The sequence below is a fragment of the Manis pentadactyla genome, chromosome 10 (assembly GCF_030020395.1).
Source record: "Manis pentadactyla isolate mManPen7 chromosome 10, mManPen7.hap1, whole genome shotgun sequence".
Lineage (NCBI taxonomy): Eukaryota > Metazoa > Chordata > Mammalia > Pholidota > Manidae > Manis > Manis pentadactyla.
In genome coordinates, this window is record NC_080028.1 from 58441166 (window position 1) to 59594598 (window position 1153433).

The 1153433-nt window shown below is 39.3% G+C and overlaps 4 protein-coding genes and 1 pseudogene across 10 annotated transcripts; 2 read left to right on the forward strand and 3 right to left on the reverse strand.

The window, feature by feature from the left end:
* Positions 1-26335: 26335 nt before the first annotated feature.
* Positions 26336-68546, forward strand: HELB (DNA helicase B). The gene is made up of 13 exons (XM_036894906.2): positions 26336-26579; positions 27899-28309; positions 29188-29357; positions 31444-32322; positions 33165-33342; positions 34512-34653; positions 44729-44883; positions 50360-50441; positions 51163-51222; positions 52385-52613; positions 53433-53576; positions 57852-58346; positions 64589-68546. The coding sequence occupies exons 1-13, from the start codon at positions 26393-26395 to the stop codon at positions 64691-64693; spliced, it is 3237 nt and encodes a 1078-aa protein (XP_036750801.2). The 5' UTR covers positions 26336-26392; the 3' UTR covers positions 64694-68546.
* Positions 68347-744955, reverse strand: GRIP1 (glutamate receptor interacting protein 1). 7 transcript variants are annotated; one of them, XM_036894901.2, is made up of 25 exons: positions 744343-744955; positions 253942-254022; positions 208910-209045; positions 206610-206755; positions 200414-200497; positions 196099-196174; positions 193828-193973; positions 159508-159655; positions 157481-157650; positions 151455-151610; positions 150696-150851; positions 141581-141767; positions 140872-141017; positions 133802-133882; positions 123773-123842; positions 121952-122097; positions 111240-111384; positions 108949-109088; positions 108606-108800; positions 97581-97737; positions 96698-96809; positions 96530-96574; positions 91793-92026; positions 71969-72115; positions 68347-70120 (listed from the first exon to the last, which is right to left on the reverse strand). In XM_036894901.2, exons 1-25 carry the CDS (start codon positions 744398-744400, stop codon positions 69893-69895), a joined length of 3390 nt encoding a protein of 1129 aa, XP_036750796.1. In that variant the 5' UTR covers positions 744401-744955; the 3' UTR covers positions 68347-69892. The 7 variants fall into 7 exon arrangements, with proteins under 7 accessions (XP_036750796.1, XP_036750793.2, XP_036750797.1 ...); XM_036894898.2 differs by lacking the exon at positions 744343-744955 and adding an exon at positions 495534-504385; XM_036894902.2 differs by lacking the exon at positions 744343-744955 and adding an exon at positions 362777-365534.
* A 198153-nt stretch (positions 744956-943108) lies between these two features.
* On the forward strand, positions 943109-1000330 carry CAND1 (cullin associated and neddylation dissociated 1). Its single transcript, XM_036894889.2, has 15 exons — positions 943109-943573; positions 958537-958680; positions 973566-973720; positions 975431-975554; positions 977473-977729; positions 977816-977921; positions 979060-979205; positions 988016-988308; positions 990160-990301; positions 990591-992084; positions 992740-992835; positions 995239-995408; positions 995491-995655; positions 996371-996478; positions 997197-1000330. Exons 1-15 carry the CDS (start codon positions 943506-943508, stop codon positions 997419-997421), a joined length of 3693 nt encoding a protein of 1230 aa, XP_036750784.1. The 5' UTR covers positions 943109-943505; the 3' UTR covers positions 997422-1000330.
* A 79108-nt stretch (positions 1000331-1079438) lies between these two features.
* On the reverse strand, positions 1079439-1127573 carry LOC118917293 (ribitol-5-phosphate xylosyltransferase 1-like; annotated as a pseudogene).
* An 8543-nt stretch (positions 1127574-1136116) lies between these two features.
* LOC118933466 (putative nuclear envelope pore membrane protein POM 121B) lies at positions 1136117-1146306 on the reverse strand. Its single transcript, XM_057487949.1, has 4 exons — positions 1146196-1146306; positions 1145944-1146046; positions 1137811-1138080; positions 1136117-1136478 (listed from the first exon to the last, which is right to left on the reverse strand). The coding sequence occupies exons 1-4, from the start codon at positions 1146226-1146228 to the stop codon at positions 1136117-1136119; spliced, it is 768 nt and encodes a 255-aa protein (XP_057343932.1). The 5' UTR covers positions 1146229-1146306.
* Between the last annotated feature and the right edge of the window lie 7127 nt (positions 1146307-1153433).

The following is a 1153433-nucleotide window of genomic DNA, read 5'->3' on the forward strand; positions in this document are numbered from 1 at the left end:
CACCACTGGATCCCCAGCACTTAGAAAATTTCCAGAAACACACAGATGTTCAATAAACATTGTTTTTTGAATGCATGAATTAGCTAGTATTTAAATTTTTTAATTCAGTCATCCAACTTTTAGCTCTTCTTTTCAGAGCTGTATCATTTGCCAGTTTAATGAGGTTGTGTTCCCTAGCCACAAAATTGTTTATAACAAGTGCTCTATAAGTAAGGCCAATTTCAGAACTATGTGGTACCTCACTGAGTATGCTTTTTCAGGTTCATGTCTTTCCAATAATTAAATAATCTCTAGGAATACGTTCACCCAGTCTGATTTCATCTTATTTTCCAACATCTATTTCTCTATCTTGAATACAAGGTATGATCCAAACACCTATGAATTGCATAAAAGGACCTTCATTAACTGGTCCCAAACTCTCTTTTCATCATTTATGTTCCATCATTACCTCCTTCCTGCCTTCTTTCCATAGACTGTGTATCTTTTGTTCTAGTCCCACTAAATCTGTTATGATTCCTGAAGCATACCGTATCCCTTCTCATCTTCATACCTTGGCACATGCTGTTCCAGCTATCTGGCATGCCCTCTTCTCCCCACCCCTACCTTCAGAAAGGTGCATCCTTGAATATCATTCATGATCTAGCATAAATACTACTTCCTCCACAAATCCTTCCCAAACCTCCCTGACTGATTAATTACTCCCTCTTCTGTTCTCCCTCAGCAATTTAGATGTTTATCCAGTTTTGCATTTTTTTGTTTGTGATCATTACCATATTATTCATCTCTTTTAGTGTTGAGGCTGACCTTCTCCAAGGTAAAAAGTCAAATACTCATTGATATCTATTGAATAAGTGAAAAACATAATGCAATATTTTATTCATTGCTTGTGGAAGTTTAAAGAAAGCAGGGCACGTCCAATAGGACCTAATGGCACATATTGTTTTCCGCGAACTGGCTTCCAACAAGGTGGCCTTGACCTTGGAGACTTTTCTGGGATCCATCTTAGCCTTGCCATCTCAGAGATCAGGATTCCTCAGTCACTGGAATGGACTTATCTCTCAAGGACAGACCTGCATTGACCAAGTTCATGGAGGCTGATCAAAATCAGCATACTAATTTTCTACTTTATAATGAAAAATACAACTGTCCAGAGAACTGAAATTTTCAAGTCAACCTATTAGTGCATTGTGCCCCTTTAGACTAGTTATATATGAAGCAATGTGATATGGCAAAGGGGAGTTAGTTGCTCTTAAATATTTTTCAATAAAGGAGGCTGGAGACCATCTCATGCACTAGAGAAATATTCTTTTCAAGGAATCTATGATGTTTGAGGTTGCTTAGCCAAGACTGCCACTCCATTGGCAGGGCCTGGGGGAGCACCTTCAACTTGGCCACTAACACTCCATTTCCTGTGCAGCTGTGTCAGCCAACATCTCTCTGACCAAACCGACGTAACAAGATTTCACTAAGTGTCTAGTGACTAAGTTATATTCATATTCTAGTTCCCACTCTTCCCTTTTACATAATCATGGATGCTCTCCTGGTGTTCCTGTTCATATTTGTTGCCTGTGGATTTAATTTAACTCAGAGGACAAATATATTTCCACCTCATTGTCAGTTCTGTTTAATGCAACAAAGACCAAAAAGGGTCAAGGGACTAACCAAGGTCTTACGACTTGTCAGTAGACAAGGCAGAAATCCAAGCTATTTTGCTTTTCTATGTGGAAATACCTAATAATTACTCAAGGACACTAGTTCTTAGCCTTTTCCTCCTGAATAAAAATAGTTTTACAAAAGGTCTGAACCTATCCTATGGAAACAATCACAAAGACGTAAAAAAGTTATAGCTAGAAGGATACACATTGCTACATTGTTTACAGTAGTAAGTAGCTGGGAAGAACCTAAATGTCCAGCAATGGAAATTGGTTAAGTGAGTTATAACTAAGTGTTGTCATGAACACAATGTCATACAAGAATGTTCATCTACAGTGTTAGTAATAAAAGACAGATTATTAAACACTATGTAAAATAGGATCCTGCTTTTTGTGAAAAGAAAGTGTATGGGTACATAATTGTAGAAAAAAGACTAGAAAAAAATAAACAAAAATATCTAAAAGAAAGTGGATGTTAGAACTATAATGATGTCCACCTTTTTTTTTTTGCTAATCTATGTTTTCCAAATTTTCTACATGTATTACTTTATTTTTAAAATATTTGCCATCATTAGAACAGTTAAAAATTTTTACTTCGGGATTTGCCTAGAAAATGAAAAACATGTAACAATGTGTCACTATTTTCATTATGTAGTTTTCATTAAGCTGCTTTTATCTTTCTATTTCACATGCTATTAATTTCCTGTAATGATGCTCCACTACAGATGCTCTTTAAACTTATTAATCACTTGTATTTCTATCGATACAAATGCAGGCAAGTCTTTTTTCTTGTTCTCTGGGAGAGACTATTAGAATATGGAGAGGATAATGACCCCCAAGCAAATATTCAACGGACTAAGTTTAATTTGTTAGAGTACTACAGTGATGTGATAATAATTACGATTTTGTTTCCAGTGTGGGAAAGTAAGCTGTATACTAAAGCTGCAGAATGTACCTCTTCAGAGCCATTGTCTGCAGACACTGTTGATTGGAACAGAGACCTCCAGAGAACAAGAACAGCATGCAATATCCTCTCTCTGGTCAACCAATAATACTATGTTTGTATGTGAAGTACAGCAATTGGATCAAGGAATGTTAATATCTAATTATAATGCAATTGCATTTTAATTTAATTTCCAAATTCAAGGAATATAAAACCAGCATAATTAAAAGTAATGAAATGTAAAGTCCCTCTAGTATGTATTTTTCCTCATAGGCTCATCTTCCTGCCCTCCTGTTCCCTCCAAGGGTTGTTTGCTCACTGCTGACCTCCCGCCAAGACATTTCTGCTCAGTCCAGTGGAAGGTTCATTTGCTTGCAAATAAACTGCTCTTCATTCTCAACCTGCTCAAAGACATTTTCACTCTTCCCTTTATCTTAACAGACACTGGCTCTCATCAAAGGCACTGCTTTTCTTCTCTTACTGTTCATCCAGGGAAGGATGCCCATTCTCCCATGAACCTGTACCCCTATGTCCCATCCTGCCAGCTCCACACTGCTGCTTCTACACAGTTAATCTCCCAGCCAAGGGCTGTCTTTGTGCGCATGTGTACAGTCACTCTGTGCACTGCGCTGTGCACAGGGGTACCCCATGCTTGGGGCTTCCATGCTCTGCAGCTGCCATCTTGAAACTCTCAGCAGTTGTTATGGGCTGAATTGTGTCCCCTCAAAATTTTCTATAAATATTTGCTCCTCAGCTACACTGGACTTCACTTTCCAATCACGTCTTTGTTGCCAGAGCCTAGCATTATTCCTGGCACACGGCAGACCTTTAGCACTGAGCGTCTCTACAGGGACTGAAGAGATAAATGAAAAATGCTGGAGAATTCTCCACCAGAATTCCACTAGGGGTCACTTTCTCTACATTTTAGAAAGAAACAGTGCAAGCATTTAGTAAATCAATTCTTTATGAAAAATTCAGCTTTGTGTTTAATTTTTAAAGTCATTTGTTGTTTATTTAATGGAAATGGAAATTCTGCCATGTTGTATAAGCCTTGAAGCACTGTGTGACTGCCAGCTCTTTTTGGTTTTATGGATAATGTCAAAATTCATGTTTGTGTAAAAAACAAAACTGAACATGGCATTTAATTTTGCATATTAAGAATTCAGACCACTGAATTTCTATGGAAGTTTCTTCCATATTTTTAGGTTAATATTCTTAGATAAGGTTAATATTTAATTAATTTATTTCAAACACATCTATAGATTATCCTGAAGACCTTTTCCTCTAAACCTTCATTTCTTTACTACAATTATTCTCATTTAACCTCAGTTGCAGAAATAATGGTATATTCCTACTTATTATCTTGATTCGCCTCATACTACCAAGGTTTTAATAAGGAGGAGAAGATGATTTCGCTAGCAATTAATAGCCACATAAAAACAGTACAAATACACTTTATATATCTAATGCTTTAGTACTTTGGTTACTTCTTCCAATTCAATATTCTTGACTAGCCTCCAAAGCAGCCACGGTATCAATATTCTGTTTTTAAAGGAAAATATTATTCTTAGCAACACTGAAAATGTAATAGCACAGCTAATGGTCACTGAGATTATACTCACTGTTAACCTTCTAGAAAATCTGGAGGTATCAACAATCGATTAAATACCATGAGATAAATGCATCGACAGAACTGCAACAAGTACCATGGTTGCACAGGAAAGGGATTAGGGGACGATTACGTGTTAGAATGGGTGGCAAGGACTATTTACAGTCTATTTAGGGAACGTTCGTGCAATGTCTCCATCCCGTAACAGAACTCGCCTTCTCATGAGCACATACGGATGCGAGTCATTTCTCCAAGGTACGTCAGGGGAACTGTTATCTGTGCTAAGTAAACTTAATGTGAGTATGAGCATATTGCATAGGAGTTTTGGGATTAGGGGTAGTCACACCACTCAGGAAACCTTCAGCATTCCTTGAGCTGGAGGAAGTCCTCGCCTCTGCAGTTTGGCTGTTTGCCTGTCCCTGAGTGGATTCTGGAGAGAACTCTTGGTGTAATCTGGCCTGCATCAGCGCCTCCCACCGGCCCCGCTCTGAATCCCGAAGGCATGTATTTTTGCACGTTAAAAGGAAGCAGTTTCTATGTGCTCTGCCTGTAATGCTCTGCCTGCCCACAATGGAAAGAACTCTTCTTCCTCTGCACCTTATCGGAAGAGTGACTCCAGGTTTTGGCTGAATGCTTTCCCCAGAGAAAACCTTCCCTGACTTCTCAGATTAGGTCAAATGGTTATTTTAAATTCTCTTGTAGCTCTGAATACGTCTCTTTTGCAGAATTTACCGCTATGGCAATTTTGCGTTGCCTTTCTGGCGTGAAATGATCATCTGCGGTATATTAAAATTTTAAGAGTTTATTTGAGCAAACATCAATTCAAACTGGGCAGCACCAAACCAAAAATGGTACAGAGCAGTGTCACCCTCAGGAGCTTGGCAGAGACTTTTACAGAAAAAAAGGCGGAAGCAACGTCAGGAAATTATTGATTGGCTATAGTGGAAAGCCTTGTTGGCTCTTTGTGACTGGCTGTTCTTAGGTTTCAGTTTCATAACCTTGAGGCATTAACAGCTTAGATTTGGGTTTGCTTATGTAGGCCGCCACACATTAGAGCCACCTCAGTCTACTGGCCTCCTTGGTTAATTAATTTAGCAATGGTAATTATTTGATTAACTACTGACTCGCAGACTCAGCCAAAAGTCTCAGGAAAGCTCCAGGTGCCTTCTCCCCAAAATCTAGCAAGAGTCTGATGCAAAATAAGCAGCCAATAATATTTGTTGCATTGATAAATGAGTGTATGAATGTCCCAAAGGACAAATGAATGATTTTTAAAAATTGCAACACTGATGGGCGGTTCTGGGAAAGGGGAGAGTACGTGTCCACTCTCCTTTTCCTCAGAGACTTGCAGGGGAACTAAGCAGAAGTCCTTTGCCTTTGAGTCTTGCTTAACAGGAAAACTTTATGCTCAAAGTTTCTGCCAACTTTAAAGACAAGAGTTTCTGAATCTAGAGTTGAGGGCTCTTTGTTTAGGAAACTTTGGGAAATGAAAGAGAAGGTCCTGGGTTATATTCTTCTAAGTGTTTTATTTTTTTCAGCTCTTACGTTTAGATCTATCATCCATTTTGAGTTCATTTTTGTATATGTTTTGAGATAAAGGTCCAACTTAACTGTTTTGCATGTGTGGTTTTATGTGTTAAAAATATCTTCCTGCCTCTGTGGCTTGTCTTTCAGTCTTGTGGTGGGTGCCTCTTGGTCAGCATAGATTGATAAAATTGAGTGCATTAAAATTAAGCATTCTGTTGATCAAAACCCTGTAGGAGTGGTCCTCCATGATCTGCCTCCCATGGAAATTTCCAACCTTGTCTCCTATGTATCTTCTGTTTCAGGCACAGCAAATTATTCTCCTCTCTCTAAATACTTCCTGCCCATTTCCAACTCTGACTCTATCTAGAAAGTACTTTCCCATTTATATATCAAAATCTCGTCCATTTTTAAGGCTCAGCTTAAATTATGTTCATTGTACTATGTGTGGGGGCTATGAGGGTGAAGACAAGAAGAGTCTTTGCTTCTTAAAACCCACATTATAATGAGGGCTTTAGATAACCAAGAAAGCAATTTAAATGAAATGTGAGTACCTTGATAGGGAAACTATGGTATAGGGGCATGTGTATGCTACTACACTTGAAGAGCTCAGACTGGTGTCTGGCTTGCAGTTGGCAAAATAATTTTTATCATTATCATTATTATCACTAGGAGAAATGTCTTTCTCTTTCTGTCAGAATAGCCATAGGGACCTCACATATTTACATATTTGGCTTGTACAGGAGGACCACAGAAGGCTGAAGAATCTTGGAACTCTCGTGGCTCACACAAAATGAAGTTGCTGGTAATCTGTGAGATCTCACGCAGCTCCAGCACTCTGTGGGTTCTCCTGTCCATCACCTCCTTGCCTCCCCTTGAGGCTCCAGCTCTCTCTGAACTGCTTCACTCAAATTTGACTACACAGTCCCAGGTTTTTATTTCTAAGCCCCTATAAGCCTGGCACTGTTGTCTGTAACTTGGTTTATGAAAGGCTAGAAGGAATAGAGTAGAATTAGTCAGCAAAATGAGAAGTTTTAGACTTGGTTATCAGACTTCCTCTACTCCCCCTGGTCCTCTGGACCAGCCTTCTTCTCTAAGTGCTCTTATTTCTTCAGTTAGGCTCCTGTCCTCCGCATTCTTTAAGACCCAAACCCCGTCCCCAACCCCTCCCCCGAATCAGTTATCATCCAAAAAAGTTTTACATGAACAATGCCCTTTTCCATTTTATCTACAGCAGTTTTATTTGCTTATGTTTAATTTTTTCTCATCCCTGCTAGGCTCTGGGTCTTGGCTTTGCATAGCCAAAAGTTTCCCAAAGCCATTATCTTACCAAGATGAACTCTGTGGCACTTTTAAAATAGTAATTTCTTCCTTCCTGCTGTCTCTATTCTATTTTTATGAGAAAACAGCAGCCCTCAAAACCTACATGACTTCAAAGTGGCATACATAGCTTGTCAGTGCTAGATTTTAGACCAGAACATTCTTTTCTGAGCCTCCTGACTTTGAATCCAGTGTACTCTCTGTACAAATCTTTCCCCTCTGCTAGCCTTGAGGGTGAGGAATTGCAAGCAAGCTCAGCACAGGAACTGGAATATATAGTAAGATTATGCTCCATAGCAGAAGGATCGTGCTTCATCCACATTCCCTCAATATTCTTCCAGGCCCAAGCTATCAGGCCTTTCCTTCCAGCGCCAGTGACCAGCTGTGACCATTAGAGGGCAGCAGAGGAGCAACAGCACCCTGGAGGGATTGCCGTTGTTGCAGCCCAAAGTCTAAACATCAAAAACAGGATGTCGTGGAATACAAAGTGCAGGGTTGTCAGAGCTGCAATTAAACCTACCGGACACTGGGAATACTGACCTAAAAAATATTCATTGTTTATAGGGACAAATTATCTGGTTGTCTTCTGTTTCACCAGGCAACTCTAACAATGGCCATTGCATGTGAACCTGATGCTCAGAAAGTGGCCTGGTCCTTAACAGGAACCTGTTGGGAGGTATTTGATGGGGAATTGTGTGTGACGAGCTTACAAAAATGTCCCCACACAGGAGATTGACTAATTCAAGGTCAGCCGGTAGCAAAGTCTGCCCTAGAGAAGAAGACTCTGTAATGGAACCTGAAGCCATCAGGGTGACAGATTCTTCCTCTCTCCCTTCCTGCACCAGGTGTGAATGCTGCACAAGCAACCCAGCAGATGGTAGCCGTTGAAAGAGGATGTGCAGAATGTCAGTATGTGGGCATAGACCGAGTATGTGTATAACTGCGCACACTGTGACGGGTTTGACTTCTGTCCACCTTCCCTCCTTTATCTTGCAGTCTTTTGACTTGCATAACAATCCAATTCTCTTATTCCAAAATCTGCCACTTTCCACGTATTTTTCCTATAATCATTTCTCTTCCCAAAGGTTCATTTTCTTTTTAGAGACCTACTAATTTTCCCTTAAGTGCAGCTTTCTGTAATTAAGTAGAGACATCCATTCATTTTTTTTTTTTTTTAGTTTTAATAGTATATTTATAGATTTTTAAAATTTGGCATCCCAAATGCCTTTCTTAAGTAATTTACAATGCAATTACAGAATGCAGAGAGCCAGAGAACAGGAAAGGGTTTTGAGCATAACGGTCAGAAAGGCCTGAAATTCCAGCTAGTTCTGCTTCTGATTAGCCTTGTATCTTTGACTGTATTGTTAAACTTCTCTGAGCCTCAGTTTTCTTACATGTAAAAAGGGGTTAATTACATCTATCTTACAGGATTTCTTTTTTTTTTTTTGAGAGGACATCTCTCATATTTATTGATCAAATGGTTGTTAACAACAATAAAATTCTGTATAGGGGACTCAATGCACAATCATTAATCAACCCCAAGCCTAATTCTCAACAGTCTCCAATCTTCTGAAGCATAACGAACAAGTTCTTACATGGTGAACAAATTCTTACATAGTGAATAAGTTCTTACATGGTGAACAGTGCAAGGGCAGTCATCACAGAAACTTTTGGTTTTGATCACGCATTATGAACTATAAACAATCAGGTCAAATATGAATATTCGTTTGATTTTTATGCTTGATTTATATGTGAATCCCACATTTCTCCCTTATTATTATTATTATGTTTAATAAAATGCTGAAGTGGTAAGTAGATGCAAGATAAAGGTAGAAAACATAGTTTAGTGTTGTAAGAGAGCAAATGTAGATGATCAGGTGTGTGCCTATAGACTAAGTATTAATCCAAGCTAGACAAGGGCAACAAAACATTCACGGATGCAGAAGATTTCTCTCAAAACAGGAGGGGTGAGGTTCTAAGCCTCACCTCTGTTGATCCCCAATTTCTCACCTGATGGCCCCCCTGCGACTGTGCCTGTCTTAGGTTGTTCCTCCCTTGAGGAACCTTACCCGTCTCTGGCTAACCAGTCATCTTCCGGGGCCATACAGGGAAATGTAAGGTTGGTAAGTGAGAGAGAAGCAATATTGTTTGAAAAGGTTAGCTTTTTACTTCTTTGCAGATTTATGCCCTGTGGCTTTTATGCCAAGCATTTGTCTTGAGGTATCTTTACCACTTGGAAGAATTATGATACTCGGTAATTTCGATATGAGGCACGAATTCTATTTAAGGGTTGTAATTAGGAAGGAAGAAGAAAAGCTATAGAGGTAGCAGATGGAAGAAAACATGGGAAGATTGATTATTTCTTTGATATATCTTCTTGTAGAGTAATTTAAGCATGTATAGGTTTTAAAGTACTAATTAAATTGCACACACACATTAACATAATAGGAATACAGTTACATAACCAAAGCAGATCAATGATTACCAGCCATCTCCAGTGAGGCCAAGAAAGCCAGTTAGGCACCCTAGGCATTTGTGAAAATTTGTCTATGATATGATGGATATTGTCCAACTGTACTTGAACAATCTGAGAGAAATCAGACAAATTAAAACAGCCCATTCCTGGGAACTGTTCACATCCCATATGTTCTTTTAACAGTAGATAGTCTGTAGTTGTAAGATTTTGGAGTGCTAGAACTTGCACTTCTCCTAATTCTTGGTTGAGTTCTGACAGTATAGATCCAGTCAAATTTGTTGTTTTACTGTATGCACAGGCCAGCTTAGATATCTCCTTCTTCATTCTAATGGCAAGTCCAGGAACCGGTGGGATGAATGCAGCTACAACTGCAACAGCGCCAGGATCTTTGTTGAAGTTTTTTGATGATCATCTTCTAGAATGACTCTTCCAGAGAATGTTGATGTTGGAAGTTCTTCTTCATATTGTATCTTAATTCATTTTCTGGGTAGCCAAATTAGGCTTTGATCCTCTGTATAAACACAAACAAACCCTTTGCCCACCCTTTGATATGCCCTTTATATCATCGTGAAGAACTTATTGGAGATCACCACACAGGAACTGCTTTTTTTTTTTTTAAGAGAAAGGAATATTATCGAGACATCCATTCTTAATCCAAGTAATAAACATAAACCTTGAATAACCTGAGACACACATTCATTTCAACAAACATTTATTGAGGGCTACTCTGTAGCAGAAAGCCCTCACCATTAAGAAACTTGTCATCTAGTTAAAAAAATGAAACATTAGGAATCAGAGGGGAGAGCCTCCCTCTAAGAAGCGACTGATCCTGGTTGCCTTCATAAATCATTGTTCTCATATTCCTATGAATTACTTTTAGAAAAAACCTCAGAGTAAGAAAATTCATGAGTGTTATTATTGATCTACAAAATTGGGGAAATTATCAGTCAGGCCTTCTTTCAGCTCCCTTCTTTCTCAGGGGCAGCTACTTGCCTCCTCTTTCAATGTAGACAGAACTGACAAAATTCCTCCGCAATTATTCTGTATATAGAAGCACTTGTAATATACTCACACATTTACAGCTGCATGGCTTCAGGAAGAACATGTAGTAAGTGGTAACTGGCTGGCTGAAGAGGCTTCTAAGAATCTAGAATGGCAGTAAGACCTTAGGGATCAATCACCTGGTCCACTTCTTACTTAAGATGTGGTACCTGAAATCCAGAATTCCAAGTCTTGTATGAGGTCTGACACTACATTTGTAGTGGAGCTGGGATGTGAACAGGGACTCCTCTATGTGTCTATGATTAGAGTCTGAAGGACCAGATATAATACTCTGTGATGTTTGCCTGGTAACCATTCTCTCCTGGGAAACTTATTTAGGCTCTTGGCTTCTCCGACCACTTTCACTCTGGGCTGTCTCCTCCCTCTCTGGGATGTCTCTCTCTGCCTCCTCTGCTGGTTCCTTCTATTCTGTTCTGAAAAGGAATGTTCCTTTGAGTTTTCTCTCTCTCTCACCCTCCCTGCACAGTATCATCCACTCTCACGGTTTTAGTTACCATGAAAACTACCTCGTTGACTCCCCAGATCTTTACCTTTTGTTCTGACCATTTCCCTGGGGTCCATATATTCAACTGTTATCTACAAAACTTCTTGGTTTTCCACAAACACCTTAAACTGTCCCAAATAGAACCCTTTTCTTTTCCCCCACAAACCAAGCTCTTTTTCTGTTTTCTGTATCTTAGACAGTGACATACTATCCATCCAAATCCCCTGTCCCTACCCTTCTCATTAGTTGGTCACCAAGCCCTCTCAAGTCTGTCCCCTTGACATCTCTTTATTCATCACTGCCTCTCCATGCACACATCCCCTGCCTTAGTGTGGGCCAGGAGTCACAGATTCAAATGCCCACAGGAGATGGGATACAGGCCATCCATCATAAGGGGCAGTGAAGATTGTGACCAACCAGAGACTGCAAGCCTCAATTAAAGGGGGTCAAAGTACTTAGTTGAAGCAGATTCTTGCCATGAGGAAATGTGGGCCAAGTATTGCCAGCTATTCTAAATTTAAGAGAAACCTAAATTTTTAGTGTGGAATATTCTGATTTTTAAATGGGGCAAAAAAAGTTTCAGTTTTTTAAAAGCCCAAATATTGGATGGCAAACAAGCACACCTTGTCTCCTCACTACCACCACCACCACCAGGCTGTACCCATCCTATGGCTCTATAACTATATAGCACAGTGCCTGAAACCCACAGGTGATCAGTAAGTACTTACATGAATGAAAATGGAACTGTGAGGTTGTAAGAAGCAAGCTATTGTTGAATTGTTTGGAGTTTAATTAAAACAACAATTGTACTTATTGAATTGTTTTGTGCCCATTTTAGTGAATGAAACAATACAAAAGTATTTCAAGATAAAATAAATTATTTTCCTGCTCTATTCCTGTGCCCTTTAGGCTAATGAATGTTAAAGGCTTAGTGTGTATCCAGCTACACTTTTCCCATGGTCTTTAAACAGTTATGCGGATTTTTATTTTTGTTTTTGTTTTTCAAACATGTAGTAATACTTTACACATTACCCTGCAATGTACCACTTTTGCTTAATTATGCAGTACTGCCACACTTCGGCTTGGTAACTATATATTTAACTTCTTTTTTTTAAATAGCTACATAATGTTGTTTAATATGATTTCCCATAATTAATTCAACCATTTTTCTATTGATGAATAATCAGATTGTTTCCAGCTGATTTTTGGCCAATGAAACATGTGCAATAAATGCTTCAATGTAAACTTACACAGTGGTGCTTCTGGACTTTCTTTCTGTAGGAGAGATTTGCCCAAATGGAGCCACTGTATTTTAATAGACATTATGCAGTTATTTTCAAGAGGTTCTAGCAATTTTCATTCCCACCCAGGGCCTCTGGCAGGGAAAGCCCCATTGAGAAGATGACATATGAGAAAGACTCAATGGTGGTGAGGGAGTTGGTCACACAGATCCCTGGGCAAGACAGTTCCAGACAGAGGGAACAGGCAGTACTCGGTCCTTAAAGCAGAAGCATGTCTGATGTGTGCAAGGAATAAGAAAAAGGCCAGAGTGGCTGAAGCAGACAAGCAAAGGGAAGAATAGAGAGAGGATGTCAGTGAGATTGATGTGAGGACAGAGCATGCAGGAATTACGGATGCCTGCTTTCACCATGAGTTGTGATGTGGAGCCATCACAGGGTTTTGTGCAGAGGAGTAACATACAAAGAGCTGTTTTAAAAAGATCACTGTGGCTGCTATGTTGGGAAAAGTCTATAGAGAGCAAAACTGGAAGCAGGAGGCTATTGCAATAAGCTAGCACAGAAAGGAAGGCAGAGATGAGACAAGGGCTTAAGGAATGGAGATGGTCAGGTGCTGTATTCTGGGTGTATTTGGGAGGTGGAATCAGTGGGACTGCTGACAGGTTGGATATGGGCTAGAGCAGATGAAGAGGGGTCAGGGATGAATTCAAACAGTTTGGCTAGAGCAGCCAAAAGTATGAAGTTGCCATCAGCAGAGATGGCGAACACTGTAGGTGAAACAGATCTGAAGAGGGAGAAGGTCAGAAATTTGGCCATGTTAAGTTTTTTTTTTACAGGAGTAAACATTTATTTAGGAAAATAAATCACAATAAATTGGAAAATTTTTAAAAATCTGGCATATACTATTCATAACACCCAGAACATAGGATTTGTATGAACTCACTGCCTGCAAAAACACACAGTGGTTTTTATTTACCCTTATCTTTTTTGGCCACCTATTGTCTTTCAAATGACAATGACTTTTTATTACTTTATAGAGAAAGAATAGAACCATAATTCAGTCTTCCCTCTGGCATGGATTGAGTGATACTTCCATTATTATTGATAGATTAGAATGTTTCTTTCATTCACAGTTTGCTGTTGGTAGAACTGTGTCAATTTTTATAAACTTATCAAATATGGGAAAATATGTGCTAAATGTCTTTCTTATATGAATTGTAGAATTTCAGGATGTTGTTCAGTAACTAATCTTAAAAGATTTTTGAATTAATGCACTCGTTCACCAGGCTCTTATAGGTCCACCTTTTAGTGCACTAATAGGAGTTCTATGTAGTGTCTATCAATGTCAATGTTTTAGGTCAAATCAACAAGAAATTTAATATGCTCCCAGTGTGTTCCTCTGGTTTTTTTCTTGTTCATTAGATTATTAAACAATTCAACTGCCTGATTATTATTTTACTTTTTAAATTTTTTCTTAAGGTATTATTGATATACACTCTTAAGAAGGTTTCACATGAAAAAACAATGTGGTTACTACATTCACCCATATTATTGATGCCGGGGTTCTTGTTTGTGGAGTTGAAGAATGAACTTAGCAAACAGTCAGGGTAGGAGAGCCAGGGAGACTTTTATTGAGAGATACAGTGAGAGGACAGACGGAGGAGCTCCTGGCTCACACCAGGAGGGGACAAGAGAGCCCGGACTGGTGCATTGTCTAGGGGATTTATAGGCAACGTGGGTGTGGACTTGTACCACTTGTGTTACCCTCAAGGTGGGCTGGGTTGTTGTGTGTTTGCTAGGGCTGTTTACAGTGAAGTCACAGGTTATGCTGAGATACTCTTCTTTATTTGCAGAACACTCAAACATTCTAGGCTAAGTTGCTCCTGGCCTTTTGACCTTTAACTGATCTCACTGAAGATGTATATATTCCTAGTCTGGTATCTTTACCCTAGAGAATTAGTGTGACCTTGACTTTGCATAATGCTGAACACAGAGTTTCAATAAGGACTTTACATTGTTACATTGCTTTGACTATAAATATCCTGCTTTGCTTTTTCCAGAGGCCCTCACCCTACTCTGACTACACCCAAGGGCCCCATCTCATTATTAAGTCCCCACCCATACCCCAATGCAGGCACTGTCCATCAGTGTAGTAAGATGTCACAGATTCACTATTTGCCTTCTCTGTGCTACCCTGTTCTCCCCGTGAACCGCCACACCATATGTACTAAACATAATGCTCCTCAATCCCCTTCTCCCTCCCTCCCCACCCGCCCTCCCCTTTGGTAACCGCTAGTTCCTTCTTGGAGTCTCTGAGTCTGCTGCTATTTTGTTCCTTCAGTTTTGCTTTGTTGTTATACTCCACTAATGAGGGAAATCATTTGGCGCTTGACTTTCTCCGCCTGGCTTATTTCACTGAGCATAATGTCCTCCAGCTCCATTCATGTTGTTGCAAATGGTAGGATTTGTTTCTTTCTTATTGGCCATGTTAAGTTTTAAATGTCTATTAGAGATCTAAATGGAGGTGTTGAGCAGACAGTTGGAAGTACAAGTGTGCCGTTCAAAAGAGAGGTACAGTCGGTAATACCAATTTAAGACTCACAGTATATAGATGATATTTAAAGACACAAGACTGAATGAAGGGAGTCTAGAGGGAGAAAACCAAAGATGAAGTCGTCTGGGAGAATAGGGGAGACCAGCAAGTGGGACTACTCAGAAGCAGGAGCCACAGAGAGGGAGACAAACAAGGGATTGTGGTGTCCCACAAACCAAGGAATGAACTATCAAGGCAGAAGGAGAGCTCAAGTGCTGCTTGAAAGGGTATCTCGCCACGACCCTCCTTACCCCAGAATGACTCAGGGGACACAGGTCCATGCAAGAAATTTTATTATCTGAAAGAGAAAATGGCTGCCCCTAGAGAGAGGGAGCAGCAGCTCGTGGGTGAGGAAGGGCATTTTTAAGTAGTAGGGGTAGGGTGTGTTCTGCGTTGGTGATTGGATCTTAAGGGGTGGGCGACCATCTGGTCAGTGGTGATTGGATCTTAAGGGGTGGGGGTCTTAGCACGCCAGAATTTGCCTTCACTGCTTAGTGTAAGACCCAACGGCCTTATTTTGGTCTGCGCTTCCCCCCAGTGAGGAGACGAAGGCCACGGAAGATCGATGCAACAAGCAAGAGGTTTATTGTTATTCTAGCTAGCTGGGGTCCAAGTGTCTGCCTGACACAGCGGGTTTCAACAGGGACCCCGAGCACTCAGAGCCAAGGGTTTATATAGCATTTTCAAAGCACTTAACTCATAGTAATTTCCCACAGCTATACATTATTCTTGCAAGACATACATCATACATCCTGGGGTTAAGCAAGAGGTTCAGGGTGGACATACATCCTGGGGTTAGGCAAGAGCAGGATAAGACCACCCCTCAATTGTCAGGGCGGTTCTGCACGATAAGCTTGGTATGTAGGATTTACTGACCAAGGTTAGTTGACCAAGGGTCACCGCTGCCTTATTCCGGTGTTCATGATTGATTATCTTGTTTTTCTCAGCCTTAGCCAGTTCCAGTTCACACACACTCAGGAAATGACTTTTAGGCCCTTAAGATGGCTACTCTTATGCTAACCTATTTCTATTCTTACATTTAACCTATTTCTATTCTTACACTTAGCATCATACCCTGCTGACAAGCTAACAAGGTAAGACGACAACCGAGAATGACCTGTGGTTAGCTGAGTAATGCTCCCTCTCCACCCAAAGACGTTCACCTTCTAATCCCCAGACCCTGTCAGTGTGTTACCTTACATGGCAAGGGGACTTTGTAGATGCGATTATTTAAGAATCTGAAGATAGGAAGATTGTTCTGGATTATCCAGGTGGGCCCAGTAAGAGTCAGGCAAGAGGTTCAGAGGCAGAAGCAGAGGATATGTGGCAATAGAAGCAGAGGTTGGAGTGATGTGACAAGGAACAAACTGTCCCCTTAACGGAGAAGGAATCAGTCCTGCTGACCTACTTTGCCCTCGTGACCTCTGGAACTGTGTAAGAAGAAATATGTGTTGTTAGAAGCCATTGAATTTGCGGTGCTCTGTTACACAGCAATGGGAAATGAATACATTATCCATTGGATTTAGCCACACACATGTCATTGGTGATCTTGGACCAGAGAAATTTCAGGGGAATGGTAAGGGTAGAAGTCCAACTGAAGAGGTTTAATGAAGGCCAGGAGAACAGGGCTACCACTAGCATACACAGGACTTTTGTGCTAATTAGAAGCCAGCTTCAGGCTGACAATTAGAGACAGTGGTACTATAGGTGGATCAGTTTCAAAACTTTGTTCTTCAGGGATGACAAGCATTTTGCTTAACAAGCAAAGAATGGACTGGGTTTCAGCCTCTAACCATGCCCCCTCTGCCAAATGCCTTTGTACAGAACACAACTTGAACTAAAGCCCAAGTCAGCACCGGAGGAGAAGAGGGGATAAATAAATACAGACAATCTTTCAAGTGGTGTTGCTGCAGAACAGCAAAGTGAGATTGTGGCTGGTGGGGGAAGTGGGGACAAAGAAAAGACTTTTAAATTGATATATTTGTGTGCTGATGGAAATAACCTAGTAAAGAGGAACAATGAATAATATAGGAGAGAGGGGAGAATTGCGGGAGTGACGTTCCTGAGAGATGAGAGGGGATTGGATCTGGACTCTAATTGAGGACTGCCACTGAGAAACATGGTGTGAAGTGAGACAGTAAAATATTAATAATATGTTTACACTATGAGGACAATGGGCACAAAAGGAAAGAAGCTGAGGTTTTGAGGTGAGCCAGGAGGAAGTTGTAGTAAGTTAGGTGAGAGGGGCACAGAATAAGGGGTTGTGGTAACTTTTAGACTTATAACTCAGGACTCTCCACGAGGGCACCAGGCATCAGGGGCTCACTCTTTGAAGTTACTTCACCCAATCTTCTTAGACCCTCTCTGGTACCTGAGGCCAGCTGAGATTGGATCGGGAACCATCCAGGTGGGGCACTCCAAGCTAGAACTGGCTCAAATTGTTTATATGGCTAGAGGCCATGTAAAAAATATTTGCACATGACCCCATTCACCCCAGGGGTGGCCTGTGAGTGTGACATAATAATGAAGGGGCAATTGAAGGGGTATTTTAGAGGAAGAGGAAATATAAACACAGTTGAGGGATTAATTAGATGTACTGATATGTGAGCATCATCTTGTCAGGAGAATTCCCCACTCCAGAAAAGCCTCAAGCTGGAGGCTTACCCTCATCCTTTGGCCTTGACACGGTTTAGCAAAGAGATAACAGGTGGAGTTCTTTGAAGAGCAGTGTGGGAGCTGTGCAAAAATAATTTTTCTCAAAATATGAAGTCATGGTCAAATAGTATGGGGAAGGTGTCAGCCAACTATGGTCTCTCCAAAACTGAGTCAGCCAGGAAAGGGGTAAGGAGCATTCATTTCTCCCACATGTACTATTGATTTTAGACTACTGGGTATAGAGTTCTTACAGACCGATCCAGCAGCTACGTGGAACAGAAACAACCTCCAGGCAATTTGAGTTATTTGTCACTGTAGCTCCAGGGGGAAGGGTGTTCCCCAGCGAGCACAAATCCCCCGTCAAACCAGTGAAACCAAAATAAATCAAGGGAAAGAGCAAGTTGAGAGAAGGGCTTTTTATTTCTCAGAGTTTGCTTGAATTGCTAGCTAGGCCCGGCCCTGTCCAGGTTCCCCGGCTGCTGCTCTTGCCCTGCCCCCAAGGTGCGCTCTCTACTTCCCGCCCATCCCTTCCAGGAGCAACTCCATTGGCGGGTCCTTGGGGACTGGCCAACTCAAGATCACTTATGTACCAGGAATAGAGGGGAGGAGAGCATGGCCGTTATCTCTCCACCTCCAGCCCCTGAGGCTGCAGTGGTAAACACCCATTGATATGTAAATAACTAAGGCCAGGCAGGAGATTCTGGAAATTCTGCTATTTACCTCACAATCACTTAATGATGACATCAGGTTGTTAGCTATCTTTATAATTGTTTTAACTTTAAGGTCTAAAAGAAGTGTGTGATATTTTGCAAATTTCAAACAAACAAGAAAGAGGTAACAAATCAAGGAGGCTTTTTATTCTTTTGCAATACGAGTCTCTGTACTACCCCAGTGTGCCCTGGGTATGTGCACAGATACTGAGAGCGCACAGCTGTGCCTGAATGTTTAGCAGCAGAGTATGGGCCCTGGAGCCAGACTCCCAGACTTCAGATCCAGTCTCAGCCACTTCCAACCGTAAGCAAGTTATTTAACCTCTCAGTAGCAGTTTTCCCATAAATAGAATGGGCATTTTAATGGTACCAATTTCATAGGGCTGTTAGGGAGAGTACAAGAGTTAATTCACGAAAAGCACTTCATGGCTGGCACATCACACTTAAAATTAGCCATTTTTATGGTTTATGAATGAAGGGAGAAGATAAAAATACACAAATGTTCCATTTTCTGATTATGAAAGCATTTTCTCTGAATTCTCCAAATTCTGTTCTTCCAACAAAAATAGAATTTCAGATGGTTTTATGTTCCTTCATTAAATCTGTCATTGGATAAAATGAGTTGTTATTACAGTGTTACAGCTTTTTTTTAATGGAGAATTTTCAAATTCTTTCCTCTGCTGCCCTGCACCTGCTTCCTTTACCCTTCTCTGTCTTCATCTTACTCCCTGTCTCTCAGTCATTCCTTCCCTTTTGGCCCCTTACCATTCTAACATACTTTTTATATCTTATTTTTCTCCAGTGCTTTATAAGCTGGGTTCCAGAAGTGTGTGTGGAACCTTGTCAAAATGGAGGGAATTTTCCAGCCTTTTAAAATAAACCCAGGAAAAAAACTGTTTTTTTTTTTAAACCTGCTAACCTGAAGGACAGTTTGACGTCTGTAACAAGTCTGACCTTGTGGGATGCTTAAATATGTTTCTACTCCATGAAGTCAGTCTTCCTCATTACGGATTGCAGAACACTTCACTTGTTCCCTGATTCACATTTTTTTCTTTTCAATAATTCATCCCATAGCCAATATAATGCACTGTTTTATCAATGTCAGTTTGATAATATCTCTGCCTCTGTTCCCACTGATCACTCTATCTGAAATAACAAACCTCCCCTCCAGTTCTCCATCCCCTTAATCTCTCTTATTTTGCTCTTATACTCAACATGGCTAGACATTTCTATTTACTTGTTCTCTATCTCCACCCATGAGAATTTGCAGGGAACTTGGTCTATTTTGTTCTCTGTGCTTCTACAGTACCCAGAACAGTAGCTATCCTAAAATATATACTGTCTAAATAAATTGTGACTATTTGCTTCTTCTAATATTTTCCAAACTTTTGCTTTTCTTTTTTCACTTATTGCACAAAATGAGATCAATAATTTTCATAAGATGCCTAAAAAAGAAAAAAGGCAATATGGCTGACAAGGGATTGCCCTCAAGCACTGTCTCTCTGTGGCAGGATTGATGGCCTTTTGCCTTGATGCTTACCCCCAATCATGGCATGTTTGCTAGGAAAGGAGTTTCTAGCAAATACATTTAAGAAGGCAACAATTTTTATCAACATACTCTCTTACAACTTAAAAACTCATATATCAGAACAGAAATGTAAGGGCATGGATTTAGCCCTACATATATTTCAGCTTGAGTAAAAACTTACCATAATAGTGCAGACTACATTGAATTGATTGGGGCCATTACTTTGATAACATTTAGAGACAAGGGCTTACCAGCAATGTCAATTACTCAATCAACATTTCCACTGAAGCACCCACCTGTTAAAAAAGAAGGCATAAATGTTTGTTTCATGGGCTTTTGAGGTATTGCTCAACCTGTTCCCTAAAAGGTGGGATTATTTTAATTTTTTTACCTTAATAGGTCATGCCCATTTTCATCCTACATGTTTTTGAAAATATAAAAACAATGTATTAAATAACATGAGTCAACTAAAACCTCCCAAAAGGCTTTTATCTTGAGTCTTTTTGTCTTTCTGGTATATCATCATTTACCTACTAACAGTCTGGATTCCTGGTTAGACAATTATGGAGCTAGTTGTCAACTCTTGGTGGATAGAGCTGTGTGTGTCCTTAAATCCATTTTGGCACTGCACAGTGCTGTTCCCATGTTGTAGCATTCAAAACTCCTCTGAATCAGACCCCAGTGCAGTTTCCCACCCCTTTCTCCCATTAACTCTCAATCCACGTACCTTAATTGAATTCTAGAAACTTTTTGGCAAGGGCCTTATGTCTCTCGCTGTACCCACCAAACACAACTAAATAGTATCCTGATCAGTCTTATGTCGGAAAGGATAGGCTAGGTTCTGCTGACATGAGAAACAACACAGTCTTAGTGGGTTAACACAAAAAAGATTTATTCTCATTTAGTCAAAGTTTACTGCAGGTCTACAAAACTCTCCAGGGCAGTTGTCCATTATATGATGGTTCATTGTTGCCCCTGATACTTCTACAATCACCAAGGCAAGGGATAATCAGGAATGGAGTGTTGAGCACCCACAATTAAATACTTCCACCCTGAACTGACACGTTGTTCTCATTACATTGGCCAGAGCAAGTCAGACTAACTTCAAATAGGTGGGGAAGTGTTGCCAGGCAGTCCAATCCAGGGAGATCTCCCTGCGCTCCTGGTGAGAGCTCAGCCTGAAGGGGGCTCTTGATGCTGATCAAGAAAGAATTCACGAACAGGTCTGATGAGTATTGTTAGGCTGGAGGAAGGAAAAACAAGGACATGCAAACAGAACAGAGAGATACCATAAAATGAGAACAGACCAGACCCCAAGGTCCGTGCCTTATATGGAAAGGGGACAGCTCTTCCTGAATTCCATCCTTCTGATGTGCCAACTAAGACCCAGATGTCAGCCTCCTCCCTCTTGGAATGAAAAAAAAAGTTTCTAGTTGTCTATTATGTCACTTTTTAGCCAATCATACCTCTCCACATCCCCTAGGATAGCTTGCCCACTCCTCCCCCCCCTAACCCCTTATAAGCCCCCACCTCCCTGACCGGGTGTGACTTCCCGGGCCTGTGTTTCAGACCGCGGAACATCACCTGGGAGTTTGTGTTCAAATAAACTACCTGGCCCTTTGTTGCCTCTCTTCGCCTGCTTATTTCAGCTAGAATTTATCTTACAAGTATAGGTAAGGAAGGAATTCATTAGAGTGAGAGTAGTAACATATGGCAGCTGCCCTGTAGGCAGCTGAGAGCTGGGAAGTGCAGAGGGAAGGAGGGAATGTTTGCTGAACTCCTGCTCAGCCTAGGACAGATTCTCTTGCCAACTCCTGAAGCCAGGGAGTGAAGCCCAGTTAATGATAACTTCACAGCATGTTACCTGCCTTGACACCATCCAGGCACTCTAAAACAAATGTATTTCCAATATAACCAGAAAATGCATTATATATAATATAGGGATAAAAAAAACTTCTACATGAGAAGCAATATGAATGAGATAGGGAAATTCCTCACATCATGATTGAGATTAATTGCTTTATTTAAGAAGACTTTCAAGGGGATAATGAAATGAGAGGTTTGTTTATGTGAAATGAATAGCCATGTTTTGGGAAGAAAATGGCTAAGTTTCTGTTTAAAAGCTTTGTGGCTTCCAAAGCATTTCAAGTTCTTGCTCCAGCCCCTGTCCCCCAACCCAGTCTCATCTTGTATCAGATCCCCACACTCTTAACTTCAGCTACTGGCCTCTGTCAATCCTGGGGCCCCTCTTGTCCTCTCTTGTCTTTTCCCCATGACATTGACATTTTGGAAAATCCAGGTCAGTTGCTTTGTAGAATGTCACATATGCTAGATCAAGTGTGCACATAATATGGCTTGTTTATGTACAGCGCTAGAGCTAAAAATAGTTTTTACATTTTTAAAGGGTTGTAAATAGAAGAGAAAAAAGAAGGAAAAGGAGGAGAATGAGAAGGAGGGTTGGGGGTAGTTATGTGATGGAGACCATTATGGCCTGCAAAGCCTATAACATTTACTATCTGGGCCTTTATAAAAAATGTTCTCAACTCTGTTCTAGATCTTTCTGTTTCCTCATATTACTTAGTTTGTATGTCAGTTTTTGGAAATTGGAAATTAGATCTAGGACTCTGCTATCCAACATGGTAGTTACCAGCCACATGTGGCTGTTGGGTACTTGACATGTGGCTAGTTGAAATTAAGGTGTGCCATCAGCATAAAATACACACCAGGTTTCAAAGTTTTAGGATGAAAATACCACGGTAAAATACTTTCCTTAATGATTTTTATATTGACTACTACATTGGAATAATAATATTCTGGATATATTGGTTAAATAAGGTGCATCCTTAAAAGTAATGTCACCTGTTCCTTTTCTCAATGTGACTACTGGAAACCTTTAAATTACTTACACATGTGGTTCACATTATATTTCCACTGGACAATGCTGGTCTAGAGCCTTGATTAAAATCAGGTTAAATATTTTTGACTGGAACACTTCATAGCTGATCTTTTATACATCATATTGCATTCTAGCATGAGACACATCAATTTGTCCCATTATTTATGCACTTGGTTAACTTGATTAAGGGGTAACTGAGATGTATGTATCTTCACTGAAGAGCTGCATTCTCCCCTTCTCAATTTGTACTTTGTTTTAGCTATGACACTTAACTGGTTTCTCTGACTTTTCACTGAATGGTTTTAGTATCTTTGGTGGTCCTTGGTTGAATCAATTCTTATACTAGGGATTGGAAACTAGGGTTTTACACTTTTAGAATTTTGTTTTACATTTCTTAGCTGGCATTCTTTTCTTCCTTTCCTTTTTTTTCTTTCTTCCTTCAAAAATTTTTTTAGAGAGTATCACAGTGGACACATTGATTTTGATTTGCTCCATGTGTTACAATCAAGTACAGTCATTATTCTTTTTGACACTCAAATTTCTCTCAATTTGGCTGGTGGGAGGCCCTTCAGGCTGACTCCTAAAACCTTCAATCATAACCCTATTGGTTTTTGAGTGCTTCTTTGCCTCTAGTACAAGAAGTCTCAGGCCTACTTTGTACTTAGCCTGTTTGGAAGTAGAATCAGCTATTTCTTAAGAAATGAGACTCCATTTCTTTTAATAAGAAATGGTATTCCAAAACCAAGATTAGAGTAGTAGTAGATATGATCAGAATTACTGGGGTGACACTGCTTTCAGACTTTCAGTAGACAGAGCTACAAAATATATTTTAAGAAATCAAAAACTCATATTGATGTTTCCAATTCAAGTTTAATATTGTAGGCACTTAAAAATGTTTTATGCTTACATTTCTTTTCATGTACATTAAATATCTTCATTTGATAAAATGTGAAGACATTTACTTACTTGCTTTATCCGACAACACATTTCAAAATTAAACAACTGCATTACAACTAAACTAACCATAGTGTGTGGCAAAGTTTAAAATTACTTTGTAGATCTTTTGTCCTCAGAATATAACCTACTAAGGATATATAGTCAGAGTGACTTAAAATTTTTATTCAAAGTATTCAAAAGTAACTTGAAGTAATTATTTTCCCTGAGAGGTTATTTTATATATTTGATAGACAGTTTCATTCCATTCTGTTAGTGTTCAGGTTTAGATTTAGATTTTTGTTTATTTTTGAATATGTGAAATTGAATGTCTCAGACATCAAAGCCATTGTAAAAAATTTAACTCAGCAATCTTGTTCCCATATGTGTCTCCTCTGACCTGTCTCTACCTATCTGTTGGTAGTTACTTTAATTGATTTCTGGTTTATCTTTCCTCTTTTCCTTTTTTGTTTGCAAAAACAAGCACACACACATACACATACCTAAAACTATATGTGTTGTTTTATGTCTTGCTCTTTCTTAATCAACACAGTATCTTGGAAATCCCTCCCTGAGTTTATAGAGATCTTCCCCATTCTTTTTTTTTTAATTGCTGAAAAATTCTACTATGTGAGTGTACCATAGTTTATGAAATAAATCGCTCACTGATGCACACTGCTGCTCTTTACAAATATTTGCTACTATAAACATTACCCAGTGAATAACATACATCTTATGTGTATGTTTTGTGTTTGTGGAGATGTAGCTTCAGGGTAGATCCAGGAATCTTATTTCCAGAAACATTCCAAGTGATTTTGATGCTCAGCCAGGCTTGAGGGCTCTTGCTTACTGTATATGGTACAAACGGTATCCAGAACCCTAGAATTGCTAACATTTGTTTTTTTTAAAACAGGCAACAACAGATAAAGGAGCAAAGTTCTCACCATCCCAAGTCCTCACCTCCACTACCTAGCAGAATGCCATTGAATTAAATGAACAGGAACTTAATACCTGGAGACGTGTGCCCAAAGCACTGTGTTGTAACAAGAATATCCTATGTATACACACATAAGTGGCCCAGATTTGGGTAGCATGTAACTTCCAGTTTGGTTATGGTGAGTCTGAAGTAGCCAAGGGGTGTCCAGTATGGTATCTATTAGGCATTTGTTGGTACAGGTTTGTTGATTAGATTAGGAGTCATTAGCAGAACAGGTGAAGTGACAGAATAGGTGAAGTGAGGGAAAGATTAGAGTGAGAAGGTGCTTAGGATGGAACCCTGGAGAATACCAGTACTTAAGTGGGCAGCAGAGGAGACCAAAAAAATTACAAGTGGTCAGGAAGGTAGGAGGAAAACCTGAGAAGACAGGTCATAAAAGCCCAGGGAGCAGAGTGTTACAAGGAGAAAATAGTTTCATTTGTAAATACTGTTGAGACGTGAGGTAAGACAAAAACAAAAAGGTATCCATTGGATTTAGCAATAATGGGCAAAGCAGATTCAAAGTTGGGGTGGAAACAGGAGCTATTGTGAGTGATAAGGAAGGATTCAGTCTCATAGAGATGATCCTTGACAACACTGGAGTTTGGTTAGTTGCAACCAAGAATTTTTGCAACAAAAGTGGATATTTATACCCAAATGAAAAAGTCAATTTTAGTATTTTCTCCCATAAATATTTCTTAAATCTTTGGTGCTGCCTATTGTCTATCCATATTAGAATTTAGCATAAGATGCTTTGGGATTTAGCAAACATTGCTTAGTTATTTTAAGTTTATTATTAGTAGAGTATTTTCATAATAATTACTATCAAAAATAGTAATGTAGTGATATATTTTACGGTGTTCCTCAAAGACTACTGTGAGTTCCAAATATTACCCCCATCAAGTATGGGAACCGTGGCTACAGAACCACTCATCTTTCTCTTTCACTTCCCTTTTCCCATCCCTGTCTACTCTGGCTGTAAGTAAATGCTTTTTTTTGCCCCTCTGTGAGCAGGCTGCAGCCCAGCTTAGAAGTTGGGGAGACCGGGGTGTACTCACAGAGGAAAAGCTGAAAAGGACTCTGAATGTCATCCAAACCAGTGGTTTCTAAACCTGGCTGAGCATCAAAATGGACAACCAGGACGTGTATTAAAAAGACGGAATCCTGGGTCCATGCCCTAGATTTTGATACAGTGGCTATAGAATGGGGCCTGAATAGCTGTACCTTGAAGAAGTGCTTTTGGAAATAAACTCCTTAAGGAAGTGCCGACTCAAAGGAGTCACGACTAGACGCGTGTGCGGATTGGAGATTTGCAGTTCTGTGCTTTGGACGGCGCGGCCCGTCCTGGAGAGCCTCTGGGCTTTCGTCTTGGGGGAGCTGGGAGGGCCCGCTTTTCTGGTTTCTCTAGGCTCAGCAGACGTGGCTTTCCCCGCGTTGCTCTCTCCGAGGGGGTTGCGGTGGGCTAGCAGTTCTGCAGGTGTCACACCTACCCCTGACCGACCCGCTGGTTTCCTGCAAGCACCTCGCAGACGCTCAAATGTGGTTGCGGAAGCCGCAGAGCGGGCACCACTCTCCGCTCGCCCCCTTCCGCCCGCTCCGTCCCATTCCCGGCCGCACTGGAGACCTGGGCGGAGCCTCGCCGCCGCCCCGCCCCGCCCCGCCCCTCACACGCCGGCGGCTCGGGGGCGTTCCCGGAATCTGTCGGTCTTACAGTTGCCGAGCTGATTGGCTGATCATGGCTGTGCTCTGGATCCACGTTGTACCGGGTTGGGGGTACGCTCGGGAGAGTGGATATGGCCTGGCGGAATCATTGCTTGCGTGAACTGCAGGGACCTCTGCTCCCTCCCAAGGACCTGGAGGAGGAAGACGATGACTCTCTGCAGGAGGATGTGGAGGAGGGTGAAGACCCGTTGTTTGTGGACGCCGAGGAGCTCTGCAGTGGGGGCGTCAAGGCTGGCAGCCTCCCCGGGCGCCTTCGCGGTGAGGAAGCACCTGCCCCTGAGGACTGGGATTGGGGGGGGTGCAGGAAGTGTTTCCCATTCTGGCTTTGTCCTAAGTTGGCGCCCAGTCGTTGCTTACAGACTTCCTTTGGGATGGCCTACCTGTTTCGCCTTACTTAGGTTAAAATAATAATAGTAATAGCTGTGACTTTAGAAATATTGCGTGTTAAGTTTGTGCTCTGCATATATTATCTCGTTTAACGTTCACAACTCTGGGATAGTTTTATAAAAGTGGATGTTGAGCCTGTATTCACACCCAGAATCAGGGCTTTAACCTATGTCCCTATTCTGGAGGCAAATATGTGGCTGTTTTTCAACGGCTAAGAAAACACACTCACAAGAAACACCTTACGGTATGCTGATTCATTAACTTTGTGTTAATAACCTTCTGATCCGTTGTTTACCTTGTGTAGTTTCCCCTGCTGTATTACATCTATTATGTGAACGTTGTGTTTTACGTGGTTGTTTTAACGTGCAGACCAGTGCTGTCCAATAGTATCCTGTGTTGATGGCTTTGTTCTATATTTGTACTGTCCAGTACAAGAAGCCACTAACCACGTGTGGCTATTGAGAGCTTGCAATACAGCTAGTGCAACTGAGGGGCTAAAATTTAAATTTATATTTAATTGCAACAGGATAATTATATTTAAATGTGAGTGGACAGCACAGGTTAGAAAATTTCAGGTTTTTATGGAGGGTTTAGTCATTTATTCTGAAAGTGTTAGTGACTGGTGATTATGTTCCAAGTAAGGTGCTTGTTGCTGGAATACCCTGAAGAAGTAAGATAATGAGGTTGCTGTCCTAATTAATGGAGCCTACCCTGTAGTGAATTAAACTGACATTCTTTAGATAATCACACAAGTAACTATAATATTACTTAGTACTTAAAAGGAATAGTAAGTAGTGATATGAGAGGTTATATTCATGAGATTGAAGGTGGGCTTTTCTGAGGAAATGGCAGTTGAGCTGAGGTCTGTAGGAAATGGGGTAAATAGTAAGGAAAAGAACATTTAAGGCAGATGGAACAGCTCATGCAAAGACCATGCGGTGGGAAGGACCGCGGCATTTTTTAGAAATTGCATGGAGGTCAGTAATGGCTGAGTTCAGATTGGCAGAGAGAGGACTGATTTTAGAAGAGAAATAGCAGACATGGTACATGCCGCATACCGTGTTTAACTCTTGGAATACAAAGACAAATGAAACATTTGTCCTCTTCTAGAGAGCTTACAGGGAGTGGTAGATTTGATAAGACATTGGGAAAGAGGTTTTAAAATATCCTAAATTAACTTTTTTTTTAAGTTCTAATTTTTGATGAAAACACTCAAGAGAATTGTGACGTGTTTGGACGTTTTCCAATGAACAGTCCTTGGTGGCGTGTGAAGGTCCAAGTGAAGCCCATGGGATTGAAGAGATACCAAGTTCAAGGATTTCCATCTTACTTTTTACAGTCTGATATGTCACCACCAAATCAAAAACATATCTGTTCCCTCTTTCTTAAAGACTGTGAAGTCTCCAGTGATAATATAAATAAGTTTTTAGCATGGGTAAGTGATGTATCAAGCTATAAAGACCTCAACTTTGAAAATATTAGGGAAACATTAAGAACTTTCCAGCAGGAAATTGGAAGGAATGGTCAAAAACAGTCTACACAGAATAAACAGGAACAGTCATCCCCAGATTGTGAGACGTACTGTCCTCTGGAAAGCACAAGTAAGTGTGATCTTTATCAAGTTTTGCTGTAATTAAGATACTTAATGATGAGTGTGTTTGAAGTACTACCAGTAGAGTATCTTGTAACAGTATTCTTTTTTTAAATTGGTGGGATTAAAATGTGTATTGTTTTTGGAGTATGTCATTGACATTCCAGGTCTCTCATTTTTAACATAAAGAGATTGGGTGAGACGATCTTTAAGCTCCTTTGGTTCCTTTTCAGCTCTAGAACTCTGATTCTCTCTCTCTCTAACTTTTGTATCCATAGGATTACCTTTGAGTCATTAAGAAAAAGTTAGCTGTCTATGATTCCATTTAAGAAGGCAGAAGAGAAAGGCGAGAATACGAGTAATCCATTTTGGAAAGATTTCAGTCTAAAATGGTTTAAAAAATGTTTAAACATGCTTTGTTGTCTGGACATTCATATATATGGAATATTTTATTTCTTAGTTACATCAAAATATTTGTCAGTACATCATTGAGTGACTTAATTGACAAAAGAATCATGGGTACAGTTAAAAAATGATTATAAAAGTTGATGTGTAAATGTTTTTTTTTTTTATGCTTAGCCTTAAATTTATCTTTATATGTAGTCAAAATTTTTATTCTGATTATATTGCCAGCAAAAGGAAGCAAAAGGCTAAGAAGCAGTTAATGTGAGCATTTAAAGATGTGAATTTTGGTGTTAAGCACAATGAAAACCATCTCAGTAAAAAGCAATTGTCATAATAAGATCAATGTTCTTCCTGATTAAAGTAAATTTCTTTCTGGGATTTCTTGAACTGCTTGTGCTACATAAGAAAGTCTATCAAATCAGTTCTTCTATGAGCTCATTTGTATATTTTGATCTTGATTTGTTCTTTTCTGATATCCTGTAGTTCCATTTATAACTGTAATGAGAGCTTTGAAGTTTCCCAAAATCATGGAATTCCTTCCGGTTCTTCTGCCTCGACACTTCAAATGTCTTATAAGTTCAGGTTCTAACGAGGTCTTGGAAGAGATAGAAGAGATTTTAGGTACACATCCATGGAAACTTGGATTTAGCAAAGTAAGTAAGATATTTGCTTGGCACTTAGTAATTTTGTATAAGGCAGGATTTCTTACACTTGACAATTTTTACACCTCTTTCAAAGGAAAAGAAAAAGTGTGGGCCTCAGTTTTCCTTTGAGTGTTACAACTAAATATAAACTTTTATGCCTATAGTTATACAATAAATTTATAAAGGAAAACAAAATAACAAAATTGATGACATTCAAATGAGTTATATAAAATAGCTGAACTAGACTTTTTTTGTAACTGACTTGTCATTTGCAACTTGAGTCTAGATCTCATTGAAGACACAAAGTTCTTAAGAATTTGGCAAGTACATGCTGCTGTGCAACTCTTCCTTATTTCCTGTTTGAACTTCTGAAAACTTTCGTTATTTGGTACATCATGATATCATTTGATTTTTTTTTTATTTGGCAGAATAATATTGTTTTCAAATGAATCCACTTCTACTTATTATTAGAGGTCAAGAGTAGTGAAGTGGCATTTTGAAGCTCCAGTAACATTAGAAACCAATTGTGGCACTTAAATGCTTGGTTATAAGTGGTTTCCCAAATGAAAATACAATTTAACAATTCTGGATCCCCCAAAATGCTTACAGTGCCTCTGCCCCAACCTCCAATTGGAGAAATACTGGAATAATGAATTTGTTCCCTACATAAAATTACTATGATTTCAGTATGCTTTGAAAAATAACCTGGAATATTAGATTATTATATATATTTATCCAGTAGAGAAGGGAGCGGGTAAAACAAAGAGCTTTTGGGCCTCAAGTGGGAAAAGGGAGCTTAAAGTCCTATTGTTGAGCATGTAAACCACCACCAGAATAAAGGCTTTTTACTCAGGTATTGTACTATTTTTGTAGTTTGTGTTGTATATGGTATGTCGTTTGCTAGGTCGGCTAACCCCTAAGTCTAAACACCATTTTCTGGGGGTCTTAAGCAACAGAAATTTATTTTCTAGCAGTTCAGGGGGCTACAAGTGCAAAATCACGGTGTTGGCAGGGCTGGTTTCCTCCGAAGCCTCTGTCCATGGCTTGTAGATGGTTCTTCTCCCTGTGTCTTCAACATGGGCTTCCTTCTGTGCCTGTGTCCTACTCTTCTCTTCTTTGAAGGATACCAGTCACACTGAATTAGGGTACAACCAGTGACCTCATTTTAACTTAATTACCTCCTTAAGACCAATCTCCAAATACGCTCACATTCTAGGGTTAGAGGGGAGGGTCAGGATTTCAACATGAATTTGGGGGAGGACACATTTCAGCCCAAAAGATATAAAAAAAAAAAAAATATATATATATATATATATATATATATATAAGTAAAATGGAACCAGTGGATGACCTACTGTGTGGATCATGGTGAAGAAAGTTCTGGACCTCTGCAGTGGAGTTTGAGCAGAATTGGTAATAGGTACATTGGAAACTAGGTAAGCCAAGAAACTAAGACAGCTATTAACTTCACTATAACACACCAGTAGTCAATGTAAAAGTTAATATAATCCTAGTACAGCTTGTCCCTCAGCTGTGAATCCTATTTACACTGATTGAACCAAAATTGATTAACAAAATGTATACTGCAACTTTTTTCAAAGGTGGGAGGAGGAGAAACATGTGGACATGATGGTTTATATAAAAGAGAGCTTCCATAGAGAAAGACTTTCCATAGAGGTAGTCCTATTAAATATCTAACATTAAAAAAAATCAAGGAATAGTATAAAAAGCTCTTAGAAATGTAGAGACAAATTCTGGAAGAAATAAAGTATTGAAATGCTATCTTCAGAGGCATGGAAGGGTAAGATGGGGGCTCTGTTTTGCAATAAACTTTAGAGTGTTATTTGACTTTTAGTACTGAATGTGTATTGCTTTGAGACAATGTAATTTTAATTAAAAAATTATATAGATCTCATCACAGTATAGTAAAACAAATTAGTTATGTATTAGGTACATAGTTTTTTTCTCCAAATTTAGTTGAAAATACATGTCTTCTTGGACTTAAATAAAAATAACATAGATTTTACTTTAATTCTAATAATATTCATCAACACTTATAATTTTTATAAACAACTTGAACTGTATTTCCTTAAAGATAACCTACAGAGAATTGAAGCTTTTGCAGTGTGAAGCGAGCTGGCCAGCATTTTGTCAGTGCAAGTCTCTTCTCAAATTGATAACTGATCTGGAGAAGAATGCGTTAATAATATATGCTACGCTGAAGCAGATCTGTCGAGAACACGGGCACACATTTGTTGAAGAAGCTGACTTAACTTCTCAACTGTTAGGCCATATGTCTTTCCATGATGCTTGGCAGTCTCTGAAGTTTTTGAAGGATATTGGTGTGGTGACATATGAGAAGTCCTGTATCTTTCCTTACAGCCTTTACCAGGCTGAAAGACGCATTGCCTCTTCAGTATGTGAGCTGATGATGAGGCCTCCATGGCATTTGCATGTCGATGTCAGAAAGGTGCTTCAATCTATTCGCACCGCAAAACCTGAGAATTCAAGAAGTGATGATACATTGAAGGAAGGTACACCCGATGAAACAAGATTAGAAAATTCTGTGGACATTCTGGACACACAGGACAGTAGGGACCATATTTGGAATAATGGCGAGAGTGCAGTGAATGCAGAAATAAGTGAAGTTCAGTTGGATCAGGATCAGATGGCAGCTTTGGAAATGATTTGCTCCAATGCTGTGACAGTTATAAGTGGGAAAGGTGGTTGTGGGAAGACCACAATTGTTAGCCACCTTTTTAAGCATATTGAGCAGTTGGAAGAAAGAGAAGTAAAAAAAGCTTGTGAAGATTTTGAACAAGACCAGGATGTACCAGAAGAATGGATTACCTTTACTGAGCAAAGTCTACTGAAGGCAGACAAAGCTATAGAAGTTTTACTTACAGCACCTACAGGGAAAGCAGCTTGCTTACTGAGACAGAAAACTGGTTTTAACGCTTATACACTATGTCAGGTAAAACCTTGTATATTTTTTCTGTAGATAAAACACTTACTTTAAAGATAAACTTTATTTAATGTGTTGATTAATTTTTATTTCTTCCTGATGACAATCTGTAGATATTTATTGAATGTCTTCTGGATCCCTGCCTTGTAGCTAATCATTTAGATCCATGCCACTCAAAATAGCCAGTTTGTAAATTGTTCCTGATTTGCAGTGACATTGGAGCTAGTGCCAGGAAGTGAATCAGTGTACTGCTTCCTTCCTTGAGAAAGTCTTATTTTGGGGGAAAAAAAAAAATCAATTAAAGTATATGCTTAATGATGTTAATTTAGATTCTAGCATAAGCTCTGTTCTTATTGGGACTGGTTGTAAGCATGTCATAGTCTGCAGACTGTGTTGTGAGAAGCACTGGAGTTGGTCAGGAGTGCTAAGAGAAGGGCTGAGATGTTTGCAGTGGAATACTGCTGTGTGCAAAGCCTGTCAAACACACCAAATATTCATTAGGAAGTAATTTTTTTTAGCTATTTGATTCTTGTTTTGTTAGATTAATCTATCTTTTCTGAGTATTCATCCCTGTAACTTTTGTGTTCTCTATTTCTTTAGTCATTTTCCCTAAGTTCTCTACCTATATCTCTCCCCTTTTAAGAGTTTTGTTTTATTTATTTGGTATTATTGATATACACTCTTACGAAGGTTTCACATGAAAAAACAATGTGGTTACTACATTTACCCATATTATCAAGTCCCCACCCATACCCCAATAAGAGTTTTGTTTTACAATAAAATGATTTAAGTGTTTAAAAAATGTTTTTGTAAAATTTGTAATCTAAATTCAGTCAATACTTTGCTTGTAGGTCAATTATAGCTTCTATTTATGGGAGAAAAAAAACACCACCAAGAACAGGCCATGGAAGTTTTCTTCTGTTAGAGTTCTGGTTGTGGATGAAGGGAGCTTGGTATCTGTAGGAATCTTCAAATCGGTTTTAAATTTATTGTGTGAGCACTCCAAACTTTCTAAGCTTATTATCCTTGGTGAGTTAAAATATTGTTGGAATTCTGTTTGTTTACTTCAATGCATTGCAGCTAGTAGTTTACTTATAACATTTCACTGTTTTAATATCCAGATCCTACATTTGGGAAGCCATTTCTCAGAGCCCATACTAAAGCTACCCTGAGTTCAGTTTGACCACTGTCTTTATCAGTTTGGGTGTTTTTTTTGTTTGGCCAGGATATCAGCAGCCTAGGATGTGCATGAAGTAGAGTTGTGAGGGGTTATTGCTAATTACCTAAATGATGGTTATTAAAATAGTAAAGATGTCACAGATTCAGAGTAAATAAGGATGTAGATAATTTGGAAATAATAAAGTATCTGAATTATAAGTAACTTAAAAATAATTTATGATTTTATAGTAACCCAAATTAGACCTCACCAGCCTCTTAAGTCCTTTGCGGTTCTGGTGAGATTCAGTTAGATTCTGTTGGGTGGTACTGATCTATCTACTCTATGATTTAATGGAGAAAAGAGAATTGCAGTGTGAGAACCCAATTGCATACACATAATTTTTTTTTAGAAATTCGATGGTATTTTATAAACAGTTGATTCTGTTAATGGCTTAACCATCTCCCACTTAACACCAGACAATAGTTTTTCTTATCGCTAGGGTTTGTTTGTTTACATAAAGCAAAAAGATTTTTAATAGAGCCAAACATTATCATTACATTACTAGAATTTATCTATTATCAAATGCATTGAGTGTATTTTGTTTTATATGTTTATTTTATTCATTTGAGGCCCTAGATTCTACCATGTTTTTAGTAAGTCACTGAGCAAGATTGAGTAAATGACTAAATCCTTGGAATCTAAAGCCTGTTTTCTCTTTACATGTTGGCTAAAATATATGCTCCTACATTGTTTGCCCTTGGTTATAGGTATAAAGTTCAATTCAGATTTTACCTTATTGTCTTATCAGTACTTTTTTTTATCTTACATTGTTTAAATTGAATGTTTTTTCTTTGTCAAATATTCTTAAAGACAGTATTCTTAAATCATTTAAAATAGATTTTTTGGGACTTCTTTTCTCAGAGTAAGTCTTTATAATGTTAGCATATATCAGTAGGGAGAAAGAAAAATAATTTTGAAATTTTAGGATCCTGGTTACCTAAGACCTACTGTCTCCCTTTATTTTCCCTTTTACTTTTAGGTGATATCAGACAGTTACCCAGCATTGAACCTGGAAACTTGCTGAAAGATCTTTTTGAGACTCTTAAGTCAAGAAATTGTGCTATTGAACTAAAGACAAACCATAGAGCAGAATCTGAGCTAATTGTGGACAATGCTACAAGGTATAATTTAACTAAAAATTTATGTTTTTTCTCTGCTGTATTAGAAATAAAAGGTAAAGAAACAACATAGTAGCTTTTGAATTAGGGTGATTCAGATTAGTACATTTACTATAACCTTTTAGCAAACCTAGTGTATCTTTCAGGTATTATATATATACATTTTGGCTCACAGTTAGAAAAACAAAGTTAATATTTTTCATTACTGGTCAGCATAAATTATTACTGAAATTTAAAAGTGAATGTGTTTTTCTGATTTAAGGAAAGTGCATATGTGAATTACAGTTGCACTAAGCTTAAAGACTAGAATAAGCCCAAGGGGAACAGAGACTTGGAAATGATTCATTAGAGCTCAAGGGAGAATTGGGAAAGAAATTTCCCTTAATTTTTTTTTTTTTTTTGTAGATAATTATTTTTTATTGAAGGGTAGTTGACACATAGTATTACATTACATTAGATTCAGGTGTACAACACAGTGATTCAACATTTATATACATGATAATTCTAGGTACCAGCTATCACCATACCAAGTTGTTACAATATTTTGACTATATTCCTTATGGTATACATTACATCCCGGTTACTTTTTTTTTTTTTTTTTTTGGGAGGGCATCTCTCCTATTTATTGATCAAATGGTTGTTAACAACAATAAAATTCTGTATAGGGGAGTCAATGCTCAATGCGCAATCATTAATCCACCCCAAGCCTAATTTTCATCAGTCTCCAATCTTCTGAAGCATAACAAACAAGTTCTTACATGGAGAACAAATTCTTACATAGTGAATAAGTTACATGGTGAACAGTACAAGGGCAGTCATCACAGAAACTTTCGGTTTTGCTCATGCATTATGAACTATAAACAGTTCAAATATGAATACTCATTTGATTTTTATACTTGATTTATATGTGGTTACCACATTTCTCTCTTTATTATTATTATTTTTAATGCTGAAGTGGTAGGTAGATACAAGATAAAGGTAGAAAACATAGTTTAGTGTTGTAAGAGAGCAAATGTAGATGATCAGGTGTGTGCCTATAGACTATGTGTTAATCCAAGCTAGACAAGGGCAATAAAACATCCACGTATGCAGAAGATTTCTCTCAGAACAGGGGGGCTGAGGTTCTAAGCCTCACCTCTGTTGATCCCCAATATCTCACCTGATGGCCCCCCTGCGACTGTGCCTGTCTTAGGTTGTTCCTCCCTTGAGGAATCTTACCTGTCTCTGGCTAACCAGTCATCTTCCGGGGCCATACAGGGAAATGGTAAAGTTGGTAAGTGAGAGAGAAGCCTTATTGTTTGAAAAGGTTAGCTTTTTACTTCTTTGCATATTTATGCCCTGTGGCTTCTATGCCCAGCATTTGTCTTGAGGTATCTTTACCACTTGGAAGAATTATGATACTCGGTAAATTTGATATGAGGCACGAATTCTATTTAAGGGTTGTAATTAGGAGGGAAGAAGAAAAGCTATAGAAGTAGCAGGCAGAAGAAAACATGGGAAGATTGATTATTTCTTTGACATATCTTCTTGTAGAGTAACTTCAGCATGTATAGGTTTTAAACTACTAATAAAATTGTGCACACACATTAACATAATAGGAGTATAGTTACATAACCTAACTATACCTGTAATTACCAGCCATCTCCAGAGAAACCAAGAAAACCAGTTAGGCACCTTAGGCATTTGTGAAAACTTATCTATGATATGGTGGATATTGTCCAACTGAGCTTGAACAGTCTGAGAGAATTCAGACAAATTAAAACAACCCATTCCTGGGGACTGTTCACATCCCATATGTTCTTTTAACAGTAAATAGTCTGTAGTTGTAAGATTTTGGAGCACTACAATTTTACACTTCTCCTAATTCTTGTTTGAGTTCCAACAATATAGATCCAGTCAAATTTGTTGTTTTACTGTATGCACAGGCCAGCTTAGATATCTCCTTCCTCATTCCCATGGCAAGTCCAGGAACTGGTGGGATGAGTGCATCTACAGCTGTAGCAGTGCGTGGATCTTTGTTGGGGTTTTTTGATGATCATCTTCTGGCATGAGTCTTCCAGAGAGTGCTGATGTTGGAAGTTCTTTTTCATATCATATCTTAGTTCATTTTCGGGGTAGCCCAATTAGGCTTTGATCCTCTGTATAAACACAAACAGACCCTTTGCCTACACTTTTATATGCCCTTTATACCCTTGTGTAGGACTCATTGGAGGTCTCCATACAGGAACTGCCTTTTTTTTTTTTTTTGTATCATTAATCTACACTTACATGACGAATATTATGTTTACTAGGCTCTCCCCTATACCAGGTCCCCCCTATAAACCCCTTTACAGTCACTGTCCATCAGCATAGCAAATGTTGTAGAATCACTACTTGCCTTCTCTGTGTTGTACAGCCCTCCCCTTTCTCCCACCCCCCTATGGATGCTAATCTTAATACCCCCCTTATTCCCCCTCCCCTTATCCCTCCCTACCCACCCATCCTCCCCAGTCCCTTTCCCTTTGGTACCTGTTAGTTCATTCTTGAGTTCTGTGATTCTGCTGCTGTTTTGTTCCTTCAGTTTTTCCTTTGTTCTTATATTCCACAGATGAGTGAAATAATTTGGTATTTCTCTTTCTCCACTTGGCTTGTTTCACTGAGCATAATACCCTCCAGCTCCATCCATGTTGCTGCAAATGGTATGATTTGCCCTTTTCTTATGGCTGAGTAGTATTCCATTGTGTATATGTACCACAGCTTCTTTATCCATTCATCTATCGATGGACATTTAGGTTGCTTCCAATTCTTGGCTATTGTAAATAGTGCTGTGATAAACATAGGGGTGCATTGGTGTTTCTCATACTTGATTGCTGCATTCTTAGGGTAAATTCCTAGGAGTGCAATTCCTGGGTCAAATGGTAAGTCTGTTTTGAGCATTTTGATGTACCTCCATACTGCTTTCCACAATGGTTGAACTGATTTACATTCCCACCAGAAGTGTAGGAGGGTTCCCCTTTCTCCACAGCCTCGCCAACATTTGTTGTTGTTTGTCTTTTGGATGGCAGCCATCCTTACTGGTGTGAGGTGATACCTCATTGTAGTTTTAATTTGCATTTCTCTGATAATTAGCGATGTGGAGCATCTTTTCATGTGTCTATTGGCCATCCGTATTTCTTTTTTGGAGAACTGTCTGTTCAGTTCCTCTGGCCATTTTTTAATTGGGTTATTTGTTTTTTGTTTGTTGGGGCGTGTGAGCTCTTTATATAGTCTGGACATCAAGCCTTTATCGGATGTGTCATTTTCAAATATATTCTCCCATACTGTACGGTTCCTTTTTGTTTTATTGATGGTGTCTTTTGCTGTACAGAAGCTTTTCAGCTTGATATAGTCCCACTTATTCAATATTGCTTTTGTTTTCCTTGCCCGGGGAGATATGTTCATGAAGAAGTCGCTCATGTTTATGTCCAAGAGATTTTTGCCTATGTTTTTTTCTAAGAGTTTTATGGTTTCATGACTTACATTCAGGTCTTTGATCCACTTGGAGTTTACTTTTGTGTATGGGGTTAGACAGTGATCCAGTTTCATTCTCTTACATGTAGCTGTCCAGTTTTGCCAGCACCATCTGTTGAAGAGACTGTCATTTCCCCATTGTATGTCCATGGCTCCTTTATCGTATATTAACTGACCATATATGTTTTGGTTAATGTCTGGAGTCTCTATTCTGTTCCACTGGTCTGTGGCTCTGTTCTTGTGCCAGTACCAAATTGTCTTGATTACTGTGGCTTTGTAGTAGAACTTGAAGTTGGGGAGTGAGATCCCGCCCACTTTATTCTTCCTTCTCAGGATTGCTTTGGCTATTCGGGGTCTTTGGTGCTTCCATATGAATTTTTGAATTATTTGTTCCAGTTCATTGAAGAATGTTGCTGGTGGTTTCATAGGGATTGCATCAAATCTGTATATTGCTTTGGGCAGGATGGCCATTTTGACTATATTAATTCTTCCTAGCCACGAGCATGGGATGAGTTTCCATCTGTTAGTGTCCCCTTTAATTTCTCTTAAGAGTGACTTGTAGTTTTCAGAGTATAGGTCTTTCACTTCTTTGGTTAGGTTTATTCCGAGATATTTTATTTTTTTTGATGCAATTGTGAATGGAGTTGTTTTCCTGATTTCTCTTTCTGTTGGTTTATTGTTAGTGTATAGGAAAGCCACAGATTTCTGTGTGTTGACTTTGTATCCTGCAACTTTGCTGTATTCCGATATCAGTTCTAGTAGTTTTGGGGTGGAGTCTTTAGGGTTTTTTATGTACAGTATCATGTCATCTGCAAATAGTGACAGTTTAACTTCTTCTTTACCAATCTGGATTCCTTGTATTTTTTTGTTTTGTCTCATTGCCCTGGCTAGGACCTCCACTACTATGTTAAATAACAGTGGGGAGAGTGGGCATCCCTGTCTAGTTCCCGATCTCAGAGGAAATGCTTTCAGCTTCTCGCTGTTCAATATAATGTTGGCTGTGGGTTTATCGTAGATGGCCTTTATTATGTTGAGGTACTTGCCCTCTATTCCCATTTTGCTGAGAGTTTTTATCATGAATGTATGTTGAACTTTGTCAAATGCTTTTTAAGCATCTATGGAGATGATCATGTGGTTTTTGTCTTTCTTTTTGTTGATGTGGTGGATGATGTTGATGGACTTTCGAATGTTGTACCATCCTTGCATCCCTGGGATGAATCCCACTTGGTCATGGTGTACGATCCTTTTGATGTATTTTTGAATTCGGTTTGCTAATATTTTGTTGAGTATTTTTGCATCTACGTTCATCAGGGATATTGGTCTGTAGTTTTCTTTTTTGGTGGGGTCTTTGCCTGGTTTTGGTATTAGGGTGATGTTAGCTTCATAGAATGAGTTTGGGAGTATCCCCTCCTCCTCTATTTTTTGGAAAACTTTAAGGAGAATGGGTATTATGTCTTCCCTGTATGTCTGATAAAATTCCGAGGTAAATCCATCTGGCCCGGGAGTTTTGTTCTTTGGTAGTTTTTTGATTACCGCTTCAATTTCGTTGCTGGTAATTGGTTTGTTTAGATTTTCTGTTTCTTCCTGGGTCAATCTTGGAAGGTTATATTTTTCTAGGAAGTTGTCCATTTCTCCTAGGTTTCCCAGCTTGTTAGCATATAGGTTTTCATAGTATTCTCCAATAATTCTTTGCATTTCTGTGGGGTCCGTCGTGATTTTTCCTTTCTCGTTTCTGATACTGTTGATTTGTGTTGACATTCTTTTCTTCTTAATAAGTCTGGCTAGAGGCTTATCTATTTTGTTTATTTTCTCGAAGAACCAGCTCTTGGTTTCATTGATTTTTGCTATTGTTTTATTCTTCTCAATTTTATTTATTTCTTCTCTGATCTTTATTATGTCCCTCCTTCTGCTGACCTTAGGCCTCATTTGTTCTTCTTTTTCCAATTTCGATAATTGTGGCATTTGACAATTCATTTGGGATTGTTCTTCCTTTTTTAAATATGCTTGGATTGCTATATACTTTCCTCTTAAGACTGCTTTTGCTGTGTCCCAGAGAAGTTGGGGCTTAGCGTTGTTGTCATTTGTTTCCATATATTGCTGGATCTCCATTTTGATTTGGTCATTGATCCATTGATTATTTAGGAGCGTGTTGTTAAGCCTCCATGTGTTTGTGAGCCTTTTTGCTTTCTTTGTACAGTTTATTTCTAGTTTTATCCCTTTGTGGTCTGAAAAGTTGGTTGGTAGGATTTCAGTCTTTTGTAATTTACTGAGGCTCTTTTTGTGGCCTAGTATGTGGTCTATTCTGGAGAATGTTCCATGTGCACTTGAGAAGAATGTGTATCCTGTTGCTTTTGGATGTAGAGTTCTATAGATGTCTATTAGGTCCATCTGCTCAACTGTGTTGTTCAGTGCTTCCTTGTCCTTACGTGTTTTCTGCCCGGTGGATCTATCCTTTGGGGTGAGTGGTGTGTTGAAGTCTCCTAGAATGAATGCATTGCAGTCTATTTCCCCCTTTAGTTCTGTTAGTATTTGTTTCATATACGCTGGGGCTCCTGTGTTGGGTGCATATATATTTAGAATGGTTATATCCTCTTGTTGGACTGAGCCCTTTATCATTATGTAGTGTCCTTCTTTATCTCTTGTTACTTTCTTTGTTTTGAAGTCTATTTTGTCTGATATTAGTACTGCAACCCCTGCTTTCTTCTCGCTGTTGTTTGCCTGAAATATGTTTTTCCATCCCTTGACTTTTAGTCTGTACATGTCTTTGGGTTTGAGGTGAGTTTCTTGTAAGCAGCATATAGATGGGTCTTGCTTTTTTATCCATTCTATTACTCTGTGTCTTTTGATTGGTGCATTCAGTCCATTAACATTTAGGGTGACTTGAAAGATATGTACTTATTGCCATTGCAGGCTTTAAATTCGTGGTTACCAAAGGTTCAAGGTTAGCCTCTTTAGTATCTTATTGCCTAACTTAGCTCGCTTATTGAGCTGTTATATACACTGTCTGGAGATTCTTTTCTTCTCTCCCTTCTTATTCCTCCTCCTCCATTCTTCATATGTTGGGTGTTTTGTTCTGTGCTCTTGCTAGGAGTGCTCCCATCTAGAGCAGTCCCTGTAAGATGTCCTGTAGAGGTGGTTTGTGGGAAGCAAATTCCCTCAGCTTTTGTTTGTCTGGGAATTGTTTAATCCCACCGTCATATTTGAATGATAGTCGTGCTGGATACAGTATCCTTGGTTCAAGGGCCTTCTGTTTCATTGTATTAAATATATCATGCCATTCTCTTCTGGCCTGTAGGGTTTCTGTCGAGAAGTCTGACATTAGCCTGATGGGTTTTCCTTTATAGGTGACTTTTTTCTCTCTAGCTGCCTTTAACACTCTTTCCTTGTCCTTGATCTTTGCCATTTAATTATTATGTGTCTTGGTGTTGTCCTTCTTGGATCCTTTCTGTTGGGGGCTCTGTGTATTTCCGTGGTCTGTTCGATTATTTCCTCCCCCAGTTTGGGGAAGTTTTCAGCAATTATTTCTTCCAAGATACTTTCCATCCCTTTTCCTCTCTCTTCTTCTTCTGTTACCCCTATGATATGGATATTGTTCCTTTTGGATTGGTCACACAGTTCTCTTAACATTGTTTCATTCCTGTAGATCCTTTTATCTCTCTCTATGTGTCAGCTTCTATGCGTTCCTGTTCTCTGGTTTCCATTCCGTCAATGGCCTCTTGCATCCTATCCATTCTGCTTATAAACCCTTCCAGAGTTTGTTTCATTTCTGTGATCTCCTTTCTGGCATCTGTGATCTCCCTCCGGACTTCATCCCATATCTCTTGCGTATTTCTCTGCATCTCTATCAGCATGTTTATGATTTTCATTTTGAATTCTTTGTCAGCAAGACTGGTTAGGTCTGTCTCCTTCTCTGGTGTTGTCTCTGTGATCTTTGTCCTCCTGTAGTTTTGCCTTTTCATGATGGTAGGAATAGTTTGCAGAGCTGGGACGAGTGACGGCTGGAAGAACTTCCCTTCTTGTTGGTTTGTGGCCCTCCTCTCCTGGGAGAACAGCGACCTCTAGTGGCTTGTGCTGGGCAGCTGCGCACAGACAGGGCTTCTGCCTCCTGCCCGGCTTCTATGGAGTTTATCTCCGCTGTTGCTGTGGGCGTGGCCTGGCTCGGGCAGCTACTCCAAGATGGTGGAGTCGCGTTGGAGGGGGAGCGGCCTGGAGGCTATTTATCTCCGTAAGGGGCCTCCCTGCTCCCTGCAGCCCAGGGGTTAGGGTGCCCAGAGATCCCAGATTCCCTACCTCTGGATTAAGTGTCCCGCCCTGCCCCTTCAAGACTTCCAAAAAGCACCCGCCAAAACAAAACGACTGCCAAAAAAAAAAAAAAAATTTTTTTAAATAAAAAATAAAAAACGGCCACTCGTTTTTCTTTATTCTCCGGTGCCAGCCTCAGGCCTCTGCTCACTGGTCTTGCTGCCCTGTTTCCCTAGTATTGGGGTCCTTATCCCTTTAAGACTTCCAAAAAGTGCTCGCCAAAACAAAACAGCAAAAAAAAAGAAAAGAAAAGTGTCCGCTTGCTTTTCTTACGTCCTCCGGCGCCCGGCCTCCGGTGCCCGCTCACTGTTCTTGCTGCCCTGTTTCCCTAGTATCCAGGGCCGCCTGCGCACGCACTGTGTCTGCGCTCTGGCCCGGATGGCTGGGGCTGGGTGTTCGGCAGCCCTGGGCTCCGTCTCCCTCCCGCTCTGCCTGCTCTTCTCCCGCCGGGAGCTGGGGGGAGGGGCGCTTGGGTCCCACGGGGCCGGGGCTTGTATCTTACCCCCTTTACAAGGCACTGGGTTCTCGCAGGTGTGGATGTGTTCTGGATGTTGTCCTGTGTCCTCTGGTCTTTATTCTAGGAAGAGTTGTCTTTGTTATATTTTCATAGGTATATGTGGTTTTGGGAGGAGATTTCCACTGTTCTACTCACGCCGCCATCTTGGCTCCCTCCTCTTCCCTTAATTTTTGTAAGGGAAACTCATAGCAAAAAAAATGAGTATGGTATTTCACCCCTTGATGAATCCTGGTGGTATATTACTCCCTTTAAAGTAGAAAAGAACCTTGTCTTCCCTTAGTCTTTGGGTAAGCCTGGAGAGTGATCTTCTGTAATAGAGTATTGAATGGGGCATCAGCATGCTAAAAGACTTGCTTTATTCATTGAGCCAAAATTTATCTTTGTGTTTGACTCTTTTACAAGATGTTTTTGTTGCTGAACATTTTCTTGGTTGGATGTCAGCAGAAAGTAGATCATTTTTCTATGCCCTTGTCTACCCCAAGTAAGATAGTGGGAGTAGAGGGAGAGTTGAAAGGAACAGGGTCAATGACGAAGGTTCACATGAAGATATTAAGACACATAATGCAGGTGGATGTGTGATAGTCTTTTCCTACAGCTCTTCTGCTCCTTTCTAAATGCCAGCTCATTTTTGGGATATTGGTAGCTGATTGGTTATTTTAAAGTCTGAAAAATCTTTAAAGACTCTAAAACACATTAGGTTTCTTGACAGCCAGTGTTATTTGAACCTGAGGAATTCCTTTTAGTAACCCTTTTGGGCTCAGCTCTGCTCCTTTTACCATTTCTTCTTAATCATCATCACCAAATATTTGAATGACAGAAGGATCCCAGTGACCCCAGGGAAATGTTCCTAGAGATACAAATGTATTATGTATCCTGGGTCAGAAACAGAGCAGGAGATCCATGATGATTCTCAGTATCCCAAAAATTAGATTTGGGATATTTCTGGTAAGGACAGCCCCTTCCCTCTCCCTTCCTCTCTTTCATCCTCATTGGGACAGCTGAGGATGACCCTGTAGGGGACCACTGCCTTTGACAGCTAGGCTGCTTTGAGGTGTTTTCAGGGAGTCAGTTGTCTTCCAAATAATATGAGACTATTATGACTAGGCACCTGCCCCTTACTCTGCTTTTGGGTATGTTTGTTAGTCTTGGGACATACAAGAACAAAAGATTCGGGAGGGAATAGAAGCACAGAGATGTGGATACTTGATTCAGCTGGGAAAATGAGGCCATATATACCATATATGTAAAAGAAAGGAGAAAAGAAAGAGGATGATGCAAATAAGAAAAAGGTCCCAAGGAGTCCAACTTAATTTAAAGAGAAAGGGCTATGGAACCAGATGGGTCCACCTTTGCCTCCTAGCTCCCGTTTCTACCTCTGTGGACTTGGACAACTCACCCCTGCTGACTGAGCCTCATGTTGCTCACCTGTGAAATGAGGCTAATACCTACCTTATAGTTCTCCTGTGGTCTGGAGAAAAGTAGGTCAAGTTCTCAGAGTGGTGCTTCGTAAATTCCCTGGAAATTTTTTGTAATGGCTTTAATTTGCTAGGGGTAGGGGACTGATTGATAAATGTAACATTATGGCCTGGCTAATTCTATTTTAAAACTCATTAACTGTTTATAATGTGTCTATGGGTAGCCTTTTCACTCTATATATTATCTATTAACAGATATTAATTACTGTAATGACATTACCTCTGATCTGATCATACATGAAGACATATTTTTGGGTACTAATCTTCTTGGTGTTTTATTTTATCTTTAATTAAGAATCTCAAGACGTCAGTTTCCGAAATTTGATGCACAGCTGAATATCTCTGATAATCCAACATTCCCTGTCTTGATACAACAGAAAACATTTATTTTTGTCAGACTTCCAGAAGAGGATGCTGGTTCTCAATCATCAAAAAGTAATCATCATCCCTGTAAGTATAAACTTCTGTGTCACATAGGGCTAAGTATTTCAGTTTTGCAGCAGTTATAATTTTATTTGATGGTAAAGGTAAATGTTGCTAGTAAAAAATTAGGTACTGAAAATAAAACTGATTTATTAATCATGAAAAGCAGATTATCCTAGAATTTTGTAAAGAAATAAGCTCTTGACACATACGTACTAAGGGCTCAGAAATATTTGTTGAGTGAAAAAAGGGATGTAGATGATTAGCTTAAAATAAAGTGAAGCCCCAGTAATCCAATTTCTTTCAGGAGGAAGCCTGTCTTAGCTAGTGCAGGTTTTCTTTTACAGCCATTGGAAAAGTAAATACATTCATTATTTCAGCCACATTTGTGAAACAAAAGTAATGGCTGTCAAAGTGTTGCCAAATTGATTTCCTAATAGTTCTGTTTCGATGAAATGGACAAGCATCACTGCTAGTTATGGGTACTAGGCTGACAACATGACGGGGCTGGGAAGGAGCATGGGATAGGAGATCATCCCTTGTGCATATGACCTGTGTCACGTCACTTAACCATTTCTAAATGTGGTGATGCCCATGGAGCTGTTGTGAGGGTTAAGGGCATTCATTAGTTTTGATGTACTGTATACATGTTAATTTTTTGTGAATAATAGATATTAAATTATTGCAAATTAATTTAAATAGATTAAACCTTTTGATCTTATTTGTATTATAAACTTAGCAAACTATTTTTAACAGTATAGTGATTTACTCAAAACTTAGATTTAAATTATTATTGAGGATTTATTGTAGTAGCCTCAGTTCTTAAAGGTATATCCTTCCTACTTAACTGCTTCCACTCTGTATGTGAAAGTCGGTGACATATGACTTTATCTGTAAGCCTTTCCCCCTTCATGTGTATCACCAATCTCAGTTCCTTTGAGATAGTGTCCATTCACATGTTAAAATATTCTTTTTATATAGCATCGTATGTACATAGTATTCTATAAATGCCTTTTTGGTTTTCTTGATTAGAGAAATAATTTATATTCCTTAAAAAAGCATCAAATGATACAAAAGAGAATTAAAAATTAACATTTCCCTGTAATCTTCCTTGCTCCTTTCCCACAAGAAAACCCTACAAAGGTCAAATATATAGTAAGAGCTTGATGTTTATTCTTTTTAACCTTTTATCCATACATAAACATACGTTGTTTATTTTGGTTTTATGTAAATTGGATTATAAGGTGCATTTCTAAATTAGTATACTATGAATAATTAATAGATAATATTTATTTGTACTACAACCTAGTTAATAGTAGGTACTAGTACAGAAGAAGGGAATGAGACTTAGATGGTTAAGTAACTTGCTCTCTCTGCCACTCCATTTAGATGTCCCTAAAATGTGGTTAGTCTTGAGTCTGGCACCCATTCTTTACATTAATGAGAATGCACTTTAAAAAAAGTTGTCTGTTTCAGAACGGTAGCAGAGCTTAGCTGGTGCTGGTTTTCTATCTTAATTATAAACTTCAGTTGGAAAATCAGTCTCTTCTTTAAAATAAATGAATAAATATTCCTTAGAGAGGCATATAGTACTTTTTCATTAATAATTAAGTGAATTATTGAGTAAGTTGGTCCATGATTGCAAAGTACAAAGACTTCAGACAGGCATCATAGCCGGGCTAGAATTTCAGAGATACTGAAATGTGGAAAAATGTGTATCTTAGAATCAATGAAATACAGTGTGTTTACTAATCTGTGAGATGTAGAGAGGGTGAAAAAAGCCAAGAGCAGAGCAGCTCAATCCCATGCTAGTAAGGAGAGCAGTGTTCTGTGAGACCTTTGGGGATTCCTGCTGTGGCAGGTGGGGGAGTGGCAGGTGGGGGAGTGGGGAGTGGGGTGGGAGCTGGGGCTGAGCTGGGTATTGGCCATTTTTAAAAAATTAATTAATTTATTAATTTTGTTATCATTAATCTACAATTACATGAAGAATATTATGTTTACTAGGGTCCCCCCTTCACCAAGTCCCCCCCACAAACACCATTACAGTCACTGTCCATCAGCATAGTAAGATGCTGTAGAATCACTACTTGTCTTCTCTGTGTTGCACAGCCCTCCCCGTGCCCCCCCCATTATACATGCTAATCCTAATGCTCCCTTTCTTTTTCCCCACCCTTATCCCTCCCTTCCCACCAATCCTCCCCAGTCCCTTTCCCTTTGGTAACTGTTAGTCCATTCTTAGGTTCTATGATTCTGCTGCTGTTTTGTTCCTTCAGTCTTTCTTTGTTCCTATAGTCTTTGGGTTTGAGGTGAGTCTCTTGTAAGCAGCATAGAGATGGGTCTTGCTTTTTTATCCATTCTATTACTCTGTGTCTTTTGATTGGTGCATTCAGTCCATTTACATTTAGGGTGATTATTGAAATATATGTACTTATTGCCACTGCAGGCTTTAGATTCGTGGTTGCCAAAGGTTCAAGGTTAGCTGCTTTAGTATCTTACTATCTAACTTAACTCGCTTATTGAGCTATTTTAAACACTGTCTGGTCACTCTTTATTTTTCTCCCTTCTTATTCCTCCTCCTCCTCTGTTCTTTATATGTTGGTTATTTAATTCTGTGCTCTTTTGTGCTTCCTTTAACTGCTTTTGTGGGTAGTTGATTTTATTTTTTATTTTTTGCCTTTAGTTAGTATTTGGTTGGTCTGCTTTCTTTGCTGTGATTTTATTTTCTCTGGTGACATCTATTTAGTCTTAGGAGTGCTCCCATCTAGAGCAGTCCCTCTAAAATACCCTGTAGAGGTGGTTTGTGGGAGGCAAATTCCCTTAACTTTTGCTTGTCTGGGAATTGTTTAATCCCTCCTTCATATTTAAATGATAATCGTGCTGGATACAGTATTCTTGGTTCAAGGCCCTTCTGTTTCATTGCATTAAATATATCATGCCATTCTCTTCTGGCCTGTAAGGTTTCTCTTGAGAAGTCTGACGATAGCCTGATGGGTTTTCCTTTGTAGGTGACCTTTTTCCTGTCTCTAGCTGCCTTTAAAACTCTGTCCTTGTCCTTGATTTTTGCCATTTTAATTATTATGTGTCTTGGTGTTGTCCTCCTTGGGTCCTTTCTGTTGGGAGTTCTGGACACTTCCATGGTCTGATCAATTATTTCCTTCCCCCGTTTGGGGAAGTTTTCAGCAATTATTTCTTCAAAGACACTTTCTATCCCTTTTTCTCTCTCTTCTTCTTCTGGTACCCCTATAATGCGGATATTGTTCCTTTTGGATTGGTCACACAGTTCTCTTAATATTGTTTCATTCCTGGAGATCCTTTTATCTCTCTCTGTGTCAGCTTCTATGCGTTCCTGTTCTCTGGTTTCTATTCCATCAATGGCCTCTTGCATCTTATCCATTCTGTTTATAAATCCTTCCAGAGATTGTTTCATTTCTGTAATGTCCTTCCAGACATCATCCCTTAGCTCTTGCATATTTCTCTGCAGCTCCATCAGCATGGTTATGACCTTTATTTTTAATTCTTTTTCAAGAAGACTGGTTTGGTCTATCTCCTCAGGGTTTGCATCTGTGATCTTGGTCTGTATCAGTTTCTTCTGCCTTTTCATGGCAATAGATATATTTGTGGGGAGCTGGCACGTGTGTTGGGTAAGAGAAAGTCCCTTCTTACCAGTTTGTGGCCTTCCTCTCCTGGGAGAACAGCGAGCGACCTCTAGTGGCTTGTGCTGGGCAGCTGCCTGCAGATGGGGCTTCTGATGTTGCCTCACTGCTATGGAGTTTATTTAGCTCTGCAGTTGCTGTGGGCATGGCCTGCCTCAGGCCGCTTCTCCAATATGGCGGAGCCCCGTTGGAGGGGGAACAGGCTGGCAGCTGTTTATCACCATGAGGGGCCTCCGAGCTGCGCTGCGGGGGTTTGGGTGCCCAGAGTTCCCCAGGATTCACAGCTGCTGGGCTAAGTGTCCCGGGGCGCTTCCGTCCAGCTGTGGGTCCCTGTCCCTTTAAGACTTTCAAAAAGCACTCGCTTTTCTTTGTCCTGGGTGTGCCGGCTGCGGGGACCCGCTCACAGGTCTTACTGTCCTGTTTCCCTAGTATCCAGCACCCCACGCATGCACTGTGTCTGCGCTCTTGTGCAGATGGTTGGGGCTGGGTGTTTAGCAGTCCTGGGCTCCCTCTCCCTCCCTGCTCTGACTCCTCTCCTCCTGCCGGGAGCTGGGGTGAGAGGCCTTGGGTCCCGCTGGGCTGTGGCTTGTATCTTACCCTTTTCACCAGGCGCTGGGTTCTTGTGGGTGTGGATGTAGTCTGGCTGTTGTCCTGTGTCTTCTGGTCTCTCTTTTAGGATTAGTTGTATTTGTTGTATTTTCAAAAATATATATGGTTTTGGGAGGAGATTTCTACTGCTCTACTCACGCCACCATCTTGGTTCTCTCTGGTATTGGCCATTTTTTAGTGATAATCCTCTCTTCATCTGAAAAATGAAAGGCTCAGAGAGAAACTATTTAGCCTTCCTAGAGCAGGGCATCACAAGATGTGATTCATCTGCTGTGAGGGGCAGGCTCAAAAGCCTGCAATGCTCCTATCCCAATTTTTATATCTTCTCTCTCTCATGCAGTTTCTTACTATTGCTAAGAGAGATTAGAGGAAGACTGCCCTGAGGAAGGGCAGGTTATAAGTGAGCGTCACTGTCAGTGAGCTGAGCACTTGAAGAGGAAGGCCAGCCACCCTCCTCATTTGGAAATTACTTTTACTTCCAGGAGCCTCAGCTTCATACTCATAACAAGGATGTAATCTGTGGTGATAGACAGACTATTTAATAGCTGTTAGGAAGTGCTCACTCCTGAAATGGATGCCTTGCTGTGCCAGGCTTAACCTTTTAGATGCTGGATCCTGGGGAGGTCTGGAGGTTCAGGGAATGAGAGACATGGTTTGGGGTGGGGAGTGGAGCATTGTGGTATTTGCAGTGTAGCTGTTTTCTATGGAAGTAGCTCAGTGTTTTATACTTGTATGTATATCAGTTAAATTATCAGCCTGGATATAATAATATCTGCCTCATCTGAATGTTGTGAAGATTAAAAAATTAAGTGAAATAACATACGCAAAGCATATAGATTCTCAAATTATAGGTCATTACCACCAGTACCATCAGACCTCAAATCAGAAAGAGGTCTTACTTGAGTAATTCTGTTGCATATTCTGTCCTCTTGCTCATATTTTAAATTTAGCATTCACAAACCATCAGTGAATATGAGTGGTTACATTACAAATTAGGATGACAATTTGTCCTGGCTAGTGGTTGACCTCTCTGTTGGGGATAGGGTATCTGGAACCCTGGAATTCTTTTCTGTTGTCTGGCCAATGTAACAAATGCAGTTGATGTTCCCACAGTGAATTAAATATTCCCTTTGGTAAGATGTTTTCCTGGACCCCTTAGCAGAAATTCTGAATTAGTTTCTCCATAGAAACATTGTTGTAATTTGGTGCTTTTCCTTAACCTTTTTCTTTCAAATTATCAGATTTATATTCTGCAGTTAAAACTTTACTCAATGAAAAGGACCTGCAACATGCAGAAACATCACAATTTATTGCATTTAGGAGGTAAAGCATTTACAATATTTTAATGTTTTTAGTCTTGTTTTTAAGTCTCATAAGTTATTAATGTAGATACTGTTTGAATGGGAGGCTTTTATAGTTCATCACTGTTAATTCTCTCTTACTTTGAGGTATTCCTTTGTTAGACATGGTGGAGGGCAGTTTTTAAACAAGGCTCTTTTTACCACATAATATAAAATCAGAGGAAATCTGAATGAAATAAAAGTTTATGTTAAGATAAAAATTACAAACTATTTTGTCCTAGAGAAAGTCCTGGAAACTTTTTATAGAATCCTGTACAATTGACCCTTGAACAAGGCAGGGGTTTGGAGCACTGTCCTCCCATGCAGTCAAAAATCTGCATGTAACTTTTGACTCCCCAAAACCTTTACTCATAGCCAACTGTCGACCGGAAGCTTTACTGATAACATAGTCGATTGGTTAAATTATGTTATTACTGATAACATAGCATATTTTGTATATGTATTATACATTATAGTCTTACAATCAGGTAAGCTAAAGAAAAGAAAATGATAAGGAATAGAAAATACATTTCAGTACTCTACTGTCTTTATTGGGAAAAATCCATATACAAGTGGACTTGTGCAGTCCAAACCCATGTTTGTCCAAGGGTCAACTGGGTGTCACAGGTGCTGGTAATGGAGGCAATTCCAAGATAGGCGCCAGGAAGCTCACCCTCACCCTCTTGTGTTTTCATTTGTTTCAGGCAAGACTGTGATGTTATCAATGCCTGCTGTTGCCAGCACTACACAGGCCGCCTCATCAAGTGAGTCCAGGGCTGAAACAGAGGGCGGGTCCCCCTAAACTCTCTGCTCTTTTATTTGTTTTGACATTTATCACTGTAGCCACAAATTTTAAAAACTTTTTTTTTTTTTGGTAAAGTCAAATGATCTCTTCAATTAAATATAAAATATACCCTTAGGCACTGACTTTCTGGTAATCAGCATAATAGGAAAAATAAGGAATTAAAATGTTGTTGGGGTCTTCAGGCCTGGCAGCTTCTCCAGGATAAGTGTGGGGGAATTCAGGAGAATTTTTCAAATTATCTCTGTGTAGTGCACCCAAGAACCTTTGCAAAACAGGATGCCTGCAGAAAGCCCTATGGTGAGCATCTGTTGGAGAAACAGCTATTATGGAAAAGCCTCTCTGTTTACCTGTAGAAACAATTAACTCACTGCTTTTGCCTTTATCAACAGCTGCTGTTTATTAAGCGCAGAGGACTTAATCCAAAGAAGGGTCAGTTACAGGAGGGGTTCCCTGTCTGTTGAGGAAAGAGACACAACAAATCATGTTAGGTAGCCTAACAAAGGGGTAAAAAGCATGAGATTGAGGCCTTCCAGTCTGGGTGGGGCCCAGCAGGTGTGATGTTGGGCAGGTAATCTCACCTCTCCATGTATGTAAAAAACGATACACAGGATTTCCCCATGGAGCTGTAGGAAGGATAAAATGAAATAATGTGCCTAAAGCACGTATCACAGCAACTGGTATATTGTTAGCACATGTTCAGTTTGCTGCCATAATTCTGATAAAATGTCATAATTATTATTCTAGGAATATGGATAAGTGCTGTTATGACCTGAAAGAGGGTAGTGATAGGAGAAATGGGAGAGGAGAAGATGAATTTGAAAGATAGAATCAATAAGATTTTTGGTAACTTTTAGAATATAGAGGAAAGAGACACATCAGCATTTATGCCAAGATTTCTAACTTGAAACAGTTAGGCTGGAAAAGGTCACCGAGTTTGAGGTGTGCAGAGAGACCTCAACTCTGGGCGCCTGATGTCGTGTTGATGTTTGGAGAACAAAAGTGAAGAAAAGAGGGTACAGAAGTTATTTTGAGAATTGGGTCATGTCTGAGTGGGAATTAACACCTAAATGAAATGAAGCTAGGTTTTCCAAATTTTAACAATGTATTATTTTCTAAACTAGAGACCATCAGAACAGACTTCAGTTTGGAGTTGGTGATAAAATTTGTTCTACCAGGAATGTTTATCTCTCAGAGTTACTCCATAAAACTAACTCTAACAGTCAGCAGACTGAAGAACTAGAGGCCAGTGGTGAACTTTTTAATGGTAGTCCTCATAGTTTTGCTAGAAATAAGCATGACTTTGAAAGTGGTATTCGGCTGTGCAATGGAGAGGTGTTTTTCATAAGAAAGGTAAGTGAAAACAGAAAAATGGTACCTTTTCACCTATTGGAAACTGATTTGGGTTTTTTGGTGTTTTATTTTTAATTGCCCTAGGATTTATTCAGAACCTAATCCTATCAGAGTTGACATTCTTCTTCCATAATTTTTGTTAAGGAATTTTTACATCTGGGTTTATGAGGGATATTGGTTTGTAGTTTTCTAGTAATGTCTGGTTTTGAAGTCAGAGCAGTGCTGGCTTTATGAGTTGGGAAGTGTCCCTTTCTCCTGTATTTCCTGGAGGACTTTGTGAAGAAACATATTTTTAGTAAGTTTCAAGTGCTTGAGTAATAAAAAGCAAGGGACAGTGATACATATATTTTACAAAGCATTGTTTCCTTGGTTGCTGCTTATATTTAGAGACTAGAAGTGTTCCCTTTGAATTTGTCCTCATTTTACAAATAATCTGTTACACTTAAAAGCTTATTCTTTAAAAGCTGTCAGGAAAAATAAATTTTTTGCATAGAGTATATGGAGGCTAGCATAGACAGTGCAAGAAATGCTATAGACTTCAACCTAAGGAAGACAACACAGACTATTCTCCAGAGAGTCAAATTCAGGTTAAGTTTCAAGGACCTAAGCCTTCCACTTGTGTTTAAAATATTTGGGTATGTATGTATGCAGTGTGGGCTCAAGCATAGAGTTTAAGCCTTCTGAAATTCTTAACAGCTATAATGAATGTACATGCTATTTTACTTATATGGTGCTTGCATTTTATGTTTACAAAAACAGAGTATCTCGACTGTGTGCATATTTGAAAATGTACAAAATAGTTTTTTGTTTTTGTGACAGGATATAACTGATGTAACTTTTGGAAAGAGAAGGTCTTTGACCATTGATAATATGGCTGGCTTGAAAGTAACTGTGGATTTTAGGAAACTAATGCAATACTGTCACATCAAACACGCGTGGGCAAGAACTATTCACACTTTTCAGGTAAGAATGCACCTTTACAAAGCTATTTGAATCATGGCCACATCATAGAGTGCCTTGCGTATTTTCTTTCTACTTCTGGTGGCTCATCACTTTTGGTAATTAGGAGTTTTTTAAGTTAGGAAGCAAAGTACACAAAAGTTCAGAAATACTGGACATTAACCTTCTGCTCTTTCAGCTTCGGGGCCCTCTTTATTCAGGCCCTAGGACACTAGAGGTAAGGCCTCATCCCGCAGGCCTCCCTTGCACCGGGGGTAGAAGCGTCAGGGCCAGGAGGAACTTCCCTCTTGCTTTAGTCTCCAGTGTCTCTTGGCATGGCACTGTTACTGATCTTTTTTACTTAAAATTTTGGTATTTTGTTCATTGTAGATCTTTGTCTAAATTTTTATTTCTAAAAATATTACATTGAAATGTCCCGTATCTTCATTGCTGAGTTTCTTGACCTCCTCTTTTTGTGCCCAAAGCAAGCGCCTCCCTTGTCCTGCCCTGGTCCCAGGCCTTCCCTCCCTCCCTCAGAAGTGAATTTGTTTCTGCTGAATTGGTCCATTGATTTAGCAACAACTGATGCCAAGGCTTATGTAAATGGTGATTGTAATGTTTATATATCTTTGCAACTTGCTTTTTGTGTTGTTTGGTCAACCTTATTAGGGAACAATTTGCTTACACATTTTAATTATAAAGTTGGATGAGTTTTGACAACTGAATGCCCTCCTTCTGCCCTTGTGAGGCACCTGCTTTTTGTTTGGGAATAACTTTACATTTACAGAAGAATTACAGAGAATTTACACATGCCCCACACCTAGCTTTCCCTATTGTTAATCTCTTACATAACTGGTATATTTGTCAAAACTAAGGAATAACTACTGGTACAAAATGACTGACTAAACTTTCTGCTTTATTTGGACTTCACCAGGTTCCCACTAATACCGTTTCTCTGTTCCAAGATCTAATCCTAAACCTCACATTGCATTTATTGCAATTTGCTTTTAAGCTCTGTTTTAGTCATCTTGAATTCTCCTAGGTTTTTGTGGCTCTGTTATTCCTGTCGTTGTCTTGAGCTCCTCTCTTTGGTGTTGGTATGGTGCTTCAGTGACGAAGCTGTATCAACCTACATTTGTAATAGAGAAAAATTTAAGTTAGCCTATAATCCTCTACTAGTAGGCAAACATTAACTAGCATAAAAGTTTTTTTTTTTTTAAGTGAATGGTGATTTATTTATTAATTTAGCCTATCTCAGTTCCAAAAAGAATATGAAATGGCTTACAGAAGCTGCCTGCAATGCAACATGATTTTTTACAAAGATTAAGGAAGAGTGTCAAGTAGAAAATAAAGCTAAGGTTGGTAAAAGGATTCCTGCCTGGAGGGGTTGGAATACTGAGATGCACAGCGACTTTTTGGCTTGCTTATGTACACTGCAGATTTGGCTCTAAGTTCCCTTAAGGCCACAGATCCCAAAATAAGACAGAACAGGTAAGTTGACTCTGTCTATTGGATTAAAAAAAACCCAAGAAACAGGAAACCCAATTGTTAAGAAGTGGAGATATTCCTGGTGTGAGATCCTGTAGAAATTTCTCCCATGGATCTTTATGATGGGGGTCTCTGTAATTCTGTAAACTCATTCAATTTTGGTAAATTTTCTTGAATAATTTCATTAAGATTTCTTGTCCTTCATTGTCTTTGTTTTGTCTTTCTAGATCTGTTTATGTTGGACCTCCCAAACTGATTAGCTAAAATTCTTATCCATCCTACTATCTAACTCATTATCATTTTGTTATATTTTTTGAGAGATTTTTCTCAAATTTATAAAATAGGCTTTCTGTTGCATTTCTGGACAAATGAAGATGATGGGGCCATTATTATTACTGGTTGAGTTTGGAGTAAATATCTCTAAATGTTCTTCTTAACTGGATCTGGCTCTTACCTCATGGCTGAAATATCATCTCTTACCTCTGAGAACATTATGACTTGTATCAGCATAGTTTGTTTCTTCCAAGTTCAGTTCAATTCAGCAAGTGTTTACTGAGTCAGACTTTGTTCTGGTGCTTGGTACATAGGTCAGTCCATGAGACATACAAAGATTCCTGCCATTGTGAAGGTTATGTATGGTGGGGAAGAGGATAGGTATAAACATAATTGTAAAGAAATAAGTAAACTACGTTTAATATCAGAAGGTGGTAAATGCTATGGGAAAAGGGTGGGGGTGGGATGCAGTTGTAATTTTAAGTAGTGGTTAGTGTAGGCCTCACTGAGATGGTGGCATTTGATCAAAGCCTTGAAGGAGGTAAAGAAGTTAACCTTGTGGATATCTGGGAGAAAAGCATTCTAGGTAGAGGGAACAGCCAGCGCTAGGGTTCTAAGGTGGGGGCCCGCCTGGCCTATTTGAAGGAGAGAAGCAGCAGGGAGGCCAGTGTGGGAGAGTGACAGGAGGTAATGAGATCGGAGAAGAGATGTCTGTAATTAAAACTTGCCTCCATATGAAGTTTGCTAATTCTAATGATTGAAGGAAGATTTTTAAAAAGGGACAAATGGTTTCTAGCAGGTTATTGAGGTGAAGTTAGATGTCATGACCCATTTCTGAGCACACCTTCGGCATGACATTTTAACTTTTATCATCATTCATCAAAAATAGTGAGCAACATAGACGTTGTCCCACCTTCACAGAGGATATGGTCCAGTGAGGAATACAGCTAAGAAGGCAGACAATTTCATTCCAGTCCAGCAAAAATTTTGTGATAGAGGAAGTACAGGGTGCTAGGAAGTACATGGATGGGGCAGAAGTGGGCCAGATGGAGGCCCCAGGGTGGGGACCGTGGCAGGAGCCCAAGGAGGTTCCTCGTGCTGGGTGGGACATGGCTCGTGGGGAAGGGGAAGGAGGGAGGAGAGCGGACAGGAGCCACATTAAGGGGTTAGGAGTGATTAGTGATTTTAAGCAGAGTCTGATGTGGCTGGACTTGCGGTTTACAAATCTGTCTGGTGGTGCCCTGAGGACTGTGATTACAGCAGGTGAGTACATGAGGCTGTGAAGCTTTTCTCAGTGTTACCTACTGACTAAACTTGATGAGCTAAGTTTAGGCTACATTTAGCTGTTTCAGAGTACATGGTATAAAGTCAAAGGCAGAAATGGTGCTTTGTATCTGTACAATATGTTCATCAGTCATATAACCAAGAACCATTTCAGTCAATTTCTGAGACTCAGCAGCATTAGAAGGAAGTATTTGTCAAACTTACAATCTGAGGAGTTAGTTGGGTCAAACTGTGTCCAGGGAGGTAGAAGTGCTTGCTGTGTACGAGATTTTTTACTGTGGATTTCTATTTTCTACATGCTTCATCTGGTCATTTGTTTCCCCACAATTCTTTTGGCAGTGGGAATGAGGGAATATTAGGGGAGGTAATGGTTCAAACCACTTCTTAGTTTACGGTGGCACTGAAATTATTGGGGCTAAAAATAGCACAAAAATTGAAGTTGTTTTTCTCAGGCTACATGGTGACTCTGGGCATTTTTCTCACCTATGCAATTCTTGGCTTGCCAAACCTAAAGAGCAAAGGTTCATTGTTCTCTTTTGTGTATCTTGATAAAAGTAGTAAATGGCTCAACAATGGGAAAGTACAGAAAAGTAGAAAAAAATCACCCACAGACCCCCCCACCCCCATTTTGGAGACTGACCATTTAAAATTTGGGTAAAATTTTCTTCCCTTTTTTGTGATTTATTTTGTTACATATCCATGCTCATTTTCTTTTTTTTTTATCAGAGTGATTTTACTGTGTGTTATAGCTGTGATTATTTTATATATAAATGTATCCGTTTAAAAAATTTTGCTGTATTTTAAAGCATTTTTGATGTTTGCAAAATAATATATCCAATATCTATAGACACTATATAATAAATATATTTATATTATATAACTTGGTATTTAAAGTGTCTATTTTTTTGTTATATAAGTAACAGTGGGAAAACATATTTACCCGTAAAGCCCAAATGATCATTTCCAGTTTTCACAGGGAAGATTTGGCGCTGCATATGGTCTTTAAATTTATTGTTGGGTTTCTACAAGCTAGTTGTGCATCTGTGAGACCGGAACTTGGCAGCATAATTAGAAAACATGAGTTCTTGGATAATGAATCAAATGGAACCCGTAAGATGGATTCATGTGAATACTCTAGCCAGGTAGGAGGCGCTCGAGAGCGCCTAGAGCCCTTGTGCCTGTCTGTCTTGTAGACTGCTGAAGACACGGCCCGTCGTGCCCTATTAAGTCCGCTAATGCATTCCTCCGCCGCAGGGGTCTGAGGAGCGCACGGTCGTCTACGTGGTTGGGAAGGCCGGCCGCCAGCACTGGCAGCACGTTTACACTGCAGTGACCCGGGGCCGCTGCAGAGTGTATGTGATTGCAGAAGAGTCCCAGCTCCGGACCGCAATTATGAGAAACAATGTTCCCAGGAAAACTCGTTTAAAACATTTTTTGCAAAACAAGCTTTTGGAGAGCTGTGCATCTGCCGCAGGTTTTGAATCCCCGTTAAGGAGCTCTGGAGCCAGCGGAGGCGCCAGCACGCAGCCATCAGCCTCGCCGCGCCCCACAGGCACGGCTGACCCTGGGACCCACAACGTCCGCAGAAGCGAGGCCTCCACCGCCGACGACAGTGTGTTTGCCTTTGCCGGGAGGTGGCCGTTGTCTTCATCTGCGGCCGTGGATGCAGATGAAGATCCGTCAAAGTCGCGAGGCTCCAAAAGAAGCTGTGGCGTGAATGTGGAGGAAAGCCCCAGCAAAGTGCTCATGGTAGGAGTGGTGTTGCCACGCGCTCCAGGGGTATTTGAATGTTGCTCCCCTCAGTGTGCTCATAAGCGACTGTGTGTTACCCTGGGCCGTGGGGCGTGAAGACACGTGTCCCCTGGCCTCCGAGAACCTCCTCTCCCCTGTGCCCGCCCCTCCCAGCACTTCCTCAGTTTGCCTGAGGCTGGTCCTCTGGCAACCTCAGTCTGGTGATGGGCGGGAGGTGTGGGGTGCAGGAGAAGCGTCTGGGTCTCCCTACGTCTCTTCCCGCCTTCCCTCCTTACCAGCCACCCTTCCCTTCTCTGGGCCCTACACTCGCTCTAGTCCCCACAGATCCACCGAGCGGCTGCATCCCGTCATCTTGCAGCTCGAGAGGCTTTCTCTTCCACTTGTCTTGACTTTCCCGTGACATTCAGCATTTAGCTGCTGCTACCATTTATTTGAATGTTTCCATCCCTTGGGTTCAGTGTGGCCTTATCTAACACTTGCCCTACTGTCTGTGTCATCTGGCCTTTGTTTCTTCACTCTTTTTCTTCCCATTCTCTGACTGGAGACATCTCCCCAAGACTCAGTGCCTTTTTCCTTGGAGCGCTGATCGCGTTCTCAGGTTCAGCCATCACCTTTGCATCGTCGATTTGTTCCCAGCTACTTGCTACATCCCAGGCCCTGGCAGTTCAGAGATGAGTGACAGGTCCCACTCTTGCCCTGATGGCCCGTGGTGGAGACAGACAGGCTGTGTAAGTAACTTGGTATTTCACAGATTGCGCTTGACACCAAAGAGGAGGTCATGAACCAGCTCCCAGATCCGTCTTTGTTCCTAGAGATGGGCTTTTTGGAGCCACAGCTCAACATCTCACTAGTCTCTGAGGATTTCACCATTTCAAACACCATTTTCCACTGATAAAAGCTTACAATCTTGGAGTCCCTTAGACTCACTTTGCTTTCGCCCTCTACTTCTTGTTAGTTACTAGGTTTACTGCAAAATGTCTCTCAGGATTTCTTCATTCCGTTTAGTCCACACTATTTTAGTTCCTTTTCTCGTAGACGACTGCTGACCTGGCTGCCTTCCCCTCTCTTGTTCCTAGACCCCCAGTACACCTTACACACTGTCACCAAATTTTAGCCGCTTCTAAGTGCTCAGCTCATCCCTTTGTTCACCAGCCTTTAGTGGCTTCCTAGTGCCAACAACATAAGTTCTAGACCAGACCATCTAGCCTGGCATTTGAGACCCTTACCGGTTTGATTCCAGCTTCCCCAGTGTCATTTCATTTCCCAGTATTCTTCTCTGCTCTCATCAAGCTTGTCTCTCCCTTCACCACAGTGAGCCGAACTGGTTCTCATGCCTTCCCTTTGGTTTTGTTGTGCAGCTCGGCTCACATGCTGCCTCCTCTCCTTCAGCATTTGAAAAACTGTTTAGCTCATCTGCTAGGCACTGATCCAAATGCTGGAGTGAGGAAAATAGACAAGTCCCCGGTTTCCAGTCGTTACATTACCAATATGCCGTGGGCAATAAATACAAGAGAAAATAAAAATTTCAGATCAAGAGAGAGTCTATGAAGAAAATTAAGGTAGTAGAGGCAGGGAATGGTGCAGGGGGGCGTGCTGTTTGCTATGGTGTTCAGTGAGGTCACGTGGAGGAGGTGACAAGTGGGCTCAGCACGGAATAATGCCCAGGAGCCGCCGTGTGAGGCCCTGAGGAAGAGCATCCCGAAATGCAGAGAGTGTAGAAGGTGAGAGCCTGAAGAGTGAATAGCTCACTGGAAGAGGGGAAGGCCCATGTGCCCAGTGAGTGAGGCAGAGCGCGCAGGAGATGAGGCTGAGCGAGGCAGGGCCGTGGGAGGGGGCTGGGGTCCTGACCTCCTGGCGGCGGAATGTGGAGGTGTCATGTCATGTCATGTAGGCTTAAAAAACATCCCTTTGGCTGCTGTGGAGAGTGACCTGTAGAAAGTAAGGTGGAAGCAAGACCAGTCGGGAGGTTGCCCCAGAGAATGAAAGAGCAAGGATGGTGGTGAGAAGAGGCCGGGAGTCCTGCTGCACTTTGGAGAAGTAGTCCATACAACTTGCTGGTTAGATGTGAATGGGTAAAACAAATCCACAATGATTCCTGGAATTCTGGCTGAAGCACCTTGGTGAATTTAGGACCATTTCCTGAGATGGGAAAGCCATGAGGAGAAGTTGGTTTGGGGAAATGAAGACTTCACTTTGGGCATGTTATGTTTCAGGCTCAGTTAGACACATAAGCAGGCTTATTGAGAGAGCCACTGGTTAGGAGAGACTTTAGAGCCTCAGGATAGATTGGGGTGGGAAATGTCCACGTGGGAGTCTTTAGTGTGTAGTGGTAATTAGAGGACCAGGTGAGTTAATTTCAGGACAGACACCTGAAGGCAGAGTTCTGGCCTCCCAACTTTCAGAGGTCTGGCAGGGGAGGAAGAACCAGCAAAAGAGATGGACAAGGAGTTTGGGAGGGAAGAAAAACCAGGATAGGAAGGTGGGAACAAAACCTGACTGGAGTGGGCTGATGAGAGAATACAAAGTGAGAGAGGGGAGGAAGCGCTAGGAGGAGAGTGTTTGAAGGTTGCTGTGGAAGGAAGCAGAGAGAGAGGGTTGAATCTGGATGGAGAGCTGGTGGTCAGGGAAGGATTTCTTTATTTTGGATGGGTGTATTAAAGCATCCTAGGGTCTTGCTGGAGTGGTCCAACAGGGAACGAGAAATTCATGGTTCAGAGAGAGGGAATAATTGCAGGAATGGAGTCCAGAAGTGGGTGAGGTGGGATAATCAAGAACCTGAGTACAGGGGTTGCCCTTTGGATGGGACTGGGGACAGGGGGCCCTTTTGCACTGTAACTGGTGGGGAATGGGTACAATCGTCGGGTTTAACAGGGAGATGAGGTAGCTCTCAGCTCCCACCTCCTCCCACCCTCTGTCTTCCTAGTAGACTCCAGCTCAGTTGCCATCAGGTTCTCCCTTACTCTAACCGGCACACGTCCCCTCTGCCCTGCACTTGTTGTAACCATCATTTGAGTCTGTAAATCAAGCCTCTGGAGAACAGCATTCATATCCTACAGTTGCTGATGACACAGTAATATTTCAAAAATACTTGGTGATTAAAAGTGAGCTATGACTATGTGGCAGTGAAACCTTTTTTTGAAAAAATAGGGTATTGTTTTTTCATGTTGAGCTCAAAGTCACACCTATTCTGGGAGTGCCCCCTTTGCTTTGAGTATTCCTTTGAGAATCATTTTTAGAGGTGGTAGAAGATCCTTTTGAATATCAAACTTCTGAGGGAAGGGAAGCAAACTTCTGAGACCTATTTTGGTTTTTTAGAAATGATCCAAATCCATTTCTTTCCTAGTTTTATGAGTTGGCATGATCCAAGTTGGGTAATACTTATGTAAACATTTTTTTAAAAGTGGGATCATAAATTATCTCCAAATGTAGTACCAACAGAAGCTTAAGAATTGCCTGATAACGCTGGCAGCAGACTTGTTAGGGTGAGTCTTTTGACATCCGAGGCTGTAATGAAGGTAAGAAGGGGCCACCATAATAAAGATAAGGGGTGCAGAGGTGGGACTGCTGTGTAATCTGCCTCTACCAGGCTGAAGTCTGAAGGGAAAGTGCTTCTGTCCTCTGACCCCACGTGGATATTGAAACAGTTAAAGGTTCTCTAAGAGTGTGCCCATCATAGGGTGCAGTGTGTGAAGTATTGGCATATCAGGTAACACAAGTATATAGGATAGTGTGCTGGAGCGTGGTGTGCAAATGGCAGGTTGAGCTAAGGACACTGGAAGAGGTAGGAGATAAACCAAGGCTCTTCTAAAGGGATTGTATGTTCTTCTGATCACAGTACTTTAAGAGCTGAAATTTATGAAGGTCCCTTTGACTGGAGTTCATGGATTATGGTTAGGGAGAGACTAGGGTATGAGTTCCCAGCAAAAACAAAATGGTCATGCTCTAAGTCAGGTAGTAGCAGTGTGGATGGAAGAGACATGTTAGGGGGTAGAGTTGGTAGGACTTGATGGTCAGTGATACAGAGTGGGTGTTGGGCCTAAGGATGATTCCTAGGCTTCCAGTGTGGGCATCCAGGGACATCCAGGTACCCTTAGAACTGGGACAGGTTTTGCAGGGAAGGGAATAAAAGTGGGCACTGTAAAAGAAAAAGTTTTCTCTTTTGTTCTTCTTGGAAGTAATAAGATTGCTGCTGGTCCTAAGCTTCATTCTGTATTCCAGATCAACTCTTTGAGGTGGCATTTCCATTTCAGCAAAACATCTTTTTCTGAAATTAAATGTGTTAACCTCTTGCAAAGACCCTGGGATAAATAAGGCCTTTGAACTGGAACAGGAACGAGAGGCAATTCTAAAAAAAGAGTCCTTTTCTAAAAGTTTTTTGCTTTGGATTTCTTAGCACCAGAAGGGGATGGGGGAGTTACGGCTTATGTGACGGTTCTACAGGAGGACAGCAACATTATCCATCTTCAGTTCTGAGCTTGCCAAGGCTTTTATCAGAGAGGGTCTGTGAACACACAGCAGGATGGAGGGGGGCTGCCCAGTGCTGGCTGACGGCATTCACAGTAGCACAGTTGAAGTTCTCTAACTGAAGAGGGCAAGTTTTCTCACAAGGTCTTCCAGAAGTATCTGACATCTGCAGGAGTCCCTAGAAGTGAGGAATCTAGGGATTCGAAGGCTGAGGATGGATGAACTGGTGACTTGTTTCTGTAACTCCAGATTTTCAGGGACACTGAGGTGCCTCATTTCTAAAAGATCAAACTCAGTGAGAAGGGCTGCCACCCTCCCTCCCTTCCTTCACATGCACATGCTCCAGTAAAACCAAACCAGCATTTAAATTCAACAAATACTAGTGACTGAGCCCCTCCTAGATGAAAGCTTTTGCTTTTCTGTGGATTAAAAACTTCGCGTTTTGAAGAAAACCTTAAAGGGAATATACCCTGATTTTTTTTTTTCTTTTGCCTAAGCTCTTTCCACCAAAAAGGAGGATGAACAGATGTGTCCCTTTACATAAAAACATATGTGCAAACATTCTAAAATTTATCATATGAAGGCAGCTATTCCCAGAAATTTTTTGGAAAAAATGACATTTTAACAACAACAAAAAAACCCAACCTAGGAAGGGCATAATCACAATATTCCCAAGTAAAGATAGTCCTTGTATTAGGGTTCTTCAGAGAAACAGAACCAATATGTTGTGCCAGTCTGTCCATCTGTCTGTCTACCAGTCGTCTATCATCCGTGTATCTAGGTTTACTTTAAGGAACTGGCTCATGAGATCGTGGAGGCTGGCAAGTCCAAATTCCACAGGGCAGGCTGGCAGCCTGGACCCAGAGAAGAGTCGATATTGAGGCCTGGACCCAAAGGCTGTCGGCTCGCGGAATTCCTTCCTCTTGGGGGAGGTTGGTCTTTTTCCTGTGAGGGCCTTCAGCTGACAGGATGAGGCCCACCTACATTACGGAGGGTAATCTGCTTTACTCATAGTCTACTGATTTAAGTGTTAATCTCACCTAAAAAATACCTCCACAGAAACATCTTGAATAATATTTGGTCAAATATCTGAAATGCAGAGTCCCCTGACTTAGCCAAATTGATCCATAAATATAACCACCACAGTCCTCTCAACTGAACAGATGGAGCGTTGTGAAAGATTAATTGATTTGTGCTTATTGTTCTTACTGTTCAGAACTTTCTTTGTGACTACGGTGGTCCCTTGGCTTGTGCTTGGGAAATAGTAATAGTACCAGGAGTGTGCTGTGGCATTGCAGTGTTTCGTCTTCCTGCCCCTTGGGCTGGCATCGTGGATATGCAGCCAGGGCAGACAGAGAGGGCTTTGTGCTTACATGGACCCCACACTTGTTTTACTGTTGTGCACTTGCCATCTTGAAATTCTTACTTTTTGAACAAAGGGCCCATATTTTAATTTTGAACTGGGTCCCAAATTATGTAGTGGGCCCTTTTGTATACCTTTAGTGATTAGATAGATATATTGTACTCATTCAGCAAGTAGTCACTTCTACACGTCCGTCCCAGAGCTGGGTTCTAGAGAATGCCATGGTGAGAAAAGGAGGCTGGATCCTGCAGGGAGCTGACAGCTGATTGCTCTGATCTGCTCAGGTCTTCCAAGCGGCGGGGGAAAGTGCATTATGTCTTCTGCAGAAGGAGTCAGGGCATAGAGCTTCATATTCATATTCACTGATTACCTCTTTACCAAGTCAACTTTATTTTTATTGTTGTTCTAACAGGTGGAAGAATCATCTCCACAAGTGTCTTCCAAACTTCAGAATCTGAGACTAAACAGTTTAACCCCCAGGCAACTTTTCAGACCTACAAATGATCAAGAAACTTAATTTTATTTCTGGTTGCTCAAAATAATTGTCTATTTTTCCCCACTCAACACAAAACAGTGTCATAACTTCAAATATGAAGATAAAAGTGGATGTCTGTAACTGGAGTTTTATTTTTAAGGTGTTGGTGTTTGCAGATGTTTTCGATTGTTTTGATCAAAGAAAATCAAGGCAATTTCAACATCTGTCATCATGAGAACTAGTAGCACTGGGCATAAATGAGGGAAAAATGTTGTATGTTAAAAAAAACAACTCTGTACTTTTAAAGTGTTTTACTTTTAGTATCATGCCTTATTAACTTCTATGATCACTGTGGGTGATCTTTGCCAATGGGTTGAAAGGATGGTAAAGATAAACTGTAATTGCATCTTTTATATTATTGACACACATTTCAGAATGTCGTGTCTTCTGCTAAGTGGTCATCTCATAAGGCTGCCATTTATTCCATCCCTGTTGCCTGGACCTACCTCATCTGGGATTTTTTTCCTAGAAATTCCTTCTGAGTTGGGAGCACATTGTGTTTTTTTGTTTTTGTTTTTCTTAACTGGAGATGTAATTGACATATAACATTATATGAGTTTAAGGTGTCCAACCACGTTGACCCGATGCATGTCTGTACCACAGCGTGTTGACCACTGTAGCATTAGCTAGCACCTCTATCATGTCACATGACTACCACTTTTTTGGGAGCACGTTGTTTTGAGATACTCGGGAAATTTTTTTTCTCTCAGAATAAGAGAATTTTATTTGATTTTTTTAAATAAGAGTTTTTATTTACTGTTAAGTGGAAAAGGAAAAAGTCAAAAGATTTACTGTTATCCCGGTGTTTTTAAAAACAGCTTTATGGAGATCTAATTTATGTACAGTTCACGCATTTAAAATGTACATATGAGTGGCCATTAGTATATTCACACATATATTTGTGCAGCCAACACCACAGTCAATTTCAGGACGTTTTTATCACTTCCAAAATCAACCCTGTACGTCTTAGGTCTTGTCCCCTTTTCCACTCCAGCCCAAGGCAAGTACCAATTGACCTTGTCTCCACTGATTTGTCTATTCTGGATATATCATACAGTGTGCGGTCCTTTGCTGCTGACTTCTTTGACTTAGCATGGTGTCTCCAAACTTCATGTTGTAGCATGTATCAGTGCTTCATTTCTTTTTTTTAAGGTTAAAAAAATTATGTACAAACAGCTAACATTGTTTCTTTCATTGGGTAGAAGTCTTGGCGAATTCACTCAAGGAATATCGCTCAGTCAAACTTGATGAAGACTATATCTTTTGCATACTAATGGAAAAACTGGCAGCATATGTGGAGGCTTTATTTCTGGATCAGACTGTGTTGGTTGGGCTGACTTGGCGAGATCAGGAGCCCTGGCTGAGTTTTTGCAAGTGGCTCCAGTGAGCTGCAAGTGACCCATCGCTTTCCATGGTGCAGTGAGGCAAAATGTCTTCATCTCTTTTATTATACCAAAGAATATTCCATTGTATGGATATTGTGCATTGAGTTTATCCATTCATGAGATGATGAACATTTGGGTTGTTTCCACTTTTTGGCTATTATAATTAATGCTGCTATGCACATCTGTGTACAGGTTTTTGTGAGGATGTGTGTTTTCATTTCTCAGTTATACACTAGGAGTGGTATTGCTGGGTCATATGTAAATCTATGTTTAATTTTTTGAGGAACTGCCAGACTGTTTTCCAAAGCAACTGGGCCATTTTATATTTACACTAGCAGTATGTGAGGGTGCCAGTTTCTCCACATTCTCCCCAACACTTCTTATTATCTGACTTTTTGATTATAGGCATCCCAGTGGGTGCAAAGTATATTTCATTATAGTTTTGATATAAGTTTTCTTCATGGCTAATAATGGGAATCATCTTTACATGTGCTCTTGGCCATTGGTTTGACCTCTTCTGAGAAATATCTTTAGATCTTTTTCCCATTTTTAAATTGGGTTATTTTTCTTATTATTGAAATGTAGGGTTTTATATATTCTACATTCAAGTCCCTTATGAGAAACATTTGCAGAAAATTTTTTTCCCTTTCTGTAGGTTTTATTTTCACTTCCTTGATGGTGTCCTTTGAAGCACAAGTTTTCAATTCTGAAGATGTCCGTTGTATCTGTTGTTGTTACTTGTGCATTTGGTGTCATAGCTAAGAGACCATTGCCTATCCATAGTCATGAAGATTTACTCCTGTTTTCCTTCTAAGGGTTAGTAATAGTTTTAAGTCTTACATTTAGCTCTGATTCATTTTGAGTTAATTTTTGTGTATGGTGAGGTAGGGTTCCAATTTCAGTCTTTGGCATGTGGATGTTCAGTTGTTACAGATCCATTTTTTGAAGAGACTGTTCTTTCCCCATTGAATTGTCTTGGCACCCTTGTCAAAAATCAATTAATTGTAAATATGAGGGTTTATTTCTGAATTCTGGATTCTTGCTAGTCAGTACCACACTGTCTTCATTAGCTTTGTGTAGTAACTTTTGAAGTCAAGAAATGTGAGTCCTCCAATTTTTCTTCTTATTCCAGCTTTTTGGCTGTTCTGGGTCCCTTGCAATTCCACATGAATTTTAGGATCAGCTCATCAGTCTCTGTAAAGCAGCCAGCTAGGATTTTGAGAGGATTATGTTGAATCCATAGATCTGGGGAATATTGGTCTCTTAATAATATTAAGTCATCTGTTCCATGAACATGGAATGTCTTTCTATTTATGGCTTCTATCATTTCTTTCAACAATGTTTTGTAGCTCCAGAGTATAACTTTTATACATCTTTTATCAAATTTATTCCTAAGTATTTTATTTTTGATGCTACTGACAATGATGTTTTCTTATTTTTTGCCTGTTCATTTCAACTGTATAAAAGTACAATTGATTTTTGTATATTCATCTTGTATCATGCAACCTTGCTAAACTCATTTATAGTTTTAATAGGTTTTCAGTGGATTCCTCAGGCTTTTTCATGTGTGAGAGTATATTATCTGCAAATAGAGATAGTTTTACTTCTTCTTCTCTAATCTGGATGCCTTTTATTTCATACCACCATAGCTAGAACCTCTATTAACTAGAAGTGGTGAGAATGGACATCTTTGCCTTTTTCCTGTGAATTTACAAGGCCTGCAAGGCAATCTGCAAAAATGAAAATGTTGGGACTATGGGTATATATTTTTTTAAGGTAGTGTAATTAAAATTTGTACTTTTTATAGCTATTGTAGATGTATTTCATAGAATATATGTAATATTCTCTGAAGGCAGATGTTGTGATCCTTGAGTTAAGATCTGTCTTTGTCACTGAAAATAAATGTGCCATTGGTGGGGGGTGTTTTGTTTGAGGCTGTTTAGCCCGTTCACAGATCTTGTACATCTTGTCCTTATAACAGTCCTGTAGTGCAGATACGCACTCCGTTTCACAGGTGGTGCAACTAAATCATGGTAAGTAAATTTCATACCACCAATGAGTGCCAGAGCTGCCTCAAATCTAGATCCAGTTTTAGAACCTATGCTCATCCCACTCTGCCATGTAGCTTTTCAAGTTTATGGCAAAACCTTCCTCCTTTAGAAAATTGTGTAACAATAAGCATGTGTAGGGCTCAGTCTAGAACATGAAAATATACTCAAAGGAACAAAAAAAAAACACATACCATGTTGGTTTTTTTGCTTTTTAAAATCACTGTTTATTCCATTTGATAGAGGGTTTTTCTTTTTCCATACAAATATTTGCAACAATTTTGAATTCCCCAAAACCATACATTGACGATAAATACCATGCTAATAAAGTATTAAATTTGTACAAAAATACTTTACAGCTTAATACTTGTTTGTTACAAATAAAAATACATATTTAAGTGACTCATGATCTTTTTTTTTTTTCCTTAACATGATTCTGCTTTATACTTTCTTGCCCTGGCGGTTCTGAAATATGGTTAAAATATTATATTTCTTTGCACAAAAAGAAAGGTGAGCTTTTTCCTTAAACAAAGGACACAGTGTTTAAATGCTTTACCTAAGCAGCTGTTTGAATTATTGACCAAAATGAAAATGTTTGGAAAGTAATTGTTTCAATATGGAGATTCTACAATCAATATACAGATCTATTTTTTTTTAAATATTCACCAAATAACAGTTATTAGTGTAACTATTCAAAATATCTGAACAAATGGAAACAGTTGCTGACAAACATTCAAAGCAACTGTCACAATTTATTGCTTTGAGGGATGGCAATAATTGGCAATGCATTTTGTGAAAAATGTATTTACAATTTCAGTAACTAGCATGGCTCAGAACAAAAGATAGTCCAGTGTCATTTTTAGGTACATGTGCTGTACACCCCTCAATATCACCAGTTTTCAAAACATGTCAAGCAATATGAGTTTGATTTGCCTATTATTAAGATAAACCTCATTTTAATAGACTCTTTATTCACTCTTAAATTCTCAATCTTGAATTTTAAAAATAAGGTAACTAATTCTCAGTGTTACTAAACACTAATTCATTATCAGAGATTTTTCAGCTATTAAAAATATGTGTCCTTAAAAAAAAAAACAGGTCACAAGACATATCCTGTTTGATAATTTGTTGCATAGGGAATAGCATACATCTTAGTTAAAATCATTCCTATACTTGGGCAAAACATTTACCACCACCTATTAAGGTCTCCTACGTGCATCATTGCTGAAACTTTTTAAGACAGCTCTATACCTGTACCCCTCCCACAGTAGCAGTCCCAGCAGTTTACCAAACTCTAGCCCCTCTAGTAGAGCCAGCTTTATGAAAAGCCTTGTTGGTCAAGTTCTCATGTTAACGACTTCATAGTAAGAAACTGATCTCAAAGTGAATTAAGGAAATTATCAGAGAATTTTTTCAGACAGACATTTCTCTTTTTAAAAAGTGATAAGATGAACTTGTAAAAAATTTCCTCTGATGTTGATTGTGGGGAGAGGTGGCCTACCTAGTTTTGTTATTCTCTACCATTGGGCTTGGCAAGGAACTGCCTGCCGTATACCATAGTGGTCACCAAAAAAGAAGGCTCTTCAACTTGGAAAGGGAAGTGAACATGAGCCATGAGATTTAAAAGACCCCTGTGCTTACAGTTAATGCCACATGATTATCTGTGCTTTAAATGTCACAGAAATCTTAAAGGGAATTTTTAGCACCATGTAGATATTGTCTTTTGTCCTGCATCATAAGAAGCGTTGCTATAATGTATTAGTGGGTTCTCGTATCTCCAAATTACCACCGTGACTAGGCTGTTGGAAAAAAGCACTGTTCTGTTCACTCCATTCTCCTCCGGGTAGACTCTGTTCTATAGACTTCTGTGAAGCCAGTGGGTTTCTACTAATAACCAGGTCCAGCTTATTGCCAGATTCTGCTATGAGGGGCACAACAAGACAACAGTCAAAGTCTCTTGTTCGGACGTGATTCACCTGAAAGGTTAAGAAGAGCCATTTTGAATATTGTAGTCATCAGACAGTTCTGCAAGCTTCTGAGTAACGCTTTGGGTGCACCAGGTTGTCTTGAAGGTGCTTGAGGGGCACCCAGGGCAGAGGGTCTCTCCCTGCTGACTGCCCCATAACGTGGTTGCTGACTTACTTCTTTACTATGCGGTAAGGCCCTTGAGAGCACGGAACCAGGATGCGCCCACTAGCCCCATGCTGAGCAGACGGCTTACTTGCGGCAGGTGTTTCAAGTGCTGGGTATTATCCCCAATTTACAGGTGAGGACAGTGAGGCACAGTGGTTAAGATGTTGCCTCAGCTCAGCAGTTGGTGAGTGGCCGGCTAGGATGTGACCCCAGACGTTCTAGCTGATGCCAAAGCCTGTGCTCCTGCCCATGGTGAGAAGTGAGCCTGTTCCCCACCCCCCAGCTTACACACAGGCCCGTCTCATTTCTCCCCAGTTGTTGCAGGTCTGAGACCTGACACGCATGATATGTATAACCCCGATTGTCCAACACAGGCATCGTGTCTCAGCTTCCCATCCCCTTTGGCCTTTGGTATTGGCTGCTTCTGACACCTACTCATCCTTAATATCTCCTTCCTTGGCTCTTAGGCCATCACCTTGTTTTGATCTTCTTACCATTTTACTGCTCACTTTCAGTCCTTTCCTCCCTTTAAATTTTGTTTTTCTTTGCATTCTCTTCCTTGGCTCTCTTCTCTTACTGTAAGTCCACCATAGGTAACTTTATTCATACCCATGCCTTCAGTATCCTAAACCTTTAGCTCTGGCTCTAACATCTGTCCTGAGCAGCAGATCCAGACTGCCAATGGCCTTCCAGACTGTTCTACCAGGATGTGTGGAAGGCATGAAAGATTCAGGTCTGACCCAGGCGTCTTACCCACACCTACCTGGTCTCCTTTGCTGGGATCCTCCCCTTCCCAACCCTACTCCACTCTACCAATGATATTATTGTATTGTCTTTCTAAATTACAAATTATGTCATTATTCTGCTTAAGAAATTAATATGCCTCCAGAATAAAGTCAAGAGCTTTTTCATGGCATCCAAGGCCCTTCAGAGTCTGACTCTAGTCTCCTTTTATAGCTGCCACTTCCATGATGTAGGTATAGCTCCAATTTATAGATTAGGAAGATATTCACAGAGGTTAACTAAGTTGTCCACATTTACTCATTCAGCAACTATGAGAGTATCTGGAAAATAAAGGTTCCTAGGAGAACTTGAGAAGACTACTTGTTGTATTGCTATGGTAAAAATGATTGCCAGCATTGGCTTTAAAATTATATAACTGATCAATGGCAACTTGCTCCAGTGAACTCGTGTCTAAAGTCAACCGATCAGTGCAATCTCATGCTTTGAAAGTCAGCTGTTTGTTAACAGACTTATTCCAGTTGAACATGCTTTCAAGACTGATGTCAACCCTCCTTTTCCTGTGACATGCTCTTCCTAGAAACTGTATGTAAAATCAGGAATTTGTTATGCTCAGTGGAACTACATCTGACCACAATAGTATTGCATTATGTAAAGAATGTTCAACTTTCTGAGTGCAGATACTGTGTGAATATTGAGATACAAGCCGTGTATAGTGGGAAATGGGAGAACAGGGTACTAACACTGTTCTCAAGAAGTTTATCATCTGTTGGGGAATAGATAACAGGAGAACAGGCAGTTTCAAAGACTGGCAAGTTCTACCAAAGGAAAAAGTTTCTGTCCTATATAGGAGGGGCCCCTAGTCTAGTCTGGAGTCAAAGGATGGGTGGTCATTGGTCAAGTAAGGCTTTGAAGAGTCAAATTTTTTAAAATTCTACCTGGGGTTTTACCTGTAAAAGTCTGTCATAGGGCTTTAAGCCACCAAGATCTCCTGGCCCAGCTGGGCGAATATTTTTGACATACACTCCTTTCTCCAGCAAGCCATCCGCTACACTGAACCCGAAGTCCTCCATGTCAGAGCCCTTGTACAAGGTCACCTGGAAAGAAAAAATGTGGAGACTTACTGTGAAACTTCTGGAGACTTATTTATGAAACTACTTGATGAACGACCTTTTCAAACTAATTTCAGTAACTGATTTGTTATATACTAGGCAGCCTCCCACAACCCTGTAGCTTCTTCCCTTCTCCAGGAACATTCTTGGAAGTCCCACCCAGAACTGAAAAAGGACAAGGAGACTGCTGAGAGGTTTCTTTTTTTTCTGCAAATCGCAGTCCTCAGGTGTAAATAGCTGAGCATTTTCCCAGGCCCAGGTTGACTTCCCTATTTTCCTGGAGCAACTCCCTGCTGTTGGGAGAGCCCCGGGCAGCCCTTTGCTGCTGCTGTTGGATATCAGCACTAAGCAAAAGGCCTTTCTTTCCTGCCCACCCTCCCTGATGCTGTGCTGGGAACAGTCCTCCGCATAGCCTGTCCCTTTGAGCAAGTGCCAGGGAGTCCATCATTTTAGTTGTTTTGGTACCCCAATCAGTCCTTCAGTACCACTGGCAATAAATGACTTTAAAGACCTAAAAGCGTTCTTGTAACAAACACCTTGCCTGGCTTGAAAAGCAACCTCTGTACTTGTCCAGGGTTTGGTTTAGCAACTCAAGGCATTCACCCTTCTCAGCTGCAGGCCTCACTGGTCTCTGCACCTAAGGCCAGGTACTTCCAGCCAAAGCTTCCCCCAAGCCCCATTCCTCCACCTGACCACCTGCAAGAGTTAGTTGGAGGTTCATACAGTCATCAAATGTATACTGAGTCCGTTCCATGTTCTAAGCATGGTTCTGAGTGCTGGGAAACAGCAGTGAAGGAGAGAGAAAAGCCTGCCTTCCAGAGGCAAACACTTGTTAATAGGTAATATATACTGAACACCCACTATGATGGACGCTTCCAGGCAGTGCACTCAGCACTTTGCATGGTGACTTTAACGCTTTGAGGTGGTGACTGCTTTACTAAGCCTCACAGGATGCTCTCTGCACACTTCCATCAATGATTTGGGCTTCCATTTTAAAACTACACTAGTTAAAAAAATATTTTTATTTTTACACAAGTAATACATGAAAACTCTCAGAAAAATAGTAAAAAAGTTCAGAGCTGTACAGGGAAAAAAGTGAGGATTAAAATTTGCATAGCATGTTTATTTCTGTATACCCAGTTATTTTACTTCAGACAAACTGTATTGAAGCAAATACAGAAGTTATCAGCTAATGGTTTTTTATTTCACTAGACAGCTGAAATACCAAGATGGCTGGGCCACTACTATTCACCAGGCACCCCTTGTGGTTATTGGGGTGAAGACATTCAGTTTTATAGAGATTAAGGAATGTACCCAAGGTCAGAAAGGTAATGAATATCTATGATTCCAGACACCAAGCACTTAACTATTACCCTCTACTGCTGCTCAAAATGCCTTATTTCATATGTTCTAAGATGCACTCTTTTTTTTGTATTAAGTCTCTGAAATCAGGCTGTTTTATAGCCGATGGCATCCTGGATCTTGTGAAATCAGTCCTGTCACCATTCTGCCCTCACATGCCTTCTTCCCACAAGAGCACAAGAAGGAAAGAGGCCAGCTTACTGCTGCAGCTTTGCATTAAGAGAAAAAAGGGTGTCTTGCAATTGCAAATGAGGTCCAGCCCAGAAGCACTGACATCTCTCAAAAGTGTTAAAATGCAGAATCTTAGACCCTGCCCCAGGCTATCTGAACTGGTATCTTCAGATCCCCAGTGACATGCGTACACATTTAAGTTTGCGTCATATGATATTCCCCACACCAGAGGGGATAGTACATGTTCTGGAAAAGAAGCAAGGTGACTAATGTTTAATGAGATGACACTCTTTGCAGGCTCATTCCATCATTGTGGGTATGTGAATGCATAAGTGTGTGTGTGTGTGTGTGTGTGTATGAGCATGTATGTGCATGTATGCACATAGCGGACCAGGCACTATTGTAAGGGCTGAGGATATAGCAGTGACAAAAAAGACATAGCAGGGAACAAAACATGGCCTTCAGGAGTTTATAGTCCAGTGAAGATATGTGATTTAATCCTAAGAATCCTGCAAGATGAGCAGAGTCTGTTTTACATCCAGCAGTGTCTATTACATTTTGCAGTCTGAAATGATGTGATTGCCTTGGGAGGAGCACCTTCATGGCTCTCAGTTATCCAAGTGCAGAGTAGTAAGCCCTACCTTACTGTAAAAGGGGCTTGTCTGTGTGCCTGCATGCGAGTGTGTAGTTTAGTAAAATCCAGCCCGCATCTGCAATGCAGCCTGATGTTGTATGGGGAGTTCAAATTATGTGATTGAAAGAGTACTCCCCCTAACTCAACACTCATCCGGAGGGGAGGGGGAATCTTTGTTGGTGACCTGGGCTCAGGTAAAGGCTTTGGGGGTGGGAGGGGCTGGTATATAGAGACGCCACCCCCTCCCTCAAGCTCCTTGAGGAGGGCAAGAATCATCGTTTTGTCCACTGATACACTCCAAACCTCTGAAACAGTGCCTGCCACATAGTAGGGTCAATATTTCATGGAATAAATGAAATAACGGGTTCCGCCATACCCTGTGTTGAGTTTTGAAGGCATTCAGAACTGACCAGGATGTCCTGTGAGTGTGAACTAAGGGATTTAATTCAAACCATTTCCCCTTCCCCATCCCAGGGCTGTGCAGGAAATTAGCAAGACTGCAGCTGCAGGGTGGAGGGTAGACAGGACTGGGCAGGACGAAGCTCCACGGCGACACCCTGCGGCCACGAGAGGTGCAGCTGCGAGGTCGGGGGTGGACAGGGCTGGGCAGGACGAAGCTCCACGGCGACACCCTGCGGCCATAAGAAGTAAGAGCACCTCTGACACAAGCCAGACCTGCCCACCTAGGAGCTGAGCCAGCCCCACTCTCGAACTGGGAGGGAGGTGGGACGAAGGGTCCTCCACCAGGAGATGCTGGACTTCTTGCTAATAAAGCCTGTGGGACCTGAGTGAGCAGATTAAAAAGCAAACAGGATGTTAGTGTCTTTAAGTTTGTGGAGACAATGTGGACAGTCTGCTTCCTATGACATCACGTCTTTCAGCGTTGAGTTGTACCAGTTTGGGTGGGTTCGGGTTGATGACAGCTTAATTTCTCCATCATAAAGTTCCCTGTCAACCTTTAATCTAAACGGTTTCATCCACTGATGACCACTGTCCGAATCAATAATTTCATTAGGGGTTGGAGAGTGATAATCTTTTTTCTAATCCTGTCATTTCTTCTACACTTAGGAGCTAGATTTCTGGAAAGAAGAATTCTCCTTTCTTCAGTTAATGCTGTTTGTTTACTCAGAAGTGCAGTTTGTACAAGGAAGGCAGAATGAATGCCGACGATTCTCTCCCTTTCATTTTTAGTATAGGGAATGAGTTCACTAAATACTTCCTATGGTGTTCTAAAGAGGTTTTTTTGTTAAGGAGGGATGACTTTTGTTAAGTAAACTATCAATAAGAAATTACGGATTTACATATGTATTTCAATCAATTGCATCATTATTCTTATGGGTGCTCAAATTTTCTCATCCATGGCCAAGGGGAGTCCTTCACGGAGACTCCCACCTCCTTTCGCTATGATGCATTCGTTCTGATAACGCCTTTGCTTTCTGCTGCAAAAAGCTATCATAGACTCACCATGAATGTTTCCTGCTCCCAATCTGGAATCACCCATTCCAAGGAGCCTTGACTGGAGGAAACATTTCTGGTTTATATTCTAGTTCCTTTCCTCCCATCCTCTCGCTCCTCTCTCAAAGGGCAGAAGAGGAGGAACAGGGGGAGAAGGGCAAAAAGGAGAAGGAGAAGCAGGAGATGGCTGTAGCCTACCATCTTTTGCCTGTTTACTAGAGGGTGCAGTCTTTTTGCTCAAGGTCCCTACTTATGTGTCCCTCTTTGGCTTTGTTTGCTCTGTCTGCTGTCCTTCTGTTTGTTCCGTCTCTGTTCCCAGTCATGTGACAAGCAGCACAGCTGTGGGACGGACCCTTGCCCCATGCCTAGAGGGTGGCACATCCTAGTTATCTCTGTTCTACTTACAACCTGGCATGGGGGAGGGGCAATTTTATGGACCCCGGGTGTAAGGCTGGTTGGGGAAGTGGATCAGAGTCTGCTCTGCAGGCCCAGGCACCCCCAAAAGTGAGAGTCACTAAGCCGATGCTTGCAATGGACTTAGGGAAGCCCTCTTTTGTCTTAGATCTGAGGCATGTTTCCAACACTGTGAACCAGAGTCCTCACATCAGGGGGAAACATTTGGTGTGGGCCTGGAATAATAGTGAAGTTCCTCATTGTTCAATTGGCCTGCGATTCGTGGATGTCTCCTCCACATCAAAACCCAGGAATGGCAGGATGCATGGCACCAGATAACACCAACAGCAGTCTGTGGTAATGCATTAACCAAAACATTAGAGCGAGGTGTTAACCAGAATAGGTTAGCAGATTAGCTCTTTAACATTAAGGTCACAGTTTTTGGCCAAAAGGCTTGCTTCTCTTGAACCTTCGACTTGGTGTACCTCCATGTCAGACTCTTCAGGATGAGATGCCGACAAATGGTTTACATTGGAAACTATTTTTCTAGAAAGATTTTCTATGGTCAGTGGAGACTGAATTTGAATAGCCAGCTCTATAGTTCTCTTGGAAACGGCAAATGACAAAAATAAAATTATTTTAAAATGACACGAAAGATAAGATTCTGGGAATCAATAATTCACAAAAATGGTGACTACAGCTGGCTGCTCTCAAAACAGCAACAATAAATGGTGCCATGCAGCTGCTGCCTCCTGTTTGCCTGGAGATTGGTAGTAGTTACTTCTAATTTATTTCCTGTCCAAAAATAATTTTGTGGATTCCAGGATTTAAGTCACATTTTTTTCTTTTCACAGATGAATCCCTTATCCAGCCACTTTCCTATATACGATGGCTTTTGATCTCGCAATAACTCTGTGTAACAGAATCACTCCCTTCCTACTCCTGGGGACACTGACTCCCGCAGAAGTTGACTAATGACTCGCCCAGTTAGAATATATAAGGGTAGGCTTCAGTACTCAAATATCTTACCTCATCTGCTGTGTTCCTGACACCAAATCATGATTATTTCCTGGACATATAATCTCCTAGCTGGTCAAACAAGCCTTTATCCATTTCCAACTGTATGAAAAACTAAAGATGCATATTTACCATGTCTGCTGCATTTTCTCATCGGAGCCCTTGTGTGGCTTCCACAGACACCCACAGAGCTTGTGCTCACCCTTCCTAGAGCTTCTATGTCCCACTCTAGTTTAAGTGAATCAAGATCTTTCTTGCAGGGTCTCTATTCTGTGCTGACCGAAAGGTACTCCTGGGGAATCTGGACTATGAACACAATGCTAGATTTTTTCTGTTCTAAAAGGGCCAGTGATCCTCTTGGAACATAACTCTCTGGGCAAGGATACAGTTCTATGAAGCTCAGCTCAGTGTTAGCTATCCATCAGCACAGGCTGCAGTTGCTGCTAACCCTACCGAGAACAGAAGCTTTAACAGGAGGCAGAGGGGTTCACCATGATTCAAGCTGAGCCTTGTTTATGTTCCTAAGCAAGTCTGTCCACATGTCTGAACAATGTCCTGGAGGCACAGCTCAGAAACCTAATGCCTGTGCTTTCAGTTTTGACATGTGAAAAGCTTTAGCAGCAGGGCCAACTCTCCCCACTAGATTTGGAGGCAGTTGTATCTACACTCTCGAGCAAGTCACGGCGGGTGGCAGATATCCCCAGAAGCAGTTCCCAAGCCGGGCAGCCTCCCTGTGACTCAGCCCATAGCCCAACTTACTTAAGGACCACTGACACCTACTTCTCAGAGATGGTACAAGTGTACAAGTATACTTGGGTGTATTCTCGCCGGCACCACTGGGGTAAGCCCTGTTCCTTAATGCTGTAATGTTGGTTTTGAGGGCAATCCTACACTACCTGTGGGGGGCTGGAAGCAAAAAAATGTATGGCCTTCCCTGTGCACTCTTCCAGCCCAAGAGGAAGCGATCTCAGTTTATGCCACCCAAACTCGTGCATTTCCAGACAAACTGGGTCAGGAAAGGCAGCTGCTGCCCTCCTGTCTGGAACAGCTGCTTCACACACTCCTCCTCCTGCTCCTTGGCAAGTGTGTGGCACCATGGGCTTGAAAAACAAGAGTCAACAATGGGAGCCTCAGGAGCTTGGAATTTGGGACTAAGTATGAGCAAGTCAGGGGCTGACGTGACCCTTGGAGAATGGAGTTCCAACCAAGGGAGCGCCATGGTGTTTAAGATCTACAGCGGATTTATGCACGGCTTTCCTGATTCAGCTAAGGGCACATTCCCATCTGTCATTTCACATCCTATCCAAGAGGAAAGAGCGGGTCAGTCTCCAAATTGTCCAGGAGCTCACACCGAGCCACAGGCAGCTTGGTCACTCAGTTGCCGCCAGCTCTGTCACTGGCCCTTTGCATGTGCCCCGGCCACCACCAAGTTAGTCAGCTACGGAAGTCTCTGTTCAGACTTTGCTCAAGACTGCCTGTGGCTCCTCTAAGCACCTGCTCCCTCTGATCCTGCCTCTGCTCTCAGCTCCCAGGGCTGCCCTGGCCTGGCTCTTCTCCAGGTGCTGACACTCCCCACTCCCTCTGCAACTTACCAACCTCCATTCCCCTCAGGGCTACGGGGCCCTCGTGGCTCCAGGGGCCACTGGCATTCCGGGTGGAAGGCATGCCCTCCACTCACCCTCTGGGCCTGTGGGAATTTGGGACCAGGTTCACTGTCTTTCAGGAAAGATGACAAGTTACAGCTGTCCAAACTCCCACTGCACTGAGTGCTCACAGTGTCGGTTTCATTTCCTCATTCAGGTGTTGTTATGGTCTGATGCTACAAAGATGCTTCAACAAGGAAATAGCTCTGTACCCATCTAGGAAAAAGAAAGAGAAACCCTGGGCAAGATGACCATCAGTGTGATCCTCCGCAGTGCCCTGCAAGGCAAGTAGCAGGATGGCGGAGGAAGAGGTCCGGCAGGCTGCTTTCCAAGGACCTGGGCATCAGGGGAGCTCAGTGACCTTCAGAGAGGTACACCACTTGCACATGAACATCTTATAGATAATATAATATCTTACAACTTATAAATAAAAGTATTTGATCACAACACAGACACACATAGACACCAGGAAGAGATGAATCATCCCCGGGCCAAAGCTAGACTAGAGAGAAGCCGTTAATATTTCTGAAGAGAAGTGACAGTGGATTGTGGCACAGTGAGAAGGTGAAAGATCAAACACTGAGAAACAAGGCCCACTAGAGCGCTGTCTAACAAGGCTGCCCAAGGGCCACCTGAGTGTAGGGGATTCAACTCTGACTGACTTACCATTTCTATTGCTCAGAGCTCAGACTCTGCAAAGGCGATGGCACCGTGAAGAAAAGTGATGAGATGCAAACTAAATGCTGTGAGATACAGCTGCACATGATTTTTCCATGTTAGAAAAGATAACCTCAATGGCTTTATTTCTGTGTAAGTTCATCGAGCAGCTTTCATTCTAACTTGGAAATCATATTCCACCATTCATCTTTTTTTCCCCCTCTCTGACTGAGATGATTGAGAAAGTTTCTTCATCCACCTTTGAATAAGCTTTGCCTTCCTGCTGTCCTTTCTCACTAATGAGTCACACAAACAGTTTGTTGAACCAATCATTTGTAGAAGAATCATATTTTTCACATTTTGAAAAGCATATTTTAACAGAGTCATAGACAAGGGAAGCTGAGGAAGTGACATGCTTTGTGGATTGTCAGGGCTGTGTGCCTTCATTCCCTGGAAACACAACCCCCACTCCAGCCTTGCTCTACAGTTCCAGGTTGTGCAGCGACATTCTGATCGTTAGCTGTCCTGGTTTTACAGGGAGAGAATATGCTTATCAGACTAGCAACCAGACGCTTGTTCATTTCTCTTTATAAAAAGATTCTTGGAGACAGGAGGAGCCAAGATAGCAGCATGAGTAGGGCAGTGGAAATCTCCTCCCGAAACCATACATATTTTTGAAAATACAACAAATACAGCTATTCCTAAAAGAGAGACCAGAGGATACAGTACAACAGCCGGGCTACATCTACATCTGCGAGAACTCGGCATCTCATGAAGGGGTAAGATACAAGTCGCGACCTGGTGGAACCCGAGCACCCCCCGCACCCCAGCTCCCCGGCGGGATGAAAGGAGTCGGAGCACGGAGGGAGTGGAAGCCCAGGACTGCTGAATACCCAGCCCTAGTAATCTGCACTGGGAGCGCAGACACACATTGCATGGTGTGCTGGACATTAGGGAAACGGAAAAGTAAAATCTGTGAGCGGGTCCCCACAGCTGGCACCACTGGGACAAAAGAAAAGTGAGTGCTTTTTGAAAGTTCTAAAGGGACAGGGGCCTCACAGCTGGATGGAATTGTCTTGGCACACTCAGCCCAGCATCTGGGAATCCTGGGGAACTTCACACGCTCAAGCCCCCTGGGAGGCAATGCAGCTCTGAAGCCCCTCACAGTGATCAGCAGCTTGCCATTTGTTCCCCCACCGGCAGGTGCAGTCCCGCCACAATGGCAGAGCAGCTGGAGAGTGGCCGCACCCACAGCGGCGGAGCAGCTGGAGAGTAGCCGCATCCACAGTGGTATGGAGCAGCCGGAGAGCAGCTGTGCCCACAGCGGCTGAGCAGCCAGAGAGCAGCCCTGCCCACAGCAGCTACCCAGAGTCTTCTCCCAGTGTGCAGTCGCCAGGGCCAGACTCAGAGGCCACCGCCGGTGTGCAGCTGCCCAGTGCAGGCAGAGGAACCTGGGGCAAGGCATGAAGGGGCGCTGTTCTCACAGGAGACCACACCTGGTGCATCTGCCACTCCCCGCAGGGCTCTGGGCTACCCTGACGGTGACCCCACCCAGGGCAGCTCAGGGGACTAAACCAGAGGCTGCTCCCAGTGTGCGGGTAATTGGCACAGTCAGTGGGGAAGGGCAAGGCGACCAGCAAGCAGGAAGGGACTTTGTTCTCCCAGCTGACACATGTGCCACCTGCCTATGACTACCTCTATCACCATGAAAAGGCAGAAAAATTTGGTCCATTCCAGAATTACCCAGACAAACACTGGAGAGGGCCTGGGGAGATAGCTATAACCAATCTTCCTGAAAAAGAATTGAAAACAAAGGTCATAACCATGCTGATGGACCTGCAGAGAAGTATGCAAGAGCTAAGGGAGGAAGTCAGGAGGGAGAATACAGAAATAAAACAATCTCTGGAAGGACTTAAGAGCAGACTGGATGAGGTGCAAGCGACCATTAATGGAATAGAAATGAGAGAACAGGAATACAGAGAAGCTGAGTCAGAGAGAGATAAAAGGATCTCCAGGAATGAAAGAATATTAAGAGAACTGTGTGACCAATCCAAACAGAACAATACTCGCATTATAGAAGTACCAGAAGAAGAAGAGAGAGAAAAAGAGATAGAAAGTGTCTTTGAAGAAATAATTGCTGAAAACTTCCCCAAACTGGGGGAGGAAATAGTCTCTCAGACCATGGAAGCACACAGAACTCCCAACACAAGGGACCCAAGGAGGACAACACCAAGACACATAATAATTAAAATGGCAAAGATCAAAGACAAGGACAGAGTATTAAAGGCAACCAGAGAGAGAAAAAAGGTCATCTACAAAGGAAAACCCATCAGGCTATCATGAGACTTCTCAACAGAAACCTTACAGGCCAGAAGAGAATGGCATGATATATTTAATGCAATGAAACAGAAGGGACTTGAACCAAGAATACTGTATCCAGCACAATTATCATTTAAATATGAAGGAGGGATTAAACAATTCCCAGACAAGCAAAAGTTGAGGGAATTTGCTTCCCACAAACCACCTCTACAGGATATTTTAAAGGGACTGCTCTAGATGGAAGCACTCCTAAGTCATCAGAGAAAATAAAATCACAGCAAAGAAAGCAGACCAACCAAATACTAACTAAAGGCAAGAAATAAAACTGACTATTCACAGAAGCAGTCAAAGAAAACATAAAAAAGTACAGAATAAAACACCTAACATATAACGAATGGAGGAGGAAGAATAAGAAGGGAGAGAAATAAATAATCATCACACTGTGTTTATAATAGCTTAACAATAGAGTTAAGTTAGATGGTTAGATAGTAAAGAAGCTACCCATGAGCCTTTGGTAACCAGGAATCTAAAGCCTGCAATGGCAATAAGTACATATCTTTCAATAATCACCCTAAATGTAAATGGACTGAATGCACCAATCAAAAGACACAGAGTAATAGAATGTATAAAAAAGCAAGATTCATCTATATGCTGCTTACAAAAGACTCACCTCAAACCCAAAGACATACACAGACTAAAAGTCAAGGGATAGAAAAAGATATTTCATGCAAACAATAGGGAGAAAAAAGCAGGTGTTGCACTACTTGTATCAGACAAAATAGACTTCAATACAAAGAAAGTAACAAGAGATAAAGAAGGACATTACATAATGATAAAGGGTCAGTCCAACAAGAGGATATAACCATTATAAATATATATGTACGCAACACAGGAGCACCAACATATGTGAAACAGGTACGAACAGAATTAAAGGAGGAAATAGAATGCAATGCATTCATTCTAGGAGACTTCAACACACCACTCACGCCAAAGGACAGATTCACCAGACAGAAAATAAGTAAGGACACAGAGGCACTGAACAACACATTAGAACAGATGGACCTAATAGACATCTACAGAACTCTACACCCAAAAGCAGCAGGATACACATTCTTCTCAAGTGCACATGGAACATTTTCCAGAATAGGCCACATACTAGGCCACAAAAAGAGCCTCAGTAAATTCAAAAAGATTGAAATTCTACCAACAAACTTCTCAGACCACAAAGGTATAAAACTAGAAATAAATTGTACAAAGAAAAAAAAAAGGCTCACAAACACATGGAGGCTTAACAACATGCTCCTAAATAATAAATGGATCAATGACCAAATTAAAATAGAGATAAAGCAATATATGGAGACAAATGACAACAACAGCACAAAGCCCCAAATTCTGTGGGACACGGTGAAGGCAGTTCTAAGAGGAAAGTATATTGCAATCCAGGCCTATTTAAAGAAGGAAGAACAATCCCAAATGAATACTTTAAAGTCACAATTATTGAAACTGGAAAAAGAAGAACAAATGAGGCCCAAAGGCAGCAGAAGAAGGGACATAATAAAGATCAGAGAATAAATAAATAAAATTGAGAAGAATGAAACAATAGAAAAAAATAAAGGAAACCAAGAGTTGGTTCTTTGAGAAAATAAACAAAATGGGTAAGCCCCTAGCCAGACTTATTAAGAGAAAAAGAGAATCTACACACATCAACAGAACCAGAAATGGGAAAGGAAAAATCATGACAGACCCCACAAAAATACAAAGAATTATTAGAGAATACTATAAGAATCTATATGCTAACAAGCTGGAAAATCTAGAAGAAATGGACACCTTCCTAGAAAAATAAAACCTTCCAAGACTGACCAAGGAAGAAACATAAAATCTAACCAGACCAATTTCAAGCAACAAAATTGAATCGGTAATCATAAAACGACCCAAGAACAAAATCCCCAGGCCAGATGGATTCATGGCTGAATTTTATCAGACATATAGAGAAGACATAATACCCATTCTCCTTAAAGTTTTCCAAAAAATAGAAGAGGAGGGAATACTTCCAAACTCATTTTATGAAGCCAGCATCATACTAATACCAAAACCAGGCAAAGAACCCCCCAAAAAAGAAAATTATAGACGAATATCCCAGATGAACATAGATGCAAAAATACTCAAAATATAAGCAAACCGAATTCAAAAATACATCAAGAGGTTTATACACCATGATCAAGTGGGATTTATCTCAGGGATACAAGGATAGTACAACATTTGAAAACCATCAACATCATCCATGTCAATAAAAAGAAGGACAAAAACCACATGATCATCTCCATAGACGCTGAAAAAGCATTTGACAAAATTCAACATCCATTCATCATAAAAACTCTCAACAAAATAGGTATAGAGGGCAAGTATCTCAACAAAATAAAGGTCATATATGACAAACCCACAGCCAATATTATACTTAACAGCAAGAAGCTGAAAGCCTTTCCTCTAAGATCAGGAACAAGACAGGGATGCCCACTGTCCCCACTGTTATTCAACATAGTACTGGAGGTCCCAGCCACGGCAATCAGACAAAACGAAGAAATAAAAGTCATCCAGATTGGCAAGGAAGTCACTATTTGCAGATGACATGATATTGTACAAAAAAACCCTAAAGAATTCACTCCATAACTACTAAAACTAATATATGAATTCGGCAAAATTGCAGGATACAAAATTAATACACAGAAATCTGTTGCTTTCCTATACACTAATGATGAACTAGCAGAAAGAGCAGTCAGGAAAACAATTCCATTCACAATTGCATCAAAAAATTAAATACCTAGGAATAAACCTAACCAAGGAAGTGAAAGACTTATACCCTGAAAACTATAAGACACCCTTAAGAGAAATTAAAGAGGACACTAACAAATGGAAAGTCACCCCATGCTCTTGGCTAGGAAGAATTAATATTGTCAAAATGGCCATCCTGCCTAAAGCAATCTACAGATTCAATGCAATCCCTATCAAAATACCAACAGCATTCTTCAATGAACTGGAAGAAATAGTGTTAAAATTCATATGGAAGCACAAAAGACCCCAAATAGCCAAAGCAATCCTGAGAAGGAGGAATAAAGCAGGGGGGATCTCGCTTCACAACTTCAAGCTCTACTACAAAGCCACAGTAATTAAGACAATTTGGTACTGGCACAAGACAGACCCACAGACCAGTGGAACAGAATAGAGAGTCCAGATATTAATCCAAACATATATGGTCAACTAATATACGATAAAGGAGCCATGGACATGCAATATGGAAATGACAGCCCCTTCAACAGCTGGTGCTGGGAAAACTGGACAGCTACATGCAAGAGAATGAAACTGGATCATTGTCTAACCCCATGCATAAAAGTAAATTCAAAATGGATCAAAGACCTAAAGGTAAGTCATGAAACCATAAACTCTTAGAAAAAAACATAGGCAAAAATCTCTTGGACATAAACGTGAGTGTCTTCTTCATGAACATACCTCCCCAGGCAAGGGAAACAAAAGCAAAAATGAACAAGTGGGACTACATCAAACTGAAAAGCTTCTGTACAGCAAAGGATACCACCAATAGAACAAAAAGGCATCCTACAGTATGTGAGAATATATTCATAAATGACAGATCCGATAAAGGGTTGACATCCAAAATATATAAAGAGCTCATGCACCTCAACAACAAAAAAGCAAATATTCCAATTAAAACATGGGCAGAGGAGCTGAACAGACAGTTCTCCAAAGAAGGAATTCAGATGGCCAACAGGCACATGAAAAGATGCTCCACATCGCTAGTCATCAGAGAAATGCAAATTAAAACCACAATGAGATATCACCTCACACCAGTAAGGATTGCCACCATCCAAAAGACAAACAACAACAAATGTTGGTGAGGTTGTGGAGAAAGGGGAACCCTCCTACACTGCTGGTGGGAATGTAAATCAGTTCAACCATTGTGGAAAGCAGTATGGAGGTTCCTCAAAAAACTCAAAATAGAAATACCATTTGACCCAGGAATTCCAGTCCTAGGAATTTACCCTAAGAATGCAGGAGCCCAGTTTGAAAAAGACATATGCATTCCTATGTTTATCACAGCAGTGTTTACAATAGCCAAGAAATGGAAGCAACCTAAGTGTCCATCAGTAGATGAATGGATAAAGAAGAGATGGCACATATACAAAATGTTACACTATTCAGCCATAAGAAGAAAACATATCCTACTATTTGCAACAACATGGATGGAGCTAGAGGGTATTATGCTCAGTGAAATAAGCCAGGGGGAGAAAGACAAGTATCAAATAATTTCACTCATCTGTGGAGTATAAGAACAAAGAAAAAAACTGAAGGGGCAAAATAGCAGCAGACTCACAGAACCCAAGAAGGGACTCACAGTTGCCAAAGGGAAAGGGACTGGGGAGAATGGGAGGGAAGGGAGGGATAAGGTGGGGGAAAAAAGAAAGGGGGCATTATGATTAGCAGACATAATGTTGGGGGAGCATGGGGAGGGCTGTACAACACAGAGAGGACAAATAGTCATTCTACAGCATCTTACTATGCTGATGGACAGTGACTGCAATGGGGTATGTGGGGGAACTTGGTGATGGGGGGAGTCTAGTAAACATAATGTTCCTCATGTAATTGCAGATTAATGATACCAAAAACAAAACAAAACAAAGCAAAACAAAAAAAACAGATTCTCCTTCTGGCTTACATCCCTGTTGCTGGAGGCTCTAAGGCAGCTGGCTGAATCTTCTTTTCAGTCTGAGATGCTGAAGAGATCTCATGTTCTGGGTTTCTGACACTGTACAGCTCATATAAGACTCTGAATGATGGTGAGTTCACCAGGAAAAATGTTATTTGTGAAGTTTCCTCTTCTTAGGATATGAGGTGATCCTGCCCGCTTCTTTGCTAAGTGAGCAAACAGGTTCAGAGAAGGGATATGGCTAATCACTGTCCATCTATGACCACACCTCATTCTGCCTGAAAACGAAATCTTTGTTCTGATTTACCACTCCTTGCCTGAAGGAAGAGGCGTTGAATCTAGCAGAGAGCAGTAGGCAAAAGGAAAAAGTTCATATATTCAGCTTCTCGTTTTCAGCTTCTAGTGACTTGCAAGGTTCAGACAATTCTATACAAGCTATTTGGAGAAGATCTAGGCCTGGCTCATTTGATCTTGAGTTCCAACTCCAAATATCTGGTGATGAAAGTGGCAAGTGTCTGAATAAGATAGATTCTTCCATTTCTTATTTCCTCCTAGGGCTGAACCTGCTCCTGACTCGAGGAGAATATTGCAAAAACTGGCATTAGACACTGAAAATGACACCTCTTCCAAGAAGAAAGCAATCTTATCATATCAAGAAAAAGATCCCCTCTTAAAATACTCAACTATATCAAAAATGCAAAGTGAACTTGGCTGGGGGAAGAAAATACAGCTACAAGAAATAAAGGTGTTTCTTGCGAGTGACTCAGTTTTTTTGTTCAAGGGTCATGCCACCAACAGCCATAAATAAAAGCAGATTCTAGGAAAGTACTTTAAAAACCATTCTGTAAGATGACAAAAATATAGCTGTAAGCAATTACGGAATATAATTTTACTTAAAAACACAAATGACATGGCAAAGTGAAATGTTGATATGATTTTTTTTAAGTCCAAATGCTCTGAATATGGAAAAAATTCCCACTCTGCTGGAAAAATTGTTTTGCCTTAAAGTATGCAAAGAAGTGAGGTTAAAATTCATCTTAGATTAAGTGGGCACCAAAGGATATTTAAGCTTCAGAAGGGAAAGAAAGATTATTAATGAACTGTAGCTATAAGATCACAGGCTCCTTATTGCAAAGAGAAAGAATCTGTGATAAGCTATAGTACAAAGCAAAATTCATTTAAAAGATAAATCTTAGAAACTCCAGGGCCAAAGATGCAACCTTACTTCCTTTGCAACCTGTCACCTAGCTGTTGCAATGATTTTACCGAAATAGAATCATCAGCTCCATTAACAAAACCTAAAGGGAACTGCAATCTTTAGGGTGCAAAATAATCCACTAAAGAGGTTGATAAAATGTAGATTCTTGGCCCACATTCCTGGAAAACGCTGAGCAGGTAAGTCTGGGTGGGATTTAAGAACCCGCATTTTCACAAGCACCCCCTGTAATCATGGTGATGGTTGTAGAGGTTGTGCCAAATTATTGTCTAAGACAGTAGTCAGCAAACTCCTGGTTGTGATCCACTAAGAAGTCTTGAAATGAGCTTAATGTGATGGCATTTGAAAACAAAAAAAATAGAGAATTTTAGTGTATATTGTATAATTTTAGATCCATTCATATATGAGTGTGGGTGTACATGTGTACTGAATTGTGAGGTAAAATGTATTTTGGACCATGTGTCTCAGGCAAGAAAGTTTGAGAGGCAGTGGCCTAAGGGGATGTGGGTATCACTTCCCTCTGACCCCCTCACCAACATCCCGCCCCCTACGAAGTACTGAATCATCACTCCAGCTCCAACTTCCTCCCCCATCCACGTGGATAAAAAAGGAACTGAGGCTGTTTCTATGTTCATTCCAAGACTCAGGAAGGACAAGTAGCATTTTGGGTTATGAATGTGGATAAGTGGAAGGAAGGCCTGTCCAGACCTCGGAGAGCCTCAGACACAGCAGATGTGAAATGAATGAAAAACAATTTAGACTCTGACCCATGCTTGGGCTTTTCTGAAGGTCTGAAGGAAGAGAAGGAGCAGCTAAGAAGGCTGGATAGAAAATCAGGGGCAAACAATGGGCAGTAGGTTGAAACCCAAGAAACTGGAAGAGAAGCCCTCAGCCTGCTCCTTCAGCATGAGGTGGTGTTTACACCCACCTTCAGGAGACAGGATCATTCTCGCATTTTGTTTCGTTCACCAGGGATGGGGATGGATACCTGCCCAGTCATTCAGATCCTCTTGATTCAGCTCCTAGTGCAAATAGGAAGTGTCTGTCGGGCCTGCCTGGACGTGAACAGGTCCACAACTTGTGCTCGTGGAGACAGCGTTCACCAAGTGGCTGACAGCCTCAAGCAAGATGGCAACCGGAAAATAACACCAAATGTGTTCAGAATGCTGTGCTGTTTACCTCTCCCCGTCTCTCCACTCTGGCCTTCACAGCCCCCTGGGAATTTCTCCACTAGGTCCATTTAGAAAAGTCCTGCCCAGGGGATGGACAACCAGCCTTTATTTCGCTTGCCAAGCTGGGCACTCCAGCTTGGGGTTATCCTCAATGTGAAGAAGACATGCTTTTCTAATTCCCTGGCCCCTTCTTCATGCCACCACCCCAAAGAGTCCTTTTCCGAATATCTACAAAGGTTGAGTACAGGCTAGTAGGCCCCCAGTGGGAGGGTAACTCAATTCCATCAGTAAGCCACTGTGCTTTCTCGTGGTGTCAGGTAATTTTCCAGTGTTCAAAAGACCCTCACTTGTAAGACACAGGCATACACCCAGTCTGAGCACAGCCATGTTTCTCTGCTCTAGCCCTTCAACACTGGAGCGTGCGTTTAACAACATGTGGGTGATCTGTCAGAGTAACTGAATTCACTTAAAAAAAAGACAAGATACTGGAGATGTGAGCATAAGCCACTCCAAGAATTCCATATTGTCAGGCTGCAGGCTCCTTTGCTACGTTTTCACTTAACTAGATCATTTTAGGTATCTTACAATGTCCAGGACACAATCTACTTTTGAGAGTCTTATTTGGTTTGGGAATTCAGACGAAAAGTGAAGCTGTGTGGGAAGTGCTCTTACTGCTGCCATTGAGGGGAAGTGACAGAAGGGAAAAAGAAGCACCCTATTTATTAGGTCAAGCTGGCCTCCCAGTTCACGCACTGACACACAAGTGTTCCAGAGAGTCCACTTACCGCCATTCATTGTGCTGGGAAGTGGACAATGTCTTTCTAAATTCTTTGTAACAAGATCTTTTTTCAGCACACTTTTCTTAAACCTTACCAATAACAAGTTGCACATCCAATTCACCGTTATTATCTTTGCTAAGTGCTTTTGAAGGGATGGGGAGACAGGCCTGTGTATTGGCGGGCTATCAATAATCTTTCTTTGAGTAGAGCGCTTCGTTCTAGCAGGAAATATGACTCTATTCTATACTTGCTATTTCCCTCTGCTGGAGATGGGGATAATAAATATCTGCTAAGAAGGGCTACTGTAAGGACTAAAAATGAAAAGAACATAGCCCATAATAGGGACTCGATGCGTGTTAGTGTCCTTTCCCTTGGGGGCTGAAGGAGGGGGGTTACCAAACATGCTTTCCTCTGCCTGGGCAGGAGCATTTTAGAGAGGATGGGAAGGCAGTGTTCCTTGACCCCTGGGGGAATCACGAGGGGCCAGCCCTCCTCTTGGTATAGCAGGATTAACACTGACTATACAGCTTTGGCAATGTAATCACCATGGAAGACCTTAGAGCCTCCTACTGGTGTTTGTCAATTAGCATATTAGGATATTTTCACAGGCAGTAAAGGATGGTGTTTACCGAACATACCTGTCAGTTTTGGGTAACTGAATAAACAAGCTGACTCTGCCATGTGGCTAAACTTGGGTCCCCAGTCAAAAATGCCAGAAACATCATTACTTTTCTGTAATTCCTCTTGATGCACAAAGGCTCTAATTCCAGGCTTTGGTCATGTTGGAATATTTCCATTTCCTCAATATCCCACAGTCTTTGACATTCCTTTGCACGTGCTTATTTCTGTGCATGGCATGTCCTCCCATCCTCCCCTTCCTGCAGTCAGGGCATATATCTAGGAATGTATCTTTCCTGTCTCCCCATCATAGGTTCGGGTCACCCTCTGTTCCCCAAGGCAGCCTAGTCTTGCCCCTATCATTGCACTTATCCCACTGTCTTTCCAGTGTTTCAAAGACTTCCCCCCATTAGGTTATGTGCTCCCCGGGGCTCCGCAATGCATTAGTTAAGCGAATGAATGCACAGTGTAAGTATGAAATGAATGAATGAGTGGTGAGAAAATGAACCCAGGATTGGAATACAAGGGTTGGAACTCAAATTCCCATACTGTTCTTTCTTTCACCACATCTTTTGTCAGCTGTGTGATAAATAGCTAGTTTTTATAGGGTGGTTAGGGAAATCAGAGCCTTTAGAGGGTAAAGGAAGCAGCTAGCCTATTACCTCCTCTCAATCAGACATTCACTTCCATTTCTGGGGAGGACAAATAATTTCTAGTTACTAGATTATTAAGCACAGAGAGCGTCTAAGCACAGAGAGCGTCTTGGGTCTCAAGAAAAGTGGGGTGAGATTATAATTATCTATAGATCTTTACGTATTAACTAAAACTTAAGCATTAGTTCTACAAAAGACAACCAGAGACACCTCCCTACCACTGTTTGCCTTGGTCCAGGGGCCTGCGCACACTGTCACTTACATATGCATTGTTTAAACTCTGCCAGCAATTAAAATTCAGATCGGTGTGCAACAGTGAATTTTCCTCCATGAGTTAACTATGATAGACAGAGATGCGACATAACTAGGGCTTCCCCATCCTGGCCCAAGACATCTAAATTATATCTCGAAGAAAGCTTCAGGTCCCCTGAATATTATAACCATCTTCTGCTAAGCCTGTAATTAAGGACTAAGCCTTCCCACATCAAACTGGAACCCCCTTTGCAGTGAAGCTCTGAGTGTATGACCTTTAGAAAATCCTTCCCCATTGTCCAGTGAACTTGGAATAACAGACCAATTCATCAAAGCTCCGTGTGACACTGGAACCTCCAACTTCTATGGGAATATTTTGGTCAGAAATACATTCATTTCTTGACAGCTAATTTTCTCTGTTTTATAGGATAACTTCCCCAAAGTCATGCTTTGAGGACAAAGTCTCTGATGAGCCTAGAAGCTTAGGCTTCTGTCCCTTGCTGGGCTCACAGTAGAAAGTGATTATCATGCCTGCCTCAGAGCACTCACACTGTGCAGAACTGCTCCAGTGTGCCCCTAAAGAAAGAACAGAAAGCTTCCTGACCTTGTGCAGCTCCACAGGGGTTGGGGACATGATCTCCTTTATTTCTTGTTTCATTTTTCTCAGGGTGACAGACTTCCTGCCCACATCAGAGGGCAGGGTGTTGCTCCGGGTTGTTTGGCTGTAATGTGGCCGCGAGCTGCTCCGTTCCTGGAAGCTGGCCTGTCGCCCCAGCTGACTGCGAGGTGTTGGTGCCTCATGATTCAAACTCATCGTGCTCCCCGACATGATTGTTGCCTGTGGCATTGACAATTTGCAGAAACAATTAAGCCATGGACCAAGAAAAGGGTTTGGTTGATCAACACTAAGCACATTTCTCCTTCTGCCCAGTCAAAATACAGTCTCTTCAGGGCATAACCAAAGGCTGGAGAAAGGATGTACTAATTGAACTGTGAAAGACTGGGAAAACACTTTGCAAGTGACATTTATAATGCACATCTCAAATCCGATTTAAGTACTTAGGCCATTGAGTTTATTTAATCAAATACCACCCCTGGCAGTTTTGAGGCAAATTGAAAACTAGAACATTTGCTTACTGCAAACTACATTTTAAACGTTAACTTTCCACTGAGTGGGCTCTAAAGTTGGGATCCAAGAAGCAACCTTCAATACATCTTATAGAAATGAACTAAGAACTCAATGGGGATCAGCTGCCTCTATTTGCAATGCCCCCCCTGCACCACCTCCACCCCTGGAGGAAATAATGGACCTAAATGGGGGTTTTGGTGAAAGACAAGGGCTTCTTACCAATGATGCCTGCCTAGCACTGGTATACTACCTATTCTTTGGCTGGGTGGCCTGCCCTAGAAGCATGTAGGCCAGAGAGAGGCCTCCAGATCATTTGGCATTAAGTCAATGTTTCTTAGAAGTGGCCTTTGTGTAAGATCCTCAGAGGTTAAAGAATAACATTTATTATGCTACTGGATTGAGCCCTTTGCTCAAAAGCTGTGAGATTGGGTTTTACCAGTGAACTGGCAAGTTTGTTCAGTTCCAAATATGTTCCCTGAAGAATACACAAGGAATGGCGACGTTAGATCCTGAATATGACTTAGTCTCAGAAGTGGGAGAAAAAAAAAAACATTTGAAACCGCTGTCATGTTGGGGATTTTTCTTTCTCATGGTAAGAGCATGCTAAAATTCTAAAAATATGCCAGCTTGGTACTCTTTGACATGATGGTTGGATAAATGTAAAGTAGCATTGGTGAATCTGTCTGAAACTGCAGCAAGAGAAAACAAGTTCTATGTGCTGTGTTACTGGCTATAACATGATCTTGCGGTTTATTTTAATACCAATGCTAAAACAGAAGAGCCATTTGTTGAGTCTTTTGAATGTCTTTAAGCCTCACAACAACGTTATGAAAAAGGCACCCCCTTTCCCGGTGAGGCGCCAAGAGGCTGTCGTACCAAGGTTGCACTGAAGTATGTACAGTTTTAAAGAAAGAGAAAACTTTTTGTTTGAGCCAAGGGCATCATCTAAAATTACTGATCAGGAGGGAACACTGCAAAGTGAAGGAGTTTTCATTTGTTATCTGAGATTTTATGATTCTAAAACTCACCTGGGGTTCATCTATACACATATCACTAACAAGATCTTTGAATGATAGCCAAGTATTGGCACACAGGTACATTTCCTTATGACTCTGTTGAGAGAGAAATAAGAACAAGTAAACTTACCCGTATCTTGGTTAGATCAGTTATCTTAACTGATAATTTTGAAAAAGAAAATTATAATTGTAGGAGAAACCTTACTGGTCATGGAGCATTAACATGGGCCAAGTACCATATGTTTGCGTGTTTCTGTAGACTATCACTAAATACTTGTGATAACTATGTGGTAGTACTGTGATTGCTCTACCTTCCCATTTCAGTGAAGGAGAGGGATGCCTGAGTAAGTTACGGACTTTGCCCAGGAGTTTGGGATTGCAAACCTAGCAATCCTGGCTATCAGGCTGTATTGCTTCTACACCAAATATTATGTTGAAACATAAAACTGACTTTTTAGCCAATTATAAAAAACCCTAGTGTTTAAGCCAGTGTATGTTATCCAGATTACAGTTTTATTTCAGATAATCCATTTTTAAAATGGAACCTTTTGATTACAAGCTTTTTTGGTGTTATCGAACATCCTTTTATTTTACTGCACTTAGCTCACATGTTTCACTTCTTTGTTTGACTCAAAGTGACAGTACCGAGTGATTGTTTTCCTGCTATGCTGACTATCCACTTATAGTTTTTACCTACTTTGACTCATTATTTGCTTTGTTAACATCTCTTTGTTTAATATTAATTTTTCATGGGATCAGCAGGAAACACATTGAAAGTAAAATTCTTAATCACGATCACTGGGAGACAAGAGTTTAGCCACTACAGAAGTTACAAACTGATCTAGAAAGGGCTCTGATGGAAGTAGTGACATAGTGTACAGGCCATTAGTTCAAGGTTTCAAAGCACAGCTTTCTTTGTTCAAAGGGAACTTCAGCGGAATTAGAGCAACATCTATGAAGGACTATAAAAATGAAAACAGATATAAAAACCAAAGTAAAAAGGTAAAAATAAATATTTTACTACATTATTTAGTATGTGTGTTTGCTTCAAGCGTATCTGTTGTCTGGTCCCATTTTGCACAATTCATAATTTACAGTTACAGTTTTCTTTTTCAAAATTATCACTGAGGTAACTGACATACATACAATTTAAAAGGGGTATGTACAAGAAGTGTTCTGTATCTGACATTTGGTTAAACTTCTTCCTATATTGTATTAAACAAAAAGTAGTTAAAGCAGTGTTCATTAATAAAAAAATGGCAAAAATAATTTCTCTTGAACATTTATTAAGTGCCAGGCTCTCTGTTAAGTGTCACATTAGCATTAGTCATTATAATCCCCATACTTTACAGAGGAAGAAATTACCGATAAGGGAGATTAAGTAACTTGACTAAAGTCTTAGCTCAAATTTTTCTCATTTGTTAAAACTATACATTTTTCAGTGCTAAAGTTGAGTCTAAATTATTTCAGGCAATGGGGAAAATGACTAGCATAATTTTCATTTTCAGCTGTAATCATTTTTCATTTTAGCTAATCTACATTACAGTTACAGTATGCTTCAATTTTAAGTATTGGATGTAAATTTCATACATAGGAACCTAGTAGCTCCAGTAATATTTTTTGCACAGTAGCATGTGCCATCAAGGGATCAGAGTTCATTTAAACCAATAAGTGAATATTCTTTGTGATAAAAGTGTAAATAAAATTATAATTTACGAATTTGCCAATCATTCTTCCTCAGTGAGAATTTATCGTCTCTTTGGCTTATAAATTCAACCCATTTCCTTTTCGTATTTATAATTTCAAGGACTGCATCTGCCTGAAGCTATGTTAGAGAAAATTTATAGGCTGTTGCAACATAACTTCTATGCTCATGGATGTGGTTTTCATTAGACGACTCAATTTCTGGGAGAAAACACAACCTCCTCATATTTTTACATCGTCTGCCACTTTACCTACTGTAAAAGAGGAACACTGGAAGCTATGAGAAGAATAGTTGCTTCTGTAAAAGAGAAGTACCAAAATGCAGAATGAAAAAGGCACATGAGCCAAAATATGCTTTCAAAAGCAGGAGTATGTTTGAGAACTAGGAACCGAATGCATTATTCTGTCTGGGCCCCTTTTGCTGATCATTCTATATCAGGAAGTGGTAAAAGCTTAAATAAGCCATTGACCCTTAAGCATTCAACCATTTTTGAAAATTGCATAAAAAAGGAATCAATTGCTAAGTCTTAATTTATTTAGGTTTTATAGGATTCTCCATCTCCAGGCCCTTTAACTGTGCTCTGAAGCTGTAGATTTCATGCCAGGTAATACTATGATGTTTACAAATTCAAATAATATTTTTCCTTATAATTCTCTTTGCAGACTCACAAACACTAAAATCACATATGTCCACACATGCAATTGAGAAGCAAAATAATACAAAGATGAGTATTCATTTTAGAACTGCAAGAGTTTCACCCAGTTAGGCCATTCACATTCCTTATGGTGACTTGGGGACCTCAAATGACATCAACAGAAAAATGAGACTTTTGCCACTTTATTTTTTTACAGCTCAGAAAATTTAAAAGAACATAAAAGGAACCAGCCCAGGACTTCCCAGACTAAAGTGTGAACACCATCATCAAATTCATGGCTTTGATTAAAGAACTCACCAGGAGTTCAGCTATTATACTCCACCTTGCTGCAACTCCTCAAATTCACACTAGGTTTAATATAAAATCAGGATTTGCAATGAACAGCAAAGTACTGTGTAATATTTTGGCTGCGGATGACACAGACTGGACTTTTTTTTTACCAGCTGCATTGTTGTCTACTTTAATTCAGGGCAAAACAAAATAAAATAAAATAAAATAAAATAAAATTTCCTCTTATGTTCCTCTTCACGATCAAATTAATTTCTTTACCAGGTCCAAATGAAAACATGCCAAAGAAACCTTTCTAAAGCAAATAAGGGAATGGGATGCGCCACTGCTGGGAGACTCAGCTCGCTCCTTGGCCATTTGGTGGCAAACAGGTACAGTCAGGGTTAGCAGGGAGCAATGGCAGAAGCCACACGTCAGTAAGCTCAGGGTGCGGGCAGAAAAGGGGACATACTTTCAACTGCATTGTATAAAATCAAATTGCTGTCCAGAAGGCAGGGGGCAGGGAAGGCAGCTTCACAAGCAAAAATATAAACATAAAGGGTAGCTACCAAGAGAGTCATGTTTCTCACAGACACACGCCTGTCAGCTTTCTCCTGTGGAAAGGGGTTAAAGCTTTTAAATGAACCAGTATGATAAATGCGAACTCAAAAGGACTAGGAAAAAAAAAAACAAATGAATGTAGAAACAATAAAAATAAATAGCAGGACCACGGCTACCTCGAGTTCTCTCAGAATTCCTGACTGGCCACAGGTTTCTAAATCCTCCAGTGCTTGGGACCAGAAGTTCTCCTCTTGCTCGGCCTCTGCATTGTCGGGAGTCCCTGTAAAACTGGCATCAGAAAGCACAGTCTGGGTTAAGAACTGCCGGACATAATGTCTTCTGTATCCAGAATCTCTCTCTTTCATTTCACACACACAGAATGAGACTGTTTTTGGATTCGGCTTCCTTCCAGCAGTGGCCTCCAAGTACGGATGCATTAAGAAACTAAACGTGCGCCGCAGAATGGAAAGAAGGACCACGGTCTCATGAACTGAATTTCAGGAGAATTCATGGCTGCTGCTGAATGGGCTGCCTCAACATAGCACATTGTGGGAACATCTGCCAGGGGTCTATCTACAGGAAAAGAGTGACCACACTTTTCTCTAAGAGACAAAAATGTGTTTTTCCCACTTCCTAGAAACATCAGTATAGCTCAATTAAGTGCTATCGCTTTTTATGAGTTTCCTTAAAATATTTTGTTAAAAAACAAAATGCTATAATGTACCTCAGTTAAAAATATGGGACGCTCGAGGTCTTTTTTTTTTTTAATGTAAGCTAACACAGAGTCACCTTTTAAATGAAAGGTGAAGGAAGTAAGAGAGCAAGGAGAGTTTACAGAAGTGGTTTTTGCCCGCACGCTACTATTTCCATCAGGGGACACGCAGCTCCCGCCCTGCTGCGCGATGGGCCCGGGCTACCCCCAGGCAGCCGCAGGTCTCGGAATCCTGCCCAGGGCCGGCGGCTCCGTGCGGTGCTGCCGGTGCTGGCGGGGGTGCCACTGGAAGTGGGGAAGGTCCGATCTGGCCCAGGGGCCTTGAGGCAGCCAGGAGGGGGCCTTACCCACTGACCGTGGACCGGTCCCAGTCTTCGTTACTCAGCCCCACATCGGGGCAAGTCTGGCTTCGTGGCTTCGTGACTGGGGACAAGCTGCCTCTCTGTTTCGGGTTCCTCCAGTCGTAGGTGCTGAAGTTGTACCCCGAGGCCTGAAAGCCAGCGCCTAGAACGAAAACGAAGCATGATCTTCTGTCTCTGAGAACACGTCAAGAGCGGTCAGCTTGGTAACTTACCGTTTTCCGTTAGTTTGATCATGGGGCCTGACATGAACTGAATTTGGGATCATGAACACCATCAAGACAATACTTCAGTCTTACATTCAAAACACATTCACTCCCATTACCCCATTCAATCCTAACAACAACCCTGAGACACCCAAGCAGGAGGCGATGCGTGCTGGGCCTGTGCTTTGTAAGGCTCCTGCCCTGTTCTGTCTAGCCAAGAAGTCCGCTGGGTCAGGGGAATGAGCCCACTAGGCCTGTGTCCAACCCTCAGAAGAGTAGGTTCTGTAAGGTCAGAACCCTGAATTTCTGCCCAGATACCTCTGTCTGTCCTTCTGAGAGTGGGATGTGCCACCAGATGTGGGTTCAGGCCTGAGGGTGGCTAAAGGGCTCCTGTTTGCAGGGGTGTGGATGGAGCTTGAAGATTCACTCTGGGGCCCACAAGTGTTAGGGATGGGCCTGAGGATTACTTAATTCAGCAAGAAATGACATTGTTAGCAAATAGAAGGGTCAGATAGTAACAGCAACAGTGAAAACAACAGGGAATATGTAGTAGGTTCTTTTTATGCATCCAGAACTCCATGGATTGCCTTATTTATTCATCATGACTGTTTGAAGGTAGGTACTATTATTATTTGCATTTTACGAATGCGCATACTAAAGGCTTAGAACAGTAGATCAAGTACCTAGGGATACTTGCAAACTTTCCTGGGGTGCCAGTCATAATGTTCAGTTTTCAGATCCTTAAATTTCATATGCATGGCTTCCCGACACCAACCTCTCTGAGCAAGTACCAGGGTCTGAGACCCACCAGTTCTCCCTTCTGACTTCCTCTTTCACAATTGTTTTTCTGCTACTTTGTGAAGGGAAGACACATTTCTCATGCATCTCAAACCTTTGAAGGAGCTGGGCCCTGGTTATAAGAACTCCTAGCACCAAAACTAGGGATAATTTGGGAAAGCCTCGTTCATGAGGCAGGGGTCTCAGGTGCAAAGCCTTATCTCAACCAGGCACAGACTTTCAACCCTCTCTGTCCAGTATCTCTGCATCTCAGAATTATAGCTGGGACGGTCATTAGGGCTAGGAGGTAGGCTGTGCTCATTTGAATTGCAGAATGAAGACCAACTTCCTCTCTGACAGGCAGTTAAGTCTGATAGGTTTGACGGTGAGACAGTGAGGAAAGGCTTTGGCAATTAGGTTTTATCATGGCTCCATATTTTGACAAAAATATATTTGAAGCATATTTGCAACAAACTAGAAATTACAGTCTTGGCAAATACATTTTGGGAGAAAAAATTTAGATGACAACTTTCAGTGTGTGATGTGGCATTCAGTTTAAAAAAAATTACTTTGGGGGATTCAAATGGGAGATCGGCAGCTTGTTGGCAGGTCTGACTCTATAGCTTGTGCTGTATAGAACCACCCTATGCCGCCTCATCCACCACTTCAGGCTGAAACCTACTGTGTGTGTGTGTGTGTGTGTGTGTGTGTTTACACATGTGTACTGGGTTGCAGTATAATGTGTATTTCTCACTATGTTTAAAAACATTTACCATAGCAAACAGGCCTAGGTCCCCATTTTCACAAATTAAATGACCAGATCACTTAACACAAAATTTCACAATGACCAGATCACATGGGGTGACTCGCTCTGCGGCAGCATTCATGCTTCATCTTCCTCATTCACTTTCCCTCCACTTGTTAGATCCTCTAATGCCATCCTTACTATTAGGGCCCAGAGAAAGCAGGATGTGCAAAGGCTAATGCTCTGATCAAAGAACCTGATCAAGAACGCAGGGGAATGCCCACAGCTGCAAGATGGAGATACTCTATGAACCTTCTATTTAGGATACCCAAGGATTTAGAAGTCCTTGGTGCAGAGAAAATAGTCACAGTTTAGTATCTCATTTTCTTTCTTGGATAACTGCAGAAGTGTGGCTAGTCATTTGGGAAGAAATTTTAGGTGATGAATGTGCAGTTTTCTGTCAAAGTATTGAATTAAGGGAACCCAGATGAATCTCTTTGGGAAGGGGAGTGACTGGCCATCACTGCATTTCTCCTGACTCCCTCTGATGGACTATCCATAGTCTCTTTCTGAACCAAATAAACTAACCCCCAAATACGTGGAGTCTTACTTATTGTGATACAGGAAGAGTTAGGGGAAGCCTGCCCCTCACTTCCCTTGACAGGCTTTAAACCTGTAAGGGCCAAATGGTCCTCTGGGGTATCCTTTTCTGATAAGAATTAACCCATGGGACCATTCATTTCCCTTGGAAGCTCCAGTATGTTTTAAACTGGGCAGATGAACATTCTGATTTTCCTTTCAGCTGTTGTTAAGAAATTCTTGGTGACTTGGGCAAAAGTGTAATCATGGGCTCGAGCAAGTGTGTAACACTGTTACTAGGAAATGCTGCCCTTGAAAGGCATGTATACATATATACCAAGGATGCCTTGTTTTAACAAGCACTGTTAAATGACTATTACATGATAACAGGGCATGAAAAGGGGATACAATTAAAGTGCCTTCAGGTGAGGCATAGATTCAGAAGCCCTGGGTCTGGATCATGCTCTGCTGGCACAGGGATTGAAATGAGGAAAGACCGGGGCTCACATCCCAGCTTTGACCCTTCCTTACTCGGTAGCCTTGGCCGATTCACCTCAGCGTGAAGTAGGGATAGTGATACGTGCCTCACCAGGCTGGTATGAGATTGAGAACGATAGACACAAACGCAAAAGAGCACATTGAGGTTTTAATGAGCTAGATGTCCATGACAAAGTTGATATTTTAACCCAGAGCTGACTCCAATTCCTATTTCTCAACTGATTTAGAATTGATAAGGGAAAGGAGTGATTCATGTATCAAAACTCCTACTGCTAGCAAGGAACCAAAGACCAAGCTTGCTTAAAGACTAGTGAGAACTTCAAGATGTGTGGAGTAAAAGGCACTGCAGGGAAGCGTCAGGAGATGAGATTGATAAAGTAGTCGGGGACTAGATTACAAAGAACCCTGTGTTTTACACTAAGGACCATTGCCTTTATCCTATAACAGAGAACCATCAATTGAGGTTTTTTTTCCCTAAAGATCATTGAATGTGGAATGGTTAGATACTCAAAGTAAGGAGATGAGTAAGTAAATATTTCAGGCCTGATGAAGATTTTATAACAAGGCAGTGGCAATGAATAGAGAGATGCGAGAAATATTAAGCTAGTAGAAAATAGGAAGATGCCTGGGGCCTGGTGACAGTTGGGGGCTACCTGCCTCTTCCAGGCAGGCTCTTGACTGCAGTGGGAGGAAAAGAACCCTCTACCTTGTTTAAACGCCATCATTTGTATTTTCTTTTATGTGGATGTGAACTCAACCCCTAAGTGATGCAGGTGGTTGATAACAGCATAATCAAAAATAGGGAATATCTGAGGGAAATTAGGTTTGGGTAAAGGCAAGCTGGTTGTCACAATTGAGAAGAAGTTAACAGGCCCTGAGGAATATCCCTTTACCCCAAGAGTCAAACTTAAATGCCATAGAAGGAATGGAATAAATGAGGTAGCCCAGGTGTACAAAGAATCAACTGCCAGAAATATAATTAGATGTTGTTTTTACTGAATGATGGTGTAAAGCACCTAAAATTATACAGGTATTACATTGGAGACTAGATTTTAAATTCAAAATTGATAAGAGAAACAACCTGAAAGAGAAGTAAATTTTAAACATGTATTTCCTAAGTAATTAGTCTTTTAATTTAGAGCTGAAATCTTTCTCTTGCCTGCTCTTTCCTCCTTTCTTTCTTTAATTTTAAAGTTTCACTATCTGGTCAGATACTTTGTATCATAGTGTGAAATATGTTATGGACTGAACCTGTGTCCCCACCTCCCAAGTTCGTATGTTGATGCCTGAATCCTGAATATTTTCTGTATTCAGAGGCAGGGCTTTTAAAGATGTAGTTAAGGTTAAATGAGGTCATAAATGTGGGACCACAGTCTAATCACAGTCCAAGGCCAGATATATCCTTGCAAAATTTAAAAATTACACACTGAAGCCATCATCTCTATAAAGTCAAGAGATCAAAGCAGGGATACAAGAGCTCAAGGAAAATTGCAAGGGAAGATGATAGAAAGAGATGAAACATGAGCTAGTAAAGATCAGCAAAGAAATGGAAGAGAAAAATAAAAGCCCCCCCCCCAATGGGGAGAATACTGTTGAGCTTCTTGCTCTGTACTAGTCTCTGTATGTACTATGTTGGTGGTGTCCTTCTAAGAAGAGGAAATTTGCACAAACATGAGAGACACCAGGGATGTGCACACACAGGAGAAAGGCCATATGGGAGGGCCACCACCTGCCAACCGAGGAGAGGTCTCAGGACAAACCAAACCTGCCAATACCTTGATCTTAGACTTCTAGTTTCAATGGTGAGAAGATTAATTTCTGTTGTTTAAACCACTCAGACTGTGTTTTTTTGTTATCACAGCCCAAGCAAACTAATACAAGGTATAAGTCTAGAATTTTCACTGAAAGTCATGTTTAGTTTTATTCATTTGCGTCATGGAAAACAGGGCTTCACAAATGTAGGTACTTCTGAAAGTGGATTGAATTTTGGTATAACGATTTTTAGTTTTAGGGTAACTATGCCTCAGATAGTTGTAAGATTCTGATGCACTAGTATTGTACTGTTTAGTGTTCAGTACCACAATATTGTGCAGATTAATATCTTCCACTTACTTCATACTCAGCATTAACTTAGAAAAGTGAACTAAACATTGTTGGGCCATATTCATAAAGTTTGAAATCAGAGAATGGTTTTGCAATTCAATCTTCAACTCTACAATTTTGAGACTATAGCTCCTGCCATTACTTTCATTTTTGGAAGCTGATTTTAGAAGAGGAAAGCAAGCCAGATAACACCCTGCCAAATTTGTTTCCTAAAGACCCAATTTTGTTAAGAATGAGAACATCAAATCATACATTTGTGTAGCTATTTGTAATTGTTCTTGCCAAGAAACATTCAAAGTGTTTAGATGAAACCGTGGTTTTAAAACAGCACAGAAAAGATAGTTCTATCTTCTCTAGGAATCACCTCAAAACAAAAAGGGATGACAACAGAATGTAAACTCCATGTTTGGCAACACTAGAATCTCAAACTATTGGTAATCTCAAAAATTGGCAATGCATAAAGTTACTAAATTCTGTGAAAGTCAAACAACGGTGGGTGGAGGTGATAAGAAGCCACAAAGAGACATCTATGGTCAGAGATTTCAGAAAGGGCCCAGTCCTCCAAAGCAGGGCCTATGACAGGAGGCAAAACAACAATGCTGTGTTTGGAACACTAGAATGGATGGTGTAGCTGGTGGCGGGAAGTGCCCTGGACTCAGTTGGCACCAGGATAAAGCCAGGGAGGTGGGCTGAAAGCCAGCACAGATGTGCTGTGGACTGGGAGAAGCAGTCTGCCAGGGAGGGAGGCTAGCAGAGAGGAATTCTGCATGGCTGGCCGCCTGCACTTGCTCATCTCTGCTGGTAGAGGAAGGACACTCATCGCAGCTACTACAGACTGGGGATAAGTTTTGCTAGCCAGGGACACAACAACTTGGGCTCTTCTGCCTCAGAACCTCTTGAAAACTTCTGATTCAGGAAGAATTCACCTTACTCAAAAATGAGCAATAATTTAAAAGGAACCAGCATAAAATAAATACCAAGTAAATATCCAAAAAAAAAAGAGAGAAGGAACAGCAAAATAAAGCAATAGCAAATGAAAGATGCTCATGAGTAAAAGGCTGCTCTGGAGCAAATGGTAAATATGAGCAGACTTGCAAAATTTAAGAAATACACACTGAAGCCATCATCTCTAAAAAGCTAGAGATCAAAGCAGGGATATAAGAGCTCAAGGAAAATTGCAAGGCAAGATGATAGAAAGAGATGAAACATGAACTAGTAGAGATCAGCAAAGAAATGGAAGAGAAAAATAAAAGCCCCTCCCAATGGAGAGAATGCTACTGAGCTTCTTGCTCTGTACTAGTCTCTGTATGTACTATGTTCTCAAACTACATTAAAGGAAAGTTGGACTCTGACTGTACTTGTTGGTCTTCTCATCCCAATCATCATCTTTATGAAAACTACAAGGAGGTATGGAAATAAATGAATTATATATCTAATTCAAGTGATAAGGGGAACAAAATCTAAGAAGAATGAAATAAAGTTAACCAAATTAAAAGCAAAAATTTATTTTAAAAAAACTAAGTGGAACTAATAAATAAATGCAAGAGTCAGTTCTTTGGGGAAAATGCTAAATAAAAATGATCCATTACCAATACAATCATGGGAAAGAAGAATAAAAATACAAATATATCATATGTGGAACAATATGGAGATGTAATTGTAGAAACCAAGAAATAAAAAGAAACTAAAAAGACATTATTTAATTGTATGCAATAATTTGAAAACCTGGATGAAATCGTTCTTGTTTTTTTTTTTCTCTGAGAGAATACAAATGATCAACATGACCTCAAAAAGGACCTCACTTCTGAGAATTTATCCAAAGGAAATAAAACTGGTATCTTGAAGAAGTTTCTTCACTACATGTAATTATAGCATTTTTCACAATATTCAAGATATGGATACAACCTAAGTGTCCACAGACAGATGTATTCAGCCATAAAAAAAGGAAATCCTGCCATTTGCAACAACATGGACGAATGAGGAGGACATTAAGCTAAGTGAAATAAGCCAGAGGGAGAAGGCAAATACTATAAGAACTCACTTATATGTGGAACCTAAAAAAAAAAGTCAAATTCATAGAAACAGAGTATAGAATGTGGTTGCCAGAGGCTGGGGAGTGGGAGAGAAATAGAGAGATTTTGGTCTACAGGTATAAACTTTCATTTATGAGGTGAATAAATTCTGGGGATCTAATGTATAGCATAGTGACTATAGTTAATAATTCTGTATTGTATATTTGAAGTTCCTGAGAAAGTAGATCTTAAGCATTCTCACCACGCACACAAATAGTAACTATGAGGTGACAGATGTGTTAATCAACTTGGTGTGCTAACCAGCATTTCACAATATGTACGTATATCCAATCATTCATTTGTACACTTTAAATATATACAATTTTATTTGTCAATTATACCTCAATAAAGCTGAAAAGAAAACTAAAACAAAATATCGAAAGATTATGGTGGAATAAGACAGAAACATAGCCACCTAAGTTGACAGTCAAGAATTATAGACATCCAAAGTGTTACACTGTCCATGAGGGTGACAGAGTTCAGGTACACCACCAACTTGCCTTGACTGACCTTTGCTAAATCCAAAGAAAGCAATCATAGGGTTTCTCAGAGTTAAAAGGAGGAATAAATAAGACAAAGGGGGCCAAAGCTTAAGATTTTGATAAGGCAAAGGGAATGAATATGAGGGTCAAGAGAATGGGGAGTGGTAGAAGCCGACCTAGATGTAGATGGGAAAAAGTTTGCATCCTAGAGCTGCACAATAGGATTGAGAGGCATCTGATTTTGAGACTTCTTTAAACACATTCCTTCTTTCCCCACCAGCTTTGATCACTCCACCCTATTTCTCTTTTCACTAACTCACTCATACTTTGCACTGTTGGTACTTATTGTCTGGCCCTTTAGCTGGGTGACCTCCTCCATGAGAACAGGGGCCATACTTTGTCCATCATTGTATATCCATTGTGTACTGGGCTTATATTGTACCAGCCTTTACATATTTGTTGAATCAATGAAGGGCGCAAGCTTGACAGTCTGGAGAAGCAGCAGCAAAAATAAGGAATGTTGCTGCAAGGACATTGATTTTTGGCCCAAGGAGGAAGATGTGTGTCTTGGAAGTACAACATCCTATTGGACATAGGACTGTTATTGTAGATTAAAAGGTACACTGAGGGCATGCAAGGTCTCCCTGGGATACGGTAGAGAATCTGCTGAGAGGCTGGGGGGACCAGTTGGAGAGACCATCTATATCTCACAACATGGTTTTCAATAGGGAAAAAAGGTATGGTTCTATGCCTTACTTTTAAAAAGTCAAATGCACAAGCACAATCTGGAGAGATCTGGTTTAACCTATTATCACAAGTAAAGGCAAAGAAACCAGACTTTGAGATCTTGGTAAACAATAAGCTGAAAATGAGTAACAGACAGGATGCAACTACCAAAATCCTTATGTGGATGTAGGATGCATCGATGGGTTCTGCGGTCTCCGGCGATCAACGTGGTGGGCTTGTCGGACTGTTGTTAGGACTTTCCTTTCTGAGTGCTACACTTCAATAACTATAGAGTCAAGCTTGAATATATTCAGAAGTGAGGTCCCCAGGATGGTAAAGATACTCAAAAGTAAGTTATGTGAAGAAAAGTTAGAGGAACTGGAGCAATTTTGCTTGGAGAAGGAAAGACCAAAAATGAGTTTTGACTGTCTTTGAGTATCTGAAGGGCTGTCCAGTGGAAAGGGCTTTAGTTGAGTTCTGAATGGCCTTGAGGGTAGAACTAAAATTAATAGGCAGAAGCTACAGGCAGACAGACTTCAGCTCAATACAAGTGAGAACTTGTCCCAGGGGGCACTCCAGCGCACACCATGTGACAACAGGCAGTGTGCTGGCCAGGCAATACAGGCTGAATGGGACATCATCCTCGCTGACCTCTAAATTCTCTCCTAACACCAAAATCATGTGATTAACTGGCCTTTTGACTTCCGTGTTCATTGTGAGAATCAGTTGAGATTAGTTACCAGCTTTACAAACTCAAACCATTTTACAAATATAAGGTATTGTTATTTTTTTTCATCACCTTGATGGATTTCAATTCTGTCCTGCTTGTCGTTTTCTCCACATATCTCTTATCTCTCTTCAATTTCATAAAGATTTCTAATTTATACATGTCAAATTTAATGATTGCAATTCCCTGTCTAGGAATTCACATCTTCAAAATACTTCCTAAGTAAATGGTTCTCCACTTTTTACTATTGAGGGAAAGCCCGTATATGCCATATGCAAACCATGGTCTTGATCCTATGTTGCAAATGGACAGCGTGGCTAAGTTCTTACACATTACCTCACAGGGCAGAATTCCTTAACATCAGTAATATCCTCACAAAAATCTGTGTAACAAGGAAGTTTCCACATCACTTATTATTATTGTTATTAAATATTATTGTTAATAAACAAGCACATCAATAAATAAATTTCAGAGTCTGTTCTGATAGAATTTGACTTAGGTCCCTTAGGCAGAGTCCTCTGGTGTGTCAGCTCTCAGGCAACAAGGTCTGTTATTTGGGGACACAGCTAACTTGTCACTAGGTGTTATGCCATGGAAAAATTAACTGCCAGATAGATAAAAGCTCTAATTCCACAATGCTCCAACATCATCTCTAACAAGTATCCATTTGACAAGTTTGAAATACCATTTCTTTTCATTTTTCTCCAGTCTTCATGGGATATAAACAGAGTAACACAGACAAAGGTAAGCTGAAAGAAGAAATCTAGAACCACAAACACAGCAAACTGGATCCAGACTCTCCAAAAAAGTAGGTCACTAAATCACAAAGCAACCCTCACAGCCAAACATGCGTTCTCTACACTGTTGGTTTATGTACTTTAGTCTCTGACTGACTTAATTCCAGAGCAGAAAAAGGATTTGGGGGCTGGATGTTATATAACACGTTCAAGAGAAAAAAGCTTTATGTTTTTTTACATACACCAAAATTTAATTCCCCATCCCCATCACTGGATATTTTTGTTTCACTAATGTTTCAACATTGTAAACAATGCTTAAAACAACATCTTTGTACCTCTGTCTCTGGTGTAATTGTTTCCTTAGGATGAAGTGCTAGAAATGGACTTGCACGGTATAAGAGATTATGAGCATTTACATTGTCTGTAAATTGTATCTTGATCTTGCTGCCAGATTCCACTGCGCAGCCAGTGCCCAGCCTATGGCTTTCAGTCCAGGTAAAGGTGCCTAGGATGCCCCAATCAGTACTTCTGCCCAGTCTATTGGCCTTTAAGCAGTTGAGCAGCTGAGGCATGACCTGGAACTCAAATATTCTCTTGGTACCACAGGATCTACCTGAAATATGCTTTTTTGAGGGATTTTTTTCAGCAAAGATCCAGATGCAGGCAATCCCATTTATAATCTCAGGCAACAGAAACACACACTTCTCTTCTGATGCTATGTAACACTGGAAGGAAGCTGACTTTTAAAAGAAGCTTTTAGTTTATGTTCTGTGTTAGTCTAATACTTTTTCTGTGTGTTCATATTCTGCTGGTGAGGTTTAGCTTTTAATATAGGCTATACTTCTTCATGTGAAGAAAAATCTACTATATACTTTTATATTTGTAATTACAGCTTTAATAATGAGTATTTGTGGAAACCTGTACAAGTTTCTATTAAAAGCCAGGAGGGGGCAGGAATAAATGGGGTCACAAATCATCAGCTAATCTCTTAAGCACTTCAGCACTCTCCAGTCCATCTCTGTAGAAAGCTTACTAAAAAAGTAAGACAATGGGGCCTTTTTTCAGTGGACCACCTTATTGTGTGGTTTGCTCCATATTGATCTGAGCTCTAAGGACAAGCTCTGAATTGAACACTTGGACATCAGTAGATCTAATGGGGGCCTGCCAGTGTTGGATAAGTGTTTGCGACTATCAGCATTAAGAAGGAAGAAATGTAAGGCTAACACACACAGTGTGTTCAGTGTGGTTGCTCTGACACAGACACAAGTGAAAAAAATAGTATACTTTCCATGGAGCAGAGAGTAGATCTTAGACAGGCTTCAACACCGATGAGTCCTCTGTTCCAGAAGGCTAGGACATACCTTGATTCCCATAGCTGGCGTCTGTCCCAGAGCCATCCCACGAGTCCACAGCGCTGTCCACACTGGGCACGGTGGAGGGGTACACGTCCGCAAGCTTGCCTGGCTTCTGTGCTGCACAGGGGTCCTCCTCCACATCTCCCAAGTCACTCAAGTGGCTGGGAATAGGGAATTTCTTGGGACTTGATGCTGATGGGGCTATAAAGACAGGAAAGGAATTTAAGTCTGAGGGTATACTTAAATAAAAAGATATTCAAAGACTCCCTGGCAGGCATTTCCCTGGAAATGTACATATGGGGAGAGAAATGCACTGGAAATCTTTAATTGGGGTGTTCGACTCACTCACCATCTGTCTGCTTCTTAATTTTCAAGGTGACAGTCTCTCCTGCCATCTGTAACAAATGGATGGCTTCGCTCAGAGGCTTCCCTTTCAAGCTGCTACTGTTGATGGCTAGGATTCGGTCCCCTATGTGGATCGCGCCAGTTCTGAAACACCAAATAATACTAGGAGAGGTAGAAATAATCCCAGCATGCTACTAAATATAAATTCTCTGACATCCTTTATATATTCATAACAATGGAGATATGGCGAGGGTTTCTGGAAAACACTTCTAGCTTTCTCCTGGGCAATGTTACAACTGCATCTGTTGTGAATTACTTTTCGTTTCAAATAAAATTAGAAAAATTGTTTTAATTAGTATTTAAAATAGACTTGTGTGCTTTAAAATTCTAAGAAAGCTGAGTCATTTGGTAACCCTCTTAAAAAATCCCAGGGAAATGGACAATGTTGGAATAATGGAATAAATGGAATGATGTTTAGCCTGGAGCATTCCTTCTTTCTAAAGATCTAAAATGTGGAACATAATCATTACCCCAGATCACCAGAAATGAGACTCAGAGAAATGGGAACATACACCGGACCCTGGGGTAGCCTCCTGTTGGTAATTCCAAGGACTGGAAGAGACTGAATTCAGGAACCAATTTGTGGTACGTCTGAATCCAATTCTGTCACCTTCCAGCTGTGTGACCTGTTTATTTTAACCCCTCTGGGTGGCAGTTTCCTAATCACTACAACAGGGATAAATCATCTCATGGGGGAGCCAAGACAGTTAAATAGAAAAACATACTTTAAAGGCTTAGCATGCTGCTTGAAATGTGGAAAAAGACAGTTAATTTATTGATCAATAAACTAATAAACCTTTTGCTTTTTCCCATCTCTTCCCATTCTTACCCAATTTTGGACTAGCAGATTGGAATGTATGATTCTGATGTTCACTATATCTGCCTTTGTTTGGAAGAACTGGGTGGGGAAGTAGACCCATAGAAGTTAAATTCAGAGATGGTATTCTAACTCAGATCTCTCCGCTTGGGTTGAAGGCTGTAGAGAGGGACTCCCCCATGCTAACCTCCTATTGTACTGAATCACTTTAAATACAGGGAGTGAAGAATTAGCCCAACTCATAGGGCTGCTTGTGAATGAGTGCTCTGGCCACAGCTTGCTTTGGGGGCAGTAGGCAATAGTCACTGGGTACCCCAGGAGACACTGTGGCATTGAGGAGCTAGCTCCTTATCAACTCCACCAACTCATCTACTCACAAGGAATTCTTTTCCCCTGGAAAAGAAAATTCACTTAATTCTTTCATAAAGAACAACCATTAACCATATATGTTGTAAGCCACAGAACACTTGACCAGCAGGTTGCTGAATCAGATCAATATTTATCTTTTCTTGTTGTCTCCCTAACAGAGATATCTAGGGCCATCTTTCTAACAGAGAAACCTCACAATGGAGGATGCCCAAAGAATACTCTATCATAAGTGTCTCAGTTGATATCAGAATATGAAATTCCAACAGAGAAACCCTTTTTGAGCTGCCTCAGTGCCGCCATTGGACAGATGAAGATGTTGGATGAGCTGCTTTCCAAGGTACCTTGCAGCTCCAAAATTCTGCAATGCTGTGTCTCTATTTTGCAAACCATTGTCTTCAAGTGGCAGCATGAACGATGTGTGTGCACTCCTGAGCTAGGTTACTGAAGGAAAGATCTGGTTATGAGGTTTGGAATATGCCCCACAGCATGTCTCAGAAAGAAACACAGTTCAGTGAGGGGCTGGGGTGGGGGTACATCATTGCCACAAGAACAAATGGGCGTTATATATCACAAGATAACCAGGGGGGTCTCTACATTTTGTTTCCCAGACTCTGAAGACAAAGCCTGGGTCATCCCCTGCAGGAAACCCAGCCACGGAGCCCAGTACCTGTCAGGTATTAAGAGGCTCAGTAAATGTTTGCTAAATTGAATTGGACAAGCCTTTTCACCTCCCTGAACTCTAGTCTCCTCCTCTCAAAATAGACACAGTATAAATCTACCCCCAGTTGACTGTGGTCAGTTCATACATTTCTGGAGAGTAACATCAATGCCAAACCTATGACATCTTTTACTGCCTGTAAAATGCTCCTCAAAGTCAAGTTGGAGTTCTGCCTGGGAGTTCCCAAGCTCTAAAATCAATCCTTTGTGCAGATTTGAAAAAGCTGACAGATAACCAAGCAGAAGAGGAGAGCATGGTTTTATGTGTTTTTATGTGAGGATGGAAACCTATCTCAGACACAGGTAACTGTGGCAGTTCCTTCAAATTTTACCTTTCTGCTAATCCTCCTTTTGTGAGGCTTGAAATGATTATAGGATCAAATGGCTCTTCAGTTCCTGAAATTGTGATGCCAAGGGGCCCCCCATAGCGCTTTAGCTCCACAGTGTAAATGATTGCTCCGGAACTTTCCTGCTCATCTGCAATAAATGCCAAGGGGACATATTTGGTTTCTTGGGAAAAAGCAAAGTTATAAGACACATATATTCACACATAAAATAAGAAAGCCAAAACATCATCATCAAAGCATTATGTCTCAGAAAATAATCACATAGGGAAGTAGCATTTCCTTGGTAGGATATTACATCCTAATACAGGACTGTAGTGGTCACCAGTGCCTGGTGACTGGTGTTTTAAACCTGTGAGTGATCCACCCAGCTGGTGCTGCACGCCCTTTACACTGCATCCACGCCCAGCACAGTGCTTGCCCAGCGTTTTGTAAGTGGGCCACAAATACCTGTGGAATGAGCACATGGCTGAGGAGGCAATACGGGGGGAGAGACAGTCATGCAGTGACAAAGACACTGGGCTACCCAATCCCTATTTTCAGGCTTTACAAGCAAGCGAACTTTCAATATAGAAAAATTCATTTTACTGAGGGCTGGAGCAAACTTTAACATATGCATGGGCAAGTGGAGCTTAAAGAGGCTGGCTTAGAAATCTAGAATCCCGTAAATATCATTCCACTGATTGTGTCTTAAAACGTGAATCCTATGGAATAGCTCACAGATATTAAAGCAGAGGTTTGAATTGATTCTCTCTCTTCTATTCTTGAGATTAAGAATGATGTAATGAGGCTGCCACACTGTCATGCACTAATTGTCACTATTTAACATGAATATGAAGGAGTATGGGACACCTTCAAATTTGTTGAGTGTTTTGACTGTGTCCAGAATGGCAAAAATCAAGTCTCAGAATTCAAAAGGTTTTATTTGCTTATGACATGCTTAAAATGCTTGAGCATTTCTTGTTTTTTTCTTTGGGCCTGGGAACAATGAATGAGAGCTGATTCATTTCTGTACCTAAGGATACAATGAAATGGTCCAGTAGCTACTTTAAGAAAACAGCCAGCTTTTACATAGTGAAGCATTAACACATTCACATCTGTGCAATGAACAGCTGTTCATTTATGACATGAAACCCAAAATAAGGAGGAAAAGAAAAGCTTGAATTAACAACTCAATTATGTGTGTGTGCAGTGAAGAATTACGAAGAATACAAAATGAAAGGTCTACAGAGTAATGTAGGAAGCGATGCATCCTCTCCCACCGGCTTCACTCTGGCCATAGACTGGGAGTTCTGGAACGTAGCCTCACCTTCACTTTCTCAATCTCTACTCCTGCTAAGCTCCACACAGAGAGAATTAAAGCCCAACTGCCATGCACTACAATACTTAAAGTAACATCATAGGGTATAAAAATCTTCGATGTTGATTCAAATTTATATTGGCAGCTGAGAAGCCTCCACATCAAGCATTCAATAGCTCTTTTGATGGTTCACAAACTTCTTCCAGGTTTCTACTTAAGTTGTAGCCAACAGGCTGATGATGGTCTGCTAAGGAGCTGCTGAGAGAAGCACCATGATACAGGGCAACCAAAGAAGGGAGGCAGAGGGCACATGTCTACATTTTTCTACACTAAGAGAGATTGTCACCCTTCAGAGCTGGTTTTGACATAAATGAATAGGATATTATTAGATAGAGTACATGGACTTTGTAGACTGTGCCACCACCTATATTCTGGATAAAATTACAGGTGAGTCATTTGATTAGTAAACCTTGGTATAATTAAATATTTGCTACTGCTGGGCACTAGCACGTAATTACCATTGGCCATTCAGCATGGTACATATGCCAGGGGAAAGACCCTCACCCTGTATTGTTCTCCCTTAACAGGAGAAGCATGAGCTCTACCTTGTCCATGGACACCGATCATTCGGGATTTGCCATCAGCTCTCTATGGGAGTTGGGAGATGGGATAGCTAGCTGCCCAGTACCTGAAACCCAGCTGCCCAGAACCAGGGAATCTGTGGCAAGTTTCAGTTGAAACTTCAGTCCAAATTAAATCAACCACTGGTCCATAGGAGCTGAGCTTGGGTACAGTCCCACTCACTGGGAGAAGGGAGAGAAACTGGTTCTGGTTAGCTCATCCTTTAGGTAACCCAGAGTGAGTGCCCTGTGTTATTTTTGGACAATTCTGCAAATTGTACCACAAAGATGCCAACACCAGAAATGGAGTAAAAGGGTTTGGGACAGTTTCAGGCCACCTTATGCAGGGACACTTTTAATGAGGCATCTTAGAACTCATAGTAACTAGAAGACAACTATTAAGGCACTCAGAGTTTATATAATGATGGAGATGCAAATATGAAAAATGGCACTATCTATTGTTTTCCTTCATAATCAAGTAAAATGATTTATTTTCAAAAGATGGAGACTACAGATACATTCCGCTGAAGACCCTCTTTTCAATACATGACCCCTCTGCAAAAATCTCTAGTTAATGAAGTTAATCAATTATGACTATTATCGTAGTTGATTTTATATCATTAGTCAGACAGATTTAAAATTTTTCCTAAATACTATTACATAATCATTGCATGAGCTTAAAAAAAAACTGTTAGGCTAATGAAAGTGTGGTTAGCCTGGTGCAATGCAAACAGGTTACTCTATAAAATGGGAATAATGATGCCTGAAAAATGGCAGGATCTTAAGAAGGACATTTTCCTGTGACTCTGTTGAGGTAGAAACCAAAAGAAATGCTGTTCCATTTAAGTTATGACAGAAATGGAAGCTTATTTATGATTTCTTCAACAAATTGTCAAAAATGCAAAAAAAATTCGGAGATGTAAGAGACATTACAAGCAAAAGCAATGAATAGACATGTGTGCATCCTAGTTAAAACCAAACTCTTTTAAAAATGTGTCCATCCATGGTGTGGGGGATCATGGGGAGAACAGTGTAGCACAGAGAAGGCACATAGTGGATCTGTGGCATCTTGCTGCACTGATGGACAGTGACTGCATTGGGGTACGGGTGGGGACTTGATAATATGGGTAAATGTAGTAACCACATTGTTTTTTCATGTGGAACCTTCATAACAGTGTATATCAATCATACCTTAATAAAAAACTAAAAAAAAAATGTGTCCATCATCTACTTACCTATCTAGCTATCAATCAATCACCTCTCTATACATGCATATGAAAATCAGGGAAATCAGAATATTGAGTGAATATATGATGATATTAAGAATTATTGTTAATATTTCCAACTGGTGATATTTACTTGTAAATTTTAAGGAAGTACAGTCTAGGGATACATTAACAGTTTTTCTAATAAGTAATGATATATTTGGAATTTCTCCAAAATAATTTAGTATGTGGGTGTTGTGGGGAAATTAGGGTGTGAGTATAGCTGAAGCAAGATTGATCCCAAGTTAATAATTGTTGATGCTATGTGACCTAAGATGGCTCATCACATCATCTTTCTCTAGTTTTTAAAATATATTTGAAGTTGTCAGAAAAAATTTTTTAAAAGAAAATATATTAATTCTTTAATTAAAATAATTAATTCCCTGAAGCCCTATGTGGATGCCTTTGAGTACACAGATATTAAATTAGTTTGGCTTCCTTTCATAGATGATAGTGGTGACGGCTGCCTGTACACTGTCTCATCCAGACCCTGTGGCCCATCTGCTAGCAAGGCAAGGTTCCCAGACCCTCCCACTGCCACTTGCTCTAGCGGCTGCCCCACCTGGGCTCTGCTGCTTTTCACAGCAACGGTTTCTTCCTAAATTGCTTTTCTGCTTGGGAGTCAGCCTTTGCCTCTCCCCCACATCTATTTTCACCAGAGCTGCCAACATATAATTCCTTCCCTTTTCTTCCTATAATATTTTTAAAGCATACATCGGAATATGCTACTCCCTTACTTAAAGCTTTTCATTAGTTCCCCAATTCCTTAAGAATAAAATACAACCCCTCTTCAGGAGCTGAGCTGGAGCATGTGTCCAGTGGGTCACACCATCCTCCCCGATCCCAATCCAATCGCCCAGCTTCTCTCCTCATTGAACCACCTGCAGTTCCTTAAAAAACACACTTCCAATGGCTTTTAACCTTGCGTATGTTACTCCCTGTGCACAAACATCTTTGGTCCCCTGGAGAATTCTCACTCTAACTCTAAAACTTGGCTCAGGTATCTTCTCTTTCAGGAAGGTTCCTGGCTCCTCGGCTGAGGCAGAGCTTTCCTATGAAATCCCACAGCTTCTGTGTATTTTCTCAGTGTTCTCAACTTCTTATTCTAATTCTTACTGCCTTCATCAAGGACAAAAATTAAATTAAATTTAAACTCTCCCTAAAAAGAAAAATTAAGTCTTAAGGAATAAGAAGATTCAGTCAGGTAGGGTTGAGCTTTGCAGGGCTACAAACCATTGTAATGTAACAGCTAAGATTCTTTGCTTCCCAGGAACCAATTTTTGCCCCCATCAAGAATGCATATTCTAGTACATACTTTTCACCCTGTTTTAATTATCTCTTTACTTGCCTCCTCCATTAGAATAGGATCACCTTGACAACAGATTTTTACCTTTGTAGCCCCAGAGCCTAGAACTATGTCCAGCACCAAGGAGACTTTAGCAAATGCCTAAGCAAACAAGCAAAAAGGTAAATGAAAGTTAGCATGCAGTCACTGGCTTCGAAGGAAGAGGTCTCTAAGAAGCTTTGTGAGCCGTCCTCTCTGCTACTCTAAGGCCTAGTTTCCTTCTTCAAGGTGATACAAACCCATCTGGCTCATTCAAAGAGCAAGAATAAGACCTGGGCTGCTACCATGGGAATCATGAAACCTAGAACATCCTCCCTCCACAGTTCCAAGAGCGCCTGAGTCAGCTTCAGGCTACACTTCCATTCCATCCGCTCTTCCTGGGCGTTAGCCCAACTGGCAGCTTTAAGGCCTTGCAGCTTAGGAGGAGGGTGATAATTGCCATTTATGCTCAGACCACTTTGAAGGTGGAAGCCATCCAAGATACCCTCTCCGTGAAGCTGCTCCAGCTTAGAAAGGAGCAGCTGGAGTGTTTAACCAGAGCAGAAACTTTCTGAGAAGGAAAAATGCAGGATCACCAGTAAGTTTCAAAGTAAGCTTGAGCAGATGTTAATGATATTATAAGCAGCTTTTATATCACAACAGAAGGTTTACAACTTTTAGTGAAAAACATGAAAGAGGGCCAGCCTACTTGTTTGTTCTGCTTAGCTCTAGTTAAGAAAATTAATGGGACCACGGAGCAGATGCAAAATTGCAGCATTACTTATCTGCTATGTTATTTTCAGGCTTCTTGAGTGCCGCCTATTTAACAAAATGAACACTATCTGGCTTGAATCCATAATGGCAGCTGCTTCTGTGGCCAAATAGGAGGCTTGGATTTGGGAGACAGCCTTTGGAATGCATAAGTGTACAGGTCAATCAAAGTTCACTTCAACTAAAAGTGATGGAATTCATTTCACAGAGTATAGCTACATTTCTTGGAGGTGGACAGGTCTGGGAAAAGAAACATTTATAACAATACCACCTACAGCTCCCTCATGCTTGTGTGGTCCTTTTACTTGACCACATCAAAATAATGTACTAACAGAGTTTCAAGGAGTTGTTGACTGCTTACGAGTAGAATTTGGATTTATTTATGGAAGTGATCATTTGTAAGTCTGCAAGATAGGTTGCTTGCGACAGTGCTTCTCAAAGTGAGGTCTTGGCACTAGTGACTTCACATTATCTGAGAACATGTTAGAAATACAAATTCTCAGCTCCACCCCAGGCCTGTAGGAGTCTGAAATTCTGGCAGAGAGGGGCCCACTACAAGCCCTCTGGGTGACTTTGATGCTGACTCCCAGCGTGAAAGCCATTACTTTGAGATTGAGGATGAAAAAAGAGTACTTAAAAAAAAAAATTTAAGTCCATCATAGGCTCTTCTTGCAGCGAGCCTCTTGCCAAAACAACTCCTACCACTGATCCTGGCAGAAGCAGGATCATTTTGGTTGCTTGTTGTGGGTAAAATTGCAGTGTTTCCAGAATCTCTGGCCTGGCCTTGGTGCATCTCTGTATCAATAGGTATTCCCAGGGGGTGGAGAGCAGTAGTCCATCTCCGTATCAATAGGTAATTATGAGGGCTGAGGGCTAGTGAGGGCATATCTGGACTGGTGAGATTGGGTGCGGTCCCTTCTTCTGCAGCTGGGTCACAAGAGACATGGGAGAGCAGAAGTGGACGACTGCTTGTAAGAGATAAATGGGTTTCTGTCACTTATTTCTCCCTTCTACTGACTTCGGTTTCAAAGATATTTTGCCCCAGTAATTTTCCCCCTGGAGTCACAGTTGTGATGGGGCATCTCTGCTTCTTCAAACTAGATTTGAGGGGTGCAAATAACTCACCTTGGTTAACACTGATGAAGTAAAAAACATATGAAAGCCCAAATCATTAAAGGGCAGATTTAACTGGTACTAAGGCTGCATTTCTATAAACCCTGTTTAATGTGTAAGGGTAATTTGCTTTGGATGGGACAAGTTGCAAATTAGAGAAACCTAATTCTCTATACAGATTAGAGCCTGTGAAGGTAAAATACTAAATTTATGGTCTGTACAAAAGTACTGTATATTAGAAGTAAGGTGCTCTAAATCAAGAGAAATCATTAGCAGCTGTATATTTGATTGGGCCAAAGGCAGAAATACAATGCAGACCCTTAGACATTGTTTAGGACAGATTTGGAAGCTTCTATCTGTTTCTTCCAACAACTCCCCCAAATTCTCTACTCTCTGTTTCAGGGCTCCTCTTCAGATCTCCAGGTTCTCCTCTTCATTTACATGGATGTAGAAGCAACACAAAACATTTTATTTCAAGACACTTCTTTATCTCTTTGGGGATCTGGGGTTGAGTGACAGACATCATTCTGGAGCCTTGGACCCAGGCAAGCACCATTTGGCTCTAGCTGATTTATGTGCCTGTAGTAATGAAAGATGACAAATACAAAAGCTCCTGAAGGCAGAATGGTCGCTGAATATGGGGGTGGGTACCCTATAATCCCCAATGTTCTGAAAGATTTGGCCATCATAAAATAAAGCTAAAATTAATTTAAAACATCTAGTAATAGGCTGTTGGTAGTCAGCATTAACTGGGCCTCAGTAAGTGCCAAACATTGCTGAAGTTTTAATTATATTAGCTCTTTTGATCCTTAAAACAGCCATGTAAAGTAGGCATGAAGTGGACATTTATCGATGAGTAAACTGATGCTCAGAGAAGTTAACGTTCTCACGGTTCCCAGCTCATCAGCTGTAGAGCCGGTCTAGTGTTCTCATCATGTCATTCTTGTTTTCCCTGGCCTGGGCTAGAAACAGAGTCAATTCAGACTTTCTTGAATGCCTCATTCAATACTTCGGGAAACAGTGCAGATGGAAGATGTGCTTACATTCTGAAGCAATGTCTGTTAAGCCCCTTGCCATATTGCTATCTTAGGAAATGAAGTTTTATCAAGTATGATTATAAATTTCTGTAACTGATGAGGAAACAAGGGTGGAGAGGAACAGACAATTAAAGAAAGAAATGGAGGACTCCTGGAGTACAAAACGTCTGGTGTTAGTATGAGCAATATTTCAGGAAGTGCACAATATATGCTGAATACTATTATTCTAAAATATAGAGACAAAAAATGGCAACAATTCAAACCACCAGTTTAATTTCAGATTAAATACAGTACCAAACTTCCCAAATCAGTGACTGCTGTAATGATGAACATTTATTTCCCACTCATTTATGTCTTGATGAGAGATCAGAACAAATGTGGGGAAAGGCATTTCAGGATGTAATAACAGTAAAAATAGACCCCACTTATTGAATACTGCTTGTGCCAGTAAATATCACTCTCAACAAGGTACAACAGCTTCCTGAAATGGGTATTATGTGCACATTACTGAAAATGGAACTCAAGCTCAGACAGTCTGAGTAACTTGCCCAAGTTTGCACAGCTCAGATGTGGTAGAGCTGGATGTTAAACTCAGGTCTGATTTTAAAGTATGTGCTCTTTATGACTACAAATTTTGCCTATAGAACTAATCTATAACCAGGTTTTTCATTTTGAATATATTCACCGCCCACCCCACCCCACTGACCTGATCTGAACTTAAAAAAATCAGTTACTCAAGTTATATTCTCATGGGAAAAGGGTATATAGAAATGCTCACATCCTTCCAAATTGATAATCAGGTGATAACTTTCAAAGAGTGGTCTGTTATAAAAACATGTCTGAAGGAGTATTATATTTTCCTATGCCAATTTGAGAAAATCTGATTTGGGTAAATACTTCTCTCACACCTATGTTTATAGAATTAGTTTGGTTAGGTGCATAGTTTTCAAAGGAAGGATTTAGGATTTTAAAAACAGGACCTTTTAAAAATTTAAAATAAAATTAATAAAATAAACTTTAATAAGCATATTAAATTTAATAAGCATATTAGGCAAAAGGATTGTAGGGGGAAAGGCCTGCAGGGCAACAAAGGAGCCAAAAGAAAGCAACCCAGAGTAAGATCTGGCCTTCCTAGAGCTCAGCTGTTTCTACAACTCCTCCCAGTATCTGCACTGCTGGGCTTTGGAACTGGGAACATCCCCAGCTGTGAGCACCATACATATTCATCTCTGGCTTGGTGTTTTCATTCTGCAAGGAAGGTGGCTGAGATCTGTTTAGCTTGGCAAATCATGCAAAATGGGTTTCTCCACAGAGGTCTGCCTCTTCACTAGGGCAGAGCCCAGACTGATGCTGGAAGCTTTATCCCTCTTTTGATATAAATCCCCAAAAGTGCAATGGAAGAATGCTTCTAGAGAGGAATGCAAATGTTGGTACAGAAAATCAGCTGCTTGGGAAGTCACGAGTAGAAACCTATGTATATTTCTAAATGTTGGTTATAAAATATATTTGGATATAATCATCCCAACCAACTGTACTGATGGATGTAACTACCACCTTGCTTTGATTTTGAATAGGAATCATAAACATATGGCCTGACATGACCACAAACACTAGATCTAAATGGTTTGACTACAGGACAATCCAGAACCTTGACAATAACTCATTATTGGCTGGGATGAAACTATATGCAATCGAATGTCAACCAATCTCCGTTTAACCAATTTACTGGATAATTGTGGCAGTCCACCCTCTTTGTAAAATATGCTGACTAATGCCATAGAATGTTCCAGAGTAATAGGTTTCTCTCTAGAACACCTGTGAACCTCTGTTTCTGCCACCAACTGAGTTGTAAGCTTAAAAATTTACAGTTAATTATGTTTACTTCCAAGACTGTTTATGCCAGTTTTACTTGTAATTGTGTAATTGAATGAATCTCACACAATCTGTGAAATGTGAATATAATGGTTCTATGAGAACAAAATCAAATGTTTTGGAAAGATTCGTTAAGAGGGAGTCTCATTAGGCAAAAAGCAGCTATTAACTACCTAGAGGAAAATCTTGAAAACATTAGGGAAATAAAAATCTACATGGAGTAAACATTCAAATTGCTTTAAATTCTTTAAGTTCTTCCTGTATTAAAATAAAAATGAAACCAAAACTGGAAATCATAAACTGTATATTCTGGGTATGGTTTAGGCAAATAAATAAAGGAACTCATAAGTATAATCAACAGAATGATATGCATAAGAAAGATTGACTTCATTCATAAGATTGGCAAAATCTTATATTAAATGTTTTGTGTTACGGATATATATCGCTTTCTATAATTCCCCATATTAGCTGGCTCTTTCTATTAATTGACTTTTTTCAGTTAGCTCTGGGTTCTTATCCTAATCAGAGAAAAGGGCTTCTACTGCAGGGCTACTAAGATTGTGTTCCTTGGCCATATCAGCATGACTAGGGAGTTGGTTAGAAATGCAGAACCGCAGGCCCCATGTGGGGTTAGTGCCCAGGAAGTGTGTTTTAACAAGCTCTGCAGGTGATTTTTGAGGCCTATTGAAGTTTGAGAAGCACTGTGCCACTGTATGACTATTACTGGCAGCACTAAAAATGGATATAGCCCTTTTAGAAGGCAGCTTGGAACAAGACTCATCAGTAATCATGGCAATTTCCCTTTTATTCTGACTCAGCGGAATATTTCCTAAGTCAGTAATTCAAAATAAGAAGAAAAGCTGAACTAAGATATCCAGGCATAAAGATATCCATGATTGTACTATATAGATAGTACAATAATGAAACAATTAGAAGCAGTCTAAGGAAGAAGAGAAGAATAGTATAAATAAATTACAGGCTATAAATAAAAATGATAGATAGTAAGGGTTTGTAAAAGGCAATATATTTATAAGTTAAGTAAAAAACATAATATACATGATGGTTATAATTATGTACAGAAATATCAACTAGAAAATGACTAGTTCCATTGTGTTAGGGTGATATTGGTGATAATTTAGTTTTCATACTTAAAAATTATTTTAATACAGTTGTAATAATGATTACATAATGAAAATATCTTATTACATCATTTAAAAACACCACTACTTAAAATTCATACTACACTCTCAATGCACAATTTGAAGACCCTTTTGACTATGTAGAACACTGCTACAATGCCACTAGCCAGCTGTTGTATGTCAAACATCAAGATCGAATAATTTCTGTAACAGATGGGCAGTTAGAAAAATCAGTCTTAACTAAGGAGGCTGTCAATACCTGAATTATCTTCATCTTTGCGGATTTTGAGCTTCACCAGATCTTCACACTGCTGGAGGATCTGAACAGCATCTTCCATGGCACAATTGTCCAGCCGGATGTTATCTATTGCAAGTAACTTATCCCCAAGTTCCAGGGTTCCAGTTCTGTTAGTAAATGTATAGCAACACATGATTCATGATGAGCACTTAACCAGGTTATTTAAGAGGCACTAAGCATAATGTGGCATTATGGTAGTCTTTAGAGAAAAAGAGGTCCTTCAGTTGTTTTTAAATTGCATTTTATTGACAAATTCCTTTTGTCTGGTCTAATTTTGGATGGTGCCATGACATTAAATTTTACAGAGTATTAAAACATATTTTCTTACGCTTTCTTCAGTTAGACCAGGACAACTGTATCAGCTTCACTCAGGAATTCTAAGGTTGCTTGCTAGGGAGGGAGGTAATGGGCTGGGGTTTATAGTGAGCAAGTGTGTTTCTACACATTGTTGCACCACTGTTGATCATCAACAGTCCAAGGATAGGAAAGGGTTGAGGAAGTGAGGGCAGTCAAGGTGGGATAGACTCAGTGGAAGTCTGAGTCTTGGTGTCTCTGCCAGTCCCAGCTGCACCAGGAAACTCATTGTGGCCTCAGGAGGGACGAAGGTGAATCTGAAGCTACCTATCTGGAAAGTGGCCATTGAGAGTCTAATACTGTGGACCGCTGCAGTTCTGCTGAAAGTTTTTAAGGTCCATCATGAAATGAGAAAAATAATGAGAATGTACATGCATTTGTGTGTGTGTAGATGCACACACACACACATATTTTTAAGAAAGGTTACAATTTGGTAAGAGCTATCCTCTGTGCATTATGTCTCTGTCACATTGCTCATTGCTTCCCAGTGTCCATTCTCTCCTTCTTTCTTCTGGGTCACCCCCTAAAGATGCATGCCCCAGACTCTCTCAGCAGAGAGCCACCTCCCCTCTATGGCTATTACAATGACTGAGCAAGCTGGGGGATGGCACAGCTCCTTCCCTGGCTCGGCACTGCCCACCTATCTCCCAAGTGTTGTATGAGAGACACACTTCTGTCTTGTTTGAGCCACTTTGTTTACAAGTATTTTTGTTACAGCATCTGAGCCTATACCTATATACCTAAACTCATACAATATCCTTCCTACTTTTTGAGTGTTAGAATATTTTCTTAACAAAATGACTGTGATATGGAGAAGACAAATAATAGCTCTATAATATCTTGAAATGACTGTGATAATAGATGGGATCTTTTTTTATAAAAAGTCCTTAATTGGAAAATAAAAAGGTTAATAGTCTTATAGTAGTATTCTTATTAGTATTAGAAATAGTAATCAGAAATATTTTTGATCTGTGTGATCAAAAATTTGATATTCCCTGATTCTGATGGTATGAGGACCTAAACATTGGGAGACATGAACATTGTTTGTTTAAAATTCAGAACATTTAGGCATCTAGGAAAGCTTTCCCATAAGCTGACATCTTTATGTGTGGTGTTGTTATTGGGGCCACTTTTTTAGCTGGAAACTAAAGGACAGAAGACAATCAGTGAAGGGGAGCTTATGTTGGATTCATGAAAGACCCTGTCACACTTTCAGGTGACTTTTTTCTGTACAAATAAACTGACATGAGGGGAGAGATTTACACAGCAATGATAGGGATGTCAAAAATGATTGATTAGAGGTGGCTGTCTGGAAAATACTGAGAATACCATAATCCATTAACAAGGTCTACCTTGGGTGTGGAAGGGGTCATTTCTGTCTTAATTAAGAAATGCCTTGGAATGAACCAGAAAATCCATTTTCCTTACCTGTGTGCCACACTGCCTTTCTTGATATCTGATATAACAAGGGGGTCTCCTGGTTTTCTACTGGATGGTGCTGTAGTAATAAAGATACAATAGGCACATCTTTATACCCATGATTCATCCTGTACATTTCTTTACATTATTGTACATTTTCCATTTTATAACAACTGTTAATGCAAGTTTGTATGCAAAGCCAAGGTGATCAGCAGATGAATCAGAAAATGTGCACATGACATCTTGATATAAAATGTTTGCATGTAAGTATTTACAAACTTACAGAACTAAGGCAGTCATTTTAAGTTTGTAATTAGAGAAAACAATTGGAGGGCTGTTCATCAGGTTTCAGTCTGTTTCTATCTGTGATTCTCAAGAAAGAGGTGAAGAATGGATCCCCCAAGAGGAGAGAATTTAAAGTAAGTAGGGGCTCCCCTATGTGGGATTCATATGTGATCCCTTCTCCCACCCCTTCCTTCACTTCCCATGAGGAGACATCCCTCTTTGTGGGACTGTCCCATATTACATACACTAGTGTGCTGGGTGGGAAAGTGGATGAGAATCACTGATTTAAAGGTTTTTTTTTTCCCAGAAGGAAATCTTTTGATCGACTGTAAACCTTAAAATTTTGCTCACAAATTCATCCTTAGAATGCTCTGTAATGTTCTGGAATGTAACTATTAATTTTCTTGACAAAGGTAAATATTGGTGCTACTTAATTATATTTTTATATAAATTTATGTTTTAACTGTGTACACATAACTTTTGATTCAGTTTACAGATAAACTATTATCCTGAACAGTGGTCAGTTTGGGGATTTTAAATTCTTTCTTTTTAGAAATATTTCCATTTGATGAGGATAAAAAGGAATTAGTAGTGAATCTACTTAGATTTAATCCTGAAAATGAACCTGAAAAAGTCCATGTAAGTACAAAAATATCATCTTGACCTAGAAAGTCTAAATTTAATTTAGGAGCTCAATAATTAAAATGAATTGTGCCAACATTTGTTAAAAAAACAATTTGCCTCTGAGAGGAGATGCTTTGCCAACATGAAGCCTGGAGTGATTTTCTCTTAAGGATCATTAAAAGGCCCCTAAAGTAAAGTTTTATTATATAAACAGTCTGATCAACCCATAATAATCATAGAAGAATATCATATCCCATAATCCCATGTGAATCCCAGGAAAATGTTTATGCACAAGAACAGATGGTTTAATATCTCAACACAACACTGAAAGAAAAAGCAAACACATATACCCACACCTTACCCACTGCCTAAATTAGTCCATAGTAAATGGTAATGGGACTTCATTGAATCATTATTCTTAGCCTCTAGCAAATAATGCAAAACAGTCTAATTCACTACAACTCATTCATATTTGAAACCTCCAGTCAATGATTTGATATATTTCCTCTAGGGAAATAGACAAATCTAGCATTTTTACTCATGTCACATTTCTGCACTGCAATTGTTCTGGGCATAGGGCGCAGAAATAAAAATTTTGTTATTACCAGCAAACAAAACTTTTCTAGTATCTGTCAATGAATTTACACAATATTTTGCTACGTTGTAGTAACCATCACAGAGCACTCAGTGTTTCCCTTGGTGTTTAAAAAAATCTATTTCCACTTAAATTGCCAGAAACAAAGCAACAGTTAGAGGCAACAAAATACATCAAACCCATCTCTGTCAGCTTTGCAACACACACAGCTGTGCAGAGAGGTCTGCAACTCCTTAGGGTCTACAGACATGGAGGGGGGCCATTTTCATGTTCATTAGATTCTTCTCTTTCCCCTTTAACCAAGTCCATACTTGAGGCTGAAAGGTTCATCAGGGTGGATGCCCACTGGAGTGATGATGTTGAACCCAGAAGTGGGTGCAAATCAGTCTGAGCTCCTGACACTGTCACTACCATTCCCGCCAGGCATGTTAAATGGGGTGTGAATGCCCCGGAGGCTCAGTCATGGCTTGCACACCTTAGCACCATATTTTAATTATATCAACCAGCTGAGAACTCACAAACTAAGCATGTTTTGCTTGACTTGTAGTCCTTTAAAAAAAACATTAAATTAGTTGCCAACCTTTAAAAATCAGTAAATTTCATATAGATGCGTAGTTTCTTTTAAAAAATTAGGGAGACAATATGGTACAATGATTAAGAGCTGGAACTTGGCCAAAATGCTTGTGTCCTAAATCCTGGCTCTACCACTTCTTAGCCATGTGCGCTTGAGACCATCTTTAGGCCCCTTAGCTTCCTGGTTGGCAAGATGATGATGAAGAAGAGTAGTAGTGCTTATCACATGGAGGTTTCCTTGTTAAGGACTGAGTCTTGGCATGTAAAGTGATTGGACCAGTGCACATCGAATGCAGCACACGAGTGTTTATTGCTATTACGATTATCCAGCGACACTGGACACACTTGCCCACTCTCTGCTTAGATGGCATCTTCAGACTTCTGTGGGTCACTGTCCTCCCTGGATGGGTCTCACTCACTGACTTACCTCACTCCTGAGGGTTTCCAAGTTTGTGACCCTTTGAAGGAGAATACACTTGTGCCCAGTGCTTTGAGTGTGAATGTAGTTCTGCAAAGAAGCATTCATTTAACGTCTGTTTATTAAACACCAACAGTGAGCAAGGCACCTTGGCTACATGTCATAGAGGGGGAGGCTATGCTAAATGTATCAAGAGCGTAGTTTAGAAAAGAAACAAATGGTTATTAGGTTCTGAAAAAGTAAAAAAGCAGATACAAGGGCTTGACATCTCAATATAAACTGGTCAAATGTACAAAACTGAAAGTCTGGCAAGAGAAACAACAATGATGCAACATCCCATGTTACAGGATATGTATGAGACTTAAAATACTGCCTCTGGCCTACTTATGTGACATACTTTTAATTCAAACTCCTCACTTGTGTCTCCAGTGTTAATTACTTTTGTTGTTACCAGAGTTGCATCCTGAGTCATCTACAAGCTTTTTCAAAACTCATCATCATCATGCCTTTCACAGATGTCACTGGAAACTCTATCCCGAATCACAAGTACTCATTTACACAACGTTATGATGATTGGTATTTCAATGCTGCCCACAGCTATACATTCTTGATCCTCACAAGGACACCTCTTTCTATATTGCTTTCAAACATCTCCTTTTTATTTAAATCAAAATTATGCATGCACATAATTGAGGAGTCTTAAGTTCTACAAGAGCAGACCTTCTTTTCCTGCTTCCCCAGATGCATTTTTTGGCTGTTTTTATGTTGCTAAATAACACCCAACTGTTACTACTTATTTTTCAGTGTTAAGTTATTAGCTTTCTAGTATGAACGATGAGGAGTTTATTCTCTTCCACCCTGTGTATATTCATGTATATTTCTAGTTCCCTCCACCCTTCTCCCAATACAGTTTTGTCTCACATTTTCAATATTTGGTATTTACTTTACTGTGACTATGAAAACAGCTTTTGCAGACAAGTCATGTAGCATACCACGATTACCTGCCTTTCCTGAAGGGTATATTTTCCCTGTAGTTATCTGTTGTCTTGATGTGTTTGCTTGGTTTTCTCGTGTTTATCATAAATTTATCTCCTCAAATTCCTAGGTTATGAAAAATCTCTCAGTATGTTAGGTCATAGTAGGAATCCGATCAGAGGTTTACAATCTGTCTGGACTATGTGTTTTCTAGGGTTGCTACACAGACAGCTCTGGGAAATTCCTTCCCACAAACCCTGGGAACCCAGCAGTTCTCAGGAATTAAATGAATTAAACAGGGAAGCCATGAGGCTAAGGTGGCTATGGAAACAAACAAAAATCTAAGTGTGTAAATGCCTCAAGTTTACAAAATCAGAAGTTAGCTGAGGACAGCCAGTCACAAACAGTCAACTGGGCTTTAAGCTATAGCCAATCAATAATTTCCTTTCTTTGCTTCTGCTCTTTGCCCTGGCTTCTGTAGGTGGAGTGCTTCTAATCACTTCCAGTTTGGCACTCATTTGAATCTGTTTTTGCACAAACAAACTCTTAAAAATTTGAAGATGCTTCAGTTTATCTTTAAACACTGCTCTCTTGCAGCCTTGGAGCCCTTGGTTTTGGAACCCAACTGTCCCTCTTTCAGACTTTCTTTTGGTGGCACCCATTCTCCAGTAGCTTCCTGGGGAAGAGTATATGGGAGGAGAGTTTTTTGAGGTCTTGCATCTCAAAAGAAAAAAACATCTTTTTCTATCTTCACATCTGATGGACAGCGTGGCTGCGGAGAATTTGCTAGGCTGGAAATCCTTCAGAATTTTGAAAGCACTCTTCCATTTCTTTGTAGCTTCCAGAGTTGCTGTTGAGCAGCCTGATGATGCCATTCTGATTATTTGGTTATTGTTTGCATTCTGATAGATTGTATGAAAACTCACTCTACCCCCAGCCACTGGAAGCCTGTAGGAACGCCTTTTTTGTCCCAGTGTTTTCAGATCTTATGATGACACGTCTTGGGGTGGGTTTATTTTCATCCCATGGCTCACGGATCCATCAGTTTGGAAACTTATATCCATCAATTCTAGGAAATTTTATGAAATTATGTCTTTGGTGCTTTTTTCTCTCTTTCTGTAATGGTTGTTATCTGGATGTTGTACCATTTGGACTCATCCTTATAAATTCTTTTTTATTCTAGATGCATCATTTATTTGTTGTTTTGTTGTAGTTTCTGGAATTGTTACTCAGCTTTATTTTCTGATATGTTAATTGGATTTTTTTGTTAATGCCATGTTTTTGAGTTTCAAGAGCTCTTTGCTCCCTGTGTTATTTTGTAAAAATACAGTACTCACTTCCTCCGATGGATACAATATCTTATGTTGCTTTTGATGTTGATTAGTTTTTCCATCTTAAGGTTATCTTTTTCTTTCATGGACTGTTTCTCTGCTTTTTTCCCCTTTGTTTCCAGTGACAGTCTTGCACATTAGATTCTTTCCTCATGTGTGCTGCTTTTGATTTTCTTAGCTGTCTGTTTACATTAAAGAGCATGGCCCCAAAAAGCTTATTTGAAAGCTTGGTGCACTTGAGTGGGGCTAGTGGACTATGTTCTTCACTGTATAGTTCAAGTCAGGCTGTTTCTTTGTGTCAAATGGCTCTGATTCTGTCTCTTGCTTGGAGGGTATTAAGCCTGAATATTTGGCTTCTTTGAGCTTACTTTGGGAAGAAGAGAAATGGTCTCAAATTTAGTGTGTATACTTTCACCTCATCTGTTCTTAGGGCTGTACTGTTAGCCTCAGCTGTGCTCTCCTAAGCCAGAGACCCTCCACATCACACTTTCCAGAGAATAAGCGAGCTTCTGTCAGGGATGGGAGGGGTGCCTGGTTGTGCTGAGGACGGGAAGGTATCTAAGGGACTGACTAATTCATTCTTAACAGACTTTTAACCAATGCTCTTGTTTTAGCGCTACGATTGCTCTCACTTCCCAAAGTTTCTGATTCCACCAATTCCTGGACCTGCAGGAGGTTCAGGAAGCAAAACAGGCTCATTGTCAGCTTCCCTTATGCTTCTTTAAATTCATCTCTCTCCATCTTTTTTGCCATTTCCAAATTTGGCTGCTGTTGTCTATTTTCCTCTTCCTCGTCTCCTTAGGGGTTCTTGTCTTTTGAAAAACCTCATACTGCCACTTTAAGATGGGGCACGGGGTGGTAGCAGAGCTTGAGACATATGTTTAAGCTATCATCTTTGGACCCCTTATGTTTTAAAATCACTAGTTAGTCCTCACTGTCAGACACTGGTTCTTAAAATGAACATGGATTCTTTTCCTCTCAAACATTTGTTGTAAGTGAAAGAAAATGACAGTCTCTGTCCTTTGTTTAAAAAACTTTGTTATTAGAAGACACGTGAAATAGTTTGAATTTTAAAGCTAATTAAATGTGAATTAACAAAACATTCCAAGAATATTCTAATCATATCTATCATATCATGGAATTTACTCTGCTAATCAAAGTACGTTTTGCTCCAAGGGCCTGACAGAGTGTGCAAAGTACATTGAACACACACACACACACACACACACACACACACACACACAATCATTCAGTTTTACTTTAACTGTAGCCATATCCATAATACCTGGCAAATAGAACAAGTTATCTGATTTGAAATGCAGCAGTGAGTAGTTTTTATTGCAAACTTGGCAAAAAACTTGAATCATTCTCTTCTAAATACATTTAAGGCTTAAGGGGAAAATGACAGATTTATTGTACTTGTCATAAAGGCTGCTTTATGATTTTATATACATAAAAAAAAGCAAGCCTTTGTTCCTGCAAACAATTCAGTCACAGCTAAAAAGGAAGGCCAACAAATTAACTACACTCATAAAATGCTGTCTTTTGCTTTTCTGGTACAGGATCTGGGAAGTTTCATCAATCAGATGGAGATAGAGGTGAGTGGTGGTGTGACAGCAGAGCCAGTGTTAAGTCAGACAGAATGGGTTTGAGTCCCTGTTTAGCCTTTATTAGCTCTGGGTCTCTGGGCAGGTTATCCAGCAAAGCCTTACTTTCCCTTCTGTGAAATGGGCATAGCTGTACAGGGCTGCTTTGAGGATTAAATGAGAAACCACATATAAATGGCTTAGTGCCATGCCGGGTGCAAAGTGTATATACGTGCCAGTAAAAAAAAGAAAACCACCAAAGGAAAGGTCAGTATCAAAACATCTTTACTGACAAACCGCACACAACAGAGACAAGCTGGGTTCTCGGATGTGGAAGGCAGCTGGGCTGTGCTGGAGGGTCTCTGCTGTGGTTTCTGACTGGTTGAGCTGTCAAAGCTTCCGGAGGCTGCTTCCAGTCCCAACCCACCTCCTTCTGCTAGGTTGTTCCACTTTATTTGCTATAATAAATTACTCCATACGATAGCAATAACATCAATAAAAGTAATGCCTGATGCTAATGTGCTATGAATGCCTCATCAGGAACTTAAGAAAATTAGTCTAAAACTGCTCACCACGTCCCAAATCAGAGGGACTCATTTCTCAGTCAATTAGGTAAGAAGAGAGAGCCGTAAGCCAAGTGTGAAAGGCTCCGGTGATACACTTCCCAGGATGGAGGCTTGTTTCTCACTCCTCAGAGTTTTCACCAGACAAAGAAGACAGTAAGAGGGCTTTGTGTAGAGATTGCGAAAGGTCAGCAGCCCCTTGCCGTGCCTCGGTTTCACTAACAGCATCTACGTGTGTATGAGAAAAGGGTCCTTTGATTTCCTACCTTAGTACAGCCTTAGTTGGCACTAAATTCAGGGGGATAGAGCTTTGATTAAATATTTCACAAAGCTCCAGGTGTAAAATAAATAACTACCATCATAACAACTAACCTTCATTAGGGTTCATAACGTGTTTGAGGTGCTTTACATATACTAATTAATTTAATCCTTTCAACAATGCCACAAAGACGGTAACGAGTACACCATTTTACAGACAAGGACGCCAGGAACAGAGGGGTCAGAGAGTGAGGGGCTGGGGCATCTGGGCTCTGAGTCCTTGCTCTTACTCATTTCCCAAGTCCGTGCTTCTGCAGTTAACACCATAGCCTGTGTGCACACACCTACATTCATCGTCTCCTTCAAAGGCTCCTTTTCTGGAGTTCACAATGGTGTGCAAAAGATAGCTAACAGAAAACTGTCGCTGACAGGCTTCTTATTTAGCCACTTAACAAACACAGGGATTAAACAAGCACCACGTATGTGCCAGGAACTGTGCTGGGTCTTAGGAGTTTTCTATTTCACAACAATGAAAATAGATTTTGGCCTTCCTTTTTTTTTTTAGATCAAATTCTGCTCTCTCGACTGGCAAAACATGAGTATTTTCCACGAAGAGATACCAACTCAGTATGGTGATGATAAGTTGTGTAAATGTAGCTGTAGCTCCTGAAGGGCTGACAAACATGTTTGACAAGTTTATGTACAACATCTCCATCCAGGAATAGCCCAGCACTCCTGGCTTCCATGAATAGTGTTAGCTTACAGCTGGCTAAAAGCCAGGCCATTCTTGCGGCATTTTTTGAGTAGTTTTCATTACTGGTATTAAAATCAGTGTGAGATGTAGTACTTAGTTCATTGAAACACCATCACAAAGCATAATTTTAAATGATTCTTCCTGTGAATAAAATATTTTATAGTCATGCATACATGACTACCCCTCAAGCAAACTGACCAAATAAATACTGACTTTAAAAAAGGAATATAATCACAGGGTTAGTTTTTAAATGGGTACTCTCCTTATGGCTGAATTATACTTTTATGTATATCAGTTTTTAAGAATAAACTTATTGTGTTAACATAGGACCATTTTCCTAGTTAAAATCTGAGAGGAAAATAACTGGAAAAATGGGTTGCATTAGAAGCTTCCATTGAGTAGGTGTCTGCAGTATATGCACCAATAGAGCAAGCATCTCTAAAGACAGGGAGTGCATTCTCAAAACTTAGCATAGGGCATAGGCATGGGAGTGCTCAGAATATATTTAATGAAGACAAAAGGAAAAAGAATAGAGTGGAAGGTAGGGCCTCCGGGTGCAGCCAGCAGGTTATGCACTGCAGGACTCCAAAAGGCACCACTTTCACAGCCAGTTCTGATGGAATAAGTGAATGGATGGAAAAAAGAGAATACATGAGAGCAGTGTTAAAGTTACACGGGGGTTGCAGAATCCACCTTGAGCCCCAAATAGCCTTAGAATACTAAGTTCTGATGAGCTCTCCCTTAATTTCAGTACCCACCGCTGTTGACAGAATAATGCCACACCATCTTTGCTGCATAATGAGGAACTGGACAGGCCATGTGACCCGGTTAAAGGCACAAATGTCTTTAGTAGCACCTAGGCTAGGTCTGGAGTCTCCACAATCCTGTTTCATCTTTCTACTTACTAAACAGAAGCATACCAGACCTATCAGTCCTAGCTTTCCCCCTGCGGGCCACACTGGGGCTTTGCGGGTGGGCTACGGGTTTGTGCTCATACATACGACTTCTTCTTCTTTACATTTATTCTGTATTGTAGTGCCACTGTTTTTAGTGTTGCACTAGATATATATGACTTATTGGTCATAAATAAAACTTCATTCTCAGTGTTAAATTTACATCATTAAAGTTGAAAGGGACAACTCCCATTTCATACTGCCTAATTGAGAACTCTTTATTTGTGCCTTAACACTGACATATATGCTGTCCGAAAGGGTGTCATGCGGCACTTTTAAATAGCCTCCTCTCTCCTGGAAGGGCCCACCCCTTGGTCACAGGCATCGCCTCTATGTCTCCTTTGGTTTCTGTGCATTAATCATTTGCTTCATAGTCCTGGGCACTTATGGATGAACTTAGTTTATGGCTATTAAAAGCACAAAAACCTCAATTTCCATTCTATAAAATTCCACAGAGGCTGAAGTTTTCAAAGTTGTTTTACCAAAGCCATTATAAATCTAGAGCCTGAGGAAAGGAGGGCATTAGACACATTTGTATGTCCTGCTTTTCTTCTTGGTTTGGTTACTCCTTGGATCGTGAAGGAATCTAGGAAGTTACTAAAGTAAGAGCCTTTATCTTAGTCTTGCAAAATGGCTGGTAGATGCATAGTGGACAGATGGGTGAATAGTCTCAAAAGTAAATAAATGTGATTTTTGTTAGTTAAGTTACTGTGAAAACTTAACCCACAATATACTATAATGTAGAGAATCTAGATGCATTTATATGCTCATCTGATTATTCATAGCAGGGATGTGAGACACATTTATTGAATACTTATTACTTACCAGGGACTACAGTAGTCATATAAATACATTAGTTTATTTAATACTTCAAATAACCCTGTATTTTATAGATACCCTTATTTGCGTTTTACAGATGAAGAAACATAAGATAGAAGCGAGTTTAAGTGACTTGCCCATTCACACAGCACATGAGGGCTAGAGATGTGGCCGGCTCCACATTTTTGTATCATTACACAGAAGCTTGGCCATGACACTTAAAATAATTGCCAAACTGGGCAATGAAAATTTCTAACATCTTTAAAAAATTTTTTTCATTTTAAGAGAAATCACTTGTACTTACAACTTATGGTTATTCCAAGTTCCACATTGTGCTTCTTAGGGAGCTTTACATGAAAAGTTCCACTACTTGGGATGACAGACTCTGTAATGTTAACACAGAAAACAGTATGTTTACAGGAGACCTGGAAAAAGGGAGCACCAATCAATGAAAATGCATCTGGAATAGTTGCAGCATAATCATTTGTACTGAAAGCTGTAAGAATTGAAGAAAGGCGAACAGCTGTAAAATCCTGGTAAACTAAGTTCCCGGAGAAGAATAGACGCCCTGCTCATTCGCAACTGTATGTAATCCACAGCAACAGTTGAGTTTGTGTCCTTCAGGCAACATCTGCATAGAATTTACCTGGGATGCAAGTCAGAAGTACAGATTCCTGAATCATCCCAGATCTACTGAATCAGAATCTCTGAAGATGAAGCCTAGAAATCTGCATTTTAAACATCCTCCAGGTGATTCTCAGACATACTCAAGTTTAGAATCATAGATGGCGTTACGTCCATTTTTCCTCCCAATCATATTTTCCCAAGGGTTACCATACAGCGGTTCTTTTTTTTCAACCATTGTGTGAAAGTAGTTGGGGGGAATAGATTTTGAGAGTGAGGCTTGCTTGGTGTGATGTTTGGAGATTCTGGGGGAGGTGCCTTAATTTGCAATGAAAACAGGGCAAAGTACACTTAAAAGAGGTAGAAGGGAGAGTGAGACTCAAAATATTTTACAACCAGAATGGTACTGGCCACCATCAATTAGAATGGATGCTGTCTGCAGAGTTGGACTGCTGGACACCCCAAATCCACCAAAGGTGGCCCACTAGTTTCTGATCACAGGAAGCAACAGGAGGTCCCAGGGGCGGGCAGTGGGGCAGGGCACTGGAACAGGGTGAAAGTGGCCTCAGATATCAGCTACCCACTATGAAGTATGCTGATATTGCAGCAACAGAAAGGGCCAGTGTGCACTGGTTGAATCTCATCTGAATAGAATTAAGTTGATTTTACCAGGGCCTGACTAGTATTTGAAAGAGGAAGGAACTGCTACATATTCTTAAATACACTCTTCTTAAAATTTGCTTTAATAGTCTGGGAGACCTTCAATTAGAGATGAGGTTAAAATGGAAATATCCTCTGAAGGGGTAACATCTATTGACACTGAGCTGCTAATGACTATAATCCTTTCTTGAAGGTTTTGGAAAGGGGTGGAGGGGCAGCAAGAAGCAAAGGAAACATTAGCTAAGGGGAGGATTGTGGGGTGGCCAGATAAACCACCCTTACTGCTGGATTTTGCTCAGGGCTATAGCTCTTTGACCAGCACATGAAGAATTAACTATAGTGGCTGTGATGTAGAACTGTGAGGTTCTCAGGCCCCTAGCCCCATTTACAAATCACATATCAAACACGTTTTGAGTCTCTGTGAAGCAGAGGTGAGAGTTGGGATGGCCTCATGGAAACAGAGTATTCCCCCCATCAACCTTAACTTGCTCTTCCCACTTTTGTGCTTTCCCATGAGGAATGTGGTCAGTAAACCCTTTAAAAGACCAGAAGCTGATCTTCCAATTTAGGATATTTGCCATAGACTGTTAAACTGGAAAACACAATAAAATTTGATTTCCCTGGATCCTCCAGGCTTCTAGAACACCACCTGTAAAAAAAGATACCCAAACTGTCCCTCTCTGTGTCAGCTGGTAAGCTGGGGAAGGCAAGTTTTCCCTCTCCTCCTCCTCCTTCCTCTCAGGTCTTTACTCATTTCCCAGGGGAGTGAGGGAATCCATTGCCTTCTCCCACTTCCCCCCACTCTTCTTCTCTCTCCTGTCCTGGCAGATGGGGCCAGGTGAGCATCACAGACTCTGGGTTGATGCCTTTGGCTGCACTGTTGTCCTCAACTAATACTCTGATAGTCCAGGAAGGACCCCCACATATTTATTTATCTATTCATTAATTACTTGTACCCTTCCCATTTCCTAGTAGGACTTGAGATAGATGATTTATTAGGTAGGTAGATTTACTGCCCTCCAAAGATTTCCAAAAGACTGGCTAATTTTGATATATTGGGGCAGAGAAAGAGAAATAAGGAGCAAAAACTGAGGAGGTGTGCTTTACTTCCTCACTTTGGGTGCTGCCAGTGTCGTATTTATTTATAAAATATTTCTCACATCTGTGCTTGCCTTCCATCTCTCTCCTGAGTCCTCTCCATTCCCTGTTCCAATAACAGAAGATTAATTGTCACATTCTTCCTACCCCTAAAGTGACAGTTTAAGATTTTGGAATTAACATGGGGGCAGAGAGGGGATTTAGAAGTGCCCACATTTTCCTCATTTGTACCAAGAGCAAGTCTGCCAGGAGAAGGGAGAAAGAAACAAGTGTACATGAGGAGGAGCACGTGGGCCCGGAGAGAGCCTGTCATCGGCCTGGACAGCCCCAGACCTCTGGGTTTAGTCCGTCCTGGGCTGCCTACGTTCCCTGTCCTCGTGGGCTGAGGCACCTGTGTGCTCCCAGTGAACGCCTCTTCTCTGTCTAAATTAGCTCGGATGCTTTCAGTTGCCTGCAACGGAAAGGTCTCTGATGAGCACATGGATCCAGTAGAGGGAAAGAGATGGGAACTAAGCAGGAAACCTCCACACAAGTTTTCACGGGTGTAGCGGGAATTTGATTACTCAGGTAAAGCACAGAAGTGATCCATTAGTAACCCCCTAAGAAGCTTCAGAGGAAGAAGTGGCTTCACTATTTTTGGAACTCATTTCATGCATGCTTGTTTTAGTGTTATCTAAGGCAAGGTTCTCTGTAAAGGGCAGGGGAGCATATTATGTGCTTGCATGAGTGTATGTATATATAACTTTGTATATATATATAACATCTTGTCCATGATGCTACGTGAGGTCTTTCAATCAAGAGTCAGGGATCACTGATCAAGAATAGTGGCTATTTTTGCTTTTATAAATTTTTAATGCAGGGAAACTTAATCAAGATTAACATTGTTAATGACCCTGGAGGAGACATCGTCCCGTCCTGGAAAGCAGTAATGGGTTACGTTTGACTATATAAGATTTGAAATATTTATAAAGTTGAATAAATATCAACAAATGAATCTCTTTGATCAGCTGTGGCTTCATTTTAATCTTTAAATACCAACATGGTCTATTTTTATTTTATATTTGGTAATTTTTTTCCTCACACAATTATTTGATTGGTAAAGCAAGGGTACATTCATTTGGGGTTTCTTAAATAAATACCCAATTTATAAAAGTAAAGAGGAAAAAGACCCAATATCCAAAGAGAAACAATAGGTTTAGGGTAAGTAAATAGAATGTTTATTTTGTTAGACTCCCATGTGATTATTTTGTGCTTCCCTGGTTTTGTTTTATCATTGTTAATATTAAAATTAAAAACACATTTAGGTAAACAAAGGCTTTCTTCTTTCTAATTTGGCCTGCTTTTCCTGCCTGAAGCAGTCATTGTTGGTACAGTAAGATCACCACCACATCATAGCTCCTCAACTGGGACGTACTTGAGAGATTTGAAAAAAAATTAAGGGATCCTAAGGGGGATGAATGTAAATGTTCAACTCCCACCTACTCAGAGAAAAGCACGGGGTGGAGGGGTGTCTAGTAATGCTGGCAAACATCATTTGATAGGATTTTCACTGGGACATTTTTCTAGAACAAAGCTGTGTTTTTCCCCAACAAAGTACCTCAGTGTTAAAGTAGAAACTTCAAGTAGTCACCATCTGGCAGAATGGTATGTAGAAGACAGTACTGAAAAAGGGGAAATGCCAGTTGTGCATATGCTATGATTACAGCTTTATAAAATTATATGTATGGTAAAGGACGTTGGTAATGAAGCACACACAGAAAATTAAACTTCTGTTTATTAGAGTGATGGGGCTGTGAGTAATTTTGCTTAAAAAAATTCATTAATATTACCACAATCTTATGGGTACCCATTTAAAGAGCTAGGTTTCAGCAAGTGTACTTACAGTCAAGCTTTTAAAGCATTCTTTATGTCACTTAAAATCCTTATAAAGGCAAATAGCTTACCTCTGAGACACAATTGTTTGGGAATTAGTATTAAGGTATATTTCTGAGGAAGAATTTTGGAAACAGATGCTCATGTCCAGACAACTAGGAGTAGACCCAGAAGGACTGGGAAGTCTTGACAGAGCTCATGTCCAGAGATTTCCTACCAATGTTCCAAGTTCTTGATTGGTTAAATAAGAGTTTTTTAGCTTTTTTAAGCCAAAGTTCTAGCAGTTTCCAGTAGGTTGGTAATGACTAGGGTGTTTTATCAAGGATTCTGATGCTGTGTCTGGGCTCAGTGGGAGGATACTGAAATCAATCAGTGATTGTTGGTCATGAGCGAGAGAGGAGGGAATGATAGCACGGGAGCACATATTTTTCTGGCTCTATTCTACACCCTTTTTATCCATTTGAAATGGGTTGATTTCTGGAACAACTGAGGGCAGGAGAGATGACCTTAGGCCCCTTTTTCCTATCCCTTATTTAAGCAGGCTTGGTACTGAACAAAGTGGCTTTCATAGATACAGTTTGCTATTTTTTAGAAATTTTAACTTATTGAAGTATTTAATCAACAGATATTAAAATATACATACACATTAAGTATGGATTAAACAATGAACAAACACTGAGGATACACATAAAATAAAAATCGTTTATAGCACAAAAAATACTTAGATGCTACTTTCAGAGAAGGTCAAATTGTGCTGGCGATTCCATTACTGGAAGGTAGCCAGTAAATGGGCTCCACCATGCTTGAAATTCTTGCTTTAGCTACCAAAATGCCCTCTTTTTTGGATCTGTTTTCACTTCTCACACTGCGTCTTTGTCACCTGCTCTGCTAGCGCTCTGTCTCTTCAAATCTTAGTATTTCTCAGGCAGAGTCCCCTCCTTGGTCCCCTTCCTGCCACCACTCTTTCCCTCGTGTCTGTCCCCTTTATCCCAGTGGTTCTCACCATCACCGGCATGGCAGTCCCTCTTCCTCCCTGCCCTCCACCCAGGCCCCCAGGTCCAGGCCCCAGGAAGGACTGCCTACGTCTCCTGGGCACTTGCTTTTTCATTCCAGGTGCAACAAAAATTTCCTTTTTCTTTTCATTTTCAATGACTTGAACATCACATGCCTGGCACATAGTAACTGGTGCCCGATAATGATCTTTTGAAGCAAGGAATGGATGAGTATGTCTTTTTTCCCTGGTATTGGCAGTGGATTTGCCTATTGATGTCTAACATAGAAGTCTTATTGTTATCCCCAAATTTCCACTCTTCAAGTCTTCCTCTCAAATAAATCACTATTCACTCAGTTGGTGACCCTCCTGCCCCAGGAGTTATCCATGATTTGTCCTTTCTCTCATCTTCTATATCCAATCCCTAAGCAGGTTCTGTTAGCCCTGCTCAAAGCATGTCCTAAATTTCACTACTTGTGAAACCTTGCCTAAGCCACCATGATTCATTCCCTGTCCCACTACTGCAGCCCCCTAACTGGTTTTTCTGCTTCTGCTATTGTCCCTTCTCATTCCAAAAGCCTCTTTCTATAGTATTCATTGGGTTATCTCATTCCGCTCCATAAAGTGCTCCATGACCTCATCACACTTAGAATATAACTTAAATTCTTTACCAGGTTATTGCATTACTTGGCACTTTCCAGCCTCTCCCACCCCATCTCCAAATCCAAATCTGATTGCCACCTGCCCCACCCCGCTCCCTTCTATGATGCAGCAGGAGCACTTCCTGTGGTTCCTCAGATCCAAGGAGCTCATGATTCCTGCTCCCATCTTTCACGGGGCTGCTCCTTCTGCCTATGACACTCTCCTCCCAGATTCTCACATGGCTGGTTCTTCTCCACTTTCAAATCGCTGCTCAAACATCACTTCCTTAGAGAGTCATCCTATGATTGTGAGGACAGCTCCCCCACAGTCATCCCCTAGTCCCTCTGCTGCTTTATTTTACTCAGAGTACTGGTTACTACCTACATTTATACCTGTTAATTTAAAAATGGACTTTCTTTACTGCTATAATACAAGCCTCATGAAGACAGGGATTTTTTTTTCTTTCCTGTCTACTATTGCACCTCCATTGCACAGAAGGGTAACTGGCCCATAGTAAACACTCAGCAAATATTTGTTGGAATAATGCAAACTCTGTGTCCATACCTTTACTGATTGGCAAAGGTTACTGGCTCTGTAAGGTAGTGTTTCACTGTGTAAAGACAATTTTCTTAAATGGGAACTAGTGCCAAACTCTAAAACCTGCACAACCTGTTAGTTACTGACTGGGGACCCCTTCATGATCAAACCTAAAGGCTCCTCTGGGCCCTCTTCTTCACCAGCCTTGTCCATGGCCTAGTTCTCAGCCTGCTCAGTCAGTTTATCAGATTCCCTCCACCTTTGACTGCATCACCAAGTACTCATTGCCTCAACCCTTGCTACCTAATCAAGTACCTCTAAGTAACTTTCCATCCAACGTCTCCCTCACCCTCACCTTGCCCGTTGGCTATAAATTCCTGGCTGCCCTTGCTGTTTTTGGTGCTGAGTTCAATCTCTTTTCCCTTTTGCAAATCTTGGTGTTTCTTGCAATGGTCTTGACTAAAGTCTTTCTTGTCATTTTAACAAGTGCCTGCTCCAATTTCTGTTTAAAATTGGAGAAACAAATATTTACCTGCTGGGCTTGTATAAATCCACCTATCAATTTTCATTGTTTCCACCAAATTTTCATATGTTCTTTGCAGGGGAAAATGTCAAAGACAGGCTTTTCTTTTCATATGACTGAATAATGTGGTTTCTTTAGCATATAGGGGAAAGTCAGGAAGAATAAAGGCTATATGGTTTTTGGTTTTTTTTAATCTCCTTTATAGCAGCTATTACTTATTCATTTTGTCATGTTACATACTTTCAACTGTTCTTGTGGTGATCTTTTAATGAAAAATGCCCAAACAGTGCTTAATTCAAAAGGACACCCCAAATCTCCTAAACAAAAACCTGTTAAGCATATTAAAAAGTAGCTCCTATTCTGCTGTAGAACCCACATAACTGACAGGCAGTCCACTCCTGATTCTGCGGCTGACTTGCGATCATACCTGCAACATCAAACTCTATTTCCAGTGTCACCTTGCTCGTGATTGAAGAGTCTCGGAGGAGCTGATTGGCTTCCTCAAAGGTGCTCTCTTCAGTTGGAATTCCATTAATGGCCATCACTCTGTCTCCAATCTGTAGAACCCCACATCTAAATTGAGAAATGCATGTTAGACATTATAGACGGAGTAAATAATTATCAAGTTGACTTTGCCAAGTCTACTTTCTGTGATCCTTGCAAAATAGCATAACCATTTGGTCTTAGGTCAAGGGCAATGTCTTTCTTGCACTCTTGAATTTGAGGGCTACAAATGTGAGTTGGGAAGGATCCCAGAGAAATAATTAATGATTCAGCACCACGGTATTGTTATAATCTGATTTGAACCAATATATAGTAATGATGAATGTACATTCCCCCATGGCAGAAAAATTATTAAAGTTTGAACTTCAGAGATGTTTTTTATGGATTTTTTTCTTTTTTAATTAACAGAGCCTCTAATCCCTGATGGACAAAATCTGCTAGATAAAGGCATCCATGCTCATTACTCTTCTTAAACCTGATCAAGAACATAAAATTTTATTGTCAGAACAGAGAGTTCATTACATCCTGCATTTCCTGCATTGAGCATGGTTCCATAATTTATTAGCTATGCAAAGATAGCCAGCACAAGAGATCCAGAGCAGAAAAAGATGCTGTGAAAGAAAGCGTCCCACCTCTCTGCTGGGCTGTCAGCTTCAATATAGGAAATCAGAGGCGGAGAAGAGAGAGTCTCCGTGGCAAACACACTGCCCTGCAGTTGGATCCCAAATCCAGTGACAGGATCTGCTGTCAGCACGACCTCTGTGGTCTCTGTGTGAACGACCTGCCCAGCCAAGCCCACTGTGCTGGAGGCTAAAGACACTAATGGAACAAACATGAAAAAGAATGACGATAGGTTGGAGCGAGTAAGCACCAGGAATACCAGCATTTCTGAAAACAGATCATGTCTCTGAAAAATAAAAAAAAAGCTCATTGGTAATGTTGGGAGGTTATACTTTAATATTTAAGCAAAAAGTGTAGCTAGCGCTTAATCTCCAAATATTTGCCACATTTCAGTTGCACCACCAGTGTAGCCCTTTCCCTGTATTTACACCCTCCCACCCTCACCCACGCCAGGGATAGTTGTGGGAGCTGTAGGAAGAGAGCCTTACAGTCAGGGTCCCTGGGTTCTGGTCCTGGCTCCACCTCTCAGCACCCAGCTGGGGTACCTCAGGGTAAGTCATTGATCTCTTTCCCAACTAGAAAAATGAGGGTTGGGCTAACGGTCTGATGTTTTTTCCACCTTAGCCATCTGTGCCTAAGCTCTAAGGTTTTCACAAACCGAGCTTTGGAGAAACCATGTAAGTCTGGCTCCCAGAGAGGAGAGAATGTGCTGGATGTCAACCTTCCTCTAGCCCTGGGTTGGCATGATGGAGTCATTTAAACTCTCCATTCCTCCTACCCACAAATTTGGCCTCTTCAAACTTGTTCTTTCCCACTGGATCTCCAGCTACTTTGTCATCTTTTATTTCATTCATTCCCGATATTCATCTAAGCCTCCAGGCACACATCTCTGTCTCATTCTCATGCCCAACGCAGGTCATGCAAGGTCCACTCCACTCCTGGACACCTTTTTCTCAGAGCTGCCCACAGAGACCCACGCCCCCTTGCCTCTGGGAGCTGGCGCTCCGCCTTCAGGCTCTGACGCTGGACTCTCACTTCTCCAGACAGGTCCTCTGGCTTCTTTAATTGAAACCTGGTAACACCACACACCTCAAAATCCTCTCCTATCAGCAGTCATTTTCTTTCACTCTCCCTGCACGGGGCAAGGAGAGAGAAGGGTTTGTAATACTCCTTGCTCCCCATATGCAGTGCTTTTTAACCTTAAACCATGTCTATTTAAAGTCTATATAATATACTTATTTCTGCTTTGTTTCATCTTCAAACACATAGATTTCTACTATTACAAAATTCTGCCCATTTCCTCACTGACTTCATGACTTGACTTTTAATTTACCTCCACTAGCCTGTAGTTTTTTCTTGTTCTCAGCATCTTTGATACCATGGTCATAACCTAACGGGCCAGCTTTATGGGTCTTCAGCTCTCTCAATGCCATTGCTAGTGATCCCACCCTGCTTCAGCTCTCTGCCAGCATAACTCTATGCTGGACCCCATCTTCCTTCAAAATGGAAAGAGCTCCAAATTCTCGGTATCTGGATCCTCCTTGTTGGTCACATGTCCTTCCTAGCCATCTTTCCCAGTCCCTACTACCCATCTTTGCCTATGACCTCTAGCCCCACTCCATTTCCCTTGTCTTCTAGTCCAGTGGTTCACAATTTTGTTTGCAACAGACTTTCCCCCTTCAACAGAAAGCATGTAAAGGATGCCTTTGTATTCCAGATAAAGAGGTACTGCAGATTCTAGGGCAGGAATTGGAGACCTCAGAGGCTTCCCCTCCCTCACACGGGAATCTGGGGAGCCCAGTTTGAAAGCCATCACCTTTACCCATTCCCTTCTACTAGCATCATTTTCCTCTACACTCCCCCTGGACTCCTGGTGACCACTTTAATGATGCATCTGCTAGTGTCAGAGATTCTTAACCCCATGAGGTTTTCAGTAGTCTTTGGTAATGCCCAGTCCACTCCATTGCTGGTACTAAGTTGGGGAAGGGTGCTACAGTCAGTCACTACAAATTCATGTTATTCTCTCTGGGGGCCTGGAATCTTTTGTTGTATATTCTTTTGGCACCTTATTTGACTTACCCAGGATCTGTCTCAAGCGTTTCTGCCATTACAAAGATCAAGCCTCACTCCATGCTTCATTCTGCTCAAACTTGATTTTTCTTATCATCATATATGTTCTTGCTTCTTTCTTTCCTGCTTTGGAAGGATGTATTCTTCCTTTCATTTCAAGGCTAACTGCTCCTCTCAGTATTTTTGATGCTGTTTCCACTTCCTCTGTGATTTTGTGCCATAAAAACCTCTTTTGCTGGCTTTTTCCAACTTTCCTACCCACTCCCTCAGCTTTCGACCTCTTTCCATAGATCTGTCTTGAGTCCAAGACTGTTTAAAATTTGGCTCTTCCCTACACCCTTGACTGAAACTACTCTCACTGATGACTCCCAGATTGCTAAAGTCAGTGGCCTCATCTGGGCTAAGCACGTCGCAGCAACTGGCTTTGGGAGCCATCCCTTTCTTTCTGAAATTGCTCTCTTGGCTTTAATGAAACTTTCTTCTTAAGTTTACTTTTTAAGTCCTAATCAGTTCCTTTGCCTTCTCTGCAGTCTAAACATGGAGTCACCCATGGTTCTGTCCTAAGTCTTTCCAACTTTCCTTCTTTCTTGCATTCACTTCCCATGCCTCTGTAATAGGACTTCTGCAGATATCTTCTCGATCTCACCTCTCTAGTTTCTCTCAGGCCCCAGTGATGAATTTCCTGACTTGATGGCTGTCCCTTCCACAAGATGTCTCACTGACTCTGCAACTTAGCATTTTCAAAACTAGTCAATCATCTTCTCTTGCTCATTGCTACTATGAATGGGACCATCACACATATAGTCCTCCAGGCTTGAAATCTCAAAGGAGACTTTGATTTATAACTCCCCATGGCCTCAAATTCAATCAGTTGTTAAGTCCCTTCAGGATGACTCTTGACTGATTTGTATCTTGTGTATATACTCCTTTTCCTTCTTACTGTCAACACTTCAGGCTTTCATTACTTTTTACTTCAATTATTCTAATATACATATTTCTGGGTGCTCTCATGCCCAGTGCTTTGTACATGTTATTGCTGGATTAATTTTCTCTTCATGATGAGGCCCCAACTTATCTGCTTCCTGGAGTAGGGCCTCATCATTGCTAATATATATCACCTTAGAAAACTTACAACCAGTGTCACTGCCTCTTGTCTTATGCTAACAGCTTCCAAATTGTTGCCAGAGTGGTTTTTCTAATATGCAAAGTTCATCCCTCAGTTTATAATCTTTCAGTGGCTCCCTATTTTCTATAGAACAACATCTCCAGTTCCAGCAGAGCACACAGACCCTCCTTAAATTCATTTTCTCCTGCCCAGCCAGTCTCATGTCCTTCTCTGCTCTCTCCATGGGCCATGTGCTCCAGCCCTACTTTCATACCTCTGTTTCTTCATATACACTGTGCCCTCTCCCCCATTAGCCCTTCCCCTAGGTTTTCAATGTCCCTTTCTCTGCCTTATCCAGTCAACGTTAGGTACTTACTTTTCTACATTTTCCACATTTCTAATACATGGTCTTATTTCAGTATTTATCAGACTTTTATTTACCTGCCTGTCTCTTCATTTTCCCCTGAGTTCTTTAAAGATCGGGACTAGATCTGCTCTCTGAAATTCCAGTGCCTGGGGCATTCAGTGAATAAATGAAGAATGAAATCAAGTTTTGTGATATCACCTACATTTTCCTTTCTGCAACCAACACTTCATGGAGATTCTGCTGAATGAAAGAACTAGAAGTTGTCCTTCAGGATCCCTGATTTTCTATGATGTAGTTCAATCCAGCATTGTAGCTGGCATGGTTGAGGATGGTGAGGTGGATCATTTGTCTGGGAGGAGTAAGGGAAATCTACCAGTCCTTAAGAAGCACCATCATCATTCTGTCTCAATAGGATTAAAGTCACTGAGATTAAAATAGCTTGAAGTAGCAGGTAAAGGTGACCTCCAGCCCCCAGCTTTTTATAGGTGGTAGCCTACAGTTCCAAGATCTGGCACACGGCCTATTTCATATTAATTCAGACCACATTTTTCTAGTGTGCCTCTGTTGATGTCACCTATATTTTGATTACTCTCCAGATCACACATTTTGTTATTTCTGGTACAGAACCACTAGGAGATACCATTTCCTGTTGGGAAGAATCTGGAGGTATGTTTCTTTCCAGTTAGTATTCAGAGTAGGAAGAAATATATCAGAACCCATTTGGCACAATACTTTCTATCTTTTAGATAAAGCTTTTCGGACTTCAATAGGAATACTTTATTTTCTGTGAATCTTTCTATAGGTTCACATTGATATTTTTTTCCATTTTAGATCTCAGTTTTGGACTACTTAATTGGAGCTAAAAACCATTTTGAACCCTTAAGTCAGCTGACTGCCATTTCTACTAAGAAAGAATCAAAAGAAATGGGTCAATTTAATAGTAATAGGAGGGATTAAGTTAGATATAGTGAAGATTTTCTCAAAGGAGAGACTTGGTGAACATTTAGAGAAGATAGTTGTGGAATTTCATTCTCTAAAAGGTTTTGAAAATAGAAATAATTCACTGTGGGGGCATTAAATTTATAAGCTTTACCTGGAAGCAAGTTGGGGTGATAGAAATTATTAGTACATTTATTTTAAGATTAAGAATATATTAAACATTGGTTTTATATAAAGTTATAATTTATCTAATAAATACAGGGTTATATTAAATAATGTAATACTTCACAATGAACTTTGAAAGTCCTCTGACATATTGGAATCTAGCCTTTGAAACAATAAAATTTCATTTGAAATTGTATGTACTGATTATTCACATACATTTAGGGCTTGGAAATTATTACCAGATATGGAAAAGATAAATTGTAGGTTTAAAGGTGAAGACAGAAGAAAAACTACCAATATCACTTGGAGGAGCAAAAGATAAGCTTGATGATCCTGCTTCATTAAAGTGGTTAGCAGCAAAAGAAAATACAGGTTATTTATAAATTACACCCTAAGTTTAGAAATTTGTATGATGAATTCTCTCTCCAGGAGCAGATACCCCTGCAAGGTACTGGCTCTGACCTGAGACGTGAAGATGGAAATGACTAAATTGCTGACATGCTGTGTTGGAGCCCTGCTAACTGGTGTGTGCCTGGGGGGTGGTCAGGACTCGCATCTGCTCTGTCCTATTCCCGTTCCCATTCCCAGCCGGAGGGTTCTGTTTATAGCCCTTCAAGTTTGCAGGACATGACCCTGTGTTTTTGTTCATTCTTATCTTTCCTAGTGTAAGTAAGAGAAGGGAACCAAAGACAACTTATTAGATCCTAAAGTTTAATAATCTGCTAAATGTTTCCCTAATTCTGAAGGCTATGAGGTTTACTGTTGGATAGGAAAACATTTAAAGAGTATGGAGAGCAAAGGACCTCAAAGATTCATTACTATGCCATGTTTATCATTATCTGAGCCTGTAATTCAAGACATCTATCTCACTGAAGTGTTCCGTGTTAGAGTTAACCTGCTGTGTGGACCCAGCACATTGCGTATCCTGTGATCCAGTTCAGGCGCACCAGGGACGGCCAAGAGCCGCCTTCTCCAAATGGGCACGAGGTGTGTGCAGTTCTTCAGCTGTCCCCTGGGGGGCTCCCCGTACAGTCACTGTTAGAGCCTAGCATTAGTTTGCCTTTGTGTTCTGCTCTTTTCTCAGAGGTTGATGGAAGGGACACAAGTTGTTAGGTTTTCTCACTCTCTATCTCAGCTCTTTTCACTGTTGCCCTCCCTAGGAATAAGTGGTGGTTACAAGAGAAGCAAAGACCATTCTAGAAATGTGTGCTAACTTCCACCCTGTGCTGCAATTCAGGCAGACTGGGAACAGGCAGAGCTGCACTGGCTCTGTGTACAGAAACAGAGAGCAGGTTTAACTAGCCAGATACACAGCTCAGCCGTGCTACCACCACAGCGGGCTGATGGCTTTGGCCAGTCTGGAAGGAGCTTTGGCCTCCCAGGCAGAAAAGAGGGCAGTCTGCAGGCTGTGGGTCAATGGTCAGCAGGATTCTGGAAGAGGTGACTAGAGGGTTCCCTTTGGGACATGGCCTTGCATTCTTCCCAGGGCTTTGTGGCACGCCTCCAAGCCTCGTGCTGGAGACGGTCATGGCTGTCCCTGAGAGACAAGCAAGGCACTTTCTGTTTAAATCCTTGTAACATGTTGTTACAGACTTGCTGTATTTCCCCCGTAGATCATTGATACAGAATGTTTTAATATTTATGTGAGAAGATTTCATTCTTTTCTGCCATGTCCTTCCTTTGTTCTAGAAACATATGTTTCTAAAAGAATTTTTTCTGTTTTGCAGGCTCTGGCCTCAACTCATCACCAATACAGCAAAGAGACTTTTTATTATATTTGCTGGGACTTGGCCATGATTCACCATCCATACAAATGGCCTGGTTGCTATAGAAACATAAGTATTAGGGAGCAGCAAAGAGTGGCACAGAATAAAGACATCAATAAAGTGGTGGAGATAAACCATGGTATAGTGAGAGTGGCAATAAAAATTTTATTATCCATTATTTGGGTAAACTTTTGCATCTAATATGACCATAACAAGCTTAAGCAAAGAAAATACAGACTAACTCCTCAATTTTTCCTCCCTGATGTTGGAATACTATCACTATTTCTTTTTTGGTCTTTTTGAAGTTGGAATAAAAGCTCATAGCTTTTGGGATCTTATTTTTGATTATAATATAAAATTATGATCTCCTGAGATACGTTTATAAACATTCTGGTAGGCATCTGGTCAGTGGTGCTCTAGCGCTCATGTCTACAGCAAACACAAATAGCTAGAAATAATTTGAACCAGGTTTCTGTTTAGATATTTCTACTATGGTGGAAAATAATGTGCTGATTCAAGAGAGAATTTATGAGTTGGTTACGGGTATCTGTGACAGCGTGGCCTCAGCTTTGTTTCCTGTTACAAAATTCAAGATGTGTAAATATCAACCTGAGATAGCTAAACATTTTATCAGTCATCTGTAGTCACCAATGTCTTTAATCAACACAGCAAGTCTTACTGAACACAAACATGTTTATCCACAGGAGCAGAAGCACAAACATAAATGAATTCGTTTTAATTGCTTTTTCCTGCTGAGGGCTTTGCCTGTTTCTGTAAGTGAGGAATGGTGCACATGGAGGCAGTATATGCAAAACACTTCATAAACAAATATCTACCACAAACCCTGAAAGAATTTTATGGAAGACTCAGGCCTTACGTATTATGCCCAAGTGGGTAATTATGATGAAAAATGCCTAAATTTGAGAGCAGTGTCAACAGATTTTCACACATGACAATTCAGATTCAGGCATAATAATAGCTAGCTCTGAAACTATTCAAAATAGCAAACAATTAAACATTGTTTACCAGGTTTTGTTTGGGCATATATATATATGAATACATTTAGAATCATAGTATTTACTTCCTTGGGTAATTGTGAAGACTGTATGAGAATACATGCACATTCTCAGCACAGTCTCAGCTGTGAGTATCTCTTGCCCTCTATGTCCCTTTTGGTGGTGAGAATATATATATTCTCTCATATAACCTCTGCCATTGCCCAGTGATGTTAAGGACTGTAATTGCCCCCATTTTGTAGCTAACAAGGCCAAGGTGCAAAGGCCACAGGGACTTGTCCCGGGTCTCACAGCCGGAGAGCAGTGATGCTGGGTTGGGAGCGCAGGCAGCCTGGCTCCCAAGTCTGTGGTTGTCATCAGTCCACTAAACTGCAAGTTGAAATCAGGAATATATTACAGTGGCAGCCATGGTTTTTTTTGGTAAGGAAACCTTTGGTTCCTGTAACATGGAGAGACCATTTCCCAGTGTGAGTGGAGGCCGGTCTCCTACACTGATGGTGGCACTGGTGGGACTGGTGACAGATCCACTTGCGAGATGAACCTCTGGCAAGCAAGCTGAAGAGGCAATAGGTCCAAGCACCTCTTCTCACAAGCACATTCTCTCTTCACTCCCAGCCTTGGAGTAGGTGGGTTTGATTGTATTGAGGTAACTTAAGTGTGTCCCTTATTTTATTCTCAAGGTAAACACAGGAACAAACCCTATCTTCTTTGAGTTTTGATATAGAAAAAATCACAATTATGGCCACTAAAAGGGACATACAGGACAAAAATTACACCTTTCTAGATTACGTTAGATCTAGTTGGAGACATAGGAGTTCTTTCCTCCAAACCTTACCTGATTATGATGAGAGATTATGATCTGCCCTACTAGAAAATTACAATTGAGGAGTGGTTTGTGTTTCTTCCCTGGTAAGGCATTCAAGCACCCTGGGTTTCTCTGTATGCAAAATCAACTACCCAAAGCAAGCAGCCAACCACATTTTCCTAGTCTTGCCTAGTCTATATTGAGCTTGGTTGTCACAGAAAATCATATTCTGAAGAATCCAAGTTGAAATTCCTAGATTTTAGGATGCTTATTGTAAAGATGAGTATCCTGCTAATCTGCCCAAGGCTGGAGTGGGCAACAGAAGTATGCATTAGAGCAGTAATTCTTAATGTGTAGGTTACTGGGAAAGTATTAGAATCTTGTAGAATGAGATATAATTTGAAAAGGCACATTCAAACTTACCATTGCTTATTTTTTTAGGGGATGAAGGTCATGAAATATAATCTAATATGAAATTTATAATAATATCAAACAAATGCATGGGATTCTTATATTTATCAGAAGTTAGGTTCCAAACAACTGCTTTTGAGTGAGTAAGAGACTTAAGAACAAATATAAGAATATAAGAAAGGAGTCTTAAAGGAAAAAGAAAATCACATCTTTGGTTATTTTACCAGATCCAGGGAGCAAGAAAGAAATTTCCAATAAAAAGTTGTAGGCAAAGGTCATGTGAACTAACAACTTCAGTCTGCAACTGTGCTCAGTGCGATCGTCGTCATATGGATAATGGTATCAGTTCTGTGATCTCTGGCACAGAGCTCTGAGCTACTCAGCATCTCCCTGTTCACGTAGGCACTGCAAAACACCCTTCCCAGAGGTTCCCGTGTAGCACAGACTCCAGGCCAGATGTCGGGGGCGAGCAGTGCACTTACGCGAGCTTTTGAAGTCCTTCTTCTTCAGCCTCCTCCTCATCATGGTTCCCCGCGGGCTGGTGGAGTAGAGGCTGCGCGGGAGGGTGCCCATGTTCAGGGAGCTCAGGCTGTATGCGCTCATGGAGGTAGGGGAGAAGGATGAGGACACCAAGGCCGCTGTAAGAGAGTCAAGACTTGGCATAGAGCATTCTCGGGGAGACACACAGGACGCACAGCAATGGCTGGGAAGTACCCAGCCAGACTGAGGCCAGGGCTCAAAAGCCATGGAGTCAGCGCTTTGGAATCCCAGAGTTACAAGAGCCTATAAATGCCCAAGGAGCAGCACAGTCCTCGTAAGCATGATGGAACACAGAGAGGCTCTAGGAATTTTGTTTTAGACAAAAAAATAAACATTCAAATTTCTCCACCAGCCAGAGCTGAATGCATCAGGTAGACCTCATTTTCATACACATTTTCTGACATGAATTTCACTAATGGTTCTACATCCACAAAGATGTGACAACACTGTACTCTCTCTAGCATTCTTGATTGTTATTTCTGGACCACATATAAGGCATTCTGGACATTGACATTCTTTCCTAACGATAAATGCTTTCTGATGGACGAGAAAAGACTTGGGAAATGTCAGAAAGGGTAAGGTGCTACTACAGAAAGAGCCTATAGCATCCACGACACCAAATATGGTATGAAGTCAATGAGGAAGGAGTAGAAGAAGGCAATTTAAATAAAAGACCAGGAAGAGAAAGCCTGGAGCATTACGAGGGCTGTTTGGAGGAGGTGCTTTGGGGAATGGTGGGGCTGGCACTCCGCAGTGGTCGGGGTGGCCCGTGTTACAGTGATGGCAGGTGCGAAGGCTGCTGTGGTCGCCGGCCCAGGAATCCCAGGTAAGTTGCCTGTTGCTCCTCTGAACTTTCACTGCCCATATGAAGTGATGATGAGAAATAAGAAAAACAAACAAACAAACAAAGAACCGAAAAAGAGGAAAAAGTAACTGAATTGTGCAAATAAAAAGTGAAACACAAGCTATAAAACTGCTTGCAAAATAAAAAGAAAAGAAATCTACTGGCTCTGCCCTCTCCTCAGCGGTCAGCAAAACAGGTGATGAACATCAGGGATGGAAACTTTTCAACTTCCCAAGAATAATGCATGTCTTTCCCCAGCCTATTTTTTTCCCTCCTTTTAAAATGACTATTGAATCAATTTCTAATCTCTCCCTGTGCTTCACAGCAGAGATTAAAACATTTTTTTTTACCTTGAAAGTCAACCCCACTAGAGATCTATGGCCCATGATTAGTAATTAAAGATTTGCATATCTTGCCAGTTGGTGGCACTTGTTTTGAGAAAATAAAAAAGAAGGAACAATAAATCACACTGGTTCCTGATTCAAGTGGTTTACTGGTCACACATCACAACTTACTGCTCTGACATTTTAATTGCACTATGATCCATCACCTGGAGTTGATTTTTCTCAAAAATAAACCACTCTAGTCATCTATCAATATTAGGAGCTTATCTGTCTCCCCCATAAGAAGATGAAAGTTCTTAATATATTTTATAATTTTTGTATTTTTGAAAAAATGTTTACAGCCGAAAGACAGTTAATTCTTAAGCTATTTCACATGTTATTACATTTTCTTAAGATGCACACTATTTTAAAGATTATTTCACAGTTCTGCTGTCCTTTTTTTAAAAAAAAAAGTATATTGTGTTTCCATTTTGTCATCAATATTGTTTAGATTTTATTTTTTACCCATGTGAGCGATATGAGCAAAATAGGAGCGATATTATGTTTGTTACTGTATCTGATACTAAATTTTTCATTTAGCAATCACAAAGGTAAAAATAACAGATAAACTCATATACCCTACTGTCTTGATTCTATCGTTAGGTTACCTTACATGTGAACTATATAACAACATTAGTCATGTTAGGAGGCCAAATACTGTGTACTTAAAGCAGGGTGATTTAGATAAGAAGTTACACCATCTGTGCTATCAGCCACTTCACAGCCTGTGTGGCATGAGACAGTACGTGAACAAAAGCACTGGAGACATCCCTGCGGGCTGAGGCTGGCCAAGGTTTCAGTTCTGGCTCTGGCCCTTCCTCTCTGTGGGACTTGCCAGTTACTCAGCCTGTCTAAGCCTCTGTTTCCTCACAGGTCAGATGAAGATCATGGAAGCATCTAGCCCACAGGACAACTGTGAGAATTATGCACATAAGGGCATAAAGTGCTTTAGCATGGTGCTGGCCCACAGAATAAAAACCAATTGAGCTCTCAATCATATTCATTCTGTCTGCTTTCTATCTACTTGCCAGCAAATGAAGTTATCTTTTAAAGGAAACAGATGTATCTCTCACTTAACAAATTTCACTCGCTGGACACTTACATTTAGAGAATATCTCAGAAAACTACAGAACACATCCATAGTGGCCATAATTTGGTATTACTAAACCATCTGGCCCTTTCTTTCTATTCCACTACTGCTTCTATTTTGGGTTCCACCTCCCTCTCCACGTTTCTCGTTTCAAGCCACCATTCCTTTACCTAGACCACTACAGCAACTTCAGACATGGTTCCCTGATTCATCCACTACATACCTACCTTCCAGTTTCCACAAGACAGTTAGTATAGTCTTTTAAATACATAAGTTAGATCATGTCACTCTCCTTTAAGCTACTTCAGTTACAAAAAGAACCAAATATGACCCCTGCCTATCCAGCTTCATCTCCTATCACTCTCACCCTTTTTGACTGTCTCAGCCATAGTGGACTTTTTATCTGTTCTTAGCATGACCCAGGCAGCTTCCTGCCTCAGGGCATTTGCACTTGCTCTTCTTTTCTGCCTCTATAATTCTTCTCCCAGCTGCTACATGGCTGGCTCCTGCTTATCATTCAGGTCTCGGCTCAGGTGCCACCTCCTCAGAGAAGTTGTTCTTATTTCCCTGGCTGAAATAGCTGCCCTCTTCCATGCTATCTCGTTAGTGTTTTACATTCTTCACAGCACTCATTACTGAATGAAATGGCTTTTTTATTTAACATATTTTTAATAATTGTCTCTCTATACTGGAATTCCATGAAAATAGCAAACTACTTAGCTTGTCTTGCTTGTAGCTATATCAGAGCAATGAGCACAGTGCCTAGTACATAATGACCCATGGACAGATGAATGAATAAATGAATGCACAGAAGAACTGGAATACCAGCCATTTGTCCATGTCCGCACTGCAGCTACACAGCAGCATTTCCCTTGTGATAGAGCATTGCAGGGGAAGTCCAGAATGGATTCTCTTTTGCCATCCTCCTTGCATTTTGGGGTATACAAGGAGACTTTAGCAAGATGCAGTCATTGCTGGGTCTGACTAATCAACATCCACAGCCACACTACTGTGCTTTTTACAGAGTACTGTCTGTATTTCAAATGAAGGCAGAGTTGATGGGTGGACTTCAGAATGCTACACTTTTTCGCCCAGGTCTTTAGGAGTGCTTTGAAGATTACTGGGCATTTTTGTTTTTAGGACTGTAGAGTCCAATTAAGAAATCAATAAGAAAGGTATTATTGACCACCCACTTGTGCCCAGCATCGCGCCAATGGTTGCAGGCAGGTTAAATGTAGGTTATAACTTTTACCTGGACTTTGAACTATTATTGGGAACTAAATCTTCACTTAGGTAATTAAGAGACAAAAATGATATAAGATAATGCACGACATTTCATGCCATGGATAACGAATACAAAAGATGCTCAATAAATAATGCAGGCCAGACGAGATAGCTCCTGCCGATTCTGAATGTATACTCCCAATCTGTTTTACTGTATGATGGTGTGCTTAACACTCACGTATCAGGCAAGTATCTCAGGATTTTAAAAATAATATGTTACACTTTGGGCATGCTCTTTCATTTTTCAAAAAACCATTTATATGCACTCTCTCTAATGGTCCTAATAATACAGTCACCTTTCACTGAGTATTGCTACATGTAAGCACTGTGTTAAGTACCTTTTCAAGGATTATCTCAGATAGGGCTCACAATATACTTATGAGGCAGGTATTAGTATAAAGCCCATTTTACAGATAAAGAAACTGATGTACAGAAAGTTGGGTAACTTGCTAAGGTCCCAAGTGGTAGAACCAGAATTAAAGCTTTGTAAAAGTCTGATCGTAGAGTCCCTGTCCTCAGCCACCAAAACACACTGCCTCTTCTGTGGGAGTTCCTCTTTGTTACAGGTAAACAGCAAGTACATACACAATGCTTTTCACATGACTCCATGGTGTCACCAACGTGAAGTCCTAAGAGGTATCTGACCTGGAGAGTACTTTTTTTTCCTCTCCAACTGTACCCTCTTGCCTGGTCCAGGATGTCAGAGGGTGCAGGCATCAGCTGCTTTCGTGGTTCCTCCATGTATGGAGCGCACAAATGGAAGGTCTTCCAGATCCTGAAGCATTGAGTCTTGTGCCTCTGCTCACATTTTCTTTTCCTAATTCTCTGTTTCCGTCATCATGATTGTGTCTCCCAAAAGCTCTCAGGGGCAATACTTTCTAACCTTACTGAAAACTCATTCTGGTTGGCTTTTTTAATGCTGCTATTTATCAGCAAAAGGAACAGTTAACCTCTTATTCCTAGTTGATGTGCCCATTTCTGTATTTCTCTGAAAACAGCAGTGAATACTTTATTGCAGGGCAAAATTTGGGAATTATATCTGCATCTACCCATGAGATGAGAGACACACTCTTCAGGCATCAGAATTCTTGAAAAAATTACCGGAGTTTTCTTGTGGAAAAAGGGTAAAACTATGTAAAACAATTGCAGTACATACAAAACACTGAAGTTTGAGAAATATAAACATCATAAAATGTTTTAGTATTTTTTTCCCTTCTTATCCATGATTTAGTTATAGTTAGGAGCCAATATTTACTTCTTCTTGGAAATGCAAGTCTGATTTTAATATAAAATGTAGGGAGATGCCTATATGCTAGAAAGGAAAATGGCAAACAGCTTTTGTCCAAAGTAGATGGTAAGGTCAGAGGTGAAGGCTGGAAGCCCTTACATTATGGAGCTTCTCCTCCCCACCCTACTCTGAAAAAACACAAATGATATCAGGTTTTCCACAGTGAAGGGAAAACATATTTGTTCTCAGTCTCCAGGCATTTTGGTATATAAGTTCATCTCAAGTCTTGACAGGTAAAAATATTTAATATTTCATGAGTTGGAAACTATTTGTGGTTTGTGAACAGGGCAAATAAAAGGGGAAAAACGAGGTTGCTAAGGATAATAACATTTTTAAAAGGCCTGTCACACATTTCTGATTCACTGATACTGGAATTTACCAAGCAAACTCTCATGCTGGAGAAGTGTGCTTTCTTAACCCTACTGTGCTCCAGATCCACTGACGACTTTGGATCAATTCAGAAGACACTTGGTTTTAGAAACCTGTCCTTTTGGCCGGTGTGAGGACAAGCGCCCTCACACCTGGGGCCTCCTGTGGGAATGGCATGCGTTCTCACGCACTGCACCCTTGCCAAACTCCTTATCATTTCGATTCAACTGAGGCAGGATTTCTTTTCATATCCTGCCTATGCTGCACCACTTCTCTACACCAGTGTTTACGATTAAAATCTGAGAAGGCAATGCAGCATGAGAGGTCTGCGTTAGCTCCAGGGCTAAGCTCCACTTAATTAAAAAGGTTGCATCCAGCTGACTCATTCAGTAAGAAAATTATCTATCTGGTGCCTCTTTTCTCTTAAACTGTGGGAAGTGTAGTGTTTTAGAAGGTGGGAGACACACGGTACCAAAGATCTCCTGATAAGCAAAATTTTGATTCCAGAGAAAATTGTTTTCTTTCTTTAAACATACAGAATGTGTTCTCATCAGGGCCCCCTGACAGCACTAGGGAGCCTTCAAGGAATTGATTTCAAGGAATACAAAGGAGGGCACTTGGCTTAAGGAAAAGGATGGAGAAGGAGTCAGAACAAAGGCCTCACTGGAGAGGCTTCATTTGAGTTCGGGCTCAAAGCCCTTTTTTGTAATAATACCCGGTGTATTAAATAATACAAATACCACCAGGTATTATTTAAAGATAGCTAGGTGGAGGGTACATGAATACTCAGCAAACATATCTGTGAGCTTCAAAGCAGTGAAAATGTTGATTTCCTCAGCAGACACTTGTTTGGGAATAAATGTATCAAATATTCTGATGTTCCCTGGAAAGGTATTTGGCCAAAAAGGTTGTCTCTCAGCCAAAGAGCAAAACTACTCTGGCAAACAGACCTAATACAGAGAAAGTCAGCCCTTCATACAACTGGTTTTATTTCCTCCCAAATATTTGAAGCACCTGCCTATTAAAAACTATTTTTAAAAAGTTGATTTTAATTTAACTTTTAACTTTCAATTAACTAGTAAATGACTATGACAAAAGTGGGAATCTTACTCTTTCCCTTCATTGCCCTTCAAAGAGTGGAAATTCAATATGAACAATTGGAAGTCAAATTATTTCCCTCTCCTCCACACTCAACTTGCACCAAAGGCCTTTTCAAAAGAAATTTCAACTAGTACAAACTTAAAAATTCTGTTTCAAATAATGTTTCTTCAATTTGGGGATTTCAAATAAATTACTTGGGAAAAGAGCTTTGCAAGACGAAGATGAGCAAACAAAGATAACCTGTTATTCTGAAAAGAAATAATAAAGGTAGAATTATAAACTCAGTGTGTGTCTGCTTTCCAGCTTTGCTGGAGGAGCAATAACTGTAGGCAGCAGATAAAGAGATTTATCCAGATGGGCCTTCTCACCATGGTCGGGTCCCTTCAGGGCCAGGCGGGTCTGGTGATGGGGAAGAATCTCAAGCTTGACCTGGTCGGTGGTGTTTGCCAGGAACTGGGTCGCTTCCGCTAGTGTGCAGTACTCCATGCTGGTTCCGTCAATGGACAGGATGTGGTCCCCCACGTGTAGTGCGCCACATCTGCAGAAGTACAAATACTCAGCCTGACAAAGCGCCTCCCTGTTTGCAACATGCCTTTCATGCCCTTCATAGCTAAAACTTCACCCAGTTCTCATTCACTTCAAGAAGGAAGCTTGAGTGTTATGGGAAACACCATCTGTCCAATGCTAAGTACCTTGGGTATGACTAGGAGTGAAAACCTTGTAGAGTAGACAAGAAAATTCAATGAAGTGTTTTTCTCTTATCCTTCTTAAAAAAGATATCTTTTTGGAGTGGTGGCACCCAAAGTTCAAGGTATGTGAGCAGGAAGGGCAGGAAGAACAGGAAAATTTTTCCCCTTGACCTTTTTCTGTGATTTTTCCTCCTGGGTGTTGATATCTATTCATAGGAGTTGGTAAGGATTCAGCTTGTCAAGGCGTGACTCACAGAATTGGAACAGGATCATTTACAACTAGTTCATGTGTGAATGCGAATAACTTGGGGGAGATTCAGCTGATGCTTTCTCAGAATCCTCTCCCACAAGCTGCTAAGCATTATTGTGTTTTGTTTTGTGATTCTGGAGTTAATTTATTAGTGCAAAAGCTCTCGATGATGATGGAGATTCTGCAGGAGAAAAAGAGTAATAAAAGGAAGCCTGGTGGTGAGTGAAGGGCAAGAGGGGATGGGGCAGGGGCTGGAGGCCACACCTGGCTGCACTCAGGAGCCGGGCTCCTGGGAGAGCTGAGAACAGCCACGGCAAACACAGCAGCCTGCCGGCCCAGTCAAGGGGGCGGCTCCTTAGTTGGGTGGTCCCGGCGGAGTGGGACTAAACAGGGAGAAAATTCAAGCACCCTGTGCTGATGAACTGGAGAACACACCCGGGTCAACGGCTGTCACTGTTAAAGGCCTGAACATAGGGCGAGACCCCCGTGGAGCTGCACACCTGCCATTGCAGGGATCCTGCCGGCTCCTGCGTCAGAGCCAGATGGTCTACCAGGCCGGGTGAGGGCACCTGGGGAAGACGGCGGCCACAGGCAGGGGAGACTGGGCCTTTGAGGGTATCTAAATTTTCCCACAGTGAAAACAGTAGAATAGTCTACTTCTTAAGACAAAAGCATTTCAAGTCATCCCTTCCATCTAAAAATACAATTCTGCGTGGATGCACTTGGAGTGGTTCAACTATGGGAGGTGGGGGTTTTTCTTACCAGGAGCTGTTATTTATTAGGAGGTAAGATAGTCTTCCTGCCACCCTGCCTTTTTTTTCTTATAAGTCTCAAATACTAATTAGGAAAAAGAATGCAAGAAAAGAACTTTTATTTTTACTGTGTCAAGGAGTGAATGATGTCTTCAGGATCCCTTGAAGATTATGAAACCCTAAGAGTAACATACTATGACAGTATAGGACCTTCCTTTAAAGACTGCATAATTAATAATAATATATTTTTTTTAAGAGAAAAGGAGTAAGATTTCATGGTGGTAGGATTTAATTGTTAGTAATTCAGGAAAACCCATGGTGTCTCCACATGGCACGTAATTAAGATCTGCTTAGCGCCTCTGCACCAAACCAGGCTTTACACTCTAGCACACAGTAGGAATGCTGCTCAGTTGCTTGACTTTTTGTTCCGTTTCTGAAAGCCACATCAAGCATCTGGGTGAGGTGACATTATGTCAGGTGGTGGCTGATAAGGTAAGTGAAATTTTAGGCCCTAGAATAGTGACTTGTTTTCAAGGTGAAACTTGTATAAACTGGAAGGAGGGTTGTTTCTATACAGTGTGTATTTGTGTGAATGCACGGAGGTATGTGTATGTGCTACACATGTGTGTAAATACACATATAAATATATATATATTTTAACACAAATGCAGTTTTGAAAGGTAGGCACTTTTTACAACACTCACCTGTCTGCAATACTTGCCGATTTGATTTTGTCTATGACAATGACCTGTTTGTTACAGCACATCGAGGTAGTTAGGGCAACCCCAAGGCTGGCACCAGGAGTTTTGGCAACTTCAACGAGTAGTGGGCCGGATGCTGTTGCCACAGAATCTATGGAAGGACAAATTTCAGAAAACAAAGCAAAATAAAACAGATAAGCACAAAGACACACAAAAATGTAAAGAATATTCAGTCTGAGCTTGGCCTGTTAGTGTTACCACCACAACTTAGATTCCCCTCCATACACATGCCCTCAACTGGCAGTTGCTCTTAGGACACCTGCTCTATCCAGGTTGTATTATAGTGATATACACACAGGTTTACCTCTTCAAGCAAAATTTCAGTGTGCTTTTATGGCCTCTACACCACATACTAGATCTCTCAATAAAACTATAAACAATTAATTTTTTCAATAAACATCTTAGCACCTACCATGGATAGATGGATGGAAGGGAGGGAAAGAAGGATGACTAAATGAAGTCTCTAAGCAGCCAGATAGTAGGAAAGCATACACTAAGTTGAATTTGTAAATAAATCCTTCTGGGCTTTCCCTATTCTGCACCTGATCCAGGGTCACCTCAGGGTCACTTCAGACCATACGTGATCTGTGTGGCTTGGAATACTTATAATTCTTTCAAGTCCTACTCACTGTTGGGGACTCACTATAGACATTGATTCCTCTGGGAAGCCTCTCCTGATTCATGATTTGGTAAGAGCCCTTTCTCATGTGCTTTCACAGCCTGCTATATTCCTGCTGTTGTAGCCCCCACCTCACTATTTCATAATGGCCAGTGTGGATCATATGCCTTGTCCTTGGCCAAACTGCAAGCTTGCTGTGAAGATGCTATGTCCTGTCGATCACAGCCTCCTCACTGTCTGGCATAGTGATTGGCACAGAGGAGAGGGGCAATAAATAGTTGTTGAATGAATGCATGAAAAGTTAGAAAACTCATGATGTCATCTGAAGCTCAAAAGAAGCAGGGATCATACAGGAAGGAGCCCTGGACACAGATTAAAACACTTTCATTTAATTCTTCTATTCACAATATTTTGGTCACGGTAACTTAGACAAGTTACTGAAACTTTCTAAGGTGGCATGCTTATCTATGGTACCTTTCTCTCAGTGTTTATTACAATGAAATCAACATATAGTTTAAGTACTTTGTAATTTATAAAGTGCTATACATATACAATATTATTATTATTGTTGTTGATATGATCTCAAGACTGTGTCATCTCACTTTTCAAGACTGCAAGATTGCTTTGTAATATTTTTCTGATTTTCTGCTGCTCTGGTATTTGAGACTTTATGAATACAATGTCTTTCTGCAAATAAGTCTTTATCACCAAGGCATCATTCAGATGCAGTGAACCAGGAAATCTGTATTCCTACTGCTGAAGCTCAGGCAGTAAGAACTGATCACAAAGCTCCATGGGAGACATCCATTGTCAGTTTGAGATGAAACAAGATTTCTTAAATAAGGTAAAGATGAGAACATTCATTCTGACAACATTCATATTCCAGTGCTAAGGATTCTTGTATGTACTATTTCTTAACTGATGGGTAATATCAGAATAATTTAGTTCTAAAAAAGGCTAAGAGACCATCAGGGCTTTATGGGGCAGAGTCTCAATAGAAGTTGTCAGGAGCCAATGATCTCAGTCTGCTGAGTGGACTTTGTGACCCTGGGGAGTTATAGTTATAATTTTCCCATGAACCTACTGGATGGTGGCTACCACTTTGGTCTTCCTCTCCTTGCCACGTTAAGCCTCTGATCTAGGGCCACCGACATCAGGCTTCTCTTCCTTCTCCTCACTTCCTGCTGATAGTCTCAAGTGCCTCACGTGGTCACGGCGCTGATCAGGGTCCTGCCTTACTCTCACCTTGCAGTTTATAGGAAGTAGTCCCTGGGGCTACATGCAACAGTGGTTTGCACCACATCTGCCTCCCTTGGGAAACCCTCGTGAAGAACGCCACTTAGCTATCACTAAGGTAGTCGACTCTGCCCATCTCTCAACTCTGATAGTCAAAGTTCTGCTGCTATGCCGAGAGCATATAATCTGACGCCTCTACCTCCAGCCCTGGGATCTGCGGTCCTCTTCCTTGCGGATGCTCCCTAGCAACACCTTCTCCTGCTCGGGCCAAGTCATACGTGAGCTCTGGCCCAGCGGGGGCATTTCTCACATTACAGAACTTTACAAGGACTTTTATGGAGTTGTCATTAACATGATATTCCCATAGGCTTGCTGGATTTTAGTAGGTTTGTCAGGTGATGATCCCATACATTCTTTCACATGTCTTTCTCATGTCAAAGATACATTTATTTGGCTGAACAGATGAAAGTAGTAAAGTTTCTCTGTTACTTATAACAATCTTTTACAAATGACAGAAGCTGATACTTATTCACTGGTTTCCCCTCTTCCTTCCTTTCTTCTGCAATAAGCTTCCTAAGTGTTAGCTGAGCAAATGGCTGTCCAGCTAAGGATTCCTTCCGGCCTCCAGCGCAGTGAGGTGCAGCCATGTGACTAAGTTCCAGCCAACGGGGAGTGAGTGGAAGTGAGACTGGCACCTTCTGGACGTGCTCTTAAAAAATATAGCTGTCCCACCCTCCTACCCTGTTGGCAGGAATCTAATTGGTGCAGCCACTATGGAAATCAGTATGGAGGTTCCTCAAAAAACTAAAAATAGAAATACCATACAACCCAGTAACTCTGCTCCTAGAAATTTACCTGAAGAAAACAAAATCCCTGATTCAAAAAGATATATGCATCCCTATGTTTATCACTGTATTATTTACAATTGCCAAGATATGGAAGCAGCCAAAGAGTCCATCAATAGATGAATGGATAAAGAAGAGGTGGTACATATACACAATGGAATATTATTAAGCCATAAAAAAGAAAAAAATCTAGCCATATGTGACAATATGGATGGACCTAGAGGTTATGCTAAGTGAAGTAAGCCAGGTGGAGAAAGATAAATACCATATGATTTCACTTATTTGTGAAATCTAAAAACAAAACAAAACAAAATGAATAAAGCAGCAGTAGACTCATAGACACTGAGAAGTGACTGGTGGTCAACATAGGGGAGGGGTTGGGGTGCCTGGGTGGGGTAGGTGAGGGGACTAAAGAGGCACAAAAATCTCAATCATGATATAAATTGATCAGGGGGATGAAAATGCAGCAAGGAGATTATAGTCAATTTTTCTGTAACATCTTCTATGTTGACAGATAGTAACCATACTAGAGAGGGTGAGGATTTAATAATGTGCGTAACTGTTGAACCACTGTATCATATACTTGAAATCAATATAATATTGTATATCAACTATACTTCAATTAAAGAAGAGAAAGAATAGCTGTGTCCTCCTCTACCTCATTTCCCTCTTCCTGCCATTGTGTTGTGGCCCCAGAACTGGTGAGCCATCTTCAGCCATGCAGTCAAGGGCATCAAGACACAGAGACAGGAAGCTTAGCTAGGTTCCTGAAACCTAAGAGCTTTTCTGTTTCAGGAGAAATCTCTTAGGGATTGCTTAATCTCCCAAGAAATAAACTTCTATCATATTTAAGCTCACATTATAACTTTGGGTCTTTGTTACCAGCTGCATCTATGTTCTGAGAAGCCTTTTCACTTGAGTCTATTCCTCCAATGTATCGTTCTTGAATTGTTATTCTTAGAAGCAGCTATTTCTAACCAGGTGTTTGCAGATGTGAAGTTTATAAAATGACAATCAATCATTAACCAGTACACACACTAGTTAGTCATTTTCAGTAAAAGCATTACATTGTGATTAAAGATCAGAGTTTTTAAAGAGGTTATCAGCATATGTAGAAGTTGTTAAATATAAACTCTTAACATTATTACTTTTTTCTGGACTATATATTTGTCAAGGTATTAAAAATTAAATTCTTGAATGGTTCTAATGTTCCTGCTATAGTGAAGAATGAATATTAGATTTTTTCCTGTAGAAAGAAATGATAGGAACAGGGATGTCAAGAAGCGAGAAAGGGTACAGATCTTCTGCCACCATTACTTTGGTGGGGAGAGGGCCCACTCACAGCTACCCTGGGGCACCTCTGAATGGAAACTAGAATAACAGCCTTGCTTTAATAGTATTTTCCCCAGTAAGTCTTCAAAGGAACAAGGGCAATATTTCCATTGGGTGAGCGTAATGTGCAATTAATAAGTTTCTTTTAAAAATTTAAAGTAGAAAGCCTCAGAATTCTGAGTAGAGAAATTTAAAGACATGGCTAAGGGAAAAAGCACTGTGATTCTGAGCTGGGCTCAGGGCTGGAGGTCTGGAGGGTAATCTGAGCTCTGCCACCAATGTACTTTGTGGCCCAAGCCAGCATCAACCTTAGACCTCATTTTCTTCAATTGCAAAAATAGGGCACTTAAATAAAAGCTCACTAGCCTTGATGATTTCTGCCTCTAAGAGAAATAGCAGTGTCAGGTAAGTAAAAGTAGTGGAAATCAGAAAATCAGAGGTATCAATTTTATAAAAATACACAATAGCTGAATTAAAATTCCAATACCCTGCTAATGAGTAGAAGAGGTGAACTGCTAGGTATAAAAGTGATTCTAGATAACTGATGTTTATCAGGACAGAATGCAAAACCTCAGACTTCTAAATATTTTGATGACAACAATAACATCCTTCAAAGGCTGAATTTGAGGGCTGGTCCCCCACCTCCCTTCAATCATCACCTAATATGAAGCATTCACACTGAGGATTTCCCAGAGCTGAACTTCAACTTTCTAGCAAGGCTATGTCATAATGAGGTCCTAACTTACGCAGAAAAAAAACTGTCGAGGAAAGGAAGGTGCTTGTCCCATGTAAAGATTATCAGGGATTGTTGACAACAGTTTACTGAATATGAGCTCCTCTATTCTCTCTCAACAGCAGCTGACAGCTTCACTTAACCGTGACCACTGTTCAATTTATGTGTCCAGAGCACATCCTTCCCCTGAGTTCCTGCCAGCTCCTTGAACAATTCTTGGATGTCGTGTAAGCACACCAAACACAATGTGTCCAAAACTGCACTGCCCACTGGTTTTTCTTTCTCCCAGTGAGGACCTCATTCTATGCTCCATCTTGCAAACCAGAAACCCAGTAGTCATTCCCAGCTCCAATTTCTCCCTCACTCTCACAAATTCCTCATGACTCTAATTTTTAAATAGCTCTCAGTTTCATCCTTTTTATCCACAATCACCATTTCAGTCCAAGTTACCAGCATCTGATATTCCCTCATCCTCTCATGGCCTCCACCTTCTCTAATCCAGGGAGATATTGTAAGGGTATGTATCTCATCTCATTAACCTCACGCTTAAAACTTTCTAATAGCTATTTCTGTAATGGATAAAATTACTTAAGAGAGTCTATAAGGAGCTTCTTCACCAGTTTCTTTTCCACCATTCAGCTCCTGACACCCCTTTCAATTATTAAAAAATGCGGTGTGCTGGTCCCTCACTTATACTGTTATGTGTACCTGGGATGCTCCAACTCTCCCCGGGGGCCTCCTTCACCTGCCTCTTCCCACTGTTCAAACATCACTTCCTCATGGATTCCTGCCCTGACCTGCAAATCGTGTCAACAACATGCCTGCTACTCTTTACTAGAACCCTATGCTTTTCCTCCACAGCAACTCTAATAAGTTTAATTCAATAATTAGTTGCTTAATTGTCCTTTGATTAAAAACATAGACTCCATGCATCAGGGACTGCATATGTCAGGCTCATGACTGTCACTCTCCACAGTGTCTGCATGCCATCTATGCACATAGTAGGTGCTCAATGGAATGAGTGAAAGAATGGATACTTCTCATTTTACTTGAGGCCTATGCTAATGATATTAATGATACAGAAATTTAGGTTCTATTCATTTGCTTGAAATAGTTCCTAGTGTCATTGGGATCCTGTTAACCTTGTACTTATATCTTTTCAATGGCCATTCCTTTAAGGGTGCAAACGCATACATTGATGAGGTTGATGAGGGATATTATTATTCTAAATTTTAAGCTTGCATAATGAACTCCATCCAAGGCCTCATAATATCAGACTGAGAAGTTTTTTAGTTTTTCTGATCATGGATTAGGAAACAATCCATTGGGGGGAAAGTAACCTACTTTCTTCCAGACTGAATTTGAATTCATTGATCATTCCCCCTCTATAAGTGGGTACAATAGCAGCAGGAAATGGTCAAATAAATAAGTCACCTTCAGGATTATGAGCTCTTAAAAGAGTCTGGACTCACTCAGGGACTGACTCAAAGGTCTTGTGCCTTAAAACCATGAGGAGATGTGAAGGCTCTGGATGCCTGGGAGAGGACATTGCGCTCTAGAGAGTCTGCCAGACTGGCTTATCTGCAGAGGACTCTGAGCAAATCATGTTGACTACAGCTGAAGAGAACTATGAGGTAGAATATGTTTATTTATGTCAGCGTCCTTCTGACAAGAAAGAGATGATCCACTCGAATTAGGATAATTTGATTAAAGTTTAATAAAGGAGCTGTTCAGAAAGGTGTAGGCAGGTTGTGGGGAAAACTACAAGGGGTAATGCAATACCCTTGGGTCAGAAGCAACAGGGCAAAATACTCAACTAGACTTGGGGAAGCAAATACAGCTGTTAGTGAAGCTGGGATTCAGAAAGGACTATGTGGAGAGGGCTATTTGGGAGGAACTGGGACCTTTTCAAAGGATGCAGCCAGCCTGGTGAATCCTCAGGGAGGAAGCCAGGGAGTACACCCTCCATCACCATCCTTCCTCCCTCTGATGTCCTGCCATGATTCTTTATTAGACAAACCCAACTGGAGCCAGAGGGCATGAGAATCCATAACTCAGGCCATATGGGTCACAGCACAGAGTAGCAGGGAGAAGGGCAGCGAGTGGTTCTGGGGGCAGCAAGGAGGACATCCTTATTTGTATGTATCTCCACTCAACTTCTTTCCACAAAAGTCTGGAGGCTGCTTACTTTAAACAAAATATGCAATGTAAAGGAGCAATCAGCAAGGAAAAAAAGAGCCTACAAATGCCTTGCCCACAAGGGTTTAACAGGGATGCTTTGACTGAATTGCATAAATGACTCTGAACTAGACGTAGCACCGTAGAGACAGAAAGTATAGTGGTCGCTGTTGGGGTTGGGGGCAGAGGGGAAGAGTGTACATTTTGGAAGTAGATGGAACTGATGGCTGCACAACATTGTGAATATACTAAATGCTACTGAATTGTTCATTTTAAAGTGGTGAATTAAATGTTATGTATATTTTGATTCAATTAAAAAATATGATTGAACTTCCTGTAAACCAGGACTATAAAAGAAACATGCTCAATCATACAGGCCTCACCTTTGGGAAAAAGGAAGTTTTCAAGTCCCTACAATGGAAATAAAGACTCATCCAGCAGGGAGCTCTGCAAGGTAACTCTCCTATGAAGTTTTATATATAGATGGCACTAACTGCTATAATGGGGGCTCAACACATTTTTATAATAGGATGCAGAGATCATTTCCAATGGCGGTTCTTCAATCAAAATTGAGGAATAAGATTAAAAAGCCGATCAATGATAGTGTCTCTATAATGCAATAAGCTAATATAGTAGTCAATTTGACTTAAGACAGATCCTAGGGTAGACAGACTAGATGTCTCTCTGGGGATTTTTTCCTAAATATCAATCTTTTCCCTCACAGGTTTTCAATAGGAGCTGGATATTAGACAATTCAAGAAGGACAGTGAGGAGACCCTATTATGCTGGCATTTTATACATACATGACTAAGACCAGATCCATATGCTTTGGACATCAGATGAATCAGTGGCAGGATTAATGTACTACTAGGAGACTGGAAAAATCTAACTAGATTCTTACCAGGACAAAAGATCACCCACCTCAAAATTCCCACATAACGGGCTTTCTAAGTCTGTAGGCTAAGCCATCACTCCTGCAACAAGAATTTTAAAAATACATTTATTGAGTGCTAACTATATGCGAGGAGTATCAGAAGGTACTGGGGACTCCAAGATGAAAATGTATTATCCGTTCCTTTGAGTAACCTTTTGGGATGCCTTGCTATAAGTTGGGGGAGTGGGCCAGAATTTCTGGTTTCCACTATGGAAACTGATTCTGTAGAGCCTCAGGAAGTTTCTAGTTACTTTTTATTTTAACTGTAGGACACACAATGTTTGCAATTCCCCCAGCCCCTAATTAATATGGTAGGGTCAAACTGCTTATAAAACATTCTGGGTATATGTACCACATCTTCTTTATCCATTAATCTACTGATGGACACTTAGGTTTTTTCCATTTCTTGGATATTGTAAATAGTGCTGCGATAAACAAAGGAGTACATATGTCTTTTTCAAACTGGGCTGCTGCATTCTTAGGGTAAATTCCTAAGAGTGGAATTCCTGGGTCAAATGGTATTTCTATTTTGAGTTTTTTGAGGAACCTCCATACTGCTTTCCACAATGGTTGAACTAGTTTACATTCCCACTAGCAGTGTAGGAGGGTTCCCCTTTCTTCACATCCTCGCCAACATTTGTTGTTGTTTGTCTTTTGGATGTTGGCAATCCTAACTGGTGTGACATATGTACAATGGAATATTATTCAGCCATAAGAAGAAAACAAATCCTACCATTTGCAACAACATGGATGGAGCTAGAGGGTATTATGCTCAGTGATATAAGCCAGGCAGAGAAAGACAAGTATCAAATGATTTCACTCATCTGTGGAAATATAACAACAAAGAAAAACTGAAGGAACAAAACAGTAGCAGACTCACAGAACCCAAGGATGGACTAACAGGAAGGGAGGGATAAGGGGGAAAACTGGGCATTACGATTAGCACACATAATGTAGGGGGGTGGGGACATGGGCAAGGCAGTATATACAGAGAAGACAAGTAATGATTCTATAGCATCTCACTACGCTGATGGACAGTGACTGTAATGGGGAATGTGGGGGGGACTTGATAATAGGGGGAGTCTAGTAACCATAATGTTGTTCAAGTAATGGTACATTAACGATATAAAAAAAACAAAACAAAAAAGCATTCTGGGTTATCTGATAGGCTATCTAATAGATTATCTGATAAGTTATATTGGTTATCTAATAGGATGTAACTTACAGGTTTCTAGGAAAATTACTCAAGCATGTCCAAAGGGCCACAGAAGGTGGCCGAAGCTTCCTGTCCATAAGGACTGTCTATAGAAAGTTATTTTACCAAATTATTATTACCAAATATCTATGGTACATGTATGTCAAAGGAATGGCAATGACAGTGAGACCTACGGGGATCTGAGGGGACTGAGCCTGGTGAGCTGGGCTGAGCTTATTAGATGAGAGAGAATTTGATCTGAGTGTTTCTCAGCTGCCTTTTCTTGTAATTCAGCAAGTTCTGCTTTCCAGCATTACCCACATGGCAGTTACTTTCTGCATCACAGAAGGGGATCTACAAATGCTGACATTAATTGATCAGTAGCTTTTTCTGGCAATGGCTTCCCATAATAAATGTTGCCCCACAACAACATCAAGCTCTTCTGGTATTAAGCCTATTTCCAAAGCTGCCACCCCATTCCATTCACAGAGGGCCTTATGAAAAGAAGTCCCAAGGCCCTGGCTTTATTCCAAGATGTCTAATAAGATGCATAGGAAAAGTAAAAGCAAGTAGACAGGGTAGATGAATGAGGCACCTTTATTTAAGAAAGTGCAAGAGAAAAAAATGGAGTGTGCCAAAATGAGAAAAACCAACAGAAGAAAAATCAGAAAGAAATAATCAAGAACCCATCCCCTGACAGAAGATTCGTTTATCTGGCTAAAGTGATGCATGGTTGAGAAAAACGGATCATGCAGATATAAATTATTCATGGTTCAAGTTGGCTCAGTCATTAAGATATTTACACCATGACTGAAGTCCTAGCACGCTGTGTTGATTTATGAGCTGCATAATTATATAAGGTACGCTGATGACTGTTTGCATAGGAAACGCTCTGGACTTTTTATTTGGTTAATCAGTTTTCCCACTCTGAGCCTTGCATTTCAGTCAGAGCACAAGGCTTGATTAGAATCTCCCCAGGGGCGCCAGAAAGACTGTGTGCGGTGATATTAGCTTTGCCTGCCTTACATTCCTTCAGACAAAAAGTACCTCTGGGGTGCTCATCAACTTACCCATTAATTAAAAGTATTTTTATTAGTGATATCCTACTTGAATAATGCTAACTAATACTTTCCCGATGAGTTAAACTCTAATACATTTTTTTAAAACTTAAAAAAATGCAGATTTATTTTTGCCTATTGAAATGTACTCCTTGGGAAATATTCCCATATAATGAAAAATGTGCCTACCATGTCCAAATGAGCTCTATCTTAAATCCTGTTTTTCCTGGTGGGGCTAAAGGGTTCAATTTGAACAGTTACTGTATTTTCAGACTACAAAACAAGTGAAACTCAGTAATACACCTCATGTTGACTTAAGTTTGGCTAACTGACTTTTATTCTTGGCAGCAGCTCACTTTTATTAACAGGGGGATGTCTTGACACCCTCACTCCCAGTAACTTCACATGACTGATTTTTTTGTACCCTTTTTATTGGGTTATAGTATTTTTTAAACATTTTCTGTGAAGTGTAAAAAACATACAGAGAAATGCATAGATCATAAGTTTGCAGCTTGATAAATTTTCATAAACTGAACACAACCGTGTAACCATACCCCGACCTAGACATAGAACAATACCAGCATCAAAGAATCCCCTCCTGCCATATGCTTCCTTAGGTCCCCCTTGTCTCTCAAATATCCACTGTCTTGACTTCTAACAGCATTTAGGTCACTATTGCTCATTTTGTCCTTCTTAAACATAGAGTCAGTTTGTGGTCTTCTGATTCTGGCTTCATTTGCTTAATACTGTTTGTGAGAGTCATGCATATTGTTATGGGTAGTTCTTGATCATTCATTCACATTGCTACATAACATTCCACTGGGTGAATATGCCATCATTTATCCATTCTACTATTTAGTTATTTTCTGGTTTTTGGCTAATACAAATATTGCTGCTGTGAACATTCTAGTGGTTTCCGTGGGAGTCATTACTAGGAATGGAATCGTTGGGCTCTAGGGTGTTCAGCTTAAGCAGGGACTGCCAAAGGGTTTTCCAAAAGAGTTGTGTGCATCTGCCTTCTCACCAGCAGGGAGTGAGGGCTCCAGTTGCTCCCCATGTTTGTCCCTTCTTGCTGTGGTCAGTGTTCCACTGCAGTCATGCTGGTGGGTGTGTAGTGGTACCACACTGTGGTGTCAGTTTGTATTTCTCTGATGACTAATGTGGTGAGCAATTGTTCGTGGCTTATTGGACATTCGGAAAATTTTTAATAAAGTGTCTGATCAAATCTCCCCCCAACCCTCTCCCCACTTTCTATTAAGTTGTCTCGTTTATTGATAAGTGGGAATTTAAGAAACATTCTGCTATGAGTCCTTTTTGGATTTATGGTTTGCAAAAATCATTTTCCTCTCTGCAGCTCCCTATTTCAGACTATTAAGGGTGTCTTTTGACCATTAAGATAAATTCTTAATTATTGTTTTTTTCTTTTATGGTTAGTACTTTGTGTTCTCTTTAAGAAATCTTAGCTTACTATAAAGTCATTATGATATTCTGCCTTTTCAACAGGCTTTATTATTTAATTTTCACATTTAGATCAGCAATCCAGCAGCACTGCTTTCTATGTACAGTGTGGGGTAGCGTCACAATATGTTTTTTACTCCATGGATATAATTGACACAGCATCATTTTTTGAGAAGACCATTCTTTCCTCACTGCATTGCAATGTCACCTGTGTAATAAATTAGGCTGACAGTTTCTGGAAACTCTGTTTTGCTCCATTGGTCAATCTGTCTGACCTTCTCATGCCAGTACCACACTGTCCTAGTTATGTTAGCTTTTTAATAGGTCTTGTCACCTGGTACAAACCAAACGAATCTGGGATTTAAGTGACCAATGCCAATGAGAAAGTATTAATATTGCCACAGAGTGGAAAGTACTTTGCCTCGACTATAAAAAGATGTGGCATATACACATGGCTACTGCACAATCAACATATTCCATATTATCGTTCTCTAGTTAAGTCTGTTCCTCCTCAGTCTTAAAATAATCACTGTCAGATTTTTCTGAGCTGGATAAGTGATCCACACAGAAAATGGAATGAATCTCCACCAGGTTCTGCTGAGGCAGAGAAACTTCTTAAGTAGGAGTAAATGTCTGCCAGCCTGAAAAAGAATTCTTACTACTCAGGGTTCTTAACCTCCCAAAATGAGACAGAACAGTCAGTCAGGAAGAGTTAATGGCTCAATAGCAAGATGCAGATTCTCTCTGGCATCCTGTGGTTGATTTGACTTTGTGTTTACAGTTTTAAAAAAAGTATTCTGGTTCCTTAGGAACCAGATCTGATATAAGATGACTATAAACCACACAGATATCCTGTAAGCCAATTTAATTGTAAGTTGCCAAAAATACACTTAGAAGTATTTAAAGCATATATATTTCTGGCTGACTGTGGGTTTTTACAGGGCATATACACAATATTAAAAACAACAACAACAACACTGAACAAATGTACAGGTCTAAAGACATGGCTACATAAACAAAGGGAAAACAATTTGAGCACTATGTAGTAAACCCACCAATGCCTTGCCAATGCAGAAGCAAAGGACACGTGACTAGGTCATAAATGGAACAAAGGCACCAAGAGCCCCCCCCACCAAATTGGGCCAAAATGACCACTGGATAGGAATAATAGCACACAGTCCAGTGTTTTGAATCTTATGGGTCCTCAACAAATACTCAGTTAGTAATCATAATCTAAGTGAAATTTCTAATTAGGCAAGTTTGACATATAAGCTGGAAGGGATAGAAAATAAACCAAATGTCAGAATCAGGATATAGAAAAGTTTAGACAGTCTGGATGATGGGAAATAATAGGGTAAATGATGATGTGCCTTACATTTTTACTGTGAGTTATAGTTGCCTAAGTGCTTTCACATGTATGGTCTTAACTCCTTCAGTTACAACAACCCTCTGGGACAGGCAGGGACATCTTAATGCTTTCCATTGTGCGCTGAGGGCAGAAGACTCCTGCCTCAGGTTGAGGGCCTGGTCGGCAGCAAATTGTCTGTTATCAGAGATGCTCAAATAGAGCTTGGTAAGGAAGGTCCTGAAGGAGTTCTGGCATTGGAGCAGGCCAAGCAAAGGATGCTGAGATTCAATTGGGGACTTGTAGTAGCAACTTTAGACAACACCATCTCCAGAGAGCTTACATGCCTTCAGAAGCATGTTTTGAACATCCTCTTTCGCCTGTTTGGTTACATAGATCTCCTATAGCCACCTATTTTTTGACCAGGGAGGGCACTGAAAGTGATAAATAGCCCTTTATGCCAGTATAAGATATACTACTAGCAGGCCTGAAAACAACTCCTGAAATCCTTCAAAAGACGGAAGTAGAAAACATCCCTAAACCAGTATACGCAGCAGAAAGAAATGCCAACTAGTTCTGTGGGGGAGCTAGAGGATCTATGCAGTTCAAGTACACTTCGCACATGTCTGCAGAATTAAGGAAGGCTAGAGCTTTTGCCAAGGGGCAAGAGCTATTAGACCATTCCATTTTAAACTCTTCATTTTGGAACCCTGACTTAAGATGATGGTGCTGCTCCTGTCCTCTCCCTGGAGACAAGCTAGATCCTAACACTTCTGGTACATCATTGAAATCTGGGCTGTAGATCCAGTGCCTGGGAATCTGTGAGAGGTCTCTGGGCACACTTGAGATATCAAGAGACTAATGAAGAAAGAGGTAAGAGGATTCCTGGAAAATTATGTCTCACTCCCTTAGTCTGAGTAGTTTTACCATAATCTGTATTAATAAAAATGCCTGAATGATTAATACCCATAGATAATTAATTCACTCTCTCACTTTCTTCCCTCTTTTCAGAACTCTTCTGGGTGCTTAATGATAAATACTTGATGTTGTAGATTTTTTTTTTGGTTCAATAGTGTACTTAGGCCTAAAACAATATTTTAAATGATAAGATTTCACTATTCTTTTTAAATATTCCCTGTAAGAATTCTTCTAGAAAGAGTATGCACTATCTAAGTCTTACAGTCCAATTTCAGAATTTTAAATTTAGAACACACAAATACATATTCCATTACTTTTTGTGCTGTTTTCAAAGCTTTCATTCACACTTAAAACAATTCCTGTCTGATCCATCTGTTCTGATGACTGTCAGTCCTCTGTGGGTATGTTGTCAGATTTGTGATCTGGGTTTAATCCTAGGTTTACCACAATGCTATCTGTGTGATCTTGGACAAGTAACCTCGTCAAGACAGTTACTTCATTTATGAAAAATAAGGATCATGATTTATATGTCACAGGGATGTGATGACGATTAGAATTAATAAAATGTGTAAAGTATCTTGCACAATGATTGGCAGAAATTAGGCACACAAATTGTTAGCTCTCCCTTTCTCTACTACTTTTTGACTTAAACCTGGGACATGCTGATGTTAATTAATTTCCTATGATGCTTAATTCATTTCCTAGTTGCAGTGAAAAATTACTTTCTTTACTTGGCCAGAGAAAGCTAGAGAAAAGACTCTCAAGTCAAAAACTTAAAAATATTCTGTATATGCCCCCAGAACTTTTGAGTCAGTGTTTGCCTCCATGTATGATGCAGCGACTTTGTGTTCAAGAAGAAATTGTAACAGAAAGAGAAAGGAGGTGGGATGAGGCAGAAGGCAGCGTTCATTAGTTAGGTTTGCATGTGTCATTCCACTTATTTAGCTTTAAGTGTTTTAAATGATTTCAGTTTTACTCTCTCTTCAATTTCGGATTATCTACCTTACTATGGATTGAGTTTTATAATCTGTAACTAATGAATCCATGTTTTAGATGAGGTACTTAGAAAACGTCTGTATGTAGAACCTCAGAGCTACACAAATTATGAAAATTAAATTAATTTTTTTCATAGGGGAGATATTTAATATTCTTGCCAGGTGCTGTCTGCCTTTTGACTGACCACAGTCAAATCTTAGCCCCCGCATATGCCTTCCCAAGTGTGAGAATTCGGCTGGAAAGGCTGCCAAGCTTTTACTACGATTCTGTTTGGGTAGTAAGGCTGAAGTGAAGCAGATTCTGCAGGTTGAATGTACCTTCAGTACAAAACTGTCTTTTGAGGGACTCAACAGATGCATTCAAGTTAAGGAAATCACCTTTGAGAAGTAAAGGATCCCAGAATCACACAAAGCATGTCTCCACAGTGTCAGACATCTCGGGTACAGTTGGTAGCACAGTATCAGAGAGGTCTGAACAAGCAGGCAGCCGACAGCAGTGAACCAAAGTGCATAAAGCCAAAAGTCCTTGGGAATTGGCATGAGTGCCGCTGAAACATTACTTGAGTACTTGACCTAATTTTTGTGAATTAATGATAAACCCTCCTCCCTACCCTCTGAGTGTATGTAGCTTAGTTTTCTGTTCATGTGTTTTTTTACTCTTGAGTGATACAAACTTAAACATGCCAGAATGAAAGTCTTCGATGCGCCAAAAATGTCAGGTCTCAATACTCTGCTCAAATACATGATGCTTATCTGAAATCACACCTAGGAGTGTCTAAGAGAATCTTCCTTTTTACCAGTGCCTATGAGGCTCAGGCCTCTGTGGAAGGTATGGAGTATGACAGGACAATGAGTATGGATAATACAATAGATTTACATTCCCTATTGATAGCAACAGCTGTAATTAAAGAGAAGTTGGGTATCCTTGAAGGACCTACAGAACCTCAAGCTTTCCACCAGCCTAGATACCACAGCAGGTCATTTTTTAAAAACCACATAATTGGGGACTTCTATCATGAATACTCACATTTATGACTTTGCTAAAACCAGAGTCTTCTGAAACAGGAGGGCTGCACACAGCATGGCCACTCTGTACTCTCATCCCAGTACTTCCCAATTTAAAAAAACTGGAAAGAAATAATCTGCTGCTTCAGTGCACCTTTCTCAGGGAGTCTGGTATATTTCCTAAAAGTCTGGGTCCCCTGACTAATGTTTTTTTTTAATGTTACACTCTGGAATGCTGGCATTCCTGAATCAATGAAAATAGTTAAGGAAAATTTGGGGAAAAAAATCAACTGTGGGTATGGGCAATGAATCACCCCAAAAAGTACCTCTGTTGCTCTCTGAGTTTCAGGCACCTGACGCTGGAGCAAAGGCTTCTTTAAGGGAAGGGAAAGAGGGAGTTAGGGAAAAAGAAGAAGAGTGAGGGAATGGGGGTTAGGGGGAAGAGAGGAGATAAAAGAGAAGGGGAGGGGAGGGAAGAAGGAATGAATGAGAGCAGGAATACAAATTGGTTACTGAAGCCTTTATTGCATCTTTTACTATGGAGTTCTTCAAAAAAAGGTAAATATTTATCCTCAATTTAGTGAGATAGACTATATACACTGTTTTTAATCTATTTCATTCATCCAACACTTATTTAATGTGCACCTTTTGGGTGTTTCAGACATATACTGGACAGAGAATGGTGAAAAAATATGTGTCTCTGTCCCTGCCCTTATGGTGTGTGCAGTTTCATGGAGACAGTTGATTAGCTCACCAAGAAATTTGTATTATAATGGTGATGATTACACGACTGAAAAGTAAGGGTTCCTTGGGTACGTAAAACAGGGAGACCTAATTTAGAGAGGGTATCAGGAAGTTTTCTCTGTATAAGGGTATATATAAGGATGTGACATTTCGTCTGAGATGTTATCACAAAATAGCTGTTCATTCATGGGCAAGGGTGGGAGAATCACTTCTGAGGCAGAAGGAAGAGAACTTGAAAAGTCCCTGAGGATAGGAGCCCGGTAAGGAGAGGATCTTTAAAAAAAAGAAAGAGGCTCAGGAATCAAGAGGACAGAGCTGAGAAACTGGAAAATTGAGACGGGAGGCAGCTCTGCGGACAGTGCATGCATGGATTCACAGGCACAGCACAGAGTTAAATTTCACCTGAAATTTAGTGGGATGACACTGAATGTGAGTGACGTGACTCAGTGCATGCTCTATAAAAGTCTCTTAGCCTTTGGTGTGAGCATGGACTTAAGTGGAAGTAGGAGTGAAGAGTGGGGACAGATGGAGATGGGAGGGGACTGGGAGAGAGGCAAGGATGACTGCATGGGAAACGGAAATGGAGACGAAGCAGGGTGACTGGAGAGAGGAGCTGGGACCCAGGGGTAAACGGAGGGAGGGAAATAAAGGATGACCCAGCCCTCTGATCTGACAGCTGCTCAAGCAGAGACACTAATGCCTGAGATGGGGAGATGGTAGAGAACAGAAGGAGGGGAGATGGTAGAGAACAGGCGGAGGGGAGAGTTCAAGCTCAGTTCTAATCACTTAGCTTTAGGAATTATCATATAAATGTTGTATTAAGACTGTTCTGATGGTTAAGTTGCCTTAAGCAGAGGCTCTGGAAGCAGACATAACAGTTTAAATTCTGGCTCTGTAGTTTTCTACCCAGTCAAGTTGTTTTATTTTCTATGACTCCTGAAATGAGGATACCTATGCCTACCTCTTAAGGTAAAACTATAATGAGATAATGTTTATAAAATGCCTTGAACATAATAGGAACTTAGTAAATGGCAGATACTATTACTATAATTTGCTAACAGTAGCATACTGTGTTAGAGAAAAGATGGAATTTTGTCTTTGACAATTATAAACTCTATAATCCAGGCAAACAACTTACCTTAGATTTCTAATTTTTTAAACAATGTAATACCCTCCTATCCTACATCAAAAGGCACACAAAAGTAGTAATTACAACTCCAATATCTTTGATTTAGTCTTGAAGTTATAGGTCCCACTGATAGGTGACAAGACTTAGAATGAGATTCTCTTTTTGAATCTCAAAGATGAGCAGATTAGGAGTATTTAGCATCTGTGATCACAGGAGCTCTGTAACAAACAGCACTGTGAGGAGAACAGTGAGTTGGGAGAAAGGTCTTATGTACGGTCATTATCATGTAGGTTCACAGAGAAGGAACAAAAGTTCCCTAAGAAATTCATATGTTAACCACAAAGTTCTTATCTAATATCCTAGAAATGTAACCTTCAACATTAGACACAGAATGTGTGATGACCATCAAGCCTATAAAACCTTGCATGTTTTCTAAGAAAGTGTTTTGATTTGTTTCCTTAAATTGCAAATGCATTAATTAGCCTTGTGCGAACTGACCTGTCTTTGCAGGAGTCACGTGGATTTCCTGTGTTAATCAGAAGTGCCAGACTCCCACGGTCAAGGTAATTGTATCCGGCTTTCTCAAAAAACAACAGGAAGCTTGGTTTCCTCCTTAACAGGTAATAGAAGGATAAAATAGGATAGGAGTATTGAAGTGTAAATGAAGTGCTCAGAATACATAAATGGTAGAGAATCTTTTCAGAGACAGGAAAAGTGAAGAGGTTGTGGGCAGAATTTTGGAATGGTTCTCTGTATTTTGGTTGTTTTAAAATAAAATAATTCTGTATGAGGTGTGGTCTGTGTAATAGCCAATTATTCAATTTTTCTTGTAAATTACTCCACCGGATGCTACCGTGATTAATTCAAGTGGGATTAATGCCATGTCATGGTGCCCCCATGGAAGCCAGGTGAAACCCTGCTGGCTTTTCCATTTCCTATTTTACTGCTGTCAACACAGGATCTTTAGGTGAGGGGACATAGATGCTATGGAAAGAGGATGTAGGGTATTGGTGTGTTCTTAAGGAAATTTGGATTAAAAGTTTGATCTCAATCTGCTTCTGCAAATTCACAGTAGAGAAAGATTTCATTCATTTTAATGTAAACCAGAGGGTCCTTACCAAAATCCTCTTATCTCCTGGCTTCGTGAAGATAGATTCAGGAGAGTTTCTATCATTATAACTGTGGGTATGAAACCTGTATCATATATAAGATCCAGGAGCAGGGGGGCTACAGTGTATGTTGTCATACTGAGCATCCGCACCCTGCTGAGTGATCTGACAGGCGCATCTGGTAGCAATTCTCAGTGTCAAAGCCACAGAGACAAGTAATAATGTTAGGCAGAAAAACAGACAGAGGCAGGGTGGAGAGAGAATAAGGCCAGTAAAGCCCACTAAAAGGGACTCAAAGAGTTAGCCAGATTAAACTAGAGAGCCAAAAAGACTCACAGAGTTAATAAATTGGTCAGATGAAGCTCCAAAGACCAGGAGTAACTTGGAATGTCCAGATATTCCCCAGATAAAGAAAAGTATCCAAGCACAGCCCATGTCTTCATTGTGTCAGTTAGACCATGCCATTGTAAGATTTACTTTAGTATGTTAAAAGCCCAGCTTATTCTTTAACTTAACCTATGAGACAGGGACTGTGGTGTAGTCAGAGTAGGGTGAGGGCCTCTGAAAAAAAAAGCAAAGCAAGATAATTACAGACAGAACAATGTAACAATGTGCAAAGAAGCCCCTATCGAAACTCTGTGTTAAACATTATACAAAGTCAGAGTCATACTAATTCTTTAGGGTAAAGATACCAGACTAGGAATATAGATGTTCTTCAGTGAGATCAGTTAAAGCTCAAAAGGCCAGGAGCAACTTGGCCTGGAATGTTTGAGTGTTTCACAAATAAAGAAGAGTATCTCAGCATCCCCTGTGACTTCACTGTATCCATCAGATTATGACACTGTAAAATTTGCCTTAGCCTGCTAAAAGGCCCAGCTTATTTTTAACTGTACCTATATGTTATGCTTCATTCTCTAATCCTAATCAAGTAATATGCATGCAACCTAGGCAAAAGACTAACTTGAAAAGCAATCCCAACTATAAGCAGCCCAAGCAAACAGACAACAACCCAGCCCACCTTGGGGGCAGGGCCGGCAGTCTTACAACAAGTATGCACCCCTAGCCCTTTACCTCCATTCCTGAAAATCCTCAACCGCTTATAAAACCCCTAGACAACCACACAACCACAGGCTCTCTTGTTCCCTCCTGGTGTGAGCTGGGACTCTGTCCTCTCACTTTATCTCTAAACAAAAGCCTCTACCTTGTTCTCCTACCATGAGTGTTTGCAAAGTTCATTCTTTGGCTCCATGAACAAGAACTCTGGCATCACCTATATGCTATTTTTTTTCCCTCCTCTAGCCCCTAATCAAGTAATTTTAACCTGGGCAGGAGACAAGCATCATGGTTAACTTTTCCTGCCTAGGAGGAAAAAAGCCCAGAGATAACCAGCATAGTAAGAACAGGAAAGATTCCATCTTAGAGCTAAGATTCCATTTTAAAAGCCAGGAAATGAGGAAATAAGATTTCTAACTTAATTCTTTAGCAAACAGACAATAACTTGGCCCACCTTCGGGGCAACGCAGGTGGTCTTGATTGATATGTTCCCAGAGGGAATCTGCTATCCTTGGGAGGAACCGGATCAGTAAATTTCTCGTGTTAAGTTTGCAGAATTACCTAGATGACTAATAATAGAAGAAAGGCGACTTAATGTTTTTCACCAAAGATAAACATCTTGAGAACACTTAACAAGTCTACACCCCAGAGCCCTTTGTCACATTCCTGAAAAATCCTTAAAAGAGGGAACCCCCAACCTTTTGGGGTGCCTCCTCTTTGAGGACACGTGCACTTTCTCTCTCTTTAAATGCTTAACTTCAAATAAAACTTTTCAACCTTTCAGGGTACTTCCTCTCTGAGGAAGCCTGCATTTTCTCTATGAGTGTGTAACTTCAAATAAAACTTGTACTCTGCTTCACTACTGTGTCTCTGCCCTTCAATTCTTTGTTGCAGCGGGGACAAGAACTGAGAAAAATACACCACTGCCCCCTAACAGTAATACATTCCCTTGATATTATGACTGATGGAGACAACCTGATACTTTAACACCTACACATACTTTAACATGTGTGTACTAGGATACCACAAATAATCCTGAAAAATAGTTTTACTACACCCCAGGCAGTGAAGATGCTACTGAATAAAGGTAACTAGAATATGGAGAAAGAGTTTCATGCCTAACAGGGAATCCTGTGGTCTTCGGCTCTTTGGAAGTTATTTCCTACAATTGTATACCACAGTGGTTAATGGGAGATATGAAGAAGAGTAATATTCCTCACTAACCAATTTTGTTTGGAGCTCCGTTCCTTATAATGAAGAATATAAAATAAGTATCCAAACACAAAGAAAAGTAATCCTGACTTGTCCTGTCGTGGTACTCTAAAAAAGATGGCCAAGAACAGATCTTAGGATCAATGGAAGTGCCTATCTTCTACTACTCTCAAAGAGAGAAGAAATTCTTATCTACCTAACAGATGTATAGGAACTTAAAGAAACTTTTCATGCAAAAAGAGATTTCCCTTGACATGGTTCAGTCATTTTTTTCATTTTTCTAAAACACACTAAAATTAAAAAGGCTAATTATCCCCTTAAGGGACATGCTTAATTTTGGAAGCAATATTCAAATTGAAAATGAGGGAATTTTAACCAAGTTTCCATTAATTTATTAAATGTCTAAGGATGCCAAGATCCTTGCAGATAATGGCTTATGCCTACTGTAAGAATGCTGGGAAGTAATTTCTGGGAAAATTGTAAATGTCAGTGTGACTGCTGGGTTTGATGTGATTAACAAGGGAAAAGAACAACTTTCTCTTTTAGATTGTGGTTTGAGCTGTACCCATTTTAATTCAGTTTGAACTATAGTTAAATATTGTTTTAAACTTTTTATTTATAGTATTTTTGCTGTGGAGCTATATCAATGAAAATAGAAGTGGTGATAACCTCTAAAGTCTTTTGTGAGAAGTTACTAAATTCAGGGTCACAGAATACTAGGACTGGAAAGTCCTTTGGGATGATGTGGTCTAGTCCCCTCATGTAACAAGTGATGAATAGTGGTCTAAAAGATTTAAAGGACCCTTTCGATTTTGTTACAATGGATATCACTCAAAATATGGTCAAATGAGTCCTTAGGGAAAAGTAGATAATAAAATACTAATCCATATTACTTCTATTCTGATACCATTACTCATCCCCTTAACATTTAATATAATACTAAACTTTTAGGAGGAGTGAGCTCCTGAATGACATTGTATAGTGTTTTATATTCTTACATTAGTGTTCCTCAGGTATTTGAAAATATTAATGAGTAGTTTTACATTAAAGTCAGACTATCCAAATTACTTCAGAGACCCAGAAACTATAAACTAACTCATTAGGGATGAGCTTTCAAGGTACATATCTGCCCCAAGCCCAAGGAAACAATCAAGGTGTAACAAGCATGAAGGAAGAGGCCCAGCAGGGTACAGAATGGGGGAGAAAACAGTGGCAAGGAGGGGAGACTGAGAAAGTGGGCCCTGCTAATAAGTTTAGGGTGAGTGGGTGTGGGATGGTAATAAGAATCTATTTGTAGTAAGATGTACCTGTAGCACTCAGGTAGATGGTTTAAGTCCCACAGTGCTCTTTCCCACCAAGCTTGGTTGAAAACTTCCAGATCCTTCTTACTATAAATGGTTCAGATTTGAGGATGACATAAAAAATGGAAAATTAGGAGAGGCTCAAGATGGTGGTGTGAGTAGGGTGGCAGAAATATCCTCCCAAAACCATATATATTTTTGAAAATTCAACAAATACAACTACTCCTTAAAGAGAGACCAGAAGATACAGTACAACAGCCAGGCTACATCTACATCTGTAAGAACTCAGCATTCCATGAAAAGGGTAAGATACAAAGCTGTGACCCAGCAGGACGCAAGCACTCCCCCCACCCCAGCTCACCGGTGGGAGGAAAAGAGTCAGAGTGGGGAGGGAGTGGAAGCACAGGACTACTAAATAACCAGCCCTAGTAATTTGCACTGGGAGCACAGACACACATTGCATGGTGCAGTGGATATTAGAGAAATGGAAAAGTAAAATCCAAGACAGAGGCTGCGAGCAGGTCCCCACAGCTGGTTCCCCTGGGACAAAAGAAAAGCGGATGCTTTTTGAAAGTCTTAAAGGAACAAGGGCTTAACAGCTGGATGGAATCATCCCAGCACACTCAGCCCGGCAGCCTGGGAATCCTAAGGAACTTCAGGTGCCCCAATCCCCTGGTGGCTAACCCAGCCCTGAAGCTCCTCATGGTGATAAGCAGCCTGCCATTCATTCACCCTGGCTGGTGCTGCAAGCAAACCAGCTAAACTGCCACAGCGGCAGTGGAGCAGCCGGAGAGCGGCCCCCCCCCACAGCAACCACCCACAGTCTCTTCGTAGCAAGCAGCTAACCGTGACAGTCCCAGAGGCTGCTGCCGGTATGTAGCTGCCCAGCACAACAGAGGAAGCTGAAGCAAGATCCAGAAGGTACAAAGGGGTGCTGTTCTCGCAGGAGAACACACCCTATGTGTCTGCCACTCCCTGCAGGGCCCTAGGCTATCCTGAGGGCTGCCCTGCCCATGGCAGCTCAGGAGATTATCCAAGAGACTGCTCCCTGTGTGCGGGTAACCAACACAGGCAGTGGAGAAGGGCAAGGTGACCAGCAAGCAGGAAGGGACTTTGTTCTCCCAGTTGACACATGCACCACCTACCTACAACCACCTGTATCACCATGAAAAGGCAGAAGAATCTGGTCCAGTCAAGAATCACTCAGACAACCCCAGAGAGAAGGCCTGGGGAGATAGATATAAACAATCTTCCTGAAAAATAATTCAAAATAAAGGTCATAACCATGCTGATGGACCCGCAGAGAAATATGCAAGAGCTAAGGGATGAAGTCTGGAGGGAGATTACAGAAATGAAACAATCTTTAGAAGAAGTTAAGAGCAGACTGGATGAGGTGCAAGAGACTGCTACCGTAATAGAAACAGAGAGCAGGAATATGAGAAGCTGAGGCAGGGAGAGATAAAAGGATCTCCAGGAATGAAAGAATATTAAGAGAACTGTGTGACCAATCTAAATGGAACAATATTTGCATTATAGGAGTACCAGAAAAAGAAGAGAGAGATAAAGGGACAGAACGTGTCTTTGAAGAAATAATTGCTGAAAACTTCCTCAAACTAGGGGAGGAAATAGTCTCTCAGACCATGGAAGCCAACATATCTCCCAACAAAAGGGACACAGGGAGGACAACAGCAAGACATATAATAATTAAAATGGCAAAGATCAAAGACAAGGACAGAGTATTAAAGGCAACCAGAGAGAGAAAAAGGTCACCTACAAAGGAAAACCCACCAGGCTATCATCAGACTTCTCAACACAAACCCTACAGGCCAGAAGAGAATGGCATGATGTATTTAATGCAATGAAACAGAAGGGCCTTGAACCAAGAATACTGTATCCAGCACGATTATCATTTCAATATGAAGGAGGGATTAAACAATTCCCAGACAAGCAAAAGTAGAGGGAATTTGCCTCCCACAAACCACCTCTACAGGATATTTTAAAGGGACTGCTCTAGATGGAAGCAATCCTAAGGCTAAATAGATGCCACCAGAGAAAATAAAATCACAACAAAGAAAGCAGACCAACCAAATACTAACTAAAGGCAAAAAATAAAATCAACTATTCACAAAAGCAGTCAAAGGAAACACAAAAGAGTACAGAATAAAACACCCAACATATAAAGAATGGAGGAGGAGGAATAAGAAGGGAGAGAAATAAAGAATCATCATACTGTGTTTATAACAGCTTAATAAGAGAGTTAAGTTAGATGGTTAGATAGTAAAGAAGCTACTCTTGAACCTTTGGTAACGACTAATCTAAAGCCTGCAATTGGCAATAAGTACATTTCTTTCAATAATCACCCTAAATGTAAATGGACTGAATGCACTAATCAAAAGACACAGAGTAATAGAATGGATAAAAAAGCAAGACCCATCTACATGCTGCTTACAAGAGACTCACCTCAAACCCAAAGACATACACAGACTAAAAGTTAAGGGATGGAAAAAGATGTTTCCTGTAAACAATAGAGAGAAAAAAGCAGGTGTTGCAGTACTTGTATCAGACAAAATAGACTTAAAACAAAGAGAGTAACAAGAAATAAAGAAGGACATTACATAATGATAAAGAGAGCAGTCCAACAAGAGGATATAACCATTATAAATATATATGCACCCAATACAGGAGCACCAACACATGTGAAACAAATACTAATAGAATTAAAGGAGGAAATAGAATGCAATGCATTCATTCTAGGAGACTTCAGCACACCACTCACTCCAAAGGACAGATCCACCAGACAGAAAGAAAATAAGGACGCAGAGGCACTGAACAACACACTAGAACAGATGGACTTAACAGACATCTACAGAATTCTACACCCAAAAGTAGCAGGATATATTCTATGGAACATTTTCCAGAATAGACCACATACTAGGCCACAAAAAGAAGAGCCTCAGTAAATTCAAAAACATTGAAATTCTACCAACCAACTTCTCAGATAACAAAGGCATAAAACCAGAAATACATTGTAAAAAGAAAATTAAAAGGCTCACAAACACATGGAGGCTTAACAACATGATCCTAAATAATCAATGGATCAATGACCAAATTAAAATAGAGATCAAACAATATATGGAGACAAATGACAACAACAACACAAAGCCCCAACTTCTGTGGGACGCACTGAAGGCAGTTCTAAGAGGAAAGTATATAGCAATCCAGGCCTATTTAAAGAAGGAAGAACAATCACAAATGAATAGTCTAAAGTCACAATTATTGAAACTGGAAAAAAAAGAAGAACAAATGAAGCCCAAAGTCAGCAGAAGGAGGCACATAATAAAGATCAGAGAAGAAATAAATAAAATTGAGAATAATAAAACAATAGAAAAAACCAATGAAACCAAGAGCTGGTCCTTTGAGAAAATAAAAGAAAATAGATAAGCCCCTAGCCAGACTTATTAAGAGAAAAAGAGAATCTACACACATTAACAGAATCAGAAATGAGAAAGGAAAAATCGTGAGGGACCCCACAGAAATACAAAGAATTATTAGAAAATACTAGGAATATCTATATGCTAACAAGCTGGAAAACCTAGAAAAAATGGACAACTTCCTTGAAAAATACAACCTTCCAAGACAGACCAAGGAAGAAACAGAAATTTTAACAGACCAATTACCAGCAATGAAAATAAATTGGTAATCAAAAAACTACCCAAGAACAAAACTCCTGGACCAGATGGTTTCACTGCTGAATTTTATCAGACATATAGAAAAGAAGACATAATACCCATTCTCTTTAAAGTATTCCAAAAAATAGAAGAGTTGGCAATACTTCCAAACTCATTGTATGAAGCCAGCATCACTCTAATACCAAAACCAGGCAAAGACACCACAAAAAAAGAAAATTACAGACCAATATCCCTGATGAATACAGATGCAAAAAATACTCAACAAAATATTAGCAAACCGAATTCAAAAATACATCAAGAGGATCATACACCATGACCAAGTGGGATTCATCTCAGGGATGCAAGGATGGTACAACATTTGAAAATCCATCAATATCATCCACCACATCAATAAAAAAGAAGGACAAAAACCACATGATCATCTCCATAGGCACTGAAAGAGCATTCGACAAAATTCAACATCCATTCATGATAAAAACCCTCAACAAAATAGGTATAGAGGGCAAGTACCTCAACATAATAAAGGCCATATATGACAAACTCACAGCCAACATCATACTTAACAGTGAGAAGCTGAAAGCTTTTCCTCTAAGATTGGGAATAAGACAGGGATGCCCACTCTCCCCACTGTTATTCAACATAGTACTGGAGGTCCTTGCCACAGCAATCAGACAAAACAAAGAAATAGAAGAAATCCAGCTTGGTAAAGAAGAAGTTAAACTGTCACTATTTATAGATGAAATGATATTGTACATAAAAAACCCTAAAGACTCCACCCCAAAACTACTAGATCTAATATGTGAATTCAGCAAAGTTGTGGGATACAAAATTAACACACAGAAATCTGTTGCTTTCCTATACAGTAATGATGAACTAGCAGAAAGAGAAATCAGGAAAACAATTCCATTCACAATTGCATCAACAAGAATAAAATACCTAGGATTAAACCTAATCAAGGAAGTGAAGACGTATACCCTGAAAACTATAAGACACTCTTAAGAGAAATTAAAGAGGACACTAACAAATGGAAACTCATCCCATGCTCTTGGCTAGGAAGAATTAATATTGTCAAAATGGTCATCCTGCCTAAAGCAATCTATAGATTCAATGCAATGCCTATCAAAATACCAACAGCATTCTTCAATGAACTGGAATAAATCATTCTAAAACTCATATGGAACCACAAAAGACCCCGAATAGCCAAAGCATTCCTGAGAAGGAAGAATAACACTGGGGGGATCTCGCTTCACAACTTCAAGCTCTACTACAAAGCCATAGTAATCAAGACAATTTGGTACTGGCACAAGAACAGAGCCACAGACCAATGGAACAGAATAGAGAGTCCAGATATTAACCCAAACATATACAGTCAATTAATATATGATATAGGAGCCATGGACATACAGTGGGGAAATGACAGTCTCTTCAACAGATGGTGCTGGCAAAACTGGACAGCTACATGTAAGAGAATGAAACTGGATCATTGTCTAACCCCATACACAAAAGTAAATTCGAATGGATCAAAGACCTGAATGTAAGTCATGAAACCATAAAACTCTTAGAAAAAATCATAGGCAAAAATCTCTTGGACATAACATGAGTGACTACTTCATGAACATATCTCCCTGGGCAAGGGAAACAAAAGCAAAAATGAACAAGTGGGACTATATTAAGCTGAAAAGCTTCTGTACAGCAAAGGACACCATCAATAGAACAAAAAGGCATCCTACAGTATGGGAGAATATATTCATAAATGACAGATCCGATAAAGGGCTGACATCCAAAATATATAAAGAGCTCATGCACCTCAACAAACAAAAAGCAAATAATCCAATTAAAAAATGGTCAGAGGAGCTGAACAGACACTTCTCCAAAGAAGAAATTCAGATGGCCAAAAGACACATGAAAAGATGCTCCACATTGCTAATCATCAGAGAAATGCAAATTAAAACCACAATGAGATATCACCTCACACCAGTATGGGTGGCCACCATCCAAAAGACAAATGACAACAAATGTTGGCAAGGTTGTGGAGAAAGGGGAACCCTCCTACACTGCTGGTGGGAATGTAAATTAGTTCAACCATTGTAGAAAACAGTATGGAGGTTCCTCAAAAAACTCAAAATAGAAATACCATTTGACCCAGGAATTCCACTTCTAGGAATTTACCCTAAGAATGCAGGAGCCTGGTTTGAAAAAGACAGATGCGCCCCTGTGTTTATCACAGCACTATTTACAATATACAAGAAATGGAAGCAACCCAAGTGTTCATTAGTAGATGAATGGATAAAGAAGATGTGGTACATATACACAATGGAATATTATTCAGCCATAAGAAGAAAACAAATCCTACCATTTGCAACAACATGGATGGTGCTAGAGGGTATTATGCTCAGTGAAATAAGCCAGGTGGAGAGAGACAAGTACCAAATGATTTCACTCATATGTGGAGTATAAGAACAAAGAAAAACTGAAGGAACAAAACATCAGCACAATCACAGAACCCAAGAACGGACTAACAGTTACCAAAGGGAAAGGGACTGAGGAGGATGGGTGGGAAGGGAGGGATAAGGGTGGGGAAAAAGAAAGGGGGCATTACAATTAACATGTGTAATGTGGGGGGAGGCACGGGGAGGGCTGTGCAACACAGAGAAGATGAGTAGGGATTCTGCAGCATCTTACTACACTGATGGACAGTGACTGTAATGGGGTTTGTGGGAGGGACTTGGTGAAGGGGGGAGCCTAGTAAACATAATGTTCTCATATAATTGCAGATTAATGATACCAAAAAATAATAATAATAGCTAAAAAAATAATAGTAATACCTACCCTTAAAAAAAAGAAATTGAGTTAAAAAAAATCTACTCTAATCTGGTACCATACAATAAAAAACACACCTCTTCTAATTCAGGGTAACTCTCTCCTCACCTACTCCTTTAATCTCTGTAAGCATATGGCAAGTGGCTCTGAATTTGAATATGTAACAGGGAATGAGCTTAATGGGAACAAGAGCATTCTGCAAAAATTCATTTTTTAAATCAAAAAAGAGAATGTATAAGAAAATCTACCTTTTATCTTGGAGAAATAATATTCAAATAAAGCAGCTGTTGCCATTTAAAAATTAGACCTTTTTTAATTACTGGAAACACTCTGAGCTTCCATTTATGAAGGAGAACGTTATGTTGGTAAGCCACAAGGAAGCATGTGCATCATAAATACTTGTTAAAAGCCTTTGAACAATCCAGTTTCCAGTAAATTGAGATCAACTGGAAGAAATTGATTAGAAGATACAAATAGTGGCCAATTTACTCCTGTATTTGTAAATGAGAAGTCACTGGTGGAAGTTTTATATCTTGATCTTGCTGTTCTGAAAAAATGAAATACAAAGCATAGCCAAGATCCAGTTGTGATAACCTGATAAACCTATACTTTTTGACTGCAAAGAGCTTGTCATTTCTTCTGAAGACTCATAACATCCAATCCATTCCTGATAAAACAATTCCTTGAAAAATACTATTTTGTGTTTGTTTAGAATTAAATATATGTAAGAACTAGCCATACAGCTGGGCAAAGATGTAATACACTTGGGCATTCCTAAAGAAATAGTAATAATTTTTCTCAATATCCTTGGATTTGCATGCTGGCTTAGTCCATGTAAATAAAAGGAAAGGTTTGAAGCTGAGCAGAGAAATAGTTAAGAGGAGAGTCAAAGACTTACAGGAATTCAGAAAAACACCATAGGTAGATTAAAAGATTGTTTAACGATTTTAAGATTTATGTCATTCTGCAATGTAAGATGAAACCATGAAGTAACTTCAGTTTAAACCTACAACATAAACATGGATGTTTTGCTATATTCTATATATACCCAGGTATTGATGATTAGTCATAAGAAGAGCTAGTCTATTCGTGAATACATTGTTCAATCCACAGTTATCACTGACAGACTCCTATGTATGTCTGATGACTTTGTGTGAGGTGCAACAGAAATAAGCAAAAAGATGACTCAATTAATATTCCCAAGTAGTCTATGGAAACTAGCGGCACAACAGATAACCTCATAGATAACCAAGGCACAGCAAAACGTAAATATTCTCAAAGTTGCTCATTTGCTATATAAAGTTAACAAAGCTCAGAGTAATACTGCAATGTAGTTGAGGTAAATAATTTTTCCCAAAATAGATGTATGTCCCTTTATAGTAATGTTAGGCAGGATGCCAGAGGTAAGCAGGAGGAGAGGTGGGCTTGACCACAGAGAGGTCGGGACTGCACATAGCTTCCACCAATGAGAAAATGCTTAGCAGGAGAACTAAAACCACAAGCTATAAGGAAGAGAAATTCCACAAGCTAGAGTCCAGTTGGGCATGCTCCTAGAATGTCCTAAAGTAACCTTTCCTCATTATAAAGTCATTAAAATAAATCTGCATTGCAGGTTAGCCGCCACTGGTGGGCAGAGAGAATTCTGGGAAAGAGCATGCACAGTAAAAATGAGCTTACATCACTGCCAGCCCATCAATCAACACTTGTTTGCATAACACTACCCCTCCTAGAAACCCCTTGTAAATCCCTGAAATGGATTTGCAAAAAAGGAACTCTTCCCCAAATATTAAGGGCCTGTCTGATACTAGGTCAGGGCCCATTCTACTACAGAGTGTAATAAACATAAAGGTGCTTGCTTTCTTAACTTCCTTGGCTTTCATTTCACTTTGTTCAGCTTCTCTGTGACACCGAACCAAACCCTTTCCTAACAGTAACAAGGGCTCTTAGGCTAAGACTTCAATTCAAAAGTTCTCTCCTGAATTCTAGATACTAGATAAAGAGTTCAGAACTAACCCAGCTGTAGAGTCCAGTATATTTAATGATTTAAAAAACCCACACAAATCAGTGTGTATTTGATGGATTCTTTATTAAATGATCCATGTTAGGTAAGTGTTTACAAAAATTAATATTTAAATCCTAAGAAAAATAAGATTAAAAAAAAAAGAGAAACCTTTAACTTGCTAACATATGTCAAAAAAGTGAAATAAACTACTGAGGAAAATTTTTTCAAAAAACTGATAAGGGGCAAGTGTCCTCAATATCTAAATAGTTTATACAAGCCAAAGAAAACCCCTCAAAAACCAGACACCAAAACACAAAAAATTAACAGCACCTCCAATAGAAAAATAAAGGATAGAAACAGACAATAACAAAAGAAAATGGCTAGTGTTCATATGGAAAAATACTCACTTGCACTAGAAATTTTTAAAAAACTAAATTAAAATAAAAATGCAATTTTCACTTAACAAATCAGAAAGATTAAAAATGATAACATTCAATATTGACAAGCTCCAGTGAAACAGGTACACTTAAAATATTGCTGGTGGTTATATAGTAGTACAACTTTTCTGGAGGGCAATTTGGAATGATGTATTCCAAAAGTATAAATGTATAAAAAAGAATGATGTATAAAAAAAATATTTAAAAAGAAATAGACCCTTTGACTTAATGAAGTCAGAAATAAGGACAAAGATTTGGGTTAAAGGGTATTCATGCCAGTTATTTCTAATAGCAATCTATTGGGACATATTTATGCAAATAGAGAACTTATTTTTGGGTGGGATACAAAGTGGGAATTTAATTAACTATTCTCATGTGGCTAATTGACCCAGCAGCATAATTTACTGACTAGTTCAACCTTTCTCCAGTAGGAGGACTTAACATTGATTATACTATACCTCTATTTCTATATTTGCAGTGGTCTGTTTCTACGCATTCTATTCTTTGCCACTGGTCCCTTCCATATCTCTTGTTAATATTAAACAGATTCAATGGCACCATTTTAGAATGAGTCTTGATATAGGATAGAATAAGTTTCTCTCATATTGCTTCAAAAAATTTTGGCTGTTTTTCCCCTCCGACCTTTCTTACTCCATAAACATTTAGACACAGCTATTAAGCTTTCCTCAAATACTCTTTTGAGATTTTGAATAGAATTGGATTTATCGATGCATTTGAGATAAACACCATTTTTTTTTAGCTATTAAGACATCCTATCCAAGAACATGACATTTCTTGATTTATTTGAAGTACTCTTTTACGTATATGCATTTATCTATATTTACCTCCATGTAATGCACTTATACAACTTTTGTTACATTTATTCCTTATAGGAATCACATTTTATTGCTATTATTATAAATGGTACCTTAGAAATTTACCTTTCTGTTTTTGGCTGTTATAAAGAATGTAAACTGATTTTTGTGTATTGATCTTACATTTAGCAACTCAGAGGAAATTTTAATGTGTTTCCTTCCCGATGGCCCACTGTCCCCTATATTAGGGGGATATCTAACAACTCTGAAGTGTGAAAACTGTCAGGCATTATTCAGAATGTGAGTGTGAGTTGGCGAGAAGGCAGCCAGGTGGGTCATCCCATCCCCTCCTGACTCTGGCAATGATGAGACCTGGAGGACTCTCCTTCGCAGTGGTGCCCATCCATGGTAGAGACCTTGTCTCCCTGAAGTAGACTGCTGAGGCCTTATTTTCCATTTGGAAGGTTTCTTCTAAGCCTCCAGGTTTAGTCTCCCTGTCACGTCTTTACTGAACACCTTATTGGCATCTGCCAACCCTCCTCTATGTCTGCCCTTATGCCCTGTTACAGAACTGAGTTCATGCCTTTCATAGGTAATGATCACACTTTATGAGTGTCTGTTTTATCATGTTCCTGTTTACTGTCTGTCCCCCCCAACTACTGAGAGCTTCGTAAGAGAGGGGACCAGGTCTGGTTTGTTTGCACTACTTCTGTATTTCTGGTACTTGCCACTTAGCGCAATAAATATTAGAATGACTGACTGACTGCATACGTCAAACATTTGTTTTAGTATACTGCACCATCATTTAAAATACATTTCACTTCTATTTATTTTACCTTTATAACTATCTTTTAATATAGGCATTGCTAGTCCTCATTTGACAAAAGAGGTAACTAAGGCAGAGGAAGTAACATGGTCCAAATTACTAGCTAGGAATCAGCAGAGTTGAAAGCAGAACCCAAATCATCAAACTTAAAGTCTAATTCACAAACCACATAACAAAAGACAAATAGAAGACAGGTAGGGAGAAAAAAAAAGAGAAAGGAGGAATGGAGAGAGAAAAGTTCATTCATTGCTGAACTTTCCATGTCAAGGGTCTATCATACCTAATTCATTCTCCACAGAACCCATTCAATCTCACACTTTGAACATTTTAGGAGACCTCCTACCTCTTTAAGATACTTTAGCCCAGTAGACTTAACCAAGAATACCTTGAAGCAATACTGTTCTACATGAATCATATAGAGTGATAAATAAGGAGTTCACAGTTACAAAATATGTCTCTTTTTTATTATGCTATATTTCATCAGCATAAAACCTGCTGGTAAAGTCAGGTCACAGAGTCAAGTCTGGTAATTTTAAGAAGTACTTACAAAATGACTTAGTTGTAATCTCAGGTTCCAAGTCATTCTCTCATAATTTTTCTGCCTTAGTCAACATTACACAGAACTTTGGCTCTCTCATAGTATTTAAAAGCCAGCTGAGAATATCTTCCCAGTTTAACCAAAGTTGTGAAGGTAGAAATAGAGTTATTTTCTACTGGAGTCATTATTGAAAGAAAGAATATTGCACCCCACTTCTCATTTTAATCTTCCATACATGTCCCCTTTTTTTGTTCCTAAGTCTGAAGATGAAATGATTGGTCATTTCCATTAATTCTGAGTAGATGGCTTCATACTATGAAGTTACAAGAAGGAAAGGAATCCCCTACTGTTCCCAACCTCCATGTTGTAAAACAAAAAGTACCAGCCGGGAAGCTAATAATATTATTTTTGTGATTTGGAGGGGAAAAGTACTTTCTTGCCCATGGGCAATCCTCATAGATAAATCCTTATGTATGAAATGACATAGAAAATCTTTTAGGTGAAACACTCAGAGAGAGTAAGACCTTATTATGGAACCTGTTGATACAAGAACTCTAAGGCTCTGAAATGTACTCTTCACCTCTTTCTGAACCCATACAGAGTAATGATATAGTATTAATGAAACTGTCTGCTGTAGGAGGACTTAACAGTTCATGGTTAACCCAAAGAGGTTGACCCGGGATGGACAGTGACACGACCTAGAGCTGAGTGAGTGCAGCCTCAGGACTTCAACATACCCATTACTGAGACATCATATTCTATCAGCAGCGTTGCCTCTTGTCCACACTGTTTAAGAATACTCATGGCTTCAGCGTGCGTGGTTCCAAGAAGCCGAATTCCATCCACACTGAGCAACCGATCGCCAGGCTTGATTGTGCCCTCTCTGAACAGAGAATAAAGGAATAGTCCTCATTAATTGAACTTAATGGGGTTTGGCATCAATTGTGACTAATTAAAAGTGACTTAGCCAAAATAGTTCTTTCACACGTTCTGCCATCCTTCTTATTTGCATTTCTTTTTAAGCATGAAGTGTGACAGTATGAGAGCAAACCAGGAATCCTGAACAGAAAATTGATGCAATATGAAAATCAGTAATAAGATAGTAGCCACCCATTGGCAAATACCCAAGTTACCCACAGTTAACTCTTGGGGTACAAGAGTACTAAAAGCACATTCCCCTTTTTTCAGGGTTTTTTTCCTCAATGTCTAAAATTGATTTATTAGCACCCAGGAAATAGCATTTACCTATTCTCTCAAAGCCAGGTGAGCAGAAAAGCCTGCTGATTCCATTCAATTTATTACCAGTGAACCCACACAGGATAGGGAGCACCGATGAAAAATATCCCTTGTCTGATAGTGTTCCTACTGATGTATAAGGCCGTTCTGGCAACCATTAAACTGATGCAGCCTCATAGTCCCTGAAAGAGGCAGGCATATACTATTCTCTGTGCTGTGACCACGGACGCTCAGGCACTGGGAGATGATGCCTCAGGACACTGGTGACACTGCTCAAGTATAGCCAGGGAGGCTTCCAGATTACAAGCCTCCTATCTTAGGGAGGGTCACTGAGATGACAATTCAGATGGGGGGATTATAAATTTAGGATCTGGAAAGAATAAAAATAATTTTTGAAATATATTTCAACTAGATAACTAAGTATTTTGACTCTAAATTTTTATCTTGAATCTTAGACTTCCTTTAGTCCTCAATTAATTTGGCCAGATGTAGCTCATAAACTAGTAGCCTGCTTCCAGCATTTCTGTCAACTCCAACTCTAAATGTTAAAAAGAAATGTAAATATTCTCATTTGCTTCAGGAAGAATAATTCACAAGAGATGCACAAGCACAGAATTTCCATGGAAATTTTGACTTTGTATTATTCTCTGCAAAGGCAAATATACTTTAGCACAGGTGTGACACCAGTGTATTCATATTCCTCTAATTTGTATTAAATGTCAACTTTTTAAAAAAATGAGCTGACTGCATGAGAATTGAAACAGAGTAAGCCTGGATTCCTATCCTAGTTCTTCCACATACTAGATGGCAAGTCATTTGCCCATATGGGTCTCAGTTTTGTCACCTGTAAATATGGATAAAATACCTCATTTAGTAGGCAGTTGTGAGGATAAAAAAAGATAGTGTCTGTCAAACACTTAGCAAATTTCCTGGCACATGGTAAGTACTCAATGAATAATATTTATTATTACTATTTCTATTGCTTAAGAAAAAGATTTAAAAAATTTATCCTGGTCTGAAACCTAATGCAGAGTCAGGGGTAATCAACTGTGTTACCCTACCATTATGGAGTGAACTTTTGCTGTGGGAAATTAATACAAAGATAAGTATCTCCTGAGACATCTAAGTGGTGAGTTTACTTGGGACCCTCCAATGATTATGATATGAAAGCTGAAGGAGCTGCCCTTCAGATACTCAAATTAGCAAGGTAGAGGAAGCTCGAAACACTGACATTTCCTAAAGGTCACTTCCATTCTGGCATACATAAGCATTGTCAAAAGGTCATAATAATAATAATGATAAGAAAAAGGATGTTGATAACAGTAAGAATCAGAATACCACCCCCTATCTTTCCAGGTTAGAAGATTAGCAATTGAAGATGATACATTTCAAGTGCCTGCCTTCAAAGAGCCAGCAGCCTTTTATTAAATACCTATGGTATGATAGGTCACCTGCAAGGTACCATGTATCTCCAATCTTTGATAAAAGTGAAAACCTTGGAAGTTAAGTAATATTGTCTACATTTTACAGTGAGGGAAACTTAGCTCAGAACTGTTAAGTCATTTGCCAAAGACACAAGGAAATAAGTGCTGGATCTGGCGTCAAGTCTTCTCTCTTCTGATTCCATAGTCTAAACTACTTCAGTTTTCACATTCTGAAAGTTATTTGATATCTGTCCTTTACTCTGAAATTTCTAATTCATCAGCTTCTATGCCAGAGTCCCCAGCTTTATTTCATCTAACTGGATAGTGAAACAGGAAGAAGAACGTCACCTGTCAGCTGGCCCTCCAGGACGAACACACGTTATGACAACGGGACGAGATTTATTTCGATCATCATGTGCTCCTCCTGGCCAAGAAAAGAAATACAGCTTTAAAAAAAATGTTTTCATTAAAAATATTAACTTACAAAATGCCAGTTGAGAAACTAAAGTCCATTTTGTTGACATGTGGAAGAAGCCATGTAAAATTTTCCTGAAAATCTTAATCATTTTATATGGAATATGTCTTTGAAGTCACAATTTCTCTACGTCTCTCTCTCTCTCTCTCTCTCTCTATATATATATATATATATGGCTGTAATCAAGGGTTATATATAAAATATTTAACAACTAGTGTGACAGGAGTATAAACTAATTACAAAGTGCAGGTGGGTACCTAGTACCAATTAACCTGGGCTATAATGCAGGTGAGTAGGTCTATGACCTGACATAAAGGAAGCAAAAACTAAAGTAAAATTAAAAAAAAAAAAAAAAGTCAAGTGGCTGAAATGACCTCCATTAAAATTGGGGTGTTTGATAATTTAGGGCAAATTTGGCAGACTGTGTCATGCCAATTGTAATGTTTAAGTGGTAATTTTATGATAAAGGAAAATTCTTCTAAAAAATTCTTATAAAATAAAAGCTTCAAGATGGAAAGTAATTTATTAAAAATTCTCTTTTAAATCCGGACCTGTTCGTACAACTTCCTTAATACATGCTCACCCAACCTCTACACTTGAGACCCACCAGTTGCCTTATTTAGTAGACCTGAGGCATCTCATTCCACATCTGTACACTGAAAAGTGTTAGAAGGTTCTTCCTAACATTCAGCGAATGGCTATCTCCTTCAACTTTCATCCACTAGTCCTTGGTCTATTATCTAGAGCAGTGAAATGGAACTGTATAATGCCTTCTACAAAAAAAGTCTCATCTTAAGGCTGGACATTTCCACTTTCTTACCTATTTTTCATGTGAGTTGATTTCCTTGTACCTCACCATTCCTGGATGCCTGGCTGGGTGCTAATGTGCCAGTGTCTGGTACATATGAATGTTACTGTCAAGTATCCCTTCCCTACATTTGGTAGAACAGACTGACATCTCCCAAACTTGGAGCAGGTGGAGCAGTCACTTTAAGAACCCAGCCTAAGAGAACAATTAAAAGGCATTCACTGTTCTGATGAAGGCAAATGCTACCTTTCTGCTCACTTCCATTACAAGTGATTCATTCAGTCTGGCTGATGGGTAAAAGCTCCCTTTTCATATTTTATTCTTTCATTCAGTTCAAAAACATTTCTTAAAATTCCTCCTTACTTAAAATAGGAAATGCACAACATTCTCAGAAAAAAAAACAACTTTAAAATGAATATCATGACAGTAAAGTATAGTACATACTTACTCATATTTATATAATTACTATTCTGTAATTACGCTTTTGCAAGGTGATCATAAAAGAGGTATGCATTTCCCTGAAACGGTATTGATTTAGAAAAGTATGGGGGCTGAAGACAGCACAAAATTTCCCATAATTTTGATTTGGAGGCTTACATTTAAGCACGTAACAATGAGTGCATTTCAAAGTGTGAGATAGCTCTACATTTCTTGATATGTGACATTTTATCAGAATTTGAATTAATAATAAGCCAAGTTTAGTTTGTGATTCACTCAGGCTCTAAAAGTTTGGAGCTACAAAGTAAAACAGAGACCATGCAGAGACCAGTGGTTGTCTCAATACTGGCTGCACGCTGGCATCACACACCCAGGATGTTTTGAAAGGAGTATCAATGTCAGATCACATGCAGACCAAATCTGAATACTGGGCTCCATATGTTAGGTGAGTAGACTACCTACATTTTATAACTGAGGATGACTGGGTGAAGAAAATGTCCTTGTCTGAAGTGAAAAGGAAATTAGTGGCAGACTGCTTGTCCTATTAGCCCAAACCATCTTCCTCAGCCTGGTGGCAAGGGAATTTAGCTGAAATTTAACTCTTCAAGTGTAGCCAAAATGTCGCTTTTCATTCTGAGTGGTAGGCTGTTTTTTCGTGTGAACTGATTTCCTTGTACCTCACCATTCCTGGCTGCCTGTCTGGGTCTCTAATGTGCCAGTATTTCGATCTGTCAAGGTTTTACGCCCTGTGACAGAGAACATTAGAAATGTAATTCCATTCATCAGCTAAAAGCCTATATTATTGTTCTATGACCCAGTCTAACTGGTTAAGGAAAAATTCTCCAGTCCTGAGTGTATATGCTCCATCTGCAATACCTTTCCTTCCTTCCTGAATGTCGCAGGATTTTACACTGAACTAAGCTCAGCTCAAACACTATCTATGCTATAATGTTTTATCTTCCATAAAAATATTTACCTACAGGACTTCCTCATTCTGCAACTCTTTCTGTGATTAACCAATGATTCTTAAGGGATGGGTAGTGGCCACCTTTTGAACAAGGAAGATCTTCCAGAGGGGCCTCAAACTGACCTAAAAATATAAGCTGTTTATCTGATTCTCATTGAAAAATTATGCCAAATACCACAACCAATGTTCTAAGGGAGTTATCAAAGCCTACAAAAATGCCTTACTCATAAACTAAAGTTGGCTCATTTAATTGGTTTTTAAATCAGTATAATACTAAGAAGTCAGATGTCCACACAAATCTAGGCAACATTCAAGTATTTATTCATCATTGATTAAGTACCTGTGAGGTACTAGGTAGTATTCTAGGCTCATATGAAAAAACTCTTACTATGCATGCTTAGTAACTTAACACACATAAAGATAGTTGAAATTCCTGCAATTTGTGGGAAGGACATTTTGTTAGCATTATATTATCAGTTTTCTTGAGATGGTTATGGATTGCATTTGCTTCTGTTCTTTTAGTTCTTAATGATAAATTACTGTTGGCTTAGCTCTTTCATTAGCGATTTGATTTGTTCAATTGATTAACCATACAGCAACCAGTGTTGACTATTTGCACCAGCAGTGTTTTTTACTGCAGCTTTTCAATAACGAGGGTTGTAGGCATGCAACTCATGTGCACCTTTCTTTTGCACTTATATTGCAAAAACAGATACTGCCCTCTGGGCTAAAATTACTTGTGTGCTGACTTTTCATTATATTTACATTTACTTTGTTATTTTACACAGAAATTTGGGAATGGTTAAGGTAAATTATCAAGGTAAATTAATCTTGTTGCCCCACCTAAAAATAGGACTTGGTCAGCACAGTGTAATAAACCACACAGTGATTTCCTAGTTGCCCATTTTCTCTGCTACTCACTTGGGTACTTAATCAATTTATATCTTAAATTCACTGGGCTGTAACTCCCTGTAGATGGGGGTCCTGTCTCAAGACTCCATAGTACTGGTCCTATGCTGTACATGTCCTTAATAAATATTTGATTGATTGACTTGTTAAATGATTGACACCAAATGGAACAAATGCTTAAAACTCTGTCATTAAGGCAAGTCTATATAAGTGAACACATCACTTTTATTTCTTGATGCATGTATACTTATGAAGATGCTTTATTAATTTTAATTAATATCTTAATTTTGATAGAATTTTGACTCTGGTGAAGTACAAAACATAATAGATAAAAACAAACAAACAAACAAAACCCTTAAGAAATATGAGATGTTAAAAAAAATCCTGATGCATAATAGTCCCCTATTGAACCTCACTGTCACACTAGGAATTACAAGTTGTTAATGTATGTATAGTCTCTTAGGGATAAACTGCTAATAAGAAAAATAAAATATTAAAAACCAGAATTACAACTCAGAATTAATGGACTTATAGACAAGTTGAACCATCTGAAATCTTTATTAATGCCATCCCATAATGAGATAAGTCAACTTGATGTACACAGGTACCCAAGGGATTAGATTATCTTCAATTCATTCTTAGAAAGCTACAATAACAAGATGTCTTTCAGGAGAAAATAATTTAAACAAAGTTGCTTACTTCTAGTGCATTAAATTAAATCAAACTAGACTCATCAACATTTTTGACTCAGTGACACAGAAAAATGTAAAGGGAAGACTAAAGACACAGCAAAAAGCAGCCAATCACTAGGATGACTGTGAATTAACAAGGTGCACAAACAACGAAATTTGCTCTGTATTCATGGTCTAAAAACAAAGCCAGGTCATTTGGATTCCCCACTCATTGCTTTCTTTCTCTGAAGAAGAGCGGGTGTAAATATTATAAGGTGACTTAATGCACTGGAAATATCAATTTTTTGAGGATGACTTTCCAGTTCACTCCCAATATTTCATTGGCAAATTCTCCAAGAATATCTGATAGCTCATATTTTCTAACTACGACCTACCTCGTATTACAAAACCAAAGGTATTGCCTTCTTTATGTAAGGTGACTTCCACTGTTCGGAAAATAACACTTGATCCTTGAACAGCTGAATTCAGAAAAAAGAGAGGAAATAGTAAGTCATAAGTCATAATAACATTTCTAAATTCTTGATGTGGCATAAAATACTATAGATCCTTGTTGCAAATAATTATTGTTTTGAATGATAAAACAGCAACAATTTCTTTTCAAAGAAACTGTTAGAAAAAAATAACTGGAATGACACACAAATACTATAAAATAGTCATTTGTATAAGTGGCTTATACAGGTTCAAGTGGAAGCAAAATCATAGGTACTTCCTTTCCTCCTGTGTAGCCAGTTTCAAGATAGAGGGTAATATTCACATTATAAGAGAGGCAAAACAATTGTTTTCCCTTTGTAAAATGTAAAAACAAAATGACTTTTGTAAAACTTATTAAGTAAGTAATGTATTTACATCTTTTTTTGCAGCCAGGACAGGAAGAAAAAGTATTACTCTCAGATTGCCATTAATAGGTGAGGCTGAAGCAAAAAGACCTTCTTAACGTGATAAAGAGCAATCACACAAAGATACCAGTGAGCCAAATGAAATCTGGAGGGCACAAGGGATTCTAAGCATATTCAAAATATTACTACTGACTAATAAGGTGAAGATCTACTTAATTTTACTTGATACCATCATGCTTATGTGGTGTTTGCCTGCTTATTACTCTCATTTCACAAAATGAAATTGCATGGCCAGGTTGGAATCTTCCATTACATCACACACATTATGAGGGTATAAGTTGTATGAAGGTAATGTACAGTCACTAAACTATTCTGGAAGACTTTATTTCAAGAAACCGGTAATTCTGGTTATATGGTACACTATTACTGAATTAAAAAAAAAACAAAATCTTCACAAGTGAATATTTTATCATGGATATAAGGACGATTTCACTCATGGAGATGGAAGAGTTTGCAAACTGTAGAATTTGATGGTTTTGGATCCTTGTCTTGAATTTGCACAGTGATATCGAATCACCTGATGCTGGGTTCATTATCAGTGACACAGTTTTTTACATTGTTACTAGATCTCGAGGGGTTTATTACATAAAACTATCAACAAGACATATACAGACAAAAATTTAAAGGCACCTTTGAGAAGAACATTTCTTGCCATTTACAAAATTGGAAGTAATTTTAATTAAGCATTAATTACAATTATTTGTAATTATTGGAAGTTCTGGATCCTCAAAGGAATGGACATGATTATGAAAAGTACACAGTTAAATTCACAAAACTGCACACATCTGGCCAGGACATAAAGTACAATAAGAACTTGGATCTGCTGAAAAAGAACATAAACCTTCAGCTGGACAAATGTTTTGGTATACTGCTGATTTAATTAAATGTCACAGTCTTGCTCTCATGGGACTTTCAGTTTATTCTAATCAGCTAGGAACAGTACATACAAATAGCTAAAAGTGTTGATCTATAGTTTTAATTAAATTTAAAAAACTGAGTTCAAATGAAGTGTTTTCTAATCTTTGTGACCCAAAAGCCATTGGAAGAAATTGGCAAAGAACATGATCTTTTTGTTTTCTGGGTAAGAGAGGGAAAGATATAGGGAGAAATAATTAATGAGCATCTATGGTGTGCCAGGAATTCTGCAAAGTGGTTTACAAATATTATTTCATTTAATCATTAAATCAACTTTCAATTATATACAACCAAATTCTAATTTTGGGCCACCTGTCCTTGTTGGCTCGGTGTCCATTCTGGGAATGCAAAGCACTGTCATTTTAATTTTGCTTGAGTTAAATCTTGCTGACCATAAACTCTAACAATCAAATCTAAAGTCGATAGAAAGACTTTTAAGATTATTTATAGTTTTAGATTATCCACACTATTGCTGTCCACCGTTTACAAAGACAAATGTGGATCTAGACTAGACTGCATTTTACTCTATTTAATGAAATAGATTTAGTCTTTATAATTTTTACTTGCAAGACTGTCTCTTGGTGACTGGGTTTTCATATTCAGTACTGGGACATCCTATATTGCCATGTGACTTTTACTCATTACTGCACTTGTGGACATAAAGATACAATTAAGGGCTGTCCCCAAAGATTCAAGTCCAGTACACTGAAGGGCTAAGTAGAAATCAACTTTGCAATGCAAAAATTCTCTTTCTCAGTGTTTGAGTTGTACTCTTGTCCCTTGCTTCTATATGTAGGTCAATACTCTTGTACATGCATATTCATATTATTTTATTATGGTAGGTTATGTTTTTCTAAATGATATATTACTTTCTTGCCTCCCCAACTCCTACTCAGTGGGAGAAGAGGAGCTGTATACTTTTTCACCTCATTATGTTGGGCATGCCCATATGACTTGCTTTGGCCAATAGCATGTTATCAGATGCAAGCAGAGGCTGGAAATCGACTCCTGTGATTGGGGTTGTCCTGTTTTCCCTCTGTGGTTGCCACAGGAAGAAGAGCTTTCCCTCCCTGGGTGGCTGCTACCCTTTTAGACTGAATACCAGAATGAGTCACATGGAGGAGATCTGAGATTGCGTCCCTCTCTCCTCTTCCACCACCATCACCACCACCACCATCTACCATCTGTTCATATCTCTCTTAGAGTTAGAACTGAGGAGTAAGCAGGCTGCCACAGGATATGCTTTAACTGATTTGTCTGAGTTAAAGAAGGACTTCTGACAGAAAGCTGGTCTGATTTAGCTGATAGTTTAACAGTGAGGACTGCCTTTGCCAATCAGTCCCTGTAGCAGACATTTTCCATAAAGTAAATGAGGTAATAAGCAGCAACAAGGTTTGAATGGAAATGGTTATTTGAAGATGTATAAAATAAGTGGCATGGCAGAAATTATACCCTTTCCAACTTTATAAGCTCATGATAAAGAATTTTAGGTGTTAACTAAAATGCAGATGGGGATTATGTAATATTTCAAAATTCTCTAGGGGTTATGTGCCCCCAAATACGAAGGCACTGCCTAAATCAACTTTTAATACATAAATACTAGAGATACAGTTTCGTACTATTCTAATTACAGTCTCAATACCTAATTTTAAAACCAATAAGAACTTTAGAGCTCATGTAGATTGACCTTTTCATTTTCAGAAAGAAACTGAATTTTAGGAAGGGTAAGAGGTTTGCCCAAGGTCAAAGTTCCTTTTTTCCTTTATCACATCGCGCGCGCACACACACACACACACACACTCACACACACACACCCTGCCACATACCCTTCCTCCCTCCACTTCTTTCTAGACTCTTGGATTGGCTGAGCCTCAAATTACTGTGATTCTTGGGAGAGTTCCCAGTTGCCTGGCAGCTTACCTTACAGCAGGCAGCTCTCGTCCCAGGGCCTCGCAGCTGGTGGCTAGCTCCTGCTCTAGCCGTCTGAGCTCAGTGAAGGGAGACTTACTAATCCTTCAACTTCCCTGAACTCAAAGATCTTATTAATTTTTTATCCAAACATACTAGAGACAGAGATAATCCTTGGAGAATAGAACTCTTCTGTCTGATTTCTACCATAACATTCATACTTTTGTGTTTGCAAATATTTTTTTCCCCTTTTTTTCAACAGTTTTACTGCACAAGGAAGGAAAAGTTGGTATTATCACCAAGTCGCCACAGGTTTTAACCCCTGAGTATTTCTGATATCCACAACTCTCCTTTTTAACCTCACTAATGTTATATTTATTTAGGATATCACCTCTCTTGGAAAACTGTAACAGCCTTTGGGCTTATAGCCTTTGGTCTAGTCTCCATTTGGCTTCCTAAAATTACAACTCTACAAACTTAAATCTGATGATACTGTCCCTTGACATTAAAAACCTTTAAAGGCTCCTTATTGCCCACCTGATGCCATCTATGCTCCACCAGTATGGCTTACAAGGCCCTCCATGGTTCATTCCTGTTTACGTCGCTGGCCTCATCCATCTCCAGGCCCTCTATTTCCCTTTGTGCTCTAGCAACTCCAATCCCTTTATAGTTCATCCTGAGCTCTGGGCTATGTTTTAACCTTCTTGCTGTACCCTCTGCCTGAAACATTCCTCTTCTTACTAGATCTGCATAACCTCCTTCAAATCCCCCTAGGAACTCTTAGCGCTGGATCAGCCATAACTTGGCAAATCTCCACTATTGGCCTTGCCCCTGGAAAGTGATACTACGAGTTCCTTTTAGGAAGAAGTTGTGTTTTACTGATATTTATATCCCCAGTGGAAGAAAAACACTTAATCGAAGGCCATTAGTTCTAGATATCTGGCTTCTCTTGACTCCCAGACAATGATTTGAATTAGTGATTTCAAAGCAAATGGACTCCTTTAAAGTTCAGGAAAACACAGTAATTTCAGTGTAAGAACAATAATGATGGTAATAATGGCTAACACACACTATGGCTTATTATACCCTTTCCAACTATATAAGCTCATGATAAGGAATTTTAGGTGTTAACTAAAATGCAGATGGGGATTATGTAATATTTCAAATATTTGATCACTGCAAGGGCCCCCAAACTGGTCTTTCAGAAGTATGTGATGATGATCTAAACATTTTATGTGGATTACAGCACTGAATTCTTATACAAATTCTACTTCCATTACAGCCATTTTCTGGATGAGAAACCTAAGGCTCAAGAGAACTTAACTACATGCCCAAGGTCACAAAGCTAGGTAGGGGCAAAACTGGCTTTTAACTAATGATCAGTCCAAGCTCTCAACACTCAATTTTACTGTCTACTCTTGGTGAAAATGGAAAAACACTGTGTAGCAAGCTTTCTGAACACAGACTTCAATTGATTTTGTTGTAAAGTCACCATTAGATTTTTCAGTGTTAGACTTTATGTTTAACATTTTAACATAAAGACCTTGTGATTGGCTACATGCACTTAATCCTTAAGTGCTCTCAGCTGGTCCCAAAGCTTCAAATGCCATCTATGTTCCCATTACTTTAAATTTAAATTTCCAGTCCAGATCTTTCTTCCAAACTCCTAACTGTACCTCTAGCTCTGTTCTTGACATTTCCTTTTTGCATGTCAAATAGGCACCTCAATAGTAGCATTTCAATGAACTTTGGATCTTCCCCTCATGTATCAGCTCTGCACACATTCTTGCTCACCCCCATTAACAGCAACTCAGTCCTTCCAGTTACTCCGGATCAAAACCAAGGGTGGTCCTTGGCCTACGAGTGCTGCACAACCCACATGAAATTCATCAGGAAATCCTGTTGGCTCTACCTTCAAAACAGATCAAGAATGTGATTGCTTTTCACTGTCTCCATCACTGTCTTTCACTTTGATCACTGCAAGGGCCCCCAAACTGGTCTTCCAGAATCCACCCTTGCCACTGCAGCCTATTCTCAACACAGCAGCCAGAAGGAGGATTTGAAAACATAAATTGTATCATGTCAGTCCTCTGCTCCAAACTACAGAATACTTTCCTATATCACTCACAGTAAAACTTCAGGTCCTTTCAATGGCCTACAAAGATACCACATCCTTTGTGTTTCTGACCTCCTGTCCTACTTCTCACTCTACTTCGTGCTCACTCTGCTCCAGCTATACTGCCCTTCTAAGTATTTCTAGAACAACCTCAGATATATTCTGGCCTTTTGATCTTAGCAATGGCTGTTCCTTCCTTCTGCAATTCTTTTCCCCCAGAAATCCATACAGCCAACTTTCTCACCTCCTTCAAGTCACTGACCAATGCCACTTTCTCAATGATGCTGTTCCTAACCACCCTATTTAAAATCACAATCCTACCCCAACCCCAGCATTCCAATCTCTCTCCTTGCTCTTTCTTTTTCCTCACAGCACTCATAAGTAATTTACTTTTTTATTGTGGTTTTGCTTTGTTATCTGTCTTCCCTTGTTGGAATGCAAACTCCACTGATGTCCATCCACAGTGGTGGCTGGAGCATAGCATATGTTCAATAACTCGTTGCTGAACAAATGAATCATTATTGACTGTAAAAGTCAATCCCAGCTCTTACCAGTCCAGAAATGCAAACAGCTTTCTCAGGGTAGCATCCACATTAATAGTTTAATAACAGGAGGGGGTGTGCTATGCTTTGCCATTCTTGTAATGATACAACAATGGCAAAAGGGGCAAAATGAGAACCAACTATCTTAGGCAAGACTGTGGTGCAGCTCTTCTGCCGGGTTATGATGACTTACAGACTGGTGGCAGCTCATACTCCACTTCAAGGACCACTCTTTCCCCAACATTCTTCAGTAAGCTGATGATCTCATCATGGCGGAATTTGGCCAGGTTGATCCCATTCACTGCTTTGATGTAGTCACCCACATCCAGCTGATCACTTCTGCAAAACAGGGAATGTCGCTTCAGTGGCTCCATCCTCTCCACTGGCCCCAGCGACTATGTTTTGCACTTTCTCTTCATGAATATGCATGCAGGCCCAGAAGGCCAGCAGAGCAGAAGCCCCCACCTCCTAGGACAGGGCTTGCCCCTGAGAGGGGGAGCGCAGCTGACGGTGGACAAGAGATGGCACAGCTCCCATCACTCATGTGACTGGTACACCTCAGAAGGCCAATACCAGGCCTGCTGCTGCCTCTGAATTTTTCTTAACCCTTTGACTCTTTTATTTTTAAAGAGCACCATAAAACAAAGTAAAAAGAAATGTTTTTAGCTGCCCTGCCCATAAAGGGTTGATCCTCTGGGAACGGGTTACTCAGATTCTGGATACACCAGGGCTTTTTCTTTCTTCTCTAGTCTCTCTCATTTTTGCTGCTTGCCTTTTGGACATTTCCTAGCTTTCAGTATCCTCACTGGGAGTTTGTTGAGGGCTAAGGAAGAGTCAGCTTATTTTGCTATTTATTGCCTACAGCAGGACTGCTGTAAGGAGTATTGGTATTTAACTGTTGTTAAAAGCAGTATCGGTGAAGGAGAAATCACAGTGAAAGTCCTGGCTTTCAGTAATATTCTCATGTCTCTTTGCCACCAGAATAGAACCTGGGCTGCTTTTGGGGATCCAGCCTGCCTCTACTCTAAGCGAAGAGCAGGTGGCGAGACCAATGATAGGACTTAAAGTTCGTGCCACTGATGAGGACCTTCAATAATATTTCCTCCCCAAATAGAAATACCTAGTTCACTTGTTTTATTTAAGGCCAGCCCCATCATGCCTCTTTTGGCGAGCCTTCTTTATCCGCTCCAGCGGCGGGATACCTGTCACTCAGCGCAGGCTTACTGACCCTACCTGGGAAACTTAACCGCCTAATGCTCTGTGACAGCTTTTATGTAGCTGCTTTTTTACTAGTATGCGGTGCTATTTTGTTCCCAAACTGTTCATGTTTTTTATACCTTATCTCCTAGAGTAGATGATAAGCCCCTTAGGGCAGGGCCCTTTAATTCCTTTGGTTTACTGTCTGTAAAATGGTAGTGCCTTCAACAGTGAATATGGGGTAATTATAACAATGAGTGTACCTGGCACAGAACTACTTTGAATCTCAGCATCCATACACCTGGGAATGGTGTTGCCTCCCTGTGCATCCCTACACCTGGGAAGAGTGTCACCTCCCTACTTTTACCTGCTTTGGCGGCTACCTATGAAGATGCTCTGGAAATGAAGAGCATAGCATCACAGCCTGACTATGCCTGTTATAAATAAAGGAGGCTGTGGGTGTGGAAAGAAGTCTTCTAAAAGGCTGAAGGAAGGAGATTAAGGCGCTTGTGTTGAAGTCAGCCTTACGAACAATACCTGGACCCCTGGAGCAATCAATTAAAGCAAACTGATAAATGGAACAAACAGGTTGATCATTGAATGTGATCATTATTTCAGATGACACTTTCTAAGGCAAGAGCTCTAAAACTTAATTGGTGATTATGTGGACAAGAGGGTGGGGGTCCAGGATTTAAGGCACACCTGCTTCACTTTTAATGAGACCTGCCTGTCCCACCCCCACTGCCTGAGGCCTTTCTGCCTTTGGCAATGCAGTCTGCAGTTCTTCAGAACAAGGGAAAAATGAGACTTCCTTATCAAAGCCTTCTGTCGTTTTGGAAACCGCATTTTGCCTTTGAAAAGGGATGTATCCCAGGTAAAAAAGTGGAGATTCGGGACAAGCAACATTGTTACACAGACCCTTGGGGTTGGGCGTCTCTCTCTTCCTAGACTAGCCTGCTCCTCTGTGAGAGACCCCCCATCGCATTATAGGGGTCGTCTGCATTTGGATGATCGAAGTGTCTCGTTACCCCTGAAACCCGTCTGTTGTTCAGTGCCACATTTGGGGACTAGAGCCATACAGACGTTTGAAACTTAAAATCTCATGAGGGCCTGGCTGCTTCTGAGATGTCAGAAGGTTTCCCTGGTGACTCTGGCGCAGGTCCGAACGCTAGGCTTCTGAAACCTGCCCCTGTGTGCTTCTGCCCAGCAGATGGCAGCTGTCATGTTCTCAGAGACCTTCTCTGATGGCACTTTAATTTTGAATTAATTTTTCCCCATGCTCCGTGAGGCAGTTACCGAGCAGCGATCCCTCCTTGCCGCAGGTTGGATACCCTCGGCCTGCCGTCCTTATCGATCCCGCCAGATACTGTCAGGCCCAGGGTCGTGCCTTCCTTCTTCATCAACTCAACCACGGTGCAGCCCTTGAATTCTTCTGTGAAAAGAAGAGCATTTGCCTTATTAAATGAGAGAAGTGCAAAGCAGTGTTCTTGTGGGTGGTGACAGGACTCTTCCCCATAAACTCTTTCCATTTTATCTTTTTTTATGAGAATAGATCTGTGGCCTCTTTTCCATTGCAATTTGCAAAGTGTCTCATAAAGATATGCATGCAGATATTCTATTATAGGTTATTAAAATGGGTGCCAGTGAGGTAGTTCACACTGGGTTCAAAATAAACTGTCTGCCATGGCTTATGTACCAATGACAACATTCACCCTTTGTTTCCTGCCACTCTCGAGTGACTTTCTCTGGTTTCTTTCCTTGTAACTCCAAGGGAACATTTGACAGTTTTAAGATAAGGGGCTAGGACAGAATTTTAAATAATGATACAAATGCGCATAGGTCAGCGCAGAGTCCCAGGTTCCAGGTACATGTCAGCTGAGGAAGCCAGCGGACAAAGAGAAGACAGCTTTCTACAGGTTCAAGAAAAATATTAGTGACATTCTCTCTCTCCGTCTTTTTGTCTTTGAGAAAACAAAGTACAATAGGTTCATGTAACAAGTCACATTTCTTCCAGAATGTGTTACATTATAGTAAGGCAGGGTTAGTCCTCAGGATCCCCAGGTAGCTGCCATAAATCTCTCATTCTCTATTTTCAAAATTTTAAAAGCTCACAGAGCTTGTGGAAACAATGCCTGTTACAACAAGAGGGAACCCAAGTGTTTTGATGTTAGGCACAACAGAAGGTAAAAAAGTGAATATCTTTCCTTTCAGAAATAAAAGTGAACAGAGTCAACATTTAACTACCTGGAGGCCAATTATGGCAAACACTGCTGTATAATTCTTTTGGTAATGATATTCCCTCCTCTGCATACATGCTTTCTGGGTAGGGGTGGGGAAACTGGACGTTTTTCAGTTCCTTCTGAATCAGAAGAGTTATGAATTAAGGGGTTATGACTTTCTAGGACATCAAAGACACTCATATTAAAATGCGATAGCAGACTTTCTTTTTCAAATTCAGTCAAAAAACTTAAAAAGGATTATTTGCACATCTCTGTCCTTTCCTTAATTACACATAATAGGGTTAATTATCACTTCAAAAATATCTATGAATGCTTACCATAAAAGTTTTTAAACTGTGGCTGCTGGGTACACTATTCCACCAGCCAATGAAAAAAATCAAATCGTATCAGAGAAAGAAATAATCTCTCATCTGATCTTCTAAGGCAAATAAAGTAGTCAGGGAAAAAGGCAAGGGGGCAGGCCATTGATTTCCTCAGCGACATACTGGCTGTTATTCCAGGCAGGGCTTTCAAGATTGCCAGGGCCTGTGACCTTGTGGCCCAGGAACTTTCTTTTGTATGGTACTTTCAATACACTGCACACGTGAGTTGTTATTGTCCTTTAGAAGTGAAACCAAGGAAGTGCCTATGAGTGTGAATCATGTCAGCTTTATTTACTACATTTTGTGTGAGAGACCATATAATGGTTGAAATCCAAGAATCAAAATTCTTGTCAACTGCTTAAAAGCACAGGGCCTTTTACATCATTTACCAGAAGCATCTGTAACACATGTCCATTACTGTGCGCATTTCACTTGTGCCCTCTTAAAACAGAGCAATAGAACACCCAATACATCTCATAAAAACATATAGGCTCAGTGATCTCGAATAGTTTCATCCTAACAAGCAATCTCATAAATTCTTCTTGGCAGAAAGCTAGGTATAAATTATTACAAAATGAGGTTAAGAATTAAAGTAATGAAAAATCACAAAATAGATAATGACTATTCACATTACAGGAATGTTAATGTGCCTGACAATTTTGCCCAATGAAATAATTCTTTGCATTTTTAAAAAATATGTAGATTGATCCTATGTATTTCAGCATTTGATTATAGATCTTTACCTGAAGAGTTGGAAGCACAGGTTTTTAAGGGCCCGTCTTAAAGGTCAAGAAATGCACAAAGAAGCAATTATGAATTAGGCATATCATGCCAGTGAGAAATAAGTTTCATTTAATAAGAATGTCATTCCTATTCAGGTCTTCAAGAACATGCTTCCCACATAAAATGGGGTGCCACTTACACAGGTGTAGCCTTATCAGATGTGGACAATGCAGTTTTCTCTGGAGGGAACTTAGATCCTTCTCAGGCTTATGGCCAAATCCTGAAAATCTAGAAAAGCTCAATTCCTTTAGTTTAATTTGATCTCTGTTAAGATATAAATCTATCTGGGCTGCTTTTAAAATTGGTAATTGTGAACTAAGCCTCTTGTTTAAAAATATTTCAAATCTTTCCCCAAGAGTTAGTTTAACACAAAAGGAAGAAAATATTCACATGCCAATTAGCTAATTTGCACATTCATTAATTCAAGCATTTATTGCGTTCCTACTAAGAGCCAGACAATGAAACCTAAAGATGGACGAAGTCAGAGGCGCTCACAACCTAGTCAGAAAGGTGGATGAGTCACAGACTATTATGCCAGAGTGTGGGTTTTGGAGAAGGTGGCCACAGGGGAGAGGGTCCTGGCAATGATATAAACTGAAGGTTTGCTTGCTTATCCAAATACAACATCTATTTCACAATTTTGTCTTCTGTCTCATCTGTTTGTATTTATCAATCAGTACTAGCTGAGCAGAACAGACCAAAGTAGGAATCTAAATTAGGACAAACTCAGGAGTAAAGATAGAATATTGTTGCAAGAAATGTGCTGAATCACAAGAATGTTAACTGCCAATACATATTTCTAGTCCCTGAAGGACTGACTAAATTTTTCATGGGTATTTCCAAAGAGAGTGGAAGAAAAGAAGCAGTCTGGAGAGGGATAAACATGCTTCTGGAGTTTGCTTTCTGCTAACTCGCACTCTTGACTAGACTAATCAATCATTTTATGTCTTTTTTGGTGTTTAATCTTTGCATAATGATCTAATGACAAAGAGAAATGAAGACAGATGCACTCATTTGCAAGAATTCACTTACATATCAAGGCTTACTGAGCAAAGCTCTGCAATGAAACAGTGGAACTCGGGCAAGTCAATACGTACTGACAGTTTCTTTCCTTGGGATTTAAATTGCAAATATCCCTCCCCAAATTAAGAGGGCCATGGAGTGAAGACTGTAATCTCTCCAAATTAGCAAATACCACAGGGAACAGGTGATGCCCAACTGGCTAGGAATGAGATGGTTCTGGCTTTGACATTTTCTTTAATCGCCATATTTAATTATCTTAGAAAAGAAACTGCAAGTTTACATCTGTACCAGCCAGTAGTCACTCAACATAACCAACAAGAATCTCACTGATAGAATAGGATTTAGCTGTTTGCTGTTTTTCTTTGTGTTTGTAATTTAACCCTCTTAATTACTGAACTCCAGAAAGTTTTAAGAAAAGTAACAATGATGCCTGATGAAAGCAAGAGAATTATGAAAAATTCCTGCATATAGGAAAATCCAATTCATAGATAGTCAACTAACATGCAGAAAATCACAGCCATTATATAAACAAAGAACAGCCAGTTAGAAGTTATCATAGAAGAAAAAAACAACCCATTTACAATAGCCAAAAAGCAAAATTCCTAAGAAAAACATTTAAGGAAAGATGTATAAGATCTATGTGAAGAAAACATTAAAAAGCTTCCGATGGACATAAGATCAGAACAAATGGAAAGGCATACCATTCATTCATTCAAGAAAAACTGAACACTTACAATGTGCCAGGCACTGTTCTAAGCTTTGGAGATAGAACAAAACAAAGGAAAATCTCTGTCATCTAGGCATCTAATATTCCAGCAGATAGCATAACCCCACATTAAAAATATATCAGTTCTCCCTAAATCAATCTATGAAGTTCACAATATCAATAAAAACGCCAATAGGATTTTTTCAGCACAAGATACATTTTATATTATATCCTTGCAAAGATTCTGTGAAAAATGGTTCCTAAAGTATACCAACTGCTATTTAATGTTGCTATGAATGAATAGAGTCTACCCACGAAGCCTACCTGAATGAAACCATGATGACTATATATGACCCATACCAACCATATTTCCACCAAGAAAGATGATGAACAAGCAGGGCCCTAGAGTTGGGAGGCTGGCAAACCCCTGTACTGTCCCCCAAATACTGGCCAGATTCTGGATCTACTTGGATGTAACAAAGAAAAAAAAAAAAAGGAAAATTAGTATCACAGACATAAGGAATCAGAACCCATTATTAGACCATCTTAGTGTTTTGTAATACTGCTTTGCACAGAATACAGGTATGGCTTAAATTTTTACTTTGTTCTGTGAAACTCTGGGTGTCTGGAGGTTCTTGCCTGATTGCTTATTTAAAAAGTGTAATTAGGAAGGTTCCCTCTGTGTCACCCTAGTGGAAGGATCCTGCAGGCCTGGCCTTGGGCGATTCCTTTCTTCCTTCCTTGGAGGAATGCCTGGAGCACCTGAATATGATAGGGAGCTGAGCTTAGACCACCAGCAGAAGAGTCACCAGCTGACCACAAGCACTGGGTGGAGCCAGAAGACTGATGACCAAGATTCCTGAGATAATCACAGGTCATCTCAGTACTGACTAACCGGAAGAATGGGCAAAGCTGATCATGCACCCTGCAAACCCTTTCTCATATAAACACTTGCTAGTGAAAGAAAGATAGCAGCTTGAGAAGTGAGGCAGAAACCTCATCCCCAAATCACATAAAACACGAAAATACAGCAAAACAACTAAATCTGAAAAAGTGACCTAAAGACAGCAGAACAGACTGCCTATATCTAGGGAAAAAGAGAAATCACAGAAAAGGATAAAGTAGCAAAGCTGTGACCTGGTGGGACCCAAGCCGTACCCCCACACCAGTCCACAGGCAGGAGGAAGAGAAACTCAGGGGAGGGAGTATAAGCCAAGGACTGCTAAACCCCTAGCCCTGGAGATCTGCTCTGGGAGTACGAACCTACATTACATGGTGCCATGGATATTAGTGGGGTTAGAAAGCAAAGATGGGCAGAATACTTAGAGACACTGAGGTTCCAGCTGCTTGTGGAGAAGAGGTATGCACAACCAGCCCTGCTGGGACAAACTAAAGGCAGGCAGTTTGAACGACACAGCCTGCCACTCTTTCCTCTCAGCAGGCACCAATCCTGCTTAACTGCTGCCCCAGACCTGGCAATGGAGGCAGGCCATTACAGCCAAAAGCAGGAAACTCTCCCAACTGAGCTCTTTTCTCCCAGCAGGTGCCGGCTCCACTCTCCTGCAACTCTGCCATTGATGCAGGCATAAAGCAGCTCCAGAGAGTAGACCTTCTGGGCACTAGCAGGCACCACCTATACAAAGTTATTATTCCATAGGAAACACTAAAATAAATGAAGAGGCAAAGGAATTTGGTCCAGACAAAATCACAAGAAAAAAATGCCAGAAAGAGGGCTTAGTTAAACTGAATCACCAATCTTCTTGGTAAAGTTTTCAAAATAAAAGACATAAACATGTTCATGGAGCTACAGAAAAATATTCAAGATCGCAGGAACAACTTTACAAAGAGATAGAAAATTTGAAAACTACAGTATTTTTAATGAAACATACAATGGAGAGATCTAAAAGAGATTAGATGAGGTAAGAGGAGATGGTAAATGAAATATAAATTAGAGAAAAGGAATACAAAGAAACTGAGGCACAGAGAGATAAAAGGATTTCTAGGAATGAAAGACTAATAAGAGAGCTGAGTGACTGACCAATCCAAAGGAACAATATTCATATTATAGGGGTTCCAGAAGAAGGAGAGGGAGAAAGGAGTAGAAAGTCTCTTTGAGGAAATAACTGTGGAAAACTTCCTCAATTTGGGGAAGGACAGTCACTCAGGTCATGCAAGTGCAGAGATCTCCCAACACAAGGAACTCTAGGAAGACAACACCAAGACATAATAATTAAAATAGCAAATATTAAGGACAAGGAGAGACTATTGGAATCAGTCAGAGTGAGAAAAAGGATCACGTATAAAGGAAACCCCATCAGGTTATCAGCAGACTTCTCAGCAGAAAAGAACGGGCTCAAACCAAGAATACTCTACTCGGAAAGATTACCAATTAAATTTGAAGCAGGGATTAAACAATTTCCAGATAAGCAAAAGTTAAGGGAATTCATCACCAACAAAGCATCTCTATAGTACATCTTAAAGGGAATGCTCTAGATGGAAGTGCTCCTAAGGCTAGTGCTCTGTTACCAGAGACAATAAAACCACAGTGAAGGAAGTAGACTAATTAATTACTAAGCAAATGCAAAATTAAATCAACTACCCACAAAGTCAGTCAAGGGATACACAAAGAGTATAGAATATGACATATAATTTATAAAGAGTGGAAGAGGAAGAAAAAGAAGGGAGAAAAAAAAAAGAACCGTTAGATTGTGTTTGAAATAGCATAATAATAATCAAATTAAGTTAGACTGTTAGATAGAGAAGAAGCTTTCCTTGAACCTTTGGTAATCACAAATCTAAAGCCTGCACTGGCAATAAATACATATCTATCAACAATCACCCTAAATGTAAATGGATGGAATGCACCAAAGAAATTCACAAACCCAAAGAAATACACAAACTAAAAATGAAGGGATGGAAAAAGCAATTTCATGCAAATAATAGGGAGAAAAATGCAGGAGTTGCAGTACTTGTATCAGACAAAATAGACTTCAAAACAAAGAAAGTAACAAGAGACAAAGAAGAATATTATTTAATGATAAAGCGGTCAGTCCAACAAGAGGGTATAAGCATTATAAACATCTATGAACCCAATATGGGAGCACCTACATATGTGAAAAAAATACTAACAGAATTAAAGGCAGAAATAGAATGCAATGCATTCATTTTAGGAGACTTCAACATACCACTCATATCAAAAGACATATCAGGGGTGGAGCCAACACGGCGGCGTGAATAGGACAGTGGGAATCTCCTCCCAAAAACATTTATATTTTTGAAAATACAACAAATACAACTAATCCTAAAAGAGAGACCAGAAGACACAGGACAACAGACAGAATACAACTACACCAGCGAGAACCCAGCGCCTGGTGAAAGGGGTAAGATACAAGCCCCGGCCCGGCGGGACCCGAGCACACCTCCCCCCAGCTCCCGGCGGGAGAAGAGTAGGCAGAGCGGGAGGGAGACGGAGCCCAGGACTGCCGAACACCCAGCCCCAGCCACCCGCACCAGAGCACAGACACAGTGCATGCATGGAGGGCTGGTAACTAATGAAATACGGCAGCAAGACCTCTGAGCGGGTGCCGAAGCTTATGCCCCTGTGACAAAGAAAAGCGGAGGCTTTTTGAAAGTCTTAAAGGGACAGGGATCTAACAGCTGGATGGAAACAGCATAGGTCACAGCCCAATGGCAGGAAATCACAGGGAAAACCGGGCGCACTAAACCCCTGGGCAACAGCTCTGAGACACCTCACGGAGGTAAACAGCCAAAAAGCCCCCCGGATCCATTACCTCTCTGGGCGCTGCGAAAGCAGAGAAATAGCCTAAGGTAAAACACGCCCACAGAAAGGGAGATCCATCCATATCGGCCGGGCAAGACACAAAGACCCAGCCTACTCGCAATTACCCAACACAAGCCACTAGAGGTCGCAGTTGTCCCAGTAAAGAAAGGCCAGTAGCAAGTGAAAAGTTTGGCTCTCCCAGCCGACAGTCAATTGCATCTGTCAATATGAAAAGGCAAAAAAATATGATCCAGACAAGACTAACCCAGACAGCTTCGGCATCTGCTACATCTTCCCCTGAGAAGGAACCTGGGGAGACAGATTTAACCAGTCTTCCTGAAAAAGAATTGAAAACAAAAGTCATAACCATGCTGATGGACTTGTAGAGAAATATGCAAGAACTAAGGAAGGAGAATACAGAAATAAAACAAGCTCTGGAAGGACTTCAAAACAGAATGGACGAGATGCAAGAGACCATTAATGGACTAGAAACCAGAGAACAGGAACGCAGAGAAGCTGATGCAGAGAGAGATAAAAGGATCTCCAGGAATGAAAGAATTTTAAGAGAGCTGAGTGACCAATCAAAAAGGAATAATATACGCATCATTGGAATACCAGAAGGAGAAGAGACAGAAAAAGGGATAGAAAGTGTCTTTGAAGAAATAATTGCTGAAAACCTCCCCAAACTAGGGGAAGAAATGGCCTCACAGACCACAGAGGTACACAGAATTCCCATGACAAGGGATCCAAGGAGGGCAACACCAAGACACATAATAATTAAAATGGCAAAGAACAAAGACAAGGAAAAAAATATTAAAGGCAGCCAGAGAGAAAAAAAGGTCACCTACAAAGGAAAACCCATCAGGCTATCATCAGACTTCCCAACAGAAACCCTACAGACCAGTAGAGAATGGCATGATATATTTAATGCAATGAAACAGAAGGGCCTCGAACCAAGACTACTGTATCCAGCACGAATATCATTTAAATATGAAGGAGGGATTAAACAATTCCCAAACAAAAATTGAGGGAATTCACCTCCCACAAACCACCTCCTAAGGGCATCCTACAGGGACTGCTCTAGATGGGAGCACTCCTAAAAAGAGCACAGAAAAAAACACCCAACATATGAAGAAGGGAGGAGGAGGAATAAGAAGGGAGAGAAATAAAGAATCATCAGACCACGTTTATAATAGCTCAACAAGAGAGTTAAGTTAGACAGTAAGATAGTAAAGAAGCTAACCCTAAACCTTTGGTAACCACAAACTTAAAGCCAGCAATGGCAATAAATTCATACCTTTCAATAATCACCCTAAATGTAAATGGACTGAATGCACCAATCAAAAGACACAGAGTAATAGAATGGATAAAAAAGCAAGATTCATCCATATGCTGCTTACAAGAGACTCACCTCAAACCCAAAGACGCGCACAGACTTAAAGTCAAGGGATGGAAAAAGATATTTCAAGCAAACAACAGAGAGAAGAAAGCAGGTGTTGCAATTCTGGTATCAGACAAAACAGACTTCAAAATAAAGAAAGTAACAAAAGACAAAGAAGGACATTACATAATGATAAAGGGCTCAGTCCATCAAGAGGGTATAACTATTATAAATATATATGCACCCAATACAGGAGCACCAATATATGTGAAACAAATACTAACAGAACAAAAGGAGGAAATAGAATGCAATGCATTCATTCTAGGAGACTTCAACACAACACTCACTCCAAAGGACAGATCCACCAGACAGAAAATAAGTAAGGACACAGAGGCACTGAACAACACATTAGAACAGATGGACCTAATAGACATCTACAGAACTCTACATCCAAAAGCAACAGGATACATATTCTTCTCAAGTGCACATGGAACATTCTCCAGAATAGACCACATACTAGGCCACAAAAAGAGCCGCAGTAAATTCCAAAAGATTGAAATCTTACCAACCAACTTTTCAGACCACAAAGGCATACAATTAGAAATAAACTGTACAAAGAAAGCAAAAAGGCTCACAAACACATGGAGGCTACACAACACGCTCCTAAATAATCAATGGATCAATGACCAAATCAAAATGGAGATCCAGCAATATATGGAAACAAATGACAACAACAACACTAAGCCCCAACTTCTGTGGGACACAGCAAAAGCAGTCTTAAGAGGAAAGTATATAGTAATCCAAGCATATTTAAAAAAGGAAGACAAGCCCAAATGAATGGTCTCATGTCACAATTATTGAAATTGGAAAAAGAAGAACAAATGAGACCTAAGGTCAGCAGAAGGAGGGACATAATAAAGATCAGAGAAGAAATAAATAAAATTGAGAAGAATAAAACAATAGCAAAAATCAATGAAACCAAGAGCTGGTTCTTCGAGAAAATAAACAAAATAGATAAGCCTCTAGCCAGACTTATTAAGAGGAAAAGAGAGTCAACACAAATCAATAGTATCAGAAACGAGAAAGGAAAAATCACGACGGACCCCAGAGAAATACAAAGAATTATTAGAGAGTACTATGAAAACCTATATGCTAACAAGCTGGGAAACCTAGGAGAAATGGACAACTTCCTAGAAAAATACAACCTTCCAAGACTGACCCAGAAAGAAACAGAAAATCTAAACAGACCAATTACCAGCAACGAAATTGAAGCAGTAATCAAAAAACTACCAAAGAACAAAACCCCCGGGCCAGATGGATTGACCTCAGAATTTTATCAGACATACAGAGAAGACATGATACCCATTCTCCTTAAAGTTTTCCAAAAAATAGAAGAGGAGGGGATACTCCCAAACTCATTCTATGAAGCTAACATCACCCTAATACCAAAACCAGGCAAAGACCCCACCAAAAAAGAAAACTACAGACCAATATCCCTGATGAACGTAGATGCAAAAATACTCAACAAAATTTTAGCAAACCGAATTCAAAAATACATCAAAAAGATTGTACACCATGACCAAGTGGGATTCATCCCAGGGATGCAAGGATGGCACAACATTTGAAAGTCCATCAACGTCATCCACCACATCAACAAAAAGAAAGACAAAAACCACATGATCATCTCCATAGACGCTGAAAAAGCATTCGACAAAGTTCAACATCCATTCATGATAAAAACTCTCAGCAAAATGGGAATAGAGGGCAAGTACCTCAACAAAATAAAGGCCATGAATGAAAAATCCACAGCCAACATTATATTGAACAGCGAGAAGCTGAAAGCTTTTCCTCTGAGATCGGGAACTAGACAGGGATGCCCACTCTCCCCACTGTTATTTAACATAGTACTGGAGGTCCTAGCCACGGCAATGAGACAAAACAAAAAAATACAAGGAATCCAGATTGGTAAAGAAGAAGTTAAACTGTCACTATTTGCAGATGACATGATACTGTACATAAAAAACCCTAAAGACTCCACTCCAAAACTACTAGAACTGATATCGGAATACAGCAAAGTTGCAGGATACAAAATCAACACACAGAAATCTGTGGCTTTCCTATACACTAACAATGAACCAACAGAAAGAGAAATCAGGAAAACAACTCCATTCACAATTGCATCAAAAAAAATAAAATACCTAGGAATAAACCTAACCAAAGAAGTGAAAGACTTATACTCTGAAAACTACAAGTCACTCTTAAGAGAAATTAAAGGGGACACTAACACATGGAAACGCATCCCATGCTCGTGGCTAGGAAGAATTAATATCGTCAAAATGGCCATCCTGCCCAAAGCAATATACAGATGCGATGTGATCCCTATGAAACTACCAGCAACATTCTTCAATGAACTGGAACAAATAATTCAAAAATTCATATGGAAACACCAAAGACCCCAAATAGCCAAAGCAATCCTGAGAAAGAAGAATAAAGTAGGGGGGATCTCACTCCCCAACTTCAAGCTCTATTATAAAGCCATAGTAATCAAGACAATTTGGTACTGGCACAAGAACAGAGCCACAGACCAGTGGAACCGACTAGAGACTCCAGACATTAACCCAGACATATATGGTCAATTAATATTTGACAAAGGAGCCATGGACATACAATGGCAAAATGACAGTCTCTTCAACAGATGGTGCTGGCAAAACTGGACAGCTACATGTAGGAGAATGAAACTGGACAATTGTCTAACCCCATATACAAAAGTAAACTCAAAATGGATCAAAGACCTGAATGTAAGTCACGAAACCATTAAACTCTTGGAAGAAAACATAGGCAAAAACCTCTTAGACATAAACATGAGTGACCTCTTCTTGAACATATCTCCCCGGGCAAGGAAAACAACAGCAAAAATGAACAAGTGGGACTATATTAAGCTGAAAAGCTTCTGTACAGCAAAAGACACCATCAATAGAACAAAAAGGAACCCTACAGTATGGGAGAATATATTTGAAAATGACACATCTGATAAAGGCTTGACGTCCAGAATATATAAAGAGCTCACACGCCTCAACAAACAAAAATCAAATAACCCAATTAAAAAATGGGCAGAGGAACTGAACAGATGGTTCTCCAAAAAAGAAATACAGATGGCCAACAGACACATGAAAAGATGCTCCACATCGCTAATTATCAGAGAAATGCAAATTAAAACTACAATGAGGTATCACCTCACACCAGTAAGGATGGCTGCCATCCAAAAGACAAACAACAACAAATGTTGGCGAGGCTGTGGAGAAAGGGGAACCCTCCTACACTGCTGGTGGGAATGTAAATTAGTTCAACCATTGTGGAAAGCAGTATGGAGGTACATCAAAATGCTCAAAACAAACATATCATTTGACCCAGGAATTGCGCTCGTAGGAATTTACCCTAAGAATGCAGCAATCAAGTATGAGAAAGACCAATGGACCCCTATGTTTATCGCAGCACTATTTACAATAGCCAAGAATTGGAAGCAACCTAAATGTCCATCGATAGATGAATGGATAAGGAAGATGTGGTACATATACACAATGGAATACTATTCAGCCATAAGAAAAGGGAAAATCCTACCATTTGCAGCAACATGGATGGAGCTGGAGGGTATTATGCTCAGTGAAACAAGCCAAGTGGAGAAAGAGAAATACCAAATGATCTCACTCATCTGTGGAGTATAAGAACAAAGGAAAAACTGAAGGAACAAAACAGCAGCAGAATCACAGAACTCAATAATGGACTAACAGGTACCAAAGGGAAAGGGACTGGGGATGATGGGTGGGTAGGGAGGGATAAGGGGGGGACGGAGAAAAAGGGGGGTATTAAGATTAGCATCCATAGGGGGGTGGGAGAAAGGGGAGGGCTGTACAACACAGAGAAGACAAGTAGTGATTCTACAACATTTTGCTACGCTGATGGACAGTGAGTGTAAAGGGGTATATAGGGGGGACCTGGTATAGGGGTGAGCCTAGTAAACAAAGTATTCATCATGTAAGTGTAGATCAAAGTTATAAAAAAAAAAAGCAGTTCCTGTGTGGTGACCTCCAATGAGCTCTACACAATGATATAAAGGGCATATAAAAGTGTAGGCAAAGGGTCTGTTTGTGTTTATACAGAGGATCAAAGCCTAATTTGGCTACCCCAAATATGAACTAAGATACGATATGAAAAAGAACTTCCAATATCAGCACTCTCGGGAGGACTCATGCCAGAAGATGATCATCCAAAAAACCCCAACAAAGATCCACGCACTGCTACAGCTGTAGATGCACTCATCCCACCAATTCCTGGACTTGACATGGGAATGAAGAAGGAGATATCTAAGCTGGCCTGTGCATACAGTAAAACAACAAATTTGACTGGATCTGTACGGTTGGAACTCAACCAAGAATTAGGAGAAGTGCAAATTGTAGCACTCCAAAATCTTACAACTACAGACTATTTACTGTTAAAAGAACATAGGGGGTGTGAACAGTCCCCAGGAATGGGTTGTTTTAATTTATCTGAATTCTCTCAGACTGTTCAAGTTCAGTTGGACATTATCCACCATATCATAGATAAGTTTTCACAAATGCCTAAGGTGCCTGACTGGTTTTCTTGGTTTCACTGGAGATGGCTGGTAATTACAGGTATGCTTTGGTTACGTAACTGTACTCCTATTATGTTAATGTGTGTGCACAATTTAATTAGTAGTTTAAAAACTATACATGCTGAAGTTACTCTACAAGAAGATATGTCAAAGAAATAATCAATCTCCCCAGGTTTTCTTCCGCCTGCTACTTCTATAGCTTTTCTTCTTCCTTCCTAATTACAACCCTTAAATAGAATTCGTGCCATATATTGAATTTACCGAGTATCATAATTCTTCCAAGTGGTAAAGACACCTGAAGACAAATACTGGGCATAGAAGCCACAGGGCATAAATATGCAAAGAAGTAAAAAGCTAACCTTTTCAAACAATAAGGCTGCTCTCTCACTTACCAACTTTACATTTCCCTGTATGGCCCCGAAAGATGACTGGTTAGCCAGAGACGGGTAAGATTCCTCAAGGGAGGAACAACCTAAGACAGGCACAGTCGCAGGGGGGCCATCAGGTGAGAAATTGGGGATCAACAGAGGTGAGGCTTAGAACCTCACCCCCCCTGTTCTGAGAAAAATCTTCCGCATACGTGGATGTTTTATTGCCCGTGTCTAGCGTGGATTAACACATAGGCTACAGGCACACACCTGATCATCTACATTTGCTCTCTTATAACACTAAACTATGTTTTCTACCTTTACCTTGTATCTACCTACCACTTCAGCATTTTATTAAAAATAATAATAATAGAGAAATGTGGTATCCACATATAAATCAAGTATAAAAATCAAATGAATATTCATATTTGAACTGAGTGTTTGTAGTTCATAATGCATGAGCAAAACCGAAAGTTTCTGTGATGACTGGCCTTGTACTGTTCACCATGGAACTTATTCACTATGTAAGAATTTGTACTACATGTAAGAACTTGTTCGTTAAGCTTCAAAAGATTGGAGACTGATGAAAATTAGGCTTGGGGTGGATTAATGATTGTGCATTGAGCATTGACCCCCCTATACAGAATTTTATTGTTGTCAACAACCATTTGATCAATAAATATGAGAGATGCCCTGACAAAAAATATATATATATATATATATATATATATATACATGCACTTCCAATTGTAAAATAAATAAGTAACTGGGATGTAATGTATAGCATAAGGAATATAGTCAAAATATTGTAACAACTTGGTATGGTGATAGCTGGTACCTAGAATTATCATGTATATAAATGTTGAATCACTGTGTTGTACACCTGAAACTAATGTAATACTGTGTGTCAGCTACCCTTTAATAAAAAAAAAAAGAAGAAAAAAAGAAGGATAGATCAACCAGACAGGAAATAAGTAAGGAGAAAGAGGCACTGAACAACAGAATAGAAAAGATGGACCTAACAGACATCTACAGAACTCTCCACTGAAAGCAGCAGGATACACATTCTTCTAAAGTATACACGGAACGTTTTCCAGAATAGATCACATACTAGGCCACAAAAAGATCCTCAGTAAATTCAGAAGGATTGAAATTGTGCCAACCAGCTTCACAGACCACAAAGGTATGAAACTAGAAATAAATTACAGAAAGAAAACAAAAAATCTCACAAGCACATGGCCATCCAACATGCTCCTAAATAATCAATGTGTCAATGACCAAATTAATACAGAGATCAAGTAATATATTGAGACAAATGAAAACAACAACTCCACAGCCCAAAACATGTGGGATGCAGCAAAGGTAGTTCTAAGAGGAAAGTATACAGCAATACATGCCTATCTCAAGAAATAAGAAAAATCCCAAATGAACAGTCTAAACTTGCAGTTGATGAAACTAGAAAAAGATGAACAAATGAGGCCCAAAGTCAGTAGAAGGAGGGACATAATAAAGATCAGAGCAGAAATAAATAAATTTGAGAGGAATAAAACAATAGAAAGAATCAATGAAACCAGGAGCTAGTTCTTTGAGAAAATAAACAAAGTAGATAAAACCCAAGCCAGCCTTATCGAGAAAAAAAGTGTCTATACACATAAACAGAATCAGAAATGAGAAAGGAAAAATCACTACAGACAGCACAGAAATACAAAGACTTATTAGAGAATACTATGAAAAATTATATGCTAACAATCTGGATAACCTAGAAGAAATGGACAAATTTCTAGAAAAATACAACCTTCCAAGACTGACCAAGGAAGAAACAGAAAATCTGAACAGACCAGTTACAAGCAATGAAACTGAACTGGTAATCAAAAAACTACCTAAGAACAAATGCCTGGACCAGATGGCTTCACTGCTGAATTTTATCAAACATTTAGAGAAGCCCTAACAGCCACCCTCCTTAAAGTTTTCCAAAAAGTAGAAGAGAAGGGAATACTTCCAAATTCATTCTATGAGGCCAGCTTCACTCTGATACCAAAACCAGGCAAAGACACCACAATAAAAGAAAATTACAGACCAATATGCCTGATGACACAGATGCAAAAATACTCAACAAAATATTAGCAAACTGAATTAAAAAATATATCAAAAAGATCATCTATCATGATCAAGTGGCATTTATTCCAGGGGTGCAAGGATGGTACAATATTCAAAAATCAATCAACATCATATATTACATCAACAAATAAAGGACAGATATCACATGATCATTTCAATCAGTACCGAAAAAGCATTAAACAAAACTCAACATCCATTCATGGTAAAAACTCTCAAGAACATGGGTATAGAGGGTAACTGCCTCAACATAATAAAGGCCATATACGACAAGCCCACATCCAATATCATACTTAACAGTGATAGGCTTAAAACTTTTCTTCTAAGATTGGGAACAAGACAAGGATGCTCACTCTCTCCACTCTTATTCAACATAGTACTGGAGGTCCTAGCCATGGCAATCAGACAACGCAATGAAATAAAAGTCATCCAGATTAGTAAGGAAGAAGCTAACCTGTCACTGTTTGCAGATGACATGGTAGTGTACATAGAAAACCCTAAAGACTCAACCGAAAAACTACTAGAACTAATATCTGAAGTCAGCAAAGTTGCAGGATACGATATTAATACACAGAAATCTCTTGCATTCCAATATGCTACTGATGAACTATCAGAAACAGAAATCAGGAAAAGAACTCTATTTACAACTGCATCAAAAAGAATAAAGCTAACCAAGAAGGTGTACGACCTATATCCCGAAAACTATAAGACACTCATGAGAGAATTAAAGAAGACACCAATAAATGGAAACACCTCCCATGCTCATGGATAGGAAGAATTAATATTGTCAAAATGGTCATCCTGCCTAAAGCAATATACAGATTCTATGCAATCCCTATCAAAATACCAACAGCACTTTTCAACAAACTAGAATAGTTCTAAAATTCATATGGAACCACAAAAGACACTGAATAGCCAAAGCAATCCTGAGAAGGAAGAACAAAGTGGGGGCATTATACTCCCTAATGTCAAGCTCTAATACAAAGACACAATAATTAAAAGAATTTGGTACTGGCACAAGAAGAGACCCATAGATCAATGGAAAAGAATAGAGAGCCCAGATATAAACCAACACATGTATGGCTAATTAATATACAATAAGGGAGTCATGAATATACAATGGAGAAATGACAGCCTCTTCAACAACTGTTATTGGCAAAACTGGACAGATACATGCAAGAGAATGAAACTGGATCATTGTCTAACTCCATACACATAAGTAAACTTGAAATGGATCAAAGACGTGAATGTAAGTCATGAAACCATGAAGAAAACATAGGCAAAACTCTCTTGAATGTAAACATGAGCAAATTTTCCTGGACACATATCTTTGGGTAAGGGAAACAATAAAAAATGAACAAATGGGACTACATCAAACTAAAAAGCTTCTGTACAGCAAAGGACAACATCAGCAGAACAAAAAGGCATCCTACATTATGGGAGAATATATTCATAATGACTTTTTCGATAAGGGGTTAACATCCAAAACATATAAAGAATTCACACACTTCAACAACGAAAAAACAAATAACCCGATAAAAAAATGGGCAGAGGATCTGAATAGACACTTCTCCAAAGAAGAAATTCAGCTGGCCAACAGATACATGAAAAAATGTTTCACACTGCTAATCATCATAGAAATACAAATTAAAACCACAATGAGATATCACTTCACACTAGTTAGGATGGCCACCATCCAATAGATAAGAAACAACAAATGCTGGTGAGGATGCAGAGAAAGGGGAACCCTCCTACACTGCTGGTGGGAATGTAAATTAGTTCAACCATTGTGGAAAGCAGTATGGAGGTATCTCAAAAAACTCAAAATAGAAATACCATTTGACCCAGGAATTCCACTCCTAGGAACTTACCCCCAAAAAACAAGATCCCTGATTCGAAAAGACACATGCATCCCTCTGTTTATGTCAGCACTATTTACAATAGCCAAGATATGGAAGCAACCTAATGTCCATCAATAGATGAACGGATAAAGAAGAGGTGGTACATATACACAATGTAATAGTATTCAGCCATAAAAAACCTGAATCCTCCCATTTGCAATAACATGGATGGAGCTAGAGGGTATTATGCTCAGTGAAATAAACCAGGTCAAGAAAGTCAACTACCAAATGAGTTCCCTCATTTGTGGAGTATAACAACAAAGCAAAAGTGAAGGAACAAAACAGCAGCAGTCACAGACTCCAAGCAGGGACTAGCAGTTACCAAAGAGAGGGGTTGGGGAAGATGGTTGGGGAGGCAGGGAGAACAGGATTAAGTGGCATTATGATTAGCACACATAATGTAGGGGTCATGGGGAAAGGATGTATAGCAGGGAGAAGACAAGTGACTCTATAGCATCTTAATATGCTGACAGACAGTGACTGCAATGGGGAGGGGGGCAGTGAGGACTTGATAATATGGGTGAATGTTGAAACCACAATGTTGTTCATGTGAAACCTTCATAAGATTGTATATCAATGATACCCTAATTTTTAAAAAAAGTGTAATTAGGCCTAAATAAAGAGGGAATTCCAAAATGGACAATTTTAACAACAGTGTCTGAAAGTAGGGAGACATACAAAATGTGCTTATAGCAAAGAGAGATAAGGACTATGACAAGGGTAACTAAAGGGTTATCATAGGACCCCTAATCAAACTGGGCAAAGAATACTCAGGAGAGCTCCTTGAAGGAGTTATCCCAAAACTGAGTCTTGAAGACAGCCTTAGCTCAGCAACTGAAAGGAGAAGAGATGCAAAGGCAGGGGAACAATGAATGGTAGGTGATTTGTGGGCTCTGGGGAGTGCAAGTCCATCAGTTCAATTTGCACTTTCTTAATTCTGGCTGCATGTTAGAAATACCTAAGGAGCTGTTAAAATACTAATGCCTGGCCCCCTCAGACCAAATGAGAATACCTGCTGATGAGAATTTTTTAAATTAATTTTTATATTGTGAGATAACTGTAGATTCCCATGCAGTTACCCTTTACCTTGCTTTCCCCTATGGTAACATCTTGCAAAACTATAATACCATATCACAAGCAGGATATTGACATTGTTGCAGTCAAGACACAGGACACTCTCATCCCCACAAGGATTCCTTATATTATCCTTTGTAGCCACACACACTTCTCCCCTAACCTATTCTTCTTTAACCCTTGTCAACCCCTAACCTATTCTCTATGTGCATAACTTCATTGCTTTGTCATGCAATTATACAGTATGAACGCTTTCTGGTTGACTTTCTACACTCAGTATAATTTTCTGGTGATTGATTCAAGTTGTGGGTAGCTATAGTTTGTTACTTTTTATTGTTGAGTAGTATTCCTTACTGTAGACATACCATCGTTTGTTAAACCATTTAAATGTTGAAGGATGTGTGTGTTTCCCATTTTGAGCAATAATGAATAAGGCTGTTATAAGTATTCATTTACAGGTTTTTTTGTGAACATGAGTATTCATTTCCCTGGGATAAATACCCAAAAGTACATCTGCTGGTTCATAAGGTAGTTGAGTATTTAGCTTTCTAATAAACTGCCAAATTATTTTCAAGGTAGCTGTAACATTTCACATTCCCACCAGCAATGTACAAATGATCCATTTCTCTGTATCCTTGTCAGCACTTGATGTCACTATTTTTTATTTTAGCCATAATGATAAGTGTGTCAGTGATATCTAACTGTGGCTTTAATTTTGGGGTAATTTGAGTCAATTCCTTAATGAAAAATGTTGAACAATTTTCTGTGTGTTTACTGATTTGCCATCCACATATTCTCTTTAATGAAATGTCTCTTTATGTCTTTTGCCCATTTTCTAATCATACTGCCTTTTCACTGTTGAATTTTAAGAGTCGCTTATATATTCTAGATATAGTTCCTATTGAATATGCAGCTTTCAAGTATTTCCTCCCAGTCTGTAGACTTTCTTTTTATCCCCTTGACAAGGTCTTTCGTAGAGCAAACGTTTTTAATTTTGATGAAGTCTAATTGATCAATTCATTTTGTGGTTCATGTTGTTGTCGAGTTCAACTCTGTTGAACTTTAGATCATGAAAATTTTCTTCTGTTTCTTACACACTTTCTAAAAGTTCTATAATATTATAGTTTACATTTAAGTCTGTTCCATTGTGCATTAATTTTTATATAAGGTGTGAGACTTAGTCAAGGTTCATATATTGTTTTGGGGATTGGGGCTATGGCTGCCCAATTGCTCCAGCACCATTTGTTGAATAGGCTATCTTTCCTTCTTTGAATTGCTTTTGCATCTTGTCAAAAGTCAGTCAATAATACTGGGTTCTCTATTTTGCTCCACTGATGTATCTGTTTCTCTGCAGTAGTACCCAGTCTATTTCTATCATTACATAGTAAGTCTTGAAATTGGGCAGGCTGACTTTAATTTTTTTTCTTTTTAAAAACTGTTTCAGCTATTCTAATTCCTTTGCCTTCCCACATAAATGTTAGAATAATCTTGTCTGTAGCTACAAAATCTTTGCTGGGATATTCATAGGATTTGCATTAAACCTGTACATCAATTTGTAAAGAACAGACATCTTTACTATACTACGTTGAGTCTTCCAATCCATGAATGTGATATGTCTCTCCAGTTACATAGACCTTCTTTGATTTCTTTCATTAGCATTTTGTACTTTTCAGCAGACAAGTCCTGTACCTGTTTTGCTACTTTTACACCTAATGATTTCATTTTGGGGGAACAATTCCAAATAGTATTGTATTATTACCTTTGATGTACATGTGTTCATTGCTAGTATATAGATATACAACTGATTTTTGTGTATTTATTTTGTATCTTGTGACATTGCTAAACTCACTTAATAGTTCTAGGAGGTTTTTCTTGTAGATTCCTTAGGGTTTTCTATGTACAGACAATCACGTCATTTGCAAAAAAGGACAGTTTTACTGCTTTGTTTCCAATTTATATGCCACTTATTTCCTTTTCTTGCCTAAAGCCTTGGCTAAAGCATCTAGCACTATGTTGAATTAACTTATGAGAGTGGACATACTTAACTTTGTTTCCTATCTTAGGAGAAACACATTCAGTGTTTCATTGTTAAGTTTCATTGTTAAGTATTATGTTAGCTGTAACTTTTTTGTAGATATCTTTTATCAAGTTGAGGAAATTTTCCTCTATGCCTGTTTTTCTGAGAGTTTTTATCATGAATGAGTTTGAATTTTCTCAAGATTTTTTTGCATCAAATCAATCGTTGTGATTATGTGATTTTTCTTCTTTAGTCTAACAAAGTAGTGGATTACACTGATTGATTTTCTAATGTTGAATCAATGTTGCATCCCTGAAATAAATTCCATTTGCTCATGGTATATAATTAAAAAAATATATTGCTGAATTCTATTTGCTAATATTTTAAGGATTTTTTGCATTTACATTCATGAAGGATATATTCTGTAATCTTCTTTCTGTACTGTTTTTTATGTCAGGGTCATAATATTAGCTTCATAAAATGAATTTGAACCTCTTCTACTTTCTGTGTAGAATTGTTTATTTTTAAACATTTGGTGTAATTTTTCAAGAAGCTATCTGGATCTGAACATTTCCTTTTTTGGAGTTTTAAGATTACAAATTCAATTTCCATGATAGCTACAAGATTTTTCAAATTATCTGTTTCATACTGGATGAGTTGTGGTAGCTTGTGCTCTTCCAGAAATTGGTCCATTTCAATTAGCTGAAAATCCCTGGAGGTGGGAACAGGGCATTGGTTGTTTTTTAAAGCTCCCCAGTTGATCTAACATGTTTAGATTGAGAGACAGTGATTTAGGGTTTGGTGCCTGAAGATGTATTGGTGAAAAACAGACTAGGAGGCAAACACAGGAAGTGTTCAGATTTGGATTTTAGAAAATTATGGCCTGTTATTGGTGTAAAGCAGTGGATTTGGTAATGATGATATGAAGTGTTGGACAGAAAGGCATTAGATTTGGGTCAAAGAGAACCATTAGGAGGTTACTGCAGTAATAGAATGTATGAAGTAAGTTAGGCTAGGTTATGTCAACAAATACAAAAATGAATAATGACTCAAACACAATAGAAGTTTATTTTGCTCATGAGTCTAAGGTACGTGTTTCTAATCAGCAGTCAGCTCTCCTCCACACAGAGATTCAGGGATTTATGCTTTTTTCCATTTTGTGACTCTGTCATCCTCTAGGGCTCTGGTTTCCAAACTGTGCACTAAGGGGCCTTGAGGTTCCCTCAGTGAACTCAGAGGACCATCATGGACTACTTAAAAATTTTAAAGGAAATACAGCTCTACATATTTGCTGGACACAACACCAACCACTAGCAGGAGACAGTTTTGTCCAACATTAGATGACACTACATTAATTTTGTTGATGTCTTATTTTTCCAAAGCTGGGCTTTTGGTGTCTGCTGTTACAAAAAGGAGGGTCCATGTGAAAAATCAATGTGGAACAGGAAATAATGCTGTCAGTGTTACCAGAAGGTTTAAGAAGTTGTGTAGTGCCTAGTAAGCCAATCACATACTAAGTACTTGCAGTTTTTACAATTTAGGTTTTTTTTTTTTTGGTTACTAAGTGGTTAGGGTACAATATATACTACATTGTTTGGACCTGACTATTTAATAAAAGGAAATACATTTATTAAAATAAATTTAATAGATGGACTAATAAATAAATGATAATGCATTTGACAGAGGTGCTGTTAAAAATTTACAGAGACACTAAGGGCTCTGTAAACTGAGAAAGTTTGGAAAGTTCTGCCCTAGGACTTTATCCTGCCTACATGTACCTGGTGGAAGGGCAAAAAGAGCTTTCTTAAAAGCCACCGCTGGTCTGCTTCTGCTAACATACCAAGAGTCAGAACTTGTTCCTTGTCCACACCTAACTGCAAAGGAGGCTAAGAACTGCAGGGTAGACAGATACCAAGGCAATCAGGGTAGGGTGAATTTTGGGGGACAGGTAGGCAACACATAAAACACTGAAATCCATTGATAGCTATATGGATGGTGTGGACTCTAGGAATATTCAGGAAGTGCCCTGAGTTAGGGACAATTAAATATGTGGGGATTGAGGAACTGTAAGGGACAAGAGGACTTCACGGTTTCTGACTTGCTTGATTGGAACCTTTTGTTTTCTGTCACTAAAAAGTGAATTGGGAAAATGACAGGAAGTTTGTGTTGTTGGAATGGGATGGGGGTGGCAACCCAATAATATAATGTAATATACAGAGAAACTAAATGAGATTTAAATACCAGGGAAAAACCTAGTCTTAGGATAGTTTTTGTCACCCCCCAAATGAAGTAAATGTTTTGCTAAGACCCTCACCCTATAGCTGTAACATTAATAGAGAAAATGAATTTTTTTAAAAGCAATACCATAGGCACATTTACTGAAATAGACAATGGTGGAGCTCTTTCATTCTTGAAATTCCATTAACTCTATAGCTTTAAAAAGTCATAAACAGTAAAATAGAAATATTTTTGATGAAAAGTCTATAGATTAAGTTACCCTATTTCAAATGCTAGTGATGAAGATAGTGTTTTGTTCCCTCTGTATCTTCAATGCCTAGGATGGTGCCTGGCACAATAGCTTTGTCCAACAGTAGATCACACTACATTAATTTTGTGAATGTCTTATTTTTCCAAAGCTGGGCTTTTGGTGTCTTCTGTTACAAAAAGGAAGGTCCATGTGAAAAATCAATGTGGAATAAATGAACACATAAGTTCAAATTCAGGGAATTAAGGCTGGACAATGAGCATTGGCAAATTCACACATAAGTTCAAATTCAGGGAATTAAGGCTGGACAGAACTATCACTGGTTGGTGCAGAATGATAAAGGAATTTGAACAGAAGCAGACAGGGTTATTTTTCCCTCAGCTTACTTGGTTGATTATATTTTTCCACTGTCTTCATAAGGGGGATGGAGGCTCACACCAGAATATGATAGCTTTATCTGCATATTTCTTTTGGAAAGAACATTATTGCTCATGCTACAGTTTTATCTGTATTTTACTTTTAGTGATGCTTCTAGGAAGTTATTCCCCTCAGGAAATAACAGATGCTTTTTCCAATACTCATTTCAAGTTCCTCCTAATATTTGCTGGTTCAGCAAAGCTGCTGGGATCAAAGCTGGGTTTCGGTGATGAACGGCTGCATTTTTAGTCTCACTCAGTTCTTGCCACCCAGACTAGCAAAGAAAGGTCTTCTGGCACTTTCCACTCTGGGCAGTGACATGAGGAATGTACCAGAATTTCTCTCATCCCCTTAGAATCTGAGTATAAGTTAGATTAGTGGCAGGGACTTAAAGCACATAAATATTACCTACCACAAATATTCACGTGAAACAAAATTATGATCGGTATTTATCTCATTCAGTCATGAAAGAGCAAATAATGTCCAAATCTACCAGTCATATGTTCCTACAAATCATCTAATAATTGAAGTGATACCACCTTCAAGATACCAGAAACAGGCAGTGACTCACCTCAGTGAAACTTGCTCTCTTCCTGAACAGGATGGCCTGAGTGGTGCACATTTATATCTGAGAATTCTTAAGGACCAGCAAAAGGCACTATGCAGAAATCACACTTGCCTCAAGAGCCCAGGAAATTTTCCTTTGGGAAAACGCTCCATCTGTGACTTTTTACCTGTAGACTACTTGGTTGTATTCATATCTTCAAAGTTATGACATGATTGAAAACTGAATTCTGCAAGTTAAACTTAAGCAATTGGCCTGGCTAACTTTGAAATTACTCTGCTCTTCAATGGTCTCCTAGAGAAGGTGATTGCATTCTTACAGATACTTGTGGACTGTTTTGGTCCAAAAATGTTTTTTGAGCATCTACTATTGCCAGAATCTGGGCTAGCATTTCAAAGACCAAGAATCAGACTCTCTACCTTTCTGCAGCTCTAAATGTCTGAGAGACAAGTATCTCTGTTAACAATTTCAATTAAGCGTGGTTGTTCCATAGTGTTGACGGGCAGCCTAAGGAATAAGAGTTCCACCTGTGGTTCTGGGACAGCCCCCTGTAGCCAATGGATGTGGATTCAAAGGTTTAAGCTCTTCTGTTGGGTCAAAGTAGGATATTTACTTGTAGTATTACTATCCTTTCCATTTAATAGTTGGAGAAAGAGAGGTACCAAACATTGCTTAGCAAATTAATGAGATATTGGCCGGGGGGGGGGGGTCATTTATTTTTGTGTGTCTTTTGGATATCCTTTTGGCCAGTCTTCTATGTTGAGTAACTATTTAGATATAAAAAACCAGAGCTGTTATGCTTGGATCAGAATGAACCAAGGGCCTGGAAGTCCAGCTAAGCAAGAAGTGCCGAGCATTATATCTTGTCCAGCTGTGGGGTGAGAAGAGAGAAACACTCTGGAGGTAAAGGAAGACCCCAAGATGGACAGACATCAGGGGAAGCTTCACTGGTAGCTAGTGAATGCTAGTCGTCAGTGAGTTAGGGAGCTTAGCTAGTGCCCAACACTGCTAAACACTGCTTAGGGGCTGTTGCTTCTTCAAAGATAATTAGTAGGACAATGCTGAGGGTTCCATTCTGCTTGAAAGGAAATGGAGGGAGGATAAACTTCAATGAAAGATCAGACTTCTTAAACCATCAGACAAACAGCCCTCAGAGCTACACTTGCTTGGCCTCCTTCTATGTGTATTGAAGGATCCATGAGTCTGGCATGAGTTAAACAAGATGCCTGAACAGAGAAATTAAAATTAGGAAATCCCTGATGCCTTTTACAATTCTTCATCCTTTTAAAGCAGTTAATACTTTACAAACTGTTCTTACATCTCTTATTTAATTTAACCTTCAAAGTAACCCTGTGAGAGGATAATACTCCCATTTTCCAAGACTTGAAAATTAGTTTGTTAAGCAGAGCTTTGTATCTATTTCAGGTACATGGAATTCCCTCCTCATGTAACTCAGTGCTGTAAATGTTCGGACTCATCATTGATTATTTGCTAAACAATGGACCCAAGAAGGTGTACATGACTACTGCTGAGAAAAGGGCTGAAAAATAAGGTCAAGGTCAGCCTCAGGTGGACTCCAACTTACCAGGGTGACAGTAAATCAGTCCCTTTCATTTTGTCACAGATGTCAGGGGCATTCACTTGACTTCCTTTTGTTTTATGAGACTTGAACCCTTTCAGATAAAGGAACAGATGGGAAACTAATAGTGCAGTCACTGCAGATAACAAACCGGCAAGGCATCAAGGGAGCCTGTGGATTCTCCATGGAGAGGCCAGGCAGCCTGCTGCAGTGAGCGTGAGTTTTATTAGAGCCCTACTGAGACCCCATGGGGATCCGGAACTGAGGGAGGCAGAGCTGCCCACATCAAGGACAGTGACCACATCCTCCTTTGGCCTCCTCTGCCTTGACAAGGAGGGTAGCCTTTCCTCCTGGCCCCTCTCCTGATCCAGTTCTTTTCTTCTACCCCATGTGAGAAACAACTATACTCTAGTCCCAAGGGAAAGGCTCCCCATTAGGGTGAGCGGCAAGGGAACAAGCAGACGAACTAGAGTCCTTACTGTTTCCACTCTGCTCAGTCCTTTATATTAGTACATCAATCACCATACACAGCAACACTTTACCCAACTATCTTATAGCTTCTCTCTTGAGTATGAAAGGTTTTAGTCCTTTTCATCCATCCATCCATCCACCCGACCATTCATCCAACTAACCATCCATCCATCCAACCAACCATCTATCATATCCACACATCCACACATCCATCCATCTTTCCAGTGAATATCTATTGATCATTTGTTAAATGCTAGCTGCCTTGCTATCTAGCAAATAAACAAGACAGACTTAGTCCCTGCCCTCAAGGAATTTATATTCTAGTAAGAAATACAGACCCTAAGCAACTAAAAATCTTAACATATGATTAGTGATGATGAGTGAAACACAGGGTGAGGGTTCTAGCCGAAGTTAACTAGGAAAGAACTGCTTGACAAATATCTGCAACTGGTTCATTAGGTCCTGGAAAACCCATATTGCCATGGGTACGTCACTAAATGCTCTCCGGTCATTTATCTTTGAACCGCAAAATTAGAACTAAATGGTTTTAAAAGAACCATATTTTGTTGACTTTGAGATGTCATCACTTTTAAGGCACATTTATTTTATTTACTACTAGGAAATGTTGCCAATTAAATTATAATATGCTTTCTTATCACTAAGTTTTAAGAAATATTTTACGTACTGAAGAACTCAAAGTACACACATGAAAGGGAAATGTGAGATGGCTAAGGTACTCCTCCATTTCCTTCACATTCAATGTCTGTATTTTCCATATAATATTGTCCTCTGGACATCAAGAACAATGTTCATGCAGATTTCTTAGAGGGTGCTCTGTTACTATCTCTTGGAATCTCTTCCAAACTGCTGAGACTCATTCGGCAAATTTTGCTGTCTGTGCTTCCTTGATCTTATCAGAAGGTGTCAACAGAATGTTTTAAGTAACAATGCATATGGTCCTTCCTCAAATGGTCTTTAAATGGTTTACTGCCTGAAACTTCAAGGGACTGCATTTATCCTGTCTTATCACCCAGAATCACAACCGCATAAAGGCGAGCCCAGGCAGTGATGGTGATGTCACAATGACCACAGGTTGAAGACCAACTGTAAGATGCATATGGTCTCATGGTTGTTTAAATGTGCGTGGGGTGTGGGGTGGGGAATGGGTCTTCAAATACATGAAACACAGTATGATTCCTCCAAACTCCACTTACACCTGCAGTTCTTAAGGACCCAAGGCAGGAGAAGGCCAAGCAGGCACAGTTCTGGTCCCTTGTCCTAACATCAGCTACTCTTACCTGTTTTCTTCTTTGTTCCTCCACCTATCAGGTTTCCAAACAGGTTTCTACTGTGAACAAAGGTGTGAGCCCCGACAGAAGGCAGGTATGGCCACGCCCAGCTCTGGCATTCAGTAAGTCTGTAATAATAATGCCCAGGTGAGGCTACTGATTCTTAACTTTCTAGGACCTTCAGGACCACAGGCTTCATTCAAAGCCAGGTAGGGGTCGTGCTCACATGGTCACATGGCTTTGTAAAATTTGAAGAAGATAGCATTGTGCTCTTTTTAGAAAGAACTGCCTCCCCTCAAATTGCACAAGCTTTAGGTGTCACAAAACCTAGCTCTTCCTTCGGTGATACCATGATACATCTGTATAGCTCTTTAGGCATTCCCTAGCGGAGTCATGTACGTTTTCTCATTTGATTCTCACAGAAACCCAGGATTTAAAGATGAAAACACTGAAGCCCTGCAAGGTTCCATGGCTTGCCTAAGGACACCATAGGAGGCAAATCATTTTGCTAGAACTTAAAACCAGGTGCTGTAACTCTAAATTCAATCTTCTTTCTGGTACATCATTTTGGTTAACATGGGTTACCTTGGCTAGACAAGTTGCCAAAGTGACTCATCCAAAAAAAGTTCCAAATTCTAATAAAAAATTCTAAGACCATTTTTCTTTTTCTTCTGGAATGCAGGTATGAAATACTAAAACAAAACTGTGGTTCAAGTGGATTGAGAAAGTCACTTTCACACACTGGGTAAAAGAATATTTACTGATTTGAATTGAGTTAGCCATCTGCCAAAGCCACACCAGTTCCAGAAAATAACAACTTTCTGTTGAAATTCATGAGAAATATGCCCTGTTGAATATCTAAAGAAAAGGCTTACTCTTTTTTTAATTTTGTTTAATCTTTGTTCAACTCAGTGATATACACACATATGGGAATATTTTTTCTCACATCTGAAATCTGGATACATATTTCCTGAAAAAAATACAGTCTTTTTTTCCCCATCGCACATTTTCCTCTAACAGATTCATCATGTTCTCTGGTACAATACCCACCCATGTTACCAAGTGAACAGAGCAGTGAACAGTTTCTTTTTAAAAGCACTATGCCCTCTCAATGCCTTTAAAATCCATTACAGCCTATTTCACCAAGCCCAGGAGAGAACTACAATAATTGCTTCTCTTAGCCAGGTGAGACAGGACATATCAGTCAACTAAAGAAGTGCAGAAGCGATTAACACTTCAACACTCTACTGGGAAATTGCTTAAATTAAAGAAATAATAGGGATGCTTCATGGTTATTGTATTTCTAATATTTAGTGACTAGCATGGCTGAACTGTGCCTTAGTCATTCCCATCAACCCTCCCCAGCAGGGCAGGGCTGAGAGCATGACTCAGGGTACCTTGGGTGTTTGGATGTGTGTGGCCCAGATGGTTCTCTGGTCACATTTTTCAAAGGCTGAGTGCAGAAATAGGGCTGGTATATACACTGAAATTCACATGCAAGGCCATGGCCATGTATGTCTTAAATCAACAACTTCTCCAGCATCAAAAGCACATTTCTGGATTCTATGCTACCATAATGGAATTGCCTTATCCACCCTTTTCCAAGATTGAGCTACTACACAGAACATATATATTTACCAAACCTTCTATACAAACAGTGGAGGCCTGTGACTTAGCTGGGGAGTGACTCATACAGGTAAAAACCCTGGTGTTTTGGCAGCTTTCTAAGGAAAGCCTAGAAGTCCTATTCATCATCTCCCCCCTTCCAGGAAACATCCAGCAATGTTATACAGCCTTTATCAAATGCAGTCTAGGTACCCAAACCATGTTAGAGTTTTGAGAGACACAAGCTGACAATAGGGCCTTGGTGTCTGCAAATCTTAGAGGTGAAATATATCTCTTTCCTCCCTCCTCAGCCCCACCCTCAAAGCTGGGCTGTTTTAAGAGGGACCAAATTCACTCCTAGAATTCTCAGAAAATCATCTGGGATGCTCCAGTTCCCTCCTTTACACAGGTGAAGCAAGGTAAAAATGAAAAAGATAGCCTGCATGGAGAAGAGCAGTGATGAGCCCAGCACGAGCGTGGGCAGCGACTCTGAAAGGAGGGTCGCTCATCGCCTTGCCTGAGGACTGCAGCAAGTCACAGGTAATCCGAAAGGCCGTCTGGTCCAGGACCCACCTTCATTTGGTTTTCTTTGCTATGTGTCAATGGTCACCATCCAGCACCAGTCTGAATAGCCCTGGTGTGAGAAACTAATCTTTTCAGAAAGCTACCTATGTTTTCTTCAGACGGTTTCAATGAATAACTTCATGTATTAAGCACCTTCCACAGATAAGGCCTGACTTAGCATGCCATGGTGGGCAGACTCTAGGGTGGCTCTCCATGACCCTTAACTCCTGAAGCCCCTTTGCATTGTCCCCTCTATTTTATTTTGACTTTTTGGGGGTACTTTTTTCTTGAAGTATAGTTGATATACAATATTATAATGGTTTCAAGAATACAACATAGTGATTCAACAGTTACCTACATTAATAAATCCTCACCCCAACTAGTGTAGTTACTATCTGTCAAATCATTGTTCCCTTTTCTCAAGTGTGGTGTGACCCATGACTTGTATGTAACCAGTAGAATATGGCAAAGGTGCAGGGCTGTATGTGATCGCATGTATGTGATTCTACACGTAAGACTGGAATTCAGCCAACCCTTGTGAGTGCGCTTGGAAGCAGATAGTTCCCCAGTCAAATCTCAGATGAGACTGCAGCCTGGCTAACACCTTGATTATAGCTTTGCGAGACCCTAAAAAGAGGGCCAGATAAGCCATGCTGAGAAAACTGACCCATGGAAGCCATGAGATAATAAATATGTCTTATACTCTAAGTGTGTGAATACTGCTACACAGCAATAGATAACCAAGAGAGATGCTTTCCAGGCACTGACTTACTTGGTCCTCATCACTCTCTCATTTCGCACAACAGGACAGCTGATACAGGAAGCATGAAACTTATACAACCAGCCCAAATCCATGTAGCAGCAGGTGGAGGGGCTGCGATTCAAACAAGACAGGCTAACTACAGAGCCTGTGTCTCTTTCTGTACTTCTCAGAAGGTTCCACCTTGAGTTGCTCCAAATCTGATTTCCTGTCACTTAACACTTAGAGTTCAGGTCAAAAGTCCGAACGCAAGCACTAATCAGACACACCAAGTGAATGAAGCAGCCTGTGTGTAAGCCGATCAGTTGGGATGTGGGTATGAAACAGAGTGAAGAACAACAGGTGCTGCCTCAGGTCATTTGCTGGCCCCATAAACACATCAGTAGGCTTCCCTCGGCTGGTGGAGTGATGCTGGTTGGTGACCTCTGACATGTAAGTTCTACTTACACCTCTAAGATCGTGAACACATTGATCCCTTTTCCATGTGACTTAAAATATTTGAAACTAGTGATCATTTTTGTTTCAAATGTTCTGCTTTCTCCTACTCCTATGAATGGTGAGAACTTCACATTTCCTTTTTAAATTAAGGTATCATTGATATACAGTCTTATGAAGGTTTCACATGAGCAACATTGTAGTTTCAACATTCACCCATATTACAAGTCCCCCACCCCCACTGTAGTCACTGTCCATCAGCGTAGTGAGATGCTATAGAGACACTCACACTTTCGTTGTTTCTTCTTGCACGTGGCCTTCTTGACACATGTGCAAATATTTATAAGGTTGTTGGCTCTATGCAGTGTCAGCTGGCAGAGATGCCACCTTCTCTTCTTCTCCACCTGCAGGGTTGGGTCTGATATGCCCACCGAGATTGGGTTCTTTCAGGCAGCCCCAGTTCACTAATATTCCTTCTTGTCATTATAGTATTTTAAAGAATTACCCAGGTATCACACAACCACTTTTAGTGTAAGATTCAAATGACACAGAAGGATTAGGAGGAAAGCCTGAGGGCGCCCTTTCACATGCTCCATCTACCCCTCTTTAGCTCAGAGGAAACCACTGTCAAAGTGCACCCAAACTTCCATTCCCTTTCCAGGCACTGCATTTAACCTACATTGAGTTAAACAACACAATGATAACTTGCTGTTTTCAACATAACAGTATGTCCTGGGGATGTTTTCATGGCATGGCCTAGAGGTCTAGCTCATACTTTTTAATAGTTTTGTAATCTTAGGTTGGCTGCACCCTAGTTTGTTTCACCATTCCTCCATTAACAGATTCTTTAGGTTGTTGACAATATTTTACTAATAAGCAAGGCTTCAATGAACATCTCGGTACGCCTCAGAGATGGTGTGCATTCGGTTCCAGACCACTGCAATAAAGCAAGTGTTGCAATAAGGCAAGCCAAATCGTTTTGGTTTCCCAGGGTTATGTTTACAGTGTACTATAGCCTATTAAGTGTGCAACACCATTATGCCTAAAAGAAATGTACACATCTTACTTAAAATATACTTTATTGCTAAAACGTGCTAACCATCTATCTGAGTTTTCAGAGAGTCATAATCACTGATTACAGATCACTATAACATATAATAATAATAAAAAAGTTTGAAATATTGTGAGAATTACCAAAATGTGACAGAGACACGAAGTGAGCAAATGCCATTGGAAAAAATGGTGCCAAAAGACTTCCTAACAAGGTTTGCCTGTCTGCTGATTTACTGGCACAAGTTATTCTCAGTCCTGCCCATTTTCATGGTCAGCCACACCCCATCTGTCCACTCACAGCTGACTGAGGGGACTCTCGCTTCCCACTTTTCAACAGGAGGCTCCAGAGCTGGGAGACGTCCCGTCGTATCGGCAGAGCCAGCCTCCCCCACAGCCAACAGTGCTGTCCCTCAGAGGCACAGGTGAAGTGACAGTGGTTGCTGGGGGGCTACTTACATTTTTTTCAAAGTATTTCTTTACTGGGTTGGGAAGAGTTTCCAAAACGACCACATCTTATAAGTAGGCGAGTATGTTTACATCTTTGTGCACACGTGTGGAGATTGCTGAAGGATATATTTCCAGAAATGTTTTTCAACATTTTGGCTGATGCTGCTAATGTGCCTTCCAAAAAATTTATATTCCTATCAGTATGTTTCTATTTTCTGTATCCTTGATAGCACTTGACATAATCGGCAGTGTAAATATTTGCTATTTCCTTTTTTGCAAACTCTGAGCACTTTCTTCCCTTTCTTCTCTTTAATCCTTGTGCCTGGAGAGCAGAAGAGGAGGTCCTGCCACTGTAATTACTACCATCTTCATCTGCCTCCTAGAAAGAATAGTTCTTGATTGTGCTTTATTAGAATATGGACAACTTATCATGCAAGAACTATAGCTAACAGGAGGTTAAGGACAGCTAGAAGAATTTTTCCAAGTTCCCTAGGCCAGAACAAGAAGAAAATGGGGAAGAAGCCTACTGCAGGTAGGAGCAGGCATAAAGGTGCTTTTAGTATGGTGAAATGCTGTGCTACTCGATTCCAGTGATGCATCTCCAGCGGCTTCTAAGCACACTAATCTTAAACTAGAAAGGATAGAATTTAAGATTAAAAAGGAAAGTTATGCCAAAGCTAGGTAAAATGATATCAAAAGAATATTCCTTGGCTGTTTAAGTTACATTTGAGTTTCTAGAATCGGAAAAATTACTTCCCAGAGAATTAAAAGAATGTGCAGATGTGATCATGAAATAAAGATAAAAATGAATGATATGCCACAATGCCAAGAATGAGTATACATCTCAATTGCTATAGTAAGGAGCTCTGGAAATCCTGGGTCTCTGGAATTGATGGCACATCCTGGCAAAATTTTAGAAAGGATCATTATACCACTGAAGAATAAGGCACATATTTGAATATTTCAGTGGGCTTTGAGAAAGATCTCTCATAATAGCCCGTGGACAGATGAGAGTACTGTCCACTCAAAGTCTGGGGCTCTCAAGCTCACTGAGGATGCCCAAAGCTTGCCAATCAGCGTTAATGGGTCAAGTTACTGGTGGTGTGGATGCTGCTGAGCTCTGTCCTTGGTACTGCTATGCTCAAAATTCTTAGCATGGTTAAATGCTTATCAAAAATTATGGCTAATTCACTGCTAAGAAGAGCAGTAAATATATGTGATGAACAGGAATAGAGACTATATCTACCATGTTGGAAAGATGAGCTGAATCATTCGAGAGCACACACATAGCTGAAAGGTGAGGGGCTTTGAATTAAGGTAATTCTAAACTCAAATACCAGCTTTGTTGGGTAAACTTGGGCAAGTTACTTCAGCCTTTGTGGGCCTTAATTCTTCTTCTGTAAAATTGGGATAATTAACTATCTCTTCTAAATAAATAAGACTGGTACATGATAGACATCCAGCAATTGTTAGTATGCTTCCTCCCCTCCTCTTAAACCTTACCAGCTGAATGTAACAGCAATAAACGTGCAGACAACTGAAGGAAGGGTGCAGTGCTGCCCAGACTTGAAAGGAGAGCTACAGCTCAAGAGAGGAAGCCTAGATCTTGAGAGCAGTTCACAAGAATGAGAACAAGACCTACCAACTGCATTCAATAGAAACAAACATCCCTATGTCTTTTAAAGCTACCCTCTTAATCTGCATTCATCGAATGGAACATGCAGATCAGGGTAGGTAATGGTTTTCTTGTATTTTTTTCTCTTTAGCTGGGTGAGGGGTTCTGTTTTAGCTGCCACATGCTAAAGGGCACTGATGAACAGGGGAGAGACCACCAGGGTGTGGAAAAAATGTCCCAGAAGGCAAGGCTGAAAGAAGGAACATGCTTTACCTGGTTAAACAACAATTCAGAGAAGAGACAACAGGTCATTAAAGTACTAGAGACTTACTGACCTGCCTCAACTTACTAAACTTACTGAGACTTACTAAAGTACCTGAAAGACTTGCTTTGGGGATTAGAAGAGCCAATGGGTAGAGGTACAAGGGGAGAAACTTCAGCTAATCAGCGTAAGGGCTACTTCCTAACATGCAGAGATTTAAAAAAATGGGGGCTATCTCTAAAAACATTAAAGCAGAAGAAGTTAGACATGGAGCTCCCTATACAGAAAGAGGACAATGGAAAGTGTGTGTGTGTATGTGCATGCATGTTAGCAAGTGAGGTAGGCTTAGGTGTATATGAAAGAAAGAGCAGTAAGGGTACCATGAGTTGTACTTTGTCATTCCATCTCATTATTTAATAAGGGTTGATGCATAATAGTGATCAGATGCTAAGGTAGGTGATGAAAGGAGAGTCTTTCGTATAACATACATGGACTGCACACAGCTATGAACCTTGCTGGATAAAACTTTGTGGGTGAATTTTTAATTAAGAAATATTTTCTTGAACTTAAAGGACTGTAAACTTAGAGATAAGTCTCGAACCCAGGAAAATCATTGCAGAGCCAATTGAAACAGGAGAAGCTGAACTGCCAAAAAGCTGTATAAAGACACATAATATTCTCAATTCTCGTAACAAGAAATGACTGTGGAAAGGAGGCATCACAGGCGGGCTCCCAGGGGAAATGGAATCTGATAGATGGAGATGACATGAGGCCTCAGCATTAGATGGGTAAGTTCATTTGATCCCTTTTTGATTTGAAGATGCAGGGTTTGTAAGAGAGAAGAAGGTTCTATTTAGTTAGGGGTCTACTGGGCTGCATGGTAATGCTGGGACATTGCCCTAGGCAATCTCATCTACCAGGCTTTGAAATGCTACTTCCTCTTCCTACAAACCCATAACACACCATTTCCCTCCTTACTCTGTGATGACCTCATCAGTTACTTCACTAAGAAAATACAGTCATCAGAAGAGGACTCACAGATGTTCTCAGCAGGAAATCTACCACCCTCCTGCCTTTGTGTCCTTGGACTCTGCCTGCCTTCCCCCTGCTGACAACTCCATTCCTGCCCTACCCTCTTCAAACACTTTGCTTTCACTTTTATCCCCTCTTCCTCTGCACCAATTTCTCCCACTCCAGTAGGTCAGCCACAGCAGTACACAAATGCACTGTATCCTCTGTCACATGTAAAAGAAAAATCCCTCTTGGCCACAAGTCCCCTCTGGCTATTGTTCCATTTTCTGCTCCTCTTGATAGTTTTTTTTTTTTTTTGAAACTTGAAAAGAATTGTTCTATTTTTCTGCCTCTGTTTACATAAGTCCTATTCTTACCTCAACCTACTTCAATCAGAGTTTTGCTCCTACCATGTCATTGAAATGTTGCTGGTCAGGGTTACCTAAAAACCTCTTCTTACAGAAGAACCTTATGGCCAGTCCGCAGTCTCCACCTTATTCATCTTATCATCAATATTTGGACTCATCCTAGACTCCTCGTTTCTTCTCACTTTCCACATCTAATCTGTCAGCAGGCTCTTTGGCTTCTTTCTTCGATGTTTGGCCATTTTTTACTACCTCCACCTCCATCATCCAAGTCATCGTCATTTCTTGTCTGAAATGCAGCCATGACACTGATCTTCTTATTTCCACTCTCATCTCCTGAAAGTCTGTTTTCACATAGAAGGTAGAAATTTAAAAAATTGCATCAGTACCTCAATGGCTTCAGCCCTGCAGTGGCTTCCTGTCACACTTAGAATAAAATCCAAAGTCTTACCTTGGCTGTCGGCTCTACAGAACCTACCTTTCTCTCTCTTTCCAACCTCATCTCTTGCCACTCTCAAACTTGCCTCTCCCTTTCTGGCCACACTAGCCTTCTCTCTGTTTCTTTAACAAGCCAAGCTCATTCTGACCTCAGGTCCTGTGCACTTGCTGGCCCAGACTCCTCCTCCTCCAGACCTCCTCATTTAGGCTCGTTCGGATGTTACTCATGGAGGCCATCCTTCCTTGACTCTCTTTTTAAACACAGAGCCCATGTCTTTCTGGCCCTCCTTATACTAGTTTATTTCACTTTAATGTATTTAGCAAAGCCTGCCCTAATGTTAGGCTGCCCATGTTTGTTGAATGTCTACCTTGCCTACTAGCATGGTGACTCTGGGAGGACAGAGGCGACTTGTAGAATATTCCTAGCATCTGGAACAGTACTAGGCACATAGTAGGTGCCTAAGAAGTTGTTCAGTAATTAAATGTTGGATGACTCTAAAGGGGTGAGTTGAGATAAAAACTCAGAGTCTAAAAATGAGAGATCATTATTGTTATAATGGACTTAGGGAGCAAATAAAAGACTGGCTGGAGAAAAATAGCAATGCAGTGAAGTGCGCAAGGGTGAGAGGTGTGGGATCAATGTGTAAGCAGTCTGCAAGCTATGCAGAAGGCAGGAAAGCACCACGGGTGCAATCAAACTCCTAAAGAGAAAAAGAGATTTGCCAGGTGCTATAAAGTATTTCTCCCAAAATTTTGAAGGAGAAATCTTTATAACAGTATTTTAACATTTAGTTCAGTAATAGGCTTTACAAATGTGTAAGAATGTTAATTTTAGAAAAATCTGAAATAAAAACATATGTATTGAGCACTTACCTGGGAGTTGGTCTTGCCTCACTGAATCTGATAATGTGGGATATATATATGAACTAATATTAGAAACTCTTTGCAAGGTTAAATGCTCTGCCACAGAACAAAGTGATTAATTTCATTTATTCAGTATTATCTTAAAGCTTTGTATTATTCCAAGGTATGGGACACATAAGTATAGAATTGTGGTGTTGCCAATTTAAGAACATTTATTCAGAAGCCTGGTTGGCCAATTTTAATTTTTTCCTTGAGTTGGAAGCCCTGAAAATCACAAATGTACAGAAAAAATGAGAGCACAGCCTGAAGCGGTGGCTGCTTTCCTCCTTCATTACCTCGAGCCCTCAGTTCCTTAGGGAAATAATTGTACGGCATCGTGACCACCCAGCCTTCATTCGCTGACCCATCTCTAATCAAGGGCACCAGTCAGTGATGACAGACATGGACTCTGTGACATGGACAGGCAGAGGCCATCCACACCAGAGGCTCCTGCTTACCTTATATTTTCTGGATACTTCTGAGCAAAGGCTCAATTGGCCTCTAGAAGTCAAAGTCTTTATACCCCATTCTTATAAAGGATTCTCTCCACCATCTTCTCCTTTTACTTCCTGCTGAGGACTCTGGTCAAAATTCATGTTTATCTAGGGTTTATCTGGTTTATCCAATCTCCACTACTTTCTAGCCCTGTGACCTTGGGAGAAGTTCCTTTAGCTCTCCAAAACTGGTTGCTCATCTCTTACAAGGGAATGAACAAACTTCCTGCAGGTTTTGTGAGGAAGACACGAAACAGTATTTACCAAAACGGTTAATCCGATACTGGAATGTAGCATGAAATGAATGGAAAAGTTGTGTTTATAATTATCTACAGTTTCCCTGAAGCTCTTTCTAGATTAGACCACTGTTGTGATGACTGAATTCTTGTTATTCCTTAGGCTTTGGGTTAATATTGCCCAATTAATTAATATTCAGAAGTTCAGTAAATTCTTTCTCTTCTAGTATTTCTTTCATTTTTATAGCAAAAGCCCCAAATGCTTCCCACTCACATTCAAATGACCAGTTTCTATACTATAAATCAATAACTACTGCTCACATCCCCGCACAGGTAGGCATTGGGGTTCGCAAAGTCATTTACTTCTGAGAAGAACCTCTTTTCAAGCCAGTGTTTCTCAAAGTATGCTGTCCATAAACACTGATGGATATATATGAGGGGACACATAAACCTTTTTTAAAAACTTCAGTTAGAAGTTAAAAAATTTAGGTAAGAAAAGTATAATTAGCATATCAAATCACAGCTAATAAAAGGATAAAGCTAAGTAAAAAAGTGAATCAATTTCAGTTTACTTCAAATCATATTAGTTATTATATGGGGTGGGGGAGCACAGATATATAACAAACATGAGGATGACATGTGAGTGACTGAAATTTGGAAGGCTGTTCAAGGTCACGTAAACCCAATGCATAAGATAGTGTTCGTGGACCCGCTCTATTCTACAGTAAACCATGTGAGATGGTTCTTCTTCACATTCTCTGCTGCCAGTCAAGCAATACAAATCTCAACCAGCCTAATTCTCTAGGGTCACTTAATTAAAAGACCCTAGATGGAAGGTCTCCTAACCTGGAGAGTAGGAGAATTAATTTTTCTTTGGTGCAAAAGCAGGAGAGGGGAAAAACTTTCTCCTTGTTCTTGTGCTTGTATTCTTGAACCTCCTTGTAAAATGCTGTTCAGACACTGGGAGGCTGTGCTGGCTGCCATCAGAGTCACTACGTCTGATTACTGTGTGTACCTGAAGCATGGCATTGACCAAATGCCACCACTCTGGAAACACAGTGGGGCTTGGGAAATTCCGAGGCATGGTACCAAATCACTATAAATAATTTCCCTTTAAATTGCATGCTGGAAGAATTACTGTTTAAAAATCATTTGCTGCATATGAACCACTTTATTATATTTCCCCCGTGTTTACTAAGGCGTGAGAGCAGTTCAAACATAATAGATCGTCATTTCTCTGAATCGCTAATGAAAGCTGCAGCCCTGAACACACAAATCAAGCTGCTCGCTTTGCCCAGTGTTATGTGAGGCAAACTCAGTATGTACAACCAGCCACACCGTGAAGCAGATCAGTTCTCTGGGGGAAATCCTTAATGTGCACCTGCCATGGTAAGTAATACGTTCTGCTTTGCATCACTCTATTTATAGACTCCAGCTATTTTCACTTATTTCTTAGCCTTTTTCTATAGCAGAATGCTGGAATGAATCTTCTCATCTTGTCAATTTAAATGTTAAATTTTGCTCAGACTTTCAGTTTTTTTGCAGTGTTATAGTACCGCACAGACATTTCTGCTCAAACAGAAACAAATGAGGCTGGGGAAACCTCTGGCCTTTAAAGTTCTCTGGTTCCTGGCTGACCTAGGTGTCATTCATTAGTCTTGGACAGCAGGTAATTTTCTTAGAAATGTCATATTTGGTGCAGCCTCAAGGCCCATGTGAATAGCTGCTGTACAGCACTTAATGAGTCAAAAATACATGGTAAGCAGAGATAGAAATGTCACACTTTCTTATAGGGAAGTAGGGAAGTATACTGGTCCTAAGGTAACAGACTGCAGAGAGAACCGTTGTCTGCTGAACTTTGCCTGCTCATCTGTTCCACACATACTGAATACTTGCTGTTTGCTAAGCCCTGTTTAAACGCACTTGGGGACAGAGTGAATAAGGGATATAAAAGACCTGCCCTTGGGAATCTTTCATTTTAGTGAGGGACTGGGAAAGAAAAAAATAATAACTGAGCAGTTACTTTCAGATAGGGATGAGTACTAGGGGAAAAACCAAACAAACGGGAGTGTGGGCAGAATCTCAGACATACTGGCAATGCTGCCAGGAGTCTTGACTTTGTGATCTCAGCAACTTTTCTCCAAAGAAGTGATACAGTGTTGCTAGTTTCTTAAATATTCAATAATAGTGACACTTGCAGAAATCATTGTTTGGAGTTCTTGATGCTGACTGTGAGGGGCTCTGCCAGGGCACTCCCTGGCCTTGCCCTGCTGTCCTCACCTTGGCCCACTGGGATGCTTGGATGCTTTTAGGGATGTAGGGACAGCCTCACTGAGTAGCAAAGGCGCTGGTCCCTTGCTATTTTCCCATGCGGGTCATCCCTCCGCTAATAGCAGAGTTGGACTCAGCATCTTTAGGCAGCATCTGCAGCACCATTTTTCTAAACTTTTCAGTTTTGAAATAATTTGAAAATGATGTGAGTTGCAGGAACATTTGTATAAGCACTCCATCACATCCTCTGTCCACACACACATGCAGAGACATCCATTTTTTCTTCTAAATGATTTGAGAGTACATTGCAAATCTAATGGCCCTCTACTTCTTTCATCCTCAGCTTTATTGAGGTGCAACTGACAAAACCGTATTTTGCGTACAAGGTGATAATTCAACAAACTGTGGTTTCCCATCCCTGAGACTCGCCTGTTTTTTGGAGGGTCTCAAAGGTGGAACTAAGCAGAGGAAGAACGAGGCCTGAAAGTCAGAGTAGATGCCTGTCATACACCTGAACAGTGTGATAGCCATAAAACCCTAGTGTAAATCTCACACCATATATCTGCCATAATAATGAAAATTTAGACCACTGAAGCATCAAATTGTGTGCTACCAAAGACAGGAAAATGCTGAGCACAGGGGATGGAACCTTCAAAATGCCTGCCATGTTCCCCTTATTTCAAGGTTGCCAGCTTCTCCGCGGTACCTCAGGTGCTGCATTATTTTCCAGACTTGGCTTTTTCAATAGGTGTTGACCCTTCCTAGATGTATTCTGAATGGCTTGAATGTACACATCTTGGACTAATGGACATTTCAGATTCTCAGCTCCATAGTTTTACCTGCCCTGCAAATATTCAAATTGAGGAGCAACAAAGACTGATATCAATTTCATTCCATTATGACCAAATTAGTAAGTATATTTTCTTATATTCTATGAGAGAAAAAAATCCCAGACAAAATTTTGGGGTCTCATTCTGGCTACAGAGTTAAATTTTCCTGGGGCACCAAATTTTGAAAATGCAATAGATGTGAGTGCTTGACATCTTTCTGCATTTGTGAATTGCCCAGAATTCACATTCATATGCAGAGAGTAGCAAAAGTGAAGAAAGCTATCCTACCCGGAAAGGGGAGGCAAGCCAAATAAAAGATACACTAATTCCAGGCCTGAGGTCTAGTGTAGTATCCTGTCTTTTCCCTTTACTAACCTTAGACAAGCACGATCAATACCTCATCTCTAAGTGGGGAAAGCCACAATTACTGCAAAGTCTGTCAAACCAAAAGTCAATAATTTGGACAAACCCTTCAAGCGGTCAAACTTCAATTTACCAGTAATCTTCAAATAAAGAAGAATGAGATCAACAAACATAGATGTGTGGTAGAATGTTATTTCAAAATACCTTTGTACTTGAAGTTCCTCTTCTCTTTGAAAAAAAATGGGCAGAAGTGAGATTGAAAATATTCCTCTGTAATATTTCTCAACAGAATGTTAAGTCTCTAACCTAAAGTTAAGCTTCAATGTCAGAGGGACTTGTTTTTACTATCATCACTATTAAAATTTTTATAAAACCTTATGAAAGCCTAAAAAGTCTTTTTTCTAACACATTTAATGCCAAAAGAGACATGATTAAAATGACAAGTTTCCAAACAACATGAATAATGCATTTCCCCTTTATCCAAAGCAAATGTATTTTGTTCCTAAGAGATGTTTAATCTCTCTCTTTTTTTGAGAAGAGAAAAGGAGGGGGATGAATTGATTTAGTTAGAATTGTCTTTAATGAAAGACATATATCTGACTTGGGAGTACAAAATAAATGCTGAAATAACTTTGAGTTTACACAGGGAGAGTAGATTTTGATATGAATGGAAAGCAAATTTTATTTCTGTTTGCATTCAAGGTTACCTCTTTGGGACTAACAAGTAATTAAAAGTTACTCTTTTACTATGCCATGGAAATAGTGGAGCCCATGTTAAGAAATCTTATCTCTCTATCTATGTGTATCATTATTTACTCAGGGAAGCTCCAGGTCTACATTTGTAGAGTAAGTTTCAAAGAATAGCTAAGGCTCTCATAAAACTTGGATAGAGAAGTCTCAAATGCCTGCCACTACCCTACACTCTTCCCCACTACACCCTCAGCCCTTGCATCAGAGAAAGTGTTGACAGGAATGGTCAGCTTCAGTCACCCTCACAGGACCACTGGGAGGGCAGTCTCGGGGCAGCGGGAGGAAAAGGCATGGCTCCTTTAAGGCTTCAGCAACCTTGGGTTTGCTTCCTTCCCACAACTGGGGCAGCAAAATGGCCCTGGGAGGTGCCTCTTCCCTGAGAAGATCCAGGGACTGTAGATGGGCCAGGCGCTCCTTTAGGCCCTCATTCAGTCCTTGGGGCACTTATCTCTAGACACATCTTTCCTTGTTCCCAGGATGGTAAAGTACATTTGAGGGACGGAAGACTGAGAGGTGAGCACAAGAGAAAGGAATAAAAGTGTGCATTAGGCCCTCACAGCTCCATGTGGTCTAACTTCCTTCATGAGGCGAACACCTTAGGATTTCTCAGCAGAAGCTCCAGCAAATAATACATAGTGTGCATTTCCTGGGCCGTGTCCTATGTGCATTTCTGTCTCGAGGTCTCAGGAGGGGTAAAGGTAGACACAACGTGACTGGTTAAAAGCCTTCTGGATGCTGGGTTAGATCTCTTCAGTGATCTGGCCAAAAATCAGGGAAGACAACCTTCTTTTTGCCAGAATGATAGGTATAAGTAAGACAGTCCAAGGTTCAGAACTCCAAGTGTCAGAAGTCAATTACAAAGCAGTTTCTAAGAAGTCTCTTTATTTTTTTCTTAAGATAACAGTAAGCAATAATCAGCCATTAACCACTTTGCTTTTCTAGGCCTCTAGCTGGTTAAGGCTTTTTTCTTGGACTGTTCTAAAGCACTAAGATTTTGAAGACCCCTGGCCCTTCTGGCTGCTACCTTATGAGAGATGAACAAAAAGGTGTTTGCTTATATTCACACTTCAGGAAAAGGACCCATGAGGCCTCAAAAAAGTCTCATGATGCCAATAACTTTTCAACTGACAAAAGGAGGAACAAAGGAAAAATTCTATAAAGAAGAGTCACCTGTGTGTTGTGTGAGGATTATGATCAACATGTTCTATGTACCTAACACATAACTTAAAAAACTCCTTAATGGCATTAAGGAAAAGTCTGGCCCTCAAACATTCTATAATTTAATACAATATGACATTAGACAGCCTGGAAAGGCAAACAATGATTAAAGTCGGTGCTTTTGTTTAATATCACATGGCATGGTAAAGACATAGAGAAGTCCCTTCAGTCTTCCCAGTAGAGAAACACTAAGTACCAGCCAATGTGGAAAAGCCACGAGGCATTGATGGATACCTGGCATTCTTAAACTTCCTTACTGCTGGGTACTTCCTTACTGCTGAAAAGGATAAAGCAGAGATCACAGCCCATAGCTGACTGAAGAGTCTTTTTAAATGGTATCAGCACTAAAAATGCTGTTTTATAGGATGGGATAGAAGAAATCTCAGCACTGAGGGATGTCACCTAATTATGGAATTGAAATTACTCTAGAATCTTCAATGCGCATAAAAAAGGATGTGTAACACATTTACGGGATGCCTTCTTATAAGCCGTGTGCTTTCATAATGAATCTAAGACTTCAGAATAAGAATAAAAGTAACAAGCAGTTTTTACATAATACACTTGAAGATGGTTGCTCAGAAAGTGGACTCATCTTGCTCTTTATTCAAATGGAAAAATCCCCTTTTCACTGACAGGTTGGCCAAATCATTCCACTTAATGTGGGAATACTCTTTCTTTCTCCTAAATTCTTTAACTACAGTACTCTAAAATCCTGTAGCTAAGGGTTAGCTGTACTCAACTTACTCACATAAAATATATAAAGTATATAAACACACAAAATATATAAAATGAATATCTAAAGTATTAATGGTTTTAATGGTTCTCTTAAATATAGGGGCTTTCATAAGACATTTTCCAGGAATTACCTGGTTCAGATAAAGTATGAACAATAGTTTGAATTTTTTTTCTCCTTTAATTTTAGAACTTCTGTGTTATTCTCAAATTCAGAGCTTCAAAACATCAAAGTTTGGGGATAAAAGACATTTTAAGATTTATTCCAAAACGTTTTGTTGAAAAGCAAGTATCACTACATTACAAGAATACTAATCACAGCTTCCATAGGAAACAGAGTCCCAGAATTTTACAAGAGTTGTCCGATGGAAGTAAATCTAAGTTCAAAGAGATAAGAAGAAAGGAGTAATTTGTTATTCAGCACATAAGTGATCGGCTACAGCAATTTTAAACCACTCGTTCTGCCAGGTATGTCCCAGTAAAGAAACAGATGCTGCTGCAAATGTCATCCCTTGAAAACAGAGGTGAGAGCGAGTACATGAGTGAGAGCTGATAAAAATTTAAGTCCTTTTACAAAGAATCTGCACCCAGGATGAATCCCCACAAGTTGGCAAGCTTTTCCAAAGTCTGGCTTTCATCAATATTGTTTGAACAAGTTGTATAGAATGCAGCCTACACCCTGTGAAACAGCATTCTTTTTTTTTTTTCTATTACCAAGAACTAGTTAGGATCATCAAATAACAGGGTTCAAAAGTAAAACAGCTGAAAAATCCAACAGTCTGGTCTAACCTGGGATGCTCTGTCTCCTCACAGCCAATGCTCCATCAGGTGGCTTTGTCTGGCTGGCGGATTTACTGTAGGGGCTCTCATCTGCAAAGGTACAATGAAGGCTTTGGTTAATTTCCATCCAGTTTCTAATGCAATGAAGATTTTTTAATGGATTGCGAATCCTTCTGCCAGAGAGGGGTGATATGGTATGGTAGAGTAGGAAGAGTCAGTTGACCTGGGTCCTAATCTTGGTTCAGCTGTCGGACAAGGCATTTAAAAGGCTCTGAGCATCAGTTTCGTCTCTTATAAAAGAGGGATATATCCTTTCTCATCCACCTCGTAGGATTGTCAGGATGAAGCTATACTGCACATGAAGGCATATATGGTAAGAAGTATGCAAATATATACAAACGATTGCCTGTTACCTACATTCATTGATAAATAAGTATCAGTGAATAGAAGAAACAGCAGGACAAAGAAGGAATAAAATGGCTCAATGGGCACCAAGAATGAGGGAAATGTAAGTGTTATATTTCAGATAAGCAGATGGCAGAGCATTAGTATTGCAGGGGAATTAAGACACACAGAATTAGTGGGTTCCTCTTGGAAGTGTGAACTGGCATTTACAGCAAAATGGAGAGACAGGGACTTTCAGGGTAAGACCAGAGAAGCTAGGTTGAAAACAGGGAAGGAATGATGGTTTGACAAAAGAAGACATATATTGCAGTGAGCTGAAATGTCTTCTTTTAGAAAGATGAAAATAACCTGTAGAACCATAGAGAAAACAACTAAAAAGACAGAAGGACTGAAGCTCAGTATGTCTGTGAGAATTAGGCAAGAAGCTGGATGAGCAGAACACCAGGTAACTAGATCATTGAGGGATGGATCCATCAAATTCTAAGTGTTTTCTTTTTAAAACAAATCTAGAAAAGGATTTCCTCTTGGAGTACAGGAATAATGACCTAGGATGGCAAATATTAGTGTTAAAAAATAGAAAGGAAGAATTCTTACTAGTTTGCATGAGGCATCATTATAAAGTAAAAGAGATGCATGAGTGACAACCTCAAACATTTTCAAGAATAGGACGTATATGGTCTGAGTAGACATCATATAAAATAATTATCTAGTCAAGCTAGAGGACCCAAATGTTACTTCTGGCCACACTATTAGGTTCGTTTATTGTAGCTATAATAGGAAATCATTAAAAGATTAAAAATAACCATAATGTGCATGGCAAACTATTAACTCTAACAAGGATTTAATTCAGCAATGAGGCTTTATCATCTGAAAACTTAATTCTCCCAACTAAGTGGTTTGTGTTTCAAGACTGAGCAACTCAATTCCTCTCTAGGATGTACTTCTGGTTGAAATGATTCACGATTTCTTCATAAAGCTAACAAGGTCTTTAAAAGCAGTGACAAAAAGGAAAGATTAACACTGTTGTAAGGCTGCAATTGACAAAAATTGGAAGTCATGCTGTTTTATGTTTATATTCCAATTGTCACACAATTCTTTATATTCTTCCAGCCATAAATATAAACTACCAACTTTCAGATGCCAATACAATGAACAGGGTCATTTTTGCTTATGAAGCAGTATCCTAGGTATTATTAGACTCTTCTCTTTGCAACGCAGTTCGGAGTTTAATCACCAACCACAAAACAAAATGTATTATACTACCAAAGTCTTCATTTGTCCCAACAGTCCCACCTGAGTATTTGAGTACTTTTTTCACAGTGATGAGTTAATAACCAGGCAATATGCTCTGTGCAACATAGTAAAGGAAACTTACTTTATGTCAAAATCTGAATTCTGTTAAAACCAATGAAAAATATATTTCCTTTTATCCAAAACTTTGGAACTGTATTTATGAATACAGAGCACTGAGCCAGGGACAGCATCTTGGAAGCCTAAAGGCTTTCCTTAGTTTTCAATTTGTCAAGAATCCAGCCAATTCAAGTGTTGGGTTGAATCCAGTGTTGGATTTTCTTAAAAGGCCACAAGCGATTTGCCCAGGGGACTCTGCTATTTTTTGCACTTAAAGCTCTATTTAAGGAGCACTTCTTTAGAAATATACCCGGTTTGCATTACAAAAGTAGCCAACCCTGATAAAACTGTTCTCATTTATATTTGAAAACAATTTCCTTGATTTAGAGCTGAGATAGTCTAGCTATGCACGTCCTTACAAGGTAGAAACTGAATTACAGATGGCCACCTGGTCAGCCTCTACATATCCATTCCCCAGCCCCAGAGCTCCCTCCCAGGGTGAAGAATGTTCTTGCTGTGCAGAGGCTAAGTAAATAATTGTCTAGAAGCCAAAAGTTGTATTGGTCAAAGGGCCAAACTGAAATAAATTCGTTATTATCTAAGAATAGCTTAAAGTCAGTCAGATGAACGCAAAGCTTCCTAATGGAAGTGAGGCAGAATCTTGGCACCATGTATCCTGAGAGTCAGGAGAGCATAGCAACAAAGCAACAAGGTACCACTGAAATGCTTTTAAACAAACTTTTCCTAAGAATATTTCTATTTCAAACCTCCAAGAGGTATCATGGGCCTTTTATGAAAAGCTACCCATCACAGAACGGACGTAACTGTTGATGTGATTTACTTAAAAGTCAATTCTTGATTCAAACTCTGAAATAATGGAGGGAAGATACTGAATGAATCAGTGGCCGATGGCTCCATATTAGGATACTGAAGGACAAAAATGTCTGGGGCACATTTTTAAGCCTTGAACATAATAAAGTCATGCAGAGCTATAAAGTCTTTCATTACAGTTTTCTCATGTGTCTCTTAATGGAGATTTGAAGATATATCACTCGAATTTCACAATTACAAGAGATGATCCAGACCAGCCTTTCATTTTATAATCAGGACTTGAGGCCCAGAGAGGTAAATTTATAAAAGGACGCACATCTAGAATAAATCTAGACTGAATTTCTTCTACTCTTATTCCCAAGCTCTTTCCAGCTTATGATATTTTTCTCTTAGATGGATAATGAGATTTAACAGGCTGTCATATTTCTGTGCCTCACAGGTCAGAGACCAGACACGCCACTCCAGCAGAGACTCTGCACGACGTTAACTCCTGGAGAAGCCCATGGAGATGAGCAACCATAGCCAATACTTTTTGTGTGTATATAAATATCATTGCTCCCTCCTCCTCATATTTGTCTGCCTAAAATGAAGTACACTTAAAAATCAACCTTTAGGTTTTCACTTTTTTTGAAGACAAAAGCTTAAATAAATGCCAATACAATTCAGTTGCTCAGAAGGGGCTTCGATAACTTCATTGAATTATTAGATCTCTGTTAATACTTCTTTGTTTCACCAGGGAGACATTAAATAGACTTTCAAGTTCCACACAATTACATAAATAAAAAAATAGGTCAAAAAACAAGGAAAGGAATCATTCAGAAGCTAACTCCAGAGCAGTGCCTGACACATAGTGTTCATTCATTAAATGTTTACTGACAGAAGATTGAATTATATTCAGCTTTTCAAACTAGAGCATTTATTGTAAAGAAGCATCTGGGGAAAGTCAAACATTTGTAATGAGCTGCCTTCCTTCCTTCCTCTGATTTTCTTTTTCTAGGTTAATTGCTTATTCCTTCTGAAGTCACGTCATTACCCAACAACTATTAATTATTGATTTATTGTATGTTGAAAATCTGTGACTCTTTATAAGACTAATATTAAAATATATTTCCTTTCATTTTCATTCAGACTACAACTTTAAAATAATGCCTTTAAACAAAGGAATTCTCATTTTCACTAGACACCCAGCCTTGGCTGTTGATAGATCACATCAACAAGGGATCCTACTGAAAGTCGTGAAGGGGCACAGCAGACATTCAGCCAGTGAGCTACTGCTCACCGAAGTGAATGCTGCCCTAATCATTAAGGACATCTCAGGGTATCGAACTGTCAGCCTTTTTTAAATGACATCTTAGCAGCTAGATAATCACTGACAACATGATGGCTGCCCACTGTTATGGGGCGCATGTTGGTTGTATGAAGGAAGAGCAGGGGTCTCCTTTACAGCGACATCCCATGAGGCTAGGGAAAATCCCCTCCCCTAAATGGACAATTGACACTGTGACAGAGACACAGAAAGGGCTTAGTGAAGCATACACTTAAAACAGAAGTGGAACAATAGGGGAGACCATCTGTCCCTCTCATTTCCCCCCGTTTGGCCAGTCTCTTCATGTGTCAAACACAGGAGGGGCAAACACAGATCATTTGCTTTGATTACATATTCCAAGTGAAGCTGGTGTTTATAAACTTGGAAAGTAAACAGCAGGCATTAAGGAGCAATGCATTCTGATCACCACCAAATCCCATGTCAGAGCTGGGAGAATCACATCTTGAGGAATGGACTCAGGTCCCCTCATATTCCCACAACTTCAAATGGTTGCCTGGTATCAAACAGCATCCATGTGTAATCAGCGTGGTCTTGTCTCTCCATTTCTTGACTCTTCCATTTGGGTTCTGGGCTTCCCAGAGGACCCAGATATAACTATGGTTTCGAGACTCTCTAGGATTCAAGCACGTGTTGAAGAAAAAAGAAGCTCGATTTCCTTTGGCTGAGACTAATCAGCCTATGCTAAACAATTCCTAGCAACTAATTATGTACAACTGAAGCACCTAAGCCAGCAGATCCCTTAACTTCTTAATTAGGAAAAAGAAAGGCATTTTGGGCAATTAAACATGATGATCACTTCCTAGCAGTGGGGAGACAGACAGCTCATGCCACAGTGTTCATTACAAACTCAGAGGAAAACTCTGTTTCATGAATGAACAAAATAAATCCATTGTGCAGGAAATAATCTGTTCCTTGAATTCAATTACATTCTAAAAAGCTTAGTGCCTACTGTGTGCAAACTAAGCATCAATGTGGATAAAAAATAATAAAACTTTAAGTGAAATCCTTAGAACTTGATGGGTTTGAGACTGGAATATGTGCTTCATTAGCTGGGGGGGAAAATGAACATGGGCTGAGGGTGCTGGTGGAGGTGGGATGCAGGAAGAGAAAGGGAGCTTCACTGCAGTGGATTTTAGCCAGAATTTTGCAATCGGAAAAACAAAGAAACAGGCCATTTTAATTTTCAGCTAACATAGAAGTCTTGTGTGGTGTGGGAGCATCATCTTTTCAATACTTGGGTCCTTTGTGCCAGCCAATCATGAACATATTGTAGGTCAGCTGTTTCTCTCTTGAGACACTAGACCTTCAGTTCAGTTTGCTGTATAGATGGTTTGATGGCACACCCTAAAATTCAAGCAAGATTTCCTGAAGGGTAGTTGTTAAAGAGTTTTGACAATAGAACCTAATTATGTCCCTCTAATTTTAAAAATAATATATAACTATAAGCATAGTGTCCTGCGGAGTTTAAAGAAATGCAGACTGAAAGATATGGCAAAATACTCCTCTTCAATCCTAAATAGTTCTTAATCTCTGATGAAAATAACCCTGTTTTTCTTGGGCCCAACAAAAAGTGCATCCTCAATCTTTCCTAGAGTCAGAAGATTTTGGGTCTTACATGGGCTTCCAGCTACTTCTACTGCTTTGACATGGTGAGGCTATGACATGGAGAGCTGCTTACATGTGATCCTGGGAATGAATTAATTTTATCCCCTTCCTAATGGGGTAAAGAGGTCCACACAACTAGGTTTAAACCGGAACGGCGTGTGAATGATTTAAGCTTAGTGACAGGTGGCAGAGGTGATGTGCTGCTCCATTATAGTCTCTGTCCTCTTAAGAGATGATTTCCCTCCCTTCAACCACCTACTATCCCTCTTCTCTTTTGTTATTTGTGTTGCATGTGCATGACATTACATATCCTTGACTCTGCAGATTCCTCATAGTTTTATAACGCAGACAGAGGTGTGCTTCCTGTTCTCAAAGGGGGCCAGGTCTTTTGCTTTTTATTGAAAATATCATTTCAACAGAACTTAACTTCATTTTAACAATGATAGAATGTCCTCTACAATTATGTTAATCACAATTACATCACAGCGATTAAATAGTACAGCTAAAAAGAATGCCAACTATACAGCTCATGTTCCTGTAGGCCTGTCCTATAAGGCCATTTTTCTCCCTCTCTGCTCCACTATCTAACTGCTCACTACTGAAAATGTGGTCCATAGACAAGTACAGTGGACATTGCCTAGGAGCTTGTCAAAAATACAGACCTCCAGGCCCCACCCCTAGGGACCTCTGGAATCAGAGCCTACATTTAACAAAATCTTCAGGTGATCTGTGTGAACATTAAAGTTTGGAACACCCTACTCCAACTAACTTGAACAACAATATTGGCACAGGTAGTGAGGATACACCTTTCCTGATTGTCACTTGACTGGGTCCATGGCAGTCCACAAAAGGAGCTGGCAAAATGGCTTCAGCAATATCTCCATGCCTCACGTACTATAATTATCAAATTGTTTATAGAATGACTTCCTCAAACAAAAATGAAAGTGTTGCAAGATTATGGTTTTGAGTGAATTTCATCTTCTCTCGATCCACTTTGAAGCCTTGAACAGTCCTAAAATGGCTGATTTATGGGGGTAACTGGATACATTTAAGGCCAGGTTACCTGAAGCAGTTATTGATTGTGACAATCGTATATTAGTCAATTTACACTTTAAGGTGGAGAAAGGAAATAGTTTTGAGCTACGAACCCATAGCTAGCAAAGGACAATTGAAAATGAAAAGTTTTGTCCTACCTCACAGCAGGGACATGGCAGGGGCCTGGGGGGAGTGGGGGTGAGGGTGGGCCGAGGTTGGAGAATATTCCATGGTACTATCTCCTTAAACTCTTTTTCTCCAGGCACAGAGTCACTTCCTTGCCTCTGCACAGTTCTCTTGGAACCAGGAAGGTCTCCAGCACAGAAAATAACCTACGATTTTCATGCAGGGATAAACAGGAGTGCTGTGGCCGCTGAGCATCTGGTTAACCTTGTAGAAGTGGTCTGTGGTAACTGGGCTGCTTGGGGATGTCTGTAGGCCAGTTGGAAGAGGAGTATCTCAAGCCAGGTTAATTTGTAAATCCTCTCTGAAATCAATGGGCATGAAATTGCACATTTTCTGCCTTTGGCATTCCTATTGCTCATAGTTCTGAATCACAAATGATAACTCCTATGTTTCTCCAAGTACTGTTTCCACCAAGGACAGATGAGTAAGTGTCACCGCAGTCATAGACTGGCCTCATCACCAAAGAATCTAAATTTTTAGAGGGATGGACTCTGTGCTATACAGCTCATTTTCATGATCATATCTACTCCCAATTAAAAACTTCAAAATCTTAAATTTAATACAGCTTCTACATCTTCTCTAAGTAGGGAGGGCTAAAAGCTTTCAGTCTTTGGCTTAACCATCAGATTTTGCCAGCTGATGATCTTGGTATCACAACACTAAGAAATACATATAGGTTCAACAAATTCTTAATATTTGAATGATAATCTGGTTAAAAATATGAATTACTTCAGAGTAGTGAGTATTGGCTGTTTAAAGTCACATCTGTTAATTCTTATTTAAAAAGTGCACCATTCTTCAGGAAAAAGTATGCTTACATTGGTATAAACAGCTATACCTAATCTAAGGCTAGACTATATCTAAGTATTCTTGGAGGGTCATAAAAATCAATTATTTTATGTAAAGCAACTAGAGCTGGATGGTAGGATTGAAAAAATATATAAGACATTTAGAGAAATGAAGTTTCCCCCAATTTTTTTGAATAATACGAAATTAAGAAATTACTTTGACACATATTGATCACAATTTAGACTACATTTGGGGGAAAAATTTAAAACAGCACATAAACTTTCTTGAGATAACTCATGAAACAAATGTTAAAAATGTCTTCATTGAAAAGACAGTATTTTTTTTAACATTCCAGTAACTGGCTACAACTTTGAAACTGGATCATTTGAATGACTGTATCTCTTGATTACTTAAACCACTTCTTTTTTTGCCCCTTGTCTGGGACCATTTTTGCATTTCTAATGTAAGCTGTAGAGAAAAAGATAGAGCTTTTTGCAAAATCAGGGTTCCCCAAGAACTCTTCTTTTCCAGGATATTACTGCAAAGGTTTCTGTATTTAGAAAATTTCAGTATGATAGTTGGTAGAATGAGGTCAAGATTAATGAAAAAAATGAGAAACAAAATGCAATCAGAATGACAATTTTAAGAGGTCTAAATCTTGTGTTAGTGAGTCAATGAACAGTGGATGTCATTAGAAAAGAGAATGATGTGCATATGTCTGTGGGAGCATTCCTGTCTAGGTTTGATCTCCAAGAAAATAGCTTTTAAAACCCTCACCTGTTGTTCTGACAATCAGTGACAAGGTGAAAATTTAAAACTAAGGCAACTTTCAACTTGGTTCTGTGGCTCAGTATTTTTACTTCTTTTTTTTTCCTGTTAACCAGGCATACTGTAAACTGAAACAAATGTCAACTGCTGACAAATTGCACAAATAAATGATTTAGATAGTCCCTGCTGCTGACAAATTCCTAAATGGAACTGAAAAATAATGTATTCCCATTACTGTTCAGACTCAGTGTCCATATCTAGCATCCTGGAATAATAGAAAGGGAACAATAAATAGTGTGCATCTATAACCTCGAGTACTATTTCGGAGCTAGGAGCATAGGTCTGTATGTGCAGAACACACGGTGTGACTCCCAACTCTCTCTTTCGTGGTTGAAGTGTTTAGTGGCCTTAGAAACAATACTCCACAAGATGTTTTCCAATATGCTGTGGGAAACCGAAGCTTTTTCTGGGAGTCTATTTTCTATTAAGAATCAAAACAGTGAAACAAGAGATGAGACTTTGTAGGAATGGAGAAAATGGATGAAGTCAGAAATGATCAGAGCACAAAGTAGATGGAAGGAAAAGTAAGCCTCAGGTTGAAGCCTCCAGTTGCTGTAAGGATATAAGTTAGGTTTGACTGGCATCATACATGATTTTTAGATGCTTCTTTCGTTATACATCAATACTATTGGTTTCCTCTATGAGTATTCTAAATAATTTGTTAATAGACTTTTTCTTTACTTCTGAGTTTGTGCTCTATTTAATAAATAGTTTGAGATACTTGAGTCAACTAGAAGACTTTCTTATGTAAATAATACTAACACCATAAACAATTATAGCTAATCCTTATTGAGCACTCACTGTATGCCAGCACAAGCCTAAATCCTTTATATGGACAATCCTATTTCTTCTCACAGCAACTAAAAAATATTTAAAATTGCAAAAGGAAATAAAAAACATGATACATTCATTGTACAATGGGAGTCCTAGTTTTGAGAAGAATTTGCCCATTGCTCATCCTAAATAGTAGATTTCATGGAGATCAGTGGAACTGCTAACATAACTCAAGCCGAAATCAGTCTGGGTATACTACATGCCTAGCCCTGTTCTTAGTACCTCATATGCATTATCAATACTCACAACAATGTAATTGTGCAAGTACAATTTTACTGCTTGAAATATGAGGATAGAGGTTTATACAGTGAAATCACGTACCTAAATGTTCCCAGGAAGCAGAGCACAGAAAGAAGCTTTGACTTACATGTTTTCACTGAGCCTGTCCTTGAAACAACATCATGATATACTATTTGCTAAAACTTGATTCTCATCCTTTTGTATAATTATTTTTTCTTTTTTTGTGTGTGTGTTTGTGTGTATAGAGGTACATCTTCATATAGTAGTAACTGCTGGGTGCCTTCTGGGTGACTATATATCACTGATAGAGGTTAGAGACTTGGGGCTGCATTTGAAGATTTCCTGGAATTTCAGTTTAGAAAAGAAAATACCAACTCTCCAAATTTTCAGATTTCACTTTTTGTCATGAATTCTTGGTTTAATTTATGATGCAATAGTCAAGTTTTAATTTTTCTGGCAAATAAACAAATCACTTGAAAGAGTGCCTTTTAGACAAGAAGCTCCAAGCATTTTGGAGATGAAATCTGGCTAAATTTATCTCTGTAACACCTACTCTATGCCAACCATTCTCTACTGATAAAGCATTTATGAACTGGTTCCTACAAGTGGTTTATCATCTTAAAAAGAATAAATAGCGGAACACTGTCTTTTCTTCCTTAGTATTCCAGACAACATGTTCATAGCCTACTTTTTACAATATTTCAAACCTTTCATTAGTGTTCATGCAGCTAGAGGGGGGAAATAAATCTTGGGCCAGGCGACAACTTACAATGCAATAAGAAAATGGAGGTATGACTTGTGTGGGTGGCAAAGGAAATCACTGAGCCTTTCCTCTCCTTCTAGCTCTCCCAGTCCTTCTCTACTGATGGCCTGGCTCCAGAGTAGGGGGGCTACAATCTCAATTCTCCGTGAGTCACAGGGTGGCTCTGTGTAGCACAGTTACTGGGCAGACAGGTGCAGACACTTTGCTAGACTTTAGATTTCACAGGGAGCTTTTGAAACCCAGGTGATTAACACCTATTAGTCATTCATTCCAAGACTGTCATCACTTCTGGCTTCAGCTCATTTAAGGAGTTATCTCTGAACTCACCTTTTTTATAGCTTTTAGTTTTGAAAATTTCCAGATTTAAGACTGAATTTCTAAGTGAAAGCCAGCATAGTTATATACCAGTTTAGAACCAACACCTTTTTCCCCTTGGGCGAGGGGTGAGAATCACATTTAGGTGCTGTGGGAATAATATATTTCATAAATATGCCTTGAGTTATCACACATTTTGCTTTATTAATTCATTGCTAGGTCAAGCAATAGCAGATGACTGCTTATGAAACAGATGACATATGTTTGTTTTTTAAATTTTGGTATCATTAATCTACAGTTACATGAGGAACATTATGTTTACTAGACTCCTCCCTTCACCAAGTCCCCCCCACATACCCCATTAGTCACTGTCCATCAGCGTAGTGAGATGCGGTAAAATCACTACTTGTCTTCTCTGTGTTGTACAGCCCTCCCTGTGCCCCTCCACATTATACATGCTAATTGTAAGGCCCCCTTTCTTCTCCCCACCCTTCTCCCACCCTTCTCACCCATCCTCCACAGTCCCTTTCACTTTGGTAACTGTTAGTCCATTCTTGGGTTCTGTGATTCTGCTGCTATTTTGTTCCTTCAGTTTTTCCTTTGTTCTTATACTCCAGAGATGAGTGAAATCACTTGGTACTTGTCTTTCTCCACCTGGCTTATTTCACTGCACATAATACCCTCTAGCTCCATCCATGTTGCTGCAAATGGTAGGATTTGTTTTCTTCTTATGGCTGAATAATATTCCATTGTGTATATGTACCACATCTTCTTTATCAATTCATCTACTGATGGACACTTGGGTTGCTTCCATTTCTTGGCTACTGTAAATAGTACTGCGATAAACATAGGGGTGCATCTGTCTTTTTCAAACTGGGCTGCTGTATTCTTAGGGTAAATTCCTAGAAGTGGGACTCCTGGGTCAAATGGTATTTCTATTTTGAGCTTTTTGAGGAACCTTCATACTGCTTTCCACAATGGTTGAACTAATTTACTTTCCCACCAGCAGTGTAGGAGGGTTCCCCTTTCTCCACAACCTCGTCAACATTTGTTGTTGTTTGTCTTTTGGATGGTGGCGAACCTTAGTGTTGTGAGGTGATATCTCATTGTGGTTTTAATTTACATTTCTCTGATGACTAGCGATGTGGAGCATCTTTTCATGTGTCTGTTGGCCATCTGAATTTCTTCTTTGGAGAAGTGTCTGTTCAGCTTCTCTGCCCATTTTTTAATTGGATTTTTCGCTTTTTGTTTGTTGAGGTGCGTGAGCCCTTTATATACTTTGGATGTCAACCCTTTATTGGATCTGTCATTTATGAATATATTCTCCCATACTATAGGATGCCTTTTTGTTCTATTGATGGTGTCCTTTGCTGTACAGAAGCTTTTCAGCTTGATATAGTCCCACTTGTTCATTTTTGCTTTTGTTTCCCTTGCCCGGGGAGATAGTTCATGAAGAAGTCACTCATGTTTATGTCCAAGGGATTTTTGCCTGTGTTTTTTTCTAAGAGTTTTATGGTTTCATGGCTTACATTCAGGTTTTTGATCCATTTCAAATTTACTTTTGTGTACGGGGTTAGACAATGATCCAGTTTCATTCTCTTACATGTAGCTATCCAGTTTTGCCAACACCAGCTATTGAAGAGGCTGTCATTTCCCCATTGTATGTCCATGGCTCCTTTATTGTATATTAATTGACCATATATGTTTGGGTTAATGTTTAGAGACTCTATTCTGTTTCACTGGTCTGTGGCTCTGTTCTTGTGCCAGGACCAAATTGTCTTGGTTTCTGTGGCTTTGCAGTAGAGCTTGAAGTTGGGGAGTGAGATCCCCCCTACTTTATTCTTCCTTCTCAGGACTGCTTTGGCTATTCGGAGTCTTTGGTGGTTCCATATGAATTTTTGAACTATTCGTTCCAGTTCGTTGAAGAATGCTGTTGGTAATTTGATAGGGATTGCATTAAATCTGTATATTGCTTTGGGCAGGATGGCCATTTTGACAATATTAATTCTTCCTAGCCAGGAGCATGGGATGAGTTTCCATTTGTTAGTGTCCTCTTTAATTTCTCTTAAGAATGTCTTGTAGTTTTTGGGGTATAGGTCTTTCATTTCCTTGGTTAGGTTTATTCCTAGGTATTTTATTCTTTTTGATGCAGTTGTGAATGGAATTGTTTTCCTGGTTTCTCTTTCTATTAGTTCATTGTTAGTGTATAGGAAAGCCTCAGATTTCTGTGTATTAATTTTGTATCCTGCAACTTTGCTGTATTCTGATATCAGTTCTAGTAGTTTTGGAGTGGAGTCTTTAGGGTTTTTTATGTACAATATCACATCATCTGCAAATAGTGACAGTTTGACTTCTTTGCCAATCTGGATTCCTTATATTTCTTTGTTTTGTCTAATTGCCATGGCTAGGACCTCTAGTTCTATGTTGAATAACAGTGGGGAGAGTTGGCATCCCTGTCTTGTTCCCCATCTTAGAGGAAATGCTTAGCTTCTCGCTGTTTAGTATGATGTTAGCTATGGGTTTTTCATATATGGCCTTGATTATGTTGAGGTACTTGCCCTCTATAACCATTTTGATGAGAGTTTTTATCATGAATGGATGTTGAATTTTATTGAATGCTTTTTCAGCATCTATGGAGATGATTATGCAGTTTTTATCTTTCTTTTTGTTGATGTGGTGGATGATGTTGATGGATTTTCAAATGTTGTACCAGCCTTGCTTCCCTGAGATGAATCCCACTTGATCATGATGTATGATCCTTTTGATGTATTTTTGAATTCGGTTTGCTAATATTTTGTTGAGTATTTTTGCATCTATGTTCATCAGGGATATTGGTCTTTAATTTTCTATTTTTGGTGGGGTTTTTGCCTGGTTTTGGTATTAGGGTGATGCTGGCTTAATACAATGAGTCTGGATGTATTCCCCCTTCTTCTATTTTTTGGAAAACTTTAAGGAGAATGGGTATTATGTCTTCTCTGTATGTCTGATAAAACTCCACAGTAAATCCATCTGGCTTTGGAGTTTTGCTCTTGGGTAGTTTTTTGATTACCGATTCAATTTCTTTGCTGGTAATCGGTCTGTTTAGATTTTCTGTTTCTTCCTTGGTCAGTCTTGGAAGGTTGTATTTTTCTAGGAAGTTGTCCATTTCTTCTACGTTTTCCAGCTTGTTAGCATATAGATTCTCATAGTAATCTCTCATAATTCTTTGTATTTCTGTGGGGTCTGTCATGATTTTTCCTTCCTCATATCTAATTCTGTTGATGTGTGTAGATTCTCTTTTTCTTTTTATAAGTCTGGCTAGGGGCTTATCTATTTTGTTTATTTTCTCGAAGAACCAGCTCTTGCTTTCATTGATTTTTTTCTATTGTTTTATTCTTCTCAATTTTATTTATTTTTTGTCTGATCTTTATTATGTCCCTCCTTCTGCTGATTTTAGGCCTCATTTGTTCTTCTTTTTCCAATTTCGATAATTGTGACATTTGACTATTCATTTGGGATTGTTCTTCCTTCTTTAAATATGCCTGGATTGCTACATACTTTACTCTTAAAACTGCTTTCACTGCATCACACAGAGGTTGGGGCTTTGTGTTGTTGTCATTTGTTTCCATATATTGCTTGATCTCTATTTTAATTTGGTCATTGATCCATTGATTATTTAGGAGCATGTTGTTAAGCCTCCATGTATTTGTTAGCCTTTTTGCTTTCTTTGTACAATTTATTTCTAGTTTTATGCCTTTGTGGTCTGAGAAGTTGGTTGGTAGAATTTCAATCTTTTTGAATTTAGTAAGACTCTTTTTGTGGCCTAGTATGTGGTCTATTTTGGAGAATGTTCCATGTGCACTTGAGAAGAATGTGTATTCTGTTGCTTTTGGGTGTACAGTTCTATAGATGTCTATTAGGTCCATCTGTTCTAGTGTGTTGTTCAGTGCCTCTGTGTCCTTACTCATTTTCTGTCTGGTGGATCTGTCCTTTGGAGTGAGTGGTGTGTTGAAGTTTTCTAAAATAAATGCATTGCATTCTATTTACTCCTTTAATTCTGTTAGGATTTGTTTCACATATGTTGGTGCTCCTGTATTGGGTGCATATATATTTATAATGGTTATATCCTCTTGTTGGATTGACTCCTTTATCATTATATAATGTCCTTCTTTATCTCTTGTGACTTTCTTTGTTTTGATGTCTATTTTGTCTGATACTAGTACTGCAACACCTGCTTTTTTCTCATTGTTATTTGCATGAAATGTCTTTTTCTATCCCTTGACTTTAAGTCTGTGCATGTCTTTGGGTTTGAGGTGAGTCTCTTGTAAGCAGCATATGGATGGGTCTTGCTTTTTTATCCATTCTATTACTCTGTGTCTTTTGATTGGTGCATTTAGTCCATTTACATTTAGGGTGATTATTGAAAGATATGTACTTATTGCCATTGCAGGCTTTAGGTTTGTGATTACCAAAGGTTCAAGGTTATCTTCTTTAGTATCTTACTGTCTAACTTAACTCACTTATTTATTATAAACATGGTCTGATGATTCTTTATTTCTCCCCCTTCTTATTCCTCCTCCTCCATTCTTTGTATGTTAGGTGTTTTTTTTGTGTGTGTGTATGCTGTTTTGTATTCCTTTGACTGCTTTTGTGGGTAGTTGGTTTTATTTTTTGCCTTTAGTTAGTATTTGATTGTTCCGCTTTCTTTGCTGTGATTTTATTTTCTCTGGTGACATCTGTTTAGCCTTAGGAGTGCTTCCATCTAGAGCAGTCCCTCTAAAATACCCTGTAGAGGTGGTTTGTGGGAGGCAAATTCCATCAACTTTTGCTTGTCTGGGAATTGTTTAATCCCTCCTTTGTATTTAAATGATAATTGTGCTGGATACAGTATCCTTGGTTCAAGGCCCTTCTGTTTTATTGCATTAAGTATATCATGCCATTCTCTTCTGGGCTGTAAGGTTTCTGTTGAGAAGTCTGATGATAGCCTGATGGGTTTCCCTTTGTAGGTGACCTTTTTTCTCTCTCTGGCTGCCTTTGATACTCTGTTCTTGTCTTTAATCTTTGCCATTTTAATTATTACGTGTCTTGGTGTTGTCTTCCTTGGGTCCCTTGTGTTGGGAGTTCTGTGTGCTTCATGGTCTGAGGTTATTTCCTCCCCCAGTTTGGGGAAGTTTTCAAGAATTATTTCTTCAAAAACACTTTCTATCCATTTTTTTCTCTCTTCTTCTTCTGATACCCCTATAATGCGGATATTGTTCCGTTTCAATTGGTTGCACAGTTCTCTTAATATTCTTTCATTCCTGGAGATCCTTTTATCTCTCTCTGCATCAGCTTCTCTGTATTCCTGTTCTCTGATTTCTATTCCATCAATGGCCTCTTGCATCTCATCCATTCTGCTTTTAAGTCCTTTCAGATATTGTTTTATTTCTGTATTCTCCCTTCTTAGCACTTGCATATTTCTCTGCAAGTCCATCAGTATATTAGGACCTTTATTTTGAATTATTTTTCAGGAAGATTGGTTAGGTCTATCTCCCTATGTTCCCTCTCAGGGGAGGATGTCTGTGTGATTCTGGTCTGAATCAAATTCTTCTGCCTTTTCATGGTGATGGGCAAATGGCACATGTGTCAGCTGGGAGAATAAAATCCCTTCCTGCTTGCTCCTTGCGTTCCTCTCCTGGGAGATCAGCGACTTCTAGCAGCTTGTGCTGGACAGCAGTGCCCAGACGGTGCCCCTAGGTCTGTCCCGGTTGGGTGCTGTGGGTGTGGCTGGCCTCAGGCTGCTGCTCTGCTATGGCGGGCCACGCCACTATGGCAGGGCTGTGCCAGAGGGGGAATGGGTGGGAGGCTGTTTATCACTGTGAGGGGCCTCAGAGCTGCCTTGCCACCCAAGGGGTTAGTGTGCCTGGAGTTCCCTGGGGCTCCCAGCTGCTGGGCTGAGTGTGCCGGGACACTTCTGCCCAGCTGTGAGGCCCCTGTCCCTTTAAGACTTCCAAAAAGCACTCGCTTTTCTCTTGTCCCAGGGACACATGCTGTGAGGACCTGCTCACAGGTTTTACTGTTCCATTTCCCTAGTATCCAGCACAGCACGCACTGTGTGTCTGCGCTCTGGTGCAGATGGCTAGGGCTGGCTATTTAGCAGTCCTGGCTCCCTCTCCCTCCTTGCTCCGATTCCTCTCCTCCTGCTGGGGAGCTGGGGTGAGGGGTCCTCGGGTCCCGCCGGGCCGCGGCTTGTATCTTACCCCCTTCGCGAGGTGCTGGGTTCTCACAGATGTAGATATAGCCTGGCTGTTGTCCTGTGTCTTCTGGTCTCTCTTTTAGGAATAGTTGTATTTGTTGTATGTTCAAAAATATATATGTTTTTGGGAGGAGATTTCCACTGCCCTACTCACGCCGCCATCTTGCCTCCTGGCATATGTTTTTAATGCATGATTAGAGCAGGATTTATCATAGCTGTCAGAATCCAGGGAGTCTGTGATTATTGTTATTTAAAGCTTTCTGGTTTTACAGTGAGAGGCAGTGATTATATAGACAAAACCTTACCAGGGTGTTATGCCAGAAATAATTTTTATATTGAAAATGTTAAACTCATTTTTAATATACTAGAATTTTACTGCAATGCAATTTCTGTTATTCATACTGCTCTACCACTTGCTAGCTCTGTGACCTTGGCCAAGTTACTCATTTTCTCTGAGCTTCAGTTTCCTCACCTATAAAATGGGTAGTACCTACCTCATAGGATTATTATGAGGATTGAATACAATAGTGCAAATAAAACACCAGGACCGGTCTGAGTTCAAGAGGTGTTGGTTGCATCCCTTTATCCCCTTTATCTGGTGGGTGAGGAAGCTGAATGATAGACAAGAGCCAGCATTAATGCACAGCAACAAATATGTTTCCATGATGGAGCTTTCACCATTGTACCTTGATCGTGACCATCTACTGGCTTATCTCTACAGAATGAACTCCTTTGAGCAGGGATTTTTTTTATAGTCAGAGGTATTATTATCCCTATTTTTAATGAGAAAACTGAATCTCAGAGAAGTTAAAAATCTGCCTAAGGCTGAACAGCTGATAAGTGGCAGACATGATTCTATCCCAGGGCTGCCTGACACCAGAGACCATTCTTTTTGCAATACTGTCACACTACCTCAATAAAGACAATTAACTGACCATTGTAAACCAGCATGAGTGTTGCCCAAACCCTCCGTTTCACTTTCTATCATAATAAAAAAGCAGATACTTGACCCATCTTTTTTTCAAAGCTATTGGCTACCATTTAGTGAGATTTTAGTTGGAAAAACTCACTGACATTAAGCAGTCTATTATGACTCAATTTGTCAGTGGCAAAACGAAAATTGAAACCCAGGTACCTAGATTTAATAGTCCAAAGATTATCAAATTATCTTCCTTGGCTTCTGAGACAAATTATTCAGACATACAATTTCCTCCCAAATTACTTGCTTGTCTAACTCTCCTTGGGTTATGTCTACTTCATCAGTTTCACTGCTTTTCCCCATAATTCTTGTCTGAACAAAGATTCAGCTTTTATACTTAATTAGGACAAACAAGGAAAGTGCAATTCAACTTCACAAAATGTGAATGTTTAATTTTGAGCTGGTTTTGTAGCATTATGCTCAGTAGGGCTCTCCCAATTTTCCAATTAACAAGTTACTGACATTTACAATCATGTAGAACAAAAAAAAACCTTTCCTTCTATCACTGTCAGTTTCATTACTGAATTTTGGATCTGCTATGGGACACTTCAATCATGAAAGTAATCATGTAAACCTATATTGGATTCTAGTAGCCATAATATCTGAGAGGAAGTTCATTTGTGTAACTGAAACTTTCTCTGACTCAGTTTCATCTGTCACACAATTTGCCTTAAGGTATTTTAAAATCACATTGTCAGAACTTCAGAAAGGTACTCCTGAGCATTCAACTATGTGCCACAGTATATTTTGAAACAGAGATTTTTAGGAAATCCAATATTGATAAGGAAAGCACTCAGTATTTTTCAACTTACATATTACTTAAATTTTCTCAATTACTACATTTTCAATGTAAATGTTTAAATTTTCTAGATGTCATATGAAATGATCAGGAAAGCATACAACTACATCTACATCTGTTATCTGTATCTATGTCAACTTCTCTACACACACATACACACACACACACACCCCTATGTCCACATACAAATACATGTACACATACATGCATATATACATACATATATATTTCACAGATACAGTCATCCATACATATATTTCTGTTTATGAGCACTACTAGAAAAAAGGACACATATGAACAGCAGATCTAAATGACCCTCTCAACCCCAAGACATCCCTTCTCTCCTATCCTGTAGGGCAAAATCTAATGGGCAGAAGTTGGAGACCACCATCTTCAGCCCAGTGACTTCTCACTGAGCCTAGACTCAGAGGTAATGGCAAGAACCAAGATGGTACCCAGCTTCTCCAATATTCAAGAAACTTCAACTTTTAGAAAACATATGCCTATTTGTGTTTAATTTAGATAATTCATAGGCTTTGGAATTCTACGTTCAGGATTGCTACATCAAGAGATGCTCTCAGGGAATTGTGATTTAGCTTGGAGACAGCCTACAGATGAGTCATGCATGTGCACAGCTTGTAGAAGAACAGAACAGCTATGTGAGAAATTAGTTTATCTCAGGTGTCTGAAGTGAAAAATTCAAGCACAGCATAGCAGACATTATAGAGGAGAGCATGATAACTACTTGATATGTACTGTCTACAAATCAACTACATAAAGAAGTAGTTTAGAAAGGTTATGCAGTAGTTTAGTAAGGGTACTGATTTTAAGCATAGCCTGTCTTCCCATTTCTCTACTGTGTTACTGCAGCCTTTACTGGCTCCAATTTTGCTCAAGACAAGCTTAACAAAACATTTGCTATTTATTGTGATAGAAAGAGTAAACAACACATAATGGTTATGCTGGGTACAATAAAGCTCAGCTATTTACTTCTTTGACAATTAGGGATGTATTGCTTGAAATAAGTAGAAGCATTTCTGCATTATCTGAAAGACATCACATTTACGTCAACAGATCATAAAACTGAAATATGTAAGCATTGCCGGTGCCACTCCCAACAACATCTTCCCCTTAGGGAACCATTTCAAGGGATACCTTTTTTATTCCAATTATAAGAGATTTTAGCTAAAAACTTCCTAGGTCAAAAAATTCTTTGTCAAACCAAGTAGAAAGCTTTGCTGCCTTTCCTAAATATTGACAAAACTAATTGAAAAAAAGATGTTAAACTGGGTGGAGAAATGCTAGAAAGCCTCAAGCAACTCATAGAGTTAAACTATCTTTTTTCATTTCCTTTACCTTTTCTTTTTCTTTTGACCCCAGACTTCCTTCCTGCATCACATGTTTGCGTGCAATGAAGTTGAAGTATGATGCAAAGCCTGAACTCCATTCTATGAACCCTCAGAATCATCCAAGGGTGAGCTATACTGCTAGTAGTGTCTGTCACTTGAGGATCAGATGTCCATCTATTAAATGATCTATTCTCATCTAGATGGGGAATCATGTAGGCCTATTAAAAATTTTATAAATGTAATGGAGGCACACATTCGGCACATTTGTTTTATCTGCTATCAGCAAAGATAAATGCGAAATAGGTGAGAGAAGGCAATTCTTTATTTTCCTTTTAGAACTTTTCTTCTTCAGGTTTATAGTGACTTTATATTATCTACTTATAGCAAGACTTATAAGCAAGACTACTTATATCATATTCACACAATGCCTACTGCTTCTCAGCTAACATGACCGTGAACAATTCAAATGTAGGAATGGAGGTTCTTTTTTGTATAGAAGTTAACATGGTAAGGTGGAAAGCATACAGGCTTTATACTCATAAAATGTTTGAAATTTGATTTCTCCATTGTCTTTGGTCAAGTTACATATATCCTCTAAGCCTCAATTTCCTCATCTCTCAGAAAGGGATAACAATATTTTTCAAACTTGTGAGAATTAACTGGGAGAATTCATGTAAAGATGTTTATATATATATATATATATATATATATATATCCCAGGCTTCATAATACTAGCTAATATATGCCCTTTGAGCTGATAGGATTTTACGGATACTCTTCGGCATTTGATAAATGTCAACTGATTAAGTTTCATAGAAATAAAAATCAGGCAAATGGGAATTTAAGTTTAAGCTATGTCCACATACAAATACATGTACACATACATGCATATATACATTTAAAAGCTTAAATGTATATATTAAAGCTTAAACTTTTTCTTTTTCATTGTTTTGTTTTATTATCGGGGTAAGAAAAAAACCCAAACAACAGAGAACAAAAACACTGCTGCTCACACATAATTGAATTAATTAGAAATGAGTTCCTGGGGGCTAAAAAGGGTTCCTTAAAAGTGGAGTTAAATAATACCAAAAATACACATGAAACCTATTAAGTATAAAATGTACTTTTAAAATATAATATGGTAAACCTTCCCAGAGGCATAGCTAAGCCAGACACATCAGGTGGGCAAATGCCAAATCTTTTATGGCACTAGGATGTCATTTATTAAATTGCCGCTTTTATAGTGCCCTGGTGGCCCTCGAACTAATGCTCCTTGTAAAGGTTTAAGTTTGAATGAGGGAGACGATTTGCTCATCTGATCCTTTATGTATAATTATCACTAATTGCACAGATCTGGTTTGTATTTGTTCTGTTAAGTATATCCAGTGACATCATTTTGTACACAGCCCACCTCTGAGATGCACACACTGTCTACACACAGGAACTTTCCTATATGTTACAATTCAGTTCAGAATTTTAATTAAATATAATGAGAAACAATTGAAAAGAATGCAGCCACAGCTTATAATGAGTATGTACGAGTCTCTTTGCTTTATGTGATAAATGATGACAAAAGGCAGAGCAGTAACACTATCCATTTGGCAACAACTATGAAAAACAAAGAACTTTTAAATTTCTTCCTATAAAATTTTATTTTAAAAAGTGAAATACGGCAAAAGGCAAGTACACTTGGGTATTATAAATCATCTCCAAGCTAGGAAGAGAGATCTGCTGGATGGCTGCCCAGTGCACACCGATTTGTTCTCTTTTCCTGAATCCCTATTATGGGACAATTACTTTTCATTGGATTTACGTTTATTCTGTGCAAGTATAAAAAAAAATCCTTCTGCATCCTGGAGTTTAAAACTATAACAGTAACGCTCACTTGATGTGCAATAATGCATCATCATTAATGTCATTTAAAAAATACTCCCTGATCTCTTCATTTGCAATATTTTGGCAGTATTTCAGGAATCAATCTCTGTCTGCTTGGCTTTGGATATACTAGATCCCCACTTCCCACCTAACCTCACCAACTGCACCTCCTCAGCCTCCATTGGTGCCCTCCAACTCCTTACCCTTCTCCTTCTGCACCTGTAAATATGGATATGCCTTTCGTTATCCACACCCTCTTGCCCTTATCTCATATATTTCCATGCCTTTAAATGCTAATGACTCCCATATTTATATCTACAGCCATGACCTCCCCCTGAGCTACCAACTCAGAAATACAACTGTCCATCTGGAACCTCTGCTTGAATATCAAAAAATGCATTTCAATCTTAACATATCCAAAACAGAATGATTCCCCCATCCCTACCCCCAGTACCCCAAGGCATCTCCATTCAACCAGTCACTCTGGCCAAAAATTTGCAGATTCCCTCCCACTCTTACCTTCTACCTTCAATCCATAAGCATGGTCTGTGGGCTCTTCCTTAGAATATGCCCCCAGCCCATTCACTTAGCATCTACTACACTGCCACCACCCTGATCTAAGCCACCATCACCTTTCTGCACTACTGAAACAGACCCCAAAACTTGCCCCACCTGCTGCTCATGTGAATTCCAGAGTTATCTTTTAATCCCCCAACCCTCAAACAAATTACATTACTCTTCGGCTGAAAGTTCCTTGGAGTCTTTGTGTTATACTTAGAGTGATATGCAGACACTTGACTATGGTGTCAGGTAAAATCTGGCCCCTACTTTGAAAAAGACATATGCACCTCTATGTTTATCACAGCACTATTTACAATAGCCAAGAAATGGAAGCAACCTAAGTGTCCATCAGTAGATGAATGGATAAAGAAGATGTGGTACATATACACAATGGAATATTATTCAGCCATAAGAAGAAAACAAATCCTACCATTTGCAACAACATGGATGGAGCTAGAGGGTATTATGCTCAGTGAAATAAGCCAGGTAGAGAAAGACAAGAACCAAATAATTTCACTCTTCTGTGGAGTATAAGAACAAAGACAAAACTGAAGGAACAAAACAGTAGCAGACTCACAGAAACCAAGAATGGACTAACAGTTACCAAAGGGAAAGGGACTGGGGAGGATGGGTGGGAAGGACGGGATAAGGGGGAAAACGGGGCATTATGATTAGCACACATAATGTAGCAGGGGGTGGACATGGGAAAGGCAGTATATACAGAGAAGACAAGTAATGACTCTATAGCATCTTACTATACTGATGGACAGTGACTGTAATGGGGTATGTTCGGGGTACTTGATAATAGGGGGAGTCTAGAAACCATAATGTTGTTCAAGTAATTGTACATTAATGATATCAAAAGAAAAAAAGAAAAAAAATTTGGCCCCTGCCATCTTTCTCACTTCCTCTCAGACCTTTCTCCAAACTACAGTCTGGCCACACTGGCCTTCCTCCTGCTCCTCGACCAGCCTAAGGTCATTCTCACCTCAGAGCTTTTACTCTTACTGTTCTTATACCTGGAACATTACTCCCCCAGGTTTTGCAACCAGCCTCTTATTCTGATCTTGCTGAAATGCCATCTTTTGACCTTGAGTAACCTTTTCCAATTTGGCCTTCTCTCCCCAAGTCTCTATTCATTAACTTATTTTTATTTTCTTTCCCATACCTCAGACTATCAGAAGTATCTATTTAGTCACTTTTCTGGTGTCTGTCTCCTCTACAAGAATGTGAATTCCATGAAAGAAGGACCCTTGCATATATTGTCTATATGTCTTAGCACATAGTAGATATTCAATAAATATTTGTTGAATGAATTATTTTGAATGCATTCCTGATCAACATATATGTGTAATGATGTATACAAATACCAAGTGATAAAAATCACACATAAAAACTAAAACCCTTTATAATAATTTAAAGTAATGAAATCATGTTCCTGGCTATGAGAGTTCAAGGACTGGGAAGAGCTTAAGAAATTTTTAGTGCAACTTCCTAATTGTATAATTTCCTGAGGCTTAGAGAGTGACAGAGAACCATTAACAGCTCACAGAGAAAGAGAGAGACAAAGGCAGGTCTGGCCAGATCCCACTGCAGAATCAAATACACCTGGCTGCTTTTTATTATATATTACACATGGGCAATTGTATAAAACTCACTGAATACACAACAAAACTCAGATTTGGCTCCAAAGTGTACACTCACCATGTATAGCAAGTAAGAATCATAAATTAGATTTATCTGCAATGAATACATTAGTGTTGAAAACAATTGGCAACCTTTCAATGAACAGTATGTTTGCATTAGAATTTAGAACATCTTTTCAGGGACCACTGAATGACACAGGTCTCTTCAAAATGTGATCAAGTAAGTTTTAACAGTTTCTCTCCATAAATGTCCATAAAAATCACTTCCAAAAAATCTGCATAGCTGCATTTATTATCTGGGTGGCTTTAGTTAAGAGACCTAATGATGTATATGGTGCAGCCCTCTTGAGTATGCAGGGATTTCCTGGAGGTTGTGAGAGGCCTAGGCTACTAAACTTCTGAGATAATGGGTATTTTTTTTAAATAAAGAAATGTTGAAATAGGATTACCAAAATTATAGAATATTTCAATATTTTCATTGAACAAATTAACATACTGACCAATAAAAGAGTGACTTATAGTTATAGGATTTATTAAAAATGTTTATCCCTTGTGCACTAGAGGTTCTGTGACCCACTGTAGGGACACATCATAGAATTTTAAAAGAACACCTATCTAGGGTGGAGCCAAGATGGCGGCATGAGTAGGACAGTGGGAATCTCCTCCCAAAAACATATATATTTTTGAAAATACAACAAATACAACTATCCCTAAAAGACAGACCAGAAGACACAGGACAACAGCCGGAATACATCCACACTTGCGAGAACCCAGTGCCTGGTGAAAGGGGTAAGATACAAGCTGCAGCCCGGCGGGACCCGAGGCCCCTCACCCCAGCTCCCGGTGGGAAGAGAGGAGTTGGAGCGGGGAGGGAGAGGGAGCCCAGGACTGCTAAACACCCAGCCCTAGCCTTCTGCACCAGAGCGAAGAAACAGTGCGTTGTGTGATGGATACTAGGGAAACAGGACAGTAAGACCTGTGAGCGGGTCCCCGCAGCTGGCGCAGCAGGGACAAAGAAAAGTGAATGCTTTCTGAAAGTCTTAAAGGGACAGGGACCCCACAACTGGACAGAAGCAACCCGGGTCACAGTCCAGCAGCTGGAAATTCCAGGGAGCTCCGGGCACACTGACCCCCTGGGAAACAGCTCTGAGACCCCTCACGGAGGTAAAAAGCCAAACAGCCCCCAGTCCATTACCCCTCGGAGGCCCAACCATAGAAGAGCAGTAGCCTGAGGCTGGCCACGCCCACAGCAGGGAGCTTTCTCCATACCGGCAGGGCAAGATACAGAGACCCAGTCTACATGCAATTGCCCAACACAAGCCACTAGGGTCGCAGTTGTCCCAGTAAAGAAAGGCCAGGAGCAACTGGAAAAAGTCTAGGCTCTCCCAGCTGACAGACACGTCAATAGCACACCACTGCACCTATTAACATGAAAAGGCAAAAAAATTTGATCCAGACAAGACTAACCCAGACATCTTTGACATCTTCGAAATCTTTCCCTAAGAAGGAACCTGGGGAGATAGATTTAACCAGTCTTCCTGAAAAAGAATTGAAAACAAAAGTCATAACCATGCTGATGGACTTGCAGAGAAATATGCAAGAACTAAGGAGGGAGAATAAAGAAATAAAACAAGCTCTGGAAGGACTTCAAAACAGAATGGACAAGATGCAAGAGACCATTAATGGACTAGAAAACAGAGAACAGGAATGCAGAGAAGCTGATGCAGAGAGAGATAAAAGGATCTCCAGGAATGAAAGAATTTTAAGAGAACTGAGTGACCAATCGAAACGGAACAACATCCGCATTATAGGGGTACCAGAAGAAGAAGAAGAGAGAAAAAGGGAAAGAAAGTGTCTTTGAAGAAATAATTGCTGAAAACTTCCCCAAACTAGGGGAGGAAATGACCTCTCAGACCACAGAGGTACACAGACCTCCCATGACAAGGGATCCAAGGACAGTAACACCAAGACCCATAATAATTAAAATGGCAAAGATCAAAGACAAGGACAAAGTATTAAAGGCAGCCAGAGAGAAAAAAAAGGTTACCTACAAAGGAAAACCCATCAGGCTATCATCAGACTTCTCAACGGAAACCTTACAGGCCAGAAGAGAATGGCATGATATACTTAATGCAATGAAACAGAAGGGCCTTGAACCAAGAATACTGTATCCAGCATGATTATCATTTAAATATGAAGGAGGGATTAAATAATTGCCAGATGAGCAAAAATTGAGGGAATTTGCCTCCCACAAACCGCCTCTACAGGGCATCTTACAGGGACTGCTCTAGATGGGAGCACTCCTAAAAAGAGCACAGAACAAAACACCCAACATATGAAGAATGGAGGAGGAGGAATAAGAAGGGAGAGAAATAAAGAATCATCAGACCATGTTTATAATAGCTCAATAAGTGAGTTAAGTTAGAGAGTAAGATAGTAAAGAAGCTAACCTTGAACCTTTGGTAACAACAAACTTAAAGCCTGCAATGACAATAAGTATACCTTTCAATAATCACCCTAAATGTAAATGGACTGAATGCACCAATCAAAAGACACAGAGTAATAGAATGGATAAAAAAGCAAGACCCATCCATATGCTGCTTACAACAGACTCACCTCAAACCCAAAGACATGCACAGACTTAAAGTCAAGGGATGGAAAAAGATATTTCATGCAAACAACAGAGAGAAAAAAGCAGGTGTTGCAATACTAGTATAAGACAAAATAGACTTCAAAATAAAGAAAGTAACAAAAGATAAAGAAGGACATTACATAATGATAAAGGGCTCAGTCCAACAAGAGGATATAACCATTATAAATATATATGCACCCAATACAGGAGCACTAACATATGTGAAACAAATTCTAACAGAATTAAAGGAGTAAATAGAATGCAATGCATTTATTTTAGAAAACTTCAACACACCACTCACTCCAAAGGACAGATCCACCAGACAGAAAATAAGTAAGGACACAGAGGCACTGAACAACACACTAGAACAGATGGATCTAACTTCTATAGAATTCTACATCCAAAAGCAACAGGATACACATTCTTCTCAAGTGTACATGGAACATTCTCCAGAATAGACGACATACTCGGCCACAAAAAGAGCCTCAGTAAATTCAAAAAGATTGAAATCCTACCAACCAACTTTTCAGATCACAAAGGCATAAAACTAGAAATAAATTGTACAAAAAAAGTAAAAAGGCTCACAAACACATGGAGGCTTAACAACATGCTCCTAAATAATCAATGGATCAATGATCAAATTAAAATGGAGATCCAGCAATATATGGAAACAAATGACAACAACAACACAAAGCCCCAACTACTGTGGGATTCAGCAAAAGCAGTCTTAAGAGGAAAGTACATAGCAATCCAGGCATATTTAAAGAAGGAAAAATAATCCAAAATGAATGGTTTAATGTCACAATTATCGAAATTGGAAAAAGAAGAACAAATGAGGCCTAAGGTCAGCAGAAGGAGGGACATAATAAAGATCAGAGAAGAAATAAACAAAATTGAGAAGAATAAAACAATAGAAAAAATCAATGAAACCAAGAGCTGGTTCTTTGAGAAAATAAACAAAATAGTTAAGCCTCTAGCCAGACTTATTAAGAAGAAAAGAGAGTCAACACACATCAACAGAATCAAAAATGAGAAAGGAAAAATCACGACGGACACCGCAGAAATACAACGAATTATTAGACAGTACTATGAAAACCTATATGCAACAAGTTGGGAAACCTAGGAGAAATGGACAACTTCCTAGAAAAATACAACCTTCCAAGACTGACCCAGAAAGAAACAGAAAATCTAAACAGACCAATTACCAGCAACGAAATTGAAGCGGTAATCAAAAAACTACCAAAGAACAAAACACCCGGGCCAGATGGATTTACCTCAGAATTTTATCAGACATACAGAGAAGACATAATACCCAATCTCCTTAAAGTTTTCCAAAAAATAGAAGAGGAGGGAATACTCCCAAACTCATTCTATGAAGCCAACATCACCCTAATACCAAAACCAGGCAAAGACCCCACCAAAAAAGAAAACTACAGACCAATATCCCTGATGAACGTAGATGCAAAAATACTCAACAAAATATTAGCAAACCGAATTCAAAAATACATCAAAAGGATCGTACACCATGACCAAGTGGGATTCATCCTAGGGATGCAAGGATGGTACAACATTAGAAAATCCATCAACATCATCCACCGCATCAACAAAAAGAAAGACAAAAACCACATGATCATCTCCATAGGTGCTGAAAAAGCATTCGACAAAATTCAACATCCATTCATGATAAAAACTCTCATCAAAATGGTTATAGAGAGCAAGTACCTCAACATAATTAAGGTCATATATGATAAACCCAGAACCAACATCATACTGAACAGCAAAAAGCTGAAAGCTTTTAATCTGTGACTGGGAACAAGACAGGGATGCCCACTCTCCCCACTGTTATTCAACATAGTACTGGAGGCCCTAGCCACAGCAATTAGACAAAAGAAAGAAATACAAGGAATCCAGATTGGTAAAGAAGAAGTTAAAGTGTCACTATTTGCAGATGACATGATACTGTACATAAAAAACCCTAAAGACTCCACTCTGAAACTACTAGGGCTAATATCAGAATTCAGCAAAGTTGCAGGATACAAAATTAACACACAGAAATCTGTGGCTTTCCTATACACTAACAATAAACTAATAGAAAGAGAAATCAGGAAGACAATTCCATTCACAATAGCATCAAAAAGAATAAAATACCTAGGAATAAACCTAACCAAGGAAGTGAAAGACCTATACTCTGAAAACTATAAGACATTCTTAAGAGAAATTAAAGAGGTCACTAACAAATGGAAACTCATCCCATGCTCCTGGCTAGGAAGAATATCATCAAAATGGCCATCCTGCCCAAAGCAATATACAGATTCGATGCAATCCCTATCAAATTACCAACAGCATTCTTCAATGAACTGGAACAAATAGTTCAAAAATTCATATGGAAACACCAAAGACCCTGAATAGCCAAAGCAATCCTGAGAAGGAAGAATAAAGTGGGGGGGATCTCACTCCCCAACTTCAAGCTCTACTGCAAAGCCACAGTAATCAAGACAATTTGGTACTGGCACAAGAACAGAGCCACAGACGAATGGAACAGAATAGAGACTCCAAACATTAACCCAAACATATATGGTCAACTAATATTCGATAAAGGGGCCATGGACATACAATGGGGAAATGACAGTCTCTTCAACAGATGGTGCTGGCAAAACTGGACAGCTACATGTAAGAGAATGAAACTGGATCACTATCTAACCCCATACAGAAAAGTATATTTGAAATGGATCAAAGACTTGAATGTAAGTCATGAAACCATAAAACTCTTAGAAAAAAACATAGGCAAAAATCTCTTAGACATAAACATGAGTGACCTCTTCTTGAACATATCTCCCCAGGCAAGGGAAACAAAAGCAAAAATGAACAAATGGGACTATATCAAGCTGAAAAGCTTGTGTACAGCAAAGGACACCATCAATGGAACAAAAAGGTATCCTACAGTATGGGAGAATATATTCATAAATGACAGATCTGACAAAGGGTTGACATCCAAAATATATAAAGAGCTTACACACCTCAACAAACAAAAATAAAATAATCCAATTAAAAAATGGGCAGAGGAGCTGAATAGACAGTTCTCTAAAGAAGAAATTCAGATGGCCAACAGACACATGAAAAGATGCTCCACATCGCTTGTCATCAGAGAAATGCAAATTAAAACCACAATGAGATATCATCTCACACCAGTAAGGGTGGCTACCATCGAAAAGACAAACAACAACAAATGTTGGTGAGGTTGTGGAGAAAGGGGAACCCTCCTACACTGCTGGTGGGAATGTAAATTAGTTCAACCATTGTGGAAAGCAGTATGGAGGTTCCTCAAAATGCTCAAAATAGAAATACCATTTGACCCAGGAATTCCACTTTATTGGAATTTACCCTAAGAATGCAGCAATCCAGTTTGAAAAAGACAGATGCACCCCTATGTTTATCGCTGCACTATTTACAATAGCCAAGATATGGAAGCAACCTAAATATCCATCAGCCTAGATGAATGGATAAAGAAGATGTGGTACATATACACAATGGAATATTACTCAGCTATAAGAAAAAAACAGATCCTACCATTTGCAACAACATGGATGGAGCTAGAGGGTATTATGCTCAGTGAAATAAGCCAGGCGGGGAATGACAAGTACCAAATGATTTCACTCATATGTGGAGTATAAGAACAAAAGAAAACTGAAGGAACAAAACAGCAGCAGAAGCACAGAACCCAAGAATGGACTAACAGTTACCAAAGGGAAAGGGACTGAGGAGGACGGGTGGGAAGGGAGGGATAAGGGTGGGAAAAAGAAAGGGGGCATTACAATTAACATGTATAGTGTGTGGGGGTGGCATGGGGAGGGCTGTGCAACACAGAGAAGACAAGTAGTGATTTTACAGCATCTTACTATGTTGATGGACACTGATTGTGAACAGGTATGTGGGGGGGACTTGGTGAGGGGGGGAGCCTAGTGAACATAATGTCCTTAATGTAATTGTAGATTAATGATACCAAAATAAAATTTAAAAAAAAAGAGAAAGGAAAAAAAAAGAACACCTACCTACTCCTTGCAGTGCTGTCGGTTTATCTCAGGGAGATCTCTATGTAAATAATGGTAAAAGTCTAAGTTTGAGGTTCTTTATGAAGGTGCGGCCTGGGCCACAGGGCCCTTCTAGCACCCATGACCAGCCTTGTGGGTATGATTTTCTTTTCTTTCTACTTTCATTCCAGCTGCAGGTAAGTAGCATGAGGAGAGGATGGCGGGGGCTGGGAGAGACATTAGCTTCAAAGGGCAGCTGAATCAAGTATACACAAGATGAGGGAGGGACAGAACCTTTGTGGTCTCAGAACATGAGAACCAACCAAACAAAGAAGTAAAAACAACTGATGTGACTGTATGTTCACCTCGCTCAGCCCACTGACACCAATTTTCAAGGGACAAATGAGTCTCTGGGATTTACACTTACTGTGGCCTAATCCCAAATGAGGACAGTCTGCTCTGAATCCTGACTTAGACATTCCAGGCATGAATTGAAATTAAAAGGAAATACCCATTTTCTAGAATAAATCCCAAAAGGCCTTACTGGAGTTGCAGATGTGTGCTCTGAAATGTCTACTGGGATCTGAAAGGTAAGTCATAGGAGAAAGGAAACCCAACTTGTTTCCTCAAGAGTTAGGGACAAACAAAGGTGGGGGGTGTTGGTGAGAGACAGATACATAGATAGATAGATCGAGAGAGAGAGACAGAGAGAGAGAGAGAGAGAGAAAGAGAGAGAGAGAGAGAATGAAAGCAAGAGAGTGTGTGTGTGTAATATAAAATAATATATGTAAAAGGATATTAATTGTAGCAATTTCAGAATAGCAAAATATTGGAGGCAATACAAATATTCACAGATAAAGACTGAAACAATTCACATTTGCAAGTGAGCTATTGCTTAAATAAATTAGAATGGTACCCATACAAAAATAAATTATGTCACTATAAATAAAAAATGATGAACCACTCTTGATTGGCACTTTTTGTGCCACTATGGAAAGAACTCCAAGACATATTTTTCAGTGAAAAAAGCAACATACAGAATAGCATGCAGAGAATGCTACATTTTGTTTATAAAAGTTGTGAATATGAATTTATATTTGCTTATATTTGCATAAAACACATCTGGAGGAATTTTAAGGGACTAACTAATACGATTTCCATTTTGTGTATGTAGTGGTGGGAACTGGCTGGCTGGTTGGGGGATATGAAGAGAGTGAATCATTCATTGTGTAACTTTTATATGTTTTTTTGTTTTGAACCATCTGGTTATACCACAATCTACCTGTTTAGAATCTACCTATTCAAAAAAAAAAAGTAAAAATAAAGCTTGATTCATTAGGGCATTAAAATTTCTGTTTTCCAAAAACATACTGCATAGTTTTTCTCTGAGTTTTTTCTCTGGCAGCTTTCTTTGCCAAGGAAGTCTAATAAATACCAAAAGACAATAATTGAAAAACATTTCATGAATACATATGCATAACGAAACATTTATAAAGACCCACTAATGCATGTGGTGAATTTACTTGAGAATTAGCATTGATCAAATGTCATATTGTAAAACAACTAGGAACTAAGCTCATTAGATGGAGACTGCTGAAAAAGATAAGTACCACCACCACCATCTATAGTAAGAGACAAAATATGAGAAGATTGGTAGAGATCACATTGTCATTTTGGTAAGATAAATAAATGATCTAATTTTTTTGTTCTTTTTTGCAGGTTCTTAATATTGGAAAGTTAAAACTCCTATTCTGGAACACAAGGCTTAAAGATGCTGGCATGAGAGGTGAGACAGAAACCTCCTCCCAAAACCACATGTAATATGAAAATATATAATATACAACAAATCCTGAAAGAGTGACAGGAAAGAAGAAAGAAGACTGTGACACACAGCCTATATCTGGGGAAAAGAGCAGACGTCATAGAAAAGGGTGAAGTACCAAAGCAGCCATCTGGCAGGACACAAGCACTTCCTACACCCCAGCTCACTGGTGGGAGGAAAAGAAATGGAGCAGGGAAGGGAGCCTAGGACTGCTGAACACCCAGCCCTGAAGATCTGCTTTGGGAGCATGACCTACATTACACGGTGCTGTGGAGATTAGTGGGGTTGGACAGCTAAGATAGGTGGAATAATCAGAGAGACTGAGATTCCATTCACTTGTGGAGAACAGAAACCCACAACCAGCTGCTCTGAGACAAAAGAAAGGTGGGCACTCTGAGAGACTCCCCAAAAGCAAAAGGGCTGCTAAAGGGGAAGGCAGTGCACAGAGCTTGCTGCTCAGGAGAAAGGACAGGTGGATAAAATCGTCCTGGTGCACTCAGCCCAGCATGTTGGGAACTTTCAGGAGCTTCAGATGCTCCATCCCCCTGGCTGGAAATGCAGCTCTGAGGTCCTCCAGCATGATATACAGCCTGTCACCCCTTCTCCTAGCCAGCACCAGCTCACAAACCTGCTGCCTCTGCGACTGCACCAGGCCAGCCAGAGGGTGGCCCCACCTACGGCACCTACAAGAGCATAGCATAAAGGCTTCTCCCTGCATGCTTAGCCCACTGATCCTGGCAGTGGAGGCAGGCACTAGAGCTGGGAAGTGGGAAAGAGCTCTTTCTTCCTGGCAGGCACCAGCGCCTCTTGCCTGTGACCCCTGCACCACATCGCTCCAGGGGCTGAGCAGCTCCAGAGAGTAGAGCTTCTGGGCACTAGAGGGCATCACCTATACCAAGTTATAATTACAAACATGAAACAATAAAAGAACCTGGTACAAACCAAAATACCACAAACACCAGACAGAGGGTCAAGTGAAATTGAACTCATCAATTTTTCTGAAAAAGATTTCAAAATAAAAATCATGAACAGGCTGATGGAGAAAAACAATCAAGACTTCAGGGAGGAATTGAAGAATGAGGCAGAAACTTTGAAAAATACAGTATCCAAAGTGAAACATACAATGGAGGGATATTAAAGCAGATTAGATGAGGTAGAGGAGATGGTAAATGAAATAGAAATTAGAGAACAGGAATACAAAGAAGCTGAAGCACAGAGAGAAAAAAGGATCTCTAGGACTGAAACAATAATAAGAGAACTATACAACCAATCCAAATGGAGCAATATTCACATTACAAGAGTACCAGAGGTAGACGAGAGAGAAAAAGGGATGAAAAGTCTCTTTGAGGAAATAATTGCTGAAAACTTCCCCAAGCTGGGGAAGGAAATAGTCTCTCAGGCCATGGAAGTACACATATCTCCCAACACAAGGGATCCAAGGAAGACAACACCAAAGCATACAATAAATGAAATGGCAATGATCAAGGACAAGGACACAGCATTAAAAGCAGCCAGAGAGAGAAAAAAGATCACCTACAAAGGAAAATCCATCAGACTATCATCAGACTTCTCAGCAGAAACCTTAGAGGCCAGAAGGGAGTGGCATGATGTATTTAATGCAATGAGACAGGAGAGCTTTAAACCAAGAATATTATACCCAGCAAGATTATTATTTAAATTTGAAGGAGGGATTAAATAATTCCCAGATAAGCAAAAGTTGAGGGACTTTACCTCCCACAAACTGTATCTACAGTGTATTTTTGAGGGACAGCTATAGATGGAGGTGCTCCTAAGGCTAAATAGCTGTCACCAGAGAAAATAAAACCACGTAAAGGAAGCAGACCAATTAATTACTAAGCAAATGCAAAATTATATCAACTACCCCAAAAGTCAGTCAAGGGATAAACAAAGAGTACAGAACATGACACCTAATATATAAAGAGTGAAGAAGAAATAAAAAGAAGGGAGAGAAAAAAATGAACCTTTAGATTGTGTTTGAAATAGTGTATTAAGTAAGCGAGTTAGTTAGATTATTAAATAGTAAAGAAGCTACCCTTGAACCATTGGTAAACAAGAATCTAAACCCTGCAATGGCAATAAGTACATACCTATCAATAATCACCTTAAATGTAAATGAACTGAATGCACCAATCAAAGACATAGAGTTACAGAATGGATTAAAAAAAACAGGACCCATCTAAATGCTTCCTACAAGAGACTCACTTCAAACCCAAGACATACACAGACTACAAGAGAAGGGATGGAAAAAGATAGTTCATGCAAATAATAGGGAGAAAAAAGCAGGAGTTGCAGTACTTCTATCAGACAAAATAGACTTAAAAACAAAGAAAGTAACAAGGGACAAAGAATGATAATACATAACTATAAAGGGGTCAGTCCAACAAGAGGATATAACCATTATAAATATTTATGCACCCAACACAGAAGCAACTACATATGTGAAAAAAATACAAACAGAATTCAAGGGGGAAATAGAATGCAATGCATTCATTTTAGGAGACTTCAACACACCACTCACTCCAAGGGACAGATCAACCACACAGAAAATAAGTAAGGAGACAGAGGCACCGAAGAACACATTAGAACAGATGGCCCTAACAGACATCTACTAAACACTCCATCCAAAAGCAACAGGATACACATTTTTCTCAAGTGCACATGGAACATTTTCCAGAGTAGATCACATACTAAGCCACAAAAAGAGCCTCAGTAAATTCAGAAGGATGGAAATTGTACCAACCAGCTTCTCAGACCACAAAGGTACCAAACAAGAAGTAAATTGTGCAAAGAAAATAAAAAGGCTCACAAACACATGGAGGCTTAACAACATGTCTCTAAATAATCAATGGATCAATGATCAAATTAAAACAGAGATCAAACAATATATAGAGACAAATGAAAGCAATAAATCCACACCGCAAAAATCTGTGGGATGCAGCAAAGACCATGCTAAGAAGGAAGTATAATGCAGTACATGCTTAACTCAGGAAAGATGAACAATCCCAATGAATAGTCTAAACTCACAATTAATGATACTAGAAAAAGAGGAACAAATGAGGACCAAAGTCAGTAGAAGGAGGAACATAATAAAGATCAGAGTATAAATAAATAAAATTGAGAGGAATAAAGCAATAGAAAGAATCAATGAAACCAGGAGCTGATTCTTCAAGAAAATAAACAAAATAGATAAAACTCTCGACAGACTTACCAAGAAAAAAAGAGTCTACACACATAAACAGAATCAGAAACGAGAAAGGAAAAATCACTATGGACACCACAGAAATACAAAGAATTGTTAGAGAATACCATGAAAAATTATATGTTAGCAAATTGGATAACCTATAAGAAATGGGCAACTTTCTAGAAAAATGCAACCTTCCATGACTGACCCAGGAAGAAACAGAAAATCTGAACAGACCAATTACCAGTGAGAAAATTGAATCAGTAATCAAAAAATGACCCAGGAACAAAACTCCCATACCAGATGGCTTCACTGCTGAATTTTATCAGACATTTAGGGAAGACCTAATACCCATCCTCCTTAAAGTTTTCCAAAAATTAGAAGAGGAGGGAATACTTCCAAACTCATTCTATGAGGCCAGCATCACTCTAATACCAAAACCAGGCAAAGACACCACAATAAAATAAAATTACAGACCATATGCCTGATGGACACAGATGCAAAAATACTCAACAAAATATTAGCAAACCAAATTCAAAAATACATCAAAAATATCATCCATTATGATCAAGTAGGATTTATTCCTGGGATGCAAGGATATTCCAAAATCCATCAACATTAATAAAAAGGACAAAAACCACATGATCATCTTCATAGATGCTGAAAAAGCATTTGACAAAATTCAACATCCATTCATGATAAAAACTCTCAACAAAATGGGTATAGAGGGCAAACATCTCAACATAATAAAGGCCATATATGACAAATCCACAGCCAACATCATACTTAATAGTGAAAAGCTAAAAGCTTTTCCTTTAAGATCGGGAACAAGACAAGGATGCCCACTCTCCCCACTTTTATTCAACATAGTACTGGAGGTCCTAGCCATGGTAATCAGAAGACACAAATAAATAAAAAGCATCCAGATTGGTAAGGAAGAAGTTAAACTGTCACTGTTTGCATATGACATGATATTGTACATAAAAAAACCTAAAGAACCCACCCCAAAACTACTAGAATTAATAACAGAATTCAGCATGGTTGCAGGATACAAATCAGTACACAGAAATCTGTTGCATTTCTATATACTAATGATGAACTAGCAGAAAGAGAAATCAGGAAAACAATTCCATTCACAACTGCATCAAAAAAGAATAAAATACCTAGGAATAAAATTAACCAAGGAGTTGAAAAATCTATACTCTGGAAACTCCAAGACACTCTGAACAGAAATAAAAGAACACACCAATAAATGGGAATATGTCCCATGCTTATGGATAGGAAGAATTAATATTGTCCAAATGGCCATCCTGCCAAAAGCAATCTACAGATTCAATGCAAACCCTATCAAAACATCAATGGCATTCATTCTTCAATGAACTAGAACAAACTATTCTAAAATTCCTATGGAACCACAAAAGACTCCAAATAGCCAAAGCAATCCGGAGAAGGAAGCATAAAGCTAGGGGGATTACGCTTCCCAACTTCAAGCTCTACTACAAAGCCACAGTAATCAAGACAATTTGGTACTGGTACAAGAACAGACCCAGTAGATCAATGGAACAGACGAGAGAGCCCTGATATAAACCGCAGCATATATGGTCAATTAATATATGATAAAGGAGCCATGGACATACAATGGGGAAATGACAGCCTCTTCAACAACTGGTGGCAAAACTGGACAGCTACATGCAAGAGAAGGAAACTGGATTATTGTCTAACCCCATACACAAAAGTAAACTTGAACTGGATCAAAGACCTGAATGCAAGTCATGAAACCATAAAACTCTTAGAAGAAAACATAGGGAAAAATCTCCTGAAAATATACATGAGCAACTTTTTCCTGAACACATCTCCTTGGGAAAGGGAAACAAAAGCAAAAATGAACAAATGGGATTACATCAAATGAAAAAGCTTCTGTATAGCAAAGGACAACATCAGCAGAACAAAAAGGCATTCTACAATATTGGAGAATATGTTCGTAAATGACATATCTGACAAGGGGATAACATCCAAAATATAAAGAACTCACATGCCTCAAAACCCAAAATACAAATGACCCAGTTAAAAAGTAGGCTGAGGATATGAGCAGACACTTCTCCGAAGAAGAAATTTAGATGGCCAACACGCGCATGAAAAGATGCTCCACATCACATTGCTAATTATCAGGGAAATGCAAATTAAAACCATAATGAGATACTACCTCACAGCAGTTAGGATGGCCAACATTGACAAGGCAAGGAACAACAAATGCTGGTGAGGATGCGGAGAAGGGGAACCCTCCTACACTGCTGGTGGGAATGTAAATTAGTTCAACCATTGTGGAAAGCAATATGGAGGTTCCTCAAAAAACTAAAAATAGAAATACCATTTGAGCCAGGAATTCCACTCCTAGGAATTTACCCTAAGAAAACAGGATCACAGATTCAAAAAGACATATGCACCCCTTTGTTTATTGCAGCACTATTTACAACAGCCAAGAAATAGAAGCAACATAAGTGTCCATCAGTAGATGAATGGATAAAGAAGATGTTGTACACATACACAATGAAATATAATTCAACCATAAGAAGAAAACAAATCCTACCATTTGCAAAACAACATGGATAGAGCTAGAGGGTATTATGTTCAGTGAAATAAGCCAGGCAGAGAAAGACAAGTACCAAATGATTTGCCTCATTTGTAGAGTATAACAATGAACAAAACTGAAAGAACAAAACAGCAGCAGACTCATGGACTCCAAGAAGAGACTAGTGGTTAACAATGTGGAGGCATGGGGGAGAGGGGGAGAAGGGGATTGAGGGGCATTATGATTGGCATATACAGTGTGGGGGGGTTCATACGGAAGACACTATAGCACAGAGAAGACAAGTAGTGACTCCCTGGCATCTTACTATGCTGATGGACAGGGATGACAATGGGATGACGGGGGAGACTTGATAATATGGGTGAATGTAGTAACCACAATGTTTTTCATGTGAAACCTTCATAAGAATGTATAATATTGGTACCTTAAAAAAAAAACTCCTATTTCTCCAAAGTACTCTTACAAATGATGTTCAGACAGATATGAAACAAGGGTATTTAAAATATTCAGATAAAAACATAAAGGGCATTTCCTCCAAGTTTGTTATAATACTGCAGTTATTTGAGGTCCTGCCTGGATAATTAAAAATGGAAAAATGTATCAATATCAAATATATAAGACAAAATAAGATACAGTAACATGTATACATTAAAGTAAAAGGAGACACTATGAATAGAGAAATAGTTCACGAGCCACAGGGCAAGTAGTGCTACAATATGAGTTAAATTTCTCTTTTAAAAAGCAACCAAAAATTCACATAAGGTATTTTTAGATGAACATATAATATTCACAATTCACAACTTTAAAATGACACATTGAGAAGTAGGTACAAAATCTTAGGGTCTAATGGGCCAGTGTAGAGTGGGAGAAAGTGAACATAAGCAAAGAAAGGCATTATGGGTGGTTCTCCTTGGAGTCCCTGAATCAACAGTACAGATCAGGGACTTTTTTGCTTTCTTCCAGTGACATCTCTGAGGAATGTAACACTTCAGTGTTTGTAGTCAAGGCCTACTTCAAAAAGAGCAGAGCAGTCAGCTTCTGGCATTTGCCACATATTGGGTAACAGAAAGGACAGCAATAAATGAACACTGAAGGTGAAATCAATGAAGACTATAAAATGGCCAAAGCATTAAACTTTTTCATTTTTATTAGCTTGTCCAAGAAAACCAACAGGAGAAAGAAAAAAGATTTGAGGGTAATTACGAAGCAACAACCTCAAAATGGTTACCAAAATAGGTGGCCAGATGCAATCTGCCTAATTCTATTTTCCAGGGGAAAAGCAAACATCCGAAGAGAATCTATATGTACAGAGGATAAAAAAGAACGAGATTTAAAAAACATCAGTTTACTTTTATATGGTTTTGAGTGTTGCAGGAGGAGTAAAAGTAATTCATGGTTTGGGGTTGAATTTACTGCCCTTTATAAACCTCTAATAGAAACAACTCTCTTTTAGAAAGCACTTTACAATTTCAGTGCAACTTTACATCTATTACTTCATTTGATGAGCTGATATTATCATTCCTGTAGTAGAGATAATATATAGAGCCTAAAGCTCAGAGGCTTTAAGCTACCTGCTCAAGGTTGCACAGGTAGAAGGTAGAGCAGAGATTCAAAGCCAGTTCTTAACTCCATGAATTCTATGTGCTATGTCCCACAGTTCCTCAAGAATATGCATAAGTAATGGTATGCTGTCAGTCTTAAAAAATGAGGCATTCAGTTCCCCTTTACACTAACCAGCCAGGGACCAAAAGTCTTTTGACTGTCTGAGCCAATAGTGTGCTAAGGAAGTTCTCAAAAATAGGCTCAATGTTGGTTATGATGATACAATGATGCATTGTCACTACCCAGGATGCCTGATTCCCTCCACCCAAAAGGCCAATATAATTTTGAGTTATCAGTTGAGCAAGGGATTCATTTCCCTTGGATTCAAATTCCTGAGTAGGCTGCTCTGGAAACCTGGGAAAGCTTTGCTCTCACTGACCATCCCACTTCAGTACCAGACCCATGTTAACAATCAGAGATGTTAAAAGAGGCATAAACAATTAAGGAGCCAGCAGGATTGATCTTATACTCCAGGTAATAGCTCTCTGAAGATATTGTACCTTTCTGGAGAACAAGAACAAAGAGAAGACCTTCATGAAGTTGTAGACCAGTGCTCTTAAAAAAAATGTTGGTCTTCCCTGACCTGTCTGCACAATCACCCACGAAAAGCTTCTCTGACTCTTAAGGTGGGAAAGGAGTGGTAGGGGTTTCTTCCCCATCACAAATTAAGAGTTGCGTGTTGAAGTCCTGGTGAAGTTTGGAAGCTGGAGCATAAGATTATTCACTCAGAACAACTCATCCTACCAAAATTTCTCTAATGGGTTAAAGTTTTCACACTCCCAAAGTCCCAAGGGCAGTAAGTAGATAATGAGTGAATTAAAATTTCAAAGACATTATTGTGTTTAGAATAGTTTTAGCTTATCTTTGGGAAAATATTTTACAAAATGCAGGGCATAGCGATTCTATTAAAAACTTTTGGGTATTTTGGTAAAATATACATAACAAAATTTACCATCTGTGGATGGTTCCTATGGCCAGGATCTTCACCTGAACCTGAACTACTTGATGATGTAACTGGCCTGCTGCTAGGCTACTGCTTCCACACCCATAGGCAATAAGCTATTATTGACTGAGTCACTATATAAAGAGCTCTGCCCAGTGCTCTTAGATGAAGGTGGATTATAGACCTGCAGACTGTTGGATGCAGATGTAATTCTGGTGCTAGATCTATTGCCAGGGAGAACAAGCCAGATAATAAACCCTTTTACCCCAAGAACATTCTATTGTCATTCCTTGGTCTCACTGAATCCATAGTGAACTTGCCCAGGGCTAAAACCCATTGGCAAGACACCATCTTAACCATTTTAAGTAAATTTAATCATCAGGTACCTTCATAATGGTGTACAACTAACACCGCTACCCATCTCCAGAACTCTTTTCATCTTGTAAAATTGAGACTGTGCACATTAAATAGTTCTTCCCAATTCCAACCTCCCCTCAGTCCCTGGTAACCTCTATTCTACTTTCTATTTCTGTGAATTTACCTATTCTTGATACCTCAGATAAGTGGAATCATACAATATTTGTCCCTTTGTGTCTGGCTTATTTTCACTTAACATAGTGTCTGCAAAGTTCATCTGTAGTGAAGCATATTATCCTAATTTCATTCCTTCTTAGAGCTGAATAATATTTCATGGTGTGCATATACTGCATTTTGTTTATCCATTCATGTGTTGTCAGACATTTGGGATATGTCTACCTTTTGGATATTGTGAATAATGTTGCTATGAACAATGGTGTACAAGTGTATGTTTCACTTACTGCTTTCAATTCCTTTGGGTATATGACTAGGAGTGGAATTTCTGTATCATATGGTAATTCTAAGCTTAGTTTTTTGAGGAATCCTCAAACTATTTTCCACAGTGGCTGTACCATTTTATATTCCCACTAGTGATGCACAAGGGCCCCATTTCTCCACATCTTTGCCAATATTTGATACTTATTATTTTCCATTGATTTTTGCTTGTTTTTCTTTTTGAATAATAGCCATCTGTCTTGCCAATGAGTTTCAGCCCCGGGCAAGTTTGCTATGGATTCAATGTGACCAAAGAAATTGACAGCAAAACATTCTTTGGGGTGAAAGGGTTTATTATTTGGCTTGTTCTCCCCATGGTAGGTCAAGCACTAGCGTCTCTGCCTCCACAGAGCTGAGCTCTCTATATAGTGCAATAATAGCTTATTGCCTAAAGGTGTGGAAGTGGTAGCCTAGCAACAGGTCAGTTACATCATCAGGTGGTTTAAATTCAGTGAGGATCTTGGCCACAGGAACCCCAACTTCCCCATACGTCCTAAGGGGTATGAAGTGGTATCTTATTGTAGTTTTAATTTCACTCCCTAATGATGTTGAGTATCTTTTCTTGTGCTTATAGGCAATTTGTATATCTTCTTTGGAGAAATGTTGTTTTAAGTCTTTTGCCCATTTTTGAATTTTTGTTGTTGTTGTTGAATTGTAGGAGCTCTTTATATATTTTAGAATGTATGAATCCATGAATCCCTTATCATAGATACAATTTTAAAATATTTCCCCTATTCCAGGGGTTGCCTTGTCACTCTGTTGACACTGTTCTTTGATAAATTCCAATTAAATTTTTTCTTTTGATGTTTGTGTTTTTGATACCATATCCAAGAAATCCTTATAGTGATTCCATCTAACTTGTGATACCGTCTTTAAACAACATTCTTGGGTTACTCTAAAAATCATTTATAATAAATGTATTTATTCCCAAATATATTCTAAACAAATGCAATGTGATAGGCTAAAGAGCAAAAGATGCATGGATGACTTCATATTGGCTCCCAATTGCCCTTAAGGTTCAAACTCTGTGGCAGGGTTTCCTTCATGACCTGATCCTTGCCTACTTCTTTAGTCTCATTTTGCTCTTCCCATCTAACTTCAGTAATCTTGAATTTCCTGCACTCTGGAATATTCTGATATGCCCTTTCACCTGCCTTACTTATACTCATCCTTCAAGTCTTAGCCCACTCTTAACCCAGATAGAAATTCTTCCAGGAGGTTTCCCGTCATCTGCCCCACTTCCACCCAGCATCCATCTGGCCAGGGGGCTGATGGCCTATGGCACCCCATATGGTGTCTGTCAGAGGATTTACTATCAGAAGTATTATTTATTTAGCTGTCTCCTTCTCTAGATTATAAATTCCATGAGGACAGTGACCATATCTATAATTGATTTTTATCATTATATCCTCAGTATTTGGAATGATTCCTGGCAAACAGTAGATGCTCAGTAAATATCTAATGGATTAATTAATTAAACAGACTAATAGCTTTTTGAGACCAGTGATCTGTTCCTAACTGAAGAAATGTTTTCATGGGGAGACATAAAATTTAGAGATGTACCCTAAATTTCCCTGCTTTTCTCAATAATTTCTCTTTTGTGAAGTTTATCAAGAGATAATCAAGGTACTGTTCTAAGAAATTTATAAATAATAATTCATCTAATCTTCACAACAACCTGATAAGTTAGGTACCACCATTATCTACAGTTTTGGGGGATGGAACAAGAACACAGAGATGTTAAGAAACTTGCCCATAGTCACATACCTGCAAACTGGGCTTACGCCCATTTAGAATTGGTCAGGCTGTACTGTCTCTTGGTTGTGAAGAGTTCCAACTAAATGTGAAACAACACATACTTGAACATTTCAGACTTACAAGGATGATCAGGTTTATGGTACTTATGGTCTTCTAAACTTGGCTCACATCCCCCTCAGATTTATGGTCTGATTTACCTCCTGGGAGTTCCAAATAACTGGTGCTCACACACCCTTCAATCCTTCGCTCTTTAACTTCCTCCCTCAGAATCTGAGACTTCCTCATTCCTTCTGGAGGCTCGGCAGCCAGAAGCACTGAACATTTCAAGTACAGACGATCTGTATTCACTTTCGGGATTAAAAATAAAATGTCTTCCTTGGTTTCTGATACCCCTTCACTTTCCATTTTATCAGTGTATTCAAATAACTACCTACAGCGCCCCCGATACTCTTCTCTCAATCTTAGCTGGTACTATTTTGGACTATCACTTTAATGGATAGTTGAACTATTTTCTTGGAAATGTATTGTCTTTGCTTACCTTCAGTTAAACAAATCTTCAGCATTATTAGTAGTACACAGCAAGGTATCTCTTTAAACATGTTCCTTCTTCCTTCCCTCTCTCCCTTCCTTCCTTCCTCATTCATTAATTCATTTGTTGAAATATTTATTCAGCACTCTCAAGGTACCAGGTGCTGTGCTAGATGATGGAAATACAGATTTACCCTCAAGGAGCCTGTATCTTTCCCACTTAAAAATATTTGCTTAATACTGTGGAAATTAAACAATTCTAATTTTGGATACTGAAACAAACATTTTATAAAAAAATAAATGATCACAATTGGTTCCTCACTTTCTATATCCATATTTGCCCCCTCAAACGGCTAGAATACAGTTGCACAGAGGTTGGTATGAGTACTTAGGAAGTTGGAATAATGGAACAAAACGTCTCATTTCAAAAAGTACAAAAATATGTAACAAGATGATTTACAACATTAAGTCAAAGAATATAAATCGGTAGCATAGTTACAAGTTAATCCTCCTAAAGAGAGGAAAAAAATAGAGGTAAAGTAACATTTTAAGGCAAGACAGATACATTAAATTTACCACTGGATAGATTGCAAAATCTCTTGCATCTGAATAATAACTATAATTTATTGATTCTCTGAATGTATTAGAGAAATAAAACATGTAAAATAACCATGTATGCTAAGGACATAGAGTAGAGAATCAAAATTATTCTTTGCAGCAACCACTGGGCTGATGGTTAATAGCACACACATTCGTTTTTGTACCTGTTGCGCTTTTTAATACATTTCTGAGGAAAGACTGTGGTTATTATTCAGTTTTCCCCAAGTGCAATTTCTTGTATGATGCAATAAATCTTTAAAAGTTGTGTGAAAAGTATGTTTTTCTTTCAGGATTCTCATTCATAGTTAAGAATACTTGTGAGTATATTTCATTCAGCCTGGACATTTCCAATTTAACTTGTTCTGGAGAACAACATCATTAGCTAATTTCCAACATAACATTTAGAAATAGCTCAAAGTGAAAACGCATTATTGGTTTTTGCCATAATGTTTAAAAGCCAAATGCAAATGAAAACCAAAGCAAGACTCTATTTTTCTTTTAGATCATGGATTTCAGTTTCTTTTTCAGAAAAACAAGTTTGGTGCCGGTGGTAAGCTTGTAATGTCATTCTGTGTTTAAAACACAAGGCAAAAAGGTCTCAGAGAGGAGAGGACACATGCTAACATCTGTCATGACCCTATACTTATAAATCCGCCATTTGAAGACAGGCCTTCAAATGACTAGGTGGGCAGCCTTGTTCTCTAAGTCACATATACAGATCTTCCTCAACATGCAGTGGAGTACATCCCAGTCAATGCATCATTAGTTAAAAATACACTTAGTATACTTAACCTACCTAACACCAAAGCTTAGCTTAGCTCACCTTAAATGTGCTCAGAACACTTACATTGGCCTACAGTTGGGCAAAATCACCTAACACAAAGCCTATTTGGTAATCAAGGGTCGGATATCTCTTGTGATTTCCTGAGTACTGTACTGAAAGTGAAAACCAGGATGGTTGTATAGGTACAGAACTGTTGTAAGTGTGTCGTTGTTTACCCTCGTGATGGCGTGGCTGACCAGGAGCTGCAGCTCACTGCCCGGCTCAGGATCACGAGGGGATTGTGCTGCACATCACTAGCCTAGAAGATCCAAAGAAAAAATTCAAAGCATGGTTTCTCCTGAATGCTATCACATCCCCACCATCATGAAGCTGAAAAATTGTAAGTCGAACTACTGTAAGTTAGGGACCATCTGTATTATATTAGCTTCATTTTTTGTTAACCAATGTAGCTCAAGTCTTGTCTTTCACATTGCTACCAGCTTCTCATTATGGATAGCTTATGCTGAGGTTTGCCCAAACTGAACTGACTCCCTGACCTTATTTGCAAATGGACAGATTTTCATATAGGTACTTCCTCACATGAACTGAGGACAAGCAGGTCTTAAATCATTTTTTTCTGAGTATTTATAATATTACAATTACTATACTAATTTTCAGAGAGACTCAATAAAGTGATATAGTATTTACAGATTTATATTGAAATATAATTATCTGTGCTATTATAGGAGGAAAACCACAGTTGTTATTAGTGATTTTTTTATATAATTACCCTCTGACAATATACATAAAAGGAAGAAATCCAAAATGATTAACCTTGAGGTTTGAGCCAATATAAGTAATTTTCTAAATGTTAGAGTTTAATGGAAAATATCACTGAGGTGGAAAAATTTTACAAACGTAAATTTTAAATGGAATTAAAATTAAAATTAAAGGGAATGATTTTAAGATAAACCCATCAAATTTGAGGAGTCCAGGGATTATTTAGGTAAGAAGTGTACCAAAAATATAAATAGCATAAAGGGTATACAGAGACATTTGCAGTAGGATTCAACAAGTATTTATTTTACGCCTACTAAGAATTTCAAATACGGAGAGCTCCTGGGTAGGAGGGAGAAGGAACGCCCCTCTGAGGAGGTGATGCGGGCTGAGGCCCAAAAGAGGACAAGAAGCCAGCACCGCCTCTGAGGAGGGGGATTCTATGCAGAGGCAAGAGCAAGCACATGTCTCAAATGCACATTAAAGTACACTTATTTTTAAAACCCAATGCTAAAGAGTCAAATGAAAGTTCAATTGCAAATTAATGCATCTATAAGTAAGGTGCATATATATTGTATTGTATATATATAGATATAGATATAGATATAGATATATAGCAAATATATGCACATAAATAAACAGTATTTCTATTTCAAAAACCTGATGATAAATTCCTTAAATGTTTTGAACATAAACCAGCAGAGGCCAGGAGTAGCTGGGTAACCCATATTCTGAAACATCTGCTTACACTTTGTACTAATCTGCCTTGTCCTTATTTCTTTGGGTCTTTCTTACATCCAGTGTCTCATATTCTGTCCCCATCTCCTGAGAGCTGGGGAAGGTGAGAAGGCCTTACTTTCTCAATTAAAAAGAGGTGTAGTCAGTGTCACAGTGCCATGTTTCACAGTTCTGTAAATGAACATAGAATCCTGATGAGAGAGAGGCCTGCTTCTCTCTATGGAGGTGGCCAAAGGGGTGAGCCCTGAGCTGGGACACCCAGGGGCTTGGCACAGATGTTATTTTGCCAGGACTCATGTTCTTCTCCTCTCTGCTTGGTCCAAGGAGTTCACCTGCATGGACATTAAGCTCCAAACGTCATTGTATATGGTGCCTTCCCATTTTCTAACCACAGGGGCTTGCAGATCAAGCTCTTGCTCAACCTGCCACTGGCTGCTGAGCCAATACCTGTCCTACAGAGCGTCAGGACAGCTGTGCCCTATCCTTCGATGAAGAGTATTAGGTGTTCTTCCTCACCACTCAAGGCCAGCTTGACACTTGCTTTAGGGAGACTGTATTACTATTGGCTCTTCATCAGATGGTTTCTTTAAGGCAGAGATCAGTGTCTAACCTTAGGATGTTATGTTTTGGGACTAGGAAGGAATCTGCAGTCCTGAAATTCAACACTGACCAAGTGGACCAAAACTTTGTCTCGGACTACCAGACTTCTGACTGTTTTCCCTGACTTTTCAGTCATCAGAGCTCTGCACGTGAAATGAAACTAAAACATTAGTTCACTTGTTTATTCATTCATTAATCCAAATATCCACAATATTTATTGAATATCTTTCATGTATTAGGTACATATTTTACAAATGTCAGAGTGACTGTAGGGAGACTCAGGCACAGTCAGGGAGGGATGAATGAGGTAGGTTATTACAGTGAAAAAGTGATGTTTTTGTCTAATTAGCAGCCATTATTAGCACCTCTAGATAGATAGGTAGAGATATACGGAGATAGATATACATCTAGATATGGACATTATCTGTCTACCAACTGTCTGTGTGTCTGTCTATCCATTACCTATCGGTATCTATCTATGGAGGCCTAATTCCAACACGAGCATCTAGATGTAGCTGTGCCCCAAACTCGAATGCCAGTGACAGAAGCGACGACAAACCATACTCCATCTGCAGCAGCTGGGGAAACGCATGTCCACCTGGCACCTGGCTTTCCTCACTGTTCTTCAGCTGTCACCTCTTTAGGCAAGACCTTCTCTCCTTCCCTTCAGAAGCATTATTCTCTTCTTTTACTCTGTTCTTAACAGGTTGTGAGCTCCCAGGTACCAGAGAGCGTGGCTTGGCCATATTTTTATCTCTTAGAGTTTAGCACTTGGCCTGTCAAGTTGGATATAGTCTGCCTTCAAAGAAAATTCCCTGAGTGCCTCTGTGGACCCACCCCTACCGTGAATGCTGGCCCTGACCTTGAGGAATTTGCCAGCACAACTAATATGTACAGAAAAGGAACCTAAAATAACTTGTTCTTTTTCTCATTTTCCCTCCTCTCTCGGTCTTTTTCTGCCTCTCAGTTCAAGGTCAAGTTACCCCACCACTGGAGCTGAACACAAATGTTACCATGCCACTTATCAGAAAGCGTTGCCAGTTTAGATCCAGTGTTCCCTGTTGCATGTTCTCAAAACGCCTTGTATTTCTCCTTTATATAGACCAGTGCTCTTCAATCAGGGGTGATTTTGCTCCTTCTCCGAGGTCATTTCTGACTGTTACTACTGGTGGGGGAGGGGTTGCATTGGTATACAGTGGGTACAGGATAGGGACGCTGCCAAAAATCCTACAAGAAGCAGGGCAGCTCCCCACAACAAAGAAAGGGGGTCCAAAATGTCAGCAGTGCTGAAGTGCAGAAATTCTTAGATTAGTCATCCCAGTTTAGAGCCACGGATCTACTTTTGTCATTACTTGATTAATGTATTTCCCCCCCACTAAACCCTAAGTTGAAAAGGGCAGGGACTAAGTCTGTTTTTTGCACCATGATATTCCCGAAGACACAGCAGCAGGGGCTCCACAATCACTTGTTAAAAATCATATTTAAAGAAATCCTAAATTTATTCTTTGAAACAGAATTTAGTATTCAAGTGATTTCTCCTTTATTGCAAGTATGTATATTAGCATGCAACATTTAATTCTTTACTCACTTTTCATTTTCTAGAAACAGAAGCTGTTGGCTGCATGGTTGTATTTTGGTTTAATTGCAGAGGCTCCATTCCAAAATGAAAATATTCCATATAAAATACTTGTTTCCACATACTGGGAAATTCTTGGGAAGTTGCCAAGACCCATAAAATGTATGGCTGTGGCTGCAGTAATCCTTTACGCTTTGCAGCACATAAAACGGATGAGCTTCAGTGACAGAAATCAGGAAGCATACGTGCATGGTGACCAGCATGTCATAGAGTTATCAGAGTGGTATAATCAAAACAATATCCCAGGAGTGGATGGTAATTCTTTATGTCCTAACTGCTACCTGATAAAATAAGCTAAGATTTCTACTGAGTTGTGTCTTCAATGACTGCTAATTCTAAAGCCTCTAATTAAAATCTTGAGTCATAATTATATATGCTTTAAAGCTTCAACCCAAGTGAACATTCAAATGTGATTTTTATATAGAATTCAATTTCTGGAATAACTACAATGTAAAAACATTAGGAAAAGAACTGGGTTAATAAACAGAATTACAACAATGTACTAAAATACAGTACTTTACAAAAATAGAAAGTAAATAGTTCAGAAGGGAAGCCATCCTTTAAAAGCATGTTACAAATGCCACTAGACCTATTTTCATCCAGAGGTGTTTACCCACTTCTGGGAGCAGTGAATTATTTAAATATACACAGAGCTTTCATTTGAAAGCATGCTAAACTATTCATCTTTTACATCTCCCTGGTGAAATTTTGTATGAGAAAATGCCTCAAGATTCTAGTTTCAAATGATACAAGCTTAATTTTTACTTTAAAAAGTTTTTTCCCCCCCTGAAAATCATTGAGTCTCTGGCTGTCACTATCAGATACAGATTATGGCTTGGGGGCCATTAGGCACCTTTTGTCTTTGTTTCTGTATTTCACAACTACAATATACCAGGCCCTTTTTGCTAGCTACTGGAGACAAGGTAGAAAATTTGAAATCCTTGTTCTCAAATCCCAATTTGGAGCCTCCCTGGATTTTTTCTCTCTGCTCTCTGCCTGCAGGAGCTTAAACTCTCGTGGGACAGAAAAACATGGACTTTTGAGCTCAATTTGTGCAAAAAATTTTTTTTGAATTAAAGAATGGATCTCACTTAGCAGGTGAGAAAAGTAGGACTTAGAGAAGTTCATTGAAAGCATTTAAAATAGTGGATTTTTTAAGGCCATAGTCAGGACTTAATTGTTGTATTACATAATGGAGCTGCAGACATTGAGAATGACATGGTTACACTCTCATGAATCACAGAGCCATATCTGTTTTTGCATCTCATGGCAATTCTAGTGCAGTAAAAGATATTCCCCAGTACACAAAAGTCACTATTGAAGGAGAAATGTGTATTCTTAGGACTTTATTGGGATTGCCCTATGGAGAAAAAAAGGCTGAAAACATTCCAGCCAAACCAAATTTCCATACGTGTTGGCTGCATTTATGGGGATAACTTTGGGAATAGATGAGGAAAGTAAAAGTTCCTATTACAGTAGTGAAAGTTAAGATAATGGGGAAAGCTGAGACCTTCTTAGGCATGGACTTGATTGGAAAAATCACAGGAGCTGGGGCTATTTTTTATTCATTTTTGTTTTCCACACAACACATTGTGCATTGTACGTGGTTAATAAGTGCTTGTTCATTGACTTTGTTTACTGCTCAGATTAAAGGGATATTAAAGGTGACATTCAAATAGAACATGGAAACATGTTATTGAGAAAAGGAAATGCTACCCATACACAACCTTTTTTTAAAATCACTATTATAGCAATGCTAATATAATGTATCACTGTTTTTGTTGTTTTCCTCTACTTAGTAAGCATTAAGAAGAGGCAAGATGTTTCTCTTTCCCTTAATACAATGCCATACACTGTGGCCATCTAATTTCCCATGTAACAAAGGGAAAAGGTTAAATGATACTATTCTTTTCAGTATTATGGGACACTGCTGACAAATTGTAGCATGATATTCCCACCCTGTGAACTGGTTGAAACAGGCATTTCTGTCTAAGCAGAAGACGGTTACAAGGTGTTGTAAAGTGACAGAATTAAGGCAGAAAGGGAAAGAATGAGTATTAACATTGAATAGAGGGGCCGGCTAAGCATTTTACGTGTATTATGTATTTAATTCTTGTATGACTTTATGAGGTCAATATTTTCTCCTTCAGAGGTTCAACATAGAATATGACATAGGAAGTGCTAAAAGGGGAGGAGTAACCTGAGGGCATCTCAATCTCCTGTGTCCTATGAGGGCTGCCTGGGGAACCTTTAACTCCTTGGTGATTTTACCAGGGTTCTCCTTTGGGCCCTTAGCCTTGCAGCTCTCAAAACCTGCTTTGTTAGCACACCCAGAGCAGCCCCATTTCTCAGAAATGTGACATGTGCTTCCAAACTGAGGAGACTGATATGCACTGAGACTGAGATCACAAGAGATTTGTTGTCCCAGGTATGAGAATATTTGTGGTAAGTACAATACACAGGAGGCAAAATATATTCAGAAGGTTGCTGGACAAGTAGATGAACAGAAAAGGAGCTTTATCTAAAGGGAGGGCAATGCTGTTGTAACTGGTAGCTTTTATGACAAGAACAACTCGACAGTAACTCCTTTCTGTCTTTCTGTCAGGGGTGTTCTAGGCATTGAACTTGGAACAACCGAAGACCTTTCACTAGGATTTCCATCTCCTCAAGTGGATGGTGACGACAGCCACTTCTGTGACCTTTTTACTAAGCGTCCCGTGAGGACAAAATCCTATCCTGATGAACACTTCCCTTATGGATTTATATGAATATATTTGGTCAGATTATAGTCAAGCCTTGCTTTTTAAGAAGTTATTTGGCCGCGTGTTGAGGAAGTGCTTCTTAGCCTGTTCTGGGGTCACACACTCCTTTAAGAATGTTTTGAAAGATATGGATTTCTTGCCAGAAAAAGGCACGTACACAAACACAAATATATATTATTTCCAGAATCCTGGGAACCCATACTTGAATCCAAGATATAAAACCATTGCTGAGAGAGGGGCGGAAGATGGCGGCGTGAGTAGAGCAGCGGAAATCTCCTCCCAAAACCACATATATCTATGAAAATATAACAAAGACAACCCTTCCTAGAATAAAGACCAGAGGACACAGGACAATATCCAGACCACATCCGCACCTGAGAGAACCCAGCGCCTCGCGAAGGGGGTAAGATACAAGCCCCGGCCCCGCGGGAGCCGAGCGCCCTTCCCCCAGCTCCCGGCGGGAGAAAAATAGGCAGAGCGGGAGGGAGACGGAGCCCAGGACTGCCGAACACCCAGCCCCAGCCATCCGGGCCCAGACACAGTACGTGCCCAGGGGGCCCTGGATACTAGGAAAACAGGGCAGCAAGAACAGTGAGCGGGCACCGGAGGCTGGGCGCCGGAGGACATACGAAAAGCGCGCGACCAATTTTTTTTTTTCTTTTTTTTTTTTGCTGCTATGTTTTGGCAAGCGCTTTTTGGAAGTCTTAAAGGGATAGGGACCCCAATACTAGGGAAACAGGGCAGCAAGACCGGTGAGCAGAGGCCTGAGGCTGCCACCAGAGAATAAAGAAAAACGAGCGGCCAGTTTTTTTTTAATTAAAAAAATTATTTTTTATTTTTTTATTTTTTATTTAATTAATTTATTTTTTTTCTTTGGTGGTCGTTGTTTTGTTTTGGCAGGTGCTTTTTGGAAGTCTTAAAGGGGCAGGGCGGGACACTTAATCCAGAGGTAGGGAATCCGGGGATCTCTGGGCACCCTAACCCCTGGTCTGCAGGGAGCAGGGAGGCCCCTTACGGAGATAAATAGCCTCCCAGCCGCTCCTGCTCCAACGCGACTCCACCACTTTGCAGTAGCTGCCCGAGCCAGGCCACGCCCACAGCAACAGCGGAGATTAACTCCATAGCAGCCGGGCAGGAAGCAGAAACCCGGTCTGCGCGCAGCTGCGCAGCACAAGCCACTAGAGGTCGCTGTTCTCCCAGGAGAGGAGCGCCACAAACCAACAAGAAAGGAAGTCCTTCCAGCCATCACTTGTCCCAGCTCTGCAAACTATTCCTACCACCATGAAAAGGCAAAGCTACAGGCAGACAAAGATCACAGAGACAACACCAGAGAAGGAGACAGACCTAACCAGTCTTCCTGAAAAAGAATTCAAAATAAGAATCATAAACATGCTGACAGAGATGCAGAGAAATACGCAACAGAAATGGGATGAAGTCCGGAGGGAGATCACAGATGCCAGAAAGGAGATCACAGAAATGAAACAAACTCTGGAAGGGTTTATAAGCAGAATGGATAGGATGCAAGAGGCCATTGATGGAATTGAAATCAGAGAACAGGAACGCATAGAAGCTGATATAGAGAGAGACAAAAGGATCTCCAGGAATGAAACAATACTAAGAGAACTGTGTGACCAATCCAAAAGGAAAAATATCCGTATTATAGGGGTCCCAGAAGAAGAAGAGAGAGGAAAAGAGATGGAAAGTATCTTAGAAGAAATAATTGCTGAAAACTTCCCCAAACTGGGGGAGGAAATAATCGAACAGACCACGGAAATACACAGAACCCCCAACAGAAAGGATCCAAGGAGGACAACACCAAGACACATAATAATTAAAATGGCAAAGATCAAGGACAAGGAAAGAGTTTTAGAGGCAGCTAGAGAGAAAAAGCTCACCTATAAAGGAAAACCCATCAGGCTAACATCAGACTTCTCGACAGAAACCCTACAGGCCAGAAGAGAATGGCATGATATATTTAATACAATGAAACAGAAGGGCCTTGAACCAAGGATACTGTATCCAGCACGACTATCATTCAAATATGACGGTGGGATCAAACAATTCCCAGACAAACAAAAGCTGAGGGAATTTGCTTTCCACAAACCACCTCTACAGAACATCTTACAGGGACTGCTCTAGATGGGAGCACTCTTAGAAAGAGCACAGCACAAAACACCCAACATATGAAGAAGCGAGGAGGAGGAACAAGAAGGGAGAGAAGAAAAGAATCTCCAGACAGTGTATATAACAGCTCAATAAGCGAGCTAAGTTAGGCAGTAAGATACTAAAGAGGCTAACCTTGAACCTTTGGTAACCACGAATTTAAAGCCTGCAAAGGCAATAAGTACATATCTTTCAATAGTCACCCTAAATGTTAATGGGCTGAATGCACCAATCAAAAGACACAGAGTAACAGAATGGATAAAAAAGCAAGACCCATCTATATGCTGCTTACAAAAAACTCACCTCAAAACCAAAGACATGTACAGACTAAAAGTCAAGGGATGGAAAAACATACTTCAAGCAAACAACAGCGAGAAGAAAGCAGGGGTTGCAGTACTAATATCACACAAAATAGACTTCAAAACAAAGAAAGTAACAAGAGATAAAGAAGGACACTACATAATGATAAAGGGCTCAGTCCAACAAGAGGATATAACCATTATAAATACATATGCATCCAACACAGGAGCATCAGCATATGAGAAACAAATACTAACAGAACTAAAAGGGGATATAGACTGCAATGCATTCATTCTAGGAGACTTCAACACACCACTCACCCCAAAGGATAGATCCACCGGGCAGAAAATAAGAAAGGACACGGAAGCACTGAACAACACAGTAGAGCAGATGGACCTAATAGACATCTATAGAACTCTACATCCAAAAGCAACAGGATATACATTCTTCTCAAGTGCACACAGAACATTGTCCAGAATAGACCACATACTAGGCAACAAAAAGAGCCTCAGAAAATTCCAAAAGATTGAAATCCTACCAACCAACTTTTCAGACCACAAAGGTATAAAACTAGAAATAAACTGTACAAAGAAAGCAAAGAGGCTCACAAACACATGGAGGCTTAACAACACGCTCCTAAATAATCAATGGATCAATGACCAAATCAAAATGGACATCCAGCAATATATGGAAAAAAATGACAACAACAACACTAGGCCCCAACTTCTGTGGGACACAGCAAAAGCAGTCTTAAGAGGAAAGTATATAGCAATCCAAGCATATTTAAAAAAGGAAGAGCAATCCCAAATGAATGGTCTAATGTCACAATTATCGAAATTGGAAAAAGAAGAACAGATGAGGCCTAAGGTCAGCAGAAGGAGGGACATAATAAAGATCATAGAAGAAATAAATAAAATTGAGAAGAACAAAACAATAGCAAAAATCAATGAAACCAAGAGCTGGTTCTTCGAGAAAATAAAATAGATAAGCCTCTAGCCAGACTTATGAAGAGGAAAAGAGAGTAAACACAAATCAACAGTATCAGAAACGAGAAAGGAAAAATCACGACGGACCCCACAGAAATACAAAGAATTATTACAGAATACTATGAAAACCTATATGCTAACAAGCTGGGAAACCTAGGAGAAATGGACAACTTCCTAGAAAAATACAACCTTCCAAGACTGATCCAGAAAGAAACAGAAAATCTAAACAGACCAATTACCAGCAACGAAATTGAATCGGTAATCAAAAAAGTACCAAAGAACAAAACCTCCGGGGCAGATGGATTTACCTCGGAATTTTATCAGACATACAGGGAAGACATAATACCCATTCTCCTTAAAGTTTTCCAAAAAATAGAGGAGGAGGGGATACTCCCAAACTTATTCTACGAAGCTAACATCACCCTAATACCAAAACCAGGCAAAGACCCCACCAAAAAAGAAAACTACAGACCAATATCCCGATGAACGTAGATGCAAAAATACTCCACAGAATATTAGCAAACCGAATTCAAAAATACATCAAAAGGATCATACACCATGACCAAGTGGGATTCATCCTAGGGATGCAAGGATGGTACAACATTCGAAAGTCCATCAACATCATCCACCACATCAACAAAAAGAAAGACAAAAACCACATGATCATCTAAATAGATGCTGAAAAAGCATTTGACAAAGTTCAACATCCATTCATGATAAAAACTCTCAGCAAAATGGGAATAGAGGGCAAGTACCTCAACATAATAAAGGCCATCTATGATAAACCCACAGCCAACATTATATTGAACAGCGAGAAGCTGAAAGCATTTCCTCTGAGATTGGGAACTAGACAGGGATGCCCACTCTCTCCACTGTTATTTAACATAGTACTGGAGGTCCTAGCCATGGCAATCAGACAAAACAAAAAAATACAAGGAATCCAGATTGGTAAAGAAGAAGTTAAACTGTCACTATTTGCAGATGACATGATACTGTACATAAAAAACCCTAAAGACTCCACCCCAAAACTACTAGAACTGATATCGGAATACAGCAAAGTTGCAGGATACAAAATCAACACACAGAAATCTGTGGCTTTCCTATATACTAACAATGAACCAACAGAAAGAGAAATCAGGAAAACAACTCCATTCACAATTGCATCAAAAAAAATAAAATACCTCGGAATAAACCTAACCAAAGAAGTGAAAGACTTATACTCCGAAAACTACAAGTCACTCTTAAGAGAAATTAAAGGGGACACTAACAGATGGAAATGCATCCCATGCTCGTGGCTAGGAAGAATTAATATCGTCAAAATGGCCATCCTGCCCAAAGCAATATACAGATTTCATGCAATCCCTATCAAATTACCAACAGCATTCTTCAATGAACTGGAACAAATAATTCAAAAATTCATATGGAAACACCAAAGACCCCGAATAGCCAAAGCAATCCTGAGAAAGAAGAATAAAGTAGGGGGGATCTCACTCCCCAACTTCAAGCTCTACTATAAAGCCATAGTAATCAAGACAATTTGGTACTGGCACAAGAGCAGAGCCACAGACCAATGGAACAGACTAGAGAATCCAGACATTAATCCAGACATATATGGTCAATTAATATTTGATAAAGGAGCCATGGACATACAATGGCGAAATGACAGTCTCTTCAACAGATGGTGCTGGCAAAATTGGACAGCTACATGTAGGAGAATGAAACTGGACCATTGTCTAACCCCATATACAAAAGTAAACTCAAAATGGATCAAAGACCTGAATGTAAGTCATGAAACCATTAAACTCTTGGAAGAAAACATAGGCACAAACCTCTTAGACATAAACATGAGTGACCTCTTCTTGAACATATCTCCCGGGCAAGGAAAACAACAGCAAAAATGAGTAAGTGGGACTATATTAAGCTGAAAAGCTTCTGTACAGCAAAAGACACCATCAATAGAACAAAAAGGAACCCTACAGTGTGGGAGAATATATTTGAAAATGACACATCCAAATAAAGGCTTGACGTCCAGAATATATACAGAGCTCACACACCTCCACAAACAAAAAACAAATAACCCAATTAAAAAATGGGCAGAGGAACTGAACAGACAGTTCTCCAAAAAAGAAATACAGATGGCCAACAGACACATGAAAAGATGCTCCACATCACTAATTATCAGAGAAATGCAGATTAAAACTACAATGAGGTATCACCTCACACCAGTAAGGATGGCTGCCATCCAAAAGACAAACAACAACAAATGCTGGCGAGGCTGTGGAGAAAGGGGAACCCTCCTACACTGCTGGTGGGAATGTAAGTTAGTTCAACCATTGTGGAAAGCAGTATGGAGGTACATCAAAATGCTCAAAACAGACTTACCATTTGACCCAGGAATTGCACTCCTAGGAATTTACCCTAAGAATGCAGCAATCAAGTATGAGAAAGATCAGCGCACCCCTATGTTTATCGCAGCACTATTTACAATAGCCAAGAATTGGAAGCAACCTAAATGTCCATCGATAGATGAATGGATAAAGAAGATGTGGTACATATACACAATGGAATACTACTCAGCCATAAGAAAAGGGCAAATCCAACCATTTGCAGCAACATGGATGGAGCTGGAGGGTATTATGCTCAGTGAAACAAGCCAAGCGGAGAAAGAGAAATACCAAATGATTTCACTTATCTGTGGAATATAAGAACAAAGGAAAAACTGAAGGAACAAAACAGCAGCAGAATCGCAGAACTCAAGAATGGACTAACAGGTACCAAAGGGAAAGGGACTGGGGAGGATGGGTGGGTAGGGAGGGATAAAGGGGGGGAGAAGTAGGGGGGTATTAAGATTAGCATGCATGGTGGGGTAGGAGAAAAGGGAGGGCTGTACAACATAGAGAAGGCAAGTAGTGATTCTACAACATTTTGCTATGCTGATGGACAGTGACTGTAAAGGGGTTTATAGGGGAGACTTGGTATAGGGGAGAGCCTAGTAAACATAATATTCGTCATGTAAGTGTAGATTAGTGATACCAAAAACAAAACAAAACAAAACAAAACAAAACAAGGCCGTTCCTGTGTGGTAACCTCCAATGAGTTCTACACAAGGGTATAAAGGGCATATAAAAGTGTAGGCAAAGGGTCTGTTTGTGTTTATACAGAAGATCAAAGCCTAATTGGGCTACCCCGAAAATGAACTAAGATACGATATGAAAAAGAACTTCCAACATCAGCACTCTCTGGAAGACTCATGCCAGAAGATGATCATCAAAAAACCCCAACAAAGATCCACGCACTGCTACAGCTGTAGATGCACTCATCCCACCAGCTCCTGGACTTGCCATGGGAATGAAGGAGATATCTAAGCTGGCCTGTGCATACAGTAAAACAACAAATTTGACTGGATCTATACTGTTGGAACTCAACCAAGAATTAGGAGAAGTGCAAATTGTAGTGCTCCAAAATCTTACAACTACAGACTATTTACTGTTAAAAGAACATAAGGGATGTGAACATTCCCCAGGAATGGGTTGTTTTAATTTGTCTCATTTCTCTCAGACTGTTCAAGTTCAGTTGGACAATATCCACCATATCATAGATAAGTTTTCACAAATGCCTAAGGTGCCTAACTGGTTTTCTTGGTTTCACTGGAGATGGCTGGTAATTACAGATATGCTTTGGTTATGTAACTATACTCCTATTATGTTAATGTGTGTGCGCAATTTAAGTAGTAGCTTAAAACCTATCCATGCTGAAGTTACTCTACAAGAAGATATGTCAAAGAAATAATCAATCTTCCCATGTTTTCTTCCGCCTGCTACTTCTATAGCTTTTCTTCTTCCTTCCTAATTACAACCCTTAAGTAGAATTCGTGCCTCATATCAAATTTACCGAGTATCATAATTCTTCCAAGTGGTAAAGATACCTCAAGACAAATGCTGGGCATAGAAGCTACAGGGCATAAATAAATATGCAAAGAAATAAAAAGCTAACCATTTCAAACAATAAGACTTCTCTCTCACTTACCAACTTTACATTTCCCTGTATGGCCCCAGAAGATGACTGGTTAGCCAGAGACGGGTAAGATTCCTCAAGGGAGGAACAACCTAAGACAGGCACAGTCACAGGGGGGTCATCAGTTGAGAAATTGGGGATCAACAGAGGTGAGGCTTAGAACCTCACCCCCCCTGTTCTGAGAGAAATCTTCTGCATACGTGGATGTTTTATTGCCCTTGTCTAGCTTGGATTAACACATCGTCTACATGCACACACCTGATCATCTACATTTGCTCCCTTACAACACTAAACTATGTTTTCTACCTTTATCTTGTATCTATCTACCACTTCAGCATTTTATTAAAAATAATAATAATAAAGAGAGAAATGTGGTATCCACATATAAATCAAGTATAAAAACCAAATGAGTATTCATATTTGAACTGACTGTTTATAGTTCATAATGCATGAGCAAAACCGAAAGTTTCTGTGATGACTGCCCTTGTACTGTTCACTATGTAACTTATTCACTATGTAAGAATTTGTTCTCCATGTAAGAACTTGTTTGTTATGCCTCAGAAGATTGGAGACTGACGAAAATTAGGCTTGGGGTGGATTAATGATTGTGCATTGAGCATTGACTCCCCTATACAGAATTTTATTGTTGTTAACAACCATTTGATCAATAAATATGAGAGATGCCCTCAGAAAAAAAAAAAAAAAAAAGTACAGACTTCCAATTGTAAAATAAATAAGTAACCGGGATGTAATGTATAGCATAAGGAATATAGTCAAGATATTGTAACAGCTTGGTAGGGTGATAGCTGGTACCTAGAATTGTCATGTATATAAATGTTTTATCACTGTGTTGTACACCTGAAACTAATGTAATGTAATACTGTGCGTCAACTACCCTTCAATAAAAAATAATTATCTACAAGAAAAAAAAAAGCCAAAAAAACCACAAAAAACAAAAAAAACACCATTGCTTAAGATAAATGCATATTCTTGCTGTGAACCCCTATGTATTGATAAACTATGACACTCAGAGTCCATGGGAAACCTAATCCTTATGCACTGGTATCAATTCCATTAATTAAATAAGAAAAGTGAAGCTCAGGGAAGGTAAAGGACTTGCTCAAGCGCCAGTAAGGGCAGAATAAGGAATCTACCAGTCTCTGTCATCGATAGAAGAATGCCTATAATTTTTGAGATGGCTCTTTACAAAGGAAAACTTTATTACCAATTCAAAAAATCAAAAAGAAGGGATGCAGAATTATGGAGGTAGGTGTTTGATAGCTTTTGATTACCTAAAGATGACCATGGCTTTTTTCTTTTAATCAGTAAAGACACAGAATATATTACCACTATCTCCGTTTTACCAAAGAACAAAAATTACCTGATGTTAAATAACTTGCACGGTTTTCTCTGCTGTAAGTGACAGACTTAGAATTTAAACAAGGAAGTATTGTGCTTCAGAGGCTGTTCTGACACCTGTCCTGCTGTGGGATGTCCAAACCCAGCTTAAGCAATTGCTGTGTCCATCTCTGCTAGCAGTCTTAAATCAAAGGTGCCAGGGGCCGTCAAAGAACACTCCTTAAGCACACTTGAGAGCACTATCTTGAAGGAACTCTGAATCTTCAAGTTCAAGAAATCAGAGTCCAGGGTAACCCTCAAATGGATGGGAAGCATGAGATTCATATGCTTTCATTCACCTTTTCAAAGAGATGTGAAATGGTTCATGTTTAACTTAAAAAATGGCCTGTCTGCATTTTCCCTTTGCGTGGTGTTGTATTTCATTAGGCAACAAAGGCGTCTTTTCCTTCTCTCCTGGCAATAAGCAGTGATTAATCACAATCACCTGTCACACTTAATTTAGCATTCATTCTGAGAAAAGATTTTCCACATGCTCTAAGGTGAAATTTACATTTTAATGCCCACAGATAAAGAAGTATAGTCAAAGTATGTGCTACATTTTTTTTCCACTATGAAAACCATTTTTAGGAATTTAGACTGTTAAATAATCATTCCTTTTATGAGACTAGCTCCAAAGGTACATATAAATTTTGAAATCGAGAATATTACTTAGCAATTTTAGTGCTTTACTTTTTGCAGCCAATCATGGAAGACGTGCTTTTATAGCTTTCTCTGCAGAGTCATCTTAATTATAGGGAAATCCCGTTACAAATGGTTTTCCATTTACAGTGCTTCAGCTGAAATCTAACACTGGTTTTATTGGAAGTGATGAAAAATTACTCTTCCTGGAACACAGAGTTAAGAATCAGGATTGGAAATGAACTACATTCTTTTAGCTTTAGGAAAATTTAAACTTTATCATATTATTTCCTTCTAAACAGCTTATCCCAAGGAAGATCAATAAAGCAAAAGCCTTTTAGCTTCTCAGAAGCCTAGAAAATTTTTCAAGATGAAAGGATTTGTACAGGTTATCTGATTTCATCTACACAGTTAGCTGACAAATAAGTTGAGCTTCACCTAGTTTACAGAAACAGAGATAGAGTGGGGACCAGAAGCCCTGTCTATGGGTTGACACTCTATCCTTGAGCTTTTCACACAGTTCACATAGCTGGGTGGATTCTCTACACATAACAGAGGAATTTGTTTCAGTCTTCCTTCACTGCACTTTCAACAACCTGACATCATGTTATATACGCACTTGTCTATTGCCTTTCTCCTCTGTAAGAATCTGTGACCTCTAAAAGTGTCCAGCACATAGTAGGACTCAATAAGTATTAAATAAATGAAGCTTCAAATATATCTTAAACATTCCCCTATACATTACATTTTATCCCCTAAAATGTCCTTGTTTGCTTTAGCAAGAATTTGTAAAAACTACATATCTTAATGTTCTCTTAGACTGGAAGTCATGAGAGAAAACAGAATAAATTCTGCTACAGAATTAAAATTAAAGGCTTCACCAGAGACAGGTAAGATTCCTCAAGGGAGGAACAACCTAAGACAGGCACAGTCGCAGGGGGGCCATCAGGTGAGAATTGGGGATCAACAGAGGTGAGGCTTAGAACCTCACCCCCCCTGTTTTGAGAGAAATCTTCTGCATCCATGGATGTTTTGTTGCCCTTGTCTAGCTCAGATTAATACTTAGTCTATAGGCACAGACCTGATCATCTACATTTTCCCTCTTACAGCACTAAACTATGTTTTCTACCTTTATCTTGCATCTACCTACCACTTCAGCATTTTATTAAAAAAAAATAATAAGGGAGAAATGTGGGATTCACATATAAATCAAGTATAAAAATCAAATGAATAATCATATCTGACCTGATTGTTTATAGTTCATGACGCGTGATCAGAACTGAAAGTTTCTGTGATATGACTGCCCTTGCACTGTTCACCATGTAAGAACTTATTCACTATGGAAGAACTTGTTCACCATGTAAGAACTTGTTCGTTATGCTTCAGAAGATTGGAGACTGTTGAGAATTAGGTTCAGGGTTGATTAATGATTGTGCATTGAGTCTCCTATACAGAATTTTTTGTTGTTAACAACCATTTGATCAATAAATATGAGAGATGCCCTCTCAAAAAAAAAAAATTAAAGGCTTCAATTCAACAAGAAACCACCATAAAGAGATGGTAAACACAAGTCACAAATCGAGAAGGAAACTGCCACACATACAAGAAAAAAGATCAGGACCCAGAATATACAAATAACTCCTCAAAATCAATAAGGAAAATAAATACAAGTTATCTGTTAGATTAAAATGGTAAGAGATATGAATGTGTATTTTAAAAAAAAGGAAATTTTAAAGAAGGCAATAATGACCAACAAAAATAAGGTCAAGATTCAACCTCTTTAGTAACCAGGGAAGTGAGAATTAAAAACCACAGTGACATATGCATGCAAAAGAATTGAAAGCAGTTCCTCAGCTGTATACTGGTTTTCTCTGCTTTTAAATCCACATTCATAGCAGCATTACTCACAATAGCCAAAAGGTGGCAGCAACCCCAGAATCCATAGAAATGAGGAGATAAAAAATGTGTTTTGTTTACAAATGGAATACTTAAAATGGAATACTATTTAGCCTTTAAAAAGAAGGAAATTTTTACATGTTATAATATGAATGAACCGTGAAGCTATTATGCTACGTGGATAAGTCAGGCACTAAAGACAAATACTGACTTTTATGAGGTATACAGAGGAGCTGATTCATGGAGAGAAAGCAGAATGGTGTGTGCCAGAGGGGGTAAGGATGGGAATTACTGGTTGGTAGGCAGGGAGTTTCAGTTTGAGAAGATGAAAAAGGTTTTGGAAATTGATTGTGGTGATGGTTTCACAATAATACAAATGTACTTAGTGCCACCAAACTATACACTTAAAATGGTTAAAATGGTAACTTTTATGTTATACATGTTTTACCAGATTAGCATGAAAGAAACTGCAATGAGATATCAATTTGTATCCACTGATCAACAAAAACAAAAAAAACACCCCAAACTTCTGACAGTATCGAGTATTTAAAATGGCTACGGACTGAACTGTGTTCCCACTAAATTTGTATATTGAAGCCCTGACCCTCACCATGTGGCTGTTGTGGAGACAAGGACTTCAAGCAGTTGATTAAAGTTGAATGAGGACATAAGGGTGGATCCCTGATCTCAGACAACTGTTGTTCTTATAAAAGAGACATAGAGTTAGATTTCTCTCACTAGCATCGAGGATCCAGTGAGAAGCTGTCTACAAGCTAAGAAGAGAGCTCTCACCAGAAACCAACCCACCCCCCAGTCTTGGACTTCACAATCTCCAGAACAGTGAGAAAATTAATTTCTGTTGTTTAAGCCAGCCAGTCCATTGTATATTGCCATGGCAGCCTGAGCCAACTAAGGCAGTAATAGTGGGGCAATGGGAGGTCACATGCTGCTGCTGGAGTGTGCCCGGGACGCTCAGGCCTGATTTAGCAAACCAAAGGGATGCCTGCTCATAAGCCGGCAACCCCACTGCATGGCGTGCACGCAAGAGAAAGTCTACCATGCATGTAACGTAAGACAAGTACATGGGACTTAACTGGGACAGCTTTTGTGTTAGCAAAACCTGGAAACAACCAAAATGTACATTGAGAAAAGAACTGACGTTATACAAAAAAATTGGTGAATAATAAAATGAAACACAGAGGACGGCATTACATCTGACGGATTACAAGATACCCTTGAAGAAATGATAGGGGCTTCACATGGCCTTCAATGTTCTATATTTTAAGGTGAGTGGTCAGCATGTGGATGCCTTACAATTCTTCTTTAAAACATTTATATCCACTGTGCATATTCTTAGTTTACAAAGATAGAATACTTATTAAAAATTAAATAAATGAAAGTAATGGCAAGCAATTCCCATAGCATGTAGCTTAACTACATTTATTCATCTTGGCCCCAAATTTTTGATGATAATTTTATTTCCCATTTAATTTACCAAATATGATAAAGAGTTAAATAAAGTAATTGTGCTCAATTTACGGATCTTAACTTTTTATTTTATCCATTAAAAAACTGAGACCTCTGGGAGCCAATTTTCCATTAAGACTGTTTCCATTAGATTCCTCTACTGATCTCATAGTCTTCCTAGCCTTGCTCAGGCCCATTATACAATTTCCCAGCATAAGTGTCTAGCATATGAGAATCCAGGAGAGAGGGAAATGGAAAGTCATAAATAAGTAGAGTATAAAACTTTAAGTTTCAGGGCATAACTGGGATAGATAACGAAGCAAGCAAAAATCTGATATAATAAATTACTTGAAGCCTAGAGGGTTGGCTACATAAATCACAATTTTACCTGAAGGGCTGCAAAATCCATGCCAACTACTAAATGCACTGTGAACAGCAAAAAAAAAAAACACTTTTGTATGTTGTGAACCAAGACTCATATCATATGTGTAGAGGGCCATTTAGATATATGCACAGGCTTATATATACACAGTCAACAAGAGCAGCGTTTTGCCCTTGAAGTGAGAATGTAGTTGTCTGTACGAAAGCACACAGTTAATTTTTGTTATGGCTGAAAGTAGGAGTGAGATATTAGAAAGGGTGAGAGCAAAGAGTTAAAAGAAGAATACTGAAACCAATAAGAAATGCCACATTTTACGTTTGATTCCACCAGCGTAAACAAGTTATTCTGGGGATGCTAATGATATGATGCAGAACTGCTTTGGGTGCATTCACATTTATCATTTTATTTAATCCTCAAAAAATCATCCTTGATAGGTAGGACTTTTCCCATTATATATATATAAAAATAAAGAGAGAAATTAACCTCCAGGGTTACAGTGCAGGTAAGTAAGGGTGTTGGAGTTCAAACCTAGTTCTAAAAACCCAATACCCTGGCCACTATACTGTTTAATGACTGCTTTAAAAACAGCTTTTTCAAAAGAGAACAAAAATAATTAACAAGTCAAGAGCTAATACTCTAGGCTCTTTGCTTCTCCCCCAAATTTAAGGGCTTTTCCTATCCTTTTGGCTATATTCTGCTCATTAATTAGTTCTTACTAAGATAAGAAACCAAGTCTGTCAATGTAGGTCCTTGTTGAAAACACAGATCATCATGTCAAAGTGGAGTCTCAGGATTTCTTTTTTCTGTTCTTTTTCTTTTTGGTCTCAGTCTTATATCCCACAGCTTTATTTATAACACATGTAAAGTACATGTGGTAGAGTGCTGGCCCAGAGTGGGAGTTGGTGTGAGAAGGCCTGGGTACAAATCCAGTGGCAATATGTGAAGCTCTGTGCCCTTGGGCATTTTACATAACCTCTCAATGTCTTAGTTTTCTCATAAAATGGCGATCATATTTCACATGGTGGTTGTAAGAATTAAATGATTTAATGGGTATGAAGCATTTAATAATTTGACACATAATAGGAGCTAAATAACTTGAGGTGTTACTATTAGTAGCAAATATACACTCACACACATGGGTGTATCTTCTATACCAATAGATGTTACTAATCACTTTTAGTATTATAGTACCCTGCTATTCATATCCTCAGGTGCCTGAGGATGGGGGCAGGCTGGAGCACAGGGGCATGGCATCCGGGCAGGCAAGGATTAGGAAGCCCTGCTGGCAGAATCTGAGCCTGAGTTGGGTTTGGAAGGGTGAGCAGGAGTTAGGTATAGAAAAAAAGTGTGTGTGTTGGGGAGTGTGGGTGTTTCAGGCAAGAGGGAATGGCAGAGTATAATCACACAGCATGAAAAGCATGATATACAGGGTGGATTGGTGGGGCAGAACCTCAGCATCCAGGGACCAATTATAGTGCAGTAGTATGAGTAGAGATCAAACTGAGCTGAGCCCATAGGGACTAGGTGGCAAGTGGAAAATGACTCTTTCAGATAAGCAGGCTGTGAACAGAATAAGTAGTTGTTCTAGGAGTTAGAAAGAACCAGAGAAAATATTGATAAAGAGTCCAGCATAAAATGTTCACTTGAACTGTGGTCAAATTCTTATTTAATTTAAAAATTTTTGAATTTTCTAGTATAAAAGTTTAAAATTTCTGAGATAGAAGTTGTAGAAAACATTTGCATCAACTATCCTTATTGCCATTTTTTCTATTAAAAATTGCTACACATGAGTGTGAGCAAAATCTGTTTTCTCATGACACATACAAGGAACTGGATGAATATAGTACAAGCACAATTATGCTGATAGGATTAAAAACTGAAGTTGAGACAAAATCTAAGGAAATAGAATTAAACAGTATCACTCTTCTTTGTGTCCATCCTGAACTACCAGTAACCGCTTGAATGCATGATGTGCCTTTCCACATACCCACACCTTTCTCCTTTTTGGCCTGACACCTTCAACTTGAACTTCAGAATCTAGCTGGAGGGCCATTTTCTCTGGGAGCCTTCTCCAACCAACTTCTGGTGCAGGGGCTTCTGCTCTCAGACTTCATGCATACCTCTGTCTTTGTACTTACCAGATTGGAGTGTAATTGTGGGTGTTATACATACTGGAATTTCCAATCAACTATGAGGTTCTTGAAGGCAGGGATTATGATTGTTCAGACCAGAGAGTGCACTTGACTCTGTACTCCTCATTCTAAACACATTACTTAGCACATACTAGGCACTAAGTAAATGCATATTGCCTGTCAGTTCCACATCAGACACGTGTAGGTTGAAAAATAAATTTATCATCCTTAGAATAGAAAGATGACTTTAAAACACATTCCTTATTTCTCCACCTCAAAACTACAAAAAGACTGCATGGCAAAATGCCCCAGAGATACCCAGGGTAGGACAGAAGTCTCAGACAACATCTTTCAAAGTTGCTTTAGGTAGTTGTATAAATATGAATTTTTTTCTTTCTCAGGTCCATTGAAACTCTACTTTGGTTTCCAGTTCAGTTCACTTTCAAATCAATAGTTATGATTTTTCATTATTGTGAAAGAAGAACAACTCTCTCATCCACAAAATAGGCTGTTACAGCATTGCTGGATCATTTTCTCCACACGTGAGCATAAAAACTAAAAGAGGGCTATTCAAGGGATGGATGTTTCAAGTAAAAGCCACACAGGGTTTTGCTGTAATTTTTCAAGAGAATCCTCTCTCTGCCTCCCCCAAAGCACATTTTCCACACCAAGGAAAATTGCTTGACTTTTAAGGCAAAAACAGACAAAATACTGCCTGGAGGTAGGTGCAAATCCTACTGGGGAAAGAAAGTTCTTTACACAACAAGAACAGAAGAACATTACAGCAAATTAGACAATGAAAAAAATCAAATGCAAAGAGTGTCAATAAGCTTTTTTTTAGGGGAGTCCCCCAGATTTCTGTGCCATACCCAAGATAGGCTAGAGATAGCTCGATGTAAGTATACATCAGAGATACAGTTGCATTTCTTCCCTCACTTTGGATAAACACAGCCTTATTTGACACATCAAGCCAGTGATCCTTTAGTGTAATTTGTCAGTTTAGTTCACTTCATTTAACTCTGCCAGGGTCTGTGGAAATAATAACAGTTGGGACAGTGCTAGTGCCTCACAGAACTTCCAGGAACAGACATGCAGTCAAGTGTGGCGAGCACAAAATTCTGCACGGGTGTTACCACCACCTCTCAGGTGCAACGACTGCCATGGGCTCTGAGGAAACTGCCCAGTGTTGGAGGTGAGTCTGAGCAGGTGAGGCTAAATGAGGCTGACTGAGTGAAGAAGCAGTGGGCATAGGTCTCTGGGTCTCTATCCTATTGATAAGAATGCATAAAATTGCTCAAAAAAATGATCAGCTGGGAATTTTGTGGAGAACTGAAAGGATTCTCGATGGTATTAATATTACGGGCCCTCTCTCAGCCTCACTTGGGACCTACCTTATAAGGCTCTCAGTGTTACTAACCCCCGCTGGCACTGTGCTGATCATGCTCACACTGATCTGATGAGAAGGGGAAATAAATATTACCACTCTTTTTCTGAGTGAGTAATCATAAATTAGATTAACAATAGGAAAAGATGCAGATCTTACTACGCAGATGGACAGTGATTGTAATGGGGTATGTGGTGGGGACTTGATAATGGGAGGAATCTAGTAACCACAATGTTGCTCATGTAATTGTATATTAACGATACCAAAATAAAAACAAAAATTAAATAAATAAATAAAAATGGGCAAAAAAAGAAAAAATGTAGAGCAGGTTCTCTCTAACAGCCAACAGAATGAGTAGCCCAGAATGACAAAAGAGATGATGGAGTTATAGCCGTACACAGCATGAGCACAGCAGCGGCGCTCCATCCTTTGCCAGGCACTGCCCGCAGGCCCTCAGCGCCCAGGCACAGGGGACGCCCTGGGAAACTGGGCGCAGAGCTCTGCCGGCCTGTCAGCCTTGTAGGCAACAAGCACACATGCAGGTTCTTGCAGCCTCAGTGTTAAATGCCGTCCTGAGGAAAGACCGATAGGCGCAATTAAACTGGCCTTTGTGGGGACAGGGAGGAAGGTGACATCTAAACTGAGGCCAGAAAGAAGAGTTTACCAGAACAAAGGGAGGATGCAGACCAGAGAACTAACATGTACACTCCATGGGCTACAGGCAGCTCTGGAGGACTGGACAGCCAGCCCCGTGCGAGCGCAAGGTGTGTGTGTGTGTGTGTGTGTGTGTGTGTGTGTGTGTATGGGCGTGGGCAGCAATGATGAAAAACTGAAGCTAGATTGTTAAGTATAAGCCACATCACCAATGGCCTCGAGACCCTTAGGGAGTGTGAGCCTTATTCCACGGAAGTGGGGATCCATTATAGTGCCTACAGCACACAAATGCCAGAAGCTGATCTGTGCTTTAGGAAGATTTCTCTGGCTACAGGGTGGAGAACAGGTTGAGGGAACCAGGCAGGGTCCAGGAGAGCAGTTAGGAATCTAAGTAATTTAAAGACCAGCATTTGGAACTTGTGAGGAATATTTTAAAAGTCCATTTGGAAGAATGAATGAATGAGAATAGATGTGGCTCCTTCTAAGTTCTCTGCCCTCTGTCCCTGTCAAGACTAGATTCATTTTAAAACTGTGGTAATGAAAATTGAGTGGTAATAGTGCAGAAATGGCACAGACAGATGAGTGAAACAAAGGGTTAAGAAATAAGCAGTAATATGTAGGGGAATTTAGGTCATGATGAAAGTGGCAAGTGGAATTGTTTTAAAAAATAATTAGGCTTTCACCATACCTAACAGCAAAATAAATTCTAGATGAAGCAAACATTTAAATGTACAAAATAAAAGCAAGTAAAAGCCATTACTAGGCAATTCACAAAAGAAGAAAGTAAACGCTCAATAAACACAGATACCAATTTTTGCCTAGCAAACTGGTCAGGATTGAAAAGTTCACAGTATCCAGGGCAGTGAGATTACATGGGCATAAGGACCTTTCTACTCTATTGGTGAGAATGTGTAAAATTGCTGTGTCCTTTCTGAAAAACAGTTTAACCATATAAAACAAACTCTTGAATATGTGTGTGTTGCTTGACCCAGAAACTCCATTCTTAGGAATTTATCCTAAGGAAATAACCAGAAACTACCCAAATATATATGTACAATAGTGGCAACTGCAACATTTTGAATAGTAAAGATATTTGTGAAACTAACATGTCCTAATAAGGAAAATGAGCACTGTAGAGCCATTTAATGTAAAGTTACAGAAGTATTTTGATGACAGAGAAGAGCTGCACAATATACTGGCAAGTGAATAAACAAGTTAGGGAACATTGTAGATAGTATAATTCTATTATGTATGTTCGCATTGAAAAAAAGGGACATTTACATAGAACTATTATTCTGTTGGAGCTACTGTTGGTTTCTGTTTTCTTTTTCCACATTTTTCCAAAATTTTATATAATTGGGAAAAAAAGTAAAAACTGGATTTCCCTTTGCCATGAAGTGTCAGGACTAGTACTGATGGTGGAGCTGATAACTCAGCAGGGCACAGGGGAGAGCAAGTGCCTGCACCAGACCCAAGTCATTCCCATGTGCCAGCTACACCGTTCCTTCTCTGGATTCAAGGAGAAAAACTGACACAGAAAAGCATTCTACCACTGAACGTCTGAAGAATGAAAATCTTTGTCAGGAAAACCAGCAGTATTAGTGAATAAATTACAATATATTCTGCACTCCAACTGCATACGTAATACAGACACTTAAACTACACTTCCACACACAAGCCCCATATCCTGCCTGCCCATTCAGTAAATAAACCATGTCAAATATAACCAGCACAAGTTTGGTTAAACAAATATGGTTTTCTCTTCTGTAGGACTATGTCACATACGCACGAATCCTCATGTCGCTCTGTTTTTTTATTCACCAAACAATAAGAAGCTGTCTGATGTACTCCAGCTATCAAGTACAGTGTGCAATAACATGGTAAAATATTGTTTTCATAATAATCTAACATCAATAACAATAAACATCATCTTACTTTTGTAATGCACAATTTTCCAATCTTTTTGTGTGTACAAAAGACCATGTGTAGTGGAGGAGAAGATATTTTTACTAGTATTATTATTCCTACTTATATAGATGAGAAGAGTAGCTATCAGAGGATTATTTCCCCAAAGGTTTCCCAATCAATCAGCCACAAATTCAGATTCACACCCAGTATTGCTTTTATGATGGTAGTTTTTTCCTACAAATGACACTTTTTTAATGAGAAACACTGGAGTCAAACAATTTTGTTTTTCTGCTATCTACATAATTCAGAATTTAAAAATTATGGAGCTCATAATATTCAGTGTCCTCATCTTATTGACAAAGAAGCTGAAGCCCAGGGAGAGTAAATGGCTCTTCTCCCATCTCTCGCCTAGCTGTCATTAGGCGAGTGGGAGCCAGACCAAAGTCGCCTACCTCTACTGTAGGATTCACTGTGATGCGGGGAGAAGCAGAAGACATGCAGCCATAACAATTTACAGAGCTTTTTCACAGACATTTAGTTTCCACAATAACCCTTTGAGGTATTATTATGATGATTATTATTCTCATTTTACAAAGGAGTAATGGTTGCTTGGAGAATTTAAGTGACCTCTTAACACTTCAAGTCAGAAAGCCCACAGCTTTATACCCAAGGCCTGAGCTTTTCCACTTCGAAATCAGGCTGGGATGTGTTTCCAGAATTAACCCCCTATTCAAAGGAATCCATTGCTGAAAAAGTTTGGGAAACTTTAATATTATATAACAATCTTATAAAAAGATCATGAATTATAAGACAATGATATTCCAGGAAAAAAACTTTTAGATCATATATCTTCTCAAAGCATCAGCTTTCTACAGAGAATCAAAAATTGAACTCAGGGAATAATGAAAGCTTACCACTGTGCACCTAATCAAGAAATTCAAGAGGGCTCTGATGCAGGTTAAACTTTGTATCATTAATGTCAAGAAGCTTGCAGCTGAAATGAAAATCGTCAATGTAAGCATCGAGGGCTTCAGAGGCAGAGGCATATGGGTTTTCTTTGTATTGGATGGAACCATCAGTATTAAAGGCAATATGGTTGAGGATTAAAGTTACTGGAAGAGAAGGATCAGAGGTGCTAAACTGTTGTTTCTTAACTGACTTTGCCATGGCTTTCTCAAAGATGAGTGGCAATGTCCCTTCATCTTTCAAAAAACTCTAAACACAAAAAAAGGTACACAAGATTGCAGTTAAATAAGAATGAATGATAATACAGAATCCTCACTAAGCTTTGCATTATGTATATTTATTTTTTACAAATGAAATTGCTTTATAACCCTCTTTATACTTCATGTATATCGAGCTCTCAAGCACTGTCTGCAGACTGACATGCCCATAAGTATAAACTGCACTTTAGAAACATATTAGGGAACTAAGACTACAAAGCTTGTGAGGCAAAGCATACAACAGAGGGGTTGCTTTCCTTGGTTTTTGGTTTTGCTCAATTGAATTAGCTCTGGAATCTTGAGATATTACATTTGCTATATTAAAACAGAAGGCAGCATATATTCATATCATAGTTTTAACTCCCCTACATCTGTTCTCATGCCACTGACAGGACAGGGAAAGTCATGTAGGAAGATAAGTAGGCAAAGACAGGGGACACTGGCACAAAAGTGATGGCAAATAGAGACCAGGGAGCTAGAGGAGGTGAGTGCTGCAAAGAGAACTTTGTGGGTAGCATGGTATCCTCTGCTTTGCTGCCCCTCTGGCCTTGACACAAGAGTTTCAGCCACTGTGGACACCTTTAGTCCCACCCTGTAACAACCACTTACTCTCTACACTCACTATAAAAATTAGGTACAATTAGTACCCTCATTTTCAAGATGAGACTGTGGTGGCACAGGGCGTTAAGTAATTTGTCTGCAGCTGCAGAGCAGGGGAAGAGCGGCCAAAGTTGAACCCCAGCCGTCAGATCCCTAGCTTGAACTTCACCACTCCACCAGACCACCAGACCACCACCTCATGTATTCCGGAACTGTCCTCATGACGTGTGATCTCGGCACGTCGGCCACAGCTAGTGGGTAGCAGTGTCTGCCAAGGTTGGGTGCCTGAGTTCTGTGCTCTCCCATTTCTCTAAAACGCATATACCCATTGGTAAGTGCCAGGAGAAATACCATTTATTTAATAATATTTAAGTGCCGAAGAGAGATGACTCACTTTTTTCAGTCCTTTGAAACTCAAGTGGGTTTGTTATTTTCAGAATGTTACATCAGATGACATCATACCCAAAATTTCCATCTGTGGAGTACTTTTAGTTTCCTCTAATGTAATAGAGTTATCCAGAGGTCTTTGAGAACCAGAAGAAAACTACTGATCATCTTCCCACAAGAATGCACATTGGCAGACTCAACTGAAGTGGGTGCTAGGGCACCGGAAGCTTGTTTGTGGCCCCCGCGTCTGAACCCGAGGTAAGAACTGTTGTCTACAGGCAGTGGTGGACGCGGGAAGAAAGGAATGGAGAGAAGACTAACCAGGAAAAGAACAACAAGAAGACCCTCCTTGGGGATGGAACAAAAAAACCCAACATTGCATATTCTTGGAGATGTGATGATAAGGTATCTTTTGACTCGGAAGCCCCAGCTCAAAAGTACTTTCTTTGTAGATCATGACTATGATCATCTTCCCCTCCTCCTCCTTCCTGGATTTGTCAGTTTGGACTAATTACTATTAAAAACAATAGGCTTTAGAACTAGAGAAATGTTGGTTAAACTCAGTTCTTTTACTAGCTGGGTGCCTCAATCGCCTCCCTAATAATGTGACTTCTTCATTTTAAATTCTGCTAACAATATTTAGATCACGGAGCAGCAGTGTTTGGTCTTTCGCTACTTTGTACCAAGATGGTCATATCAGAGGTAAAATATTGAAACACTTTCAAAATGGCTGGTAAGAGCTGTTGTTCTTCATGTGAATCCCCCCAACCACCCACACCAGTGCCTTCCTGCTACTCTGGCCCTGACCCACTTCACCCAGAAGCCCTCAGATCCTCCCATGACCTGGCAACTGCAGGGGTACTGTCTGGCTCTGTAGGACTCTGCTCCAGGCTGCGGCTGCTGTCCATTCTGACCGGCCACACCAATTGTTCAATATTTTGAGTGTCCTCCCTTAGAGGGCGTGGCATCCAGTATGTGTCCATGTTTTCCCCTCCCCATCCTTAGGTGTTTGCCTCTCCCTACTCATGTTTATCGTGGCTTGACTTCTACGATAGCTGGGTCTTCTTCCCCTCTAAGCTCAAACCAAATAAGGAATGGATTGGTATCCCCAGTTTTCCATCCATGGCAGTTGCTCAATAAATGTGTGTTGAATTGAATTTCAGCCAAAATGTTCCTTTCACTATAAAACATCCCAGTGTGATTAGCACAGTCATGAAAATGTTCCAAAAGATTGAGTCCTTTGGGTTTATTAGTATCTGCTCAGAATCAACAAAATGGGTGAACTGAATAATATATTTAAGTCAGGATTCAATGGGAGAAGGGCAGAATGCACAGAGAGCAAGAAGTGGATGAGAGAATCGGTGAGAGTATCACCCTTGTTGGTAATATATTTGGGGTTCATTTATGGCAAATCTTTAGCACCAGACTGTCCAATGAACACACACATCTAGAAGTCCAATTTTAACTGCAGATTTAAAAGCATTTCCTGTATCACCTAGCTGCATGAATAACACTCATATAAGGAAACTTGATAATTAAACATTTCTAAAACAACATAAATGGAAAAAAAACATGTAAAACATGTCGATCCTTATAAGTGAACACTATTATAAACTTAAGTTGACTTTGCAAATTGCATTTTATCATTTACATGGCAATGTGCAAATTCACTCTGTTGGCTTTTCACCATATAGGCTCACTGGGCCTAAGCCAAGAAATGAACAAACATTTTTGTAGTTTAAAAAGCAAGAAGACATATGCAGTAAATAAGAGAAGAAAAAAGAATCAATACATTTCCTAACTGTAAATCAAATAAAGTGCAGATTATTTGGATATTTCCCCTGGCAACTGCATGTCTGAAGTTGATCTGGCTCAATTCTCTCTGACAGTATTTTTAAAAATGTATTACATCTGTAAAATCCTCAGAGTGCCTCCACCTACCAGGAGGTAACTGATTCCTGAAGAATATAATTACAAGTAGGGGGACTAGAGAAAGTCATCAGCTCTGTCTACCTCATCACGTTATTACACCAGACTCACTCACAGAAGCTAAGTCCCTTAAGCCCGGGCAGAAAGGTTCAGAGATTTGCAGAGTTCAGCTTCCCTCTCTCATTCAATTCAATTAAGCATGCAATTATTGACTGCCAATGTGCAAGGAAGCAGGCTAAGCACTATATGGGGATACAGTGATGGACCAGACATTATTTCCCTCACAAGGAGCTTATAGTCCAGAAGGAAAGATAAAAGCAGCATATAAATGAGTGTAATCCAAGGCAACGCATGCTAATGTCACTGAGCACCCCCAAGGGTGGCTAGAACACACAGAAGAAAGAAATTATTCTGTTTGGTGAAATTGGGTAAAGTTTCATTTTAGACAGAGTATTTAAACTATGACTTGCAAAAGAGGTAGGTTTCAGGCACATGGGAATGAAGTAAGTGGATATGCCAGAACCAAAGACACAGATGTAGAAAAACCACATGCATACATCAATGGAGGAATGCATGTTATTTTCTTGGGTTATTAGGTGGTGAGAGAAGAGGCTAGAAATACTGTATTCCATACTGTGTAGACCAAAGTGGTGAGTTTTAGGTCTATTATATCTGTTTTACAGAAAAGGAAAACTGAGCCTAAGAAAGCTTTTAGAGTGCTCTAAGGGAATGTACCTAGTGAGTGACAGATCTAGGACTTAAAGCTTCAAAACTCCTAGTCTTTCTACCACATCCCAGCATCCACTCTCTGCTTGTTTTCCCCCAACAACAGCTGAGTGAAACCAGCACAAATTCTCTTGGCCACTTCTTCCCTGTACACCATGGTGGTTAGCCCCGAATCCAAGTGAGGATAGCCCACCCCACCTGTGTAGGAACCAGAAATCTGTACCCCAGTTTAATTCATTGACAGATTACTATTTTTAAAAGTCTATTGGGTCATCCGGCCAATGGAACACCTCACTTACCAAAGTCCTTCTATACCAGCTATATCTCAAGATGCTTGAGGGAGACAGACAAGAAGTATCAGGACAGAAATATTCCTTCATCTTACAGGCTTTGTCTAAGAAATTTAGTAGGCAAATAAAGCATATTTTACTAGAGAGATATTATTTTATCTGTTGTCATTCTGACTCAGAAAATTTTGAGCTCTTAAAGGTCAAGCTATGAAAATGTTGTGTTCTGGAATATGAATTTTAGTAGAATACAGTCAGTTAGACACAACTTAAGTTTTCTTCGAAGAAAGGGCCTAATGGAAACAGTTCACACATTATCTCAATCATCAGACACCGTGATAAATAATATCTGCTTTGAAGATAGTTTACATATACTAGTCACTATTATTAACCTTTCAGAGTTTAGGCCACAGGCTAATCTTAATTATGGAGGAAGAATTAGAGAAGAAACTACTGTTTGAAATACATGGGACATTACGCATCAAAGATACTCTCTTTGAGATTTGTCTGCTAGTAATATGGTACATGGTATGCAATGAACACAGACAGAAGCTAGTGCTTCCCTTGTGTTGGGTATGTGATATTCTAGATTAACAGATTATGGTAGTGTAGTGTAACATTCTTTTACAAAACCAACCAGCAATACCTATATACTTAAGCATCAAATGCTTCCCTCAAACTCCTCCTCATTTATTCAACAAATATTTATTGTAAATGTAGAAAGAAAATACAGAGCAGAGGTCAGGAATCTGGCTGTGGTACCACACTGACCAGTTCCGAATCAACCAGCATGACTTTGGACCAGCTACTTAACTTCTCCTTCCCTAAACCTCCTCACCTCTAAACTGGGCATGGTAACAAGACCCAGCTCACAGCACTGTGGTAAGGATTGAAGGAGAAAATATGGGTAACACTTGCCCAATATACATGGGAAGTCAATGTGGTTAGTAGTTATTATTATTGCCTAGTAGCTGCTTGTATGTATTACCTACATGTGTTCGGCCTTTATGCTGGAACATCCATTTCCCAGTGTGATGCATATACTTTGTAGTTTTAGGAGATTCAATCTTGCCCAGCCACCCAGTGGCATAGCAACTTTGGAATATTAAGCGTCAGAATAAGAAACCTAGAATTTCATTCACTGCATCCATTAATCTCCTTAAATTCACATTCCATAGATGAAAGGATTATCCTAAAGCAGGATCGATACTTGATTCATTTCACATCCTAGAATCATCTGCAGAGCCCAGGAAAGCCTTGTGGCTGGAGGAGAAGCATCAGCAAAATTTAAATTATTTCCTAAATCTTAAGCTTTGAGAGCTATTGTGTTCTGCTCTAAGGACTGCTTTTCTCCCTAGCAACATTTTGAATTTCTCTTTATTTGCAAGTCAGAATACACACAATTATTTTTCTTTTAACGTGGATATGAGCGCTTTAGCAAAAATAGGTGCCGAAAGACTCTGGAGGACACAGCAAACAAGCACGTTAGGATTATACCTGTAGGCCTGTAACCATTCACCGGCATGCTGACAACATGCTAAGTAGAATTTTACAATATTGGGTAATGAGGAAAAAATTCCTTTACTTGATGGAACTCTCTCTGGGTATAATTTTAAGAAGGGTGGGGAGCTTTTATTCATTCTTTCTAAACTAAACAGTATTATCCATCACTGCTACATTGTTTTTATTAAGGAAAAAATATTAGAATCAGGAAGTGAGCACATGGGGCTTACCCAGATCCACTTCCTATTATAATACACATTGTACTTCAAGAGCTTTTCCAGCAGGGGTTGTGGCATCTGGAAAGTATTGTAAGAAAAATGAAAATCCTAGGAATCGAAGGGGGCTCTGGAGAGTATGTTTAAATTTAATGGAAGAGAAGTATTCTACTTTTTGGGAAAGGTGAAAAGTTTTCCTAATAAAAAAATCAGATGAGGTGAAACAAATTCTTGGCTGACTCCTATACTCAAATCCTACAGGGACAACTATGGAGGAAGACAAGGAAATGTAGGAGATTCTAATATAGTGGGAGAGAGAAAACATGAGGTTGGAAGTTAGCAGCTGGCACTGGGCAGGCAGTGTTAGGGTGTCAATGAGTAAAGTCCCCGAGTGGAGCCTTTGCAGAGCGGAAGCTGAGGAAATTATCTCATTGGGAAAACGAGATCCACACTAGACCTAAAGGATGCGCCATGCCCTTATCTAAGCTCCACGTGCTTTCTCCTCTGTGACCAAAGCTGATTTGACTAGCAAGAAGTCTAATCTTTCCTTTCAGAATACAGTGAAAGATTTTGACTCTAGAGAATCTCACTTGGGACTTCCTTTAGGGTCTAGAAATGTCTCACAGGTGGCGGAAAGGAATAGATAAAGATTACAAAACAGGCTACTGCTTTCCAACTTCTGTCAGTTTGGTCTGTAAAGTAGGACTGTGAGTTGCTTTACCTGAGGGATTCCAGAGGCAAAGAGGACTATCTAAGAAGAGTCCAACATGACGGTGTTTTAGTTTGGTTATTGTGGGATAAATTCTCTCGTGCTCACATATATATATGGTGCCGGAACACCTGTGACTGGTGTACATGTGATGTCTTTGTCAATCTTGGTAAGAGTAACTCTGCATTCCTTGACACTGATTATAATACATTATTAATGACACAGAAATAAATACATAAATACAGAGAACACACTGGTGGTTGGGAAAACACACAAGGGGATGGGAAAAATGGGTGAATGGGAACAAGAGGGATAAACTTTCATTTATAAATGGATGGTGGTTACACATTGTGGTGAGTATTTCTTAATGTATATAATTGTCAAATCTCTATGATGTATACCTGAAACTAATATGATATTGTATGTTAACTATTCTTCAATAAATAAATTTCTAAAAAGAATGTGAAGTAAACCAATGCTTTGAGATACATGTAATTCCTCTGAAGAATCACCACTCATTTGTCATCAGTTTGTAAATTAACACCATGGTGATCCCTCCATGCTTAGCATTTATCAATGGGAATTAACCCGTGAAATTGTATCTGAGCCTCAGTATTTTTCCTTTCTATAAGAGGAAAACATTAATTGTACCTGCCTCATTTATTTGTTGTGAGGATTAAATAATCCATATAAAACACTTAACACTGTGCTCAATTATTGAGCTCAGTTAGGTATTATGGTGTAAGATATTTTTACTCCTGTTTGGGAGAAAAATTGGAGAAAATTTAAAAAAATCAGTTTCTGACTACCATGAACCCTATTTAAAACAGGGAGGGGGTTAAAAAAACCCTACAGACCTTTTCCCCGTAAGTATTTATATGTAATCAATCTAATTACTACCCTGTAATTATTTCCAAGCATCTGTTTTGCCAAACACCAAGTACCCCAAACCAGGCACTTCATAAGCTTTAGGTGCCCCTGAAGGCTGAACAGCTCACATTTTCACAGAATATTTAGAAATGTGTTTTCATCCCTTATCTCCTAAAGTAGCACCTACAGTCAGTAAACATCAAACATCTGTGGATTAGCAATTCCCCCATTTATTAATTTGATGTAGTGGAATAGAAACTTCATTCTAGTATTACCTTTTCTTCAATTTCTTCCATGCCTCAATTTGGCATGTCAGCATGTATGTCTCTGAGAGGCTTTAAAATCCAAGAAATTGTTGATGCACATTAGACCTAAAGGACAAAACTATTTGCTGTAAGAAGCGGCAGACCTACTGTAATCCCCATCCAAGAGAATCATTTCTACTGCTCCTGCCAGGAAAATAGTAATGAAAATTAAAAACAAAATTAAGGGGGCACAGCCACACTTAAAAACAAGGTAAGTATCTCTGTGTACCAAACTTTGAACTGAAACATACACGATTGGGTGGAGATTGGAGTGGCCTACTGGGTTCAGGGCTGGACGGACTAGTGACTGAATGTACAAAGAGCCCGAGAGAACAGGGGTGTCGGATCACCACATGACAGAGTGAGCGAGGGAGCAAAGGTCAAAAAAGCTGTGATCACTGTGCTAGACTTGGGTAGAGAAGAGGAGCAGAGCCGCCAGGCTCCACCCAAAGTTCCACACCTGAGACACAGGAAGAAAATCCCTCACCAGTCATATACTTTATGACTTCATATGTATTATATGAAGAACTTGTCTTAGTGGCTGACCCCAAGGGGGACAGAAAGAGATGACTATGAAAGTATTGGACAAGGAGAGGTCATCTTAAGAAAGGGTGAAAAAGTCAAAATCAAAATAACAACCACAAAAATAAAACCACAAAGAAACAACCAAACCAAAACTTCTACTTCAGACCAACTTGTAAACAAACAAAAAGCGTAATAGGGTAGCCAAGTAGATACCATCCCTGCCACAAACAGAATAATGAAAACAGATAAAGGTTAAGTCCTACAGAAGAGGTGGAAGTTGAATCAGGCTTGTTGGAAGAAGTTGGGAGATAAAAATGGGAAGAGATGTTTTAGAGGTAGATTTCAATAAGTTACAGGCTGCGTTGGCTACTAGGGATAAACAAGAGGGAAAATTTAAATACTATAAGCCTGGGAGGCTAGTGCCGCTGAAGTAAGAGTGAAAATTAGAAAAGGCATCCCCCTTAGGAATAAAGAAAAAAATCTAATTTAGTCATACTGTTGTTTACAGTCTTATTTTATTTTTATTCTCTACTTAACATATTGTAAGCACGAAGACGGAGAAAACACTGGATACCTAAGTACTCATTATCAAGATTTAACAAATGTTTACATTTTGGTAAAACCGCATCAGATATTTTTAAAGAAATAAAGTGTTGCAGATACAACTATAGACCAGTATCTTCATTTCCCTCTTTCTTTCCCCAGAGACAACCAATGTCCTCAAGTGAGGGTTGTTACCCTTTGGCTGTGGAGGCTTTTATACTTTTCATATAGTTAGGTGTTCCTATAATACATGGTATTGTTTTGTGTGTCTTATATATTCACATAAAGTAATTCTACATATTTTTTGCAGGTTATTTATTCCTTTTTTCCTCAGTATTATGCTTTAATATGTATTCATGTTGATACATGTAGACTTAAGTTTATTGATATATCACATTTGAAGGAAATTAGAACTTAGATGCAATGAAGGTCCAGCGAGAGACTGGAGCTGTACAGGGAATCATTGAATTATGAGTACAGCTTTGTTTTCCAGGCTAGGGTGAGGCATCCTCTTGATTCTGACTTCTTTGAGCAGGATGACTCTGAATCATTTATCTTGCAAAGTCCCATAGCACCAATCATGATGTGATACTCAAAAAATGTTTGCTGAATGAATGAATGGATTCATTCATTTTCAAAAAAGAAAAACAATTTTTTTTCTTTTTTGCTGTAGATACACAATGCACAGCTTGGAAACTGGCAACCCCAGGCAAAATATGAACTACAAGTGAATTTTGTCAACCAACACAATTTTTTTTTGATAGAATCAACATTTTAAAATTGGGAGAGTGCCCATTTAAAAACCAGGTTCCTGACATATGGCAAAATCTAACTATCTGACTCTATTTTAGGTGCTTTTAAGGTTTACTCTTAAAAGTTTGAAAAGGTCATTTATTTGGGGAATTGAACTTAAATTTTGGTTTTTAAAGAAACAAAAGATATTTTAAAAACTGTAAGTGAATAGTTTAGTCTTCTTCTCATCCTAAGAAGGTAATTCCTTCCTGATAAACTCCTGGGAGGGAAAATTCTTAAGTTTAAAATGTACTTATTAGTGAAATTAATTGTACACAATTATTTTAATAGTTAATATACAAAAAATATGATGAAAAATGTTTATTCAACTGACATGCTAATGCATAAAGCAAACAAACAAACAAAAACCCAGAGAGGTAGAGCCAAAAAAAATTCAATAGAATTATGGAAACAATGAACTATTATTAATTAGCAAATTACTTTGAGAACTTAATGTAGCCTATGCTGACTGTGGATATGGATAGGGGCTCTCTTTACAGCTAGAAATGGTCCTTATAAATGTGAAGAATGTCTACTAAGTGAAGTTTGATACTAAATAAACTTGTTTTGTATTCTGTAATCTATACCTTTATAGAGCAACTCAGGGGTGTGACTGCATATGGATATGATAAGCAATCAACTTAAAATCTTCCATGTAAAAAGCAATTTCTGAACTCCTTGCTTTGCTTACTCTGCTCTAACAATATTGTCCCATTGAGAAGCCATAGAAGCTTATTCTTACCTCAGGGCATTTTGCACTTGCTGTTCCTTCGGTGTCAAACACTCATCCCCAGATATTCACATGGCTTGCAGGTCTTCGCTCAAATGTTATCTCATCAGAAAGGCTATCCCCGACTACCCCATTTAAAATAGTGCCTTCTGAAGGGCCCCCACCCATAAGATGGCGAACTTCCTGCTTCTCTTCCAGGTCCTCGGTTCCCGCCGGTGCCAACTGAAGCCCAATCACCTCTCTCCCCCATCCCAATCCCAGCACCTAGCCAATAGCCACCAGCCCCGTAGAAGTAACACCACAATCACCCCATGCCCCTTCCTATATAACCCAGCACCTTTCCCTAATAAAGCGGAATTCTCTGGTGAATTGCTGCTGTGTGTCACTCCTTCCTTTCATTGGTGCTGAAACCCAGGAAACGGGACACCCCAACCGGGCCCCGTCTTCCCCCGACACCAGCAGCAGCTTGCCCTCGTCCTCTTTTTCCGGCGCTGGCTCCTCACACTCACCACTCCTCTCTGGCCTTTGGGTAAGTTTTCCCCGGGGTGGGCCGCTCTTCCCCGAGCTATCGCAGCGCCATTGACCGTGATCGTCCGGCAAGGCCCTGATGCTCGGGGACGAGGAGGGAACTCTCCCCGCCTTAGGCCTTCACGGCTGCGGTGGGCCCTCAGGCCCCTCCTCCAACAGCCATACACGAGGTGACTCCTTTGCGGATGAGAACGCTCCCTTTCTCCCCCCTCCTCCTTCCGTTCCTTCCGCCGAAAATTCCCAGTACTAGGTACCTCGGACTCCGGCCCTCTGCCTTCTTAGAGAAGTCTGGGTGACGACCCACACTTCCTAAGAAACCGACTCGTATACGCGTTTCCGCAGACCACCAGGGATCATCGGGGACGCCCTTTGTCTCCTTGCCGTCTGCTCCCAGTCCGAGGATCTCCGTTCGTCTTCCCCTGTTTGTCTCCTTCTCTGTCCTTTAGCCATGGGAGCCTCCTCATCCCTCCCTGAAAGTTCACCTCTTGAATGCCTGCTCAAGCATCTAACTACCCTCTCCCTGACGCCTGATATAAAACCAAAACTTTGTAAATACTGCTCCCAAGATTGGCCAACATAACCCCTAGACAATAACAACCAATGGCCCACAGGGGGAACTCTTGATCCTAGCATCACTCGCGACCTTTTTAACTACTGCCAGCGCCTGAAAAACTGGAAGGAGATTCCCTACATCGAGGCTTTTCGCCTCCTAGCTCAAAATCCCAGCCTCTGCACCACCTGTTCCCTGCCCCAAGTTCTCCAAGCCTGCAAGCCGTCTCCCTCCCCTCCACACACTCCCAGTCCCTCCTCGATTACCTTTGACCCAGCCGACGAACCTCTGCCATACAGGCTTCCCCCTTCAGCCCCTCCCCCTCCTACAACCCCTCCGCCCTCTTCCGCCATGCCGCCTCCACCTCCTTCCCCTGCAGAAGCCTCCCGTCCACTCCCTTCCCCCTCCTCTCCTACAACAGCCCATCCCCCTTCCTCCACCACCATCTCCTCCCCCACCTCACCCCCTCCGCCTTCATCCCCCTTACCTCCCCCCTCCTGCAGATCGAGCCTGAGCCTTTCAGACCCCCTCTAACTAAGTCCCAGGAGCCTCCTCCATCTTTGCCTCCACCTGTTTCTCCCCCACAGACTGAGCCAGAACCCTTCAGTCCCCCTCAGACTCGGTCCCGAGGGCCTCCCAAAATTATCGCCCCCCTCCGGGAGGTAGCAAGATCCAAAGGCATCATGCACGTTCACGTCCCTTTCTCCTTAGGAGATTTAGCCCAACTTGAGAAATGCCTAGGTTCCTTTTCCACTGATCCCACGACATATATCAGGGAGTTTCAATGGACCCTCCAGTCATACAGCCTCACACATCATGACATTTTCATGCTCCTGGCCAATACCCTCCTTCCTGAAGAGCATAGACGAGTTTGGGACTTTGCCCAAACGCATGCCACCAAAACCCACAGGACTGACCCCACCTATCCCCCTGGCCCCACCGCTGTCCCCGAACAAGACCCACACTGGGATTATAACACCGCCGTGGGTCTCCGCTCTCAAGATATCTTCGCCTGCTGCTTAATAGCAGGTCTGAAAAAGGCAGCTCGTAAAGTAGTCAATTTTCAAAAGTTCCAAGACATAATTCAAAGGAGGGAGGAGACTCCCTCCGAGTTCTTAGACAGACTCACCCAAGCCCTATTACAGTATATCAGCCTGGACCCAGAAACGCCTGACGGGAGACATGTCCTTATGACATACTTCCTAGCTCAAAGCTACCCCGACATTAAAGCTAAACTTAAAAAGTTAGAACAGGGCCCCGCTACCCCACGGACTGAGATCCTAACAGTGGCCTTTAAAGTCTTCCATAACCGGGAGGAGGAGAAAGAACACCGTAAACAAAAGGCTGATCAGGCCAATTTCCAAATGTTGGCCCAGCTGATAAAACCACAACCTGGGCGCCCCTCTACAAACAAGCCCCCCACAGGAGCTTGTTTCAAGTGCGGAAAAGAAGGACATTGGTCAAGGGCGTGCCCCTCCCCCAGATCTCATACCACCCCATGCCCCAGATGCCACAAAAAGGGCCATTGGGGGTCTGATTGCCCAACCACCCGAAGGGGAGGCTGGACGAACAACCCCCATCCTAAGCCCGCCGTAGTGGGGCTGGCAGAAGAAGATTGATGGGGCCTGGGGGCTTCTCGCCCGACCATTTCCATCACCAAACAGGAGCCCAGGGTTACTCTAATAGTAGACGGTCGCCCCATCTCCTTCCTCCTAGATACAGGAGCCACCTTCTCAGTCTTGCGAGAATATCGGGGCCCTACCACGCCTGCCATTACTCCTATAGTCGGGGTAGGAGGTAAACAGATTTTCCCATTAAAACCCCCCCACTTTTATGCACAATCCAAGACAATCCCATACCTTTCTCCCACTCCTTCCTGGTTATGCCCCAGTGTCCCATCCCTTTACTAGGACGGGACATCCTTTCTCTCCTCCATGTTTCCATAACTATATCCACTCCCACAGCCCCCAGTACCCCCTTTCTGATGGCCCTCATAGCCGACGACCCCCCTCTACCCAATGAAAGCTCCAGTTCCGCCCTCATACACCCTGTAAATCCCAAAGTTTGGGACATTACAAGCCCCTCCATGGCTCTATGTCCTCCTGCCTCTATCAAATTACGTGACCCCTCTCAGTATATCTGTCAGGCCCAATTCCCCCTAACCACTTCAGCCCTCATAGGCCTCCAACCCATCATTCAAGATCTTTTAAACAAAAATTACCTCAGACCCACTCACTCTCTGTTTAATACCCCCATATTAGCTGTTAAAAAAACCAATGGATCTTTCCGCCTAGTCCAAGATTTCCGCCTCATTAACATGGCCATCGTCCCTATCCATCCCTTGGTTCCAAGTCCATACACCCTTTTATCACGGATCCCTGCCTCGGCCTCCCACTTCTTAGTCCTAGATCTCAAGGACGCATTTTTTTTCTATCCCTCTGGAACCCTCCTCCCAAGATTTTTTCGCCTTCACCTGGATGGACCCATACACAAGACATTCTGAACAACTCACTTGGACAGTTTTGCCACAAGGCTTCCGAGATAGTCCCCATATTTTTGGACAGGTCCTAGCTCAGGACCTCAAACAGTTTCATCATGATCACTCCGAGTCCACCTTATTACAATACGTGGACGATCTTCTACTCTGCAGTCCCTCGTGGGAACAGTCTCAACTTGACACTGCCTCCCTACTTAACCTTCTAACTTCCAGAGGTTACCGGGTATCCCCCGTCAAAGCTCAAATCTCTTCCCCTTCTGTCACTTACCTCAGATTTCTTCTATCTCAACAAAGAAAGTCCATTACCTTAGACAGAAAACAGCTCCTCTCTGACCTGCCCGTTTCCAAAACCAAGACAGAAATCCTTTCCTTTCTAGGCCTGGTGGGGTATTTTAGAGTGTGGATCCCTAACTTCTCCCTGTTGGCAAGACTCCTATACGACCTCAGCAAGGGCCCCCCTGAAGAACCATTATCCTCATCACCCCGACACTCCTTCATTAAGCTCCGTCAAGCCCTTGTGGAAGCCCCAGCTCTCCATTTTCCTGATTTGTTGAAGCCCTTCTCATTATACATTCATGAGAGGTCCAGTCAAGCTCTAGGAGTCCTAGGCCAATATTATGGCCCATCCTTTGCCCCAGTAGCTTATCTTTCCAAGCAATTAGACCCCACAGTTTGGGGATGGGCCCCCTGCCTACGGGCATTAGCCGCTGGACAGCTCTTGCAGAAGGAAGCTCATAAACTGACATTCGGGGTGCTCCTTACCATTCTGTCCCCACATCACCTAAAGGATCTCTTAACCTACAAAAGTTTACAGACTCTCCTTCCCTCCAGACTCCTGACCTTACTGTCCTCTTTCCTCCAAAATCCAGACATTTCTTTCCTCCCCTGCCTGCCCCTGAATCCGGACACTCTTCTTCCTCTACCCTACTCTCCTCATACTCCTTCGCATGATTGCCTGGAAGCCCTTCACAACTTCTTTCCGTGCCACTCCACGATCTCCGAAGGAGCCCTCTCACACTCCAACCTCATCTGGTTTACTGATGGGTCCTCCTTTAAACATGAGGGCACCCATTACGCAGGATACACAGTAGTCTCCCTCGAAGACGTCATCGAGCCACGAGCCCTACCCCCCGGTACAACCAATCAACAGGCCGACTCATTGCAGCCACCAGAGCTTGCACTCTGGCCCGGGACACGTCTCTCACACTGTACACTGACTCCAAATCGTATTCCACATTCTCTTGTCTCACGCGGCAGTATGGAAAGAACGAGGCCTCCTCACCAGAAAAGGAAATTCCATCACTAATTCAGCCTTGATTATTAAACTTCTAGAGGCTTCACAGCTCCCACACAGACTGGGCATAGTCCACTGCAAATCACATCAAAAGGACGACTCCCCCATTACAAGAGGTAACAATAAAGCTGACAGAGTAGCCTGGTCGATTGCCCTATCAGAAGAAGCACCAGACAGTGATCCGTCTGTCCCTGCGGTTTTAGCCTTATCACAAGACATCCTCTGTTCCCAGGACAAAGAGTCCCTCTTCCGCTTCTTACACGAACTGTTCCATCCTAGCCACCAATCCTTGATCCATTTTTTTACAATCCTTTTTTTCTCTCTCTCCTGAAGACAAAACCCTACTCAACCAAATCACCCGCAGGTGCACCATCTGCCACCGCACTAACCCTAATACCCGCCTCAAGGCCCGACCCTTCCTGGCTCATCAAGCAAGGGGTAATGTCTCCACCGCAGATTGGCAAATAGACTTCATTAACATGCCCCCTGTATGGCGTACCAGATACCTACTCGTTTTAGTAGATACATTTTCAGGATGGGTCGAGGCTTTCCCCACCACTAACAAACGAGCGTCCGCGGTTGCCTCTATCCTCCTCACCCAGATCTTTCCTAGGTTCGGGATGCCCACTTCCCTCCAATCAGATAACGGCCCTGAGTTCACTGCCCAAATCATTCAGAACCTCTCCAAGTCGCTCTCACTCCCCTGGCATCTACACTGTCCTTATCGACCACAGGCTTCGGGAAAAGTAGAAAGAGCCAATAGGACTCTAAAAGACATCCTGACCAAACTATCTCTAGAACTACACCTTGACTGGATTCGCCTACTTCCCTTAGCTCTACTCCGCATTCGGGCCCTCCCAAAGAAACCTTCCTTCTTGTCACCCTTTGAGATCATGTACGGCCGCCCAATTCTACCCCCAGGGCTCCCTTCCCACAAAGGACCAATTCCTCCCAATATGGCCCTTCCGCTACTCTCTCTCCTCTGCACCGAATTGTGGAAATATCAGGATTGGCTCCTTCCTGATCCATCCGCCTCCCAAAACCCTCCTGTCTTACAGCCCGGTCAACTAGTGTTTTATAAGCTGCCAGAGGATTGGCCCTCTCTCACCCCAAAATGGGAAGGTCCACACCCAGTTATTCTCTGCACCCCCTCAGCCACCAAGCTCTCACTGCCTGATAACTCTGTTTCCCCTTGGATTCATATCTCCAGGTTGAAACCAAACACCCAGGACCCACCTTCTCTGGACACCCAAGACCCATCAGTCACAAACCAGAGTCCTTCGGATACAGCCCAAGACGCTGTCTACTCTACCATGCCTCATCCCTCTGATCCCTTGAAACTCCGCATCTCCCGTTCACCCCCTTTGCCATCCATACCCGAATCATGACTTTTTCCTCCTTTACTGCTCTCTCGCTCTTTTTCCTCATTCCTATTGTCTTCCCCACCACCCCAGCCTCCTTTGTATGGCGATTCAAAGTCAGACAGACTTACTTACAGCATCAAACAAAAATTACTGCCCTCATTGCCACATCAGACTGCCCTCTGAAAGGCTGCTCCGAGCCTTTATACCTCCACTTTCCTCCCTCCACCGAAGTGTTCACTAGCAGCCACCTTTATTCTCCCTACCTCTGCTTCCTCTATGACCAAAAACAAGCCTGTTGCAGGTGATGGCCAGACACCTATGGGGGATGTCCCTACTGGTCTTGTGCCATTCACTACATGGGTAACTCCCAGTACCCACAGTATTACTCCTCCAATCGTTTCATAAAATATCCCAACAGCTCATTCTTCTTATCAATCCCAGATCCCTGGGACTCTCGATGGGCCGCCGGAGTCACAGCCTCAGTTTACTACGGGGGGTCCTCGACCCCCCACGGTACCCTTCATATCTCTCGAGAGTATGTTCCTTCTCGTTCCCAGATCTCTCAAGTTGCATCAGGTATCGGACATTCCAAAAAAGTCATTATCCAAACTCTTGACGGCGCATCTTCATCTTCCTATCCCCGCCCCTCTTCTAATTTCTCCTACTCTTGGTTACAGCTCATTCAAGACACCACCATCTTTCTCAACCACACCCTCAACACTGCACAAGTTTCTTGTGCGCATCACTACAGTGCCCACTGCTGGCCACCGTGCCCCTTAATATTTCCAAGTACTCCTTCCATGCAGAAGGACAAACCCTCCACCCCCTGGCAGACATACCCCTATGGGAACCAGAATACGCAGATAATCTCACCATCCACCACTGTGTAGGCCCAACTCCACCCCCCTCCAGCGCACTTCACTGCCTCTCTATCTACACCCCCGCCTCCGACTCTAAAACTTACACAACCAGGACATTTCTTTTGGGGTAATGGCAGTCTTTTCAACTCACTGCCTCCCAACTCCAATACACCCTGCATTCTCATCACCCTAATCCCACAGCTTACACTTTACAGCATGGCAGAATTTCTTGAGCTCCAACCTCCCTTGCCCTTGTGCACAAAAAGGGCTGCTTTCCTTCCCGTCATGGTCGGTATCTCTTTGACCACCTCAGCCACTGGGGCACGGTTTTTGGGAGGGGCCTTGGGTCACTCTCTGTGGGCAATTAAAGATCTCAACGCCAAACTTGAGGGAGCCCTGACATCCACTGCCGATTCCCTGGCCTCTCTCCAAAGACAGGTCACTTCGCTAGCTAAGGTCACCCTTCAAAACCGGCGGGCCTTAGATCTGCTTACAGCCGAGAAGGGCGGCACATGCGTCTTCCATCGGGAAGAGTGCTGCTATTACATCAACGAATCTGGCATTGTAGAAACTGACATTACCAAACTCACCGACCTTGCCTCCAGCCTCCACTCTGCTTCCAATTCCAACCCATTCTCTTCAATACTAACAAACCCCTTCCTCACCTGGCTGTGGCCCATTGCAGGCCCTATAATAATCATTCTTCTCGCCTGTCTCTTCTTACCCTGTATAATAAAGTTCATTAAATCCCAAGTCAGAAAAATCTCTAATCAAACTTTCAACCAGCTTTTACTTAGGAACTATCAGCTTTTAGCCACAGAAGATCCCTCACCCTCACGTAACCTCCTCACCACACGCTGAGATGGACCCCTCTCTCCGCTGGAAACTGTTCCTGGAAACAATGGCCACAGACGCCTGCCTTCTGGCACCCGTATCCTCTTGGCACCATTAGAATCAACAAGTCCTCGACCTATGGTTACAGGGAACCTTCATTGATTTCCAACCTGAAGAAGTCCACATCTACTCGTCCTTACTGTGGGGAGTCCTATCAACCCTTTCTTCCCGGTCCTCAAGCCCTCACTCCCTTCTCCGCCCCCGTTCAGCAGGAAGCAGTCAGAGAGAAAGCAACGTCCACAACCCCATAGAGGAGAAAGGGGGGAATGAAGGGCCCCCACCCATAAGATGGCGAACTTCCTGCTTCTCTTCTGGGTCCTCACTTCCCGCTGGCACCACCTGAAGCCCAATCACCTCTCTCCCCCCTAATCCCAGCACCTAGCCAATAGCCACCAGCCCTGTAGAAGTAACACCACAATCACCTCATGCCCCTTCCTATATAACCCAGCACCTTTCCCTAATAAAGCGGAATTCTCCGGTGAATTGCTGCTGTGTGTCGCTCCTTCCTTTCACCTTCCCCTCACTGTAACCCTACATCCTCCTTTAACTTGCCACTAAACACTGAAATATGCATTGTTTGGGGAATTTGTTTGGGGAGTGCATATATTTGTTTGTTGACTAACTCTATCATTAGGAATTAAGCTCCACAGATGCAGCCAACACTTGTTTTTCTGACTACTGTGTAAAGCCCCACCACCCAGAGCTTTATCTCACATTTTGTAGGTGCTCAATAAATATTTGCCAGTGAATGAATGAAGCTATCATTGTACATTCCTTCTTGAAAACCACTTTGCTTTATTTCCTTCAAGAAAATATTTAAAAGCTACATTTCCACATGACTGTAATACAATATCACACAATCTTTGAGGATGTGAATACTAATGTCCTATTTCCATTTCATAGGCTACTAAAAAAGAACTTATGGACCAGTCTCTGTATAGTTTCTAATTTAATGTAAACTTTATATTCATATATAGTGTGTGTGTGTATATATATATATATATACACACACACACATATATACTGAGTCAGTCTAAGAAGAACAGTTCTTTTTCTTTTCAAATAGTTGTTCATTCTGATGGTGTATTTAGTATGTTCTGTAAACATGAGTATTTAAAATACACATTCCTTGAAGGATCCAGTTTTGTATCATATACCCACTAGAGGCTCAATAGCTGTTAACTCTTGGTGAATTGTTGCTATGCAATTCTCCTATAAGCTCTCTGTAGTGGAAAAGAAAAAGAAGTTCTATCTTGCTTTTATGCCAGAAAAATGGTCCCATATAGAACAAACTCTGCAAATATATCTAAAGTTAACACACAGGTTCTACACACAAAGTACACAAAGGATTGGTTTCCTATAAAAATGATTCTGTTTGCTGTACAAAGATAGCCATCAAAATAAATGAATGTTCATGTTTCTCTAGAGAAAAACTAAACCATCTATTGTTTTCTACGATTCTCACATTGATGCCTGTATTGCATATAATTCAGCAGCCTCAGCCAACTCTTCTCTGTTGAAATGTTGTACATCTTTGAGGCAAAAGAATCGATATTGTATCCCCATTAGAATTTTCTCCATATAGCTTCAAAACTTAATTCTGCTATTAAAATGATCTCTTCACACCCTAAAACAGTAGCTAAATAGTAAATATTGAAATCAATATCATAACTTAACATACCACCTATTATAGTTACGTTCCCACACATTTAAATGAGTGGCAATATCCTAGTATTAGACTTCACTTGAGAATCAGTACATAAAATTTTACACTAACTAGTGCCTAAAATTTCAATGAAGTGATGGAAAAGATGAGATAATTTATACATTTTCTTTTTCCCAAACTAGTATTTTTCTGAGTCTACATTTAGTTTTACAAGCATTACAAAAGTAAGCCATCTTAAGCCTTTATAATGGCCAGTGTCCTATTTATATAATTACCAATGTATTTTTCTTTCTATCTTTACCCTTAAGATATTTTAAATAAAATTATTAACTCATCCTAAAATTAATCTTTAGCATTTATATAACTATTCTAAGATTTCACCATATGTATCAGTTGGGCAGTGAAATTTTGGCCTGGTAAAATTGAGATAAAGCAAGGATTTTTTCCTTCCCATAAGTAACACTACACCTTTCTCATTTTGAGTTCAATGGGAGAACTAAGCCTTCATCTTCCAAGATAGCCATACTCCTGTGCATGGAGAATGACATCAATTGTATAGTGTTCTTGGGGGAATGAAGAAAATAGTCACTCAAAACATTTTTAGTGTTCTGTGTTTCAAATGAAGAACCAGACTGAGAAAGATCCAGATCAATCCCATTCACAAATGTCCTTCAGGAGACCTGCCTCCTCACCACGGCTGACTAACACCTACTAATCTTGAAGGTCCCCCTGGCATTTTTTCACTGCCTGCGAAGCCGGGAATTCTGCTTCCTCCTCATTCTTGTCCTCTCCAGGCTCCCTTCCCATGTCCCCACTCTTCCCTCCCACCAAAAGTCTGTGCAATTAAACATGGAATGGGGGAAATGGTTCAGGAACTGTTTTCTAACTTCAAATCTCTTCAGAGGAACACATCTTCCGGGTTGGGGAAGGGTTCTAATAAATGTCGAAGGACAACTTTTGGCGGCCAAGAGTGGAGATTGTTGTATGGCGCCATCTGAGTTTAACGTCTCGAGGTGGAAAAGTAGAATCACACATTCCTTTAAATGACTGCGTGAAGTATTTCATGATGCTTTCCCTGCATTTTATAGTTTACAGGCCTGCCTCTTCCTAGGATTTGGTTAAAACAAAAAAACCAAAAAATTCTCTTAAAAATTTCCATCACTTACCCAAATGTTGAAAAAGATCTCAGGAAAATAGTTCCTCTAAGAATTATTAAGATCCTGTCCCATGCGGCTGCTGCACCTTTTCTGTGAGGCTCCCTAGCATAGTGACTTTTTTCAGCATAATTCCTTCGCGGTGGGCTTTCCTTTTGAAGTGGGAAACCACCTTCCATTTCATTCAAAGTGCAAAACTATGATTAATTTTCTTCATGAAAACAAACAAAACGGGCAAGCCAGGGTTGCTCAATCTACTCGCTTGCATTAAGAAGCCAGTGTTCCATGCTGATTACTGCTTGACCCTTGCTTTATCACACTGAGGTGGGGTAAGACTTTTCGTTATGTTCATTGATCTTTTTGCCTTTGATTCCGTAATGAACTATCTCTGAGTCAAGCTGTACATTCTTGGATTAGAGCCCAAGCTATTAATGCTTTTTCAAAGGGTTTGCCATAACACTATGTCAGAATCAGTGTGGATAAGAATGCTTGTTTGACAGATCAAATTCTAATTCTAAATGATGCACCATCCCCTTTTTTAACCTTTATCAACATAACTTGGTAACATTTTGAGGGCAATTGGAATCATGCCCACAGGTTCTACCAAAGTCAAAGATGACTGCATGCCATTGTTTTATTTTTAGGATGTATCGCTTAATTATTGCCCTAAAGAATTTAGCATAAAATATACTTATTGTACAATGTCTATCTGGCAGACATCCTCTAATATATAAATGAAAAACTGAACCTCCCTCCAAAAGTTTACTCATTCAGCTATCTGGGGGACAACATATTTTGTAGAGAACTTAATTTGCCATACTCCAAAGGCAGTAGTTGTATTCAAGACTAGATAGTGTATGAGGGTCATACATTTTCACTGTCTCTTTCCTTGCCTGGGTGGCTAGTTGGTAATAGCTGCCTTTTAACTTTTACAAATCACCTCTTCCCTGTTTTGTGGCACAGAAGTTAGTTGGTTTCATAGGACTGATGTGACCTGATTTAACAGATTCAAAATGCAAACAGTTCTGCACTTTGGAGGGGTGGAGGATGGAGGAGGGAGTCTAATCTAGCTAAAGATGATCTCTGTGTGAAAATGGGAGGGGTATGTGTAGGAAAGAATTTACCAGACCCCTAAACTTTTTGCAACAGGATGCAAACTATGCTTTTTGCACCTCTAAACGATCAATCCTATGGGTCTGATTTTATAAACGATTCCAGAGAATACTGGCACTTGAGGCAATTCTCAGAAAATTCACCTTCAGTATGTGCAAAGAGTACCTTTGAAACAACTAGTTTTGAAATGCAAAGATTTATGAAATGACTTGTGCTTCTGTGCTTGCAATGCTCCAGTTTCAACTTGCATTGAAGTAAACTAATGCCTCCCCAAATCTGCTTTCTGCAGTGTTAGTGCTACTTGAAAAAAAGGTCCCATTATCAAATAAATTGGGAAAATACTGGGTTAAACAAAATTAATTAGTTTTATTTCCTATTGGACTTCAAAGGGTCTTTACTATGCTAATAGAGTTTTGAATCTGCAAAAGGGAGACTCCACTTCGTTGCATTTTCCAAGATAATTTAACTTGAACCCATTTTTAATGGAGTAACTATTAACATCTACTATAATTAGTTTTCTGAAGTACAGAAGTTGGGAAATGCTCCAGAAACCAGTATGTCCAGACTCTACTACCTGCATCTGCTGAAGAAATTACTTCTGTGCATTAGGATACATTAGCATGCCCTTGGCTTTTATAGTGAGTCAGTAAGAGAGTTTTAAAATAACTTGTCTAATTTTTGCCATAACAATTACAGCATATAACATACATTAGGCAGCCATTTATAGTGCACATTCTTTCTAGGATTTGTTTCCAGGTATTGATTGTCTCTCCAAGTTTTTTATTGGACAACGAGACTTATAGCCAATAAGAACTGATATTTTGTCCCTTGACAGCTAGGGAGCTCAAACTCAAATGTGCCTTAATGTAATAACAAACATATTTTGGGTTGCAGAGAATTTTTCTTCCTATGTATGTTTTCTGTCTTTTGTATTATAATCGAGTATCTTGATATTTAGTTTATGTCATTATAACTGGGTTAACAAATTCCATCCAAATAAATGAGGTGAAGAATATCAAGTGTGAAGATTTAGCTGAGAGAAGTGTAATAAAATATCTAGTTGAGTATCTCAATAATGGTAAACAAGAAATAAATGGTACCTGTTACTGTTAACAATGTTAATATTAGTCTTTTTTCTTTTTAATGTACATAAGAGTAAAAGATCAAAAGTAAAAGTTTTTTCCTCCATTACTTCTTGTGCTGCTCATTCCCATTTCTCAAGAGGAAATTTTTTTTTTTTTTACTGTTTGTCTACATACTGCTGAAAATACTGAAATAAATGATACCATTTCTTCATTTATCAATTTTAAACAGTACTGTCTATGTCTGTGAGAGAAGTTTGTTTCCCTTGCACAGTCCTCTTCCCTTTCTCCTTTCTATTATAGTGTTGTCATTATCTCCTCGATTACTTATGTTTATGAAGTATAAATAACTTTTAACACTGTGGATTTTTAAAAATAAACCTTTCATTGAACTAGTCATATACACAGCAAGTATACACATGAAAAGGAACAAGATGAATTTTCACAAAAGAAACACAGCCATGCAGTCACAGCTCAGAGAAACAGACCAGTGTCCTGAAAGTCCCTCCTGTCGCCACTGTTACCTTGATTTTTACCTTCATTGAGTACTTATGAATGTTTATGAACTTTTTAATAAATGAATCATTTGTTTAGCCTCTTTCACGCAACCTTATGCTCGTAAGGTTCATCCACTTTATTGCTGTGGCAGTGATGCTGGCCCTTTAATTCCACACAGTGTGTCATTAAACACCATAATATACTAATCCATTCCACTCTAGCGATATTTGGGTTGTTTCCCATCTGTGCTAATATGAATAGTGCTGTGAGGACCATTCTTGTACAAGGCTTTTGAGTCATACATCATGCATTTTGTTGGGTATAACTAGGCGTGGAATCGCTGAATCTTGGATATATGTATGTTACGCTTTGGGAGGTAATATCCAACAGCTTTCTAAAAGTGCAGTACCAAATAACACTTCCATGAGAAGTGTGTGCAAGTTTCAATTGCCTCATACATTGATATTATCAGTTTTTTAAATTGTAGTGTTTTTTTCATATGTCAACTTCATACAGTACCTTAATATATATCCTACAAAAGTTGAGGAAATTAGCAGCCCCATACTTCCCTTCATAAACTTCCAAGCTTTTTAGGTATATAATTACCCTTATATTTTAAAAGTTTATAACATTTACATTCTCTTCTCTAATGATAAGTTTTGGGCTTTCTCTGTATGAACTATACAAATACAAAATCCAGTGAATGACAATTATGAAATTATGATTATATAAATACTACCCAGTGTAAAATAAAATCATGCGATGGAACCCTTCCTAAAGCAGGAGATGCTGTACTGTGTTACTAAATCCATGCTACTCAATGGAGCATTTTCCAAATACAAAGGTCAAGTTCATTCCCTGACAATTGTTCATAAACATAACACATTTTACATTGCTTCATGTTTAGATTTTTACTTTGTGGTCCAGGTTTTGTGCTCCTTAGGGTTTCTAACTGCCTTTCTTTTTCTTGTTGAAAAAAGAATGCCTATATCTCTACCTCATTATTAATTTTATTTTATTTACTTATTAATTATAAGAAATTCACATTCTTTGGAAGACGTTATTCTTCAGGCCCTCTGACTCTGGTGATGAGTTCTAATTTGGATTGACTGGCCTCCAGTACATAACCACCATTCTGGGATATCTTTATATTGCACTCAAATGACATCTGCTGTTCCTTGACTTTTACACTTTCCTCTTTCCTGGATTCCATGTATCTCCCTATATGTATATATATATATATATATATATATATATGTATTTTTTTTTTCTTAAGTTTATCTTCAGGTAGTTTTTTCTAAAAGTACATGTTGGATACAAATTGTCTGAATCATTGCATGCCTAAAGCTGTCTCCATTTTATGTTCACCCTTGATTGATAGTTCAGTTCTAGGTTTAAAAAAGCATCCCTTCTCAGAACCTTGAAAGCATCAAAAATTTTTTTTCTAGGATCTAGTGTTGATTAAAAGTCTGAGATCAAGTTGATTCTCATTCCTTTATAGGAAATCTACTTTTATTTCTCTTGGAAATTTATTAGAATCTTCTCTTTTTCATCATGCCCTAGAATTTCAAGAGAATTTGTCTAGGTCTTTCCTCAGTCACCTTGCTGAGAGCTCAATGTGTCCTTTCAATATGAAAACATTCTTTAGTTTCAGGAATTTACATCAATCATTTCCATTATAACAGCTTCTCTTTTTCCCTCTGCTCTTTTCAATGCCTTTTTAGGTTGCCATTGTGTCTTTCCAATTGATCTTCTATGTACCTATATTTTTCAAATATCCGCTTTATTTGGTCAACTTATTATTTTGGTGAGTATTTATTTTAGTAATCATATTTTTATATTATAAGAATTTTGTATATTTCTCTTTTGCCCCCTTATCATCATAGCTGGTCTTGTTTTATACATGTAATACCTTCTAGAATATTTCTGAGACTACTAATTAGAATTTTTAGAAATGAATCTTTTGTTCCTGAATCACCTCCTCTTTCTTCAGGTCAGTTGTCAGCCCCCACATGTCAGTGGTTATCAGTTTACATTTACTAATAAAAAGTTAAGTTGCTTTAATACAAGTAGATAGTGTGAGTTATATACGTTTCAACCAACCTTCCATCAAAATGACAGGGCATGATAACTGGCAGGCTTTATGGGAAGGCCTCAGGCTGGAAAAGTACAGCAAGGCAAGCAGGCACATTACGTTTGCCCATCCCTCCCTAACTCGGTGTCAAAATGGGGAAGGCTTTACTCTGAGGTCATTGGAAGTCCCAGAGTGGCATGCATTTAAGATCCTGTCTGCATATCAATAAGATATTTAACATAGCAAACCCTCCAGTGGATCTGGGGTAAGGGGTGGAGAGTAATGGCTATTCTCTCCTCTCCTCCATTCCTGGTATATATTGGTCAGGCCACCACCAGTCATCAGGGACCCACTCACAGAGTTCCCGCCAGAGGAAGGGGTGGGGTGAAGTGGAGCACACCCTGTGGCCACAGCAACAGACAAAACTGGCTTGCCTACAGGGTAGAGAGGGAGGGCTTGGGAGCGTGCCAGGACAGAGATGGAGGTGTGAGAAATTAAAAACCCTTTTCCCAACCGGCCCTTTCTCTTGTTTTCCTTTGGTCTCAATGGATTCATAGAGAACTTGCCCAGCGCAGGGAACCACCTTCCTCCCGGGGCCACAGTCATCATCACTGCAGATCCATGAATTTCTTAGAAAAATTGGTTTTCTAGTTTTAGATTAAGGAACAATATCTATAATGGAGGGTAAGTAAAGAAGAGAGGAGTAGAGTTTCCCCACTATTCTATCCTTTGAAAAGATCCCTAAATGTCCTATCTCTTTCTTCTTTCTGATCTTCCAAACTAAGTTCAGACTCTGTCCATGGCTCTACTGCCAGGAAGTATGGCTTCCCCCTCCACACTTTTTATATTTTCTCTCGGCTGTGATATCTGCTTTGATTTATCCACTTTCCACCTTTGAGAAATTTCTAAAGATCCCTGGTCTTTTGATGTCACTGTCCTTTTTTATTTTCATGCTGATGTCTGGGATGTAACTGAGGGAAAAGTGTGTGGTCATTGCACCTTGAGCCCCTAATCCCTACATAGACTTTAACATTTGGGAGGTATACATTTAAAACAAATAAGTATCATCTACATAAAAATATCACTAGGAATGAATACTCTTAGAAACTCTCTTGATTCTGAGACTTTGTAACTGAATCTTTACGGTTTATGAGCCAAATTTACCAACAAACCATTTAGAAAACAAAGGCAATAAATGAAATTCATTTTTGATCTGTGTGAAGTCACCTTGCCTTATGGAATGGGAAAGACTCAATTCAATCAGAAACTCTGTGGGGTCCTTGATATTCCCCAGATTGAATTCAACTGGGAATTTGTCATGCAGAATTTAACAACAGTTTGTCCTTCAGCCTCCAGCTCCTGGGTGCTATTCCTGGCCTCCTGCCAGTATCTTCCTGCACACTGCCAGGAGCAAGCTTCAGGAGGAGGAGGAGGAGGAGGGCGTGGAACACCCCTCTTGTTAAGAGGGAAATTGGGAAATTAGCAGATGTGAGAAGATACAGTCCTGGGGCTTACTTCCTCATGCAATATGGAAACCTAAAATAATATTTAAAAAAATAAAGAGCTCTGGTGAAAGGGAGAAAATTAGCTGAAACATTCCATGTTCAACAAGAACACGTGAGATTGTTCTGTGAGAAAATCCAGGAGATATTCAGTAATTCACACTATCCATTCAACATGCCATTTTCTTTGCACCAAACACTGTGTATTTGCAAGTGATACAATAATAAGTAAAGCATGTACACTAATTCCAAAGAATTCATAGTCTGATGCTTGTACACAGATAAACAGATAATATCATCCCATTTAGAAAGCACAATGTAAGACCTCTACAGGTTTTATGAATACATAAGCAGAGGTACCTATTCAGTGATACATTGGTAAATGTTTAACAACTGGTTTCTGGGGCTTAGGGGGAAGTCCTGATTTATAGCATTTACCAATTTCCTTGGTGTAAATACACCATAGCCAATTTCAAGTACTAACATGATGTGACTGAATGTGGAATTGGTAAGAGATGTGAAGTGGTACACCATTATATATTTCCACCATTCTACTATAGCAGACTTCAAGAGTATAGATAATAAAATACAGTGAAATAAAAATTAGGAAGTGATGAACTTTGAGTATTTATTACCTTTATACATGCAACTTATTTAATTGTAAGTTTATATAAAATAATGTTCAATAATAAATGTGTCTAACAATGGGCTTAAAAAACTCTTGAAAAATTAACTCTGGGCTCTTGTAAACCAGTATAAGCTGGCTCCAGCATGCAACTACCCCTAACCAGAGGCTGGAGAGACAGACTTCCTATGGGACACAAATGAGGATGCAGTCCTTTACTTAAGCAGGTCTATGTCAGTTACAGTTGGAAGAAGAAATTAGCAGAAGGGAAGGGAAGGTAACTAATGAGAAGAGCCGATGATGCCCAGGGAAACAGTGCACCCCATACAGCCAAAGGAGCACCAATTCATAACTCTGCTTTTCCGCTACTCTCCCTTTAACCAGCCTCCTTCTGCTTAACAGGGAGGCGAGGTGGGTTGGGAGGTGTCGGTTGGCCCTTAGCTCCTAGAATAGTAAGGACATGAAATGCACATGAAAATGAAACGTTCCTTCTAGTTTATGCTAATGTGGGCCACCAAGGGGTGGAGGTACGGTCACTTAATCACTGCTCCACTAAACAAAATGATCCAATGGAAATCCTAAATTAGCTGTGGTGCTCATAACAACACAGAGCTGGGGGGCCAAGGTATGTCGAGGATGTACTGGTGTTCGTGAAATGTGAGTGATTCCGGAGTCCACAGTGTTTGAGTCAATTGTCATTTTCAAACTCTATCTCATCAAAATGTGTACACTCAAATGTGTTATATCTGGCTTGTTTTGACTGCAACTGACAGAAAAATCTGACTTTAATTAGCCTAGATGTTGGGCAAAATTATTGGCTAGTGTAAGTGAGGAAGGCTGGTGTTAGAGCTCAGAGCTCACAAGTAGTTCTTGACCAGAGAAGCTCAAGTCGTAACACTGGGGCTGATGTCTCTTTTTTTGGCTTCATTTCCATTTTCTGATAGGCTATGTTTTCTAGGTCATAGGAAGGCTAATTTGCTCAATTTCTCCCACCCAGTTGTTGAATAAAATTCCTGTTCTTTTCTTTGGCTGAAATATGTCTTATTCCAAAGGAACAATGTGTTGTCTCTATGAAACTGCCTAAATGGTTAGGTCAGTAGCTCCCAAAATGATCTGTAGAATCACCTGGAAAATTTTTTATAATTCCAACACACAGACCACACCCTCAGTCAATTAAATCATAATCTTTGGAGTTAACACAAGTGTCATTATTTTTTTTTAAGGTCCCCCAGGTGATTCCGATGTGAGATAAATTTAGAAAGCCTTGGATTAAAGTTCCTAAGAACATGCATCTTTTAGAGTCTCTAATTTACTAAGAAAGTGAAGTTAGGTTAATTTCCTTAATATCTACTTCAAAATCCTTCTTCCTGTGCTTTCCCAACTTTATGACAAAGTGTTCCTCTTGCTTGCCCAGGCTGGTGTCCATCTGCACTCTCCATCTGCACCCTATTCTCCACCCCCCCCAACCCTGCCCTCAAACTCCCTGCTTGCCTTACTCTAGGAATTATTTGCATCCTCTAGGAATCTGATTTGCATCTTCACGTTTTACCTCTCCGCTGGCTCTTTCCTCTAGATCTAAAAAAAAACCGCACAGATTTCTCCTAGCCTATCATATCCTTCCCTGTTCTCTGTGGCTCCACCCTCCACGCCTAGCGGCTGCTGCCTGGCTGTAGCCTCACCTTCAATGTCCTTTAGGTATTCCTAAAACCCTTGTAATTGCGCTACTCTGGTGAAACTGTTCTAAGGTCAGCAATGACCCACTTATAAAACCAATGGCTATTTCATTCTCTCTTTCTTGCTGAAGGCTGCTCTCTCTCTCCCCTGTCTGAAATTTCACTCTTGCTTTGTTTTTGGATATTAGGCCATCCAAATGCCGCTCCCCTCACTGTTTCTCTTTTTGCCACCTTTGCTACCTGAAATAAGTCTTTGAGAAAATGTGTGGGATATGCATTCTAAGTACATTTCTCAGGAAATATCTATTGGAAATTTTGAAGTGAAAATACACTAAGGCAACAATTTAGAACACAAAAGAAATCCATTAAAGATACTCAACAGTATCATTTAGTAGAGTGAAAATTTGGAAGCAAACTAGGGGGATATGTTAATTATGATAATCTGCATAATGAAATACTATAGAGGCAGTAATGTTTCCCTTTGACAACTAATATGCTAAGGTGCCCAAATTGGTAGAATTTTAAGAAGAAAATGAAGGGCAAAAATACGTATTGCACATATATAATAACTTCAACTCCTATTAAAAAGCTCATAGAATGAGTTATAAATAAACTTGTTCCCAACACCCTCGACAGGTGTCCATTATAACATGGCAACATACCTTTAGCAACATTAGATTTTACCTTTTCTCCTAATTCATCTTTGTTTTGAAAATCACGCAGAAAATTTCCTTAGTACAGATTTTAATTATTTTGCTTTTCTTTATATGCTCAGCTAGTTGATAATCTCATTTGAATTATTAATGGAGCTTTTCCCCACTTTCTAGTTGCCCAGGAAGCTTGGCCTGAATTTAAGTGGTCACCATTGACTGCAAAATATGAAACCATTTTGTTTTTATTGTTTTTGTAATGGCAAGGTCAAAGTTTCTCTTTGCATTTGAAAGGTGAAGTAATATCCTTTAAGAAGCTAAAGATAATAAACATCTGGTACATAACTTTCCTTTTGGATTTGTGATACTGAAGCTTTAGTAAGGTAATTACACAAGAAAATTTGCAAAAAAATTTCTTCTGTAGATTTAATAATGCATAAATTATTAATTTTTAGTTCAACATATAATACTTCCATAAACTGGCAACATAATTTGATGAGAGTAAACAAAAGAGAGAAAAAGTAAAAGAAGGATCTGAACATTGATTGCTTCTTATTATTCCTAAAGATTTTCAGAGTAACAAATTTAATCTTCTCTCAAACAGTTGGAAATTACCAAAAATATGTTTTCTGACAGAACAAAATGAATTTACTAAGATAAAAATTCAACAAAATCACAGCAGAAAATTAAAATTAAACAATTTCTTAACAGCTAGCATAGCATAAAATCATACAAAGTTTTTCTCATGTGATTTTTAATTTATAGATGAGGCAACAGATTCAATGGGAAGGGTCAGGGCCTTTTTCTCCTACCACACAGGTAAAAGCAAAAGAGCGGAGACTGGATCGCACATCTTCTCATGTCCAAAGTCAGTTCAACCCCCTCTCTATGTGGAATGCTGAGGCATTAGTGATGCATTGCCTTTTGGCAGTTATACCTTTCTCTTTAATAACCTGGGTGGGCCCGTACATTCCCATCACCTTCTCCTGCTCTAGAAAAAGTGGTGGGAAATGAAACATTGGGTCTCCTTTTCCCATAATATGCAAGTTAATATATTAAAATGTACACCCAAAGTGGCCTGCCTTTTCCCAGTAATGAACCTGCTTTTCCTTCCTGATCAGCCACAGTCCTATTAGGAGGGTATGGACTCCTTGTTCATAGGAGGTTAGATGGGGAATAGCCAAATATTACATCAGAAGGATGGGTGTCTCCTGGAAGGAGGTAAAGCATTTCCAGCATGCAGCTCCAATCCAGAGGATGGGGAGAAATAAGTCTACCATTATGGTAAGCCTGCCCACTTTTACAAAAGAAAAGGCTCAGGCCACTAGCAGCAATGTGGTGCAAGCCACTGTTCAGCTTAAATCCCCTCACAACACCAGACTTGGGAGCACAGCATGAAATCCATTATGGTCACCACCAGCAGCAGCACTGTGGGTCCATAGCCAGACCTGCCTGAGACCCAGGTGCAGAATTCTCCTATTCAAGTGGAGTCTCTACTTGTGAGAGGCACATACTTCGTGTCCGAGCAAGAGATCAAACTCTCACAAAATAAGACAATCTGATTTTGTGAAACAATTTGTAAGTGCACAGTATTTTTAAATGTTGATGGGCTGGAATGAGAAATAAATAAACCAGCCTCAATAGGATGAAATTAAGAGGTAGAGGTAAAGGAAAAAGAATGTTTTCAGGTGAGGTTTGAAAAGGGATAGAAGGTGTAATGAGCTAGAGAGCTGTGGGCAAGCTGTTCCAGATGGTAGGACCTGACAAAGGATGCCAGCATGGGTTAGCAGAAGGAAGGAGGATGGAAGATGGGAGAGATGAGGTCCAGCAGACACAGAACATTCTCCACCCAGGTGATAATCCACTCTGAACCACACATCACGAAGTGGATGAGATGCTATTAGAGGAGAATCCTAGGGGAGCCTAGACACAGACAGATGGGAAAGTGCAGAGGGACATAAACAGAAAATCTGAGGCTATCAGAAGAGGAGCAATTGTGTTCAGAGCAATGGCACCAAACTCAATGACTGACCCAGAATTCCTTGGGTTGAAAGAATGCTGCAGAAGGAAGAAATAGGAAATACTTTTCTTCCCCCACTAAGACAAAAAGTTAACTGTATTGTTGCAGTTGATTAAGACACAGGAAATGAATTTCTGAATATAAATATTTTTAAACATTGGGTGTCAAAGAATCTCTGAGTTCAGAGGGACTCCGAGGTCACTTGAATAATCCTTTGGAAGATTATTGGACACATTGTGAGACAGCTCTTGTCGGAGAGAGTTCAGAATAAGATCACTGGCTGTCTAAGATAGCTACTGAGTTTCAGTTCTCTCAGGAGGTAAGTCCTAGATTAATGGCTGACCTTCCCTTTCAAGCATGATGATGCCATGGTTGGGGGAAGTGTGAGGAGCAAAGACTGAAAGGAAGGGAATGTGGGTGTGATCAGAACAAAGCCTTTTAATCCTGCTCGGTGCCAGTGGATACGTGATGCAGTTGGGTCCTTGCACAAACATCTCATTCAGTCCACGGGATGCAGGTCAGCAGGGCTGCCGCTGTAAACTGACGGGAAAGGGATAGGGATTGCTGATTCTGTGCTAGGCCATACGTCTGCTGGAGAAGACAGAGGAAGGGAGGGCAGATAGGAGATAGAATGACACGCCAGCTACAATTTTGAAACCTATACTAACATAAAAGCAGAGATCTTTGGATGTGAATTTTGAGCCAGAAGAGAAGGCAGGAAGACAAAGCCAGTGGTGACCAAAAAAAAACAAAACCAAAAGGTGAGCAGAGCCAGGCTCACTCCCTGTGAAATGTCAGTAAATATTTATTGGCTGATGTTGACTTTGGTAGATCGAGTAAAGCTCCTGAAAGGACAATGCCACTGCCAGTGGAGCATGGATGTACCCATCTCTGAACTAGACACACTGGCACCTGGGAAAAAAATAGAGTCACACCAGTTATCATTACAGAAAAAGATTCTTTGCACATAAGGCCAACCAGTCTCAAGGAAAAAGAGAGAATACAATCATGACAGAATTAAAATAAACAGCAACAAAACCTGGAGAAGCCGTGAAAACATACGCCCTTTTTCAGAGAACACATTCACTTCTCTTGGGCATGGGAGCCCCTGGCAGGGAAGCTGGACTCTCAGAGGCTAGCAGCTCTGTAGGCAGGTGCCAAGAAGCAGAGCTTTACTTGCTCAAGAAAATTCCTTTGTCAGATGTGGCTAGAAAGTGAGAAAATGTTATTTTTGAATTTGGCTCCAAGGCTAGGTAATCAGTAGACAGCCTCATTCTGGACAAAGGGAAGAAGAATAGTTGCTGAAGACAGCCTCTCTTCTCTAGATTTCAGTATTAGATTAAAAGAAAACTTCTGGCAGTGCTGGGTGGATGAGTGCCCCAAAGTTCCTGTCTTAATGGCAGGGACAGCCCTTTTGAGTAAAGGTTATTTTCTTGCTCTTGTTCTATGTTGGTAGAGGGCCAACAGGGCAAACAAATTGGAAACAGTTGCTAGAAGGCTTACGAAGAAAAAAGACTCAATTTCCAAATCTGAGAAGTGCTACATTCACCTAACATATATTTGGCCCCATAATACTATAAGTCATGCTTCTCTGTGGGGTGATCTTTCAAAGAAAGAATAATTTTATTAAAAAAAAATATATTGATTACAAAATGTTTGGTACACCTATAAAAATCTCAGCCCAGGTTTCTACTGCAAAAAAGGCAGTGCCTGGCACACATAGTAGGTACTCAAGAGATATTTGTTAAGTGGACAACAGAGGAATGAAGAACCCAAAAAACAAGGGAAATACTAAGAATATGGATGTGTGTGGAAAATAGCTTCCCCTTAATCGCATCCTTTTGTCCTAAAGAGAATTCAAAAGACATTGCAATTGCCATACTACTCTTTCTGGTGGGTGACATCAACCACAAAGAGCAAGATAGTTTTGGAAACATGAAGCAAAGCTTTCTCTCCTACTTAAGATCTGGGTAAGGCTTTAGTTTACAAGGAGTCTAATAAAGAACATAAGTAAATTGAAGAATTTGCAAAGAATGCACAGATAATCTAAAAGTCCTACCCCTCTCAACTAGCCAAATCCAATTCATCCTAACAGACAGTTACTGAACATCTACTATATGCAGGGCACTGTGTCACATATCTGGAGGAGGTGTGTTAGGTGCAGCCCTCATCAGGTATAAATAAATATGTGTGTGTGGGGCTTGAGGGTGAGGGTGAGGGAACTGTATGGCAGGGAGGATGGGACAGGAAAGAAGCTTCATCCAGGTGCAAATCTACATACTACTACTCCCAACCCTCTAACCCCAAAAAACAAAGAAGGGGTATTTAAGATAGCAATTACATATAACTCTTGGTATTATCATTACAGTCTAAGAAAAACAGCACTACAGGTAGAGGGGAGGTTCTGGAACGCAGTGAGTCCACTTGGGAACAACAGGTGGTATTGGTGGAATATATACGGACTGTAGCTGGATGGCGAGCAAGCACATTTCTGACAACGTTCCAACACCCAGTCAGGCACACAACAGCAGCCAAATTACGGCAAATTGTTTCCCCATGGAAATTTTATTTTAGTCATCAACTGGCAGTCTTAAGCTAAGTACCAAATAAAAAGGAGCAGATACATAGATTTTGAAGAAAAAAGCGTAACAGCAACTGTAAAGAAGGTATCAATACTTCCATTTATCTAGATTTTTTGTAACAATCTTAGTAAACATATAAATCTACCTTCACTGCAGGAGATGGATGCTTTCAAAAGACTCAGAAAACTGGAAAAAGTTAGAAGTTATTTGTAACTAAAAATTGGTTAAGTTCATTCTCATCCCAGTACGTAGTATTTATAAAAGAATTTCTGATACCCATACATAGAAAATATGGTTTCATGATTATAATGTAAAAAGAGCATTAACTTCTCAACATCAAGATAAATGCCAAAGTGACTAAGAAAAGAACTTTTTAGAATAAGAGACCTGTCTTTAAAAATTTTAGCCAAAACCATACATAAAGGATAGTCTTTTCATAGTGATTCATAAACAGAAATTGTACATTTGTGCCAGGTGCAGAGGATAAAGTCAAAACAGAATTTACTACCAGATGCTAACAGCCTAATTTAAAATGGATAGTCTTTCCTATATTTCCCCCAAAGTACCTTTTAAAGCACTAGCTTTGCTATCCAAACAACTGGCAAATGCATTCAGTAAGTTGGGCTATAGTATTTATTCTCTTTCCTGTTATTGACTCAAGATCTATTTCTCACTATTTGCTTTGTGCTCATTCTTCTGCCAAATAAAATATTAATTGCATTTTTAGCTGCACTGCTGGTGATCAAAGTACTCTGATATGTCAAGCTAAACTGATAGAAAGAGCATCCATTAACATATTTATAGGTTCAGAGCTTCTAGGGCATAATTACAGCCATTAATTACTTGACAGTCCTCTATATTACAGGCTAAAAGAGAAAGGCATTTGCAGCTACACACTTTTACTTAGAGTGAAGGTTTTTTAAAAAAAATAAATTCTCCCTAAACTAGATTCCATCCAACAGAAATAAGGCAAGAGTTCTCACATATCTATACGTACCTAAGACAGGATTTTTAAAGTAACTATCCACTAACTTTGTAAGAGAATGCATGCAAAGTAATTGAAATGGCATAGACAGAGGAATTTTGAAGAAAAGCATATTTTAAATATTACAGGGACATTTAATTAATATTGTAGAGCTCTAAGAGAGACAATCTCAAGCCAGGGTGATTCCTGATGATAAGATAGAGAGGAATGATTTTTACTTTCCAATAAACTTCTTCAACTATCACATAGGACCGCAGCACTTCAAATTACCTGCTTTTCTAAACACGCGCTCTAACACATAAAAAAATTAAAGCTGTCCTGGGAAAAAGCTCATGAGACGTTGGGAATTAAGAGAATAAACAATGATTCCGTAGATTCACCAGCTGTGCAAGTCCTGAAGCTGCCAGCTGCATTTCGTGCATGCATCACAGAAAGGACAGCGACACAACACTTGACCCCTCTTGACCAGTCAATCAGAATGCAAAATGACGGTTTCCATAAGAACTTCAGCACCGGACCCAAACACGTTTTCTTTTCAGCAATGAATGAAGTCGTTAAGAAAAAAAAAAAAAAATCACACAGGCTGGGTTTGCTCTTGATTTCAGCACGAACATAACCAGGATGTAAGGACAGAAAGCAAAACTGAGTCTACCTGTACATGTATATCTATACCTATTTCACCGAGTTCTTTGTTGCCTGACAATAAATGGCAAAGGCAGTCATATTTGAAAGTACAAACCATTAAACTGTGTATACAGGCTACTGCAACGGACTCGCTGAGTGAATAACAAGGAAATCACAGTACCTTTAGTAAGTCGCCTCAGAATTTGACAACGGCATTTAAAAGAGACGGCTATCATTCTTGCTCACTGCTTTCTGTGGCAAAGTGTACTCGGGGCTCTGCTCTGGTGCCTGCAGCAGCATATGCGTTCCTTGCGCACATACCAGGAGAAAGGTAGTCCCAGTGGGGAGTGACAAAGCTTAATTCCTCTTGGCTGATGCAGAGGTCCGCTACATGGCATCTGGCAAAGCTGTGTCATTCACTACTACCACCGCCCCTGCCCGCCACGGCCCCCTCCCCCTGCACAATCACAGTGGGCTGTTTCGATAGCAACGAAGCACCAAATTGCAGAAAGCAGGGACAACGCTGGGAGAGGAGCCATTCCATAAATCTCATACAAAGCACTGGGCGATGCTTTCGGTTTTAGGCAAAGGGCTGTGTATTCCAGCCAGTTCAGCTGCCCCCACCCCTTCCGTCTCAGCATCAAGTCAGTGTGCTTCGTGTGTCTCACTTAACTGGGAATGCAAGTGAAATGCTTGCACTCTTACTTTACGGAGAAACACATGTATCATATACTACGTTCTTTTCACAACAAGAAGAAAAGAAAGCAGAGGGGGGAGGCAGCTCATCTCTGGGATTCAGTAGAGAATAGAAGAAAAGCAGTTCTAAATAGAGTCAGGAAGGTTCTCTGGTATTCCGCACACCTCTGCGAGCCCAGGCAGTCTAGGTGTAGTGATGAAAGGCAAGAAGGGCTGAGGGGAAGGGCCGAGACAAGGCAGATCATCAGACAGCTGGGGGCCCGGCCCCTTTAATCATGCTTTCTGAAATAGGACTTGGCTGGAAAGCCACACAGGCAGGACTAGCTAAAGATACCAGGAATAAAAGCAGCTAAGGCCAAGTACTTCTATTTTTAATGTATTTGTTTTCCCATTTCCCAAACAACCTTCCTCAAACCATTCTTCTCATCATGCAAATAAAAACGGTCTTGTGACACAGCAGATATTTGTGAGTATCTGCTCCAGTGGAGTGAAGAGCAAATTAACAAACCCTTCACAATCCATTCACAAAATGACAAGAAGGCGGGGCACATTTCTTCATCTGCGAGCACTCGCTTATTCACTATGGAGTCAATACAAACTCACATTTGGTATGGAACTTCATCAAATCCAAGAATCTTCCACAGGAGTTAACACAAACATTCAGAAAACTGAAACAAACAAACAAAAACCTACATTTGGCCAGAAACTTAAAAAAAAAAATCAATTAGTCATAATGAAAAGATACGTCACTATTCAAACTATTTGATTATTATTTCCAGGACTATACAAATTATTCATGTAATCTCTACTGTAAGGTTGTAAAAAAACAAAAAAACAAAAACCTTTCACGCTGGTTCTAAAACACCTGCCAATATTTGAAATTAAATGATAGAGCTTTCTCTTTATTCATAAATTCCATTTTAAGTCAAACAACCTCAATCCACTGGCACTGAAATGCATATGCTTTCTATTTTGGGTCCAATAGAAAAATAATTTCTGTGTGAAAAACAGGTGAATATTGTAAGCAGCTACTTTAAAGGTTTTTGAAAAGAACAGGATTGCCTTACCTAGGATAGGCTAGTTAAAGCAGTTGGCTACCACTAATCAATAGGAAAGTATATTAAATGGATTGTATTGCAGAATCACATTTTTATAACTGTTCCAATGAGCATAAATCTGTCTTTGAATGTCAGCCCATCTACTTTTCATCTCTGTTAGGTCATCCCTAGTAATATTTATTTAGTCTCCTTGATATTTTCTGTTTTAAATAGAAATGTACCTTAGTGCTAGAGATTGGGTTATTAGCTAAAGTGAGATAAATATTGATAGTTAGGGCTTTAAAAGATCCTTCTCCAAATTTAAAATCTTTCTTAAAATCCAAGTAGTCAGAATATGCAGCTGTCAAATAGCATCAGTAAAACCTTGCTGGTGGAATATCACCACTCTAGCCCATTTTATTAATGTCTATTCAAATAAAACTCAAAATCACACAGGAATTTCTTGCCCCCCTGCTATTATGCCTACTCAGATCTAATTTGCTTCTTCCTTAAGGCTAAAATGATCATACATTTCCTCTTTTACTGTAACTTTTTTTTTTTTTTTTTGTAAGCTCTGTCCTCTAGTCCTAAGGAAGACCTTCAGAACTACTAAAATGTCCTATTTTCTTGTAGGAGAAATAACTGATCCCGGAGTCCTTTGGAAGGTTCCTGAGGGCTCCAATTAGGGGAATTTTTTCCCTTTAGATAGTGTGGCTGCCAATCCACATACATCCTATTAACCCGCTTAGGCTCAACTCCAGGAATCTTACAGAAATAGAGCCATCCTGGAGTAAGCCTTTTCCAGGAAATGAAGGAATCTGCCATGTGTTCCCACCTTCTTCCATTTTTGGCCTCTCTAGTTCTCAGAGATTTCCCTGGGAGCCATGCTCAGTTCAGCCTTCTTGCCCTAAGCCCTTCCCCCTCTTTGCCTAATGAGCCTAGCCTCAGATCTTGAACTCAAAGTGCCTTCAGCAATGCAAGCTTTCTACCTCAAAATTTACTGACTTGTAAAGGCCCCAAATGGCCAAGGCAACTGGTGGAAATGGACCACAGTCTCCTAACAGAAGCCACCCCCAGGCAGAGTAACCTAGATTAATATAAGCATGTGTTTTTGGAACCCTCTAATCAACCATGTTAATTACGGTGGCTTAGCTGTCTAGACAACTCCTTAAACTTAGCGAATTTTTGAGAGTCACTAAGTGGGGACTATGGAGATATAAAGCAGGCAAAAGGTACTCTCTCTCTCTCTCTCTCTCTCTCTCTATATATATATATATATATATATATATATATATATACATATATATACATACTATGTATATATATACGATTAAGCACCAAAGTGATCTGGAGAAGAGTTAGTTTGTGAAATTTACTTCTTTAAAAAAAAAATCTCAATATATAAAAACATGGGCTTTCTGAATTCAGGGCTATTCTCTTAAAATGATAATTCTTATTACAGGGTTTCTTAAAATATTAGGTTTCCTACGGTATAATACAGGTATACTGTGTGTGTATATACATATACATATATATATATATGCATACCTTATGTCTATGTATATATGTATATGTATATATCATATTTAACTTTTTAACAGACTACAGAGCTTTTTTACAAGCAATGTGTCATTGCAACACCTCTTTTACAGGTTTTTGTTCCAGGTAAGGAAACTGGTTCTTGGGGGAACATTTTTCATCAAAATCTCAGCTAGTAAGTGGCAAGAAATAGGAAAGAATCCAAGGAGTGTTACCCTGGCTGAATATTCTTCCTACTCTTTGCTTTTTTACTGTGTTCCTTTTCCACTGACAGAAAAAGAGATTCCAATTACGGGAAGGCAGGGGGATATCTTATTAACAAAGACCCTTTAAATGTCATTATATTTTATGAGAGGAGGCAAACCTAGAGTTGATCACTTCAGCCTGCCCTTAGTCCCTGCCAGTGCCCTGGTCCCTCTGAAGCCTAGCTAATGGGTCCAGAACCACGTGAGCCAGAGGCAACCAGCAACGGGAGGCAGTCAAAACAGGTTCCTCCAGGGACTAGACCCTTACCTACCAAGTGTTTACCACAGGAGTCCATTCTGACTGGTCTTTGCCAGGCTTATTTAAAGTATTTTAAATATCACTGCCAATGAGAGTATGATACAAATTTCATCAGAGGCTGAGAGCTGGGAATGTGGTTAAAAATACCTTCTGACTGGCTCAAGGATTCCAGTACACTTTTAAAACTATGCCACAGCACCAGCAGGTGGGACCAGTGCTGTCTGGCACACACAAGTTAGCTTATTCTGCTGTTTTTTCACCTCTTTGGTTTTCCTCCATTGTATTCATCCTTCTGTATATAATCTCCACCCCCAAAAGAAACACTACTATTTACAGATGCTTCTGATTCTTAACAAGGAATCATCATGAACCACAAGTCTTCTGCCATATGCCTACACCTGGGAAATTCATCTAAAAAATAAAAAAGCCACAGAGTTAACTACACAAATAAATAACTTACTGTTTTGTAGCCTTAGAAGCAATTTGATTAAAGTTCTAACATAATTTGTACCTTTGTTCTGATTTTCACTGATTTTGTAAATTTGTCTGTTACAAAATACAGTTGAGAGATCCCATCTGTTTGATTATTTATTTGACCATTACTTTGCCTTTTCTTTGAATGCAGTTGATTCAAAATACTTGGAGTGTTTAGATCATTCTTCAAGCAGCACAGACATCCTGAGTTGGCTAGTACTGAACACTGTATACTGACTTGTCCCCCACAGGTAATAACTCTAAGGCATTTACATCTTCAAGGTGTTTTAGAACATGATATTCATGGAGGTCTTAAAGCATGGCCACTATTTCCTTTGCAGCAACTTATGGACAATCTCACTGACTCATCCTCAGCTTATTTTCCTCACTCATTTTTAGTTTCCTTCCTGAAAATGTTGAAAGCAGCTATGCCCCTCAAACATGTTATAATTCTTCTGACCACTGTCTGCCACTTAATTCAAGGAGCACATCAATGTGAGACTAAATATTTGGAGTGGGCACCAAACAAAATTTGCCACTGCTGAGATGCAGCTGAGGATTATTCCAAGAAGGAGGAAAAGCAAGACCTAATTTTCTGACAGAGGTTCAAGGTTGTGGAGATTTGGTGTAATTGGCCAAGATAGGATTTATTAGGCATTTTAATAAATATTTTATGAGGAAACATTTTTGTGGAACTAATGATGCCTTTTAGGAAGTGTCATTAGGACATACTCTTGCAAATCTGAGGTGATTAAAAAGCACTTAGTGGTGCTGGTGTGCTCTGCTATAAAAGGGAGGATATAATGCACACTCCATGTGTTATTTGCTTATCTAGTGGGACTCTAATGCCCTTCACAGTGCCAAGGGGAGAAGGTTGCCTCCACTTAACATGAGAAGACCAGGAAAACTCCCATGAAGGTAAGGCCTTTATGGAAGTGTGCCAGCTAAAAGCACCTGGTGGGAAATGTTAAACAATGGAATGTGTAGAAAATGAGAAATGCAGTTCAGTTATAAGAAGAAACCTGCTAGAATTTGCCCTAAGAATGCAGGAGCCCAGTTTGAAAAAACATTTGCACTCCTATGTTTATCGCAGCACTATTTACAATAGCTAAGAAATGGAAGCAACCTAAGTGTCCATCAGTAGATGAATGGATAAAGAAGAGGTGGTACATATACACAATGGAATATTACTCAGCTATAAGAAAAAACAGATCCTACCATTTGCAACAACATGGATGGAGCTAGAGGGTATTATGCTCAGTGAAATAAGCCAGGAGGAGAAAGACAAGTACCAAATGATTTCACTCATCTGTGGAGTATAAGAACTAAGAAAAACCTGAAGGAACAAAACAGCAGCAGACTCACAGAACCCAAGAATGGACTAACAGTCACCAAAGGGAAAGGGCCTGGAGTGGATGGGTAGGAAGGGAGGAACGAGGGGGAAAAGGGGCATTACGATTAGCACACATAATGTAGGGGGGGCACGGGAAGGCAGTATAGCACAGAGAAGACAAGTAGTGATTCTATAGCATCTTACTACGTGATGGACAGTGACTGTAATGGGGTATGTGGTGGGGACTTGATAATGGGGGGAATCTAGTAACCACAATGTTGCTCATGTAATTGTATATTACTAGTACCAAAAAAAAAAAAAGCAACCAAAAAAAAAAAAAAAGAAGAAACCTGCTAGAAAGCATGCCCTTAAAAGCTCAGGTTAAATCCAATTATTCACTGAAGCTTTAAAAATGGTGTAGTGGCCAAAATCCTAGCCTTTAGAATCAAATTAGTTGGCTTTAAATCCTGCTTTTACCACTAAATGGCTGTGTGGCCTTGAGTAAATTTGTTAACCTCTCTGTTCTTTATTTGTGAAATGGTGAGAATCATTTCTAGGCTTGTTTTAATGATTAACTGAGTTGTTTGTTTTAAGCACCTAGAACAGAGAATAGTAAAAGTCACTATGTATTTGGTAGGGTATACAACCATATAATCTGGCATTTGGTGAGAGTCCAGGAATCTCGGAGTGGGGGGTGGGTGGGACTAACAATTAAAATGATTCCTTTTCCATGAAGTTTTCCATGACCCAATGGCACAAAATAATCTCTTTCCTCAACTCATAAAACTTTTCCTGTTCTCATGTCTTTTCTTTCTCTTGCTCCTAGGCAATGGAATCCCCCGAGTTTTATCATAGCTTTTTGCCTTCCTTCTGCAGCATTGCATCTACTTCTGGGCAGTAACAATCATCTCTCTGCTTAGACTGCCAAATCTTGATCTTCAACCCAAGTTTGTTCTCATTCCAAACTACCTTCCCTGATCCTTGATTCCTAGACCCATGGGCATCCTTCATGACCACTCAAACCAGCCTTGAACAAATCTAGGTCCTCATTTTATCCCAAGAGGATGCCTGCTCCTTTTCCATGAATTCACTGATATCATTATCCTCTTCCTCAGTGGTCCTTTCCTTTCAAGTTCACAACTGAAACCCCTCTCAGCAACTCCCGTTCTGACTGCCAGCATCGCACACAGGCGTTCCCCCTTACAAATGTTTACTGATTGTTTTTTGGGGGACACTGGGGCACTGGGCCCCCCACTCACTAAACCAGCTAACTCAGCCCAGAATCAGTGTTTAATACTTCTTTTATTTTTATTAATATCAAGGAGTTCTTTGGAGGCAGCATTGCTCTTCAAATTTTGTAGTGCTAGTCAAATTTTGTCCTTTTTAGGGCTAAATTAAAAGGTATTTTCATATAAATCATCTCATGCATTTGGACAACAGACAGCACAAATAACTGTGACCAGAAATCTGCAGATCACCTCAAGTTAAGTACATTATATGAAGAATAAAGAAAATGGACTGCTTCAAACTAAGGAGCATCTGCATGGCAAAGGAAACCATCAACAAAATGAAAAGGCAACCGACTGAAATGGAGAAAATATTGGCAAATCATATACCTGATAAGGGCTTAACATCCAAAATATATAAAGAACTCACACAACCCAATAGCAAAACAAAACAAAACAAAACACAAACCACCACCACAACAAAAAAACTGATTAAAAAATAGACATTTCTCTGAAGAAGGCATAGAGAAGACCAACAGGTACATGAGAAGATGCTCAGCAACACCAATCACCAGGGAAATGAAAATCGAAACCACAGTGAGGTATCACTTCACACCTGTCAGAATGGCTACTATGCAAAAGACAAGAAATAACAAGTGTTGGTGAGGAATGGAGAAAAGAAAACACTCGTGCGCTGCTGGTGGGAATGTAAATTGGTGCAGTCACTATGGAAAGCAGTATAGAAGTTCCTCAAAAAAAATTTAGAAGATTGCCGTATGGCCCAGCAATTCTGCCTCTGGGTATTTTTCCAAAGAAAATAAAGTCATTATTCAAAATGATATATGCACCCCCATGTTCATTATAGCATTATTTACAATGGCCAATATATGGAAATAATCTTAAGTGTCTATCAATGGATGAATGGATAAAGAAAATGTGGTGTGTGTGTGTGTATATATATATACACACATACATATACACAGTGGAATTTTACTATGCTACAAAAAAAAGAATAAAATCTTTCCATTTGTGCCATTGTGGATGGACCTTGAGGGCATTATGCTAAGTGAAGTAAGTCAGAGAATGACATATACTGCATGATCTCACTTATATGTGGATCTAAAAAACTACAACAAAAAAACAAAAAACAAGCTCATAGATACAGAGAACAGATTTGTGGTTGCCAGATGTGAGGGGTGCAAAGGTAGGTGAAATGGGTGAAGGAAATCTAAAAGAACAAACTTCCAGCTATAAAATAAATAAATTATAGGATGTAATGTACAGAGTGGCAACTACAGTTAATAATACTCACATCCTCGCATGTTGGCAAGGATGCAGAGAAAGGGGAACCCTCCTACAATGCTGTTGGGAATGTAAATTAGTTCAACCATTGTGGAAAACAATATGGAGGTTCCTCAAAAAACTAAAAATAGAAATACCATTTGACCCAGGAATTCCACTCCTACAAATTAACCCAAAGAAAACAAATTCTCAGATTCAAAAAGGCATATTCACCCCTATGTTTATTGCAGCACTATTTACAATATGTCAAGCCAAGATATGGAAGCAACCTAAGTGTCCATCAGTAGATGAATGCATAAAGAAGATGTGGTTCATATACACAATGGAATACTATTCAGCCATAAGAAGAAAACAAATCCTACCATTTGCAGCAATGTGGATAGAGCTTGAGGGTATTATGCTCAGTGAAATAAAGTCAGGCAGAGAAAGACAAATACCAAATGATTTCCCTCATTTGTGGAGTATAACAACGAAGCAAAAATGAAGGAACAAATAGCAGCCGACTCACAGATTCCAAGAAGGGACTAGTGGTTACAAAGGGGAGGGGTAGGGGAGGGCGGGTGGGAAGGGAGGGAGAAGGGGATTGAGGGGTATTATGATTAGCACACATAGTGTAGGGGAGGTCACGGGGAAGACAGTGTAGCACAGAGAAGACAGGTAGGGACGCTGTGGCATCTTGCTACACTGATGGACAGTGACTGCAATGGGGTATGGGGGAGACTTGATAATATGGGTGAATATAATAACCACACTGTTTTTCTTGTGAAACCTTCATAAGAGTGTATATCAATGATACCTTAATAAAAAAAATAATACTGTATTGCATATTTGGAAGTTACTGAGAGAAATCTTAGTTCTCATCACAAGAAAAAACAAATTCTATATGTGTAGTGATGGATGTTAAGTAGACTCACTATGATCATTTCGCAATATATACAAATATTTAATCACTATGTTGTATGCCTGAACGAATACAATGTTATGTGTCAATTATACCTCAATAAAAAAGTCAGGAATCCAATGGGAGAGGTTATATAGTTATTAAAATAAAAGACTAACTTATATAGTTACTAAAATAAAAGACTAACTGTAGGAGCATAGACTAAAGCTTACTTCCAGGACTGTTCATTATCCACAGTCCCAGGATGTGTCCATGGGTGTATGTGCTACTGAGAAGGCAAGAAACACAACTAATTCAAAAGCCCACCCTTAAGAGTGGTGGTGTGTGCAGCGAAACCAGGCTGGATGCAGGGAGAAAGGAGAGTTCTAAAAGAGGGTTGGCTGAGGGGTTTTCCCCAGTACCTCCTCCTCACCCAACCCATTATAACCTATTGATCTACTTTCTCCTGGATCACTAAACACCATGTAACACACTATTTAATTATTTGTTTATTGCCTGCCTTCCCCAACCTGAGGTTTTGTTTTTTTTAAATGAGGGCAAGTTTTTGTTTTTTTATGGTTTTGTTTATTTTCTTCACTGCCTGAAACTGCACCCAGCACCCAGCACATGGGCAACATTCAGCAAATTTTTTGTTGCACAAAAAAATTCAGGGGAGGATCCCTTCCAGTGGACTTCTCTTATAAGCAATATTTTCTCTGCAACTCCTCTACAAATGATGAAGTTAACAATTTACTACAGGAAAAGAAAACAGTTCTGCCTCTTTAAGAGCAAATTCTTCCAAATAACATGTTCCTTGAAGACTACCTGTTTGTGGAGGGGGGAAAGAAAAGAGATATGTACCCTCCTTTCCAGGATACACCTCAGATTTATTCCTGGCGCTTCTGACAAGATGATTCATAAGGACCCTGTTGTTCTCCAGAAATGAGGAAACACACGACCCAGATGGTTTTTCACTGAAGTCAGAGGCAGCAAGAACAAGAAAGAAAAAGGGCAAAGAGACTAAAATGAAAAGAGAATCTCTCTGGCTTGGCTCTGTGAATGCGGAAAGCGGCATATACAACTCCCCAGGATAGGAGATGCTGGTCTCATGCACAATTATAGGCTGTCAAGGACAGAACGTTATCTCCAAAGTAACAGATGTATGTTTTTTGAAATTTCTCTATCTGGTAGCACACAGCTATAAACTTTGTCATTCCACCTTCAACAGGGCTTTGTAGTGAAACAATGAACCTCCAAACTAACCTCGCTGCTGTTTTAGCTGCTATTTCAACAGTTTTCATTTTGTGGCTACAGAAGTCAAGCTTTCCACAGTGAGAACACATGCATTAAAAACACACACGGCAACGACACCAAACCTCCTCAATTCTAAGACACTTTGCTCATTCAAATAAAACCGAACAGATACTATTTTCAGGTATCCTATATGTACATAAAAATCTAAAGAACTTAAATAGGATGAGGGAAAAATAAGTCCTGCCATAAAGATCACGTCTGATACATGACGTGGACAAACTCCTTCACTCCACACTGTGTGTACAACACATGCCACGGGACGTCAAATGCCACCACCCACCAGACTCATCAGAAAATACTGAAATGACGGCAGAAAGGACGAAGAAGGAAATTGCGCACAGGAAATAGGATGGCAGAATTGAAAGACATCCTCGGAAAACAGAAGTTCTCAGGTGAAAGGTCAATTGCAGTTAGATTGACCGCTGGATTGGGGTAAAAGTCCCTGAGCACCTCCTTCTTTCTGGCCACCATGATGGGCACCTTGAGTATAAAAGTGGAAAATATACTATCTCTTTGCCAAAAAAGTACATCAGTGGGAGGAATTCCAACTCAGAACACTATACATACAGTCCAGAATTCCAACCAACCAACTAGAGAACCACTTTACATAAAATGCCACAGAGCTTATACATTGCTTGTGCTCAGGCAGCAGCAGGCTCCCCTCCCTTTTAGAGAATGATAATCACACCTTGATTTTCTTTCGAAGACAGACCCTCAGTCCTTGTGGTGTAAGTGGGTGGGCCCTTCCCTGCATCCCCCCACGTTTCCCTCTAAGGTGAGGCATTAAGCCTGACCAAGGGGAGCACACCATCCCCCTCTGCCACACAGATTGGTCCAGAAACAGGGAGTCATACAAGTTGGCCTGATGAGATGCGATCCCAGGAATTCTGTCGGAACTCTCACAAAGAGAGAGCATTCTTCCACTAAGAATGGTAGGTTGGAAGCCTGAAGCTGCCATCTTATCACCACTTTGGGAGAAGCTGCCTTTGAACTATGCCACAACAGAAGAAACACACATCATAAGGGCCTTCTCTCTCAGTTAAAAAAAAAAAGTGCTCATTATTTTTCATATTTTCCCCCCATAAAAATAACATGAAGGCCTCCTTAGTGATACTTTGCAAACACATTCAATCACTGATCATTGGCTCTAAGAAAAAAGTCAAGAAAAGAGGAAACAACCTTCTAATGATACCTAAGGGAGGAAAAGGGCTCTATAAAGATGGGAGGAGTGGGAAAGCAAGGAAAAAGAGAATGAGTCAGTGTAGTGGGACATTCTGAATTGGGTCTCTCTTTCTCTCACCAGGCATTGTCTTAAGATCCAGTTGCCTGAGGCCCTGTAATCCAGCTGGAACAGAGTCTGTTTGATCTTCTGGCTGCACAAGGGGGCGAGTAGCTCCTGGAGGGCAGCAAAGGACCAAAAATGGGAGTGCAGGGCTCAGGCATCCAGCTGGAGCTGAGCAGGTGACCCAACAAGGGCCCAAGGACTGGAGAGGACCTTGGTTCCGTTTCCCCTCACAAGGTGGGAAAGATTAACTCGCAGAAGGCCCCTCAAGGTTCTTATATGGCTTATGACAAAGCCTGTGCTGGCAGCAATGCAAGGACTTACCTGAGCACCCAGTGACAGGAGCACAGGTAGCGAGTCTCCGAGAAACCAGGGGCACCGGGGAAAGCCAAGGAGAGGCCGAGTCCAGGAAAGGTGGGGAGGAGGCTCGAGGGACCCAGGTTCTGGCTAGAACTCAGGCAGTCCACCAGGTCATGGTAACTACTATCATCCTTTCCATTGTCACTCTAACTACCATCAGCAGCTCTGGCAGCATTGCTAACACTTGTGTGTGTGGGGTTCCCTGAGCGCTAGGCACGGTCTCAGCCTGGAACTACATTCCTCATCGCCTTCACAAAGAGTCTATGCATGAACAACTGTTATTGCACCCTTTGGCAGTTAAGGGAGTTCCTTCTATTTGCTGCACTTTTGGAGCAAAGACTGTCAATCTGCATGGTCAACTCTCCAGACGACTGAACACTTCTGGAGAACACAGGCAGTCTTTTTATTCTCAGGGTCTCTGGGCCCACAACTTTGAAAACAGTAGGTTCTTAATAAATCTTTTTCTTGAACAAAAGAAAGAATGAATGACGGGTCATAAGAGAAAAGTCCTGGGCGAACAAGAACATGATCTATCAAAGTGTATGGTCAATAAACAGTGGGATGTAAAAGGCTGATGACTAATCACAAAAGAGGGGCAAGCTCTCTGACTTGTGAGCCTTGGGAGCAGCCCTAATGGAAGCACCTCAACTCTAGGCAGCGGGATCCTGCCAACAGCTTTCACTTGCAAGAGGTCCTTACTACCTATGGAACTTTTCTTTCTTAGGCCCTTTTCTATAGAAGAGATGGAATCAACAGTCACCTTAGGAGCATTCCATCAACCAAGAGCTGGGAGTAGGCACTCTCTGCCTGGCATAGAGCGCCCTGGCGTAGACTGGGGCTCTCAGGTGTGCAGTCACATGAAGGGGCAGGATGCCTCAGCACCAGATGTGGACCTTGGCTAAGAGGGCACTAGTCAGCCGTGTCAAGCTAGGGCCTTTCTACCCATTCTGAGTCCTCCCTGTCCTCCCAGAGGCTTCCCTAGGTATTCTGCCTCTACCCAAGCATACACCTTGGATGTATAACTCCAGTCTCTTGGGAGTTTTCTGGATGCAGAATATGCAGCAGCATGCTTCAAAGGCCAGCAGATTCCAAATAAACCCAGACCACTCTGGTCACAGAGGGTCCTTAAAAATATGCTGAGGGACAATGGGAAATCAGCTGCACATATGAGGAACACGGGTGATTTCCACGGCGCAGCTCCAAATCCTTGCTGCCTTAAGCCTTTTAAATTTCTATTATCTACTGATTTTTAAGGCAGTGCTGTTCAATATAATATAAGACAAACTACAAATGCAAGACCATATATAACTTTCAAGTACCCACTTTCAAAAAGTAAAAGGAAACAGATGAAATAAATGAGATATTCATTAATAACATTTTACTTAACCTAATATATCCGAGGTATTATCATTTATCATGTGATCAATATAGAAAATAATCGATGAAATTTTAACATCTTTTCCTTTTATTTAACCCCTGAAAGCTGGTGTGTATTTTATACTTACAACACATCTCAATTTGGAAAAGCTATATTTCAAGCACTCACTGGCCCTGTGTAGCTACAATATTGATCAGCACAGGCCTACCTCACTCTATGTTATAACAATTGGGAAAAAAACTTTCAACATGATGCAATATTTTGTTGTGGGACAAATTCTGCTTCTTGTCCTCCACTTTATTTCCTATCCTACTAAATGACACATCATCCATCTAGTTTCCCCCAGTCCAGACACCTCCAGTCACCCTGTACTCCTTCCATTCCCTGTATCAACTGTCCAGCAAATCCTCCACATCTCATGGCTACTGCCTTGTTTGAAACCACATCATGCCTTGTTCTAACTTTTGCGTTAGTTTTAGCATTAACTTTGCATAATCTTATCCATGCTCACCTCATCCTCCTTTGATCCATCTTTTTGACTTCTTGGAAAAAAAAAAAGTTGGTTATCTCTGTTTCAAACCCTTTCAATCTCTGTAGTATTGCCTTCAAGGATCCCTATGAAGTGGCCCCAGCCTGTTTCTCCAGGCCTGTCCCACCATGCCTGTGTGTAAAGCTCCAGCCATAAAGAATGACCGGGAACACCCAAAACATGCCAGTCCACTCTGAAGTCCATGCTTCTGCAACCTCTACCTCCTTTACCTGGGAGGCTATGGATTGTTCTTAGCAGTTTACCCATTTATGCCTTCTGCTGGCTGTGAGCTCCCTAAGGAAGAGGGGTCTTGTTTGTCTTTAGAGTTTGTAACACTACACATGTAGCTGGAGCACTGAAGACAATGAATGAATAAATGGATGGATAGAATTCAAAAGACCTTAGTTTGAGGTGTGACTTCATCAATTTCTAGTTATAGAGCCTTAGAGAAGTCACTTAACCTCTCTAAATCTCAGATTTCTTGACTACAAAATTTGAATTGCAATACTTGCCCTGTCAACTTCACAGGTTTGTAATATAAATACATGTAAAATTTATAAAAATATTTATAAATTTATATATACTCAATGTGTAAAACAAAATTATGTATACCTCTATATATTACCTGTATCTAGTTATCTGCAAGTGAATCTCTCAAGCTATTCTCTTCCTCCCCACTGCCCGCTAAAAGGGCTGAGAATTTGTCAAAGAAGTTAATCAACACCAGTTACAAGGTGCATTAGCAATCTGGAAAGTTTATCTATTATAGACCATTTTATTCAGGTCAAAAGATTTCCCAAAATAATTCTCAGCTATAAACTGTGAATTACACAATCCAGTCTACATGAAAAATACTAATTAAAGCAGGAAATGGGGGTAGCTTTAAATACATGCCCCAAACCAAAGAAATTTAGTATAGAGCCTTGGAAAACAATTTGCACAATGACTCATATAGTCTTGTGATAAGCATGTTCTGGATACTGGCAGAGATATAAATTGGAAGGAAGACCTGCCTTGAGGACCTTAAACTCTAGTTGAGAAAGGGCCCAATTAATGAATCATAGAGTAGGTCTCAGCAGTATATGTGCTATAGTTACTCAGAGTGGAAAAAATAATGATTAGGGTTTTAGGTCTTTTAGGTGAGCTTCATGGACGAAGCAAGCTTTGAAACAAAGTACAAAATGTGGATTTGTGGTAAGAAGGAGACACATCACTACACTCTGTGAAAAGTGCAATAGAGTGGAGTCAAATTACACACACTGAACTTCTGTGATTTCAGCTACTTGGGGTCTCTGCTCTCTGACTCTCACAATACGATATGTATACACTATGGATATATTCATATCCCAGAGGAGTTCTCAGTGCTTAGCTGATTCTCATCAGATGAGTGTCTTACCACATTGCATATGAGGCTGTATTTGGATATGACCCAGCTCTTGTGTGCTGGCCAGCTATATTATCTGCTCAACCCAAGAAATACAAGGATTGGTTCAGGGGTAATTTTGACTTTATGAGATTTTTGCCTCACTTTGTAACTTTAGAACTACCCTCTACATGCTCAGTTCCAGTGCAACTGCTGCTAAATTTACAGACTTCCTAAACCAATTCTGATGATCATTTCTCAGAGTAAGGGTTTTCTTTAAGCAACATGCCTTTAGCTGTTTATGTCTGTTTATGGTCCTAGCTGAAGACAAGGGTACACACTATTAGGAACATTAGATGTGTGCAAATCACATGATTTATGTTTAGTTCCAATGAGGAAAAACATTAAATGGACACACCAGACTTTTCTTTCATAAAGCAAGAAAAAAGTCCAAACAATTAAAATTAGAACAGAAAAAAAGCTTAATTTTGAGTTTTTAAAGGATGTTAAAAAGTGCATACACTCTTTACAAGGTAGTTAGATCCATCAACTTCTACCTTTTCCATTGTACAGATCTCTGAACGGATTTTAATGGTTGGCTATATTATCAAGTGCGGAATTCTACAATGCACCCAGAATGTTCTTGCTCACCCATTCTTCCATAATTTTGGTTATGAGTCCCAGTGATCAATACAAGAGTTCTTTTTACAGGCATTTTTCTCTTTTTAACTCCAAAGCTACCTTTTCTTTTGACTTCATGTTTTGTTTTTAGGACTGACATTAATATTAGTCCCTAGAAGAGAGGTCTTCCACAGATCTTCTCTCTGAACTTGTTTGGGGAGGGAGATAAAGGAGCATAATTGGTCAAAAGGGAGTCACAGGAGGATGAAATATTTTGCAGAGGCACACGCTAATGAAGTACATGAAGAACTCAGACCCACTGCTTACAGGAAGCACCATAAACTGAAGGAAATACACAGCTGTAAAGTAACAGCCAAACTGACTTCTCTTTCTTTCAATAAGGGACATCTTCTAAGTAGGAAATCAGAGAGCCATTTGATAATAATTCCTGGCATATGACAGCTTTGGAGTAAATTCACACCTGTCCTTTCCTCCCACCCTCAGTTCTCCAGTATCAATCTCACAGCAGGGTTTGGATTTCAGCACTGGCACCAATAGACAGAACTGGAAACAAGTCTTTCCCCAAATCGCTGCATGCTTCCATGTCGTAATCCCATCCTTATTCATCAGACACAGATTCCACATTGCTGCTGCACTTACAGTCAATTCTCTGTCACTACAACTGTAATCTCACACTTATTTCAGGTGTTTATTTTGTGCAAACCTTTAGGAAGTCCCCCTTGTTTGTGGCCGTTTGGATGAAAGATGAATTTGCGTGGAGGACTAAGCGATCACCTTCTTTTTTTGGTACTGCGGTCTTATTCTAATACAACCCTACTGACTGCTGTGATGACAGTCAGGTCCAACTTGTTGAGACAGAAGACAAGGCCATCTATCACTATTATTTGAAAATCTCATCTAGCAAAGGATTTATGATCTGCTCATTTTAGAGGAGATTAAAAAAACACCCAAGATTGAATAAAGAATGTCTGGTGATACATGAAAATGAGATGGCTTTCACAGAAGACCTGAGGCTGAAGATACTGGGGCAGAAATGCCACATTGCCATGCCAATGTGGAAAGGGTTAGTCAGGGACCGGTAGGCAGCAAGGAGGAGCAGTATTTCAAGAGTGGCCCCATCCCCAGAGCACTACAAAGGCAGTCAGACAGCACAGCTGTTCAGAGTTCAGGCTCTGTCTGGGACCAGACTGCCTGGGTCTGAATCTAGTAGGATATGGGCTTGGGCAAGTTACTAAATAGTTCTGTGCCTCAGTTTCCCTAGCTACTCATAGGATTGTTATAAGGGTTAAATGAATTGCCTTGTGCCTAATGCCCCTAGAACAGCACCTGATACATAGTAAAAACTACCCAGTGTCTGCAGAACCTGTAGCAATCTACCTCACAGGGCTGGTGAGATGATTAAAGGGGTTGCTGCAAAGCAAGTCTTTAGAATAGTGCTTGGTACACGGTAGGTGCTGAAGTGTTAGCCATCATTGTTATGAATATTGTTATAATGATTAGTTGTAGTAGTAATGCTAGCGTTCCCTCACAGGGTATGTCTCCCCATCCCAAGACAGCCCAGTCTTGAGCTTGTCAATCACAGACTGAGGTCTTAACTCAGGTGTCAAACTGGCAGCTCAAGGTCACACATGGATGGCAAATACCTTCATTTTGCCTGAGCTGTTTAGAAGTGTTAATTAGTTGTATACTTCAGAAATGTCTGCAGTTTATTTAAGATTATGGACCCGTGGCTTCGGCCTGCACTCCTGTGTGGCAGCTCGCAGATGGGACTGAATGGCCGCTTCTCCAGGCATTTAGGGTGTACACTGTACAGCTCACCCCAGTCCCTCCCAGGTTTACTGCATTCGCAGTGTGACCTTCCTGGCCCTTGCTGTACCCCTGCCCCCATTTCTCGAATCTGTTCTAGGCCCTGGTTAGGTGATCTGCCATCAGACAGAATGTTTTCTATGGCCCTGACTCCACCTGACAGCCTGATGATGTTAGGAAAACTCTTCCTTGTAAAATGCACACAAATTCATATACTTATAACACATGATCCTTCTGTGAAGATTATGGACCCCCTAAAGCCCACTCACAGAAAAATTCTCAGCTTTAAGCATTTATGCATGGACAAGAAAATTCACCTGTATTCTTCCTTAGATTATTACCTCATCTCACATTGTTGCAAGAGGGAGAACATTATTAAAGCAAGGTAAGTTATTTTGTAATGCAGACACTGAGGGATGATGCAAAGATTAATGCTTTGAACCGATGATACATTTGGAGGTAAGTTTTGTCACAGTAAAATGTGACATCTTTAAAATAAAAATATCATAGGGGTTTGCTCTTTCATTTCACCTAAACAATTCTCAGCTCCTTCGCATTTTCTCCCTTTCTATTCCGTGCCAGGGTCACTGCCAGCCCAAATGGCAGGCACCACTGTGAGTGTTAAAATCAGCCATCCCTTTCTCAAGACACTTTACTGCCATCTGCTGGGGGAAACGTGCCATACTAAGTATATATATTTGCCATGTGTATGATGAGAATGGCAGCCCCTAGAAATGGGGTCCTGAGTGGCACACAGCTGCACAGGTCTCCAGCATGACTTGAGTGGTAGGTGCCCTGCCCTGGTCTGACCATCACTGCAGAGGGCTGTTACACAGACCAGGTGCAGACAGCAGTGCTTATGGGCTTGACGCTTTGCGTTTTTAAAAAACTTTCTCTTTTGAACTAATTTTAGAATTCATGAAAAGGTGCAGCAATAGAACTGAGGGCTCCCACATGTCCCTTACCCAGACTCCTCTAAGCAGTTTTGGTTTTATAGCCATAAAAACCAGGGTTTCACTCATGATTCTGATAAGATCTTGGCAGATGGGCCCCGTGTCATCAATAGTAAATGCTCGGTGTGTGTTATATGTTATCACCCGCTGGCTTTGTTTCCCTTAACTGTAAATGAAGATAACAGAGATATACATAGGGTAAGGGTTATATTAAATTCTATGTAAAGTATTTAGCAGAGTGCTGGGCATACAGGAATATTAACTGTTGTTGCTATTGGTGGAGATATTAACTGCTGTTATTTCTGTGGTCTCATGTTCTCCCCAACCACCATTATACAGCATAATGTTATCTCAGCTTTCTAGGTATAAAATCATAAGTAACCACTAACCAGTGAGATGTTTCCATATCCCAGGAGGCACATGATGGCAGCTAATTCCTGGATGACCACACTAGGCACCCAAAGACCAGGAAAAACCCAGAAGCCAAGGGCAGAACCAGCTCTAGGCAGAGAGTATGGCTAATAGGGACTTTCTACTTTTGCCCCTTAACTGAGCACAGACACCTCTCTGGAGCACTCGCATCTTCCTGGTCACTGCTGCTGTTTTAATTTCATAAAAGAAAGGCAACTGTTTTTAAAATAGGGGAGAAAGGCTTTTTATTCTCCCTTCCCAACTATCTATCCCTACCCACATCATACAGACCACTGGGCTTCCAGTGCATCAGCTGTGTTAGATTTTCAGCAGGAGGAATGAGGAGTATAAAAGACCCGGGTTCCTAGGAGAGATCTGACTCCTAGGTGTGGAGAAGAGGGCAGGGCAGGTGTGAAGAGGAGTCTTGCTCTTAGAAGGGAAGACACTTTGCTAAACTGCCGACACCACATGTAATCTAAGCTTCTGCTTTCAGCATCTGTTTATACAAATTCTGACCAGGTGGCAAACTCTTCCCCTCTGCTCTGAGCGACAGGAAGCAGGACAGAGAACACCTGTTTTAAAAATGGATTGATTAGCCCGAGGCTGGTGTACCCAGCAAGGGCGTGGGGCCACACATGAGGAGGTTGGCTCTACTTCTCTTGGCTCTAGTCCATGGTCAGTGCTAATGGGATTGATCCACAGGCATAAATCTGGAAGACCTTGTTAGGCATGTGAGAGGTTATTCTATCCAAAACGGTTACTATGTGTTGTCACTTGTCTAAAAGCAAATGTTTCAAGCACTGGGTTGGGTAACAGAGGTACAAAATGAACATGACAACCCTTGCCTTTAAGGAGCTTCTTCGGGATTCCTGAAGATGACAGCATGGAATGGAAATACCATTTAATGAGTGCCTTTTCTGCAATGTAATTGACATTTGCAGGATCACTTTAAGCAAGTAACAATAATTCAGTGAGATATATGTTACATTGGTACTATCAGTACAATGTTGCAGAAGCAAAAAGGAGGGAACAAATGAGCTAGGGGAATGGATAAGTTACCCAGAGAAAACTGGGTAAGTTCCCCAGAAGAGATGGCTCTGGAGCTGGATCTTGAAGGATAAGTAGGAGTTTGTCCATGCAGGGGGAGGCAAATACTCCAGGCAGTAGAGACTGCGTGCAGCATGGGGCAGATGGGAATGAAGTCTGAAAGAAACTGAAAGAACCATGTGAAGGGGTGAAGAGAAAACAAAATTACAATTTAACTAATGAGTTTTGGGGAAGCTAAAGATAAGCAAAGTCACTATTACCTCAAAACACCATTTTCTTATGAGGACCACACATCATAACACTTCCCATTAGAGGGGTTCTTCACAAATTTCCGGTACTTCCATGTCTCAGGAATGGCCCCTCAATCCAGTAGGTGTCCAGAAATACAAATCCATCCATTCAGCTCTCTAAGTCTACAGAAAATTCTAAAATTCCATGCTCTTTGTCATTTTTAACATCTGTTTTCTAAAGAGTAAGACAGCTTAAAGTAGAATACCAATCTAAACATTATTATGGATGGAGTAATATACAAGTTCTTTATTCCCAACAGTCATAAAGATCAGAGGCCAAAAAGAACTTAAGTTAGAAAAAGGTAGAATATACTCAACATGAGAAATAAATTTTTAAAAATCATAGAAAGTTAGGTCTAGGAGGGCTGTTAGGCAGTCAGCCCTAATAGAACATGGCAGATGCTCTAACAATACTTGTTGAATGTATGACTGAATGGCTATTCTACTTCACTGGTTAAGAAACTGGGCCTCCTGGAGGCAGTTCTGGGTTCTGGAAACCCCAAAGTGATCACTGGGCAACAATGAAGATTTGAACAGCTATGCAGACACATTTGACCTAGTACCTGACATACAACAGGTGCTTTACAAATATTTGATAGTGAATGAAGGAAGGAATGAGCAAATACATTGATGAATAGAAGGATGGAATTGTTCAAATGTTACAGTCATGAAATAAGAGAGTAAAATCTAAAAGGAAGAATATAAAGACTGAATTTCATTCTCTACTAAACTACCTCAAACTTCACCTTTGCCATGTCTCACTCTCCTTGGATCAAGAGAAGTGTAACAATGGCCTTCTTCTCACTTCAGAGGGATGTGGGAAGGATAAATATGTTAGTATGTGCAGAGCTTCTGGACTTTGTTGGAAAGGGTCATTACTGGCATTAATTTCATTATTATCAGCTATTGCGCCAATACAGTGGTCACACCTTTAGACAAACTATTTCTGACAGTATCTCAAATATCTTCCACTAGAACCAGGAATGGGCTATATGGCAATAGGGGAAACTGCCAACAGAGTGAACCTACCTGGTCCTCAGCCTTGGACTTACCGGACTCACTGTTGGGGGATTCATAAATTAAAGCCTTTCTGTTAGGTTGTGTGGCAAGGCCTGGGAAGCGTGCTGTCTACGTGCACTGAACTGAGTGGGGGGTCAATGATGAAATGATGTATTTTTCTCTGGCCATGGGAAGCCCTGGTTTTGAACTAAATCCCAGGAGGGGAGGTGTAAGGAATATGAAAAACAATGGATTTGAATGTATTTTAAGAGTTTTTTTTTAATAGGAAGTCTTGACCCTATTCAGTCTACATTTCTCACATCAACATTGCAGACAAATTGGTCTAATCATCAAATGCAAGCCCAGATCCATTCAGTAAAGGGAAGCAGAATAGGAATAAAAGTATATTGATCTTATTATTGATTGGGACCACACATCTAAATTCATTTGAGTCCTAGAACTGGAAAAAATCTTCAATGCATAGAATTAAATAGAGAAAAGAACATTAAAAGGAATGGTTTTTACAATATTTAAAATAACCAGAGATTAAAAGCTTGAAAAAGAATGAAACATATCCCTAAATGGGGCTTGTGCTATCAGATATGCAGGCTCATGATATCTGCCACTGGAAAGAATCAACACATCAAAAATACTACCAGAAGTGAGCAAAGGTGATTAGAATCACAATTAATTGCAAGGAATTCACAAAGAAAACTACTTGTCTACAACACCATATTCTTTATGAGAATGTCTGATGTTTTTAAAACATAAATGATGATTGAATAGTAAAGGTACTGGCATCTGTGCCATATTTTCAATTATACACAGGACATTAGTACTTGAAAGTTCCATGATCATCTCAGATTCCACATATGCAAAGCAGGCCTAACCAAATACCCGCCAAGATAGTTCCATTTCAACTATCTCCTTTCTGTCAGTTTGACCACCAACCTTCTAGTCTTCTAGGCTAGAAATCTAAGCACAATCATTTTCTCTTCTCTTGTCTCCATCCTCTAGAACTTTGTCATCACTAGAATCATAGGAAGAAATACTCAGATTTGTATTTGGAGGGATTCACTTAACTTCTGGGTCTTTGTTTCCTCCTGTGTTCAATGAAGATGCTGCTGATCGTCTTCCTCTCACTCTGCAGCCCCCATAGTGGCTCCACCCCCTCCCCTGCAGAGTTTAGCAGGAGTCTATTCAACTTAACCTGGTTGCTCAGGAGGTCCAACACAGGCTCAGTAAGGGCCAATTGCTGTTATTATCACCACCCACTGTCTGCTCTCTGTTTTCACCACAGTCCTAGTCCAGGCCCACTTCCCACTGGATTACCACAGGTCTTCAACAAGCGGGCCCTCAGGGGCTGAGCCCTGTCGTGCACCAGGGGTACTGGGAGCTGGGCACACCAAGGTAAGGCAGACAGTTCATCTGGGTCAGACTGACTTCCCTGTCTTTATGGCAAATGGTGCTGAGGAGCCACAGCCCCTGCCTCCCAGTCAGAAGGGGGAGGGAGGAGATTCAGAGAACAGCCTCAGTTTCCTTCCTAGACTAACCAGATCCACCAGCCCCCTCCTGTCAGGGAGCAAGTGGGTGGGGAGTCACCCAAAAGGGGGCAGCAGCTTCCCGCCTCCCGCCCCAGACCTGTGGGTGCCATGAGGACAGAGCCCAGGCCCTAGCGGGGGATTAGAGGAAAGAGGAGAAGAACCCTCAGGGAATTTCCAAGCCGTTAGGAAAAGGAAGCAGGAGAAAAGGGGGAAAGACGTTCTAGGCAGATGGAAGAGCATCAGTGAAGGCGTGGGGCTGGGGACTGGCCGTGGGCTGCTGCTGAAGCCGAGTTCAGTCTGGGAGCAGCAAGGATGGGGCGGCGCAGGAGGCAGGAAGGGGCTGGGCTGCGGAGGGCCTCGGGTAGCATGCTAAGAGGAACGGGCTTCACCACAGGGGACAGGAGCTGGTACAGGCTGTTCATCAAGGTGTGGCAGAGTCAGATGTGTGCTTCAGACAAACTGCTCTGGTGGCTGTTGAGGATGGAGTGGAGGGAGAAATGTCAGGTCAGTTCTGAGGGTATGCAAGCTCTTGCAGGGGCCTGAACTAAGTGGCATCAGAGCCTAAGAGGAGAGGATGGTTTGGAGATGTATTTTGGGGAAGGAGGAAGGAGCGGGATGAGTCAGGGGACTACTCTGGTACCTGGACTGAGGTGGGGCAGGGACATGGGACAAGCAGCATGATTAACTTTTCCTGCCTATGATGAAAAATGCTGAGATATAAACAGTGTAGTAAGAACAGGAGGAACCCCCATCTTAAGGCTAAGATTCCATTTTAAAAAGCAGAGAGTTGAGAAGTAAGATTCCTAATATATTCTCTGGTAATCAGACAATAACCCAACACCCTATCTTAAGGCAGGGCAGGCAGTCTTCACTGATATGTCCCCACTGCTTGAGGGTGACCACTATCTTGGAGAAGAACAAGATAAATAAATCCCTTGTGTTGGGTTTATTTAGCAGAATTAGCTCGAGGACTGATAACAGAGGAGAGGAGACATGGTGTCTCTCAGCAGAGATAAGCACCTTGAGACTGCAAGTCAAGCCTATGCTCAACAACTACAGCCCCTATGCCCTTTGCCCATTCTTGAAAGCCTTAAAAGACAGAATTCCCAAACTTTAGTGTGCCTCCTCTCTGAGGACACCCACACTTTCCTTTCTTTTAAGTGCATACTTTCAAATAAAGCTTTCTCACTGATCAGATTATTGCCATTTGTCTCTTTGCTATTTCATTTTATTTCCAAGTCTTCACTCTATCTCTACTTTACTCCTATTAAGTAGGAAGGGGCTGCTCAGAGTTCAGATTTGGGCCTGCATGTTTCTGTCACTTGGGTGACCCGGACAGAACTGCTGCTGTGCAACCTGCTCTTAGTAGACTGCCTGAAAAATCTCCTTTCTTTGGGAAGTTCTCAGAACATAATCGCACTCCATCCTGTGCTCCGTGGCTCCCCAAGTCCTGGAGGGGTAGGGGCTAGTCCCCATGCTGTGCAGATCCAATCGGACACAGGACGCCAGGTGACCCTGGCTTCAGGAGTTGGCAAGGCAATCTGCCCTAGGCCAAGAACTTTCTCTCTTTCCCTCTACTCTTCCCTGTTCTCTACTGCCTGCAAGGCAGCTGCCAATCCTTGCTGTTCTTGCTTTAATAAATTCATTTCTTACCTACACTTGTCTGACCAGTTCAAGAATTCTTTCTCACCCAGAGGCAAGTACCCTCCCCCCTCCAGGTTGAGGTTTTGCCTAGTGCTTCACCTAGTGAGCAGGGAGAGACCTCCCCAGATGCAGCTGCCTGGCAACAGGATGACACTGGGGACTAATTATAAAGTGTAGGACCATAATAATGTGTGGAGAAAGGCAGAGTGTCCATTTTGGTTGATTACACAGGTTTTGGAGTCTGACTGCCTATGTATGAATTCTGTCATTTACTCACTGAGTCCTGTTAGACTTAACTTCTCTGAGCCTCAGTTTCCTCTTCTGCCAAACAGGAGTTATTAATATCCACCTCCTGGAGTTAATCTGAGGATGAACATGAAGGTCAGGCATGTAGCATGGTGCCTGGCATATGGCAGGACTTTCCACAGCCTATGACTGATTCAAAATGGGATGGAAAAAGGACTGTTTGGAGATGATAAGACACAGACAGCAATAAAGTATTTCTTAAATTCTGCCTGTCATGGCTGCTTCCTGGCCATTGCTTACTCTGTTGATTTACCATTGAGTCACTACACTCCTTGAGCTATTGACTTTAATTGTACAACACACATTTTATTCTGTGACTAATAAACAGATGCGCAAGGTAAGAAATTCCAACAATCTAATTGGAAATACAGTGAAAGGTAAGCTCTCTCCCAGAAATTTTCTCCAAAAGCAACTACTATTATCAGTTTATGGGTTACTTCTGGAAAGACATACAAGACATATACCCATAAACAGATACATATCTTGAGCTGCCAATAGGCAGATTGCTCCAACTCCTGCCTTCTGCTCTCTGTTCTCTGGAATCCACCTATTACCACCCAGAGAGCAGTGTTGCCAGACAATTAACCTCAAGTTGTTTCAGACATATTAGCCTTGTCTCCTTGAGGGCAATGGCTGTTACACACACATCAGAGTGTTAGACACACAGTAGGTGTTCAATAAATACCTGCTGATTAATTAAACCTCCTTGAATTAAGTCCATGCTAGCTTAAATGTTGTATTTATGCAAACCTTTAGTGGAACCCATTCACAAGCTTTTACATGGTTACTTTTGCAATAGCTATCTACTTAATTGGTCATCGATCTCTTTTTAAAATTCTAACTCTAAAAGTAGCTGAATCGATTACTATTATGGATGCTGACATTACAGTGAAGGCAGTCATTCAAAAATCGGAACCTCAAAACATTCAAGTTTTACAGAGCTGGCCATGCAACACAAATTCCAACTTCACGTTGAGAATTTGGGGTCATCAATGATGGGAAAAAGAAGTGGAGATTGCTCCTGCGGCAGCCCGACAAGGGTGTGACTTCTGCCTTATGTATTTACACTGGCTAGCTACCTAGGCTGAATTTTAAATGCTGGCTCTATTATATTCATGATTTGCCATTAAAAGGAGACCACTAGGCTTATTTAATTTACTCTTTCAAGGCAATGAATCTCAGAAAACCTGTCAGGGAAAGACCAAATGCTTCTTTACACTGTGATTCAATGATGTTTTCATTTAATCATGCTCGAGAATCACGCTTTTCTCCCCTAATTTGGGATCTCTTAGGCTAAATTCACTTCTTTTGTTCTTTTGACAGTTTTCAGCCATGGTTTAGATTCCGCTTTCAGGGTAGCAATTTTTGATCCTTATTTTTAATGACAGCAAAAGTTCTATGGAAGGGTTTATATGTATGGCTTGCCTGTGCGTTTTACAAGCCCAAAGAAAATTACATTTCAGGGAAGGTACATATCCAATTACTAGGAAATGAATTACAACAAAGTGGCAGTGTAATAAAGGCAGTGTAATAAAGACAACCTCAATTAAACAGTCACCATAACAAAGCAAAAATGAGACACAATGCAATGCACATTGATAGCTTATTCAGAAGCTAAGTACTGAGTGGGTGGTAGAAGGAGGTGGTTTCTTTCACGTTCAAGTGAATGAATCACTCTATTTAACAAGAGGTGAAATAGGAAAGGGTCAGGGTCTCTTTTGTGATAGGTAGGAAGTGGCAGTTAGAATTCGAGGAAGCCAACAACCACGGGAAGCTTGTAAGACATTATTTCAGGCAATTCTTGTTAACGTCAATCAGTTTTAAATGAACAGATGAGTTGAATGGAGAGCAAATGAGCACATGAGACACACTTATGCCCTCACTCTGGTTCTGGAAATATTTATTGTGCCATAAACTGTGCTGGTGAAAGACGTTGGTCCGACCTACGCGGAACCTCTGGGGAGAAGACGCGTGATTACAGCAGGGCTGTGACTTCAGGTCAGCGCTGGAGACAGCGCCCAAAGCGCAGTGGGGGAGACCGGACAGCCTACTGCAGCGGTGGGAACGGAGAGTGGGAAGAAGGGATTAAGAGGAGCAGGAGACGTTTGGGGGCCTGAGAGAAGACACGGAAGCCGGGCAGAGACAGGCCTTCCTGGAGCGTGAATGCGACCCAGTGCCTTAGACTTCTGGCTGTGTGCGCGTGTGTGCGCGCGCCTGCGTTGTGGTGGATTTCTAAGGCCTTGTCAAAGAATCTGAACTTTGCTGAAAATCATGAACTGCAGAAAGATTTTAAGCCAGGACAGTGGCATGATCACATTTCTATTAACAAGAATCGGCCGCGCCAGTGTGGAAGATGGATGGGAGAAGGCAAAAGAAGAGGGAACAAGATCTGTAAAGGGGTCAAGACAGAAACACGCCTGCGGCGGGTGGTGAGGTCCTGGTCAGGGCAGGGTCGGCGCAGGGCCGAGAGAAAGTATCAAATCAAGGAAGAATGGGCTGGGTGATTTTACGCCTATCAGACACTGAAGTATATATTACAAATCTATAATAATTAAAACCATGTGGGGAGCGAGGAGACCGAGGAGTTGCTAATAGAGGTTCTGTTTATGGTGATGAAAAAGTTCTGGAAATGGACAGTGGTGAGAGTCCCACGATATTGGGAATGTACTTCATGAATGAACTGTACACTTAAAAATGGCTAAGATGATATTTTTTTAAAACCCCAAACCATGTGACAAAGATATGAGAAACACACATGTGTCGATGGAAGGGAACTGATAGATGGATCCTCAGTATATAGAAGAATGTAGATGATCACAAAGGAAGGATACATCCCTGCTGAAGACACAGAGGGTGAAATCAGCCAGCTCCTTCATAAAGGTCAGTCTGATGGCACAAACATCAAAATGAATTACATTCATAACGTGCACATGACATGTAAATAAAGAACATAAAATATTTAGAAAAACATTTGGGTGAACATTTGATCTGTGGATAGGGCAGAACTTTCAAAACATAAAAGCAATGGAAGAAATAGATTTTTATTATAAAAAGTTTTAAAGGAAAATAACACATTTTTGTATTTAAAATATGTTAATGTTAAAACAATTAAAAGGTAAATCAGAATTGTAAAGAATTTGACACAAATACGAAAAAAGTTAATATTCTAGGAAGATCATAAAAGGTCATTAAGATGCAAATGAAAAAGTGGATAAAAGATGTGAAGAAACAGTGCAGTAAAGGACAAACAGAATTGCCCAGTAAGTGTATGAAAAACTTTTTAGCATCATGAACAATCACAGAACTGCACAATCAGAACAATGAGATGTGATTTTCACTTATTAAGTTAAGGGCTCCCCAAGGCTCTCAAGCACTCTGCAGAGTATGTGGGTGCCCATGTGACACAGGAAGGAGGCCCACTGAGGACCACTTTTCCAGATGGCTTCCTGATGACTTGTATCAAGAGCCTTAAAAATGATCCCGTCCCTGATCCTGTAACTGCACTGTTGAGATCTACCCTGAAGAAATATTTGGAAACACAGCCAAGATTTTTGCTTATAATCACAGTCTTTTCTCTTACTTAAAGGACTTGGTGATCCCTTTGCCTCACACTTTCCACCCTATTTCTCTCTAGGTGAGTTCTCTTCTCCTGGAACCCCGACCACATTATCATGCCTGCTATGCACACGGCAGCAACCTACAGTCTGCGTTATGTGGCTCACTGTGCCAATTTTAACTGCTGTCTTCCTCTGCCTAGATATCTCCTCCAGATGGTAAGCTCCCTGAAGGTGCTCTTCCCTGTTATATATCCATCACCTAATAGCGTCCTTAATACAAAACACGTGTTGAATAAATGCACGAATGAATGAATGATTGCTGGTAAATAGGATTGAGATCACTGTTACTTTTCTGTTTTTTTTCCCTAAGATTCCACAATGAACTTGTGACTTTTCTATTCAGATAACTACAATTAAAGCTATTAAAACAGCACACTTTCATAGAGTTTACCTACAACACTAAAATCAGTAATCTATAAATAAACTGTGAAATACTACATAGGATTTAAAACTAATAAAGACATCCATTTCAGATTTAATTTTTCAGTAGGAGAAAAATGAAAACAAACTAAACTACCTTGCAACTTGCAAGCTGACTCCTGTGAATTAAGCTATTCAAGGTATGTCCACCCTGGAACCTTCACTCTGTCCCCAAGTCCACATGTTCTTGGAGATGTCCAACATTATAGTCTTCATGCCATGGTTTCTAAACTGTAGCTGTGGCTCTAAGAACCTCCCAGATGTGACCCTTAGATTGTTAGATCTAAGGAATTATTTATTACCACTGCAGATTTACACACTTATTTTGACAGGTTATAGTATACCACAAAATAAACAATGTGGACTAAAAACTTGCTTATACTCTGTCTCTAAAGTCTGATTAAAAATAGTAAACACAATATTTCTTCTCTGAGTAGCTGTAACAGGCTTTGTAACTTTACTGCCTGTGCCAATTACTGATTAAAAAAAAAAAGTGTGGAAAACATGTTGGTCTATTTAGAGGCACTGATAATGTCTTTAATGACCCTCTCTGAGCACTTTCAGTTGATTCATCCTTTACAAAGCTGGACCTGGTGAATGTCCCCATAATTCAACCACTCCTAAAATTCCTGCAGTACCCCATAATGCTAAGTGTTGAAAACCTATCCATTTTTGCCAAAACAGTCCTCCACCAGTTGTAACACATGACTGTTTTGCATACTAGCTCGCTTTAAAGAAAAAGAGACAGTACTGTTTTAATTATGTGTAATACTGAATGTTAACTCAGGGCCCAGATTGCCTGAGAGGTTATTAATAATTTTTTAAAAAGAAACAGAGAGAAGCAGTATTTGCCTAACAGTCCCTATTCTAAGAATGTTGTTAATAGTTTAAAAAAGGGCATGTTTTCAGGGTCCTCAGTTACCACCTTTCAAATATTTAAAATGAACTGGTCCACGAAGTCTCTAAAGTCCCCAGTGGCCCTGGGATGTGTCTTGGGACACACAGCACACACAGCGGGAAGAATGTAATGATGATGTTCATGATGCTATTCTACATCAATACTTGATAAACAGAATTAAACATAGCTCTCCACAGAATCAAATCAGGCAAATTAATGGTAATTAAAAAAAACAAAACAAGAATAAAGGAAAAATATAACCCCTGGCTAAAATTGTATTTGTTTAAATTTTAGGTAATGAAAGCAGGACCTTTTAAGATCCTAATTCAAGGCAATGCTAAAGGTTTATAACACCAGAGTTAACATTTTGTTCAGTCACCTTTAAATTCTATTAGGAAGTTTTAATTTGCAATGCTTATTTTCTTAGTTCAGGCTCAGGTAGATCAATGTTAATCCAATGTTTCCAAGTGATGAGCAAATAATTTATTTAAAAAACAATAAAAAAATCAAACCAAATGTCTCAATCTTCTTTTTCTAAAAAATCCCAGACAATAGCAATCACAGTGATAAGAGTCTGTCGGGTAGAAAGCAGCCTCTGGTTGGTTGGGCCCAACCACACTGAAGGACTAAGAGATGGAGACCGTGGGCCCTGGGCCACACATTTGAAGGTGGCTCCTCTGTACAACCCTCTGATGGATTTCTGTCCCTCAGTTGGGGATGTGTGCCTACGTACTCCCGACCACCAGATCTGCTGACGAAACTGCTGCATCTTCGTCCCCATCAGTGCAGCCACGTAAAATAAACCAGCCATGAGGAGGGTTCTGATGTCATACAGACAGGAAGGAAGGACAGTATCGGACGGGCCGTGAGGAAACGCTGCCCAACAGGCGGCTTTTCTCACTGAGGAGGCAAGTAGGGAGGAGCTTCCTGGATGGGCCTGTGGCTACCACACCTGCTCTATGGAGGACAGTGACCGGTTTCTAAGAAAAGCTGATGATATATTTCCATCTTACAATTTTATAACGGTCCTCAAAGTTCCTTTGATAATGATAACCCATAAGTTCAAAGATACAATTTCACACACTTACACTTTTGGGCTTACAGCATTTTTGCTCCTTTAGAATATTAATTTTTATACAGCTCTCAAATATAAACATATGTCTTATGTGTTCATGTAATATTCATATCTTTTTTATATTTTGTATTAAAAGAAAATTAGAACAGTATGTCAGGTAGAATAGAAAAATACAGATGATATGTTTATCGAAATGAAAAAGAAATTTTGGGTCTGTCCACAATGAACATACATGAAGTTAAATTATGTTTAGATTACATGTATACACCTGAAAACTGTATGATCATACATGTTTAAATCCACAAATGGAAGTCTACTTTTTCTTTGATGTCATAAACTATATTTATTTGTAGCTATCGCCCTCTACTGGCCAAAAAGGATACTTTTTTGTGAAAACATTTTTGTCACAATAAAAACACAATTTGCAAAATCTAACAAATTAATAACATTACCATGCAACATAAATTTTATAACCAGAGGGAAATTAATAGAAAAGAGAAGATAATATACCATCATGAATTAGAACAGAATGGAAAATGACAAAAAAGCTCCCAGGGCATTTACTATAAAGAAAAGGAAATACCCAACACAAACCATATTGAAACAAATTTAAGAGTTTATACAAGTATTTGGTAATCATATTCAAGGACAAATAACTTTTTTTTTAATGAATGAGAAACAAACCATCTCAGGATCTCATCAGATCTATAAGAAGAAAAAAATGCTCACTGTTTTCTATCAGTGAAAAATTTTGAAATATTTTTAAAGTATATTTACAAAATTGCTGATGGCTCGGAAGGAGGGAACACTCAGATACTGTTGGTGAACAGACTCAGGACTCAGAATGATCTCCCAAGGGTGGCAATGTGGATTGACTAACGTTAATCTCTTACCTACAGTCCCCAAACCAAAAGCACCCACAACTGAAAGTAGTTTTTAACCCTTTTGGTGGCAAAATCTGACTTGTGGGTAACAAGAGGTTACATAAGTGTTTATTAGTCCCATTTACTGCAAATATCCATTTTCTTCACTGAAGAAGTATTAATATGCTTGATTACAGGGAGCTGTCCCAGGATAATCCTGGGCAGGGGTCATATTTTGTGACATACAGGTACTATAGGGGCCACTGCATTACCTTATAGAGGCCGATAGTTTGAAACACATCTGTCTTGTGGACTTCTGATAAGGGCTTATGAATACATAACAAAACTAAACAAAAAGGGGTAAATGTCTGACACACATAGGACCAAAGAGTCAACAGCTCAAGTGCAGGAGAGTGACTTAATTTAATGACAGTACATTTAATAAAAGGAGATTGGCTAGTTTATATTGAGTTGTTATTTTTGAACACCTACCATTTGTCCCGCCCTTTGCTAGTCACTTTATATAAATTATCTCTAATTTTATAGTAACTGTGTAAAGTAAAAACATTACTCTTATTTTATAGATGAAGAAACTGAGGCTCAGTGTGGTCAGATGATGCCTGTGAAGATCACAGCTATTACATGGCAGAACCTGGCCTGGGCCTCAAGCTCTTCCTGACTTGAAAGGTGGTGCCTTTATGACACACTGCCATCCAAAACACGACAGGAAGGAGACCTGAATCTAAGTCATGCAAAGGATATTGGAAGGAATGGGGAAAGTGTTGCCAGGAAACAGTATTGGCTGGGATTGGAATAGGGGCAGGATTTAGAGGCACAAGAGCTAACCTCAAATATGACACTTTTATGTGGAAAAAAACTTTTTTTTAAAAATGGGAACTATAAGGATTCAGATTTCAACTTAAGGTAAAGGCATTTTGTAATTTTCAGGTACTGTAATCTTTACAGGGGAGGGTTTTGGTCTGTGTTGTTCACTGATATACTTAAGTGACTGGAACACAGCCCAATACGTAGTAGCTATTTAATAAATATTTGTGGAGTGAATGAATGAGCAAAGTAAGTGAGAAGCAGTGAGTCTACTGAGGGGCAGCCTTGCCTGTCTTCCAGACAGTGATGTATGGCAGGAGACTCTGTCCTCCACCATGAGGGTGAGCACTTCCAGCTAGGGATCCTTCTGTCCTTCAGCCTCAGCATCTAGGCCAGTGTTGGCAAAGAACAGATGTTCAATGAATGCCAGCTAAGTTAATGACTATGTAAATGAAGGGTAGATAACAGTTACCCAGACTTGCTGTATTATACACTGCATTTGAGTAAAAAGTCTTGCCTTAAAAGATGCACACAACCCCATTCCTTTATGCACCACAGAAGGGCTAATAACTGAGAACACACTTTAAGTAGAGTTACGCCCTTAGATTCTACCTCTTGGCCTAGAAATATACATTTGGATAATCCAGGGCTTAGAAATGACATCATGATCAAAAGATGATGCTGGCCATGTTATACGGAGTGTTAATTCTGAACAGCTAGAACTAAACATGGCTTTCTAAAAATGAGACAAAAATAAAAAAAACCCTACATAAATAGGATTCCTCTGGGTATAGAATGGTTATAATACAGATAATTCACATGCACAACTTTTGAGGGTTTTTTGTATAAAATTTTAATTTTAGAATAGTTTTAGATTTGTCAAAAAATAATGGAGATAGTACAGAGAATTCTAATATACCCCACAGCCAGATTCCCCTTTTAACAACATCCTACATGAGTGTGGTACATTTGTCACGATTAATAAATGAATACTGATACAGTACTATTAACTCAAGTCTGCATTTTATTCAGATTTCCTTAGTTTTAACCTGGCATCCTATTTCTGTTCCAGGACCTCATGCAGAATAACACACTGCATTGAGTGATCCCATCTCCTTAGGTTTCCTTAGGCTGTGACAGGTTTTCAGACTCTTCTTGTTTTGGATGACCTTGACAGTTTCGAAGAGCACTGGTCAGGTATTCTGTAGTTATGTCCTTTAACTGGGATTTGTCTGATGTTTCTCTCATGGCTAGACTGGGGTTACATACTATTGTGAGGAAGGAGCAGAGAAGTAAGGTGCCTTTCTCAGCTACGTGAAGGAGGCATTCTAGCAACATGGCCCATCACTGCTGACTATCACCTGGCTCAGGGTGTGTTCGTGTGGTTTCCCCATTGAAAGTTGCTCTTTCTCCCCCTTCCCACACTTTGGAAGAAAGTCACTATGTGCAGACCACACTGAAGGAGTGGGGGGTTATGTCCAATTTCTCTAGTGTGCTTTTAAAGGTAGGAGAGGGTAAAATTATGTCTTAAGAGAGAAGAGTAAATAGTTCAATAAATAAACAAAATACGCTCTGCTCTTTGGGAGATTATAAGATAGCTGCGGGAACACTTAGAATAATAAATAGTCTGTTAAAGAAGTGAGTGGAGCTTCACTAAGACATTTCCCTCTGAGAAGTACTCTATATGATTTTCCTTTTCATCAGAAACAAGCAGGTCAACGGTTATGTTTTCTTCCATCTTTTGCAAATCTGTCTTATTCTTGAGGGAAGTTAATATTTATTTGTTAAAACATATGAATGTGGTGCATGGTTGTAATATTTGCAAACCTGAGCAATTTGTTTCCAAACCTCTCTATGAACTTCCTCACATCTGTAAGCAAAATGCAGAGAAACCAATGCACTTACCTTCAGAATTTATTGCTGCTATAACCCTTGAGTTAATGACCCCAAGCACAAAGAAGAAATTCAACCCACTCCCCTTGTCGTACACTTTGCAAGGCCTTATGATTAAAGAGAATCTTAACATAAATAATGCATGATCAATAACATAGTACACCAAATTGCATTTAAAATATTCATGCAATTCTATTAAAAAATAAAACCACAAATTGCAATTCAGACTAAGGCTTCTGGAGGGGAAGGGATACAATATAGAGTGAATCTGAATCCCTCTGAAATGAATTTATAGGACAATCTCCCATAGGTTTCTGCCTTTCTGCATCACTTCAGCATAGTTTATGATACTAGTACAAAGCATAAGAGTTTCTGAAAATACTAGGTAATATGGTGCATTTGGCTCAGATATGGTAGATTAGTCTTCAAGCAATCTGGCGGGACTTTACAGAAGATACATTTTCCTTCATTCTTCAAACACAGAAATGTAATTTACTGGACCAGTATAGAATTGGGTATTGATTTAGAGCTCAGAGGGATAACGTGCTTTGGAGTTTTGTTTGTTCTGACTCCTGCTTTAAGGAAAAGGATTTTCAAAATGTTTGGTTAAGAAATGTATGTAGTAGGAAAATAATGAGAATACAGGATTTTAATAAAGGGTATTCCTAAAAGCTTCCATTTAAGCATTAAAAGCAAGCTCTCTGAAAATGGATTCACAATGGGTGCATCTCAGTTGTTAGTAAATACATGTGCCTGAGAAATAGAATTTGTAAATATTTATTCAAAAACATCTAGAGATTTCTAAGAATTTATGAGCATAATTAAATCATTAAGAAAGTTTTCTGAGCATGCTAAATTTTATCACCATAGATCAACAAAGAGGTTTTGACATAAAGATAATTAAATTTTCTTAAGCCTTGAAATATACCAATAAAATAAAATTCACTGTGCTCTTTAGATATTAAAAAGCCTAAAATATGATAGTTATAACACATATTTATATTCAACATTGAGATTTTTCTTAATAGAATAAATGAGTTCACACTGATCCAAATCCTGGGAAATTTATATATCTTAAAAACTAAGTAACTGTAAATCCAAGGGCATGAATGTACAAGCAATGGATAAACTACAAGTTCACCTACCAAAAACATCCTTTTGGAACTCAGAACTGGCCTGTTTGGGTCTGCCTCAATGAGATATACATGAGAGGGCATGACTGATAACACTGCTGGTTTACAGACTGAGTTTGAGGACATAGATCCTAAATGGATAAATCAAAGCTGGCCTATTGGTTGGTACAAACAGAAAGAATCCCAAGTGGCTTAGGCTTAGTATCAATTTTTAGAAATAAATATACATGTGAAACTACCATATCAGTGAAAAATCAACTGAATTCAGTTATGGAAGAACTGCAGTTTGCTTTTACTGTGAGGTGACAAGTTCTTAACGGGTAACAAGCTTTTTGAAAAAAATGTGGGTGCTTTAAACATTGAAATTGAATACATTTAAATTTAATAAATTCCTCTGGAATATCTTTCAAATTTGAACTTGAGCTTTGAGGGGATATAAGATATCAGTGCATCTTACATGTACAGCTCAGTTATAGTTCATTATCATTTGAGCATGAATGAATAAAGCCAAACATAAGTAAGGTTTGTAAGTAAGTAAAGTAAAGCCAAATGTAAGCAGGCAATGGTCTCAAATATCCTCCACTCACCATCATCCTCCCCACTCACCCTCCACAGTTCGACTCCAAAGCTCCCTGCCTCTCACAGAGTTAATCTTTCTTTCTCTCATTTGTACCCATTTCCATCAGTGACAAACTTACCATGGTGTTGTGTAATTTATTGGTTTACATCTGTTCCCTTACTGGTCTAGGAGCTCTGACAACAGAAAGTGGGCCCTGTTCACCTCTGCATCCTTGTGCCCAGCACACAGCCTGTATGTGGTAGATGGTCAAGAAATACTTACTAAATTATACATGCAAAGATTTAAAAAGCTCCCTGATAAAGTTGAGAATGTCCTTAGTCATAGGCGAGGTAAAAAAATGCATTTAGATTCATCCTTTTCCCAGATCAGTGACCCAATGCAATCAAACGCCCAAACTGCAGGGTTGTTTTGACAAGACAGAATTTTACTATTTTAGAATTTCCTACATGATGTCTTCTGTTGTAATTTCTAAGCTTAGGACTTAGCATTCTTAACCAGGATGGAAAAAAAACTGTGTTTGACTCTCTAAATCTGCCCACCAGAGCAGTTTGGTCTGATTTAAATATAATGAAGATCTTTTAAGAAAATAAAACTAGAACGCAATTCAGAATGTAAGGATTTGGTGTATTCAGGTTGTGAAATGTTTCAAGTAAACATTTTCTAGTCACACTGTATTTCATGGCAAATGATAATTAAATTGTTTGAAATACTATTAGCGCAAGAGGCTATAAGAATTAATGGAAAAACACAAGTCCAGAAGATCAGTAAAGAATACGAATGGGCTTAATTATCAATTTGACTGCCAAATGTATCCTCTAAATCTTTCATTTATAAAAGTTTGTGTAAGAATTCCAAATAAATATATATCACAAAATCTTAAAGGAGATTAGCACAAAATGCTTATTTCTTTTATAGTGTGAATCTATCAAAAGATAATTATTAAATAATCACTGTTTTTTATGCACAGTTTACAATGAGCATTACCGTAAGTATACTATAGGAAAATTGCAGGTCATTAAGTCTTATTTGAAGAGCATTGGTTAACATAACTTTTTTCTTTATCTAAGTATCATTGATAGACACTCTTGTGTTGGTTTCAAATGTACAACACAGGGGCTCAACAGTTACCCATGTTATTAAATCCTCACCCCCCACTAGTGCAGTTACTATCTATCAACATAGGAAGATATTGAAGAATCACTGACTATATTGTCCATGCTGTACTACCACCCCTGGGACCAACTTATATTGTGATTGTGAATTATTGTGCCCCTTTATCCCTTTCCCCCTTTATCCCTAACCCCTCCCTCACGGTAACCACTAGTCACTTCTCAGGGTCTATGAGTCTACTGCTGTTTTGTTCATCTGGTTTTGCTTTAATACGACTTCTTCAAAAGTGTTACCCTTTCTATATACTTGGCAGGTGGGGTTCCCAATCTTCCACCTGGTCAAGCCAGAAAACAGGAGTTTGCCTTCACCATCCACCCAATTCATCCATTCACACAACCATCCATCCTTCTGTCCATCCATCCATTAGTCAAATCATCAAGTCAGATTTGTAGATTGTACTCGGTACATATTTCTTACAACTCCCTCCTTTTTCCTATGCCCACAGCTGCTCTCTAGTGTGGGTCTTCAATCCTCTTTGTCTGCCTTTCTCAGGTGTAGCCAGTGATCCTTTTAACTTCCCAGCTGAAAAGCCTTCAATTATTTTCTATTGCCAAGGGCATAAAAATATGAACTCTTCAGCAAGGGCCCCAGGCTCTTTGATGATCTGCTTCCTGAGCCAAATTAACCCCTCAGACAGTACTTGCTGCTCCTTGTACTTTCTGGAACCTGTCATGTACTCCTCCTCTGACAGTGTTCATGCTATCCTTGACCCTAGAACCTTCTCTTCACTTATTGGACTGACAAACTGCTATTTTATCTGTTCGATCTGAGCTTAAGCATACTTCCACCACAGAAGACTTCCAATCGTAGTTTGGTGAGATTAGTTGGCTGTGTTTGTGTCTGTCTCACCTCTGGACCCAACACCTTGTAAGCAAGAGCACCTTCCGTGATCTTTGCTGCCCTTGGGCCAGGAGGAGCTCCTGGCATAAGATGACAGCCAGCAATTGTGGGTTGAATGAATGAATAGTTGTCTCCTTTGCCTGTGCCTATGACTGGTCCTGCTCAGAGCTGTGCCAGGAACAGGAAAACATTAAAACATGTAACACGGGAGCATACGGGCCGAGTTATAAACAGCCTCATTAAGACACACGAACAGCTGCTGCCTCCTCATCCCACCTCTAGGCATCTTTCTTCTTCCTTGTTTTCACTGATTCTAATGTGGGAACTTTAATGAAGACACTTTAGATATAGAAGTTTAAGAAGGGAAGAAACTGACTCTTTGGAATCATTTAAGAGGGTTTTTCCACAGCAGAACATTCAATCAGGCCCAGCTCGTCTCCGGGTACCCCTCTGACCAAAGGAAGCGTCATTCCCTTGCCATGAAGACTTCACTCACCCTCTATAATTCTTCTCATGGATGATGCACTTGAGATTTATTGATACCCATTTTGTGCTAAATGGGATTTGTTCTAGCTTATATATAAGGTCAGTTTCCTTATGCAAAAAATCATAACCTCCCCTTTCCTGTTATAAAGTTTAAATGTGATGAAGTGAAACTTCTTTGAGAAGCATAAAAAATCAAATAAATTTAACATGCCATTTTTGTTCCCAGGGCATGTGAATTTGCTTAATTTGCACTTTTTCCTTAGTCAAGTTTAACTGATTTGAGGAAATGGGATTTTTGATTAGGAGGGAAGGGATTCAGATGTTTTGAACTCTTCACTAGAAGCTCGTGGGGACATAAGACATCTAAGCCCACTTCTTGATCTGTGAAGTCAGGGGCTCTGGGTGAGAAGTTGGGAATCTATCTGCATGTTAATAAAAGCTCCCTGGGGAAGTCCAGTAATCAGCTAGGTTGTAAAAGCTGTTTCAGGTTTACATCCTTTAAGATGTTTCTCCAAGTGGAAGCATGTATTAAGAACACAGACGTCTGGGCCCCAGACAGACTGAATTAAAATCTAGATGCTACACATGCTTGCTGACTCTTCTTGATTCTGGAATAATGGGAGCTTGACTGGGAGATGCCACAGGTGAGGGGCATCTAGGAGCGGAAGAAAAGGGACAGCTTCCTAAACTCCACAGTCCCTGGTCTCAGGAGAGAACTCAGACTTGCCCTGAATATCCCAGTTTGACTATTTTAATACTCTCCTCTCCTGCCCCTTCTCACACCGAACAGCGCAGGTGAGAAATTGATAAAATTACTGAGAACCTGATGACTATTCGTACAGCTCTGTTTTAATGACAGACTATGTTTCCAGTTCCAGAAATCTTGGTTACAAATCATCTTTAGAAATACAACTTATTTTTAGATAGGAAACTGTCTGTTACCCTAGAAAGAAAAGCCCAGTAAGTTACAGAACACATATTTTTAACAGCCTATGTTTCATTACTACACATCTTATGACAGAATTAATTTTTCTTGAATTTTGTAGACAGAGGGCAGCATGCACAAGCCAACTGTACAAGCAAAAGCCTATGTGCCGATTTTACAGCAAAGGATCTCGTTAAGACATGTGGGTGTAATGGTCCTTTTCAACTTCAAAATACTGTTTAGCTGTTTGTAGTGGGCTGACATTTTTGCTAACTGTAAAAAAAAAAATCACATATAACTCAGGAGGTGTTTATTTATTTGGTTCAGAAGACATATGCATGTGATGTCACTACAACTTTGGAAAGGGTGCACACATAGATGTGATGACAAGCATCATGCTAGAAGACTCAGCAGTTAAAAATGGTAACTGATCTTGTCATACTATCATTATGCAAATCCACAATATGCATTGCCCAGTTGATTTATGTCAGTGCAGTTGAAAGACAATTAAAGATGTAATCTTCCACACAGCATTTTGAAATTGACTCTCTGTGGCTGCCTATGCTTAATAATGGTGATGCATATGGAACAGTAATTGCATTGGTCTTTTCTTTAATTATAAATGATACTGCACTTAAATCCAATGTACCCAATTAAAAAACAAAATTAAGTTAGTGGACTTTAAAAGATATTGATTTAAAATCTTATTTAGTGTTCTTGAGGAAATCTCTTTCCAATGGTTGTGTTTTGGTTAACACAGCTATTTGGATGGGATGGTAACATATCTGTAGTCCTCTCATAGAGGAGACAACTGGCAGAGGACATCCAGTGTCTGGGGAAGATGTGCTCCTAGAGATCGCAGCAATGACAGAATCAGGGCTAGTGGGATCACTGCCACACAGTTTCCATGGAGATCTCTCTGATGTCATACTTTAGTGTTTGCTCTTCAATGTTGTTCAAATGCCCTAACTAGTTTCCAGATGTAGATTCTTCCAGCTACCATTTACACAAAGGCCCGTCAGTCCTCCCTGGCTGCAGTGATGTCCTTCATCAGTGCCAAGGGACTCTCACCATCCATGACATCCTGCTGACTCTGAGCTGCCATGAGGTGCCCACGCTGGAGAAATAAGGTGACGGAGGTTCTTTTAACATGGGTGCCAAGGTTTTTTCCAACTTGTTGAGCCTCAGAGTCCACTCTAATTCCCTCATTTTACAAACAGAAAACAAAAGGCCAGTGTGGTTAATATCCAGGGTGTAATCTTTCTAACAATTTTGGAGGAAAAAAATCTTAATATAACTGGAATTAAAATTAAATCACCTACGCTAGTTTTCTAAAAGAGAGAATTCCAAGCTGTATTTCTTGGGACAATAGGTGTTTTCGTGATTGAGTATGTTTGGGAAACAGTAGGACAAATAAAATAAAGCAGATTTCCTTCCTGCAGAAATTTTCACTAAGGTTCTTTGTGAATTCATAGGAAGTGTGATGGTACCTACATTTTTTTCTCTTATTGAGCACTCTTGAGATCTAGACATCTGCAGGATAAATTTGGTTAATGCTATTACAGAGACATAGAGCAAGTAGATAATTTATTGACCAGTTAGGAAAATTTTGAGCATGAAAGGAGATGCCATCATTATTTATGCGGGGAAAACAGGCATAAACTGGGACTGTCCTAGATGGAATGTCTGGTCACCAATAAAAGCATAAAGCAAAACAAAACATTTTGAGGGCTAAAGAGGATAGCGATGCAGTCATAACACTGAACCCCAACTGGAAAGCTGCAGCATGTAAGGATGAGTATCATTCTTCGTTGCTCTAGATGACGATAATCGTAACAGCAGCAACAATGATAAGAGGGGGAAATCACATGGAGTGAGATTTTTACACAATGCAAAAAGGAACTTTCTAGCAATCAGATCCATACAAAAAGGGAATGGATTCTATTTGGGGCACGTAGCTCCTTCTTCCCTCCCAAGAAATATCCCAAGGAAGCTACATGTTAGCCAGCAGGAATGCCACAGGACTTCTAAGAACCAAATAATATTTTTATGATTCTGTGATGTCTCACTAATGGAATAGACCTTATTACAAAGCCCTGAGATATCACCACAGTTCAATCAAAGTAAACATGAGTGTTTCAAGAGGGAACTCAAAATGTCTTAGAATCCACCTTTTCCAGTTAACCATTGGCCCAAAGGCCAATGAAGAATACACCACTGAACAGATACGATGTCGTCAGGCTTGAGTAACTGAGTATCACAGAACTGAAATTACACTGAACACTTTGCCATGAGGCCTTGGTCTCAAGAGCCCTTTGCATTTATGTAAAATTAATGCTCTGAAAATTCCCAGGGGCAGTGATGTTAAAATTAAGGAACTGGGAATTTCAGACTCAGGTACAACTTGTAGATGAACAACACATAGAGTGGAAGGAACCTTGCAGGCCATTCTAATTCAGTTTGTTCATGTCCTTGTGAGGATACAGGCCTAGGAATATAAGGTATTTTGCCCAATATCACACAGTAAGTTAGGAGCAGAGTTGGAATCCCAATGTAGGTATGCACCCAGGAAGGACGGGTAACATTTTTTTCCTATTTTCACATAAGAAAATAGCGTATATTAACAAATAAAGATGGACTTTCAGGTGTTGTAAGGCACTGAGTTCTCTAATTTTATCAAAATAGGTATCTCTATATATGGTTTCTGGAATAAATCTCTAACCCTTCTGGATCTTAAGAAAGGAAAATCAAAATAAAGAGATTACAGAAGTTAATCTTTTTAGCTTTTATGTTCTTTACTAACATTAGACAGTAATATGGGATCAAAATTTCCCATTTTGCAGGTGAAAAAGTAAATGATATGATCAAGTTCAAAGAGCTAAAATTGAAAGAACTAGAATTCCAACCCCAGTCATGTTTCTGGAAGACAAGTACAGCAGTATTTCTATCGTGTTTGACTGTCCCCTATAATAATTTTTGTTTTGCCAAAGTAATTTGATATTTCATTGTATTGCAGCATTTAAATTAAATCACTAAAGAAAAACAATACACAAAACCCTACATTTGTAGGATCCATTTGTCCTCAGGCCTTCACTTACTCTAAATCAAGCCACTGGAGCCACGGGTCCATGAGCAGCAGTCAATAAATATCTTTTAGAAAATAAATGAAAACACATAATCAGTTGAATTTTTACATGTGGAATTCTTCATCAAAGAGAGTTTCGCATTCTCCTTTTGGTTTGAGAATGCAAACTCAGACCTGGCCTCACCATGACTTTTCTGAGGCACAATAAAGCCACAATAAAGCCAAACAATAGCAAAATGTCTATGTGCAAAACAATCTGAGATGCCAAACACCAAGAAAAGGTAGGAGAAAGATAGAATTGGGAATGATCTGAGATGGCGTCAGCAAAAAATTCAAGCATAGTTACCAATTCTGGGCAACCTGTTGCAAACACATCTGATGAAGGAAACACAGTGGTTCAATGAAATGAGCATTTCTTTCATTAGGTCAGTGGGGTAGAGATGAAGCAGTGAAGCGGTACATGGTTAGAACAAAAACCCCAAATCAAACACAGAAATGGTGGTTGTAGAAATGAGAGTGGGGAAGGCATCAACTATAAAAGCTTCACTTGCCTCCAGTCCAAAGGCAGAGGTTGGGAGTTGAATTAGTGCACAGTCACATGTAGGAGACGCTGGGAAGTCACACTTGAGCAGTGAGAAAAGATGGTTGCATGTAGCTGCGCTCAGGTGGCAAGCTTTTGGCAGACCTTGTTCTGGTTCTCCCACAGAAGTTTGCCGTATCTGCACAGGGTGCTGGCAGTCATTTCTTTGCTCAATCAGCACTTTTTAGCAAACTGCCTTTCTGACGCTTTCATGCAAGAGGAGCAGGTGGGGTGCCACTGACACCCACAGGAACAACCCACAAGCACGCCCTGCACTCAGTCAGCCCAGCAGACAGCTCTGGGGGTGCAGCACACTGATCTGGTGACTGAGGCACAGGGGAAACACAGCTCCTAAGTTCTTAATCATCCAACATCACACTTGTCATTTAAGCATAGAACTACTCAGCAAAAAGTTAGCCAGCCTTCAGCTCTATTTACCTTGAAAATGGTTCCCTTGATTCGCTCAGGCAGCTTTGGTCATCTGAAGACCAATATGGACTCCAGAGATGATGCCAACAGCAGAGACTCACTGTCTTAGACTGGTGGCCAAGTGGAGTTCTGTATCCTAGAGTCTCGCCTTTAGAAGTTAATTTTTGTAGCAGACAGATAAAGTTACCAGTGTTTCCAACATCACCATTCACTGCTCCAAGAAAAAATCTGGGGAGTTCAGAGAACCTTGGCCAGCAGAGGTGGAAGGGACACTGCCAGAGCAGAGTCGGCCAAGGGCTGAACCTGAGTCAGATGTGCTGGCGTGACAGCAGGCGCGTTTAGCCCTCGGCTGTAAGAGCCTCTACTCCATACTGCCACCTTATTTCTCTCTCCACTCTGTCACCCAAATGGAAAGTTCACCAATCAGGGATTCATTTTAAAACAATAGATTCTTCCTAAAGTACATTAAAAGGAAAGAAGTTCTACATGAACATTACACAGGCTAAAGGAGACTAATGAAAAGTTTTTAAAACCTCAGCTAGAGCTCATCTTGGTATTAAAAGTTTACAGTTTCTTCTATTATATATATAAATATATATACACACATAAAATGTGTATGAACTGCTTTCATGAGATGAGGTATTTTTCACTTAGTATATTAGGCAGATCTTTTAAAATCACTAAATTGTGTGTGTGTGTAGTGCATAAAAATTCACAGACTCACAGACTATTTATCAGAGATGGAAGAGATATGAGCTTACTACTTAAACTTTCACCTCAATCTCTGCAACAATACATTTGACACTGCAACTCAATATACACATTCACGGTTGTTATATACACACATATATACACACAACAGAATCAAAAGTTTCATGTAACAACCCCTACCCTTACTATATGAGGAACACTAATAATTTCTAGCTTATTTTTAGTACATTTAAAAGTGCCACTGACAACACCAAATGCTGGCGAGGATGTGGAGCAACAGGAACCTTCACTGTTGGTGGGAATGCAAAAAGGTGCAGCCACTTTGGAAGACAGGTTGTCAGTTTCTTATAAAATTAAACATACTCTCACCATATGACCTCGCAATCTCACTGGATCCTGCACTCCTTGGTATTTAACCAAAGGAACTGAAAACATACGTCCACACAGAAATCTGCACTAAGATGTTTATAGCAGCTTTAGTCATAGGTGCCAAAATTGGAAGCAATTAAGATGCTCTTTAGTAGGTAAGTGGATAAGTAAACTGTGGTACATCCAGACAGTGAAATATTAATCAGAACTAAAAGGAAATGAGCTATCAAGCCTTGAAGAGACATGGAGGAACATTAAATGGATATTACTAAGTGAATATTAGTAACAGAAGCCAACTGGAAAGGCTACAGACAGTATGAGTCCAACTATACCATTCTGGAAAAAAAAGGTAAGTGGATGCTAGGGGCTGGCAGGGGACGGAAGAGTAGGGGGAGCAGAGAGGGCAGTGGAGGTACTCTGTATGATACTATCCTGATAGCTATTTGTCACTAAACATTCGTTCAAACCCACAGAATGTGTGACAGCAGGAGTGAACTCTCGTGTGAACTATGGGCTTTGGATGATTCTGCTGTGTCAATGCAAGTTCGTCAGTTTTAACAGATGTATCTCTCTGGTGTGGGCTGCTGAGAATGGGGGAGGCTGTGCATGTGTTGGGGAAAGGAGTATAAGAGAAATCTCTGTACCTTCCTCTTAAATTCTGCTATGAATTTACCACCACTCTAAAAAATAGAGTCCTAAAAAATGCTGGTGGAGACCTTCTGTAGATTTATAATTCACTGCTGGGTTCTGACAGTTTGGAAAAAAAAAGTTCATCTAATTAAACCCCCTCTGTTAAGAAAAAGAGAACTGAGACTCAGAGAAATCAAGTGATTTCCTAAGATCACACAGTGAATAAATGGCATCGTTAAAACCAGGATCAGATCTCCTAGTTCCCACCCCACAGCATCTCCACATCCTCTAGACACTCTAACCCTCAGTAGATAGAGGAGCATGTGTGTGGCGGAAGTGATGATGGGGCAGCACACAGCACCCCAAAATATGTAACAAAAGGCTCAAAATTTTCCATGAGGAAAATAAAATTAATATAATAGGTAACATATAATTTTATAAGTTAATTTTCTCACACGGCTTTATAATTTTCTAAGGCAGCAGGCCCAGTGAATTTCTATAACTGAATGAATATCAAGCTGTTACAGATGCAAGTCAGTGGGTGACTAACTTTAAGCAACAGCACTGTAGAGTATGTGAGATTCTCACTCTGTGAGGAAACAAACTATCTTGACTTTATGAACTTCCATTATTTTTTTATCTGGAAAATGGAAAGGACTGCCCCACATGCCTGAAAGAATGTAGGTTAACTCCAAAACTTTTCTATCTTGCTTTATTAATCCCAGCGCAGCCTGAGTATGAATCCAGGGTGGCTGTACTCCATGTAGGAACTCCAAGACCCTGGGCCGCTTCAATCTCGTGGTGCCACAACCTACCTCCACCTCTGGCTTCCAGGTCAACACAGTAGGGGAAAAGGAGCTACAGGACCTACAGGATGCCAGTGCTGGCTCATAAATGCATTGGCTCAGTAGCATGACAATGTTATCTACCACAGCTCGTTGACTAGATCCAGTAGCAGGTCCCACCCAACTACAAGGAAGCCAGAAAATAAGGACCATAAGGATAAGTCTTTCCTCCCTCAGGTAATGATGCCAAAATTGTTAGACACTGACGACAATGAACTGTATTAGTGCATAGTCCTCAGCTTCACTAGTATAAAACTGTAGTGTCCAACGTATCATCACGATTAGTGTTTCTGTTTTTCAAACTGTGATCTGGGGGCATGAACAATAAATTTTCAGAAGCTTAAGCACCTATTATAATTGGCCTGACCTCTAACAAGCCAATGAAGCAGTCTGCCATGGAGCTATAATATTTTATGATCACGGAGGCCCCAAAGTATATTGCAATCATATATAGAAACTACACTCTGTTGAGCAGGGTATTTTTAGCACAGTTCTCAGAGCGTCACTGAGCTGGAAGAATTTGAGGCAGTAAAGTTAGCCACTATCTTCCTTTTGTCCATTAAGTAAAATCAGCTGGGTCCTAAAATGAAGGGACACCAGTCATCAGAAGCAAAAGCAAATTTCCTCAAGGGGCCCAATGTGCCTGTCAGGATACTGGCTGACCATGTTGGCATTTAGAATGAGTTAAACACATGTAGTATGTAATTTGGTTAACTGACCAACCCAATTTATATTGTAGTAACATAAAAGGTAAAAATCTCCCTTTCTAAAGGCTATAAAAATAAAGAATTCTCTAATATACAGCTCAAGCCTCCTAAAATACATCAGCTTTTTCCTTTTTGAACTTTACTTCATCTAGACTTTAAAGTCAGAATTAGATGATTCTGTGTGTGTGTGTGTGCGCGCGTGTGTGCACGCAGTGGGGCATGTGTGCACATGCACGTGCATATGTGTACAGGGTGACTATCAGAGAAAGTATACATTCACTAGCAATGGTATGGCAGAATGAAGTATTGCTTCACATTTTTCAGTGTCCTGTAACAGGACTATAGATTTGTACTCTTCACCATGTAAGTTTACAATGCGTCTCAGAGGAACAGGCGGAGTTAGACAGCCCAGCCTCACTGGCTTTGGCCAATGGAGTCTGGCAGAAGTGACAGAATGACAGTTCTGAGGCAAGGCCTTAAGGGACTCTTGGTCTTCTGCCATCTGCCAGTAGGAGAATATGAACTGGGTAGCTGCCAATTACAGAGTGAGAGACTCACAGAGCAGATCTGAACTCAGTCCACATTAGAAGCAAAGTCACGCCAGCCATCCCACAGACCCCAGAGGGAGAAAAATAAATGCAGGCTGTTGCAAGCACTGAAATTTGGGGGTTGTCTGTTATGCTGTGTTAACAGAGAAGACATAAATGAGACCGAGGAAAACACAGGAACAGAATCTTTTATTTCCCAAACTACTTCTACAAACTCTCCATTCTTTAAACACAAAGTCTCTTGAAAGAATGTAGAAAAAGGATAGAAATGCCATGGAAATTAAGGATGGCTGTCTTATAAGAACCTGTGCGACAAAAGGTAGGAGCTCAAATCGACTAAATGGGTACAGATATATGCATATAAATTCTGAGGAGCTGCTGATATACCCAGAGAAAACCAGAAAAATTCTATAGAAAGAGAACGGTTTTAGCTTGCATAACATCACAGGCAAGAAAAATCTCATTTTTTTTTAAGTGTTGTCCTTACAACAATAAACCTTGACCTGAGTTAAGTCCTCAAATTCAGAAAGGTTAATTAATACATAGAGATGTTATGATTTTACAGAAGAGACAAAGCCTTGAAAGAGGAAAACAGCACAACAGACACTGATTTTTTCCACCAAGAAGTAAGATCCACCTTGAGGACTGGTGTGTTAGGAAAATGAAATGGCAGAAGATAGTTCAGATTTTAATGTAGTTCAAATTCTACAGTCTATAAAAATTTCCTTAGGTCACTTATAATTTTTAGGATTAAGTTTGGCTAGGAGTGACAGGATAACCTAAATGACTAGTGGCTTAAACATAGTAGGATTTCTTCTGTCTTGCAGAAAGAAGTTCAGAGGCAATGAACACAGGGTCGGCCTGGCTCCTCACAGTGTCCCAGGCCTAGGACCTTCCCATCTTGTCGCTCCATGATTCTCAGCACGCTGCTCCCCCTTTAAGCTCTACGACGGCTTTCTGATCTCCAGCCCCCCACATCCACATTCAGGAAGCATGAAAGGGAGAGATAAAGAGGATGAAGACTTTTCCTTGCGGGCACTTCCCGGATGTCCCATGTGACATTTTAGCTTTTATCATATTAACCAGAACTTAGATTCACAGGTAGCTTTAAAGGAATTCATGAGGAAAAAAAAACAAGGGGTGGGGGAGGGTTTTATAATTAAGTAAGTGAAGAATGGATATAGATGGGGAGCCTCTACTACAATTTTATTGTATCCAGAGTGTAACACAACGGCAAGAAACAAACAGTCCTTCAACAGCCTACCCAAAATCGTATGGCAAGCAAGATGGCACATTAACAGAAATAAAACTGGCATTTCATTTTAGGATCTAAACAAAATGCTAACAGCATTAACTCACAGAATCGCAGCATACATAAAACCAAAGAGGCATCTATAAAGTTTCTCTCCTCCCTCCCTTTCTTCCTTCCTTCCTTCCTTTCCTCCCCTCTTTCCTCTTCTGGTGCAGATTAAAATCCAAAATCCGGTAATCTTTAACATTAGCCAAAACATCTTACAAGTCAGATCATAAAGGGTTTGTGGATTAAGAAAGCTTTCTTTAGACAAAACATGCTAATCTTGATAGAAAGCATTCAAGGCCCACATCTGATGAAAAGAGGTACATGTTATCTTTGCCTTCTGATACTTGACTTCATCTAGAAGGTTTGGTTAATATTAAGATAAACATGCTGACATTCATCTTTTCTTGCATGTACAATATTTATTTTGGAATGTGTGTAATTATTTATGTGTATTATATGCATAGTTTTCCAATTAAAAGTATATAGCGTATCTGTAATGACAATTACAGATTGTCATTACAGATCAATAGCGTATAATGAATACTTACCATGTGCCAGGCACCAAGCTATGCACCTGACATTATTTAATTCATTTAATTCCTTCTTCAAAAATAAACCTAGAAGGAGACTATTATAATTTCCAAATTACAAATGAAAAACTTGAAATGGGTACATATTCATTACTTAATGATGGAAGAGGAAACCAGGACCAAATTTAAGTCTCTCTGATTATAAGACTCAGGTTTAACCACAGCTTTATTACAGCATATATCTTAAGAGAATAGTATGCATCTTGGAGATAACTAGATATTCACATATTTGTCTTTATTTTAATACTTCTTCCTCTTACCATCATCTTCTAGGCAAATGAATAGTCAGAAAATTCTGTCTCTAATTCATCAGAAAACCAGTGCCCAGCAAAGTGACTGTTATACAATCAGCCACTTGATAGTTGTGGAAAGACTGAATGAAATGTGAAATTACTACACTTAGTAGTAGTTCTGTATTTAATCCACTTTCTAATACATATATAGCATGCTAATGGTTTTTGTTTTACCATAACATGTAAAATTACAAACATTTCCCAACATCACATGCAATTTCACCACTCTGAATTTCCATTATAAAATATCTATCACTAACGGCTAGTAGTGGTTTCAGAATACAACAAATAATTTTATAAGTAGTCATAAATGCAAGATGTCTTAACATTCAAACTCTGTGTATATAGTTACTGAAACATTCTAGGAGCAGGAACAATGATCAGAAAATGCATTACTTAATTGCTTAGGAGTATATTTACAATTTCTTTTTTAACTTAAAGATTACAGCAATCTCCTCATTTTACAACAATTCTAATTATCTGTCCAATCAAAAGCTCAAATTTCAGAAATGTATGTGAATCACACATTCGTTTCCCAAAAGTAGGTTACCCAAAGAAGACACAAGTTGTTAACCTAAAATAGCTTGTTCTTAACAACAAGGCCCAAACCCTAACTGGATGCTAGCCCAAGAATCAGATGCTCGGGAAGACAACAAAGAACAGACTTATCTCATATGTGGTGTTTCCTACGCCTGCTGTGCAGTGGAGAAAGGTATCACAGCACAGCTCTGAGCTCTTACGCAGAGAAGGAGGCTTACTTCAAATTTGCAAAAAATTTATATATAATTTGTATTTCTCTATGTGTGTTGGGTTGTCCTGTCATTGAAAATTTATGTCAAAACACAATATTCTATACTCATGGGAAGAAAAAGCAGTAAGTAAGCATCGAAAGCATGATTATTATGTTAAAATTGAAATCATCTTTATCCTTGTTGGTTAACTAACACTGGGAGACTGTAAGCCCATGCTTTTAGCTCTCGGTAATAAAGAGCCTATGAAGTCTTCTAACACACACACACACACACACACTTAAAGGAGATTCATTAGATATTTTCTCTGCTACTGGATTTCATTATTTAAAGGAGAACCAGTGATTGCCAAAGGAAGAAAAGAATAAATTCTATAGACTAAAGCAAAATGGAATGAAATAAATTATAAAATGAAAAGAGGCCTTTGTTATAATTGTGATTACAAAAAATAAAAATTGAGAAACATTAAGAGAAGGGGTTGGAGATGGTGGGGAGGGCCGGAGAGAGAAGGGGCTTAAGGGGCACTATAGTTTGCAATCACTATATAGGTAGGTCACAGGAAAGGCAGTACAGCCCACAGAAGACAACTAATGACTCTTTAACATCTTATTATGTTGATAGACAGTGACTGCGATGGGGGTGGGGGAGAGGACTTGATAACATGGGTGAATGTTGAACCCACAATGTTGTTCACGTGAAACCTCCATAAGATTGTATATCAATGATATTTTAATTTTAAAAAATGAGAAACAGTTTTGGACTACCATCAAACTAATATAGTAACATATTGGACCCAGAGACTTTAAATTATTCATGTCATAAAAATGACCGTAGCCATTTGGAGTTTTATGAGTTTTAAATTTAGTTTTAGGGACTGTGGTGTGAAGGTGCTGTAATTACATGAAATCACTTGGTGCTGTTTTGGATAAAAAGTTCACTGTCCAATTAAGAAACTTGCTTTAAATCATTTGACTGAGAAATGCAATGTGGATGAGAATTACACATCTTTTTTAGTTGGTACGCAAAGTGTCATATCCAATTGGCCCACTATCAAACACTTTATTTAATACACTAAAGCAACATGAAAATGATTCTTAAAAAAAATAGAATATTTGATGATTCAAAAAGTCAAAGGATTGTGCTGAGGTTAAATTTTATCTTCATGAAGAGTAATTTTTCTATCATTAGAAAAGAATTGTAGCTTTCTGATAATTCATATGCTAAATTAATATATATTTTCTGTAGAAAAATGACACAAAAAGGAGAGGGAGTAATCTGCTGGTTATATTTGTTTTTATATGTTACCCGTTCTGGAAAAGACCGCTAATTGCCAAACCAATACCCCTTTTCTCCATCTTCCTTAATATAGAATACTGATTTTTTGGAGAGGAGGCAATGTATTCAAGCCTATAAACTGTATGTTTTCCATGTGACCAAGTGCTGGCTAATAAGATGTGAGTAGAAGTCTTTGGTTGGGACTTCTAGGGAAAACTCCTTAAAAAAGGGGTTGCCTTAGCTGGGATGTGACCCTTTCCTTTACCCTTTTCCCTCCCTGGGACTTGGATGAGATGGATGAAGCCTGCCAGCTATTTTGGGGCTTCTAGGCAACAACCACATGATAAGCATATCCAAACAGGAAAAATGGAAGGTGCCAGATCCTATGGAAGGCTGGGCACTCTGACACATGCACCACCAACCTCTAAAATGCTCATCATGAGAGAAAAAGAATCAACTTATTTTTTAAGGCACTGTCTTCAGGTCTTTAGAACTAGCCACTGTCTGCAATTTCTAACTAATCTGTCAGGTAAAATAGGAATAAAATAGATAGGATATCCTGATGAAAGAAGCAAGCTGTCTTCAAATTTTAACCAAATGTCCCGTAGGACTTTAACCTCACTGCACAGTATGCAAACATTTTACTCTAAGGGAAATCAAAGGGGAGAGACTAGGTCCTTTTATGACATTCAGAGTTGAGGGTGTTGAAAGCCAGGGCACCGTAACCACAGGGCGCTATTGTAAACACAGGTGCTTACTGATGTTTGCCTGGAGAGGTGGTTTTTGACATAAGCGCCAACTAGAAGAGGCATAAAGGAGATGGGCAGCTCACATAGCAAAACCGCAGGAAGCAAAGTTGCTTGCTTTGTAAATCCTGAGGTCTGAATGGTATATAGCTGGACTCTCAGAGGTCTAGTATCATAAAATTCCTGTTTTAATTACAGCAGCATACTTAAAGTGCTATCATTAAGGCTGTGTCAGCAATTACTTTTTACCATCTTATTTTCCAGAGAATAATAAACATGTGTTTGGGACTGATACCTTGGCCTGAAAGGTGGCATTCAGTTCTCCAACCACATGCCTTTTCCTGCTTCTGACAAACTGGAAGACAGCCTGAGCTGTGCGTTCTTGAAGTTGTGAAAGAGAAAATTCTCAACGAACAGACCTCCAAATTATTTTGCCTTTGCTTGTCTAGAATTCGGGTCTGTGAACTGTCAGGAGTGATCGCAGCTGTCATGTGTCAGGATGAGCACTGTGGTTTCTAAGGTGACAAAGGCTCAAAATGATTAGTGCTTAAGAATTAAAATCACCTCTCTGAACTGTACTTTTGAGAGCAAAGCCGGAGTCATGGTATAGGAGTGTTAATTTTCTTGGTACACAGATCTAGGACAGAATGATTTGTGAGGAACAAAATAAGAGATTTAAGGAAGGGATTGACTCAGATCAATGTGGAAAGAAAATTACCTTGGAAATGGAACTCGCCCTTGATGAATGGGAATAAACATCTAAGTTTTGTGAAGAGTAGAGAGAGAGTTACAAAAGCACAGCAAGAAGGCAATATTACGAAATTCATTATTAGACAGATGTATCACTAGAATTGAGTCTTCAAGAAGAGCACAATATCTTTGTAAGATTGATAATATATTAAAAGCCACATATTATGTCAACTTCAATTATAATAATAAGTATAATTAATGTAATAACTACAATTGATTGAGCATTCACTCTGGACCAGGCCTTTTGATTACATTTTAACATGTATGAACTCATCTGACACTAAGAATGACCATGTGAAAGAAGTATTATTATTACTCCCATTTCACAGATATGGAAACTGCAGCAAAGAAGTGTTCAAACACTTGTCCTTGGAGCAAAAACAAGCAGCAAGAGGTGAAGCCTCCTGTGTTCTTCTTGATACTATTTAAAGGAGCATGACTGCCCTGGATGAGGTGCAAATCCACTGAACAGGCAGCTTTACTGTAACAGATTTCCACAGCTTTATGAAGAAGCATAAGCAGGTTTTAAGGTACTCATACAGAAATTATAAGCCATATGTTTGTAAGGTTGAAATGATAAGAATTTTCCAAGGCACAGAGAAAAGATCAGGAAGGAGACAGAATGCTGGAGTAAAGAAAAGTTACAGGAATAAAGACACTAAAAGAGACTGTGGAGTCAATAATAAAAACTCCCACTAGCCCAGTGGCAGTGGTGACAGGGGAAACTGGCAGGATAACAAGCCCAGAGCCCAGACATAAATTTATGACTTGCTCTATATTGCCTGGAGACATTCTAAGACTCCTTTGTAACAAAAGGGAAAATCTGATCAAACTTGGTAGGAAAATAAAAAGTTTAAGTGGCATCAGGAGAAAAGATAAAAGGAATAGAGGAACAAGAGAGGAGAAAACCTAAGAACAAAGGTGGCAGGCAGTGGAAAGTAAGGTGTCGGGGGAAAGAAACCATCAAACAGGTGTCTGAGGAAATAGGACAAATAAGGAGGCTGGAAGTAGAGAGCCCATCTACCCTAAGTGCGACTTCAGATACAAAAGCTGCCATTACTAGGACAAATCTTTTCATAATCCCATTCCTTATCAATTTCAGCATGAATCTGTCCCCCGGGGAAAATGCTGCAGCATTAAAGAGTAAGTACAGACTCTCCCCTCCACACCGCGTTTACCAGGAAGCAAAGATGGCCCCTAGGATATGACACAGTTAAATAAGAAGAATCTTGAAACAGACATGCAATGCGGCACCCAGGAAAAGGACAGAGAAGGTGAGCATATATTTTAAGTATCTGAATTGATACTTATCTGCTGCTAAAAATCTCTGGGGCAAAAAAAAAAGCTGTATGAAAAATTTAAAGAGACACGGGGAAAGAGGTTTGCTAGATAGATGAATTGGTGTCATAAAGATGCATCGAAATTAGATGAGATCCATTACAACATTTTCTGGGAAAAAGTCTTCAAATTGAATATACATCAGTGCTTGCTGTGGCGCTCGGTGGCTTTCAAGTCTTTTTGTTGTTAAAACACTAACATCCTAACCTTTATGGAGCTTTGCAGACTGACAACTATTCACCAGGAATTTTCAGATACAGCTGCCAGGTGTCAAAGAAGACTAATGTTTGAAAAGCTGACCCTGATCATGGGTACATCTCAGGCAGTTAAATAAGCACAGAGTTAAACAGTGGTCAGTTCCCTCCCCTTTGGTATGGAAGATTACTAAATCAATTACCCTAAGCTACTCAAGGGGCCTGTCTGCTCAGGTTGTAGTTTTTTTTGTGCCTGCCTGCCTTTTTTTTTTCTTTCTTAGGTTCTGCATGTCGTCCTCTATTTCACCTCTAGTGATTCCCTGGATACTCTGTCTGCCTGTTTTACACACTCTAATCTCATGAAATCACCTCATTACTCCTTATCTTTCTTGTCTTTCCAGAATAACTTCTATCTCCCTCTTCCTCTTCCTTTAACCCAGTATCCCTTTGAGATTATTAAAAAAAAAATCTAACATTATTGCCACATCTCTTTTCTTTGTCTTGGACCTATTTCTTTACTCTTTTGTACATCTTTTAATGAATATTTAATCCTCACACACCATGTGCCAGGTGCCACAAGAATCAAAGCAGACCAATTATATCCTCATGATGTCTAAATGCTAGCTGAGAAGGCAGACACTAAACAGGTGATTGTTTAATAATGTTGTGATGATGTACTACAAAGAGGAAGGGTGGAGCACAAAGGGATCATTTAACACCAGGAGCTCCCCAAGTCAAAGAAATCAAGGTAAGTTTCACTTGGGAAAAAGGGCGGGAGAACAGAAGGGGTTGGAGGAAATCCACTATAGGTTCCCAGGACCCCTTGGCTGGAAGGTCTCAAGGCAGAGAAAAGCACAGTGTTTGAGGACTGGAAAGGAGTACAGAGATAGACGGAGAGGGAGCAGAGCAGGAGGAGAAGGGGCGAGGGAGGTGGGGTGACAGCCTTGCAAGTTAGGATTTGATTTTTTTTGGTTTTAATTTCAAAAGCAATGTGAAGCGATTGGAGAATCCTAAGCAGGAAGGAGAGGAAAGGTCCACTGCATGGTTGAGAAAGATCATTCTTGAGATGTGGAAAGATGGAGAAGAAGCAAGAGAGGACAGGTGGACAGCTGTAAGGACATGGTGATAGTCCAGGGGGGGGATGGTGTGTGTGGGCAGTGAGAATGCAGGGAAGTGGGAGTAAGAGGTACTAACCATGGAGAATAAAGACAACTAATAAATGTCCTTGAAGCTTTTCCTGTTGCAGGTACATGAAGGTGTTAAACTCTTATTTGGATAGAAGCTTACTTTGCCTAATTGCCTCTCCACTACTGCTAGTAACCCATTCTGCCCAATTTCTCCCTTGTGTTTAGGGTTCTTTTGTCCTTTATTTTCTTTGGAAGTTCCTCAGGAACTTTGGTCCTTGACCAAGGTAGCCTTAGATATTTGTTCATAGATTGATGTGATTAGTTAACTACAAACACTGGGTCTACAATTTGCTGGGGTCGAGATTAATTTCTGTGCTAAAAGGAACCTGATACTGAAGTTATCAAAGAACTGCTTTATATACTGGAACACCTGCCAACAGAAGAACTAAGATTAGGAAGTAGATAATAATTATTATTAACATCTAATGAGTACTTCGAAATATGCCAGGTATTCTAGGTTGATTACCTTAATTCCAGCCTCCTGTAATTCCTTATGAGGGAAGTACTGTGATTTACCTCCATTTTGCAGATGAATAGACTGAGGCTTAGAAAAGCAAAGTCATTTACCCAAAGGCACAGAGAGTGAATGCGGAGCCAGCAGTCTGATTCTGGAACTAAGTCACCTATATGCTAATGTACTACACAACTCACAAGAAGAGGCTTTATCTTCTAAAGGAATCTTTGGCTCCAAGTTTTATATACCAGTTCAGTGTATCACTGAGATTTGCCACAGTCTCAGTGATTCTCTCTGTGTCTTGGGACTCTCATAATTTGACTTCTTCTTGGTATTAGTTCTCTTCCTGGGTAGGGGGTCATTTAATAATCCAGTCTGTAAATCCAGCCTCACAACAGGAACTCAAGCAAGAGAGATCTGAAGAACAATATTGAATCAATTTTGTTCTTTAAGGAAAACTCAACATCAAGCTCGTCTTGCTACAAGTCTGTTGAGGCTCAGTCTTTAGAAGTAGCTTCTACCTGCTATTGGGACCCCATCTTCTTCACACATGAATTTCAGTAAACTGATTCTGATAAGGAAAATATTCAACACAGCCATTGAAGTCAGTAAACTGCTTTTTCCTCTGGTTGGCAACATCAGCAGAGCACCCCCAGCTCTCTCCTCCCCTCCTTCTCTGGGCTCCTCTTTTGCCCTGTGCATGCCAAACTGCCACATACCAAAATAATATAAATTGCTCCTCTTGCTTGTGCTCAGTGCTCAGACCTTGGGAGATTACTCCCCTCTGAGCCCGCCGGTGTGAAATAAAACCTCAACACTCCGAGACCGCCGAGTGCTCCTTGGTTCTTCCATCAGTGATCCAGTCCAGGTTTTCCAGGATTTTCTGTAACATTTGGTTCCCTGACCAGGAAACCCCACCATGCTGACCCACTGTTGCCTCTGGTTTGGGGCAACAGCAGGGCGGTGATGGACCAGGAGATCGCAACGGAGAAGGCAGGCCCTGCCTGACCTTTCGGCAGTCTCCTGCTTGGTCGCCCTGGGCCAGCCCTGCTCCACTGTTCCCATCAGGCTCAGGGAGTCTTAGCAGGTAAGGACCTGGTTCTGATGTTGGATTACGGGAAGGCCCCGGGGCCCCTGACCCAGCCAGTTCCCACCCATTGGGGTGGAAGGGGAGCCTGATCACCTCCTGGAGACTTCTTAGAAGTCTCACAGGTAGACATTCCCAGGGAGGGAATGTTTAAACTTTGGTCTGAGTGTATGAGTGAGTGTGCAGGGCAGCTGAAGCCATTCAGTCTGCCCTGAATCTGTGATTCCCCAGCCTGCGCTATGGAATCCGAGTGGGCCCTTTGCTGTATTTGCGGTCAGCTGCCACGACATAATGGTAACTCAGCTTCGGCTGACTTGGCCCGGGACTTATACGGGTGCACCTTAGTCGAGGCTGATCAAAGTCTCCGAGAGGAGAGTGAACGGACGGGCATCTGACTGGTCTCCTCTCTAGAGGAGGCACCCCTTGTCTGTTGTCGTGGCACTGTCCATGTCATGGGGTCAGGGCACAGTAAATCCACAGTTCTTGACACTATGATCAAAAAATTTCAGGAAGGAATTTTTAGGAGACTATGGAGTAAAATTAACTCCTGGCAGGTTGAAAACCCTGTGCGAATCTGTATAGCCCACCTTTAGTGCAGGGTGGCCTCCAGAAGGAACCCTAGATGTCCCAACAATCTGCTGAGTCTGGTGGGTCATCACTGGAGATCCAGGTCATCCTAATCAGTTCCCATATATTAACTCCCACTTAGGAGTTGCCCAGACCCTTCCCCCTTGGGTGTGATTCGCTTGCAACAGGCAGGGACAAGGTAGGGTCTTAGTCGCCTCAACAAAGCAGCCTACAAAGAATCAACAGAAGCTTGAACCTCCGCAAATTCTTGCTGGTGATCCAGAGGAAGAGGCAATATCACCCCCACCTTATGGCCCTCAAGGCCACCATCACACCCTACCGGCGTAAGCCTCCCTGTCAACTCCAGAACCAGTGGACCCGCTCTCCCCTGGACTAGCAGCCAGACTGTGCCCTTGGCTGGGAGCAGGTGCCTTCAGATGCTGGTGCAAAAGACGCAGGAGCCTGAAAGGTGTAATAAAGACGGGACCATCCAGCCCGGCCAGTCCATACTTTACTATCAACCCTTCTCCACTACTAACCTCCTCAATTAAAAACACAACACCCCGTTGGAAAAGCCACAAGCCCTGGTTGATCTCATGAAATCCCTCTTCCAAACCCATCGGCCTACCTGGAAAAACTGCTAACAGCTTTTCCACACCCTATTCACAATGGAAGAGAGGAGGCAGCCAGCGTTCTTGATCGGGGTGCATGGGCTGAAATCGCTGTCCCCGAGGAGTGCCCTGAGTGGGACTTCATGACCCCTGAGGGTCAGCACCAGATCCACCATATCAGGACGCCCTCATCCAGGGGATCAAAGCTGGGTTCAAAAAGCCTATGAACATGAGCAAAGTTTCTTCAGTCACTCAACAACCAGGAGAGTCTCTTGGAAACTATTATGAAAGACTGTGTGAAGCTCATCTCATCTACACCCCCTTCAATCCTGAGTCACCAGGGAGCCCACAAATGGTCAACACCTCATTCATAGCTCAAGCCACCCGAGAAATCATTTGGAGGAAAGCTCCAAAAATTCGAAGGCTTTGCTGGGATAAATATCACTCAACTGGTTAAAACTGCCAACAAAGCATATCTAAACAGAGAAGTTCAGGCCCACAGAGAGGCTGAAAGAAAAATGAAGAAAAAGGCCAGCTTCCCGGCAGTTGCCCTAAAAGAAAGAGATGACCAAAAGGTAGAGAAAAGCCAGCCTCCAGGAGGGGGGATGCCTAGGACCCCCTCAGCCAGGGTCCGGTATGCTTATGGTAAAGAGAAGGGGCATTGGAAGAACGAATGCCCCAACCAAGGCAAAGCCCCGAAGCCCAGTCGCTGCCAGGAGGAGCCTCACGGGGGAAGGCTCATTGGCCTGGCAGGAGCAGACTCAGACTGACAAGGACCGGGCTCTCTCACGCTTTGGCCCCAGGAGCCCATGGTCAAAATGAAAGTGGGGGGACAACACATGATGTTTACAGATGACACAGGGGCAGAACACTCTGTGGTCACCCGCCCTGTAGCCCCCTTCAGTAACAAGACTGCAACTATTCTCAGAGCCACTGGGAAAAAGGCAGTCCAGCAACACTTTTGCCAAGCCTGCCAGTGTGAACTTGGAGGCCACAAGGTGCGAGTGCCTATTCCCCTCCCCGGCCGAGATACACTCTCAAAGCTCAGAGCCCAAATAACTTTTGAACCAACTGGACGCACCACCCTCAAAAGAGAAGTGGAGGCTATTCTGTGCTCAGATCCTCTCCAGTAGCCCACCAGAATTCAAAGCTGCTTTCCCCTCGGTACAGGCTAAAGACAACCCGCCTGGACTTGCTCATAACCGAGCTCGTCATTGTAAAATTAACTCTGGGGGCCCAGCCACAGAGACAGAAGCAGTAGCAGTACCCCCTCTCACAAGAGGTGAGAGCAGGCATCCAGGAACACCTGATCAGACTCAGAGAGGCAGGCATTCTAATCAAGGGCCAGTCACCCTGGAACACCCTGCTTCTACCAGTCAAAAGGCCAAGAGGAGGGCACCGGCCTGTTCAAGAGCTGTGAGCCATTAACAAAGCGACTGTTTCTTTACACCAGGTGGTCCCAAATCCATACACCCTCCTCAGCCAGATCCCGGGGTCTTACAAATGGTTCACTTGCCTAGACTTGAACGAAGCCTTTTTCTGCCTCTGGCTGGCCCCCTAAAGCCAGCCCTTGTTTGCCTTTGAATGGATTGAACCAGATAAGGTGCAGCAGATGCAGTTAACATGGTCAGGGCTTCCGTAAGGGTTCAAGTACTCACCCACTCTCTTTGGTGAGGCATTGGCCTCAGACCTCGCCAGCTTTCCGAGGAAAGCCACGTGCTGTGCCCTCCTCCAGTATGTAGATGACCTCCTCCTTGCCAGTGACACCCAGGAGAATTGTGCAAAAGGCACAAAGGCCCTCCTGAAACTCCTGTCAGACTCAGGATACTGAGCCTCATAAAAAAACAAAGCGGCTCAAATCTGCCAGCAGCAAGTCTGGTACTTGGGCTTCCTCCTGACTCAGGAAGAAAGGGCACTAGGGTCAGAGAAAAAGGTCATTATCTCCTTACCTCAGCCCCAAATAAGAAAAGGCATACGAAAGTTCCTGGGGGCTGCTGGGTTCTGCAGGATCTGGATGCCTGATTCTCGGCAATGGCAAGACCCCTCTACAGTCGCCTGGGAAGGCCAGACTGAGAACCCCCTGTCTGGACAGAAGAAGCAAGAGCCACCTTCCTGGATATAAAGGCTGCTTCACAAGAGGCACCAGCCCTAGGCCTGCCAGATATAAAAAAAAAAAGTAGCCTTCAATCTCTTTGTACATGGAAAAAAAAAGTAGCCCTTGGAGTTCTCACATAGACTGTTGGGCCCTGGCAGCGGCTGGTCGCATACCTGTCAAAAACACTGAACCCAATTGCGGCAGGATGGCCACTCTGCCTCAGGACACAGGCAGCCACAGTTCTATTCATTAAAAAAGCAGATAAACTTACCCTGGAACAAAAAATAAATGTCAAGGTCCCCCATACTGTTGTGTCCCTCTGAAACACACAGGGTCACCGATTCCTCTCCAACTATCAGCTGGCACAATACTAAAACTCCTCAAGGCTGGCTGGCTCCCAAAAAGGTAGCAATTCTGCATTGCAAAGAACACCAAAAGGAAAACAACCCTATAACACAGGGGAACCAGCTAGCAGATAAAGCAGCTAAAACAGTGGCCAATATAGAAACAGATAAAGCTCCTCCTCTCACTATGGCCCTAACACCTCCAAGTGGATGCCCTTCCACCCAAGTACACTGAAAAAAAGAAGGCCTGGGCCATGGCTGAAGGAGCCACCCTAATTAAAAAAAAAAGGATGGTGGTGGATGCTGCTTGACAGACACATCTTTGTCCCAACTGCAACCAGAAGGCATCTAGTCAGCAAATACCATCAGCTCACCCACCTATGGAAAACTGCAATAGAAGCCCTCCTCAAAAAGTAATATTACATCAGCCAGTGGCCAGCATTCTTAAGCCGAGCAGTAAGTAAGCAGTGCATGACTTGCACCAGAAATAATGCTCAGTGTGCACCATGACCCCTGCCAGGTGTCCAAAGAGCAGGAGATGCCCCCTTGGAAAACCTTGAGATAGACTTCAGAGACATCCAGCCAAGGAAAGGTCTCAAATACCTTCTAGTAATAGTGTGTACATACTCTAGGTGGGTCAAAGCCTTCCCAACCAGGGCAAAATGAAGCCAGGAGATAGCCAAAGTCCTTCTGAGAAAAACTGTGCCCCGGTTTGGCCTACTGTCTACAATTCACAGTGACAATGGACTTGCCTTTGTAGCAGATGCAGTATGGATTTTAACTAAATTTCTCAACATTACCTGAAAACTCCACACTGCATACAGGCCACAAAGTTCAGGGAAAGTGGAGCGAATGAATGGCACCCTCAAAGGAACCCTAGCTAAGTTTTGCCAAAAAACTGGCCTCCCATGGCCGGACCTACTGCCCCTGGCTCTCCTGCATGCTCGCTGCACACCTGGGACTTAGGGCTTTTCCCCTTTTGAATTAGTGTATGAACACCCTCCCCCGTGTCTAGGAAGCCTCCCAGGGAACCTACACCAGATAGGAAATAAGGGAGTAAGAAAACAGCTCCAAGCCTTAAGAGCCACCCTAAATAAGCTGCAGCAATAGGGACCCCAGTATATTCCTTCCAGATGGGGGACTCAATCTGAGTCAAAGATTTAAAAAGGGACCTCCTCAAACCTCAGTGGACTGGCCTCCACATTGTTGTTCTAACCACTCCTACTGTCCTCAAAGTTGCAGGCATCAATCTGTGGATATATCACTCCAGACTGAGGAGGGCCCATAATCCAGATGAAAAAATACAACAGCGGAAGGCCCAGCCAGACCTCCAGAATCCTCTCCACCTCCGCATCTGACGATTACCCTCTGGCTCATGAACACCTGCGAGTCGTGGATCCTGGCCCTCGCGGGAATGGCATCTCCCATCCTGGGCATTAAACTCTCTGCTGCTCCCCGCTCTGATTAAACTGTTCCTCAAAGAGTTGCCCTTTCTATTGTCTATTGGGTAATCATAAGTTGTTTTGCTGTGCTTACCTGCCTCTCCTAGCTGAACTCAAGTCTCAGCCTGCATTTCCAAAGTACCTCTATATGTTACATCTATCAAATTAACTGTACAAAGTTATAAAGTTCATGGTCATCACCCAAGGGAGCTGCCCTCAGTGGCCCTCCACCCTTAGCATCTGTCATCTCACACTCAAATAAGCCAGCCTGAGTGTAATGCTCAGCTGCATAAAAATTAGGACTGAGGAAAACTGGGTATTTTTTGTTAAGCGCAAGCTTATCAAGAGTCTGAAGGACTCATTTCAACTTGTACACACAAGGCCCATATAGACAAATGCATAAAAACATAATCATCTGTGTTCTTCACAAAGTACTCAGGATTTTAACAAAAAAGGTCACAAGGAAAAAATTCTAGCTCAAAGCAATTAAAAGTATAAATACAAGCCATTATAACCCTATCATAAACCAAAAAGATGATGCCCCTAAAATGAAGTGTTTAAAGGGGCATCAGAGGGGGGAGTGATAAGGAAAATATTCAACACAGCCGCCACAGTCAGTACACTGCTTTTTTTCCTCCGGTTGGCAAAGTCAGCAGAGCACCCCCAGCTCTCTCCTCCCCTCCTTCTCTGGGCTCCTCTTTTGCCCTGTGCATGCCAAACTGCCACATATGAAAATAATACAAATTGTTCCCCTTGCTCGTGCTCAGGGCTTAGACTTTGGGAGACTACTCCTCTCTGAGCCTGCCTGTGTAAAATAAAGTCTCAACACTCCAAGACCTCTGAGTGCCACTTGGTTCTTCCATCAGTGATTCAGTCCAGGTTTTCCAGTATTTTCCGTAACAATTCCACCTTGAGCCTCTACCCTAGTAGCAAGCTCAGTATTACTGAAACTGTGGTCCTATCTTTTCTAGTTCTCCTCTGCAGTCCTAAATCCTGGCATTTTATCCTGGCTTTTCTTACAGATGCACCAGATGTGAATTGAGTAGCTTCTCAAATATTGCCAGTATTAAGAAACTTGGTGGGTGGGGTGGGGTCTGGTGGTCAGATGTCCTTGTTATGATGTCACATACCCTGGAGCTCTGATGATAAGTATTCTATTGGTTGCCATAATCTCTGATTTGTGCTCTGCCTGCCATTCCTGTCCTCACCTCTGCCCTTTAATGGGAAGATCTAATCCCAGGTCATGTTTTTCTCAGCTTGCTCTAGCCATCTGAGTTTAACTGGGTCATCCCCAGCATCATCAGTGCCTGTGATGCATAAGTGATACAAACGAAATGTCAGGAATAATGTAAGATCTTGACTTCAACAAAGGGATGTTCAGACCCCCTAATGTCTCCCAGTTTCTCTCCCAGAATCTGAGCTGTGACCATCAATAATTTATGGCTCCTGGCCCAGGACACAGAATGATTGAAACTTGAGTTCTAATGCCAAGAGTGCTTTTAACTCATTTAAGATGTTGGAAAAATCACTCATCCTTCTGTTGATTCATCCCATTAGAAGAATTACAGAGCCAAAATAGAGGGAGGCAAATGAAGACTGTGTTTTCACAATCAAAGTTAGAGCTGTAAGATCAGTTAATATTTATTGAGCATTAATGTGCCAGACACTATGCTAAATGCTTTGATAATTATCTCATTTAATTCTCGCAACAATCCAATGCGTAGCTATGATAATCATCTTGATGTTACATTTGAGAAAAATGAGGCTTGCAGTGAGGATCTAACTTGCCCGAGATCAGGAGTTAGGACATGATGGAGATGGAAGCCAGCCAAAGCCATCATTTTCAACCTTGGATGGAAGGGTTTGTATTTTCTCTCAGCACACCTAGATGCACTGAAGACATGGATATGGACACATACGTGTGAAATGTATGCAAACTCAAATTCAAAGTTAGAAATGTAATTAAAGAAAAAAATGTCCAATTTGACCAAGCCTTCCTGAATCAATGAGAAAGGGGCTTGTTGGTGAAGAATGATGCTCAGAAAAAAAACTTTCCTCTCTTTAACAACTATTCACCATTCTTTTCAAAGAAGATGCAACATCAACAATTCTAAAAGAACAAAAGAGAATTATTCTGAATCAGTTTGTTCGCCTAGGTTCTTTTTGTGTAGTATGTCTATCATTAATGAAAATTTGATGGGACTTTATACTTAAAAAGTACTTAAAAATCCTTTATTTCAGAGGGTTGTCTCCAGAGCCTGTCCATAAAAACAATTCTCCTGTTATGTTCATTCTCTTTATTCATATCTACCTCCCATTTTAAAAATAAAATTTCTCAAACAGAAAAAAAATACCTAAAATGTTAACAAATTCACAGGGCAATTGTAAGGAGAACGTAGAATCAGTCACACATTTTAACTACAGTTAAAATGCCAAAGATACAAGATACTCATACTAACACGACGTAGGGCTAGACCAGCAATGTCCAGCTGAAATATGAGTTGAGCTACATATATAATTGTAGATTTTCTATAGACATATTTAAAAATTTTTTTATAAATCAATGAAATTAGTTTTAATATCATTTTCTTTCAACCAATATATCAAAAAGTTATCACTGCAACATGCAATCAATTTAAAAGTTAATAAGATAATTCACATCTTATTAAAGATTACTAAAATGATAACTATAGTACTTATTTATATACTAAGAATCTGGTATGGATTTTTCACCTGCAGTAGATCTCAATTTGGGCTAGCCACATTTCAAATACTCCATAGCCACATATATCTGTCTAGCCATGGTACTAGACAGCACATAACTACACTGTCACAAATCTGAATATTCTTCAAGTTTCTAAACTATCACGGCTTCCCAAATTCATAGGATAGCTAGCTCTCTCCTCATACTTTTCTTTTCTTGGTACTTTTTCCTTTTGTTGCTTCCCATCCTCTGTACTCTTTACTCAACTCCTTTTACAGCAAACAGTTTTCTGCCAACAGATCACAACACAGAAGAAATATCATTGCACCTTTTTCTTCTGCTCTATACAATGCCCAGATTATTTCCCTGCTCTTGTATTATTTTATTTTCATATATCTTGCCTTTGATTTATAAGGGCTGCCAGTTTCTCACAGGTTTACTACTGAAAACTCCATTAAGGGTTTCCTCTCTGAGAGCTCTGATCTTTCTTTCTGACATTAACTGTCCTGTTCCATTTGCATTTTTACTGGAAGCCTCCTCAATTCATCTTTTCTTTCAAAAAAGTTGGAATATTTGTTACAAAGGAATTCCTAATAAAATAGTTTCCTTAGGAAAAAATGAAGTGGGGTTGGAGGGAGCAGAGACAGAGACAGAGAGAAAACAGATTCTAAGGAAAAAAGCTGACACCAGACAGAAATGGCTGCTTGTAATCATCAAGGAACTGGGATGACATTTCCTAAAGAAGTTAATGCTACCCCAAAGGGTGTCCCAAACATCCCACCAACCCCTCTGGAAGTAGAATATTTTATTATTGGAAGATAATTAGAAAGTAAAGAAAAAGCAACTGTAGCACCTCCAAGATCATCTTGGACAACGGTGAGCTGGAAATGAGGTGACAAACAGATAGATTTACTCTATTTGGACAAGATGGATCTGTGCTCAAGTCTGGTGTAGCACTCCATACACATTCTACCCTGAAAAATACCAAAACCATTACATTGTATGGTGGCTTCAGGTAAGAGATGGAATGGGAAACAGAAAACAACAATACTTGAGGAGACCGCTGCTTTTTCCCCAGATGATAATATGAGCCTGCAGGCTAAGAGAAGAAAAGGGCAAATGAAATATAATCAGGCAATAAAAATTGGAGAGAGAATGTCAGTCCAATTTATTATCTATATTTTGATAGTTAAAAATAATAGTTGATTCAAGGCAGCTTATGACACCAAAAGCAGGAGGTAAAACAGCCAACTTAAGGATTAAATTCCTATTGAAGAAAGAACAGTGGACACTTTTCTGTGAACAGAACGGTTCAGTTTAGGCGATGAAGAGCCTTTTCAAACTAATTCAGTGCCAGCAGCCTTTTCCAATCAGAGTTTGCAAATAAACCAGTCAATAAGAGATGTCTGCTTCTCAAGGCAAACAAGCAGCCCTTGAAAATCCACTGTAAGAATGACAGTAAACATGAAAGAGAAATGAAAATGAGAAAGGGTCTGAAGCCAGAATGCAGGGTCTGCATTTTATTCACTTTATATTCACCCTAGGGCTTACTGTATGCCTGGCACATAGCAGGTACTCATTAAATATTTGTTGAAATAATTTTGGACAATGGCTATTGCTGTGGGTTACTAGTAGGTATATTTCTATCCCCAAACATGTTGGGGTAGAAAAAACATTGAGAATCCCTAGTTTCGTGTCAATCTCCCCAAAAGTGGAAGGATCCAGACTGAGGGGTAACAGGCGTCCTGCTATTATCTGAGCTGGGGGAGTGACCAAAAGGGGAACTTCATTATGAATCCCAATCAGAGTAGGGGTCATGGGGAAGCACCCTATCAGAACCCAAGGTACGACTGGTCCCACTAGGTCCATGATCAGGAGCCAGGGACCTGGGAGAAGTCAGTACATGAGTTGGTACGGAACAGTGGCCATACTCTCCATGGGGGCAAACCGAGGAAATGATTTCCATAATATATGTAGACTATTTTGGTAATAACCAGGCACTTGACCTTTACCAGGACTTAGAAGGAGCCTGTTTTCGAGTATCTGGGATGTTGTACAATCCCCAAAAGTATGCAATAACAAGGAGGGGAAAGAAAGTTAACATTCTATGAGAAAACCAGACAGAGTTAATGGTGGTAAGATAGGTGTGCCAATAAGTTAATCTGTCTTCTATTTAAGATAATCAGTTTCCTAAAGGATTACCATGAGGGCCATGGGTATAGAAAGACTGACATTTTTGTGGAGGGCCTTTTCCCCATGACATGTTTAAGTAGAGAGGCAAATTCTCATTGCCAGTGGCCTCTTTACCTTGCGGTGAAAAATAAAGACACTAGAGCTGCATGGCCCTCCCTGCCCTGCCCATGGGGATGGTTGCTCCTTCTCAGGTGCCTGCAGTGCTATCCCACTGCTTCCCAGGCCATAATGCCGAAAGCATCTTCCTTCCACGTCATGCGCCCTGGAGATCCACCCACGTATTCCAGGCAGTGGCAGTGGGAAGCCACTGAAGTAAGCAGCATGATAAATTAATACACAAATAAATACATAAACACATTTGAAGGGAAGGAAATTAAACACTGTTTAACTCTACTCTTACTTCTTGCCCTCTTTCCCCTTCATTTGTCATCAGTGCATTTGTCAAGGTGATCCTCTGTTCCTGAAAAAAGGGGTCCATTCCTGTAAGCACAGCCTTCCCCTTCGTCTTCACTTCTCCAAGTGCTTGATTCTTTCTGCAGTTCATGGCCTACTGCTTTTTGGGGACTGGTGCCTGAGAGAGAGCGGAAACCATGGAACACTGCCCCTCCTTTATTTTGCTGAGCTTCTGGCTCCTCTTGCTCCTAGACTGCTCCTGGGGGTTCTTGCCATCCTGTATGTCTTTCTGGGTTTGGGTCCTACTGTGCATTCTGACTTCCAAGATTTGTCCAAAAGACACTCCCTGATTGTGAGGCAGTCTGTTCTGGACTGTTACACTCACTATAGACCTTGATGCTGAACATTCATTCATTCCCAGGCCCCTCTGGAGGCACCCCCGCACCCCAGCACCTCCCCCCATGTATGTCCTGTCTTTGCATGTTAGCCGAGCCACTGGTGGTTCAGCCTAAGCACCTCATTCATCACTAGATGACCTGGTATCACCCATACACTGAAACAATGTAAAAGATTATTTTCCTTCATCTTTGGAGTACCTCATCTATCATAATTTAGTTTCATATGCAGAAATCCTACCCAATTATATTATAAACAGTTCTATTAGTACTGCTGGCAATTACTAAATTCATAGTATCTGTCTGGCCATATATCACTAGCGGAGATTAATGAATGGGCTTCCGGTTCTAACAAAGTCATTTTTGGTTCTATTTAAGGGAAAATAGGAAGTGTTGCATTTCAGAGGCTACTAGGGTGCCAAGGACAAAAGTTCTCCATGTACCAGCTGACAGCTGGAGGGATTGCTCTATCACCTGAGGTCCTTAGATAGTAACATCAAAAGCTCCTATTGCTCCCAGGTGGCAAAGCTACCAAATTACCTCTCCAGGAACTTGTACTACATATATATAACTAGCTAGTAAAAAGCACTGCAGTTCACAGTATCAGCATTCAGGAATAGTCAGTAAAACCCAGCAGAAAATGCACAAATGACTTGCAGATAATTTATATAGAGAACAGAAAGACCACATTGGTTTCACCAAGACTGTAGATAAATCAAAGCTGAGGAAGGCAAGTTATGTGGGAAAAACACTAAATCAGGAATCATACAGAGTAAATGATAAGCAAAAAAACACTGATCAATAAATATGCTCATTCATCCAATACTTTTTCTGTGTCCCATAGGTTCCAGATATTGCACTGGGAGTCACAGAAATAAAGAAGAGTGAGACAATGTCATTCTTGAGAAGCTCACATTCCAGTGCTAAGGCAAACACACAAACACTGGAAGAGATGGTAAGTGCTATTGTAGAATTATGCCAAACCTTTAAGAGAGCAGAGAGAAGTGCTTAGTTGCATGGAGCACGTGAAAGTAACCTTAGAATCTTAAAAGGGGGTCAGACTTGACATGTAGAGAGAAGTACAGAGAGATTCAAAGTGTAAAAAAAGGTTGGAAACTTTTTTTTTGTTTTCAAAAGTAGCCCCTGAAATGCAACACTTCCTATTTTGCCAGAACTCCCTTTTGGTGAGGAGGGAAAGATAATAAGGTGCAGTGAAAAGGACCAGCTAGGAGCAAGACACAGAGGCATCCCAGAAGCCACAAGAGGAGACGTGTTCACGATCCCAGTGCAGGTGGCAGGGTCACAAATGCAAAACTGGGCCAGTGTCAGGATGCTGGGCTCCACCACCCACTGCAGCCAGTCAGAAACTGGATACTCTGGCTGCTATATGGAGTATATGAAAGCTTAAACTTTGAGAAGGGTAAATTTATTCACTGCAAGTTAGTTCTCAAATGCATAACTTTAGAATATTTCACAAAATAACATCATATGAGGGACCAGTCCAGCCAAAAGAAAAGACAGATTCTGCACTAGCAGGATTTGCTGGCTGTCACATCTGCCAAATTTAAAGAAGAGAACAGGGAAGGAAACATCAGAAATCTTGTTTCTTGAAAAACAAAATGCTGCTGCTAAGAGGAGAATTTAGAAAAGATCTGAATCTCTGTAAGAGAAGCTAAAAGAAAATTTAGAAATGGAAGAACATCCAGAAAGTCATGACATGGTTGTCAGATCAGCATCATCACAGCCTGGAAGCACGTTATAAATGCAACATCCTGGCACACCCCAGACCTGTTGAAGCAGAATCTTCAGTTTATTGAGACCCCTATAGGAAGTCCACACATGTGGATATTTGAGAAGCATTGTTTCATAGACCTGGGGAAATCGTTCACATTACAAAGAGGGCATGCGAGCAATTGCTAAGGCACTAAGTAGAAACATGCCCCTTCACCTTTAGTCCTCAGTGCCCTCTGCGACTCCCTCCATTTGAAATCCTGTAGGTCTATCAGATGTTTTCCTGCAATGCCCTGGAATACCTACGTTACCTAATATGCCTACATCACTGTGATTAAGCTTAATCAGGTACTGAGAGAAAAAGAATATGATTATATCATTAAAGTAGTAGCTCACATACTAAGGTGTGGAATGCTGATTGGATTAACATTCTTAGCAAGTAATGGCATTTTAAGGGTATTTGTTAATCCAAATGGATTTCTAATTGGTAGTCTAATTTTGAGCTGGGAAGGCTTCCCCGTATGTATGGTCCCTGCCTATTGCAGGCTGCTGGCAAGAGAACAATAAATTATTAGGAGCCACTTAGGGGCCAAACAGTGTTATGATAGATTAAACCATATTCAAACTGAGTTATGGAAATAATGGTGGCAAACAGGCTAAGCAGACTAGCTAGGATTATGTATTAGGATAAATGAAAGAGAGGATGGATAGATTGAACAGTAAATTGGATTCAGGATTAGAAAAACTGAAAGAATATATTTAGTTAGATGTTGAAAAGAACTAAATTGAGAAGGGAAATTACCAAATCATATGCTCTATACTAAAAAATAAACTTTAAGATGATCTCTAGAAAAAATATGTAAGGGATAAAAGAGCTGAGTAAATAAAAGTTACATGCACATTGTTTGGCCATATAAACTACTTAAAATTTGAAAGCTAGGGAAGAAAAGGGAGAGATATCAAATGAAGACATTTCTGTCTTGCCTAATAGCCGCAGAGCCACCACCTACACAATCCAAGAGGCAATTGTGTACATGAAAAGAATGCATTTTAGTAGAAGCTCCTAAAACTGAATGAGCTCTAGGTCTTCACAGAGGTCCAAAATTTACATAATCTATGATAAATGTGGAACAAAAGAAGCACTTCTCTCTATGCTCTCTCATTGAGTGAACAAACAGGTAAAGTTGAAGAGAAAATTAAAATAGTTTTCAACAGGAATTTTATTTTTGGACTGTGGAGAATGGAAAATTGTGTGGGATAGCAAACACAGTAAGGAAAGCTATCCAGGTATACATCTGTCCAGATTTGAGCAAAAGCTTACACACAGCAAGAGTCAAATTACTATTTAACCTTTCTGATGCTTGATCTCTTAATCTGAAAAATGGGTCTAACTATACCTACCTTTGCTTTTTTAGGGTTGTCTTGAGAGCTTGGTGAAAAGTATACAGTCTCACTGACATTCAATAAGTGATTTTTTGTGTTATCCCAGGGAGAATGAAATGGATTACAATGATATTTTCAATATGCTGTAATTTACATTCAGTAAATGTTCAAGAATTAGAGAAAAGAGACAGAGGGATATAATTTTTTTATGTCTAAATATGTATGTATATGTCCATTTCTTGTCTATATATTTTTTCTTTTGATCCTGCATCCTTACTTTACAACTTCACAGTTCTAAGCCATCAGTGTCAATCACTCAGGGAAGGACTCTAGAGCCAGCCTGGTTGGGTGTAAATCCTGGCATCACCATTTATAATTATATGATCGTGGGGGGCATACTTAACTCTCTGAGGCTCAGTTTCCTCTTCTGGAAAATAAGGGTTATAGTAATGCCTGTATCTCAGGGGTTTCCCATGGCTCTTGCTTGTTTGCCTTTTAACTTTCCCTACTTCACTGGTGGAAGCACATTCCTTCACCTCCCAGTTGCTGGTGGCGTATTTCCCAAAGTTCCATCAGTAACCAACCAAAAATTATGCTGAGAACATTGTACGTGCCTACCAGCAGCCTTAGGATCCAGAGACTAGAGGTCCAGTTCTACCTTTGTTGTACATAAAATTCAAATTTCTTTGCATCACAATATCCAGTAACCAGCCCTGGGCCCATAAATGGTCTGCTGGGTTTTGGCTGTGTGGATTTCCCACATGGTTTTTCCTATCCTGATGCTCCTGGATCTTTTGATATTCTCTGTTCCAGTGTTTGCTATTGCCACTTTTAAAGTAATTTTTTAAAAGTACTTGGATAAGATCTGCTTCCTGTAAAATATTTATACTGTTCAGAAGTGTATCCTGCCCCAGAGGTGACCACTCTTGTAGATTTTATATGCATACTTTTCACTATGCATACATGATAGAGATGATAGACAGACAGACAGATAGACAGACACATGGAAAGGTCACTACTGCAAACCTAACACCTGGAGCAGGGCTAACACCTAGCAGACACTTAAAACATTCACTGAGTAAATTACTTGTTACACCAACTGCATCAGAGACTGCTGGTTGATCGCCCGTATTCGTTCTTCCTCCTTTTACAGATGCCTGATTTTATCTGGGCATATCCATTACACTATTTTAATTACATGTTTGTCTCCTTCATTAGAATATGAGCTCCACAAAACAACACTAACATCTCCTTCAATTTCATTTTCATAATTCCTACCACAATATTTGGCACCTACTAGGCAGAGAGTAGGTGTTGAATGAATGACACCATTTTGGGCACCACTTGTTTTTCTGTATTGTTTAGACAACAGACCTTATGACAGAAACAAACTTTAATTTTCAATGGTCCTTATCTTGTCATTCAGCCAGATTATTTGCCATTTCTCAGCCATGTATTAGGCAGTAGCTCATCTATGGGAAAACTGATGAGGCTGTTTCTGTTCTCTGAGTTTTCTATAAGCCATTTGTATATTTTCTGTGTGTCTTACTGACTCTTCTAGATGCTTATTTGGTAAAACTTAATCCTTTATTCTTCTAGTACATAGTAGTCAGACTTCCTGTGGAGGTCATTGGACAGTTCTGCCACCTGAGGTAAGGGAGGGATGACTCCATTTCCCAGTGGCCCCTGCAGAGCAGCCAGATATGCACAGAATACACGTGTGCATCTTCTGGATGCCCGTCCCAGCCTCTTTTGCCCTGCCTGCTGGCTGAAATGCAGATGCGGTGGTGGTGAGACACCGCTAAAGGCAATGCCCTGGAGATGAAAGAGCAGCAGAGGAGGAGGATTCAGGTCCCTGTCGTCACAGACTCTTTATGCCCAGATGGGACATGAGAGAGAAATAAATTACTGCCTTGTGTCTTAATAACATAAAAGCAGATGCTGTCACTTCTCTCATTTCTCAGGCAAACAACCAAGCAGAGTTAGAGGTGCCCGTTATGAATCCACCACCTCCACAAAGTCCACCCCAACAAATCAGCTAGCGCTTCACTGTTCATGCCCGCATCTGCACCCCAGAGTACGGCCACGCCTCTTTGTTCTCTCCTCTCAGTCGGAGGTTTTAGCAGCTCACTCTCCTTTGCCCAGGGCTGTAATACCAGGTGAATTACGCCTGTTAAGCAACAGGATTTGGGGAGAATTCTACAACAGTATATGGCATGAGTTAAAGTTCCGGCTTTATCAGGAAAATGTGTACAAGCCAAGGGTACTCTTGATGCTTTCATCATCCCACACAAAAGCACGCTGCTGGGACCACGGCTGGAGCCTGAGCTCCAGAGGAGAGTCCCGCTCCTCTGTGTGTCTCCATTGGACAGGACGAGCATGGGAAGCAGCCTCACCAGTGCTTAGGGCAAGGTGGCCACAAAGCAGTATGCCAGCTGTTTAGACGAACAGTCAGAGAAGCCAAGCATCTGGATGCTACAGCCCAGCCATCAAGGGGAGGAAGCCAAAGGTCCTGCAGGAAGCTGAGCTTAAGTATCACCTCACCCCCTGGGAGAAGGAAGGCAGCCCTCCTCCACCTTGTCCTAACTGGCTTACCCGCCAATCAATCCAGAGTCAACAGGTCAACCCAGGGCTGACACTCCCTGCACAGTTCTAAGGATATATAGCTGCTTTTAAATCACAACTTTAAATAGGTCAGTTAAATCAGAACAGAGTGCCAAAATACCCATAGATAGTAGAGAATACAGTGTTAAAATTAGTCACAAATGATACATACTAACAGCAACAGAGTTTCAAAGAATAAAGCAAAAGACTTGTGAAATAAGAATTAAATCACCAAACCACAGATATCAAAGAAAATTTAAAATAAATTCTTTACATGTGATCATTAAAAGAGCATAGGCAACGAGATGCAGTTCCTCTGCTAAAGTAATAGGAAGACTGATTTAAACCAATAAAGACTAAAAATATGCTAAGGTTGCTATAACTTTATTCTCTTTCATCTTCAGATTTTTATTGCAATAGTCCTCTTTTGGGTGGATAGCACTGATTTTAAAAAGGTTTTAAATTAAAATAAAAATACTATCTAAGTGAAAAGCTGAGAAAGAAGTATAGGTGCAGCTTGCAGAACCCTCCAGAATTCTCATTAGACTTTCAGGTAGGGACAGTGGAATGGCTGCCCCCAACAGCACTATGCATTCCATCATGGAACAGTTTGACTTTCTCACCTCTAGCTGCAATGCAGAAGAAAAGAGAGCTGAAAAAGACAGAGAAAATCAAAGCACATAGAAGGGCAAGTAAGCAGGGAGACTGGGAGAGAGGTGACCATTTTGGATGCACAAAAGCATGGATAGAAGAGGAATCAGCACAGCTGTGAAATTATTCTTTCTTCCAGTGTTCTGCATTCTGTGCCCACCCAAACCCCCAATAGTCCATACACTTTGGAAATTAAAGGTAAAGGAATATTTGGGATTATTCTTCACAGGGTGAGTCCATGGAGCAACCACCAAGTGCTTGCTGTAGTAGAATTCAGTTCTAACCTGGCTCCAAAGTCACCTCCTCCATGTGGTCTTCCCTCTCCCCTCCCGCTGCAGGATGGGAGCCTCAGGGGCAGGAGTTTGGACTTCTTGGAATTCATGACTGGCTCTGAGGCAGATGCTCTGCAAAGGGAGTATTGTGTTACAGAAGAGTATGGATTCAGAGTGGTGCTTTCATTAGCCTCAGTGAGAAACAATTCACAGTTTGTTTACTTAAAATGAATATATTTAGATTTCATACCAAATTTACCTCACTTATAAACTTGGTAAATTTGCTTTTACATTTCACATATAACCTGAAAGTGCTGACATGTGTCACCAGATGAAAGTCTACATTATGATCCAATGGTGGGAAATTAAATCCAAAGGGACTTAAATGACCCTGCTGCAATTTCAAATGAAAGCAGTGCACGCAGAGCCACAATGGGTAACCATCAGGAAGGTAAGCATGTCACAAATCCAAGTCCCCAATGCAGGGGGCTCAGCGAGAGGACCCACATTATCAGGCTCACTGGCAGGCCCTCAGTTCTTCAACATGTCACTAATGAAAATGCTTCCTGTACAGGGGAAATATTTATCCATATTATAAACCATAACAAAGTCTGACATAACAATTTATTATGGTTAGAAGCTTCCATTTAAGAGACAACGGAGACTATGATTATAAGGATCATGGCATGGAATGAACAAAGTGAACTGGTTGGAGCCTTGAATATTTTTATCAAACTCTTGCACAGTTCCTCAACTGAGAATTTCATTTCTCCACCATTTTCAGGGAGACTAAATACATATATCTTTCTAAAAATGTTTTCTCTTTTGAAACAAAATGACATTTCATAGTAAATGAAAACAAGCCACATCCTTATATAGAACTAAACAGAGTACTCATGAAATGTAAAGATTTTTCCAAGGATAATAATACTTTTTTTAAAATTTGAAATGTTAAATACCTAGAGAACAAGGACTTGCTCTCACTATTATGTCCAAAGCCCTATTATACGTATTTGATTTAATGATACAACACAGATGCTCCTTAGTTGCTACTCAGTTTGAACCCCTGAATTACTTAGATACGGTACTGTGGGCTAGTGACACTGCTTTCTTATACCTCTTTAAATGAAAGCCATTTCTGTGAGGCTAGTATTAAACTATCAGCTAATTTATTAAACACTGAATGAGCACTGTTGTACCTCAATGGTCTAGGGAAACTGTAGAGAAATATATGAGTTATAAACTTGGCCCTTACACCTCCAAGATGATTATAATCTTATTAAAAAAACAAACCTAACTTTTTTTAAACCTGTATTTTAAAAATAAAATGCCTCAGATCTGATATCACAAATAGAACATGTATTTCAAAAATAAATTTCAGTAGATCAGTCAATTAATATTTGCTTTTGTTAAAACAACAGTGGAGAACTCTAACTCTAAGACTAGTGGCAACGTCTCAGTAAGGTATTTATGACCTTTTATAACCTGACCCTGAACTACCTTTCTAGTATTGTTTCTCACTGGCTCTGCCTACCCGCCCTGCTGTGCACTCCAGCTGAATACATTTTCCATCTCTCTTGCAGTTAGAAGTGGTCATACATCTTGAGTCCCAGAAAATTTCATGTGAACGGAAGGGATGGGGGCTACTTCTTGGTCTGGCCCATAAAAACTTCCATCTTCAGACCTTTTATCCCAAGGATCTGGAAGAACAAACAGCAAGTGGGAAGGATCCAGGGTCTCCCAATCACTCGGTGGAGCACAGCCACCTTCAGCCATTGCTAGCCCACTTTACATTGTTGGCCTCTGACATGAGTAAGAAATAAACTTCCTAATGTGTTAACCCACTGAGATTTGGGAGTTGATTTGTTACAGCAGTTAGCATTTAGTTACCCAAACAAATACACCTACTTATCTTTTACTCACAGATCAAAGCTTTTTCTCCTGCAAAGTCTTTCTACCCACTCGGGCAGAATTAATCACCCTCTTCACTGTGTTCCCAAAGCATTAATTATGTATATTTATTATTTATTGCTGTCTAATTTATCAACTGAGCTCCCTGAGGGTAGATACTATTTTATTCATCTGAGGGTCCTTAACCTCATCCATAGTAGGTACTCAGTGAATGTATAGTGAAAGTTCCTGACCGATTTATGGTATCTGAGAATTACATTATTACTAGAACGCTTAAACATGCATTTGATTTAGAACACAAAGGAAAGACTTAAAAAAAATTTTTTTTGGTTGTTGAGAAAATACTAATGTTGGATCTTGTGATGCACTCAACTTACACTTAAATGCCATGGTTACACAGTAACATTTTTTTAAACAAACATGGTCCATTTATTCTTCCCCTTTATGATGTTTGGCAACATAAATGAATCCTCAAATTCAACGACCATAAATGCATTCCGTCTTATTCTGACTCTTCACAGCCTCTTAGGGTTTAAGTGACAACCTGCTGGTAAACAATTACGATCTGTTGTGATTTGGGGGAATAGTTTTATTTTTCTTTTTGACAAAGGAAAACAGACTGTTGGAAGACTACGTCTGGCATTCATTCAAGAATAACCTAACCAGAAATAATTTTAAAGGGTCTGCACAACAATGTTAATGTAAAACAGAAAGTATGCAAAGGTTCAATTTATAGTTTATAATATCAAAAATTGAAACAAAGCCCATACATTTCTAAGTTTAAGTGTTTTATGCCTGCTTTTCTGTCCCCCAAGCTGTATTACCACATTGCAGGATTTCTCAGATTATAGGCAGGACGGAGCAACCACACATACATATTCTCACACACATGTGCAAACACAAAATATGGCTGGATTAAATCTCTGTTTCAATTAATGAAAGAGACAAAACATTACATCTCTATGCAGCTACTACTGGGCCTCAGGACTCTTAGCAAAGGCAGATAGCTGTCACTACACTGCCCACTCACAAGAGGGTCTCCCAGGATCTAAGAGCACAATTCTGCTCTTTAAGACCCAGTGCTTAAGACTAACATGGAGTTTTCTTGATGCTCAAATCAGTATCAGCCTAAAGGGCAGCCTCATCTTCACAAAGGGAAACAGAAAATGGAGGACAGAAAGTAGTGGAGGGTGAAATGCCCAGAGGTCACTAAAAATAACTCTGTATTCCAGCATTTTGGGAAACTCGTCTCCTGGAGTCTGCCTGCCTCCCTCATTCTAATAGCCTGTTATCTAGTCAGCTGTCGAAGAAGAAGAAAGTTGAGCAAAAGAAAACAGAGGAGCTTGTGATCTTTATTAGGGAATTTTCTTATGAAAAAGAAGCCCAGAGTATGAATTGAAAACACAGCTTCTCCTGTGCCAGTAACTTTGCTATTATTTCAAACATTATGAAGGCTGGGAAAAGTCATGACTTTAATATTTTTTAGAAATATGAAATATCTTGATACTGCTATCTCTCATTGCATTAGGTGATAAATAACTGGGATAAATAACTAGGATGCACTTTATTTCCAAAGGCAGGCAGAATGTGGGGAATAATCCCAAAATCTTGCTCTGCATTTAGTCAAGTCATAACAATATATTGGCTTATATATATTTAGTCAAAGCATATTGACTAAAGGCAATGCTCGTATGTTATTAAAAAAGAAAAAAGAAAAAGAAAGGTAGAGTGCAGCAGCATTTCATTACCACAAAAAGGGGTACCACCGCCCACCTTTGGATTCCCTTGGCCATGCTTCCTCCTCCCTGTGCAGCTCAACTTTACCATCAGCATCACCTATTATGAGCTTGTTAAATGTTCCCTTGTGGCTGCCACTGGGCAGCTGGGCCCATCAGTCACCCACCTGCAGCTTCTGGTTTCTCCTGCTAGATGGGGAAGCTGGCATCTCACACAACAGCTGGAAAGGCCCCAGGGAGCCTGGAGATGTGGAGGAGGTAACTTCCCAAGAGGCAAACTCTGACCTATGGAGATGACGGGGAGCTGGGTGGCTAATTGCCTATGCACTCCTAAGCACTGTTGTGAGGCATGATTCTTTCTTCTGGCATGTCTAGAAAAGTTCCACATGCCAAGTGTATGTAGCTGCCAAGCTACTGGTTATCCCCTGCCTCCCTCCCTTTCCCCCTTTTAAAAATTGTGGTAAAAACTACAAGACACAAAATTTACCACCTTACCCATATTTACACATGTAGTCCAGCAGTGTTAAGTATATTCACACTGTCACACAACAGATCTCTAGAACTTTTTCATGCTACGAAACTAAAACTCTGACATGCTCAACAACTCCCCATTTCTCCCTCCCTGGGTCCCTGAAAACCACCATTCTACTTTCTGTTTCTAAGCTTGGTTTCTTTAGATGCCTCATTTGCATTTGTGACTCCCTTCCCTTTCTCTTCATCCCAAATAAAGTATTAGTACTTCAATCTCTGCATCAGATGAGTCTCTAGAAAATTCTGGCTAGCGCACAGTGTTCTGTACAACTGAGAGTTAACTCATTGGAGCAATAAACCCCTCTCTCAAAAATAGATCCTGGACTTGGGTATCAGAACTAGTCTAGAAATTTGTATCGTATAATAACATTATATTTTTTAAGTACCCTTTATTGGTAAGCACCTGGTTTTTATCATTATTTTTTATTGTGGATTTTAAACTAGCCACAGGAGCCCAAATAACAGTGGTGGTAGGGTATTAATAGTGTTAAGTATCTCTGCTACCACCTCTGACATCATCAGGCACCTGAGGCCAGGCACTATACAACATCTCATTTAATCCTATCTGCAATGAAGTAAGTCTCATCGGCACCATATGGCAGATGGAGAACTGAGGCTATCAGCATGAACTGAGAACTTGTTTGGGGTCACAGAGCCAAGGAGTGGCAGAACTGGGGCTTGAACTGAAGCCTTTCTGCCCTTGAGCATGTATGCTATAGATACTGGCTCTCTTTCAAACAGTCAAATCAATCTGAGTCCTGTGCCAGGAACTTTGCTAAGGCTTTACATACATCTTTCCATTGTTAAATCCCCCAAATGATTCTGTGAAATGAAAAGGCCTCATTGATGTATAAAATCTCCTCTGTTACTTTTCCCTAAACATATCTAGGAAGAAAATAAAACTTTCCCATATATTTATTAAAGGAATAAAACAGGAAATTTATGAAATCTGTAAAAAAAGAAATACATACTTACAAAAGGAAGTTAGTTTAGAAAGATAAAAAATAAGAATTATTTCTGAGAACAATAGTCCTGTGACATTAATTGGGATAAAAATGCATACCCAAAAGATGGCGGCATGAGAGGCGAGGCAGAGGCTTCCTCCTAAAACTGGATACAATTAGAAAATTTAGAAAATTTAATTGGCGCAACTAATACTGAGAGAGCAACAGGAAAGAGGATGCGTCAGACTGCACACACCTGGAGAAAAGAGCAGACCTCAGCAAACGGGGTAACATACCAGGGCTGTGGCTCTGCGAGACCCAAGCCCCTCCCCCACCCCAGCTCACCAGTGGGAGGAAAACAAACGGAGCAGGGAGGGAGTGGAAGGCTTGGGACTGCTGAATACCTAGCTCCGGAGATCTGCTCTGGGAGCACAAACCTACATTTCATGGTGCTTTCATGAGACTCGCATGACTACCGGGTTGGAAAATTAATACAGGCAGAGTTCCTGGGGAGACTGGGATTCCAGCCACTTGTGGAAAGCAGGGATCCATATCTGGCTGCTCTGGGACAAAAACTTATACCTGTGTGACCCGCCCACTGGTTCAGGCAGTGGAGACAGGCACAGCAGCCAGGAGGCGGGGAACAGCTCTTTCCTCCCCCCAGACACCAGTACCGCTTCCCTGCCACCCCCGACATTGCTTCAGGGGCTCAGCAGCTCCAGAGTAGAGCTTCTGAACACTAGAGGGCGCCATATACAAACATGAAACGCCAAAGGAACCTTGTCCAGAGTAACATTGTTAATACAACTCCCGAGAAAGATTTAAATGATATGGACCTCGTGACTCTTCCTGAAAGGGAGTTCAAAATAAAAATAATCAACATCCTAATGGAGGTATGGAAAGACATCCAAGAACTCAGGAATGAATTCAGGTCAGAGATCCAATCATTAAAGAACACGATGGAGGGTATTAAAAGCAGGTTGGATACGGTGGAGGAGACAGTAAATGAAATAGAAACTAGAGAAGAGGAATACAAAGAAGCTGAGGCACAGAGAGAAAAAAGGATCTCTAAAAATGAAAGAATATTGAGAGAACTGTGTGACCAATCCAAGCGGAACAATATTCGCATTATAGGGATACCAGAAGAAGAAGAAGAGAGAAAAAGGGATAGAAAGTGTCTTTGAGGAGGTAGTTCCTGAAAACTTCCCCAATCTGGGGACCCAAGGAAGACAACACCAAGACACAGTAATTAAAATGGGAAAGATCAAGGATAAGGACAGACTGTTAAAAGCAGCCAGAGGCAGAAATAAGATCACATACAAAGGAAAGCCCATCAGGCTAACATCAGACTTCTCAGCAGAAACCTTACAGGCCAGAAGGGAGTGGCATGATGTATTTAATGCCATGAAGCAGAAGGGCCTGGAACCAAGATTACTTTATCCAGTGAGATTATCATTTAAATTCGAAGGAGGGATTAAACAATTTCCAGATAAGCAAAAGCTAAGAGAGCTTACCTCCCACAAACCATCTCTGCAGTCTATTTTGGAGGGACTGTTATAGATGGAAGTGTTCCTACGGTTGGATAGCTGTCACCAGAGGTAGTAAAATTATGGTAGGGAGGGTGGAGCAGCTGATTGCAAGGCCAATGCAAAATTAAATTGACTATCCCCAAAGCCAATCAAGGGATAGAGAAAAAGTATAGAATCTGATACCTAATATATAAAGAATGAAGGAGGAAGAAAAAGGAGGAGAAATAGAAAAGAACCTTTAGATTGTGTTTGTAACAGCATACTAAGTGAGTTAAGTTAGACTCTTAGATAGTAAGGAAAGTAACCTGGAACTTTTGCCAACCACGAATCTAAAGCCTGAAATGGCAATAAGTACATACCTATCGATAATCACCCTGAATGTAAATGGACTGAATGCATCAATCAAAAGACATAAAGTCACTGAATGGATAAAAAAACAAGACCCATCTATATGCTGCTTACAAGAGACTCACCTCAAACCCAAAGACATGCACAGACTAAAAGTCAAAGGATGGAAAAAGATATTTCATGCAAACAATAGGGAGAAAAAAGCAGGAGTTTCAGTACTAGTATCAGACAAAATAGACTTCAAAACAAAGAAAGTAACAAGAGATAAAGAAGGACATTACATAATGATAAAGGGCTTAGTCCAACAAGAGGATATAACCATTATAAATATATTTGCAACCAACACAGGAGCACCAGCATATGTGAAACAAATACTAACAGAATTAAAGGAGGAAATAGAATGCAATGCATTCATATTAGGAGACTTCAACACACCATTCACTCCAAAGGACAGATCCACCAGACAGAAAATAAGTAAGGACACAGAGGCACTGAACAACACACTAGAACAGATGGACCTAATAGACATCTATAGAACTCTACACCCAAAAGCAACAGGATACACATTCTTCTCAAGTGCACATGGAACATTCTCCAGAATAGACTACATACTAGGCCACAAAAACAGCCTCAGTAAATTCAAAAAGATTGAAATCATACCAACCAACTTTTCAGACCACAAAGGTATAAAACTAGAAATAAATTGTAGCAAGAAAGCAAAAAGGCTCACAAACAGAGGGATGCTTAACAACATGCTTCTAAATAGTCAATGGATCAATGACCAAATTAAAATGGAGATCCAGCAATATATGGAAACAAACGACAACAACAACACAAAGCCCCAACTTCTGTGGGATACAGCAAAACCAGTCTTAAGAGGAAAGTATATAGCAATCCAGGCATATTTAAAGAAGGAAGAACAATCCCAAATGAATGGTCTAACGTCACAATTATCAAAATTGGAAAAAAAAGAACAAATGAGGCCTAAGGTCAGCAGAAGGAGGGACATAATAAAGATCAGAGAAGAAATAAATAAAATTGAGAAGAATAAAAAATTGGAAAAAAAAGAACAAATGAGGCCTAAGGTCAGCAGAAGGAGGGACATAATAAAGATCAGAGAAGAAATAAATAAAATTGAGAAGAATAAAACAATAGCAAAAATCAATGAAACCAAGAGCTGGTTCTTTGAGAAAATAAACAAAATAGATAAGCCTCTAGCCAGACTTATTAGGAGAAAAAGAGAATCAACACACATCAACAGAATCAGAAATGAGAAAGGAAACATCACAAAGGACCCAACAGAAATACAAAGAATTATTAGAGACTACTATGAAAACCTATATGCTAAGAAGCTGGAAACCTAGAAGAAATGGACAACTTCCTAGAAAAATACAACCTTCCAAGACTGACCAAGGAAGAAACACAAAACCTAAACAAACCAATTACCAGCAAAGAAATTGAAGCGGTAATCAAAAAACTACCAAAGAACAAAACCCCTAGGCCAGATGGATTTACCTCGGCATTTTATCAGACATACAGAGAATATATAATACCCATTCTCCTTAAAGTTTTCCAAAAAATAGAAGAGGAGGGAATACTCCCAAACTCATTCTATGAGGCCAACATCACCCTAATACCAAAACCAGGCAAAGACCCCACCAAAAAAGAAAACTACAGACCAATATCCCTGATGAACGTAGATGCAAAAATACTCAATAAAATATTAGCAAACCAAATTCAAAAATATATCAAAAGGATCATACACCACGACCAAGTGGGATTCATCTCAGGGATGCAAGGATGGTAAAACATTCGAAAATCCATCAACATCATCCACCACATCAACAAAAAGAAAGACAAAAACCACATGATCATCTCCATAGATGCTGAAAAAGCATTCAACAAAATTCAACATCGATTCTTGATGAAACTCTCAGCAAAATGGGTATAGAGGGCAAGTACCTCAACATAATAAAGGCCATCTATGATAAACCCACAGCCAACATCATACTTAACAGCGAGAAGCTGAAAGCTTTTCCTCTGAGATCAGGAACAAGACAGGGATGCCCACTCGCCCCACTGTTATTTAACATAGTACTGGAGGTCCTAGCCACAGCAATTAGACAAAACAAAGAAATACAAGGAATCCAGATTGGTAAAGAAGAAGTTAAACTGTCACTTTTCGCAGATGACATGATATTGTACATAAAAAACCCTAAAGACTCCCCTCCAAAACTACTAGAACTAATATCGGAATACAGCAAAGTTGCAGGATACAAAATTAACACACAGAAATCTGTGGCTTTCCTATACACTAACAATGAACCAATAGAAAGAGAAATCAGGAAAATCATTCCATTCACAATTGCATCAAAAAGAATAAAATACCTAGGAATAAACCTGACCAAAGAAGTGAAAGACCTATACCCTGAAAACTATAAGACACTCTTAAGAGAAATTAAAGAGGTCACTAACAAATGGAAACTCATCCCATGCTCTTGGCTAGGAAGAATTAATATCATCAAAATGGCCATCCTGCCCAAAGCAATATACAGATTTGATCCCTATCAAATTACCAACAGCATTCTTCAATGAACCGGAACAAATAGTTCAAAAATTCATATGGAAACACCAAAGACCCCAAATAGCCAAAGCAATCCTGAGAAAGAAGAATAAAGTGGGGGGATCTCACTCCCCAACTTCAAGCTCTACTACAAAGCCATAATAATCAAGACAATTTGGTACTGGCACAAGAACAGAGCCACAGACCAGTGGAACAGATTAGAGACTCCAGACATTAACCCAAACATATATGGTCAATTAATATTTGATATAGGAGCCATGGACATACAATGGGGAAATGACAGTCTCTTCAACAGAAGGTGCTGGCAGAACTGGACAGTTACATGTAAGAGAAAGAAACTGGATCACTGTCTAACCCCACACACAAAAGTAAATTCAAAATGGATCAAAGACCTGAATGTAAGTCATGAAACCATAAAACTCTTAGAAAAAAAATAGGCAAAAATCTCTTGCATGTGAACATTAGTGACTTCTTCATGAATATATCTCCCCGGGCAAGGAAAACAAAAGCAAAAATGAATAAGTGGGACTATATCAAGCTGAAAAGCTTCTGTACAGCAAAGGACACCATCAATAGAACAAAAAGGTACCCCACAGTATGGGGGAATATTTTCATAAATGACAGATCCTATAAAGGCTCGACATCCAAAATATATAAAGAGCTCATGCTCCTCAACAAACAAAAAGCAAATAATCCAATTAAAAAATGGGCAGAGGAGCTGAACAGACAGTTCTCCAAAGAAGAAATTCAGATGGCAAACAGACACATGAAAAGATGCTCCACATCGCTAGTTATCAGGGAAATGCAAATGAAAACCACAATGAGATATCACCTCACACCAGTAAGGATGGCCACCATCCAAAAGACAAACAACAAGAAATGTTGGCGAGGTTGTGGAGAAAGGGGAACCCTCCTACACTGCTGGTGGGAATGTAAATTAGTTCAACCATTGGGGAAAGCAATATGGAGGTTCCTCAAAATGCTCAAAATAGACTTACCATTTGACCCAGGAATTCCACTTCTAGGAATTTACCCTAAGGATGCAACACTCCAGTTTGAAAAAGACAGGTGCACCCCTATGTTTATCGCAGCACTATTTACAATAGCCAAGATATGGTAGCAACCTAAATGTCCATCAGCAGATGAATGGATAAAGAAGATGTGGTACATATACACAATGGAATATTATTCAGCCATAAGAAGAAAACAAATCCTATCATTTGCAACAACATGGATGGAGCTAGAGGGTATTATGCTCAGTGAAATAAGCCAAGCAGAGAAAAACAAATACCAAATGATTTCACTCATCTGTGGAGTATAAGAACAAAAGAAAAACTGAAGGAACAAAACAGCAGCAGAATCACAGAACCCAAGAATGGACTAACAGTTACCAAAGGGAAAGAGACTGGGGAGAATGGGAGGGTAGGGAGGGATAAGGGCGGGCAAGAAGAAAGGGGGTAGTATGATTAGCGTGTATAATGTGGGGGTTGGGGGAAAGGGGAGAGCTTTGCAACACAGAGAAGACAAGTAGTGATTCTACAACATCTTACTATGCTGATGGACAGTGACTGTAATGGGGTTTGTGCGGGGAACTTGGGGTAGGGGAGAGCCTAGTAAACATAATGCTCTTCAAAAATAATAATAATAATAAAATAAAATTAAAAATTAAAAAAAATATGTGAGCACACCATGTCATAAGCTGGTAGCTGCTGATGTTAGAGCAAGTCATTAATTATATATACTGTATTCTCTCTTTATAGCCACTTAACCCTATTAGTAAAAATGTCTTATACTTAAAAGAAAAAATGCATACCCAATGAAGATTATGCTCTCTCAATATTTTATGCATTCTTAATTTGATCTGGAACTTGTTTCAATGTTAGTGCCTCATTCCGTTAGCAAGTATCCTTTTTATGCTCCCCAAAAGTGGCCTGGGGCATCTTTTTGGTTACCATGATTCCAGCCAGGATGGCAGATAGGTAGCATAATTCAATGAAAGCTTTGCACTCTAGAGAACCACCACCCAGTGTGAGATGGCATGGTATGCTTCAGTCGAGTCCAGACCCTTCACGTGACTTAGAAAAATGGCCCATTCCTTCTTTCCTCTGTTCTTAATGAGTGCAATCAGTCACCAGCTTTCCTCCCATTCTTTCCTGTCTGGTTGGTCTCATCTTATGCCATCCTGCCTGTCACCCCTGGGACAGACCCTTACTTACTTCCTGCCTCTCCTTTATCCTAAGCGTCATGACAGATACATTTTTCTGAAGCACAGGTTACTTTCCTACTTAAAAATTTCCACGGGCTCTCCCTTTTGTCTTCCAAATTAAGGACGTGCAGTTTCATCTGGCGTCCAAAGCCACCCACACCTGCCATGTTCTCCAGCCACAGCCAGGTGCATGTGCTTCCTCTATGCTTTCTGCTCTGCCTATTTCTACTTCTCTGTTTACCTTTCCTTTATACCTAAAATGAAGCCCCCTCAGCATCCCCCCAAACCTTTAGAGATCCTTCAGAGTCCTTTTCCAAAGGTTCAGCCCACCCAGCCTTATCTCCTCTCCCCAGCTACCTGCGATCTCTTCCTATCTTGGATCCCTACCACCCAGGGACTGGGCCTTTCCTATGGCACCCAATTAACTCTGCTGTGTGCTACCTCCCTACTCAGTGGAAAGCTTTCTAAGGACAGGTATGTCATATTTATCTTGGCTGCTCCTTTGGAGCCTAGCATGCAGCAAACTTCATTAAATAAGTTTTTAATGGGAACAGCAGTGTTAAGACATCAGTCTCAAGGGCTTTGGTGTTTATAAGCTGAGTTCTGAAGGAATCCTAGAGCTAGAAGTTTCAAACCTCAGCTTCCTCACATCTTGTGTTTCAAACAACTGCACAAGAAGAGCGGGGCAACAGAGCGCAGCAGGGAAAAGCTCTGATCATACGGCTGGACTACCACATACTGGCTCTGATGTGACCTTGAGCAGGCTGCTTTAATTCCTTTCTGCCTCAGTTTCTCCACCTGTAAAATAAGGATAATTACACTGCTTACTCTAGCGGGTGATTAAAAATAAATGAGTTAATATTTATATAGCACTTAGCTTGGTGCATGACACATAATACATTTAAATAATATTAAAACTGGTCTCCATACCTTTGCTCATTCCATGAGAATCACTCTCTCTTTTGAGATACTGGTTTTTCAGACTTGGAAAAACATTCTGGAGATTTATATTGATTTAGTATGAGCTTTATTTAAACATCGAATGTCAAGGCATGATTGTCAACAAGGAGATTCTCGTCTGCAGGCAATCTACCTGGCCTGGAGGAAGCTTCCTGCTACACAGCTGTGTTGACAGTTTCACTTCCCTCTGGTCAGGGGAGGTGGTGAGGGCAAACCCCAACCTTGTGGTCAGCACGGCTGCCCGTGAAGGAAAAGGGGCGGGGGCTTGAAGCAGACTTGCAGTCTGTCTTTCCCAGATTCACTACTATTACCTGTTGTGAACACCCTTCCTATTTCCCCCTTATTTTTATTTCACACTCTGTGCTGTACAACTTAAAACTTGCAGCTAAATATTTGCTTTAATCTTTCGGCAAGCAGATGCAATATCTGGTTCAACATTTGGTTCAATTCAGCTCCCCAAGTACCATTCTGGGTTCGGCCCTGTGCTTACTCTGGGGAATGAAAGAGAAATGAGGCAAGGTCCCCACCCTCTGGGAACTCACATTTATTTGAGGGAGATAGACATGAAAATAGACAACCCTAAGGTACTGAGTTAAATGCCTTAATAGGCACATAGATAATGGGCAGTGGTTACACAGATTGATTCTGCCCTGGGGACTGGCTTTATTAAAACATCTAACAAATTAATAAACAATACTGGTTGATTTCATTTCATTATTCCCTGTATTTTAATGTGTTTTGTATATGAGGCTGTTACCAGGGCCTATTGAGCTGAAGCGCAGAGAGTAGTCACTATCATCATATTCTTGAATATTCTGTTTATAGAAGCCAGGGCCACGTAGTTTATTCTGTTACAGCAAAATGCAAATAAAGGTGATACGAGATAACTTTAGGAGATATTTTTAAAATAGAACTGTAGCTTTAAAATTGGACTCTATCTCTACGGCTAAACCTACCCTTGCTGTCCTCAAAACAGACCCTGGTACAGTTGTTCCCCTTTCTGCTTCCACCACCGGATTTAGAAGCTAAGCTCTGAACCACAAAGGCCACTGACTGCATCTGCAACTATTGGTGGTCTCTCTGAATCAGCCACCCTGGTGGCCCACTCTTTTTTTTTCAAGCTTCCCTCAAATCAGTCATTTGCAGCCTTGAATTGATGTCCCCTCTAGTCTACCCCCGTGCAAGACATCTAGTCTTTTAGAAAGAAACTCCACCTCAGAAATGTGCTCTGACATAAAATTACAAATAACTATCAGTCTGACCATAGTCAATGATAATTTCCCAGGACTCAGTTTGACAAGGAAAATGAATAAAATGGAAGAAAACTAGATGCTTGCCAGCATGACTGTTAAATGTCAGCTATTTTGGACCTTACCCCCACATGAGATATTTCTTTTGTACTATGAGGATGATCACTGAAAAAACATGACAACATAATAAAGCCACAGAAGACAACCCCATCATTATTGCTGCAGGAAATAAAACACAGATTAATGTCACCAAAGCACATGTCAGGAGGGATAATGATGATGTATACAAATGAATCTTCTCCTCCCAGGACAAAGGGCTTAAGTACCACCTAAAACTGAGTAATAATTATACACATATCACCAATGACAATGCTGTCTGCTAAGCATGTATTACGTTCTCACATTCTCAAAGAGTTTATTTTATATTTTTCTCTGAAAATTCTCTAAAAGGCTTCCCACTTGTATTCAAGTGACACAAATTACCAAGTCATGCAGCAAGTGCTTAGCCTGCCTAACAAGGCAAATGCGGCCTGCCCTGCACAGCAATGGGACATGATGTTCTCCCACTGCACTCAGTGTGCCAAGAGGCCTGTGCAGCTGCAAACAAGGCAGGCAAGAAGGACATGGACCCTGCAGAGAGACCATTTGGCTGTCCAAGTCAAAATTGGAGATAAATAGTCATTTGGAAAATAGGTTCCACTTGTGTTTCTGGCCTCAGAAAAACAGGGCAGAGAATGAAAAATAAACGGGAAAGAATCAGAGCCCAAAAGCTGACTGCTCTACAGAATGCAAGATCTAGTCTGAGTATGAAAGATAAAGGTGCTAGAATTCCTTAATCTTAGCTCTTGGCTACAGTCATTGCACTATTAATTAGTACACTTCGTGTGGTTGGCTAGAGCATCACAGTGCTCACATCAGCCTACTGCAACCCCAAGGTATGCCTTAGGAAAACATAATAAATGACAAAACAGTTTTACTGATAGTTAGTACTTTATTTATACTGACACCGTTGACCAAAATTTAATTTAAGCTCAACTTTTCAGGGATGTGTTTTGTTTCACAATAAGAAGTCCACCTACACTTGAGAGCAAATGAATGGGTTACAATTTCTGAAGCCCCACCTAGTCATCGATAATTTCTTACAGGTTTATATATTAAACCTGTAAGATTCAGTTATTTAAAAGGATGAGGATGTTAAAAGAGACTGTGTTTCTTTATATTCTTCCCTGTTGGGATAGAGTGTAACTAGGCACAAAGAATGTCATTTGAACTTGAGCAAACCCTCCATCTCTTGCCTTGCCTATAAAGCTGCTACTGTGTATACTATAATGACAGCTAATATTTATTTTGTACTTCCTATGTCTAGACACTCTTCTAAATGATTACATGAAGCTACTCATCTAAGTCTTATAAAACCTTATGAAGGCGGTAGTAAAATAATGAGTTGATAGATAAGGAAACTGAAGTATATGTATTTATATTTTTGTCTCATAAAGGTTACCCACTTGCAACTTCAATAGAGTACATGACTAGGAGGGAGATGGTGTTCCTCATCTTCACTAAATATACAGTGTGCTTCACCAGAAGCATATTTGGTCATCCTTGCTGTAGGGCAGGTCCTGGGTCACAGCCTGTTCATCTGCTCTGGTAATGATATTTCATAAACTCAGACACTCTTAATGTTGAAAAAGACCTTGGATTCATTTAGGGCAATGTTCAGCCCACTGCAGGAACCATCCTTTTTGGGATGAATTTCCAGCCATTACCTGAACCCCTCCAGCCAGTCTTACAGACGGAGTGCTCTGGATGCCAAAGCTCTCATGCTAATTCACAGTCATGACAGCCTTTGAAATGCGTCTTCTGTAGCCAGCCAAGAAATGCGTCCTGTTCAGCATTATTCCATGCAAGGGAAATAACCAGAAGCAACGTCATTGTTTGCTTTTTAAAAATAGATCTTAGCTAACAACCAGAGTATGATGTGACGGAGTTCTGTGCAGGGGAATGAAGGAGGCCAGGCCCCATCTGTAGAGCGTCCTGGTGGTCACACTCCTCCTTGCTTCAAACTGCCCCACAGCTTCATCGGCCTTCTCCCCTGGGAATGTGCCCAGGCTCCTTCACGTCACCGTGGGGAAGGCGCACTAGAGACCAGTTATATATCAAACACATATTGAGTGTGAAGTGCTTGATAAGTAAAGCTGAAGCAGGTTTTTCCTTTCCTAAGTGGTGTGAAAACTCACTTCAGTGAAAGACTTATACATTGGACTTGAAGGAAGAGCCAAGAGGAGAAAAGTGGGGAGGAAGGAGGAAGTGACTGCAGAGACGGGCCATCCTCAGGACGTGAGTGTGTAGGCACAGTTATCTTCAGAACTTTCAGACCACCCAAGACTGTTCCTCCGCGGCTGCCACCCATCTTTTGGAACCCTCTTCTCCATCCTCGTCCAGGACTTACGACACCACTATAACTGTACTTTCCCCCCTTAAACTATGAAAACATGCTCAGAAAAAAAACCCTGAAGCTCATCCACACTGAATGCAACTTACGACAACCTGAAATATTAGCACCATCAAAAGTATATTTTTAACAGGAATTAAAACCTTCTTAGAAGGATGAAGCTCCAGCCTTGAATTTAGTCTATCAGCCAGCAAGTTGCAGAGATATTTTGGGGGTGTGCAGTTCTTTCCAGGACCAGCCTCCAATTCTGAGGCCCCCCATAGCCTTTGTATAAGAGCTCATTCAGGTTTTTCAGATCTCTGCACATGGTGTCTCTTTTGAGAAGGTGGCTGATTTTCCAGGCAGAGTTATCGCTCCCTTCTTTCCGCTTTTCTAGCACACAGCACACACACCTACTTTAAAGCATTTGTGCGACTGTACTTTAACTCTGAGTTCACATCTGCCTCCCCTACCAGACCATGAGTTCCCTGAGGGCACATATTTTAATTTAATCATTTTTATATTCTCAGCACTTTGTATCAGCACTTTCTTATTCTCTGCATGGTCACCTACTCCTCCCACATGGCTGCCCCATGAGGAATCAAACACACAAAGAACAATTCTGCATGGGACACTTCTACATTTGGGGAGATGCAAAAACTGTATGAGATGATCTCCAGGTATTGCCAAGACTTTGACCTAAAGACCAATAATCAAGGCCAAGATGGTTCATCTTTTCACTGAATTATAAACTCGCAATGGCAGACTTGTGATTTTTTTATTTAATGGAGTTCTAACTTGCTTTCTAATTCAGTGTTCATCAAGCATATTCTCAGCAACTGAAGTTTTAAGTAATACCTACTGAAGACTGTTTTAAGTTTTAAGTAATACCACTGTTCAGCAAGTATTGACTGTGACTAAATAAGAATGAATAAGTGGGTAAGGGAATCACTCTGATTTCCCTTTTTGCACTGGAATTTGCTACCTATTAAATATTAGGTTGGATTTCATCACCTTTATGTTACTGGAGACTCAAAACTCTAATACAGTTCAATGGCTTGGTTTTAAGGCATTAAAACAAAAGGTGAAATGACTTCAAGATGAACCAGATACCATCAACCGAATGAAGATAAGCATTCAGTGTAGATCAGGTGACCTACCTGCTTTGGAATTACTGAAAACAAAAAACCCAGTAACTCAAATACTAAAGACTGAGTCCATTTCACATACCTGCTTAGGCAACAGACAATGGAGAAATGGAATATGAGCTTTTTAATGCTGGCTGGCCCCCAATTTGACAAAAACAAAATCATTCTTAAATGCAAATAATGTTTGAACTCCATATGCTTATCTAATAAGAACCCCCCAAAAGACCTTTACAATTACTTAGAGGCACAATACACTAATCACAGCAAGCACACTTTCCATATTAAAAGGAATGTTGGTTTTTAATCAAGTGACTTTATAAGAAATGTATGTATAAAAACAAAGCTTATAAGAGAGTCTTAAAACTCATATTCTTCAAGAGTAAAGAAACCCCAAACACAATCATAACTTAGAAATCACTGGCTCAAAGGCAGGTCACAACACATCTTTGCCTCAGTTTCTTCATATGTGAAATAGGGACTATTTTGACAAAATAGGTCATTAAAGGTCACATAATTCAGCAAGCAGCTGTCTGAGGGGGGCTTGCATTCACATCCTTCAGTAAAACTTTTTTGTTTCCAGGTGGTCTTAATTAAACAAAGCAGGGGTTTAAAGAATGGCTCATTATTTTCTGAATTAATTTCTTCAATCCTACTACCAATCTAATCATCTTAAAATCTCAGAAATCTATTGTATAGCTATTGAATATGAATGCTTTAATGTAACTTACTTTAAATATTCACTTTATAGTTTTTGTTACAAAGAGACACCTTTAAATTCAAGATTACTTTTACACTAAAAGTACTTCACATTAACAAGACATCTCCAGAAACGCTCCAAATCGAAAGAAGCCAGTCACATCTGGGGGATGAGTAGTGAGGGAAGGAAGGGGGAAGGAGGGTGGAAGGAATTCTCAGAGGCAGAGTCTAAGGGTAAGGGACTTAGGAAAAAGCAAACAAATAAATAAAACAACATTCATTATTCATAGCCTGTATGCTTAGATGTTTTAGTGTTTATTATTAGATGTTTGTTTATGTTAGATACTTAGGTATAGATGTTGTCTTCAACAGAAAGGTCCAGGACAGGATTAAAGGTCCTAGCATTTTCTGATACATCTAATTCAACAGAAGAACTGAAGAATGCTATGCATCATCATTTTTGCCTTCCCAGCAAGGGGCTGTCTCTGTGCTAAAAAAAAAAAAAAAAAAGCTTTAATCAGTGTAACTGACCTTTGACAGGATTAATAGGCTACCAGGCATGATTTCTCACAGTAGGCTGAAAAATTGCAACTAACATGAGAGAAAATTACATAATCACTGAAGCAGAAGACAAGTCAATAATTTATACAGGAGTCGATTGAGATGGAGCAGTCCTGCCAGGATGTCCTACTGCCCCCTCGGCTTTCTCCACCAGAGATGTAGCATTCATGTTCTGGGGCCACATTGAGGTAATGTCTTATGACAAGATAATAGCCTTGAGTGTTTCCCTTTGGAACAATGTTGAGGTCCAACGACTCATCTGTGATGTGCCTTGTTAAAACAACCACAGAGCTTGTCACAGGAAGAGGAGAGGGTTAAGAATCAACACAATTCTTGTCAAGCGTTTGTATCCTGCAGGCTTGTAAAAGGTAGAATCAATTCGCTTCAGCAATGAGCAAGACTTCTATGTCCTTGAGGAAGCACGTTGAGAAATGCTAGAGTCACAGAACTATACATCCAGTGACACTGATTAAATGGTCTATTGGCCATATATTTTATTGAAGGGGGAGCCGGGTGGTGCATTAGTATTGCTTGCTGGAGCCTTGAGGAGCAACAGTGAGGAGGCTGGGTAAGGATGAGGGAATACTTGTGAACTGCTGGCACTTTCACAGGAACTTCCCTGAAATTAATATGTTACATAAGCTGCAGGTAAGCAGGCACCCACTTCCCCAAATTACATGTTTTATAATCACCAATCACTTAAGTATTTGTCTATAAATGCACGCTCTCATACAGTCACGTGCAGCAGGGGATGCTAAGGATCTTGCTGGCTATGACTTGCAACCTTGCCAGTTGCTTCCACAGTAATAAAGATGAGAATGTGCCAGCACAGGGAGGACGCCCCAGAGGGAATTGAGGAAGCAAGTGATGTGAGTCGGTGTGGCTTGGTGGACTGGCCAGCAGGCCAAAGGGGAAAAGGGGCAAAATGCGCTGTCATTTCAACCTCGCCTCTATTTTTCCAGTGGCCTAGAGGAGGTTACTTCCCTTCTCCACCCCTGGGTTATAGTGTAAAGGTCTATTGTGGAAAATAAACATGTCAGCCTGTTTATAAATAATAGCATTTATCCTTTTTTGATACAGAGGCATTTCATTACTGGTGACTGAGGACAAAGGTGACCCTTGCATTAAAGTTGTTGTATCACATAGTGAGGAAGAAACTCAGGCTGCCAGAGCCACTGGGAAGAGGTTCTCAAACTCTGGTGCCATTAGAGCAGCCTGGGATCTTTGAAAACAATCCCAATACCCAGCCCACATCCCAGACCTAGTCAATCAGAATCTCTGGGCTCGTGAACCAGTTTCTAAACCTCCCTAGGTGACTGCAGTGTGCGGCCACATCTGAGAACCAGTGGCTCAGGGCTCTGCAGCAGTGCTTTGCTCGCCTTGATCCAGCTGGCCTGGCTCTTGAGCATGCCTCAGAATCCCCTGGAGCTTTGCTAAAACACAGATCACTGGGCCCCTGAGTTCTGGCTCAGGAGGTCTGAACTGGCATTTCTAACAAGTTCCCAGGTAATGCTGAGGCTGTCTGGGGACCACACTTTCAGGATCACTGCCTCAGGGTAATGTAGTCAGCAGCATGAATGATTTTCTGACTGCAAGTGTCCTTCTACATCAGCCCTTCTGAGGACATGGACCTCAGACCCCTGCCATTGCCATCCCCTGGGACGCCTACTGAAAATACGGAATCTTAGGCCCCACTTCAGCCTAGGCCCGGCTAGATCAGAATCACTATGGATGAGGCCCCCTAAACTGAATTTTACTTCCCACCCTTGTGATTATGCTCAATAAAGTTTAAGAACCACTTCTTTACTTCCTCTTCCTGTGTGCATCTCAAAGAGGTCTTTCCTAATAACCAAAATGACTCCGGCCTGAGAAGGCCACCAGGCCCCAACCTGAAAGGCGGGAGAGTAGCTTTCCCGCGGTGCGGCTTCCTCACTACATATTCTGTGGGGCAGGGGCCATGGACACCAATGCCATTTTCAGAACACGGTGTCTGAGAAATTGACTCCATCATAGTGAGAAGTCTCCCAAGTCCTGAGCACACACTTTTCATTACCCTTATTATTGCTGCAAACCCTTCAAATGCAGGAGGAAAAACATCTTTTCCAGCACATCCTCTGGAACATCCAATGTTTTTTTATTTTTGCAATATCTTTTTACATCTTCCTGGCTGCATCCATCCCTATGTCTGTGTCCACTCCTGAGCTCACAGAAAGTAAGAGGATTGGGAAAGGAGGATGTTTCCTTCCCCCTCCCACCTTGCTGACACTCTCAGTGTAATTAATGAGGAATAAAGGAACTGGATAATAGAATAGTTTAACAGTTTAGAATTTAATACTACTCTGGTAATTTGGTGGAAGGTGGACTTTGGAGCCAGGCAGATATGGGATTGTATCTCAGATCTGTCACTCACTAGCTGGAAGCCTGGGGGACGGGGGGGTGGGGCGGATATGATTTAACCGCCTATGCCTCCATTTGCTCACCTGTACAGTATTGTAATAATAATGCCTAATTCACGGGATTACTGAAACAAACCAAAGCACATAAAGCCCTGAGCACAGTGCCTAGCACATAGTAAGTGTTCAATAAATGGGGAATTTTGTTTTTATTATGACATAATGAGCACTCAGCAAAGGTGCTGAGAAAAGGGTGGAATAAATGAACAAACAAATCACTAGCTAAATAAGTAATAGTGAAGGTTGACCTTTAGGTCTGCGAAATTTCAAATTCAGACTAAGTTATTGCTCAGGGTGTCTAAAATTTAAGAGTGTGCAGAGGGAGTACGATTCAGTATGAAGTTCATTAACAGAAGTGCTATGAAATTTATTTTTTTATAGCTGGGTCAGGCCCAAGTTTATTCTGTGAAACTTACTTCAGCCAATAAAAAGAAAAGAAGAGGGACTCAGGCCTTGTATACGATTGGGCAGACAGTTAACCAAAATAGAATGGCAAATAGCAGGGCTGGAGGCGAGGTCCGGAGGCTGACCCACTGGTTCAGCCCTAAAGAAGCTGAGGCAGGACAATGGAAGATGGCCATCAGATGGCCAGAGGGAAGCAGAGGACTGAGAAATATAGGAGCAGTGAAGCTCGAGAGGGTGACCCAGATGGATCAGGGATCTGCGTTGGCTCCGTGTTAGGATGTTCTCCTCCTTACATTGGCGACTACAAGCCATACTTCATACCCCATGGTACCAGCAGCCCAATTCACTTTTTTATTCAAACTCACAATAAAAACTCAGCAGTTGGCCTATGTGCTGCAGTTTATTATTCAGAGACATGCCAAAGACTCAACATCACAGACAGTTTCATCTTTTGAAGTTCTAGTCTCCCACTTAAATTCAGGAAAATGCTTATTTAAAGGAAATTCATTTTTAATGATGATATTGTCATTTTCATTATTACATTTTTCCAAATGTAATACAGTAACACAACGCACCATTAAGTTTCAGCTATACTTCTGAGTATATACTTATATTTAAATACTTACACTGGGCCCTAAAGATAAAAGATCTTGCACACACACATATAATACTCCTGGATATGGCTACTCTAGTCCAAATATCAAACCACAGAGTACATCCTAAAATAAGGTGTCCATTCACTACAGATCTGTGGAATATTATGTTAAGGCTGAATTAAATTTGGGTTGTTTTGGTCTAAAGAGTTTTAGATACAATCTGTTCTCAGCTGATCACAGGAAGGGGGGTCCCCCCAAAGAACAGGCCAATTCTAAGCCCCACTCGGAGTTTCTTGGACGGTTACACACCTAACCTTGCTTTTGAAGGGGCTGCTCTGAACAAAGGCCACCTCAAGGCCAGAGAGTTTCCTTCTGTTCAGTTTGAAAAACAAGTAATTCCCATAAGCCTGAAGTAAACAAGAAACATTACTTCACTGGCTCAGGAAAGAGCCTGTATCTTCAGGATGTGGGTCACATACAGCCAACTCTAGGGTCTCCTGTAGAGCATAAATCCACGGAGGTGCATTGCAAGTACCATAATCGATAGAAGTATCTCCAACTTATTAAAACAGTACTAAACATATAAGTGACACATAAAAATGACTGAATGGCAAGAGGAAAATTATAATAACAATGACATTGATAACGGTGATAACCAAACAACCAAGGCTTATTGACAGCTTAAATATTCTAGATGGTATGCACATGTTTTACACGGTTCTCTCACCTCATGCTCCAACAGCCGCATGAGAGGGTCCATATCATCCCCATGTTTATAGTTTAAGGGAACTGTGGCTTAGTAACAGGAAGTGAACTAACTGCCCAAAGTCATGTGTAGAGCCAGCATGTCGATCTGGGCCTGTGAGCTCCAGAGCCGGAGCCCTCAACGTGACCCTGGTCAGTCTCTCAAGAGCAACTGAGCGGGGAACTTATCGGTGGTTTTAGAACCTAAATGGAAAATTGTGCAATATGGGAGAATTGGCACATAATCAAGGAAGAATACTAAAGGATGATCCCAAAGGGCGGTGTGGGGAGCTAAAACCCTGAATAATCAGATCCTTCAGAATATTACTGAAGGTATAAAGGACAGTTTATTGATGAGGTTCAAGATGGAGAGCATAAATCTTGTTAGTGCTAAGCTTCAGCCACAGCTGGGCAATCTGGGGGACTAATGGGGTATGTCTTTAACGGAGTGAGAAACCCCCACGGGAACAATACATCCTGAGAGAGAGGCCTGCTGCCACATGAAGGCTCTGTCTGGAAGGCTAATGGTGTCAGGTTAGAGGGGCCCCTGATTCTGAGTCATTAGTGTGTGCGACCCCACCCCCTAGGCTTGTGCCAGACCTCTGGGGACTGGAGATAGAAAAACTTTGTTTCTTTAAAGTACCTTAGGCTTCGGAGAGTGCACAGCAGCTGGCTCTAAGGTCCATGTGACAAAGTACAGCAAAGTAAGAGGGAAAGGGCTTTTCCCATCTGGGTTGCCTCTTGAAACCCACTAGAGACTCGAGTGGGGCCTGAGCACTGGTCTGGCTGGTCGCCATGCCTCAGAGCATTGGGAACAGGAGGGGTCCCTCCCCAACACAGGGCAGCTGGGAAAACAGGACTTTCAGACAAAGGGAACATAAGACTTTCAGAACAAAGTTGTACAGTCGTCGTGTTGCGGGGATTTAAGAGAAGGCATTCCTGCAATTTGGTTGGTGGTGGGGGACGCACAGTGGAATCAGTGCCAAGAGGCGGAGCCAACAAGTGACATTTTAATACTTACCCAGGCCCTCATTTACCCACAGGTGGGCAGGATCTTTGGAAGCTGAGGTTGGTAATATTAGGTCTTGAAAAGAACAAAGAATGGGACTGACTCATTGTTCATAACTGCTTCTGTTTTGTTGGGGTGTTTCTGTTGCTATAATACTAGGAAAACATCAAAAGCAAACAGAAGTACTGGGCTCCTTTTCTGCATCCCTATTACATTCAGGTTTACCATGACTATGCAGAGATTGACCACAGGAATTCTTTTTTTTTTTTTCCAGGACATATAAACCACCACAGCTGGGGTTGATTTATAGTATCTTACAGTATACATGTGATTAATTCTCATTAATATGAAATTCTTCTTTTTTTGGGGGTGCTATGTAAAATTTTTTCCCCACAGTAATTCTTGATCCAAGAACTACTGTAATCTCTGCACAGTCATGGTCTACTTGGATAGCCCTAGAGGATGGGAGTAGAAAATATACATATATCGAAGTTTAAAACACAGAGGACAGTAAAGAATAAATTCGGTAGCAGAAAAAGGACAAAACTAAATGCTCAGAGTATGGTTCAAATCACCATTTACCAGTAACCTGCTGCATCCACTTTACTATCCATAGAAATGGAGATCATTAAGATCCTTAGTCTGGTCCCCACAGTTTAAAGGATGCTCTCACAAGATATTTTCTTGTGAAAATACTCAAAACACTGAAGCTCTTGAAGCTGCCATAGCCCACATTTCTATCCAAAACCTTGTATAAAGGCACAGAAATAAAACTAGCCCAATATGAAGGAACACAACTGAGTTAACGCCTACATGTAGACTGAAAGAAAATTAACAAAGCACTCCACTTACATGAACACTGAGACAAAACCCAGTGAGATGGAATGCAACAGGGATGTACTTCCACTAATAGGAACATTATAACTGTGCAGGTATAAAAAAAGTGGGGAGGTGCAACCCTAACCTTGGAGCATTTGACGTAGAAAAAACCTTGGAAGTTTCATTTTATCACAAGTTGAATGAGTCACCACTAAGATCTGGACATGAAAAGGGAATGGAGCCATAAACTGCATTAATAGAAATATCACTCCAGTAGAACCGAGTGGGACTGTTACCTCTCTTCAATTGCAAAGACACTGTCCCACTGCAGCCTCCGTGAATTAACTGTCCGCAGCATGATTCAGATACACTAGGGATTAATGGGATTTTAAGGGCTGGTCTTGAATCCTAATAACCAGGAACAACATTTTTCAGCAGGAGGAAAACACGAATTCAAAGTTCCAAATGATGCATGTACAAATATACTTTGGAATACAACTCATTCATAAAGCGGGGTGGGGCGTGAGAGTACAAGTACTTGGGGCAGCATGTGATACCAGAGATTCCCCCCGTGAGCCTCTCATGGCAGGAGGTGCTTGCTCTCTCTCAGAGATGATTTGAGAAGATGGAGGGAAATTAACATATTGATTTCCCAGCACTCTGAAGGCCACAGCAGCACATGCTTGACATGTTTCAAATGATGGAATGTGAAATTAAATTAAAGGATGCATCTGGTTCAGCCTCTAATTGCCAGCCTAGTGAATGTTTTAAAGGAGCACAGAAAGAGACGAGAGAAATAAGAGGAAGGAGCAAGGTGAATGCATTAGAGAGCCTGAAAAATCATGAGCTGTAACAAAAGGAGGGGAGGGGGCGTTTGAGACTTTCTAAGCAGGCATTTTTCTCAGTGCCTGTTAAATACATCTTCATAGTTTCTAATCCAAGAGAGCAGTCATCAGTTGGCATCTTTGACAACCCAGACAGAAGTTTTATAAACATTCCTCTGACCACATTTCAGGTACCTGAAGATGTTATACAGTTAGGGGAAATTGATATCTAGATTTAGGTTTAAAAATCATCATTTTCTTCATGTATCAATTTTCAGGCTTAAACTTGTCCCTAAACTCTTAAATGTTTAGCTTTAATGTTTCTAGTTAGTCTTAGAATGTTTTCTACTAAAAAAATAGATCACTAAACTAAAAGGTTCATTTGTGGCCTATTCCTAAGGTCAAACAGCTACAAGCCAGCCCATACTGTGTAGCAACTCTTCATTTAATGACTGTATGCTAGCAACTTAAAAAATATATTTAATGATAATTATTTATAAATTTATATAATTACCTCTTTGGTACAAAATGAAAAACAGAAAAACAATGGCTCTTGCTTTTCTCCAACTCTATTCTGTGGAAAACTGGTATCCTGTGTTATATTGAGAGGCATTACTAGGAAAAATAGTTTTCTGTGATCAAATCAATTTGAGAAACACTGACATAGACTCTTCTTTGCCTCAGGGCTTCTCAGAACCCTTAATATGCTTATGTACAGGGTGGAGGGAGAGTCAGGATAACATTTCCAAAATGGGACATTTGTTAATCTCTGCAGGGACCCAGGAAGACAGGAAACCCAGTCCAGGAAGTGCTGCTTCTCTTCCTAACCCAGCACACACTCCCCAGTCCAAATCTATTTTCAGATCACATTTTCCAGATTCTCAGAATGAAGTGCCGCTATAACCATTGGCCTAATGACCTCAGCAGTCAGATGCCCGAGGCTACACACCAGAAATTGCTGCTCAGATTCAAGATGACAAACCAGAGAGAGGCAGGCAAAGCTACCGGGATCTGGCTGAACTGACTTCCTGTCACCCACGTAGGAATCCCACTCAGCTCTTCTCAGGCTCTGTCTATTTAAAGAAACGCTTACTGTTGAGATTAGAAATAAGATAACAAATTGACTATTTCCATCATGAACACTACAGATAGAATGCACACTTGTTCTCAGCAGTCAAAAACACGTAATTCAATAAACCAAGGAGCTTTAGTGACATTATTGCCGCCATTTTAATTATTATTTTAAAACAAGTACAAGAGCATACAGCATAATTCAAATAGAATTAAGCCACTCATTCATTCATTAACCAGCAAAGATACATTAACTGCTTACTATGTGTTAAGCAAAATTTTAGACACTGGGGTAGGGTATAAAAAAATGAGAGCTTAGCCTTGCTCTTGAGAAGCGTATAAAGAAAAGTGGGACTCAAGGACACAAACAACTAAAACACAAAGCAATATATGCTGTAAAAGACATAAAGTGCAAAGCAGTTAGGGAGCACTGAGAAAAGGAAGAGCAAGGGAATGGATCACATAATTATATAATTTAGGGTAGCAAAGGGACCTCCCCAAAATTATGCCAGTAAGAAAACTTCTTGAGAGGCAGAGCCAAGATGGCGGCATGAGTAGTACAGTGGGAATCTCCTCCCAAAAACATATATATTTTTGAAAATACAACAAATACAACTAATTCTAAAAGAGAGACCAGAAGACACAGGACAACAGCCAGACTACATCCACACATATGAGAGCCCAGCGTCTGGTGAAAGGGGTAAGATACAAGCCCCAGACCGGCGGGACCTGAGCGCCCCTCACCCCAGCTCCCAGTGGGAGGAGAGGAGTCGGAGCAGGAGGGAGAGGGAGCCCAGGACTGCTAAACACCCATCCCCAGCCAACCGCACCAGAGCACAGACACAGTGCATGCGTGGGGTGCTGGAAACTAGGGAAACAGGACAGTAAGGCCTGTGAGTGGGTCCCAAAGCTGGCGCCCCTGTGACAAAGAAAAGCGAGTGCTTTTTGAAAGTCTTCAAGGGACAGGGACCTCAGAGCTGGATGGAAGCATCCCAGGTCACAGTACAGCAGCTGGAAATTCCAGGGAACTCTGGGCGCACTAACCCCCTGGGCAACAGCTCTGAGACCCCTCACGGAGGTAAACAGCCAAAGAGCCCCCCGTCCATTACTCCTCTGGGGCCCCGCCATAGCAGAGCAGCAGCCTGAGGCTGGCCATGCCCTCAGCAAGGGAGCTTCCTCCATACCGGCCGGGCAAGACACAAAGACCCAGTCTACATGCAATTGCCCAACACAAGCCACTAGGGGCCGCAGTTGTCCCAGTAAAGAAAGGCCAGGAGCCAAGTGGAAAGAGGCTTGACTCTCCCAGCTGATAGACACGTCAATAGCACTCCACTGCACCTATCAACATGAAAAGGCAAAAAAGTTTGATCCAGACAAGACTAACCCAGACAGCTTCGGCATCTGCTACATCTTCCCCTGAGAAGGAACCTGGGGAGATAGATTTAACCAGTCTTCCTGAAAAAGAATTGAAAACAAAAGTCATAACCATGCTGATGGACTTGCAGAGAAATATGCAAGAACTAAGGAGGGAGAATACAGAAATAAAACAAGCTCTGAAAGGACTTCAAAACAGAATGGACGAGATGCAAGAGACCATTAATTGACTAGAAAACAGAGAACAAGAATGCAGAGAAGCTGATGCAGAGAGAGATAAAAGAATCTCCAGGAATGAAAGAATTTTAAGAGAACTGTGTGACCAATCGAAATGGAACAATATCCGCATTATAGAGGTACCAGAAGAAAAGAGAGAAAAAAGGATAGAAAGTGTCTTTGAAGAAATAATTGCTGAAAACTTCCCCAAACTAGGGGAGAAAATGGCCTCTCAGACCACAGAGGTACACAGAACTCCCATGACAAGGGATCCAAGGAGGGCAACACCAAGACACATAATAATTAAAATGGTAAAGATCAAAGACAAGGACAAAGTATTAAAGACAGCCAGAGAGAAAAAAAAGGTCACCTACAAAGAAAACCCATCAGGCTATCATCAGACTTCTCAACAGAAACCCTACAGGTCAGAAGAGAATGGCATGATATACTTAATGCAATGAAACAGAAGGGCCTCGAACCAAGAATACTGTATCCAGCACGATTATCATTTAAATATGAAGGGGGGAATAAACAATTTCCAGACAAGCAAAAATTGAGGGAATTTGCCTCCCACAAACCACCTCTACAGGGCATCTTACAGGGACTGCTCTAGATGGGAGCACTTCTAAAAAGAACACAGGACAAAACACCCAACATATGAAGAAAGGAGGAGAAAGAATAAGAAGGGAGAGAAATTAAGAATCATCAGACCGTATTTATAATAGCTTAATAAGTGAGTTAAGTTAGACAGTAAGACAGTAAAGAAGCTAACCTTGAACCTTTGGAACCACAAACTTAAAGCCTGCAATGGCAATAAGTACATACCTTTCAATAATCACCTTAAATGTTAATGGACTGAATGCACCGATCAAAAGACACAGAGTAATAGAATGGATAAAAAAGCAAGATCCATCCATATGCTGCTTACAAGAAACTCACCTCAAACCCAAAGACATGCACAGACTTAAAGTCAAGGGATGGAAAAAGATATTTCATGCAAACAACAGAGAGAAAAAAGCAGGTGTTGCAATACTAGTATCAGACAAAATAGACTTCAAAATAAAGAAAGTAACAAAAGATAAAAAAGGACATTACATAATGATAAAGGGCTCAGTCCAACAAGAGGATATAACCATTATAAATATATGTGCACCCAATACAGGAGCACCAACATATATGAAACAAATACTAACAGAATTAAAGGAGGAAATAGAATGCAATGCATTCATTCTGGGAGACTTCAACACACCACTCACTACAAAGGACAGATCCACCAGACAGAAAATAAGTAAGGACACAGAGGCACTGAACAACACACTAGAACAGATGGACCTAATAGACATCTACAGAACTCTACATCCAAAAGCAACAGGATACACATTCTTCTCAAGTGCACATGGAACATTCTCCAGAAGAGACCACATACTAGGCCACAAAAAGAGCCTCAGTAAATTCCAAAAGATTGAAATCCTACCAACCAACTTCTCAGACCACAAAGGCATAAAACTAGAAATAAATTGTACAAAGAAAGCAAAAAGGCTCACAAACACATGGAGGCTTAACAACACCATTTGACCAAATCAAAATGGAGATCCAGCAATATATGGTAACAAATGACAACAACAACACAAAGCCCCAACTTCTGTGGGATACAGCAAAAGCAGTCTTAAGAGGAAAGTATATAGCAATCCAGGCATATTTAAAGAAGGAAGAACAATCCCAAATGAATGGTCTAATGTCACAATTATCGAAATTAGAAAAAGAAGAACAAATGAGGCCTAAGGTCAGCAGAAGGAAGGACATAATAAAGATCAGAGAAGAAATGAATAAAATTGAGAAGAATAAAACAATAGCAAAGTCAATGAAACCAAGAGCTGGTTCTTCGAGAAAATAAACAAAATGGATAAGCCTCTAGCCAGACTTATTAAGAGGAAAAGAGAGTCAACACAAATCAACAGAATCAGAAACGAGAAAGGAAAAATCATGACGGACCACACAGAAATACAAAGAATTGTTAGAGAGTACTATGAAAACCTATATGCTAACAAGCTGGGAAATCTAGGAGAAATGGACAACTTCCTAGAAAAATACAACCTTCCAAGGCTGACCCAGAAAGAAACAGAAAATCTAAACAGACCAATTACCAGCAATGAAATTGAAGTGGTAATCAAAAAAGTACCAAAGAACAAAACCCCCGGGCAAGATGGATTTACCTCAGAATTTTATCAGACATACAGAGAATATATAATACCTATTCTCCTTAAAGTTTTCCAAAAAATAGAAGAGGAGGGAATACTCCCAACTCATTCTATGAAGCCAACATCACCCTAATACCAAAAACCAGGCAAAGACCCCACCAAAAAAGAAAACTACAGACCAATATCCCTGATGAACATAGTTGCAAAAATATTCAACAAAATATTAGCAAACCAAATTCAAATCATCAAAAGGATCACACACCATGACCAAGTGGGATTCATCCCAGGGATGCAAAGATGGTACAACATTCGAAAATCCATCAACATCATCCACCACATCAACAAAAAGAAAGACAAAAACCACATGATCATCTCTATAGATGCTGAAAAAAGCATTCGATAAAATTCAACATCCATTCATGACAAAAACTCTCAACAAAATGGGTATAGAGGGCAAGTACCTCAACATAATCAAGGCCTTATACGATAAACCCAAAGCCAACATCATACTGAACAGCAAGAAGCTGAAAGCTTTTCCTCTGAAATCGGGAACAAGACAGGGATGCCCACTCGCCCCACTGTTATTTAACATAGTACTGGAGGTCCTAGCCACAGCAATTAGACAAAACAAAGAAATACAAGGAATCCAGATTGGTAATGAAGAAGTTAAACTGTCACTATTTGCAGATGACATGATATTGTACATAAAAAACCCTAAAGACTCCACTCCAAAACTACTAGAGCTAATATTAGAATTCAGCAAAGTTGCAGGATACAAAATTAACACACAGAAATCTGTGGCTTTCCTATACACTAACAATAAACTAATAGAAAGAGAAATCAGGAAGACAATTCCATTCACAATAGCATCAAAAAGAATAAAATACCTAGGAATAAACCTAACCAAGGAAGTGAAAGACCTATACCCTGAAAACTATAAGACACTCTTAAGAGAAATTAAAGAGGTCACTAACAAATGGAAACTCATCCCATGCTCCTGGCTAGGAAGAATTAATATCGTCAAAATGGCCATCCTGCCCAAAGCAATATACAGATTTGATGCAATCCCTATCAAACTACCAACAGCATTCTTTAATGAACTGGAACAAATAGTTCAAAAATTCATATGGAAACACCAAAGACCCCGAATAGTTAAAGCAATCCTGAGAAAGAAGAATAAAGTGGGGGGGATCTCACTCCCCAACTTCAAGCTCTCCTACAAAGCCACAGTAATCAAGACAATTTGGTACTGGCACAAGAACAGAGCCACAGACCAATGGAACAGAATAGAGACTCCAAACATTAACCCAAACATATATGGTCAAGTAATATTCGATAAAGGGGCCATGGACATACAATGGGGAAATGACAGTCTCTTCAACAGATGGTGCTGGCAAAACTGGACAGCTACATGTAAGAGAATGAAACTGGATCATTTTCTAACACCATACACAAAAGTAAATTGAAAATGGATCAAAGACTTGAATGTAAGTCATGAAAGCATAAAACTCTCAGAAAAAAACATACACAAAAATCTCTTAGACATTAACATGAGTGACCTCTTCTTGAACATATCTCCCGGGGCAAGGGAAACAAACACAAAAATGAACAAATGGGACTATATCAAGCTGAAAAGCTTCTGTACAGCAAAGGACACCATCAATGGAACAAAAAGGTATCCTACAGTATGGGAGAATATATTCGAAAATGACAGATCCGATAAAGACTTGACATCCAAAATATATAAAGAGCTCACACACCTCAACAAACAAAAAGCAAATAACCCAATTAAAAAATGGGCAGAGGAGCTGAATAGACAGTTCTCTAAAGAAGAAATTCATATGGCCAACAGACACATGAAAAGATGCTCCACATCGCTTGTCATCAGAGAAATGCAAATTAAAACCACAAATGAGATATCATCTCACACCAGTAAGGATCGCTAACATCCAAAAGACAAACAACAACTAATGTTGGCGATGCTGTGGAGAAAGGGGAACTCTCCTACACTGCTGGTGGGAATGTAAATTAGTTCAACGATTGTGGAAAGCAGTATGGAGGTTCCTCAAAATGCTCAAAATAGAAATACCATTTGACCCAGGAATTCCACTTCTAGGAATTTACCCCAAGAATGCAGCACTCCGTTTGAAAAAGACAGACGCACCCCTATGTTTATCGCAGCACTATTTACAATAGCCAAGATATGGAAGCAACCTAATGTCCATCAGTAGATGAATGGATAAAGAAGATGTGGTACATATACACAATGGAATATTACTCAGCCATAAGAAAAAAACAAATCCTACCATTTGCAGCAACATGGATGGAGCTAGAGCGTATTATACTCAGTGAAATAAGCCAAGCGGAGAAAGAGAAGTACCAAATGATTTCACTCATATGTGGAGTATAAGAACAAAAGAAAACTGAAGGAACAAAACAGCAGCAGAAGCACAGAACGCCAAGAATGGACTAATAGTTACCAAAGGGAAAGGGACTGGGGAGGACGGGTGGGAAGGGAGGGATAAGGGTGGGAAAAAAAGAAAGGGGGCATTACGATTAGCATGTATAGTGGGGGGGGCACGGGGAGGGCTGTGCAACACAGAGAAGACAAGTAGTGATTTTACAGCATTTTACTATGTTGATGGACAGTGACTGTGAAGGGGGATGTGGGGGGGACTTGGTGAAGGGGGGAGCCTAGTAATCATAATGTCCTTCATGTAATTGTAGATTAATGATACCAAAATAAAATTAAAAAAAAAAGAAAAGAAAACTTCTTTATTTACAGAATTGGCAAGAATAAAGCTGTCGATTAACTGCTTTGTGATAACAGGGAAACAAGCACTTGCACACCTTGTGACAGGGGGTAGGAATTTGTACAACTTCTTTAGAGGGCAATTTGGCAATATTTAGGGAAATTAAAAATAAGTACCCCTTTGTCTAGCTATTCCATCACTAGGAATGTATTTTACAGGTGAGTTTCACACATGAGCAAACACATTTAGATTCAAGGATATGAAGTATGTCATTGTTTAGAATAATAAAACAGGTCAGAAACAACTTAAGTGTCCTTCTCAGTAGGATACTGGGAAGAAAATGATGGTGCACCCACACATGGGAATGTCTGTGGCTGTTAAGGAGAGCATAGTAGACCTCCGGAGATGCAAAGCAAGAGTCCCAGAGGTCACAAAGCAGAGAAGACCGCTGCCCTCTCCAATCCGCCCTCACTCACACCTGTCTCCTCTCTTTCTTCACCCGTCCACACTGGCCTCCTCACAGCTCCTCAGACACACCAGGCCCCCTTCCTTGGTGCTGCCCTCCCCCTGCTTGGAACACCCTCCCCTCCTTCAAGGCATTGAGCAAATCTCTCTTAACGGGGTCTGCTTTGAGCACTCTGTTTGAAATGGAAACTCCTACCCTGCACAATATTTCCTTTGCTTTTTTTTCATAGTACTAATTACTTGTAACACACTGTCTAGTTTATTTACATAGGTGTTTATTGCTTATCTCTCACTGCTAAAATGTAAAATCCAAAGGCAGGGGCATTTATCAATTTTGTTCACTGATGTTACTACCCAAATGCCTAGCAAAGTGTGTGGCACACAGAAAGTTGTCAATAAACATATGAATTTAATTGAACACATACATACATATACAAACATCCATGCATACCTACACACATTTATAAACATACACACACACATGTATGCTACTAAGGAATAACCTCCAAGATATCGGGTTAAGTAAAAAAAAAGAAAAAAGGCACTACAGTATGAAAGTTTGTATAGTGTGCCTCCATTTGTATTTGAAAAATGAGGAAAAATACACCTGATATATAGAATAACTCTGAAAAGTATTTGCCTTTGAGGACTGAATTGAGGAACTGGGGATTAGAATACAGGGAGTCTTACTTCACAGTGTTTATTTACCCTTTTACATATTATTGCTTTCTCCCTTCCTCTCTCGCACAACATGATACAGGAGTCACTAGCCACTCGTAGGTAATGACACACTGGCTAGTTTGTGGCAAAACAGTCAGTGAAAAGTGTAAGTGAGCTGAATTTTCAGTGCAGTGCTGGGGTCATATTTCTATATGTGAACAGTTCATAGGGTTCAGTAGGGGCCCAACTGCTCAGCAGGGGGGATGTCATAGAGACAGGAAAGGGGAATGATGGGAAAGAGAGACAGGAATAGCAAGCTGCGGAGCCCGTACCGACATGTGAAGTTAGGGGCTGAACTGACCTCACCTTCAGCAAGAGTCCCTGTGGGAACGTGAGAGATAGCTCTATGCAATGTGGGGCTCAGGGGGGTGCACCAGCTGACCGACCCCTTTGGAAGCCCCAAAACATGGGAGAAAAGGGGCACCTGTTCAATAACGATGAAGTGCTATACTTGCAGGAAATGCCTTGGTTAACATATAATTTCAAGGGGAAAATGTGATATCGGATTAAGGTGCCCAAGGAGAGTTTGTCTTTCCCGTCTCAGGTCAGTACGGCAGGTTTTCAAATTAAGCTGGATTCACGATCTGCCAAAACGTGGGGCATCAAGGGCAATAATAAGAACCTCTTGAAAATAAAAGGCTTGTGTAATGTAGTGTAGCCTTTATTTTAGTGGCTGAATTTATTTTAAAGGCTTTAGAAATGATTTGAGTTCTGTAGCCAGAGAAACATTAAGAGGTCACTTAAATTTTTCAGTTATACTTTACTGCATTTTATGGAGGAAATCTTGTGTTATAATATTTGTGTATGTGGGGAAACAAGAGGGCTCCCAGGGCATATTCCACATGAATGTCACAGGTCTACCATATCAGACTATTGGAGATGGGAAGGCCTTTCAGTAAGCTGAGGTCTGCAAGACAAAGTAGTGTAGAGACCTAATGATAGACCTCATATAATCAGGGAACCTGGGTTAGCTTTTCATTAGCAATGGAGGGTGCACAGGCAGTGCAGGAGGGCCAGCTGAGGCTTTGAGGGGGCAGTGAAATCCTGATGTGCTAAAGGCACCAAGTAAGATGTTTGCGTTTTGTTCTGGGTGCAATGGGCTGTCCATTAAAGGGTTTTAAGCTGCAGTGGCATGACCTGGTTCACATTTTTAAAAGATGCTCTGGGTGAATTCTGGTGAAATGGTGATAGTAGAGGCAGCACAATTTTGGATCTTCCCAAATCTTCACATAAAGAATCTGAGTAACTGGATCACCAAGGCCAAGGCCTGGGGGCAGCATTCACACAAGGCTGGGAGACAGTGTAGCTCACAAACTCCAAATTTCTAGCTGGTGAGGACAGGTCACCAGGGGGCCCATACCACCTGTGCAGGAGGAAACATAGAGAAGGCGAGAGGTCTCCAATGGCCCTGAGAACAGGAGAGGCCCCACGCAGCCCAGGGGACCCGCTGGAGAGCACTGCAGGCTGACACGGTAACAGGGGCGGAAGCTGCCCAGTCCAGAGGCCGTGAGGACCAGAGCCCACGGCAAGGCCTGGAAGGAACAGGGCAGTCCGGCCCCTGTGAACTGCTGAGTCTGGCTGTGCCGGGCTCCCTCCTGACAGGAGCCCACGTCGAGGAAAGCTAGCGGGAGTAGAGTCAAAACTGAGCAGAATGGGAACAACTGCAGGGAGGGAAAGAGAAGGTCCAAAGGAAAGGGGAGGCACAGTTTCCAGACCTGCGTCCAGTGAAACTCCACTCTGCATGTTATTACATTATGACCTTGACACCCCTCCCTGATATCAAGTGATTTAGGTTTATGTCCCTTCCCTTTGAATCTGGGCAGAATTTGGTGACAACAATCAACAGAGTAAGGCATGAGTGACTAAAGGTGGCTTTCGAGACTAGATCCTAACAATGCCAGGCTCCTGTCCCTTGCCCTCTGGGGATGCTCCCTCTTGAGACCTGCTGCCATATTATGAGAAAGTCCAAAGTAGCCCACAGAGAGAGGCCATGTGTTGGTCTTCCAGTGGACAGTTGAGCTGAGGTCCCAGCTAACAGCAAGCAGAGGCCCCAGGAAGTGTGGAACAGATAAGCCATCTTTCCTGTGCTCTGTCTGAATCCAACATTCACAGAATCCAAAAGCATGGTGAAATGTTATCTTCACTACTGAATTCTGGGGTGATTTGCTACCTAGCAATAATAACAGACATACCTTAGTTTTCATTAAAATTTTTTATCTCATGGCATGTTTACTTGAAAAATCATCTTTATTTTTGGCAAATTGTAAAACAAACTCTATGCCAGTGGAAGGGTTCCTTTTCCAAAAGAGTGACTTAATGTCTTGGTGTAGCAGAATCAAATTTCCTTTGCTTTGGATGGCATCTCTTGCTAACAAATACTTCAAAAACCATGCCAGGAGGTTTGTTTTTTTCCAAAAGCAGCAGCCAGATTGATTCAGTTTCATTTCTTTTTTTCTTTCTCTTTCTTTTTAAAATGTATTTGCAAGTGGCAGAAATGGGATCAAGCAGAAAGACTACATAATTTCTTATCCAAACTAGGACAATAATTCAAAACAATTATAGATATAATTTACATACTATAAAATTTGCCCATATAAAGTATACAAGTCAATGCTTTTTAAAAAATGATAATCGCAGGGTCTGCAACCATCACTACAATCTAATTTTAGGACATTTTCATCCCTCCCAACCTAGGACAATTTGAAAGTGGAAGGAGCACTAGCAAAAATTATGCAAGGACAGTAGAGGTAAACTTGGTGCATCCAGGGTCTGTCCAGGGCAAGCCAGAGTGTATCTTTCCTGAAGCAGAGTGTAAATTAGGTCTATAGATTTGCTAGAAGAATATTAAGAATCTGGAGTGAGACAGGATTTCCAAGCCCATTAAAGTGAGTAATTAAGAGCAGTTAGTGTTCACACAGTTAAGAACAAGGTGTTAATTTTCTTCTTAACACCTTTCCCTTGGACTAGACGCTATGAAATTCCTAGTGAAATAGAGGTGGGGAAAAACAAGGCTTTCCCTCACATAAAAAAAAATGTTTAAGTAAAGACTGAAATAATTAATTACCACTTAGGAGTGGTGGAGGTTTTTTGTTTTAGTTTGAATTTCTAAATGCTTCTGTTAACCAGGACAGTATTTTAGAATTGGAAGGAAGTAATATTTAAAAATCATTCTATCAATTTGCTTCACTTTACAGTTAAGAAGCTAAGGTCCAGAGAACTGAGAGGATTTGCCCCAAATGACACAGCTGGTTAGTGTTAAAGTAGAGCTATTGGCTCATCAACCATTTCTCCTGTTAATAATGGTAGCTACTCTTATGGCGTCCCATGCAGCAAACTCTGTGATAACAGCATGCCTATAGATCTAATTTACAACTCCACATGAGACAGCAGTTAAGAACCATCATGCTCACTTTGCAGAGGGGGAAACTGGAGATGCTTAGAAAAGTTCACGTACTATGATAAGGGTAAAAATCAATTAAGCAGAAGAGCCAGTTCTCACTCTAGAATCTGAAATTTAACCAAGGGGCTACCCTGCATCTTTGAATTAATAATACATCACCATGTTTCTAAACTGAAGGGTAAATAAGTGAGTATTATATTGTTTCTTGATTCATAGCTGAGGAAAATACACCCCCGGACCAAGGCCGTCTTCAGAGGACACTACATCAGCCATCTCTAAGTGAGGTGGTGGTGGTCACTGTCCTAGGAGTCATTCAACACCCAGAGAGATGGCCTTGCAGCATTACCTCTTTCAATGACGCATCTTTATTTCCCTGGCAATGTTCTTGATAACACAATAGGCAGTGTTGAATACTCACGGCCAACTATCAATTTTACAGTTTTCTTCTTAAGAATCCATGGATAGTTAAGTCCTCCAAGTAGAATCTAAGTAACTATTCATACTCTAAAGTGCTAAAAAAAATCCCCACTATTTTGACTTCAAAATAAATATATGAAAAGTATATTCAGATAAGACATATTTGATTTCACAAAAGATAGCTTGCTTTAGGATTTAATTTTCCTCATGTACTTTGTAAATATCTCCTCTGTAGTAGAACTAAGACACTTAAGAGGCACAGGCTCACTTATTATGCACTGTAAAGTGTATTTCCTTCCAATTCATTCATGTTGCAAGGCTAGCAAGGTTAACAGAAGAGTAGGAGGAAAATCGTATTTTCCTGCCATACAATTGACATGATTTTAAATATAAATGACAAATAACAAATAGAGATAGAAAGAAAGGAAATATGCATGAAAGATCCCTAATTTAAGCCAATGCCTCCTCTAATTTATTTTTTAAGTTGTAAGTAGGCAACTACGTAACATAAAAAATGAAATCAGACCGAGTCTAAATGATCATTTCATTCAACTGTACCCCAAAGATGATAAATACAGGGCCCACTTTCTTTCACTCTCCTGGCAGACATCACTAATTGCTCAGGGCTTGCTTTCCCACCCAGCATGATCTCATAATCTTTCTTTCTCTGACCTCAGTCTTTCTCAATACTAACATTTTTCCCTCCTGCATACTGCACGAATGGCTTTATGTGCATTGCCCTCCTTGACAGCCCTCCGACATCCCTAATGTGATAGGTGCCACTATTATTCCCTTTTGAGAGATGTGGAAGCTCAGAATCAGTTGTTAAGTCACGCAGCTGGAAGGGGCTTGAGCTGCCATTCAAAGCCAGGTTCCTTTTACTCCTGCATCCCTGGTAAAAATGACTGCACCATCACATATCTTTTAGATACCATCACGGCCAGCTTCCCCCAGCTGACTGGCATTAGCACATAACATGTAAGCTCTTCCCTATCCTGCTTCTCTGCGTATACAATTATTCTAGCGTTTTGCTAATAGTGGTCACAGAAAAGAAATGTCATTGCTTTCAGAAAAAACAAAGATCTTTCCCCAAAGCTACTCATTGGTTTTAGCCTTGGTTTTAAAGTCCACATGAAGCAAATTCTTGTTTTGCACATGGTAACACTATTCTATCTCCGATCTCCTCTCTGCTATTTTTCTGCTAAATCTCCTCCTGACTAAGGTAAACAACTTCTGTTCTTTCAGCCAGCCCACACGCGCATTTCGGGTGTCTCGTCATTCTCCTAAGGCAGTGCTTCCGTTTGCTCACGTCTCCTGAAGCAAACAGACCGTTTCTAGTGGGGCCTGACCAGCCCCGGGCACAGAGGCGCGCTCCCTACTTTTCACGGTCTGGCTTTTTATTATCACTTCTGAAGGCTTATTTTTAAACCAATTTCATAGCTCCACTGACTTAATATTCTACTAAGTCAGCATGGGCTTCAAACTCCAATGAAGAAGCAGTTGGATATAAGAAAAGGAGAACCGAAGAGAGATAAGCGGTGGTGAAAGGGCGAAGGTTGAGGAGAAGGAACTATAAGTGACAGGAACGGCTGCCAACTCCCCACATCAAGGTGTCCTGCTACCTAAAATGGAATATGCTAAGAGGCAGAATTAGTAAATGTGATCCAGTCCAAAATGCTCTTTTCTACTTTGTCTGACATCCCATCATTTAAAGATTTATTGGCGTTAATAAACAAAACAAACCAAACTCATCTGTAATGACGTGGGTCACCAATCACACACTTTCTGAGTTTTCAAAAGAAAGTAATTTGGTTTAGTGAATGACACCAAGTTTTTTTTTTTTTGAGAGGGCATCTCTCATATTTATTGATCAAATGGTTGTTAACAACAATAAAATTCTGTATAGGGGACTCAATGCACAATCATTAATCAACCCCAAGCCTAATTCTCAACAGTCTCCAATCTTCTGAAGCATAACAAACAAGTTCTTACATGGTGAACAAGTTCTTACATAGTGAATAAGTTCTTACATGGTGAACAGTGCAAGGGCAGTCATATCACAGAAACTTTCAATTTTGATCATGCATCATGAACTATAAACAATCAAGTGAATGACACTAAGTTTTGATACTGAGATGATATTTTGACTGAGATGAGTTGAGGAGAAGGTGAAGAAATGAGGTTTGGGGATGGGTGGTAGTTGAGAGGTGGGAAACTAAAATGCTTTGCAAAACAAAAATCAGGACTCACGGATGAAGAAATGACAGAGGATTCTGAACTGACACAGTGGTCAAATGGCTGAGACACATGCAGGCCACAGTAGTTGCTGGTGGGCAGGCCTGGAAAGAATATCACCATCTGAGCCACGCAGGCAACCAGCGGGCAAGCAGGAGGACATGCACGGTCTCCAGAGGCAAGTTCACCTTCACGGCCACCCAACCCAGGACCAGTTAGGCTGCTGTGTTCCTCTCCCCTGAACCCAAGTGTGGCTGTCATTTACCTCTTATCACACATGGACATGGATCAAGTCCTGCTTTCTCAGAATTCCCAGTGCCTCACACCGTGTCTAGTATTGAGCAATCAATGTTGCTAGAACAGTCTCCCCACCAAATGACCAGCCTGCCATGTGTTGTGGCCAGAGGAAACTCATAAGAGCTTCAGGTGGCTGGCTCTAGGGGATATGCCAGCTCCCAGGAGTTCTCATGGGACTAGAAAGGAGGAGCCCACAGCCATGCATATGCCAAGCAGAGTCCCATTTACATGGAAATACAGGGTGAAAACTGCTCCATGGTCTCATAAATGAGATTTGATTTGCTATTGACCCCATATGATTTCATTTAATCACAATGGCAGTCTAAGAAGTCTACGTTCTCTCTGAGAAAGAGTTACTGCTCTTAGATTAGACCCCCTTTAGATATCTTTTATATACCTGAAAGTAGGGGGAAAATCCCAAAACAAAGCAACAGACTGCTATAAAACCTGGGACTGCAGCTTATTAGCTTTAATTTTATACACTGGCAACCTTGGATATTAGTATTTGACCCCTAAATGGCCCCAGCAGAGCCCAGTGCATATCTGGGCACACACACCTGTGATTTCTGTAAATTAGCACATTAATAAGACTTTGTGTTCACACTGAAACTCCAGAAGAACTGGATTCCAGCCTAAGGATGTGCTCTATTGACAATTCAAGGTTACCCAAAGGTTCAGGAAACCTTTTGCTTCCATAGGACATACACTAGAAAACTATGGACTAGCTTTTGTTGTTGGTTTGGAACAATTATTTAGCACGAACTCTTTTGTTCAGGAGGGTAGTTGTCATTCCTGCCATCAAAACAAGATATATCATCCTGTACATCTTTAGGTCCACCACAAACATTGTAAACTGTATGAAATAGAACAGGTAGGGGCATAAGGGGGACCTATGGGCACTGTGGGTAACAGTGTTTGCCTGCTCATTAGCCAACACCCCTCACTGCAGTGACAACACCTCGATTTTCCTCCCAACTCTCAGTTCATATGATTTAGATTTCTGTACCTGTCCCTTTCCCCCAGGTCCCAGAGGTGGGTGGGTGAATCAGGGATGGTCAGTTGGCTGGGAGGGATGGGCAAGAAGCACAAGACGGATCAACAGAATCCATCAGAACTAAGAAAGCAGAGTTGAGTGGTGGGGGAGAACAGAACAGAATCCGGCTGGATCTAAATTCAGGACAACCCCAAGACATTTTTGTTAAATAAACATTATTTTTTCTTTCTTTCTTACTTATTTATTTATGGCTAAAGCCAGTTTGAGCTGGGTTTCTATAACTGTTTCCTTCAAGTCTGGACAATGTAGAGGTCAGTCTGTTGGAACTGTATTTCTTCTGATTTACTCTATCGAGACAACAGCACTTAATATGAATGTGGCATACAGCCTTAAGATGGCCCCAGTGATTCTGGCCTCTCAGTAGTCACAATCTGGGGTAATGCCATCCTCCTGGGTGTGGCCTGACCACGTGACTCTCTTCTAACAAACAGAAGGCAAGAGTGATGGCTCGTCACATCTAAGATGAAGTCACGACTGGACTGTGGCTTTCGTTTTTCATGCCCTTTCTCATGCTTTCTTGGCTCACTCACTTGAGGGAAACCAGCTGCCATATTTGTATGAGCAGAGAGACGACGTGGGAAAAACGGATGCCTCCAACTGACAGCCAGCAAGGGCCGGAGCCCACAGCCACAGGAGTGGGCTTGAAAGGCCTCTGCCTGCCCCTCCAGCTTGAGATGACTGCAGCCCAGCTTGTACCTTGATCACAGCCTCATGAGGCAGTGAGCCTGAACACCAAGCTAAGCTGCACAGGATTTCCAACCCACAGGAACCACAATATCATAAACATTTGCTGTGTTAAGCTGCTATATGTTGAGGTAATTTGTCATATAGCAATGGATAACTAATAGAATGGAATTAACCCCAAATACATTAACAATAAAATACTCAACCTTTGCCTCTTTGGGATGTTTCCCATGACAACTCTCCATTTATAAAAAGTACTTTATTTAAAAGACTTTAAAAATACAGTTTCAATATTTTCAAGTGCATGGCATAATTCTATTAGGTTGATAAAATATCATGTTTGAGAAGTACTATTTTTTTAAGAGATTGACAGTTGAAATTCCATTCTAGTGCAGACAAATATATTCAAGAAAAAAAGAAACACCTGCAATGTTCCAGGCACAGGTGGATAAATAGGACAGGGCAGCTTCTTTCAAAGAGCTCAAAGCCCACTCAGGAAGGGAGAAAAGCCCATACGATGTGGAAACAGAAGAATCAAGAGAAGAAGCACTATTCATTCCTCGTGCAACACTGGACAAGCCATTTAATTTTCCAGTGTTTTTGTGCCCTCACCTATAAAATGGGGAATAACAATAATAACAGCTGAGTTATCAACTTATAAGATTGCTATATAGATGACAAAGTAAAATGTACAAAAAAGCACTATAAAATTCTCAAATAAAATAAAACTATAATTATTGCAATACTAATGATCAAAACCATAACACACAGGCTTTCAATAGAAATAGGTAAGAATAATTCATAATTAATTTGCTGTTTACCAGCATGTGAAATTTTTGTTAGCTATTTACACATGCTCTTAAATTGAAAATTTTCACTCCAAAGGTTGGTTGGTCGATCATTTTTTCAAGATGATGTAATCTGAATTACTTCTTCCCTGAATTTAAACCTCTTATATTTTCATTTTAATTTATTCTCTTTGAGATAATAGTTACTGGAACAGTTTGAAGAAAAACTTGGTGAAAATGACAAAGAACATGAAAATTCTAAAAATTTTGGTCAATTAATACGTTTTTTAAGCAAAAATGAGAAAAATTCCTTTGATGTTAAATGTTTAAATCTACCATTTAAAGTCAATTAAATGTTCTCACTACTTTTATCGCCTTTCTTCACTAAACTTCTTCTGATACACTTTGTGATTTACTACATCACATTTTAAGGTCACTGAAAAACCATTTATTTTCATATTTTCAAAGTGCCACCATACTTCAAGTCATTATTCTAGTCCAAATAGCCAGCCCATCAATAAAAATGCATAGGCAAGAATAATTCCATTTTAGGGAAAAGATATCAACAATAAACTGCTTTGGACTGAGTAATCAATGGTTATTGAATTCTAGACTCCCAGCTAGTATTTCCAGCTACACAGGTCCTTGAGACTCCAGTTGCCCACTTTGCTTTTAATGAACAAAGTCAAAATCATGAATTGAAGTACTAGGACACTAATAGAATACTTTACCTCAGAAAAATTTTAGTCTCAAGGCATCATAAACTGCCAAGTATCTTTTCAGTAGGTCTTAATATTAATATATACATCAAAGTTGAAGATAGATATGTCCCTTGGAATCCACTACTCTAGTTGTCTACACTTTGGTGTGAAATAAAGTTAAACATTTATTAAGCTCCGCTCTAACTATGGGCTAGCCCAAGGGCAGAGGGAATACAAAGATGAAATATAAAGGAGAGGAAGTAGATAAAATGTAATTGAAAAACTTTTAGACGCTAAGGTGAGGAATGTTTGAGCTTCGTATTTTGGATAAATTTTTAGAGGACAGTAGTGCCTTTAGAAGAGAAAAGGAAGGTGAAGCAAGCATGTTCGGGGTGGGAGAAAAGGCACCACACTCAGCCTGGGAAATATCGGCTCTGAGGCTGGTAAAGCATCCAGATGATACTGGGGATTTGAACCTCGGGCTCCTTTGCAACATGTAAACTTCCAAGAAGAGGGAGACAGGTTACCCGGGCAGAGTTTAGAGACAGAGAAGGCAAAAGACTCAGGACTGAACTCTGGGGCATTTAAGAGTTAAAGGGGAAGGGAGGAAAAGAGAAGGGAAGAGAACCGGAAAGAAGATGGGCCTGGGAAGCCAAGAGAGGAAAGACTCAGACCCAAAATGACGGCCAATTGTCAAACGCTATAGAAAGAACAACGACATGAAGGATGGTCTAAAAGCCCCTAATTTCACTTTCAGGAGATCATGGCTGAGCTTTGCCGCATCACGCTGGTGGTGAGGCAGGCGAGGAACCCAGAGGACCTGGGGCATGTTCCACTCATCTAGTGCAAACTGGGCACCTTCTTTGTGCTTTAGGGATGGGAAAGCATAAGCTGTATATATGGATTTATTTTGTAATTTTGGAAGGGAGGGAAGCAAAGTCAGAGAACTTTGAAGTAAGTAGTCCATGTCTTCAGTTGAGAGGATGTTTAGGGAGGAAATGAGCAGGTTGGGGCTTCGGAAGAGAGGTGCAATTCGGGGATAATTGCTCACGGAAAGAGAAAGAGAGTGGCTAGAGATAAAGATGAAGACTGATGACTGGTGTTGAAAGCCCAGCTGGGGCTGGGACTCATAGATTTGCAGTGCCGCCAATCTCTACAGTTGTACAGTCCTTCTTTTCCAATGCAGTCCGTAGCCTGAGCACAGGAGTAGACTACAGATGGTTTGGTGACATGAAGGCCAGGCACTGGCAGGCCCAGGAGGCCACAGTCCAGGGGGAACAAACACTTGTGTGGCCTAGTGACTAAGCAGGGAAGTGGATGCCTAACCAAAGGATGAGAAGTCAGCGACATTGTGACAGGTGGAGAGGAATGTGCAAAAGACAGCAGGGACTGGAGGGCTTGGCGAGTAACAGAGGCTTGATGGTAAGGGAGAGGTTGAAAAAGTGGGGTATTGAGACACTTCTGAGGAGAAAAGGATATAAAAATAGAGAGAGAAGACCTGATACAATTAAAAGTTACCAAAGGTCTTGACAAAGCAAAAGAACTGATTCTATGTTTTAAAAATGATAGACTTCCCTATAACTTTTCTTTATATAATTTGAAATTTATACTCTGGTCTTAACACTACATAATTGCAAGTAATAGTTCAGTTCATTTCTGAAGCTTGCTATCAGATTTCAAACTAAGAGACCCTCTCAAGTTAATGAAGTATTGCAATTTCTGATTATTTGTAAAACTTACAACTTTAAGAAGGAAAAATTTTTTAAAATAAAAAACAGAAACCCTCCAAATGAAAACAATAAATAGCTAATTGAGACACTTACAAAATCTCAAGTAAGATGCATTGACAAAGTCAGGTTCAGACTGGATAACATAAACGACACAACCTTGACACTGAGACTTTGATCACTGGTGTTAAGACTCTGAATAATATTCACTCTTAAAATTTACACGCTATAATAAGTAATTTCACTACACCTGAGAAGTACTTCCTATCAGCAAATTTCCTATGTGAAAATTTATTTTATTTCGGGTTGGGGGGTGGTGGGTATGATTCATAAGTGATTTGGTAATAGAGAATACAAATAAAACTAATTTCAATAAATTTTCCAATTCCCATGAATTCAGGATTTATTTTGGGCTCCTAAGAGAACTTGTACTTTTTATGACAGATTTATACCGAAATTCACATTTTTGCTCATACAGATGCATTTGTTTTGTAAAGCTTAACTTTGAATAATTAGAGTTTTAGGTGCCGCAGATACAACATGCACTCATACTCAGATACTCAGAAGGCCAAATGTGTCCCAGCCCTCCTGTTCTCAGTTGTATGTTGTTGAGGGATTACAAACAAGGCTTAGTCAAGGTCTCCCCACTAGACTGGATTTGTATTCTAGTGATAGTGAAGTTTTCTTCCAATCCAAATACGCTGTGAATTACATACATCAGTTCCTAGTTTCAGATTCAGAAGGGACAGACACACACCACACACAGATATGCCAGAACGTAAGGCAAACTGTCCTGCTCAAAGCATGACTGAGTTCAACACAACTGAATGAAAAGGACTGAGAAGAAAATTTATCTTGTTATAAAAATGGTTAGTCACAACAGCAGTTGCTTTTGCGGCTTCTTCTACCTTTGGAGACATGGAATTTCATCTGAGATGACTCAGGAGTTTATCAAGTCAAGAGGGCTAAGGTTCCCGTCCTGACAGCATCCCTGAACAGTAATGGTGGGGAGAAAGACTTAGAGCATCAGAGGTGGGAGGTGAGGCCAGCCGGCACAGCTCTCAGCACACAGTAAGTACTCAATGAATATTTGCTGATAAGCTCTAACAGCTCAGATAAGCATATGACATGGAAAGTTAATGAAGCTTGATTGGCCCCATTCTTATGGAAAATAAGGATGATGATAATGGTTTTTTTACACAGTTGTGAGAATTAAATGAGATACTGCATGTAAAGTGTTAAGCGCAAGGCCCAGCAGGCACAAGACTTGGAAGACCAAGTGTTAAGAAGTGTGTAACAATTGTGTGTTGAAAAATAGAAGGTAAGTTATAAAATATTACAAAACAGACACATTTCCCTTCCTCTTCTATTTTCTTTGCATTTAAATTCTCTAAATCTGTTGTTAGAGCTGAGGCCTTTTATGCTGCTGGAATAGTTAGAGAGGGGACAGTATCAAAATTATGGGTATGGCAAACTCAAATTCTTACAACCAAAGAGTATTGCTTTCTAAAATGCCTAATCATTTCAGATACATGAATAGTGACTATAAAGTAATGCGATAGGGTTTCTGAGGGTGACGCTTGAGAATCAGTCTCCTTCATAGATTTTCAAACAAGAAACATCTATTGATGGCCTCGTGTGTACCAGGCAGCCAGGCACTGTCCAAGGTGCTGGGATAAAAATGACGAACTGGCACTAACAGAAGAGACATATAACACGTAATCGTGAAACAGTGGACTAAGCAAGGCATCATTCATATGCATAGACACCCCAGATCTAACCTTTGGGACTGGGCTGGGGTGGGGAACTTCACATGGAGGCAGTCTTTGAAGCAATGGGAAGGGTTTGGGTGAAGATAAGATTAAAAACACGCCAAGTTGAGAGAGTTACATACTTAGGTCAGTTCTCTTCGGGCTATGTCATCCGGAGTTAGGTATTTTCTCTCCTTAAGCCTTAATAAACAATTACTGAGCAAATTACTACATTGTTAAGGATAATAAACATACGTAAAAATCAGAGGACTGGAAGATCCTAATAGGTTTTCTTAGCTTTAAGATTCCTTTTTTGTCTTACCATCTTTCAAATGGTCCTAAAAACATCATTACACAAAAGCTTTGGGATTTTTAAGAAAGAAAGAGGCACTTATCCCTACAAATCATGGAAACTTGGGATTGGTAGATAAAACCAGGTATAAACAACAGTTCTCAGGTTGGGATTTTTAAGAAAGAAAGAGGCACTTATCCCTACAAATCATGGAAACTTGGGATTGGTAGATAAAACCAGGTATAAACAACAGTTCTCAGGTGTCGGGAATTCCCCAAGTCTACTTCAATAATGAAAGGCCAATGTAAATCCATAAAATGGAAATTTATAACCAACTGCTGAATACCTGTAATTCTCATTCTAAAATTTGGCAGCTGCTACCTTAAAACTAATGATTCTAGGCAAGGTGAAATGTACTGAGCAAACTATTTTCAAAGTGTAAATTCATATTTCTATCTAAAAAACACTTGCAGAAATTAATTTTTCCACATGCCAACCACAGCATACAAAAACAAGTGTTAACCACAACTGTAATTATTTGTAAAACTTCCCACTGCAGCTATCTGTTAACATACATCCAATTTTTAGAATTAGCAAGATGCCACTGTTGGCCTCACACTCTATACTGGTTACATTTAACATGTGTCTAGTTTTAGCTCAAAAATGGGGCTTTGCAAATCAAGTGTCATTTTCCACATGTGCAAATTCACGAATCACATACCACCAACAGAATAGGAGCAACATGAAAACATATGACCAGCTCAGCAGTAATCAATAGCACCTGCTTTCACAAAATGCAAACCACTGTTCCAAAATTTGGCAGTTTTTCATAGTTTTTTGGTTAGATGTATTTCCTGAAAAGCAATTCGGATGTTCATCAGAAAACAAAGATTTTTAATCTTATACTGGATATATTTCTAAATATAAAAGTTTAATCCTCTGAATTATATTTAACAAACAGTAAGTGATCTAGAAAACAACTTAATATTCAACTCTCTGGGTATCGCAAGTAAAATATTAAACCACATAAACAGAGTCCCAGTCCCCATAAAGTACAGAGAACAGCAATGCCCTGGGCTGTAACCCAAAGACCCTAAACAATTTGCTTCACTGTATGGAAAAAATTTTCTTTGACATATATAATCTTTCCTAAATAATGCATAAGACATGAACAGTCTCTAAAATATAGTGAGTTTCAAAGACTAGGGAGAAGCATAATATATTTTTGTCCTACAGAAAACAAACTAACTACAAAACAGGCATATGTTTTAGGATCCTCTGGTCACACAGCAAGTGGATTTATAGCTTAAAAACTGTTCTCAATGGATGTTTAGAATCCAAGTGTAAAGAAGATCATGACACACACTAATCTAATCATTTTCTCATTCCCCTAAAACAACACTGCCACTTTGGGAAGCCCCTAAATTGGTAGTATTAGACTAAGCGAAGCAACCAAGCCCTATCTTATTCAACAAAATGAAGGTTTTCTCCAATACCTATGCCTCCTTTGGCCAGAGTCACATTTTACCTGCTATTGAAATACCGCAAAAGCTTTTATGGTCAGGACTAGCTTGAAATCTACATTTTCCCAGGAGGAAATGCATTTGGCATTCCAAACAAATGTTTTTTCAAATGAACTTCAAGTAAACACCCCATTCAGAAGATGTTTATGCTTGCAAGTACTATATTAAATTGAAGAAATACATTTTTAACTCCAGAGGGTTTTATGCCCTAACCTTCTATCCAGATCTTCAAACAGTGGCTCTGTTTAATCAGGGGTGACTCAAACATTAGCTCTTGAAGAAGGATCACCTTGGCTAAACCACACCCCTCTTACCACCTGTAACACTGTCTCCTGTAACTTTGACCTGATTTTCTCCATTGCACTTACTGTAATTTAAAATCTGTTTCCCTGTTAGAATGCTGGTTTCAGTAAGGCAAAGATCTCTGTAACACTCTACCTCCAGCACCTAGAATAATGCCCGATATGTGGGAGTATCATCAGGAATTTGCTGAATGAATAAAAATGGTGAGATGCTTACCATAAATTGAATCTTCCTACCTTGATAGGGTAGGGAAGTAAAGAGAATTTCAGCATTATACTATACCTTATATTTTAAAGATCGCTAATTTCAAATAATTTATTTAAGCCATAATCTCATCATAACTGAATGGATCCAGTTCAGTTTCTTAACAGAGGTCTTTAAGGGTTTAGAGGATTAACTGAAATTTAACTCAACTTCTATACCTCTATAGACCTGGTTGCTAATATTTAATTTAAACCCACAGATGCAAAGAACTCAGCTGCACGGTTCAATGTTTCAGAACAGATCTTTGGTTCCAAGCTTAATGAGCTTTGGGGCAGAATTCTAACACTTCAAATAAAAATGGTCTATAATCAATTGTATTATATATTCTAAAATACCACTGGGAGTACTTCCTCTGGCATAGGGCGAATCATTCTGTACTCTTTTTATTTGACATTTTTTTTCCTTAGTTGATACTTAATAAACATTGCTTCACTGAGTGAATGCACCGACATTCTACAGTGGAGAAACAAAAAACTGTCCATTTGGGAGCTGTTAAAAACAAAACTAAACAAGAAATCTCACACTTATTCATTTGAGTGCCTATCCCTCTAGTTTACAAAAAAACAAAACAATTTAATGATTTTTAAGTAAGCTTACAGAGCTGTGTAACCATCACCACAGCCCAATTTTTAGAGCATTTCCATTATGCTATGAAGAAACCTTGTGCCCATTTCCATGAACACATGGCCTTTTAAATCTGGCTTTTTTCATTTTGCATATTTTTGAGGTTCTTCTATATCGTAGAATGTACTAGGCTCCCTGGCTTTCTAAACTCACTTAGAAGTAGTTTTATCTCTGGGACACCAAAACTGAATGTGCAACACAAGTAAAATCCAACTTTTTGAAGCCTAATACTTATTTCGAGTTGCATTCCCCTTTACAAAGTCAACTTGGATTTAATCTTGTATATCATAATTATAAGAAATTAATCAAATGGGCAAGTCATTCTGTACTCATTACAAATTCCCTTATTAAGGATTGATTTCTCTATCTGTTGAAACTCTCCCTTACATCATGAGAATTGCATGCTTCATCAGTTTTCCTGGTTTGGCCCCAAGAATAGTCAGCCTAAATCTGAGTCAAAAGACCCCTCTCCCTTACCAAGTTCATCTGGCCTCAAGATCCATCCATCAAATCTATACATGTCTTCCAAATCTCTTAAGCCCTAGCACCTCTCCATAACTCCAGCTTCCACATTTCAAGCTGTTTCCAAACAATCTTCCTTGGATAACTTCTTGGCAAGTCAAACTCAGCATGTTGGATATATTCCTTTTGTTCATACTGATGTTTTCCCACAACTGCTTTATCTGCCTTTTTATTTATGTCTCTCCCTCTAATCTCTTTTATACAGTAATACCACACTCGTCTTCCTAAAGTATAGCTCTTTTCTGCTTAACATTCTATGAAAAAACCTACAACTGTGTATCCCAGTGCCTACACAACGAATCTAGGCAGCTTGGCCAGCCATTTATAACTGTCCAACATAATTTACTTAATACCTTCATGAATAAGGCTTTCTTCTATTAACAACTACTAAGTGCTCACTATGTATCAAGCACTAAGAGCTTGTTATGTCACTCAATTCACAATAACCCTAAGAGGTGGTTAGTTACTTGACCCAATTTCATAGATGAGGAAACTGAGGCACAGACAGATTTACTTCTCAAGGTCACATGTCTATTAGAACCAGGAATCCAAGTTAGGTAGTCTTATCTAGAATCCACATCCTCAGCCAGCAGGTAGACAGATGCCTATGTAGAAATAGATATCATCTTAGAGGAAAGAAAGGGTATTATTTCTGAGCTCACAAATATCTGTGTGTGTGTGCGGGGAGTGTATGCATTATGCACATACATGCACCCTTTTGGGGGTTTCAGTGTCCTGTACATGGTATTCTAAAGCATCTCGTTTCAGGGCACACACTGATAAGAAAGACTGGTATGTATACAAACCTCTTCTATGCAGCTGTAAATACTGGTGGCAAAATTCTGGTAAGATGTAGATAGGGAAGTTATGTGGTCCATTCCAAAACAAGATTTTAGAATGGAAAGTGAGGGCAGAGAATGTTAAATACACAACAGTTACATTGCTAGGAGAAGTCTGCTCAAATCTGCCTACTGCCTAGCTCCTTCCTCCACCTGCTTTGGCTGTGTGCTGCCCTGACAGATCCAGCTCTACTGACTAGACCTATTGGTGATTATTCTCTCAGGGTCCCTGGCACTCTGCACTGCGATGTAGTGCACTCATTTCACAAATAAACTGAAGCAGTAGAGAGAGCCAAGTAATTCATTTAAAGTTGCATAGCTCCTTAGCCCCATGAATAAAATTACATTTTTGGAGGGTAGGAACTTTAATTGAAAAAATCTAGGTTCCATCTCTGGCACTTACTGTTATCAAATGAAAATAACCAAATAACCATATTTCCAAATTTAAAAAAATACCCATGCAATTGAATTCGAAACTAGCTGATCTGAGTTTCAGTCCTGGTTTGGGTCTTTTCCAGCTACGTGAACTTCAATTTGGGCAGTCCTGGAGACCGCAAGGACTGGAATTGGTGACTATAAAACTGTTAGGGTTCTCTTGCCCTTTCATCTCCTTCTCTTTTGCAGGTCCACTGGATTCTCTCCCATTCCAGACTGGTTTTTTCCATGTGGTAGAGGGCACTGAGCTGAACTGGCAAACTCCTGGAGGAGCACTCTGGGTGACCCAGCTTGGTTTATGCATCCTTTGCCAAATCAGTCACCATAGTCAAGTAAATGGTATATAATGGAATTAGGTCAGTTTTGATCAATCAGTAATAACCAAATTGGATTGCAAACAGGGATATTTTAAATATGAGATTGTTTTTCCCAGGAAAAAAGAAGTGTTTCAGGGCATGCAAATACATGTCTGCTATATCATGCAAACAGAAAGCACTAGAATGTGTTTTGCATTCAATGGCAAGTTTGGTGATCTTTTAGAGATTTAAAAAAAAGGAAAAAAGAAAAATGGATGGGGGCCCAATACAGAGCTTTTCTGGATCTGTAGAGTTGAAGCAAAAATAGCATTGAAGGAATTACTCACCTCCACATGCCATATGTTACACCAGTGAAAGAATAATGTGAATACAGGAGGCACGAAATCTTAATGCATGTTAATCTAATAGGGTCTATGTTTATTTGGGTCATGATAAAATTTTGAGCATATATTGTACTTGTTGGAATATGCAAACACTTAATATATAACTTAGACTTGTTTAAAAGAGACAGGTTCATTCAATGACTTGCCTTGCCTGGAAGAGAATGTGTTCATAATGAAAGGATTTAAGCAAAACTGGATGTGCATAACAGAGGGGCTGAGAAAGGCCTTCTAATATTGAATAGCAGGCCTCCCTAACTGAACTCCAAGTTTCCCCCTAATTCTAATATTCACTGAGAGAACTTTCAGTCCCCTGAAGGGATACTCATTAATAAAAGTGGCTGGACTTGCAAACCATAGAGCAAATGGGAGGTGATATAGAAAATGTGGTTAGCTGGTAGTCACCGACAATCACTGCCATTACCATCACCTATAAATAAGACACTATGTTAATTTGACTTGCAATATTGTATTAGGGGTTAGTTTTTGTTAAAGAGTTTGATTTAAGATAAGGTGACCCATTGCTCAAAAGAAGACAGCCACCTACAAGGGAAATTAACAGTTTGAATTCATATGTAGATGAATCCCTGCCCTTAAATTTCAGGAGAAGAGCCATGGAAGAACTAAAAGATGAGTGTGGAATGATGGATGGAGGACCAGACCCTATCAGAAGGTCTGCCTTTGAGTCCCAGTTCCGGAAGGATCAATAGGGCTTTCACAAATCAGGTAACATGTTTGTATTCTAGTGTTTTCATCTGAAAAAATACTCGGGTTGGACAAAGTAGATTCTAGGGTCCCTTTCAACTTTCATATTCCTTTAAATTATTCCATGTGGAAAAAATACAGCTTGAGATAATAAAATTGATGACACAAAATACTCCAGAGAAATGGAACATGGTAGCCAATCAATTTTCAACAAAACAACTATACTAGAGATGGAAAGCAATTCTTAGGAAAGAAAAATAAGCAGTATAGTCATAAAACAAGCAAGTTTGCCTGGTTGCTTTATAATGAATGCTTCTTCTGATTCATCTGGGATTTCCTGAGTCAAACTAAGTACACTAATGTTTGAATCATCTGGTATCTCACATCCAAGACCTGTCAGTTCAATGATCACTGTTTTTAACAAAGAAATATGTGGCTGTTCTGCTTATAAATCTTGGAGAGGTTAAGGATTACCTATGAAATGTACTGCCCTCTCTTTCCCTTTCGCCCTTCCCCTCTCCCACTCTCCCCTCCCCATTTCTCTTTATGCCCTCATAGCCCACGAAGGCAATAGCCCCTCTGATTACCCGTTCAGCTTTTACACCATTACACTGAAGATTAATCATCTTTCCAAAGTACATGTAAAAGTTATCACTCTATCTTTTTGACACACTTATCCTAAGAGAATCCTAATTAGACGTCAATTCCAGGAAGCAGAGAGGAGGTGATTACATAATTTATCCACAACAAAAAACCTAGTTAAAGGAACTAGCGAAAAGAAATTACCTGTACTAATTACTCACATAAATTCCTAAAACCTCTCACACTACAAACACTCACCACCAAAATTTTTTTTTTCTAGGAAGAACAATGCAGGAAATTTTTCAATGAAATAAAAGAATGTGAGCCCCCCTCTTAAAATGCAATTTGAACACCTAAGGCACTTTAAAGCCAGAACTGCCTAACTAGGGATTTTTAGATGCATACATCATTGAATAAAGTAACGTTGCTTGTAATGTTTTTATATACACACAACACAATTTTGTTCAGTGTCTATTAGAATTGGCAAAACAACAACCAAACAATAATAAAATGATTTGTAAATACAGACTTTTTTTTTTAAAGACCTAAACCATATTCATGTTCCCCCTTTCTCTGGTTTCCCTGACCAGCCTCAGTAGGAAGGTGAGTGGGACACTACTGCCTGTCCAGAGCAGCTTCCCCAACCAGCTTTTTTTCTGCCTGGGGAGTCAGGATGAAAATCAAGAAGAGCAGTTACCATGGAGGAACTCCATGCCTAATTAAATGTCATTACATATGTGCAGAAGGTGCCAGGGCCACAAGGGAAAGTGGCTCACATACCTTTCATATTCGTAAGAGATAAACAAATTCCTCCTTTGCAAGTTACTCAACAACCCTCCCCTGCAAGGACAGATCAGGATATCTCTTATGGATATGAAAAGGGCTAAGACAATGCTTATAAAGTGTACATTATTTGTTTCACAACATGAGTATTATCCAGTATGGTTGAATAAAATTACACATAAAAACAGGATTCAAGGGTTTATTTTTTTGTATGACAGATTAATCAAAATTTAATCTGTCAGAGCCTTTAAAAAAATCATATTTTAAAAATCAAATATAGTCATCCCAAGAAGAATCAAGTTAATATAAAATCAGGGAAGATTTAAAATCAGTCTAGCATCATCCATGCTAAAACTAAGCTTTGATGTTACAGAAAACCCATCCATTTTTAGAACTTCTCTTTCATAGCATCAGACCCTACTGACATTTTAATTCAGGCTTTGGCATTTCATGAGATGATAAACTATGCTGTATTTAAGATGAAAGAAGAGATGGTGAAAATCTAAATCAGATTCCACAGTATAAGAGACATTATTTAGGATAAAGTTAAATACCAGTAAGCACTTGAAAATGTACTAGAGGAAGGGCAGACTTACTGGAGATTTTTCTTGGAAGGTCTTTCTAGCTCAATCTTTCATTATTGTATGTATAAAGTCCTTGTGGTAATTTGAACCACTAGATAAATTGACAAGACAGAGAGTTAAGTTTCTTTCAAGAAAAAATAAAACACTGTAGGAAGAAAAATAAGAATGACATTTCTGGTATATCAATGGCACCATTCATTTGGATGTGAATGTCATCAGTAAATTCCACCAAGTCTTGAGCCTTAATGTAAACAGTTTCTCTAAGCCATCCAGGAAAACACAGGGCATAAACTTTCAAATTATGCCCAAGACTAATTAAAATAGATACTCTAGATGTAATTGAATTCAAGCATATTAACTATTTGAGAGGATTGCTTTTAAAGATCAGTCTCACCCTTTAGTACTTTTCCTACAGCTATAAAATATAAGTGGATGTCTCCCCCAGGTAATTTGCAAAGGCCCTGAAACTGAAGTCAAAAGATGCACTAAGAGGTCATTATATTATATGGCATGCCTTCTTCAAAAGCCCTGGCTATTTGACATTTGGCAAAATGTCAAGTCCCAAGTGCCTGAGTCCATTGAGACACATTCTGGTTATTATGTGGCAGTTTGATGTTGGAGATTCAACATGCATCTAACTCCATAAAGTGATATTACATAATAGGTGCTTTCTGATAAATCACAGGGGAAAACATGTTAAGTTTTATATCTACAGCAAATGAGTTTTGATGTTTAGCATCCTATCGTTAGCATGGTTTTGACAAATCCAATAAGACATGATTCTCTGTAAGTTACTGCACTTGATGTATAAAGTCTACTGTTTCAGCTGTGTCTTTCTCCTAACTCTAGTCTGGGGATAGTTTTAAATACCTCTATAAATATTTCTCCTTGTAGGTACATTTTGTAAAGTTACCATTTTTTCTGTTTTTAAATTTTTACCAAACCTAGTAAGATAACAGGCATTTGAGAGAGATTGTTTGATTCTATTTGTACAAACGCATCACAATGCAAACATGAGGTGTGAATTTGACTAATACATATCAGTTGTAGGAAACTTGTACAATGAATACCAATGTAATTGAAAGTTCCTAAGCTTTTTTTCCCCCAGTTTCTAAGTTTTCAGAATTATACATGAAAACTGACAGTATTTTTTGATGTGACATAAATCTTAGTTAACTTCTTAAATGTATATGATGGAAACTAAGTTTACAAAACAGATTGTCACTACATTAGAACAGATTGTTCATGTAAAAGCATTATAAAAGAGAAACTTCCCTAAAACTCAGATTACTCTGTAAAATTAGCAACATAGCCATACTATTAAAGCAAATGTCAAAGAATTATGATGCTACATGCTTGTGTTATTGCTACCACATGAACTTTCAACCCTCAACTTTTATCACTTATAACATTATTTCTAGCCTTTAGAACTAATTCTCATGGATTTTAATACCACAGAAATGGAATCTAAATTATTTACTGGTTAACACTTAGAAGTTGTAAATGGGATATATATTCATGGTTAGATATAAAAAGGCCAGGAAGAATTAGAACTGAATGTTTATAAAGATCCTTATTCAAGAAGACAAAAAATAATTTCTAACTTTGTAAATGCAGAGCATATGTAATGGTCAGTTTTCTCCATTTAGGGCACCTCATAAACCCAGTGATCTCTGCATGTAGGTGCTTTCTCTCTGTGCCCTAGGCATTTCTGGGCATTTAAAATCCATTGGGACAAGTCTAAACCTCACCAAGAACTTAAAGCACTGATTAGTACAATTAAATTCTAGTTCTCTGCTCTTTATTAGCTAATTTGTGAATGCCTTAACATGGTATATGTTTTTATTCTATAGGTATCAGCACTTCTACCTGGCAGCAAATAAGAGTTCCCTTAATTTAATAACAAAACTATGAACATGCATCAGGGGAAGTCATTTGAATTTCCTCTCTAAACAATATCTCAGATTAATCATAGATAACTGTCTAGAAATCTGTATCCGGAACATGAATCATCAGCATCAACTTGAACATTAACAATTACTTCTTCCAAATAAGCTATCCTACCGTTTTGAGGAAGAAAAAAAAACCTGTTATTTAAAAGCAGCTACAACAGGACATATTCTAAGATCTTTCTTGAGTGGCTAATAACAATGATAACAATCAATTATAATCAATTACCTGCACCTAAAATATTAACCATGCGTATAGTACTGGACTGGCTATATTGTTTAGATACCATCCGATGGCTCTTCTTGCAACAAATCAAACAAAATGTAACACTTTGGTACTTACAGACTGCTCACAGAGAACACAATTTGGGGAACCTTCTGCATTTAAGATTAAAGCCCCACACAAGGGTTACTGTTAGACCCAGCATGCGAGACGGATCAGGAGAGTGGAGGGAAGCGCTTACTTCGAAAATGCTCTGAAGCGTAATAATAGACATCCTCATAGCCCTCGTGGTAATCTTCTTCGGGTCGGTACTTTTTCCCCTTTCTTCTCCTAGATCTCCTTATCTGCTTGACAAAACCCAGGAAGCGGTCCATGTCTCTCGCACGGCGCAGCCTGGCTCGGCACCAGAGGGGAGCAACGGCCCGGCCGCTCCGGGGGCCGGCGGAGCATCAGCGCCCCTCCAGAACCTGGGGCTGGGCGCGCGCTACCCTGCCATCCGCCTCTGGGCTCCCATCAGCGTTGAGCTTTTGGCCACGGAAGGGAGGGAAAATAACAGGCATATGGATTTTCCTTGACAGGATTCCTTACTCTGCTCATAAACTGTCAAATGTGCGGTTTCAAAAGATTTTTAAATAAAGGAAAAGAGAGAGAAAGTGAAATGATAATGAAAGACTAAGAAAAATAAACAAACAGCAAAGCTTTATACTCCAGCAGCTTCAAAATAAGACAGAACAAAGTTCGACAAGAGACTGGGCTGGGGCGAGGGAGTCTCAGCACTAGAATTTCTCTCCAGCGTCTCCATCACCACGGCGGGGGTGTGAGAGAAGAGAGGGCGGGGAAAACCTGGTAGTCAATGGACTGAACCAAAACTAGAGGCTGACTGATTTTCTCCTCCCTGCTAATCCCGCCTCGGAATCCTAGCACCCTTTATCACAAAGCACGTGCTTGGGAAACTTCTTGGAAAGCTATTGTTCCACAATGGGCAGATCAATTAACCCTCTGTGCTCTCTGGCGTATCATATTAATGAGCAGCAAAGTGGTTTCATCCATATGCACTGCCTCTTGCTGACAAAAGTGTGCTGTATGTGTTAATTGGAGCAGCAGCCAGAAGGCTCAGCAGCTGCTTTCAAATGACACACTTACCCACTGGGCATTAATGTATCCCAAGAGCTGTTTGATCTAAATATTAAAATGCACTTCACAGAGAGGCTTCTCATAGGCTTAGCAACGCATACCGTATTCAGCAAATAAATGAAACTGCATGGCATTTGGGAAAAGAAATACAAATATTCCGACTCTGCTCACACCAAACTCAAATATAAATCTGAGTTGTTACACTTTTTCAAAAATATGAAAACAAATGGGCTAAGGAACAAATAAAACTTAATTCTTGGGGAAGACGGAGGGAGGGAGGGAAATTTCGAAAAAAGCTCACACTGTACTCATCCTTTGTCTCTTGAAACCACAACCATTTTTTTTTTAGCACAACAATCAGAAACACTTCAGACTAGACCCAAGAGGTGCTCTAAGGTCTAGACAGGTCAGCATTAATCATGGATAATCTTTTTCTCTCTAGCTTCTTTCTTTAAGTCTTTAAGTGAAGGCAAATTTTTAACATCGGGAAAAATTCATTTTGTTTACTCAATAGAGTTAATAAACATGTCAGCATATTACCTGTTAAACGAATAATATTCTGCAGCTCCATTTTCCCAGAAATGTAATTTTTTAAAAAGCTTCTTACTGTATAAAGGTCGTTCAAGTTTGCAGGTACATCCCAGAGGAAAGTGATGGTGCTGTGCACTGTTGTTAGATTCACAGACAATCTGTCTCTCCTAGATTTAGACACTTCTCTATTTTCAAATATTAATTGCTGATGATGGAACAGGGACACATTTACTCAGAGAGGTAAATATTCATCAACCAAAACCTTTCAGCTCTGAAGTGTGTCAAGTTAGATTCAGTGGTTACATAAATTTTCTCTACTCCTAGGAATTTTGCATTTTTTTTTGTCTTAAGAGTGAGTTTGTGAAGAGATACACAAACTTAATGATGCTGAAAAAAAAATACTACAAAATATTTTACGAACATCTTTAAGCAAAAAAAAATCACTTGTCCTTAGGTTCCAAATCCTTTCTTTATTATTCTGACTCCCTCAACCAAAATAAACTAGAATAGTTACAAAACAGTGAACTAGAAGTTAGAAGATCTGGAGTCTACACCTTGACATGGTCACTAAATAAATGAAAATGATAATACATAATCTTTTCATTTAATCCTAACAGCCTTCATAATGAGGTGCTACCTCCATAGAAGAGAGAAAAGAAGGTTCAAAGGTGTTTTAGTGGTTTCTCCAAAATCATGAAGGTAACACTGCCAAGCACTACCTTGTACCAGGTATTTTTTCATACAAATTCAGAGATTATCTTGTCTAAGAATTATCCGCATTCAGTGATTCATGCAAGTTTGCTATTGAGAGTTAAAAAATACTTGACTTTCATTTTTAATGAAGCTAAACATATATCCTGATTTATGTGATTAATTTGTCAACTATCCTTGTCCTCCAGAGATTATGTAGGCAACAAATTTTACCCAACTACCCCTGAATTATTATAACTCCTAAACTGGTAGAGTCCACATTATTTAAATTTTGAAATTATAAACTCCCAGCTCAGTCTGAAAGGACTGACATTATAGAACAGATGATGCTTTAATAGAGATAGGATCCTTTTTACACAGAACAATTTAAAACATTCTACTACAGTTTACTGATTTTTAATTGTAGTACTTAGTGAAACAGATTTTCTCAAGCAGTGGTAAGCAAACATTTTTGAACAGGAACCAATGTAAACTAAAGTCATCTACATATCAAACTGTTTTCAGAAATAAACAGAAGTCATGCTTAAGCACCTTCCTATTATTTTCCTAGTTTTGAAGGGCTTTATTTGTGAAGTTACCATTTCAGTAACTGATTATAATAAATTTTTTATACAAGATGAAGTTTGGGGGTACTAGGGAAGAGTTTAGTGTTCAGTCACATACATATTTGGAGAGGTACAGTGCAGGAGCTAATGGCCCTACTAAGACAATCATAGATGCTTGCAAAGCAGGAATAGGGAATCTACCATTTAGAGGAGGTCTACTTGGGTCACAAGGAACAAAAGAAGGTGGCAGTGTACTACATGACTGGGGGACATGTGTAGATGAGTCACAATCCAAAGACAAAAGGCAAGACACTACTCTGCCTGAGCAGCGGTGCAGCTGGGCAGGATCCCTTAATCAATCCTTCTGGGTCCATAATACCTCTGAATTTTTCCCATCCTCTATCCTAAATCCTCCACATTTAGCAATGGAGGACCAACCCAAATCTATAAAGACTTGCTGATATGCAACAGTTAATTGGCAAATTAGTGGAATGAAGGTCAAGTCCATTTAGTTGGGTGTAGTACTGTTTCTGCAGAGAATCGCCCTTTCACCTTATAGCACAAACACTAGTAAGTGGTGCTCTTTCACCAGTTATTGCACCCTACACTCTAAGCAGATGGGATAGTTTAGAGATTGCAAATGGCAGTTCACAGAACAAGTATCTCCCACAAATATGTTTTGTTTGGCTCACAAAAATGATTTTTTTTTAAACTGAGCCAACTTCTGAAAGTCAGGAATTTCAGAAATAAATCAAACATTTGATTTTTTTTTCTTGGAAAGTCAAAAGATCTGGCAACTTGGAGCTTACCACCAACATGGCAACTATTGATTAGAACTGAGTAGTGGCTCTCACCCATAAATAAACATGGACTTTCCACTTAGTCATTGTCCTCTCCCCTGGGCCCAATTCTCTCATTCAGTTACCACCTGGTCCCTGTAGGCATTTACACTTGTGAATCCTGTTTGAGGTATTATCCTGACTAGCCAAGTCCAAAACATTAATTTCTTTAAGAGAAATTTCATTTCCTCTGTATTTTCATGTGAAGAAGCATGTTATTATGACAAATTGGTTTTAATTGAGCTAAATGTTCACTAAACTACAAAATTAAACTTCTTAGAAGAAAAATGTGTTCACATGAGAAAATAAAGCATTTTGAATCAATCAACAAAATGTGCTTCAACCAAGAAGAGCAAAAATATGTTAGCAAATGTTAAAAAAAATCTTAATTCTCTTTTCCTTGGGAAGTAGGCAGAATAGCATTTACATGGCTTCCATACTCTTCTGAATTAGATTCTCCATCCCCTTTTAGGAAAAGAGGAACAGAGCAACTACTGAGATTAACAACCACTCCCAATTTACAACCTTCCCTAGATCACTGAGTAAGTAGTACCCTCCTGTGTTTATTTAGATTGAGTAACAGTTACAGTATTTTCCGAGTAGCAGTTGGAAACATTGGTCTATCAGAGAAATCTTTGAGACATTAAATCAATCTGGCCCTTTAAGATGCCACGGCATGTGCATGTGATGCAGAGGACTGCAGCGGACTCCCTGAGACCTTCGGGGAGACATTCTGACATACTGAGGACGGCAGATCAGGAAGGGAAAACACTGGTCCCTGGAAATGACAGTATTCTTAATCCTGTTAAGTTCCAACACAACTTTATCATCCCAAATGATTTACAATATTCCCCTTTACAGATCTAAGTGAAATTCACAGATCATGTGAGTCATGCATACATAATCTAAACATAAAATGTCTTTATAATAATATTTAAATACATGTTTAATTGTAAGTGTTTAAATTAATAAATCTGAGGACATTACAACACCAGAAGATGTAGTTACATCCTTGCATCTACTTCTAATGAACAATTTCAAATTTAGGAGATGGTTAGAAGCCATTTCACACAATGTATAGAAAAAATAAAAGGGCAGAGTCACAAGTGGACAGAACAGTAAAAATCAGTGTGTTCCCTGTATGTTAAAACTGAGAAAAATACCTCATGTCAAGAAAATGAAAAGACAACTCAAAGACTGGGAGGAAGTATTTGGGGAAAAAAAACACATCTGATAAATGTTATCCAAAATATACAAAGAACTCTTAAAACTCAACAATAAATAAGTAAACTAACTGATTAAATAATGGACCAAAGGCTTTAACAGATACCTCACTGGAGAACATGTACAGATGACAAAACAAGCTCATGAAAAAAGTCCCACATCATATGTCATCTGGAAATGCAAATTAAGGTGACAATGAGATACCCATGACACACCTATTACAACGGACCAAACTTGGAACACTGATGTCTTGCCAATGGGTTTCAGCCCCAGGCAAGTTCACTATGGATTCAATGTGATCAAAGAAATTGACAGCAAAATGTTCTTGGGGTGCAAGGGTTATACCCATCTTTATTTCCAGATGTCAGGTCAGTCACTAAAATCCCGTTCATTCAGAGTGAGTCTGCATGCAGCAAGCCGGTCTCTGCCTCTGGGCCCCTCTGCCCACACAGCCATCCTCTGGGCCTCTCTGCCTGCAGAGCCATCCCACACAGCCATCCTCTGGGCCTCTCTGCCTGCACAGCCATCCCACACAGCCGTCCTCTAGGCCTCTCTACACAGTTGTCCTGCACAGCCGTCCTCTGGGCCTCTGTCCTCAGCGCTGCCACCACTCCAGCCGCTGCTCTGCTCTCCTGCGGCCTTGCAGCCCTGCCACCGTGTCACGCCCAGAGCACTGGGCGGAGCTCTTTATATAGAGTCAACAGCCATGTATTGCCCACAGGTGTGCAGTGAGTTAGTCAACCAGGGCCAGGTGAGAATCCTGGCCACAGGAACTCTCATTTTATCCACAACTGACAATACCAAATGTTGGTGAGGAATGTGGAGCAGCAGGAACTTCAGTGTTGGTGGGAATGCAAAATGGAGCAGCCACTTGGGATGACAGTTTGGCAGTTTCTTACAAAACTAAACATACTCTTACTATGAAATTCATCAGTCACACTTCCTGGTATTTACCCAAAGGAGTTGAAAACATGTCCACACAAAAGTCTGCAATCAGTTGTTTACTGCAGCTTTATTCCCAATTGCCAAAACTTGGAAGCAACCAAGATGTTCTTCTGTAGGTGAGTGGATAAATAAACAAGTTAATCAGACAGTGGAGTAGTATTCAGCACTAAAGAGAAATGAGCTGCCAAGCTCTGAAAAGACATACACTTAAATGTGTATGACTGAGCAGAAGAAGCCAATACAAAAAGGCTACAGACCACCTCACTCCAACTACATGACTTTCTGAAAAAGGCAAACTATGGAGTCAATAAAAAGATCAGTGACTGCCAAGAATGAGGAGGGTGGGAGGGAATGAAGAGATGAAGCATATCGAGTTTTTAGGGAAGTGAAACTACTCTGTAAGATACTATGATAGATACATGTCATCATTATGCATCTGTCCAGACTCACAGAATATATACCAAGAATGAACCCAAATGTTATGGACTCTGGGTGATAATGGTATGTTAATGTAGGTTCATGTATTGTAACCAAGGTACCACTCCAGTAGGGGATGTTGGTAATGGGGGAGGCTATGCATGTGTAGGGGAAGGCGGTATATGGGAAATCTCTGTACCATCCACTCAAATTTGGTGTGAACCTAAAACTACTCTAAAGCATAAAGCCTATTTAAAAAAACAAAAACTTTATGCCTCTGTAAATAACAGTATTGACTTCCAGGCTCAAATAAATATAAAGAGGTTTTCACTTATAGGAATATTTGTTCATATAGATATTAGAAAGTTACATAGATGCAGGGCAAATTTTCAGTTTGTAAGAGTTTCTCCCTGATTTCAGTACTTCTAGCCCCCTAGGCCCCCATCCACAAAATGCTGGTAGCCCCCCTTTCCTTTCCACCTTGCCCAGTGTTGTGACAATCCAAAATGCTCCTCTCAATTTCCAATAGGAGCATTTTGGATTGATACAGCTGATAGCCACAGTTAAAGTAACCAAGCAAATGCAGCCCTACCCCTGGAAGTCTTCCTATATACCTCCCCAACCATCTGTATGTTAAACATACTTTAAAGTGTGAAGACTAATGTTATCACTCAGCTATTTCAGCAGTTGATAGTCAAAAACAGGCAGTGTCCTAAGAAATTTGAATGGTGTAATACTAATATTTCCTGTCTTCTTGCTCTGCATGAGATTTTACAAAGTTTAAAAGAAACTAAGTTCAAAAGTGAATGCTTCAAATTAAAAACAAGTGTTTCACACCAAGCCCAAAGCATTTAAATTATTATTCTGCCAGTAACTGTACTTAGATGTACTAGAAAAAAACATTCTCTTGTTGGTATACAAGAATTAAGTCATTCTAGATAATGTCACCCAAGCCCTGCAATCAACAAATGCTCCAATTCTTACATTTAAGTAATGAAACACTTATTTTCATTCTTTAAAAAAAAAAGGAAAACAATAGCTCATGGCCCAAACAGGGCTCATTAGAGGCTGAAGTGAAATGTTTCAGTGTAAAAGTAAATCTTTTCTAAACTCTCCTCAGGCACACATACCAGAGGGTAAATTAACACAACCACACAAGCTAGGCATTAATTGTTCCTGGCAGATAGCAGGTGCTCATAATTTTTTTTGGTTTTTTTGCATCCCTATGATAACAAGGACAAGATACCATAGGTAAGGAAAGAGATGAAATCTGATGACATGTATTTTTTAAGAATTTAGATTCACAAAATATCGATGCTAGAGAAGGTTTCAGGGATCATTCCTGGCCCCTTTATTCCCTTCTCTCCACCAACATTCAATCCCTAGGTTCCCACCAGATCCACAGCCGACAGCTCTCTCCTCTGGGGCGCAGTGGGCTTTGTGCACACTAGTGGTGCTGTGCTTCTGCATCTGTTAATATAATTCTCCCCCCTCCCAGTGTCCCTTGATGCAAACGTCTAGTTAGTTCATGCAGAGTAGCAATTGTTCCTAATTTGACATATATAAAATGGTATGCATAACTTTATTCAATCGGCTATTTTCATAATAGAATTATTTTATTTCATTAATAAAATTATAAATATATGTTTCATGTATTTATGGCTTTTAACTCACTTTGCTCTTTTTTCCTATAAGGCTCTTTTCAGTACATTAATAATAACAAAAACAAACTTAAACATTTCCTGTTATGTGTCAGTCTTTAAGAGTTTTATACTCATTTAATCTTCATTACGATTCTATGAAGTGGGTATCAGCAATTTATGTTCATCTGGAGATGAGGAAAAGAGATATAGAAAAGTTAAGTAATTTGCTCTCAGCCACACAGCTGATGGTGACACATTTGCTTCTCTGAAATGAAATTCATAGATTATATAACCTGCACATATATGATTTAAAATACATGTAAGCCCCTAATACTAAACCAAGCAGTTTCGAGTTTATGCTCTTAACTACCACTCTACGGTGCCTCGCAAGAGTTATTCTACAGCTGTTAGTGGTATTTTTAAGTGATGATTATAATGAATTGCCATAGCACTTAGGTGCACTGTATACATTTAAGTGAATGATCTAATGGATTTATTTAAAATCTGTAATATGTTAGAAATGATATATTTTGCAAATACATAAACAATGAAAAGTATAATGAAAAACTCTCCTTGTGAAGTTCAAATTCTGTGAGGGGAATGCATTTGTTTTCCAATTCCCTTAGTGCGAAAGTTTTGAGCCCACTGCCTAAATGCAGCGGTCATTCTTTTTACCCTTTGTATCCTTGGCTGGGAGCACATGCTATAACTCAGTGTCTGATGAGCAGAAAGATGGAATGAAGAGTGAATAAATGGAAGAATGAATAATTGATTGAATGATGGCTGAAGAGACAAGATTTGCCCAAGATTGTTCCCTGTGAGTAGGAAGCCGTTATACAGTGTAAATATAGCTGCACCTGTCCCACTGGGTTCACAGGCCATGAAGAAGACATGTGTGAGGAGCTGCAGAAGACACAAGCTTGGGCTGGCTGTCCTGCACTCCTGTGATGCTCCAAGAACACACCCAAGAAACCACTGCCTCTTTAAGTGGAGACAGACATAAAGGAGATACATGGAACAGACCTAAACCCATAGCCTGCAGCCAAGCACCTGTCTTGCACCCTGAATGCTGCCCCAGCCTTGATTAGCCTAATCGTAAGCTCCCTGCAGACCGGAGCCACATTAGTATATGCTGATGAAGGTTCCATCGCATGTGTGTCTAGTAAAGGTCATGCTGTATTACAAATATTCACTTTTTAAATCTGTCTTTCTGACTAGACTTGGAGGTACATAAAACAAGAGCCATATCTCACCGATTTTTCAATCTTTGGTCTCTGCACAGATCTGAGTAGATATCACATGCATAAAGATGGAATGAATGGATGAGGAATAAAGTGTTATGTAATTTCTGAGGTTCCTTTCAGTTCTAATTGCAACCACTTGAGCACCCACCCCCAGGCATGGAGTCAGCCTGATTTACAGCAGGAGAGCCTCAGAAATGGGCCAGTGACCACCTAGGAAATGTCTAGAACATGACTAGCTCTGACCATTGTTCCTATTGTGCAAAGAATGTGTCTCTTGACACAGAATGCAGTGGAGAGGAAAATCCTATCTGGATCTTCCAGAAATTAAGATTAGGATGTGAAAGATTCTCTTCAGTTTAAGGATCAGCAGTTGCTACTTGTTAGAAAATCAAAATAAGCTTTGGCCTTAACTCAAGAAAACGCTACCACTGCCACCTTCTTTGAACATTGGAAAACCCATCTGTGACTTTCTCTGTGTTAAATTATTTTTAACCTATGGTAGATGTTTTCAGAATTGGGTGTTTCCAGAGTTCTGGATCGTGGGAGAATGATCCCATAATCTACATAGTTCAAAGGCCAATCCGAGGAAAGAAATTCTGGCCTACCTAATTTAAGTTACATTGATTCCAAGTAATTGTTTCATGTTAGGAAATTTGGCCTCCTTTAGAACAAAATGTAAAATGTTATCAGGAAAGGCTGAAATTTGAAGAGTTATCCTCATCTGGTCAATTTCTTAACCTCTATTATTCTGTTTTTGTTCAAAGATCAAATATACCTGAAAATAAGAATATAAACTACTGGATTATTTTTTCAAGAAGAATGACACAAAGTTTTGAGTTTGTTGCTAAGTATTGCAAAATATCCAAATTGGTTTTGCAAATTATATCCAATATTTACCCTAATTTAATTTTTTCCTGCACTTATTTTAAAGTGGGTATACTGTTTGCTAAACAGGTATGTAGCACATTATGCCTTTAAAGTACCTCATTGTGGGAAGATGATGCAAGGCTAAATAAACCTAGAGAGATATCTCTGTCCAATTTATAACTGGTACTATATACTGAAATGAAAGAAAATGCTATTCTGTTTATATTTTCACCCACACACTCCACCCCCACTGAGCTCCAGATTCATATAACCCCATATAAGTACTATTAAATTCATAATAGGCATCTCCCAAACTGTCAGAAACTCTAGGCACGGACCTCAAACCTGTGCCTCTCATCACAGTAAACAGTATCATCCTTGAAGCTGTCCAAACAGAAAACCAGAGTCATTCTTGATAGACTACGCAAATCCAATTTATCAGCTACCTTCAGAATCAACACTAAATCTACTCACTTTTCTATGCTTCACTGCTACCTCCAAAGCCAGGCAGCTTTCTTAACTTAGGCACCTTATTTCTATTCTTGCTCTCTTTTCCATACAACAATCAGAATGATCTTACTAAACATACATCAGATTATGCTGTTTTCCTGCTTTGAACTCTGCAATGAGTTCTATATTCTCCTAATGCACATAAAATAAACCATCACAATCTTTATCAGGGCCTTTAGAGCCCAAGTGGAGCTGGTCTCTGCCTGCCTCTTTAGCTTCTTCTCATATTACTTTCCACAAAGACCTGCTTCTCTGTCCCTGGCAAAACACCAAGCTTAGGGTCTGCCCTCCCTGTTCATTCAGTACTGATTATACTTCCCCAAATTTTTACATAATAGGACTTTCGTATTTAGGTCTCAGGTCAAATTTTGTCTCCATCTAGGGAAGCCATTCAAATTCCCCACCGTAATATAGCCCCCAGTCACTCTATTTTATATCACCCTGCCACTTCTCACTGTCTACTTGTATGTCACCTATTTCTTTTCTTCTAGAATATGACCTCCACGAGAGTAGGAACCGTTGCCCTCACGTACACTGCTCTATCTCCAGATTGTGAACAGGGCCTGGCAAAATAGACACACAATAAGCATTTGTTGAACAAATGGATCCGATTTACTGTGAGATAAGCACATACTGTTCATGGTTCATGGAAACATGCTGTTTAAATTATACAAGGGCCTTTAAAGTTTTCTTCCTAAAACATATATTAAACATCAAAATCTGCTGGCAAGGATATGAAATAAGTTCTGTTCTAAAGGTTGGAAAAGCTGGCATGGATTAAGTAGATAGCATGTCACAAGGTGCAAGATACATTTCATAGAATGAACATATAAATCTTTAAAGCTATAAGCATTCCAAAAGCCCTTTTAAGCTAATGGTTTTAAAATCTTCACTAAACATGTAACTAAGCTAATATCAAATAGAAAGATGGCTTCGAATTCTCCCCTATCTCCTGTTACACACCCACTGCTGCATAAATACTGAGTGCAACACGTGTAAGGGGAACAACTGAGTGAATAGCTGCACAAACAAATGGATGATTCAGCCAAAGTTTCAATAATAAAAGTAAAGAAGAGAGGCAAGAACATGGGTTCAGCCCAATTGGATAAACAGCAACAAAATCAACAACCTGCAAGTACTTTTTAGCAAACCACACAAGTGTGCCTGTGCATGACAGCTAGAATTAGGGTCTAAGAAATGGCTTTAAGAAAAAATAGGTCAGTAAGGTAAGATCAATCGTATGGCAGTGCACTTAGATGAAGGAAAAGAAGGGACATTTAAATTAGATTAGTCATCACAACTCAGAAAAGAGGTCAGACTACAGGAAACTATTTTAAATACCAAGAAAATGTTCCTGTAGTCAGATGAACTGATAAAAAAAAAAAGAACATTAAAAATAAAAAATAAACTAAGATTAATGATTCTTTAACATCTTCCTATATTGACAGATAGTAACCGCACTAGTGGGGGTGAGGATTTAATAATATGGGTAACTCTCAAACCACTGTGTTGTGTACTTGAAACCAATATAAGATTGTATATCAATGACACTGTAATAAATAAATAAATAAACTAAGCTTTTTGAAGTGCCATGCTTTAGTAAAGTGAACCAACCAACCAAGAAACATAAATGAACAAATACATGTGAGCCGTCTAAAAATAGACTTTTCTTGCTGTCTAGTAGCCTGAAGGACAAGTGGGAAAGAAAGAAAGAGAGAGAGAGATGGAGGGAGGGAGGTGGGAAGGAAGGGAGAGAGGGGAGAATCGAGAGAGAAGGGGAAAGAGGGAGGGAAGAAGGCAGCACAAATGAATTCCCAGGCAACAGGAGCTGTTCGGCAATATACTGTTTGGAACCACCAACATGGATTCTGTGAAGGTCACAATTACTTAAAAGGACTTCATAATCAGCACTATTTTCCCCCACCACTTGAAAGCACCTAGCTGCATAAAAATAATAATATCTTCCAGCTAGAAGAGACTTTCTAGTCTAAATCTTTCTATCTACAGTATATTACATCTTCAGGAAAAATGTGAATTCTGATACTCTGCACATTTTTCAAACCCCTGCAATGCCCAGGTGCTACATTTAGCATTTCAAATTTGGAAAATTACTTTTAAGTTTTTATTTTTAATTCTCCTATGCTCATTCCACACTGTGATTGATTAAATATATTAATTCCATGGTGGAAAAAAATAGGAAAAAAGCCTTTAAAAACTGTAAGAATCGTCTCAGCTACCCAAGCCCTGCGAAGCCTAATATATTTGGAATCTCAGAATGTCTGCCTGACACTTCATTTTGCAAGAAGTCTAAACAACTACAATAAATTTACAAATGCAGACATGCCACAGTTAAATTTCATTTCACGCTCAGTAAGCAAACATTATCAAACTAGAAGCACTGGCCGCCACTGTCTTTTTAACTCAAAATCTTGTAGCCAATGGATGGTTGACCTTGGAATATTTCACAGATGGATGAACTGGCTTACTTTATTCATCAGTTTGCAGACTAGAAAACTTGGGCTATATGTAACTAGTTAGGCAGGTGGCTCTATGTTTTATTTAATAAACAACACAAATAATTAGTGATTAGATGGAAGCAAATTAGAGACCCAAATAGGAATTACTCAGGGAAAAAAATTTCTAAAAATAATGACTTTTTCTGTATTCAAATTTCTTTAGAAACTTAGTTCCACTTTCATTTCTTAATAGCAAATTTCCTTAAATGGTTTGCTTCTATTTCAGTGAAAGCAGGGAAATTCCCTTATTGAAGAAATCATTTGCTTCCATTTCAATGAAAGCAGGGAAATTCCTTTATTGAAGAAATCATACAGCGGTTTTAGAAACTAAATAAGGATTGAGTGCTATTAGGTGACCTCTGTATTTATCAGCACTTACCATCATTTTTAGATTATATATGAAGAGGAAGCTTTCTTTAAGAATGTTTGGTTTTGTAATACTGCTGATTCATTTGTCATTCTCCATTTATCAGTTATTTAGTATATATAATAAAGATACATAAAAACATGCAGAAAGAAAAAATTCCCATGTACTTCAAATTTTGATGCCAAAATGCCACTTAGTATGTGAGAACCTTCTGTTTCAGTTTGTATGTATTCAGTTTAAAAATTGTTACACAGTTATCAACTTTCAGTTACAAGTTATTGAAAAGGCAAATTATCAGTGCAGATATTACATCAGGGAAAACTGATTTGATTAATCAAACATTAAAACAGACAGATGTAAACTAAACAAATGTACTTTTTTAAAGTGATACATGCTATTCACCAGCAAGGAAGTTTAATTCCATGGAGCCCAGGATTTTAGGGGTCATCATTATCTGCATCTAATCCTAGTGGGCAATGCAAGTCAGTTATCCACATGCACACTGACTTTCTTCTTTATCATTGTGCATCCCTGAGCAAATTCCTCTCCATAAGCAGTGAGCTGTGACTTCAAACTCTCAAGAAGAGATGTAGTTATTTTAGTGATGTAACTAAAATTGAACTCCTGTTCAAAGCCCACCTATGGACAAGGACACTTAAGCACTCTTTCTGTAATGCATTATTAAAGAAATAAAATTCATGTATTTTTGCATGGTAATGGCTGTACAGTTCAATTTACAGAATATATTCATTAACCCTATCATAGCCATTCTTTGCACATCTCTGCAATCATCTACTTTCTCAACTGTGAGTTTAAAGGCAAAACTGCCCTTTTCATTGTTGTAGGCTGAAAGTCTGAGTCTATATTTTTCCCTTTATTTGGTTTTCTCAACAAAGAATTTACTGAATGTTACTATGTGACCAGCTGCACTGAGTACCTGTGACACCATAAAAACAAACAAACAAAAAACGTGATGACCGTATCTTCAGGAAGCTTATATTCTGGGTAGAGAGCAATAAGTTTATAGAAAAAGTAACTGAACAAATTAAATGAGGAAGAAAGACCTACACTGGATATTTATGATCTTTACTTATATGTGTATAGTATAAATACTCCATAGTACAAAGCTCCATACATATTTGTTTAAAGAATGAAGCAATTACCATTTAATCCAATCTTCCACTGGAATGTCACTAACAAAGGAAAAATTAAATCTCATTGTAAGGCATCCTATCAGTGATTCTCATGGGGAAGGACATCATCAGAGGGGAATATCAGGATGACCTAGGGAGGAGTGTTTGCCACTCACAATGACCCTTCAACACCCAGGTCAGGGATAAGCCTTACATGACGCTCACCTCCCTCATCCCTTCGAAGGGGTGGGTCTAGGCTTGAGAGTTACAACATCCTGAACTTATTGCTCTACTAGGTAGGATTTTGGTGCAGGCACTTGAACAACTCCGTAAGTGTGTTTAAACAAGATGAGAGGTTTCTTTCTTGTGTTAAGGTCTGAGCTGGTAGGTGGTCGCTGGAGACTGAAAGAGAATAGGTGGTGCTCAACACCACCAGGGCCAAGTCCCAGCCAAAGGAAGGGGACAATAGCACATTTTCCTGTTGAGAACAGAGGCAGTAAGCCGCACATACTCCTTTCGCTTGATGCCATTCATTGTTATCTGGTATCGAGGAAGGGACATATGGTTTCTCTTGTTGCGTGGCTATGTGACGAGTTAGGATGTGGAATTTTCTATTACTAAAGAATGAGGAAATAAGCATTGGGTAACCATTTGGCTCCCCCCACTTACTCAATTGTAGCTTTATTATTCTCTGCTATAACTGAGACCTTATTTGGTCTTCTTTGTTCAGCAAAGAGCCAGTATTCACCTTTGTTTCCCTGGTACGTAGCATAGAGCTTGATCTCTCATGGGCACTCAATTCCTGTGTATCGACTGTACTATGGACTCTATCGAAATTTCATTTCCTTTGTACAACAACCTAGGGAGGGAGGTGTAATCATTTAATTTTATAGGTGTTGGTATTTATAAACTTACTGATTAAAGACTCAATAAATTATGGATTCAGTATTTAAAACCAAACTTGTATGACTCCTTAAATCCCTTGCTCTTAACAACAAACCATGCTGGTATATATTAAGTGCACAGCAAAACATGACGCTATTATTTTACAGTGTAGCCTCAAAACCTTATGTGATAGTGTGTTAGAATTTCCAGATGATTATTCTAACATTAACAGCCTTGTTTTTATCCTACACCAATGCAAATTTCCTGAATGACAAGAAACAAGAATTCTGATGGTAAAAATTTTGAGCCTCTCACAGAATCTTGAAAACATCTGAAATAATACAAAAAACTAGATCCTCAGACACTTGAGCTCATAAGATACATTATAATAGCATTTGCCTCATGATTAAGGTTATCACCTATTATATTCTATACTAGAGAATGGTGGTGTTTATAACAATGTTTTTAAATTTCAATTTTTAATTTTACCACGGTAAAAACACTTAAAGTGATCTATCTTCTTAACAGATTTTTTTTTTTGAGAGGGCATCTCTCATATTTATTGATCAAATGGTTGTTAACAACAATAAAATTCTGTATAGGGGACTCAATGCACAATCATTAATCAACCCCAAGCCTAATTCTCAACAGTCTCCAATCTTCTGAAGCATAACAAACAAATTCTTACATGGTGAACAAGTTCTTACATAGTGAATAAGTTCTTACATGGTGAACAGTGCAAGGGCAGTCATATCACAGAAACTTTTGGTTTTGATCACGCATCATGAACTGTAAACAATCAGGTCAAATATGATTATTTGTTTGATTTTTATACTTGATTTAAATGCGAATCCCACATTTCTCCCTTATTATTATTATTATTATTAATAATAAAATGCTGAAGTGGTAGGTAGATGCAAGATAAAGGTAGAAAACATAATTTAGTGCTGTAAGAGGGCAAATGTAGATGATCAGGTGTGTGCCTATAGACTAAGTATTAATCCAAGCCAAAAAGGGCAACAAAACATCCACAGATGCAGAAGATTTCTCTCAAAACAGGGGGGGTGAGGTTCGAAGCCTCACCTCTGTTGATCCCCAATTTCTTCTTAACAGATTTTTAATGGACAATCCAATATTGTTAACTATAAGCACAGTGTTGTACAGCAAATCTCTACAACTTCCTGATTTTGCATAGCTGAAGCTTGTTGGATGGGAATGCAAAGTAGTGCTGCTATGGAAAAAAGATGAGGTTGCTCAAAAAAAATTAAAAGTAGGGCTACCATATGATCCAGAAATCCAACTTCTGGGTCTTTATCCAGAAAGACTGAAATCAGGGTCTCAAAGAGATATCTGCAAACCTATGCTCACTGCAGCATTATTCACAATGACCAAGTTGTAGGAACAACCAAAGTGTCCATTGATGGGTGAATGGAAAAAAATAATAAAGTACACACTTACAGTGGAACAGCATCCACCCATAAAATGGAATGAAATCCTGCAATGTAACATATTAATCTAGGCAAGGTACTAGATCTTTGAAGCAAGAGGTAATTGCAGCAATGATTGCAAAATATTGTATCTCATAAAGGCTGCTTCCTCAAAAAACAAATAGGATTTTATCTGAGAGTTTGAGAAACATCAAGTTAAACAACGTTAAACATACTTCTCAACTGTAGCACTTCTTAGAGCTTTGTGCATTATGACTCTCTGACAAACAGCAAACTTATTTTGGTTTCTAAACCACAGTGTATATTTTTTTCCATGGACCATTTAACTCTGCAACAGTGGTTCTTAAATTATTTGGTCTCAAGAAGAATTTTTTACCCTCTCAAAAATTCTTTAGGACATCAAAGGACTTTTCTTTTTATGAGTTATATCTATTCATATTTGCCATTTTAAAAATAAAAGTGAGAATTTGAAAACATTTATTGTAGTTTGTTTGAAAATAACATGTTAGTAAATAGCATTACACATTAATAGAAAAACCATTACATGTTAATATAAATAATATGTTTTATGAAAAATTACTACATTTCTCAAAACAAAACAACTAGTGAGAAAATTGACACTGCTTTGTATTTTTACAAGTCTAATGTATAATTTAATAACAAAATCTGTATTTTCATCTCAGATTCTGCACTCAATGTGTTGTGATATGTTGTCTGATCAAAGCAAATGAAGAAAATCCAGCCTCACGAAGATATGTAGTTGGAAAAGGAGAGAGTATTTCAATAGCCTTTTCAGGCAATTGTGAATATTCTTCCTTACTACTATGCCAGAATTCAACAAGAGGTAGTTTCTTAAAGATCAGTTGCAATGTGGAATCTGAAACTTTGTCAATGACCTTCTTGTGCTCTGTTACATTAAAATCCATGTCTAGCTTACATTTTCAATGGATTTTTACATATGATTTTGTAGCAACATGTATGGTCACTTGGAAAATGTTGGTTCAGTGAGTTATGCAGGTCTTCCAAAAGTCGACACATTTTATTATACCATATCAAAATCACATTCATTATCACCACTGGTCTTATCAGAAAAGCCACTAAGTATTGGGAAGCTGTCAAGCCTATGATGGTGGATACAAGTGTCTCAAACTTCCAATTTTCACTCAAAACCTAGAATTTTATCATTGGCAATAAATATTATCTGTTGTTAGCCTTGTACTGATAGGTTCATTTTTGTTCATTTCCAAGAAAATGTCTGCCAAATGCCCAGGTCTGAGTAACTATAGTTGGTCAGTTCTTTCAATAAAATCTTATTCTACAGCTAAAGTGGCTAGTCCAGATCATAACTCAATCTGGTAAATGCTTTTCCAAAAGAATGACAAGGTACTTGATATGACCCAGAAGTACTTTAAGAATACGTCCCATTTCATGACATAGAATATTTTTTAAATGTTTATTATCTCATCAAAGACATCCTTAAGTGAAAGCTGCCTTTTGCTTTTAATTATAAATGTGTGGTGGTGAAAAATACAGTGACCACTAGTATACTTTGGTGCCACTATCTTGGTGCTAAATCTCCAAAGGTGTTATCCACCACTGGGTAATAGCAACTAATATGGGCCCCTAGGGGTCCATGGACTGACTATACTTTGAGAACGCTTTTATACAGAATTACTGCTGAGTAAAGCAGATGGGGGTTTTGCTATTTGCTTGGTTTTCTGTTATTTGCTCCAAGTTCTAACAAAAGGTTTTCCAAAAATATTTGTACAATTTAAAGCTTTAATAAATTCAGAAGTAGAGATTCTAATAACTTAGGTAAATGTCTTTTATACATATTTAGTGTAGTGCATTAGAAAGTATAAATTTTTAATTTAATAATTTTTTGCCTGCAACTATTTCCAGATAGATTAGTAAGGAAGGCCCTTCACTTGGCCATCTTGGTTACCAGATCTGACTCCTTTAGATTTTTTTCTTTTTTGCCAAGTAATATCCAAACTGTTGTGCATGTATGAAACCATATTTATTTAATGATTTTAAAGCTTGAGTTACAAATGCAATCTTTCAGTAAGTGAGCTCAGTTGGTGAAAGTTTTTACAAAGTTTAAAAATCAACCAGAGCAATGTATAGCATAAGGTGGTAGTTATGTTGAATTATAATAAAAAATACTAATATATTAAAATGTTGTTTTCAATGTTTTAAACATCATTTTCTTTTTTTTCCCCCTTCTAAGTGGTGTGTGTTTATTATTTTTTTTATTAAGGTATTATTGATATACAATCCCATGAAGGTTTCACATGAAAAATCAATGTGGTTACTCCATTAACCCATGTTATCGTGTCCCCCGCATACCCATTGCAGTCACTGCCCAACAGTATAGTAAGATGCCACAGATTCACTATTTGCCTTCTCTGTGCTACACTGTCTTCCCCATGATCCCCCACACACCATATGTGCCAATCATAATACCCCACAATTGCCTTCTCCCTCCCTCTCCACCCACCCTCTCCCACCCCTCCCCTCTGGTAACTGCTAGTCCCTTCTTGGAGTCTGTGAGTCTGTTGCTGTCAAACATCATTTTCTATAAGTAATTATACTATTATTCTTACATTACTTGTTTCACAAAACAATTATGGTGAAAAAGACATGAAATAAACCATTTGCTTGACAGTTAATAAAAATATGTTAAATATCCATTACATACCAGAAATTGGGCTGGGTGCTGCAAAACATTTAGTAAAAGAAGCTTTCATACATTCCTATATTGGAACTATAATACCAGTGCAAGGTAGTGTCTGAGACTTAAATGCAAAAATTGTCAAACTAAACTGATAGTCTAATATTTACTGTCAAAATTCAACCTGACCCTATTCTAGTACTTAGAGTTAAAATTATGAACTTGGTAGAGACAAGTAAAATTTAGTAAGAACTTTTACTTGACACTGCTTTTAAAATTTATCATAAAATTTAGCACTATGAAAATAGTGCTAAAGATTTTGTATCTCAGCCAAAGTATAGAAAGTTATAGATGAATAAAGGTCAATAATAACTTTTTTCTTTATGGATGCCATGAGTACTCAATTCAGAAGCACCATGATAAGAATAGGGGTGGTTCTCCCCAGACTTCTTGCTTTCTGACATAAGAAATAAGAATATTTTATAGCAGCAGACTCATAGGCACCATGAAGTAACTGGTGGTTACCATGGGGGAGGGGATATATGAGTAGGTGAGGAGTGTGAGGGGGATAAAGGGGCACAAAAATTCTCATTTATAATATAATGTGTCCATGCAGATAGTAGAACAGCATGGCAAATATAGTCAATGATTCTGTAACATCTTCCTATGTTAGCAGATAATAACCACAATAGTAGAGTTGAATTTTTAATAATATGGGTAAAACTGTCGAACCACTGTGTTGTATACTCAAAACCAATGTAAGATTGCATACCAACAATTACATCAGTAAAAAAACACTCTCTTTCACAGAAAAGCAGCAGGATGCACATTCTTCTCAAGTGCAGATGGAACATTTCCCAAAATAGATCACATACTAGGCCACAAAAAGACCCTCAATGAATTCAAAAATATTGAAATTGTGCCAACCAGCTTCTCAGACAACAAAGGTATGAAACTAGAAATAAATTATGCAAAGACAATAAAAAGGCCCACAGAAAACATGCTCCTAAATAATCAATGGATCAATAACCAAATTAAAACAGAGATGAAGCAATATATGGAGACAAATGATAATAACAGCTCAACAGCCCAAAATCTGTGGGAGGCAGTGAAGATAGTCCTAAGAGGACATTATATAGCAATACAGGCTTACCTCAAGAAAGAAGAACAATCCCAAATGAACAGTCTAAACTCACAATTAATGAAACTAGAAAAAGAACAAATGAGACCCAAAGTCAGTAGAAGGAGGAACATAATAAAGATCAGAGCAGAAATATATAAAATTGAGAAGAATAAAACAATAGAAAGAATCAATGAAAGCAGGAGATGGTTCTTGGAGAAAATAAACAAATAGATAAATCCCTAGCCAAACTTATCAAGAGAAAAAGAGAATCTACACACATAAACAGAATCAGAAATGAGAAAGGAAAAATCACCACGGACACCACAGAAATACAAAGAATTATGAGAGAATCTATGAAAAATTATATGCTAACAAACTGGATAACCTAAAACAGACAACTTTCTAGAAAAATACAACCTTCCAAGGCTGACCCAGGAAGAAACAGAAATCTGAACAGACAAATTTCTAGCAACAAAATTGAATTAGTAATCAAAAAACTACCTAAGAACAAAACCTCTGGTCCAGATGGCTTCACCACTGAATTTTATCAAACATTTAGTGAAGACCTAATACCCATCCTCCTTAAGTTTTCCAGAAAGTAGAAGAGGACGGAATACTTCAAAACTCATTCTATGAGGCCAGCCAAAACCAGGCAAAGACACCACAAAAAAAGAAAATTACAGACCAATATACCTGATGAACATAGATGCAAAAATACTCAACAAAATATTAGAAAACTGAATTAAAAAATACACCAAAAATATCATCCATCGTGATCAGTAGGATTTATTCCAGGGATGCGAGGATGGTACAATATTAGAAAATCCATCAACATCATCCACCACATCAACAAAAAGAAGGACAAAAACCACATGATCATCTCCATAGATGCCAAAAAGCACTTGACAAAATTCCATATCTGTCCACGATAATATGGGTATAAAGGGCAAGTACCTCAACATAATAAAGGCCATATATGACAAACCCACAGCCAATATCATACTTAACAGTGAAAAACTGAAAGCTTTTCCTCTAATATCAGGAACAAGACAAGGATGTCCACTCTCCTCACTTTAATTCAACGTAGTACTGGAGGTCTTAGCCACAGCAATCAGACAACACAAAGAAATAAAAGGCATCCAGACTGGTAAGGAAGAAGTTAAACTGTCACTGTTGGCAGATGACATGATTTTGTACATAGAAAACCCAAAAGAATCCACTCCTAAACTACTAGAACTAATAACTGAATTCAGCAAAGTTGCAGGATACAAAATTATTACACAGAAATCTGTTGCATTCCTATATACTAATGATGAATAAGCAGAAAGAGAACTCAGGAAAACAACTGCATTTACAATATGTCAAAAAGAATAAAAAACCCAGGAATAAACCTAACCAAGGAGGTGAAAGAAGAAGAATCCATTCACATATACACAATGGAATACTACTCAGCCATAAGAAAAGGGCAAATCCAACCATTTGCAGCAACATGGATGGAGCTGGAGGGTATTTTGCTCAGTGAAACAAGCCAAGCAGAGAAAGAGAAATACCAAATGATTTCACTCATCTGTGGAATATAAGAACAAAGGAAAAACTGAAGGAACAAAACAGCAGCAGAATCACAGAACTCAAGAATGGACTAACAGGTACCAAAGGGAAAGGGACTGGGGAGGATGGGTGGGTAGGGAGGGATAAGGGGGGGAGAAGTAGGGGGGTATTAAGATTAGCATCCATAGCGGGGTGGGAGAAAGGGGAGGGCTGTACAACACAGAGAAGACAAGTAGTGATTCTACAACAGGTTGCTACGCTGATGGACAGTGACTGTAAAGGAGTATATAGGGGGGACCTGGTATAGGGGAGAGCCTAGTAAACAAAGTATTCGTCATGTAAGTGTAGATTAATGATTAAAAAAAAAAAATGCAGTTCCTATGTGGTGACCTCTAATGAGTTCTACACAATGATATAAAGGACATATAAAAGTGTAGGCAAAGGGTCTGTTTGTGTTTATACAGAGGATCAAAGCCTAATTTGGCTACCCCGAAAATGAACTAAGAAACGATATGAAAGAGAACTTCCAACATCTGCACTCTCGGGAAGACTCATGCCAGAAGATGATCATCAAAAAACCCCTACAAAGATCCACGCACTGCTACAGCTGTAGATGCACCCATCCCACCAGCTCCTGGACTTGCCATGGGAATGAAGGAGATATCTAAGCTGGCCTGTGCATACAGTAAAACAACAAATTTGACTGGATCTATACTGTTGGAACTCAACCAAGAATTAGGAGAAGTGCAAATTGTAGCGCTCCAAAATCTTACAACTACAGACTATTTACTGTTAAAAGAACATATGGGATGTGAACAGCGCCCAGGAATGGGTTGTTTTAATTTGTCTGATTTTTCTCAAACTATTCAAATTCAGTTAGATAATAACCATCATATCATTGATAAGTTTTCACAAATGCCTAGGGTGCCTAACTGGTTTTCTTGGTTTCACTGGAGATGGCTGGTAATTACAGATATGCTTTGGTTATGTAACTATACTCCTATTATGTTAATGTGTGTGCGCAATTTAAGTAGTAGCTTAAAATCTATACATGCTGAAGTTACTCTACAAGAAGATATGTCAAAGAAATAATCAATCTTCCCATGTTTTCTCCCGCCTGCTACTTCTATAGCTTTTCTTCTTCCTTCCTAATTACAACGAATTCTTAAATAGAATTCGTGCCTCATATCAAATTTACCGAGTATCGTAACTCCTCCAAGTGGTAAAGATACCTCAAGACAAATGCTGGGCATAGAAGCCACAGGGCATAAATATGCAAAGAAATAAAAAGCTAACCATTTCAAACAATAAGGCTTCTCTCTCACTTACCAACTTAACATTTCCCTGTATGGCCCCGGAAGATGACTGGTTAGCCAGAGACGGGTAAGATTCCTCAAGGGAGGAACAACCTAAGACAGGCACAGTCGCAGGGGGGTCATCAGGTGAGAAATTGGGGATCAACGGAGGTGAGGCTTAGAACCTCACCCTCCCTGTTCTGAGAGAAATCTTCTGCATATGTGGATGTTTTATTGCCCTTGTCTAGCTTGGATTAACACATAGTCTACAGGCACACACCTGATCATCTACATTTGCTCTCTTACAACACTAAACTATGTTTTCTACCTTTATGTTGTATGTACCTACCACTTCAGCATCTTATTAAAAATAATAAAGAGAGAAATGTGGTATCCACATATAAATCAAGTATAAAAATCAAATGTGTATTCATATTTGAACTGACTGTTTATAGTTCACAATGCATGAGCAAAACCAAAAGTTTCTGTGATGACTGCCCTTGTACTGTTCACCATGTAACTTATTCACTATGTAAGAATTTGTTCTCCATGTAAGAACTTGTTCGTTATGCTTCAGAAGACTGGAGACTGACGAAAATTAGGCTTGGGGTGGATTAATGATTGTGCATTGAGCATTGACTCCCCTATACAGAATTTTATTGTTGTTAACAACCATTTGATCAATAAATATGAGAGATGCCCTAACAACAACAACCAAGAAAAAGTACACACTTCCAATTGTAAAATAAATAAGTAACCAGGATGTAATGTATAGCATAAGGAATATAGTCAAAATATTGTAACAACTTGGTATGGTGATAGCTGGTACTTAGAATTATCATGTATATAAATGTTGAATCACTGTGTTGTACACCTGAAACTAATGTAATGTAATACTGTGTGTCAACTACCCTTCAATAAAAAATAATTATTTTAAAAAAAAAAAAAAGAAGAAGAATCCCAAATAGTTACATCACCTTACTATGCTGATGGACAGTGACTGTGATGGGGGTTGGGAGTGTGGACTTGATAACATGGGTGAATGTTGAAACCCCAATGTTGTTCATGTGAAACCTTCATAAGATTGTATATCAATGACACTTTAATTAAAAAAGTGTGTTAATTTAAGTGAAAAACAGAAATAAGAATATTTTGGATCATGGACATAATTTTCTAACTCAGATTGAGAAAAAATTAAATAAATGTCAGCTTGCAGAAATAAAAACATTCTCCTTGTCAATACAATTTAGCCAAAGATATGTTTTAGTTTTAGTGGTGCTAACTAGTCTCCCTAGGGAAACTGAGCCAGTAGTAATTAGAAATTTCTTTTATACATACTCTTCTATTGAGATGATCACCAATTCCCCTCTTCTGAAGTAGTTTTGTGTAAGTAGGTGGCTTCTGATGGAAAGGAGCAGAACTGAAAACAAGATTTGGACTCCCATTAGAATGAGGAGCACTTCTGTATATACCTTTTCAAGGAACAAGAAGTGGAGGCTCTGCTGCAATCAATTCATAAGCTAAGAGGGACTATGAGCATCACATCTTTGGCCAACCACATTCATCCTAGAAGGAATTCCTGGATGGTGAGCATCTCATATCATGGACCAGAGACAGAACAGAGGCTAAGTAATCGTGCCACTTCCATCTTTTCTGTGTTGTAACTTCTACCTTTTGAGTTTGTAGGCACAGCATCCAAATAAATGTTCCTTCTTTTCATTTCAGATACTTACTATGCAAAAAGCATAACACAACTGAAACATGTAGGTAGGCTAAGAAGAAATTAATTAGACTGACTGTATGTGACTTACTAAAAGTACAGAAGCCATATTGCAACATAACTAGATGCAGAAGACCCGATGAATATGGTGTCAACATTTTCTTATTGTAGCTTATTTTCAACTACAATGCTTTATATCTAACAAAAACTCATAATTTCTCAGCATACCTGTGAAAGGTTCCAAAGGCCAGTTCCATCTATAAAACCAAAGCGAGTGATGCAGAAACAGGTCTCTTACTGAAAATAGAACTGGTTACTAGTTCCAGCAGCATCTGCTAACTAACTGCATGACCTTGGGCAAATGACTTAACCTCTCTAGATTTGTTTCCTCATCTGTAAAATGAGGGGATTGAACAATATGATAGTTTATGTATTTAGTAGCTCCAAAATTCCACTATTATCAGATCATATAACCTCAAACTTGTATCTTGACTGTCAAAATTTCCTAGGAAATTAAGAGAGTGTTGCAAAGAATTGGTTTTTGTTTTTTACAATTACGTGCTGTTTGGTACATGTTGGTAACTGGTCCTCAGGGTGCTGCCTTTGTATTTGTTTGGGGAGGTTAAAATTCCCTGAGGATGGAGATCTCTAGTTTTCTATTTGGTTATTACTCAGTAATGTCTAGTAAAGTGCTTTGCATATTAACATTTCCATGATTAAAAATGCTCAATGATCACTTAAAGCTTCTCTTGCTAAAGTATTGGTTCATAAGAAACTTATGCCTCCATTAAGATTCTCCTTCTCCTTCACTAGTATTTGGTACATAATCAGGTACCTAACAACCAACCACACAGATCTATCTTGGCAACAAATTACAGTTGCCTATGTTGAGCAATGTATTTAGAGACATTTACTACAAGCAATACAGGAAATCAAGTATTTACTCAGTAAACACCATCTGTAATCCCAGGACCCCACTTCTCTGTACAAATAAATGCTTTCCTACCTGAGATCATGGTAATAATTTACAACACTTATGGGGAGCTGGATTCACAAGAAAACAGCTCTGGATGGATTTGGGGGAGATAGCACATGCTTTCTTCTCTTTCCAGCCCCAAACATCAACTCACTTCCACAGACTTTTTACTGCCATGTGTAGCCTAAATATCTTATCAGTTAGGCACTATGTAGAAAAGAAAATGCAATGCCATCCTCAACTCTGAGACAGGCAGTCCTGTGATTCCCAAGTACAACCAGTTCAAATTCTGCTAATAGCTCTGTCCTTTACAGGAGAGTCATAGAAACAGGCTCCGGCTGTCATAAGGACCTAATGTTTCATTCTTTGTACAAGCCTGACAAGTTTTCGAATGTGAATAACATTAGTAATGATTTCCATAATGTAACCATGGGAGAGGTGCTCAGAATCTGTCAGAATTTTTTTTCAAAGATGGGTTGGGCACAATCCCTAAACACTGAGGTTCAAGGATAATGCATTTTAATCATCAGAAAATCACACACACATACATACACGTGCACCACCATCAAGGTGAGGGTTAAAGCAAGAACTGCTGGTTCAAAGGAGTTCTCAAAGAGGTTATTCATGGGTTGCTAAACAGTAATGCTAGGCAGGAAAAACAAAGATGAAGATATTGAGCACATGCTGTCGATGCTCCAGGCCCAGGCAGCGCTGCTCCCCTAGGCCGGCCTTACATTAATGATACCAAGCAGTCCATTGCATACCTCAGGATTTTACTGAGCCCTTGATTTGATGTAGCTTAGACGATGTCGTAGGGCTTTGGCATTGTAAGTGGCCCGGAAGGTCATGGAGTCCAAACACGACCTCCTCCCCACCAACCTGAATCTCCTCTGCATGATCTAGACAAGTGGTTGTCCAGTTTCTCCTTTAATCTGCCCAGTGATAAGAAGCTCATCTGAGTTAAATAACTGTGCTTTGTTTCAGGAAGCACAGGGGGCTCATTATTTAAGGGTAAGCGGAACCAAGAAAAGGCCAAAGTGAATCCACTTAGAAGCTAAATTTCATAGTAGTGAACAGAAATAAGAAGGTGAGGAAAATGAAATCAAGTATTCACTTTTATTGTTTTTACAGGGGGTATAATTTTTTAAATCTTATCAGAAATTTATATCATAGCACAAAATTATAATGATAGCAAAATTTAACATCCTTCTCTTCATACTGGACTTTCATATAAGTCATTTTTGTAAAAGTTTTCAAGTGCATTATTGATCTTCCCAAAGGCCTTGCTTAATTCCTTGATACACAAATCCCTCTCTTTAGAAGTGCCTATATTATTACTCTTTCTTGTCTACTTTTCATCTTCAATTTTTAATTAGTCCCATTCTATCTTTAGGCTTGAGCAGTTTGTCCACATCTTGTTATCAATCTCATGAAACTGAATCTTTTGCAAGACTTGGCAACTTACTTTATTCTTCACTGTCAAGAAGAGTAATCAGTGACAGTGTGAACTTATGGTATCTCTTAAAAAGGAAGAGAGACTGATGAAAAGACAGGAGGACAAGGGTAGAGAGAAATTACAGAAAGAATGTTTTCACAAGGATAAATTTTAAAGGGGTCAGTTCATGAGTAAACTTTTTTCGTGTTATAATAATTTTTGCTTTAATTTATTTAACAGGAATTTTTATAACATAATTATTGCCTTTCTCCATGAGACTTTACACACAGGGATTAGAAGTTAAACACCGAATCTGCTTAGAGTACGCACGATCATACTATTTAGGATAAAGGCATTAGCTGCCTCTTCTCCTGGGGAAGCTGTTTGCTATGCAAGTGCCTCCATCCTTTTAGGTATTAGGGAGTAGTAAGATCTTAGGTTCTGGAGTCAGTCTGTTGCCATTCTACTCCTCCAGGTACTACCTCTGAGACTTTAGGGAGGGCAGTACCCTCTTTATCCCACAATCTCTCATCTGCATAATGGTGGAACAATAGCACCTACATCACCAGCTGCTTGTGAGGATTACTGCAAGTAATCAGCATCCAGTTAAACATCAGCTGTGACTCTTCTGTGGCCTCTGTTGTGATAAAATGATGGGGATGCCCTTTGGATGATGAATATCAAATCTTTTCCCCTTTTTCAAGGAATAAAACTGTAAGAAAGCATCCAATGCTTCTGAAACAAAAATTTTGATTAAGAATTAAGGAACTAAACCTTCAACTAATATTCAGAGTGTTTATGAGTCCACAGAACTCATAAAGAATTAGGCAGATTGAAATGAGAAATTACCAGAATGTTACTTGATGGGAACTGAATCTAAGTCCTCAGTTCTGTTACTGCTTTAAATGCTACTGAAGTTAAAGATTTAAAACATTACCTAGAGAAATCTCTGCCCTACTCCTATTAGATGAAATGAGGGCACTGAAAAGAAAAAACAACAACAATGTATTAAATTCTATCCAATGAAAAGACAACTTAGAAGGAGGAATGATTTTCCTCCAAAGCTCAAAATTTTAAATGCCCATTAAACTAAATTAAAATTGGGGTAAAGATGGGAAGAATTCTCATGTTCTGAATATATCATAAGTTCAAGTCCTCCTTTTAAAATATTCACTGGGTACAGTCTCTGTTTGTTTTTTTGAAAATGCATAAAAGACTGTGGTTAGAGGGAAATCAATACATAAACAATATACATCCTAAATATATTTTAAACTTCTAAAATGATTAGCAGTTCATTTAATGCCTACGGCCTGGACTTCCCTCTCTCTCCTCCTTGAGGTAAGCTTTTGGATGTAGGGGAAAATCCAAATTCATTGTATTTTCTATTGTTGCTACATGACAATATTACCCAAACTCTGTGGCTTAAAATAACATACATTTATAATCTCACATTTTCTCTAGATCACGTGTCTTAGCAAGGGTTAGCTGGGTTCTCTGCTTAGGATCTCCCAAGGCTGAAATCAACTGTGTGGCTGAGTTCTCATCTGAAACTCAACTGGGGAAGGGGCCATTTCCAAGTTTACTCAAGTTGTTGGCAGAATTAAGTTCCTTGCAGTTGTAAGACTAAGATCATCACTTTCTTGCCAGCTATCAGCTGGTGGCTGCCCTCAGTCTGAGAGGCTCCCTGCAGTTCCATGCTACATGGGCTTGCCACTATGGCTGCTTGCCTCCTTGAATCCAGAAAAGGAGAGAAGCAAGGGGGAAGAGACACCAGAAAAACGGGCACTGCAATCTTATGTAACATAATCACATAATTATGTAATGTGTATCCTGCCACTTTTACCCTATTCTATTGGTTGAAGCAAGCCGCAGTCTTGTCCACACTCAAGGAGTGGGGATCTTCCATGAACATGAATACCAGGAGGCAATGGACAAGGAGGCCACCTGAAGAGTGTCTATACACTCACGTTTTAATTATTATTCATAGATTCATTTTCAGTGGAAGAGAAGAATGACAACACTGATTCTAAAAGCCTGAAAAAGTCTCCATTTCACATTTTCCCTTTTTTATCCCCCTCAATAATTGAGTACCAGCTCTTTCGGTGAATTATTCTGAAATGACTGTGAAAACTAGCTACACATTTGCCTACAATTCAAAGTTTGAAATAAAATCCTTTTCATAACAACACATCTTGTTTCTTTGGCCAAGCATAGCCTATGAGTGTCAGCATCTAGTTTTCTCCATGCTTCTAATTTTCTCAGTACTTGCTCAGTGGCTGGAGGGTAGTGTGAAGGAGAAAGTATGACACAGTCTTTTCATGGATCTTTCACTGGGAAACTGTTCAGCCTGTACCAGAAAGCAGATATCACTGTCAAATACTTGGCTTGCCCTGAACCTGGCACTCCCATGCCTCAGGGTTCAAAACTAACCAAATATTTGTCTCAAGATGATATAATTTACCAGCATTATGGTGAGACAGTGATTTCATCTTAGTTAATATTCATGCAACACACCTTGCACAGACTTTATTCCATTGAAAACAGTCCTTGAGAATTATAGATGAACTGATCACAATTATGGATAATTTCATATGTGACAGGGCAGGTTTAAGGAGAATGCCAAAGACTAAACTAAAAAGAACTGATAAGAAGGCATGACACTTGAATTCTTGTAATTGTGTTTACCCTTCAAAATTAAGGCCACCACATCCATTCGTAACCTACTGATGTGCAGCACTTAAATAATATGATTTGGAGATTACCAGCATTATTAATAACCAACACCTCACATCCCCACAGCTTTTACATTTTCAAAAACATTTATAACTATTATCTCATTCTAGCTTAGAAAAAATGGAGCCAAGTATGATTTACCCCCACCACTTTTCAGTCTGACCATTGTTAGATGTAGTGAGTTTTCTCTCTCTTTTGCAACAGGAATCATATTAACACATTTTCTCAAATTATTTCACATGTAAGGAAGCCTTCTGAGAGCCTCTGCACCCAGCTAGGACATCCTTCTGCCTTTACATGCATCTCTACCTGAGAGATCTCTGTGTTATTTTGTTTCTTGCTCAGAAATTTCTGTTGCTTCCAAGTGTGTCTCATATTTCATTTGCTAGGTGGGAGTCTCATGAAGGGGAGATATTTCACTTGTTTTTATTTTTGTTTGGGGTTGTTCCTATAATGTCTCATAAAAGTGTTCTTGTTCATGGAAATATTCAACACAGGGCACCAATGGTCTGACATTTAGCCTCTAATTTGAGGATCTTCACCATTTCAGAGAGTGAAATTCTAGTAGTTTTGGGGTGGATTTCAGAGCTTCCCACTCTGTTCCCTACATCCCTGTGGCAGGCTGGTAAAATGATCACCTTTTTTCACCTAGTCACTATTACTCATCTTACAAAACTATTTAAAGTACTTTATTCCTACTGAATAATTCCTATTCCAAAGCAATACAGGCCAATATCCAAAAGACAAACAACAACAAATGTTGGCAAGGTTGTGGAGAAAGGGGAACCCTCCTATACTGCTGGTGGGAATGCAAATTAGTTCAACATTTGTGGAAAGCAGTATGGAGGTTCCTCAAAAAACTAAAAATAGAAATACCACTTGACCCAGGAATTCCATTGCTGGGAATTTACCCTAAGAATGAAGGAACCCAATTTGAAAAAGATATATGCACCACTATGTTTATCGCAGCACTGTTTACAATAGCCAAGAAATGGAAGCAACCTAAGTGTCCATCAGTAGATGAATGGATAAAGAAGATGTGGTACATATACACATGGAATATTATTCAGTCGTAAGAAGAAAATAAATCCTACCATTTGCAACAACATGAATGGAGATAGAGGGTATTATTCTCAGTGAAATAAACCAAGTGGAGAAAGACAAGTACCAAATGATTTCACTCATCTGCGGAGTATAAGAACAAAGCAAAAACTGAAGTAACAAAACAGCAGCAGAATCACAGAACCAAGAAGGACTAACAGTTGCCAAAGAGAAAGGGACTGGGAAGGGTGGGTAGGAAGGGAGGGATAAGGAAATTAAGGGGCATTATGATTAGCACACATAATGTGTGTAGGGGGGCATGGGGAAGGCAGTATAGCACAGAGAAGACAAGTAGTGATTTTATAGCATCTTACTATGCTGAGGGACAGTGACTGCAATGTGGTATGTGGTGGGGACTTGTTAATGGAGGGACTGTAGTAACCACAGTGTTGTTTATGTAAGTGTATATTAATGGTACCAAAAATATTTTAATTAATTAAAAACAAAACAAAACAAAACAAAAGCAATACAGGCCAACATAGTTTCTGCAGCATGACTTTCAAACTTCTTTTTAAAAAACAACTGAATTATTTGTTCAAAATCTGACATGGAATTCTCAATAAATGATCAAAGCAATTTTGCTCTAATGGAAGGTGATGGTGGGTGGCAGGAATGGGTCCCCAACCCAGGACACCTTTCAGAGGCCTCTGTAACCATCTGAAACACTCTCTCCAAGGAGGCAACTTCTGAGTCTTACTCCCACCAACTACTTAGGAGCTGGCCACTTAGTAGCCAGGTTCAGACACACAGGAAGTTGCTATTTTACCTGTACAAGGTGACACTGGCTTTGTTTTTCCCAGAATGCTGATTAGTTCAAGTTGAATTGTTCACATTAGCATTATGTTAATGTTATTGATATTTTCAACAACTTTAGGATACCTTACATCAGCAATTACTGTCAAGAATGACAAGAGAAGAATGAGCTGATTCTGTTACGCCAAGTTAAAAGTTAGAACTAATCAAGCTTCTTTCAAAATGTCATCTGTTCATCCAACCAGGTTCCCTGGACATATTTCAAAATTATACTGGCTAAGAGTTTATGCCCTATGTGTGTTCTCACAAACAGCACTTAAAGCAAGTATTTCACCCTCTATTTACAGTTTTAAAAACTGAGACTCAAAGAAGTTAAGCAGCTTTGCTGAGGTTACACAGCTGGAAAATGGCAATGAGGGTGGGAGTCTGCACCCAGGTCAATCTGTCTCCAAGACATATGTGCTCCTTCTAGTTGTCACACTAAGGAGGCAGGGGTTGCCCTTTGGGAGGAGTATGCTCTAAGACCCACATTTACCTTACTTCATACTTGCCAAATACTTAACCTCTCAAAGCCTCAGTTTCCTCACCTGTAAAACCAGGACAGCAGCATCTGTCCAACGGGCTGCAGTGAAAACAAAATGAGTTAACACTTTAAATGTAGAGGGCATACTTAAGTGCCACAGTAAAGTAAGCTGTTTGGCACATAGTTTCATCACTGTTTGTTTATTAATAGATTTGAGTTAGAAGGTTGACTTCCCTCAAGCATTCTGTATGACCTCTTGTTTTATCCAGAGTCATACTTGGAGCAATTGTATCCTCTGCAGAATATCAGGACAAGTTGTGAATGGAGATAAGCTACCTCTGAGCCTCGCTTTGTGTACACTTAAGACTTGTACATTCCTACTGAATTAGTTTCATGCTTAGAAAATATCAAGAGGTCATGGAGTTCACCTTCATGCTGTGGTCTGGTACCTTCTGAAATTATCTACCTCAGTTTGAACTACCTCCAGAGAAAGAGATTTCATAGCTTCACGTGGTAATTGATTCAGATGCCAGGTGTGGAGAGTCCCAAAGCCACGAGCACAGTGCCTCATATTTCACTCTGCACTTGAGGTCGGGAATATATAAAATGCAATCTATTGCAGATGACATGATACTGTACATAAAAACCCCCAAAGAATCCACCCCAAAACTACTAGATATAATTGCTGAATTCAGCAAAGTTGCAAGTTACAAAATTAATACACAGTAATCTGTTGCATTCCTATATACTAATGATAAAGTAGCAGAAAGAGAAATCAGGGAAACAATTCCATTCATAATTGCATCAAAAAGAATAAAATACCTAGGAATAAAACTAAGCAAGGTAGTGAAAAACCTATACCCTGAAAACTACAAAACACTCATGAGAGAAATTAAAGAAGACACCAATAAATGGAAACACATCCCATGCTCATGGATTGGAAAAATTAACATTGTCAAAATGGTCATCCTGCCTAAAGCAATCTGCAGATTCAATGCAATCCCTGTCAAAATACCAATGGCATTCTTCAACAAACTAGAGAAAATAGTTCTAAAATTCACATGGAACCACAAAAGAACTCAAACAGCTAAAGCAATCCTGAGAAGGAAGAATAAAGCTGGGGGATTATGCTCCCTGACTACAAGCTTTACAACAAAGCCACAGTAATCAAGACAATTTGGTACTGGCACAAGAACAGACCCATAGGTCAATGGAACAGACTAGAGAGCCCAGATATAAACCCAAGCATATATGGTCAATTAATAAATGATAAAGGAGCCATGGATATACAATGGGGAAATGACAGCCTCTTCAACAACTGGTGTTGGCAAAACTGGACAGATACTTGCAAGAAAATGAAACTGGATTATTCTCTAACTCCACATACAAAAGTAAACTCAAAATGGATAAAAGACCTGAATGTAAGTCATGAAACCATAAAACTCTTAGAAGAAAATATAGGCAAAAATCTCTTGAATATAAACATGAGCAACTTTTTCCTGAATGCATCTCCTCGGGCAAGGAAACAAAAGCAAAAATGAACAAATGGGACTACATCAAACTAAAAAGCTTCTGTACAGCAAAGGACACCATCAGTAGAACAAAAAGGGAGAATAGATTCATAAATTACATACCAGACAAGGGTTTAACATCTAAAATATATAGAGAACTCACATGCCTCAATACCCAAAAAGCAAATAACCCAATTAAAAAATGGGTGGAGGATATGAAAAAACACTTCTCCGAAGATGCTCCTCATTGCTAATTATCAGGGAAATGCAAATTATAACCACAATGAGAGTTAGGATGGCCAACATAGAAAAGACAAGGAACAACAACTGCTGATGAGAATGCGGAAAAAGGGGAACCCTCCAAATGCTGCTGGTGGGAATGTAAATTATTTCAAGCATTGTGGAAAGCAATATGAGGTTCCTCAAAAAACTAGAAATAGAAATACCATTTGACCCAGAAATTCCACTCATAGGAACTTACCCAAAGAAAACAAGTTCTCAGATTCCAAAAGGCATATTCACCCCTATGTTTACTGAAGCACTATTTACAATAGCCAAGATATGGAAGCAACCTAAGTGTCCATCAGTAGATGAATGGATAAAGAACATGTGGTACATATACACAATGGAATACTATTCAGCCATAAGAAGAAAACAAATCCTACCATTTGCAGCAATGTGTATGGAGCTAGAGGGTATTACGTTCAGTGAAATAAGTCAGGCAGAGAAAGACAAATACCAAATGATTTCCCTCATTTGTGGAGTATAACAACGAAGCAAAAATGTAGGAACAAAATAGCAGCCAACTCAGATTCCAAGAAGGGACTAGCGGTTACCAAAGGGGAGAGGTGTGGGAGAGCAGGTGTGGAGGGAGGGAGAAGGGGATTGAGGGGTATTATGATTAGTACACATGGTGTGGGAGGTCACGGAGAAGACAGCGTAGCACAGAGAAGGCAAATAGTGAATCTGTGGCATCTAACTACACTGATGGACAGTGACTGCAGTGGGATGTAGGGGGTACTTGATAATATGGGTGAATGTAGTAACCACAATGTTTTTCATGTGAAACCTTCATAAGAGTGTATATCAGTTGTACCTTAATAAAAAAAATTTTTAAATAATGAAAAAAATATTTAAGATTAAAGAAAAAAAACCTGCTATCTAGGATCTTCCTACAGAGACCCTGGCTATTTTACAAAGGGGCTTCCTGAACTTGGCCGATATCCTCCCTTCCGAATCAATGCTTAACCTGTTCTTCCTTCCATCCTTCCTCAGAACTAATGAGTATCTCATTTTAAAAGATGTACCATCTGCTTACAGGAAAAATATATTTTAATTTCAGAACAGCAGAAACTTGGTAAACTGAGCCCTATTAATGGAGAAAGTTGGGACAGGGAGGTGGAGAGTACTTTACTAATTGTAGTGAGGCGTCTAAGAAAATCTTTAGACTGGAAATATGGAGAAACTGATTCCACATCAGCCTTCTTTCATTTACTGTTCATCTCGCCTAAGGAAACCCAAAAAAAGGGCGTGATGACAAGTACTCTGTTTATAGTACAGGCATGTTGTGATGACCAAGTGAGATCACGTTAAGCAAAGTGCATCAGTGACATAAAATATTGCGTAACAGATAGGTCCCCATGGGAAGATCTTTGATGCCACCAAAGTTCAAGTCTCTGACCCACAATCCTAAGAGCATGATCACAGGCACCCACCTTTCTGAGTTCTTTCCACCCCCTGCAGAACGGGGTTTGCTTTGAGATGTGCTCCCCCTGGTGGCTCCTAGGTAGGTGCCTGGCTTAGAGACACAGAGATAGAACCCAGTCAACTTAGGGGTAGAACCTGACCTTGGAACTCCCCCCTGCATGAAGCCAATTCCTCCTTAGACCTGGTGCCCATCCCTGCACATGGCAGTCAACTTCCCTGGCTGCTCTCCAAGCACTGGTGTGAAGGAAGGTGCTTGAGTCCATCTGGGGGGTGCAAAGGCTGGCATCTTTGTCGGGGCCCCTGGCCATGGCTCTGAGGCAGGACATGCACTCCTTAGCAGTCCTTCTAGAACATTCAGCTCCTGCCACCCTCTTTTTTCCTGGCACAATAGCAGGACTGCTTTTCCATTTCTTCTGAAGCATTGTCAAGCATTCTTCCCTGGGCCCCAAGTGACACCCACAAAACCCCCATCCTCCCCTCCTGTAGGGACCTAGGATGTGCTCACATCTCGCAGGGACTCTCCATCATGTGGTCTTTCCTTCTCCAGGGCCGGCGGGCCTCCCTCCTGGGCCCCTGGGCCCACATTCCATCTTCTCCTCCATGGCCATCCCTCTCCTAGTTCACTCATGACCTATACACCTGCACCCTGCCCAGCCCCAACACTGCACCTTTACAATCAACTTCAACCTGTCAGCTGTTACTGTGGTGGCTGTCACACCACTATTATCATAATTTAAAAATCATCCTGAATCTGGACATTGCATGTAGCTGAGTAAACAAATCAGAACAGTATTTTCCTCTTACATAAAAAAAAAACAAAAAAAGCAAGCTAAAAAATCAGGAGTAAAGAGAAAAAGCCTTAATCAGTCAATAAAAAGCCTTAATAACAGATGAAATGTAGCAAGGTCTTACTTATGTGCCAGACAACAAAAACAGTTTAAAAGAATTGTGTCATTTACTTCTCCATACAGACCATAAGTTAGGTATCACTCTTATTAGCTCCATTTAACAAATGATGGCACTGAGGCTGTGAGACATCATATGGCCCCACATTACACTGTTGAATAAGTGGCAGAACCAGGATTGAAACCCTTATGCTGTGCTGCCTCTCTGAAATAATTAAGCAGGTGCTTTTTACTCCACAATGACAGCTCAGTATATGCATGAGAAAACAGTGACTCTAAATTAATACAGGTACAAGATAAAACAAGGAGAGGGCTTATAATCCCACTGGAAAATGAAATTAAAGATCTTCATGAGGATCAAGGAAAAACTTAGGTTTAGTTAAATAGCAAAAAGTCAAATTAGCAGCCAATATGTTAGCATTTCTTTCTGTCTTGTTCTCCATTGTATTTGCCTCAAAGAGGCTTTAAAGTATTTAAGGGGTATTGAGTTCTATCATTTTAGTAGAAGAACGCAAGCAGCTAGACTATGTATGTATAGGCAAAATACAGTCCCTTTACATAAGCCTGCTACTATTGGTAAAGGGTTAAGGCTCTGATGAAATAACACATTTTGTTTTTACCATCCTGATGTGTCTAAGATTTATGCACCCATCTAAGATATAATGAGTAAGTATTCCTTATGGGTAACAACATCACACAACACTCAACATTTCTCAGCACTTGGAGGAGAGCCCAGGCCCCAGGATCTCACCTCCTCCTAGAAGACACCCACCCCCGTTGCCTTCACTGGCTTCTAGCCTTCCTGGGCTCACACAGTTCTTTTATGTAAGCCTGCTACTAGTTAATGGGAGCTTTTGGGCAGTGACATAGTGGCAATTACATTAGCATGCTCTTCAATACATCTTTTAAAACAGGCCATAGATCTTGGAGTAGAAATGTCATTAGAAGCGTCCCCGCAACCACCCTCCCCTAAAATTAATTTCACTAAATTTCAAGAGAAAATATAGCAAGTAGAGTATATTTTTTTCTGCTCAGGAATCTACTTTTAAGCACATGGACCTTCTAACTTGTAAACAATGAAATAACAAGAAACCTTCACTAGAAGGATGAGAAACAGGTCTTGATAAAAATGCCTCCATTAATGACATGGATTGATGGCTAGCAGCAGTACTGGGGTCCTCCATCCCTTGTGTTCACATTTACAGGCTTGAAATGAGTAATATCATTAATAGGCCTCATTTGCAGGCTGACAGCAGGTTGCCCCACCAAAAGTATGAGTGATGATTAGTTCATTTGAAGAGGAGGATGTTTGTTGCTCACAGCTGGGAAGCTGGACCATCAAAGCAGAACACAGCTCTTTCTAAGAAAGGAAGGGTACATTCATGCTGTTTTTCTCTTCAAAGCCATCTTTCAAGTGGGGGTCATAGAGGAGGAAATGCATGCTTTTATCCAAATGATAATTGCTGTCAATGTATGAAATCATTTCCATTGTGTACTGAATCACTGGACTATGTCACTTCCATTTATTTCCCTAGACTCACAACTACTCATGGCTTTTCTCTTTACAAGAAAAAGTAATGCCTTTATTCTCTCATTCAGATGAACACAACATACATCTACTGAGTACCTGCTCTGAGTACCTACTATGAGACCAGTAGGACGCAAAGATAAATAAGGCACTGGTCCAACCTTCGACATCTCACACTGCATTGAGTGGGGCAGAGATTTAGGGAGCAGTTATATTAACAAAGGTATTTAAAACGTAGAGAGAGAGAGAGAGAACACAGAAGCAAGGGACTGACCCTACTTGGGTGGGTCAAGGAAGCTTCAGAAGGAAGATGTCTGGGCCCATCACTGGTGCACATTTGGTAAATATGGGGAAAGGAAGAGCATTCCTGCAGTGGTAGTGACAGGCACCCCTGCCCAGAGGTTAGTCCAGGGGAGAACAGGTGCAGAAAAAGTGAAATGAGGGCGGAGAAGGTGGCAAGGGCAAACTAATAGGAGGGCATATTAAGGAGCTAATATTTTATCTTGCAAGCAGTGAACAGCTACAGACCAATCTGGGTTTAGAAAAGTCACACATGTGGCGGAAGGAGAGTGGACTGAAGGAGGGTGGCGGAGAGACAGTGAGAACCTGTTATCAGAGTCCAGGCTTAGGTGGTGGTGAGGGCGCGACCCAAGGCAGCAGGGAAAGGGTAAAAAAGAAAAGGTAAATATTTAAGACTTAGAGACAGAATAAAGAGGAAAGCATCAGGCAGGAGGATCCATTTTTAAACTTGGGTTCTCCGATAAAGGGGAGACAGGAGCCAGCAGGAGAACAGCCTTTAGGGAAAGGCAATGAGCTCATCCTTTCCAGAATAGCAATAGATGAGGTTATAAGAAATCTTCTTCGTTCATTAATCTATTCCTGGGTACCATTTATGCTTCCATGTTTTTTAGAGCCTTAATTCTGAAAACTAAAAATAAAGATACTTCAAGTGTTTCAAAGTGAAAGCTTAGTAGGCAGTGGGTAGAATTGTTAGCAGATAGAGAGATAAAGTTGGAATATCAGGATTACATTAATGAGACAGGACTCTGCCTGCCTAGAGAACACAGGAGATGCAAAACTCTGATAAGACAAAAATCCTGTCAGGAGCAGAGGTGTGACACACCCACTCATGCATGGGGACAGATCAACTTAGACATAATGAAGCCAAATAATTTGATTAGGAATGCTTGGGGTCAGTGACTGGGTTAAAATAACAGGAAAGGCAAGCACAAGGACAGAGCATCATCTGATAAGGGGGCATGGTGTACTTCGGGTCCAGGATGATAACAATTGGTGGGTGAGTCAGGTAATGCTTTATGGATTGGTAGTAGCAGTGATCGGGCAAGTGAGAAAATGCGAGAGGTTAAAAAAAGAGAGGAGCCCATTGAATAAGAAAGGATGACAGAGGAGGAGAAGGATAACAACATTGTCAGAGTAAAATATTGGGGTCACAGATAAGGGCAGCTTCCTATGTATAAGGGCCAATTGTAAACTTACTGAATAAGACATTTTAAAGGGCAAGTCAGAGCAGAGGCAGAAACGATGAGCTGCCTCAGTCACAAATATTACAAGAACTCTACCACAGACTTGAACATTTAATAGCAAACAACAGTGAAATGGAAACATGGAGTGCTGGCTGCTGCAATAATGGGCATTACTGGACATGACGGCTGCTTTGAAAAAATTAGACTAATTTGGATGCAATACTCAAGAGGCTCAGATCTGAGGTAAAAATACAGAAAAATGGAAACTTGCATTTACTAATCAGAAAGAATCTTCCCAATAACTTCTGGCAAATAATGAACAGGTGGAGTAATTTAGGAGGCAAAACTGCTGAATCCGAGACACCGGAGTCCCTGCTAAACGTGTTAGAGGCCATTGTGGGCAAGTAATTCAAGTATGCAGGCCCAGACGACTCTCCTATGCTACCTGCTTATGAGGTCAAACTATAATAGACACAATTCTATGATATGAGAATTTTCAAAAGGATTTAAATCAAAAGCATTTAAGTATTTAATTGTATTAATATTCATCTGAGTTTATTTAAAATATATATTTGCATACATACACTCATGCCTCAGTCTATGCCTGTATGTCTGAGACTATATGAAGGAAGACTCACAGTCTCGTAAGAAACATCTGAAAAATCAAACTTGGTCAACTCAGTTTCAGCAGCTGTACATTAAGAGAAATAATAAAAGGATATATCCCCAAAGAGATGAGCTTGGGCTTCAAAGGCAAAAAGGAAAACAAAATTCATGCACAGTGGATTCCTGACACAGCCTGGTGGCAGTCAGCTACGTGATGTGACAGCTTAGGAGAATGGGTGAGCTGCATGATCAGATGTGAGGGGAACATGGAGTCCCCTCAACAAGTGCTGATTCCACACTTACTCTGTGCAAGGCTTTCTGCCCAGTGCTTCAGGTTCACAGAGGGTCAGGTGAATTCCCATTCATTGGCCTCCTGTGCCAATCTCCTCTCTTATCTCCATATTATCCCCACTTATACGTGTTCAATAGATATTCTAGCTAGCAAATAAAATCCATAAGGGTGTAAATCCAATACAATCTAATCCATGACCAAAACAGGAAAGTACTTCACTTTAGATATCAGCATCTCCTGGCTTTGGTCTTGCATTGCTGTTTCCCAGTTTCGGCAGACAAATCACCTCCCACTCAAGCCTATAAATGCCTCAAGCCGTGGCTGCCCCAAGCCCAAGGAAAAGGCAGACCCTCCATGTGCAATTAAAAGAAAAATCTCTACTACTTGGCAATTAAAAATAAAAAAATAATAATAGCAAAAACAATAATAATAGGTTCCTCCACTGACTGCCAACTAAAGCATCCTTGAGGGGCTTTTCATCTCTGTGCTATTATTTCAAGGATAAAGCTATCGAGGGTATTCTTATCAAAGAGCAATAATGAGCTACAAGTTGAGGGTGGTGGCTTTTAGTCACTAACGAAATGGTGAAAACTCAACATTTTCCTAATGTTAATCTGCTAGGGAAATGACTAGAAAACAATGGACAAGGCAGCTTTAAAGGAAGACTATTTGTCCTAGACAAGAGCGGGGAAGGAACAAGATCATTAGACAATGACAGTTAGGGCTGCACTGTTAATGAGGCGTATGTAAAATTTTTCCTAGCTGATTGGGTGACATTTTTCTTGCCAGCAATATTATTATTCCCCTTGTAGAGTGAAGTCATTTTACAACATCTGGGCATAGTATTAACTCTGAAGTATCCAAGATTGTTCATGCTACTGAACAATCTATTTTTTACACTGAAACCTACTAAACTCCTACCGTGTGCCAGACTTGATAGGAACAAGGGTCCCCAAACCCTCCCCGTGGTCCTCTGGGCTGCCTGGGAGGCAGGAAAGGCCGAGAGTTCTGCCGGCTTCGGGTCCTCCAGGCCTGGGCAGTGACACTGCTGTCAGATGGGCATAGACAAGCTCAGTAGTTGTGTTAATTTTCACTGGCTGGTTGTTCAGCTACTTTTTTCTACTGGGGTAGAACATTTTTAGAATGCCTTTTAAAATTTGAAAGAGTTCCCAGGAAAACATGAAGCAAGGACAACCATTTAAATGTGAATTTCAGATAGCAACAAATAATTTTTCAGTGTAAGAATATCCCAAACTGCAAGGGATATGCTTCCATTTAAAAAAAGTATTGGCCGCCTTTCTGAAAGTCAAGTTTAACTGAGTACCCTGTGTTTTATTTGCAAAATCTGGCATAGCTGAGCTTTCAGGGATGTAAGAGAAATCCTCAGGGTCGGGGTGGGAGGCACAAAAGAACCCAGACTGAAGATCTGCCTGACTGCATAGAGTGGATGCTTCTACATGCTTGTTCCTCCCCCCTTCTGTTTTCCCTTCTTTCCTTGCTCCACTGCTAGGCCTTAAAGGAATGCATGTGCTCAGTGAGCATACTCCTAATAAAATAAATACAGTCATATATTAAAGATGACCCGTGCTAGTACCAAAGAGGAGGCTGGGAGCATCTCCTGCAGGAAGAGAGGGAGAGAGCAAGCAAGTCTGGTTAAACATGTGTCCTTACTGAACACGCAAACAACCGTTAAAATACTTCTAAACACAAATACACGAAATGAAGCAGGGCACTCATTCCATGGCACTTTTTCATTGTAAGTCACATCCTTCAATACATATTTTGAAGGTTACCCTTCAGTTCCCTAAATTATTTTCTACAGGTACAGCCTCAGTCCCGTGCCTCCGGAAGTTGGGCTCAAATCTCAAGTCTCAAATGGGATTTCATGAAGTAGTTCCATAAATGTGGCCACAATTAGCTGGCATAACAAAACAAATGGCCAGAGAAATTAGAAAGGCATGCCAGCAGCTCAAAGAAGACTTCTTTCCTTCTGGGGAAATTGTTGGGGTAAACATTCTCCTTTTACAAATGTCCAGGACAAGTGATACAGCTGGTCCTTTCCACATCTTCCCCATCTGAAAGAGTGACACTCTCATACAAGACAGAGGACATCTGGCAGAGGAAACGGGAGGCTGCATGCGAAAAGTAGGAACACTGGCAAGTACCTCTGTGGGCCATGAAAGAGGAAGTTATAGGCAGGAGGCTGTTTCATGGCTAGAGCAGCTGTCCATCCAAGGCTCACCAGCCCAGAGCCAAAATACAGAATTTTATTATAATTACATTTGAAATTTATATAGCCTTTTTATACCACCAACAGCTAACCAAATCTTCATCATGCTGGCCTCACAGCTGTCCTGTAAGATTTTACCAGCTGGGCTATTTCTGGAAGTGAATGTGACACAATGGAAATCAGAAGATGAGGCTAAATGTACATGCCGGTACCACCTCTCTGGATGCAATTGCTCCATTTGTAAAATGGGCTAATTTAAGTTCCCTTTCAGACTTAAGTTAGCTCTAAAATTCCACAATTCTACCTTCCAAGCCATGGAAACTGTGAATCCCATCAAGCCTCTGATAGAACTCAGCTGAACAGGATCTTGGATCCTCAGTGTTTGTTCTATGAATTTAAGTTTCTATAAATATTTTCTTCTTCATCTTAAGCAAGCAAAGCATTAAAAGACTGAACATTCTTTAATCCCAAGTCATGTGTTATTTTTAGGTTGATGCTGTCTTTACAGATTTATAATCATAAAACTTTATCAAATGCCAACCTGTCCTGACATTTCACACCAATTACAATGCAGACTTCATCATGATTAATATTCCTTTTCCTCATCACATAATCATGCATTAGAGTCATTATCTATTAAAAGGGCGGGATACAATCTCCACTAAAAAAATTCAATTGCATTTTAGGTATAAAGTCTTCCATAAATAGAGCCAGTAAACTTCAGGAGAGAAGGAATAGGTCAACACTGTGAAAAGTGTTGTCTGTAGGAACACAAATGCATTCTCCCATTTTTGGATACTTTTTGTACCTACTTTAGTCATGAAAATTATTTCTCAGATGAACTGTGTCAGTGAATTCTTTTTATAAGTAAATCCAATGCCTTTCCAGAACTGCATGTGATTTGCCTTAAATCAGGAAAGATGCCAAGGTTTAACCAACTGTGCTAAGTAAGCAGCCCTTCCAAGAAGTTAAATTTGAGGTCAAATAAAAAGACATGTCATTCAAAATGAAACCACAGTAGAAAACAACCTCTTCCTGAGTTTAGGTAGGATTTTAAATCATTGCAAACAAACAAATGAAAAATGCTCACAGACACAGATAAACATAACATATATGTAATACTGTGTTGATTAAAATAAATATGGATATTCTTCCAAATCAGTACAAATTTATATAGATGTCATAAATGTACATTTTGATAAATAAAATGTATTTTCCAAATACCAGTTAAATAGAGATATCAACGCTAATGATTTTGAAACATTTACTTGATACATTATTAATGGGAAATCTGGGCCAATTCCCACGTATTTCAACTAATCCCAAAAGATATAAAATGATTCCATTTATAATTCAAAGCCTGGAATCACTGCAAGTAAAACAGTTTTGCTGTTAAATACTGCGATCATTAGTGCTATCAGCATGTATGTCTTTGGAGAATAGACTCACATCCTAACACAGACCAACCTCCACTTATTGCAAGCATCAGAGTAAGTATAAGTAACACATGCCATGCTAGCAGAATGCCTCCTAACTCTCTTAGGCAACTACTCTCCTTGTTAAAGGTCCCCTTGATAAATGTGAAAAGTAACAAATTACTATGGTGATATTAGCTCAGAGTTCACATCTCATGGATCAAAAGTGGGGGGCTTTTTCTTCTGATTGGGAGAATTCTCAAGTAATTGTGACATAGTTCCCTGTAAAAATACCAGGAAAAAGAGATTTTGAATTTCTCTGTTGCTGTGGAGCTCATGTACTTTGAAGATGCTCCAATACGTCTGTAAATATCCCCAAATCTTTCTTAGGTGAGGCAAGTTTTCTTTCTTTTTTTTTCTTAAGACTTTATCATCACCTGTCAGCAGCCAGTGACACATTTGGTATTTGGCTTTCTTCCTACACCAAATGTAAAAGTCGTCCCCAAAATGAATTATAGAGTAACTGGCAGTGCAAACTGCTTGACTGAACTTCATTTTTGAAATTTATCTTTTCTCCCTCCTTACATAATCAAACACTCAAGCAGCTGAGGGAGCCTTTTAACAACTCTGCTCTTAAGTAATAATTAAAACTGCTGCTACATAGGAGTTTTATGTCTTTATAAATGTCAGCCCTTTTTTAACCAACCTGAGTTTTCTCTCAGCAGCTCATCCATGAAGATACAAAATTTTGAAATGCCTTTTTGCCATTTATACATTTATAAATCATGGGCAAAAGTTAAAACCCAAATCAAGTGTGCACCTTTCATTAACTCTTGAGCCAACAATTACTGGCAGGTATTCCAGTAACAGAACTTTTCCCAAATAACTAAGAGTAAACTCGATGCTGAGGGTGCAGAAAAACTTAAGTACCTGAAGTTCAATTACCCTTCATTCTGTAAGAATATTTGAGAATTCATGAATATGATTGGTTCCTTTCACTTTTTTTTACATATAAATCTTTTTTATTCTAAATAAATACTAAAAATTGTAGGCTATTTTTTGATTCACAAAATTACTAGAATATGCCTGGCTCTCTGAGGATTAATAAATAATGATTAATCCTTTCACAGACATAAGCAAAAAACAATAGAGAATCCACGAAGCAAAGATGCATTGAGTATTTTGCTGTGTGCCAGATACTGTACACAGGGAATATAAATGTAAATAAGATCCAAGTTGCACCTTTAATGCAAAATCTTTGGAGAGAACAGACAGACTGTGTTAAAATGAAAAAGTGCAACAAGAGGGAGAGCATAGGAGAAAGACACCCATGCTAGCCAGGTGGGGCAAGAGGCAAGGGGAAGATAGGAATGGCCTCCTAGGAAGGAAAGGAACCGTATGACAGAACAAGCAAGAGTATTATAGGAGAGATTGGAGAAGTTTAGGGTGACTAGTCATAAAGCGTGAAGAAGGGTATCATGGGAAATGCGGCTGGAAATAAGGCGTGCCATGGGGGGCATTATAAGCCTGACTCAAGGAGTTGTGGGCTGACCTGTGAACAGTGGGAACCACTGAAAGGTTGTAATAGATGTTATATTAGTTACACTAGATGTGGTATGAAGGAGGCCTTTGAGGGAACTAGCATTTACTAAGCAGCTCTTCCACACCAGGTTCTTTACTTCTACTACCTCACTGAATCCTCACAACAATCCTAGATAACATTATCTCTATTTCACAGCTGAGGAAAGGAAACTAAGAAAAATCAGATGGTTTGGCCAGATCACACATGGCAGGAAACAGTAAGACTGGAACTAAAATGCTGCCTGGTATGCAATCTCCAATTTTTCCAACTATGTCAACATGTTACACAAAATGCAAAATGAAACACGAACAACCTATGTACAACCCATTTCATGACCAATACACAGAAGCCGCTATAAATTAAAACAGAAGTCACAGTGTTATTGCCAGAGGGGAATCTGTTAAATGGGATTAAGGACAGGAACATTTCTATCCACACTACCTAGTCAGGCAGATAACAAGCAGAAACCCCAAAACATTTTCACTGTGGACTTTATATTCCACTGTACTTTGTTAAAAGAAATTATTTATTCTTAAATTACAGTATCAATCTTTGTCATCATAATCACTATTTGAAGTTATGTTTTCAGGGTATTTTTCCTTTCCCTTCTGCTTTTTTTTGGGTGTGTGTGAGGGTGGGATTGGGGAGGAAGGGTAAGGTCTGGAGAAAAACCATGTTGGAAACAAATACTTCAAGCTATGTTACTAAGTCATTACAATTAAGTTGGAAGTATTAGGCTTTGCCAGTAGCTATTATACACACAGGCAAGTTATAGAACTGGTCAGATGATACTAATCTCTTTCAAGGACATCTCTATGTTCTGGAAATGAAACTACTCTCAAAGCAAGTTGGCTTAAAAAGAAAACAGCCTTAAGAGCATTACATCTGGAATCAAGCAGAGCAAAAATACACCCTGGCTCTGTTTGTTTGCTCCATGCCTGTATTCCCACTCTAAGGATTCAATATTCCCACTTTAAAGGTGAGAAAACTAAAGGTCATGGAGAAAAATGACAAGTACACTTCAATGGAGTTTGTGAATGTAGGACTTGGAGCCCTTGAATTCAAGCCTGTTGACTCATATTGCTTAATGCTTTATCTTCATGCTTCAGAAGGAAAAATTTAACAAATTTTCAAAGGTCAAAGCATTTATAAAGCAACAAGGAATTAGAGGAAGCCATCATTTCCACATGTTCTACAAAGGATATTGTAGAGTACGTCATTCTAAAAGAACAAAAAGAAAACCTTGGAGTCTTTATTCCCCATAAATGCCCAATGTGGATCATTACTCCCAACACTAATAGCTAAACATATGACGCATACACGAATAATACAGCGTGCTGACGACATGAACAGATCAAGAATCTGCTACAGCAGTGCTCCCCAAAGTGGGTTCCAGGAAAACACTAGTTCCACAGAACACTCCTTCACTGTTCCAATAAGTCTGTTAAACTGATTTCATTTTGCTCACCAAATACCTAATGACCTGTGGCATACAAAGGATCTGAAGTCTTCTAATATAAAGGAATCTGTTTAACCTTATTAAATTCAGAGCATTTCAAAATAATGACAGTAGAACAACAGAGGTGGTTGAATCTCAGTGATTGAGATTACTAAGTTTTACAACATTTCCAGATTCAACTCCATCAGAATACATATCCAAAAGTCAAGCCAAAGCATGAATCTCATATGATTTCCATTTAATATCATTTTTCACATAAAAATAAAAATGATTACCTCCTATAAGCCAGGTGTTCTGCTAGGCCAGTGTCAGCAAGGAGGTTGAAACTAGTCTGTCAGTCACAATGAATCTGTAAGAAGCAGCTGTCTGAAGTGTGGTGTTCAGAAATACTGTGGGGCTGGGCCTAGTCTTGGACAGAAGTGCCATTATTGACTTGTAGTATCTGCCACAGATGCAGAATTGAAGAGTGGAGGCATATGTGCCATGTACTTGCCACCCATGAAACAGGTACTGAGGATATACACAAAAATACAATGTGATTCCTGACTTCAAGGCACTCATTTCGAGGTGTGGGTGGCAAGGCATAGCATCATCTAATTTCTCTAACATAGTGAGACAAGAACAAGAAGAGGAGGCCCTAATAGAGGAGAAGAGGAGTGAGCAGCCAGCTTGACCTGAGCCTTAAAGGATAGCTACATAAGGTCATCGAGTGTGCAGAGAGGATGGAGTATCAAAGCTGACACTGTAGTAGAGGTGATGTTAATGTGGAGCACGGGAGTGCGAAATAGCACGCATGTCCATGGGGCTCCTCGTAAGTCAGCTTGGCTGGAGTGCTGGGGTTGTGCAGGGAGTACTTCCTACCTCTTCGTTGATCTTATTTTCCTGGGCAACCTCTCAACAATCTTCAACATGTGATTTTTGTTTGTTTTAGGGTTTTTTTTTTTTCATGTATTTTTTCACTTTCAGGACTATGAAGTTACTCAGCATGCAGAAGAGTGGATGTTCTGTTTAAATATGGTTAGGAGAGGATTACTACATATTTGAGTGACAATTTATAATCTGATTTCCAAAATGGTCCATATGGTCTTAACTTAATCAGAGCCAACGTATTTTATTATATGACACTATTATTGCTTCTTTGTGATCATTTACTTTCACCACCACAATAAGTTTCAGAACTCTGAGATCTGCATGTTTAAGAAATTAAGATGAATGATTCTACTGTATGATACATTCCAGAACTACTCTTTAAAATATAAATCATTCAAACTGACTTGTTTTTCTTGGCATTTTTGTCTCTTTTGCAGATTGTAACTTTCACAGCTGTACCATGGATGGACCACTAGGTAACAATGTCTACTGGTTTCCTGGGAAACACTTCATTCCCTTACAGAGAAAGGTGAGGGCAAAAACGAAATGGTCAGAAGCCCACTTTTCAAAATGTCGAGACAATAACCAGACACAATTCCTAACAGACTTCCTTTGGAGTTGCTGCCATCTCGCCTCTCTCTTCCTTAGTTTAAAATACAATCCACTGCTCCAAGGAGACTGTGGAGTTGAAGCAAGATGAAGAATGAAAGATGAGCTGGTACTGAGGGGCACGGGGGTAGCACAGATGAAAGGGAGGGAAGCTCACCCTTGGAGAAAAGATGTAGCACTTTAGCATTCATATGGTGTGTTTTGTTGTTGGTTGTGGAGAATTTTGTATCAGAGCTATTCCTTTCAAGAAATAGGTAACTGCTTAGTGACAGATTATCACTGTATACATCACGACTGACCATTTTGACCTGGTTTTCCTATTACCTAATCATAATGCATTTGTGTATTTTTTCCCTAACAAGTTCTATAACATTCTACACCACTTTGTATATTGGGAATATGAGCCACATTTGGAATGTGTATTTGCCACTATTAGCCAAATAAGCTAGAAGAAAACCATTTTTGACTCTAGCAACAAATTGCCTGGCTGTAAAAAAAATGAGGATTAAAAGACTAGGATAAATATTCCCTGCATTTTCTGAAAATTACCAGTATTAGCCATCAAAGACTTAAAGGCCAGTTAGTTCCCTGAGCATCACTGTATGATCCACAGGTTCCTCACAGAAGCAAGTCTGGCTTTTCTCATCTAGGCATGATTTCTGCTTCAAAGCCATTATGCAAATTTAACACTCAGCTCGGCTTACAGGTGTGTATAACACATGAATTAACACATGATTTACACAATTTTGTAATTAATACAAAAAGAAAAAAGTTCTGAATAATGTTCTCAGACTGTGCAACAATCTTCCTATGTACAATAACAAAACACAGATGTAATTTCCTTATCTTACCGAGATACCTAATTCCACTCTCTGTGGGAGATACATCGATGAACTTAGATAAAACAACCAGGATCACATCAATGTAGGTAATTACAACTGTATTAACCCCTGAAAATGGTTTTGAAGAGATCAGTGTCAATCTGGGCAAGCCCTAAATTTAGCACTCTGTGGGCGATGTGTGGCTCAGTGTCACCCCACATTCCCACGATGCGGACTTGCAAGCAGCACCTGGTTGGACTTTTAGTTCTCCTGAGCTCAGCATTAATACAATCCCATTCTATTATGAACTCTCCTCCTAGAGTACCCTACTGCCGCCCGTCCGCAGTCAGTCCTGACCTCCTCACTGCAGCGGGGCTCCTCCAGGTCCCCAGGGGGCCTGAAGTAGGACCTCAGATGACCCGCCTGGGAGGTGTCTGTGATCACTGCCCTCACTCGGAGTCACTCTTCAATGTGCAACTTAGAAGCTCTCCAAAATTTATACTTCGATGTAAATTTGGTAAAATCCTCAGATCCTTGCTCTGGGAATCCACCTTTTCCTTTGTTGTCTGTATCAGAAGTTAGAAGGATAATAACTTATTGAAAAAGCGTGGGCTTCTAGGATGCAGCTTATTGAAAAAGCTTGAGCTTTGGAGCCTGGAAGAGCTGGGTTTACACTTTAGTTCATCACTGACTGGCTGTGTGATTGACTTCGCATAGATTCCTCTTCTGGATAGCAGCTTCTGTCTCTCAGAGCTGCTACAAGGATGAAATGTGAACCTTCACCAATACCTATCAAAAACATGCTCGCACTTAATATATTCCTCTCTTAGCATTGACATTGCTGGATTGGTTTTGTGTTTTTTCAACATGCTGTTCGTCCCCTGACTATAAGCTCCCTGATGGCTGGTATCCTAAATTGGCCATCTCTCAACCCAGGCCCAGCATGCCCTGCTTGACACATAGTAGGCTCAACATCTGCTTTCCATTAAAGAAAGAAGAGGCACTTAATAGTCAGTGCTTCTCAAACTTTAATGTGCATATGATTCGTCTGGAAATCTTGTTAAAAACCATATTCTGATTCATTATATCTAGGGTGGGACCCAAAGATACTGCATTTCTGACAAGCGCCCAGGTAGACCCATGCTTCCAGGACCACACTTTGAGTAACCGCAAGCTAGTTTCCTTTCATTTCCTTCCTTTTTGGCCGCCACAGTATTCCATGAAGTGGCAAAGTGAGCTGTTTGTGAGCAGCTTCTTGAGAGCTGTTACCTTTAGCCCAGCCACATCCTTTCCTTGACCCCACACAGAGGGCATGGCACCCAGGATAACAGTAGAGTGGGGATTATTTGCTGATGTATCTCTACTCTGTGAGGACAAGCTATTCAGTGAGCTCCAATGTTAATAGCTAGAAAAATTAAAAGCTCCTTAAGGAATAATGAACAATTACACTATACTATACTTGTATGGACACTATATAATAATGTGTTGGTATAAAATACAAACTTACACTGACATTTAATACCTCGTATTTCAAAAAAGTGTCATGCTTTCCACCATAATGTTAACAAAATGAGTACTTATAAATACATTTCAGAAAGGCATACAGCCACGTTGCCAAAGGAAGCTGTGATCCCATTACCGTACAGTGCCATCTGCTGGACATCTTGTGGACAGCAGAAAAATGCAAGACATGAACAGTAAGAAGACATTTTCTGCAGTTTTTCAAAGAGATTTATACAAACTAAGGCACCTTCCTACAGTTCTGCATTGGCTCATTTGGAGACACTAATGTACAGTATCTATAATTCTTTTTGCTTAGAAAAGTAGAACAGCTTTATAGAGATATACATATTAATGTGGAACTTAAGGCTGAACACAGAAATTTCATAAACAGCTATGGAGAAGAAAGAACTCCTTTCTTTTTCCCAAAGAAAAACCACTGGAGTTTACATGACTCTTAGTCAATAAAATATTAGTGCACAATACTGTGCAGCACCCATCACAAACAAGAAAAAGGATAAAACTAAGTAGAAAATACAAACTCCTAATCTAGTTCACTCCTGATCACAGGTTTCTCTTGAACCCTAAAATAAGTCGAAACTATTCAGCACAAATGGCAAGAAAAGAATAAGTGGAAAAGATGTGAGGCTTATGTAAGTCCTTCTTACGGACATCTTTCAAGGAAAAATGTACGTTGCTCTACCATAGTATGAAAGGATTTAACAATGTCCTACCTAAATTTGCACTCAGTCCAGCTGTAAGAGCTGATCACATAGGTCTTAGGCAGTCTTAGCTTTTAAAGAATTAAGCAGGGTGTGTGCTTAACTAGTCATATGAAAAATAATGATTAATGCTATGAAATATCTACTTTAAGATGTTAGGAAAAATGTATGTCACCAGCTTCTTTTAAGCATTTTCTATGGAGGATCCAAACAGCATTACTGGCTTTCACTCAATGGCCCTAAAATGGCTCTACAGAGGTTTTCCTAAGACTCAGAAGTGGGAAGTATGAATAAAATATGGATCCATAAAGTATCTTAAAGGTGCTTTAGAGGATCACTAAGTGAACCGCCTGAGGTCACAAAGTCCCAATGGTGAGGGAAAAAAGAGCCCAGGACTCCCAGGTCCTGGTTTAAAAACCTACAGCACTTCCTGCAGTGGAATACTTCTTCAGGGACAATCCTATGATTAATTTAAATGGCTTTCTGGGCCATATGAATTATGCACACTATCTATACACCAGGCCACTCGGCAAGGAGCAAATGCCTTCTTTGCTACTCACAGATGGGACCGCTTTCTTCTTAGACCAAGGTGCTCTGAAAGGTTCTTGGAAGGAAACAGTGGCACTGCCAGGAGGGCTGGGAGCACAGGAGGGCACAGATTTGTCTTCTGGCTGTCTTAGCTCATCTTGTAGGATCTCCTCAGTAGCCTGGGAAAACTGACCTTTCTTTCCAACCGTCAAGCCTCGCACAACCCCCTGCCCACAACCCAGGCCTTTATCATCCTCAGCAGGATGATTCCCAACTGTAGATTTTCCTGAACTAAGTAAGCATCCCTGAAGGCCCAGAGGCACCAGAGGGAGACTGCGCCAGGCATTCTATCTCAAGAAGGTGAAGGCAACAGGACTCTTCTCCTCCTGCATCCATAAGAATTTCAAATATGCTGCAGTTTCAGGGGAGTTTTGTGCAGATTCTTACACAGTAAAATGATGGAAATTAAAATATGCAACACGGTTCTAAGCTTGAAATACCAAAACAAAACAAGCGTATCTAAAATTGGTTTAAGAAAAGGTTAGGAAAAGGATCCTTGATGGTAACACAGCATCTGATAAGGCTCAGAAAAAGGAGAATGCTCTTTTATTATATGTGCTAGTTTAGAACCAAAATATGTCTTTACCCACCTGAACTGAAACTACAGCTGACTGAAACTTTATTTCTCTTATTCCCTTTTCTAGCCAAATTAAACTACCTACTGTTCCCCAAAGCATATGTACAATTTCGAGCTCCACTGCAATTGTTCCTGCCTTCATTTACTCACTCATTCATGCACACGTGCATGGAACAGATATTTACTTAGGCCAGCTATGTGTCATGCACTGTTCTAGGTGTGCGACATAATGAGTCATATGAAATACGTATTTGATCATATATATCTCCCAGGTATATTTTGTCTTCATCCACAGTTCCTGAAAACACTGCAGAGTCTTATGAAATGTGTTTTGTCATGTTAATGAGAGACTTTTGGACCCCACTCCAGGGCAGGGCCTGGAGGTTGGATCAGCCAATAATTTAGTCAGTCATGACTATGCAGCGAAGTCCCCACAAAAACCCCCTGAGAAGAGCTTATCAGTGCCTTTGATTCTATTTCTCAGTCAGGGAGAGCTTCTAATGCTTGGGGAAACAGAACACCTCCATGTGCCACCGAGCCAGGCCCCAAGCTCCATGAGGATAGAAGCTCCTTTATTTGGGACCTTGCCCTGTGTCTCTCTTCGTCTGGCTGTTAATGTGTATCCTTTATTAAACTGGTAAACTTAAGTGTTTTCCTGAGTTCTGTGAGCCTCTAGCAAATTAATCGAACCTAAGGGGGAGGTTGCGGGAACCTACAATCTGTAGCCGATAGGTCAGAAGCACAGGGAACTGCCTGGGGCTTGTGACTGGCATCTGGAGTGGGGGGTGGAGGGCAGTCTTGAAGGACGGAGCCCTGAACCTGGGGAATATGGTGCTGTCTCCAGGCAGATAGCATCAGAATTGAGTTGTTCTTGGACACCCTGCTGGTGGTGGGGAATTGCTTGGTGTAAGTATGTGTGGGAAGACCCCCTCCCACATACTTACACACATTGTAATCGGGTCCAGGAACCCAAATGGAGTTATACTACCATTGTTGCTGTGTATAATATTGTTATTGTTACATATATATATATATATGTAGAAAAGAAAGAAGACACCACAGCAAGGTGTATATAGCAGTGTATACAGTCCCCCTTTCCCACAGGGCACACAGTCCAAGACCCCATTAGTGCCTGAAGTCACAGATAGTACCGAACCTTACATGTACTATGTTTTTTCCTACACATACATACCTATGATAAAGTTTAATTTATAGATTAGGTGCAGTAAGTGATGAACACCAATAACTAATAATAAGACAGAACAATAACAGTGCAATAAAGTTATGTGAATGTGGGTATGTCTCTCTCTCAAAATACCTTACTGCACTGCACTTTCCCTTCTTGTAATGATGTGAGATGATAAAATGCCTACATGATGACCTAAGTGAGTGACGTAGGCACTCTGACATAGCAGTTAGGCTACTACTGACCTGCCAATATGTCAGAAGGAACATTTACTTCCAGAATGCGGTTGATGGTAGGTAACTGAAACCATAGAAGGTGAAACTGTGGATAAGGGGGCTCAACTGTACACAATAAGCAAGTCCCTGTTCCTGTGGAGTTGACTTCTAGCGGGTGAGACACACAGGAAATAAATCAACAACTATATACCAGGGATCAATAACATACAGGAGGAAAAATAAGGCAAACAGACAGAGTGGCAGATATGTAGGAGTGTTTAAGTCGTCAAGGAAGGCATTTCTGATAAGGTGGCATGTGAACAGATGGCCTGGAGGGAGGGAGGGAGGGAAAGGTGTCTTCACACGGAGCACATGCATTCCGTGCAGGGGGAAACGCAATGGGCACGCGTTTGCTCGGAGGCCCACTGGCGCACCTGTGCGAGGGCCTGCGGGGCATGCTCCTCAAACACCGTGGTAGAGAACCTTTGTCTGTTGTTCACAATCCTTGGCAGGTCCATTATTTTATAAAATATAATCAGAATGTCATGACAATATCTACTGCTATAAAAAATTCTGAATTTATCTCCTCGTGGACCCACAGCTGTTCTCAGACCAACAGTGAAGTGGGGTCTTTACTGAAGAGCACTGAGACAGGGTCAGGAGGCCAGAGGCCAGTGCTTTGCATTTTAATCTGAAGGAGCTGCCTCACAGACCAGAGGTTTTGATCAGAGACCTCTGCTCCTTCAGACTGAAAAGCCCTTCCCTCACCACCATGTGGCAAGATCTCTCTCAATTCCATGAACCATGTCCACCACTTACAGAGAATACCTTCAGCAGGAGCCCCCTGAACCCCTGACTTCCTGTACACTGACCCGATCTCATGTGCACTGGCTTCTCCTCCACCCCCACCAAAGTAATCACTTTCAATGAACATCTTTCTCTGTCTGTGGTGTACTCTTATGGCATTCATTTACACTGTGTGATGATTTTTGAGTACATGCTACATCTCTCCAAGCAGTCTGTAAACTCCAAAATATGAGACTTTTATAAATCTTATACTTATTATGTTAACTTGACACTCAATACATGCTCTTGGATTGAGCTCTAAACAAGATCTATAAAGATCTGTCATCAATAATCTGACTATGCAAAACAATTTGTAAAGGCCTGTTTATGGCATTTTGGAAAGTGCTGACATTTTTCAAGCTCCCTTTCACTCTGCAGATCAAATCCAGGAAACTATTATCAGCTGAAAACTTTGGTAGTTCAGGCTCTTGTCTACGGCACATTCCTTGAAATACATAGCTCACTGTGGAACTTGTTACCATCTTAGTGCCATACAGATCTCTTTTCTGATGAAATGTGTTAGGATGTGGTTTGACCTACAGAGCTAAAAAATTTAAATGCCCCCTTAAAAAGTCAGTGACCAAGAAATAGCATTGCTTGTGTATGTCCCAGCCCAACAGTTAATTTCCAAATTAGAAGTAATGATCTGCTATGTTAAATGAATAAGAGAATAATTAAACATCTGGATTAGGGAACTGTAAGATAAAAACCCAGCAGCAAGTCGAAAATTTAGCTTTCCATATTTTAGCTCAAAGCAGCATGGTAAGAAAATTATTGCTCTAAAATCCAATACAAAAAAATCACCAACATGGGGACTCTAACTTTATTTTTACCAGTGGAAACACAGTCGCCTATACATCTGGAGTGTCTGTGTCTTTGGACTGAGTCACAATTTATGATGAAATTCTTGATTTAAAAACAAAGCAGAAAAGCAAACAAAAAACCCATAACCACCCTGTTCCTAATCACAGAACGTTACTGTTTTTCTCAAAATGACAACTTTCTCCTTTACAAAGAAGAAAGTCTCTTTGCCCTGGGAAAGCAATAAGAAGGACTACCTTAAGAGAGCAGCAGGTATTTGCTGTGGTTTTTTGCATGGACAGAAACATGTTCACTTCCAGCTGCAAAGGGACTTCCTTGATTTGACACATGCGTTTTAGAAGGTCTTGGTCCTTTCAGGCTGTTATAACAAAATATCCTAGACTGGGTGGGCTTATGAACAGTAGAAATTTATTTCTCACAGTTCTGGAGGCTAGAAAGATCAAGGCGCAGACAGATTGGTGTCCAGTGGGAGCTTGCCTCCTGATTTATAGGTGGCACCTATTTTTTGTGTCCTCACATGGTGGAAGGGCCAAGGGGTCTCTCTGGAGCCTCACCTGTAAGAGCACTAATCCCACCCATGAGAGTTCTGCCTTCATGACCTAATCACCTCCCAAAGGCCCACCTTCTTAACGCCATTACCTTTGGGGTTAAGATGTCAACATATGAATTTTGAGAAGACACAAACATTCAATCTACAGCAATCAGCAACACAGTCTATTCATGAGTACACCTGTCCAGCCGGCCATCCACCCACCCACCCTCCCACATCTCGCTCACTCTCTTTTCTGTCAGTCAAGCAATTTTTCCATCTCTCTCCCTTTTGTCACCCTCAAGTGAAACAAACAAGAGTTCATTCCTCAAGATTATAAGATTTAAAACAAATCACTAGGTATATCTTTATTCCTGTCCTCCTGCTGGATAATCATCTTTCTACAGCAGTTTTTCTATTTCTGCCTCTTCTCTCAACTCACTTTTCTCTTCTATCTAAATTTAGTCTTTTTCTTCTATATATAACTCCATTTCTTTCTGTTCACCTGTGGAAGAAATTTTAAATGAACCTCCTAACTTTTGCTCGGGGGTCTGTGCAGAGCAAGGCAGGAGTCGAGCAGCAAGGCCTTCCCTTGCTGGGTCTCCTCTCGGGACTTTAATTGCTGGCGCTGGGACTTTAATCGCTGCCCCCAACAGACTTTTCACTCTGTGACTATTGGGCCAGCACTTTTCCCAGAGAAAACATAAGAAATGACCTACAACCACATGATAAAAAAACGATCAGCAATATCATAAAGATCTGTTCCTAAATGATTTTTAAAAGAAAAGGTAGTTAATTCTTATTGTGCATTAAAAAGCCCATGACCAAAACCTGACCTTCCCAGACAGACATGCAGAAAACACTGACCAAGCATCACAGTTTTCATTATAAATTTAAAGCATTTAGAGGTTACCTTTGGGCAGGGTCGGAATAGGCAGAGTAAGTGAGGGACACATAGAAGTCAGGGAGGGGCTGTCAAATTACTTGTTATATTTGTTTCTTAAACTGGTTGGTGGATATTCAGTGTTATTTTTTTATACTATATGCATATATATTATACTATGTGTAAATATAAATTATCTTACCTACTTTTAATACATAATAAAAACAAAATTATTAAAGCCTACCCTTTGAAAAGAATTGTGATTTTTAATGATATTTGTTCAGGAATAGCAGAAAAAAACACTTATTTTCTGTAGATAATAAAAATAAACTTTTGCATGAAAATCAATCTTCTGGAAATCAACATGTGATGGTACAGAACTTTGCTCAGGATAAAGATACCTCACAACTTTTTACAGAGTTGAAAGATAATGAGTGTGAAAGCTCTTAGTACTTTGCTTCAGACACAGCAGGAACTCAATTAATATCCCTGAAACCAAATACAGATTGCTGAACAGAGAACAAAAATCTCCTAGAGGAAGATGTGCAGAAAAGTCTGGTATTAACACTCAATCTTTCATTCCATATGGAAAGAAAAATATGACTCTATTTTAATTCAAATACAGCAATAGGAAATAGTGATTAGTAAAAGATGGGATAAGAGTGAGTATCATATAATTCATCTTAACATACAGGCTACAGAAAGAGAAGTACTTAAATTTAACATGTGATTCATTTAAACAAAGGAGACTATATGGTGCCTCAGTCTGTTCAGGCTGCTCTAACAACATGCCACTGACTGGGAGGCTTATAAACAACAGAAATGTGTTTCTCAGCACTCTGGAGGCTGGAAGTCCACGATCAGGCGTGGTAAGTTCTGGTGAAGGACCTCTTCCAGGATGCAGACTGCTGACTTCTCAGAGTATCCTCTCATGGTGGGAGGGGCAAGGAAGCTCTCTAGGACAGCTTTTATAGGTCACTCATCCCCTTCATGAAGGTTCTTCCCTTTGTGATATAAGCACCACCCATGGGTCACACTTCCTGATACCATCACTTTGGGGGTTAGGATTTCAACTTCTGAATGTCAGGCGGCCATGAACATTTAGATGATAGCAATAGTAAAATATGGAATTAGTTACAATTTTACATTAAATATGCCTTATCAGAAGACAGGTTGGGGGAAATGTATGTTGTTGATGGGAATGACCAGGAAGGAAGTGACTGGGGAGAAATCTGTGTTGGTAAACAGTGAAGCCAAAAAAAGGTACTGCCGAGATAGAGAAGGAGTGTTAATTCCCTTCAGAAATATTACATAAGTGAGGAAGATAAAGGTAGAGGGAGTACTCATTGAGGCATTTTATGTCATCTCAACTAATCTTCTCAAAACTATGAAATGTAGATGGTATTATCTTGTCTGTACAGATGAAGAAATTGTAGTTCCATGACATTAGAGAATTTACCCAAAAAGGCACAAACTTACAGCAGGGATTTAAACCCAGATCTATTTGACTTCAAAGCCTGTAATTTTTCTACCGTGCCACCCAAAGTATAGAAAAGTCTACCAAGTATAGTTGGGGTAGAGGGAAGGGAGGGCAGTCACTTATTCCCAAAATGGTGAAACTAAAAAATACAGAAATTAATGTATTTATCTGAGTCCTTACTGAAAGCTAACATCATCTTTTGAAGCACAGAGGTCACATTAATGTTAAGAATACATGATGTTCTGAGTCTAATTGAAACATCGGACATAAATAAATCCAGAAGCTGTTGTAATACACTTTACAGGTCTCAAAGAATTTCAGGATGAAACAGTGAAACACTGGGTCAAAATGTACAACTTATCCTTTACAAAATTATCCTGTGTGGGGATTCTGGAAGGCTGCCAGTATGATTTTAATACAGAATATGGGTTCCAGAAGTCTACATCTGCAAGTACAAGTTACAAAGGTAACTTGAACTTCAGTGTATGACTAGCAGGCAAGTTCAATGGACACAAGGTGAGAACTCTGCGTCTCTCATGCATCTCCTCTACAGTAAAGGATTACAGTCATTTCCATACATATCTTACCATGCCAACTAGGTGTAAGCTGGTTACCAAGGGCTATTTCTTATGTATTTTGCCCTGACAGCCTAGCACACTGACCTGCGCTTAATACTCAGTTATTTCATTGAATCAACCCCTGACCACATCAGAAAGCACAGCTGCTGGGCGGAAAGGCAACTGTGGTTTCTGTTGGGGGCATACGATTTCACTGATCTACTAGAATTCTTTAAGACTGACTTCAGTTTGTGGCCAAGAAGAACCTGCAGAGGTTCATTTTCCAAATGAATTGTGCGTTAATTGGAAAAATGTTTTGTCAAGGGAAGAAAAGGGGCTCAAAGCTATAAACAAGAGGGAAGGATAAATGTACAATTTCTCTAAATGAAAAGGAGTTAACAATGAAGACTGTGTTGCAGCTGACCTTAATCAACATTTTTTCAAACATAAATCATGGCTGATGAAGCCATAAAATGTTCCAAACTGCAGACAAGAAGTCAAGCTCATTAGAAGTCAAGCAATACAGGGATACTGCATTGTATTTTGCTGAGCATAAATGCCAAAGATGATGAGCATAAATGGCAAAGAAAATGGCAAAGAGTTGAGTGGAGTGAAAAGTGACAGATGTGCTTCATTGAAGACAAACACAAACTAATGATTAAGAAACAAAAGTATCATACACGATTATGGACTCAGAGCAGTTAGTAACAATTGAGGAAAGCAGCGAAGCTCAGGCATTTTCTAAACACACAGACCAAAAGCGCCCAAGTATTATCAGGTAGAGTTTGGAAAAAGAAAGGGTATTATTTTCCCCTTGCACCAAATCCAGATTCTGTGACTATGTCTGGAGACAGGCTTACAGAGTAAGAGAGGATCCAGGGGCAGACATCTAAAGGAAGGACCTCGGCCTCTACACTGTTGACACAGTAGGTCGGTAATTCTTTACTGTGGGACGCAGACCTGTGCATTGCCAAATGTTAAGCAGCATCCCTGACCCACTAGGTGCCAGTGGCACATTCTCAGCTGTGACAACCAAAAGTATCTCTAGATATTGCCCAATGTCCCTGGAGGCAAAACAGTCTGGTTTAAGAGTCACTGCTCTAAAGTGATGAGGAGAGTCCAGAAGCAGATGACCCTCCTTCTGACACATCCTCAAAAGGGCAATAGTAGCTGAGCTACATCACAATGCCACGTCATTCCCCTCCCTTCACCTCACCATGTAGGCATTTCATCATCTCACATCATCACAGGAAGAAGGGTGAGTACAGTACAATAGGATATTCTGAGGGAGAGAGACCACTTTCACATAACTTTCATTATACTATGTTGTTATAATTGTTCTACTTTATTATTGTTGTTGTTAATCTCTTACTGGGCCTAATTTATAAATTGAACTTTATCATAGGTATGTCTGTATGTATAGGAAAAACACAGTCTTTAGAGGGTTTGGTACCATCTGCGGTTTCAGGCACCCACTGAGGCTCAGAACATATCCCCTGTGGATAATGGGGGATGCTCTATTACATTCTGTTGTGAAGCTTAACAGTAGATGAGGATGTGGGATTTGGATTCAAAGCCTCGTGTTTACCATTTATGGTCTGTGTGATCTATATACCTTTCTAAGACTCATTTTTTCATGTGTAAAATGGAGGTATTAATGATAAATCGCTCAGCGCTGATCTGAGGACTAAACAAGGCTGAAGGTTGGAAAGCTACAATCAGAATCATAGCTGGGGAAGGAGGGCTCCCCAGGCATCAGGGTCTGGAGTGTACACTCCTGAACTGCTGAAGCATTAGGCAAGGTTGCAGTTCCTCACCTGCTTCTTTTCCATAAACGTCCTCCTTAGGGAAACATGTGGCAGTTGTTTTAGAACACCTTCAGCTTTTCCTCAGAGTTAATATCTAAGTGCCACATACTCCTGGCATTCACACAGACAAGGTAAATAAAGCACAACCACCAAGACACCAAGAAAAATCCCTACCTACCAACGCTTAGGAAAGCAGACATAGGGCTACCCAGGTCCAAATGCCAGAACTACTGCTGAGCAGCTCTGCAGCTTTTTTGTGCCTCAGTTTCCTCATCTGTAAAATACATTAATAATATCACCTACTTCATAGAGTTGTTGTAAGGATTTAAAAGAATTAATACCTATAAAGTGTGTAAAAGAATGCCTGGCACGAAGTTAGTACTCAGTAAGAGCTGGTATCATCATCCTCACTATTTGTTCTCAATGCTACGCCAAGAGACAGGAACTGATGGGCAGGGGACAACTCCCACCTCAAGTGTAAAGACTGCAGAGTTAAGCTTATTTGTTTAATCTTTTTTGATAGTATTCCCCTTTAGCTGCATAGTATGCCAGATAGGAGTTTTGCTAAGAGGGTCTTGAAATTAAAATAAGATTGAGCAATGCTGTGCTGGGGCAAGGGATTTTTCTTGACCTGTATACATTGGTATAAAATTTAACACCCTAGCTTGTGAGTCGACCTGCATACTTTATCAGCTGTCTTCAGGTTTGCTTTTTGGCACCAACAGAATAATGCAATCTCGGAGATGTGGCCAGTGAGACTTCTGTTTGTACTCTCCTAATATATTCCATCTTGTGCATAACTGTCATGCCTTCCAGAAACCCTGCACCTTTCAAACACTCTGTCTGGAAATTTTGTAGCCTTGTGGATCTGGCTTCATCAGAGCAGAATTCAGAAAGCTCAATATCCCAGACTCCCTTTCAACTAGGATACAGGACCTTGAACTGGGTTTTGCCTGTCAGTCACATGCTCCTGAATGTTCAGTTTAGAAACAAACCATCTGAGGAGACAAGCTTCGGCAGGAGTCCATCCTGCTTGACTTTGGTGGTAGCAAAGGCACCCAGCGATCGAGGGCAGGGGGCCCTGAGGTTCCCCCAGTTCTCAGCAGGCTGTGGCAGTTTACTCATGTGTAGTTTTCAGACTTTTCCTATAAGTTTAGACTCAACTGTTCTTGTATGTTTACTCAGCCCTAGTCACAATTCTGTCAGCTACCTAATATCCTTATCATAATATCCCTTTCTGGTTAATGAGCCAAAGTTGGTTTGTGTTGAATCCAGCTAAAAATCTGGACTGAAAGAGCTACATCTACTAGTAAACTTGGGTCCAGGCACCAACCATTACCAGTAATATATATGAAACACCTGGTGCTTAAAAATGCTGATAATAATATGTTTATCCTAAAGGTATAAATTTCTTCTCCAAATTTTTCAATAAATACTGCTTCTGCAGAGAAGGGAAGTCTTTGTTTGGGCCTTTGCAGTTGACAACACTTTGTCATTATAATGTCAAGTGTACCCTATCAGTGATTTTTCTAGTTAGCTGTACTATGAAATAGACTATCCCAAAATTTACTAACTTAAAGGAACAATGTTATTATGCTCACAGGTACTGTGGGTCAAGAATCTGGACAGGGCACAGAGGAGATGTCTTCTGTTCTAAGATCTATTCTAAGTTCTGGGACCTCAGCTGAGAAGAACTGAAGAATGTTAATTTTAAAGATGTCTAGAGTCATGGTCAGATGTTTAGACTGCTCTGGTACTTTAAGGCTTGATACGATCATAATACCCTGCATTAGGTTTAGACCCCAGCCATCGCTGAGACTTGGAATCATCTGAAGACCCCTCTTCCTTGATCACTTCTATTGTCTGGGCTGGTATGACTCAAGGACTAGGACTACTGACTGTAGCAACTATAGTTATCTTGGCTTCCTCATAATGTGGTGGCTGCAGGGTAGTCAGCTCAAGTATTCCACTGAACATATAAGAAGGGGCACTGCCTTTTATGACCCTTCTTGGAAACCATGCAGTGTTAATTCCAGCACAGCCTATTGGCCAAAGCCATTATGAGCCTGCCCAGCATCAAAAGGGGTGGCATTAGACTCCACCTCCTGATGGGGAAATGGCAGTCACACCGTTTATGAGCCTGTGAGGTGAGAGGTGTTGTGACATCCATCTTTGGAAAGAAAAATCTGCCATAGTGATGCGGACAAATGCACCGAGACTCCGAAAGTTGATTTTAAAGATGCCTAGAATCATGGTCAGACGTACTTTGAGGCTTGATTCGATCATAATACCCTGCATCAGGTTTAGATTCCAAAAGGATAAGTTGACTTTCTCAATTTTGTTTTCTATTTTTCATTCATCGCTACATAATTTGGCTATGGAATACCCATCTAGAAGAACCTGGTGAATGCTTATATTCTGAACACTAATATCTCTCAGTAAATAGCCTAACCTAATATACAGTTTGTAATTTCTTCCAGCTTTCTTAAGTCCTCAGTGCTGTGATTCTTTCGCAAAATAGTTAAAGATCTCTTGAAAAATCTTGTGTTTGCTTTCAGAACAATGTCATGAATATAAAATCCTTTTGGAGACAAAAGGATTTTTATGATGCCCGTGTATTTCCTCTAGTTTTATAGATGGAAGATGGTGCTGATAATGGCATGATAATTTATATCATACTCACTGAGCGGATCACTGCAGCCGTGTCTTCCATTGAAAAATTCAATTACATTTCTCTACATTTTACCACCACCAAAAGACGCACTGAAATCTTTCCTGATTCCCTTCTAGGCAAAAATAGGTTCTGCTATGAAGAGTTTCCTAAGATTTTTGAAGGATACTTCCAATCATCAGTATGCAATCTGGGGGAGATAGATTCTGCTTCACAAGATGGCTCCTCAGTTATTCTCTTGGTAAATTTAAAAGCTTTGATTATCTGATTGCAAAGGTAACACCTGAGAGCTATTACTCTTCAGGTACCAAACATTCCCAGAAGGAAATATATCCAGCATCTTTTTTAATTGAATTTGCATTTGTTCCTCAAGGCCAGGGCTTGGGTCTTATCCAATGATGCCCAGTCCAGTACATTTACATAGTGGTTGTGCAACAAATGACTGTTGATAAGAATCATATGATTACACATTTCCTCCCTGAATATACAGTTCATGTACCACAATGCTGACACTTTTATATTTGGCTAGGATTTTTTTTTTTTAATTTTTGGTGGTTGATTTTCCATGAGATGGTCATTATACTCACATTCTAAGATATATTACACTTCATGCACACACACCTTGCCTGTACACTGCAAAAATCCATATTGTTACAAAATGGGGCCTCTGCTTCTTTAGAAAATAATTAGCTCACATCCTAAACTGTCACCACCAGAAAGGATTTAATTTCCACCAACAAAATATGTAAACTGAGCTAGATTTCCAGAAATGAATCTTGATTGGACTGAACAACTGAAGTTCTACACTGATGTTCTCCTGTTAGGTAAACAGGAGGTGACCACGATGTAGTCATCTAGCTGCAAAATTCCATTTTCATGCAAGCTCTTCTGTGATTGCTAGGGCTTACCCATTCCACAGGCTGCTTTATAAACATTACACATCCACCATAAAAATAAGAGCCTGGCATCGTTGCTACTTAGTCAGTAATTAAATTCCATGCACATCCAGAATTTCACTAATATGTCCATTTTAATAATGAGGTTGTCTTAAATGCTGCTGAAAGGTAGTGGAAGACTTCATTGCTTAACTAAAGTCTGCCAATTATCCCTTAACTTTGCAGTTTTACTAGGATCAATCATCCATCATATTGTGGTATTTTAACTGGTTACAAATTAAACAGGAGAATAAGAAAAGAAAACTAATTTTCTTAGACTACCCTAATCCTGCCAAGCATAAAAATGCACTTAACTGAGAAAACTGCTGAAAGATTAATACAGAATTTGTGTGCTACTAAAGAAATCATTACAGCAGCCAAGTTCTGGGAATATAGCCCCTGCAAAAGTGAAGGGAAATATCTTTTTCAAAAATAGTGGTGCAATAAAATTTAGATAGTCATTCTTTACCAAGGTAAAAAGGGATTTTATTAGTATAACTTCATTTCCAGTCATGTATGGAAACCTCCAGTATGTCAGTGAAGAAAAGATTTCGACTGCTAGGCAATTTAGATTATAGTATTAGATAAAAGGAAAAGGATGAGCATTTAACATAAAACAAAGAAATCTGGCAAGAGTGACAATAAGATTAAACTGAAATAAAAACAAGGCTACCTAGGTGCTCAAAGAAAAAAATTCTATGTAAGTTAGAAAGAACATCAAGGATAGAGAACTTTTTTTCATCCCAAGTATAGTTCTTTACATTGTCATTTTTGTCATTGTTCTAATCATTATCATCATCATAGCTATCCTTCACCAAATGATTACTCTATATACATTTTCTAATTTAACCCCCAAAACAATTTTCCATGTTAAATTCTATTATTACCTGTGGTTTACTCTTAAGGAAACTGAGTCTAAAACAGGTTAAGTAGCACAAATTATTTGCTTAAACCTTATAAGTAGCATGTTCAAATTCCAGGCAGTCTTGATTCCACATTTTCGCATAATCATCATCTGTCCAGATATTTCTGGCAAGGGTCTGATGGAGATTAGATAGTCAGATATCAAATAAACCCTTTTTATAACTATGTGAGCCTACACATTAACTCCTTGTTCAAGCATAAACATAAGTATATTTTGCTTCATGCTATTTTAATATACACTGATTTTTCCAGGAATGCAGCTACAATGGTTCCTCTTATCTACAGGGGATAGATCCACCCCAATGGATGCCTGAAACCACAAATACTACCAAACCCTACACATGCTCTGATTTTTCTATTACATACATACCTATGATGAAGTTTAATTTATAAATTAATAAAATAAACAGTAAGATTAGTAACAATCACTAATAATTGAACAATTATAACAAATTATAACAAAAGTTATATTAATGTGTTCTCTCTCTCAAAATAATCTTATTGTCCTGTACCCACCCTTCCTGTGATGGTGTGAGATGATAAAATGCCTACATGATGAGACGAAGTGAGGTAAATGACATGAGTATTGTGACATACCATTAAGTAGGCCGTTAATGACCTGATGATATGTCAGAAGGAGGGTCATCTGCTTTTGGGCCACAGTTGACCATGAGCAACTGAAAGCATGGAAAGTGGATTCACAGGTAAGGAGTGACTACTGTACCATATATGTATATCTGTTTGTAGGTGTGATCTTGCTTCATCTTGAATTTTATCAATGATAGCTCACCATCTGGGCAAATCAGGCCAAAATGGTATTTGAGTTGCCAGCACAACACACCTGTATCCACAGCATCTGTGGCTGTTCCATTCATGGTGATTCTACATTCAGTTGCAAGCATCCGACTACCTCAGATGTGTTCCAGAGGAGTCATGCTCAAGCATCTATATGCTGATACTGATGCATGTATATGTGCATATATATATTTTATATATTATCAATATAATTTTATATATAATAATATATAATTTATTTATGTATATATATTTATTTATTTTTACTATATAAAACATGCTATTTTTCTTTTTCTTTTTCCTCTACATTTCAGTCCAGGTGTTATATTCATTTTTAAAAACGTGTGTCAATTGTATTATTGGTGAAATTTCTTTTAAGTCACTGTCAAGAAACAGTGCACTGAGAGAAGACAAATAGTGAATCTGTGTCATCTTACTACACTGATGGACAGAGCCTGCATTGGGGTATGGGTGGGACTTGATAATATGGGTAAAATGTAGTAACTACATTGTTTTTTCATGTGAAACCTTCATAAGAGTGTGTATCAATACCTTAATAAAATCTAAAAAAAAAAAAAAAAGAAACAGTACACTGCTTCTGACAGGATAAAGAAATTCTAGACTAAGGGGTGTCTAAGATCTTACCCAGCTTTAAGATTCTACTCCATCCCATTAAATAAAGCCATAACCAGTGATTTTCTCTACAAAAGTGGCTGTAGCCAAAATCAGAAATAAATTACACACTCCCATTTACTTAGCATTATTGCTCATAGAACACACACTTATATTTCTGGAAATTCCTAATTTGCACATTCTTTTTTAATAAAGGGGAAATGTCTTTCCTGGCTCTGAGTCAAAAAGTGGCTCAACATTCACCTCCACATATTCTTTCTTTTTTCTTAATCCACACATAAAACATACCTGGCAGAAAGTCAAGTGAATTAGAGAATGAAATGAGACTATGCTTATAAATTATTTTTAAATGAAAAATTATTAAAAATTGAGTGAAAGTAGCAACAACAGAAACAATGAATGGCAGAGGAGAGAAATTATGTGGCATTAAAGCAATCTGATTACTCTGTGTTGTGGGCCAACATCAGGGAAAGATTCAGAGAATTACAATGAAGTATAATTTTAACTAAAGAAGAATTTAAAATTTCTTCAGTGCTTTGCCATCTAGAAGGGCTCCTTACTCAAAAAAATCCTTAAACAAGAGTTTAGAACTCTTTTTAGAGGGATATGAATGGCCTTTCTGAATTCTGCCTCACCTTTGCATTCAATAGATTAAACAAAGATTTAGAGCAATCACTGAACAGATGGGCAGAGCACGGAACTGGGTGCTCTGGAGTGCAATGGATATGAAGAGATCCCTACACCCCATATTCCTGCAGGGCACACACATATGTAAATATATCTGAAATAAGGAAGACAACAAAACATGTTATAAGGAAGTTACAAAGTGCTGAAGGAGACTGGAAGCAGGAAAGATAGATTTTAACTGGGGGAATCTGAGAAGACTTCTTGGAGGAAGGATTTAATCTGAGCTTGCGGGATATAAAAAGCTTTGATAAGCAGAAAAGACAGGAAAGGTGAAGTAGCCCAGACACAGGAAATAGCTTGAGCCAAGGCCTGTAGAGAAGACGTAGGCCAATCGGAGTGATGGGATTAGGGTGGGGAAATGACCCTGAAGAAGTCCAGAATAAATTTGAAATCTAGGTTGAGGAGTTGAGACTTTATTTTACACATTCAACATTCATTAAATAAACATTACAGAGCACCGGTATGTATCAGACTCTGTTTTAGACAATGGGGGATATAGCAGAAAACAAGGCAGGGATCCTGATCCCATGGAGTTTATATGTTTAGCTAGAGAAAGACACAAAAAGATAAATCAGAAGGAACATATTGTATGCCATAGGGTAAGTATTGCGGAGGAAAATGAAGAAGGGAAGAGGATTTGGAGTATTTCCATTTTAGAACGTCCAGTTAAGATCTCACTGAGAAGGCAACACTCAAATAGCAGTTGTAGGAGGCTAGACTATATGTAATGGGGATTCAACAATACATGGTGACCATCACGTACCTATTAGAATGGCCCAAATCTGGAACACTGACAACACCAAGTGGTGACAAGGATGTGGAGCCACAGTAACTTTGCTGGTTGGAATGCACAGTGGTAACTTTGGAAGGCAGTTCAGTGGTTTCCTATAAAACTAAACATACTCTTCTCATACAATCCAACAATCACACTCCTTGGTACTTATCCAGAGAAGTTGAAAACTTATGTCCACACAAAACTGTGCACATAAATATTTATAGCAGCAGTATTTATAACTGCCAAACTTTGGAAGCAATCCAGATGTTCTTCAGAAGCTGAGTGGATAAATAAACTGTGACATATTAGACAATGGAATATTAATTGGTGGTAAAAAGAAATGAGCTACTAAGCCATGAAAGGACATGGAGATACCTTAAATACATATTACTAATACTAAGTGAAAGAAGTCAACTGGAAGAGGTTAAATACTATGCAACTCCAACTCTTTGACATTCTGGAAAAGGAAAAACTGGAGACAATTAAAAGATCAGTGGTTGCTGGTGGGGCAGGGGAAGAGAAATGAATAGGCAGAGCACAGAGGATTTTTAAAGCGGTGGAAACACTAGTTAATATTATAATGATAGATAATATGTCATTATACATTTGTTGAAACCCACAGAGCACACAACAGCAAGAGTGAACTCTAAGGTCAACTAGGGACATTGGTAATTATAATACATCAGTGTAGGTTCACCCTGGTAACAAATGTACTGCTCTTGGGGGGTGGCAGAGATGCTGATAATGGGAAAAGGTATGCATATGTGTGAGCAGAGCCTGTGTGGGAAATCTCTGTACTTTCCTCTAAATTTTCTTGTGAACTAAAACTGCTCTAAAAAAACAAAGTTTTTTAAAAATATAAGAGATATAAACAAAGAAAGGTCCTCAGGTAGCTTTTCCTTTGTTGTTTTCTTTCTTAAATAGGTTGGTGGGTTCGTGGGTGTTTGTTATATTCATCTCTATTCCTATGTACATGTCTGAAATAGTTCACAAGAAGAAAAAAAGTAAACAGTAGAAGTGGAAGCTAGGAATCATTACTATAGTTCATACGTAATTATCAGTTACTATATACCAGACACTAAGTGATACACAAGGACTACCTCAATTAATCCAAATAACAACCCTGTATAAGGGGGTGTTGTTATTATCTTTCACTTACAGGTAACGACACATAAATGAAGCACGGAGACTAGGTCATTTGGACAAGGCCACACAGCTGGCAAACCAAGCCACAGGCTCTAAAGCAAGGCAGCCAAACTCCAAAGACTATACTTGAGACCACTGAACAAACTGCCTCTCCAAAATAAATAAAAGCTTGAGCTGGAGGAAACGGAACAGAAAAGGAGGGCTGACCAAGAGAGCAACCGAGTTAAGAGGCATTGTCAGGGCAGAATGCATTGAATGGCACTTAGTTATAAGATACAGTCACTCATTCATTTTTCCATTGTCCAACTTTCAACACATATTTCTTGAAGCTTATGTGCCAGGCACTACTCTGCATGGAGCAATATATGAATAAATAAGCCAGTTTACAGGCAACTGGAGTACAGTGTGATTAGTGCTATAATAAAGATATGCACAGAAGGCATGGGAGCCTCTGGGGGGCCCGTCTAAAACCCAGACTTCAGAGCTAATTTCAGATGAGGAAGAGTGAAACCAACCCAGCCAACGTTGAGGTGTGTCTGTCTGTTCACAGGATAGGGAGGTGTTTACACCAAGGTTCACTTGAAGAAATGCAAATGGTTAATATGGTAGGGGAGAAAGATAGGAGTATAAGTGTTTGCAAAAGACAGAGCTGGAGCAGCAAGCAGTGGCCAGCTCGTGAGGGGCATGGTCAGTCAGACAAAGGAGTGGAGGAGCTTAGGATGGATGTAATGAAGATCAAGTTTAGTGTGCAAAGGAGGGAGCCTATGAACCCTGAGAACCTCACCTTTTCTAGAATTGTGGGTGGTAAGATTCTCTGCTAAGAAAAAGGGAGGTGGAGATGGTTGAAAGCTTTGGGATAAAGAAGCCATGTTAATTAAGCTGACAGGATATTAACAGAGGACTCAAAATAAATTCATCATGACAAAGCTGAGGATGGGGTAAAGGTAAAGTGCTTTGATGCTGACTTCATGGGTCAGCAATACCTCAATCAACATCACAGCTGGGAGAGCCTCATCCGTTCTCAGCCATTTGGGATGAGAGCAGAGAGATGGCAGGAATAGCCACAGAATAAAAACAATCAGTGTGAGCATGTCAGATTCTTGGATGAGTTTTTGAACTACTTATAAGGATTCTATGGCTAGTGGTAATAAGGAACCCAGACTATGCTGCTTCCAACTCAGTCTAATGCAATTGGAACAGAGCAAAAGCAACAGGAAGAAAATGTCAACCATGGATAACAAATGGCGGGAACGTGGCAGAATATGTATAACCAACTTATCATAGCCAAAAAATTGGCCAACTGAATCCCAAAAGAATGCTGAACTGATTAAGTGACCTATATCATGACCTAGGCGAACGCTTAAAAAGGAAAGAGATTTCTATTACTGTTTCTTGAGGTTCATTTAATTAATATGTGTTTCCTACAGACACCATTTCCAAGTAAGTGGTGAGGTGAGTGAGGAAAATATCTCTAGTTCTCACCTGTGGCCCAAAACAAAGGCTTTTAAGCAGAACCGCTTACTCTTCTGTTCCTTTCATGCCAGCAAGAGGTGTCTCAATTAAGGGGTAAAAGAGCAAAAGGGAGTTTTTACTTATTTTCCCTTCACTCACTAATTCCTGCAAATATTGTCCAAATGGACTATCTGATGAATGATAAATAGAGTTTCTTAAAGAAAAAAGGCCCCAATGGATAGAAAAACAGAAAAAGAAGAAGAATCTTGTGTACGGTAGTCAGGGAAAGAGAGCAGCAGAACAGTACTTTCTTTTTCCTACTCCCAGAGGTCAACTTTAAGCCTTGTCTGTAGAGACAGGATCTAAGGTTCACAAGGAAAGTAAAGGGTTAAACACAGAAGCATAGCTGGAGAAGCTGAAGCTGCTAATTGGCTATAATGATCCGGATGCAAATTAATAAATCTCTATGCTAAAAATTACATGCATATATAATTGTGACTTTTATAACTGAGGAGCTCTATTTAACCCATGATGCACAATTTTCTTTTGTAAGACGTGTTAGGAATGGAGAACTTTTTTTTTACAACATTTCCTGCTCCATCCATCACATGTACCATTGAGCTTTACAGTTTTCAAAGGTCTTATTAAAAGAACCTGAGGATTGCAGAAATGAAAGCCATTTTTTACAAAGGAGGGGGGAAAGGCCAAGCACAAAGCTGCGGAAGAGACTGAGATGCTTGAAAATTCCCAGCAAGGTGGTCCACTCAAGAACCACAGGGCCCAGCAAGAAGAAAAGCCTGAAATAGCAACATATGGCTGTGGGCTGTCAGAAATAAAAGGTGTACAAGGACACAGTGATAATAAAATGGTCAGACAGCATTTTCTTCAACAAAGAGGGTGCAGTTGTCAGGATTAACTGGGATAATTGACATTCAAAGAGCTAACAGTGTGCCTGATACACAGCAGGTACTCAAAAAGGTTGTCCTTTCACGCATTCACCCACTCAATCAGCCAGACAGGCAGCATAGAAGTCCTGTGTCTAGTCCCTATGACTTCATTTTTCCCTTGGCTTCCTCTCTGTATTTTTCTCTTTCCTATGTGCACACCCCTGTTCCTTCCCTCTCTCCTCCCTTCTTCCTCTTCTGACTCCTTCCATCACATGCATTGGCGCCATTAGTTCCTCTGGGAGGCCTGAACCTTGGGCCCTACTGCCTGAACCCCCTGTGTAAACATAGCCCGCCAGAGCTTACAGGACCACACTTTTATCCACACAGTTGTCAGGACACCTGAGCCAACACATGTTGGATGTTAGAACATCAAAGCTAGAACAACGATGTTAGAACGTGGTTAGCCAACACTGGCTAACAGTAAGTAAAAATGGGAAAGCAGGCTGACAGGACTGTACACAGGCAGGAAACCTCCAAGATCAATGGAGAGAAGGCTGGATGCAGATGAATGGCTATATTGTACTTGGGATCTGATAAGGTTGGCAGAGCAGAAAAAAGGAAGAGGAGCCCGTAGGTCTGGCCCAAAACCCATTTTAGGCCATTAAATACATGTGAACTCGAGTAATTACCTCACTTCCTGTGCCTCAGTTTCCTTATCTGTAGAGTCAGACTATTGGGAGAATTAAATTCAGGACATCTAAACATTGAGAACAGTATCAGGAGTAAGTGATGACTGAAGTATTAAGTACTATCAGTGTCACCATCATTATCACCATTTGATTTCAAGATAAGTCCAGAATGAATATTGTCATCATCAATGTAAGTCAGAATAATGGTAGTCTGCTTATTTTATATTTGCTTTTCAGTGTCAAAAGCACCTCCCTCATGCTCTCGTTTTGGCTTCCCAACAGCCCTTTTGGCCAGGAGGGTTATTATCTCCATTTCACAAACAAGGAATCTGAGGCTGCTTGAAATACTTGCCCTGCTCTGCCATTCTTTACAAGGTTCACCACTAAGAACCACCCCTGTGGGATTCTGGCTCCAGAGATGGAGGAGACGAGCACACAAATGAGGTAAGAAACAAAAACTCGGAGGAAGGGTCGTCCCCATTGACCCTCTCACAACCCATTAATCGCCCAGCTATGTGTATTGCACCCCCTGTGGTTTCATTCATTCCTCTACTTTCTGTCCCATCTTCACTGCCCTGGCTTTACCACCTCCCACTGCGGTAACTGATATCCACCCTGCCTCTTTGCTCTCTGCCCCTCACAGCCATTCTCCATGTAAAAGCCCATCCCATCCCGCCACTCTCCTCAGGGGCTCCCCTTACCTGCCCCGATGGACTTTCCAGTGGTGGTCCCATGGCCCCTGTGCAACCTCTCCTCCCTTTGTAGCTCTGTTCATTCTATCCCAGAGTTGTGGTTTTTGTCTCCACACTATAAATTCCTTGAGGGCACAGACCATGTCTTTTCATCTTCATTTTTTTTCCAGTACATGAAAATACCCAATAAGTGCTCAATAAATATATGTTGAACAAACTGAAACTCTGTAATACAAGTAGCGAGGGACTGGGTACAGCCCAAATCATAATCATATTTACATGGTTGCATCAGCAGTGGGCGCATTCATGGCCAACTTGGCTCTTTTGAGTAAAATGTGAATCTGATTGGAGATGAAGGCTTTCCAATCTTGGGGAAAGGACATTGGAAGGACTCCAGAGCCTGCCTTTACTGTCTCAGTGATTAAAAGCTCCCCATCAGGAGGGCACAGAGTTAAGGTAAACATATCCTGGCCTGCACAGAAAAGCTCTGGTTTATAACTATCATCTCAGTATAAATAGCAACAGTGTCTCATTTCACTCTCAAAGATGTCCTAGTTCATAAACTGTTTTACATGGTGAGAAAAATGGTAGACAAGGCTTGAGCTCTGATACCTTCCAGCTATGTGACCTTGGTCAACCTCTTAAATTGCTGGTTCTTCATCTGCAAAATGGGTATCTACTTCATGGGATCATGAAGATTAAATGAGATAATGCATGCAAAGTGGTTGGCATAATGTCTGGCATGTTGCTCAAAGATGTTCTCTACTATTATTATCACTGAGTTTACAGAAGTTGAGCATGCAGTGTGCTGACCTGTGTGAATAGGAAAATTATAATTACTAAATGTTAGCTCTCCAACACATTCTGGTAACAAATTGACCAGGTTTTTAATGCAAGCCATGTGGATTATCTTTTATACAACACTATAATAGCACTTTGCAGAGTAGAGAAATGGAGAAAAGCAGAGCAGAAGACCTATATGCTTGACCTGCGTACTTTGTTAATTTAAATGAGACGACTTAGTGCTTTTGCTTCCAATAGGGAGCAGAGATCTGCACCTCTCACTTATATTAAAACTCTTGTCAGCCACAAGAGAACAGCGAGCTGTTTGAGAAATTGCCTCTCTCCAGCCTCTAATAATCATTTAAAGCATATCAGTGAGGACCTTTAATTGGTAGAGAAGGCTAAGACTAGAAAATGCAGCTGTTACTCTCTAGAACCTTCTTATGATAAATGATACATTTATTTTAGAGGGACAAGAAACAAAATACATACAAATACAAAGTAAAGTTAATGCAGCTTAAAATATTACTGTTCAGCAGAGTTGACACCAACTGGAAATGAATGATCATGAAATGTACAACTTATAAGAAACAGAAGCTTTAAGAGACAAAAATTGTAAATGGATTATAAATAAGAGAAGTTGCAAGTTTCACATAGATGAACTTTGAATACAAGACCTGCCCGATGAATTATCTGATGTACAATTTCTCGGACCAAAAGGCAAACAAACAAAAAAATGGAATGCAAAACAAAATAAAAGAACAAAAAGTAAAATATTACTTGTGCAGGCAGTAGAATAATATTTTGAAGTATCACTTAAAATATGCATCATTCCTAGAATTTCTTGATGCCTCAAAATCCTCCACTCTGAAGCTGGGCATCCTTCACTTCCAGGAGAGGGCAGGGCCAACTAGGAAAAGGAAGCTATTGCCCTTAGAACACCTATTTTGAAACCGTGATTTTCCCTTGTAAGAGCTGAGTACTTAGAAGGAGGTTTTCCCTGGACTCCAAAGATATGCTTTAAGTATCAACACTAGCTTGAAGATCTGAGTATAAAATTCTATGACGAACCTGGTGGATCTTACCCACTGAGATCAAAACCCCAGGAGGTATACAAGAACTCCTCAGAGAGACTTAGCATCCCAAAGCAGAGGACACTCATGGTGCCTTTTCAAGTGAAACTTTCAATGGTACCAATACCACTCAATAAGGCTGCAGCAGGGCAGAAATGCCAGCGGGTGATTCTGACAGAGGACCAGCTGCTCCTAGTCCTCTAGGAGCTGAGCCTCTAGAAGAGAGGCTGGAGAGACTTCCCTGCATACAGTTCCCCTTGGCACCAGCAGGGCACAGAAAAGATTCCCCTGGGCCCTTGAGAGGGACACAGAGAGTGGCTGTGAGTTGCCAGCCAGTGTACAATCCCATCTGGGTGGTCCCAGGCTGTGAGTAGAGCAAAACTGGGATTATATGGGGTGGAGCTAAATTTCAGAGAGAAAACAGCACCAGAAAAAAGCCAAAGTGATGGCACAGATGAAGAAACTCCTCCATTGCTGACTGTGCTAAGGTGACATCAGGGACACTTCAGTAGCAGATGCAGTGAAAGCATCTGAAGATCAGAGGGGAAAAGGCTGAGGAATGAAATTCGGGCACGTGCTTCTCCACATGTATGATGGACACACCTGTCACTGATTTAGATCCCCTAATAACCAACCAAACACTGAACTTTCTTAGTCATAATGAAGCATATATTGGAAATAAGATTATTTTTATTTGCAAGGTTTAGAGTTTGTTTGCAACCTCCTCTAAGCAAATACTAAGCTTGTGTAAGTTCAGCACAATGTATTATTAATATTTTATCATAGGCTCTTTCAAACTCAAGCGAAAATACTCAGAAGTAAATTAATAAGCTGAGAGTTAATTTCATAACTGGATATAGGCTTTGATATAGAATAGCTTAGGAAAGAAAACAGGACTGTCCTTAAACCATGTATAATAGAGACTTTTAAGGTAAAATGCTCATGACATTTAGAATAAAATGACTGTTTTTAAGAGTGAAAAACTGTGCATCTGGATTCACAAATTAACAATGATCTATATCTTGGATAGCTCCTAGTTTTCAATTTCTGCTTACTCTCCAAGCCCAGTGCTCCACAATCTCCTCTCATCTCTTTTCCCTCTGTAGTCAAAACTCTCTTTTTGGAAAGCCAGTCTAAGAGATTTCCCTCCGGAACATAACATTCATGTTCCCAAGCTTAAAATCTCCTATGATTTTACAAGGGTAGATACATCCCTGAACCTGGCTCCTGTCTCATTCACCCCATCCTCCACTTACTCTAGAAAGGCGGGACCTTTCTTGGTTTGTGGTTATCTTAAGCAAAAAGGGTAAGATAATAAGAGTAATAAAAATAACAAGCTGATAGTAATAAACACTAATATCTGTCATCATATAACCAAAGCACTCTGACAAACAGCTCATTTGATCATGACAACAAGACAGGAGGAGCTATGGCAGATTACTGTAATCACCACAACTGCTTCCTCTTGGCCAGCATATATGTAAGTCTCAACAGGTTTGGGGCATTTTGCACCATCACACCCCTCAGTGGGTGCTGGAACTGGAAGTCTCAGTCTCCCTGTGCCTTTTCCACTTACCTCACTGTCTCCACTTACCTCTTTAGATATGAAACAAATTTCCAATCTTGAAAGTTGGGGAATTGGGAAAGCAAAGCAATTAAAATTGTGGTGTATGAACCACTTGATCTTTCCCTCTGTTTTCCTGGCTTTGCTAACTATGTCAGCATAGAAAGATTCAACTGCTTTGAAAACTTTGCCTTAGGAGTAAAACATATTTTAATAAAGGCTGGCATTACAAATACTAGCAGTACTTGGAAATAATAAGTACTAAGGTATAGAAATTTGGGAGAAAGAAGACTTAGAATTCAAATTGTAATTTAAGTGATTAATAATTTATAAATATTATATACATAATATACATATTTATAAATACAAAATTGTCCACTGTGTCTCAATATTCTCCTGGGTAAAATGGGGTAAAAATTCATGGATTGTTAGGAGAATTGAATGATATCCTGCCCTAAGGTGCTGAGAATACTGTCTGGCATGCTACAGCCCATTAATATTTGCTAGTAGGATCATCATTTCTTATGACAGAATAATAAACTACAGATATCTTCACTTGGGTTTTTTTTTTAGATATCAAGGATACTTACATCTGATATTTAGTTGCCTTTTAACTAATGTGAAAGTTCCATATCCATTACTATAGACTGAATATTTTGTGTTCCTCCAAAATTCATATGTTGAAATCCTAACCCCCAAGGTGACAGTGTTAGGAGGTGGGGCTTTGGGGAGGTCATGAGGGTGGAGCCCTTATGAATGGGATTAGTGCCCTTATAAGTGACCCCAGAGAGCTCCCTTGCCCCTTCGGCCACCTAAGAAAACAGTGAGAAGACAGCCATTAATGAAAAACAGGCCCTACAAGACACCAAGTCCACCAATGCCTTGAGGTCTGAGACTTCCCAGCCTCTAGAACAGTGAGAAATAAATTTCTGTTATTTATAAACCACTCAGACCATGGTATGTTTGCAGCCCAAACAGACTAAGACATGTTTTGACAGTGTGTTTGGATTATTATGTTTTATGTATTGCTATTCTAAGATCAAAAAAAAAAATCTCTTGAGGAACTGACCATTAAGATACAACTATGATAACTGTAAACATTTCTTTGTAAAGTTCACTGTAAAAGAAGCATGGTGGCTCCCCCGTAAAAGTGCTTCTCCTGAGCCAAAGACAATTTTTAGTGATAAGAGTATGTGAAGATATTTCCTCCCAGATGCCTCCCTAACAGAGGAAAAAACTTAACCTTAATTAAAAGCCAACTTAATTTACATAAGGATAGGCCTAATCAGCAGTTCTTGGCCTCTGCATGCATCAGAATCATCTGGGTTCTGGAGAGCTTTTTCTTTTTATTGAGGTATAGCTGACATACAATATATATTCGTTTCAGGGGTACAAACAGTGATACAACATATATATGCTTTACAAAACAGTCACCACAATAAGTCTAGTCACCATCTGTCATACAGATGTAATTACATACAAAGTTATTACAATACTATGGTAAACTCCTAACACACACAGAACCCCAGTCCTACCCCTGGTGATTCGGGCTGAACCAGTGAGGGGTGGGGCCCAAGAATGGAACGATGTTAACTCTGGTCAGGATATAGGAATGTGCAGTCAGGCTTGAGAACCACAGACCAAAATTAGATTTCCAAGTTCATATTTTGCTAACAGGAACTAAAATTTTGTGAGTCTCTGATGCTTGTCTACTGAACAACACAGCTGCTATCATTAGACTTCATATATCCCATTTCATTTAATCAAGCCAGGTTTTTATCTGAGGAAAAATACTCTAAAAAGTTTGAAGTTTAAGTAAACAATCTGGTCTCATATAACCATAATGGGATGTTAATAAAAAAGAAACACGGTTGATCTAGAGAAAGGTGAAGCTCTACAAAAGAACATGATTTGTCCAAGGGAATAAAGCCGTCAGCACACTCCAGTATCACACCTGTTTCTTCCCACCCTGCCGCACTTCTATTTTAAGTCTAATCATTTGTATGCACATGATAATAATGAATCTGATTTTTTTGTTTGTATACACACAAGAATTCTCTATTTTTTTACAGTGTCACAGATTTTGAAGAACTGTGGTCCAAAAATATGTATGTATCTGTTATATATGTTGAGTATTTAAAAATATGTCTATAAAAGTCAAGGTAACTGGGCTAAAGGGTCAATGATGTAAGCTAAAATATGTCCTTTGCTTCTGATCAGAATAGATGTAGTAAACTGGCTTCTAAATTTTAATAAAAGTTAAATAATACTAATATTCTTAAGTTCAATGTTATACTTTTTATATAATGTTTTAAAGCATAAATGTGTGACATCTGTGGGGTCTGGGCTGTATTCCTGGGTGGGGGATGGTGACAAGTGCCATAATGTACTATATGTAACCTATTATATTTCACATCACTGAATTTGGGACAGCCTTTGTAACAACAACAATATATCATAACAATATTATTGTAACAACAATGAATGCCATTTATTGAGTGCCTATTGTATACCATACATTAAACTGTTTTACATATACAGCCTTTAAGTTTATTAAACTTCACAGATGAGTAAAATGAGGCCTAAGAACTTAAAGTGCTCACAAGCATGGCCATTTGGTGGTAAAATAAGGAATTGCAGTTCACATCAGATTTGTTTGACAGCCAACACTTGATCCACAAATTTATACTGCCTTAAAATAATTGTTTTTTTGAGACAATTCAGAGTTCAATTTTGTTGAATTTAAAATTTGAGGGAAAATGATTTTCAGTCGAAAAACCTCCAACTGTTTGGGGAAACACTGATAATGATGATGATGACAAAGATTAACAGTGAAACAACCTGAATGTAGTAAGGCTGAAGAACCTTGTTAGTCTGAATGACAGAGAAAGAGGACACAGGGGTCAGAAATGATACCCCTGTAACTGAATACTATGCTCTTAATCTGACAGTGAGCACCAGCAAATATAATATTAGAAAAACAGGCAGAGAGAAAAAATTTATAAATGCAAATAATTCAGATGATTGTAACTGGAATACAAATGAATTTACTGTACATGTTAATGGGTCACCATCTTTAGTGCTGAAAAATAAATTACCTGACTAAAGATAAATTTTAGCAGAAGTGCAGGGAATAGACCACGGTAACAGGTGTGCTGCATCTAGAAAGAACTGCATCAGTGTGGGAATCATAACTAAAGCTGTAGATCTTTTTCATCTTACACAATTATCAGTGGATGCTCAATGACTTTATGATGTGCTTCTTGGAGACTCAAACAACATCACAGTGAGCATATGGATTTTGAGGGGAATTGGGGAAACAAGTAAAGTGTTGCTATATTTTTATGTTGCTCTGAACATTGTATAGTTGATTTTCTTGCAGCAATTTTATGATTGTTATTAGGTGCATAAAAGTCATGAATACTTTGATATTGATAAAGAATTTATTTTAATGGAATAAAAGTTGAAGGATCTCAAAGTAAGCTAAAGCTTTTATATTTCTGCGTAAAAGTTGAGTCTGTGTTTGGAAAGCAACTGGCAAAAGTCCCAACCTTTTTTTTTGAGATAATGCCAATGATGATGCAAAATTCATACAAGGTTTCTCATAACCTTCTTAAGAAATAGGTTGCAGTTGTGACTCAATGGTCCAGAACTGCTCAAGAAATTAATGTAAATTTTGTGCATCAAGGACCTGGCAGGGCTTCCAGCCCTGGAAAAGTGTTCATATCTGAGTGGACACAAAGCCATCAGCATATGCTTCTAAGAAGATGGGAAGGTGGAGGATCTAGCTACAGTCAAGACTCAACAGAATGAGATTTATCTTCCACAGAAAAGGCGCACTAGAAGGGTGTGGGCCAGTGTGCGGGTATCAGAACAATGTCTCTGAAGCGTTGACTGCCAAAAATATTAGTGGGGATGAAAATTGGGGACTACGTTATAGGGGATGGAAACTGGAATGGCCGAGCATTCATGTGGTACTCCCCCGAGATCACTGTATAGCCATAATCCTAAGAGAGGATACATACCATAAAACTGGATCAGTAGGAAGGAAATGCCTGTTTGACACAGAGGTTTTCCTTCCTTCTTTCAGGTAGGAATGTGTCTTGTCAAAGAGTTGAGAGATGAGGAGACATCATTGATAAATACACCCAAGGCGAACTCTTCCCTCTGGATGTGGAAAAGGAATTAGAAGATTCCTAAGAGGATTCCACCATCTTTGCTGAGGAAGAGAGAGTGAAAAGAGTAGAAAGATACCCCTTCAGGGGGAAACAGTGGGCAAGGCCAGTTCAGACCACAAGGGGAGAGTGTGGTCTCCTTCTTAATGGATGGGCAGAAGAAATACGGCTCAGACAGTAAAAGTCAAAGGCCTGTGAAGGCTCGGTCAATTCTGGCCCAAGGAGCAGGACTCCATGGCCTCATCAGGGGCTGTAGAAGTCACACTGGCTGAGTGGCTCAAGCATCAGCCACGTGACAGAGGGTGGCATCGGGATCAGCAATGGGTGAAAGACTGGATCTAGACATGATAGTGGAGGTGGTCACAGTGTGGTGACAGGGTGGGAGTCTGGCACTTCTGAATGTTGCTCCACTGCACAGCCCAGAAGGGAAGGCAAGCTTCTGTCACCATCCCTCCAGGACCCCACCACCACCACCATCTCTCAGCTGCACAAGGTGTAGCCTCCTAAGTGGTTTTCCTGCTTCCCCTCTTCCCCCTTCAGCAACAACAACTCAACATAACTGCTCAGGGGACCCTTTCTTAACTTTATTTAGAAATCAGTTTAGACTTACAAGGAAGTTGCAAAAATAATACAAAGAGATTCTGTGTACCCTTCACCAGGCTCCCTCAGTAATACAATCTTACACACTCCCAGTATATTATCAAGCAAGAAAAACTGACAAAGGTACAAAACTACTAACTCAACTACAGGCCTTACTAGGATTTCACTGCTCTTTTTCATGCACTCACTTTTTACTGTGTGGTTCTATGAAACGCAATCACATGTACAGATCTGTACAACCGCCATGTCAGTCAGGATTCAGAACTGTTCATCACCACAAAGACACCCCCTTGGTTACTTCTTTCCAGTCACACCCTCCAACCCTCACTCCTGACAACCACTGACCTGTGGTTGATAATTTTACCATTCTGAACAATTTATACAAATGGAATCATACAATAGAAAACCTTTTGAGATTAGCTTTTTTCAATTAGAATGTCCTTGAGCTCCATCCAAGTTGTTTTATGTGTAATTAAGGGTTCTTTATTTATATTCTTAAATAGTAGTTCATTTTCTGGATGTACCAAAGTTTGTTTTTCCATTCACCCTTTGGGCATTCAGAGACATTTGGGTTGTTTCCAGTGTGTGGCTTTTGCAAACAAAGCTGCTAGGAACATAGTGCAGGATTTTGTGCGTTACATAAGTTCCCGTTTCTCTAGAATAAGCACTCAGGAGTGTGACTGCAGAGCTATATGGCAAGTCCATGTTGAACTTTATGGGAATTGCCAAACTATTTTCAGGGTCATATTAAACCAAAGGTCATGCTCTTCCTCAAAGCCCTGTGGTGGTTCTCCTGTCACTCCAGAGAGCCAAAGGCTGCTCAGTCGTTCGGACCTCACACAGTCTGCACCCCCTCCAGCCACGCTACCCCCCTCACGTCCTCTCACCGACCACGCCACTCTCAACTAGGGGTCTTTATTCCTGCTGCTCCCCAGCTGAGCGGCTCTTCCCTCGGAAGTCCTTGAGTCTTGCTTCCTCATCTTCAAGGCCCGTCTTTAAAAATACAGTACTTGCCTTTCCAGCCTTACTTTATCAAGAAAGATGCTTTTTTCTTTCTCCAGTATTTTCTGTGAGTGCCCCTTGGAGTTCGTGGAGAAAAACTCTGAAAAGAGTGTGTACCCCCCAATTTGCCCCACCCCTCAAGGCCTCCCCATTCTCTCACTGCTCCACAGGCAGCTTCCACCCACCCGTTGTGTCTACTGCAGGTGAGCTGGGTTCACATCTTGTCTCACTTTGCCGGCACTAGTCTCTCCTTAGATTGGGGGTCACTTGGTTATCAGGCAACCGTGTTCTGGAATGTTGTTGAGAAAATACATGGACTTGCACTTTGACATGCTTTTTAATTTTCTCCTTGTAAGAAGGAAATGGTGGCCTTTGAGCGGTCCACAGCCCAGAAGGAAAGCTAGGTTCTTCTGTGCCCTACAGTGTGTTCTCTGAGCACTGGCCCTGCCACATTTCCCCTCTGTGCCTTCCAGTTCCTCTTGGGCCCGGGCTAATCATGAAAACGTCAAGAATTAGGTCAGAAGACACAGGCTGCCTCCCAGACACAGACATGGCAATTAAACTGTACTGCCAATCGGACCCCACAAAGGACAAGCAGAAAATATCCATGCCTCCTCCCAGTGGCAACCTGTCTAGCCACTGTGTTAAGACAGTATTTCCCATAATCTTCCTGGATGTCTGACCAGTAACGCAGGCTCCCTTTAGGCCTGCAAGCCCAGCCTCTGGGCTTAGATCTTGTCCCCTCAGGGTCTTGCTGCCAGACTCCAGTCAGTGGCTGTGCTCACCCTGCTCCAGCCACACTGCTGGGAAGGAACAGGGTCTACAGATGCAGCTCAGCCATGCCTGACTTGGCCCTCTTGCTCCCCCTGGAGTCACCAGGATACTTCGCCTGCCAGGCTGTCACCCTCTGGGACAGAGGAATGCCCAGACACACCTGTTCTTTGGACTCACCTCGGATCCCTCGCTGCCCTCAGGGCAAGCAGCCATCACTTGGTCTGAGCCCCATCTCTTTCCTCGTTTTTGCACGAGACCCGTAGGTCTCAAGTTCATCACATGCTCTACTGAGCACCACTGAGAAGCAAAAATGAGAGTCGATCACCTTATACAAGGGTTCATCCTCAAAAGTGAACGTAGCCGCAGATCTGCCACTACAACCTGCGGTTAATGGAAGTGTGCTGGGGGATTATCTTCACATTAATGTTCATTTATCAGAAGGAGGAGAATCTGTACACACCTTGTAGTGCCCCGTGGTTCCTATTACATCTTAATTATAATGTTAATAGTAATAGTTAACTTTAATAGTCCTCTGCTACTAGTTTAGCCCCAAAGAATAAATGTATTTAAAATTCAAACCAATTACAGTCCTTTGGCCGCCTAACAGGAAAGTCAAAATTCCTATCTTTGAGAAAATATGTTCTCCTCTCTGGTCTTCTCCACTTCCTGAGCTGGTGCAGAGGTGAAGAGATGGGACAGAGAAGGGAGTGAGAAGGCTGAACTCCAGTCATCGCTGGTCCTGCTGCGCTGATAAGGACTCATGGCCACTGTGCTTAGCAAGAGAGTGAGGAATCCCTGAGACAAAGGCAGGCTTGCAGCCAAAGAGTGTGGCTAGAGAATTGCATAAAGAGTGAGAAAAGCTGAATGTGAAGTGCAGAGAGGAGCGAGGTGTGGCTGAGCAAGAGCCCGTAGCCTCCTCCAGGGTGACGTGAGAGAGAACCCTCCCGTGATGGAGGCCGAGGGACACTCAGGAAAAGCGGTGTCTAGTGCAACTCTTAAGAGCTTTGTGTAGTGGTGATATAACTGCCAAGTATCCAGTTGCCCCGAGCAGTCGATAAAGTCAGTGACACCAAAAACACCTTGTTACGAGTAGTAGAGGAAATCTAGAGGTACAGGTCAATCTGGAAAGCCAGGTACAGGTCAATCTGGAGCAGAGGGAAGAAAACAGCAAGGGAGCTCATGACTTCAGCGGGAGCTCAGACCCAAAGTCAGAGGTGACTATGTGAATATCACCTCTGGCGAACTGGCAAAAAGACAGGTCTTTGAAGGGCCTGGATTCCCCACGGATTGTAGAAGAGGGGCCTGGGTTTCCCAATTGTGGAAGAGGGGCCTGGATTCTCCACAGATCATAGAAGAGAGGGTTTAAGTCAGTGTTTTGTGAACCCAACAGAGAAGGCTCCTAAACTGTTCCCTGTGATAGGCTTTGCATGTGAATGGACCCCCCTGCGTGAAGGGGAGGTTGTGGTGTAAACTGAAGTCCTGGCCGGCATGAAGAAAGATGGGAAGGGGTTAAAAGACTGTGGAGAAGAACAGCTCTGGCAGACTGAAGAGTAATTGGGAAGCTGTTTTTAGAATGAAGAGAGTTCCAAGTTAACCAGCCATAATAAATTCTGTATTCTAAGTGTCATTGAAAAAAGGATCAGGGAGATAGCTTGGCAGTTTCCTGGTTCCAAGATTTCAAAAATATTCCCACAACAAAGGAACAAATAATTTAGAATGTGTTGAGGCCTTTTCCAGACATCCTTTCAAAGCTGTGCTGCAGCGCCAGTGGGAAGCTGCTCAGACTGAGAGGCAGTGGAGTCCGGAGCTGGCCTGCTTGCATCCGAATGCTGGCTCGGTCGTTGGCCAGCTGCACAATCCCTGCAAGCTACTTATACTCTGTCTCTATTTTCTCATCTATAAAATGTGAACAATAATACGTAGTACAAGTTCACAGCACTGTTGGGAGGATGGCATGAGTTAATACATGTGAGGCACTTAGATTGACACCTGGTACCCAGAAGACACTCGGTATGTGTTTGCCTTTGGTACTATATGAAGGATATGGCTCACTGAAAGTGCTCTAAAGCCCTGCCGTCAGAGCTAGTTAGCATTCTGGGCATCAGCAAGAAAAGTTAGGGTCCTAGTTGAAGACTCTGGGGGCTTTCCAAGGAAGTGAGTGAGGGTCAAGGCCTCTTCTTTATTGGCTTTGTAAAACCACACTCTTCTTAGACTGAAGAGACCATGTCAAGTAAAGCTAAACTCATTCCTTCCAGTTTTTTTGTATAAGAGAGAGAGAGAGAGAGAGATTGATTCGTAATTGTAGGAAAAGCTTTATCTTGTTAGGATATTCATTATCAACTTACAATCCATTATCATCACAGATTTCTTTTTATGACACTGTTTTGCAATATGGAACACTGAAACTAGGTTAACTTCAGCACATGCTTAAATACCACTTAGATGAGAAAAATACACTCTGTTCCGTTGAGAAAGACCTGGAGACGAAAGGAAAGACAGGAAGCAACAGCTTCAGAACACGTGCCTCCAAGACCAGCAAACAAATGAACAGGAGGGAGTCAGTGATGGTGGCATGTGAGATCAAACACAGCCGTTCTCCTCCACAGAGAGATTTTCACAAAGAGTTGACAAAGTGACAATAGATCTGGTAGCGTGAACAGATGCAGTTACGGCAAAATGGGAAATTAATACTGTGCCTCAGGCATACAGTGTTATTTTAGACCAGTGATTTCTTTTTGTGACTTATAATATCTAATTTTTCTTGACTTTGATTTTGAAGTATCTTTCTTATATTGCTTTGTTCATGGAGTTAAGTGTGAATACAAACACATACACACATGTCAGTTGAGGCTTTGTAAAACGAGGTCATAATAATCACCTGCCACAAAATGCTAGGATCCATTTTTCTATAAAAGCCAAATCCTTGCAAAACAAAGAAAAAGAATCACTACTGACAAGAATGCACTGCCTAACCCTTGTGCTGTAAGATCTCAAATAATAGTTCAGAAGTTAAGGGGGGAAATAATGTGTATCATCACCTTTAGCACATGAATGCTTGTCCAAATATTATGTTCCATAATCCCCCAAATCCTACAAAGTGGAGGAATGTTAAAGATCATTTTATTTATGTTAGCTAAAGCAAGAGCAGAGATTCAAAACCAGTTCTTAGTTCTGAGACTATGCTACACCCATTACACTAATATCACACAGATGCCCCAACCTTCAACAACTGGTTTGTGATTTTTTTTTTCTTTAATGATGTCCACTTTCAGGAAATGCTCCCCAATACTTAATCTAATCCCTCTCTTTTCCTCTACTTTAAACAATTCCTTTTATTTATGTCCTCTATGGGGAGAGAGAGCATTGACCTGTGTCCTTAGTAACCACTCTTTAACAATTATTGAATTGCCTCTACCCCAGGCCAAATACATCCAACTCCTTTAACCTTCTGTTAAAGTCTTGAATTTTCCAGCTTACTGATGACTACATCTGCTCTTCTTTGGACCTCTTCCAAGTTCTTGGTGCCCTTAAAATGCATATAAATTACATATATACACTCCTCTTATACTGAAGAGACCATGTCAAGTAAAGCTAAAATCATTCCTCCTAGTTTTTTTGTATGAGAGAGAGAGAGATTCTTTATTGTAGTAAAAGCTTTATCTTGTTAGGATATTCATTATCAACTTACAATCCATTATCATCACAGATTTCTTTTTATGACACTCTTTCATACTCCAGCTTGTGCCCAATGTAGTGTGTTTATTATCAACAATAATAATCTACCTTGAAATTACTCTCTGCAAGCATGCCAAGTGCTTTGGTGCCTAACGGGGTAACAGACTGCGCTTATAGGGACTTGAGTGGTCAGCAGCAAAGTTTATGTAAGGCTAGCACCGAGCATCCTGACAGTAACCGGGGAGACAGCCATGGGACGTGGCACCCACGTGCAGCATCCCTTCCAGCAGGGCACACGGCCCAAAATGGAACAGGTTGTCTTGCTTCTCGAGGCTGTATCCCTGTACCTCTCCTTGGGTTGGTGCCTGAGCCACTTGCTCCACCTTCCCAGTTAGTGCCCATATTGCTTCCTTGAGATTTTCTTTCTTTTCACTGAATCACTCCTTTAATTTTACCCCAAGCTGACTATGACCTCTGTTTTCCTCGACATGAGCGATTCCTCAGAAAGTTGCAAGAAGGCAGGTTAAGAGACCCCAGATCAGTAAAGGCTTAAAAGGGAACCATCTCATTCATTAGCCCATAAACACTCACCCAGTGAGTGAGGTGAGGCTGCAGGACAGGATCTACCTCCTATAGACATCACTGGAGAGAAACTCTGTTCCTGCCCCATGTGAGATTCTAACCCTGCCCAGCTCATTTTCTGCTACAGGGTAGAGTCTGGACTTTAGTGGCTGATGTGTGCAAAGAGCCCCATCCTGCATGCCCAGCCCACAACTATTGCGCTGAGTGGCTGGGAATCTCTGCCTCTTTGAGAATCTTCTGTTCAAAGGAGGACAGAGGAAGGGACAGCAGAAAGAGCTGCGAGTGCATTCTCAAGCAGGACTGGTCTGCATGTGTGATGTCAGACAGGTACTTCTTACCTGAAAGGGTCCTCCTGAATGCTAGTAAGAAGTAGAAAGGGAGGGACATAGTTGGGAGAAGAGAAGAGTCGGTTGAAGTAGGAATATTTTCTGTATACAGTCACTGGAAAGATAAAGAAAACAGTATCAGGAGCAGTTAGGTTTGTCTGCAGAATCCCAAACAGGTTAACTTCAACAACACAGAAGCTCATTTCCTGTTTAGATAAAAGATGCAGAGATGTAGGCAATATATGCTGCCAGGTCAGCTCCAACACCATCAGGAACCCTGTATCCTATCTGTCTACGTGGCTTTCGGTTTTGAAGCCCAGGTGGCTATGCAGTGCTAGATTTTATATTTCAGGCAGAAAGAGGTAGAGGAAGGGAAGAGCCAAAAACGTGTACCCCTCAGCTGAGTGGGTCTGCTTTACACAGCCTTTCTGAAAGCCCAGCCAACGACTTCAGCTTAATCTCATTGACCACCCAAGGGAAGCTGAGAAAGAAAGGTATTTATCTGGGGACACGGCCAGTTGGGAAAAGCTCAAGTTTCTGTGAGTAAAAATAGAATGGATATTGGGTAGATAACTCGCAGTTTCTGTGATAAAAGCTAAGATGAAATCATTTTGATCCTGGCTCTTAAACCCTACATGTTTTCTGAAAGCAGAGAGGACATGACCCCCCCACCACTTCCCCAACTTCCCCAATGTCCACACTTCTTCAGCAGAGACTAGGGGATGAAAGCAGACCAGGGTATTTACATCCGCTGCATGGATATTTATCACTCACATCTTTTAGATTATTTTTAACATTAAAATGAAAGGAAATCTTGATTATATGTATAAGTAAAATAACAGAACTTTATCGCATCAGAGAGAGCTAATCACACTGAAATGTAGAGCTTTGTTTTGAAAACAAAAAACATCCATTAGAGGGGGAGTTAGTTCAACAAAAGAAAGAATGAAAGCAGTAAACATCTGCAATTTCACATGATGCGGGGGAAAAGAATATAAAGCTCAGTTATTTTAAGCAACAGGCAAAAAAAAGAAAAATGAAAGCAGAATGGAGCCCAAAGCTTGTCATTCTTCTTGAGCAAGGGATGGCTTCACTCAGCCCGTGCTTGTGACAGCATGACGGACAGGGAAGGCCTGAATATTTCACTCTGTCGTCATGCTTCCCGAGACCCTGTGACTATGGTGAACATAATCCCTGAATGGAAAAATCAGGTTCTGTGGTTTGGTGGGGAATTGTTCCCTTCTGTGCCAAGGTATGAAATAGTCTAACAAGGGTGGGATGGCACACATTGAAGGGCAAAGAATAAAACACTTGAATTCCAGGCTATCTCAAGAAAGCTGGGATGTACACTAGCCTTAATAAACCTGGACTGACCTTTACAAGCAGGAGCGGAGACTCTTTACCTGGAATAATTAATGCCCTGCAATTAACACCTAAAACCACAGGTCCAAGACTTACTGCTGGCCTGAGAAAAACCTGGTATCAGAAAAGAGACAGAACAACAGGACAAAGATCTGCCCTTCTTATTTCCTTGCTACTTATAGCTGCAATAATGAGGCAAAGGTTCACACGATACGCCACAATTGTATAGTAATATTTGGGAGCACTGCCATATGTAAAGCCTCTTCAAAGTTGTGGTGTACTCAACAATAAAAACAAGTATTTCTTCCTGAGATGATCACCCTGTGCATGTGCATAGGTGTGGGAAACATGAGCTTTGGAGCCAAAAATACCTGGCTGGCTGGCAATCTGAGATAGATGATTCACTGGGTGAGGGTAACACTGGGAAACCACATGCGAAAGAGGGAAACCAGCTCCTTACTTCCTGTAATCATGTCACAATGATTCAATGAGACAATATACCCAGCACCTGACACTTAGTAGGTTCTCTGCAAATGTTAGAATCCCTCCCTCCCTCCTACCTCCCTAACCCATCCCTTTTCCTACTCTCAACAGTTCTGTTTTGGGTTCAGGTTCACATATTGAGCACAGCTTGATCACGTTAATACGTTGTGTGATTAAATGAGGATACCAATAACAGCAGAGCCATGGATAAAAACTTTCTTTCAAAATGGGCCACTGGGCACAGACCTGCAAGAAACAGGTGGCCTGAGCAACAATTTCAGAGAGGACCACAGGATGGCATAGGGATGGGAGAAGAACACCAGCTTCAGAGTGCAGGTCGCCCGCACAGGCTCCAAAAGGCCTTCAACGGTCTTTGTGTTATGCCCAGTCCTTTGCTCCAGGATTGGGCAACAACTTCTGAAAACTGCCAGTCCCCTGTATCAGCTCAAATGAAGTCATCAGGTCAGGCCATTTGGGAATGTTGTAGAAGATGTAGGGAGAGTCAGAGTGAACTGGAGTTCCTAGTACCAGGGACCTAATGCAGGAAATAGTGACAGTCTTCTGGGAATACTCATTTAGAAATCATTTAATATATTTGGGTATAGACACAGAAATAGTGTTGTTTTAAGAGCTTATATATCAAAATGAAATATAAAGACTCTAAACATATATTGTTTTTGCTGCATTTGAATTATTTAATAGTAAAGATACATGTTCTATCTGAATTGTTCACTTCATCAATGCTCAGAATTGAGCAAGAGGGAAAGCTTCATGTCCATGTGAAAAATTAATTGTCAAATTTTATTTTTTAAGCTATGGAGTTCCAATCTGTTTACCTTCAAATATTTATTTGTGCAATATCTACATTATTTTTTAGAGCAAATGCAAGAGGAGAGTCTGGAATTAAATAAATAACATTTGAAATGAGACCAAAATACCCATTAAAATCCTTTCTTGTTAATTCACATTTAATGACTGGGAAATTCTTGGCCTATTACTATGTTATGCAAATCACCAAGCAGAAAAAGCATGAGAAAAGTTAAGAGCACCATACCACAACCCATAGTTATCACTTATTTTGACAATTGTGGTTCTATTTTAATTATTCATTATAGTATTTTACAGCAGAATGTAAATGTGCTGCAGTATATTTTTTTAAGTTAAAAAGTCTATGTACTGCAAACCTCAGGAGTACTTTTTCCCATTAAATGTTTTCCATAATCAGGAAGAGGCTGCCTTCTTAGAAAACTTCCAAGTTTTTTCAGTGGTGGAGCAGAATAAATTATGTCCTACTGCTTACCTGTTTCTACAACTTGGAGATTTTTTTTCCTTTACTGAAATATAGTTGACATACAGTATTATACTGGTTTCTGGTGTATAACAGTTATCTATATTTTAAATGTTCGCCCCAGTAAGTGTTGTTATTATCTGTCAGCATATAAAGATAACTTCAGTATTATTGACTACATTCCCTATGCTGTACTTTCATCCCTGTGGCTAATTTATACCATAACTGGAATTTTGTGCCTCTTTATCCCTGTCACCTATTTTGCCCACCCACCCCCACACCCAACATGGACATTTTAAAGATGTTTTATTTCTTTTAAAAAATGCCTAAAGAAAACATACATTGTAGGCCACTTAATGAAATTCTTAGGGTTAAAGATTTTGTTTTTCAAGGTTTCTCCTTGAATGGGAGGCAGGGAAGACAACCATAAAGAACAAGTAATCAAAGAAAGATTCTAGGAAATACTAAATTCTCTCATTAAAGTCTCTTTACTGAACTTAAATCAACAGACAGGAAGGCTTAAATCCATAGATCTTTTTCTTTCCTAAAAAAATACAAAGGGAGAGGATGTGAGTAACAGACAATAATGAGTTAGGGATCAATGATAATTAGGTAACACTAGGAATGCCTGCCTTTGCCACTCTGAGGGGTAGAGTTTATGGACGGCTGGTTTTCCATGGGGTCTGGGAGGAAAGGTGGGAAGTAGAGCTCTTCTCTACTTTTTACTCAAACAAAGGGCTGCAAGGACAGAGCCGGGACACGGCAATGCTGTGTTTCTGTTCCTGTTGATGCTTAGGGATACTGGATTTTTATTCTGCAGGAAGGTACTGACTGGCTCTCCAAGAAAATGATTTGATGTGATGTCTGCTATAAGAAAAAACATTTTAGGGTGTATTTAATAGAAGGTTAATACCCATCATATAATAAATATACTTAGTCTGCCTATAGCTAAAAGGTTATTGCTAAATAATATACCTCCAGAAATGAATAGCAGGGAGGAGAAACATTTTTCTTCCTGCTCTCCAGGCTAGAGGGCACTGTGGTATCATCTTACTAGATAGGTCTTCAACCTTTCTATAACCCAGATTTTGCACATCAGTTACCGAACAAAGATTTCAAACTAGTGCATGGTGGTGCTGTCTGCTGACCAACTTATGTTTGGACAGGGACACCATCTTCAAACAAGCAGCAGTGCTTATTTGAGTATTTCGGTAGTTCTTATTGTTTTGTTTTATAAAACTGCATGGAAAAATGGAAGTCATGAATGTATGAGTCCACATGGTAAGAAGCAAGGGTTTCAGATGGAAAACCAGCTGATCTGAGAGCTGGTTGATGTTACGAATTGAAAAGATCAAAGTAAGGAACCTGTGTGAAATGCTAGGAATCTATATTCTGAGATTGTGCCTAAAAATATTATCTACTAGGGATTCCATCATGTATTTAGTTCTTTGTGTGTGAAAGCCCCACACTCTTTAATATAGAAAGCTTGTTAAAATGCAAATGAATGTAAAAAGACACAAAATGCAAAATGTGAAAGGTTGTTTTGTGTTTATCTTTTAATGCAAGAGCAAAGGAGAGTTTAAAAGATAGGTCACTCCTGCAATGTCCTCAGGAAAGGTGGTTCCATCCAACATTACAGTCTTTAGACACAGGAAATCTTGCTGACTCTCTATATATGTTGACCCCACAGAAGCCTTTGTGATAACTCCCAAAGTGGGCAGCACTGGGGTGCTCAGTAAATGTTTACAAAATGGTCATATATATGAAAATGGGGAACTCTTTTTCCTTTGGCTTTTGAATGCTAGTGGGAATTGCCCCCCATTCAGTTACCTGTATTTATGTTAAAGAAACAAGACTCTGACAAGGTGCCTTGTTGTGGCATTGCTACAGCGTTCACTATAGGAAGCTTCTGCTCCAAGCACCACACTTTCCATCTGTGGATGTGTTTGTGTTTGTGAGGTGTGAGTGCCTAGATACAGAGATGACTGATGCTACAGAAATACAGAGGTTGGTAGCTGTGCAAAGCAGAAAGCTCTGGGGAGGATGCCGAGAAAGAGCCGAGAGGGACTTTTCTTTGTGAAGACAACCTTAGTTCTGCTGTTAGGAGTGCATGGCTTATGAGAGCAAATGACGGCTCGGTTATGGCTGAAAAGGAATACCATGTGTTCTCAGTAGGAAATAACTGCAAGTTGAAGGTATTATAAGCATGAGGAAAATAACTACATGTTGACCCTAAATTTCTACAAAGGATTGAACCTTTAGAACGCCTTCTTAAGTTTCCAACTGGTTAGGCCTTATTATAGCTCTTATGAATTACATGTGCCATTACACAATCATTTTAAAGCACTGGACTAAGTTTAGAATGCTCTTGGAAATGCTCAGGGGTGTTTTTACAAGGATTTCTGAAATTTTAATACTATTGTTTCAATCTTTGTAATTTCTCTTAAAAGCCATAGTGTTTTGGATTTCTATCACAATGTATTAAGATAAAAATATTCTTTTGTATGTTGAAGGCATTTTTGAGTGACATTTTCTCATTTTCTCCAAAAAATTTGAGATGAGGTGCTATTAGTGAAAAGGTAGTCTATCCTTGCTATATAAAATAACATAATAATGTATTAAATCATAAAAAGAAAAGAAAAAGATACTTATTTGGGTGTCTGAAATATTCTGGCACTCAAAGATGAGTAAGAATTTTAAATTCAAAGGTAAGATATATACAATTTAAAGGTTCAAAGGGACCAGATTCCCCATTTTCATTTTGTTTTTCTCTAGTACAACTCTTCTTTATTACCATCAGTCCTGACGGAAGCAAATTACCAATACACAGGATGTACTTGGTGCAGTATTGTTGTCACCAAAAGGCAGGATGCTGTCCTCTCAAGCACATGCCCTCTGGGACCAAGTCCTCCCTGAAGGCACCAAGCTGTTGCTAGGTAAGGCAGGAAGGGCAAGGAAAAAACAGAATGCAAATAACCAAAGGAGAAGCAGGCATGGGCAAATTAATTCAGTGTTTAATGAGCATCTATTAGGCTAAACAATGTTAGGGGCTAGGATCCTTCCATGGAAAGTTCCTCACTGACTTTTCCCTTAACTGTATGTTTTGAAATAATGTTAGACTTTGAGACAAGTCTTAAAAATTGTACAAAAAGTTGTACACACCTTTCACCCATCTTGCCCTAATGTTAATCTTGCATAATCTTCACACCAATTACAAAAACTAAGAAACTGACCTTGGTACAATGCTATTTATGAGCTAGCCAACACACTTTATTTGTATTTCACCAGGCTTTCCTCTAATGTCCTTCTGTTGCAGGATCCACTAAGGGACCCCACATTCACTCAGTCATCACGTCTCTTCAACTGCCTCCATCCTGTGACAGTTGCTCAGTCTTTCCTGGTTTTTCATGATCTCAGCACTTCTGCTAGTTGACCTCTGAACAGTCATAATGGGCTGTGTACATTCTATGAGGGAACTATGTTTTTGCCTGGGGGTGGAGAGGCTACGTAGAAAGATGACATTTGAAGTAGGTCTAGGAAAATCAAGTGGGACTGCCAATTTATTATTTATATCTCATCTGTTCAATTCAACATATATTTACAGTAATGGGAAGAATATTAACCTGGTGAATATAGCCTTGAAAAAGACAGAAATGGTCTCGACAGAAATGGTCTCTGCCCTTCTGCATTTTATGAGGCATTAAACAAGAGAGGGCAGGTGCACTGAGAATCAAAGAGGGAGTAAGGGGGACTGGGTAACATTCGGCAGATGGATCTCATCTCATCTAAGGGGTGAGGGTAGATTCCCCTAGAGGAAATGGCAGTAAGCTGAGATCCAACATTGGATTAGTCAAGTGAGGGAAGGACAAGAGTGTTCTAGAAGGGGGAGCAGCATCCGTGAATGCCTAGAGGCAGGAGCACTTGTTATATTCCGGTAACTTCAAATGCTGCATCATTGAAACAGATGATGGAAGGGAGTAGTGTGGGGAAGAGAGACTAAATGAGGCTGGAAAGGCAGGGCTGCCAATTGCATATGGGATAAGAAACTTCAACTAAGAACAAAGAAACAAGAGAAAAGACAGGTAGAAAAGTAAAATAGAATGAGTTCTTACAACAAATGCAGAAAAACAGGTCCCATTCACTTTCTGGGTTATGTGGGAAGAGGATGGCTGGAGCCAAAGGTCATGCTAAGGCAAGATAACATACACGATGGCTTCAGAGATACCTGGGGACAAGGAAATGTTGTACTGCCTTTCAAGATGACATAGATAGGGTGCTAGCACAAGGAGGGTACCAAAAGGTAAGAAAACTTTTTTTTTTAAATACAAAGATTTATTATTCTCCCTAAAAGGTGTCAACATCACAGCAATTGTAAGGATCAAATTTCCTTAAACTTATTTTAATGGATCAGTAGTGTTTCTATTTTTAATTATATCACATAGGAGATATAATTTCAGGGGTTTGGGCTTCTAACATCCTGATCTTGGCTGAAGATATAGATTCTGATGACACTTGTTACAAAACCCAAGAGAACATGAGCTGGGTGAAGAATGCAGAGCACCATTTGGCAGGGAGGCAGTCAAAGATTGACGTGTGAGGTGCAAGTGGCAGACCAGACACCAGTGGTGATCTGAAGCAGGCCTAGCAGAGAATGATGAAAGGTCCAGGGAAAATCTCCACCGCAGCGATTAGGGACGGGGAGAACTTCAAGAAGGCACACATTCCCACACACAGGTGAGGATGTAACAGCACTGAAATGGCTCCTCTAACCTGGCCCTTCGCAGGTCAGCTGTCATGGGTGACCTCTGTTAGGATAGTATCACAGTCAGGGCACAGACACTGTAGTAAAAAAAGCTGAGGAGTGAACTGACCTGAAGAAACAGTGCCATGTTGAAAACTATCTTGAAGAGAGTTTGTCTGTGAGGCAAAGGAGCAAGACAAGAGTGAAGAATAGAGATGGAGGTTCCTCAAAAAACTAAAAATAAAAATACCATTTGACCCAGGAACTCTATGCCTAGAAATTTACCCTAAGAATGCAACAGCCCAGTTTGAAAAAGACATATGCATCCCTATGTTTATTGCAGCACTATTTATGATAACCAAGAAATGGAAGCAACCTAAGTGTCCATCAGTAGATGAATGGATAAAGATGTGATACATATACACATTGGAATATTATTCAACCATAAGAAGAAAACAAATTCTACCATTTGCAACAACATGGATGGAGCTAGAGGGTATTATGCTCAGTAAAATAAGCCAGGAGGAGAAAGACAAGTACCAAATAATTTCACTCATCTGTGGAGTATAAACAAAGCAAAAACTGAAGGAACAAAATAGCAGCAGACTCACAGAACCCAAGAATGGACTAACAGTTACCAAAGGGAAAGGGACTGGGGAGGGTGGGTGGGAAGGGAGGGATAAGGGGGAAAAAGGGGCATTACGATTAGCACACATAATGTTGAGGGGACATGGGGAAGGTAGTATAGCACAGAGAAGACAAGTGGTGATTCTATACCATCTTATACACTGATGGACAGTGACTATAATGGGGTATGTGGGGGGGACTTGAAGATGGGGGGAGTCTAGTAACCATAATGTTGCTCATATAAGTGTATAATAAAGATACAAAAAAAAAAAAAGAGTGAAGAATAGAGGATGGAGGATGCAGGATGGAGGATTTTTATAGAGGACATAATGTTCCTAGGCCAGGAAGGAGTGAGCCAGGGAGAAGTCTTGCCAGAAGAGGCCTGCACAGCTGCGTGGGTCCCTGGTGAAGACAGCTGCAGTAATTTTCAGCCATGAAAATGTCTTTCCTGAAGGTCTAAAAGGAGCAGATACATGAAGTCTGCCCAGACTCTGACACCCAAACTTCCACGTTAAAAACTAACCCCAAATTTAAAAGGATGCAAGGAAGTTTGCAATAGCCCCCAGAAAGCCTCTGATATGGCAACTGTGTCCCTCAACAGAGGTGCTAACATCACACTTCAAGCTTCATAGGTGCTAACTTAGCCCAGCACTAAAGACCCTTCCTTCTTAGCATATCCCTTGATATTTTTTCCTTTCTTTTCCTTATTTATTTATTTTTTGTTGTTGTTAATACTGTTCACTGACTTATGTTAAAGTTTTTCTGCCTCACAATGTTTTCATTCCTTTCCCTGCCTTGTCGCTCACTTTCTTTGTCTGACTGTTGTGCCCTGCCAGCACATTAACATGCACTGGGTTCCTGTACTTCCCTCACCTCTGCTTCCAGCGGCTTCTCTAACACCTTACCCTTCCGGTGATCTCTGTGAGGTCCGAGAGAAGGTCATCTGCTGAGGGACAGGGCGATGATATGGAGCACACCACTTGTGGCGAATGCTAAATCCAGAATCGCTCAGACTAATAGGTTAGTCACCTGTTTGGTACTGATAAGGACTTTGAAAATTGTTCCGTATGCAAACCAGTTTCAACCTAAAACCTGTTTACAGAACATTTCAATGGGGATGCTTCATTGCCAGCTCACAAGGTCAATTCAAGGCTTCTTATCATCCCCAACCTTGTTACCAGTAGTCAGTTATGTCTCCACACTATTTTTTTTTCTTTCCTACTTAAATCCAAATAGAATTTGCTGAGTGCCTACTAAATGCACTCATTTGGTCATCCAAGTAATTACATATGAAAGCTGCTATAATGGAGGTGGCTATAGGGTGCCTGAGAACACAGTTGTAAGGTTCTTCCAAAACCTTCGCTTTCTTTTTACTGCAAACTAGTTGTCCTCTAATATATCTAAAATACCATCTCTGATTAGCTGACCAAACAAAATAAAATGTTCCCAAGTTATTTCCAGAATGGTATCACATCTCCTGAAAATAGGATCAAAGACCTTCCATAAACTGAAAGCACCCAAAATGTCTCATCCCCGCCACTTCAATTTCTCATCTCACACAAACCATAATCAACCACAGTGTTCCCCTATCTTAGGTCACTGCATTTAATCCAAGTCTTCTTTTAATGGACTCTCAGGTTAAAAGGAACTATCACTAAGATAACTAGTACACATAGTACACGGAACTCCAGACACAGAAGTACTTGGAATTATGACTATCCCACTCTTGGGAGCAACACCCGGGCCAGGGCTCCATCTCTCCCCTCTCTTCCTGTCAATCACTCCTTTCCTCTGTCTTCCTGGCCAGTTTGCTGATAGAGTTCATCGCTAGCATTAGTCCCCAGTTCTCAGTTGCTCTCTGCCTGAGCAGCTGAGAGCCACTAAGACATCTATAGCAGGGTTGGGCCTCCCCTTTCCTCCTTTCTTCTCCTGGTTTCTCTAAGATGTAATTTCATGTTTGGGTAATGACCGTGAGCTTACAATGCTCCCAATTCATCCACAGTCAGAGCCAGGAGCCAGGACACTGAGGATGTGACATTACCACCCAAAATGTATTGAAACCAAAAGCCTGTCACAAAAATGCTTAAGTAAGAACTGAGGAATGTATCATACAGCCTTTCCAGCTTAAGAACCTACAAATTTAGGTCTGACAGTAAATATAAGCACCAGCCTCTCCTATTTAGCATCTGGCTCTTCTCCTCAGCAAACATTTTGAGGACCAGAGATAGTCTGAAAATGAAACACAGAAAACTTGAAGAGATCAAGAATCAAAGAACTAGAGATCAAACAGTACACCAAAGAAGTCTGCTAAGTTCAATTCTGTGGATCACGGATTCTTAAACTATGTTCTTCAGAGGAGCTTCAAGGACTAAGTGGGGGGTCCAGGCTCTAGAACCCCATTGAATCAGAGCAGCTCCATTTTTATCTCTTTTACATACTAGACTCCAAGTCAGACTTCAGGTTGAAGGACAGGTTCTGCAGCTTGAAAAAGAAGTTTAAAAATCATTATATCAAACTGCAGCTATAAGCATCTACCATACACCAAGCACTGTACAAAGGGATGGAGATATAAAAATAAGTGATACATGGTTTTTGCCCACAGGCGTTCTCCCTGAAGATGCGGAGAGAGGAAAATGACACATAGTGTGATCAGGTTCTATGACGGGGGAAGGGTAGGGAGCTTTGAGAGTCCATAAGACAGATGGTGTAACATCTGGAAATTGGCTTTGAAACTCTGCTTAAATATATCCAGTAATGGGTAATTCTACAAGGTAGCCAATTCTATTTTTAACCCTTGCGATTATTAGGAATTTTTTCTTTTTAAGGCTGAAATCTACATTCTTGTGACTTCAATCCATCGGCTCTAGTTCTGTCTCTAAGTCTACACAGACTAGGTCCACTAACCTATTTCAGAAGATTGCCTTTTAAGATTTGAGTTCAGCCACCTTCCTTGGCTCTCTACTCTCTAGGCACACAGGCTTTATTTATACCAACTATATTATGGTTTCATGCAGCAAAGAAAAAAAAGAGAAAGAATTTTGCAAGAACAGAGGCTTGAAGAAATGGCTCCTTGTGTGTGAGAACTTTGTCTTATTTAGGATAATTGTAAGATCAGATCTGGTGTTATCCTAGAACCAAAAAAAAAAAAAAAATAGGTAAATGAAATTAGACATAATGAAATGTGACTACAGATCTTAAAAGCTCATTTTTCTTCATTATTAACATTCAGAATTAATGGAAATCTAGAGGGTGGCCAAAAACATACAAGAACATACATAAAAATGGTTTATTGCTGCTGCATTATAATACATGATTGTTTAATATGCTGTTCCTCATTAAAATCCAACATACTGTTCAAAATTGGAATAAACAAGGTGTACTAAGAATTTCCATCAATGCCAGCACAAGCATCTAAGATATGTTGCCTGAGATATGGTGTCTCTGATTTTCACTGAATAAACCTACACCTTTAGCATACTCTAGAAGTGATCAAGGAAGAATAGTCTGTAAAGTAGTATTACCTACATTTGTAGATTTCATGGCCAGCATCTATTTTACCATTTGAACTTTTAATTACTTATTAATTCTTGAAAATTGTAGAAAATTATGCTTAATTAAGAAAATCAGCTTAGTTCCAAAGGTTTTACAAACTTAACTTTATAAAATGTTTCAGTATTTCTATTTTTTTAAACCACAATTTCTATACATAGGAATTTCATTATATAACGAATTAAGAAGCTTTGAAGGCTGGTGTGGTATCTAACACACATAAAACTATTTTTGTGAAAAAAATGTATCAGTTAAAATGATTTGAGGACAGAATTTTCTGAACACAAGCTTTGCATAAGAAATGTTTCACTCTTACTATAAAATTTAAGTACCACCTGCTTCCAAGGGAATTAAAATGATAATACAAGCTTTGTGGTTTTTTTTTAAGTATGTGTAGATATTACTATGGTATATACTAAATTTCACTTTGATCTTCCTGGTAGCCTAGGCAAAAAGGAAAACATCAAAGAATACTTAATTGTACTTGATGCATTTGATAAGACAAAATACTTGGGCTTTTTTTTTTTTCAGGAAAAACAAACATTTTTACTGCTAAAGTCCAAACAGAATTTACCAAGAGGTACTAATCAAGGGAATTGAAGTAAGGGACATTTAGCAATATCATGTCTCAAAAAAAATGTGCAATAGAAGACTGGAAAACAATCCAATAACATTATGTATTACCTAGATATTCTATAAAATTTGAGAGCACATTATTACTATCATTTGGTGAGGGTGTTTTTATTGAGAGCTATCCTGAAGAAGCCAAATGATGCAATTCTTTCATGATTATTAATTACGAAGGGAGCTAAATTAAAAGCGAGATGAGTGCTTTCTCTTCCTCCCGTGCAGCTGTCACAGGACATAGATGAAGTTACCTCAAGTTTACATTTTAATAAAATAGCCTGTAGGGCAGGTACCTTGCATTCATGCCCAAAGGAGGAACTTAGGGTACCAAACACGAAAGTGCAGAGTTAACATTCTGTTATAGAAACTGAAAAATGCTTATAATCTGCACCTGGATAAAGGCTCACCTTGTCCCCTTGCAAGTCAGCTACAGCAGCCTCTAGGGCCAAAAGTGGCCTCAAGATACCTTGGGACCTGCTCAAGTACCTGGAAAAGGTGCTTGTTAGAAGCTCCAAATGATTAAACCAAAGAATATTATTTTCCCGAATGTTTCTTCATTCCATGACTTCTGAGCTTTTCATTAACTAACATGTAATGTAGACCTCCAAAGTGGGCACAGAATGGGCAGTAAACTTACTTGACCATGGCGGCCCCACTTCTCAGAGCATCTTGCAAGTCTAATGTCCAATGGAACATAGGTTGAGAAATACCACCAGAAACACTGAAAACCAGATTTTAGGAAACACCTCAGTGCCCCAAAAAGACCCTCAGTGCCGATGCAGTTAAGTGTTCAGTTTTCATCAGTTTTCTGACTTTTCAAAGATCTTTTGTACAAAATTAATCATAAAATATGCCCCCAAGTGACTGAGCAATAAGAAAGCACTCCTCATCACCTTGCTCATCATAGCTTGAGAATGATAATGAAACAGCAATCACTTTGGCACTGTTTATACAAAGCGGATCCTTAAGATAATTAACATACCAACAATATCAGCTGCCTTCTGGAACTAGACAGGGGATTCAATGTCTTCAACCTAAAGAGGTATATTTTACTATTCAGTTACGTCAGGAGGTTACTCCCACAATACATTTCAAGTTGTAACTGTAAGATAAATTGAACTGAAACTGAAATGGGATACTATCTATCCCATTTGATGTTGAAATCTAGTCTGTTAGTACAGAACTCCTTTCCATTTCTGCCATCAAAAAAGTATTTGAATGCTGGTTTTGAAAAATATCACCAACCTGGGTTCAAAAATAATAATATAATAGCCAGTACTTATTATCTGTATGTCATGGCATACTCATGTTAAGTTCTCGTAACACCCTATGAGGTTGGTATTACTGCCATCCTTGTTTAACCAATGATAGATGAGGTGCACATATAACATATTTCCAAAAGCCAACCCGTTTTTGACAAAACCAAATTGTGATGAAAGAAGCTAGGAGTGTGACAAAATTTTTGCTATGATATTTTTATAAAAGTATTTCATAGACATATGGTTCAGGAAGCTGCAATTTAAAAGACCTCAAATTTTTGTCATTTTATGTGGGGAAAAAATGAATATAGTCAATTACATGTGAAATAATTTTCTAAAGTATGAGTCTCTTTTTCCAAATGCCATTCTACAGGCAAAGTTAGAAATTACTGAAGAACAGCATAAGAATATATTATTGTTTCAAATTACATTACATAGAACTTATAGATTTTTAAATTATAATGAATGTGAACTATGCTATTGCAAATTTTACTTGCATCATCAACTTTTCTGCTGTTTTGCTAAAAACTGTGATGTAGACATAATTGGCAATTATCAAAGTTTTATTAGCATGTTTGCAATGACCACAGTGACTGGCTATTCCTGGTTCTCTACCACTTAATAAAGGATACCGTATGTCAATGAGCAGTATTATAGGGATAAATTACAATGTACTTTAAACTCTATGAAAAGGAAATAATTAGAAAAATCTTGGGATTTGTTAGTGCATCTAGTATAGCACTAACTGACCAAGTGAAATGGTACACCATGTCACAGTGTATAAGAACCATCTTGATGAAAAACTGCCTGGGGAGAGGCCTGTGCAGTCCAGCTTGTCCCTGATGAGAGATTTGGCGGGTTGCAAAGTACATGAAGATCATGACCCCAAGACCTGGTGGCCAAAGAATCAGCATGTACCTTGGCAGGAGAAGAACAAATATGAAGACACTGCAGGTGGGTCTAACATCAGAAAGCTGAATTACAACTAGACTAAAGCTGAAAAAGAAACAAACTTTCCTATTTTATGAGACATAAATCATGCCTCTGGATGGCCCAGTTTCTATCTCCCAAAGCACCTGATCTTGAGGGAATTCATTTCCCAAATCCAGGCCCCCTGCAGACAAATCACATAAAGTCTGACAGGACCCTTAGCAGACCAGAACCTTGCTTTTGAGATGCCCGTCCTGACATGTCCCATGTGAAGTGTCTTAACCACTGAAAGGAATAAACATCCCAAAGAATTCACTAAGTGAAGAAATGTACTGTCATTTTCTTTTTGGCAAAGGCTTACTTACTTGGCAAATGTCTAGGAACTGGAGTAACACGACGAGAGTCAGCCTAGCTTAACTGCTCTTGCAGCCTGGGAAGGAGTTCCTGGGAGTGAGAAAGTCTACGGGCTTCCCACACTAAGCCATCTGGCACAGGGAAGACGGGGTTGTCTAGACAAGGAGATGCCAGCTTTACAGGAGAAAAAGGGTTCAGTGTGACCACGGAGGAGTGAGATGGAAAGGGGGCGAGAATCACACAAGGCTGTGTTCTCGGCAGACGTGATGTGGCCAGCGTGTGACAGATCGACACTGCTGCCCGTCTGCAGGCACTACCGGTGCCAGCCACTTTCCAGAGGTGGCAGCACTCTGGGCCGCAACGCTTCTCCATGTGCGGTTTCCAGTTAATGAAAAAGGTTAGTATCTTACATGGGGTGAGTAGGGTGAAGCCTACATCTTACCTGCTGAGTAATGAGCGTGCCAGGCTTCAAGCCTGAGTTTCTCTCCGCATTATTTCCTGCTACTCACTAAACAAATCTAACGAGCTAGGAGGGTGCACCAGACTAGGCTGGATACGGGGAATGAGATGAGGAGTGAAACACCTGAAGTTGTACCTTCTGGGGCTCTGCACATACTAATAATCAAAACGGGAAGCAAAATGAGAGGAAGGGCTCGGAACACTTCTCACAGGGGCCCTTTGTGAGAAACAGATCACATCCGAAGGCAGCTGGCAGGTTTTGTGGAGGGGGGGTGGGGCGCGTATGGGTGGGGTACGGACCTATGAGCTTTGCCTAAATACTACAGTGCCTCGGGCATGTGCATGCACAGATGTGTGGACACTCGGAATAGTGCACAAGGGGCCCCTCCGAGCCCTAAGTATGACCACCTCTGCCCCACATATAAATTGGTTTTGTAAAAAAAAAACTAGCAAACAGGAAAATGGTAAATGTAAGGACAGTTTAAATTCACAATTAAAAGACAAAGTGCCCTACGTGGTATTTCAGGTCGTGGCCCTGACGAATAACAAGGCGGTACTTGCGCATCTGCCCTCGTAGCAGGGGGCACTCTAAGGGCCAAGAAGCTGCTGTTTGGAGACACAGGCAGCGAGCGAGCCTTGCGCTCACCGCCCCCCCCCCCCCCCCACAGTTTGTAACTCCTCAGGTTTAGGCTCCTAGAGCTCAGCTCTCCAGGGAAATCCTGATGATGTACAGGCAACAGTCTCAGCACTTAACCTTCACGCACCCCCTCAGAAACTGCCCTTGTATCATAAAGCTCCTTTCATGTTTTTAAAAAAAAATCACCTTTAAATAAAAAGTATTAGAACCATTTTGTTTTTTAAAAAAGCAAAATGCACACACTTCAAAATCTCATATACTCCAAGTTTCTTAGGGAGTAAAAAAGAATATTTAAATCTATTTTTTTCTTTTTGCACAAACATTAAGGGAGCCACCATCAGGCCAAACAGTCCAAAAGAATCTAAGAACTAAAGATTTTGGTAGAAAAAAGTGTCTAAACATAAAACAATTATTGCGTCTCATACTATGTCTCTTTACCTAGATCAAAAGACATTTACTTTACCTGGAGGCCTAATATTCTGAAGATACACTTGTATTCCATTACTGTGTTAAAATTAACTCTGTTCTGTACAAGACAGACATTATATAGCATTATTTAGAAAATAAATCATAATAGATTTTGTTATAGCTAGAAATTCTTTTTTCCTTACAAATGTTCTAGTTTTAAGAACTATTTTCCAGTGATATTAACACCTTTTGAGGATTTACCAGAATTAATATGGAGATTTTCTCAGAGTCTATTGTAATCTCAAAATTGCATTCCATATATTTAAAGAATATTTTCAAGTTCTTCATCTCATGTTTTCTCTGTGATTATTTTTAATCTTCCAACATTTTTATCAGGATAGCCCTTATTTAGGACACATTCACATGTTGCCACTCTAATCAGTAACAAAAACAACAAAACTCTTTAACCAATAATCTCTACAACTTCCTAATATGTTATTTCAAATGCAGATCCTGCATGGCAAAGGTTTGTTTTTCCAAATATTGTGAAGCCACCTTCCTTTATCCAAGAATGAACTGCGACTAGCCAGAGAGCCAAGGAGGAAAAATCTTACCAGAAAGGATATAGTCTTAATTGTTTATGAGAAAACTATGCCATAATGCATAGCATGCATAAATTAGGGTTTATAACTGTATATTTTCATGATAATATAATTAAAGTATGACATTAATTGTTACAGAAGGTAAAGACATGATTTCCTTTTATCACTTGCCAAGTATAGTGTTTCATTTTAATCATTATTTATCCTACACCTCAACTATGCCAGAGGGAAAATTTACTGCATTAATTTCAATCACTAGGCATTTTAAAGAATGTTCTGAGCCATTTTTAAAGCATTATTTCAATTTCCCCTGTTTCCTCAGCATCATTCGTTTTAAATCAGATATTGTAGAAAACATTAAACTGGACAAATTAAGTCACTTCATATAATGTTCTCTCTGGTGTTTGTAATTTTCAAAATAACTACATTCCATCATCTCTCTCTTTATATCTCTGCATCAAAGCTACTTAGTCCAATTGTATTTGGTTTTCCAGAAAAACAGAACCAAGAGGATGTGGATGGACAGAGAGGTTAGATAGATAGACAGATAGATGGATGGATGGATAGATAGATAGATAGACAGATAGATAGATAGAGAGACAGACAGACATATACGGAGAAAAAGATTTATCATAAGGATTTGGCTTACACAATTACTGAGTCTGACAAGTCACAAGATCTGTAGAGTGAGTCAGCAAGCTGGACCCAGGACAGCTGATGATGTAGACCCAGCCTGCGTTCAAAGGTCTGAGAACCAGGAGAATCAATGGTATAGTTCCAGTCCAACAGCTACCAATTTCAAGACCCAAGAAGAGCTGAAGTTTCTATATGAGTCTGAAGGCAAGAAAAAGCCAATGTCCCACTTCAAAGGTAGGCAGGCAGGAGGGCTTCCCTCCTACTGTGAGGGGCTGCCTTTTTGTTCTGCTCAGACCTTCAACTGATTTGATGAGGCCCACCCACATTAGGGACCACGAACTACCATGTCTACTGATTTAAATGATAATCTCATCCAAAATACCCCCACAGAAACATCTGGAGTAATATAGGCCAAATTTCTGGACACTCCCCTGGCCCAGTCAAACAAAATCAACCATCATACCAACCAATTATATTCCCAAATATACTTCACTTCCTTTTATTATTTCCCAAAATTCTCCCAAATTTCAGAGTTTTAGAGGATTAAAATGCTTCCAAACAACAATTATTCTACATTTTTCAGGAAAACCTTATCAGAAGGAGTAAATATTTTTCTCAAGCAGGAAAACAATCTTTTCTTTCTCATATTTATAAGAGTTCCATATTATTTATGTTAGCTTTCCCAAGAAGAGCATTATCATCAAGATGAACTAAAAGAAAATGTTCACCTAAATGCAAAATACCAGTCTTCATTTGGCAACTTCTCCCCAAATTTAGAATATCATTAATGCCACAAGGTTTTATAAAAATGTAAAGTGAAAAGTTAAGAATACATGAATAAATTAATACAAATGTCACAGAATCTTATCATTTAAATTTAAGTTTCTTGGAATAGCCTTAAAATGTAAATGATAAAAATAACCCACAAATATGGAACACACATCATAAATGGTTCAGAAACAGTAAGGCCAGATGGTCATTCGAGCTTCAGGCTCCCAGGGAGCTGTACCTTTGACATCACCATGATTCGGGGACTGACTTTTTGCAGTTTCAGAAAAGCAGTTTTGTTTGGTTCCCCCAGGCTGCAGCAGGTAGAATGGAATGGATTCACAATAATCCAATGAAAAATACAACTAAAAGACCCCAAATCATCAAATTATTAAAGTGGAAGATTTTATTTGACCCAAGCACTAGGCATCTGTACAGAACATGTCCTTGCTGGGGGTTGGGAGAGGGGAGGGTGTTCACCTAGAAGCAATGTTAGAAATTGACTGCTGGCTTAGTGAGAAGAGGAGAGAGCCAAGATTATTACACTCCTTAGGGAACCTGAGTGGTGTAGCCCAGTGAACTACCCTTCTCTACCTTGGGGATATTTTTGTGTAAAGAACAAGATGACTCATTCTTCATCAGAATACATGCCCTCTGGGTGGTGCTGGAGAAAAACTGCAAACTGTCTCTCTGTAGCTCCCTTCTGTTTTACAGACTGCACAGGAACTTGTTTGTACTTATTACATCATTCTCATTTATTTTAGCTTACATAATAGACTGTTGTCTGTTTCCTAATGATATAAAGAGAGGCGCCTCAATGACACCAGTGAAATGAAGCAAGAATTTGGATTCGGACTTTATTTTGCCCCCAGATAATTACCTCAGTAATCCATTCCAATGAGAGGGAGATAAGGAGAAGCAAGCCAGAAAAATATGTCACAGTGTACGATATTGACTTACCTCTCCTCCAAAGCAGGATAGACATTCAAATGAAGAAAAGTACTGTAGATGTGTTAAGAAAATACCATAGATTTTTAAAGGTTTATCCATAAGAACACCTTAAGTAAATTTTTACCTTGGTAAAGCTAAACTATTTCTAGGTGGGAATATTTATTTGTACATTGAGTATCATATACAAGTTCATTTAAGACATGCAGATTAACCAGATATATTAGAAAAGCAAATAATATTGATATAAACCCAAAGGAGAAGAAATTTTATAGATCTATGAAGAACATTTTATGAAGAGGTTGTTGATTAATTTATTTGTGGTAATTATAAATAATTTCAAATCATAAATCCCATAAAGATTATCCACAATTAGAATGAGACAAGTAGAAGAATTAAACTACCAAGAAATGCCAGGTTTTGATGAACCTATATTAAATATTTAAAATCTCAGTTGTCCCATATTATTGGGCAATGCTGTTCGTCCACTGATACTGATGCAGAATGCTGGTGGCCTAGCCTCCCTCATGCCCTCGCTCTCCGGCCCACTCAGCTCCCCGTCTCAGGGTCACGGCTGCGGCTATCCCTTTGCATCTATCCCCGGCCCTCCTCCCTCAGCAGCATGATCGCTTGATTAAACCCAAACACGTCCTTTGCCCCATCACCCCAAGCAGCTGAATGTGGCCAAAGAAAGCCCAGCGTCACAATGACAAGGCACATACTGCATCCGTGTCCCAAAAGCTCGAGACAGCCCTCAGCACCGTGCAGTGACTCTCAGAGTCACCAAGAAAGGTTGCCATCAGGGAAATTATGGAAGAAACCTGAAGACTAAGAGACCTGGTGTCTGGGGAGAGTCCTTGTCACTAATCACTGTTAGGCAATATGGCTATGGTTCCAGAAAAAAAGCTATGTAATTCATACATATTTTAGTAACTGGTAGACATGAGCAGCCTTAATCAGACGCAAACCCCAAGAGGCTTTCCTTAAAATTTCATAACCTTGGGGATGTCTACTCAGCTTCTTCCTCATCCCTTCCTTATGTGAGCTTAAGTTCTGGGCACTCTGATCCTGCCATTTGCTTTTCAGGCCTTATCAGTGTCCCTGAGGACTGTGTCCACTGTCTCGTTAAGACGCCCATTTATTTCTACCGCCCTAGCACCCCTATCGCTCTACCAGACAATGGGAATGCAACAGCAGGACCTATTCATTTGGAGTAAGGCAGAAAAGGACTCTTCTGAACACACTCTGGCAAGCTGTAACATGAGAAAAGGATGCTTCCTGTCAATCCCTTTCATTTGGGACGGCACGCCTCGCCTCTGAATACGCTATCCAGATGACAGGAAATTTAAGTCACACGACTGGGGAATGAGATGTCCTGATGTTTCCATTAAAGGGAGGTGATATGTGAGCCTTTGTTACCAATCATAAGACATCCCTTCCCACCCAGAGGGAAATAATAGATGAGTTCAGAAGCCTTTCAGCCCAGAGAACTGTTCATAACAGCAAAGAAAGTGCTATGACAGCCTTTGACCTGATATGTCATCCTGGGAAACAGATGAAATATGCAAGAAAACAGTTTTCCATAAATCCAAGATGTGTCAACTGCTTAAAGCCCCATGCCAGCCTCTGCACAAAATTCTGAGGAAGGGGATGGCTGCTAGCTCCTGGATTCTGAGTATTGACATATCAATACATAAGGGGAAAAAATTCTATCTGGATCATCTGGAAGGTATCTGCCTTCCAGCCAGGCTCCTGAGCAATTCCTTCACCTTGTTCTTTATTTCTAATTCCCAGCTGAACCCAATCCCTGGCCCTGTCTACTGATTTCTCCCAGTGCTGCAGAACCCTGCCACTGAGCCCAGAATGCTGTGGGACCCCACCAGTATACCACACCACTGATCACATCCTGTCACTCACGGATCCTGGGGGGCAGCACAAAGCACTGAGTCAAACATCAACCAGCAAAGAACAAGGGCTAAAAAGACAAACCATCAATCTGAATCTGCTTAGAACCATCCAGAGACACTGGAAGCTCCATCAAGCAGCACGTCAATGTTTGAAGAATCAGTTCTATAGATCTAAAGGTATTATTTTTTCCTAGGCTCTGAAATTTCCTCTTTTACAGGCCCTTATGATTTCAGGCCATCTTTAATTTCTTCCCTTTATCACTTAGAGTAGCTCCAGAGGCTCCTGCTAATTTCCCCACTTGCTTACCATCTGAAAAGAAAGAGAATTAGGAAAAGGGACTACAGCATCCAAGAACAGAAACACAGAAAGCTATTAAATGAAACAAGTTGTGTTTGTTTCAGAAGTGTTTATTTTGCTTTATCTTTTTACAAAGGATGTGAAAGGTTTATATTTCATTTGGAAACCAACTGTTACAAGAAGAACCAACAACTGTGAAATTCTCTTTGGGAAAAAATGAAGAAAACCAATTAATAAATACAAATAACAATCATCAGTAAGCACTTTTTTCTTAATATATCCAGCTTCTCTGCCCCTAGAACACATCAATAACCCCCAAACAATTTACATGCTACAAGGCTTGCAGGGTGGGGGTGGGAGGGCAGTTACAAAAGGAAACATCACTTTTTGCCTGTTTTTTCCCCCCTATAAAATCATGACTCCATGCTTTCATGTCATCGTAAAGAAGAAAATAATGGTGGCTATTTACATTCTAACCTTGTGAGAGAATTTCACAATGAACTGGTCTGATGTCTAATTTTCATCTGAGGTTTCCAAATGTCAGGTGAGAGCACAATTGTTTACTCAACATGCAGGGTGGTTTTTTCTTTAAAAGCAGGTGCCGATATTGTTGTAGGGGGCAATGTGCATGGGTTAAAAAAAAAACTGTAATTCTCCAAAACCCCTTGCATTTAGGAATATCTAAAGATTTGAGTGGAAATCATTGACGGATTTCTAGAAAAATGCCACCAAGGGCACTGACATGGTTGACAGCCTTTGCCCTTCCTCCTATCTGGAATGTGGGCATCCTGGCCAGAATGCCAGTAACGACGGTGGGAAAATGAGGTGACCTGGAGAATAGAAATCCTGGCCTAAGAAGAGTGGAGCAAAAAGATAGACTGATGCCACTGATGACTGTATAGCGATACTGATACCATACAAGCCCCTGACTACCTACCTTAAGATTTCTTTTGAATGAAAGCACACTGGACTTATATCTTAAGTTACTAGTATCTCCCATTTCATTACTGGCCGCTGAAACTAATCCTAGTTGATATAAATCATTCTTAGGCTATTTTGATTCCCTTGAAAAAAAACTGTCTTGCAACACTGCGTATTACTTGGCACATGGATCCCACTGCTCAGTTGTGGTCAACAGCATCAGCTGATGCCTGGGAAATCCTGCCATGCCCACTCAGTCACCCTCACCTCCAGCTCCTACTCAGCATGAGGTCTTGCAGGTCTCAACTCTCGGCACACCTCTTACCTCTTTCTACCCCCACTCAACACTCAGCAGATCTCACCTTCCACTTGAGAAAAAAAGTAGAAATCATCAGATAAGGGCTGTCTGTCACTGGGTGCTCTACCAAATCCACAAACCCCCTTACATTTATGAGTCAACACAGATGAAGAGCACAGACTCTTCATTCAGAAAAACCTGGCTGGTATCTTACCCACTCACTGAGAAATCTTGGGAAGATCCCTTACCCTGAGTTTCAATTCTTCATCTATAACATGGGAATGACTGTTGTATCTGCACTTCATGAGCTTTTGAAGGAATTAAATCAGATAAATTTTTAGCATTCTTTAAGACAGCACTTGGAACATAGGAATCACTGGAACGATGTTAGTTCGTTTTGTAATTATGTCTATACCATACCTGCCGTGATCACCACACTGCAAAGAGCCTGACACACAGGAGGACACAACAATATTTGCTGAACGAACTATACACTACACAAATTCCATTTAAAATCTAGTGAAAAATCCCTGGAAAATAAACCTAGCCCATGCTGCAGGCAGAGAGATAAAGCTGTGTGGGCATAACTTATGCAAGCATCACACCGTCAGCAGACAGAGACAATCACATTCTCTGAATTCCTCTGGTCCTTGCAAGGCAAAAAACTTGGCATGGACATGCACTCGGCTGACCGGAGCAGTGCTCTTGTATCGGACTGACTGAGAGAATGCTGAGAGATATGCCCAGCTTATAAAACCAGATAAAAATTAATACAATAAGATAATTTTTCATTTTTAAATATATATATTACTTTATCAGTGACATATTTTAAAAGAAATGAGACTCTCGCTTTCTAACAGAATTTGGGCACCTGGGATGATAAGAGGCAGAGGACGATGAGTTCAAGAAACAATGCCAAAAGCATTTTTAAATTTTCATCCCATAAACAGACATTTTAAAAAACTAGCTAAGTAAAGATCTACACATCCACCTTGATGCCCACAGGTGAAAGAGATTGTGAGAGGACACTGAAATGGGGCTGGGGCAGATGTCAAAGCAGCAGGCAAACGGCCCGGCCCTCCCATGAGTTAGGTCAGGAACGACACACCAGACAATAAGAAGTATGTTGAAAAAGACGAAGCAAAAATACCTCCTCAGGTATGGATGGCCTATCAGAAGTATAAAACAATAACCCTGCTACATTATACAGAAACGTGAAAAACACACATTCGTTTTTCATTTGTCTGAAGTCACATGGAAGAAACAGAGAATGCTGGGGATTTCTAAACCAGGAGGGTATCCTATGAACCAGATAGATCACAGACAAACCTATTCAAGAAAATTTCTGAATAAAGAGAAATGGCATGAAAGTATGAATTATGACAAATTAATGAACTGACTAAACTTATTAAATATTTTAATACTGGAATAAAGGTAACAGATACTCTGAGAGGTGAATGGATAGGCTCTCCTCAGATAGGCAAGGAAAACATGCTCCCAAAGCTCTTGCTTTGAATGTTCCCTTCCTCAATGTTAGCAAAGTCATTACCCACACTGTGCTTCAGAAAGAGCCACGGAGGAGTTTTTGTTTAAAATTCTCAGGGCTTTCCAGTCAATGCTACCAATGCCTCTGACAATAATGTCAGTCTTTCACATGTAATAATGTTCTTGCCACCTGAGGAGATTGTTACTTTAATTTTTTTTCCTATTCCAAATGGCCCATTAGTGAAATAAAGGTCTATTCAGGACTGGCAAGAGCCCCCCATGGCTCGAAGCTCACTATTGCCTAAAATCAAACTTTTAAAATAAGCCTGCTGCTCTCAATTATTCTTTATTTCCTCACATGGTGGAAGTACTGCAGTTCAGTTGAGAAACCTGAGTTCAAGTTCTACCTCCACCGTTTGCCAGCAGGGAACTAGCAGGCCATCCCTCGCCCTGACTGCTCTCGGGATTTCTGTGTACGAAATGGGAGGGTTGGATTAGTCCTTTCCAAAAGGCTTCCAAACTATTCTGTGTGATTTCAGGCATCTGTTCGCATATTTGGTTGGTAGGCCTTGATGTTACTCGCTTCCAGACACGAGGAAGGCATTTGTTCGGTGAAAAGTCTATGCCTGTGATAGATCCAAGTAATCAGACTTCTGTTTGACATGGAATACTGTATTGGGGAGGAAAGTTTTTCCTCTATCCTCCAAGGTTTTCTAGCTGCTCTAAGAATTAAATGGACATAAGACAGATCAACAGGAGAAAATAAAATTGAATTACATACATAAAGGGAATCTACATAAACATAAGAGATTCTAAAGACAGTCTAACAACTGAGGTAAATATGTCATGCTCAACTAAAGAGAAGCAAGTAAGGGTCTGGGGCTATAAAGTGAAGGAAGGCAGTTCACAGGAAGAATGCAAAGAGTAAATGTTTGGTGAACAAATGTTTGCTGGGCCATCCAGAAGCTATGGGGCACAGAGAGGAATATGAACAAACAGATTTTGCTTAATTCCTCCCTGTCTACCACCCCTAGTTCCTATTATTCTCCAGTTATCTATGATGTAGCTCCCTTCCTGGAGCACATCATCTATCTAAATTCTTTTATGCAGTCAGGTGGGGAGGCAAAAAAAAAAAAAAAAAACTGCCAGAGACTTCTATTTCTTAAAAGAAAAAAAAATCAGCCTAAAATAATCCATATACCAAAGAGACACTTTTTTGAGTGGCAAATTTTGCTCCCCTACAACTGAATCAAAGCACGTTCCACTAGGTTTCATTTTGTTCATTAGAAACATCGCTCTCCATTAAAATAACAAAGTACTAATATTATCACAAATCACACTACTAAAAGCAAAGAAAAAATAAATGTGTGAAGGCACAGTTGGATATGAACTATTTAATCTAAGCATAATATTCTCCCAAATCTAATTAGAAAGCTCACCATTCATTCATTCATTCATCAATTATTTATTGACTATGTACTATGTGTGTGTGGTGTGTTGATATTCTTATCCAGTAAAAAGCCTTCTAGAGCACAGACATCACTCCAACTTACTACATTATGTCAAGGTCTCAGAGCTTTTCTGACCTCAGAGGTCCTTTACTACATACATGCTAGCACCCTCCAAGTGAGAAGGAATTTACCTCCTCAGACTCCTTACCTTACAGAGCCTTCCAGCTATTCAAGCCTGTCATTGAGCTTCTGTTACAATTGCCTCTATTATTCCATTATATATGCCTCTATATATTCCAATGATTTTCAGAAATCATTAATGATTTTGGCTCCAATAAACATTATTTCAATAAATGTGTGTGGCATGCTCAGTAATGTATGGAGCAGAATGTTAGGTGCTAGAAATACAAAATGAACAAAGCAGTGGGAAAGTTCCCACTCCCGTAGAGCATGTCATTGAGCAGACATTGATTACAGGTGAGTAAGACCAGAAAGACATGCCCTGCACTCTTGGTCATTCCTGTCCCTCTTCTTACATGTTTATGTGACTACACTGCGGGTTTCCGTTCTAAAAACACATCAGGGACCCAGTAAGTATTTTCTAAATGAAAAATTTCAATCCTTTTCTGTTTCTGTTCATTAGCAGTAAACTGCTGCTTCTTAGAACTTGGCTGCCATCAGCAAAGAACAAATGAGAACTCTTAAATATCTGTAGTCATGCCTGCAGACTCCTATCTTATAGGAGTGGTTGCCATCTAATACCTAACCTCTCCCTCTTTCTTACTGGGGCCATGATTTAGCTAAGGTTTTCCCCCTCTCAGTGCAGCCAGCTGTCCTCAGAGGAAGTAGACTGTAACCCCAAATATGAGGCTGAGTCCAGTCGGCTCCAACCAGGATCAATGGTTCAGGGATGAGCACAAGACCTAAGCTAACCAACTGGACAAGAGGAAGGATTTTTAATCAACAGCTGGCAAACGAGCCCTTTCTTTTACTATAATTAGGGATAATTGCTGCTACTGGTGGCAATAATCTCAAGCCATCTTGAGAAAAAGGTGACACACACAGAAGAGGTGAGACCTGAGAACCTAGAAAAATGGGGTGGGGACTGCCAATTTCCGGCCCCCAGTTATGTGTTCTAATACATCTGTTTATTGTTTGTGCCATTAAGTGGGGCTTTCTGTTACTCTGACTTTAAAACATATTGATATAATCCTCTGGAAGCTATTGGTTGAACCCCAAATCAGGAGAGAAGGAAATGTGCTTTTGAATACATGTTATGTTTTGAAATATAAAGTCTGATCAGCAGAAGAGCGTATCTCCTCTAAGTTCCAATGAAGAAAGTGAGGTATGGTTGTGAAGAGGAGGCAATATTTACCACACACAATTTACAAGGTTCTTTTCCCTCCCTCCAAACTTGATGTTTAATACCCTCCAGAACGCTTGAAAGTATTTTAGTTTTCAAATTTTTTCTTTGAATTGCAAAGGAGTCACCTTAAACTAAAGCAACATAAAACAATCTACATTGTGGGGGAGGGATTAAGGTGGGTGGGCTGGGAGGTTGAAGGGGATAAAGGGTCATAAAAATCATAATGTATGTTGGTCACAGGGCTAGTAGTAAAGCACGGAGAATATAGTCAATGATTCTGTAACATTTTCCTATGTGGACAGATAGTAGCTGTACTAGTGGGGGTGAGGATTTAATAAAATGCTCAACTGTTGAACCAACGTATTACACACTTGAAACTAATATAAGACTGTATATCAATTATACTTCAATAAAAAAATACATTTATACTCATTAGAAAAAAACAATCTACATTAGATCATTCATTCATTCATGGAGGAGAAAAGGTTAACAATAAATAACCCAATAATGAAGAACTTTTAAAAGAATCATGGGTCATAAAATCACAGTTGGAAAAAATCTCAGGAAGTATATAGATTAAAGCTTTCCAAACTTTTCCACTGAAATCCAGGAGGGAAGCATCTTCATGAGTATGGAAATAATGTCTAAAGTAGCCTGTTAAACACATGAAATATCCTTGACATTTGACTTCTTTTTTTTTTTGAGTTTTTATTTTTTTATTCATTTTGTTATCATTAACCTACAATTACATGAAGAACATATGTTTACTAGACTTCCCCCTTCACCAAGTCCCCCCAACAAACCCCATTACAGTCACTGTCCATCAGCATAGTGAGACGCTGTAGAATCACTACTTGTCTTCTCTGTGTTGCACACCCCTCCCTATGCACCCCCCACATTATACATGCTAATCATAAGGCCCCCTTACTTTTTCCCCACCCTTATCCCTCCCTTTCCACCCATCCTCCCCAGTCCCTTTCCCTTTGGTAACTGTTAGTCCATTCTTGGGTTCTGTGATTCTGCTGCTGTTTTGTTCCTTCAGTTTTTCTTTGTTCTTATACTCCACAGATGAGTGAAATCATTTGGTACTTGTCTTTCTCTGCCTGGCTTATTTCACTGAGCATAATACCCTCTAGCTCCATCCATGTTGTTACAAATGGTAGGATTTGTTTTCTTCTTATGGCTGAACAATATTCCATTGTGTATATGTACCACATCTTCTTTATCCATTCATCTACTGATGAACACTTACGTTGCTTCCATTTCTTGGCTTTTGCAAATAGTGCTGCGATAAACACAGGGGTGCATCTGTCTTTTTCAAACTGGGCTGCTGCATTCTTAGGGTAAATTCCTAGAAGTGGAATTCCTGGGTCAAATGGTATGTCTATTTTGAGTTTTTTGAGGAACCTCCATACTGCTTTCCACAATGGTTGAACTAATTTACATTCCCACTAGCAGTGTAGGAAGGTTCCCCTTTCTCCACAACCTCGCTAACATTTGTTGTTGTTTGTCTTTCGGATGGTGGTGATCCTTACTGGTGTGAGGTGATATCTCATTGTGATTTTAAATTGCATTTCTCTGATGACTAGCGATGTGGAGCATCTTTTCATGTGTCTGTTGGCCATCTGAAATTATTCTTTGGAGAACTGTCTATTCAGCTCCTCTGCCCATTTTTTAATTGGATTATTTGCTTTTTGTTTCTTGAGGTAAGTGAGCTCTTTATGTATTTTGGATGTCAACCCTTTATTGGATCTGTCATTTATGAATATATTCTCCCATACTGTTGGGTACCTTTTTGTTCTATTGATGGTGTCCTTTGCTGTACAGAAGCTTTTCAGCTTGATATAGTCCCACTTGTTCATTTTTGCTTTTGTTTCCTTTGCCTGGGGAGATATGTTCATGAAGAAGTTGCTCATGTTTATGTCCAAGAGATTTTTGCCTATGTTTTTTTCTAAGAGTTTTATGGATTCATGACTTACATTCAGGTCTTTGATCCATTTCGAATTTACTTTTGTGTATGGGGTTAGACAGTGATCCAGTTTCATTCTCCTACATGTAGCTGTGCAGTTCTGCCAGCACCATCTGTTGAAGAGACTGTCATTTCCCCATTGTATGTCCATGGCTCCTTTATCGTATATTAATTGACCATATATGTTTGGGTTAATGTCTGGGGTCTCTATTCTGTTCCACTGGTCTGTGGCTCTGTTCTTGTGCCAGTACCAAATTGTCTTGATTACTGTGGCTTAGTAGTAGAGCTTGAAGTTGGGGAGCGAGATCCCCACCCCACTTTATTTTTCCTTCTCAGGATTGCTTTGGCTATTCGGGGTCTTTGGTGTTTCCATATGAATTTTTGAACTATTTGTTCCAGTTCGTTGAAGAATGCTGTTGGTGATTTGATAAGGATTGCATCGAATCTGTATATTGCTTTGGGCAGGATGGCCATTTTGACAATATTAATTCTTCCTAGCCGAGAGCATGGGATGAGTTTCCATTTGTTAGTGACCTCTTTAATTTCTCTTAAGAGTGTCTTTAGTTTTCAGGGTATAGGTCTTTCACTTTCTTGGTTAGGTTTATTCCTAAGTATTTTATTCTTTTTGATGCAATTGTGAATGGGATTGTTTTCCTGATTTCTTTTTCTATTAGTTCATTGTTAGTGTATAGGAAAGCCACAGATTTCTGTGTATTAATTTTGTATCCTGCAACTTTGCTGTATTTTGATATCAGTTCTAGTAGTTTTGGAATGAAGTCTTTAGGGTTTTTTATGTACAATATCATGTCATCTGCAAATAGTGACAGTTTAACTTCTTCTTTACCAATTTGGATTCCTTGTATTTCTTTGTTTTGTCTAATTGCCGTGGTTAGGACCTCCAGTACTATGTTGAGACATCTGACTTCTTAATTTAAAATATGCAAGGGAATTTTGCATACTAGTGCAGAATATTATTTACATACAATGTTTCCCAAACTCTTAGTGAAATTAATAACCCAGAAAGTTGTAGAGTGTCTACATTGTGGCCCTGGGCTGACCTCACTGGCATACCATCCTGTATCCCCAGGGCAGATGGTATGTTTACCCAAGTGCAAGTGTACAGCTATAGACCATTACCCTCATGTCACAGATCAAAGCACCGAGGCCAAGAGACGCTAAATAACTTGCCCAAGGTTCCAAAAATCATTCATGGCAGAGCTGAGAACAGAATCAAGCTCATTCCACCTCTCAAAACCAGCACTCTCCCCAAATGCTTCTTTCAATCATTGTATGAAAATAAGAACCATCAGATTAGAAGTTCAACTACAGCTCTAACTGAACTCATGAGGCTGTGGGTAGTCTCCTGAACATGCCCAGCCTTACTGCCCTTGCAGTTGCTATGCCTTCCCTCTAAAAGGATCTCCTGACTCCGCCTGGCCAATTTCACTCCAGCATTCCTGTCTCAGCTCAAATGTCACCACTTTGAGAGGAGGCCTTCCATAAACAGCTCCTCAAGTGGTCCTCCCAGCCCCATTGTATGCTCCACCATATCAGTCTGCTTTGAAATTATCATATATGAATATGAAATTAGATTAATTATGTATTTGTTCCCTGGTATATTTTCTGGTACCCTCCCTCTTGAATGTAAGTTCCACAGTGGAACGGACCATTTCTGTCTTGTTCATTGCTCACACTGAAATCAGGGAGTTTGCATACTGAAGATGCTTGAAAAATATTTTTTAATAATAAATGTAAACCCTATACTCCCCTACCTCTCTATCTTTTTCCAGGCTACCACTCTCCTATGCTTTTCTCCTTCACATTTGCCTGCTCAACTATTTCTTTCTAAGGAAAATTCAAATCTTACATCTTTTAGGAAGTCTCCCCTAAAGCTATTTACCTGACTTGCTTGTGAGGACACTGCGAACAGGAAACCTGCTTTATTCCCATTTGTACTCCCAGATCCTACCACAGGGGGGACCTTTGATCCCAGTCCCTGCCTCCTGTCACCAGCTCATGTCCCCTCCTCCCAGGGCACTTTTTCTCTGTGTTCTAGAAGACCAGTTAAGGTCATCGTACCACTGACTGACTGTGTTTCCCTCTGTTAATTCAGTTCCTTAAACACTCCAGTGCAAATTTCAATTCTGTCGTTTCCTTTGTTTTTACCCTCCTTGCCATCCTTTGCTCATGTCATCCAGGTTCTCTTTTTAACCTCAAAGCATTCTCTCCCTTGGGTTTTGTGCTCTTTCACTGAGATTCTGCCTCTTTGTAGTTGATATAGAATGCCTAAGTTACTTGAAACAACACCCTATTTCCTGCAGTAAATCATATTCAGAAGTAGTCCAGTCCTCTGATCCTTCAGCCTGATGCTCCTTTCCCTTAACCCGCACTGATATTTTGTGGGCCCCAAATGTCAAGGGTTCTTCTGTTTTCATCCTAGAACGTTATCTAGATATACTTCCCTAGCCTGGTGTATTGACCCTGGTGATTCAGAGAGCTCTCAGTGCTATTCTCTGCCAGGGAGCAGGTCTAATCTCAGATGCAGATGGAAAGCCAAAGGGAGGCTGGTGCTCCGAATCTATCCTGGCCCCAGGAGTCTAGCCTAATTCAGAGCAGCTCTGATGAACCTAGATGGGGTCCTCTCCCAACTCCGTCAAATGATGGAGTCCAGAAGCATCGAAAAAACCACCATCAGGGTGCACAGGGTCAGAGGTTCCCTGAGATGGAATGCTTTCCTTCCCCAGCCCCCTCAATGCTATGTTCCGCCTTGTAGTTTTCTGAATTTATTGCCTCCAAATGGAGATTGACAGTTGAGGGAAAAGAATTAAAGCCTTTTAACAGGAAATTGAGTCAAAGAAAAAAGCGAAGGGTCAAGAACTAAGGCTTAAAAATTGCTAAGTTTCAAGACTGGATGAAGAGAGTAAGAAGTGGTCCCAGAGCTCAGTGATAAGCATGTCCCATCACAGAGACAATGTGAGGTGGAGGGGTGACCAGCAATGTCAACGATTTCACCAAGGAGAAAGAAGGAAGGCCACATGATTAGGAGTTCCCTGAGTGCTTGGAGTTTCCTGGAGGATCACAGAAATATCACTCTGGTAGGTGATTAAGCATGAGTAGATAGAGGAAGAAAATGAAACCAGGACACACTTGCTTAGATGTTAAAATCTGCAAGCACTATTTAAATCTCTAAGTAGAAATAATTGACATAATTGACTTTTCTCAGTTTGGAAACTTATCAAACCCCAAAAAACTGGGACCATCTCAGGTTTAAAAAATACTGAGAGTAACCATTGCATGCATCCATTTTAAAATGAAGGGGCACAAAAGGGACGAAGGGAGAGGAATTCAATCTCAGAAATTAAAAATCTGAGAATGTTAGACAGAACCCAAGTGAAGAAAGGCTCCACAATTTTGCTAACCACTGAGTTGAAAAATTTCTCCCTTAACTCCTTAAATCATCATGGAATTTTTGGATCTCTCTCTCTCTTTAATATTTTGTTAAGCTGTTACATGGGCCCACTATCAATTACAAGTTATATGCCAAATTCTGAAGGCTTCTTACAACTAAATAAAAAAGCAAAATTGTATAGTTTGATTGCTACACATTACCACACTTACTGAATATGAAGATTATAGAAGAAAAGTGAAATTCTTTTGAATGGTGCTAAAAATATATGTTTTTATATACAGTGGAATATTATTCAGCCATAAGAAGAAAACGAATCCTACCATTTGCCACAACATGGATGGAGCTCAGTGAAATAAGGTATTATGCTCAGTGAAATAAGCATCTATTAGCTAAGCATCTAATAAGCTAACCATCTATTAGCACTTAATTGTTTTACTTCAGTTAAGGCTGAGAAAGACAAGTACCAAATGATTTCTCTCATTTGTGGAGTATAACAATGAAGCAAAACTGAAGGAACAAAATAGCAGCAGACTCACAGAGTCCAAGAAGGGACTAGCAGTTACCAAATGGGAGGGGTCAGCGGCATGGGGAGGGAGGGAAAGAGGATTAAGGGGCATTATAATTAACAATCACAATATAGGTGGGTCATGGGGAAGGCAATACAGCACCTAGAAGACAAGTAATGACTCTATAGCATCTTATTACACTAATGGACAGTTATTACAATGGGGTGAGTGGGGGACTTGATAATATGGGTGAACGTTGCTCGTGTGAAACCTTCATAAGACTGTATATTGATACCTTAATTTAAACATATATATATATATATTTATGTTTTTATAAGTAAAGAAAAGTCATTTACTGTTTCCTTTCGTATCTTACATGCTGAGAGCATCAAAGATCTATTATTTTCAATTACAACCTAGAAAAACTAAGTGATAACACAGGGAATGGCTCGTGGCCACAAGCAAACTTGGTAAAGGTGGTGAAACCCGAGAATGAGGAGTCTTGCATGTGTTGTAGACCTACAACCCCAAATAGAGCTTCATAAACGTTCCCTCAGTCTGGAAGAAACAAAAGCACAAACTAGTAGACATCCACCCCATTAGCCTAACCATCTATTAGCACTTAATTGTTTTTACTTCATTAGTCACTTGAGAAAGGTGATGAATTTGGAAACTCTACTCCTCTAAGAATAAATTTGTGACCTGGAAAAGGAATCATCACTATCGTCCAACTACTTAAATATTTTAGTTCTAAAAAGGTATTCATTCAAGCAGGTATTTATTGAGGACTCCTATTTACAAAGCTCTGAGACTGAAGCAAATAGGTCAGTTAGTTGGACACTAACACTGACTAGAATCTCTTAGTCAAGAAGGCAGAAGGATAAAGATTATACATACTAAAGAAACAATATCCAAGGCATTAGGCTCAAGGGGCTACAATGAGAGGGAGAGAAAGACACACAAATCATCAATGCAGTTTATCAGCAGTGAACCTAGCAAGGGATGATATTATTCCTTCTGGCAGCAACTTACATTTCTGTTCAAAATCTTTCCTATGAGTGATATATTTTAGTCTTTAGTCTAATTTTTTCTTCTGATTACTGTTCTTGTCAGCTGAGCATAAGTTTCCAAAGCAAATCAACTTTTGATGGTCTGATCTAACCTTTTTCTTAAGTACAGTCAACATAAATGGAGGCCAACACTTTTCCAAGTCTTATGCCAATATAAAGGCATGACTGAGATTGCATCTCATCCCAGAGGAGCTGCACAACAGTGTGGGATCATCAACACGTTAGTTCTCCAGAGAAATCTACAATAAAAGATGAGCTCATTGTGTGTAATTAAACTAAAAATAAATTCTGTGTTATATGGAAACGACTGCTGACATTTTTCCCAAACATAACTCTATAGTCTAGGAGAAAATCAGCTTACCATTTTGATGATTTTGAAATTCATTTATCATACCAGACATATAATATCTATTATTTAACTTCCTTCTCCACACAGTTTAACAATGATACACATCTTACTTTCTGCATATCAGTTCATTCAACAAAAATTAATTGAGGGCCTACAATGGGCTGGCCACTCTCACAGGCTCTGAGGACACCGTAACGAAATAAAATGAAACAAAACGAAATGGAGAAAGTGACATCTCTGCCTCCATATGGAGCTTACAGTTTAGTGAATGGATAAAATCTACAATGTAAAACCTACAAATGCAGTGCAGTAATATTATTGATGAAAGTGAAATGTACTTCTTTTCTTAAACTTGGAAGTGTTTGAATAGTGTCAGGGATCTAAACAAGTCACTAAGCAACAGGTAGTCCTCACCTTGTTAAACTGCAGCCCAGATCCAAATCTTGGCAGATTCACATTATTCTGTGGGCTTTTTCTTCCTCCTGCAGGTTGTTCTCCCTTGCACATGTCACCCTGCATAGAGACTGTTTTCTGCTCTTAACCCCACCAGCCTCTGCCAGAAGCTTTATACTCAGGCTCCCAGAGTAAACTAAAAACTCTTTCAGTTTGTGTTCTCAGACCAGATGACCTTGTTTTAAATGGTACTTTCTTGTCCTTGATCTCATTTTTTAAAAGATCTTCAAGATCTACCTAATGTGGCATACAAGGGACTATCGTTTCAGGTCAATTCTTACAACTCACTTTATATTCCACAGAATTGCTTTTCTTTTTCAATTGCATCACCTCTTCTCACCTCTAGGCCTTTCCTGATGCTTTACACACTGCCTAGAATAGTTGTTGGCCACACTTTTTACCAAGCAAAACACTTATTCATCCTATCCTTTAATACTTAGTTTAGACATTGCCTTCCACAAGAAACTTTCTCTGACCCTTATATCTCTACCCCCGGGGGTACTTTCTCCTCCTCTGTGAGTGCACGATACACGAGCAAGAACCCCATTAACTGAACTTACCATGCTGTACTATAATCTAGCAGCAGACCAGAAAGCAGAAATGAAGTCCGAGTCATGTTTGTGGACCAGTGTGTTGCACAATGCTCTCTATATGGCACATAGTAAAAAACACATTTGCTGAATAAACACTTGAATGAATTTTAAAAACACATTTCAATAAATTTTTAACAGTGAAAATAGCAAGTGACAAAAACTTGTGAAATCACCAAGTTCCCTAAACCAAAGAGTACCAGTCCAATGTTTGTCTTCTTTTTATTTTTTAACATGCAATTAAGTTTTACTGGCATTGTAGAAGAAGAGTAGAGAACATTTCAGTAATTTTCAGTGAGAGAGATTTAGAATGTCTTCTTTTCAATACAACCTGTGTATTTATGCCACTTTTTGTTTTAACTAGATATTAAATGCAAGTAAATGCTTGTTTAAACTTGAAAAATCCTACAGGGATCATGGAAATTGAAGGAAGAAACACAGTAAGTAAGAAAAAATATTTGTTAGGAGATTTAGCCTTTGCCCAGGGGACACCAGAACAGAACTTGATTAGCGAAGATCGTCCTTCGCCTATGAGGTAATGAGAGGGGAATTGCCAAGGCCCTCAAGCCAACGAGTGGGTGACATCAACTTTATCCTGAGCAACTTAAATCCATGTACAATGCCATGTCCTCCAGAAGAGTCCTCAATGAAAAAAATGAGTTCAACTTATTTTCATTTGCCATTCTTTCACGCCCTTGGCAGCTGCCATTCTAACAAACAGATGAACTTGAACCCTGACTGCAAAGATTCCCTTCACAGGACTTTTTCACCTCAGTTATTTGCTACTATCTTATCTCTGGGCTGGCTACCTTGTAGCAAAATTCACAAGCCAAAGAGTTTTTGAATCTCTGAGTGTTGTATAGTAAAAAATGTGTCTGGTCTTTGTCCCAGGTTCCTGGGATAAAGCTTCTAAAAACAGAACTGTCCAAGGGACAGGAATATCTTTGTTATTCACAGTGGGTCTTCAGACCACCTCAGTTTATTCTAATAAAATGACTCATGGTGAGCCCCTGGATAGTTTCAGGAGGGGGGCTGGCAGTGCTATAAGGACCAGTCATGCCATTAGAGTTGAGGCTTTGAGCCTGACCTCTGGGGAGGGACAGGAGGCTCAGGACTGCATTCAATCATGTGCTAAGGATTCAGAAAATCATGCCTCCACAATGAAACCCCAGTGACAACTCTGGACACTGAGGCCCTGCTGAGCTTCCTGACAGTGAGCACTTTGCTGTGTCAGGAAGGCAGTATGTCCTGACTCCAAAGGGAGAATATAGAAGTTCTGTGTCTAAGACCCTTCCAGACCTCACCTTACATGTCTCTTCATTTGGCTGATTCTGATTTGTATCCTGTATAATAAAAATGTAACTATGAGCAAAATGCTTTCCTGTATCCTGGGGACTATCCTAGTAAATTATCAAGCCTGAGAGGGTTATGGGAAAACCGTGAATTTGCAGTCCATGAGTCAGAAGTGCAAGTGTCCTGGGGACCCCCAAGCTTGCAATTGAATAGGATGTAAGGGCAGTCTTTTTGGAGATGCTGCCCTTCACCTGTGCAATCTCTTTGGGGAGATTAGTATCAGAACTGTACTGCAGTATTATACTTTCCTACCATGGTAACCACACAATTATCAGGTTTATTCAAAATGAATAAAAATGTCAGGCCTGGAGGCTGAGTACCTGGGTCCAGGGTCAAACCTGCCATTTCATAGGTCCATGACCTTGGGCAAGCCATGTAACTGTTCTAAGTGTCAGTTTTCACATCAGTAAATGAGGGGGGCTGAATTAAGTGGCTTCTGCCATTTCTCACCTTTTACCACCTTGGTTTGGAGAAGCTAACAATCCCTTTTTCCTCTGGATGATTTCCCTCCATAGGCTTATCTTATTAGCAATAGTTTGCAGATAAGTTTGAGGCTTTGCACTTGCTGTTCCCTCCACCTAGAACACTCTTCCCCCAGATATCTGCACAACTTACTGCCTGACCTCCAAGGCTTTTCTTCAAAAATGTCATTCGTATGTTCATCTTTGCTAGCCATGCTACCTAGAGTTTCAGCTCCAGTCCCTAGCACTTGACCACCCTCCCTCTCCACTTTATTTCACTCTATAAATTTATCTCTAAATTTAAACAGACTATATGACAACAGCTTGTTTCTCATCTACTTCCTCAGGAGAATGTAGGCTCCACAAAAGCAGGGATCCCTGTTGTTTGCCCACTACTTCATCTTCAGATCCCAGAAAAGCGCATAGCAAACAAATAATATGTGCTTCACGAGTCATTCACAAATTTATTAGTGATTAACTTTTCTGAGATCTGAAAGGCACAGCAGTTTAACTAAATAATCCACATGCTCATACCTGAAATAACTGTAAAAATAATCCCCCTGAGGCTCAAAAAGACTAGAAGAATATGATGATAGGTAATAACAGAATGCTCAGAAGTGTAGTCAGACAAAGGAATTATGGAGGCTAAGTGGTTTGGGGGTGATAATCAGGATCAAAGAATGGAGATGATGGTGATGAGTGAAGTAGAAATAAGATATTGAGATGAACATACAAATGACATTTGCACAGAAAAACCTTGGAGAAGGTCAGGTAGGAAGTTGTGCAGATATCTGGGCGAAGAGTGTTCTAGGTGGAGGGAACAGCAAGGGCAAAGCCTCAACCCTATCTGCAAACTGTTGCTAATAAGAAAAGCCTAAGGAGGGAAATCATCCAGAGGAAAAAGCGATCATTGGCTTCTCCTCCAAACTGAGGCAGTAAAAGGTAAGAAATGACAGAAGCCACTTAACCCAGCCCCCCTCATTTACTGATGTAAAAACTGACACTATGAACAGTTATGTGGTTTGCCCAAGAACATGGAGTTAAGACCATAGACATTAGACAGAAAAACAGGTGGTATAAGAAAAGGCTCTGAGATATTGAGAAATTGCAAGGGAACAATTGTTTTAACCAGCTGTGCAATACAGTAGCCACTAAACACAAGAGGCTATTAAGCATTTGAAACATGGCTAGTCTGAATTGAGATGGGTTGTAAAAGTGTAAAATGAATGCCAGATTTCGAAGATTTAGTATGAATAAAAAATGTAACATATATCATTAAAATTTTTCATATTAGCTACATGTTAGAATGGTAATTTGGGGATATATTAGACTAAATACAATGTATAATTAACATTAATGGCATCTATTTCTTTTTACGTTTTTAATGTGGCTAACAGAACATTTAAAATGATATATGAGGGCTACTACTGTATTTCTAGTGGAACACTAGTCAGAAGGGCCCAAGGGATATATGAAGAATTCTGCAGATCTGATATCAGTCTATGAAGTATAAGAAATGAGAGAAGGCATGGCATCTGTTAGAGAAGTTCGCTAAAAAACCGGTGTCTTCAAGGGAAAGCAAAGTTTGAACATTAGGGAGAAAGTAAACGGTTAGTTGAAATTGGGACACAATAGAGGTATTAGCAAATGCTACTGTGATAACCATAATGACGATATATAAATGTATCAAATGGATACATTGTATACGTTAAACTTACACCATGCTACATGTCAATTATATCTCAATTTAAAAAAGAAAAAAGAAAAAAAAAGGTATGGTTCATGTGTCAGAGGCAGGCTTGTAAATTAAATCACAAGAGAGGTAGGGGCTTTAAAGTTCATTTACTCCATGCTGGTTTCAAAGAGCACTTGCTTTGGTCAAGACCAACTTCTTTTCAGGAGATGGAGTAGATAAATAAGTCATCCACTTATAATATAGTCAATCAACAAACATTTATTAAAGACTTAATACATCCTAAGTTCTAGGGATCTAAAAATGAGTAAGTTCCTACACTCATATTGTTCTTAGGCCAGCAGGACAGACAGGCATATAAAACGAGATAAATTGCAATACATATCCTGGCAAATACAATACTTGAGTGCAAACTACGCCCTGAGGTCAAAGACAAGAGAGAGATGCACACAATTTAAATCTTGTGTGCTATTTCAACCAGGACATGGACTATAGAAATAGTCCATTCAGCACAATTTCAATTCTGGCTACAAAAGGCTCTTGTCTTCTTGTACTTAAAGCCATTAATGCTTTGGACTGGAAAAAAATATGTATTTCCCACAAGACTTTTGCAGATGAAAAGGAAAATAACTGATAGTTTACAAAGGCACTCCACTATTTCTCATTTAAAGTATAACCATACTTCATTCAGAACCTTTAAAAATACCAGTTTATATTCTTAAATATTATTTTTAGACAAAATGTGCACAGAAGCGCTACTTGGTTTTCACTATCTTAATATGCTAAATGGCTACAAATGAGAATATTTCTTTCATTTCCCTGATTTCTTTCAAAACATATAATACAGTTTGTTTGGCAGAGTTAGTTTCTAAAAGGTATAATATGAAACAAAAAAATATCATTAGTAGAAACAAATCAGTCTGGATATGTCTTTTTGGTTCTACTCTTCATTTCTTCAAAGGCACCATAGTGAAGATAATGGCTGATAACAACCAGTATGTGTGTATGTTGGTGGGAGGGAGGGGGATGGAGTGCACATTCGTGTTTGGGGCAAAAACCATCATTTCTGGGGTTCATCCTGGTTAGAACAGACCATGGCAGAAAGAGAAGCATTGGGCATTAGAATCAGAGAAACCTAGTTCAAATCTCACCTCCATGACTTATTAAATTTGGAATCTTGGGAATGTTAATCAACTTCTCAGACCATCAATTTCATCACCAAGACGATGGAGCTCATATGCTTCCCAGTCCCTGCATAGTGGAAGTCCAGTGAATGTTCTGGCCCACAGCAGGTGCTCAGTAAGTGTTGGTTCTCCCTTCTTTCTCCTTCCCTCCTTGGTCATGGCCACCTACCCCCCAAAGAATGACAAAATATATCAATCGGCATAGTAAATATTATTTTCCTAAAGGTACCAGTGTATCAGTGAAGGCAATCAACCATATCCTGTGTATGAAAATGGAAGAATATGGTTCCAAAATAAAAATATCATTCATTTCTATTAAAAATTAACTGCTTGGAGGTTTTCTAGTAAAATTAATCTAGGCTAACTGAATAGTCTTGAAAAACAGGAAAATCATCAAAGCCATCACAGACTATTGATTCAGTTTCTACAAAGTTAAAAGGCAAATTATAGTAAGTTGTAATGAGAATCTTCTTATCAGCACCAATAAAGGCTCATAAACTTCACCCACTAAATTCCAACAATTTAAAATTCAACAGAAGAATAATGTCTTAAAATAATCCTATGAAGGTATGTTTTTACCAGGAAAATAACCTGCCTTAAATTCAATGTGAGATATAAAATGATTTTCATTTAGTAAAACTTCCCATTTTTGGTATCACAATCTACTTTTTTGTTGAATAAGTACAACCTACCAAAAAAGTTCATAAGGAAAACAAGACTGCATTTGGTTAAAACAGATCACAATGCTGAGTAAAGTAGTCTCCAGTGACTAAAGTGCTCAAAGAATGTGCATGAAATAATAAACAGACAGTCTTCACATGTTACAATGAGACTATATATAAATTCATGTGATTAAAAAAAATCCAATCAGAATAGGTACCCGTCCAAAGTTTTTATACCAACTTTGTGCCTGAGGAGGCTCAGAGAAGGTGAGTGACTTGCTCAAGGTCACACTTCCTGTGTGGATTAGAACCCAGATCAGCTTATTCATTTACCCGCCTTTAAAATCTTAGTGTCAGAACACCCCCCATGGAGGTTATTCAGTTTCAGTCTCCCAGGCCGCACAGGAATCCTATCAGTAACATTCTTGACATGTGGTTATTTGGTCTCTGATTAACAGTTCTAACGACTCACTCCTTATATAAGGCCACCGTAGCCATTTCTGAAATGCTTCCGTTACAATGAATCTTCTCCCTAGTTAATTTTATCCTTCAGATCTGAGCTACATGGCATAAATCTAATCCCCCTTCCATAAGAGAGTTGGTCCCCTAAAGTTCTTTCTACTTCAAGGCTAAACATTCCTGTCCCCTGTATGGTTTTACCGTGAGGTGGTGTAATGAGCATCACCAGGTACCAGGTCTGAAAACCCTTGCTCATTTCTACCTCCCTACTGTTTCTCACCTTTTCATTTTCATTTCAAACCAGCCTGGAGGTATTTAAAACAGAATCATAAATAGACTGATAAATACAAAAATATATAATTAAGTGGCAATCAGTAACATAATCATAAATCTTCCTGAATTATTGATCTTCCTGAAATATTTGGCACTCTTCAGTGAAGGGTTACTTATAACTGATATTTGTAAGGGTCAACTGAGTTACCAAATCCCTTCATCTATTACATTAAAGAGAAGTCATCCAATCACTTACACAAGAAACATTTAATTAACTCCAACTACGTGCCATGTACTATGCTAGGCTGTGTAGTATAGAACCCACAGAAGAATCAGTAAGACAGAAGTTCTACCCTGAAAGGGGGTAATAATATTATTATTATCAAATAACTTTCACTGAGCATTTACTATGTCAAGTACAGCTCTATGGGCCTTACAGGCATTCATTCACTTAATACTCAGAATGACCAGAGGCAGGTGCTCCTGTGCCCATTATGTGCTGGTGAGGAAACTGCATCCCAGAGGGGTTGGGAATTTACCTCAGGTCTCCTCCGCAGCCAGTACTGGCTACCATGAGTGCCTCAGGGAAGAATTCCAAAAATAAGTAGTTGCCCGTTCTCTTCCCAGCCTCCTCCTTCATTTCTTTCAGTTTTTCTGTTATTTCCTGGCTGTGCAATGTCCTTGCCAATGCTAAGGAGTGCAAGGTTTCCTTCGGCCACAAATTTACTCTAGTATGTAGATAACCACCAGGCTCCACATTACTCTGGCTCTTCCTACTTTCCTTGACAGTGCCTCCCTCCTATGTACACAAGGGCCACAGTCAGCAGATGGACCTCAACTTCAACTGGACACTTGAACTGCACAGTGAGGTACAGTGAAGTAATCTGGGGGAGAGGGCTATTTCAGTTACTGAATCAGGCCTGGCTTTCTTCAGGTCATGCAGTCCCTGCAGCTGGCAAGAGGGGCAGGCCAGAACAAGCAGTGTGCACTGTGACACTGAAGACCCAATGTGCCCACGGGGCTTTGTGAGCATGCGGGCTGGAAAAGCAATGCACCTTGGGAAGCTCTGTTTATGATTTTATCTTCTTATCTTATATAGAATCTTTCCATCTTTCTCGACACATCTAAAATGAACTAATCCTGCATTTCTCTGGTTCATGCCTCATCTGAAGATCAAACAGGAGTTAGCATAGAGAGAGAATGGGGCAGAGGACAGGTAGTTAGGGCCTGCAAAGTACAAGGCCCAGCACGTACAAGGCCCCAAGATGAGAAGCTTTGCAGGATTCCAGGAGCAAGTGCCAGGCTGGGCAGGCACCTGGAGCCACAGGTCTTAGGGAGCACTGATAAGGAAGAACTTTCTGATGAGACGATCTCTGAGTCATGTGATGAATCATGATATATGCAACATAACATATTCAGAAATTGATTCTATCTAATTGTTATAGGCATTAAAGCCATCTTTATTAAAAAGACAGCATTACAAATATTTAAGTTTTACTGTTATCTATATTCCTCTTTGCTGTGAAATTGCTTCAGTTCATAACAAAAGCAAAAGGAAAGAAATGCAGTAAGCATGTCCCTAATTAAATTTTTAATAAGGGAAGCAGCAGTACAGTAAATACATTTACAGATATTCCACTTGTGAAATTTCATTTGCTAGCCATCATAATCACCTTTTTTGTAATGTAGAACATTTAGGTTTTCTGGTCTATGTGTTTGGTTTTTTTAATTAAAAAGGATCTTTAGTGGTCCCTAAAAATGCAACAAAACTAAAAATCCACTTAAACAATGGGGGAGAATTTAATTCAGTATATATACATATATTCTTAGTTTTAAAGTTTCATTTGTATCAGTTTAAAGCAGACAGCGGGGTCCTATCCACATGGGTTAAGTATTTCTGAACCAGGAATCTGAAAGAAAAAAACTAATACTGTTAAAATCTGTCCTCTTCAATCATTCTCTGATGCCCTAAGATGATCAATGATCCCAGCTCCCAGGCTTTGCAGGGTGTAATATTACATTACAGTGGATTCTACCACGTAGAACTTCAGTGGCAGGGGTGACATGAAGCCCTTCTCTAGTTTGGTGACCAAAGGGACCTTGGGAAGCTGTGGTACTGGGAGACAGCATTCACTCTTTAGCTGAGGCAACTCACGTGCCCTTCAGGATTTTGATCTGTTAGCTAAAGAGATTAGACTCTATCATCTCCAAGGTCCTCCCGGCTCTCCTATGCGAATTGTGGATGACTTGTTTCCTATACTGAAGTGGAGCATGACAGGCTGACCTCGAGGCTACTATAAAAAGTCTATCTTTCCCTGTAAAAGACTATGTCCATTTAAGTACATGGGACACACAGCTGGAAATTCAAGTTGATTAAGAGGAGTAGTGACTCATTTTAGTTAGAGTGCTTTCCATTTTGGATGGGGCACTTTGCTGAGCAGAGACCGCCAATCTGTTCTCAACATTGAGAAGGAGAGGCCCAGCTGGGAGAGGGAGGGCGCAGGGGGACAGTGCCAGAAGGCACGACAAACTCCTCTGGCCTGTGAGGGATGGGAGGAGGGGAATGATGGGGGAGCAATGTGGAGGGTCAGAAAGTAAAAATGAGGCTGTCTCCTCCTGCGCTTCAGGGCCCAGGAGGTCACGCAGAAGGCCACCACTGAACCGTCTGGCATCTTCCATCATGCAGTTTTAGAAGTCTAATTATGCAGGAGGTTTTTAATATGGAGTTGTCATTCTCTTCCAGGATAACAAGATTCACTGTACAAATATTCCTCTAAATGTTACAGCAAAATGGACCCCAAATGTCATCTCTGACCACGAGATACCAGATTTTAAATCTAAAAATCTTTGGCTCAAAAGTCCATCAGATGACTCCATCAGATTAATGGATTAATTTACCTGTCAGTAATCCACAAGATTATTTCTGATTATTTTTATGAAATAGTCCCACATCCTCCATATCTTGGCATGCTCTGGAGGTTCATGTGCTCTGGCTCCGACTTCCCACTTCTGTCAAATTCTCATCTATTGCTTGATGTCCCAAAGTTATTCTTTTCCTTGATCTCTGCACAGACCCAAAGGTGGAACTCCCCAGATCCCACCCTTCTTCCTCCAGTGCAGTTATCCACAGCTATTGTACTTTCAGAACATTTAGAGAAAGATGGTGGGTCAAGGGAGGGGATACTGTATAGCACAGTCTAATCAACAACTTAATCTTTTCCTAAAAGACCTTTCTCTTTTCTTCCCTCCAAGAATTATCATGGGACCATTCTACCTACATCTCTGTTTGCTTGTTCCAGTCTACCCCTCTACTTCCTATGATACCCAAGAAAATGCTCCGTAAGCAACTCCTAACATTTAAAGCAATTCAGGTTTCTCCAGACCTGTTTTATAAACTCAATTCCAGGCCCAGCTCTGAATAATTTGAACACAGTAGAGAGCCTGAGATTATAGTTTTTCCTTAAGAATGATTCCCAATTCTTAGGTAGTAGTTGTGGTTTTAAGCAACGAGATTTTTCTACCACATATATATTCAAATACATGTTCTAAATAACAGACATGCATTCTAAGCAAGAGTCAACCTCAATATATTACCATTTCAGAGAGTGGCATCAAGGGTGCATTATTCTTTATAGACTTTATTACAGTTATTCTCCAACTTAGGCATGAGTCAGAATCAACAGGAGGTCTTGGTAAGACGTGAATTACTGGGCCCCATCTCCAAAAGCTCCAGTTTCAGTAGGTCTGGACATTTGCATTTCAAACATATTCCAAGTATGACTAATACTCTGTCCCTTTAAAGCCACTGCTTCAACAGAAGTTCCCATCCCCTCTACCTGGGAAGGGCAGAAAGAACATCCGAGTGCTTTTACTAACATAATGGCTGCAGTTTTCTGCAGAAGGTAAAGGTAGCAAATCCTTTGCCCTGTCACCTGTCCCCTTTCAGCCCACATATGGGGGTGAATCATCCTGTTTCCACAGATTCCATTCTATTTCCTGTAAGACCTACTGAGTGAAGGCTGGTGAGGCCTGCCTGTGAATCATCCCTCCCAGACCCCTGTCATCCTAGTATCCAGAAGGATAGGCTCAGCCTTACATTATAAATGTGAAACTGTTTGGATGGTGATGCTCATTTTCCATGCCCAGTTTCCCTTTAATCACTGGGATTGTTCCTGATTACTCCAGGATACTGGCAGAGGAGAATATATAAAGAGAGAGAAATTTGAAGGAGATGAACAGCTGATGTGGTACACGATGCTTCAGTAGTCAGCTTCTCGGCCTGACAGTAATGTTCCTACTCCTCTGAGCAGGTGACAGATGAGTGACTTCTGGCATAGAAAGGATTGGAGCTCTGAGATTTGGTGGCTGCTCCCATGACATCATTGACAAGGCATTGTGAACAAGAACTGTAACTCAAATATTAGGCACTGTTCAGCATCAGCTATTTAGCATCTTCTCACCAGTGAGATTTCTCCTGAGAAAAGCTATTTCTGCAGACTTCCTTCAATTTACCAACCTAATCAATAATCCAGTATAAGATATAAAACCATGCACACAGTGACAGGCTCCATTAACAACATTTGCAGCTGGAGTTAAAGAACCACCTTCATGGTTCAGTGTAGAAAGAGGAGTCTCTTCTGACAGGGGGAAAGAATCATACAGCCATTTTTCTTCCAGTTTTACTCTAACTAGATCGAGAAGTCAAATGAGAGTTCCTTGTACAATGACCTCTGATGGCTGACATGATGTGAACACAGACCTATAGCTAAGATGGGACTTAGCAATCCAGTGCTAATGGTCACAGTGAACTGATAAAGAATAAAGATGAATGGAAAATGTATCTTTCTCTTTCTTTTAAAACCTCTTCTAAAAGAATAGTTGTTAATTAAACTTTCCTAATGACAAACTGTATATTTTATTCTAAAAAGTAGACATGACAGTGCATTAACTAAGCGTCCTTACTTCTCTGGCTGTGGCATACCACCACCCTGGTGTTTTAAGCACTCCTCAAAAACTGGTTCCACAAATCAAAGGTCATAAGCTGGTAACAGACTTAAGAATTTCTATTTCCTTTACATTTTCCATCTCTCATGTTTCTCTTTCTCCATCAAAAATTTTATCAAAACATCAAAAGTTTTCTGACCTTCTATTATACTAATTGAGGTAAGTCAGCAAAAGATAAATATCATGTGATTTCATTTATATGTGGAATCTAAGAAATAAAATAAACAAAAACAAATAGACTCATGAACACAGAGAACAAACTGGTGATGGCCATAGGGAAGGGGACTGGGGAATGGGTGAGACAGGTGAAGGAGATGAAGAGGTACAAATGTCCAATTATAAAATAAATAAGTCACAGAGATGAAGAAGAAAAGTACAGTACAGGGAATATAGTCAATAATATTGTAATACTTTTTATGGTGACAGTTGGTAACCACACATCATGGTGAAAATTTCATAACATATAAATTGTTGAATCACTATGTTATATACCTGTAACAATACAATATTGTATATCAACTATACTTCAATAAATAAATACATGAAATTTTAAAATATTTTCACCCTTCTGACTTATCAAGTCAAAACCAAATTTAATGTCTATATTGCACTACATGGTTTTAGATTCTAAAATAAAGGGAATTCCAAAATAGCAAATAGTTCACAAATATTTGAAATGCTAGCTAGAAAGCAGTTTTGACATATTAACTCTCCTATATTTCAAATGAGATAATGTCCTAGACCCTCAAAAACATCTTCCTTTCTTTAGCCAAAATAAGTTCCTTGAAATAGAAATGAAATGTATATCTAATCTTAATCAATTTATTACTCACTTTTAATATTTATATCTATTCAAAACTGCAGCTTTAAAAATAAGAGTTTCTAAAAAACTTGGTCCAACTGTGAAATCAATTTCATTAGTTCTAAGCACTATTAATAAATAAGACAGAATAGAATGAAACAGAAGAGAACAGAATAGAAATTAATAGAATATACTATTTGTTACAATGGAAAATAATTGTTTTCTGAAGCTTTATTTTAGTTGCATGTGTGCATCTGTACTAGATAATGAGGTAAACTGGGTCATAACCAAAGAATTTGGGAAAATACTGTTGTAAAACATGCTGATATTGAATTTTGTTACATTAAGAAAAGTATTGAATACTAATGAGTAGATGGTCCTTCATGTTTCTTAGAGACAGTGAGCAATGTGTAAGTTGGCCACTGTGTTCCTCCTGCAAGATGAAAGAAGCTGTTTTTAAAAAAATTGCTCATAATATTTTAAAACCAGATCATCTGGTGTCTGGAAGAATAACCTGCAAATATTTGATTATCTTGGCTTTCATTCATCTATGTGTCTTGTACTTATATCTATACGGGTACCATGATAGGCACAGAGAGAAAAATGGTGAACAAGCTGTCACGGAGCTTATAGTCTAGCAAATATTAATCAAATAAACACACAAATAAGGTATAATCATAGCTGGTAAATGCTTGTAGGTGTGGCAAAAAAGGTAACGAGGAAGCCTCACTTACTGAGGAAATAATATCAATTATTAACATCATGATATTAGTAAAGCTCACCAAGGAAATCATAATTAAACAGAAACTTTAAGGATGAGAAGTAGCTAACTACATAAAGTAGTGCTGCAGTGAAGACTGAGGCATGAGAAGAACACTGCAGACAGAGAAAATAGCAGGTACAAGGATCCTGTGGCAGGATTCAGCAGGGTATACTTCCATGAACTTCACAAATAACAATGCAGCTGGAGCAGAGACCAAAGCGGGAAGCGTCTGTGACATGAAGTTGCAGGGGTCAATCAGAGCCACACTATGCAGGAACTTATGGCCTTGTTAAGATATTTGACCCTAACAAAGGAAACTGTACATAATCAAATTTCTCTTTTGAAAAGATTACTTAGGCTGTAGTGTGGAAAATGGTTAAGTGAGGAAAAAGAATGGTGTGAGAAAACAAGTCTAGAGATTATTCTAGCCTATAATAGAAATTCCTCGTATAGCCCATGTGAAAGATTCTGCTAGGTTAGCCTAGAGTGTCTGGCCAGGTGCACTCATGATGAAGAGGAAGGAGCCCTTAGGGAGTAAAATAAACAGGTGGCTGAGTAGACTTGAAAGATTAAGTAAAAGAGTAAAAGAGATACCTCCTAGGTATCTTGTTTATCGACCTGGGTAGGCAGTGTAGTGATGTGGGAAAGAGTTTTAAATTGAGCAACGAATATGACCTAGAGCCAAAGGAGAAATGTTTGGGTAGGCAGGTCTGGATAGGAGGAAAGGTATGGACTGAAGATTTTGATTTTGATCAACAGCGTATTGCAGGTAACTGACCATAAATAAGGTCTTCGATAAGATTATTTAGAAAAAAAGTATTAAGGGAGAAGAGATAAGAATGAAAGGAAGAGTGAGAAGGAAAGGAAGGGAAAGAGAGAGTGGGGAGGAAAGGGGGCAAGGAGGAAGCCCTGGGGCTGACTGGGTCTTCAGGAACTGCAGGATGAGTGGCTGAGAAGAGCAGAGAAGGCGCATGCAGAGTCTGCAGGAAAGCCACGGGCCAAAGTCAAAGGAAGGGATTGTTTCAAGGAGGGAGTGGCCATTGGGTGGGACATTGGGGAGATTAAACATGAGGAGGACTGAAAGTATTCTTTAGATCTTGGACACTGAGGGAATCAGAAATCCTAGTGATCAAGAAAGAGATTGTACTATTAAAACCATTGACTGAGCTTCATTTGTATAAATATGAAGAGCTTCAAAGCTCAAGATTATAACTGAAAATCACATATGGTATTATTTATCAATGGCCTATAATTGGGACCCAATAAAAGGGTGAACAACAATCTCCTTTTACAACAAAAACATAAACACCACCACCAAAATTGGTTCATTATTGTCCATGATTAATCACATCCTCTTGCTTTCAGCTATGGTAAAATAAGACTTAAAAACAAAATATGAATGGTAGATAAACATTTACCTTTTCATTTTTAATACAATGCATAATGTTTCATCTCAATAGAGTTCAAATTTCTCTGACTCAATATATTCAACATCTTTCATGACCACAATTCAATCTGATTTGACATCTCATTAAAACCATTCTCTATTTGCTGCTGGATGAATGATTTTGTAAATTGCATACATGATCCAGGCCCTAGAATACTGAAAGGAACATGATTCTGATGAGTAAACATGCCAATTTTAGTTTATTTTTATTGTGCATAGTTGCAAAGTTATTCAAGTTTATGATTAGAGTTACACGAGGACTTTTATAAATATTCTGGATAGCCTGACTATGCCACACATTGAAATTTAAATTCTGTTGGTTGAGCATAGCTACAACCCAAGTCAGAAGAGGAAATGTTATGTTAAAGTACATTTTCAAAGCACAGAAATTGTACCACATCTCCAAAGAAATCATTCAGCCATCAACAAATGGAAGATGACATTTTTAGCACACTTTTAATTGAAAAAAGTTATGTATTCATTGATTCATTCTGTCAATATTTATTGAGAGTCTACCTTTTGTTGAGCAATAAACCACAGGTGTAAACAGACAGATATGCTCCATCTTAAAGGAAAATTATGATGATACCAAGGTTATGAAGGAAAGAACCAGGAAACAGGCAGAGTTATCTGACAGTCTGGGCAGCTGGAGAATGGTGACAGCGATGGTGACACCAATAGCCATGATTCATTTGGCGCTTATTACTGTGTCAGGCCCTGAGGAAGTGCCATAAGGATTGTCTCATTGATCCTCCAAGCCATCCTCTGATTTGGGTGGTAACGTCATTATTCCCATTTTAAGACAAAAAAAAACAACACTTGGACAAGTCTTTTGATTGCATTTGTTTTTAGCACAATCACAATGCTCCCAATGGTTATCCTGGGACATCAAGAAAATTTAATCTTTGCTCAGCAAAATAATAGAGGAGGCAGATGTTTAGCACTCACTGAAGTATGGTTATGTGCTGATGCTCATAGGTGTCGGCGGTTTTTTGTGAAGGTGCTCCATTCTCCCCAAGGATGACATATTAAGGAGGCAGTACTATAAAAGATTAGAAAAAAGGTAAAAAAGAAATAGACGCAAGAATAAAAGTAAACAAAGCTGAATAACACTGGGTAATGCTGTTATCAGCTACTAAATGACCAAAGAGAGAGCGACACACACACACACTCACATACACACACACATTCTACACCCTAGATGATGACAATCTGGCCTTCCTCTACTCCTAAAATAAGACTTCGCAACCAAAGTCTGGTCTCTTGCTCAGTAGATTCTTCCCAACCTCCAAATCTATTAAAAGATATTGTCAAAACCCATCTCATCTGCAGCTGTGACACTTCTCAGAACTTGCCGCTGATGCCCCTGCACAGAGTTCCCGTCCCTCCGCCTGAGTTCCAAGGCCTCCTCCTCAGGTGGGCTCTGCCATCAGCTCTCCGACTTCATTTACCACTGTCTGTGTACCTGCCTGATCCACCTAAATCCCCTCTATCTCATTTCCTCCCTTCTCCTAATTCTTTCCTCATGACGTCTCCACTCAATTCTTTCTGCCTGGAACAACTTCATAGCTCTTAACTGCCTCTCTCACCAATAAAAAGTGACTGCAGAGTTCAGCAATATTTGTGAAAACAAACTTGCTGTAACTTGATGGTATAGAGATGTGAGTTTCAAACTCATTTAGCTACAGTCCTTTTGTCAGTGAAACTTCTCCCAGAATCCAACCACTGAGGGCAGGGTGGCTGGCTGGGGCAGCCAAGTGGATGGGACCCCATTCCTGCCCCAGCCGCAGAGGCTCTCCAGGTGTCTTTGGGGTGCGGAGACCAATGAGCAGTGCCAAAAACACAGCCCAATCCTGGAAGCTTTTTAAAAGGCAAATCAAACATTCAGGACACTGAAAGGGGGTGAAGAACACTTGGAAACCCACTTTCATAAAACAATAATTGTCAGCCATTCATTGTGGAGACAAATATTAAAGTGTCCACTATGTGGCAGGCATTGATTTAAGTACTTGGACTACAGCAGTAAAAACAATGGTACCCCTGCACTTGAGGAGTTACAACTGAACAGGGAAAGACAAATATTTTTAAATGCACATAATGAATGTATAAATTGCATAATTTGTTATTAGAAGGTGATAAGTGCTATTGAAAGATGAGGAGACTGTGGGAGGAGAAAAGAAATGGAAAATTCTAGACAGCAGTGCAGGAAGGAGAGGTATTTTGCAATTACAATAAAGGCAATCAAAGTAGGCCTCCTTGATAAAGTGCCTTCATGCACAGCCCCAAAAGAGGAGAGGGAGCTAGCCATGAAGACATTTGAGGGGAGGGGTAGTAATATCTGGTATAAAGGTACCTTTGACTGAACCACTTATAATGTGCCAGACAAATGGCTAAATTGGTTTGCATTGCACACTGGCACTATATACATAAAACCCTAAGAGGTTAGTATTATTACTGTTTTCAGTTTGGAGATAAGGAAGCTGTGATTTGGAGCAGTGGGATCACCTGGAGGGCTTAATAAACTACAGACTGCTGAACGTGGTCACAGAAGATCCCAATTTGCTAAGACAGGTTCAGTTGGAGAAACTGCACTTCTAGAAGCCACCAGGCCATGCTGATGCCAATGGTTCCTGGAGCACACTTTGAGAACCACTGATTCAAAGCAGCGAGGTGATCTCCGCAAGACCTTTTGTCTCCAAATCCCCATATTCTGATCTACATTATTACCCCCTCTTACAAATAACAGCACCTTCATCCAAATGCTTCTATTTATCGTCCAATTAAGTCATAAAAGCAAAATGTATATTATAGTATAGATTATATCTTTACAAATAAATATGGAGTTGTTTTTAAGAAAGGATCAATTGGTAATAAAATGAAAGCTCTACAAGGGCAAGAATATCATCTGTTTTATTCAGTGCAATATTCCTAAAACATAGCAGAGTCCCTGGCAGACATTAAGTACTTAATAAACAGCTTTCAAGTGAATTAATACTATTATGTCACCTACATTTTTAAACTTATTTTACAGCAATTTTAGGTTTACAGAGGAATTATAAAGACAGTATAAAGAATCCCACATGCCCTTCAAGCAGCTTGCCCTAAGGATAACATCTTAAATAGTATTTATCAAAACTGAGAAATTAACTTTGATACAGTGCTATTAACCAACCTTCAGACTTCATTCAGATTTCACAGTTTTCCTCCTAGTGGTCTTTTCTGGGGCAGGATGGCATGCTGCACTTGGTCAGCACACCTGCTCATTCTCCTGCAGTCTTGGACAGTTTCTCAGTTGTGACTTGTTTTTCATGATTGGGACACTTGGAAGCAAATTGATCACATATTTTGTAGAAGGTCCTTCTCTTTTTAAATTTTATTTTGTTTAGCTTTTCATGAGAAATCTGGCATTATGGGTTTTGGAGGGAATGTGACAGAGGCAAGGCTGCCTTCTCTTCTCATCCTCTCGGTCGTCTAGGATGTTACTAGGTCTTACCACTGGTGATTTTTAACCTGATCACTAAAGTGGTATCTGCTAGGTTTCTCCACTATTTTCTCGTTCTGTAACTTTAGAAGACTGAGTCACTAAGTCCACACATAAGGGAGAGAACTGAGTCCACCTCTTGGAGGGAGGCATATAAGAGAGTTTGTGGACTTACGTTAAAACCACCCCAGGAACTAATAAATATGGGGCAAGGGAGATAGTTTAAAGCTACATACATATCCTATTTCTCCTTAAATTTTCTCCCAGAGTAATCTTGGATTTTCCCTGCCCCAGTCCTAGAATCAGCACTTCTCCTTTTCTTAGGGAGAAAAGTCCCATTTGGAGAGAATAAGTGCCCCTTTCCCCACATAATCTCTAGCATCAAGTATCTATCATTATTGGGTTTTATTTTTTATCATTTCCTACTTAGTGGATAAAACTTTTTTTGTAGTTGGAAATAATTCCTAACTAGGATGAACAATATTTCAAACATTTATTTGCCATCTGAGTCACCTTTAAAATTTTTTATGTTCAAGTACTTTGCCCATTTTTCTATTAGTATACTTTTGAAAAATTTATATGTAACAGTGCTTGTATATTAAAAAAATTAACTCTGTGTAACACACATACACACATATAACTCTTTTATAGTTTCCCATTTGTCTTCTAATTTGGTTTATGGACTATTTCTTTTAAAACAATCACTTTCCCTATTTCATATTCTTCAAATTAAACTAACTTACAGATTTTTTTTTTTTGGCCTAAACCACATTTACGTTTTATAGTTTTGCTCATGGACTAAAAAACGTATTTATTTTCACATTTCTGTATTATGTGAGCCAATCTAAAAAGGAGCTGATGATGGATTATTGATTCTGACAGTCTTGAAAGCACAGATTATGCTTTTATTAAAACTTATATTGTATGACAGGTTTGTCAGGTTTAATTTATGACTCATACACATTTCTGGCTCAGTAGCCACAAATTATCTCCTTTTGAATCTTTATGATATAGTACATTTTTTGCCAGAGCATTTTTTCAGACATTTTGATACATTCTACCAAAAAAGAAAGGAAAAAAGAAAGGACTCACCAAAAATTGATGAATAGGAATACCATTTTTAAAAGCAATTTCATTACATATACATGTTTATATGTATATAATTCAATCTCTGATTTCTTCTTATGGTAGTTTTATATTTTTACAAATAAATATTTTCAAAAAAGGATATAATATATTCAGGTTGTCATATTCTCTAGTTTCTGAATATAATAAACATGCACACACACAAAAATGAAACTGATGAAACCATCTCCCTTATAATAGCACTAGTGAAAGAAGAAAAAAATATATAGAGATATATATATCCTTAATACTAGGAATTAGCTAGGATGCTAGGGATCGAGGAGGAACTAACTGAGAATATTCTAATCATGTGCAGTCATGGCAGTGGGAAGATGTATGGTATGTTCAGGAAATGGCTGGAAGATAAGCAGGGGCCAGATCTCACAGGCAACCTAGTCTTGTTAAGGATATGGATCCTTAACCTAAAAGCAGATGGAAGCGTATGTAAGTGACTTGTTCAGATGTATGGTTTTACAAGATCCTCTGAGTGACATAGAATGAATTGAAGGCAAGTAGAAATTGCTGAAGTCTAGGGTTAAGGCTCACCAACAGTATGGGCAATATATGATGGTGGTGTGGCCTACAGTGGTGGACAGTAACTATGGAGAGAACTGAATGGATCTGGGGTGGAGCTGATGTGCAGAATCAGCAGCACTTAGTGACTGAACAGTCACGGGGGATGAGGGAGATGAGTGGATGGCAGTGCTATGAGATAGGAAACACCAAGAGAAGAAGTGTGATAAGATCAGCATTTTTTTTTAGCTTTGCAATCCCTTTGAAATATCCAAGAAGACATGTCACCACTAGAGCTCAGAAACAAAGCTGCACTGAGGTTACATAATGAGCATAGTTAATATGTAAATCATCATTGAATCCAAGAGTGTTGGTGGGGTTGCTTAGGAAAAGAATACAAAGCAGTGGTTCTCAACCAGAGGTAGGGGAATTATTTTGCCCCTCAGGAGATATTTGAAAATGTCTGAAGACATATTTTGGTTGTCCCAAAGGGGGGCATCTAGTGAAGAGAAGACAGGAATGCTGCCAATATCCTACAATATACAAGACAGGCCCCTACAGTAAAGGTTACCTAGACCAAAATGTCAATAGTGCCGAGGCTGAGAAACCCTGATGTCAGGTGTGATGCAATGAGAGTTTCCAGGGACCCACTGCAGATAATGCTGCATCAGGCACAGAGACTGAGGAGGTACAGCTGCAGAACACCAGGCACATCTGGTGCCACAAACACCAAGACGAGAGAATTTTCGAAGATACAGGCAACAAACACTGCTCACCACTGCTGTTGCAGCACAAAGGACTGTATGTGCTGGTTTAGAGTCTAATTCCTACAGAAAATTTTCTTTTAATAATTCCCCACAAAATATTTTCAAACCTATGTTGTTTTCAATAAGATGGAATTTTGCATTAGTTCTCATTAATCTGCAACCTTCGTCACCTCTAAATTTCTCCTTACAGGAGAGGGAGCTGACTGCTGTGTTAGAAGGCATATAAGTAGGGAGGGATGGAGGGGGTAGGGAATTTGGGTCACAGAAAGGATGGATGATGTGAAATGGAAGAAAGCAAGCCCTATGTACAAACATGAAGCATCCCAGTGATCATTTAAATGATTTGGAATTTGTATGCATCTTGCCACAGAGACAATGTTACACAAGTTAAGTTTAAGGCAAAACTACAAAAGCCTATTTTACCTATAATATCTTTTGATACTGATAAGAACCCAAGTTGTACAAAGCCATGAATTCAGGAGATTCAGAACCATTTAGAAAAAAACAGCTGCCTTATTCTTTCTTGTAAACTCCCTCAATCCCAATGTTTTAAAAGCTCATTTGTTCATCAAATATGTATTGAATACTTAGGTGGTTATTTGTTTACTGTCTGCGTCTGCCACTAAATGCTCAGCTCCATGAGAGCAAACACCATATCTCTCTCTCTTCACTACTGAAAGTTAAGAAATTTAAAACTATTACTATTGGGCATCCAAAAAATAATAACTGATAAGTGAAGAAATGATGAAAATGAATGAATATATTTCTATTTTTAAAAATGATGTTTGTTACTTAAATGTATTTCAAAAGGACGATTTTTTTAATGCAGAATTACCATATAAACTTTTTAACCTGGCAGTGTGAAGAACGATGTTTTGAGGCAGAAAGGTCACCCATAAATAGACCAGTTCTGCCTAAGAGCCTACCCTGTGGGTCAGCCTCATTCAAATGCTGTGTGTTTATATACATATATTCATAGCTATATTTTTCCACCTCTATTTTCACTATTAAAACAATTATTTTTGCCATCACTGTGGTAGTAGTGATTCAAGTGTAGCCCAAGCTAACAGCTTAAAATTAGGGAGAAACAGTTCACTTCCTTTAATAACAAAAGGAAATCTTCAGGAGAGGCAAGTTTTTGAGATGCACAGAAGCCTGCTAACAGGATTAATGTATTATCAAAAACAATTTTATGCAAAGCAACTTCCACACTGGACTTCAAAGGGAAATGGAATTAAGACAGGAAAAGTGGGTCAAGTGGAGAAGACTTTTCTGATTAGGAAAAGACAGTCAGAGGGGAGCATTTTACAGTGAACTCAAGCATGAGGCCTTTGCAATGTGCTTTTCTGAGAGCTAATCAGTGTCATTTAGACCAAAGCATGATATCAGAGAATGAAAGCAGCTTCTTTACAAAACCAGGCAGGAAGTAGTAAGGATTGGGCATCCCGTAAAAAGCCACATCATCAAGACGTTGATAAGAAAAACAAAGATAAAAAATTTGCAGACACACACTTTAATGAGCCAATAAATGTGTAGTCGCCTAGGATTATTAGATATTCAAGGTACTAATATAAAAGTCCATCTGAAAATAAAAAGTTAAAAACAGTAAGATCCTGATCAAACAATAACAAATAAGGTTTAATCAATAGCACACAACTGTATTCTGGAGTCTGTATTTCATTAAATGCTTTAAACTCATCCCTTTAAGTTTTAAATCATTTGCAACTAGTAATTAATTACAATCTGCAACTAATAGATATACACTGTGTATTTTAGTCATTATTCATACATACACATATCCACAAACATAACATAAAGAAGTGTTCCATCACATTCAACAATCCACACCTAGAGAAATCTTCTGTGGTTCATCTTAGAAGCTGTAAGCACTACTATTCCAAACTGGAAATATAATAATGCAATTTAAAATGATATCAATAAGAGCTAACAAAGATTCAGTGTACAATGTTCTAGAGGCTTTATATAGATCTTACGTAGTCCTTATAACAAACCTGTGACAGAGGCTAATATTATAATTGGGCTTATTTTACAGAATAATCAGCTCCAAAGTGGTGAAGTAACTGACAGGATTACGGCTTCAGAGCTAGAATTTGAACTACGCATTCTTCTAGAGTTCCGTAAAATAATGACAAACATAACAATCAGGATTTCACTGAACTTTGGGAGGAGTTCTAATCAGGGCTTGCTTTGATTTCCTGTTTCCATTTCACTCTCAGTACTCCTTGTTCTTATTTTCTGTGCCTACACACTCTTCTGGAGTAATTGCAGCCACTTAAATGACTTTAGTGTCACCTCTGAGTTGAAGGAAGTAATTCTAGATCCAGCCCAGGCAGTTCTCCTCTACAATCACTGTCGGGTAGACATATTAAATTGGATGTCATTCTGTGACCTCCAAGCTAGACATGACAAAAACTGAATTATCTCCATCACCTCCCCCAAATCTCCTTTTCTTTCTATGGCCCTTGCCTCATGAAATGACCCCCTTTCTTTCACTCCTTAAGCTAGATACTAAGGAGTGATCTCAGACTCCCCTCTTCTCCCTCAAACCTAACACCCAGTCAAATTACAAGTTCTCTTGATTCTACCTCCTGGGTAACTCGCATCAGTATAGTCTTTCCATCCACACCACCCCCACCAATGTTAGCAGGACTATTGCAACTGTTTTTTGACTGTCATCCCTGCCTGTGGCCACGTTCCAAACATTTTCCACAGTACTGCCAAAGTGATTTTATAAAAGAACAAATCATGATCTTCATTCATTCATTTATTTAACAATTTTATTGTTGTTGAACACTTTCTATGTGCCAGGTGCCATTCTAAGTACTGATAATAAAACAGTGAGGAAAACAGACAAAAAAAAAGACATCACAGAGCTTACATTCTAGTGGGGACAGACCGACTGACATTAAATAGATACATGGGCGTGGGCATGTGTTTGATGGTAATAAAATCTTCCCACTTGGTGCCCAATCTTCCTACTCCCTCACTCACAAACATCATAGACTTCATCCCTATTGAACTACTTTTGATATCAACAAATATGCAATGCTCCCATAGCCTGGCCTCTGCACATTGCTGTTCCTTCTATTTAAAATTCTCTTTCCCCTGTCCTTTTTACCAGGCTAAGTCCTACCTACTTTCAGCAAGCCTTCCCTGATCCCCCGAGTTCTGGTTTTGTTATCCATCAATGAACTCCCAAAGCACCTTAAACTTCCCCTTTAACATTTTCTACTAGACTGTTATTGTACCATTCCTCATCTGTATTCCCTTCTAGCCTCTCAGTGCCTGGAGAGCAGAAAAGATTGCTCTGGTGATGTGATAGGTATTTGGATCAGGGACTTGATAACAAAATACCACACACTGGGTGGCTTAAACAACACAAATGTATTTTCTCACAGTTCCGGAGGCTAGAAGTTCAAGATAAAAGCGCCAGTTGATGTGGTTTCTTCTGAGGCCTCTCTTTGGCTTGTCCATGGGCACCTTCCCAGTGTCTTCATACAACCTTTCCCCTGCGTGTGATCCCTGGTGTTCATGTGCTCCATTACCTCTTCCTATAAGAACATAGGTTAAACTGGTTCACTCTAATGGTCTCATTTTAACTTAATCACTTCTTCAAAGGCCCTATCTCCAAATACAGTGGTATTGTGAGGTACTGAGGAGAATCAGAGCTTCAACATACAACTTTGGGGAAAGGGAGATACAATTCAGCCATACCAACAGTTTACAATCAACTCACAGTCAATCTCGTTTTACTAATAGCCCTAGCCACTGCCTCCAATACAATATTATTTTGAAGTAAATGCAAGATACCATGCCTTTTAATCAGTAAATGTTTCTTCAACGTCTTTACATAAAGACAACATATTCTTTTCCTGAGGACAAAAGAGATGAGTCCTATTTAGCTCTCTGATTATTCCCTAACATCTTTTCAGATTTTGATGAGCAGTGATCTTCTAACAAAAAATTCTCACTTTCGGGAAAAATTTTCCCTTTATGATAATCATTCACAAAACAAACAAAATTTTTAAACTCTTCAACATAGAAGACCTAAGTCTACACTCTAAAGATGGAAGAGGACGTATTTATGGGTGGTTTCACTAAAGGTGGATTTACTAAAGGTTTGTTGTGACTTCTACATGCTCTTAATGATATTGAAAAATGAACCAAGCGTGTATGTATATGCATGTATGTCTGCCAAATATTATGCCTCAAATGAAGTTAGCAGATTTTTCAAGGTGCATTCTAAAAACCCATGCGTGCTGCTCCACGCATCATCAGTGAGATCCAAGAAGCTAAGCTCTTTTATCTTTCCATTATGGATGCTCTTTACAGTATCTCTCCTCTCCTAACAGCTGTCAGGGCAACATTCTCTGTCAGGATGAGAAAGCAGCATGGCTCACCCTCTCAATGCATCAGTGGACCAGGGAAACTTCTGAATAATGGAACTCTCCAGAGTTGGAATGACACCATCGCAAAATGCAGTTTCTGCCAACCAGCCTCCTTTCAAAGTGACCCTTTCTCCATATTGGCTCTTCCTAACATGATGATAAAATGAGAAGATGAAAAACATGGGCTCTATTTTTTATTTGTGCCCCTATGTATTTTGTCCTTAAGCAGCAATTTGTAAAGTGACAATGAATAACATAAGTAATGAAAAATATATGGAAGACATAAGATTTTAACAACTAAAAGAGAATTTTGTCCTTGCAAGTTTTTGTACAGGAAAAATAAAAGAATTACTGTATTCCAAAAATGAACTGACTATTAGAAATGCCAAAAGTTTTATTCAGCCAAAACTCTTGAAACTGGAACAAATGGTCTTGAGTAAGAATCCTACAAATGAAACATGTATGTATACTTATATTGAATTTTTTTAAATATGGACTTTTAGAATAATTTTAGATTTACAGAAAAACTATAAAGATAGTGAGTCCCTATAAGCCCAGAGAGTTCCCCATATTAACATCCTACATGTGCATTTGCTAAAATTAATGAACCAATGCATTATTACTGAATTAATGAATGACACATTATTATTAACTAAAGTCCCTACTTGATTTAGGTTTTCTTTGTTTTTGCCCAATATCCCTTTCTTTTCCAAGATCCCATCCAAGATAACACATTTCATTTTGTTGTCATGTCCCCTTAAGCTCCTCTTGTCTCTAACAATTTCTTAGACCATCCTTGCTTTGAGGAGTACTCAAGTTTTGTAGAATATCCCTCAATTGAGATTTGTCTGATGGTTATGGGTATTGGGGAGGAAGACCACCAAGGTAAAGTACCATTTTCATCACATCACATCACATCAAGAGTACATAATCTCAACACTACCTGTCACTGCTGCTGTCAGTCTTGATGACCTGGCTGAGGTGTGTGTGTGTTCCTACCAAAAGGAGTGTAAAGTCATTTCTTTCCTTCTTTCCATACTGTACTCTTTGCAGCAAAGTCCACTATGCACAGCCCACTCTTAAGGAGTAGGGATGTGTGTTCCACCACTTTCTTGTAGGTGAAATATCTATGTAAATATTTGGAATTCTGCAGAAAAGACTGTATTTTCTCCCCCATTATTTTAGTCTTTGTATAGCTGTGCCAGAGTTTTGCTCTCCATTTACTTGAGGAAAGACATCTTTGCTGCTGTGTTGCTTCTTTTGTCTCTTCTTTTGAATATACATATTTAATGCTTTAAGTTTCTTTGTAAACTGCTTTTGCTGCATCCCACAATTTTTGATAAGTTTTATTTTCAACTTTATTTTGCTCAAAATGTTTTAAAATGGATGTTGTGACTTCTTTGATTCATATGTTATTTATTTATTTATTTGGTATCATTAATCTACAATTGCATGAGGAACATTATGTTTACTAGACTCTCCCCTTCACCAAGTTCCCACCACATACCCTATTAGTCACTGTCCATCAGCATAGTGAGATGCTGTAAAATCACTACTTGTCTTGTCTGTGTTGCACAGCCCTCCCTGTACCTGCCCACCCATCCTCCCCAGTCCCTTTCCCTTTGGTAACTGTTAGTCCATTCTTGGGTTCTGTGATTCTGCTGCTGTTTTCTTCCTTCAGTTTTTCCTTTGTTCTTATACTCCACAGATGAGTGAAACCATTTGGTACTTGTCTTTCTCCACCTGGCTTTTTTCATTGAGCATAATACCCTCTAGCTCTATCCATGTTGTTACAAATGGTAGGATTTGTTTTCTTCTTATGGCTGAGTAATATTCCATTGTGTATATGTAGCACATCTTCTTTATCCATTCATCTACTGATGGACACTTAGGTTGCTTCCATTTCTTGGCTATTGTAAATAGTGCTGCGATAAACATAGGGGTGCATATGCCTTTTTCAAACTGGGCTGCTGCATTCTTAGGGTAAATTCCTAGAAGTGGAATTCCTGGGTCAAATGGTATTTCTATTTTGAGCTTTTTGAGGAACCTCCATACTGCTTTCCACAATGGTTGAACTAATTTACATTCCCACCAGCAGTGTAGGAGGATTCCCCTTTCTCCACAACCTCACCAACATTTGTTGTTGTTTGTCTTTTGGATGGTGGCGATCCTTACTGGTGTGAGGTGATATCTCATTGTGGTTTAAATTTGCATTTCTCTGAGGACTAGCAATGTGGCGCATCTTTTCATGTGTCTGTTGGCCATCTGAATTTCTTCTTTGGAGAACTGTCTGTTCAGCTCCTCTGCCCATTTTTTAATTGGATTGTTTGCTTTTTGTTTGTTGAGGTTTATGAGCTCTTTATATATTTTGGATGTCAACCCTTTATCGGATCTGTCATTTTCAAATATATTCTCCCATACTATAGGATGCCTTTTTGTTTTATTGATGGTGTCCTTTGCTGTACAGAAGCTTTTCAGCTTGATATAGTCTCACTTGTTCATTTTTGCTTTTGTTTCCCTTGCCTGGGGAGATATGTTCATGAAGAAGTCACTCATGTTTATGTCCAAGAGATTTTTGCCTATATTTTTTTCTAAGAGTTTTTTGGTTTCATGGCTTGCATTCAGGTCTTTGATCCATTTCAAATTTACTTTTGTGTATAGGGTTAGACAATGATACATTTCATTCTCTTACATGTAGCTGTCCCATTTTGCCAACACCAGCTGTTGAAGAGGCTGTCATTTCCCCATTGTATGTCCATATCGTATATTAATTGACCATATATGTTTGGGTTAATGTCTGGAGTCTCTATTCTGTTTCACTGTTCTGTGGCTCTGTTCTTGTGCCAGTACCAAATTGTCTTGATTACTGTGGCTTTGTAGGAGAGCTTGAAGTTGGGGAGCAAGATCCCTCCCATTTTATTCTTCCTTCTCAGGATTGCTTTGGCTATTCGGGGTTTTCATGTTATTTATAAGTGTTGTTTAATCTCCAAATATTTGGGGATTTTCTGAATATTGTTCTGTTATTGATTTCTAGTTTAATTGCATCATAGTCCCATTACATACTTTGTATGGTTTCTACTCTTTTAAGTGGTTACAGTGTGTTTATGGCCCAGAAAGTGGTCTATCATGGTGAAATGTTTCATGAAAGGTTGGTAAGAATTTGGGTTCTGCTGTTCCTGGAGTATTCAATGATCAATAATTAGATTAAGATGACTGACAGTGCTATTCAAGCAACCATAGCCTTACTGATTTTTGTCTACTTGATCTATCAATTATTAAGAGATGGCTGCTAAAGTGGATCTACAGCTACAGTAATGGATCATTTATTTCTCCTTGCAGTTCCACCAGTTTTTGTCTCATGTAGTTGATGCTCTGTTATGAGGTACATACACGTTTAGGATTGTTATGTCTTCTTGGAGAACTGGCCCCTTTTTCATTCTTGAAAGTCTTTCTTTTTTTTCTCTGAAATTAAGACAGTGATTCCAGCTTTTTTAAATTAGTTTTAACATGGTGTATCTTTCTCCATCCTTTTTCTTTTACCCTGAGACTCTGTATTTTAAGAAGGTTGCTTGTAAACAACATGGAGTAGGGCCTATTTTCTTTTATTTACTCTGAAAATCTACTTTTAATTGGTTAATTGATATATTTAGACCATTTATACTTCAAGTGATTATTTACGTAGTTAAATTAACATCTACCATGTTTGTAACTGTTTTCTATTCAGTATATGTTTTCCCCTTTGTTTCCCATCTTATTCTTCCTGCTTTTATTTTAATAGAGCATTTCATATGACACTACTTTGCCTTCCACTCATGAGAGAAATTAAAGAAGATACCAATAAATGGAAACACATCCCATGCTCATGGATAGGAAGAATTAATATTGTCAAAATGGCCATCCTGCCTAAAGCAATCTATAGAGTCAATGCAATTCCTATCAAAATACCAACAGCATTCTTCAACGAACTAGAGAAAATTGTCCTAAAATCCATATGGAACCACAAAAGACCCGGAATAGCCAAAGCAATCCTGAGAAGGAAGAATAAAGCTGGGGGATTATGCTCCCCAACTTCAAGCTCTACTACAAAGCCACAGTAATCAAGACAATTTGGTACTGGCCCAAGAACAGACCCATAGACCAACAGAACAGATTAGAGAGTCCTGATATAAACTCAACCATATATGGTCAATTAATATATGATAAAGGAGCCATGGACATACAATGGGGAAATGACAGCCTTTTCAATAGCTGGTGTTGGCAAAACTGAACAGCTACATGCAAGAGAATGAAACTGGATTATTGTTTAACCCCATACACAAAAGTAAACTCAAAATGGATTAAAGATTTGAATGTAAGTCATGAAACCATAAAACTCTTAGAAGACAACATAGGCAAACATCTCCTGAATATAAGCATGAGCAACTTCTTCCTGAACCCATCTCCTCAAGAAAGAGAAACAAAAGCAAAAATGAACTCATGGGACTACATCAAACTAAAAAGTTTTTGTACACCAAAGGCCATCATCAACAAAACAAAAAGGCATCCTACAGTATGGGAGAATATATTTGTAAATGACATTTCCAACAAGGGGTTGACATCCAAAATATATAAAGAACTTACACACCTCGGCACCCAAAGAGCAAATAACCCAATTAACAAATAGGCAGAGGATATGAAGAGACGGTTCTCCAAAGAGGAAATTTGGATGGTCAACAGACACATGAAAAGATGCTCCACATCACTAATCGTCAGGGAAATGTGAATTAAAACCACAACGAGATATCACCTCATACCAGTAAGGATGGCCAGCATAAAAAAGACTAAGAACAACAAATGTTGGTGAGGATTCAGAGAAAGGGGAACCCTCCTACACTGCTGGTGGGAATGTAAGCTAGTTCAACCATTGTGGAAAGCAATATGGAAGTTCCTCAAAAAACTAAAAATAGAAATACCATTTGACCCCGGAATCCCACTCTTTGGAATATACCCAAAGAATACAACTTCTCAGATTCAAAAAGACATATGCACCCCTATGTTCATCGCAGCACTTTTTACAATAGCCAAGATATGGAAGCAACCTAAGTGTTCGATCTGTAGATGAATGGATAAAGAAGATGTGGTACATATATACAGTGGAATACTATTCAGCCATAAGAAAGAAACAAATCCTACCATTTGCAACAACATGGATGGAGTTGGAGGACATTATGCTCAGTGAAATAAGCCAGGCGGAGAAAGACAAATGCCAAATGATTTCCCTCATTTGTGGAGTATAACAATGAGGCAAAACTGAAGGAACAAAATAGCAGCAGACTCAGAGACTCCAAGAATGAACTAGTGATTACCAAAGGGGAGGGATGTGGGAGGGTGAGTGGGGACGGAGGGAGAAGGGGACTGAGGGGTATTATGTTTAGTACACATGGTGTGGGGGATCATGGGGAGAACAGTGTATCACAGAGAAGGGACACAGTGGATCTATGGCATCTTGCTGCACTGATGGACAGTGACTACATTGGGGTATGGGTGGGGACTTGATAATATGGGTAAATGTAGTAAACACATTGTTTTTTTCATGTGAAACTTTCATAAGAGTGTATATTAATCATACCTTAATAAAAAATTTAAAGAAAAACTACTTTGTCTTTTTCTGAGCACATCAATTATACTTAAAAATTTCTTTAGTGGTTGCCCTAAATTTTGCAATATGCACCTTAAACTAACCCAAGCCCACCTTCAAATAACACTATACCATTTCATGTGTAGTGCCTATACCTTATAACAGAGTATTGTCAATTCCTCCCTCCCATCTCTTATGATACTGTTGTCATTCATTTCACTTATCCATAAGCTGTAATCATTTAATACATCATTGCTAGTACTAGTTTAACAAATAACTTTCTTTTAGATCAATTTTTAAAAATTTAGATAATTTAAAAAAACAAAAGATTTTGTTTAGCTTTAATTTATTCCTTCTCTGAGGCACTTCCCTTCTTTATAAACTTTATAAACGTTTTATAAACCAATTTCTGAACTTTATCATTTTCCTTTCCTCTGAAATAACTCTTAACATTTTATGAAAGGCAGGTCTGCTGGTAATGAGTTCCCTCCATTCTGTTTCTCTGAGAAAGTCTTTACTTCTAAAGGATAATTTCTCTGGATATAAATTCAAGGCTGGTGGGGGTTCTTCTCTTTCAGTACTATTCTTGATATCTGATGAGAACTCCACTGTAATTCTTATTTTTCTTCTAGAGGTAAGGTCCCTCCATCCCACCCCAGTACTACAGCTTCTTTCAAGATTTTCTCATTGTCTGTGCTTTCCTGCAGTTGAATATCATATATCTAGGTACAGATTTTTGATATTTATACTGCTTGGTGTTTTCTGAGCTTCCTGGACCTGTGGTTAGATATCTATCATTAACTCTGGAAAATTATTAGTCGTAATTATTTCAAAGATTTCTTTTGCTGTATTATCTCTTTTTTCTCTTTCTGATAGTTAAATTACATATATGTTTCACCTTCTGAAATTATACCACAGTTCTTAGATACTCTGTTCTGTTTATTTCATTACCTTTTCTGTTTGCATTTCAGTTTGGGAAGTTTCTATTGACCTACCTTTAAGTTCACTGAGATTTTCCTCAGCCATGTCTAGCCTACTAATAAGCTCATCAGAGCTGTTCTTCATTCTTACTATGTTTCTGATATCTAGCATTTCCTTTTGATCTTATATTTTCCAGCTCTCTGCTTATATTACCCATCTGTTCTTGCATGTCGTCTATAACACGCATTTGTAGATTAGAGTCCTTAACACATGAACCATACTTATTTTTAATTCCCTGTCTGATCATTCCAAAATCTGTGTCACATGTGAGTCTGATTCTGACGCTTGCCTGTCTCTTCAGACTTTTCCTTGCCTTTTAGCATGACTTATAATTTCTTGTTTAAAGCTAGACATGATTAGGTAATAGGAAATGAGATAAATGGACTCTATATTTAACCTGGCTAGGAGTTGTACTGAGCTTAATGCTTGCTACAGATGTAGCCACCAGAAGCTTCAAATTCCTCTAGTGTCCTCATTTTGTCTCTCCTGTTATCTTTGGGCTTTTCTACGAACCCCTCCTTGGATACAGTCTGCATCCTACAGCTCTTTCAGATGAATCTGCTATTATAGAGGAGTCTTGTGGAGTGGTGTTAAGTTGTAGGAAAGGGAAGCATTCTATGATTAAATTCTAGTCTTTTTGGTCATAATCACAGCTTTGTTACTGTGCTGTGACTTTTACAAGTGTTCCTTAGCTTTCTTCCTCCCATTTAGGAAATACAGAGAAACTAGAGAGGGCCTGAATCAGAAAAATGTCTTTTCCCCAGGTGATATAAGACTCTGGTAAAGTCATTTCCCCTGGAGAATGGACCTTTATTATTCAGAATGCTTTGGGAATATTTCACAATGGTTAATTTTTCTCTCCCCTTGCCAGAGCCAGGATATAATCCTTCTTGGTTCCTCACTGTGAGAACCTGATGGAGTTCTTAAGAGGCAAAATTCCTGTAAGTGTGAGACCCCTCCTCTAAAACTACTGTGCCCAAGAGTTTCTCACATTCAGCTAAACTATAGTCAGCCTCCAGCAATTCATCAAAATTACTACATAATTAATCCCTCCAGTTTATGGCTTCCACTGCTGCAGCTGCAAGCAAGCAAATCTTAGCTGTGACTGCCTTGACTTACCTGTTTCTCCATATTTTGGCATGGTATTTTCCCTGTGATTGTTGATGGGGCCAATAAAATCAATTGTTCTTCAGTTTGTTCAGCTTGTTCTTCTTGTAAGGACAGGAGGGAAGACTTCCAAGATCTTTACATGCTGCAACTCCTTATATTATCATCTTTCCATACTCATATTTTTTCTATTGAAAATCTATATACAATCTTATATTCGTTTCAAGTATACAACACAGTGGTTTAATAGTTATGTACATTATTAAACCCTCACCCCTCACCCCCACTAGTGTGGTTATTATCTGTCAACATAGGAAGATGTTAGAGAATCATTGACTATATTCTCCATACTGTACTACCAACCCAATGACCAACTTATATTATGATTTCAGTATTTTTGTGCCCCTTTATTCCCATCACCCTCCCCACCTACCCATCCCAAACCCTCCCCCATGGTAACCATCAGGCACTTCTCAGTGTCTATGAGTCTACTGCTATTTAGTTCATTTTGTTTTGTTCTGTTTTGTTTTAGATTCCACAGGTGAAATCATATGGTACTTGTCTTTCTCCTCCTGGCTTATTTCTCTTACCTTTATACCCTCTAGGTCCATCCATGTTGTTGCAAATGGCAGGATTTATTTCTTTTTTTATGGCTGATTAATATTCCATTGTATATATGTACCACTTCTTCTTTATCCATTCATCTATTGATGGACTTTGGTTGCTTCCATATCTTGGTTATTGTAAATAATGCAGCGGTAAACACAGGGGTGCCTGTATCTTTTCAAATCAGGGATTTTGTTTTCTTCAGGTAAATTCCTAGAAGTGGATTACTGGGTTGTACGGTATTTCTATTTTTAGTTGTTTGAGGAACCTCCATACTGCTTTCCATAATGGCTGCACCAATTTATAATCCCACCAGTGGTGTAGGAGGGTCCCCTTTTCTCCACATTCTCACCAACATTAGTTATTTCTTGTCTTTTAGATAGTGGACATTCTGACTGGTGTGAGGTGATACCTCATTGTGGTTTTGGTTTGCATTTCTATACTCATATTTTTAATATTTATTTTTGTACAGAACTAAAATGATTGCCTGGGAAAGTATTAAGAAGTCATGATAAGCTTATCATAGTAGCAGGTATTCTGAAAGATAAAAATTCACTCATTCAGAAAATACTTATTAAACAACTATGATGACACTGGGTCATATGCTGGATAGCAGGGATATGGTGATGAGGAAGGTAACTATGGTCCCGGCCCTGACAGAAGTTGCAGGCTAAGGAAAGACAGAAAAAGAATATACACATGGAAATAGTAGCCTCAGTCTTTAAGAAGCTAATCAATTACAAAACAAAATGTTAATAGTCATAAATAGTACATTGTAATAAGGTAGTTCAGGAAAGAGAAAGAATGGTGTCAGTTGAAGTATATTCTGGGACTTGAGCAGAAGTTAGATAATTAGTTGAATAAGGTTGTAAAGAAATGTCACTTCAGTAAGGGACACAGCACTAGCAGAGTTGGAGGCAGTAAGAGAATATGGTGTTCCAATACAGCCAATACAATATGATATGATACAATAATGTGTTTCATTACAGCTTGACTGCAGTGTAGTTCTCACTGCAGAGTAGTATGAGAGAATAGTGGAAGAGTGGGCTAATGCCAGAATTGGAAAGGTGTTGTTCAACAAACAGTGAGGATCTTGTAATTAAAACACCAGACACTGTGGGAAATGCGAAAAAGCACTGTCCTTGGATTCATGAAGACACCCAGGCTCTGCCACTAACCGATAGTGGGTCCTTGGGTAAAATCTCTTATCTCTGAGTGTGTTTTCAACTTTAGTAAAAAAAAAAAAAACATAACAAAAACTGTTGAATAACTAAGTCCTCTTCCCTAAGCTTCTGCATGGGAATCTCTTCTACATAATTCCAAATAGGTAAGAATCCAGTCTCTGGACGAGTCCATCAAATGACAGGAAACTCCCTATTCTTTGCGGCAGACAGTTCAATGGAACAGGCACTGGACAGTTATATCTATAGAATGCTTTTGTTCACAATGAGCTGTATCTGCCTTCCCACAATCCACTCTGTTTAAAGTCCAAGACTGTAGAGCAGCTCTAACAGATCATTCTGCAATGATGAAAATTTCTATATCTGCATTCAGTAGCCATGATCCACATGTAGACATTGGATATTCAGGTGCTATGAGTCGAGAACTGAATGTTTTATTTTATTTTATTTTAATTTGCTGTATGTGGACAGTAGCTACAGTATTGGACTGCCCAGCTCTACAGCAACCCAGAATAAACTTATTCCTTCCACATGACAGCTCCTCAAATCAAAGGAATCCCTGACCCCCCAGAAGGGGGCTAGGGTGAGCAGGGAAGAAAAAGAAAATGAGACACACATTAATATTAACATTAGCTCTGAAAATCACAAAACTATTACGAGGCTGAGATGAAAGCAGACCTCAGGAGCCCCTAGCACCCCATTATATCTCTCTTTTATTGCCACCTATATGTCTTCGCACAAAAGTTGCTTCAATTTCTTTCTAAAACAAAGCCATTATTCTTCTACAGACATGGTAACGTGTAATTTTTATAAATCTATGTGTCATATAAAACTCTGTTATTTTCAGAAAAACTATGGTTGAAAGTGGTTTTTTTTTAATTAACATAAAAAGTACACCAGCTTATTCAGTCTTAGGATACTTTACTTAAGAAATTTTTTTTCTGACGGATATTACAACCTTTTAAAAAAGGAAAGTATACTTCAAAACCCTTTTTGCAGTCTGTTAAAGACATCTGTAATGATCCTGCTGCCTCCATATAGAAAAGTGCATATTGAAAAGATTTTTTAATTTGAATGAATTCATCTTACTGAATCGAAGGCCCTATGGTCTGTCAAGTAATCTGACTTCTATTGGCCTAAACCAAAACATCACAGCTATGCCAGTGTGTATCCTATTTTTAAAGAACTCCAGGAGAGATCATTCTGTTACTCTAAATAGCAATTCATTCCAAATCCATTTAATAAAAGACCTTGTGTAACATAACACTAAAATAATTTTGTATGTAGCATATAGTTTTTCCAAGGGTATATTTCAAGTAGAAGTGCATCATCTACTTGGACAGTTGTGGCTTCTCTTTACTATCACCCTAATTTAATCTAGGCATTAGAATTACATAAGCAGACCCTTTCGCATAATTGAATATTCAACTACACAGCTTTCCTATATTCCAGCTTTTGAGGGCATTCTTTGTTTTTCCTACCCCTTCATTTCTTTTTCTCTCTTTTTTAAGTACTAAACAAGCAACTGTAGTGGCTACAGTATAAAAATTCAAAACAAAAAAACAAACAACAAAGAATACCCCATCCTGACATTACTCTATACATATAAGGTTACTTTTTAATAATTAGAAGTCAGAGCATGAAAGATTTGAGTCTATCTCCTTGCAATTAAATCTTTCTGTGCAAACTTTGGAACATTTATTTTTGTCTTTCTAATTCTAAAGAAAGAAATCACCATAAGATATGAAAAAGTCCCTCTAAGTCACCTTGAGTGGCAGAACCTGAAGACAGTCTAACCACTGGAGTCAGGAGGGGGCTCTTAAAAACTATGCTGTGACTGCCTTAGAATCTCCCACTCAGATGTCTAGTTGACTATTAAAGACCAAACACAGAATCTGGCCCCTGTTCACCACTTACACTGCCTCCCTAGACCACATCCCCATCATCACCATCAGATCACCAGAAGTCCTGCTAACCCATCTCCCTATTTCATCCTTGACCTCTTTTATTCTCAACCCAGCAGCCAGAAAGATACTTCTACACGTAAGTCAGATCATGTTGCTCCTCAACATGTCCCAATGAAAAAAATAAAGGAAAAGAAAAAAATCCTTACTATGCCCCACAAAGATGCCCAATTCCTATTGCAGGTCTTTATTCAAATGTCACTTTTTCTGTGAAGTGACCCATTTAAATCTCAACTCCTACTCCCAAAACACATACATTTCTTACCTCCTCACCCAATGTATTGCTTTTCCCTAGTTCTTATAACAGTCTGACATGTTATAGACTTTACTTATTTGTCGACATATTTATCTAGTATCTCCCCCATCTAGAATGGAGGCTTCATGAACACAGAGATTTGAACATCTAGAACACTGCTTAGCATTCAATAGCAGTTGGTAAATAAATTTAACGAAGGTTCAAACACAGGATGAAGTCAAAAGGTGAAATAAAAATCATTAACTTAGACATTGTGTAAATTCAAATTTTCATTTGAATACTGGTATTATTCTCTGGGATTTTTAAAAATATAAATATAATTTTTCTTATTAGGTAATCAAAATTCTTGTTATGAAAAATTAAGTCAAGTTTTAGCATGGTGTCTAAGCACTCAACAAATGTTTGCTATTAGTGGTTTTTACTGCATACTTTTCTTAGAATAAATTCTTGGGAGTACAGTTACTGGTCATAGAAAGAGGCATAAATATTAAGTGCCTAATAAGGTTTAATCTTCAGGGCCCCTCATTTGCTGGAGTCTCTTCCAAGACATAAGAAAAATCTTCAAAATATATTTACATGCCCATATGTTTTTGTAAAATTTATAAAAGTAAGATATTTCAGTTGCACCTGTTAAGACGGCAGGCTTCCACTCCAATGTCCCCTTCATCAAGCTTCCCTTTATATTGGGTGGCTACAGAAAAAACCACTGGCATTTTTGGAATCTAGTAAGAGTAAACTGAGTTAGGAATTACATTTTAGTTTAGTTTAGTGGGTTTTATATATGGACTTTGAGGTCACTTCCAGAGATAGTTAGTAATAGCTATTCCAGACTAGAAGTGGCCAGGAATATTCCTACAGCCCATAATTCCAACTCACGTCATCTGCCAGGGCCAGAGGTCACATCACAGTGAGAATGCCTCTGGCCAAGCCTGGAACAATTAGTATGTTAGCAGTGGAGGAGAAACCAGATTTGAAATGTACAGAGTCAGGACTTAAGTCTGTAGAAAATTCTTCCAATTGTTAGGTTTCTAAAATTATAAGTGGAGGATTCGATACAGTTTTCACCAGTGGCTAGACTAAATGGAAGCTATCTCCTGCTGAGAATATATTCAGTAATGGAGTATATTCAATTATAAATACAACAAACCTGTAGCAGTTATTATATTTTGTATTTTATATCCCTCACTTAGCACAGGACCAAAGTATTTTTAATGAGCAATATTGAAAACAAAATCCAAACTCCTTAGACCACCATTACCACCACTTACAGAATCTGAATAGCTAAGTCCACTCAATCAATAGAAATTAAATACAAATGCCTTACTGGATGTGTTACATGTTTAGCCAAAAGAATATTCCATTGTATTGCTTACAACTTGAGTCTTCATTATTTCCACCTACTCCTGCTCCTCTTAAACTCTTCTATAACCTCCTCCATATTCTCTGTCTTTTTCTCTTTTGTCCATTCTCAGATTCCTAAGACTCACATACATATGCATACATTCAAGTTTATGAACTGTAAAGCTAATGAGAAATTTGAGAAACAAATCCTATGTTTTGAACTGAATATAAATTGTAGTTAATCTTGACCCCCACTGAGGCCTTTGAACACTTACAGGATTGAAATACAATTTCAGAAACAGAAGCAGGTTGCTAATTACAAGGAAGAGCAATGGACAGCTCCCAGAGAAAGATTCTGCAAATTCAGTGCAACTTTGAAAAAAACAAAATATAAACATTAACATTCCTAAATCTGCCATGTTCAAGAGGTCAGATGTTCATCAAAATACATCAGCAAGCCTACAAAATTTTAATTTCTTCAGGATAAAATTATCTTAAGAAAAGTTCTAAATGTCCACTAAGCTCTATAACTTATCTTTTTAGCTTTTTAAAAATGCAACTAATAGAGCAGAAAAGTACACAAATGATTTAAATGTACAGCTTGAAGAATTTTCACAAATGAACACTCTCAAGTCGCCAGCCCCCAGATTAAGAAACAGAGAAGCACCACCAGCTGGGAAGTCCCCCTCACGCCTGCTCCAAGCCACTACGTCTCCCCAAACCACTATTCTGACTTTTAACACCATGGATTAGTTTTCCTTTGTTTGAGCTTTGCATAAATGGGAATCATCCAATATATTCTTTTTTTTGTATCTGGCCACTGTTTCACATAATTACATTGTTGCATTTAACAGTAAAAGCTCAAACACTCAAGTTTTGTAACATACCAGTAAAGAATGCCCTCCTTCATCCACTGTAGTTAGTTCCAAAGCAGGGGCTCTTTTAATAAAGGTTTACATTGTAGACTTTTAAATCCAAATCCAGAAACCGTCTCAACTGAAGTTATTAAAACAGATTCAACCCTGGGGAGTGGTGAGCGGGGCAGGTGGATGATTTTTTGATAGGGTAAAGTACATAGTCACACATACAAAAAAGGAAATATTTTTTATTACACTAGTAAAAAAGTAATAGTAAAAAGCACTATTCTCTAAATTTTTTGAAAGTCTGACTTAAAAACGCTTCTATAGAAATAAACTGGAAACTTCTGACTTATAGATCAAATCAATCCATGTATGTCAGATTCACGTAATTTTGATTCACCTATTTTTGACTGTGCAATTAAATTCACCACTCTTTCTCTGCCATCGGCCTCTGGCTTGGGTAACTGGGTTAACAGCTCTAATCTTCCTCAAACTGGTCACGTTGTTCCCAAGGAGGCAATGCTCCTGCCTGTGTGACAGGGCCCCATGCATCCCATTTCAGCATTCCTTTCTTCCATCTGACTCAGACCAGCTGTTTTCTATTTTTCCCCAAACATTAAATGTTGCTACATTAAAGCCAGAAAGTTTTTGCCTCAAAAGCTAAGATAAAAAGTAAACAAAACACTAAAGAAAACAAAAACCATTTTTTAAAATACAGCACTCCCACCACATAGTTCGTTTTTCTCTTGTGCAATGGCATTTTCATTTTCTTTTACTTGATCTGACTTCTGAGTTCATTCGTAAATTACATTCTTAAATAAGCCTTTGAAAATTTTATCTGCAGTCTTCAGGATCCACAGGGACAAATGGCAAAGTGGTAGACCGTGACACAGCCACAGCTCGAGCCCACGGAAGCAGGCCAAGCTTTCTGCCTTCGGCTGCCTGCCTCAACTACCTGTGCTAGGTCAGTAGCTTTACACCATCTGGGTTGCTGCCCCAGGATATATGATTTACTAAACCTGCTGTGATCCCATGTGTGACTCTTCCCATGGAATTAAACAGAAAATACACTGATCTCCCTGAACAGCAATAAATTCCAAACATTTTGATCCCCATGAAGTCACATGCCACAAAACTTCTCTTCCATTTGAAAAAAAAAAGCAAAACAAAAGAACAAACCATCATCCTGCAGGTTCCATCACCACTAGATAATATGGGAAAATTGCTTTTGCTTTTATGCATTTTTCATACATTTAGGGAAGATGGAAAGAAGCTGAATGAGCAGACCCAGAGTGAGAGAGGCTTGCTAACCTAGTTTATATGGCACTAGCGTGTACTAGCCAATGCTAAAAAGGTAGACTTCTACAGCTTCTGTCTTCATGAACTCATAAAAATGTTTCCCAGCACCTCCTAGGATCCTAAACCTCAATTGAGAGACACTCTGTTAATAGACTGAACGGTGTATTCTCAAAAGATATGTATGTTCCTATGAATGTGAATGCCACCTTATTTGGAAATAGGGCCTCTGCAGATGTATAAATCAGGGTAGAATGAAGTCATTAGGGTTAAGATCTAACCCAATACTGGTGTCCTTATAAAAGGAAAAGACCACAGAAGAATAGAACACAGAGACTGCCATGTGATAACAGAGACTGAGTTATACGGCTGATACGGCTGCGAGCCAGAAAAACACGAGGAGGGGGAGCCTACATCACGAGCTAGAAAGAGGCAAGAGAGGATTCTGCCCAGAATCCCAGAGGTAGGATGTCCCTGCTGTTACCTTGATTTTGAACTTCTAGTCCCCAGAACTGTAAGAGAACAAATTTATATTGTTTTAGGTCCCCCAGTGTATAGTATTTTGTGGTGGCAGCTCCAGGAAATGAAAACACTACGATGACAATATTTACTAGAGTGCCAGGAAGGCTTTTACAGCGCCCCTTCCCTTACGAGGCTCCAGACTGCCAAATCAGAATAGTCACTATCTAGTACTACTCACTAAATTCACTCAAGTCTCTCTTCTCTTTGAGGAGATGAAATACTACAGTAATCAGTTTGCTTTGGAAAAAGTGTTTTGTACTTATATTTGAATGTGAGCCATTGGCATTCTAGAAATCCACCACACTTCAAACATCCATGATAACAACCGTACACTGAGTGCTTAGTGTGGGCCAGGCACCCTCCTAAGAATTCATATAGATTACCTCATTTAACCCTATGAAATAATAATGTTATTGTCCTTATTCTATAAATGAGGAAACTGAGACAAGGAGAAATTCACTTGCCCAACAAGACATAACTAGAAAGCAGAACTCCAGTTGGCCACCCCAGGCAGTCTGCTCCCAGAGCATTTCTTCACCCGCATACAATAGCATCTCTATTACAAATTCACACTGGATGAAGTTTTAACTATTCAGCTTATCCATGTTAGTATTTCCACTCAGTGCCTTTTGTCTCCCACCATTCTTCCTGCCTTGTTCTCCATTACCCCATTTTGGACATTAGCCAAATTACCAGTAGGCAATGTAAAGGACCCAGGCATAGCAGAGCCGAGTCCTTTCTAAAAATGTGCTGTTTCCTACTTTCCCTACGACAGAGAGGTTAAGTATTTTGATTTAAAAGGCCTTCTATTTCAGTTGAGTCATAGTAAACAAAGCTCCTCTTTATGTCTCCAAGCACTTAAGCAGAGAAGGTGACAATGTCAGCAAGTCTTCCTTTCAAACGCTAAATGTGCATAATGTCTAACCGGAGTTGGCCTGTACTACAGCGGTATTCCGAGTGATCCACAAGATGAAAGTGGTCCCTTCCTCTCTCTAAATCCCCTTCACCGTTAGTGCTTATGAGGTTTATCAGAAACTACCTTCTCTTATAATTGTTTATGTTCATGTGTTATTTCCCTTCTGCATTATACATCCTTTGATGTCAAAACTACATTTTATGTCTGTCTCCCCCACAGCAACTTCCTTGGTGCTCTGCATAAAGCAGGTAGGTGCTCAAATACATTTGTTGAATGAGTAACTGGATAAATACATAATGACCATAATATTCAGCAAGTGATTCTACTGTAAGAATATGCTGAACTCTGGACAGGTTAATTATTCAACCCACTGAATGTGACATAAAGGAATTTCACCTAAAGAATATATTCCTATCTTTCATAAAAACTGTAAATTAGATTGTGAGGTTGAAAAGGAGAAAAGAAAAAATGTAGCTTTGCAGCAAGGTCCAACCTGAGAAAAGCCAAGAAGATAAAGACTATTTAAAAACATAAACAAAAACTACAGCATTGCAGAGATAAAGGCAGTGTGATGCACGCATGCTAACAGCACACCTGCAGAAAGGACTGGCTTTGCTATACACACACAGGTCCTTGGCATTTGCCTAGATGGGGAACTGGCCTACTCAAAAAGATGGCAATTTCTTAAAAAAGGAAGGAAAATGCCTAGTTTTTAGGCTTCCTAACTCTCAATCTTAGCATTCATATGTCTGGGCTGTACCGTTATAGTGGGAAATCACTCGCTTTACCTTTGGGAAAACTGGATTCTAGTTCCAGCTCCAGTACATAATAATAGAAAAGACCTACCATTCATTGAAAAGTTACAAAGCACACTTTCATCTTATCTCACTTAATTTGAACAATAGCCCTGTGACTCTGTTGAGGAAATAGAAGGTCAAAGATGTTAATTAATTCATTTACTAGGTGGCAGTTCTAAGACTCAAATCTTGTTTCATCCATCTCCAAACGCTGTACTCTTAATCCACTCTTTCTGGTAGCAACAGTTAACTGCCTATCCAATATCTTTTTTTCACTTCTTCCTCATTTTGTGTATGATGGTAACATCCCAACTAAAAGTATTCAGCCTGTAAGGTGGCTCTCCATGCTTCTACCTGGTAGCACTTGTATAATCCTCTCCCACTGAGTGTGGGTTAGACCCAGTGACATTTCTAGTAAGTAGAATAGGGCAAAAGTGGTATGACATCATTGCCCAAAATTAGGTGAAACAGGTTGGCACTTTCATTTTGGAATGACCTCTCTCTCCTCCCATTCTGAGGGAAGCCAACTGCGTGTTGTAATGTCACTGGTGGAAAGCACCTCATAGCAAGGAATAGAGGAACTCCAGCCAGTACCCAGTAAGAAACTGAGGCTGTCAGTCCAACAACCCCTTTAGGAACTGAATCTTGCTAACATCACATGAGTGAGCTTAGAAGTGATCCTTGCCCAGTCAGGTCTTCATATGAAAGCACAGCCCCAAAAGACACTACTGCAGCCTTGTGAGACAGAGGCACCCAGCTAAGTGTCTCTCCTAATCCAAGGAAACCATGAGATAATAAATGTGTGTGGTTTCAGCTTCTAAGGTAGGATAATTTGTTATGCAATGATAGATAACTAACACCATTCCTTCAAAGCTGGTAAGGGCAAAGGGCCTATGAGATGTAAGCCAAAGTCAATGAATGAGACTACAGAGAAACTTCCTGTTTTCCTGATTAAAAGGGACAAACTTAGCTATCAGGAGCTTTAGGCATGTTTCCCTTCCTCTTCCCCTTCTTTCTTCCTGGAATGTAGATGTGATACCTGAAGTTGGAGCCACCAACTTGTAGCCATGAGCATAAAACCTACATGCTTAGAAAAGCAGAGAAGAAAGATAGAAGGCACCTGGGTTCCTTAAGGTATCACAGAGCTGCCATCCCAATAACCGACAACCTTCCTCTTGGTATTTTGTTAAGAGAGACAAAGAAAGTCTTATTATTTAGAGCCAAAGGCAATTCTAACTAATTCTCCAGCCTTTGGCCAAATCTTCAGTTTTCTCTATAAAACCGGAAGTTAATAAAAATCTCCCCTTCCTACCCAGGTAATATGCTTTGTTCTCATAAAATGTGATAAATATAAAGCATTATTGCTATTTTTAAGAACTCAAATTATTACTAACATTTAATGATAATACAGGTATAATATTACTGATGATGACTGTATGTTTAAATCATTTTAATTCTAGAAATTTTTTTTAATTTTACTAAAAAATTTTTGAAAATGAAAGTAAATTATTTGTAGACAATTAATAATTGCATCACAATTTTTTTTATTTAGAATCACTCAATAATAAACCTATATGAAATTCTAACTCCCCTATGCTGTATATGAACTTCATGAAATTTTCAAAATAATTCACAAAAAAATCTGAAATATAAGCCAAGTTAGTAGCAGATTAAATTTAATACCTGAACTTCATCAGCCAGGGTCATCAACGTAACTTAAGGGTATTGCACATAAAGTGATTAAACAGCACTGCCCTTGGCTGCTGCTATCAAGGGTATACTTAACGGTGTTACCCGGGAAGTAGCATGGTGTCTGTGTCTGTGTTTTTGCACAATGGGGTATTGATTTTCAAATCACACTCCAGGCAGGAAGCACCTCTTCCCACCAAGGGAGATTTAAAACTCTCCTCCTATCTTTGCAGCACACAGAAGACATTGATAACAGCAAAGAAAACACAGATAGGGATGTCTAGGTTAGAGATAGAGCATTATGTAACCACAGCTGGCAATTTGCAGAACAAACTCAAGAGAAGCGAAGCCACACTAAGAAATCACACATAAATCAAGCATCTGGTCTATACTTAAGGACTGTATTTTAAGACCATAAGTAAAGAACAAGAAGACATAGCTATAATGAGTCTACAGCAAAAAGCAGACATCTCAGCAGAAACAAAACCACAGGGAGGATCTAGTCTGGACCAGTTATTTCCAAGACCCCACTGGTTACAGACTCTAACAAGGGCTCCATACTGAGGAGAAACCTGGGACTAAAAAATATCAAAAGCCATTATATGGTGTTTACAATTTATCGTATGTAAGAACATGTATAAAAATATGAGATAGTCATAAACATGAGCATTCAATTGCTCCCAACAAACCCTAGAACTGTCTTCTTAAAGCATCAGCAGTATACTGATGCTAACAATACATAACATTATTGAGGGCTTACTATGTGCCAAGTGTTCTTAGCACTTACCATGTACTAACTTATTTAATCCTCACAACAACTGAGTTAAGTGTATTACTATCATCCCCAATTTACAGATGAAGAAACTGAGAAACCTGCCCATTAACCAGAATGTGATAGATCTGTGTAGATAGTCTCACTCTCAACCACTACACTAAACTAAAAATACATTCAGATGCTGCTATCTGTTGACTAGATCACAGGGACTATCTGGCTATTAGAGTCAAGATACTATTCTAAAGTGTGGACAAACTAAGGAAGCAGCCCCTTTTATACAGAAATGTGATTAGTAAGACTTATTCAAGTCTGGGTATGCTAGCCATGTATTCTGGTCATTCTACTGCTATGAAATAAACCATCTCAAACCATCCCAAACTTAGTGGTTTAAAACTACGATTATTTTATTTTGCTCATGAATCTGCAGTCTGGGTGGGATGCGTCTCTGCTCCAAATTGTTATCAATTGGGTTGATGGAAAGGCTGCTGGAGCAGAGGATAACTATGCTTGCGGGCTGCAATCATGGAAAACTCAGATCCGTTAGCTGATCGCCAGCTGTCAGGTAGGACTGTGGCTTGGGCAGTCAGCCAGCATACCTACACATTTCCTAAAGCATGGTGGCTGGATTCCAAGAGTCAAGAGTGGGCATCCCCAAAGAATAAAGCAGAAGTACACAGCATTGTTATGACTTAGCTTCAGAAGTCATTAGTATCACATCCAACTATTGATCAAGACAATCATAAAGTTGACTCGGGTTCAAAGAGAGAAAACACTGACTCCACCACTCAATGGAAAGAGGGTCAATATCATATTGTAAGAACAGCCTGCAGTATGACATCAGTTGTGGCAGCCATTTTTGGAAAATATAATCTGTCACAAGGCAATTACAGCTTTTCAAAAGCTAAATATACTGGTCCCACACAATAAATAAGGAATGAAATAAGTGGTGTCAACAACATCCAAATGAAATACCTGAGGTTTTTAATAATAAAATTTCACTCTTTAAGCTTCCTTCTCTTATAGAGCTCCAAGACATTTCAATTTACAGCTTAATTGTATGTGATCTAATTTCAACTTCCTGGGGACCACTCGGAAGTTAAATTACCCTTCTAATGGGAACAGTTAGGGAAATAAGAACTGATATCATGAAAGATGAGAATTTTTCTATCATCATGTTAAACTGGAGAAATGAAGAACACTGCCACTCGGGCTCTCAAAGATAAAATGTCATTTTCAGTAACATCTACTATCTCTGGAAGATTTCATCCCGTCCTAAAAAAGCACTGTAAATCAAAACCTCAGTTAACTTACCAAGATGGCATGTCATTTGTAGGTCCTTCACTGAGGATATTAGAAAACAACTCCATCACTGTAATTCATATGCCTCTAGTCAATGGCCAGCAACAGTTATTGATTTCATTCTGATTACAAGTGCTCAGTACTTTTTGTGTTTAAAATTCAGGGTCATTCCTTTTAAATGTGCTGCTTAGTTTTTGTCTTCCTCATCACTTTCACCTGTGAGATGCCCTTCCCCCAACTGACCTAAATCCAACACATTACTTAACTCAGTGGCAAGTCTTGATTTCTATACTCCCTCTGAACACACATTCACAATCCATGCAAAAGATACATCTGTGTTAGCAAAATTCTTATCTGAAAATGATTGGGAAACATATGGAAATTCCAAGAAGCTCAGAGATACTGTATAAATGCAGAGAGACTATATACAAGAGCTTTTTACTTAGGGTCTGTTGGGCAGACAAAGGGTTCAGCAAAAGTGTTTGAGCCTTCTGGCTTAACAGGGTAAAGCTTAACAGGGGTCATAAGGTAAAATAAATTGGAATAGAGCTAAAATCCTGGATGTTTCTAGAAAGAGTGAGAAATAAGAATCTAGGGGCATTAGAATAATGCCTATAAGCAAATAAGAATCTAGGGACATAGCAAGGTAAGCAGGTGGGGCAGGGGAGAGAGATGATTCACTTTCTCCCCCTACCAGAATATAAATTTTTCAAGTTCTATAAAGGCAGCTGTTGCTTTGTTCACTGTGATCCCTCCAGCATCTAGTACAGTACCTGCCAAGTAGCAGATATTCAACCATTATTTGTTGAAGGAATGAAAGATACTGATAGATAGTAGTAATCCTGGAGATAAAATGCGATGAGAGACAGAAATCCAGGCTTTTCCTCTTTTGTTAGCGGACTCTGTCCCTTTAGACCTTTGCCTTTGTATCAACCTACTCATTCTCTCTACCTTTTCACAAGTCTCAGCCAGAGTGAGAAGCTAGCCTTCTCCCCTGCCTGGAGAGCTAGAATACACAGTTATGTCTCCCCTCTGCAAATGTAAAGGAATGTCTACTAAGAAAAAAAGCTATCCATGTCAACACAATAGGTTATCTTTTCAGTCCAACTGCAAGTATCCCCACACTCTGCAAAGGAGCATTACCTGGAGCCTCGTCTTTTTATAGCATATTAAGCTGACTTTCCATTTACAGGCTCAAAAGCCCACAGAGCGGTCATCAGAGAGTGGAACTCACACACCTTCCACTCTGGCTGAGCCCACTGAATATTAGTAAGGGAGAAGCTTTCGTTCATTTAAAGTCTTCTTAGAAAAGTTTCTCTTTCAGCTCCCCTTTTCTCTGTGGCACTTCACCACCACTACTGCTTTCAGAAATGCTCAGTCAAGGGCACTACATGCACACAAAGCCATGAGAGGGGCTTTTCCTCTTCTTTTGTGTGTGTGGTAAATCTACCCTGATTTCCAAGCCTGTCTCAGTTACTAGGTAACTATATCTGGCCAAGTCATTTAACCTCCAGAGCTTCTGTTTCTTCATTTGTAAAACTAGAGGTCAGGAATAGATAAATTTAACAGTCTCTTCCAGACACAAATTCTTCAAATCAACAGGTAATTAAGAAAGGACTTCAAACAATCTTTCTGATGGTGTAAAATAATGGTGCTAGTTAATTCTTCCTTATAATCTAATGGTGCCACTTATTTCTTTGATCAATAAATAACCAAATATTTACTAGGTATTCACTCTATGCATAATATTGTGCTACCTCTCTGATACTCCAGAATTTCTATTTATGAATGATCTTTGCTTGAGTTTTGATTCATGTTTTGGGAATTTTAGGTTCTTGTTTCAAATTCTGATAAATTACATGGTTTGTTCATTTAGTTATTCAAAAGACAGATAAGAAGCTAAATCTTTATTGATTAACTCTCAATAAAGAACAATTGATTTGACTACTTTATAATGGGAAATGTTTAGTTTTGGAGATGTGCTTAACTTTACAAACTAGAATAATGGATAGGCAAGCTAACTGATCAGAACATTCATTTACAGATAATGTGCAGAAACTAAATGTTGTCATAACTACTGTTTGCTGAGCATTTACTGTGGACCAATACTTCACCTTCCAATAGCTGTCTAAGAAAGGCACTATTAGACTATAAAACAGACTTCAAAAGAGACAAGAGACTATAGAAGACTGTACTATGAATCACAAATCCCTATCTCTAAGCTGTCATTCCTAAGGGTCATAGGAAATTTCCAACCAACTGTTCTAACATTTCTAAATTTCTGTTAATCTGATATTCTTGCATGTAAATGTGCCACAGCTTCACAGTTAAAATGCAAACATGTTCACTGAAGACTGTTCTTTGTTATTACACTGAGTAGCTAGTTAGAGCACAGTATGGGAAATTTTTACTGAATGAATGCAGCAAGGTTTTTTGCTTTGTTGATACATCCTGCTTATTCAAGTTCTGTTACTGAATTGTCTTAAAATCAATAAAACTGCTGCTTCTTCAAAAGTTGCATAGCACACTGTGAAAAAAAGCAAATTTGAGAGCTGTCACAGCGAAGATCAGCGAGTCCTTGGGAGGGAGCTATGGCCATAGATATTTTCTTCCCCAAGCAACAAGCAATGAAAGGGGTGTGTCTGATCTGTTTGCCTTCAGGGGTCACAGTAAAACCCATCTGTTTGTGCCCTTATACAAATGGCCTGATGGCAAAAGTATCTTCACATGCTCAGACGAATACATCTAAATAGGTTATTAATCATCATTAAACAGAAAACCTTTATCTCCTGCTTAGAGACCTTTATTTTCAAGTCTAATATAATCAGATTAAATACAATGTTTCTAAAGTTAAGCATCAAATTGGTTTTGGAACAACAACAAACACTGTCACTACTTGAGGAAGAAAAATAATGGAAAATGTATTAGCTTGTTAGTGGGAACTGGAACCCCCGCTCCAGCATGATCTGGCTGACAGCACCAGAACCTTTCACGGAATTTTAGTCACAAGTGCAGAAATAAATACAGTCAGCTTTATTGATTGCTGCAATCTGGGAGGCAAGAATCAAAATGTAAATGATTTAAAAGGAACTACAAATCCCAAGGGAAAAAGATAAAACTTAAACATACAGTTCAATGCTGTTTGGTAAGATTTCACAGATTTAAATTAAATGAAAGTATGGCTGCTGGTTGTAAAATCATCATGCCTATTCCTGACTAGAAATATATTAAATACATTTCATTAAAGGCATGCATGGCCCAGATCAAGGATGCCTCAAGTTCTGAGAAGTTAGAAACCTGCGGAGATGTGGATGTTTTCAATATCCGAGGAAAGGTTGCTAAAGTTGTAAAAACAATGCATTTAAGATCTACTAGGTTGCAGCTCATCACCAGATTTGAAAAATACCAGGGAAATGAATATAAACCCACTCACCTGAAGGGACTCATCCACCACTGGAAAGGAGAGGCAGGAAGGAAAAGGAAGCCAGCCAGGGTTGAATATTCTGCATGCCAAGCATTATACTAGGTGCTCTGCAGCCATGAGCTCATTTAACACTCATAAAAACCTGGACAATTATTTCCATGTTACAGTATTTTCCCAGCATAATTCCCGTTTTACACAAGGTTCAACAAAGCTCAGAAAAAAATGGGTATCTTGCCCAGGATCACACTGTAATGTGGCTAAGCTAGGATTTAAAACCATTACAACTGTTCTTTCCACTTCTCAAACACACCTATCTAAATACAACATGCAACAGCCTGTGAGTCAAATGTTGCTTAAAAGACAAACTATACTCATGAATAATCAGCTTTTCAGTTATGTGGACAACTCTATCAAAAAAAAAAATTCTGTAACAGAAAAAAAATTGGTTAGTAATAATTGGAGATGTAGTTTCATTTCCAAATTAGGGCGAATAAGGCACTGTCACAGCAGGCGAGGGAGGAAAGACTTCTTCCATATAACTGAGGGAGGGAATATAAGAAGATATATACTAATATCTAGAGTCAGAGGAAAATATGGAGTTATTGATTAAAATACTTATTCACTTCTGCAAATAATTATTATTTCTGAGTGCAAGAGTACAGGAAAACATGAGGACAGCTTCGACACAACCAACTTTTTCAATAATGGGTAATGGACTTACAAGTTCATATTACGAGAGCCAAATGATCTATTAATCTATTTCAACAGCAACATTTAAATAGAACCAGTTAGATATTTAATGGTGATATGAAAGCTGTGCAAAAACAATTTAACCCACTCAAAAATGTATTTAGAGAATGAAACTGGACCATTGTCTAACGCCATATACAAAAGTAAACTCAAAATGGATCAAAGACCTGAATGTAAGCCATGAAACCATTAAACTCTTGGAAGAAAACATAGGCAAAAACCTCTTAGACATAAACATGAGTGACCTCTTCTTGAACATATCTTCCCGGGCAAGGAAAACAACAGCAAAAATGAGTAAGTGGGACTATATTAAGCTGAAAAGCTTCTGTACAGCAAAAGACACCATCAATAGAACAAAAAGGATCCCTACAGTATGGGAGAATATATTTGAAAATGACACATCCGATAAAGGCTTGACGTCCAGAATATATAAAGAGCTCACACGCCTCAACAAACAAAAAACAAATAACCCAATTAAAAAATGGGCAGAGGAACTGAACAGACAGTTCTCCAAAAAAGAAATCAGATGGCCAACAGACACATGAAAAGATGCTCCACATCGCTAATTATCAGAGAAATGCAAATTAAAACTACAATGAGGTATCACCTCACACCAGTAAGGATGGCTGCCATCCAAAAGCAAACAACAACAAATGTTGGCGAGGCTATGGAGAAAGGGGAACCCTCCTACACTGCTGGTGGGAATGTAAGTTAGTTCAACCATTGTGGAAAGCAGTATGGAGGTACATCAAAATGCTCAAAACAGACTTACCATTTGACCCAGGAATTGCACTCCTAGGAATTTACCCTAAGAATGCAGCAATCAAGTATGAGAAAGATCAGTGCACCCCTATGTTTATCGCAGCACTATTTACAATAGCCAAGAATTGGAAGCAACCTAAATGTCCATCGATAGATGAATGGATAAAGAAGATGTGGTACATATACACAATGGAATACTACTCAGCCATAAGAAAAGGGCAAATCCAATCATTTGCAGCAACATGGATGGAGCTGGAGGGTATTATGCTCAGTGAAACAAGCCAAGCAGAGAAAGAAATACCAAATGATTTCACTCATCTGTGGAATATAAGAACAAAGGAAAAACTGAAGGAACAAAACAGCAGCAGAATCAGAGAACTCAAGAATGGACTAACAGGTACCAAAGGGAAAGGGACTGGGGAGGATGGGTGGGTAGGAAGGGATAAGGGAGGGGAGAAGTAGGGGGGTATTAAGATTAACATGCACGAGGGGGTAGGAGAAAAGGGAGGGCTGTACAACACAGAGAAGGCAAGTAGTGATTCTACAACATTTTGCTATGCTGATGGACAGTGACTGTAAAGGGGTTTATAGGGGAGACATGGTATAGGGGAGAGCCTAGTAAACATAATATTCGTCATGTAAGGGTAGATTAGTGATACCAAAAACAAAACAAAACAAAACAAAACAAAAAAGGGCTGTTCCTGTGTGGTAACCACCAGTGAGTTCTACACAAGGGTATAAAGGGCATATAAAAGTGTAGGCAAAGGGTCTGTTTGCGTTTATACAGAAGATCAAAGCCTAATTGGGCTACCCCGAAAATGAACTAAGATACGATATGAAAAAGAACTTCCAACATCTGCACCCTCTGGAAGACTCATGCCAGAAGATGATCATCAAAAAACCCCAACAAAGATCCACGCACTGCTACAGCTGTAGATGCACTCATCCCACCAGTTCCTGGACTTGTCATGGGAATGAGGAAGGAGATATCTAAGCTGGCCTGTGCATACAGTAAAACAACAAATTGGACTGGATCTATACTGTTGGAACTCAACCAAGAATTAGGAGAAGTGCAAATTGTAGCGCTCCAAAATCTTACAACTACAGACTATTTACTGTTAAAAGAACATAAGGGATGTGAACATTCCCCAGGAATGGGTTGTTTTAATTTGTCGGATTTTTCTCAGACTGTTCAAGTTCAGTTGGACAATATCCACCATATCATAGATAAGTTTTCACAAATGCCTAAGGTGCCTAACTGGTTTTCTTGGTTTCACTGGAGATGGCTGGTTATTACAGATATGCTTTGGTTATGTAACTATACTCCTATTATGTTAATGTGTGTGCGCAATTTAAGTAGTACCTTAAAACCTATACATGCTGAAGTTACTCTACAAGAAGATATGTCAAAGAAATAATCAATCTTCCCATGTTTTCTTCCGCCTGCTACTTCTATAGCTTTTCTTCTTCCTTCCTAATTACAACCCTTAAATAGAATTCATGCCTCATATCAAATTTACTGAGTATCATAATTCTTCCAAGTGGTAAAGATATCTCAAGACAAATGCTGGGCATAGAAGCTACAGGGCATAAATATGCAAAGAAATAAAAAGCTAACCATTTCAAACAATAAGGCTTCTCTCTCAATTACCAACTTTACATTTCCCTGTATGGCCCCGGAAGATGACTGGTTAGCCAGAGATGGGTAAGATTCCTCAAGGGAGGAACAACCTAAGACAGGCACAGTCGCAGGGGGGTCATCAGGTGAGAAACTGGGGATCAACAGAGGTGAGGCTTAGAACCTCACCCCCCCGTTCTGAGAGAAATCTTCTGCATACGTAGATGTTTTATTGCCCTTGTCTAGCTTGGATTAACACATAGTCTACAGACACACACCTGATCATCTACATTTGCTCTCTTACAACACTAAACTATGTTTTCTACCTTTATCTTGTATCTACCTACCACTTCAGCATTTTATTAAAAATAATAATAATAAAGAGAGAAATGTGGTATCCACATATAAATCAAGTATAAAAACCAAATGAGTATTCATATTTGAACTGACTGTTTATAGTTCATAATGCATGAGCAAAACTGAAAGTTTCTGTGATGACTACCCTTGTACTACTGTTCACTATGTAACTTATTCATTATGTAAGAATTCGTTCTCCATGTAAGAACTTGTTTGTTATGCCTCAGAAGATTGGAGACTGACAAAAATTAGGCTTGGGGTGGATTAATGATTGTGCATTGAGCATTGACTCCCCTATACAGAATTTTATTGTTGTTAACAATCATTTGATCAATAAATATGAGAGATGCCCTCACAAAAAAAAAAAAAAAAAAAAAGGACAGACTTTCAATGGTAAAATAAATAAGTAACCGGGATGTAATGTATAGCATAAGGAATATAGTCAAGATATTGTAACAGCTTGGTAGGGTGATAGCTGTAACCTAGAATTATGTATATAAATGTTTTATCACTGTGTTGTACACTTGAAACTAATGTAATGTAATACTGTGGTCAACTACCCTTCAATAAAAATTATCTAAAAAAAAAAATGTATTTAGTGAAAATAAGTATGTTTTAATCGATATTAACTACATCAGTGAGAACACTGGAATTTCTCAAACCAATTTTTTTTTTAACTCTCTAGGATGTAGTCAGCCAGAGCCCATCTCAACTGGATTCCAGATTAACAACACGAATGGGAGCTCTTGGCCTCAATTTCAGCAGATTCATGAAAGAGAAAATGCTTCTATAGAACAGAATACTCAACCACCCCTCAAAATATTATTTTAATAGGTAGAAATTTCATTGTAGGGCTAACATGCTTCTAACCATCTTCAACCTTCCAAGAACATTGTGGGTGTGTTTTCTTAGGCATAGCTTGCACTCAGTTGACTCCTGAATCCAATCCCCACTAAGGGCTATGGTCTGCTAATGCAGATGCTCAAAGACAATTGCAGAAACTTAAAGCCTGATTTATGCTTATCAAAATCGGCAAATCTCTTCTGAAAGTGTGAATTTATTGTCAGTGTGCTATGCAACTTTTGAAGAAGCAGCAGTTTTATTGATTTTAAGACAATTCAGTAACAGAACTTGAATAAGCAGGATGTATTTATTTGGCAAGCAGGTCCTTCACTGGCAGCTTAATACATACACCCTAGAACAATTATTTTAAAGTTTTTAAAAATCTTCCTTTTTCTTTTTCTTTTTAAATACAATCTTGATTTCATGTTTTGAAATGTGTTTGGATATATGGTCAATTCAGAGAGATGGTTCAACCGAGTAAGTTGGCTCTTGCAGAGACAGTGAAATACCAACAAGTCCCAATTAAAAACTTGGTAAATTTATTCAACAAATATTTAAGATCAGACATGTTGTAGACTAACTAGACCTCTCACACATCCCAGAACACTTCACCCAACAATAGAATATTCTTCTCAAATGCACATGGAACATTCTCCAGGATAGACCATTTGGTAGGCTATAAAACAAGCCTACAAATATATGTAAAAGGATTGAAATTATACAAAGTATGTCTTCTAGCCATGACAGAATGAAACTAAAAATCAATAACACAAAAAGTTTGGAAAATTCACAAATATGTGAAAATTAAAAACACTTCCAAATAGCTAGTGGATCAAAGAAGAAATCAGAAGGGAAATTAGAAAATACTTTGAAATAAATGCAATAGAAACACAACATACCGAAACTTATGGGGTGCAGCAAAAGCAGTGCTAAGAGAGACATTTGTAGCTGGAAACATCCATAGCATAAAGAAGAAATACCTCAAATCAATTAACATACCACTCTAAGACACAGGAAAAAGAAAAGCAAACTACATCTAGTAAAAAAAAGATAATGACAGAATCAACAAAACCCAAAGTAGTGTCTTTAAGAAGACCAACAAAATTCATACACTTTGTTAGATTGATGAAGAAAAAAAAAGACTCAAATTAATAAAATCAAAAGTTAAAGAGAGGATATTACTTGCCAACCATATAGAAATATAAGGAATCATAAAGAAATACTATTAAAAAAAAACTATGCCAACAAGTTAGATAATCTAGATGAAGAGGAGAAATTCTTAGAAATATACAAATTACCAAAACTGATTCACAAATAAATTTAAAAATCAGAATAGATACTATAACAAGTAGAGATTGAATGAGTAATTTAAAAGCCTCTCACAAAGAAAATCCCAGGGCTGAACAGCTTGACTGGTGAATTTTACCAAACATTTAAAGAAGAGTTAAAACACACATGAAAATTTGTATACATATGTTCATACTAGCATCATTCATAATAGCAAAAAAAATAGAAACAAGCCAATGTCCACCAAATGACAATGGAGAAATAAAATGTGGCATATCCATACAATGGAATATTTTATTTGGCAATAAAAATGAAGTATTGATACATGTTACAATATGGATGAACTTTGAAAACATTAGGCTAAGTGAAAGAGGTCGGTCACAAAAGACCACATACTGAGTGATTCTATTTATATAAAACACCCAGAATAAGAAAATCTACAGAGAAAGAAAGTTGATCAGTGGTTGCTTAGGCCTGGGAACTTGGAGGGAAAGGAGGGAGTGACTACTTAATGAGTACAGGGTTTTATTTTTGGGCAGTGAAAATGTTCTAAAATTGATTGTGGTAGTGTTTGCATAACTCCATGAATGTACAAAAAGACACTGAATTGCACACTTTAAATGAGTGAACTGTGTATCTGAATTATACCTCAATAAAGCTATTAGAAAATGTACATTAGCAATCTGAAACTCTTTCACAATTAAAAAAAAAATGAGACATCTGACTGCATAAACAAGCTCCAAAGGCAAGCTGCCTCCCAAGCCAGAGCACTAGGGCTCAAACAATCTGAGTGCATTCATGTTTCCTGACAGCTTTGGAGTCTAAAGGCTGACCCTGTAAAATCACTCCTTCCACATCACTATTACCTCCTCCTCACCAATAGTGCCCATGTACACAAATGACCCAGACCAAACTCGCCGATTCCCCTCCCCCTGACCACAGGGAACACATGGCATGAAGTACAGGTACTGGTCCCTGGTGCACAGAGATTGGCCCATCCTGGAAGATTACAGCAGAGTGAGATTAAGGATTCACCCAAAATCATATTCGTGTTGTCTCCATTTTTCTCTGAGTATTGTGGAGTTGTATGGATTCCTCTCACCTTCCCACTCCTTTGAGTGGAATTCTACTTACTGAAAGAGGTTCTCACCACTCCTCAAACCTCCTTCCAAGCTTGAAAATACCCTCCCTCCAGAAGGATCTGTTAGAACCAGCACTGACTTGTCATGTCCCAGGAATTGTGGCAATAGCTCACCACACAGCCCCCATCTGAAGACCTCAGAAGATGCACTTGAAAATCCCTGGACAGACAGACAAAGAAAAAAGGCCATCCTTAAACCTTAATAGTTCTGCAATACTGCTATTTTGCATTTACTCAAGAATGTTTAAAAATGGATCATTTGAAAAAATCTGCAGCACAAGAGTGACATTTCCCTAAGAATTTAATGCAAAATCCTCCTCCTGAGTATTTTTACAACACAGCTTGTACGTACTACAAGAGCATAAGTGTTTGCTGTTCCTGCTAAGATTCAAGAAGATACTGTTTCTATTGAGTAAGACTAGGCAGAATAAGAAAAGTGAGTAATAAAATAAAAAGTACAGCAGAAGAAATTAAATTTGCACCAGAAGCAATATAAAACAGACTTTACACAACAGAAAATGAAATAAGGATAAAGAACAACCTTGAGAAAACACCCAAAAGATGAAATAAAGAAATGAAAAGGATGAGTCTGAAGTGTAACCATTCTGAAAGCCTGATCAGAAATCCTGCCTGTGAATAACAGGTATTCTTGAAAGAGAAACCAAAGCAAATGAATTTAGCAGTGCAGGGAACAGGAATGAATCCCCTATTTGGATCTGGTTTCCCCTTGAAAAATATAATTCTGACAAAAGTTAAGGCATTTTCATCTGGGATACAAACCCTGGTCTTTAAAGCAGCTAAAGCTATGTTTTCATCAATCAGAGCTTCCAAAAGATACACTAAAAGAAAAATGTCAAAACCTGAAAAAGAACTGGTGATTGCCATCATTGCCAAGTTACACTTTAAAGAAATCTAAAAGCCATACCCATCATTTATAAAATTCCAATTTTATAAAAGCAACACAAACTAAGTTTGGCTTGTCCTCTGCAATAATAAATATTAGAAGACAATGGAATAACATCTATAACTATGCTGTTCAAAATAGTAACCGCTAACCATATGTGACTAATTAATAGGAAGTGAATAAAATGAAAATTTTAGTTCCTTGATGTAACTAGCCAAATTTCAAGTGCTCAATAGCCACATGTGACTACTGGCTACTGCATCATATAGCAAAGATACAGACCATTTCTATCATTGCAGAAGGTTCTACTGAACAGGCTGACTGTAGAGTTTTGAATAAAAGTTCTTGACCACATAGTTGCATGGGAAATTGGAATTTCTCTTTGAAGGTTAGAGAAGATTTTTTTTTAGTTCTGTACAAACCTCAGAAAATATACTACCCCTGTAACTTTGTGATAAAAATGCTTGTTTATGCATGCAAACCTGCTGACTATTCTCATTTTAAATCCATGATCACAAATCCCAAATGGACAATAAGAATTGCATGGAATCTCACTCTATGTCCCTGGTAAGTTTATTCCACACATTCTTCTTTTAAACTCAGTACCCCCCTCCCACTCTGTCATCCCCTTCCTTGTCCATCCCTCCCCTCCCAATCTCCACAGGTTTCTCTCAACCAAAGACCTCACTTCATTCTTCAAAGAGAAAATAAAGCACCTGGACAGGAATACACTTGCGTCGGGCCCATGTTCATTTACAAAGGAAGAAGAGCCCCAGCTGCTAACAGCGACTAGCCCCTTCTGCTGTACCTTGGCCCTTGATCCATTTCGGAGACCGCACTCGCGCCACCATTCCTCTCTCCCCAGCAGAACTGGCGCCTACCTCCCTACTGGGTCATTCCCACCAGTATTAAAACATGCCTTCTTTAAAAAAAAATGGTGTTTACAGGGCTCACAGATAAGCAAAACAGATCAGTGTTGCCAAAGGCAGAAGGTAGGGGGTAAGTGAAATGGATTCAGAGAGTCAAAATGTAAAAACTTCCAGTTATATTCTGGAATATACACAAATAATCGATCAGTATGTTGTACTCCTGAAACTAATATAGTGTTATATATCAATTAAAACCCATTGTTTTTAAATGCTAAAAAAAAAAACAGTGTTCAGACCATAAGTTTCCTCCAACTACAGCCCCATTTTTTCCATTCCCTTCATTCAAGTGTCAGTTCAACTGACACCTCCTCTAGGTGCTCTTTCCTGCCACCCTACCCAAACTCACACCTCATATCGCCGCCATCTCTATAACATTAGGATGATTTCTTCACAACTCTTGTATCAGCAGAAAAATTCAGTTCCAAGATTTCATACCTTGTTTGCTGGTTCTTAACCTACATATCCAGTGGAGTTACAATATAAGTTACATGTAATAGTAACGATAATAAAATAGCAATAGTTATTCTATTGGTCCAAGCATGGGTTATCTTACTCCATTTTCATGGCTGTAAGGAACACATTATTAATATTTTATTTTACAGCCCAGAAAATCAAGGCCCATGAAGGTTATGTAACTTACCCAAGGCCACAGAGGTTAAGTGGTAAAGCCAGGCGGAAACCCAAGGAGGCTATCCCTACAGCCCATGCTCTCAACCACTATATTTTGCTGCCTCTTGATATAATAGGTACTCAAATATACCTTTTGTTTGTTTACTGAAGAAAGGTTTTGGCCAAGTCATCAAGAAACAAAGTTGTAATTCAAGAATGAGAAGATTAAGGATGTGAACACTGAAACAAACTAAAGGTTGTAAGATAAAGATAAATAGCATTAAACACCAGTACAGAACTATCTAAATAATTAATGCACATATGGGAACAAAAAGAGAAACCTAAAGGGAAAAAAATGCAAAGAAAATTCACAGACAGTAAAAAAAGCAAAAAATAAAAATACAGAGAGAATTGAGACAAAGCTATGTATCATGGATAGACCTCACAATTTTTATTATTTCTGGTTGTAATGTGAGATATTTTGATAATAACACGTGCTCACATGTGCTACACTGGACACTAACTCCCCTAAATGTCCTCTACCTTATTTTACCCCTAACTTTTCCCATACCATTTTCATTTCAAAGCCCCCAACTTTTCTTCCTCCTTCACACTAAGTTTTTCCAGATTTAGGAACTCAAAGATTTCTCACTGATTTCAAGACCTTTGCTACAACTCATAGAACAACAAGTTATGTGACAGCACACATTTGTATCATGTATTACTTTTTCCCCAAATGTTATTGTTATCCCAAACTAAATTTGGACCTTTGGGGGAAGGCACCTCTCTCATATATCTCTTATTCTGCTCAGGGCCTATTACAGTATTTTATAAATAAATTTAGGAGGCAGTACTAGAAGGCAAGAAGAATACTATGTATATAGTTACCAAATACTTAGGACCACATCATATAAAAATAAAAGAATACCACATTTCTATGTAACATATAATGTATCATTAATTACCTATATTTCTCTAAATCTTTCTTTTCTAGCCAAATAATAATAATTAGGTATTAACCATTACTAACATGTAATCATTTCCCATTATTATAATATAGCTAACCAATAATTTCTGTCAACCTCCAAAGCATCCTTAAAAATGTCACTCCTTTGGAGAGGCTTCAATCAATTATGGACAAACATCTCAACTATATTCCCCTATAAACTTCCATGTTAGTTCTGCTCATACATATAACACTCTTCCTCCTCATCTGCAGCAGTTCTAATAAAGGTTGTTTTAAAAGTCAGCAAGTTCATAATGACACTTCACATCACACAAGCAGTCTGTTGAAATAACTTGTTACAATTCTTCACTATATTCCAGCTTGTGAATTTTGGATATTCATGTCTAGACTCTGAATTTTTCTCAGGCTTGTGGCATAGAGTTGCTAGATTTAGCAAATACAAGCAATACAAAAACAAGATGCCAGCTTCAATTTGAATTTTATGTAAATAATAAATAATGTTTTAGTGCAAGGATGTCCCTTGCAATAACCAGGCATAATTATATTTTTAAAATATTGCCAAGGACATACTTACACTAAAACATTATTTGCTGTTTACCTAAAATTCAAATTTAACTGGCAACTCTACCCTAGAGGATAGAAATCAGACTTCCCATATTTCTGGAACCATCTTTACTTAGCATTGATGTCACATTGTCTAAACCTGTAAAATGCATTTTGTAAAATGCTTCCTGGCTAATCTAATTTATCTCTCTCTTATACTCCAGTTGCTTATCCTAGCTCTGTTCCTACTGAAGATTTTTTAAATGAGTTCTGATTATCTCTTCAGATTTTGCTCTAGTTCATCTCTTTGCTTTAAAAGAGCCAAGTCTCCACCAGTGTTTACCAACATAAATTACACTGAGGGCTTGTGAGCTATCTAAATTGTCTTCCACAGGATCCAGCAGTGAAAGAAACAAGGGAAAAAAAATAAGAATCAAGATGCATCTACAGTTACAGAGGAAAGGGAGGCAGCTGACTCAAGGCATAAATATTTTCTGTAAAACCCTGGGACTGGAGAACACCAATCAGTACATTCAATCAGTGTCAATCAGAGATCACAAGCCAGGCATGCTTTATTTGGTCCAACCACTACAATCATCTGTGTGTTCTTTAGAATTTTCAATTAGTTACTCAAACTTAATAATCAGGATCTTATCTAAAAATTCTCTCTGTGGCTTCTCTTGAAAAAGAAGACAGACCAACTCTGGGCTGCCCTGGAGTTTGTGACCCTCTCATACAAACCCTTGACTTTTCATAAATCTATGCAACCAACCACCCTCATTCTTAACTTTCCATCTGCAGAAGTTTCAGGAGCTTATCAGGCACATCACACCTAACAGGTTCCAACCTTTCACTGTCTCTAGTAATCATTTGTATAATGTCCCACCTCAACTGGAGAGTATGTTTGCACGGAGCTGAATTCAACCCACAACGTAAAGTTTTGTATGTGACATAAGGAAAAAATGTCCTCAGGCAAATATGTACTAAATTATAAATCATGAGAGAAACATGAATCCTGCAAGGACTGCATATTCAATGAATAATATTGGATTCAAATTCAATAGAACAAATGCAGTACTTTCACAATTATTAAAGCAATGATAAATGCAACCAATGCCTTCTTAGTCAAAAGACTTGTAGCACCACTGTTTCCTTCTACTTGAAACACAGTTTTTGTAAATTGTACAACTGGTCAAAACTTAAAGACAACCTGACACAAAGCATTTAAATCAGCAAATCTTCATGTTGAGATTCACTGACTTAAAATATTATCAAGGATGTGAGACACTGTCACAGATTATACCCATAGATAAATTGGTAAACACTGCTTACCAGTAACAGAACAGACTGGAACACAGAATCCTGGTGTAGCATATTATCTCACATTTATTTGACAAATTTCCTAAACTTGGAACCTCACAAAGGTTCTGTTAGCCAAGGTGCTAAACAGAGATGATACTGGCATTTTTCATAAGACAATTCACACAACAGCATAAATTAAAATTCTCTAATCAGTATAAAGAAACAATTATTTTTTATTGTAACAGCCATAAATAATTAATTGGACTAATGATTCAGGACATAGTATGTATATTTATTTTTCCTTATTTTTTAAAGGTCATGCAATCATTTTTAAGAGAACCCAGACATACACTTTTCCTGTAGAACTGTACCAGAATTAGAGTTTCTACTTGCCTTTTTTATTATTTTCTTTTGCCTTTCCTTTCTTTCCTTTCCTCTTCTTTTGAAGTTAACTGCAGAGACTTCTCTAAGGCAGAAAGTCTTTTGTCTCTACAGGGTTAAATCAGAGTTGGAGTTGGCCTTTTGCCATCAGAGAAGGATATTTGGGGAAAAGAAGGTCAAGGATCACTCAGCCTCTACCTGTCCATCAGCACCTTGGTTTCTCCTACTGTTTGCTCTGCATTCTCCCTGGTTGAGCACTGGCAGGTGTTAGGTTCCTCTGAGTACAATGCATGCCCAGAAGGAAATGGCAGCTGTGGTCTGGAAAGCCAGCACCTGCTTTCTTTCCCCCTTCAAAACATGTGCTAAAATACTAAACTGTAATGCTATCACACTAAATGTGCTATAATCCTATAGTGACTCAGTCAATAATAGCTTACTGCACACAACTTAAAAGTACAATTCTAAGTAGAAAACCACCTTTCAGTAATTTATGTACCATCTCACTTCCCTTCCTCCTCTCCCTCCTCTTCCCCACCCCAACACCAACATACCAATTTGGTTGAACAGTTTTACATTCTAAGTGACAAACTACTGCAAAAGGAAGAAATACATATGTTGCACTTAGATTATTATGCTTTGTATTTTTGCACTTGTACTATTCCAATTAACTTGCTGAATACTCTAATTCTGTAATAAATATTGATGTCTCAAATATGATAATTCCTACCATTTTTTCCTCTTTCCATCTATTTTAGAATGAAAATATCAAAAGAGAGAAAAATAGATGTACATGAGTTTCCTGAAGCTGCTTGTCTTTACAATGGGTTTCAGCCCTGGGCAAGTTCACTATGGATGCAGTGAGACCAAGGAATGACAATGTAGCATTCTTGGGGTGAAAGTGTTTATTACCCGGCTTGTTCTTCCACAATAGGTTGAGCACTAGATTTAAGTCTGCATCCAACAGTCTGCAGGTCTGTAACCCTCCTTCATCTCTGCCTCTACCCAGAGCACTGGGCAGAGATCTTTATACAGTGATTCAGACAGTCATAGCTTATTGCCTACGGGTGTGGAAGCAGTAGCCTAGCAGCAAGCCAGTTACATCATCAAGGGGTTTAGGTTCAGATGAGGATCCTGGCCATAGGAACCTTCACTTTATCCACACTGCTATAACAAATTATCACAAACTTGGCAGTTTAAAACAACAGATCTTTATTCTTTCACAGTTCTGAAGGCCAGAAGCCTGAAGTCAAGCAGGGCCACACTCCCTCCAAGGGCTCTATGGGAGAATCCTTCCATGCCTCTTCTAGCTCCTAGTGGCTGCCTTGGCATGCCTGGGCTTGTGGCCGCATCATTCTAATGTCTGCCTCTGAACTTCTTCTCTTCTGTTTGTATCATCCTCTGCTCTGACAAGGACATTTGTAATGGCATTTAGGATTTACCCAGATAATCTAGGGTAATCTCCTCATCTCAAGATCCCTAAATTAATTACATCTACAAAGACCTTTTGTCTAAATAGAGTTATATTAACAATTACACAAATTAGGACTTGTTATCTTTGGGCCATTACTCAGCCTTCTACAAAATGAGTACAGTACTACAGGTAAAATAACTTAATTGGTTGAAAAGCACTAGCCAACTACATGCTATCTTCCAATTACTCAACATACTGCAAATCCTATACCCTTACTAAACAAGCCCTGGGGCAAGTCAATTTTAGCATTTATAGCTGAAAGACTGAAGATTCTTAACCTGGAAAAGCACCTGGATTGCCACGTGAGTTGGGCTAAATTAAAAAATTATTCAGTGGGCAAAGCTACACCTGCAAAATCCAGTGTAGAAGGCACTCCATGAATAGGATATAGTTCTATTGTTACAAAACCAACACACTGAGCTATGGCAAGGAGAATATAGTATGTTGAAACGCCATCCACCATAACACTTATGGTGGATGGGAATGAAAGACAAAGATAGGCAACAAAGTATCCTTTCTGTGACACCACATGAAAAGAGTTAAGCACTGCATGACAGCAAATAAATTTTTAAGTTTAAAGGGAAGGAATGAAAAATTAATAGAGTTGGGAATGGAATTCATTGTTGAGAAAAATGAATGAATATAGAACATATGACTAATTTGGCCAAGCTTAATCTAATATAGGAGAAAACCATGGACAAATATTTGAAATGAATGTATACTGGTGAGAGAGAGGAATTTAATATATTATCAAAGGATTAAAAGCAATGGGAAAAACCTGTTTTCAAGTGAAACCATGAGGCCCTTTTTTAGAGGTCCTAAGCTGGTCTTGTTGCACTAACAAAATATGTTTACTTTCATCACTGTGGATAGGAAATATGAGAGTATGAATTTTAATTTTTTTAATGAAGATCTGACCAAATCAGTCTTACCTTAAGTAAAGATGGGGAAATATTTCTTCATCCCACCTGGAAAGTTTTCTTAACAACTTCAGGCTTGTTGCTATTACTAAGTCCATCTTTTATTTCCAATGTCATCCCCACAACATCCCTGCCACCCCCGGAAAATTAGGGTCATGGTAGGTTAGAGTTCTTGCCACATAAATCAAAGTTAAGACTTTCTGGCACAATCAATGCCTTCAATATTTATACTGTAAACTCATGGGTATTTAACTGCAGCTAACATACATGAAGTTTTACGAACATCTGTGTCCGAGTCGGGCAACATGCATTAACAGCTCAGAAATAACACCGCCTCTATAAGGATAAATTTAACAAAAAAACAAATCATGGCATATTCAGCCAAGGAAAATGAAATAGGACCCGCAGAGTTTTTGCAGAAATAACAGTTTATGAATAAAACATCTGCATCATATATGGCTTCAGAAGGAATCTATCTTAATAAAGGCTTCTATGACATAGGATAATATGTATGTATTTAAACTTTTCTTTCTGACAAGTGAAAGAATGTCATCAAATCCTTCCATATTCATTGAAAAAAAATATCACCCGTCTAAAGGCTGACAACATCCACTGCCTCTTTGTATGTGTGGTAGGGAATGCGGAAGGGGGATCAGTGCTGCCCTGTTCATGCTCCCACACAAAATGAAATAGAAAAGTAAAAGAAAATGATGTGTGGAAAGAGCCAACTCTTTGGGAAAAAAATGGGAGTTTAGATAAGCAAGTTTCATATCCATTCACCATATTGTATATAAAAATTTATCGTAAAGACTTCCCCAAATAAGGCTGTGAGTTCATTTGAACAGAAGGCCACTCAATACATTATTATTCACATTCTGCTTACTTTCAAAATGGAATTCAATTTAATGTACAATAAAAGACACATCAAATCAGAGCTGATAAAATAGCAGTTTGGCACAGTGGTTATGAGCCCAGACTCTGGTGAAAGAGCAAGCAAATGCGAGCAGAAATGCCCACTGCAACTTACTAGCTGTGTGACCTTGAGCAAGTTACTTCACGTCCCTAATCCTTAATTTTCTCACCTGTAAAACTAAAATGATAATACCGACCACTTAGGGGACTGTATGACATAACATACATAACATAACAAAGTGCTAGCACTGGGCTAGTGTTCAAATAATAAGTGTTTGAGAAACCACAGATTACTAATTTATTAATTTTATAATTAATAAGTACAGAAAAAGAGTCTAGCAGAGGACTCGCCAAACTGTCAGGTCATCCTTATTAACTATTTAAAAAAGAAAAAACTCCATGTGCTTTCACTAACAAATATGTGCCTGCTCAATAGTTACAAAAATTAAAGAATGTGACCCCTTCCCTTCACCAGGAAAAAAAGTCATTTCATCTTGACACAAAGATGGCCAAGAAGAAAACCTGCAAACAGGAGAGAAGGTGTAGTTCAAGAAGTGAGTCTGCTTTTGTTTCAAGGGCCTAAGCGATAGAGACACTGGAGTTTTATTTATATCATCGAACAGACAGTAATGACTTTGGACTGAAATATTTTAAGAGCAGGAACTACCAGACAGCTACTTTAATTATGATCTCTATTTTTAAAAACTGCATCCTCTTGTGTCCCCAGACTGAATTAGCTACAAATTGTTTCTCCTGAGAATCAAGCAAAAAGGTATTTTCTTTGATATTGCACATCTAATCGCTGAAGATTTTGACAGAGGGGATGATTAAGCTGATTTTCATAGCAATTAGCCACGACACCTGCCTCAGTAACATCGTGGAGGGAAAATAGGTCTCTTTCAATTAACTTGGACAGGAGGACACGCATACACTTCATCTAAAAGCTATATTGACTTATTTAGTGTTGTAAAAAGTCAAGAAAGCTGGAAGACATTACTGTTTTGTATTATTTAGGATTGGAATTTGATCTCCAAAGAGCATATTCTTAGCTGCTGTCATTCTCAGAATGGTTATATGACAGACTCTTTAGAAGCATTAACAGCTTGTAATTCAGGCCACATTACAATTCAACAGTTGCTCTCTGCTCAGCCCATGAGTACTTACCCTACCCTCCTATGCCCTCAACTCTGGCCTCTGGAACTCCAGAGACCACTGAACCCCCATAATCTCAGCCTCTTTCCTGAAGAGTCATGTTCCCTGTCTTGCCTTCACATCCTTGCCTAAACTGAGTGAAACCTGGCTCTCCCGGAGGACTCACTCAGGTCTGCTGCAGCTGGCCGGTCTCCCATGCCATGTCCACTTCCACTGAAGAATTCCAGTACTGAGAGCCTGGTCTGCACAGGCTACTTCTAGACCACTGCTCCTCTATGTTGCACATCCACTTTCTCCTTTTTATTTTGTTCTCCCAATTCAAACTCATTCACTGGAGATTTATAATCATCACCATGCACCAACTAGCAATCCTACATCCCTTCTCTGACTAACATGCTCTCCTTCTCTCAGCGACAACTAAACTTTTCTTTCTGACAAGTGACAGAATATCATCAAATGGCATCTAGGATGACTCCCAGTCATCTAACTTAAGCACTTCCATGGCATTTCCTCCCTGATATCTGACCCTGCCCACTTTTAGCAGGTGAACCTTGTTTCCTACTTCACAGACAAAATAGAAGCCACCCTGACACTCCCTCAGCGCTCTGGCAGCACATGGAATATAGCTGCACCTGACTCCTTCCTGTCTGCTCGGCCTCCTGTTACCAGGGAGACAGAGTCCTCCCTCCTATCACAAGCCAATCCTTCCACACAGACTCAACATTTCCAGCCCAGTAGTAACATCAGAGGCTTCATCTATTATCCTTTAACTCTGTGGTCTCCTCACTCCTCCCACCCTTCCCACTGAGGCTCAACATCTTAAAAAAAAAACTTCTTTAGATGGCTTCCACCTCCTAGCACCTGCCTTCTTTCTCCTAGCCTTTATAGCCAAACACCTGAAAAAAATCTCTTTATCCTCACTTTCTACTCATGAACCTCTCAGCCGACCCTAATCTAGTTTCTGCTCAGCTGTATCTGCTCTTGCTTCGTTACCAGCATGCTTCATGTTTGCAATAGACGCCCCCAGTCTTCATCCCACATCAACAGTAATGTGGGGACTGTAAAACAAGCCCTGCTTCTTGAAACACTCTCTCCACTTAGCCTAAGGATACCAATTCTACTAGATTTCTTCCTATTCCTCTGGCTGCTCCTTCTCAGTATCCTTTGGTGGCTCCCTCTCCTCCTCCACCCAAACTATAAATGTTGGAGTCCTCAGAACTTGACTCTCGTACTCTCCACCCTGTTCCCATCTCCCTGGGTAATCTCACCCACCAAGGAACCACAAATGCTGATGACATCCAAATTTTAACCACCATCCGTACCTTTCCTCTAAGCTCCACATTTGCACATCCAACTGTCTTTCTGACATTTCCACTTAGATGACTCACTGCCATCTCAAACTAAACATCTCCTAAACTCAAATCATGTTCCACAAACGCTGCTTCTCTTCCAGGATTTCCCGTCTCTCATTAGTAGTAACTTCTCATTCACCCAGGTCCTTAAGTTAGATGACTGGGAATCATCCTAGATTCCTTCACCCCTCTTACTCACATCAAAGCAACTGGCCCAAGAAAAAGCTAATCCAATGACCTCTCCACCTCCATACAATCGCTTTAAACTGCAAGTCTACATAAAACCCTTCAGTAATGCCCCAGTGCCCAGAGGAAAAGAACAATATTTTTAGAAGACCCTGCCTGATCTGGCCCCTGCCTGCCTCCCTCCCTAGCTGAACCTTAAGCCACCTACCTTCCCTCCACTTGGCTCCAGCACAATGGCTTTCACTCAGTTCTTCATATATGCCAAGCTCTCTTCCTTCTGCAGGACTTCATACAAGTAGTTCCTCTACCTATTTGCTCCTCAAATCCTCACAATCTTCTACTTCCTTTTTTTCTGTTTCAGGGCCCAGCTTAAATGTCATTTTCTCAGGGTGGCCTTACTTACTGCCCAACCTAAATTAGGTTTTCTCAGTTACCACTTTCATAACATGCTGTACTACAGAAATCTGAAATGACACATTTATTCAAGAATTTAATATCTAACCTTATCCACCAGGCCAGGGGTCAGCAAAATTTTTCTAGAAAGGTCCAAAAACTAAATATTTTAGGCTTATAGGTCATAGGATCTCTGTTGCAACTACTCAACTTTGCTTTTCTTAGCACAAAAACATCCATAGACAATATGTAAAAGAACAGGCATGGCTGTGCTCCAATAAAGCTTTATTTACAAAAAGAGGAAGTAGCTGAATTTGAACTAGGGCTGTAGTTGGAGACCCCTGCACGAGACTTTAACTTCCAGGGACTCAGGATGAGACTGTTAACTCTCACAGCTGTGTCTCTGTTGCCTAGAAAGTACCTGGCATATAGTTGTTGCACAATCAATAGGCACTGAATGGATACACTCTGATAATAAATGTGTTCCATGCAGCTCTACAGATTAATAAATACAAGTTGTAGGAGGGTGCATTTGGGTTCAATGTAAGGAAAAGCTTCCTAAAAGTTCTACCAACTTTACAGAATTATGATACAGATTAGCTAAAACAATGAATGTGACAGCATTCTGTAAATTACAAACAGAATGTGTGGTATTATCATTAAGAATTGGAGATGTCCAAAAACATGTGTAGGCTGCCTCCTGAGGCACTGGGTTCCTTGGGTTATTTAATGAGAACCTGAAGGTCCATTTACCAGGACTGCTCCAGGACAGTTTTTTGCATTGATAGAAGGATGGGCCAGAAGACCTCCAAGATGCCTTCCAACTTAAAGTTTCTAAGCCATTACTCAGAACCTGCCCATAAAGAGCAATAATATACTTACTAAGTACCTCCCTTGTGACAAGACCTTTATATGGCATGATTAATTCTTAAAACAACCCTTCAAGTTAAAATGGCATTCTCTTCATTTTTCAGACAGGAAGTTGAGACTCAGAGATGCTAAGGTGAAGGGGTAGAACCAGCACCAGAAGCCAGTGGGGACTGAGACTGTACTATTTCCACACACGCCAAAGCCTCACCCAGCCACACCAGCCCCTTCTCAAGCATCACACCTAGATCCCCAAATTTATAGACAGGCAATTCCTAAAATATCCCTACATAGTTAGTACTGAAAGATAAGCCCCTCAAAAAGGAATTTGCCATAGGGAACAAAATAGCAGTAGCCTCACAGACACCAAGAAGTGACTAGTGGTTACGGCGGGGGGTGGGGTGGAGAAGGTTGGAAGGGGAAGGGGATTAAGGGTCACAATAATTCCTAATCACAATATAGGTTGGTCCAGGGACGGTGGTACAGCAAAGAGAATACAGTTAATGGCTCTATAACATCTTACTACATTGATAGTGACTGCACTGGAGGGGGTGAGGATTTAATAATATGAGTAACCACTGTGTTGTAATTTTGAACCACTGTGTTGTATATTTGAAGCCAACATAAAATTATATATCAATGATACTTTAATTTAAAAAACCCTAAAATTTAAAAAAAGCAGTGCGCATCAAATACATTATAGAGCTCCGGTGGAATGATGAAGAAATGTGTTTCTCAAAACAGTCATTTTTGGAAACAATTTTCCTTTGCGATATGCTGAATAAATACAACAGCTTTGTAAAGAGAAAATAATTTATGTCTAAGAGAAACATTCTCACCTTTGTGAGAAACCCTATTATTTTTCAATCTACATTTCACAGACGGGAAAACAGGTAGCTAGCTAAAGTATTATTCAGGTAATATTATAAATTACTACATCACATAATTTGGGTAACATTTGTTGGGGAAATAAAATAGCAGGTGCAGTACATAATAAATATTGCTTCTTCTGATTTTCTAAAACAGAATAGACTCTCCATTTCCATATACAAATGTTAATATAAAAATAGGCAATTTTAATTCCTCAAGGGAGGAACAACCTAAGACAGGCACAGTTGCAGGGGGGCCATCAGGTGAGAAATTGGGGATCAACAGAGGTGAGGCTTAGAACCTCACCCCCCCTGTTTTGAGAGAAATCTTCTGCATCCGTGGATGTTTTATTGCCCTTGTCTAGCTTGGATTAACACATAGTCTACAGGCACACACCTGATCATCTACATTTGCTCTCTTACAACACTAAACTAAGTTTTCTACCTTTATCTTGTATCTACCTACCACTTCAGCATTTTATTAAAAATAATAATAATAATAATAAAGGGAGAAATGTGGGATCCACATATAAATCAAGTATAAAAATCAAACGACTATTCATATTTGACCTGATTGTTTATAGTTCATAATGCGTGATCAAAACTGAAAGTTTCTGTGATGACTGACCTTCTACTGTTCACCAGGTAAGAACTTATTCACTATGTAAGAATTTGTTCACCATGTAAGAACTTGTTCGTTATGCTTCAGAAGATTGGAGACTGATGAGAATTAGGCTTGGGGTGGATTAATGATTGTGCATTGAGCAGTGACTCCCCTATACAGAATTCTATTGCTGTTAACAACCATTTCATCAATAAATATGAGAGATGCCCTCTCAAAAAAAAAAAAAATAGGCAATTTTACTTCAAAAGGAGGTCAAAAATTAATCTGGTTTTTAAGTCAGAGCAATGGGATTACAAATGCTCTTTATTACCTTCAACTTGCTTTCTCTATTTTTAATGATGAACATACATTGCTTGTGTAATAAAATAGTCAAAAACTATCTGATTGGGGGATGTATTTCTTTATATTTTCTCACTAATTTATTGACCAAATCCCTATTAATCACTCCATCTATCTACTGCTCAGTTATTTGGCCTCATTTTCCAGGAACATAGCTAAGAATGAGGACGAAAGCAAAAAAGTCTCTGAACAGCCCAAATAGATGTGACAAGTATTCACGCATAGTCTTTACAGGAGGGTCTTTTGATCCCTTATTATTATTTTACAGGGAATTCTAATAAATTTAGACAGCTGGTTGCCAAATCTCCTACAGACTCAGGGCAACAAATAAAAAGGGGTATGTCGTAGATAACCTGGTTATCTCCCCACATCCATTCTACCCAGCCTCCAATGTGTAACAGTCATTCTGCCTGAGTGGGCCTGTGTCCCACTTCCAGGGCTAGTCTCTGATAGCCATGGTAATATCAGAATAGTCCCATCTCCCTTTCACACTAATCACCGCAATGTATTCAAAACCAATAAGCACTTAGAATTCCCTGGGGGTTGGTTTAGGAGTTTGTCCAATCAGCACAAAGTTCAGGATTTCCACTAACAGTTCTGGACAAAGATGCTCTTCTATTCGGACGGCAAACTATGCAACGTGGAGGACAAGATGTAAAAACCTGAAAAGACTGCAATTATTATGCACCATGATGCAGACCAGCCCCAAGGATGTACCTTACACATGCAGCCAAGTAATGAAGCCAGACCGCTGGCCAAGACACACGAGAAGCCAACTCAGCCTGTTATTTTTGGTTATGTGAGCCAATAAAACCCCTCTATTGTTGAATTGAGTTCGTTTGTACTGGATTTTGTGTGAGCCCTAACAATCTTGGTTTGCCCTAGAGAGTCACAGTTTACAGCTATTGTCCCAGTGTAACTACTGACAAGGTTCACTTTCACTTCTGAAAGTATTTTGGTTTGGATGACCAATTAATTGGAGGGGCACCCAAATCATAACTGATGTGTGGTGAGGGGAGGGTATCAGGTAGTCAGCAGAGGTCAAAACACTCAGTGACACCTGAAAGCAGCAAAAAAATAAGAATGCGTGGAAAATGTATTCCAAAAGGACACATAAAATTCAGCAGCAGTCTTGAGTCATTTGATGTACAGGCAAACAATCCCATTTATATCAATAGCACTAGGGGCTATAGCACAAGAGCAGCATTTTCCCCAAAAATTTCTAAAGATCTTCTTCAGGAACTGTAACAATTGTACAACAAAGTGGGTTGTCTGGTCCATTATAAAGCTCCATTCTGTCACTTCTCTTGGAGAGATAAATTACATGTCATCATGATAAAGACTCCAAGTAATCCTGAAAAAAAGAAAATTACTTCATTTTGTTTACCCAGTATTTACCCAATTTGTTTGATCACAGAGAATTATTTCTTTAAGATACCTATTAATAAGCAGTAGATAACCAGTTTGCTGATGCCAATTTGGGAAAAGCTGCAGTCAGTAATTAGTGACTCAGAGTCATAAAAAAAATCATCCAATTGCATTTAGTATTTTAGGTTTAAAATTGTAAAGTATTTTTCACGGAGACAGTAGTATAGCCTGGAGAATATAGTCAATGATTCTGTAACATCTTCCTGTGTTGACAGATAGTAACTGCACTAGAGGGGGTGAGGACTTAATAATGTGGGTAACAGTTGAACCACTCTGTTGTATATTTGAAACCAATATATGATTGTATATCAATGATGCTTCAACAAAAATTTTTGAAGATTATAAAGTATTTAATATATCCTAGAAACATTTCCTCCCAATATGGTGAGAACTTTCAGTGTGAAATAATTAAATGAATAAATGAATGAAAAAATAAATCCTCACCTCTGCTAGTGACTAATGAAATGGGAGTGGTAAACAACAGAATCTCTACACAACTACCACAGACTCTCTAAGGTGCTATAGCTTTTTGAAGGATAGAGTTCTTATTAAATAGGAGAGAAAAAAAGCTCTGAAAACATGCCCACATACACATCAGTAATTATGTCTAACTAGAGTTCTACACTGATGAAGAAATGTATAAACTGATATTCTCCAGCATTACAAGATGTATATTATCCCAGGGGTCTTATCAACCATAATGACTTTACAAGGGACTTGAGAAATGGCAACCTTCGCTAGACAAATTTTTAGCAAGCTTAGGGGGCTCTTTCATGCTAAAATATAAACATGTGCTCAGGAGTAAGGTGCCAGGGCATATTTCACTGTCCCCAAGAGGGGTTCTCCTGACTCCGAGTAGAATAAAACAAACTTCAGAGATGGCTCTAATCTAAGTCCTGCACACAGACACATCTTCACTACTCCTTGGACCTGGCAAATTCTTAAAATTCAGCAGTCTTCAGAGCTTTCAAGAACCACTCTATGAAGACTTCTGACAGGAATTCCACATTGGGTGGTCTAAAACCAAGAGTAAGGAGGGAGGAAGAATGCACGGCTGGACTACAGCATCAAATTTCCAAAGCCATTCAAGGAGGGAAACAAATAATCCTTGGTGGACGCTGAGTATGAACAATCTGGTTTATGGGCTTCAACCATGTAATGGTCAGAGAGCAAATTCTTCCATTTCCACAGGAGAAAAGATATGACAGTTCCTCTAGGAGGGTTCTTGGCAGCTGACAACAGAACATTGGACATAAAATCAGAAAACCTGCAAGTCCTCAGAAATCCTATCAATCCCACATGAGAGGCAACAACAAAATTACATGAGAAGAGAGCATGAAGTAGAAATGACCCGGATGGTCAATTACAAGGGATGGGGCTCCCTGGAATCCCCGTGGTGGTTTACTGCTGGCCCTGCCCCAGCACCCCTGCTGCTGCCACAGGCTTCTGGGGGCCTCTCGGGAGCATGGCTAAGGATGAAAGAGCACAATGACATCTTACTTCAACCTGGAACCATGTAACTCTGGGTTACCCAGAGGTCTCAGGCCGTTCATGCCATTTGCACTGCAGTTTTAATGGTCTATATATTTAAGATGCATGCCATACTCCTAAAAGAGAAGAGGAAACATCACTTTGCTTCATAGCTTCTGTTTGCATAAATATAAGAAATTATGTTAAAATGGTTCCTTTCTCTAAAAGAGAAGAAATTCCAAACACTCAAGAAAGTAAAGTATTAAGACACTCAAATTCCAAATATCTGATTAACTACAAATTCACATATATGAGCACAAAGATAGATGGATGGATACAAACATACATAGATAAAACAGATTAGATGATAGATTAGACAGAAGATAGATAAAATGATACATATTCAGAGAAATAATCAAACATAAGGCAGGAAGCCATAGTCAAAGAGTATTCTGCAACACTCACTAATATCATGACCATTTATACTTATTTCAGAAGGATTTTCACATGCATTTAATTTGAGCCTTACACTATCCTCTCAGACAGAGTAGGTATTTCATTTTAAACTTAAGTAAACAGACTCAAGCTAAGGGAATTGCTCACAAGCTCAACAGATGGAAATGGCTGGACTGAGATTGGCATCTGGTTACTCCTGACCTGCTGTCTCCTTCACATTATTTAGCCAGATTTAAGAATTTGAGGGGAAAGGCATTAATGTCTGAACTTCTGTTGAAAAGAAAAACTTAACTGATAAAGAAACTATCTGGATCACTCAATTGGAAACCAATAAACAAACTGGAATGATAATATTGCCTTGTATCTGTAGAGGCACTTACTAATATATTTCAAAGTGCTTGCATACATCATTTTTTCTTTGCCTTTACAATATCACTATAAAATATGTAGCATAGAGAATTTCACCCGTTTGAAATGAAAAAATTTAGATACCCTAGATATTAAATCACTTGCCCAGGGTCAAATGAAAGGTTAGTGAAGGGCATAGAATTGCTAGAACTTAGATTCATTGGTGGCTATTCAAATCTGTAAGACATTTTTAATGTCCTAAGAGCATTAGTACTGGTAATTCCCTGTGTTCCAGTCCTTCCTCAGTTCACAACTGAGTACTTACTATGTGCACAGTGCTAGGCCGAACACTCTGGGAAGGCGAATTAATAATTCAGGGAATCCGTTTTCTAGAAATTTACAATTTAAGAGGGTTGGCACTTATTTGTCCCAAAAATATTAGAAAGAATAAAACATGCCCCATCAGAGATATGAACAAATTCATCAGAAGGGAACAATCACTCATGAATGGAAAAATAAGGAGAGGCTTATGAATACTTTTTATGTCCCAGCTTCCCAGGAACAGCCCCAATTTATCCTGTTGTCCTTCTAGCTGTCTCTTCCTCTCAAAGGGCCCCAATTTATATGAGACATATATATATGATCAGCCTTCCCAAGAAGGTAGTGAAATTTAGGATGGGCTTTGAAGGATGGGGTATTTTAATGAATGGAGACTTGGGAAGAGAGTATTAATAGAAAGAAGGGAACAAGAAAGCAAAAGGGGTGGGGGGACATGGCAATAGTAGAGTGAATAATCACCAAAGCTGCCCACCATTGATTCTTTTCCTACATGGGCATACCGCCCCACCCATTAAGAGAAGGACTCTCTCCCTTGAATCTGGGCTGGCCACGCTAACTTGTACTGACTGTAATTTACTAGAAGTAACGTGGTGCCAGCTCCAGTCCTAACCTTTAGGAGGATGGCAGATTATGCCTTTGGCCCTTGAAAAGAGCGACCAAGACAGCTAAAGACAAAGGCAGGATAAGAGAAGCATGCCCCAGCCTGCCTGCAGCAGGCGTGGCCCCTCCATCTGGTGCCGGCTCGTGAACCGAGAAACAATTCTGGGCACTTGAGCGCCAGCCGCCCCCAGGTGGAGCAGAAGAACTGCTCAGATTGCCCAGGTGGCAGATTCCGGAGAGATAATAAATTGCTTCTGTGTTGGGCCATTTGAGTCTAAGGTGGTTTGCTGCACTGCGAACAGATGTCTGGAACACTAAGGGAGTAGAACTTGGGGATTTGAATTTGGCTCAGGTGTGGCGGGCAAGGTGGCTGCTCTGCGTTGTGCTGTTTGGGAGAGCCCCAGGTCCCTCTCTCAGGGGCGGGCTTCCTCAGTGATTCTGTCCTTCCTGCAGTGGAGACGACCCGCAGCAGTCTGGCTCCAAGCCTGCACCACCAGCTCTCCCAGCCACGTGGTTTTTCTTGGGTGCGTCCATAGATGCCTGTAGAGGTGTAAACTCCCTGCACGTCTGTGAGTTCCTTGGGTGCTACACTCCCGTCTGTCCCATCTCGGCCAGTAGCCATCTGTTAAGCTGAATTTGAGCTGATTTGAGCTGAATGTATATAAATCTACTGGAGAAGCAGGCAGTCCGAGAATCCGTTTGGCAGCTGCACAACGCAAGCAACCTTAGTTAGTGCCTCAGGAAGTCCTGAATGGCGAGATGTAAACGCAGACACCGCCTTTGCAAACAGCTTGCCTGAGATAAAGTATGGAAGAAGACAGGGAGATGTGTTCAAGACGTGCAGCATGAAAAACGCTCACTGTAATGCCACCCAGCATAAGAACAGTAGAAGGTAAGTGCTTCTCTAGCAAGTACCTTCGGTTTCCAAGCTCCACAGGAATCATCTAAGGAAAATCTTTGCACCTGGAGAGGTAACATCTAGAAAAAATGCTAATATTACTGAGTGTTACTGCTGTCATTTCAAGTGAGGGTGACTAGGCCAGCAATAGCATTAGCAATGTTCAAGTCAGGTCTTGGGTAAATATGTTAAAAAGGAAAATAAATGTACAATTAAATTATCTTGTCATTCTTAGATGTCAATTACTAAAATAAAGGCAGGTGGTTCATGATAAAATATATATATATATCTATGTATATATATATATATATATATATATATATCTGAAATATTAATGTAAAGACTTGAAACATGACAGTGTCATCATTTGCTGCAGAAGAAATTTGGATCTCTCAATTAATACCCAAAAAGGTATATTATAGGAAAAAAATGTCAACTGTCCTACTTGTTATCTCAATTAAAGGCTTCCCCTAATGTTACTGACTTAAATGTGTACATAAACCTCATCTTCTCAACTAAAATACGAACCAACCCCTCTAAGTCAGTTTTATATTTGTGACTTTTTTTTTTGCATTTTATGTATAAAATGAATAGAAGGCACTGATTAAGCAGTTAAGGAATGAACGAATAAATATAAGAGGTAAGAGTTTTCAAGTCCCTCATCTGAGGCATGCCGTCACACTGTACTTTCTATAATGTGTGGAAATTTCATAAATTCAATAAATAATTAATCTTGCTTTATTTCACAGTTTCTCTCATGAAATTCTGGTTCTTCAACGTTTGTATAATTTCAAGCCTGCACATAATACTCAATCTCTGAAACATTTAAATATCACCAACACAAAAGGAATTGTCAACTTCAACTGTCAGAAAGTTTTAACCTAAGAGCAGACACATTAAGAAAAGCCCATTTAAATGTAAGAGTTAATGCACATTAGTGGGTTAAATTTAGTATCTTTTTTCTTTTATCAACATCATGAAAGTAAAACTGACATATGATAAATTGCCTATATTTAAAATATGCAATCTGAAAAGTTTTGACTTATGCATACATCCAAGAAACTATCACCACATTCATCATAGTAAATGTCACCCCCAAAAGCTTCCTCATGTCTTTTTTGATAGTCCCTTCCTCCTGCCACAACCTGTCTTCTGTCCCTCTCTCTTCCTGACCCTAGGCAAACAACGACCTGCTTGCATTTTTTCACATTTTATAAAATGAGATCATACAGTATGCAATCTTTTTTGGGGGGAGACAGGGGTGTCTGGCTTCTTTGATTCAACATAATTATTTTGATATTCATCCATATTCTAGCATGTACCAACAGTTCATTCCTTCTTACTGCTCATAGTGCTTGTTGTATGGATATACCACAGTTTATTTACCCATTCACCTGTTAATAGACATTTGGGTCATTTGCCGTTTAACTATTAGAAATAAAGCTGATTCGAACATTCATGTACAAATCTTTGAGTGTACACAGGCTTTTATTTCTCTTGCACAAACACCCAAGAGCAGCATGGTTTGATGATTTGATAAGGTGAAATTTTAACTTTCTAAGAAACTGTTAAACTGTTGTCCACAGTGGCTGTACCATTTTACATTCCCATCAGCAGTGCATGAGGGTTCCAGTTCCTCCACTTCTTTGCCAGTACTTGGCATGGTCAGTCTTTTTAATTTTAATAATTCCAAACGGTGTACATGCATAAATCTTTGTGGGTTTAATTTGCATTTCTCTAATGATTAATTATGTTGAGGCTCCTTTTTTGGGCTTAATTGCCATCCAATATATCTTCTGTGTGTCTGTTCAAATCTCTTGCCTATTTTTAAAAAACTTATTACTACGTTTTGTAAGTTCTTTATACATTCCAGATATGAGATCATATATATGTCTCACAAATATTTTCTCCCAGTCTGTGACTGTCTTTCCATTTGCTATATCTTTTGAAGGGCAGACATTTTTAATTCTGATAAAGTCCAATTTATCCATTTATTTGTTTTAGATTGTGCTTTTAGTGATACAGCTGAGAATTTTTTATCTAAACCAAAATCACAAAGGATCTGTCTTGTTTTCTTACAGAAATATTATAATTTTAGGTTTTACATTTAGGCCTATGACACACTTTGAGTTAGTTTTTTTTACTACAATATAAGGCATGGACTGAAGCATATATTTTACATTAGGATATCCAATTTTTCAGTACCATTTGTTGAAGACTATCCTTTTTCCACTGAACTGCCTTTGCATCTTCATCAAAAGGAAGCTGCCCATATTATGTGTAGATCTATTTCTGGATTCTCCTCCATTCTGTTGCACTGATTTATTCATCTATCTTGATACTAATATCATTCTGTTTGATTACTGTAGCTTTATAGTTAAGGCTGAAGTCAGTTAGCTAGTCACATAACTTTATTTTGTCATTTTTCTGGTTGTTTTTGGCTATGCTAAGTCATTTTCTTTTCCATAAGAATCTTATAATTAGTTTGTCAAAATGTACAAAAAAACTAATCTGCTGGGATTTTGATTGAAATAGCATTGTATCTATAGCTTACTTTGGGGAGAAGTAATCTAAGGCAGTGGAATCCAGAACTTGCTCTCTCATCCTTTCCTCCTTCCCTTCCTGCCAGCCTCCTACCAGGAGTGGACGAGGAGCCAGCGGGTGAGAGGCTGCGCTCAAACCAGAGGGTAAGGTGCTTCCCACCAGTATGTCTACAAGCGGACCCCTCTTTAACTTTCCTCTCCTTGTTCTTTGCTTTCCTTTAATTTTTTTTCTTTTTCCCTCCTTCCTTCCTTTCATGAGCTTCTTACAAATTCGTTCTCCTGCTTCCCTCTCCACTGTTAACACCAGTACCTTCCATCCAGGATTAGAGAAACAGTTCATGGCTGTTTCTCGACTCTCGGGTCCCTGCAACAAGTGAAAAGTCCTGTTGAGAATGCCCGCGTTTAGGGATCTTTGGGTCCTTGCTGAACACGTCATCAAAAATGGTTTCCTCTGATCACTCATCACCTGCCCCTTTCTTTACTTTCTTTATTCTAGGGAAAAATTAAATACAGACAAAAGATTACAACCACAATGGCCCAAAGGACTGAAAGTTCATGTGTATTTTGGAGGAAAGTGCCTCAAAGGAGCCCCTCTTAGGGTTACACTGGGTAAAGCAAGGGGAAGAATGGAAGGAAGACAGCCCTGCAGGCATAGGAAGGAGGGGTGGGCAAGCAAGAACAATCACCAGGGAAGAAACAGCAGAGTGTTTTAAACTGGAGCAATGAAAGAGAAGTGAAGGAAAAAGTGATGAAATCCTGGTGAAGGAGCATATCTGAAGCAGTACCTACTGGTAACACTGTTCCAAGTGGCTCTTTGATCACTCACAGAACCTGTTTGTAAGTCAGAGGCTGCCTCTGTAATAAAATTGCCATTTAAAAAATCTTGCCATCTTATTTAATTTGTGTTCTAGGTGCAAAGTCTAAATTACAATTTGTAGAGAGGAAGAGTAGATGACCCTGATCAATTTGCATACAGATTTTTTCAATCTCTGTATCTCTTAGGAATTTATAAAAGATCAGAAATGACAATGGCTACTCTTCCATATTTAATTGTACTTAATTCCTGATACAACCAAAGACAGGAAATGATTGATACACATTTATTTTAATCAAAAGATCTTGACGATAATGTTTGTCATACTTACTCGTAGTCAGTGGTTCTCCTACCAACAATACCCATAAACTTACTTCAGCCTAAAAAAATACGGCACTTTTTTTCTGACTACCATTTCTTTTTCTTTAGTCCATGGAATTCCTCCAAAAGATGTGGCTGAGAACCTATGCCAATTTCTGAAAAAGCCCATTTTAACATGATTAATAGGAAGCATAAAATCCCCTCTCTAAGAATAAGCAAAGAGAACAACCACACAGCCTATGGCAAAAAATTCTGCTGTTCCAAAAACAGAAGACTATTAAGAGAAACTAAGAGAATAATAGATAATTTAAATCCCCTATCTATATCATTTATAACTATTTTTTCTTCAAGACAAGCTTACACTTTAGTCTACTATTTCCATAGAAATATGAGATAAAATAAATAAATGCACATTACAAATTCCTAGCACTTTCAAATATTCATCACCTTTGGTATCACCTCATCGACTCGAATTTCTAAGGCTGGACCATCACAGGTTTATTTCTCCCCTGGGTCTTAACATGCAATTTCTATACCTGCCACCAGGTGGGATCTTGGGTCATGATGGCAGGAGTCAGTCACCTAGGTTTATACCACAGATGTCGACAAATGACAGCATTCGTAATCCAGGCAATCAGGCACATTCTAGTCATAAATACATAAATAAATAATTTAAATTACCAGCATAAATTATTAACTAACTTCTAATTATTGCATATAACAGTGCCTCCTCAGCATTCTAACCTGAATTCTCAAATTACTCTTAACTGGCCACTGCTGTTCTTTTTCTTTGTTGGTGGGTTTTGTTTTCCCAGTTGGAGGGGTGAAAGTACCTAGTCACAGGCCATCTTCAGCATCATGAATCTCTCTGGTCTATTTTCCCAGTTAGGAGGTTTAGTCCCTACTTGCCGGCTGCTTCGTTCTTACCTAACTCCCTAACCACAGCCTGTAATACAATTTAATTTTCATTGAATTACTTAAAATTATTTATTGAAAACCTTAAGTGCTTTCTGTCAACTCTGCTCTTTGTTCAAAGAATGGCATCTTTTTTAAACTTCCCACTAAAAAATACCTAAAAGTGTAAAGAAGAAAAAGCCACCCTAAATTCACCACCCTAAGATAACACCTTTAAAAGTTACTATTGTTTTCCCCATAGTTCTCATGTTCTACATTTTTGTCCCTTTTCCTTTAAGTTTGAACTTTTTTTCCTCAAGTTTTCTACTCCACTACTTGTGATATATCTGTGTTCCACTTTCTATTGACTCCTCTACAAAGGCAGTCTAAATGGCGTTAATAAGCCTGCTCCCTCTGGCTCCTGTAATGTCCCTCCCAAGGTTGTCATGAAGAGTAAGTGAGCTAAGCCACGTAGGCACTTAGAACAGTGTCTGGCCACTAGTAGGCGCTCAATCAATGCTACTTCTTGTCATTATTTCTGTTGAAATAGAAATAGGCTTTCACATTTTTCAACTCTGTGTAAACCTTCCTCTTTTTCCTTTACCTGCTGGGCTGCTTAGCTGGCAATAGTTTCACAAACACAACACCTCCTCAAGTGTTGAAAGCAGAAAGTCATTTTAAAAGATCATCTCCTATCTCCTGGTTGATCTATTTACAGAGGAAATGATTCCTCTGATGCCTTGGGAAAAAACTGATTCCTTTCCTTTGAAGAACAGAATCTTTAATAGAATCCAAGAGCCTTATTTTCTGATAAAATAATCTTCTCACAAGAGTTGAGCTGCTTTCTGGCAGTTTATTGTGGGTTCCCATCCAAATCTTTCTTAGAGATACATCTTTGTCTGGATTGAAGGGAATATGGTCCTGAGCAGGGGAGCAGGAGAGGAAGCCAGCGTTTTGTCACTAAGGACATCCAGCCCCCACGTAGAAGGATGGTAAAGAAACCAGAGTGAGTATCTCTGGACCTCCAGTGCAGTTCCTGTCCCTTGAGAATTGCCCTGTTTGCTGAGACCTCTGCCAGATGTGGCAGCCACACCAAGAGCAACCAGCAGAGCTTTCCTATCACCATATCTGGTCCATAGCTGTGGCAGGTGTCTGTGCAAGGACCAAAGGTCAGGGGTATCCCAGGTAGCTGCTGAAATCTAAATGCTGCCATCCACCAATCCATCTACCCATCCATTAATTCCAGAACTACTGACTATCTGATATGTGCCAAGTGCTGTGCGGAATACTAGGTATACAATGGTGTACAAAACCAGATTCCACTCCTGCCTGCGTGGAGCTCACAGTCTGATAGGAGAGACACATGCTCACTAAACGATGATGGAAATGGCTGTACAATTAGACTCGCAGAATGCCATGAAAGCAGATCTCTGATGACCCCTAAGGAAGTAACAGTGGAGCCCAGGTCTGAAGGATGGTGAGGAATTACCCAGGAGAGAAGGCAAGAAGGATGTCCAGAGAGCGAAGCTAGTTCAGGGCCAGTGCAAAGCCCCAGGGCCGGGTAGCCCATGAGGTCAGCAGGACTGCAGCACTGGCATGGTGGACTCAGGAGGGACGGGGTGGGACTGGGGGACAGGGGAGCTCCACGTTCTGTGTGTCTGCCGTGATCCTAAACACAGTCTAAACCCAGAACACGATGAAGCAAAGGGATCACAAGACACATCTGCCTTTTGAAAGTATCACGCGAGTCCAGTGAGGGAAGGAGCTGGAGGATGACAAGATGGATGTGGGGAGACACAGAGGGGCAACCTCAGTCTCGAGATGCCGTGGTCCCGAGCTCAGCAGCCGCCCCTCAACCTGCCAGCACTCAGGCCGCAGGATCGCGTCCTGGCCCCCTGAGGGGAAGGGGCTCTGAGATGTCCTCTACCAGGGATCCCCCGAGGAGCTGCTGACAAGCTCTCCTCACCTTGGGCCTCGGGGACTGCCCTTCACTCGTTTCTCCTCTTAATGCTGATTCCCTCTATTTCTACATCCTTTCCGCCATTCCACTAGGAATTTGGGGAGAACTGGGGTCTGTGCATATACCAACCACCAAACCCACATATTATCTTCTGAAAGCTGAACATTCAAATTAAAGAACCCTGTCTGAAGAGAACCACTTTTACAAAGATGTATTTTTAGTAGTCTCTTCACAAGCATATTTTGAATCAAGTGGATAGTTGTAATTATATCAGCGATTTTCAGCACTCATGTAAGCAGAAATTACTGTGAAAAGATTGCTGGCAAAGGAAACATTACCCATACCCCTATTATTTATTATAACACAGAATATAGCTATGTGGCTGAGAGACATTTATGAGTAATTTTTAGGAACTCTTTTCATTCAGTAGTTTCCACCTCTTTAACATATTTTACTAATAAGATTAAAGGCTCTACTCCCTCTCCCCTTTTCTCCGTACCATGTTTTCACTGTCAGTGATTTAAAAAGTAATATATACATCCCAGAAGCAGAGAACAGAGAGTATTCTGAGTAATTCTGGGGTGATTTACCATAGTCCTAGCAAATATACTTTTACATTTTACAGTACCACTACTTTACAAGTCAATTTTTAAATTAATATTAGTCGATACCATTTGTGAGAACACTGGTTATAGCATTTCTCAAATTTTTATAATTGTTATTTATTGCAGCACTTCTGAGAGAAGTGTAGACATAATCACTGGGAAGCTGATAATGAGATTCATTGGTAGTCTCATTTTACACAGAAGGAATCTTGGGCATAAATATTAAATAGGTTTACACAAAATTTAATCAAGGGCAAATAACGAACCTTTGGCAAATCCAGAAGTAAAGCTTATATATTTTGATTACCAACCCCAAATTCTGGCAACCACATAACACTGCTTTGACTTTTCCATCTATTTTTGGAATAAAAGGTCCTCAAAAGCAGGAACTTAAATTTGCCAGTCATGCTGACTGAAACCTTGACTATACTGCTGACAATTTCTAGCAACTGAGTTTCTATTTTTGTATTTTTCTGTACTTCTATATTTTAAACCATTCAGTGCTTCAAATATGAATTGCTTACATGTTTTTACCTCATTTCCAATAAACAATAATACAGAAAAAATCACTATCTTATCTAAAGTCTCACAGTAAACTCTCCTCAAGACATAAAAGATTACTGCTGTAGGGAAGTTATCAGTTATGACATGCACAGGGATGTACACCTTAAGGTTAAAATGTACATGTATCTCCCACCCAGCCCAGATTGAGAAACACCATTACCTTGTGGTACTGTAAGTCTAGCAAGGAGGTGCATGTAGAAAAGACCAAAAATAACCATTTAATATGTTTATTTTATATTCAATTGGCAAAAAGTTTTCAATTTAGAACTGTACTTTAGAAATATTAAAAGTATTATTTTCTCCCTTTGACTCATAAAAATCTGTTCAGCTATCTCCCATATCCCCCTCAGTAATGAACATTAAAATAAAGCAGTGGGCCTCCACGTTCATCAAACCTTCTGAAAACAGCAGATAAAACTGAAATTCCAAATTACTTCTAAGTAAGAGAAGACCATTGTTGCTGAAGTGAATTTTATTTATTTTTACACAAACACACACACCCTCATTTCTCTTTTGTTTTACCAGAAAAATTCTCCTTAGCACACGCTACATAAAGGCAAGTAGAATTAGACCTGATCCCTTATTTAGGATGTCAACTCTTAAGACTGTCAGAGCTTTGACGGAGAAGAAATATAGACAACTACAAAGTTCTAGGATTTAGAAGCCTAATTTCTAAAAATTTCCTTGTCTTTTTTTTTAAGCAATGGCCTTGTTAGTTCTGTTTTCTTGAGCCCAGAGGTGGAGGTGATAGAGATTTTATCTTAAGTTTTCTTTATACACACCTAATTATCCATTCTGTAGGAGGTAAAATAATAAATACATACTTTATGAGTCTGTTGAAGGAATGAATGACCCAAGAGAAAAACATCACAAAATTAGCATGTGCCTATTCTCCCAACAGAGGCTCTGGGACAGTCGGGATCCACAGAGCACTTTGCCCCCTCACTTCTACATTCCTTACCATCTGCTTTCTATCCATTATTAGAAATGTTCTTGGATGGTGAAATCTAAGTCCTAAGCATTGTTTCAGCTTCACCTTCAGCACTCTGTTAGTACCATCTAACACTGTGGAACACTCCCATTTCAAAATTCTTTTAACTTCCATGATCCTAAATGACACGAAATCCTGCTTCTGTGTCTTCTGCTCCATCTGATATTTCCTTCACTGACTTCTCTTCTTCATTTCATCACCTAATGACAGTCACACCTAACAGCGTACCCTAGCCTTTTCACTGGACACCACCTTCTGCAAGGAATCTTAACCATTAATCTCAGTCTGAATCTTAAAACTTTGACAATTGCATTACTTACAAATTATCCAAAATCTGTTTCTAGTCCTTACTACTCTCTGGGCTGCCAGAATGGATTCCCAGGGGGCTTCACTGACCTCTCCACTCTAGATAACTTACTATTACCTCAAACTCAACAAGGCAATTCTGAATTCATCTTTCTATTCTGGCTAACCCAATCCATCCTCCTGACCTCTATTCAAATCAATGTCCCCCCAGACACCAAAGCTTAAAACCATAGGACCATCTTTGATTCCTTTTTCTCCTTTACGTACATCCAGTTGCCTTTTCTTATACATGTTGTCTCTATTTGCCTCTCTCATTTCTCCTTTTTCTACCTTGTCAATCTGTTGTAAATAACCTCAGTCTTATTTGTTTCTGTTTACTTCTTTTGTTTGGGGTTTTCATTTTTTAGTCTCATTTCCAACAGCTTCCCCTGCAGATTCTAAGTAATGTGACTACTGGATATTCCATTTCCCTCCCCTGCTGCGGGGGCCCACGCTGTTCCCTCTGTTGTGCATGCCTTTTCACCATCTCCATGAGCTGCTATCCTGTGCCTTGGAGATACATTTCAAATATGACCTTCTCCATGAAGTCTTTCTTGATTTCACCAACCAAACAAGTTATACTTTCCTTTGAAACCCATAGTTGTTTTGCTTTCATTATTGTTGTTTTTCTTACAATCTCTCTTTTGACATCACATGCTGCCTTACGAGACAGTGCTTCTCAGACCACCCCTCCTAGCCCGCAAGCTTTTTAAAGGCAGGAATCATATTTTACTTATTTCCATTTCCCCCATGATTGAAGATTTGCATACAATCAGAATTTGATATTTGTATATGTTTGTATAGAGACATTTATCCTTCTCTCATCTTGTTCCAAAAAGGACTTGTAGTCACTCAATAAATATTTGTTGAAATAACTAACAAAGCCTCTTCTGCTTTTATGTTTACACCCTGTCTCCTATTTTCTTACTTTTTCCTACAATAACAGTCCTCCTTTCATGCTAAGTGCTTGAATTCAATTCATAATAATATTTCAAGTCAAATTAACCTAGAAGCAGTTTCGTTCCCGATCTCTTTTCTCTCTTTCTCCTTTCTGAACCACCACTACAAGGGGTTTTCAACGTGAGCACTCTTAACATTTTGGACCAGGTAATTTTTGTTGGACAGTGGAGGTTGGATCTGTCCATGCATTTTCAGACTTGCCAAGCAGCATCTCTGGCCACTACTAACCAGACGCAGTGGCATGCTCAGCTGTGGAAACCATGTATCTTGAAGGGGGTCAGAGGGAAGGGGGTTGCCTGTGGCTGAGAACCACCAATCTCAACCAGCACTATCACACAGAAATACAATGAATGTTACTAATGCAAGCTACACATGTAATTTTAAATATTCCAGGAGCTACATTTAAAAAAAGAAACATATTCATTTTAATAATATATTCTTTTTAACACAACATTCAAAATACTATCATTTTAACATGTAATCAATATAAAAAGTTATTAATGAAATGCTTAACGTTTTTTTCTTACTAGTCTTTGAAATCCAGTATTTTATATTTACAGCATGTATTAGTTCAGACTAGACACGTGTCATTTCTTTTCTAACTCTGTGTGGCCAGTAACTACTATGTTGTTACTCAGCTCAGATCCAGGCCATTTTCCTTAGGCTGAGAACTCATTTTTCAAGAAGAATACATAAATCTTCTCTTTTCTTGCCTCCTAATTATTCATAGCTATAATCAGATATAGCAAGGTTCAGGATCAGTTACAAACTCAGAAAATTTCAAAGGACATGGATGATAGAAAATCTGGGATAGTATAGTAGATGTGAGAAAAACAGAAGGAAAATCAAGAAATGGCTGTAAGAGAACCAGCTCAGTGCATTGGATCATCAGGTCATAGAGAGATGATAGTTCTTACTTGCCTTCTGCACCCATAATTCTTACCCCAGAAGTAATATCTGTATTATTATATAACATATATGTAAACACCCTACATGAGTTGCTCTCAGAGCATGCACAAAATCCTGTTCATTAAGAATCTCTCTCATTTCCCCAGGTCAAACATTGTAGGGGTGAGAGAGAAACTCACTCCAAATCTCTCATTCTTACCCCTTCAGTCTACAATGAAGAAGCTAGAATCCAGACAAGATGAGTTGTCCTGAGAGCTCAGAGCTCATCAAATGCAAAAACCAAGTTCAGAATCCTGGTTCAAGCCCTTCCCCAGCCCCTTCCCAGCTGTGCAATTTTCAGTGAGTAACTTCACCTCTTGGACCACTGTTTTCTTCATATCCACAATAGAAACAATGATATCTACTTTGCACCTTTTTATGAAAATTACCTCAAATGAATTAATATAGGTGGAAACATTAGGCACAGTGTTCCTGTGATCCTAAATGTTGAATCTGAAAAGGGTAACACATAATAGAATCAGAGGGTAAGAAGGAACTTGAAGATTTATTTTAAGCCATTCTTACCCCTTAGGACTATTATGCCTAATCTATCAAGGCTGATGAAAATTTAAATAGGTATTTAAAAGCTTTAGAGAAAAGATTGTAAGACCTCTCTCAACAATACATCCCAATAAGGGACAAATCTTATAACCCAAAGTCTGCATTTTTTAGTTGATGTTTCAAAAACCAAGGAAGAGCTTAATTATTAGATTCCATCCACATGGGCAAACGGAGCCTGCCAAAGGACACACATCAATTCTGGAGGAAGAATCCCCTCCTACTTAATGGGATTGGGGTCATCACCTGCTTGCTGATCTGCAACTTACATGGAAGGATTGATTTCTATTTTCTGAATATCCCCCCTTTACTGTGCCAGTAAGATAAAAACCAATATTACCAAATTTCCCCTCTCTCAATTGAAATCAACTCAATCACTCACAGAAAACAGAGCTTGCCATTGTTTCCCACGTGCTAACAGCATGACTCCTTTAAATATCTGAAAAGCATTATTAAATTATTCCTCAGCCTTCTCAGGAATTGTAGAAAGTAACTTTTCTGGCTTCTGCAGAAAGGTGGGCACTTTAATAACACCTTATATCAATATGCTGTTGTATTTGGGTCCAATTTGAATTTAGTTGCAGTCTTCCTCAGGGTAAAATGAAAGAAAAGCACTTTTTTCCTCCCTGCCGTCCCATAAACCTCCGGTTTCAAGCAGGCCTTTTTATCTAAGGACATCCCTTTGAATCAGATGCTTCCTGCCCACGCCTTCCCTCTGCAGGGTGTTCAGGGAGGAGGGCCTGCAGTTTGGGATTCAGGCCCTCCAGTTAGAGGACAAAGTCTGGAACTGCCTGTCCTTCAGGACACAATGAAACAGCCAGCTGTTTGCTTAGACATTTGTCTGAGTAGGATTTTATCAGGCTATTATTAGTTTTAATGTTGTAATTAGATGTGCAAATGTACCCTGAGGTATGTTTGGATGGGAACATCATACAAATCAGAATTGACAATGATGAACGCAGCTGCACGGATGCCAGTGATTAGGCATTTAAATAAGTGCTCATGGTGTGTGTGCTGGAAAATGTGATCCCATGACGAGGAGAGATTCGTGACGACATGAGGCTGCCAAAGGGACATCAAAAATATCATAAAAACAAAAGAGGGATAAATTGGATTCCACTTGGAAACTGGAAACTGACTTCCCTGACCACCCTATCTAAAATAGCTCATGTTGACATATTCTATATACATACATACAAGTAGATTTTTAACTTGTGCATGCTGTGCATCCCTTCCCAGTAGAAGGTAAGTTCTACGAGAGCAGGAGCCTGGATTCTCAAAAAATACTTGCTGAGAAATGAGCTGATAAAAATAAATGAATTACATACAATATACACCAAGGAAAGCTGGTATAAATATGACTTTTCTTCATGTAAATTTTTCATAAAAGTAATTTCCTATGTAAATAATTAGGGATGACATCAAATTCAACCCGATCTTTTCACCCATGGAACCAGAGGCTTGGGTTAGCTGTGTGATTTTTCCTAAGGCTTATGATTAATTAGCCTGGGCTCAGGCGAAAACTTCAGAAACCAACTTTGCACTTCTACATTTTACTTTTGTCTGACCAACCACCACGAGAATAGTGTTCTCTCCTATTTACTGTCTATTAAATCTAAATGAGTACAATCATAATAGGGAGAGTAAAGATAACACATCTGTACCTTCACAGCACTCTCAGTGGTGGTATCATAATTAAACTTTTCTCATCAACTCCTGGTCTCCAAAATTCCCGCTGCGTGAAGCTCCAATTACTAAACCTTCTAAGCCAAGACTTCCAAGACCTTTTCTACTTATCGCTTCTTTTTCCTGAAACCTTGACTTCTCTCAACAAGGTTTCTAAGTTGTCTCCCTGCCAACCTCCTACCCCTATTCTTCTTCCCAATTTCACAAAAATACAAATCCAAAAATAGAAACACAGTAAATAGGCAATATATCTACTTCTGGAAGCATGAAAACCCTGCAGTCTTTGAGAAGAGTGTAGGCCTGTCTGGTGTGGGCAATATGAGCACAGAGTTGAACACTGTACCAATGTTCTATGAATAATAATACAACACTCTAACACTGATGCTATACCAAAATAAGGCATTCTTCTTTTGGAGATTCAGAAGACAATTCTTGCAGTGCCTGGAGGGCATTATTTTGAACATCAGTTCTCTCTATACATTGTAGAAATAAAATATGATTATTTGAGCTCTTGGATTGTGAATAGTAGAACTTTATAGCATTTTAACAAAGAAGTTCTAAGCTATTAAAGCATAATTGCATTTATCATGGGTTATGACCAGAAAAGTCTATCTTCTGTTCTCAAGCAAAATAATAAGGTTATGAGTTTTATTTCATATTATATTTTAGTCTATCCACCTAGACTATAGTATGTTTGGTCTAGATTACTAACTGTTAGGTCAGCTACAACTTCACACAGGTTTTTCTTTAAATAACTTTAAATGGAGGGAGACTTACTATGACTAAGACTAAGTTTAACCATGCACTGTTCTAAATATACTGAAATTGGCAAAAGCTCTTTATCAACTTTAAGTTTTTGACAAACAAACTAATCAATGCATTCACATTGGCGATCTTATATCTATACTGTTGTCTGTCCACCCAGGATTAACCAGGCTAATGATGGACTAACCAATAATTTTTCAAAGCTTCCCATATTGTCATTAAAAGCAGAAGGACTTCCAAAGAGAATTTATAGAAGGCTGACAATGGAAAAAAGGAAGAAATTGAGCAGAGGCACTGAGAGAAACAGAAATAAGGACATGGAGAGGGGACCCTGAAGGTTTTCCATACCATTCTTGAAGGGCCCCCACCCATAAGATGGTGAACTTTCTGCTTCTCTTCCGGGTCCTCGGTTCCCGCCAGCGCCACCTGAAGCCCAATCACCCCTCGCCTCCCTAATCCCAGCACCTAGCCAATAGCCACCAGCCCCGTAGAAGTGACACCTCAATCAGCTCATGCCCCTTCCTATATAGCCCAGCACCTTTCCCTAATAAAGCGGATTTCTCCGGTGAATTGCTGCTGTGTGTCACTCCTTTCCTTTCATTGGTGCTGAAACCCGGGAGACGGGACACCCCAACTGGGCCCCGTCTTCCCCCGACACCAGCAGCAGCTTGCCCTCGTCCTCTTTTCCCGGCGCTGGCTCCTCACACTCACCACTCCTCTCTGGCCTTTGGGTTTTTTTCCCCCGGAGTGGGCCGCTCTTCCCTGAGCTATTGCAGCGCCATTGACCGTGATCGTCCGGCAAGGCCCTGACGCTCGGGGATGAGGAGGGAACTCTCCCCGCCTCAGGCCTTCACAGCTGCGGCGGACCCCCAGGCCCTCCTCCAACAGCCATAAACGAGGTGACTCCTTTGCGGATGAGAACGCTCCCTTCCCACCCCCCTCCTTCCGTTCCTTCCGCCGAAAATTCCCAGTACTAGGTACCTCGGACTCCGGCCCTCTGCCTTCTTAGAGAAGTCTGGGTGACGACCACACTTCCTAAGAAACCGACTCGTATACGAGTTTCCGCAGACCCCCAAGGATCATCGGGGACGCCCTTTGTCTCCTTGCGGTCTGCTCCCAGTCCGAGGGTCTCCGTTCGTCTTCCCCTGTTTGTCTCCTTCTCTGTCCTTTAGCCATGGGAGCCTCCTCATCCCTCCCTGAAAGTTCACCTCTTGAATGCCTGCTCAAGTATCTAGCCACCCTCTCCCTGACGCCTGATATAAAACCAAAACTTCTCCGTAAATACTGCTCCCAAGATTGGCCGACATACCCCCTAGACAATAACAACCAATGGCCCGCAGGGGGAGCTCTTGATCCTAGCATCACTCGTGATCTCTTTAACTACTGCCAGCGCCTGAAAAAATGGAAGGAGATTCCCTATATCAAAGCTTTCTGCCTCCTCCCCCCGCCTCCCTCCAAGTTCTCCTAGCCTGCAAGCCGTCTCTCCCGCAGAAGCCTCCCGCCCACTCCCTTCCCCTTCTTCTCCTACAACAGCCTTTCTCCCTTCCTCCCCCACCATCTCCTCCCCCATCTCACCTCCTCTGCCTTCATCCCCCTCACCTGCCCCTCCCCCACGGATTGAGAATGAGCCTTTCAGCCCCCCTTTAACTAGGTCCCGGGGGCCTCCTCCATCTTTGCCCTCATCACCTGTTTCTACCCCACAGACTGAGCCTGAACCCTTCAGTCCCCCTCAGACTCGGTCCCGAGGGCCTCCCAAAATTATCGCCCCCCTCCGGGAGGTAGCGAGATCCGAAGGCATCGTGCGCGTTCACGTCCCTTTCTCCTTAGGAGATTTAGCCCAACTTGAGAAATGCCTAGGTTCCTTTTCCACTGATCCCACGACATATATCAGGGAGTTTCAATTGACTCCAGTCATACAGCCTCACACATCATGACATTTTCATGCTCCTGGCCAATACCCTCCTTCCTGAAGAGCGTAGATGAGTTTGGGACTTTGCCCAAACGCACGCCACCAAAACCCACAGGACTGACCCCACCTATCCCCCTGGCCCCACTGCTGTCCCCGAACAAGACCCACACTGGGATTATAACACTGCCGTGGGTCTCCGCTCTCCAGATATTTTTGCCTCCTGCTTAATAGCAGGTCTGAAAAAGGCAGCTTGTAAAGTAGTCAATTTTCAAAAGCTCCAAGACATAATTCAAAGGAGGGAGGAGACTCCCTCCGAGTTCTTAGACAGACTCACTCAAGCCCTATTACAGTATACCAGCCTGGACCCAGAAACGCCTGACGGGAGACATGTCCTTATGACATACTTCCTAGCTCAAAGCTACCCCGACATTAAAGCTAAACTTAAAAAGTTAGAACAGGGCCCCGCTACCCCACAGACTGAGATCCTAACAGTGGCCTTTAAAGTCTTCCATAACCGGGAGGAGGAGAAAGAACGCCGTAAACAAAAGGCTGATCAGGCCAATTTCCAAATGTTGGCCCGGCTGATAAAACCACAACCTGGGTGCCCTTCTACAAACAAGCCCCCCCAGGAGCTTGTTTCAAGTGTGGGCAAGAACGACATTGGTCAAGGGCATGCCCCTCCCCCAGATCTCCTACCACCCCATGCCCCAGATGCCACAAAAAGGGCCACTGGGGGTCTGATTGCCCAACCACCTGAAGGGGAGGCTGGACGAACAACCCCCATCCTAAGCCCGCCGTAGTGGGGCTGGCAGAAGAAGATTGACGGGGCCCGGGGGCTTCTCACCCAACCATTTCCATCACCAAACAGGAGCCCAGGGTTACTTCAATAGTAGACGGTCGCCCCATCTCCTTCCTCCTAGATACAGGAGCCACCTTCTCAGTCTTGCGAGAATACCGGGGCCCTACCACGCCTGCCATTACTCCTATAGTCGGGGTAGGAGGTAAACAGATTTTCCCATTAAAAACCCCCCCCTTTTATGCACAATCCAAGACAATCCCATACCTTTCTCCCACTCCTTCCTGGTTATGCCCCAGTGTCCCATCCCTTTACTAGGACGGGACATCCTTTCTCTCCTCCATGTTTCCATAACTATATCCACTCCCACAGCCCCCAGTACCCCCTTTCTGATGGCCCTCATAGCCGACGACACCCCTCTACCCAATGAAAGCTCCAGTTCCGCCCTCATACACCCTGTAAATCCCAAAGTTTGGGACATTACAACCCCCTCCATGGCTCTATGTCCTCCTGACTCTATCAAACTACGTGACCCCTCTCAGTATATCTGTCAGGCCCAATACCCCCTAACCACTTCAGCCCTCATAGGCCTCCAACCCATCATTCAAGATCTTTTAAACAAAAATTACCTCAGATCCACTCACTCCCCATTTAATACCCCCATATTAGCTGTTAAAAAAACCAACGGATCTTTCTGCCTCATCCAAGACCTTCGCCTCATCAACATGGGCATCGTCCCTATCCATCCCTTAGTCCCAAATCCATACACCCTTTTATCGCAGATCCCTGCCTCGGCCTCCTACTTCTCAGTCCTAGATCTCAAGGACGCATTTTCTTCTATCCCTCTGGACCCCTCCTCCCAAGATTTTTTCACCTTCACCTGGACAGACCCATACACAAGACATTCTTAACAACTCACTTGGACAGTTTTGCCACAAGACTTCCGAGATAGTCCCCATATTTTTGGACAGGTCCTAGCTCAGGACCTCAAACAGTTTCATCATGATCACTCCGAGTCCACCTTATTACAATACGTGGACGATCTTCTACTCTGCAGTCCCTCGTGGGAACAGTCTCAACTTGACACTGCCTCCCTACTTAACCTTCTAGCTTCCAGAGGTTACCGGGTATCCCCCGTCAAAGCTCAAATCTCTTCCCCTTGTCACTTACCTCGGATTCCTTCTATCTCAACAAAGAAAGTCCATTACCTTAGACAGAAAACGGCTCCTCTCTGACCTGCCCGTTCCCAAAACCAAGACAGAAATCCTTTCCTTTCTAGGCCTGGCTGGGTATTTTAGAGCATGGATCCCTAACTTCTCCTTGTTGGCAAGACCCCTATACGACCTCAGCAAGGGCCCCCCTGAAGAACCATTATCCTCCTCACCCCAACACTCCTTCATTAAGCTCCGTCAAGCCCTTTTGGAAGCCCCAGCTCTCCATCTTCCTGATTTGTTGAAGCCCTTCTCATTATACATTCATGAGAGGTCCAGTCAAGCTCTAGGAGTCCTAGGCCAATATTATGGCCCATCCTTTGCCCCAGTAGCTTATCTTTCCAAGCAATTAGACCCCACAGTTCAGGGATGGGCCCCCTGCCTACGGGCATTAGCCGCTGGACAGCTCTTGCAGAAGGAAGCTCATAAACTGACATTCGGGGCACCCCTTACCATTCTGTCCCCACATCACCTAAAGGATCTCTTAACCTACAAAAGTTTACAGACTCTCCCTCCCTCCAGACTCCTGACCTTACTGTTGTCTTTCCTCCAAAATCCCGTTCACCCCCTTTGCCATCCATACCCGAATCATGACTTTTTCCTCCTTTACTTCTCCCTCGCTCTCTCTAGCTTTTTTTCCTCATTCCTATTGTCTTCCCTGCCACCTCAGCCTCCTTTGTATGGTGATTCAAAGTCAGACAGACTTACACACAGCATCAAACAAAAATTACTCCTTTCACACAGAAGGACAACCCTTCCATCCCCTGGCAGACATACCCCTATGGGAACCAGAATACGCAAACAATCTCACCATCCACCACTGTGCAGGCCCAATTCCACCCCCCTCCAGCGCACTTCACTGCCTCTCTATCTACACCCCTACCTCCGGCTCTAAGACTTTTACGCAACCGGGACACTTCTTTTGGGGTAATGGCAGTATTTTCAACTCATTGCCTCCCAACTCCAGCACACCCTGCATTCTCGTCACCCTAATCCCACAGCTTACACTTTACAGCATGGCAGAATTCCTTGAGCTCCAACCTCCCTTGCCCTTGCGCACAAGAAGGGCTGCTTTCCTTCCCATTATGGTTGGTATTTCCCTAGCCACCTCAGCCATTGGGGCAAGATTTTCAGGGGGAGCCTTGGGTCACTCTCTATGGGCAATTAGAGATCTCAACGCCAAACTTGAGGGAGCCCTGACATCCACTGCCGATTCCCTGGCCTCTCTCCAAAGACAGGTCACTTCGCTAGCTAAGGTCACCCTTCAAAACCGGCGGGCCTTAGATCTGCTTACAGCCGAGAAGGGCGGCACCTGCGTCTTCCTTCGGGAAGAGTGCTGCTAGTACATCAACGAATCCGGCATTGTAGAAACTGACATTACCAAACTCACCAACCTTGCCTCCAGCCTCCACTCTGCTTCCAATTCCAACCCATTCTCTTCAATACTAACAAACCCCTTCCTCACCTGGCTGTGGCCCATTGCAGGCCCTATAATAATCATTCTCCTCGCCTGTCTCTTCTTGCCTTGTATAATAAAGTTTATCAAATCCCAAGTTGGTAAAATCTCTAATCAAACTTTCAACCAGCTTTTACTCAGGAACTATCAGCTTTTAGCCACAGAAGATCCCTCACCCTCACGTAACCTCCTCACCACACGCTGAGATGGACCCCTCTCTCCACTGGAAACTGTTCCTGGAAACAATGGCTGCAGACGCCTGTCTTCTGGCACCCGTATCCTCTTGGCACCATTGGAATCAACAAGTCCTCGACCTATAGTTACAAGGAACCTTCATTGATTTCCAACCTGAAGAAGTCCACATCTACTCATCCTTACTGTGGGGAGTCCTATCAACCCTTTCCCCCCAATCCTCAAGCCCTCACTCCCTTCTCCGCCCCTGTTCAGCAGGAAGCAGTTAGAGAGAAAGCAACGTCCACAACCCCACAGAGGAGAAAGGGGGGAATGAAGGGCCCCCACCCATAAGATGGCGAACTTCCTACTTCTCTTCCGGGTCCTTGGTTCCCGCCGGCGCCACCTGAAGCCCAATCACCCCTCACCCCCCTAATCCCAGCACCTAGCCAATAGCCCCCAGCCCCATAGAAGTGACACCACAATCACCTCATGCCCCTTCCTATATAACTCAGCATCTTTCCCTAATAAAGCGGAATTCTCCGGTGAATTGCTGCTGTGTGTCGCTCCTTTGCTTTCAATTCTTATGAACCAACTCTACTGCCTGCCACCTTCACATTCCATGAGACCTCTCTGAATCCTTGTAATAAATTCTCTCTCTCTCTTTTAAACTTAATTCCACTTGGTATCTGTGACGTAGAATAAACATCTTTAACTATTAAATGACTATATTCTCTCTTTAGAGTTTCACAATGTCCATTAAAAGCTTCTGAGAGCTCCCACAGTATTTCTGAATCTTAGTACACCAGTAGAATTTTTTTTCTTAACTACTAACAGCCTTCGAGCTAGTGCCCCACAGAGCCTATTTTGAAAAACAATGATATATACATTAGTGTAAACTTATATAATGTGTTTTCTCCACCAAAGCATTTCAAATTTAACCTCACATGTGGTTGTGACATGGAAAGTTGGAGGATGAAATCTCAGAAATAATATCACACAGGCATCTGCTCATTTCATTTTTTTAAATTTAAGTATCATTGATATATAATTTTATACTGGTTTCAAGTATACAACACAGTTGTTCAACTGTTACCCATATTATTAAGTCCTCACCCTCTCTAGTGTGGTTACAATTAGTCAACATAGGAAGATGTTACAGAATCATTGACTATATTCTCCATTCTGTACTATCATCCCTGTGACCAATTTATATTATGATGGAGAATTTTTGTGCCCCTTTATCCCACTCAGCCTCCCCACCCACCCATCCCAACCCCTCCCCCATGGTAACAAGCAGTCACTTCTCAGTGTCTCTGAGTCTGCTGCTGTTTTGTTCATTCTGTTTTGCTTTGTATTTATATTCCATAAACAAGAGAAATCATATGGTACTTGTTTTTCTCTGCATGGCTTATTTCACTGAGCATAATACACTCTAGTTCTATCCATGTTGTTGCAAATGGCAGGATTAATTTTTTTCATGGATGAATAATATTCCACTGTGTATATGTACCACATCTTCTTTACCCAGTCATCTATTGATGAACACTTTGGTTGCTTCCACATCTTGGCTATTGTAAATAATACAGCAATAAACATAGGGGTGCATCTATTTTTTTGAATCAGGGATTTTGTTTTCTTTGGGTAAATTGTTTTCTTTGGGGAAGGGAATTACTGGATCAAATGGTATTTCTACTTTTAGTTTTTTGAGGAACCTCCAAACTGCTTTCCAAGTGGCTGTACCAACTGACATTCCCACCAACAGTGTAGGAGGGTTCCCATTTCACCACATCCTCACCAACACTTGTTATTTCTTGTCTTTTGGACAGTGGCCATTCTGACTGGCACGAGGTGAAATCTCATTGTGGTTTTGACTTGCATTTCCCTGATGATTGATTAGTGATGTGGAGCATCTTTTCATGTGCCTATTGGCCATCTGAATTTCTTCTTTGGAGATATGTCTGTTCAGGTCCTCTGCCCATTTTTTAATCAGGTTATTTGTATTTTGGGTATTGAGGCATATGAGTTCTTTATATATTTTGGATGTTAACCCCTTATCGGATGAATTGTTTATGAATATACACTCCCATACGGTAGGTTTGCCTTTTTGTTCTGCTGATGGGGTCTTTTGCTGTACAGAAGCTTTTTAGTTTGATGTAGTCCCACTTGTTTATTTTTTGTTTCCCTTACCCAAGAAGTTATGTCCAGGAAAAACTGTTCATACTTATGTTCAAGAGATTTTTGCCCATGTTTCCTTCTAAGCATTTTATGGTTTCATATCTTACATTCAGGTCTTTGATTCCATATGGAGTTACACAATAATCCAGTTTCAGTCTCTTGCATGTAGCTGTCCAGTTTTCCCAACACCAGTTATTGAAGGGGCTGTCATTTCCCCATTGTATATCCATGGCTCCTTTATCATGTATTAGTTGACCATATATGCATGGATTCATACCTAGGCTCTCTATTCTGTTCTATTGATCTATGGGTCTGTTCTTGTGCCAGTATGCCCATGTCATCTTAGCAAAGGCAGATTCTGTACAAATCAAAAGGGCATTTCTCCCCTCAGAATTAGTTCAATTTCCACAAATATGCATTTTACCTTAGAGGATCCACTATTGATTTTTAAAAATATGATCAATCAGTACTTTAACATAGCATGACTCTGCACTCACTACAAATCAATACTATCCATGTATCCTGAAGTCCTGGTCAAGACTTTAATATCTACCACAGCAAAATGACCAAACTCTTCCCCAAATCCCTATAAATAAGTAACAAGAAAAAGCCACAAGCCAGATGCACATATATACACTCTAAGCACTTATTCCCAAAACAATTTTAGAATGAAAAATGGAGGTCCTGAAAACTTATAAACAAACTTACTGAAAATCAGGAGTTAGACAAGATTTATGTGTGGGTCAGGTGGATTGTTACATGTTTAACTGTTTGGGACTTTCCACAAGAAAACTGGGAATACCATTCAATTTCAATCACTGCTTAAATGTTGGGCTTACTCTCAAACACCTGAGAAATATGCTTGGATGAAAGGAAACAGGCCCTGCATCTCTTTTACATGCCACATTCTACCAGACATGGGTACAAAAAATCCAAATTCTAAATAGTAGCTCTTCTAAGTATATAAAATGAAAATACATTTGTTTCAGACAAGAGAAGAGGCAGTCAGGCTAGGCACAGTCAGTAGGAATTTGAGTTCTAACATTGGAAATTAAATTCTGCACAGCTGGGCTCTCTGTTTAAGCTACAGCCAACATGGGTGCCAGTCAAAAGTCAATTAAGGCCAACTGCTCCCTTTCCAAAACAATATTATAACACTGGTTCTGTTAACAACAGGAGAAATTTAGAAGAGTCTTATAATAATGATTATTGTTACATAAAGATATCTATCCAGAACCCTAGAGGCGTGAAACATTATGGAGAAACTTCTTTCTAGATAAATGGAGGCTTGTTCCTTTAAGCACTACAACATCTTCCCAGCTTTTCAAGGGATCCTTCTAGAATGCACTGCACACTTCTAGGCCTTTTAAACTAGAGTGCTCAAAACCAAATTTGAACTACTGGCAACTCATTATGAATGACAATTACTATATTTTGTGCAAATAAATACTGGTTGTGGTATATTTTAGGTATGTGTTTGCTTTTAGTAAGCTTTTCTCTCCCACCCAGTTTGTTCAACCAGCTATCATTTCTTAACTACTCTCAAGCTGTTTGCCCATTGCAAAGCCTCTCCTCCTTCCCGCTTTTCTAACTGACAGACTAACATTGCTCTGACCTCAGAAACCATTAATTCAGCTAAGAGCAAAGAGACTGACTCAAGGCCTATGTTACAGCCCATGATTTTTATGGCATCTACAGGCCTTTTTCACATACTGTCTGGTTATTAGATGAGTTTCAGATAACTGCCGGGCCGTGTATGTGGGATCCTGCACACTGTCTCCAGCAAGGTGGAATGCATGAGCTCCTACAGTGCACAGCCAGTCCATACTCAAGCAAGCTGAAATAATCTCTTTGATTCATTGCTAACTAAAGAAAACATCTGCCTCAACCTCAGACACAAGACATATTGTTTTTAACATATGTTTCTTAGTCTGTCAATAACATTTTCAAGTGATCTTTCTGAGCCTTGCCTTAGGATCTTTCCCTCAAAGACATAAATTGCTATTTTGATCACTAACGTGGAAATGAGTCACAATCTCAGTAACTGAACAAACAATTGGCACTCAGAGAGAGCTCTGGAACTCAACTTAGATGTCCCTTCACAGGACCCCCAATAGTTCTCAACCAATCTGTCGTTTTCAAGTTTAAATAGAGAGAAAAGAAACATGAATTGTGGCTCAGTCTTGAGCAGGTAACTTAACCACTTCATCCGTAAGGTTTCCTCAGCTATGGATGGAGATGCCCACTAATAGTTAATCAAAGACTTGAATGAGATACTGTTCAGAAGGAACTGACACTCAAAGTATATTCAATAAATTCTGGTTACTGCAGGGTTAATTTTATCTGTCAACTTGTTTTGGCCACGGAGCCCAGATACTTGGTCAAATGTTATTCTGGATGTTTCCATGAAGGTGTTTCTGACTGAGAAAACATTTAAATTGGTGGACTTTGAGTAAAGCAGATTACTCTCCATAAGGTGCACAGGCTTTATCCCATCAGCTGAAGGCCTTAATACAACAATGACTGAGTTCCCAATTCTGCCTTCGGGCTTGAACTGCAGCTCTTACCTGAGCCTCTAGCCTACCTGGTTTAACACCATCAGATTTTGGACTTACCAAGCTTCCAAAATAATGAGTCAATTCCTTAAAATATGTATCAGTACCTCTCTCTTTTTCTCTCTCCCCATCCCTGTCCTCCCTCCCTCCTTCCCTCTCTCTTCATACATGTATGGAGAACTCTGACTATACAGTTACTATTATATAATCATCATCATTATGTTACGCTATTAAACCAAAAACACTGGTTGTCCTCTAATTTAAATTACAAGAGACAGGAGGACAAGCATCATTTCTTCAAACTTCTTCAAATCAAAAAAGGACTAGATAACCCTCAGCAAAACAAGATGTTAAAGTATATGTCCCAAAGTAGTTCACCTAGCACACAAGAATGTAAAATACCACTTTGTACCCATTTTTAGGAATTGCAAATAAATGTAACAACTTTAATATTTGAGTCTTTTTTATAAGAAATTTTAAGGAAGTAAAAACTGCAGCAAAGGAAGACATGCAATTAGTAAACTGTTTTATATATTTTTACTGCTGTATTTATGTGATACTGTGAGCTGCTTAAGAACATATACAAGCCCTGTATCTTTCTAGCAAAACTACAGTAATGTCAACAACATGATTATTCATGAAGTGCCTGCTGATTCAGTAGGCATATGCTTCTATGACCTGGATTTTGCTCATAAATCTATCATAAAATGAAATCCCTTTTTCTATGAAAGGTATAGAATAAATCAGTTTCATGTCTTTGAAGTATGGAATTTTCACAATCTCTTCATATTTTTCTGTAGCAGAGGGTCAAAGAATATCCCAAACCCTGCAATTTCATTCTATTTCAACTCACAAGATATAAATATCTTTACTTCTGCATGTCTCATAGCTTGTGTGGCCCAAATTCCCAGTCTTTTACCTGTTTTTTGGCTTTAAATATCTTTACTTCTTTAATCATGGGAAACATAATTCTGTGAGAGGGCCAGGTGGCAAGTGGTAGGGAGACCAGGACTGAGGCCAGTTTAGTGGTCAGAACAGTTAAGAGGGCACAGGTTAGAAGACTGAACAGACAGTTCTGATGGGCAAGGGTGTATCTTGCCTGTGAGTCATGAGACTAAGAGTGAAGTCAGAGCAGCGGGAGCTGGGACAGAGAAACGCACAGCGTTAGACTCTAAGGATGAGTGAGAAGGAAAGGGTCAGTGCCAAGAGGAGCAAACTGGACAGGAAAAGAATACATCTTTCAGGCAAGTTGCAAGGCAACAGGAAGAGAAGGGCCTCACTAGGGCAAATGGACTTGTCCACATGACAGCACGATTTGGAATGACAAAGGATCCCAGGGCAGGGCCATCTGCCTGCTGCCGTGGCTTTAAACGCCCTCCCTTGTGTGGGCAGACAAAGGCTAGCAGGTGTGTGCTGCTCGCTGGCAGAGGCCAAGGCTGGCACGTGGGTGCCTGTGGCTACAGCCGCAAGGAAGGTCCTCTGGGAAGCCCCAGCCGTTGTACTGCCACTGCGGAAATGGATATAGTGCAGGCTCCTCCGCTGATTTTCATCCTCTTAAGAGCCTCAAATTAAGTATTCATTTTTATTACATACAGTTATCTTCCAAACTCTGCTGATAGGATGAATGGCTACACTCTTAGAAAAGTCCCAGTCTCCTATGAGAACTTGGGAAGAACCTGAAAATCTTCCCGTTTGCATTACAACTAGAATTGTTCACTCCCCAAATACCTTCTTTCTTCTCAGAGCACGAGAGAGTGAGCCCAAGCTCTTAATCAAAAGTAAAATGTATCAGCCTCACTTACAGATACACATAAAAGTATTGAGGCATAAAGTTAGAGACTTTTGCTCATTTACTCAAAAAAAGAAGGAAAAAAGGCTTAACCAAGAACAAAAAGGGCAAGCAGGTGACATCTGGCTTCCAGCCACCCAGCTTTACTTTTATGTGCCCCCAATTTTCACATTAGGGCATTACCTATTCTCTCACCCCTTCTCCCAACAACCAAGATTCAGGGCACTCTCTCCCTACTCAGTACTATTTAAGGCCAAATAAAAATTTCATAATACAGAAAAGAGTTTATAAACTCACTAGCACATTACTGGAAGGCGGTACATGTTATTGCTTAGTTATGCCTGTAATATTTGCATTTGCAGAAGATATGAAACTTGAAGTTGAAAAAAAGGGTGAAGAATCTCTAATGTGGAATTTCAGTGAACAGATAAACCATTTGGAGGGAATTCAAAGACATTCCAATCTGAATTGAAACAACTGATTCAGAGCCCACTCCACCCACGGGTAGAACTGACCCTGAGAGAACCTTTTATAATAGAGCAATGAGTTTTAATCTTAAGGGATTTGCCTATTAATTCTGAATATTCAACTCTAAAAGACCTGAAAAAACAGACTAATGCTTAGAGAAAAGTAATGATGCTTCCAATTTCCCTAAGAGCTATTTTTATCAGTTTGTTTCTGGGGGTTGTGGGGAGGTTGGGGGTGGGTAATAGAGGCATTTCCTCCACCAGTTAAATATCGTTGATGAAGGAAACCATCTTACATTCTCCTGAGGGATTTAATCCAAAGAATTTTTCTCCTAAATTTCACATGCAAATTGCTCCTGTCTTGACAGAACTAGGATTTGTAGATACTAAAGAAGTAAATCAGAAATTAAGCAGCTTGGATTTACCCCTTATTGATCTGGTATCATTCCCTGGGGAAACCACTCAACTATCTTCTTGCTCACATTCACCTTCTGTAGACAATTAAAGTGATTAAAATTTTTTTCATACAGTTTTCTAAGTGTCTGTACATTTCCCTTAAAATCTTTGAAATAAAAAGCTACTCTGAAAATCTAGTACAACTGTTGTCATAATCATAATTACTGTAAAATTCCCATTGGTTCCCAGGATGTGTTATGTATCACAATTGCTCTTTATGTCATTCTACTGGGCTCAAGCTGACACCAGCTACTTTAATTCTCCTCCAGTGACTGTCATAATGTTTTTGTTTTAGAATTTAAACAGATTCTAATCCAAAATCATGTGCTATATATACTACTTTACATTTTTTTAAAAACCTTCAAAGAATTCAACAACAAAATCCATGCCCTGGAAACATATTTGTAAATGCTTTTTGCATGATACTAACCCAGGAGACACAGAGTCGGCAACACCATAATTAATTCTTATTGAGCACCTACTATGCACTAAGAGTTTTACATATGTTAGTTCACTTAATCCTCACCATAGCCAAATGAAAAAGATATCATAATCCTCCCCATTTTAACCATTAGTTACCTGAGGCACAGGGCCATTCATAGGTTTGCCTAAGATCATATGGTCAATAAAGTGGCATATTTGACTGAAGCAGACCATCTCCAGGGTCTGGGCTCTCAACCCTACCTCAGCTCTGCAATAGAGAAAATCAAACAAAACAGAGGAAATAGGATTTTAAATCAGATTGTTTGGGGGGGTGGGGACCCAACATGTATCTACACTGGGAAAAGTGGGCTATTTTATTCTCAGATTTTTTTCATTTAAATTATTAGCAAATAGAACATTGCTGATTCTGTATCAGGGGAGAGAAAAACAAAGAGATAGGAATGGGGAGGAAGATAGACAGAAAAAGGAGATCCTACATCAACTTTTGCATAGTTTTGAGGAAACAAGGAAAACCTGATCACTCACTGCTTAGTGCCCAAATCAATGAACCAGAAAGGCTGTATTATTTCAGAATATTTTCCTTCTCCTGTATTGCTCTTCCAACCTCACAGCGTGTCTGTTACAGGACGCAGCTTTCCTGAAGGGGCCGCTATGATCAGTTTCCTTTCACTTTAGTTACCTGAGGGAAGAGGGAGTCACCTGCACCCTATCTGGGTCTGTGGGGAGAGCAAAGGCTGCTTCACATGTTCCTGGGCGTAAACATCGGGGTAAGCCAGGGTGCGACCTCATGGAATTCTGAGCACGCTAAGGAAGTAGTCTCAAGTTTCAACTCACAGTTGCAGCTGCATTAAGAAAAAGGTTGAGCAAAATCATGCCTAAAAGGCAGTAGGGCAGTCCATAACACTCGTTTGGAGACTGGGCTTGCACATGGGAAACCTCACACTTGCTGGGGTTTGTCCCTGATCACCAACACCTTGGGTCAAATGCTGGTGACAGTGCTGGGGCTGTCAGCACTTTGACCATATCCAGGACAGCAAGCCAACCTCGCCAATTTGAAGGAGTGACAGTACTCTCACAGTCCAGGCCTGAATAGGTGGACTCCTCAGGAGGAGGAAATCAACCCGAAACACACACAATAAACTTGCCCAGTCCTAGGATACAAACGTCTGTGTCTGCAGCACATCCCCAGGGTGAGGCTGCCCTGACAGAGCCCTTGAGAGGGAGGAGCATTCCACAGAGAAGAGATGAAGGAAGAGGGGCAGCTGCCATTTTATTCTCTGGTAGAACTGGAAAGAAAACAACGTGCATCTTCTTCAGCTGAAGAGAACCCAATGGAATCCAGCCTCAAAGTCAAAGCCAGGAATGTTCCACCTCTGCCCCACTGGATGGGGCAGCAACATGTGCAGGGGAATGCGAAGAGCAGCGCGGTGGAGCCAGAGGGGCTCCATTCTCAGCTGTCCCCTGCAAAGGCAACATAGCCTTAGGAAAACCCAAGGCTCTCCGTGACGGACCTCGGGGGAAAAATCAATTCTGATAGGATCCAGTGCGCAGGGGTTCTGGTCTACCCAAGATTCTTGACTCCCAGTTCTCTAACTAAGCTCTTTGCTTTACTACAAACTCTAATGTGATGAATTTCATGTAAATTTTAACAATCCTGAGCCCTGAATTTTAAATTTTATAGGACATTTACATAGGATATAATAAAGTCTGATATAATCAAAATATAGAATTTCCTGACCTACATTCAACCTTTTCAACTGTTACTGAACTCCTTCCTAATTTTAAATTAGATTTAAAATGTTTATTTTTTATTCAAACCAGTTTTCAAAGACAAAATATAAAAACAATCCTGAACTTAAGAGAACCTATCTAAAGCATTTCAAAACACAAAGCAATTACACAAAATAAATTTACACGTAAGTATGGGACATAATTAACGTTTACTTACAATCACTGTAGTGGGATCCTTCACTATAGGAAATAATGCTTAAGTGGAAATTTAAATTCCCTCATCTTACTTTAAAAGAGGAAAAGGAAAAAACACACCACTATCCTAAACGGCCAGTCAGTTTCAGAATTTTAATTATATTATGGCACTCTTTATGACATGTAAAATAAGAAGACTACAGAATTACTAGGCTGTTAAATTTGCATTTACCTAATCAAATTGACATTGTGTTGGGCTTTTTGATCTGTTGAATGTAAGTTTTTATCTATCCAATACACAATTACCATTTACTACAGAAGTGTTTTAATGAAAGTAGCATCTTAAAGGCTTTAAACATATCAATAAAACCAAAGCTGTTTTAGGAGCTCAATAAAAACACAAATTCTGGTACTTTTAATTAGATCTATTAAATTCCCATTATTGCTCAGATATAAGTTCCTATTTTCCTTTTCAAAGAGAGTATTACAAACATAATAAATAATGACAATTAAGTTTTATGTGTATTTTCCTAACTTCAAAAAGCAATACATTGTTATTATAGAATAACACATTTGTGACTAGTAAAAAATATGAAGAAAAAAATTCTCCTACAAGTCAATTGCAAGATCACTTAATATTATCATGTACTTCCTTCCAGGCTTATTTTTTCTATTTATTTTTCATACAGTTGAGGTCAATATATTTACAATTTAATATCCTACTTTTTATAACTAACATTTAAAATGTTGGCATTTGCCCTATTTTGGAAATCCTCTCTTTAAAAATCACTTGGAGAAGAGATTCTGTTCACACCCGTGTCCTCAGCACTGAAGCAGTGGCCAGAACAGTATAGGCAATCAGTGGAAATTTGCAGAGTAAATTAATTAATAAATGATTTGGCCTATCATTTATTACAGAAGTGCTGCACATTTAGGTTGTTTTTAATGTTTTCAATATTACAAGCAATGCCATAAATCTTTGCACGTAAGTATTTTTCTGTATTTAGGATTACATACTTTGGATCAAATTCCAGAAGTTGAATTACTAGGTCAAGGTCTGTATAAATACTTTTAAGACTTAATACCTATCACCAAGTTGCCTTCTCTAAGCCATGCCTTTGGAGGGGCTGTTTCAGCACTCTCTTTGAAAACGCTTTCCTGCTCTCATAGTGAAAATCATTATCTCATGATGGTTTTAACTTGCAGGTCTTTAGTTACTAACATTAACTATTAACTATTAGTATTTGTATTTCCTGTTCTCTGAGTTGTTTCTTCACACCATTTATCAACTTACTCCTTTACTGTGTTCCCTGCATCAGGAGCACATACTCTCCTATCCCCTGAGTGTGCTTACTCTTCATTATTTGGGGGAAAAAGGTAGTTCTGTGACTCTTTCCCATCACATTCAAATGCACACAAACACACAAATTGGGAAGATTTAAAAAATATTGTTGCCTATGACACGATACGGATACACTGCAGAAAAATTAGAAAGTACAGACAAACAAAAAGAAAATTCGTCACAGATAAGCATAGTTCCCATTTTAGTATGTATCTTTCCAAAGTTTGCCCTTTATCATTTTTATAAGAACAGATGTGGGATCCTATGGTCATACTGCTTTGCAATTATTTTCTCACTTAACTTTATTTCATAAACAACTTGCCATATCATTTCATGATACTTCAATGCTAACAGAATGCTCTGGTAGATAATAGCCTGGACTTTAGAGACACAAGATAGGAGTTCAAATTTTACTTCCAAAATCCTTTAGCTCTTCTAAGCCTTTTGCTCATTGGCAAAATGAGGACAAACTGTTTTCTAACTATAACCTAATTCAGAAATAAGAAAAAAATTATTAAATCAATTTAACAGTATAGTGATTAGTAGGTTCTTAGAAGCATTTATCAGATTAATGAAGAATAGGTAAAAAGACATTTCTTCACTTTTTTGCATTTTAGATTTGTAGTTCTTTGTTGTGTGTATATGTATGGGTGTGACCTGCACTATGCAAACTCTTCACATCTTTTTCCTATTTCTACTGGGATGATTTTTTTTCTTACTGCTTTGAATTCATTCACTCACTCACTCATTCATTCATTCATTCAACAATGACATTAAAAGTTACTATGTGCTCATCTTATTAAGGATAATAAACTCTTGTCTGGTATGTTGCAGATATTCTTCCTACTTTACTGTTTGGCTTTTAATTTTGTTTCTGGTCCATTTTGCTGTATAGAAATATTAAATTTTTATGTAACAGAAAAAGAAAAAAAATTTTTCATGTAACTTATTCTATTTCCTATTTTTTGTAACATGCTCAGAGACTCCTTCTTCACCCTAAGGGGATCCTTTAGTATTAGGAGTGAAAAGAAAAGAAAGCCCTGTTAATTAATAAGCCTTAGGTCTGAAATAAAGAAAAACAAAATAATTGACTTGATTTAGGACCAGCTTTCTAAAATTTTCATTTTACACTGTAATTCATTTTTCAAGGGCAGGCCTAGCTTATTCATATTTGTGTTTCTGACAACTAGCACAGCAAGTGACATGCAGTAGGTTCACAATAAATGCTGACCTTGCTCAATTAGAGAGAAAAGAGAAATCAGAAAGGGCAAACTCAGTAAACAAATACCAGAGCTGAGAGGAAAGATTTTAATTGTAATGACACCACAGTACTATAGAGAAAACATTAGCAAAGTTCAAAATCAAACATTCTATAGCACTGATATTCTTCTGTGGTTGAGGGGATAACACCTGCTCTTAGCATTTTTTTAAGCCCTAAATGGCTATTACTCTATTTGACAGCATTTCTCTGTGTTCTGAACTACATTACCCACTAGGATGCTGCAAAAGCAATAATCCTGATCAAATAAATTTGGCAGCTACTGCACGCTGCTGTACCCCTTCCCAGTTCACCCACGCACCAGAGGCACAATGGACTTTCACATAAATAAACACTGAGAAATTCTGCAGGTAATAGTTCTCAAAGGACACACGGAGGAAGGTAAGGTCAGAGTCTGTCTGGGGCGCCCAAACAGAAAGGAAGAAACAGGGAAATCCTTGGTCATAGTGAAAAGCTAAAATCAGTACGCTGAGATGCAGAAAGATCCTGGGCAAAGCACACACTTGGGACATGGGGCAAAAATAAATGATTGGGGAGGACACAGACCTGGAAGGAGGCATTCCAGGATGTTGGCAGGTCTTAGACTATGTGGTGCTGTGGGTGAGAAGTAATCACCAGCATCCCGGAAAACCAGGCAGAGCCTGAGGGTGGAATGGGGGACTTGGCCGTAATGTGAATCCTAACCTCCAAGAGCTGGGCTGAACCACAGCATGAGGTAGGATGGCTGCAGACACCAACCATCCGCTTCCCACACAGGCCAGTTACACAACATTCATTTATTCGGGGCAGTGGTAATGCACTCTACTGAGGGATTTTTTAAGTATTTCCACCTGAGGGTCTGTCCACTATGGCAAAAGGAGTTTTCTATTAAAGCTTGAAGTAACAAGCACCATGTTTATAAATTACTCCCTGATTTATTTCATTGATGTGCACTTCCATTCAGACTGGTACCCTGCAGCAGATTCCTTAAACCTACCACTACTGGGCGGCCTGAGCACCAAGTGGAAGAGGCCATCAGCACTGATTTCAGTAACAAATCAAGATGTCCTAGGTAAGGGTTCCCCTGGGAGATTCTGAACTGGGCTAGACAATGAATACCACAGGGTCAAGGGGATCCATCCAGTCATCAGTGCAGTGGAAACCAGGCAGCTCCTAGTGACTGTAAATAATGCAAGGTTGCAGGGGCAGAAGGGGTCTGTACTGGCAAAAGGAATTACCTCGGTTGGACCCCAGGTTAGATTTGCCACAACCTCAAGTGAGACAGCAGCTCTGCTGTTTTTTGCTTTGTTTCGTATTGTATTTCCGCATACACCATTAATTGAAGGGTTGAAACAAAATCCAAATCATCACGTCTTTGCAGGTCCTCTACACTGAAAGGTAATTGTTTGGTTGGTATGTTTATTTGATTGTCCGAGTTTAACATGTATTGAAAACCTTGTATGGAACAAAGCTATTGTTCAAATGAAGCCACTGAGAGGAACAGAACTGGAAAACTGTGACTCAAAAGCTTGATGTTAGGCTGAACCACACATATCAGCAACAAAATACACAGAGGCATGTGGTTTTACAATCAGTCTTTTTTTCCAGATATGTATAATGCTACCATGAGTTTGGGGCCCTTATATCTGACATGAATAGCCTAGATGAGTTTCTAGGTTCTATTCATAATTACTTCTTCAAGTATTTTAATCGAGTGTTACTGTCACCAATATTTATTAGCATGAGAAATCTGTGAACATCCCCCATTACTCCTCATGAGATGTGGGATCTCCAAACATCCTGTGACCCACCTGTGAAACCATCCTCAGGTAATTGCAGCCCCATAAAAACATGAAAGCCAGGATCTCATCCTGTATATGATCTTGTAATTCGTACACTCATCTAGATTCTACAGTTCTAATATAGCTACGATTACTGATGGCCTACCACTGACAGGTACTTTTACAGATACTCTTAAAATCTACTACAACCCTACAAAGTAGGTGTTGTTATGGTCCTATTAAAAAGTAAGAAATTGAGAGGTCAAATAGTCTGTCTAATGCCAGAGCCAAAGTACAGGAGCTAGTATTCAAATCCAATTCTGATTCTAAAAGCCCAATCTCTAATTATCCTGCAGTTAGAATCAAGTTTCCTAAATTGTTTTCCCATAAAAGAAGGTAAACTTTCAGTCACTGAATATTCTTTCCTCATGGACAACCTACGTTCCAAATCTAACTGATAATGATGAGGAATCCATGAGAGGCGTTTGATTCATTCAGGAGTCTGCCTTAGGGTAAACAGTCTGCAGGAGGAGTAGGGGTTTAGACCAATCAATCAATCAACAAGTGTTGATTGAATGCCTAAGACTTTCTGTACAACTCATTATTAAAAAACACAGGGGAATAGTAGAATTAATTGCTATTTTGCTATTCGAATGTTGGGGGAGAAGAGGGAGACTGGAAATTTAGAAAAGAACAAGAGTAGGGATCTTGTGAGGACAAAGAATTACTGATAACACAAGCAAATGACAGCTTACATGAAATAGGAGCCTGAGAAAATTAATTGTTAAAGAAGTGCTTTCAGGGAAAAAACTACTGCATTAAACTAATTGCCTTAACCTAAGTATGATTCATGGTTATGCTGATATTTGAGATTATCTACCATGCAATCAACCGCATCTAAAGAAAAAACGATATAGTTAAGAGTGCATGTACACAGGAAATGCAGCCTTAGAACAAAGAATGGTGCTATGTAATAACATTATAAATGTTTCCCTAAAAAATACATGAATATTCCCTATTAGATTTTCCATGTAACTATGCGGCCCTTTAGTTTCAGTAACAGGCAAGGAAATTGATTAAGTACTTCCTGTGTTTGATATCAAGAAAAAACAAATGGCATAATAAATTATTAAACTAAAGGCCATTTTTTTATTTCACTCCATTAGAGCACAGTGAATTGGCTTAGAAAAATTAGGGCAAAATATACTAATCTTCATTTTACTGGCACGTTATTATACACTGATAAAACCAAATGGTTACCTAGGGCCAGAAGGAGGCTGTTGGAAAGATGTTGCCTTCAGTCCTTTTCTAAGAATGAAGAAGGTAAATAATATAGTGTAGCTAAGGAAATACTTGTTTTAAAAAACCACCTTGTCCTTGGCACAACTTCTTCAGAGGCCACTCATAACAAAAACAAAAATTATATTTTCACTTAAAGCAATTACATGATATAATTCAGTGGTATGTCATGGTCTCGGTGGTAATAGGCCCTTCTGGACTAGTACATAGCTTTTGCCTATAGATAGAGAGAAGATAGGCCTATATCTTTCTTATCATGATTTTCCATATCGCCAACTCATTTTGTCTCATTTATTCATTCATTTAACAAATATTAAATATCTACACAGTGCCTTGCACCATAGCAGGCAGGGTGTACGCAACTAAGAAGACTAGGACAGAGCTGCCAACACCACACTCCTGTTTCAGAATAGCAGGTGAAAGAAGTTCACTGTAAAACATTCCTCTATCATTCTTCTGCTTTAAAACATCGACTATATCATCAACAGAGGTATATTTTAGCAGAAAATATCTGTAGCATTAGACATTACAGAGAATTTTTCAAGGGCCAGTCCATGGATTACCAGTGATAGTAGAGATGTTCGTTTCTCATCAGCCATCTGCTTTTCTTGGGGTGAAAGTAGTCCATTTAGGTACCCAATTCTTCTTTAATGCCATAGGGGAGACCAGAAATGCTACAGTACTAAAATTGTTCCCAGTTCTTCTTCCCCTGGAATCAAGATGCTTAAAGCTCAAAAATAAACCTTGAAAGTAATGGCAAACCTACTCTGAACCTAATGTGAACATAACTACCCCATCGTCTGAAAATTATTTATCTTGCTTTCTTAGTAACACTGTCTTACAACCTCAATTCATTCAACAGATATTTACTGAGCATCTGCTATGAGCCAAGCAAGCACTCTTCTCTGTGGAGATACAGCAATCACAAAACCAGTTAAAATCCCTGTCCTTCGGGAGCTTCCATTAACCATAGCCATACACAACATACAAATAAATGTGAAATAAACAGTGTGTCACCTGGTGCTACAGAAAAAAAATCAAAGCAAAGAAAAGAGAGGGAGTGTTGGGGCGGGTGCATTTCAAACAGGGTGGTAAGGGAAGGCCTCACTAAGAAAGTAACACTTATCCAAAGACCTGAAGAAGGTGAGGGAACAAGTCATACAGGCAAAAGAAAGACCAAGTGCAAATAAAGACCCAAGACAGGAGCAAACTGGGCATGTGTAAGGCCAGTGTGACTGGAGGAGAGTAAGTGCCACAGCGAGGACACGAGAAAAGGCTAACTGCATAACGGGGGCTGAGTAATGTCGGGCCTCATACTTGACTTTTACTCTGGGTTGAGATGGGAAGCCATTAAAGTGAGCAGATCTGACATATTTTAAAAGTATCATGCTGGTGTTTCTGCATAAAAGAGCTGTAGAAACAGAGGACAAGGGGACAAACAGAAACCCAGTTAGGAGTATGCAATAATCCAAGTAAAGATGGATGGTGGTGACCTGAACTGAGCTGGACATGGTGGAAACAGGTGACAATGATCAGATTCTAGACATATTCTGAAGGTGAAGTCAATGGGATTATTTTGCTGGGTTGCACAAAGAACTAAGGAGTTGTATTTGTATTAAAAGGTTAAGAAAGTGTTAGCCAAGCTTATTATACTTGTACATGATGCCAGATGAGTCTCAGTCCATTTAAAAGAAAAGCTGGACACTGTTTTAGAGAAATCTTTAATATGTGTTTATATAAATAAATTTTAAATACAGTTTACTTTGGTTGTCTTTACTTATCAAGGACAACAGGTCTTGTATTTGTTTCTCATAAGTAGAGGACCATGACTTAATATTAACTCTTTTCTTTGTCCTTTGGATGGCCTAACCTACATCAACAAAAAAGTTGAACATTTTTAAACTTTTTTTCAAAGATGATAATAACAATTTACTTTATTAATATAAAAATAAAGTCTTACATTTGAACAAAAAAAAAGAAACTCTCTTCTAACTGCCTCTATTTTCTAAGTGAAATGAGAAGCAAAGTCTTTAGCAGAAGGTGAGAGTAGAAGAGGAGGTGTTGAAGATTCGAGAAATGAGACAGTGGGAGGTATCAGTTGTCTAGGAGCGCAGAGGCAAGAATGAAGTGGCCGAGGAAATGTAGCTTGATAACCCGGCAGAGATTAGAGCTTATGAAATTAAAGTGAAACCAGTCAGCTTGACTGAGTGTTTTTCTCCAACCACATTAAACTACACAGGCAAAAACTGGAATAGTACAGAATTGGGTGTAACCAGGTTTTCCAGACGAGTCCTACAAAATGAAACAGATAAGGAAGTTAAGAGTACACCTAAGAAACTGATTACATGTGAAGGGATTTAAGCTGAAAAGAAGGGAAATGAGGACATGAGAGGGGTGTGGCATACTATAAGCGGGTACAGTCAATGGATTGCCAGTCCTAGTGGGATTGGAATGTTACTGGAGTCAGGATAACGTTAGAGATGTAGTGTTAATTTTGAGAAGATGCCCTCAGATGCCACAAAGGAGGGCTGCAGTAATGGGTAATGAGAAGTTTTGGGCAGCAGTTCTCAGATGTGTTGGTCTCGGGATGGCTTCCACATCTGTTCTACTTGCTGTCGCTGTGTAACAAACTACTCCAAAACTTAGCTGCCTTTTAAGAACAATTTAATTATGCTCATAGATTCTGTGGTTTGGGAATTCAGACAGGACCCAGAGAATGGCTTGTATCTATCTATTCCATGATGGTCTGGACCTCAGCTAGGAAGACTCAAAGGCCAGGGTACTCCACAATGAGGGCTGAAACCATCTACTCATTTACTCATGTGTCTGGTGTCTGTGCTGCAAAGGCTGAAGACCAAGATTGCTAGCCAGAATACCTACACATGGCCTCTCCATCCAAACTGGCTTCCTCACAGCATGGCAGCCCAGGGCAAGCAGGAGCAGCAGAGCCACATGGCAGCAGGGCCCCAAACACAAGTGTTGCAGATAACCAGGTGGAAGCTACATTGTCTTTTACATTCCACCCTCAGAAATCACATCACTTTCAGCATACCCTCCTGGTTAAAGCAACCACAGCCTGTCCAGATGCAAAGGAGTAGATACAGAGACTCAATAGAAAAACTGTCAAAAATTTTGAGGGCTGAATTTTAAAACCAGTACATCATCTATTCAGACGGAGTCTGGAATCCAGACACTGAAAGAAAAAATGTGTAGGAACATAGTATGAACAACTGATTGATTTTTCTGTTCTTGCCTGTTAAGGTCTGAATGTTTGTGTCCCCCCAAAACTCACATGTTGGCTATATATACCCCCAATACAGCTGTATTCGGAGATCGGGGCCTCCGAGGAAGTAATTAGGTTAAATAAAGTCATATGGGTGGGGCCCTGATCCTACAGGATCCTTGCCAGAAGAGACAGTACAGAGTTCTCCTGGTGCACTCCACCGCCTCATACACACTCCAAGGAAAGGCCACGTGAGCACACGCCATGAGGAGGCAGCCACTCCAAGCTCAGGGTTCTCACCAGGAACTGACCGTGCTCACACCCTGATCAAGGACTTCCAGCCTCCACAACTGTGGGAAAATTAACTTTTGTTGTTTAAGCCACCCAGTCTGTGATATTTTGTTTTGGAAGCCCAAGCAAACTAACATACTGCCCTCCCTCCTTTCTCAGTATGAGTGGGAGAGGCTGAAAGGGTAGGATTTTTGAGTAAATGTAGTCACTGAACACAGAGCCCAAACCATAATTTTATATGCTATTCTTGAAAAATACAAAACTCCCTTTCATGGGCTCTCATATATATATATATATATATATATATATATATATATATATATGTCTGGAAAATTTTCATTCTACTAAAATCACAGGGGGAAAAAAGTAAAATAGTAACAAAGAAACTAATTTATATTGCCTTGTTCAAGATTTTCATTTAATGAAAATGTGCTCTGGAAAAGTATACATTTAGGAAAAAACATTTGAATTCATCTGAAAAATTGAATTTCGAATACCACTCTCTTTTAGCCAGCAATCCTGACACTTCTGAAGAGGGCAGTGTAGAAATCTTCATGACTACCGAAGTTTGATTTCATGAGGATATTAGTCTTTTTCAACAGAATTTATGAGAATCAGTAATAGGAGAAATAAATAATTGATATCAGAAAAATAGCAAGGAAAAAACTATTATATATCAGAATTAACACATAAATATCTACTGCATTATTATCTGAATGCTTACCTATGTTAGTTTCTACTGTTTTTGTTATTGTTTAATGTATTAACAGATAAAAACTACATTCCTTAACTTTTTCTCAAATGATTAACCATACCTAAAAAGACAAACTCTAGTAATTTATGCTGTCAAGCTCTGTATCAAGTTTTCATATTGCCTACTATATTTGACAACTGTAAAAATACATTAACACTTTGATAGTAAAAATATATATATATTAATTTTAATATCAATTTGTGTAAGAAGTCTTCAGTGTATCTAGTGATCTCTTCTAAAAGCCTTAGTCAAAATACAACAAAACTTTCAAAATATAATACCTGTTAGACAATGCACATTGCAATTACACTACCAATCATGGGAAGAAATATGTCAGTTCTCATGTTCACACATTTGCTGATGAAATATAAGAGGTTCCTAACAAAATGATGAAGTGAGAAAGGTTTGTGTACAAGGTAGACCAGTAGAAGGTACTGGCCAAAATTGTTTCCCTGTTTCAAGCTACATCATTTCAGGGCTGTCTGAGGGTTCTTCTCAATTTTGTTCCTCTCTGACATTAAGATCTTGGGAAAGGTGTCCACCTCATGGTGGAAACAGGTCTCTTGCCCCGTTATCATTCACTCACTCTTCTGACTCCTGTCCCTTCCATTTTTAAGTTTTCAAGTCACTCAAGCCACTCCAGATATCTGGTACCTCAGAGAAAGGAAAAAGAGGGTTTTGAGGGACAGAAAACATAATGTAAGTGTCTGTACCATGAAAGGATGCAAAACTCCTTGGCAAGTGCAAAAGGAGAGGAAAACTGACACCTGTTCAGCTTGAGGACATTAGTGAACATTTCGACCAGTGACCCTTACCACCTAAAATGACGATCCCTTATTTGGCACATGCAGCATTCAGCAATACAGTGGCGATACTAAGACAGGTGGTGCTAAGGGCACCTCCCAAGATCCTATCTTGATTCAGGGAAAACAGCTCAATGTTCTCTGGCTCCCAGGAGGGATACCGAAATGCTGATATGACTGGTACCTAGAGAAGGCCCAGGTTTTGACAAGGTCACAAGCTACAAGGATCTCACAACCAGACACAATGGCAAGGTCTAGGAAGTCCAAATCAGCTGTGATGATGACATTCAAAGACCAAACAGGAACAGTCTCATTTCAGTAGGTACCAGGGCACAATGCCCAGTCACTAAGCATGCCAAGTCCAGAGCAGTGGACACAGTGAGGGTGACACAATGAATAAAATGCCCTTCACCCAAAGCCATAAGGATACTAAGCTTTCCCTTTCACCTTAAGTCTGTCCTGGGGATGACGGAAAGGGGAGCCCCTTGAGAAATGAGAGAAACAACCAGTTTTTAAGCTGAAGATGAATGTGCTCTTAATTGGTTAAGATCAGATGTTTCCATCTTGAGTGAGAATGGGATCTCGAAGGCAAGATGAAAGCAGCTATAGAAGAAATAAATCATATGTATATCTTAAAAGTAGTGTGTATATTTTTACACACACACACCCATCCTTCTGAACCCTTCTCCTCAAGCCCAATTATATAAACATATCCTAAACCAGTGCTATTCAAAGAGTGGTCTGCGGTCAGTCTGAATCAGAAAATTGTTTACTACCTGTCCCGTGGTTAGTTAAGGACTGAAAACAAGGATAGGTGTTTGGAAATTCCAAACACTGCCCCAACATCCAAGTTTGGGATTAATGGGCTCGTAATGGAATAGGGAACAGACAAGTACAGGTGTGGTCAGACTCAGGTGGGGAGGTGCACATGGTGTACTCACTGTGGGATACCACCACATACCAGACTGGGATAAATAGCCCTTTGCCAGGAGTAGTTTAAGAAGCACTCACGTAGATCGGCATGCAGCCTAATATTGCCACCAGCTACAGTGCCAATATTGGGTTTTGTGCTGAGGATCACCATGGCCTAAGAGACTTACGAGAGAGAGGGCTTCATTTGCACACGATGTGTTTGTGCCCAGGAAAGACCAAGTGACAACAGATTGTTAGAACCAAGGTTCCACAGGAAAACAGGTGATGATAGTACCTTCCAAGACAGCAAGACACAGCACTGATTTCCTTAGTACCAAGTGCCAAATTCACACTGCAAAAGGAAATTGAGTTTCAGGCAAACAAGATCAAATCACATGGAATAAATGTTGTTAATTTTAAAGTTATTGATTTTTTGGTAGTTTTGTGTGTATTTCATTTGTAAAAGTCAGTTTGGCTTTGCAGTTGTATGAGAACTATAAGCATCAATTTACACCTAGTTTTATGTTGGTACATATTTAAGAAGTATAATAAAAATAAATAAGATTAGCAGTAGAGATCTGCAAGAATTTTTTCTCCCTGAAAAAGATTACATACATGATTTCAATTTGAGAAGTATTGGTCTTTCGGATATTGGGTTGAGGTCAGAAGCCTGGACTGAGAAGCAGCAGAAACTGATCCACTTAGCATCTGAGCTGAGCTGGACTCTCCCAAGCCCAGATAGAAAAGAGGTTGCCCTGACTGTGGAGCATCTCTTGAGTTATTTTGTTATAAATAGGATCCTTGTAACTTTATTGCATCACTTGAGTTATTTTGTTATAAATAGGATCCTAAGGGGGAAACCTCATCACATATTTGAACTTCATTTTGGAAGACTAAAAATTAAGATGTTTTAAATGAAAATTTCCAGTTTATGAAACAGAAGTTATACAAATAATGCTTCCATCCAGAAATGGCCAGCTAATAGAAAAATGGACTTTAAGAATCTCAGTCTTTCAATAACTTCTCCCCTTTATAATGTAGCAATGTAACAATAAGAGCTTTCACCCCATAACATAACCCCAGGGGGTCATTATGCAAGAATCACACTTTACAGATGAGAAAATGCAGGTTTAGCGGGGCAGGCCAAATAATCAGGATCATGGCTAAGAGGATTTTACTCCTGGTCTTCTAATTTTGAGTCCAGTATAAGAAGTGTTTTCAAACCTTATTTACAGAGCATTTAGTTGTTTTCAAACAATAATGATAAAAGCCTCACCTAATTGTATTACTAGGGAAGACATTTCCATAAAATAGTAACTACCACTTTTATCTCTTTCAATTTAAAATAAAATTTATCTCTTTCACTTTAAAACTCCAAATTAGTTTTAGAAGATAAATGCACAGGATAATAATTATTTTTCCTTTAAGATTAGATACTATATGAATTTTATATAATGAAAAGAAAAACTAGTTAGTATTAAGCTATCATCACGACCCAGCATGGTACACACTCACTTTGGTGGTCCTCTATTTTTACATTATTCTACCTGATCAGGTTTATACTTTTCCCCTACATAGACTTAGGGAAGAGGGGGTAAAGAAAGGCAATATGTGGTGCAAATCATGCCAGGCTGTGTCAAGGCATGGAGTTTCATGGCACAGCTCTGATTCTCATCACTACTCAATCCAGAGTCCTACACTCTCCATGTTTCCCACACTCACCAGGTCCTCCTCAGCATCTCTACAGGGCCTGGAACAGGATGGTAGCTGCCTACCTGACCCCACTCCTCCAGTACCTTCTTTTCTCCAAGCAGCCAATTGACCTTTGTAAGATGAAAATCTGATTTCTTAGCTGTTCTGCTGGAAGTCCTTCAATTAATTCATTGCCTGATGGATACAATCTGAGCTCTCCAATCTGGTGCACAAAGGCCCTCCAAATCTGATCCTCTCTAGTCTCATCTTCCTCCACCCAGTTTCCCAACCTTATGGGGAAATGCATATTCATATTCTATATTCCATATGCATGATCATATTCTACTCTTTATCCCTTAAGAAACCAAAAGTGGTCCTGGAATATTCTGTTCTACAGTGCTTTAGAACACACCGTGCCTCTTGCCTTAAATATCTATCTTCAATGGCCTCCCAACCTTCTAAGCTCCTCCCCTTCCTTCTAAGCTCCTCTTCTTCCTTTTTCATTCCTGTCTTTCAAGTCCTTTAACATTTCCTCTGTGCCACCTCCTCTCAGAACTGTCCTCAGAAGCTCCCTTCTTCCCACCCACCCTCAGCACACTCAACCCCTCTTCTCTGCTTCCTCAGCACTAATCTATACAGGCAAAGAGAGGCTGTATTGAGTTATCTGTCACATCCATTATCCATAACTATACATAATAATCTTGAAAATGAGAACCATGATTTTCTCATCCCCAGCACCCACCATGGCATTTAGCACTCAGTGTTTACTAAACAAACTGTGGACTTGAGAGTTTCTGTATCTCCATGAGAAAGTCAGGCTAGAATATATCGATGACCTTGGCCTCATAAAGTCCTGTGTTTCAGTATAGCTTTTCACAAAACACTAGGTTATTTTTTACCAGTTAATGAAGTTCTTAAAGAATAAAAACTTACCATTTCATCATCAGGATACCTTGAGGTGTTAAGTTTACAGATCTCTACCAAGATATCATAAAAATAATGACAGTTGACATTGCTGATCCCTAAACTATACGCAAAGTTCTGTCATAAATTCACACACAATGGTTAATTTCATTTACTCCTCCCGTGAGGTAGATGTTACTTGTCCTCCTCTTAAAGAAGAGAATACATGGGTTTTGAGAACTTAAAAGACCACAGAGCTAGGAAGTGCTGAAGTATATTTAAACTCACTGCTGTCTGACTTCAAATATCTTCTTCCACCACTATGCTGGGTTGGGGCTAAGGAATCTATCTAGGATACTAGCCATGTGTGCACACTCTATACAGCACCTGATTTGCTGCTTAAAGTTTAATCACTGGTGAAATGAAAGGCAGTAAGCAGTGCATTTTAATTGGCAGACAGATTTAAAGAACGTTAACTTTCCCATAAAACTGACGGCACCGTTTGGCCACTGACGTGCCTAAACAAGCAGGCTTCTTGAATAAGGAAATTTGTATCAAAAGATATCTATATTTATATTTTGGAAACCTTTGAGTTTAAGAAGAAATATATTAATAAAAGATAAAACCAGCCCAGGTTTTTCATTTGCATTTGAACAGCATCCATTACATGTGTTACTTTGTATTACAATTACCTTTGTATTTTGTATTACTAAACTACTCCTATAATTAAACTGAAAACTGATCAAACCCTAAATGCCTCAAAGCATCAGCCATCATACAACACTTAATATAACAGTTTTAAAACCTGTGATATTCAATTCTCAAAATCCTTTACCAATTTAAGTTGATACTGTTCTTCATGAAATAAACCAATCAGGTTGCTACAGAAGAAAGCATTATCTGACATCCCTCCATTTGGCCACTGAGCCTTCTGATAGCTGGCCTGAGAGTTCAGATGGATGCCTATAATCAAATAAAATGTTGGCAAAAGAGCAAATGCACACTGGCTCTACCAGTACAGGAGTTTACCAGTTCATCACAGCCAGGAAGAAATACAGCAAATACTCTTTGAAAAGAAGTTAAAACTATGTAATTATGTCAATTCTTTGGAGAAAAAGCCATTCACTTAAACAAGTTAAAGTCTAGTTAAATAATTCTACCTAAAAATATGCTGACATTTCAATACTTGTTGTTAGAGTTAATAAACCTATCTAACAAAATCAGTTTGTCAAAAGCCCAAAATATACTTTGGAGGCTTTCTCCAGTATATTTAACTAAAGAAACTCTTCTGATGAATTCTTAATGAAAGACTTGATGGCAGTTTATTAAATTCTGTTAAAAAAAAACCCATAAGATGTTATAATGTTCATATAATGCTAAAAACCTCATCTCAGGCAATGTCCCAACTTCTTTTTTGAATTATCTCTCTAGAAACTGATGCACTAAATCTTGACTTTTTAACTTTAGGCATTTTTTTTTCATTCTCTGAGCATCAGTTTCTTCATCTGTCAGAGGTTACAGGCATGTGGTGAGGACCCTACCAAATAATGCATATGAGATGTCAAACACTGTGACCAGCACACAGGAGACTCTCCACGCATTCAGTACTCCCTGGTCAAAATTCAAATTTCAAATTGGACTTTTTGTTAAGGAGGTTGTGTAAGGTAGGGTCCCCAGAACTCCTTGAAGTATGGAAAATGAAACAGACCAAAGATGCAATAAAGGCCCACTATTTAAGCTCCCCATGCTTTCTCAGAGATACTTTATAAAAGTTCATTCTTTAGAGAGATCCAAATATTCTCATTCTACAAAACAGAAGCAAAACCCCAGATGCCACAGTTTCTACAGAAGTCCAAAGGGAAGTTTTCAAGTTCATGTATAGACCTCCAAAATTATAAGAGGACTAAAAAGGCAAGGGGGAGGGAAATATACAAAATACATACATTTTCCCTTGGTGAATACATATATTTATACACACACACACACACACACACACACACACACACACACACATATGGACATTTACTAACCAATACCACAGGAATCAGAAGGAACACTACAAGGCAAAATAAATTCATCATTAATTACTGAAGCATCTATTTCTTTAACCCTGAGATTTTCCTTAACAACTATATTCCTATCACACATGATCAGTAGATTAAAACAACTAATAAATCACTTAATTTAATTTCATTGGAAGGGATATTAAATAGAAGAACTTTCAGAATCATTTCTCTTCTCTAACATTTACCCAAAAGTGTATTAGATGGCTTCTAAATGGACTGAGTTTATCAGCTCAGGCAGAAAATCAGGGGGAGGACAGAGAAATATGTTCTGAATTTTAATAGTATGTCACCATACACAGGTGAATCTTAGCATGCCACTTTGGAAATGACTGCATTTACTCCAACACCCGTATGTTACAGTTTCTCTGCTCCACATGGCATGCAGTAGCAATAGTTCACTCAGTATCATCTCAACTGTGACCTTCAAGATGAACCCAAGGTATGAATGGTGTGTAAGTATGGCATGAAATTATATAGACTGGCCAAAGCTCTCTTTGTATGTGACAATATCAAGAAGGCAAGTTCTCTAAATCTTTGAGTTGGGATTAGCATTTTTTAAAAAGAATAATGTTAAGAAATGTAAGAAATACTTGTTCAAATATGTGGCCATTAAAGAAACTAGCAACCTGTCTTAATTTGCACTGTTTCAGTTCACTAAACAAAATCTCCATGTAAAAATGTTATGCTAGGGTAGTCTCCCTAATGGGTTTTAGAAATGTTTAAATGTAAATTGGAGTTGGGGGGAGAGGTGGAAAGAGTAATTATTACAGCAGCACACCCAACCTTAGCATTTAATGGAAATGAATTGGGAATTCACATTTTTGTCAGTGTTATCCCCAGACAAAATTTAAAATGTATTTGTTCCCTCCATGTTCCATGTTTCCCAGACCAACCTGACAGTTCAATATTTGTCTATTTTTAACAGGAACCTAACACTATTTGAGTCAGAAAAACTCTAAATTCCAAGGGAAAAAGAAAACTAAATACAATCTGATTTCAAATACAAATAGAAAACATTGCTTAGTACTTTGTAATAAAATTCTTCCAAAAGGATAAGCCAACCTCAAACAGTGTGTTGACATATGCATTAAAAATCATGCGGGTAGCTGTTAATTTACATATATGTACACACACACAAATTGAAACACAAATTCTGGGTAGATTTTAAAAGAAACAATGCATTCCTAATGAAGCAGGACCTCAAAAAGAAATGCCACAACCAAACAGAAACAATACTAATTAGAAAGCATTGCAGAATACAAGTAAGAAGTAAGAAGACTTTAAAGTGAGCACAGACACCAAGGCACATTCCCTGTTTTTTCCTGCTGGAGAAGATAAGGCGCAAAGCCCAACTTCTGATTCAGATTTTCACGTTCTAGAGGAAATTCAGTCTTACCTCCACTAAGCAGATTAGGCGATCATCTTCGAGAGTTACCATACATTTCTAAGAGCCATACCAGTACATCTTGTCACAATCCAAAAATCTACCCATTTTAGCATTGATAAAACTCTCTGCAGCACTGCAATGCTTTTCTATTAGCAAATGGATATATTTAACATCAAGTACCTTGTGACTTTCAGTTGACAGACACTCCCTCCTTGACAGAATGCTTTTATTTGGTGCTTTTACCTGGTTATAAATTATTGGTACCACTATTTGCAACTTTTAAGATATTATTTACTAAAGGCAAAAGCAGAAGCATGTCTAAGGCAAGGGTGCCTTTTGAGTGGGTAAACGTCAGGTCATCGGCCATAAAAAGGGCTGGAAAATGAATGCACATATCTAATAAGGAGGTGGTTAAAAAGGGGTGAATTCCCTGAGTCATTAAGCAAGATATAAACCAAAGACAGGTTGTGCCACCTAGAGAAAAACTGGAAATCGCACATTGACTCTTCAGTACTAAAGCATTATTTCAACAGCCTGAAACTTTTGGCTTGCCCAATAACCAAGCCACCCTCCCGTTATCAACTCTTCAAGCTAATGGATTAAGTTCCCCTGACAACTCTGCTTTCTCTACACACCAGATTGGCCTCCTCCTGCTTTCCTCACCCACCCACTCACGCAGCAGCATTTAACCTCGGCAAAGACTGTTGCCACAGCCCTTGCGGACCCAGCCTCCTGAAACCCATCCAATTCTAAAGCATTTTCCTAGAAGCCAGGGCAGCCTACGATGGGAGGGACAGGGGGATAAACCCCGGTGCATCTTGTCAGCCAGAGTCCCTCTGGATTCTAGCAGAGCCACGGCGCACACCCCTCTAACCCCGTGGGGCCTGTATAGGAAATTCTGGTGCACTCAGTACATCATATCCAGGTTACCGAGCTGAACTCCTTGGCCAGCCTCTGCACAATCCAAACAGTAGGAAATGACCTCAACACAATCATGCCTTTAAGGTGCAAAGGGCCTTCAACTTTCCTCTCTGCAAGTCACTTGAAAGCAGCGTGCCCAGCGCACTGGTCAAGCTGAAGCCCAAGAGGTCTGCAAGCAACCTGGCATGGAGAGCCTCCTTTTACAAAGAAAACAGACAGTAATTATTAAAAGTCCGCAGTCCTGCGGTACGAACTTGACAGCGGGAACTGCGCTAAGGGCATAACTCACCCCCGCGGCATCACTCCCAGCCCCAGACCCTCAGCCTAAGGACAGCCTTTCTCCCTCCCACCCCCCTCTGAAAACCTGCAGCGGCGCCCGCTTCCCACCCCCACGCTCTTGCTCCTCCACCGTCTCACTCAATCTCCAGCAACTTTGGGCTTGGCAGGACCGTCGAAGCCCAGCCAGAGGCAGGGACACCGCGAAGGCGGCCGCGGGAGGACGAAAGTTTGAAAAGTCACTTAAAGCACTGCAGGACACCCCCACACCGTTCCCCCAGCACCCACCCCACAGACAGCCACTCTGGGCTCCACGTGCACAGGGGGCCGCGAGCAGCTCGAGTTCCCCTGCGTCCTCTCCAGAAAAATCTTTCCCCAAGCGAAAAGTTCCCTGCTGCAGGACCCTCCCTCTAGCCCCTGCTGCCCCAACCTTCCCCAGCAAAGGAAACCGGAGTTCGCAGACGCCGCCGGGATTCGCCCGCGGCCCGGGAGGGCGAGGCGCCCCTCCCCCGTCGGCCCGGGCCCGGCAGGGGGAGCAGCGGGGGGCGGAGGAGGAGGCACCGGGGGCGGCCCCGCGCCCGGACCCCAGCTCCCTGCCTCCCCCGCCCGGTCGCCTCGCTCACCTCTCTCCTGCTCCTCCGCCTGTAAGCAGATGGGGATATTCTTCTTCCAGCCCGGCATGGTGCTGCTCCCCGCGCCGGCTCGCTGCCTGCTGCTCGCTGCTCGCTCTGGCTCGCTCGCTCCCTCTCCGGGGCTCGCCCTCCCCCGGGCCGCCGCGCGCTCGGGGCTGCTCAGCGGGGCCGGGGCGCCGAGGCGGCTCCCCGGCACATCGAGGCGGCGCCGGCGGCCCGCGCTCGCCTCAAACTCGCCGGCGGCTCCGGGTGGCGGCGACCGGGCCGGGCTGGAGGGGCTGCAGCAGCGGGCGCCGCGGTCTGGACCGGAGGCCGGGCCGGGCCGGGCCGGGGGCGGGGGGCGCGCGCAGGCCGAGAGCCGCAGACTGCGGAGCCCCGGGAGGTGGGCGCGGCGGGGGAGTGCCCTCGCGCCGCCGCCTCTCTCCCCTCCTCCTCCTTCCCCTTCCTTGTCTCTCCGCCGCCAGCAGGTGGGACTCGGAGCCGCCGCCGCCGCCGCCGCCGCCGCACAAAGCTCTGCCGGCGGCAGGACTGAGGCTGCGGGCTCCCTGGGCGCCTCTCGGCGGAGCCTCTCGAGACGCGAGCGAGGCTGGGCGGGCACGGAGGGGGCGCGCGCTCACACCCTCCCGCCCCGGTGGCCGGCCTGCGAGGCGCGCGGCCCGCCAGGTACGGAGCCTGGCGCCGAGCCGGGTGCGGAGCCCGCGCCGCTCCCTCAGCCGCCACTCCTCCTCCCCAAACCCCGGCCGGCGGCTCCGGCGGCTCCGGCGGCGACCTCCTGAAGTAGGGGGCAGTGTCCTTCCCTCTAGTCCCTCCTCCTCGCCGCTCTCCCCCCGCCCCGGCTGTCGCCCCCTCCCCCGAGTGGACACTTCGCAGCCACGGATTCGCTAACTTCGCCCTGAACTAGGGAAATAGCAACTTTCGGGATGGCCAGCGCGGGTTCCAGGAATAGGTCTAATGGTGGCGTGGGAAGGGCGTGAGCCGAGAACCTCTTTTGTTTTAAATGAAGCAAGGAGACCTTGGCTGAGTGAATATTTAATCGCTGTCTTCAAGTGTTAAGAAGGGTTTTATGGTCAGGGTTTATAATTAGTTTCTTCCCCTTGTCATAGGCTTGCAGAACATAGGGAGAAGAATGACAAGGGGAGGGGGTCGCGGGCAGCATTACTGGAGAGCCTAGAAGATTCTGCCCCGACACTGGGCTGGGGGGTGGGGGGCGCTTGCTTGTGATTTTAAAAGAGTAATGCGAGGAAGGGCACCCCACAGTCTTCCAGATCACACTCGGCTGCTGTCCGCCCTGCGGGGCTGTGACATCCATCTCCCTCGTCTCAGGGCCTGGCTAGATGATACCTACGTCTTCACCTCCTGCGTGTTTGATGTGGGCTGAAGAATTTCGGACCCCTGAGGCTATTAACTGCTCGTCGCTAGTTGTACTGTACTGTTATGACTCTCTGTTTTGCAGTTTATTTGGCCTCTGAAGGTACTGCAATTTGCTCTCCCAAACTGCAGACGGCTCTTGCCAGCCTTCTTTTTTTCTCTTCTCTTGGAAACATAGTAATACAGCCAGAGAAATGTAATAACTACAAAAGACAGGTAGAATCTTTTTTCCCTGCCATTGCCGCAGCAGTCTTATCACACTGGGATGTTGGCTCCTGCCCCTGCCCCTGCCCCCCGGTTGGGAGGTTGTCTGTCATTGCAGAACTGCCCAGCTGCCAAAGACAAGTGGCTGTCTCTCCTAAGCAAAGGAGAGGCCCAGGCCCAGAAGCTTCAGGCTACAGGAATTGCAGGACTAAAAGGAAGAACCAAACCATTCTAGAGAGTTATCAATAGAAATCTGGCTTGAGCTGCTCAAATCCTCTTTCTAGACTCTTTGAGAAGTAAAATTCAGAAAATCAAAATGAATGTCACACCTGTCACCCTTAAATGGTCCACCTTCCATCCTGAAATGAACAAGATTCCTTGGGTACTGCTGTCTTGATCTTGTTTCAAGATCTAGTCCTACCAATTTTATGTGGAGAAAGGAGCTTGTCATCAATTCCCCCAGAGGGACAGGGCAAACCCAGCCATAAGCAGGATAGCTGGTATATGTAGGCAAAGATCTAGGTTTGACAACATAGAAATAAATAACTGCAATATTAGCCCTGCTAGCTTTTTGTTTGAATAGCTCATATACACCGTTTTGTACATATGTGGTTGTTCTAAGAAGCATAATTCTAGAAGACCTAAGCAGTAAGTTATAGACTGAACTTTACTCTTATAGTTACAATGCAATCTGTGGTTCAGTTGTCCTGCCAAGATAAGTGGCAGATTATAGCCTATAGGGAGTTCTAGCTCACAACTGTTAACATAACAGTACTTAACAAAACTCCTAGTATGTTTTAGGGTCTGAGCTAAAAACTAGAGATACTAGAAGAAAATTACAGTTTAGTAGTGGAAGATCAAATTAATACATTCTCCTGTGTGTTAGGGTCAGATATTACTTTACAGATCATACAACTGAGACTGGTAAAGAAACTCTTAAGGATAGATTCATATCTGTCCCACCTTAAACTACTTTTTGTCTCAATACTTGATCACCAATATCCAACAGCTGTTATCTTCCTTTGTACATCTAAGTCATCAATTAGCTCTAAGTTCTATGAGAGGCAAATGTGGCTTATCTCATTGCATCTCCTGATACAGAAACAGTAAGCATGCAGTCAGTGATGGTTGACAGTGATGGCATTAAACCACACTTGGGTTACCTGCTGCACATCACCCCAGGGTAATAGGCCCTTGAGGAATCCTTTTCATGACACCAAGAGATCACTTGATAATATCAAGCCAGAAAAAAACAAAGAACTAAATCATTTAAAACTTAGTCTAACATACTGGGTTCCTTTGTCATGTCATACTCAAAGCATTCTCTCAAAATCTATTCCATGGAAATTGCAGTGCCATTGGGACCTTCATGAGAAAGATACCTACCAGCCAGCAGGATGTATGATATATTGCTTTTCTCCTTACTAAATTTGAAAACCTGTGCCCATTAAAGACATCCAACTGCAATGTCTGTTTCTAGACATATTAAGAATTTGTGCTTCTTGCTTATATCTAAATTCTTGCAAGTTGTACAGGTTGAATTTCTTTACAGTTTGAGTTTACAGAATTTAAAGTTTAATTTAAACTAATTGTTTCACCTTAACTAGTATGCACAGTTGATTGCACAAGCCATAGAGCATATTCCTAAACGAGGCCTCACTTGATCCACTTTTTTATTTACAATTTTTGAAATTAAGTGAAGAGATGTGCTCTCTTTCTACTAGTGCCTCCCTCACCTGGTAGAAAAGGGGAAAAACCTATAAACTAAAAGCTTTAATTTTACCATTTGATCACCTTTTCAAGCTTATGTAGAAATACTCAGTCCATTAAAGAGCTGAAAATGTGTGTGATAGAATGAGCAGCTTTCCCTTCATTTCCTTTGTACTCTGACAACTGAGCTTCCAGTCCTCTGGGCCTTCACTCTAACAGAGTGTTATGACTTCTTGGGACTGAATTTCATGAGTTTGAGGACTCCCCCAGGAGATGTAAAATCCCAGCTGTTATTTTGGATTTGCTCCAGGGCCTAAAAACATTCACAATGTATTTTTTTTAATCGTGCATTGACTTTTATGAACACACACACTGCATACTAAGCAGCCACCTGAACGTTTCAACACTGCTACCAGAAAACAACCCTTATTTTCTATTGCACGTAGTGAATTTGAAAACTCTTTTAACACCTGATATGCCCTCCTAGTGGGCACCCATGGATTCTTTTAGATGTTGCTAACTCACTTTTAGCTTCAAAACCCTCTCTGAACATTTAAAATGAAACGAGAAGCCTCCTTGAATAGTTTTTCTTTTGGGGGAAAAAATAAAGACAGCAGAAAGAAAACAAAATGGATCCAAGTGTTTTTAACTTTAAAATTGTCAGGAGAAGGTAACTGGGGATAGGGGAAACATGGGAAAAGCAGCTCTAACATGAATAATTTAAGTAAGGCATGTGTGAAAGCAGAAAGTTCACCTAAGAAAAATACTGGAATGTGTTTTAAAATGACAGTAGTGAGCACAGTGGCTGGAGTCAGAGAGATAACTATGGCTAATTTTATGTGTCAATCTGACTTAGGCTGTGGGGTGCTCAGATATTTAGTCAAACATTGTTCTGGGTCCTCCTGGGAAGATGTTTTTGGATGAGGTTAACATTTAAATCAGCACACTGAGTAAAGCAGACGGCCCTCCCTAATATGGTGATACTCATCCCTTCAGTTGAAGGCCTGGATAGAACAGAAAGGCGGACTCTCCTCTGAGTAAGAGAGAATTCCTCTTGCCCCACTGCCTTTGAACCAGGACATCAGCTCTTTCCTGCCTTTGGACTCAAACTGAAATAACACTTCTTCCAAGACCTCAAGCCTTTGGATGGGAACTGCACCACTGGTTCTCCTGGTTCTCTGGCCTTTGAACTTGGACTGGAACTTCACCCTCATCCCTCCTGGGTCACCAGCATACTGACTACAGATCTTGGGCTTGTCAGCCTCCATAACCACATGAGCCACTTCATTAGAGTAAATCTCTTTCTGTCCCTCTACACACACACACACACACACACACACACACACTGTTGGTTGTAGTCCTCTGGGGAAACTATTTTAGAGACTTGTGTTCAAATCCAACCTCTACCGTATATTTACTCTGCAACTCTAGGCAGTTTATTTAACCTGTGCTCCTCCATTTTGAAATGTAAATACCTATGTGTAATGTACCTATAGGAAATGTAATCCCTATGTGGCAATATTATGGTGAGAATTAAATGAGTTAATATAGGTAAGACAGTATAGCACGTGACATAGTTATTTATAGCTGGAAAAAATATTAATGCATTGGTTAAAAATAAGTTATGCAGAGCAGAGCAAACTCTTTGGGTTCATGGACTGGGCTCCAAAAACTATAAGCACCCCCTAGAATTGTATGCAAAATTTTGTACGTATGTTTATGATTCCTCCCACTACCTCACACACACACACACACACACACAAGCATGTATAAATGCTTGGGAATACAAGAAAATCTACAGTTTTTGCCAGGTTCTCAAAGGAATTCCTAATCCAAAAAGAGAAAAGTCTCTCATAAGAATAAGAAAAAGAGTCCATAATTACATAATTGACTTTTGGTTCTGGTAAATAAAAGAAAGTGCTAAACCAAAATAGATTTACCCTCCCCAATTAGCTTCCAGAGTACTGACACTCAAACTCTCCATTTTCCCTTTGCATTCAAACTTTTCACAAATTCATCTATATTGCTGTCACCCAAGTTTTCAACTCTGATTCACCCCTTAAACTAACTACAATTTCTCCCTGCAAAAGGCATTATCATCATTTAGGCCCCTGGGGTGAAAAGCCTAAGTAACATTTTGACTCATTCCCAAATCCCCAGTTGGTCCCCAAGTTCTTTTAACTCTACCTTTGAAATAATTCTGGAATCTCTCTCCTTCCTTTCCATGAACAGTGCCCTGATTCGCTCTCTCACCTGGACAATACCCACAGCCTCTTCTGGGGTTACTCCTTCAGCCTCTCTTTACTCCAAGCCACACTTCCTCCGACCATGCAGCTTCCCTCCTAGTAAAATGACAAGTTTTCATTCTGCTGTCCTAAATCTTCCCACAAGTCCTCACAACTGTGTCATTTTGTCTTCGGCCACAACTGCTCCCCATTCCATCCCTCCTACCTTCCTTCTTTCCTTGAACTGCCCCAATACCTCCAAGCCCCCTCTAACTTGCATTACTTCTATTTGCTAAACATACCACATGCTTCCAAGCTTTTATATCTTTGCTCATTAGAACTAAAATGGTTTGAGAACCTGAGGCTAAGTGAAGTTGCCTTACAACTGATATGTACCAGAGTCAGAGTTTGAACCCAGGGGTGTTTGGCTGTAGAGTTTATCTTTCCACCCCACATCAAACCATCCATTGTCATTTCTACCCAAAACAATGTTGTTTTTCTTTCAAGACCCATTCTTATTCTACCTCTCCTCTGGATCTTGATTTTTCTTGCCACCCCCAGCCCCCTGCACTATAGTACCTTCTTGTGTGTAGTATTTTGTTGCAGCTTACATGTAAGTGATCTCTCCTACTATACTCTAAGCTTTTATAGGGAAGTATGTATTAAACAAGCAATTCTGAAGTAAAATAGTCCAGTACAATAGTCTAGATCCCATCTGCAGGATCCTGGGCAATTACTTGCTTCTCAAGTAATTCACTAGTTGATAGTGAATTGATGAGGTTTGCACTTTCTATATATGGAGAGTGAAAATCACTAGTTAGAATAACACTCTGTGACCAGTCTTTGTTAACTTATCTATAAACTAGCGTTGATAACAAAACCAGTCTCATATCATTGTTGGATGTATTAAATGAGCTAGAGCATGTCAAGCATTTAGACCTGCCTGGTACACAGGGAGAATCCAATACATTTTATGTATGATTGTTGTAAGGCCAGGAATGGGTCTCAGGCTTCTTGGTATGCCACAGACATCCAGCACTGCTTGCTGAAAGGATTACTGTTAGGAATAGTTCTCATTTCCTAAATAAAGCTCCACTGATTATGGAAGACCTGGCCCATAAATGTTGCTAGTGATAGAAATTTCACTTATATGAACAAGGCTTGACAGTATTTCTAAAAGAAACCATTCAGATGAGAAAGGAGAGTGATGATGACGATGACAATGATGATTCTGAACAGGAGCAAGAACAACTAACTGAACAGACAACTAGACATAAACAGGCATCTCACCAAGAAAATTGAATAGATAGTTCTTACCTTCATGCCAAAAAGCTTCTAATAATGAATTCAGGTTCCATTCCTTGAGTATCTAAAAAATTAGAGCAATGAAGTGATTAAGGAAACTGACTTCAGAGGGAAAATTAAGCTACATCTACTATAGATTGGCGAAGCAATGACCAAGAGCTTTCTTGGTTGAAATTCATAGGATCGGTAAGGAAGTAAAAAGGCAAAGGAATTATTTATCATGTTGACAGGTGATACATAAATATAAAGGAAGATACAGACAGAAAGGTAGACTGGTCAAGAGGCAAGACTTAACTTGTACATACTGTTGGTGGAGAGTGAAAATCACTAGTTAGAATAACACTCTGTGACCACAGATTCTACTGGTTAGTGTACAGACTGATAAAATCATTTTGGAAAGCAACGGCAATATATAGAAAGTGCAAACCTCCTATCATTTTACCCACTCATGCTATTTTTGGAACTCTCTCTTAAGGAAATTTTCAAAGATGTATGCAAAGGTTTATGCTCAACGATGTTTATTGCTCTTTACCTACAATGGCAAAAAATTGGAAAGGTACTAAATGTATTAGGGAATTATTTATATAAATTAAACTGTTGTAAAAACCCTTAAATATCATGAATTTAAAACACAGCAGTAATTCTCATGCCATAATGTTCAGCAAAAAAGAGGGTTAGATATATTTCCTGGATTCTCATATGCATAGTTTTTTATACAAATCTAAAATCACAATATTTCTTCTAGTTTCACTGCCTGTATCTATGAAGTAAAACTTGCAGATAGGGGCCAGTGGCTTGAAGGCAAGTTCTGGAGACAATAATAGAAGACTTTCAAGAACTGCTGCATCACTAATACCCTAGTAGAAACAGAAGATAATTGTGTAGAAAAACACAAATATCAAAAAATCTGAATCACAGAGTGAATCATTAGAGTTGACGTTTGAGTATGAAAAAATTTGGAAATACCTATCCAATTAATTTTTCTAACTTTTAATTTATGTAAGCTCAAGATAGTTGATAAAACGATGCCTAAAGGATTTCTTTCAATAAGTATAAAATAATATTTCTAAGTGGTTAAGAATTGTGTCGTAGTTTTGGCAGTTTTATCCCCCTTGTTTCATATTAGAACATAGACTAATGGTAGGTGTTAATATAGGTGACCTACTAGGGTAATGAAAGGCAATATGTCTATGTAGTATAAATCCAAATTTTTTTTTGAGGGGAAAAGATATATCAAAATATGTTCTCTCTGGGTATTAGCATTATCTGTGAATTTTATTCTTTTCTTTTCATACATTTTTATATGTTTCAGTTTTTCTTAGGAGCAGTATTACATTTTTAATAGGAAAATCTTAGTAAATGTTTTTTAAGCAATAGTAAAAACAAATGGTTGAAACTTGAGATTTTTTCCATCTACTCTGGAGCTGGAGTATCCAGCAATTCTGAAGTAAATAGGCTAAGAAATTGAATTTGAGAAGTTTGAGCTTCATTCTTGCTTCTGCCAGCCTAGCCATTTGCAAATATACTTGCATTTTCTAGAATTTTCCTATTCCCATGTGTAAGAAATATACAACAATGCTCACTTGCCTACTTCAGAGTAACAGTGGGTGAACATCTGAAATGAAACAAAAAGATTATATCATAATTGCAGAGTCCCAGCAAAGAACATGAGCCAAGCATTTCATGAGGAAAATCCATCTCCCCTTTAACTTATCAGTCACTAAGCTGCATTCATTTCCACACTAGCTATGGGTCCCAGACCAGCCAATCTATTGAAATTCCCAGGAACTCCAACCTCAGAGCAGTTTCTGTCTGATGTTGAAAAGGTTTATTAAAAATAAAAAGTCCCTTACAGATTTGTAAGCTTATTTATTTTATGAACTAAAAACTTCAGTCTCAGCTTTGAATACAAAGTGCCTGGCACATATGTATTATGCGTGTATGAGCATTTGATTATATTCTCTTTGACTTAAAAACCTGTTCAATGAGCCTTTTGATTCTACACTTATTATATACTATGTTTCATTAAGATCCATGGATGCAGTCACTCCTACTTTATATTTACATTATTTAAGCACTGCAAGTGATATTTGCTATTGGGTAGGTAAATGGAAAATAACTTCTGATATTGATGATGTGATTTTCCTTCTTATACTTGGTAACTGCCTCCTGAATTTTATTTATGCCCTATACAATGATCCACCCCTTCCATTTGCCCATCTACTCAGTAGCCCAAACTTTAAGAAACTACATGGCTGGAAGTGAAGGGGGAGAGGAGGGCATTGGATAACTGCATTTAGTCTGGAATAACAAGAGCTAGCTCCTCCTAGAAATCATGAGGAAGGTCTGCTTCCAAGAAAAAAAAAAACCACTCAGCCTTCTGTCATGGTCTTAGAAGCAGGAAGTCCAGAGCCTGACTCAGAAAGTGTCCGGAGCACTGAGCTTGTGGTCAGCCCTGTGAGAAATCAGAAACACCTCTACTTTGGAAATACCTATAGATGATTCACAGGTAGACAAAGGAATTACTTCAAATTCTAAGGAACAATTGACTAGATGAGCACCAGGAAATGCGGCCATCTACAGCCATCCTAAAATCTAACAGGAAACAGACCAAATTGCAAAATAGTCTGTCTCCCTGTTGCCTGTGAGAGAAAGTGGCTCTTCCTTGTGTAGAACGATCACAGATCAAGTTTTGTGAAAAGAGAAATTACAAACTAGTTGAAGTCCCTTCAAAATAACTTCCCACAATTCACTAAGTCATTGGATGAGCTTTACATTATAACCCAAGTGAAAAAAAAGAAAGCAGGGAAACAAAAACAATGACAATAAAAATCTATAGTCCCTACATGAAACACCAAGGTCTTCTCAGGATCACAGGAAATTTTCTCATGCCCAAATCAAAGTGAATTTGACCCAGCAAGTGACATTACTGAACTTTCACTTCAGCACAGCCCGTATTCTACTAATGAAACAGACTAGGGCATCCTATCTGCCGGTATGGGGTTTCTATTTTTTACTCATTTCACAATTCCAATGACTATTGTAGTGTTTTATTCTTCTTAGTCATTATCAGAGCAGACTGAAAGAAATTTTGCTGAGGCTGCCTCTAGCCTTTTCAAATCCTGACCCTTCTCAGCATCCTCTCTTCCATCACTGCTATTTGTTCTTTCTCCCTGGAGCCTTGCATGTTATCACTTCAAGATACAAACTTTTCAACCTCCTCTCCACAGTTCCCAGACCACACCTGCCCCAGTTGCAGTCTCTGCTTTCTAGTGATGGTTAACTAATCTGATAAACGAGTCCATGCTACCATACTATTGGTCACTATTGTGCAAATGAAAGCCTGATACTTCCCTATGCTCTTCTCCTCCAGGAATTTTTACTTGGCTAAAAAAAATGCCGTATTTCAAAGAGGTGGTACTAGCAGTGGGAACTGCAGACAAGAAATGAGACCTATGGGGGGAAATGGGGCAACTCTTTTTGGCATTCATCAAATCACAACACAGAAGAATGGGGTCACGTATATAGAGGCTGATATATTTGATTATTATGTCACGTATGATTCTGCAACAGTTCTGGTCAAGCTGCTGTGGACTCAGCATTAGGTTAAACCCTAGAAAAATGCCATGTAGAGCAACTTGCATTTTCATGTCTATAATAAAGGTTAAAACATTTGAATTCTATATTTAATTGGTATATATTTAAACTTTCCTTGCAGTGGTAAAAGAAAGTCTTTTTGGCATTAAACTGATGCTGCTTAGATCCTAAATGTCTGAAAAATTCATTAAACTAACACTTTAATTTTGACAGAGTTGAACTACTGGGAAAATTAATTGATTGTTTCTCACTTGAGCTTTGGAGAAGTCATTAAGGGTTTTACGGTTTATGGAAAACTGAGAATTGAAGTACACTAAAATCAATGTTATCTGATGTACAGGGAAAATGGCACTTCAGATGAAAGAAAGCAGAAACAAGTCCTTGGAGCCTTTTCTTTCTTTTTCCTGATTCTTCGACAAGCATATTTACATAAAGTTGCTATATTTATACTTGTATTCAAAGTCCTTAGTCAGTCATTTCATTGTGATGCACATGTGGGGACAGAATAATGAGGTCTGAGAGATGAACCACTGCATTTTAGGCTCTCTTCTTTGCTGGTAATTTCAAAAAAACATTAAGAACATAATACAAAACACCAGAAATATTCATATAGATCTGTGTATTGTGTAATGACCTTTAACAAGAAACTTATAATTGGGCTTCCATGTTAGGAAAAATAGAAAATATATCAAGAGCTCTATACTGTGCGTACATGCATTCCGGAGAAAGTCCTCACACTTTGAGGAACCAATGGGCAATGAATTGGGTACTGGCTGATGCCACCAGCAAGATTTAGGAGTTCATTCTGTCAGATTAAATGAGGCTAAGGACAGGAAAAAAAAAAAAAAGGAAGGACTGGTAAGAGAAAAGATCATCATGTAATTTGTCGTAAGTTTATTTAGTCTTCTGACTATTTCCTCTCTGATATACAAACCAATAATCCTGGGGGGATTTGGCCTTACACGGTTTTCGCACACACTGAATGGACTGGGGATTTTAAGAACAGCCACTTCTGCATGTATTTATTTCTACCACCTCTATTTCAGAAAGAAAATGATGTTTTCCTTTTTGAATATCCGTTGCTGATTTCAAATTCCTTCAGCCTGAGACCTTTCCTTTCTTGGGTTCCTAAAAATCACCTCCAAATCACCATCCTCCTTCACAGTCATATGACAGGGGCCCGTGGGGGCATGGGATACGGTGGGAGACCAGTAAGAGTGTGCTGGAGTTAAATGTTTGCTGGTGTAAGCCTTATTCAAAAGCATGAAGTAAGCAAAGTAGCCCTCTATGTAGCAGATTGGTTATTTTAGTTACCGTCAGGGGCCAGAAAACCAGGACAGTTGTCTGGTAAGAACTTACCTGAGACCGGGTATCATGTGAAGTAATCAGCAGTTGCATAACACAACAAGGTGTGCCCATCAGGTCAGCATTTGACACTTGCCATGTTCAGTATTCACTTCACAGTTTCAGACTTTATCCAGTGGAGTTAACCATTGTTCTCTTTCTTTGGGAAATTAATAATCCCTACGGAATATACCATGAATAGAGAAACTCTTCAAATCTCCTTTTTCAATTATATTCTAAACTTCTTTCTTTTGCAGTTTTATTAACTGTGGTCTGTGGAGAACTCATTAATTCATTACAAATAAGTGCCCACCCAAACCAGCGGGGGGTGCCTATTCATCTCATGGTTGTCAGTCGGTGTGCACCCCTCCACCTGGTCTTTACACTGCCAGTTAGTGAGTGACTAATCCCTGCCTTCTCCTCAGTCAGTTTGTTCTATGATATGTTTCCATGATAGGCATCTCTGAACGTGTCCTAACAACTTGTTCAGAGGACGGCTTTCAGTTGGAATGGAAGACTAGCAGTTTTTACTGCTTCAGTGATTGCTCATAAGAATAGAATTTATTAACTTTATCTACTAAACTGAGAGTAAGAATTTCTTGTTCATGATTACACTACAGCTATAGATTTATTGAGACACCAAAAGGGAGGAAAAAAATCTTTTCAAAGATTCACTATAGCATGTGTTCTTTAAAGAGAATCCTGTATTGTTAATGAAAGTACAGTTGGGGTCAGGAGACTTAAGTGTTATTACTGTTTTTCCACCTGATCTGTTCTATGATCCCAGTCATTTGACATAAGCACCAAAGAGTGCTCTTTTCTGAGCAATAATTCTTTTTGTCTGTCCCTCAGTTTAATCCTGCAGGCTGTGAGACCACTGTGGTGTTATTCTTTTTCTGTAACTGAGATTATACTTCCTACTCCTAGAAAGAGCACCTTTGGTTCAAGGCACAGCTTCCATGAAGTCCACATACTTGGTGTATGTAACACATTAACTTATTAGCATCAATCACAACATAGTCAGAGAGTGATTACATTTTTATGAACTAACAACCAGCTTAGCAGGTAAATTTTGCCAGGAGACTAGGGAGACAGAGGAAACCAGACATGGAGTTGTTCAGAAAACAGACTTACAAGGAGGGGATAAAGTCCCAGGACAGGCAGCAAAAAGACACTGTGGGGAGATTAATCCCATCCCTCACAAGTCTGAGGCTAATGTTTTCCAACCAGTTCTTTAAATAAAATATCCAAAGTCTGCAGCAAATAGGATAAAATAGTATCAGCCACAACATGACAGCATTTCTGTGACGGTTATTTTCAGCCCTATTTGCAACTTTGGAGTTGCATTTAATTCTGATAGTGATACCAGTAGACTGCCTGATTTCTAATCTGATAACAATCATGGTATTTATTGGGCACCAGATCGTGTTGAAAATCTGCATCCCAATTTTTCCTGGGACACTCTGACATCGCTGATGAGTAGCCCTTTATATTCACAGGCTACTTCAAAGTGCACATAAAAACAAAGACAAAAACACCCCAACCTTATCTTTATATGCTTACTTATAAGTAAATAAATTTCGGGAATCAGGAACACAAACAGCCACCTCACTCCTTTCACATATGAAATCCTCTCCCCAACCCTTTCTTTTTTCTAATTGGAAGAACTTAAAATAGAAAAATAGAAACTTAACTATAGAGAGTTCATTTTAAGTGTACAAATATGTTAGAAAGAATGGTATAGTGGTTAAAAGCAGAGAGTACGACAGGACTGCACTGGTGCTCCAGCCCCCTCACTTTCTATTTGGTGAACTTGAGTGATCTTGTTGAGCCTCAGTTTTCCTGTCTGTAAAATGGGATAAGAACAATACTTCATGGAACATAGTAAGCAATACGTAAGTTAGTTGTTATTCCTTGTTTTAAATTAAAAAGTGTTCAACTAGATTTTGCTTCTGTGAAGTAAGTGTTTGACAACATTATGATAGAGACAGCTACCATTGAAATTTTTAAATAAATAAATTGTAATCAAGGAACCATATGACTATAGGTATTCAGTACTAGGATGGGTACTTTACAAAAACAAAAGAAATATAAAACCTACTCTTTTCCTTTAAGTAATATACCTCATAGTTAGGAAGATAAGACTAGTTCATGAGTATGTATCATTAGTAAACATATGGAGGATTAGTAAATAAAACATTGCAGGATTTATTTAAAAGCTCAGTTTTGATGCAGATCATTATGAAATCACATGTAAAACAGTCACATATCATAGTCCTTAGTCTTCCAATGCCTTAAAACTATTATATATCATGATAAAACGGAGTAACCAATGAAATAAAGTCAAAAGTTGCAGTGAAATAGTAACCAATTCAATTTTGCTTTCCCTGACTTTCCTTTCTTCACCGCACTAATATCAGGGAACCATTTTAACCTCTGCAAAGGGTCCTATGCAGAGCTCTTCCTATGCGGAGCTGAATACAGACCGAAAGGGATGGATTCACTCCTATACTTTGTGTATCAGCTAAGTTCGCATTGCTGGACAGAGATCCAGGAAGCACAGCCAGGCTGGGAGAAGGTGGTTCCACTAGCCAGTCAGGGTTCAAATGTGCAACTGAATCAAACCTAATACCCCACCCCTATTCTGTAGGCAGCAGCAGAAACCTACTTCCTCTGCCCCTCTTCCTTACACATCCCTCAAACTAAACATTGCTACATGATGATACTCAGTATCTATTTGGAAGTGATTATGACTACCTCAGAACAACAGCGACAACCACTGGGAAGGGTTCTCCGAGGCTGTACTGGCACTAACAGCCCTGGATATCACACTACTCCTAAGGTGAATGGGGCGGGAGGCTGTAGAACTGAGAAGCTGACAGAGCCTGCTTCCACGGAAACATTTTCTTTTTTCCAAAAGAGGGCTAAAATTGTCTGACTAGGCACCACCTCAGAGTTATTTGTTTCATGGTTCAAAAGTTTGTTTAGTGAGCTTTTTTTTCTGATAATGATCTGAAAGTCAGCTCTACTTTGGAATGAATAGTAAGTCTAACTTGAATTTTTTATTATTTGAGCTCTACTGCCAGAGGTAAAAAATGACCATACCACTGATCCATGGAGAAACACAGAACTATTTCCTGTAAAATAGTTAACCTTATCTCTGGTTTAGAGTAAAATTTCAGGCACATACACACACATACACACACACATACATAACACACATACCTAAATTTTGCTGCCCTCCACAAAAGTAAAGAGGGCTGTGTGATTTGAAACAATCAATAATTCTTATACATATCAGGTCAGTTGGTTTTTTTCCAGTCTTTTGATTTGACTAAGAGTGTAACAATCATTTCCAAGAGTAAACAGTTTCTTGTCAATGCTAGCCCCTTTGGTTAGGATGTTGCTGGGGGACGGGTGGTAGTTACAGAGTAACTCAGGTCTTCGGAAGAAGTGTGACTACAATTATGAAACGTGTTTTCAAGCCTGGTTGATGGAATTCATGTAACTATTTTATAGTCATGGCTTTTATAGTTATGTCATATCTTCTTTAATATTTTAGGTATTTCATGTCTAAATAAGATATTACTCCAAAATTATTGGCTACTGAAAATTAATATGCCCATGATACTTAAAAGATATTATGATTGCTGGTAAGATAAGAACAATGAGGCATTTGGAATTTGTTTTATTACTGTTTGAATAGAACATTCAATATTTGTGGCTTAGTCTTCTGACACAAAATGCAAGGACAGCTTTTGGTTCATTTAAGCTCATAAGTGTCTGCAGAACATAATTAAAATTATATTTTAAAACTTTTGTAAGGGAGAAGAGGGTAAACCCAAATTTTCTAGAGACTGGTTATGAAATTCTTCATTTATATTCTCAAAATAATACCCTATAATATATTTTTTTGTTATCATTAATCCACAATTACATGAAGAACATTATGTTTACTAGGGTCCCCCCTTCACCAAGTCCCCCCCACAAACCCCATTACAGTCATTGTCAATCAGCATAGTAAGATGTTGTAGAATCACTACTTGTCTTCTCTGTGTTGCACAGCCCTCCCCATGCCTCCTCCACCACATTATACATGCTAATCGTAATACCCCCTTTCTTCTTCCCTGTCCTTATCCCTCCCTTCCCTCCCATCCTCCCCAGTCCCTTTCCCTTTGGTAGCTGTTAGTCCATTCTTGGGTTCTGTGATTCTGCTGCTGTTTTGTTCCTTCAGTTTTTCTTTATTTTTATACTCCACATATGAGTGAAATCATTTGGTACTTGTCTTTCTCCGCCTGGCTTATTTCACTGAGCATAATACCCTCTAGCTCCATCCATGTTGTTGCAAATGGTAGGATTTGTTTTCTTTTTATGGCTGAATAATATTCCATTGTGTATATGTACCACATCTTCTTTATACATTCATCTACTGATGGACATTTAGGTTGCTTCCATTTCTTGGCTATTGTAAATAGTGCTGTGATAAACATAGGGGTGCGTCTGTCTTTTTCAAACTGAGCTACTGCATTCTTAATACCCTATAATATTTTAATGGTTATTTTGGTATCATCTGGGGATACACACACACACACACACACACACACACACACACACACACACACAATTCAAAGTTTGTCCTAGGAGATATCTATTAAATAGTTGTCCCAAATACATTCTTTTGAATAATATATGTTATGCTTAAATGCTATTTTCAGATTTACATATGCATTTATTGATGTTCATCTAGACTTTCCTTAAAGAACAATAGATTGTCTCTGGGCAGGAATGTTGGGGAAGAGTGAGCTCCAACTTCATGTGTAAACTTGCCCTAAAATAGCCAATATTGATATTGAGGATTTACCTTGTTAAGAAGGAAAGTACATTCAGTAGTAAAGTTATTCTTTTAACCAGTAAATGGGACTTTTGGGAGGCAATTTTGGAAAAAGTGCTTCCTTTAGCACTAAAAAGTAGAAAAAGCAGGCTGATGTTAAGGCTATGATCATTCTGTCATAATGCATGTTACAAATGGTTTCAGCATTTTAAGTCAAAATATACTATGTCTGGTAAGCTTTCTGTTTCTCAATGGTCTTAATATTATATTTCAGATAAAAGGAAGGATAAAAGAAGGCCAAAAATAAGCACCTCTTAAAACAAAATTTCTCTCTTCTAGTTAAGGGTAGATTACTGAAGCTATCATTAGTAAAAAGAAAAATATGAAAGAAAATAATCTTACCCAAATCCACATGTGATTTTCTTTTTCCATTCCAAATTCTTCCATATTTATGCCAAATTCTATTCTCAGTGTTAACCTTTTGGCTTGAAACTACTAATTCCAAAGGGAAAACTGAACAGGCAATCTATTTCATAAAATATGAGAACACCTCTTACAAGAAAAACTCACAATGGTTTCAAATTATGTTTGTCTTATTATTTTTCATTATTAAAATTTTCATAAAGCCATTATTTCTTCTATGCCCAGGAAGAGTTTGGCCCTCTGTTAAATTAGTTCATCTAAATGTCGCCTTATTTTTTAATGGAATGTGAATTTTGTCTTAATATTCCCATTTAAGACTACAACTGTATGACCTTTAAGATCCTTTCCTGCACTATGATCTCTGATGATTTTACTGTACCTTTCCTTAAAATTAATGGTAAAAATCTTAGCATAATCCTTAAGTAACATTCACTGTTAGCTTAAGGCAGAATATGAAAATATTTATGTCAGCTTTGGCTTTCTCTTGGGATAATACAGATTCTAAGCAGTCTGCAAAGAATTTTCGTAGTATCTTTGGGTTGCTGCCTGAGAAAGAGCAAGCACTGAAAGATTTCTCCTCTAAATGTTATATTCTTGCTTGCAAGGCCGTACCCTCTCCCCCTCCCCCCCTCTCTGTGCTGCCCTGCTATTGTTACTGTCTCTGAGGTGGAGTACACGCCCAGCAGGACTGTGTAAGAACAGAGGCAAACACATCTGAGTTCACATACTGTATGTGGTTAATCAACGCACAGATGCAGGGTTGCTTTTACCTAGATTAGGTTGTGGCAGTTTAACTCCTTACTCTTATTCGAGAGCTGTCTCTCAAGGTTCCCTGCCGGGCTTGCTGACTCAACCTCCTCCGTTTGAGCCCAGGTTTTCTCAAGCCTTCCTCCTGGGCTCCCAGCTGTACTTCTTTAGTTCCAAATGACAGTACTCTCCCTGTAGTGCATCCCTGCGGACTTCATGGCTCTGCATCCTCTTCAGTCTGCTCGTCACTCATGACGCTTCTACTGCTTCCTGGACCCGTCCCCGTGTTTCCTGGGCTTGCAGAGTCCTTTCTGTTCTGCTTCAGTTCTTTTAGGGGTTTTGTTATTATTGACCACCTTTTGCAGCTTGATCAAATTTCTTCCAACTATCCTTCTTACACTTTCAGAATTAGCATAGATTAGCATATAGCCCTTGCCTTGCCACTGTCTGTAACTGCACAAACACACCTACAGCCTAATGAATGCTAGCTATACAGAAATACTAATATTAGCTATGATGAAATGCATTAATATGTTAAAAATGCATGAGTTTATAAACATACTTAAAATACTCATTGGTCATCTTTGGAAACTGGTAACAAAAAGAAGGGGGAGAGACAAAATCAAGCATTTATCATGCTTTCTTATAAGAACTCTATCTCAGAGTAACCAAAAAGTATATGAGGGAAAGGTTTTTTTTTTTGTTTATTTAAGTGAATTGCTGCTAATAAATGCCTAAAGGACAATAGAATTTAAGCAACACCATTTTTCAACCTCTAGTGAAATTTAAAATCTGGGCAACGACCATCAATGGCTTCTAAACCACAGGGTGAAAAACTAATGGGGACTTTGTAAAGAACAGATCAAACTGATAACACCAGAACCTGCTAATCAAGTCTAACATTATAAAAAGGGAGACATCCACACACTCTATGCCTCTTCATATGGTATAAAAAGAAAACAGACAACACTAAGAAATATTCTTGTAAAAACCTGAACATGATTCTTATCAAGGCCTGTCAATCTAACTGCCAATTTCATAGGAAATACAGGAGTGAGAGGTTATCACAAAAAGGCAATCAGCAAAATCCAGAATGTGAAAAATTCCACAGGGTAAGTTATCTGCTTTGTTCAACAAATTGCAAGAAAAACAAAAAAGGAAATGATACGTCTCTATGACAAGGATCTTTAGAGACATGTTAATGTGTGATGCATGCGTTTTGGCTCTTGATTTGAACAAAACAATTGTTACAAATCATCTCTTAGGAAATAATCAGAGAAATCTGAAGACTGGGTATTTGATAGTATTAGGGAATTGTTATTAATTTCAAGGTATAGTAATGGTACTGTGGGATATTTTTAGAAAGAATCCCTGTCTTTAAAAGACATAAAATATTCATAGCTAAAGTGATATAAACTCAGGTTTGTATAAAAATAACCCAGGACATGGGAGATGTGGATGGGCTAGGGATGAAAGATTGGCAATGAACTGACAATTATTGAAGCTGGTAATGGCTACATGGTAGCTCATACTATTTTGAATACTTTTGTATATGTTTATAATTTTTCATAATGAAAAATTTTTAGAAGTTTCACTAACAAATACATTTCTCTACAGATACAATAGGAACTCTGTAATGATGAGAGAAGCTTATTTGAGCATAAGAATAAGATTATAGCCTATCAAATGGAATCTTTTATAAAACTAGTGATATTCTCAACCCACTGTTTTCTCTTCTTCCTTACCACTCTAAAGAGGAATGTGGTGATCCAGGTTAGAGGTGATTTGCGTAATTCCCAGGTAAGCACAAATCCCCTTAAATGCCCAGTGCAGCCTAGCAAGTGTCCCAGGGTACCTTTTCAGTGGCCTGGGGAGACAGTCAGGTAGCGTGCCCTTCCTGCCTTGCAGAGATGGGAGGAGGGAGGAGGCTGCTGCTCCAGGAGCAGGGTTAGAGGCAATTGAGAGCAAGGTAGCTGGGAGAGTCCTGGGGAGGAATCAATAGTTCAAATCAGGAAGTTCAAGCCATGACAAGTCCAGTGCTAATCCTGAATGAAATTAAAGGATGAAACCTAGGTAGGTTGGGGGTAAAATGCCACCACAAAAACTTCTCAGGCCTGGCAAGACTAGGAAAGAGGGATCAGAACCCCCTGAGGGACTATCTCATATGCAGGAGAGGCTCAGCCTGAGACTGAATTGGAGTGGAGACCAGGAGTCAGAAGCACACGCTAGTAGGAGGCGGATGCAGTAAATTTAGTGGAGAGGCTGCGGTTCATTGATTATGTGGTCTCCTAGGGGACTAATATCACTTGTAACCACACTCATTCCAGGCAGTAGATACCATTCAGTAATGATGGAGATGGAATTTGAACCCTGGTCTGAGTTCAAGACCTGTTGTTTTTCTGCTGCACACCCTGCCTCCCACCTCATTGAACTGACTGGGGATTTGGGAGAGCCCTCCAACTAGCAGCTCTGTTCTGTCCTCTTGGTGTTGTTCGTGTTTTGGCATCCCTCCCAACCCCTTGTTAAATGCCAATCCCTTGCTCAGGCAGTGGTAGAGGAGAGCCAACAGGACCCAGAAGGAGGAAGACAGAAGAGGCCGTGGGAAAGCTGGGGACGCTAGAGGTAAACTCACCTGGGTTGAATCTTGGTTTTATTTCTTCCCAGCTCACTAGTTTCCTGTCCTTTAGTATTTGTTTTATCATCTATAAAAGGAGCAGAGAGATCTGTCTTGAGGGATTGTTGTGAAAATGAAATTTAAAATGGACTATAAAATATAATATTAAAGTAACTGGCAATACCACTCCGCATTTTAAACCTGTTTTTTGGCCATTTGGGGTCCTAGAATTAAATGGAAACGAGATAGACTGAGGGATAGCAGAATCTTGGGAGATTTTATTAGTTATGTGGCAGCCACACACCAAAAAAAGTCAGAAACTCAACCTGTCCAAACTTGATTGGGAATGAATTGCTTTTGTGAGAATTTTATGAGTCAAAATATTACAATACCTTGCCCAGTCTCTTCCCAGTAGCGGCCTGTCCCATCATCACAGAAGTAAAGGAGCTGGGAGGGAGTTTCCTACCACTACTGTCTTGTCCAAAGGATTTATTCCTTTTTCTGTTCCAAGATTCTCAACATCATGATTAAATTTGGCACTGGACTTTCAGCAAGCAAACTAAGTGATACATGTCAAAAAGGCTGATTCATTTGGGCAGGGGCAGCGATGTCATTTATAAAGCAATTAGCTGGAGCATTGCATCAGATAAAGTCTAAGATGCTTTTTCAAAGATGTCCAAAAATATGGAGGATTAGAGGATAATGCAATGTGTGAAGAATTTGTTTCCTTCACACACTGAAACTCTTAACTGAGCAGTCCAGGTTGAGGGATGGCACTGCTCCACACGGGCTATGGTATGTGGAGAGAATAGTGGAAGATAGTCGATTGTAAAATATTTTGCTTGTCTATCACAAAGATTTTATATTTTAAAATATTATTCCTCAGCACATAGTTATTATTCACTAAATGCTAGCTCCTTTCTCTTTCCATATCATTTTATATCAAGTATGTTAGAGATGGCCAACTCCTCTGCCACTAATTTTACAAAATATATTAAAAAATTAAATTTGCAAATAATGTTTCACTTTGCCACTATAAAAAAATAGGCTTACTTTTCACTGAAAGGTCCCTAGAATTGTTATTGACTTTGGGTCTTGGGCTTTTATGTTTATTTTTTTAAAAGGTCACCTGACAAATGTTAAATAGAATAGAACTTCACCATTGGATTTAATTTTAAATGTCTTACTAGGTTAACTGTTGACAACTCTAAATCTTGGCTGACTTTAAAAAAAAAAAGATAAGATACAAAAGTCAAAGAACAGGGAAAATAAATGTTTAACCCAGAAGCCCCTTTAACACTTTTTCAAGATCATCTTTGATCAATAACCATCCTCTCAATAACGAGTCTCCAGGAGAATTATGTAATTTTGTTCATTTCAAGCTAAGTCACTGTAGACATTCTTAGGTATCTGTTGTCTCCACTTATAGGTTCTTCCCTAACATTAATCTTCTAAAGCCATTCACTGGCATAAATAATTAGCATTTTTCTTTTTCTTATACTCACTGGACTTATTTTAGACCTACTGAACAACTTTTATTATGATTAGATTGGGTGGGTTTATACTACTGTTCTTTAACTGGTGATAAAAACTTATGAACGTTATTTTTCCCATTGTTTACATGACCCTAAAAGTATCCAAATAAAGAAACTTATCAGTTATCTGGGCCTTTTGTTTTCCCAACACAAAAACCAGATAAAGACTGTCCTCTGGAACGCTAAACATTTCCCCATCTCCAACCCAGTAGTTCATTTTGCCTGGGGCGGAGCTTTAGGCAGTAGGTGGAATGAAAAGCCAGACTGGAAGGATTGTGCTAGGTTTCTTGAATTCTGGGCAATGTCCCAAGATTGAAATGCATTTTGCTCAGAACTGAGAGGACTGGATATCTGAAATCACTCCTTTACAAGCTGGGAGGCTTGGGAACTACTCAACGGTAAAATGTCAACTTGAAGGAAATTAAAGGTTTCAAATCCTGAATTCGACCTTAGAAAAGAGATTGATTCCTGAGTAACCACAGTGGGGGAAACCATAGCCACAATGGATCTAGGCAAACATTACCTAGTACACAAACTTCAGAGGTCCCCAAACTAGCAGAATGCTGAAATAGGAAAGAAGTAGGACACAGAAGTCTTAGATCCAGTCCTGATGGCTACTGGTCACTTAAGTTTTCTAAAAGCCACTGGGGCAGTGTAATGTATTGGTTTAACATCCCAGCCAGACATCCAGGTTCACAGTGCTGATTCTATTGCTAGGAGTGAACTGGGGAATCTCAACCTCTCTATGCCCCATCTGTAAAATGGGCTAATAAAAGAACCTAAGTCTCAGGATTTTGTGAAAAGTCAAAGAGTGAGGATATGTACAGTCAGCACACAGTTAACATTCAATTATGGCGCTCCTATTGTTATTCTCATGGACTGCTGTGGAGAACGTCTGAGATAAAAGAGGAAATGCTGTGAAGACTAGAAGTGGCCGTGCAAATTCAGGGCATTGTTAGTGTGTTAGTTCTCAGTTAGGCATACCTCATAGACCAGCTCAGCAGATCTGGATGAAATCTCAAACCATCATGGGTTTGAGTACTCTGTCTAGGTCCTGATGGGGAGCTACACATAGTGTTTTTAGGAGTATAGAAGAGAAAGTTATTTCTTCTTGGTACATATCTGGTCAGGTAGAGGCTAATGCTGCTGGCAGTTGTATCCTCACCTGAATGACTACCTAGTATTTTAATAAAACACAGGACTGTCCCTTGTGCCCTTGGAATTGAGAAATCCTGGGAAAGAGACAGAATAAGAGTCACACTCCCTGCTTCTTCCTTATCTTGCCTTAGTCTCCACACTTCTTGAGTTTTCTGATCAGTAAATTAACCATACTTAGTATTGTTTCATAGTTCATGGTCTACCTTCTTAGACAAGGCTGCCCTTAGTCAGGAGTTATAAAGACCAGCTTTTCGCCTGTTCAGACATTTAGTGTTTAGAGAATTGCACCATTAATTGTGGTGAGTGAACATGAAAAGAAATGGATTCTGCTGCTTGAGAAATATTCTTAGGACAAAATAAATAAATAAATGTTGTGATTTCAATGTTGCTAATTACTAAACATCCTGTTTTTGTGGGAGTGTAAAGCTTATAGAAAGGGCTTATATAAGAAAGGGCTTATAATTTGAGGAAATCATTTGAGTTACTTTATAAAAGATGTTATCAGAATCCATTGCTACTTGACAACAATCCTATAGGCAGACCAACTTTTCCCCAAGGCCTGGTGGTATCATAAACTTAGAGCCCAGAGAAAGAAGCATTAGAAGCATGTTTTGTAGATGAAATAACATGTGGTTACATAGAGTTAGCAAAATACGCAGTGTTTCAAAAAATACCTCCTAAGAGAGAAAAAGAAGTCAATAATCAGTAAAATTCTGTGACAGGAATTCTGAAAAATTTTGAGAGAATTTCCCCTCTCCTTTAAAATGGACAAAAAGTATGGACAAAATGATGTATAGACCATGATTGACACCATTAATGTTTATTGGGTGACTATTCTGTCAACAAAGTAAGATTTACTCTCTGTATCCCTGCAAAACACCCATCCCTCTTGGGTCATCCCAGCAAAGGGGCATTTTGATGAACCTCACCTCAAAGAAAATCTGAAGCTTCCCTTATAGCCTTTCTGGCTGCAACTATAACATTGCCCTGCAGTATATGCCCCTTTTAGCCTGATGACTAAATTACATTAAAATGACCCAGATATTTGCAACTTCTCTTCCTATAATCCTCAAAAGGGGAAAAGATGAGGGGTAGGGAAATGCCAGGCTGTGAACTTTGCATTCTGCTTTCTTATTACCATCCCCCAGGCACCACGTCACAGGTGAGAATGGGTAGGTGGATAAAACCCATTGATTGAAACAGATTTGTACCGGTTTGGCAGGCATTAAGGAAAATATATTTGATTATGAATTGCAATAATTAGCAGTGAGCTGTGCAGGTGTTTGTAATGTTGCTGCTATTCCAGGCAGAGGTCAACACTGCCGCATGGATGAGTGACTCAGAAGTACAAAATTGTGAGGTGTCTCCTCTGCAATCAAATTTGGCCCTCTCAGAAGGAATCACAACAAAGTGCCCAGTGGGAAACCAGGGCTGGAGAGTGATTTGGCAGTATATTGGAGTGATCTCTATCACTTTATAATATTTGTGGTGGAAATTATTCACAGTCAACCTGTATCTATTCTCCTCTTCTTCTGGGCCTATCTCACCCCAAGATGACATTTCCCTATCTTCCTTGAGACTAGGTGTGGCCCCAGGACTAAATTCTCAAAAATGGAACACGAGTGGAAGTGGTATAGGACCCCTGCATCATTCGTTTACAATGAACTTGATGTCTGGCTGTGGTCTTTCTTCCACTTCCCAGTGTGCCCAGGACCCATCTCTGCCCATGCAGATGAGTACAGGGCTCTTTCCAGGGGCTTGCCTGGACAACAGAATGAGAGAAACATGAGCACCTCGATGCCCCCTATAGCAAAGCCGCCCTGCACCTGCCCTGCTCACTCAGGACTGCAGGATGTGAGGGGAATGAACACCTGTATTCTCTAATCCTCTGTATTTTTTAATCTCTTTGAAAGAGTATCTTAAACTTTACCCTGATGCATAAGATGTAACATATAATTATATTCATTTTCCATAGCTGCATAACAAATTAGCATAATCTTAGAGCCATGAAAACAAGAGAAATTTATTATCTCACAGGTCTGTAGGTCACGCTTAGCTGGGTTCTCTGCTCCAGGTCATTCCAGGTTGGCATCAACGTATTGGCTGGGGCTGCCATCTCATCCAAGGTTTAGGGGCCTCTCCCAAGTTCATATGTTGTTGACAGAATGTATTTACTTGCTGCTAAAGACTGAGGTCCTTATTTTCTTGCTGTCTTTAAGGCAACAACTGCTCTCAGTTCCTGGAGGCTGTCTGTAGTTTCTTGCTGTGTGGCCTCCATATAAGCAGTCCACAGCATGATTGTTCCTTCTTCATTCAGGCCATCAGGAGCACATCTCTTCTTTCTCAGACATTTGCGAGCTGGAGAAAACTGCTTTTAAAGGGCTTCCTGATTATGCCAGGCCCACTCTGATAATCTTCCTTTTGCCATATCAGATAATATGATCACAGGAGTGATGTATCAGCAAATTTACAGGTTCAGTCCACACACAGGAGAGGGATTATACAGGGTTTGTACATCAGGGAATGGGAATTTGGGGGTCATTTAAAAATTCTGCCTATCATAATCCTATTCAATGTACATATGCATTATTAATATGCCTCATATATATAATATTACATTATATTATATTAATGTAATAATTGCTTTCTTAAATAATAATAATGCTTTTTATGTAGCAGGAATTTACAAAGCATCTTATGTGCATTTTATCATTTAATCCTTACAACTAACCTATGAGAGACAATATTATGTGCCCCATTTCACAAATTACAGAAGGAACTAAAGCTTAAAGGTTAAGCAATTTGCCCAAAGTTACACAGCTAGTACATGGCAGAATCTGGGTTGTACCCAGCTCTGTGCTCAGCAACAGAGATGTTGGAGTTGGACAGACCTGTTATACACGCTCTGGGTGTCCTATAATTCTCCTTCATCGCACACATAATTAAATAATTGTGAAATAAATTGGTTATATCTGTCTCCCCAGCTAGTCCACAGACCTCCTCAAGGAAACTGTATCTGTTTTGGAGTACATTCAGCTACAAGTAACAGAGAACCTGGCCCAAAGTAGCTTAAACAAATAGAGTTTCACTTTCTTCATCTAATAAAAAGCACAAAAAAAGAAAGAAAAAAAGAAGTACAGAGGTAGCCACTGCTGGTAATATTTTAGAGGCACACAATATCAGGATGTCTCTTTGCCTCTTTGGTCTGTATTTCATGGGTTCAAGGTGACTGTTGCAGCTCCAGCCATCACATCCAAAGCAAGGCTGGAAGAAAGGAGAAGTGATGAAGAGAGCCAGAGCTTCCTCATTTTACTGAGAAAGCACACTTTCCACTCTTGAGCTGTCTGTAATGGGATTGCTTACAGCTCCAAGCTGTAAGGGAGACTGGGAGAGTGGGATTTTGCCCAGTCTAAATTGGAAAATAAAGGTATAGTGGATATTGGTGAACAAATAAGTGTGTCTGCCACAGACAGGGATTATGTCTGTCTTATTAGTCATTTTATCTCCTGTACCCAGCTCAGTGATTTGCACATAGTAAGCTCTTAATCATTGTTGAATGAATGTTTGCTAAACAATGCTTTTCACTGTGCTTGGCATACACTAGGTAACTGATAAAAAGTGACTACAGTAACTACATTGTTTAGAGGCCCCAAGTGTGTGTGTGTGTGTGTGTGTGTATGTGTGTGTGTGTGAGGTGGATGCTTCCCCACAACTATGTTGGTTGACTGAGGATAAGCAACAACAGCTGACTCTGCTGGGCACATTAGCCATGGAAGGGCACTGACTTAAGGCCTGCGGGTCAGGGTGGGAAAGTGGGAAGTGATGAATCTCATTCTGGCTCCCTGGTGCTTTGCAGGCTGAGGCTGCTCAGGAAGAGATAGCCCTGTAGCAATTGCTCAGCTGCTGCTGGTAAAGCTCAATTTGCACAGCAAGTGGGAAGGGCGAATGCTTAATGCTTGCTTGCTTTCGGTAAAGAGAAAAAAAATCTCTCCCTTGATGGTGGCAAGACTTCTCTGCCTAAAGCTGCAGCGAGGAAAAGACTTTAAGACCTGTGCACCACCACCCTCTTCTTGGCAACACTTCAGCAACTTGCTTGGGCTTCAGTTGACTTCCCTCCTTCTCCCGGCCATGGCCAGTGACAAGGTATGTTTAGACTACCAGGTAAGACATCCTCTCCAGAGCCCATTCACCCTCTCAGAGCTGGAAGACGGGCTCCTGAAGTAGGCACAGCTGGGAATCATGTTCATGCCACTTCTCTTCCCCTCAACAGCCTCTGTGTGAAGGTAGAGTGTATTAGTCAGCTAGCACTGCTGTCACAACGTGCCACAAACTGGTAGCTTAACCAACACAAAGTTAGACTCTCACAGCTCTGGAGGCCTGCAGTCTGAGAGCAAGGTGTCTGCAGGGTTGGCTCCTTCCAAGGGCTGTAAGAGAAGGGCCTGCCTCAGGCCTCTCCCTGAACTTCTGGCATTTTGCTGGCAGTGTTTGGTGTTCCTTTGCTTCTCTTCAAGCGTGGCTTGTAGAAGCATCACCTGCATTCATTCTCACATGGTGTTCTGTGCATCTGTCTCTGTGCCTAAATGTCCCCCTTTTTATAAGGGCACAGTTAGATTGAATTAGGCCTCTCCTAATGACCTCTTCTTAAGTTGATCATCTGCAAAGTTTCTCTTTCCAAATAGGATCATATTCACAGATACTGGGGGTTAGGACTCTGACATTTTGGAGGGATGCAATTCAACTCATAACAGTAAGGAATTGGTACTAATATATATCCCTTTGTTTAAAGACTGATAGTGTTCCTGGAGCCTCCTAAACTGTTGAAATTGCTTCCAGGATCTTGGGCAAGAGTCAGGACCTATAAAGACAGTATTCTATGTCTTGGGTTTTTAGAATAACACTGACTTCATGTAATGCTTCCCAATAAAAGCAATGATTAAACATAATTAAAGAGATTTATGTTTTATACCTTTATGAAATTTCTGAAATAAATGGTCAAGTCAGAAAAATTAATGATTACAGTTGCAATTTATGGCATATAGCCTCTACATGTCAGACACCGTATTGGGAGTTTAACCATAACAATACTGCAGAGTGGGTGTTCATAGGCTCTTGTTTTGGATGAAGAAACTGAGTCTCAGAATAGTTAGTAAACATGTTGACGGACTGGGAGGGGTTTGATCCAGAATACTAATCAATGTTTTTGATTCCCAAAACTTGATGCTGCCTGTTTTTGTTTCAGAAAATACGTTTTCCACACATCTGTGGCTCAAGTCAGCTGTACAAGTTAAAATGCTGAACAGGAACCAATGAGATTCTGGACAAACTAGACTTTTAATAAAAAGAACAATGTGACTCACAGTGCTGAAATGGCACTTAATTGATTTACTAATATTACTTCTATCAGATAATCATGGTTATACCTGAACTTAGCAGGCTGTGAATGTTTCTGATGTTAAGAAAAACGTGGGTTGGCATTTTAAATGGCTCTTCAGCCACTTAAAAATATTACTTTTACCCTTTGGGGGCACCTCCAGGTGAAACCTAAAGGGGCAAAAATTCAATTATTGTCTATATCACTACTAAAAACACTACAGAATGAGGCAAGCATTATTGAGAGTGTTGATAATAGCAGAGTTTAAGGAAGTGTCATTTGTTTTAAATTACTCTTATGGTCTAGAAAATGTAGATTCCTCATCAGACTATTTAATTGGAGTCTTCTTAATACCCAGGTTAAGTTACATTAAAGAGAAGATGAAGATTCTCTTTAAATCACTTTGCTATAATAGGCTTTTGTGGATAAGAACCTAATTTAAAATAAATGGGCCACTGGCTAGATTTAGACATTTCGGTCAGACAAATTTCTGTTCCAAATCTATTTGCAGTAATGGATTTTGATCCATTGTAAAAATGGTCAATTATTTTGGACATTGTACCTTTCTTCATGTGCATGTAGTAACTGATGAGTAGCCTTTAGACATTTTGCTAATTACCAAGGGCCTGTTTTTATGACAATAAAGCTGAAAAACTTAGTATAGATGTAAGACTTGCTTTAAGCCAGAAACTACTCCTCCAACTATTTCTTCCCAGGAATTAAGATGAAGAAGTCTCACATATTCATTCAGCCTATTCCTTCAACACCTGCTGTGGGCCAGGGATCCTATGTGGTTGATAAAAATCCCTGCCTTGTGGAGTTTACTTCTAGTAGAGGGAGAGAGACAACAAACAATAAAATTATAGGAAAGTCGGAAGTATCAAAGTGAAAGTCAGAATAAAAAAGTGGGCCGGTGATTGTGCCTTGAGGAAAGAAAAGACAGCAGGACAGAAGACACTGGGAAGGCTGACAAGTGACATCACCATTTTAAATAGGTTGGTCAGGGCAGAACTCACTGCAAAAGCGATACCACACTCTCAGACTGGAGAAGTTGCAATCAGGGTTTCCACCAGATGAAACTGGACAGGACTACGAAGTACATAGTGCATGTATCTTATTTTAAAAAATGGCCCAGGTTTGGATGGCATTGCAGAGTCAAGTCCTGGTGGACAACTCTGGAGAAAAAAGCCCTGCCCACCCTTTCCTTCCATCCCTCCAATTTAGTTTAGTATTTTAAAACAAGTATGCATGGAACAGAGAAATCACAGGTTTTCCCTTGGAGGTAATGGGAACAGGGATGGAGATAAATGGTAATGAGATGATTGTATGTTGGTGCAGCATATTACCCAGAGGTGGCATTCTAAAATCAGCTCAAGACCAAATAGGGTTGTTGAAAATTATCCTTGAAAATTCCCCTGGAAAGTGCTCACTGCAGACCAGAAGACCATCTCTCATGAAGTCAGCACTGCCAGGTTTTCTTTTACCATTGGAATAGATTTATGTTTCTTTGGTTGGGCAGCAGATAAAATAATCAATCTGTATTGCAGGGCCACATTGAATATTTAAATGTGGTAAGAGGTTCACAAGGGAACTAAGAGAGACTTAGGTCATAGCCGATTCATGTCTCTGTCTTTGTCTTACTCTGGGGAGGATGATCATTGAGGGGGACAGCGGGCGAGTGCTATTTTAACATCTCTCTTCCTCTCCCAAGCAAGCATAGTTGAATTTGCGTAAGTTATTTAAAATAATTATTTAATGCAAGACAGTCTCTCCCTATTAGCCTCAGGTCTTGCATTTACCAGCTGCTATTAGTGTGTCTTCACCTCTCTTTCTGCCTCTGAGAAACTGTCTGACCTCTTGCCTGTTTGCTATTGCTTTACAAGGCCACCAAAGGGCCATGTGACATTGGTCCTTGCCTATTAGTCAGTAGGGTTATCTTTTAAGGGTTAATCTATTGAAACAAGTATATCACCTGTACATTTTGCTCTGTGTTTCACTTAGTTTAATAAAAATGTGTCAAGTGAATCAAAGAAAACACTTATGCCAAATATCACTATTCACTTCTACATACTTACTTCATATAGACAAGATCCAAATTAAAAGAACTACTGGAGATGTGAAAGTATTTAGGACAAGTTCACAATATCACAAAGCTCAAAGACCCTTAGTTTAATTATTAGTCAGGATTATTCTGATTGCATATGCATAAACTTCTCCTTGAGGATAAGAAATAAGAAGATTAAGTTGTCTTTTTCTAAGCAACACATTACAAGCTTAACCAAGATTAGCCACCTTATAACAACTATGATCACACATTCAAGATTCCAGTTACATAATTTAAATATTTCAAATATCTAAGCTAACTCCCCAAAATGGCCAAACTAAAAAAAAAAGAAAACAAGTTTTTTGTGTTGGTGATTACTTTATGTGTTGTGATTGTGTTTAAGCAATTATACAATTCTAAGTAAGTTTTCTCTTTCTTCCTTTTATGGTAGGGAGCAATATTAAAGTTATAGAAGAAGCAACTAAAATTTGGTTTTCCTGTTGGTCAAGTTCCTAAATTAGAGACTTTCTCAAAATTCTCAAAGATAATTATGCCCCACTCATGTTTTTAATTTTTTAATTGACACATAGTTGATATACAGCATATACTGGTTTTCGTATACAACATAGTGACTCAACAATTATATATATTACTAAATGCTCATCACAATAAGTGTCACCATACAAAGATATCACAAAATTATTGACTATATTCTCTCTGCTGTGCTTTTCATCTCTGTGACTTATTTATTTTATAATTGGAAATTTGTCCATCTTTATCCCTGTCACCTGTTTCACCTGTTCCCCTAACCCCCTTTCCTATGGCTATAATTACTTTGTTCTGTTTTTTATGAGTCTATTTCTCTTTTGTTTTATTTTTATTTTTTATATTGCATGTAAGTGAAATCATATGGTATTTGTCTTTCTCCATCTGACTTCACTTAGCAAAATACCCTTAGGTACATCCATGTCATGAATGGCAAGATTTTATTCTTTTTTATGGCCAAGTAATATTCTATTGTGAATATGTACCACATCTTCTTTACCAATGGCCACTTTGGTTGCTTCCATATCTTGACTATTGTAATTAATGCTGTGATAACAGAGGGATGCATATATTTTTTCAAATTAATGATTTTGCTTTCTTCAAGTAGATACCCAGAAGTAAAATATGTTATTTCTAAGTATTTGAAGGCGCTCCACATTGTTTTCCATAGTGGCTGCACCAATTTACATTCCCACCAACACTGTATGATGGTTCCCTTTTCTCTATATCCTCACCAACATTTGTTATTTCTTATCTTTAGGATAGTGGTCACTCTGACTACTGTGAGGTAATATCTCACTGTGGTTTTGATTTGCACATCTCTGATGGACAGTGCTATTGAGAATCTTCATGTGCCTGTTGGCCATCTGTATATTTTCTTTGGAAAAATGTCTATTCATGTCCTCTGCCCATTCTCTAATCAGATTATTTGGATTTTGTTTTTGGTGTTGAGTTGTATGAATTCTTTATTTTGATATTAACCCCTTATCAGATATATTGTTTGCAAATTTATTTTCCTATTCAGTAGGTTGTCTTCTTATTTTGTTGATGAAGCTTTTTAGTTTGCTGTAGTCCCACCTGTTTATATTTGGTTTTGTTTCCCTTGCCTGGGGAGTGTGCTCCCCCAGTTGTCATCTGGCCTCAGTAAGAATGCCATTAACACCCTTCAGTAGACACTTGAGAAATCTACAGTTTAGAAATGGGTAATACAGACTCTATTCTAAAAGAAAAGCTAAAAGGCTTAAAATGCTCTATCCAGGATAGCTGCCAACTTTCCAATTTTCAGCAGTTTTTTCATAAGTGGGATAACCATTATTAATTTATAAATTAACATGTATTTACATAAAATAGTTAAGCCAGTCCAATGAATTTAATATCAAGGATTGGTTTCTTAAATAATTTAAGGACTACTTTTAAAAATGAAAATGTAGGCATAAAATCACTGTAAACAGGAGTCCTATGATATAAGCTGGAAGATTTCCAAGTCCACCTGTAACTCTGATGTGGGTAAAGGGAGTGGGGAATGAGACAGCAGCCTTCTGTGCACACAGAAATTCTTTAAAATTCACTCTCAAAAATGGGTAAAGGGGCTAATTTCTAACAAAGTTATAGAGTGGGACCTAGCTCCTGGGAAGCCACTGCAAATCCTGATACTCCACAAAAATGTCTAGAAGATCAGCAGAGCAGTTCTGCCTGCCAGGGAGTTATTTGCAAGAAAAAACAGGAAGCCTTGTGGAAAGGAATTTACTCAAAGGACGTTGAGGTGTGCAAGCTTGGTTCAAGGACAATGGATCATTGTCAGAGGGGAGGGGCAGTCAGACGTTTACAAGGTTTATGTTGCTCAGATTTCCCTCTGACCCTCACTGTATCCAGAGACCAGTACACAAGTCCAGAGGGGAAGAGTGTCTGATAAGAAGCTGATCATCAGCATTGTTGTAAAATACAGGTCAGGCAGCATGGCTCTGTGGCCTGTAACAGAATATCACCCAAGTAAATAAATTCCTCAGTTTGAGCCCCAAGGCGATTGGCACATGTTGCGGCAGTTACATGCTGGAAACCCCATTCAGATCTGCCACCTGGGATCACCCAGCCTTGATGTGTAAGTGAAAGGGCCAGGACCACAGATGCCTGGTTGCTGATATGGTCACAACAACCTGACACACAAGAAAATACTACTAGGAAAGAGGAGGGTGTAGGCTCACATGTCACAGCCAGGGTTAAATCTGGGAGCCTATGAAGTCACACATGCTCTGAGGATTCCCTTAGCTACTCCAGGTGGCCTGGGACGTGGCTGGAGCTTCCTGTGATTCAAATGGAGGGACCAGACAGACACTCTTGGTTAAAAATCTCTTGATCCTATAGCCAAGGCATGTGGAGGTTACTATGCTGATGTGGCCAGGAGGAAAAGAGGTCACCATGTAAGTGCCTTTTATTCCAAAAGCCCAACTCTTCTCACTGTGTATTGCTCTCCATCCCCCCACCCCTCACCACCCCAACACAGGCACAGTGCTTTAAATGTGATAATACGTAATGAGCACCTACAGGATTCAGAATGGATACCAACAAACCTGAAAAACGGCTTTTACTTTAGAGCTGTTCAATCTAGTTTGGGAGCCATCATGTGTTTGAAAAAAAGAAGCAGAATGAAACAAGAACAAATTAACATTTGGTTGAGCCATATAGAGCCATTGGGTTAGAATGAGCAACCTGGTAGATTCACTCAGGAAAGGTTTCTTGGAAGAAGTGAGGCAATAAAAACATTGGAGAAGAATATTGCTCTTTCTACTTGTAATTGTGAAACCCTAGTCCCCTTTGTGCATTGTGTGTTCAGGCAGTAGCTAACACACACACACACACACACACACACACACACACACACACGCGCACGCGCGCGCGCGCACACCCAAGAGGGAGTTATGTGAGGTGAAGCAGGTCATTGAATAGCATTTGCAGCAACAATTCCCTATGTCCAGTTCACATTCCACTGTCCTTGTCAGGTGATAATAACCATGAAAACTTTTAGGTGCTGGCAGGGTTCTGGCATTGGGGCCATTGCTCTTGTCTTTGGTGCTGCTGGGCAGCTCCAGCCCTTTCATTTCCCTGGAGGGAAAAGGTGTATCTCCAATTAAAATCCCTCAGATGTTGGCATCCCTAACCTTCCCTTCCCTAATCTACCATTTAATGATACTTTGAAAGTTACATTATTTAATTCAAACAACATTAGAATATGGATATTATTTTCTCCATTTTTGAGAAAAAATATGAAAAAACTGGAGACCTGACAGGTAAACCCTTTCACAGAGAATTGGAGGCAGAGCCTGCATACAAACCCAAATTTTCTGGCTCCAAAGCCCCTTTGCTTTCTATAACTCTATAGCCGATACAGAACTCCTGATAGGAAAAGACCCAGTCATGTGAATTGTACTGCAAATATCTAATAGTCCCCAAAACCTATGAAGTGCTTATTATAGTGTGTTGAATAAATGACTTCATAAACAAATAGTGAGTACAAGACAAGGCAATAATCAAACTACTTACTCACTGATAAAAGACTGCCCCAATTTCAGTAAGCAATATTCAGAGATATATAACATGGACAGCATGTTGCTTATGTATGATGGAGGCTCTAGTTAAATTTGCAGCCCGCAGTGGAAAGTGATGGACGTGCAATTCCTGGGGTAGGGCACAACATACATCGAAGGCCTGAGCAAAGTGGGGTGTGCTTTGTGTGAGCCTGCTTGGCCATAAACCCATGGAGAGAGCAAACAGGAGTAGAGCAACAGGCAGGAGGCCTGAGAGTGATGTCTGCAGCTAAGCACAGTGATATTAAGCAGTGCAAGAGTGGAAACAGAGAAAGCGATAATGTGTTAAAAATTAGGGAGGAAATTAAATATACCATGGAGGAAGGAAAGAAAAAAGCAGAACCAAAAACAGCTCACTGTGTGTGAGGGAAAGGAAGTTAATAGATTGCTGTATAGATTAGGAAATAAAAAGAAATTCTTTTCAGAGGCTTCTATTTCTCTGTCCACAGTATAAAAAACTGGTAAGTTCCCCCTGACCATTGTGGACCCAGCATTCTCCTCTTTTACCCCGCTAATAAATTATTTGTTTGTAAAAGATACCTTAACAACAGCTTCAGAAAATAAAGTGTTTCTCCACCAAAAGAAGACTTGCTGTAAGAGGAGGGTTATAGGCACAGAAAAGCTCAGGAAAAGACCCAGAAATTTAAGCAACAAGATAAAAGAGAACGCACCACACTATCTCTGGTTACTGGCAGCTGTGTATCTTAACATTCCACCCTATTGTGTGACATTGCGACTCATTCATAAGTTCACCGGTTACCCAGTATTAAATCTCACTGAGTAACAGATATAAGGCTGGGAGCTGGGGATGGTGTGGCACTGTCTTACATCAAAGAGCTCATTCCCATTAGGAGGGAAATAGGGGATGTAATTATACATTTTATTGCAAATGAGACATATATATGCTTCTTGGAAAGCTCTCTGATCGGGAGATGGGTAGGAGCGGAGGCTGAAAGATTTCACAGAGGAGGCCACCTGTGAGTTGAATAATAAGTAACAAAAGTGGGGTGGGAGGCATGGCCAGTCCTGGCACAGGGAACAGCATGAGTAGAGATGTAGAAGCCTGTTCAATACCATAAATTCTGTAAAGGGTGGATCCAGACTATGTGGAGCCTGGTGATTATACATCTGGGGGAATCCTCTTTCATAAAAATAATAAAAATTGTAACTATAAAATGAAAATATTAAAGTGAAGATTTATTTAGAATGAGATTGTAGATGACAATAACTTATAAATGTAAATGCTGGCAAATATTACCAACATCACAAAATCTAGAAAAACAAAATGAAAAAATAATAAATTAGTTGCCTAACATAAGTCTATAATACTTTCCCCTGCTATTTTGAGGGGAACTTATACTCTTTGATAGGCTCTTCATACAGCAACAATTTTACAATATAGTATGTATGGAAAAAATAAAGATAATTCATTAATTTTTCTAGGATGGTTGATATAATTGAATTTTATTATTACCAGTTTAGGAAACATGCTTCAGTTTCACAACTCTTAGTTATTAATGCCAGGTTACATTTTCAGGAGTGTTACCAAATTTGGGGAAATACCAGGATTCTTTAATACATGGTCTGTAAGTCTCAGGGTATTCCAATATCCTTTCAGCAACAACTCATCTTTAATTCTCTTTGAATTAATGTCATTATTATCCTGTTGTCATTAATGTTTTCATTTTGGTGACATATCATGAATTTTATTTTATCTTCCTTGACATCAGTTACTTTGTGTCAAATCAGCAAGAAATTGTATTGTTTTCACTGTATTCAAATGCTTCACTCCTCTTCATTAATTGGATTCTCAGACAGTATCCATGAGGCTTTTTATTACTCTTCTTCAAAATTTATCTCCTCCTGTGAATGACTTTTCAGTGCCAGAATAATTTTTATAGGTTTTATCACTCATTTTATCATTTCATATTTCATTAGCTTCATCTGAATTTTTAAATGTTCTTTAATAAATAGGCTTAAATATGATAAAAGGAGGGGCCCTTCATATGCATCAAGTTCAGGGATCTGTAATTTCTCATTGGTTCTATTAAAATGTTCATTAAGTGACTGCCAAAGTACAATAAATAGTATTTTTAAGTTTTACTAAATTTTACATAAATATCTTTCATCTTATTTGTGTCCATGTTGCAAGTCTTGAACAACTTTAGAATGGACAGATCAAATAGCTACATCTAGACTAAAAGGGAAAAAAATCCAAATTGGTTTGTGGATTTAAATGCTCTGTCTAGGAGATGAACCAGAAGACACATTGCTTTTACAGAATTCCAAAGTATTCAACAATCTGCGGAACTGTGGGCCAGTTTTTCTCCAGATTAAGCAGTGAGCTGCCCATGGCACATATTCTGCAAACATATTAATGATTAATAATATTAATATCTTGGCCATCAGATTTTACAACAGCCAACTGTGTTGTCACAAGGTGAATGTTGCTTAGGGACAGGTTACAATCTAACAGATTTTTCACTTGGTGAAATGAAGTCACCCATAAATGCTTTTCAGGTTGCAAAATACAGTTAAGTATAGATACAGAATATTTATTGCACATAAATATATTTCAGTATATTCAAACTAAATATAATGCCAAGTCAACTTCTCCTTACCTGGATACCCAAAATGCTTATGCCCCAGTGCCTCTCACACTAGAGGCCATGTGACAGAGGGCAAGCTGCAGGGGAAGAGACAGTGTTCTTAACTGATTGTGGTTTAAAATGTCTTACTTTCCCAAATTTATGAAAGCATAAATATCTTTATTTTATGAAGACAAAAGTCCTTTCTCCCTTTCACCCTTGTTTTATGAACAATTTAATCAAAGAAGCATTAATCAGAACCAAGGATGGCAGGTGTCCTTCAGGAGCACTGGTGGGGTGGTAGTGGCATCATGAGGTCTCAAGGCCCAAAGGAGGGAAGGAAGTGGGCATCCGTGTGAGGGGAGAGAGGGGAAATGAGTAAACAGTGGTGTTAGACTCCAGGAAGAATGAGGAGGTGGTCCATGAGGCCTGGTGCAGGATTCTGGAGTCCCACAGAGGTAAGGGGAAAAACCAGAGCTCAGGGAGTGGCAGAGGCATTCCAGAGAAGGACGTCAGAACCTGAGATGGGCGAGGGGAAAGCCAGTGCATGGTCAGATTGTGCGTGATGTAGGGTGTGGGTGGGGAGCATCCATGTGCCAAAAATGGAGGAGAAGATAAGGGAGAATTGAATATGGGGGAATGGATCCAATAGGGAAATAAGCTGAGGTTTTGGTAGCCAGGTTTCTCACTGTCAGAGAATAGAGTTATAAATATGCTAAAGAGACAACTGAAATGAAGCTTGTAATGTTGGATTGCAATGGGAGGTATCAGAACTTATAGAGAGAGATATAAAAAAGAACTGTAGTTGTACATGTGTGTATGCAACTGGTCCTTAGCTTCTCCACTGAGAAGGCTTGGCAGTAGGAGCACCCTCACAGCAGCCAGCAGCCCCAGAGCCCAGATCTTGGCTTGCCAACACCATTGCAGGTCTGGAGCAGGGAAATCACAAGGTAAGCTCAGGAATATTGAGAGTTTAGAAAGTGACAAATGCTCAGAGAATGATTGGGATGTGTCAAGATTCAGAGAACCCCCTTGAAGGGGCTCCCACTGGCCAAATCTGGGACAAACTGGGATCAAAATGAAGTATGATAATAACAGATTATTTCCCATTGACTAAAATAACAACCATGAATTCATACAACATAAATTAATTCATGAATAATAAATAGGGAGAAGAAAAAGCTTTTATTTAACATCAGAAGACCAACTAATGAATGTGGCACGAATGAGGGAATTAGAAAATCGTCTTTGGCAACCATTATAGTAATGATGTCAAGTCATTAATGAATGTAAAACAAGTGAATGAAAGAATAGGAAATTCACATAATCTCAAAATACCTTTCCCCAAGGAAAGGAAAAAGAGTGGCTTTAGACTGGAGAAACCCAACACACAGCACCTCAGTCATGATCAAAGTTCACATCACCATGAACTGGACAAATGGAAGTTGGAAGTCATGACTGCCTGAGAAGATGTAATGAGAACATAGCATCACTGCTATGTCTTTCTTGCTAAAGATGTATATGCTAAATTTAATCGTGAGGAAACATCAGATGAACCCATTCTGAGGGACATTTTACAAAATATCTGACCTACAGTTCTCAAAAGCATCAAGGTCATGAAAGTCATGGAAAGACTAAGGAACAGTTCCAGACTGAAGGCCTGAAGAGACTTAAAATAAATGCGATATAAGACCCTAAATTGAATCACTTCTCTGTAAGGCACAGTATTGGGACAATTAGCAAAACTCAGATTGGGTCTTTGGATAGTAGTGATGTATCTATTTTTGTAATTTTCCTGTTACTTTAAAATCATTAAAAGTATCTATTATTCAGCCACATGACCGTGTAGCTCCGGCCCTGCCATGAAAGGACCCTTAGTGTAGAGATCCTCATGCTCAGCCTTCATTGGCTTTATGATAAATCTGCTTCTGCCTGTAAGTATGTGAAGATGGGATGCATTCCTAGAAATAAAAGCACTCACCAAATCAATAATTATGGGTTGTTATAACATCAACTTGGGAAAATATTTTTCCCCTAACTATTTCTCTTTGTCTTCAAATCCCTGGAGTCATGATGTGTGTCCAACCTAAGCATATTTCAGTGTAAGTAGTGAATAGTTATTGTTTAAGTATTAATAATTTGGTTATTAATTAAGTGCTAATAATTTCTGGTCAGCAATAATATTTACAATGTTTCTCAAATGTCAAAGAACTTTCACAAATCCCTAATTATATGATGATCACCAATCTTTTCTTTATTCTTTATCTCCTTGAAGGTGCCTTAAGCCTCCTTGGAACCTGTGTTTTATACTGTGTGATCTAATTTATATGTGGACTCTAAAAGAACCAAGCCCACAGAAGCAGAGGGTAGACTGATGGTTGCCAGGGGCTGGAGGATGGGGGAAATGCAATGCCAGTTAAAAGGTATAAACTCCCCATTATAAGAGACACAAGTAAGTTCTAGGGATCTAATATATAACATGGTGGCAATACAGTTAACAAAACTGTATAGTATACTTGAAGGTTGCTAAGAGAGTACATCTTAAGTGTTCTTTTTGATATTTAATAACAAAAATTAGTAATTATGTGAGGCAAAGAACATGTTAACTTTACTGTAATCACTTCACAATATACAACTGTATCAAATTATCAGTGTGTACACCTTAAAAAATACTGCATTGCAGACTTGAAATTTTCTAAGACACTAGATCTGAAGTGTTCTCATCATAAAAATTGTAACTATGCGAGGTGACAGATATGTTATTTAGCTTGAGTGTGATAATAATCATTCCACAATGTATATATATCAAAACATCATGTTATATACCTTAAATATATATAATATTTTTATTTCTCAATTATACCCCCATAAAGCTTGGAAAAGGTTTTTAAAAAGAACTGGCATTTTAAGTCTAGGTAGTCTTTTTTTTTTCTTTTTTTTGCTCCATCACAATTAGTTCAAGAATATAACAAGAGTACTTTGAGTAGCCATCATGGATCCAAACTTTGCCAGATCATGACAATAAATGACAGCCAAGAGGCCATAGTGGAATAAACCACACACATTGCAGAATAGATATAATTTAGGGCAGCACTTTGGGATCTCATTCTCTGAAAGTATTTGGCAGCCTATGGAACAAAAATTTAAAATATGTATAAGCAATATATTGTAACATGTTAGCAAAACAAAAATCACTAAATGAATTAGTGCTACCTGGGTGGTTCTAACAGGAATTGGTCAGGCCTGCTGAAAGTGCCGGAAATAGGGGGAGGTTGGTTAGGGTCACAGTATTGAGTTTTGATTGCTATACTAAGCAGTTTAACTTTATTACCTAAGCAATAGAGTGGTTTTGTCATTATTTTAGTACATCAAAGCTGTGTTTAAAAGAAAGAATCTGAAGGTGGTATGGGGAGGTAGACTGAAATAAGAAGTCTGGATGCAGAGGACTGAAAGGAAGCTATTATAAGGGTCCAGATATCATGAAGTTCTGATGGAAGGCACAGGCAGTGGGAATTGAGATTAAAAAAACAAAGTTTTTTTTTTACCTCTGTTGCAGACAAAATTGTCAGGGCTCAGTGTTCTGTTGTTTATGCAAATGATAGGAAACTTTGAAGGAAGGTGCTGGGTTTCTCGCTTGGCTAGCTTAGAGGAGATATGGTGAGAGTAACAGAGACAACTGGCTGCCTGTATGACCATTCAACACATAGCAGATTTTTCTGGTTGCCTCTCAATAGACCTTCTTCCTTGGGAACAAAGCCCTGGACAATGTATGAAGATGAAAATGAAATTTACCAGCCTCTTTTGCAATATAAGAATAAATCTTGTTTAGGACAGCTGGGAAGTCTCCTTAAAAGAGAGAGACTGGGCCCTTTTCTCTCATTTCTGGAACCCTAGTACATAGACGGAAGCTGCTGGCTGGACTGTGGCAGGGCAGCCTCAGACAAGAAGAGCAGAAGGCAGAGAGGGAGCCTGGATCCCTCATCACTCTGTGGAGCTAAGACAACTATCCTGGACTGTCTGCCTCTGGATTTCTTTATGTGCATTTAAGTCACTGTTGAGTTGGGGCTTTGTTAATATCAAAGATCCACTCTCTTTTCTAGCTGATTCAACTACCTGCTCTCTTTTCTAACAAAACCCTGACTCTTTTCAGACATCCACCATCCTCAAGGCAACCATAGAGTGCAAGAGAGGTGGGCCTACCAGAGTGGCCTTTATTTGTCCATTTTACAGTAGATTTTAGGAAGTACATGGGACACAGTTCTGGCCAATGGACTGGGAGAAGAAGTCTTACAGATGGCTGCTTGGAAAAGTTTTATTTGCTGATATGAAGAAATTGCTCCTGTCCTCTTCCAATGGACACTGCCTTATCTTGATATGAAGCCTGGAACTACAGCAGCAATCTCATGGGAGGCCAGCCTTGGGATAAACCAATAGGCTGAAAAAGGCAGGAAGTAAAAATAGGAGAAGCTGGCTCTTGCTTGATGTCATGTAGCCTTTGAGTTAACCCATGAAGGGATTGACCTATTTTTAGAATTTGCATTATGTGAAAAAATTCATTTTCCTTATTGTTCAGACCAGGTGAGTCTGGGTTTTCTGTTATTTAAAATGGAAAGTATTACTGATATTAACTCAAAAATGGAGACCTATTTGGGATCATGTAAAGATGATACTTGGAGCCATGATTTAGAAGAATTCTCAATTCCCCAGGAAGCACATGTAGATGGAGAAATGGATCATGGTTGAACACCTGAGAAGCAATTTCATTTACAGCATGAACAAATATGAAGAGTCAGAGAAAAGGACAGAGAAAGAGGGGACAAAAGTAAGGAGGAAATCCACCCAAGGGTGGGGATTTCAGAAAACAAGAGGATGGAACTTTCAGAAGGAATAATTGCTGCAGCAAAGAGACCATGGGGTTCAGGGGAGTTCAGTGATGCCCTCTGAGAGTACAGTGTTAGTAAAGTGGGTGGGTTGAGAGCTTATTTACAGTGGACTGAGGAGATTGGGAGTATTGGCTGCTTCAGTGGTTCTCAAATCCTAGAGAAGCTTCATTTTAAAAGAAAAAAAAAAAGACTATCACACAGATTTTGATTCTCTAGTTTTGAAGTCAAACCCAGGAGGGTACATTTTGAACAAGAACTTGGGTGACTTTGGTGTGAGCTGTTCAGAAAGCACACCTTAGAGAACTCTTGGCTATTCTCACAGTGGGTTATTTATGTAAGGAAGAGGCCAGACAGGGTTGATGAAAGGTATTTGTGTTGGGCAAGACTCAAGCATTATTGAAAGGATACAGGAGACATGGAGCTATAGAAGATCAAAGAGGCAATATCTAGAAGTACAAGGTCTTGGAGAGGGATGTGGTTCATAAAGGATGAAGGATTTTCCAAGACATAAAATAAACAGATAAGGAGAGTAAAGCCATCTACCCCACACTGCTTTGCAGTCAAGTTTTCTGTGCTTTTCAATGTATTGCTCCTTCTTTGTCCATGTGGAGGTGTGGACACCCTCTCTTCTTCTGGAAACCCTTAGTTTACACTGAACGATTCTGCCCAATTGTCCCCTCCTCAATAAACAAATGAATGAACAAAATGCCCCAAGTAGAAACTAAAAGAGGATTTTGATTCAAGGGGAAAAACATTTTTTTAAATCAACTAGGTTAAAATTCTTTAAAACCTTTACAATGAAATGGGCTACCTCCAGATGTAGTGAATTTCTTCTTTAAGGAAATCTCAAGCAGAAACTGAAAAATATTCCGACTAACGTGGCCAGCAGAATTGATGCACTGGATAGAGGTCTGAGCCAGACCAGCTTGTGTTCTTTTCTGACCTTGAGATTCTAGGATTCATGGTAATATTGGAATAGAAGAACTTTCATGGGGGAGAGAAAAGAAAAAGTGGGGCATAGACCTGGGAAGAAACTGGGAACTACACACAGCAGAAGAATTACAAGGATAGAGTAAAAATAGAAGGTTGGAGGGTGGCTTTCAAAGTAGGTTTTACCTTCTGTCTGCCTTTTGCCTCAGGTTGGCTCAGGATTTCCCTAACCCCAGCTAGGGGCTGGTGCCAACGTTTGAAGTAAATTCCAAGTCAAAAGTTGAAATTGTTTCAGGCTACGTCTATGCCTCAGTCTTCCACTGAAGAGAATTTTCAGTCCATCACTGAGACCAGACCGATATTTTCAAGGTGAATGAATTGTTGTATAAGGTATTAAAAAGATGATCAGATGCTGTTGGCTTTCAGATTCTGTTTTTTACGGACAAAAATGGCAAGAACAATTATCAACAGTCATTCTATTAAAGCATGGCAGAGAGTAGAGATTTGGAGGTGGTGGTGTTTATTTTATCAAAAGTAAAGGAATTTAATGTCCAGTGATGATTAATGTGTGATGAGTGGAGTGTGTGTGGTTGATTACTGCTAAGTAAAAGGCTAAATGCAAATAAGGAAAAAAAGAATAAAGACAAAAGAGGTGCTGTGTTTGTGAAAGACAAAGTTGAGTGCTACTAATTATATTAATTAATTGACATGAATAATGTACCAACAAAAAAGGCTGATTAATATCAGTGGCGATGAATTTAAATTATATAACAGTTTCTTCAAAGCATTCCATGTACTTCACAGACACTCTTTTAGGCACATATCCACCTCAAGTCATCAATTTCTAGTTGATAATGGAAAACTAGGTGTGGGAGGCAAGTATCTTGTGATAGTCATGCAGCAAATGGCTAAACCACTGTCTTGTCTAATATTTCAAATATCATTTTGTATCTCAAACTCTTTTCAGAAAGGCTTGTACTATTGGAAAAGTATCAAACATTTGGCTGAAATAGGAGTGACAGAAATACTTGAAATGACTTCCCAAGGAAATGATTTCCTGGTGAACTGGACTGTTGAGGTAGTGCTGAAAATGCTTGGTTTGATCTCTTGCCCATCATTAATGGTGTGAAGCACAAGTACACAACTGCTCACACAGTTGGACTCAATCTATTTTATGCACCCATGCCTGACATTACAACAAGGGACCTGGATGCTATTATTAAAATATGTTTCAAAGTCTCCAGCATACTTGTCTATCAGAGTGGATTCCAAACATCCCTAGAATCCTTGAGGGGAACATTGATGAACTTCCTTGGAGCAAATGATTGTACCCTAGAAGAACAAGTCCAAAAAAAATTCCTTTGTAGATTGTAGACTGATGTGCAGTGCATTGTGTAGCTGAACAGCAGTGTTTGAAATGAATTTAAAGGAGACAAACCATTTATAAAATCAGCCCAGAAAAATACAACCCCAAAACTTTGTTGCTAGGCTAGAATGAAAAACTCTTGTGTCTGAAATATTGCTTGGAAATATACATGGCTCAGCAATAGGAAGGAGAAAGGGATTCCAAGATATGTATCTTCCTAACCTAGAAGAAGACAGTGGTTTTATGAGTATAGAGTGTATTCAACACAGAATGGATAACCCATTTTAGTTGCACAGTAGGGTATGCCAGGGGGAGTAGCAACCAACAGTAAAAAAATAATAATAATGTAGGTGAGATTTGAACATGGAGAGTATGGAAGAAAAGAAGTTTGGACTTCATTTTCTCTGGGAATTTTTTTCTGATCTTCCCAGACTAGGTTAAATGCTCCTATTAAGTGCTCAAAGATATCTTTTATCAAGCACATGTCACATTTTATTGCTACTACTCTTAAATTGTGTGATTTCCCATTAAACTAAATGCTTTTAGGACACCTTCCTCTCCTTGAGCACCCAGCAAAGACTCTGGCACATGTAAGTGCTCAGTACATATTTGTTAAGTGAATGAATGGATAAAGGGAAGCCACCAATGGCCTCTAAGTTGGGGAGGCATGTGATTTAGAAGTGTTATGGGGCAGTGAAACATAGCACACCTGGGCAATAGGACTGGGGAGTCTCCTACACCTTTACTAGCTGCTGGACTGGCGTGTATCTCACCTGCATTCAAGCCACTGGTAACTGTGCTGTCCCTTAGGAGAGCATGGGATTTGAGGGAGCAGGAGCAAACTACAAGGCCATGCTCCTTCCATCCCTTGCAGCATTGGGGAACTTTACTGTGCTCTTACCATGACCTGGTCCTAATGCCAGAGCAGAGGAAACTGAGTCTTTGAGGAGTCTGTGATTTTTTTGTGAGGTTGTACAGTTTGTAAGGAGCAAAGCTGAGACTAGATCCCAAGTTCCCCAAATCCTATCTAAGAGATCTTCCTCTTAGGCTTTTCTGCAGCTATTTAGGAAGATTCATCATCTAGGATTATTTAGGATGGATTTAAGGGGAGATATTGTGAGCAAGTAGGGTATTATCCCCAGATATGATATATTGAGGGTACATGTAAAGGTAACTCTGTGAATGAAAAGAAAGCATGGCTCTGAGTGATTTCCCAAAGAAAGAGCCTATTGTTTTGGCATTAGGTTAGATCTAAAAGCGAGGTTATGGGGTAAAATGAGTGAAACTGCTAATTCCTGAGCATCCTGATAAATATGAGTCAAGAGATGGTGTTTTAGGCCCACTATTATATAAAATAATAAATATGGAGGCCTCCATTGATCGAAGGGTTTAGGATGAAGACTCTACTGGAGGAAGGGAAAGTCCAGGAGAAAAAAGGGGATTATGGGGAGAAGAGCAAAGTCAATGAAGGTGGCAGAGAATACTAGTTGTTGCCAAATATTTAATTCTCCCTTCTTTTTTTTAGCAACAGAATTCTGAGTCTTAGCTGAACTTATTACTCCACAACTAAAAATTGCATTTCCAGATTCCCTTACAGTATGTGTGCACATGTTGTGTGTAATGAGATTTTGTGGTAGACACCTTCTAAAATGTCCCCAAAGATCTCTGCCTCTTGACAGTGATGCCCTTGTGCAATCTCCCCCTCTTGAGGATGAGCTAGACTGCTAATGGATGGAGTATGACAAAAGTAAGGGGGTGTCACTTCCAAGATTAGGTCACAAAGAGACCGTGGCTTCCATTTTGGGGTGCCCTCTCTTACTCTCCCACTTTGAGAGAATACAGTTGCCATGTTGGGATCCGCTATAGAGAGACCCATATCATGGAAACCGATTTCTCCAGCCAACAGCCAGCAAGGACCTGAGGCCAGCCTACAGCTTTGTGAGTGATCTCAGAATCATGTCCTCCCCAGGTGCACTTAGACCGAGGAGCTGGGTGAGAGCTCCTGAGCCAGAAGCGTCCAGCTCAATTGCACATGGACTGCTGGCCCACAGAAACTGAGATAATAAATGTTTATTGTTTCAAGTTGCTAGGCTTTGGCATAATTTGTTACACAGCAGTGGATAACAAACACAGATACTAAAGAAGTGTCACAAGGTACCTCTAGAGAGTCTCTTAAAAGGAAGATGGCATCACCACCATGCATCCTGCTGCCTGGACCTGACTGCCTGCCGGAGCTCTGTCAGTCAACTTGGATCATGGAGTGGGTGCCATCCTCTGGGGATAGCAGAATGATACATTGGAAGAGCCCTGTGGAAATTTCTGAAGACCTGTGGAAATTCTTTACTGGTCATGGACTGCTTACCTCTGGGCTCTTCAATTTAAACATCCCTAAAATAGCCAGTGCTGTTTTGTGTCTTTTCTGTTTTACTGAACTAAACCTAATCCTGACTGACATAGATGGGCAGTAATAGGAACAGGTACTCTGTCAGTGGTAGGGACTATGACCCAGTCTTTAAAAGAATGAACAGTGGAGACAGGGACTTTTGTATGATGAGCAGCAAATGTAAGGATATTTATTATAAAGGGAGAAAAAAAGTCACTAACTGCTACAGTCAAGGATGCCCTGAATAACACTAGCCTGGTGACACAGTTAAAATAGTGGTCCCCAAGTCCTCTAGGCAAAAACTTTATACAAATCTTCTGTTCCAAAACAGTGAAATACACAACACCTCTGAAATTTAAAAACAACTTAATATGTTCAATACGAATATTATGTACACAGTGTCTGTTATCTATTTCAGTTCTAATCTTTTAAACAAATATTTGTTGATCATCTAGTATGTGCTTGGCACTAAACTTATGATCATTACTAGTAGTAACCCCATCTTCTATTGGTTTAGGCTACTTTTAATAGTTAATATTAAGGGTGCATGTAGATGCTCTGTTGGGTTTATTTCTAACAAAGAAAAAAGTTTCTTCTGAATATTGGCAAATCAACAGAGGGTCATTATGTCTGTGCCCTTAATCTTCTCAGTTCCCCAAAGAAAAAGTTAAGACACCACCTCAAATGTGACACTGGCATTAAATTAGCTATTATCAGGAAATCACATTCTTGTCATGCCTTCCTGATAATTCTATCTGTCAAAAGGCAAGGAAAATAATGAAGGGAAAATGCTACTTTGGGCCAATCATAGCCTACATGAAATAATTTGTTGCCAGAGTATAAGTGTTAGAACTTTGGGATAATAAAGTGATGTTGCATAATATTTTGTGATGGTCAAGGAGAGCAAAGCTGGACATATCCAGCCATGTATAGAATTACATTTTATTTATAATTATTTTTATTATAAAATAGCTACGTTGTGGAGGAATACAGCAAATGTAGAAAATTACAAAGGAGAAAATAGTATAGCAATCTAGAGATAATGCTGTTAACATTTTGATGTACATTCCTGGCTTTTTAATACCTGTATTACATTTCTCTTGTTATACAATTCACATAACATAAATACATAAAATTTTATACCCTGCTCTCTCCCATTAACAATATGTCATAAACATTCCTGCATTTTATTGCATGGTCTACTGAGACATTATTATAATGCCTACATGAGACTCTATTAAATGAAAATACTGATAGTTAATTTTCATTGTGTGTATTGTTGGATTATCTCATTTAATACTCATGTCAATCATCATGTTAAGCATGTTTAGGATTCCCTGTGTATACTGAGATTTAGAGAAAATAAATGTCCAAGTCTCTAAAGATAAGATCTATAAAATTCAGATTTGAATCCAGCTCATTTAAAACTAGAGTCTGTGTTCTTCACCTGCTCATGGTACTTCTCTTACATACCACTAGAGAGGTAAATCATATATTCTCATGTTTTGTCCACATTTCTATTTCTCCTTTTTTGAACTGCCTATTCCATATCCTTTGCCTCTTAAATAAAGTAGACATTTAATGAAACAAAATATGAAAAGAAGATATAATTTAAGACACATTAAGGAATGGCATGGGCCAAATTATGATATTATCAGAAAGATAAATGGCCAGAAAAATAATTGAAGCTCATAAGAAGTAATAAAGGGCATTCTTATTGAATCTAGTTTGAAGAGAAGAATAAGAATATATTGATTTTGCTTTATATTCTTTGTGATGGAGATTGATGGTCAGACTGGAAATGTAGATTAGACATTGGTAGGTAAAAACTGAAATCCCACCTAGATTGAGAGTTAGCAGAGATTATTTTCAAATGAGCTTATTTTCAAATGAGTTTAACTCCCAGGGACTTAATGAATTCATTGTCAAAGTGATAGTACTCTGGGTTAGATTGCTTTCTTTAAGGACTCTTGCGGAACAGGAGAGTTCTTGGATATGTGGAAACTGGTACATGTTGCCTTGAGTTTTAAAAAAGGAGGGAAAGGTAGAATTTACAGGATATCCTAGTGATAGAGGAGGTATGTAGATTCCCATCTGATTAAATGAGTGACCTGCAATTTTCATGATGTAATAGTGCTAAAGGAGGTATGCAGATTCCCATGTGATTAAATGAGTGGCCCAAATGTTGGTCTCTGGTGGAGTGCTACAGGACTCAGCCTTCAGTTCATCCTGTTCAAAACATGGATTACAAACTAGCATAATGAAATTTAATGGGAACATATGTGCTAATGGAAATAATATGTTACTTATGTACAGGATTATGGACAGAAGTGTAAACTGCAGTGTGCTTTAGAACACTTTGATTTTTAATTCAATTTTGTTTAAGTTTAATATGGCAGAGATTGTTTAAATAGCAAGAAAAATCACTTAAAAAATCTTTAAGAGCTGCAAATAAACAATTCCATTTTAGAATGAGAAAGGGACTTCAAGATTCCCTTGTCTAAGCCTTCATTTTATAGTTGTCAAAACAGATGTCAAGAGAGGTAAAGTGCCTTTCCCAGCCCCCAAACAAGTTAGCTGCATGATTTAATTCTGCATCATCTGTCACTGGTGTTCCCTCTCTCTCATGAATACCACCTCTCATGATCCACTCTTCAGGGAAAGGCTGAGGTCTGCTGAACGTAATGGGTCTTTCCATAGGAAAATGTGGTGACCGTCTTAGACTGAAACATGAATTTCTAACTGGGTTTAGACTTTCTGTAAGAGACCGAAATCGATGATTGGCCAAGTTGGTCTGACTTATTCCCACACTTGTGACACACTTGGTTGTACCCAAGGGGAAAGAACCCAGCCCTGCAAGCATCACTCCTGCCTCTGCAGAAAAGATGTTCTCCTGACCAGAGGGTCCTCATCTGCCTGCCTCCCCTCTTCGAGCTCAGGTCTGACAACTCTCCCATCATTTACTACATTGCAGTGACTCTGACACTCAGTCTCTTCCTCCAACACACGAAGCCATCTTGGAAAATCTTTCTTAACACTTGCAGCTGCCCCCTTTGTCTGAAAGCTCTGGGACCAGATTTTTGTACGACTGGCTGGAGGGGTCAGTTGAGCTGTGACTTCCCAGAGAAGCCTTCCTTGATGATTTGTGCTTAAGTACCTGCTTCCTGGCTCATTCCCATCCCATTCTTTTTGTTGTTGTTGTTTTATTTTTCATAGTGTTTATCAGCATTCGAAATTATATTTTTCCTTAAATATCTTTATGTGTTTATTGTCTGTCCCTCCACACATGCTAAAATGAAAGCTCCTCCAGAACATGTGCCTTGAACAGCCTTGTTCACTCAGCTCAATCTGAAATGCCTAGAAGAGCAGCAGCCTCATGGAGAGATCTCAGTAAGTAGCTCATGAATGAGTGGATGAAGTTCCCACTTAGACTCCCCATCCCACTTCCTAAGTGGGAATTGTAATATTCAACTTTATTTGGGCCCTGTATTTATTTGCATGCAGGCACATGTCAGAATTAGGAAGAATAGAAGGGGTCCTCTTATTTAACTGGTTACTGTTAAACTGGCATATACACCTTTGTACTTGAAGTAGAAGTCAGATTTTCAGAGCTTGAAAAACTTTGAGGACAATGGTGATGATAGTGGGAAATAATTGAAACTCAGAGAAATAAAGTGACTAAGCTCAAAGTGGCTATAGTGGAGACACAGTCCAGGCTTCCTGACTCCCAATGGCATGCTTTTCCTACTGAACTGTACTCCCTCTATACAGGGAGAGGCTACATATGAACTAACAGTGGGGGAGAGAGGGCATCTGGGAAGGATGATGGATGGTAGGAGAAAGTCAGAAAAAAATAATTGATTAACAATGTCTTCCATACAATCAGGAAGTGGTGATAGATCCTTCCTATAGTCCAAATTGGGGGCAGAATAGCAGCCCATAATATCATAAACCAGGAACACTAAAACAGAGCACAGCTATTTCAATTATAAAGGGTATGAAGTGTTTTCCTTTTCCCTCAGAGGGAGCCACAAGCCTCCTGTAAGCAAAGTTACTCTATCTAAGAAGCTCTGAGGGGTTCTGTGATAGCCCCATTATTTAGGTAAATCAAATCAGTTTTCTATGCCCATGGAAGAGCTCTGCTTAGGAGAAATGTAATGCCAGTGTAAGAAGTCATAATTTTTTGCAACTGTCACATAAAATTCTATCTTTTGTATAAATGTCGGGGTTATAAACCTAAAGATAAACAAGGATATAGGACTGAATTCATTGAACATGACTTGTGTAGAGAGAGCATTAGAAAAGATAGATACATGTATTCTCTATAATAACACTATGGTTTAACATTATTTCCCAATATCTAGGACTAGTCTCAAAAAGTAACTTGGATTAAGTTGCATCTCGCAACTTACATTTTTGGCAGGGATTCCTTAAGTTCATGAATGATTAAACATGAAATCTTTCTGATAAGTTTTGTAAAGATGCCAACTGTCTGCATTTCCATTTATGTCATATTTTCATTAGCTCCAGAGTGGTTTATACCTCCAAAACTTATGGGTTTCAAACGTGTTACTCTTATTACATTATTTTGGACAAAAACTAAGGAGGAGAAACTATATTATTTAATACAAGCTTAGAAATAAAACAGCTGATTTCTCATCCATCATACAGGAGTGAGCTAAGCTGGGAACTGAGTATACTCACATAGATGTGAAGGGAACTCCTGACCTCCCTCTGTATTACCTGTACTGAGGAAGTATCTAGGTATGTTCAAGGACCAATGAGCTTCCCTGTGTGAAAAGTGAGGTACAATGTAAATAACACTAGATCGGGATTTTAGGCCCTTATTAACAATGTGAATCTGAACTACTCACTTTTAAGAGTTTACGTCTCCTCATCTATAAATTGATGGCAATGATAATGCCCCAGCTCAATCAGATGGTTTTTATGAGGCTCAAAAGAGATAATGTCCATAAAGGTGTCTCATAAACTACAAAATACTATATAAATGCATTTATGTGTGGCTAGTGGGAAGAACTGCCTGGGTGTACAGGGGCAAGATTAGGAATTCAGAACTTGACAGGAAGCATACCTTTTGGTTTCTTTAATTATGCTCTCTCACCTTCCGGTGTCTGTGGGATATATCTGTGTATATCTTCAATTCTGTTCCTCAACAGGGCTAGGAGTAAGGTGCCCCAGTAACAGTGACCATACCTGGGACCCAAATTTTAGTTTCTAATGGTATTCTCCACTAAAAATAACAAGAATATCTCAGAGAAAGGCTGGTTTCAGGGCTGGAGCAGGAAAAATAAAATGTGAGTTAGTACATCTTATGTGAGAAGGCAAGAGAGTGCTAAAAAATTATGAATCATGGCAAAAAAAAGACACAGGGACAGTTTGAAGGGGCTTCCACTGGCCAAATCTGTGAAAACTGAGCATAAAAATAATTAAGGATAACAATGAATTATTAATCACTGAAGCTACATGAGTTCATATTGATAGTAGGTAATCAGATAAATGGGGAAGAAGGGAGGAAAAATGCTATAACACCCATTATTGATAAACTATTGACTGTGACTAAATAAAATTATTGTATTCATGCTAAATTATTGGAAATTTAATAACTATACTGTGGTTTATATGAGAATATGTTTTGTTAGAAAAAATACAGTGGAGTATTGAGGGATAAAAGGGCATGCTGTATACTACCTATACTCTAATAGTTCAGAAATCTATGTATATGTGAAGGAGTCTGAAGTTCTTTATTAGGCAAACATGGGACATGGGTTTGCTTCCTGGTTTTACTACTAGTTAGCTGTTTTAATTTATTCTTTTTCTCTTTCCCTTTTGCACTCAAGTACAAAGGGACAGGTGAATTGGAGACACAAGTTTAGAGAGGCTGTATAGAGGAAATACAATCTTTAAGTAAAGTATAACAGTCATACATAAAAGTGTATACATAATATGTGCATAACTCAATGAATTATCACAAAGTGAGCACACCCATGTACCAAGCATTCATATCAAGATAAAGAACATCATCAGTCCCCAGAAGCCCCTCAGACATTCCCTTCGCGTCATTGCCCTGATCAGAATACTCACCATACTGACTTCTAATAGCACAGTTCCATGTCGCCTCTTCTTGAACTTTATAGAAACCACCAGCTTTTTTCTCTCCGCATTATGTTTATAAGTTCCATGCTGTGTGTATTTGTAGTTCATTATTTTCATTGATGTACAACATTCTGTTTATGAATAAACCAGTCTATTCCTTCATTTTCCTGACTGTAGATATTTGGGTTGTTTTCAGTTTGGGACAATTATAAATAGTATGGCTAAGAAAATTATTGGACTTGTCTTTTGGTAAACATGTATGCATTTATTTTAATCATGTTTCTAGGACTGAAATTGCTGAGTCACAGGATATATACATATGCAGTTTTAGGAGATGCTGCCAAGCAATTTGATGAAGATGAGCCAGCCAGTGTATGTTCTCTGCAGTAGTGTATGAGAATTCCAATTGTTCCACATCCTTGTAACCCTTGGTATTCCCTGTGTCACATTTTGGCCATTTTGATGGGTAAATTAGTTTTCTATAGCTTCATAACAAATTATCACAAACTTGGCAGCTTACAACAATACAGATTTATTATATCACAGCTTCTGTGCATTAGGAGTACAATTTAACTGAGTCCTCTGCTTAGAGTCTCACAAGGTTGCAGTCGAGATGTCAGCCAGGCTGCAGTTACATCTGGAGGTTTCACCTGACCAGAATCTGCTTCCAAGCTCATTCACATTGTTGGCAGAATTCATTTCATTCCAGCTATATGACTGGGAGCCCTATCTTTCTGATGACCATTGGCTGGAAGCTGCTTTCATGTCCTAGTAGTTGTCCTAAGTTCCTAGATGCCCCCTATCAGTTCCTGGCTGCATAGCTTCTCTAACTTGGCTAATTACTTCATCAAGCTCACATTATCTCCAGTAGGCAAATACAGGCAGACCTCAGGGATATTGTGGGCTCAGTTCCACACCACCTCAGTAAAGCAAATATCATAATAAAGCAAGTCAGATGAATTTTCTTGGTTTTCCAGTGCACATACAAGTTATGTTTACATTATAATCTATTAAGTGTACAATAGCATTATGTCTAAAATATCAATGTACATACTTTAATTAAAAAATACTTTATTGCTAAAAAACACTAACCATCATCTGAGCTTTCAGTGAGTCATAATATTTTTGTGGGTAGAAGGTCTTGTCCCGATGGTGATGGCTGACTGATCAGGGTGGTGGTTGCAGACAGTTGGGGTGGTTGTAGACATTTTTAACAGAAGACAACAATGAAGTTTGTTGCATTGATTGAACCTTCCTTTCATGAACTTCTCTGTACATGCAAGGCTGTTTGAGAGCATTTCACCCACAGAACTTCTTTCAAAATTGGAGTCAATCCTCTCAAACCCTGCCACTGCTTTGTCAATTATGTTTATGGAATATTTAAAATTCTTTCTTGTCATTTCAACAGTTGTCATGGCATCTTCACCAGGAGTAAATTCCATCTTAAGAAATCACTTTCTTCGCTCTCTACAAGAAGCAACCCCTCATCCATTACAATTTTATTATGACATTGCAGCAATTCAGTCACATCTTTAGACTCCACTTATAATTCTAGTTGTCTTACCACATTTGCAGTTGCTTCCTCCACTGAGGCCTTGAACCCTTCAAAGTCATCTGTGAGGGCTGGAATCAACTTGTTCCAAACTCCTGTTAACATTGGTATTTAGACCTCTTCCCATGAGTCATGAATGTTCTTAATGTCATCTAGATGATGAACCCTTTTCAATTTATGTTGCCCAGATCCATCATAGGAATCACTATGGCAGCTTTAGACTTACAAAATGTATTTCTTTTTTTTTGTTGTTATTTATTTATTTATTTATTTTTAGATAATTATTTTTTATTGAAGGGTAGTTGACGCACAGTATTACATTACACTAGTTTCAAGTGTACAACACAGTGATAAAACATTTATATACATAATTCTAGGTTCCAGCTATCACCCTACCAAGCTGTTACAATATCTTGACTATATTCCTTATGCTATACATTACATCCCGGTTACTTATTTATTTTACCATTGGAAGTCTGTCCTTTTTTTTTTTTTTTTTTTGTGAGGGCATCTCTCATATTTATTGATCAAATGGTTGTTAACGACAATAAAATTCTGTATAGGGGAGTCAATGCTCAATGCACAATCATTAATCCACCCCAAGCCTAATTTTCGTCAGTCTCCAATCTTCTGAGGCATAACAAACAAGTTCTTACATGGAGAACAAATTCTTACATAATGAATAAGTTACATAGTGAACAGTACAAGGGCAGTCATCACAGAAACTTTCGGTTTTGCTCATGCATTATGAACTCTAAACAGTCAGTTCAAATATGAATACTCATTTGGTTTTCATACTTGATTTATATGTGGACACCACATTTCTCTCTTTATTATTATTATTTTTAATAAAATGCTGAAGTGGTAGGTAGATACAAGATAAAGGTAGAAAACAGTTTAGTGTTGTAAGAGAGCAAATGTAGATGATCAGGTGTGTGTCTGTAGACTATGTGTTAATCCAAGCTAGACCAGGGCAATAAAACATCCACGGATGCAGAAGATTTCTCTCAGAACAGGGGGGGTGAGGTTCTAAGCCTCACCTCTGTTGATCCCCAATTTCTCACCTGATGACCCCCCTGCGACTGTGCCTGTCTTAGGTTGTTCCTCCCTTGAGGAATCTTACCCGTCTCTGGCTAACCAGTCATCTTCCGGGGCCATACAGGGAAATGTAAAGTTGGTAAGTGAGAGAGAAGCCTTATTGTTTGAAATGGTTAGCTTTTTATTTCTTTGCATATTTATGCCCTGTAGCTTCTATGCCCAGCATTTGTCTTGAGGTATCTTTACCACTTGGAAGAATTATGATACTCGGTAAATTTGATATGAGGCACGAATTCTATTTAAGGGTTGTAATTAGGAAGGAAGAAGAAAAGCTATAGAAGTAGCAGGCGGAAGAAAACATGGGAAGATTGATTATTTCTTTGACATATCTTCTTGTAGAGTATCTTCAGCATGTATAGGTTTTAAGCTACTACTTAAATTGCGCACACACATTAACATAATAGGAGTATAGTTACATAACCAAAGCATATCTGTAATTACCAGCCATCTCCAGTGAAACCAAGAAAACCAGTTAGGCACCTTAGGCATTTGTTAACTTATCTATGATATGGTTGATATTGTCCAACTGAACTTGAACAGTCTGAGAGAAATCAGACAAATTAAAACAACCCATTCCTGGGGAATGTTCACATCCCTTATGTTCTTTTAACAGTAAATAGTCTGTAGTTGTAAGATTTTTGGAGCGCTACAATTTGCACTTCTCCTAATTCTTGGTTGAGTTCCAACAGTATAGATCGAGTCAAATTTGTTGTTTTACTGTATGCACAAGCCAGCTTAGATATCTCCTTCATTCCCATGGCAAGTCCAGGAGCTGGTGGGATGAGTGCATCTAGAGCTGTAGCAGTGTGTGGATCTTTGTTGGGGTTTTTTGATGATCATCTTCTGGCATGAGTCTTCCAGAGAGTGCTGATGTTGGAAGTTCTCTTTCATATCGTATCTTAGTTCATTTTCGGGGTAGCCCAATTAGGCTTTGATCTTCTGTATAAACACAAACAGACCCTTTGCCTACACTTTTATATGCCCTTTATACCCTTTTGTAGAACTCATTGGAGGTTACCACACAGGAACTGCCCTTTTTTTTTGTTTTGTTTTGTTTTGTTTTTGGTATCACTATTCTACACTTACATGATGAATATTATGTTTACTAGGCTCTCCCCTATACCAGATCTCCCCCATAAACCCCGTTACAGTCACTGTCCATCAGCATAGCAAAATGTTGTAGAATCACTACTTGCCTTTTCTGTGTTGTACAGCCCTCCCTTTTCTCCTACCTCCCCATGCATGTTAATCTTAATACCCCCCACTTCTCCCCCCCCTTATTCCTCCCCACCCACCCATCCTCCCCAGTCCCTTTCCCTTTGGTACCTGTTAGTCCATTCTTGGGTTCTGTGATTCTGCTGCTGTTTTGTTCCTTCAGTTTTTCCTTTGTTCTTATACTCCACAGATAAGTGAAATCATTTGGTATTTCTCTTTCTCCACTTGGCTTGTTTCACTGAGCATAATACCCTCTAGCTCCATCCATGTTGCTGCAAATGATTGGATTTGCCCTTTTCTTATGGCTGAATAGTATTCCATTGTGTATATGTACCACATCTTCTTTATCCATTCATCTATCGATGGACATTTAGGTTGCTTCCAATTCTTGGCTATTGTAAATAGTGCTGCGATAAACACAGGGGTGCACTGATCTTTCTCATACTTGATTGCTGCATTCTTAGGGTAAATTCCTAGGAGTGCAATTCCTGGGTCAAATGGTAAGTCTGTTTTGAGCATTTTGATGTACCTCCATACTGCTTTCCACAATGGTTGAACTAACTTACATTCCCACCAGCAGTGTAGGAGGGTTCCCCTTTCTCCACAGCCTCGCCAACATTTGTTGTTGTTTGTCTTTTGGATGGCAGCCATCCTTACTGGTGTGAGGTGATACCTCATTGTAGTTTTAATTTGCATTTCTCTGATAATTAGCGATGTGGAGCATCTTTTCATGTGTCTGTTGGCCATCTGTATTTCTTTTTTGGAGAACTGTCTGTTCAGTTCCTCTGCCCATTTTTTAATTGGGTTATTTGTTTTTTGTTTGTTGAGGCGTGTGAGCTCCTTATATATTCTGGACGTCAAGCCTTTATCGGATGTGTCATTTTCAAATATATTCTCCCATACTGTAGGGATCCTTTTTGTTCTATTGATGGTGTCTTTTGCTGTACAGAAGCTTTTCAGCTTAATATAGTCCCACTTACTCATTTTTGCTGTTGTTTTCCTTGCCCGGGGAGATATGTTCAAGAAGAGGTCACTCATGTTTATGTCTAAGAGGTTTTTGCCTATGTTTTCTTCCAAGAGTTTAATGGTTTCATGACTTACATTCAGGTCTTTGATCCATTTTGAGTTTACTTTTGTATATGGGGTTAGACAATGGTCCAGTTTCATTTTCCTACATGTAGCTGTCCAGTTTTGCCAGCACCACCTGTTGAAGAGACTGTCATTTTGCCATTGTATGTCCATGGCCCCTTTATCAAATATTAATTGACCATATATGTCTGGGTTAATATCTGGATTGTCTAGTCTGTTCCATTGGTCTGTGGCTCTGTTCTTGTTCCCATACCAAATTGTCTTGATTACTATGGCTTTATAGTAGAGCTTGAAGTTGGGGAGTGAGATCCCCCCTACTTTATTCTTCTTTCTCAGGATTGCTTTGGCTATTCGGGGTCTTTGGTGTTTCCATATGAATTTTTGAATTATTTGTTCCAGTTCATTGAAGAATGTTGCTGGTAGTTTCATAGGGATTGCATCAAATCTGTATATTGCTTTGGGCAGGATGGCCATTTTGACGATATTAATGCTTCCTAGCCACAAGCATGGGATGAGTTTCCATCTGTTAGTGTCCCCTTCAATTTCTCTTAAGAGTGACTTGTAGTTTTCAGAGTATAAGTCTTTCACTTCTTTGGTTAGGTTTATTCCTAGGTATTTTATTTTTTTTGATGCAATTGTGAATGGAGTTGTTTTCCTGATTTCTCTTTCTGTTGGTTCATTGTTAGTATATAGGAAAGCCACAGATTTCTGTGTGTTGATTTTGTATCCTGCAACTTTGCTGTATTCCGATATCAGTTCTAGTAGTTTTGGGGTGGAGTCTTTAGGGTTTTTTATGTACAGTATCATGTCATCTGCAAATAGTGACAGTTTAACTTCTTCCTTACCAATCTGGATTCCTTGTATTTCTTTGTTTTGTCTGATTGCCGTGGCTAGGACCTCCAGTACTATGTTAAATAACAGTGGGGAGAGTGGGCATCCCTGTCTTGTTGCCGATCTCAGAGGAAAAGCTTTCAGCTTCTCGCTGTTCAGTATAGTGTTGGCTGTGGGTTTTTCATAGATGGCCTTTATTATGTTGAGGTACTTGCCCTCTATTCCCATTTTGCTGAGAGTTTTTATCATGAATGGATGTTGAACTTTGTCAAATGCTTTTTCAGCATCTATGGAGATGATCATGTGGTTTTTGTCTTTCTTTTTGTTGATGTGGTGGATGATGTTGATGGACTTTCGAATGTTGTACCATCCTTGCATCCCTGGGATGAATCCCACTTGGTCATGGTGTATGATCCTTTTGATGTATTTTTGAATTTGGTTTGCTAATATTTTGTTGAGTATTTTTGCATCTACGTTCATCAGGGATATTGGTCTGTAGTTTTCTTTTGGTGGGGTCTTTGCCTGGTTTTGGTATTAGGGTGATGTTAGCTTCATAGAATGAGTTTGGGAGTATCCCCTCCTCCTCTATTTTTTGGAAAACTTTAAGGAGAATGGGTATTATGTCTTCCCTGTATGTCTGATAAAATTCCGAGGTAAATCCATCTGGCCCGGGGGTTTTGTTCTTTGGTAGTTTTTTTTGATTACCGCTTCAATTTAGTTGCTGATGATTGGTCTGTTTAGATTTTCTGTTTCTTCCTGGGTCAATCTTGGAAGGTTGTATTTTTCTAGGAAGTTGTCCATTTCTCCTTGGTTTCCCAGCTTGTTAGCATATAGGTTTTCATAGTACTCTCTAATAATTCTTTGTATTTCTGTAGGGTCCGTCGTGATTTTTCCTTTCTCGTTTCTGATACTGTTGATTTGTGTTGACTCTCTTTTCTTCTTAATAAGTCTGGCTAGAGGCTTATCTATTTTGTTTATTTTCTCGAAGAACCAGCTCTTGGTTTCGTTGATTTTTGCTATTGTTTTATTCTTCTCAATTTTATTTATTTCTTCTCTGATCTTTATTATGTCCCTCCTTCTGCTGACCGTAGGCCTCATCTGTTCTTCTTTTTCCAATTTCGATAATTGTGACATTAGACCATTCATTTGGGATTGCTCTTCCTTTTGTAAATATGCTTGGATTGCTGTATACTTTCCTCTTAAGACTGCTTTTGCTGTGTCCCACAGAAGTTGGGGCTTAGTGTTGTTGTTGTCATTTGTTTCCATATATTGCTGGATCTCCATTTTGATTTGGTCATTGATCCATTGATTATTTAGGAGCGTGTTGTTAAGCCTCCATGTGTTTGTAGCCTCTTTGCTTTCTTTGTACAGTTTATTTCTAGTTTTATGCCTTTGTGGTCTGAAAAGTTGGTTAGTAGGATTTCAATCTTTTGGAATTTTCTGAGGCTCTTTTTGTGGCCTAGTATGTGGTCTATTCTGGAGAATGTTCCATGTGCACTTGAGACGAATGTATATCCTGTTGCTTTTGGATGTAGAGTTGTATAGATGTCTATTAGGTCCATCTGCTCTACTGTGTTGTTCAGTGCTTCCGTGTCCTTACTTATTTTCTGCCCGGTGGATCTATCCTTTGGGGTGAGTGGTGTGTTGAAGTCTCCTAGAATGAATGCATTGCAGTCTATATCCCCCTTTAGTTCTGTTAGTATTTGTTTCACATATGCTGGTGCTCCTGTGTTGTGTGCATATATATTTAGAATGGTTATATCCTCTTGTTTGACTGAGCCCTTTATCATTATGTAGTGTCCTTCTTTATCTCTTGTTACTTTCTTTGTTTTGAAGTCTATTTTGTCTGATATTAGTACTGCAACCCCTGCTTTCTTCTCACTGTTGTTTGCTTGAAGTAAGTTTTTCCATCCCTTGACTTTTAGTCTGTACATGTCTTTGGGTTTGAGGTGAGTTTCTTGTAAGCAGCATATAGATGGGTCTTGCTTTTTTATCCATTCTGTTACTCTGTGTCTTTTGATTGGTGCATCCAACCCATTAACATTTCGGGTGACTATTGAAAGATATGTACTTATTGCCATTGCAGGCTTTAAATTCGTGGTTACCAAAGGTTCAAGGTTAGCCTCTTTAGTATCTTACTGCCTAACTTAGCTCGCTTATTGAGCTGTTATATACACTGTCTGGAGATTCTTTTCTTCTCTCCCTTCTTGTTCCTCCTCCTCGATTCTTCATATGTTGGGTGTTTTGTGCTGTGCTCTTTCTAGGAGTGCTCCCATCTAGAGCAGTCCCTGTAAGATGTTCTGTAGAGGTGGTTTGTGGAAAGCAAATTCCCTCAGTTTTGTTTGTCTGGGAATTGTTTAATCCCACTGTCATATTGAATGATAGTCGTGCTGGATACAGTATCCTTGGTTCAAGGCCCTTCTGTTTCATTGTATTAAATATATCATGCCATTCTCTTCTGGCCTGTAGGGTTTCTGTTGAGAAATCTGACGTTAGCCTGATGGGTTTCCCTTTATAGGTGACCTTTTTCTCTCTAGCTGCCTTTAACACTCTTTCCTTGTCCTTGATCTTTGCCATTTTAATTATTATGTGTCTTGGTGTTGCCCTTCTTGGATCCTTTCTGTTGGGGGTTCTGTGTATTTCCGTGGTCTGTTCGATTATTTCTTCCCCCAGTTTGGGGAAGTTTTCAGCAATTATTTCTTCTAAGATACTTTCCATCTCTTTTCCTCTCTCTTCTTCTTCTGGGACCCCTATAATACGGATATTGTTCCTTTTGGATTGGTCACACAGTTCTCTTAATATTGTTTCATTCCTGGAGATCCTTTTGTCTCTCTCTATGTCAGCTTCTATGCGTTCCTGTTCTCTGATTTCAATTCCATCAATGGCCTCTTGCATTCTATCCATTCTGCTTATAAACCCTTCCAGAGTTTGTTTCATTTCTGCGATCTCCTTTCTGGCATCTGTGATCTCCCTCCGGACTTCATCCCGTTTCTCTTGCGTATTTCTCTGCATCTCTGTCAGCATGTTTATGATTCTTATTTTGAATTCTTTGTCAGCAAGACTGGTTAGGTCTGTCTCCTTCTCTGGTGTTGTCTCTGTGATCTTTGTCTGCCTGTAGCTTTGCCTTTTCATGGTGATAGGAATAGTTTGCAGAGCTGGGACGAGTGACGGCTGTAAGAACTTCCCTTCTCGTTGGTTTGTGGCCTTCCTCTCCTGGGAGAACAGCGACCTCTAGTGGCTTGTGCTGCGCGCAGACAGGGTTTGTGCTTCCTGCCCGGCTGCTATGGAGTTAATCTCCGCTGTTGCTGTGGGCGTGGCCTGGCTCGGGCCTCTGCTCCAAAGTGGTGGAGTCACGTTGGAGCAGGAGCAGCTGGGAGGCTATTTATCTCCGTAAGGGGCCTCCCTGCTCCCTGCAGCCCAGGGGTTAGGGTGCCCAGAGATCCCCGGATTCCCTACCTCTGGATTAAGTGTCCCGCCCTGCCCCTTTAAGACTTCCAAAAAGCACCCACCAAAACAAAAAACGACCACCAAAAGAAAAAAAAAAAAAAATTTTTTTAATTAAAAAAAAAAAAATTTTTTTTCAATTAAAAAAAAAAAGGTGGTCGCTCGTTTTTCTTTATTCTCCGGTGCCAGCCTCAGGCCTCTGCTCACTGGTCTTGCTGCCCTGTTTCCCTAGTATTGGGGCCCCTATCCCTTTAAGACTTCCAAAAAGCGCTCGCCAAAACAAAACAGCAAAAAAGCAAAAAAAAAAAAATGGTCACGCGCTTTTCTTATGTCCTCCGGCACCAGGCCTCCAGTGCCCGCTCACTGTTCTTGCTGCCCTGTTTTCCTAGTATCAAGGGACCTGCACTCTGGCCCGGATGGCTGCGGCTGGGTGTTCGGCAGCCCTGGGCTCCGTCTCCCTCCCGCTCTGCCTGCTCTTCTCCCGCCGGGAGCTGGGGGGAGGGGCACTTGGCTCCCACCAGGCCGGGGCTTGTATCTTACTCCCTTCGTGAGGCGCTGGGTTCTCTCAGGTGCAGATGTGGTCTTGATATTGTCCTGTGTCCTCTGGTCTTTATTCTAGGAAGGGTTGTCTTTGTTATATTTTCATCGATATATGTTGTTTTGGGAGGAGATCTCCGCTGCTCTCCTCACGCCGCCATCTTCCGCGCCCCCGTCTCTTCAGTCCAAAATGTATTTCTTAAATAACAAAACTTGAAAGTTGAAATGACTCCTTGATTCATGGGCTGCAGAATGGATGCTGTGTTAGCAGGCATGAAAACAACCTCATTGCACATCTCCTTCAGAGGTCTTGGATGACCAATGCACTGTCAATGAGGAGTAAAAGTTTGAAAGGAATCTTTTTTCTGAGCAGTAGGTCTCAATAGTGGACTTAACATATTCAGTAAACCTTGTTGTAGACAGATGTGCTGTCATCCAGCCTTTATTATTCCATTTATAGAGCAGGCAAAATAGACTTAGCACAATTCTTAAGTCCCCTAGATTTTCAGAATGGTCAATGAGCACTGGCTTCAACTTAAAAGTCACCAGCTACATTAGCTGCTAACAAGAGAGTCAGCCAATCCTTTGAAAATTTGGAGCCAAGCATTAACTTCTCCTCTCTAGTTATGAGAGTCCTAAATGGCATCTTCTTTCAATATAAGGCTGTTTCATCTACTTTGAAAATCTGTTGTTTAGTGCAGCTTCATGAATTCTCTTAGCTAGATCTTCTGGGTAACTTGTTGCGGCTTCTACATGAGAACTTGCTGCTTCACCTTGCACTTTTATGTTACAGAGACGGCTTCTTTCCTTAAACCTCATGAACCTACCTCTGCTAGCTTCATACTTTTCTTCTGCAGCTTCCTTGCCTCTCTCAGCCTTCCTAGCATCAAAGAGCTTTAGGGCCTTCCTCTGGATTAGGCCTTGGCTTAAGGGAATGTTGTGGCTAGTTTGATCTTGCATCCACACTGCTCAGAGTTTCTCCATATCAGCAGTAAGGATGCTTCACCTTCTTATTACTTGTATGTTCACTGAAGGAACACTTCTAATTTCCTTCAAGTACTTTTCCTTTGCATTCAAAAAACTTGGCTGTTGGGAGCAAGAGACCTAGCTTGCAACCTATCTTGCCTTTCAACATGGTATTCCTCACTAAACTTAATCATCTCTAGCTTCTGATTTGAAGTGAGAGACGTGTGACTCTTCCTGTCACTTGAACACTTAAAAGTCATTGTAGGGTTATTAGCTGGCCTAATATCAATATCGTTGTGTCCCAGATAATAGGGAGGCCCAAGAAGAGAGAGAGAGAGATGGGGGAATGGCCAGTTGGTGGAGCAGCTGAAACACTCACATTTATCGATTACGTTTGCATTTTAGATGGGCCTGGTTTGTGGCACCCCAGAATAATTACAATGGTAACATCGAAGAATCCTGATCACAGATCACCATAACAAATATAATAATGATGAAAATGATTGAAATATTGCAAGAATTACCAAAATGGGACACAGAGACATGAAGTGAGTAAATGTCATTGAAAATATGGTGCCAATAGACTTGCTCAACACAGGGTTGCCACCAACCTTCAATTTGCAAAAAACGTTGTGTCCATAAAGCCCAAGAAAATGAGGCACACCTGTACAAAATCTTACATAACGTGTTATAGTAACAGGAGTGACATCCCACCATCTCTACCGTATTCTATTAGTTATAAGCCTGCAGTCAAGGAGAAGGAGTTGCTCAAAGCCCATGAACACCAGGAGGCAGGCATCACAGGCCCTCACCTTAGGGTCTGTTTGCCACAGTGAGTATATGGTGGTATTGGGCTGTGATTTCATTTTGTGTTGGGAGACTATTTTCTCTTCAGGACTAATAGGATAACAAATAATGTTTACTTAGGAAAGTTGTTATGAAATAGTCAAATAATTTTTTCTCTCCATCTTATGAATTAAATTCTCCATCTTTGATTTGCCAATCTGGATAGGGGCTCAAAAATTGACTTTAGCTTTCACGTCCTAGATAAAGCCTAGCTTAGTTTAGTTCTGCCAGCTCAAGTATCCGTACCATTTCAATTGATCACAAAGGGTAGAGACCTGAGTCATAGCCTGCGGTATTACAGGGAGGTTTGGATATGTTGCTGAAATGTAAGGAATTCTTCCTCAGTTGCCTGAAAATATGACTTGGCCTCTTCTTTCTTGCTTACTTCCTCTACACAGCGTGGAACATCACTCTGCACTATTAAGCAGTGGCAATCTCACCCTAGGGGAGACATTTCAGGAGTGAATGCTGTGATCTCTGAGATTTGTTTATCACTTCTCTCAACTTTATAGAGTGGTTGGAACTTTCCCCAGGAGGGAGATACAGAGTAACTATCAAACATCATTATGGTTACTATCCTTGCTAAATCACATATTATCATGGAATCATCAATGATGACCACACAGGAAAAAAGTGAGCATTACTCCTCAAAAACTTTAGAATGTTTTATTCACTGTCCACAACACTGTCACAGATTAAATAGTACAGTCCACTGCAATAGGACACAGTAGAGTAAGGGTTTTTGAACAAAATTTTACCAAGGAGATTTGAGAAAATATTTGAGTGAGTTTAAGGGCTCAATACTTTTCTTTTCTCAATCCAGAAAGTCCAATATCTCCTCTAATTTAGAGATTTTTTTTACCCCTAATGATCTTTTAGTGCTTTGGAAACTTATCAACTCAAATGTATAGAAGGAAATTGGCATTGCTGGAAATAAATCCCCCAAACATAGCATTATATCCACAGGAGAGTGATTGCATCTAACAGAGAAAATGTTACAGGGATAATCCCACCTGGCATTGTCTCTGAGTCATCTTTGTAAGACTGAAGAGAAATCCATTCAGATTTGAATTCCCTCATAAGGAAGTGGAAAATGTATGCCAAAATATTCAGAACTCTGAAAGAAACACCTGAAAACTATTTATAATGAATAAAGTTGAACTATAATGAGCAGTGAATTAGAATTTCTGCTGAGTAGGGAAATTTTAATTCCTTAAATCTAATTGTATAAGTAAAACTCCTAGGCAACCATTTTTTCCTTGTGGCAAACTGGGGGGCTAGTATGAGTAATGATCAAGTTCTATAATATGTACTGTAAAACTCAAGTAGCCAATCCATTCTAGATTACCTATTTTTAGCACTTTCTTTCCTTTTTTTTTTGCTTTTCTGAAAAAAGGTCCTTGGAAATCGTTTTTCAAGATGCATCTATTCTGTTCTGTTGGATATGCCAAAAGCTAAACATTTCCTTTGAAATAACACTTGTAAGCAAGACTATAGTGGTAAAGCAAACAACTTTGAATTAACTGGGGGAAAAAAGTTATGTCTCTGAAAAATGAGTACCAAATAATCAAATATAAATCTCTCTTTAAAATAATGGGGAATTTTATTAACCATAGGATAGTATAGTAAGAGCTTTGCTACCATAATATAGTGTCAGAAAGTGGGGTCTGGGAACTTGAATGCACTCATTTTCTAGTTGAAGGCAGTCAAATGTTGTAGACAGCCCAGTGTGCCAGGATTATATATGTGCTCATCTATTATATACATATATACACACACACACAAACACATAAATGCACATTCTAATCTAACCTTCTCAAAGATTTTGAAAGATAAACATTATTATCTCCATTTGCTAAATGAAGAAATCAAAACTGGCAAATTCCCAGGACAATGTGACCAGTTTAAACTAGAGCTAGAATTCCAACCCAGCTTTGTATGGTTCTAAAGCACACTGCATTCCCCTGCTTAGCAAGCTGTTTATTTTACTAGTATGTATCAGGTGAAGTCCCTGTGGAAGAAATCCTACCCCCAGATACTGTGGCCCATCATTTTATTGCTAGAAGCCCCTCTGATTGGTTTAAATCAATGAGTATAAATTCCGACACTGTCACTAAAGTACAGGCAGGGTAAGCGCACGTTCACAAGGTCCTTGAAGCTGGACTACGACAGAGATCTGCACCCACCTGGCTTTGAGAGTGCTCTTCTATTCTCCTGCCCCTACTTAACATAGTGGATACCAGGTGTGAAATAATAGAAAACATATCCACCATTCTCTGCCCTCAGGTTTCTGTGCAGTGCTCCTGAAACCCTGATAATTTCCTTGGCAAAAGCCACATCTTCATCCTAATGAGGTGACACTGGTAGGTGGGATGTCCTGGGTGAGAACTGGTCATCAAAAACACCAAGCCACAATTAAAGCCTTGGAATTTTCAGGCCCACCCCTATTCTTTTGAGAAAGGAGAAGGGCTGAACGTGGAACTAATGATCGATCATGCCTACATACATGAAGAAGCCCCTATGAAACCCCCAACATCTGGAGTTCGGAGAGCAATGTGTGCACACTGGGTGGGTGACGTGTCCCAACTCCACAGAAACTCCTGTGCTTGGGGCCCTCCCAGACCTCTCCCTGTATATCTCTTCATCTGCATCCTTTATCATATCCTTTAATAGACTGGTGAATGTAAATAACTTTTCCCTGAGTTCTGTGAGCCACTCTAGCAAATTAATCACACCTGAAGAGGGAGTCATTGGAACCTGCAATATAACCCGTCAGTCAGTCAGAAAAGTGATAACCTGGGCTTGGTGACTGGGACTGGCATTTGAAGTGAGGTTTGGGTAGGGACAGAAATGTGGGACTTCCCTTACTGTAGGATCTGATGCCATCTGCAGGGAGTGTCAAAACTGAGTTCAAGTGTAGGACACCCAGCTGGTGTCAGAGGTTTATTTATTGTTGTGGGGGGAAAACCACCACACTTCTGGCCACCAGAAGTGAAGTGTTCTGTGTGAATAGTAAAGGCACACAGGAAAGAAACACAGTAGGGAAGGACTGGGTTTTTCCCTGCATAGGAGGTGGAAAACTCAGTTTTCCTTTACACCAGTATTTTCACCAGTCATGAGAGGAATGTCATCACTTGGTCCAGCCTCTCCCAACCCTTTCTCTTCTCCTTTCCATTACTTCTAGAACCAATGTGCAAAATCCAGGTAAGAGTGATACCGATATTTTTAAGTATATCTTTCTGTTTTTGGTTTTTACAGTTTGATTATGATGTGCCAAGATGTAGTTTTCGTTGTTTTTGTTTTGCTTTGAATTCACTGCACTTCTTGAGTCTGTGGATTCATATTTTGTTACCAGTTTTAGAAACTGCACAATTATTTCTTCAAATATTGCTGCTGCCACATTCTCTCTCCTCCTTATGGAACTCTAATCACATATATGTACTGGTTTAGTCCCACATATGTCTCATACTCTTTGTTATCCTTTTTTAAAAAAAATGTCTGTGAACTTCATTTTGAATATGCTTTATTGGCCTCTTTGAGTATAAACACTGAAATGTAAAAATGTAAATGATTTCAGGTCTTAGAAAAAAATAGGATAATTTAATATAATATACTTAAAACAATTTTATTAAGACATAATTCGTATACCACAAAATTCACCCATTTATTAAAGTGAAATCAGCTAGGGAGAGAATGTAATTTGAGAAGAGGGTCCAGGACAAAGCCATGTTCACATGAAAAGGCTGGGTCAGCAAGTAAGTTGTGCCCAGTGACCCATTCCTGCTCCATGTGCAGAGACCACATGTTTCTTGTGCCTTTTCTAGCACCTTTTCATTTTCTGATCCACCAAAACTTTCCAGTCAATGCTTGATTTACACTCTAAATCTATCTGCACTTTTCCCTTTCACTTCAAGAAGAGATACTTTTTTCCAGATCCCTCTCTACCAAGAATCTTAAATGACTAGCAAAACTGATAAATGATTCACATTAATGTAGAATGAGTTACCCTGCTCTTCACTGTTTAAAACTCAACAGAAGCTTCCTAGAGATGGAATTAACACAACCTACATTTTCTTAAAGAGAAATTCATGTAGAAGTATATGTAAACATGCAGATGACTGGTGCACATTCTGGACTTACTTCCATAAAATATTGAATTGAACCTTTACTTTCATAAGCTCCCCAGTTGTTTCTTATGGACCCTAGAGTTTAAACTAGTGCCTTAACCCATCAGGATAAATATCACATGTCTTTTGGTAAGACTTCCAGCCCAGGACAGACGGCCACAGTGTAACCACAGATGTCTCCAAGTATCTCATCTGCGCCTTTCTGACTACACTACAGTACCCACACCAATTTCAGCTTCAAGCAAAACCAACTTACTTTTAAGTAAAGTGAATATTTATATAGTACGTGCACAAAATCCATTTGTATATGGACTCTTAGGGGAGAGATGTGGAAGCAAATGAAGAAAGTCATTTTATTTGGGTGGCAGAAAGAATCCATGACACCGGATTTCTATTCTGGGCCAATATAGATATGGAAAGAAGTCTGGAAGTGATTGATTTAAAATGACACAATCCATTTCAAGCCTCAGCCGAGAGCACTGATGCGGTGGCCAGAGGACATCATGCTGACCAGGAGCAGGGCTAGAGCAAGCCTGTGGGCAGCTTTGAGCTTCCAAAGATTTTCCTATGCTGGTCCTTCATTCTGTTCTTATCCAGCCTAGAATTCTCCTAGGGGAAATGAAAACTAATCTCAGCATGACCTAAGCACTATCTCCTGAATTGCTGACCTCTAGTTAGTCAGATAGATGTATCTAAAATGTGTGAAGTGTGTTAGCACATGATTGCAAGGGTTTTGAAAAAGAAAGATAAGGTATTTACTAGGTACTTTACTAAGGCCCTAAAACACTAGATGCATCAGCTTGTATTGCCAGCCTTTCCAGCTAGCCTGCTCTTTGCTTCCTGTGTCTTAGTAAAATGGCTCTGTAATTTCTGAGCAGGCAGTTATGCTGCACTCATTGGTAAGCTAGCAGCTGAGAAATAATGGAGAGTTACTATTGCTCTAACGTTTTTCATAATTTATTTTAAAAAATCATGGTCTGTATAGTATAAACACTGAAATGGAAAAAAAAAGAGTGCTTACAACCTCTTAGAAAACAAAATAGGGTACTATATTTATGACCTCAGGATAGGAAAGCATTTCCTTGAGGCAAAGAAAGCCTTAGTGATAAAAGAAAAGCCTAATAAATTAGATCACATCAAAATGTAAAACTTTAGCATGATAAAAGCACCATAAACAAAGTTAAAGGCAAATGATGGACTGGGAGAAGATATTTGCCACACAGAAAGCTAAAGTTTAGTATCCAGAATATATAAAGACAGCCTACAATTCAATAAGAAAGAGAAAAACAACCCAATAGAAAATGCACAAAGGCTACTAACAAGCAATTCACAGATGATGAAATTCAAATGACCAATAAACATGGAAAAAAAATGCTTAGACTCACTTGCATTGAGGAAAATGCAGTAAAATCCTTAAGATATGATCTCATCCATCCAATTAGAAAAAAAAACCCATCTGAATGGATCAGGCATGCCTCTCGAGTTTGAAACTACAGAAACCAGCAAGTTAAAGCAGAAAAAAATGTATTCTAGTAATTCACATTTACTGATCACTAAGTGCAGGCTTCAGTTCCAAATGTTTGGCATGTGTTTATTTGCTCATTTAATCCTAACAACAACCCTGTGAGGTAGTTGCAGTTATTTCCCTCCAATTATAGAAGAGGAAGCATAGGCTCTAAGAGGTTAATTTGCCCAAGGTTATAAATCTATTTGTCAAAAAACAATGGCTTACACATAGGCAACCTGTTTGCAGGGCATACCTTCTTTAGAGCTGCATTCATTTGTCTGTTAGAAAACTCAGTTTAGGGGAGGACAAGGGGCCACCCCACTGATCACACTACTCTAGGCCACTGAAACTCCATACCCACTCAGAAAGCCTAGGTACCAGCCACTGTGCTTGTCACCTATACCAGCATAGCATGTTGCTTCTGGAACCTCTGTTTCTGAGGTCTCTGAAAAATGGACGTAGTAGCTGCTGACATGAGTGGTGTTAAAAAGAAACAGTAGGCAGAAGACAAGTAATAACTCTACAGCATCTTACTATGCTGATGGACAGTAACTGCAATGGGGTGTGGCGGGAGGACTTGATCATATGGGTGAATGTTGTAACCACAATGTTCTCATGTGAAACCTTCATAAGATTATTTATCAATGATACCTTAATAAAAAAAAAACATAGGTCCAATATGGAGTCACTAATGTTAAACCCCACTAAAACTTAATACCTAACCCAGGAGTAGAATTTTAGACCAATCTGCCTGGAATTTCCTGATCAGCATTTGTGAAGTGTTCTGATAACAAGACCCCCTGCCCTTCCCCTAAAGGGAAGGTGATCTGGCCTGAGCCATCCTTTCTTTTCTTTTGCTTCTAACTTCCCTGTTCTGCCCCATTCCTGCCAATAAAATCCTTCCATTTTTTTTCAACTCCTTGGAGCACCCTTCTGTTAGTTAGGTGGGATGCCGCCCAATTCCTGAATCATTTAATAAAGCTAAGTAGAGCTTTAAATTTACTCTGTTAAATTTTTGTTCTTTCATAGTGGATTCTGAGGTGAACCTGTGTCCTGTTATGTTGCTGGCTTTCCATCTGGTATGGGTGAGTCTGCTTGACAAAGTCTGGAGGGATGGTGTGATTCCCACTCATCTGACACCAAATGCAATGGTGTAGACTTTCCCTACATATATGTATAACAATAACAATATTATACACAACAGTAATAGTAGTGTAACCCCACGTGGGTTCCTGGACCCAATTCCAATGTGCATAAGTATGTGGGAGGGGGTCTTCTCACACATACTTACACCAAGCAATTCTCGACCACCAGCAAGGTGTCTGAGAACTCAACTCAATTCTGATGCTATCTGCCTGGAGACAGCACCATACTCCCCATGTTCAGGGTTCCATCCTACAAGACTGCCCTCCACCCCCCATTCCAGATGCCAGTCATAAGCCCCAGGCAGTTCCCTGTGCTTCTGACCAACCAGCTACAGATTGGAGGTTCCAACAACCTCCCCCTTAAGTTTGGTCAGTTTGTGAGAGGGGCTCACAGAACTCAGGGAAACACTTAAAGTTGACCAGTTTTAATAAAGGATACCATAAAGGAAACAAATTAACAGCCAGATGAAGAGATACACAGGGCAGGGTCCCAAATAAAGGAGCTCCTATCCTCATGGAGCTTGGGGCCTGGCTCAGTGTCATACGAAGGCATTCTGGTTCCCCAAGCAAAGAAGCTTTCCCTGATTGAGAAACAGGATCCAACCAAGCAGAGCAGGTCCAGCAGAGAAGAACAGAGAGAGAGAGCTCTTCTCAATGGGTTTTGTGAGGGCTTCATTGCATAGTCATGACTGAGAAAATTATTGGCCATTATCTGATTCAGCCTCCCATTTCACCTTTAAGACTCTGCAGTGCTTTCAGGAACTGTGGATGAAGACCAAATATATCTGGGAGATACATATTTGGTCATATGAATGACCAAATATGTATTTCTTATGACTCATTATATCACAGTTGGGCAAGAGAGTGCTGGTGGCTCTAGTGGGAGGTGGAGGTGCATAACTGGAGATTCTCCAAATCTGGGAGGATGTTAAGAGTGCTGAGGAGCCACAAAGAATGGCAAATGTCCACTACACTGACAATACCATATGCTGGAGGGAATGCAGATGAACAAGAACTCTGGGGTGGAACAGTAATTGATAGAACTGATGTGGAGAGTGTTTTGGTAATTGCACCTACCTAACAGTAGATATTTCTGGAGAAACTCAGCACATGTGCACAAGAAGGCATGCAAAAGATGTCAGTTGCAGCAGTGTTTAAAATGGTAAACTATTAAAAACAATCTAACTTTCCGTTAGTGAATAAGAAATTGTGTTTTAAATGGAAATACTATACAGCAATTAAAGGGAATGACCTAGATCTATACTAATCAACACGGATAGTTCTCAACAAGATGGTGAAAAAAGTTTCAAAAATTATAGCTATCCTATGAGAGCACTTATGGAAATTTATGGAAATGAATGTAGTGAGTATAAAAACAGGGACTAAAGGGTTCACATCACATTCATTATCAGTGCAGTAGAAATTGCCTCTGGGAAGGAAAAGAGGATATTGGAACTGGGGTGGAGGGGTAAGGGGGGTGTGGGCGGGACAAAGGAAATTTTAACTTCATTAGGAATATTTTATTTCCTTTATTAAGTTTTAAAAACTGAAGCAAATATGTTTACAGCATTTGCTAATTTTGGTGATGAATACATAGGCATTGGTTAGTTATTTTCTGTATTTTAATAATTTTTTAAAAAGAGGATAAATTCATGGTTTTTCAGCTATGTTATTTAAGTTTGGAGGACCTGCTAATCGAATCCATTTTCTCCAGAATTTTAAAATTCTGTATCAGAGGTTTTTCTTTTGGAGATATAAAGGGCACAACTTTATTAGTAATACTGAAGCTATGTAATTCATTTGATTAGCATTCCCCTTTGATGACTACAGAGATTTGTACATTTTCCAGGTTATTTAATATTAAAGGTTTAGATACAATCTTTCTCAAAGGTATAACCTATATTTAATTCCTTTCTCTTTGTATAATCTGCCAAAAGCAATTTGTCTGCTGCCTTCTGGCTAATGAAGATAGAATCTATTTAGTAACAGAGACTAAAGCTATTTTTCTTTAATATGGAAAAAAAATAATTTAAAATTAGTTTTATTTCAGTTGCAACAACATCTAAATCAAACATAATATCATTGAAAAGTCTATTTTAAGCAGCAGAAAATTGAAAATATTTTTTTCTAAAATATATATTCAGAATACCCTTAAAGCTATAGATTTAAAGGCAGATCTTGAACTGCTTATCACTGCCCTAGGTATTCTATTTGATTGAGCAAGTCCTTTAAAGAATTTGAGATTTCAGTAGAATCAACAGTCTCTAAATATGTGAAAACTCAGTCAATTCCTAGTAGCTTTGGAACAGGCAATATGTTAGATGTGCAATCACTTACGGCTCTTCAGGAAATCTCACATAGGTATCTGCTAGATACAGCTTGTAGATTAACCTATTAATAGACTTCCAGTACAACAGACAGAGAGGAGAAAATTTAATCTTCCCAAAAGAGGCTCAGACTACCAAACTTATATCAACTCTGATAATCGGAAGTGATTTCAGTTTTCATAGCTCATGAAGTTGGGAAGCAAGATCCCCCCTGCTTTATTCTTCCTTCTCAGGATTGCTTTGGCTATTCAGGGTCTTTTGCGGTTCCATATGAATTTTTAAACTATTTGTTCTAGTTCATTGAAGAATGCTGTTGATATTTTGCTAGGGATTGCATTGAATCTGTAGATTGCTTTAGGCAGGATGGACATTTTGACAATATTAATTCTTCCTAGCCAAGAGCATGGGATGAGTTTCCATTTGTTAGTGTCCTCTTTAATTTCTGTTAAGAGTGTCTTGTAGTTTTCAGGGTATTAAGTCTTTCACTTCCTTGGTTAGGTTTATTCCTAGGTATTTTAATCTTTATGATGCAATTGTGAATGGAATTGTTTTCCTGATTTCTCTTTCTGCTAGTTCATTGTTAGTGTATAGGAAAGCAACACATTTCTGTGTATTAATTTTGTATCCTGCAACTTTGCTGAATTCTGATAGTAGTTCTAGTAGTTTTGGAGTGGAGTCTTTATGGTTTTTTATGTTTAATATCATGTCATCTGCAAATAGTTACAGTTTGACTTCTTCTTTACCAATCTGGATTCTTTGTATTTCTTTACTTTGTCTGATTGCCATGGCTAGGACCTCCAGAGCTATGTTGAATAACAGTGGGCAGAGTGGGCATCCCTGTCTTGTTTCCAATCTTGGAGGAAAGACTTTCAGCTTCTCACTGTTCACTATGATGTTGGCTGTGGGTCTGTCATATATGACCTTTATTATGTTGAGGTAGTTACCCCTAATACCCATTTTGTTGAGAGTTTTTATCATGAATGGATGTTGAATTTTGTCGAATGCTTTTTCAGCATCTTTGGAGATGATCATGTGGTTTTTGTCCTACTCGTTGATGTGGTGGATGATGTTGATGGATTTTTGAATGTTGTACCATCCTTGCATCCCTGAGATGAATCCCACTTGATCATGGTGTATGATACTCTTGATGTATTTTTGAATTCGGTTTGCTAATATTTTGTTGAGTATTTTTGCATCTATGTTCATCAGGGATATTGGTCTGTAATTATCTTTTTTGGTGGGGTCTTTGCCTGGTTTTGGTATTACAGTGATGCGATGCTGGTTTCATAGAATGAATTTGGAAGTGTTCTCTCCTCTTCTATTTTTTGGAAAACATTAAGGGAAATTGGGTATTATGTCTTTTCTATATGTCTGATAAAATTCAGCGGTAAATCCTTCTGGACCAGGGATTTTTCTCTTGGGTAGTTTTTTGATTACTGATTCAATTTCATTGCTGCTAATTGGTCTGTTAGATTTTCTGTTTCTTCTTTGGTCAGCGTTGGAAGGTTGTATTTTTCTAGGAAGTTGTTCATTTCTTCTAGGTTTTCCAGGTTGTTAGCATATAGACTCTCATAGTATTCTCTCATATTTCTTTGTATTTCTGTGGGGTCCATTGTGATTTTCCCTTTCTAATTTCTGATTCTGTTTATGTGTTTAGATTCTCTTTTTCTCTTAATAAGTCTGGCTAGAGGCTTATATAGTTTGTTTATTTTCTCAAAGAACCAGCTCTTGGTTTCACTGATTTTTTCTATTGTTTTATTCATCTCAATTTTATTTATTTCTTCTCTTATATTTATTATGTCCTTCCTTCTGCTGACTTTGGGCCTCATTTGTTCTTCTTTTTCCAATCTCAATAATTGTGACTTTAGACTATTCATTTGGGATTGTTCTTCCTTCTTTAAATAGGCCTGGATTGCTATATACTTTCCTCTTAGAACTGCCTTTGCTGCATCCCACAGAAGTTGGTGCTTGGTGCTGTTGTTGTCATATGTCTCCATATGTTGCTTGATCTCTATTTTAATTTGGTCATTGATCCATTGATTATTTAGGAGCATGTTGTTAAGCCTCCATGTGTTGGTGAGCCTTTTTGTTTTCTTTGTACAATTTATTTCTAGTTTTATCCCTTTGTGGTCTGAGAGGTTGGTTGGTAGAATTTCAATGTTTTTGTATTTACTGAGGCTCTTTTTGTGGCCTAGTATGTGGTCTATTCTGGAAAATGTTCCATGTGCACTTGAGAAGAATGTGTATCCTGTTGCTCTTGAATGTAGAGTTCTGTAGATGTCTATTAGGTCCATCTGTTCTAGTGTGTTGTTCAGTGCTTCTGTGTTCTTACTTATTTTATGTCTGGTATATCTGTCCTTTGAAGTGAGTGGTGTGTTGAATTCTCCTAGAATGAATACATTGCATTCTATTTTCTCCTTTAATTCTGTTAGTATTTCTTTCACATATGTTGTTGCTCCTGTATTGGGTGCATATATATTTATAATGGTTATATCCTCTTGTTGAACTGACCCCTTTATCCTCACGTAATGTCCTTCTTTATCTCTTATTACTCTCTTTGTTTTGAAGTCTATTTTGTCGGATGCAAGTACTGCAACACCTGCTTTTTTCTCCCTATTGTTTGCATGAAGTATCTTTTTCCATCCCTTGACTTTTAGTCTGTGTGTGTCTTTGGGTTTGAGGTGAGTCTCTTGTAAGCAGCATATAGATGGGTCTTGCTTTTTTATCCATTTTATTACTCTGTGTCTTTTGATTGGTGCATTCAGTCCATTTACATTTAGGGTGATTATTGAAAGATATGTACTTATTGCCATTGCAGGCTTTAGATTCATGGTTACCAAAGGTTCAAGGGTAGCTTCTTTACTATCTAATCATCTAACTTAACTCGCTTATTAAGCTATTATAAACACTGTCTGATGATTCTTTATTTCTCTCCCTTCTTATCCCTCCTCCTCCATTCTTTTTATGTTAGGTGTTTTATTCTGTACTCTTTTGTGTTTCCTTTGACTGGTTTAGTGCATGGTTGATTTTATTTTTTGCCTTTAGTTAGTATTTGGTTGGTCTGCTTTCTTTGCTGTGATTTTATTTTCTCTGGTGACATCTATTTAGCCTTAGGAGTGCTCCCATCTAGAGCAGTCCCTTTAAAATATCCTGTAGAGGTGGTTTGTGGGAGGCAAATTCCCTCAGCTTTTGCTTGTCTGGGAATTGTTTAATCTCTCCTTCATATTTAAATAATAATTATGCTGGATGCAGTATTCTTGGTTCAAGGCCCTTCTGTTTCATTGCATTAAATACATCATGCCATTCTCTCTGGCCTGTAAAGTTTCTGTTGAGAAGTCTGATGATAGCCTGATGGGTTTTCCTTTGTAGGTGACCTTTTCCTCTCTCTGGCTGCCTTTAATACTCTGTGTTTGTCTTTGATCTTTGCCATTTTAATTATTATATGTCTTGCTGTTGTCCTCCTTGGGTCCCTTGTGTTGGGAGTTCTGTGGGCTTCCATGGTCTGAGAGACTATTTCCTCCCCCAGTTTGGGGAAGTTTTCAGCAATTATTTCTTGAAGGACACTTTCTATCGCTTTTTCTCTCTCTTCTTCTTCTGGTACCCCTATATGCAAATATTGTTGCGGTTGGATTGGTCACACAGTTCTCTTAATATTCTTTCATTCCTGGAGATCCTTTTATCTCTCTCTGCCTCAGCTTTCTGCATTCCTGTTATCTGATTTCTATTCCATTAACGGCCTCTTGGACCTCCTCCCGTCTGCTCTTAAGTCCTTCCAGAGATTGTTTTACTTCTGTATTCTCCCTCCCAACTTTATCCGTTAGCTCTTGCATATTTCTCTGCAGCTCCATCAGCATGATTATGAATTTTATTTTGAATTCTTTTTCAGGAAGATTGGTTAAATCTATCTCCCCCGGTCCTCTCTCAGTGATAGTCTGGGTGACTCTGGACTGGACCAAATTCTTCTGCCTTTTCATGGTGATAGAGGTAGTCATAGGGAGGTAGCATGTGTGTCATCTGGGAGAACAAAGTCCCTTCCTGCTTGCTGGTTGCCTTGTCCTTCTCCACTGCCTGTTCCAGTTACCCACACACCCGGAGTAGCCCTCGAGGCAGCCCGGAGCCCTGTGGGAAGAGGCAGGTGCACCAGGTATGCTCTCCTGTGAGAACGGCACCCCTTCATGCCTCTGCCTGTGCTGGGCAGCTGCTCACCAGTGGCGGCCCTGGGTCTGGCCTGGGTGGCTACGTGCTGGGAGGAGCCTCTGGGTGGCCGCTGTGGGTGTGGCTGCTCCCAGGCTGCTCTGCCGCAGCCGCGTGAGAGGGGCAATGAACAGCAGGCTGTTTTATCACCATGAGGGGCTTCAGAGCTGCACTGCCACCCAGGGGTTAGGGCACCTGAAGTTCCCCAGGATTCCCAGTTGCTGGGCTGAGTGTGCCAGGACGATTCCATCCAGCTGTGAAGCCCCTGTCCCTTTACGACTTTAAAAAAGCACTTGCTTTTCTTTTGTCCCAGGGGAGCCAGCTGTGAGGACCCGCTCGCAGATTTTACTTTTCCGGTTCCCTAATACCCAGCACACCATGCGATATGTGTCTGTGCTCCCAGTGTGGATTACTAGGGATGGTTATTTAGCAGTCCTGGGCTCCCGCTCCCTCCCCGCTCCGACTTCTGTTCTCCTGCCAGGGAGCTGGGGTGGGGGGGAGTGCTCAGGCCCCGCTGGGGTGCAGCTTGTATCTTACCCCATTCATGAGGTGCTGAGTTCTCGCAGGTGTAGATGTAGCCTGGCTGTTGTATTGTATCCTCTGGTCTCTCTTTTAGGAGTAGTTGTATTTGTTGTATTTTCAAAAATGTATATGGTTTTGGGAGGAGATTTCCGCTGCCCTACTCATGCCACCGTCTTCCCCTCTCTGGTACCAGGTATGTAGGTATTTTATGTAGAATACTCTTTATGCATTTTGTTAGAATATTCCATAATTGTGTTTGAAAGAAAGACATGTTTTGAGGTTCTAGTAGATCCTGTGCTATTCTGGAAGCTATTTTTAAGGAGAGATGTAGAAACTAGACAGTATTTAGAAGATAATGACCCAACTAGTGATGATACTGGAGCTCCTGATGTGGGGAAAAGCTGAAAAGACTGTGGACGTTTAGTCAGATCAGATTTGGAAGTGGGAGAGGTGTAACTTAGTGCAGCAGGCAACATGACAGATGATAAAAATATTTGAGTAACAGTGCTCTGCAAAAAGGAATAGATTTGTTCTGAAGGGCCAAAGAGGATTAAAAAAAAAACAGAACAAAACAAAACACCACAGAACAGATTTAGTTCAATTAGTATAAGTAAGAGTTGTCCAGAGATGCAATGGCCCACATTTCCACACTGGTTGTGTGGTTGTGAAAAGCTTGTCTTGGAAGACTACTTCATGTGATTGTATTTGTGTTAAATTCAAGCAAAGTTGAAAAAATTCAAGTGTAGTTTTCTAATACAATTAGTTATGTTTTTCTATAAAGGTAAATTACATAAATTTTTCATGTGATCAACACCTTCCCTAGTGGGGAGTTTGTTCAGAGTTGAGCAGGCTAGAAATTCCCATAGTTACTGAGGTTCAAAATGTGACTTAGCCACTGGCAAGGTGCTAAGCACCGGAGGACAAGTGCCAAGATCTGAGGGAAAATGCTGGTCTGGACAAATGAGATTATTCAAAGGGGTTGTCAGATGATATAGAATCAAACAGAAGCTGGCGAACAAAATTTATTGAGTTGTTGATCCAAATAGATAACATAAGACTGAGTCTAAAATGTTCCATACATGTTAGCCAATAGGCTTTTCTTCCTTACCTAGTGCTTAATTACATAGCTAGCTCACTCATTTAAAGGGCTTGTGATAGGGTGGAGTCACTATTCTGGAGTGAGAAGTTGACCTAATTCTCATCACTAAGAAATGAAATGGCTTTGTAAAAGCAGCCAACACAGTATTTTGTGGCATTCATGAGCCTTGACCTCAGTTTGAATCCAAAACCCTCCAAATACCAGCTGTGTGACCTTGGGAAAACTACTTTATCTGAGGCTTAATTGCCTTGATTATAAAATAAAGATATCAATTTTATATGTCTCATATATTAAATAAGAAAATGTGTATGCATGTATCTAAATCTATCAGCCTAGTGCCTGGCACATAGTAAGTGCTTAAGAAATGGACTCAAAACTGACATAGGGCAGAAAGACTTAATTACCTTTATTTATGGCTGTATTCTCAATGCTGGTGTATACTAGGTGCTCAAGTGATGTTTGTAAAATAAATTAGCACTGAGAAGACAAACAGAGGACCACAGATGTGACCCAGATAACTGAGCACCAAGAAATTGAAAATGAACAAAACACAATAGTGTTGTGTTAGGTCAGAGGTGTTGTGTGGGAGAGGTAATACAGAAGAGGAAATGTGTCATTTTTACAGAGAGGGTGCCCCATCTATAAGGATGGATTTGCAACTAGGGAAAAGCACTGAAATAGGGGTGATGACATTGCTGGGGCATGTGAGTTTGTGAGCAAGTTCAGTAGTTCCTTGACTCATGACAGATATGGCAGGGAGGGATGTGCTGGAAGATTTCAAATCAATTGAGAGACCATCAAAAATTCCAGTGGATTGCATTATAAATTTTAAATGGTTTCTATGGATTAGGCACTTAGTCTGGATGTAGAGGTTCACCAATAGTCCATGACTAAGGACCATGTAGTGTGGAACTGATAGAGAATTAATGTATATTTATTGAACAATTGATATATGTGTTAGTGTTCTCCAGAGAAACTGAACCAATAAGATGTGTGTGTACATATATCAAGGGATTTATTATAAGGAATTGGTTCACATGATTGTGAAGACTGGGGAGTCCCAAGATCTGCAGACAGCAAGCTAGAGATCTAGGAGGAAACTATATCTAAATATATAGTTCCAGTCTGACTCGAAGGCCTGAGACCAGGGTGGCTGATGGGGTAAATTCCAGTCTGACAACCAGCAGGCTTGAGATCCAAGAAGTGTCAAAGTTTTAGTTGCTGTCCAAAGTCAAGAAAAGACCTGTGTCCCAGCTCAAGTCATTGAGTAGGAGTTCCTTCTAACTCCTGGGAGGGTTAGACTTTTTCTAGATTCAGGCCTTCAACTGATTATATGAGGCCCACCCACATTAAGGAGGGAAATCTACTAATTCAAATGTTAATTGACTCCCAAATTACTGATACACTCAAAATAACATTTGATCAAATAACTAGGCACTCTGTGACCCAGTCAAGTTGACACAAAAATTAACCATCACAATGTGCCAGGACTGTATTAAGTGCTTTAACTCATTTAATCCTCCCAACAGTATAGAATTTTAGAATTACTATCATCTCTGCATCATTAAGGTAACCATAATACCAGGTACCATAAGAAATAGACTTAAAATTTTTAAATGGCTTAAATAACATAGATGTTAATTTCTCATCTATTGATACTCATTTATCACTACAAGGCAGTTCCTGATCAGCAGGCAGCTTTTCCAACTTTGTGTTTCCATCATCCTCCAAATTCTCATGGTTATTATCTGCATCCAGCCAACAGAAGGAGAAAGGGAGAAGAAAGCATGTCCACATCTTACAAGCCCTGGCCAGATATGATGCACACATTTTCACAAACACTGCTTTAGGGAGAATTAGTCACCTACCCACCCTTTGATGTGGGAGAGGCAGGGTAAGGTCCCTTCCTAGGGGGAGCTCCATGATCTGAAAGGCGGAAGTCAAAAACCTGTGCTCATCTAGCTCTCCACAGTCTGTCCCTCTGGCACTAAATATCTGTGCCCACCCTTCTTTGGACCCATAGGGCATACTTACTGCTCCCCAAGAAAGTTAAGCATCAGTACTATCCATGTCTGCAACCAGCTCAAACTCAATGAGCTCTTGGAGATATGCAGTCCCCTTCGCCAGCTCTAATCATCTCCTTTTGGTCTGGCACCTATAAACTGAAAAAGAGAATATGCAATGGTAGAGCAGGGATGGGATATATGCAATTGGATCTCTCCTTTGGGTAAAGAAAGAATGGGAAACACACAGCAGTCATAGGCTTACAGCAGGGACGGAATCCTACTGAGGAGGCCCTGTAATGAACCCACATTAGGAGTGGGGGAAGTCCCTTAAGTTCCTTGTTTCTGCTCTCCAGGAGGAGCTCGCTTGTCATCTTTGTCTCTGTCTTGTCGAGGGGTTCTTGCCTGTTTTTCTTCATGGCCACATCTGAAAGAAATGTTGTGGAGTGGGCCATCCTTGAGAGTTGTCCAGATTTCATAGCCTTCTTCCCATCCATGCAATTTTAAGAAATGACATTCTTTTTAAGACTCAGAGGATCACAGGTTTTGGGCCATGGTTACCATTTATTTACATAATAGTCAACTATTGATAAGTGTTGTGTTAATAAACAACACTTAGCAGCTTACAACAATAAAGACTTATCTTTTTCTCATTTTAAGTGTGTCAACTACAGTTTGGCAGTATTTTATCCTATGCGACTTCTTCATTCTGGCACCCAGACTGAAGGATCAGCTCCTATCCAGATCTAGCAGAGCCAGGAAAGGTCCCCAAGGCATGAGATAGAGTGGGATAGCACTCATTACTTCTTTTCACATTCCAATAGCCAAAGTCTGATATCGTGGGGTAGGAAAGCAAATTCCTCCCCCAAAAAGGCATTGCAAGTCTTAAGGTGGGCAGAGCTGTATAATCTTTTTATAAGGAGGGGACAATAATGCAGTTGATCAGGTCCCCCAGAAACTTAGAGGGCTTTAATATATTTGCTTCCATGAGTAGCCACACCCAAGTTCTGTCCTGTATATAGTTCTCAATTCTCCTTTGTTTCTTTGTTTCCTTTCCCATAGGCCTTTCTCTCTCAGTTTAATGAAAATTATCTAGAGGCCTCTGAAACCACAGGCCTAAATGAGGGACAATACCTTCAAAGGTATCTTTGCTGTCGAGATGACATTTCATTTGACTCAGGAGTCTTCTTAGACCTTTGTCATTCAAGACCTCTTTCAGTCTTATTTTCTTCTGTTTAAAGTCCAGACACACTTAATGTGGCAAATCTCACATTACATCCCTTTTACTTCTTTCTAACTTGACAGCCTTGGCCTGAGCTCATACCTTTCTTACAATGGCTTGCTAAAGGCAGCAGTCAACGACTAACACAACTGTCAGTACAGACTAGGATTCTGGCTTTTTCCGATCCTCTCTTCTCCCCACCTGCCACATGCACACTGAGGGCTGTGGACTCAGTAGGCGCTTCATTTTTTCCAAAATGATCACAGGGGATGGTTTGAGCAAATGTTCCACCATTGTATGTCTCCACTGTCCTAGCATTCAGCATCTCTTTCCTTGGTGCCCACCACCTGCCCTATAAACTGGGACCACACACATATGGTTTGTTTTGGTTTGTTATGGTAATACTGCACTTGAGTTTAACAATTTTTGTCTACTAGCATGATAATAGGAGCTGCTACAAATAGGTCCCCCTAAAGAACATATATCAACTCAAAATTGATAGAAATTTATTTCTCACCCAGTTATCTGTCCAACATGGGTTTTCTGTTAGTCAGGAGGCTTCCATTCAGTGATATACAGGGATTTAAATTCCTTCAGTATTGTGGCTCCATTATCCTCCAGGGCAGGAGTTAGCAAACTGTACCCAGTGGGCCATATCTGGACTACTACCTGTTTCTGTAAATAAGTTATTGGAACACTACCATGCCCATGAATTTATGTAATTTCTGTGGGTGTCTTCATGTTACAGTAGTAGAATTGAATAGTTGTAACAAAGATATGATGGCCTGCAAAGTCTAAACTATTTAGTATCTGGACTTGTACAGAAATAGTTTGCTGACCTTGCCCTAGGATCTAATAATTGTCACCTGAATCCAACTGGAAAGAGGGGAGAGAGTGGAGAAGATGCAGTGTTTCTTAGGAGTATCACAGAGAACTTGCACTTCCAGTCCACTCTCCAGTGGCCTCAGGTAGATGTAGCTGGGCTGAGACATGTAGTCTGTGATTGGACAGCCATGCTGCTGCTCTCCAACAACTCTGTATTATGCAAGGGAATTAAGAATTTTGGTAGACAGCTGGCCAATTCCACCATACTGTCCATCTTGTGTATTTTTAAAAATTAGGCTTTGAAGACATGCAGATGGCCAACAGACACATGAAAAGATGTTCAACATCACTAATCATTAGGGAAATGCAAGTCAAAACCACAATGAGGTATCACCTTATACCTGTTAGAATGCTTAGTATCCAAAAGACAAATAACAAATGTTGGCAAGGATGTGGAGAGAAGGGAACCCTCTGGCACTGTTGGCAGGATTGCAAAATTGTGCATATGTTATGGAAAACAGTATGGAGATTCCTCAAAAATTAAAATTAGGAAAACCACATTACTCAGTAATTCCACTTCTGGGTATTTATCTGAAGAAAACAAAAATACCAATTTGAAAAATATATGCACCCCTACATTTATTGCAGCATTATTTACAACAGCCAAGATAGGGAAGCCACCTGAGTGAATGAATGGATAAAGAAGAGGTGGTACACATATACAATGGAATATCACTTTGTCTTAACAAAGAATGAAATCTTTCCATTTGCAAGAACATGGATGGACCTAGACTGTATTATGCTAAGTGAAAAAGCCAGGCAGAGAAAAACAAATACCATATGATTTCACTTACACATGGAATCTGAACATGAAACAAATGAACTAATAAAACAAAACATTAACAGACTAATAGATACAGAGAACAAACTGGTGGTTGCCAGAGGTGGGAAAGTGGATTAAAAGATACAAACTTCCAGTTATAAAATAAATAAGACACTGGATGGAATGTATAGCACAGGGAATATACTTACTATTATATTGTAACAACTTTGCATGGCGACCCATGGTAGCTAAATTTATCATGGTGATCACTTTGTAATGTATATAAATGCTGAATCACTCTGCTGTACACCTGAAACTAATATGGTATTGTATGTCAGCTACACTTCAATAAAAAAATATATATATAGACTTTTAAAACTTAGTAACTTGACTAATGACTTTAAAACCTGTTTGGACATTTTGTATCAAAATGGTTAATAATTCTGTCTCTGGGATCAAAAAGACCTGTGTTTGAAGAGTAAATGCTCAATAAATGTTATCAATATATTCTTGCCTCCATAATATAATGGGAGCTCTAGCTAGACAAGTAAAAATTTACCTCCCAATTTGTAACTTGGAAGTTACAAAACACTGGCCTATAGAGGGTCTTTCAGTTTCTCTCCAGGGCAGACATTTTTCATTGTGTATATTTTACTTGAGCTCTGCTGTGTACCTTAACCTGTGGGAAGTAGTGGAGGGACAGGGATGAATAAGGCGATGCTCCAGCTCTTGAGGAGCGTGCAGCCTAAAGAGGGAAACTTTAGCCTAAAGAGATGAGGTTTCCGTGCCTATCCTTAACACCTGGGGCCAGAAAAACTAAACTAGAAATGTCCACAGAACCAAGAGCCATGATAATTCCTGTCTGGCTGGCAGTATTCAGGCTGCACCCATGAGCACCTAGACTCTGCCAAGCTTCCCTGTAAAATCCCTCCATCAGTGGAGTCCTTCCTTTGGAGAACATTCCAGCCCCATAGCTCGTGACTCCTCTTTGTTTCTAGTCTTTGCCCCAGGAGCCTGTCTTTTTCCCTATATTTATTTTCCATACTTACATCACCCCACCTTTGCTGTTTGGTTGTTGCTACGCATGTAACAGTGATGGACAATTGATGCTTTATTCCAGAAAGTTTGTGAATACCCCAAATCCTCTTTATTTCATTGGTCTTCTTCCCTTCCCTATGCATTAGACCAGAGTTTGGAAAACTAGTCTTTGGAACTCTGGGAGAGCATGGGTATATTCTGTGAAATCTCGGTTTTTGGCAAAAGCTTTTTAACTTTCTGTTTTTATTTCACTGATCAATTTAAAAATTAAGCATATTCTGGCTTATCAAAATTATGACATTCTAATGGATTAATGCCTTGTAACCTACTGTCTCAGCTTGTGTTTGTATTTATGATTGTGTTTTCATCAAATGGCATCACAGAGTGCTGACTGGCTGAAAGTTTCAGTCGTAGGAATAGAGAAAAGTGGTGGGAAAATTGGGTCATCCCATGGAATACAACAGTGTAGAGATGGAGAATTTAAAATGAAGAAAACAACCTATACTGTAGCATCTGGGATCGTGTTTATTTTACATATTTTACAAGGGGCCATATTGTTCAGATACTAACTAGGAAAAATTCATTAGCAATAAATATGCTATGAAATATATATTATTTCAGTAATTGGATTAAGTAGTCATAGGTTTTTAAAATGCCACAATATTAAAGTTATCTTAAAGTAAACAATTTACAGAATTGATAACTTCATGAAAATTATTCTAGGACCATTATTCACTGAAAAAGTTTTGGTTCTACAGGAAGACTTTCTTTGTCCTAAACTAGGAAACGAAACCATACTTGGGAGAAAACACATTTTTTTTCTTGCATTAGTATTGTTGACGTTGAAATATAAAAATTGATTATATCTGGAACCTGACCTGAGGCTGCACCCTTATATATTAAACCATACATTAGCAATACAGTTCCTGTAAAACAGCATCATGTATTGCTACATTGATGCTGTTAATTTGAATTTTAATGTATTTGTGGTTTTGCTAGTAGTTAATTTGTAAACTTGCTTTTATTTTTTAGTTGGACAGGAGCTGTAAGTACATATTTCTTTTACATTTGCATAAAACATGTACATATTTATTTTGCATTCTAATAAAATCATGTAAGGTGACCCAGTGAAGGGAGCGTCTGTAAGCATGCCTTCCCCTTGAAAATGAGAATACACATTATTCAAGTTAGAGGAACAATGCATGAAGCAGCCAGCACTCTCATATGCTCAAAACTTCCGGTCTCTGAATCCACACAGACTGCAAAAGAAGGTGTGATGCAGTTGAGGCAAAATAGGTGAAATAAGGACAATGTAGTGAGTTTTGGATCATACCATAATACTACATTGAAAAGAATATCCATTAGCTGATGTTTCTACTTTCTCTGGAAGATTAAAATTATCCTATAAAATGCTGGTAATTCTACATGGTAGGCTTCTTTAATGTTTTTGCTTGATAAAATATTACTGTGCAATGTTCATGACATTCTGAAATTATGAACCCCTGTTTGTCTGGGTCCTCTGCATCCCACTGGAACCTCTGATCTTCTGTCTCCACATTTCTGGCACTGGGGCCACTCATTCAGTTTAGAACTTTTGACCTCAGGTCCTACCTCAACCACACACAGGAGCTTGTATACCAATCATCACAGGATAGATTCTGTATTTGTAACTGGGACTAGTGATTGGTCAGTTAATAGAAACAGTAGATTACAACAGGGATCTTTATAATACACATATACCATAATTATTTTTTCTCTTTATACTAATGAATGTATATTAATTCACCAATATTTTGATGTAGAGTCACAAGTTTGGGCCCATCACTTGGTGTATAAATTACATCCAATTTAAAATTCTTTAAAGTGAAGCAGGCATTTAAAGACAATTGCCCTCAAGCTCAGTGCAGGATCATATCTCATTCCTCTCCTAGTTTTTTATGGTTGTATTACTCACGTCTATTACAACAAGATTTTTCAGTGGCTAATGATAAGGAAAAATTCTGAGATGTCCTAAAATTAAGTGACATAAGGGCTAGGGACAAGGAAAGGTCATCAATCAATAGCCATGGGCCGTAGCTCACCAGACTCCACATTCCTGAATGAAGTCATTTCCATAATTATCTAGAAGGTCCCAGAACCACTGCATCCCCCTTAGACAAAAATAGTCCCTGACTGTCACCCGGCAATTAACCACAACCCTTCTCTCTGGACTAACCACCTCCCCAGACTTTCCCCTACTCCATGCTAGCCTGCCTTCCTTATTATAGCCAGTGTGAATGGAAAGAACTTGGTTTCCAAAAGACCTCTGGTAAATGTGTCCTGTTTCTTGGGTCTGGTGGACAAGTTGTCTCTGCTAACTGGCCTTGTTGCTGGTGAAGCAGAAACTTCCTGTCGCAGGACTCAGTCCCTTTTCTGGCTAGCACCCATAATGGTTCATATAAGCCCTTTTATTTCAGGGATCTCTGGATGTATAGAGTTGTTGACTTGTCACTTGGCTTTATTTATAGTTTCTAAATTATTCAAATTTTTTTCATGGAAATGGCTCCTTTTGTATCTGTATTTTATTACTGTATACAATATTTAAACTATGTAATTGTGATAAAAACCATAGTAGGATTAAAGGGCTTTGGGAACCAGCTCAGCTAACTCTTGATAAGCAAACAGTTCACCTAATGTGAGTAGTATGAGGGAGTATTTAAGAGTAGAATCTATAAGCAGTAAGTGTCATGAACATCAGTCAAACCATTTTACTAGAATGGAGAACACCATCTACTTTGGCAATGTGGTTAAATGGAAATCAGTTTTTTAAAAAATCTACTGCACCATGTAATTAGCATGAAAAAAGATTTAAGTACAAAATGCTATGGAGTCCAAAGAAGGAAGCGACTAACTACTTGTGATTCTAGATCTTTTCAGCCCTTTATTAAACAACAGCAGAAGTAAAAAATAAATTTCTCTCAACATCTTCACTAATTAAAATATTAGTGAGTTATTACAACACAAAAAGTTAATCTGGATTAATATCCTTCCCTTAAACTTGGGGAACAATACATACTATATTTGCTCTTATTGTTTTGAATTATCAACAATTGATATACCAATGGCTGTTCTTAATTATTGGATGTGCTGTGTTAGGAAGAGTTAGAATTCCCAGAAAAAAGTTTTCATCCTCAAAGAAAGGAAAAATTCTGTGCTCTAACCACACAGGTCTCATTGTGAGTGGTTTCTCCTGCTGGCGTACTCAGCTACCTCTTTTCCTTTTCCCATCCTTGGCATTGATCAAATACCTTCATCTTATTCTCCCTTTCTGACTCCAGGCATTGCGGGTCTCCCCAGTATCAGAGCCCCTAGAGCCCGTCACATTTAATGATACTCTGTCTTGGATCATTCATTGCCCATTCCATGTGTTTATGTCTTTTCTCTTTATAGCTGACTGCAAGCCTCCTGCCAGAGGATTGAGTCTCCTATGTCTTTATTCTGGTCACATAACCTTTACATCATAGGTGCGAATAATTGCTGGTTGAGTTGAATTGAAAGAACCAGCAGGTTGCCAAAAGACTGTAGGCATTTTTAATAAAGTGACTAGACTTTTCTGCACAATTATTAAGTATCTATTAGTAAGTGTTGTGAAGGATAGGTATAATCCTATCCCCCCACCACAACCAAATAAGCCATTTCCTCAGTAGGATCATAGAGGAGTTAGTGTAATTCAAGGTTGACTTAATGAAACAGAAAGTTGTTTCACTTATCTACTCTTCTAGGTAAGTGTCAAAAAATTTTTGCACACTACTCCTACTGCAGAAACAAATGTAAGGAAGACCATGGCTTCCTTGCTTATTTGATTAGAATAATGCGTGGCACATAAAGTGTTACTTATCAGAAAAATCTTTGTTATCTTTATCATCACCACATCCATAATAACAGCATATTAGTTGATTATTTGTTTTCAGTCAGTAGCAAGAATACTTGTACTTGGATTTGGGATTCACAACAAAAAGTCTAAATAAAACTTTGGCAACAAAAAATTATCTTTACAAATTCTTTCTCCATCTGTTTCATATGTTTGTTGAAATGAAAAAGATTTTCCTCTAAAATTTTTCTTTGCTTCCTCTTCTTTCTTTCAGAAGCAATTTTCTCCTAGTAGAAACACTGTGTAATGTAGCTGAATATACCTTCAGTGCAAACTCCAGGACTCAACTGGACTTTCTGATAGAAAAGTTCATTTCTTCCCTTCTCTCTGTCACTGTGGAAAGCCTACAATTTCTTGAGCCATCTGTCTTTTTAATATTGAGGTATTTTGACTCAAGGTCACTAGGCATGCTAATATACAAGGAGAAGAAACACACATTTTTTCTGTTTTCTTTATTGCAAGTGATAGGAATCAGAAACCTGCATGAGAATGTTATTTCCTATTCAGACCAAAGGTACGTGTCTCCCTGTACCCCCCTCCCCCACACCCCCAGGTATGAATACCTCTGGGAAAACCATTAGTGTTAGTGCTTAGAGCAAGGGCACCATTGATCCTGACAAATCAAAAACTCTAGAAATCAAGAGGTCTCTGAAATATAGGGATTTATTGAGCCTTTACAGAACTAGCCAGAAAAAGGGCTTAGTCCTTGGACAAGCGGTTTCTGCTTCACCTGCAGCAAGGCCAGTTAGCAGAAACAACTTGTCTACCAAACTCAGGAAACAGGGCACGTTTACCAGGGGGCTCACAGAAAGCAAGTTCTTTCAATCCACATTGGCTACCAATAAGGAAGGCGGGCTAACTTGAAACAGGGAAAGTCCGGGGGATAGGAGATGAGTCTATAAAGAAGGCTGTGCGTTGGTTTTTGATGATGGTCAGACACTGGCCATGTGCAAGGTGGTCCTAGGGACCTTCTCAATGCTTGTGGAAATGACTTCAACCAGGAACATGGACTTTCTGGTGAGCTGCAGCCTGCGGCTATTGACTGATGACCTTCCCTTGTCTCTCTCCCTCCTTCTGTGGCCCCTATGTCACTTAATTTAGGACATTTCAGAAATTATGCCTTGTCAATCCCATCATAAGAAGGTAACTTAAAGAAAGCATGAATATGTATATAGAAGAGGTGTCCAGTCCCTCTCACATTATGACTGCCCAGAGACCTTTCATGATGGGGGAAACTCACTGAGGACGTGGGCTGTCGCAAAGGGAGTACTCACAGGGAGTGCAGAGGAAGCTCCTGATTGCAACTGGAAATACAGCTAATAGTGCTCCTATGCAAGGAGAGCAGGAAGGATCATTCAAAGACAAAAGGAATGGTTCATAGGCTTGATTCTTCTTCACCTGACTTCCTGATGCTAACCTACAGATGCCCAGACATCTATGGATGTTGACTTCTGTGATATTGGGATTTGTAAGAAAAATACGTATTTGGCCATTTAGATGACCAAAATATATTTCTTGTGTATGTTTGGTCTTCCTTCAAGCTTCCTGGCTCATAACTCCTGAAACCCTTGGAATCTCCTGTGATAAGAGTAGAAAGGTGACTTTTGTCATGTTAATGAGGTGACTTTTGCAAAACCCTTAGGTAACCATAGGGTGGAGGGGGCTGATTGCTAGGAAAATCATCTACGTGGTTAATTAGAGGTTTGGAACTTTCAGTCCTTCCCAGTCACCCCCATTGAGGGTAGAAGGGCTAGAGATTCAGTTCAATTGCCAATGATTTAATCAATCATGCTTATGTAATGAAACTTCATAAACCCCAAAAGGAGAGGGTTCAGAGAGCGTCTAGGCTGGTGAACATGTGGGGATTTGGGCAGAGAGGTGCCCCTTGAGAGCATATGGAGGTTCCGCACCCTGTCCCCATATCTTGCCCTACACATCTTTTTCATCTGGCTGTTCTTGAGTTCTATCCTTTTATTAAAAATGGGTAATCTAGTAAGTAAGATTTCTCTGTTAGCCTCTCTAACAAATTAATCAAATCCAAGGAAGGAGTCGGGGGAACCTCCAGTTTGTAGCTGTTGGTCAGAACATAGGCAACAACCTCGACTAGCAACTGGGATCTGACGTGGGGGCATTCTGTAGGACTGAGTCCTTAGCCTGTGGAATCTGAGGCCCTCTGTGTAGACAGGGTCAGAACTGAGTTTGAAATCTCAGACACCCTGCTGGTGTCTGAGAATTGCTCAGTGCTGTGTGGAAGCTCCCCACCCAACCCATGTGGAACTGGTGCCAGAACCTATTTAACTTCTTCTTTCCATCTGGCCATCTAGTTTTGAGTCTTTGTAATTCTACCTCCTCTAAGGTACTCTGTGGTCATTAGCTACCCAACCCCCACCACACACACACACACACACACACACACACACACACACACACACACACGTACACACCATGCTTTCCTCTCTCACCCTGCCCAAGAAACTCTCCTCAGAAATGCTGAGACAATATCATCCACCCTTCCTCTCTATTGTCTTACGGTTTTATCATTGTTGTAGGTTGGGTTCAGAAACTGAATTAGTGTGCAGAATGTTTATTAGATAAGTCCTTTTGGGATCCATACTTGTGCCAAGGGGGGAAGGATGTGGGATTTGAGCAGAAAAAAAGAAGTCCAGTTGTGGTGCAGCCTGATGACAGCCCTGGCTAATGCCACAGGAGCTCTGGATCTGAAATGGCTTGTCGTAGGGGTCCTACACTGGGACAAAGGGCCAGGCCTTTATCCTCCCACCTTTATCAGCCATAGAATGTGGGCCATCTTACAAAGGTTGTGACCTTAGAGGAGGCAGTCTCTTAAGTTGGGCAATCCCCAAAGGAGCTGAGAGCTGAAAGCTCTCTGTCAACAGCATTCCCACTGTGGGGGTAGCAAGTCCACCCCTGGAGGAAGATCTAGGGCACATCCCAAGTCTACCACAATGGTTACCATTTAAATGCTATGTTTTGTTTTTCTTAGAAACTTCTTGAAAGTCTTTTTTTGAAAGTTAAAAAGGAAAAACTAAACATTTGTAATTTCTTTCTCTTTATATTCATGCCATAACAAATTTTTCAAGGCAGTATGAATATCTCTTAATGACCAGAAGAAAGGTCTAAATAAGAATGTTTAAAAGGCAGAAATTGACTGAAGATCACTATTTCTAGGTAATATAAACTGTCTCTTTTATAGTCAAAATGATTTGACTCCATTTGAGTCTCAAGTTTCTTTTATTTTGTTTGATTGCTGGTTTGCTAGACCCAAGGCTCTGATTTGGATGAATTTTTCATTCTAAACCATGAAAGAGTCCAGGTTTTTTGAGAGTTTGCCCTATAGTCTACAACAGGGCTGAGAGTCATGGTAAAATCTCTATCCTAGATAAAAATATAATCTCCCCAACTAAGAATTTCAAATCTTCAGTTTAAGGAGCCACTTAACCCCAGTGCCAGACCTGATGTAATCTGTGAGCAGACTCAGTGTGGGTTTCAATTCCAGATGTCCTGCTTGGTAACAAAAAGAAGAGATCCACCAGTTTAATTACATTTTAATATTTTCTATCCATTATGAATTCTTTGGGTCTAATAGCAGAGCATAAAAACCCAACTCAGCTGAAATATGATCTACCATTTGTTATTATCAATGCTGTGTGTCATCATTACTAGCCTCATATTTCAAGAGGACATCTGGTACTTGCAAGGTCAATAGCAATTTTATATAAAACCCCAAATGAAAGGACTACAGAGATCAAACATTTGGGACAGTCATATGGAAAGACTGCCATATGCTAACTCATCCATTCCAAAAATTGGGTTTTTATTTTTGGTGACTATGATGAAGAGATAGGAGGAGATTGAAAAGGAAGATTTTGTAAAATCTATGCATATGAGACTGTAATCTCCAATGTTCAATCAAACATTCCATAAGAAAAGTGGCCAAAGAGAAATACTCCCCAGATAATTGTTATTGCTGAATATCTACTCCCTGTTGGTAAATTCCATTTTGCGAAAGCTTGAGGGTAATATACAACAATTCAGTTGTACAGCAGGATAGTAATGATCTCACAGACTGATGAAAACAAATCAAAATCAGCTCAGTGGTACCAAGGAAGAGATGTGGCCATGCTGTGCTAGGCTTCCAATGACCTTGGTATTTACATTAATAGAAGAAAAATACCAAATTTTCAAAGCTTTTTGATTTTCAGAAGTAGACAGGAATCAGAATTATGGGAGCCATGACTAGAATGTTTCATTTTTTTCCTGCTTCAGGGGCACAGTGGAGTTATTATGAGAAATTATCCATATCCAGGACGTTCAGCCCACATGATGCCAGCACCTATTTTAAAGATCTTTAGCCTGTCCATGAATGAAGCAGAATGAGGAAGGCATTTGGGAACAGTGGGAGGAGACACAGGATGTTCCCAATTATTTCAGCTCTCCATGTTGCCCACCTCACATATTTACCTTCATTTTGAACCCATGAGTTGAAGCTATTTGGAGAATTTTGTGGAAGGAAAAAAGTGGCTAGGCTAGAAAAATAGAAAATATTGCCAGGACCTAGGAAAAATATGTAGTAACCAAAGTTTTTATTTTAAGCCATCAAACTTTGTCTGCTGAATCTTGTCTGGTCCCTCCTTTCAGGCTTCCTTAATATTTGTGCTCATTCTTTGAACCCCCTTCCTTTTATTATCAAACTGTATGTACTGGTTTGCAAGGATATGGGAGGGACATGGTTACACAAAAGTCTATTTTATTGATGAAAGCAATATTATACTCAAAACATTGAATAGAAGGGCTGAAAATTAAGTTACTCTCAACTTATATCAGAGATTCAGTGGTCCCAAACCCAGCTGACCCTGCTCTGGATCATGGCTACTTTATTATTGAGACTCTCTTTGTCTTGCTCCCAAATCATCACACCAAGGATATGTGAGCCCAGGGTGGAAAGTAGCCAGGAGCTCTCCCAGTTATGCATCAATGGGCAGAATGCCTCAGTTACTGCAGATGACCTCTCCCACCCTGCAATTTCTTCCCCACAGCTCCTTTTTGTACTCTCATTTCAAATTGGAGTTGACCCTTGAATTATGCTGGTTTGAACTGTGAGAGTCCATTTATATGCAGATTTTTTTCAATAAATATGTTGGAAAATAATTTGGAGACCTGTGACAATTTGAAAAAATTGTCTTTTCTCAAGCTTACTTTATTTTAAGAATACAGAATAAAATATGTGTTAATTGACTGCTTATGTTACTGGTAAGACTGCTGACCAAAAGTAGGCTATGAATTAAGTTTTGGGGGAGTCAAAAGTTGTATGCAGATTTTTGACTGCACAGGGAATCAGCACCCCTAACCGCTGCGTTGTTCCAGTGTCAGCTGTGTCTTAGAGTAAACCGGGATGCCCTGCTTCAGCATCTATCTCAGTCCCAGCCCCAGTACGTCCACCACACATTGCCAGCAATGGGATAAAGAATTATTTGCTGAGTATCTAAGAGCAGTAAGATAAATTGCATGATCATTTGTTTTCTACAGACCCTTTATTCATCACCCTTCCCTGTTGATGGCAACACTGGAAAGCAGCTCTTATTGCCTCTTTCTGTATGTTTTCAGGGAAAAAATCTAAGATGGGCAACTTGAAGTTAAATATAAATTCAATACAGTAATACCTCTCCAAGACACCTATGCATTTTAAAAGCAAAAGGTTTGTTTCTTTTTAAGGAGTTGCATATAAGCTCAAGCAAGAGAGTGAAATATGTGCGTTCAGAAGAGTGTGTGGAGGGGGAAAAGGGGTGCAGAAGGAATGCCTTCCCCAAGCCTATGTAAATCTTAAGGATGGCCCAGCTTATCCCAGACTCAGAACACTCACCTGTGAATGAATGACCATGTATGTTTATGTTTACAGGCAACAAATTGATGCTCCTTTGCTTTTTTTCTCCTAGGCATTGATCACTGTTTTACATATTTTATCTATTTATCATATTACATATATATAATATATATTACATATATTTTATTTTATTTATTTATCTTCTTTATTATCCCTATCACTTCTAGAATATATTTCCATTGCCTAGATCAATGTCTGGTGCTCAGTAGACACTTGATTTAAACTCATGAATGAATTATTTATAGGATTACTGCACTTTTATATACACTTTTGTCAGTTGTATGTGTTGTAATTATATTTCTTACTTTCTGTTCATCTCTTCATTATTCCTATGGTGTTTTGGGTGAATTGAAGTTCTTAATGTTAATATAGTTGCTTATTTTAGTTAATGTAGTTATTATTTTCCTTTATGGTTATTGCTATTCCTGTATAGTTAAATAACTCCTTCCCTCTTCTAAAGCCATGAAGATATTTTCCTCTGTTATATCTTTAAAATACTACTGGATTTTTTTTTCCAGCTAAAGGTCTTTGATTTTGTGTATCATGAAAAGTAAAGGTTTAATTTTCTTTTTTACCCATATGGATAACAGGTTATTTTGGCACCAGTTTTGAATATGCCAGCCATTCCCCCTGATTTGCAATGCTTCTTGCCATATGTCAAGCATCCATCCATACTTGCTGCTGTTTTCTGGGCTCTATTTAGTTCTATTGGCCGAAGTATCTTCCCCATGCTTTCCTCGGAAGGACTGCAATCTCATAGGGCTGGCCCTTTCACTTTCTTTTTCAAGAGGCATGCCAGTTTTAGTTCCTTAACGTTTTCATATAAACGTAACATTGGCTTATAAGTTTTCCTGTACACACATACACACAAACATCTGTTGGGCTTTATTAGAATTACAGTGAACCTTAAGGGAGGGTTGAACTCTTAATAATACTGACTTCTTTCAGACTATGAACATGGCATAGTTCTCATGTTATTTAGGTCTTCCTTAATGTCCCTCATTCAAATTTCATGATTTTCCCTTTGGAGGTATGCACATCTTTTAGTGGATTTATTCCTGGGTACTTCATATTTTTAGCGAATTTGAAAATTTTTATTTTGCTATTAATGTAATAAGTATTATTTTTATATGTAAAACTACAACTTAGTTTTATACATTGTGTATACAGCAAACTTGTTAAAGTCTATTATTAATCCTAATAATTTATGAGTAGATTCTTTGGTATTTTCTATACATAATCATATCTGTGAAAACGAACACTTTATATTTTCTTTCTTGATCTCTTCACCATTTATAACATTTTCTTCTTTACTAATATTTTGAAGACCTTTGCTACAATGTAGGAAAAAAGTAGTGACAGAGAGCATCTTTGACGACTCTTCCTAGTATCAATGCAAAGTTTTAATATGTTGCTATGAACTATGATATGTAAAATAGGTATTTTTGTAGACACCCTCAGTGGATTAACAAAGCACCCTTTTATTTTTAGATGGCTAAGAATTTTGATCATGAAATGATACTAAATTTTATTAAATGTTGTTTCTGCTTCTTGGTATGTTGGACTCTATTTTTACATATTGCTGGTTTGGGTTTGCAAATATTTTGGGGGGGAGTTTTGTATTCTTTTTCATAACTGAGACAGCTATATAATTTTTTCTCTTGTTATCCTTTTAGATTCTGGAAGTATCAAAGTTTTGCTGACCTCATAAAGTGAGCTGGGAAGTGATCCTTCTTTTTCTAGTTTCTCTAAGAGTACAGAAGAGCAGACTATTCCTTCCTTGAATATTTGACATTGATATTGACAATATCCTAATATTTTCTTTCTGGAAAAGTTTGACTGTAGATTCAATTTATTTAATAGTTACAGGGCTACTCAGGATTTCTGTTTTCTTTTTCCCCTGTCTTTATTAAGATTTAATTGACATATAACACTGTGTAAATTTAATGTGATTTGGCATACATGTATATTGTGAAATGATTAACACAATAAGGTTAGTTAACAGATCCATACTTCACATAATTACTGTTGTTTTGTGTATGTGATGAGAATATTTAGTATCTATTCTCTTAGCAACTTCAAAGTATATATTACAGTATTGTTAATTATAGTCACCCTGCTATACATTAGATCCTCAGAATGTACTCATCTTATACCTGGAAGTTTGTACACTTTGACCAACATCTCCCCAATCAATCCCCTGCCTCCCAGCCCCTTGCAATCATCATACTATACTCTCTTTCTATGAGTTCACCATTTTTAGATTCCAATGTAAGTGAGATCATACAGGTTTTGTCTTTCTCTGACTTATTTCACTTAGCATAATATCCTCAACTATCCAACCATGTTATTGCACACAACAGGATTTTTTCTTTATATAGCTGAATATTCCAGTGTGTGTGATGTGTGTGTATATGTATGGTATTTTCTTTATTCATCTGTTGATAGGCACATAGGTTATTTACATGCTGTAGCTATTGTGAACAATGCTGCAATGTACATAAGAATGCAGACACCTCTTTAATATCCTATTTTCATTTCCTGTGGATATATACCCAGAAGAGGGATTGCGGGATCATATGGTAGTTCTGTTTTTAATTACTGGAGGAAACTCCATAGTGTTTTCCATAGTGGCTATACAGTATATATGTCCACCAACAGTGCACAAGGGTTCTCTTTTCTCCACATCCTTGCCAATTTCTTGTTTTTTTGAATACTGACCATTCTGCAGTGTGAGGTGATATTTATTGTGGTTTCAGTTTGCATTTCCCTGATGATTTGTGATGCTGAGTACATTTCACATAAGCACTGGCAATTTGTATGTCTTCTTTAGAAAAATACCTACTCAGATCCTCTGCCCATTTTTACATCACATTATTTGTTTTCATGCCAGTGAGTTGTATGGATATATTTTGGATATTAATATATACCCAAATATATTTAAGATATTACATATATATTGGATATTTAATCCCTTATCAGATATATGATTTGCAAATATTTTTTTATTTGGTAGGTTGCCTTTTCATTGTGTTGATGGTGTCCTTTGCCATGCAGAAGTTTTTAGTCTGATGTAGTCCCACTTGTTTATGTTTGCTTTTCTTGCTTGTGCTTTCAGTGTCATTTCAAAAAATTGTTGCCAAGAACAACATCAAGGAGATTTTCCCCTATGTTTTCTTCTCAGAGTTTTATGATTTCACATCCTACATTTAAATCTTTAATCAATTTAATCAATTTGAGTTCACTTTTGTGAGTGGTATAAGATAGAAATCCAATCATATTCTTTTCCATGTGAATATTCAGTTTTCTTAACACCATTCATTGAGGAAATAATCCTTTCCCCATTGAGTGGTCTTGGCACCCTTGTGAAATATTAATTGACTATATATGTGTGTGTTTATTTCTGGGCCCTTGATTCTGTTCCGTTGGTCTTATGTGTCTGTTTTTATGCCAGTACAGTATTGTTTTTATTACTATAGCCTTGTAATATAGTTTGAAACCAGGAAACGTGATGTCTCCAGCTTTTTTCTTCTTTCTCAGGGTTGCTTTGATTATTCAGGGTCTTTTGTGTGTGGTTCCATATGAATTTTAGGATTATTTTACTAATGTGTTAATACTGTTTACTAATACTAATGTGAAATATGCCAGTGGAATTTTGATAGGGATTACATTAAATCTATAGATGGCTTAGGGTAGTATGGACATTTTAACAATATTATTTCTTCTGATCCATGAACACAGGATATCTTTCCATTTATTTGTGTTTCCTTCAGTTTCTTCCATAAGTGTCATAATTTTCAGTATGGAGATCTTTCATCTCTTAGGTAAATTTATTCCCAAACATTTTATTGTTTTTGATTCTACTGTAAATTGGATTGTTTTCTTTGTTTCTTTTTCAGATAGTTCATTGTTAATGTGTAGAAATGCAACTGGTTATTTATGCCTTCTTGAATGATTTCTCTATCTTCTTGAATCTGTCTTGATGAGTTCTATATTTATATGGTAACTTACAAATTTTGTCATAAAGTTATTTATGAAATCAAATTGATTATCTTTTAAATATCTGAGGCATCTCTAGTGATGTTCACATTTTCATTCCTGTTATTGGTGAATAGGAATGAAACTATATTACAAGGCTATAGTAATAAAAACAATACGGTACTGGCATAAAAACAGATACCTTCTCTCTTAATTTCTTCATAATTTTCATTATGGTGTGTAATCTAATAATTATTATTTTTAGATAATTTGGCTTTGTTGATTCTCTTTCTTATATGTTTACTTTCAATCCCATAAATATATGCTCTTTATTCTGTTTCTGTTTTCTTCTCTCTTTGGGTTTATTTTATTTGGGTTAACTTCAGGTGTATGCTTAGCTTGTTATCAGCCTGTATTCTTTTTAAATATTTGCATGTAAGAGTGTACATTTTCCTCTCGTACTGCTTGGCTACATCCCACAATTTTTAATATATAGTTTTGTTATCACTTAATTCAAAATATTTTCTACTTTCCATTATGATTTCCTTTAAACAATGCAGTTATTTTAAAAACATTTTTTAAATTTCCAAACATATCAGGATTTCTAGTTCTCCATTTTCATTTCTGGCTGAGGTCCAATGTGGTGAAAGACTATACACTGTATGATTTCAGTCCTTTGAAACTTGATGAGTGAGGAATCAATTCGATAAACTTTCCTGTGCCATATATAGATACTGCTGTGTTCTACATATGTCCATTAGTTCAAGTGTGTTAATTATGCTGTTCAAATATTTTATTTCCATGTTAAATTCTTCTTATTGAACAAATATCTAAAAGAAGTGGGTTTAAAAGCTCCTACTATGCTCACAAATTCATTATTTTATTTCTTATAGGTATATTGATTTTGGATTCATGAATCTTGACATATATTTTGTAAAAATTACAAAAAGCAGTATTTCTGGTAAATTATTATCTTAATCTCTAGTAATGCTTTTTGCCTTGAAATCAATTCTTTGTAATACTCATTGATTATAGCAGCTTTTTTGGTGGGAGAGGGAGGGGTTGTAGTATTTATATGGTATATGTTTTTTCAACCCTTTTATTTTTAACCTTTCTCTGCCCTTATATTTTAGACATATCCCTAATAAACAGCATATAATTGGAATTTTTTTCAGATCCTCTTTGTCCTTTTTTTAGACATTTACTGATATATTTTGTTTTTTATCTATTTTATTATTTTCAAAAAATTTGTCCTATTTTATTTTTCTGTCTATATGGTCATTTTTGGATTTGTTGTTTCTTCTACAAGTTTTAATGCTATTTATTTCTGTTCATTTAGTTGTTACTCTAGATTTGCAGCATGCATACTTTACCTTAAACCTTTACTTACATCACTGACTTTAAAATACCTCAACTCCATTTATCTCACATATGATTTTATTTTGTTTTTTTAAATGTATTTTAATACTACCATTTTATTAACCCTGGACACATTATTATTGTTGCTTAGATTGTTTAGATTTACCTCCTATTTAACAATGTCTTTGTTTTAAATTTCTTCTTGTGTCTCAGACCTATTCTCTGGGATTATTTTATTTCTGCCTGATGTATTTCTTGAGAATTTTATTTTGAGAGGGTTTAATGTTCACATACTGTTTCAGTTTTTGTTGAACTGAAAATGTCTTTTTTCCCCTTTATTCTTGAAAGATCATTTTGTTATAGAAACTGTTGACAGTTTTTTCTTCCCCCCAATACATTCAGTACATCATTTTCTTGCCTTCTGGCTTCCAGTATTACTTTTGAAAAGTCTGTCAGTATGACTGATGCTCTTATGAAGGTAATTTCACTTAAAAATTTTTTTATCTGTTTTAAGATTTGCTTGGTTTTCTGCAGTTTTATTCTGGAGTGTTTAGGTGTGAATTTCTTTTTATCTATCTCACTCAGGAATAACTGGACCTCTAGAATGGGTTGATTGGTGACTTCTATCTCTAGAAAAATTTCATCCATAATCTATGCAAATATGGCTCTGTCTCATTCTCTCTCCTCCAGAACTCTAATTAAATGTATATTCAACCTCCTCAGTTTTTTTATTGATATGCAGTTTTATTTTACTTTCAAGTATGCAACGCAGTGGTTCAACAGTTATGCATATTATTAAATCCTCACCCCACTAGTACAGCTACTGTCAACATAAGATGTTACAGTCATTGGCTATAGTCTCCGTGCTGTACTACCATCCCCATGACAGACCTACATTATGATTGAGATTTTGTGCCCCTTTATCTCTCTCAACCTCTCCACCCACTCACCCCAACCCCTCCCCCATGGTAACCATCAATCCCTTCTCAGTGTCTATGAGTCTATAGCTGTTTTGTTCATTCTGTTTTACTTTGTTTTTATATTCCACAAATAATTGAAATCATATCATATATGTTTTTCTCTGCCTCGCTTATATCACTGAACATAATACCCTCTAGATCCATCCATGTTGTTGCAAATGGAAGGATTTATTTTCTTTTTATGGCTAAATAAAATTCCATTGTGTGTATGTACCACCTCTTCTTTAGCCATTCATCTATTGTTGGATACTTAGGTTATTTCCATATCCTGGCTTTTGTAAATAATGCAGTAATAAACATAGAGGTGCACATATCTTTTTGAATCAGGGATTTTGTTTTCTTCAGGTAAATTCCTAGAAGTAGAATTGCTGGGTCAAATGGTATTTCTATTTTTAGTTTTTTGAGGAATCTCCATACTGTTTTCCACAGCAGCTGCACCAATTGACATTCCCACCAACAGTGTAGAGGGGTGCCTATTTCTCCACATTCTTACCAGTACTTGCTATTTCTTGTCTTTTGAATAGTGGCTGTTCTGCCTGGTGTGAGGTGATATCTCATTGTGGTTTTGATTTGCATTTTCCTGATGATTAGCGATGTGGAGCATCTTTTCATGTGCCTGTTGGCCATTTGTATTTCTTCTTTGGAAAATGTCTATTTGAATGTTCTGTCCACTTTTTAAATTGTGTTATTTGTTTTTTGGGTGTTGAGGTATATGAACTTTTTATATAGTTTGGATATTAACCCCTTATCAGATAAATCATTTATGAATATGCTCTCCCATACTGTAGGTTGCCTTTTTGTTCTACTGATGGTGTCCTTTGCTGTACAGAAGCTCTTTAGTTAGATGTAGTTACACTTGTTCATTTTTTATTTTGTTTCCCTTGCCTGAGGAGATATGTCCAGGAAAAAATTGGTCATATTTATTTTCAAGAGACTTTGCCTATGTTTTCTTCTAAGAGTTTTATGGTTTCATGTCTTACATTCAGGTCTTTGATCCATTTTGAATTTACTTTTGTTTATGGAGTTAGACAATAATCCAGTTTCATTCTATTGCTTGTAGCTGTCCAGTTTTCTCAACACCAGCTATTGAAAAGGGTGTCTTTTCTCCATGGTATATTCATGGCTCCTTTTTCATATATTAATTGACCATATATGCTTGGGTTAATATCTGGACTCTCTATTCTGTTCCACTGATCTATTGTGTTCTTCTGTCAGTACCATATCATTTTGATTACTGTAGCTTTGTAGTATGGCTTAAAGTTGGGGAGTAATTCCCCTTGCTTTGTTCTTTATTCTTAGGATTGCGTTGACTTAACGTTCTCACTTTATTTTCGACCTTTCTTCCATAGTTTCTATCTTTTGCTCTGTCTGAATTTTGGATAACTTCTTCCGGTCTATCTTCTAGTTCATAATTCTCTCCTCAACTGTATCTAATCTGCTATTAAACACCCATTTTATTTTTCTAATCTGCTAAATCACTTTTCATACTTACCTGTTTCTTGCAGACATTTTCAAATTTATTTTCATTTATTTAAATGTGGTATGCATAGTTGTTTGATGCCCTCCTACGATTTATCTTTACACTAGATATATAGCCATTTGGAATCCAAGTTTTACAGAGAGATGGATGGTTTCTGGGTGTCTACCTGTCTCCCTGTGCCATCCAGGCATTGAGAGCCACAACTCATTTTCTTCTGCTTAAATGTCCTCTAGATAAGAGGGACCTTTGTCCTTGATTTACCATTTTGAGTTGTTTCTTGTACTTAATTTTTAATATGATAGTTAATTATATCTTTTCCACACTCTTAAGGTTAAACAACTTTTAAAAACTTCATTCAGCATTTTTAGTTGTTTTTAACAGGAGAGTTGCAATGAATAACTAGTTCTACATATGACCATAATACACAAACACACACACAGATACACACACAAAAAAATTCTTTTTGAGAATTTGCAGTTCATTAAGACATAAATGTGTGTTTGAAATCCTTCAGTGAAGTCTTCACCAGAGTCCATAACTTTTCAGTTTCTAGAAAAATCTTATTTTTGTATTTAAGATGGAGTGCTCAATTCTGGATTGAAAGCTTGGTCTCTCCCCTTCTCCCTGCTTGCTTAGAGTAGGGAACAAAGAGTATGATAGTATAGTATGATAGGAAATATGATAGATTCTAAGACAGCTCATTCACCTTTCTCTCCCAGGCATTCATTCCTCAAGTGTTGGTAATACAGAGAAAAGAGTGGGCCTTGGCCTTCTCACCTAAATGTTAACCATCGCCTGTCTTTTCTCTGGCTCAATCTGGTTTGATCTGAGATTGTTGACTTCTACTGATGTGGAGTGCGCCTCACAGGCTATGAGTGCGATCTTCTTGGAGTAGTGATTGGCTTCATTTGGACACTTGCTGTTGCTTAGACCTCCTTCAGAGAGTGAGAGTGTCTCCCTCCTATTGGCCCCACCCACCATATATATTCCCAATGTCCTCTCAAAGTTGAATATTTCATTATTTGACCCTTGAAACACACATCTGGGCAGCCTCAAGGCTTCTGTCTCATAGTGCCTATGCTCCTTTATGTGGAGCCAGGAAAATTACTGAGGTCTTCTGTGCCCTATAATGTACCTAGAAAACAGGAATGGGGTAGGAGTTGAACCATTCTTCTTTCCACATACCTTACAACCAAGCACTGCTGTTATGGTCTTCCAACAAGAGTTCCCTACTTTCAGAATTCTACAAACCAGTGTATCTCCAAACTTTAAGGGACACATGGCAAGCAAACCCTTTTTCTCCCATATATGAAAAGAATTACTAAAATCACTACCATATTACTAGATTCTCAGAGTCCCAAATGCCTTCACAAGAACTCCCTCAACATGTCCTGCTCCTATATTGGTTGCATATATAAGGGTCTGTGTCTGAGCCAGCATGCAGTGGAGAATAAGGTGATGGTGCCTCACCTTACAGGCACTTTTAATATTTGGTGGTAATTCATTCACTGGGCTTCAGGAAGGAAAAAACAACCTCCTCTTCTACATTTGAGAAAGGGAGAAGTTTCCTCCTGCCTTCTCTATTCATCTCATATAAACTGCAGGTGGGGAGGGAGTGATGCTGGTACTAAACGCTGCACTGGTACTCTGCAGGAAGGCTGCAGGAGGAAGGCTGGCCCCAGAGCCTGGAGGTGAGAATGCGAAGTGACGGTTGTCTTTCCATCCTCAGTTGGCCTTCGCCTAAATTGCAGGAGAACAAGAAGGCTCTAACTCATCATTTTGTTAACAATATATATATATATTCTCAATGGACATACTCCCAGGTGTCAACAGTTGCTCTTCTCTTCTATGGTGGTGAGCTCTTAGTGATTTAAATGTTTTTTTTCCTCTTCTTCATCTGTATTTTCCAATTTTCTCCTAATGAGCATACATTAACTGTATAATAAAAATACTTTTCTGTATGTTCCACCTTTATTAACAGACAATTGCTAGACCCCCCCTTAAAAATATTCACCAAATTGTTATTAGTTAACATTTTAGTTTACTGGTAACTTACTATAATTCTCAGATATGGAAATGAATTCCTTACCTTTTGACTCTTTTATTTTTATATCCTTGAATTTCAAACTCTGCCACCACATTTTGTTTTGACTTTTAACTCATACTTTAATAAAAATAATTTCTGTTTCAAAGCTGTAAAGGAAATGGAAAACTGAAAATTAACTTAAATGTTATACTTAATCTCTGACTTAGCATGAAAATACCTTCTCCAAACAAGAGATAAGTGGAAATGATAATTGTTCTGAGCTAAACAGTCTAAGAGAACATTTGAAAATGCACATGTAGGCTTCATCTAAGATAGCAAGCTCAGTCTTTGCAGCCCCCAGGTACAAAGAAATTTGCTGGCATTTAACTGAAGTACTTCTTTGACTGGATTGAACAAATTATTTGGTCAGTGAAGGAAATAGAAAACTTGGAACAGGTTCTTGACCAGCCTGCTATTTTTCCATTTTTTTCTCTGGCTAGCTGTGTGTTCTTTTCAATTTCACTTGTTTGTTCCAGTACATCAAGTTCATTGGGCCAGCACTTTGAATTTTCAGATGAAAATTCTTGATTGAATATTATTTGAATGTTTTTCACCCTGGCATCATGACCTAAACAAGGCAAAGAGTTTTCAGTTCCATTAAGCGTGTATTTGTTAGACATCTTCTCTATGCCAAGTACTGTGCTAGACACTATTAGAAAATGGGGGCTGGGAGGAGCAACGCTGAACTGTGCTGAGTCTAAAGCAACAAATATGGTATCTGTGTGTCTACGGTACATTGATCTCATTTGGACATTCCGTAAGGAATGTGGTCTCTTCTCTTAAGAAAATTACAGTTTAATGTAGAGGGTAAGGTTTCCACATATTAAACTAAACATCAAGGTAAGAAGGAAATTAGTCAGTGCTGAATAATTTGGTGTAGTTAATTGATAGAGGGGCACAGGTATGGGAGAATCTGTAAGCAGCATTGATGGTGAGTCGAAGAATGAACAGGCATTGGGTAAGCAGAGTCAGGCAAGGACTCTGTGTGTGTGGAAAGTAACTGGGGAAAATGTACCAAGTAGCAAAAGAGTGAGTCCACAACCTGATTAGAACAGAGGGAACAATAAATAGAAATAAGTATTGTGATCCTGTGCACCTGTTCACAAATGCCAAAAAAAGGAGGGTGGGGGACAGTTGATGAGTAGAAGAATAGAGTTTGCAATTATTGATGATATATATGTATATAAAGTAACAATATTTAAAAATATTTGTCAACCTCACATGTAGGCACAAAAACCCCAAAACCAAAATGACAATGGTTTAGTCAAAATTGATGTCCCCCAAAACTAATTATTTACTCAACATGTAAGTCTTTTATGAATGGCATGAAGAAAGGACAATAGCACATATATGGGTTCTTTATATATATATCACCTCCTATAATGTGTATAACATTTCTGTGAAGTAGGAATTGTATTTGGTTACTGGCAAAAGAGACAGGAAAAATATTGACCGAAATAAGAAGGATTTACTTTTCTCTCACATTAAAAAACTCCAGAGATAGTCAGTCCACGAACACCTCCATGACCATCAGAGACCCAGCTTCTTTCATCTCTCTGTTCATCAGAGTTAGTGAATGGCTTTTAGTCTCATGATTGTCTCCTGGATGCAAGAAGGCCACTGAGGAAGAAAGGAAGTTGAAATTCAGGAGGGCACACCTCCTAGGTCTCTTTAAAGAAGATTCCAGGTTCCAAGTTTTCTTGGAAAGAGATTTGCAAAAAGCCCAGTTCAGTGATTTCTGAACCATGATTTCTCCCCTATTTGCAAGGACAGATGGGAAATGTACTTTTAGTTGATCATATTCTGCCTCTAATAATAAAGAGTTTCTACTAGTAAGGAAGAGGGGGGAAATGTGTAGTATCTAGGCTGCTAGCAGTCTCTGTAGGAGTAATTTTCCTGCCATTTTACAGGTGAGGGAACCAAGCCTCCGAAGTGCTGAGTAAACTGGCTCAGTCACAGAGCCATGCCTTTCACCCAGCATTGTCTACCAGCTGTGCTGTGCTCATGCCTGACACTGTAGGCTTGGTTTCCTTTACATTGGTCTCAGGCTTTCTCATGTATACAACTGAACTATGATTCTCCTCTGAAGGTGCATCATTTTCCAGCTGCAAGGAGATGCTTCAGGATCAGTAAGAGGACGGGAAACTTGGGCTGAACAATTTCTTACATGTATGTATTGGAGTCAGTCATGCCACAGTTGAGGTCTGTGTAGGTGCCATCTATGCAAGTCTTGGGAATGAAGTTACTGTACAAGCACCATGTCTACTATTCATGTGTATTTCTTTTTGTCTCTACTTACCTGGTCTCCCCCTTAATCCCCTTCCATTTACAATTTATCCATTTGTCATTCCTTCCCAAAATCCACATTTCTGCCTCTTCCAGATCTGACATCAGTTACTAACTCCATTCTCAAGAGAAATTGTGAGCAAAACATGTACAGGGAACCACTTTGCTCAGCCTCTATCCTCAATCTACAAATTATTTCTTGAACATTTAACTCTGTACAAATCACAGTGCAGGCACTACTATTAATTATGAAACATAAGGTGCACTCATGCTTGACCTCAGGGGTAAGCAGTCTAGTTGGGAAAATGAAATACATGTTAAATGACAGCTGATAGTGCAAGGCAGTATGCAAGTGCAGGTCAAATGAAAGGCAGAAGATGAATGCTCTAACTGTTGAGAGGAAGGAAAAATCCCTTTTGTCTAATGAGATCAGGGAATTATTTTATCCCTGTGGAAATTAGGAAAATCGAAAGGAAATGAGAGGCTTCTGTGGGTGCAAAGATCAAAGCTGCAACAATGGCTGACCACATGGATGTGATAAAGAGATGGAAGTAGATGGTTCTGGCCAATATAGTCAGTTAGTATGAGAAAGGAGGAGGGCTGAGGTTAGAGGATTTGGGGTCAAATAATGGGGAGCCTTAAATGCCAGACTAAGGAATATGAGTTGGATATACAATTGGATTTTATCCAAATTGCAGATAGTATTCAGGGCAGCACTTAATAAAAGTCCTAATTTAAGAGGACTGACTCCAAGTCTGAATAAGCTGTGCCCCGATTTCCCCCACTCTGGCATTCTTCTTCTGATGTGCATTTAGCTGGTGTAGGCCCCAGGCCTCCCCACCTTCTCCTGCAGCTTGCTCCTCATGAGCACTGGCTCCTTCAGCAGTGCTTTTACAAAAATGAGAGAAAATGGAAATGACACCAATCCATTCTAGGAGTTGGATTTTACCAGTTATCCTAAAACATCTGTAGAAGAAATGAAAGCATCCTCTAGAATATGGCCATTAATTATGAAGTGATCGTGTCCAGGAAGACAGTTACGTGGTGACTCTAGGAGCAATGTGGGGACAGGTTGTCTATGTATTGGAACTAAGGGAGAGGCTATGGCTCTTCAGTGTCTGACTTCTGTCACGGAAGCTGGCAAATGCAGTAGCTTGCAAAATGATAGTGGTAGTCTTGGTTCTGTCCAGTCCTACCTATGAGGAGAATTAGGGGAGAAAATAAGTAAGTAGTAATTTCTCTTCCCCATAAGCAAATTCCTTCAAGCAATCTGATATTAACTTTTTTTTAAATTGAAGTAGATACACAATTTTATATTGGTTTCAAGTATACAACACAGACGTTCTACAGTTAATCACATTATTTAATCTTTAGCCCCACTAGTGCAGTTACTATCTGTCAACATAGGAAGATGTTACAAAATCATTGGCTATATTTTCCACATTGTACTACTATCCCTGTGACCAACTTTTATTATGATTGAGAAATGTGCCCCTTTATCCCCCTCAATCTCCCCATTCCTACAGTAACTGCCAGTCAGTACTCAGTGTCTATGAGTCTACTGCTCTTTTATTCATTTCATTTTGTTTTGTATTTCACAAATAAGTGAAATCGTATGGCATTTGTCTTTCTTCACTTGGCTTATTTCACTTAGTATAAACCCTCTTGGTCCATCCATGGTGCAAATGGCAGGATTTTTTTCTTTTTTTTTATGGCAGCATTATCTTATTTAGAGTTACTGAGGATATTTTTGAGTAGCAGTTCACAGGAAACCTAACCCAAATAGGCTTATGCAAGAAGGGAACTTAATAGTTCACAAAAAAGAAGGGAACTTAGTAGCTCACAGGTGTTACAACTCACCAAGCATTTGCATCCGCCACCCTCAGTTCATACGTTGAAGTTCTAACCCCTGATGTGAGGGTATTTGGAGGCAGGGCCGTTGAGAGGTGATTAGGTCATGAGGGTGGGGTCCTCATGAATGGGATTAGTGCTCTTACAAAGGAAACCCCAGAGAGCTCTCTCGCCCCTTCTGCCACATGAGGGCATAATGAGAAGTCTGTAACACAGAAGAGGGGCCTTACCAGAACCCAGCTTTGCTGGCACTTGCAGCCTCTACACCTGTTAGAAATAAATTTCTGTTGCATATTAGTTATTCAATGTATGGTATTCTGTTATAGAAACCTGAACCAAGACAGGGTTATACCAAGCTTCAGTGTCTGGATCCATAGCCTAAAGTGATGCCATCAGGGGGCTATACCTCTCCATGTCTCAATTCTGTTCTCAGTTGCAGTGTTATTTCTTACATGCTCATGCAGCTTCAAGTTTCATGGTCCCAGTCAAGTGGAAAACAGTACATGCTTCCTCTCAACAGTTGCACAAAACTTTCCAGATTGTGTCTCTGATGAGATAGTTAATTTTCCAGGCCCGTGTCTTATGCCCCTCCATGGAGTCAGCTGTCAGTGCCTGGACTGAGGATGGAAAAGAGTGAGTCTCATGGCACCGTGGCCAGGGGAAGGGGGAAAGGATGCTGTGGGTGGGACAGGGAAAAGCAAGCATCTACAACGGTTACATTCTAAAATGTCTGTCTTTTAGTAATATACTGCGGAACTTCCCTCATCCTTTTCAACTTTCCAGTACCTTATTCATATAACATTTGTAAAAAGAGTACACAAAGAGCCCCAAAATATCCAGTGCCAAAACCTAGGCTGTAATTTTATTTTAGACTAATTTTTTTGAAAGTATGGGAACTAGTCTTTATGAAATAAATGTTCCATGCCAGAAGATTCACTTCCATTATAATAGTTTATCTTTACAACAGCCCTTCGAAGCAAGCATATTCTTATTTCTTAGATAAAGAAACTTCAGTTCAAGGAGGTTCAGCACCCCACCAAGTGTCACATAGCTGAAGGAGAACTAGCACTGGTACTAGAAATCAGGTGTTTCTGGCTCAAAGCCATTGATGCTTCCACCATGCTATGCTGTCCCAAAGCCTGATTTCTTTCCCAGGATCCATTCTCATTTCCATAGTCATAAAATTATGCTGTGCATGACCATGTATTTTTTTTCTCATTAAATTCCAAACCACTGCCTGTTTGTGAAGATAAAGAATCCGAGACGTGAGAGCTGAAAGGGACTTTAGAAAGAAGCTAGTTCAAAACTATGAATCCTGCTTCAAAAAGTAAGGGGGCCAAGGCACAGAGGGACATGGGTCGTTCAAGATCATAAAAATAGACAGTGTCCCTCGTCAGGGCATCTGATTTCCAGATTCATACCCTGATTCCTCCCCACTTTCTTTCCTTGCCTGAATATGACCTGGGGAAAGTTATCTTAGCCTCCCTGGCTTTAGTTTGTTCCTTTGTAAAATAAAGGCCAGAGCACTGAAATTCACTGATTCCCAAGTGCATATTATTTCACATTTTAAAACCTAAATGTGGCTTAAGTGGAAAGAAAATCATAGTTTTAATTGCGTTTACTTTCTTAACAGTATGTATATAAAACAATGGCATGTCTCACAGTCACCAATGTCTTAGATTCTGTGAAATACAGAAATATGACCTGCATAGATGTAATAAAACAATAGAGGAATAGCGTTGAGCAGAGTGCCTGGCACATAGTAAATGCTGAGGAAATGTTAGTGAGTGTGGTGGTGATGGTTACACTGTATGTAAATAAGAACATGTGTCTGGTGTGGCCCATTTACCCTTTTTAAAAGAGAAAATTGTCCCTGGGCTTTGCTGCTTTTTACAGCTTTGTCTCTTTGGCTTGTGGCAACACAGTGGTTTTCCTTTCTTCGTCTTCATTCCTGGTGGTGTATCCTGGAGCATAACCACAGTCCCAAATCCATTTGAACTGAATTACCAAGATTAGTTTTCTCCTTTGTTCAAATCATGTGGCAAAGTGACAAATTGTCGCTCCCATTTGTGTTATATAGATACAGGGTACAGCTTGTACTTCCTTTCCTTGTTCTTTACATTCAGTTGATAAAAGTGGTTTTTACAAATAGTTGCATTCAAAGCTCTCAGCCTTATCTTTTATGACGCAAAAATGTATCACAGCAGGTAAATTGGCTTGAGATTTTGGGGGGTAGAGATTTATCTTTGCTTAGGCTAGTAACCATGGCTTTCTCTGTTAAGAAGGGAAGTCTGATAGAATTCAGATATAAGTTTAAATTGGCATGATAACAAACTAAGTCAAGTTTTATTGACTCCTCCGACGTTTCTGTGTTTTGTTCATCATATTTCAAGGCATGACTTTGAAAGACGCAATATTCTTTAAAAGATAGAGCATTCACAAAAAGACATTGTGTTTCTTTCTCTAGTTCCCAGACTTTTACTGTCTATATTTGAGATCAAAATAGGTGGTATCTTTATTGATCTTGTTATTCAAAACTCATAGCTCTTCATATTATTTTTCTATTCATCATTTTCTGCCTTGTCATTCAGAATGTCTATAAAATGATGGGTTATTATTTCTGCTACTTTAGTTAGTGTTTATGCCAGCAGGGGGAACGTTATTTTATTATTTTTAGAGAATAAAAGCTATTGCTTGAACCAGGAAATTGAACTTGCTATTTTAGAGAAATAAAGCAAAGACATCCTTCACATTTATCTCTAGTTTATTTCCTCTGGGGGACCATCCACATTCCCTGAACCTACACAGTACATGAGTAAGAATCCTTCCCATTACATACTGGGCAAACCTCTCTTGCCAGTTACATTGTAATATCTATTTCTGTATCTGTCTTTTCTAGACAACACACTCCTGAAGGATAGGAACGGTGGTCATTTCATTGCTATATGCACATAACTTAAAGCACTACAATTGAAAGTATGTTAAATGAAGAAAGATCTAACTTGAAATCCCTCTTAGAGCTCTGACATTAACTGTGTTCAGATTCAAAACTGATGATTCCCCATTAGGTAGTAAGATTCAGCACCAAAGTAGATTTTAGTTTCTCAGAGCCGCACCTGCAAAGTTGCCTGTACCTCTTAGGTAATAATCTGCTAGAAACACTTTTAGGCATATATTTACTTAATATGAAGCTGGGCTAGAAACGAAACCAATTTGAAATTGCTTCCTCAGCTGAAAGCACTATGCTAACAATAAAGTTTAATTTCAGCAGCTGTAGTTCCCAAATCAATAGACTGCAAAAAGGGTGGCAGAATTTCAGTCTTTGGTTTTGAATACTAAGCAGGTCAGAAGTTGCATTATTTAAGAATAAATTTACTGGATTTTAAAACCAGTTTTTATAAATTAGCCAGTGGATGTATATCACTTACAATAATAATCTAAATCTCCAGAGGAAAAAAAAGTGGCCAAGCATAAACCACTTATTACACAAATATGAGGGGTTTTGAACATTTATGGCTCCAAGAGAAAAACTTATAAATTTGTAAATGATAGATATTAAATCATACTAGACAATTGGTTATTCTTAACTGACAAAGAGTTTCAGGACATTTGAATAGGTCTCTCCCGTCCTTTCTTTATACAGGAAGTAATGTAATAACCTGTGTTATGCTACCATCTGACTATTTTTTTCCTTTCAGCAGTATTTGCGCTAGTGTGGCAACATTTGTGTGATGAATAGTGACCGTGACTATATTGACCTTTTTACATTAACCTTGTTTCTTTCCATGACTGTGTCATCTATAATCTTATCTTTTAATAACGAATTATGCTGGTAGTTGTGCCAGCATTTGATACTCTTTAGGTACAGGAGTATCTAATCATGCATATTTTTCTAACTAAGGAGTCCAATTTGGGAAATGAATTTAAAATATAAATAAATTACTTTGTCTTTAGAAAAAAATGAATGTCCCTAAATCTTCCCGGGGTAATCAAAGCATGCACTTAAACCAGAGTGTTCCAGGGTCCCTATCCTGGATGTTCACAGGTTGAAGGGGAGAAGAAGCCACAACTACTAAGATTTTCTAAAGTCAGGTTGCCTAAGAAAGATTTGAAGTATTCTGAAATAGTCGGCAAGAATCATCAGCATTTCTGAGGGAATGTTGGCAGTCAAGATGATTAGCGTTTTAAATAGAGACAAGGGAAGGAGACAGGATGCAGAGTGCTAAAAAGGATCAGGACCCTGGACAGCTCTACTGATTCTTTTTTTAATTGAGGCCTGATTTATATACAATGTTCTATTGATTTCAAATGTATCACATAGTGATTTGGTAATTATATACATTATGAAATGTTCACCATGATAAGTGTAGTTACTGTCACAATACTAAAGTATTACGATTTTATTGATTATATTTCCTATACTGTACTTTTCATTTCCATGACTTACTTATTTTTTTTTTTTCAATTTTTTTCAATTTTTTTTTTTTTTACATTACATGAGTTTCAAGTGTACAACACAGTGGTAGAACATTTATATACATAATTCTAGGTTCCAGCTATCACCCTACCAGGCTGTTACAATATCTTGACTATATTCCTTATGCTATACCTTACATCCCGGTTACTAATTTCTTTTACCATTGGAAGTCTGTCCTTTTTTTTTTTTTTTTTTTTTTTTTTTGTGAGGGCATCTCTCATATTTATTGATCAAATGGTTGTTAACGACAATAAAATTCTGTATAGGGGAGTCAATGCTCAATGCACAATCATTATTCCACCCCAAGCCTAATTTTTGTCAGTCTCCAATCTTCTGAGGCATAACAAACAAGTTTTTACATGTAGAACAAATTCTTACATAATGAATAAGTTACATAGTGAACAGTACAAGGGCAGTCATCACAGAAACTTTCGGTTTTGCTCATGCATTATGAACTCTAAACAGTCAGTTCAAATATGAATACTCATTTGGTTTTTATACTTGATTTATATGTGGATACCACATTTCTCTCTTTATTATTATTATTTTTAATAAAATGCTGAAGTGGTAGGTAGATACAAGATAAAGGTAGAAAACATAGTTTAGTGTTGTAAGAGAGCACATGTAGATGATCAGGTGTGTGCCTGTAGACTATGTGTTAATCCAAGCTAGACAAGGGCAATAAAACATCCACGTATGCAGAAGATTTCTCTCAGAACGGGGGGGTGAGGTTCTAAGCCTCACCTCTGTTGATCCCCAATTTCTCACCTGATGGCCCCCCTGCGACTGTGCCTGTCTTAGGTTGTTCCTCCCTTGAGGAATCTTACCCGTCTCTGGCTAACCAGTCATCTTCCGGGGCCATACAGGGAAATGTGAAGTTGGTAAGTGAGAGAGAAGCCTTACTGTTTGAAAAAGTTAGCTTTTTACTTCTTTGCATATTTATGCCCTGTGGCTTCTATGCCCAGCATTTGTCTTGAGGTATCTTTACCACTTGGAAGAATTATGATACTCGGTAAATTTGATATGAGGCACGAATTCTATTTAAGGGTTGTAATTAGGAAGGAAGAAGAAAAGCTATAGAAGTAGCAGGCGGAAGAAAACATGGGAAGATTGATTATTTCTTTGACATATCTTCTTGTAGAGTAACTTCAGCATGTATAGGTTTTAAGCTACTACTTAAACTGCACACACACATTAACATAATAGGAGTATAGTTACATAACCAAAGCATATCTGTAATTACCAGCCATCTGCAGTGAAACCAAGAAAACCAGTTAGGCACCTTAGGCATTTGTGAAAACTTATCTATGATATGGTGGATATTGTCCAAATGAACTTGAACAGTCTGAGAGAAATCAGACAAATTAAAACAACCCATTCCTGGGGACTGTTCACATCCCTTATGTTCTTTTAACAATAAATAGTTTGTAGTTGTAAGACTTTGGAGCGCTACAATTTGCACTTCTCCAAATTCTTGGTTGAGTTCCAACAGTATAGATCCAGTCAAATTTGTTGTTTTACTGTATGCACAGGCCAGCTTAGATATCTCCTTCCTCATTCCCATGGCAGGTCCAGGAACTGGTGGGATGAGTGCATCTACAGCTGTAGCAGTGCGTGGATCTTTGTTGGGGTTTTTTGATGATCATCTTCTGGCATGAGTCTTCCAGAGGGTGCAGATGTTGGAAGTTCTTTTTCATATCGTATCTTAGTTCATTTTCGGGGTAGCCCAATTAGGCTTTGATCCTCTGTATAAACACAAACAGACCCTTTGCCTACACTTTTATATGCCCTTTATACCCTTGTGTAGAACTCGTTGGAGGTTACCACACAGGAACTGCCCTTTTTTTTTTTTTTGCTATCACTAATCTACACTTACATGACGAATATTATGTTTACTAGGCTCTCCCCTATACCAGGTCTCCCCTATAAACCCCTTTACAGTCACTGTCCATCAGCATAGCACAATGTTGTAGAATCACTACTTGCCTTCTCTGTGTTGTACAGCCCTCCCTTTTCTCCTACCCGCCCCTGCATGTTAATCTTAATACCCCCCTACTTCTCCCCCCCTTATCCCTCCCTACCCACCCATCCTCCCCAGTCCCTTTCCCTTTGGTACCTGTTAGTCCATTCTTGAGTTCTGTGATTCTGCTGCTGTTTTGTTCCTTCAGTTTTTCCTTTGTTCTTATATTCCACAGATAAGTGAAATCATTTGGTATTTCTCTTTCTCCGCTTGGCTTGTTTCACTGAGCATAATACCCTCCAGCTCCATCCATGTTGCTGCAAATGATTGGATTTGCCCTTTTCTTATACCTGAGTAGTATTCCATTGTGTATATGTACCACATCTTCTTTATCCATTCATCTATTGATGGACATTTAGGTTGCTTCCAATTCTTGGCTATTGTAAATAGTGCTGCAATAAACATAGGGGTGCATCTGTCTTTCTCAAACTTGATTGCTGCATTCTTAGGGTAAATTCCTAGGAGTGCAATTCCTGGGTCAAATGGTAAGTCTGTTTTGAGCATTTTGATGTACCTCCATACTGCTTTCCACAACGGTTGAACTAACTTACATTCCCACCAACAGTGTAGGAGGGTTCCCCTTTCTCCACAGCCTCGCCAACATTTGTTGTTGTTTGTCTTTTGGATGGCAGCCATCCTTACTGGTGTGAGGTGATACCTCATTGTAGTTTTAATTTGCATTTCTCTGATAATTAGCAATGTGGAGCATCTTTTCATGTGTCTGTTGGCCCTCTGTATTTCTTTTTTGGAGAACTGTCTGTTCAGTTCCTCTGCCCATTTTTTAATTGGGTTATTTGTTTTTTGTTTGTTGAGGCGTGAGAGCTCCTTATATATTCTGGACGTCAAGCCTTTATCGGATGTGTCATTTTCAAATATATTCTCCCATACTGTAGGGATCCTTCTTGTTCTATTGATGGTGTCTTTTGCTGTACAGAAGCTTTTCAGCTTAATATAGTCCCACTTACTCATTTTTGCTGTTGTTTTCCTTGCCTGGGGAGATATGTTCAAGAAGAGGTCACTCATGTTTATGTCTAAGAGGTTTTTGCCTATGTTTTCTTCCAAGAGTTTAATGGTTTCATGGCTTACATTCAGGTCTTTGATCCATTTTGAGTTTACTTTTGTATATGGGGTTAGACAATGGTCCAGTTTCATTCTCCTACATGTAGCTGTCCAGTTTTGCCAGCACCACCTGTTGAAGAGACTGTCATTTCGCCATTGTATGTCCATGGCTCCTTTATCAAATATTAATTGACCATATATGTCTGGGTTAATGTCTGGATTCTCTAGTCTGTTCCATTGGTCTGTGGCTCTGCTCTTGTGCCAGTACCAAATTGTCTTGATTACTATGGCTTTATAGTAGAGCTTGAAGTTGGGGAGTGAGATCCCCCCTACTTTATTCTTCTTTCTCAGGATTGCTTTGGCTATTCGGGGTCTTTGGTGTTTCCATATGAATTTTTGAATTATTTGTTCCAGTTCATTGAAGAATGTTGCTGGTAGTTTCATAGGGATTGCATCAAATCTGTATATTGCTTTGGGCAGGATGGCCATTTTAACGATATTAATTCTTCCTAGCCACGAGCATGGGATGAGTTTCCATCTGTTAGTGTCCCGTTTAATTTCTCTTAAGAGTGACTTGTAGTTTTCAGAGTATAAGTCTTTCACTTCTTTGGTTAGGTTTATTCCTAGGTATTTTATTTTTTTTGATGCAATTGTGAATGGAGTTGTTTTCCTGATTTCTCTCTCTGTTGGTTCATTGTTAGTATATAGGAAAGCCACAGATTTCTGTGTGTTGATTTTGTATCCTGCAACTTTGCTGTATTCCGATATCAGTTCTAGTAGTTTTGGGGTGGAGTCTTTAGGGTTTTTTATGTACAGTATCATGTCATCTGCAAATAGTGACAGTTTAACTTCTTCTTTACCAATCTGGATTCCTTGTATTTCTTTATTTTGTCTGATTGCCGTGGCTAGGACCTCCAGTACTATGTTAAATCACAGTGGAGAGAGTGGGCATCCCTGTCTAGTTCCCGATCTCAGAGGAAATGCTTTCAGCTTCTCGCTGTTCAATATAATGTTGGCTGTGGGTTTATCATAGATGGCCTTTATTATGTTGAGGTACTTGCCCTCTATTCCCATTTTGCTGAGAGTTTTTATCATGAATGGATGTTGAACTTTGTCAAATGCTTTTTCAGCATCTATGGAGATGATCATGTGGTTTTTGTCTTTCTTTTTGTTGATGTGGTGGATGATGTTGATGGACTTTCGAATGTTGTACCATCCTTGCATCCCTGGAATGAATCCCACTTGGTCATGGTGTATGATCCTTTTGATGTATTTTTGAATTCGGTTTGCTAATATTTTGTTGAGTATTTTTGCATCTACGTTCATCAGGGATATTGGTCTGTAGTTTTCTTTTTGGTGGGGTCTTTGCCGGGTTTTGGTATTAGGGTGATGTTAGCTTCATAGAATGAGTTTGGGAGTATCCCCTCCTCCTCTATTTTTTGGAAAACTTTAAGGAGAATGGGTATTATGTCTTCCCTGTATGTCTGATAAAATTCCGAGGTAAATCCATCTGGCCCGGGGGTTTTGTTCTTTGGTAGTTTTTTGATTACCTCTTCAATTTCGTTGCTGGTAATTGGTCTGTTTAGATTTTCTGTTTCTTCCTGGGTCAATCTTGGAAGGTTATATTTTTCTAGGAAGTTGTCCATTTCTCCTAGGTTTCCCAGCTTGTTAGCATATAGGTTTTCATAGTATTCTCCAATAATTCTTTGCATTTCCGTGGGGTCCGTCGTGATTTTTCCTTTCTCGTTTCTGATACTGTTGATTTGTGTTGACTCTCTTTTCTTCTTAATAAGTCTGGCTAGAGGCTTATCTATTTTGTTTATTTTCTCAAAGAACCAGCTCTTGGTTTCATTGATTTTTGCTATTGTTTTATTCTTCTCAATTTTATTTATTTCTTCTCTGATCTTTATTATGTCCCTCCTTCTGCTGACCTTAGGCCTCATCTGTTCTTCTTTTTCCAATTTCGATAATTGTGACATTAGTCCATTCATTTGGGATTGCTCTTCCTTTTTTAAATATGCTTGGATTGCTATATACTTTCCTCTTAAGACTGCTTTTGCTGTGTCCCACAGAAGTTGGGGCTTAGTGTTGTTGTTGTCATTTGTTTCCATATATTGCTGGATCTCCATTTTGATTTGGTCATTGATCCATTGATTATTTAGGAGCGTGTTGTTAAGCCTCCATGTGTTCATGAGCCTCTTTGCTTTCTTTGTACAGTTTATTTCTAGTTTTATGCCTTTGTGGTCTGAAAAGTTGGTTGGTAGGATTTCAATCTTTTGGAATTTTCTGAGGCTCTTTTTGTGGCCTAGTATGTGGTCTATTCTGGAGAATGTTCCATGTGCACTTGAGAAGAATGTATATCCCGCTGCTTTTGGATGTAGAGTTCTATAGATGTCTATTAGGTCCATCTGCTCTACTGTGTTGTTCAGTGCTTCCGTGTCCTTACTTATTTTCTGCCCAGTGGATCTATCCTTTGGGGTGAGTGGTGTGTTGAAGTCTCCTAGAATGAATGCATTGCAGTCTATATCCCCCTTTAGTTCTGTTAGTATTTGTTTCACATATGCTGGTGCTCCTGTGTTGGGTGCATATATATTTAGAATGGTTATATCCTCTTGTTTGACTGAGCCCTTTATCATTATGTAGTGTCCTTCTTTATCTCTTGTTACTTTCTTTGTTTTGAAGTCTATTTTGTCTGATATTAGTACTGCAACCCCTGCTTTCTTCTCACTGTTGTTTGCTTGAAGTAAGTTTTTCCATCCCTTGACTTTTAGTCTGTACATGTCTTTGTGTTTGAGGTGAGTTTCTTGTAAGCAGCATATAGATGGGTCTTGCTTTTTTATCCATTCTGTTACTCTGTGTCTTTTGATTGGTGCATTCAACCCATTAACATTTAGGGTGACTATTGAAAGATATGTACTTACTGCCATTGCAGGCTTTAAATTCGTGGTTACCAAAGGTTCAAGGTTAGCCTCTTTAGTATCTTACTGCCTAACTTAGCTCGCTTATTGAGCTGTTATATACACTGTCTGGAGATTCTTTTCTTCTCTCCCTTCTTGTTCCTCCTCCTCGATTCTTCATATGTTGGGTGTTTTGTGCTGTGCTCTTTCTAGGAGTGCTCCCATCTAGAGCAGTCCCTGTAAGATGTTCTGTAGAGGTGGTTTGTGGAAAGCAAATTCCCTCAGCTTTTGTTTGTCTGGGAATTGTTTAATCCCACCGTCATATTTGAATGATAGTCGTGCTGGATACAGTATCCTTGGTTCAAGGCCCTTCTGTTTCATTGTATTAAATATATCATGCCATTCTCTTCTGGCCTGTAGGGTTTCTGTTGAGAAATCTGACGTTAGCCTGATGGGTTTCCCTTTATAGGTGACCTTTTTCTCTCTAGCTGCCTTTAACACTCTTTCCTTGTCCTTGATCTTTGCCATTTTAATTATTATGTGTCTTGGTGTTGCCCTTCTTGGATCCTTTCTGTTGGGGGTTCTGTGTATTTCCGTGGTCTGTTTGATTACTTCCTCCCCCAGTGTGGGGAAGTTTTCAGCAATTATTTCTTCTAAGATACTTTCCATCTCTTTGCCTCTCTCTTCTTCTTCTGGGACCCCTATAATACGGATATTGCTCCTTTTAGATTGGTCACACAGTTCTCTTAATATTGTTTCATTCCTGGAGATCCTTTTGTCTCTCTCTATGTCAGCTTCTATGCGTTCCTGTTCTCTGATTTCAATTCCATCAATGGCCTCTTGCATTCTATCCATTCTGCTTATAAACCCTTCCAGAGTTTGTTTCATTTCTGCGATCTCCTTTCTGGCATCTGTGATCTCTTTCCGGACTTCATCCCATTTTTCTTGCGTATTTCTCTGCATCTCTGTCAGCATGTTTATGATTCTTATTTTGAATTCTTTGTCAGGAAGACTGGTTAGGTCTGTCTCCTTCTCTGGTGTTGTCTCTGTGATCTTTGTCTGCCTGTAGCTTTGCCTTTTCATGGTGATAGGAATAGTCTGCAGAACTGGGACGAGTGACGGCTGGAAGGACTTCCTTTCTTGTTGGTTTGTGGCCCTCCTCTCCTGGGAGAACAGCGGCCTCTAGTGGCTTGTGCTGCGCAGCTGCGCGCAGACAGGGTTTCTGCTTCCTGCCCGGCTGCTATGGAGTTAATCTCCGCTGTTGCTGTGGGCGTGGCCTGGCTCAGGCAGCTACTCCAAAATGGTGGAGTCGCGTTGGAGCAGGAGCTGCTGGGAGGCTATTTATCTCCGTAAGGGGCCTCCCTGCTCCCTGCAGCCCAGGGGTTAGGGTGCCCAGAGATCCCGGATTCCCTACCTCTGGATTAAGTGGCCCGCCCTGCCCCTTTAAGACTTCCAAAAAGCACCCGCCAGAACAAAACAACGACCACAAAAAAAACAAGAAAAAAAAATTTTTTTAATTAAAAAAAAAAAAAACAATTTTTAATTAAAAAAAAAAAGGTGGTCGTTCGTTTTTCTTTATTCTCCGGTGCCAGCCTCAGGCCTCTGCTCACCGGTCTTTCTGCCCTGTTTCCCTAATATTGGGGTCCCTGTCCCTTTAAGACTTCCAAAAAGCGCTCGCCAAAACAAAGCAGCAAAAAAGCAAAAAAAAAAAAAATGGTCGCGCGCTTTTCTTATGTCCTCTGTCGCCCAGCCTCCAGTGCCTGCTCACTGTTCTTGCTGCCCTGTTTTCCCAGTATCGAGGGCCCTGCACTCTGGCCCGGATGGCTGGGGCTGGGTGTTCGGCAGCCCTGGGCTCCGTCTCCCTCCCGCTCTGCCTGCTCTTCTCCCGCCGGGAGCTGGGGGGAGGGGCGCTCGGCTCCCGCGGGGCCGGGGCTTGTATCTTACCCCCTTCGCGAGGTGCTGGGTTCTCTCAGGTGCGGATGTGGTCTGGATATTGTCCTGTGTCCTCTGGTCTTTATTCTGGGAAGGGTTGTCTTTGTTATATTTTCATAGATATATGTTGTTTTGGGAGGAGATTTCCGCTGCTCTACTCACGCCGCCATCTTCCGCCCCACCCCATGACTTACTTATTTTATAACTGGAAGTTTGTAACTATCTTCTTCAGCAATTTTGCCCATCCCACCAAACCCTTCTCCTAGGGCACCCACCAGTTTTTTCTCTGTATTTATGATTTGTATTTGTTTTCCTTCTTTCTTCATTTGTTTTTTATTTTTTTAGATTCTACATATAAGTAAAATCAGATGGTATTTGTCTTTCTTGGTCTGACTTACTACACTTAGCATAATAGCCTCTAGGTCCACCCAGGTTGTCACAAATGGTAAGATCTTGTTCTTTTATATGGTTGAGTAATGTGTATAATATACCACATCTTTATCCATTCATCTGTCAATGGACTCTTAGGTTGCTTCCATAACTTGGCTATTGTAAATAATGCTGCAACAAACATATGGGTGCATATACCTTTTTGAATCAATAATTTGTATTCTTCAGGTAGATACCCAGAAGTGGAATTACTGAGTCACATGGTATTTCTATTTTTAATTTTTGAGGACCCTCTATACTGTTTTCCATAGTGGCTACCCCAATTCACATTCCCACCAATAGTACACAAGGGTTCTTTTTTGTCCACATCCTTGCCAACACCTGATATTTCTTTCCTCTTTTTTTTTGATACTAGCCATTCTAAGAGGTATGAGGCAATATATCATTGTAGTTTTTATTTGCATTTCCCTGATTAATAATGTTAAGCATCTTTTCATGTGTCTGTTGGACATTTGTTTGTCTTCTTTGAAAAAATGTCTATTCAGTTCCCCTGCATATTTTTTGATCTGATCTTTTGGTATTGATTTGTATAAGTTCTTTATGTATTTTGGATATTAACCACTTATCAGATATATCATTTGCAAATATAGTCTCCCATTCAACAGGTTGCCTTTTAATTTTGCTGGTGGTTTTCTTCACTGTGCAGAAGCTTTTTAGTTTAATGTAGTCCCACTTGTTTATTTTTGCATTTGTTTCCCTTGCCTGGGGCGACATATCCAGAGAAAAAAAATTGCTAAGACCAATGTTCAATGCCTGTTTTCAATTAGGAGTTTTATGATTTCAGGTCTTAATGTAGGTTTTAATTAATTTCAAGTTTATTTTTGTACATGGTATAAGACAATAGCCCAGTTTCATGCCTTTGCACATAGCTGTACAGTTTTCCCAACACCATTTATTGAAAAGACTATCTTTTCCTCATGGTATGTTCTTGCATCTTTTGTCATATATTAATAGACCATACAAGGGTGAATTTATTTCAGTGCTCTCTCTTCTGTTCCTTTGGTTTATATGTCTATTTTTGTGCCAGTGCATGTTGTTTTGATACTGTAGCATTGTAGTATATTTTGATATCAGGGAGTGTGGTACTTCTGGCATTGTTCTTTCTCATGATTTCTTGGCTATTTTTATTTTTCAGTTTTCATTTCATTTATTGTATTCTTCAACTCTGATTGGCTATTTTTTATATTTTCTGTCTTTTTGTTGAAGTCCTCCCTGAGTTCATCCACTCTTTTTTCAAGTCCAGTCAGTATCTTTATAACCATTACTTTGACCTGTTTATCAGGTGGCTTACTTAAGTCTGTTTCATTTAGTTCTTTTTCTGAAGTTTCATCTTGATCTTTTATTTGGAACATATTCCTCTGTCTCCTCATTTTGTTTGACTTTCTGTCTTTGTTTCCATGAGTTAGGCAAAAGTGCTACCTCCCCCAATCTTGAAGAACTGGCCTTATGTAAGACATTCCCTGGTTGGACTGCATATGCCTGGTTGGCTGGCTGGATCGAGGTGTGGTGGGTGCTGGCTGGGGGTTGCTTGGCATGCATTCAGCCAGGGCCACGCCTGCTCGGATTGCAGCAGCCCCACTGTGCACAGGGCTGGGCAACCTTGGCAGAGGGGCTGGGGCTGCATGGTCTACAAGAATCCCATTATGCATTATGCTGGGGAGCTCTATGAATCTTGATCTACAACTGGACTTTTCAGCTTTTAGATTCAGGAGCCGTCCTGCTCATAGGCTTTGATTCTTACTGAGCTGTGCAATTTTAATGTCATAGTCTTGATATTTTAGAATCTTCCCTTATTGAGGTGGGGAATAGAAAATGAACTTCATTTACTTTTCATATCCACAGGGATATGGTCTGATTGAGACTTCAGCAATATGGAGGCATATTGTATCAATTGTGGGGTAGAATGGAGGTGAGGTTTTAGGCTGCACCCTATACTCTATCATATTTTCCCACCATGCGTTTGCTCTCCTCAGAGGAAGAGATTGATATAAGTAGAGCCTCAGAGTATAAAAGAAAGATTGTTTCCAACTTAGCGTGTGGAAGACCCAGAAAGTATCTGGTTAAGCACTTGTTTTTCTCTTTTATTGAAAGACAGAGAAACACAAATTTTTTCTTTTTAATAATTTTGTGTAATTAAACTTCAGGCTTTTAGATGTGATGCATACTAATAAATTCTCCATGGAATCTTTTAGAAGTAAAGCACAGCTGTTCAATTCATGAATTAATTTTGCAGTGTCTTAATAGAATGTTTTCCTGAGAAAGAATTTTATTCTTTAGATGGCCCAAATGACTTTCTGCATTTTATCTTCTCTCTCATCTCTCTTATTTTTGGCCTGACTTTTGATTGAAAATATTTGTTAGCCTTAGTATATTTTACTTCTGGTGTCAGGTCAGTTATTCCTGTGAGCTGTATGCTTGTATTCAAGATTCACCATTTCATGTCACCCTCCTCTGTGCCAAAGTCTGTAGGAGCCTTTAAATTCAGTGGGGTTAATTAGGATTTTATTAAAGTATTTGATCTCTGATTCTTTTCTTAACTTAGATGTTTTACAGGTTAAGTTATAATCTGGGTTCATGAAATATTCAACAAAATTATTTCTGATTTTAAAATACAGCTAAAAACAGAGAAAGAAAAAAAAACTCAGATATAATTGGAATCCACAAGGACAAGTTTTCCCACCCTCATTCATTATTTGACAAACTTAAACTAGGTCATATTGATAAAACGTGGCCATTGAAAAATTGGTAGAGACCCCTCCTCTAAGATGTACCATCAACACTGGATTGAGTTGAAAATGTTGAATTTTTAAAGACTCTCAGATTGCACTCACCAACCTTACCCTGCCCACTCATCCTGTTCTCTATTAAGCGTTCCTCTGGACCACTTTCAATACCAATTCTTTGTATTGAGAGAGGACTTGAGAGAGGGCATAGGATAGAAAAAATGGGAGGAGGTAAATGGAAGAGAGAAACTGTCAGTATGCTTTGAAACAGGGACACAATGTGGTCTTCATTATATTCTATGTATGCTGGGTGAATTTCCCTTGGCGATCCTATTTGGGATCATTACCAAAAAATATGCGTGGACAAACGTAGAGCATAAAAAATCCCAACGAACTACTTTTTGCTCTTTCAAAATAAATATCTCCCTTCCTGTGGATGATCAACCCCAGTCATTGTATTCACCTGACCAAGACACATGGGCGTAGTTTCAGTGCTTTGTTAGAAATCTAAGAATGTTCTATCTCTGTGTCTCTAGGCTTTAAAAAATATAAAAACACTGTTTGGTATGTTTTATCAAAAACCATTCCTTACAATATTCAGGTGAGTTTTATTCAGTGTCATTGCAAATGAAACTTTTTGAATTAATCACTAAGAAAGGTAATGTCAAAAGGATAAATAAAAGTGTTCATTATTCAGAAGATAACACAAAGTGTGATCATCAAAAATTTGAGAAATAGAAAAACCATTAAATAGACAAAGTTCATATCCCTGTTAGTTCAAGAGATCAAAAAATTTTTAAATCCTATATCACTTACTTAGAAGCAATTTTGGTCACATAGGCACTTATCTCACCATCTGGGCTCTGCCTTGACCTCTTCCCTCTTTCCTTTCCTTTTCTTTTCTTTAGGTTAAATAAGTATTCTTTTTGCAGGATCCAAAATGGTAGCATTACATTCCCAACCTTTCAAGTGTCTATGGGAGGTAATCAAACGACAGATACTCTTGCTTTTTACATACCCAATCAAGTGTCTTTGTTACTAGCAGACATATACCAATAGTATTCTGTTATTATAAGCAAGGTATTTAGATCCGGGCCTCAAGACACTTATAATTTAAAACCATCAATAAGGATAAACTTGCTGAAGCGTATGTCAACAAGCAAGGAAGTGTATAATAAATCGAGAGGTAGAAGCCAGAGACAAGCATCTAAAGAAAGCAATATCTATTGTTCAGAATTAAAGAGAAACATTACCTTCATTTTTTACAAGAAGTGGGGAGAAGGAATTATTGGTATATTAGCCTTCTAAGGGATGCCTCTAAGCAGATAAGAAGCTACAAATTTTGGTCATCTCATCTTCTCATTTTCCCCCTTTTGCGACATCTATTAACTTCTGACACTCAATCATGAAGTAACTTCTGTTCTCTATTTCCTATCATTTAGATCCAATTAGAAACAGTAATTTAGATCTTGAAGTCTATTTTATTCAATGAGTTTTGCTCCTTCCAAAGGTATGTGTCCTTAAATCTCATGTCTTGTGAAATGAAAAGATTTACACACTGTTAATAGAATTTTAAGCATTAAAATTAATAGAATTTTAAACATCAGCAAATATACATGTGGGTAGGGGTGAGATTTGAGAAATAAATGTGCCTTATTAGAGCACTGAGATTACAGCACATAGTCTGTATTATTCTTCTATATAAGGATGACCTTAGTAATTCCCTTTAATTTTTAAGCCACCTTGCAAGTAATTTCTTTATGTTTTATTGGTGTCTGAGCAAACTGCCAGTGTGATAGCATCACTGATAATGGTGGGGGCACCAATCATCATCCTAATTGCTTAGAGTGTCATCAGGTAAAGAACTCTGAAGTTCATTTACTTTCAAAGCAGTATTTACATAAAAAGATTTTTAATTTAGGCATTTGTGCAGTATTTGAATGAAGAAATATTACCAGAAATCTATTAGGAGGAAAAGATGGGAATCTTGCCAGCATTTTAGTGACAACTTTTCAAAATATGAAAAATGATAAAGGGAAGAGGCGGCATACTAAACTATGTTAGAAGGCTTCTTTGGGACCTTAGGCAAGTTACTTAACCTCTCAAAGGCTCAATTTCTTCACCTGTAAAATGGGACTATTAAAGCCTGACCTACAAAGCTATAGTGGGACTAAAACCTCCGGCTCAGGAAATCTTGTTTTCCTATTTGTCCTCTGTGAAAAAAAGACAGACATTAAGCCTGAATATAATATACAAAATGAAACCAATAGTGACTGTAAGAACAAATCTCTTGCATGTGATATGTCAGTGAATCCAAAGTGTCACAGATAAGATAGATTGCTACCATAAAGAAGCCACGGTTTTGAAACTTACCTTGAACACATGATATATGGGAAGAGAATTCAGAGCAATCCCACAAAACTTTATAGAAACGAAATCAATTTTCCATTTCTCCTGTGGGAGGATCTTGTACCAAGCCGCATTTCCCCCTCTTACAGAACCTTGTTTAAATTCTATTTTTAAGCATATAGGTACACAGAATGTGACTCAGACTATTTTAATTGTTATATGTATACATGCTCACAGCATAATTTATATGCTTTTAGGCTTCTATTCTTTCCTCCCAAGTATTTGTTATATCAGTTCTCCTAGAACCCCATGTAAATTGTAAGAAACTGGAGGGCCAAGTTATTGCTGTATTTTAATGGTTGCTAAATACAATGCGCTCCTTTTAGTCTGCAAGGGCATCTTCCTTGATCTCTTGGAAGTGGCTGTCATCGGGTTGCACTTGCTCCTTCTTGAAACATTCCCTTTTGTTTCTGTGATCCTGTACTCGGCTAGTTCTTCTCCAAGCTCAAGCTTCCTTCATGCATCCTCTTTCTGATAACCTCTTAGAAGGTGATGTTCCTTGAGATCTGTCCCCTTTCTTTCTTCGTTTTCCACTCTATAGATGGTTTCTGTGTGATTTCATCTGCTCCAGTGTCTCCAACTAACATTCAAATATATTGATAACTCCCATATCTGGAGCACCAGCACATTTTCTCTTTAGAACTCCAGGTACATATTTTCTTTTCTTTTCTTTTTTTTACCACTCTAATGATGCTAATGTATTGGCCTGCTAATATCCATAAGATTCTTTCCAAATCATAAATATATATTGCCTACCCTGGGATTCCTTAAAATTCAGTAAAAAGTGACTCTCTGTAAGTCCACAGGATAGAATAGAAGCACAAAATATTAGAGTTGTACATGAACCACATACGTATTTTCAAATACTATGAGACATCTCTCTTTACATGTCCACAGGCTCTTTAAACTTAGGACATATATCCAAAACTAAACATATCATGTTTGTCTGCCCCTCCTGAAACTTGCCCTCCTTTCCTTTATTCTCCTCTCTGTAAAGGCACCTCCATCTACACCTAGACTGACATAAGGGAGTCATCCTTAATTCTGTCTCTCTCTTATCCCATAATCAAACTAGATTTCAGTTCTTTTGATTTCTACCTTCTGAACATCTCCCTGATTCTCTTCACTTCCTTGGACATCACTGCAACTAACTTGATCAACACCCACCAAATTTTGGTGAATTATTGGTCACCTTCGCGTGATGCTGGCTTACCCAGACCTGCCCTGTTTTCCATATTGCAGTGGATGTGGTCTTTCTAAATTGTAAATCTGATTCAAGACACGCCCTTGCATAAAACATATAAATGGCCATCAGAACCCTTAGGAAAAATCCATTTTCCTTAGCAAGGCCAGCAAGCCTTTCATGACGGCCCCTTCCTGCACACCCCCATCTCTTGCTACTTACTTTCTCACCACCCCCATTCTGACCTATTTGAAATTCCTCAAATGTTATATTCACTCTTGTCTCTTTGGCTTCTTGAGACCCCATTCCCTCCACTTAAAGAAACTTCACTCCCTCCACCTTTAATTAAGTTACATAAAGTATCATTTTAAGAATGATGCAGTTTCAAGCAACTTCTCCCTTTCCAAAGTTGAACAGTTCACCTTTGAAAAGGTCAATTTTAGTAGAAGAGGGCCAAAAAATTAAGTTTCCTTGTGATCTAACCATGTCAGCTCTGGCAGAAGTTAACTTTGTAGGCGGCTATGACCTGATCTTGTTTAGATCACTGGTTGTGGGTACAGATACCATCTTTTATTTTTTCAGCTTTATTGAGGTGCTGTGATGGTTTGATATCACACTGGTAAAGCATTTCCACCACTGAATTAATTGACACACTCACCATCTTACATATTTACCACCCCCAACTCTTTCTGTGTGCATGTAAGAACATTTAAATTCTACTCTCTCAGCAAATTTAAGTTCTACAATAACAGTGTTATCAGCAAATAGTCACCATGTTTTACATTCATTTCTCAGACTTTATTAACTTACAACTGAATTTCCTCTTCGCCCTATTTTCCCCACCCCCCAACCTCAGGCAACCACTTCTACTCTCTATTTCTATGAGTTCACTTTTTTTTTAATTCCACATATAAATGATACCATGCAGTATTTGTCTTTCCCTGTCTGGCTTATTTCATTTAACATAATACCCTCCAGGCTCATCCATGTTTCCTTAGTCTCCAGGGAGGCAGCCTTTAGTGTGTGCTAAACTAGAAGCTCACACTCAGGCAGCAGCTTTGAAAGTATGTAGATGGACCCCTTTCTGGGAAAGACTGAGAGATGGGTGATTTTGCCTGCTCTCTAGACGCCAAACCCTGGGGGGAGCCTTGAGAGTGCTCATGCACCCATTTATCCACTGTTCCTTTGTTTGCTATAGCCGGGGAATTCTCTGCACTGTTACTGGTAGTGAGCAAATTTGATATCACACTGGGAAAGCATTTCCAGCACTGAATTAATTAACACACTCACCATCTTACATATTTACCATCCCCAACTCCTTCTGTGTGTGTGTAAGACCATTTAAATTCTACAATAACAGTATTATCAGCAAATAGTCACCATGTTTTACATTCATTCCTCAGACTTTATTAACTTACAACTAAATTTCCACCTGCTTGTCCTTCTAAACCTGCTCAAAAGATAATGGTATAACCCAGAATTATTCGGCTGGTCCTGCTGACTCACTTTAACTTGTCCTCAGTTTTCTTCCCAACCGAAAGTGTTCAGGTCTAGAAAGAAGTAATCAAAATTATCATCTTTTAATAATCAAGTATAGTGGTTTTGACAAACATTTGGACCTAACAAATTATTTAACACAATACGTGCATAGTCAGAATTCCCCACACAAACTGAAAGAGATCAACTTTCTAGTCAACAGGTTCTGCATCTGTGATAAATTGCTTTGATATTCCCATATGGTTTCCATTATAATAACCACATGAATATTGCTTATTTTGCATCCATGAGATCTGAAGTCATATCTGAAGGCCTAAACAGGACTCTAAAGTTTAACTATATTTCTATCAGAATCTCACGCAAGGTTACTTACAGGTATTTGCTTGTGAAGCAATTATCTATCTGTAATTTGCTCTTTAATTTTCATAGGCCCACTCTCTGTCACTAGAGTCATCTTCATATATAATTTGACATTTGTCCCATGAGTAGTAATTCCAGTTCTTGGCAGATGGTTCAGGACACAGGCTCACATTATGAAAATTAAGAGTGACATAGAAGTGACCAAAAGTCCCAGCCAGAAACATTAATTACATGAAATTCTGGCTACCAATAACTATCCAAATATCATATAATTATTACAAGGTGGAACTCAATCTTTTCCACTCTGGTCTTGGATGCCATGCATCTTATTATGCAGCAGAAATTTGCCACCCTGCACCTTTGGCTCTTACAGAACTTGCAGTCAGCTTCGGCATCTGCTACATCTTCTCCTGAGAAGAAGAACTTGCAGTCAGTAAAACTCCACAGCCTTTCTCCCATGAATGGTTGTGTTAGGAAGGAAAGGACTAGGCTGGGTGTCTCAGGGAAGTCAGATATAGTGAGATGAGAGACCAAAGTCAAGAAAGCAAAGCAAGTTTGAATACACTCTGCATAGAGTAGCAGAGTGGGCCTGCCTAAGATAAGACAGGCCCGGATGCTCATTCTGAGGCATCTTTTATGTGGTTTTGGCAGGGCAGAGAGGTCCTTGATTGACAGCTGTCAGCTCTCTAGGCTTGTTCTGATTGGTGAAATGGGGACAGGGGCTGTGCTGTGCCTGTGCTGCTGATGTTTCTTATCTGGGGGGATGGACATTTCCTGAGTCACTCTTGGACACTGTGGCTTCATCTGATTAACTCTGAGTAATTTCTGGCTTTCTGGCTCTGTTTGATCAAGTCTCTGAGTCACCTCTGGGGGGCCCTTTCTCCTTTTCATCCCGCTCATTTCTGTCTTTCTGCCTAACAGTTGTTAAATCAGTTCTTCCACATCCTGCACTTTTACCACTGACTTTTTTTTAACCTACACTCTTTAGTTTTCCTGAAATACATTTTGTCTTATTAGTGTTTAGCACTTTTTCTGGCCCACTTGTTTTTGATGGCTTCACTGAGAAGAATGACCATTCATTGATTCGGCCCTCCTTCAGAATATTCTACCTCAGGACCTTTACGTCAGGCTAAATTAGGACATTCTGAACTGATCCTATACTAAATGCCTTTAACTGCTTTGCAATCAGTTTCTAGGAATGGAGTGGGGATGTACAGAAGGAAAGAGATGGAGGGTAAGAGATAAGAATAAAACTTTGGAAGAAGAGTGCATTTCTTTTTTAACATTAGAATCAAGATATTCATTATAAATATGAAAAACACAGCTGTGACTGGCATAGGGAGTGATTCAGCCTTCCATCCTGGCAGTCTTTTCACTTTGGCAGCATGAATTGGACCTGAAAGACTTCTACTGCTTTGGGTTCTGATATTCATTTAGTCTTACCAGCAAGAAAAATCACCCCGGAGCAATGAGCATGCTGCTTTTGTTAATTCTCTCAAATATGTCCCTTGTTTAAATCACTGCTGATTAAACATTCTGGACATCTTTCCTTTCTAAATGTGCCAGGACTCATCAGTGATCACAGCGGAAGGCAAAAGCTAAATCTGTTTCCTTAAAATGTTTTCTGCAAGTGAGCAGTGGAAAAAACAATAGCAGCTAAGACGATGAGGGGCTGTAGTGGGCTGTGTGTCTTTTACCTGCTGATAGCTTCAAGAAATGGAATATTATCTGGAAGGAAACACCACCAGGAGCTGAGTCAGTCCAGAGACTTGAACTACTGTAAGCCTGGATTTCTGCTGCCAAAGTGAGAATTTCCCCAGTGGAACTGATTGCTCTGCTGCTACTGAAGGTCACTTAGAGGTAGTAATTTTGGCTCTGATAGTGGATTTTCTCTCTGCCTTATCAGAAATGGTGTTCAAATTCACTCTAATATTTGATTTTTTATTTCCTTAACAGTCTGAATATTAAGATAGTAAAATTAGTTGCCACAAAGAAACCAGGCATGTGTAGGATGTTAACTGAAAGTTCATTTATACTATGCTACTTTTAGCATAACAAAAGTTAGACTCTTTGTTCCATGTATGACATTATCAGGAAGATGATGACTACCACAGCAAATTACTTACTCCCACCTGCCTAACAATCCAACAGGCTCTGTCAGTTGTTTTAAGGGAGGAAATCCTCATATTCCGTGTAATACAATAGAAAGAGCACTGTTATGAAAGTTAGAACATGTTTTCTGTTCTTGGCTCTGCCCACAAATGTGTTACCTTGAATAAGTCACTTATACCTTCTGATCTTTAATTTCTCATCTATGTAGACATTAGACTAGAGTAAGGTCTTGGGTTTTATATTTCATTCTATCACTTCCCCTGTCCTAGCTAGAATTATCTTCTTGGACTGTTCCTAGGATTTTACCTGTGTACCTCACTCAGTGCAGGCTGGGAATTAGTTTAATTATCACTTGGGAAATAATCTGAAGAAAAAAGAAATCGTGTATTTTTCTTCCACGAAGAAAGATCTTATTTTAGGGGTTTGGCTTTGGTGATTTCAAGGGTCATTTTTAAAGATGTATTTGAGTAGAATGATTCATTAGTCTTTCACACAGAGCTGCTCTCTTGGAGTTGGTGGGTGGGGAAGGTTAAGTGGTATGAGCCTCATTCTGAGGTCTGCCACTGACTCCTCTCTGGGTTCAGGCCAGTCACTACACTTCTTTATATACAAATATCTTTATTTCTATCTGAGAGCTATTTGGTTATGTAAGCTTGCCTCGAGAAATTATGGCAGATACAAATAAAAATCATTTGGGAGCAAAATGCCCATGGGACAATGTCAGAAGAATTTTAGAAGTAAGTAAAAACCTAAAATTTGCTTCCTTTTGCCTTTGTTATTGACAATATAAGTGTCTTATGATTTGGAGAACTCTAACATCATCTGTGGGTTGTCATGGCAACAGCTGCTGCTATTACCAGCCTACCTAGAAGGATCCAAATGTAAGGTAATAATTCAGAAGTCTTTCTTCTGGCTATGACATATGAAGTGGCAAGTGTTTTTCTCCTCTGGTCTACATACCTTTCCCATTTCTCACTTTCTGTCGATCAAAGGCCATTTCTTGCTCTTTTCTTCTGCAGAAATACATGGTTGCATTGGCCAATGGTCCCAGATAATGCTCTTTCCTTCCTTGGCAGGTCTAGAAGGGATATGAATGCAGGGGAAATGGGGCTGAGTCACAGAAACCTTTTGATGGGTAAGAATTAGAAGACATTCTCTTGTTCTCAAATTAGGAGTAGATAATGGAGGCCTATAGAATTACTCTCATGTAACTCAGTAATAATTGTTAGAGTGACTTAGCTTAAATTTACTTTTCTTGTTTTATGACAGAGAAATACTGATTGGGTTAAGTAAGTGGTTACATAAGTTTAGCATAGCGTATGTTCATGTATCCACTGTATATTCTTTCTTTTTCTATTGGCTTTTTATTTATTTATTTTCTTTCCTATTTCATCCATCCCTCCACCTCCTTCACCAAGGCAACCATCAGTCTGTTCTCTGTGTCTATGAGTCTGTTTCTGTTTAGTTTGTGTGTTTGTTTTGTTTTTCAGATTCCACAGATATGTGAAATCAATTGGTATTCATCTTTCTCTGTCTGGCTTAGTTTATTTAGCATAATACTCTCTAGGTCCACCCATGTTGTCTCAGATGGCAAGATTTCATTTTTTCTTATGGCTGAATAGTAATCCATTGTATATATGCAACACTTTTTCATATACTTTTCTATCGATGGGCACTTAGGCTGCTTCCATATCTTGGCTATTGTAAATAAGGCAACAAACAGGGATCCATATGTCTTTTCAAACTAGTGATTTTGTTTTCTTTGGGTAAACTCCCAGAATTGGAATTTCTGGGTCATAAGGTTTCCATTTCTAGTTTTTTTTTGAAACACCTCCATACTGCTTTCCACAGTGGCTTCATCAATTTACAGTCCCACCAAATGTGCATGAGGGTTCCTTTCCCCTACCTTCTCACCAACACTTTTTATTTCTTGTGTTCTTGGTATTAACTCTGACTGGTGTGATCTCATTTTGTTTTTGATTTGCATTTCCCTGATGATTAATGATGTTGAGCATCTTTTCATGTGTCTGTTAGCCATCTGTGCCATCTGTATGTCTTCTTTGGAAAAATGTCTGTTCAGGTCCTCTCCTCATTTTCAACTGGTTTTTTTTTTTTTTGGTGCTGAGTTGTATGAGTTCTTCATATACATTGGATATTAACCCCAAATTGAATGTATCATTTGCAAACATCTTCTCCCATTCTATAGGTTGTGTTTCTGTAATGTTGATGGTTTTCTTCACTGGGCAGATTTTTAGTTTGTTGTAGTCCCACTTGTTTAATTTTGCTTTTGTTTCCCTTGCCTAGGGAGACATATCCAGAAAAAAATTACTAATATTGATGTTCAAGGGTTTACTAACTATATTTTCTATTAGGAGTTTCATGGTTTCAGTTTTATGATTTCTATTTAGAGTTTTATGGTTTTATGGTTATATGGTCTTATATTTAGGTCTTTAACCATTTCAACTTTATTTTTGTGTATGGCATAAGACAGCAATCCCGTTTCATTCTTTTATATGTAGCTCTCCAGTTTTCCCACTACCATCTATGAAAGACATAGATGTCTTTTCCCCATTGTATATTCTTTCCTTCTTTGTCATATATTAATTGACCATATAGGCATGGGCTTATTTCTGTGCTCTCTATTCTGTTACACTGATCCATGGATCTGTTCTAATGCCAATACCTTACTGCTTTGATTACTGTAGCTTTGTAGTATAGCGTGAAGTCAGAGAGTGTAATACCCCAGCTGTGTTCTTCTTTCTCAAGATTGCTTTGGATGTTTAAGGTCTTTTGTGGTTCCATACAAATTTTAGGAGTATTTACTTTTGTTCTGTGAAAAATGCCATTGGTGTTTTGATAGGGATTGCTCTGAATCTGTAGACTGCCTTGGGCAGTATGGCCACTTAAAAAATACCAATTCTTCTAATCCATGACCATGGAATATTTTTCTATTTATTTGTGGAATACCAAATCAGGATGGTAAATGGGACCAATGCTAAAATTCCTATCTTCAGCTTAAATACACACATAAATTATATTTTATAAATTGAAAAGTGCATGGCCACACTCAAAAACATGAAGGGAAAATATGCGGTCAAGAAACCATGACATTACCACATAAAGTGGCAAAACAAACAAAATCAAACAGAAACACATGGCTGTTGGCAGCTGAAGCTGTGGACTTGGCATAATCTAATAGGAGGAGCAGAGAAAATGGGTGTAAAACAATACTATGAGACATAATGCATGGGATTTCTCAGAACCAAAGAAAGACAAAAGTCCTAAGACAGATAAATTCCACCATGTGTTAAATGGGGTAAATATACTTTAAAAATTTACATCTGCACATGTTTTAGTACAGTTGCAGGATTAATGAGAAAATCCTACAAACAAAAATAAAAATCAGATTAACTGTAGAATTTTCTCAGTAAAACTAGATGCCTGTGGAAATAGATTGATATCTGCAAGGTTTCTGAAGGAAAAATAACTACTATACTTCTACAGCAAGTCAAGCTATAATTTGTGAAGATATTTTAAAACATACATGTACCTCTAAAATAAAAACCATCATTAGAAGAAATTTGAAAGTATTTTTCAAATAGTAAGTAAATTTTTAGAATTAGAAGGAAGCAGTGATGTACAAGAATCGAAAGTGAGCAATCAGGAAACCATAACGGAAAAGGCAAATGAAAGTTGTTTTTAAAGAGAAATAAAATAATATTTTTATGCTTAGTAGCAAGTATCTAGGATTTTAGGCTATGATTATATGGGAGTTGGGGGAAAGTTTGAAGAAAAGCAGAGTGTGCTAAGATTACTGTCTTTTTCAGGAGGAGAGAGGTACTGATTAACATTGGACTTTGTTAAGAAAATACAAATATATGTATAAATGTTAAAAAATTTAAGGGTCAGCAGTAAAAAAAAGGAAAGAAAGGAAAAAATAGAATACATAATTTCCAAATGAGTAGAGGGGGAAGGCGGAACAAAATCTTGATCAGTTGAAGAGAAGACAGGAAAAGAAAAAAGAAAACAAGGAAAAATAAACCAAAAAGATTATAAAAGATAACACAAAATAATATGGCAGACACAGAATATATCAGTAATTATGAAATATGTAAAGCATCTAAATTACCTTCTAAACAATAGAGACTTTCACAGTTGACAAAAATAAATCCATTTATGAGCTATTCCCAGAAGTACCCAGAAATAGATAAAAAATGGAAAAGAGAATATATATATGATAAATATCAACATAAAGAACCTAGTATAGCAATATTCAAATCATAAAAATAGAATAGCTTGGCAAACAGCCTTAAAACGTTCAAAGAAAAAAATACTCAATACAAATAAAAGGAACAATTCCCCCAACAGGCAAAAAAATGTTACCTAATCACCCTGCGATCTCACACTTAATTATATAATTTAATTTGTTAGATCTTTGGTATTCAATTTCTAAATAACATTTTAGAATAATAACAGTTTTTAATGATGATACTTAAAATATGTAAATCATTTATTTCTTAACACAATAGCTATACTTTTTAATGTAATAAACAGAAAAAGTATTAACTGAGAAATTCTTCACATTTGAAACTTTGATCCCATTCTTTTCAGAGTGTGTATGCTCCATTATCCCACTGAGCTGTGTATAAATTTCAGGGATGGTCTTCTTCCTTGTGTAATTCTGAAATATCAGTATTTAAATAATAAATAATATCTCAGTGCATTCGTCCAAAAGTAGCATAGCATCATTTTTATATGTAGATATCTCCTTCCCTTTACTCTGTTTTTCATTCCCCTGACTGGGATGACATTAGAATTACCTTTAATGATGATTACTAGATTTTGCTTATTAATGCTTGTATGTAATTAACAATTTTTTCCCAGTTCTTATGTTTAAAAATATAAAACATTCAAGATGGTTCTCCAAGCATTTATCTTTCCCCCTGTCATTAGAATATAGGAGAGAACAAATAAAGGTGACATAAAATTAGGAATAGTAGAAAACGTGAATGTCAAGACAAAAAAAATCACACCTGATGTAACAGGAATTATTAATTGCAATGTCTTGTTAATTCATTTTTGTGTTATTTGTCTTTGACTGAGATTACATAGGAATCCTACTTGGGAATGAAAGAAAAAAAATGAAATACCTCTTGAGGAACATATCTATAGTAAGAGGTTAGAAACTCTTTGGAGTCAGTAAAGTTATAGGCCAGGCAAACGGTTGTCTTTTGATCTTATGCCATCCTGTATTAATCAAAGCATCCCATCTCCTGAGCTTACTGTTGTACAGCAAAAATTTACTCTATAGCTTGACACAAAGCAGGAGAATTCTAATTTATTGTCATTCCCTTAAAGCCTTGTGTAAAGAAAACATGCCTTTTAACAACAAGTATGCTTCCCCAGTGCCTATTTCTTGTCAACAGACATGGTTTAATCTTTAAGAGGCAGATGCACACATCTTCTGGCTGAAAATACAGAGAGCAATTTTACAGCACACACATCAAGCGGGGAATTGGGCACAGGTGCAGTACTCTCCTGCTCAGTTTTAGAAACGCTTTTGCAGTGCTGGACAAGCACTGGCCTCACGCCGGATCCCCAAACTCCTCCTGTGGAGTGTAATCTCTTGAGAGATATTTTGTTATTGTCTTTATTGCTTAGATCAACACCAGGCAGACTGAGTGAAAATGGCCCTTCAAATCTATTTTTAATCTTGCAAACAAGCAAATTAGTTGTGAATTATTTATCAAGAACCTCCAGGTGGGCACTAACACAGTCAAATCAGCTTTCCACATTCCTGTGACCTAGAGTTTGGAGCCTTGGAAATACTGCTGTCATACCTATTTCTTTTCCTTTTATCAATTTTCAATTTGTTTTCTAAAATAATTTGAAATGCTCTCAGAGTACTGAAAGATGTTTGCTTCTTTGTCCTGAAATGAGATAGTCAAATTACTGAGAAAAATCGAATAGTACCTAGACCTACAATTGTTAGGGATTTACAGAGAAATATAAAGAAGGACTTGGGGAAGGAAAAATTGAAGGAAGAAAGACATTTCTTAAAAAGGAAGGTTAAGATTATAGCTAACAGCACTTTCGGGGCTTGGAAAGAGGAATATAGCCTGTGTATTGTGCTAATCCTACCACAGCAGTCAGTGAATTTATTTTAAGGAAAGAACAAGCCGATAAAAATCTGTAACCTTATGAAGCCAATATGAATTCTCTTTCCATTGCTGACCTAAATCTCTTGTCAACCCAAATATTGTCACCTCATTTTACAGTGCAGACGCTAATAAACAACATCAAGCCTTGTATTACTCTTACTTCTAATATACAGGCAAATTTGCTGGCTGCTTCATAACCCAAAGGTTATAAAATCTTGGATAAAAGTGTAGAATTAACTCAAGCAAAATGGAGGCATGCTTGGAAAATACCAAGCAGCGAATACCCTGTCAGCCATGAGAATAAATATGATTTGTGTTATTAGAAATATTATAATGCTGTTAAGTAACAAAACAACTTTTATAAGATGGATATAAGGTGTTATTTTCAATCTGAGTTTTATGAATTTTAAGAAGTTGCAAAAGCTAACTACTTACTATATATGACAATTAATTCTGATAAAAACCCAAGGGGTTAAGGGTTAGTAATGTCCCTATTGATGACAGAACCAACATATGAGAGATTGAATAGTTTACCCAAAGTTCCATAGCACAACTAACAAGTGGGCCAGCAAAGAGCTTGACACATTCTGCTTTCAGAGCCACCATTTTAACTACTTGACATTTGGCCTCTCTTCTGTTCACTATAGCTAATATTACTAAATTACTGTTGTAAAGCACTGGGGTGACCCTCTATCAAAATAATGAAAATGCCTTTACAGTGTCTTTTAAAAAATTTACACAAAGCCCTTGAATTATTTGCTACTCTGATGGACATAAAACTGATGACTGTGCTCTTTCAGTATTCCTTTTTGCCACGTGTACTTTCTGCTCAAGATGGTGTTCAATAATATTTTGGGGGGAGCTGGGAGTGGGGGAGATGCCAAAAAGTAAGAGACAGAGAGTAAATCAGTGGGGGTAAGAGAGAATTGCAAGGACACAAATCAGAAAAAGTGTGCATTTTTAAGTTTACCAGCGAAAAGTGATGTTACACTTAAAATATGAGAGTAAAAAAAAAACGTTTAACACTGATGTGCCTCAAACTTTTTTCTGCAAATCTCACTTAATTCTCCTGTGATATAAATGTTATTTCCCATTTTAAAAGTGAGGGGCCTGGAGTGAACCAGAATTCAAATCCAGGTCTTCTCTTGTTCAGTCCTTGGCTCTGCTTTCTATTGCACTGCCTCTCGGTGGCTGTGAGATGCAATGGTAAACCCTGGTTCCGGAGTCAGTTCAGAATCCTGGATTTCCAAATTATGACACCCCTGCTTATGAGCTGTGTAATCTTGAACAATTTAATTAACCTCTCTGCAGCCCGATATCTTTATTTGTAAAATGGGAATGAAAATGATGTAAAGAGTTGTGAGGACTAATGAGCTGATACAAACAAAAGCACATAGAAGAATGTCTTCTGTAAAGGTTGAATAAACTGTTGAAAATAATCATTGTTCTTGTTTTTACTATTGTGAGCCATTGCTATAGTAGTGCCCTTGGAACAAGGTAAGTATGTTCAGTTTCACTGTTTCTAGTCAACATTGTATTGGAGGTCTTTGCCAGCGCCATAAAGCAAGAGAAAGAAAAAAAAAAGTCATTCGGATCAGAAAGAAGTATAAATATCTTTATTCACAGATGACGGGTTAGTGAATGTCAAAAATCCTACCACATTGACAGAAATACTATGTAATGCATTTATATAGGTAAAAATCCAATGTCGACAGAAATACTAGAGGTAATCAGTGAACATAGCAAATCAAGGCCAATACATAAAAATCAATTGTACTTTTTACACTAGCAATAAACATTAAAATTAGAAAATAGCAATTATAATTATCTTCAAAAGTGTGAAAGAGTTGCTAATACATTTAACAATGTGAAAAACGTGTACACTCAAAACTATAAAATATTGCAAGGAAAAATTAAATAGAAGAAAACTAACAGATATACTGTGTACTTGGATCAGTAGACTCGATATTCTTGAGAAGTGAGTTCCTCCTAAATTAATCAATGCAGTCTCAATAAAAATCCAAGCAGACTTTTACATAGAAGATGTAAATTGAGGGCTCTTAGGTGATGCCTGGCACATAGTTGGAGCTTGCTCTATGTTTCACCCATACAACTGAGCCAACTATATATATATATTTTTAAATTTTTAACATCTTTTCTTATTTGGTATCATTAATGTACAATTACATGAGCAATATTGTGGTTTGTAGACTCCCCCCATTACAGTCACTGTCCATCAGTGAAATAATATGCTATAGAGTCACTACTTGTCTTCTCTGTGCTATACTGCCTTCCCCGTGCCCCCCACTACACTATGTGTGCTAATCATAATGCCCCTTATTCCTCTTATCCCTCCCTTCTCACCCACCCTCCCCAGTCCCTTTCCCTTTAGTAACTGTTAGTCCATTATTGGGTTCTGTGAGGCTGCTGGTGTTTTGTTCCTTCAGTTTTTGCTTTCTTTTATACTCCACATATGAGTGAAATCATTTGGTACTTATCTTTCTCCGCTTGGCTTATTTCACTGAGCATAATACCCTCTAGCTCCATCCATGTTGTTGCAAATGGTAGGATTTGTTTTCTTCTTATGGCTGAATAATATTCCATTGTGTATATGTACCACATCTTCTTTATCCATTCATCTACTGATGGACACTTAGGTTGCTTCCATTTCGTGGCTATTGTAAATAGTGCTGCGATAAACATAGGGGTGCACATGTCTTTTTGAAACTGGGCCCTGCATTCTTAGGGTAAATTCCTAGGAGTGGAATTCCTGGGTCAAATGGTATTTCTATTTTTAGTTTTTTGAGGAACTTACCACATACTGCTTTCCACAATGGTTGAACTAATTTACATTCCCACCAGCAGTGTGGGAGGGTTCCCCTTTCTCCACAACCTCGCCAATATTTGTTGTTGTTTGTCTTTTGGATGTTAGCCATCCTAACTGGTGTGAGGTGATATCTCATTGTGGTTTTAATTTGCATGTCTCTGATGATTAGTGATGTGGAGCATCTTTTCATGTGTCTGTTGGCCATCTGAATTTCTTATTTGGAGAAGTATCTGGATCATCTGCCCATCTTTTAACTGAATTATTTGCTTTTTGTTTGTTTAGGTGGTTGAGCTCTTTATATATTTTTGATGTCAACCCCTTTTTGGATATGTCATATATGAATATATTCTCCCATACTGTAGGATGTCTTTTTGTTCTACTGATAGTGTCCTTTGCTGTACAGAAGCTTTTTAGTTTGATATAGTCCCACTTCTTCATTTTTGCTATTGTTTCACTTGCCCATGGAGGTATGTTCATGAAGAAGTTGTTCATGTTTATATTCAAGAGAGTTTTGCCTATGTTTTCTTCTAAGAGTTTTATGGTTTCATGGTTTACATTCAGGTCTTTGATCCATTTCAAGTTTACTTTTGTGTATGGAGTTAGACAGTAACCAGTTTCATTCTCTTACATGTAGCTGTCCAGTTTTGCCAATGCCAGCTGTTAAAGAGGCTGTCATTTCCCCATTGTATGTCCATGGCTGCTTTATTGTATAGTAATTGACCATATGCGCTTGGGTTTATATCTGGACTCTCTAGTCTGTTCTATGGGATATGAGTCTGTTCTTGTGCCAGTACCAAATTGTCTTGATTACTGTGGCATTGTAGTGGAGCTTGAAGTTGGGAAGTGAGATCCCCCTTGCTTTATTCTTCCTTCTCAGGATTGCTTTGGCTATTCAGGGTCTTTTCTGGTTCCATATGAATTTTAGAACTATTTGTGCCAGTTGGTTGAAGAATGCTGTTGGTATTTTGACAGGAATTGAATTGAATCTGTAGATTGCTTTAGGCAGATGGCCATTTTGACATTATTAGTTCTTCCCTCCCAAGAGCATGGGATGAGTTTCCATTTGTTAGTGTCCTCTAATTTCTGTTAAGAGTGTCTTGTAATTTACAGGGTATAGGTGTTTCACTTCCTTGGTTAGGCTTATTCCTGGGTATTTTATTCTTTTTGATGCAATTGTGAATGGAATTGTTTCCCTGATTTCTCTTTCTGATAGTTCATTGTTGGTGTATAAGAATGCAACAGATTTCTGTGTATTAATTTTGTATTCTGCAACTTTGCTGAATTCAGATATTAGATCTAGTAGTTTTGGAGTGGATTCTTTGGGGTTTTTTATGTACAATATCATGTCATCTGTGAACAGGGACAGTTTAATTTCTTCCTTACCAATCTGGATTCCTTTTATTTCTTTGTGTTTTCTGATATCCATGGTTAGGACCTCCAGTACTATGTTGAATAAAAGTGGAGAGAGTGGGCATCCTTGTCTTGTTCCTGATTTTAAAGGAAAAGCTTTCAGCTTCTCGCTGTTAAGTATGATGTTGGCTGTGGGTTTGTCATATATGGCCTTTATTATGTTGAGTTACTTGCCCTCTATACCCATTTCATTGAGTGTTTTATCATGAGTGGATGTTGAATTTTGTTGAATGCTTTTTCAGCATCTATGGAGATGATCATGTGGTTTTTGTCCTTCTTTTTGTTGATGTCATGGATGATGTTGATGGATTTTCTAATGCTGTACCATCCTTGCATCCCTGGGATGAATCCCACTTGATCATGTTGTATAAACCTCTTGATGTATTTTTGAATTCGGTTTGCTAATGTTTTGTTGAGTATTTTTGCATCTATGTTCATCAGGGATATTGGTCTGTAGATTTCTTTTTTTGTGTTGTCTTTGCCTGGTTTTGGTATTAGAGTGATACTGGCTTCATAGAATGAGTTTAGAAATATTCCTTCCAATTCTATTTTTTGGAAAATCTTAAGGAGAATGGTTATTATGTCTTCTCTAAATGATAAAATTCAGCAGGGAATCCATCTCATCCAGGGGTTTTGTTCTTTGGTAGTGTTTTGAATACTGATTCAATTTCATTGCTGGTAATAGGTCTGTTTAGATTTTCTGTTTCTTCCTGGGCCAGTCTTGGAATGTTGTATTTTTCTTGAAAGTTGTCCATTTCTAGCTGTTATCCCGTTTGTTAGCATATGGTTTTTCATAGTATTCTCTCATAATTCTTTGTATTTCTGTGGTGTCCATAGTGATATTTCATTTCTTATTTCTGATTCTGTTTATGTGTGTAGATTCTCTTATTTTCTTGCTAAGTCTGGCTAGGGGCTTATCTATTTTGTTTATTTTCTCAAAGAACCAGCTCTCGGTTTCATTGATTTTTTTCTATTGTTTTATTCTTCTCAATTTTATTTATTTCTTCTCTGATCTTTATTATGTCCCTCCTTCTACTGACTTTGGGCCTCATTTGTTCTTCTTTTTCCAGTTTCAACAATTGTGAATTTAGACTATTTATTTGGGATTGTTCTTCCTTCTTTAAATAGACCTGGATTACTATGTACTTTACTCTTAGAATTGCCTTCACTGTGTCCCACAGAAGTTGGTACATTGTGCTGTTGTTTTCATTTGTCTCCATATATTGCTTGATCCCTGTTTTAATTTGGTCCTTGATCCATTGCTTATTTAGGAGCATGTTGTTAAGCCTCCATGTGTTTGTGGGCTTTTTGTTTTCTCTGTACAATTTATTTCTAGTTTTATACCTTTGTTATCACAGAAGTTGTTTGGTAGAATTTCAATCTTTTTGAATTTTCTGAGGTTCTTTTTGTGGCCTAGTATGTGGTTTATTCTGGAAATTGTTCCATGTGCACTTGAGAAGAATGTGTATCCTGCTGCATTTGGGTGGAATGTTCTACAGATGTCAGGTCCATCTGTTCTAATGTGTTGTTCAGTGCTTCTGTGTCCTTACTTATTTTCTCTCTGGTTGATCTGTCCTTTGGAGTGAGTGGTGTGTTGAAGTCTCCTAAAATAAATGCATTGCATTCTATTTCCTCCTTTAATTCTGTTAGTATTTATTTCACATATGTAGGTATTCCTGTGTTGGGTGCATAGATATTTATAATGGTTATATCCTCCTGTTGGACTGCCCCCTTTTTCATTACATAATATCCTTCTTTGTCTCTTTTACTTTCTTTGTTTTGAAGTGTATTTTGTCTGATATAAGTAAAGCAACACCTAGTTTTCTCCCTATTGTTCATATGAAATATCTTTTTCCATCCCTTCACTTTTAGTCTGTGTATGTCTTTGGGTTTGAAGTGTGTCTCTGTAGGCAGCACATAGATGGGTCTTGCTTTTTTATCCATTCTGTAACTGTGTGTCTTTTGATTGGTGCATTCAGTTCATTTACATTTAGGTTGATTATCGATAGATATGTACTTATTGCCATTGCAGTCTTTGGATCTGTGCTTACCAAAGATTCAAAGGAAGCTTCTTTACTATCTAACTGTCTAACTTAACTCATTTATTATGCTATTATAAGCACAGTCTGATGATTCTTTATTTCTCTCCCTTCTTTTTCTTCCTCCTCCACTCTTTATATGTTAGGTGTTTTATTCTGTACTCTTTGTGTTTCCCTTGACTGACTTTGTGGAAAGGTGATTTTATTTTGCAATTAGTTAGTATTTAGTTGATCTAATTCCTTTGCTGTGGTTTTTTCTCTGGTCACAGCAATATAGCCTAAGGCATACTTCTATCTAGAGCAGTCCCTTTAAAATACATTGTAGAGATGGTTTGTGGGAGGTAAATTCCCTGAACTTTTGCTTATCTGGGAATTGTTTGATCCCTGCTTGAAATTTAAGTGATAATCTTGCCAGGTAGAGTATTCTTGGTTTGAGGCCCTTCTGTTTCATTGCATTAAATATATCATGCCATCTGGCCTTTAAGGTTTCTGCTGAGAAATCTGATGATAGCCTGATGGGTTTCCTTTGTATGTGATCTTTTTTCTCTCTCTGGCTGCTTTTAGTTCTCTGTCCTTGTCTTTGATCTTTGCCATTTTAATTATTATATGTCTTGGTGTTGTTCTCCTTGGATCCCTTGTGTTGGTAGATCTGTGGATCTCCATGGCCTGAGAGACTATTTCCTTCCCCAGATTGGGAAAGTTTTCAGCAATTATTTCTTCAAAGACACTTTCTATCCCTTTTTCTCTCTTCTTCTCCTGGTACCCCTGTAATGCGAAATATTGTTCCATTTGGATTGGTCATACAGTCTCTCTTTCATTCCTAGAGATCCTTTTATCTCTCTCTGCCTCAGCTTCTCTGTATTCCTGTTCTCTGATTTCTATTCCATTAACAGTCTCTTCCACCTCATCCAGTCTGCTCTTAAATCCTTTCATTGTTTGTTTCATTTCTGTTATCTCCCTCCTGAATTTATCCTTTAGCTCTTGAATATTTCTCTGTAGCTCCATCAGCACCCTTATGACTTTTATTTTGAAGATTGGTGATTTCAGTCTCACCAAGCCATCTTTCTGGTGTTTGAGGGATTTTGGATTCAATAAGGTTCTTCTACCCTTTCATGGAGATGGGAGTGGTCACTGGTGAGTAGCGTGTGTGTCAGCTGGGAGAACAAAGTCCCTTTCTGCTTGCCAGTTGCCTTGCCTGTCTCCACTGTTTGTGCCAGTTAACCACACACAGAGAGCAGCCTCTGGATTAATCCCCTAGGCTGCTATGGTGGGGTGGCCCTTGGGATGGCCTAGGGTGTTGGTGGGGGTTGCTGGTGAGTGGCATGTGTTCTGCCGTGAGATCAAAGCCCCTTCGTGCCTTCGGGACTCTGAGCCCATATCCACTTTCTGTGCCAGTCTTAGCAAACTATATTTTGCTGAGATTATCCCGGGTATTCTTGACAAATACATATTTTACAGGTGAATGAAATAATACTATACATTGATTAACAATATTTCAATTACCATTTATTTTATGTTCTATATTACAGTTTGTTTTGATAGTTCCCTTTTGCATACTTTTCTGCACTTAGCAAATAAGTGAGAATAGAAAATTTGAAGTATGTTTCATTCTTTGAGAAATTGTATTGTGTATCTGTCATTTGTACACATAAATTCATAAACAGAGGAGCATTCCCTGTCATGTCTATTACACTGTATACATATAAGTTATGAATGAGTTTGTCTAATAGGCCCAAGAATTCCTCCTATTTCCAAGGCTAAGAAATTCTCAGGGAGTCTCTGCCAGTGCCACAAAATTATAGTCTTATATGAATCCCAATGGAGGGAGAAGAAATTTTCATTCCTATACTTTTTTTCTAGCATATAGTAAACTATTGCTGCTAGAGCTACAAATTCCAGGAAAAAAATTGATAAACATAGCAGTCATGCTTCACAGATCTTTTTTCCCTACAAAAGCTCAGAGAACTATATTCAAAATGAAAATGTAGCAGTGACATTGAGAAGTTGGATAAATGAAAAAATTTAGGGGTTTGTAAATGAGAGGCATTCTAGGTAACACCTCTTTCTCTACCTGCTATGATTGGTTACATGTAAATGGTCCTATTGGACATGGATTTCTGGTCAACTGAGTCTATTCACTATAACATATCAGCTTCCCAGAAGATACTAGAGCAAGAGAGAGAAACTCTTATGGTCATAGTATTTACCAAAACTGTATAGTACAGTTTCAGAAAAGAGCTCAAAGGAAAATTGGAGGTAAGTGATTGTACCTCCCCAAGACATTACTCTCTGGTTCTGAATTCAAGATCAATGCAGGTTGGTAAGCTGTATATTTGTATATTGCCTGCCTAAAATATGCATAAAAAATCTACTTATTAGCTGAATCCATCTTTCCCACTTGAGAACAGGACCCTATAAAGATAGATTTCAAGAGTCCCCATCCCCCACACCTTCCCCTTCAAAAACCTGGTAACTTTAAATAAAGTCTCCTAACTTACTGAAAAAATCCACTGTTAGAACTTCATTTCTTTGGATGAAAGCACTGATCCTTGTCAACATGAAAATAAGCCTAGTAAATAAGTTTGGGAGTCTTTATTGAAAGCAATTTTTGGTAATAGGGAGATAGAGAATGTGAAAGCATTTAGCATATTACTTAGGAAATGGAGGAAAGACACCAAATGGTGAGCCATAATCACAAGCAAATTTCTCCTACCTCAAAATTTTCCCCGTGGCAAGTTTTGTCTCTTGGTGTTGCTTTAGGTTTCTGGCAACCTGGCAAACTAGATATATGAAATTGAATGATCCAGAGCATATACCAAAAACCTCCAAGTTATAGTGGCTTAAATAAGAAAGAAGTTCGCTCTCTTTTATTCAAAAAGAATCTCAGACTCAAGACTCTGTGGTGACTCCTTAGAATACCAAGGACCAGGTCAGGTACAGTTTTCTGATCAGTCATTAAAGATATTCAGATTTTCTTTATGGACCAAGATGGCTGCAAGATCGCTAGCCATTCCATTTGTATTTGAAGCAGCAGGATGAAGGAAAGAAATAAACTAAGGAGAATCCCAGAAGTTCAACACATTACGGTTTACAGCTTTATAGGCAGCACTTAGTCAACTATGCACACTTAGACGCAAGGGAGAATGAAAACTGTGTCTTCAGCTAGGTGTGTCTTCAATCGCTGTTCTGTCACCAAGCAGGAAAAGGAACTTGGGTGTTGGGGAAAGCAACAAGCAGATGCCACCACTTTCGAGAATAGGAAAGTCCTTAAGCTACAGAACACCTATAAATTTCAGATAATATGTAATAAATGTACTCTTAAAATTCATTTCTGAGACTTCCATTTCCATCCAAGATGGAATAATGGGAACCAGATTTACCCTTTTACTCAAAACAACCAAAAAAATAATAATAATACAGACAAAATACATGAACCAGTAGTTTTCAAAGACATTAAACAATGAAGGACAGCAGTCCCTGAGTGACAGGATAAGGATGAGGTGAGGCCCAGGGTTGCCCCAACTCATCACCCTCAGTTTCCAGGCCACAGAACCAGGAGGGGGACCCAGGCGTATCCCGGTGGACAGCCCAGGTTGAGGATATGAAGCTGTGCCTCTCAGTAAACCAAGACAGCTGAAGTCTGCAGCTGAGAATCCTAGAGACCAGAGAGCTTCACACAGAGAGATCTCTGATATCCACAAACATCCCCACCACCCCCAAGCTCAAGGATTCAGTAGAGCACTCCTCAGCTCACCACTGTGGAAAAATAATCCCAAGTTAGCATAAAAACCAAATAAGAGCACTCGAGAACAGTGCCTAGCACTCACAACTGGAAAAAACCATACCTCACAGGCAATGGGTAATAACCGCAGGAAGTTGCTTCATTCATTGAGAATAATTCCACTGAGCATTACTCTGACCCTGTGAAACAAATCATAAAAAGACTATATTGTTTGTATCCTTGTATCTAAATTCATTCAATCCCAAAACAAATCTCAAAGATAAAGATAAAGCTTCAATATCTGGCACCCAATCAACAAATGAGTGAGTTTAGCAAGGTTGCAGAATACAGTAGCATACATGAAGATAACTATTTCTATATACCAGCAGTATGCAACTAGAAATTGAAATAAAACACCATTCAAAATAACATAAAAAATGCAATGTTTAGGAATAAATCTGTATAAAGATGTGAAAGACTTGTGAATGCTGTAGTGAAAGCTGTAAATGACTGGTTCATGTGCCCTCAGGGGCAGAGCAGTTTGCATCTTACCCTGGACCTGTGGCAGAGCCCTTTTTTTCTCCGGATTTCTTTGAAAATGGAAGCCTAACTCATCCAATAAATGGGTCAAAGCAGTATTCTGTATTACAACATGTACTTCCGCCAAACTCCGGAGGCCCACCAAGCCCAGTGCTCCTTTCTCTGGTGGCAGGAGATGTGAGGGGAATGGTATATTATTGTATTATCTTAGAAGAGGATAGCCTGGTATCACCCAGTCCATTGACTTCAGAAAACTTTACCAGGATGGAAGCTCCTGAGTCTCCATGGAGTTTTTCTTCCACTTTCTTACTAGGGCATCACCCAGGGTACTTACCACGTCTTGCTCACCAGATTCAGCAGTATAGTATATCAGGGGTATTTCATGAAATACAAAGATAATTAATAGTGTGCAGATACATTATGACAAGACAGTGAGAAAGTTAACATAGGTTTGGGACAAGACAGTACATTTGTCCTTGCTGTATAAAAGCAAACTGCTTTTGATCCTTTCTACTGATTGAGATGGAGCAAAACACGTTCAGCAAATCAATAGTTGGATACTGAATCCGGTGGCTATGTTGATCTAACGCAGTAAAGCTACCGTATTTGTCATTGCAGTTGCAATTGCAAATCCTGCATCCTTTCTGTCTTTCCCAGGGGCATGAATCTCTGCAGTTCCTCTTGGATGGTGTTGCTCCAGGTCCTTATCTTTGCCAAGGGTGGGTGGCAGTTTCAGGGACTTTCACTGGGCTCTTCCTAGCACTGTGGTCCTTCCTTAACAAGTCTGTGATCAAATGCACAAGTTCTGTTTGTGCCAAGAATATTTATTCCAATTGCACATTCAGGACCAGGAAAATGACCACAGGATGGATCTGTGGACTCACTGGATCCACTGTAAGATGGGCTTAGACCAGTATTCCATTAATCAACTAGCCTACACAAATCTTATTTTATCCCTGGCCTTCCAAAAGTCTGAATAATCTCCTTTCTCCCATGGGAACCTGGGAAAAAAAGCTACAGGTCTCTTTGGGGAAAGACTGAGAAAATACGGACTTGTGATGACCTCGCAGGGTGCTTCCTGCAGTGGGGAAGGGCACACATGCCCTCTGTTCAGTCAGCTGGCACTGGGTCTGTGAACTGGCCAAGCTCTGGAAAGTGAATGAGAAACTGCAATTTCATATTGGGATAACTGACACCAGCCCTACTATTCACCAGCTTTTATTTGTTTATAAATTGTTTTTTTGTTGTTCTCTAATTAGGTAACACCCTATCCTATTTTGACCCTAGAAACATCATCTAATAGCTATCACCATAAATCAAGGCATCCTGATTATCATGCCACTCTTTCTCTCCATTACCAGGATGACCAAAGATTTACTGTCAAAACCAGGGCACTTTTGAGAGTGGAAATTGGCATTATTAATAATTGTACTGGGACAACAGGCAAAAACTATCCTGAGCAAACTAGCATATATTGACCTTACTCATTGTGGTAATTAGGTCTACGGTGCCTCTGGCGATTCAGTGCTACCACCTGGCTTCTGCCATTTCTGATCCCTTCATCCTCCTGAATTCCAAAGATCATGACTCCAGTGCAGCATCTCATGCTACAAGCCTGTACAAGGCAGTAACCAAGAAACTTCTCATAGATAATGGTGGCTCCTTCACATGTTCGTTTGTGGAATTTAGAAAGGGAGCATCCTTTATAATATATGCATCTCTTAAGCTATTAGATGGTGAGTCCTCAAGCTTTGCAGCAAAACCATCTAACATTTCTGTATCCTGAGCCCTCTGAAATCTTTTCCCAATCACAAGCCAAGGAAATTCTGGCAGCTCCACCTCATTTACTGTAGGTTATTGCTGTATCCAAACTTTAAAGAGCCATCCCAGTAGACTGGGAGGACTAGGTCCAGGTGTCAGGCAAAGTATTGAATCCTGAGTCACAGATGAGTGTCCCCGTATCAATAAATTATCCTCTATCTAGCTTTATATTTCACACTCTTCCCCAATCCAATGCTCTAAAGATCTAGTTCCCCACATGTTCCCCTGGTTCATGCTTGTATATATGATCCACATTATTTAATTCACTTGACATGTAAGTTATTTCTTCCCAGTAGACTACTTGCTCATTCAGCTTTGCTGAAATCTGACCTTAGTTTTTAGCCAGGGTTAATGGGGTGTATGTGGGTGTTAATAACTGGTACCATCTCATGAGATACCTGCTATGGCTGAGATCATTGCATGGTCTCCAGGCATAAGAATGCCTGTCTCCCTGGCAATTGAAAGGGTCTGCTTTTGTCAGTCTAGGGGGTTTAGAAGAATTTAGGCATGGCATACTGTCCAGTTCACCTCACTATAAGCCCCAATCCCAGATCTCAGGACCCCATTCTTTTGCTGTCAAGGTCCCATGTTTTCCATAGGAAATTTGTCAAGTTTGTAGTTTCCATTGTAGCCACCCTTAAAATCAGATCCAAAGCCTGATTTTCAGCAGTCTACCTTCTGAATGCAGGAGTTGATCATTTTCTTATAAACCACTCTAGAAGCTGCATCAGCCAAGATCTGAGAATTTCCTTTCCATTAGTCCAGAGTCATGATAGTAAATGACTGCAACATCTCTTTGAGGAAAGCTTGGAGGAAGATTCAGAGTATGTTCTTGTGGCCAAGTTACTTTCTCAAAGAAGCCACTCTTCCTCTTCAGTCAAAGGGCTTTGAGTTTGTGAACTGGTTTAAATCTGCAAGGTTGATGAGAGGCTTTGACTTTGCAATGTGGTAATTCAAGTAATGGCTTTCTGGCCATGAGATCTGGATTGCTTTTTCTCATTATAAGGATCAAGTAACATTTCAGTAGAATGTCTATTTCATTTCTGTGACAGTTGTTGAAATGTTTTGATTATCCCTTCATCCGTGATGCTCATAACTAGAAATCCTTCCTCATTATCTCTAGGAGGTAAATGCCATCACTTGGCTCTGCTATGCTGGAATTCCAGCGTTCTTACTGAGATCAGGGACCCTTGCAATGGTGGCATTCCTCAATATCCTGTCTGGCCTAGAGAGGACAGGGACACAAAGCTTTTCTAGGGTATTGGTGCTCCACCCACTAATGTATTGCTTAATGCAATAAGCATTAAGGGAAGAAAGGTCCTCTGATGATGTAATAAAGGGTGTGTTGGGGGTTAGTGTATACTTACAATAAATCCACTGAAACATCCCCATCCTCTGAAACCTTTAAATTCCTTCCTCTGCATTATGTGGAGTATGTTTCACATCTCCATCTCAATGAATGCAAGCCACCATTGAACCCAAGTTCTGTCAACCAACCAACCAAACAATTAGTACCATGTCCAGATGTGCAAGATAACACATTACATCCATAATCTGTGGAAGGGTCACCCTTTTTCACTTATTTGACTCAATCCAGTTTTATAATAGATACAATGTGTCATAAGGAATTGTTTAAATAAATACCAAAAGACTGAAAAGGCAAAAGAAAAGCATTGAGATAACACAGAAACAATAGCATGGAAAGAAGTTACTCTTCCAAGGCTGGGGATCAAAGGACAGGTCGGATTGACTAAAACCTGGAGGCTTGGAGCGCCTCCATGTAGCACGAAGGGGTAATTGGACAGGCACCTCTGACGGAGTGACATGGACAGACACAGAGCACAAGACTGGAGGGAGCTGGGTTTTTCTCTTCCTTCAGGCTTTCCGTCTCCCTCTAGTGTTCCCTTTTGGAAAAACCTAACCGGGAGCTAGCTGCTTAAACAGAAATGTGACTCTTACAGCATCACAAAGTACAGAAAAGTGGCCTTGGAGCTGAGAAACAACTTAATAATCATCAAGGTGCCCATCAGACTCGATGTGACCTTATCTGGATTGCCCAGTGCCATGAGCAGAATCTAGTCTCCACCGTAATCCTTATGCTTAAAATTGTTCCCATATCCCTGACACATGAGATGTGCTAGAGGCACTGCACCTGCCAGAGCGTCAGGTTCTCCCATACCTTATCCCAACCACCCCTACATGAAAGCCTTAGTGATGCCTCGAGCCAGCAGAAGTTATTGTCACCTCCATTCCACCCGCAGTAGGGGCCCTATTACTATTAGAATGGAGAGAAACACAACTCCAAAATCCTATCCTGAAGGGTCTGCTTTAAAGGGTTATCCCTGATTCCAGTGATCTTAGCCTGAGTTCTCCAGAGCATAGAGCCTAAGGCAAACTTATGTACATGTTGCTATTTTTCCTGACAATGTAAGCCTGGAAGTGAAGGAAAAGAGGCAGGAAAGTAGGGAGAGCTGACACAGGGTCTTTTACTGAGCAGACTTACACCTGGTTTCAAAGAGATTCATTGCTTGATCTTGCAGGATCTTAAAAGTTTATAAACTACTGCATTTCAGAACAGTGCATGGGAGGGGGGGAAAGGAAGGTGGGCCACTTTTCTGCTGGCTCCCATCTCTCTTCGTTCTAAGATTCACAATGTGTGATTCTCTTTAAGATTCATTTTCCTGCATTTCTGCTTTGAATGCATGGGTGTTGAGCCTGTCCTAGGAAATCTCATGCCTCAGTAGCAACAGGGACACCCTAAGTCAGGAGATGAAAGTCACATGTCTTGGGCAAGGGACATGGCACTGTCTGGCTGGAGTGAGCCATAGCTCACGCTAGACGAGTCACCACAGGAGCAGCTAGGGGGAAAGTAGTGAAAAAGACCCTGGGGAGCCTTAAAACATCCAAGTGATGGTCATCACGAACATCATTTATAATAAAAAAGATGAGAAACAATCCAAAAAAGGTATCAGTAGAAGAATGATTGAACAAAATACATAAAACATTATGCCGCTGTAAAAAAAACTAGAAAGTATTGTGGGTACTGTTATGGAAAATCTATAAAAATACATTAAGTGAAAAAGAAAGGTATGGATGAGCATTTATAATATGCAAACTTTCATTAAGAAGTAGAAAATGAGACTCTATATCTACTAGTGCATACATAAAGAAATTCTGGAATGACGTGTGTGAAGCTGAGACTAGTACTCACTTCTATGAGCCATGGTCAGAACTGAGCCTTTGGGACAAGGATGGCAAGTTGGAATTCCACCGTAAAATGTTTTGTACTTTTGGGCTTTTGAGCCATGAGAATGTATTAGCTAAGCACTCAGTATAACAGGTTGGGAAGGGAGTGGAACAGGGGAAGCATTTGAGAATGCCTAGAATAACTCAAAGTAAGGAAGTTTCATTTACCTTCTCTCAAGCATAAACCTCTGAAGTAGATGAAAACAACAATAATAACAAAAAGTAGGAAAGATTTTTTAAACCCCAGACACTGTTCTTCAAAAAGTTCAATAAGACAGTCAACTGAGACTAATAAATAAAAAAAAGGAACATGGAAATAAATAAAACACAGATGAGAAAAGGCCTAAGAATGTAAATACAATAATACAAACAAGTGTATTCTAACAAATTTGAAAACTTAGATGAAATGGAAAAATGCAAAGAAAAATAAGATGCTAAAATTAAAAAGTGAGGATTTGAAGAAAACATGAAGAATTAAAGAAACTGAAATGGTAGCCAAAGACCTCCACCCTGCCCCACCCACCAAATTATCCCAAGTCTGACAGGCTTTACAGTGTGTTCTTCCAATATGTCTTGGAAAGGTTAGTTCCTAGTTGATACAAGTTTTCTGGACAGTGGAATAAAAGCTGCCCAGATCATTTTATGAGGCTAACGAAATCCTGATTCCAAAAACTTAAGGACCAAACAAGAAGAGAAAGTTGCAGAATTATTTCTCTTATAAATGTAAATGCTACCTTCAAAATGCAAGAAAAATCTGACCACTTATTACCACCTCAACCATCCAAACCACCACCTTTGCTCAGCTGGACTTTTCACAACAGGTCTCCCTGTTTTGATTCTTGGCCCATTTCCATCTCTTTTCCACAATGCCAAGAGTGTTTTGTTTTGTATTTTTGAGAGGGCATCTCTCATATTTATTGATCAAATGGTTGTTAACAACACTAAAATTCTGTATAGGGGACTCAATGCTCAATGCACAATCATTAATCCACCCCAAGCCTAATTCTCGTCAGTCTCCAATCTTCTGAAGCATATGTTTTGTTTTGTTTTTATAAGTTAAGACATCACTCTCTCATTTCTTTCAAATATCTCATGATAAAAGAGGACCTCATTGTCTTTCACTGCTCTTTATCCCTTAGTATGCATTATTTTGTTTTCATTTTTACCACCAGTTATATTTTGCTTTGCTTATGTTTTATTAATAGTCTGTCTCCCCACTCCAGAAATAAAGAGAGCAGGGATTTTGTTTCTGTCACTACTCTTTTCTCTGTACTTAAAAGAGTAGTTAGCACAGAGTAGATGCTCAAATATTTGTTGAGGAATGTCATTTGTGCAAATATAACTACATGGAAAATAATACTGCATATTGTGTAGTATTTTCATATATGTGAAAAACCTACAGACATGCACAGGAATGATAGCTACCAAATGCAGAAGAACATGATCAGTACGTGGCATAATGTTTTATTTCTTATGTTCAGTGATATGAACATGAATATTTGTTATATTATTTTTCTTACCTTTTTTAGATACCTGGTCAATATATTGATAATAAAGAGTACAGACTCAAGAACCTGACCAACTGGGTTTGAATTCTGTCTCTGCCATTTAGAAGCTGTGTGACCTGAGAAGTTGCACTTAACCTCTCTGGGCTTCTGTGTCTTTCTCTGTAATATGATGATAATATCCTTCTTATCTGCGAATGTATGCAAAGTGCTTGGCACATAGTCAGTGCTATATAAAACTCTTCCTCATTTCCCTCTATTGAGTTACTCAACAGAGAATTCTACTCTAAGCAACAAAATAACAATAGCCCCTGTTGGCATGACCCCTCCTTGTATCTTAATGAGCCCAGAATAAAAGAAAGAGACATATCTATGTTAAAATTTGGCCATGCTACTTATTAGTTATTTTCCTTTTGTGATCTTCAGTTACTTGTCCTGAAAAATAACAATAATAGTTTACTATTTTATCAAAAAACATTGACCAAACATCTGCTATACTCAAACAAATTAGACAATATCTAACACATAATAGGTTAGCTATTGTTGCCTAGAATGGTGGGAAGCACTGTGGAATAGAAATAACAAATATACAGAGCCTATTCTTAAGGAGTTTAGATCCTACTAGTAGAGACAGTCTGACCCTAGATAAAATATAATGCAATATAAAATGTTCAACACTAGAAATAACATGAGAAGGGAGTGGTTAAAATATGACAGAGTCCAGTGAGGTGCCCCAGTGACAGAACTCACTGAGAAGCCTCCCCTAATACCAGAGAAAGCTGGCCATGGGAGGGTGCTACATGCTTTTGACCTCTGCATTCTCCTTCTTTATGTCTCCAGTAGCATTCAGTAATGAAGCTTAACATTGTGCCAAGTGTCAAGGAGAAATGTTCCAATATCACAGACATGGCAATGAAGGGTGGATTTGGACTAGAGAGGCAATGGATTGATAACAGCATAATATGAATCCATAGTTAAATGTAAATAAACTAAATGATCCAATTAAAAGGCAAAGATTATCAGATGATGATAATTAATAGCTGTTTATAAGAAATACTTAAAAAATAAGGACACAGAAGATATAAAACAAAAGTTTTTTTTCAATTAGTAGACATAAAGAAGGACACTTCATTATGGCAAGAAATTCAATTCAGAAGAAATTCATAACAAATTAAAAACTGTATGCATCATATAACTTAGTCTCAAAATATATAAAGCAAAAATTGATAGAGTTACAAAGTGAAATGGACAAATCCACAGTCATATTGAGAAATTGCAACATACATTTTTTTTCACTAACTGACTAAATCAGTAAATAAAATTCAGTAAGGGTATAGATTTATGAGATTGTTGGGATGTAGATCAACGGGACCATAAAGAGAACCCACAAATAGACCCACACATATATGGGTGCTTGGTTTAACAGAGAAGTAGCACTGGAGTCCAGTGAGGGGAAAGATTTTTTCAAAAAATATTGAGACATTCTTGAAAGTGTTTTAAGAAAAGCACTTAAAGAAAAAGATTGATACAGTGGACTAATATTAAAATTATGAATTTCTGATTAAAAGAAAAGGTACAGCGTGGGAAAATCATTTGCATAACATTTATATATACTAACAAAGAAATCATATCCAGAGCATTATGAAAAAGACAACTCAGTATAAAAGGAGGGGGTAGAATCTTAAAATAGCATTTGATGTAAGGGGAAACCCAAATGGCTGGTAAAGGTGCCCAGTCTTGTTAGTAATTAGGTATGTGTGATTTAAACTAAAATGAGATCTACATACCCACTAGAATAATTAAAATTAGAAGTCTGACAATACCAAGATTTTGTGAAAAAGTGATGCAAAAGCAACTCTTATCCACTGCTGATTAGAGTGTAAATTGATATACTTTGAAAACAGACATTGTCTAACAGAAATGAAGATACATACCTACTATGATCCAGCAATTCTTTTCTAGGTATACACTCTACAAAAATGCAGGCTTAGATGTACAAAAGACACATACAGATATTTTCATGGCAGTTTTTTGAGATAATCAAATAGTAGAAAAAAACAAAATGTCCGTCAATGATAGACTGGATTAAAAAAGAAAATGTGACCTATTTATTCAATTGTATATTACATATCAGCAACAGAAATGAATTAACTGCAACTCACATTTACAACATGAGTAATATAAGAAGTAATGTGAAAAATAAAAGGAGCTGCTAGAACATATTGTATATGAAGTTCAAAATCAGGCTAAATCAAACTGTACTGTTTGGGGTGCATACTTATGTGGTAAAAAATATAAAGAAAAGCAAAACAGTGATAACTATAAAATAAACCAAGAGGCTGCATTCCATGGGAGGGATGGGTTATGACTGGGTGGAGCAAATAGGGATTTTGGGGGTAAGGCCACATTCTATTTCTACATCTGGATGACAGTTACATGTGTTTGCTTTTTTTGTTTTGGTATCATTAATATACAATCACATGAGCAACACTGTGCTTACTAGATTCCCCCATTATCCAGTCTCCACCACATACCCCATTACAGTCCCTGTCCATCTGCATAGTAAGATGCTATAGAGGCACTACTTGTCTTCTCTGTGCTATACTGCCTTCCCCATGGGCACCCCCCATGTTATGTGTGTTAATCTTACTGCCCCTTATTCCCCTTCTCTCTCCCTTCCCACCCACCCTCCACAGTCCCTTTCCCTTTGGGTTAGTTCATTCATGGGTTCTGTGAGTCTGCTGCTGTTTTGTTCCTTCAGTTTTTGCTTTGTTCTTATGCTCCACAGACGCATGAAATCATTTGGTAGTTGTCTTTCTCTACATGGTTTATTTCACTGAGCATTATTACCTTCTAACTCCATCCATGTTGTTGCAAATGGTAGGATTTGTTTTATTCTTATGGCTGAATAATATTCCATTGTGTATATGTAACACATCTATTTTATCCATTTGTATACTAATGGACACTTAGGTTGCTTCCATTTCATGGCTATTGTAAATAGTGCTGCGATAAACATAGGGGTGCATCTGTCTTTTGGAAACTGGGATACCGCATTCTTAAGAGTAAATTCTTAGTAGTAGAATTCCTGGGTCAAATGGTATTCCTATTTTGAGCTTTTTGAGGAACCTCCATACTGCTTTCCACAATGGTTGAACTATTTTACATTCCCACCAGCAGTGTAGGAGGGTCCCCTTTCTCCACAACCTCGCCAACATTTGTTGTTGTTTGTCTTTTCAATGTCGGCCATCCTAACTAGTGTGAGATGATATCTCATTATGGCTTTAATTTGCATTTCCCCAATAATTAGCGATGAGGAGCATCTTTTCAAGTGCCTGTTGGCCATCTGAATTTCTTCTTTGGAAGTGACAAGTGTCTGTTCAAATCCTCCACCCATTTTTTAATAGGGTTATTTGCTTTTTGGGTGTTGAGGCATATGAGGTCTTTATATATGTTGGATGTTAACCCCTTGTCAAATATGTCATTTACAAATATATTCTCCCATACTGTAGGATGCCTTTTTGTTATGCCGATTACTGTGGCTTTGTAGTAGACCTGATGGTGTCCTTTGCTGTACAGAAGCTTTTTTAGCATGATGTAGTCCCATTTATTTATTTTTTATTTTGTTTCCTTTGTTTGAGGGGATGTGTTCAGGAAAAAGTTCCTCATGTTTGTAATTAAGAGATTTTTGCCTATGTTTTCTTCTAAGAGTTTTATCATTTCATGATTAAATTCAGGACTTTGATGCATTTCAAGGGTACTTTTGTGTATGGAGTTAGACAATAAACCAGTTTCATTCTCTTGTATGTAGCTGTCCAGTTTTTCCAACACCAGTTGTTGAAGAGGCTGTCATTTCCCCATTGTATATCCATGGCTCCTTTATCATATATTAACTGACCATATATGCTTGGATTTATATCTGGGCTCTCTAGTCTGTTCTATTGGTCTATGGGTCTGTTCTTGTGCTAGTACCAAATTGTCTTGATTACTGTGGCTTTGTAGTAGAGCTTGAGGTTGGGGAACATAATACCCTCAGCTTTATTCTTCCTTCTCAGGATTGCTTTGGCTACTTGGGGTCTTTTGTGGTTCCATCTGAATTTTAGAACTATTTGTTCTAGTTCACTGAAGAATGCTGTTGGTATTTTGATAGGAATTGCACTGAATCTGTAGATTGCCTTAGGCAGGATGCACATTTTAACAATATTAATTCTTCCTATCCATGAGCATGGAATGTGTTTCCATTTATTGGTATCTTCTTTAATTTCTCTCATGAGTGTCTTGTAGTTTTCAGAGTATAGGTCTTTCACTTCCTTGGTTAGGTTTATTCCTAGGTATTTTATTCTTTCTGCTGCAATTGTGAATGGAATTTTTTTCCTGATTTCTGTTTCTGGTAGTTCATTGTGAGTGTACAGGAATGCAACAGGTTTCTGTATTAATTTTGTATTCTGCAACTTTGCTGAATTCACATATTAGATCTAGTAGTTTTGGAGGGGATTCTTTAGGGATTTTTATGTAAAATATCATGTCCTCTCCAAACAGGGACAGTTTAACTTCTTCCTTGCCAACCTGGATGCCTTTTATTTCTTTGTGCTGTCTGATTGTCATGACTAGTACCTCCAGAACTATGTTGAATAAAAGTGGGAAGAGTGGGCATCCTTGTCTTGTTCCTAATCTTAAAGGAAAAGCTTTCAGCTTCTCACTGTTAAGTATAATGTGGGGTGTCGGTTTGTCATAAATGGCATTTATTATGTTGAGGTACTTGCCCTGTATACCCATTTTGTCATGAATGGATGTTGAATTTTGTCAAATGCTTTTTCAGCATCTATGGAGATGATCATGTGGTTTTTGTCCTTCTTTTTGTTGATGTGGTGGATGATGCTGATGGATTGTTGAATTTGTACCATCCTTGCATCCCTGGAATAAATTCTACTTGATCATGATGGATGATCTTTTTGATGTATTTTTGAATTCAGTTTGCTAATATTTTGTTGAGTATTTTTGCATCTACATTCATCAGGGATGTTGGTCTGTAATTTTCTTTTTTTGTGGTGTCTTTGCCTGGTTTTGGTATTGCAGTGAGGCTGGCTTTGTAGAATGAGTTTGGGAGTATTCCCTCCTCTTCTACTTTTTGGAAAACTTTAAGGAGGATGGGTATTAGGTCTTCACTAAATATTTGATAAAATTCAACAGTGAAACCATCTGTTCCAGAGGTTTTGTTCTTAGGTAGTTTTTTGATTACCAATTCAATTTCCCTGCTGGTATTTGGTCTATTTAGATTTTCTGTTTCTTCCTGGGTCAGCCTTGGAAGGTTGTATTTTTCTAGAAAGTTGTCCATTTCCTCTAGGTTATCTAGTTTGTTAGCATATAATTTTTCATAGTATTCTCTAATAATTCTTTGTATTTCTGTGTTGTCCACAGTGATTTTCCCCTTCTCATTTTTGATTCTGTTTATGTGTGTAGACTCTTTTTTCTTGAGAAATATGGCTAGGGGTTTATCTATTTTGTTTATTTTCTTGAAGAACCAGCTCCTGCTTTCATCGATTCTTTCTGTTTTTTTATTCTTCTCGATTTCATTTAATTCTGCTCTAATCTTTATGTTCCTTCTTCTAATGACTTTTGCCTCATTTTTTCTTCTTTTCCTAGTTTCGTTAATTGTGAATTTCAAGTGTTCATTTCAGATTGTTCTTCTTTCCTGAGATGGGTCTGTACTGCAATATACATCCCTCTTAGCACAGCCTTTGCTTCATCCCACAGATTTTTCAGTGATGAATTATTGTTGTCCTTTGTCTCCATGTATTGCTTGATCTCTGTTTTTGTTTAGTCATTGATGCATTGATTATTTAGGAGCATATTATGAAGCCTCCATGTGTTTTTGGACTTTTTCATTTTCTTTGTGTAATTTATTTCCAGTTTCATACCTTTGTGATCTGAGAAGCTGGTTGGTAAAATTTTGGTCTTTTTGAATTTACTGAGGCTCTTTTTGTGGCCTAATATATGATCTATTCTTGAAAATGTTCCATGTGCACTTGAGAAGAATGTGTATCCTGTTGCTTTTGGATGGAGTGTTCTGTAGATGTCTGTTAGGTCCATCTGTTCTAATATGTTGTTCAGTGCCTCTGTCCCTTTAATTATTTTCTGTGTGGTTGATCTGTCCTTTGGAGTGAGTGATGTGTTGAAGTCTCCTAAAATGAATGCATTGCATTCTATTTCCCCCTTTAATTCTGTTAGTAGTTGTTTCACATATGTAGATGATCCTGTGTTAGGTGCATAGATATTTATAACAGTTATATCCTCTTGTTGGACTGACCCCTTTATCATTATGTAATGTCCTTCTTTGTCTCTTGTCACTTTATTTGTTTTGAAGTCTATTTTGTCTGATACAAGTACTGCAACTCCTGCTTTTTTCTCCTTGTTAGTTGCATGAAATATCTTTTTCCATCCCTTTACTTTCAGTCTGTGTATGTCTTTGGGTTTGAAGTGAGTGTCTTGTAGGCAGCATATAGACAGATCTTGTTTTTTAATCCATTCAGTGACTCTATGTCTTTTGACTGGTGCATTCAGACCATTTACATTTAGGGTGATTAACGATAGGTATGTACTTCTTGCCATTGCAGGCTTTAGATTTGTTGTTACCAAAGGTTCAAGGGTAATTCCCTTAATACCTAACAGTTTAATTTAACTCTCTTAGTTTGCTATTACAAACACAACCTAAAGGTTTTTTTTCCTCCTCCATTCTCTACATATTAGGTATCATATTCTGTACTCTTTGTCTATCCCTTGATTGACTTTGGGGGTAGTTGATTTGATTTTGCATCTGCTTAGTAATTAATTTTTCTATTTTCTTTGCTGTGGTTTTATTTCCCCTGGTGACAAGTATTTAGCATTAGGAATACTTACATCTATAGCAGTCCCTCTAAAATGCACAGTAGAAGTCATTTGTGGGAGGTAAATTATCTCAGCTTTTGCTTATCTGAAAATTGTTTAATCCCTCCTTCAAATTTAAGTGATAACCTTGCCAAGTAGAGTATTCTTGGTTCCAGGCCCTTCTGCTTCATTGCATTACATACATCATGCCACTCCCTTCTGGCCTGTAAGGTTTCTGTTGAGAAGTCTGATGATAGCCTGATGGGTTCTCCTTTGTATGTGATCTTTTTTCTCTCTCTATCTGCTTTTATAAGTCTGTCCATACCCTTGATCTGTGACATTTTAATTATTATATGTCTTGGTGTTTTCTTCCTTGGGTCCCTTGTGTTGGGAGATCTGTGCTCCTCCATAGCGTGACAGACTATCACCTTCCCAAGACTGGGGAAGTTTTCAGCAATTACCTCCTCAAAGACACTTTCTATCCCTTTCTCTCTCTTCTTTTTCTGGTACCCCTATAATATGAATATTTTTCCATTTGGATTGGTCACACAGTTCTCTCAATATTCTTTCATTCATAGAGATCCTTTTTTCTCTCTGTGCCTGAACTTCTTTGTATTCCTCTTCTCTAATTTTTATTCCATTTACAGTCTCTTTTACTACATCCTGTCTGCTTTTAAATCCCTCCATTGTATGTTTCATTTCAGATATGAAATTTCTTAATGATTGAATCTTCATCCTAAATTTGTCCCTGAGTTCTTGAAAATTTTTCTGTACCTCCAAGAGCATGTTTATGATTTTTATTTTGAACTCTCCTTCAGGAAGATTGGTGAGTTCAGTTTCATTTGGCCCTTTTTCTGGTGTTTGTGAAATTTTGGTCTGAACCAGGTTCCTTTGATGATTCATATTTGTATATGTCACCCTCTAGTGCCTGGAAACTCTAGTCTCTGGAGCTGCTCAGCCCCTGGAGTGATGTCAGGGGTTTCAAGGGAGTGGTGCTTGTGTCTGGGGGAGGAAAGGTATAAGCCTCTGTGCTTTGTGTCTGTAGTTGCCATAGGTGGGGCCTCCCTCTGGCTGGCCTGATGCCAAGGCAGGGACGGCCAGTCTGCAAGCTGGTGCCAGGAGGCCAGGAGGAAGGTGCAGCAGCCTGTGTATCACAGTGGGGTCTTTAGAGCTGAGTAGCCAGTCAGGTGGATGGAGCTCCTAAAGCTCCTGAAAGTTCCCAACCTGCTGGGCAGAGTGTGCCCAGATAACCTTGTCCACCTATCCCTTCCCCTGCACAGCAAGCTGTGAAAACCCTGCCCCTTCAGCAGCCCTTTTGCTGCTAGGAAGCCTCTCAGACCACCCCCCCTTTCCTTTGTCCCAGACAGCTGAATGTGGATCCCTGTCCTTCACAAACAGCTGGAATCTCAGTCTCTCCAGGTATTCCACCTGTCTTAGTTTTCCAACCCACTAATCTCCAGAGCACCATGCAATGTAGGTTTGTGCTCCCATAGCTGATCTCCAGGGCTGGGCATTCAGCAGTCCTAGGCTTCCACTCCCTTCCTGCTCCATTTTTCTTCCTCCTGCCAGTGAGCTGGGGTGGGGGAAGGGATTGGGTCCCACTGGATCAAGTCTTTGGTATGTTACCTTGTTTTGTGAGGTCTGCTCTGTTCTCCAGGTGTGTGCAGTCTGGTGCAGCCTTCTTTCCTATTGCTCTTTTCGGATTAGTTGTATCAACTATATTTTCATAATATATGTGGTTTGGGATGGAGTTCTCTGTCTCACCTCTCACGGTACCCTCTTGAATCAAAAGCTGAGTGTTTGCTTTTTAATAATTCATTTAACTGAACACATATGTTTTTCACTTTTCTAAATGTGTGTTGTATTTCATAATAGAATGGCTTCAAATATGAAAAAAACAACCAAATAATCCTAACAGGTGAAATGTTGTACTGGATATTACCTGTTTACTTTCTTTTTTAATTCTGATGATAATACTATGAAAACAGTATTATCATCTCCATTTTAGGGTATGCACTATATTTTAGTCATTTTTGTCTTCCAAAATCTAACACCATGCCTGATATATGAAAATTAACCTTGGGCTCTGAGAAGTTAAATGCCTTTTCTCCATGGCTGTATAATTTATGAACAGAAGCTGAAAACTACAGTTTTCTAAGTCCAAGCTCTGAACAACTGCAAATGTGTGTCTCCACATTTCTGCTAAGACAGAGAGGCTTGCCCCAGTTCTGGTTGCCAACTGCACCCACAGCTTTATAAAGAGCCTATTTCCAACCATGGACTGCATAGATTGCACGAGTAACAGCATCTAGAAAGTGAAAAATAACAATGGCAACCAAAATCCTTGACTACAGAGCCTGCCCATGGTAGGACAAAATAGAAATTGTGTGTCCTTTTACTGCTATGTGAAATTGACATCAGACAAGGAACCAGCATCCTTTCCTCCAGGCAAGAGGCACTCTCCTTTTGTCCTAAGCAAAATATTTACAGGTGTCATTCTGGAAGCAACAGAAATAATGTTAGATTTTTACTTTAAAGCACTTTGAATTTTCCCTCTTTTCTCCATAGCTCACAGTATGTTTACCAAGATCATCAGAATAGAGTCAGGAAGTATTGATGTAAAGATTATTTGAACACAGTTAAATGGGCTACAGGCCTAGGTCTCTGTATATATCTGCCATTGTGGAGATAACAAAAATCTGTTTCCTATTGGTTTCTGACATACAGAAATTAAACAAACACCTAGCAGAAGAGAAGGATTTTACCCTGGGCTCTAACAGGGACAAACTCAGCAGATGGTTAGCAGGAGAAGCAAGTTCTAGGGACTCTCCTGAGAAGGGTTTTTTTTTTAAATGTAGATCACAATCCATTAGTGGATCTCAGCCATTTAGAAAAAAGTGAAATAGATCAGAAAATATTGGAGTGCACTGGCTATATTAAGAGGAAGTACTGTCTCATGAAACCTTTGTTTCGCATTAACTTTCTGTGTGTTGGATTCATGCTTTCTGAGTTCCTGGACCCAATTCCAGTGTGTTTGTGAAGGGTGGCTCCCCACACACCAGCAAGCAATTCTCAGAACACTACCTGGGTGTCCTACAATTTAGCTCAATTCTGACACTATCTACCTGAAGATAGAATTTCCTGCCTGGCCTTAGTCCATTTACATACCAAAGGATGTTTACCACAGCAGAGCCTCCAGTGGATCCTGGACAAGGGGTGGAGAGAAAATGGCCATTCTCTCCTTCCCTTCCTTCCTGGTACGTAACTGGTCTGGTGCTCGCCAGTCACAAAGGACCCACCCATGGAGCTCCTTCCAGAAGGGGCAGACAGCGGGGCAGAACATGGGCGGGCCCTGGAGGGGACAGAGCTAGCAAGCCCAAGTAAGCTGTGAGAAATAAAAACCTTTAACCCAACTTGTCCATCCCCTTGTCTCACTTCAGTTTCACCAGATTCATAGGGTACTCACCTCGCGGGAACACTTGTCTCACCTTTACACAGGTAAAGGGTCAGTCCTACAAGACTGTCCCCCACTTCAGACTAGTCCAGGTTATCAGCTATGATTCTCACCAACCACATAGAGTCTGGAGGTTCCAAAGACCTCCTCCAACTCACGATGACAGTTGCAAGTCCAGATTTTTACCTGTGCTTCTGACCAACTAGCTATAGATCACAGATTCCCAGACCCCTTCCTTGGGGTTAATCTAATCAATTTGCTAGCATGGCTCACAGAAGCTCTCTGAACCCTTTCCTTTGGGGTTTTTATGGAGGCTTATTATGCAGGCATGAATGATTGATTGAAATTCCATCCCCTCCCCCCTCCCAGGTGGTTGGGTAAGGGAGGGACTGGAAGTTCCTACCCTTTACTTAGGGTTGGTTTCATTGGCAACCATCCCCCATCCTTAAGTGTATTCCAGTAGTCGCCTCATTAACACAACAAAGGATACCTTTATGTTCTCACTATCTAGGAAATTTCAAGATTTTTAGGAGCTCTGTATCAGAAACAGGATATATGTATATACATATATATATTTCTTATTGTAAATCACGATATCACACATGCAAATACATGTGTATATATAATGTGTATATATGTCTATAAATTTGCATGTACTGACTCATGATATAAAACATTTTTCCTAATTGACATGACAAAAATATGTCTGGGATTTTTCTTGAGATGGAATTTTTCTTCTTTATGATTCATGTTAAAGGCTCATGGTTTTAAGTGTTCACTTTTGTGATAATTCAGATTGAAAAAAAGTATTGCGGTGAATATATGTCATAGCACATGACCTAATTAATCTGAATCAATAACTTGATAGTGGCCCAGAAGCAAATGGAAAGCCAGCTGACCAGCATGAGCTAGAAAATTCTGTGATGTCATTAAACTCAAGCAAGGAACAACTGTTCTGCACTGTTATTTTAATCTGGTTAAAAGGCAACAAAGGGAGGCACCACTAAGTAGAGGATTAGGGCCAAGGCACACTGAAGACTAATCCTTTAGCTGATCATAACTATCACCCCTCTGTAGGGCCACTCAGGTCACCTGTATGTACTGTGTTGACTGAAAAGCCTAATGAGGAAGGAGAAACTTCTTTATCATGTCTTCTAAATATTTCTCCTTATTTACAGCAGCTCCTCCTATTTTAGTGTTTTCTTTGTCCCTAATGGGATAGGGTTTAGTTTCATTTCATATATAAATATTATAAAGGTACCTCAACTTAGTATATTTCTCTTTTTCGTATAACGATTTTATTTACATACTGAATGATGATGGGTATATGGGGGGAAAAAAAACCCTTTCATATTATCAAAACAAATAAATGCACCCAGGAGTATGCAGAGGTAAATCTGCCCTGACAGACTATATGTAAATAGAAGTTTGGTAAACTGATTATTTTTCCATTGCTTCAGTGCTTAAGAGCCCTGACATTTAACTTCATGCTTCTCTGCCAGCCCTTTGTTTCCTTCAAGAAGCTAATGATAAAGGAATTCGGATGTGACTAACCACTCCCTAAGCTAACTATTTGATATATTTGAATCTTTTGTTGTGATTGTTGAAAATAAAGGTAAAGCTGTCCTCAATTATTGTATTTGTGGGAAGAATTGCTTATCTATTAGCTCAAAATCTTACGATAAGTCAGAAAGCATATGTGTATGTATGAAGATTAGGAAATGACTTGGTAGTGATAAATAAGAACAAAGACATTCTGCTTGTGAACATAAATAAACTAGGTATCTTTCTAATTTCTTATGAGTCAGGCCAGAGCAAGCAATGGCCTGGCTGAATTCTGGATGGGAGTGAAAGAGGTAGACAAAAATTGAAAAGCAGTAAGAGCTGAATTTTGTATCTGATTCTAATATAATCAAGTTACCCTTGATCAGCATCACTTCTTTTCCTCAGAAGTTTCCATGGGAATAACATTAATAAAATGTTTTAACTTCTGAGAATAGTTTGCTCCATGTCTGAACTAGGGGGCTGCCTACAGCTGATGAGAAGATTGTAAACGTTTGGAGCAGAGATTAACTACCTTTTCCCAAAGTACAAACACTACTGCTAATTTCTCACAATGTTTCTCTCACTCTCCAGGAAGAGTATACAGACCTGTTTTAAGACCTCAGACATATGAGCTGAGCACCACTATTTACAACCCCCTCCACAAAGGGGCTTCCCCATGTGCCAGACACGGGGTGGCCTCTTGTGCCCATGTGTTCCCATTTTGTCTTCCTAACAAACCTGTCAAACAGAAGTTGTTCCTCTTACATATAAAATCAGGATAGTTAGGCCCTGGATCCTGTTTTCTAACTCGTGCATTTCTGGCCGACTCCAAAGTCTTATCACCGCCATATGCTGCAGTTTGACAGCATTTTACTTCTAAGCTCCTCTGTGGTACCAAAAAAAAAAATGAAGAACTTCAAGTAACTTAAAGGTAGTATGATACTTATACCTAAAAAAACATAAAATGCTCATATGTAATTGTGTATTCGTTGGAAGGCCATCTTGTACATATAGCTATTTATAAGCTGTACAGAGGCAGTATTTTATATTATTACTCAAAACATTGATTAAGAATTTCACATTCTAAAAGTTTGTTGTACAAGTGCCTACTCTTGGAAGAAACTACTTCTAGTTGTTTTTTTTTTCATGCTGAAGTTTGGCTTGCTCTTCCAGAAATAATTTTAGGAGAAACTGGTGAAGGGGTTCAGAACAGGCCTCCCCAAAGTGTACCACTTTGTCATTTGTAGTTTTGAGCTGAAGGCATTGAAGACTCTGCACAGTCAAGAGAAGCTTCTGCCCCGCCCTTAACTGCCTAGAAAAATCCAAACTGGGGGTCTTTACCAGAATGAGAATTTGTACCAGAGATACATTTTATCTGGGTGACCTGTCCATGTGGCAGGGCAAACATCTAATTATCAAACGTCTGCTCAGCTTCTTGGTCTGTGAATTGCCCTCCTCCTCACTGAAGCCCCAGGCCCCATCCCAACCCTTAGCTCCAGATGGCATATGCACCTCATTTCACCTTTCTGTCTTTGAAACTCTCATGTATGTGGGGGTTTCCACATGCACTAAATGAAATTTGGTTCTCTTCTGTTAATCAGCCTCATGCCTATTTGATTCTTAGACCAGTGAGAAGAACTCTGACAGGGAGAGGAAAATTTTCCCTCCCCAGCACTTGTGTCAGACAACTCTCAGTGCCGTAACTGGTAAAGAAATTACATCTTTTGAGTTCATCTTTTAAGGTACAAATGTTTCTTTCTGAAAAGGCTAGAAGCAAATGATATGGCTTACCAGTCCCGACGACCTGATGTAAACAAGTACTAGGTGACTTTTTCTTGTAGTGTGGTTGATAAGCCCTTTCATCCCTGAGATTATGTGTTCTCAGGCAGTGGGCTCACCACGTGAAACGAACTTGATAGCGTGTGTTGGAGAAACTGGAACCAAGATTAGTTTCCTTTGTATCTATGATTCGCAAATGCTTGTGGTTGTAGGATCTTTCTCTGTTTTTTTGTATCAGAGAACTCCTACCCTTTCTACTCAAAAGAATATGAGAAATACTCTCAAAGTCCTCAGTGCTACATTTTCACAGGAAAAGTCAGAAAACAGGATTTGAAAGTGGGTTAAGTGTTTTATAAGGCTACCTGATTTACTCTCCAGAGGTTTACTTTTTAAGGCACTAGTCACTCAAAGGAATGCTTAGAGTTTAACTAGACTTAGTAGGACTTCCCCACCTCCCTGCCCACAATTGACCGGAGTCCTCAATTTAACCAAAATAGTCTTGACAGTGACATTTTTTCAGAGAAAGGGTAGATGATGAGAACAGAATGTCAGCTTCAGTGTTTTGTGAAAATAATTTCTAAATGTCGGGTTCTCTTGAGGTCAGTACATACTCTTTATTCTCCTACTGCTAACTTCTAGAGATGGGAAGTTTGTATAAAGAATGGCATTCTTGAATCCTAAGATGCTTAACCAGGAAAAAGATTTTGTCATCTTTACTGTAATGAAGTATGTAAATAACATCCTAAAGTCATTTTTTTTTTTAAATAATTATTTTTTATAGAAGGGTAGTTGACGCACAGTATTACATTACATTAGTTTCAAGTGTACAACACAGTGGTAGAACATTTATATACATAATTCTAGGTTCCAGCTATCACCCTACCAAGCTGTTACAATATCTTGACTATATTCCTTATGCTATACATTACATCCCGGTTACTTATTTATTTTACCATTGGAAGTCTGTCCTTTTTTTTTTTTTTTTTTTGTGAGGGCATCTCTCATATTTATTGATCAAATGGTTGTTAACGACAATAAAATTCTGTATAGGGGAGTCAATGCTCAATGCACAATCATTAATCCACCCCAAGCCTAATTTTCGTCAGTCTCCAATCTTCTGAGGCATAACAAACAAGTTCTTACATGGAGAACAAATTCTTACATAATGAATAAGTTACATAGTGAACAGTACAAGGGCAGTCATCACAGAAACTTTCGGTTTTCCTCATGCATTATGAACTATAAACAGTCAGTTCAAATATGAATACTCATTTGATTTTTATACTTGATTTATATGTGGATACCACATTTCTCTCTTTATTATTATTATTTTTAATAAAATGCTGAAGTGGTAGATAGATACAAGGTAAAGGTAGAAAACATAGTTTAGTGTTGTAAGAGAGCACATGTAGATGATCAGGTGTGTGCCTGTAGACTATGTGTTAATCCAAGCTAGACCAGGGCAATAAAACATCCACGTATGCAGAAGATTTCTCTCAGAACGGGGGGGTGAGGTTCTAAGCCTCACCTCTGTTGATCCCCAATTTCTCACCTGATGGCCCCCCTGCGACTGTGCCTGTCTTAGGTTGTTCCTCCCTTGAGGAATCTTACCCGTCTCTGGCTAACCAGTCATCTTCCGGGGCCATACAGGGAAATGTGAAGTTGGTAAGTGAGAGGGAAGCCTTATTGTTTGAAAAGGTTAGCTTTTTACTTCTTTGCATATTTATGCCCTGTGGCTTCTATGCCCAGCATTTGTCTTGAGGTATCTTTACCACTTGGAAGAATTATGATACTCGGTAAATTTGATATGAGGCACGAATTCTATTTAAGGGTTGTAATTAGGAAGGAAGAAGAAAAGCTATAGAAGTAGCAGGCGGAAGAAAACATGGGAAGATTGATTATTTCTTTGACATATCTTCTTGTAGAGTAACTTCAGCATGTATAGGTTTTAAGCTACTACTTAAATTGCGCACACACATTAACATAATAGGAGTATAGTTACATAACCAAAGCATATCTGTAATTACCAGCCATCTCCAGTGAAACCAAGAAAACCAGTTAGGCACCTTAAGCATTTGTGAAAACTTATCTATGATATGGTGGATATTGTCCAACTGAACTTGAACAGTCTGAGAGAAATCAGACAAATTAAAACAACCCATTCCTGGGGACTGTTCACATGCCATATGTTCTTTTAACAGTAAATAGTCTGTAGTTGTAAGACTTTGGAGCGCTACAATTTGCACTTCTCCAAATTCTTGGTTGAGTTCCAACAGTATAGATCCAGTCAAATTTGTTGTTTTACTGTATGCACAGGCCAGCTTAGATATCTCCTTCCTCATTCCCATGGCAAGTCCAGGAACTGGTGGGATGAGTGCATCTACAGCTGTAGCAGTGCGTGGATCTCTGTTGGGGTTTTTTGATGATCATCTTCTGGCATGAGTCTTCCAGAGAGTGCAGATGTTAGAAGTTCTTTTTCATATCGTATCTTAGTTCATTTTCGGGGTAGCCCAATTAGGCTTTGACCCTCTGTATAAACACAAACAGACCCTTTGCCTACACTTTTATATGCCCTTTATACCCTTGTGTAGAACTCATTGGAGGTCACCACACAGGAACTGCCCTTTTTTTTTTTTGCTTTGTTTTTGGTATCACTAATCTACACTTACATGACGAATATTATGTTTACTAGGCTCTCCCCTATACCAGGTCTCCCCTATAAACCCCTTTACAGTCACTGTCCATCAGAATAGCAAAATGTTGTAGAATCACTACTTGCCTTCTCTGTGTTGTACAGCTCTCCCTTTTCTCCTACCCCCCCATGCATGTTAATCTTAATACCCCCCTACTTCTCCCCCCCTTATCCCTCCCTACCCACCCATCCTCCCCAGTCCCTTTCCCTTTGGTACCTGTTAGTCCATTCTTGGGTTCTGTGATTCTGCTGCTGTTTTGTTCCTTCAGTTTTTCCTTTGTTCTTATATTCCACAGATAAGTGAAATCATTTGGTATTTCTCTTTCTCCGCTTGGCTTGTTTCACTGAGCATAATACCCTCCAGCTCCATCCATGTTGCTGCAAATGATTGGATTTGCCCTTTTCTTATGGCTGAATAGTATTCCATTGTGTATATGTACCACATCTTCTTTATCCATTCATCTATCGATGGACATTTAGGTTGCTTCCAATTCTTGGCTATTGTAAATAGTGCTGCAATAAACATAAGGGTGCATCTGTCTTTCTCAAACTTGATTGCTGCGTTCTTAGGGTAAATTCCTAGGAGTGGAATTCCTGGGTCAAATGGTAAGTCTGTTTTGAGCATTTTGATGTACCTCCATACTGCTTTCCACAATGGTTGAACTAACTTACATTCCCACCAGCAGTGTAGGAGGGTTCCCCTTTCTCCACAGCCTCGCCAACATTTGTTGTTGTTTGTCTTTTGGATGGCAGCCATCCTTACTGGTGTGAGGTGATACCTCATTGTAGTTTTAATTTGCATTTCTCTGATAATTAGCGATGTGGAGCATCTTTTCATGTGTCTGTTGGCCATCTGTATTTCTTTTTTGGAGAACTATCTGTTCAGTTCCTCTGCCCATTTTTTAATTGGGTTATTTGTTTTTTGTTTGTTGAGGCGTGTGAGCTCCTTATATATTCTGGACGTCAAGCCTTTATCGGATGTGTCATTTTCAAATATATTCTCCCATACTGTAGGGATCCTTCTTGTTCTATTGATGGTGTCTTTTGCTGTACAGAAGCTTTTCAGCTTAATATAGTCCCACTTACTCATTTTTGCTGTTGTTTTCCTTGCCCGGGGAGATATGTTCAAGAAGAGGTCACTCATGTTTATGTCTAAGAGGTTTTTGCCTATGTTTTCTTCCAAGAGTTTAATGGTTTCATGGCTTACATTCAGGTCTTTGATCCATTTTGAGTTTACTTTTGTATATGGGGTTAGACAATGGTCCAGTTTCATTCTCCTACATGTAGCTGTCCAGTTTTGCCAGCACCACCTGTTGAAGAGACTGTCATTTCGCCATTGTATGTCCATGGCTCCTTTATCAAATATTAATTGACCATATATGTCTGGGTTAATGTCTGGATTCTCTAGTCTGTTCCATTGGTCTGTGGCTCTGCTCTTGTGTCAGTACCAAATTGTCTTGATTACTATGGCTTTATAGTAGAGCTTGAAGTTGGGGAGTGAGATCCCCCCTACTTTATTCTTCTTTCTCAGGATTGCTTTGGCTATTCGGGGTCTTTGGTGGTTCCGTATGAATTTTTGAATTATTTGTTCCAGTTCATTGAAGAATGTTGCTGGTAGTTTCATAGGGATTGCATCAAATCTGTATATTGCTTTGGGCAGGATGGCCATTTTAACGATATTAATTCTTCCTAGCCACGAGCATGGGATGAGTTTCCATCTGTTAGTGTCCCCTTTAATTTCTCTTAAGATTGACTTGTAGTTTTCAGAGTATAAGTCTTTCACTTCTTTGGTTAGGTTTATTCCTAGGTATTTTATTTTTTTTGATGTAATTGTGAATGGAGTTGTTTTCCTGATTTCTCTTTCTGTTGGTTCATTGCTAGTATATAGGAAAGCCACAGGTTTCTGTGTGTTGATTTTGTATCCTGCAACTTTGCTGTATTCCGATATCAGTTCTAGTAGTTTTGGGGTGGAGTCTTTAGGGTTTTCTATGTACAGTATCATGTCATCTGCAAATAGTGACAGTTTAACTTCTTCCTTACCAATCTGGATTCCTTGTATTTCTTTGTTTTGTCTGATTGCCATGGCTAGGACCTCCAGTACTATGTTAAATAACAGTGGAGAGAGTGGGCATCCCTGTCTAGTTCCCGATCTCAGCGGAAATGCTTTCAGCTTCTCGCTGTTCAATATAATGTTGGCTGTGGGTTTATCATAGATGGCCTTTATTATGTTGTGGTACTTGCCCTCTATTCCCATTTTGCTGAGAGTTTTTAACATGAATGGATGTTGAACTTTGTCAAATGCTTTTTCAGCATCTATGGAGATGATCATGTGGTTTTTGTCTTTCTTTTTGTTGATGTGGTGGATGATGTTGATGGACTTTCGAATGTTGTACCATCCTTGCATCCCTGGGATGAATCCCACTTGGTCATGGTGTATGATCCTTTTGATGTATTTTTGAATTCGGTTTGCTAATATTTTGTTGAGTATTTTTGCATCTACGTTCATCAGGGATATTGGTCTGTAGTTTTCTTTTTTGGTGGGGTCTTTGCCTGGTTTTGGTATTAGGGTGATGTTAGCTTCATAGAATGAGTTTGGGAGTATCCCCTCCTCCTCTATATTTTGGAAAACTTTAAGGAGAATGGGTATTATGTCTTCCCTGTATGTCTGATAAAATTCCGAGGTAAATCCATCTGGCCCGGGGGTTTTGTTCTTTGGTAGTTTTTTGATTACTGCTTCAATTTCGTTGCTGGTAATTGGTCTGTTTAGATTTTCTGTTTCTTCCTGGGTCAATCTTGGAAGGTTGTATTTTTCTAGGAAGTTGTCCATTTCTCCTAGGTTTCCCAGCTTGTTAGCATATAGGTTTTCATAGTATTCTCCAATAATTCTTTGCATTTTCGTGTGGTCCGTCGTGATTTTTCCTTTCTCGTTTCTGATACTGTTGATTTGTGTTGACTCTCTTTTCTTCTTAATAAGTCTGGCTAGAGGCTTATCTATTTTGTTTATTTTCTCGAAGAACCAGCTCTTGGTTTCATTGATTTTTGCTATTGTTTTATTCTTCTCAATTTTATTTATTTCCTCTCTGATATTTATTATGTCCCTCCTTCTGCTGACCTTAGGCCTCATCTGTTCTTCTTTTTCCAATTTCAATAATTGTGACATTAGACCATTCATTTGGGATTGCTCTTCCTTTTTTAAATATGCTTGGATTGCTATATACTTTCCTCTTAAGACTGCTTTTGCTGTGTCCCACAGAAGTTGGGGCTTAGTGTTGTTGTTGTCATTTGTTTCCATATATTGCTGGATCTCCATTTTGATTTGGTCATTGATCCATTGATTATTTAGGAGTGTGTTGTTAAGCCTCCATGTGTTTGTGAGCCTCTTTGCTTTCTTTGTACAGTTTATTTCTAGTTTTATGCCTTTGTGGTCTGAAAAGTTGGTTGGTAGGATTTCAATCTTTTGGAATTTTCTGAGGCTCTTTTTGTGGCCTAGTATGTGGTCTATTCTGGAGAATGTTCCATGTGCACTTGAGAAGAATGTATATCCCGCTGCTTTTGGATGTAGAGTTCTATAGATGTCTATTAGGTCCATCTGCTCTACTGTGTTGTTCAGTGCTTCCGTGTCCTTACTTATTTTCTGCCGAGTGGATCTATCCTTTGGGGTGAGTGGTGTGTTGAAGTCTCCTAGAATGAATGCACTGCAGTCTATATCCCCCTTTAGTTCTGTTAGTATTTGTTTCACATATGCTGGTGCTCCTGTGTTGGGTGCATATATATTTAGAATGGTTATATCCTCTTGTTGGACTGAGCCCTTTATCATTATGTAGTGTCCTTCTTTATCTCTTGTTACTTTCTTTGTTTTGAAGTCTATTTTGTCTGATATTAGTACTGCAACCCCTGCTTTCTTCTCACTGTTGTTTGCTTGAAATATGTTTTTCCATCCCTTGACTTTTAGTCTGTACATGTCTTTGGGTTTGAGGTGAGTTTCTTGTAAGCAGCATATAGATGGGTCTTGCTTTTTTATCCATTCTGTTACTCTGTGTCTTTTGATTGGTGCATTCAACCCATTAACATTTCGGGTGACTATTGAAAGATATGTACTTATTGCCATTGCAGGCTTTAAATTCGTGGTTACCAAAGGTTCAAGGTTAGCCTCTTTAGTATCTTACTGCCTAACTTAGCTCGCTTTTTGAGCTTTTATATACACTGTCTGGAGATTCTTTTCTTCTCTCCCTTCTTGTTCCTCCTCCTCGATTCTTCATATGTTGGGTGTTTTGTGCTGTGCTCTTTCTAGGAGTGCTCCCATCTAGAGCAGTCCCTGTAAGATGTTCTGTAGAGGTGGTTTGTGGAAAGCAAATTCCCTCAGCTTTTGTTTGTCTGGGAATTGTTTAATCCCACCGTCATATTTGAATGATAGTCGTGCTGGATACAGTATCCTTGGTTCAAGGCCCTTCTGTTTCATTGTATTAAATATATCATGCCATTCTCTTCTGGCCTGTAGGGTTTCTGTTGAGAAATCTGACGTTAGCCTGATGGGTTTCCCTTTATAGGTGACCTTTTTCTCTCTAGCTGCCTTTAACACTCTTTCCTTGTCCTTGATCTTTGCCATTTTAGTTATTATGTGTCTTGGTGTTGCCCTTCTTGGATCCTTTCTGTTGAGGGTTCTGTGTATTTCCGTGGTCTGTTCGATTACTTCCTCCCCCAGTTTGGGGAAGTTTTCAGCAATTATTTTTTCTAAGATACTTTCCATCTCTTTTCCTCTCTCTTCTTCTTCTGGGACCCCTATAATACGGATATTGTTCCTTTTGGATTGGTCACACAGTTCTCTTAATATTGTTTCATTCCTGGAGATCCTTTTGTCTTTCTCTATGTCAGCTTCTATGCGTTCCTGTTCTCTGACTTCAATTCCATCAATGGCCTCTTGCATTCTATCCATTCTGCTTATAAACCCTTTCAGAGTTTGTTTCATTTCTGCGATCTCCTTTCTGGCATCTGTGATCTCCTTCCGGACTTCATCCCATTTCTCTTGCGTATTTCTCTGCATCTCTGTCAGCATGTTTATGATTCTTATTTTGAATTCTTTTTCAGGGAGACTGGTTAGGTCTGTCTCCTTCTCTGGTGTTGTCTCTGTGATCTTTGTCTGCCTGTAGCTTTGCCTTTTCATGGTGATAGGAATAGTCTGCAGAACTGGGACGAGTGACGGCTGGAAGGACTTCCCTTCTTGTTGGTTTGTGGCCCTCCTCTCCTGGGAGAACAGCGACCTCTAGTGGCTTGTGCTGTGCAGCTGCGCGCAGACAGTGCGTCTGCTTCCTGCCCGGCTGCTATGGAGTTAATCTCCGCTGTTGCTGTGGGCGTGGCCTGGCTCGGGCAGCTACTCCAAAATGGTGGAGTCGCGTTGGAGCAGGAGCGGCCTGGAGGCTATTTATCTCCGTAAGGGGCCTCCCTGCTCCCTGCAGCCCAGGGGTTAGGGTGCCCAGAGATCCCGGATTCCCTACCTCTGGATTAAGTGACCCGCCCTGCCCCTTTAAGACTTCCAAAAAGCACCCGCCAGAACAAAACAACGCCCACCAAAAAAAAAAAAAAAAAAAAAAAATTTTTAAATTAAAAAAAAAAAAAAGTTTTTAATTAAAAAAAAAAAAAAGGGTGGTCGTTCGTTTGTCTTTATTCTCCGGTGCCAGCCTCAGGCCTCTGCTCACCGGTCTTTCTGCCCTGTTTCCCTATTATTGGGGTCCCTATCCCTTTAAGACTTCCAAAAAGCGCTCGCCAAAACAAAACAGCAAAAAAGCAAAAAAAAAATGGTCGCGCGCTTTTCTTATGTCCTCTGTCGCCCAGCCTCCAGTGCCTGCTCACTGTTCTTGCTGCCCTGTTTTCCCAGTATCGAGGGCCCTGCACTCTGGCCCGGATGGCTGGGGCTGGGTGCTCGGCAGTCCTGGGCTCCGTCTCCCTCCCGCTCTGCCTGCTCTTCTCCCGCCGGGAGCTGGGGGGAGGGGCGCTCGGCTCCCGCGGGGCCGGGGCTTGTATCTTACCCCCTTCGCGAGGCGCTGGGTTCTCTCAGGTGTGGATGTGGTCTGGATATTGTCCTGTGTCCTCTGGTCTTTATTCTAGGAAGGGTTGTCTTTGTTATATTTTCATAGATATATGTTGTTTTGGGAGGAGATTTCCGCTGCTCTATTCACGCTGCCATCTTCCGCCCCTCCTCCTAAAGTCATTTTTAATATATGCATTAGTTAAAAAGCCTTTTTTGTTTTTTAGATTAACCAAAATTTACTCAGAAAAAAAATCAACCAGAGTATCTTTTATTCTCTAATTGAGAGGACCTCTCACTAATACCCTATTTTTGAAGGAGATGGAGGCATAGGGAGGAAAAGTTAACAGGTAGTTCTACGTTTGAGATTAAAAGTTCTTCTCTTCTGGAGCCAAGGCCGGTAAAAGAAGCCTCTTGCTATTATCCGTCATACATTCTGTGGGATACAGGATTATTCAGTGAATGACAGCAGTGCCCCTGGGTTCATTAGGAAGTCACCGTTTATTATTTGCTATTGTCCATCTCTGACTGACAAATCAAAACAATACAATAATAATTACTAAAACCGGGACCGAGGGATATGGAGCACTTTTGTTGTTAAAAAAAAAACAAAAACAAAAACCCTACACCTGTGAAACAGTATGAAATTCCAAATCTAGCTCATAAATCCATCAAGACTGTGGTAAAGATATGCTAAATGACATATCTTTATGTTTAGGTTTTAGGTTCTTCCTGCTGTGTAACCAACGTTGGCATAGTCCCCAGAGCACAAGATCCAAAGGACATTAATTGTCCTGGTGCAATGTTTCAGAACTTCGGCAGCTTCTGATAAGGGCACTAAGGATGGTGCCCACAGTCCACAGGAAGAGGAAATCCAGGCTCTCTTGGACCTGATGCTATACTCAGGAAAGTCGGGAAAGGTGGAAATGATGTTTCACCCCCAGCCAGTGTATTCAGTTGCATGTCCCTAACATTTAAAGCTAATTGAGCATATGTTCCCAACATAGTAAATGTGTTTACTTACAAATTGTGTACATTTATAACTATGCACATGATAAAACTTATGCAAGTAGAATTTTTAGAAATGTGTAAACAAAAGTTCTCTTTTCCTGCTGCATCTCCCTGAGTTGTCTTGAGCAATCCCTGCACACACCCTCCCTCCTTCCACTGGTCTGGACTAGACAAGTACAGGCTGGCCTGTCCTTTCTTTTGAATCCAATAATCATTTGCTTAGCAACTATCTTCATGTAGTTAATTGTTAGGAACAAGATTAAGGAACACTTGAAAAAATTATTGCTTTTATTCAGGAACATTTCTAAAGAGTGTGACATGTGACAAACTAAAATCAAAAAGAGATTATGTGCAATGGTGAAAAAGAATATCCTTGGTATCTAAGCTATTTGTCATTTTGTGAGGCCTGCTGTTTAAAACAGAGTTGACAGTTTGAGAGAAGCCAGTAAAATACATTTAGAGCTGTGCAAGATTTTAATACAAGTTGAGTTAAAAATAACCTACTGGATAAAAGTGAGACTAATGTGAAATTTGCTTTAAAAATCATTTTTGGTTAATTATATGTAATACTTCAAAAATGTATATACTTTGGGTTATATCTAATCATAACATTTTCATAGCACATTCATTGTATATTTTATAAAATAGAAACAAAATGGCATATTTTCATATACTCATAAGATAACATTTATATTAATTAAATGCTCAAGTCAAATAGTAAGACAAAAATACTTTTAAATTTGTTCTATTTATTAACCAAGGAATATTCTTTTACTCCTAGCCCTGCCCCAGTTCCACCTTCTGCAGTCTACCCATTCTTCAAAGTTCCCCTCTAATTCCATTTCTTATCAAGTATTTTGAAATAAATCACCCCCATAGTCAGAACTAGTCATTTCCTCCCCATCCACATTTTGAACATGACACTTTTCATCATCAGCTTGAATAGTAATAAAACTATTTTGCCTGAGATCTCAGTTTACAAATGGCAGATTTAAGAGCTCAAATCTATCTGACTTCAAAGTGCTTGCCCGTCTGCCATACCACACCTTATGAATCATAACTACTTGGGATTCCCCCAAGGACTGCCATGGGATCGCAGCATCTACCATAAGCACCTTGTACAAAATGATGAATCACAAATATTTGGTAATTTGAATATATAAATGCAAAAGAGGTACTGAATATACTCAAGTTATATATGTTAAGACATAATTTAATAAGTCATTTCATTGGCACAAAAATTCATATTGTACTTTAATATATTTTTTTAAGGAAAAGAATATGGAAAGCAATATGGGAAGAAAACCAGTGAACTACAATAATGTACTACTGTAAAGAAATATATTGAAAAATGAGGATATAATTTAAGTGGAAAAATACTGAAAAGAAAAGTTCATTACTGGAGAGAATGGGCTTATTGTACAATCTGCATCTAAAATGTTTGTTTCTCTTTGACTTTTTCCAATTCACAGTAGATGGTTAATGATGCATATTAAAAATACAGAATAATTGCACAAAGGAAATTCACTGCCACATAAAAGTAATTGTATACCCTTCTAAAGAATTCTAGAATGTCAGAATAGGCTGTTGGAAATCCTGTTTGACTCAGGTTTCTATGGAGAAACGATGAAGATTCCCTTGTCCAGACCCTTGGGAATCCTGGTGGAGGGGACTGTAAGGTACTAATAGATGCCTAGGAAATCAGAAAATCCCTTCTGAGACAGGAGAAAGTTACCCTGTGGAAGATGAGTCTGGCCTCGGGATGTTAGCTTGGATAGAAAAGGGCCCTTTTGAGATGGTTTCTGAATGCCTTCCAGGGCAGCTCTTGAGAATTTGTTCTAAATTGCCTGTAGAGAAGCTCCTAAAGCTGAAAGAGTAAGGCTACTCTTTGGAGATCCAAATAACTATTCATTATTTAAAGTCAATCCAAGCTTTTCTAAGAGAAGCAAGAAAAAAACAACAAACCTTAAAAGCCAGAAAGCTCAACAGGTTAGGAGAGCTCTAAAAAAAACCCTAAGTTTTGACAAAACCATGAATGACTCTCATATAGAAGAATGCTTCTTTAAAATATCACCTGGTATGTTTTCCTCTCTCAACAATTTATCTTTACCCTCCTCAGTCCTTCTGCCAGGAAGAGTTGCCATGGCCACTGGCACATTGTCTCTGGGGAAAGGGGACAAGTAGAGTTTTGCAAGAAAATGTCAGTGTTCACCTTGAGTCCCGAATTTGACTTATATAAATTCACAGGGAGACAACAGCTTTGAAATACAGCTTTCAAGAGAGAATGTAAGATTTTCTCATCATCCAAGTTTTATTCCAGAACAAAGCTTGAAGGACTGACCATAAATTGAATATACAGCAGAACTGGTGAGAATATGAGGTGGAAATGTTCTTGCCCAACTGTTAATGGCGTGGCCTGCCTCCTGCTGAGGGGAGGAACTGAGAGAGGGTGACTTTCTCTGTCCCCAAACTAAAGGTGCATTTCGGAGGAGAATACATCAGTAGAAACACTCAGGTGTGTTTAGGAGAATCCCAGGTCAGATGGCTGTTGCTGACTTCCTCAGGTACAGGCTGGAATCACTTCTAATGCCTCTCGGAGAAAACCACGATTACTGTAGCACCGCAGACTTCAGGCTAGAGGACTGGTAGAGTCGTAATAGCTCAGAAAGCAGCCTAGATTGGTGGGCCTGAGGGCAGTCTCTCAGGGTCCAGCACTATCCTGCTTAGTACAACTAACTGAGAAGTCCTGGGTTCACAAGGAGATAGGGTGGGAGAGGAGACAATGATAACAACACAGTTGGGGCAGGCTGTACACAATAGGGTCTGTGGAATAGGAGTCAGGAGAAAGTCATGTTCTTCATCAGTGTGTGCCAATACATGCTCCAAAACACTAGGCAGGGCCAACTATACCTCAGTCAACTAGCAAAGACACCCAGAAATGAGAAGACCAAGCTGCACAATAGTGGATGCAAAGAGGTTGGAGATCAGGACCCAGAGACCAAGTTGGTTAAGGAATCTCAGTTGACATCAACCATTGATTATAGAAGACCAGACACTCCTTCCTTAATGTGGCCATGAAATACCTGGATGTTTTCTGTATGGCCAGATACCATCTTGGGAAGCATGAGAGTACAGAGGGGAAGAGAGAGTCCCTGAGGAAATAAACAATTATCCAGAAGAGACCTTTATAAAACTTGAAGACACTGAGATAACATCCTTTAGAAGGTGAATTGTTTTCTGTCTCTGTATCAGATTCCTAGGGCTGTTGTAACAAAGTACAACAAACTGGGTGGCTCAGAACAAATTAATTTTATTCTTATTCTCCAATTTTTCTGGAGGCTAGAAGTCTGAAATTAAGGTACCAGTAATACCATGTTTTCACTGAAGGCTCTCGGGGAGAATCTGTTCTATGCCCTTTTCTGAGCAACTAGTGTTGCTAATAATCCTAGGCATTTCTAGAGAAGGGTATGCAATTATTTCTGTGTGGCAGTGAACTTCCTCTATAGAACTGTTCTATATTTTTAATGTGCATCATTTTTGGGAACACACAATTCAACTCACAACAGTTACCAATAAAGTTGTGGGTTTAAGAGCTAGTTGAATTCATTTACATGACTATTTTTAGTGTTACATTTTGTCCCTATGGAGTATAGTGTGTATTATACATTTTGACCCCTCTGGCCAGGAAAGACAAACCACAGCCTATATGTGAATTCCACCAAACCACCTGTTTTTTAAGGCTCATCAGCTTAAAATAGTTCTTACAGTTTTATATGGTTTTAAATGAACCTAAACAATATTTATAACATGTGAAATGTATATAAAGTCCCAAAATAGATGTTGATAAATATAGCTCTATTGGAAGACGGCCACTACTTTTGTGCCTCAGTGACAGAGTTGAGCAGATACAACAGAGCCTGAGGGCTCACAAAGCCTAAAATATTTATTCTCTGCCTCTGTTACAGAAAAAGTTTACCAAGCTTTGATCTATGGTGATGAGGGAGAAATATAAAGTGATGGATGTGAATGCATGAAGAATTCTCTAGCAAGTTCCTACTTAAAAGACTCTTGAAAAATTGTGAAAATAAATGTGAAGGAAAAGTTCATAAATAGTAATAAAAAGAAGAAGAAATCATTTGGAGAAGTAGCAAGGAATATGTGGAAATGATATCAGTGAGGCTAAAAGGTAAGAAGATTCTGAGGTCTGTGAAAATTATTAATGGTAAGAAAAATTTTATTCATGAGTTGAGGAAACAAGAACTATGTGTAAGTCTACCATGTGGGGTGAATGGTGCAATGCTACTAGATAGAAGAAATTAAGTTTAATTACTTAAATCTCTTTAATTCTACTAACTCCTTAAGTATGTTTCCATCTTTACTGTAAAGATTTATCATCACATGAAAAGAACAAAATAAACAGTAAAAAGAAGACAAGGAGAACAAGAGAGTAAAATAGTCAAAAAATACCTTTCTGCTCTAGTTCATCTCCAGGCCTGGAAGAACAATAACTCATGATACCAAAAAGATATCATCATCTCAATCTATCAAAAAGCTATTGACTATTACCAAGTGGCTATTGATAATCTTCAGGAATTGGTAGAGAACTGCAAAGATGCTTAAAATAGAGTTAGAAAAACAAAATTGCAAATTAAAAAAGAAAAGACACTGAAAACTAAGGGATTGAGAGCTTGCTATGACTCCCAGTAAGACTCAAAATGAATTGTTGAGTCTTTAAGAACCAAAAAAATGAAATTTGTGATTCGGAAGAAAATAAGTTTACTAAAAAAGCAAGCCAGATAAACCTCATATCATTTTTAGATAGGATTATAATATATGTGTTGATTTTAGGAAGTCTTTTGACAGGTTCTCTCATAATATCTTTTGTAGATTTCAAAAGGATGTTTGCCAATTAAGGAGGTGTCATCAGTGCAGTTACGTGATCTGTAATTAGAGTACTTGATTAATGATATTCCCCAAAGTGCTGATTAGCAAATTAAGGCCAAGTTATGGAGAATTTTTAGGGCTATGTTATTGTCTTATTCTCTATTTTTCACAAGTGATTTGGTTAAGGATATTACTGACATGATGGCTAAATCTGGAGAAACTCAATAGCAGCAAGGGGTAGCTAGCAAGACTCATAGCACAATTAAGATAGAAAAAACTTTTACAAACTGAAGCAAAATTCTACAGTTAAATCCCCAACAACAACAACAACAAAATGAAACAAAACATTAACAACAAAGCCAAAACCAACCAAACAAAACAACGTGTGGTTCTCAATGCCAGTGACACAGTAGAATTACCTGGGGAGATACTTATTTCACTGGACTGGGGTGTGGCCTGAGCCTCAATGTTTTTTAGGGGCATTCTGCTAGACTCTAAGTTCAACCAGGTCTGAGAATAACTTGTAATACACTAACTGTGAAGTAGAGGAGGGGGTGGTAAGTATGTGCAGGTATGAGAATGTTTTGAAGGTTCTGTGGACCATAAGATCAATTTAGCAACAAAGAGATGTGGTCATTGTAAAAGCTAAAATGACCTCAAGTTGTAAATATGGAACAGAGAACAAGGAAATGATAAAAGTAACACCCATTTGTTAGGCAATTACTCTTGTATTAGAGACAGTGAAAAAGGACTTTTAGTGCATTATATAATTTAATCCTCACATTAGCTGTATGAGGTAGGTATTATATCCGCAATTTGTAGTGGCAAAAACAGCTTTGATGACGTCAAGAGACTTGCCTAAATCATGCAGCTAGGACCTAGTATAGCTAGAGTTTACCGAATTACTGTATAATAATGAATTGAAGAGGGACTGGAGAGACAAAATTGGTGTTGAAGTGAGTATATATAATGAAGGAAATACATAATTCAAATATTTCCCCAAGATTTTCAGTCTAGGGAGATGGAATATTTGCAGAGCTTATGAAAAGAAATGTGGTGATAAAGAAGGGTGTTAATTTTTTGGAGAAAAGTAATTTCAGTTTTTAATAATAGCAGGTCATATTTATCTAGTACCATGTGCCAAGCATTTTATATTCATCTCAGTTAAGCCTCACACAAGCCCAGATATTATTAGTGCTATTCTCATTTTAGAGATGTTGGCCAAGACTACAGAATCAGTGGTAGAGCTAGGATTTGAACCCAGGTCTGAGTCAGAGTCTGCACTCTGAATCACCTGATTATAAACTGAGTTTAAGGTGACTGTGCAATATCTAAACAGAAGTGTACCAAGATAGTTGGAAATAAGGGAGTAGAGCACAGGCAAAATTATTGGATTATATGTTTGAGTAATTAATAGTTTATGTCTATTAAGTAATTTAAATGGACCTTTAGCACATAAACATTTTTGTGTATCATAAATATAGTATCTCTAGCTCTTAAAAATTCTTATCAAGACTGTAAATACATATATGGGAAATATATATTCTCTTTTGTACAATTCCTGGTTCCTCCCTAGTAGTAAATATCTCTTGCTCTCCAGTGTTGACAATACTGAGTTATTTTTCTCATGTCTTAGATCAAATAGTCTCTTTTGGGAAAAATCCATGAAAGAAACTAAAGTTACTTTGACTCTTGTATCCTGAATAAGTTTGTTTGTATTTAGGTAACTTGGCTTCTATTCTTATCATTATTTTGGCATCTTTACTGAGGTGTAATTGACATTGGATAAACAGTACACATTTAAAGTGTACATCTTGATGAGATTTGACATGTGTATATACCTCTGAAATCATTACCACAGTTAAAATAACAAGCATTTCCATCAATTCCAAAACTGTCTTGGGGCCCTTAATAATCTGTCTCTCTCCATTTATCCCTAGGCAACCACTGATCTGCTTTGTGTCCTTACAGATTAATTCGCAATTTCTAAAATTATGTATAAATAGACTCATAGATTCTGTACTCTTTTTTCTCTTCTTTCACTTAGAATGATGATTTTGAGATTAATGCATGTTGGTGTGTGGTGTATCAATGTTTCACTTCTCTTTATTGCTAGGAAGTATTCCACTGTGTGGATATATCACAGTTTGTCTGTTCACCTATTTGCAGACATGTGGGTAGTTTCCAGTTTGGCACGGCTACAAATAAGTTCTATGAACATTCATGTTCTTTGTCTTTGTATGAACATGCTTTCATTTTTTTTTGGTGTAGATACTTAGGAATGGAATGGTTGGGTTATATGGTAGATGTTTAACCTTTGGAGAAGCTGTCAAACTGTTTTCCATTAGCAGTGTATGAGCATTCCAGTTGTTCCATACCCTCACCTACACAGTATGATCAGCCTTTTTTATTTTAACTATTCTAATGAATATGTAGTGGTGTCTCATTGAAGCTTTAATTTGTCTTTCCCTGACACCAATGATTTGAGCAGCTTTTCATGTGTTTGTCATTCTATAGCTTCTTTGGTGAAGAATCTGGTCAAATCTTGTCAAATTTTAAAAAGGAATTTCTTGTCTTGTTGAGTTGTAAGACTTCTGAAGACAAGTCTACTGGGTAAATGGAAGTTTTCATCCAGAATTCCCCACCTGGCCTTAATAGTGATATGCATGTAAGAGCCTATTTAAACATCACTGGGATGTTTACCATGGCAGAGCCACTAGTGATCTACAATAAGGGGTGGACAGTTATGACTATTCTCTCCTCCCCTCCATTCCTGGTATGTAATTGGTCAGGCGACCACCAGCCTCCGGGAGGAAGGGTGGGGAGTGGAAGTGCGTACCTCTGCTGGAGTGACAAGCTGGGGGAGCAGAGCCAAACATGGGGGAAGGAAGGGAAGAGCCCACTGCAGAGACTGAGCCATGAGCAATAAAAAACCTTTTCCCCAACCTCTCAACCTTCTCTTCCTTCAGTCTCATCCGTTTCATAAGGAATTTGCCCTGGGCAGGGAACACCCTTCCTCCCAGAGCCACGAAGTCCTTTGTCAAATGTATGTTATGCAAACATTTTCTCCTATTTTAAGCCTTGATTGTACTGTTAAAAGTAATAATTTGCCCCATTGGTAAACATTTTCTTCTAAATCAATTCTAGTTTGTAACACACCATAAGTGTTAATAACTGTATCCATTATTACAATGCTCTCACACTTGTTAGGAATTGATGCAAAATTCTCATCTTATTCTCCACGGAAAACAAAGAGAATTATTAGAATTTTCTTACTTAGATCATTTAGAAAAGTTTGTATTTCCCAAAATGATTGTAACTCCAGGGGAAAACATGTTCCCAGCCCAGGGCAAGTTACTTTTTTTTTTTCCATCACATTTTTTTGTTTGTTTTTGTTTTTCATGTGATTTTTATCTTTTTTTGTTGTTATCATTAATACACAATTACATGAGCAAGATTGTGGTTACTAGATTCCCCCCATTATCAAGTCCCCACCACATACCCCATTACAGTCACTGTCCATCAGCATAGTAAGATGCTATAGAATAATTACTTGTCTTCTCTGTGCTATACTGCCTTCTCCGTGTGCCCCCACTACCTTATAGAGCTAATCATAATGCCCCTTATTGCCTTTATCCCTCCATTCACGCCAACCACCCCCAGTCCCTTTCCCTTTGGCAACTGTTAATCCATTCTTGGGTTCTGTGAGTCTGCTGCTGTTTTGTTCCTTCCGTTTTTTCTTTGTTCTTATACTCCACAGATGAGTGAAATCATTTGGTACTTGTCTTTCTCTGCCTGGCTTATTTCACTCCATTTGTTCATTTTTTATTTTGTTTCCCTTGCCCGAGGAATGCTAAGAAAGGGGAACCCTCCTACACTGTTGGTGGTAATGTAAAATAGTTCAACCATTGTGGAAACCATGTGGAACAACACCAGCATTTGCTGTTCTTATTCTTTTCTTTGTTGGTCATCCTAACTGGCATGAGGTGATGTCTCATTGTGGTTTTAATTTGCATTTGCCTGATAATTAGCGATATGGAGCATATTTGCATGTGCCTGTTGGCCATCTGAATTTCTTCTTCAGAGAATTGTCTGTTCATATGCTCCGCCGATTTTTTAATAAGGTTATTTGCTTTTTGGGTGTTGAGGCATATGAGTTCTTTATATGTTTTGGATGTTAATCCCTTGTCAGATATGTAATTTACACATTCTCCGATACTGTAGGATGCCTTTTTGTTCTGCTGATAGTGTCCTTTGCTGTACAGAAGCTTTTTAGCATGATATAGTCCCATTTGTTCATTTTTTCTTTGTTTGTTTTTATTTTGATATCATTAATGCACAATTACTTGGACATTGTGGTTACTACATTCCCCTATTATCAAGTCCCCCCAACATACCCCATTACAGTCACTATCCATCAGCATAGTAAGATGCTATAGAATCACTACTTGTCTTCTCTGTATATACTGCCTTCCCCATGTCCCCACCCCCCTACCTTATGTGTGCTATTCGTAATGCCCCATTTTCCCCCTTATCCCTCCCTTTCCATCCATCCTCCCCAGTCCATTTCCCTTTGGTAACTGTTAGTCCATTTTTGGGTTCTGTGAGTCTGCTGCTGTTTTGTTCCTTTAGTTTTTTTCTTCATTGTTATACTCCACAGATGAGTGAAATCATTTGATACTTGTCTTTCTCTGCCTGGCTTATTTCACTCCATTTGTTCATTTTTTATTTTGTTTCCCTTGCCCGAGGGCATGCATTCAGGAAAAAGTTGCTCATGTTTATATTCAAGAAATTTTTGCCTATGCTTTCTTCTAAGAATTTTATCATTTCATGACTTGCATTCAGTCTTTGATCCATTTTGAGTTTACTTTTGTGTATAGGGTTAGAAAATAATCCAGTTTCATTCTCTTGTATGTAGCTGCCCAATTTTGCCAACACCAGTTGTTGAAGAGGCTGTCATTTCCCCATTGTATATCCATGCTTCCTTTATCGGATATTAATTGACCATATATGCTTGGGTTTATATCTGGGCTCTCTAGTCTCTTCCACTGATCTATGGGTCTGTTCTACTGCCAGTACCAAATTGTCTTGATTATTGTGGCTTTGTAGTAGAGCTTGAAGTTGAGGAATGTAATTCCCCCTGCTTTATTCTTCCTTCTCAGGATTGCTTTGGGTATTCAGGGTCTTTTGTGGTTCCATATGAATTTTAGAACTATTTGCTCTAGTTCATTGAAGAATACTGTTGGTATTTTGATAGGGACTGCATTGAATCTGTAGATTGCATTAGGCAGGATGGCCATTTTGACAATATTAATTCTTCCTATCCATGAGTACAGGATGTGTTTCCATTTATTGGTATCTTCTTTAATTTCTCTCATGAGTGTCTTGTAGTTTTCAGAGTATAGGTCTTTCACTTCCTTGGTTAGGTTCATTCCTAGGTATTTGATTCTTTTTGATGCAATTGTGAATGGAATTGTTTTCCTGATTTCTCTTTCTGATAGTTCATCATTAGTGTGTAGGAATGCAACAGATTTCTGTGTATTAATTTTGTATCCCACAACTTTGCTGAATTCAGATATTAGATCTAGTAGTTTTGGAGTGTAGTCTTTAGGGTTTTTTATGTACAGTATCATGTCATCTGCAAACAGGGACAGTTTGACTTCTTCCTTGCCAATCTGGATGCCTTTTATTTCTTTGTGTTGTCTTATTGCCGTGGCCAGGACCTCCAGAACTATGTTGAATAAAAGTGGGAAGAGTGGGCTTCCTAGACTTTCTTGTTCCCGATCTTAAAGGAAAAGCTTTCAGCTTCTCACTGTTAAGTATAATATTGGCTGTGGGTTTGTCATATATGGCCTTTATTATGTTGAGGTATTTGCCCTCTATACCCATTTTGTTGAAAGTTTTTATTATGAATGGATGTTGAATTTTTTCTAATGCTTTTTCAGCATCTATGATGATCATGTGGTATTTGTCTTTTTTGTTGATGTGGTGCATGATGTTGATGGATTTTCTAATGCTGTACCATCCTTGCATCCCTGTGAGGAATCCCACTTGATCATGGTCAATGATCTTTTTGATGTATTTTTGAATTTGGTTTGTTAATATTTTGTTGAGTATTTTTTCATCTACATTCATCAGGGATATTGGTCTGTAATTTTCTTTTTTTGTGTTTACCTGGTTTTGGTATTAATAGTGATGTTGGCCTCATAGAATGGGTTTGGGAGTATTCCCTCCTCTTCTACTTTTTGGAAAACTTTATGGAGGAAGGGTATTAAGTCTTCACTAAATGTTTGATAAAATACAGCAGTGAAACAATCTTATCCAGGGTTTTTATTCTTAGGTAGTTTTTTTTATTACCAATTCAATTTCCTTGCTGGTAATTGGTCTATTCAGATTTTCTCTCTCTTCCTGGGTCAGTCTTGGAAGGTTGTATTTTTCTAGAAAGTTGTCCATTTCTTCTAGGTTATCCAGTTTGTTAGCATATAATTTTTCATTGTATTCCCTCATAATTCTTTGTATTTCTGTGTTGTCCATAGTGATTTTTCCTTTCTCATTTCTGATTTTGTCTATGTGTGTAGACTCTCTTTTTTTCTTGCTAAGTCTGGCTATGGGTTTATCTATTTTGTTTATTTTCTCAACTACCAGCTCCTGCTTTTGCTTTCATTGATTCTTTCTATTTTTTTATTCTTCTCGATTTTACTTTTTTCTGCTCTAATCTTTATTATGTCCCTCCTTCTGCTGACTTTGGGCCTCACTTGTTCTTCCTTTTCTAGTTTCATTAATTGTGAGTTTAGACTGTTCATTTGGGATTGTTCTTCTTTCCTGAGGTAAGCCTGTATTGCGATATACTTCTCTCTTAGCATGGTCTTTGCTGTGTCCCACAGATTTTGCAGTGTTGAATTATTGTTCTCATTTGTCTCCAAATATTGCTTGATCTCTGGTTTTATTTGGTCATTCATCCATTGGTAATTTAGGAGAATGTTGTGAAGCCTCTATGTGTTTGTGGGCGCCTTCATTTTCTTTGTGTAGTATATTTCTAGTTTCATGCCTTTGTGATCTGAGAAGCTGGTTGGTACAATTTTGATCTTTTTGAATTTACTGAGGCTCTTTTTGTGGCCTAATATATGATCTATTCTTGTTCTTTTTGTCCATTCAGTGACTCTATGTGTTTTGATTGGTGCATTCAGGCCATTTACATTTACTGTGATTATTGATAGGTATGTACTTATTGCCATTGCAGGCTTTAGATTCATGGTTACCAAAGCTTCAAGGGTAATTCCCTTACTATCTAGCAGTCTAATTTGAGTCACTTTGTATGGTATTACAAACACAACCTAAAGGTTTTTTTTTTCTCCTTTTTCTTCCTCCTCCATTCTTTATATATTAGGTATCATATTCTGTATTCTTTGTCTTTCCCTTGATTGACATGGGGGGTAGTTGATTTGATTTTGCATCAGCTTAGTAATTAATTTTTCTACTTTGCTGTGGTTTTATTTTCCCTGGTGACAGCTATTTAGCCTTAGGAATACTTCCATCTATAGCAGTCCCTCCAAAATGCACTGTATAGATGGTTTGTGGGAGATAAATTCTCTCAGCTTTTGCTTAACTGAAAATTGTTTAATCCCTTGTTCAAATTTAAATGATAACCTTGCTGGTAGAGTATTTTTAGTTCAAGGACCTTATTTTTCATTGCGTTAAGTATATCATGGCACTCCCTTCTGGCCTGTAAGGTTTCTGTTAAAAATCTGATGATAGCCTAATGGGTTTTTCTTTGTATGTGATGTTTTTTCTCTCTCTAGCTGCTTTTAAAAGTCTGTCTTTATCCTTGATCTTTGCCATTTTAATTACTTTATGTCTTGGTGTTGTCTTCTTTGGGTCCCTTGTGTTGTGAGATTTGTGCACCTCCATGGCCTGACAGACTATCCCCTTCCCCAGATTGGGGAAGTTTTCAGCAATTAACTCCTCAATGACACCTTCTATCCCTTTTTATCTCTTCTTCTTCTTCTGGTACCCCTATAATGCAAATATTTTTCCATTTGAATTGGTCACACAGTTTTCTCAATATTCTTTCATTCTTATAGATCCTTTTTTCTCTCTGTGCCTCAGCTTCTTTGTATTCCTTTTCTCTTGTTTCTATTCCATGTCCTGTCTCTTCTACTACATCTTATCTGCTTTTAAATCCCTCCATTGTATGTTTCATTTTAGATATGGAACTTCTTAATGATTGAATCTCTGTCTTAAATTCATTCCTGAGCTCCTGAATACTTTTCTATACATCCATGAGCATATTTATGATTTTTATTTTGAACAGTCTTTTAGGAAGATTGGTGAGTACAGTTTCATATGGCTCTTTTTCTAGGGTTTGTGAGATTTTGGTCTGACCAGATTCCTTTGACATTTCATATTTCTATGTGATGCCCTCTAGTGCCCAGGAGCTCTAGTCTCGAGCTGGTCAGCTCCTGGAATGGTGTTGAGGATCACAGGGGAGTGTCGCTGGTGCCTTAGGGGAAGAAAGAGCTGTTTCCTGATTCCCAGCTGCAGTGCTTGTCTCCAGTGTCAGAGCCAGTGGGCTGAGCCCACAGGTGTAAGCCTCTGTGCTTTGTGTCTCTACGTGTTGTAGGCATTGCCTCCCTCTGACTGGTCTGATGCCAGCGCAGTGACTGCCGGTTTTGGAGCTGGTGTTGGCAGGCCAGAAGGAAGGTGCAGCAGGCTGTGCATCACAGTGGGGGTCCTTGGAGCTGAGTAGGCAGCCAGGGGGATGGAGCACCTGAAGCTCCTGAAAGTTCCCAACCTTCTGGGCAGAGCGCACCCAGACAACCTTGTTCACCTATCCCTTCTCCTGTGCAGCAAGCTCTGTGCAAACCCTGCCCCTTCAGCAGACCTCTTGCTGCTAGGAAGCCTGTCAGACCGCCTGTCTTTCCTTTGTCCCAGGGTGGCCAGATGTGGATCCCTGATCTCCACAAACAGCCAGAATCTCATTCTCTCAAGCCCTTCACTGTCCCAGCTCCGCAACCCCACCACCCTCCAGAGCACCATACATTGTAGGTTTGTGTTCTAACGCAGATCTCCAGGGCTGGGTGTTGAACAGTTCTAGGCTTCCATCCCCACCCCCTCTTGCCCCATTTCTCTTCCTCCTGCAGGTGAGCTGGGGTGGGGGAAGGGCTTGGGTCCTGCCAGATCAAGGCTTTGGTACATCACCCAGTTTTGTGAGGTCTGCTCTGTTCTCCAGGTGTATGCGGTCTAGTGCAGTCTTCTTTCCTGTTGCTGTTTTAGGGTTAGTTGTATTAGCTATATTTTCATACTGTATGTGGTTTTGGGAGGAGTTCTCTGTTTCACCTCTCATGCCACCATCTTGAATCTATCTCTTGCAAAATACCTTTGAATCCAAAATCAGTTAAAGGGAGAAATAAAGTGGGAGAAACCTGTTTATTGCTTACCAGCAGTTGTCCACTTCTGCTCGCTTGGTGTCTCTCATTACCCAGTTGCAAGGAATCCCATCCAACCTCTCTGGTCCAGATTTGACCTCACTCCCATTGTAATTACCTATTGATACGGAGATGGACTACTTCTCCCCACCCCTTGGAAATACGTATTGATAGGCCAGGTGAGAGATTCTGGAAGTATTGCAATTTTACCCCAATGACATACAGTAAAAACACATCTTATATAATCATCAATATTTTTGAATGTGATATTCTTACCACTTCACCTGTGTGGGTAAAATTGCAATATTTCCAGGATCTCTTGCCTGGCCTTAGTTCATCTCCATATCAATAGGTGTTTCCAAGGGGTGGAGAGAAGTAGGCTATCTCTATAACAATAGGTATTTACAAGGGCAGGGCTTATCTGGACCAGAGATGTTGAGTGGAGCCCCTTTTTCTGCAGACAGGTTGTGATAGACATGGGAGAGCAGAACTGAATGACTGCGTGTAAGAAATATATGGGTTTGTCCAACTTTATTTCTCCCTTTGGATGATTTCAGTTTCAGAGGTATTTTGCTCCCGGATTTCCCCCTGGAGTTACAACCTGTTAGCATAAGTAATAATAATGGACTGATCTCATTGTGTAAATGTCCATTGCTGAAAGATTCTCAGTACCATTTCATTAAATTTATCGCCACTAAAATAAGTATTTTTTCCTGCCTCATTTTACTGTAATTTTTAATTGAATCCCTAATCCTTTGGAGTCATAATTTGTCTTTAGTGACTTTCATATTCTTTTTCAAAGATCAACTCTTGCACCTGGTAGTAAGGAGAATACCTTTTTAAGCAATGGGATCATCAGCACAACATCTATATTTAAAGCAAAATGCAACATTTGCTGAATTCTAGCACTTTCTTCTGCATCCCTCTGCCAAAACTGATAAGCAGTTTTAGATTTATAAAGTTGTATATTTAAGTTTCTGAAAATCCTGGACAATGCTCTTATAAATTCATATCAGAAAATGTTATGATTTTAAAATGTCAGATGTTGGTTTATTGTAAAAGTCAAAAGTAAGAATGAATGGTAGATATTCCAAAGGAAGTACCTTTGTAACATAAACAATCTTTGTAATTTTCTTTAATTTGCTGCATATGTATTTCTAACTCTAACAGAATAATCCCTTCAGAGAATAACAATTAAATTTGATTTAGAGTGCCACTAAAAATTAACCAAGTGCTTTGAGCAGTTGTTTAGAAGAGGGTAGATCATAGGAAAAAGTGTAGCTGTTTGTTTCCAATCAGCTGGAATCTTCTTAAGATTATTCTTATTTAGCATTTACTTCCTTTTGCATCTCAGTTAAGTTCCACTGCATTGACAAATGACATGTAACAGGAATCATTTTGTGTCTGTTTATTTATAAAGCTGTCTACATACACTGAAACACAAATCAGAACTGCCCTTTCCCTCCCCTATTAACATATCAGCTTTGACATTCAACAGTGAATTATATTTCAGAAATTCATAACTGGTTGACTAAATATAGCTCTATTTGCTTTATTTCCTTTAGCTCAATTTAGAGCAAATGTATGAATTAAGCACAGTCCACATTTACTTGACAGAAAGCTGTTTTAAATGAATGTCAAATAAACTTATTTTTTACCAAGACTCACCTTCTCCCCATCACCCATACAGCATAAAATTCAGTAAGGTGCTTCTGAGAGACACTTTGAAGAATTCCCAATGTTGACGCTCACAAAAGAGCTGGTATTTGAATGTCTACTTGATGGCATCCACAGTGAGAAAAAAGTATGATGATCATGATTAAATCAAGAAAATTTGTCAATACAGGAAATTTCTTTCCCCTTATCTCTTCTTTTGCCATTCGTCTTAGTCCTGTGGGATCCAGAAGCAGAAGGTGGTGTCTGGGTGGACATGGAACTACACTAGTTCAGACTTCTAAGACTTCAAAGGCAAGTTATGAGGTCTGCTCAAAAGTCATTAAGAGTTATGGAAAATATTTGACAGAGTGTGTTTGAAAAACAAAACAACAAGGTGACACTTCACACTGGTACCCCAACATTTTCATAGTATTCAGTAATTCAATATATGTTTTTTTGCCCTACCTTTATTGATGTTTATCTCTTAATACTTGATTCACCTCATACTTGCCAAAGTAAACATTGTTAAGATAATTTCATGATCTATTCCTCATTTCAAATAGAAAATATAAATATAGATTTGATTCTTATGGTAAGCAGTTTTCTCAATTTTGCCTAAAATACAAAAAAATGAAATTTAAGATTTGGTCAACATGAATATTCCTCAAGATTAAGGGCCATGTCTTGCTCATCTTGTATTTCCAGTATCTACTATAGTGCCTGGAATAGTGTAGGTACTCAATGAATTTTTGTGAACTAAGCTGAACTATTGGTTGATGTTTGAAGAACCTCCCAACACTCTGAGGAACTTCATTTTTCTACCTCTCAAATTTCTTGTCTCAGTTTTCCATTACAAGAAAGAAAACTCTTAGAGGACAGCCTTATCTAGCCTTATTTCCTTTTGCATTTAAAGATAATTTTGCATTTACAGATTCTTAAAGGAAAGCATTTTTGCACTGTTGAGTAACAAGCTATGTTCAGTGATTTACAAATAAATCTCTCAGTGGTTAATATTATGAAATACAATTAAGTACTATTGAGTGCCTATTATGAATTTGGCACAGGGTAAGTACTTGAAAGAAGCAGAAGTGGGTTAAAGTTGGTATATGCTCTTTAGGAATTTACACTCTATTTGGAAGCTAGCATATAAACACTACTACTAGTCTAAGATTCTAGAAAGGGAGACAGGGTAGGTGAAAAGTATTCCAAGTGGGAGAAGCAACCCAGTATAGAGGTTTGGAGTATGAGCTTTGAAGCAACACTGTCAGTTTTAATCCTAACTGCACCTTGTTGGTGACCTTTAGCAAGTTACTCAAGCTCTTTGTGCTTCTCATTCTTAAAATGTGGATTAAATGAGTCACTTTTTGTGCCTGACCTATAAGTAAGAGCTTATGATGATGATGATGACGATGACATATGAAACTTCCATTTGGGTCTTTGAGGGACTCAGAAAAAGTTGATGTGAGATATTCCTATATTTGAATAGTGAGAGAAAGGCCAGAAAGAATGGGTTAGGGACAGAGGAAGAAGGCCTGTGATTGCCAGAACATCAGGATTTTAACTGGTAGTTAAAGAGCTGCTGAACTTTTAAAATTGGTGAGTAGCACTATAAAACAATACTGTGGGAAGCTTTAAACTGGCTATGTAGAATGGTTTGGATAGGGACAGTGAAAATGGAGAGAATATAAGAATAATAGCCAACTTTCATTAGATGCTTTCCATGACCTAGGTGTGCAAGAAATATTAATTTTAACTATTATTATGTTCCAGGTAATGTGCTGAACACTTTGTATGGGATTGTGTTACATGTACTGAATTGTGTCCTCCACCCAGATTCATGTTGAAGCCCTGAACTCCAATATGGCAGTATTTGGGAAAAGGGCCTTTAAGAGGTATATAAGGTTACATAAGGACACAATTAGGGTTAAATTAGGTTAACAGGGTGGGGCTCTAGTCCAATAGGACTTGTGTCCTTATGAGAGGACAAAGAGATACTAGGGGTGCCCACACACAGAGAAAAGGCTCTTGAAGATACAGTGGGAAGATGGCTGTCTGCAAGCCAAAGACCTAGTTAGACTTCCAGGCTCCAGAAGTGTGAGAAAACGCATCACCTTGTTTAAGCCATGCAGTCCATGTATTTGGCTCCTGCAACCTAGCAGACGAAGACAATAGTTCTCTTGATTGGAAACAACCTGACGGGGTACTCTGATGATCACTGTGCTACCCATGAAGGAAGAAAGGCTCAAAGAGCTTAAATAGAGCTGCCTAAGACGGCTAATAAATGTCAGTAAACAGGACTTATATTCAAACTGCCTGACTACAAATTAATTCATTTGGAAACTGATAAAGAATTTATTCACACAGAAAAGGAAGAAAACATGACTTGGTGTATGACTGGATTCAGGCTAAAAGGGTCATCACCAGATAACAGATTTTAAGCCTTGGGATCCACAGAAGATAAATGACCAGCTTGTTTGTGTGTGATGTATATGTATGTAGTTTAAATATTGTGAAAGGAGGGGTCAAAGCAGGAGAATTAATTGTGGCTGAAGTGCTCAGGGAACCTAATCTTTGATGGGTGAAATGAGGGAAGAGATAGGGTACTACTGGGGAGAAAACTGTATTAAAGTAAAATGATACATGGGGGTAAACAAGAGTAATGAGGGGAAATTTAGATATGGATTATGAGGCCAGATCACGGTTACATCTGTTTTGACTGCTACTGCCTTGTAAGAACGTCTGGCTTTTAGGAGACAGTAACATTTGGTGAACATATGAAAGAACAGGGAAAAGTCAGATTTAATATTTGGAAGAAAGGTGCTAATTAAAGTTGTTTGTTTTTTAAACAGGAGCAGTAAGAGTGAGAATGAATTTTCCTTGCCTCTTGACAGGTTGCTTTTTTCTTTTAGATTGGTCTATTAGCTAGCTCTAATTCCTGTTAGGCAGGAAAATGTGGATACTAAAACAAATGACTTGATACTTAATCTCCGATTGCTGTGTGTATTATGTCTCGGAACAATACAGAGCGGTAGGAATACTAAACCCACAAAAACTGACTAGAGGTTAGTCGTTTAGCTTTTCTGAATAAACAAGTAGGCCGCGAATACAATCAGTCGTTGGCCCATTAGTCTTACTAAGGTTCTTCCTTTAGGAAGCTGGCTCTTCAGTGCGCAGAGGGATCGTGCCCAGCAGAAACTCAGCTGCCTTCAGAGCATGAGGTTACCATCGCTCTCAAGGATTATTAGTGTTAGGAAGTCGCTACTAGACCTCAGTGAACATACCAACTAATCCGCAATGAGCCTGCTCAAACCGCAGCAGCTTAGCTCTGCAGACAGGCGGACCAGCGCTGAAAAGCAGCTGCAAGAAAACCCGAATCCCCGGCAGAAAACCAGGGCGCGCTGGTTACGTGTTTTATCCGCCGCAGCTGCGCACGGACTACAACTCCGAGCTTCCACTCCTCTCTTGGGGACCAATGACGAAGCTCTCAGTCCTTTCGGCCAATCACATACTGACACAGGCTGAATTCTGGGATTTGTGGTTTTCACGTGGCAACGTGATACCATCGTGCTTAAAGCAATGGAGGCCACGCGTCCGATACCAGATGAATGCTATTAATTCTTCGGTTGGTCTCAGGCTAGCCCCCTACTTAGCATTACTTCTGGGACTTATCCTGTTTAAAAATTGCTAACTTTTTATTTTACTGTCATAAAGAAAAAAAAAGTTATTTTCAGATTAAGGCACGCTTGTCCCACTAGCCTACCCCGTACTTCAACCGTCGCTTTCAAGTCTCGCGAGACTAACCCCTTTTGCTCGTTGTCATGCCTCCTGGAAGGCGGTTCATGCGACGACTGACACAAACCTCAGCCAACAGAACTGCTCTTTCCTTAGCGTCTCTACAGTGGGCGTGGGGAGTCCTCCGTGAACTCTGACCTCAGTTCTCTGTAGCGTCCCGCGTCTACCTCCTCTGACCCCCTGAGCGAAGGAGGCGGGTCTTGGCCTCTTGCCCTGGGGAGCAAGTGCGGAGGGAGTGGGAGCAAAACGGACCCAGTGCAAGTGTTTGGCTCCCGCGGGAGACCCTGCTGTGCTCCTCGCTGCCCATGAGCTCGTTCTCCAACGAGCAACGCCGTCGTTAGGCCGCGCTGTAGCCTCTGCTTCCTCCGGGACAGGCCCACGCCTCGCTGGGCAGGGGGCAGCCAGTCTAGGCTCCTCCTTAGTCAACGTCGGCCTCGCTCTGCGACCCTGGAAGTGGGAGCCGCCGCGAACGAGAGGAGGAGCCCCAGGAGCAGCGGCGGCGGCAGCGCCAGCGAGCGGAATCGAAGCCGTCAACATGGCGAGCGCCTCGTACCACATTTCCAATTTGCTGGAAAAGATGACATCCAGTGACAAGGACTTCAGGTGAGGCCCAGATCCGACCCTAAACCCACCTCGGGGTCCGCCATCCGCGGCCCTGACCCTCACCCAGGCCTTGCCCCACCCCTTTGGCCTTAACTGGTTCGTCCGCTTTCCCGAGGTCTCCAGCCCACCCCTCGGCTGCCTGAACCCCGCAGGCCCCTTTCCCCTCCCGCCCTCCAACCTTCCCCTAATTTTTCCCCCCTAGGCGGTTGTCACCTGCGGCCCTAAGCCCCCTCTGCGTCCCCAGACGCCCCCACCGCATTCCCTGCCTCCTCCAGAACATGATGTTTTGTGTCCCAGGTAGCGTGAAGGGGCAAAATTGTTCATCATCATGGGAAAGGGAGCTGCTCTAGGCACGGAGATTGTGAGGCCGGGCCTACCCGCCCGAGGCACTAGGCCGCCCCGCTCGCTGCCGGAGCTGCAGCCACTCGGGGACCCAGCCGCCACCTAACTTCACCGCAGACGGGAGTGGGCCAAGGTGCATTCAGCTTCAGCAGTTTGCTTTTTTTTGAGCTCTAAGCGGATTGGGTTATAAACTTTTTCTTTGGATAATTTCTTTCGTCAAGGTGGGAAGAGGGTGAGGGCGAGCCAGGATGGAGGAAACTTGACTCTGGGTTTTCCCGCCAGCATCTCTTGTCATTTTCCCTTGTCAGGTAAAACCCAAGCAGGAACTTGGGGTTTCAGTCTCATATCCTTTGATACAAAATTACTGCCAGAGAGGTGAATTGCTGAACCTTAAACAGAAAAGTAAACCGAGCAAATGAATCTTAACTGAAAGAAGCAATTTTCTAACAAGGGGGTGGTAAATACGAAGTCTCATTATAGCAGTTGTGTTCTAGGAAACTTGTACTGTCTGTTCCAAACCTTGATAACATGCATATTGAAGAATAGTTATTTTTCATGAATTATCTTGGTTTCTTTCTGATTTTTTTTTCACTACAGTAGTTAACATTCCTTCCTTCCCATCTCCTTATCCCACTGCAAAATAAGGTCTTGATCTATACAAAAGCTTTTTATTTCTTTGATACTTGTTTCGTTTTCTAAGGTTTAGTAGTTGTACTTTGTGTGCATTTAAAGGAAAAAACAAATAGTCTTCAATTAAGATTATGGCTGAAGAGGTAACTTTTTTCATTTTTCTTCTTTTGTATGAACAGTAACAGTGCATTATAAACATATACGAACAGTATATTAACTCCTGCAAAGATGGTCAAATCTTATCTATCGGGAATAAATTTTGCGATTTGTGAAAGGAGATCCATAAAAAAATGTAGTAATTGTGTTCCTAGTTAAATTGATGTGTTGGCATATTGAAATGAAATACAGTTTTGGTTCTGTGACTTAAAACCCAAAGATGATTTGAAAAGTTTGCTATTAGGGAGTTTTTAAGTGTTGCATTTGAAGCTCTTATCCAGTTTGCTAAGGCTAAAGATTTTAGTGTTTTAGTGACTTTTGGAAGAGACATGAACTTGATAAGGATTATCTACCCATTTGAGCTGGAATACATCAAAACATTGCTTGCAGGATCATTCTTCCAAAAGTCTAACATGGATTATTTCTGATAGTTGGTGAATATTATAAAAGATATTTTTAGGAATAGTGTCTTCAAGTCTTTGGAACTAAAGCACTATGCATATTAAATTATAGGTATTTAAGAGATTAATCGTGAACATTTGAAATCAAGTATTCTAAAGATTTTTCTGTATATTTTCAGTACAGGCATTTGAATACATGTGTTCTATTTTAAAATGATGCCTTTTAGTTTCTCATTGGATATTTACTTGCTATTTCGATATAAATATCATAGTTTGTTGCTACTTGTTTTAAATGTTCTAAAATACCTCATACTGGAAGGATCTTTAAGAAAAGATTACAGAATGTCTAACATGTGCAAACCACTCTATCTCATGCTAAGGGGAGAAAACAATATGTCCAAAAGGAAGAAAAAATTTTATTTTCCGTAGTGGTACTAGTCACAGTATATGAGTTCTAGTCATGTAGGATTTTTTTTGTTGTGAACTGTCGGTGAGATCTTGGTCAGGCTACTTAATTTGGGATTAAATTTCACTTTTGAGAGGTTTGTACAGAGGTTATTACAAAAGGTTCCTTTTAGACTCAGAATTTCAGGTCTCTGAATAACTACATAGTCCACCATGGAAAGAAGGTAAAGAAATGGGTGCAGGCTTCAAGAATCCTTTTGCAGGACTTAAAATTATAGGCTCAGTGTATCGAGGGAAAGAACCTTTCATGTCCTTTTTCTTCCATGTCTTAGTATTCTTGTATTTTTTGAAGGCATGTCACTAAGGTTTATTGCCAGTAGGTAGGTGATTCTGTACATAACATGCGATGCTCTATTTATGAATACTAATACTATTAATTGGGTTGAGGTAACTAATGAAAGTTCTGTCTTTATTTTCACATACCACACATGTGGAATTTCACATTCACCACCCATGGAATTCAAGTATCCCAAGGAATCAAGATAAAAGATTTACCATTCTTTTTATCTTTTTGTGTCTTAATAGTTATTAGTGCTTACTGTGGACTTTATACATTTGGTCCTGTTTATTCTCAGAGCTCTAGTAAAGTGCATATTAACAATCTCACAGCAGAGGGAACTGAGGTGTAGTGATATTAAGTACTTGACCAGTAGTGGAGCTGGGATTTCCAGATACCCCCAAAGCATGAAGTCATTACCATATTAAGCTACTTCTCCATGGTTTTGATTAGGGGGCATTAAAATTAAGACATCATATTTCATTCCCTCTAAGTTAGGCTTATGGAAAATTTTGTTCTAGAAGATGCTTTTAATAATTCCTTGAGGGGGACTACAAAAAGTTGAAGATCTAATGTTTGCCCTCAGTTACATGCTTGTTGAGAGGTTAAGTCAATGTTGTAAAAATATAGTAACTGAGGTCAATATGTAGTTGTCAGTTTTAAGTGGCAGAGAAGATGAAAGCAGGGAGATTCATGTTAACGAAGTGATAGGTAGGTCTTGAAGTTCCAGATAGAGAAAAATGAGTGCAGTGTGAAGGCACACTATACAAAATGCCAGGGGGGGAAGGGAAGTAGATAATCTTGACTGGAGATGGGAGAGGATACACTGTTCAGGGAACTCCTTGAGCGTAGGGACCTCATCATACTAGACTGAATCCTCAACTCTGTTTAGTGTCTTGAACATGTGGGTTGTTTTACTTGAATTGGACTCTAGTTTCAGAGTTAAGAAAAACGTATGTAAGGATTTGGAGAAGTTTCCAAAAGAAGCCATTGTAAAATTTACAAATCTATTTTTTAAAAATACTGAAACAATCTTAAAATAATTCACTGCATTGTGGGATATCCTAGCTTGATAATGTTTTATGTTGCCAAATTTATATGTCTGTATGTGGGGGATATTTGAAGGCATTTTTCTTGGAAACTTTTAAAAATGCTAATAAAAATCTTACGTCCATTATGGAATCACAGGCTTTCAGAGTGGAAGGGACCTTAGTCCTAAAACATAGCTGAAAGTAGTGTCTGGGTATTTACAATAAAATAACAAGAAATATTGAGTGCAGTTGTCTGGACTGCTGGTGCTTTAAGAAAAGTAGGTTTAATGAGAAGAAATAGATTTATAGAGATTAAGAATGTGATTTCTGGGCATTTCTTAAGTACTTTGCACGTTAATGACAATAATTAATTAGATTCCAATTATGTGGTATTTTTTCTTGATACAGGTACACTGCTAACATTAACCATCAGAGATTAGGCTGCACCACTGAAAAAGGGGAGAAAAGGACTTCATTGAGGAAACTGACTAGAAAGATGACTGATAATTAGTTTATTTACATGAACAATTTTAAGACTGTCCCAAGTTAATTCTTTAACTCATTGGATGGTGCAGTTGACCTGTATTAGATTTCTGTTGGAAACAGAGGTAAAATTGTATTTATATATGAGGGGTAGGCTTGTTGTGAGAGCTACTCATTGCTCAATTCAGGGTATCTATTTCTTCCATTGTTTCTGCTTCTCTACATTGGATTTACTGAAGATGAATATGTTCTCCCCTCAAGGAACTCTTTATCAGTCCAGGAGAGTAAGCCAGGTATATAAGTTGAGACTACGACTATCTTGCTCATAACTGTGTTTGCAGAGCTTGGCCAAGTTCCTAATGATGGTATCCCTAGGATACCTGTTGAATAAATGAATTACCTGGGACTCCACAGGAATCTGAAAGTTAACATCTTAACTTCCCCTTCTCTCACCTTAAACCTCTTTTATTTTATTTTATCCACCAAATGTCCCAGTTTGAAAACCTTCATGTCACACTTATCCTACCTTTTATTTTTCCTTTCGTCCCCTAATGAGGATGAATTATTCAAATTAGTCTCCCTGTCCCAGGCCTCCTTTTTTAATCCAATTTTTTGGTGACTTTCATTAGAATTTTCTTCCTAAATAGCACAGTTGATTATGGCCTTCCCCACTGACTACAAGATAGACTGGAAACTTCTTAGATTTTTGCCCACTTAAGATCACTGAAATTACTCTTTCAAATCCCTGACAATCCCCAGGTATCTAAGTGGATATTTTCCTTGTTCATCTATTTGATTATTTAAGCACTGTTTACTTTTTCTTTCTTGAAAATCTCTTTAGGTATCCCTGACATAGGTTTGGTTTATAGCCATGACAGTGAAGTAGAACACACACTGTGAGATAAGTAATAAGAGGGGTTTAGGACCTATTTTTTTGGGTAATTTTGGTGAATAGTCTGAATGTAAGGAAGCATAGATTCACTTTAGGTGGTATGTTGTGAGAAAGTGGGAGCAATTCTATCACTTGACATCTTAATAATACAGAGAAGGCAGACTGGAGCAGAAGAGAGGCTGTATGTAACTGGTAAAGAAGTAGAAGTCAAAGAAGAGGCTGTTTGGTGTTTTGTGTTGCTAAGTGAACTTGTCTAAAATAGATGATCTGTGAGGTTGCTTATGTCCAGGCAAACAGTATGCTTTAGCTGTAAGCATAGGACACTTCGGAATAACACTGTATAGGTATGAGCTCCGATCAGTCCCTGGATGGCAGGGGCTGTTGTTTCTTTCTCAATCCTCACTTTTGGCCAAGGACAGATGAAGTTGGGTTGTAGGACATTAATTCATAATGTTTGTTTTCACTATTGCTGAGATGTTGATTAGGATCAAAGGAGTGACCATACAGTGTAGTCTGTAGTTGAATCAGGCATATTAATCCTTTCGCCTTCTGTTCTAAGATGAGTCAGTTGAACCATGTGATGTGACAGTGGCTTTTCAGTAACATTAAGATTGGACAGGATACATGCCCTGGCTATAACACCCAAGTTCTCTGGTTTTCCTCCTCCTTTGTCCATTTCCTAACTCACCTCCTTACCATTCCTATACCTAATCCATTTCAAAGACCTGTTAATTTTAACCTTGCAAATCTGAGTGTTGGTTCTTATTATTCATGGTAGTTATATTCTGTAAAGTTGCCACAAACATTGAATTAGTAAAACTGAACCATTGCTTCTAGAGGAAGTACAGGGGGATATTCTTGTGAAACTCTGGTCACAGCATTTTCATTAGTTGATCAGTTTATAACCTTTTTTTATGGTGTTTCTATTTAAAGGCACATTATTTAATATTTGTTGTTCATTAACATTGAACTCAGTAGCAACTCATACCTGAATGAAACATATCTAATACATGTATTTTTTCTGGAATGTCCATCACAGTCTTCTTGTGTTTAAACAGTACTTAAGCATGACCCTTGGAGGTCATTTTAAATTACCAAGAGAAAGCACCAACATGCAAAAAATGTTGCACTAGATAGATCGAGAAGAGGATACTTGTTTATAATATAAGAGCAGAAACAAGGCAGAGCATCACCTTGTTCAACAGCAGCTGAGAATGTATGCTGTTGAGTGACTCAAATTTTTCATGGTTTTGCACATGCTTGCAAATAACTGAAAGTGCTGGAGAATTGCTTTAGGTGTTATAAATAAATTTACTCTGCTGATAATGAGAATTGACTGTATGTCCATTATTCCATCTCCACTGATTGTCTTAACCCTAATTTTGGCTACCATCATTTCTCACTTAGACTGCTGCAATAACTCTCCTAACAGTTCTCCATTCAGTCTGGCTAAACGAAGGTTGGTTTTCTCCAAGCTGTTGTCCACAGTGTACTGGAGTAATATTTCTGGAGTGCAAATCTGATCGTTCTGTTTACTCCTCATTTCTACCCCCAAATGCCCTTCAGTCACTTTCCATTGCTAAAAGCCTAAAAGCCTAATAAAATCTGAAAATCTCTTTAATCTCTCGGCCCTTTCCTACTTGGCCACATTCCCTTCCCACTCCTCACTACCCCAATTCCTGCCCCTGTGTCAATTCTCAGTCTTCCTTGTTACACAACCCCAGTCCAGTTGAGGTCAGGTTGCTTTGTTATAACATAGTTTGCTTTGTGTCACATTTCTTTATAGCATTTAATCTCATAATTATATATGTAGTTCATATATTATATGTAGTTACTCATCTTTGTAGCTTTAAAAATCACTATGCTTCTATAAGACTGTAATGTAAGCTCTGAGACAGCAGGCACTGTTCGCTTTTGCCAGCCCTGTGTCCACAGCACCTAGCATAGTACCTAGTATGGGTGGGTTCATCCTGCATAGTGAGTGAATGAGTACCTAGGACATTTCCCATCTTGACCTCAGCCTGTGTCTATCTTCTTCCTGTTAGGTTTTGTATCTCCCTATGCCCAAGCCACAACATCTCCTTAGTCCCTCACTCTCAAGTACTGTACTCCTCAATACCACACACACAGAGATAAAAAATTAAAAATGCCAACCAGTTGTTCCCATGCAAACCCCTATTAATCCTTTGTGGCCCAGACTAACCATTAGATCTTCAGTATGATCACTGAATATTACTTTAAAAAATTTGTAAGATTGGTATTTGTCCACTTAACTGTCTGCATGCCATATTAGATGAAAAAGCTAAGAGGGGAAGCCTAGGACTGCCGAACACCCACCCCTGGAGATCTGCTTTGGGAGCACAAATCTACATTGCATGGTGCTCTGGAGATTACTGGGGTTGGAGAGCTAAGACAGGTGGAATACTTGGAGAGACTGAGATTCCAGCCATTTATGGAGGACAGGGATCCACATCCAGCTACTCCGGGACAAAGGAAAGGCAAGCAGTCTGAGAGGCTTCCTAGCAGCGAGGGCTGCTGAAGGGGCGGGGTTTGCATGGAGCTTGCTGTGCTGGAGAAAGGGATAGGTGGACAAGGTTGTCTGGGTGCACTCTAACCAGCTGGTTGGGAATTTTCAAGAGCTTCAGGTGCTCCATCCATGGCTGGCTACTCAGCTCCAAGGTCCCCCATTGTTATACACAGCCTGCTGTGCCTTCTTACTGGCCTGCCGGCAGCAGCTTACAAACCAGCAGTCACTGCCCTGGCGTCAGGCCAGTCAGAGGGAGGCTCCACTTACAGCAACTACAGACACAAAGCACAGAGGCTTACACCTGTGTGTTCAGCCCACTGGTTCTGAGAGAGGAGACAGTTGCTGCACCCAGGAAGCAGGAAACAGCTCTTTCCTCCCCTCCAGGCACCAGTGCCACTTGCACTCCCTTGCAACCCGTGACGTCACCCCAGGAGCTGAGCAGCTCCAGAGACGAGAGCTTCTGGGCACTAGAGGGTGCCACATACAAATATGAAATGTCAAAGGAACCTAGTTCAGACCAAAATCTCACAAACCCCAGAAAAAGGGCCAAGTGAAACTGAACTCACCAATCTTCCTAAAAGAGAGTTCAAAATAAAAGTCATAAACATGCTCATGGAGGTACAGAAAAATATTCAAGAACTCAGGGATGAATTTAGGATGGAGTTTCAATCATGAAATTCCATATCTGAAGTGAAACACACAATGGAGGGATTTAAAAGCAGATTAGATGTAGTAGAAGAGACGGTAAATGGTATAGAGATTAGAGAAGAGGAATACAAAGAAGGTGAGGCACAGAGAGAAAAAAGGATTCTTCTCTCTATGAATGAAAGAATATTGAGAGAACTATGTGATGAATCCAAACGGAACAATATTCACATTATAGGGATACCAGAAGAAGAGAGAGGAAAAGGGACAGAAAGTGTCACTGAGGAAGTACTTGCTGAAAACTTCCATAATTTGGGGAAGGAGATAGTCCCTCAGGCCGTGGAGGTGCACAGATCTCCCAACACAAGGGATCTAATGAAGATAACACCAAGACATTTAATAATTAAAATGGCAAAGATCAAGTATAAGGACAGACTTTTAAAGCAGCTAGAGAGAAAAAGCATCACATACAAAGGAAAACCCATCAGGCTATCATCAGACTTCTCAGCAGAAACCTTACAGGTCATAAGGGAGTGGCATGATATATTTAATATTTAATGCAATGAAGCAGAAAGGCCTTGAAACAAGAAAATGGAACCTGGCAAGGTTATCATTTACATTTGAAGGAGGGATTAAACAATTTTAGATAAGTAAAAGCTGAGAAAATTTACCTCCTACAAACCACCTCTACAGTGCATTTTGGAGGGACTTCTATAGATGGAAGTATTCCTAAGGCTAAATAGCTGTAACCAGGGGAAATAAAACCACAGCAAAGAAAATAGAACAATTAATTCCTAAGCAGATGCAAAATCAAATCAACTACCCCCAAAGTCAATCAAGGGATAGACAAAGAGTACAGAATATGATACCTAATATATACAGAATGGAGGAGGAAGAAAAAGGAGGAAAAAAAAAAGAACCTTTAGGTTGTGTTTGTAATAGCATACTAAGTGAGTTAAACTGTTAGATAGTAAGGGAATTACCCTTGAACCTTTGGTAACCATGAATCTAAAGCCTGCAATGGCAAGAAGTACATACCTATCGATAATCACCCTAAATGTAAATGGCCTTATTGCACCAATCAAAAGACATAGAGTCACTGAATGGATAAAATAAGACTGCTGCATGCTGCCTACAAGAGACTCCTTCAAACCCAAAGACATACACAGACTGAAAGTAAAGGGATGGAAAAAGATATTTCTTGCAACTAATAGGGAGAAAAAAGCAGGAGTTGCAGTATTAGTGTCAGACAAAATAGACTTCCAAACAAAGAAAGTAAACAAGAGACAAAGAAGGACATTACATAATGATAAAAGGGACAGTCCAACAAGAGGATATAACTTTTATATGTATCTATGCAACCAACACAGATGACATACGTGAAACAAATACTAACAATTAAAGGGGAAATAGAGTGCAATGCATTCATTTTAGGAGACTTCAACACATCACTCACTCCAAAGGACAGATCACCCAGACAGAAAATTAAGGGGACAGAGGCACTGAACAACGTATTAGAACATATGGACCTAACGGACATCTACAGAACTCTCCATTCAAAAGCAACAGGATACAAATTGTTCTCAAGTGCACATGGAACATTTTCAAGAATAGATCATAGACTAGGCCACAAAAAGAGCCTCAGTAAATTCAGAAAGTTTGAAATTGTACCAACCAGCTTCTCAGATCACAAAGGTATGAAACTAGAAATAAATTACACAAAGAAATCAAAAGCGCCAACAAACACATGGAGCATTCATAACATGCTCCTAAATAACCATTGGATCAATGAACAAATAAAAACAGATGAAGCAATATATGCTGACAAATGAAAATAATAATTGAACATCAGAAAATCTATGGGATGTGGAAAAGGCCGTGCTAAGAGGGAAGTATATTGCAATACAGGTCCACCTCAGGAAAGAAGAACAATCCCAAGTGAACAGTCTAAATTCACAATTAACGAAACTAGTAAAAGAAGAATAAATGAGAAGCAAAGTCAATAGGAGGGATATAATAAAGATTAGAGGAGAAATAAATAAAATTGAGAAGAATAAAACAATAGAATCAATGATAGCAGGATGTGGTTCTTTGAGAAAATAAACAAAATAGATAAACCCCTAGCCAGATTTATCAAGAAAAAAAGAGAGTCTGCACATATAAACAGAATCAGAAATGAGAGAGGAAAAATAACTCCGGACACCAAAGAAATACAAAGAACTCTAAGGAACTACTATGAAAAATTATATACTAACAAACTGAATAACCTAGAAGAAATGGGCAACTTTCTAGAAAAATACAACCTTCCAAGGCTAACCCAGAAAGAAACAGAAAATCCGAATGGAGCAATTACCAGCAAAGAAATTGAATTGGTAATCAAAAAACTACCTAAGAACAAAACCCCTGGATAAGATGGTTTCATTGCTGAATTTTATCAAACATTTAGTGAAGACATAATACCCTTCCTCCTTAAAGTTTCCCCAAAAATAGGACAGGAGGGCATACTCCCAAACTCATTCTACAAGGCCAGCATCACTTTAATACAGAAACCAGGCCAAGACACCGCAACAAAAGAAATTACAGACCAATACCCCTGATGAACATAGATGCAAAAATACCCAACAAAATATTAGCAAACCGAATTCAAAAATACATCAGAAAGATCATCCACCATTAGTAAGTAGAATTTATTCCAGGGATACAAGAATGGTGCAACATTTGAAGATCCATTAAGATCGTCCACCACATCAACAGAAAGAAGGACAAAAACCACATCATTATCTCCATAGATGCTGAAAAAGCATTTGACAAAATTCAACATCCATTCATGATAAAAACTCTCAACCAAATGGGGCTTGTACCTCAACATAATAAAGGCCATATGTGAGAAACCTACATCTAAACATCATACGTAACAGCAAGAAGCTGAAAGCTCTTCCTTTAAGGTCGGTAGCAAGACAAGGATGCCCACTCACCCCACTTTTATTTAACATAGTTCTGGAGGTCCTAGACACAGCAAACAGACAACAGAAAGAAATAAAATTCATCCAGATTGGGAAGGAAGAAGTCAAACTGTCTCTGGTGGCAGATGACATGATACTGTACATAAAAATCCCCAAAGAATCCAATCCAAAACTACTAGATCTAATATCTGAATTCAAAGTTGCAGGATACCAAATTAATAACAGAGAAATCTGTTGCATTCCTATGCACTGACAATGAACTAGCAGAAAGGAAAATTAGGAAAACAATTCCATTCAAAATTGCATCAAAAAGAATAAAATACTTAGGAATAAACCTAACTATGGAAGTGAAAGACCTATACTCTGAAAACTACAAGACACTCCTAAGAGAAATTAAAGAAGATACCAATAAATGGAAACACATCCTATACTCATGGATAGGAAGAATTAATACTGTCAAAACAGCCATCCTGCCTAAAGCAATCTACAGATTCAATGCAATCTTTATCAAAATACCTACAGCATTCTTCAGTGAACTAGAACAAATAGTTCTAAAACTCACATGGAACCACAAAAGACCCTGAATAGCCAAAGCTATCCTGAGAAGGAAGAATAAAGCTGGGAGGATTATGCTCCCTGACTTCAAACTCTACTACAAAGCCACAGTAATCAAGACAATTTGGTACTGGCAGAAGAACAGACACAGAGACCAATAGAACAGACTAGAGAGCCCAGATATAAACCCAAGCATATATGGTCAATTACTGTATGATAAAGTAGCCATGGCTATACAATGGGGAAATGACAGCCTCTTCAACAACTGGTGTTGGCAAAACTGGACAGCTACATGCTAGGTAATGAAACTGGATTATTTTCTAACCCCATACAGAAAAGTAAACTCAAAGTGGATCAAAGAACTGAATGCAAGTCGTGAAACCATAAAACTCTTAGAAGAAAACATAGACAAAAATCTCTTGAATATTATCATGAGCAACTTTTTCCTGAACACATCTCCTCGGGCAAAGAAAACAAATAAAAAATGAACAAATGGGACTACATCATGCTAAAAAGCTTCTGTACAGCAAAGGACACTATCAGCAGAAAAAAAAAGGCATCCTACATTATGGAGAATATATTTGTAAATGACATATCCGACAAGTGGTAACATCTAAAATATATAAAGAACTCACATGCCTCAACACCCGAAAACCAAATAACCCGATTAAAAAATGTGCGGAATAAATGAACAGACACTTCTCCAAAGAAGAAATTCAAATGGCCAACAGGCACATGAAAAGATGCTGCCCATCACTAATTATCAGGGAAATGCAAATTAAAACTACAATGCAATATCACTTCACATGAGTTAGGATGGCCAACATAGAAAAGACTAGGAACAACAAATGCTGGCAAGGATGTCGAGAAAGGGGAACCCTCCTACACTGCTGCTGGGGATGTAAACTAGTTCAACCGTTGTAGAAAGCAGTATGGAGGTTCCTCAAAAAACTAAAAATAGGAATACCATTAGACCCAGGAATTCCACTCCTGGGAATTTACCCTAAGTATGCAGCTGCCCAATTTCAAAAAGACATGTGCACCCCTATGTTTATTGCAGCACTTTTTACAGTAGCCAAGAAATGAAAGCCACCTAAGTGTCCATAAGTAGATGAATGGATAAAGAAGATGTGGTACATATACACAATGGAGTATTATTCAGCCATAAGAAGAAAACAAATCCTACCATTTGCAGCAACATGGATGGAGCAAAGGGTATTATGCTCAGTGAAATAAGCCAGGTGGAGAAAGACAAGTATCAAATGATTTCACTTATCCATGGAGAATAAGAACAAAGCAAAAACTGAAGGAACTAAACAGCAGCAGACTCATAGAACCCAAGAATGGACTAACAGTTACCAAAGGGAAAGGGACTGGTGAAGGTGGGTGGGATGGGAGGGAGAAGGAGAATAAGGGACATTACTATTAGCATACATAATTTAGTGAGGGTAGCACAGGTAAGGTAATGTAGCCCAGAGAAGACAAGTAGTGACTCTATAGCATTTTACTATACTAATGGACAATGACTGTAATGGGGTATGTGGTTGGCATTTGATATGGAGGGGAAATCTAGTAACCACAGTGTTGCTCATGTTATTGTATATTAATGATACCAAAATTAAAAAATTTTTATTGCAAAAAGTAAAAGAAAAGCTGAGAGGAAGGGACTGAGTCTATCATCTCAGCCCTTAGCACCATACCCAAAACAGTAAATGCTTAAGAAGTATTTTAAAAATTGGCTTTTGAGTTTGCCATTGATAGCTTTCAGACTGACCAAACATTTCCTTTTAAGATTTTTAGTGCAGATTTCTCTATCAAATTAATAGAAGGAATTCTCAGAACTTCGTAGTTTCTGGGTCACCACTAAAAATGAACTCTAATTTTACCTCATACTAGCTTAATACAGCACAGTTTCTCTGATTTTTTAAAATACTGCTAATTTGCTGATATTCATATCAACTTTTTTTTTAATGTTTAACCATTAATCATAGATTTTTGAAAATTTCAGTCGACTTCTTTATTAGACTACAAGCTCTCTTAGGTCAGGAGTCAAGGTGTACTTGCCTTTTATCTGTCCTTTGTTCACAGTCTAGTCTTTGTGGCATAATAGGCAGTGAATAAATTACTGGTAAATAAAGGGGATGAATTTGTGTATTCATAGAAACCCTTCAGAACCATAAAAGAACAACTTTGTATGTTGGGATTATCTGCTTTTTTACTTAAATTGATTGTCATTATGTTTTTAGCCAGATGATTAGCATCTTGGGTTATTTAGAGCACCTATGTACTATGGATTTTATTAAAATAAAACAGTTAAGATTCATTTAATGCTTTGTCTGTACAAGTGCCTGCATTGAAGTCCTATTCAGGTTTTTGTTTGTATACTTTCCAGAATAGAATAGAATAGGACCCTGTCCATTTTTTAAGAGTATACATTTAATTTACCTTCTGTTATCCCAATTTGAACATAAGCTTTTCTTTATATGCAGTTTTACAAAACTTGTTAAGAATTGTGCTTGCATTGTATTTTTAAACTAGGTCATATCAGCATTAAATAAACATTACAATTTATTGAAATTACTGTGAAAATTACCTTACAAATAATTAATTCCTTAATTAGTAAGTTATTTTGCCAGTTCCTACCATAGTCTGTTGCCTACTTTATCAGATTATCTGCATAACTGTTCATCCTTTCAGCTTCAGTAGTTGTGTTTTTAAAATAAATTTAACATGAATTTTGACATTTCTCTGCATAATATAAAATAAATTTTTACTCAGACTGGATCTGATTCAAATAAAAGAAAACGACATTAAGTAGTTAGCATTTCAGTTAGATTATTTGAGTGGGTGGAAAGCCAAGAATTATGGGAGAATTTTGTTTGGCTATTAAGCAAATTTGGGCAGCTTTATTTCAATAATATTCTGAGACATTACTTTTAAAAAACAGTGAATTGTCTGGTGAGGTATAACAAAAAAATCAAGAGTCTATTCATTGTTTTATCTCCTGTTCAACCCTTTCATTTAAAGCTGAGATTAGACAGTTGATTACTATGGGTTTTTTATCAGGCTTTTCAGTATTAGGCCTTCCTTTGCAGTAGTTCCTAAGGGGGAGGGGACTGGATGTCAGATGGAACAACTTTTAATGTCTTCATAGTTTTGAAAGTATGCCTGATATCTAGTGGTGGGTATTGGGGTGGAAGTGAGAATGTGTATTTTAGAAATTTCCCAGTAATTCATAATATGTGACCTCTCTCCCATCCCCGTCCAACACACAGTGTTACATAGGAAGATATTTTTAATGTTCATAGTTAAAGGATTTTTATATAGTAAATTCAAATGACGTGAAAAGAAAACGTAAAAGAGCTTTTCTCCCCTAAAAGCAATGCTGTAATTAATTAGAATGGAAGAGCACTCATTGTAGATCCTTCCAGTAAATTTGAAATCAAGAACCACCTGGGGAAGGTAATTCTGGGTAGTGATAACCTTATTTAAGAGTGTATCAGGACTTACATAAGAATGATAGCACTGGATTTGAAAGTCATCTTTTTTTTTAATCAATGCTTAAAATTTTTATCAACACTTTAATTTTTTGGTAGGTTTATGGCTACAAATGATTTGATGACAGAACTGCAGAAAGATTCCATCAAATTGGATGATGATAGTGAAAGGAAAGTAGTGAAAATGATTTTGAAGTTATTGGAAGATAAGAATGGAGAGGTACAGAATTTAGCCGTCAAATGGTAAGTTGTGTTTTAGTTCCTTCCCACCTTTGCCACTCCCTGTTAAAAACTCAGTTGTAATAATTGTTAAATTATCTTAGTCTTGGACTATGTCTTTCTGGAGTTTTCCTTTAGAATTTATAGGTGACTGGTGAATTTTTAGTGTTTGTATTTGGTACATATGATACATTTCCTTATAGTTTCTATATTGACTAAATGTAATCTTTGATGGTATCTTAGTTCTTAGGAAGTACATACAGGAAACTACAGAAATAGTGGTTCTTGTTTGACCTTATTTTTTAGCTGGGTTAAAAGACCTACTTGCTATCCATCTCTATCCCTGTGGGGGGAAAATTTAAGAACCAATGATCAGAAGAAGTAAAAAAAAAAGATAATAGTTTAATAAACAATACCAGCAATTGAAACCATAGTAGACACAAATTAACACTAATGATACAGTAGTTAACAAAGAATTGTTTATAAGAATTTCGGTAATTCCAGTTGTCTGTGTGTGTATGGTGCAAAGGAGCATCTTGTTAGGCATGTTGAGACTTGGACTCTTAGTAATAGGGTACATAATTTGCATTTTCTGTAAATTCTATTAATGAGCCTATTTAATATCAAGTATAAGACACCCTTAACAATTTACATAGTAAGATAAGTATAAACTTTAGTTCATATAAAAATTATATTACAGAATTTTATGTTATTTTGTATGTCAAAATATTTGAAAGAAGTTTAAATAAAGCACTGTCTCAGTATTACTCCTTTATTGGATTTTCTTGTAAAGGGTTTAAATTTGTTTTAGGCTAAGCGCTCATATACCTGCTGTAAAGCAGACAAAACTGAGAAATTGTTGGTCAGCATAGAGCTCTAGACATGCAGTACAATTTTCCTTAGCTTTGGACATTTGCAAATTTAAAATAAAATGGGTCTTCAAAAAGCAATGCAAGTAAGTATAATTTTTCTTTAATTCTTGATTTTCATCTTTATATTTTCTTTTGTAACAAAATTAAGTTTGGTTCAAAATTTATGATGAACATGTACCAGCCTTTAAAAAATAATAAAAAGTAATCTTTGTTTCAGATTGAGAGTTGAGAGGTACATAGGTCTTATTCACTTAAGTATGAATCTTTACTCATTAGGAACTGAACCTTTGGTTTTTTGATGACCTTTTATACTTAAAGGGCAGGGAGAGGAAATAGACATATATCATATATTCAAGAAAATAAGAAAGGAATTAAGGTATAAACAAAAGTAATATATTAGGAGATAAAATCCAAGAGCTTATTTTTGGAAGAGGGAAAATTCCTGTAGATAAGTTAGTAAGGATAGACTTACCAATTGTCAAAATTATCAAAAGAACTCATTATCCAAAACTCATGCCCAAACATCTTTCATACAAGTCTTTGAAGCCTCAAAGAGTAGGTAATTCCAGTACACAGAGTTCTAGTACTGTTTTAGAACATCAACTATGAAAATCTTCCAGTCTTATTTAACCCCAAAACTGGTAACAAACCCTCACTAAAGAAAACGCTAAAAAAGGAAACTACAGACCAGTTTTCAGTTACAGACCAGTTCATTTCAATGTTCAAAATAAAATCCAACAATGACTAAGTGAGGTTCATCTCAGGAATATAAGGGCAGTTCAGTATTCTGTGCTTTTTTTTTCTTTAATTCTTTAATTTTGATATCATTAATGTACAATTACTTGAACAACATTATGGTTACTAGACTCCTCCATTATTAATTCCCCCCCACATGCTCCATTACAGTCACTGCTGATGATATAGAATAACTAGTTGTCATCTCTGTATATACTGTCTTTCCTATGTCCCACCCCCCCCCATACATTATGTGTGCTAATCGTAATGCCCCATTTTCCCCCTTATTTCTCCCTTCCCACGCACCCTCCACAGTCCCTTTCCCTTTGGTAACTGTTAGTCCATTCTTGGGTTCTGTGAGTCTGCTGCTGTTTTGTTCCTCCAGTTTTTGCTTTGTTCTTATACTCCACAGATGAGTGAAATCATTTGATACTTGTCTTTCTCTGCCCAGCCCATTTCACTGAGCATAATATCCCCTAGCTCCATCCATGTTGTTGCAAATGGTAGGATTTGTTTTCTTCTTATGGCTGAATAATACTCCATTGTGTATATGTACCACATCTTTAACAGTTCATCTACTGATGGACACTTAGGTTACTTCCATTTCTTGGCCATTGTAAATAGTGCTGTGATAAACATAGGGGTGCATATGTCTTTTTTAAACTGGGCCCCTGCATTCTTAGGGTAAATTCCTAGGAGTGAAATTCCTGGGTCAAATGGTACTTCTATTTTGATCTTTTTGAGGGACCTCCATACTGCTTTCCACAATGGTTGAACTAATTTACATTCCCACCAGCAGTGTAGGAGGGTTCCCCTTTCTCTGCGTTCTGCCAATATTTGTTGTTGTTTGTCTTTTGGATATTGGCCATCCTAACTGGTGTTAGGTTATGTCTCTCTGTGGTTTTAGTTTGCATTTCTCTGATGATTAGCGATGTGGAGCATCTTTTCTTGTGTTTGTTGGCCATCGGAATTTCTTCTTTGGAGAAGTGTCTATTCAGCTCCTCTGCCCATTTTTTAATTGCCTTATTTGCTTTTTTGTTTGTTGAGGTGTGTGAGCTCTTCATATAATTTGGATGTCAACCCCTTATCACATATATCATTTATGAATATATTCTGCCATACTGTAGGATGTCTTTTTGTTCTAATGATAGTATCCTTTGCTGTACAGAAGGTTTTTAGTTTGATATAGTCCCACTTGTTCATTTTTGCTTTTGTTTCCCTTGCCTGGGGAGATATGTTCATGAAGAAGTTGCTCATGTTTATGTCCAAGAGATTTTTGTCTATATTTTTTTCTAAGAGTTTTATGGTTTCATGACTTACATTTAGGTCTTTGATCCATTTTGAGTTTACTTTTGTGTACGGGATAGACAATCCAGTTTCATTCTCTTACATGTAGCTGTCCAGTTTTCCCAACACCAGCTGCTGAAGAGGCTGTCATTTCCCCATTGTATATCCATGGCTACTTTATTGTATATTAATTGATCGTATATGCTTGAGTTTATATCTGGGCTCTCTATTCTGTTCCATGGTCTATGGGTCTGTTCTTGTGCTAGTACCAAATTGTCTTGATTACTGTGGCTTTGTAGTAGAGCTTGATGTCAGAGAGCATAATTCCCCCTGGTTTATTCTTCCTTTTCAGGATTGCTTTGGCTATTCAGGGTGTTTGGTCATTCCATATGAATTTTAGAACTATTTGTTCTAGTTCATTGAAGAATGCTGTAGGTATTTTGATAGAGATTGCATTGAATCTGTAGATTGCTTTAGGCAGGGTGGCCATTTTGACAGTATTAATTCTTCCTAGCCAAGAGCATGGGATGAGTTTCCATTTGTTAGTGTCCTCTTTAATTTCTCTTAGGAGTGTCTTGTAGTTTTCAGGGTATAGGTCTTTCACTTCCTTTGTTAGATTTATTCCTAAGTATTTTATTCTTTTTGATGCAATTGTGAATGGAATTGTTTTCCTGATTTCTCTTTCTGCTAGTTTATTGTGAGTGTACAGGACTGTAACAGATTTCTGTGTATTAATTTTGTATCCTGCAACTTTGCTGAATTCAGATATTAGGTCTAGTAGTTTTGTATTGGATTCTTTAGGGATTTTTATGTACAGTATCATATGTCATCTGCAAACAGGGAGAGTTTGACTTCTTCCTTGCCTATCTGGATGCCTTTTCTTTGTGTTGTCAGTTTACCATAGCTAGGACCTCCAGAACTATGTTGAATAAAAGTGGGGAGAGTGGGCATCCTTATCTTGTTCCCAACCTTAAAGGAAAAGCTTTCAGCTTCTCGCTGTTAAGTATAATGTTGGCTGTGGGTTTGTCATATATGGCCTTTATTATGTTGAGGTGCTTGCCCTGTATACCCATTTTGTTGAGAATTTTTGTTATGAATGGATGTTGAATTTTGTCAAATGGTTATTCAGCATCTATGGAGATGATCATGTGGTTTTTGTCCTTCTTTTTGTTGATACAGTAGATGATGTTGATGGATTTTCGAATGTTGTACCATCCTTGCATCCCTGGGATGAATCCCACTTGATCATGATGGATGATCTTTTTGATGTAATTTTGAATTCATTGCTTATATTTTATTGAGTATTTTTACATCTATGTTCATCACAGATATTGGTCTGTAATTTTTGTTTTTTGTGTTGTCTTTGCCTGGTTTTGGTATTAGAGTGATGCTGGCCTCATAGAATGAGTTTGGAAGTATTCCCTCTTCTACTCTTTGGAATACTTTAAGGAGGATGGGTATTAGGTCTTCACTAAATGTTTGATAAAATTCAGCAGTGAAGCCATCTTATCCAGGGGTTTTGTTCTTAGGTAGTTTTTTGATTACCAGTTCAATTTCATTGCTGGTAATTGGTCTATTCAGATTTTCTGTTTCTTTCTGGGTCAGCCTTGGAAGGTTATATTTTTCTAGAAAGTTGTCCATTTCTTCCAGGTTATCCAGTTTTTTACCATACAATTTTTCATAGTATTCTCTCATAATTCTTTGTATTTCTGTGTTTTCATAGTGAGTTTTCCTTTCTCACTTCTGATTCTGTTTATGTTTATAGACTCTCTTTTTTTCTTGATAAGTCTAACTTCATCTATTTTGTTTTTTTTCTCCAAAAACCAGCTACTGCTTTCATTAATTCTTTCTATTGTTTTATTCTCAATTTTACTTATTTCTGCTTTAATCTTTATTATGTCCCTCCTTCTACTGACTTTGGGCCTCATTCATTCTTCCTTTTGTAGTTTCATTAATTGTGAGTTTAGACTGTTCATTGGGATTGTTCATTGGGATATATTTCTCTCTTAGCAAGGCCTTTACTACGTCCCAGAGATTTTGTGTTGTTGAATCATTGTTGTCATTTGTCTCCATATATTGCTTCATCTCTGTTTTTATTTGGTCATTGATCCATTGATTATTTTAAGCCTCCATGTGTTTGTGGGCTTTTTCATTTTCTTTGTGTAATAGATTTCTAGTTTCATATCTTTGTGATCTGAGAAGCTGGTTGGTACAATTTCAATCTTTTTGAATTTACTGAGGTTCTTTTTGTGGCCTAATATATGATCTATTCTTGAAAATGTTCCATGTGCACTTGAGAAGAATTTGTATCCTGTTGCTTTTGGATGGAGTGTTCTGTAGATGTCCATTAGGTGCATCTGTTCTAATGCGTTGTTCAGTGCCTCTGTCTCTTTACTTATTTTCTGTGTGGTTGATCTGTCCTTTGGAGTGAGTGGGTGTTGAAGTCTCCTAAAATGAATGCATTGCATTCTATTTCCCCCTTTAATTCTGTTAGTAGTTGTTTCACATATGTAGATGATCCTGTGTTAGGTGCATAGATATTTATAACAGTTATATCCTCTTGTTGGACCGACCCCTTTATCATTATGTAATGTCCTTCTTTGTCTCTTGTCACTTTCTTTGTTTTGAAGTCTATTTTGTCTGATACAAGTACTGCAACTCCTGCTTTTTTCTCCTTGTTAGTTGCATGAAATATCTTTTTCCGCCCCTTTACTTTCAGTCTGTGTATGTCTTTGGGTTTGAAGTGAGTGTCTTGTAGGCAGCATATAGACAGATCTTGTTTTTTAATCCATTCAGTGACTCTGTGTCTTTTGACTGGTGCATTCAGACCATTTACATTTAGGGTGATTAACGATAGGTATGTACTTCTTGCCATTGCAGGCTTTAGATTTATTGTTACCAAAGGTTCAAGGGTAATTCCCTTACTATCTAACAGTGTAATTTAACTCACTTTGTGTGCTATTACAAACACAACCTAAAGGTTCTCTCTCTTTTTTTTCCTCCTTTTTCTTTCTCCTCCATTCTTTGTATGTTCTGAATCATTTTCTGTACTCTTTGTCTATCCCTTGGGTGACATCTGTTTAGCCTTAGGAATACTTCCATCTATAGGAGTCCCTCCAAAATGCACTGTAGAGGTGGTTTGTGGGAGGTAAATTGTTTCATTTGACCCTTTTTCTGGGATTTGTGTGATTTTGGTCTGAACCATGTTCTTTTGACGTTTCATACTTCTGTGTGTTTCCCACTAGTGCCCAGAAACTCCAGTCTCTGGTGCTGCTCAGCCCCTAAAGTGAGGTTGGGAGTCATAGGGGTATGGAGCTGGTGCCTCGGTGGAGGAAAAATCTGTTCCCTGCAGTGCCTGTCTCCAGTGTCAGAGCCAGGGGGTTAAGCACACAGGTGTAAGCCTCTGTGCTTTGCGTCTCTAGCTGTTGTAGGTGCCAGCCTCCCTCTGGCTGGCCTGATGCCAGCACAGTGATTGCAGGTTTGTGAAACGGTGTTGGCAGGCTAGGAGGAAGGTACAGCAGGCTGCGTGTCACAGTGGAGGGACCTTGGAGCTGAGCAGGCAGCCAGGGGGATGGGGTGCCTGAATATCCTCAAAGTCCCAACCAGCTGGGCAGAGCGCGCCCAGACAACCTTGTCCGCCTCTCCATTTTCCCGCGCAGCAGGCTCCGTGCAAACACCGCTCCTTCAGCAGCCCTCTCGCTGCTAGGAATCTTCTCAGACCGCCTGCCTTTCCCTTGTCCCAGAGCAGCCGGGTGTGGATCCCCTCCTCCACAAATGGCCACAATCTGTCTCTCGAGCACTCCGCCTGTCTGAGCTTCCCAACTCCCAGAGCACCACACAGTGTAGGTTTCTGCTCCCAAAGCTGACCTCCAGGACTGGGTGTTCAGCAGTTCTAGGCCTCCACCCCCTCACCAGCTCCGTTTCTCTTCCTCCCACCGGTGACCCGGGGTGGGAGATGGGCTTGGGTCCCGCCTGATAAAGGCTTTTGTACGTTACCCTGTTTTGTGAGGTCCGCTGTTTGTGAGGTCTGTGTGCAGTCTGGTTCAGCCTTCTTTCTTTTGTTTCAGGGTTAGTTGTATCAATTAACTAAATTTTCATACTATTTGTGGTTTTGGGAGGAATTGTGCGTCTCACCTCTCATGCCGCTATCTTGAATCTCCCAGTGGTATTCTGTGCTTTCTTAATATATTTATTTCATCATGTTAATAGATAGGAGGAAGAAAAAATTACCTTGTTAATTGTCAAGCCATTGATAAGATTGAACATTGATTCTTGATTATAAAAACCGAGACAACACTTAATCTACTTAGTATAGTTAGAGGAGTAAAATACCTTTCAAAAAGCAACAGTCACTTAATGTGTCATTAAAGAACAGGTAAGAGTTGCTTTATCTCACTAGATAACATTCATCACCTGTTACAGATAAAACATTTAAATAACATAGAATTGATAGGGCCTTTTTTAATATTAAAAGTACAAAAACACACTCATACCTCAACCCAAAAGCCAAGAAGTTACCAGATACTTCATACTAAATTCAGGAACAAGACTAGTGATGCTGGGGTTCTTGTTTGCGAAGAATGAATTTAGCAAACAGTCAAGATAGGGAGAAGCTTTTATATGGAGATAAAGTGAGAAGACAAAACTCCTGGCTCATGCCTGGAGGGAACAAGAGAGCCCAGGGTGGTGCATTGTCTAAGGGATTTATAGGTGGTTGAGAGACAGAGGGCTAGGGATGCAGACCTTCCAGATGGTCCCAAAATGTTTATTTCTGAAGAGATACTAAGTTTCTTATCAGTAGGTTATTCTTCAAAGTTAGCTTAACACAAGAAATTTACTGCCCTGATTCTTTTCCAGAATAGCCACTTTTTGATCTGGGAGCATGTTAATTAAGACTGCCTGCTTTGTTTCCAAGATGGGCTGAGTTATTGTTTGTTTGATTAAAATGCAATCTTAGCTTTCAGATAGAATTTTTTTGTAAAGCTGGGCCTTTGAACAGGCTACAATAAATCTTACAATGGTATGTTTTAATTGACACAGTGAAAATATAAGGCAATGCTGAGATACTTTTCTTTATCTGGGGAGTATTCAAACTTCTAGGTCAAGTTGCTCTTGGCTTTTTAGTTTTAACTAACTTCACTGAAAAATGTTTATATTCCTAGTTTGATATTTTTACTTTAGAGAATTAATGTGATTTTGGCTTTGCTTAATTGATTAACATGGAGTTTTGGTAGGGTCTTTTTCCAGAGGCCCTCACCCTACTTTGTCTAAGCCCATGGTGCCTGTCTCACTAGGATGTGTCTCTATTGCCACTGCATTTCTTTTGAAGGAATTAGCCACTATAAAATGGGGAAACTCAGGATTAGACTCATAATTGAAAAAAGTACATGGGAAAAAGTAACTCAGCCAAGAAAAGATTTAAGTGATAAGAATTCAGGAAGTAATGGATGTGAAAGTAACGAACAAAAATGAATAGCTTTCATATAAGCAAGGAATAACTATTTGGAAGATAATCATGGAAACAAATGTCTGTTACAGCAACAGGAAGAAAAAATGCCTAGGAACAGACGTAATGAAAACATAACAATGGTAACCTTGAGTGAGGGTATTGTATGGTATAGGTAAGGTTACAGTTTTATCATCTTCAAAACTTAACAGAAGGAAGACTTTAAAGTACTCTTGACTGATAACAAAAATGTTCTTGGAAAAAAATGAAGAGATATCATATGTCCTTGAATAGGATAACTCAACAAAGTCTGTTCTTTTCAAGTTAATTTAATGCTAACTTAATTGTAAAAGTCCTAAGTTTTCCCACAAAGTAGATAGGTGGATTCTTGCATATTTTTCAGGGGGATAAAAAAGGGGTTAGGTATTTGCTCACAATAACCAGGAAAACCCTGCAAGTGTGCAGAAATTGCAGATGTTTGAGGGGTGTTGAAAACACCCTACTAGTCATGAAAACATTATATTGTATTCTTCCTACCAAAGCAGTGATGTAGTTAGTGTAGCGAGTGAGGCATTAATAGACCAGTGTACTAAAATAGGGGGAAAATATGTGATGAAGGTGTCATCACTGGAGAAAAGATGGACCTTTTTTCAAAAAACTGGCAAACTGTTTGAAAAAGAAGAAATTGTATCCTTATCTCACACACAGTATCCCTACTTATGGTCACCGTTGTTTTGTTCACCTTAAATTAGTTTTCCCTGTTCTAGAACTTCATATAAATGGAATCATACAGTATGTGCTCTTTTGTATCTGGCTTTTTTTCCCACTCTCATAACACCCATGAGATTCATCCATGTTGGGTATATTAGTATTTCATGACTTTTTATTCCTGCATAGTTAGTAGTTCATGGAAAACCACAGTCTGTTTATGCATTTCATTTCTTTCTTGGATTTTGACTATGTAAATAAAGATATAATGAACATTTTTGTATGTCCTCTATAGGACGTATGTCTTAATTTCTTATTGATAAATACCTAAGAATGAAATTGCTGTTGTGGATTTAGATTTTTAAGAAACTGCCACATACTTTCTGAAAGCATTTGTATCATTTCACATGAAAGTACTAGTTGCTCACATTCTCACCAACACTTAGTTGTGTCACTATTTAATTTTAGCTGTTCCAGTTCATTGTATAGTTGTAGATCTAATTTACGTTTCCCTGATGACTACTGATGTACAGTGCTGTTTTTGTATTAGCCATTTGCTTGTTTTTCTGTAGACTTCCCCAGTTTTTGAATTTGAGGTTGTCTTTTGTTAACAAATTAAGAGTTCTTGACATATTCTAGGTGGTTCTTTGACACTACATTTTGTAAATAATTTCTCTAAATTTGGTGAGCTTAATTTTTAATCTAAGTTTTAAATTTATTTTAGTTGAATTTATAAATTTTAACATTTTTTCTTTTATAGTCATTGATTTCTGTGTCCCAAGAATTCTTTGTTTACCTTATGTTGCAAAGATTTTCCCCTTTGTTTTTATCTGAAAGCCCTACAGTTTCAACTTTTAGTTTTAGTCATGTGCTCTGTCTTGAATTAATTTTTGTGAAGTGGGAATTGAGTTCTTCTTTTCCATGTGGATATCCAGTTGTTGCAGCACCGTTTATTGAAAATACCTTCCCTTTCCTACTGAATTGCATTGACATCTTTGTCAAAAGCTAGTTGATGATAAAAGTGTGGGTCTGTTTCTAGACTCTGTTCCATTGATCTCTTTGTTTATTAACGTCAGTACAATACCATTGTTAGCATAGCTCAGGCCTTTTCAACCTTGGCACTATGGACTTTTCAGGCCAGATAATTCTTTGTTATAAGGTGGTATCCTGTGTTCTCTGCATTGTATGATGTTCAGCAGCATCTTGGCGTTTACTCACTATTTGCTGGTAGTATTCCTTCCTCCCCCCAGTAGTGACAATCCACACCATCTCCTGACATTGCTAAATGTCTGTTGGAAGGTAAAAATCACCCTTGGTTGGGAAATCCTGGTGTAGATCTATAGAAATCTGAAGGTAGTTTAGGTTCTAGCTTCTTTAGTCTTTTCCCAAGAATACTTTGATTTTATATGTTCTTTGTATTTCCACGTAAATCTTAGAATCAGTTTGTCAATTTATGTTATTAAAAATGAGCTTGTTCAGATTTTGATTGGGATTGTGTTGAAGCTATAGAACTATTTGGAGAGAATCAACATCTAACAGTATCTTTTAACCATGAACCACAGCATCTCATACTTATTAAAGTATAGGAGTTTTTGTTGATTCCTTGGGATTTTCTACCTAAACAGTTGTCATCAGTGAGTATCTCTTTCATCCCGATTTTGGTAATTGTGTTTTTTTTTCCTTAATTCACCTAACTAAGGATTTGCTAATCTTACCAAAGAACTGACTTCAGTGTTTGTTAATTTTCTCTATTGTTTGTTGTCTATTTCATTGATATCCTCTCATCAATTTCTTTCCTTTCACACACTTTGTTCCTGATTCGTAAATATTAAAGGTATATATTTTTCTCCTTGAGCTACAGTCCTACAAATTTTAGTATTATCATTCAATTTGAATTTTTTTATTAACAAAAAAATTTTACATTGTGGTACCCACAATAAAATGCACAAATCTTAAGTGTACAGCTTTATGAATTTTGACTTGTGTACACTCCTAACCATCATCTAGATAGTTTGAAATATTTTTTATCTCCATTGTGAGTTTTCTTTGATCCATGGGTTACTTAGAGGCAGTTTTTTAAGTTATCTAGATATTTAGCTATCTAAAGTTATCTATCTATATATTTACTGGTTTCTAACTTAATTCCATCATCATGGTCAAAGAACCATACTCTAATTTTCAGGGTGGGTTTTTTTTTTTTTTTTTTTTTTTTTTTTTTGTCTTTTGTCTTCTTACTGAGATTTGTTTTATGGTCCAGCATATATGATAGGTCTTAGTGAATGTCCCATGTACACTTGAAAGAAAGTGTGTTCTGCAGTAGTTCATTGTGTTATAAATGTCAGGTGAAGGTAGTTGATGGTATTGTTCAGATTTATAGTCTTTCTGATTTTTTTCTTTTTGTTAATGTGAATTTCCAAGTATGACTGTTAATTTATCTGTTTGTTTTTTTTTTCTTCAGTGATGTCAGCTTCTGCTTCATGTATTTTAAAGTTGTGTGACTGGGTGCATACACATTTATAATTATGTCTTCTTGATGTTTGACCTTTTTATGAGTATAAAATGTTTCTCTTTGAATCCACCTTATCTTGAAATATATTTTCTCTTATGTGAATATAGCCACTCCAACTTTTTTAAGATTAGTTTTTGCATAGTGTATCTTCTATTATTTTCAGTTAATCCGCGTTTTTATTTAAAAATTGTGTCTTGTAGACAACAGATAGTTCTTGCTCTTTTTTCTTTTATTTAGTTTCACAGTTTTGCCCTTTACCAGGAGTATTTATGTAGTCCATTGACATTTTATTGTAAATCCTTTTATGGTTGGATTCAGATGTGCCGTTTTGCTTCTTGTTTTCTGTGTTTTTGTTGTTATTGTTTAGATTTTCTTCCTGCATTTCAGGTCAATCAAATATTTTATAGCAGCAGTTCTCAAAGTTTGATTCAGGGGCTCTTGGGACATCCTATGACCCTGAAAATGTCAAAGCCATCATATGAATAATGCTAAGGTGTCATTTACCATTGATTCTCATTTTCTCATAAGGGCAAGGTATAATTTTCCAGAAGCTACATGACATACACTATCACAACAGATTGAATGCAGAAGTAGATATGAGAATCCAGTTGTTTTAAGGCCAAATGTTAATTTGCAAAAATGTAAAACAGCACTATTTTTCTCACTTTTTATTTAAGAATATAGTTATTCTTAAAAATACTATTTATGTTAACTTTGAATGTAGTAAGCCTTGACAGATACAGCCCACCTAAAAATCAGTTCTTTGGGGTCTTTGTTGACTTTTTAAAAGTGTTAGAATAGTTCCTGAAACCAATATGTTTTATAGTTTTTAATTTTGATTGGTTCTATTGACTTCACTTAGCTATATCTCTGTGTTTTTTAAAAATTGTCACTCTAAGCTAAGGATTATAAATTGCATCTTAAATTTATCACAGTTTACTAAAAGTTAATATTTTACAATTTGATACAAGTTATATAAGCCTTGCAGTAACATTTTTCCATTTACCTTCCTCCTGTCTGTGCTTTTGTTTTTGTATGTGTGTGTGGCTACATAATACAGTATTACTTATAGTGTGAAGAAAAAATATATAGTCTTTTAAATACAGCCTTTTATGAATACACAGTGTTTACCATTTCTGGTGATCGTTACTCCTTTCCGTAAATCTTTGGTACCATCTGGTTTAGTTTTCCTTTCCTAAAGAAATTCCCTTAGCAATTCTTGTAGTATAGGTCTGCTGACGATACATGTCAGCTTTTATCTAAATTTGTTTTTATTTTCATTTTTAAAGGGTAATTTCACTGGATTCTAGGTAGACATGTTTTTTTCCGTTTTCAGTTCCATCATTATCTGGCATTCAAATTGTTTTCTAAAGTACAGTTTTAGAGATTTTAACAGTCATTATCCACGAGAGGGTTGTTCCACAAAGCTATTTTGCCATTACTAGAAGCTAGAGCTCTTTCATTTTTGGAATCCCTTTTGTTTCCACTGATAGTTTTCATTGCTTAACATTGGATCTCTATATATGCCATGTCTCTATTGTCACATCCATCATTCTGGACTTGGTTATTGTTGGATTTGTACTACCTTTCTGTTTTATTTTCTTCCTTTCTCCTCTTTACTCCTCAGATAGCACTGCCTACTACTTCTCTAGTCAAGCAGACGGCAGTTATTTATTATTTATATGTAAAACATTGATCTGAGCATTTATCAAATTAAACTATTTTCATCGTGTCAGTTATACTTGAGTAAAAATGCTTTGGCTCCTAATTTTACCACATGACATTTAAATTAACTCACCTAACTTTTCCACTTCTTTTAATCTCTAATCTTTACATTTGAAATGCTGATCTTTTCTAACTATATCCCATCAAAGCCCAGGACTTAAAAAATCTGTCCCCAAGGTGCAGTCTCCTGACCTGTAAATACCAACATTGAATTTAGAAGGTTTTAAAGAAAAAAAGTCACGTAGAGTGGTAAGTGCCTTCAATTCATTTCTAAACTAGTTACATGAATTCATTACCTTACCAACCAGATGGTAAAATTTTTGGAGCTAGGGGCCTACTTTTGTTACTCAATACAGTTTTGAATACAGTATCTCCTCAGTGACTATTCATGTACAGAAAATTACCTGCTACATGTTAAGTTCTTTGGTAAAGATCAAAGGAAGGACTTTCTGTATCTTTAATCAGTGGATCTACGTGCAAACCTATGATAACAGTATAAAATACTAATATGACCAAGATATGGAAGCAACCTAAGTGTCCATCAGTAGATGAATGGATAAAGAAAATGTGGTATACATACTCAATGGAATACTATTCAGCCATAAGAAGAAAACAAATCCTACCATTTGTAACAACATGGATGGAGCCAGAGAGTACTATGCTCAGTGAAATAAGCCAGGTGGAGAAAGACAAGCATCAAATAATTTCACTCATCTGTGGAGTATAAGAACAAAGCAAAAACTGGAGGAACAAAACAGCAGCAGACCCACAGAACCCAAGAGTGGACTCAACAGTTACCAAAGGGAAAGGGACTGGGGAGGGTTGGTGGGAAAGAAGGGATAAGGGGATTAAGGGGCATTATGATTAGCACATATAATATAGGGGGGGCACAGGGAAGGAAGTATAGCACAGAGAAGACAAGTAGTGACTCTATAGCATCTTACTATGCTGATGGACAGTGACTATAATGGGGTATGTGGTGGGGACTTGATAATAGGGGGTATGTAGTAACCACAATGTTGCTCATGTGAAAACTGAGCGTAAGTTTGTATATCAATGATACCTTAATAAAAAAATAAAACAAAATACTAATATGAAATAAAATACAAAGTTCTTTGGGAGCACAGAGTAGTGCTAACTTGTTTACATTTTGCAACCTGTTACTTTACACCTTTAAATTTTAAACAAGAAAATAAGGGATATAAATTATTTTGGTTCATGAGGTGCAGGTGGTGGTAGATGATAGAAAGGAGGGGTCGAAGTTGGCAAAAGGATATAGTGGATAGAACTTTTATTGCAGGTAGACCATAGGATCCGTGTTTGGAACAGACTCCTAATTAGCCTTCTTTATTAATAAGAAATGTTTTGTATGTTTGAAGGGTTTGGGAGGGTATTAAGTTTTTATAATACTACACAAACCATTGAGAAAAGAATTGGAAACCAACTGCAAGGAGCTTATCAATCAATATCTTATACCCTTATTTGTATACTATTTATGATGCGCAGGTATCATGTATTTACTTTGTGTTGATAGTTGCTAGGCAGAAAAATTAATGTTTCTACTTGTCAATTTTTCTGTTTTTGTGTCTATTTAGATTTTTTAAAAGTTTTTTTCTTTGTATTACAGTCTTGGCCCTTTAGTGAGTAAAGTGAAAGAATACCAAGTAGAGACAATTGTAGATACCCTCTGCACTAACATGCTTTCTGATAAAGAACAACTTCGAGACATTTCGAGTATTGGCCTTAAAACAGTAATTGGAGAACTTCCTCCAGCTTCCAGTGGTAAGCAAGAGCACTTTCTTCTTATTTTCTGTTTTATTTTACATGAGGTATTTCTCCACCAGTTTCTCCCCTCCTGGCTAGGAAGGGAGAGAGATGTCTATTATAAAAGATCTTTGTAAACATCCCTTTTAACAAGTAAGAAAAAAAATCTGGAGTCTTATTTTTGCTTAAAAAATAAATTCAGTTTTTAGTTTAACTGAATAGGTTTTTGATTGAATTTAATTCTCTCATAGGAATGCCAGTTTGAAAGATTTTTATGTTGGAGCAAGATTTTACATTGTAGGTACTGTGACTACAGAATAGTGTTATGCCAAACTATGCAGTGAGGGAAAAGATAACTAGTAGTAGTAGTATGACAGGCTTGCTTTGCCTTAGAATTTATGAGGTAAAACTTAACACTGTTAAGACAGCTGTGAAATAGTTCAGTTTTCTAATATCTTTAAGTAAGGCTGAACCTTTTACGGCTACTTGGTAATTTTAAAAAATGTAAACTGATTAGTGAATTTGTCAATTAATTAGATTTTGGTCTCTGACAGAAATATTTAAGTAATGTAAGTTTTGGAATTGGTCTTGACTTCTCTAAGTTGTTGGCTGAAATTAGCAGGCTACAAGATACTGTCTCTAAAAATGGGGTGAAATTATTACCTCCCTATTTCATGGCAAGATGTAGACTGTCAGTAGTGTAGTCTGGGTATGTAGTTTTCATTCATTTACTCAAATATTTATTAGTTTACTTTTCAGACATTTACTTAAATATTGACACTGCTAGCTATCATGCTCGGTGATACATACGTGTTATTTCACTAGTCTAAACATCCACCTTATATGGGAGGACTTAACATTACTAATTCATTGATGAAGGAACTGAAATTCAGAGAGATTAGGCTATTTCACTCATTTTTAATTACCTGGTTGGGTGAAGATTCAAGTCATTGTTTAAATCCACAGTTGATGCTTTTTCCACTGTACCATATCAGTGTTACTTTAACCTTATTAATGAGTTATTTCAAAAAAATATTACACTAACTGAATTACATTACTTACAATTATATTAGCTATATTGATATTTTCATCATTTTTTTTCTCATTGAAATGTTTGCTTTTAGCTGATGTCTGGTTCTAACCATTCGGAAGAATTCTATTAACTATTCAGTTTTTAGTTTCTTGTTCCTTTTTTTCTCTCATTTAATGTCAGTAACAATAAATCTACTTAAAAATAGTAATCTTGATTTATGAGTCATCTGGAACATTTCTTTATAATGATGTATGGAATCTTTAGATTGGGAAGGATCTTATTAGAAGTTACAACTATTTTTTAAGAAACCATTTTACTTGTTGGGACCCAAGAAGAGAAAAATCTCTTGATTTTTTGCTTTTCAACCTAGAGGTGTAAGCACTGTAGTTACTGCTGGCTCCATAGTTCGTGTTCACACCAATGCATAGAAATAGTTGTTCAATAGAGTCTGCTGATTGATAGTGTTTTCCCTATGACATGTACTCCTGCAGTTATTATCTCCGATTCTTCTTTATGTCTGATAAAGTATTTCATTGAAAAACAACCTGTTTTGAAATACATTGTTTTTCTGACATGTATCTCTTGAGTCAGTCTCATAATCAAGTTTAGAGTTGTTGACTATTTGGTAACTACCATGATTACAAGGTGGAATTCATTATACTTGCCTTGAAATTATTGGTTTCTTATACATGCAGGCTCTGCATTAGCTGCTAATGTATGTAAAAAGATTACAGGACGTCTTACCAGTGCAATAGCAAAGCAGGAAGATGTCTCTGTTCAGCTAGAAGCCTTGGATATTATGGCTGATATGTTGAGCAGGTAAATATGCCTATTATTTGTGTTACTTATATTACAAGTGTATACATTTATTAAAAATGCCTTCTGATAAATATAATAAAACTTGGTCTTAGACCTAGAGGGTATTAAGCTAAGTGAAATAATCCAGGCAGAGAAAGACAAATACCATATGATTTCACTTGTATGTGGAATCTGAAAAAACCAAACAAGAAATACACCCATAAATATGGATAAGAGACTGTTGGTTACCACAGGGAGAGGGTGGGGGGAGGGGAGAAATAGGTGAAGGGGATAGAGGTACATACTGCAAATTGTTAAATAAATGAGTCATAGGAATGGAAAAGCAACACACAGAATATAACCAATACTGTAATATCTTGATATAGTAGTGGGGAACTACACTTAACTGTGGAGAGCATCTAGTAATATATATAATTATCTAGTCACTATGTTGTACATCTGAAACCAATATAATAGTGTGTATCATTTTCATTCCAGTAAAAAAAAGAATGTGTTTTATGGATGTGTGTGTGGTTAGGAGTGAGGGGAAAATAAGCTAATTATACTTAATAATGTAAGACTGCATTGTAAGCATGTTTCTTGTATTTTTGAAAAGTAATACAACTTGGGATTTAAACATTTCAACAGTGTTTTTATGTTTTTTTATATTCTTGAATACATGATCTATTTAGATAAGGAGATAGTGCTGATAGCAGTAGCAGTTTGTTAGTTAAATTAGTGGTTGTAAAATTCAACCATGTTTATAATGCATGTTTTTGGGGAGGAAGGAACGTGACTTTATGTATAAGTTACTTTTTACTTTTCCCTGGAAGTCAAACTTGGGTGGATATAAAGATTTAAGCAACTCCTAGGGGAAAAATACCTTAAAAACCTGTCATCTTCAGTTTTTCCCTAATTCTCACAATCATTATGCATCATCACTATCAGTTGTGGCTAATTCACTTCTACTTGAAAATAATCTAAGTGCCTTCTTGTAGTACATATTTATATTAAAAGTTAAGAACTGTCATCCTTGAACACGAAGAGCTTATACCCTTATTCTGTAAGGAGATAAGAACACAAATGGCTATAAAGTACAGCAGAGTGGGACTAACTGAGAGTATAGTGTGCTTTGGGGTTTAAAATAGAAGGATTCAGGGACATTTGTTATGGAAAGAGTGGCATTTGAATTTAGGTTTGAAGAATGTGTAGGGCACAGGTATATGTGTAAATATACAGCATAAATAGAGTTGGGAAGCATCGTATTCTAGTTTTCTGGAATAGAGAATGAATGGAAAAGTAGGAGGAAATCATTCTAGTAAATTGTGGTCATGCTGAGGAGGGTGAGAAGTTCATACTTAAGTCCTGAAAATTTGACTTTCTGTCCTGTGTGTGACTTGATTACTAGCACTGTCTTGGCACACAGATGTTTGACTTCTGTTGACTCATTGAACTGCACTTGTAGAATGATTTGAAAGGATTGAACCAACAGGATCAATGAAACTTAGTATATTGATATGTGCAACAAAGATGAGGAGAGGGGGTAGTTGAGATGCTGAGATTTTGAGTGTTATGAACTTTCAAAAAGCTGTGATTGAGAAAAAGTCATCAGCAGAGAAAATAATTTAGAGATCTGAGATGGAAAAACTTGACAAGATCATTGTTTGTTTTTATGTACTCCCAAGCAAGTTGGATGTCCTAGAATGATAATACAGGTCTAGATTTCAGAAGGCAATTTAAGGATATAAATTTCAAAACTGCATTTACCTAGCTCAAGTTTTCAGTTGGGTTGGTAGCAATAGTTTACTTCTATTCTGAGTTGAGATTAGTGACATTTAAATTTGCACCCTTTGACTACATTGGGGATCATAGGCCAGGCGTTTTAGTAGTGCTCAGACATCTTGAATTTATCTGTTATTTCTTTCTTTTTTATTTTAAGGCAAGGAGGACTTCTTGTTAATTTCCATCCTTCAATTCTCACCTGTCTGCTTCCCCAGTTGACCAGCCCTAGGCTTGCAGTGAGGAAAAGAACCATTATTGCTCTTGGCCATCTGGTTATGAGCTGTGGAAATATAGTTTTTGTAGATCTTATTGAACATCTGTTGTCAGAGTTGTCCAAAAATGATTCCATGTCAACAACAAGAACCTACATACAATGTATCGCTGCTATTAGTAGACAAGCTGGTCATAGAATAGGTAAGAAATGTCTAAATACTTTAAAGTTTTCTTTAATTAAAAAAAATATTAATGGATATTTTTAAGAATCAATATGCTTTTCTTAGGTGAATACCTTGAGAAGATAATTCCTTTGGTGGTAAAATTTTGTAATGTAGATGATGATGAATTAAGAGAGTATTGCATTCAAGCCTTTGAATCATTTGTGAGAAGGTAAGTTTTTTAAGATCTCCATTTTTTGTGTAAAATTTTCCTTTAGAAAAATTATTAAGATGTAGGTTAGGTGGGTGACAAGAAACAGGTTTATTGATAGCCAGATGTGTTTTAATTAAGTGCTTATTAAATAGTAACATAACAATATGGTATTTGAAGTAAATATCTTATTTTTTAAAATACACTCCTTAAATTTATTTTGAAATGTTTCCTTCACATTGTTAGGATTTTATTTAAAAGAACCTGAGAAAGGTATTTATAATCTTTCAGTTTAACTTATTAATGTAGTTTCTGTCCTGAAACAGCACCAAGGTAAATGATCTGGTCAGAAATATATAGTGACTTTCATATATTTTCTACAGTTTTTGAGCTCTGCCACATCCATTTTCCTAGGGAGGTGATTATCAATTTGGAAACCTTGATTCTAATAATAAATACTGCTTTTATGTACTAGAAGGCCATACTGGCCCAGTAACAGGGTTTTTTTTTTTTGCATTTGGCTAGAATTGACAGTGTTTCGAGAATTCACTGGTTGTTATCGGCAGTAATGCCTGGTCATTCATGGTTTTGAGCAGTAGCTTTATAGTCATATCAAATTGTTATAATCAGAAATTGTGGAATTCATTTCTGTCCTTTTGAGAAAAATAAAGTGTTCCTTTATTGTTGGACATTTATATGTTCTGTTTTCTCTAAATACAGCTAGAGGTCCAAGCCTAGATGATGGTGCCCTTGCCTTTTCACAAGTAATCCTGGTTTCTGAAGACCATTCATCTGGGCTTGGTCTTCTAGCCATATACTGGGAAGATAGAGTATATACAGATTTCTCTGTACTACCCCACATTAACCATGACATGCCATTTATTATGAAAATCATCCCAACTTCAGAGATGTTAAAATGTGTGGAGAAGTTCACCTTAAAATTGATTAAATAACTATAAATTGAAAAGTAAATCTTTTAAAACATTCAGTCAGAGAGAGAGAAGGATGAAGGCTCACTGGTGTTAAAAAGACTGGGAATCACTTTCCTATGTTGTGTTACAGGGATGAAAAAAATCTGGTAATAAAGCAAAATGTGGCAGATAATGAATCAAGAAGAAAAGTACAGTTATTTGAAGCAGCTTTTGTTTTTTTTCTTCAGATGTCCTAAGGAAGTATATCCTCATGTTTCTACCATTATAAATATTTGTCTTAAATATCTTACCTATGATCCAAATTATAATTATGATGATGAAGATGAAGATGAAAATGCAATGGATGCGGATGGTGGTGATGACGACGACCAAGGTATTTCAGATTAAATAGAAGGAATTTGTTTGCTACATTTTCATGAAAGACACAGTGTTATAGATGGAAATGATTCTTACGCTGGTTGTACTGTGTGTTTATTTATAAAAACAACGAAATGGAAAGACCTCAGTATTCAAGAGTAGCAAATTGATTAGATTATGGGGCATAAGTGTATTGGACGCTGTGCAACATTTTCAAGAATCATGTTACAGAAAAGTACTTTTTTAAAGCAGTTAAGTGAAAAAGCAAGTAACAAATTGCTGTATCCATGTTTTATTTTTTAAAATAATATAGGAAAAAGCATTGTTAGTACTTTTCTTCTGGTTAGCAATTATAAATGATTTCCTTTATTCAGATTTTCTACAAAGCTATTTTTATTAGAAGGGAAATGAATGTTACTTAACTGTACCTGTAGGTATACATATTTGGAGTCATTTGGCTGATTTTTATACATAGTTACTTTCATGAGAAATCCTATGAGGCTCCATTTAACTTTCATGAATAATTTAAGTGTTTCTGAGGCCCCTAAGATTGATGTCACTATGTTGATATGCAGTATTTACTCTGCAAACGAGTAGCACTTCACAGAGACATAGGGGTCGCTGGTGTTTAGTTGTCTTCTGCTAGTATGAAAAGAATCATAATAATAGAGATGTTTAAATGGGTAAATCTAGGTATAGGGGCTCGTGGATTTCCTATTTTTAATAATATTTTTTAGTATGATTCTTTGGATTTATGTAACTTTGTTCTAAAGCCTGTAATTTCATTCATTTTTTAAAAAGGAATAAAAACAACTACCAAAAAATCTCTCAGTCATGTGTTACTATAGCAGCTACTGCCCAGTTGCTTTCTTCTATAACAGAATTGCTCTAAAGAATGCTGTCCAATTCCTTTCTTCCCCTTCTCTCTTGAATCTGGTGAGGTAAGACCGTGCTTGATGCTGCCTATAACTCAGGTACAGCAGCATTTCTTAATTATTTAACTTGCAGGATACCACACTCTCCTGCTGTTAGTCCTGTCTTAGTGATCTTAGTGTCCCTGCTGTGTCCTCTTCATCACCCTGACCACTTAACTTGGGAGGGATCCAGGGTTCAGTCCTTGGACTTCTCTCTTATATTCTTCTATTCTTGTTGATCTTATCTGACCTCTGAAAACCCACATTTTATCTTTATCCCACATCTTCCTGTGAATTCCAGGTTCATATATGTAACTGCTCAGTTGATTTACTGCTTAAATGTCTAAAATACCTTCTCCCCACCTTCAGCATCCCCTGCTTAACCTGTTTTCTTCTTTAGCCTCTTCCATCTCAGAATGTCACCTCCATTCTTAGTTTGTCAGGCCAAAAACCTTTGGGGTTATACGTGACTGCTTTCTCTCACATACCCCTACTCATCTAACCAGTCTCCCATTTGAGGACTTTTCTCTGTACTTAATACTCTTACCTGTCTTTTCAGCATTTTGATTTTCTTCATTATATTTAATCGTTTTCTGACATAATTATTTTCCACCTACTAGGATGTATGCTTCATAAACATAGAGATTTTATTTTCAGTCTCTTTATTGACTGCTTTTTCCAGTACCTAGGACAGTGCATGACACACACTAGTCACTTGGTAAATGTGCTATATTAATGAAGGAAACCTTAGCTTATAATAGGCATATCCTTTGAAAGAAGCAGTAGCATTGTATGTTCCATTTTCAATAGTCAGTTTTTAGTGTGCCCAGTACTTAACATTGAGTGACAAGCCAGGTCTTTTGGCTGCTTTACTATTACATGGATTATTTTAATAAATATCTTTTTACCATAGTGTCAGACAGCTTATAAAATCAACAAAACTTCAGTGATTGTCATATTTAAAGTTTTATGAACTTTTTAAAAATAGTGTATTTCTGCAAAGTAATTCCCTTAGTTGGGTTGTCATGGGAAAAACTTCAGTTATTTATTTGCTTTTAAATAGTCTATTTTGATAGTACCTTGTAATTTTTATTCAAACAGATACTAGTGAGTAAGGCAAATGCCTTGAGTTTAGTAGTATTTGGTGGGGTTTTCCTATAATGTGATAAGATGAAATTAAACCATTTGGAGATCATAAAATTTTATTACATACCTAGAATTTTCTAAGGCATAGCTCGCAACATTTAGCTGTCACTAAGCTAATTGGCATATAAGCCTATAAAGAGATGACATCTCTCTTCCTCCCCACTGAGGAATCAGTTCAGGACTATAGTCTTAATTAGGAATTAGAAAATTACTAGGAGGTAATTTTAGACTGTCTTGAGGATTGCTAATATTTTTGCATCCTCCTGATTACATGTTACCCAGCTGATTCAGCCTGACAGTGTTAGAAGGAAATAATTTTTAGGGATTTCACACAAAGGTTATTTAATCAAGGGTATATAAGGGACATGGAGTTGTTCATGCTTATGCTTGGAATATTGTTTTAAGGTTTAAAGGAGTTTGTAGAAGATGGTGCTATGTTACATAGGCAGAGTTTTCTTGTTATAATTGAGAAAGTATTGTTTTCGTCAAAGTACATTAAGACAATACCTTGAAAGGTTGAGAATATGCATTTTTGTTCCTAATAGCCCATCAACAAATTTAGTAAAAGCCTTGTAGTCACAAAGAACGCTGATGTCAGGATTCTTTGTCTCCCCAGATATTTAGTTCTGTAGTATGGTGACCATTTGTTTTATCATATCATCTGTAGCCATAAATCTATTTCATACTTTATCTTAGAAATTTTCTGGTTTGGTTTAATTATATGTCAAATGAGTCCTCAGAATTGAACTTCTTTCATATTGTTTTAAGGGCTGGGACATTTATGATTTTACAAATATTTATGTTCTAAAGAAGCTTAAGGTTAACTAATGATATTAAACAGTTAATGAGGAGCTCATTACCCATAATAATAGATATACAATCGTGCTTTATCAAATATTTAGTGAAGACCTAATACCCATCCTCCTTAAAGTTTTCCAAAAAGTAGAAGAGGAGGGAATACTTCCAAACTCATTCAACGAGGCCAGCATCACTCTTAATACCAAAACCAGGCAAAGACACCGCAAACAGAGAAAATTACAGACCAATATCCCTGATAAACATAGATGCAAAAATACTCAACAAAATATTAGCAAACCGAATTCAAAAACACATCAAAAAGATCATCCATCATTATCAAGTGGGATTCATCCCAGGGATGCAAGGATGGTACAACATTCGAAAATCCATTAACATCATCCACTACATCAACAAAAAGAAGGACCAAAACAACATGATCATCTCCATAGATGCTGAAAAAGCATTTGACAAAATTCAACATCCATTCATGACAAAAACTCTCAACAAAATGGGTATAGAGGGCAAGTACCTCAACATAATAAAGGCCATATATGACAGACCCACAGCCAACATTATACTTAACAGTGAGAAGCTGAAAGCTTTTCCTTTAAGATTGGGAATAAGACAAGGATGCCCACTCACCCCACTTTTATACAACATAGTTCTGGACGTCCAAGCCACGGCAATCAGACAACACAAAGAAATAAAAGGCATCCACAAGGATGGTACAACATTCAAAAATCCATCAACATCATCCACCACATAAACAAAAAGAAAGACAAAAACCACATGATCATCTCCATAGATGCTGAAAAAGCAGTCGACAAAATTCAACATCCATTCATGACAAAAACTCTCAGTAAAATGGGTATAGAGGGAAAGTACCTCAACATAATAAAGGCCATATATGATAAACCCATGGCCAACATCATACTTAACAGCGAGAAGCTGAAAGCTTTTTCTCTGAGATCAGGAACAAGACAGGGATGCCCACTCTCCCCACTGTTATTTAACATAGTACTGGAGGTCCTAGCTACGGCAATCAGACAAAACAAAGAAATACAAGGAATCCAGATTGGTAAAGAAGAAGTTAAACTGTCACTATTTGCAGATGACATGATATTGTACATAAAAAACCCTAAAGACTCCACTTCAAAACTACTAGAACTGATACCAGAATACAGCAAAGTTGCAGGATCCAAAATTAACACAAAGAAATCTGTTGCTTTCCTATACACTAACAATGAACCAATAGAAAGAGAAATCAGGAAAACAATTCCATTCACAATTGCATCAAAAAGAATAAAATACCTAGGAATGAACCTAACCAAGGAAGTGAAAGACCTATACCCTGAAAACTACAAGATACTCTTAAGAGAAATTAAAGAGGACACTAACAAATGGAAACTCATCCCATGCTCTTGCTAGGAAGAATTAATATAGTCAAAATGGCCATCCTGCCCAAAGCAATATACAGATTTGATGTAATCCCTATCAAATTACCAACAGCATTCTTCAACGAACTGGAACAAATAGTTCAAAAATTCATATGTAAACACCAAAGGCCCCAAATAGCCAAAGCAATCCTGAGAAAGAAGAATAAAGTGGGGGGGGATCTCACTCCCCAACTTCAAGCTCTACTACAAAGCCATAGTAATCAAGACAATTTGGTACTGGCACAAGAACAGAGCCACAGACCAGTGGAACAGATTAGAGACTCCAGACATTAACCCAAACATATATGGTCAATTAATATACGATAAAGGAGCCATGGACATACAATGGGGAAATGACAGTCTCTTCAACAGATGGTGCTGGCAAAACTGGACAGCTACATGTAAGAGAATGAAACTGGATCACTGTCTAACCCCATACACAAAAGTAAATTCAAAATGGATCAAAGACCTGAATGTAAGTCATGAAACCATAAAACTCTTAGAAAAAACATAGGCAAAAATCTCTTGGACATAAACATTAGTGACTTCTTCATGAACATATCTCCCCGGGCAAGGAAAACAAGCAAAAATGAACAAGTGGAACTATATCAAGCTGAAAAGCTTCTGTACAGCAAAGGATACCATCAGTAGAACAAAAAGGTACCCTACAGTATGGGAGAATATATTCGTAAATGACAGATCCGATAAAGGCTCAACATCCAAAATATATAAAGAGCTCACACACCTCAACAAACAAAAAGCAAATAATCCAATTAAAAAATGGGCAGAGGAGCTGAACACAGTTCTCCAAAGAAGAAATTCAGATGGCCAACAGACACGTGAAAAGATGCTCCACATCGCTAGTTATCAGAGAAATGCAAATTAAAACCACAATGAGATATCACCTCACACCAGTAAGGATCACCACCATCCAAAAGACAAACAACAAATGTTGGCGAGGTTGTGGAGAAAGGGGAACCCTCCTACACGGCTGGTGGGAGTGTAAATTAGTTCAACCATTGTGGAAAGCAGTATGGAGGTTCCTCAAAATGCTCAAAATAGACTTACCATTTGACCCAGGAATTCCACTTCTAGGAATTTACCCTAAGTATGCAGCACTCCAGTTTGAAAAAGACAGATGCTGACCTTGCACATTTTTGTTTAATATGCTGACCTTGCACCCCTATGTTTATCGCAGCACTATTTACAATAGCCAAGAAATGGAAGCAACTAAGTGTCCATCAGTAGATGAATGGATAAAGAAGAGGTGGTACATATACACAATGGAATGTTATTCAGCCATAAGAAAACAAATCCTACCATTTGCAACAACATGGATGGAGCTAGAGGGTATTACGCTCAGTGAAATAAGCCAAGTGGAGAAAGACAAATACCAAATGATTTCACTCATCTGTGGAGTATAAGAACAAAGGAAAAACTGAAGGAACCAAACAGCAGCAGAATCACAGAACCCAGGAATGGACTAACAGTTACCAAAGGGAAAGATACTGGGGAGAATGGGAGGGTAGGGAGGGATAAGGGCAGGAAAGAAGAAAGGGGATATTATGATTAGCATGTATGATGTTGGGGGTGGGGAAAAGGGGAGGACTGTGCAACAGAGAAGACAAGTAATGTTTCTACAACATCTTACTATGCTGATGGACAGTGACTGTAATGGGGTTTTGGGGGGGACTTGGGGCAGGGGAGAGCCTAGTAAACACAATGTTCTTCATGTAATTGTAGATTAATGATAACAAAATAAAATAAAAAATAAAAGATTACAAACCTGTAACATTAAAAGAGCTCTGTTCTTATTGGTTTATATATATCCATTTACTTGGATTTTAAAAATTTCTTTCTACAATGTTTTGTAATTTTTAATATGCTGATCTTGCACATTTCTCTGCCAAGTTTACCTTCTGGTATTCCATATATTTTGATGTTATTGTAAATGAGATTTTTTCTCGATTTCAATTTACAGTTATTTGTTATTAATATGTAAACATGCCCATGATTTTTATATAGTGTTCATGTATCCTGTATCCTTGCTAAACTCCTTTCTTCTTTCAAATAATCTTTGTATGGATAACATGATCTTATACAAGGCTGAGTATGTCAACCATGAATAAAACATCTGTATGCCTCAAAAAAAAAAAAAAGAAAGAAAGAAAGAAAAGGCATCCAGATTGGCAAGGAAGAAGTCAAACTGTCCCTGTTTGCAGTTGAAATGATATTGTACATAAAAAACCCTAAAGAATCCACTCCAAAACTACTAGATCTAATATCTGAATTCACAAAGTTGCTGTATACAAAATTAATACACAGAAATCTGTTGCATTCCTATACATTAACGATGAACTAGCAGAAAGGGAAATCAGGAAAACAATTCATTCACAATTCCATCAAAAAGAATAAAATACCTAGGAATAAACCTAACCAAGAAAGTGAAAGACCTATACTCTGAAATCTACAAGACACTCATGAGAGAATTTAAAGAAGATACCAATAAATAGAAACACATCCTGTGCTCATGGATAGGAAGAATTAATATTGTCAAAATGGCTGTCTTGCCTAAAGCAATCTACAGATTCAGTGCAATCCCCATCAAAATACCAACAGTATTCTTCAATGAACTAGAGCAAATAGTTCTAAAATTCATATGGAACCGCAAAAGACCCTGAACAGTCAAAGCAATCCTGAGAAGGAAGAATAAAGCAGGGGGAATTACACTCCCCAACTTCAAGCTCTACTACAAAGCCACAGTAATCAAGACAATTTGGTACTGGCAGAAGAACAGACCCATAGATCAGTGGAACAGACTAGAGAGCCCAGATATAAACCCAAGCATATATGGTCAATTAATATCCGATAAAGGAGCCATGGATATACATTGGGGAAATGACAGCCTCTTCAGCAGCTGGTGTTGGCAAAACTGGACAGCTACATGTAAGAGAATGAAAATGGATTACTGTCTAACCCCATACACAAAAGTAAACTCAAAATGGATCAAAGACCTGAATGTAAGTCATGACATAAAACTCTTAGGAAAAAATATAGGCAAAAATGTCTTAGACATAAACATGAACAACTTCTTCATGAATATTTCTCCCTGAGCAAGGGAAACAAGAACAAAAGTTAACAAGTGGAACTATATCAAACTAAAAAGCTTCTGTGCAGCAAAGGTCACCATCAGTAGAACAAAAAGACATCCGACAGTATTGGAGAATATATTCATAAATGACATATCTGATAAGGGGTTGACATCCAAATTATATAAAGAGCTCACGCACCTCAACAAACAAAAAGCAAATAAGCGAATTAAAAAATGGGCAGAGAAACTGTGTAGACACTTCTCCAAAGAAGAAATTCAGATGGCCAACAGACACATGAAAAGATGCTCTACATCACTAATCATCAGAGAAATGCAAATTAAAACCACAATGAGACATCACCTCACACCAGTTAGCATGGCCAACATCCAAAAGACAGACAACAACAAATGTTGGTGAGTATGTGGAGAAAGGGGAACCCTCCTACACTGCTAGTGGGAATGTAAATTAGTTCAACCATTGTGGAAAGCAGTATGGAGGTTGCTAAAAAAACTAAAAATAGAAATACCATTTGACCCAGGAATTCCACTCCTAGGAATTTACCCTAAGAATGCAGCAGCCCAGTTTGAAAAAGGCAGATTAACCCCTACGTTTATCGCAGCACTATTTACAATAGCCAAGAAATGGAAGCAACCTAAATGTCCATCAGTAGATGAATGGATAAAGAAGAGGTGGTACATATACACAATGGAATATTATTCAGCCATAAGAAGAAAACAAATCCTACCATTTGCAACAATGTGGATGGAGCTAGAGGCTATTATGCTCAGTGAAATAAGCCAGGCGGAGAAAGACAAGTACCAAATGATTTCACTTATCTGTGGAGTATAAGAACGAAGGAAAAACTGAAGGAACAAAACAGCAGCAGAATCACAGAACCCAAGAATGGACAAACAGTTACCAAAGGGAAAAGGACTGGGGAGGATCGGTGGGAAGGGAGGGATAAGTGGGAAAAAGGGGCTTTATGATTAGCACACATAATGTAGCATGGGCGAGGGGACACAGGAAAGGCAGTATATACAGAGAAGACAAGTAGTGATTCTGTAACATCTCACTACGCTGATGTACAGTGACTGTAATGGGGTATGTGGGGGGAACTTGATAATAGGGAGTCTAGTAACCATAGTGTTGTTCAAGTAATTGTACATTAATGATATCAAAATTAAAAAATAAAAAATAAAAAAGATAAGACCATAAAAAAATACAATCATGCTCATTTTTCTTCAGAGGTTAATTTATGTGAAATTTGTATAAGTAAACTCTGCAGCTGTTATAAGTTCTAGTTCTTTTTAAACTTACCCATTGCTGTATATGTTAGTGAAAAGTTAGAAAACTGTCTTACTCAAGAATATCAGTTCACTTTCTGTATTAAATGACAATCTTTACTTAATGATTAATAGCCTGTTCACATTACCTCTTTAGGGAGTGATGATGAATACAGTGACGATGATGACATGAGTTGGAAAGTGAGACGTGCAGGTGCTAAGTGCTTGGATGCTGTGGTTAGCACAAGGCATGAAATGCTTCCAGAATTCTACAAGACTGTCTCTCCTGCACTGATAGCCAGATTTAAAGAACGTGAAGAGAATGTAAAGGCAGATGTTTTTCATGCATACCTTTCCCTTTTGAAGCAAACTCGTCCTGTACAGAGCTGGCTGTGTGACCCTGATGCAATGGAACAAGGAGAAACACCTTTAACAATGCTTCAGAGTCAGGTTGGTTTAAAAGTGTGGTTTTGGAAGTCATGCTAGTAAATGTGATCTTTTAAAATTGTGTTCTTATTTGGAAATGTGAGTTCCAGAATATCTTCAGAGGAATAAAGTTTGGGATTATTATGTTTGTATAATAATTTATGGTTTATAAATAGTTCTGATTGAGTACTCTTGATTTTACTGGATAGATAATATTAATTAAGATTCAGTTATCTTTATGTTTGGTATCAGTGGAAAAGTCTTAGGGCTGTGGTGCCCAGGTACTTATGTTTATAGCTAGCTTCACTACGAATTTAGCTGTGTGGTCTTGGACAAGTGATTTAGTCATTTTTATTAAACCTCACTTTTCTTCATTTGTAGTAAGGGTTTATTTAGAATTGCCTACCCAAGGTAGTGAGAGATGAAATGATTTATGTAAGCTTTTAGTGTAGTGCCTCCTGCACAGTAAGTACTTCAGTATGTCAGCTCTTATTAGTAAGATGCATATTTTTCTAGCAGCAGATGCGTAGACACTGAGAAGGGACCTAGTGGTTACCAAGAGGGAGGGGTTGGGGCCAGTTGGGGGTGGGTGTGTGAGGGGGATAAAGGGACACAATAATTTGTAATCACAATACAAGTTGGTCACGGAGATGGTAGTACAGCATGGAGAATACAGGCAGTAATTCTGTAATATCTTACTACGTTTGATAGATAGTAACAGCACTAGAAGGGGATAAGGATTTAATAATACGGATAACTGTTGAACCACTGTGTTGTATATTTGAAACCAACATAAGATTGTATGTCAGTGATACTTTAGTGAAAAAGACACATATTTTTCACTTTAGGACATCTTTTCTGAGATCCTAAACCTTAGAGCTGTATAGCTCCCATTTATCAAATATTTAGTACATCCTAAACATTTTTCTTCTGTCTTATACATAATCCGTACAGCAGCCCTGTGGGGTATGTTTTGTCCATTGTTACAAATTACAAAATGAATATTGAAAGGGACTCAAGAACTAAACCAGGGAAGGGGGATGTACATACTATATCTAGCTTGTTTTCAAGTAATACAAACTAAAAAAATTTGTGGTAAATTTAAGGGTGAACATTGGAGATTAATTGTAGAAGAAAATTAGATGAAGTGTATGTAGGACATAAGCAGTTAAATAAGCAAAAAGAAACCAGTTAAAACCATGAGAATTTCTGATGATGTGATGATGAATTACATGGGTGCTTTATTTTTTTCTCTGGTTCTCAGTTCATTGATAGAGTATGTGTCTGTATCCTGGCATCCATAAGATTTATTAGTAAATATCCGATTTAGTTTTACCGACTAACCAAACATTAGCAAGTTTAAAATTAGATGTCTTTGAATCATACCACTGCTGCTTGTAGCTACATTTGAAGTGAGGTTTTTTCAACTGTAACAGCAAACAAAAAGCAAAAACAAGGACCCATTTAATGGTTTCTCTTCCCTTAATTTGTCTTTTTTCCTTTAATGTTTATCTGTGCTTTTTTGGTTCAAAAAACCATTTATGAATTATGCTCCTAAAATTTTGGTTGAAATTTATTTGGTTAGTTTCCTTTTTAATTTAGCCTTGTACATTTCATAATTAACAGTTCTTCAGGGAAGATTGTTGCTCTGTAGAAAGCTAATGATAGCTTTTTCTATTTTCTTATTTATATACAGTTACAAGAGAACATATGTAATAGATGCAACAAAGTTTATATCTAACAATCTTGTTAACAGATCGCAAAATTAGGAACTTAATCAAAAAGATAAATTGTCTTTCTCCCCATCTCCTGTAATTTGTGTTAACTGTACTGAGGAAACGGCTGAACCAGCTAATGAGTGTGTGGTAATTACAGGTTCCCAGCATTGTTAAAGCGCTGCACAAACAGATGAAAGAAAAAAGTGTGAAGACCCGCCAGTGCTGCTTTAATATGTTAACCGAACTGGTCAATGTGTTACCTGGGGCCCTAACACAGCACATTCCTGTACTTGTACCAGGTATGAAAAAAAAAAGTAAATCACTTAGGGGACTTGATTAAGACCTAGATAAGCTTAAATAATTATTTCCTTCAGAAGGATAATTTATGACAACTTAATTTGTACATTGAACTAAATTTTTCATAGAACCACCTTGAATACCTAAAATTTCTGGCTCTAATATTTATAGCTTGTGGAATTAATGTGATGAAGTGGGAACTTTAGCAGTATTTTAGAGATTAGTTTTTAATTTTTTCTTTCATAAAACTGCATAAAAATTACTGGATTTTTTTTTTTGTTGGCTTTTTAGGAATCATTTTCTCACTGAATGATAAGTCAAGCTCGTCTAATTTGAAGATTGATGCTTTGTCATGTCTGTATGTAATCCTCTGTAACCACTCTCCTCAAGTCTTCCATCCTCATGTTCAGGCTTTGGTCCCTCCAGTAGTGGCTTGTGTTGGAGACCCATTTTACAAGATTACGTCCGAAGCACTTCTTGTTACTCAGCAGCTTGTCAAAGTAATTCGTCCTTTAGATCAGCCTTCCTCATTTGATGCAACTCCTTATATCAAAGATCTATTTACCTGCACCATTAAGAGGTTAAAAGCAGCTGACATTGATCAGGAAGTCAAGGAAAGGGCTATTTCCTGTATGGGACAAATTATTTGCAACCTTGGAGACAATTTGGGTTCTGACTTGCCGAATACACTTCAGATTTTCTTGGAGAGACTAAAGAATGAAATTACCCGGCTAACTACAGTGAAGGCACTGACACTGATTGCTGGGTCGCCTTTGAAGATAGATTTGAGGCCTGTTCTGGGAGAAGGGGTTCCTATCCTTGCTTCATTTCTCAGGAAAAACCAGAGAGCTTTGAAACTAGGTACCCTTTCTGCCCTAGATATTCTGATTAAAAACTATAGTGACAGCTTAACAGCTGCCATGATTGATGCAGTTCTAGATGAGCTCCCACCTCTTATCAGTGAAAGTGATATGCATGTTTCACAGATGGCTATCAGCTTTCTTACCACACTGGCCAAAGTGTATCCCTCTTCCCTCTCAAAGATAAGTGGATCCATTCTCAATGAACTTATTGGACTTGTGAGATCACCTTTACTGCAGGGGGGAGCTCTTAGTGCTATGCTAGACTTTTTCCAAGCTCTGGTTGTCACTGGAACAAATAATCTAGGATATATGGATTTGTTGCGCATGCTGACTGGTCCAGTGTATTCTCAGAGCACAGCTCTAACCCACAAGCAGTCTTATTATTCCATTGCCAAATGTGTAGCCGCCCTTACTCGAGCATGCCCGAAAGAAGGACCAGCTGTAGTAGGTCAGTTCATTCAAGATGTCAAGAACTCACGGTCTACAGATTCCATTCGCCTCTTAGCTCTGCTCTCTCTTGGAGAAGTTGGGCACCATATTGACTTAAGTGGGCAGCTGGAACTGAAGTCTGTAATATTAGACGCCTTCTCATCTCCTAGTGAAGAAGTCAAATCAGCTGCATCCTATGCATTAGGCAGCATTAGTGTGGGCAACCTTCCTGAATATCTGCCTTTTGTCTTGCAAGAAATAACAAGTCAACCCAAAAGGCAGTATCTTTTGCTTCATTCATTGAAGGAAATTATTAGCTCTGCATCGGTGGGAGGCCTTAAACCATATGTTGAAAACATCTGGGCCTTACTGCTGAAGCACTGTGAGTGTGCAGAAGAAGGAACCAGAAATGTTGTTGCTGAATGTCTAGGCAAACTCACTCTAATTGATCCAGAAACTCTCCTTCCACGGCTTAAGGGGTACTTGATATCAGGTGGGTATCTAGATTCTTATTTAAAAAAAATTATATTAGCAGTTGGTTACCTTGAAAATTGCCTAACAGAAATTAAAACATTTCTGTATCATGTTATATGCAGAACCTATTGCCCTTAGGTTATAATGTGGAGCCATATTCAAATGGCATTTTGTTTAAAAGGGCTAAAGAGAATAATCAGATTTCTCTTGAATTAATATATCCCAAGGAGCTTGCTAGTAGTAATTATAATACTGTAATTGGTGAACTTAACTTCAAGAAGAGTTTCAGATTTACCAATGTCAACCTTTTGTAGACTAAGTAGAACCTAATGGCCATTCATGCTTAGAAATTGCTTTCTTTTTTAACAAAAAACTTGAGGATCTGACAAGCTGTTTATGGATTTAACTAAGTTCTCTTTTGTGAGGGCTAGATCCTCTGCTTTAAAGAATAAATTGTTTATTTTGAAATCTAATGGGATTATGTTTATGTTTGAAAAGATGAGTAAACTTTGCTTTATTAGTAGTATCCTGAGAGCAATAAAAAATACCCCCTTGGCCAAAGAGAATTTTAAGGAGTTGAAAACACTAGTGTTATTTGAAGTCATTTGAAAAAGATAAAGATGTCCATGGATTTTAGTGGCCTTGAAATAGACTTATAGTTTATTTTCATTTAGGCTCATCATATGCCCGAAGCTCAGTTGTTACAGCTGTGAAGTTTACTATTTCTGATCATCCACAACCTATTGACCCACTATTAAAGAACTGCATAGGTAAGTGAAAAAAAACATAAACATATTGAATAACTATTTAATAGTTAACTTTAAAAAAAACTAATCATTTTAATAACTAAAATATATCACCAGTGAACTAAAATTCTTTTATGGTTCTGGTAATTATTTCATTAAAAAGATACTTAATATTGTATGTTCTTATATTTTTTCATCCCTTTGTTTCAAGTTGTTACCAGATAGTTTTGCAGATACCTGAAATTAGTAGGGTAAATATAGTAGGGTATCTTTAGAGTCAGCTACATGTTTGATAATCTATTTTAGGGATGACATAACTGAAAGGATAAAGGAAAAAGATTTAATCTACCTGATCAGCCTGAAGTTTCCTCCCAGATACAAATCTCATTTGAGCTGTTAGAAGCCCCAGTTTTCTCTTACTACTTTTAACCCTCTAGTTCCCAAGGGTTCTGTGGAGACTTCCATATGAAAGGTGAAAACAACCTAAGAATAAAAAGACTTGGGTAGAGCGAATTACTAAAACAACTCAGAGATGCCCAAGAAAGAACAAGAATAAGCTTCTAGGACTATTTTTCATGGCTTTATAACTTAACTTGTTTTGTTTTCATGATCAGTTTTCCTAGAGTTGGTAGTAGCTCAAAGCCCTCAGAACTCAGTTTGGTGCTTTCTTGAGGTCAGAAGAAGTGGGGATACCAGAGAAAGTACAGAGGAATGTACCAAAGAAGCTTTGCAGTTTCATGCTATTCTGCATTGGGAAGAAGGGAAAAAGCACAATTCAAGAGAGAGGGGTTACCCTCCCAGAGTAAGGGGACACACAAGGATAAATGCATACAATTGGTGGACCTGGAAATAATGCAAACAGAGTCTCAGTCAGAAGATGCTTGTCTTTGTTCCCCTAATCTGTTTTTTGCTTTGATATATTTATTTGCATTTTTGGTATTATACAAGGTAGGACCAGGGAAGAGACCTGTGCCACGTATTTAGAGACATCTTTCCAGGCTGACAACAGTCAGCCAGTGTGCATCATTGGTATAATTATTTGATCAGATGATTATCACTCTCTTTGCATAATAGTCTAGTTCAGTATTATTTGAGACTGTATGAACATCAGAACTACCTAGGAATCTTTCAGAATTGCAATTTCTAAACCAAGGAGTTGGGGACCACTGATAGTAGTTCATGTCACCATTTGTATATAATAATAGCAATATTTTAGATGCTTTTCTGAAAGCAGATACATAATGTTTAGAATAAAGTATTATAATTTACTGCCTTAGTAATTCTAAGCAAACAGGGGTGAGGAGGTTTAGTCTGATACATTTAAATTCTTTTTGAAACCAAGTTATTGGCTACATTTTTTTTTTTGTAATAAGAACTCTCCTGGGTAGTCAACCTTTATTTTACCAATCTGTGGTGTCTGAAGTATTTCGGTCCTTCCTTTTTTCCAATTGCTGTTACAATACATTCAAGTCTTCCGGAAAAAAAGAAGTCTTTTCCCTGTGTATTCTAAAAGATTGCTGATGGTAGAGTTAAGGTTACATAATGATGAACAATAGCTCCATGTGACAGCCACGTGTGTACTAGGCACTGTGTTCAACAATATACACGCTATTCATTTTGCTCGGTAGCCATAAAAAGTTTATAATTCTCATTTTATGAACTGCAAAACAGGCTCTTGCCAAAAGTTATACAGTGGATAAGTAAAGCATTTGGATCACCACCTGTGTGACTCCTTAGATCTTTGCACTTCTCCATATTTGCAAGAACAACCAGACTTGTTTTTAAAGTTGCAAGGTGTTTTCTTTACCTTGTTGTCTGTCTTATATTAGGTTTCCATTTCCTTCTTTTGAATTCTTAACTCTTACAAGTTCACATATTTCTCGTTTAGGACAGAAATAAAGAGGGCTTTTAGAGACATATTTCTTTTTATCATCTGATAAATTGTATACTTGGTAACGGTATTCCGTCTTTATCCAGCAATGGATCTGTCCTTAACTTCTTTATCTTATTTTGAACTCAGTTTTTCAGTTCTGTTTTGGTTGCTTTTAGTGCAAGTACTAATTTTGAACTCAAAGTTTCGTTCAATTGATTAATTCTTATGGCTGCTGACTCCATCACGTGTCTGCCTTTATGAAGTGTCTGTAAAACTAATCGGGCAACTTTTTTGGGCTCTCATGCTGTACCCTTTGCATTCTAGGTGCCAAGAATAGGTTATCGTTTAAATCCACTCAGAATCAGATATGATAGTTTACCTGTTGCCAAAAGATACTTATCTGTATAGTTCACATAGTTTATTATTGTTGATAATTGGTATTTCTTCAGTATGGGTCATGGAAGAATATGATGAAATACTATCAGTTTAGAAAAAAATATAATGTGTATTTTATTTAAGCTTACCGTAACTGTATCTTATTTGTAATTTTTCAGGTGATTTCCTAAAAACGTTGGAAGACCCGGATTTGAATGTAAGAAGAGTAGCCTTGGTCACATTCAATTCAGCAGCGCATAATAAGCCATCATTAATAAGGGATCTTCTAGATGCTGTTCTTCCACATCTCTACAATGAAACAAAAGTTAGGAAGGAACTCATAAGAGAGGTAAGTTTGTTAGACCACACTGTTTATCTAAGCTGGTCTTTTGCTTTTAAGTATATCCACACATTCTTTTTTGTTTCAACAGGTAGAAATGGGTCCTTTTAAGCATACAGTTGATGACGGACTGGATATTAGAAAGGCAGCTTTTGAGTGTATGTACACGCTTCTAGACAGTTGTCTTGATAGACTAGATATCTTTGAATTTTTAAATCACGTTGAAGATGGTTTGAAGGACCATTATGATATTAAGGTAAGATGTTTGTGCTTGCTTGTAGAATGTTTTAGAAGATACTATAGTAAGTTTGTAATTTACTCTCTTAATTATTAAGAGAAAAACTGGTTTGCTTGTCATAATTTTAGTATTATAAACTGTAATATGCAGAAGTATGAGTGATGCAGTGTAATGTCAGTTGACATAAAAAAAAATTGAGAAACCTTTTCAGTGGAGGAAGAAATCAAGTCTAAATGTGTAGAAAATTCTAAGAAATGATGTGTGCTAGCTTCTAATGCATAATCCCTAGATCATTTCTCTGAAGAGTCCAGACAAATTTATGCTTATACTATTCAGAGTATAATCTGTGACCTTTTTGGTCTTTCTTAATATTGGACTGTAGTTACTATCCATGGAGGGTTTTCTTGGTTTTCCATCATTGTCTTGGCTAATTCTCATTGGCTGTCTTTAGGACTGTTCTGCAGAACATGGCTGAAGAATGGGTATATTTCTAAAGCTCCCTACATTAATGTGCAGCGAAGACTGAGAACCACATTTCTACTTTTGTACTATAGGATCGTGTTATAAGTCTCATTAGTACTTGGGACTAAAATTCCTCAGCTAAGGTTTGACAAATCTGTGTAATTCCAAATGGCAGATTACATTAAAATGAAGCTTTCTGGTACATGCTAGTCATTTTCCTTTTGAAAGCTTTGTGAGAATTTGGAATTTTGTCTTTTTTTATTCCTACCAGATGCTAACATTTCTCATGTTGGTGAGACTCTCCACCCTTTGTCCTAGTGCAGTACTACAGAGGCTGGACCGACTTGTCGAGCCCTTACGTGCCACATGTACAACTAAGGTAATCATTGAGAGATATCAACTTAGGCCAGACTTGAAGTATTCAGGATTTCTAGTTGATTTTGTGTGTTTTCCAAATTTAACCACAGTAGTGCCCTATGTAGCTGTTGGTTTTAAAAGTGAACCTGTTGAATATGAATGTTTTAAGAATAGCATTTAACTGTGCTAAATTTTTTGGAAGTTTTAATGATACAGCAGAGTGATACATGTTTTGAAGTACTGATATGTGATAAAGTGTGATAGGGCCACAAAAGAAGGCTTCATATGAGTGTGATGTTATTTAAGATGGACCCAGAAAAGTCAGAATTATTTTCAGATTCACAAGGTGAAAAGGGCTTTTCATATAAAAATAATTACATGAATTAATGCTTGGAGATGTCATGACATTTGAAGAATAATAAACAGGGTAGCTGGAGGAGTATGTTTTGGTGGAGGCCAGAGTAGGACTTGCTAAGCAGATAAAGCTCTCTGGGCCCCACTCTCTATTCCAACCATGATGATGCTGTAGTTTGTTTTTATAGTGGCCTTTGTATAAAATACTCCCTTTGGAGGAAAGGAGACTGCTACTGCTAAAAGGAAGTTTTAGAATACCCATGCTGAGAGTATAAGGTGCCTTTTGGACCTATGAAAGAGTAACTTTATTTACTAGAACCTTCTCTGTGTAAATTTTGTTCATAAAACTCTTACAGCATATAGTACTGATTTACTCCATGTTACAGGTAAAGGCAAACTCAGTAAAGCAGGAGTTTGAAAAGCAGGATGAACTGAAGCGATCTGCCATGCGAGCAGTGGCAGCGCTGCTTACCATTCCGGAAGCAGAGAAGAGTCCCCTGATGAGCGAATTCCAGTCACAGATCAGCTCCAACCCTGAGCTGGCGGCGATCTTTGAAAGTATCCAGAAAGATTCATCATCCACTAACTTGGAATCAATGGACACTAGTTAGATGTTTGTTCAACACGGGACCATTATATGGACCAGATGATGCACTGAATTGACAGGTTAATCATAAGACATGGAAAGAGAAGTGTTTAAAAGCTTCCAAATGTTCCACTTTTTTTCCCTTCATGGAGACAGTTTGGCTTTCTTCCATTGTTTTTGTAGCATTTATTTCAGAAATATGTATTTCCATAATCCAGAGGTTGTAAAACCACTAATGTTTTAGTGGTTAGGGCAACATTTGACATGGAAACTAAAAGTTAGGGTTTATGCGGTATGGCAATAGGGTCCAGATTCTGTTTGCCCTGTAATGTTTAGGATCAAAATGTTAAAATTTTGTGACCATGAATTTTCCTTTTATAAATTTTCTCTTATTTAAAAAAATCAAATTCTGCAAGACAAAAACCATGTTTCTTTTTCTTGTGTAACTTTTTGTTTCAGCAGCATAAATTGATTTTTAGCTGGCAGACAAGAATATCTGTGTAAAATTTGTTACATTTCAGAGGGTTTGGCAGTTTTAAAAAAGATCATTTTTTAAATATGGGGATTAAAACGTATCCCTGTTGCGCACACTAATTTTGCATGAGCAAGTTTACAAATATGTATTGTCTGTAAAGCAGCATGTGCAGATTATTCGTAATACAGAAGCTAAAATAAGTATTATCGTATTAGTGCAATTTTCAGATATTTATTTTTGCACAGAAACACATATCTGGAGAGAGAGGAGTAAATTTTTCAACCTTTGGTTTTCTTAATGCCAGTGTGAATTTGCAGATGTTTTCAGCAGATCAAGTCACAATAACAATTTGCCACTTTTTCTATTACAAATTTTCTTACACATTGAAAATTTGAATATTTAAGTTTTCAGTTTTCCTCAGTTATCCATTTGTGTGCGTGTTTCCGCTTAGAAATTCTTAAAGCCAGATTTTTCTTTCATTCCCTTTGGATCTCTGCATTCCGTATTGAAGGATACAAAAACTATGTATGCTTTTCAATTTTATTTTTACAAAAACTCTGAAGCTGGCTGTTATACATTTGTTGGCTAATAATAGTATTTCTTTTAGTTGAGTTAGATTTTTCCCCCTCTCTAGTAGAGCTGATTTACATATTGTATCTGACTACTTTTCCTGATTAAGGGGTCTGTGGGGGAACAAAGCTTTGCAGTACCTTTTATTGTAGTTAAAATTTTATTTAACATTCCTTCAGTGAACTCATTTCACACTGTAGCCTCTTCCTTCAAATTTGTGGTGCTCCTGTATCAGTATGAACCAACTTCTGAAATAAAAAACATCTCCTAATGCTGTGCAAACACAGTTTACATGTATTGAAGGAAGCAGTTGTTAAATTGAGTGACCAATTTTAAGCAATCAGATATTTGAAAACTGCACCCTTTATTTTTGAAACTGTGAATTGGAAATACTTTTCCTGCTGTATAACTTACCTGCTTTAACATCCAAATATGCAGTGATTTTAATTGATAACATACTATGGTTATTAGATTAACAGTGTGATTTTGAATGTTCAGATAATGCATAAGACATCATTACCAGTAAGGATTTTGACTATTTACATTGACATGGAACGTTACATGAAGTTGGTGCCATTTCAAAATGTGGCAGGTGGTAATGTTATACCATAATTTGCATAGAATTGTAATAGACATTTTATTTTGAGATATTAGTATATTGTACTATGCATTACCGTGGTTATAGATGTTGTGGATATATTTAAGCATTTGGTTACATGGTTTCACAATAAATTGCAATACTGCAGGCTCTAGGACCAAATAGGAGACTGACATGCATATATTGTGTGAATGTCTTAGTTAATTGTCTAAAGTTAAATCCAAATACTTTGCATGTATTGGATTTTTTTTTTTAACTTCCAAGGTGAGTGGGTTTGGGGTATTTTTTGTTCTTGTTTTTTTGTCTTCATTTTTTTGAGTCTTAGATGACTGTTAATTTTTCTAATAGTTAAAATCCTATCTTTTAATACAAACGAAATAGTCTGCTCTTTTCTAATAGTACACAAGATTTTAGTGATTACATATATTCACATACATAACAAAATTAGTAACAGAAGACTATTCAGATTTTAAATGCTGAATCATATGGATTAACTCCATACTTCTGTCGTGATGTCCTGACACTGGAATGGAAGTTGGAATGTGTGGTGTCCAGTCCTAGTCTGCCACTCATTTCTCACTGGTCTTGGAAGCATTATTAGGAAGTTGTCCTTAGCAATTCTCCATCTGTGGGTGTCTCAGATTTACAAGTTCATAGTAAGGAAATAGCTATTTGCTGATTTTCTTGAGGACATGTAAATTGCTCAGATCTACGTGATTTCTTTTTAAAGACAGCTCAATATGGGGCTGTGTTTAGAGGTAAGGTCATTTTATGAAACATGGAAATTTGGTATAAGGCCTAACCGAAAAACTTACATCAACAGCACTGAATGATAATTTTTAATATGATGGTCATATATTCGTTAGTTATATCTAAAGCTTCTTAACCATTGGAAATTAGAATTCTTCAAAGTGGAGAATATGATGAATGATAACTGCCAGATGTTTGGAGATTACCATAATTAACCAAATCACCTTTTTTTTTTACACTTTTGTTAGGTAAACAGTAAAGAAATAAGGGCATGTATCTAATTTAGCTAATTGAAAGGGATGTTCTGGTATCTTTAGCTTAATGTCAGACATCACATAAATGATTGTATATACATGATTGAAGTTCAGACTAAGGAAATATACAAAATCCTGTCATTGAAAAATTTAGTTAACTGGTAAATTCATAAGCCTTGTAAGGTGTATTTAGCCTCATAACTTTACAATTTAAAAAGTTGAAGTAACATTTTCTGCCCACATTAAATCTTACCAAAAATTTTAACTATTAAAAGTAATTGCCAGTCTCTAGATGTATTATGCTTGGTTAATGTTTGATATTAAAGAGCTTTTATATAAAATTCCTTTGATACCTTCCATTTCAAAAATGGAACACAATGGGAGTATTTGGAGGCAGGTTGCCAAAGGCTCACCAGATCAGGCCATTTTCTTAAGAGAGATGCACAATGAAATTACATATTTTCCCCTTATAATGCAGTAAGTTGCTTATTTTCCTATTAATACCAAAAATGTTTGATTTGGCAAACATCTGTACTATAGGGCAAGATTACCAGCAGCATGTTTTTGTTCTTTGTAACTTAAAAAGCACTAACTCAAAATAGGATTTTCCATAGGACATCATAAAAACCAACTTCACTTCAAACTGAGAGGAGTACTACAGGTACTTTGTTAGACCCTGTAATATCAGTGCATGTCAGGTTTCAGAATGATTTTCAGTAGAGGGAGTCGTAATACCCTGACCTCTTCATACTTTTAAATTCTAATCTTAAGTGATTATCATGGTGATTTTGACAAATTGAATTGTTTCATTTAGGTTTTATAAAAGGCTTAGATTCTTGAACTAAAATTTGTTCCAGATTAGGAAGCATTGGAATTAGTATTTAGTCATTGTCAATAACTAGTGGTTGATGCACACTGATTTTATTCTAGAATGCTCTCACTCAAAAAAAATTTTTTTTTAATTGTATTCCAGGACTGGTTAATATATGATACCATGTTAAACTCATGTTTTAATAGTCTGTAGTAATCCCGGTACTCTGAAAAGCTGTTTTACTTGTTTCACAGACATTTAAGTTTTAATGTAAATCCAACTGCTTCCTAAGATACAGGCAGCTAAATGTATGTGCTCATAGCTTACTATAATCCTAGCATAGTTATTTTTCAAATACACATGAGCTTTTGCTTGGAATTGTTAACCCATAAACTAAGGCCTTCCTAAAGAGGTCTGGAAATTATCCCCTGGTTCCTTACTCTAGAAGTAAAATCCATGCTTTCTTTCCTCTCTTAAACTTTGAGAGAAAAACACCTGTTCTTTTTAGATCCGAATTTCTCTTCCATGGCTCTGTTGACATTTTGGACTGATGGTTGTGTGTCATGGGGGGCTGCTCTGCTCGTTATAAGATACTAGCAGCGTCCATGGCCTCTACCCACTTAGATTATTAGTGATGCCACAGTTCTTGTTCACGGAGCTGAAGAATGAACTTTGCAAACACTCAAGGTAGAGAGCAAGGTAGAGGCTTTTATTTAGAGATAAAGTGAGAGGACAGAGCTGGCTCATACCAGGAGGGGACAAGAGAGTCCGTGGTGGTGCTATTGTCTAGGGGTTTTATGCGTGGTTGAGGATTTTCAGGAATGGGGGTAAAGAGCTAGGGGTGCAGACTTGTTGTAAGACCACCTGCCCTGCCCTCAAGGTGGGCTGGGCTTTTGGCTGTTTGCAAGAGTGTGTTAATCTTACTTCTTAACTTTTTTGGGATGTTTATAGCTGGGCTTGCTTACTAAATCTTTTGCCTAAGTTACAGATTACTTGATTAGGATTAGAGAAAGAAACAGTATATAGGTGCAGTTAAAAATAACATGGGCCTTTTAGCAGGCTAAGGTAAATTTTAGTGTCATGATCTAATTGATGCAATAAAGTCACAAGTTATGCTGAGATACTCTATCTGTGGAACACTCAAACATTCCAGGCCAAGTTGCTCCTGGCCTTTTGAGCTTTAACTGATCTCACTGAAGAACATCTATATTCCTAGTCTGGTATCTTTAACCTAGAGAATTAGTATGACTCTGACTTTGCATAATGCTTAACACAGAGTCTCGATAGGGACTTCTTTGCACATTGTTACATTGTTCTGTCTGTAATTATCTTGTGTTGCCTTTTTTCCGGAGGCCCTCACCCTACTCTGACTACACCACAGTCCCTGTCTCATTAGTATTGCCACCACCCCCAGTTGTGACAATCAAAATTGTCTCCAGATACTGCCAAATGAGGTGAGGGCAATGGGGCAAAATCGCCCCAGTTGAGAACTGCTATTTCTTTTTTCTAGCAGCTATAACCGGCTGAGATTCTATACATGTAGAATTTTTCAGACATTCTTAAGTTGTAGTTCATCTCCCTAACTAAATTTAAGTACTGCTTCTAATCAACCTATTCCTAATTAGAACTACCTTGATCAAGAACTACCTTGATACAGGTTTTTCCTCTATATACTATTACCTCCTGTTATTTAAATGGATGACCTTTATAAAGCCCTTTATGAATATACAGTTATTCTCTGGCTGTAAAATGCTTTCTGCATAATTAATAAAAAATATGGGTCTAAAGTGGCTACTAAAATGCAGGGGAGTGTGAGACAGTTGAGTGCTTTGGAATCAATGTACTATATAAAAAAGTTAGGAACAGTAGCCATGATCAACTAGTGCATTTTTACTTGAGGTCTTAGAGTAAGTAGATTTTCAAAATTACTCAATTTGCAGTCTCTTCAAGAGAAAGTTTGCATTAATTTACTTTGTTGAACCATGGCTTTGTTTCCCAGTACCAGTAACTTCCTGTTTAGGTATAATATTTAAAGACATGCTAAGTAGTGGTATTTTGCATAATTCCAAAACTATGTATTTAAACTTGGAAAGCAACTATTAAAGTTAAGCTGACTATAGCAGATTTTTGCTATTTTTCTAGAATTAGTTGATGTTTGGAGACAGTAAAGTGCTTTTGTATGGATCTTGATACCCACACATGGGATTTTAAAGACTGTATGGTGGTAAGCAAGTGGCAGAAAAAAATGCCACAAAAAGTCTGTTCTTTAAAACAAGATCATTGTGTGAATGAGTAATCTTTCAAGCTCCTAAACCATTTCAGTCCCACTTGGGAGAATTGACATAAGCAAAAATAAAAGTTACTTTCCTTTTACATGTTATTGAAATACTAACGAGGCTGAGTGGTCAACAGTTTGACTAAGTCCAGAATACTGACTTTGAAAAGCTTGACTATCATTCATACTTTAAAATCTACATTTAAAAGACTTAGAAATTTGGTTCAGCATCATTAGGCTTCTACAGTACAGACAAGCATTACTAAAATGACTGTGGATGCCAGAATGAGAGGCCCCACCGATGGTCTGTTCCTGTCATAGGCCTTCTTCATAGCAATCTACTGTCAAGATGATAATATTTATTATGATGACTTAAGTCCTATAAATGGATCAGAGGCAAAGCTGATTGCCTTTTCCCCTCCCTTGGTACTTCCTACTCTTCAGTGTTATGTGCTTGACATTGGGACAGTATCTGTGGGAAAACACACTCAATAATTACTGCTAAATAGTGTTGTACTAGGGGAAATGCAGGGCTCTGTATGATTTGTGACACAGAGGTTTGTGGTCTGGGGATCAGCACAAGCCTAAGCCAAGGAAGTTTTGTAATCCATGCAGTGGGAACAGAATTGGCAAAAGTAGTAGATACAGGAAAACGTATTCAGAATCTGAGTGGCTGAATTGTGTGGAATATAAGAGTAGTGAAAGGCAAGGAAGGGCAGGTTATGGGGTGTCTTGTAAACAGTTGGGACAATTTCAGGGATGATAGCAAGCCATAGACTTAAAAGCCAGGCAGTCATGTGATTGGATGGGAATTTTTGAAAGACTAGCTTCAGTTTAGAGAATGGGTAGGAGGGAAGGTAAGGCATTTTGTTGATCAGTTAGGACATTACTGGGTTAACACAGGTTATACAGAACCAGCATAGCTTTGGAACACAAGTCTGGATGTTTCAAGGAAAATTGAGAGGGCAGCAGTTGATTGGATATTATAAGTATATATAAAGTATATACAAATAGTCCCCAAAATAGGTAGTTTAGGACAACTTAATTCCACATGTCTTGTGGGTAGCCTGGGGGTCTGCTTGCTGACTCACTGTGACCCAGGATGACTAGGCTACCCTGTGGCAGAGGGAAGGTGGGTCCCCTACTGCTTTCGCCTGACGATGACACACCCCATTTCTGATCACAATTCACAAGGCATTGGTGAGAAGAGTAAACTAAGTTGAGCTGTGGAGTGATCCTTTTTTAGAGGCAAGGAGGGTGGATCACCTTGCACACTCAACCACAAGCAAGTCAAAATGAGACATGTTCCTGCTTAACAAGGTCTTCACCGTGCCACTGAGTTTCTCTTAAGCTTTTCCTCCACTCCATCCTTCCTTTCTTCCCTATCCTCTGCAAGTACCCTCACCCCTTCCAGGGTAATCATCAGAGTGTGTCACTGCTCTTCTAAGCTGTGACACCCATGGAAAATGGAGCATCTACTTCAAGCACTTTTTTCTTGTTTCAAGTGTATTTTTCCCAAATGAAAACAATTTCCCTGAGAATGCCAGCAATTTTGGTATTTTCTGATACATACTCATGTAGATGACCTGTATTCAGTATTCCAACCCCATCATCTTGCTTTTATTAATTAACTTTCACCTCTGCCATTTCAACCAACCTCTCTGAAGCCTTTCAAATAACCTCTGGATATTTGCATCCAGAGCTGTTAGAATCTAAACTCCAATAGCTTCTAACTGAACCTCCTGTCAAGTTCTGTCCTCACTCTAAACTGATAGTTGACATCATAAAGTCCTGAAATTTTTATTTAACCACCATTTTTTCTCAGTCCCTCCTAGCCTTTTGTTTTTACCCAGTCTTGATTTCCTTGTTGATTTTATAAATGGCTTATTCATAAAATTGCTTGTCCTTTTATTACATTTAAGGATGTCGCCTGTCCCATTCCCTAAATCTTCCTGTGTTAGCCTTAACCCTCACCTCCATATGCATTTGACTACCAATTAATCTCATTTTACCAATTAAACTAGGGCCATTAATCCTGTCTTTCCACCCTAAATTTTCATATCCATTCCTATTATATACTCCCTTCAGAGGTTGAGTTGTTTTGTCCTTGAGCTCAAAGACCAACCTCTACCGGGTTTTGGTTAAGTTGGTTTTCCATCTCTTCCCTTTATTCTCAACACCACTTCTACTGATTCCATCTGCTGGACACTCAGAAATATGAAATCTCAACCGAAAGTTGTAAAAATTTTGTAAAAAGGTGTAAAATGACACCTCTTCCACAAGGTGTCATTTATCGGTAGAGAATTAGATTTGCTTTCCTAATTTCTTGCCTCCTTTTCACTTCAGCCCGTTTGAATCAGTTCTCATCCCTCTACTAGTGATCAGAGCAGAATGATTTCAGTGAAGTCTTAGATGCCAAAGTGGCCTGCAGTCTTTTTCTTACTTGAACTCATTCACACTGGTACTGTTGATCACTCCATGAGACTACCTCTTGCCTTGGCTTCTAGGGCACTCCTGTCTTCAGATGGTTCCTTATACCTGGAGGCCATTGCATCCTAGTTTCCCTTAAATATTGTTCACTAGATCCTGTCCATGTGTCTCCTCTTTACATATACAGGTTTCCCCACTATCTGTAAGTAGAGTGTTCCTGTGAATCTTAAATAAGCCAAAATGGCAAAGAAGCAATTACAATTTGTATGGAAAAATATTTGAGCATACCCAGACCCAAAAATTACCTCTCAGGCTTTTCTGACGCTTTAGGGCACATCTTGCTAATGGATGCACAAAATATATCAGTATAAAGCACAGATGCTCATAGACAGTTCAAAGCTATCACAACTCAATGCTGAGATGCTATCTAGTTCCTGGGCAAGAATACTGGTGGGGCTGCTCTTGGTGCTTGAGATGCATGCTGCCTCTACAATGAACACTGAAGGCTGTTTTTGCTTTTCACCTTTCTTCAAAAAAGCAAAAGTCCTTTTTGGATTTCTTTTAGTCACTGAAAACAGGTACTAATGTAGTTCTTTCATAAAAGCAAGGTGTTGCAATACGAATCTTTGCAAAGCAGGGTATAACTAACCTTTCTGGGCCATCTCTTCCATCTCCAGTTTACATGTTGATTACTAAATCTGTATACCGAGCCCAGTCCATGCCCCTGGATTTCAGACAATGATACTAAACCACTTGCTGGATACCTGTAATGTTATCTCAGACATAGTGTATCTAAAGCTGAACTCAGTATCTTCCCCTGGATTTTCCTGTCTTTGTGTATTTGCTGATGGTACCCGTTTTACCCAACCTCTCAAGCTAGAAATCTTAGCACAAGTTTGGAGGAAAAATAATATAAAGAACAAGGACTCGGCTGCCAGACATCACCTGGGTTTGAATCTCAACTGAGTATTGGCTGTTTGACTTGTAAATTATTAGCCTCAGTTTCCTCACTTACAATACTGGGATAAAAATAGTAGCTACCTCATAGGGTCACTGTGAAGATTAAACAGGAATACTTGTAAAGCACTTAAAACTCCCTGGTACATAGGAAGTGCCAATATTGTTGGCTGTTACTAGCATGCCATCCATTTTATTTTTTAAAATATTTCTCAGGTCCATATTCACTACTATTTTGGTTCAAGACCTCCTTTACTCTTTACCTATTGATCGAACTACAGCAAATGCCTCCTAGTTGGTATTTTTGTGTTCATTCCAGCAAGCCAGTTTATTTTGCTAGGAAATACTTTGCTAGGAACTGCTGGGCCTGTAAAAAGGCAGGTGAGGAATAATAGCTGATACAAAGGAGCATGCTGGTTACAATGAGAAAACATACATAAGGAAGCACCATAATATTCTTTATGAGAAGTGTATGCTGGGGACAGTGGGGGTGACAGTGGAGGATATGATCCATTCTACATGCATGGGGCAGGAAAGGTTCATTGAAGAAATGAAAGAAATGTCTTAAAGTAAGAGGTATTCCTTAGAAGAGTGGTTTCACATGACTGCATCACAATTACCCGGAGGCTTGTTAAAACGGATTGCTGGGCCCTACTTCCAGCAGCCCTGGATCAGTAGGTTAGAGTGGGGCCCAATAACCTGCATTTCTCACAAGGTTCAGGTCCTGATGTTGCCGCACTCAGACCACACTGGGAATCACTACATTGGGATATGCTGAGAACCTTCATTCCCAAAGCTTCTGCACCACTGCCAAAACCATGGTCTTGACTACTTCGCATCCTTGCACTATACATTCTTCAACGGCTATTTTGTCTACGGGGCAAGTATAATCTCCAGATCTGGCTATTGTCTATCTCTCTAGCCTCAGTGTCTGTTACACTAAAACTGACCTTTGTCCTCTGGCAAGAATAAAGTTTTTGCCCTCAACCACCATGCTGCCCCTTAACTTCTTCATACCTTTGCTCAAGTTAACAATATGCCTTTTGCCTGGAATATATTGCCTACTCTTCCCTTCATATGGCTGGCTGCTAAATTGTTGGCTGAGCCAAGAACTTCAGGAAACCTTCCCTGCTGCCAAGTGACAAACAAGCAAATCTAGGGCCAACTCCATGTTCAGCGCCTGTCGCATTTCTGTGCACATAATGTAGTCCAATCTTTTTAAGAAGCAGCTTTTCTGTTAACATTGCACAGATACTGCGATTCCCATGCCATCACTGATGGTTGCCAAGTTTGGGAGGGTAAGGGGAAGAAGTGACTGAACCAGTTGTTCACAGACAGCCCTTTTTGTAAAACAGGACTGCCAGCCAGCTGTTCCCATCTGTACCTAATGTCTCTCAGCTTGGAGTCCTCTCTGGGGCTTGGCCGGCTCAAAAGGATCCCTGCTGCTATTTGTGACTCTCTGATGCCCCCTGCTTTCTGTCTTCTAGAAATCTGTCAGAATTTCTGAAATATTTGGGCTTCCCTTCTGTTCTCTATATTGTCCTGCATTTATTCCCTTTTACAAATGTTTACTGTCACTTGTAGAATTTTGAGACTGACTGAATAAATCGTACCTGAGATTTGTCTGCCATCTTGAAGCTTTTGTTATTTCTTCATCTTTCAAACACTTTAAAGAGAAACATTATAATATAGTTGCTAAGAGCTCAGGATCTAAACCCGGGTTCGAATCTGATTCTACCACTACTTAGCTGTGGGACTTTGGGCAAGTTGTCTTTAGTTCTGTATCAGTAAAATAAAGTTATGTGTACCAGCCTCAAAAAATTAAAAGGGTAACACACACACACATACACACACACAACATTGAGTATGGTACATAGTAAGCTCTCATAAGTATATTTGGAAAAGTCTTATCTTTTCATAAATGACTATAGGAGCTTACTAGTCCAATCATAGATTTTACTTTTGTTACTCCCATTGCTGATTAACTGGGCTTTTCTAAAGTGGGGAGAGGGATGTTACGAAACACACTTTGAGAGGAACTTTTTTACCCCATTACATTGAGAATGCTAGAATGGCTCTCTATTACAAACGATATCTTCATAAACTATTATATTTGTAAACTAAAAAAGTAAAACTATAAAGCCTAGTTATCAGAAACCAACAATAAAGAGTATCCTTTTTTAGGTGAAACATTAAGACATTTTGATTTAAAGTCAGGTGCTAGACTGCCGGCATTGTGATCTAGTACTGTTTCAGATGGTGCTGTTTTTTGGTGTTTTTTTTTAATGAAACCAAGCAAGAAAAGATGATGAACAATATGAGTGAGAAAGAGACGAAGGAGGGCAGTCCAAGATGGCAATGGAGGAAGATCTTGAATTGCTTTCTCCCAGGGACACACCAAATCTGCAGCTACAGATGGAACCGTTTCCTCTGAAAAATAGCTGAGCAGCTCCTTCGCACTGGATGAGAAAAGGGCCACACTGAGGCGGGTAGGAGAGGCTGGGACATGGTCTCACCATGAACCCTATCCCAGTGCAGCCACACACGGTCTCAAGGGAACTCACAAACCTGGAGCCTCTCCTTGAGGAGCAAAGGTTCACAGCCCACATCAAGCATCCTAACTTAATACCTGCACCCGAGAGATGAGCCGCCAAAACATCTGGCTTCCAAAACTAGTAAGACTCATATCCGCAAGACCCCAAGGACTGTGGCTGACAGAGATACGTCTCTTAAAGGGCTCGTGCACAGATTCACTCACTCCAGGGCCCAGTGCAGAAACAGTTTTGAAAAGTGCCCAGACTTTATGTGAAAGAGATTCGTTTGCTGATCTTAAGTGTTGGCAGGGGCCTGTTGGAAACTCTCTGAGGATGGAGGCGCTGGTGGGCACAATTTTTCTTTCTTTTCCTTCAGCAGGAGCAATCTTTGCACCCTCCCTCTGTCAGCTCTAAAGCAACAGTATCTCCCAGAGGGGAGCTTGTACACATGTCTGGTGCCACAGATTTTATGACTGCCAACCTGGAGGTGCCTCTTGATCACCTGGCTCTAGAGGGTGGGAGCCTTGTGTTCTAGATCCCACAGGACTGACAATCAGAAAGGCATTTCTTGGCTGCTACCCCCAGTAGACTGTGCAGACAGTGGACTGAAAACCCTCCACCAGGCTTTGTGAAAGAGGCCTATTGGCTTAACCTGGAGCTTTGGCCTGAGGGTCAGGCTTCTTGTCTGGCTCATATCTAAAGGACTACAGAGGGACTGTCAGGGAACATAGGCCAGGAGCACCATCCTTGTACTCTCCCTTCCTGCAGTGTCAGTATTTCCAAGAAAGGAACTCACACACTCATCTAAATGCCTAAATTATGACTGTTGCCATGGAGTCATTTCCAGATCGCCTGGTCTTGTGGCTAGGAAGGCTTATGCATATAGTCCCACAGGCCTGTATTTATTTGGGTATTTTCAGAGGTGCTGCCTCAATACCTAGCTTCCAATCGGCCTGAATCTAGGTGCTGACAGAGAAGCCTCCACGCTTTGGGAGGCTGACAGGTCTTGGACAGCTTCAACAACTGCAAGTGTTTAAAAATAGAACAGGCTACTTAGACAATCACAAAGGTCCCAGAGACAACCAAGAGCTAGGCCAAGGCTGAATGGGAAGTTCATCTCCTACATGAGGTCACTCCTTCAAGACTAGGAGATGAAGTGGTTTCATCTGCTGTAGAGAAACCACAGAGCACATTGGTCCAAGACGGCAGCACGGAAAGAGCCTGACCCCACCTCCTTTCACATACACACCAAACCTACACCTACACATAGAGCAGTTCATCCTGAGGAAGGAGTGAGGCCTAAGTAAGCACTTTATGCATAATGTGGGATAAAAAGACTACATAAAAAATGGCAGAAGAGACAGAGATATGATAATGCAGGGAGCCCCAGCCCCAGACCAGACCTGCAGGAGGGAGGGATATTGCTGAGCTACCAGAGCCACCTGCTGTGGGCACAGGAGAAAAGCTGTGACTTGGGGGGTTTAAAGGCTGATGATAACTATAATCGAAGGAAGAGGATTTTTCAAGAACTAAAGCATCTGCTAAACAGCAGATGAACTTCCAAAACTGTTGAGGAACAGAGGTGCTGGTAGCACCATTATTTTTGTCCCCCCAACATGGACAGGAGCAAGGTGAGCACCACTGTTTACATTTCCCATGGACATTGGTAGTGTGGATAAGAGCAGGGTCAGGATGACCATACCAGCTCCAATGTGATGGAGGTGGCCTTCTGGCCCCACCCACACCCAAACATGCCTGTCAGAGATCCAGCAGCCCCACCAAGGCAGCCCTAACATGATGCACACACAGATTCACCCTACCCATGTCCTGTCCATCCCTGGACACCACATTTGCACAGTCCCAGCCTGGTACCAACCTGGGAGACACCTAGAATGCACCATTCCACCCCCAGTTGCCCCATTAGTGTTCCCCAGCTGGCACCCACTGAGAAGGCCCCAGACCATGCTTTCTCCCCTCAGTTGCCCCAGGCTGTTGACAACTGGGTGTTCCCAGAATCATGCCCTTTCAATACTGGCCAGTGTGGCTCCAGCTGGCAACCACACAGGAGAGACCTGGCACTGGAACATCCTGGCCTATGCCCACTTGGTCTCTGTCCAGCCATCCAAAACCATAAGGCACATGCAGTCCTCCAAGGGGACAGTCCAACGCAAGCAGAGCCTTCAAGACTGGGAGAGGTAGCCCTTCCACCTAACCTATAGAAACAAATACAGAAAGGCAAAGAAAATGAGATAGAGGAGTATGCTTGGGACAAAAGAACATGACAAAACTTCAGAAAAAGAACTAATGAAACAGAGTTAAACTATCTACTTAAAAAAGAGTTTAAAGCAGTGATTATAAAGATGCTCACCAGACTTGAGAGAAGAGTGGATGAACTCAGTGAGAACCTCAAGAGATAGAAAATATATAGACAACCATTAGAGATGAAGAACACAATAAATTAAATGAAATATACACTAGAAGGAATCAATAGTACATAAGAGGATGCAGAAAAATGGACCAGTGATTTGGAAGACAGAGTAATGGAAAGCACTCAGCTGAACAGCAGAAAGAAAAAGGAGTAAGAAGAAATGAGGATAATTTAAGGGAGCTCTGGGACTGTCAGATGTCCTAACATTCACATTATAGGAGTTCCAGAAGGAGAAAGAAAAGAGTGGACAACCTATTTAAAGAATTAATAGCTGAAAACTTCCCTAACCTAGGGTAGGAAACATACATGCAGGCTTAAAAAGCACAGACAGCCCTAAATAAGATGAACCCAAGGAAATCCACACCAAAGTTCACACATAAAGATCAAAGACAAAGAAAGAATCTTAAAAACAGCAAGAGAAAAGCAATGAGTTATCTACAAGGGAAACCCCAAAAGGCTATCAGTTGACTTCTGCAGAAATGCTCCAGGCCAAAAGGGAGTGTCAGGATATATTCAAAGTGCTAAAAAAGAAAGACTTACCACCAAGAATACAACCAAGAATACTCTACCCAGCAAAGCTTTCATTTGGAATTCAGAGAGATGAAGGGTTACTCAGATAAACACAATTAAAAGGCATTCACCCCCCTATAAACCAGCCTTCCTAGAAATGTTAAAGGAACTTCTTTGAGAGGAAAAGAAAAGGCCATAACTAGAAAATCATGAAAAAAATTTCACAGGTAAAAACAAACCTATAGCAAAGGTAGTTGACTAATCACTTTAAAAGGTTGTATGAAGGTTAAAAGACAGAAATAGTAAAATCAACTACTCCTAAAAATTAGTTAAGGGAATTACTAAATAAAAGATGTTAAGGAAGACATCATATACACAAAATGTGGAGAGGGGGAGTTAAAATTGTTGTACTGTTAGAATGTGTTTGAGCTTAGACTACTATACATAGACTACTATATATGTAAGATGTCATATATAAACCATACGGTAACCACAAACCAATAACCTATAATAGCTACACAAAAAAATTAATAAAAAGTTATCCAATCATAACACTAAAGAAAGTCATCATGCACAAAGGAAGAGACCAAGAGAAGAAAGGACCAGTAAGAAATAACAAAAACAACCATAAAAAGTTTGACAAAATGCAATAAGTACACATCTTATCAATAATTACTTTAGATGTAAATAGACTAAATGTTCCAATCAAAAGACATAGAATGATTAAATGGATAAAAAAGACTCATTATTATGCAGCCTACAAAAACTCACTTCAAACCTAAAGACACAAACAGACTGAAACTGAAGAGATAGAAAAAGATAGTCCATGTGAAAAGAAAGGAAGAAAACTGAATAGCAGTACTTAAGTCAGACAAAATACACTTTAGAGCACAGACTGAAACAAGAGACAAAGAAAGATATTATATAATAATTAAAGGCTCAATCCATCAATAAGCTAAAACAATTATAAATACACATCCAACAGAGAAGCACCTAAATATATAGAGCAAATATTAATAGCATGAAGGGAAAAATCAACAATAATATAATAGTAATGGACTTTAACACCCTACGAACATCAGTGGATACCTCATCCAGACAGAAAATCAACAAGAAAACTGGCTTTGAGTGACACATTAGACCAAATGGACCTAATAAATACACAGGACATTATACCACCACACAGCAGGATATACATTCTTTTCAAGTGCAAATGGAACATTCTCCAGGATAGATCACATGATAGGGCACAAGATATCTCTTAATAAGCTTAGGAAGATGGAACTCATACTAAACATCTTTCCCAACCACAACAGTAAGAAACTGGAAGTCAGTAAGAGGTGGGAAAAAAAAACCAGGAGAAAAAACAAATACATGGAGGCTAAACAGCATGGTACTAAACAATGAATGAGTCAATGAAGAAATTAAAGAGTAAATAAAAAAATACTTGAAGAGTAATGAAAATAGAAATACCACAATGCAAAATCTCTGTATGCAGCAAATGTAGTTTTAAGAGGGAAGATTATAGCATTACAGGCCTATGTCAAGAAACATAAAAAAATCTCAAACAATCTAACCTTGCACCTGAAGGAACTAGAAAAATAAAAGAACACATCCCAAAGTTAGAAGAGGGAAATTTTTTTAAAAATCAAAGAGAAATAAATGAAAAAGAGACCAAAAACAAAAACAAAAACAGAAGATCAATGAAACTAAGAGTTGGTTTCTTGAAAAGAAAACAAAATTGATAAACCTTTAGTTAGGCTCATTAAGAAAAAAAGAGAGAGGTTTAAAATAAAATCAGAAATGAGAGAGAAGTTATGACTGACAGCACAGAAATACTAACAATTATAAGAGATTACTATGAAAAATTATATGCCAACAAATTGGACAACCTAGAAGAATTTGATAAATTCTTAAGAACATACAATCTTTCAAGACAAGGAAGAAATAGAAAACCTGAAAAAATCAATTACTAATAATGAAATTGAATTGATAATTAAACAACTCTCAACAAGCAAAAGTCCAGGACCATATGGCTTCACTAGTGAATTCTACCAACTATGCAAAGAATTAATACCAACTCTTCTCAAACTCTTCCCCCAAAAAAGAGAACACTTTCTAAACTCATTTTATGAGGCCAGCATTGATACCAAAACTAGACAAAGACATTACCAAAAAACAAAATTACAGATCAATATCCCTGATGAATATAGATGCAAAAATCCTCAACAAAGTATTAGTAAACTTAATTAGAATACATTAAAAGGATAGGTCACCACAATCATGTGGGATTTATTCCAGGGATGCCAGGATAGTTTAGTATCTCATATCAGTGTGATATACCACATTAACAAAATTCAGGATAAAAATTATGTGATCATCTCAATAAATGCAGAAAAAGCATTTGACAAAATTCAACATCCATTTATGATAAAAACTCTATGTGTATATAGAGGGAACATGTCTCAATATAATAAAGGCCATATATGACAAATCCACAACTAATCTCATACTCAATTGGTAAAAAGCTGAATCCTCTAAGAAAAAAAAAAGCTGATCCTCTAAGATCAGGAACAGGTTAAGGATGCCCACTCTCACCACTTTTATTCAACGTAGTGGTGGAAACCCTAGCCATAGCAATCAAGCAACAAAAAAACATAAAAGGCATCCAAATTTGTATGAAAGAAGTAAAACTGTCACTATTTGCAGAAGACATAATACTATATAGAGAAAATCCTAAAGACACCAGCAAGAAACTATTAGAAGTAATAAATGAATTCAGTAAAATCACAGGAAACAAAATGAATATACAGAAATCTGCTTCATTTCTATATACTAATAAATTAACACAAAGAAATTAAGAAAACCATTCTATTTATAATTGAATCAAAAAGAATAAAATACCTAGGAGATAAATTTAACCAAGGAGGTGAAAGACCTGTACTCTGGGAACTCTAAGACATTGATGAAAGAAATTGAAGACACAAACAAATGGAAATATATTCCATGCACAAGGATTGGAAAAGAATATTGTTAAAATGTCCATAGCACCTAAAGCAACTAAAGATAAATGCAATCCCTACTAAAATACCAATAGCATATTTTATAGAACTAGAAAAAGTAATCCTAAAATTTGTATGGAACCACAAAAGACCCTGAATAGCTAAAACAATCTTTAGAAAGAAGAACAAAACTGGAGGTATGACACTCCATGATTTCAAACCATACTACAAAAATATAATAATCGAAATGGCATGGCACAAAAAAAAGAAACATAGATCAATGGAACAGAATAGAGTGCCCAGAAATAAACTTGCACATATATGGTCAATTAATATATGACAAAGGATGCAAGAATATACAATGGGAAAGGGAAAGGACAATCTCTTCAATAAATTTTGTGGGGAAAACTGGACAGCTGCATACAAAAAATGAAACTGAACCACTTTCTTACACCATACACAAAAATTCAAAATGTATTAAAGACCTGAATTTAAGACCTGAAAGCACAAAACTCTCATAAGAAAACATAAGCTGTAAACTCCTGGACATTGGCATTAACAATATTTTTCTAATCTGTCTCCCCAGGCAAGGTAAACAAGGGAAAAAAACAAACAATTGGGACATCAAACTAAAAATTTTCTGCACAGCAAGGGAAATCACCAACAAAATGAAAAGGCAACCTAATGAGTTGGGGAAGGTACTTGTAAATGATACATCCAATTAGGCTTAATTTCCAAAACATAACTCATACAACTTAACACCAAAAATCCCCCCAAATAGTCTGATTAAAAAATGGGCAGAGGACCTAAACAGACATTTTTCCAAAGAAGACATCAGATGGCCATGAGACCCATGAACAAATGCTCAACACATTAATTATCAGGGAAATGTAAAACAAAACCACAATTAGATATTACCTCACACCAGTTAGGACAGCCACTATCCAAAAGACAAGAAATAATCAGTATTAGTGAAGATGTGAAGAAAAGGGAACCCTCCTCCTACAATGTTGGAGAGATTGTAAATTGGTGCAGCCACTATGGAAAGCAGTATGGAGGTTCCTCAAAAAACTAAAAGTAGAAATACCATATGACCCAGTAATTCCACTTCTAGGAATTTACCTGAAGAAAACAAAATCCCTGATTTGAAAAGATATATGCACCCCTATGTTTATTGCCTCACTCTTCACAATAGCCAAATATGGAAGCAGCCAAAGTGTCCATCAATAGATGAATGGGTAAAGATGTGGTATATATACACAATATAATTTTATTCAACCAGAAAAAGAATTAAATCTTGCCATCTACAACATAGATGGACCTAGAGGGTATGTTAAATGACACAAGTGAGACAGAAACATAAATACTGCATGATTTCACTTATATCTGGATTCTAAAAAGCAAATGAACAAACAACCAAAGAAACAAGCAAAAAACAAGAAATAGACTCAAACATACAAACAACAAACTGGTAGTTGCCAGAGGGGAGGAGGTCTTGGGATAGGCAAAACAAGTGAAGGGGACTAAGAGCTACAAATTCTAATTATAAAATAAGTAAGTCATGGGAATGAATAATAAAGCATAGGGAATACAGTCAGTAATATTGCAATAACTTTGTATGGGGACAGAAGGTAATTACACTTACCATGGTGAGAACTTCATAATGTATACAATTACCAAATCACTATGTTATACACCTGAAACTAACACATATGTCAACTATACTTCCATTAAAAAAAAAAGTACCTGCAATTGGGTGGGACTGATGAAAGAGAGGAGGCTGAAAATAAGCCATGGGGCATATGATGGGGTACTATGTATGTCATGCTCAAGAATTAGGTAATTGGTGCAAACTATGAGACACCTGAACATAATTAACAATGAGTGTGATCTGATTTGTGTTAGGAATAAGTCATCCTATGCCAGGTGGATGAAAGAGAGCAAGAATGATGTATGTAAATGAATTAATGTGTGCATGAATGTGTGTATCTATGTGAGAAAGAGACATGAAAGGAACATATGACAGCACACAAGAAATACCAGTTGGAAGGCTATTATCATAGGGAGGCAAGAGATGGTTATATCTTGATGAATACACAAGAAATTGTTAAATAGGATCTCCAGAGATAGGTGAATGCTTGGATTGGATTTAGAGGAATGTGAAAGAGATGAAGAATGCCAGGACAATTCCTGAATCTCTGCTTAGGTGCCTGATTGATTCTTTGTGACAGTTATTGTAAACAGAATACACATGGAAATGTAGACCAGAGAAGATATTTCATCTGGCTTAGCACATTTGAGGTGCTATGAAGCATCGAAATGGAACTATATTCTAGGAGCTGGCTATGCAGGTCTGGAGTTAAAGAAATGTGGGCTGAGAAAACAGATTTGAAAATCATCTGCATTTGACTGATATATATCTCAAGTTATAGTGGAAGGGTCAGTCAGAAGACTGAGGCAGAAAAAAAATGCCAAGACCCAGCCCTACATAATGTATCAAAACAAAAAAGAAGACTCAACAAAGGAGCCTGCAATGTTGGAGAGAGAAGAATCAATCAAAAGAAGTGTTTAAGCCAAAGAAGGAACAAATTGAGAAGCATAGCCAGTAGCACCGATCCCATTAAAGAGGAGAAGGGATAAAAACTAAGGAAAGTCCTATAGATTTGGCAATTATAAAGCCACTGAGGGCATTTCTATAAAAGTGTTTCAGTGGAGGCAAAGCCAAACTGTAGGTGAGTAAGAATTGAAATTCAAGAAGTAGAGAGGATGGTTTGGTAGAGCTGCCATTTGTAAAGGAAAGGAATAGGATGGAATGGTGTATCAAAGAGAATGGAATATTTGGAAAAGGATATTTTAAGAAAGATTTGTGGTTGCTTATAGATCACAAATAAGCCAGCTGACAGCAAGAGTTTATAAAAAAAGAGAGAAATATTAATTACTCCGTTCACTCAATATTCCAAAGGAACTCCATACTAAAAGTAGAAGCTGTAGCCTTGAATAGTATCATTGCTTTACATTTTAAAAATTAAAGTATCATTGATATACAATCTTATGATGGTTCAACATAGCGGTTCAGCATCAGCCATATTATCAAGTCCTCACCTCTTCTATTGCGGTCAATAACTATCAACATAGTAAGATGTTATAGAGTCATTAATTGTATTTTCCATGCTGTGCTACCAGCCCAGTGACCTATATTGTGATTGCAAATTGTAGTGCCCTTAATCCCCTTACATCTAGAGCAGTCCCTTTAACATATCTTGTAGGGATGACTTAGTGGTGATGAATTCCTTCAACTTTTGTTTATCTGGAAATTGTTTAATCCCTGCTTCAAATTTAAATGATAATCTTTCTGGGTAGAGTATTTTTTACTGAAGGTCCTTCTGTTTCATTACATTAACTATATCATGCCACTCCCTCCTGGCCTATAAAGTTTCTGCTGAGAAGTCTGCTGATAGCCTGATGGGGTTTCCTTTATAAGTAATATTTTTTCTCTCTCTGACTGCTTTCAGTACTCTCTCCTTGTCCTTGATCTTTGCCATTTTAATAATTATATGTCTTGGTGTTCTTTTCCTAGTGTTCTTTTTGTTAGGGGATCTCTGGGCTTCCATGACCTGAATGCCTATTTCCTTCCCGAGGCTGGGGAAGTTTTCAACAATTATTTCCTCAAAGAGACTTTCTATCCCTTTGTCTCTCTCTTCTTCTGGTACCCCTATAAAATGAATGTTGTCCAATTTGGATTGGTCACACAGCTCTCTTTTTATTCTTTCATTCCTAGAGATCATTTTTTCTCTCTGTTTTTTTGGTTTCATTGTTTTCTTGCTTCCTAATTTCCAGATCACTTACAACTTCTTCAGTGTGTGAAAGCCTGCTATTAATTCCCTCCATTGTATTTTTCATTTCAGATACTGCTAGTACTCTTAAGTCTTCTCTGGAAGTGAAGATGAAGCTGACTGCTAGAGATATATGTCTGTGTCCTTGGACCCTGTCAGCTCACCCTTTAGACTCTACCATAAAAATACACTTCAATAGAATCACTAAACTCTGAATTTGAGGTGGTGGGGCTTTCATTGCCTTACTTTCACAATTAGATTTAGGATTTTGTAATCACTTAACTCTTTTTGCCTTCAGTTACCAGGAATGTTTATTAGCCTAAAGTATGTATTCAGAAAACATTCAATGAGAATTTAACATTTAATGAGAATTCCACTCAAAGTAAATATAAATTATATTCAGATACTGAAATTAACAAAGAGAATTTTGTATGTCCTTGCTACTTTATTGAATGGGATAGGGAAATAAAGCTACAATTTTTAGAAAGCCCCTATTTTCATATCAGTTTCTTTAATGTAGCTCTATTGTAATTACTCTAGCCATAGCAACTCCATAATTGTCAGGTTTGTGTACAGATGAATTGGTATCATTGACCAAATATGTGGACCTCCTCTGAGAGAAATTCTACATTTCTGAAATGTATCTGTATGACAAGCCATCAACTAACGTCATTATCAACAGATAACCATACAGATAACCAACAGAAGACCATATAGCCAGCACATTCATAGACATGCCTTCATAATCATTTGAATTTTGGAACAGAGTTGTTCTTTTATTAAATTCCAACAGTTGGATAGGACTAATATTTTGTCCTTATGTTGGCATTGTTGTGAAATAGGTGATACATGAATGGAAGGAAAAAAAATACAAAGCTGACATATAATTAGGAGAAAAAATATATAAACAGTAAGAAACAAAAGCAACAGAATATTCATTCTTTTCAAGTGTACATGGAACCTTTTCCAGGATAGATCATATGTCAGGTCACAAAGTAAGTCTTAATAAATTTAAGAGGATTGAAATCAGATCAAGCATCTTTTTAGGCCACAATAGTATGAAACCAGAGATTAATTATACAAGAAAACTGGAAAGTTCAAATATGTGGGGATTAAACAACATGCTACTGAAGCTCAATGGGTCAAAGAAGAAAAATAAAGCTCTGAGACAAGTAAAGATGGAAATATACCAAAATTTGTGGGATATATCAAAAGTAGTTGCAATAGGGACACTTATAGTGATAAATGCTTACCTGAAGACATGAAAAAAGCTTTAAATAAATACCCTAACTTTACACCGCAAGGGACTAGAAAAAGAACAAATGTATCCCCAATGTTAGTGGAAGAAAGGAACTAAAAAGTTCATCATGGAAATAAATGAAATAGATACTAAACAGGAAATAGAAAGATCAGTGAAACTAAGAATCGTTTCTTTGAAAAGATAAACAAAATTGACAAATCCTTAGCTAGACTCACCAAGGAAAAAAGATGTCTCAAATAAACTAATTCAGAAGTTTAAGAGGAGATGTTACAACTATTACCGCAGAAATACAAAGGATCATAAGATACTCCTATGAACATTTATATTCCAACAAATTGGACAACCTAGAAGAAATGTATAATTTCCTATAAACATGAAACTTTCTAAGACTGAATAATGAAGAGATAGAAAATCTGAACAAATTACTAGCAAGGAGATTGAATCAGTAATCAAAAACCTCCCAAGAAACAAGTCCAAGACCAGATGGGTTCACTGATGAATCCCACCAGTCAAAGAAGAATATATACCAACCCATCACAAACTTTTCCAAGAAATAGAAGAGGAGGAAACTCTTCCAAATTAATTTTTATAAGCCCATCATTATTCTGATGCTAAAACCAGACAAGGATGCCTCAAAAAAAGTAAAGTACAGGATATCTCTGATGGACATAGATGCAAAAATCCTCAACAGAATATTAGCAAACCAAGTTCAATAATACAATTCAATAAAAAAGATCATCTAGCATAATCAAGTGGGATTTATTCCAGGGATGCAAAGATCATACAATATTTGTAAATCAATTAATGTGATATACTATATTAACAAAAGGATGGATAAAAACCATATGATCATCCCAATAGATGCTGAAAATGCATTTGACAAAATTCAATATCCACTTAGGATAAAAATCTTTCAACAAACATGTATAGAGGAACTGTACTGCAAGACAATAAAGGTCATATATGACAAGCCTACAGCTAACATCATCCTCAGTCATGAAAAGCTGAATGCTTTCCTTCTAAGATCAGTAACAAGACAAGGATGCCCACTCTCACCACATTTATTTAATATAGTATTTGAGGTCCTTTTCAGAGAGATTAGTAAAGAAAAGGAAATAAAGGGCATCTAAACTGGAAAGGAAGTAGTGAAACTGGCACTATTTGGAGATGACATAATAGTATACATAGAAAACAATGATGACTCCATCAAGAAACTTTTAAAATAAACAAATTCAGTAAAGTTGCAGGATTAAAAATCAATATAAAAATGTGTTACATTTATATATACTAATAATGAACTATCAAAAAGAGAAATCAAGAAAATAACATCATTTACAATTACATCAAAAAATAAAATATCTAGGAAAAAATTTATCCAAGGATGTGAATGATCTGTATATTGAAAACAACAGGACATTCATGGAAGAAATTAAGAGGCTAAAAATAAATGGAAAGATATCCCATACTCATGTATTGGAAGAATTGTTGAAAAGTTGTTAAAATATTGTTAAAAGGTCCACACTAACAGCAGCAATCTACAGATTCAATGCAATCTCTATAAATATTCCAATGGCATTTTTCACAGAAATAGGCCAAACAATCCTAAAATTTGTATGGAACCACAAAAGATCATCAATACCAGAGCAATCTTGAGAAAAAACAAAGCTGGGGGAGCATGTTCCCTGATTCAAACTATAGTACAAAGCTATAGTAATTAAAACAGTATGGTATTGACCTAAAAATACACATGTATTGATGGAACAAGATAGCTCAGAAATAAACCCATGCATATATAGCCAATTAACTTACAACAAATGAACCAAGAATATATAATGAAAAAAGTTTCTTCAATAAATGGCTCCAGGAAAATTGGATTGTAACATACAAAAGAATGAAACTGGACTTTTGCCTTATATCATACATAAAAATAAAATCAAAATGGATAAAAGAACTAAATATGAGACCAAAACCATAAAACTGCTAGAAGAAAACATAGGCAGTAAACTCTTGAATACTGACCTTAGTAATTTTTTTTGGATATGTCTCCTCAGGCAAGGGAAACAGAATCAAAATTAAAAAGTGGAACAACATCATTAAAAAATTTCTGCACAGTAAAAGAAACTATCAACTATCAAATGAAAAGGCAAAAGTTAAAAATAGAAATACCATTTGACCCAGGAATTACACTCCTAGGAATTTACCCTAAGAATTCAGGAGCCCAGTTTCAAAAAGAAATATGCGCCCCTATGTTTATCACAGCAGTATTTACAAGAGCCAAGAAATGGAAGCAACCTAAGTGTCCATCAGTAGATGAATGGATAGAGAAGATGTGGTACATATACCCAATGGAATATTATTCAGCCATAAGAAGAAAACAAATCCTACCATTTGCAACAACATGGCTGGAGCTAGAGGCTATTATGCTCAGTGAAATAAGCCAGGTGGAGAAAGCAAGTATCAAATGATTTCACTCATCTGTGGAGTATAAGAACAAAGGAAAAACTGAAGGAACAAAACAGCAGCAGACTCACAGAACCCAAGAATGGACTAACAGTTACCAAAAAGAAAGAGACTGGGGAGGAAGGGTGGGAAGGGAGGGATAAGGGGGAAAAGGGGCATTACAATTAGCACACATAATGTAGCAGGTGGAGTGGGCATGGGGAAGGCAGTATAGCATAGAAAAGACAAGTAGTGACTCTATAGCATCTTAATACACTGATGGACAGTGACTGTAATGAGGTATGTGGTGGGGACTTGACAATGAGGGGAATCTAGTAACCACAATATTGCTCATGTAATTGTATATCAATGATACTAAAATTAAAAAAAAATGAAAAGGCCAAAGTTACTTGCAAATGATATATCTGATAAAGGTTAATATCCAAAGTACATAAAGAACTCATACAAATCAATACCAAAAAACAAATAAGCCAATTAAAAAATGGACAGATCTGAGTAGACATTTCTCCAAAGAAGACATATAAAGATGGTCTCCAGGCACCTGAAAAGATGCTCATCATTATTCATCATGGAAATACAAATCAAAACTACCATGAAATTATCACCTCATGCCAGTTAGAACGGCTAATATCAACAAGACAAGAATAACAAGTGTTGGCAAGGATGTGGAGAATAGAGAGCCATTAAACATTGTTAGTGGGACTATAAATTGGTGCAGCCACTATAGAAAGCAGTATTGCAGCTTCTCAAAAACTTTAACTGAACTACCATATGACTCAGCAATTCTGCTTCTGGAGATTTACCTGAAGAAAACAAAGTCACTGATTCAAAAGACATATACACACCTATGTTTACTGCAGTGTTACTTACAATAGTCAAGATATGGAAGCAATCTAAGTGTCCATCTATGGATGAATCAATAAAGAAGATGTAGTTCATATACACAATGGAATATTACTCAGCCACAGGAAAGAATGGAATCTTGCCATTTGCAACATCATGGATGGCCATAGATAGTATAATGCTAAGTGAAATAAGTCAGAGAAAGACACATACTATATGATTTTAATTAATATGTGGAATATAAAAAACAAACAAATAAACAAAATAGAAATAGATTCAAACACAGGAAAACAGACTGATGGTTGCCATGAGAGGGAGAGGGAAAAAAAATTAGTGAGGATGTTTGCTATCTTGATCTGGGTAATGGTTACATGAATACATACACACGTTAAAATTCATTGACTTGTATACAAAGATTTACACATTTTTCTATATGTACCTCAGTAAAAAATAAACAAATGGGACCACATCAAATGAAAAAAGCTTCTTCACAGCAAGGGAAAACAATGAAATGAAAAGGCAATCTACTGAATGGGGAAAATATTTAAAAATCATATATCTGATAAGGGGTTAATGTCCAAGAATAAATAAAGAACTCTTACAACTCAATAGCTCAAAAAATCCAATTTATAAATGGGCAAAAGATCTGAATCGATATTTTTCTAAAGAAGACATACAGATGGAGAAGAGATACATAAATAGATTTTCTACATCATTTGCCATCAGGGAAGTGCAAATCAAAACCACAAAGAGCTATCACCTCACAGCTGTTAGAAAGGCTATTATTAAAGACTGGAAACAACAGGTGTTGGTGAGGGTGTTGTGCACTGTAGGTAGGAATATAAACTGGTGCAGCCACTATGGAAAACAGTACAGAGGTTCATCAAAAAATTAAAAATAAAACTATCCTATGATTCAGCATTTTTAGCTCTGAATATTTTTCTGAAGAAAACAAAAGCACTAGTTTGAAAAGATATATGGATCTCCATGTTCATCACAGCTTTATTTATAATAGTCAAGACATGGAAACAATCTAAGTGTCCATAGATGGATGACTGGATAAAGAAATTGTGGTATATGTACACAATGGACTATTATTCAGCCTAAGAAAGAATGAAATCTTGCCGTTTGTGACACCATGCATGGAACTTGAGGGAATTATGCTAAGCGAATCATCAGAGAGAGGACAGATACCATATCATAATCTCTTTTTTATGTGGGATCTAAAAATAAAAATAAAAAAGCAAGTGCATAGATACAGAGAACAGATTGGCGGTTGTCAGAGGTGGGGTTTGGGGGGTGGGAGAATGGGTGGACAGTTTTTATTTCTATTTTAAATACATACATATATATATATATATTTTGATAAATTTGTAAGACGTTCTTCTCTTTCCTTTTTTGGTTTGTTTTGAGCACGTTAAAAAGTCCCTATTTCAAGTACAAGATATTAAGCCTTACTGCATCATCAGCTACCATCCCAGGGTATGAATCAGGAGCAATATGAGTCGATCTCTGCAGTTTTTCAGTTACTAAAGTCCTTCGGCCTCCCAGTGCTCAAACTGCCTGTCCTGCCTCACTAGGGAACCATCCTGCAGAAAAGCTCCATGACCAGGAGGTCCTACACTATCATCCATTGTTTGAGGCAAATTGCCCATTTTCTTCATCCTGAATATATTTCTCTTTTGCAAATTACCTTATTTTTCTTTTAACAGTATTAATTATATTTTTACCAATAAGTCACTGCTTAATGAAACATTCTGTTTGCAATCTGAAACTCATGAGGACTGACCTAGATCCTGGTTCATGACTGCTTTTGGTGACCTTCCTACACCCTGAGGGAGAGAAAGGTGGGGCTGATCTGGAGCACAGGAAGAGCCTCAAATCCAGGCAGCAAAGGCAATCCTCCAACAGATTTCTGACAGATAACCTGGTTTCAGTACGCTACAAGCCTGTTTCATACCTAAGACTTAAAAACTCCTTTGAAATTCTGTTATAAGAGAAAGGATAGGGTCATCCTTAGAGGCTAACTCAGTTTTAAAAAACGAAATATATGCATACATTACTCTCCCTTTCTCTCTCTATACTTTATAATGGTAATAACAAATACTGAAAAAAAATCCAAACAGTACAGAAGTTAAAAGTCTCCTGTAGTGAGGGTTGGGTTAATGGATGTAGTGGAAGTCAGTAATGCCTGCTTTACATATTATTTTTGTAGTAATACAAAAACCCAGAGAGAGATACACTATGACAGGAGTACTTTGAATCAGGCCTGACTTGCCATTTTGGCATTTGTCTTGGAACTACCTGTGTGTCTTCCTTTCTCTTTTATTTTTCCATTTCCTTCCCAGCCAACACTCCCCACCCCACGCCCCACCTTCCCCACTGCCTTCCACCACAATCCCCTGGGAGCTTTTTCTCTGATTTGCTTTTGATCTAATCTTTCTACCCCAACAATATAGACAAAAGATGAGTGGTCTATATTTCTTGGGTTAAATTTCTTAATTTTTCAGACTCTGTTGAGTGTTATTATATATCTTTGGTGTTTGTAGGGGAGGATAGAAATTATTTTTTCTTTGCGTTCTCTTGTGATAACTGCCTTCAATGGCAAAAGAATTATGAGACTTTGCTGTTCACTGAGTATTGGCTATAAAATGTCTGAACCCCTCAGTAGTCATAAACAATTACAAATATGAACTTGTCAGCATTTTATTTTGGTGACTACAATAACAGTCTTAGGTTCCCTTAGGTGGGAATGTAAGAACAAGTAACGAAGCAATTCTAACTAACTATGGAGGAACTGAAGTGATTAATGGGGGTAGAAAGGAGTTTTCTGTAGAAATAAGCATCAGAAATAGTTTGTTTCACCTATTGTGGTATTAAGCTCTTAGAATCGTTTTACACAGTAATGAAAATAGAAAAATAATATTTAACATGTATTTAAAAGTAAAAAGTAAAAGTAAAGTATTTTCTAGATAGGAATTCCAGAACATGATAATTACCTGATTTTGGTATAATGTTTCTAAACCTAGAAAATTCTGAAGGCTATTTCAGAATGCTTATAGACTTCTTAGGGTTAATTTATTTTATAGGTCTCCATACAGTTTTTGCTTATTGAGGTTAATTTTCCTCTCAAAGAAACAATAGTGAACAATGTATACTTCATGTTAGGCTTTTAAACACTTACAGGAAAAGAAATGATCTATAATGTTGCTTATATTAAAAATTCCATAATTCCATAAGATAAATGGGGCTAAAAAAAAATCTAAGTGAAATGAAACTTTGTGGAGGAGGGTGATATCCTATGTTATTTATCTCATTAAAAAATTTAAGTGGCATTTGAAAATTATTTATGAATTTTTGATAAGAAGTTGCCTTAAAATTTCATTGTTTTCATCTGATAACATTATCAAATTAAATACTCTAATATAACAAGACATCTCCATTGTCACAATGCTCAGGAGCATCGTTTAATGATTAGAGGCAAGCATACATAGGATGCCTAAAATAATGCTTTCATTCTAAATATAGTAATGTCATTAAGATATTTCAAATACAAAAAAAGTAATTATAATTTGATCCCTAAGATAAAGTTATTGTGAATTTGTTTCCAGAATTTTAAGCATAGATTTTTCATACAGAATTGTCAACAGTGTGTACAATTTAAAACTATATATTTTACATTTTTTAAGTAAAAATTTTCCCATTCATCAAAGTCTATTTTTTAATTTTAGTAGTTTATGGAATTTCTGTACCATCATTTAGCGAGTCTCTGATTTTTGTTAATTATATCATTTCTTTACCCTTGTGTAAATAAAGAATCTATCATCTGTCTATCTTGTTATGGTTATAAGGTGCATGTTTTGGGTTTCACTGTCAGAATAAACTTCCAGGATTAAAATGACTGGCTCACAATGGTTTCCTAGACCACAACCAACAATAACACAATGATACCAACCATACATCAAAATGTGGTAAATTTGATATGTATAAACTACAACTCAGGCAAAGATTAAAACCAATTATATAATCCAATCCACATATCTTTTTTTTTAAATTTTATGTTAAGGTATGATTGATATATACTCTTATGAAGGTTTCACATGAAAAAACAATGTGTTTACTACATTCACCCATATTATCAAGTCCCCACCCACACCCCAATGCAGTCACTGCCCATCAGTGCAGTAAGTTGCCAGAGATCCACTATGTCCCTTCTCTGTGCTACACTGTTCTCCCCATGATCCCTCACACCATGTGTACTAAACATAATACACCTCAATCCCCCTCTCCCTCCCTCCCCACCCACCCTCCCACACCCCTCCCCTTTGGTAACCACTAGTTCATTCTTGGAGTCTCTGAGTCTGCTGCCATTTTGTTCCTTCAGTTTTGCTTCATTGTTATACTCCACAAATGAGGGAAATCATTTGGCATTTGTCTTTCTCCACCTGGCTTATTTCACTGAGCATAATGTCCTCCAGCTCCATCCATGTTGTTGCAAATGGGAGGATTTGTTTCTTTCTTATGGCTGAATAGTATTATTCCATTGTATATATGTACCACATCTTCTTTATCCATTCATCTACTGATACAATACATATATCAATGTCTGGTAATTGTTTTCATTTCAGTGCAAAGAGTAAAAATTATATTGCCATCCTACAAAACACTGGTACTCATTTGCTATTATTGCTTTCTTCTGTATAGGAAAGATTTCCCTATTTTACTAAACCCCTTTCTATTTTTTACATACTTGTTAAATCACCTTGTCTCCACAAAATTTTATACTTTTCTTAATCCTGAAGGTTTTTCAAAGGGACCAGAGTTAGTCCTGTAGCAGAGACCGGACAGTTGTGCTCCTCTCTCCACAGTGGGGAATTGACACTGGGGAACAGCTGACCAGCCCTGTGCTACATTTTCAGGCATTTTTTCATTCCAGTGTGGCTGTGGATTAGTTGCTGCCAGGAGAATGTCAGCAGAAGTGAGCTGTCACTCTGGATGGCTCCTCATTTATCAGAAGCAGGTGTGCTCTCTCTCTCTGGCTCTTTCTCCCCCTCCACAAGAAATCTGAGTAGTTGCAGCACGGTGCTCACCTCACCCTCAGTGGGGACAGCTCAAACCCTACCTCCCTGCTAGTGTCCCTTCATCCGGTGGCAGGACCATGGGCAGACCCACTGACATCTCCCCCATCTCTCCTGGGGATGGGCAGTGACACTCTCACATCAGCATCTGCGCGCCTTCTGGGGCTCCGCTGTAACTGGGGAGCCTCGGGAAGGGGAGCAGTCCCTCTTGTGACTGGTTACATATTACAGTCCTGACCTTGCCTTTCTGGGGCAGAACTCATCTCAGCTGCAGCATGGAGGGCTTCCAAAGTTCTGGTGGGAAGATGAGCATAGGTCACCCAACTCTCAGATCCCCAAATGTAAGAGGGAATCCCCCTGTAAGACTCAGCCCCAGGAGGAGGGCTGTGGGCAGTCTGGTCCACTTTCCAGTCTAACTTGAATCCTCTCTCCCTCCTCTCAGCTGGAGGGCTTTTGAAGGCTTTTGAAGGGGCAGGTAAAAACTGGCTTGGTTATCTCATATCTGTTTTCGAATCTTCACTTTCTCATACCTATACTCTTCACTCTTGAGCTTAGGAGACAAGAATTTGCCTTCATTAGTTTCTTTCTCAGTCTATTTCTAAAACTCCTCCTAGTGTAGAGTGGGGGCTTATTTCAAAGTTTAAGTGGGAGATGGCAATGGGTGGCAGTGAAGAATACTCTAATACTTCCAATTAGTATCATACTTCTTTTTTCTTTTAGAAAATAGCACTAGATGATACCCACTGTTCTGTAATGTGTTTTAGCTCCTAAAATTAAGAATGTCATGTCAATACATATATATCTGCATTTGCACTTTAATATCTATATTGAAATTCATTATCTGAGTGCAGTCCATTACACTGAAAATAACCTAAATGTCCTTATTGCTAGATATTTAGGTTATTTCAGTATTTCTTTATGTACCCTGGACATACTAGTACATCTGTGCATTAGTAGACCCTGAAAATGGAATTGCTGGAGGAAAGGTTATACAGATAGGAAGGCTTCTTAATGCATAGTGTCAAAGAGGCCAGAGGGCTCTCTAACTGTACACCCAAGCCCGGCACCTGGAGAGGGTCCATTCCCACTGATACTGGGTGCTATTATTGTGAATAACTCCCAAATAACAGGGTGCTATTAGTGTACATTTATTAAGAAGGCCAATTCTGCTGCCAGGAGAACATTTAATCATCTCATATGTGGAGTGTGATTCCTCCATGTATATAGTGGATTGGTTTTCACTGACTGCAAATAGGAAGTTAATCTACTAAAAGTGCTTTAAAATCCCTCCCATCAATTTAGCACACAGAGTGACCTGTCAGATGAGAATCCTGAAATGACAACACTCTTACAAGAACAAAAGGCAGGTATTGTCACCAAATGCAGGATTACAACCCCTTCCTGCCACTTCCCCTATTACCTGCTCCACTGAGAGAAACTAGTATTATGGTCAGATTTCTCAATCTCCCTATTTCCCATCCTGCTCTCCTGGGAAAAATTATAACTATGCAGGTAGATTTACACCAGAACCCCTCTTTACAGGTTTCTAGAAACATCACTCCATATTCCTCCTTAGAGTCTTGGCAAGAGTGTTATCACATCTTGTTATGTTTGGGGGAGGTCTTGCCTAACTGCATTGCACATAGTATGGGTTAAATGATTTCTTGGATTGAAAAGGCAGAGCAACACCCAGCACAGAATGCCAAAGCAAAAAGAAGGTAGCAGACGCGTATTCCAGAATGCTTTTCTTTTTCTCTGTTCCTCGCCTTTGTTCCAGACATTGCCATCTACCTGGTCAGAAACCTGATAATCTACATTCTCTCATGCATCCATCCCTAAATGAATGTGATCAGTATCACCTAAAAGTACTACTTCTCTTGATTTCCCTCCTATTCTCTGGTCTGATTGGGTAACAGTCTCCTAATTGGTTTCCTGATTCCCACAGCAGTGGAGATTGGAAGAAGAAAGAAATCAATGTTGTTTTTCTAATGTAAAATATTCAATTGAATTAATCCCTCATTTAAAACCTTGCAGTGGTTCTCCTTTGCCTGGTGACAAATTCAAATCATTAAGTTTTCACTGTTTTTCGTTTTTTTACAACCTGACCCCAATCTCCTGTCCTGGTCCCATCTTCTGCCATTGTATCTCCCATTTCTCCTACTCTAGATGATTTATGGTTAAACATTCCCTGCGGGTCTGCATGTTTTTATAGGCTACTATTTCTTTTGGGTGCCCTTCTTGCTACTTTCCCCTCTCCCAGTGTCCTCACACTCACCTGCCAGACAAGTCTGAAGTGCCACCTCCTCTTTGAAACTTTCTCCAACATCCCCTAGTTAGTTGCTGCCTCGACTGTTTTCCTGTAGGCATGCTTTTCGTTACAGGCTTATTGAGTGCTTAATATGTTTAAGGCATTAAGGCACGAAGATGAAAAAGACTTAGTTCTTGCTTTCAAAGAGCTCAGTCTAGTGGAAATGATTAAGCTGAGTTTTAAGAAAATAATAGAGTGGATAACTGTTTTAGTCATTTAGCAGACATTTACCTTGACTTAGTGTAACAGTCCCTCGTTTTCACCAGGAATCCATCCCTTTGTCATTCTTAGACTGTGTGATAAGTGGAACGATGGGATGGGCTCATTGAGGACAAACTGTGTGTAATCTGGATCTAAGCTGTGGGTAAAATTGCAATATTTCCAGAATCTCTCGCCTGGCCTTAGTTCATTTCCATACTGATAGATGTTTCCAAGGGGTGGAGAGAAGTAGCCATCTCCAAGGGCCAGCAAGGGCTTACCTGGACGGGAGAGGTTGGGTGGGGTCCCTTCTTCTGCAGCCAGGTTGTGAGAGACACGGGAGAGCAGAGGTGGATGAGTGCTTGTCAGCAATAAATGGGTTTCTGTCACTTTATTTCTCCCTTTGACTGATTTTGGTTTCAAAGGTATTTTGCCCTGGGATTTTCCCCCCAGAGTTACATAAACCAATAAATGCTTTCCATTTCTCTGGGCACAGCAATTGGGTCAGGGGTGCCACATAAGTCAATCAGAGCTGCTTATGAAAGAGATATTCTCTCATCCTTGACTCGAATATCTCTTCCAGGAATATGAGGGTGGAATTATCACAGCCACTTGCCACTGCATTGACACTGAGAATTAAACCAGTACGTGTCAAGAAGCAGGGATGAGCACAGAGATGGAGAAAAAAAGTCCCAGTGACAAATTTGAGCCATAAATGCAGTTATTTCCAAAGCCAGCTTACCCTGGAAATTCAGCTCCTGAAGCTAATCAATCTCCTTTATACATTTAAGCCAGCTTAAGTTGTCTTGGCTCCCATTTGTGACCACCACAATCTTAGCTCATCCAATAAAATTTTGTCAGGTGCATAGTGGAAGTAATGGAAGATGAAAAGAGCATATGCAAGGGCATAGAGGAATAAGAGAGAAATTACAGGATTTGGAAGGGTGGCTAGGAAAGGCACCAAATGGGAGAAAGGAAACCAGTCAGGATTAATTTAAATAGACCAGATGGAAACTGAAAAGGGCCTGAAACAAAAGCTGAACAGGTGAAGAATCAACAACTCTTCCCTGGGACCTGTAAGAGAGGTGAGGTGGGGTACACTGTTGTCCCCGAGACTAGAGAGACAGCTGGGCAGCTACAGGGAGTCCCAGCTTACCAACAAGGATGAGTGAAAGCTGGTGAAGGAAAACATGAACAGTTACCGAGGAATTGCTGGAGACTCGGTCTGGACAAGCCTGAGAGTTCAAAACCCCAGCGGCACCCAGTCATGGGAGCCCCCACACTTTTGTGATTTTTACTTCCAGGTTTTCATGGTAAACACTGGAGAAAAACCTCACTTGCCTCCAGCAGGGTGAGGGGAAGGCGAGGCACGTGCCTAGATGCACGGAGCCATTTTGAAACGAGTCAGCATGCTCTGTTCTTCTTCACAAGGCCTGCCCTCAGGGGAGACTCATCAACCAGAGCCTAACCTGCTGAGTGTATTTCCGGAGCTACCTGACCTCGGGGGAGGGAAATACCAGCTCCAGCCCAATCTAACCGTCCTGCCCACCTGAGGGGCAGAAAAGCTGCGAGGCGCTTTGGAAGGTCACAGTCCAGAGGCACAGGCTCGCTGAGAGACCGAGACCTAATCCTAGGACTCCAGAATGCTTCCCCGCCCTGCCCCACCTCACAGCCACATGACCAAAGGCTTATTTACAGCAGCTCAATGTACCCAGTCTATCACACCCAGCTATCAGGGGAAATATTACAGGGCATACCACGGGCAAAAAACACCATTGGAAGAGACAGAGCAAGCCTCAGAACCGGACATGGCAGGGATGTGGGAATTATCAGACAGGGAACTTTAAACAACTGTGATTAATATGCTAGGAGCTCTAACGCAGACAGCGTGCAAGCACAGATGGGCGAGGTGAGCAGAGAGACGGAACTCCTGAGTAAGAACTGAAAAGAAATGCTAGAGATGGAAAACTCTGTGACCGAAATGAAGGTGCCTTTGACGGGCTTGTTAGTAGCCTGGATGCGGCTGAGGAAAGAATCACTGCTTGAGAGTTTGTCAACAAGCACCTTTAAAACCGAAAAGCAAGAACAAAGACTGAGAACTATAGAGTAGAATATCCAAGCACCGTGGGACAACTACGAAAGGTGTCACATAGGTGCAATGGTATTACCACAGGAAAAGAGAGACAGGAACAGAAGAAACATTTGAAACAATAATGAAAATTCCCCCAAATTAATGTCAAGCACCAAATCGTTGCTCCGGGGAGCTCAGGGGACACCGAACAGGATAAATGCAAAGCAAAACAAAAATAAACCACACCTAGGCATATTGTTCTTAAACTAAGGAAGATCAAAATTAAAGAAAAAAATCCAGAAGAAAGCTGGAGTGAAAAGACAACTTACCTGCAGAGGAAAATATAGGAATTATATCTGACTTATCAGAAAACATAGAAGCAAGAGGTGGAGTGAAATATCTTAAGTGTTGAGAGAAAAATAAACCATTGACCTAGAATTCTGTACCCTGTGAAATTTAACAATTTGATTAAAAAAATTATCCAAAGACCTTAATAGACATCTCATCAAAGAAGATATACAGATGGAAAAAAAGCAGATGGAAAGATGTCCCAGGTCAAATGTTGTCAGGGAAATGCAAATTGAAACAACTGTGAGATACCATTAAACATCCATAAGAATGGCCCAAATCCAGAACACTGACACCAAGTGCTGCTGAGGATGTGGAGCAACAGAAACACTGTAGTGTTTATTGCTGTCATGTTAGTGCAAAATACTATAGCTAGTTTGAAAGATAGTTTGGTGGTTTCTCACAAAGCTAAGCAAATCTTAACATATGATCCAGCCCAGCAATCATATTCTTTGTGTTTACTCAAAGGAGTTGAAAACTTACATCCACACAAAAACCTGCACATGGATGTTGTGGGGAAAATGGAAGTTCCTATGGCCAGGATCCTCACCTGACCTTAAGCTACTTGATGATGTAATTGGCCTACTGCTAGGCTAATGCTTCCATACCCATAGGCAATAAGCTATTATTGACTGAGTCACTATATAAAGAGCTCTGCCAAGTGCTCTAGGCTGAGGCATAGATGGAGGTGGATTATGGGCCTGCAGACTGCAGGATGCAGATGTGGTTCTAGTGCTCAACCTACCATCGGGAGAACAAGCCAGATATAAGTGCTTTTACCCCGAGAACATTCCAGTGACATTTCTCATTCTCACTGAATCCATAGTGAACTTGCTTGGGGCCGAAACCATCAGGCAAAACAGATGTTTATAGCAACTTTATTCATACTTGCCAAAATTTGGAAGCAACCAAGATGTCCTTTAGTAGGTGAATGGTTAAACTGTGGTACATCTAATGGAATGTTATTCAGTATTAAAAGGAAATGAATATCACGCCCTGAAAAAGACATAAAGGAAACTTAAATGCATATTACTAAGTGAAAGAAACCAGTCTGAAAAGTTTATATACTATATGATTCCAACTATATGGTATTCTAGAAAAGACAAAATTATTTTGACAGGAAAAGAAAACCACTGTTTGCCATGGGTTGTGGGGGTGGGAAGTGATGAATAGGCAGAAAATAGAGAATTTTTAGGGTGGTTAAAGTACTCATTCAGATACCATAATGATGAACACATGCCATTATACATTTGTCCAAACCCATAGAATGTGCAGCACCAGGAGTGAGGATGTGGAGCGACATGTAAACCATGTACTTAGGGTGATTATAACATATCACTGTAGGTTATTAATTGTGACAGATTTCATCACTCTGATGGGGGATGTTGATAACAAGGGAGGCTATGCATGTGTGCAGGCAAGGGGTGTTTGGGGAATCTCTGTACTTTCCTCTTACTTTTGCTATGAACCTGAAACTGCTCTAGATAATAAAGTCTCACAAAACATGACAAGGGCCTGAGCTAGAGTTATGTTAGTAGGGATGGAGATGGAGGATCATATGTGAGAACTATTCAGGAGGTGGATTTTATGGGACTTAGTGCCCTATAGAGAAAAGAGTGAGAATTGTTTTAGAGATTGATTCTTGGTTTTCTAGCATGAATGAATAGATGGACGGTAGTGTCTTGGAGGGGAATGCAGGGGGAGGAGCAGATTTTGCAAATAAATATACATTGTACTTGATGTGTTTGTGGGACACACAGGAAGGAATGTGGGGATGAGGAGAGAAAGCATTGGAAGTCACTTTGGAGTTATTTGAAGTTCTTAGGCTATAATGGAGACACCCAAGAGAAGTGTAAAGTGAGTTTGGGTATGAAACCTTTGGGAACCCCAACACTTCATAAACTGGTAGGAGATTTAGTGGCCAGGAATTTCAAAGGCAAATCTTCGAAAACTTTTGGAAAGAGTGGTGTTATTGAAGCCATAGGGAAGTGAATTTCAAGAATAAATAACATGACAAAGGGGAAGGGATTTTTGTAGATATAATTAAGGTCCCTAATCAGTTCACTTTGAGTTAATCAAAAGAGAGATTTATCCCAGCTCTGAGTGACCTGATCAGGTCCTTTAAAAGAGGATCTGGAGGTCAGAGAGACTTCAAGAAGCAGAGCTGCTCTCCAGCTGGCTTTGAAAAAACAAACAGCTATATGAACTGTTTCCTGAGATAGGGTGGGGGGCTCTGTGGCAGGGACCTAAGGGTAACCTCTAGTAGCTGAGAGCAATTCCCAGACAACAGCAAGTAAACAAGGGCTTCATTTACAATCATAAGGAAATGATTCTACCAGTAGCCAGCGAGTCTGGAAGAGGACCCAGGCCTCAGAGCAGACTGCAGCTACAGTTGACATTTCAGTCTGGTGAGACCCTGAGAACAGTCAGCTAACCTGCACTTGGATACCTAACCCATGGAAAGGGGACATAATAATTTGTATTGTTTTAAACTAAATTTTGGTAACTCATGCAACAATAGAAAACTAATACAAAGGCCTGTCATGCTTTGCATTGTTTTGTTTCGAGCCACTTGATAGCTTTTCTTTCTCTGAGAATTTGGGATATGACATTAGGGTTCGAGCAGGTATACTGTGACAGCTGGTTAGTTGTTTCTCTTAGTACATATGTTATTTCCACACATAAAACTATTAGAGTTCTTTAATTTTACTTTAATTTCTTCGATTTCTAACTTACAGCAACAACTTAAAGAACATGATTAGTTAAGTCTTTCTCATTTCTGTATTTACTGGGACTAATTCATTTCATAATGAAGTAGTAATAGTAACAACAACTATCACTCCTAATGTTTACCAAGTACATGCTATGTGGCAGGCATTGTACAAAATTTTTATTTAATCCTCACAAAAACCCTGTCAGGTGGTATTATCCCCTTTTCAGAGCTGAGGAAATAAAGTGCTAAGGAATGTGCTCAAGGTGACATACCTTGGGCCCGACAGATCCAGAATTCTATCCTAGGCTGCCTACTTCCTCAGCCTGTGCATTTAACAATCATATCACACTCATACTGCCTGCAGGAATCTGCAGAATGTCAACATTACTGAAAATAAAACACTTAGCGTTCTTGGATTTCACATATACAGGTTTGACTGCTCACAAACAGCCCAGCAGGTTTGTGTGATTTTGCTGTAACATAACTTCATGTCATTTACATTTGTGGGGTGCGGGGTGACCAGTGAGGGAGCCTGGCTGAGGGCCAAGTAGTCCTCAGCCAGTGGTATTGTGTGCTCTGATGCTCATTAAAAATGCAAGGAATCATTTCAGAGTTTATATGTTTTCTTTTACACTGCTGAGGGAAATTATATGGTATAGTGAAATAAAAGGCAGTTTTAATAGTATTTGGCAAGAGGGACCCTGGAAAGCCTGAAGGAATAGACATAAGAACCAGTAGCAGACGGGAAACAAGAGTCACTTCATTACTGGGGAAAGGGGAGACCAGGCCAGGACCCCAGTGGCACGTGTGGAAGGGGCTCTTGGCTTAAGTTTGAGGCCAAAATGGGACTTCTGAGCCGCCCCAAGTCTAGATCCAAAGTTTGAAATCTTTCACCACCCCTGCTTGGCTTCCTGGCAGAGGAACTTTCATCAGCGAACAGGTCGGGGCAGGTGATGGGACAGGCTGAGACAGCTGGGCCCCAGGCGAGCCCTGACTTGGTGACTGTTCCTACTGTGGGAATGCGCAGGAGCTGAAGATTCATGCAGGGCGAAGGGCTTCTTGAAACACATTAATAAGTACGTCCAGTTGATTATCTTGGACTCTGACTTATCAAATCAGGCCCCCCTCCTCCCCTGAGAGTCTGTAGGCAGAGCATAAGCATTCCTTCTCTTACAATGGCAATTACAGATCTGGGGATTTGAGGTCTAAGAGACTCTCCCCGGATGTGAGATGAATCGGTTCTATATTATTTATTGGAGTGATGTATGTCCAGCAGTGATAAGTAGCTAAAGACACTTTGTTTAAGCTGGTTGAAGAATGGATATATCCATTCTTTCCTTTGCTTATGTGTGGCTTTGAAAGTCCTAAGCCTGTGGGCATGGGGATACAAATAAACAAAGGATAATGATTTTGTGGTTAAAACAAAGATAAAAACAAAAGCTCTTATACCCTCACCTATATTCAGATGTGGAGTGTGATCTGACTATTAAATTGAAGGAGAACCTGTAGGAGTATGGGATTGAGACACGGTTTCAGTTCAAGCTGCGCTCTCCCACCTGTCTACCCACATTATAACTTTTATGGTGAGTCTGCCTATGTTGTCACCCACACTCACGTCTATTAGTTACAGTTTAAACTTAGAAATAAGAGAGCTTTTGAAAACTATGATTAATTTTGAATCCCTGATAAACAACTAAAGTCTATCTCCTTTTATTACTGCATTAAAAATATTTTAGTACATTAATATTTAATATCTAGTTCCAAACCCAGGCTTAATTGCCCTGCCAGCCTTTTAAGATTAATTATAAGTCCAAAGCTATCATCACATCCTGACTGGTTTCTCTGGTCACGAGTGGTCTGCCTCATTTGTGCTCTTGATATCTGGTTTGAAAGATTTTGACGTTGTGCAGGAAATCTGTGTTGCTGGCTCCCTGGGGAGCTCATCTCCTTCCAATTTATTTTGATGAGGATGACATGGGGCGAGTGTATTGGATTTATAGACCCTAGAGCCTAGGGTCTCATTGTTTATATGCTCAAAGACAAAGATATTGAAAATAGTTTAAATGAAAAGAACTTTAGGGGCACGACATAGCAGCAATTTTGAATTCATGTGATCAGTAACGATGCCGTGAGCGCTTCTATGTGCCTGGCATCGTTATAGGTGGTGAGGACACAGGAATGAGTCAGACTAGTCCCTGCTCTCTGTCTATGTTCTAATGGGGGTGTGGGAGACGGTGACTGCAAATCAACAACTGTGGAGCATGTCAAATGGCGGTGTGTGCTAAGAAAAATGAAGCAGCAAAGCAGAGAGTGCTGCTTTCTATAGGACATTGAGGGAAGGCCTCTCTGATAGGCTGACATATAACCAGTGATTTGAAGGAAGTAAGGGAGCATGTGAGCAAGAGGAGCATTCCAGTCAGAGTAAGCAGCCAGTGCAATGGCCCTGGGGTGAGTGCAAGGGTGTGTTCTTTTCCTACATATATATATATATAACAATAACAATATTATACGCAGTAGTAATAGTAGTATAACTCCTTTCGGTTTCCCAGACCTGATTCCAATATGTATAAATATGCGGGAGTGGGAGGAGTCTTCCCACACATACTTACACCAAGCAATTCTCAAACACCAGCAGGCTGTTGGAGAACTCAACTCAATTCTGATGCTCTCTGCCAGGAGACAGCGCCAGATTCCCCAGGTTCAGGGCTCTGTCCTGCCAGACGGCCCCCCACGCCCCACTCCAGATGCCGGTCACAAGCCCCAGGCAGTTCCCTGAGCTTCTGACCTACCGGCTACATATTGGAGGTTCCCAGACCTCCCCCTTAGGTTCGATTAATTTGCTAGAGCGGTTCACAGAACTCAGGGAAACACTTATCCTTTACCAGTTTAATAAAGGATACGGTAAAGGATACAAGTTAACAGCCCGACGAAGAGATACACAGGGCAAGCTTCCAAATAAAGGAGCTTCTATTCTCGTGGAGCTTGGGGCCCGGCTTGGTGGCACACGGAGGCATTCTAGTTCCCCAAGCCTGGAAGCTCTCCCCAACTGAGAAACAGGACTCAACCCAAGCAGAGCAGGAAGCCCTTCTGAGGGTGTTTTGTGAGGGCTTACTGCCTAGTCATGATTGACTAAATTATTGGCCACTGGCTGATTCAGCCTCCAGCCCTTGGGTGGGGGTCCAAAAGTCTCTCATTAACATGAAAAAACACCCATTTCACCTGTAAGACTCTGCACTGTTTTCAGGAACTGTGGATGAAGCCCATATACCTGGGATATATATATTTGTTCATCTGAATGACCAAATACGTATTTCTTAGGACATTATATTGCAGTGAGCAAGGGTGTTCAAAGAACAGCAAGGAGTGCAGTAGGGCTGGGACAGAGGGATCGAAGGGCCGAGTAGTGGGAGATTAAGTCAGAGAGGAACTGTCAGGCTGGAAGATGTTAAGGGGTGGTGAAGACTTCAGATTTTAGGAATTCTGTTGCTGCAACTTTGGAGATTATATTAGTTTCCTGTTTCTGCTGTAACAAATTACCACAGACTTAGTGGCATTGAGCAATACAAACTAATTATCTTACAGTTTTTGGGGTCAGAGATACCAAATGGGTCTTATGGGTGGACTAGTTTGCTAGGGCCAGCATGGAAAGGTACCAAAACTGTGTGGCTTAAAGAACAGAAATGTATTGTCTCACAGTTCTGAGGCGAAACATTGAGATCAAGGTATTATCAGGGCTGGTGCATTCTGAGGGCTTGGAGGAAGAATCTGCCCCAGGCCTCTGCCATGGCTTCTGCTGGCCTGCTGGTAGTCTTTTGTGTTCTTTGTTTTGTAGAAACATCCTCCTGATGTTTGCTCTCATCTTCACCTTGCATTCTCCCTGTGTGCATGTCTGTGTCCAAATTTCCCCATATTTATAAACATACCATTAGTATTGGAATAAGACCTGCAATACTGACTTCATCTGAACTTGATCACCTCTGCGAAGACCCTATTTCCAAAAAAGATCACCTACCAGGGCACCAGAGGTTAGGACTCCAACATATGTTCTGGGGGGAGATCCAATTAAATCTGTGACATGGGGCTCAAATCAAAGAGATTGTCAGGGCTTGATTCCTTTCGGGACTTCATGGGAGAACCTGTCCCTTGCCTTTTCTGCCTCCAGAGACTGCCCACGCTCTGTGGCTCTTTGCACCCCTCCAGCAATGGCACTAGTCCTTCCCTTGTCCATCTTTCTGACTCTGACACTTCTGCTTCCCTCATATAAGGACCCTTGGGATTATGACTGTAAAATCAAGGATCATCTCCCCCCACCTCAAGATCCTTAGCTTAATCACACCTGCAAAGACCCTTTGCCATGTAAGGGGACATAGGCACTCAGGGATTAGGACTCAGACGTTTTTGAGGGGTCAGTATTCTGCCTACCTCATAGGGTTTTGAGCAGAGGAGTGGTATGATCTACACTGTGTTTTAAAATCATCACTCTGCCTGCTGTTACAGAAGGGGAAAAGGGAAGCAGAAGATCCATTAGGAGGCTGTGGCCAAGGTCCTAGTGAACTTACTGTGAAGAGTGACTTGCCAGTGGAACCCATGAGAGGTGTAAGAGGATAACGAACTCCTCACTGGCTCTTTTTTGGAGTGACCATAAGTTAACATTTGTTTACCACATTAAAATCTTTTTTTTTAACATTGAAGTATAACAGACATGCAATATTATATATATTTACCACAGTAAATTTTTTCAACATAATTTCACATTAATTTCCTTATTAAAACTCCCTGCAGCCTCATTATATATCATTATGTTTATACTTATTTTGCATAAGAGGGAGTTGAGGATCAGAGAGGTGACTTCCAGTGATTTGATTTTTAGTTCATTTGAGTTATTATTCTTTTTTTGAAATTGCCTATTTCAATGCTTTGATGGGTTTTAAGCACAGAAATGATTAGTTAAGCTTATGGTGATAAGGGGATAAAGGGAAACATGTTATCTGATGTTACCAGTATTTCATAAGTTCACTAACCCAAAGCCTGAGAGTTCCATATTTAGCTTTGGTAAGGATTAAATGAGTTTATATAAAGAGTCTAGAACATTGTCTGGCATATGTGAGCCCAGAGTAATGTTAGCAACCATTACAGTTGCTATTTATGATGGAGATCAGTTCTTCTTAAAGACATTTGAAATGACAATTTAGAAAAAGGCAAAGCAAAACAAGTAATGTAGAGGCAAAGTCTGTGCTGTAAGTACCTAGAATAAATTATGTGCCATAGTCAAACACTTAATTTAGTTGTGAGTGTCTAGGCAGCTAGGTCAAGAAAAGAAACACATATAATATATAGCTCTTGTTGATTTATAACTGAAGTTAAATTAGATCATCTAAGGAAACAGTATTTTTTATTTTCCATGGAATTCTATTTCTAATTCAATGTGTAGATCCCCACATGAAGGGCTTTGGGAACATGGTTTTTCTGTTTTCTGTAAAAGCCAAGGACATGGCATTGCCCCTTAGTGAAGTCCTCCGGGCATGAACTAAACCTGCATATTCCAGCGTTTACTTTTCATAAGTGTCCGTTCTCCCTCTTGTTGCCAAAGTGACTTTTAAAAATGCAAACCTGATCGTGTTACACCTCTGCCTAAAATTCATCCCTGACACCATTGCCCACAGTAGAATTTTGAGCTTACTTTTAGCCAGAGAACCATTTTTTTCAAACTAGAGCTTATGTGGGAATCCAACAGGTAAAACAGATAGAAGCCAAGCTGCTCCGGATGAAGTGGGGTCAGGGCCTGGCACCCTGCCTGCCTGGTGTCACCCATTCTGTCTTCTTGCACCCTGTCCTATCCTTTGAGCTGTTAGGGTACAATCAGAACCCCTCGGCATGGCCTACAAAGCTTCCTTTTCACATTCATATGCTGCCGTCCAATCTGAGCTTAGATGAGAATCTAGTTTATTAACCAAACCATTTTTTAGAATAAGAAGACTTGTTAAAAATAATTAAAATATATGATTTTTGAAATATTGCTTACTTATTAACAAACCAGTTTTATGTTACTGGTGGACATAGAAAACAATTTCATTAAAAATTATGTTTTAAATTCTCTCTAAAAGCATTAAAGCAGATATATTGGTTATCTGAATGTTAAAAAAAACACAAGCATAATTATTCTGAAACATATTATTGTGTTTTAATTAGTCTCTTAGTTGAGTCTGTCTCTAAGTCTACTATACTGTTTCTTCTCTTCTCTTTAATAATGTAAATTTTCAACATGATTCTCAAATTTTCATTAAATTGCCTATAATATTCAAAATGGGATTTATGATATATAAATAGGAAATTTTTAACAGCTTTAATGGACTTTTCTCAGAAGACCCTATTTTTAATGAGAATATATTTTTTCTGTGGGTGCTGAGGTACTTAGTAAGCTCACAGCAAATTCTCTTAAGTGCAAGATATCTTGTCTATCTTTTAGATATTAAAATGAATAAAAATTTTAGCTCAGGTATTTTTGTTTCAATCCAGAATAACTCTTTGACATATATTTGTATAATACAAAACTTATCAAAAAGGTATTTTTATTTATGATTATTTGAAACCTTTCACCAAATTTAAATGTTGGAAAAGGATAGGCTTCTCAACTCTATTCCATCCTATTCTGGAACAGAATGTAGTTTCTCCAATTAGGAATAGGAGCTCCATCCAAAATATCCCTCAAGTCCAGAGAGTCCAAAGTTCAATCACAGAATTTCAAAATTAAATCCTGTATACCATTTAAACTTTTATTTGTTCACTTTCTTGCTTTTGTAGGGACAAATTTCATTGCTTCTCTGTTTGTAAGCATTGTTTCAGTACTTTTATTTCCCTAAAATATTTTGCAAGCTGAAGTCTTTTGGTCTTCCACCTGTTGAATGCCTTGATTAAAGATTCCAATACTTTTAAATAAAATGCAATCAAATGTAGAGAATTTGTTTACAAAAATGTCTAATACCATTATAGGCTGCTTGCGTTGATTTTACAAGTAATTTATTAAATGAATGAAGCATTTCAAAAATTCAGTTGATAATAGACTGCAAGCACAGAAAATATAGTGCCATGCTGAAGTACTATTTTTAATTAACATCAGCTTTGTCACATCAATTCATCAGCCATAAATTATGTGTAGTTACATAAAATATGTAAAAATGACTCTCTTTTGATTGACAGATCATAGAACTTATTTTGGACAGGTTTATATATTATATGTGGATTATATATTAGTGCTCCACAGACTTCTTAATTTAGTAAATATTGTTTTTACCACTATTTTAGTTTCAGACTTCTGGCTTCCAGAACTGAGAGAATAAATTGCTGTTGTTTTAAGTCACTGAGTTTGTGATAATTTGTTACAGCAGCCTCTGGAAACAAATACATATGCCTTTACAGTAACTCTTATTACATGTAACTATAAGATCTCCTGCACTAAAACATAAATTTCTTAAATTCACCTATCTTTATATCCCCAGCTGTTAGCACTGTGCTTTAAATAAACATTTAATTTTTGGTTAAGTGAATAAATGATATTAATATACTAGGTTTTCATTTTTATAGAGTAAGGGCTTGGAGTAGTATAAATATACTTACATACTTGAAAAAGTATACATTTGTTTCATTAACATTAAAATTAATGCAAGCCACAAGCCTCCATTCCTACCAGGTAATGGAAGTTTCAATCTTTCCAATTTAAGGTAACTTAGTCTGTTCTGATTTAAGTCTCTGTATCTTTCAGAATTCTCTGCCCTTTTCCTCAGAGGTAGCTTTTGCTATACACTGATGTTGAAACCTAATATCTGATGTGAGAGTATTTGGAAGAGGGGCTTTAGGAGCTAAGTCATGAGGATGGAGTCCTCACAAATGGGATTAGTGCCCTTATAAAAGAGGCCCCAGAGAGCTCTCTCACCTCTTCTGCCATGTAAGGACACAGCGAGAAGATGGCCATCTACAGAGAGGTGGGCACTCACCAGGCACAGAATCTGAAGTTGCCTTGATCTGGGACTTCCCAGCCTCCAGAACTGTGAGAAACACATTTCTATTGTTTATAAGCCACCCAGTGATGACATTTTGTTGTAGCACCTGAACAGATTACTACAGGGCTCACTCACCCTCTTGGCTTTGGAAGTCAGGCCATTCTGTGGCCCCACCAGTCTCTGCAGAGATGCAGCTCTCTGCCTGCCCCTTGGGCTCAGCGGTTATAGTCACTACTTCCTTTGAGTTAACTGATCCCACAGAGGCATCTGGTTGTCATGACCTCTCTCTTTATGCTGCATCCCCCAGAGGCTATTGGGAGCCCACAGGGGTTCTTAAGAAATGTATTCTGCATTCCTCTCCGGAAGCTTGGGAATGAACAGAGTGGGATGTGGTGGGACGTCTTCCAGGCCCAACAGCCTATGTGTCTTCTCTTGCTAATGCTGCCAGATTATATGCAGGCTTCTCTGTAAGACTCATACCTTTCTGGACAATACTCTGAGAAGCTCTGCTCTGGGATCCCCTCAACTTTCCCTGGGGTTTCTACTGCAGGTTCAGGGGTCCTGTTGCCGCCTTGCTCTCAGGACTCAGACCACTGCCTGGAGGGCTGAGCCCTTTCTCAGAAACCCTCTGGATTATTCATGCTTGTCACAGGCCCTCTGAGTCTGTCTCCCTTTTCTACTCTCTAGTCTCTCTTATTTTATTTGGGGAGTAATAAGGAACTCATGTCATCACACTGTAGGGTTTATTGTATCATGTCTGTGCTTAAGATCCACCAGGATTAGGCTTATGATATTGAAGGCCCAGTTTTTTAGAACTTAAAAAACAAAATTAGACAAAACAACCTCTTTCAAATAACAAGAAGTCATTCTTTCTCAATTTCCTGACTTTAATAATTGAAACTCATGGCCTCTGTGACTAAGGGCAGTACATACAGAAATTCCAGCTGCTGTCTGAGTGGTGGCATGTGGTATTGGGAGCAGTGGTGGGGAAGAGCAGAAATGGAAAATGCATACTTCAACACTGAAATATTATTCCATTATTGTGATATGGCAAAAGTGTAGTACTAAGAGCATACAAAATAAAATAATTACTTGGAGACTTAAAGAAGAAGGCTTTCTTGAAAGGGGATATTTGAACAAAGTGTTAGTGATGAATAGACAGAAATTGACATGTTAACATTTGATAAGCATACACATTCTGGACTTTATATATCTCAGGTATCTGCAAATCCCAAAATTGGTGAGCAGAATAACCAGATACTAGAACACTGAGATCACAAGTAGTATTGGAAACTATATCTCAAGTCCTTTTTCTAACAAGCTCAGTATTCTTTCTGACATTGGCACTAATCAAGCCAAGCAGTCTACAATGGTAGTAGACATTTCTGTGAACAAATTCTCTACATATGATTGCATCTTATTTAAAAGTATTGGAATCTTTAATCAAGGCACACAACAAGTAGAGGACCAAAAGTCTTCAGCTTGCAAAATGTTTAAGGGAATTAAAGTTATTGAAATGATGCCTATAGAGAAGCAATGAAATTTATCCCCATAAGAGCAAGAAAGTGAACAAGTGTAACAATAAAAGTTTAAGTGATATAGAGGATTTAATGCTGAAATTCCGTGATTGAACTTCGGACTATTTGTACTTGGGGGATATCTTTGGATGGAGCTCCTATTTTTAATTGGAGAAAACTGCATTCTGTTCCAGAATACGATGGAATAGAGTCGAGAAGGCTATACTTTAGTGACATTTAAATTTGGTGAAAGATTTCAGATAATAATAAATAAAAATGATTTTGTAAAAATGTGGCAGAAAAATTCTAAGGTCAACTCCCACTAATCATTAGAAAGAAGAGCTTAAACCATCTGTCTCCCTTATACATATCCCCCCCCTTCCTGCCCCACCATCCTGACTTTTGGGGAATTTTACAGCTTATGCAACTCACCGTCATCCTGAAGTAGTCAAAGATGGCTTGTTACCTTTCTGAATACAGTTTGCTTATTCATAAAATATAGAACAAGGAACACAGGCTTAGGATCCTAGAGCTGGAAGGGACCATTCTTTTGTAACCGATCGAAGTGATGTGCTGATGATACACACCCCAGTGCCTGTTTGGGAAGATGGCAGGTTTGAACACTGTATTGAAATATATCAGGCTTCCTCTTTATTTTTTTAAACTTGGCTCCTCCTGAGGGCCTACCCACACAAAGCTCTGTAAGGAACATCTGACAGCTCTCATTCCCACAAAGCTGTGTTGCCTAATCTGACTTCCCACAATACCCACAAACTGAAAGGAAAAGCCTGGTGGTCCAGAGAAGAGTTGACGCAATGATGCCACATCCTCCCCTGGCTCTGCCTCCTTACGGTGTGGCTCATGTCACCTGATATTTAGTAGGCTTACTTGACAGAGTTGATCACCACATGGGAATTCTTCCCAAAGCTGGTGGCTAACAGGAGAAACAGCCTTAGTTACGACTAAACTTCTTGAGGTAGGAACTCTACACACACGTCAGTGACAACAAAATTTCAGCATCTCATTGGGTCAGAAGTTCAGTTTTCATAAATATTATCTGGGACCTGTAGTTTCCCTCTGTTACACAGTCTCTAGAAGTTAAGAGATCTGTTTGAATATCCTGCTCATAATAACGGTGCCACTATGGATTCAGTGAGAAATTTAAAATTGTAGTGATTAATTAATTTATACCCTGGAAAGAGAACTCCCTTTATAATAAAGTTGACGTTAGGAGAAAAAATAATGAAATCTAGATTTTTAGTGAGTTGAGTTGGGAGCAGAAGGTATACTGAGATCATGACTTAAAGAATCAGGTTCCTAAAATACCTGAGTGTCAACTGTACTCCTGGCATAGGCCTACGTGCCTGTTTGTTAGAGGGACTGGCCACACTGGTTGGGTGGCCAATTCATGGCTGGACTTGAGTCAGCAGTTCTCCAGGGAGGCCTGGAAGGATGAGGAGTTGTAACTGCTTTCATAATCTTGATGGGTCCCAAATTTTGGCTGGTGGAGAGATGGGGCTGTCTAGAACACCAGATGGATAAGGGGGAACAGAGGAAAGGAGGTGCCTGTCTGAACAGGCTGGCTGTCCACAGCACTGTGTGCCTGGACGAGTCATCCACTTGCAAACACTTGCTGCATGTTAGACACAGTCCTGAGGGCTGAGACACAGACTCAAACTCTCATTCCCTTCCCAGAATGACCCCATGGCTGGTGGGAGGAGAAAACCAACAACTTTCACTAGCATTCTTAGGTGCCACTATGGAGGTATAAACAGAAATTGTAGGAGCACAGAGGTGAGGGGCTTCAGACTGCTGGGAGGAGGTAAGAGAAGGAAACTCCCAAGCTGAAGTTTAAAGGACAAGTGGGTGCTACCCAGATGGTCAGAGTGAAATATTTGAAGTAGAAACAAGAGCATATGTGAAGCAAGGAGACCTGAGGGAACCTGGTACATTTTGGGAAACTACCAAGTAGTTCTGCGCGCTCGAGGTTTGCAGTGGGGGAGTGGAAGCTGAGAAATTGCCTACAGTCAACTCATTCGAGACTGGTCAGATCTACAGGGAAAAGGATCATTGATAATTGAGATATATTTTTGAAACTTTTGAAATTAATTTTATGAAGGTTGCCAGCTTCTCAGTTTACTTTCGCGTAGTCTTATTGACAGGTTCCAGCATGGCTCTCTCACTTTGATGAGAGACTGCAGGACGCTGGAAGCTGATTGCTGAACTGATAGCATCGAACCTTGCATACACTGGTCATGTATCTTGGCTACATGGATTTGTCAGTACAAAACTGCAAATGTTCACCTGGGAAGTAGCTGAAAGATGAACGGGAAGGTCTCTAAAAAACCGCTCAAGCATCATAGCAACCAAGGTTCCACGGTGAGGGAGAGAGAGAGGAATCAAGGGGAAGCTGGTGGATTTCAAAGATTCCAAGAATTTGGTCATGTGCCAGTGAAGCATTTCAATTTTGTGAATATTTATAAAAACAACTTCTGACCCCAAAGTGTGGGTTCAATGGGATGCTGGAATTTTTTTGTCACTGATGTGTGTGCAGAGTTCTTGCATCAAGAAGTTTGGCCGTTAACAAAGGTTGTTTCCCCTGTTAGCCACAAGCTTTGGGAAGAATTCCCACGTGGTGATCAACTCTGTCAAGTAAGCCTACTAAATATCAGGTGACATTTATATCAGCCACACCGTAAGGAGGCAGAGCCAGGGGAGGATGTGGCATCATTGTGTCAACTCTTCTCTGGACCACCAGGCTTTTCCTTTCAGTTTGTGGGTATTGTGGGAAGTCAGATTAGGCAACACAGCTTTGTGGGAATGAGAGCTGTCAGATGTTCCTTACAGAGCTTTGTGTGGGTAGGCCCTCAGGAGGAGCCAAGTTTAAAAAAATAAAGAGGAAGCCTGATATATTTCAATACAGTGTTCAAACCTGCCATCTTCCCAAACAGGCCACTGGGGTGCGTATCATCAGCACATCACTTCGATGGTTACAAAAGAACGGTCCCTTCCAGCTCTAGGATCCTAAACCTGTGTTCCTTGTTCTATGTTGTATGGATAAGCAAACTGTGTATTCAGAAAGGCAACAAGCCATCTTTGACTACTTCAGGATGATGGTGAGTTGTATAAGCTGTAAAATTCCCCAAAAGTCAGGATGGTGGGGCATGAAGGGGGGAAATGTTTAGAGAGAACAGATGGTTTAAACTGTCCCTTCTGGTGATTAGTGGGTGTTGACCTTAGATATTTCCCCCCCCATTCTGTGAATATAAGTTGTTATTTGGGACTGTGAAATGTTTGGACTAAAATACCTCCTACTCTAAAATTTTTGGATTTTTTTTTCTCTCCTTGTATGAGGATACTGACAGAAAAGACATATATCTTAGGGATTTTAAGAATAATATTTTTTTAAAGTATTGCTTTATGATCCTTTTTTTGTTGTGTATACCATATCTTAGGATATAAAGACTGATGGAATCTTGTGTAGAGAAAGCCAAATATTCCAATTCATTTGGTTGTGTTTGTGCCATATGTGTAAATAACTCCAACACAAGCTAGCCTGGGAAATAAGAGTTAATGTGGAAAAATTCTTCGTCCCATCAATAATGTTTTGAAATCCTTAGAACTCTTTTGCCAAATTCTGAGGCTTATAAAGTAAAGATAAGGATGATTACTTTCAAAGCCAAGTATGGAGATTATTCTTTTAGTATCTCTCTGTGCTCTGGCAGCACTATTGACTCTTGCAAAATGAGATCTCATATCTTTTTACTAATGAGAACTCAGAATTTCTCTGGGGACTAGCAACTCTAAAGACTCATTACTCATAGGCTTGATGTTATCTTTTGCTCTCAAATAACTGACACTGAAGTTCTGTATATTTGCCTTTTAGATTTCCTGGTTGCCCAACATTATGCTAATTCAACTGGAAAGTGATGCAAATATGTATCTTCAGTGGCTGTAGAGACTCTACTTTTCTTGAGCCTTGAAGAAAATTATCTTCATGGAAACCTGAACTCTTAGCACCCCTTTTTGTGTTCTTGGTCTTTTCTTCCAGGAGATGGCGACAGAACATCATAAATACTAAATTACAATACACAAGCATTTTGCTCGAGGCCTGTGTTGTAAAGCCTGTGATCAGTATAGGTTACTATTCAGGATTTGAGCCATGCATGAGCCATTTCATTGCAATATTTAACTTCAATATCATATGTAAAGAGAGGACAGAAATACTTTCAGCTCAGCTGCTCACTTCTTATTTCTGAGTTTGTATTGTTGAGTGGAAAGGACATAAAATAGGATGGACTCCATCCAGCTGAAGTGTGCTGTGTTTTAATAGTTCTGTAGAGAGTGGGGCTTTTGACCCTAGAATAATTGCTTTTGCTGTAAACCAGTGTGGTGGCAATGCCGTTTTCTAGAACTATGAAACTACTACAGGTTCTCTTTTAAAATATTCCTTGCTTGGTATTCTTCACTATTTATGTTTAGCATTTTGCATAGTATTCTTCATGTTGGTGTTTGGACGTCCTCCTTTCCCTGCTTGGAAGATGAGCAAGTAAAAGAAAGGATATTCTCAAGGAATAATTTCATGTGACCTTCGTTGGGGAATGGGAGCTTCACGTTCCCTTATTAGGGGAGAGAGGATGTTATCACCAGGTCTACCATCAATAGCTGCCTGTCTAAAATTAGCTACCTTTCAGAGTGATCTAATTTGAAAATATCCATCACTTGATTACCTTGGAGATATTATTAAAATAAAAAGTTCCTGATTTAGCAAAAACAGCTCCAAGCAAAATTGGTGTAGGTGTGCAAAAGGTAATAATCCAATAGGAAGTTGAGCATTAGAAGCTAGAAGAAGAAAGAGAATGGGTAACTAGAGAAGGGCAACTTGGCAATTCAAGATGGGAACTTTCTATAGAGTGGCACTGAATGCTTTTTTGTTCTCACAAAATATAGCTACAGTGCACTACTCCACGACTGAGAAGTGGAGAAGAGAAATGCTAATTCCAGGCCAATACTTCTGTCCGTGTTCTTCCCCTGACCAGAAGATTTTACAATTGATTAATTTCTTTTAAAGTATGTATAGGTGATCAACAAATGCTTATTTAATTCATAAGACAAACATTTTTGAGCTTCTACTATGTGCTGGGTCCTGTGTAGGGTAGTAGGAATGCAAAACCTAATTAAGTTTGGGTTTGCAAATAGAAAGGAAGCATAATCCTACTATCTCAAGAAGTTTGCAACCTAGTAGAGGGAGATGGACAATAAACAAGCATTGGTATATAACGCTTTCTAAAATTCATGGGTTTTTCCACATTTAGTGATCACAGTATGAAAGACAGTCATCCAAACTAGCTGTGTGCAAGTTCAGGAAGTGGGGAAATGATCATAACAGCAGATTGCTGGTTGTAATTCTGGCTTTTATCACTCACTACTCACTAACTGTGTGACCTTGGGCAAATTATTTTAACTCCCTACATTTCAGTTTTCGCATGTAAAATGGGAATAATAATACTTGCTGGCAAGTGTGTTGTGGGAGTTTGATGGGATACAGTAAGTCAAGCCTATGGCCTGGCACCTAGTCCAGATCCAGTAAATGACAGCTCTGGTGATCATTTGTGCTGGGCTCCCTTTACGTGGCTCCCCTCCCACTGCCCAGCACTTGGTGCCCTTTGCTTCCTTGTTGCTCTGATCCTAGAGGAACACTTCTCCTGCCTCTTCAAAAATGCACGCACACTGGGATGCCTCCTTAGGCCTGCTGTCCCCAGGGGCGTAGGGCTCTATTCCTAGAACTTATCTCAGGCTCCTGATTCCCGCCGGATACCAGCCAGCTAATCTGATAGACTAGCCTGTGCCAAAGAGGTCATGGATAAAGGTCACTGTTCCCCTTGATGAAGGAGGGCTGCTGAGACACCCTGCACCCTGTTAGTATGTGTTCTGGCATTCTGACTTTCTTCCTGAGGAGTGATGTGTGTGGTCCCGGAATTGTTGCATTTCTGGTTCCAATGGTAAGACAGCACACATATTCATTAGAACATGTCTGTGGGGTGACTGTTCATTTCTAGATCTGAGTGTGCAGTGGTGGACCAAACACCGGTATCTCATGGCACTTGGAGAAAAATAGGATTGGACATTACACAAACAGATGCCCAGGAAAAAATACTTACAAATGTCATAAGTACCAGGAAGAGAGCGGCATGAGAAAGAACCAGGGATGTAATTTAGACTGAGGGGCCGTAGTAATTTTCTAGGGCTGCTGTAACAAAGTGACTTACTGTCTCACTCTTCTGGAGGCTGGAAGTCCTAGATCAGGGACCAGCAGGGTCGGTTCATTCTAAGAACTGTGAGGAAGGAGCGCTCCGGGCCTCCCCCCCAGCTCCTGGGGGTGGGCTGGCAGTCTCTGGCACTCCTTGGCTTCTGCCTTCACTTCACACGGTGTGTGTCTCCGTCCAAATCTCCCCTTCTCCTAAGGACACCGGCCATATTGGATTAGAGGCCCACCCTATTCCAGTGTGACCTCATCTCAACTAATTCCATCTGCAATGGCCCTGTTTCCAATAAGGCCTCATTCTGAGGTACTAGGGGTCAGGACTGCAACGTATGAATCAGAGGGAGGGGGCACAATTCGACCCATAATAGGGAGTCAACTCTCTGAGAAGGAAAGAAGGAGGATGTATTAGGGGTAGAAGTTTCTCATGGGACCTCCCAGGCACACTCTGCCAACAGCTGCTGCTCAGCCCTGTGTGGAGCTGACCGTGGGGCTGACCCTGTCACTGCAGCTTAGGCTGAGAGCGGAGTCAGGGAAATGTGCATGGACTACACTCACGTCTCTTGGCACTCATCTGATACCACATCTGAAAGCAGAAATTACATCTCCCACTCAAAAGACTGTGCAGGAGGCTTCTATATTGTTTGTGCTTTGACATTAATGTGACACTCACTCGCTGTCTTCCAAGTCACAGGGCAGAGAATGGAAATCAGGTTAGTAGTGTGACAGATTTATGTAATTTTCTGTCATGTCAGAGTTGCATGGCAAAACTGAAGAAAATATCATCTGAATTTTCATTCATGCATTCATTTATTCATTCGACCCAATGTTATGTGACAGCACTGGGCTACCAAAGGCCATATGATGATCAGGTGATAGGAAAGAGATTAACTACATTTGACGGAAGGACACTAAGCCAAATGGACAACACTGCTGGTAGGGTCACCTGGGTGCAAATGCACTGGACATGAGCTGTAAGTACCACAATCAACAACCACAACTGTCCTAGGTCTCACAGCACCAGCTGCTGCCTAACAGAAATATGATGCATGAATATGCATGATTAAAAATTTTCTAAGAGAGACATTAAAAAACTAAAAAGAAACCAGTGCAATTGATCTTAATAATATTGTCATTTATCCCAGTAATCCACACTATCATTGCAACCTGTAATCTATATAAAAATTACCCATGTAGTACACTACATTCTTTTAAAATACTCAGTCTTCAACATATGGCATGCAATTTAGTACCCTTATAGCACATCTTAGTTCAGACAAGCCATGCTTCAGGTACTCAACAGCCACGTGTGGCCTGTGGCTGCCCTACTGAACAGCACAGGCCTATGGGATGAGTGAAGAACAGCGCTCTAGCTCTCACTCACTTAGAAAGAGGAGACACCTAGCTAAGAATAAACATTGTTTGAGGGGCACAGAGATGTACTAGAGGGAGCATGCAGTGGGAGTCATATGTTAAAATGTGATGAAGATATTTTTTGCATTCCTTTCCCCCAACATGAAATCACGTTTTCCTGCAGCCTTTCTTTCAGTATGATTCCCAGGAAAGTAGTGAATATTTAAAAAAACACCTTGGGGAGAAGGAAATAATCTGGGGTAAATCCCTGCAAATGGGATGAAGAAGTAAAAGCAAATTCTAACAGACAGACAGACAGACAGACAGACATTAGCCATGGGGAACTACAGTCTGCAGGAGATCCCAGAGCCCCTGTGGGCCCTAATGAAGGGGCTTGAAGATGCTCAGAGAATCAGCAGAGACTTGGGATCAGAGAAACAAGTGCAGAATTTGAGGACCTGCCAACTGGAGGCAAATAATTGGGATCACAGACCGTAGTAGCAGATGTCTGCTCAATTCCCCGTAGGACTGGAAGGGACACAAGGGACCTCAGAGGACAGTGTGGAAGACAAGACAAGCCTATCCATTCTTCAAACACCAGTAAAAACCTAAGGAACATGCACATGACCAGTTTGAGGTATATTTGTATCAGTCAGGGTCCAGTTAGGAGAACAGAACCCATGACAGGTAGCAGAGGGTATCTACTATGGACATGGGTTAGAGAGGTGTTGGAAGAGTTTACAAAGGGGGAAAGGTGAGGTAACCCTGAGATTGACAAAGGTAAGAAGGCACCACCTCTCCTAGGGCATCATTATCTCCATCAGGGAAGATGTCTAACCCAACTGTTTCTCAGTGTTTCTCTCCCAGGTAGCAAGTAACAAGGAAGGAGAATGGAGGTATTTGAGAAATAAAGCAGTTTGGTAAAAAGGTGTGAACTCATGGTTGACCTAATGTTAAGTCAGCGTGTCCACTGCCAGTGGAGGCTCTCAGAACAGCAGCCAAGGAGGTGTGGTCTTGCAACGGCCCCACAGCTTAAAGCTTAGGCAGTAAGTGGGGTGGCCCTGGCCTCTGAAGGGCTGCTCCACCCTGGGGAGCTGAGGACTTGGGTTCAGTGCTCCCTGTTCATCTCAGTGTGAAGGTGAACCAGCTATTCTTATTCACATTCCTAGGAGACCAAGCTCTCTGCGATGCCACTCTTCCCATTCAAACCCTCGAGGTGGTCTGGCACCAGCATTTCTGGAGGTACTGTCAATGTTGGCAATTCTCATTCCCCTAAAACACTTTTTCCAGAGGGTATCAGTGATGCACGAATTGAATAGGATGTGAAGACACTTTGAGGACAAGCTCTCGCTGTACTCCAGAGGCATTAATGCTTACTCCTGGGTTGGTATATCAAGAAGAAATGCTGGAGCCTAAGGAAAGGTTCTAGTTTCCCCTGATGGCCTCCCCTAGCTTCATCTGAAGGGAGAACCAGCCTGAGCAAAGGTTTTCCAGTGCTTTGGGGGAAAACTTTTCCATCATTGTGTTTTCTGCTTGGAAAAGAATTATAAGAAAATATCATTAGAGACTAGAGAAGCAATAGTTTTATAAATGGTAAATATAGATACCCTACAGTATTGATGTAAACACTGTTTGCATCACAGTACAAGCCATGGCCAAAGATTTTTATTTTAGGGAAAATTTGTAAATGAATAATTATTTAGAAATTATTCAGTTAGAAGGCTAACTTGGTCTCACAATTTCTTTCTTTCCTATTTAGTCTTTTCCTTTCCTCATCAAGATCTCTACCAGTGTTGGAGCCATAATAATGCACTTGGGCGTGAGGGGTTTCTATTATCTATAAAACTAGTTGGCTTTCTTGCTTATTAACATCTTTGATAAAATATTTGAGGTCAGAACAGCTTGAAAAAGATGGAAAGGAACTTTGGGGATTATTTGTGGACTTCACCATCTGTGGCCTATTAACCGTCATAGATGATCTATGATTATATCTATGATAATAATGCAAGCAATTCCCAGCTTCTGGAAGTTAAATTACTTTTGCAGTTTTATTCAGTCATTTCCTACTGGAAGAAAAACTTTTAATCACAAATTCCCACGTTCAGAGGGAAAAAAAGCTATTGCAGATTTTTAATTTTTTCTGTGAGCTAAAGCTTTGATTTTGGTACTTTTGACTGATGTTTATCTTAGAGTGAGAGTGATGGTGCTGGGGGAGCAGAAAGTGTAGCCAAAGGATCTCCAGAAGAAAAGTTGCCTGGAGTGCAAGAATCTCCCCACAAAGGCAGCCACCCTGGGGATCGGTCACCTGCCCACTGGGCCAATAAGGGCTCCGCTTAATGTAATAATTTAAGGGGTGCGAGTCCTAAGTCTGTCCTCACTCTAGGTGCTTTGCCCATACTAAAGGATTTCTTCTGTTTGATCTGCTTCCTGAAATTCTGCCAATTTGTTCTTTTGAATTGACACACTGGGCTTCCTTGTAAAAGGCAAATATCTCTGAGTGGGTGAGATGGTCATTTGCCAAATGAGAATCAGTTTCATCAGACTGCCTCCCAGCAAATCTAAGGCTCTTGCAGATTATAATGGACACCCATGAAGGGCAGCATTTCTGGAGCCTCTGTGGAGTAGGGGAAAGAGTGCCAAGACACATGGAGGCAACATGGAATCGCAAGGAAGGCACAGGGCTTACTGGAAGTTTTGCCAGAACTTGGCCTGCTGCCTCTTCAAACAGAACCAACAAAAACATCCTTGGGACTCCCATCTTCAATTAATCAAATGAATATTTTTTAAACCACCATCATGGGCTGGATATTAAGGAGCTAGCATTTAATGAGCACTTATTATGGGAAATGAGTTCTGCATGCATTGTTTTACTTGATTTCCTGATCAACCCATTTTAGAGTCAATAAAACCTAAACCCAAAGAAGTTAAGCCATTAGGGAATGGCAGAAATGGAATTTAAATCTAGATTTGTATGTCCTCCACAAGACCTGAACTTTTAGATACTGTATTTCTGAGTTTTTGTACAGTCTGTGTGTCTTAGAAGGAGCTAATGTTGTGGCATAATGGGATCCTCTTTTTTTTTCCTTTTGCCTGGTCATAGGATACATGTGTGTCAATTGTTATTAAAGATAGTATCAAACAGCTTTCCATAGTGTTTAAAACAATTTTTATTCCCCCCAGCAATGTATGAGAGTTCTAGTTGCTCTACGTCCTTGCAAATATATGATATTGTCAGTGTTTTTTCAATTGAGATATAATTGACCCATAACATTATATTTGCTTCAGGTATACAGCATGATTCCATATTTATTGCAAAATAATCAGTACAGTAAACCTAATGAACATCAGTTACCACACATAGTTACAAATGTTTTTTCTGCGATCTTTTTCCTATAGAACTCATAGAACTTTTTAAAAAACATTAAATATTCAGTATATGGTGCTGGGAAAACTGGATAGCTACATGCAGAAGAATAAACTGGACCACTGTCTTAGACCATATACAAAAATAAATTCAAAATGGGTTAAAGAGCTAAACATAAGAACTGAAACTAAAAGAAAACAAAGGCAGTGAACTCTTGAACATTAGCATTAGCAATTTTTTCTGGCTATGTCTCCCCAAGGAAGGCATGCTAAAATCAAAACAAACAAGTGGGACTCCATTAAACTAAAAAGTTTCTGCACAACAAAGGAAACCATCAACAAAACAAAAGGCAACCTACTGAATGGGGGAATATATTTGCAAATGACATATCTGACAAGGGATTGATAATCAAAGTACATAAAGAACCCATACAACTCAACGCACAAAAAAACAAATAATCATATTAAAAATGGGCAAAGGACCTGAATGATATTTTCCAAAGAAGACATACAGATGTCCAACAGACACATGAAAAGATGTTCAACATCACTAATTATCAGGGAAATGCAAATCAAAACCACAATGATACAACATCTCACAGAAGCCAGAATTCAAGAAGAATCAAAAAAACAAGAAATAATAAGCGTTGGTGAGGATGTGGTGAAAAGGGAACCCTTAAACACTATTGGTAAGAGTATAAATTGGTGCAGCCACAGTGCAAAATATGGAGATCTCTCAGAAATTAAAAACAGAACTACCAAATGACCAACAATTCTATTTCTGAGATTTTACCTGAAGAAAACAAAATCACTCATTTGAAAAGATATACACTCTCATATGTTTATCACCATATTATTTACAATAGCCAAGATATGGAAGCAACGTAAGTGCCCAACAATAGATGAATGGATGAAGAGGTAGTTCATATACACAATGGAATATTACTTTCCTTAGCCACAAATAAGCCACAAATCTTGCTGTTTGTGACAATGATGGACCTGGAGGGTATTATGCTAAGTGAAATAAGTCAGACAGAGAGAGACAAATACCATAGGATTTTACTTATATATGGAATCTAAAAAAAATAGAATGAACAAACAGAAATGGACTCATAAATATATAGAACTGGTGGCTGTCATAAAGGAATGGGTTGGAGGAAAGGGCAAACTAGGAGAAGGGGGTAAAGAGATACTTCCAGTTACAACATTATAAAGTCATGGGGATGAAAAGTACAGTACAGGGAATATAGTCAATAATATTGTGATAACTTTGTATGGTGACATGGTAACTGCACTTACTGTGGTGAGCATTTTTTAATGTATAAAATTGTTGAATCACTATGTTGTACACATGAAGTCGATATAATACTATACATCACCTATACTTCAATAAAAATGTAGTATCTGAGCAGTAAAAACAAAACAAAACGGAGTAATGACATGATGGGGAAATCTGATGCCAGATCCTGTGTGGTCTCCCTAGGGTAACAGGATCTTCTGTTATAATGTTGGGAGAATTTTTTTGATGCAAATAACATGGACACAGGGTATGACAGATTGCAGATGTCACAGCTGATGCGCATGCATCCTATTTAAAAACATTGAAGGATATTTTGTTAAAATATTGAAAAATGTATTTTTACAAGCAGATATAATTTAATGAAGCTGTAATTCCATTTACTGGAATATGAAGAACCCATATTTCAGAACATGCCTGACAGAAGACTAATACTTTCATGTAACTGAAGTGGTTTTTTACTTTTTCCATGATAATTTTAGTGTGCCAGTACACAATGGGAATAACTTTTATTCCCTGCTAATTGGCATGTGTTAATTCTGTTAAGAGGCATAGATCATCTTAATTATAAATAAAGTTCATGGTGTTGAGATAACGGCTTTTGGTTTAGTCATTTGGAGCAAGTTAATTTAGAACGGGGACCAGAACATCTCCTGGCGTGCTCCTGGCTCAGGCCTGTGAGCCCACATCGTATGTTCACCTTCCAAGGGAAGCTGTGCATGCAGGAGGGGGGGAGCTCCGGCCAGCCCACCGCCAGGCCTTGAAAGAAAGAGGCCGTGTCATGATGCTGAGTCCTTCTCCTTTCGCTTTCCGAGCTGTGCTTCCACCTTTTAGTGGCCCCTCTCGCCTGCCTCGCGCGTGGCCAGGCCCCTCAGGGAATCTATGACTGACAATCGCTATCCTTCCCGGCACTCCAGGTAGAAAAGTTCTTTCTGCCAAATCTTCCTCCTTCTCTTCCTCCCGTCTTCCACTCCACTGAAACTCTCACCCAGACACACCGCTTCACCCTAGTTAGGAGGAAAAGTTCGGATTACATGTAGAACCACAGCAGAAGGGTGGGGAGTTTGTAGACTGACCCAGAACACCCAGGCTGGGGGAGGGGGTGAGTGGGCAGGAGTCCCGCTGAGCTTCACCCACCATGCCCTGCCCTTTCCTTTGCTGAGAGGCACCATTGCTCCCTCTGTGTACACTGTGGGAACTGTGTAATTCATCTGCCCAGAGGGTGTCCCTCTTTCTGTTTTGCACAAAGGCACCGTGTAGCTGGGAAGTGGCTCCGCTTAAATTTATTATTGCAGTGACACTGACCTTTAAAGCTTTTATTTCAAAGTGACTTTATATACATGATCTCTTTTGAAAACTGTAATGACCCAGTGACTTAAAAAGGCTCAGGGACCATTTATCTTTCTGTTACAGATGGGGAAGGTGAGGTTCAGATTGAGTGACTTTTCAGGGGTGCTAGATATCGATTTTGAACCCTGTGCTTATAAGTTTCTGTCCATTGTTCTTTTTACTTTCTTGTAAGGATGCATTCACAGTGAAACATGAATGACTGGTAGTATATTTTTTATTATAAAGCTGTGTATACATTTATAAAAAAACAGATAATAGAACAATGAAACTCATATCTGTTATCCAAATTCAACAATTACTAGACTTGGCCACATTTGTAATCTCAAACATCATGTTTTTTCACCTTAGATGTTTCAGTTTTTATATCTTAAGAAAATGGGCATTTTCTTATACAGCCCCATTATCTCATCTAACAAAATTAATAAAAATTCCTTGCTATCACCTAACAGCCAATTCACATTCAAATTACCCCATTTGTCTATAAACATATGTTACAGGGAGTATATCTAAGTCATGACCCAAAAAACCTTATTCCATCTATTATCCCTTCTCTTCCCTTATTTTCAACTCCTTTATTGCTGCCTTTCTATCATTTGGAAACTTTCTGAAATGTTTACCATCTTTAAACACACACATACATATACAGGTGTCCATATTTACTTTTAGCTACCATCCTATAGCTTTCTTTACCTTCTCCACCAAATTGCACAGAAAAGTAGCCTGTACTGCTTATTAATTGATTCATGCCTATCTGCCAGGCACCAGGTTCTGTGAAAGCATTTGAGAACACAGAATTAAAGGTTATTTTCCATCAATTCCTGTTGTCTCTTTGTAATCCCTACCACCTGTCCCTTCCTCCTCTCCCACACCCATCCCTGGGCAACCAATGATGTGCTTTCTCTCATAATCGGGAAATTTGGGGCAGTGACCTCCATGCAGTCAAAAATCCATGTAAAATTTTTGACTCCCCCAAAACTTTACTCATAGCCTATTATTGACCAGAGCCTTATTGATAACATAAACAATAGATTAACACTTATTTTGCATATGTATTATATGCTGTAGTTTTACAACAAAGCAGCCTAGAGAAAATTTTTTTCAAATTGCCACAAATCTCCAAACAATTTTCCAGTGTATTTATTGAGAAAAATCTCCATATAAGAAGACCCACACAGTTCAAACCCATGCTGCTCAAGAGTCAACTGTGTATGCTTATTTTAAAAATTGTTTAATTGTTAAAGTGGTTCTACCATTTTCTATTCTGGGCTGTGTATGAGAGTTCATTGCTCCATTTTCTTGTCAATGATTAGTATGATCAGTTTTTAAAGTTTGAACCATTTTAGTGGGTGGGTAGTGATATCTCACTGTGGTTATAATTTGCATTTCCCTAATCACTAATGATGCTGAACATTTTTCCTGTGTTTATTTGCCACCTGTATGTCTTCTTTGGTGAAATGTCTGTTCAAATCTTTTCCCTGTTTAAAAAAAATGGGTTACTTTCTTATTAGTGAGGCATCAGAGTTCTTTACATATTCTAGGTACAAATCCTCTGTCAGATACATGTTTTACAGACCTTTTCCCCTAGTCTGTGGCTTGCGTTCTGGAAAGGTGTTTTGCTGATGAGGAGTGGCATGTATGTAGTACCCAGCAGAATGCTTGGCATCACGATCACCATTATTAGATACATTCTTTGAAAAAAGAAAATTTTGTTTGAAGATGATTTTAACTTTTCTTGGGTATTACCAGTGATAGAGCTGAAAGAGGGCCAAGTCTAGAGCTTCAAGCCTCTCAACTAATTATAGTATTCACTTTGCAAGTGCTGTACTTGCTGTTGCAGAATCAGACAGCAGCAAGTCCTCAAAGAAAGTGGGAAGATGTGCACATGGGAAACAGCAGTGAGATGGTCTGAGGGCAGCATTGCAAGGTCAGGTGAGTCTCATTCATGCAGAAAGAATGTGTGCGGTTCAAAACTATGCTCTTTTATATGTGCCATATACTGTGCTGTGTTCTGGGGAATAAAACTAGGGGTGAAATGGGCATCAATGGTATGTTGCTTGTTTTCCAACCACTCCTATATATCCCACCATTCAGGGCTGGCTTTTTTTTTGGTAGTATAACTCTAAAATGAAGTGTCAACTCTTACAGGATACTTAAAACTATGTGTATTTTAGATAGATCTAGCTCTTTAATGAATAACTGAGGTACTTTTTGCAGGCTACTCTTTGGGTCCACTCATGAATATTGGTTTTCATCTTTTATGATGTGTGTTTTCTTGTAAAGGATGCAATTTGGACAGAGGCCCATGATACTGAACAAGAGGAAGAGTAATTGGAAGTAGAAAGTAAAAGACCAAATGCTTGCCTGGATGGTTTTACAACAGCAGTGGCAGGATATTGATGTTGGTCGCTGTATCAGTCAGTGAATGTGAGCCACTCTAACAAACACACCCCAAGATGCACAAGCTCTTTCTTTAGAGACAGTTTCTTTATCACTTATAAGTGTGTATGATGATAATAACGAAATATTATTATATCATATATACTATGATACACCTTACAAACTAAAGCACTGAACAAGTGTTAGTATCAGCAGCAGCCACAGTAATAGTTACTTTGTATCTTGTCAAATTGGCAGTGAATCATCCTTTTTAATCTCTGAGATTGGGATCTTATCAAAAGGCAAAGTTGAGAAAGTAAATGTTGATCTTATTCCTGGTTTTGATACACCTGCCAAGAATGAAAAATATCCTGAATTCAGCATACCATTGGTCATAAAAATGTATGCACAGTTAAGTAAAATTGTATCTAACTCCAAAAGTATGATATTGATGAATGTCTTTATTTTGAAAACATAAGTTTTGGAAGCATGTGCTCTAGAAACTCTATTAGATTTCAAATTCAATTAAAAAGAGATGGAAAGAGAAAAAAATCAACTTTGAAGAAATTAATCTCTTGTTAACTTCTTCAATTAAAAAAAAATTGTCTCCATCTTTTAAAAATATATGCCATTGGGATACAATTTACATTAGGAAAATTTCATGTATTTTATATTTATATTTCAATGAGCTTTGGCAAATGTGTGCACCTGTGTAGCCATCCTCACAATCTAGACATAGAACAATTCCCCAAATGCTCCCACCTTTTGTTATTCTCATACGGACCTTCCACAGCCGCTGCTGCTTAATTCCCTTCCTCTCCTGCACAAGTTACTGGCTCCTGACTCAGGCATTACCACTACTGCTTCTGAAATACTCCGTCAGTTTTATTCAACCTTCAAACACTTTCCTGAATGAGTCCTGCAATCTCTGTTCCCTTGTTTTTACTGGAGCCCTTTAAATACTTACAAGGCAGATGAACTGGTTTTAACCTATGCATGCTGTTATGTTGCTCTGTAAAGCTGTTCTCTGATTCATATTTCTGTGCCTTGCCTGACCTTCCTAAAGCCAGAGGTCCTCCATTTCTTTCTAAATCTCCTAGAGTGCCCTTTATTATGTTTCATTCTATAAATGTTTTTGATAGACACAATATACAGAATGTAAATGAACTTCATTTTCCGAAGTCCTAGACTTACCCCAAGTAACCTTTATGACCCCTAATTCTGTGCTAAGCATTCTGAGCATATATCCATAGCACACAATGCCATTCGCTCATTCAACCTTTCAGCGTAATTTCATACCTGACTAGCATGGTATTGTCTTTTACAAAGGCATTGACCTGCAGCAGTGGCAGCATCTGTCTATTAGTGTGTTGAACACTAAATTGGAATTTTAATGCCAATAATTAACTAGAATAATGTCTCACTTGGACAGAAGCCACTCAATTCTCTCCTGGGAGCTAAAATATTATTTGAGTAACCTATAAAGGCCATGCCAGTAAAAGGAAAATATTGCTATTACAAGGCTTTAAGGAAGAGAAAAGAAATTCAGGTTTTATGCAAATATTTATAAAAAATAATGATCTTTCTAAAATGATGCTGGTTAATGCAAAATCATTTGCTACTGAAATACTATCCAACTGTCTGCTATTTGAAGCCATGTCCTAAAGGAATAATATTGGCTCCTGTGTGTGTGTGTGTGTGTGTGTGTGTGTATTACTAATATAAACTTGGGTGGGTTTTTAATAGGTTTCAAGGAAAATCTAGAGAAATGAAATCCAGAAGTTTTATTTAATCCCAGTACCAATAATTTTCTTTTATAATATTTTACAAGATTGTTTGGTAAATCCTGTGTTTGATTTCCCTTCTCATAGGAATAGCTTCAAATGAAGAGCCTACCAACTATGGAAATGCCAAAAAGAAAGAGAAAGACAATGAGAAAAGATCTGTGTAATCACTGACCAATACAGTCAGCTGATGAGTAATCAAGAGTTCAGGTTGGGACTAGAAACAGGACAGGAAGATTAAGAATATACTAAAGCCAGGGGCTTTCCCATGTAGTATCTCATTTAATTCTTTACCACTTTGTATATAATGGACCTCTCCATATATAGGATCTATGTCTGTATCTATCTCCATTATTTTGGAGGTAAGGAAACTGAGACTCAAAACAGTTTGACTAAATTAGCTCCACCTGTCAAACTTCTAACAGTCATGAGTTATTTAGTGCATCACTCTTTGCTAACATATATGTAAGATTATACCTGCCAACAAACCCAGATATGGTAACCTCATTTTTATTATTTCCATTTGTTTGAAAAGTTCAGTGACCAGAAACACTTCTTGACAGATTCACACAGAATAGGTGCCGTTCCTCCCTTCACTGGGCTCTGGCAGGGGCTGTCACCCTGCAGTGGCACCTCATAGCCTTCCCAGTTGTGGCTTTTAGGAAGCTGCCTCCTAAGGTAAGCATCGAGACTGCAGGGGCTCAACCTGGCTCCAGGCGGACAGTGGTGGGCTCTGTGGGTGACAAACTGATAAGCTGATGTGGGTAAAATTGCAATATGCCCAGAATCTCTCCCCTGGCCTTGGTGCATCTCCATATCAATAGGTGATTCCAAGGGGGATGGAGAGGTGAGCATGAGTGGGACTAGAGAGGTTTTTTTTGTTGGGGAGAGACATGGGCAAGTCGGAGTAGATGACTTCTTCTAAGCAATAAATGGGTTTGTCCCTTTGACTGATTTTGGCTTCAAGGGCTTATTTGCCCCAGGCTGGGAACACATTTTCCCCCCTGGAGTTACAACTGAACATACAAAAATGGTCCTCCAGGTTCTGGAAATGGCGCCAAGTGGTGATGCAGAGACAAATGTACTCTGTTTGTCCTCCACTTTGCCTTGTACTAACAGCTCCCTTCTCACAGCATCACTGTCTCTCTTCTCTTTTCCAAGCAGTGTCATTTGAATTCATACAACGAGAGGTAGTTTTATAGGTAAGCGTGGGTCAGGAATACACAGTTGTGGAGATGAACTGTGTGTGGCCGGTGAGATTTACTTTTATGGAAGAGATTATGTAAGGCAATTTATTTAGTAATCCTCTGGTTCTGATGATGTAAGCCTGCAGATAAATGTGAAATTAGGAATGTCTGATAAAGATACATTGCCTACATTCCATGAAGGCATCTGCTACTCCTATTTAGTAGTTGTAGTAATAGTAAGCTAAAATTTGTGAGCATTCACAGTATGCAAGGAATTGTGCTAGACGTATGACATCAGTATGACACCATCTTTATGAGTGGGTATTATACTCGTTTAAAGGTAAAGAAACTGAAATTTGGAGAGTAATGCGTAGGCACACAGCCACTAAATGGCACTGGATGCCAGATCTGTCTGACTTGGAAGTCTGTGTCTCAGGAACTGCAGTATTTGTCTGCCATTTCATGGTAGAAGGAGACTATATGCCAAGGTCCCCAAAGCCTACAAACTGTCCTTTGTCTCATTCCAGGTCAATGGCAGAAACAGAAATGGAATCCAGATTTTTGAGTCTTGGTTTCTTGAAAGCCAATGGGCTAATTTTGCTTCTTTGGAGTACATTTTCTTTTCCATTGTTTCAGAAAATAAATTTGAGGTAAAATATATGCCAATAGAAATTATTTTTTAAAATTGCAGACAAAATGCAAACTGTGCATTTGGTTACTTTTAGACCACTCTGTGAACAGAAGGCCCAGGATCATGTCCACTTCCTAACTGCCTGCTATCAACCCATGTCAGCACAGAGAGTGAGAAGTTTCCGTACCAATGGTTACCTATTTTATCAAAAGGAGAAATCTCAGTGGGAGGCAGCCCAATTAGGTTCTAGAGCACACCCCTTTGTCTCCAAATCTTTTCCTCATCTCTGAGGTAAAGCTGCCTTACTCATTGCTGCCCTCGGCTTTCATGTGTGCTGTTTGCTTGCAAAGGTAGCTGATGTTAGCGTGAGCTCCAATAGACCCAATTCTGTTAAATTGTGCTATTATTGGATCAGCTCTTTCACATTGCACTTAGGAACTACAATTGAGAGACATTGAATAATACATATATTTTTTATCATCATGCTTGTTTAAAGGTTCCCAGGCTCTAAACAGAATGGTTAAAGAAATTAAAACATGGTTTCCTTAAGATCTACCCTACCTGTTCATTGCCATTTCTGAATTATTTAACTCAATTTCTAAAGCAAGGTTTAATTTTTTATTTCTTATTTTTTATTAAGCTATTATTCATGTACACTGTTATAAAGGTTTCACATGAAAAAACAATGTGGTTACCTCATTTACCCATATTGTCAAGTTCCCACCCATACCCCATTGCAGACATTGTCCATCAGTGTAGTAAGATGCCACCAGTTCCCCTTTCTCCGCATCCTCACCAGCATTTGCTGTTCTTAGTCTTTTCGATGCTGGCCATCCTAACTGGTGTGAGGTGATATCTCATTGTGGTTTTAATTTGCATTTCCCTGATGATTAGTGATGTGGAGCATCTTTTCATGGGTCTGTTGGCCATCTGAATTTCTTCTTCGGAGAATTGTCCGTTCATATCCTCTGATCATTTTTTATACTTGGGTTATTTGCTTTTTGGGTGTTGAGGCATGTGAGTTCTTTATACATTTTGGATGTTAACCTCTTGTCGGATATGTTATTTACAAAGAAATTCTCCCATACTGTAGGATGCCTTTTTGTTCTGTTGATGGTGTCCTTTGCTGTACAGAAGCTTTTTAGTTTGATGCCCGGGGCTTCGCGGCGGGCAGGGCAGGGCGGCGGGGGCAGCGCTGTCCTAGCTGCGGGGCTGGGGCCGAAGGACGCCGAGGCGGCGACCGCGGCGGCTGGGGCTTGGGGCGCTGCAGGCCGGGAGCGCTGTGTGTCCGCAGCTGCCGTGCGGCGTGCGCGCTCTCCCCATCGCCGCGGAAGCGGCTGCGGCCGCCGGGCGGGGGTCGGGAAGTAGACTTTACTTTTTATTCCTATTCACCACCCCAAACCTTCTCTGAGATGCCTTCCCTGACTCCCTCCCCTCCTCCAACTCCATCCTGCAAACTGACAGCCTCAAATGAATGCCATTTTAATGTGAATTCATTATTAACATTTTTTTTAGTTTGTTATCATTAATCTACAATTACATGAAGAACATTATGTTCACTAGGCTCCCCCTCCACCAAGTCCCCCCCACATGCCCCTTCACAGTCACTGTCCATCAGCATAGTAAGATGCTGTAGAATCACTGCTTGTCTTCTCTGTGTTGCACAGCCCTCCCCGTGTCCCCCCGCACACATTACACATGCTATAATTATAATGCCCCTTTCTTCTTCCCGGCCCTGATCCCTCCCTTCCCATCATCCTCCTCCTCAGTCCCATTGGTAACTATTAGTCCATTTTGGGTTCTGTGATTGTGCTGCTGTATTGTTCCTTCAGTTTTTCATTGTTCTTATACTCCACATATGAGTGAAATCATTTGGTACTTGTCTCTCTCTCCACCTGGCTTATTTCACTGAGCATAATACCCTCTAGCTCCATCCATGTTGCTGCAAATGGTAGGATTTGTTTTCCTCTTATGGCTGAATAATATTCCATTGTGTAAATGTACCACATCTTCTCTATCCATTCATCTACTGATGGACACTTAGGTTTCTTCCACATCTTGGCTATTGTAAATAGTGACAGCCGACTTCTTAAGGCTGCCTAATTTTGTCACTTCTTGTGCAGAGAAACAAGTCTGTATACAGTTATCCCTCATTTTAAACATAGATATGCTCTTGGTGAGTATACCAGGGAAGTGGTGGTTTGGTAAATAGAATCCTATTTAAACATAATGGAGACACTTGATACTTAAAAGAATCTCAAGGTATAGCCTTTTGTAAAACAAACATTTTTTTTTGTTTTTTTGTTTTTTTGTTTTTTAGATAATTATTTTTTATTGGGTAGTTGACACACAGTATTACATTACATTACTTTCAGGTGTACAACACAGTGATTCATCATTTATATACATGATAATTCTAGGTACCAGCTATCACCATACCAAGTTGTTACAATATTTTGACTATATTCCTTATGCTATACATTACATCCCGGTTACTTATTTATTTTACAATTGGAAGTGTGTACTTTTTTGTTGTTGTTGTTGTGAGGGCATCTCTCATATTTATTGATCAAATGGTTGTTAACAACAATAAAATTCTGTATAGGGGAGTCAATGCTCAATGCACAATCATTAATCCACCCCAAGCCTAATTTTCGTCAGTCTCCAATCTTCTGAAGCATAACGAACAAGTTCTTACATGGAGAACAAATTCTTACATAGTGAATAAGTTACATGGTGAACAGTACAAGGGCAGTCATCACAGAAACTTTTGGTTTTGCTCATGCATTATGAACTATAAACAGTCAGTTCAAATATGAATACTCATTTGATTTTTATACTTGATTTATATGTGGATACCACATTTCTCTCTTTATTATTATTATTTTTAATAAAATGCTGAAGTGGTAGGTAGATACAAGATAAAGGTAGAAAACATAGTTTAGTGTTGTAAGAGAGCAAATGTAGATGATCAGGTGTGTGCCTGTAGACTATGTGTTAATCCAAGCTAGACAAGGGCAATAAAACATCCAGGTATGCAGAAGATTTCTCTCAGAACAGGGGGGTGAGGTTCTAAGCCTCACCTCTGTTGATCCCCAATTTCTCACCTGATGGCCCCCCTGCGACTGTGCCTGTCTTAGGTTGTTCCTCCCTTGAGGAATCTTACCCGTCTCTGGCTAACCAGTCATCTTCCGGGGCCATACAGGGAAATGTAAAGTTGGTAAGTGAGAGAGAAGCCTTATTGTTTGAAAAGGTTAGCTTTTTACTTCTTTGCATATTTATGCCCTGTGGCTTCTATGCCCAGCATTTGTCTTGAGGTATCTTTACCACTTGGAAGAATTATGATACTCGGTAAATTTGATATGAGGCATGAATTCTATTTAAGGGTTGTAGTTAGGAAGGAAGAAGAAAAGCTATAGAAGTAGCAGGCGCAGAAAACATGGGAAGATTGATTATTTCTTTGACATATCTTCTTGTAGAGTAACTTCAGCATGTATAGGTTTTAAACTACTAATTAAATTGTGCACACACATTAACATAATAGGAGTATAGTTACATAACCTAAGCATACCTGTGATTACCAGCCATCTCCAGTGAAACCAAGAAAACCAGTTAGGCACCTTAGGCATTTGTGAAAACTTATCTATGATATGGTGGATATTGTCCAACTGAGCTTGAACAGTCTGAGAGAAATCAGACAAATTAAAACAACCCATTCCTGGGGACTGTTCACATACATCCCATATGTTCTTTTAACAGTAAATAGTCTGTAGTCATAAGATTTTGGAGCGCTACAATTTGCACTTCTCCTAATTCTTGGTTGAGTTCCAACAGTATAGATCCAGTGAAATGTGTTGTTTTACTGTATGCACAGGCCAGCTTAGATATCTCCTTCTTCATTCCCATGGCAAGTCCAGGAACTGGTGGGATGAGTGCAATTACAGCTGTAGCAGTGCGTGGATCTTTGTTGGGGTTTTTGATGATCATCTTCTGGCATGAGTCTTCCAGAGAGTGCTGAAGTTGGAAGTTCTTTTTCATATCGTATCTTAGTTCATTTTCGGGGTAGCCCAATTAGGCTTTGATCCTCTGTATAAACACAAACAGACCCTTTGCCTACTTTTATAAGCCCCTTATACCCTTGTGTAGGACTCATTGGAGGTCTCCACACAGGAACTGCCTTTTTTTTTTTGGTATCATTAATCTACACTTACATGACGAATATTATGTTTACTAGGCTTTCCCCTAGACCAGGTCCCCCCTATAAACCCCTTTACAGTCACTGTCCATCAGCATAGCAAATGTTGTAGAATCACTACTTGCCTTCTCTGTGTTGTACAGCCCTCCCCTTTCTCCCACACCCCCCATGCATGCTAATCTTAATACCCCCCTACTTCTCCCCCCCCTTATCCCTCCCTACCCACCCATCCTCCCCAGTCCCTTTCCCTTTGGTACCTGTTAGGCCATTCTTGAGTTCTGTGATTCTGCTGCTGTTTTGTTCCTTCAGTTTTTCCTTTGTTCTTATATTCCACAGATGAGTGAAATCATTTGGTATTTCTCTTTCTCCACTTGGCTTGTTTCACTGAGCATAATACCCTCCAGCTCCATCCATGTTGCTGCAAATGGTTGGATTTGCCCTTTTCTTATGGCTGAGTAGTATTCCATTGTGTATATGTACCACATCTTCTTTATCCATTCATCTATCGATGGACATTTAGGTTGCTTCCAATTCTTGGCTATTGTAAATAGTGCTGCGATAAACATAGGGGTGCACTGATCTTTCTCATACTTGATTGCTGCATTCTTAGGGTAAATTCCTAGGAGTGCAATTCCTGGGTCAAATGGTAGGTCTGTTTTGAGCATTTTGATGTACCTCCATACTGTTTTCCACAATGGTTGAACTAACTTACATTCCCACCAGCAGTGTAGGAGGGTTCCCCTTTCTCCACAGCCTCGCCAACATTTGTTGTTGTTTGTCCTTTACATGGCAGCAATCCTTACTGGTGTGAGGTGATACCTCATTGTAGTTTTAATTTGCATTTCTCTGATAATTAGCGATGTGGAGCGTCTTTTCATGTGTCTGTTGGCCATCTGTATTTCTGTTTTGGAGAACTGTCTGTTCAGTTCCTCAGCCCATTTTTTAATTGGGTTATTTGGTTTTTGTTTGTTGAGGCATGTGAGCTCTTTATATATTCTGGACGTCAAGCCTTTATCGGATGTGTCATTTTCAAATATATTCTCCCATACTGTAGGGTTCCTTTTTGTTCTATTGATGGTGTCTTTTGCTGTACAGAAGCTTTTAAGCGTAATATAGCCCCACTTGTTCATTTTTGCTGTTGTTTTCCTTGCCTGGGGAGATATGTTCAAGAAGAGGTCACTCATGTTTATGTCTAAGAGGTTTTTGCCTATGTTTTCTTCCAAGAGTTTAATGGTTTCATGACTTACATTCAGGTCTTTGATCCATTTTGAGTTTACTTTTGTGTATGGGGTTAGACAATGGTCCAGTTTCATTCTCCTACATGTAGCTGTCCAGTTTTGCCAGCACCAACTGTTGAAGAGACTGTCATTTTGCCATTGTATGTCCATGGCTCCTTTATCAAATATTAATTGACCATATATGTCTGGGTTAATGTCTGGATTGTCTAGTCTGTTCCATTGGTCTGTGGCTCTGTTCTTGTTCCCGTACCAAATTGTCTTGATTACTATGGCTTTATAGTAGAGCTTGAAGTTGGGGAGTGAGATCCCCCCTATTTTATTCTTCTTTCTCAGGATTGCTTTGGCTATTCAGGGTTTTTGGTGCTTGCATATGAATATTTGAATTATTTGTTCCAGTTCATTGAATAATGTTGCTGGTAGTTTCATAGGGATTGCATCAAATCTGTATATTGCTTTGGGCAGGATGGCCATTTTGATGATATTAATTCTTCCTAGCCATGAGCATGGGATGCGTTTCCATCTGTTAGTGTCCCCTTTAATTTCTCTTAGGAGTGACTTGTAGTTTTCAGAGTATAAGTCTTTCACTTCTTTGGTTAGGTTTAATCCTAGGTATTTTATTTTTTTTGATGCAATTGTGAATGGAGTTGTTTTCCTGATTTCTCTTTCTGTTGGTTCATTGTTAGTATATAGGAAAGCCACAGATTTCTGTGTGTTGATTTTGTATCCTGCAACTTTGCTGTATTCCGATATCAGTTCTAGTAGTTTTGGGGTGGAGTCTTTAGGGTTTTTTATGTACAGTATCATGTCATCTGCAAATAGTGACAGTTTAACTTCTTCCTTACCAATCTGGATGCCTTGTATTTCTTTGTTTTGTCTGGTTGCCGTGGCTAGGACCTCCAGTACTATGTTAAATAACAGTGGGGAGAGTGGGCATCCCTGTCTAGTTCCCGATCTCAGAGGAAATGCTTTCAGCTTCTCGCTGTTCAGTATAATGTTGGCTGTGGGTTTTTCACAGATGGCCTTTATTATGTTGAAGTACTTGCCCTCTGTTCCCATTTTGCTGAGAGTTTTTATCATGAATGGATGTTGAACTTTGTCAAATGCTTTTTCAGCATCTATGGAGATGATCATGTGGTTTTTGTCTTTCTTTTTGTTGATGTGGTGGATGATGTTGATGGACTTTCGAATGTTGTACCATCCTTGCATCCCTGGGATGAATCCCACTTGGTCATGGTGTATGATCCTTTTGATGTATTTTTGAATTCGGTTTGCAAATATTTTGTTCAGTATTTTTGCATCTACGTTCATCAGGGATATTGGTCTGTAGTTTTCTTTTTTGCTGGGGTCTTTGCCTGGTTTTGGTAATAGGGTGATATTAGCTTCATAGAATGAGTTTGGGAGTATCCCCTCCTCCTCTATTTTTTGGAAAACTTTAAGGTGAATGGGTATTATGTCTTTCCTGTATGTCTGATAAAATTCCGAGGTAAATCCATCTGTCCCGGTGGTTTTGTTCTTGGGTAGGGTTTTGATTACCGCTTCAATTTCATTGCTGGTAATCAGTCTGTTTAGATTTTCTGTTTCTTCCTGGGTCAGTCTTGGAAGGTTGTATTTTTCTAGGAAGTTGTCCATTTCTCCTAGGTTTCCCAGCTTGTTAGCATATAGGTTTTCATAGTATTCTCTAATAATTCTTTGTATTTCTGTGGAGTCCATTGTGATTTTTCCTTTCTCGTTTCTGATACTGTTGATTTGTGTTGACTCTCTTTTCCTCTTAATAAGTCTGGCTAGAGGCTTATCTATTTTGTTTATTTTCTCGAAGAACCAGCTCTTGGTTTCATTGATTTTTGCTATTGTTTTATTCTTCTCAATTTTATTTATTTCTTCTCTGATCTTTATTATATCCCTCCTTCTGCTGACCTTAGGCCTCATTTGCTCTTATTTTTCCAATTTCAATAATTGTGACATTAGACCACTCATTTGGGATTGTTCTTCCTTTTTTAAATATGCTTGGATTGCTATATACTTTCCTCTTCAGACTGCTTTTGCTGTGTCCCACAGAAGTTGGGGCTTAGCATTGTTGTCATTTGTTTCCATATATTGCTGGATCTCCATTTTGATTTGGTCATTGATCCATTCATTATTTAGGAGCGTGTTGTTAAGCCTCCATGTGTTTGTGAGCCTCTTTGCTTTCTTTGTACAGTTTATTTCTAGTTCTATGCCTTTGTGGTCTGAAAAGTTGGTTGTAGGATTTCAATCTTTTGGAATTTACTGAGGCTCTTTTTGTGGCCTAGTATGTGGTCTATTCTGGAGAATGTTCCATGTGCACTTGAGAAGAATGTGTATCCTGTTGCTTTTGGATGTAGAGTTCTATAGATGTCTATTAGGTCCATCTGCTCTACTATGTTGTTCAGTGCTTCCGTGTCCTTACTTATTTTCTGCCCGGTGGATCTATCCTTTGGGGTGAGTGGTGTGTTGAAGTCTCCTAGAATGAATGCATTGCAGTCTATATCCCCCTTTAGTTCTGTTAGTATTTGTTTCACATATGCTGGTGCTCCTGTGTTGGGTGCATATATATTTAGAATCGTTATATCCTCTTGTTTGACTGAGCCCTTTATCATTATGTAGTGTCCTTCTTTATCTCTTGTTACTTTCTTTGTTTTGAAGTCTATTTTGTCTGATATTAGCACTGCAACCCTGCTTTCTTCTTGCTGTTGTTTGTCTGAAATATGTTTTTCCATCCCTTGACTTTTAGTCTGTATATGTCTTTGGGTTTGAGGTGAGTTTCTTGTAAGCAGCATATAGATGGGTCTTGCTTTTTTATCCACTCTATTACTCTGTGTCTTTTGATTGTTGCATTCAGTCCATTAACATTTAGGGTGACTATTGAAAGATATGTACTTATTGCCATTGCAGGCTTTAAATTCGTGGTTACCAAAGGTTCAAAGTTAGCCTCTTTAGTATCTTACTGCCTAACTCAGCTCGCTTATTGAGCTGTTATATACACTGTCTGGAGATTCTTTTCTTCTCTCCCTTCTTTTTCCTCCTCCTCGATTCTTCATATGTTGGGTGTTTTGTGCTGTGCTCTTTCTAGGAGTGCTCCCATCTAGAGCAGTCCCTGTAAGATGTCCTGTAGAGATGGTTTGTGGGAAGCAAGTTCCCTCAGCTTTTGTTTGTCTGGGAATTGTTTAATCCCACCATCATATTTGAATGATAGTCGTGCTGGATACAGTATCCTTGGTTCAAGGCCATTCTCTTTCATTGCATTTAATATATCATGCCATTCTCTTCTGGCCTGTAGGGTTTCTGTTGAGAAGTCTGATGATAGCCTGATGGGTTTTCCTTTGTAGGTGACCTTTTTCTCTCTAGCTGCCTTTAAAACTCTTTCCTTGTCCTTGATCTTTGCCATTTTAATTATTATGTGTCTTGGTGTTGTCCTCCTTGGATCCTTTCTGTTGGGGGTTCTGTGTATTTCTGTGGTCTGTTCGATTATTTCCTCCTCCAGTTTGTGGAAGTTTTCAGCAAGTATTTCTTCCAAGATACTTTCCATCCCTTTTCCTCTCTCTTCTTCTTCTGGTACCCCCATAATACGGATATTGTTCCTTTTAGATTGGTCACACAGTTCTCTTAACATTGTTTCATTCCTGTAGATCCTTTTTTCTCTCTCTATGTCAGCTTCTATGCATTCCTGTTCTCTGGTTTCAATTCCATCAGTGGCCTCTTGCATCCTATCCATTCTGCTTATAAACCCTTCCAGAGTTTGTTTCATTTCTGCGATCTCCTTTCTGGCATCTGTGATCTCTTTCCGGACTTCATCCCATTTCTCTTGCGTATTTCTCTGCATCTCTGTCAGCATGTTTATGATTCTTATTTTGAATTCTTTTTCAGGAAGACTGGTTAGGTCTGTCTCCTTCTCTGGTGTTGTCTCTGTGATCTTTGTCTGCCTGTAGCTTTGCCTTTTCATGGTGATAGGAATAGTCTGCAGAACTGGGACGAGTGATGGCTGGAAGGACTTCCTTTCTTGTTGGTTTGTGGCCCTCCTCTCCTGGGAGAACAGCGACCTCTAGTGGCTTGTGCTGCGCAGCTGCGCGCAGACAGGGCGTCTGCTTCCTGGCCGGCTGCTATGGAGTTAGTCTCCGCTGTTGCTGTGGGCGTGGCCTGGCTCGGGCAGCTACTCCAAAGTGGTGGAGTCGCGTTGGAGGGGGAGTGGCCTGGAGGCTATTTGTCTCTGTAAGGGGTCTCCGAGCTCCCTGCAGCCCAGGGGATTAGGGTGTCCAGAGATCCCCGGATTCTCTACCTCTGGATTAAGTGTCCCGCCCTGCTCCTTTAAGACTTCCAAAAAGCACTCGCGAAAACAAAACAGCAAAAAAAAAAAAAAAAGGTCACTCGCTTTTCTTATGTCCTCCAGCACCAGGCCTCCGGTACCCGCTCACTGTTCTTGCTGCCCGGTTTCCCTAATATCCAGAGCCCCCTGCGCATGCACTGTGTCTGCGCTCTGGCCCGGATGGCGGGGGCTGGGTGTTTGGCAGCCCTGGGCTCCGTCTCCCTCCCGCTCTGCCTGCTCTTCTCCCGCCGGGAGCTGGGGGGAGGGGTGCTCGGGTCCCGCGGGGCCGGCGCTTGTATCTTACCCCCTTTATGAGGCACTGGGTTCTCGCAGGTGTGGATGTGGTCTGGATGCTGTCATGTGTCCTCTGGTCTCTATTCTAGGAAGAGTTGTCTTTGTTATATTTTCATAGATATATGTGGTTTTGGGAGGACATTTCCACTGCTCTACTCACGCCGCCATCTTGGCTCCACCCAAACATTTTTGGAAAATGATTATCATCTCTAATTTTTTAGTATATACTTGAATTTTTACATACTAGGTCTTTCTTTAAAGCAGTTCCGAAAGCAATCAGAACCAGTGCCACCTTAAAAAGTTTTTAAATTATTTATTTTTTGAGTAGTTTATGGAGGACAGAAAACACAGAGATTGCCTGTATACTCCTTCACTTCTGCCATTTCCCCTATCATTAACATTTTGCATTGGTATGGTACATTTGTTACAAATGATAAGCTGTTATTGATATATTATTATTAGTTTAAGTCCATAATTTACATGAGGACCCACTCTTTGTGTTGTAGATTCATGAATTTTAACAACTGTACAATGACATGTATTCACAAATACAGTATCATACAGAATTACCCTAATTACCTCTTTCTTATAATACTTTGTAACTCCACATTTACTCTTCTAAAAGAAAATCTATAGAATATAAAATGTATCTGCATTCATATTTTTCTTTATAAAATCAATTTAATATCCTAACTATAAAATGAAGGTGAAATAAAAACAAAATAAATCATGATAAAATGATACGTATTTCACTATTTAAGTACTCAGACCCAGCTACACTAGAAGACTTGAAGTAGAGGTTTGTAGCTACTTAGAATAAATAAACTTAGATATAAAATAGGTAATAAATCCAGAAGATACTCCATACAGGAGGTACAGGCAATGAATAAAAGGCAAAGGTATGTCTGAGTGTAGGATAAAAAGCAGTGTATCAATGTACATCAAAACCTTGCAAAGAATACTCTAAACATGTGAAGTGGAGTAAAGCTGAAGGCTCAGGTAGTTTACACCCATCTTTCACATGTGTGAATGCCTGGTGGGGTAATTCTTCACTGGTATGAGACCGGTCTGGGATTGTAGGACATCTGGCCTTGGGCCTGACCCTTAAATGTTAATATCCCTCCTCCTCAGATATTGAGACAAGCCGAAATACCCCTTCATGTGTCCAAAAAGCCCCCAAAGAATCAAGTCAGCTACTAAGAACCACTTTCTGGAAAGTCTAGTACAATTCTATAGGGTCTGGTGTCACTATGCCTCTGGGGCTTTTTTCTGGACAATTTTTCCTGGCCCACCTTCTGAATTTTCCTTAGAAAAACTCAAAACTAGATGTATATCTTATTTTATATTCTGTAGGCAGGCCTACTTCATAATGAGGAACCTCCAAGGATCTGCTGTTGGGTTTGGAAAAACATTACAATGTCTATATTCCTTCCAAATTTCTATTTTGGTGCATGTTGTATTTTGTAAACAAAGCCCTACTGCAGTATTATATGCATATGATTTACTAAAAGATAAATATACAAATACTGAGGTTGCATGCTCAAAATATTTTACTGATGGGGTTATGATTTTTTTTCTAAGTTTGCAAACCCTTATTATATGTATAGTCAGATGCAGAGTAGCAGCTCGAACTTGTCTTTGACTTTGGCTGTATCTGACAGTCTTTCAGGATCCTGAGGTCCTAGTAGTGACTCTTATTGTTTGGTTAAGGTACATTTGTGACAGACATGAGGCCCATTCATGATTGACCTTCATAGCAATATAGCTTCACCTCTTGCCACCAACCCCTCCGTTCTTTGCTTCAGCCACACTCCACCTCTTCCTGCTCTTTAGATGCATCTTGTCCCTCCCTCACACCTTCACACTTCTGCAAGTGCTATTCCTCTGCTTGAAACTGTTGGGAAGGAAAACCTTCCCTCTACCCTCTTATATTCTGTTTCCCCAGGGCCTGTGAATTAAACTGACAAAGGACTGATTAACAGGAGAAAAAAGTTTATTTGTATGCATAGAGGAGTTAACAAAAGAATTAGCTAACTTGAAATGGTTAAAATTAGAGGCTTAGATACCTAACGTAGTAGGGAAAAGGAGAAGGCAGAGAAAAAAGTTTATATTGGAAGAACAAATTGTTTTCCTCAGGAAAGATAAATGGATTTTCAGAAGAACAAAAGGGACATAAGAAAGTTTGATGTAATGTTTGTTTAGGCAGGTGTGAGAGTTCTTTCTAGCTTCTTTGTGGCCATAAAATCTTCTGATGAGAGTAATTATGGTAGCTTCATTTCCAGAAGTTGCTATTCTTAAATAAGTGAAGCTACAAGATTTCTTTCTGTGTCTGTTGAATCTCAAATATCTTTGGCTTAAAATAATCTTCATACAACTCTAGGATTCCAAGTGGGTCCCCATAGATTACACACACTTATACATGAGTGTGCTCTGTACCTGTCAGATCCCCATCCTTTGCCTGGCTAACACCTCAACTTTTATAACCTCAGCTATAGCATTGATGCTGGGGTTCTTGTTCACGGAGTCGAAGAATGAACTTCACAAACACTCCAGGTAGGATAGCGAGGGAGAGGCTTTTATTTAGAGATTAAGTGAGAGGAAGGAGCTCCTGGTGCAAGCCATGGGGGGGACAAGAAAAGTCCATAGTTGTGTGTTGTCTAGGGGATCTGTAAGCAGTTAAGGATTTTTAGAAATATGATAAAGGACTAGGGGTGGGGCTAGGGGTGTGGACTTGTTAAGTGGTCTTAGCATTTTCATCCTTGATGAGACATTCTCTTTTTTTTATCAGTCCTCCATAATTCTGCAAAATTAACATAAAACTTTACTGCAGATTCTTTCCCAGAATAGCAGCTTCTTGGTCTGGGAACATATCAATCAAGACTACGTGCCCTGCCCTCAAGGTGAGCTGAGTTATTATCATTTGCTAAAGAATTTGTTAAGAACCGTACTGCTTAACTTCTTGGGTTTTAAAAGTCAATCTTATCTTTAAGATGGAATCTTTCTTGCTTTTACTATGTTGTTTATAGCTGGGCTTGCTTGCTATTATTAATTGCCCAGGTTGCAAATTACTTGATTAGGTCTGAAGGAGGAAAAACAGCATATAGGCCTGGGCCTTTTAGCATGCTAAAGTGAATCTTACCCATGATTACAAATGATTTGCATAATAAAAACATGAGCTGTGCTGAGGTACTTTCCTCTATCTGGGGAATATGAACTGATCTCACTGAAGAATGACTCTAGAGCTTAATGTTTAACATGGAGTTTCGGTAGGGGGTATCTTTGCATATTGTTACATTGCTCCAACTGTAATTATCTTGCCTTGCTTTTTCCAGAGGCCCTCACCCTACCCTGTCTAAACCCACAGTCCCTGTCTTAGCATAATCCCAGAAAACCTTTCCCTCAATACCTGCCCCCAGGCCACATTAAATCCTCTTCTAATGCCCTGCTAGCACCTCATGTTGCCTTTGGCCAGAGCACTTGCTACACTGTGTTCTTATTATCTATTTGTCTAATCCCATTTCTGATCTGTAAGTTGATGGAGCATGCTCAAATCCTATTCCTGGCATAGAGTAAAGGCTCAATTAAGTGTCTACTGAAAAACATAAATGAATGATGACTTCATTTGACAAGTTGCACAATTTGGAAATTGTATTGCTCTTCAGAGAAAATTTCTTGTATCTGAGAAGCTTGCCTAATCTGTTTTAATGAGGTTAAATTATTAAAATGAGTAATGAAAGTAAAAGTTAAAGAGCTGTGATGCTTAACTTGAAAGTGAGAAGATCACATTTTAGCTGAAAATAGGTCTAAGTTTGAGGCACCAAGGTGTAGCTTAGGTTTAGAGGCAGAAGACCTGGGCTTGGGCTCCAGCTCTGTTGCTTTACCTCTTTGACCCTTTGTTTTCTTGCCTATGAAATGACAGAAAGAACATGTAACTTAATAGCTGGAGGAAGAGAGCTCAAGTATTTAATCAGTGCCATAAACTTCAAAGCTCTGTACAAAATGTGATGTGATCTGTGAGGGCAGCCAAGGAGAAACCGATTTAATCACAGGCAGAGATTCCAGTGTGTCCAGGAAGTGGAAACATCTCCTGTGAGGGTATGTGGGGGTGTTACTGGAGACGAGTCCCTGGCCTCGTTGGGACAAAGAATTGAAGAATGAAGGCAGAGAAGCTCCTGAGCATTAAGAGTTTATTTGGAGATTTAGAGTTCAGGAAAAGACAAGAACACATGCCAGAGAGTTGGGGCACAGGGCAGACCCAGACGGGTTGCAAAGGGAACAAAAGGAAGCCTTTTTAGATGAAGGGAGATGAATATTCACTAAGTGAGATCAGGTTTCAAAGGGAGTAGGCGGAGTCTTCCTGGAGTTCAGGCTTGCTCTACCCTCACTGTCCAGGGGGAGGATTTCTTATTCTATTTTTGGTCCACTGTCATGGCATGGGGAAGTATGATTCTTACTATGGTAATGGATTTTGGGGTGAAGTTTGGGTCAATTTCTCCTCCATGTTGGAACTAGTCGGTTTTAGCCAGTCTGTTATCTATATTCTCACTCTACATCTCACAAGACAGCTTGCATAGAATGTGTACAATGTAATGAAGCATCCGACTGAAGTCCCCATACCTCTCTCTGCTTAAGTCTAGCTATCTACCTACTCTAACAGGGGGGCCTCAGACACTTCATCAATCCATGAGGGCTGGGAATGCACTTTTCAAATCTGAATTGGAATCACTAGTTTCTAGAAAGTTCCAGTTGCGTTTGCATAACCCAAGGGGAGGCTATCTAGGTGGATGTGGAGTTTCCAGATCCATTTGTTTACCCACTATGGTCATAACCATAAGCTGCGGATTAGTGCCAGAGATCACAATGGAGTCCGAGGAGGCAGAGCAATTAACCGCCCAGGTGGTGTGACTCCAGGGCTCTCAAGAAGACCTTTGGCTAAAATGCGTCCCCTATTGACCTTTCCCCAGTGCTTGGATCTCCTTAAATATTACTCAATCTTTTAGATGGGGTCTGACATCTGATTTGGAATAAGAAAACTGACTACTGTCTATTATTCTTAACTAAGTCTCCACAAGTTTCTGTTTTCCTTCCAGAACTACAATAACAGGGTGCGCTCATTTAGATGTGTATGGATGCAGCTCCAAGAACTTTACATGCATTAACTCACTTAATCCTCACAGCAGCCCTCTGAGTTTGGTGCTCACTATCAGCCCATTTTATAGTGAGGACATCAGCACACAGAGAGTGATGAGTCTTTCCCAAGGACATATAGCTAACAAGTAGCAAAGCTGGAATCAGACCATGGCAGTCCAGTTCCAGAGCCTGATACTTTACCACTATCCTGTTGACTATATATTTGTGGCAATGGAACAGAGTATGAACAGTTCGCTAATTCCCTGTTAACAACTGGTCCCTATTTAAATGTAAGAAATTGTGCTTGCTTGCTTTTGAATGTTACTATTGTAAGGGGAAATAACTCCTCCCCTCAGTGCTTCCTGTAAAACATGGGAATTGTGATAGACGTCACTATTTGGCACAGGAAGCTCCTCTGAAGAAAGCAAAGCAGAGACCAGAACATCCTCCCTTCCCCCCAGAAACACTTTGCCCTCTTTTGAGTGGTCATCCACTTGCGGTGACTGGCTCTCCAGACAGCCCCTCTCTCATCTGCTCCCAAAGAGCCTCTGAATGGAGCCAGTCCTGAACTCTGGACCGTTTGGATCACTGACACGAGGGCAGGGAAGAGCAGCTAATACCCAGGATTCTGGATGCTTGTTTCAAGAAATTAAGGGAGGCTGAAACCTTCTGGCTAATGCCTGCCTTTTTGTATCCTTTATTTCTAATGGTAATTGAAAAAAATAAAAATAAGGACTAGGTCTATGTAAGAAGCCCCCCCTAAATCTGGCAAATTCTGAAATAATTGGTCCCTGTATTAGTTAGGGTTCTCCAGAGAAACCGAACCAATAGAATATATACAGTAAGAGACTTCTTATAAAGGGTTGGTTCATGCAAGCAGGTCGTGGAGGCTGAAAAGTCCCATGAACTGCTGTCTGCAGGCTGGAGAGCCATGAAAGGCAGTGGTGTAGTCCAGTCCAAACCTTCAGGCCTGAGAACCAAGGAAGCCAATGGTTTAAGTCCCAGTCTGAGTCCAAAGGCTGGTGAAGCAGGAGCACCGATGTCTGGGGACAGGAGAAGATGGATGTCCCAGTTCAAGCACAGCAAGCAAGCTCATCCTTCCAGGCCAGAACAGGTCTGGGGCACCCTTTGCCTGGGAAAGCAGCTGTCACAGCCTCTTGGCTTGGTGGGTGCTGGGTGCTGACAGTAGGACAAGACCCCTCTAGGGAAGACCTGTAATCAGGACCAGAGGAGACTGCCATCAGCCTTCTCTTCCCTCAGAGGCTTAGGTGGGCTTGTCTAGAAGTCATCAGTCTAAAGTTAATGAAATTAAATGAGGTAATGTACACACAATTCTTTGTAAGTTTGAGTTATGTTAGTATCAACATTAAATAAGGCTAAGGTTATATATATAGACTCCTTAACATAAAAGGGTGGTTCAGTGATACAGATAAACATGGAAGTGCGGTTTAGACAGACATAAAATTTTATTCTTTCACTCTCATGAATGTTATTTTAAAAAATTGTGGACTTAGAATGACAGTGCACATTTAAGAAACTTGTATTAGGAGCGTTGGGAGGAAGGATTGTCCTCTACCCCTTGAGGTTCTTCTAGCTGGTCTAAGAACAAATTGACAAGAGACAGATTAGCAGGAGAAAAAAAAGCAAAGTTTAATTATGCATGTTCAGGGAATCCATAGAATGAGATTTCAAAGACAGCCAGGGAGAATGAGGCATATCTGTCATCCTGAACTAGGGAGAAAGGGGCAGGGGCCTGGACTTCAAAGGGAAAGGGAAGCAATTCATGACAGGAGAGTAAATGTTTGGTAAACAGATACTTGATGGGCCACACAGGACCAATGGGCCAGACAGGAATTTGAACAGACTTAGCCATATCCCTGGCTGTCTACCATACCACGTTTATATTACAATGTAGCCATCCACGGTGATCGCTCTCTTCCTAGAGCAGTTCCTCCATCTAAATTCTTTTATGCAGTTGGGGGTGCGAGGTCTTTTGGACCCTGGTTGTTTTCAGGGTGATCTGCCCTTGGGCCCTACAGGAAACAAATCGTTGCTAATCCTAATAAGACTGCAGGAAAATGTGTTATCCATTTGGCTTTTCCCTTGAGAGGCACTTGATTAATCATATGCTTCATTTAGGGCCTTTGCCTTGTCTTGTACCAGAGGACTGGATGACAAATTATCTTAGCTAATGTTGGGGAGGAAAAAACCTTTTCCTTCAACCCTTTTAGGTTCTTGTCTGGGGATCTGCACCAAAAGATAGATTAACAAGAGCAAAGTCTGCAGATTTACTTAATACATGGGAGCCTTCATAAGGCAAATAAGACCTGAAGAAGCCATTAAACTTGAGCATTTTTATGCTGTGTTTGATAGAGTGGGAAGTTGTGGGGAAAATGTGATAGGACAAAAGGGGGTGAGCTAAGTGTAGTGAACGAGGGGAAACTAAGCATGGCCTGTCCCTTCAGATTCCTCCCCACCTTTGGGGATAAGGGCGCTGCATGTCTCTGGGCACAGGGAGGGCACCTCTTGCAGAGGTCTAAAGACCTGTACCGGGGAGAGGTCAGAGAGTCTGTCTAGCACCTGCCATTCCTCAGGTTCCTTTGGCCTTAAGTATTTAATATGCTAACATCCCATATTTTGGGGTAACGTGTTCTGAACCCCATCAGTGCTGATTGCATGTGCAGCCCTGACAGTACTGGTTTGTCTGCAGACATGAAGCTGGGGACGGGGGAAAGTCAAAGAGGGCTTTTCTTCTTTCATTTGCAACATTGCCAAATTGACTCATCTTCTTGGAATTGAATGTATTACAGAGGGAGTAAAGAAAAGGAAAGGATTTTTAAGAGAAAGGAAAAAGTGGATAAAAAAAAGAAGTTGAGGGAATTTGAAGAGTGTTCTAGAATTCCTTTCAATGGGTCAGGATGGAAATTAAGCACAAAAGCTTGAAAGCCTATTTACTCATGGAAACACCTGTCATATTCTGCTTTAATCCACAAATAACTGGATTAAAGACAATGCCTATTACAACCTGAAAAATATCATTTATCCATTTGTTTATTTAATAGATATTTATGGAGGTTTTTCTATGTATCAGGAATTATATTAAATGCTGGGGCAAATGTAAGTGAATAAAACAGATACAGTCCTTGCCATCAAGGAGTTTACAATAGCACAGGAGATAGACAGTATATGTGCGAGAAACAAATATAATATAGGATTTAGCTCTAATAAGCTTTTCAGGGTTTTGTGATGGAGAATTAGGGAACCTTAGGTAGGACGGTTGTGGAAGGCCTTTGTGAAGAAATGACATTTGAGCTCAGACCAGAAGCATGAGGTGATAAACTGTTGGAGGGTGGTGGTGGAGGGGAGTGTCCCAGGCACAGGGAGTGGTGTAAACAGTACTCATGGGGTTGAAAATATTTGACGAATTAGACAAAGGTCTACAACTTACAGAGATCTTGCCTTTGTCATTAACCAAGGAGCAGGGCTCCATGAATGCTAAAGTCTTGGCAAAAAGAAATGTTTTCTTATTCCTGGGAAATTCAACTAACTCATTAGCAAATTCAAGCAACCAATTAGCAAAGAAATGGATTTCTGGAGAGTCTGTAAATTAGCATTAAGATAGAATAGGGATGTTGGACGGGAGGGGGGGGCAAGCCATTGTAAAATCTACTTAGCCTGAGAATAAAGGCCTAGTTTATTCTTTAACTTAACCTTTGTGCTATTTCTTATTCCAGTCACCTTAATCAATTAAGTAACATTATAACCAGACAGAAAACAGACCTCCAGGGTGTAAACAAACCTAGTAGATAAAGAATGCTGAGATAATAATCAATGCAGTTACCTAGATAACCCTATTCTTAAGACAAAGTTTCAAAGGAAATATTAATCACCTGTATACATCATGCCTCATACCAACCCCTCACTAAAGGTCCTATAAAACCCCAAACCCTAAATCTAAGTGTGCCTCCTGAGGTCACCTGCCGTCCTGAGTGTGTACTGTCCCTTTAAATAACACCTGCTCGGTGCCTCTTCTCTGAGGTTGCCCACACTCCCCCCATCTTCAAGTGTGCACTTTGTTTTAAATAAAACTTTCTTGCTGCTTAGCCTATTGCACTTTGAATTCTTTCTAATAACAAAGAACCCAGACCTTAATCAGCCTCCAGGGAATCCTTCTAACATCCATCATTGTTGGGTGGTGTTGTGGGGAGCAAGTGCAGGCTGCCCCAAGATGTGCCACTTTAACATACTGATTGTTTTGAGCTGAAAACCATCGAGGCCCAAAAGACTTAAGAAGACACTCTGACCCCTATCTTGCCTGAGGGTTTCAGCCCTGGGCAAGTTCACTTTGGATTTGATGAGACACAAAAATGACAATGGAACATTTTGGGGGTAAAAAGGGGCCTATACCAAGCTTTATTCTCACTGTGGCAGGTCAAGAGCTAGAATCTTGTCTGCCTCTGTCTCAGCCTCTGCCCCAGACGCTGCCTCTGCTCCAGACCCCTACCTGCTTCTCCTTGGCTCAGGATGACATATATACCTCATTCTCCCTGACTGTATTGAGAACCTGTGTCTATGGCTTCCCCATAGATATGTAATTAAACTTTGCTTTTTTTCTTCTATTAATCTGTTTCATGCCAATTTGATTTCTAGACCAGCTAGAAGAACCTTTAAAGTTAAAGGAAGTTTCTTCTCCCTCAACAGTGTCTTTATCACTTTGCTATTCCATTCAATCTTCTAGTCTTAAGTGCAGACCTTCTTTACCTCCCTGTTTCATTTCAGAGAAGTAGGGAAAAGTGGGACCTCTGATTATGAGGGGCTTGCAAGCTCCCATCACCTGAGTGATGACCTGGACAGGACTTTGCCTTAATATCTTGTTCATTAGCAGCCTGCCCAAACGTCTTCCTTCCTTTCTTTGGGAAAGTTCCAGGAACATAAACTCACTCTGTCCAGGGCAAGGCAGCTTTGCCAGTTCAGGGGTGGTAGGGATATTAACTCTTGTACTGTGCAGATCCAGAAAAACATTGGATACCAGGTGACCCTGGCTTTAGGAGTTGACAAGGGATTTGCCTTAAGCTGAGCAGGAGTCCAGTGAAATTTCCTTTTCTTCCTCTGTTCTTTCTTGCTGTCCCCTGCCTACCTAGCTGCACAGATAAAAGGGCCATTCTTCCTGACACTATTCAACTTTGACACTATTACTTTTGCTTTAATGAATTCCTTTCTTGCTTGCACTTGTTCAACCTGCTTGCTAGTTCTTTCCCAATCAGAGTCAAGAAACCCTCTCCTGGATTGAGGTTTAACATAGTGCACAGGGAGAGACCTCCCCAGAGGGAACTGTCTGACAACAGTGTGATCATCTTGTAAAATAACTCAGCTTTATCTTGTAGTGACTAACTCTTCAAGTACCATAAGACTCAGCAATTCTATCCTAGGGCAGCAGTCTTCAGAATTTTTGCTCCTGTTTCTACCAAGATAATTTATAATTTTATAAAACTCTCTACCCCTCTGAATGTTTTTGGATTGATATCCAAAATGTTTTATCATATGTTCAAAGATAAATTATGTCATATTGTAAGTACTCATATATTAAAATACAACTGTTATTTCACATTTCAAAATGTGTCTACTGGAGTCTATGAAAGTAATTTGGCACTCACCTTTATGAAAAAGATTGTGGAGAAGCTGTTTTTAACAGACAGGAATTTTACATTGTTTTTTTATCTTTTTGAATTCCTATTTCCATTCTACTTCCCCCTGCAGAATTTTATCTTACCATATTTAATGCCAAAAAATGTTTTCTTGTCACAAATGGTCTCTTGTGATAAATCTGTGATAAAAATACATATATTTTAAGTTTCTTATGACCACAGGATTTAAGTGTTAAAATACTGTCTTGAATTATCATTAAATTGTTAGTGCTACACAAACAGTATATTATGAATTTTTATCAAGTGATTATTAAATATAAAAGGTAAAGCCTCTCTGTGAAATGGATGGTGCTTTTATTTCCTAATTAGTTCATATTTCTTTGGATGATTTTTACTTATTTCTAAAATAAGGCAGGGTATAGCATGGATTTGCTTTCCATTTTTCTTTTGTTTGTGATAAATGTAAATGTAATAAGGAATTTTTTTTTTTTTTTTATTGAAGGGTAGTTGACAACAGTATTACATTACATTAGTTTCAGGTGTACAACACAGTGATTCAACATTTATATACATGATAATTCTAGGTACCAGCTATCACCATACCAAGCTGTTACAATATTTTGACTATATTCCTTATGCTATACATTACATCCCAGTTACTTATTTTACAATTGGAAGTGTGTTTATATATATATATATATATATATATATATATATATATATATATATTTTGTGAGGGCATCTCTCATATTTATTGATCAAATAGTTGTTAACAACAATAAATTTCTGTATAGGGGGGTCAATACTCAATGCACAATCATTAATCCACCCCAAGCCTAATTTTCATCAGTCTCCAATCTTCTGAGGCATAACAAACAAGTTCTTACATGGAGAACAAATTCTTACATAGTGAATAAGTTACATGGTGAACAGTGCAAGGGCAGTCATCACAGAAGCTTTCAGTTTTGTTCATGCATTATGAACTATAAACAGTCAGTTCAAATATGAATATTCATTTGATTTTTAAACTTGATTTATATGTGGATACCACATTTCTCTATTATTATTATTTTTAATAAAATGCTGAAGTGGTAGGTAGATACGAGATAAAGGTAGAAAACAGAGTTTAGTGTTGTAAGAGAGCAAATGTAGATGATCAGGTGTGTGCCTGTAGACTATGTGTTAATCCGAGCTAGACGAGGGCAATAAACATCCATGTATGCAGAAGTAATAAGGAATTTTTTTCACTTAAATAAGCAGATGGGGAAAGAATGGGTTTTGATTCTTTGAATTCTTTATGAAAAATATTTAATAAGGCATCTTGAGTAAATTCTTTGTACAGGCATTGCTTTTAGAAGCCAGAGACTCAGGGATGAGAGGAAACAGACAAGGTTCCTGGAAGCTTATATTTTAGTGAAAAGAGAGAGGAAGAGAAATTTTCTTCTGCAGGATTCAGTGGTTTGAGGCTCTGAGGTTTGCCTCTACCAGGAGACCCACTGTGAAGATGAAGTCAGCGATATAAGTCGAATTGAGAGATGCGACCACACCTAGTGCCGAGGGCTGAATCTCTAGATTAGTCTGTATCTAACTTCCCCATGTTGCTGGATTTTTGTTTCTGTGAGCCAGCAAATTCCCCTGTGCTGGTGGTGACGTTTAAGCAGATTTGAGATGGATTTTCTGGCATTTGCCACCCAAGTGCCAGGGGACAGAGCCCTAGAGAGCAAATCATCAAGCCCTCTTGCCACCTGGTGGCATCAGTGACTCAGAGGGGATGTGTTTATCAGTTCACTTCCTAATGTGACAGCTAGTTTATAAACATTTTCACAGAGCTTTCATATACATCGTCTCTTTTGACTTTTAAAACTGACTTGCAACAGAAAAGTGAGAGGAGAAGGGACCAGCATATGGCTGTAGAGCAAATAGGGGTCCCTGGCACAGACTACAGCCTCTAAGCCTTGTGTTTTCTGTTAGATCACGGGGAGTAAAGGAATCAAGTTCACTGATATAAAATTTCTTTAGGATTGGTTAATTCACATAGGCATCTTTCTGAGACAGTACCATCATGTTGAATTCATATTTCCAGACATAATGAACTATTCCAAGCTACAGAAGGCATACAGAATAACAAATACTCATGTTTGCTTCAATAAGCTTTATCAAATCTAATTTTGCTGTTTTGCTTTATATCTCATTTTCTCATTTCTTTCAAAATAAATTAATATTGGCTATATAAAGTATCTGCATATTCTTCTGCTAATCTGTCCCTCTCCAGTCATTTTTTTATCCCCAAATTTGCACTTACCATTCATATACATGTTTTATACTTTAAGTACACATGTGAATCCATAGCAATATGTAGCAAGAGTAGTGATTTAAACAACATACAGTGTTAATAGATAGTGCTGTGACTGTTTTGAAACTTTGCATGCACAGTATCATGTAATAGACATCACTCTTTAATTTGCTGTCTTTTATTCATATTTTATTTTTGAGATTTGATAGGAAAGTCCCCCTTCCATCCCCCAAGATGTCCAGATTCTAATCTGTGGAACCTATGAATGTTACTGCAGCTCTGGTCAGAGGGGTTTCCCAGCTCCAGGCAAGTTCACCCTGATTTGCTGAGACTGAAAAATGACAACAGAATGTTGGGGGCAAAAGGGTTTATACCAAGCTTTATTCTCATGGTGGCAGGTCAAGTGCTAGAATCCCATCTGCCTCTGGCAGATCTGCATGCAGCAAGCCCCTCTCCATCTCTGCGTCTGCTCCAGGCTCTGCTCCAAGCACTGGCAGAGCTCTTTATACAGCAACACAGGCAATAATAGCTTATTGCCAACATGTGTGCAAGCACACACCTGCACCATAGGTCAAGTATATGTCATTGCCTGTGCACAGCGGGCAACTAGATTAGGATCACGTGAGGATCCTGGCCATGGGTTTTCCCTACAGTTACCTTCCATGGCAAACAGGAATTAAAGTTGCAAATTGACTTGAAGTTACTGATCAACTAACCTGAAGTAGGGAGATTGTCCTGGATTATCTGGATGAACACAATGTAATCATAAACGTTTTTATTAATTTTTAAAGAGAGAGGTAGAAGAGGGGCAACCACAGAGGTGGCAGTGTGAGATAAGACTCAGCCTCATGTTGCTGGCTCTGAAGATGGAGGAAGGGTGCCAGAAGCCAAGGAAAGCCAGAGGCTCCTACAAACTGGAAAACAGTTCTCTCATAGAGCCTTCAAAAGGGAACACAGCCCTGCTGACATGACACCTTGATTTTAGAATGGTGAGCCCCATTTTGGATTTCTGATCTTCAGAAATGTATGAGAGTAATAGTAGCCATATGTAGGGGTCACGCACAGGCTATCCCTAGATGTGGCCTTATGGCATGCGGATTATTTCAGAGCCGAAAACAAGGCCTAAAGGACTCAGAAATTTTGACCTCCCTCCAACTTAAATGCATAAAAGGGACTTAGATGGGGAAACTGCTCCAGGAGAGCTATCATTATAGATAACTACATTATAATGTCACTCACTAGGTGTGGCTAAGTCTTATAAAATTCCTCTCTGTGATCCCCATTGGTTCTGTGAGGTCCATCAAGTAATTGTTTACCAGACATTTACTCTTTCATATTCCTATGAATTGCTTTGTTTTGCTTTTGAAGTCCTAGGCCCCCAACCATCTCCTCCTAGGTTCAGAATGACAAGTATATTCCTTTGTTTCTGATCGCCTTTTGGAATCTTGTCTTTGGATTCCCTACAAGTGCATAAATAAACTTTGTTCTTTTCCTCCTGAATCTGTTTTGTGTCAATTTGATTCTTAAACCAGCTAGAATTTTGAAGGGTAGAGGAAAATTGTCCCCACCCCCAACACATAGGAAACAAGATCTATACATAGGCTTAATTTATTCACCTTAATTGTGATGAAGAATTTCCACTGCATGTGTTCATTGACTATTTCTCAAAATTATGTTTGAGATTCAATCATGTTGCATCATGTACTTATAGTTTGTAGTTTCATTAGTTTTCTGTTGGATGGCCATACCACACTTTATTTCTTCTCTTAATGGACATTTATGTGGCTTCTAATTTTCTGCTGTTATAAACAATATTGCTGAGAATATTCTTGAATTTGGTTCCTTATGCACATGAGCAAGAGTTTCTCATAGGGTGGTGGGTTGATAACACACTGGGATAATGAGTCTCATGTGTAGCCAGGTTTTCAACTTAAGGTGAGTAGAATTGTTGGGCTGCAGGGTACGTGCATCATTAGCCTTATTATATGTGCTAAATTGCTCTTCAGTGTGGTCGTACCAATTTCAACTCCTTCAGCAGTGCATTAAGGTGCCCATTTTCCTACAAACTCAAATTTGACTCTTACATTTTTGCCAATATGATGAATCTAAAATGGTTTCTCCTTTTTATTCCAATTTGTATTTCCCTGAATCCCAGCAAGGATGAACATATTGTTCATATATGTTCATTGGCCATTTGTTTTTCCCTCTTCCATGAATTGTCTGGATGTGAAACACAGGAGACAGACAACACTCGCATAAGACATGCCGCATGTGAAAATGGAATTGGATCTTCTATGCATTGATGGTTATTTAGGGTTTATTCATTTAAGTAACTTTAAGTGAAATTTACATGAGGAACTGATAAATGTATTACCTTTAATAAAATTTAAGTAATCATATTTATCTTTTCACATTAAGAATTAAAAACTGTTTTAGTTCTGAGAAATTTGAACATTGCTTTTTTGACAAGTTTCCTTTTTGTACTTCTGATTGTGCAAAGTTCCAGGCCCCACACCATTTTTCATTCATGAACACATCTGGTTTATGTGAAAAGAATGAAAACCTTGTAACAATAAGGATATTGCCTTGATTCTTAGGTTTAAAGGAAAGAGACTTGACAGAAAATCATGCCCGGGCAGTGGTGGCTGGCTCTTCTGCCCAACGGTTCCAAAGCTGCACCGTGGGAGACAGTCACTCACTCCAAAGGTTCATCTGTTCACATGCCAATAGCCCTCCTTTCTCTAGTCCTGCTCTCCTCTGGCTTCTCAGCAGAGAAGTTAACAAAAGCAGGCAGGAAAACCATGACGCTATTTGTAGTTTCACATCTCCCTCTGCTGGACAAAGCCTAGACTTGCACAGTCAAAGTTACCCCACTTTACACTGCTTATTGCAATTAAACGTTTGTTTCTGTATTTCCTTGTAACCTAAGCTTATCTATACCGAGCTATAATATGTAATGATTCAAAATGAATATATCTTATCTATCATCTATCTCTATCACATAGACAACCTGGCTTTCCTTTCTAAGTCTTTGTGATATGGAAATCCCCTCAACAAAGTATTTAAAAATGTTACCAGTTGATAATTTACCCTTCATTTGATGTCATTCCTCATATTCTATCTATTCTGTGCTTTTTAATCCTAATACTTATCTAGTTCTCTGATGTGATTTCCCCCAAGTAAAGCTGTGTCAGTACAAATCATTCTATTTTTTGTTTATTATTAAAGTATCATTGATTTACAATCTTCTGAAGGTTTCATATGAGCAACATTGTGTTTTCCACATTCACCCATATTTATCAAGTCCCCACCACCCCGCCCACTGCAGTCACTGCCCATCAGCGTAGTAAGATGCTATAGTCATTATTTGTCTTCTCTGTGCTGACTGCCCTCCCTGTGACCCACCTATATTGTGGGTGCTAATTATAATGCTCCTTAATCCCCTTCTACCTCCTTCCCCACCCACCTCCTCTACCCCTTTCCCTTTGGTAACCATTGGTCCCTTCTCTGAGTCTGTGAGTCTGCTGCTGTTTTGTTCCTTCAGTTTTGCTTCATTGTTGTACTCCACAAATGAGGGAAATCATTTGGTACTTGTCTTTCTCTGCCTGGCTTATTTCACTGAGCACAATACCCTCTAGCTCCATCCATGTTGTTGCAAATGGTAGGATTTCTTTTCTTTTTATAGCTGAATAATATTCCATTAAATCACAAACTTTCCTATAGCAGTCCATGTTTCTTTCTTTTCCTTTCCATTCCTTCCTCCCCTCCTTCTTACCTTCCTCCTTTCCTGTTTTTTTTTTTTGTAATTGTTTAATGAATTTTACTACAATGCAAGGAATACTGGGGAACCAGGTACAGGGAAGATGATAGTCATACATAATATAATCAGAGGGTTTGTCTATTTCTTTTGTTACTCATTAATTTAAGCCAAGGCTTTGTTAGTTTTATTCTTTGTTTGGAAACACATGCATATGATGCACAATTCATGCAGTATCAAAATGTATATAGGGAAAGTCTCTTTCACTCAAAAGCTCCCCTACTGGGGGCAATCTCTTATCAATTCCTTAACACACGTATTTTAAAAGCTAAATCCTCTGCACATGGCTAACAAAATGGAGTAGAAATTTCAGGGTGATGAGATTCATTCTTGATTTAACAGAAAAAGAAATCATATGCCCTCAAATACCCTTCTGGAATTTTCTACGAATCCTTTTTATACAACTTGTAGTAGTTCTCCAAATGGGAAGTTTCCCAGGATCATCATCTCCTGGGAACCTGTTAGCAACGCAAAGTCTCAGCTCTGCCCCAGACCTACTGAATCAGAAACTCAGGGTGGACCTAGCAATCTGTGGTTTCACAAGCTATTCAGGTGATTCTGATGTTTGCTAAAGTTTGAGGACCATGGCAGTTTAATACCAGTCAATGCCTGAACTCCACTCCAAACTAATAAACAGAAGAATCTCAAAGGTGGAGTAGTTAAAATTTTTCCTTAGGCAATCCTAATGGGCAGCTAGCATTAAGAACCTGGGCTGGCCTAACTGAAATACAAGCCCAATTTCACCCCCACCCCTACGACCACCCACGCTTTTCTGATTCTCTTCCTTTTCATACTGTTTAATCTGCCTTGGGTGCCCAACCTCCACTCCCATTTTACAGAGAAGAAAGCTGAGATTCGAAGAGATTTAGTTACTGGTTCCAGAAAAGTAATGGGATAGTGGCAGAGAGAGGTTTCAAAACTGTCCTTGGAATCCCTCGTCAGTGCATTTCCTGTTTTGTAAAGTTGCGATCCCAACTTATTTGTGTACATGTTTTCTCAGAGGCTCTAAGCATTTAAGTGATTTATAAATGTCAGTTAGTAGATGAAGTCTCAGTGTAGAGTGAATGAATATAGGCGCTCTGCTGCCTCAGCTGGGTAAGAGTTCAACCATTTTGTCACAAATGGAGAAGCTGTAATAACAGTGAAATGCTGATCATACTGTATGGCAATTGTTAAGCAGCTAAATGGAAAACCAAGGCTACCAAGAATCCAGAAAAGAGTGTTAACGTTCTTAAGATCTAAGTATCCAGCTTCGAGCACTTTATGAATGGACTTTAATCTCTAACACTATGGTGGTTCTAAAAGATTCTTAGTTAACTGTAGGTGTTGTCAATTTTAATTGTGCCCACACTAGGTCTTACTGCCAATTGCTTCTGGTTTATATCTATGAAAGAGAACAACCAGTTCTGTTCTGCCTCAAAGACACGGATTTGTGAATGAAAACTACTCTGAACGAGCATTCCAACACATCAGCAGAAAGGGCGATGCAACTCTCAGAAAGTTGTCCTTACCACAAAGCAAGTGTACGAGATTATAAAAATTACTTTTACTCCATAAGGATGGCAGACATTTAACTTAGTTTTCTTTCTAGTCTAGTCCAAAATCTTTTTTTGGAATCTACATCCCTTATTTCACTTAAGTAAAAAATAATTAGATTTCAAGATTGTTGATTTGTGGGACAACAGCAGGATATTATGGTTGAGAGCAATCTCTGGAGGCTAACTTTTAGGCTTGAATCCAGGCTCTTTTAGGTGATGGTGGTGACTCTTGGGCAGGATTATGTAAGTCTGTCAAGAATTGCAAGATCTGATTACTAATGAGATTTATGAGCCATTTATCTTTCTCTTCTGGGCTACCACCATTGATTTCTTTTGCCTATTTCCTATTATGTTATTTTTTTTTCTTGTTGAATCAGTTATTCATATATTCTGAATTCTAAGCCTTTGTCATTTTCCTTAGGCATGTATCCTAAGTTCCATTTACTACATGTATCTTTTATTTGTAGGTGACCTTTTCCCCTTCCCTTATGGTGCCTCTTGGTATTTTTAAGTTTATCAGCTTTTCCTTATGGCTTCTGCTCATTGCATTTTTTAAAAGAAATCCTTCCCCATCCCAAAGTTATCAAGTTATTTTTTTCCTCTATTTTTTTCCTAAGGTGTTTGTAGTTTATGATTTTGCTTTTCATCCTTCTATCTTTCACCTCCCTGGAATTTTGTGCATGCTGTGAGGTACTGTTTAATTTCATTTTCTCCAATGTAGACAGTTGTCCCAGAACCATAAATTAGAAAGTACGTTGTTTCCAATAATCTGCAATGCCTGACACATAAATTTTCACACCTTTTACTTCTTATTCATGTCTTGACTACTCTTGATCCTTTGCTATTTTGAAGAATATCTCTCGGTTTGGTTCTTTCTGGTGTTTCTTCAGGATTAAATTCAGAGTATACATTTTACCAGGAATGCCACGTAAGTGACATGTCCTTCAGAATGCATTCTTCCAGGAGAATGATGTATTTATCCCATTACTGATAACGTATCTGGTCACTTGGTTCAGTTGGTATCTATCAGGTTTCTCATTGTAAATCCATTCTTTTCTTCATAATTAATTCATATTTTGTGAGGAGATACTTTGAGACTATGTAAATCTCCTGTTTCTTAATCAGACTTTTACCCACTAATTTTAGAACCACTGGTCTAACTTATCAGAGAAGAGTGATTATTTGTTTACTAGAACTGCATCTGCCAGCCTATTAGGTGATCCATCCCTGAAAGCTGGACAGGATGGGCCTGGTTATGATGCCACAACGAACTTCTTTCTGTGGCCTAAAATAAAAGTTTATCTATCTTGTTCTCCTTGTTCATTGTGGGTGTTGGGGAGGGAGAAATTTCCTCTATCCCTGGAGGTTCTTCTAGCTGGTCTAAGAATCAAACTGACATGAGAAAGATTAACAGGAGAAAAAAAATGAAAGTTTAATTATGTACATATGGGGAAGTCACAGACATGGTTTCCAAAGACAGTCAGGGAGAATGAGGTATATTTGTCATCCTGAACCAAGCAGCAGTTAGGGGTCTGAGATTTCAAAGGAAAAGGGAAGAAATTCACAGGAATATGAAGAGGGTAAACAAAATACTTGATGGGCCACACAGAAGCAATAGGGCACAGAGGGAAATTTTTAATAGGCTTTGTCACATTCATTCCTGTGTAGCACCCCTAGCTCACATTATAATACAGCCATCTATGGTGATGGCTCTCCTCCCAGCTAAATTCTTTATTTGCTGTTGCGGGGCAGGAGGTCAGAGTTTCTGAGTTTTTTAGGCCTTGATGGTTTTCAGCTTACAGTAATTTGCATGTCACAACAACACATCTTGGGGTGGCCTGCCCTTGGTACTCAGAGTTACAAATTTCTTTTCTTGTGATAAGGACTATATTAGAAATTATTTGTTGTGCCCAAAGTCACGAATCCCAGAAGACCACCAAGGAGCCAACACCGATGCAAAAGCAAAGAGCCTTTATTCGAGCTAGCTCGAGCTCAATCTCTCATCTACACCAACGCAGTGGCAAGATGCCAGAGAAAGAGGGTGAGTTTCAATACCACAAAGGTTTTATGGGGTTCTAGGGCAGTTGGTGGGGTGATGGCCATGGCTCTGGCTGACTGGCTGGATTTAGGGGTAGTTGGTGGGGTGATAGGTCGTGGCTCTGGTCAATTGGCAGGGTCTAAGGGTGGTGGGTGAGCTCCTTGCTGACTGGAGAGGAGAGAGACCAAGCTCTGATTGGGTGAAATAGGATCCGGGTCCCAACTGGCTGAGGTAGGATCTGGGTCCCAATTGGCTGAAATAGAATCTGGGCGCTTGCCCTTTTGTTCCCCCCTTTCTCTGGATCTTAAGAAGGGACCCAATCATGGGTCTAATAAGGTTTTGCAGTTGTAAGGAGATAAAGGCTGATATTGTTGTCTTAGCACCATTAGCTGGACTGTGTTAATTCTATCTTTAATTAAAGTTATCAGTTTATTGAGGATACATGGTCTAAACGTAAACAGGAGTAACAAGATTACTAGGGGCTTGTATTGAGCACAGAGGACTATCAGTTGGACGGCCCCCACGTGGTCTCTGACAATCTGGACCAGCCTGTTGATGATACAGGGACCAAGGGTTAGTAAAAGAAGTAGGATGGCAAGGGGTCCTTGAATATTAAAGATAATTTCCTGCCTTGATTTCTCTCTGGGACACTGGCGTGCCTTGGTTTGGGCACACATCAAAAGACTGCATGCCCAGCCTCTAAGGTGGGCTGAGATATTCTCTATTTGCTAAAGAATCCTGCCTTTTACTATGCTGTCTACAGCTGGGTCTGCATGCTAAGTCAGTTGCTCAGCTTGCAAAATTACCTAGTCAGATCTGAAGGAGGAAAGACAGCACATAGGCCTGGGCCTTTTAGTATGCTAAAGTGAATCTTCTACATGATTACAAATGATTAGCATAATAAAACATGTGCTACTCTTCTTTATCTGGGGAACATTAACTGATCTCACTGAAAAATGATTCTAGAGCTTAATGTTCAACGTAGTTTTAGTAGGAGGGGGGTTTCCAGCATGTAGTTTCGTTGCTCTGATTGCAAATATCCTGCCCTGCCCCCTCCAGAGGCTCTCACCTTATTCTGTCTAAGCCTACGGTCCCTGTCTCATTCTCCCCTCTACAGATAGAGACCCTAGCTGCTGCTAGGGAAAAGGGGCGATGACTACTCTGGCTGCTTCGTGCTGAGAAGGGGGTGCAGTAAAGGGTGCAGCTAGGTCTCCATCACTGGTCAGTTGAGAGGGCCTCAGAAAGTTGGCACTTCTATTCTGGGTTTCATTTCTATTACTATTTGCAGTTTTGTGGCTTCTAGGCAAGATAAAACAAATTGTGTTATTAGGTTAAGTAGCAACATCTGGAGTTGGATTTTCTATTCTGGAAGGAAAAACTTGATGAGATTAAGAATGCATGGCTGAATATGAGAACTAGAAATATGAAGACTAATTGAGAATCATAGTCAGGTATTATGGGGAAACTAGAATTCTGGATATTAGGATTTAGTATAGATAAGACAGCATTATTGAAACAACACTTTTCTCTAAAAATCACCCTTATTTTTATTAGAATTAGATTAAGAAAACAATTAACAGCTTGATTATTTGCATAAGTGCAGCAAGAAGAGCAATTGATTACATAGGCTCTTTTAAACGTGCCTTGCTGGAACTTTTTGTAAGGAATTTCAGATTGAACTTTTAAAAGCCTCTTGAGGCCAGACAGCCAAGCCAGACTTGCCATCAGGTTTTGCCTGCAGTACCTGTAGATTTGGGTGAATTCCTCTCTTCTTGAGGTCCCCGAGACATCTTGAGGTTCCTGAACCTGCCAGGAAGTGACCTTCTTGACTCACCTGGTAAGGCTGCTGGGAACCCTGTAAGCAAGGTACCAGGCCAGTTCTTCCAAGGGGCTTTGTTGGCTTTATAAAGTCAACCTTAGTTCCTTAAAGCTGTCCATATCTGAGTTTATGCACGTGTCTCTCAGGTATGACAGTCCAGTCAAAGCCTTGGTAGTAGAACCTGTGTTTTTAATTGGTGCTCTTACAAGGAATGCAGGTTCTTATTGAACTTATGAAAATAAACATACTACCAGGAAACATAAAAATACTGAAAGCTTTTAAATTCTTGAGGGGTCAGGTAGAGAGAAAGATAAATGTTTCAATTCTGCTTATAAAGGTATTGTCATTCATGAAACTGTTGTCAGCTTAAGAGAAAAAGCTTAAAACACTTTATCAGCAACATCTGAAACAAAAAGTCACAAAACCATCTTCCTTAGTTCACTTAATCCTATGTAACCAATACCTGTTCTGCTGAAATCTAGTTCTTTACTAGTGTAGGAGTAATAAAACAGTGACTATAAATGGCAAAAGACTTACAAATGACAATGGTTAAAGATCTGATGAGAGCTTACTGCAACACAGTAGACATAAGGAAATTCGGATATTTCTGTAAAAAAAAAACATTCAGTAACAAAGTTTAGCATCATTCCCTTTGACAGAGCTTTCCAGGTAATTAAGCAGGTAAGTATATATCAGATAAATAAGCCAAATTAGTCAAATACTTTCTCCAATGAGAAAAAAATTCCTCTGACATGTTCCAGGGGCCCTCTAGAAAATATCAGAGTGAACTAGAGGTAAAAGTACCTTTTTGAATTTGATTTTGGGAAGTTGTCAGAAGAAAGTTTATTTGGCACTTGCTTAAATAGTATTATAGGTTGCTATGAAGCAATACTTATCCATTTAACCAGAATGACAAAATACCTCAAAGGCAAATAAAGAAGTTTACACAGTTGTTAGCAAACTTTAGCTTTTAGTCTTTTTAATATTAAGATGTCATTTTCTTAAATACTCAGACAACTCATTGAGACTTTAAGCATGAGAAACTTTTTTGATAAAACAATTAGAAAGCCTTTTGCAATCTTCCATCATTAAGAGCAGACTAACAGTTTAAGAAAACTTTGTTTTTTTAACTGAAAACAAAATTCTAATTTTGCTGTGTACTTGATACCAACACTCATTTGCTTTAATTTTATATAGCATGACCATATTAAATTCTTCCAAAACTTACTACAACCTTCTTCTTATATTTAGAGTTCTCCCTCTAAATAAACAGCTGTACTTTAGAACAAAGTTACTTTCTGTTATCAAAAGACACATTCTTTAGCATGCAGAAATGTTTTCCGTATTACTTTAAGTAGTTTTAATTAGAACTTAAAACCATTAGGTACCTTAATTTCTAGTGAACACTGAGAAGCAGGCTATTGTAAACTGTTACACTAGCATTCTTTAGATTGACAAATTTATGAACATTTTATAATTTCTGTAACTATAAGCTTTAAAGCACAATCTCTCACTAAACATAAAGTATATCAACTTAGCAAAACTTTACGATTTTAGGTTATTACAAAGATTCTCAGGCTGCAGGTAGTTATACACACTGTAACACACAATTAAAAAAGGTGTTCACTTGCCACACTCATTTAGTTCACTTATTCGTAACAACTATGCTAGATTACTTACAAGACCTTTATTGACTATTAGACAAAGCCAAGCCTTTAAGCATTTTATTCTTAAAAGATTTAGCAGATAACATTGACTTAAATGACCTTAGGTAAACTTAGGCAGCTGATAACTACAAGGACATGCGTGCCTCATCCAAACCCAAATTAGCATTAATGCTTAACATTTTTTATCAGATTTTCTGGAAGTTTTGGAATGCCCGATTTTCACAAGCGCTTGTCTTTAAATCAATTTCATTAATACCATCTGGAGGCAGAAAGATATTTTCATTTACACACTTAGACACACAAACATACAGACTGAGACATAATGATAAGGTTCCCTCTGGCAGCCATCCAACATTGAAAACTCGCTACTCACTAGAACAAAAAGTCTGCCACCGACCCTTCTGGACTTCCACACTGAGGTTGTTAGCTCTTCCCCTAATATCTTTAACCTGTAAGAGAGTGGTTGGATTAAATCTTCCCTCCGGCAGCCAGCCAACGTTAAAGGATGGCCTCTCGGAGGTGCAGAAAACACGAAATTTTCCCTTCCTGATGTCCGTGCTCAAATTGTGAGCTCTCTCCCTAACATCTAAGAAAAATGGTCTGTCATGAGAGACAATGGGGTCGTCTGCGTCTGTCCCATTTCTTCTGTCAACAAGACTAAGACAAACATGACAAACAACAAACAGGTGCCTACAGAGAAGAATCTGCCGCGGCCACAGAGGCAAAACTGAAAGTAAGTTGAGGGCCTGTCGGACTGCAGCGGCCGACTTTCCTCACAGATGAGGGCCTCGTCCTCCAGACGGGGGCAAGGGATGTCTCCCAAGACCCCTGGTCAGTGACCCGCCAGCGTGTCCGCCTAAGTCAATGCCGACCCAGATACAGATTGGAGCTCCTACAGGCTTATACAGGCTTGTTCGCGAACAAAAACAGTAAGACACAGATAAAGACAGAGTGAGACACAGGTAGACAAGGACAGACAGATAACTGAGTGCACTCACCAGCCAGCACAGGACCCTCTGGGTCGGGAGTCCTGGGGGTCTCTGGGATCCCAGACGAGCCCCCAAATGTTGTGCCCAAAGTCGCGAACCACAGAAGACCACCAAGGAACCAACACCGATGCAAAAGCAAAGAGCCTTTATTCGAGCTAGCTCGAGCTCAATCTCTCATCTACACCAACGCAGTGGCAAGATGCCTGAGAAAGAGGGCGAGTTTCAATACCACAAAGGTTTTATGGGGTTCTAGGGCAGTTGGTGGGGTGATGGTCGTGGCTCTGGCTGATTGGCTGGATCTAGGGGTAGTTTTGGTGGGGTGATAGGTCATGGCTCTGGTCAATTGGCAGGGTCTAAGGGTGGTGGGTGAGCTCCTTGCTGACTGGAGAGGAGAGAGACCAAGTTCCGATTGGGTGAAATAGGATCTGGGTCCCGATTGGCTGAGGTAGGATCTGGGTCCCAATTGGCTGAAATAGAATCTGGGAGCTTGCCCTTTCATATTCATACCATATTAATCTTTAATTTCAGAAGTTCTACTTGACAGATATAGCTTTCACTCTCAAATTAGTTTACAGATCAAATAATATAGAACAAATAACATAGGCAAGGTTTTCTACATATAGTTTCCTAAATTTGGAATTAATCTCTGTAACATTGCATTATTTCTGCAGTAGAAATTTGCTATCTGAAAAAAGGATTATTTTATTTAAAGATTTTGCCTAACCCAAATATAAATTCTAAGAGCAGTGAAAGTACAGAACTTGCTAATTAATTGGAGGTTAGGGAGGAATAAACAGGAATGTACAGACTCTAGCTGAAAAAGCAGCATAGCTGGTGACATCCTTTACCGAGGTTAAGGCAGTAGAGGAAACAGGTGTGTACGTGCATGTTTTGGAAGAGGAAGATAATAAACACAGTTTTAGTTATAGAGTTTAAGATGCATGGAAGACATCTACATAGAGCTAAGTCACTTTAGTATCAGTGACTTACAGAAGACACTATATCACATGCCAGACAACTAGTGGCAAGGGGATTCTACTTCCTTCCGAGAATACTTAAGAACTACTATTCTAGTGGCCCAGTTTTCAGTGATCTCCTTTGTGATGAATTCAGTCTGATGGATGGAGATGACTGAAATCCTTTGCTTGCACAGATCAGTGCTTCTGTAGACCTAGGGGCAGCTAACTTGAGTAGCCTACAACCACCCCAGGATCTGCAGTGCCCTCCTCAACAGTGCACCTGGAAGGTCTCAGTCCCAGCTGATTTTAGAGGAGGAAAAAAAAAAATGCTGCCCCCCAGTGTCCCTTTGCTGGTCCAGAAAGATGCCACCAAATCTATTTATCCTCTAAAGTCCACTCAGGACAAGTCTGGAAGATTTACCCCTGGACAGACAGGCAGGGTGGGATGAAGGGTGAAGAAAGGAGGTAATGTTGAGGATACCCAATAGGAAATAAAAATGTATCCTCAAAATCCGTGGGAGCTGGAGCTGGAAACCCCCCAGGAACCACTGCAAAATTTCTGGGGTCGGATTTCTCTCACCTTGAGCTTGTTCTTTGCTTCTCTCGTGACCCCAGCACTAACTTACAGCTCCTATTTCACTGCATCCTTCCAGTTTCTGCTCCTGCAATTGACTCCCAGGTTCTCAGTACTTTCTAGTTCCAAATGGCCTTCAACTAGCTGTTCGCGTCACTTACCACTATTTTTGGTAACTTCTGATGATGTGCACACCTGTGTGGGAGCTCCAGGTCTCAGAAAGCACGGGGGAATTTATGCTTACTGAGCATCTACAGCCATTCACATAATGAGGAGACAACAGCTCCTGGAAGGGAATGATGACTGATGTTAACCCCCTGGTTTCACAGGAGTTAAGCCAGAGGATTCCTGAGATGATGAAGAGCCAGCCAAAGCAACAACTGAGTGCCAGGTCCCCTACATCCTTTTGGGAGCCCAAGGCTCTGCAGGTATGAGGCCTCTTCTCAGGCCTTAAAGCCACTGCCCTCCAAGGGTATCAGCCAGTCTTTGCCTGAGGCTCTCTCCTCTAGTTTTACTTGGTACTTCCATGACAACTTATGTCGAGTTCAGGCACTAATTTTCTGGCTCGGACTACCCCAATCCATGTTTTTGTATGGATTATGACCAAATTCTGAATCCTGGTTCAGACGTCATCCAACAAAACTTGAGTAACCTAAAAGTCTAATTCTGTAGGATTTGTTCACATACATTCCCAACATGGCACATGATCTCCCCAAATTATGTAAATGACATGGGTTAAAATATTTAAACTTAGCCCTACTATTAAGTAGTAAGGAATGAAAAACAAATTAGGAATTTATATATATTTTATACATTCCTAAATAAATAGGAATTTACTTAGGAGTTTACTATGCATACTAGCTGCTTTATATATTCTTTCATTTCATATTTACAACTTACCTGCCATATGAGGTACCATTATCTCCATTTTACATGGAAAGAAATCAAGACTCAACACAATTAGGTGGCTTGCTCAAGGTCCTCAGATAGTAGGTGCAGAGGCGCGGCTTTAACCCAGGTTTTGTCTGACTCCAAAGCCCAGTGTTTTCTATTACATAATGTTGCTTCCCTAGAGTGGGTTTAAATGGGTGAGAATAGTTGATAAATGTTGAATCCTTCAACTTTATAAAAGTGAATTTGAGTAACATTTTAACTTCATTTTCAGGAGTGGCCCGATAAGGAAGCACTTGGTTATTAACGCTACAGACATAACAGGGCCTCCAAGGGTAACTTAAAGAATTTAAGTTTAATAATTACCTAACAACACATATACACACCCAGTATTTGAAATGATTTAAAAAATGAGAGCTTAGCTTGAAAAGATGACTAATATTTAACCTTTAGGTTGATTAAAAATGAACTTTCTAAAATATTAGTAAATCTCATTTTTAGCTCTGTTTTGAATTGTTGGTACCAGTGAAGTAACATTTTTCTTCCTTGAATCTTTTCTTGTAAAATTATAGTTTTCTCTTTTTCTAGAACAGCAGGATGTTCCTTCCAGTTCTTAATAAAGATAAAGGGCGCGTCCATGGACTTGAGTAACTGCAGAGGAGCATTATGGTTAGCAGATGCATCTCCACAGCTGCCAGCTGTCATCACGTCTTCTACCACAGGAACTGAGCCGTAGGAGCAAGCCTCGTATATCCCATAACACTCCGTGTTTACTCCCACTGGGCACAATGTGGGATCACTCTGTAGCAAAGCATCTTGATAATTCTTAAGGCCTTCATTAGTTTCCTGAGGCTGCCACCTAGAAAATAAAAAAAAAAAAACTGTAGTTTTCACTTTACTAAGCATATCTTTTGTGTAAGAAAAGATTTTATCTTCTAATGTTAGTTATAGGAAATGGCCAACATGTTATAGAAACAACAGGTAGAAGAGGTGTAAAATCTTGTAAATAGATTTCTTGAAAATATTTAAGAATTTGAAAAGTTTACAGCTACACATTTTTTACATCTAGTGACCACCATAAAATTTCTGCATGACTGTTAATTCAGGTAATATTCTCTAAGCGCCAGGTCTTCTTTCTCTACCTCAGCCCCCAAATTCCTGCCCTTATGGAGTTCATATTCTAGTTCTAGTGGTAGAGATGGACAGTAAGCAATTCCAGTCAGTAAACTATTTAGGAGTTAAGTGCTGTGAGTAAAAATAAAGCAGAGAAGTAGGAGGGAGTTTCTGAGTGGACAGTGTTGTAACTGTAGATGGGTAATCAGGGAATGTCCCATGCAGGGACTTCTGAGCAAGGAGATGGAGGGAGGGAGAAAACCATGCACATATCTGGGGGGAGAACAGAGTGTACAACATGCACAGAGGCCAGGGGACAGCATGTGCCTGGCATGTTCATGGAACAGCAAGGAAGCTAGGGTAGTTGAAGCAGAGTAACTGTGAGGGAGAGATGCAGACAGTGAAGTCATAGCTTCCCATCATGCAGGATTTCGATCAGGTAATGGACCTGATCTGTTTTATCAGAATTAATCTGGCTGCTGTGTTGAGAATAGACTGTACAGGGGCAAGACTAGGAGCTGAGTGAACAGTAGCAAGACACTCTCTCCTGACCACTCCTATTTTCTCAGTGAAGTAAGCAGTAAGGTCACAAGGTAAGAGTGGTTGGAAAGAGAGAAGAAAGCAGAAAACAGTCTTCCAGGAGAGGGGAGAGTACAGTGACAAGGGAGGTATGACTGCTGGGCACCTGCTGTAATAATCTGACACCAGCAGTTTAGCTGGGATTTATGATCCATTGTTGTCACTGCCCTTTCATGGTCCTTCACTCACCTCACCTTTACTTTCTTCTTTACCCCACTTAAATTTCATAGTCAATCACGACTGCAAGTACATTCAGCTTCCCAGTGAGATCGATGGGCACCTTTCTCTAAGCTGTCGGGCTGCATGACTGCAGGTATGGAGCAAGTATAAAAGAGCTGGATTTAACCAGAGTTAGGGTTTGCTAGACTAGGCAACTAAGGAGTCAGATTATTACAGGGAATGAGCTGGAACGTCAGGAAATGGTGTTACAGAGAGCGATGCTGGAACTTGAGGTCACGGAGAAGATGCAGTATGAGTAATGATAAGGTTTAGGCAATGACCATGATAGTGAATGGCCGAGGTCAAGTGAAGACCTACATCACTGCCGGAGGCAAGGGAACTGCCAGACCAGGGCCACGGAAGGACCACGTACATAGAGTTGGGAATCACCAAGAATTAGGCTGGAGACGTTGGAGAGAGTGAAAGTATATTAGAACTCAACTCTTCCAAGGACAAAGGGGATAAACGCAAGGGTCAGTAAAAGACTTGAAAGAGGAAGAGTAATGGGTGGTTTTATCTGATCATGTAAGATTCAAAATGGGAGGTTTTAGGGAGGAAAAAAGGCAAATGGTCTGGAAGCAGCGCTGAAAGGCAAGGACACCTACCCCACCTCCAGGTGCAAAGGTATGAGAGAGTTACAGGAATAATTCTATCCCCATTACATGAACTTTGCCATTTACACTTCCTCACTCACTCTGTTCCGGGCACACTGTGCAGGGTTCCTCAAGCATGATGGGCACACTCCTGCTTTAGGTCCTTTACGTTTGCTTTGCCCTCTGCCTGGATGACTCTATATTCAAACACACACAAGGCTCACCCCTGCACTTATTTCAGGCTGGTGCCCAAATATGACCTTCATACTAGAGCTTTCCTTCACCAATCTACCACAGCAAATGCACAACTTCCAGTACCTTCCTCTCTATATATCCCTCCTCTGCTCCATATTGTTTTACATGGCATTTACCATCTCCTGATACACAATATATTTTACTGCTTTGTCCCCTCCAGCAAACATTTAAGTTTTAAGAGGGCATGGACTTCTGTTTTGTTCACTGCTGTATCCCTCATGGCTAAAATAATTTCTGGCATATAGCAGTTGTTTGATAAGAATTTGTCGATTGAATAGATACTATAAGATTACACTAACAATAGAGTTGTGAGTTGTGCTTTCCAAAAGAGCTTCTGCTACAATTAATACAGTTTTAGATCTAGAAGGACATTTTTTAGGCATTACTTCTCTGATGATTGCTTTATATACACGAAACTCTGTTTATTTAAGAATAAAATAAATGATTCCAAACTTTCTTCTTTCACTCGTGAGCACCTGCTTCATGATTATTTTGGTAAAGATGGAAGAAACTTAACCCTATTAAGTCCATCCATCCCCCCACCCATCCAACCATCTACTCCCCATTTATCCAAGGCCTAGTTGTGCAAGGTCTTATGCTAGATCTGGGCAAAGAATATAATTCGTGGCCCCTGTCCTCTGGGGGCATCAGGTTCCTGAAGGTGTGAGGAATACTTCATGCTAGTCTTGGAATACTCAACTGGTCTGCTGACCATCTCAGGGAGGAACCTAAGACCCTACTGGCATTCAAAACGTACTGTTTATCAAGTCTGAATAACGAACATTACTGAGGAAGACTGAGCACATATTTGCATATGATAGTTGCTATTGTTTCTCTTCAAGATGGACTACAGCTATAGGAGATTCTTCCTATTTAAAGCTTATACAATCCAGTTTCTTTAATTACCAGTATATCTTCAGAGGAAAGACAGGTAGTAATGGTGATAACAATGTCTCTTTGGAAACCTGTACTGCCTCACAAGCGACTCTCAGACTGCAGAACAAAATGGATGGATCAAGTAAACACAGAACTTACTGTTCTCTTGCTGAAACCCAACAAAGCTTATCATTCTCATCTTGTTTCAAAATGTTCATTAGTGCTTGTCTGGAGGAATTTTCATAAACGGTTCCTAAGAAATTGTGTAAGTAAGGCCTTTCGTTATGCAACATTGACTAACTGGCTTCCACCACTGGAAAATTCCTGTATCTATAAAAATAGGTACATATGAGTTAACAATATATACAATAGGATTGGCAAATTCCCATAACCCAACATCTGAGGAGCATGATCATATGGAGAGATTTAAAATATGATTTCTAAACCCCAAATTGTAATTTTCCATGTTTCATTTGGAAAAGTCCCTGACTCTACAGACTTAAAAAAGAATCTCACATTGACATCTTTATAAAATTTCTAGAGATTATGCACCCAAAGTGCTTTGTTTCTTACATTCTTCAACTTCTATTACATGCTGGTAGGTATAAGGCACACTGAATTCAACCTTCAAAGTATAAATAGCCTTCTCCATTCATAATGATCATGATTTAATGAATGTTTTAGTTAGGTGATGCAAAGATTACAGAATACATAATGCAGAATACAATTAGAAAAAGAGCTCTAATTCCAAAGGCTTTTCAAGCAGATTTTTAAATAGAGCCTGTATGCCACACAGGAGATGCTGGCTGCAATCGGCCCATTCTAATGGGCATTTGGGAATAACAGAGATCACACTGTGTGCCTGAGATACAAACTTCACATGGGAGGAAAGCTTTATATAACAGTCTCTCTCAGTCTTGGCGTTACTGCCATTTTGGGCCAGACATTTCTTGTTGCAGAGGCTGTCCTCTACACTGGAGGGTATTCAGCAACAGCCCTGGCCCTTACCTACCAGATGCCAGTATTACGTCCTCCTCCCATCTGTAACAACCAAAAATACCCCCCGACATTGCCAAATGTCTCCCAGGGACGCAGTATTGCCTCTGGTTGAGAACCAATGATCTGTAAGAAAGATATTGGCCTAGTCGAACAGTACCAGAATTACAAGGAGTTTCCATTCAATCAGTATGAACAGGTTATATACTGCTACTGGGAAAAGTAATTATTTTGTTTCAAAATATTTTACAGTATCAGCTCTACTCAAGGAAGAGATTCCTCAGAGTGTCTTAAGTCTGGCTATACTCAACATAAAACCTTTTGTTTGGCCCTATCCTCAACCTACTTGAGTATTATAGTGGCAGGCCAGGGTATATGTCTTATTAAAGCGCTCCTGTGGTGGTATTTGTGTAGCCAACTTAGTAGCAGTCTAAGATCATATCTGGTAACCAATGATAGAATAATGAATAATAAATTCTGCATTCAAAAAGCATTTAGTGAGGTTTCTCACAATTCATCCATATAACACCTTTATTGAGTACTTACTCAGTGCAGACACTGTTTTAGGCTTTGCAGATAAAACTGTGAACAAAAGAAACACAAATCCCTGTCCTCTGGAAGTTTATGTACTAGTGGCAACTCATTTAAAAACCCTCTATTAATAGGAAGATAAAAAATAAGCATTCCACTTTGTAGACTTTATAGACATATTGAGAAGCCTTTGCCATTATTTAATTAACCTCTCTTACTATAGAAGAGATTTGTGCAAATTCAACCAATCTTAGTGGCAGATGTGAGCATATTATAATCCTAGCAAATCCAAGGGTACTGTGTGCTCCTGATTGAATATGCCTTTAAAGTAAGGTTCTTCTGTTTTTACTGTAAATTACAGAGATTAAATTTAAAGGAGGTCTATCTGTCTAGCACACACTGTTACACATCGCTTCAGGGTACTCCTGATAAACTTGAAAATTCATCCTATGCTTTGGAGTTCTAAAACACAAAAAAGTAACTCATCTGCTCTTGTCATAAAAGGCTAAAAAACACTAAAAACCTTATTATTGTTACTGAAGCATAGACTAAACCATATTTTTGCCCTCAGAAAAGATTGTACCTAGCCTCCCAGATGATCCCAGAAGAATTACATTTATTACACATTAAAAACACAATCTTCCTGATTTAGACATTTACGTAATGTGTAATAATATTTTGCACTTACGTTGCTACTCCTAAAGGCCACTGAAAAACATCCACATCATTAATCCAAGGGCTGTCATATATTATGAAGAGCAGCTCCACAAAGTCTCCATTTCTTTTGAGGAATCAGTTTATCCATTCATTATTACAATGTTCATTTCCAAGCAAAACAACAGCAAGATGCTGAAGTTTTTGTTTGCACTAAATTTTGTGCATAAAGTAACCACTGGGTGGCATAAAAGATCTTAGTTTTTTCTCTTCCATTTAAAACAAGTACCACATTGTTCATATCAATGGAGAAGTACCCTGGGACTACAGCAGGACCAGTGACAAAACTGTAAAAAAAAAACCCAACAAAACAAAAACAAAAGTGTTTGTTACCAGAGAAATTTTTAATTATTTTATATAAAATCTACAATAAGATTTACTATATTCTTCCTGGAAACAATTTCTGTAATACAAGTTTTTTAAACAACTTTGGATTATGGGGCATGGCTGTAGATTAATGGGAAATTTTGGTTGTAGGCAGATCAACTTGTGATAATCAGAAATGTGGTAGGTAACTTTTTTTTTTTTTTCAAAACAACTGCCAACTAGAATTTGAGTTGTTAAGCAAAGAAACACAGTTGAATAGTGTGCAAATCTGTGTAGTACCTACTGGATGGGTTAAGGTCAGTAGTTTCTACACCTTTTATGGTGTGAGCTATTATGCTCTTTGAATAAGTGTCTGAATCCATGGATGAGAAAGGGTTGATGAATTGAGAAATGGAGAATGGCATTATAAATATTCATGAAGTTTAAGTCTCAAAAATATGTTAAAGAAGTCACATGCAATAGAATGAAACAATTTTTAACTCTATACATAAAAGTAAACTTGAAACGGATTAAAGACCTAAATATAAAAGATGAAACCATGAAACTCTTAGATGAAAACATAGGCAAAATATCTCTTGAACATAATAAGCAAGAGCAACTTTTTTCTGGGTATGTCTCCCCAGGCAAGAGAAACAAAAACAAAAATAAACAAGTGGACTATATCAAACTAAAAAGCTTCTGTACAGCAAAGAACACATCAGTAGAACAAAAAGGCAACCTACAGTATAGGAGGATATATTCACAAATGACTTATTGATAAGGGGTTAACATCCAAAATATATAAAGAACTCATATGCCTCAACACCCAAAAACCAAATAACCCAATCAAAGAATGGTTGGAGGACCTGAACAGACACTTCTCCAAAGAAGAAATACAAATGGCCAACAGGCTCATGAAAAGATGCTCCACATCGCTAATTATCAGGGAAATGCAAATAAAAACCACAATGAGATATCACCCCACACCAATTAGGATGGCCACTATCCAAAAGACAAGAAATAACAAATGCCGGCGAGGACGCGGAGAAATGGGAACCCTCCCACACTGTTGGTGGGAATGTAAATTGGTGCAACCATTGTGGAAAGCAATATGGAGATTCCTCAGAAAAGTAAAAATAGAAATACTACTTGACCCAGTAATTCCACAGCTAGGAATTTACCTGAAGAAAACAAGGTCCCTGATTCGAAAAGATACATGCACCCCTATGTTTATGGCTGCACTATTTGCAATAGCAAAGATATGGAAGCAAGCTAAGTGTTCATCAGTAGATGACTGGATAAAGAAGATGGGTACATATATACAACGGAATATTATTCAGCCATAAGAAGAAAACAAATCCTACCATTTGCAACAGCATGGATGGAACTAGAGGGTATTAGGCACAGTGAAATAAGCCAGGTGGAAAAAGACAAGTACAGTATGATTTCACTAATTTGTGGAGTATAAAAACAAAGCAAAAGAGAAGGAACAAAATAGCATTAGACTCCTAAGACACTAGGAAGGGGTTAGTGGTTATCAAGGGGTAGGGGTTGGGGTACAATAATTCATAATACAGTATAAGTTGGTCATGGGGATAGTACTATAGCACAGAGAATACAGATAATGATTTTGTATAATCTTACTACGCTGACAGATAATAATGTACTAGAGGGGGTGAGGATTTAATAATATGGATAACTGTTGAACCACAGTTATATGTGTTGTATATTTGAAACCAACATAAGGCTGTATATCAACGATGCTTTAATTAAAAAAAGGTAATATGCACCCTATGTTTATTGCCACATTATATACAACAGCCAAGATATGGAAGCAACCAAAGTGTCAACAGATGAATGGATAAAGATGTACATATATGCAACAGAATATTATTCAGCCATAAAAAAGAAAGAAATCCTGTCATTTGTGAAAACATAGATGGGACCTACAGGATATTATACTCAGTGAAACAATTCATGCAGAGAATGACAGATACCATATGATTTCACTGATTTTCAGAATATAAAAACAAAGCCAAATAGAATGAATAAAATAGCAGTAGACTCACAGACACTGAGAAGTGACTGGGGTGTGTAGCTGGAGCGTGTGAGGGGGATAAAGGGGCACAAAAATTGCCATCATAGTATAAGTTGGTCACAGGAATGGCGGTACAGCATAGAGAATATAGCCAGTGATTCTGTAACATCTTCTTATGCTGACAGTAATTGCACTAGTTGGGGTGAGGATTTAATAATATGTGTAACTGTTGAACCACTGTGTTGTATATTTGAAACCAATATAATATTGTACATCAACTATACTTCAATAAAAAAATACACTTAAAAATGTTTAAAAAGCAAGCTGCAAAACACTCAAAATATAACTATGTAATTTGAAACTGTAAACAGAAAGAATATGCTTCTCTAATTTTTTTAACTCACAAGCAGTTTGAGCAGGTACAAGGAGTAGTATAATAAAGCAAGGCATACACTCAAGGATGGAGTGTGGGCATGCAGCAGCGTAAACAAAATTTGAATGGGAGGATACACACCTAATTCATTACAGCTGTTGCCTGAGGAGGAAGAAAGAGGAAAGGGACTGGAGAACAGTATAAAGAAAGCTTCACATTTGTTGGAAATATTTAATTCCTTTAAGAGGAAACTTAAATCTCAGAAGCAAATAGGACAGAGAGCTGGAATTCAGTAGTTCTAGGTGATAGGTAAATGGGAAACATATTACTCTCTCTTCTTTACTGTAGTAAAAAACAGTCATAAAAGGAACAAGACATGTTTCATAACTCACATATTATATGCTGCTTAGAATAACAAATATGACTGAAGTTTAATATGTACTAAATATTTTTTTATGAAGCTATCATTGAAGGTTTATTATCAAGTCCCCACCCCCAGTGCAGTCACTGTCCATCAGTGTAGTAAGATGCCATAGTCACTACTTGTCTTCCCTGTGACCTCCCCACACACATGTGCCAATCATGTCCCTCAATCTGCTTCTCCCTCCCTCCCAACCCGCTCTCCCCCGCCCCTCCCCTTTGTAGTCCATTCTTAGGAGTTTATGAGTCTGCTGCTGTTTTGTTCCTTCAGTTTTTTTCTTTGTTTTTATACTGCACAGATGAGTGAAATCATTTAGTACTTGTCTTTCTTGGAATGGCTTATTTCACTGAGCATGATACCCTCTAGCTCCATCCATGTTGTTGCAAATGGTAGGATTTTTAAAATTCATTTTGTTATCATTAATCTACAATTACATGAAGAACATTATGTTTACTAGACTCCCCCCTTCACCAAGTCCCCCCCACAAACCCCATTACAGTCACTGTCCATCAGCACAGTAAAGATGCTGTAAAATCACTACTTGTCTTCTCTGTGTTGCACATCCCTCCCTATGCCCCCCACCCCACGTTATACATGCTAATCGTAAGGCCCCCTTTCTTTTTCCCCACCCTTATCCCTCCCTTCCCACCCATGCTCCACAGTCCCTTTCCCTTTGGTAACTGTTAGTCCATTCTTGGGTTCTGTGATTCTGCTGTTTTTTTTTTTTGTTCCTTCAGTTTTTCTTTGTTCTTATACTCCACATATGAGTGAAATAATTTGGTACTTGTCTTTCTCCACCTGGCTTGTTTCACTGAGCATAATACCCTCTAGCTCCATCCATGTTGTTGCAAATGGTAGGATTTGTTTACTTATTATGGCTGAATAATATTCCATTGTGTATATGTACCACATCTTCTTTATCCATTCATCTACTGATACATTGCTTCCATATCTTGGCTATTGTAAATAGTGCTGTGACAAACACAGGGGTACATATGTCTTTTTGAATCTGGGATTTTGTTTTCTTTGGGTAAATTTCTAAGAGTGGAATTCCTGGGTCAAATGGTATTTCTATTTTTAGTTTTTTGAGGAACCTCCATATTGCTTTCCACAATGGTTGCACCAATTTACATTCCCACCAACAGTGTGGGAGGGTTCCCCTTTCTCTGCATCCTTGCCAGCATTTGTTGTTCCTTGTCTTTTGGATGTTGGCCATCCTAACTGGTGGGAGGTGATATCTCATGGTGGTTTTAATTTGCATTTCCCTGATAATTAGTGATGTGGAGCATCTTTTAATGTGCCTGTTGGCCACCTGAATTTCTTTTGAAAAGTGTCTGTTGAGATCCTCCACTCATTTTTTAATTGGGTTACTTGCTTTTTTAGGTGTTGAGGCATGTAAGTTCTTTATATATTTTAGATGTTAACCTCTTACTGGATATGTCATTTACGAATATATTTTCCCATACTGTAGGATGCCTTTTTGTTCTACTGATGGTGTTCTTTGCTGTACAGAAGCTTTTTAGCATGATGTAGTCCCATTTGTTCATTTTTGTTTTTTTTCCCCTTGCCTGAAGAGATGTGTTCAGGAAAAAGTTTTTCATGTTTATATTCAAGAGATTTTTGCCTAGTTTTCTTCTAAGAGTTTTATGGTCTCATGATTTACATTCAGGTCTTAGATCCATTTCGAGTTTACTTTTGTGTATGGAGTTAGCCAGTGATCCAGTTTCATTCTCTTACATGTAGCTGTCCAGTTTTGCCAACACCAGTTGTTGAAGAGGCTGTCATTTCCCCACTGTATATTCATGGCTCCTTTGTCATATATTAATTGGCCATGTATGTGTGGGTTTATATCTGGTGCTTTCTATTCTGTTCCACTGACCTATGGGTCTGTTCTTGTGCCCATGTACTGTACTAAATACTTTTAAAAATACTGTTTAATCTATCTTAAAATCAGTCACAATGGTTCTGGATTCTTTACAACCTGTTCAACCATTTCTTTGTAATATGTTATAATCTTTTAATCTTTATTACAAAGATGCTGAAATCTTTCTTTTACTGCTAATTATTGTTAGGGATAAAGACTAACATTTTTATTTATTTATTTATTTTTATTTTTTTTTTTGAGGGCATCTCTCATATTTATTGATCAAATCGTTGTTAACGACAATAAAATTCTGTATAGGGGAGTCAATGCTCAATGCACAATCATTAATACACCCCAAGCCTAATTTTCATCAGTCTCCAATCTTCTGAGGCATAACAAACAAGTTCTTACATGTAGAACAAATTCTTACATAATGAATATGTTACATAGTGAACAGTACAAGGGCAGTCATCACAGAAACTTTCGGTTTTGCTCATGCATTATGAACTATAAACAGTCAGTTCAAATATGAATACTCATTTGGTTTTTATACTTGATTTATATGTGGAAGACTAACATTTTTAAAATGCCTTTTATAGTCAAGATACATAGGCATTTTGCACAGGTCATCACTCAACCTCTGTAACAACTGTGCAGAGTAAATTAGCCCCCATTTTGTACCTGGGAAAGCTGGCTTCAGTTGCACAAGCTAGAATGGTAACACCAAGTTTTGAATCAAGATTTGTCTAACTTCAAAGTTGTTCTCATGACACATTGGTTAACAAATACTAGAGTTAGTAGGTGTTATTTAAGACACAAAATCCAAATACATATTTTGTTCCTATGTGTATGTACCATGTGACTCCTATGACATTACCTACAATGATAATAACCTCAGGGATCAGAACGATGTTCTGAGTTTGCCTTGGACAGTAAGTAGCACTGAGATGGCCAATGATTCAGTGATTATATATTTAGCAATTTAGGACAACCTGCGGAATCTGAGGGGCTAGAAAACACTTTTGGGATAATGATGATGGTACTGATTGGTCTAAAATATTTATTATTGGCTGTATATGAATACTTTATTTCTCCCTTAGAATTACAGGCAGGCATAATCCTTACAGCATAAGTCTTCCAGTTCTCCTCCCCACCCTAGGTCAATTTTATGAAGAAAGAAAAGGAAACACTGAGAGAGGTTCTATGACTTGCAGAAAGCTAGTAGGCATTAGACAGGCAATGATAGACAGATGGGACTCAAATGTAGCTATTGGACATTTGTGTACCCAAACATTTTAAAGAGTGGCATATAAACTACTGTGTTTTTTTTTTAAGGACATAAAACATTTTACCAAGGATAAAATCAACAATTATCTAATAATATTTCAATTTCTAATTAGGTTAAGATAGGTTTTGCCTAAAAATGTTTCTGTCAGCATAATTTATCATAAGAGAATCTAATAATACCATGAGTCTTTAACTATATCCTGACAGATATATCTTTATCTGTTATTGTTTATCTTTGATGTAATTGTTTTAAAGTATTGTTCATAGGTTAAGGCTCTGAGATATAAAGCATTTTCAAATGATATGTTGAGGTATTGTTTTATATAAGCATATAATAGATGATAAACACTTATGCAGTGTTTTATAGTTCAGGAAACACTAATATGAGAGTATATATAAAATGGCAAATGAAATAATACAGAATAAAATTGCTAAAGTAGTTTAAATGAAAGGGGAATCAGGAGAGGAAGGTAAAGTTGAAATCTTTCTAGGAAATATAAGTATTATGAACAAAGGCAGAGATGCAGATAAGCTAGTGATTCAAGGATATATAAGCAGAATGAGATTACATATGGGCAACAGAACTAAGTTGGAGAGATGCAGTGGGCTTGTAAGGATAAAAAGTGGAAATAGTTGTAAGGCACTTAATACTGGTCACAGAGCTTTCAGTTAATAAATGTTAGATATTAGTAGGTGAAAAAGCAGGAAACAATATTCTAAGTGTACTATAATTTTAATTACCCATAGAAAAAACACTGGAAGTAGACATGACAAAGTGCTGTTACCTTATTTATAGAATTATGGGAAAAGTAGAATTATGAGTGATTAAAAACTCATCATCTGAATTTTCCAAGTTATAATAACCACTATTAGTCCTTTTTATTATATACTTACCTTAAAAAAAGAAATTTGTAATTTGAAAGTAAATGAACTTATTGCACAGGCCACTTAACCAACCATATGAAGTTGTAGCCTTGCTTGTAATAAGAAATGGCACTGAGATACTATTTCTCACCTGTCAAGTTGGCAAAAATCTGCAAAGTTGGCAATATAGTCTGTTGGTGATACTGTGGGGAGGCAGGCACACTCACAGATTTATCAGGATTTTGCCAAAATCTAGCAAAATTAACCACATTTATCTTTTGGCCCAGAAATCATATTTCTGGGGCTCCATCCCAGAGATACACTGGCAAAAACATGAAAAGACGTAAGTATGAACAAGCCTAATCACTCCAGCATTACGTATAACAACTAAAGGTGGAAACAAATACCCACTGGTAAGGAGACAAAAACCTTCCAATCAAGCATCCAATCAAACCTCTAGACTCCAGCGTCTAGATCACACTACCAATTTATAGGAAATACAGGAATCAAAATATGCTAACAGAGATGCAATCAGCAGCTCCAAAGCAAAACCAAATGCAGGGTAAACAATGCAACTTCTTCAACAGTTAGACTGCAAGGGAATAAAATTTGTCTTAAATTTTTAAACACTAGATATTTGATAAAAAGTAATTTCTTCATATTAAAAAAGGTAAATGAACTTCTAAATCTGAGTACTAAATATTAAAAAACAAATTTTTTGAGTCCTGAATATTTAAGATAAGATGAATTAAAAATCTTAAGTCAATCAGAAACAGATTAAGATGGAAGAAGACGTTTTATAATTTAGTCAGAAAAGCCAAACTACACTTTTCCCTTTAAAATTTTCAAAAACTCAGAATGTCTTGGACCTTTTTATCACAAAGGCCCCCAATGACTAAAAATAAGCTACATTTGAATAGGAAAAAACCAAAAGGCAGGACCATTTTTATGCAGTATTATCTTAGCTGGACATTGCAAGACTTCTGTTCACATACCATGAAATTGGGAGCTGTGTAAATGTTTTAATATCTGGTTTTAGTCATTTATTATAATGAAAAAGTACAGTAAACTCTGTTCCCAAATTATCATTTTTATGTGAAAGGAATGCTTCTAACTGCATTGATACACATAAATTAACAAAATGAAGTATGATTCATTCAGGGCACATCTGACTGCCTGGGAATTTCCACAGTTCCCTTTAGCACTTTGGTTCTTAGAGAAGGAATGTCAGCCCTTAATGATAATTGGCTTTCTGGACCTCAAGGCCAAGCTTAGGTTATGTTGAAAGCCACAGGGTCAATACTGTGGAGCTAGTTATAAATCAGAGGTTCCCAAACTTTCTTGGTTCCCAGTGCCTTCAGTGTCTCAACAATTTTCAAAGTATCTTCCATGCCAAAAGAAATGAGTAATGGTTCAGTTTTTTAAGTTGTTGCATCCAAACAACTTAGTATTTATGTCCTAACAGCATAAAAGCCACTTAAAAAAGCAATTCGCACATACTGAAACAAAAAAAATTCCAATTTCATTCTTTGCTAACCACAAATACTTCACAATGGGATGGATGTGTGTATCTGTTGAGCAATACACAACTTCTCACGCCCTGGAATCGTAGTGTACACTACCACTGTCATTACTGGTCCAGCACTGGGTTTTGGATGGTACTTGGATTTTAGCAAAGCAACCGTGGAAAACCCAGCTCCACAAAGGCCATCACTGAAATGAATGTAGGATGGTCTAATGCTGAGACTGTGAACTACCTTGAGTTAGTAGTTTGCATGGTGTCTGACAGGTATGGTGGCATAACTGTTTCCCACAAGCATTTAAAAGATTTTGTGTGCCCCTGGGTGCTTCGGTACCTAGTCTAGGAAGCACAGATTTAGGTAAAGAAATGTTGGGTTAAAAACAAATTCCTATAGGATTCAAATAGTTTGTGCGTGTTGGTCTGCCTGCACAGTTTCCTTCAAAACCATTTTTCCACTTGGCCACTAGAGAAATCTATACAAAAAATATACGTATCTTGCTTAATCATCTTCAGCTGCTTTTCACTGTCCAAGAATAAAATTCAAGGGACTTAATGTTGTACAAATAAGGTCCACCATGATCTAGCCCTTATCCTGAACGCCCAGTGTCAGCTATCCTACACCATTCACATGCTCTAGGGATTCTGAATGGCTTGCAGTTCCACGCACAAACCAGCTGCTTATCAGTTCTTAGCCCCTGGCAGTGCCTCTGTGGGAATATAATCTCTCACTGCCTTGTTAAATCCCATTAATCTTTTAAGACTTGGCTCAGCTATTATCTCTTCTAGGAAGCTTTCTTGATTGGCTCCATATCACCAGTTCTCCTCAGACTGGGTCAGTTGCCTTTCTGCTGTATTTCCCTAACAACGTCATAGAGTGTGCACACCTTTATTATTATGCTTTATATAGAGTATGGATATTATTTGTATGTTTGTTTCAACCACTAGTCTGTGAACTACCTGAAAAGCATTTTACTCACTTTGAAATTATCAGAGCCTACTATGAGTTAACTAGGAGGCACTCAGTAAATGTTGAATGAATAAACAGTAATTCTCTTTAAAGGTGTTATTACTCTACTAATTTAAGTTCTCCTATTGCATTTAAAATATGAATCAAGTTACAAAATTTCAATTTAATAATACCTTTTTCAGCTATATATTACATAAAGTAAGGCTTCTGTGTGAAATATTACAATGTATTTTTGTGTGATAAAAGGTACATCTTAATTTCCTAAGGTTATTAGTCAATCATCAATCATAAAAATTCCATTAACTGAAGAATAAACATATTTAAGGAGCTCATATACAAAACTTTAAAACAGTGATTTACTCTTCTAGATTTATTAGCATATATTTAATAGTCAGAACTTCTAGTTCTCAATATTTTTTCCCTTTTCCTCTTTGGTCCCATTAAAAATTTTCCTCCCAGTCAGTACTTTCAATACCTAGAAAGTCTGGAGGAAATATTCAAATATTGAGGTCCAAGCTGAGTATAAACAGAATATCTTTTTTAGAATCCAATTAAATTGTTTCATTTTTTTTCTAAATTCTAGAAGCACTGCTGAACAAACACTATACACACAAACATATATACCATTATTACAGTAAGTAAGTTATAGATAAAATTACTAATTTCCCAGTTAAGAGTCTGGCAAATGCCTTGATAAAGAGTAAGTGCACATGCCAAACCATGCATATGGCTCTGTCATTGAATTCTATATACCTTTTGGTTAATACATAGTTTTGGAAATTAGGTTTTATAAAATAGGTATACCAAACTCATGAATGAATAGTTGCTGCAATTCACCATGCTTTTGTGGTGTTCCTGACATGATTCCACACCTTCCTAATTCAGCGCTTGTGATGCAACACTCCCATTCTCAGACTGGCTTGGCTGGAATGGGAGAATGGGTCTTAAGAAAAATTTAACTATATTGCCTTTGTATACCAATGAAAATTTTATTTGAAGCCTGCACTTATCTATGGTCCATTATTTGGCTTAATGTAGTGTCAGTAACCATTAATATTATCTGTAAAAGCTTTCACTCACTGTGATGAGTACTGAGCTCAAAAACTTCTTATAGCAGTAATATCTAGAAATTCTAAAAATAGGATCATATTTTATTCTATCATGATTTAGAAATTAGTTCAAGTTTTCCATAAGTAGCAGATGCTCACTAAAATAACTTAAGTGGACTTGGGTAACAATGAATTAAGTAATTTGACATCTAGCTTTTATCAAATGGGTAGACATTTATGTATCTTCTAATAATGCCTGCACATGGATATTACAGGATTCTGAAGGCAATCTTATGGAGATGTGCAAAGGCCATGATGAGCAAAAGAGTCCTCCTAAGAAATAAAGGATAACAACAATAATGGAAACACAGAAAACAGAAAAAGGAGAACTGAAAGGTAGGAAGATGTTGTAGTACCTATTTAAGTAACAGTAAAAATAATAACAAGACTTCTATAGTGACTACTATGGGCCAGATACTGATCTAAGCACTGTACATCTATCAATGCATTTATCTTTAAAACAATCCTGTGATACAGAAACTATTACTTGCCTTATTTAAAACTTATGGAAATCTAGGCACATAGAGGTCAGACAGATAATAAGAGGTAAAGTTATAATCTGAACTGAGATATTTTGGCTGCAAAGTTCAGGCTCTTAACAACTCAGTCATACTGCTACACTGCCCAGAGGTGACAGGGCAAACTGACTCAAAAGTTCAGTTTGTCCCACATGTATTCATGTATTCATATCCTGAGCACAGGCCATGGATGTTATTGATTCAATGGCGAACATGGAATAATTTCTTCCCTTCTGAAACACAGAGATCTGCAAGTACTACATATATATTTTGATTCCATGTTTAATCAAAAAACCTTCAAATAACTAGGCATCACTTATAGCCTGCCTATATGGAAAGAATGTGCTGGTCAAGCCAATACAAGCACATGCACTGACTGTCAGGTCTATTTCCATTCTGGGTTATTTACTTGGTATTCTGGATTACATTCTTTGAACCTATGACTTGATAAGAATCAGCATTCATGAGCCTGATCAACCCTGGGACACTGATGGTATCCTTTTACTTCTGCTTCAGACCTATTTGTGGGGCTAAAATTAAATGACATAAGCTCTTTGTAAACTTAAAGATTTCTTAAACAAAATGTAGTTATACTTATTTACAACAAAGAATTCTGACAGTACTTAGAATATTTCAGTATCTTCAAGGCAACCAATTACTTCTGATTCACTTTTGGTCAAATAAAGCTGATGGTGGTGAAACATTTAAGTTAGTACCCAATATCCCACTCAATTCAAAACTTGTAATTTCATACATATTTATTAATTTTGGAAAAAGAAGTTATGTACATTACTCTTCATGAGGCTAAAACTTTAATATGTCATTTTAACACAACTGTCGACTTCCTTGAATACACAGTTCTACTAAGTCCTAAGAAAAAATAGCATTGATATTTGAGCATAAGATAAAATCTCAGGTAAAAACTTTAGAAGGTGTGGGTAAATTTGGCTTTCTTTTGGGAGTTAATGCTGTTTGCTCAAATCCTTTCCTATCATTACAGTAACACTGTATACTAATTTCTCTGTGAAATCTTAAGAATTTTTCTGAAAAATCTATTTATCATGGAGGAACTATTAGACTAATGCCTATAACACATACTTTCCCAAAACTAAAATATTAGATTTATATGCCTAATACCCATTTATTTTCAAATACTCAAATCCAACTACTGTAAGTTTAGGACTACACATAAAATTTTGAATAGCATTATATCAATAGAAGCCTGGGGGTGAAAAGAAAAATAATCATTACCAATAATAATTTAAAAACCTATAACTTTTGGAGAATGATTACTTTGAAAAGATACATGAAGTGAATTTACTTTCAAAAAACTATATGAAGAAAGAATTAAAGGAGTGAAAATTCCAACGATAGTGAGATTTTTCTCTTGACTTTTGTGGGAAAGACATGGAATCCTAACAGAAACCAGAATCTCTGGTGCACATTTTTTCCCCTAATGTAATTGTTACAAGAAGAAAGCAATTTAATATAATAATAATTTTTTTTATTTCAGTAAGAAAGCAAAATCTAGTAGAAAATAGCATTCTTTCATATACCAAAATTATCACAATTTTTCTAAATAAAGACCTTAATTCTATTTAAAAATTTTAGAAAATATGTAATCACAGATACGAGTTTTATAAAAATAAAAGCTCAAAGTCTTAAGAATATGCAGGTTTTATTGAATCTAAAAAATAAGATTTCTGTGTAGGACAGGGAATATGGTCAACAATATTATAATAACTTTGTATGGTGACAGATGGTAACCACACTTATGTGAGCATTTCATAATGTACATAATTTGTGAATCACTACCTTGTATACCTAATACTGTATGTCAACTATTCTTCAGTAGAAAAAAATTCAGGAAGAGATTTCTGGAGTACTGCAGTACAATGGTAATCTATACCATCATATTATGGTAGAACTCACAGATGAAATATATTTTAGTAAATATAATATTCAAAACTCCTAAGAACAGCTTTGATACTACTTGAATATTATAAAAATATGTGAACATGAGTATTATATGAAAGAGAAAAATGAAATTACTAAGTTTACATAGTATTTCTCTAAGAAATGGAATGATAAACGCTTATCAACAATCAAAATGTTAAAAAATTTGAAGTATGAACTTTTCTATATAATCAGAAATATTTTGGTAAAAATCAAACAAACATGGTTCTAATAAAAAGGAATATTTTATAACATCCAACTTCATAAGAAAATGTTCAGGATAAGATTTTAACTACAAATACATATTCATGGGATTTACTCCTCTCTTCGTCACAAGTTGAAGTAGAAGTATTCCCTATAAAAATATTTTCCTTATTTTTCCAGCACTTACATAACACATTGTATAGAAACACAGCAGAAGTTATTTTGCACAATTATTACCTGTAATGTGTTCTTTCTACAACTGAATTTCCTTCTCTCCACTTAGCCGTCACATCAGTGGGATCAAGTAAGCCTTCAAAAATGTGCTCCCAGAGATATAAACCTGGTATTAAAAACAAAGACAAAAAACATTTACTAACTGATTTTTTCTGGTATGTGAGATGTATTTATGTTCTGTTCTTTTATATATTTGAAATTAGAAAACCAGACTTTATTCCTCTTTGGTCCTTTGGCAGACAGTTCTACCAAGCAATAGCTCAAAATCATCAACATGGCAGCTAATGTAAGAGTGACAGAACTCAGAGGTTGTCAGTGTAAAATGTAGCAAAGTGTGGGTATTTTAAAGACAATAACGTCTCTTACTCAAAATTTGCAAAACCTCTAATTATCACTGGACCTTTACTAGGTATTTCATTCTGAAATGTGTTAATATTATAATGTAAGTTATTATATGACTAGAACTGTGTCTGTATTACAACAAACTGGGGGATTCACCATTTTGTGCCAAACACAACCAGAAGAGTTCATGTATGTACATATACATTCAATATTTCAAGGAGACAGTAACTCCTCTCTTAAACACATATCCCTCACTGTATGATGCCTTCTGTAGACAAATGTCATTCCATCTGTGTTCTTAGGGGAGCCCCTGATGTTTTATGACTTCACCTCAATGAAAGCTCTGAGAATAGAGGAGAGCAGTGCCACACAATGAGGTCCTCTGTAGATAACCTGGGAGCCCTGTTCACTTTTGCTTTTGTTGCCAGTACATTTGGTGTTATATCCAAAAAATCACTGCCAAGATCAATGTCAAGCTTTCCCCTATGATTTCCTCTAGGAGTCTTATGGTTTAAGATCTTATATTGAAGCCTTTGTTGTGAGTTGGTTTTTGTATATGGTATGAGGTTAGGGTGCAAATCCTTTCTTCTGCATGTGGATATGCATAAGTCCATGCACATCTTCAATCTTCCACCTTTGCTCCTTCTGGGCTACCGATGAACCAGCTCAGCCACTTGGTGGGACTTATCAGTCCACGGGCACCCACTCCTTATTGGGCCACTTCTCTCTCCACATAAAGTGAATGAGCAGATGCTCATTTTTTTGCCAAAAGCTCTGCTCATTGGGAAGATTTTCCATCACTAACATATTTCAAGGCAAACCTAGCGATGCTGCAATACAGTAGCAGTCCACCTTCAGTCAGCACTAATGTTCCAGGCTTATGTTTTTTTTTTCTTTCGCCTGGACATAAGGAAATTCCAGTGAGACAATAAGCATGATTTGAGTGAAAGGCATCAATATTGTAGTGGCAGGTGCTTAGCCATAAGTTTGTTCAGTTTATTTGTATCCCCTGCTCTGCTTATGAAGAAGAGAGTGGATCTTAAAAGTCCTCATCACAAGAAAAAACACTGTTTATGTGAGGTGATGGATGTTAACTAGACTTACTGTGCTCATCATTTCTTACTGTATACATATATTGAATCGTTATGTTGTACATCTGAAATTAATGTTATACATCAATTATATCTCAATTAAAAAAGATAATAAATTTGAATTGTTTAAGCCAGTATATTTTTGGCAAATGGTTATGGCAGCTATAGGCAACTATAAATTATGGCACCTGGAAATGCGGTGCTACTATAACATATACTTAAACATCTGTAAGTGGCTTTGGAAGTGGGTAATGGTGAAAGGCTGAAAGAATTTTGAGGTGCTTGATAAAAAAAGCCTAGATTAGATTGCCTTGGACAGATTATAGGTAGAAATATGGATGCTAATAGCCCAACTAGTGAGAACTCAGAAGAAAGGAGCACAGTAAAAAAAGCCTGTATCATCTTGGAGAATATCTAAATCATCATAAGCAGATTTTTGGTAGAAATATGTACATTAAAAGTGCTGCTGGTGAGGGCTCAGAAGGAAATGAGGAACATGTTATGAGACTGGAGAAAAGGGAATACTGGTTATACAGTAGAAGGCTTAGCTGAATTGTGTCCTGTAGTTAAATGATAGGCTTGGATATTTAGTTGAAGAGATTTCCAAGCAAAGTGCTGAAGCTGTGGCCTGGTTTCTTCCTGCTGATTACAGCAAAACGTGAGAGGAAAGAGAAAACTGACAGAAGAACTGTTAAGCAAAAAGGAACCAGGACTTGATGATTTTGGAAATTCTCAGCTTATTCAGATTGCAAAAGAGGTGAAAAATTGGGAGATATGCTTTCAGGAAAGCATGCTTTAGAAAGGTGGCTGAGGTTGTAATTGCATATCCTTTTACTAATGCCTCAGAAGGATAAAACGGTCAGAATATTCAGTTACACAGAGTGCTTTTGAAGATATTTGGTGTAATTTACAGATCTCCTCAGCCATCTCAGCAGAAAGCAGAAACAGAGATGGGATTTCCAGGGAAGACCTATGGAAGAACTCTTGTATAATGGAGTGAATCCTTGTGGCATACACAGGAGACCCACAAGTTTTTTGAGAACGTTGTATCAGCAGAAACACTGCCAGCTTGGACTAAAAAGGATGGAGAGATGTTGAAATGAAAGAAGGCTGTTGGACTCCAAAAGTTCTACCAGAAGGAAGCAGGCTGATAAAACTACTGAGTTGCAAATATATGCTACCCTTCACAACAAAGGAAGTGTACTCCAAGGGTGGGGGAGCTGAATGGCTGGAAGTAATGCTTTGAGCCACAAATTATTTCCTGGCCGTGAAACCTAATGGAGTTTTGCCTGGTTAGATTTCAAATTTACTTGACCAGTGACTCCATTTTCCTTCCATTTTCTTCCTTTTTGATGGGAATGTCTGCAACTGGTATCCAATGATTGTGCCTGGAGACTAGGCTGATGAAGGTAATGTCTGACAAAACTCATCTGGCCACTCTGCTAGACTGAGAAAAGTCTGAAAACATGAAAACCTGTTATGACATAGATTTAATTTAAAAAAGAATAGGAAGTGGGAATTAAAGGAAAAAATATAGACATTGTAAAGAAAAAAATTGCTACAACTTGACAATTAGAGGCCTGAGTCTGGGTACCTGAAATTTAGAAGTCAGTAGTAATTTCTAAGGATGTATATTTGTATTCAAGTTTGAATGAACTTATTAAACTCCATGGGCTGGGCATTATTCTCAGTTTATTTTCCTCTCATCTGGTACTTTCTATCCATATCTCTTGTCATACATACATCCAACTCATGTTTACAGGCCAAATAAAGATCTTTCTGCTTCACTAAATTCTTTGACTCTTCTGACCCTCTCTGAGGGCCCCATTCTTTCATTGAGCATAATATGTAACTTGGAACACTGAACTCTCACAGAAAAAATGCTTTTGTGGGTAATCAAGTTTAATCAGCGACATACAATATCTCCTTCTTGGACATTCACAATGAACTCTGGCATATTAAAGGCTCTGAGAGAGGCCTGACAAAAAAAAGCCTTGTTTTACTTTGTTAAGTTCAATGTTTCCCAAACTTACTTGGCCATCAAGGGCAGGGGCCACATCTTATACTTGTATATCAAGCATCCAATGAAATGATGCTCTGGTAAAACCAACAATAGAATATGTTTGTGCCTGTGTGTCTATGTAGGTAAAATTGTAATATTTCCAGAACACCTTGCCTGGCTTTAGTATACCTGCATATCAAGAGGCGCTCAAGGGTGGAGAGAAGTATAGCTTTAGTGCATTTGCATCATTCCTCAGGGGCAGAGAGAAGTTCATCTCCATATCAATGGATAATTACCTGGGTAGCTGAGGGCTTATCTGTACCTGCCAGGGGGTGGGCCGGAAGGAGGGGGCATGGTTTTGCTTCTGCTGGAGCAGGAAAGAGAAGGTCCCGGACTGCAGTTTGTAAGCTTAAATAAATGGATTTTAACTTTATTTCTCCTTTTAACTGATTTCGGTTTCAGAGATATTTTGCCCCAGGATTTCCTTTCCCCAGACATAGTCTATTTACATACATGTTTTCTAAGGAAAAGGAGAAATGAAATAGAGAAAAAGTGAAAAAAAGACATCACAACTTAACAAATGATGAAATAAACTATAAATGTATTAAAATAAGGTGAACTGAATATTAACAAAGTGCATTTCATGATACTTTGACATCTCTTAGCTCTAAACATTAACTTACCAATGGCAGCTTTGCCCCAGATTTGTACATGGAAGTCTGTTTTCCCTTTTGTGGATTTATTTAATATTTGAAGGCTAGTTTTAAGTCTGTGTTGTTGCTCATATTTTTTATCTCCTTCCCAAGGATTCCATTCTTCACTTTCCAAAGTAAACTGCTCTGTTTTAAAAAGAGAGGTACAGTGTTTATTAGTCAGGTAGAGCTGCAGTCGAAGATGAATTCAAGCCATTTAAATTAGATGTTAGGGAGTTCTGGTTTCATCCTAACTTTAGTATTTCAGAGAGGCAAAGCAACTTAATTTGAACTGGTTAAACACACACATTAAAAAACAAATCAGAAATTGTTATTAAATGTTAACATGAGACATGAAATGATCTCTCCCCAAAGAAACCTTCTAAAACAGCTGGAGAGTATGTATCAAGTGACAAGTTTAACTTTTGCAATTCTTTATACATTGTGTATCTGTAAACTATACGTAAAAACTGGACTTCAGAATGTAAAGTGTTCAACAGTTTCATATACTATAGTGCCAAATTCCGAAGAGGGAGATATAAACCCGAGTCGGATCCTGACAAAGGTCAAAATACAGGAGGGCATCAGAGCTTGGAGGGAAAGCCCCCTGGCCTTCTGAAGGCACTGCGTGTTTAGAGAAGGCTCTTTGTTTCCATACGGACACAGCTGTCTTAACTCCAGCTGCATTCCCTGGAATCCCTGGCATTTTGCGACACCACCTTCGATGTTTAGGGCACTGTTTCGGAGATGCGCGCGCCTGTCAGCCTCGGAGTGGGGAGTGAGCACGCGTGAGAGCTTCGGGCGAAGGCTGAGGCATTCGTACCGCTCCAACCCCGCGCCCAGGGCTGGCCGTGGAGAGCTAGAGGGCGAAAGGCCGCCCCGAGCCCGGACCGGAGGGCAGGGTCGGCGGCCTCGTGGCTCGGCCGTCCCCGCGCTGGGTCCTACCTCGGCCGCGTCTCTCCCGCGCCGGGGCCGCCCCCTTCCTGAGGCCCCGCAAAGACCCGGCCGGCGCCAGGCGGCGGCGCCCGAAGAGGACGTGGTAGGCGGGGTATAGGGAGAATAGGCAGTACAGGGCAATGAGTAACGAGCAGAGCCGCTTCCGCGTCAGCCGCATTCCACTCAGGCTTCCCGTCAGGCCGCCGCCGCCAGGGAGCAGGGCCGAAGGCGGAGCCGCGGCTCCGCCTCCGGGCGAAGGCGGTGTTCGGTGCAGGCCCAGGGCCTTACGGAGGGAGTCGCCAGACCCCGCCCAGCCGTGCGCAAAGCCCCGCCAGGCCCCGCCCTCCACCGCTCCAGGTGTCTCCTCCGCCTCCCCGGCCCCGGCCCCGCCCACGCTCACTAAAAGCTCAGGCTCCGCCTCCCACCCCATCCCTCTCCGCCACAGGCCCCGCCCCCTTAGGTGTAGCTGAGATCCCGCTAGTCTCCCCCTCTGGAATTGGGCGTAGGACGGCTGCACCATCCTCGCGTGGCTCCCTTACCTCTGCAGTGTACCCACGGTTCTTTTCAACAGTGCCTTCCCTACCATGTACATAAAGACTTCGCCATTATTTGACCGCAAAGCAAAAAGCCAAAAGTCAAAAAACAGCATCCATCCTGGTCCATGAAGGCCAGGTGAAGGAACCGACCACACCAATTTTGTTCAACACGTAATCCCCAGCCCTTAGCATAGGGCCTGCTACAATGACAGATGAATGAATACAAATGCCCGTTAACAAAGTTAAGTGGTGGTAGTGTCACAAGATTGACTAATGCCACTAAATGGTAAACTTAGAATGGCAAACTTTGTTATATATATTTTATCGCAATAAAAATATTTAAAAACTAAGTTTTATCACTGTAATGTGACTTGAATGCACACAGGCAATGCAGTCTTTTGTCTAATAGAGGCTGTAAAAATGAATGGTCTCCATTAATTTGCTATGTCAGACCTTGTGAAGTTGGGCTACAATCTCATGTCAGTTGTGTCCAGTTTTACTGTTCAACTTGTTGGGCAGTCTTGGTAGCCAGAGAGCTTGTAGGAGACAAGTGTGGAGCGGGCTTTTAGCGCCTCCAGCTGTTGTGTCCTGACTGGTTCAACTTTTTTACCCTGATGCAGGGTCATCTTAATGTTGCTGGGAAAAGTTTCCATCCCCTCCACTAGCAGAAATTTACCCTTTTGGAATTTTATGCTCTTGGGGGTCAGATCTCTGTTTTCCACCGTGACATCTAGATAATTTGATAAGGAAAATTTTATGACTGTAAGGAAATTTCGGTCCAGAGATGTGAGTTGACTGCCAAAATCACGTACTTTGTTAGTGGCTGAGCTAGATTATAATCTCTGTTCTCAGTTCTGTGTTCTTGCCATCATAGTGGCTGTGTATCTCATCTCCTCTATATTTGTTTTGTATTTTGCTTAGCAATATCAGATTCTAATAGCAAACAGCTTGAGTTTAACCATACATTTTAATTATCCAGTTTCCAAGTTGACTCTGAATAATGTTTGGTTATTCCTCCAAATTAAATCCACTATCAAAGGATGAAACTGGGCAGCAGTTGAGGATATAAAGGCAAGGTAGTAAAGGTAGTACAATTTCTGAAGGCAGTTCCAAAACATTAAAAAGTATTTTGAGCACAAATGATGGAATATTTATATATCCAGGCAAAACTTTCTTATTCAAAACTTTTACCATCTGAAGGGTAGAAAGTTCTTTTGCCTACAGTTCTTACTTTTAGTCTTTTCTCCTAGGAAAATATGTCTTCTTAAAAAAACTCCTCTGTGGTTATTCTTTTTAGCCTGCTGTAGCTTTAGCGTATTTAGCTATATAGCCTAAAGTCAAGTTACTTGATGTCTTTTCTCCTCTGTTTCCTGTAAGGTGGGGTTAACAGTAATGCCTATCTTGCAGTTTTGGGTTTTGTTATTTGAAGAAATTAATTTCTTCTCTTGCTCCTACTCACTTCCTATGCCCAAAGTATTTCATATTTGGCTTTTGTTGTTAAAAATGTCTAGAGTGATATTTTAAAAAGAAAACAAAATATTTAAAATGGAAATAAACTCATGTATTTGAGGAAGTCACTGTTTAGAAGCAGGCAAGGCACTGTGCAGATGAATTACCAACTTGGTGCAATAGCGAGGAGTCAAAGAAAACTCCATGGTTTTCTAGCTGGAAGGATGGTGATACTATTAATATAGAAGGAAAAGATGAGATGGAGAGCCATTTTTTAGAGGAGGGTGATCTTCCTTCCTCTCTTTTTTGCCCTGTAAATTTTAAAGGAAACTCAGAATTTTAGGCAAAAGATGAAATGTTTATATCAGGGATCAGATGAGACTAGGGCAGCCTAGAGTACATTATCTTCAGTCACTAATTTTTAGTGCATCACTTCAAAAACAACAGACATTTCATATGTGTTGTAGATGATCATGTGTCCCCAGCCTTTGATGGCTCTACAGATTCAGTTCTTAGAGTGTTTCTGGTCCCTAGCACGGAATCTGGCATTTTTAGGTGCTCAGTAAATATTTGCTTGTTGACTTCTTGTCAGTACCCAAAACAAATTTATGTCAATGCTTATATATTTCTGAGCTGGGTAGATCTATTGAGCACTGAGACTGACTATATCCACATAGCCTAATTATCACAATGGAGAACTCAGGCTAACTGCAGTAACATGACTTTTCTACTTGTTTTAGTAAATTCTTGCTCAGGAGGATAAGGCTATAAACTGATAACTAACTTCATTGTTTAATTTGGGAAATTCCTGCAAACCAGTTAATCTGAACAAACAATTGTGGTTTTTTTGCTCTGAATATGAGCATTTCCTCCTGGTGGATGGATGGTCTTGGAAAATGAGGGCGCAAAGTGATGCAGAAGATTTACTCACAGAAGCGTCTCATTCCTGGGGAAACCAGAACAACTGGTTTTCGCAGCTGTTCATTGAAAAGGCAGTTAAACACACAGGGAGCTGGGGAGGAAGCCAATTTCAGCAGAAGAACCGGGTGACTGACTCATCAGGAGAGCTCTCAGGCTCAAAGTTGTGTTCAGGTTGGCATCACTGAGTTGTAACAATGTCATCACCATCATCAGCTGTAGATTCAGTCTTCCATTGCTTTTATTTTATCTTGCACAGTGCATTCTTCTTTGTGAAGAATTATGTGTGTATTTTGTGGCTCATCAAGACTCCTTGTTCCTGCTTCTTTTTCACTTGATGTCAGCTTTTGGCTCCTTTTGTTCCAAATTGCATTTCTGTTAGTGAAGACTTAAAAAAACAAGGAAGACAGAAAGAAAGAAATGCCGTGGAATTTGGTGACAGTTCCACAACTATACTAAAAACCATTGAGTTGGATGCTTTAAGTAGGTGAATTGTGGGACATGTGAATTAAATTTCAATAAAACTGTTAAAAACAAACAAACCACATGAAACGATAAAGTCTGGCCAAATTGCAGAACCAGTCAGCTTAGCACAATGTTTGTTGCCAATTCAGACAAAAAAAAAAGTTTGCTGGGTGAGGAAATTAAGCAGCAAGCAGTGTATTTTCTGTCCCTGATAGTTACCTGGGTTAGCAGGCTACTTACTTCTGGTTCTAAATTTCTAGGAATAATTTGAACTTGGCTGTACAAAGTAAGTACAGAAACCCAACTGAGGACTCAGGAATTTTACTTCTGAGTAGTATTGAATGCTGCAATTGATTCCCCAACATCCATTTTTTGCTGGAAGATTTGTCTCTGGCTAGTGGTTCTCAAGCTTGGTCTCAATCACAGGCCCTATAGTGGGGTATATTTCAAATGTATCAATGCCTAGGTCCTAACCAATGCCTGTTAAATCAGAGTCTAGAGGTGGGTTAGGTGTAAAATTTCTCAGGGTGATTTTAATGTACAACCACCAGTGTAAACCACTGGTTTAAGAGATCCCATTTGCACAGGGAGATACCACTTCACATCCATTAGGATGGCTATTACTAAAAACAAACAAAACAGGAAATAACAAGTGCTGGAGAGGATGTGGAGAAATCGGAACACTTGTGCAAAATGGCTAATAATGTTGCTGGTGAGAATGTATAATGGTACAGCCAATGAGGAAACAATATGTTTTGTATATTTTACCACAATAAGGAGAGAGAGATCTCCTTTTCAAGATTGGGTATGTGACCCATTTCAGGCCAATGACATGGGGGAGATAGCTCCTGGTGGTCTTCTGAGAAAAGTTTCCTGATCCTAGAAGACAGCGGCAGGATGAGATGCACTCCCTTGCTTCTCCGGACCTAGCATCTAGGACTCTAGCCATCTGGGAACCAGCCTGAGGATGAAGCCAACATGCAGGGTAGCAGACAGATGGAAAGATATAAGTCCTTGAGGTCATTAAGCTCCTGATGCAATGGACTCAAGTCAGTCTTATCTGAGGGCTTATAGTTGTTAGATACACGACAATAGGCCCCAAATGGAGTTATTTATGCTAAGCCCCACATAACCAAACTGAGACTTCGTTACAGTTTCAGCTCCCCCAGAAATGCAATCTGAAACCAGTCAGTCAGGACTCACCTGGCCAATACTAGTGATATACCCTGCCTGATAGACCCCTGCCATCCCCTGAAGGCATAAACCTTGCCACACCAACCCACCTGTTGCTATTGTAACTGCTTTGTTCTTGCTCCCTTCTGCCCATAAAAGTGCTTCATTTGGTTTAACTCTCCAGAGCTCCTTTCTATCTGCTCCATTGGATGCTGCCCAGTTCATGAATTATTGAATAGTGCCAAGTAAGTCTTTAAAATTTGTTCACTTTAATTTTGTTTTTTAACATGGTTATGTAAGATAATACATTTCCTCTGGTTAAATCCAGAATTAAATTTTTGTAACTTGCTTCTGATAGTATCCAGACACTTGTACAAGTACTGTGGGTATAACAGAAATTTGGAAATAACCTAAAAGCCTAAAAGGGAAATGGGTGAATAAAGAACAGGTATAAACATTGATGGAGTTACTCTATCACAGTTAAGAGACAAACACATGGCGTGAAAAGCAGGTTTTATGTACTATACATCATTTTTAAGACAATATGGTGATTTTCATTCATTTATATGTTGTATATGTGAATGTTTTTAAATAGATTAAATGGATCACATTTCATACATGATAGCCTTTTGGGGAGGGTAGAATTTGACTGGGATGGGAGTAAAAGAGGCAACATATGTATTAAAATTGTTTTATTTCTGTTCTTAAAACATAAAAGAAGGTGATCAGATGTTAACAATTGACAATCTGGGAATTCTACATAGGTATGTGTTTGTGATTCTTGATACTGTTCTACATTTATAAAATTCTCAAAGTGAAAAGAAGATCCTTTCCCCAGGGCTACCCATGGCCCAAACAAATTTAATTAAGGAAGGAAGAAGAAACCTTCAATAAAGACATAGGAATCGAGGCTAAAGTCTGTTTAATTACAAGTGGGCTTTACTTGCTCAGAAAACTTGCCTTTTTTGTTGGTATGAGCATTTTAACCTTCTAACTTTTTATTTGGAAATAATTATAGACTCCCAAAAAACTGCAAAAATATTACAAGAGGTCCCCCATCACCCCACTTTCCCCAATAGTAACATCTTATGTAACTATAATACACTATCAATACCAGGAAATTGACATTGCCCTGATACAATTAAGTAGACTGTATACCTTACTGTGATTCACATGTTATCCTTTCTTTTATTTTTAATGTCTTGAAGTTACAAAAGCAAGTTGCTCATCAACAGAAGAATGGATAAATAAGAAGTGGTACATTCTTACACTGGGATATTATTTGGCCATAAAAAGGAATGAAGCTCTGACTCCTGCTACAGCGTGGATGAACCGTGAGAATATGATGCTGGTGAAGGCAGCCAGACACAAAAGATGATCTATTGTATGATTCCATTAGTATGAAATTACTAGAATGGGTGAATTCTAGAGATAGAAATGAGATTGGTGGCTATGGGGACAGGGAGGACAGGAGAAAGGGGAGCGTGTTCCCATGGGAACGGGAAGCATTCATATAATGATTACGGGTGCCCTTGTGCCACGGTAAAAATGTGTGGGAACTAGATGAAGGTGGTAGCTGCACAAACATTGTGATTACACTAAATACCCTGACTTGTTCACTTTAAAATGCTTAATTTTATGTTATATAAATTTCACCTCATCAAAAATTTTTGAAAAAAGCAATTTGCTTATTGTAGGAAAACCCAAACATAATAGTATAAATACAAAGTTGCACTTTCTTCTCCCAGCTGCTCTCCTCTCCACATCCAATCCCACTCCACAAATACACCTTCCATTAGATAACTGTCCACATTTCTAAAAGTTATATGATGTACAAAAAGATGCATGTGTCTCTTTCTCTCCCAAATGTTTACTGAGCACTTTATCCACGCCAGGCAATGATGCAGGTGACTGGAGCACAGTCTGATAGGATTAATTTTCTGGTAGGAGGAGAAGGGCAGTAAGCATGGGAACCAGTAGGAATTTCAGATTGTGTAAGCGCTGTGAAAAAATAAAACTAGGTAAGAAGGTAGAGAGTGACGTGGGTTGGTGGAGGGCCAGGGTGGCTAGAAGAGGCCTCTGAGCTGAGGACACAGTATCTGAGTTGAATGTGAATGAGCTAGAGAGGTGAATATCTAGGGAAAGAGCATTCCAGAGAGAGGGAAAAACTAGATACTTTTAAAGAAATAGGATTGTATGAGAGAGATTGATTTACTGTTTATTCCACCACTACTTCATTGTTCTTTCCCTGCTTTACCATACATTATAAATGTATTTCTATGTTGGCACCTTGTCTCTTTCAGTCCTTTAATAGCTGCATATTATTCCATAATATTGATATACTATTACTTAGCTAATCATTTCCCTGTTGATGGACATTTAGGTTGTTTCAAGTTCGGAGCTACTGCATGTTACAGTCAGTATAATAAATTTGCATGACTCCCTACTTATATAATTCCACTGAAACTTCTTGGGACAGTGTGAAAAATCATTTATTAGGCATTTGAGATAATTCTAATATTTCTTTAAATATGGCCAATTTACACAAAAAGATAAGAGCTATTAGTGAAGCTCATGTATTCTCAGCCACAGCTCCTTAAGTTGCTAATTCTTTCCTGGCTACCCTGCGACCATATACTACCCATACTGCTTGTTTTCCCTTTTTTATAAATTTCAGAATGTCAGCATTAATTATACTCTCCCTTCTACTCCTTTTCCCAGTGTTCATCCAACTGCTGAGCAAAAGAATACAAACAACCCATTTGAAATTGAAGATGCTTCAATTAGCTGCAAAAAATAAAAAAGGGGGAGATGGCGCAGGCCATGCTGCTCATGCTGTTTGACAAGGTCCAGGCACGAGGAGGAATCCTGAAAACAGGAAACCTCATAGCTGGCCCCTGCTAATTCCCGCACTTATTTTTGCAGTTATGATGTTGGTGATTGGGCTCATACATGGGAAATCTTATGTACTTAAGACTTACTCATCTTTAGTAAATAACATAACCCAAAATATTGACCAAAGCAGCAATTCCAGAAATGAAAGCAGTGTTATGGGACCAACAACTGTTCCAGGCATACTGCCACAAATAAGTGAGGCAGAACAACCTAGGCCTCTCTTAAAACTAGATGCAGTTTGTCCTCCCCTTTGTAACAATTCAAAAACGACTAACCAGGATTTCTTTAGAATATTGGCAGAGAAGGAGTTATGGGAACCCAGGCCATGGAAAAACCCATTCTCCCAAGAAACTTATATGAAACAGCAAAATAATAAAGATTAATAGCCCCACTGCCCAGGGCCCCCCTTATGTTGCTTATAATAATAGAAGACACCTCTGGTAACCCCCTCATGGGAAGAATTTATGAGCAAAATTAAATTTATATTTACAAGTATCCCATATATAAAAGTTTATGATAAATTTATAAAATATTACTATATTAATAGTAAGGTAGTAAGAGCAGATTTAGTGTTATTATATAAAGGATAAAGAGGACTGCAAGGCCCTAGAGCCTGTAGATGGAGGAGGAAAGGTGTAAACATCTGAAATTGTGGAATGAATATTATAATAAGGTGTTTTTATTGTATTCATAGGAATGGGTGATAGGAGTACCGTCCCTAGATTTTAGATGTAGGCCTCAACCCACATGTGTAGGATAGGATTTAATTAATAATATAGTTACATTTAATAACCAAAAGACATATAGCTTGCATATTATATAACCAGTTTAAACTTTATATAGACTTAGACACATACCTTGGACACATATCTAAAAGTCTATATAATCTGACACGCTTAAAGTAAAAATCATAGCCTACATGCTTAACCCACATGCTGCCTTATGCCATTTTCTGTTTAGCACCTAGTACGTAGCTTACATGAATTACTAATCACAATAGACTAGGGGAAAGTTAAAAATTAAATGTTAAACGGCAAGTATAAGAAGAAATAATGATATTTACTTAAGCTTAATAAGCTGAAATTATGTAAACTGACAGAAAAAGGATGGTATTATTCATGATTAAAAAAATGTTCAACACTTGTTCACCATGTAAGAACTTGTTAGTTATGCTTCAGAAGATTGGAGACTGTTGAGAATTAGGCTTGGGGTTGATGAATGATTGTGCATTGAGTCCCCTATACAGAATTTTATTGTTGTTAACAACCATTTGATCAATAAATATGAGAGATGCTCTCTCAAAAAAAAAAAAGTTCAATATAATGTAAACCTTTAAAAGATATAAAAATAAAGACCATGCTGCTTGATGTCAAATGTTACAACTTTAATTGGGTGTTTCGTCTCCTCATTCATCTCACTCACCGATGTTGTCCTTTCCTTCATGACCCACACCTCAGCTGGAGCTGGACTCCAGCACCGAGCTGATTCCAAATATGACGTGCAAACACAGACGTGTTCTGAGGCGTGCTGGCCACATGGAAGGCAAACGGTGTGTTCTGGCCAGCTGCACCCAGGGAGTTCTTACAGAAGCCTCCCCAGAAAGGGGCCATGCCACCAGTCCTCCCAGTCTGTCCTCCCCAAATCCAAACGCCCCAGTGGTGGAGCTGCTGTGGGGGACAGCCACACTCATTCGAAAGCCCCCACTGTGAGCAGGGCCTGCGCCAGACATGAAGGGCAATGAGGTGGTGCCAAACACTGAGCAACTGCTCCCACTGCCGGTGGTCTGGGTCATAGCTCTGAAGCCCAAGGTGGTGGCTGCAAAAGAGGAGGAAACAATATCATTTCAGTCCAGTAAGGATGGCTACCATCCAAAAGACAAACAACAACAAATGTTGGCAAGGTTGCGGAGAAAGGAGAACCCTACTACACTGCTGGTGGGAATATAAATTATATCAACCATTGTGGAAAGCAGTATGGAGGTTCCTCAAAAAGTTCAAAATAGAAATACGATTTGACACAGGAATTCAACTTCTAGAAATTTACCCTAAGAGTATAGCAGCCCAGTTGGAAAAAGACAGATGCACCCCTATGTTTATGGAAGCACTATTTATAATAGCCAAGAAATGGAAGCAACCTAAGTGTCCATCAGTAGATGAATGGATAAAGAAGATGTGGTATATATACACAATGGAATATTATTCAGCCATAAGAAGAAAACAAATCCTACCATTTGCAACAACATGGATGGAGCTAGAGGGTATTATGCTCAGTGAAATAAGCCAGGCAGAGAAAGACAAGTACCAAATGATTTCACTCATATGTGGAATATAAGAACAAAGAAAAACTGAAGGAAGAAAAGAGCAGCAGAATTACAGAACCCAAAAATGGACTAACAGTTACCAAAGGGAAAGGGACTGAGGAGGATGGGTGGGAAGGGATGGATAAGAGTGGGGAAAAAGAAAGGGTACATTATGATTAGCATGTATAATGTGTGTGGGGGCACAGGAAGGGCTGAGCAACACAGAGAAGACAAGTAGTGATTCTACAGCATCTTACTACGCTGATAGACAGTGACTCTAATGGGGTTTCTGCGGGGAACTTGGGGAAGGGGGAGCCAAGTAAACATAATGTTCTTCAGATAATTGTAGATGGATACCAAAAAAAAAAAACTTTTTAAAAGGCCGTGAATGACCTTCCTTTCTGCCTGTCTCTTACTGTCATTTTATCCCACTTTCCTTTTTAAACCTCTAGCCACACCTGGCTCTTCTATGGTCATGAAAGCATAAGCTCATCTCTGCCTTCGGGCCTTTGCTCCTGTGCCTGCAATGTCCTCAGCCCCAGCTTCTGTCCCTGCTCCCAACTCTGGAATGGTGGCCATGGCCTCAGTTTGCTATTGTCTCAGAAAGGCTGCTGCTGACTACCTAAATAGCTTCTCTGGTCATGATTTACACTGCAACATGAGGCAGTTTAGAAATAACTTCTGTGAGAACATACATATCTTCACCACAGCGTACAGATAGAAAAGTGGAGACTGTGTCAGCACTTAAAACAGCGCCTGGCACTGCAGACCGAGCACATTCCAAATCTCACCTGCAATCGCAGATGTGTTCTGAGGCGTGCTGGCCACATGGAAGGGAGAGGGTGTGCTCTGGCCAGCTGCACCTAGGGAGTTCTGATGAAAGCCACCCCAGAAAGAGTTCTTGCCAGAAGTTCTCACACTCTGCTCTGCACGAAAGCCAAACGCCCCAGTGGTGGAGCTGCTGTGGGGGGCAGTCATGCTCATCCCAAAGCCCCTACTGCCAGAGGGGACTGCTGAAATGCCGGACGTGAAGGGTGATGAGGTGGTGCTGCCAAACACCAAGCTACTGGTCCCGCTGCTGGTGTTCAGGGTCATAGCTTCAAAGGCTGAGGTGATGGCTGCAAAAAAGGAGGAAACATGGATCATTGTCTAACCCCATACAAAAAAGTAAATTCAAAATGGATCAAAGACCTGAATGTAAGTCATGAAACCATAAAACTCTTAAACAAAAACAGGCAAAAATCTCTTGGACATAAACATGGGAGACATCTTCATGAACGTATCTCCCCAGACAAGGGAAACAAAAGCAAAAATGAACCATGGGACTATATCAAACTTAAAAGCTTCTGTACAGTAAAGAACACCATCAACAGAACAAGAGGACATCCTACAGTATGGGAGAATATATTCATAAATGACAGATCTGACAAAGGGTTGACATCAAAATATATAAAGAGCAAACACAGCTCAACAAACAAAAAGCAAATAATCCAATTAAAAAATGGGCAGGGGAGTTGAACAGACAGTTCTCCAAAGAAGAAATTCAGATGGCCAGTAGACACATGAAAAGATGCGCCACATCGCTTGTCATTAGAGAAATGCAAATTAAAACCACAATGAGATATCACCTCACACCAGTAAGGATGGCCGCCATCCAAAACACAAGCAACAACAAATGTTGGCGAGGTTGTGGAGAAAGGGGAACCCTCCTACGATGTTCGTGGGAATGTAAAATCATTCAACTATTGTGGAAAGCAATATGGAACTTCCTCAAAAAACTCAAAATAGAAATACCATTTGAACCAGGAATTCCACTCCTAGGAATTTACTCTAAGAATGCAGCAGCCCAGTTTGAAAAAGACAGATGCACCCCTATGTTTATCGCAGCACTATTTACAACAGCCAAGAAATGGAAACAACCTACATGTCCATCAGTAGATGAATGGATAAAAAAGATGTGATACATATGCACAATGGAATATAATTCAGCCATGAGAAGAAAACAAATCCTAACATTTGCAACAACATGGATGGAGCTAGAGGGTATTATGCTCAGTGAAATAAGCCAGGTGGAGAAAGACAAGTACCAAATGATTTCACTCATCTCTGAAGTATAAGAACAAAGGGAAAACTGAAGGAAAAAAACAGCAGCAGAATCACAGAACCCAAGAATGGACTAACAGTTACAAAGGGAAAGGGACTGAGGAGGATGGGTGGGAAGGGAGGGATAAGGGCAGGGAAAAAGAAAGGGGGCATTAGGATTTGCATGTATAATGTGGGGGGAACGGGGAGGGCGAGGCTACACACAGAAGACAAGTAGTGACTCTACAGCATCTTACAACGCTGATGGACAGTGACTCTAATGGGGTTTGTGTGGGGTACTTGGTGAAGGAGGGAGCCAAATAAACATAATGATCTTTAAGGTAATTACAGACTGATACCAAAAAAAAATTTTTTTAAAGGCCGTGAATCATCTTCCTTTCTGCCTGTCTCCTAATGTCATTTTATCTCACTTTCCTTTTTAAACCTCTAGCCACAACTGGCTCTTCTCTGCTCATGAAAATATAAGCTCATCTCTGCCTTTGGGCCTTTGCTCCTGTGCATACAAGGTTCTCAACTCCAACTGCCATCCATGCTCCCAACTCTGGAACTGGGGCCATGGCCTCAGTTTGCTACTTTCTCTGAAAGGCTGCCACTGTCTAACTAAATAGCTCCTCCGGTCATGAGTTACACTGCTATCTGATGCTGTTTACGGATAACTTCTGTGATAACATCTAAATCTTCACCAGAGCATACAGCTCCAAAAGCAGAGACTGTGTCAGCACTTAAATCAGCACTTTGCACTGCAGACTGAGGCCATTCCAAATCTCACCTGCAATCCCAGATGTGTCCTGAGGCATGCTGGCCACGTGGAAGGGAGAGGGTGTGCTCTGGTCAGCTGCATCCAGGGAGTTGTGATGCAAGCGTCCCAAGAAAGGGTTCTTGCCACCAGATCTCCCACACTCTCCTGCCGCAAAGTGGAGCACCCCAGTGGTGGAGCTGCTGTGGGGGGCAGCCATGCTCATTCCAAAGCCCCCACTGCCAGTGGGGCCTGCTGACACCCAGGACGTGAAGGGCAATGAGATGGTGCTGCCAAACAGTGATGTATTTGTCCTGCAGTTGGTGGTCTGGGTCACAGCTCCAAAGCCTGAGGTGATGGCTGCAAAAAAGGAGGAAACATGGATCATTGTCTAACCCCATACACAAAAGTAAATTCAGAATGGATTAAAGACCTGAATGTAAGCCATGAAACTATAAAACTCGTAGAAAAAAACGGGCGAAAATATCTTGGACATAAACGTGAGTGACTTCTTCGTGAACATCTCTCTCCAGGCAAGGGAAAGAAAAGCAAAAATGAACAAATGGAACTATATCAAGCTTAAAAGCTTCTGTACAGTAAAGGACACCATCAATAGAACAAAAGGGCATCCTACAGTACGGGAGAATATATTCATATATGACAGATCCAACAAAGGGTTGACATCCAAAATATATAAAGAGCTAACACAACACAACAAACAAAAAGCACACAATCCAATTAAAAAATGGGAAAGGGAGCTGAACAGACAGTTTCTCCAAAGAAGAAATTCACATGGCCAATAGACACATGAAAAGATGCACCACATCACTTGTCATCAGAGAAATGCAAATTAAAACCACAATGAGATATCACCTCACACCAGTAAGGATCGCCACCATCCAAAACACAAACAACAACAAATGTTGGTGAGGTTGTGGAGAAAGGGGAACCCTCCTACACTGTTGGTGGGAATGTAAATTCATTCAACCATTGTGGAAAGCAATATGGAGGTTCCTCAAAAAGCTCAAAATAGAAATACCATTTGACCCAGGAATACCGCTCCTAGGAATTTACCCTAAGAATACAGCAGCCCATTTTGAAAAAGACAGATGTACCCCTATGATTATCGCAGCACTCCTTATTTACAACAGCCAAGAAATGAAACAACCTACATGTCTATCAGTAGATGAATGCATGCACAATGGAATATAATTAAGCCATAAAAAGAAAACAAATCCTAACATTTGCAACAACATGGATGGAGCTAGAGGGTATTATGCTCAGTGAAATAAGCGAGGTGGAGAAAGACAAGTACCAAATAATTTCACTCATCTCTGGAGTATAAGAGCAAAGGAAAAACTGAAGGAACGAAACAGCAGCAGAATCACAGAACCCAAGAATGGGCTAACAATTACAAGGGGAAAGGGACTGAGGAGGATGGGTGGGAAGGGAGGGATAAGGGCAGGGAAAAAGAAAGCGGACATTATGATTGGAATGTACAATGTGCGGGGACACAGGGACGGCTAGGCTACACAGAGAAGACAAGTAGTGATTTTACAGCATCTTACTATGCTGATGGACAGTGACTCTAATGGGGTATGAGTGGGGTAGTTGGTGAAGGGGGGAGCCAAGTAAACATAATGTTCCTCAGGTAATTGTAGATTGATACAAAAAAAAAAACACATTTTAAAAGGCCGTGAATCATCTTCCTTTCTGCCTGTCTCTTAATGTCATTTTATCCCATCTTCCTTTTTAAACCTCTAGCCACCCTGGCTCTTCTCTGCTCACAAAAATATAAACTCGTCTCTGCCTTTGTGCCTTTGCTCCTGTGCCTGCAACGTCCTCAACCCCAGCTGCTGTCCCTGCTCCCAATTCTGGAATTGCAGCCATCACCTCAGTTTCCTATTGTCTCAGAAAGGCTGCCGCTGACTACCTAAATAGCTCCTCTGGTCATGAGTTACACTGCTACCTGACGCTGTTTACAATTAACATCTGTCTCTTCACCACAGCGTAGAGCTCCAAGAGTGTAGACTGTGTTGGCACTTAAAACAGCACCTGGCTCTGCAGACCGTGCCCATTCCAAATCTCACCTGCAAGCACAGACGTGTTCTTAGGTGTGTTGGCCATGTAGACGGCAAACAGTGTGCTCTGGCCAGCTGCACCAAGGGAGTTCTGACTCACGCATCCCCAGAAAGGGGCTGTGGTACCAGTTCTCCCACTCTGTCCTGCTACAAAGCCAAATGCCCCAGTGGTGTAGCTGCTGTGGGGGGCTGACATGCTCATCACAAAGTCCCCACGGTCAGCAGGGCCTGCTGACAGCCCAGATGTGAAGTGTGATGAGGTTGTACTGCTACTGCTGCTGGTGGTCTGGGTCGTAGGTCCGAAGTCTGAGGTGGTGGCTGCAAAAGAGGAGGAAATGAGGATCATTGTCTAACCCTATACACAAAAGTATATTCGAAATTAATCAAAGACCTGAATGTAAGCCATGAAACCATAAAACTCTTAGAAAAAAACAAAAGCAAAAGTCTCTTGGAAATAAACGTGAGTGACTTCTTCATGAACATATCTCCCCCGGCAAGGGAAACAAAAGCAAAAATGAACAAATAGGACTATATCAAGCTGAAAAGCTTTTGTACAGGGAAGGACACCATCAATAGAACAAAAAGGCATCCTACAGTATGGGAGAATATATTCATAAATGACAGATCTAATAAAGGGTTGACATCAACAATGTATAAAGAGCTCACACACCTCAACAAACAAAAAGCAAATAATCAAATTAAAAAATGGGCAGAGGAGCTGAACAGACAGTTCTCCAAAGAAGAAATTCAGATGGCCAACAGACACATGAAAAATGTGCCACATCTCTAGTCATCAGAGAAATGCAAATTAAAACCACAATGAGATATCACCTCACACCAGTAAGGATGGCCACCATCGAAAAGACAAACAACAACAAATGCTGGTGAGGTTGTGGAGAAAGGGGAACCCTCCTACACTGCTGGTGGGAATGTAAATTAGTTCAACCATTGTGGAAAGCAGTATGGAGGTTCCTCAAAATGCTCAAAATAGAAATACCATTTGACCCATGAATACCACCTCTAGGAATTTACCCTAAGAATGCAGCAGCCCAATTTTAAAAAGACAGATGCACCCCTATGTTTATCGCAGCACTATTTACAATAGCCAAGAAATGGAAGGAACCTAAGTGTCCATCAGCAGATGAATGGATAAAGAAGATGTGGTACATATACACAATGGAATATTATTCAGCCATAAGAAGAAAACAAATCCTACCATTTGCAACAACATGGATGGAGCTAGAGGGTATTATGCTCAGTGAAATAAGCCAGGTGGAGAAAGACAAGTACCAAATGATTTCACTCATCTCTGGAACAAAGGAAAAACAGAAGGAACAAAACAGCATCAGAATCACAGAACCCAAGAAAGGACAACAGCTACCAAATAGAAAGGGACTGGGGAAGATAGGTGGAAAGGGAGGGAGAAGGGGTGGAAGAAGAAAGGGGGCCTTATGATTAACATGTATAATGTGGGGGTCATGGGGAGTGCTGTGCAACACAGAGAAGACAAGTAGTGATTTTGCAGCATCTTACTACGCTGATGAACAGTGACTAATGGGGTATGTGGGGGGGACTTGGTGAAGGGGGGAGTCTAGTAAACATAATGTTCCTCAAGTAATTGTAGATTAATGATACCACAAAATAAAAAAATTGGAGGAAACAGCTGAGGTGCTGCCAAAGGCTGGCTGGGTGCTGGAGATGGTGCCAAAAAGAGAGGCTGCGGGTTTCAACCCAGGAAAACCTGACCACACAGTGCTGCCAAAGGCTGGCTGGGGTGGGGCCTGGGCTGCTGAGCTTCCAAAAGGAGAGGAGCTGGTGAAGCTGGGGGCCAGTGCTGGCTGGCAGTCCCCATCTGCTGTCCGTCAGTGGCCCCGAACGTGTGCTGTGGGGTGACTCCGGGATAGGATGGGACGGGGGGCCTGGTTCCAGAACCAAAGGGAACGTTGAAGGCTGGGGTGGTAGTGCTGCTAAATGTCAGTGCAGGCTGGCTCGGGGTGATGGGGGTGGAGGTCGTGAGGGTGCCACTGAAGCCACCGAAACTGGCGGTGCTGCTGCCAGCTGTCTGGATGGCACCGGGCAGGGACTGGCTGAAGGTGATGGCTGTTGTTGGAGCAGGCGTGGCCAGAGCCTGCCAAACTGGAGTATGGAGCCCATGGCTGGGCAGAGCTGGCAGCAGAGGCAAGGGGGGACCCAAAGAGGACAGGCTGCGCAGTGGAAGCAGTGGGGCTGGTCATGCTGCTCACAGTGCTGGTCACACTGCTCACACCAAAGCCAAAGACAGGCTTCTGGGCAGAGTCTGCGGCTGTGCCGGTGGTGGTCCCCCAAGCCGCTGCTGAGGGGACACTGACACTGGCCGGGCCAGGGAACAGAGGGGTATTCATGCTAGTGCCTGAAGTAGTTGTCTGACTGAAGGAAGAAGGAGTTGACAAGGGCAAAGATGTAGGTAGCTCTGTGCTGCTAAAAACAGGACTGAAAGTGAGGGGCAGTCTGCTGGTAGTTGGGGTGTGGGCAGAGCTGGAAGATGCCTCCATTGTGACTTGGGAACGGCTGGATGGCACAGGACCCTCCTTCCCACTTTTAGGTGGAGCCACAAAGATGGGCTTGAACATGGGATGTGCTGAAGACACAGCATGAGCTGCCGAGGCAGAAAGGTTAGCAGGTGGTCTGTTCAGCGTTCCAAAGAGAACACTGGGCTTCAGGGAGGGGCCTGGGGCAGGCGGGGCCTGGGGTTTGGCAGATGTCTCAGCCTGAGAGGCTGGAGGTGACTTGGTGGCATCACTGGCTAGTATTGCGGGAGAGGCAGGGGTCAGCCCCGAGAAAGGGGCTGTGTATCTGGAGTCTGGGGAGGGGCCAAGGAGGGGCCCTGGCTTTGAAGAGCCAAGAGAACCCAGAAGGCCAGGTGTCTGCAGGGGCAAACAGGCCATGGGCGTGGCTGTTAGGCAGGGAAATACATATGAGTGGGATGGAAAGAGTACAGGGTCAGCAAAGCCCCCTAGAAAGGACTCGGTTAACCAGTTAAATCTAGAAATCCAGAAAAGATTCAGAGTTAGTGAGTTAATCAGTTAAAGCTCAAAAGGTCAAGAGAAACTTGGCCTTGAAGGTTTGAATATTCCCCAGATAAAAGTATCTGAGCACAGCCCATGTCTTCATTGTGTCCATTAGATCATTGTATGATTTACTCTAGCCTGCTAAAAGGCCCACCTATAAACGGCAAAGTAAAGACAGGGAGATCCCACCTTAAAGCCAAAATTGTATTTAAAAAAAAAACTGGGAAGTTTCAGAAGAAAGATTCTTAACATACTCTTTAGCAAACAAATAACTCTGCCCACCTTGGAGGAAAGGCAGACAGTCTTGATAAGCTAATTTTGCAGAATTACGTAGAGAACTGATGAGTAACTTAACGTCTCATCAAAGATATTTGAGACCACCTAACAAGTCCACACATTAGCCCTCTGTCACATTCCTGAAAAATCCTTAAAAGGGGGAACCCCCAACCTTTCACTGTGCTCCTATGTGAGGTCACCCACACTTTCTAAGGGCATAACCTTTTAACTTTAAACTCCCTCTTTTCAACCTTTCAGGGTGCTGCACTCCTCTCTCTGAGGTCACCTGCACTTCCTAAGTGCATAACTTCAACTCTTCCCAACCTTTCAGGGCACTCCTCTCTCTGAAGTCACCCACACTTTCTAAGTGTGTGACCTTTTAATCTTAAACTCTTTCTCTCCAACCTTTCAGGGCACTCCTCCCTCTCTGAGGTCACCTGCACTTCTTTCTGGCTAAGTAACTTTAAATAAAACTTTTACTCTGCTTCACTACTGTGTCTCTGCTCTTCAATTCTTTGTCATGGTGGGGACAACAATGGAGTAAAATACACAATGCCTCCCACCCAACATTGCCACTGCAGCAGATTCTAGGAAGAAGAACAGAAAATGTCAACTATGGTATCTCAAACGTGATGGTATTTGGTGCTCTAGAAGCCTTGCTGGGCCAGGGATTCAGGAGTCAACAAATATGACTCTGGGAACCGTCTCTGGAGTGTGAAATTAACCCATATTCCTTACCAGTCTTATCCTCGAAGATCCTCTTCAGCCACTGTGACTGAGCTTCCTTCTCCTGGTAATACTCTTCGACCTTGATTGAGTGGCTGATCCAGGGAGCTGGAGGCTACCAAGAGAAAAAGGAGAAGCCAAGCCAGTCAGAAGGAAGTGAAAGAAACTTGTACTGACCCTTCCATTCCTGAGACGCAGGGGAGCCAGAATGGGGTGGGCAGGGGTGGGTGGACAGACCATACCAAGATCAGCGGGATCCCTCACCTGGAGGGCACCAGGGGAAACTTGCGTCTGCATGGCTGGGAGCTGCTGGGTGTCACTGGAGAATCCCAGGAGTTCTGCTCCCTACATGTGGTTGTATCTGCAAATAAAGTATCAGACTTACTTTCTTTCTTCCTGCTTTCTTCCAGAAATGGAGAGGTTTGTCTATCCAGCCTAGTTTTTAATACTGAACTTTCACTAGGTGTCTCTGAGATTCTATCTTCTATGGTTTGGGTGCTTGGATGGTGTTGGCAAGATTATTTCTAACAGTCAAGACGACATGAAGTGGTCATTGCTCCAAATGCGTGCACATGGTTGCTTACTGGACAGAAATTGCCTGGTCTGCTCAGATTCCCCCACCTAGGCTTACCTTACCCCAAATCCCCCAGGTGGCCTGGGCTATGCTATACAAGTCTGGGCAACCTTTCTCCCTTACCAGACCATAAACCCCGGACAGGAACATCTCTCTCTGTAACTACCAAGCCCCACACAAATCAAGGCTCAGTACGTGTTTCCGGTGGGTTGTGGTCCATGTGCCCTCCATACACTACCACCAACACATGCCACGCGTTCATCAACTTACCCTATTCTCCCTGGGACTCCTTGTCTACCGGCGGAGCAAAAGAGCCAGATCCCTGAGGACCGTCCTCTTCTCTGTAGGAGGAAGAGGCACAATTAAGTTTAGAAAAGCACTGGATAACTTCTTACACTCTCCTAACTACCAACTGACCAAAGTCTAGAACAACCATGACTAAGATCTCAGTGTGTCAAGACAACAAAAAGAAGCAAAGAAAATTCCTAAAGAAATGAAGGGAGGCAGTTCACAGAAGCCATAGAGACACCTTTGTCTTAAAACAAGCAGAAAACAATCTTCAGAACCTTACATACAACCTACCAAGTTTCTGAGAGTCTTAGTCACACCTCTATCTCTAAGAAAGCGGCATTCTAGTCGGGCACCTAGGGGGTCAGCTGGGGTCTAGAATGTGAAGCCTGCTGCCCACCCCCATCAGTCACTCTGTTCACTCTTTCCCGTGCAAGCCCTTCCCCTTACGCCCCAGCCCCTCATGCTGCAGCATGAGGGGAAGCAGAGGCCGGTGTGGTCACACTGTGTGATGACTGCAAGAGACGAGAGCGATTCAGGGCAGCACCGTCTCTGCCCTTTAGATGTGAACCATTTTCATTCTCCAAATTGGCGTCTCAGAAAGCCTAAGAGCCAAGTAAATTTCCCTCCTTCCCCACCCTCTCATTAATCCACACAGCAAATCACTGATTACCTTATTTTCTTTTCTGGCCTAATTACAGTTGCCATGATGTACATTTCATCCCATGACTTATTTATTTTATAACTGAAAGTTTGAACCTTTTCACTCCCTTCACCCATTTTGCCCCCCACATCTGGCAACCACCAATCTAGTCTATCTATGGGCTCTTTTTTTTTTGACTTTTTAAGATTCCACACAGAAGTGAGGTCATACGGTATTTGTCCTTTGTTTCCCCTAAATACCTAGCACTTTTCTCCTCCTTATATTCCTCTTTGCAGATGCAGTACATACAATTTTTTCAGTAACTGCTTATATTCTTGCCTATATTATTCGGCAATTGTGGACTTGTACCTTCCTCACATTTATTATGTGAAGCATCCTTTGTAAACTGGCATCCCATTAAAGAAATAAATTAGTTATTGATGAAGAGAACCTTCATAAACAGAATGCTGTAGAAACACATCATAAATTTTTTCTCCTTAGCTCATTTGAAAAGCATTAAAATAAATGACAAAAAACTTACTAAATGTTTATGACTTTGGTTTATGCACATGGGATAATGGGATGAATGACTAATCCATCACTTGGCCCTTACTGCATTTAATTGGTCCGGGTCACTGTATACTGTATGGGAAATACCTTACCTCCTTTTCTTTTTCTGAGGACAAAGTAAAATGAACAGTAACAGGAAATGGTTATCTTAAATTCAGGGTTGATGTAAATGGAGAGAAAAATAAAGTTAATGTAGAAAACAAACCAGGTGCACCTACAGCCAGCAGCCACTCTGAGCTCTGACTGCCTGTACAGACCATGTCAGTTTTGGGCCATGCTTGCTTCCTTCCATCATTGCTATCCTATTTCATCTGTGACATTACATCAATGATATCCTGAGTAGGCAACTGTTACAGAGAGAGGTATACAGGGTTTAGGCAGCAAGACTCATAGACTCACATTCTTATTTTCAGGAAATACTTCATATTCATATGTCTAAATTATGCAGCATTGAAAAAAATATAAAATCACTATTAGTTGTTCATAACACAAATTTGACAACTAGAGTGTTTCCTTGATTGGAGCTCCACAGTGATAGGTTATGTGGAATAGCAATTCTGTTGATTTCTTTTAATTTTTAAATTTCACCTTCAGGGAGGTATAACTGACATATAAGATGGTAAGATATTTAAAATGTATATTGTGGGGAATTGATACATGTATGCATGGTGAAAGAATTCCCCCCAACTAGTTAATGAACACATATATCACCTCCCATAGTTATTTATTTTTTATATGGTGAGAACATTTAAGTTTTACCCTTAGCAAATTTTACTTATATAATACAGTGTCATGTTTTTTTATATCATAATAACCATGTTTTTGCATTAGATCCTCAGCTTATTCATCTTATAGCTGAAACTTTCTTTCTTTTTATCAGCCTCTCCCTGTTCCCCCACCTCCTAGCCCCTGGCCACTTTTGAACTATGTTTCTATGAGTTTTACATTTATTTTTAGATTCCACATATAAGTGATACCATAAAGTGTTTGTCTTTCTCTGCTTGCTTATTTCTCTCAGCATAAATGTCCTTAAGTGTCATTCATGTTCTTACAAATGGCAGGATTTCCTTATTTTTCATGGCTAAGTAATATTCCACTGTGTGTGTGTGTGTGTGCGTGTGTGTGTGTGTGTGATATGTGCTTTATCCATTTGTCTGTTGGACACTTAGGTTGTTTACATATCCTGGCTATAGTGAATAATCAGAAGTTTTGTTTTTAACAGAAGAAATCCCATGGTTGTGGTTTGATAGACATTCATTAACTGCTATAACAAATTATATAATAAAAATTTATTGGGCAAAATAAAATATTTTGGGCAATAAAGGTGGCAGTGGATTACAATCTTTCACCCAGATTTAAAAGGCTGGCTTCCAGCAGCCTGCTCCAGGAGCGACGTGGACATTGACCAGGGTCAGTTTGGTGTGTTGGATACCTGGGTTCTAGTTGCAGTTAGCAACTAGTTGACTGTGTCAGTTATCAAAAAGTAATTTAAACTCTCCTGGATTCAGCTTTCTTGACTATAAAATGAGAGGGTTTTCCAGATTAGTGGCTTTGAGGCGGTCTTGAGTAAAGATTCAGTACTTCCACATCCTACAATGGACACCCCAAAGTCAAGAGCAAGGAGGGGAGGAGGCCCAAAGAAATGGGTCTCCAAGACCTCTGAGAAACATTGCTCTTATTTGTTGGGCTTTTTTTTTGGGGAAAAAATTTCTCTGCTTAAAAAAAGAGTTGGAAAAACTTCCAGCCAAGATGATAACTAGATCTCCTTCCAGTCTTTTCATTCCACACTTTGAAGTAATAGAAATAACTTGCAAAATGTATTAAAAATGTGTATAATTTAAAAAAGAAATGCCTTTAGAGCAACACATATTCTTTTCCATTGGAGTCTTGGAATATTATATATGACCGTCATTAATGGTGCACACTGTAGATGAAGAGAAGGCAATTTGGTGGTTAAATTGACATTCTCTTGGCTAATTGCTGCATATGGTATTTATCTCTGTGAATCTAATGAAGTCAATCAGGCTACCCTTAAAGTGATGCAGATTGAATGTGGTGCATATAAACAGTTCTCTCAGTTGAAGATGTCCCTATCTTGAATCAATTTCACTAATTTAATTGGAAACAATTGGTTTTGTTAATCACAATTTCCAATATAGTGTTTTCATAGTCTGATTTTTTAAATGTTAAATTTCCGTGAAGGTGTTTTAAAACAATATATTTTTTAAAAGTTTATAGAAATGATGAGGGTAGAGAAAAAATTAAAATGAAGACTTAGCAAAAGGAAATTAAAATATGCCTAGGGAACACATTAGAGGCATGGCAGTTTATTCAGTGAGTGTATAAAGGTCTGAAATTAGAGCAGAAGCCAGTTTGAGAATCACTTCTCTGGTTTGGAAAACTGTGGTGCTGTGACTTAGATATGGAGCAGAGGGAGGCCAAAGGAGGTGGGGGAGCAGATGAGGGACGCTTATGTCTTCCCTGTGGTTTCTGGCATCATTTGTATCTGCCACCTGCCATTTCACACTACAGGGCTCCCGGGGCCCCAAGCCTACTGGAAATATGTGTCTTGATTTCTATGGGAAGTGGCAAGGCAGCCTGTGTGTTTTTGTTACCATGCTGCCCCCTGGGCTCTCCCTCTCTTCCGATAAACCTTGTCCTTTAAACCTATTCATACTTTGCCCCAAGAAATCTGCCCCTATGTAGAGGAGAAACATCAGTATCAGGATTTTCTGGGCTTGAGCTTAGAAGGGCAGAAGGGCCTCTGTAGTCAATACTCAGGAAATGCCGCTGCTGCTAAACAGGGACAATAAATCCCAAGCCACCTAGTAATGCAATCTCCCTCAGCATGGAGAAAGGTCAGGCTTGCACTGTAAATAAATTCCTGTCACACAGCAGCATGTCTCTTCAGGTGACATGGTAAATCTTCATGCAGATAAGTAGGTACACACATCATAATTCTCTTCCTAACTAATGAAGTCCTGGGCTTCATTAGTTAATTTTTCTAGAGCCAATCTTCCATTAAACTTGGGCATTAACATCCCCTTGGTGTGTAAAGAACACACAGCCTAGATGAAATGGGGTGGAGGTTGGCTGCTAGAGGTTCTATACTCTATAAACCATAAACAAAATTTATAGAGTATAAGTTCTAATCCCCTTGCAGGGAAGGAAATTGTGATTTACAGCCTGTCTGTATTTAAAGGAAGATAGGACAGAGTTGATACTTCCTTTGGTATATAAAATTCCTTAAAGTTTTAGTAACCTTTTAGAATGCTGTACAGGGAATAATCTCCCACATGTTACAATGTATCATATCCAACTTTCCTTATGTTAAAAGTCCAGAGGTTAGTGCTTGGAGTCAAACGGAGACTCAATTCTGATTCTTTAGCCAGTCAATCAGCACTTAGGAAGCTATCAAGCTGTACAGATACAAAGATGGATGAAGTTGGCTGCCCCAGAGAACTCATGGCCTGGCTGCAGAGCAGAAAGACACACAAATGATGAAAATATAATATCCTCAGTGCTGTAACTAAGGTTTCCCCAGAGGGCAGTAGAAACAAGTAGGAGAGACCCATTAGCTGTCTGAGGGATTTGGAAAGGTTTCACCAAGGAAATGGTAACTGATCAGATTTTTGGAGAAAGAATAGTTTTCCTCTAGGCAGAAAGGAAGGGGAAATGTGTACAGATAGAGGAAAGTCTGCACACAAAGAAGCAGAGATGTAAAACGGTATGGCATATATGAATAACTGGAGATTTCAGTACGGTGAGAGCTTAAGGTATATGTTGGGAAGTGGTAGGAGATGCAACCTGAAAGGTTAGCATAGTTCTCATCAAGTTCAAAGACATGCATGCCAAAGACAAAATATAGTTGGTCTGGCAGATTTCTTCTTGTCCCTTATAGCCAAGTACCAGGCAAGCACAGGCTTCTTTCTATCCCTATGGCACACCTCTATCTTTGCAAAATAAAATCTTGTCCTAGGTAGCCAGATGAGCTTCAGTACTTCATCAAAGTCTTCTGGCTTTGAACTTGGATCATGAAGGATTCCTCACATGGCAGTGCATTTTAGAGGAAGCCCTTGCCTTTGACCTCTGTTTTTCTCATTAGACAGAAGTTAAGAATGACAGTTTCCTGGAATATAGGGATCAGATAAATGATCTAAGACCTTCTAGAAGAAAGGCAGTCATTAGAGAGGATATTTATAGTTTGTTTCATATTTTGGCAACATATTTTTTTATTGTAGAGCAATGCTTTAAAACATAAACTGAAAAAAAAATTATTGCTAGCATTATGCATTTGTTTTACAACTCTTATCAATAAATGCAGAGCAGGAGGTGATTAGGCAGTAAGCAACCTGAGAGAGCCTGCGGGAGCCCTACCTTGCCGGAACCAGAGTTCTCACCAGTGTGAGCAGGATCGTGACTAATTCCCGGGTCTCACAGTGAAACAGGAGTTCTGGTCAATTACAGCCAGCTGTTTGAACAGGCACTAAAACCTTTGCAGTCTCAGAATTGATAAAGTTAGCACTGAAAGGACACATACATCCAAAGAACAACAGCTTTTTCTTTTCTTTTTTCAGAAAGGAATTCTGTTGTACTTAAAATGAACTTTCAAGAGGATGGAAGATGCTGGAATGGATTTCTAAGAATCCCCTCTTCTTGCTTAGATATTTTGATCTGAATGCAAAGATGTGTTCATTTACTCTATCAACAGATACAGATAGGATTTCTTTCTGACTTAAGTGTTAGGGATATTGTGTGAATAAGATAAATAGGTACCATACCCTAGGGAACTGCAGTGTAATTGTGTTGAAGTAAATAAACAAGACAGGCTGAAGCTTGGTAGACAGTAACTAAGTGATGTGAGAGGTGATAACCCAGCTGGTGGTGTCAGGGATGCTTGAGGGGGGTGTGTATCAGCTGAGACCTGAAGGGTGAACCATAAGGAGAAGCAGGGAAGAAGACTCGGGGCAGATCGGGGTAGTATGTGCAAAGGCTGGAAGCAGGAAAGAACCTGGATTATTTGAGGGGTGGAAAGCAGCAGAACGAACAAGGGCAGGAGTGGGTGAGATGAGACTGTATAAGCAGGAAGGGTCATGCATGGGTCAGGAGTCCCAAGAACATGCCCAGTTTCAGAGACCTGTTAGGAGGACTCACAGAACTCAGGGTATAGCTGGCAGTCCTCATGCCTATGGTTTATTACAGCACAAGGATTCAGAAGCAAAACTGGTGAAGAGAAATAGCACACAGGGTGAAGTCTGTGGGGACCAGGCACAAATTCCCAGAGGTTCTTTCCTGGTAGAACTGCATAGGATGTGCCTGATTTCTGCAGCAGTGAGCTGCGGCCAGGGACGCTCATGAGATACACAATGTCAGGGTTTTGGAGATTGGTCATGTAGGCACACTTTCCCTAGCATACACTAGAATTCC

Bases quoted from the DNA above. Each gene is read 5' to 3' on its own strand.
- CAND1 (XM_036894889.2), top strand. From the start codon at position 943,506: ATGGCGAGCGCCTCGTACCACATTTCCAATTTGCTGGAAAAGATGACA. The intron at 977,922-979,059 runs GTAAGTTTTTTA...TTTTTTCTTCAG, and splicing joins TTTGAATCATTTGTGAGAAG to ATGTCCTAAGGAAGTATATC. The intron at 992,085-992,739 runs GTGGGTATCTAG...ATTTTCATTTAG, and splicing joins TAAGGGGTACTTGATATCAG to GCTCATCATATGCCCGAAGC.
- HELB (XM_036894906.2), top strand. From the start codon at position 26,393: ATGGCCTGGCGGAATCATTGCTTGCGTGAACTGCAGGGACCTCTGCTC. The intron at 32,323-33,164 runs GTAAAACCTTGT...CTTTGCTTGTAG, and splicing joins ACGCTTATACACTATGTCAG to GTCAATTATAGCTTCTATTT. The intron at 53,577-57,851 runs GTAAGAATGCAC...CCTCCGCCGCAG, and splicing joins GAACTATTCACACTTTTCAG to GGGTCTGAGGAGCGCACGGT.
- GRIP1 (XM_036894898.2), bottom strand. From the start codon at position 495,666: ATGGACCGCTTCCTGGGTTTTGTCAAGCAGATAAGGAGATCTAGGAGA. The intron at 159,656-193,827 runs GTATGTTGAAGT...GTCCTTCCATAG, and splicing joins ATATGATGTCTCAGTAATGG to ATTCTGTGGCAACAGCATCC. The intron at 70,121-71,968 runs GTAAAACCCCAG...TTAACCTTTCAG, and splicing joins CCTATGACAGACTTTTACAG to GTGAATCACGTCCGAACAAG.
- LOC118933466 (XM_057487949.1), bottom strand. From the start codon at position 1,146,228: ATGCAGACGCAAGTTTCCCCTGGTGCCCTCCAG. The intron at 1,138,081-1,145,943 runs GTAAGGAATATG...CCTTTTTTGCAG, and splicing joins GATCTTCGAGGATAAGACTG to CCATCACCTCAGCCTTTGAA. The intron at 1,136,479-1,137,810 runs GCACACCCTCTC...CCTCTTTTGCAG, and splicing joins CCTAGGTGCAGCTGGCCAGA to CCACCACCTTGGGCTTCAGA.